The 1,050,198-nt window shown below is 43.0% G+C and overlaps 7 protein-coding genes across 26 annotated transcripts in view; all 7 read left to right on the top strand.

The window, feature by feature from the left end:
- The window catches only part of ubr3 (ubiquitin protein ligase E3 component n-recognin 3), a 323,662-nt gene extending 259,060 nt beyond the window's left edge, over window positions 1-64,602 (top strand). For all 4 annotated transcript variants that reach the window (XM_067987503.1, XM_067987502.1, XM_067987501.1 and 1 more), the window contains 8 exons: window positions 4,749-4,849; window positions 21,362-21,483; window positions 24,040-24,147; window positions 27,348-27,473; window positions 35,626-35,808; window positions 42,123-42,332; window positions 43,660-43,799; window positions 62,010-64,602. In XM_067987503.1, the coding sequence (XP_067843604.1) occupies window positions 4,749-4,849; window positions 21,362-21,483; window positions 24,040-24,147; window positions 27,348-27,473; window positions 35,626-35,808; window positions 42,123-42,332; window positions 43,660-43,799; window positions 62,010-62,127 (1,108 nt within the window). In that variant the 3' untranslated portion in view covers window positions 62,128-64,602. The remainder of the gene's footprint in view (window positions 1-4,748; window positions 4,850-21,361; window positions 21,484-24,039; window positions 24,148-27,347; window positions 27,474-35,625; window positions 35,809-42,122; window positions 42,333-43,659; window positions 43,800-62,009) is intronic.
- A 39,814-nt stretch (window positions 64,603-104,416) lies between these two features.
- On the top strand, window positions 104,417-598,933 carry myo3b (myosin IIIB). Of its 13 annotated transcripts, XR_010963430.1 has the most exons (39): window positions 104,417-104,596; window positions 152,868-153,052; window positions 176,726-176,909; window positions 186,936-187,070; window positions 196,104-196,208; window positions 196,446-196,545; window positions 197,464-197,540; window positions 211,640-211,785; window positions 253,967-254,032; window positions 266,279-266,431; window positions 269,537-269,642; window positions 282,626-282,742; window positions 284,298-284,402; window positions 287,506-287,589; window positions 288,210-288,412; window positions 290,343-290,441; window positions 293,817-293,934; window positions 300,779-300,905; window positions 306,060-306,270; window positions 307,407-307,554; window positions 312,412-312,565; window positions 316,057-316,145; window positions 316,398-316,527; window positions 399,158-399,237; window positions 403,474-403,494; window positions 406,418-406,495; window positions 407,176-407,381; window positions 434,911-435,022; window positions 473,195-473,357; window positions 489,927-490,007; window positions 511,209-511,329; window positions 512,711-512,774; window positions 514,033-514,102; window positions 568,341-568,450; window positions 568,829-568,875; window positions 569,116-569,263; window positions 583,764-583,848; window positions 589,885-589,982; window positions 598,177-598,933. XR_010963430.1 is itself a non-coding variant. In XM_067987493.1 (37 exons), the coding sequence occupies exons 2-36, from the start codon at window positions 153,003-153,005 to the stop codon at window positions 569,246-569,248; spliced, it is 3,990 nt and encodes a 1,329-aa protein (XP_067843594.1). In that variant the 5' UTR covers window positions 104,417-104,596; window positions 152,868-153,002; the 3' UTR covers window positions 569,249-569,263; window positions 598,177-598,933. The 13 variants fall into 13 exon arrangements, 11 of the variants coding, with proteins under 11 accessions (XP_067843594.1, XP_067843593.1, XP_067843590.1 ...); XR_010963429.1 differs by lacking the exon at window positions 583,764-583,848; XM_067987493.1 differs by lacking the exons at window positions 583,764-583,848; window positions 589,885-589,982 and having other exon boundaries at window positions 269,540-269,642.
- A 2,977-nt stretch (window positions 598,934-601,910) lies between these two features.
- sp5a (Sp5 transcription factor a) lies at window positions 601,911-603,204 on the top strand. Its single transcript, XM_067986796.1, has 2 exons — window positions 601,911-601,961; window positions 602,128-603,204. Exons 1-2 carry the CDS (start codon window positions 601,911-601,913, stop codon window positions 603,202-603,204), a joined length of 1,128 nt encoding a protein of 375 aa, XP_067842897.1.
- A 23,947-nt stretch (window positions 603,205-627,151) lies between these two features.
- Window positions 627,152-752,916, top strand: erich2 (glutamate-rich 2). Of its 4 annotated transcripts, none has more exons than XR_010963428.1 (13): window positions 627,152-627,381; window positions 627,459-627,495; window positions 652,954-653,002; window positions 654,925-654,961; window positions 675,587-675,623; window positions 675,727-675,763; window positions 680,448-680,484; window positions 685,045-685,157; window positions 696,169-696,288; window positions 708,706-708,947; window positions 728,613-728,670; window positions 739,909-740,140; window positions 740,934-741,001. XR_010963428.1 is itself a non-coding variant. In XM_067987485.1 (13 exons), the coding sequence occupies exons 1-13, from the start codon at window positions 627,374-627,376 to the stop codon at window positions 750,566-750,568; spliced, it is 1,008 nt and encodes a 335-aa protein (XP_067843586.1). In that variant the 5' UTR covers window positions 627,152-627,373; the 3' UTR covers window positions 750,569-752,916. The 4 variants fall into 4 exon arrangements, 3 of the variants coding, with proteins under 3 accessions (XP_067843586.1, XP_067843587.1, XP_067843589.1); XM_067987485.1 differs by lacking the exon at window positions 739,909-740,140 and adding an exon at window positions 750,408-752,916 and having other exon boundaries at window positions 740,934-741,005; XM_067987486.1 differs by lacking the exons at window positions 675,727-675,763; window positions 739,909-740,140 and adding an exon at window positions 750,408-752,916 and having other exon boundaries at window positions 654,925-654,950; window positions 740,934-741,005.
- Window positions 752,917-767,771: 14,855 nt separating this feature from the next.
- Window positions 767,772-821,600, top strand: LOC137323302 (glutamate decarboxylase 1). Of its 2 annotated transcripts, none has more exons than XM_067986794.1 (16): window positions 767,772-767,865; window positions 770,811-770,873; window positions 776,502-776,660; window positions 777,132-777,374; window positions 781,332-781,422; window positions 783,123-783,235; window positions 784,497-784,612; window positions 784,717-784,796; window positions 784,946-785,000; window positions 785,202-785,318; window positions 785,410-785,474; window positions 786,446-786,524; window positions 797,947-798,096; window positions 812,188-812,295; window positions 815,926-816,015; window positions 821,427-821,600. In XM_067986794.1, exons 1-16 carry the CDS (start codon window positions 767,784-767,786, stop codon window positions 821,598-821,600), a joined length of 1,785 nt encoding a protein of 594 aa, XP_067842895.1. In that variant the 5' UTR covers window positions 767,772-767,783. The 2 variants fall into 2 exon arrangements, with proteins under 2 accessions (XP_067842895.1, XP_067842896.1); XM_067986795.1 differs by having other exon boundaries at window positions 767,778-767,859.
- Window positions 821,601-888,164: 66,564 nt separating this feature from the next.
- On the top strand, window positions 888,165-915,714 carry LOC137323301 (mitogen-activated protein kinase kinase kinase 14-like). Its single transcript, XM_067986793.1, has 4 exons — window positions 888,165-888,260; window positions 898,312-898,462; window positions 906,973-907,404; window positions 915,650-915,714. The coding sequence occupies exons 1-4, from the start codon at window positions 888,198-888,200 to the stop codon at window positions 915,679-915,681; spliced, it is 678 nt and encodes a 225-aa protein (XP_067842894.1). The 5' UTR covers window positions 888,165-888,197; the 3' UTR covers window positions 915,682-915,714.
- An 18,693-nt stretch (window positions 915,715-934,407) lies between these two features.
- gorasp2 (golgi reassembly stacking protein 2) lies at window positions 934,408-978,829 on the top strand. The gene is made up of 10 exons (XM_067987484.1): window positions 934,408-934,619; window positions 958,999-959,079; window positions 965,057-965,260; window positions 971,042-971,128; window positions 972,224-972,354; window positions 972,634-972,766; window positions 973,631-973,745; window positions 976,405-976,494; window positions 977,202-977,327; window positions 977,940-978,829. The coding sequence occupies exons 1-10, from the start codon at window positions 934,557-934,559 to the stop codon at window positions 978,266-978,268; spliced, it is 1,359 nt and encodes a 452-aa protein (XP_067843585.1). The 5' UTR covers window positions 934,408-934,556; the 3' UTR covers window positions 978,269-978,829.
- Window positions 978,830-1,050,198: the final 71,369 nt, after the last annotated feature.

Raw genomic sequence — 1,050,198 nt, 5'->3', positions numbered from 1 at the left:
TCCCTCCTCCCTTTCTCCCCTCCCTCCCTCCCTCCCTCCCTCCCTCCTCCCTTTCTCCCCCTCCCTCCCTCCCTTTCTCCCCCTCCCTCCCTCCCTTTCTCCCCTCCCTCCCTCCCTTTCTCCCCCTCCCTCCCTCCCTCCCTCCCTCCCTCCCTCCCTCCCTTTCTCCCTCCTCCCTCCCTCCCTTTCTCCCCTCCCTCCCTCCCTCCCTCCCTTTCTCCCCCTCCCTCCTCCTCCCTCCCTTTCTCCCCTCCCTCCCTCCCTCCCTCCCTCCCTTTCTCTCCCTCCCTCCCTCCCTTCTCTCCCTCCCTCCCTTTCTCCCCTCCCTCCCTCCCTCCCTCCCTCCCTCCCTCCCTCCCTTTCTCCCCCTCCCTCCCTCCCTTTCTCCCCTCCCTCCCTCCCTTTCTCCCCCTCCCTCCCTCCCTTTCTCCCCCTCCTCCCTCCCTCCCTTTCTCCCCCTCCCTCCCTCCCTCCCTTTCTCCCCCTCCCTCCCTCCCTCCCTCCTTTCTCCCCTCCCTCCCTCCCTCCCTTTCTCCCCCTCCCTCCCTTCCTCCCCTCCCTCCCTTCCTCCCCTCCCTCCCCCTCCCCCTCCCTCCTCCCTCCTCCCTCCCCCTTTCTCCCCTCCCTCCCTCCCTCCCTTCTCCCCCTCCCTCCCTCCCTCCCTTTCTCCCCCTCCCTCCCTCCCTCCCTCCCTCCCTTTCTCCCCCTCCCTCCCTCCCTCCCTCCCTTTCTCCCCTCCCTCCCTCCCTCCCTCCCTTTCTCCCCCTCCCTCCCTCCCTCCCTCCCTCCCTCCCTCCCTTTCTCTCCCTCCCTCCCTCCCTTTCTCTCCCTCCCTCCCTTTCTCCCCCTCCCTCACTCCCTCCCTCCTCCCCCTCCCTCCCTCCCTTTCTCCCCCTCCCTCCCTCCCTCCCTCCCTCCCTTTCTCCCCCTCCCTCCCTCCCTCCCTTTCTCCCCCTCCCTCCCTCCCTCCCTTCTCCCCTCCCTCCCTCCCTCCCTTTCTCCCCCTCCCTCCCTCCCTCCCTTTCTCCCCCTCCCTCCCTCCTCCCTCCTTTCTCCCCCTCCCTCCCTCCCTTTCTCCCCCTCCCTCCCTCCCTCCCTCCCTCCCTTTCTCCCCCTCCCTCCCTCCCTCCCTTTCTCCCCCTCCCTCCCTCCCTCCCTTTCTCCCCCTCCCTCCCTTTCTCCCCCTCCCTCCCTTTCTCCCCCTCCCTCCTCCTCCCTCCCTTTCTCCCCCTCCCTCCCTCCCTTTCTCCCCCTCCCTCCCTCCCTCCCTCCCTTTCTCCCCCTCCCTCCCTCCCTCCCTCCCTTTCTCCCCCTCCCTCCCTCCCTCCCTCCCTTACTCCCCCTCCCTCCTCCCTCCCCCTCCTCCCCCTCCCTCCCTCCCTCCCTCCCCCTCCCTCCCCCCCCCTCCCTCCCTCCCTCCCTCCCTCTCCCTCCCTCCCTTTCTCCCCCTCCCTCCCTCCTTTCTCCCCCTCCCTCCCTCCCTCCCTCCCTCCCTCCCTCCCTCCCTTTCTCCCCCTCCCTCCCTCCCTCCCTTTCTCCCCCTCCCTCCCTCCCTCCCTTTCTCCCCCTCCCTCCCTCCCTCCCTTTCTCCCCTCCCTCCCTCCCTCCCTCCCTCCCCCTCCCTCCCTCCCTCCCCCTCCCTCCTCCCTTTCTCCCCCTCCCTCCTCCCTCCCTCCCTCCCTTTCTCCCCCTCCCTCCCTCCCTCCCTTTCTCCCCTCCCTCCCTCCCTCCCTTTCTCCCCCTCCTCCCTCCCTCCCTTTCTCCCCCTCCCTCCCTCCCTCCTTTCTCCCCCTCCCTCCCTCCCTCCCTCCCTTTCTCCCCCTCCCTCCCTCCCTTTCTCCCCCTCCCTCCCTCCCTCCCTCCCCCTCCCTCCCTCCCTCCCTCCCTTTCTCCCCCTCCCTCCCTCCCTCCCTTTCTCCCCCTCCCTCCCTCCCTCCCTTTCTCCCCCTCCCTCCCTTTCTCCCCCTCCCTCCCTTTCTCCCCTCCCTCCCTCCCTCCCTCCCTTTCTCCCCCTCCCTCCCTCCCTTTCTCCCCCTCCCTCCCTCCCTCTCCCTTTCTCCCCCTCCCTCCCTCCCTTTCTCCCCCTCCCTCCCTCCCTCCCCCTCTCCCCCTCCCTCCCTCCCTCCCTCCCCCTCCCTCCCCCCCCCTCCCTCCCTCCCTCCCTCCCTCTCCTCCCTCCCTTTCTCCCCCTCCCTCCCTCCCTTTCTCCCCCTCCCTCCCTCCCTTTCTCCCCCTCCCTCCCTCCCTTTCTCCCCTCCCTCCCTCCCTCCCTCCCTTTCTCCCCCTCCCTCCCTCCCTCCCTCCCTCCCTCCCTCCCTCCCTCCCCCTCCCTCCCTCCCTCCCTCCCTCCCTTTCTCCCCCTCCCTCCCTCCCTCCCTCCCTTTCTCCCCCTCCCTCCCTCCCTCCCTCCCTTTCTCCCCCTCCCTCCCTCCCTCCCTTTCTCCCCCTCCCTCCCTCCCCCTCCCTCCCTCCCCCTCCTCCCTCCCTCCCTCCCTCCCTCCCTTTCTCCCCCTCCCTCCCTCCTCCCTCCCTCCCTCCCTCCCTCCCCCTCCCTCCCTCCCTCCCTCCCCCTCCCTCCCTCCCTCCCCCTCCCTCCCTCCCTCCCCCTCCCTCCCTCCCTCCCTTTCTCCCCCTCCCTCCTCCCTCCCTCCCCCTCCCTCCCTCCCTCCCCCTCCCTCCCTCCTCCCCCTCCCTCCCTCCCCCTCCCTCCCTCCCCCTCCCTCCTCCCCCTCCCTCCCTCTCCCTCCCTCCCTCCCTCCCCCTCCCTCCCTCCCTCCCTCCCCCTCCCTCCCTCCCTATCTCCCCCTCCCTCCCCCTCCCTCTCTCCCTCCCTCCCTTTCTCCCCCTCCCTCCCTCCCTCCCTTTCTCCCCCTCCCTCCCTCCCTCCCCCCCTCCTCCCTCCCTCCCCCCCTCCCTCCCTCCCTCCCTCCCCCCCTCCCTCCCTCCCTCCCCCCCTCCCTCCCTCCCCCCCTCCTCCCTCCCTCCCCCCCTCCCCCTCCCTCCCTCCCTCCCCCTCCCTCCCTCCCTCCCTCCCCCTCCCTCCCTCCCTCCCTCCCCCTCCCTCCCTCCCTCCCTCCCCCTCCCTCCCTCCCTCCCTCCCTCCCTCCCTCCCTCCCCCTCCCTCCCTCCCTCCCTCCCTCCCTCTCCCTCTCTCCCTCCCTCCCTCCCTCCCTCTCTCCCTCCCCCTCCCTCCCTCTCTCCCCCTCCTCCCTTCCCCCCCCCTCCCTCCCTTCCCCCCCTTGCTCACTCTCTTCCCCCCCTTGCTCACTCTCTTCCCCCCCTTGCTCACTCTCTTCCCCCTTTTGATTTAATTTCACCATGTGGAAGCCATGAGGAGTTTCTGTTATGCTAATCAAACCAAATCTGTAACCTTTGGGATCAATACTTTGTGAGTTCATGTGCAAGCAATGTCAACAGCATCTTACATTGCAATCATATACTAATACTACTACAAAAGCAACTTGCATTTATATAGATCTTTAATGTAGAAAAATATCCCAAGGTGCTTCACAAAACCAGATGCCAAACCAGAGAAGGAGAAATTAGGAGGGGTAACCAAAAGCTTGGTCAAAGAGGTGGGAAGGCAGAGGGGTTTAGGAAGGGAATTCCAGAGCTTGGGGGCTAGACGGCTGTAGGCACTGCTGCCAGTGGTGGATCGAAGGGAAGAGGAATACACAACAATTCAGGCAGTAAGTGTTGACCACAAGTGATGTCAAAATTGAACCCAAACCTGTCTGCACACAGATATTTTCAGCATTCTTTCTAAACTTAGAGCACTGAGGCCAATTGTATGTGCACAAGCAGGCTTGTGATACACCATGACCGATAGCCATTCTTCTGTGTGAGCCTGAAAAGTGATTGTTGGCAGACATTGCAGCCAAGCCCTGCCCTTGCCTAACATTCATCAAGCAGAAAACCTGCACATTTTCCTTTATCCTTCTTTGAAGCCCAAGTGCTTCACTTCACTTCATCTTTGCTGAAATCAGGTAACTTGGCAGACTTGGGGATCTAACCTGCGATTTGCTAATGTACATGAACTACATCAGGTGGTGCATTCGAAAACAAAACCTTTAGGTAGGTTTACATCATCAATTAAGTTGACAACTAGTAATCTCCAGGAAATGATCTGGTAGAGAATGCTACACTGATAGTATTGTATACCTCTTTATTTTTTCCCAGCTTAGGATGCAAATGTCATATCCACATTGCCATCTCCAGTATGGTAAGACCTGAGATGTTTATGATGCGGTGTGATGCCAACTGTTCAACCAATAAAACCGCTTTTCAAATTCACTAATTTGGGAGTTCATTGCTAAATCAGATCTGATTTTAAATTAGCAGGTCTTAAGTATTTTGACGATCTAGATTAGCTAATGAAGATTTCCTAAATTCCAGAGACCAATTCAGTAGAAGAAGATAGCACCTGACTTTTGTCATTTGTAAAAAAATTGTTTGCATTGTGGTGAAGGGCTTTATTTAATCAGAAATTTTTGTGAAGTAATTGCTCTTTTATGCTACTCTGTTCTCTAGAGAATCCATCTTTAAGGTGGAAAATGATTTCTCGCAGTTATTCACAGTTTAAAGTCAACTGCATAATGGAACTCATTTGAAGCAGATAAAATCGAAAAATTTAACGGGGCCATGAATGTTGACATTCAGACCACAAACACAAAGTGATCAGTTTGCATAAAACAATCCTTCAACCAGCTGTTTTTGCACATTCATTACTGTATAATTTCTACTTTCAGAATATGTGATGATGAGAAGCCAGAGGTGCCATTATTATACCGGGATGTTTCATCTCTCCTGCTCATCCTTGTTTTAACTATGCCACAAGAATTGCACAAAGGTAAGTTTTCATTTATAGATCCCTGCAGGTTGTGTAGAACCATTAAACATACATTTTTTGTGAGCCCAAATACAATATGACAATACCTTGAGTGTAACAATCAATTAAAGCATGCCCTCATATAGCAAATTAATGATGATATCTTATCTGCATGCACAAATCTACACTGAAAATATTTTTAGTGTGAGCTTGGCACACTTATCAGTATCGTCTGTCCCCTTACCTTGTTATCAGCTTGCTAATACAAAAAGGACACAAGGCTTGGAAAGCCGTCCAGGCTTTTTTAAATAGTGAAATAATGTCCTTTCATTGACCTTCATCTGTTAACAGTACTGTGATCTGTGTGATCCTTCAATCTCAGCATAATGCCTGAGGGACAAAGATAGCAATTTACATTGAATTTTAGCAGTCACAATTGCAGCAATCATGTATAATAAGAGGTTGTACACAAAAAACGATAATTACAGTAATGCTTACTGGATACGACATGTAATGTCAACACATAGCCTCAGGCAGAGCAGAGTGTGTGATGAATACAAAATCACAAAGCTCCTTTGGTCATAGTCATCAAATTCAATAAATCTATTTTAAGGTTTTGTTAAACAGTAAATTAAAATTGGAAACACTCATGGAAAGAAAAAAAGAAAAATTCAGTTGCTTTATTAGCTGATCTAAGAAATTCTACTACATATGCTGAATTTTATATGTGGATATGTATTGAATAAAGGTGCATACTTTAACTGAAATACTCAAACAATTGGCTTTTTTTGGAAGCAAAGATTGACATTTTGCAAAAGGGAACTCAACCATTCTTTTGCCTCTGAATTGGAACCATGAGAATCACATTGTCTTGTTAGCAGTTAGATGGGAATTGGTATCTTTTCCAATCACAGATTGATTAAACCAAAGTAAATGCCATTACACTGTTCATTCTGTGAAAGAAAATTGATCTGATCCTATCACAAAGAGGCACAGCTGCAAATTGAGTCTTTTATTACAGAAAGGACTTCTTGATGGAGGTCAGAACATTTCTTGGTGCTGGTAGTGCAAATGTTGGGTGGGGGTGGGGAGAAGTCAGGGGAATAAGCAAGAGAGAGTGAGTTTAAAAAAAAGCCTTGATTGGTAACAACTGTCTCCAGACGTGCTGTGTGCCGAACTGCAGTGCATATTTTGTGTAACCTGTAATAACTGTACATGTACTGTAGTCAGAATCAGGTTCTCCTCATTTAGTTGGACGTAAGTAAGTTTGGAACATGAGTGATGGAGGGAAGTCAATGAAGTAGAACTGTCCCAAGTTAATTTGTTTGAACTTTGTCTGAACTAAAGAAAGGAAACATAGGGTCCAGCTATATACCCACAAAACTGGCATGTAGGATTAAAAAGTAGAAATAATTGAAGGATTCAATTATTTCTGCATTCTACTGGCAGGGAACCTCATACGCTGGATGAGCTTTCCAGGAAATCATTCTGCACATTGTTGACACTTTCAATACTGTGGCAGTATTTTTGCACAGTTGCAAATAAAATTCAAAGATAAATTACATAGTGAAATAATAATAGAAAGGAAAGACTTGTGCAATTAAGTTTTCCATATATTTAGTTGAATCTTTGTGCTTTTCGAGGTGAAGGATTTCAGTGCTAAGCAGTGAGACATTTTTCATATCTTGTACTCCGTGTCAGCATCGAGCACTCCCAGTTCTAGTATAGTATCTGCTAATTGCAGGGTATTGCTCCCTGTGCACTGCCCCTATAATATGGTCCTGTTTGAGATTTCTGTTTTATGCTATGCATCTTTATGACCTCTCTTTTTTTTCTCTCTCTCTCCCTCTCTCTCTCTCTCTCTCTCTTTCTCACCCTTGCGTATGAGTTTCAGTTAATATGATTTTTGGTTTCCTTATAGGTATTAGTATTTGAATTTTTGTTAAGTTCTGACTTGAAATTTTACATTAATTGGAGGAAGGCCTTCTTTTTAGCAACAGCCTTGACTGATGCCTTCCACTCAATTATGAAAATCTGAAAGGTTAATTTTGCCCCCAATTTTTGTGCAGATTGACTTGCACTTGAGTAAAAGATGTATCAACAGCTGTAATAGCAAATTATTATGTCTACCTGTGGGGATAAAATGAGGTAGGCAACCTAGAAAACTGCTGGTGTGTCAGGTTCTGTTTGATTAAATTTGAAATATTAAAATTTTACCTAGCACTTTGGGGAGAGTTGAAATTTGAGATTAATCCACATGCAGAAAGGATGATCAGAATGCACATTTTAGGCAGTCCACAATTTCTGGAAAGAGGACATAGCTGGGATAAATTTTCCAGATTGCTAAATTGCATTTCATAGAGGTTTTTTTTCTGGGGTGGGATGGAAAAGGGATGAAGTTAAATGAGCTTTCAGAACTACAGTTCTCTGAGGAAACATTGCATTAATAGCATTTTAGCCAGCCCATTAATGCACAATCAATTGATCTTCGTTAAAGGATGATGTATTATTCTACAGGTTTTTTTTAGATTAGAAAATTGGGAGCTTCATATCAGGTAGGAAGAGGGTGAATTCAGTAGAATAATCGCATTAGACATAAGGGATTGTTAATGTGCCAAATGTTAAATGGAGTAGCAATGATCTTAAGATTCAATCGCTCTTATTAGAGCACAGTTGAAATTCTAAGTACAATTTACATAAACATGTACAAATATTCTGTGTTGTAATGTTTTATTTAAATAAGGAATAAAATGGTTCAAGACGGAAAACTATTTTGGTAAAGCAAGTGAGATTTAACCAGAGAAAAGGTTTGAGAGGAAGAGGAGCAAAAGAGCTACAACACTGCCACTGTAACGTCTCATTTATACTGTGCTAATGACAACATAAGAAATTAGTATAATTTACTTTTTATCCTTCCTCTGTATAATTTGACAGTATCACAGGATGTATGTGCACCACCTCTGGAGCAGGTTTCAGGGAACAAATTTGGAGGCAGTGGAGTATGAACTGGCTGTCTGCCTCCCTCTAAAGTCTGTGACCTTGTTGCCATAGTGATGTGTCATGCAGGCACTTATGCATACTGCATCTGCAAAATAATGGAATGAGTTACAGATTTTGGAATGCAAACAAAGCTATTACATTGAATTCGATATGTTGAGCTAGATCATGTAGAGTTGATAGAAACAAGGTTGAAGTGCAACTAGCTATCAGCGGGGTTATGATACCCTCGTTAAGGTCCACATTGTCTCTTTTGTGTGATGGGAATGCACTGTCCTTTTTGTTATCTGATGTAGGAGGTTAATATTCCTAGGCACTTTTTTTCTTGGGGGTGGGGGAAGGAGGATGGTGTTTTGATGATTTCAGCATTATCCTACTTAATAATATGCCTCATCATTTCAGCAACTAGAGCTGGTGTAACCAGCTTCTGCGATGCAAGTCACAAAATTTCCCCATGAAGCACATTTGATCACTTGGAAACTATATTTTAATTATAATAATCATGTATACTTTTAGAAAAGTGCTTCTTCCACCGTTTAATTTATATTTTCAGATGAATTTCTCTGCTTGTCAAATGAGTGATGTGCCTGATTCCCCAGCACTGACATTTTCACTTTCTGGTATCTAGTGTCAGCATTGAACACTCCCAGGTCATGCACAACTGAGCCAGACACACAGTAAAGCTGCTTCCTCTGCTTAGTAATGTATCTAGAACCTAGCCTCAGAAAAGCATTGTCTGTATCTTCGTTCTTTACTAGAGCAATTTTTTCCATTTCTCATACCAACCAAAATTATGCCCTCTCTGTATGAGATTACTAACTTAGTGCTAATTTGTGTCAAATTGCTGTGGACTTCTACCCAAAAGGAAATAGGATAATTCTACCCAAAGCTACTAAAGCAGAAGAGTGTTTCAAAGTCAGGCCCAAGAGGTGATAGAGCAATTCTTTTTCATCTTTTTCCCACTTATTTAGCTTTTTTCCTGTTGATGGAAGGGTTCATGGTATCATAATAGGTATAGCACAGGAGGAGGCCATTTGGCCCATCATGCTTGTGCCGGCTCTTCGAAAGAGCTGTCCAATTAGTCCCATTCCCCTGCATTTTCCCCATAGCTCTGTAAATTTTTCCCTTCAAGTATTTATCCCTTTTGAAAGTTACTATTGAATCTGTTTCCTCACCCCTTCAGGCAGTGCATTCCAGATCATTACAACTTGCTGTGTAAAAAAAAATGTTTCCTCCTCATGTTGCCTCTGGTTCTTTTGCCAATCGCCTTAAATCTGTGTCCTCTGGTTACCAGCCCTTCTGCCACTGGAAACAGTTTCTCCTTATTTACTCGATCGAAACTATTCATGATCTTGAAAACCTCTATCAAATCTCCCCATAACTTTCTCAATTCTAAGGAGAACAACCCCAGCTTCTCCAGTCTCTCCACATAATTGAAGTCCCTCATCCCTGGTAACATTCTAGTAAATCTCTTCTGCACCCTATCTAAGGCCTTGACATCCTTCCTAAAGTATGGTGTCCAGAATTGAACACAATACTCCAGCTGAGGCCTAACCAGTGTTTTACAAAGGTTTAGCGTAACTTCTTTGCTTTTGTACTCTATGGGGGTTATATTGGATAACCTCCGAAAACGGGCGCTGGGATCACGGTGCGCGATTAACATTCGTGCTGCCTGATGATTTAAATGATTGCTGCGTGCAGCCAGCGCTAACTATGCTGTTGATTGGCTGCACACATCAGCGGGGGCCCTGATATCGGGAGTGGCTAGCACCACTTAAAAGCAGCATGTTCAACTGTCAAGTGGCATATCCTACCAACTGCACCACTACTCAATGCACTACACCCCACATCACCCATCTACCAACAAACTCTTTCAATTAGTACTCAACTCTTCAAATCAAATGCTTCATCTCACCCTCACACATAACCACTGTTGCAAGCTGCACACCCACAACTTACAGGTCTCACACACTGGCAGCTATTCAACCATGACAGCCTTGCAGGACACTCACTAACACACTTCCCTCTTTCTTGGAGGAGAATGTGGCGCATAACACTAGGCAGCAGGAAAGACCTGGAGGAGGACAAGTGCGCCTACACGTCCTAACTCCCATGGATGAGACAGTACTGGCCATCACTGAGGCCGTGGCCACTGGTGGTGCTGGAACTATCGATAACGAGGGTCTCTGCATACTGAATCCTCCTTCTCGCTTCCCACTTCTCCCACATCCCACAATCTTTTGTGACTCACGTGCTGTAAGCGCGCACATCTTACTTTCCCCTCTCCCCTCACCACAACTCAAGATACTCAAGAACTGGAACCTGCCCAGTCAGAGGAGGTAGAAGAAGACGATAGTGATGATGAAGACACACTGTCACTCAGTCTTACACTAGCAGCCACCAGCTCAGCTTCTGACACTGCGCGTAGTTTAGAGGCTAGGATAGAGGAGGAATCTGCATGTGGTGAGACACCGGGCACAAGTGCACAGGAGCTGGGGTGGGTGGGAGAGAAACGGATATCGCAGGTGCCAACTGACCAGAGGGCGAGGTCGCACACCAGGTCTGCCAAGGAGTCAGGCGATGTCTTCGATGGACCAGGCTGCAGAAGAAGGCTGATTGCCGAACACAACCAAATGTTTAGTGCACTGGAAAGCCTGCCAGAAAGCATGCGCACAATGTCAAGGAGCAAGGAGGAGTCCAGCTCCAACTTGGCACAGGGCTTTGCGCAGAACTTGGAGCCCATCCTTTCCCACATGGATGGAACAGGTGGTCACCTCCATCAGCATATCTGTGGAACCCATCATGGTACAGTGTCTGATGACCGAAGTCGCAGCTTCCATTACAGCACAAACATCTGCCATCAAGGTCTGAGTGCTGCATTGGGGGCTCAGACTGCTGCCTTAGAAGTTCACACTGCTGCTATCGTGGGTCAGGGTACCACTGTTGAAAGGGGCTTCGCAGGCACGCAGCAGTCCAGCAATCTATTCTACAACAGATCACCAGGATTGCTGAGGCGTCGCCCCAGGAGAGTGGCAGTGGTGCCATGGAAGACGAACCTGTTGTCCTCTCTCAGGATGACAGCATTCCTGCTCCCACCTCTGCCACTCTGCCTGTGCCCTTGCTGTTGCCTGTCAGCCAGGCCAGACCCTCTCCGTTACTTCATCAAAGAACTCAATAAAGATAGTCAAACACGATTTTCCTTTAACAAATCCGTGCTGACTTTCATTTATTAGCCCATATTTTTCCAAGTGCCAATTAATTTGTCTTAGATTATTGTCTCTAAAAGTTACCCCACCACCGACGTTAGGCTGACTGACTTGTAATTGCCGGGCTTATCCCTCTCCCCTTTTTTGAACAGAGGTGTGACATTTGCAGTCCTCCAGCACCATCCCCATATCTAAGGAGGATTGGAAGATTGTGGCCAGAGCCTCCGCAATTTCCACCCTTACTCCCCTCATTAACTTAGGATGGATCCCATCTGGACCAGGTGACTTTTCTACTTTGAGTACTGCCAATCTTTTAAGTACCTCTTTATCTATTTTTAGCCTATCCAATATCTCTACTATCTCCTCCTTTATTGTTACAATGGCAGCATCCTCTTCTCTAGTGAAGACGGATGAGAAGTATTCATTTAGTACCCCAGCCATGCCCGCTGCCTCCACAAGAAGATCATTTTTGACCCTAATCAGTCCCATTCTTCTTTTGGCTACCCTCTTACTATTTACATGTTTATTAAAGACTTTTGGGTTCTCTTTTATGTTAGCTGCTAATGTATTCTCATACTCTCTCTTCGCCCCTCTTACTCCCTTTTTTAGATCTCCTCAGTACTTTCTGTATTCAGTCTGCTTCTCTACTGTATTATGAACCTTACATTTGTCATAAGCCTCCTTTTTCTGTTTCATTTTAACCTCTATATCTTTAGTCAATCAGGGAGCTCTAGCTTTGGATGTCCTTCCCTTCCCCCTTTCCCCACTCCGCCCCCCCCCCCCCAGTAGGAATGTGTCTACTCTGTACCCAAACCAACTCCCCCTTGAAGGCCTCCCATTGTTCAATTACTGTTTTGCCTGCCAATTTTTGATTCCAATCCACCTGGGCAAGATCCTTTTTTAATTCATTGATATTAGCCCTCCTCTACTTAAGATTTTCACATTTGATTGTTCTTTGTCCTTTTCCATAACTGTTCTAAACCTAATAATATTATACTCACTATTCCCCAAATGCTCCCCCATTGAAACGTGCTCCACCTGCCCCACTTCATTCCCCAGAACTAGATCCAGCACTGTTTTCTTCCTGGGTGAGCTGGAAACACATTGGGGGAAAAATTGGTTAAGGGTCCGTTCTGGGCGATATTAGCACGATGCGCTAACACCGCGCACCCGACGGACCCTGGGCAGGCAAGACGCAAGTTTGGTCCCAAGGGAGCACTTACCTGCAATCGGCATACCTTTCCAGGCCTTGCATGTGGAATGGATGCAATTCGCACTTTCCACCAACAGAGGGAGCTCCATCTCTTAAAGGGAAGATGTTTCTTAGAAATCTCTTAAAGGTAGCTTGTACTTGTTATTTGCTGAAAATAACAGTCTACTGACTGCATGGAGTCTGAACCGAGATCAGACACCGCACACGTAAAACACAGATGCAGATCCCGTCCCTATGTTTACAGACTGATGTTAAAACATTGAATAAAGGTTGCGCATTACTAAATGCCACATCCTCCAATCTGCACACCAGTCCTCACCAATTTGCCGATCTGAGTTGATACCAGGCCTGCGGGAGCGCATGCAACAAGGTTCTCTGCTGATGCACTAGAGACCTTGGGTGCAAGAGGTGGACAGAAGGAGGGACATCCTATATCCGCAGTGGGGTGGGGGGCGGGTGGCAAGAGGCCCTCCAGACATGTACTCAAAAGACAGTGGGAGGCAGTGGGGGACAAAGTCAATGCCAGGCATCATGGATGCAGTGCAGGAAGAAGTTCAGCGCTTTGACATGAGTGGGCAAGGTGAGTGAGGTCAACTGTCAAGTGGCGTCTCCTACCAACTGCATCACGCACTACAGCCCCCATCCCCCACATACCAATAAATTCTTTCCATCAGTACTCAACTCTTCCCATCAGATGCTTCCTCCCGCCCTTACACGTTACCATTGTTCCAAGCCGCCCACCCACAACTCACAGGCCACACACACTGGCAGTTATTCAACCATGACAGGCACATCACCCAGACACACACCTCGCTTTCTTGCAGGAGAAGGTGGCGCATATCAAGAAGCAGCAAGTGGTAGTGGCATTTAGCCCCTCGAGCCTGTTCCACCATTCAGTGAGATCATGGTGGACCTGTGACTTATCTCCATATACCCGCCTTAGCCCCGTATCCCTTAATACCCTTGTTTACAAATGTCTCGGCAGCCAGAGGCAATAATCCAGCCACTAACCTGTAAATCCTGCATGGTTCCTTTAAATAGCGCCGGTGGGGGGTCCTCCAGGCACTCTAAGACACGTTCAGATGGTCAGGGTTAAGACTGTGCGTTGAGTTGAGCGTTAAGTCCCAAAATGGTGTCTGTCACTTTAAATCAGCGTTGCCCACTGATTGAAGCCATTTTCTCCCTACTTTACATGATTCCAGCGTTTTTTATCTGTGCCTGCGCAAATTCCTATACTAAGATGGCGTCTGAAACAACGGGCGCTATCCGGCCTAATTTAGCACCCATTGTTCCAGAAAGTTCTCTTGAACACATTTCAGGAATTCCTCCCCTTCTTTGCCCTTTACACTGTTAATGTCCCAGTCTATATTGGGATAATTGAAGTCCCCCATTATCACTACTCTATAGTTCTTGCATCTTTCTGTAATTAGCCTGCAGATTTGCTCCTCTATCTCCTTCCCACTATTTGGTGGCCTATAGTATACACCCAGTACCGTAATAGCTCCTCTATTGTTCCTTAATTCTAACCAAATAGATTCTGTCTTTGACTCCCTCAACTACATCACCTTTTCCAGTGCTATAATAGTTTATTTGATCAATACTGCCACCCCTCCTCCTTTCTTTCCTTTCCTATCTTTTCTGAATACTTTGTAGCCAGGAATATTAATTGCCAATCCTCCCCTTTGAGCCAGGTCTCTGTTATTGCAATTATATCATAGTCCCATTTGGCGACTTGAGCCTGCAGCTCACCAACCTTATTTACCACGCTACGTGCATTTACGCACATGCACTCCAAACTCATCTTCGTCTGCCTTGCATTTGCCCTGTCTGATCCCTCCTATTTCTGAACTCTTCTTTACTCTAATGCTATTTGTCCCTCCCAGTCCTCTGTGCACCTTGTTTCTCCTCTCTAATGTTTCAACCTGGTGCCCATCCCCCAGCCAAATTGGTTTAAACCCTCCCCCACAGTATTGGTTAACCTCCCCGGAGATTACTACCTTTGAGGTCCTGCTTTTTAACTTCCTAGCTCCTGAAACTCTGACTGCAGGACCTCAAACATTGCAGAGCTTTTTTCGGAATAACCCATTTGTGATTTATAGTACAGCACAGTTCAAGGAAACTAAATAACAGAAATTTCAGTGAAAATAATATTGAATGAAGGAATAATCAATAATAGACAAAAGAAGGTGTCTTTGGCCCCAACAGAGTAATAGTAATAATATAATACTTAAATTAGGTGAAATAATATTCTTATTTAAAACCTCATTTTGCCAGCTCCCCCTCCCCCCTCGTATATATTACTGAATGTCCTCACTGTTGGCAGCTGTATGACTAATTTTATCTGCACACATTTATGTCATTGTAATGACTTGACTTATGAGGCAGTTGTTTATGAGTGGTCTTAAAATTAGCTGTTTTGAGTGCACAGAAGTACTATTCCAGATTAGTGGCTCAAATTGCTACTTCAAGAAATTGTTTCATTCTATACAGGAAACCAAAGTCTTGCCAGTGACCCATCACTGCTGTACTGCTATGAAGAGGTGCCAGAGAACTCCCACAGAGAGTAAGGAAACATTACAGGGAAAGTCACTTAGGCCATACTAGCACACTTTCTAGCTTCAAAGCTGTACTGGTAGAGTGTGATGGAATACTCTCCACTTGCCTGGATGAGTGCAGCTTCAACAACACTCAAGAAGCTCGACACCATCCAAGATAAAGCAGCCCGCTTGATTGGCCCCCCATCCACCACCCTAAACATTCACTCCCTTCACCACCGGCGCACTGTGGCTGCAGTGTGCACCATCCACAGGATGCACTGCAGCAACTCGCCAAGGCTTCTTCGACAGCACCTCCCAAACCCGCGACCTCTACCACCTAGAAGGACAAGAGCAGCAGGCGCATGGGAACAACACCACCTGCACGTTCCCCTCCAAGTCACACACCATCCCGACTTGGAAATATATCGCCGTTCCTTCATTGTCGCTGGGTCAAAATCCTGGAACTCCCTTCCTAACAGCACTGTGGGAGAACCGTCACCACACGGACTGCAGCGGTTCAAGAAGGCGGCTCACCACCACCTTCTCGAGGGCAATTAGGGATGGGCAATAAATGCCGGCCTTGCCAGCGACGCCCACATCCCGTGAACGAATAAAAAAAAAGGTAGAATACCCATACTCTTTGACAGGGATGTCACAGCTGATGAGATCAATAAAGGAGAAGGAAGAACATACATTGAAGGATTCTAATGTTCAAAAAAATCAACAAAAAGTGACGTATGCTACTTTGCTTCAAAAGCTTTAAAATCTTTAAAATTAAAATTAAAAGCTTTAAAATTTTTGAGTTATTTATAATGCAAATAAGATTCAACAAAGTACAAGTAATCTTTCACATGCATGAAGTTTTTTCAGTTCTGTAGAAGTGGCCAATTAAGAATGTATTAGAGAAAAATGGATTCCTGGGAGTGATTACAAGGCAGTAGCTTTAACGAGTAGTTCTGCACACGAATTGTAAATTTACATTGTAGCCTTTGGCCAAACTTGTCATCACTTGTTCATGTTGTAGCCCTAACAGTCTTGACATCTGTGAGTCATTCTCAGTTGGTAAAATAATCAAGTAAACTATCCCTGACTGATATCTTTCATTGGGACCATGGAATACCTTGTATTCCAAACATTGGTTAGACCTTATTCCTAAAGATATAACAGAATTAAGCACTATCAATGTTTTTCAAACTAAAGTATTCCTCTGGGACATAAAGGTGCTTTTTGCAACAGTTGGCTAAAAGATAATTGCTTTTGATTCCACCTTTTGCTTTCCTGTTGGTTACCATGTCCAAATTCAGTCATCTACCCCTAGGTGTATTATTGTCATTGTGATTTTATTCTGGGCAGCATAAAAACAGACGATATGAGGGGGATTGACAGGTTAGATGCTGAGAAGTTGTTTCCCCTGGCTGGAGAACCTAGATCTAGGAGGCATGGTCTCAGAATAAGGGGTCGGCCATTTAAGACTGAGATGAGGAGGAATTTCTTCACTCAGAGGGTTGTGAATCTTTGGAATTCTCTACCCCAGAGGGCTGTGGATGCTGAGTTGTTCAATATATTCCAGTCTGAGATTGATAAATTTTTGGACTCTGGGGGAATCAAGGGATATGGGGATCGGGCAGGAAAGTGGAGTTGAGGTTGAAGATCAGCCATGATCTGATTGAATGGTGGAGCAGGCTCGAGGGGCCGTATGGTCTACTCCTGCTCCTATTTCTTATGTTCTTTTGAATGATTGTTTGACTGAGTATGACACTACAGAGCCCTGGAAAAACCCTTCAGGGACTAGAGTCATACCTGACACACATGAAGATGGTCACGGTTGTCAGAGGCGAATCAGCACTACCAGGGCATCACTGCAACAGTTCCTCAGGGCCGCATCCTCTGCCCAACCATCTTCAGCTGCTTCATCAATGACCATCCCTCTGTTCGCTGATAATTCCAAAATGTTCAGTTCCTTTCAGACAATAAAGCAACTCATGTCAGCCTTCACTGGGCCCTGGACAACATACAGGCTTGAGCTGACAAATGGCAGGTAACATCCGTGCCCCATAAACGCCAGGCAATGATCATCGCCACCAAGAAAAAGTCTTAACTACCTCCCGCTGACCTTTAACAGCAACACCATTTCTGAGTTCTCCAGCATCAATATCTTGAGGGTCACCATTGACCAGAAGCTTAATTGGACCATCCAAATCAATATTGCTTTCAAAATATTGATCCTGAAAATGCTAAGGGCACAATTGATCTGTTTCGGCTTTTCATGTCAACAGGTTGGTGTGAAAAGCAGCAAACGTTGTGCTTATACGTAAAAAGGATCAGAATGACAGATCAGTGTCAGCAATGAAGATTTTATCAAAGCTTAGAGAAACTGGTGAATATGAAGCTGCTGCACCATCTCAATTGGATAAATCTATCTAGTCACCATTTTGGCTTCGGAACAAACTGGTTGACTTGTATTATACTCAATTTTATGGTCCTAATGATTCTCTTAATTCCCACCATGACGTCGAAGTATTAAACCTCTTATTACCAAAATATGCTAGACTTGCTGTAAAGCTGGATGCCCAGTATATGTTTTGAGATCTTGAATTGGGCATGTGGCTTTCTTTAGAACATCCAAACTCTACTACTGTGATTAGTGTATTCAAAGAGCTTACTTATCTCTGTTTTCCTCCTCATCAGTCATCTGATTCATTGCTTTTGCTGACAGTGATTAACTCCTCATTTGAAATATGAGCAGTACACTGGTGAATGACTGTAGACAGAATTGGACAGTGGGCTGATAGAATTATGTGTAATCTCAGAATAAGAAGACCAAGTTAAAGCTTTTAGAAATTTGACTGTGATGTTTTCCCACCTGCCTCTGCTCTATAGGTATATAAAGTGGGACTGCTCTTACATGGTTCCGCTCCTACATATGCAAAAGCAGCCAGCACATCTCCAGCAGTGGCATCTCTTGTCACTTTTGGAGTCCCTGAAGAATCTATCCTGAGTCCCCTCCTGCTCTTCATCAACATGCTGCCCCTCAGCAGCATTATCTGCAAACATGAGGTTAAGTTTCCATTTGTATGATGACAGCACCCAGATCTACCTTTCCCAATTCTCAACCACACGACAACCTCCATGCTATCAGACAAGCTGTCCGCATGAAGTGATCGATGTCAGAGCTTCCTCCAACTGCATATAAGGAAGATCAAAGCCATTGGTTTTGGCCTTCATCATAAACTCTGCGCTCTTGCCACTGACTTCAACCCCTCCCCCTCTCCCCCCCCCCCCCCCCCCACCCCCCGCCACTCATTTGGGCTGAAGCAGACTATGTCTTGTCCTGTTCAACCTTCACCTAAGTCCTAAGCTCTGCACTGTATCTATTGCCAAGATGGCTTATTTATATCCCCCCAACACTACTGGCCTCTGTCCCTACCTCAGCCTCTCTGTCACTGAAAACATTGTCCACGAGTTTGTTATCTCTAAACTCAATTATTCCAAATCCGGTTTTGCTGGCTTTCCATCTTCCACTATCCACAAATTCTAATTTCATAGAATCATACAGCACAGAAGGAGGCCATTAGGTTCACCAGCTCTTTGAAAGAGCTATTCAATTAGTCTCACTCCCCTGCTCTTTCCTCCGAGCCCTGCAAATTTTTCCTTGTCAAGTATATATCCAATTCCTTTTTGAAAGTTACTGTTTAATCTGCTTCCACCATCCTTTCAGGCAGTGGATTCCAGATCATAATAACTCGCTGTGTTAAAAATAATTCTCCTCATCTCTCCTCTAGTTCTTTTACCAATTGGGCCAGTGGGCCGATGAATGGCAGATGGAGTTTAATTTAGATAAATGTGAGGTGATGCATTTTGTTAGATCGAATCGGGCCAGGACCTACTCCGTTAATGGTAGGGCGTTGGGGAGAGTTATAGAACAAAGAGATCTAGGAGTACAGGTTCATAGCTCCTTGAAAGTGGAGTCACAGGTGGATAGGGTGGTGAAGAAGGCATTCGGCATGCTTGGTTTCATTGGTCAGAACATTGAATACAGGAGTTGGGATGTCTTGTTGAAGTTGTACAAGACATTAGTAAGGCCACACTTGGAATACTGTGTACAGTTCTGGTCACCCTATTATAGAAAGGATATTATTAAACTAGAAAGAGTGCAGAAAAGATTTACTAGGATGCTACCGGGACTTGATGGTTTGACTTATAGGGAGAGGTTGGATAGACTGAGACTTTTTTCCCTGGAGAGTAGGAGGTTTAGGGGTGATCTTATAGAAGTCTATAAAATAATGAGGGGCATAGATAAGGTAGATAGTCAAAATCTTTTCCCAAAGGTAGGGGAGTCTATAACGAGGGGACATAGATTTAAGGTGAGAGGGGAGAGATACAAAAGGGTCCAGAGGGGCATTTTTTCACTCAAAGGGTGGTGAGTGTCTGGAACGAGCTGCCAGAGGCAGTAGTAGAGGCGGGTACAATTTTGTCTTTTAAAAAGCATTTGGACAGTCACATGGGTAAGATGGGTATAGAGGGATATGGGCCAAGTGCAGGCAATTGGGACTAGCTTAGTGGTATAAACTGGGCGACATGGACATGTTGGGCCGAAGGGCCTGTTTCCATGTTGTAACTTCTATGATTCTATGAATTACCTTAGATCTGTGTCTTCTGGTTACCCACCCTCCTGCCAGTGGAATCAGGTTCTCCTTTTTTTACTCACAACCCTTCATAAATTTGAACACCTCTATTAAATCTCCCCTTAACCTTCTCTGCTCTAAGGAGAACAATCCCAGCTTCTCCAGTCAATTTATCCAAAACACAACTCCCAAATCCTGTCTTGCTTGCCCATCACTCTACATTAGCACCTCATCTCCCAATGTATTAAACTTAAATTTCTTGTCCATGTCTTCAAATCTCTCCACAACCTTGCTCCATTCTATATCTGCAACCTTTTCAAACCTTGTATCCCGTCCTGCACCCTTGTAATTCTGGCCTCTTGTGCAGAATTCTTCCCTTCTCGTGCTTCATCTACAGCTGAGCCATCAACCACCTCGGACCACTTTCTGAAACTCCCTCCATAAAGCCCTTTGCCTCGCCACTTCTCTTTCCTCCTTTTAAAAGCCTCCTCAAAACCCGTGGTTATCAATCAAACTTTGTCACCTCTCCAAATCTCTCCTTTCATGGCTCATTGTCTGTTTCCTTATCTGTTTCTATTTGTGATGCACAGTGGGAAGTTTGTTATATTATAGGTGCTATATGAATACAGATTGTTGTTGTACACATTGAGTTAGGACCTGTGCTTCAGTTGCCACCTGTGTACAGGGCCAGACTATCATACGAGGACGTCTCCAAAGACAAATGCATATCGATAATATAATTCCTGAGGAGGCTGTTACAGAACTATGCACACTCCTGCAGCCAGACTGGGGAACCAGGTCATTACAGGGATGACTAAGCCAGTTGCATTGAACTTTTGTGCAGCAGGCTTAGTCTAAGCAATGTTGAGAGTTTTCTGTCACAGCTCCCAAACATCAGTGTACACTTGCATCATGCAGGTCACTGACTGATTGTTTGACGTAACTAGTGACTTAATCAGATTCCCTTTGAAAACTAGCCACTTGACAGCATTCACCAAAGTGTGGGGCATTATTGACTACTCGTGGTCATTTGCACCCCTACTCCAAATGCCACTCCGTTCATGAACAGAAAGGGCTGCCATTTCATGAATGTGGAGCTGGTCTGCAACCATTGGAACAGAATTATGCCCATATTACCCTGAAAACTGCTATGATTTCTTCATCTTATGTCAGATTACAGTCTCATCATTATTTGATGGCAGCTTAGGGACCAATGATACGCAGTGCAGATATGGTTTATGGCACTATTGCAAAACCCAAGGGCAGGAAAGATGAAAAGCAGAGCATGCTTCCACCAATGTCTTAGTTGAGTAAACAATCAACATGCTGAAACAATTGGTGAGATGCCTGGGCAGATCAAAGCAAGTACTATAGTACAGTACCGTCTGGCCAATGTGGCAAAGATTATCATAATCTGCTGTGTCCTGCACAACGTTGCCCTAGAAAGAGGCATAGCCATGGAGCAGACAGGAGAAAAAATGGAGCAGAATAAGCTGACTCTGACCATGACACGGAAAACCGGTCTATATAACCAACAACTCAATCAGCAAGAGTTACCAGACAGGCTCTAGTCAAACATTCAATTAACTGTCTGAAACATCCAATACGTCATTTTCACGTGACCAGTATCTTATCACTTGAAACTTCGCCTCTATTAGCTCTAGCCATATCTCAAGAACCATGAATGCCACATAATTTTTCCCGAACTTCTATAATGTGCTTCACACAAAAACCATCGGGATCCATTCCAGTATCGTGCATCACAAGTTTTATTAACTGTCATAGTGTGTGCTGCAGGTATATTCAGTGCATCCTTCCCTGGTGAATGCCCGTGGTGAAAATGTATGACTTGTTTCTTCTACTTCTTAAATGTGTACTGGCATGCTGCATCAACAGCCCAGTGCTCAAAAGTTTTCTTTTAACCAAATTTTGAATTTTTTCTGTCTATTTTGCAGAACATTTTACCTGTATTGTGAAAGTGTTGTACAATTTATTATATACACAAGCTATTGCAACACTTTCTGTTAGATTCAGCGAAGAGGAAAGAACAGCCTGGAAGAATTCTGGTAAACTCAAGGTTAGTCTACTAATGTCAAATTCAAGGATGTGAAAGAAGGACTATTTTAGTACCATAACATTTGGTGTGCAAGTTTCAATTGTATGTAAGTCTCTCCCCTATGTTTAAGTTGTTACTTTGTTTTTTAAAAGTCTATGGCTTGTACAAATGTGCATTGTTTCCCTGAACTTCAAAGATGCAAAAGCTTGCATTATTGTCTGACTCATGTATCAACTTTACGGTGTATAACCTGCTACACCATAAAATTATTTGTCAGTTATTTATCGTTTTAAGCCTTTATTTGGTTATATGCCTTGCTGAATAAGCTACAAACTTATATAAAATAAACCCAGGAAATGGTGGGAATACGCTGCAGGTCTATCATATGTAAAGGGAGGATGTTACTTTTTCAGGTGTAGACTTTTTATTTGGGATGGGAATGTGGTAGATAACCAAGCTGCTTAATAGGGCTGAACAAAATGAAGGGGTGAACGGAGCATAGATAAAGAATCGGGTATAATGACTTCTATCACAAAGATGCAGTTAATGGATTTAATAGCTTGGAGATAATTTTTTTCAAAGGACCGTAATGAGATGAAAATGCTGGCTGATATAGAAGTATAATCTCAGGCATTGAAAAAGCAAAGGAGGGAAAAACTGCTAAATTGTGGAGGGCAATTGAGTGGAAGGTGAAAGGGAGAAACGGAGGGGTAAAATTTCTGAAATTGCTAAAGTCCATGTAGAAGCCTAAGGTAGAAAGATCCGAGTTGCACTGGGAGGGGGGAGTTGAACTGGCAAGCCTCTTGCAAATCATGGTAATACTTACAGACAAAATGGAGAACTTGAGCAAAGCGGTAATCCAATCTGCATTTGATTTCATCAGTATAGAGGATACACTGATGAGCAATAAATACAGTATATTAAATTGGAAGAAGTAGATATAAATCACTACTTTAGATGGGGGGAGTTTTCAAGGACCCTGGACATCAATGTGGCAAAAGGGACACACATTTTCTACGATTGCAGGGGAAAACCATCTGGAAGTGGGATGGGGAAGACAGGCTAGAAGTAGGAAGAATGAACAAGAGAATTACAGAGAGAATGGTCATTCTAGAAAACAGAGAAGGAAGAGGAAATGTGATTGATAGGATCATTTTGTAGATGATGGAAGATATGAAGACGAGTGGGATGAAAGATGAGGACAAAAAGGACAATGTTATTATTGAGAGAGAAGCCAGAGATCAGAGGAATGGGAAATTAGGCAGACACGATCAAGGCATTTGCTAACCATAAATGAGGGGAAACCTCAGATGAGAAAAAAAACAATTCAAAAGTTCTGGTGTAGAATGTGAAACCATCAGAGCAGATACAGTAAAGACAGAAACTGAAAGGGATGGAATTTTTACAGGAGGGGAAGTGGAAATCAAAAATATTAAAGTATTTATGGGAATATATGAGCTTGTAATAGATATCCATGGAAACTCCTTTGTCAAAGATTAAGAAAGAAGAGTCCAGGAAGAGAAGAGTTAGAGATGAACCACATAAAGGTGAGGGATCTGTGGAAATGGGAACAAAAGTCAAATGAAGTTGCCTGAACTGAAAGAAGAACAGGAAGCAGCAGCAACATCATCATCAGTGTAATGGAAGAAAAGGTTATGGAGGGCACCTGAAAAGGATTGGAACAATTTGGGTTTTAAATATTCGGATAAGAAGAGGTATTGTGGGACACATGCAGATTCCCATAGCAGCACCTCCTGTCTGGAGAACATGAATGAAATTTTCTCTTACTAGCCTTTGCATCTGGAAGATGATCATCAGCCATATTTAATTGGAGGAAATTTCTGCTCATCCAATATTTCATGTCGAACAAGCAGCATGACAAATCAAATGAAGTAGAGGGGTCGAGAAAGGTGGTAAGGCAGAGCTGGGTGTCGTCAGCACACAGTGGAATCTGATGTGTTTTCGAATGACATCGCCATGTCATAAAGATAAGAAATAGGAGGGGGCCAAGGATAGATCCTTGGGGCACTCCAGAGGTAACAGTGCGGGAGAGGGAAGAGAAGCCATTGCATGAAATTCTCGAGTGAACCAAGCCCATTGTTTCTGTATCATGTCTTTATACTACTGCATTTGATATTGTAGATTCCAAGCATGTTTCAACAGTTTGCTGTATCACTGTGTTAAGTATTGCTACTGTTAGTTGAGTCGCATAAGTTCTAAACGGATTGTGTTTTGCTATCTAGATTTAAATCAGTTAATGTTCCTTCCCCTTTCCCCCAAGTGCAATGATTATTGGATCCCTCGGTATTGAAACTAATCAGTTTCCCATCTGTTCAACTTGTTGCCATGTTTGAGCTACTGAAATTTGTAATTTTATTTACATGTTCACACCCTTATTAATGACACCTTCATGTCTATGCTCTTTTTATACCAACAGCACACATCAAAAAAAAATTCACTCCAATCATGATACTATGCCTGTTATATTTTCCTAGAATAATAGTTTATTATATTTAGACATTGTACCATATAACCATTTCTAAATCTTGTTTGTTTTTTATTTTTAAACTTTCACAGATCATGTGTAATTCAGATAAATCCTGGGAAGTATTACTAAGCCACATAATTGGTGAACTGTCAAAAGGAAAGCTTTACTGTGCAAGTGACACAGATCAAGTATCAATGGTATGTACACAAAGTAACTGTACTATATGAGCTTGCTACATTTGACATCTTCACAAGGTAAATTTTAATGAAGACCCACCCTATTTCCTTCCAAAATATTGACCCTATTTTCTTGCTATTACATAATTTATCTGTTTCTTTGAATGAAATAGAAGGCCAAGCTTTATCACTAAATCCCCAGAACATAAGTTTTAGGCCACCATACTGAAGCTGTTTAGTGCACGTCTAGTCACAGAGGGACGTGGGAAACATTCAAACCTTAGAAGCAGTATAGAGAAGAACCACAAGGCTGATCTCTAGTGTCAGTGAACTTGGTTATGAGGAAAAGTTAGAAAAACTCATATTACATAGCCTTGGAAGGGGGAGAATGAGACAGGACGTTATGGAGGTTTTTGAGTGGAATAGAAATAGTTAATTCAGGGCATTCTTTGAAGTTAAACTAGCTGTGTAGCACAAAGGGACATAAGTACAATTGGTAAATGGCAAGTTTAGGATGTCAGGAAGTCTTTCTTCATATAAAGAGTCATCAATACCTGAAATAGCCTTTCAACTAGGATAGTAGATGCAAAACTGGAGTCAATCAAGAGGCAGCTAAATGCTGTGTTAGAGAATTGTATGGATGATATATTTCTGTGGAAGGATGAGCTAATTGAATCAAATGGTTTCCACAGCTGTACTTATGTGATGCAAGTCCAATGCCTTGCCTCAACTAACCTTCCTGGCAACCATTCCAGCTCTTGATTGCACCCTGTGTAAAGAAACACTTTCTGGCAATTTTCCTAAATTTGTCCTTCACAGTTGTGAAACCGTGCCCTCTTGCTTGTTGCCTTGAAGTATCTGTTTCAAGTTTACTTTATCCCACTAAGTATCTTATGCCTTTCTATAAGATCTCCTCCAAGTTATTGCTTTACATATTTGAAGAGTCCTAGCTTATCAAGTCGTTCTTCATAGCTTTTCTCTCTGAAACCTTTCTCCTCAATTTCAATTTTCTCTTTGGTCACGTTCCACGAAAAAAAATTAGACACAATTGCATTCTAGTGAAAAAAAATTGAATATAACAGTTGCTATGACAGTTTCTCACACCATTATTAACACCCAAGAATAAAATTTGTCACTTGACAACACATATAACTTGTTTAAAACTGACATATAAATTTGGCCACAACAACTTTTCTCCCTCCCCCACACAAACATTACAAAATGCCCCACTAAGCTTCTGAACATCCTAGACTAAAGTTGTATCCTCCAGCTGGCTGGGTTGTGCCTCTCGAGGCAAACAGTTGAGCAAATTTTGTACTAAATTTTTCTGTCCTTGTCATCACCTACAATTCCCATTGCAATCGCAAAATTGTTGCAGAAACAGAGAGAGGAACTCTGGGGATGTATAAAGGGAGAAACTGTCGTGCCACAGGAGCATCTCTGGCTCTGCCGGAAGCAAATGGGAAAGTTGATATCACGGCTGAACATGCTCACAATATAAAACACCCTGAAACCAACGATCAACAAAGACGATAGCAGTATTACATAATAACACGCTGTGTTTTACCCTACATAATGCTCCTGTATACTTTTATAACAACATTTCTTGTGTCCGTTACCTACATTATGACTGTTGAACCTGTGCGTTCATTTTCCTCTTCTTCATTTGTTAAGTCTCTGTTTTTCTCTTTTCTAATAGTTTATTTTGATTATTTTCTAGTTGCATAATAGAATCATTAAATAATGAATAATATTTCTCTCCAATTTCAATTTCTCCCCAACTATGTTCCACTAAAAAAAATTCTATCCAATCACATTGCAGCAAAATGCTTAAAAGCAGTATTTTTTTTAACAACAACAACTTGAATTTATATAGCGCCTTTAACATAGTAAAATGTCCCAAGGCACTTCACAGGAGCGTTATCAGTCAAATTTGACACTGAGCCATAAAAGGCGATGCTAGGACAGGTAACCAAAAGCTTGGTCAAAGAGATAGGTTTTAAGGATCATCTTAAAAGAGGACAGAGAGGTAGAGAGCCGGAGAGGTTCAGGGAGGGAATTCCAGAGCTTAGGGCCCAGACAGCTGAAAGCACAGCCGTTAATGGTGGGGCGAAGGAAATCGGGGATGCACAAGAGGCCAGAATTGGAGGAACACAGAGTTCTTGGAGGGTTGTAGGGCTGGAGGAGGTTACAGAGGTAGGAAGGGGCAAGGCCATGCAGAGATTTGAACACAAGGATGAAAATTTTAAAATCAAGGCATAGCTGGACTGGGAGCCAGTGTAGGTCAGCGAGCACAAGGGTGATGGGTGAACAGGACTTGATGCGAGTTAGGATATGCAGCAAAGTTTTGGATGAACTCAAGTTTATGGAGGGTGGAAGATGGCAGGCCAGCCAGGAGCGCATTGGAATAATAGAGTTTGGAGATAATTAAAGCAACAGCAGATAGGCTGAGGCAGGGCGGAGACAGACGATATTTGTACTATTTTGCTGAATGAATTAATTAGAAAGCTTTTATGTTGCAGCTGAAGAGAGTAAAGTAACAGACAAGACATTTGAGTCCGAGGGTAGCCAGTGTTTCTTTTGAGGGTTTCTTTTGAGTGTTGGGATAAATATCTGTACAACACATAAACTTAGTAAATATATCCTTGTCATCTCACGTACGTGAAACACAGCATCTTTTCCACAAACTAAGATACAATTAGCCCAGTCACAATGTTAAGCTCAAGGCATCAACAGTTTACAATAGCTGCGCCCTGCAAGTGACAATAGCAAATGACTCAACTGTGTAATAAATTCCAGTCTGCTGCACTATTAAATGGTTCCCATATGGCATAGAAAATAGATATAAAGACCTAAACTTAAAAAAAAATGAAGCTTAATACAAAAGAAGAGTATGTAATCAGTTGAAGATTTTTTGAGGGTGTTCATGTTTATTTTATTTTTAATGGTTGACCATTTTAATATATTAACCTGTGCTGTAAGTTGGGAAATGAAGAAACAGTAGAACTTTTAAAATATCAAACAATATGGAGTTCACTGTTATTATTTTAATACTTTGTCTTATGTTTTGTGCATGATCGCTACTCCTAAATTTGCATAATTGCAATATATAATATATACAGTGTTCATTTTTAAAATATCTTTAGAGTCATAAAATTCTGGAATTTATTTAAAAATGACCTAGTAAATGAAGAGTTTTTGTTTTCTTTTTAACTCATCAGCTTAGCACCAGTGTCTGGTCTCCTCAGTCCATAGAATACAGTATCCAGCAGTTCTGTCTGCCTTTCCTCAGGACTACCAGCCTTCTTCAGCAGCACCTGTTTGGTGATGATCTTCCCAGTTGTCAGGTATTTCAACCACACTAACTCCCCATTCAGCGTGTAACATGATCATAATAGGTACAGCACAGGAGGAGGCCATTCAGCCCGTTGTGCCTGTACCGGATCTTTGAAAGAGCTATCCAATTATTCCAATTCCCCTGCTTTTTCCCCATAGCCCTGTAATTATTTTCCCTTCAAGTATTTATCCAATTCCCTTTTGAAAGTTATTATTGAATCTGTTTCTACCACCCTTTCAGGCAGTGCATCCCAGATCATTACAACTCGCTGTGTAAAAATATGTTTCCTCGTGTCGCCTCTGGCTCTTTTGTCGATCACCTTAAATCTGTGACCTCTGGTTACCAACCCTTCTGCCTCTGGAAACGGTTTCTCCTTATTTACTCTATCAAAACTGTTCATGACTTTGAACACCTCTATCAAATCTCCCCTTAACCTTCTGTTCTAAGGAGAACAACCCCAGCTTCACCAGCTTGATTGGCACCCGATCCACCACCCTAAACATTCACTCCCTTCACCACCGGCGCACTGTGGCTGCAGTGTGTACCATCCACAGGATGCACTGCAGCAACTCGCCAAGGCTTCTTCGACAGCACCTCCCAAACCCGCGACCTCTACCACCTAGAAGGACAAGGGCAGCAGGCACATGGGAACAACACCACCTGCATGTTCCCCTCCAAGTCACACACCATCCGACTTGGAAATATATCGCCGTTCCATCATCGTTGCTGGGTCAAAATCCTGGAACTCTCTTCCTAACAGCACTGTGGGAGAACCTTCACCTCACGGACTGCAGCGGTTCAAGAAGGCGGCTCACCACCACCTTCTCAAGGGCAATTAGGGATGGGCAATAAATGCTGGCCTTGCCAGCGATGCCCACATCCCATGAATGAATTTTAAAAAATCTCTCCACATAACTGAAGTCCCTCATCCCTGATGCCATTCTAATAAATCTCTTCTGCACCCTTTCCAAGGCCTTGACACCCTTCCTAAAGTGTGTGCCCAGAATTGAACACAATACTCCAGCTGAGGCTTAACCAGTGTTTTATAATGGTTTAGCATAACTTCCTTGCTTTTGTACTCTATGCCTCTGTTAATAAAGCCCAGGATCCAATAGGCTTTTTTTTTAACAACCTTCTCAACTTGTCCTGCCACCTTCAAAAATTTGTGTATGTGCACCCCTAGGTCTCTCTGTTCCTGCACCCCCTTTAAAATTGTACCATTTAGTTTATATTGCCTCGCCTCATTCTTCCTACCAAAATGCATCACTTCACACTTCTCTGCGTTAAATTTCATCTGCTATGTGTCTGCCAATTTCACTAGTCTGTCAATGTCCTCCTGAAGTCTGTTACTATCCTCCACATTGTTTACTACATTTCCGAGTTTCGTGTCATCTGCAAACTTTAAAATTATACCTTCTATACCCAAGTCCAGGTCATTAATATATATCAAAAAGTACAATGGTCCTAATAACCCTGTTGAACACCACTGTATACTTCCCTCCAGTCTGAAAAACAACCGTTCACCACTACTCTGCTTTCTGCCCCTTAGCCAATTTTATATCCACGCTGCCACTGTTCCTTTAATCCTATGGGCTTTAATTTTGCTAACAAATCTATTATATGATACTTTATCAAATGTCTTTTGAAAGTCCATATGCACAACATCAACTGCTCTACCTTCAAGAACCCTTTCTGTTAACAAAGAACTCAATCAAGTTAGTCAAACACGATGTTCCTTTAACAAATCCATGCTGATTTTCATTTGTTAGCCCATACTTTTCCAAGTGCCAATTAATTTTGTCCCAGATTATTGTCTCTAAAACTTTCCCCACCACTGAACGTTAGGCTGACTGGCCTGTAATTGCTGGGCTTATCCCTCTCCCCTTTTTTGAACAGGGGTGTGACATTTGCAATCCTCCAGCGCTCCGGCACCATCCTCATATCGAAGGAGGATTGGAAGATTGTGGTCAGAGCCTCCGCAATTTCCACCCTTATTTCCCTCAGTAACCTAGAATGCATCCCATCTGGACCAGGTGACTTTTCTACATTGAGTACTGCCAATCTTTTAAGTACCTCCTCTTTATCTATTTTTATCCTATCCAATATCGCTACAACCTCCTCCTTTATTGTTACAGTGATAGCATCCTCATCTCTAGTGAAGACAGAAGCAAAGTATTCATTTAGTACCCCATCCATGTCTCTACAAGAAGATCTCCTTTTTATCCCTAATCAGTCCCACGCTTCCTTTGACTACCCTTTAACAATTTATATGTTTATAAAAGACTTTTGGGTTCCTTTTTATGTTAGCCACTGACCTAGTCTCATACTCCCTCTTTGCCCCTCTTATTCCCTTTTTTTAAAATCTCTGTACTTTCTGTATCTAGCCTGGTTCTCTACTGTATTATGAACCATACATACGTCATAAGCCTTTTTCTGTTTCACTTTAATCTCTGTGTCTTTGGTTATCCAGGGAGCTCTAGGTTTGTGTGCCCTTCATTTCCCCCTCGTAAGAATGTGTCTACTCTGTACCCAAACAAACTCTTCCTTGAAGGCCTCCCATTGTTCAATTACTGTTTTGCCTGTGAATTTTTGATTCCAATCCACCTGGGCAAGATCCCTTTTTAACTCACTGAAATTATCCCTCCTCCAGTTAAGTACTTTCACATTTGATTATTCCTTGTCCTTCTCCATAACTATTCTAAACCTAATGATATTATGATCACCGTTCCCCAAATGCTCCCCCACTGAAACATGCACCACCTGCCCCACTTGATACCCCAGAACTAGATCCAGCACTGTTGTGCTATCTCATTAACTAATCTTAACTTTAAAAGATAAACATATGTATTGTGTTATATATAATCTGATGATAAGGTCCTGGAAAAATAAGAACTCATTGATTATTTGCCATATTAATTTATTTTCCATTTAACTTTACATTTCTACCAAGGAATAAGTGTGATAAAAGCTTAATTGTGAGCTTCCTGATGGCTGTATCGTTAAAGACAATAATTAACCAAGCCATACAGACTTAAAGGTCATTGGTTCAATTCCCATTCTGTACTTAGTTAGCTAGACCTGGAATTTCTGCCGTTGGGCACAACCCGGAATTTAAACCCAAAAATGCATCCATTCCCGTGCCCATTCGGCCAATGTCAAGTTACACTCAAATTTCCTGCGAATCTCATTAGAATACGCCCGAACATAAAATACGCAAGAATCAGTGTAAACAATTATGGCCCAAAGAAAGCGCTGAACTCACACCATATTTTTCGCCTTTTAGCGTGAAAATTGAAGTTTTAACTTATTTAACCATTCGTGCACATTAGGCACAGCATCTTTAAGAACCTGAAGTCAGGGAAGCTTTTTAATTTTTAATGTGATTCATACTTGTGTCCTAAGAATGGAGTCAAAGAAACCGAAAGTACAGTGAGGATAACTTTTTTTTGTAAAAAATGCTCAAAAAATGTCAATAAAAAAAGAGAAATGACTTTCCTGTTGTGCCTGAAAATCTGGTTGTAATTTGAAGAGAGCCTCTGAGCAAGCGCAATTGCTGGAAACTCACGTATTAGGCTCTGGAACTTGGGGGCATGGCTATTATTATGGGTGGAGATGCATTTGAGCGGAGGGATTGATCGAGTATCGATTGGGCGTATTGTACTTGCGTGCGTAACTTACTTATGCCTAAAATTCCGCAATCTTTCAGCTGCGTATTTGATTTGTGCCCAGATTGCATGTGCCTCTGAGTGTAGATACGCAGGAAATTCCAGGCCCTGATCTCAGCCACGGTGGCAATATAAGTTCTACAGCTTGCCTCGGTGTTCCTGGATTAGATAGCGGAAAATTAAGCGGGGTTCTTGTTCCTGATTGCTATCCAGTGAGCCCTGCTGGAAAGCACAAATGTGTAGACATCGTGCGAGAACATGATGAAACTCAGCTGTGGTGTCCTTGCACACCCTCTGGGCTCAGACATGAAAATGGCTACTTGGGCAAGTTACAGTAGGGGGCCCAGAACCTGTGGAACCATACGCAGCAAGAGTCAAAGCTTTCAGGTGAGAAAATTGGAAGTAAAAACTTACCTGTGAAGGTTATTTATGAAATCAATGTACGAGTATCAAAATGAGTGCTTGAAGTTTACATAAAAAGTAACTGGATGTTCTCTGACAGCATTTATTATTATACAAATTTTGAGGTTTCCTACCCAGTGACTGCAGAACTCAATTTCTGGTTGGCTGAAACTGAATAATTTTAATCTTGAGCCCAAAAAATGAAGGAACTTCAAGTTCTTGTAAATTGTAAACTGGGTTTGCTGAAACTATTTCCTTGTGTTGGCACATAATATGAAAAAGAGGTGAGACTAACTGTTGTTGCTGGAAGTTAATTTTATTTTCTTGAGAGAATTAAATTAGTTCAACTTTTTAAAAAGTATCTGTCTGTACTTTTACAAAACTGTGGCTTGGAAGATTGACGATTTCAGACTAGGAATGCTAGAGTCCCATATTTTTACAGTGGAGTAAAAAATGTTGCCAATTCTCTCAGACCACGTAAAAGAAAAAAGACCACTTTGGAGGGCTAATGCATATCAAAAATGTGTTAATACTGAAGACTTTCAAGCCAATGTTTTCTTGTGTACTACTCTGTCTTTCCAAACATAGGTACATAAACTGACATGTGTTTCCAGTTTGAGCAGTTTGTTGGCCGTAAAACTACTTACAATAAAGTATAACTATTGTTCATGGAGAGAAAAAAGAAAAGTATGTTACTCTTTCCCTGTAACTTGCCTGTGCTCATCTGCCACTTGTAATTATTTTTTGCTTCCTCTATATCTCTGAATATTTTCTAATCTAATGTTCTCCCTTTTAAGCGTGTTTTTTTTTCTTTTTCGTTTTGCCTCATACTTTCTTTTATAGTCACCTCTAGGTTTGTCTCTCTTTTTCTCGCCCTCTTCCTTCGTGCAGCCTCTCTATATCCGCTCATGTTTCTTACTTTCATTCACTTTGTCTTTCCCGTTTGTCTTTCTTTCTCTATCTTTCTCTCCATCTTTCTCTTTGCCGCTCTTTTACTTTGTCTCCCTTTCTCTCTTTTGGTCTTTTTTTCCTCCAGTGCTTAATTTCCACCAATCTTCAGAGTTAGGTGGGAACATAGAAACATAGAAAATAGGAGCAATAGTAGGCCATTCGGCCCCTCGGGCCTGCTCCGCCATTCAAAATGATCATGGCTGATCGCCTAACTTAGTACCCTCAGTAACAAGGAAGCTGGTGCAGTCAGGGTTGAGTTGGGCAGAAATAGCTGCTGCATTCGGGGCAGACAAGGAGAGTGGAGCTGGAGTACTGAAGTCAGGCGTGGGAGGGAGCAGAACTGAAGCACTTAAGATGTGCCTGGAAGTAGGGAAAAACAAGATGTGGAGTACTTGGGAGAACCTCGGTAGAAGGCAGCGGAGCCGCATAGGGAGCACTCTGAGTGGCCCTGATAGACATAAAGCAGATTTAGAGTACAGTGGGTGGTTCTGGAAGGGAACAAAGATTAGACAGAGTGGGTAAAATGCCCAGGGGGAGGATTAATGGAAGGGAAAGGGTGGGACGGAAATTATAATGGCTGAAGAAGGTTTGACCATTTTTCTCAATGATCTGATTGATCTGTGGTGTCATGTGTCTAGCATGGACAATGTTGGGATCTGATTGGAGGGTTCACAACTGTTTTTCATGGAGCCAGAGAATAACAGGTAAATTAAAAACTAGTAGCAGTTCAGATTTTTTGCCCCAATCAGAATCTAATATTACTTTCTATTTAGGAGAATGGACGTTCTAAATGGAAAGTATTCCAGGGTCTGCTGATATCAATCAGATTACCTGGTTAACATAAATTGTTAACCTTTGCTCTATCTTTACTATATTGCAATTAAACTCCTGGTGTTGAATAAGTACATTCTTGTGTTAGTTAGAAATAAATTATTGCACCAACTGGAAATCTATAAAGCATAGTTAGGGCAAGTTGTAATGTCATTCTACTATTGCTCAGATCGAATCTCATTTATGAGCCACTGTACAGCATTGGTACATATCTAAGAGCAGTAAGGGATGAATTGTTGGATTTCATACCCTCATAAAATCTAAAGCAAGAAGAATCTCATTAGTTGATATCGCAGTGTGCCTTTTGGAAAATCAGCCAAAATACTCTGCGTGACACATTAGTGGATTTGTTGTAAATGCTGTGGATTCCCAGCAACAATAATTGCATTGAATTATTACCAAGCTCAACAATTATTTTCTGCCAGCCTTTTGGGCATAACTGTTTCCAACTGTATGGCCCCGATATTAGCGGGGAGGTGGGATGGCAGCGGGCGGGTGGGGGGAGGAGGGGGGAGGGGGGATTGGACGCGTGGCAAACCCACATGAACCAAACTTACCGTTTCCGACGCGATCGCACGTTGATTGATAGTGGTTAACATCCTCTCTGGGTTTCGCACCCGGCAGCTAGCCTGATTGACAGGCTGGCTGCCATCAGGAGCTGCAACTCGAGGTGGGGGTGGGGGTGGGGGTGGGAAAGAGAAAGAGAGAGAGCCAGACGTCATCTGGCGCTGGACTGGAAGACTGGGGTGGGGGGAGAATGGAAGATCAGGCGCTGGACTGGAAGACCGGGGTGGGGGGCGGGGGAGAGGGGAAGATCAGGGAGGGGGACAACGGGAGGGTGAAGACGGGGACATCGGAGCGGGAGACATCAGACATCGGAGCAGGTTTCAAAGGTAGATGCATTTAATGTTTTCACTTCATTGCATGTTTTTTTATTTAATTTATTTTGTTTCTTGTTCCCCGATCCGGCCCTTCATGTCTGGTTTTACCAGGCGTGAATCAGAAGCAGTGGGCAAGCCGCCCAGGTAAGTTTAAAAAAAAAATCTTTCTAATCCTTTCATCTGTCACAGGTAAAGTGCCTTAAGTACCTGAGTGAGGTACATTTGGCTCTTTAACTGTCATCCTGCTGGCTTTAATTGCCGACGGGACTTCCGGTTTTGGGTCGCCCACGCGCACACAGGTGGGTCCCTGGGAAACTCGGAAGCCAGCGGGTTGGAGCCGGCAGTTTGGAGCCAGCTTCTGAAACCGAATGGGATTTGCGCGATTTTCGGAGGCCCCCCGCCCCCAATGCACCCGCATTTGCCTCCTAAAATCACCCCCATGTGTCTGTTTGTAAATCTCAAGTTCTCGTATCCATAATTTTTACATACTCTCGCCAAATATGAAAATTCAGACCCAGGGTTTTATTGTTAGGAATGTTACTATCACCTGTGAACTGGACAAGATTAGTAAGTATGTAAGTACTTAGCCTCCCATTTAAACCGAATTCCCTGTCAATTAGCCTGTGATGAAGTTAAGAATAATGGCTACCCGATAGTGAAAATATGGTATTTAATTGGGTTTGGATGATATTCTTAGCCAAAAGCTGAAAACCAATGGTTTATAGCAAACATCTGAACAGTGAGATTATGTTATTGCCACAAAAAAGTTCTTAGTGGTAACTGTGTTTGGCGAGAAGGGTGTTTCCATAGTTTGGCATGCTTTATTTAGTGTAGCAGCTCTCAGTGCAGACACCAACTGTTCATATACTACAAGCTTGAGTAGTTATTTATCGTTGATACAGAAATTCTGTCATCAATGAAAATTCAGGATCTACATCTTAAGATAGTAACTCACACTATCGGATAAATTAAACCTACATTCAGGTTAATTCTTAAAATAAGTGTTTACCCTTTAATGCTTATCTACTTTTTCTCCCTTTTGAGTCACTTTCAAAAATATTTTTTCTCATTTTTATTCTACCATCACTTTTCTAGTTATATTAAAATAATTTGACAAAAAGTGAAGTATGCATAATTTATATTTGATTTTTAAAAAGTTTTTACTAACCTTTTGTGTAATTATGGAATATGTAAAGCATATCAAAATATTTTGTGAATGGTTAGAGTGTCAATTGTCCTATTTGCCTACTCATTTTCCATTAGCAGTGTATCATCATCATCATCATCATGAAATCATGCTACCATGAAACTGTCATGATGTTTGCATTTAATGACTGATGTCAGATTAATGTATTTTATAGTTTATTGCCTCAGCAGTTTATTACAACAGATGGTCTATGTAAAAATGACTTTTTTCCTCCTCATTTATAAGCGAACAGAAGAAGAATTTGGGATGCTTGCCAGCTATCTTGGGTTACTGCCGTCCTCTCTTCAGTCAAGTGATGAGGTCAATAGTTCCTCCTGCCTTGAATGGCCAGTAGACGCTCTAGATGTTATATCTCAGTGGTGCTTGGACGTAACGACTTCTGCAGAGAGTCATTCAGAACAAGTAATGGTAAGATTAACTGTTGTGCTTTTCATAGCATATCTACTTTGTAATATATTTCATAAATGTTTGCTTTCGCCTTTTGATTTTTATGCCGTTTACTTGTCTCTAAGTTCCAGTTGAATATCAGCTGTTTTCCACGCGAGCTACCAGGCTGCAACCTTATTATACTTTTATGTTGGTACATAAGTGACTCTAGGGAGTTTAATTCGGAAGGGAACACCAGACATTATTGTAAATGATGATATGTTTCCCATAGAGGATGGAGAGCAGCTGGTTAAGATAATTGCTGATCTCCATTTCTGAAGACCTTTGGTCTAATGTAGCCCAGAGGAAGAAGAATGGGAGAGGGTAATGAACAGCAGTCCCTGTGAAGAAGTGCACACACGGTGCTAATGACGTGCAACCTTTGCTTGCTTTTTTTTAGTTCTGGTGGCATATAAAATATAGAAAGGAAACATTATAAAGTGAAAGCTTTGTTGATTATTTGGTATATATATATCCTAATATATTTTGTAACCTGTATTCCTCCTTTCCAAAGTCAGAGACATCAGAAATAGTAAATTGTATTGCCTGTATCCCCCTAAATTGAGTATTTAAATAAAGACCATCCCAACATCAACTCACATATTCACCTGCAAATGTTTGGACAGCTCTTCCCCGGTACAGGTCTGGTTTCATATTATTTGATTATTAGTGTGCATACAATGTCAAATGAAAAAATATAGCTATTTAAGGTTTGCCATTTTCACCTGTGAGTTCAGTTATCAAATTTTCCTGCTAAAATATGCATTAATATGAACCTTTCAGAGAGATACTTTTTTTTAATTCCTGAAACATTGATCCTTTAGAGTCTATTAGATGAAGTTACTACACAGCCAAGAAGTACATTGTCTTAGCATTCACAAGACAGTAAATCACTTGAGCACTGGTCACCCCAGTTTCAAAATCAATTGATGGAGGAGCTGCAGTAGGCAGTGAATAAAATCAGTCTTGATTGAGTAGTCCAAGTGGATTAGCTTGGCTTTCACATGGTGTGATGGGGGATGTATGAAAAGACTAGCACAACTGACACTTAAGTAAATGAAAGATCTTAACAACTGGAGCAGTAGCAGATACTGTATCAACATGAAAAGTGATGGCTGTGGAAGAACATATATTTTTCCAAGAAAACAGTTATAAAATGCTTCAATATATGAAGAGATTTGATACACTGCTTAAATATTAGAACAGAATATCCAGCCCTTTTTAAGAAGCAAAATTCATAAACCATTAAAAATAGCCGATTCAAAGCTTTGAAATGTTAGAACAAAAATGGTGCACTCTGATTCATTTTAAACACAATTTACATCACAACTGATTTGATTTTTTTAAAGTGAAATTTGGGTTTATCCATTTTCAATAGATCAACCAGGCCATCAATTCTCAAAATATTACCTCAACAGTCTTTCTTCTCCCTTCCCAAAGGCAGCCCCTCCTAGCTATCTGCCCCTAATTCACAGAGATACTTTGTCTACATGCAACCTCCTTTCCCAAGTTCACGTCATTTCTCTCCCCTTTCTCCTTAGTTGACACCAGCACTCTCCTCCCCTTGCAAGTTCATACAACCAGTCTTCCCCTTCTCAGTTCCTGCTGGAATCTTTATCCCCCTCCCTCTCAGCCTGTCCTGACATTTTTCACTTCCCTCCTCCCCCCTCCAGTTTCTTGGGACATATGTTAACACCAGTGATGACCAAGCCTTGGCTTCCTAGACAACCATATCAAAGGTAAACAAACCTATGCAAAATGCAATAGCCTATATTTGTTGTTTATGATTATTGCATAAACCGTTCGTAACCCAAACATTACACTGTGGCTTGCCAACTTTACCTCAGTTTCAATGTATCCATAAGGAATGATTGTAGTGTGTCCCACATTATTCAGAACAAGATAGGCGAGTACAGCAAGTCTAGAAAATCTAACCACACCTAGTTGGGCATCACTGAACTTACATCAGCATCACACTGTACCAGGGACCCAACAACTTTAATTGATGCCAAGGACTCACTGGTGTGGACAACGCTGAGATGCCTCTCTGTGCTGAGAATCCAATAGCACTACCTACTATTGGCCAAAAAATGTTGGCACTGAGACATCAGCATCAAATTCTATATTAATCGGGGACAGAATATACCTGATCCCTCCTAGGAGGGATCTATTGGCTTAGTAATATGGAACTTGCCTCAGGGAGGGATTCCTCAGCTCAGAGATCCCTGAACAGTAACACTGAAGCAACTGCAGTGACAGTTGGCACTGGGTACCTTTTAGATTGTACCTCCGCATAAATAGGAAAAACAAGGTATAAATATTCCCATGAGGACATTGAGAGCCCCCCTCAAATCATAACCCAAGAAAATATCTCTAACCAAGCCTGGCTTTGAATTCCCAGACCCCACCCCCGCCACCACTGTGGAGGATAGGGTAACCTATCTCTGTATATCTTTTTATTGAGGGCTCCTCCTCTAAGGCATTCACAGGGTTCCTCGAAAATATTCGAGGAAGCAGCGGAAAATTTGGCATCTTTTGCTAGACAGTATACCATAGATTCACGGAGCACATGCATGACTAATTTGACTCCCTTAGCAAGAATGTTAGTGACTGCAGAATCAACAGCCATGATCTCAGCGATATTCATACTAGAAACTGGAGACCAAAGGTCCCTCATTTTCCGAAGTCAGTTGCTGCATCTTATTGAAGGTAAAATTGCAGGTTAACACGTGCAATGGGAATTAGCAATCCATAACCTGGACTCTGCAGTGTGATTTCTGACTTTCAGGGTATTGCTCTGCAGATTGCATGGCTGCATTTAGCATTGCACTATAGATAGCTTCAGTAGTAGTATTACAACTACCCTTTGACAGGAAAGATATTTTCATGGAACAGGTAGATGAACGGCTGGAACTCTTAGAAAACCCAGCAGAACGTGTCTGCTATGATAGGGATGAAAAGCAGGATCCCCTTACGAGAGCCTTTGTTTAACTGGCAGGCTAAGCCTGGGGTAATATGCATCATAACCAATGTCATCTTGCTTTTGAGGATATCCATGCTCAGATATCTCCATTTTAATCCACACCCTCCTGTGGGTCTGGTGTCTTAGACCTCCCCCCCCACCAATGACTGGTTGGATATTCCCCTCCCACCTGGGAACCAGGTAGGACTTCCCACAAAGCTATATGGAGAAGGATTACTGCAGACTTATGGGTCTAAGAGACTATTAGAGATGGTTACTCTCTACATTTCACAAGCACTATGGATTCCATGGGGTGGTCGGAACAGACCAACTGTGGGACCATATTGTGGTAGCAGCATTATTCCACTGAGATAGACAAACCACTAATGGGAGTTCCTACATGTGTCCTGGATGGGCTGGGAATATATGGTGAGTCATTGATGGAAAGCCTGAGGTCTGATCCTCAAGAAGCTCTCCAGGCTTCACCCCAAACAGGAAACCGTAGTTTTGTAGTCTGCAGAAGACAGGTGGTCATCATTCCATTCCTGGATCTTAATCCTGAACAGATTTCTAAAACAAGAAAAATTGGAGATGGTTTTACGTCAGTAGTGAGCCTAGGGGTCTAGTTAGTTACCATAGACCTAAAGCTTGTATACATCCATATCGCCATGTGGGAATTGCACTAGAATTTTGTAGAGATCAATTTCAACGAATAATGTTGTTAGTAAAGGGAACTTCCCATTGCCTTCTTCTTAGTATTGAAAGTTTTCAGAGGATGCACGTCAGTGGATTGCCTCTGATAAAGATATTTAAGTCTACCATTTAAGCCTAATAATTTTCATGTCTCACATAGAAACATAGAAAATAGGAGCAAGAGGAGGCCATTCGGCCCTTCGGGCCTGCCCCGCCATTCAAAATGATCATGGCTGATCGTCTAACTCAGTACCCTGTTCCCGCTTTTTCCCCCCTATCCCTTGATCCCTTTGGCATTAAGAAATATACCTATCTCCTTCTTGAATACATCTAATGACTTGGCCTCCACTGCCTTCTGTGGCAGAGAATTCCACAGGTTCACCACCCTCTGAGTGAAGACATTTCTCCTCATCTCGGTTCTAAATGGCATACTCCATATCCTGAGACTGTGACCCCTGGTTCTGGACTCCCCAGCCATCGAGAACATCCTCCCTGCATCTAGTCTGTCTAGTCCTGTTAGAATTTTATATGTTTCAATGAGATCACCTCTCATTCTTCTAAACTCTAGTGAATATAGGCCTAGTTGACACAATCTCTCCTCATACGTCAGTCCTGCCATCTCAGGAATCAGTCTGGCAAACCTTCGTGACATTCCCTCCATGGCAAGGACATCCTTCCTCAGATAAGGAGACCAAAACTGCACACAATACTCCAGACGTGGTCTCACCAAGGCCCCGTATAACTGCAGTAAGACATCCCTGCTCCTGTACGCAATGAAGGCCAACATACTATTCGCCTTCCTAACTGCTTGCTGCATCTGAATGCTCGCTTTCAGCGACTGGTGTACAAGGACACCCAGGTCTCTCCTTTTCCCAATCTATCACCATTCAGATAATAATCTGCCTTTCTGTTTTTACAACCAAAGTGGATAACCTCACATTTATCCACGTTACACTGCAACTGCCATGTTCTTGTCCACTCACCCAACTTGTCTAAATCACATTGGAGCCTCTTTGCATCCTCCTCACAGCTCACATTCCACCCCAGCTTTGTGTCGTCTGCAAACTAGGAAATGTTACATTTAGTTCCCTCATCCAAATCATTGATATATATTGTGAATAGCTGGGGCCCAAGCACTGATCCCTGCGGTACCCCACTAATCACAGCTAGCCATCCGGAAAAAGACCCATTTATTCCTACTCTCTGTTTCCTGTCTGTCAACCAATTCTCAGTCCATGCCAGTATATTCCCCCCAATCCTACGTGCTTTAATTTTGCACACTAACCTCTTGTGTGGGACCTTATCAAAAGCCTTCTGAAAATCCAAGTACACAACATCCACTGGTTCTCCCCTATCTATTCTACTAGTTACATCCTCAAAAAACTCCAGTAGATTTGTTAAGCATAATTTCCCTTTCATAAACCCATGCTGACTTTGTCCAATCCCATTAATGCCTTCCAAATGTTCTGTTATCGCATCTTTTATAATAGACTCCAGCATTTTCCCCACTACTGATGTTAGGCTAACTGGCCTGTAATTCCCTGTTTTTTTCTCTCCCTCCTTTTAAATAGTGGGGTTACATTTGCCACCCTCCAATCTGTAGGAACTGTTCCAGAGTCTATAGAATTTTGGAAGACGATCACCAATGCATCCACTATTTCTAAGGCCACTTCTTTTAGTACTCTGGGATGTAGATTATCAGGCCCTGGGGATTTGTCAGCCTTTAGCCCCATTAATTTCCCTAGCACTATTTTTTTACTAATACTGGTTTCCTTCAGTTCCTCCCTCTCACTAGACCCTTGGTTCCCTAACATTTCTGGCAGGTTATTTGTGTCCTTTGTTAAGACAGGCCCAAAGTATGTGTTTAATTGTTCTGCCATTTCTTTGTTCCCCATTATAATTTCCCCCATTTCTGACTGTAAGGGATCTACATTTGTCTTCACTAATCTTTTTCTCTTGCTATATTTATAGAAGCTTTTACAGTCAGTTTTTATGTTCCCTGCTAGTTTACTCTCATACTCTATTTTTCCCCTCTTAATCAATCTCTTTGTCCTCCTTTACTGAATTCTAAACTGCTCCCAATCCTCAGGCTTGCCGCTTTTCCTGGCAATTTTATATGTCTCCTCTTTTGATCTAATACTATCCCTAATTTCTTTTATAAGCCACGGTTGAGCCATCTTTCCTGTTTTATTTTTGTGTCGGACAGGAATGAATAATTGTTGTAATTCCTGCACACATTCTTTAAATATTAGCCATTGCCTATCCACCGTCATCCCATTTAGTAAAGTTCCCCAATCTATCATAGCCAACTCGCACCTCATACTTTCGTAATTTCCTTTATTTAGATTCAGGACCGTAGTTTCAGATTCAACTACTTCACTCTCCATCTTAATGAGAAATTCTATCATATTATGGTCGCTCTTCCTTAAGGGACCCCGCACAACAAGATTGTTAATTAATCCTTTCTCATTGCACAATACCCAGTCTAGGATCGCCTGTTCATGGAGATTGCAGGAAGTAACTTTAGTGACGTTTCCCTCAGACAAGCATTGCAATAAAGGTGCCTTTGATCTTGACATGTTACTGGCAATAATGTCAAAGTAACTTTGAGACTAAAACATTTTCTTTATACTTCTTTCAGAATCTACTTGTTCAGGATCCACAGTGGGCTTTACCATGTCTTCTTCAGCTACCTGAGAATTACAATACCATCTTTCAATACTATCATTGTAAAGCCTGTGTTCACTGTTCAAAGGTGCCAAAGGATCCAGCTCTTTGTCTAGTGTGTGGTACCTTTGTGTGCCTCAAAGGTCAATGCTGTAAACAGCAAAGCTATTGTGAATGTGTACTGGTAAGTAAAAGAAATACATTTTAATAGTTTAGGACAAATGTGAATCTTTGGTTTAGCTAGTCAATCTCCCGTGGCTTTGCACATGGGGAATCAAGATTAAGTGTAATCTTCCATGAAGCAGTTAGAGGGTGGGGGATAATTGGACCTAGCCACACGGATGCAATTCAGTCCCATTTAAAAGTCATTTTAATATTCCTCCCCCTCTTTATAAACCCCTCCTTAAAACACATCTCTTTGGCCAAGCTTTTGGTCAACCCCTCCTAATATCTCCTCTTTTAGCATGACATCCATTTTTGTCCAATTATGCCTCTATGAAGTACCTTGGGAAGTTTTTCTACGTTAAAGGCACTATATAAATGCAAGTTGTTGTTTTATATTTCTATTATAAATTCTTATGCCCATATTTATTATGAAAACTTAATGTAAACATGTTGCACTATAATTACACCTTCCTGCCAGTGTTGGTGTTGCAGCACTTCCACTGGCCAGAAGGTATAGTTGTAGCCTATGATGTTCCACTATGCTAGTTCTGGGAGATAAATGAAATCACCTTGAATGGCTTACCATCTGATTTTTTTCTCCCCCACCCCTGACCTTTTTCTACATTAAAGGTGCTACATTAATGCAAGTTGTTGTTGACCTTTGCTCGCCATTATTGCAATGATTTGGGATGCAAACGGCAACCTGAAATTGTGGGTCTTCACACCTACTCAATTGAAGATAGTTTCCTGGCCACTGGATGTTCTTCTACTATGGGTAGCAGTCAACATTTCATGTTTTAATGCTACACTGTACTCCTAGAAAATTTCCAAATATTCACAATTATCTCATAGGAAATTGAGTTTTTTTTAATAGTTGGTCAGCTGTTTATAGGGGCCTATTCTCTCTTAGACATGAACTTAAACATGGCGCTGTTGGCTCTTTTTAGAGATCCCCTATTCTTCAAGTAAAGATATGCAATGAACTGTATAAAGAATTTTTAGATAAAAAGAATGGTGAAACTGATACATGGCTTTCAAAATTGAATCGGTATATTATAATGTTAACTGTGCTTGATCAAAGAGCTAACTTCCGTAACATTACTGTCACAGATCTTGGAGGTAGTTTTCACTTTGACATGACTAGAAAACTACAGATTATGGATTGGATTGAAGTCAATGAAAGAAAAATCAGGCAGAGTGTAAACAGATGGTTGACAGCAGCTATCAGTTTTCCACCCGTGCCCAAAATGAAAATTACCCTGATTGTCTTTGTTAATTTGGTTAAATTTAGGAATAAATATTTGCAGGAAATACTAAATTCTAAATCTTTTTAAAATATATATCAGCACTCCCAGAACTGTGGAGCAGGAACCGGAATATTCCTTCTGATTAATGCCTCCGTAATCATCGTCATTCGTGGGCACCGGTTTTGCTTGTGGGGATCTGTTTACCTTGATACTCATGGTGAAGAGGACAGAGATCTAAGGTAAAACATTTCAGCAATGATTCTTGATTTAGGAGTAGTATTTCTGATATGCATACATGTAGTACATGCAGGGTACGGTCGCATAATGGTTATGTTCCTGGACAAATAATCCAGAGAATGAGAGTTCAAATCGTGGCAGTTTGAGAATTTCAATTTAAAAACCTTGTATAAGTAACCATGAAGCTGTCGTATTGTCCTAAAAATGTAACTGATTCATTAATGTCCATATATTTGCCCTGGAAATGGTACAGCACAGATTCACCAGAATGATACCTATATTGAATCTACCCTTAAAGGGTTAAATTATGAGGACGGGTTGCATAAACATGGGTTGTATTCCCTTAAGTTTAGAAGGTTGAAGAGTGATCTAATCGAGGTCTTTAAAATTATAAAGGGATTCGATAGGGTAGATACAGAGAACTATTTCCTCTGGTAGGGGAATCCAGAACAAGGGGGCACAATCTTAAAATTAGAGCCAGGCCATTCAGGAGTGAAATCAGGAAGCACTTTTTCACACAAAGGGTAGTGGAAACCTGGAACTTTCTCCTCCAAAAAACTATAGATACTGGTTAAATTTAAATTTTCAAGACTGAGATTGAAAGATTTTTGTTAGGTTATGGGTATCAAGGGATATGGATCAAAGTCGGGTAAACGGAGTTGAGTTACAGATCAGGCATGATGTAAATGAATGGTGGAACTGGCTCGAGGCCTACTCCTGTTCCTATGTACATAACTGTTGAGTAGGTTGGTCATCTTTTGCTCCACATCTGAGTGCTTATTGTTTTGCTTGAAAATGTTTTGATCATATCAAACTTTAGCTCTGACAAAAAAAAAATCAAGATAAACTGAGACTCACATTGTCCATGTACAACATTGTCCTAAAGTGTTGTCCAATAGAAATTACTGACTAGCCACAGGTGTGGCCACAGTGATACTGTTTCAGCCACATGCACTAATTTTAATAGAAAATGCCTTACATACACAATACAGGTAAATGTATTTCACATGTGTACATTTACTTAACAAACATTTACCACCATTCAGTAACCAAGGAAGTAAAGCACTCGCAACAATCAAAAAACACTTGCACACTCTGCTTCTCATCTTACTGAAAACTGACCAACTTACTCAACAATTATGCAGTGAAGAAAAGTGCAATCTCAGCTTGGCTACCAACTAAATAGTCAACAAATGTACAAAAAGGTTACGGTACACATGCATATGCCATGCGAATGAGTATTGAAATCATAAACCCAAGACCGTGTCTATGCCTCATTTTTTATTTACAAATCAGAAATGCAATTAACCACATCTGGATTCCCAATTAGCCACACATGACAAATATGTTGGACAACACTGTCCTAATGGCCTGTGAGGAATCTTTATCTTTCATGTATATATGTCTGACATTCCTCATAGAGCTAGTGTGGGGAAATCCAATCCGTGAAATGTAGCCTCCATCACATCTCGTTTTCCTGGTCTTTTGAACCCCGGCGAGGAGGGAAATGTCTAATCCTGCAGTGCTCCTGCTATGGTATTCCAGCAGTTGCTTTTACAGCCTCCTCCATTATTTGTTTATCCATCAGTAGAAGAGAAAAAGGGGAGCACTGTGCAGACAAATGGGATTCTTTTATGAATGAAGAAAACTTGATTCAATTTGAGAGAGATCGCATCAAGGAAATGTTGGCTGCAGAGACGATTTCAAAATTATTAAAATCTAAAAACATAAAAAGGTTATCTTGGCCACAAACACAGTAACATTCAATATTTTGTTTTCCATCAGAAAAACAGGAGGTTTCAGACCCCTCCTTAACTTAATACTCTTAAGAAAATGTTTGTGAATGTAGAAGTTCAGTTTAATGTGCTTTTACATAGGCATAAGACTTTTTTATTTCTCACTGAAAGAATTTGAAATTTTAAAGCACAGGGAATAAGCAGCTTGATTTCAGCACCAAGAATGTTCATCAAGTGCTTTTAAGTGGTGGCAGCCACCCTCCAAATAAAACAAATACACATCCATCCTCAGCTAGGCAACTGGCTTATTTGAGCTGTCAATCAGAAATATGAAAAGACCATGGCCCAAGGGGTCCTGATGTTTTATACAAACTGGGTTTTTGCTAACTCCATAGAGGTATTAATTCAAGCCTTCACAGGATCATCTTCCATTGGGTGCTCCCCACTGTTGCAGGCATTAGTACCCTGGAACTTCATTTTCACCGATTGAAAGTCTTTTACCATGGCTCAGTGAGTTTAGCCAGTTAGTAGACCCATACAGACCAGAAAGATTTTTCATGCTGTGTTATCTTATCTCAGCCTGGGTGTTAATGGGTGCTACATTTGGCCTCTTAATCCCTGAGTTATAGAGACTAAAATTCAGCACTATCAACACTATTCAACAACCCCTTCTGGCAGGTGTGTGGATGTTAGGTGAGAACAGAGTTGGACTACATTGGAATCTTGGTCTTACTGTCAAAAGGAAACACTAAGAAAAAGCTGGCGCTTTCCTGCCTGCCTAGCTGCTAAGAAAGACGCTCATAACAATTTTTTTTTAATTTGTTCACGGGATGTGGGCGTCGCTGGCTATTGTTGAGTAAGTGCTGCTTGATAGCACTGTCGACGACACCTTCCATCACTTTGCTGATGATTGAGAGTGGACTGATGGGGCGGTAATTGGCCGGATTGGATTTGTCCTGCTTTTTGTGGACAGGACATACCTGGGCAATTTTCCACATTGTCGGGTAGATGCCAGTGTTGTAGCTGTACTGGAACAGCTTGGCTAGAGGCGCAGCTAGTTCTGGAGCACAAGTCTTCAGCACTACAGCCGGGATGTTGTCAGGGCCCATAGCCTTTTCTGTATCCAGTGCACTCGGCCGTTTCTTGATATCACGTGGAGTGAATCGAGTTGGCCGAAGACTGGCTTCTGTGATCGTGGGGATATCGGGAGGAGGCCGAGATGGATCATCCACTTTGCACTTCTGGCTGAAGATGGTTGCAAACGCATCAGCCTTGTCTTTGCACTCATGTGCTGGACTCCGCCATCATTGAGGATGGGGATGTTTACAGAGCCTCCTCCTCCCGTTAGTTTTTTAATTGTCCACCACTGTTCACGACTGGATGTGGCAGGACTGCAGAGCTTTGATCTGATCCGTTGGTTGTGGAATCGCTTAGCTTTGTCTATAGCATGTTGCTTCCGCTGTTTAGCATGCATGTAGTCCTGAGTTGTAGCTTCACCAGGTTAGCACCTCATTTTTAGGTGCGCCTGGTGCTGCTCCTGGCATGCTCTTCTACACTCCTCATTGAACCAGGGTTGGTCCCCTGGCTTGTTGGTGATGGTAGAGTGAGGAATATGCCAGGCTATGAGGTTACATTTTTTTTATTCGTTCATGGGATGTGGGCGTCGCTGGCAAGGCCAGCATTTATTGCCCATCCCTAATTGCCCTTGAGAAGGTGGTGGTGAGCCACTGTACCGCCACCTCTGGTTGGTCTGTCCTGCCTGTGGGACAGGACATACCCAGGGGTGGTGATGGATGAGTCTGGGACATTGGCTGAAAAGTATGATTCTGTGAGTATGGCTATGTCAGGCCGTTGCTTGACTAGTCTGTGAGACAGCTCTCCCAATTTTGGCACAAGTTCCCAGATGTTAGTGAGGAGGACTTTGCAGGGTCGACTGGGTTTGGTTTGCCATTGTCGTGTCCGGTGCCTAGTGGTCAGTGCGGTTTTATTCTTATGACTTTTTTTAGCAAGATTTTATAACTGAGTGGCTTGCTAGGCCATTTCAGAGGGCAATTAAGAAGCAACCATATTGCTGTAGGTCTGGAGTCACATTTAGGCCAGACCGGGAAAGGACGGCAGGTTTCCTTCCCTAAAGGACATTAGTGAACAAGATGGATTTTTACGACAAATCAAAGTAGAATAAAGAGAATAGAATATGTGTATGATTAAATGGGCCAAATTGAATTAAATTGAAGATAGGCAACATGAAGTGCTAGATAGGTTTAGGGAAATCTTAATAATGGATTGTGGTTTTCAAGGGACAGATGTCCTGAAAATGTACTTGGTGACTATGATGTGGAGTTTGGATCTGGAGTATATATAGTTAAGATCTTTATTCGCAGGATATTTTAAAAGGACCTAAAATGTCACTTTGGGGAGCTACAATAGGGAGTTACTTGTAGTAAGATTGTAGTTCAGTGAATGAGGTCTATTGCACCTTTTAGTGAGCAATCTACCTTTGTCAGCATTAAAAATCATCTACTGATCGATCTTCGTATCTGTCTTTTTCCAAGCTAACTCCCATTCCATTGCTGATGCCTTCTCATAATTTTATATTGCCTACAAATATAAATATCCCATTTCTCACTCCATTCTTTGCATAATCTGGGAAGAGTACAGGACCCAAGACTTATCCATAAGTCAAATCACCCCAATATCACAATTTCCCATTTATAATCATGTTAAAATTATTTTTTGTATCCAGTTTTCCACATTGTTGCAGTTTCATGCCTGTAATTTTTTCAACAAGTATATTTTTGGGTATCTTGGCAAAGACCATCTAATGATCCAAATATAGAATAACCAATACATTTCCCTTGACTATAGTTACATTTCCTGTTACAGCCTCAAAGAATCCAAAAGCATGCATGATTTAACTTCCCTAAATGTAAGCTTGCTCTCTTTTATCATGTTCTGTATAGACAAATAACTCTTCATTGTATCCTTTACTTTCCCACACCTCAGCTGCTGCTGAAGTGAAACTAACTGGTATGTAATTACTAGTATTGTGCTTTTGACCTTTATTACAAGAACTGTGGTAAAAAAATGATCCTTAACAATTTCTATACTCAATTACTTTCCTGCACCCCTGAATTTGTGACTGAAGAGATTTAGTGCATTGTGCTTAGTAAATTGAAAGAAAGTGCCAATTTGGCCTATACATTAGACCTGTGTGTAAAATAATGTTTTCGAACAGATTCCTATATTTTGTTCCAAAATATGTTGCTTTTAGCCAATTGACCGGATGTGAAGATTCTCTGATTCGGTCTGCTGGTTGCATTAGTTTAATTGATAGATCAATTACTCACGGGAGCAAAATGAGAACGCTGATGTATTGTCCCCCCAATTCATTCATCCTGTTGATTATGCTTTTGCTATTCAATCTAGTGACTTTTCCACCTTGGAAACCACACCCACTGTGAAATGGTGTCTTCAACCAAGTACCACAAAGACTGTCTCCTCTGACTTTCACTTGTCTCTTGTGAACTCACTATCACCTTGAATGGCCAACTCCTCAAACCTGACGCTCACACAGTTTACTTGGGTGTCACCCTTGACCAAGTCACTAACCTACAAAAACCATCTACTGAAAACTGCTGAGAAAGTCAAAATCTGAAATATCTCAGTCACCAAACTTGCTGGCTCTACCTGGGAAGCAAATGCCTCCACTTTTACGCTCATCTGCTCTCGCACTTTGTTACTCAGTTGTGCAATATTGTGCTCCAGTCTTGGTTCACTCACCGCACACTGGTGAGTACTCAACTGCACACTACTATGTGTCTCATGTCAGACACATTGCACATTCCTCCATGATTACCAATCCTCTGCAATATAGTTCCTCCACATCTTCATTGTTCATATGTGGTTGCAAAATTGGTGAATAGACTTTGTGACAAAATCATGTTGCCAATTCACTCTGATTTGTTCTATCCACCAGCAGCGCAGCTCTCTTCGAGATGCCCAATACAGTCAACCTTTCCTGATTCCCTTGACTTTTCCTAACCATCTCGCTGGCGTTCAGAGTGGACAGCAGATGATCCTATAAATCACCATATCATCTCTGACCCTACAGATTATCAACCAGGATTCAACTGGCACGTCATAGTTAGGCGTTTCTCAACCGCTTTCGAACTGGCCAGGGACAGTGCACCTCAAATCTTCACCTGTGGGGCCTTCGTGATGACAACAAATGTTCTTGCAGACAAATAAAAACCATATTACACATCGTTGAATCATGAGACTAACTAAACTATCTGATGGTCTACACTAACTGGTGCATACTGGTGATGACCATGCTCAAATATAGCTGGAATTATATGCCGAGTCTGCACATACTAAATAACTGAATTCCAAAAGATCCATTGCACTACCTGCCACAATAATCTTAACATTTTTTGCATCCTTAATTTGTCTTGATCATCTTCAATTTATCTTCTGTACTCATCCCCATGTTTCTCTTGACCTGATAATTGAACATTCAATGTCTTTGCAAAGCTTATATCCTAACCTTAAAACTTGATAAGATCACAAGATAATTACGAGTGAGGAAGGCCGTCCAGCTCAGTCCTCACATTTCAACGTCCATTGTTTCTGAAAGGATTCTTGTGTTTTTACCTCCACTACTCTTATCTGGAAGTCTATTCTATTTGTTGATCACTCTATATGAAGAATTTCTTGATATCAGTACTAAATTTACCTTTTACAGGGTTTAACCTGTGTCTCCTTGTCCATTTTTCACAATTTAATTTAAAGTACTGTTTCAGATTTACTTTTTCCATTCCCCTAACTGTCTTATATACCTCTAGAAGATAATCTCTTAGATACCTCCTTTCCAGGCTGAAAAGCCATAAGTTTCTCCAACATTACCTCATTACTCAGACTGTTGACACTAGGAATCAGCCTTATGGCCCTTGTGTCTTAGCAACCAGAATTGGATGCAGTACTCAAGATGCTGTCTGACCAGACAGAGCATATACAGTTCAGTCACAGCTTCCTCTGACAAATTCTATTGCTTTAGCTATGTAGCTCAATATTTTATTGGCTTTGCTGATTGCTGATTTGCATTAGTTGGACGTGTTGAGTGTCGGGGCTATAAGGATGCCCGGGGCTCAATTTTAAAACAGAAGTGCGGGTGCACTGGGGGCGGGGGGGCAAAGAAAATCAGGATTTCCAGGAGCGGGCAGAAATCCTGGCTCAAACACACCAAAGGAAGCGCACAACGCAGAGTTATCTGGATGCGCGTACAGTTCCCAAACCCGGACGATATTTAAACATGGAATTCAAGTACTTAAAGTACCTGAAATGTACATAAATCTAATTAAGAATGATGGCAAGCGATTTCAACACTGAGGAACGAGTCGCGTTTCAGCTGGCAGCCATTTGGCCATTTATATCTGTGTTTGACAAATGGGGATAAAAGGTGAGTTATTGCAGCAGGGCACTCAGTTCTCTCAGACAAACTTTTGGCTGGGAAATCTTTGTGTTTAGACTGAAAATTCTTGGTTTCCACTCAGAATTTACCAACTTTTTGGACCCCCTCAAACTGACACCATCAGGATGGGGGGGGGGGGGGCGTGATGGCTGCATTCACCAGTACATCCGAGGATGAAGAACATTACCATCCTCGCCAGGCAAGGCGAGCACTTCCGCCACTTGTAGCTCCACAACACTGTGCTGCGCCACAGGCACCTGCTCAAGAGCACAGAGGGGAACAACAGAAGGAGCGATGTCGCAGAAAGCAGTACCCTGGTCAGAGGGTCTACAGACCGAGGCTCAGCTTCCTGGACCTCTCTGAGGAGCAGTGCATAGGGAGGCTGAGAGTAAGTCGCCAGGTGGTCGCAGACATCTGCAGCCTCCTTTATGCCGAGCTGCTCCCTGCTGGGTCTGGCGGTATCTCATTGCCCATCGCAGTTAAAGTGACCACTGCCCTCAACTTCTTCGCCTCCGGATCATTCCAGGGTGCCACCGGTGACTTCGCCGGGGTTTCTGTCGTCTGCACACAAGTGCATAAGGCAGGTCACTGACTGTTTGTTTCGCAGGGCTTCGCAATATGTCAACTTCCTCATGGACGACCTCAGCCAGACGGAGAGGGTAGTGGATTTCCACTCTGTGGCTGGCTTCCCACGGGTACAGGGTGCAATCGATTCCATGCATATAGCAATCTGAGCATCTCCACACGAGCAAGGACTATTCATCAACAGAAAGGAATATTACTCCATCAACGCACAGCTCGTTTGCAACCACAGGAAAAGATTTCTTCACTTGTGCGCCAGGTTCCCTGGCAGCTGCCATGATTCGTTCATTCTGAGGGAATCCAACATCCTGGGCCTCTTCCATGCACTGAACACCCTTAAGGGCTGGCTCCTCAGGGACAAGGGATACCCCCTGCACACGTGGCTCATGATACTTCTGAGGAACCCCTTAGCGAGCAACAGGGTTGATGCAATGACAGCCCCATTGTCACCGGGTCTATAATTGAACATGCGATAGGACTGCTGAAGATGCGATTTCAGTGCCTCGATCATTCTGGGGGAGCGCTTCAATACACACCAGCGAGAATGGGTCGCATTATAGAAACATAGAAAATAGGAGCAGGAGTAGAACATTCGGCCCTTCGAGCCGGCTCCGCCATTCAATATGATCAGGGCTGATCCTATATCTAATACCATATTCCCGCTCCACCCCATACCCCTTGATGCCTTCTGTATCTAGAAATCTATCTTGCTCCTTCTTAAATATATTCAGTAACTTGGCCTCCACAGCCTTCTGTGGTAGAGAATTCCACAGGTTCACCACACTCTGAGTGAAGAAATTTCTCCTCATCTCAGTCCTAAATGTCCTACCCCATATCCTGAGACTGTGACCTCTCGTTCTGGTCCCCCCTAGCCAGGGAAAACATCCTCCCTGCATCCAGTCTGTCTAGCCCTGTCAGAATTTTATACATTTCAATAAGATCCCCTCATTCTCCTAAACGCTAGTGAATACAGGCTTAGTCGGCCCAATCTCTCCTCATACAACAATCCTGCCATCCCAGGCATCAGTCTGGTGAACCTTCGCTGCACTCCCTCTATGGCAAGTATATCCTTTCTTAGGTGAGGAGACCAAAACTGAACACAATACTCCAGGTGTAGTCTCATCAAGGCCCTGTATAACTGCAGTAAGACATCCTTGCTCCTGTACTCAAATCCTCTTGCAATGAAGGCCAACATACCATTTGCCTTCCTAACTGCTTGCTGCACCTGCATGTTTGCTTTCAGTGACTGGTGTACAAGGACACCCAGATCTCTTTGTACATCAACACTTCCCAATCTATCACCATTTAAATAATATTCTGCCTTTCTGTTTTTCCTTCCGAAGTGGATAACTTCACATTTATCCTCGTTATCTTCATCTGCCATGTATTTGTCCACTCACTCAACTTGTATAAATCACCTTGAAGCTTCTTTGCACCCTCCTCACAACTTGCAATCCCACCTAGTTTTGTGTCGTCAGCAAACTTGGAAATATTACATTTGGTTCCCTCATCCAAATCATTGATGTATATTGTGAATAGCTGGGGCCCAAGCCCTGCGGTACCCCCTAGTCACCGCCTGCCACCCCGAAAAAGATCCATTTATTCTGACTCTCTGTTTCCTGTCTGTTAACCAATTTTCAATCCATGCCAGTATATTACCCCCAATCCCATGTGCTTTAATTTTGTGCACTAACCTCTTATGTGGGACTTTATCAAAGACCTTCTGAAAATCCAAATACACCACATCCACTGGTTCTCTCGTATCTATTCTACCAGTTACATCCTCAAAAAACTCCAGTAGATTTGTCAAACACGATTTCCCTTTCATAAATCCATGTTGACTTTGTCTAATTCCGTTGATATTTTCTAAGTGTCCTGTTATCACATCCTTTATAATAGATTCAAGCATTTTCCCTACTACTGATGTTAGGCTAACCGGTCTGTAGTTCCCTGTTTTCTCTCTTTCTACTTTTTTAAATAGTGGAGTTACATTTGCCACCCTCCAATCTGCAGGAACTGTTCCATAATCTATAGAATTTTGGAAGATGACAACCAATGCATCCACTATTTCCATGGCTACTTCTTTGAGTACTCTGGGATGCAGATTATCAGGCCCTGGGGATTTATCGGCTTTCAGTCCCATTAATTTCTCCAGCATTATTTTCTTACTAATACTAATTTCCTTTAATTCCTCCTTCTCACTAGACCCTTAGTTCCCTAGCATTTCTGGGAAGTTATTTGTGTCCTCTTCTGTGAAGACAGAACCAAAGTATTTGTTTAATTGCTCTGCCATTTCCCTGTTCCCCATTATAAATTCTCCTGTTTCTGATTGTAAGGGACCGACATTTGTCTTCACTAATCTTTTTCTTTTTACGCACTTGTAGAAGCTTTTACAGTCCGCTTTTATGTTCCTTGCAAGTTTACTCTCATACTCTATTTTTCCCCTCTTAATCAATCTCTTGGTCCTTTTTTGCTGAATTCTAAACTGTTCCCAATCCTCAGGCTTGCTACTTTTTCTGGCAACTTTATATGACTCCTCTTTGGATCTAATACTATCCTTAATTTCTTCTGTTAGCCATGGTTGGGCCGTTTTTCCTTTTGTGTTTTTACGCCAGAAAGGAATGTATAACTGTTGCAATTCATGCATTCGTTCTTTAAATGTTAGTCATTGCCTATCCATCGTCATGCCTTTTAATGAAGCTCCCCAATCTATCATAGCCAACTCACTCCTCATATCTTCGTAGTTTCCTTTGTTTAGATTTAGGACCCTAGTTTCGGATTGGACTATTTCACTTTCCATCTTAATGAAGAATTCTGTCATGTTATGGTCACTCTTCCCTAAAGGACCCCGCACAACAAGATTATTAATTAACCCCTTCTCATTGCACAATACCCAATCTAGGATAGCCTGTTCCCTGGTTGGCTCCTCAACGTACTGGTCTAAAAAAATACCTCATACACACTCCAGGAATTCATCCTCCCAGTAGTATTGTTAATTTGGTTTGGCCAGTCTATATGTAGATTACAGTAACCCATGATTACTGTAATACCCTTGTTACATGCATCTCTAATTTCCTGTTTGATGCAATCCCCTACATTACCACTACTGTTTGGAGGCCTATAGACAACTCCCACCAGTGTTTTCTGCCCCTTGGTGCTTCTTAACTCCACCCAGACTGATTCTACATCTTGATTTTCTGAGCCGATATCCTTTCTCACTATTGCTCTGATTTCATCCTTTACTTACAACGCCTCCCCACCTCCTTTTCCTTTTTGCCTGTTCTTCCTAAATATTGAATACCTTGGATATTCAGCTCCCAGCCTTGGTCACCCTGCAGCCATGTCTCCGTAATCGCAATTATATCGTATCCATTTACATCTGTTTGCGCTGTTAATTTGTCTACCTTATTACGAATGCTTCATGCATTCAGATGCAGTGCCTTTAGATTTGTCTTTTTAACATTTTTAGACATCTTAACATTTTTTTGTACTATGGCCCTATTTGTCTTTCTTCCATTTTTTCTTACCCGGACCCTATTTATAAGTGCACTGTTTTGTTTGTATGCTCTGTCCCTTCCCGACACAATCTGGTTATCCTTACCCCAGTCACTTTCCTGCATTGCTTCCTTGTCTTTTCTTTTTAGCATTCTAGATTTCTGTTCAACGGAACCCCCCACCCCGCCCTTATTTAGTTTAAAGTCCTATCTACCTCCCTAGTTATTCGACTCGCTGGAACTCTGGTTCCAGCATGGTTCAGTTATAGTCTGTCCCAATGAAACAGCTCTCTCTTTCCCCAGTACTGGTGCCAGTGCCCCACGAATCGAAACCCACTTCTCCCACACCAATCTTTGAGCCATGCATTCATCTCCCTGATCCTATTGACCCTATGCCAATTTGCTCATGGCTCAGGTAATAATCCAGAGATTATTACCTTTGTGGTTCTGCTATTTAATTTAGTTCCGAGCTGCTCAAACTCTCTCAGCAGAACCTTTTTCTTAGTCCTACCTATGTCGTTGGTACTTACGTGGACCACGACAACTGGATCCTTCCCCTCCCACTTCAAGTTCTTCTCCAGCCCGGAGGAGATGTCCTTAACCCTGGCAACATAGCCTTTGGGACTCATGCTCCTGGCTGCAGAGAACAGTGTCTATCCCCCTAACTATACTGTCGCCTACTACAACCGCCTTCCTTTTTACTCCCCACGCTTGAATGGCTTCTTGTACCACCGTGCCGTGGTCAGTTTGCTCGTCCTCCCCGCAGACCCCGCACTTGTCCACAAGGGTTGCAAGAACCTCGAATCTATTGGACAAGCGCAGTGACTGAGGCTCCTGCAATACAACCTACTGGATCTCCGTACCTGCCTCACTCGCAGTCACACCCTCCTGTCCCTGACCACGTGTCAATTCTAAAGTATTTAATCTAAGGGGTGCAGCTGCCTCCTGGAGCAAAAGGTCCAGGTAGCTTTCTCCGTCCCATCCTCAATGATGGCGGAGTCCAGCACATGAGTGCAAAAGACAAGGCTGAAGCGTTTGCAACCATCTTCAGCCAAAAGTGCCGTGTGGATGATCCATCTCAGCCTCCTCCCGATATCCCCACCATCACAGAAGCCAGTCTTAGCCAATTCGATTCACTCCACGTGATATCAAGAAATGGCTGAGTGCACTGGATACAGCAAAGGCTATGGGCCCCGTCAACAGCTGAAGACTTCTGCTCAAGAACTAGCTGCACTTCTGGACAAACTGTTCCAGTACAGCTACAACACTGGCATCTACCTGACAATGTGGAAAATTGCCCAGGTATGTCCTGTCCACAAAAAGCAGGACAAATCCAATCTGGCCAATTACCACCCCATTAGTCTACTCTCAATCCATCAGCAAATTAATGGAAAGTGTCGTCGACAGTGCTATCAAGCGGCACTTACCAATAACCTGCTCACTGATGCCCAGTTTGGGTTCCGCCAGGACTACTCGGCTCCTGACCTCATTACAGCCTTGGTCCAAACATGGACAAAAGAGCTGAATTCCAGAGGTGAGGCGAGAGTGACTGCCCTTGACATCAAGGCAGCATTTGACCGAGTGTGGCACCAAGGAGTCCTAGTAAAATTGAAGTCATTGGGAATCACGGGGAAAACTCTCCAGTGGCTGGAGTCATACCTAACACAAAGGAAGATGGTAGTGGTTGTTGGAGGCCAGTCATCTCAGCCCCAGGACATTGCTGCAGGAGTTCCTCAGGGCAGTGTCCTTGGCCCAACCATCTTCAGCTGCTTCATCAATGACCTTCTCTCCATCAAAAGGTCAGAAATGGGGATGTTTGCTGATGATTGCACAGTGTTCAGTTCCATTCACAACCCCTCAGATAATGAAGCAGTCCATGCCCGCATGCAGCAAGACCTGGACAACATCCAGGCTTGGGCTGATAAGTGGCGAGTAACATTCGCGCCAGACAAGTGCCAGGCAATGACCATCTCCAACAAGAGAGAGTCTAACCACCTCCCCTTGACATTGAAGCGGCATTACCATCGCCGAATCCCCCACCATCAACATCCTGGGGGTCACCATTGACCAGAAACTTAATTGGACCAGCCACATAAATACTGTGGCTACAACAGCAGGTCAGAGGCTGGGTATTCTGCAGGGAGTGACTCATCTCCTGACTCCCCAAAGCCTTTCGACCATCTACAAGGCACATGTCAGGAGTATGATGGAATACTCTCCACTTACCTGGATGAGTGCAACTCCAACAACACTCAAGAAGCTTGACACCATCCAGGACAAGGCAGCCCGCTTGATTGACCCTCCATCGACCACCCTAAACATTCACTCCCTTCACCACCGGCGCACCGTGGCTGCAGTGTGTACCATCCACAGGATGCACTGCAGCAACTCGCAAAGGCTTCTTTGACAGCGCCTCCCAAACCTGCGACCTCTACCACCTAGCAGGACAAGGGCAGCAGGCACGTGGGAACAACACCACCTGCACATTCCCCTCCAAGTCACACACCATCCCGACTTGGAAATATATCGTCGTTCCTTGATTGTCGCTGGGTCAAAATCCTGGAACTCCCTTCCTAACAGGGAGAACCTTCCTCAAACGGACTGCGGCGGTCCAAGAAGGCAGCTCACCACCACCTTCTCAAAGGCATTTAGGGATGGGCAATAAATGCCAGCCTCGCCAGCGATGGCCACATCCCATGAACGAATAAAAAAAAATATTGCAACTGCTGGTGACCTCCTCTGCCACCTCGAGCCAGGCCTTCTTGGTGGCAGAGGCAGGGTGCCTGTCGGCCGGGTAAACTAGTTCCCTCCTCCTCCTCACCCCGGCCAGTAGCACCTGAAGTGAGGCATCGTTGAATCTTGGAGCAGCCTTGCCCCTGGCTGCTCCATAGGGTCTTCTTGCTCTTTGCTCCAGCAAAATCTATTGGTGCAATGACCCTTTAAATCCAGATGCTGCAGCTGACAGCCTGTCATGCGGGTGCGCAGTCCGCCCACTGCGCAACTTTCGGACTGCAAACCCGGAAACAAGGTTAAGGAGCGCCAATTAAGTCGCAATCGTGTGGGGAACGGTAAATATTTATTATTCGGGTTTGCCGCTCTCCCATTGACTCCCCCGCTGCCACCCCGACGCCCTTTTAAAATAGAACCGAAGGCCTCTTTCAGCTGCATCCTAGCTGTTCCAATACCATTTGTGGGACACATCTGTCATTTATTTTTCTTCCTGTGTGCAATACTTTGTACTTGTCTGCATGAAATCTCATTTGCCACTGTTCTGCCCACTTACTTAGGATATCTAACTCGTTCTATAATTTCTGAGCTGCCTCCTCCATTTCCACTGTCCCTCTCCAAGTAAATACTTGGAGAAAGCAATCATTCAAAATGTTTACTGTTTTGTTTTCATCTTTATTTTCATGACCGTTTCCATCTTTTAGGGTTTTCATCTCTTTGTCCTTTTACTGTTGTCAAACAGAAAGGATTTTTTATTGTTTAGCCTCTGTTATTCTGTGAAATTACTTCACTGCAGTCACAGAACTTTTTTCTCTTTGCTTGTAACAATGTGTATCTTCCCTTAAAGTCTTAAACTGTAAAGAGAGACTTTAGAAAGTAATTTTAAGTTACCAAACCTCTCTCATAGTTTACCTGTGAAACTGGGAAGTTTAACTTCACTGTGGTTTGTTCTTGCACTCATTAAAATATTAAACCTAATAATGCTATGATAGTAGCAGCTAAATGTCGAACTCCCTCTATAAGTCAAATATTTCTGGTTGGTTAGGAGCCAGACACCCTGCTTTGTTTACCTATCTAGTCTGTTTTGTTGAGCAGTCCTGTAATCAGTCTATGAATTTAATTGTGATTTTTACTGATGAATTAAGATGTTACTAACCTGGTTCTGAATCACTAAAGTCACTGATAAATCTTAACCATCCTTTCTTTGTAGCCAACCTAAATTGCTGAAATAGTTCTCATTCGGAATATCCCTTCTTCCCTGGTGATCCATGGGAGATTCCTGTAACTATTAATTGTCTCAAATTCCCACTGAAAGAAACTCAACTATTTTGCACTCTCCTAATAATTCTGCATTTTCAGTGAATTTTGTATCTTTGGTTGGTTGGTTGAAATAAATTGTACTTGTGTAAGTGCTTGCTCTGATCTGTATTTCTCTTCTAGGGTGTCCCTAGTGTTAAACATTTTCTAAGAAGAGAGTTTTGCTGCTGAATGCAATAATCTCTTGCTACAGTGCTGTGAAGTGCATTTGCATTTTGGTTTGCACTGTCCATTCAAACTTTTGCACTGTTTGTTTTTCTTTATTTTTTTCTGTTGGACCAAATGTCAAGAACTAAACGCCAGCTGGAAACTGATTTTAATGCAAAGGAAACTGAAAAAAGGCGATGAGATATTCTCTGGTCTCTGGCTGCAAATTTATGCTTTGACTGCGTAGAACTGTCCAGCAAAGAAGGGGCTGGATCATTATGAGAAGAATTAATGTCCCAGATTGAGATTCTTCAACCTGTTGGAATGTGTTTTGTCATACCACCTCCCTCACCCCCCCGCTCCAAAAAATTTTTTTTTTCCATCAAATGAAGTGCAAAGCAGCTGGTGGATTTCGAAGATGAATTTCTTATTGCCAATTTGACAATTCATTGCAAACCTTTGGTACTGAGAACACCTTCTGTGAAATTGATCACATCCTGCATTTGGGAACATGCAGCTTGTTTGTTATTACCCACCCTGTTATAATACATGTTTGCTTTCCATCCAAAATCCTGCTTTAACTCTTTCATTCTATTCAGTCCTCTATTCACATGAGCTTGAGACCAGGATTTGGACTGAAACTCTAGGTGATGATTCCCTTTTTACATCCACCTATACCAGCTAAGACTCAATGGCCTAGAAATTGGGCCGTGACCATTTTCGGACGCACTAGAGTCGTTCTCCCCCAACCCCTACGCCTGAATGGTGAGGCCCAAGGCTCTGCTGCTAATAATATTTATGCTCCACACGAGCCTCCTCCCACCCCTCTTCATCTAACCCTATCAGCAGAACCTTCTGTTCCTTTCCCCCTCATGTGTTTATCTAGTTTCCCAATAAATGCATCTATGCTATTCGCCTCAACTACTTGTGGTAGTGAGTTCCACATTCTAACCACTCTCTGGTTAAAGAAGTTTCTCCTGAATTCCCTATTGGATTTATTGATGACTATCTTATATTTATGGCCCCCTAGTTTTGGTCTGCCCCACAAGTGGAAACATCTTCTCAACATCTACTCTGTCAAACCCTTTCATAATCTGAAATGCCTCTATCAGGTCATCCCTCAGCCTTCTCTTTTCTAGAGAAAAGAGCCCCAGCCTGTTTAATCTTTCCGAATAGGTATAACCACTCAGTTCTGGTATCATTCTTGTAAATCTCTTTTGCACCGTCTCCAGTGCCTTTATATCCTTTTTATAATATGGAGACCAGAACTGTGCACAGAACTCCCATGTGTGGTCTAACCAAGTTTATACAAGTTTAATATAACTTCTCTGTTTGTCAATCCAACCCTCTAGAAATGAATTCCAGTGCTTTGTTTGCTTTTTTTAAGACCTTATTAACCTGTGACGCTACTTTTAGTGATTTGTGATACCCTGAGATCCCTTGGCTCCTCTACACCAATTAGACTCTTATTTTCCAAGGAGTATTTGGCCTCCTTATTGTACCTACCAAAATGCACCACCTCACACTTATTTGATCACATCAACAAAAGATGTTTACAGTATCCAAAATTTGTTGACTTAGAAAACAGAACACAGTTTTGTGCAGTTTCTGTTATAGATTGAAAGTTAGGCAATGTTGCAGGTTCCTGTTGTATGGAAAATTATATAGTCAAACCAAAATGTACTCACTGAAATTGCAGGACATTTTTTGAGATATGGTTGATTTCAGTAGGGACAATTATGTATTCTTCCTTATGTTTGATCTAAGGACATGCATGGTTATAATTCCCCGACATGAACGTTGACCTTCTTGTTCACTTTGACCGTACAGGTTTGTGTCCATTGCATATATCCTGAAATAGTTCAATCAGGAAAGAGTTTTATTCCTCTTTCTTCACTGAGAGGAAGATCATGTAGGGAAAGGAATGGATTTATGCCCAGTCTGTGCTGGGCCTACCCTACTGCAGTATTTTAGAGCACTAACGTGCATAGTCCCAATACTGCTCTACTTCCTGCCTCAGTCATACTGATGTGGGGAAGCATCAAGGCAGAGAAAATTAGGGCAAGAAATTGTTTCCAGAACATTGCCTCATGTGCAAATTGGCTGCTGCGTTTCCTACATTACAATAGTGATTGTGGTTCAAAAGTATTTAATTGGCTGTAAAGCTCTTTGGGACGTCCAGAGGTCGTGAAAGGCGCTATATAAATGCAAGTTTTTCTGCTCCTGACAGCTGGATCAGAAGTGAATACAGTGGAGACCTCAACTGGAGGTGTGGCATTGAGAGTCATTGAGTATATTCAAGACTGAGATCGATAGATTTTTGGACTCTAGGGGAATCAAGGGATATTGGGATCAGGCGGGAAAGTAGAGTTGAGGTCAAAGATCAGCCATGATCTTATTGAATGGTGGAGCAGGCTCGAGGGGACGTATGGCCTACTCCTGCTCCTGCTCCTATTTCTTATGTTCTTATGTAGATGGAGGGATGAGATAAAAGAGAGATTTTGAGCTCTCCCAAATAAAATTGCAACTCTTCTTCTCTCGCCCACCAAAAGTTATCAATTTATCTGCTTTCAACAATAAAGTAGACTAAACCCATCCATCTTTTCTACGTATCAATAGTGTATTGCAGAGGTACTATTAATTAATATTCTGGAGTGAGTAAAAGTCACTGTCTCATTTAATTAAAACATATTTTATGTTGTATTGCTTTATATTTAATGTTTTTTCTTTTATTTACAGACGTGGCAAGCCACTGTATCTGTGCAGTGAACGCTATAAAGTCTTGGAGCAACAATGGGTGACACACACCTTTGATCACATCAATAAAAGATGGGGGCCACATTACAATGGATTATAGTTGACTTGCACATCTTTCCTGAAACATGGTCATCAAGAAGCTTTAGTTCATAAAAATGTTATGGATTTTATTTTTAAAATAGCCATTTTGTTAACAAGCAATCCACAAAATCATTATTCTGCATATGCAAAGGTGCTATTAATATCACTTTTATGGCACTGTGTGAAAAATCCCAGCAACCCTAAAAGCCTTGCTCTAGAAGTGGGCTAAAATATCTTCTATAAAGTAAAGAGCTTATTATTTATTAGTCATATTGAAGCAATTGTAGCAATGTATGAAAGTACAAAAAAGCACAATTTGAATTCAGATGTGTCCCTCACTAAAATAAATATAATGTTTGTAGTATAAGGCCAAGACAGATACAGTATATAATTTTTGAAGGGCTGGTTGCTGATTCTTTTTTCATAGGAAGAGTACCCATCTATAGGCGGGTAAAATCTGGTCATCTGCGCATGGTAGCAGAACACTATTTAGAAAAGGTTTATTTGAAGCCTGCTGCATCTGTTGTGGCATTTTTCTGCTAAGTCTGTGCTGAGTTTTTCTATATTTTTGAGAGGTTTTGATTTGTAACTTTGGCCATAATAACTCTTATTAAGTTTACTGTAAATTGCTCAGTTTATTTAATACAAAGATAAGGCTTCAATCTGTAGAAAATTTTGAATTAAAAGAAAACCAGGCTGTAAAACATTCAGTCTCAGGAAATTTTGTTTCATATTTTGCTAAAGCTAACTGAGCAAAAGAAATATTTGGAACTGACTGCTGCTAATAATGGAACAAATACTGATTTTTTTTCTCCAATTGTGTTTATTTGAGAGCCTAGCTTTATGCTAATGATTGGCTTTACAAGTTTATAAGCACCTTGTAGAGTTGGTGTGTTTACTAAGTTTGGTCACCATATAAAACTAAGAATGTTCTAATTACAGACATGCAACTTTGACTTTTAAAACTGGACAGTGTGGTATGTTACAGAATGATTGGATGTGAAGTACACAGGCCCTCCCTGTAGCAAATTTCTGTTTCAGATATCCACCGTCTACTCTAGGTTTAGCTGTATTGCAGTTGTGCAGTGTAATCACCACCATTTCTATCTGATTTACTAAACAGAAAAAATTCAGATGATTGTGGTAAATAAGCAGTCCCAATGTATCCTTGTGGTCAAAGTGCAGATGAGATTCAGAATGGTATTTAACTGCAGTATGTTGTAGACACTTCTAAAGTTGTCTTTTCAGTATAGAAATATCAGTGGTTTTGAAGATCTGAAATCTAGGAATGATTCACATTTGCTTTATTTTTTGCTTATTCCCTTTTTAAAAATTTCAGCAGAGTTTAGGAAGGAACTATTCAGCTTTTGACTAAAATGTAGCTAATCTAGACACTTCCAAATGTCTAGTATAAAAACTGCATAAAATAAGTTTGATTTTTGTTTTTGATGATGTTCTAAGGAGGAAAGCATTTCAGTCATATTTATACCTAATTGAGAGGTACACAGACCTGTTAACAAACATTCTGTGTCTACTAATCTACAAAAGTCTAATACAAGGAATTTAATTAAATTAATTATTCAGGGAAGTAGTTCATTAAATGCTACATTTCACAAATATGGAAAAAAGAATCATTACAAGATCGGTCCTATCAGAATCATCATGGAGTGCTTGTGGGATTGTTTGCAATGATTCATTTTTGTAAAACATTGGGAGCTACTGAAAATTGATGAATATTAGCCAGTTTGATATTTTGTTTCTTTCATATCTACAATTTCTCACTTAGCTAATCTGTTCAGATCCTATAAAAGTTTCATCATTTAATGATTTACACCACCATCTAATATTATGCAAAAGTAAACTGACAGACTTGATAATGCCCAATGTCAGACATGTGTGTTCTTAAAAAAAAAGGACCTTTAAGAGAGTGTAGTGCAGAATGAAAGTTAAACCTATAACTAATAAAACAGCATTAAATGCTTAAGCATTTTAGCTTCAGCATGTGATCATAAAAGAGACAGTAGTGAGCACAAAGTGTATAATGATTGTACCTATTAATGCTGTGGGTATGATACCTAATTATGAATCATCCTAAATGAATTTTAAGTGGAGTATTCTTTGTTGCTCTGACTCTCAAAGGTGGTAATGGGCTTCTCTTTACTTTTTATTCCCATACTAGTGGAGTTTGATTGCCAGATATGCAGTTGATTTAAAAATGTACTTGAGTTCATGCATGCTGCTGAGTTAGGTTTTATTTTAGTTTCCCTAAGTTTTGTAAGACCCACTATAAAACTTAATCTTTTCATGCAAAGAAGTGGTGTGTAATTTGCAGATAGAAGTTGAGTGTTCACCAGTGTGTTACCCTGTATGAATGAATATGTAAAATACAGTACATTACTGTAAAATCTGAACATTTTCTGGCACATTGGAAAGTAAACCTTAGGCTTAATTAAAATATGACTGTAAAATATGTTAATAAAAAATATGTAAATCGTATGTGTCTTTTTTAAAGCAAGATTTTCAATAATTAACAGCTCACTTGTCCTGGATGCTAAAAATAGAAAAAAAAAATCAAATTTAATAATGGATACTTTTGAATTAATTTACCAACCCAAAAATTTACTATTGGGCAACTCTTCTGTGCATTTGTATCTGACACTTGTATCTGGAGACAGACGGATTTTAACTAGGAACATGTTGGTCTTCTAAAACTTGCCGTAGGGACAGGTGTACCCAAGCTGCTGCAACCTCTGAAATAGCTCTGAGGAGCATTTCTTCAAACATTTCTTTTTACATGCATCATGGTTCAGGTTGGGAAATCCCTACTTTTTTTTATTCATTCATGGGATGCGGGTGTCGCTGGCAACACCAGCATTTATTGCTCGTCCCTACTTGCCCTTGAGAAGGTGGTAGTGAGCCGCCTTCTTTAACCACTGCAGTCCATGTAGTGAAGATTCTCTCACAGTGATGTTAGGTAGGGAGTTCCAGGATTTTGACCCAGTGACGATGAAGGAACGGCGATATATTTCCAAGTCAGGATGGTGGGAAACGTGCAGGTGATGGTGTTCCCATGCGCAAGCTGCTCTTGTCCGTAGCGACATGGGGTTTTTTTTGAAAATGGGTATCATTTTGGCTTGTTTTTAATCCAGTGGGGTTTCCCCAATATTCTCTCATGGTGACATCTTTTTGTAGATTTTGTCCCTAATCTCATGTTACAATTCAGGCTTTTCCCCAACATTTATTCTTGTGTTCTTGGCTATACTACAGTTCCCTACAAAGACCTGAATCTCTTATGAAACAAAATCAGCATCATTATTCACTGTTGTGGATGGGCTAGCATGCCTAGGCTTAACAATTAACCCCTACATGCAGTAACAAATACACCGCACAATTATGCAGTAATGGCCTAGGGAATGAGTCTTTTTTTTATTCATTCATGGGATGTGGGCGTCACTGGCGAGGCCAGCATTTATTGCCCATCCCTAATTGCCCTTGAGAAGGTGGTGGTGAGCCGCCTTCTTGAACCGCTGCAGTCTGTGTGGTGAAGGTTCTCCCACAGTGCTGTTAGGAAGTTCCAGGATTTTGACCCAGCGACGATGAAGGAACGGTGATAAATTTCCAAGTCAGGATGGTGTGTGACTTGGAGGGGAACGTGCAGGTGGTGTTGTTCCCATGTGCCTGCTGCTCTTGTCCTTCTAGGTGGTAGAGGTCGCGGGTTTGGGAGGTGCTGTTGAAGAAGCCTTGGAGAGTTGCTGCAGTGCATCCTGTGGATGGTACACACTGCAGCCACTGTGCACCGGTGGTGAAGGGAGTGAATGTTTAGGGTGGTGGATGGGGTGCCAATCAAGTGGGCTGCTTTGTCCTGGATGGTGTCGAGCTTCTTGAGTGTTGTTGGAGCTGCACTCATCCAGGTAAGTGGAGAGTATCTCCTGATGAAAAATGAAATTCATTTTGCAAGTACCTGATCATCGCAGCAGGGTTATAAGTCATAGTTCCAATGATGTCAATGCGAATTCTCTAATTATGAGTCAGACACTGCATCCACAGAACATTGAATTCTCACACCAAAGAGACAGCTAAATGAAGCCATTTTAAAAAAGAAAATCAGAATTTCTCTCAGATTATATGAAATAAAGATCTTGTTTTCTCATTGGACTTCTTTCCCCAGGTGAATACTTTTCTGTGGCTGGAAATGATAACTTACCAGTGTGGTTCTGGCCTTGTGTGTATTTTCACTGGCTTCTGCAGAGAATGGAGTTGAATTGGAAGATTTATTTGAGTGTTTTATGTGTATGCACCACAATACTAGAGACAAACTTACAAAGTCAGATACAAATAAGACTACTGTGTACCAGTCTAAGTGCATTGGAGACTCTAGGCATAGTTTCTGGTATTCTGCATGTGTTTTCATTACACATATTACTTTTGCAGCTACTTATATACTGGGAAATTACACAACAGGATAAATGGATGTAAGGTTTCCAAACATTTGGGATTCTGGGGTAAATATTTTGACTTCAAGTACAATCTTGAAGATTTTTACAATCTGTTGCTCTTTTATTCAGTGTCACATCACAGCAATGATGTTTTTGTTTTTGTGATTTTACAAATTGATTATTTCCCAATAATTGTCTGTAGTTTAGCAAAGCTTAGATACTTCAACTATTGTAGCTATTCTTAGTCATGCATTTGCAATTCCTTCTGGTATAGATGGTGATGTGGATAATCCTATTGAAGCAACTTGATGATTAGCAAAATGTTGAACGAACAAAAAAATTGCACTGGGACTGCTATTGTCTCTTTCTGGGTTCTATTTTGTGATACTGCCAGCTACATCTGGTACACCTTCATTCACATTTAGTAGTATGTGTAAAGAGCCTTGTGAGGGCAAGAGATTTGAATAATGATAATTCCTGTTTGATTGTCTTAAGGTACTATTTCTGGTGCTAATTTCAGATTTTGATTTGCAGGAATTGCTATCTTTATGCTCTGTGACCTGTTACTGACAGGTTGATTTTTAGAGTTTCAACACCCACAACTCAGATTATTCTGCCTTCCCAATTTTTTTTTATAGTTTTCTGAAGTGGCCCCTTTAATTGTTGTTAAATTGCAATCCCTGATAATAAATAAATTTGCGTAAATCTAAACAAAAATAATTTAGAGCTCCATTTCCTATTACAAAAGTGATCAATATTGTAGATCCTATAGCTCGACTTATTCAGTTCACATCAGAGTTCTCGGTTTGGATCTTCCACAAAAGCAGCCAACTAATGGAATGATATCCTATTTGTAAATAAAACATACCTGGGAAAGGATTTTCAGTTATGTGGAGAGACTAGAGAAGCTGGGTTGTTTTCCTTTGTTCCTCTGATTTTAGAGCAGAAGGTTAAGGAGAGATTTAATAGAAATGTTCAAAATTATGAGGGGTTTTGATAGAGTACATAGGGAGAAACTGTTTTCACTGGCAGGAGGGTGAGTAACCAGAGGACACAGATTTAAGATGATTAGCAAAAGAACCAGAGGGAAGATGAGGAGAAATTGTTCACGCAGTGAGTTGTTAGCGTCTGGGATACACTGCCTGAAAGAAGCAGACTCTTTAGTAACTTTCAAAAGGGAATTGGATATATACTTGAAGAGGAAAGAATTGCAGGGGTATGGGGAAAGAGCAGGGGAGTGGGACGAATTGGATAGCTCTTTCAAAGAGCTGGCATGATGGGCCGAATGGCTTCCTGGGCTGCATTATTTTCTGATTCTACCTAGCCATACAAATATCACTGTCCTATCTCAGTTTAATAACAATGAAATGTGAAGAAGAAAAGCATCATAAGTGTTGCAATTAAATGTTGTCTTATAATTTATTTTCAAAATACACTTTAAACCCATCCATGATCACTTATGCTGAATGTAAACTTTTACTCCTAAGTGGTTTAAACTAAGTGATTGTGTTAGTTTTCTGTTTTGTAGGTAAAACACAGTAAGTTTGTACAGTAGTTAAGTCAGAAGTGCTCAAACTGAGGTATAGACACCAAATACTACCCCAAGAATATCGATTCTTCCCCCATGTACTATTAAATTTTGAAGTTAACCAATTAAAGTTTATAAATTGGTGAAGTAGAAGCATTTTATGATTAATGGGAGTCAACCCGGGGATTCAAAATAAATGGTGAGTTCTAGTGAAAGATAAACTGAAAAGAGAGGTAGGAACAGGAGTAAGCCATTCAGCCCCTCAAGCCTGTTCCACCATTCATTGAGATCATGGCTGATCTGTACCCTAACTCCATCCACCTGCCTTGACTTCATGGGCTCGATGTTACCAGGCCTGCGGGTTTCCGGCGGGTTGGGTTTCGGGAGCGTGGTCAACACGCTCGGTGAAATTAGTGGGTTGCCCGCGCGATCGTAGCAGGCAACACACTAATAGGATTCAATTACCTGCTCCTCCGGGGTCCACGCTGCTGGTCTGCGCGTCGGGCGGGCTGCGCATACGCAGTACAATCTGTCAGCTGGAGGCTCTCTAGTTAAAGGGGCAGTCCTCCACTGACAGATGCTGCAACCAATGGAACAAATTTCAGCATGGAGCAGCCCAGGGGGAAGGCTGCTCCCAGTTTAATGATGCCTCACCCCAGGTATCATCAGATGGGGTGAGGAGGAGGGCGAAGACAGAGATCTTCCACCCGGCGGGCGGGAGGAAGCGGCCAGCCTCTGCCACCAAGAAGGCCTGGCTCGAGGTGGCAGAGGGGGTCACCTGCGCAACCAACATATCGCCCACCTGTATACAGTGCAGGAGGCGCTGCAATGACCTCAGCAGGTCAGCCACAGTGAGAACACGAAGTCTTTCCCCTACACTCCATCTGCCACAACACTGGCCCAACCCCACATCTCCTTCGGCACCGCCAACACTACTCTGTCACATCACCCCTCATACCCACTCAAACCCCATCCTCATCTTACCTCCACCTACTCACCTCGCCAGTACTCATCCTGCCACTAACACGCGACCCAATCCTCATACAATCTCATGGCTCTATCCCATACTCACCCTCTCGTGCATCTCCCTCATGGCCAGCCTCACTCAACCTGCCACCACCTGTGCTGCAGCCACAGGGCATGCATCACATATGTGCAGCAGGCAGCGTAAGGCAAATGTTTCGTGAGCATGAAGGGGGTGCACAAGGGTGTCGGAGGGTTTGCCATGGGTGTTACCTATATTGAATTTCAGAGCAACAAACAGCACACATTATATTGGCACCACCACTGCCATGTCTCCGCGAATCCTGTCTGTTGTGTCCAATAATGCCCGCTCCTGGGTATCACTATGAGGACCCACCACTGATGCCACCCATCGTGTTACTGCAGAGTAGGTGCAGGTGTATTTGCAGGGCTCTTCCGCGCAGACCACTGAGAGACATCGGCGGTGTAGCTGGCTGCACCCTGGAAGGATGCGGAGGAGAAGTTGTGGAGGGCAGTGGTGACTTTGACAGCGACAGGTAAGCACTTGGTGCTGGGGCCAGCCAGGAGCAGCTCGGCATGAAAGAGCCTGCAGATCTCCACGACTACATGTCGAGTGAATCTGCGCCTCCGTGTGCACTGCTGCTCGGAGAGGTCCGGGGAGCTTCGCCTCGGTCTGTGGACCATGTGGCGAGGGTAGTGCCCTCTGCGATGCGTCTCTCTCTGCGGTAGCCCTCCCTCCTGCTGTGCAGGTGGGCGTGCAACAACACCGTGTTGGGGGGCTCCACGTCTCTGCGGCGGACGGCGTGGACTGCGAGGCTGCTGGGGCTGGTCATGCTGTTCGTCCTCCGAGGGTGTCCACGCACCACCCATCTGGCAGGTGTTGGTCTGAGGGGTTGTGCAGGGTAGGTGGGTGGTTCCTCGGACTGGGGCTGCGGTTTCGTGTCGGTCTGTCCTCTGGCTTGGCGGGGGGTGGTGGGGGGCAGGGGTTGCCCTATGTGACGCGGTGGCCTCCTGCGTGGGTGAGGGCTCTCCCCCGTGGAGTGCACCTTGGCACCTGCCACAGGCTGCTGGCTGCAACACACCTGGTTGGAGAGAGACTGTTTCCCCCAGTGTGTGAAACACTCTGCGATGCAGGTGAAATCCCACACTTCCTCTTTTGACAGATGATTCAGCTCATTAACTGACCTCAACAAGCAAGGTAAGTACTCTCAAGTGGAACCCCGCTGGCTTTAATTGCCTGTGGGATTCCCACCAGCGGGGGCCACGCACGCAGCCCCGCACGTCATCGGGGAACCCGGAAGTGGTCGGGATCGCGGCGCGATCCGGTCACGTGACCGCATATCGGGATTTTCGGGGGCCCCCCCCCCCGCTGGAAACCCGCAGGAAACCCGACCCTAAAATCGAGCCCCATATCCCTTAATACCCTTGGCTAGCAAAAATCTATCAATCTCAGATTTAAAGTTATTAATTGAGCTAGCATCTACTGCTTTTTGTGGGAGAGAGTTCCGCACTTCTACCATCCTTTGCATGAAGAAGTGTTTCCTAACTTCTCACTTGAATGGCCTGGCTCAGATTTCCTACACTCCCCCACCAGTGGAAAAGGTTTTTTTTCTATCTACCCGATCAATTGCTTTCAAAATCCTAAAAACCTCAATCAAATCACCCCCTAACCATCTATATTCCAGGGAACACAAGCCTAGTTCATGTAATATCTCTTTATAATCTAACCCTTGGAGCCCTGGTAACATTCTGGTGAATCTGTGCTGTACTCCTTCCAAGGCCAATATATCCTTTCTAAGCTGCGGTGCTCAGAACTGTACACAGTACTCCAGATGTGGTCTAACCAGGGCTTTGGATAGCTGCAGCAAAACTTCCTTCCCTTTATATTCTAGCCTCTAGTTACAAAGGCTAACATTCCATTAGCCTTTTTGATTATTTTTTGTACCTGACTACTACATTTTAGTGATCTGTGTACATGGACCCTAAATCTCTTTGGACCTCCACTGTTCCTAGTTTTTCACCGTTTAAAAAATACTCAGATCTATCCTTTTTTAGTCCAAAATGGATGACCTCACACTTATCTGCGTTGAAATCCATCTGCCATAGTTTTGCCCACTCAATCTATCAATGTCTCTTTGTAATTTTATGCTCCCATCTACACTGCTTACTATGCCACCAATCTTTGTGTCATCAACAAACTAGGATATATGGCTCTCTATTGTGTTATCGAAGTCATTAATAGATATGGTGAATAGTAGAGGCCCCAACACAGATCTTTGTGGGACACCACTAGACACTTCCTTCCAATTCGAATACATACCCATTATCCCTACTGCCTGTCTTCTACTGCCTAACCAGGTCAATAATTTGCCTTCAATTCCATGAGCTTTAATTTTAGCTAACAGTCTCTTATGTGGAACTCTATCAAATGTCTTCTGGACGTCCATATAAACTACAACTATAGACATTCCCTTGTCTATTACTTTACTTCCTCAAAAAATTCAGTTAGGTTCATTAGACATGACGTACCCTTTACGAATCCATGTTGGCTCTCCCCAATCAGCTCAAACATCTCTAAATACTCAGTCACTCTGTCCTTAATTATAGATTCCCATAATTTCAGTTCCGTTCCATTCGCAACCCCTCAGATAATGAAGCAATCCATGCCCGCATGCAGCAAGACCTGGACATCATCCAGGCTTGGGCTTATGTGGTAAGTAACAATTGCACCAGACAAGTGCCAGGCAATAACCATCTCCAACAAGAGAGAGTCTAACCACCTCCCCTTCACATTCAATGGCATTACCATCACTGAATCCCCACCATCAACATCCTGGGGGTCACCATTGACCAGAAATTTAACTGGACCAGCCATATAAATACTGTGGCTACAAGAGCAGGTCAGAGGCTGGGTATTCTGTGGCGAGTGACTCACCTCCTGACTCCCCAAAGCCTTTCCACGATCTACAAGGCACAAGTCAGGAGTGTGATGGAATACTCTCCACTTACCTGGATGAGTGCAGCTCCAACAACACTCAAGAAGCTCGACACCATCTAGGACAAAGCAGCCCGCTTGATTGACACCCCATCCACCACCCTAAACATTCACTCCCTTCACCACCAGCGCACCGTGGCTACAGTGTGTACCATCCACAGGATGCAATGCAGCAACTCACCAAGGCTTCTTTGACAGCACCTCCCAGACCCACGACCTCTACCATCTAGAAGGACAAGGGCTGCAGGCACATGGGAACAACACCACCTGCACGTTCCCCTCCAAGTCACACACCATCCCGACTTGGAAATATATTGCCATTACTTCATCGTCGCTGGGTCAAAATCCTGGAACTCCTTACCTAACATTACTGTGGGCGAACCTTCACCACATGGACTGCAGCGGTTCGAGAAGGCGGCTCACCACCACCTTCTCAAGAGCAATAAATGCTGGCCTTGCCAGCGACGCCCACATCCCACGAATGAATAAAAAAAATTTCCCCACAACAAATGTTAGACCAATGGGTTTATAATTTCCTGGCTTCTCTCACCTTAAATAATGGAGTTACATTTGCAATTTTCCAATCTAAAGGGATAATTCCTGAATCAAGGAGCTTTGGAAGATTATGGCTAAAGTATCTGCAATTTCCTCACCTACTTCCTTTGAAACCCTGAGGTGGAAACCATCAGGTCCAGAGGATTTGTCAGTCTTTAGTGCCATTATTTTTTCTAATATTATTTGCTTGCTTACGTTAACTTTAACGAGTTCCAGTCCTTGGTTCGTTATTAGTTTCCCTGGAATGTCAGGTATATTATCCTCCTCTTCTACTGTGAAGACTGACACGAAGTAATTGTTCAACAAGTCTGCCATTTCCTTATTTTTATTTGCAATATTACCCACATCTGTTTTTAAAGGGCCCACATTACCCTTGACTACCCTTTCTCTTCCAACATAATTGTAAAAACTTTTTGTATTAATCTTGATATCCCTCACAAGCTCCTTTTTGTATTCTCTTTTTGCAGCTCTTACTACCTTTTTTGTCTTTTCTGTTCTTTATATCTCGCCCAGTCTCCTGGATCTACTCTATTCTTTGCACTTTTGTATGTTCTTTCCTTTAGTTTTATGTTATCTCTCACCTCTTTTGTCGATCATGACTGTTTTATTTGGCAAGTAGAGCTCTTGCCCCTTAGGGGTATATACTGGTCCTGTATTAAGCTAAATTCTTTTTTGACCACCTCCCACTGATCATCTGTAGTTTTATCTGATGACAGTTTTGACCAGTTTGCTGTCGTCAGTCACTGTCTTATCCCATTAAAGTTAGCCTCACCAAAATCTAGAATCTTAGTAACTGTGTTAAGTTTCTCCTTTTCAAACCTAATATTGAATTCGATCATATTATGATCACTGTTAGATAAATGTTCCCTTACTGTTAGATTATTGACTAAGTTAGGCTCATTACTCATTACAAAATCTAATGTGGCCTGCCCTCTTGTTGGTTCTAGAACATATTGCTCCAGAAAACTATCTTGCATGCACTCAAGAAATTGGAGAAAGAATACAGAATTGAGAAAGAATGTAGTAACAGAATGAAAAATGACGTGAATATTTTTTTCAAAATATATAGGATGGGCAGTCAAATTCAGCTGGTGCTTCAATCCACTGCACCAGTTGTAGAATCTAGCTTTACAACTGTATTTCCTGCACAGTGAATTACAGATCTCAGCCATAATGCAGAGAGTTGTCCAATGCTGGCTAATTGCTTCCCCACAATAAAGGAAAGGAAATAAATTGTCAGTTGAGTCACTTTGATTCGCTTTTCCCTCATCCTTTAGCCATTGGTTCAAAATTAACATTGAAAAAGTTCTCAGATCAAGCTATCAGCTCACCTGTTCAGAGAGGCAATGGAGTACATTGATTGGGGACCAAAAAAGAACAGAAGGGAAAAAAGTGGGGTAAGTTCCAAAATTGTCAGCATTTAAAGTGAGATCTAAGAAAGCACCTGCTGAGATCAGTATATTCGAGCCTCTTGAGTTGTGCAACTATAAGTTAGCTTGCATTTCCATTGACCAAATACTGCAAGTGTAAAATTCATAAGAATGATTCCAAAGTTCAATACTATCTCCATGCAAATCTTTAACTTCACAAAATATAAATGAGGAGGAGTAAGTAATTGACAGATAAAGCTTAACAGATTTATGACTAGGAGATTGTGCAGCTGCTTTATATTAATAGAGCTCTTTTTTCATCCAGTGGCCAGCTACGATAAACACAAAAACAGATAAAACTCTGAACAGATCATGAATCTACCTAGGCACTTAAAATATAAATTCACGGTTAAATATTCTGAAAGAAAAGATTTTCTTTACACAATTTCAAGGTAGTTACTCATTCTGAAAAATTATACTAAGATACTGAGATGTAATAGATATATTATGAATATGTGTACTCAGCAGCAATATAATTGAGCGCTTACATTTTCATTTGTATTTAGGAGCTCTTTAAGCTAGTGCAATTTACAAGTTGAATGAGTTTAGATGGATAATCAGTAACATTTATAGAGCTAATCTTTAAATAAAGATATGTTACAGTAAATGACGTGGTTCTCACAAGAAAGGCCAGTTTAGAAGCGACTATCTTGCCACAAAGCTTCTAACTATATTTTTAATTTTTGTTTTACATACTACATTGGTAACTCAACATCTTATTTTATTATCACAGGTCAGCTGGTGCTCACAGTTGTGATTCTTGCTCATAATCTGGCCTATTCCATTATGGCAACTGTTCAGGTGCTCCCTGTGGGGAAATGGTGTAAGTAGAAACAATCCCTGGTCAATTTCAGGGTTGTTCCTGTTGAATGTTTTTGTCAATTGGCAGTTGCTTAGCTCTTCTGGTTGAAACCAGGTTACCTCAACGTCAAAAGGTTCAACAGGAAATGGCTGGTTTTCTTGGGGATAGGGCGGGAAAGTAGAGTTGAGGTAGAAGATCAGCCATGATCTTATTGAATGGCGGAGCAGGCTCGAGGGGCTTGCTCCTATTTCTTATGTTCTTTCTCTTTGTATAATTTTTTTTAAGACTAGCAAATTTCAGTGTTGCTCATGGTATGTTAAAAGTAACATTATTGCAAGAGAATTGGTAGGGTGGTGGGAGAGTGGTGCATATTTTCACTGAAGTAATATGATTTGTGAGAGTTCTCCCAGGGATAGTGAAGGGAGTGTTTTTTGATTAGTTCCTGGAAAATAAATTGCACAGATAAATAAATAAATCACTGCACGTAATCTAAAGGAGCAACTCTTTGGGGGAGAAATTGGACCACATCGCAACTGTTCCTTGGGTGAAAATGACCATTGGGTGTACGAATTTTGGGTCGCGATCTCTCGCACCTGATCTCTCCCAGAAGTGCGGTGGCTGCCAAATTGGAAGCCGGTAGCTTCCAAGAGTACAGGATACCTGCCTGAAGCGGGCATTAGGCACCTTGAATATACAAATCGGGGCCCTAACACCAGTTTTAGGACCCCAATCAAAATTCAGCATCGACCAGGCGGAGCTTCCGTCACACATGCTTCACCCGGTTGACCCACTGGGTCTTCATAGACAGTCCTTGAATAGACCTCTGGCGGCTGCCGACAAAAAGGTATGTAAACTTTTTTACAGTTTTGCTTCTGTGGAGCCAAGAGGAGCAGGAGTGCTCCTTCTGTGTCCACAAATATATGGTGCGCCACTGCCATATTGGGTTTGACTCCTTCGGTTCGTCAGCCCCCAAACCTACCTGCAGTTAGCTTAGTGTCAGAGCCGGCTGAAATTCCTTTGGCCCTGACTGGCGAGCAGCATCGCCTGATTGGCCTCCACATAAAAACGTTACATACCACCATGCACCAAGGTTTGCTGCAGAAGATATACACATTACAGCTCAACCCTCCTGATGCCTCCCATTTTCATCTCCCAACCTAATGCTACAATTTTACCCCATTTATACTCTTGCTAGCTCTGTTAATCCTATAAGACTCAGTATCCATGACCCTTCTTACAGTATCAATCTCCATTCTGACATCTTATGGTCTCGAGTTGTACAGAAAAACATCGGTGTTTTAGGGTTAGCAAGAAATAAAAGGAGCCATGCTACCAAAACAATGATATCGAGTATCCAGTTTAGAGTGATAAAGTGAATCTAAATGTAAACATGTGCCAGCTGGCCATAGAGAATGCTGTAGTAACCTGTAGCTTAAAATGCTGTAGTTTTAGTTGCTTTTGCAGTCTTTAATTCCACGAGTTAACTACAGAACTTAATATAAAATGGAAGGTAATATAAGCGATTCTTTTGCGTAAAATGGATTTCTTAATTATTTCTCAGTCTTAATCTCCAGCAATGCTTTAGCTTATCCTGGTGCTTTACAGCGCAAAAAAAAAATCTGGTTACTTTGACAGATTTCCCTGGAGATTTGAACTCAGTAATTTTTCACTGACACAACAGAGTGGAGGAGGTTTGGATGGGAATTGCAAGCAGCAAGTCCTGACACACCATAGGAATGGCCAGTCTTGCTGTCAACTATCATAATCTTTTATGGGAATTTTAGGTATAAATGCAGGAGATACATTGTAATATTTTAAAGCAATAAGGTTGTCATGCCACGTAATGCACAATGTTTTATCACAACCATACATTTATGGTACATTTCTGCCAATTCTTTTTTTACAAGAATCATAAATGTGGCCTAAATTACTACATGACCCTTTAGTAATATAGTCAATTTGTGTCTCATCTTTTGTGAAGTCCAGGATACATAGCAAGATGTATACCAAACTGGAAGTAGTTAACTAGGTTTAGCAGAACTGTGGAAGCTCCTGTGATTTGGCAGCAGTGAGTGTCGTGGGGTTTGGCAGGAATGTGGGTGTGTTCATGTGGTTATGGAGCACTGCCGGGTATACTGGAGTTTGATATGACTGAGGTTCATCAGCAATGGCTGGGAGAAGTAGATTACGACAAATACAGTATAAAGCCAAATGTAATTAATTTACAAAACCATCACCTTTCCCATAAAATTGACCAATTTGTGTTGGAGATGCATCTATTGTTTTGCCCCCAAGGGCTACCCTCTGTCGGGGGCTTGAAGTTTATTTTTTTGTTGCACAGTACTTTTTCTTTTTTTCCTATTTGTGTATTCTTTTTATATTATGGTTTTTCTATTTTTTCCTTTTCAAGGAGGACTAAAAAGATTCAAAAGCTGAACTCCAATTCATCCTGTTCACTATATCTGTAATAGTACACATTTGTTTTTAATCTTGCAATGTGGTTAGAATAATGAAATGGGAAGGTGCAGTCTTCAAATATCGCTGAATTGTATAAATTATGGCATCGTTCTCTTATTGCTATTAATCAACATTAGTTCATTTTCTGAACTACAGTACACGTGGTTAAATGCCCACTGTTGTATGGCACTGAGCTGTACAGAATAGGATGGTCCCAGGTTCAGTCTCTGCTGAATGAGCTGATCTCAACCAAGATGGCAGTAAGTGCACTACAATTGACCTCATTGCTTCTGACTTAAGGAAGGAAAACATTATCCAAACTTCCTGCTCATGATCAATATCCAGTTATTGCTGCAGGGCAGTTCATGTATGTTGATGTGCAGCTCATCTGTGATGCTCCCCGTTGTTGACTGCATTTGGATCATGGTAATTCCAGGCATGTGAACGCCATGCAGGGTTACCTGCTTGAGGTTGTGAAGTAGAAGAGGGACCTGGGGATCATAGTTCATAAAACATGAAGGTCCATGGTCAATATTGTGCGGCTATACAGAAAGCAAATAGGATGATAGGTTGTATAGCTGGTTAGTTAAATACAAAACTAGAAATATGATGCTCCATACAAGGAGGCCTTTGTATGGCTGCATCTAGAATACTGTGTCCAACTTTGGTCCCCTCACATGGTGGAGGATATTGAGAACCTGGAGAAGATCCAAAGGCAGGCCAGCAAAATAATATTTAGTCTTAGGGCTCTTGGTTAAGAGGATACATAGGTAACTTCGGGCTTTTTTCATGCCCGTTTTACACCCCATCCAATTTTATTCTCCATTGACTTCGAATGGAGAGTAAAATCGTGTGCAGTGTAAAACTGGGGTCTGACCCAAACCCAGCCCGTTCCACTGGGCAGGTTAAGTTAAAATTGAGCTATAAACTTTGAGGGTAAATATGATTGAGGTCTTTAAAATGAAGGGATTCGATTCTGTTCAGGTGGATAGGTTATTTGAGCTAGATAAAAATGCGAAGACTTGGAGAAACCAGTGCAAAATAAGAAAACGTAGGGTTAGATTAGAAGCCAGGAAGTATTAGTTTTTGCAGAGTTATCGACCAGATAGATTGCCTGAACATGTAGTGCATATGGATTATTTTTCAGTGCAGGCATTCAAAAGGGTACGGGATGAGTCGCTATGGGTGGAAGACATCTCGAGTTATAGAATATAGGTGGGGTTATCTCTGACCGATTACTACAGTCTCCTGGAGCTTGCTTGATTGTCTTTGGGGCAGAGAGGAATTTCCCAGAGCTTTTTCCTAAATTGGCCTACGGTTTTATCTCTTTGTTTACCTCTCCGAGGAGATTTCATGAATGGGTGGTGGGTTGGTGAAGTATGTAGGCTGTACCATATCTGGATGGGACAGGCTGGATAGACTGGTTGGCCTTTCCTGACCTTTTTCATATGTTTCATATGAATAACCTGCCGACACTCGCTATCCAGGTTCACACCTGAAGAATAACAATTTCAAAGAGGTACCAGATAGCCTTCTGTAGAATCGTGAGTTACTACCATCAGGTGGGATGTGGAAAAATTGAGAAATTTGGGGGAAAAAAAAATTCATTAGCTACACCTTGAGCTACATCGTTTCCTGCACTTAGTACCTTTTCTCTAAACTACTTCATACATAATAGCTTCAAACTTGACAACTGGAAGCAATCACTTTCCTACATTAAAAGAATTAGCTAACGTACTTTTAAGAAATCACACAATACCTTCAATGTTTATTTTAATGTCAAAATATCCTAATTTTGAGCTATCTAGCTACCTCACAAAAGTATAAATGTATACAGTCACAGATTCCTAACACAGACTATTGTAATTTAGTTTATCTAAAAACGGCAAAATATATATTAGAAATGAAAAACAAACACATGGATGTGAATTAAAAGTGTAATCCTGTCTAGGGCCTCATCTGATGTTCGCAATCTAGTTCAGTTTATGCTCTTTTGGTTTATGTTGTCATTCAAGTCCCTTGATTAGTTTACTGCTTGTAATTTGCTTCTAAGCGCCTATTCATTTCTGTATAGCTCTGTTGCATGTGGATTTTTATGTGCGTGTATAAGACAATACTTGTACAGTACTTATTTAAAATGGTATTTGGAAGATTAAATGAAGATTAAGGAGGAGTGAAGTTACCTAATTAAGACCAAGTTGTTCTGATTTGACTGCTGTATTAATTACTGCAAGTACTTAACTGATTAATCAAGGCACAAGTTCTATTTAATTTTATTATACTCTTGTCTTGAAGTGAAAAGTTTAATGACACTGATGCTGTAGCAACTTGTGTAAGAAAAGTTTTCACTGCTCACTAATTGACATCAGGGGGTGATGAGATAGACTAATGCTCTTTGACATCACACATCACAAACTGCCTGTGCAAAATTTACAAAAATAGATCTTTTTTAAGACATGAATTCAGTCTAAGGATAGTAACTGTAGTTTTCAGACTGCAAGGATTACAGAAGTAAGCTCCAGCATTTAACAATGCCTTCTGCCTTTGGCTGTATTCACTTCTGTAATCCTTTTAGCACTGTAGTCTTCAACGCCCATCAGTACTGTACATTATTGTCAGTCTTCCGTTATTACTAAAGGTTCTGGTCATATTATCAGGTGGCCGCTTAATCCAGGGGTATTTTAATTAAATGTATGTTGTCTATCCTAGGACCTCCTGTGACACAGATTCACTTGCCTCACTTCAGTGAGTTTCATTATTTTTCAACTGGAATACAAGTAGAATGTGGCAATGCACTAAGGCATTCCATCTCTGCCACAACTGGTAGAAGCAGACTCATATCTACTATTATCTAATCATGGAACAGGATTGATGGTCTTAAATTTTAAAAATCATAGTTTGCCCTGTTTTTCCAGCTGAAGATGGTTGAGTGGGAAAAACTCATGGGGATTAAATGTGGAAAAATGGAAACCAAAAATCTTCTGGGAAAAAACATTTTCTTAATGGGGTAAATGTTATACCAAAAATGGCTCAGACGCACTGAAATTTAAATTGGAAAATTGCTCATAGATTTGTTTTGAATGTGGAAATCAAAGATGGCAATCATCCAGAAGGTTTTTTTTGTCATACAGGAAGATGGTGTGGATTGGTTAAATATCATGGTTAGAGTGATAAATGGCCATCAGAGACCAGTGGCAGACATAGAATACTAGAAAGATACAGCACAGAAGGAGGTGTTGGCTAGGGGCTGTAGAAAACTACTAAGTTTAATTCGAATTGCTAACAAAGAGACTGACTTTTGAACTGAAGTGACCTGGAGTTCAGTCACTGGTCTGAGCTGGCCGGAACCGGTTTGAATTAGTTCCGCTTCTAAGGGACAAAGGAGCTCTGATGAGACACCAGTCCTTATTTAGAAAAGGAGTAATGAGGTGATGCTACCTAGCCCCTTGGAACAGAGCCAATCAGGGGATGACACCGACCACTCGAGGAACTTTAAGCCAACCGGAGAAGACAGCATCATTCGAAAAGACAGGCTTGAAGTTAAAACTGAAGAATTGCAGGCTTGGTGCCAGTTTGTGTGCGAAAACTCCGGAGACTAACCATCGCGGAAGTAGGGACCCTACGTCAGGGACGTAGAAACGACGTCAAGAGAGAGAGAACGAACGCCTGGCCAGCATCAGATCTCCTTTCCTGGTAATATAATATCCTTTCTATTCTGTGACCGCTCAGGGAGTGTTAGTCAGAGAAACCTAATGGGTGTGCGTTTAAATCCTAGTTTGAGTATAAAACTGTATAACCTGCTGTAAACTGCATGCCTATATCTAACCAGACGTATAAGCGGTATGTACATGATCTAATAACGTTAATAAAGCGAATTGAGAATTAAGAGAGAATTGACTCATCCCCTCTGTGTACTAAGCCAATAATCGTAACTGGTGACCTCCGGTCAACAGAGGCCATTCGGCCCATCATGTCCATGACGGCCGAAAAAGAGCTATCCAGCTTAATCCCACTTTCCAGCACTTGGTCCGTAGCCATGTAGGTTACGGCACTTCAAGTGCACATCCAAGTACTTCTTAAATGAGTCAAAAATGAGTGTGACAAAAAAATGTAAAATGTGAGTGAGACAGAAATGAGTGTAACAAAAAGAATACTATCTGGATGGTTGACATTTTTGACTCATTTAAAAATCTGCATGATGTCATAAAAGTCATTCTTGGCTATAAAATGGGCATGCCATCAGTTACCATAAGCTGTGCACCATTGCAACTGTTGAACTTATGCTTGTGATCTTAGTCATCTTGTAGTTATAGCAACAGACTGTCCACTGCATAGCATTTACATGTTTCAGTCTAAGAACACTGAAAACGAGTAAATTATACCATAGTGGGATTGTATTGTATCCCTTTAAGTCAATATAAATGTATTTAAAAACTTATTTTTCCTGTATATGAAGTGAAACTCCAACAATTGAATGATTTACTGTTAGTACTTATTTTACCCCTGGGTTGCAAAGATTGTATATTTGTGGTATGTAGTGGTAAGATTTGTATTGTTCATTTTTATTGATTTGTAAAAAAAAAATGATTGAAAAGAAAATCAATTAAACATTTAAATTCTGCGAGTAACCATTTTCTAAGGCTTTCAATGGACAAATTGTGAAATAGATAAACAGATTAAGAATATATTGTTCCCAAAGAATTGTAGAGATAGAAAACAAACTATCTGATTACTCACAACTAACTGCAACCTGCATGCCTGTGTATGTACTGATGATTTGAAAAACAGTTTAACTTTATCATAGTCTTAATTTCATCACATTAAATGTATTTAAATTATTTCATTGCTATTGGCCATTATAAATGTCCTGACTGTTTAAAATGTCTGGTATAAAAATGAATATTAAAAAGGTGTAAATGTGAAAAATAATTATTGGTTCATTTAGAATCAATGAAAATCTGTTTCCTCATTGCTAAAAAAAATTGCTGCGATGTGTATTGAAGCTCAGAGCAGTAGATATGAAAAAAAGAGATTAAAGGAGGACCACAATAGAGAAGAAAACAATCTTACAGAAAGATTGAGTTCCATTCTGGTTCTCTATGAATTGTAGACTGTAGTTGAAATTTTCTGCGAGGGTCTAATATCTTCTCACAAAAAAAATACATACAATCGGAGGAAACCTGCAGTTTATATTAATTGCTATTTTAATTGAAATACTTTAAAAATTATTTCAAGATTAAAGCACAGCATTAGAAACAAAGGAATTAGAATATCTACTATTAATTAATTGTAGTAGAATTGTATACTAATAGGGAAATACAACATTGAAAAGACTCAGATGTTTCCTGCGGCACAAGTATGAGCCCCCTGTGGTTTTGTTGATCTTAACGTTCCATGGATCTCACTTGGTTTAATTTTCAGAATGGTTTGTGACAATACCAAAAATCAGTGCTTTGTAGAAGAAACTAAACTTAAAGTACTAGATTTTTAAAAATCTGCTTTTAATTTTTAAAATAAATCTGAAGAACATGGCATTAAATATGAAAAAATGTAGTTGATAAGGTCAGAGATATTCACAGATGATTTTTTAAAAATTTGATTGAGACTACTTATATTTAGCAGCTTCTGTCTACCACTGTTTCTGCAGTGATTATTCTGGTATCATTTTGTATGTTCTACAAAATTGAATGAGATTTTGGTTTATTTGCAATCATCAGAAAAATCTTTTTAACTGGTAGATATTTTCTCACTTTTGTGTAATTCAAAATCAAATATGATTCTAAATAAAACCGAAGAAAATAGAAAGTGCAGAATGAGGAAAGGCTCTTTCACTCACAAATCTTCCCACCACAGATCATATGCAATTTATCCTAAATGGACTCTACCCAATACATTCAGTGTCCTCTGGTAGACAACCAGTCACAGATAAAAGTCTATGAAGCTGTTTGAAATCTCCTCTTTCCATGCGCTGACTCCCAAGAGCAGCTGAACAAAACTCCAAAATAATACTTAAATCTTACAACCTATATTTACAACTCTGGCCTTTTGCATTATACAGATGAATTAACCATGGTCCTAGCAGGGCATGAACCATTCTGCTTCATTGAGTATTACTGTGTTTGTTATACTAATACTTCACGTCCCTGTGACAGTATTCCACTCATGCAGGAGTTGGACTCCTCCACTGCGCGATTGTGGAGAGTGCGCGTGGCAACTGTTCCAGTACCTCGGCAATGTGCTGCTAGCCCTCGATGTCTCTCCTTTTCATGGCTGGCCCCCAGGGTTCAGCATCTGGGTCCAGCTGAGCAGAGCCTGGAAAAGAGTGCTCCCACCGACGCGGACTCTCCACGGCTGCCCCTGCCACCAGGGTCTGCTGATGCTCACATGTGCGTGGTGACTCACCATGTGCAAGCCTAACTAAGTGAGGATGGGGACCCACTGAGGTGTGTGTATCTGCGCTGGTGGATGGCTCAGATGTGACGATGCACCCTCAGAGACCGGCATGTCCTCTGAGGAATCGCCCTCCGCAGTCACGGCGGTCGCAGATGGCCCTGCAAGAGAACAGAAAGCAATATTAAGCATGTGGACAGATGTCGAGGTGCTGCAGATGCCAAGTGATGCTAAGATCATTCACTATCATGAGTGCTGAGTATTAGATTTCTGTCACCAGCCGCTTGTGCGCTCCCAGTCTCGGCGTCCGCCACGGACAGGCACTCCAGCATCCGGATTACTTCCAATGCCTGTTGCTCTGCGTCCATTAAGACCACCTGGTACGGTGGGCCCCCTCCAGTCCTTGCCCTCTCCCGGGCATTCTGGCATCTCTTCTCCTAACAAGGCAAAACACAGAGAGGCATGATTGAGTGATGGTTGCATAGTGACCCACTGCATGCATTGGTGTGGGTGGGGGTGAGCATGAGGGAGATGCATGGGAGGGTGCGTGTGAGACATAGTCATGAGATTGTATGAGGATTGGGTTGCGTGGTAGTGTTTGAATGGGAACTGGGGCGGTGAGTAAGTGCAAGCAAGATGAGGATGATGGTTGAGTAGATGTGAGGAGTGATGCGAGAGCATTGTGGTGGCAGTGCAGAAGGAGTTGTGTGGTGGTGGAGGTGATGTGGAAGACAGAATGTGGGCGAATGTGTAAGTATACTCACTTTGGCTGACCTGGTTAGGTCATTAAAGCGCTTCCTGCACTGGACCCAGGTTCGGCACACATTGCCACTGCTGCTGACCTCCTCGACCACTTCGAGCCAGGCTTTCTTGGTGGCAGAGGGAGGCCACGTCCTCCCATCAGATGGGAAAAAAATTTCCCTCCTAATCCTCACCCCATCGAGCAGCATCTGGAGTGAGGAGTCAGAGAACCTTGGAGCAGCTTTGCCTCTGGCCTACTCCATGCTCCAAAAATGGTTCTTTGCTGCAGGAGGAGCATTGGAGGACTGCCCCTTTAAATATGGCTCCTCCTGCTGACAGCTTGTGATGCGGGTGCGCAGGGAAACCCGGAAGCACACGTAAGTACCTTCAATTAGGCTGCGATCGCGTGCGGAGCACCCCGATTTCACTGGGCGCGTTACGCACGCTGCCAACCCACCTCCCTCCTAATATTGAGCCCCTGGACACACTAAGCCAAGAAGTATAAGACCCACATGTAACAACTGGTCTCACATCACTTGGACCTGACGTAGTATAACTCCAGAGTGTGCAAGGCCAAGTTTAAAAGAAATTCCCAAATGGGCAATTGGACTGTCTGTAACAGTTCTAAACTTAAATTTTAATGTGTTTAACATTAACAGAGAACAGGCATTCTTCTAATTTTCTTTTAATATTAACTGTGTGGCAAGTGGATTGATATGTTTGCATACGTGCACAAAGTTCCTTTGTAACTAGGTTGAGTGCAACATGCATTTGCCATTTAACTCAAGTCCACTAGCTCCACATCTCACTACACAGGTATCAACCACTAACCTGTACTGTACTGTAACAAATTCCTTGTTATCTGTCTGTATACTTACATCATCCTATTATCCTAGACAATTTATCTAGATTTTTAGGGAAATAGTCAACATTACGTTAAATATTACTGTTGTAAGTTTATGCCACATCACCACCATTCAGCGAGAGAGGGGAGTTTTAAAAAAAAATCTCTCGTCTTCATTGATGTTTGCTAATTTTGTACTCTTCTCCTTTAGTTCTACAATTAAATTCTAAACTAAATAACTATGTTAAACACCCAAATCAAGTTTCTTTCTCTAGTGAAAACAACTCAGAACATTAAATTTCAGAATCATCTTCTTACTTTCTCTAAACTTTCTTCAATACATCAATGTCCTTTGGAAGGTAGGGTGCTCAAACTTGCATGTATTATTTTAAATGTAGTCTGCATTTGTTTACTTTCATATGTTTTAAAGATGAAATCCAGCATTTGATGAACCTTGCTCAGGTGGATACTTTCAGGGAAGAATCAGTAACACTAAAAACCTATCCTTTCTTGACATTTTCTAATGAAAGTTTTTAAAATGGGAGGCATTTGTTTAAAGAAAAATATTAATCGTGTCCTCCCTATAATGATGTATTCAAGAATTGGTTATCTGTTGGTCTATTTCAAAACAATACCCATTAATTGTTTCGATGTTTCTAGTTTCCTGGTCCACCTTGTATTATTTTACATAAATACCCAGACCTCATATGTTTGTGTAATTGCTCGAGATCTCTTTGAATGATATCAATTTTACTTAAACACTAGTTATCCGCCACATAGATTTATTTTATTAGCAAATGTTATAACAGTGAAAGAAATACAACTCCACTACCTCTCAGACAAAGGTTTTCTTATTTACTATGACCACCTGCTCTTTTTTTCTCTTGAAGACACTGACTTATGCTGGTGTACAGTTCCTTGTGTGCCACCAGCCCTCCAAGGTGAATATTCATGATCAGAAAACCTTGACAGTGAGTGTTGCTAGTCCATTCAATAGTGGGTGACATTGCAGCTGAGCCCAATGCTGTTCTCCTCCGACATCCACATACTCACACCTTCGAGCAGGAGGTCACTGAATGATAAGGATGAACTCAAGCCTTGGCTGATTTATTCCCAACCCTCCACAGACCCAGCCCAGCCCTGGGATACTGACACCAATTATAGTGTCCTACTGCTGCCACATGTGAGATTAGTTAACTCAGCACAGACAGGGATTGAACAAAATGTGGTTAATTAATTGAGAGGCCGACATTCTTCCTTTGAGAGGAGAGCGCTAAGCATATTGTAGTATAAACACTAATTTAAACGATGTCCTCAACAGCAAAGTATCCCAAATAGAAAGGGGGTGGCAGATGGATACCATTTTATGGTTAAAGCTGAGAATTTTACTACATCTTTTAGAACTTAGAAATGAGACAAATTATGCTTGTTGCACTTTAGTAGCTAGTAAATACTGAAGTATTAATTGTTCAGCACTTTAACAGAAAATTTTTTACAAACCTGAGAATGAAGTTGTTAATCAGCTTCCAAAGTGCAAGTTTTCTATATGGATTGCAAAAATATACACTACAGGGTATTAAATATTAGCTGGATTGTTATAATCCAAATAGAACACAAAATTGGAGAAATGAATCAGAAGCAGAAAATTATACCCAGCAACCTGGTGAGCTGGTCCTTTATGTACCAGTACAATGCATTGTAGTAGATGTGTGTTTATGCCAATAATTAGCAAGGGGCAAAATTAGATGAAAAGTTACAGCAGATTGCTCTTGAATACTTCTTAATGGCATATTACAGAGATTTGGTGTAGATCATTTGCCTGTTCACTTGGTCAGGGAATGGTCTGTGGTGTGGACTCCTAAAGAAGTGCTGAAGAAAGAAGAAAGGAAAAGCTTTAAACTGAAACAGGTATACCCTAAGTGGAATAATTTTTATAAATGACTGAAATATGGCCATAAACCACACATGACTAAGAAAGTATATTTCGTAAGTAGCTTTCTTCAATAAACCACCACACATCCTCAGCCACCTAATATTTCTCCTCCCCCGAATTCCTCGCTCTCCTCTATATCATACTCAATTCCCTTCTGCTCCAGCTCAAAGTCTCCTTCTGTCTCAAATTTGGTATTCTGTGTCATGCCCACCATGACACTTACCACTGACTGTACTCCCGTAATTGTCCCAACTGCCTCATTCCTTTCTATCATAGTGCCCTCTCACCCATCTCACTCCCCTGGAGGTAATCTCCTAAACGTTCTCCCCATCCTATCCTCCGCCATTTTGACATCATCTGACACCCCCCCCCCCAATAAAATTCATTCATGAATGAGGCCCACCACATCCATGACCTCATCAATATGTTGATATCCCTGGCCCTTACTAAAATCAGGCTCGTTACTTGTGACTCCTTCCTCATCTCCAAGGCCATCTTGCCTGACTTTGTTGTATCATGTCTCCCAACTAAACCACTGTGGTGCCAGTGTGGCACTTGTATTGAGATCCCAACTCAGCCTTTTCTCTTTTTTAACCTTGTTTAAACACCTCACCCTCTACCCTCCACCCTCACCTCTGCTTTTAGATCCTCCTTGTCTACTGTATCCTGCACTGGACTAGCTTCCTCAACAAAATCCATTCCCTTCTGTTCAGCTTCTGCCTTTGCACCAAGTATCTCCTTATCCTTGGCGATCTCAATATTCACTTTAATTCACCCTCACCTGACTCCATCAACTTCCTTGCCCTGCTCGCCACTCTCAAACTCATCCTCCATATTAACTCCCCCAACCACACTCATGGCCATCTCCTTAATCTTCTCACATGTGCTCTCGAGACCTCCATAGTCTCCTATTATTAAAAGACAATTCCTTATTTCCATAGTCGTACACACTCCCATTGCTGCTTTTAGCCTCTTTACTGTTACTTTCTGCCGCTGGAAAAAAGTATCCCTAAACTCATTATCTAGCATTTCTGTCCTGCTCCTCCATTATGATGGCGCAGCAGGAGCATTTCTGAGGAAATTTCCAGCCCATGTTTTCAGTTGCCCATTCTAGTCTTTGTGTTTTTCCCCTTTTCACCATCCTCTTCTTTCTTGTTGTAAACTGCTCTGAGATGTCTTCCTGCGCATAAAAGCCACTATATTAATGCAAGTTGTAATGGAAAATTGCACCATCTTTCAGAATCGTTGTAAAGGTCTGATCTATTAATTTGTCCTATTCACACTAATCTAACTACTGCAATAAAAAGCTGGATGACTGCCAAAGTATCCATTTTGGTTGAATATATCTTCAATAATTACCATCACTGTTGGAAAGCTTTATGTACAGACATCTGTTACTCCCACTCTTTTTTTTCCCCAAAATTTCAATTAACAGTGTTGATCTAAACCGAGAACTACCTTTCAAAAGTGCTAGTTTACGTTCTCCTTACTTTTGTGAACATTTTTGTATGCAGTGCAGGCTTGTTTAAAAGAATGTGTTTCCTTTGTTGTTGAGGCTGAGAGGCCAAACAATCAGGGAAAATATTAGTGCAGTGGGATAAAACAGACACTGTATTTCTTAATGATAAATGTTCCATTACAGAGCCTAGTGTTCAAGGCTCTATTATTAGTACATCATTATTAATTAGTGTAAACTCTCAGACACATGGTACAGAAAAGAAGCTTGCTTGGATAATAGTACTGACCTGGATTCCACAGGAATTTTACAGTCCAATAACAGTGGGTTAAAGCAATTATGGGAATTCTTCAGGCCTTTTTGACAAGATTTATAACTGGCAACAGATATGCTTTGTTCCTAGTATGAATTCACTAATTGGTATACCTGCAGTTTACTATTATGAGTAGAAAAAACACCTCTGTTCATCCATTACCTGATACAAAACACACTGACAGAATTCAGTTCTGATAAAGGGTTATGCCCGAAACATGAAATTGTTTTTCTCTTTGCAAGTACTGACTGATCTCTGTATGTTCAACAATTTATACTTTGATCCCGATTTTAAGTTTTCGATGGGTGAACTGCGGTGTAAGTAAGAAACTCACCCACTGCTCCAGAAATGAGCCCTTGGGTATTTTAACTTCTGGGCTTCAATTAAGTCTTGCCAGCCGACTTCCCACCTGTTCTGCTGCTCGCCGACAGCAAGTGAGTGGTGGGAAAACTGCCAGTCCGCCCTGTGGCGGTACTGCGATCGGGAGTGGGGGGCAGTGGCAAATTGGAGGCAGGAGCATTCCTGCTCCTCCTGACTCCACAAGGAAAGTAAAAAAAAACTATCAGCTCCTGATGACTCCAGGGCGGGTAAGTAACTTGGGCAAGTTTAACTGCTTACCCATCCAGTTTCTGGCAGGCGGGTAGGGTTCAAATCACCCCCTTTATGACCATCTTGACAGAAGCTTTTCAAAAAAAAATCCAGAAGTATGAATACTACGATTATTTCTTGATACAACTGACCTTTCCTTATGAAATAGATCGTATGGAGCCAATTTACAATAGCTATTTGAAAAGTAGAACTACATTACACGAACATAAGACTGCAAACTTGGACAATGCATTAGAATATAATTGCTGAAAACTAGTAATGCCTGACAATATTACTGTTGTCATATAAGAACTTGTTCATCTCATATAATATAACCACTTGTAAATTGATGGATGATGGTGTATTTTCTTCAAGGGTTTTCTTCAATTTGTCTTTTTAGTTATCTTTAGTAAGGTCCAAGGCCCGATTTTCTTGTGAGCAGTGAATTAACAGTACCCACCATTTGTTAGACTTGCACCTGCCCATAGAGTTTACATGGGCTTTTGCACGGCAAGTTCCTCTCATCGGGCCCTCAATCCAATGTGGCACCCTCTACAGGGCATCTGGGACCTGTGTGAACAGGGCAAGCAACTCTGTATCCCCTTAACCAATCAGATTGAAGCATTGTTAATGAGCAGCGTAGAGTCAGAACCAGGAAGTGTAAGTTAGAATAGTGAATTCAATGTCAAATCAGGTACAGAAAGCAAAATAAAGAGATGGTAAGAAATAGTGAATTAAGAGACAGAAAGAAAAAGGAAAAATATTTTTAAAAATTAAAATTAAAAAAATGTCCAACAGCAATTAAAATCTGAAGGAATGAGACTCCATACTTGTAAAAGTTAATTTTCAGTGCCAATTTGGCAGTCATTAAGACTTACCAGACTGTTAAAAGCGTGCTTAGACTTGAAATGACTTGACGTACCTTTTTTTGGCAAGATTAGATCGTATCCATCAGGTCAGTGCAGGAACTTCACACAATTCCATTCATTTGAACGGGGAGCCAGCCGGTGAGATGCCATTTTCGCGGAGCTTACCAAGGAGGCTCACATCTGGTACAGCAACTTCTGGATTTCTGCGTTTAACTGCGCATGTGCGATCACCAGAAGTTGCTCTACCATTTGCACAGAAATAACGGTGAACCCTGTTAGCCTCACTGTTATTTTCACAGGAAAATCTGGCCCATTTTGTTTCATGAGATAAGTTGCCAATGGTTGCCTTGATTGCTGTAAATGATTATAGAAATCAACCACAGAGCTATCCTATCAGCAACATTCAAAATATTGGGCTTTGAAGTTATTTTTTGTGGCGCCATAGGTTGGAAATTAACTAGTTTTCTGATGAATCCTTCCCATGCTGTACAACAATATTGAACTAGAACGGTGTTGCCATTGGATTTTGCTGCAACAAATTCTGCCTTCCAAAAATCTATTCTTTAATGGATAGTTGTAGAGTTCAATATGTGTTTTTATTTTCAATTTCCTTCTTTCACCCTTTTCTGAAATGATGATTCACAGTGCTGTATGGATCGACAGGTGCTGCTAATCCTCTGGCATCTTGCCCAACTGGCCTTTTTCATGTGTGAACCTAGAGTGCATTCAATCATGGAGGGTGAAGTATCACAATTACACTTATTCCTCTCCTTACCTCATATGCACAATTTCCAGCAGAGGTCACTGAATAGCAATCAGGAGCCTGGACTGATTTTGTTTTCTCCCTTCAGTAGCTCATTTGGAATCTTCATGACTTTGAACACTTCAATGCCCTTTATTTCACAATGTAAATAACCATAAACATTTACAAGCTGTCTTTGACAAAAAAACTCCTCTGTTGATTAATGATGATTTGATGAACTGCTCAAATAGTGGAGATTTAACTTCTAAAGTAGTGTTCTGATTGTAATAAGCTCATCACAAAGCTGTCACATATAACTAGGTGAAAAGTCATCTGTCTCTTTGAGGCCAATAAAGGAACTTGTGATGCAAATATGATCATTACTGCACTAATTGTTGATAAATCTAAATGCCTGTGTAATTTGGATGCCAAACCAAAACATAATTGGTTAGTCATGACATGGAATTAACATGGAATTCACACCCTCCTAACTCGACCCCTCCACTGTCTCTCATTTGTCACATTGCTTCTCTGAGTACTGGATGAGTAAAAATTTCCTCCAACTAAATATTGGGAAGACTGAAGCCATTGTCTTTGGTCCCAGCTGGAAACTCTGTTCCCTAGCCACCGACTCCATCTCTTTCCCTGGCCACTGTCTGAGGCTGAACTAGATCGTTCGCAGCCTTGGCGTCCTATTTGATCCTGAGATGAGCTTCCAACCACACATTCGCTCCATCACCAAGACCGCCTACTTCCACTTCCGTAACATCGTCCGTCTCCACCCCTGCCTCAGCTCATCTGCTGCTGAAACCCTCATCCACGCCTTTGTTACCTCCAGACTGGACTATTCCAATGCTCTCCTGACTGGCCTCTGATCTTCCGCCCTCTATAAACTTGAACTCATCCAAAACTGTGCTGCCCATATCCTATCTCGCACCGTCCCATTCTCCCATCACTTCTGTGCTCGCTGACCTACATTGGCTTCTGGTCCGGGAACGCCTCGATTTTAATATTCTCATCCTTGTTTTCAAATCCCTCCATGGCCTCGCCCCTCCTTATCTCTGCAACCTCCTCCAGCCCTACAATCCTCCGAGATCTCTGCGCTCTTCTAATTCTTACCTCTTGAACATCCCCGATTTTAATCGCTCCACCATTGGCGGCCATGCCTTCAGCTGCCTGGGCCCTAAGCTCTGGAATTCCCTCCCTAAATCTCTCCGCCTCTCTACCTCTCTCTCCTCCTTTAATACACTCCTTTAAAACCTACCTAGCTTTTGGTCACCTGTCCTAATCTTTTCTTATTTGGCTTGGTGTCAATTTTTTTTTGATAGAAACATAGAAACATAGAAAATAGGAGCAAGAGTAGGTTATTCCGCCCTTTGGGGCTGCTCCGCCATTTAAAATGATCATGGCTGATCGTCTAACTCAGTACCCTGTTCCTGCTTTTTCCCCATATCTCTTGATCCCTTTAGCATTAAGAAATATATCTATCTCCTTCTTGAATACATCTAATGACTTGGCCGCCACTGCCTTCTGTGATAGAGAATTCCACAGGTTCACCACTCTCTGAGTGAAGAAATTGCTCCTCATCTCAGTTCTAAATGGCATACCCCATATCCTGAGACTGTGACCCCTGGTTCTGGACTCCCCAACCATCGGGAACATCCTGCATCTAGTCTGTCTAATCCTGTTAGAATTTTATATGTTTCGATGAGATCACCTCTCATTCTTCTAAACTCTAGTGAATATAGGCCAAGTTGACCCAATCCCTCCTCATACATCAGTCCTGCCATCCCAGGAATCAGTCTGGTAAACCTTCATTGCACTCCCTCCACGGCAAGGACATCCTTCCTCAGATAAGGAGACCAAAACTGCACACAATACTCCAGATGTGGTCTCACCTAGGCCTTGTATAACTGCAGTAAGACATCCCTGCTCCTGTACTCAAATCCTGTTGCAATGAAGGCCAACATACCATTTGCCTTCCTAACTGCTTGCTGCACCTGAATGCTCGCTTTCAGTGACTGGTGTATAAGGACACCCAGGTCTCGTTGCACCTCCCCTTTTCCCAATCTATCCCCATTCAGATAATAATCTGCCTTTCTGTTTTTACAACCAATGTGGATAATCTCACATTTATCCACGTTATACTGCATCTGCCATGTTCTTGCCCACTCACCCAACTTGTCTAAATCATATTGGAGCCTCTTTGCATCCTCCTCACAGCTCACATTCCACCCCAGCTTTGTGTCGTCTGCAAACTTGGAAATGTTACATTTAGTTCCCTCATCCAAATCATTGATATATATTGTGAATAGCTGGGGCCCAAGCACCGATCCCTGCGGTACCCCACTAGTCACTGCCTGCCACCCGGAAAAAGACCCGTTTATTCCTACTCTCTGTTTCCCGTCTGTCAACCATTTCGCTCCTGTGTAGTACCTTGGGACGTTTTGCTACGTTAAAGGCGCTATATAAATGAAGTGTGAATTCAGAGCATCAAAAAAGACACAGGTTTTCAATCTTAGAAAATTCAGTTTGCCTATGGAATCTATTTATTTAAGAAAAACGTATTAGAGAAAGCCTGGACCGTAACATTGGTTATTTTTGTATTTTAGTGTTTTATGGTTGATACAGCTTGTGTACATAGATTGAAGTTGCCCAGACCAATGCAGTTTATTTGCGATATGCAAAGTAATTCTTGGAGAGGTGGGGCCAGCTGTGAAAATTGCACGCTTTCTATTGTTTTAGAAAGATTTTTCTCTTTTTTTTTGAAGAGTCAGGAAAACAAGTAGATTCATACAAATGTGATTAAGAGGCACCTATTCTACTATTTCAGAACCATAAAGAACACTGCCTTTCAACTTTATCCTTTTTATTGGTCAGAACACTGCCTTCCACTCATTGGTGTTTGTTTATACTCTCAGGATTGATTCATCGGTCCATTTATTGTGTTATTTTGGGACCTGTGGATTTTGATCTCATGGTCAAGATGTACTTGGGATTCTTGTGCAATTTTTGGTTATGATGGTGGACAATAGATCGCTGTCTTATGAATGTCAGCAGCATCATCATATGTATTAAAAGGAAATGAGTGCTTCTACACCTCAAACAGGTGCAAAATGTAGTTCCACTTCACATAAAAGGATCAGCAAAACTTAAGAGTTTTGCTGATCCTCTAATTCTGAGATGGGACTGGAACAACTGCAAAGGCCAGCAGAGTTTATAGAGGTACAATGGTACTTAAATGTGATCATTATATTCATGAAATGTCGATGATATTTGCTGTTCTTGCAATCCCGCTTCTGCATTTCCAGTGCTTCTTGATGAAGTGGAATCATTCTCAAGGTTGTCAGGCTACAGCTGAATTGATGAATGATTTCTGAGGGGAGGGGGTAACTGTGAACCTACAAAGATTGCCTACTCTTTACTATATGATTACTGAAGCCCTGCGATATGTCACATTATAGATGTGTGAAAAGGGGACTCGGCTCTAGCCTATACCCTTCTGGCTATGTTCAAATGACACTTCTGTTTTGATTTTTTTCTGTGGAGGTTGTACAAAATGAATAATGCTAACAAAAGTCATAATATGAATTTGTTTTGAATGCTCACTTATGTGTATATTTTTAGACACATTCAGTAAAGACACAGATGCTGATTATTTTTATTAATTTCTTTCAGTTTGCTTGAGTTATTTTTATTTGGGACAAATGGGAGTTGGCACCTTCCCTGCAGATGTATCCTTCTCTTGCATTTGACTGGTACAGTAAAAGTAAACAGAATACTTCAATCACAGGGTTAAAATTAAAACCAGATAAGTTACTATCAATCACTGTGTATCAGATATTTTAGAAGTCCTCTTTATCCCACTTATAGAAATATAGACATGAAACTGACAAAGTTGATTTAGATCATAATTTACTTTTACCAACGACAATGTCAGTGCATTTTATCTCATTCAGTTTTGCCATGCTCTAGCAAATATCAACTATTGTATGTTACAAATTTGCCAGCTTCTCTCTATTTGTGTGACCAAAAAGTTAAAGAATTATTTGCTGAATCTCTGATGGGAATAATCAGTCACTGCTCAATGATTAACCTGACACAAAATTTAACTCACTTGTCAAAAATATTCACTTGCCATGTATGCATATCGAATACATTATGAGCATATGTATATGGTGCAGTTAAAAGTCAATTGAGTTGATGGAAACTGGATTGCTAACACACTGGCCACTTTAGAAAAATCAAAGATGATGTACGTGGCCACACAAAGTTCAGAAATTTTTGGAACATTTTAAAATGTAATCATTATATGTAACTTTTTACAAGAAGAATTCTTTACAATCAATTTTGTAGTACAATTCTCAGCAGGCTAGTTTTGATTTATAAACAAATGACATTAAATTGTATCCCAGTACTTGATTAGCCCAATTGGTAACTGCCTCACATTACCTGACTACTCTCGGTGAATTCTTGATAATCGTTCCCATCTTTCTCCTTTTTTCACCTATGCCAAAGGATGTTTAATACCTCTTGTGTCGACATACATTATCTTACATTTGTCCACATTAAGATCCATCTGCTAGTCTTTAGTCCGTGTATTTAGCATGTTCAGATCTTTTTGAATGTTAGTAATCCTCCTGCACCATAGTATTTTGTTATATGGATATTCCCAGAATAGCTACGAGGAGCAAAAGTAAAAGTCAGCTGCTGAATTAAAGTAAAATACAAACGTATATATTTGAATTGATTTATCTGTGATTGTGAACTCACTGCTTGTTATGTATAAATGCAGGAGATGGTATTGATGAACACATGTGAAAGGACATAAATTAAGACTGGGGAGGAGAAACATATGAGACAAGATACAAGTGACAGAAGGGGTAAATTGGAAAGAAAAGAAATAGAATAGGAAAGTATTAATAAAAAGGCATCCAAAACATGTTATTACTTTTATGCTTTGATGGTTGAAACAACCAAAATACAAGTGAATTTATAGTGTCACAGTACATTATGTATTGTTGGTAATATATCATACCTCTTAACCAAAATGTCTTAACTATGCAATTTCTATCTGGACATTCCAATTTTGTGGCATCATTTTAGTCTTGTCCCAAAGTTGAGAGTGGGAGTTCTGAATTTTAAAATTCTGCTACTATCTGAGTAAATCACAACAACTGTAGGCTGCATATAGTGACATCACTATTCCCAGCTAGAATGGAGATGATTGTTGCTGTTCGCTTTGTTTTGCTGTAAAATTCACTGTTTGACTGCTGGCCGTAAGTCCTGACCCGCCTTCAAATCATTGGCTGACACAGCGTCCATAGTCATAGTGAAAATTGTATCTGTTAAGATAGACCACGTTTTCCTTTATGGTCTAGCCACAAGTTGGCAACTGACATTACTGGATAACTTGGAAGTAGACTAGTCAATGGGAGAACTTGAAATTTCTGCTTAAACAAAGATAAATGGCTTCTGACTGTATTTTGTTCTGCACTGTATAAGAAGAAAGCCCTCTAGCACTTTGGAGGGCTGTTCCTAAGTTAGCAGGTTGAGAAGCATGACATGGAATATCAGTCTATGTGTCATGAAAAGTAATTATTTTATGCCATTACATTATTGTGACAGATGTATTTTGAATCCAATGGACTTCATAAACAAGATGCTCAGAAGCAAAATAAGTTGAAATGAGTACTTTGAGTAAAAGGTATGTAAATATTTAATGACCAGAAACAAAAATTTTAACTACAAAATTCTTTTTTTTGCATAACACAAAAGATAACAGCTAATACTACAAACACAAATCACAAAAATTATGTATTTATGAATTTTAACAAATAAGCTGACATAACAAAAAGGGGAGGGGAGCTGTCAACAGAGCAGCTACTTTCACTGTGAAACTTTGTATATGAAATTGATAGATTTCAGAAGTTGCCTTAATTATCACGTAGAATCATAGAAATTTATGGCACAGAAGGAGGCCATTCAGCCCATCATGTCTGTGCCGGCCAAAAAAGAACTGTCCAGCCTAATCCTACTTTCCAGCTATTGCTCCGTAGCCTTGTTGGTTACGACACTTCAGGTAATTATTCAAGTACTTTTCAAATGCAGTGAGGGTTTCTGCCTCTACTACCCTTTCAGGCAGTGAGTTCCAGACCTCCACCACCCTCTGGGTGAAAAAAATTCTCCTCAACTCCCCTCTAGTCCTTCTACCAATTACTTTAAATCTATGCCCCCTGGTTATTGACCTCTCTGCTAAGGGAAATAGGTCCTTCCTATCCACTCTATGCAGGCCCCTCATAATTTTATACTCCTCAATTAAATCACCCCTCAGCCTCCACTGTTCCAAAGAAAACAACCCCAGCCTATCCAATCTTGCCTCATAGCTAAAATTCTCCAGTCCTGGCAATATCCACATAAATCTCCTTTGTACCTTCTCCAGTGTAATCACATCCTCCCTGTAATGTGGTGACCAGAACTGTACGCAGTACTCTAGCTGTGGCCTAACTAGTGTTTTATATAGTTCTAGCATAACCTCCCTGCCCTTATATTCTATGCCTCGGCTAATAAAGGAAAGTATGCCTTCTTAACCATCTTATCCTTCTTAACCATCTTATCCACCTGTCTTGCCACCTTCAGGAATCTGTGGACATGCACTCCAAAGTCCCTCTGTTCCCCTATACATCTTAGTATCCTACCATTTATTGCGTATTCCCCTGCCTTGTTTGCCGTCCCCAAATGCATTACCTCACTTCTCCGGAATGAATTCCATTTGCCACTTTTCTGCCCAACTGACCAGTCCATTGATATCTTCCTGCAGCCTACAGCTTTCTTCCTCACTATCAACCACACGGCCAACTTTTGTATCATCTGCAAACTTCTTAATCATACCCCCTTCATTTAAATCTAAATCACTGATATATTACACAAAAAGCAAGGGACCTAGTACTGAGCCCTGCGGGACCCCAATAGAAACAGCCTTCCAGTCACAAAAACACCCGTCGACCATTACCCTTTGCTTCCTGCTACTGAGCCAATTCTGGATCTAATTTGCCATTTTCCCTTGGATCCCATGGGCTTTTACTTTTCTGATCAGTCTGCCATGTGGGACCTCGTCAAAAGCCTTGCTAAAATTGATGTGGACTACATCAAACGTGCTATCCTCATCGACCCTCCTTGTTACCTCCTCAAAAAATTCAATCAAGTTAGTCAGACATGGCCGTCCCTTAACAAATCCATGCTGACTGTCCTTGATTAATTCATGCCTTTCTAAATGACGATTAATACTGTCCCTCAGAATTTCTTCCAATAATTTGCCCACCACTGAGGTTAGACTGACTGGCCTGTAATTACTCGGTCTATCCCTTTCTCCCTTTTTAAACAATGGTACAATGTTAGCAGTCCTCCATTCCTCCGGCACCACACCTGTATCCAGTGAGGATTGGAAAATGATGGTCAGAGCCTCCGCTATTTCCTTCCTTCCTTGTTTTAACAGCCTGGGATACATTTCATTTGGGCCTGGCGATTTATCCACTTTCAAGGATGCTAAATCCTTTAATATTTCTTCCCTCACTATGTTCATCCCATCTAGTTTTTACACACCTCCTCCTTAACTACATTCTCTGCATCGTCCCTCTCTTTTGTGAAGACAGACACAAAGTATTCATTAAGAATCATACCAACATCTTCCGCTTCCACATACACGTTACCTTTTTGGTCTCTAATAGACCCTACTCTTTCCTTAGTTATCCTCTTGCTCTTTATGTTTCATAAAACATCTTTGGGTTTTCCTTGATTTTACTTGCCAGTATTTTTTCATGCCCTCTGCTTTCCTAATTTCCTTTTCAATTTCACTCCTGCACTTTCTATACTCCTCTAGGTTTTCTGCAGTATTGAGCTCTCCGTATCTGACATAAACTTCCCTTTTTTTGCCTTATCCTACCCTGTAAGCTCCTTGACATCCAGGGGGCTCTAGATTTGGGAGTCCCACCCTTTTTCTTTGTGGGAACATATTTGCTCTGAACCCTCACTATCTCCTCCTTGAATGCCTCCCACTGCTCTGACACTGATTTACCTTCAAGTAGCTGTTTCCAGTCCATTTTTGCTAAATCACATCTCAGCTTAGTAAAATTGGCCTTTCCCCAATTGAGAACTTTTACTCCTTGTATGTCTTTGTCCTTTTCCATAACTACGCTAAATCTAACTGAATTATGATCACTATCACCAAAATGCCCTCCCACTGATACCTCTTCCACCTGCCCAGCTTCATTCCCTAAAACTAAGTCCAGAACTGCCCCCTCTCTTGCTGGGCTTGCTAGGTACTGGCTAAAAAAGTTCTCCTGAATACATTTTAAGAATTCTGCGCCCTTTATACTTTTTACACTGATTCTATCCCAGTTAATATTCGGGTAGTTAAAATCCCCTCCTATTACTGCCCTATTGTTTTTGCACTTCTCAGAAATTTGCCTACATATTTGCTCTTCTATCTCCCTCTGACTGTTTGGGGGTCTACAGTACACTCCCAGAAGTGTGATTGCCCCCTTTTTGTTCTTCAGTTCAACCCATATGGCCTCATTTGATGATCCTTCCAGCATATCATCCCTCCTCACAGCTGTAATTATTTCTTTAACCAATATTGCAACCACCCCCGCCCACTCCTTTTTTATCCCCCTCTCTAGCTCGTCTCAAAACTCTATAACCAGGAATGTTGAGCTGCCATTCCTGCCCCTCTTTAAACCATGTTTCAGTAACAGCTATGAAATCATACATCCACGAGTCTATCTGTGCCCTCAGCTCATCTGCCGTATTCACTAGACTCCTTGCATTGAGATATATACCATTAAGCCCTGCCAACCTCCTTTGTTGTCTATTTTCTAGCCTTTGTTTCCTCTGCCTTCCAAGCTCAATTACTAATTTTCTGCCTTCCATTTCCATCTCTGCTTTTCTCCCTTTTGAATCTATGCTGAGATTCCCATCCTCCTTCCAAGATAGTTTCAACCCTCCCCAATAGCACTAGCAAACCTCCCTGCGGCAATATTGGTCCTGGCCCTGTTGAAGTGCAACCCGTCAGCTTGTACAGGTCCCACCTCTCCCAGAACCAGTCCCAATGCCCCAGGAATCTAAAGCCCTCCCTCCTGCACCATCTCCCCAGCTATGCATTCATCTGCACTATCCTCCTATTTCTGTACTCACTAGCACGTGGCACCAGGAGTAATCCAGAGATTACTACCTTTGAGTCCTGCTTATTAATCTCTTTCCTAGTTCCCTAAAATCTGCCTGCAGGACCTCTACCTATGTCATTGGTACTGATATGGACCACGACCTCTGGCTGTTCACCCTCCCCCTTCAGAATGTTCTGTAGCTGCTCAGTGACATCCTTGATCCTGGCACCAAGGAGACAACATACCATCCTGGAATCATGTATGCGGCCACAGAAATTCCTGTCTGTTCCCCTAACTATTGAACCCCCTATCACTATTGCTTTCCTGACCTTCCTCCTCCCCCCCCCCCGCCGCACCCCCCCGCCCCGTACAGCTGAGCCACCTATGCTGCCGTGGACTTGGCTCTGGCTGTACTCCCCAGAGGAACCATTGCTCTCACCAGTATTCAGCAAGATGCACTCAGGGGACTCCTGCACAACCTGCCTGGTCCTCCTTGTTTGTCTGGCAGTCACCCATTCCCTCTCTGCCTGCACACTCTTAAGCTGCAGAGTGACCACCTCCTGAAACATGCTATCCACGTAGCTCTCGGCCTCATGGATGCACGACAGTGACACCAACTGCTGCTCAAACTCCGAAACCCGGAGCTCGAGCTCCTCCAGCTGATGACACGTCCTGTACATGTGGTTGTCCGGGACAAGTGAAGCATCCTGGAGTTTCCACATGGCACAGGATGTGCATTCAATGGAACTGAGGTGCTCTGCCATGCCTCTATTTATTAGACTACTAACTAAACTTACCAGAAATAAACTTAAGACTTGACCTTGATCTGAACAAAAAAAAACACTCACCAGCTACTCACCAATCAACTCCTTCCCTTGTGCTGACGTCACTTTAAGTGTTTTTTTACCTCTCTCCCTGATGCTCTCGCTCTCGGGCCTCCGCTCCTTTTATGCTCCGTTCCTAGGCCTCTCCTCTCACTCTCGGACCTCTGCTCCTTTTATGCTCCGTTCCTAGGCCTCTCCTCTCACTCTCGGACCTCCGCTCCTTTTATGCTCCGTTCCTAGGCCTCTCCTCTCACTCTCGGACCTCTGCTCCTTTTATGCTCCTTTCCCAGGCCTCTCCTCTCACTCTCGGGCCTCCGCTCCTTTTATGCTCCGTTCCTAGGCCTCTCCTCTCACTCTCGGACCTCTGCTCCTTTTATGCTCCTTTCCCAGGCCTCTCCTCTCACTCTCGGGCCTCCGCTCCTTTTATGCTCCGTTCCTAGGCCTCTCCTCTCACTCTCGGACCTCCGCTCCTTTTATGCTCCGTTCCTAGGCCTCTCCTCTCACTCTCGGACCTCTGCTCCTTTTATGCTCCGTTCCTAGGCCTCTCCTCTCACTCTCGGACCTCTGCTCCTTTTATGCTCCGTTCCTAGGCCTCTCCTCTCACTCTCGGACCTCTGCTCCTTTTATGCTCCGTTCCTAGGCCTCTCCTCTCACTCTCGGGCCTCCGCTCCTTGTTGGCAGTAAAGACAACATTATAATATTTCAGTGTTAGTAGCACTAGTGACATGCATACAACACTGTACTGATCCAGTTTACAGTCAAATATTGACTTCAAGTTGTTGAAGTAAATTCAGTAGAAAGTTTTTAAACTTTAAAGTTTTTAATATATGCTTATCTTTTTCATAACTAACAAAATACACATTAATACTGCATTGATTTTCAAAAAGCTCAGACCTATAAAGTAACTTAACTCAATATTTTTTTTATTCGTTCATGGGATGTGGGCGTCGCTGGTGAGGCCAGCGTTTATTGCCCATCCCTAATTGCCCTTGAGAAGGTGGTGGTGAGCTGCCTTCTTGAACCGCTGCAGTCCGTGTGGTGAAGGTTCTCCCACAGTGCTGTTAGGTAGGGAGTTCCAGGATTTTAACCCAGCGACGAAGAAGGAGCAGTGTTATATTTCCTAGTTGGGATGGTGTGTGACTTGGAGGGCAACATGCATATGGTGTTGTTCCCATGTGTTTGCTGCCCTTGTCTTTCTAGGTGGTAGAGGTCACGGATTTGGGAGATGCTGTCGAAGAAGCCTTGGCGAGTTGCTGCAGTGCATCCTGTGGATGGTACACACTACAGCCACGGTGCGCCGGTGGTGAAGGGAGTGAATGTTTAGGGTGGTGGATTTGGTGCCAATCAAGTGGGCTGGTTTGTCCTGGATGGTGTCGAGCTTCTTGAATGTTGTTGGAGCTGCACTCATCCAGGCAAGTGGAGAGTATTCCATCACATTCCATTGTGAATGGAATTGAACACTGTGCAATCATCAGCGAACATCCCTGTTTCTGATCTTGTGATGGAGGGAAGGTCATTGATGAAGCAGCTGAAGATGGTTGGGCCTAGGACACTGCCCTGAGGAACTCATGCAGCAATGTCCTGGGGCTGAGATGATTGGCCTCCAACAACCACTACCATCTTCCTTTGTGCTAGGTATGACTCCAGCCACTGTAGAGTTTTCCCCCTGATTCCCATTGACTTCAATTTTACTGGGGCTCCTTGGCACCACACTCGGTCAAATGCTGCCTTGATGTCAAGGGCAGTCACTCTCACCTCACCTCTGGAATTCAGCTCTTGTCCATGTTTGGACCAAGGCTATAATGAGGTCTGGAGCAGAGCGGTCCTGGCGGAACCCAAACTGAGCATCGGTGAGCAGGTTATTGGTGAGTAAGTGCCGCTTGATAGCACTGTCGACGACACCTTCCATCACTTTGCTGATGATTGAGAGTAGACTGATGGGGCGGTAATTGGCCAGATTGGATTTGTCCTGCTTTTCATGGACAGGACATACCTGGGCAATTTTCCACATTGTCGGGTAGATGCCAGTGTTGTAGCTGTACTGGAACGGTTTGGCATGAGGCGCAGCTAGTTCTGGAGCACAAGTCTTCAGCACTACAGCCGGGATGTTGTCGGGGCCCATAGCCTTTGCTGTATATAGTGCATACCACTTCTTTGTTATAATCGTTTATGGTCTGCCTTAGATTCAACAAATGTCCATTGTACTTGAAAATACAATCTTCCAGCCACTAACATGGATGCTAAAAGAAAGGATTTGCATTTATATAGCGCCTTTCACAACCTCAGGACGTTCTAAGTACTTTGCAGCCAATGAAGTACTTTTTGAAGTCACTGTTATAATGTTGGGAATCGTGGCAGCCAAATTGCGCACAGCAAGATTCCACAAATAGCAATACATGACCAGATAATCTGTTTTTGGTGATGTTGATTGAGGGATAAATAGTCACCAGGACACCTCTCCTGCTCTTCTTCGAAAAGTGCCATGGGATTTTTTACACCTATTTTGACAGGGCATCGGATTAACACTTCATCTGAAAAGTGGCATCTCTGACAGTGCAGCACTCCCTTAGTACTGCACTGACATATCGGCCTAGATTATGTGCTCAAGTCTCTGGAATGGGGCTTGAACCTACCACCTTCTGACTTAGAAGTGACGCTGCTACCACTGAACCAAGGCTGACACTTAAACCACCTACAACAAATATACAATGATTACCTTCATCTGTATATCTGCATACCTTCATACTCTAAATCACCTGAATTGGACTTGGTTCTTAACTAAAGCTGTAGCCATTACATTCGAATGGCACGTTTACAGCACTTATCTGATCAGTATTTTATACCTGGGCAATCATTATTTTACATACCTGCAGCCTACTTCAGTGTTTTATTTTGATGGGTATATACAAATATTATGACTAAAGGAGTCCTGATCAAACCCAACAGAAAGTAAAGTTGACACTGTACCGTCCCGCTGCTTTTTTCTGGTAATTTATACATTTCTTCCAGCAAATCTTTTAATCTTCATCAAGCATTATTTCCCCCGGTTTGCATTACCCTTGGTTAATTCTTTGTAGAACTCAAAGGCTCATCAAGTTCTGGTTAATTATTAAATCCACGGTGAAACTGTTAACCTGGAAGGCACCTGTTGAATGCGATCAAGTGGAAAAGACAGGTAGGATAAAGGCTGAGCCTTCGGTTGTTGCTGTTCTCTAATTAAGGTCCTGCACGGTTAGGGATGGTGCAAAGTACAGAGAGAATTAGAGGCGTGCACTGTGCGCGCGTTGATCCGAGAGAGCTCGCGAGCAGATCGTGGAGGGTCGCTCGAGAGAAACTGTGTGAACAATGTTCCAACTCCAGCAAAATCCTTATTCTCCGACAATGTTTGCTTAAATTTTAACACTTGAAAACTGTGACAAGCAAGAACCTAGCAGAAGTGGGTAAGCTGAATTTTAGGATTTGTCTGGGGTTTTTTTTGGTGTTAAGTGTTTTCTTATTGTGAGGTCTTTGGAAGATTTACCTTTATCCTCTCAGGCCAGATGTGACGTTCTGTTTAGAAACTGCTGTGAATCACCTTAGATGCACTTGGTCCTTCACATGGTTCAAAGCAGCAGCCATTACATTTTGTTGTTTGTTTGCGTGCCTTTTCATTACAAAAACAATGTTTCAAGGTCAGACGGTTTATGAGCATTCCACTTAGAGGTGATTTTGGAATTTAATTCAGTCCAGACCAAGACCAAATGTCCTTAAAAGCCTTACCCAGTCAAGCTGAGATTCACTATGTGAGGAATCGTGGATCTCAATCTCTGTTTACTGCTCTGTGGTTGGCACATTGGCCCAGAATTTGCTCTGAAAATAATGGTGAGTTTAATGCGCATGCTGTTATTAGTATGTAAATAACTCAGCAATTTGTGGTGAGGAAGAGATACACCATGAGTTGCGAATCACCACAAATTGCTGGATGATTTGCGTCGCTCCACCGTTAGCCCCACGAAAACGGGAGCTCGCCGTCAGTGAGTGCTAAGAAATTGCTTGATTTGTGCGCTAAAACTAATTAAACTCACCACAGAAAGCTACGGCTAGTATTTAACAATGTAAGGACCCTTTTAATCATGAGATTTCTGTTCCTGCAATGCCACTCAACCTCTCCGGCCCAGAAAGGGAACAATTGAAACTGTGGAGTCACATTCCTGCAGGTAATAAATTGTTCCTCGAGGTTTTTAAAATTTAAAATTTAATATTTTAAAATTTTTTTCTTACATTTCCTTTTTGACCATTTAAGACTTTTCTTAATCCAATCTTTCTTTCCCTCTCTTTATTTCTCTTTCTGCATCTAATTTAACTCTAATTCACCTTATTTCCTTCTCTGTCATTCCTCTGTTTCTTTCTCTATCCTTAGATCTCATTGGTTAAGGAGATAGACTGTTGGTCCCATCTTTCACCAAGGTCCCAGATGCCCTGTTATCAGCTCGCACTTCTAGCAATTTGTGGCATAAAAATTTTTTGAGCTGAAGGGTGATGAAAAAAATCTAACAAATCGGGCATGCAGCGAGATGCCCTGCTCCAGCAAATTTTGGGCCATAGTGTACATCAGTATTTCTCTCCTGTTTAAGCAATACTGCATAAAAGCTTACTTATAATAATTTACTTATAGAAGGATATGCTGATAGGGTGAGATGGAGTACGGTGGGAGGAGGCTCGTGAGGAGCATAAACACTGGCATAGACCGGTTGGGCCGAATGACCTATTTCTGTGCTGTACTCTCTATGTAATGAAATACTTGCTCTCGCCTGGGGATGCTGACCCATCTATTGACTGTCATCTGCTGCTGCTGCCCCTCCAGTCTCCGATGCTCTTATTTGCTTTTGAGTTTCACTGCAGTTTACAAGTACTGCATTCTCCACTGCCATCACACACTTGGACATTTGCTTTACATTGTTCCTGCTGCCACTCGCCACTTGACCTTACACCTGCCAGCTTCACCAGTGTGTGCCTGGCTTACGCCAGAACCATTGACACCCAACTGGATGGATGGAAACCAACCCATGAAAGGAGTAGGCAAGTTGGCTGAGCACACCCTTGTCCCCAACATGTGATAGAGGGCAAAGGCAACAAATGGCTTACAGTGTCCGTAACCCAAGCCCTGCAGGATTTGAGACTTCCAACAAGTTCAACACAGCTAATGCTAACTGTGCAGACAAACAAAGCCCAGGTTACCAAGGGCCAAGTTACTGCAGATGCCCACCTACTATTTTGGGCCACCAGTCCCTCCTGCACCCACTGGATCTTGGCCTCTTTAACAATTCTAGATCACTTATCCCCTAGTAGCCTCTGACTTCAACTAGCTAGCCTGCATTTATGACTAGCAAATAGCCTTACAAAGCACTCTCCTGGCTCTGCCTCACAAACCCTATTAGTTGGATGTCTAATTGCCCTGCTCCCTGATCACCACTCTGACCTTGGTCCTTTACCCTCAAGACAGGCCCAGACTTTTTGACCTTTGGATCTACTGCTTCCCTTCATCAAGCCCCTGATCTAATAACTTACTTGTTATGGTTTAGCTTTCTACCACTGGTCCATGTAACTTAAAGTCTCCCTCTGTGTCCAGTTGTGTGAGCATATTAGTTCCTGCTCTGAACTCGTGATTCTCAATTATAGTTGCCCTACATCAGGAAATTCATCAAGTTCAAATGAAAAAACCCAGGCTAACTAGTTCTCAGATGGTGGTAGGTAGTTCTTAACCAGTGGCCTCAGTGCTCCTGGGTTACGAAGAGAAAATAAAACAGACAGTTACTTAACACTTTCCACCGTCCCAGCATTGTTTGTTTTTTCTATCCACCTCTGGATGAGGCCATGACTTCCCTTTGCTCTTCCCTTGGTACCTTGTGCCTCACCCTTCATTGCATCCGTCACTGACTCTCCCAGGACAGCAACAACAGCTGCCTCATCACTATGTTCCTCGCAGCCAGCATACCAATCTCTCTCCCTGGGATTAACCTCTCACCTCTCTCATCATTCTTATTTCCTTCACTCCCTCGAGTCGGTTTAGATTATGTGCTCAAATCGATATTAGGGTATGAACCCATGTCCTTCTGACTCAGAGGCAGACGTGTTACTACTGAGCCAAGCTGACAGGGACCAGGGATGTCAAAAGAATAAATGAGAAAGCTAGGACACTTCACTGTAGTACTGAGGGAAGGCTGCATTGTTCGAGGTGCCGTCTTTTGGATGAGACGTGAAATGGAGGCCCCGCCTGCTTGTTCAAGTGGATTAAAAAAGGATCCCATGGTACTAATTAAAGAAGAGCAGGCGAGTTCTCCTGATGACTTGGCCAACATTTATCCTTTAACCAACACCACCAAAACAGATCAACTAGTTGTTTATCTCATTGTTGTTTGTGGGACATTGCTGTGTGGAAATTGGCTTCTACGTTTGTCTACTTCACAACAGGAACTACTTTTCTAAAGTAATTGATTAGCTGTGAAGTGCTTTAGGATATCCTGAGGATGTGAAAGGCATTATATAATTGCAAGTTTATTCTTTCTTTGTTCAAAGCAATGGTTAGGCCACAGTTAGAACACTGCAATTTTGTTTGCCCTAGAACATTAAAGCCCTAAAGAGCATATTGCGTAGATTCAGCAGGATGATACCAGGGATGAGAAATTATAGTTATGAAGAGAAACTTGAGATATTGAAAATATTTCCACTGGAAAGGAGAAGGCGAAGAGAAGATTTAATTGATTTTTTTTAAATTATGAAGAGTGAATAGGGTAAGTCTATTTCCCCTGGTTGGGGAGCCAAAAATGAGGGATATCAAGTTTTGTATTGCTCTGGCAAAGAGCTTGCACAGACATGATGGGCTGAAGTCGTCTCCTTCTGTAGTCCCAGTAGTCAATATTCCATGGCATTGTGCACAGAGAGTCGAGATGAAGTGTAGCCTTGAGGTGAAGTGGGGTTAGAGGGAGGGGGATAATTGGACCAGGGCATGCAGGTATAATTCTGTCCCCATTTTAAAGTCATTCTGTCCTTATTTTTATATCCCATTATAAATTCCTATGCCTACGTTTATAATGCCTTTGTGAATAGTGCCAGCCTTGGGGTAAATTTAGTATGACAAGTTTACTTAGGTAGTTTCCATTATGAATGCCGACATAGGAATTTATAGTGGAAATGCTTGACTGGAAGCATGTGAACATTTATGCTTTTTAAAAAAAATTATAGTTGATAGTCAAAGTGACCTCTAAAGATGTTGCATAATATACTATTGCCATGAACATTTGTATTTTACTAAAAAATTATGAAAGCAATCTGGAGTTATAAAATGGTTCTAAATTATATTGAGATGACTGTAAAAGAAGTGAACACTGTGAAGTAAAAGTCCTTCATGATTTTATTAGTCAGTGCTATCTATCTTTTCATTAAGTTTTGTGAAATCAGAACTTTGATCTCTTTGGTCACATTTTTTTGGGTGGGGGGTGAGGAAATGCAGCTCAGAATTAATTCCACAGTGCCTTTTCAAGTTAACCATTTTGTTCATTTTACAAAATGGAAAATTTAACTCTACAATTCAATGATTTTATTTGTAACAAAGATAATTAAAGATTAGCTGTGATCTAAACAGAATTCAAGTTTGTTAAGACTCGTTTTATAAATTAGGAAGCAGTATAAATTTGTATTCAAATGATGAGTTTCTAAACACTTTTTCCAAGTATTGAGAAAATGTTCAATTTTTACTTATTACTTTTTAAATTGATTATTGTTCATGCCTTGGAGACCAGAAAATGAATATTCACTAATGCATAATAGGCATAATTATCTGCTTTGTCATTATCAGATTAATTAGACATTTGAATAGTTTAAAAAGGATCATATTTCTTATTACAATGGAGTGTGAATAATTTATTAGTGAGATCAATATCAATCCTCCTGGGACACCTGTTACCTTGGTGATGGTTCAGAGAAATATGGGTGAACAATTGAAGTAAGTGAACATTAGATTGCTGTCGTTAAGATAGAATGCAATTCACAGACACTTGTACTGTATATGTTACTTTACTTTCACGGTTAAATTTTCATGTAATTTTGTCATTATAGATCATGGTAACTAGTCCTGATATTATGGCATGAACGGTGGTGTACTGTAGACAAGCTGCTGTTGATTAAGCCAAAGATACAGATGTTTGGATGAAGGTTAAATTGAACAAAGCTTTTAATTAAAAACTAAATTGGATGTATCATTTTTTTAGGTCAAACCTTGATGCGTCCCACAGGTTTGATTGAGGGGTACTGCACTATGGATTACACCATATGTTATAGTTGCTGGTATCCTCCTAATAATTCTGAGGCAGAAAGCATTGTTAGGGTGGAATTTTATAAAACCAACTTCAGTATTACTAGATTGGGAAAACCAGAAGCTCAGCATAACTGGAATATTTGGATTGTTCAGCTGGTTTAAGTAAATTTGGGGGCAAAATTATTCTTGTTGATAAATTTATTGCAAAAGGTGATGTGAATATAAAATAGGAAATCCTGTTTTATACTTGTGCAAACTTTTTGTCTAAAATTATCACTAGGATAAACCTGAACATTTTCTGCTATCTATAAAGGTGCCTAACTCCTGCTGGAAATCCATTGAATAGATTTTGGCCTCAGAGATGTCATGTCTATCATATTCCCAACGCTTTGAGTTTTTTTGCTGTGTTCCTAGAGGCCTGCTTTGATCCCTTGCTTCTCTCTCTCTCAGAGAGTGCATGATGATAATTCTGAGTACAACAAGTCCATTAAAAACATTCTTCAACTTGCCAAGCACAATTTTTCAACAAAAATAAAGTAGAAACCTCTGTGGCTCTTGTTTCCACAGAGGTACAGGTAGAGATATTCTGAGGCTCCTGTCTGCCCTTTCAGGTGGATGTAAAAAATCCCACAGCACTATTCAGAGACGAGTAGGGGAATTCTCCTGGTATCCTGGCCAACATTTACCCGTCAACTAACACCAAAACATTTATTTTGTTGGTGTTTGTGGGACCTTGCACTGTGCAAATTGGCTACCATGTTTCCTGCATTACAACAGTGATTTTATTTCAAAAAAGTACTTAATTGGCTGTAAAACACCATAGGATATCCTGAGGTTGTGAAAGGCATTATATAAATGCAAATTTTTTCTTCTTCTTTGCTGTCCTAACCTACACCCACTTACTCACCTTATTAGAGCCTGTGATGAAAGGGAAATACTTTTGTCCAACGTTGTTCTGGGAGCTATCACTTTAAATCTCAGTTGTCATATAGAAAATTCTTCAGTGCCAGAGAACTTAGTCTTTTGATGCTGTGTTGCAAAGGAAGTTGTCCTGGCAACAAGTTTTGGAGGGAATCTTTGATTTACAGTTTTCAAATATATAAAGACTTATGGTTGGTGATAGCTCCTGGTGAATCTAAGAGGGTAGCTATTCAAATTGCAGGACACCTCTGGCCTACTTATTTCCATGTACAAAAAGATAAGGTTCCTGTGAAGTTGGGCGGTTGGCCATGGAACTTTCTCTAAGAAACATAGGTGAACCTCCTCTCTCAAGCAAATATAGTTGAAGAAATCTCTCAATTTTGGCAATTACCGTGAGAAGTTTTAGACGAGTTTTAAGGCTGTTTAGAATTATAGTTAGACCATAGGAATTTTAAGATCCGAACAAGAGATTAAGTAAATCCTTCGACCTGCTACCTATTTATTTTAACATTCCAAGGAGTTTAGATGATAGTCCTACAATAAACTTAGCACTGTAATATCACTATTAGATCGCTCATTTTTTCATTATTTACTTAATAAATTCGCTTCTTGGTTTATGCTTTAAAGTCTATTATGAGTTTCTATTCACTTACAAAGACTGAATGTAGATCATTTGATGGCATAAGGTAATGCAGTACCTAAAAATTATTACCAAACAGGGATATTGATGGTTAACTTAATTGTGTTATCGAAACCATTTCTAGCGATCCAGGCAAAGATAGATATCCTCAAAGGCTTGGTGGAAGGGAAGAGGAGAAGGAAATTAAGATTCACCTATGAAAGTGGTCTCGGTATGGGAACGAAACAATCTAGGAGAAAAGTTTCGGAAAGATCCAAAAATCTGGCAGGGTAAATAGAAGAACCTATTTCTATGTCTGAAGAGTTGGGGCAGCTTTGTTTGGTATTTATACTGACTTTTTGGTATAAGTAAGGTGTCTTCTCTTATCTGTCTGATGAAGAAGACATAACTGTATCATTCGGCCTATCGTTCCTGCGCCGGCTCTTTGAAAGAGCTGTCCAATTAGTCCCACTCCCTTGCTCTTTCCCCCTTTTTTCCCTTCAAATATTTATCCAATTCCCTTTTGAAAGTTACTGTTGAATCTGTTTCCACCATCCTTTCAGGCAGTGCATTCCAGATCATAACAACTCGCTGTGTAATAAAATGTTCCCTTGTGTCGTTCTGGTTCTTTTGCCAATCACCTTAAATCTGTGTCCTCTGGCTACTGACCCTTTTGCCACTGGAACGGTTTTTCCTTATTTACTTTATCAAAACCGTTCATGATTTTGAACACCTTTATCAAATCTCCACATAACCTTCTCTGTTCTAAGGAGCACAACCCCAGCTTCTCCAATCTCTCCACATAACTGAAGTCTCTCATCCCTGGTACCATGGGAGGTCATCCATTTTGGATCAAAAAAGGATAGAACAGGGTACTTTCTAAATGGTGAAAAGTTAAAAACAGTGGATGTCCAAAGGGACTTAGGGGTTCAGGTACATAGATCATTGAAGTGTCATGAACAGGTGCAGAAAATAATCAAGAAGGCTAATGGAATGCTGGCCTTTATATCTAGAGGACTAGAGTACAAGGGGGCAGACGTTATGCTGCAGCTATACAAAACCCTGGTTAGACCGCACCTGGAGTACTGTGAGCAGTTCTGGGCACCGCACCTTCGAAAGGACATATTGGCCTTGGAGGGAGTGCAGCGTAGGTTTACTAGAATGATACCCGGACTTCAAGGGTCAAGTTCCGAGGAGAGATTACACAAATTGGGGTTGTATTCTCTGGAGTTTTGAAGGTTAAGGGGTGATCTGATCGAAGTTTATAAGATATTAAGGAGAACAGATAGGGTGGATAGAGAGAAACTATTTCCGCTGGTTGGGGATTTTAGGAGTACGGGGCACAGTCTAAAAATTAGAGCCAGACCTTTCAGGAGTGAGATTAGAAAACATTTCTACACACAAAGGGTGGTAGAAGTTTGGAACTCTCTTCCGCAAACGGCAATTGATACTAGCTCAATTGCTAAATTTAAATGTGAGATAGATAGCTTTTTGGCAACCAATGGTATTAAGGGATATGGGCCTAAGGCAGGTATATGGAGTTAGATCACAGATCAGCCATGATCTTATCAAATGGCGGAGCAGGCACGAGGGGCTGAATGGCCTACTCCTGTTCCTATGTTCCTATGTACCATTCTAGTAAATCTCTTCTGCACCCTCTCCAAGGCCTTGACATCCTTCCTAAAGTATGGTGCCCAGAATTGAACACAATACTCCAGCTGAGGCCTAACTAGTGTTTTATAAAAGTTTAGCATAATTTCCTTGCTTTTGTACACCATGCCTCTATTAATTAAGCCAAGAATCCCATATGCTTTTTTAACGGCCTTCTCAACTTGTCCTGCCACCTTCAAAGATTTGTGTGCATACACCCCCAGGTGTCTCCATTCCTGGACTCCCTGTTCGTTCTCCCTACCAAAATATATCACTTCACACTTCTCTGCATTAAATTTCATCTGCCTGTGTCTGCCCATCTCACCAGTCTGTCTATGTCCTCCTGCAGTCTGATATTATCCTCCACAATTGTTTACTACATTTCCAAGTTTCGTGTCATGTGCATATTTAGAAATTATACCCTCTATACCCAAGTCCAGGTCATTAATATATATCAAAAATAATAGTGGTCCTAATACTGATGCCTGGGGAACACCACTGCATACTTCCCTTCAGTCTGAAAAGCAACCACTTATCACTGCTTTCTGTCCCTTAGCCAATTTTGTATCCATGCTGCTACTGTCCCTTTAATGCCATGGGCTTTAATTTCGCTAACAAGTCTATTATGTGGTACTTTATCAAATGCCTTTTGAAAGTCCATATACACAACATCAACCACGCTACCATCATCAACTCTCTCCGTTACTTCATCAAAGAACTCAATCACGTTAGTCAAACACATTTTTCCTTTAACAAGTCCGTGCTGACTTTTATTTATTAGCCCATACTTTTCCAAGTGCCACTTAATTTTGTCCGGGATTATTGTCTCTAAAAATTTCACCACAACCGACGTTAGGCTGACTGGCCTACAATTGCCAGGTTTATCCCACTCCACTTTTTTGACCATGGGTATAATATTTGCAATCCTCCAGTTCTCTGGCACCGCCCCCATATTGAAGGAGGATTGGAAGGTTGTGGCTGGAGCCTCCGCAATTTCTACCCTTACTTCCCTCAGTAACCTAGGAAGCATCCCATCTGGACCGAGCGACATTACTACTTTGAGTACTGCCAACCTTTTAAATACCTCCTCTTTATCAATTTGTATTACATCAAATATCGCTGCTACCTCCTTCTTTACTGTTACATTGGCAGCATTCTCTTCTCGAGTGAAGACCGATGCTAAGTATTCATTTAGTACCCCAGCCGTACCCTCTATTTAAACAAGAAGATCTCCTTTTTTGTCTCTAGTCGGTCCCACCCTTCCTTTGACTGCCCTTTATGTTTATAAAAGACTTTTGATTTCCTTTTATGTTAGCCGCTAATCTATTTTCATACTCTCTCTTTGCCCCTCTTATTCTCCTTTTTTGATCTCTTTGCTTTCTGTATTCAGCTTGGTTCTTTACTGTATTATGAACTTTACATTTGTCATAAGCCTCCTTTTTCTGTTTTATTTTATTCTCTATATCTTTAGTCATCCAGGGAGCTGTAGCTTTGGATGTCCTTCCTTTCCCCCTCATGGGAATGTGTCTACATTATATCCGAATCATCTCCTCTTTGATGGCCTCCCATTGTTCAATTACTGTTTTGCCTACCAAATTATGATTCCAATCCACCTGGACAAGATCCCTTTTTAGCTCACTGATATTAGCCCTCCTCCAGTTAAGTATTTTCACATTTGATTGTTCCTTGTCCTTTTCCATAACTATTCTAAACCTGATGATATTATGATCACTGTTCCCCAAATGCTCCCCCACTGAAACATGCTCCACCTGCTCCACTTCATTCCCCAGAACAAGATCCAGCACTGCTTCCTTCCTTGTTGGGCTGGAAACACACTGATCAAGAAAGTTCTCTTGTACAAATTTCAGGAATTCCTTACTTCGTGGTCAGTTAATTCATAAAAATTGGAAGTGATTCCAGTTTTGAACTGTCATTTTCCAGATGATCAGGTGTGTTTTCCATTTGATCAGGCAAGATGTCTAAACTGTGTGCTTCTTCAACATCTAGAAGGTGAACAGGACAGGTCAGAATTCTTCCACTGGGACGAATAATGTCAAATTTTAAGTGGCAAGCAATATTGTCACAGATTGCTTCAGTTTTATGGATGATCCAGTCCTTTTTTGTGTGTTTCAGTCAGGACGTTAGATCCCTCACATCCACCTTTGATAGTCTTGAATAAAATCTTCACTCTCTCCCATCCTGGTTGATCCCCCTGGTATAGCGCCTATTTCACTCCCTCAAGTCAAGGGCTATAGACTTGAGCGTATCTGGCTATCCATCACCAGATCTGGCTGGACCACATCAAGCAATACTGTGCCTCACTTGCCTCTGCCAAAATTGCCCACTATTCCAGAATCATCCTGGAGAGCAAAGATAGCCTTCAGTTTCTTTTCTCCACTAACAACTATCTCCTTAAACCCCTCGTCCCTGTCCCCTCACCTCCAACAAGTGCAAGAAGCTCATGGACTTCTTTGTCACTAAGAATGGACCACTTCCTTTACAAATTTTTCTTCTATGGCCCTTCATAACCTCTCCGAGCTCATCTTGCCTATGACACCTACCTCCGGCTCCCTTAACCCTATTCCCACTAAACTGCTGACTACTCAACTTTCCTTTCTGGCCCCCATCTAGCTGACATTGTAAATGGTTCCCTCTCCTCGGGTATTGTTCCCCCCTCTTTCATAACAGCCGTCATCACACCCCCTCCTCACCCTTGACCCGTCTGTCTTTGCAAACTGCCGCCCCATCTCCAATCTCCTTTTCCCTTCCAAAGACCTTGACCATGATGTCACCTCCCAAATCCGTGCTTATCTTTCCTGCAACTCCATGTTTCAATCTGCCCAATCAGGTTTCCATCCCTACCACAACACTGAAATGGCACTAATCAAAGTCACAAATAACATCCTCTGTGACTGTGACCATGTTGCATTTCCCTCCCTGACCTCTTTGCAGCCATTGACAGGGTCAACCATACCATCCTCCTCCAACCCCTCTCCTTGTGCAGCTCAGTGGGATTGCCCTCCCTTGGTTCCACTCTTACCCATCAAATCATAGCTAGACCGTCTCCAGCAATGGCATCTATTCCTGCACCCACTCCATTACCTTTTGGAATGCCCCAGGAATCTATCTTTGGCTCCACTCCTCTTCCTCATCTATGTTCTGCCCTTTGGCAACATCACCCACAGACATGAAGTCAGTTTCCACATGTGTGCTGACAACTCCCAGCTCTACCTCTCCACCACCTATCTCAACCTCGCCTCTGCCTCGGTGCTGTCAGACTGTCCAACATCCAATCTTGGATGAACTGCAGTTTCCTCCTGTTAATCATTGTGAAGACAAAAGCCATCGTCTTGGGCCCCCGCCACAAACTCAGCACCCTTGCGACCCTAGTCACTGATTCCGTCCCCCTCTCATGCCACTGTCTTGGATTGAACCAAACAGTTCGCGACCTCGGTGTTGCATTCGACCCTGAGCTGTGCTTCCCACCCCATATCCTCTCCACAGCAGAGGCCGCCTACTTACACCTCTGAAACATCGCCTACATCTCCATTTGCTTCAGTCCATCTGTAGCTGCTGAAACTCTCATCCATACCTTTCTCATCTCCAGGCTTTACTATTCCAACACTTGCCTGGCCGGCCTTCCATCCTCTATGTTCTGCAAACTTCAGCTCATCCAAAACTTTGCTACTGATATCCTATCCAGCACCAAGTCATGCTTACCCATCAGTCCTGTCCTTGCTGACCTACATTGGCTCCTGGTCCCGCCTCCAGTTTAAAATTCTCATGTTTAAATCCCTTCATGACCTCGCCCCTCCCTATCTCTGTAACCTCATCCAACTCTACAACCTCCTCACCTTCCACCCCCAGCCCCTCCAAGAACTCTTCATTCCTCTGATTGACCACTATAGCACCCCTCCCTCCCTTAGCCCCAACCCTAGGTGGTCGTGCCTTCAGCTGCCTTGGCACTACATTCTGGAATTCCCACAGCCTCTCCACCTCCCCCTCCTTCTTTAGGGCCTTTGTTAAAACCCACCTCTTTTATCAAGCTTTTGGTCATCCCTTCCAATATCTCCTTCTTCTACTCGGTATCCATTTTTGCCTGATTATGCCTTTGTGAAGCCTCTTGGGACATTTTTCTATGTTAAAGGAGCTATATAAATGCAAGTTGTTGATGATGATGTTGTTGTTGCAGTTGGTCATTTGTTTGCCTACTGCAGAAACCCTGATTTGCAGAAAGTAGGAACCTTAGATTAAAAAGTTCATTAATTTGGTTATAGGTGGTTGTTCAGCAGCTTTGACGAGAAGAGAGAAAAGTTTAAAATAAGATCAGCAAAGTTATTGATAAAAGCTACGAAAGAAGAATAATCGCAACTTGCTCCTTTTATAAAAGCAAAACATCAAATATAGGACTTATATATGATTGCTCTTCTCTAACTTTAAGAAAATAGCAAATAAAATATAATTCTTTGTTCTAAAATACCAACGAGATAGAAAAGTATAGACCCTCTGGCTCATGCTCATTCTTAGCTCCATTTGAGGCTATATCTAGTAGGGAGAGGCCACCAGACTGAGAGCACATTTTGATACATCATTCCATGAAAGAATCTGCAAAGTGCAATAATCTTTCAAACTTAACTTGATTGATACATGAATTTGGCTATGTTTCTTTGAACAAATGACTGTTGTGAACATGAACTTGGAAAATTGACTTTCCTAAGGTTCTGCTGTTTGCCCTATGCATTTGTCCTTGGGGAAATCCAAGTTTGTCTAGCATAAAGGCATCTGCGTTCTCCATTTGTGCTCTAAATTCCTAATATTGCTCTGAGTGGTACTTGCTTCAGGAAACAACAATCCTATATTTTTGAATCCCACCAAATGTAAGACACATAAATGTAAGTCTGATAAATATAAATTTCATCATGTGGATATCAGTAGAGCTCTCTGTTACATGTCAGTGCAACTAAGTGTGTCAAAGTCCCTTCAGCTATTTGTTCATTGGAAATAAAATTGTGGATAAGTGTCTCATCAAACAAATGATGCCTCGCCAGTTAGTTTCCTTTGTTGCTACTAGTTGGCAGGAAGATTAATTATGATGGTCTGGGGCCATTCACTGGAATAGTAAGCAATTGAAAGTGGTGGCTTTACAGATCATCTGTAAGGTAGCTACTAGGAGTAACTTTTTAATTTAATTTTAAAAAGAATATCCATTTTGGTAGAGCTGTCCTCATTTCTGCCTTACTCATATGCAAGTAGGTTTTACATGGTCCTACAGTTCTGGGACAGTGACCAATAGTATGCATAGGTAAGGAATAAAATAGAAGGTAAGTGTAGAGGTTTTCATTCTTTGGATTAATATTTACAAAGATTATTTTCCTCCTACCACCTGCCCTAATTAGGTTACTGATATTTATAACTTAGAGTGAGTGTTGCCATCAGTAGCTTTTTTAAGTAAAAAAAATCAATAACATTGTGTGTTTTGCCTTAAAATTCTTTAAAATAAAAGAATCATTAACAATCTTTTTATTATCAATTTAAAAACCCAGGTTTAATTTTTAGTATGAAAAAGGGAGAAAATCAGTGGGGAAAAATTGGGCTCCAACAACATGGATAAATTCAGAGAAAATGAACTAAAACTAGCTTTGATTTTGAACATCACTAAAATTGAAGAAAACAAGCTAAGGAGTTTTTTTTAAAGTGCACTTAAGCTGAATGACAGCTCATAATTATTTAGGTTCATCAAAACCATTTTTATGGGGCTCATCATCAGACTCTCACTTAACCCCTGGATAGTTGATTATTAAATTCAAGTAAAATTGAAGAAGCTGTTTATTGTGACTCCAACCATTTACTTGCCTCTATGATAGTGGGATAATAAAAATCATTGGAGATTATGCACAGGGGAACAGTTGTGATCCTGCATTTAGTGAACAATGCAATGGTACGTGACCTGAGTCAGTCTTTGACAGATGACCTTGGTCTATCAGTATGGTAACTGTGTCGCTGCACTGCTGTCTGTGATCTGCACCTAACTAGGAATGACAGACTGACATTTGATGCAGTATAAATATAGTCCTCACAACAGTACCTAAAGATGACCTAGGTTCCCTTAAAAGAAGAAACAAATTGCATAGCTTTTGTTTCTTTTCCTGGTAAATCAGGACCAGAGATCATATGTGACATCAGCGAGTTACATATGGTAAGCAACATGTATGTTCGTGTCCCCGGAATGAATGAACATGCACCTTCAAATCTGATTTTTTTTGGTAAGAAAACAATGGAAAATGTCGGGATTTTTTTTCTCAAATTCAGGAGAAAATAGTTTTTTTTACCAATTCACCATCTGAAAAAGATACAGAAATTTAATGGTGGAAATTAGTAATAACAGATTTTAAAGATTTATGAGAATAATATACCCTCAGCTGCTGGATGATGCTTTTTTAAAAAAAATATTTCTACTCATTAGTTGGACTGTTCAACCAATATCTCAGTAGAGGATTGAACTAGGGTTCAGCTATTCACTGGATAAACTTGCTGAATCATCAACAAAACTTGAACCCTTTGAGAGTAGAAGGTAGAGAGTGTAATTTTTTAAAAAACATTTACTTACATTGATATAAGGAATGTACCTCCTGACTTTACAACAAAATTGCGGGTTGCTGCCGGTTCTAGCTCACCCCCTTCCCGTTCGCTTTCTGCCCCCCAGCTCCCACAATTTACCTGCGGGCCAGCTCGACGTTGGAGCCACCCTATTTTTCCTGAGACTCTGATCGGCGAGCTGCATCAGGATGCCCAATTGGCATCTGCAGCTCACCGGCTTTATGGAAATGAGGCCTGAAGCGCAATTTCCAGGAAGCTTCATGCTAATATCTTCAGCACGCATTCCACGTGCGACTCCAGTTATGTCAGTTTCTGGTGCGAAACAAATTTCTTGGCTGCTGTTTTTGTTTTTCTTTAACTCATCTCGGGAGGTTACCTACTCCAGACCTGTACCATTCTGCAACTCGCTTGTAGGATGTGAACAACAGTAGCACAAGATGATTCATTAGTCAAATTTATGATTTTATATATCTTTAAAAATGTTATAATATTTTGTTTTCACCCTATTCCCCTGGGATATCAGATGGCTGAGTGTGGAATCTCTCCATGTGGGGAATAAAAGGCACCATTCTGTGTACTGTCTCTCTGGAGTCTCTGATGTGATGTGTTTATCTACAGGTGTTTTAATAATAGATCTTATGTTTTTTGCTGGTGATTATGACAATACAGGCGTGACATATTTTATTTTAAACTGTCCATTTTCAGTTGTTTTATTCTGCAGAGGAATGGCAGTGTCCTGATCAACATTTATCTCTCAACCAACACCATTAAAAAACAGATTATTTATCTCATTGCTGTTTGTAGAACCTTGCTGTACACAAATTGGCTGCCACGTTTCCTTACATTACAACAGTGACTACACTTCAAAAGTAATTCATTGCTTGTGAAGCACTTTGGGACATCCTGTGAATGTGGTAGACGCTATGTAAATGCAAGTTCTTTCTTTTTTTTCCTTTTCTTTTTCTTTCTCTTTCTGTTGTACCCATTCTTAAGCTATGAAGCAAAGCTCGTCAAATGTAACATTTTTGGAGGGAAGAAAATTAAAGGGGGCATGATCAAGATCTTTAAAATGCTGAAAACACATAGACTCACTAAGGCTACTTCGGCAAAATCTCCCAATCACTTGAGCTCCACCATGTAGAAAGACAAGGCCATTAGGTGCAAGGGAACACGATCACCTCCAAGTCACATACCACCTCGTTGCTGGGTCAAAATCCTGGAACCTCCTACCTAACAGCACTGTGGGAGTACCTTTACCACATGAACTGCAGCGGTTCAAGAAGAACGCTCATCATCACCTTCTCAAAGCAACTAGGGATGGGCAATAATTACCAGCCTTGCCAGCGACACCCACATCCCATGAATGAATAAAATAACTAACTAGCCAAAAATGACACTGGAGACTAGAAAAACTCTCCATCTCCTGCAAAGTAGTAGATATATGGAACATACTTCCAGCAAAAGCAACCTTGGTTTGAGTGAGTTTGGGCAGAACTGAAATGTCTTAACATGGCAAAGTGGTTAAGGTGTTGGGTTCCTAATCTATTGAGCAGTGCAGATTGATTTTGAATCCTGTGCTTGCCACAGGGGCAGTGTTGGATGTTAACCTTGCAGCATTGTATCCAGTTAGGCAATGCCTATCAAATTGACTCACTTTAGCGTAGGTTTTCCTTTTCCATTCTTTACAAATCCTAAACCAAGCCAATCTTTTCTCTATTATCAAGTTACTTGTGTGTTACTATTTAACTTTAGTTCTTGATATCTATATTTGAGCTATGATATTAGCACTTGATTTCATCATGGGCATGTTCCATCAAAATGGTCTAAACTGTTAGTGTGTTTTCCTGACTGCCCAAGATTCTGCTTCCATTATGTATAGAAATTGCAAGGGATGCTGTATAGTCTTGGTGTTATTCTACTTTCCCAATTCTAGAATCTCTTCCTTTGCTCATCTCGACATATATGTAAATGCTTTTGTTCTCCCCTATTTCTTTCCAGTGTTCTTTCCTGTGTCAACTCTGTTTGTCTTCCTTGCATATATAGGGCCCGATATTAGGAAGGAGGCGGGTTGCCAGCAGGGGGTCGACTGGACGCGTGGGTAACCCGCCCAGTAAAATCGGTGGGTTCCCCATGCGATCGTAAGTAAATTGAAGCCACTTACCTTGACTTCTGGGTTTCGCGCTGGAAAGCTGTGCAGCGGGCGGACTGCGCACCCGCATCATAGGCTATCAGCTGGAGGAGCCCTATTTAAAGGGGCAGGCATCCACTGACTGATGCTGCAGAAAGGAGACAAAATTACAGCATGGAGCAGCACAGGGGGAAGGCTGCTCCCATGTTTAATGATGCCTCACTCCTACTGGATGGGGTGAGGAGGAGGGGGAGGACAGAGATCTTCTCCCCTGCGGACAGGAGGAAGTGGCCTGCCTCTGCCACCGCGAAGGCCTGGCTCGAGGTGGCAGAGGAGGTCACCAGCACCTGCATGCAGTGCAGGAGGCGCTTCAATGACCTAAGTAGGTCAGCGGAAGTGAGTACACTTACTCATTCCCCTACACTCCATCTGCCACATCACAGCCCCCACCCCACATCTCCTTCTGCACTGCTAACACTACTTTATCACATCACTCCTCACACCCACTCAAAACTCATCCTCATCTTACCTGCACTTACTCACCTCGCCAGTACTCATCCCACCACTACCACTCAACCCAATTCTCATACAATCTCATGGCTCTATCTCATACTCACCCTCTCATGCATCTCTTTCAAGGTCAGCCACACCCCACCCGCCACTACCTGTGCTGCAGCCACAGAACATTCATCACGTATGTGTAGTAGGAAGCGTAAGGCCAATGTGTCGTGAGCATGAAAGGGATGCACAAGGGTGTTTGAGGGTTTATCATGGTTTTTACTTATATTTGATTTCTGATCAACTCACATTACATATTACATTGTCACCACTACTGCCACGTCTTGGCCACTCTTGACTGGCTTGTGCAATAAGTCCCTTTCATGAGGTTCTCCATGAACACCCTTGATGTCACCCATTGGGTCACCCTACAGTGGACGTATGTGTAGTTGCACGACTACTTTGTGCAGGTGCCTGTTGCGCAGCACTGTGTTGTGTAGCTCCATGTGGTGGAGGTGGACGGCATGCCTGGCGAGGCTGGTGATGTTGCTTGTCCTCCAATGGAGTGATGAATGCAGCAATGGACCCCCCCCTCCCCCATTCTGATGGTGTGAGTGTGAGGGGGTCTGCAAAGTAGGCAAATGTGTTTGGACAGCAGAGTTTAGGGTATGATTTAATAATTTTGAGTGTGGAGACAACGGTGTGGCAGGCCAAACTTTGTCTGAGGTGACAGAGTGCCCTGCTGCAATGAATGAGGGTTTAACCCACACCTGTTAAATGGACCTTTGCAGCTGCCACTGGCTGCTGGCTGCAACACATCTGTTTAAACAGGGAGTGTTGCCCCCAGCATGGGAAACACGCTCTGGGTAGTCCAAAATCCGAATCCTCCTAAAATCTCCAACTAATGAGGTCTGTAAACGACCTCAAGTACCCAGATAATGATCTTAAGTGGGATCCCGCATGCACACCGATTTGCGTCATTGGGGAACCCGGAAGTGGGCAGGTTGGAGCCGGGCTCCGGACCCGCTCCGGGAATCCCCAATTTTAGGAGCCCCCTGCCATGAACGCACCTGCTCAGCCATCCGAAAATTGACCTCATAATGTTTACTCTATTTTGTGTATGCTATCTCCGAAGTCCTTTACCTGCCTCCTTTCCCATGGAAATCCTTCTTTCTTGCCTCCCACAGTTGTGCTGAAAACTCAGTCTACTGCATGGTGATGTGTTCCTGTTTAACTTCCATCTTGATCCCAAGCTAACCAGGCCATTCTTTGTCATTCCATATTCTGATCCCCATGGCCTTCAACAAATGAACTATTTTACAGTGTCCTGCAGATATTTTTTGCTACCTTCCGTAGCAATTTTCCATAGTTAATCTTGTCAGCTTAAAAAGTGATTTGCTTCTGGAACCTATGTATAAATCCAGCCCAGACTGATGGGCTACAAGTCTCTCCACTCTATTGGCTACAAGGACCCTTAAAGTGAGTCAAGACAGCTTCTGTTCAGTTCCTAGTGTGCATAAAATTGCCCTAATTGGCAGTCTTACTCAATGAGGCTATAGGGATCACTGGTGTGATAAGTAAGAAAACTTGTTGAGATCAAGGCATTAGCTAGGAGTAAAAAAATATGCTGGAAAAATAGCAGGCATGAAGAGAACAGATAAGTTAACATTTCAGGCGTATAACCCTTCATCTGATCTGAAAAAAATCAACAAGCATTTTAAGCGAATCAGATGGAGGGGAAGAAAATGTTAAGGATTGGTGGAATGGCCTGTAACTTGCTTAAAAGAAAAACAGGCGATTGTTACGGAGAGCTAAACTTTGCATGCTGGCTGACTGAAATGTGATCAACTCGTTCTCTCAATACATTCAAAGCCCACAACCCCGTCTCCTTACAACTAAATCCCACTGTGTCCTTCCCTAGAGCTCCTAAACCTCAGGACCCACACTGAATAACTGCTAATCTTCAGGATCATCCCCCTGCGTGGGTGTAAACTCCATAACGTCCTCTATATGAGATTGCTTTGGCAGATCAGGCAAAGGTGAATCCAAAGAGCTTCTACAAATACATAAAGGGCAAAAGGGTAACTAGGGAGAGAGTAGGGCCTCTTAAGGATCAACAAGGTCATCTAAGTGCGGAACCACAAGAGATGGGTGAGATCCTGAATGAATATTTCACATCGGTATTTACGGTTGAGAAAGGCATGGATGTTAGGGAACTTGGGGAAATAAATAGTGATGTCTTGAGGAGTGTACATATTACAGAGAGGGAGGTGCTGGAAGTCTTAACGCGCATCAAGGTAGATAAATCTCTGGGACCTGATGAAATGTATCCCAGGACGTTATGGGAGGTTAGGGAGGAAATTGCGGGTCCCCTAGCAGAGATATTTGAATCATCCACCGCTACAGGTGAGGTGCCTGAAGATTGGAGGGTAGCAAATGTTGTGCCTTTGTTTAAGAAGGGCGGCAGGGAAAAGCCTGGGAACTACAGACCAGTGAGCCTGACATCTGTAGTGGGTAAGTTGTTAGAGGGTATTCTGAGGGACAGAATCTACAGGCATTTGGAGAGGCAGGGACTAATTAGGAACAGTCAGCATGGTTTTGTGAGAGGAAAATCATGTCTCACGAATTTGATTGAGTTTTTTGAAGGGGTAACCAAGAAGATAGATGAGGGCTGTGCAGTAGACGTGGTCTACATGGACTTCAGCAAAGCATTTGACAAGGTACCGCATGGTAGGTTGTTACATAAGGTTAAATCTCATGGGATCCAAGGTGAGGTAGCCAATTGGATACAAAATTGGCTTGACGACAGAAGACAGAGGGTGGTTGTCGAGGGTTGTTTTTCAAACTGGATGCCTGTGTCCAGCGGTGTGCCTCAGGGATCGGTGCTGGGTCCGCTGTTATTTGTTATTTATATTAATGATTTGGATGAGAATTTAGGAGGCATGGTTAGTAAGTTTGCAGATGACACCAAGATTGGTGGCATTGTGGACAGTGAAGAAGGTTATCTAGGATTGCAACGGGATCTTGATAAATTGGGCCAGTGGGCCGATGAATGGCAGATGGAGTTTAATTTAGATAAATGTGAGGTGATGCATTTTGGTAGATCGAATCGGGCCAGGACCTACTCCGTTAATGGTAGGGCGTTGGGGAGAGTTATAGAACAAAGAGATCTAGGAGTACAGATTCATAGCTCCTTGAAAGTGGAGTCACAGGTGGATAGGGTGGTGAAGAAGGCATTCAGCATGCTTGGTTTCATTGGTCAGAACATTGAATGCAGGAGTTGGGATGTCTTGTTGAAGTTGTACAAGACATTAGTAAGGCCACACTTGGAATACTGTGTACAGTTCTGGTCACCCTATTATAGAAAGGATATTATTAAACTAGAAAGAGTGCAGAAAAGATTTACTAGGATGCTACCGGGACTTGATGGTTTGACTTACAGGGAGAGGTTAGACAGACTGGGACTTTATTCCCTGGAGAGTAGGAGGTTTAGGGGTGATCTTATAGAAGTCTATAAAATAATGAGGGGCATAGATAAGGTCGATAGTCAAAATCTTTTCCCAAAGGTAGGGGAGTCTATAACGAGGGGGCACAGATTTAAGGTGAGAGGGGAGAGATACAAAAGGATCCAGAGGGGCAATTTTTTCACTCAAAGGGTGGTGAGTGTCTGGAACGAGCTGCCAGAGGCAGTAGTAGAGGCGGGTACAATTTTGTCTTTTAAAAAGCATTTGGACAGTTACATGGGGAAGATGGGTATCGAGGGATATGGGCCAAGTGCAGGCAATTGGGACTAGCTTAGTGGTATAAACTGGGCGACATGGACATGTTGGGCCGAAGGGCCTGTTTCCATGTTGTAACTTCTATGATTCTATGCTGCCGAAGCTCGGCACCTCCACCACAATCCTGACAAACCACAGGTTCTAGGAGAGCTCCACCCAGCGCAGAACTGAATTTCCAAATTGCCCAGTGGGACCCCTAGAAACCTTTAAAACTCTGTATAAATATTTCTAATGTTAGAGAAAGTGGATACTCCTGGGCATACTTGCCTAACATCAGGTTTCACCTGTATGCTGACGACACCCAGCTCTACCTCACCACCACCTCCCTCGATCCCTCCACTGTTTCTGATTTGTCATACTGCATGTCCGACATCCAACTAGATATTGGGAAGACCAAAGCCATTGTCTTCGGTCCTCGCCACAAACTCCGTTCCCTAGCCACCGACTCCATCCCTCTCCCTGGCCACTGCCTGAGGCTGAACCAGACCATTCACCGTCTTGGTGTCCTATTTGATCCTGAGACGAGCTTCCGACCACATATCCGCTCCATCACCAAGAACGCCTACTTCCACCTCTGTAAATCGCCTGTCTCCGCCTCTGCCTCAACTCATCTGCTGCTGAAACCCTCATCCACAACTTTGTTACGTCTAGACCCGACTATTCCAATGCTCCCCTGACTGGCCTCCCATTTTCCACCCTCCTTAAACTTGAACTCATGCAAAACTCTGCTGCCCATATCCTATCTCGCACCAAGTCCCGTTCACCCATCACTCTTGTGCTCACTGACCTACATTGGCTCCCGGTCCGGGAACATCTCGATTTTAAAATTCTCATCCTTGTTTTCAAATCGCTCCATAGCCTTGTCCCTCCCTATCGCTATAACTTCCTCCAGCCCTACAACCTTCTGAGATCTCTACCCTCTTTCAATTCTTGCCTCTTGTGCATCCCTGATTTTAATCGCTTCACCATTGGCAGTCGTGCCTTCAGCTGTCAAGGCCCTAAACTCTGGAATTCCCTTCCTAAACCTCTCTGCCTCTCTACCTCTTTGTCCTCCTTTAAGACGCTCCTTAAAACCTACCTCGTTGACCAAGCTTTTGGTGACCTGTCCTAATATCTCCTTATGTTGCTCTGTGTCAAATTTTGTTTGATAACGCTCCTGTGAAGCGCCCTGGGACGTTTTACTATGTTAAAGGTGCTATATAAATGTAAGTTGTTGTTGTTAAAAATGAACTACTGGGGGAGCAGAGCTCTGCACAAATGTCAAAGCACAGTTGCTCATCTCAGCTGGCTAATACTGGACCCTTATTGTTGACTACAGTATAACTGCAGCCTAAATGACAAACTTTGAGTCATGAGATGATATAGAAAGAACTTGCATTTATAAAGCACCTTTCATGACTTCAGGATGTCCCAAGTGCTTTACAGCCAATTAAGTACTTTTGAAACGTTGTCCCTGTTGTAATGTAGGGAAATGCAGCAGCCAATTTGTGCAAGGCAATGTCTCACAAACAGCAATGAGATAAGTGAATAGATCACCTGTTTTGGTTGTTGACTGAGGGATAAATGTTGGCCAGGATACTGGGAGAACTCCCTGCTCTTCTGCATGCAGTGCAGTGGCATCTTTTACATCTGCCTGAGAGGGCAGACAGTGCCTCGGTTTAACGTCTCTTCCGAAAGACAACACCTCCAAATGTGCAGCACTCCCTCAGTACTGCACAGTAGTGTCAGCCTAGACTACGTGCTCATGTCTCTGAAGTGGATCTTGAACCTGACTCGGAGGCGAGAGTGCTGCAACTGAACTATGGCTGACTATATGCGGTATATTGCATTTTTATGCAAATATAATGAAAGAAATTTTAAGCTTAAAAAAAATATATCTTATTACACAAAATGAATAAAGGCAGCACTCTTGTGTTTTTCTACTAGTCAGTGCTGCCACATAGAGTTTAGTGTTTGAAATAATCTTCATTGGTCATGATGCATATTCCATGAACACTCAGTTATTAGTCTTTGTATATGTAAATCAATAGCTTGCTACAGAACCAAGGGAAGGGGAGGTGGCAGAGAATGCCCACATCCAGGCCAGTTAAGTTTAACTCTTTAAGAGGAGAATTAAATTGCTTAGTTTGATCTGAGAGCCGTTAGCTCTTCTATTTGTGTATTTCAGCCTCAACACAATGTCGAAAGTTTTGCTGGACAAGAATATTAGAAAAAGTATATAAATTCTTATTGCCAAATCATTTGTACTGAGAAATAATCCTAGATGCAACTGGGTAATATTTTACTGGATAGATAATGAAGTCTAACAAAAATAGTCCAGTAAAGGTGGACTTCTGGTCATAACATGAATGCTTCTGCAGATTGTTGATGAGTATGGTTGCCATGTCAACCAGAATATCACCTTTAGCTTTAAATTGAATTATTAGAATTCAAAATACAGAATTAAATGATCCAAATTTATCCTTGAGACGAAGTGGAACTGATCTGCCTTACCCTGTTTTAATGCAAGAAAACCTGGCTTTACATTAGGAGTTGTGAATCAGGAGCTAATTGAAGAGAGGAAATGTTGTGCTGAAAGATTAATAATGCATTTTTTTTGCTAGGATTAATTGATCTCTAATTGCACTTTATTATTGTCAATCTTGCATCCAAACAGAAAAAAATACAAGGAGACACTAAAACAAATGTAAAAAGTTGTAGAAATATATATGTTCTTTAAAAATATCTTGACCTACTTTGGGATTTGCTTGATGAAAGCATAATTTATAGAAATTAAATCTGAGGGATATTTTAATCTTAATTATAGATTGTCAGTTATTTCTACGGTATGATATCGTGTGGAAGTGAGCCCAACTAAGGTGCTGTGAATTGTATTCTATTCCTTACCAAAATAACCTTTACTAAAACACCACTGCTATAATGCAATATATTACATTTTGAACAAAGCAACAAGAACACTAACGATATGTTTGATTAGAATATAGAACAAGAGGGTGTTCAATACAACTTTTATTCCACTGGTGAAGGAGACTTCACAACATCATTGCTCTTGTGAAGTGGTCTCCTTCACTCTTGAAATAAATGTTGTATACAACAATTTCCTGTTTTGTTATCACTATTAATATAATTTTAAATTAGGGTGAAGTAGCAGATTTAGTAAAGGTGCAACCTCTTTTCCCCATGTTCTTCCCGATAAACACTGAGCAAAATTTGAATGTTTGAATAAAATGTTGAGGGGGTTAACTAGGTACCTATAAGACACTTCCTCCAAATTTATAATTTCTGTCAATACCTATGATACTATGTATGCTTTTGTGTTTTTTTTTAAAAGGCAGTGAAAGTTATTAAACTCTTGGCATGAGAATAATCTATTAAAGTATCCTTGAGTTCCCATTTCACTTAAGTACATAAATTTGCTTAAAGTAACCTGAAACTGGGTTGAAATGATCTGTGCAATGTTCTGACAGGACTTTGGAGACAATCCTTGAATCACTAGCCAACATCATAGTATCATATCATAGTAGGTACAGCACATGAGGAGGCCATTCGTGCCGGCTCTTTGTAAGAGCTATCTAATTCATCCCATTCCCCTGTTCTTTCCCCATAGCCCTGTAAATCTTTTCCCTTCAAATATTTATCCAATTCCTTTTTGAAAGTTACTATTGAATCTGCTTCCACCACCCTTTCAGGCAGTGCATTCCAAATCATTACAACTCGCCGCGTAAAACAATGTTTCCTCATGTTGCCTCTGGCTCTTTTGCCGATCACCTTAAATCTGTGTCCTCTGGTTACAGAACCTTCTGCCACTGGAAACAGTTTTTCCTTATTTACACGATCAAAACTGTCCATGATTTTGAACACCTCTATCAAATCTCCCCTTAACCTTCTCTGTTCTAAAGAGAATAACCCCAGCTTCTCCAGTCTCTCCACATAACAGAAGTCTCTCATCCCTGGTACCATTCTAGTAAATCTCTTCTGCACCCTCTCCAAGGCCTTGACATCCTTCCTTAAGTGTGGTGACCAGAATTGAACACAGTACTCCAGCTGAGGCCTAACCAGTGTTTTATAAAGGTCTAGCAAAACTTCCTTGCTTTTCTACTCTGTGCATCTATTAATAATACAAGATTCTGAGGGGACTTGATAGGGTAGATACCGAGAGGATGTCACCCCTCATGGGGGAATCTAAAACTAGGGGGCATAGTCTCAGAATAAGGGGTCACCCATTTAAGACAGAAATGAGGGGGAATTTCTTTTCCCAGAGGGTCATGAATCTTTAGAATTCTTTACCCCAAAAAGCTGTGGAAGCTGAGTCATTGAATACATTCAAGACTGAGTTAGACAAATTTTTGATCAGCAAGGGAGTCAAAGGATATGGGGAAAGGGCGGGAAAGTGGAGTTGAGGTAAAAATCAGATCAGCCATGATCTCATTAAATGGCGGAGCAGGCTTGAGGGGCTGAATGGCCTACTCCTGCTCCTATCTCTTATGGTCTTATGGTCTAATAAAGTCCAGGATCCTGTATGCTTTTTTAACGGCCTTCTCAACTTGTCCTGCCATCTTCAAAGATTTGTGTATATGCAGCCCCAGGTGTCTCTGTTCCTGCACCCCCTTTAAAATTATACCATTTAGTTTATATTGCCTCTCCTCATTCTTCCTACCAAAATGCATCACTTCACACTTCTCTGCGTTAAATTTTATCTGCTATGTGTCTGCCCATTTCACCAGTCTGTCTATGTCCTCCTGAAGTCTATTACTACTCTCCACATTGTTTACTACATTTTCAAGTTTCACATCAAACTTAGAAACTATACCCAAGTCCAGGTCATTAATATATATATATCAAAAAGAGCAGTGGTCCTAATACTGACCCCTGGGGAACACCACTGTAAACTCCCCCCCAGTCTGAAAAACAACCGTTCACCACTACTGTCTGTGCCCCTGCCTATTTTGTATCCACAGATATGCAGTATTCCTGGAACCATTGTTACTCCTCCAGCATGTTATTGGATTGTAAGCCAATTTAAACTACTTCATAAGGATCGTAAGGATCTCTACAGCATTTTGAATTAGATAATTCATAAACTTGTGAATTGAGTATGATTAAGTTCAGAAAGAAATAGCTTTCCACATTGTATTGTTTGATTTTGATAGCTCTGTCTCTGAGAACCTTTAGCCCTGCATCAGATAGCCCTTACAGTTCAACATAAAATAGCCCCAACTGTGACATTGACCTTGATATTAACCCCCCTATGACAGGTAGGAGGGAGAGGGTTGGCAGTTTAAAAAGCGAAATATGCGCAACGCCACACCAACCTGCCACGCATGCGCCCGCCACCTTTTTTACGGCGAAGGATATTGGGGCGTCCGAGTGTCCTGCCATGGAGAGGTGGGAAACTTAATTAACATATTTACATCAGCCTGCCACAGTGCAGATGGGAGCCCGATTTTAGATTCCAAGGGTTGGGAAGCTCAGCAGTGAAAGGGAGGTGGGAGCTGTCAGCTCCCTAAGGTAAGTGCCTCTTTCAGCATTCCTTGTGGGCCAGGAGGAGCAGGAGTGCTCCCCCATACCCCTCAAGGAAGCCTTCGGCCTCCCTCAGCTCCGACCGCGTGTCTCACCTCCCCCGCCCCCAATCCTACCACTGATCGCGGGCCTCTTTATCCTCCCCCACACCCACCCATCGATCGTGGATCTATCCACTATCCTGATTGCCGGGGACCCTCTCCAAGGCCACCTGCCGGCTGCCAGGTGGGAGATGGACCTATAAAATGTTAATGAGATCCTACGGTTAAGATCGGCAGGATCTCCGCGCCCTTGGCCTTCCTGGGTTCTTCGGCTGTTTTCAGCCTCCACATAAATATCGGGACAGTCGTATAGATTTGCCCAGGAATTTCCTCTGAGCTGCTACCGCTTCGCCACGGCAACCTCACTAGAAGTGTGGCAGAAACTCCACTTACACGCGTAAACAGGGTTTTTGCCACGCTTCTGGTGAGGTTATGGCAGCAGAGCGAGAGCAGCTCCGAGGAAATTCCCGGAAGCATCACTCTGCTGCCAAGTGGATTTCAGCATAGTCTGTACAGCAGAAGTAACATTGGGTTTTGGTTGATACATACTATGACTTTTATACTGAATATATGGGCGTACATTTGGAGTGAGAAACATATAAAAGCATTAATAGCTTCAATACTAAGTAAAGTCATTCTTAGTTCTTTTGTTAAGGGAATGTAGACTGGTTTTCAATTTTCAAGTATGCAATATCTTTAGACGTGCTAAAAAGCAAACTTTTCAGGCACAAAACTGTAGTACCAATAAATAAGTGGCAGAACTTCAATATTCCAAATTAAGTATCCTAAAATACTACTGAATTCTCAAATTATGAAATGGGAATTTAATTTTTTCATGGTCACATACTGGTATAAAGATGTAATTTGTGCATTCTTAATTCTTAACCTTAACCTGAAAGTCTTAAGTGGCTACCCCTAGTAGTGCAGAAACTCCATCTTGTTTTCTACCCTATCTTGGAAAGAAGGTTGTTCTGAGACACACAAACTGTAGCAGCAGAATAAAAAGTAGGTATCTAACTGGAAAAGATTGATACCATTACAGGGTATGCAGCAGATAATTCAACTCAATCTAGTTGAACTCTTCTCATGAGTTTTTTGTTGTAGTAAATATACTGTACCACTGAAATATTTTTAGAAATGGCCTTAGTGAAAATCAGAGATGGCTATTGCACATTTTTTAAATTGTATTTGGAATGCTAAGCCAAACAGAATGATTTTAACATATAAAGTATATTTTAACATATAATAAGGTAAATATTAGAGAACAAAATAATTTTTGACTCAATTACATGTATTGTCTGTCAGAATGCTAAAAATAATGCAGTCTTACTCATTTGTAATAGTGATTTACAGTGTCATTTTGACAGTAAATATGGTTGCGGTATTTTAGCCACGCTAAACTGAGATCACAGAAATGTTTACAAATTATTTTTCTATTGATTGTTATTCATAAAGTGGATGTTGTTGGTATTTTCATCATCCCAATGATATTTTACACCAATGAAAATAAAGCAGTGTCCCACATGTGTGGAAAAATTACAGTTTATATGTTGCACACTATTTTGGATTGACTTTAGTTTAGCAATATCTGTAAAATGAATGGAATATTGAAAAGGTGATTTGCATTACGCATTTACTGTCACTCAAGAGAAAGACTTTTATAAAATCAGTGCACCTGGCACAATACACTGTGAGCTTGTGATGATTGATTGGCCTAGCTATTCTTAATTTTTATTATATCACACTTAGGATTCATAAAATTAGGGCACATATAAAATTGATTAACAATGGAAGGGTTTTCTCTACAGTTACTTCAGTGGATTTTAAATGTTCAATCAATAGAAAAATAATTTTCCCTCCTTATTTTAAAACCATTTACTATAATGGTATTAATTTTATGATTTACACCCAATCTTACTTGCCATTATCTCAATATTAAGTGTAGTGCCACTCTAGATATAGTTCGAATAAAATAAAAGGTCAGTTTATTTTTGGACGTAATCTAATTGTTATAATATGTTGAAGATTTGAAAAGATAAGTGAATTTCATTTACTGACCAGCCATATATTAAAAATGTTGCATATAGCTTTCACTTCCTGTCCAAAAGCATTACTTCCCGTAACTTTTTATGTCAAAATTTGCAATCGAAATGGTCTACATGAACATTTATAATGGGGAAACCATATATAAACATTTCAGTTGCATTTGTTGATGAACCAGTCGAATCACTTGATGCTTTTTGTCCGGCATTTTTCTCAGTTACTGAAATTTCAACGCCCATAATGTCAAATCTATCAATGGATAAAATAAATTTTTAAAATTACATATTTCACAATAACATGATTATACTTACTTATTGACTGATTTGTCTTTTGCCTTAAAGTTGTTTCTTCAAGGCTTCAGCCTATCTCAAAAGCCTGGGCTTCAACTAGACACATTTATCTCAGGACAGTTGGAGCTTTTAACCATCCACATCTGTGCATTCTGAGCATTTGCAGTTTACGGAGTTTCCCAGTATGTGTATCAGCATGATTTGATATACTCAACATCCTGTGAGGATTGAAGAGTTTCTTGCTTTTTCCAAAAGACTTTCAAATAAAGTGGAATTGAATTCTTGAAGCTTTATTTCAGGCAAGCAATAATATTTATTTAAATTTAATTAACAATGGCTGATTTCTGTTATGAACTCCTCACAGACCGCACCAGTGAAAAGTAACACATTTGAGGTTCCTTTGATTACAAATGAAAATAAAAAGATTGCTTGTCAAGAATGTATTTCTTCTTTGGTCACTTGCCTCTTCAGTTCTGTTGAAAATTCACATTGTTTCATTTGAATCATATCATCTTTGCGGCTTAAGGATTTTTTTTTCTAATTTAAAAACTTGGTAGTTAAATGGCTTTTTAACCTTCCAATATGCCAGGCAAGAAGCATATGCTCATTACGAACTGAAAGTGCGCTGCCCGCCATGTTGATGTAGGTAGATGCGTTGGCGTCAGGAGAGCTCATCCAGATTATGGATGCAGAAAAATATCTTATTTAAATTAGGGTCCTGCGCTTCTTGCAGAACTCGTTTTCGATATTGGTATGCTACGGCACATTACATTGAGTTACATGTGCTGAACTCACAACAACATGTGGTGCTAACTGGCAGGAAGGAATTCTCATCAGTGTTATTTACAGGGATCATGCAGTACTTACAGGTTAGTTGCTGGTTTGTCATTTCAGGCTGCAGGTTAACTTCTGTTTCTTGGTGTGTTTTATCACTCTGGAAAGTTTACTTTGTCTAAACAGAGCATCATTTTGCTGGTGTTGTACTGCCACAGAGATGGTTTGGCTGCAGTCATGGGTGGACGGTAGGGCTGCTGTCAGGGCTGGAGGACAAGGAGGAACAGCAAGGAAGACACCACAGAGCAGGTGCAGCTGCCAGAAGGGGGAGGAGAGCATTGCGCAGGGTGCCATATCCACAGCGGGTATTCAGGGAGTACTTCTCCAATATTAACTTTACTGAGGAGCAATGTCTCTGGTGCCTTCGCTTCACTAGGGAGGCTGTCCCTGACCTATGTCATCTGCTGTAGCCACAACTTGAGCCTCGCACCAGGGCATGGACAGCACTGCCTGTGGCTGTCAAGGTCACCGAGGCCCTTAACTTTTATGCCGCAGGCTCCTTTCAGTCTGCGCCAGGTGACATCAGTGACATCTCAGTTCGCGGTTCACTGCTGTATCAAGGAGGTCACCGAGGCTCTCTATGCCAGAAGGAACACTTCCATCTTCTTCCCTATGGACAGAGCGAAGCAGGACGAGAGAGCACTAGGTTGCGCCTGCATGGCAGGCTACTCCAGGGTGTAAGGTACCATAGACTCCACACACATTACTTTGCGTGCTTCCTATCACCAGCCTGTCATCATTATCAATCATAAGGGATTCCACTCCCTCAACATACAGCTGGTTGCGACCACAGGCAACAAATCAGGCAGGTCTATGTTTGCTATCCTAGCAGCAGCCATAACTCTTTCATTCTGCGCCAATCCTCTGTGCTGCCTTTATTCCAACTAGGCTGGTAAGTTACAGTCCGGCTATTGGGCAACAAGGGCTATCCCCTTCGGACATGGCTTATGACTCCTGTCAGGAACCCGCGCACAGCTGCAGAGCACACTTACAATGAGAGCCATGCCGCCACCAGAAATGTGATTGAGCAGACAATCGGCGTGCTCAAGAAACGCTTCCCCTGCCTGGACTGTTCTGGAGGGGCTTTGTAGTATACCCCTGAGCTGGTATTCAAATTTGTCGTTGTCTGCTGCATGCTCCACAACTTCGCCATAGTGAGGGATCAGCCTTTTCCACCATCTGGGTAGCAGCAGCAGAAGGAGGAGGAGGAGAGGCAGCGACCACCAGTGTCTCTACTTGCCGGAACTCTGAGACCAGCTTATCAAGGAGAGCTTCACCTAAATTAGCCCTGCCATCCCCAATACACCAACAGTCCCACAATCCTTACCACTGTCCTTACAACCACAATAGGCAATCCTATTGCCTTCCTTCAGTTCAGATTTATGGGTCTTGCCCTTCATAAGAACATAAGAAATAGGAGCAGGAGTAGGCCATACCACCCCTCGAGCCTGCTCTGCCATTCAATCGAATCATGGCTGATCTTCGATCTTAACTCCACTTTCCCACCCAATCCCCATATCCCTTGATTCCCCTAGAGTCCAAAAATCTATCTATCTCAGCCTTGAATATATTCAACGACTCAGCATCCACAGCCCTCTGGGGTAGAGAATTCCAAAGACTCACAACCCTCTGTGAAGAAATTCCTCCTCATCTCAGTCTTGAATGGCCGACCCCTTATCCTGTGGCTATGCCCCCTAGTTCTAGACTCTCTAGCCAGGGGAAACAATCTCTCAGCATCTACCTTGTCAAGCCCCCTCATAATCTTTATATGCTTCAATGAGATTACCTCTCATTCTTCTAAACACCAGAGCGTATAGGCCCATTCTACTCAATCTCCTTCATAGGACAACCCTCTCATTCGAGGAATTAATCTAGTGAACCTTTGTTGCACCACCTCCCAGGCAAGTATATCCTTCCTTAGATAAGGAGACCAAAACTGTACCCAGTACTCCAGATGTGGTCTCACTAAAGCTCTGTACAACTGTAGTAATACTTCCCTACTCTAGTACTCCAACCCCTTTGCAATAAAGGCCAACACGCCATTTGCTTTCCTAATTGCCTGTTGCATCTGCATACTAACTTTTTGTGTTTCTTGTACAAAGACACCCAAATCTCTCTGAACACCAACATTTAATAGTTTCTCACCATTTAAAAAATATTCTGTTTTTCTATTCTTCCTACCAAAGTAAATAACCTCACATTTCCCCACATTATACTCCATCTGCCACCCTCTTGCCCACTCACTTAACCTGTCTATGTCCCTTTGCAGACTCTGTGTCCTCCTCACTGCTTACTTTCCCACCAAGATTTGTATCGTCAGCAAACTTGGATACATTACACTCGGTCCCTTCATCTAAGTCATTAATATAGATTGTAAATAGCTGAGGCTCAAGCACCGATCCTTGCAGCACCCCACTAGTTACAGCCTGCCAACCTGAGAATGACCCGTTTATCCCTACTCTCTGTTTTCTGTCCTTTAACCAATCCTTTATCCATGCTAATATATCACCCCCAACCCCATGAGCCCTTATCTTGTGTAACAACCTTTTATGTGGCACCTTATCGAATGCCTTTTGAAAATCCAAATATACAACATCCACTGGTTCCCCTTTATCTACCCTGCTAGTTACATCTTCAAAAAACTCTAATGAATTTGTCAAACACGATTTCCCTTTCATAAAACCGTGTTGACTCTGCCTAATCTTTTATGATTTTCTAAGTGCCCTGTTACTGCTTCCTTAATAATGGATTCCAGCATTTTCCCGACGACTCATGTCAAGCTAACTGGTCTGTAGTTCCCTGTTTTTGCTTTCCCTCCCTTCTTGAATAGCGGGATAACATTTGCTACCTTCCAGTCCACTGGGACCATTCCAGAATCTAGAGAATTTTGGAAGATCATAACCAATGCATCCACTATCTCTACAGCCACCTCTTTTAGAACCCTAGGATGTAGTCTGTCAGGTCCAGGGGATTTGTAGGCTTTAGTCCCATTAGTTTGTCCAGTACATTTTCTCTACTGACATTAATTGTTTTAAGTTCCTCACTCTCAATTTCCCCTTGGTTCCCCACTATTTTTGATATGCTTTTTGTGTCTTCTACTGTGAAGACAGACACAAAATATTTGTTTATCTGCCATTTCCTGATTCTCCTTTATAATTTCTCCTGTCTCAGCCTCTAAGGGACCAATGTTTACTTTTGCTACTCTCTTTCTTTTTGCATACTTGTAGAAGCTCTTACAATCCATTTTTATATTACTTGCTAGTTTACTTTCACATTCTATTTTCTCCCTTTTTATCAATTTTTTGGTTGTCCTTTGTTGGTTACTAAAACTCTCCAAATCCCCAGGCTTATTACTCTTCTTGGCAACATTATAGGCCTCTTATTTCAATCTAAGACTCTCCTTAACTTCTTTAGTTAGCCATAGGTGGATCACTTTTCTCGTGGAGTTTTTATTTCTCAATGAAATGTATATTTGTTGAGAATATTGAAATATTTCTTTAAACATTTGCTATTGCTTTTCAACTGTCAAAGCCTTTAATTTAATTTCCCAATCTACCTTTGACAACTTGCCCCTCATATCTATGTAATTGGCTTTATTTAAGTTTAAGACTCTAGTTTCCGACTTAAGTACGTTACTTTCAAACTCAATGTGAAATTCATCATATTGTGATCACTCTTCCCCAGAGGTTCTTTTATTGTGAGATTACTAATTAACCCTATCTCATTACATAATACAAGATCTAAAATGGCTTGTTCCCTGGTTGGTGGCATGATGTATTGCTGTAGGAAACCGACTCAAATACATTCCATGAACTCGTCGTCCAAGCTATCTTTGCCAATTTGATTTTCCCAGTCTAAATGCAGATTAAAGTCCCCCACGATTATTGCATTACCTTTGTTACAAGCTCCTATTATTTCTTAATTAATACTCTGAGCAACGGTATTGCTACTGTTAGGGGGCCTATAAGCTACTCATATCAGTGTTTTCTGCCCATTGTTATTTCTAATTTTCACCTATATTGATTCTTCTTCCTGATCTTCCGAGCCAAGATCCTTTCTCACCACTGTCCTTATGTCATCCTTTATTGTTAGGGCTACACCCCCTCCTTTTCCATTCTGCCTGTCTTTTCTAAATGTCATGTACTCTGGAATATTTAGTTCCAAACCTTGGTCATTTTACAACCATGTCTCTGTAATGGCTATTAAGTCAAACCCATTAATCTCTATTTGTGCCACTAATTCATCTATCTTGTTACAAATGCTCCATGCATTCAGATAAAGAGCCTTTAATTTTGACTTTTTACCATTTTTTCCTGCTTTGACCTTACTACTTGTTGCATTGTTATTGATGAACTCTCTGTCCCTTCCTGCCTCACTCTGCTTATCTTTACCCAAGTCACTACACTGTTCTATTGTCTTAACTTTTCTTATTAGATTTCTAAATTTCCCCTCACCTGACCCCCACCCTTTTTAGATTAAAGCCCCAGTTATTCGATTCGCTAGGACATTGGCCCCAGCCCAGTTTAAGTGGAGCCCCTCCCATCGGAACAGCTTCCTCTTTCCCCAGTACTGGTGCCAGTGCACCATGAATCGAAACCCATTCCTTCCACACCACTCTTTGAGCCACGCATTTAACGCTCTGATCTGTTTGTCCCTATGCCAATTTGCACATAGCTCAGGTAGTAATCCAGAGATTATTAACTTTTGAGGTGCTGCTTATTAATTTAGACCCTAGCTCCTCAAACTGTCTCAGCAGAATCCCATTCTTAATTCTACCTACGCCGTTTGTTCCTATGTGGACCACGACAACTGGATCCTCCCCCTTGTGCTCCAAGTTCTTTTCTAGCTGCAAGGAGATGTCCTTAACCCTGGCACCGAGCAGGCAACACTGCGTTCGGGACTCTCGGTCGCGGCTGCAGAGAGTTCTCCTTGACTATACTAGCCCCTACGACTACCACATTCCTTTTTACTCCTCCCACTTGAATGGCCTCCTGTACCACAGTGCCATGGTCAGTTTGCCCATCCTCCCTGCAGTCCTTGCTCTCATCCAAACAGGCAGTTAGTACCTCATACCTCTTGGACAAGGTCAAGGGCTGAGATTCCTCAATCACCAGATCCTGAGTCCTCTTACTTGCTTGACTCTGAACACTGAACGAATCTAAACTTCTACCTAGTCTAAGGGATGTGACTGCTTCCTGGATCAAAGTGTCCAGGTAACTCTCCCGCTCCCGGATGCATCGCAATATCTGTCGCTCAGACTCCAGCTCAACAACTCTGAGCTGAAGTTCCTCGAGAATGGGAGGCGATAAAGCCCGAGAGTAGAGTGAGAACGGGAGGCGATAAAGCCCGAGAGTAGAGCGAGAACGGGAGGTGATAAAGCCCGAGAGTGGAGCGAGAACGGGAGGCGATAAAGCCCGAGAGTAGAGTGAGAGTGGGAGGCGATAAAGCCCGAGAGTAGAGCGAGAACGGGAGGTGATAAAGCCCGAGAGTAGGGCGAGAACGGGAGGTGATAAAGCCCGAGAGTGGAGCGAGAACGGGAGGCGATAAAGCCCGAGAGTAGGGCGAGAACGGGAGGCGATAAAGCCCGAGAGTAGAGTGAGAGTGGGAGGCGATAAAGCCCGAGAGTAGAGCGAGAACGGGAGGCGATAAAGCCCGAGAGTGGGGCGAGAGTGGGTGTGGTTGTCGGGCATCATGCTGCTCTCCACCAACTCCCACATGCTGCAGTTACGACACATCACCTGCCCTGCCATCACTTGTCGAACCAGAATTTATTTATATACTTTATAGAGTTTTTAATCTCTCACGATTCTTAGTTTTATTAACTAATTAATTTATCGAGTTAAAGTTATTGATTTAAGTTCTTAAGTTAAACCCCTGCCCTAACTTAGAGAAAAAAAACAGGAATACTCACCAACCAATCACCTACCTCCTGTCCTGTGACGTCACTCTATCAATTTCTGCCTGTGGTGAGTTGACATCAATTGTGTCCCGTTCTCACTCTACTCTCGGGCTTTATCACCTCCCGTTCTCACTCTACTCTCGGGCTTTATCACCTCCCGTTCTCACTCCACTCTCGGGCTTTATCGCCTCCCGTTCTCACTCTACTCTCGGGCTTTATCACCTCCCACTCTCACTCCACTCTCGGGCTTTATCACCTCCCACTCTCACTCTACTCTCGGGCTTTATCGCCTCCCACTCTCACTCTACTCTCGGGCTTTATCGCCTCCCACTCTCACTCTACTCTCGGGCTTTATCACCTCCCACTCTCGCCCTACTCTCGGGCTTTATCACCTCCCGTTCTCGCTCTACTCTCGGGCTTTATCACCTCCCACTCTCGCCCTACTCTCGGGCTTTATCACCTCCCACTCTCACTCTACTCTCGGGCTTTATCACCTCCCACTCTCACTCTACTCTCGGGCTTTATCACCTCCCACTCTCACTCTACTCTCGGGCTTTATCACCTCCCACTCTCACTCTACTCTCGGGCTTTATCACCTCCCACTCTCACTCTACTCTCGGGCTTTATCACCTCCCGCTCTCGCCCTACTCTCGGGCTTTATCACCTCCCACTCTCGCCCTACTCTCGGGCTTTATCACCTCCCACTCTCGCTCTACTCTCGGGCTTTATCACCTCCCACTCTCACTCTACTCTCGGGCTTTATCACCTCCCACTCTCACTCTACTCTCGGGCTTTATCACCTCCCACTCTCACTCTACTCTCGGGCTTTATCACCTCCCACTCTCACTCTACTCTCGGGCTTTATCACCTCCCACTCTCGCTCTACTCTCGGGCTTTATCACCTCCCACTCTCACTCTACTCTCGGGCTTTATCACCTCCCACTCTCACTCTACTCTCGGGCTTTATCACCTCCCACTCTCACTCTACTCTCGGGCTTTATCACCTCCCACTCTCACTCTACTCTCGGGCTTTATCACCTCCCACTCTCACTCTACTCTCGGGCTTTATCACCTCCCGCTCTCACTCTACTCTCGGGCTTTATCACCTCCCACTCTCGCCCCACTCTCGGGCTTTATCACCTCCCACTCTCGCCCCACTCTCGGGCTTTATCGCCTCCCGCTCTCACTCTACTCTCGGGCTTTATCACCTCCCGTTCTCACTCCACTCTCGGGCTTTACCGCCTCCCGTTCTCACTCTACTCTCGGGCTTTACCACCTCCCGCTCTCACTCTACTCTCGGGCTTTATCACCTCCCACTCTCGCCCCACTCTCGGGCTTTATCGCCTCCTGCTCTCGCTCCACTCTCGGGCTTTATCGCCTCCCGCTCTCGCCCCACTCTCGGGCTTTATCGCCTCCCGCTCTCGCCCCACTCTCGGGCTTTATCGCCTCCCGCTCTCGCCCCACTCTCGGGCTTTATCGCCTCCCGCTCTCGCCCCACTCTCGGGCTTTATCGCCTCCCTCTCTCGCCCCACGCTCGGGCTTTATCGCCTCCCGCTCTCGCCCCACTCTCGGGCTTTATCGCCTCCCGCTCTCGCCCCACTCTCGGGCTTTATCGCCTCCCGCTCTCGCCCCACTCTCGGGCTTTATCGCCTCCCGCTCTCGCCCCACTCTCGGGCTTTATCGCCTCCCGCTCTCGCCCCACTCTCGGGCTTTATCGCCTCCCGCTCTCGCCCCACTCTCGGGCTTTATCGCCTCCCGCTCTCGCCCCACTCTCGGGCTTTATCGCCTCCCGCTCTCGCCCTACTCTCGGGCTTTATCGCCTCCCGTTCTCGCTCCATTCTCGGACTTTATCGCCTCCCGTTCTCACTCCACTCTCGGGCTTTATCACCTCCCGTTCTCGCCCTACTCTCAGGCTTTATCACCTCCCGTTCTCACTCTACTCTCGGGCTTTATCGCCTCCCGTTCTCACTCTACTCTCGGACTTTATCACCTCCCGTTCTCGCCCTACTCTCGGGCTTTATCGCCTCCCGCTCTCGCTCTACTCTCGGGCTTTATCACCTCCCGTTCTCACTCTACTCTCGGGCTTTATCACCTCCCACTCTCACTCTACTCTCGAGCTTTATCACCTCCCACTCTCACTCCACTCTCGGGCTTTATCACCTCCCACTCTCACTCTACTCTCGAGCTTTATCGCCTCCCGTTCTCGCTCTACTCTCGGGCTTTATCGCCTCCCACTCTCGCTCTACTCTCGGGCTTTATCGCCTCCCACTCTCGCTCTACTCTCGGGCTTTATCACCTCCCACTCTCGCTCTACTCTCGGGCTTTATCACCTCCCACTCTCGCTCCACTCTCGGGCTTTATCACCTCCCACTCTCACTCTACTCTCGAGCTTTATCGCCTCCCGTTCTCGCTCTACTCTCGGGCTTTATCGCCTCCCACTCTCACTCTACTCTCGGGCTTTATCGCCTCCCGTTCTCACTCTACTCTCGGGCTTTATCGCCTCCCACTCTCACTCTACTCTCGGGCTTTATCGCCTCCCGTTCTCACTCTACTCTCGGGCTTTATCGCCTCCCACTCTCACTCTACTCTCGGGCTTTATCGCCTCCCACTCTCGCTCTACTCTCGGGCTTTATCGCCTCCCACTCTCACTCTACTCTCGGGCTTTATCGCCTCCCACTCTCACTCTACTCTCGGGCTTTATCGCCTCCCGTTCTCACTCTACTCTCGGGCTTTATCGCCTCCCACTCTCGCTCTACTCTCGGGCTTTATCGCCTCCCACTCTCGCTCTACTCTCGGGCTTTATCACCTCCCGTTCTCGCCCTACTCTCGGGCTTTATCGCCTCCCACTCTCGCTCTACTCTCGGGCTTTATCACCTCCCACTCTCGCCCCACTCTCGGACTTTATCGCCTCCCGTTCTCACTCTACTCTCGGGATTTATCGCCTCCCGTTCTCACTCTACTCTCGGGCTTCATCGCCTCCCGTTCTCACTCTACTCTCGGGCTTTATCACCTCCCGCTCTCGCTCGACTCTCGGAATTTATCACCTCCCGTTCTCACTCTACTCTCGGGCTTTATCGCCTCCCACTCTCACTCTACTCTCGGGATTTATCGCCTCCCGTTCTCGCTCTACTCTCGGACTTTATCGCCTCCCGTTCTCACTCTACTCTCGGGATTTATCGCCTCCCGTTCTCACTCTACTCTCGGGATTTATCACCTCCCGTTCTCACTCTACTCTCGGACTTTATCACCTCCCGTTCTCACTCTACTCTCGGACTTTATCACCTCCCGTTCTCACTCTACTCTCGGGATTTATCGCCTCCCGTTCTCACTCGACTCTCGGGCTTTATCACCTCCCGTTCTCACTCTACTCTCGGGCTTTATCGCCTCCCGTTCTCACTCTACTCTCGGGCTTGATCGCCTCCCGTTCTCACTCTACTCTCGGGCTTTATCACCTCCCGCTCTCGCTCCACTCTCGGACTTTATCACCTCCCGTTCTCACTCTACTCTCGGGCTTTATCGCCTCCCACTCTCACTCTACTCTCGGGATTTATCGCCTCCCGTTCTCGCTCTACTCTCGGACTTTATCGCCTCCCGTTCTCACTCTACTCTCGGGATTTATCGCCTCCCGTTCTCACTCTACTCTCGGGCTTTATCGCCTCCCGCTCTCACTCTACTCTCGGACTTTATCACCTCCCGTTCTCACTCTACTCTCGGACTTTATCGCCTCCCGTTCTCACTCTACTCTCGGACTTTATCACCTCCCGTTCTCACTCTACTCTCGGACTTTATCACCTCCCGTTCTCACTCTACTCTCGGGCTTTATCGCCTCCCGCTCTCGCCCTACTCTCGGGCTTTATCGCCTCCCGCTCTCGCCCTACTCTCGGGCTTTATCGCCTCCCACTCTCGCTCTACTCTCGGGCTTTATCACCTCCCGCTCTCGCTCGACTCTCGGGCTTTATTGCCTCTCGCTCTACTCTCGGGCTTTATCGCCACCCGTTCTCACTCTACTCTCGGGCTTTATCACCTCCCGTTCTCACTCTACTCTCGGGCTTTATCGCCTCCCGTTCTCACTCTACTCTCGGACTTTATCGCCTCCCGTTCTCACTCTACTCTCGAGCTTTATCGCCTCCCGTTCTCACTCTACTCTCGGACTTTATCACCTCCCGTTCTCACTCTACTCTCGGACTTTATCACCTCCCGTTCTCACTCTACTCTCGGACTTTATCACCTCCCGTTCTCACTCTACTCTCGGACTTTATCACCTCCCGTTCTCACTCTACTCTCGGACTTTATCACCTCCCGTTCTCACTCTAATCTCGGGCTTTATCGCCTCCCGCTCTCGCCCTACTCTCGGGCTTTATCGCCTCCCGTTCTCACTCTACTCTCGGGCTTTATCGCCTCCCGTTCTCACTCGACTCTCGGGCTTTATCGCCTCCCGCTCTCGCCCTACTCTCGGGCTTTATCGCCTCCCGTTCTCACTCTACTCTCGGGCTTTATCACCTCCCGCTCTCGCCCTACTCTCGGGCTTTATCGCCTCCCGCTCTCGCCCTACTCTCGGGCTTTATCGCCTCCCGCTCTCGCTCTGCTCTCGGGCTTTATCACCTCCCGCTCTCGCTCGACTCTCGGGCTTTATTGCCTCTCGCTCTACTCTCGGGCTTTATCGCCTCCCGTTCTCACTCTACTCTCGGGCTTTATCACCTCCCGTTCTCACTCTACTCTCGGGCTTTATCGCCTCCCGTTCTCACTCTACTCTCGGACTTTATCGCCTCCCGTTCTCACTCTACTCTCGAGCTTTATCGCCTCCCGTTCTCACTCTACTCTCGGACTTTATCGCCGCCCGTTTTCACTCTACTCTCGGAATTTATCACCTCCCGCTCTCGCTCTACTCTCGGGCTTTATCGCCTCCCGTTCTCACTCTACTCTCGGGCTTTATCGCCTCCCGTTCTCACTCTACTCTCGGGCTTTATCGCCTCCCGCTCTCGCCCTACTCTCTGGATTTATCGCCTCCCGTTCTCACTCTACTCTCGGACTTTATCACCTCCCGTTCTCACTCTACTCTCTGGATTTATCGCCTCCCGTTCTCACTCTACTCTCGGGCTTTATCACCTCCCGTTCTCACTCTACTCTCGGGCTTTATAGCCTCCCGCTGTCGCTCTACTCTCGGGCTTTATCGCCTCCCGTTCTCACTCGACTCTCGGGCTTTATCGCCTCCCGCTCTCGCCCTACTCTCGGGCTTTATCGCCTCCCGTTCTCACTCTACTCTCGGGCTTTATCACCTCCCGCTCTCGCCCTACTCTCGGGCTTTATCGCCTCCCGCTCTCGCCCTACTCTCGGGCTTTATCGCATCCCGCTCTCGCTCTGCTCTCGGGCTTTATCACCTCCCGCTCTCGCTCGACTCTCGGGCTTTATTGCCTCTCGCTCTACTCTCGGGCTTTATCGCCTCCCGTTCTCACTCTACTCTCGGGCTTTATCACCTCCCGTTCTCACTCTACTCTCGGGCTTTATCGCCTCCCGTTCTCACTCTACTCTCGGACTTTATCGCCTCCCGTTCTCACTCTACTCTCGAGCTTTATCGCCTCCCGTTCTCACTCTACTCTCGGACTTTATCGCCGCCCGTTTTCACTCTACTCTCGGAATTTATCACCTCCCGCTCTCGCTCTACTCTCGGGCTTTATCGCCTCCCGTTCTCACTCTACTCTCGGGCTTTATCGCCTCCCGTTCTCACTCTACTCTCGGGCTTTATCGCCTCCCGCTCTCGCCCTACTCTCTGGATTTATCGCCTCCCGTTCTCACTCTACTCTCGGACTTTATCACCTCCCGTTCTCACTCTACTCTCTGGATTTATCGCCTCCCGTTCTCACTCTACTCTCGGGCTTTATCACCTCCCGTTCTCACTCTACTCTCGGGCTTTATAGCCTCCCGCTGTCGCTCTACTCTCGGGCTTTATCGCCTCCCGTTCTCACTCTACTCTCGGGCTTTATCGCCTCCCGTTCTCACTCTACTCTCGGACTTTATCGCCTCCGGTTCTCACTCTACTCTCGAGCTTTATCGCCTCCCGTTCTCACTCTGCTCTCGGACTTTATCACCTCCCGTTCTCACTCTACTCTCGGACTTTATCACCTCCCGTTCTCACTCTACTCTCGGACTTTATCACCTCCCGTTCTCACTCTACTCTCGGGCTTTTTCGCCTCCCGCTCTCGCCCTACTCTCGGGCTTTATCGCCTCCCGTTCTCACTCTACTCTCGGGCTTTATCGCCTCCCGTTCTCACTCGACTCTCGGGCTTTATCGCCTCCCGCTCTCGCCCTACTCTCGGGCTTTATCGCCTCCCGTTCTCACTCTACTCTCGGGCTTTATCACCTCCCGCTCTCGCCCTACTCTCGGGCTTTATCGCCTCCCGCTCTCGCCCTACTCTCGGGCTTTATCACCTCCCGCTCTCGCTCGACTCTCGGGCTTTATTGCCTCTCGCTCTACTCTCGGGCTTTATCGCCTCCCGTTCTCACTCTACTCTCGGGCTTTATCACCTCCCGTTCTCACTCTACTCTCGGGCTTTATCGCCTCCCGTTCTCACTCGACTCTCGGACTTTATCGCCTCCCGTTCTCACTCTACTCTCGAGCTTTATCGCCTCCCGTTCTCACTCTACTCTCGGACTTCATCGCCGCCCGTTTTCACTCTACTCTCGGAATTTATCACCTCCCGCTCTCGCTCTACTCTCGGGCTTTATCGCCTCCCGTTCTCACTCTACTCTCGGGCTTTATCGCCTCCCGCTCTCGCCCTACTCTCTGGATTTATCGCCTCCCGTTCTCACTCTACTCTCGGACTTTATCACCTCCCGTTCTCACTCTACTCTCTGGATTTATCGCCTCCCGTTCTCACTCTACTCTCGGGCTTTATCACCTCCCGCTCTCACTCTACTCTCGGGCTTTATCGCCTCCCGTTCTCACTCTACTCTCGGGCTTTATCGCCTCCCGCTCTCACTCTACTCTCGGGCTTTATCGCCTCCCGCTCTCACTCTACTCTCGGGCTTTATCGCCTCCCGTTCTCACTCTACTCTCGGACTTTATCGCCTCCCGCTCTCGCTCCACTCTCGGACTTTATCACCTCCCGTTCTCACTCAACTCTCGGGATTTATCGCCTCCCGTTCTCACTCTACTCTCGGGCTTGATCGCCTCCCGTTCTCACTCTACTCTCGGGCTTTATCACCTCCCGCTCTCGCTCTACTCTCGGACTTTATCACCTCCCGTTCTCACTCTACTCTCGGGCTTTATCGCCTCCCACTCTCACTCTACTCTCGGGATTTATCGCCTCCCGTTCTCGCTCTACTCTCGGACTTTATCGCCTCCCGTTCTCACTCTACTCTCGGGATTTATCGCCTCCCGTTCTCACTCTACTCTCGGGCTTTATCGCCTCCCGCTCTCACTCTACTCTCGGACTTTATCGCCTCCCGTTCTCACTCTACTCTCGGACTTTATCACCTCCCGTTCTCACTCTACTCTCGGGCTTTATCGCCTCCCGCTCTCGCCCTACTCTCGGGCTTTATCGCCTCCCGTTCTCACTCTACTCTCGGGCTTTATCGCCTCCCGTTCTCACTCGACTCTCGGGCTTTATCGCCTCCCGTTCTCACTCTACTCTCGGGCTTTATCACCTCCCGCTCTCGCCCTACTCTCGGGCTTTATCGCCTCCCGCTCTCGCCCTACTCTCTGGCTTTATCGCCTCCCACTCTCGCTCTACTCTCGGGCTTTATCGCCTCCCGCTCTCGCTCGACTCTCGGGCTTTATCGCCTCTCGCTCTACTCTCGGGCTTTATCGCCTCCCGTTCTCACTCTACTCTCGGGCTTTATCGCCTCCCGTTCTCACTCTACTCTCGGGCTTTATCGCCTCCCGTTCTCACTCTACTCTCGGACTTTATCGCCTCCCGTTCTCACTCTACTCTCGAGCTTTATCGCCTCCCGTTCTCACTCTACTCTCGGACTTTATCGCCTCCCGTTTTCACTCTACTCTCGGAATTTATCACCTCCCGTTCTCGCTCTACTCTCGGGCTTTATCGCCTCCCGTTCTCGCTCTACTCTCGGGCTTTATCGCCTCCCGTTCTCGCTCTACTCTCGGGCTTTATCGCCTCCCGTTCTCACTCTACTCTCGGGCTTTATCGCCTCCCGTTCTCACTCCACTCTCGGGCTTTATCACCTCCCGCTCTCACTCTACTCTGGCTTTATCGCCTCCCGTTCTCGCTCTACTCTCGGGCTTTATCGCCTCCCGTTCTCGCTCTACTCTCGGGCTTTATCGCCTCCCGTTCTCGCTCTACTCTCGGGCTTTATCGCCTCCCGTTCTCGCTCTACTCTCGGACTTTATCGCCTCCCGTTCTCACTCTACTCTCGGACTTTATCGCCTCCCGTTCTCACTCTACTCTCGGGCTTTATCGCCTCCCGTTCTCACTCTACTCTCGGACTTTATCACCTCGCGCTCTCGCTCTACTCTCGGGCTTTATCGCCTCCCGCTCTCGCCCTACTCTCGGACTTTATCGCCTCCCGCTCTCGCCCCACTCTCGGACTTTATCGCCTCCCGCTCTCGCCCCACTCTCGGACTTTATTGCCTCCCGTTCTCACTCTACTTTTGGACTTTATCGCCTCCCATTCTCGCTCTACTCTCGGACTTTATCGCCTCCAGCTCTCGCTCTACTCTCGGGCTTTATCGCCTCCCGCTCTCGCTCTACTCTCGGACTTTATCGCCTCCCGCTCTCGCCCCACTCTCGGACTTTATCACCACCCGTTCACACTCTACTTGTGGACTTTATCGCCTCCCATTCTCGCCCTACTCTCGGACTTTATCGCCTCCCGCTCTCGCCCTACTCTCGGGCTTTATCGCCTCCCGTTCTCACTCTGCTCTCGGACTTTATCACCTCCCGTTCTCACTCTACTCTCGGACTTTATCACCTCCCGTTCTCACTCTACTCTCGGACTTTATCACCTCCCGTTCTCACTCTACTCTCGGGCTTTTTCGCCTCCCGCTCTCGCCCTACTCTCGGGCTTTATCGCCTCCCGTTCTCACTCTACTCTCGGGCTTTATCGCCTCCCGTTCTCACTCGACTCTCGGGCTTTATCGCCTCCCGCTCTCGCCCTACTCTCGGGCTTTATCGCCTCCCGTTCTCACTCTACTCTCGGGCTTTATCACCTCCCGCTCTCGCCCTACTCTCGGGCTTTTTCGCCTCCCGCTCTCGCCCTACTCTCGGGCTTTATCGCCTCCCGTTCTCACTCTACTCTCGGGCTTTATCGCCTCCCGTTCTCACTCGACTCTCGGGCTTTATCGCCTCCCGCTCTCGCCCTACTCTCGGGCTTTATCGCCTCCCGTTCTCACTCTACTCTCGGGCTTTATCACCTCCCGTTCTCACTCGACTCTCGGGCTTTATCGCCTCCCGTTCTCACTCTACTCTCGGGCTTTATCGCCTCCCGTTCTCACTCTACTCTCGGGCTTTATCGCCTCCCGTTCTCACTCTACTCTCGGACTTTATCGCCTCCCGTTCTCACTCTACTCTCGAGCTTTATCGCCTCCCGTTCTCACTCTACTCTCGGACTTCATCGCCGCCCGTTTTCACTCTACTCTCGGAATTTATCACCTCCCGCTCTCGCTCTACTCTCGGGCTTTATCGCCTCCCGTTCTCACTCTACTCTCGGGCTTTATCGCCTCCCGCTCTCGCCCTACTCTCTGGATTTATCGCCTCCCGTTCTCACTCTACTCTCGGACTTTATCACCTCCCGTTCTCACTCTACTCTCTGGATTTATCGCCTCCCGTTCTCACTCTACTCTCGGGCTTTATCACCTCCCGCTCTCACTCTACTCTCGGGCTTTATCGCCTCCCGTTCTCACTCTACTCTCGGGCTTTATCGCCTCCCGCTCTCACTCTACTCTCGGGCTTTATCGCCTCCCGCTCTCACTCTACTCTCGGGCTTTATCGCCTCCCGTTCTCACTCTACTCTCGGACTTTATCGCCTCCCGCTCTCGCTCCACTCTCGGACTTTATCACCTCCCGTTCTCACTCAACTCTCGGGATTTATCGCCTCCCGTTCTCACTCTACTCTCGGGCTTGATCGCCTCCCGTTCTCACTCTACTCTCGGGCTTTATCACCTCCCGCTCTCGCTCTACTCTCGGACTTTATCACCTCCCGTTCTCACTCTACTCTCGGGCTTTATCGCCTCCCGCTCTCGCCCTACTCTCTGGATTTATCGCCTCCCGTTCTCACTCTACTCTCGGACTTTATCACCTCCCGTTCTCACTCTACTCTCTGGATTTATCGCCTCCCGTTCTCACTCTACTCTCGGGCTTTATCACCTCCTGTTCTCACTCTACTCTCGGGCTTTATCACCTCCCGCTCTCACTCTACTCTCGGGCTTTATCGCCTCCCGTTCTCACTCTACTCTCGGGCTTTATCGCCTCCCGTTCTCGCTCTACTCTCGGGCTTTATCGCCTCCCGTTCTCGCTCTACTCTCGGGCTTTATCGCCTCCCGTTCTCGCTCTACTCTCGGGCTTTATCGCCTCCCGTTCTCGCTCTACTCTCGGGCTTTATCGCCTCCCGTTCTCACTCTACTCTCGGGCTTTATCGCCTCCCGTTCTCACTCTACTCTCGGGCTTTATCGCCTCCCGTTCTCACTCCACTCTCGGGCTTTATCACCTCCCGCTCTCACTCTACTCTGGCTTTATCGCCTCCCGTTCTCGCTCTACTCTCGGGCTTTATCGCCTCCCGTTCTCGCTCTACTCTCGGGCTTTATCGCCTCCCGTTCTCGCTCTACTCTCGGGCTTTATCGCCTCCCGTTCTCGCTCTACTCTCGGACTTTATCGCCTCCCGTTCTCACTCTACTCTCGGACTTTATCGCCTCCCGTTCTCACTCTACTCTCGGACTTTATCGCCTCCCGTTCTCACTCTACTCTCGGGCTTTATCGCCTCCCGTTCTCACTCTACTCTCGGACTTTATCACCTCGCGCTCTCGCTCTACTCTCGGGCTTTATCGCCTCCCGCTCTCGCCCTACTCTCGGACTTTATCGCCTCCCGCTCTCGCCCCACTCTCGGACTTTATCGCCTCCCGCTCTCGCCCCACTCTCGGACTTTATTGCCTCCCGTTCTCACTCTACTTTTGGACTTTATCGCCTCCCATTCTCGCTCTACTCTCGGACTTTATCGCCTCCAGCTCTCGCTCTACTCTCGGACTTTATCGCCTCCCGCTCTCGCCCCACTCTCGGGCTTTATCGCCTCCCGCTCTCGCTCTACTCTCGGACTTTATCGCCTCCCGCTCTCGCCCCACTCTCGGACTTTATCACCACCCGTTCACACTCTACTTGTGGACTTATCGCCTCCCATTCTCGCCCTACTCTCGGACTTTATCGCCTCCCGCTCTCGCCCTACTCTCGGACTTTATCGCCTCCCGCTCTCGCCCTACTCTCGGGCTTTATCGCCTCCCATTCTCACTCTACTCTCGGACTTTATCGCCTCCCGCTCTCACTCTACTTTTGGACTTTATCGCCTCCCGCTCTCGCCCCACTCTCGGACTTTATCGCCTCCCGCTCTCGCCCCACTCTCGGACTTTATTGCCTCCCGTTCTCACTCTACTTTTGGACTTTATCGCCTCCCATTCTCGCTCTGCTCTCGGACTTTATCGCCTCCAGCTCTCGCTCTACTCTCGGGCTTTATCGCCTCCCGCTCTCGCTCTACTCTCGGACTTTATCGCCTCCCGCTCTCGCCCCACTCTCGGACTTTATCACCACCCGTTCTCACTCTACTTGTGGACTTTATCGCCTCCCATTCTCGCCCTACTCTCGGACTTTATCGCCTCCCGCTCTCGCCCTACTCTCGGACTTTATCGCCTCCCGCTCTCGCCCTACTCTCGGGCTTTATCGCCTCCCATTCTCACTCTACTCTCGGACTTTATCGCCTCCCGCTCTCACTCTACTTTTGGACTTTATCGCCTCCCGTTCTCACTCTACTCTCGGGCTTTATCGCCTCCCATTCTCACTCTGCTCTCGGACTTTATCGCCTCCCGCTCTCGCCCTACTCTCGGACTTTATCGCCTCCCGCTCTCACTCTACTTTTGGACTTTATCACCTCCCGTTCTCACTCTACTCTCGGGCTTTATCACCTCCCGCTCTCGCTCTACTCTCGGGCTTTATCGCCTCCCGCTCTCGCCCTACTCTCGGGCTTTATCACCTCCCGCTCTCGCCCTACTCTCGGGCTTTATTGCCTCCCGCTCTCGCCCTACTCTCGGGCTTTATTGCCTCCCGCTCTCGCCCTACTCTCGGGCTTTATCACCTCCCGCTCTCGCCCTACTCTCGGGCTTTATCACCTCCCGCTCTCGCCCTACTCTCGGGCTTTATTGCCTCCCGCTCTACTCTCGGGCTTTATCGCCTCCCGCTCTCGCTCTGCTCTTGGGTTTTCTGCTGCCGCTTTATCGCCTCCTGCTCTCGCTCTTCACTACAAAGATAAACACCAACACCAAATCCGGAAGAAAAAACAAATTCATCAAACAAATATTCTCACAGTACGGTGTCATTGACAAAAAAAATCATGAGTCACCCTTGTGCAAGCTCTTAATGCATGTATTTTGTGCTTATCCCCAGTGGCCAAAGCTTGAGAGGTGGAAGGCTGTTGAGCTTCCATTGAGGACACTTCAGATGGCCGTGGAGAATGATCTTGTGCAGCTCTGGGCCTTGAAGACCCGGCTGCAAACTGCAGCATCTCAGCATGGGCCGTAGATGTCTGGTTCAGCTCGCAGGAAGATAAAGACAGGAATGATTGACGATGGGTAAAGTGGTTGGGAGGGGGTGTATGTGAGAGTATAAAATAAGCTGCAGACTGGTCAAGGAAGGATGTTGATGGGCAGGAATGCGGTTGGAAAGGTGGTATCTAATGGGTCCCATTCTCCTTGGCCGCCCTCCCCACCTTGCTCCCCTCCAATAGTGCCAAGTGGCCCCACAGTGCTCCAAAACTCCCTTCCCAATTTCCCAGTTTCCCTGTTTCCCACCTCCACTCCTTCAGTGGTTACAAACCCCTAGATTGCACACTTAGTGCTCCTTTGCAGTAAGGGAAACATTTATTTTTTAAACTTTATTTAAAATCTTAAATTGAAAGTTGATATTTTATGGTGTAGTTTAAAATGATAACATTTAGTTAAACCTTGGTGTATGGTGTAAAATTTGAAATTCCTCAGTGTGTCTTTATTACAAATTAGGAATAATGCGAAGTGTCAATGGTTTGATTCCTTGGGCTGCACAAAGAGGGTCACTCAAGGGATAAGATTCAAGTTTAATTAGTGTCACATTAATCTGCTGTTGTACCAAGACAAAGCTGTTGGGATTTGACAAATTACTGTGTTTCACGTAAGACATATGGCCCATACTACAGTGAAAAATCTAAGCCTGTACAAAAAGAATTTGGTCATAGTTCAGATCAGAGATACATGTATTTTATTAAGATGTTGCCGGTGTAAACACCTTTTAATCGAGAGATTGATGCTGGCAGCTAAATCAGTTGGTCCTTGAAGTAAAAGCCTTTCAATGTCAGTAAATTGTTGAATTGCTTACTCCATTTTTTAAGCAAAATACATTGCCCATGTTAATATTTTTATAATTTCTATACTTTCATCATAGAAGCAAATAACACTGCAGCTGGAAACTAGCTTTGCATTTGTAACCTCTCTGAAGTCAGTAGTATCAAGTGGTGAACTGACTAGAAAATATTTTATATGACTGGCAACTATTTACAATTATTTTCACTTTATGTTGCTTGCATTGTGTCAGTGCAATTAAATTATGGACATACCCGTCATTAGAACATGATGAAAATCATTTTAAGCTGTTAAAAGAACAATTTTTATTTAATTTACTGTTTGCTTTATATTCCTGTATGACTTCAAAGGGAAGGAGGCTGTGATATTGCATTACATTTCCTAATCTATAAATAAATCTGTTAAATTGCTAACGGCACTAAACAGGCTTGTTGCACTTTAAACAACAATGATTGTCTTTCTGCATTGGTTGTTAAGTGCGGCAAAAGCCTAGGTAGAGGATAGATACGTCTGGATGTATTTTTATTGAGGCACAAATGAAACATTTGAAATTTCTAATTCTGTACTATTATTTTAAATCTGTTCACGTTGGTACTGTATCATTAAGGGTACAGTAGCCTAGTGGATATGGTATAGGCCTAGTAACTCAGAAGTCATAAATTTGAATCCAAGCAGGGCATGTTGAGAAATTGAATCAATAAATTTGGTAATTCCTGGCCAACACCAGAAAAATTACCTTGAAACCTGCCGGATTGTTGTAAAAGCCCAACTGGTTTCCTAATGTCCTTAAGGGAAGGGGACCTGCTACCCTACCCAGTCTGGCCTACACATGACCACCATTCCACACTATATTGTTTGACTGTCACTTCATGCCCTGGCTAGTGCAGCTCACATTCCATGAAGAAATAACTATAAATTAAAATTGAATTGAACAAGAAGGTTACGCAAATTTTATCCATAGCTTTTATTCTCATTTAAAATGTTCTATTGTTAAATTCATACACTTAAACAGTGATCAAATAAGATTTCCATTTAGCTTGATTTACAAAAAGCAACCCTAGAAGGACCAGCTTGTGTTTACTAACTCCTAATATTTGTAGCAAAATCCTTATTGTCGCTAATTAAGTCCGTTTCAGTTTTATCCCCATTACTGCACCTAATTTCTTCCAAGACTGCATTCCATTACCTCCTCAGGTGTAAAATTCCGATATGGTATGAATGCAGTCAGCATCTTTTTCTCCACATCTTCAAGATCAAGCCTTTGGCACCACCCTGCCTGGAAAATCTGCTGGGACATATTAGATGCCTTATTCATGTTTTTCAGTGGACTAAGCTGCAACTAGGCAGCAGTACACATTATATCAAAAGCAAAATGCTGCGGATGCTGGAAATCTGAAATAAGAACAGCAAATGCTGGAAACACTCAGCGGGTCAGGCAGCACCTGTGAAGAGAGAAACAGAGTTAACGTTTCAGGTTGATGACCTTTCATCAGAACTGGAAGAAGTTAGAGATTTAACAGTTTATAAGCCATAACAGAGCCAGGGAAAAGGTGGGGGGAGGTGGAGGAAAGAACAAAGGGAAAGGTCTGTGATTGGGGGAAGGGCAGGAGTGATTCAATATCAAAAGGGATGATGGTGCAAGTAAAAGGAGAGTGGTAATGGGACAGTGAAGAAACAAAAGATGGGTCCAGAGGAGGTGTAAATGGCAACAGCAGAACCATTACCAGCGCCTGCTGCCCGAGAAAACGGGAGCAGTGGTTACAGTCTGTAGTTGTTAAACACAATGTTGAGGCTGGAAGGTTGTAAAGTGCCTCATTGAAAGATGAGGTGCTGTTCCTTGAGCTCACTTTGAGCTTCATTGGAACACAGCTACCTTGATTACACTTCCTCCCACCCTGCTTCCTGTATGCACTCTTCTATTCTCCCAGTTTCTCCAACTCTGTTGCATCTGTTCCGCCGATGCCACCTTCCACATTAGTGCTTCTGATATGTCTTCCTTTTTCCTCAACCGAGGATTCCCCTCCACTGTGGTTGACCAGACCCCAGACTGTGTCCATCCAATTTTCTGTACTTTTGCCCTCCCTCCCAGAACCACAATAGGGTCCTCCTTGTCCTCACCTTCTACCTCACCAGCCTCCTCATTCAACAGATCATCTTCCACTACCTCTAGTGCGATGCCACCACCAAACACATCTTCCCACCCCCTCAGCATTCCGAAAGGACTAGAGTAAGAAATAGTACAGTATTAGGTGGGACCAGACTAAGAGAGAATATGAGATGGTCGAAGATATGTTTAGAGTGCATATGTGTGGATGAATGAAGCGTGGTAAATAAGGTTGGTGAGCTGCAGGCGCAAATAGCCACATGGGAATATGATGTAGTGATGATAACGGAGACCTGGCTCAAAAAAGGTCAGGATTGGGTACTAAATATTCCTGGATACAAGGTGTTCAGGAAAGATAGGGAAGGAAAAAAAGGAGGGGGGTGGCAGTATTGTTTAACAAGAATATTACAGTGCTGGAGAAAGAGGATGTCCTTGAGGGATCAAAGACAGAATCTTTCTTTTTATTCGTTCATGGGATGTGGGCGTCACTGGCGAGGCCAGCATTTATTGCCCATCCCTAATTGCCCTTGAGAAGGTGGTGGTGAGCCACCTTCTTGAACCACTGCAGTCCGTGTGGTGACGGTTCTCCCACAGTGCTGTTAGGAAGGGAGTTCCAGGATTTTGACCCAGCGACGATGAAGGAACGGCGATATATTTCCAAGCTGGGATGGTGTGTGACTTGGAGGGGAACGTGCAGGTGGTGTTGTTCCCATGTGCCTGCTGCTCTTGTCCTTCTAGGTGGTAGAGGTCGCGGGTTTGGTAGGTGCTGTCGAAGAAGCCTTGGCGAGTTGCTGCAGTGCAATCTATTCAGTTATAGAATCATAGCATGGTTACAGCATGGAAGGAGGACATTTGGCCTGTCATGACCGTGCCAGTTCTCTGCAAGAGCAATCCAGAGTAATTGACATTTCAGAAGGACAGGAAGCTAGGAAAAGGTGGAGGGATAGCTCTGTTAATTAAGGATGACATGAATATAATAAAGAGAAATTACCTTAGCTCTAAAGACCAAGATGTAGAATCAGTTTGGGTAGAGATAAGAAATAGTAAAGGCAAGAAGTCACTTGTGGGAGTAGTTAAAAGGCTTATAACAATAACCACGCTGTAGGACAGGGTATACAGGAAGAAATAATGGGGGCTTGTGAGAAAGGAACAGCGATAATCATGGGTGATTTTAATCTACATAAAGGTAGCCTGGAAGATGAGTTCATAGAGTGCTTTCAGGACAGTTTCTTAGAGCAGCATGTTCTAGAGCCAACCAGAGAGCAGGCTATTCTAGATCTGGTAATGTGTAATGAGACAGGATTAATTAATGACTTCATGATAAAGGAGCCAAGAGGTAGCAGTGATCACAATATGATTGAATTTCGAATTCAGTTTGAGGGAGAGAAGAGTAAGTCTAAGATCAGTGTTTTAAACTTAAATAAGGGCAGTTATTTTAAACTTAAATAAGGGTATGGTAGCATAGTGGTTATGTTACTGGACTAGTAATCCAGAGGCCTGGACTAATAATCTGGAGTCATGAGTTCAAATCCTGCCACGGCAGCTGGGGAATTTAAATTCAATTAATTAAATAAAATCTGGACTTAAAATACTAGTATCAGTAATGGTAGCCATGAAAGTACCGAACTGTTGTTAAAACCCATCTGGTTCACTAATGCCCTTTAGGGAAGGAAACCTGCCGTCCTTACCCGGTCTGACCTATATGTGACTCCAGACCCACAGCAATGTGGTTGATTCTTAATTGCCCTCTAAAATGGCCTAGCAAGACACTCAGTTGTAAAATCTCACTTAAAAAAAAGTCATAATTAGAATAAAACTGGATGGACCACCTGGCATCAGACCACTAGGCACCGGACACGACAAAGACAAACCAATCCCAGTCGTTCCTGCAAAGTCCTCCTCACGAACATCTGGGGACTTGTGCCAACATTGGGAGAGCTGTCCCACAGACTAGTCAAGCAACAGCCTGACATAGCCATACTCACAGAATCATACCTCTCAGCCAATGTCCCAGACTCTTCCATCACCATCCCTGGGCATGTCCTGACCGACCAGAGGTGGCGGTACAGTGATATACAGTCAGGAGGGAGTGGCCCTGGGAGTCCTCAACATTGACTCTAAACCCCATAAAATCTCATGGCATCAGGTCAAACATGGGCAAGGAAACCTCCTGCTAATTACCACCTATTGCCCTCCCTCAGCTGATGAATCAGTCCTTCTCCATGTTGAACACCACTTGGAGGAAACACTGAGGGTAGCAAGGGCACAGAATATACACTGGGTGGGGGACTTCAATGTCCATCACCAAGAGTGGCTCGCTAGCACCACCGCTGGCCGAGTCCTGAAGGACATAGCTGCCAGGCTGGGTCTGCGGCAGGTGGTGAGCGAACCAACACGAGGGAAAAACTTACTTGACCTCGTCCTCCCCAATCTATCTGTCGCAAATGCATCTGTCCATGACAGTATTGGTAGGAGTGACCACCGCTCAGTCCTCGTGTGAGACGAAGTCCCGTCTTCGCACTGAGGATACCATCCAACGTGTTGTGTGGCACTACCACCGTGCTAAATGGGATAGATTCAGAACAAATCTAGCAGCTCATAACTGGGCATCCATGAGGCGCTGTGGGCCATCAGCAGCAGAATTGTATTCCAGCACAATCTGTAACCTCATGGCCCGGCATATTCCTCACTCTACCATCACCAACAAGCCAGGGGATCAACCCTGGTTCAATGAGGAGTGTAGAAGAGCATGCCAGGAGCAGCACCAGGCGTAACAAAAAATGAGGTGCCAACCTGGTGAAGCTACAACTCAGGACTACATGCATGCTAAACAGCGGAAGCAACATGCTATAGACAGAGCTAAGCGATTCCACAACCAACGGATCAGATCAAAGCTCTGCAGTCCTGCCACATCCAGTCATGAATGGTGGTGGACAATTAAACAACTAATGGGAGGAGAAGGCTCTGCAAACATCCCCATCTTCAATGATGGCGGAGTCCAGAACATGAGTGCAATAGACAAGGCTGAAGCGTTTGCAACCATCTTCAGCCAGAAGTGCCGAGTGGACGATCCATCTCGGCCTCCTCCTAATATCCCCACCATCACAGAAGCCAGTCTTCAGCCAATTCGATTCACTCCACGCGATATCAAGAAACAGCTGAGTGCACTGGATACAGCAATGGCTATGGGCCCCGACAACATCCCGGCTGTAGTGCTGAAGTCTTGTGCTGCAGAACTAGCCACACCTCTAGCCAAACTGTTCCAGTACAGCTACAACACTGGCATCTACCCGACAATGTGGAAAATTGCCCAGGTATGTCCTGTCCACAAAAAGCAGGAGAAATCCAATCCGGCCAATTACCGCCCCATCGGTCTACTCTCAATCATCAGCAAAGTGATGGAAGGTATCGTCGACAGTGCTATCAAGCGACACTTACTCACCAATAAACTGCTCACCGATGCTCAGTTTGTGTTCCGCCAGGAACACTCGGCTCCAGACCTCATTACAGCCTTGGTCCAAACATGGACAAAAGAGCTGAATTCCAGAGGTGAGGTGAGAGTGACTGCTCTTGACATCAAGGCAGCATTTGACCAAGTGTGGCACCAAGGAGCCCTAGTAAAATTTAAGTCAATGGGAATCAGGGGGAAAACTCTCCAGTGGCTGGAGTCATACCTAGCACAACGGAAGATGGGAGTGGTTGTTGGAGGCCAATCATCTCAGCCCCAGGACATTGCTGCAGGAGTTCCTCAGGGCAGTGTCCTAGGCCCAACCATCATCAGCTGCTTCATCAATGACCTTTCCTCCATCATAAGTTCAAAAATGGGGATGTTCGCTGATGATTGCATCTTGTTCTGTTCCATTCGCCACCTCTCAGATAATGAAGCAGTCCATGCCCACATGTAGCAAGACCCGGACAACATCCAGGCTTGGGCTGATAAGTGGCAAGTAACATTCGCGCCAGACAAGTGCCAGGCAATGACCATCTAACCACCTCCCCTTGACATTCAATGGCATTACCATCGCCGAATCCCCCACCATCAACATCCTGGGGGTCACCATTGACCAGAAACTTAACTGGACCAGCCATATAAATACTGTGGCTACAGGAGCAGGTCAGAGGCTGGGTATACTGCCGGGAGTGACTCACCTCCTGACTCCCCAAAGCCTTTCCACCATCTACAAGGCACAAGTCAGGAGTGTTATGGAATACTCTCCACTTGCCTGGATGAATGCAGCTGCAACAACACTCAAGAAGCTCGACACCATCCAGGACAAAGCAGCCTGCTATATTGACACCCCATCCACCACCCTAAACATTCACCCCCTTCATCACCGGCGCACTGTGGCTGCAGTGTGCACCATCCACAAGATGCACTGCAGCAACTCGCCAAGGCTTCTTCGACAGCACCTCCCAACCCCACGACCTCTACCATCTAGAAGGACAAGGGCAGCAGGCACATGGGAACAACACCACCTGCACGTTCCCCTCCAAGTCACACACCATCCCGACTTGGAAATATATCACCGTTCCTTCATCGTCGCTGGGTCAAAATCCTGGAACTCCCTTCCTAACAGCACTGTGGGAGAATCTTCACCACACACACTGCAGCGGTTCAAGAAGGTGGCTCACCACCACCTTCTCAAGGGCAATTAGGGATGGGCAACAAATGCTGGCCTCGCCAGTGACGCGCACATCGCATGAACAAAATTAAAAATAGGTTATGAGGGCATGAAGACAGAGCTGGCTAAAGTGAACTGGGAACTTAGGTTAAGGGATATGTCAGTAGAGATGCAACGGCAGACATTTAATGAGATATTTCATAACACTCAGCAAAGATACATTCCAGTGAGAAAGAAAGACTCTAGGGGAAGGACGTACGAGCCGTGACTAACTAAGGAAATAAAAATAATATCAAATTGAAAGAAAAAGCATACAATTGTGCGAAGGTTAGTGGCAGGCCAGAAGATTGGACAGAATATAAAAAACAGCAAAGAATGACTAAAAGAATAATAAGGAGGGAAAAATTAGTGTACAAGAGAAAGCTAGCTTGAAATATAAAAACAGATAGTAAGAGTTTCTACAGGAATTTAAAAAGGAAAAGAGTAAGTAAAGTGAGCATTGGTCCTCTTGAGAGTGAGTCTGGGAAATTAATAATGGAGAATAAGGAAATGGCAGATGAATTGAACAGATATTTTGCATCTGTCTTCACTGTAGAGGATACAAATAACATGCCAGAAATAATTGTGAATCAAGAGGTGAAAGGGAGGGAGGAACTTAAAACATTTACAATCACCAGGGAAAGGGGTCTGAAAAAAATATTAAAACTAAAAGCCGACAAGTCCCCAGGTCATGATGGATTTCATCCTGGGGTCTTAAAAGAAGTGGCTGCAGAGATAGTAGATGCATTGGTATTAATTTTCCAAAGTTCCCTGGATTCTGGAAGGGTCCCATCAGATTGGAAAATAGCGAATGTAATTCCTCCATTCAAGAAAGGCAGGAGACAGAAAGCAGGAAACCACAGACCAATTAGCTTAACATCTGTCACAGGGAAAATGCTAGAATCTATTATTAAGGAGGTTATAGCAGGGCACTTAGAAAATCTCCATGCAATCAAGCAGAGACAAAGGGATATTGACAAGTTAAGTGAATGGACAAAAATTTGGCAGATGGAATATAATGTGGGAAAATGTGAAGTCGTCCACTTTGGGAGGAAAAACAAAAAAGCAAACTAATATTTGAATGGAGAAATACTACAAAATGCTGCGGTACAGAGGGATCTGGGTGTCCTCGTACATGAAACACAAAAAGTCAACATACAGGTGCAGCAGGTGATCCGGAAGGCAAACGGAATATTGGCCTTTATTTCTAGGGGGATGGAGCATAAAAGCAGGGAAGTCATGCTACAGCTGGGTGCTGGTGAGGCCACACCTGGAGTACTGTGTACAGTTCTGGTGCCCTTATTTAAGGAAGGACATACTTGCATTGGAGGCAGTTCAGAGAAGGTTCACTAGGTTGATTCTGGGTATAGAAGAGTTGTCTTATGAGGAAAGAATGAACAGGTTGGGTCTATACTCATTGCAGTTTAGAAGAATGAGAGGAGACCCTATTGAAATATACAAGATTCTGAGGGGACTCGATCGTGTAGATGCTGAGAGGATGTTACCCCTCATGGGGGAATCTAAAACTAGGGGGCACAGTCTCAGAATAAGGGGTCGCCCGTTTAAGACAGAAATGAGGAGGAATTTCTTCTTTGGAATTCTTTACCCCAAAAAGCTGTGGAGGCTGAGTCATTGAATACATTCAAGGCTGAGTCAGACAAATTTTTGATCAACAAGGGAGTCAAAGGATATGGGGAAAAGTCGGGAAAACGGAATTGAGGTAAAAATCAGATCAGCCGTAATCTCATTGAATGGCGGAGCAGGCTTGAGGGGCCAAATGGCCTACTCCTGCTCCTATCTCTTATGGTCTCTTAACATTGCTTTGTGAAAGGGAAATCATGTTTGACAAATTTATTCGAGTTCTTTGAGGAAGTAACAAGCAACGTGGATAAAGGGGATCCTGTGGATGTGGTGTACTTGAATTTCCAGAAAGCTTTTGACAAGGTGCCACATCAAAGGCTACCACACAAAATAAGAGCTCATGGTGTAGGGGGTAACATATTAGCATGGATAAGAAATTGGTTAGCTAACAGGAAACAGAGAGTAGGCATAAGTGGGTCATTTTCAGGTTGGCAAGATGTAACGAGTGGCGTGCCACAGGGACCAGAGCTTGGGCCTCAACTATTTACAATCTATATCAATGACTTGGATGAAGGGACCGAATGTATAGTTGCTAAATTTGCTGATGACACAAAGGTAGGTAGGAAAGTAAGTTGTGAAGAGGACATAAGGAGTCTGCAAAGGGATATAGATAGGTTAAGTGAGTGGGCAAAAATTTGGCAGATGGAGTATAATGTTGGAAAATGTGAACTTGTCCACTTTGGCAGGAGGAATCGAAAAGCAGTATATTATTTAAATGGAGAGAGATTGCAGAACTCTGAAGTACAGATGGATCTGGGTGTCCGAGTACATGAATCACAAAATGTTTGTATGCAGGTACAGCAAGTGATTAGGAAGGCAAATGGAATGTTGTCATTTATTGCAAGGGGAATGGAATATAAGAGTAGAGATGTTTTGCTACAGTTGTACAGGGTATTGGCGAGACCACATCTAGAATACTGTGTGCAGTTTTGGTCTCCTTATTTAAGAAAGGACATAATTGCTTTGGAGACAGTTTAGAGAAGGTTCACTCGACTGATTCCTGGAATGAGAGGGTTATCTTATGAGGAAAGGTTGGACAAGTTGGGCCTGTATACATTGGAGTTTATACAGGCCCAACTTGTCCAACCTTTGTGGGAGAGACTGGAATTAGGGGCCACAGTTTAAAAATAAGGGGTCTCCCATTTAAGAAGAAGATGAGGAGAAATTTTTTCTCTCAGAGGGTTGTGAATCTGTGGAACTCCCTTCCCCAGAGAACGGTGGAGGCAGGGTCATTGAATATTTTTAAGGCTGAGTTAGATTGATTCCTGATTAACAAGGGAGTTTTAAAAAATTCGTTCATGGGATGTGGGCGTCGCTGGCGAGGCCAGCATCTATTACCCATCCCTAATTGCCCTTGAGTAGGTGGTGGTGAGCCGCCTTCTTAAACCGCTGCAGTCCGTGTGGTGAAGGTTCTCCCACAGTGCTGTTAGGAAGGGAGTTCCAGGATTTTGACCCAGCGACGATGAAGGAACGGCGATATATTTCCAAGTCGGGATGGTGTGTGACTTGGAGGGGAATGTGCAGGTGGTGTTGTTCCCATGTACCTGCTGCTCTTGTCCTTCTAGGTGGTAGAGGTCGCGGGTTTGGGAGGTGCTGTCGAAGAAGCCTTGGCGAGTTGCTGCAGTGCATCCTGTGGATGGTACACACTGCAGCCACAGTGCGCCTGTGGCGAAGGGAGTGAATGTTTTGGGTGGTGGATGGGGTGTCAATCAAGCAGGCTGCTTTGTCCTGGATGGTGTCGAGCTTCTTGAGTGTTGTTGAAGTTGCATTCATCCAGGCAAGCGGAGAGTATTCCATCACACTCCTGACTTGTGCCTTGTAGATGGTGGAAAGGCTTTGGGGAGTCAGGAGGTGAGTCACTCCCGGCAGTATACCCAGCCTCTGACCTGCTCTTGTAGCCACAGTATTTATATGGCTGGTGCAGTTAAGTTCCTGGTCAATGGTGACCCCAAGGATGTTGATGGTGGGGGATTCGGCGATGGTAATGCCATTGAATGTCAACGGGAGGTGGTTAGACTCTCTCTCATTGGAGATGGTCATTGCCTGGCACTTGTCTGGCGTAAATGTTCCTTGCCACTTATCAGCCCAAGCCTGGATGTTGTCCGGGTCTTGCTACATGTGGGCACGGACTGCTTCATTATCTGAGGGGTGGCAAATGGAACTGAACACGATGCAATCATCAGCGAACATCCCCATTTCTGACCTAATGATGGAGGGAAGGTCATTGATGAAGCAGCTGAAGATGGTTGGGCCGAGGACAATGTCCTGATGAACTCCTGCAGCAATGTCCTGGGGCTGAGATGATTGGCCTCCAACAACCACTCCCATCTTCCGTTGTGCGAGGTATGACTCCAGCCACTGGAGAGTTTTCCCCCTGATTCCCATGGACTTCAATTTTACTAGGGCTCCTTGGTGCCACACTCGGTCAAATGCTGCCTTGATGTCAAGGGCAGTCACTCTCACCTCACCTCTGGAATTCAGCTCTTTTGTCCATGTTTGGACCAAGGCTGTAATGAGGTCTGGAGCCGAGTGTTCCTGGCGGAACACAAACTGAGCATTGGTGAGCAGTTTATTGGTGAGTAAGTGTCGCTTGATAGCACTGTCGACGACACCTTCCACCACTTTGCTGATGATTGAGAGTAGGCTGATGGGGCGGTTATTGGCTGGATTGGATTTGTCCTGCTTTTTGTGGACAGGACATACCTGGGCAATTTTCCACATTGTCGGGGAGATGTCAGTATTGTAGCCGTACTTGGCTAGAGGTGCGGCTAGTTCTGGAGCACAAGACTTCAGCACTACAGCCGGGATTTTGTCGGGGCCCATCGCCTTTGCTGTATCCAGTGCACTCAGCCGTTTCTTGATATCACGTGGAGTGAATCGAATTGGCTGAAGACTGGCTTCTGTGATGGTGGGGATATCGGGAGGAGGCCGAAATGGATCATCCACTCGGCACTTCTGGCTGAAGATGGTTGCAAACGCTTCAGCCTTGTCTTTTGCACTCACATGCTGGACTCCGCCATCATTGAGGATGGGGATGTTTACAGAGCCTCCTCCTCGCGTTACTTGTTTAATTGTCCACCACCATTCACGACTGGATGTGGCAGGACTGCAGAGATTTGATCTGATCCGTTGGTTGTGGAATCGCTTAGCTCTGTCTATAACATGTTGCTTCTGCTATTTAGCATGCATGTAGTCCTGAGTTGTAGCTTCACCAGTTTGGCACCTCATTTTTAGGTATGCCTGGTGCTGCTCCTGGCATGCTCTTCTATACTCCTCATTGAACCAGGGTTGATCCCCTGGCTTGTTGGTAATGGTAGAGTGAGGAATATGCCGGGCCATGAGGTTACAGATTGTGCTGGAATACAGTTCTGCTGCTGCTGATGGCCCACAGTGCCTCATGGATGCCCAGTTTTGAGCTGCTAGATCTGTTCTGAATCTATCCCATTTAGCACGGTGATAGTGCCACACAACATGTTGGATGGTGTCCTCAGTGCGAAGACGGGACTTCGTCTCCACGAGGACTGTGCGGTGGTCACTCCTACCAATACTGTCATGGACAGATGCATCTGCGACGGGTAGATTTTTGAGGAAGAGGTCAAGTAAGTTTTTCCCTCGTGTTGGTTCGCTCACCACCTGCCGCAGGCCCAGTCTGGCAGCTATGTTCTTCAAGACTCGGCCAGCTTGGTCAGTAGTGGTGCTACCGAGCCACTCTTGGTGATGGACATTGAAGTCCCCCACCCAGCGTACATTCTGCGTCCTTGCTACCCTCAGTGCTTCCTCCAAGTGGTGCTTAACATGGAGGAGGACTAATTCATCAGCTGAGGGAGGACGGTAGGTGGTAATCAGTAGGAGGTTTCCTTGCCCATGTTTGACCTGATGCCATGAGATTTCATGGGGTCTGGAGTCAATGTTGAGGACTCCCAGGGCTACTCCCTCCTGACTGTATATCACTGTACCGCCACCTCTGCTCGGTCTGTCCTGCCGGTGGGACTGGACATACCCAGGGATGGTGATGGAGGAGTCTGGGACCTTGGCTGAAAGGTATGATTCTGTGAGTATGGCTATGTCAGGCCGTTGCTTGACTAGTCTGTGGGACAGCTCTCCCAATGTTGGCACAAGTCCCCAGATGTTCGTGAGGAGGACTTTGCAGGGTCGACTGGGCTTGGTTTGCCTTTGTCGTGTCCGGTGCCTAGTGGTCCGATGCTGGGTGGTCCGTCCGGTTTTATTCTCATTATGATTTTTTTTAGTGAGATTTTACAACTGAGTGGCTTGCTAGGCCGTTTCAGAGGGCAATTAGGAATCAACCACATTGCTGTGGGTCTGGAGTCACATTTAGTCCAGACTGGGTAAGGACAGCAGGTTTTCTTCCCTAAAGGACATTAGTGAACCAGATGGGTTTTTACGGCAATCCAGTCGTTTCATGGCCACCATTACCGACACTAGTTTTTTAAAATTCCTGATTTTATTTAATTAATTGAATTTAAATTCCCCAGCTGCCGTGGCGGGATTTGTACTAATGACTCTGGATTATTAGTCCAGGCGTCTGGATTATTAGTCCAGTAACATAATAACTATGCTACCATACCCCTAAATCAAAGGTTATAGTTGGTAGATGGGAAAGTGGGTTTGAGGTCACAATCAGATTAGCCATGATCTTATCAAATGACAGAGCAGGCTCGAGGGGCCGAATGGCCTACTCCTGCTCCTAATTTGTATGTTCATAGTCCCACTCCCCTGCCCTTTCCTCATGGCCCTGCAAATTTGTTCTCTTCAAGTACTTACCCAATTCCCTTTTGAAAGCCATGATTGAATCTGCTTCCACTACCTCCCTCAGGCAGTTCATTCCAGATCTTAACCAATTGCTGTGTAAAAAAAAATTTCCTCATGTTCTTTTGCCAATCACCATAAATCTATGGCCTCTGGTTCTTGACCCTTCCGCCAATGCAACAGTTTCTCTCTATCTACTCTGTCGAGACCCTTCATGATTTTGAATACCTCTATTAGATCTCCTCTCAACCTTCTCTGCTCTAAGGAGAACAACCCCAGCTTCTCCAGTCTATCCACGTGACTAAAGTCACTCATCCCTGGAACAAATCTAGTAAATCTCTTCTGCACCCTCTCTAAGGCCTTCACATCCTTTAGAAAGTGTGGTGCCCGGAACGGGACACAACACTCCAGTTGTGGCTGAACCAGTGTTTTATAAAGGTTCATCATAACCTCCTTGCTTTTGTATTCTGTGCTTCTATTTATAAAGCCCAGGATCCTGTATGCTTTTTTAAACCGCTTTCTCAACCTGTCCTGCCACCTTCAAAGATTTGTGCACATATACCCCCAGATCTCTCTGTTCCTGAACCCCTTTTAGAACTGTACCCCTTAGTTTATATTGCCTCTCCTCATTCTTCCTACCAAAATGCATCACTTCACACTTCTCTGCATTAAATTTCATCTGCCACCTGTCCACCCATTCCACCAGCCTGTCTGTATCCTCTTGAAGTCCATCACTATCCTCTTCACTGTTCACTGCACTTCCAAGTTTTGTGTCATCTGCAGATTTTGAAATTGTGCCCTGTACACCCAAGTCCAAGTCATTAATATATATCAAGAAAAGCAGTGGTCCGAGTACCGATCCTTGGGGAACACCTCTGTACACCTTCCTCCAGTCCGAAAAACAACCGTTCACCACGACTCTCTGTTTCCTGTCACTTAGCCAATTTCATAACCATGCTGCCACTGCCCCTAAATAGTAAACAGGTAGTAAGAAGAGGGGTGGGGCCGATTAGGGACCAAAAGGAGACCTACACATGGAGGCAGAGGGCATCGCTGAGGTACTAAATGAGTACTTTGCATCTGTCTTTACCAAGGAAGAAGATACTGCCAAAAGATATGTCACAGTAAAAGGGGAGGTAATTGAGATACTGGATAGGGTGAAAATTGATAAAGAGGAGGTACTAGAAAGGCTGGCTATGCTTAAAGTAGATTAGTCACCCGGTCCGGATGGGATGCATCCTAGGTTGCTGAGGGAAGTAAGGGTGGAAATTGCAGAGGTGCTGGCCATAATCTTCCAATCCTTCTTAGATATGGGGATGGTGCCAGAGGACTGGAGAATTGCAAATGTTACACCCTAGTTCAAAAAAGGGAGTAAGGATAAACCCAGCAACTACAGGCCAGTCTGTTTAACCTCGGTGGTGGGGAAGCTTTTTGATACTATAATCTGGGACAAAATTAATAGTCACTTGGACAAGTGTGGATCAATAAAGGAAAGCCAGCATAGATTTACTAAAGGCAAATTGTGTTTAACTAATTTGATTGAGTTTTTTGATGAGGTAACAGAGAGGGTTGATAAGGGCAATGCAGCTGATGCCGTGAATATGGACTTTCAAAAGGCATTTGATAAAGTGCCACATAATAGGCTTGTCAGCAAAATTGAAGCCCATGGAATAAAGGGGGCAGTGGCAGCATTGGTATGAAATTGGCCAAGTGACAGGATACAGAGAGTAGTGGTGAACAGTTGTTTTTCGGACTGGAGGAAGGTATATATTGGTGTTCCCTAGGGTCGGTACTCGGACCACTGCTTCTTTTGATTTATATTAATGACTTAGACTTGGGTGTACAGGGCACAATTTCAAAATTTGCAGATGACACAAAACTTGGGAGTGTAGTAAACAGTGACGAGGATAGTGATAGACTTCAGGTGGACATAGACAAGCTGGTGGAATGGGTGGACAGGTGGCAGATGAAATTTAATGCAGAGAAGTGCGAAGTGAAACATTTTGACAGGAAGAACGAGGAGAGGCAATATAAACTAAATGTTACAATTCTAAAGGGGGTTCAGGAAAAGAGAGACCTGGGGGTATATGTGCACAAATCTTTAAAGGTTGAGAAAGCGGTTAAAAAAGCATATGGGATCCTGGACTTTATAAATAGAGGCACAGAGTACAAAAGCAAGGCAGTTGTGTTGAACCTTTATAAAACACTGCTTCGGCCACAACTGGAGTATTGTGTCCAATTCTGGGCATCGCACTTTCGGAAGGTTGTGAAGGCCTTCGAGAGGGTGCGGAAAAGATTTACTAGAATGGTTCCAGGGATGAAGGACTTCAGTTATGTGGACAAGTCTGGAGAAGCTGGGGTTGTTCTCCTTAGAGCAGAGAAGGTTGAGAGGAGATTTGATAGAAGTGTTTACAATCATGACGGGTTCAGATAAAGTAAATAAAGAGAAACTGTTGCCATTGGCAGAAGGGTCAAGAACCAGAGGACACAGATTCAAGGTGATTGGCAAAAGAACCAATCGTTACGTGAAGAAAAACTTTTTTACGCAGTGAGTAGTTATGATCTAGAATGCGTTGCCTGAAAAGGTGGTGGATGCGGATTCAATCATGGCTTTCAAAAAGGATTTGGATAAATATTTAAAGGGAAAAAGTTTGCAGGGCTATGGGGAAAGAGCGGGGGAATGGGACTAACTGGATTGCTCTTACAAAGAGCTGGCGCAGGCTCAATGGGCTGAATGGCCTCCTTCTGTGCTGTAACAATTCTATGATCATTCCCTCTGCGACACATCGCCGGTACACTCTTCCATCACCCCCAACACCTGCTACCCTTCCCCCAACACCTGCCCATGCAAGTGCAGGAAACGCAACACCTCCTCCCTTCCCACCGTCGAGGGCACCAAACATTCCTTCCAGGTGAAACAGCGATTTACTTGTACTTCTTTCAACTTAGTATACCGTATTCGCTGCTCACGATGCAGTCTCCTCTACACTGGGGAGACCAAACGCAGATTGGGTGATCGCTTAGCTGAACACCTCTGCTCAGTCCGCGAGAGTGACCCTGAGCTTCCGGTCCCACTCTGACCCCTTTGTCTTCGGCCTCCTACACTGTTCCAATGAGTCAGCACTGGGCGTTCTCTGAAATTGGTAGTGTTAGCCCTGTGCCTTGTCTGAACTCTGTAGCCTGTCTGACAATGCCTGGATCAAATTATAGTCCAGCAATTTTATTTTAAATTCACAAGCTTTCGGAGGCTTCCTCCTTCCTCAGGTGAACGAAATGAAATCCTCGAAATGAAATCGCATTTATAATTCACAGAACAATGCTTGATGATTACAGACAGTTTTTTCAACTGCCCGTTGCCAAGGCAATCAGTGTGCAGACAGACAGGTGTTACCTGCAAGGTCTCAGAATATACAAATCACCAAAAAAAAACAACAAACAAAAAAAAACAGAGATAGAGAGGTAGAAACATAGAAAAGACAGCAACTGACCCGTTATATTAAAAACAGATAACATTTGTTCGCTGGTGGGGTAACGTGTAGCGTGACATGAACCCAAGATCCCGGTTGAGGCCGTCCTCATGGGTGCGGAACTTGGCTATCAATTTCTGCTCGACGATTTTGCGTTGTCGTGTGTCTCGAAGGCCGCCTTGGAGTACGCTTACCCGAAGGTCGGTGGATGAATGTCCATGACTGCTGAAGTGTTCCCCGACTGGGAGGGAACCCTCCCGTTTGGCGATTGTTGCGGGGTGTCCGTTCATCCGTTGTCGCAGCGTCTGCATGGTCTTGCCAATGTACCATGCTCTGGGGCATCCTTTCCTGCAACGTATGAGGTAGACAACGTTGGCCGAGTCACAGGAGTATGAACCATGCACCTGGTGGGTGGTGTCCTCTCGTGTGATGGTGGTATCTGTGTCGATGATCTGGCATGTCTTGCAGAGGTTACCGTGGCAGGGTTGTGTGGTGTCGTGGACGCTGTTCTCCTGAAAGCTAGGTAATTTGCTGCGAACGATGGTCTGTTTGAGGTTGGGTGGCTGTTTAAAGGCGAGTAGTGGAGGTGTGGGGATGGCCATAGCGAGGTGTTCGTCGTCATTGATGACATGTTGAAGGCTGCGGAGAACATGGCGTAGTTTCTCCGCTCTGGGGAAGTACTGGACGACAAAGGGTACTCTGTTGGTTGCGTCCCGTGTTAGTCTCCTGAGGAGGTCTACGCGATTTTTTGCTGTGGCCCGTCGGAACTGTCAATCGATGAGTCGAGCGTCATATCCCGTTCTTACTAGGGCGTCTTTCAGCGTCTGTAGGTGTCCATCGCGTTCCTCCTCGTCTGAGCAGACCCTGTGTATTCGCAGGGCCTGTCCATAGGGGATGGCCTCTTTGACGTGGTTAGGGTGGAAGCTGGAAAAGTGGAGCATCGTGAGGTTGTCTGTGGGCTTGCGGTAGAGTGAGGTGCTGAGGTGCCCGTCTTTGATGGAGATTCGTGTGTCCAAGAAAGAAACTGATTCTGAGGAGTAGTCCATGGTGAGCTTGATGGTGGGATGGAACTTGTTGATATTATCGTGTAGTCTCTTTAGTGATTCCTTGCCGTGGGTCCATAGAAAGAAAATGTCGTCGATGTATCTGGTGTATAGTGTTGGTTGGAGGTCTTGTGCAGTGAAGAAGTCCTGCTCGAACTTGTGCATGAAAATGTTGGCGTATTGGGGTGCGAATTTGGTCCCCATGGCTGTTCCGTGTGTTTGGGTAAAGAACTGGTTATCGAAGGTGAAGACATTGTGATCCAGGATGAAGCGGATGAGTTGTAGGATGGCGTCCGGAACCAGGAACACTTCTCACCACGATGGACGTCTCGGCACTATACACCAGTATCCCCCACGATGTCGACATCGCTGCGACAGCATCAATACTCAACACCAACAACAGCCAATCTCCGGACGCCATGGCCATCCCCACACCTCCACTACTCGCCTTTAAACAGCCACCCAACCTCAAACAGACCATCGTTCGCAGCAAATTACCTAGCTTTCAAGAGAACAGCGTCCACGACACCACACAACCCTGCCACGGTAACCTCCGCAAGACATGCCAGATCATCGACACAGATACCACCATCACACGAGAGGACACCACCCACCAGGTGCATGGTTCATACTCCTGTGACTCGGCCAACGTTGTCTACCTCATACGTTGCAGGAAAGGATGCCCCAGAGTATGGTACACTGGCGAGACCATGCAGACGCTGCGACAACGGATGAACGGACACCGCGCAACAATCGCCAAACAGGAGGGTTCCCTCCCAGTCGGGGAACACTTCAGCAGTCATGGACATTCATCCACCGACCTTCGGGTAAGCGTACTCCAAGGCGGCCTTCGAGACACACGACAACGCAAAATCGTCGAGCAGAAATTGATAGCCAAGTTCCGCACCCATGAGGACGGCCTCAACCAGGATCTTGGGTTCATGTCACGCTACACGTTACCCCACCAGCGAACAAATGTTATCTGTTTTTAATATAACGGGTCAGTTGCTGTCTTTTCTATGTTTCTACCTCTCTATCTCTTTTTTTTTGTTTGTTGTTTTTTTTTGGTGATTTGTATATTCTGAGACCTTGCAGGTAACACCTGTCTGTCTGCACACTGATTGCCTTGGCAACGGGCAGTTGAAAAAACTGTCTGTAATCACCAAGCATTGTTCTGTGAATTATAAATGCGATTTCATTTCGAGGATTTCATTTCGTTCACCTGAGGAAGGAGGAAGCCTCCGAAAGCTTGTGAATTTAAAATAAAATTGCTGGACTATAACTTGGTGTTGTAAAATTGTTTACAATTGTCAACCCCAGTCCATGATGTGGCATCTCCACATCATGGATCAAATTACACATTGCAGAGAACTTGAATTACTCTACAGCAAACTGGATCAAATTACATGTTCCAGACAAAGGGTTGGATGAGTGTTGTCTTCCCACTTCCTTTTGATTAGTGAAGACAAATGTAGGTCCCTTACAGTCAGAAATGGGGAAAATTATAATGGGGAACAAAGAAATGGCAGAACAATTAAACACATACTTTGGTTCTGTCTTCACAAAGGAGGACACAAATAACCTTCAGAAATGTTAGGGAACCAAGGGTCTAGTGAGAGGGAGGAACTGAAGGAAACCAGTATTAGTAAAAAAATAGTGCTAGGGAAATTAATGGGGCTAAAGGCTGACAAATCCCCAGGGCCTGATAATCTACATCCCAGGGTACTAAAGGAAGTGGCCCTGGAAATAGTGGATGCATTGGTGATCATCTTCCAAAATTCTATAGACTCTGGAACAGTTCCTACAGATTGGAGGGTGGCAAATGTAACCCCACTATTTAAAAAAGGAGGGAGAGAAAAAACAGAGAATTACAGATCAGTTAGCCTAACATCAGTAGTCGGGAAATGCTGGAGTCTATTATAAAAGATGTGATAACAGAACACTTGGAGGGCATTAACGGGATTGGACAAAGTCAGCAAGGGTTTATGAAAGGGAAATGATGCTTAACAAATCTACTGGAGTTTTTTGAGGCTGTAACTAGTAGAATAGATAGGGGAGAACCAGTGGATGTGGTGTATTTGATTTTCAGAAGGCTTTTGATAAGGTCCCACACAAGAGGTTAGTGTGCAAAATTAAAGCACATGGGATTGGGGGGAATATACTGGCATGGATTGAGAATTGGTTGACAGACAGGAAAGAGAGAGTAGGAATAAACGGGTCTTTTTCTGGGTGACCAGCAGTGACTAGTGGGGTACTGCAGAGATCAGTGCTTGGGCCCCAGCTATTCACAATATATATCAATGATTTGGATGAGGGAACTAAACATAACTTTTCCAAGTTTGCAGACGACACAAAGCTGGGGTGGAATGTGAACTGTGAGGAGGATGCAAAGAGGTTCCAATGTGATTTAGACAAGTTGGGTGAGTGGGCAAGAACATGGCAGATGCAGTATAACGTGGATAAATGTGAGATTATCCACATTGGTTGTAAAAACAGAAAGACAGATTATTATCTGAATGGTGATAGATTGGGAAAAGGGGAGGTGCAACGAGACCTGGGTGTCCTTATACACCAGTCGCTGAAAGCGAGCATTCAGGTGCAGCAAGCAGTTAGGAAGGCGAATGGTATGTTGGCATTCATTGCAAGAGGATTTGAGTACAGGAGCAGGGATGTCTTACTGCAGTTATACAGGGCCTTGGTGAGCCCACATCTGGAGTATTGTGTGCAGTTTTAGTCTCTTTATCTGGGGAAGGATGTCCTTGCCATGGAGGGAGTGCAACGAAGGTTTACCATACTGATTCCTGGAATGGCAGGACTGACGTATGAGGAGAGATTGTGTCGACTAGGCCTATATTCACTCGAGTTTAGAAGAATGAGAGGTGATCTCATCGAAACATATAAAATTCTAACAGGACTATACAGGGAGGATGTTCCCGATGGCTGGGGAGTCCAGAACCAGGGGTCACAGTCTCAGGATACGGGGTATGCCATTTAGAACCAAGATGAGGAGAAATGTCTTCACTCAGAGGGTGGTGAACCTGTGGAATTCTCTGCCACAGAAGGCAGTGGAGGCCAAGTCATTCGATGTATTCGAGAAGGAGATAGATATATTTCTTAATGCTAAAGGGATCAAGGGATATGGGGTAAAAGCGGGAACAGGGTACTGAGTTAGACTATCAGCCATGAACATTTTGAATGGCGGAGCAGGCCCGAAGGGCCGAATGGCCTACTGTTGCTCCTGTTTTCTATGTTTCTATGTTTCTATATTTGTATATTTCTATACACGAATTTGTGTATGTGCAATGGCTGCGTCTATTTACAACATTACCGGGTTCAGAGAACGCACAGTGCTGACACTGATTCGTGCTCCCTTTCTTTTCCCCCCCGCCCCCGTGTTCTAGCTCTTCCCCCCCCCTCCATGCCCCCGCTCTTTATCCCTTCTCTATTCTAGCTCTTCCCCCTTCCTCTGTGTTCTAGCTCTTCCCCCCCCCCACTCCGTGCTCCCGCTTTTCCTCCCCTCCTCCGGGCTTCCGCTCTTACCCCCCCCTCCTTTGGGCTCCGCTGTTCCCTCCCCCCCCCCCCCCCCCCCCGGCTCCGCTCTCCCCCCCCACTCCTCTGGGCTCCACTCTTTCCCCCCACCTCCTCTGGGCTCCACTCTTCCCCACCCCCCCCTCTTCTGGGCTCCGCTCTTCCCCCCTCCTCCTCTGGGCTCTGCTCCTTCCCCCCCCTCCTTTTGAGCTCTGCTCCTTCACCCCCTACTTTGGGCTCCGCTCCTTTGGGCTCCACTCCTCCTCCTCCCCCCCCCCCCCTCCTCCTCTCGGCTTTGCTCCTCCACCTCCCTCCTCTGGGCTCCGCTGTTCCCGCCCCCCTCCTCTGGGCTCCGCTGTTCCCGCCCCCCTCCTCTGGGCCGCACTCGTCCCTCCCCCCTCCTCTGGGCTCCGCTCTTTCCCCCCCCCCCCCCCCCCGTGCTCCCGCTCTTCCCCCCCCCCCCCCCCGTGCTCCCGCTCTTCCCCCCCCCCCCCTCCGTGCTCCCGCTCTTCCCCCCCCCCCTCGCTCCCGCTCTTCCCCCCCCCTCTGTGCTCCCGCTCTTCCCCCCCCCTCCTCCGTGCTCCCGCTCTTCCCCCCCCCTCCTCCGTGCTCCCGCTCTTCCCCCCCCCCCTCCTCCGTGCTCCCGCTCTGCTTCCCCCCTCCTCCGTGCTCCCGCTCTGCTTCCCCCCTCCTCTGTGCTCCCGCTCTGCTTCCCCCCTCCTCCGTGCTCCCGCTCTGCTTCCCCCCTCCTCCGTGCTCCCGCTCTGCTTCCCCCCTCCTCCGTGCTCCCGCTCTGCTTCCCCCCTCCTCCGTGCTCCCGCTCTGCCTCCCCCCTCCTCCGTGCTCCCGCTCTGCCTCCCCCCTCCTCCGTGCTCCCGCTCTGCCTCCCCCCTCCTCCGTGCTCCCGCTCTGCCTCCCCCCTCCTCCGTGCTCCCGCTCTGCCTCCCCCCTCCTCCGTGCTCCCGCTCTGCCTCCCCCCTCCTCCGTGCTCCCGCTCTGCTTCCCCCCTCCTCCGTGCTCCCGCTCTGCTTCCCCCCTCCTCCGTGCTCCCGCTCTGCTTCCCCCCTCCTCCGTGCTCCCGCTCTGCTTCCCCCCTCCTCCGTGCTCCCGCTCTGCTCCCCCCTATGGCTACCTGCGTCGGCTGCTTTTTTGGTGTTTGGGCCCCGGGCTGTGCTTTTAGTGAACGGCATGCGCAACAAGACTGTAGTCCCGTGCATCGAAAGAGGAAGTTTTCATTCCCTGGCACTAGTCACAGCGCAAAAACGCAAAGCGAAAGCCTCAGGCCAAATTAGGAAACAACAATGGGAAATTCCTCTCCTACCCCCAAAGGCCATCAAATAAGTTCCAGGAGATTAGTGTTGCTGGATAACATATCCCCTATTGTGATACCTACCTTCTATATGCAATTATGTTGCCACGCTCAGGAACATGCCCAGCTTCCTTTTAAGTGCTGCTTCAACGTTATATGGACAGTGTGATATTTATGATGTTGACTTTCATAGATTGAATTTTGAGAATTGTTGTTTTTGATAGTGAATTATAGAAAACTGCACCATCTTTAAAACTTAATCATGTTAAGAAGTTTATCTTGTTTCTGTAGGTAAGCTGTTTCTCAACCCTATCTATGGAAAAAATACAACTAAGTCACAGCAGCTTTATGTCTTATAATATGAGAAATAATATTTTTTTTTATTTTCCAGGAAGTTGTTTTATGGCTTCTTCTTGTACAATACCAACATGATTGGGCTTGAGACATTGGCAGATCCCACAGATATCTGGGAAATAATAGAGACAATTGGAAAAGGAACCTATGGAAAAGTCTACAAAGTTTCTAATAAGAAAGATGGTAGCCAAGCTGCAGTCAAAGTACTGGATCCTATCAGTGTTAGTAATTGGAATTTTAATGTTGTTTTGTTCATAACTTGAATATCCTTTCTGATATTGTGAGATACTCCTTTTGAATTGTACATTGTAGACAATGTGTGCTCTTTAACTGAAACCTTTCGTCCCTTTTTCCATGTTATAATACGTACACTTTAGTTAATGCTATTGCTACACATTTCTGTGCACAGGTACACTTATAGCAGCATGAATGAATGTAGCTCACAAACCCCGGTATTAAGCTACCAATCCAAATAAAAGTTTAGAGTAGTCTAGCTTGTGCAAACCTATTTTTCACAGTGCCAGTAGGAATAGGTCTTCCACAAGATATTGCCAGTGTGCAGTATAATTGTGGATGGCAGAATACCCATAAATTACCCACAATGGAGGGAAAAGATGGGAAAATGGGGTGCAACTCCAAGCCCCGACCTATTTCCATGGACCCAAATCTCCAATGCAACTTATTTCACAAGCGGTTGAGCCCCTTTCAATGATTTAGGCTTACTTCAACCAAAATCAGGATGTCAAGTTCTAGCTGCAGTCCTTTGCCAATTTAACTCAATTGTAGATTAACAAAAGTTGTGCCTTTTGTGGAGTAAGAAGGGTAATGCTTGATTTTTTTTCTTTTCCTTTCGCAAAGTCAGATCCTGTGTTGTCATGAAGTGCTCGCCCAGATTTTCTGTGATAAATTTTAATCCTGGTGAACAGATGGGTTGGGGGCGGGGGTGCAGTGACAATTTTAGAATTTGGGAGTGGGAAGGAATCCCGCCTCCAACCTGTCGACTTCCGCATTTGACCCAGCCGCATCTGGGTGTGTGCGTGGGCGCTTCTGGAACCCGGAAGTCCCGCCGGTGCATGACATTTAAAGGTGCAATTAAGGTAGCTGAAGTGGTTAAGGGCATTAAATTTTAGTGTATTGAGGCAGACAAACGATTTTAAATCTACCTGAACATGTCTCCCGTGGCCTCTGAAAGACGCCTCGGAGACGGAGGCGAGTTGCAGCCGTCAGCCATTTGGACCTTTAAAACCAGTGATTCATGTGAAGAAAAGGTGAGTTTTTGCAGCAGGGCAATCAGTTCTCTCAGACAAACCTTTGGCTGGGAATTCTTTGTGTTTTAGACTGAGATTTCTTTGTTCATACTCAGAATTCTTGTGTTCACAAACATTGACTTACAATTTGGACCCCCTCAAACTGACACCATCAGGATGGGGGGGTGCAATAGATTTATTCAGCAGTACATCTAAGGAGGATGCACGTCACCATCTGTGGCAGGCACGGCGTGCAGTCCTGGGAGTTGCAGCTCCACAAGTCAGAGGCGTGCCACAAGGTCCTGCAGAAGAACAGAGAGGGGACCAATGGAGGGGCCGAGGTTGCAGGAGGCACTACCCATGTGAGAGGGTCTACAGACAGAGGCTGAGCTTCCTGGACCTCTCTGAGGAGCAGTGCCTACAAAGGCTCAGATTGAGTCGTCGGGTGGTCACAGACATCTGCACGCTCCTTCGTGTAGAGCTGTTCCCGGCTGGACACGCATTGCCCATTGCAGTTAAAGTCACCACTGCCCTCAATTTCTTCGCCTCCGGATCCTTCCAGGGTGCTACCGGTGACATCACCAGGATCTCTGTCACCTGCACATAAATGTATACGACAGGTGACGGATGGCTTGTTTGCCAGGGCGTCCGACTACGTCAACTTCCTCATCGATGACATCAGCCAGACTGAGAGGACAGTGGGTTTCCACTCTCTAGCTGGCTTCCCATGGGTCCAGGGCGATTGCACACATAGCAATCCGAGGACCTGCACATGTTCATCAACCAAAAGGGATATCACCGGAAGAGGTTTCCGCAGATCTGTGCCAAATTCCCTGGCAGCTGCCATGATTCCTTCATTTTGCGCGAACCCAACATCCCGGCCCTCTTCCATGCGGAAGACAGACTTAAGGGCTGGCTCCTTGGAGACAAAGGATACCTCCTGCAGACATGGCTCATGACACCTGTGAGAAACCCCACCAGTGAGGCACAGCAGCAGTACAATGACAGTCACATCACCACCGGGTCTGTCATTGAACAAGCCATCGGAATGCTCAAGATGCGCTTCAGGTGCCTGGATCAATCTGGGGGAGCCCTTCAGTACGCACCGGTGAGGGTATGTAGAATAATAGTCGTGTGTTGCGTCCTGCACAACATCACTCAACAGAGAGGGTTACTGATGGATGACGTTCCACGCACTCATGAAGCAGCTGCACCTGCCATCAACATTGAAGAAGACGAGTAGGAGGAGGACGATGTAATGGGCAAACCACTGGCAGAGCAGCGGCTCACCTGCTGCTCGTGATGCCAAGGAGTCATTCATATTTGATTAATTCTCATAAGGAGATCTACAAAGTGAAGATAGTCAAATACTCAGACCACCTGGAACGACCACCACCAACACCAGCCCCTCCCCCCCAGGTTACACAAAACAGTCCTACAACTACACGTACACCCATTTTAAACACCCAATGGGTGGCATCAAGTCTTACCGTTCATGATAAAGCACATGTAAGGGCGCTTTCATAAAAGGGACTCAAGAATGGGCAAGATGTGGCTGTGGTGGTGAGAATTATAACATTTAATGTGCATTTAACAAAAAACAAAAATAAATGAAAAGCATGACATTCTGTCAGACACCCTTGTGCAAACCCTTGGTGATTACAAAACCTTAGACTTCCTCTTTCTACCGCTTCTACGTGGTGCATCCCCTTTGGCTGCAGCAGAGGTAGTGGCAGGTTAGTCAGATTCATGCCCTGACTGCTTAGATGCTTTCAGCCTACGACCTCTGGGTTTTGGAGCCCGTGAGTGCCCCACCAAAGACTGCTTCACCTGCACCTGTGCAGGAGCAGACCCGGCCACCTGGAGAGGCAGCATTACGGGTACTGGTTTGGTTGGGGGGGGGGGGGGGGGTACCAGGTGAGATGTGGGGGTGCTTTGGGTGGAGTCCCCACTTCTATGTTCCCTGTTGCCATCATCCCTCATCCCTCTCCTGGGCCAGGGCCACATCACTCCTACCACTCTGCTGGACAACAGTTTGGAGGACATGTGTGATGCCTTGTAAGGCCAGTGCTAATGTTTCTGTCTGTCTGTTTAAGGCGGCAGAATGTTGTTCACCCCGAGTCCAGATGGCCATTGCCAGAGCCTGAATGGACTCATTTGCAAGAAGCGCAATGGAGGATGCCATTCCCTCCATCGCAGACTTTCCCGCACCACCAGTCCACTAATGCTGGAGGTGGACTCCTCCATCCTCTGCGCTAATGTGGAGACTGAGCATGGTAAATCTCCCAATAGGGCACAAAGGTGCGTCTGTACCTCTAACATTCTCCTTTTCAAGACGGCCCCCGGGGTTCACCATCTGTGCCCAGCTGAGCAGAGCTTAGAGAGGAGTGCGCCACCGATGCGCACTCTCCACCGCTGCCCCTGCCCCTGGTGTCTGCTCGTGCTCACTTGTGTGTGGTGACTCACCAGGTGACAACCTAACTACCTCTCGAATATGACCCACCGAGGTGTGAGTACCTGCGCTGGTGCGTGGCTCACTATAATGTGATGCTGTGCCCTCAGAGGCATGGAGCTCCTCTGAGGAATCGCCCTCCTCCACATTGTCATTCCTTGAAGGTCGAGAAGAGAACATACAGCAATATTAAGAATCATCGCAGAAATAACGTTGTGATGAGCATACTGAGGTGTGCAACAAGTCAATCATTGATAACATCATTCCATGTTGTGTGTGAGAACATAAGAAATTTTTTTTTTTTTTTTTTAAATTCGTTCACGGGATGTGGGCGTCGCTGGCAAGGCCGGCATTTATTGCCCATCCCTAGTTGCCCTCGAGAAGGTGGTGGTGAGCCGCCTTCTTGAACTGCTGCAGTCCGTGTGGTGACGGTTCTCCCACAGTGCTGTTAGGAAGGGAGTTCCAGGATTTTGACCCAGCGACAATGAAGGAACGGCGATATATTTCCAAATCGGGATGGTGTGTGACTTGGAGGGGAACGTGCAGGTGGTGTTGTTCCCATGCGCCTGCTGCCCTTGTCCTTCTAGGTGGTAGAGGTCGCGGGTTTGGGAGGTGCTGTCGAAGAAGCCTTGGCGAGTTGCTGCAGTGCATCCTGTGGATGGTACACACTGCAGCCACAGTGCGCCGGTGGTGAAGGGAGTGAATGTTTAGGGTGGTGGATGGGGTGCCAATCAAGCGGGCTGCTTTATCTTGGATGGTGTCGAGCTTCTTGAGTGTTGTTGGAGCTGCACTCATCCAGGCAAGTGGAGAGTATTCCATCACACTCCTGACTTGTGCCTTGTAGATGGTGGAAAGAATTGGGGAGTCAGGAGGTGAGTCACTCGCCGCAGAATACCCAGCCTCTGACCTGCTCTCGTAGCCACAGTATTTATATGGCTGGTCCAGTTAAGTTTCTGGTCAATGGTGACCCCCAGGATGTTGATGGTGGGGGATTCGGCGATGGTAATGCCGTTGAATGTCAAGGGGAGGTGGTTAGACTCTCTCTTGTTGGAGATGGTCATTGCCTGGCACTTATCTGGCGCGAATGTTACTTGCCACTTATCAGCCCAAGCCTGGATGTTGTCCAGGTCTTGCTGCATGCAGGCTCGGACTGCTTCATTATCTGAGGGGTTGCGAATGGAACTGAACACTGTGCAGTCATCAGCGAACATCCCCATTTCTGACCTTATGATGGAGGGAAGGTCATTGATGAAGCAGCTGAAGATGGTTGGGCCTAGGACACTACCCTGAGGAACTCCTGCAGCAATGCCCTGGGGCTGAGATGATTGGCCTCCAACAACCACTACCATCTTCCTTTGTGCTAGGTATGACTCCAGCCACTGGAGAGTTTTCCCCCTGATTCCCATTGACTTCAATTTTACTAGGGCTCCTTGGTGCCACACTCGGTCAAATGCTGCCTTGATGTCAAGGGCAGTCACTCTCACCTCACCTCTGGAATTCAGCTCTTTTGTCCATGTTTGGACCAAGGCTGTAATGAGGTCTGGAGCCGAGTGGTCCTGGCGGAACCCAAACTGAGCATCGGTGAGCAGGTTATTGGTGAGTAAGTGCCGCTTGATAGCACTGTCGACGACACCTTCCATCACTTTGCTGATGATTGAGAGTAGACTGATGGGGCGGTAATTGGCCGGATTGGATTTGTCCTGCTTTTTGTGGACAGGACATACCTGGGCAATTTTCCACATTGTCGGGTGGATGCCAGTGTTGTAGCTGTACTTGAACAGCTTGGCTGGAGGCGCAGCTAGTTCTGGAGCACAAGTCTTCAGCACTACAGCTGGGATGTTGTCAGGGCCCATAGCCTTTGCTGTATCCAGTGCACTCAGCCGTTTCTTGATATCACGTGGAGTGAATCGAATTGGCCGAAGACTGGCTTCCGTGATGGTGGGGATATCGGGAGGAGGCTGAGATGGATTATCCACTCGGCACTTCTGGCTGAAGATGGTTGCAAACGCTTCAGCCTTGTCTTTTGCACTCACGTGCTGGACTCCGCCATCATTGAGAATGGGGATGCTTGCAGAGCCTCCTCCTCCCGTTAGTTGTTTAATTGTCCACCACCATTCTGACTGGATGTGGCAGGACTGCAGAGCTTTGATCTGATCCGTTGGTTGTGGAATCGCTTAGCTCTGTCTATAACATGTTGCTTCCGCTGTTTAGCATGCATGTAGTCCTGAGTTGTAGCTTCACCAGGTTGGCACCTCATTTTTAGGTACGCCTGGTGCTGCTCCTGGCATGCTCTTCTACACTCCTCATTGAACCAGGGTTGATCCCCTGGCTTGTTGGTAATGGTAGAGTGAGGAATATGCCGGGCCATGAGGTTACAGATTGTGCTGGAATACAATTCTGCTGCTGCTGATGGCCCACAGCGCCTCATGGATGCCCAGTTTTGAGCTGCTAGATCTGTTCTGAATCCATCCCATTTAGCACGGTGATACTGCCACACAACACGTTGGATGGTGTCCTCAGTGCGAAGACGGGATTTCATCTCTACGAGGACTGTGCGGTGGTCACTCCTACCAATACTGTCATGGACAGATGCATTTGCGACAGGTAGATTGGTGAGGACGAGGTCAAGTAAGTTTTTCCCTCGTGTTGGTTCGCTCACCACCTGCCGCAGGCCCAGTCTAGCAGCTATGTCCTTCAGGACTCGGCCAGCTCGGTCAGTAGTGGTGCTACCGAGCCACTCTTGGTGATGGACATTGAAGTCCCCCACCCAGAGTACATTTTGTGCCCTTGCTACCCTCAGTGCTTCCTCCAAGTGGTGTTCAACATGGAGGAGGACTGATTCATCAGCTGAGGGAGGACGGTAGGTGGTAATCAGCAGGAGGTTTCCTTGCCCATGTTTGACCTGATGCCATGAGATTTCATGGGGTCCAGAGTCAATGTTGAGGACTCCCAGGGCCACTCCCTCCTGACTGTATATCACTGTACCACCACCTCTGGTGGGTCTGTCCTGCCGGTGGGACAGGACACACCCAGGGATGGTGATGGAAGAGTCTGGGACGTTGGCTGAAAGATATGATTCTGTGAGTATGGCTATGTCAGGCTGTTGCTTGACTAGTCTGTGGGACAGCTCTCCCAATTTTGGCACAAGTCCCCAGATGTTAGTAAGGAGGACCTTGCAGGGTCGACTGGGCTTGGTGTTTTGCCGTTGTCGTGTCCACTGCCTAGTGGTCCGATGCCGGGTGGTCCGTCCGGTTTTATTCTTATTATGACTTTTCGTAGCGAGATTTTACAACTGAGTGGCTTGCTGGGCCATTTCAGAGGGCAATTAAGAATCAACCACATTGCTGTGGGTCTGGAGTCACATATAGGCCAGACCGGGTAAGGGCGGCAGGCTTCCTTCCCTAAAGGACATTAGTGAACCAGATGGGTTTTTACGACAATCCGGTTGTTTCATGGCCATCATTACTGATACTAGTATTTTAATTCCAGATTTTTATTTAATTAATTGAATTTAATTAATTGAATTTAAATTCGCCAGCTGCCGTGGCGGGATTTGAACTCATGACTCTGGATTTTAGTCCAGGCCTCTGGATTACTAGCCCAGTAACATAACCACTATGCTACCGTACCCTCACATAGGAGCAGGAGTCGGCCACATGGCCCCTCGAGCCTGTTCCGCCATTCAATCAGATCATGGTTGATCTTCAACCTCAACTCCACTTTCCTGCCTGATCCCCATATCCCTTGATTCCCCATGAGTCCAGAAATCTGTTTATCTCAGCTTTGAATATATTCAATGACTCAGCATCCACAGCCCTCTGGGGTAGAGAATTCCAAAGATTCACAACCTTCTGAGTGAAGAAATTCTTCCTCATCTCAGTCTTAAATGGCCGACCCCTTATCCTGCGACTATGCCCCCTAGTTCTAGACTCTCCAGACATGGGAAACAACCTCTCAGCATCTACCCTGTCAAGCCCCCTCATAATCTTTTATGTTTCAATGAGATCACCTCTCATTCTTCTAAACTGCAGAGAGTATAGGCCCATTCTACTGAGGGATGTTAAAGTTCTGTCACCAGACTTTTGCCGGGTGCCAGTCTCGGCATCCCCGACGGCCAGGCACTCCACCGTTCAGCTGATGTCCGAGGTCTCCTCCTTCGCCTTTGTAAGGGCCATTATTTGTGGAGGCCCCCCTCCAGTCCGACTCCTCTCCCTTGTATTTTGCGTTCTCTTCTCCTACAAAGGGAGAAAGTACAGACGTGTGTGAATGAGGGTGATGGGGTCACTCGATGGATGCATTGGTCTGGGTCAGGCTGATAATGAAAGAGATGCATCAGAGGGTGACTATCAGACAGATTGATCACATTGCATCAAGATTGGGGTGAGTTGGAGTGGTGGGTGCAGAAATGGGGAGGTGAAGAAGTGCACAGAAAGTGAAGGTAACTTGACACTGAGCCTTAGGTGGGTGTGAGGAGTGATGTGATGGAGTAGGCTTTGCAGGGCAGAGTGTGAGGGAGGGGGGTAATGTGCATCACAGAATACAGGTGAATCAGTAACTGTACTCACTTTTCCTGACCTGGTTAGGTCATTGAAGCGCTTCCTGCATTGCATCCACGTCGGGGCGACAGTGGTCCTGCTGGTCACCTCCTCTGCCACCTCGAGCTAGGCCTTCTTGGTGGCAGAGGCAGGGTGCTTCCTCCTGTTGGCTGGGTACAAAGATTTCCTCCTGCTCCTCATACTGGCTAACAGCGAGGAGTCACTGTACCTGGGTGCTAGCCTCCTCCTCTACTGCTCCATTTCCTAAAATTACTCCTTTCTCCCGCAAATCCCATGGTTGCAATGGCCCTTTAAATAATCCAGGTCCCAGCACGTCATTCGGGTGCGCAGTGCACCCGCTGCGTAGCTTGCAGACGTAAAACTCAGAAACCACATTAAGGGCCTTCAGTTAAGTTGCGATTGCTCAAGAAACGGCACAAAATTTTTTTAAGCTTGCCTGTTGACCCCCCCTGCTGAGATACCAGCAGGATGTTAAAATTTGCCCCTCTATCTCTTTTAATCTCAGTTCAGAATGGTTAGAAACACCTGCAGGGCTCACCAGAAGTATTGCTTGCTGATTGCACACAATTGGTCATGTTTATTAACTTAATTATTCATAGCTCCACATGCAGCTTTGGTCTTGTGCAGGAAATTACAATTACAATACAAGATACTTAGCAGTAATTGGTGGGGGTTGCTGGAGCCTTTGCAAAGGCTTTAAAAAAAGTATTTCAAGCTATTGGCAGCCTTTGCCAAGACTGAAGAGGGAGAGGCAAAAGAAGTAACAGACAAAAATCAAGTGAAAGGAAAAACCATGTACGGGCATGAAATAGAGTCTGAAGGTATAATGGAACAGCCCAGAACCCTATTTGATGGCTGTTCAAGTGGAGGTTGTGCTGTATTGGGTTGTTGCAAGGCAGGTGGCTCTGTTTTCCACTCCAGAGCATTGTTCCCCTGAGATTCTATGGGGTTAGCATTGCAGCATGCCTGAAAGGATATTGTAAGTGGCTGTACCATTCATTCATTAATTTTTGCTTGCTAGCTGTAGTGTCCTTGCAGCAGATAGCACAGCTCTGCATCTGGCTTTCTGCCGACCCAGTGCTTGTGAAGTAAGTTCTGACACAATTATTGTTAGGTAGGTGTGTTAAACCCTACAGATATGCCTGATGGAATCTTGGTGGATGTAGCCAATCTGACTCTGTTGCTGTTGGTCACCTACTTTCAACTAGTATCATTTAAAGCATGACATACTGTGCGGTGCTTCTGAAGAACCATCCAGATTAAGGTGAGGTATATCGTCACATATCCTGCTCATCAATCATAACTTCAGTAGAAGAGCTGCGGAATCCCTGGAAAAATGGCGTAAATTGTGTTTACACCATTTTTCTGCAGCTCTTTTCTTGAAATTATGGTGGATGAGAGGGAAAACTCCTACAGGAATTCACTACAAATGTCTCTTTGATCACAGAAATCAAAGTTGAAAATACTCACAGCAAGTAGACTCTTAAATCCACTTTGGCATAGCTGCAGCTCTAACAATCTTGGACATCCATTTACAATGTGCAGGAATGTGAATCAGGGCACGAATTGCTTTTGTACCAAGTGACATCATGGTAACTTCATTCCGATATTATAGGTAAACACTCACTTGTTTCAGGTGGGAGCTTCTTGCATTTGTGTGAACCAGAAATATGCATGGTGCAAATTCAGCATAACTAGTTTCCACCCCATTTTCAAATTGGTAGCATCCACTTTACACCCAAAAATCAGCTGTTATTGATTGGGAAACATACTCTATGGTTAAAGGGAAATAAGGGATGTTATCTTACCTGTGTTAAAGACAGTTTAAAGTAATGGTCAGACCTAGGACTGAACATATGTTGTGAAGCTACTGCTATTACTGTCACTTAGATTTCTTCCAAAAGGATAGTTTGTACTAAAAACCTTTGTGATTTCATCCAAAGTACTTATTGTCCTAATTTGTTTGTGTATTGATTTGTTTTTACCACTTAGGTTGTTGATGAAGAAATTGAAGCAGAATGTAGCATCCTGCAGTCACTTTCAAATCATCCAAATGTTGTTAAATTTTATGGAATGTTCTACAAAGCAGACTTAAAATCTGGTGGTCAGCTCTGGTTAGTTCTGGAGGTAAGGAGCCCATTGATTTAGAATTATTTTGGCATTTTTAAAAAACTGTCAAATACAAAAGGGTATATGGTTAAAAATCATTGTTGGTGATATTAGCCAGTTCAAAATAAATCAGTTAAAATAGTGGACAGAGAAATGTCATATGACTATGTTAAGCATTTGTTCACTAATATTGCCAACAGGCTATAGTGTATGTATTATTAGATAAATGGCTGGAACACATTGAAAATACCCAAGATGTGATATTTTCCTCTGATGCTAACAGTATTATTACCAACAAAACATACAATTTTTTGATGAACAAGTAAATCTGTCAAAGTTACACAAGCTACAGTAATATAATCAAGAACATAATTGTAGTATTCCAACATACATTAATCATAATGGGCCGGATTTTGCTGTGAGTGGTGAAAGAACGGTGCCAGCCTTTTGTTAGACTTGCACTTACTTATGGACTTTCTGTGGGGTTTTGCATGGCAAGTCACTGTTAGTTAGAGATCCATTCAGTGCGGCACCCTCTACAGGGCATCTGGGGCCTGTGTGAACAGGGCAAGTAACTGTGTATCTCCTTAACCAATAAGATTGAAGAATCATTAACCAACAGCGCAGCGTCTGAACCAGGAAGTGTCAGTTAAAATAGTGAATTCAATGTCAAATCAGGTATAGTAAGCGAAATGGAGAGAATGAAAGAAAGATTGGATTAAGAGACAGAGATAAAAGTGACACTAAGAAAAACATTTTTTAATTTAAATTTTTAAAAAAATGTCCAACAGTAATTAAAAGTTAAAGGAATGAGACTTCACACTTGTAAAAGTTAATTTTCAGTGCCAGGGAGGTTGTTTGGCAGTAATTAAGACCCATCATGCCAGTAGAATAGTTCCTACACTGGAATGGACAAGCCCTAACCTTTTTTGGTGAGTTTCGTCTGTATCTGAGGTAAGTATAGGAACTTCACGCCGTTCAATACATTTGAATGGTGAGTTAGATGGCGAGATGTGAGGAGCAGGTTTTCTCAGACAGCAACTTCTGGATTTCGGTGTTTAACAGCGCACGTGCAATCGCTGGAAGTTACTGTCCGATTTGCACATAAATAACGGTGAGCGCTGTTAGTCTCACTGTTATTTTTACAGCAAAATCTGGCCCAATCAGTTTCGCATTGCAGCATTGGCAGGAGAGTGTAATTACAGTGAGAAGTTTACTTTCCATTACAAATGTGGACATAGGAATTTATAATGAAAATTATAAAAATGATGACTGAAATGTATAACATTAAAATGGGGACTGAATTACATCTGTGTGCTCTGGTCCAATTATTCCTTTAACCCCGCTGCATCTGAGGACTACACTTGGTCTTGACTCCCCACTTAAAATTAGTTGAAGAAACAAAACCCTTATCACCATATGCTTTGTGTATCTAATATCTCTGATCCAAGAGCAGATAAATAGAATTTAGCCCCACTCCTAACTCATTAGACAATTGGTTTAACATACAATCTTGAATGATGTTATGAAACTATGTGGGTGATGTGCTGACCTCCATAGCTGTCCTGTGTGTTCATTGTCATGCTGAGGAAATCAAATACAACCAAGGCCTGTTCAGGAGGAAAAGCTTGGATTGCCTTACCGATTAGTCTCTGCTTCGGAGGGTACTGCAGGCATGTTTTGACTATATATGTGGCTCTGATGTCTGTATTAACGTCCACAAATCTGTATTCCAAAAAAAAAATTCAGGTTAATGTAAATATGATTCTCTTTGTAGTCAGTGATCACTTTCTCATCTATTCAAATTTTGATATCTTGAAAGCTACAGGGCCCTCACAATCAACAAATGCAATTGGTTTTAGTAGGCTTCGGAATCCTCTGACTCAATCGATTCAGTTGAACGTCAGCTGTATTTGCTGGTTTTTCAACATATGTAACATTGTTAGGTTCTTCTGAAGAAAATTGGCTTATTTTCCCCAGCACTTTATGGGAAACATTTGAACCAGGGATCATTTGAATTATGAATGGCCCATTCTTCAGGTCTTTTTAAGCTATACTTTTTAAAATTTCTAGCATAGCCATCTATCAAAGTACTGACTTGATAGAATCTGTATCCTCAGATTTAGTTGCTGGGTGCCTTTTTATTAATGGGGGCTTGGTGTCCTGTCCTTGGTTGGTTTTAATTTTTTGAATGATGTGCATGTATATAGGATAAACATGATTTACTCATTTTACAGACATTTACATGGAAGAAGTAAAAATGTTGGGCTGCTATTGCATAACCATTTTTTCGAAATGTTACCTAAAAATCCATCAAAATGTCTGAATATGAAAAAGCACTGATATAGTTGAAAACATGTCTACAGAAACTTAAAATGTACTTGATGTGTGTTAGTCTGTTAGTAAACATTAATTGTAAGAAACCATTTCTGTCCAAATCTGATCTGTTGGCAGGACATGTCAAGAATATCAAAATATACTTGTTGTTTTATGCTGACTGCCAGCAGCAGCACTGATGACATGAAAGATTGAAAGGGCCATAATCTCTGTCCATCATTCATGAAATTGGTCTGCTTGAGGAAATTATGACTTGCTCAAAAGAAACTATTAGGGAAGAATAACATAATGAAACTGTGGATTTTCTAGTTGCACTGTATTTTAAAAAAAATTCACTTTACATAAAACTTGAAACAACATTATGTTGATTGCTGTATTTTATTACTGATTAAGTCATATTATGCAATTATTACACTATTAAAGCATTGAGATGTATAAAAACTGTTTGGGCTGATTTTCCTCTGCCTTGCTCCCAAGCAACATATGAAAAATCAATACAATTTAGAGGAAAAAAAATGGGTGCCTACATATTGCTTCTGAATAGCACTTTACCTAAATTTTTTCAGTGATTTTTCTGATGCCTGCACTTGAAAACGCAGCAATGTAAAATTCATGTAAATGAATGTCAGGTGCTTTTGCATCAGATTTTCTCCAGTAATATTGGGTGCAGTTCAGGGGCAAACTGCACCCATAAATACCTGATGCTACTAATTCCTGAATTGCTGTTTGGGTGTCATCAGTCTTAAAGAGCAGGCTGGTATTGTTAAGATAGGTGTTTATTTTTAACTTTTTGGATCAATAAAATAGGTTTGCTGCTTCAGAACTTTCTGCTGCTTCAAGACTTTTTGCACATAGTAATGGAGGCCATGTTCAGTACTGTGCTATGCCTTCCCCCACCCCCACTTTTGCGATTATGGGTTATTTGAAAGTAGACAAGAGAAAATAGCCACAAACTCCAGCTGTGTTGGTCTTCCTAATGTTGAGTTGGAAGACGTTGGAACTCATCCAAGACTGAATGTTAGACAAACAGTTTAATAGGCAGTGGAGAGGTCGAGAGAAGTAGAACTGGGTGTCTTTACATAAGAACATAAATAGGAGCAGGAGTAGGCCATCCTCGAGCCTGCTTCGCCATTCAACAAGATCATGGCTGATCTTCTACCTCAATGCCATTTTCCTGCACTATCCCCATATCCCTTGATGCCTTTAATATATCCAGAAATCTATTGTTCTCTGTTTTGAATGTACTCAATGACTGAGCCTCCACAGCCCTCTGGGGTAGAGAATTCTAAAGATTCATCACCCTCTGAGTGAAGAAATTTCTCCTCATCTCAGTCCTAAATGGCCTAACCACATATTCTGAGAATGTGAACCCTGGTTCCAGACTCCTTAGCCAGGGGAAACATCCTCCCTGCATCTGCCCTGTCAAGCCCTGTAAGAACTTTGTATGTTTCAATGAGATCACCTCTCATTCTTCTAAATTCTAGAGAATACAGGCCTAGTCTATTCAATCTCTCCTCATACGATAATCTCGTCATCCCAGGAATGAGTCTGGTGAACCTTCGTTGCACTCACTCCATGGCAAGTATATCCTTAGGTAAGGTGACTGAAATTGTCCACAATACTCCAGGTGTGGTCTCACCAAGGCCCTATATAATTGCAGTAAGACATCTTTACTCCTGTACTCAAAACCTCTTGTAATAAAGGCCATACCATTTGCCTTCCTAATTGCTTGCTTTACCTGCATGTTAGCTTTCAGTGTCTCATGTACAAGGACACCCAGGTCCCTTTGAACATCGACATTTCCCAATCTCACACCATTTAAAAAATACTCTGCATTTCTGTTTTTCCTACCAAAGTGGATAACTTCATATTTTTCCATATTAGATTCCATCTGCCATGTTCTTGCCCACTCACTTAGCCTGTCTATATCCCCTTGAAGGCTCTTTGCATCCTGCTCACAACTCACATTCCCACCTAGTTTTGTGCCATCAGCAAATTTGGAAATATTACATTTGGTCCCCTCATCCAAATCATTGATCTAGATTGTGAATAGCTGGGGCCCAAGCACCAATCTCTGCGGTAGCCCAATAATCACAGACTGCCAACCTGAAACAGACCAGTTTATTCCTACTCTCTGTTAACCAATTCTCGATCCATGCCATTATGTTACCCCAAATTCATGTGCTCTAACTTTGTTCACCAACCTCCTGGGACCTTATCGAAAGCCTTCTGAAAATCCAAATACACTACATCCCCCTTATTTATTCTACTACTTACATCTTCAAAGAACTCCAGTAGGTTTGTCAAACATAATTTCCCTTTCATAAATCCATGTTGACTCTGCCAAATCCTATTATTTTCTAAGTGTTCTGTTATCACAACCTTTATATTAGATTCTAGCATTTTACCTACTATTGATGTCAGGCTAACAGGTCTGTAGTTCCCTGTTTTTGCTTGTCCCTCCTTTCTTAAATAGTGGGGTTACATTTGCTACCCTCCAACCTGCAGGAACTGTTCCAGAATCAATAGAATTTTGGAAGTTGACATCACTATCTCTATAGCCACCTCTTTCAAAACCCTGGGATGTAGATCATCAGGTCCTTGGGATTTATTGACTTTCAGTCCCATTAATTTCTCTAGTACTATTTTTTTAATAATACTAACTTCTTTCAGTTCCTCATTCTCCCCAGACGCTTGGTTCTCTGGGAGGTTTTTTGGGTCTTTTGTGAAGACAGACACAAAGTACTTGTTTAATTTCTCTGCCATTTCATTATTCCCCATTGTAAATTCTCCCATCTCTGTCTTTAAGGGACCCATATTTGCCTTTGCCAGTCTTTTCCTTTTTACATACCCTATAAAAGCTTTTACAGTCTGTTTTTATGTTTCTCGCTAGTTTACTCTCATTTTCCATTTTCCCTTTCTTTAGCAATTTCTTGGTCCTCTTTTGCTGAATTCTAAAATGCTCCCAATCCTCAGGTGGTTTACTGCTTTTTCAGGCAACTTTATATGCCTCTTCCTTTGATTTAATACTATATTTAATTTCTCTTGTTAAACCACAGTTGGACCATTTTCTGTTGGGTTTTTGTGCCTGAAAGAAATATATATTTGTTGCAAATTATTTATTAATTCATTAAATGCTAGCCATTGCCTGTCTACCATCATACCAATCAACCACAGCCAACTTGCGCCTCATACCTTTGTAGTTTCCTTTGTTTAGATTTAAGACCCTAGTTTTGGATTGAACTACATCACTTTCAAACTTAATGAAGAATTGGCACATATGTGGAAGTTGGCCCTATTTTGTAAACTTTGTCACCAAGGAGCAGCATGTTGTTGAGGAAAAGGAGGGGGGCCAACAATGGATCTTTGAGAGACTCCTGAGGGGTGGTATGGTAGTGGGAAGAGAATCCATTGCTAGAGAGGCTCTTGCTACAATTGGATAGGTAAGAGTGGAACCAATTAAGGGCAGTCCACAGATTAGAGGCATTGGAATAGAATGCTGTGGTCAGCTGTTTTGAAAGCTGCCGAGAAGAGGATGAGAAGGAATAATGCACCATGGTCATTGTCACAGAGAATGTCTTGGTGCTGTGGGAGGGATGGAAACCTGACGAGTAATTTAAATTAATTTTATCCCAGTCACTGTCTGGAAAGCATTTCCCAGCTTGGCTGGTTCAAATTGGGGTGTCTGAAACCTTTGGATAATGATCAAACCAGATAGCATCCCTGGCTGGGGGGAAAAGTAAAAGACTCTGTACCTGCCTGTATGGGTGCAGCTGCAACAACACTCAAGAAGCTCAACATCATCCAGGACAGAGCAGTTCAATTGATTAATTCTCTGCTACTGGATTCCGTATTCACCTTTTCCACCAATGGTGCATTGTGGTTGCAGAATGTACTATCTACAAAATGCACTGTTGGAACTCACTACGTTTACTTCGACAACACCTCTCAGCTCTATGCACTCTATCACCAAGAAGGAAAAGAGCAGCAAGATCATGGGAACACTATCACATTCAAGTTTCCCTCCAAGTTAAATACCATTCTGACTTGGACAAATACAGCGGTTCTTTTTATTATCATTGGGACAAAATCCTGGAATCCTCTACTTAATGCAATTGTGGGAGCACTATTATTAAAGGGACTACTGAGATTCAAGGAGAAGACCCAATACCCCTTTCTCAGGGCAGTACCTGAAAGACGTTTCCTTCTGATATGATGATACCAGGAAATCCTACATCACGTGACCAGATAGTAAGCACTGGAGAATTCTAGTTCCTGTGGAGAAATTCTTTTTGTGTGAGACCAAAAGATCCCATGAAGCCAGTTGCAGTTTCCACCCTTCTTCTTTGGAACAACAATAACCAGAGCCATAAAATGTTATAAATAAGAGATGATAATTTTTTTATACACTATGGCCAAAATAAAAATGGAGTTAAAAATTGTTTGGGATCAGCTTCTTTCCTCTTTCTGAGACAACTGCTAATTGTGGGAGGGTTGTTTATTTACACCACTTAGGTTTATTAAACTAATTGCATCTTTATTTACCGTTCTAGACAGAGAATATAATCAAATATGCTGTTGTTTATTTTCCAAGGAACAATTTAAAAAAACTTTGCTGTCTCTAGGTAGTCCTTTTATAAACTTCTTCCTAAATCCTTCTACTGCAAATATCCATTTCCTCCCCCCCCCCCCCTCGTACTTCCAGAATCCATTATTACCAAGTCCCTAGGACAGTATAATCTCCATCGGTTGGCCACCCAGAAGTCAAATTCTACCTCTAAGTATGTGCCATATACAAGACATTTATTTAGACAGATGAAGGATAACATGCACCAGAGCATATTCTAAGCACACCTGAGGGTTGAGATGGTGTTGATTTGGTCCCACAGTGTATCACATCACCTCAACCCCTAGGTATGTGTTGGCATGTAACAGACACTAAGCTGCATGTTGTTCAACTCCCTTTTCAGTTAATAAGGATTCTGTATCTGCATCTTGCATCATGGCTACAAAAGGCTAATGTTCTGTAGGATGTCCCCGACTACAGTTTCCCCTTGTAGCTAATGGTGATAATGGGTACATTCCTAATGGGTAGGGATGCCCACTTACACAGAGATAATGGAATATTCCACATGTGTATCAACTGCCTGGTATTCGCTTCTCAGCTTAATTTGTGCTGAGAAATTATTCTATTATTTTATCTGCACTGTACTCATAGAGCCCTGAATTGCTTTGTCTTTCGTCCTTGAGTGTTCTTTGTTTTCTAAAGCGCAAAGAGCCAAGTTAAAGTTGTGCCCAAACTGCATAGCTAAGTAGATGGTTGAGTGCATTTCCCACTGTTACCATTTTGTAGTGAAGAGGGTTAGAGCAGGATACATCCATTGCAGTGTTGCTTCCTGATATTTCTCAATCAACTCCTGATTGAAAGTCTGCCATAAAGAATAATCCTCACACATTTACCAGGCATTATTATCTTGATTTGGCTGCTGTATACTACAATGACCTTGATAGATCCATTCTGGCAGTTGATGTTATGATCGTTCTACAGGGGCCTTCCACACCCTCCTTTAAATTGTATTACCTTGGCTTGCTCCAGTGTTACGTGAAGGATACTTGAAGAAGATAGATAGATTGTCTACCTTGTAGTGCCTTCATTCTTCAAATGATATATGCCCTCCACAAACCACAATTCCATCCACCTGTCCTTTCACCTTTCAGGGTATTAGATTTGGGATTAAGAGACTCTTTAGATCCATACACACTGTCCCAGTGATGCAGGCCCTGGGGAAGGAGTAGGAGATCATGTGAAGGACTGCCAATCTACAATTTCATGATATTTTTATGTGCATACTAAAGAGATGATGGCCCTAGAACATTGAAACATGGCTTCTATAGCATGTGGAAGATGTGTATTTTTTGAAGAATGAGCCTACAAGACAGATAATCTATTTTTCTTCATTGTCAATTCTCCCTTGGTAATGGTCGAGATAGGAGATAAGCATCCTGCTCCCATACATCAATTAGTGTTGTAATCAGCTGGGACACCTCTTCCTATGATTGTCTTCTTTCTCTGTGGGACAGTACCAGGCCTTCATGTGGTACTTCTGACACTGTCACACCTGAGATTGGAACTCAGTGGCGTGGAAGATCAAGTCTATATCTTGCTATTCAGTGGTACCTTGTCTCAGTGTTCTGATGAACTGCACTGCTGTGCTGCCCCAGTATAGCATTTTGAATAATACAGTTTAAGAGGATGTGAACTGTTGGATTATGGAGGACATATGGTGAGCCATGCAGCAGTGTTCCTCTTTTGTAATATTAACAAGTATAAGAGAGTCATTTGATAATCTGTATTTTGCTGTGCCAGCTATGTCACATGATGCTACCCTTGTTACATAGTGAGGACAAAATATGAACCACTGTTCATACTTAAACCTGCTGTTATCTGAATAGACAATTTATTACAATTCACAATATATAACCAAGTAGCATCGTAGTCTATTACATAAAATATTCAAAGTATTTTTTAAAATCAGGATATTTTATTAGTTGGTTAAGATTAACTTGCTGTGTAGGTTAATGTCACCTTTTAATGTAATTTTGCCAGCATTTTCCCCATATAACACTCACTTTTTAGCAATGTGCTAGAATGAAAATTTAAAAATAAAATGAGTATACTGAATAATAGAAATGCTTCTGACTCTTCTTTCACAGCTGTGCAATGGAGGTTCTGTCACTGAACTCATCAGAAATCTGCTCAAGCGTGGTGAATGCATGGACGAAGTACTAATCTCATACATTTTGTATGGGGCACTTTTGGTAAGGATGGTCATCAGAACTAAGCAACAACAGAGCATGTCTGTTCTCTATTGTGTACATTTTCTTTTTACTTAGTAGTATTACAGATAATGAACTTGTGGCTGGAGTAGATTGTTAGTTTAGTACAGTTACTAAGTATTTCATTAATGCATGTGCACATTGGCTTAATTTAAGTTATTTCATAAAGGATAATTATTTTGGCATAAACCTATTTGAACTTTTTTGTATTTCCTGCAGGGCCTTCAGCATTTGCACAACAACAGAATTATTCATCGTGATGTCAAGGGCAACAACATTCTCTTGACAACAGAAGGAGGAATCAAGCTGGTTGACTTTGGTAATGACTACTTCCCATTTATTTTCTCTGAAGTTTGCAGTTTAGCCGAAGGCTGCAATTTATTGCCCGCTTAGACAGCATGAGCTTTTCTGTGACGCCACAGGCAAAGTATATTTTGCTGCTTGTGTCGAAGGATTGGATTTAACAGATGGAGTACCTAAGGAACTGTTACCAGATAATCTGTCTGCTCAATGATTTTGGAAGAACTGCTTGTTCCTAAAATAAAATGATGAGTAAAACAATTCTCACACAATGCCACCAAAAGTGTTCTATTTACTTGTCCGTATTGGTAAGCTTTATGGTACAGTTAGAGGAAACTATTTCATGGCAGCTTTTGTTCTTTTACATCCTGATACTTGATATTTTTTGCACCTCAACAGGAATGATAGTTCTCTGTTAAATGACTAAATAGCCTAAGGCAATACTAGTCCCTCTGCGCAGAAGGTAAAATGGACTCCACGCCAAATATAACTGTTCCATTTAATTCCTGATTTCCTGAAGGTAAATTGTTGAAAGTGGGAAAATATAGAACAGAAATGCCTTGGAGAATTGGTAATCACTGCATTTTACTAATTTAAGGTAATAAACACACAAGGCTGTTCACCTCTACATGTCCTCCCGTGAGGCTGGGATTTCTCCATGACAACCATTGTCAGTGCAGTTCAATGTTCAGCTTGTGTGGTATGTTAGTCTGTGTCAGTCTCTTTTCCTTACCCTGGTGAAACATTTTGCTATCTTGAGATTTATCAAGAGCTGCTGAAACTCTCTCAAATGGTTGGTAGATTTAAATAGCTGCCTGTGCTGGGATTGCAAACCAACAAACATTAAAGTGAGTATTTTAACCACTTCATTGCTGATTTGCTACAATATAACTTTTTTTTGAATCAAAATATTAATTTTTGCTCTTTTGTTAAACAGGTGTCTCCGCTAAGCTTACAAATGCTAGATTACGTCGAAACACTTCTGTGGGTACACCCTTTTGGATGGCACCAGAGGTGGGTTGGGTTTTAACTTTTATATGTTACTTTACATACATCAATTCCTGAACTCTAAGTATAATAATGCTAAGAAAGGGAACATGAATAGGTTAGGTATGGCATTGGCTACCTGTAATACTGAGTGCTGTTTACGTTATTTCAATACGTACCTCAACGTCAATCTTAAAAGAGGACTACTTGTGTACCAGCTTGGTGTTTTGATATCTGACTTGTTTTTTGTCTGAGGCAGAGTGACCAATTAATGCCAATTCAAGGTTGCTTTGTGCTGTGGACATTGGTTGACTGGGCATTTAATTTGAGACAGCTCAAACTTTCATAAATTTTCTTATCTTGAAACAACTCAACAGCCTTTAGACCAATAATAGAGATGCTTTTTCCTTATTTCTAGCCAGGAACAAATGTAGGATGCAAAACTTAAATGATTCTGTCCTACCACACAGACTGTGATACTTGCTACATTTTGTCTGGGCCTTTTTCGTGAAATGCTTAAAAGTAGTATGCCAAAATAACAATTAAAACCAACAGGCTCCCCTGTTGGCTTAGCTGGCTCTGTGTATTTGCTCAGTCAGTAGTTGAGACCAGAAACATTTAGTTTTGATCTTTGCCAAGTGCTGAATTAGTGAAAGGGCATGACAATTGCCTCAGTGTCCTTGATTGACCAGCATTCCTATAGAAAGGATGGGAAAATGCCCAAATACCCTGTTGTGTGTGGCCCCCAGTCTCACCATCTCCAATGCTGCGTTTCCTCCTGCCAATGATGTTGATGGTGGCGTCCTCCATTGGAGTTAAAGTTTGCAACATAGTGGGGCCCCCTTCTGTTCTTGAGGTCTCCCTTTGATTGTATGCCAGCTTCTCTTGCATGAAAAGTGGATTTGTATATGCCCTGTTGAAGGGTTCTGAAGATATGTGATGCAGCTTAGCATAGCGTGGATGCTGAAGGGAAGAAGCAGCAAGTGTGAGCAAAAGGGGGAAGTTGATGTGAGGGCAGTAGCAGGTGTTCAGTGTATGAGTGCAAGCAGAAGGGGTTATAGTGAAGTGATTGGAGGAGAGGCTTGTGAAACAGGGAGGGAAGGATTGCGATTGCTGGGGCTAAAGTCTGATGTTATAGGGCTGCGCAGAGAGTAAGGGAGGAGTGTGAAGAAGAGTTTTATATTTGATAATCCTGGTAAGGTCATTAAAGTTCAGGTCCTAAGAACTGTGCTTTTGGCATTGACCTGATCAGACACCTCTTCCATTGCTGCAGGCTAATTTGCCAGGGTACCCGTTGCCCATCTGAAGGAAAGAGGACCTCCTTCCTATTCTTCACTTGCTCCATGAGGAACTCCAAGGCTGTATCAGAGAATTGGGGTGCCCTGGCTGACGTGATGCTGCCTTAGTAATGAAAAGTGCACCACTCCTCTAAGAGCTAAGTTGTGCCAGACCCAATGGATTTACAGCCCTGCCAAACAGCGAGCTGCCTATAACCAGCACAATTGGTGCAGGCAAATCTGCCATCCTCACCCCTTCCTCAAAAAACCAACCTTCACCCCTCTGTCCTTGTCAGCCCATCTTCAACCTCCCTTTCCTCTCAAGTCCTTGAACGTATTGTCACCACCCAAATCCATGTCCATCTGCCCCACAACTCCATGTTTGAGCAACAACAACAACAACAACTTGTATTTATATAGCACCTTTAACGTAGTAAAACATCCCAAGGCATTTCACAGGCTCAGATGTCAATGGTGGAGTGATTAAAATTGGGGATGCGCAAGAGGCCAGAATTGGAGGAGCGCAGAGATCTTGGAGGGTTGTCAGGCTGGAGGTGATTACATAGATAGGGAGGGCCAAGGCCATGGAGTGATTTGAAAACAAGGGCGAAAATTTTTTAAATGGAGCCATTGTAGGTCAGCTAGCACAGGGGTGATGGGTGAACAAGACTTAGAACATAAGAAATAGGAGCAAGAAATAGGAGCAAGAATAGGCCTTGGGGCCCTTCGAGCCTGCTCAGCCATTCAATAAGATCATGGCTGATCTCCGACCTCAACTTCACTTACCCACCTGATCCCCATATCCCTTGATTCCCCTAGAGTCCAAAAATCTATCTATCTCAGCCTTGAACATACTCAACGACTCAACATCCACAGCCCTCTGGGGTAGAGAATTCCGAAGATTCACAACCCTCTGAGTGAAGAAATTCCCACTCATCTCTGTCTTAAATGGCCGACTCCTTATCCTGAGACTATGCTCCCTAGTTCTAGACTCTCCAGCCAGGGGAAACAACCTCTCAGTATCTACCTTGTCAAGCCCCCTCAGAATCTTGTATGTTTTAATGAGATCACCTCTCATTCTTCTATAGGAAGATTAAAGTTCCCCCACGATTATTGCATTACCTTTGTTACAAGCTCCTTTATTTCTTGATTAATACTCTGTCCAACGGTACAGTTACTGTTAGGCGGCCTATGAACTACTCCCACCAGTGTTTTCTGCCCCTTGTTATTTCTCATTTCTACCTCCTGATCCTCCGAGCCAAGATCCTTTCTCACCACTGTCCTTATGACTTGGTGCAAGTTAGGATACAGGCAGCAGAGCTTTGGATGTGTTCAAGTTTATGGAGGGTGGAAGATGGGAGGTTGGCCAGGAGAGCATTGGAATAGTAAAGTCTAGAGGTAACAAAGGCATGGATGAGGTTTCAGCAGCAGTTGAGCTGAGGCAGGGGTGGAGATGGATGATGTTACGGAGGTGGAAGTAGGCGGTCTTGGTGATAGATTGGATTTGGGGTCGGATGCTCGTCTCAGGGTCAAGTAGGACATCAAGGTTGTAAACGGTCTGGTTCAGACTCAGACTGTGGCCAGGGAGAGGGATGGAGCTAGCGGCTAGGGAACGGAGTTTGTGGCTGGAACCGAAGACAATTGCTTCGGTCTTTCCAATATTTAGTCGGAGGAAATTTCTGCTTAACCATTACTGGATGTCAGACAAGCAGCATTACAAATTGGAGACAGTGGAGGGATCTAGAGAGGTGGTGGTGAGGTAGAGCTTGGTGTCATCAGGGTACATGTAGAACCTGACATTGTGTTTTTGGATGATGTCGCCGATCAGGTTTCCGTTCCTGCCACAGTACTGAATCAAAGTCACAAATGACATCCTCCTTGACTGTGACCATGGTGCACTATCCCTCCTTATTCTCCTCGACCTGCCTGCAGCCTTTGACACAGTTGATCACACCATCCTCCTCCAACGCCTCTCCTCCGTTGTTCAGCTGGGTGGGACTGCCCTCGCTGGTTCCATTCCTATCTATCCAGTCATAGCCAGAGAATTTCCTGCAATGGCTTGTCTTCCCGCCCCTGCACCATTACCTCTGGAATCCCTCAAGGATCTATCCTTGGTCCCTTCCTATTTCTCATCTACATGCTGCCCCTTGGTGACATTATCCGATGACATGGCGTCAGGTTCCAATGTATGCTGACAACACCCAGCTCTACCTTACCACCATCTCTCTCAACCCCTCCACTTCCTTTTGTTCTCACACTGCTTGTCTGACATCCAGTCCTGGATGAGCCACAATTTCCTCCAATTGAATATTGGGAAGATGGCTTAGGCCCTCACAACAAAATCAGTTCCGTCGCCACTGATTCTATCCCCTTCCTTGGCCACTGTCTCAGGCCGAACTAGACTGTTCGCAACCTCGGCGTCCTGTTTGACCCCATTATCCTCTCTATCACAAAGACCACCTACTTCCACCTCCGTAACATTGCCCCGTCTCTGTCCCTGCCAGTGGTTGGGAGGGAGTTCGGGTGGGCCTCATAGTTGTGGGGAGTGGGGAAACCAGGTGTAGGGGAGGCATAAATTTTCTTTGTGGGGCCCAGAGAAGCACTTCTGCTTCTTCTGGCTCTGCAAGGAAAGTGGGGGGAGAAAAAGGAAAAACATTTACCTTTTTGGGCCTCTTCTGGCCCCAGGTCGTCTTCCTGTTAGGTTGGCCTGGCGGGGAAGCCACAACGGCTTCCCCACGCAGGCCTCTAATTAAAATTGCAGTTGGGCCCTGATGACACAATCGAAGCCTAATCTACATATTTAAAGAAGGACCATGCTGGCATCAGGCGGTTGTCCATCTTGTCTGCTCAGCAGAGCAGGTAAAGATCGGAACTTGCGGGAAGACAGAGGGAGATTGGCGGGTAAGTCCCACGGGCAATTTTAACTGCCTGGCCACCTGGTTTTTACCAGGTGGGCAGGCTTAAAATCGCTCCTTTCCTCTTTTGGTTGCCTGTTCTCATAATGATTGTCTAACAGTCATCTGCATTTAATTGCATCTGCCATCTATTGGCCCAGTCACCTAAAAGATTAAAATCCTTTTGAATCTGGTTGGTTGGCCCTATTTCTTGCCTACCTTCGATTTTAGCATCATTTGCAAACTTTGACATTTTGCTTATAGTACTCATGGCTAAATCATTAATATATCTTAAAAATGGCATGGAGTTTCAAGATTGACACCTGGAGAACCCATATATGGCTATCGTTTTTTTTTGTTTTTAAGACCATTTTCTAACCAATGTTATACATGAACTCCTATTTTGTCTTTTTACCTTAGCCATGCATTGTTAATGTGGATCCTTGTTAAAAGCTTTCTGAAAATCCAAGTATACAATGTCAATTGCACTATGAAGTGATTCTATAAACAATGTGCAGCACTAAACCATTCTTTTAATCTTTTATCATACAGCTTTAATTAGTAATCAGAAACCAGTTAATACACATAGCAATTGAATTTCTTGTAAAGGTGCCAACTGTTTTGTAAGACACAAAAAAGATAAGCAAAGAAAGTAACATTACTATACTGTTTGCCTATAGTCACTGCACTTCAAAATTAATTAATTGTGTGAAGTACATTAGCAACACAATAAATAGCCATCACAACTTGTGATCAATGTAGCATTTAACCTGGCATGCAGTGACATAGAACGTTAAAATCTTATTGCAAATAACACACAATCAGTAAGTCATTTTTTAGGTTAATTTGTAAAGTGGTCAAGCTTAAAAATTACTAGTTTTTGAACACAAAAATGTTATTTAACAAATATTCCAGAATTATAATAGAAAATTTACCTCAACAACAAAATTACATTCCCACCAACAACATGTACATTTATATTGCACTCCTCACGTAGACAAATATCTTGGAGGACCTTACAAGGGGGAAAGGTGGACACTAAGCAAGAAGTGAAAGAACTGGGGCATGGGAGCTCGAAAAGAGACAGATTTATAGGTGGCTTTAAGGGAAAGGAGGGAGGTAGAAAGAGAAAATGATTTTTCAAAGAGGATTCTCTAGGCAGGAAGTAGCCAAAAGATCAGCCTCCGATGGTGGAGCAGAGGGAGCGGGGAACAAGCAGTAACCCAGTTTCTGAGGAAAGGAGCATGCAGGCTGGAAAGTAGGACTGGAGATTTTCCAAATAGGGTGAATAAGGTCATGGAGAAATTTGAAGATGAAGAACAGGTTTTTAAATTCGATTTGCTGGGGCCCAAGGAGCTGGAGCTTTCAGAAGATGCATATGGTATTTTGTATAGACGAGGGGTCAAAATTTGCAAAGGAGGGGAGTGGGGGACATTGCAAGAAGAACATCTGATAAAATCAATCCTTTGATGATGATGTTGTGAATAAGAGTTTCAACGGCAGTGGGAATGAGGTACGGTGTAAGTAGACAGTGTTCCAGAGATAGATTAAATACTTTAGAATTGACACATGGTCAGGGACAGGAGGGTGTGACTGAGTGAGGCAGGTATGGGGATCCAGAAGGTAGTATCGCAGGCGCCTTAGTCCATGCGCTTGTCCAATAGATTTGAGGTTCTTGCAACCCTTGTGGACAAGTGCGGGGAGGACGAGCAAACTGACCATGGCACCGTGGTACAGGAAGCTGTTCAAGTGGGGGGAGTAAAAAGGAAGGTGGCTGTAGTAGGCGACAGTATAGTTAGGGGGATAGACACTGTTCTCTGCAGCCAGGAGCATGAGTCCCGAAGGCTATATTGCCTACCCGGTGCCAATGTTAAGGACATCTCCCCCGGGCTGGAGAAGAACTTGGAGTGGGAGGGGTAGGATCCAGTTGTCGTGGTCCATGTAGGTACCAATGACATAGGTAGGACTAAGAGAAAGGTTCTGCTGAGAGAGTTTGAGCAACTAGGGACTAAATTAAAAAGCAGAACAACAAAGGTGGTAATCTCTGGATTATTACCTTTGTGGGACAGACAACACCTGAACCATGCTGGGACCAGAGTTCTAGCGAATCGAATAACTTAGGGAGGTAGATAGGACTTTAAACTAAATAAGGGGGGGGGGGGGAGGGTCCCGGTGGAGAGAAATCTAGAATGCTAAAAAGAAAAGACACCGAAGCAGCGCAGGAAAGTGACTGGGGTGCGGATAACCAGATTGTGTCAGGAAGGGACAGAGCATACAAACAAAAGAGTGCACTAACAAATAAGATAAGAAAAAATGGTAATAAGACAAACAGGGCCATAGTACAAAGAAATGTTAAGATGTCTAAAAACATTAAAAAGACAAATCTAAAGGTACTGTATCTGAATGCACAAAGCATTCGTAATAAGGTAGACAAATTAACAGCGCAAATAGATGTAAATGGATATGATATAATTGCAATTGCAGAGACATGGCTGCAGGCTGACCAAGGCTCGGAGCTGAATATCCAATGGTATTTGATATTTAGGAAGGACAGGCAAAAAGGAAAAGGAGGTGGGGTGGCATTGTTAGTAAAGGATGAAATCAGAACAATAGTGAGAAAGGATATTGGCTCAGAAAATCTAGATGTAGAATCAGTCTGGGTGGAGTTAAGAAGCACCAAGGGGCAGAAAACACTGGTGGGAGTTGTTTATAGGCCTCCAAACAGTAGTGGTAATGTAGGGGATTGCATCAAACAGGAAATTAGAGATGCATGTAACAAGGGTATTACAGTAATCATGGGTGACTTTAATCTACATATAGACTGGCCAAACCAAATTAGCAATAATATTGTGGAGGATGAATTCCTGGAGTGTGTACAAGATGGTTTTTTAGACCAGTACATTGAGGAGCCAACCAGGGAACAGGCTATCCTAGATTGGGTATTGTGCAATGAGAAGGGGTTAATTAATAATCTTGTCGTGCAGGGTCCTCTAGGGAAGAGTGACCATAACATGATAGAATTCATTAAGATGGAAAGTGAAGTAGTCCAATCCGAAACTAGGGTCCTAAATCTAAACAAAGGAAACTACGAAGGTATGAGGAGTGAGTTGGCTGTAATAGATTGGAAAGCTTTGTTAAAAGGCAATGATGGTGGAGAAGCAATGGCTAACATTTAAGGAATGAATGCATGAATTGCAACAATTATACATTCCTTTCTGGCGCAAAAACACAAAAGGAAAAGGGGCCCAACCATGGCTAACAAAAGAAATTAAGGATAGTATTAGATCCAAAGAGGAGTCATATAAAGTTGCCAGAAAAAGTAGCAAGCTTGAGGATTGGGGGCAATTTAGAATTCAGCAAAAAAGGGCCATGAGATTGTTTAAGAGGGGAAAAATAGAGTATGAGAGTAAGCTTGCCAGGAACATAAAAACGGACTATAAAAGCTTCTACAAGTGTGTAAAAAGAAAAAGATTAGTGAAGGCAAATGTAGGTCCCTTACAGTCAGAAATGGGAAAATTTATAATGGGGAACAGGGAAATGGCAGAGCAATTATACAAATACTTTGGTTCTGTCTTCACGGAAGAGGACACAAATAACTTTCCAGAAATGCTCGGTAACCAAGGGACGAGTGAGAAGGAGGAATTAAAGGAAATTAGTATTGTTAAGAAAATAGTGCTGGAGAAATTAATGGGACTGAAAGCCAATAAATCCTCAGGGCCTGCTCATCTGCATCCCAGAGTACTAAAAGAGGTAGCCATGGAAATAGTGGATGCATTGGTTGTCATCTTCCAAAATTCTATAGATTATGGAACAGTTCCTCCAAATTGGAGGGTGGCAAATGTAACCCCACTATTTAAAAAAGGAGGGAGAGAAAAAACACGGAATTACAGACCGGTTAGCCTAAAATCAGTCGTAGGGAAAATGCTAGAGCCTATTATAAAGGATGTGATAACAGGACACGTAGAAAATATCAACAGGATTAGACAAAGTCAACATGGATTTATGAAAGGGAAATCATGTTTGACAAAACTACTGGAGTTTTTTGAGGACGTAACTGGTAGAATAGATAAGGGAGAACCAGTGGATGTGGTTTATTTGGATTTTCAGAAGGCCTTTGATAAATACCCACATAAAGGTTAGTGCGCAAAATTAAAGCACATGGGATTGGGGGTAATGTACTGGCATGGATTGAAAATTGGTTAACAGACAGGAAATAGAGATTAGGAATAAATGGGTCTTTTTCGGGGTGGCAGGTGGTGACTAGTGGGGTACCGCAGGGATAAGTGCTTGGGCCCCAGCTCTTCACAATATATATCAATGATTTGGATGAGGGAACCAAATGTAATATTTCCAAGTTTGCTGACGACACAAATCTAGGTGGGATCGTGAGTTGTGAGAAGGATGCAAAGAGGCTTCAAGGTGATTTAGACAAGTTGAGTGAGTGGGCAAATACATGGCAGATGCAGTATAATGTGGATAAATGTGAAGTTATCCACTTCGGAAGGAAAAACAGAAAGGCAGAGTGTTATTTAAATGGTGATAGATTGGGAAATGTTGATGTACAAAGGGACCTGGGTATCCTTGTACACCAGTCACTGAAAGCAAACATGCAGGTGCAGCAAGCAGTTAGGAAGGCAAATGGTATGTTGGCCTTCATTGCAAGAGGATTTGAGTATAGGAGCAAGGATGTCTTACTGCAGTTATACAGGACCTTGGTGAGACCACACCTGAAGTATTGTGTGTAGTTTTGGTCTCCTTACCTAAGAAAGGATATATTTGCCATAGAGGGAGTGCAGCGAAGGTTCACCAGACTGATGCCTGGGATGGCAGGACTGTCATATGAGGAGAGATTGGGCCGACTCGGCCTGTATTCACTCGAGTTTAGAAGAATGAGAGGGCATCTAGGAACTTGGAACATAGGAATGTAGGAACAGGAGAAGGCCATTCAGCCCCTCGAGCCTGCTCCGCCACTTGATAAGATCATGGCTGATTTGTGATCTAACTCCATATACCTGCGTTTGGCCCATATCCCTTAGTACCTTTGGTTGCCAAAAAGCTATCTATCTCAGATTTAAATTTAGCAATTGAGCTAGCATCAATTGCCATTTGCGGACGAGAGTTCCAAACTTCTAACACCCTTTGTGTGTAGAAATGTTTTCTAATCTCACTCCTGAAAGGTCTAGCTCTAATTTTTAGACTGTGTCCTCTACTCATAGAATCCCCAACCAGCGGAAATAGTTTCTCTCTATCCACCCTATCCGTTCCCCTTAATATCTTATAAACTTCGATCAGATCACCCCTTAATCTTCTAAACGCTAGAGAATACAACCCCAATTTGTGTAATCTCTCCTTGTAACTTAACCCTTGAAGTCCGGGTATCATTCTAGTAAACCTACGCTGCACTCCCTCCAAGGCCAATATGTCCTTCCGAAGGTGCGATGCCCAGAACTGCTCACAGTACTCCAGGTGCTGTCTAACCAGGGTTTTGTATAGATGCAGCGTAACTTCTGCCCCCTTGTATTCTAGTCCTCTCGATATAAAGGCCAGCATTCCATTAGCCTTGTTGATTATTTTCTGCACCTATTCATGACACTTCAATGATCTATGTACCTGTACCCCTAGGTCCCTTTGGACATCCACTGTTTTTAACTTTTTACCATTTAGAAAGTACCCTGTTCTATCCTTTTTTGATCCAAGTGGATGACCTCACATTTGTCTACATTGAATTCCATTTGCCACAGTTTTGCCCATTCACCTAATCATATGTCTCATTGAAACATATAAAATTCTGACAGGGCTCGACTGACTGGATGCAGAGAGGATGTTTCCCCTGGCTGGGGGTCAAGAACGAGGGGTCACAGTCTCAGGATACGGGGTAGGACATTTAGGACTGAGATGAGGAGAAATTTCTTCACTCAGAGGGTGGTTAACCTGTGGAATTCTCTACTACAGAACGCTGTGAAAGCCAAGTCACTGAATATATTTAAGAAGGAGCTGGATAGATTTAGCTTCTTCTTAAATATATTTAAAGGCATCAAGGGATATGGGGAGAGAGCGGGAATATGGTGTTAATATAGAAACATAGAAAATAGGAGCAGAAGTAGGCCATTCAGCCCTTTGAGCCTGCTGCGCCATTCAATGTGATCATGGCTGATCCTCTATCTCAATACCATATTCCCGCTCTCTTCCCCATATCCCTTGATGCCTTTTGTATTGAGAAAGAGGAGCAGCCATGATCATATTGAAAGGTGAAGCAGGCTCGAAGGGCTGAATGGCCTACTCCTGCTCCTATTTTCTATGTTTCTAGAAGAGGGCAGTTGTGCAGAAATGCCTGGGGTTTAAAGCTTGGCTTGTTTGAACAGAATGCTATATCTGTGCATCATTGGGTTCAGCCTGAGTGGCAGCCAGGAGGTTGGTACAGGTGCAGGTGACAGCTGAAAAAATTGGCGTCAGTCTTGTTAACATTGAGTTGTATACATTTTGGATCATCCAGGGCTTGAAATTGAGCAAGCAGTTGGATAGTATAGCATGCACCATTGAGTCATTGGTGGTGATAGCTGACCTCATGCTTCTGGATGATTGTTGCTGAGGGTAGCATGTAGATGATGAATAGGAGGAAACCAAGGATGGAACCCTGTGACACATCAGAGGTGACTATGTGACCAAAGGAGGAGAAAACATTGGAGATGTGATGACTGAGTTGGGACAGGTAGGATTGGAACCATGAAAATGTTCAATTTTGTTTATTTCCATACCCTAAATTAAATTATTTCTTCCTGCCTCTTGGTCAGCAATATCTAATTGCTTACTGATGTTTACCAAAGTTTTATCCTCTTTCCCTCCAAATCTATTTTAAATGATTCCCATCTTTTGACTGTATATTTTGCACCAACAGCTTTACGCAGTAACATACAATGAAACTCAGCTGTCCGAAACACAATCTGCGTTTTTCAGTAATTGGAACTTTTTAATCAAACCAATTTCTTGCAATTCTTTGCCACTATTTTGGGATTGATGGTCAGCTCAAGTTTAATGGCTGGAAGTCAGTTTAGTTTACGTCCTATTATCATCATTCGGTGCAAATTAATTCTGATCATTCAGGAATTTTTGGTTGTTAACTTGAGGACAACTTTGCTGTGAAATTTTAGCAGTAATTTCTGATTAACATAATAAACTTTAGTAAGCTATGTTGCCGGAGATGGAATGAAGGCAAATAAAGTCAGAGAACCCTTAAAAAAAAATGTCATTAAGGCTATAATATCAATCTATGTCTCTTACTTGAATCATGAATTAATAATCTTTGCACTTCATAAATGTTCTGGTAACTAAATGAATTCAGGTTAAAAAATGCATAGGTGAAAACCTGAATTTCAAAGTTCAAATTTGACAGTTACATTGGCTTTCAAGCTTATGTCTTCCTATCTGCTGGATATCTTGAGCACACCAGTTTGTGTTCTAAATCAGCTTGTAGTAATGAATGGGATAAACAGAGCCTAACTTAGTTAATAAGATTATGGCTTCACTTGGTTTGAGACATTTTGGATGCTGCATGGATTTTGAGTATCTATTTTATTATATTGTGGTCAAACTAAAAAAAACTTAGGACTTGAGGTGGAAGGAATGTATTTAGTTTTACAATCTTGCTACAGTTCACTGTCTTTTAGCCTATATGCACCAATGAGATTGAAGAATCCCAGCAGGCGAGCTAACTATAACCATTAGGGTCCTTCATAAAGTATTCAGTGAATAAAATCTGTGAAATAAATGATGAATGGTGGCTGTAGTATAATTGAATGGTCTGTTGCCACAAACGGTAATAACGAAATTTGAGTGGTGTATAAATTGTTAAGACCCCAAGATTATTTTATAACCTAAACCAAGATTTCCAGATTTATAGGATTCCTGTATTTCATAAGAATTTGAGCTCAGGGAATGATATGGGCAGTAAATGGCATATCAACTGATGTTTTCCTGTCACCATTTTCTCTCCAGCTTTTTATTTTGCCAGTTTTATCCACTTTTGTCTTCCTCTCAAAAGATTCTGACTTTTGCTGTGGTACCTTTCTACAGGTACCAAAGTGCTCCATTTTCATGTGTGAGCCTCAACAATGTTATTTGGCTGTTCGACTGTGGAGGGTATGGCAACTTCGCCCAATCTGACAAACAGATTCCAGCAAGGTTGCTGGATATTGATTAGGAGTGGAAACCCTGGTTGATTATTTTTCATTCTCCCATAATCAATAGCTGTGAGGTCAACCGTAGCTCTCCTACTGCTGCCCCAGCCGAGAGCACCTACTAGGTTTCAAATCAATGATCTTCTGGTCCGTATGGCTTAGTGCGTAGACCAAGTGGTGCCTTTACTCACTAGGCCATGGAGAGCTAGTTGTCTGATTTTTAAATAGCTGCCAGCTAGTTTCCATATCCAAAAATATAAGGCAATCACACTGGATTATCAAAATCTTGAATATTGCCTAAGTTAATGTCGTCATACCGATAACGTTGAAAAGCACTTAATTCAAGAACACATTTTTCCAATTTTTCTTTGTGGAGGACCACCTGCAAATATTGATTTAGATCTATGGTCTCTGTGATAATTTCTGAAAGACAGTAGAAAATATCACACAGACTTATCAAGGCACTGCGCTCTCAGTGAATACTATACCCAACCCCAGAAAGGCAGAATTCTGATAAACCTCTGACCCCTTCGGAATCCCTTCGCAAATCCCAGTTTGAAAACCTGTGTCCTAAAGGACATTATGATACTTGAGCAGTACTCATCGCTTCCGAAATGATAGACCAAAGGTTTTTTTTGTGTAACTCTGTAATCCTAATTTTTACACAGATGTAGATGTGTTGTAAGCATGTAGATGTGACTCAAGCATGTATAGTCACAGTACCATTTCCATTTGTAGTAAAAAGCTCCCAGTTTGTCCAGTGCTTGGTATTGGAAAAAAAATGACTTTGAAAGATTATGTTAAAGCTTCCAGAGAAGCAGAGAGGTGCTTGTAGTTTCAATTTTAAGCAAGCAAATTGAGTAATTAGTTGCATTTATTTTATCAATAGTGAGTATTGGCAAATTAGCAAATATATAGTGCTGTCCCTCCTGTTGCAACTATGTCTTCAGTAATGACAATTTTCCAATAAGCTATGTTTAGCTGGGAGCCTACACATGAAGCAGAGCAATAAAAGACAAAGCACTGTGCCGATACACATATCCATGAAAATGTTCATGTAGTAGGCTAACAGATTGTGGAGACAAAGTCCAAATCATTATGTGAGCACTCTGAAATTCTTATAGTTGATCTTGCACAGCGGAATAAATCATTGGTGTACCGAGAAGGTTGCATATGAAAAAGAAATGTGAGTTCCCCGTTTAACTAATAATTATACATATTCCAGAGGAAGATACTTGAATGATCCCATTCACCTCCTGTCAACAAAAGTTCCAAATTGGGAGGTGATCTCTGGTGAATTGATTGTAAAAATAGCTAAGTAGAATATATCCAGATTTGTTATTCAGTGAAATAAGTGCACAGAGTCTGGTTTATATGAATGTGAGTATATGCATGAAGTGCCTTAGAAATATCCTTAAGCATAAATAATGGGGAAGAATATGCTCTAGTTTCATTTTAGAAGATTTTTTATATATAATTAAGTAATGTTAGGGAAAAAATGTGAAATGGCTTATGGCTGGAGTTGTGCTATGTGTAAAGAGTTTGACATAATGAATACTAATCATCAGTTTTTCTCTTTTGTAAATGTGGTATTTGCCGGCATAATAATTAATGCTGTGCTCCTAGGTAATTTGCGATGACCTATGTCAGAGTTGTGATATAAATTTGATTTTGCTTCGTTCACATAATTGATAAAGCACAAAATGCTAGTATGTGTGAATGTAACCTACCAGTAGGATTACGAATAAACTTGTGAAGTTTAATATATTATTAATTGACAGGTCATTGCTTGTGAACAACAGTTTGACTACTCATACGATACCCGATGTGACGTATGGTCATTAGGTATTACAGCAATTGAGCTTGGTGATGGTGAGCCACCTTTGTCTGATCTGCATCCTGTGAAAGCACTCTTTAAGATTCCAAGGTATGTCACTAGATGGCTCTCTTGGCTTAGTTCTATTTCAGAATTACTGGCTATTACAATCCTATGCATAAAGTATGAAAATTTATAACAATTATGAAATCAGAAAAATGGTTTTCAATGTGAACAATTATATAATATGAAGATCTGGAAAATCTTTGCTGGAAAATATGCAAATAGTAAGAAGAAATTAAAAAATCTTTTCCCCATGTAGAGTCATTAACTATTTTTGTTAAATGAAGTATTGGCAATGAGTTGTATAGTAACTCTTCAGATACTAAATGTTGGGTTTGTCTGATACAACACACGCTTCCTATTTAGAGGATCTGAGTTTGAATTCTCATTGTGACTGTTGTGTTAACACGATCTTCCCAAGTGTGCAAGTTTCATAAGCTCTCAATCAATCCATTAAATAGAGCAGTTTGCAGTGGTGTTGTGGTACAATTCTGAGAGGAAGCAAAGCTTTATGATCAATCCTACTCCATAGATGCACAGCTTTTGATATCTGGCTAGATTGTCAGTCTGTGGTCCAGACTCTAGCTAGTCAGCCCCCTGTCCTTTGTCTGAAGAAAGAAACATAGTCCAGGTGGCAATGTTGACAATTTAATGGAAGGAAGAGGGGAGGAATTAATGAGCCAAAAAATTAATACAAAGACAGTTTACCAAAATGAAAGGAAAAGCTTAGTATGATGAAAGAATATTTAATCCATTAACTGGGTCTGAATGATGGGCAGGTTCATAGAATTTTGTATGCTGGTTTTGTACAGTTAAAACAGAATACCTGTAGGTGACAAAATTGACCAGCTTATGTTGAAAAATATTGGTCTAAATTTTGTGAGCACTGTCTAGTCAGTTTATTTTTTTAAGTATGTATATTCTATGCAGAATAAAATAGTTATTTTGTAAATAACAAAAATAAGAGTATATGTACGTCACTGAGAGAAAAGAATCTCTGCAAGAAATGACTAGACTTCTGTTGAATTTTTGGCAATGAAATTCTTCTTGTGTTTATTATCTTCTTTAAATGTAAACAGTGCCTTGTTTAAAGCTTGTTTTGTATTGCATCCATGTTGCCCACAGATATTCACACAGTCTCAGAATTGTAAATGAGAAAAAAAACAATCAAAATACTAATATCGATCTTAACATTTCACCCAGTTGTGTTAGATTTTATTAAAATGTGAAGTGCATTTTGTAAAATTCTCTGTTCAGAAATGTTGCAGACAAAATGGGAAATGCATGGTGGGGGTAAGGAATTAGCTGTGTTTATAGAATGAGTTATTTTCCAGAATTAGAAATGAGTTTATTTTTCTATCATTTATTTATTACTATTAATGCATGAATTTTCACTCTGCTTGTGATGTGATTGGCAATTGAACAACTAAGTGGCAACTAATTTTGCATCCTATTTTAATGGAATAGATGATTGATAAAGCATGAAAAACTGGCTGTCGAGGATTGTTTCTTGCCAGAGTCCAAATCATTGCATATCAGAAATAACTTGTTCTTCATTGCCTTTTTCCTCCTTGTAGCTATTTATTGCTGATGAGAATTTAAAAGCTGTAATAATACAAGCCTTGACCTTTTTATCTCCGCCATCATACAGTTATTATCACAGGTCCTTTTGGTTACAATTTACATTTCTGATTAGCTCCTATTCATATTTAGATTAGGTGGCAGCATCTCTGCATCACAATGTTATCTCGATCCACCGTACCCAGAACCTAGAAATGAACATGACATAGTGTGTGAAAATTGATATTCAGTAGTACTTTATCTTGTTTCTTCTACATTTGTGTAAAACAGGGCATGAGAATTGAAGTTAGAGAAGAGAATACAGATTTGCAATATTGACAAGTTCTGTCAAACAGATGAAATTCCAAATTACTACAAAGACCAGGTCCTATTTTGAAGCTGTTTCTAGAGCAAAAAGATGACAGGGTATCACGTGAAAGAAACCGACTTTAAATGTATGTGCTTCTGTATTTATTTCTGCAATACATTTTGCTCAAATTTTGTTTCAGCTAAATTGGAAGATTGTTGAGCTGATACAGATATTGAAAATGTTTTTATTTAATCCTTTTTTGAATCAAGATAATAATTGAAAAAAATTACAAACACAAACTGGATACCCATCTTGAGCCAGACATTAATGTTTTGTTTCTCCATGTGGCACAATGTCTCCCTTATTAAAATGGATTCTTGGACGCTACTCATAAATCTCCTGAATAGGGACCTCCAATACCTGCAGATGGAGATAAATCATACTGAGAAAACACTGAACCATGAAATGATTCTGTTAACATGTCATCTGTCTGGAATATATTTTCAGATCTCCAACAGAAGGGGCTGAATTATGAAAGGATGGTGGTCTGGCATAGTTGGTGATTTGGGATTTAATACCTTGAACCTTTCCCCATCTGTTTACAATGCTTGATTTTCTTCTTTTGATATAAGAGATGGCAGCTAAGAAAGGCTGATGGCAATATGTTGAAACATATTCTGAAGTGAAATTCTTTAAAGCTTTTACTTGTATAAGTGAGATAACATTATTAGATAGAAAGACTGCTAGTGTTTGAAGTACACTTCACTCTAGAAATATGCTCAGTTATAAAATTGTATATTAATATCATAGTAAAGTCATGCCTCATAAAAAAATATTCCATACTATGCATGAGAAGCTGCGTTTTTACGACGTGGTATTTAACTGACATCTGTGAAACTCTATTAGCATAATAGTTAGAATGATGCATTGTTTACTAAAATTTTCTGGACCAGCAGATGTAGTCAAAATATTGATCCATTTCTGATTATCTTAGCCTAGAAATTATAGTTTGTGATATTATTGCATTGTCTGATGGTCCTTTGTTTGCTATTTTAATCCATTTATTTTAAATGGGTTAAAGCTGCCGTTAAAATTGCAGACAAAGGAAGATCACACGAATGCAAGCATTGTTATGCTAATTTTGCAGTCATTTCTAGACTATCATGTTAGTTGTGAGATATACAGTGTAAGAAAAACAGGGACACAATTTTGCTTCATGTGTAATTTTGATTTGTAAAATCACTTACGTGGTTACATTTTCACTGGTTTCCAATTGAACATAAATAGTACTAATATTTATTGCTTTGTAAATAGGCTTTTGCTTATTTACAAAGTAATAAATATTAGCATTTTTGTTGAACAAAGCAGTATAAAAAAAATTGGACCAGTGGATGTCTGACAAGCTTGTATTATTTGTCTTCTGCAGCCAATCACAAAGGTAGCAGTCTTAATCCATTCACTGACTTGCCAAGTTACCTGCCATTAGTGCAAATGACATAGGAAGCAATTTACGCTGTTATTTTAATGGTATTCAAACATATACAATCTGGATGGTATTAATTATATTTTGCTGAAATCTATGTATTTATTGGCTTATGTCAGGGAAGGGGTTGAGGTTGATATAGTTAATGTATTTGTTTGTGAAGATCTTTGAATCTAAGATTCTTATCAATTTTGCTTATCAAGTCAGAAAAAATATTTTTTCATAGTCTGGCTCTATGGTAAAATGTTAAGAATATATAAAATGTATTTCACACAAACAATTTAAGTATGTTTGATTTTAATGCCTTTCAAACTCTATCTTTCATTAAAGCCTTACATAACTCACCATTAAGCTGCCCATGCACGTGCCTATGTGTCACTGGGCTCAATTTTCCCGGGAAAATGCGGGTGCATTGGGGGCGGGGGTCTCCGAAAATCGCGGAAATCCTGTTCGGGTTCGGAGCCCGGCTCCAACCCTCCGACTTCAGAGTTCCCCACGGACGCACCTGTGTGCCCGCGGGCGTCCCGAATCCGGCCGGCGGGATGATAGTTAAAGAGCCAGATGTACCTCATTGAGATATTTAAGGCACTTTACCTGTGACAGATTACGTACTTAGAATGATTTTTAACTTACCTGGGTGGTTTTCCCAAGGCTTTTAGGGCCGGATCAGTCAAAAGGCAACTAAATAAATTACATAAAAAACCATTGCAAGAAGTTAAAACACAAAATCAATCTACCTTTCCACCCTGCTCCGATGTCCAATGTCTCCCTTCTCACCAACCCCCCCCCCCCCCGCCCATGATCTTCCCCTCTTCCCCGCCCCCCCCTCCCCATTTTCCATTGGAGTGCTGGTTGACTTCTCGCTCTCTCTCCTTCTCCTCCTCTTCCCCCCCCCCCCCCCCCCCTCCCCACCTCCTCCTTGAGTTGCAGCTCCTGATGGCAGCCAGCCTGTCAATCAGGAGCTGGCTGCTGGGCGCGAAACCCGGCGAGCACGTTAATCACCATCAATTACGATGCAATCGTATCGGAAACGGTAAGGTTTGTTTATTCGGGTTTGCCACGCGCACCTTCACCGCTCCCCCCACTTCGCTCCCAACCCGCCACCATTTCAAAATTGAGCCTACTGTGTCTGTTGTACTATCTAATCTTGCATTTTAAACAAAAGAATTTACCTAAAAGCTCTGTACAGGAAGTACAGAAATCTGGTATTTAAGCAAATTTTAGTCCTATAATTTTTTCAAAATCTCATGTGAAATATTACTGTGGTCCACTGTCAACAGTTGTTATGTTATTACAATAGACTGAGATAATGTGAATGCACTTGTGTTGATCTGAATGAGTAAAATACGTGGTTCGTTTTTTGGCAACTGATTAGACATTGACAGAAGGTTGTGTTTGATGTCATTAGAAGGATGTAAGTAGAGAGCCACAGTCATATGGAATTAGAAAGAAGGTGAGACGCAAGACCTGAGAATGAAAATGTAAATTGGCACTGCAGAGAGAGAGTCTTCACTGTTTGGCATGTTTTCAACATATTTGTTCTTATTTATCATTATGTGGATCAATACAGTTGCAGTTATTTAAAATTCATTGACTTTGGAAGTTGCAATTCAGAGCAGTGACAGATCTGACTTTTTACTGGTTATATTCACACTGCTGTCTATATAATCTAGGTAATGACTTTGACTTAAAATAGGATGCTTCTAATACATTTGAAGGGTTCAGTCAGTAGGGAAAGATCGATGCCATTGTCTGAGTATAAATTAGTTTGACTGAAAAGACTGCATGGCTGCAGCTGGAACTTACTATTATATAGGTGTGATGCTTCCTAATTCATATTAACACTTTAGGTATAGACAGTGTAAAGCAATGGTGTATAACATTGCACCAGGTGTTGTCAATTATTTGTCATAAACAGTACAACATATCCCTCTTTTTGAAAATCTAGTTGATCTCCTGTGGCATTGCGCACAGCGAATCAAAGCCACATGCAGTATTCAGCTCCAATAGGGATAAAGAGTACAGGGATAATTGGGCCCAGGTGGACTGAAAAGTGCTGTATAAACCAATAAACTGGTTTATTCTACATACAATACAATGTAGAATGTAGTTTTCACAGTGAGATTACTTTCATTTCAGGAAAACTAACAAAGATGAAACCTTACTGGCTTCCCAGGCATAGGTTCACTTTCAAGCTAGTTACCCCATTGGCTAAGTGGCCTTGGATTCTGTTGGATCCTGCTTTGATTCACCTGCCCATCGTGTGTGCACGTACATGTACTGCTCCATAAAAACAGCCCCTGACAGCACTGCACCACTTAGAGGGAACCATTTTGTCACAGTGGTGTGAAGTGTTTAAGATTTTATAAAACAATCTCCCGTGGCTCACAACAACAACAACAACAACAACAACAACAACTCGCATTTATATAGCGCTTTTAACATAATAAAATGTTCCAAGGTGCTTCATAGGAGAGTTATCAAACAAAATTGACACCAAGCCACATAAGGACAACTTGGTCAAAGAAGTAGGTTTTAAGGAAAGTCTTAAAGGAGGTATAGAGGGGGAAAGGCTGAGGGAGGGATATTCCAGAGCTCATAAGGACCTAGGCAGCTTAAGGCACGGCCACCAATGGTGGTGCGATTAAAATTGGGGATGTGCAAGAGGCAAGAATTGGAGGAGTGCAGAGATCTCGGAGGGTTGTAGGGCTGGAGGAAGTTATAGAGATAGGGAGGGGCGAGGCCATGGAGGGATTTGAAAACAAGGGTGAGAATTTTAAAATCGAGGCGTTCCCAGACCGGGAGCCAATGTAAGTCAATGAGTGCAGGGGTGATAGGTGAACAGCACTTAGTGCAAGTTAGGATACGGGCAGCAGAGTTTTGGATGAGCTCAAGTTTACTGAAGGTGGAAGATGGGAGGCTGGCCAGGAGAGCATTGGAATAGTCAAGTCTAGAGGTAACAAAGGCGTTGATGAGAGTTTCAGCAGTAGATGAGCTGAGGCAGGGGCGGAGACGAGTGATGTTATGGAAGTGGATGTCGGCAGTCTTGGTGATGGAGCGGATATGTGGTCGGAAGCTCACCTCAGGGTCAAATAGGGCGCCAGTGTTATGAACGGTCTAGTTCAGCCTCAGACAGTGGCCAGGAAGAGGGATGGAATCGGTGGCTAGGGAACAGAGTTTGTGGTGGAGACCGAAGACAATGGTTTCAGTCTTCCCAATATTTACTTGGAGGAATCCTTTGCTCATCCAGTTCTGGATGTCGGACAAGCAGTGTGACAAATCAGAGACAGTGGAGGGGTCGAGGGAGGTGGTGGTGAAGTAGAGCTGGGTGTCATCAGTGTAATGTGGAACCTGATGTCATGTTTTTGGATGATGTTGCCGAGGGGCACCATGTCAATGAGAAATAGGAGGGGGCCAAGGATAGATCCATGGGGGATTCCAGAGCTAACTGTGCGGAAGTGGGAAGAGAAGCTATTGCAGGTGATTCCCTGGCTACGAATTGGATAGATAAGAATGGAACCAGGCGAGGGCAGTCCCACCCAGCTGGATGATGGAGGAGAGGCGTTGGAGGAGGATGTTGTGGGCAACCATATCAAAGGCTGCAGACAGGTCGAGAAGAATGAGGAGGGGTAGTTTACCATGGTCACAGTCACATAGGATGTCACTTGTGACTTTGATAAGGGCTGTTTCAGTATTATTTACTGATTAACATTTCAAATTACAATGACAATATGCCCTGTTTCATCTCTGCTGACTTAATGTTGAGATAACCAGCTGAGTTTAATATTACAGATGTGTTATGGGCCAGATTTTGATGAAAAAATAATGGCGTCTGAACGACGCAAATCGTCCAGTAATTTGTAGCGAATCCATAGAACCATAGAAAAGATACAGCACAGAAGGGGGCCATTCAGCACATTGTGTCCGCGCCGGCTCGAAGAACAACCAGGTGCCCATTCTAATCCCACCTTCCAGCACCCGGTCGTAGTCCTGCAGCTTACAGCACTTTAGATGCAGGTCCAGGTGCTTATTAAAAGAGTTGAGGGTTCCTGCCTCTACCACCAATTCGGGCAGCAAATTCCATACACCCACCACCCTCTGGGTAAAAATGTTTTTCCTCATTTCCCCTCTAATCCTTCCACCAATCAGCTTTAAATCTATGTCCTCTAGTTCTTGAACTCTCCGCTAGGGGTAACTGTCTACTCTATCTGGGCCCCTCATAATTTTGTACACCTCAATCAAGTCATCCCTCAGCCTCCTCTGCTCCAAGGAAAACAACCCCAGCCTATCCAATCTCTCCTCCATAGCTGCAATTTTCAAGCCCTGGCAACATTCTTGTAAATCTTCTCTGTACTCTCTCCAGAGCAATTACATCCAACCTGTAATGTGGTGACCAGAACTGTGCACAATACTCCAGCTGTGGCCCTACCAGCATTTTATACAGTTCCATCATTATATCCCTGCTTTTGTATTCTATACTTCGGCTAATAACGGAGAGCATTCCGTATACCTTCTTCACAACCTTATCTACCTGTACTGCCACCTTCAGGGACCTGTGCACATGCACCCCAAGGTCTCTCACTTCCTCTACCCCTCTCAATATATTCCCGTTTACTGCGTATTCCCTTTTACTGTTTGCCCTTCCTAAGTGCATTACCTCACACTTCTCCGGGTTGAACTCCATTTGCCACTTTTCCGCCCACTCCGCCAACCCATTGATATCTTCTTGGAGTCTACAGCCATCCTCTTCACTATCAACTACATGGCCAATTTTTGTGTCGTCTGCAAATTTGCCAATCATGCCCCCTACATTCAAGTCCAAATCATTAATATATACCACAAACAGCAAGGGACCCAACACTGAGCCCTGTGGCATGCCACTGGAAACCGATTTCCATTCGCAAAGACATCCATCGACTTTTACCCTTTGTTTCCTGTTACTGAGCCAATTTTGGATCACCACAAGTTGCTGGCTGATTTGTGCTGCTCCGCTGTTAACATCACGAAAATGGCATCTTGCACTAACCTCCCTGTGATTTTCATGAAGTTGCTGCATTTGCCCATTAAACTCACCACAGAAAGTTAAGTCTAGTAATTAACAGCGTAAGAACCCTTTTGAAGATGTGTTAATTCTTAATTGCCAATCAACCTCTCTTGCCCAGAAAGTAAACAGTTATAAGTGTGGAGTCTCATTCGTTCAGGTTGTGAATTGTTTTAGGAGATTTTAAAAATGTCAAATTTTAAATTAAAAAAAATGTTTTTCTTCGTTTTCCGTTGTCTCTTTTTTTCTCTCTCTTTCAATCTGACCTTTCTTTCCTTCTCATTATTTCTCTTTCTGTACCTGATTTGACATTGAATTCACCCACTCTAATTCACCCTCCTTCTCAGTCCTTCCTGTATATTTCTCAATCCTTTAATCTCATTGATTAAGGACATTCATTGTTTGTCCTAATATTCACCAAGGTCCCAGAAGTCCTGATGCCCTCGCTGTGGCATTATCAGCTCGCACTTCCAACAACTTTGTGGGCAAAAAATTTTAAAACCTAAATGTGCACGAGCAAGTCTAACTGGGCACGCTGCAAGATACCCCGCTCCAGCAAAATCTGACCCTATATATTTTTAAAAATCCAGTAAAGATAATATTGGAAAAGACAAAAAGTTGAATGGACATACTGAGGCCTATATAAATACAAGTTTCTTTGCTCTTAAGGGTGTCAAATCAAAATAAGAAATCCAGGCAACTTTTTTTTATGATGTGGAGATGCCGGTGATGGACTGGGGTTGACAATTGTAAACAATTTTACAACACCAAGTTATAGTCCAGCAATTTTATTTTAAATTCACAAGCTTTCGGAGGCTACCTCCTTCCTCAGGTGAACGATGCGGAATCGTTCACCTGAGGAAGGAGGTAGCCTCCGAATTCCGCATCGTTCACCTGAGGAAGGAGGTAGCCTCCGAAAGCTTGTGAATTTAAAATAAAATTGCTGGACTATAACTTGGTGTTGTAAAATTGTTTACAACTTTTTTTTAGTAAGAGGATGACAGAATTGTGGAATGGATTACCACACAAAGGTAGTAGAACAGAACGCCATGGCAGGTTTTAAAAAAGAACTGCATTAATTCCTGTTAGTAAATGGGAAAGGGAATATTAGTTCTAGAATCACAATGACAAACCTGATGGTCTTCCCCTGCCCAAAACATCACAATATTACTTTGTATGATCTTGCACTTACATGGGTTGCAGATGCTTAGACTTTTTTTGAACCTTGTTCTCCAGATATTCTTATTTAAAGGACTCCACTAAGAAGCCCAACATATCCTCCACTTTAGCTGCAAAACAACATTGTGTTCTGATTCTTACCCTACATTTAGTCTGAAAGGAGCAGTATCTTGAAAGATATGGATCACGATCAGTCTGAAAACACACCCAATTGGATGTAAAAGAAATGTTGAGAAGCAGACAAGAACCAATAGGCTTCATCACACAGTGCATTTATTAAAATGAGGAATGTATAGAGCTCAGTAGTAGAACCAAGTTTTTGCAATCTTTGGAGGTCAATTGTTTTCTAACAGGGTACCTGGGATTCAAAGGTAAAAACTTTGCATGTATAGTTGTAACATTTACCACTACACTTACCTTCCCTTTCAGACCATAAAAAAGTATGAAATAAGAAAAATCCACACAATTCATTAAGCCTGCTTGTTGCACAGATGGACTGCAGTGGTTCAAAAAGGTGGCTCACCACCACCTTCTCGAGGGGAATTAGGGATGGGCAATAAATGCTGGCCTTTCCAGTGACGCCCACATCCCATGAACGAATTTTAAAAAAAGATCGTGCTCAATTTACATTATCATGGATTCAGCACCACTTCCTTCATCTTCTAAGGAAAAAACTGCATGATTTTTACTTGACCTCCAAGTCCAATCATGCAAAACTCCAGTATATCTATTCACCCCATGTCAATATTGTATGTGCATTTCTGCACTATTCAACTCTGACCATTGTTTCCCACATATAACATTTTCTTGGTTCTAAGGAGCTGCTGTGTTCCATGGTATATTTGATCTGCTCTGTCCATATGTAAGAGAGAAAGAGAGTGAAAAATGCATTTTTGCTCCTCATGTCCTCAAGATGCCCAAAAGCGCTTAAAGCCAGTGAAATAGTCATTTATTTAGTAGGCAAACACAACAGCCAATTTCCCCCGTGGCCCAGATTATGTGGGGCTTGAACCTAGGACCCTCTGACTCAATGACAAGAATGCTACCAACTGATGCTATAAAGGACATTTCAACAATTCCACCATCCCAGCAGGAAGTTTTTCTTGGAGAATGCAATTGAGAAATAGGGCTATACTTTAGCCACAATCCTCTGGCTTGTGTTCCCTTCGAATGCTGTGCGCTGCTGGGAGCACAGGATCACTGAAATTACCCTTGTATGTATTCATATTACCTTCAATCCCGTTTTGAAACAACATATTAAGTTTTTCTTGAAGGAATAAGACACAGCAGTAACTGCTGTTTCTGGGAGTCTACACTACAAATCCAACTTGTGAGAGGGATTTTTCAAAACTCTTCATTTGCTTGAGGTTTGATAACTTTGTAGTTATATCTTTTGAGTTCTGCACTGCCACTTTATTCCATGCTTTTGTCTGCTTTCCTGTTTAAAAAAAAATAATTCATACAAAAAGATAAATCACTAAATTACATTTATGACATCAGCCTATACGCTTACTGTTCAAGTTTGAGTTATGTAGTCCTGTGTTACTCAGTGATTTTTATATGCAAATCACAGGGATTTTGCCACTTGATAGATACTAAATGGTATGAATGATATATTTCAGTCATTATTTAGTGTTAATACTGGAAGAGCAAAAGCTTAATGTAATATTTAACCTTTGCAACAAAATGATTGGTAAATTAGAAATCTCACCAACAGAACATTTGGGTTTGCATGCACAGAGCTCTGCTTTTCCTACGCTCAGATTGACAGACAGTGTAAACACAGCTACTTTTATCGCTGCTGAAAATGGAATCAATACTGTGCCCTAGCACATTATAAAAGAAGCATCACAATCATTAAAACCTGGTGTGTCCAGTTAAAGTGTTCAGCAATCTGGTTTTATCTCCACACTTAATTCACAACACTTACAAAATGGTGTGATTTTGAAAATCTATATGCAGATATGTCATCTGATTCAGCACTGGAATTTCCTGTCTTTAAGCCATCAAACTGTCAGATGGTAATGTTCAATGAACCAGTTGCTAATGTAGTGACATTTTGTTATGACAAATAAGATTTCATTATAAAAGCATTGGACTGTATCAGGGATCTCCTTAAGCAAATTAGATGCAGTGGCCCAGTGTTTCCTGTTTAAAATTGCATGTCTCCATGTCATTTTAAATTCTTACAGGGTCTTCATAGATGAGTGTGCTAATACCTGCAAGATTTCTGCAGGGTTTAAATGTCTTTACACATGTTGTGCAGTGTAAAGGCAACACACCATCAGAAAAAAAGAAACTCCATTTTCCCATGATATGGTACATCTTTCCTAAGGAAAGCACTGCTGATATTGAGATATAGGTTGTAATTCAGCATAACTCCATGTCACCAGTTTAAGATAGTTTGATTTCAATGTTTTAGCAGCTGTCTATTCTGATCTGAAATATTTTGTAGTTTATTGTGCAGAAATTAAGCAAAAATTTCCCAACATAGTAATAAAGCTTAAATTTCTGCACAAAGTAGTGCAAAAGCAACCTGTTTGCACTACATAATCTGCTGATTTAGAAGTAATTCCAAGGGAAGAGAAGAAAAAGATTCACTTAGAACATTCCAAATTATTTTGGTGGGCTGCTACATTTGGTAAGTGTAAAGCCCAACTGCCTATCAGGAAAAATATATATATTCCTGTGCAAAGCTACTTTTTAAAATGAACTTTAACATGAGTATTTTAGAAACAAAATGAATTACTTCCTATGAAGCTAACTTGATTACTTTATTCTTTTGCTAAATTTTACTTGATTGTTCTGCATCAAATGTGTGACCATCTAAATTGTTAAAGGAACATAAATTGATCAAAGTAACTGTGAGTAATTCTTTATTTAAAAAATAATAATGGATATTATCAATTGAGTGATTACAAAGCAGTAATCTCAAGCTGTTCAAATGACATCATAAATTACAAGTGTGAAGCTCAAGTAGTTTCTAACTATCGTGAATAATAACATGAGATTATGTTTTGAAATTATGTGATTATTTTCCTAATAGTTGATCTCCCATGGTGTTGCATGCGATATCAGAGAATATGGATACTTTCTAACTTGTCTCTGATGTCTGTATCTCTTGTCTCTCCTCTTCTGCTCTTGTCTCTCCTTCTCTTCTCTGTTGCTTCTCTCCCTGTTTCTCTTCCCTTAACTGTTTTTGCTTCACTTTCTGTCCTCTCCTGCTTCTCTGTCTGTCTCCCCCTCTCTCTTGTCTTAGAAATTAGAGGGGGTAATTTTCAACTTCACCACCTAAGCAGATTGCTCACCCATTATAGAACTTGTCTACTTTTCATTTCGTTGAAATCAATGGGATGAAAATCGGACAAGTTCTATAATGGGCAGGTGATCCATTCTGCCAGGTTACTGCCCAGATGGTGAAATTGAAAATTACCCTCACTGGTTATGTGATTGCCATTGACTTTTTCTAACTGTTGGGTGGAAATAATTAGTTGGATTCAAAATTTAGCTGGTGTTTCTTGTTGAAAATTGAAGTAGCATTAAATCAAGAAAGTACTCTCTCATCTCCTCTTTTTCTCTCTAACCCCAGGCTTTCTCACACCCTCTTTTATCTCTCTCCCTTAGTAGAATACACCTTTTAAAGTTTAGAGAACACAAAACAAAAGTTGAAATAGGCATGTAATCAGAACACTTTTTAACTCATTCTCACACATTTAGCCTCTTTTTTAAAAAAAACACACACTCATTAAAGTTTTGAAATTTGACCTCATGTTTTTCGAAATTATTTGAAGAAAAGCTATGGGCAGAAAGTGCTAGGAGGTTAAGAAAAATGTCTCCTCAGTATAGTTGACTGAACACTACTGATGCATCTGAAGTAATTAGGTACATTGCACATGCTCTGACTGCACAATCCAAATTCAGCTCACAGTCACAGCTTTAGACAAAAACATCAAGCCCAAACCAAAGCTTTCCGGAGATGCTGAGGCCTTCAAATAGAAACATTAATGAAGGCATAAAAAGATACAAAAGACAATTCAGTGGACCAATTTAATCATACTATTGTGAAATATTAATATTTTGAATTTCTTATTTTGTGTAAACCTTTATTTTGGACATTAGAAATTTCCAATACAGTGAAGAAAATGTCAGCTGAAAAAAAATTTAAGAAAGCATTTTGAGTGATGTATGGGAACCCGGTAGGTAGATTGCACAATCTCAAGGTAATATACTCTAACTATAAAATAGCAGCTATTGTGTAGCACATGGTATGATTACTCTAATATTGTAAGTATCTATCACAGCGCATCATACAGGAGTAACAGGTAGTGCAGGTACATATACCTTTTCATAAAACGTGCACCCTATCTACCAATTTAATATATAATAGACATATTATGGAATTTGCAGGTAAGTTTTTTTTTCCTCCACTGTCATTCCTTTTCTTTTGTTGATGTGGAGATGCCGGTGATGGACTGGGGTTGACAATTGTAAACAATTTTACAACACCAAGTTATAGTCCAGCAATTTTATTTTAAATTCACAAGCTTTCGGAGGCTTCCTCCTTCGTCAGGTAAATGTTACCTGACGAAGTAAATTTACCTGACGAAGGAGGAAGCCTCCGAAAGCTTGTGAATTTAAAATAAAATTGCTGGACTATAACTTGGTGTTGTAAAATTGTTTACAATTTTCTTTTGTTAGCAGAGAGGTGTATGCTAATCATCATGATACTCTGTGCCATTAATATGTGATGACAGCATCAATTAAGTGTTAGCTATGATAATGTACAATAGATGACCATATTCCAAGAGCCCCCACTATATATCTTAATAAGAAGTTAAACCTTTCCATCCTAATTGGCAAATGAATTTCATTATAGATAAGTGTGAGGTGGTGCATTTTGGTAGGAAGAATAAGGAGGCTGCATACTACTTGGACAATAACAGTCTAAACAGGATAGAGGAGCAAAAGGATCCAGGATTACAGATACACCTATCACTAAAATTAGTGACACAGGTTAATATGGCCATAAAAAAGGCAAATTAATCCCTGGGGTTAATTTCTACAGGGATAGAATTGAAAAGCAAAGAAGTTATGTTAAACTTGCATAGAACCTTGGTTAGACCACATTTGGAATATTGTGCACAGTTCTGGTCTCCATATTAAAGAAAGGATATAGAGACATTGGAGAGGGTGCAAAAAAGATTCACAAGGATGACACTAGAACTGAGAGGATATCCTTATCAGGAACAGTTGAACAGGCTGGGGCTCTTTTCTCTAGAAAAGAGAAGACTGAGGTATGACCTGATAGAAGTCTTTAAGATAATGAAAGGGATTGATAGGGTAGATGTAGAGCGAGTGTTTCCACTTGTGAGGGGAGTCCAAAACTAGAGGTCACAAATATAAAATAGTTGCTAATGAATCCAATAGGGAGTTCAGGAGAAACTTCTTTACCCAAAGAGTGGTAAGAATGTGGAACGCACTACCACAATGAGTAGTTGAGGCAAATAGCGTTGATGTGTTTAAGGGGAAGCTAGAAAAGCACATGAGGAAGAAAGGAGTATAAAGGCATCCTGATAGGGTTAGATGAAGTAGCGAGAGAGGAGGCCCATGTGGAGCGTAAATGCTGGCATAGATCAGTTGGGCCGAATGGCCTATTTCTGTGCTTGATGTGACTTGATTAAAACTAGGTGAAATTCTTTTTCTATCCAATGACGTGCATTTGAATTCAAAGTATAAAGAATTAATCTATTTGAAATTAAAACCACTGAATGAAATTTATGGTGAAAGTTGAATTGTACTGTTCAAGCTTATGTTAAGATAAATATAATGTATGAAAGCTGAAGTTGTTTGTGAAAAATGTAGAATTTTATAAAATATGACAAACTCTGTCCATTTGGAAGATATTATGGACACAAGCCCTGTGTGTTCCTGTCCAGATGTGACTTGAAACTGAAGAAACAGAAAAGAATGATGCCTCGTCAAATTCCACAGTGGATAATTAAACCAAACAGCAACTGACCTCAAACCACTGGCCTGTGAAACTGTGTAAGCTACCACAGTGGGTACTTGAGATAAAGCAGAACACTTCACTGTCTACTCTCTTAAATAATCTTTTTCATGTCTGTTTCATGCTAAAATGTACATTTTTCAAAGATCAATGTAAGTTCACTTCAAGTGGAAATAATGAAACTTCAGTGTTTCACCTGATACTGTATTTACAATGATATGCAGCATAAGCAGTGTAGATATTTTCAAACCTCTACTTTTAAATCAGTTTTGGATTATTTCACAACATTCTGATGCAGTTGTCCCTGGCAAAATGCTGTGGTTGCTGGAACAAAGAGAACCATCTATTTATATTTTAGAGATATAAAATGTGCTACATAGGAAGTAGGTGTCAGGCTTCAGATCAATGGTAGCACTATAGCCTCTGAGTCTGAGAATTGTGGGTTCAAATCTCACTCCAGAATTTGAGCACATATCTAGTCTGACACCAGCTGACACCTCAATGCAGTACTGAGGGACTGCTGTACTGTTGGAGGTGCCATCTTTCAAATAAGATGTTAAAATGAGCTCCAGTGTGTCCTCTTAGGTGGGTGTAAAAGATTGCATAGCACTATTTGAAGAAGATCAGGGGAGTTCTCCTGGTGTGCTGGCCAACATTTAACCGTCAACCAACATTACCAAAACAGATTAACTGGTCATTATCCTATTGCTGTTTGTAGGGCCTTAGCTGCCGCATTTGCCTACAAAACAACATTGATAACACTTCAAAAGTAAGGCTGTAAAGCACTTTGGGATGTCTGGAGGATGTGAAAGGCGCTATATAAAATACAAGTTTGTTCTTCTCTAGTTGAATACAATCCATGAGTGGAAGGGATCATATAATTCATTGATGATTTAAGCCATGCACAGCTCTTACACAAGTCAAAAGTATATTCAGTAATTTCATCTTTATTCTTGTGAGGATCAGAGTACTATGAAATTGTAGCCCAGTATGATCATTTCAGCGCACGTGACATCAGTTGGCGGATAGTCATTAAAGAGGATGCACTGAAGGAACACGTGCATGGTATGGTTATTGAAATAGGTTTGCTTTTTAATTTATTTTAGTGGTTGTGTTGTTTTTGTGGCCTTTTAAAGGCTTATTGTTAGTTTTTCATTCAATTTTGTTAAGTTAGTGGCTTTAGGGTGTTCGATCTTTTTTGTTTTGTTTGTGTTGCTGATGTCACAGAATGCTCAACGGCAGTTATTAGGACAGAGTTCCTATGGTTACTGGTGAAGTGCTCACTGGTCCTGAGAGCAAATGCACAGCTGGTTGATTTATTTTTTAAAATGCTGGTGGTTCACAGGAAAATATTTGCGGTTAGGTTGTTCTTTTATATACCTATAATATATTTGTGAGTTAGCTGTGTTATTAACCTGAAAAATAGTATTAAAAATAAAATTAAAATGTTCTTTTTATAAGACATTGCCACTTGTCATATTATTTGTACTGTATTAGATAAGCTGAAGTGAAAACCTGATACCTTTTGAGTGGATTCTCAGTTATATTTTGAATCATTCTGGGGAATCATTTGGTTAGATGGGCGGTCAAACATTAGTAAGAGGCATGTAAACATACCTTACTGTTTCAGTATTTTTACAAACAGTGACATAAATAGTTTACTTAATGCACACTGAATATGTGTACAGCACCATGAATATTTGATATGTTCATGAGAAAACCTATTAAAAATCCAGTGTCTTTGTGATTGTAATATAATATTGAGCCTGTAATCTTGCTGATTAGTTCATGCTAGCCACATTACCTAACCACACTACACCATATACCAAATGGATCCCAATATTGGTCCATGATAATTTACTTGATCCAATGGACGAGATCAGATCAGTGGGGAAAAGAATGTTAACCAATTTTCAGCAACCACAATAGTTCCCTTTCTCCCTGCTCTCCCCCCATTAATACTCCACTTTAGGCATTTTATTCACTCTGTCCAATCATCAGTCTCCTGTTTCCAAACCCAAGTCTTGAGGTACAAAGGTACATTTTTTTCAGACAGAGAGCATGAGTTTTAAATGGGCAGGTAGCTTTTCTCAACTTCAAGGACAACAGATGACCTGATTGCTGAGTATTGCTGTTACACATGGTGCACCGGAGATCAGTTGACCTCTCAGTCCTGACACTAGCTGAGTCTGCGTGCCCTCTTAAAGCTTAAGTAGCACCCTGCACCCAGACATTGATGATGTTCCCCTGGCCCTGAAGCGTGAAGAGGCCTGTAACATAAAAGCTTTCCCCCTTCTGCCTTTGGGTAGAACTAATTCCCTACTTCAGCTTCAGATCTTGGGGTCAGCTAGGTTCCCATTCTGCTCCTTCCCGGCCTCAGGTCATGTGCTCTCCCTGCTCCACCCTCACACCCTGCAGCCTCCGAACTCCCATACATATCCATAATCCCAAGTTTTCATCGCACTGTCACATGGGGTCCCTTATATGTCGCCTGCGAGCATAGTTGCCAACTGTCCGTGTTTTGCACATATGGTACGAATTTCTGGTCTCTATTGCACTGCTTGTGCTGGGCCTCAAAAATTCACTGATTTTTGGAAACTTTAAATCACCGCATAATGCATTACACATCGTCCCTTCGGTGCATGTGTGATGTTTCAGTGCTAGCGCAGATGATATAATTTGCAATGCATTGTTGGGCTGAAAACATTGTTAGGCACCTATGTGGTTGCTGTAGAAGATCCTGTTACTCACCAACCCTTTTGGTGAATTTGCTTGAACATTCCAAGCTTGCAGACACATGTTATTTGGCTCCACCTCCAGTCTGCGCCCATGAGCAACATAAGAATTTCTAAGCCGTACACACATCCATTAGCCCCAAGAAAGTAATATACAAAACCGATCATGTTGTCAACTGGTTCCGGTATCTGAGTAGTGTGTTTTCAAATGATGCAGTAATAGATGTGAAGTGGAGATGCCGGTGATGGACTGGGGTGGACAAATGTAAGGAATCTTACAACACCAGGTCATAGTCCAACAGTTTTATTTGAAAATCACAAGCTTTCGGAGCTTACCTCCTTCGTCAGGTGAGTGACGAAGGAGGTAAGCCTGAAGGAGGTAAGCTCTGAAAGCTTATGATTTTCAAATAAAACTGTTGGACTATAACCTGGTGTTGTAAGATTCCTTACAGTAATAGATGGGGAGTGCTCTCTTGTATCAGAAAATCAGCTTTGTGTTTAGAAAACTGGGAAAAGTATGTCTGGAGCCAGTATGGGATCAACCTTGTACAAAACTGGAAGTGTATAGGGCTGTTGTCATCACCACCCTGCTATACAAATGAGAGTCCTACATGTTACTCTTAAATTCAGACAGGTTGACTAGTTCCACCTTTAGTACCCAAGGTCCATCGTGTGCATAAACTGACAGGTCAGAATTACCAACTGTGAAATCCTCAAACATGGTATGACCACATTGAAGCCATGCAAAAGAGAGCACAGGATGTTGTCCATGTAAAAAAACTTCAAATGCCAAAAACAATCTTTTACAGAGAAGTGTGACAGGGCAAGCGGAAGCTAAGTGGGAAATAAGAGATATAACGACATGGTCCAGCGCAACCTCTATGTAATATCAATGCCAACAGCTGAGAAAATTTTGTGGCTGATCATACAAGTTGATAAGCAGCAATGCATAGGGATATAAGCTAGTATTAGCACCAATGCATTGAAAACATCAAAGCAGCAGACTTTTTACCCCAGATGGATTGTTTTGGTTTTGTATTGGCTTTAATAGTACAGTCATAAAGTCTGACTTCTTTTCCAACAATCCATGAGTATGAAGGATAACCACCATCATCAAGAAGATGATCGCCAGATTCCTGTGACATTTACTTTGATACATATTTTTAAAAAATGATTTCACCTGAGTTTCAGGAGCAGCAGTGAGATAAGTATAACATGCCTTGTGTGATGTTCATATTTTCCTGCAGCTGCTGCATTAACAAACCTCTTCAGGGTTTTTTAGTAGCAGGTTGATATTTGGCATTATTTGTGCTTTGATTGTCTGCCAGGTTGTATGTTTCTGCAGAGCAGGACTGCTCAAAAAAGCTCAGGTATTCTGGATGAAATGAGTGAAAAATCACTAGAACAAAAATTGCCTCAACATTTTATCTTGATTTTAAAAAGTACTACAGAATTCAACTGTTCTATTTGAATATAAAATTTACAAAAATAGTTACTGATTTCTCAGATTTTAACTGACAGCTTAATCATAAAATTACCAAATTGTGTTTGGCAACATTCAATATATTCTTCAAGGTGTCAGAATTAAATAGAATCATTTGGCTTCTTATGTAATCCTTATTCTTTTTAAATCGGTCTGCGAGAGTTTAGAGCACCTAATGTGTACTTCAGAACTTTAAGCTGCACTTTCTATTTTCTCCGAAAAGTTTTTGCTCTGCTGTCTTCTTTATGGTACATACTAACAAGATTTTTTCTTAACCTTGTCAAAGCCTACTGATTAGAGACTAACACTTTTTATTTTTAAGTGCTAAATACAGGAGCCATACATTGTGACTGGTGGGGCAATGACTCCCAGGAATCCAAAAAATGTGAATTGGGCTGAATGGGCAGGCTGATTTTATTTACATACTGTTGTTAAACATGAGTTCCACTGCATCACTTTCCCCAACACTACCACTGCTCTCAGACAAGTGGGCCACCAATTTGGAATCAAAATCAGTGCAAATGAAAATTGGATGGTTTCTATAACAGGTGGCCGATCTGCAATGGCAGTTTTATGCCTAGGCGACAGGTTGAGTATGTACCACATTGACTCTTTACTAACATTAAAAATCTTACGATGGTTTAGTTGACGGCCTAAGATCATTTTAAGTTTTAAAAAGGTTGCTTGCCTTATTGCAGCTGGTATAAAGCCCAAGTTGTGTGATGCTACTTTCTCAAGATGCTTGAAAAATTAGAATCTGTTTAAAATCGGCAACTCAAAATCACAGTTGTACAACAGTTTTCATGTTGATATGACGTAAAAACGGAATCATATTGACGTAGAAGCTGAAGTATAACTGGCCCATTAGTTTTTGAGTGTTGTAAAGTTATTGAGTAGGTTTAATGCTTAAGAAAGAAAAACTGTAAATGAACTGGTGGCTTTCCTGTGAGATTTGGTCAACTTCTCCACAAGTATACTGATGGGACTTCATTTATTCTTTATACCGTAACTGCTTCTAAAGCAGCGCTTTATTTCATTTGACCTTTTTTAAAATGGAATATCAGCACTTTCAATCTGGATAATCATGTTGCCTCATTTAGATGAATACGTTGGATATTTTAGTAATCACTTAATGGTGGTCATTCATTGGTAATACTTATCTGTCCTTGATAAGTGCACAACCTACAAATGTATCTGTGGTAGCTAGATTCAGCATGGGACAGAATTTCACAGGTCGGAGACTGTAATCAGCTACTAATTGACCCACAACTGACTATAAAAACCTGAGTTTTGTCCAGATGAGACTTGATATTTGTGCTGAGGAAGGTGGAGATTCTACAAAGGACCACGGCAATTCCAAAAAATGAGTCAGAGATATCTGGTGCGACTTTTCATGTTTTGCAATCAACTGTGTCTACCATTACCAAACAGAAGGATAAATTCATGGTTACTTTTTTAAATTCTGTTTTAGATCAGCCTCAAAGGTAAATCCTAGTTCCTTATATCTATGAGGGTGTTTTCACTTGCTCTGATATTGAAGCAGAAACCCCGCCTTTAGAATACAATTACAGAGTAAGTGGTCCTTAGGATTTTGTGGGCAGTGGGTAAATCAGCATCTATCTTGATAACAAATACAAAAAAAATTGTGTCCAGCCAGGCAGAGTCACATTTACATTTTTTGGCTTCTGGATACAGGTGTGGGCAGGGCTCTCTCAACAGTTTAAGAATGCAAATGTTTAGAAAGCAGGGAGGGAAGAGATACCACTCTCTAAATTGAGGTTAGGTGGATTTGCAGTTTGCAAATCAAATTTTTAAAATAGACGCTACATTAGAATTGCACTCTATATGCGGCGTCAAGCTTAAATGGTGTGAGACTGTGCCCTCCAGGGAATCTTGTTTTGCTTGCTCTGGACTCCAGTTGGGCCCTGACTCCAGGTTTATTCAATCACTTTTGCATCAAAACTGAAATGTGATTGTGCCATGGCAAACTTGCAGTGTAAATGTGTCCTTAGAGAAAAAGATGGGTTAATATTTTGATATGGAGATGCCGGTGATGGACTGGGGTTGACAAATGTAAAGAATCTTACAACACCAGGTTATAGTCCAACATTTTCAAATAAAACTGTTGGACTATAACCTGGTGTTGTAAGATTCTTTACATTAATATTTTGAGTGCGACCTTTTGTTAGACTGTTCTTTCTTAGATCCTAATTGTCTAAATGTGTTTGTCTCAGTATTTTCTGTTTTTTTTTGTCAAAACTGTTCTCTTTTGGAATTTGAGCTTTTCCTTGTTTTGAAAAAAAAAACTGGTTCAAACATCATGGAGACATCATTCCCTTGGAGAGACCTACTCAAGCAAATGCAAGACCAATTTTAGCACATCTGGTCTGCATTTCCAGGCAATTAGATGTGAGCATTAAATCTGATACTACAGATGGGTTGTATGTATTTCCCCTAATAGATGCATAAAAAGATAATGTGCCATGATCATTGATAAACAATGACATCGCAGGTAAGTACCTTTTCATTGATTGAAGAGCCTTGATAGCTCTTTTTCTGTATGCTCTATATGAAGCTTGTTTTGGTGCTTAGAAAGTTCCATTTTTCTATAGAATTATATTCAGCTTTTTATATATTTTGCATGTTTGTCCAAATCCAGGTAGAAATTATTGTAATGAAAGTACTATTTTTATATTTTATGGACATACCCCCCCCCCCCCCCCCACTGCAAGCAGGAGCTTATTTCCAATCTGATTATTCTTTTTCTTTAAGAACAAGTAAGGCTTAATAGGTAGTCTGGTGGAGTAATGGCTTGATGTACCAGATAATAGACTGGCGGCCAATATGAAAGGGAATCCAAAAGTCTTCTAAGAGGCATGTAAGCAGTAAACGGGAAGTAAGAGGAGGGGTGGGGCTAATTAGGGACCATAAAGGAGATCTACTCATGGAGGCAGAGGGGATGGCTGAGGTACTAAATGAGTACTTTGCATCTGCCTTTACCAAGGAAGAAAATGCTGCCACAGTCTCAGTAATGGAAGATATAGTTGAGATATTGAAGGTGGCAGGGCAGGTTGAGAAAGCGGTTAAAAAAGCATACGGGATCCTGGGCTTTATAAATAGAGGCATAGAGTACAAAAGATGGAAGTTATGATGAACCTTTATAAAACACTGGTTCGACTACAACTGGAGTATTGTGACCAGTTCTGGGCACTGCACTTCAGGAAAGATGTGAAGGCCTTAGAAAGGGTGCAGAAGAGATTTACTAGAATGATTTCGGGGATGAGGGACTTCAGTTATGTGGATAGACTGGATAAGCTGGGGTTGTTCTCCTTGGAACAGAGACGGTTGCAAGGAGATTTGATAGAGGTATTCAAAATCATGAAGGGTCTAGACAGAGTAGATAGAGAGAAACTGTTCCCATTGGCAGAATGGTCAAGAACCAGAGGGCATAGATTTAAGGTGATTGGCAAAAGAACCAAAGGAGACATGAGGAAAATCTTTTTTACAGAGTGTGGTTAGGATCTGGAACGCACTGCTCGAGGGGGTGGTGGAGGCAGATTCAATCATGGCCTTCAAAAGGGAACGGGATAATTACTTGAAAGGAAAAAAATTTGCAGGGCTTCGGGGATAGGGCGGGGGAGTGGGACCAACTGGATTGTTCTTGCATGGAGCCGGCGCGGACTCAATGGGCCGAATGGCCTCCTTCCGTGCTATAACGTTTCTATGATTCTATGATTTTTATCAGTGCTGGCATGTCCTTTGCTGAAGTCGCTGTGAGTTCATTGCTTTTAAAAACTCAGAGAGAGCTATGTAATGACAGAGAACTGCTCCTGTATTACACCAAATGACACTACTGGTGGACATCTTTGTCAAGAGCATAGAAACAGTAGACATCTGAGTTTTCAGAATCCCTCCTTCGTAGCGACCTGCAACTGTTCTGCAAGCAAGTTGAAGCCAATCATGATTGCATCTTGAAGTTTGTATTTTGTCCAATAAACACTCAGGTTGGTGTGGCAATGTAATGGCTGCTTTTATTTCAGACTGTTTGGAACATTCTGGATATAACATATAGTTGGAAAGGGGATTCTGGAGTAAAATTGCTACGGTATGCTTTCTCCTATCAGGGGCCCTCTAATGTCCAATTAACAATATGCAAGTACAATACATATCATTGTGGACCCCCATTTCTCTAAAACAATAATGGGAGCATTATTGAGATAGGCTCCTACTGTCCTTACGCCTGTGTAACTTAGTTCTTGCTGAAGGTGCGTACTTGTACTGCCACGTGCTGAATAATATGCTGCAATGCAGAGAACCGTTTCTTTATAATATCACATGTGGGAGACTGCAGCACATATCTGGATATTGGATTCCCCCTCACTACCCAGACCACTTTCCACTGTTTGGTGCAATAGGCAATGGATTCTTCAATATGGCACTGATTTTTAAACTTTACTGTCTCTGTAAATACTGACATATTCCCAGGAACCGCTTGAAAATATTAGCGTATTTCTAGTGACCCCCGTGTGAACTTCTGTAAGAGAGCATTCGCTAGCCACAGGAATAGAGTGCTATTATTGCATAAAACATTTTTATTAATAGCAATAGAAAGAACATGTTACTAAGTCAAGAAAACAGAACTCCAATAACAGTTAGACAGAATTCTGATGTTTCATGGATCCCTACAAGAAACACCCCCCACCTTCCCTTGGGGGATTATGCAATTATAGCCAATCACTGTGTGTGGGCATGTTCATGTAACACATTATGCAAATCATAGAATAACTGAATAATATGGTACTATATATACCATGAGTTTTTGGTTGTCCTCCAGTCTCCACAGACCCAAACCCTTCTAAGCTTTCTTTCCTGAACGGCTGAACAATAGTTTCCTCATATAGGATCAGTCTCTCTCCCATCATTGTGTGTATAATGTAATTTGCATAATCCTGCTACTTTCACTTTTATTACTGTGGCATTCTTGTTAACATTTCTCTCATCAGTGACTTTTTTTTTGCAAGTTGCATATATTTTTATTACAACTTCTTATAATGTAGGTATATATCTTGTGGTGCTACTTTACAGTAATATTCTTCCCCTAACTGTGATCTTTTAAGTTCACCTTTTTTCTCATTTTCTATCCAGGCCCTCCTCATGATTGACATTGCAATAATCATCTCGGTGATGTACACCAAATGCTTGCCTCTTCTGCATATTCAGATCCACCCCCACTGAAAATGTCCTTGTGATGCTCTAATCAGAGTCCACTAGAACTTGCAGCCATTGGCCACTAAAGTGAGATTTTATCTGCTGTTACATACTCCATGGCTGGATATTTTATAGTATTTAGGTAGCTCATTAGCAGCTTGAGAAGCATTAAAGGATTATTATTGCAGATGCATTGTAATTGGTTGCTATTTTTTATTACCTAGCACAAAGGAAGATAGTAGTGGTTGTTGGAGGCCAATCATCTCAGCCCCAGGACATTGCTGCAGGAGTTCCTCAGGGCAGTGTCCGAGGCCCAACCATCTTCAGCTGCTTCATCAATGACCTTCCCTCCATCATAAGGTCAGAAATGGGGATGTTTGCTGATGATTGCACAGTGTTTAGTTCCATTCGCAACCCCTCAAATAATGAAGCAGTTCGCGCCTGCATGCAGCTAGACCTGGACCAACATCCAGGCTTGGGCTGATAAGTGGCAAGAAACATTCGTGCCAGACACGTGCCAAGCAATGACCATCTCCAACGAGAGAGAGTCTAACCACCTCCCCTTGACATTCAACGGCATTACCATCACCGAATCCCCCACCATCAACATCCTGGGGGTCACCATTGACCAGAAACTTAACTGGACCAGCCATATAAATACCGTGGCTACAAGAGCAGGTCAGAGGCTGGGTATTCTGCGGCGAGTGACTCACCTCCTGACTCCCCAAAGCCTTTCCAAGTCAGGAGTGTGATGGAATACTCTCCGCTTGCTTGGATGAGTGCAGCTCCAACAACACTCAAGAAGCTCGACACTATCCAGGACAAAGCAGCCTGCTTGATTGGCACCCTATCCACCACCCTAAACATTCACTCCCTTCACCACCGGCGCACAGTGGCTGCAGTGTGTACCATCCACAGGATGCACTGCAGCAACTCGCCAAGGCTTCTTCGACAGCACCTCCCAAACCCGCAACCTCTACCACCGAGAAGGACAAGAGCAGCAGGAACATGGGAACAACACCACCTGCACATTCCCCTCCAAATCACACACCATCCCGACTTGGAAATATATCGCTGTTCCTTCATCGTCGCTGGGTCAAAATCCTGGAACTCCCTTCCTAACAGCACTGTGGGAGAACCTTAACCACACGGACTGCAGCGGTTCAAGAAGGCGGCTCACCACCACCTTCTCAAGGGCAATTAAGGATGGGCAATAAATGCTGGCCTCGCCAGCGACGCCCACATCCCATGGACGACTAAAAAATACTAATGAAATCGCATTGTTGGAAATTTCAGGTTTCAAAAAAATGCATTCCCATGACTTTGTTAGATCATTAATCTCGAGGGGGATAAAATAAGATCTTTAGCCCCAAGGTGAGTTCCTGTTATCAATAATGTTGTAAGAAAAGAATACAAGCTTCCCCACAGGAAGGGAGGGAAAATTACAGTAAAACTCCAGGCTGTTCTTGCACACACATTTGCAGCTATTGGAAAGTTGCATCTACTAACAATTGGCTCAGAGCAACATTGGCAAAAGCCTAGGAGCAGATTGCCCAGTTCCCTCTTTCAGACAGAGGAAGGGGACTGGAGAGAAAATGTTGAAAGGTGTATTGCTGTCAAAAATAAAATCCTACAGATGTTATAATTAGCAAATGCTGTGGTGAGGTATTTTACACTCCACGCAAGTTACTTTTTTAGCAATAATTTTTGGAAAAATGCACAAGATTTTCCAGTTCATTTGCTAACTAGAAAAGCTAAAGTTAATCTATTTAATGCAGATTTCAGTGGAGTAAGGGCAGGAAAAAATACAAAAGTAAAGTTTTAAAAAAAAACTGGCAGGTTTCGCTGATGACTCAGGTAAAGCTGCTACCTGTGAATAGTACAGACTAGGAAGATCCTGGATTTGGTCCCCAACCTCCACTGTTAGCTAATCTCAGCTTCAGTGCTACATCCAGGATTCCTGCTCCTGAATGCTGTACAGCTAGAATCTGACTTTGCTGCGATGTCCTGTACAGTAGGATAATGGCTACTTGGGTGAAGTATAGCTGCCCACAGAACTGCACCTGGAGAAGGAGTCGATAAGTTCAGAAAAGGAAGGGAAAAAAATGGCAAGTATAATAAATAGCCAATTAATTTCCCTATATATGTGTCTGTGCATATAAATAAAATCAATATGGATTGACTCATCCACAAATTTTCGTGCTTTTCCAAAGAAAACTTTCATGGACAGACGTTGTTATAAATATGCTTATTTAAATCCAGAAGAATGACCAAGAAAAAAAGCCTTTAAGTTCTAGTAATTGTAACACTTTAATTGTTTAGGAATTTAAAATTAGTTTTTTTTGGAAAGGAAAAATAGTTATCTACCAAACGGTTAAAGAAAAGGAAGATCTATTTCTGTTTCAATACGCCAAGACCTGTATACTGTAACAGGTGTTTGATGTTTAAGCAAATTATTCACATCATTAGCAACAAAGTGGCAGAATTTTATGATCCAATCTGTTCATTTGAGATCTGCTCAAACAAAAATATATTTTGTGCCCTTGATAAACTAGTTCCTGGGTATAATATTTGTCATGTTTTATATATGAAGTAGAATTAAAATCGGAACATAGAAAACGGAGAGATGAGATAATTTTATCTCTCTTGCACAGATTCATCACTGTACAGTAATTAGCTTCACATGTTAGGCCAATGAGCAAATGGGAAACAAAATGCTGCCTATTAAACCATGTTACTGGTCTTGTGTAAGATTTTTTTTTATTCGTTAATGGGATGTGGGCGTCACCGGCAAGGCCAGCATTTATTGCCCATCCCTAATTGCCCTTGAGAAGGTGGTGGTGAGCTGCCATCTTGAATTGCTGCAGTCCGTGTGGTGAAGGTTCTCCCACAGTGCTGTTAGGTAGGGAGTTCCAGGATTTTGACCCAGCGATGATGAAGGAACGGCAATATATTTCCAAGTTGGGATGGTGTGTGACTTGGAGGGGAACGTGCAGGTGGTGTTGTTCCCATGTGCTTACTGCCCCTGTCCTTCCAGGTGGTAGAGGTCGCAGGTTTGGGAAGTGCTGTTGAAGAAGCCTTGGCGAATTGCTGCAGTGCATCCTGTGGATGGTACACACCGTAGCCACGGTGCGCTGGTGGTGAAGGGAGTGAATGTTTAGGGTGGTGGATGGGGTGTCAATCAAGCAGGCTGCTTTGTCCTGGATGATGTCGAGCTTCTTGAATGTTGTTGGAGCTGCACTCATCCAGGCAAGTGGAAAATATTCCATCACACTCCTGACTTGTGCCTTGTAGATGGTGGAAAGGCTTTGGGGAGTCAGGAGGTGAGTCACTTGCCACAGAATACCCAGACTCTGACCTGCTCTTGTAGCCACAGTATTTATGTGGCTGGTCCAGTTAAGTTTGTGGACAATGGTGAACCCCAGGATGGTGGGGAATTCGGCAATGGTAATGCCCATTGAATGTCAAGGGGAGGTGGTTAGACTCTCTCTTGTTGGAGATGGTCATTGCTTGGCACGTGTCTGGCACGAATGTTTCTTGCCACTTATCAGCCCAAGCCTGGATGTTGGTCCAGGTCTAGCTGCATGCAGGCACGGACTGCTTCATTATCTGAGGGGTGGCGAATGGAACTGAACACTCTGCAATCATCAGCGAACATCCCTGTTTCTGACCTGGAGGGAAGGTCATTGATGAAGCAGCTGAAGATGGTTGGGCCTAGGACACTGACCTGAGGAACTCCTGCAGCAATGTCCTGGGGCTGAGATGATTGGCCACCAACAACCACTACCATCTTCCCTTGTGCTAGGTATGACTCCAGCCACTGGAGAGTTTTCCCCCTGATACCCATTGACTTAAATTTTACTAGGGCTCCTTGGTGCCAAACTCGGTCAACTGCTGCCTTGATGTTAAGGGCAGTCACTTCTTTTGTCCATGTTGACCCATTTCATTTCAACCAGCTGTGACACGAGATTCATATGAACATAGGAACATAAGAAATAGGAGCAGGAGTAGACCATATCGCCCCTCGAGCTTGCTGCACTATTCATTAAGGTCATGGCTGTTCTTCGACCTCAACTCCACTTTCCTGCCCGACGCCCATATCCGTTGATTCTCTTAGAGTCCAAAAATTATTGAACTTGACCTTGAATGAGGCTCAACGACGGAGCATCCACAGCCCTCTGGGGTAGAGAATTCCAAAGAATTCCAAAGAATCACAACCCTCTGAGTGAAGAAATTTCCCCTCATCTCAGTGCTAAATGGCCGACCCTTTATCGTGAAACTATGCCCCCTAGTTTTGGACTCTCCAGCCAAGGGAAACAGCCTCTCAGCATCTACCCTGTCAAGCCCTCTAAGAATTTTATACATTTCAATGAGATCACCTCTCATTCTTCTAAACTCCAGAGAATATCGGCCCATTCTACTCAATCTCTCTTCATAGGACAACCCTCTCATTTCAGGAATCAATCTAGTGAACTTTTGTTGCACCCCTCTAAGGCAAATGTATCCTTCCTTAGATAAGGAGACTTTTTAGTTAGTTTGCCAACTTCTAGGGCTCGATTTTCTGCGTTCCTGGCGGGGGGGGCTGCGAAAATCGGGGATTCCCGGGGCGGGTCGGGAGCCCGGCTCCAACCCGCCCACTTCCAGGTTTCCCACTGATGCGCTCACATGCGCGCGCAGCCCCCGCATGTGGGACTCCTGCCGGCAATTAAAGTCGGCGGGGTGCCACTTAAGGTATTTATTTAGGTATTTCAGGTAGTTTAGAGACCTGATTAACATGATATTTTAGGAGGGGTGGGATTTTGCAAGCAACTGGGACTGTTTCCCGTACTGGGGGAAACACTCCCAATTCAAATGGACGTGTTGCAGCCATCAGCCTGTGGCAGCTGCAAAGGTCCATTTGACAGGTCGGGCGGGGGAGACCCTCACTCATTGCAGGAGGCCACTCTGTCACTTTGGACAAAGTTTGGCCTCCACCACCCTCCTAACAATAAAATTCACCAACTTGCACACTTACCCCGGTGTCCAGACACATTTACCTACCTTGCAGACCCCCTCAGATGTACATCTTCCGGATGGGGGCCGCCGTAGCTGCAGTCATGACCTCCTCGGAGGGCGAACAGCATCACCAGCCTCGCCGGCCACGCCGTCTACCTCTGACACGTGGAGCTCCACAACACAGTGCTGTGACACATCCACCTGCACAGCAGGAGGGAGGCCAACCGCAGGGAGAGATGCGTCGCAGAGGGCACTACCCTCGCCACAGGGTGCACAGACCGAGGCTCAGCTTCCTGGACCTCTCAGAGTCATTCGACATGTAGTCGTGGACATCTGCAGCCTCCTTCATGCCGAGCTGCTCCCAGCTGGCCTGAGCACCATCTTCTTACCTGTCGCTGTAAAAGTCACCACTGCCCTCAACAACTTCTCCTCCGCATCCTTCCAGGGTGCCACCAGGGACATCGCTGATGTCTCTCAGTCATCTGAACAAAAGAGCCCAGCAAATACACCTACACCCACTCTGCAGTGACACAATGGGTGGCATCAGGTGTCGGTCTTCATAGTGATCCTCAGGAAAGGGCATTATTGCACAAACCAGACAAGATTCGCAAAGACGTGGCAGAAGTGGTGCCAATATAATATGTAATGTGAGTTGATCAGAAATTAAATAGAAGTAAAAACCATGACAAACCCTCAAACACCCTTGTGCATCCTCTTCATGCTCATGACACGTTTGCCTTACGCTGCCTCCTGCACATATGTGACGCATGCCGTGTGGCTGCAGCACAGGTAGTGGCAGGTTGAGTGAGGCTGACTGTGAAAGAGATGCATGAGAGGGTGAGTATGAGATAGAGCCATGAGATTGTATGAGGATTGGGTTGAGTGGTAGTGGCGGGATGAATACTGGCGAGGTGAGTAAATGCAGGTAAGATGAGGATGAGGTTTGAGTGGGTGTGAGGGGTGATGTGACAGAGTAGTGTTGGTTGTGCAGAAGGAGATGTGGGGTGGGGGCGGTGATGTGGCAGACGGAGTGTAGGGGAATGAGTAAGTGTACTCACTTTGGCTGACCTACTTAGGTCATTGCAGCGTCTCCTGCACTGTATGCAGGTGGGCGATATATTGGTGATGCAGGTGACCTCCTCTGCCACCTCGAGCCAGGCCATCTTGGTGGCAGAGGCAGGCCGCTGATTTCACCGGGCGCGTTACCCACGTGCCCAATCGACCCCCTGCCGCGAACCCGCCGCCCTGGTAATATCGGGCCCCTAGAGTCTTTAATAAACATAAATTTCCATAAACAAACAAGTTACCTCATAAAATGCTCAGTCATTTTTTATGCAACTTCCAAGTTTTTCCATTTAAAAAAAAATTGTCTTAAGCCTGTGGGTAGTTCATAATTAAAAAAACAGTGTTTGTTAATACATTTAAATAAATGTCAGACTTGCTTGAAATAAAGCTTCAAGAATTCAATCTTCAGTTTGTTTGAAAGTCTTTCAGAGAAACAAAGAAACTCTCAAATCTTCGCCAGTTGAGGGGTCACGCCTTGTACATTAACTCCTGCTGATGCATGATGGGAAATTCTGCAAACTGCACATGCTCAGAATGTACAGTGGTTAAAAGCTCTGTCCGACCATTGTGGGGTAAAAATATCCAAAGTTCAAGCTTTTGAGACAAGTTGCAGCATGGAAGGTACTAAAATACATAAAAGACAATCGAATGGGTAAATTTTATTGATATTGTGAAATATGTAATTAAAAATTTTATAATTTTGCATGAATCCTTATTTTGGACAAAAATTTCAGTTACTGAAAAATGTGGTGAGTAGTTTTTTTTTAAATAAAAAGCATTTTGAATGATTTAATTGGTTCATCATAAAATTGTGATTACAAAATGATGATGTACATTTTTCTATTATAACTACTGGCATAAAAAGTGTTACAGGCAGTAATGCTGTTGGACAGGAAGTTTTTTAATAGTATCTAGATACCATATCATCCCACACTTGTTTTCCACTAAAAGTACATAATTTTAAACTGTAGTCTAGGTTCTCAGCGGCAGATATACTGCTGAAATAGCTCCAAAACTGCATTTCCACCTGTTGGTGTTCCACTGCTGAGGAGCAGCCCAATTTTGTTTGATCGCTGCAGCAAGTATTAGCATCCTCCGTAGGCCGTTTGCTTTGGGTTTTGCGGGGTGGGGGTGGAGAAGAGGTCAGTTTTATGTCTGTAAAAATGTGGCTTACTGCAATGTCTGAAGTTCGTGCTTCTTCTGCGTACTGAGCCAACAAATTTAAAGATTCTTCACTTGAGCTTTTACTGTCTGTAGTTTGTTTTACAACACCAAGTTATCGTCCAACAAATTTATTTTAAATTCCACAAGCTTTCGGAGGCTTCCTCCTTCCTCAGGTGAACGGTATGGAAACGGTATGGAAACGGTTCACCTGAGGAAGGAGGAAGCCTCCGAAAGCTTGTGGAATTTAAAATAAATTTGTTGGACTATAACTTGGTGTTGTAAAATTATTTACAATTGTCAACCCCAGTCCATCACCGGCATCTCCACATCATGTCTGTAATCTGGCAAAGGAGTATCCAACTTTTTGGAACTGAAGGAAGGAGGCCCACAAAATGCATGACCTGTGAAGGGAGGTGACGTTGGCAATGACTGCCATTTTTAGCAGCCTCTGCAGGGCAGCCAATGTAACAGGGGGTAATCATACCTTGTAGCAAAGCACTCTAATGAACATGGCCTCGATTTTTGGACGTCCGAGTGGGTGGGTTCGTGGTGGGGGGGCTCCGAAAATCGGGAATTCCCAGGGCGGGTCCGGAGCCTGGCTCCAACCTGCCCACATCCGGGTTCCCCAGTGACGCGCTTAGATGCACGCGCAGCCCCCGCATACGGGACTCCCACCGGCAATTAAAGCTGGCGGGATCCCACTTGAGGCAATTAATTTGATAGTTCAGGTCGTCAGCAGACCTGATTTGTAGGATATTTTAGGAGGGGTGGGATTTTCATCGAAACGGAGAGTGTTTGCCCTGCTGGGGGAAACACTCCCAGTTGAAATAGATGTGTTGCAGCCACCAGCTTGTGGCAGCTGCAAAGGTCCATTTGACAGGTTGGGGGAAGACCCTCACTCATTGCAGGAGGCCACTCTGTCACTTTGGACAAAGTTTGGCCTGCACCACCCTTCTCCTAACACTAAAATTCACCAACTTGCAACCTCAACCCCAGTGTGCAGACATATTTACCTACCTTGCAGACCCCCTCAAACGTACATCTTCCGTATGGGGGCCGCCATAGCTGCGGTCATGACCTCCTCGGAGGACAAACAGCATCACCAGCTTCGCCGGCCACGCCGTCCACCTCTGACACGTGGAGCTCCACAACACAGTGCTGTGACACATCCACCTGCACAGCAGGGGGGGAGGGCAACCGCAGAGAGAGATGTGTCGCAGAGGGCACGACCCTCGCCACAGGGGCTACAGACCGAGGCTCAGCTTCCTGGACCTCTCTGAGCAGCAGTGCACGTGGAGGCTCAGAGTCATTCGACATGTAGTCGTGCACATCTGCAGCCTCCTTCATGCTGAGCTGCTCCCGGCTGGCGCGAGCACCATCTTCTTACCTGTCGCTGTCAAAGTCACCACTGCCCTCAACAACTTCTCCTCCACATTCTTCCAGGGTGCCACCGGGGACATCGCCGGCATCTCTCAGTCGTCTGAACAAAAGAGCCCTGCAAATACACCTACACCCACTCTGCAGTGACACAATGGGTGGCATCAGGTGTGGGTCTTCATGGTGATCCTCAGGAAAGGGCATTATTGCACAATCCAGACAAGATTTTCAAAAATGTGGCAGTAGTGGTGATAACAATTTTTAATGATTTTTTGCAAAACAAACGAAAATAAATCAAGAACATGACATTTGGTCTTACACCCTTGTGCATCCCCTTTGTGCTCACAAGACCTTCGCCTTACGTTTACTGGAACCCCTACGTGGTGCTACCCCTGTGGCTTTAGCAGAGGTAGTGGCAGGTTGCCCTTGTCCATGCCCTGACCGATGAGATGCTTTGCGCGGATGCCCTCTGGGTTCCGGTGCCCATGAGGCCCCCTCCAAAGACTGCTCCACCTGCACCTGTGCAGGGGCAGACTCGGCCACCTAGAGAGGAGACAGCATTGCGAGTACCGTTTGAGAGGGGGGCAACGGGTGAGATTGGGAGCACTTTGAGTGGTGTCCCCACTTCCATGTCCCCTTTCACCATCATCCCTCTCCTGGCCCAGGCCCACATCACTCCTTCTACCCTGCTGGATGACAGTTTGGAGGACTTGTGTGCAGCCTTGGAAGGCCAGTTGTAATGTATCTATCAGCTTGTTTAAGGCAGCAGAATGTTGCTAACCCTGAATCTGAACGGCCATTGTCAGGACCTGAATGAACTCAATGTTGAGCCGTGCTTGACACTCGATGGAAGCTAGCCTTTCCTCCATCGCAGACATTCCCGCACCTTCCCGAGACACTATCTGAGATGCCTTCACGTCCCAGTGCAGGAGTTGGACTCCTCCATCCTCTGCGCGATTGTGGAGAGTGCGCGTGGCAACTGTTCCAGTACATTGGCAATGTGCTGCTGCCCCTTGATGACTCTCCTTTTCACGGCTGGCCCCCAGGGTTCAGCATCTGGATCTAGCTGAGCAGAGCCTGGAGAAGAGTGCTCCCACTGACGCGGACACTCCACGGCTGCCCCTGCCACCAGGGTCTGCTCGTGCTCACATGCGTGGTGACTCACCATGTGCAAGCCCAACTAAGTGAGGACGGGGACCCACTGAGGTGTGTGTGTCTGCGCTGGTGGATGGCTGGCTCAGATGTGACGATGCACCCTCAGAGGCCGGCAGGTCCTCTGAGGAATCACCCTCCGTTGTCACGGTACTCGCAGATGGCCCTGAAAGAGAACAGAAAGCAATATTAAACATGTGGACAGATGTTGAGGTGCTGCAGATGCCAAGTTGTGCTAAGATCATTTGCTATGATCATTGAAGTGTCATGAACAGGTGCAGAAAATAATCAATAAGGCTAATGGAATGCTGGCCTTTATATCTAGAGGACTAGAGTACAAGGGGGCAGAAGTTATGCTGCAGCTTTACAAAACCCTGGTTTGACCGCACCTGGAGTACTGTGAGCAGTTCTGGGCACCGCACCTTCGGAAGGACATATTGGCCTTGGAGGGAGTGCAGCATAGGTTTGCTAGAATGATACCCGGACTTCAAGGGTTAAGTTACGAGGAGAGATTGCACAAATTGGGGATGTATTCGCTCGAGTTTAGAAGGTTAAGGGGTGATCTGATCGAAGTTTATAAGAAATTAAGGGGAACAGATAGGGTGGATAGAGAGAAACTATTTCCACTGGTTGGGGATTCTAGGAGTAGGGGACACAGTCTAAAAATTAGAGCCAGACCTTTCAGGAGTGAGATTAGAAAACATTTCTACACACACAGGGCGGTAGAAGTTTGGAACTCTCTTCCGCAAACGGCAACTGATGCTAGCTCAATTGCTAAATTTAAATGTGAGATTGATAGCTTTTTGGCAACCAAAGGTATTAAGGGATATGGGCCAAAGGCAGGTATATTGAGTTAGATTACAGATCAGCCATGATCTTATCAAGTGGCGGAGCAGGCACAAGGGGCTGAATGGCCTGATCCTGTTCCTTTGTTCCTATCATGAGTGCTGAGTGTTAGATTTCTGTCACCAGCCGCTTGAGCACTCCCAGTCTTGGCGTCCGCCTCAGACAGGTTCTCCAGCCTCCGGCTTATTTAGAGTGCCTGCTGCTCCGCATCTGTTAAGGCCACCTGGTGTGGCGGGCCCCCTCCGGTCCTTGCCGTCTCCCGGGCATTCTGGCATCTCTTCTCCTATCAAGGCAAAACACAGGCGTGATTGAGAGATGGTTACATGGTGACCCGCTGCATGCATTGGTGTGGGTGGGGGCAAGGGTGAGGGAGATGCATGGGAGGGTGCGTGTGAGACATAGCCATGAGATTGCATGAGGATTGGGTTGCGTGGTAGTGTTCGAATGGGAACTGGAGCGGTGAGTAAGTGCAGGCAAGATGAGAATGATAGTTGAGTCAATGTGAGGAGTGACGCTAGAGCACTGTGGTGGCAGCGCAGAAGGAGTTGTGTGGTGGTGGAGGTGATGTGGAAGACGGAGTGTGGGAGAATGCGTATGTATACTCGCTTTGGCTGACCTGATTAGGTCATTAAATCTCTTCCTGCACTGGACCCAGGTTCTGGACACATTGCCGCTGCTGCTGACCTCCTCGGCCACCTCCAGCCAGGCCTTCTTGGTGGTGGAGGGAGGACACTTCCTTCCATCCGATGGGAAAAAATTTCCCTCCTCCTCTTCACCCCATCAAGCAGCACCTGGAGCGAGGATTCAGAGAACCTTGGAGCAGCCTTGCCTCTGGCCAGCTCCATGATCCTAAATTGGTTCTTTGCTGCAGGAGGAGCATTGAAGGACTGCCTCTTTAAATAGGGCTCCTCCTGCTGACAGCCTGCGATGCGGGTGCGCAGTGTGCCCGCTGCGCAGGTCCAGAACGGGAAACCCGAAAGCCAAGGTAAGTGCCTTCAATTAGGCTGCGATCGCGTGTAGAGCACTCGAATTCACTGGGCGTGTTACCCACGTGCCCAGTCGACCCCCCTGCTGCCAACCCACCTCCACCCTAATATCGAGCCCCATATTTCCCAGTTGTAGTCACCTTGGCGTCACTATGTTAAACACCATCTGCAATTTACCTATGTGCAGGAAGTACCACAAAATCATTCAAACCCCTTCTCTCTCCTGCAAGTGTTCCTTTAATCACAGCTGAACATGTAGGAAAACAATGGAAGACTCACATGATAGGTATTTCATTGTTCTCACTCCCTTTTAAGGAATGCCTTCTGAGAGTGTGCTTTGATAGCACGCAGAGTATCTTCACTCTCTCGACTTTCTTCTTAAAGGGGAAACGGCCCTCATCCAAAGACAAAGAAGTATTACCTCAATCATCCAAGATTCTTGCTGCAAATTATCAGCCAACTTCCTTATAATGTGCTGCCACTGTAGGAGAAGTAGGAGGCTAATATTGAAAGGACACACAATAGTAGGCATCAACAGGAGCCAGATGATCTTAAACAGTACGAAGATTATCAGATTTGTTTTCAGTGAAATGTTTTTGTCACTGATGTGCAGAATGATTTGGGGTAAGGTGAGGAAATGCTTGTGTGAAGGAGAAGCAGATGATCTCCATATGGGAGATCTGGTAGCTGTGATGGTCAGCTACATGTTAGCAAGCGATTGAGTCGAATTTTTTGCCAAAGTGAGACTATGATGACAAGACTAATTTGGCAGTGGGCTTGGATCTTAGTCAGCTGAAAGTCTCCCTTAATACCTGTACCTGCAACTTGCATAACTTAGTTACTATTTCGTGAGGGAAACATTGCTGAGGGTGACAAGAAAGTAGCTTCACCTGGATCTGCAAACCTGCAGGCAAGTGTACCAGTGGATAGTTGCTATAGACGGTCTATTATGCCTGTTCATCTTGGCTTCTCTATGATGGTCCTCATGATGCTCCTTCTCTTCCTATTACATTAAATTTTTTACAAAACTTTAAAAAAAATTATTTAAACTTTAAAGAAGCTCTTTTTAAAAGAAAAACCTTTAATAAATTCTTTAAAAACTCATTAAAAATCTCACTTCTGCACACACTTCCCGACAACTTTTTCCAATATAAATTCCTGTATCCATTTTTATACTGGACACTGCCTATGTTAATGTGTCATGCTGTAATTATACCCCCCCTCCAGTGGCAGCACTGTGGTGCCTCAGTTTGTAATTGCAGATAAACTCCAATCTTTCAACCAATTCTACTTCTTTGTTTTCCAAATTGTTTCAAGTTTTGCTATTTAGCTATAAATAACATCAAATCTAAGTATTAAATCAAAGTAAGGACTGAATGTATGACTTTAAAATGGGGACTGAATTATATTTGCGTGCCCTGATCCGACTCTGCCCCGGCCTCGAACCCTGCTTCACCTGAAGACTGCATTTAGTCTTGACTCCCTGTGTGCAAGGTCATAGGAGATTGACTAGTGTATACTTTTAAAAAAAAACTTAGGTCCAACTTGCCCTGGGTCCCTTGTGGTCTTCAACTCTGCAGTGCCTCATGCCTAATAGAAACAGGTCTCAATGCCTCTTCTGCTGACACATTGTCTATGGCACCTCCTGAAAACATACGGGGGAGGGGGGAGGGGAATTCAGTCACCTTATTAAAACATACCCTCCCGCATCATTTTGCGGTGGCCAATGAAGTCCATCCTGCATGTGCAAGATAACTAAACACTCAGTTTTTTGGGTTGGCGACTCGAGGTGGTATCATTTTGTATCTCCAAGGCGACCATTTCTCTCTTGTACCTTACCAGGTTGTGAGGCTATGGAATGCACTACCAGAGTTCGTGACTGATGCAGAGACCATGTCAACTTTTCAGAATAAGTTAGATAGGTGGTTGAAGGAAAGGGGGATAAAAAGATATGGAAACAAGGTGGACACATCGAATTAGGACAATTGCCTTTGCGAGCACAAGCACCAGCATGGATTGGTTGGGCTGAACGATTTGTTTCTGTATTATAATTTTTATGTAATACACATTGTTTATTGTCTTATTTTTGTCATCACCTTATAACAATGTATTACATAGAATGTACGGCACAGAAACAGGCCCTTCGGCCCATCTGGTCCATGTCGGTGTCTATACTCCACACGAGCCTGCTCCAACCCCTCTTCATCTAATCTATCAGCATAACCATCTTTTCCTTTCTCCTTCATGTGTTTATCTAGCTTCCCTTAAATGCATCTATGTTATTCGCCTCAACTACTCCCTGATTTTTTTTCATAAATAGAAATGGGTATCTTGTATGTCATACCAAATAACCAGTACTCATGGATGAATTACTGAAATATATGTATCTCTAACAGGTTTTGGGCTGTGTTGTATAATTGTGACTTCACCACTCAGATACATGTTGATACAAAACTCATTTGGACTTTATAAATGTCTTTAATTAACACTTATTCAGTAAGTTTTTTGAGTTTTTAAATATGTTTTCCATACCTGTCATTTGCTCATTAGATGTTGGACAATTCCATTAAAGATATTTCACACAGCCTTCAAAAAGCTTTAAGTATATTTAAAAAACACTAAGCAATGTAAGCAACCTTAGATAACCTACAATAGTAATATGATCGAAAATCAAATTGTTTGGAGATGCAGTTTGCTATAAAAACATTTTCATGCTTTTTGTTTCTAAATACCTTGAAAGAATAATGGGAATTTTGCAGCAGCACATCAGGAATCTTAAAAGGAGCATACTCAGAAGGTCAGCAGACCGATGTGACTTGAGCGCATGCCATGGGCTAAGATATAACACTGGTTATTAAGGTAGGAGTGAAAGGGATGACAGTTGGATGATGGCTAAAACTTTGTAGCAGGCAATAGTTAAAGAAGACTGGAATTGGCAGCAACCAAGCAGTAATGTATACAGATATCTGTGCACAGCATTGTGCTCCATGGGATGTGGTAACACATCAGTAAAAAGTACGAGTTAGGAATATTTGGTTGCTAGATTGTAGCTTAATTCATCTCCTAAAATGCAAATCTGAAAATAAAATTGGAAAGATCTTCAATATTTTTATTTCATCGATATCAGCAATTACACTCTTCTGGTAAAACATTGGTGGAAGAGTTCCTCTGTGTGCTATCAGAAACATTTATAAAGAGGAAATCTTCCCCATCGCATGATACTGAAATAGATTATGGAACAAGGAGTGCATGCTATTTTTTCGTAACTCATCTTTATTTTGATTTATTAATTTTCTGCTTCATCCAGGTGAGTCTGAAATCTTGTTTTCCTGCAGATTGGCAAACTGCACTACATTTCACATATACTGATGCTAGCTAGATTAATCTGTGTTTTTCCAGATGACAGTTTTTATCTAATAATACTTTGTAATATATGTATAATTTGGTACTGCTGCTTCCAAACTGTAGTTTGTTTACATTAACAAGGAAGTGTGAAATAGGTCTGTCTCACTTAAAGGCTGCAATTCATCTTCCACTGTCTTAGTTGATGATCGTTTTCAAAGCCGAGAGACACTTGTATAGTTTTCAGGGCTGGTGTGGATGCATTATAAGGTAAAAATAAAATCTGCCATTTTAGCTGCAAGCAAAGCAAAATTCAGAGTTTGCAATAGACGTATAAATTCACACAAAATATCAGGAGATTTTATAATACTGTTTCCTGTTGTCTTTATTAACTTTTCCTACTCTATCTCAGGCAAATTTCTCCATTCACAATTCGTAAAATGCATTGAAATCAAATATTTATGAAAACATACATTTGTTTTAAAAATAGATGTGAGGATACTATAATGAATTTTTGCCTGATTACAGCCTTCTATGTAAAGTTTATGTTTAGTTATTAATAGGAACAATTAATCCAACAAAATGTTTCGAATTGCCCCACATCAAGGCCTGGAAACTGCTGGGTTATTGATATGGCAGTGGAAGTGCAGCATCGGAGCTGCTGTTATGCCCGGTGAAATTGGAGGAAGCTGACTCCATTAGAAATCCCAAGGTCAGGTAATTTAAATAATGCTGGTGGGTCAAGGGCACGAGTTCCACCAGTTGGGAGCCAATACACTGGGTCTAAAGCCCTAAACAACTGAAACACTGAACTACTTTGTGAGTCATAAATGTTTAGCTTTGTCATTTATGTTGATGACCAAATAAAGAAATTGACTTAATTACTGTTATAACTTGATAATTCAGCTGCAGTAGTTGATAGATTAAGAACAAAAGTGTGAAACCAGATTTGGTCATTGACCCAATCAAGCTTGCTCCTTCTAGCAAACCCTCTACAATTTACACTATAATTGATTCTATCCATCACATACCGATGGATTTTCTTCTTCCTGTGCCTGGGTGTATTGGACAGCTTGGTCGCAGCACATGGCGGAAAATTGAGTGGGGAGGATCGCTTGTCAATAAGCGAGTCTGCCCAAATTTCCTCCCATTTAAATTAATGCCCAGAAAATTGGGCAGACTCCCTTACCGGTGTTCTCAGGCAATCCAATGCACCCAGATGAAGGAACAGGAAAATGTACACCATAATCTTTTAAGAAAGGTAAAGAACCACAGGTAAATGATAGTCTGTGAAATTTCTGTCTGATCCCTTCAGGTAATTTAGTGAAGCTCTGGGATGTTACTGTGAAACTACGATCTATATTATTTAACCATTAACATTTTGTCCCACAGCTGACATTTCCATGGGCCCAGAAGCATAAAATCCATCACGATTCAGAGTATTTTATCAGTCACTTATCATGACAATTGCCAGTTCCATTCTTCATAAGATTTTCATGTCGCTCCTTTTTAGAGAATTAACCACTCTTGACTGATTTTAATAGTTTATTTCACATATTTGTCTCAATTTTAAGAGTAAATTTTGCATAAATATTTTGTCTCATTTAAGAATAAATTTTGCATTTGATCATTCATTCCTCACAGCCTTTTAACATCTTGGCTGTGCTCTTTCAGCTTTTACTGTAATGAAAACAATTTCAGTTCTGTGAGTCCTTTCATAACTTACAGCTTTTAAGTAGCCATAATTTTTGCTCTCACTCTTGTTTGACCAATCCTATTTATCAATGTCCTTTTGAAAATGGAGTGCCCAAAATTGTGCGTACTATTTGAAATATTGTTGTGATAATGATTTATGCTGATTTTCAATAACATTTTTTGGCTTAAAGTCAAGTGGCATTGAGATTTATTTGAGAGTTTTATCAGCCTCATCGATCATAGTTTTATATTTCTGACATTTAACCAAGGTGCTTGTCAAAACATTTGCGAAGAGTTTGGTAAAATGTTATAAAATATGTTGAACCTTTTTAGGTTTTGGTTAATACATTTTCTCCATCACACTAGGTATATAAAAAAAGTAGGTTTATTTCCTTCAGAATTGTTGTTTTCATTTTATTTTAATTTCAAATTGAAATTTCTCACAGTTTATTCATCTCAAATGAAGATTGCAGAGTTAGCGGTATGCAATTCTGTACTCAAGCAAGATCACCAGTTAACTACAGATGAAGGAATTAATCTAACCGTACAAAATAACAACTTCTTATAAACTGCCTTCTGATTTTTTAATTTTGTTTTTCAGAAACCCACCACCTACTTTGTTGCACCCGGAAAAATGGTGTAGAGGATTCAACCACTTCATTTCACAGTAAGTAATATTTCCTCAATTTGTTTGATAGATGTTCAGTGTCCAACTCATCTGCCAAAGATAGTACATCTACAGTATTGCTTCTTGATATAACAGGCGGCCGATCCGATATCTCCCATATTACACCATCGCAGAAAGTTAAAATTACCCCCATATGTCTATTAAATCAGTGAAAAACTGTAGAATGTACTTTTACATTCTGCATCTTTCTACAGGATTTATTTCCCCAGTTCAGCCACATGGCTGAGGGAGGGGCAGGACTGGCAGCTCAATGTTCCAGGGTACAGATGCTATAGAAAAGATAGAGCAGTAGGTAAGAGAGGAGGGGGAGTTGCGTTCTTGATTAGGGAGAACATCACGGCAGTAGTGAGAAGGGATATATCCGAGGGTTCGCCCACTGAGTCAATATGGGTAGAACTGAAAAATAAGAAGGGAGAGATCACTTTGATAGGATTGTACTACAGACCCCCAAATAGTCAACGGGAAATTGAGGAGCAAATATGTAAGGAGATTACAGACAGCTGCAAGAAAAATAGGGTGGTAATAGTAGGGGACTTTAACTTTCCCAACATTGACTGGGACAGCCATAGCATTAGGGGCTTGGATGGAGAGAAATTTGTTGAGTGTATTCAGGAGGAATTTCTCATTCAGGATGTGGATGGCCCGACAAGAGAGGGGGCAAAACTTGACCTCCTCTTGGGAAATAAGGAAGGGCAGGTGACAGAAGTGTTAGTGAGGGATCACTTTGGGACCAGTGATCATAATTCCATTAGTTTTCAGATAGCTATGGAGAATGATAGGTCTGGCCCGAAAGTTAAAATTCTAAATTGGGGAAAGGCCAATTTTGATGGTATTAGACAGGAACTTTCAGAAGTTGATTGGGAGAGTCTGTTGGCGGGCAAAGGGATGTTTGGTAAGTGGGAGGCTTTCAAAAGTGTGTTAATCAGGGTTCAGGGTAAGCGCATTCCTTATAAAGTGAAGGGCAAGGCTGGTAGAAGTAGGGAACCTTGGATGACTCGGGAGATTGAGGCCCTAGTCAAAAAGAAGAAGGAGGCATATGACGTGCATAGACAGCTGGGATCAAGTGGATCCCTTGAAGAGTATAGAGATTGCCGGAGTAGAGTTAAGAGAGAAATCAGGAGGGCAAAAAGGGGTCATGAGATTGCTTTGGCAGATAAGGCAAAGGAGAATCCAAAGAGCTTCTACAAATACATAAAGGGCAAAAGAGTAACTAGGGAGAGAGTAGGGCCTCTTAAGGATCAACAAGGTCATCTAGGTGCGGAACCACAAGAGATGGGTGAGATCCTAAATGAATATTTCACATCGTTATTTACGGTTGAGAAAGGCATGGATGTTCGGGAACTTGGGGAAATAAATAGTGATGTCTTGAGGAGTGTACATATTACAGAGAGGGAGGTGCTGGAAGTCTTAACGCGCATCAAGGTAGACAAATCTCCGGGACCTGATGAAATGTATCCCAGGACATTATGGGAAGTTAGGGAGGAAATTGTGAGTCCCCTAGCAGAGATAATTGAATCATCAACAGCTACAGGTGAGGTGCCTGAAGATTGGAGGGTAGCAAATGTTGTGCCTTTGTTTAAGAAGGGTGGCAGGGAAAAGCCTGGGAACTACCGACTGGTGAGCCTGACATCTGTAGTGGGTAAGTTGTTAGAGGGTATTCTGAGAGACAGGATCTACAGGCATTTGGAGAGGCAGGGACTGATTAGGAACAGTCAGCATGGTTTTGTGAGAGGAAAATCATGTCTCACGAATTTGATTGAGTTTTTTGAAGGGGTAACCAAGAAGATAGATGAGGGCTGTGCAGTAGACGTGGTCTACATGGACTTCAGCAAAGCCTTTGACAAGGTATCGCATGGTAGGTTGTTACATAAGGTTAAATCTCAAGGGATCCAAGGTGAGGTAGCCAATTGGATACAAAATTGGATTGACGACAGAAGACAGAGGGTGGTTGTGGAGGGTTGTTTTTCAAACTGGAAGCCTGTGACCAGCGGTGTGCCTCAGGGATCGGTGCTGGGTCCGCTGTTATTTGTTATTTATATGAATGATTTGGATGAGAATTTAGGAGGCATGGATAGTAAGTTTGCAGATGACACCAAGATTGGTGGCATTGTGGACAGTGAAGAAGGTTATCTAGGATTGCAACGGGATCTTGATAAATTGGGCCAGTGGGCCGATGAATGGCAGATGGAGTTTAATTTAGATAAATATGAGGTGATGCATTTTGGTAGATCGAATCGGGCCAGGACCTACTCTGTTAATGGTAGGGCGTTGGGGAGAGTTATAGAACAAAGAGATCTAGGAGTACAGGTTCATAGCTCCTTGAAAGTGGAGTCACAGGTGGATAGGGTGGTGAAGAAGGCATTCAGCATGCTTGGTTTCATTGGTCAGAACATTGAATACAGGAGTTGGGATGTCTTGTTGAAGTTGTACAAGACATTAGTAAGGCCACACTTGGAATACTGTGTACAGTTCTGGTCACCCTATTATAGAAAGGATATTATTAAACTAGAAAGAGTGCAGAAAATATTTACTAGGATGCTACCGGGACTTGATGGTTTGACTTATAGGGAGAGGTTAGACAGACTGGGACTTTTTTCCCTGGAGAGTAGGAGGTTAAGGGGTGATCTTATAGAAGTCTATAAAATAATGAGGGGCATAGATAAGGTAGATAGTCAAAATCTTTTCCCAAAGGTAGGGGAGTCTATAACGAGGGGGCATAGATTTAAGGTGAGAGGGGAGAGATACAAAAGGGTCCATAGGGGCAATTTTTTCACTCAAAGGGTGGTGAGTGTCTGGAACGAGCTGCCAGAGGCAGTAGTAGAGGCGGGTACAATTTTGTCTTTTAAAAAGCATTTGGACAGTTACATGGGTAAGATGGGTATAGAGGGATATGGGCCAAGTGCAGGCAATTGGGACTAGCTTAGTGGTATAAACTGGGCGACATGGACATGTTGGGCCGAAGGGCCTGTTTCCATGTTGTAAACTTCTATGATTCTATAAATTGTAGCCTTAGTAATGCAAAAGATACTGTGTAATGTAGCACTTAACACTTTCATTTTGGTGCTACAAATACACTGAAATTTACAAAATGTAACAGTAGCAACCCTGAAGGCATTGTATGACAATGCTTCCTAAGACTGTACACGGGAAGAAGTGACATATCTAGTTGTAGAACAGTGTATTGTGTACTGAATCTGAGAGCATTACAACAAAATTGGTTTAACAACTGGCATGCATTGTGTGTATAACTATTGCAATCAAACTAGTGAATGTTGTCCATAATATGTTCCTATTTTTGATGAGCTTAGAACATCTGTAGGAGAGAATCAGGAGAAGAATTAAAAATCATTGCCTCGAGGTGCCTAAACAGTAGGAAGAACTCCCTAGAGAGAAAATGGAAAAACAGAATAACAGATTCGGATAGTCACAAAGTTTACATTTTCTGGATGTGTTGACTTTACCTTAATATATTTTTAATTCAAATGCTGAGAGATTGCTTCCCCGGCTAGAGAGTCTAGAACTAGGGAGCATAGTCACGGGATAAGGGGTCGGCCATTCAAGATTGAGATGAGGAGGAATTTCTTCATGCAGAGAGTTGTGAATCTTTGGAATTCTCCACCCCAAAGGGCTGTGGATGCTAAGTCATTGAATATAAAGTCATTGAATATATTCAAAGTTGAGATGGATAGATTTTTGGACTGTAGGGGAATCAAGGGATATGGAGATCAGGCGGGAAAGTGGAGTTGAGGTTGAAGATCAGCTGTGATCTTATTGAATGGAGGAGCAGGCTCGAGGGGCAGTATGACCTACTCCTGCTCCTATTTCTTATGTTCTCTCCTCATTCCTCCCACCGAAATGCATAACCCTGCATTCCTCCATGTTAAATTTCATCAGACACGCGTCCGCCCATGCCACGAGGTCCAATCAAACTGAAACTTAAAGTAAAACTAAATGAGGATATTAGTATCATAATCAATTATACAGCATACATCTTGCGATGTCCACTGGTCACAGAAGGCCTCGAGCATACCGGTGGACACTGCGTGGTCTCTATCCAGGGTCACCCAGGTGCAGACAAGACCGTGGAAGAGAAGCAGGAAGCCAGAGCAACCCCCATCATGGGTTCCATGCCCTGGAATGCCATTTTGCCATCCGGCGGGGGGGGTCCCAATGGAAGGCTCTGTATTCGGGGTTCCTTCCCTGCACTACTGGGAACTTGAGGTGGAGAGTGAATGGCTGCTTTGACCAGGCCCAGGTGCAGACCCACAAGACAGTCCTCTGACTTTCTCCTCTTTCCCCGCCCCCCCGCTGGGTGGATGAAGATCAAATGCATAGGACTGAAATGGGGCCAAAAGTTGAGGAGCAGCCCCTATAAATAGCAAAATGGGGGCTGCAAACTCTCACACCATGTAAATCAGGCCAGAGACAGCAAGGAAGAGATACCCCATGAATTGCGAATCACCACAAGTTGTTGGCCAATTTGCGTATTAATAACCGCATGCATCATTCAGGCGCCGTTATTTTTTCAGCAAAATCTGGCCTGATGAGTGACTTAAATTTACCCTGGATATTCAATATAACAACATTGTCCATTTCAAAACTGTAAAACCATCTAAGTGGCAGATGTTGCTGTTAGCTTCATGAAAACGGCATCTTGCGCTTAACCTTCCCATGATTTTCATGAAGTTGCTGCATTTGTAACTTAATTTCCCATTAAACATGCCACAGAAAGTTAAGTCTAGTAATTAATAGGGTAAGTATCCTTTTAATGACATGATAATTGTTAATGACTGCCAATCAACCACTCTTATCCAGAAAATGGAGTTATGTGTGGAGTCTCATTCTTTCAGGTTGTGAATTATTTTAGGAGATTTTAAAAATGTCAAATTTTACATTTAAAATTTTTTTTCTTACTTTTCCTTTTCTGTCTCTTTTTTCTCTCTTTCCTCTCTTTCTTAATCCAATCTTTCTTTCCCTCTCTTTATTTCTCATTCTGTACCTGATTTGACATTGAATTCACCCACTTTAATTCATCCCCCTTCTCAGTCTTTCTCCTGTTTATTTCTCAATCCTTAAATCTCATTGGTTAAGGCGATACACTGTTTGTGTGATTGGTGAGTAACAGGACAGTTATTAGCTTGCACTTCCAGCAATTTTGTGGGGAAAAAGTTTAAAACCTAAACGTGCACGAACAAGTCTAATTAACAGGGCACGCTACGAGATGCCCTGCTGCAGCAAAATATGGTCCCTCACCTTTTACCTGTGGAAACTAGAAGATTTCAGTGCAACATTATTGGATTAATAGTGCTTATTCTGTATGATTATGTAATAATCAACCTTCTACATATATTATAACTGCTCTTGCTTGTGATTTTTGCTCTTATCTTTAATTAACTCTAGCTTTTTTGTATTGCTTTATTTTCCAAAAGAAATTACACTTTTTGTTCTGGAAGGAAATCAGGCCTATTCATTGATTTTTCACTTTTGGAATAGATGAGATTCACTGACTCCCCAAAGCCATTGAAGGGTTGACAGGCAAGGTCCCTAAATACCTATGACTTTGTGGTAGTAGTGTCCACTTGAGTGGAAGCATCTGTTTTTCTGCATTCAAGAAGTTCATCAAGTTCCTTGAGACACCATCAAAAATGTGTTATGTACAATAGGCAAATAGGAAGTAAAATATTCAGAGCGTGATGGTTGAATCATCTTCCTCTGTAGAGGGTACTTTGATCCTGATGTACATTGCAGCATTGGAGTATCCTATGTGGTGTTGTATTTACTTGCTCCATTAAGAAATGCCTTTAGCAACATTATTTAACTTGAGTGGATTTTCATAGCTTTCCAAATACATAAAGAAAGTGAACTCTGTGTAAAATTCCTCAATTTTCAGCTAAATCATGTGTAATTTTGTGTTGATTCTTACTAGCAGTAATATTTAGCAAACCCAGAAACTCACAATAAACTGGTTATTGTTCTATTTTTCATAATGATAACGTTAAGCTCCACAAAATAACTTTATCCTATTTCTAATAATTGACCCATTTATATGTGGTGCATTTGTCAGCATATGAATTTTGATCACTTTGTTTTTACCAATTAAAAGTACAGTATAAAATGTATCCATACATTAGAGCTTTTCATAATGATGCCTCAAGTTAAATGTAATGGTAATTTCATTGCCTGATTTACTCCAGATGGCCCTTATCATTTTCAGAACAATTCATAGTTCTATGCCTTTTCAATGACAGATATCAAACACGATACAAATCTTCCACTTAGCCTAGCTCCCAAATCTGCAGTATCTTATTTCTTGATGTGGAGATGCCGGTGATGGACTGGGGTGGACAAATATAAGGAGACGCACAACACCTGGTTATAGTCCAACAGCTTCATTTGAAATCACAAGGTTTTGGAGCTTTGCTCCTTCGTCAGGTGAAGTGAAGAGATGCATATAGGCACAGCATATATAGTCAGAGAACAATGCCTGGTGATTACAGATAATCTTTCTAACTGCCCTTTATCACACCTCGGCAGAGAGATATTCACAGCAATCAAAGGAGTGAATGGTGTTCAAACAGGTTAGTCAGGGAAACATTACATCCAAGAATACTGAGGTGGGGTCACAAGGGGTCAAATGTAGCAGATCATCCAGACTCAAGTCGTAATTGGCTTGTTCTCCATACACAGATGCGGCCGGACCTGCTGCGATTTCCAGCAAAAAAAAGTTATCTGTTTTTAATACAAACCCCAGCATCTGCTATATTTGACCCCTTGTGACCCCACCTCAGTATTCTTGGATGTAATGTTTCCCTGACTAACCTGTTTGAACACCATTCACTCCTTTGATTGCTGTGATTATCTCTCTGCCGAGGTGTGATAAAGGGCAGTTAGAAAAATTATCTGTAATCACCAGGCATTGTTCTCTGACTATATATGCTGTGCCTATATGCATCTCTTCACTTCACCTGACGAAGGAGCAAAGCTCCGAAAGCTTGTGATTTCAAATAAAGCTGTTGGACTATAATCAGGTGTTGTGCGTCTCCTTACATCTTATTTCTTGCCACTGAAGGTATATGGATTGTAGATTGAGTAAGATGTAAGGGTGCTTGAGCTGCCAGCTTAATCTTTTACCAGATCCTTCTGCTGGTCTTAGTGAGTCTGGCAAATTTACCCTGGACTTGCCATTGGCTGTGTAAGACCTTTGCGTCGGTTGCTGGTGGTCCTAGCATGTCACTTTGTGCAATATAAAAACAGCTTTTAACGTTCAAATGGTGGCTGATCTCAGATCAGAATGATTTGTTGATTTAAATTGCAGATGGTTTCATTGATTTAGATTTTTAAAAATCTTGCTTTGATATAACACCTTATCATGTCTCTGAAACGTCTCAAGGAACTTCACATACAACGAATTTCATTATCCATTATTGTTGTTATGTGAGTAAAACTAGCAGCCATTTTGCGCACAGCAAGTCCTCTCAAACAGCAATGAGATGGATTGCCAGTTAATCTGTTTTGATGGTATCAGTTGATGGAACAATGTTGGCTAGTGCACAAAAAGCAGGGTTTTCCTGCCACATAAAGAGCAAGTTTGCTCCATTATGAATACATTGTACTAAATGGGTTGCAAACTCATTTAATCTCTATATACAAATTGTCTTGACATACTTCCACTTATTTATGGGATGTTACACACCTATCAACTATTTTAATTGGGTTTATGCATAAAGTATTTGAGTGATTTGTTATTAATTGATCTTCTGTAGTGTTTCACATGGGGAGTCAAGACCAAGTGCAGTATTCAAGTCAAGCAGATATAAAGGGTGAGAGTTGCAAAAGTCTTTTGGGGGGGGGAGGGGGAGATGTTGGGGTCACAATTCTCAATATGGAGGTGGGGTTTTCTGGCAAAACCATTGGTGCAATTAATTTACTAACTGAGGAAAGAGGTGGAGTACCAGCAGCACAATAAAGTTACTGAGAGTGCTGGGGGGTGGGGGGAATTGTTGGAATGGTTACTGAATGCAGCAGCAGTGAAGGGGTGTTCAGGTCCACTCTATGCTTACTCGTGAGGGACTGACTGTTGGACATTACTCAGCATGGGGAGGCTATGGCGGTATCCAAAATTAACTAGGAGGGAGCAAACTGATCTTACTATCTGGAGTGTGGATTAAGGAGACAGAATAAATTTACTTACGATCTTATTAACAGGGGTGTGGGTTATGGGGACACAATCAGCTTACCTAGCTTTGAGGGGGGGGGAGGAGAAGGTTGGGGTTCAGGACCTCTGACAGTAAGTGTGCTATCAGAGTTCGCTTTACAAAGTAAACAAAGCGATTCTAGTGCTGAAAGAGATATGATAATTACCCTGGTGAGGGAGGGTTGCTAAATGACTATGACTGCTGAATGCCTGTTGTCAGTTGCTATAAATCTTTGAAGACTAACTTCAGAGCCTGCACATAGGTGTGTTGTTCCTTTAACATCCTGCTTTTCAGGCAATTACCCATGAGCTTTAGGTCTCGCAAATTCAAAGTCATGCCAGCCTTCTCTTCGGCCTCTGCTGCAAAGGTGGCACATCCTCACCCACTCCCCACTCTTTCAGCTCTTTTATACTTTGTAAATCACCTGGTACCATATCCACATGAACACTATTTACATCCCTCCAGGTGAAAGTATCTGAGCTAATGCACGGGAGCGAAAAAGCAAGTGTCACAGGGTTTTGTGGTAGAAGAACATGGGGCAGAATATTTGTCCAGGAAATCAAATTGGCCTTCACATTAACGTCCTCTCCCTCTTCATCATCCTCTTCACCTTTGCCTCATAATCAAAGAGGAAGGAGTTATGTCTCTCCTCCACCTCCTCATCCTTATCATCTTCATCCCATCCCTCACCTCTGCCCTTCCGTTGCTGTAGTGGATCTTCAGGAAAAGAGGGTACAAGCTAAGAATGGGTGTGCATTATCCTCTTGAGTTTAAGGAGACAGAAAAGGAGGTAGACAATCGTTGCTTTGTGCTGCTTCATGGCAATTCTGTGGCAACAGTGTAGGTGTGCACCGACTAATCTGGCGCCAACATATGCTCCTTATCTCACCATCTACCATGGCAGAACAGAGTGCCACCCCATCAGCTGCAAGAACTGTTCCTCAGAGCTCCTTGATGTCAAGAATGTCCTTTTCAGTACCCTTCGTCTTGCAGTTATTGTCCACAAGAGTCATGTGCAACAGATTGAGTGAATTAGGTAAAGGGAGACAATTGAGGATTGCCTCTCAGTGGCACCAGACAGCTGATATAAAGTGAATGAAAGGGTTTTCAGGTTGTGCAAGCAAGTAAGTGCTGTCAAGGGGAAACGGCTACACATTCTACAAAATCCTTAGTTTCTGCCCCTTCTAATCAGAATGCTGTGTGAAGTGTTAGTTGTACAGTCCTTAATTTTAGAGGCTAGGAGATTAAACTGGAAGGAAAGAGAGAGTGGCCAGTTTGCCACCTTGACTGCCTTAATCAGGTCATTTCACTGGACTGCAGTTCTGGGGGTGAGAATGTTGGCACTCAGTGCCAGTGCCACACCCTCCACATGGTATGAGAATCATTTTGGTTTTTTTTCCTGTGCAGATACAGCAGTCTGTCTGTCCTCTGTTCTATTTCCTTGAGGGTTTGGAGGTCAGTGTTGGCGAAATTGGAACTCTTCTTTTGTTCCTCCTAGACATGCTCTTGCCTCTTTTCCGGCCATGTATCAGATGCTGCAGTAGCAAACCTTATTGAAAAGTACAGATGAGCTTATGCAGTGCTGATGGTAAACGCAGTGATCCAAACACTTTCCTACTTACCTGCTGTATCCCCAGCCTGCTGCTGCAATCTTCAGCCAGACTTGGCTTTTTAAAGGTTGCACTCTAATTTCCAATCACCCCCAGCACATTACTCCCGATTTACAAAGGATTTGTGCTGGAGATCCTCCAATTGATAAGCAAATGAATACGGAACATCGACGACCACAACTCCTGACACATTGGCAAATATCTGGTGCAGCTCATCGTGTGGAATTTTGAGAATGATATGTTTGTGTTTATGGATGATTTCCTATTCTGATCAAAACTCGGAAGTGTAGTCTGAGTTTAGATAATACGAGCTGCTAATACTTCCTTTTCTGTAACTGCCTTGTCTGTATTCTATTTCTGTCTATTCATAGGTGAATATTTTTTCCCAAATGTTGAAGAGCAGCTTTCCAATGCAGCCATCTGATTTACTAATAACAAAATGGCAGTTTACATCATTAAGGCATAGCAGCACAAACAATGTTATCAGCAACTGCAAGCTGCCTGCAAATTTTCAAGCCACATCACACAGAACCATATGTAGGTGTCTGCTCTTGTTCGTGGGTAATAAATGCTTTATCCTCAGCTTCCAATTATGGCAGCAAATAGCTGCTCAGTGTGACAAAATGGAAATGGTGTTTAGATGCCTAGTTGCTAGATTGCGGCAAATGGCTGCAACCTATGGTTAATGTAGTGACACTAATGAATTCTGAGAATTAATTTTCAGCTAAGAAAGCCTGATGAAGGCTGCCAGAATGTCAAACAAGATAAGGGATTGACTGTCACTGGGGTTTGAGTTTATTTGTTTTCTGCTGGTGTGCGATTGTTTCTGACCTCTCAAATTGGGAAGTGGTTGTGTGAGCTACATCATAAGCTGTCTGGCTGATGTCAGGTATTAACAAAACAAATTAATAATTACATACTACATAATTTAAATCTACAATTTCATCTTATTAAAGTAGAGCCCATAAACTTCATTTTTTCCATAATGAAAACATAAATTTTCAATGAATAATTTTAGAATGAAATAATAAAAATAATTTTATGACATTCACTGAATCAGAAATGTAACTGGTAATTTTGCAATGTTTATAGTGATGCAGTAATAGATAGCAAATGAATATAACTTTTTATATGCTGCCCATTTTATACAAAAAACATTGGCAAAGATCAGGTCTTTTATTAAATATATTTATGTCTCAAATGTTTATATGTCCTTTAAACATCAGACATGGCAGTCAGTAGTTGGAAACTATAAAATAAATTAATTGGAAAAAGCAGCAAAATGATTAATTTCTCTGCTTGGGTGGACTTGTTGATATGTATTATCAAATGCATGGAAAAGGTAGATGAGATAAATCACTATTCTTCAGCTTTATTGTGGCAAGCTGCAGTGTACAATAATGAGCATAAACAGCACCCTGCTTACATCACTGTCAAGAAAAATGCAGAAATAAATGTGTGAGATAGTGGCAACCAACACATAAACTGTAGCTGTAGTGCACATAGAGGATTATGTGGAATCTCCTTAGAGGATAGGGTGTTAGAGCGATTGTGAAATTGGGCTAATCAAAGGAGCAACCAATGATGCTAGCTGCTTATCGCTTGCCGGTACAATCATAGTTCAAGATATGATGTTTCAACTCTTCTTTAATGGTAGGTGAAGCTTATATAACTGTATAAATCTAATCTGTTTCTACATAAAATCGTGCTTGTTATATCTGTGGTAAACTTTCCACTATTACCTGAAATAGAAAGCCGTAAGCGCATGATATAATAATTGAGTCAGTAGTGAAGCTTGTAGTTTACATGGACATTTTAACTATAGATTGTATTTTGTAAAAAGGATTTACTAATGTTACAGTGGAAAAAAATGTGGATTGCCCTTTCCTATTTTAAGCAGCTTCCGAATGAGACCAAAAAAAGATCAGTAGTGAATCAACTATCTGACTTTCAATTCATTTGCTTAATATGAAAGCAGCCTATCTCAAGTTAAGCAACACTAATGTTCCAAACTATTGATCCAATTTGAAAGTTCTGAAATATTAAAATTATTTTGGCTTTTGATATTTTACAATCTTTGATTCTTTATAATTTTGGGTTTTTAGATACAATTTCTGCCCATTTTAATTCATGACTATATTTAACTAAAATATTAAAATGATAAAAACTAACAACATTCTTTTATCCTTCCTAAAATTTTTGCAGGATTTTGAAATTGTTTTATATGGGTTTATTGGATCATTTAAAAACATCATTAAATACCAAGAAGAATGTGATCAGATAGTGTACAACTTTGTAATGTATGTTCTCAGTTTGTGTAGGTTAATTGAATAATATGATAGTTCCTGCACTGATTACACAGTATTTAAACTACATGTCTGTTCAATATTTCTATTTGTCATTTTTTCCCCTTTCTCTAGATGTCTGATTAAAGACTTTGAGAAGCGTCCAACAGTTACACATTTGTTGGAACACCCATTTATTAAGCAAGCTCACAGGATAGATGTGACCCTACAGCAGCAGCTGGCTAATCTGATCAAAGTACAGCAACAGGAATGTTCAACAAAAATTAGGTATGACACAATAGTTTCAATATAATAGTTTGCACTGAGATATTTTGGAATTTAAAACCACTAATAGTAACCGAAAATATTATATAACTGAACAATTAAGTTTCATCACGCAGGTAATACAAGTGTGTTGCTAAATAATTCATAAGATTGTGATATATTTAAAGCAGGATATAGTCCAAGTCAGTCATAGAAATGTTATTTTCCAAAGTTACTAAATGAACAAGTCTGTATATTGTTTGTATTAATTCTATATGTTCATTGGTGTAGGAAGTTTTTGTTTACAGGTTGTTTTGTAGTACTTGGAAATGGCCAGTGAGTGGCAGGATGTAGCTGTTGTTGATAAAGGGTTATTTAGTAAAATAATTTTGAAGCACAGTGTATGATGTCGAATGTACTCAAGCTTTCCCTTTCAGGAGTTTTATTCTGGTTTCTAGTAATGTTTCAAATTTATCACTGTACACATACATGCAAAACCTGTGCTTTTATTTGCTTGGAATGTTAGACAGACTTTCAACAAATACGGGGCACCCAGAGCAGGCAGCCAGAATGATCTAAGAGCGATTCAACAACCTCAGCTTCAACAACATGAGCAATGCACCCAACAAAGAAAGAATATACCATCTAATCAAGCCCACATAAATTGTACTCCAGAACTGACTGTTTCAGGAGAAAATAATCACAACTGTACCTAATCAAGAGATGCAGAATAGGGCCATAGTAATCTCTGGCCTTGCACCAAATAGCCAAAAACCAACTACTCTGGGAAACCATCAAGGTAGTACTTGAAGAACAGTGGGACTAGAAACCCTGAGCAAAAGAGATGAATCGGAGATCATTGTACAAACCGTGATACAGGCTTGAGGTAAACTAAACAGTCTGTTGTCAGTGGGAGCAAAAAAAACTCTCTGATTCACAAAGACAAAATATTTTGAACGAGGGATTAAACCAAAAAAGTTCTTAGCTTATACTCTGCCACAAGCACAGAACAGAACTGCGGTATCCATTAAGAATGCAGAGGGTAAATTGACAAGGAGCTTGTGGCCATCAACACTTCACCCAGGCCACTCCTTAGGCATCATCCCATCACCATTCTAACCATCATTGTGTTGCTGGGCTGGCACTCTGCATTGCCACTCCAGTTGATGAACGGGTCTCGTTGTAGCAATGTTCTGCTGAGGAGTTTGGCAGTCAAACTTGGGTTGTGAGCCATAGAAGCAAGGCCTTGTCTCCCAGAAGCCATTCCGACACTTGACCGTCTTTCCTGAAAAGAGCTGAGATGCTGGAAATCTTTTTGACGAAAGTGTTGTGACAACTCCCTGAAAATTTGCCATTGACGTTCAGGATTCATTGTAGCTGGTCAAAGATAATTTGAAAATTGAGGGAGTGGAATCTGTTTCTGTTTAGGAAATTCATTGAGTCTGTAATAGGAGCCCAGTGTGCAATGTGGGAGCCATTTATTGGCCCTTGAACTTTGGGGAAATTAGCAACATGGAAGAACTGAATTTCCCTGTTGTGTTGCTGCCTAGGAGTAACCCCAAAATGGATGAATTACCTAGTTCTCTTGAATACGATATCAATGACCTGTGATATACCAGACCCTAGAGTGCACTGGGGGTAATTTGTAACTTTGAGTGATAGTGTAAAACGAGTGATATCGATTCAGCTGCCCGTTATACATCTCTTCCGATTTTCATTTCCATTGCGCTGGTGAAAGGGTGGGCAGAGGAAAGCGGCAGCTGGCCAGCAGGCGGACAATGAAAATTGGATGGTCCAGAGGCCGTTGGCTGGCACCAGGAGAAGGGTGCTGGCTTGGGGGAGGTGTGTTCCGAGGGTCTCACAGCTGGGGAGGAGGGATAGCCCCAGCAGAGGGCCAGATTTTCCTTGTAGGGCTCAGAGGAGCATTCCTGCTCTTGGCCCCACTGAGGAAAGTTTTTTGACTTACCGTCAGTAACCCTGGTTGCTTCCTGACAGCTTTATCTGGCGGGATCACCACAACAGACACCCTGTTCAAGTCTGGTTAAAATACCATCGGGGTCCCATGGACATAATGGGACCCTGATATGCATTTATTAATGAGGCAGCTGTCAGAGTCTGACGGGTCTCTCATCCACCACCAAAACCAGCAGCATTAAAATGGGGAATTGACAGGAATGGAGTGGGAAATGGAGCTGTTCCATTTTAACTGCTCCCTGTTCCTCTCCTGTCAATCGGGGAGTGTTGACATTCTCCTTATAATTTTCGTGTATATACATCGCAAAAACATAAATGGCTAAAATTGTGTTTTAACCAATCTAGGGGTTCGGATGATGACACAAGCTATTGTGAATTAATTTTGACTTGTGAATCCAGACTGATGTTTCTACTGGTGGCACACTTTCCAATATCCAAATGAACAGATGGTTGTTATGTTACGAATAGAGACACAACTATGATTTAACGTTTCCTGTATTCTGCATCTTTATTTATTTGTTGATTACTTTTTGCAATTTTTGATGACAAGGAAATGGGCAATCACAACAACAACAACAACAACAACGTGCATTTATATAGCGCCATTAACAGAGGCACTTCACAGGAGCGTTATCAAACAAAATTTGACACCGAGCCCCATAAAGAGGTGTTAGGTCAGGTGACCAAAAGCTTGGTCAAAGAGATAGGTTGTAAGGAGCATCTTAAAGGAGAGAGAGGTAGAGAGGTTTTAGGGAGGGAACTCCAGAGCTTAGGGCCTAGACAGCTGAAGGCACGGCCGCCAATGGTGGAGCGATTAAAATCGGGAATGCGCAAGAGGCAAGAATTGGAGGAGCGCAGAGATTTCAGAGGGTTGTAAGGCTGGAGGAGGTTACAGAGATAGGGAGAGGCAAGGCCTTGGAGGGATTTGAAAACAAGGAATAGAATCATATAGATAATTATATGATAATCATATAGAGAATTATAGGATTTCATAATTTACTCAAGTAAAACGAACAATTTTTGCAAAGTCCCAATTTATCTGCTGTAGTCATTGCAGCTGTATGCACTTTTAATTATAAAGATATATTCTTATCCATAGTGAATTATTACATATACAGTTGCTGGATATCACTGCTAATTTTCCTCTGTTTTAAGCAGGCAAGAGCACATCTGTACCAGAAAAAGTCACCATATGACAGCCTCAGAGGGTAGCAGTCAGGACATGACTGATGACTTGGTCGCCCTTGAATCCTTAGATGAGGTATACTTTTCAAAATTGTTTCTTAGTCTGAGGTAAACTTTACTATAATTTAGTTTCTGTATAATTGTTAATTCCCATAATATCTCTGTGGTACAATTGTAATTTAGTGAACAGATCAGCAGAAAAAAATGCAGAAAGCAAAATATTGCAGATGCTGGAAGTCTGAAATAAAAACAGACAATGCTGAGGGTAGCTTCTGACGAAAGGTCATTGACCTGAAACGTTAACTCAACTTTTCTCGCTTTCCATGGGTGTCTGACCTGCTGAGTGTTTCCCACATTTTCTATTACATTAGAAACGAACACAGCTTAGGTTGAGCTCCAGTTTCAGGAATAGCAAATTTTTAAACTTCTTGTGTCTCTCTCGTGACATTGCCCAATGGTAGTCTTGGGTGTGGAACACTGTTGTGATGTTCAGCCGCAAACCTGACCTGTGCCTTTAAGACCACTGCTCTAATTCCAGGTAGTTATAGTTACTTATAAAGTGCTAAGGACAATCAGAGGGCAGCTATAACTGCTTGCAAAATCCTGGCTACATGCCAGTGATTGACTTTCTTTCTCTTTTATTTAAATGTGACACGGATGTGGAACATCTTGAAGTAACGGACACGTTGGAGAAATCTTCTGCTTTAAGTCAGTATTGGAACTTTATAGCTAAGTTTATTCATTTCTTTAAAGTTTTGATATGCTGATTACATTTTAAATTTATTTTTTTAGAATTATACTCAGGGGGTACTGAGAAAGTTAGATGACTGCTGAAAGCCCTTACGAAAATGGTTTGAATGATTTTATTGGTTGGATTTGTAGTGTTCGGTGGTTTTTCACTGGAACCTTTTTGGTGTTTGGTGTGAGTATTTACTGGGAGATTTTGCTCCTTGCTGGTTGTTCCTTTATAGTTTACCTACATGCTTAGTAATAGTTGAGGCAATCAGAATCAGTCAGTTAACACACTGAGATTTTAAAAAGTAATGATTTCTTTCTTTTATGAATTTGATAATTAATTTCAGGTGTGACACTTTGCAAGTGTGATGACAGTTTCCCATTACCATGAACATACATTAGAAGCAAGATTTATAATTATATAAGTAGATTATGGAAGAAAGAATTTCTGTTCAAATGTAAGAAATGATACATGATATGTTCCCCCATCAAAGGAACAAAAGAGAAAGAAAAGCTTTACCCTGGGAGAAAGATATTGTGCTATTTGTCCAGTGATGTGAAGGAAAATAATTTAATATATTCCTAACTTTTTATTTTAGGCAAACTTTTTGCTACATTTGGTGGTGGAGGGGAGGAAGAGAGAATTTATTGTACTTTCTAACAATGAACCAAGGGTTACATGCAACGCTGTACTATAGCTTGCACACTTGTGATTAATTTATAGGGCAATATAAATTGCAGCCGAGCTGTTGATAATTTAGTATGACACTATCTTGAGGAGGCAGTGTCATACCATTTTGACTTTCCATTGGATGTAATATCACTGTGTGGAGCCAACTTTTGAACTGTAAAAATCAAATTTTAAAAAAGCCCAGCTTCATCTCTCTATCAACATTTATTTGTCTAAGTGTAGTTTCTATAATTTTCTTCTTTATGTAGTGTATGTAGTTTTCTTTATATTTGTTCATTTTTGTGCAGTGTGATTGTTGAGATAATCACATTCAACCAAAAAAAAAATCCTCCAAGACACTGAGAGCCTTAGAAGTTTGCAGTACAGAAGAAGGCCACTTTGTCCACCACATCTTTGCCGACTCTTTGCTAGAGCAGCCCAAAACAAATCCCACTGCCCTGCTCTGTCTGCATAGCCTTTTAACCTCTTTTGCTTCAAATGTTTGTCCACTTTTCTCTTAAAAGATGCAACAGGCTGCACCTCAACTACCCCCTGTGGCAAAGTGTCCCATGTTCTAACAGCCTTGTCACACTCTTAGTGATAATTTTAAATTCATGACCCTCGTGACTAACTCCTCCACTAGAGTCAGCAGCATTTTCTGTTTATTTTATGTCCCACTGATAGATTGGCTGTTTCTGCTGATGGGTATTGCAGAGGTTGGTATATTCAAACTGGAGGAGGGGGAGGAGCAATTTTGGAAGCAGAAGGCGAATGTCAGTCTTGTGTGATTTAGTGAGAAAGAAGGGTTGAGTATCACGCAAGTTAGCCAGCAGGTGAATATCGAGGCCACAACATTAAGCAGGGGAGAAATAGCACCATGGGATACTGCATTAATGTTAGAAAAGAGCCAAAACGGACAGTTGACTGTTTGCTAACATTCAGAATTCACTGGCCCTATGTATTCATATCAGCATGCGTACACAGAACTCTGCTTTCCCTGATCTTAGTGTGGTACAAGTGGGGCACTATAAATCTTTGCACCCCTCTTAAAGAGGTACCAGTATCTGCAATATAACTGGAGCATTCATGATAATTAAACCATTGTATGAAGATTTGCATTAAACCAGGCAGTGGGCCCAGCATAAGCGAGTACATAGTGGCAGGCTGACACAAAAGACTAAGGCCCCAATATTAGCGGAGAGGCAGGTTGGCAGGGGGGGCGCGATTGGGTGCGTGGCAAACCCGCATGAACCAAACTTGCTGTTTCCAACGCGATCGCATGTTGATTGATAGTGGTTAACGTCCTCTCCGGGTTTCACACCCGGCAGCTAGCCTGATTGACAGGCTGGGCCATCAGAAGCTGCAACGCGATGGGGGGGGTGGGAAAGAGAGAGATCCAGACATAATCCACCGCTGGACTGGAAGATCGGGAGGGAGAGGGGAACATCGGGAGGGTGAAGAGGGGGACATCGGAGCAGGTTTCAAAGGTAGGTGCATTTAGTGTCTTCACTTCTTTGCATGGTTTTTTATTTAGTTTCTTTTTCCCTGATCCGGCCCTTCACGCATGGTTTCACCAGGCGTGAATCAGAAGTGGTGGGCGAGCTAAAAGTTAAAAATCTTTCTAATCACTTCATCTGTCACAGGTAAAGTGCCTTAAGTACCTCAAGAGGTATATTTGGCTCTTTGACTGTCTTCCGGTTTCGGGTCACCTGCGCGCACACAGGTGAGTCCCTGGGAAACTTGGAAGCCGGCGGGTTGGAGCTGCCTTCTGAACCTGAACGGGATTTGCACGATTTTCAGAACCTTCCCGCCCCCAACGCACCTGCATTTGCCTCCTAAAATCACCCCCAAAGTGTCCTTTCTCAGTTGCAGATTTTAAAAGAAAAATTATGATTTTCCCATCAACAGAAAATGAGCACATAGAACTTCATTGTAGACACATTGGACTGAATTTTTAGGCCTCCCACCTGGCGGAAATGGGGCAGTAGAGCCCCGAAAATGGTGGGCAACGACCTACCACCCTGTTGCCCCCATTGCTGTAGCTATAGCAATGTTCCCCTGGGCCTACCACTAGGTGGCTCCATGAGTCAAACGTTGGGCCCATTAAAAATGCTAATCGGAGTCCTATAACGACACAGAGTAGAGGAGCAATGGTGTTTTTGATAACTCCATCCCAACATTGTACAGTACCTGCCCAACCTCATTATCCCACAGGAACAACGTTCTTTATGGACTGTCAGGCCAAATCTTACATTTGGGCCCAGCCAGCTTCAGTTTGATGAATTGGCTATTGAATGGGAATTCAAGACTTTTATCCTCGGTTCAGTGGTAGCACTCTCGCCTCTGAGTCAGAAGGTCATGGGTCCAAGCACACATTCAATGCAATACTGAAGGAATGCAGCATTGTTGGAGGAACTATTTTTTGTACAAGATGTGAAACAGAGGCCCTGTCTGCCTGCTCACGTGGACGTGGAAGATCCCACGGCATTATTCAAGGAAGACCAGGGAAAATCTCCTGGTGTCCTGGCCAACGTGCATCCCTCAACCAACACCACCAAAACAGACAAGCTGGTCACTTATCTCATTTGCTGTTTGTGAGACTTTGCTGTGTTCAAAATTAGCTGCCACACTTGCCTACGAAAACAATAGTGACTACACTTCAAAAAAAAAAGTAATTAATTGGCTGTGAAACACTTTGGGGCCGATTTTCGGATGGCCGAGCGGGTGCGTTGGGGGCGGGGGGCTCCTAAAATGGCGGAATCCCGGAGCGGGTTCGGAGTCTGGCTCCAACCCGCTGACTTCCGGGTTCCCCAGTAACACGTTCGGGTATGCACACAGCTCCCGAATGCGGGACTCCCACCAGCAATTAAAGCTGGCGGGATGCTGCTTTAGATAGTTAGATAGATAGTTGAGGTACTTGAGGGACCTCATTGAGTGGAGATTTTGGCAGGGGTACAATTTTGTAGGATCCTCAGTGTGTTTCCTCATGCTGGGAAACACTCCCTGTTGAAGCAGATGTGTTTCAGCCAGCAGCCAGTGGGAGATGCAAAGGATTATTTGACAGGTGGGGGGAAAACCTAATTTACTGCAGCAGGGCACTCTGTCACTTCAGACAAAGTTTTGGCTGCAACACCTTTGTCTTTCCACTCAAAATTATTAATTTATACCCTAAACTCTGCTGTACGAACACATTTACCTACTTTGCGGACCCCCTCAAACTCACACCGTCAAGATGGGGGGCACCATAGCTGCATTTATCACTTCATCCGAGGACAAGCAACCTCACCAGCCTCGCTAGGCACACCGTCCACCTCCGCCACGTGGAGCTCCACAACACAGTGTTGCGCCACAGGCACCTGCACAACAGCACAAAGGACACCAACAGAAAGAGTGATGTCGCAGGAGGCACTACCCTCGCAACAGGGTCTACAGACCGAGGCTCAGCTTCCTGGACCTCTCTGAGGAGCAGTACAAATGGAGGCTCAGAGTCAGTCGCCAGGTAGTTGCGGACATCTGCAGCCTCCTTCATGCCGAGCGGCTCCCGGCTGGGCTGAGCAGCATCTTCTTACCTGTCGCTGTCAAAGTCACCGCTGCCCTCAACTTCTTCGCCTCCGGACATTCCAGGGTGCCACCGGGGACATTGTCGGGGTCTCTGAGTCATCTGCACATAAGTGCATAAGGCAGATCACCGACGGCTTGTTTCACATGGCCTCGCACTATGTCTCAGCCAGACGAGAGGGCAGTGGGATACCATGCTGTGGCTGGCTTCCCAAGGGTGCAGGGTGTAATCGATTGCACCCATATAGCAATACGAGCACCTCCACACGAGCCAGGACTGTTCATCAACAGGAAGAGCTATCATTCTAGCAACACTCAGCTCGTTTGTGACCACCGCAAGAGATTCCTTCACGTGTGCGCCAGATACTCTGGCAGCTGTCACGATTCCTTCATCCTCCGGGAGTCCAATGTCCCGCCCCTCTTCAACGCACAGAACACCCGTAAGGGTTGGCTCCTCGGGAACAAGGGATACCCCCTGCACACGTGGCTCATGATACCTCTGAGGAACCCCATTACTGAGCAACAGCGTCGATATAACGACAGCCACATCGCTACCAGGTCTACAATTGAGCATGCTATAGGGCTGCTCAAGATGCACTTCAGGTGCCTTGATTGGTCTGCAGGAGCCCTTCAATACGCACCAGACAGGGTGGGACGCATTATAGTCGTGTGTTGTGCCCTGCACAACATGGCACAACAGAGAGGGGTGCCGCTGGAGGAGGCCCCATCCACATCTGCCATCCATATTGAGGAGGAGGAGGACGTAGAGGAGGAGGAGCAACCCATGGGCAGAACAGCGGCTCACCTGGCTGCTCGCGAAGCCAGGGAGTCACTGATATGTGAACGGTTCTCCAAACATCAGACAATGTGAAGAGTCCAGTCCTCACCACCTGGACAGAGCAGCGGCCACACCAGCCCCTGCCCCCTGCACAAAATAGTCGTGCAACTACACATACACCCACTGTAGAGTGACCCAATGGGTGGCATCAAGTGTGGGTGTTCATGGTGAACCTCATGAAAGGGGCTTATTACACAAGCCAGTCAAGAATGGCCAAGACGTGGCAGTAGTGGTGACAATAATAATATTTAATGTGCCATTAACAAATATCAAATATAAATAAAGAACATGACAAACCGTCAAACACCCTTGTGCATCCCCTTTGTGCTCAGAAAACCTTCGCCTTACGCTTACGAGTACTCCTACGTGGTGCCTCCCCTGTGGCTGCAGCAGAGGTAGTGGCAGGTTGCTCTTGTTCTTACCCTGACTGATTCGATGCTTTGGGCCTATGCCCTCTGGGTTTCGGTGCCCGTGAGGGCCCCTCCAAAGACTTCTCCACCTGCACCTGTGCAGGGGCAGACTCGGCCACCTGGAGAGGAGGCAGCATTGCAGGTACTGGTTGAGAGGGAGGCAACGGGTGAGACGTGGGGGTGCTTTGAGTGGCGTCCCCACTTCCATGTCCCCTTTCGCCATCTTCCCTCCCCGAGGCCAGGCCCACACCACTCCTACCACTCTGCTGGACGACAGTTTGGAGGGCATGTGTGAAGCCTTGTAAGGCCAGTGCCAGAGTATCTGCCCGCCTATTTAAGGCGGCAGAATATTGCTCACCCTGAGTCCGAAGGGCCGTTGTCAGGGCCTCAATGGACTCATTGGTGAGCCGTGCTTGAAGCTCGATGGAGGCTAGCCTTCCCTCCATCGCAGACGTTCCCGCACTTACCCGTGACACTATCTCAGAGATTCCCTCCTGTACCTGTGCCACCATTCCACTCATGCAGGAGTTGGACTCCTTCATCCTCTGTGCGATTGTGGAGAGTGCGTGTGGCACCTGTTCCAGCACCTCGCAAATGTGGTGCTTCCCCTCGATCATTCTCCTTTTCATGGATGGCCCCCAAGGTTCAGCATCTGTGTCCAGCTGAACAGAGCCTGGAGAAGAGTGCTGCCCCTGCCACCAGTGTCTGCTCGTGCTTGTGTGTGGTGACTCACCATGTGCGACCCCAACTAACTGAAGACGGGGATCCACCGAGGTGTGTGTATCTGCGCTGATGGATGGCTCGCTCAGATGTGATGGTGCCCCCTCAGAGGCTGGCAGGTCCTCTGAGGAATCGCCCTCCGCCGTCACAGCGGTCGCTGAAGGCCCTGTAAGAGAACAGAAGGTAATTTTAAGCATGATGACAGATATTGAGGTGCTGAAGATGGCAAGGCATGTTAACATCAATTGCTATTGTGAGTGCTGAATGTTAATGTTCTGTCACCTGCCGTTTATCGGGTGGCAGTCGCGGTGTCCTTGACAGACAGGCACTCGAAGGTATGGCTCAGTTCCAGAACCTCCTGCTCCGTGTCTGTGAGGACGACTTGATGTTGTGGCCCCCCTCCAGCCCTCGCCCTCTCCCGTGCATTCTGGGCTGTCTTTTTCTATAAGGGGAGCAAGAAGAGAGGCGTGAGTGAGGGATGGTGACGTGGCCAACTGCTGAATGCGTTGGTTTGGGTGAGGCAGACCGTGAAAGAAATGCATCAGAGGGTGAGTATGAGCCGGAGCCATGACGTTGTATGAGGATTGGGTTGAGTGGTAGTGGTGGGATGAGTACTGGGGAGGTGAGTAAGTGCAGGTAAGTTGAGGATGAGGTTTGAGTGGGTGTGAGGAGTGATGTGATAGAGTAGTGTTGGCAGTGCAGACGGAGATGTAGGGTGGGGGCGGTGATGTGGAAGACGGTGTTGACCGGAAGTCACCGGTTAACGGTTTTGGCTTAGTACACAGAGGAAGCGTCAATTCTCTCTTAATTCTCAATTCGCTTTATTAACGTTATTAGATCATGTACATACCGCTTATACGTCTAGTTAGATATAGGCATGTAGTTTACAGCAGGTTATACAGGTTTATACTCAAACTAGGATTTAAACGCACACCCACTAGGTTTCTCTATTAATACTCCCCGAGTATCAGGCTTTAAACGCACACCCACTAGGTTTCCTATTAATACTTCCCGAGTATCAGGCTTTAAACGCACACCCACTAGGTTTCCTGACGACACTCCCAGAGTGGTCCCAGAATAGAAAGGATATTATATTACCCGGAAAAGAGAGACGCTGCTGGCCAGGCAATTCTCCCTCTTACTCCCGACGTCGTCTCCACGTCCTTGACGCAGTCTTTACGTCCCTGACGCAAGGTTCCTACTTCCACGAGGGTTAGTTTCCAGAGTCTCCCAGAGTCTCCTTCACAAACAAAGACACACCAACAAAAACACACACACACTCTCTCTCTCCCTCTCACAAACAAACAAAGACACACACTGACTCCAAGCCAGCAACTCCTCAGTTTTTATTCCCCAAGTCTGTCTTTTCGTACGATGCTGTCTTCTCCGGTTGGCTCAAAGTTGCTGGAGTGACCGATGTCATCCCCTGATTGGCTCTGTTCCAAGGGCTCAGGTAGCATCACCTCCTTTGTCTCTCTAAGAAGCGGAACGAATTCAAACCTGTTCTGGCCAGTTCAGACCAGCGACTGAACTCCAGGTCACCTCAGTTCAAAAGGTCAGTGTCTTTGTTAGCACTTTGAATTCAGCTCAGCAGTCTTCTGCAGCCTCTGGCCAACAACGGAGTGTAGGAGAATGTGTAAGTGTACTCACTTTGGCTGACCTAGTTAGGTCATTGAAGCGCTTCCTGCACTGTATCCATGTGCGGGAGACGCTGCTGCTGGTGACCTCCTCTGCCACCTCGAGCCACGCCTTCTTGGTGCCAGAGGTAGGCCACTTCCTCCTGTCCGCCGGGTAGAAAATATCCCTCCTCCTCCTCACCCCATCCAGTAGGACCTGGAGTGAGGCATCAGTAAATCTGGGAGCAGCCTTTCCCCTGGGTTGCTCCATTCTATAATTTTGGTTGTTTGCTCCAGGAGCAGCATTGGAGGACTGCCCCTTTAAATAGGGCTCCTCCAGCTGACAGCCTGTGATGCGGGTGCACAGTCCGCCTGCTGCACAGGTTGATGATGGGAAACCCAGAAACCACGGTAAGTGGCTTCAATTTACCCGTAATCGCGTGGGGAACGGATGGATTTTACTGGGCGGGTTACCCGCGTGCCCAGTCGCCCCCCCCACCGCTGCCGTACCGCCTCCCTGGTAATATTGGGGCCTTTGTCTTGAGGACATGAAAGGCACTATATAAATACAAGATTGTTTGTTCTTTTCCTATTTTTCCAAAGGCACCACACTGGCTATAGTGGATGTGTTATTGGCTTCTAGATAATCATCAGCCAGTTGGGCTTATAACATGAAATGGGAAAAAATTATATTTTGATGCTTCTCAAGGGGCATTTGTCCAGTCTTCACTCATTTTTGAATACAAACAAATCTCTCATTGTGATGCATATGGTAAGTCGGAATATATTCGGCCCAATTTTAATCCTGCCCGCCCAGCAGAAACTGGTCGTGCATGCAGTTAAAATGGCCGCAGTGACTTACCCCCCTCAGATCCCGCTGCCTTCCCACAGGTTCTAATTTTGACTTGCTCATTTGATCAGGTGAGAAGGAAACCCACCAGAAGGCAGCGGGGTCCAATATCTAGATCAGGCTCTGATTACGTCATCGAAGTCCAACTGCAATTTTAACCTGAGGCCTGTGTGGGGAAGCCATCATGGATTACCTGTCAAGTCAACCTAGCCCTCCTCCAGGTGGGAGGCTGATGGGGCCTTGCAGATGAGGCCTCACGCTGCGGAGGACCAGGCAGTTTGCCATCTGCCTTAACACCCTGCACAACTACCACAGGGGAGTTAAAATCTGGGCTTTACTTTTTGATAATGATGAACCCTATATTGTTGTTGTCTTTGTATCTTCATACTCCTCCCTTGGAGAATAATATGAAATAGCGGAAGGATTTGCAGGCTAACTAACAGTCTGACAGGCTGCAATGCTCCTTCCATGGCTGTAACCATCTTTTATACAAGCTGATAAGATAGTTAGTCCTATACTAAGGGTTTTAAGGGCTCCCACAACTCATACGATGAGGGGTGGGGGGAGGGGAGGCCACCAGATTGAGCAGTGACAACATTGGATGTCAACCCAGAATTCAGAGCTGGAACTCTGGTCTCCACTCACCGTGACTGTCTGGAGTGGAATAACTTACCTTGTAGGGCCATCTTTCATCTTCCCATGAGCATCTACACATTGGGCATCCCTTGTGTCGTGCAGAGAGTGCAATAATCCAATACCTCTTTTTTTCAAAAATGCCTTTGTGCAAAACTGAACTGACATATTTCCTGGTGGCTTAGTGATGAGTAACTGAGCCATGCAGGCTGGGTTTGATTCTCAGTTTGTGCTGAGTTAACTGAACACAGCAGAGACAGTGGTAGGAGTATTGAAATTAGCCTCAGCACTCTTGGGTTAGAGTCACTGTCTAGCCACCTCTGCTGAAATTTTCCATGTGTGGATGTCAGGTATGGTTTGGTTGTTAAGCTCTGTGCAATTGAATATCCTGCTGACACTGTCTGTGAAGGCTCGAATGAATAATGGACAATTTGATGAGCCAAACCCATGGAGCTATACCCAGCAAGGAATCAATGCCTTGAGAGGAGGTGAGAAAAATTAGCGAGGAGAAAAATGAGTTCCGGAAACAAAAAATAAAAATGGAATGTTTTTGGAATTATTTGGTAGAGGTACCAATTACAGAGGTAGAAATAAATGCAAATATTGTATGAATTGAAATAATATTGGGCATATATGTCTGACATTTGCTAACATCATATAATATTTTAATATTTAGAAAGTCCTTGGGCATGATTTTAATTGGGAAGAACGGGTGGGGGGCGGGGGCAGTAAAAATTTTAACAATCTAAAACCCGCCACCATCCCACTCATTTCTGGTTTTCACAGAGGCGGGATGAGGGGCAAGTGACCAACCCACTCTTGGGAGGTGGGTCGGTCAGTAAAAGCTTTCAAGGAGGCTGCAGGCCTCCATTTTGACAGTTTTTTTGCTTTTAACCTCTGGGTACTGGGATTCCCGGGCCTTTCACTTCATGCCACTTGCGAGGAGGTGAGAAGGCTTGAAACTTCAGGTAAGTGCTTTTATAGCACAGCTTGTGGGCCTGGAGGAGCAGGAGTGCTTTCCCCAGGCGCAACATGGCTACCTGCAGCGACCGTACCAACCCCCACGATCGCCGACCGCCAACCCCCCAACGACCTCCGACCGCCCCCCCAACGACCTCCAACCGCCCTCCCCAACGACCGCCGACCGCCCCCCCCCCAACGATCTCCGACCGCTCCGCCCCCGACGGTCTCCGACCGCCCCCCGCCCCCGACGATCGCCCCCCGCCCCCGACGGTTTCCGACCGCCCCCCCCGCCCCCGACGATCTCCGACCGCCCCCCCCGCCCCCAACGATCTCCGACCGCCCCCCCGCCCCCTACGATCTCCGACCCCTCCCCGCCCCCGACGATCTCCGACCGCCCCCCCGCCCCCAACGATCTCCGACCGCCCCCCCGCCCCCTACGATCTCCGACCCCTCCCCGCCCCCGACGATCTCCGACCCCTCCCCCATGACCAACCCCCTCCCAACGACCTCGACCCTCTTCCCTGTGACCGCCGACGAATGAGTCCTCTCCTCCCCCCCCCGATGACCCTCTGATGACTGAGCACCCCCCCCCTCACGATGACTGACTCTTCCCCGCCCCCCCCCCCACCCAGGAAAACTGTGCAAGCACCAAGTTTGCCACCTTGGCATTTTAATACATTAGCTTGCCATGGAGGAGGTAGTCTTATGTGTCTTGTGCACCCACGAGCAGGGATACAAAATTGATTTTTTTTTAGCCCAGTATCAAGTAAGTTCCTTGGTGCTCGAAATTGATTTTGTTCAATTAGCATCTCCTAAACTCAAGAGGCAGGCTGCAGAGTTGTTGCACAGGTTTCAGATACTTTTTTTAGGCAAACATGGTTTTACATGGCAGTTCCTACAGACAATAGAAATTGGCACAACTCGATACATCAATGTCCGTATGCAATTCCTATTAATGTACGGGAACACATAGAACAGGAAGCACAGGAGATGCTAGATTTGGGAGTAATATATTTTTTGAAATGCCTTTGGCCATCTCTCATGGTGCTCATGGGAGCTAAGAAGGATACATCTGCATGGCCTGTATAGGTTACATAAAGTTAAATGACCTACAGAAACTAATGCATGCTCCATACCACACGTGGGAAGTATGCTGATCCCAAAAGTAGTACAAGAGAATGAAAATAGGCTGAATTTGCCATTCAGAAATGGAACATTATTGAACAAATCATCAGAGATTTAACACCTCAAGATGTACTAATTGACCCATTACAGAGTTCCTTGTTGCAGATTATACTGTATTTTTAGTAATTGCCAAATGTTTGTGCTTCATATTTCTAATTAATTGTAAATGAATGCATTAGCTAGTGTAATCTGTGAAACCTGTTTGTATTTAATATCTGCAATTCTGAAGTAAGTTATGCTTCCTGTTGTCCCCTGCTAATATTACTTCTGCCATTTAACCATCTATGGTTTTCCACTTTAGTGCACTCCATGTCATTCTATTTCTTTGTGTGTGTGTGTGTGTGTGTGTGTGTGTGTGTGTGTGTGTGTATGTGTGTGTTTCCTACCCCTGCCCTTTCTCTGTTCCTTTTTAAATGTTCCCCCAGGCCCAACAAGCCTACCTGCAGCGACCCTACCAACCCCCACGATCTGTAATATCTCCCACTTTTGGCAAAAGGTCCATACCCAAAAGACTTACGAGTAGGATAATTGCCATTTCTCAGAGCATGCACCCAGCAGTGGCAGATTACAGAATAAGAACACCTTCAGGAGCAAAGAGGACAAGGTCCATTTCTGGGCACAGTCAAGGGAGAGGACAGTTCTATAAAAATCCAAAATTATAACAATTGGTTATTTTTGTTTTTCTACCTCTCCCTCTTCAACCCATAATAAATAAAACATATTAATTAGATCATGTTTTTAACAGTTCTCACTCTATCATAAATTTCTATGGCTTTCTGTAAGATGTTCAGTTTTTTTTCATTCATCACAACTGATGAGCAGTATCTTTTTCAAGAAGCATATTGCAAAACTTCATATTTCTTAATATTTTTCTCTCGCAGGAAATCATCATATATTGTCTACAGAAAAGGTATTCAGAGTTACAGATATATACCTATGTTGGGGACATCTTAATTGCTTTAAACCCTTTCCAGGACCTACCTATTTACTCCCCAGAGGTAAGACATTATTTCTAATATGTTGAGCAAGTTTTTGAAAGCATGAGAACCACTAGGGGCGATTTTGGTTTTTCTACCACCCCTTTTTCGGCAGAAACTGGGTAGTTGCAACACCAAAATTGCAATGTGAAATTTCCGTCCCTCTTACTGCCGTCCTGACCTCCGTGGCAATTTTAGAATAGCTTGCAAAACAAGTGGCCAGAGTGCCTGCGGGAAACGGGTGGGAGCCTTGTTACTATATGCAAATCGGGGTCCTATGACATGCATAGAACCTGAAGCAATTTTGAACTAAAAACACGCGACGCTTGAGCTGTGCAGGCCCCGTCATCTGCAACAAGTGCAATGCGACCAAACCAACGTCCCTTGGAAGGGGCTACTAGAAGCTGCTGAGATGAGGGCAAAAAGCATGGTTGTGGTGGATTTTTGGTGGGCAGGAGGAGCATAAATGCTCTTTCTTGACCTCCACAAAATTCCTAACAGCCGATGCTGGACCTTTCACTGCCCCCCCCCCATCCCGATGAGTCTGGCCCCCCCCTTTAATTGTGAACTGCCAGCTTGGTTCTGTGGATGGGCCGCTGAATTTCCTGCTCCTACCCCCGTCAGCAGGCTGGCTCTATCAGTGCTCACTTAGTGCTGGCAGCTTGCTGTTTCTATTTAAATAAGGCTCAACCATGAAAATGGTTTGGGTCTCCGGCGAGCTTCATCAGGCAACCAGTGGACTTACTCCGCCGACTGCCCGCCTGATGAATGGCCCCACAAAATAATCCCTGCCATTGTGTTTTCAGAAACCTGAATTATTGCACCTATGAAATCTCTGAAAGTCATTAGACATAAGTACAAGCAGTTTTACATGAAAAAATTTGTCAAGCTGCCCCGATGACTCGGCGAGTTTATCTTGTGAGAAGCTGAACTACACAAATCAAGAAAGTCCCAGATGCCACTCCCATTCTCTGTCTAGTCAGTTGATCTCAGCAGATATGGTGGTAGGGATGTTACACTTAGCCACAGCATCTTTGGGTTATAGAGGGGGTAATTAGCCAGGATTTCTGTTCCTAAACACTCTCCAGTGGCCCATATTGGAAGTGAGCATTTGTGCACAGCAGGTGTTAAGATTGAACTTGGCTGTAGTGCCCCTACAGCCAAATAACTTGCTGACACTCACTGTTCAGCTGGTATATGAATAATGGCCACTTGCGAAAGGTATTACAGTGTGCTGGTACCCTTGGTGCTGTACATTAGCAAGTGGTCAATGGCTTCAGAAGAGGAAGATAGAAAAATTAGCACAGGAAATAAAACTTTATGTATTTAAAATGTAAAAAGAAAGAAAGTTATATTTGTATAGCATTTTATTGCATCTCTCGGAAATATCCCAAAGTACTCACATACAATAAATTAAGTTAAACTGCAGTCACGGTTTATGAAAGGCAAATAATACAAATGGGTTAATGTATGCCTCATAGAGGCAGAATGGAATGTATATGTCATATGAACTGCAGTAATTTTTGTGCAATCATTTTTCTGATATGTGTTAATATTGTTCAATATTTTAATACAGTTTTCTAAGCTTTATCATGGGGTCAAGCGTTGTTCAAATCCACCACATATCTTTGCCACCGCGGATGCTGCATATCAAGGAATGGTAACCTTTAGCAAAGACCAGGTGAGAGTAAGGAAACACCAACATCGATAAAGTCTAAGTTAACCTTAGTTCTGCGTATACAGGGTGAGCAACATTGTTCAAAGACTGAACACATTTTTTATGTTAATCATAAGCTAGGCTTTACATCTTCAAATTAATTAAACAATTCTGTTTCAGGGAGAAAAACAATCAGTTTGCTTTGATATTAATATACCTCTTGTGGGTTGACCATAGAGTAGTCCATTGCCCACACCATTGAGCTCTCCTGGCTGAAGGAATTGTTAACGTCAGAACTAAGAAGACCTCCCTCCACCCCACCCCCCAACCATTGAGCAAGGTTTTATCCCTATCTTCCCCAATGAACACGATTTTGACCCCTTCCACACCCCCAGACGATGGCTGCATTTCCTGTTCTAACCCGCTAACTGGTTACCAGTCCATTTTCCCCAACCCCCCCCCACCTGCTGTGGCTGACCCATATATATACCCCTACGTTGCCTCTTTTCCCCTTTTACAATAGCCCTTTTGCACAAATTGCATTTCCATATAAATATACCTCCGCCACCCCCTCTTTCCCCCCCACTGGCTATATTTATCCTTGATGTGGAGATGCCGGTGATGGACTGGGGTGGACAAATGTAAGGAATCTTACAACACCAGGTTATAGTCCAACAAATTTATTTTAAAATCACAAGCTTTCGGAGATTATCCCCTTCGTCAGATGAAGGGGATAATCTCCGAAAGCTTGTGATTTTAAAATAAATTTGTTGGACTATAACCTGGTGTTGTAAGATTCCTTACATATATTTATCCTGTTACGTGTCTCAATCCCATGATCCCACTGAGCTGAATTCCTCTTCCTCAGTACTTTTGCCCTCCCCCTTTTCCTTCCTCTACCCCTTTCATTTCCCATGCCATGTCCCCATCTCTCCTGCAGTCCTCTCCCTCTCCTCCTACTGTCCTCTCCATTCCCATAACCTTTCCCTCTCCCTTCCTTCTTCTCGAGCCTCCCCATCCCCTCTCCTATTTGCATTCTCCCCCTCCTTCCCCACATTGGTTCCATTATTCCTCACCCTCCTAAGTCTGCTTGACCTGATAAATTCATGTTGGCCTTGACTATCTGTGTGCATGGCCATGGGAAATCAGCTAGTTTTCTTTATTATTTTAGTTCAATTAATTTTTAGTGGTGAAACACCTGCCAGAGCTAAAATTTAAAATGTCAGACTGATCAGATGGCAGCTGTGTTGCGGCCCATCTGCTGCCTGACCTCTCTATCCTAGGCAGTATACAGAAAAGTGACAGCTTCAAAAGCCTCATAAGTATATCTTTCACTCCAGCAGACTCAATGACAAGCTGGAGAGAGATGAGGACGGTTAGCTTAGTGAACCAACTCCCTAGCTGGTTGGTTGGTTCATTTATTTAGAGAGAAAGGCCTAGAAAGGAATAAAGGTTCATTAAATTTACATTTTTTTTTTAAATGAAGCTTGTTTTAAGGGTTTACTAAAGGATGGGATTTTCCAGTAATGCATGAGCGCAAGTGATACGATATAGAAGGGGGAGACAGAAAGTCCTGGGAGTCGACCTTCCAGTTATTCTGCGCTGGGATTGTATAGCCCATTTTTTAACTCCTGGGATGTGCTAGGACCCCTGAAGGGTCTTGCTGATGATGTGCAAGTATCTCAGTAAAACTTCAAAAATTATTTTAAATGTTTGCTTTTTTTTTTCAAATCACAGCATTTTAGGGAGCTTAAAACTCATTTTAAGCACCCTAAACTGTTATGAATGCACTTGGGGAGTTTGACAACAACAAGGATTTGCAGAAGAATGATGAGAAGGAGGTCTGCCTGCATTTAATATGGTACTTTACCAAAATATGCAGGTCTATAGACCCCACCACAGTTATTTGTGCATGTCAGAAGAAAGGTGCATTCACCACCTCTCCTTCACCAGTGAGGTCTTTATATCCAGGTCAGGATTCTGCTCTTGAATTCTGTGCCATTTTGTAAAAGCAGCAAAGCAGTCTTAAGATGTCAAAAGTGAAAGGGGCACATTCACAGTGACCGACTTGTGCCAATCCGTAGGGCAGCCAGTAAACAACCATCCAACATACAGCTAGGTGGTGTTACAATGAGTTGAGGTGTGATGCCCTTGGAAGATGTGAGTATGGCAAGACTTTCAATAGTATATTGCCTTTTTGAATGTGTACCCTGCTGGCAGAGCTGTAAATTTGCATTAGATTTGGCGTGGGCGAACATTAAACGTTGAACAGGTTGACAGACAACACTTTGTAGCGTGCAATCTTGGACCGTTTACCAATACTTGGTACATCTTTGGGTAATCTTACCATGCCAAATTACTTGAAGTGTGCACTCGTCTTCTGCATCTGTTCTCAGGCACTTCAGGTAGTGTACACAGCATTGAACCTGGCCACCACCTCCTGCCAGGCATGCTGCACTGCCATCCTCTGGAAAGGATGTACTGGAGTGCTAATAGGCTAACACTCCTCAGCACCTCCGCATTTCCAGCCAAAAGTTTGAAATGCATTTTGAGTCTGTCGAAAGGCCCTAAAAATTCCACTTATATTTAAGTGGCCACATCCTTTTAAATTTCAGCAAGATTCTGTGGTGCTCCATTAGGCTAGCTCTCTGATCAAGGCCAAAGCTGTACAGGCAACAATGAATAATTCTGTAAGTGACCTGTAAGTGAAAATTATGGGCCGTCAACTCAGTGGGCAGCTGGCTAGCTTTGCACCAGCAGTTAAGCATTTAAGCCTAAACTTATTCTGCACTAAAAAATATTTGTTTAAAGTTATGTTTTTTGTTGCAAATTCTTTAGAAAGGTATCCTAGATAACACTCTCATAAGGTTTTTAAAAAAATATTGCATTAAATTTGTTTTTTTAAGATAATATTGTTCCTTCAACACATTTTTTTTCCTAAGCTTTTAAGATCTCTATGTTTTCTCATTTACAATTCAATAAGAAAAGTTATTTTTGTTTGAGTTAGATGTTTTACCAGCACTTTAGAAGAGCCTTCAATATATGTGCTCTGATGCAGAATTTCACAAGAGTTACCTATTAAACAGCTCATTTTGGTATGTTTTGTCATTTGTTTTGACCATACTAGTGCATTATCATAAGTGGAGAAAGTGGTGCTGGGAAGACAGAGAGCGCACATTTGATTGTTCAACATTTAACCTATCTGGGAAAGGTATGGTTTGTATAATAACAATTATTAATGTTAAACCACACCTTAATGGAATGTATCTCTGAAATGGGTGCTACTGTACTTTATGTCTAAGCTTTTGTGTTTATAATAGTGAAAAATGCAGCATTTTAGGATCATTTGAATTCGTATTTAAAGAGAGAATTTATTTTTTTTTAGCTTTGACATATGTTCTAATTTTATTTTATTTCCATACATGCTGATCTTCTGTGACATTGTTCACAGGCCTTCCAGGGCCTGAAGCACGGTTTGTGATATTTATCACAGTCCTGCATTTATGTATAAGTTGGACACTTAACCCTGCTGCTGCCGCTCACCAACCTGTTGCTGTTGCTATTGCTTGTGTTGGTGGCCAGATGTGCGCCCACTGCCACTATCACTCCAGTGGGTGACCTGACACCTACCCCTGCCACTCCAATCTCCCACACAGTATTAACTGTTTCTATACTGGCAACTGTCATGACTGCTTTTTACCTGCAGTTCTGCATTCTGGTCACTGCTGTACCAAACAGAGAGCAAAGAGGGACCTTACAATCATAATTGCAAAAATTATTTTTATTAAGATTTATTTTTGGCTAATGCATAGATTCTTTACATTATTGCAGGCTAATAACCGTGTTCTGCGAGAGAAAATTCTTCAGGTTAATCCACTCGTGGAAGCCTTTGGAAATGCTTGCACTGCGATCAATGACAATTCCAGTCGATTTGGGAAATATCTAGAAATGAAGTTCACTCCCACTGGGGCTGTAATGGGAGCAAAGATCTCTGAATATCTGTTAGAAAAATCAAGAGTTATTCAACAACCTGTGTATGTAATCTCTAAATTCAAAGAAATTCTTTCATTTCAACTATCAATTAGTATCTTCCTGAACTGTGCATGTAGTTCTGATGCATGAAGGAGTTTTGTTAATACTGAAATTAGCCAGCTGTACCTCACCTGGGTGTACTTGATGCCGACATTGGCAGTGTGATATGAAAATTATTGCATTCTCCAGCACTAACATCCCTCACTTTGATAAGCACAAGATTCACAAAAATAATTTGAAAACAGAAAATATTGCACAAATTAGACCTTTTTGCAAACTATTTCTACTGTTAGCAAAAAAAATCTTGTTATAAGAATAACTTCATTGATATTACTGATAGCATTCTGAACTTTACTCTCTAGTTCTTTGTAATGTCCAAATATTGCCATTCTGCGTAACTTTTCTATGACCCACTGTGTTTAAAATCATAATCAGTATCTAGTCTCCTACTCAAGCTCATTCTTTCCCTGGTCCTGAAAACTTTGGTACTCCTTACCTTCATTAGTCTTTCCTTATTCCTATAATCTTCAGCTTTTAAAGCCCAGGTTTTGCGTTACTACTTCCTGACCTACCTCGTCTTTTACCCTTTTCATCTCTGGATATAAAGCTGGTTGCTGGACAGGAAACAGTTGGGATGTATAGCTGTTGCTTGAATTAGAGAAGGGTGGAAAGTTGAGTGCACAAGGTCAGTGCGGGGTTCAGTTGTTTTTTGATATATGTGGATGATTTGGACTTGGGCGTAGGGAGCATAGCATGATGTCGAAATTTGCTAATGACACAATGGTTGGGGATTTGATAAGCAGTGAGGAGGATTGTAAAATACTTCAGGGGGACATAGATTCACAGAATGGGCAGATAGGAAGAAAATAGAATTTAAAGTGGAGAAGTGTGAGGTGGTACTTTTTGGGAGGGAAAACAAGGAATGATAGTATATTCTTAGTGGAAAGATGCTGACGGATGTGGATGAACTAAACGGGCTAAAGAGTTCAGATATATAATTCCCTGAAAGTGCGAGTGCAGATAGATAAAGCCACATAAAGTTTCATGGGTTGGGGCATGGAGTATCAGAGCAAAGAAGTAACGATAAATCTGTACAAAACATTGGTTAGGCCACAGTTACAGTACTGTGTGCAGTTTTGGGCCCCCTATTATAGAAAGGACATTAAAGCTATACATAGAATAGAATCATAGAATCATAGAAAGGTTACAGCACGGAAGGAGGCCATTCGGTCCATCAAGTCTGTGTCGGCTTTATGCAAGAGCAATCCAGCTAATCTCATTCCCCTGCCCTTTCCCGTAACCCTGCAAATTGTTTCTTTTCAAGTACTTATCCAGTTCTTATTACAGAGCATGAAGTATAAATTCCCCAGGAAACTTCAGTTATGAGGAGAGAGTAAGGAGAAAGATTAGGAGAAATTTCTTTACTTAGACTAGTTGGAGCATGGAATGCTCTGCCACGAGGAGCAAATGAGGCGGAGACCATTGCATCTTTTAAAGAAAATCTGGATAAAATTTGAAGCAGCGGTAGGTACAGATCTATAGGAAGAGATTGGGGTAGTGGGATTAGTTTTAGATTGCATTAACAAAGATGTGGCACAGACACAATGGGCCAAATGGTCTCATCAATGCTGTAAACTTGTACTGTTTTTACAGTGATGTCCCTGTACTATGTGCCTTTTCCCTTCACCTTGATTTTATAGTTTAAAGAAAATACAATTATTAATAAAAATTTAAAAATGACAATACTAATTTGGTTCAGTAGTATCATAAAATAATGAAGGGGCTCTTATTTATGAAAATTTTAATTTTAAAGTATTCTTTGCTCAAAAACTACCATTTTTTTCTTCCACCATTTATTACAATTCAAACTTAAAAGTTAATCTGAAGAATCTGTGGACTGCTATTAATGTTAGCAATACTATTTACTTTCAGAAGTGAGAAAAATTTTCACATTTTTTATTACATCTACGCTGGTCTCTATCATCAGAAGAAACTGGCAGAATATAAACTTGCTGAAAATAAACCCCCAAGGTGAGTAGTTGTGCAATAGTTTATAACAATGAGTTGTTATTTTTTAAAAAAGGGTGTCAAGACTGACTCCAAAATGGAAGTTAAAAGCGTTGAATGCCAACTCTTCTGATCGCTCTCCTCATTTCTTGATTTGCTGGCGAGCTGCCTGTGACGCCCAGCTTGTGTCCACAGCTCACCAGTCTCGTTTAAATGAGGCTCAATCCCTAATATCAGGTGCGCCTCAAACCTACACATTCTGGCGCAGGGATTGTTTCAATTTCTAGGCCACTATCTGTGGTATTGATGTCTGAGAGATCCATGGCCGTAACTCATCTACAGCAATGATGAGCTTAAGACATAACATAAACTGCTTGTCGACTTACATCTAGAGGAAAGCTAAAAGCAGCTCCTTATATGGTTGTAAGATAGATAGATTTACCTACTAGAAGGTGGGAACTACACAAAGTACAGACTTTTCTGACTCCATCTTGTACCAGCCACGAAGGGACCTTGAGGGTCTGAGCTGATTTGGACAGTTTCAGATATTGTCTGCTTCAGCAGTTTACAATCAGGCAGAGTCAACACGGCTTTGTGAAAGGGAAATCGTGTTTGATTCATTTATTAGAGTTCTTTGAGGAAGTAAAAGCAACGTGGATAAAAGGGATCCTGTGGATGTGTTGTACTTAGATTTCCAGAAGGCTATTGAAAAGGTGCCACATCAAAGGGGTAACATATTAGCATGGATAAAGGATTGGTTAGCTAACAGGAAACAGAGAGTAGGCATAAATGGGTCATTTTCAGGTTGGCAAGATGTAATGAGTGGAGTGCCACAGGGCTCAGTGCTTGGGCCTCCAGTATTTACAATCTATATCAATGACTTGGATGAAGGGACCAAATGTATAGTTGCTAAATTTGCTGATGACACAAAGGTAGGTAGGAAAGTAAGTTGTGAAGAGGACATAAGGAGTCTGCAAAGGGATATAGATAGGTTAAGTGAGTGGGCAAAAATTTGGCACATGGAGTATAATGTGGGACAATGTGAACTTGTCCACTTTGGCAGGAGGAATCGAAAAGCAGTATATTATTTAAATGGAGAGAGATAGCAGAACTCTGAGGTATAGAGGGATCTGGGTGTCCTAGTACATGAATCACAAAAAGTTTGTATGCAGGTACAGCAAGTGATTAGGAAGGCAAATGGAATGTTGTCATTTATTGCAAGGGGAATGGAATATAAGAGTAGAGATGTTTTGCTACATTTGTACAGGGCATTGGTGATACCACACCCAGAAAGTGTGTGCAGTTTGGTCTCCTTATTTAAGAAAGGACATAATTGCTTTGGAGGCGGTTCAGAGAAGTTCACTCGACTGATTCCTGGGATGAGGGGGTTATCTTATGAGGAAAGGTTGGACAAGTTGGGCCTGTATACACTGGAGTTTAGAAGAATGAGAGGTGACCTTACTGAAACATACAAGATCCTGAGGGGACTTGAAGGGGTAGATGCTGAGAGGATGTTTCCCCTTGTGAGAGAGACTAGAATTAGGGGCCACAGTTTAAAAATAAGGGGTCTCCCATTTAAGACAAAGATGAGGAGAAATTTTTTCTCTGAGGGTCGTGAGTCTGTGGAACACCCTTCCCCAGAGAGCGGTGAAGGCAGGGTCATTGAATATTTTTAAGGCTGAGTTAGATAGATTCCTGATTAACAAGGGAGTCAAAGGTTATAGTAGGTAGACGGGAAAGTAGAGTTGAGGTCACAATCAGATCAGCCATGATCTTATCAAATGACCGAGCAAGCACGAGGGGCCGAATGGCCTACTCCTGCTCTTAATTCATAGGTTCATATGTTTTCTGCAGACACTGTCTTTTAATCACAAAATGGAGTCCTCAGTACAAGATGGAACCCGAATACAATCTCACTTAGTATAGATTCTCTAACACACTTTAAGGCAATTAAGGAATATGACAAGGTAAGACTAACCAGCAGTATCATGTACTAGATGGGTGGCGTAAGATTCCTTACCACAAAATATTGCTTGTCAGGCTGTTCCACATTTATTGCTCACCCATGCCAAGCCTTCACATAACCTTACATAACCTCTGTCCATGTGTCTTATGCATATCCATACCTCAGCAGGGAACACAGTCAAGACGTAATATACAATTGAAAGCCTTGCCTAACTCAGATCTTTCATGTGCTTCACACATCAAAGCATTGAAACACAAACCTGGTGACTTGCTGACACTCAGGATGGCCTTTTGGTTGGGCACATGGCCCCTTGTACTTTGTAAAATGCATAAGTGTGGTGACATTGAGCAGCAATATTATGTTATTCAGTGGGAAAGGAAATGAAAGCCATGCTAACCGACACATATTACCTATCTGATTCATGTGTGCACAGCAGATTAGCTCATAGAATCATAGAAAGGCTACAGCACAGAAGGAAGCCATTCGGCCCATCGAGTCCGTGCCGTGCATATGATAATGCAGTGCTAGCAATGAATGAGCCAAAGTTGAGGACAGTGGTAACCTTGCCAATTACAGGCAGTTCTGTCCCTGTGTATTAAGTTGACTGCAGGTGTTCTTGTGGCAGATGGCAAAGCACTGCCCTATTAACCTGGAGCATGCTGAGACAGTTGTCCTCTGTCATTGGCGGTTAGGTGAGTCAAGATCTGCAGATATGGTCTGGTGCCTACTGATCTCATTGGCATGTCTTCTTTCGTTTTGTACCACCTCAATCATGAAATATTGTATATGAGGCATTTAAAAAAACATTTACCATCAGGAGTAAACACCGCCCCCTCTCACATTTTTTTGCAAAAATAGATGCTAATAAAAGTTTCAGAAATATGGAAAAACTCTAATAAAAACAACATAATGCTTAAAAAATGTACTGTAAACATTACAGAAAAGAAATACAAAGCCTGTGGCAGTTTAAGGACTCCTTCACCTATGGAGTTTCCCTTGATCACATTTTAAATTGGTGGGAAAGGCAAAAAGCACAAACCTGGTGTGAATACCACAGAACTGTACTTGGTGTTCACTTAAATATTTTTCCATCAAATTTGAGGCATTAATGAGGTACGGCACAAAATGAATCCAAGCATTTCAGTTCAGGAATTGCAGTCCAGTAGGAATGTAATGCACGACATACTCCCAATTTTGTGCACCTTCTGCATTGATTACACAGCTGTCATCCTGGCACCCTGTAATGTATTCCCAAGATTTTTTGGCAAATGGAAGTGAGGCATACTCCTTTAAATTAGCTGTGCAATACTCATTGGTACAAAAGAAGATTGTATAATTGTTTGCTTTGCTCTGAACTTTTAGTTACATTCTATGATTTGGATATTACAGTCAAAATTAAAGTCCTATGCTAGCATTGTTCTTTTGTGTTTAAGTAGGTATATTGATAACGAAAAAGGCAAGATTATGCAGGACATCTTAACCAACAGCTCATACAGAGAGCAATTTGAAGCCATTCAGCATTGTTTCAGAATCATCGGATTCACTGATGAGGTGAGTAAAACCAAAACTGGCCCAGTGTATTAGTGTGTTAAATTTGTTACATTATTTAAATTTATGCTTTGGCATGAGCAGTAGACTAAATTATATGTGTCACATGTTTGAAAGGTAATATCTCTCCAAATGTATTGAGGTACATAGTGTACCTCTTGGGAATTCATGAAACATGAAGGGGTACAGTGAAGTAGGTAATTGTCCCTAATTCTCTGCTAGATGTTTGCAATTTCAGATTGCAATCCAGCTAAAGAATAAAGATGAACTTTTTTTGGCTGAAGTGAAGAGATGTAAATGGCAAGTTATTCTCAGTCTGATTTTCAAGAACCACAAGTTAACAGTACAAAACTTAAGTTTGGTTTAATTATACAGAGTAATGAATGTTATGTGACTCAACTGAAACTTCTAAGATTAAGTTGCTGTTGCATTTTAAGGCATTTGGTGGTGACCTAAGATTTATGACTTTTAAAGCATTTTTTGCATATCTGTTGGCATAAAAGCAGGGTGGCAGCAGGGATAGCGATGACAAACTCAAGTTCCATAAATGAAAAATAAAAAACTGCAGATGCTGGAAATCTGAAACAAGAACAGAAACTGAATTCAGCAATTCAGTCAGCATCTGTGGAGAGAACAGATAAGTTAACTAGCATTCCTGCTCCTCCTGGCCCCACAAAAATCTTCAAAGAAACAAAAAACTTACCTTTTTGGAGAAGGCCTCCAGCGATCCGTTCAAGGACATCTGGTTAGTCCTATCAGTGCCTGAACAAGGTGGGACTGGCATGTGCCTTGTATGCTCTAACCATTTCACCACAAAAACTGCAACCAGGGTCCTGCAACAGGTGTAAAACCTTGATTTGTATATTTAAATAGCCTCCTGCCTGTTTTGGGCGGAACTGCTAGGCACCCGTTTAAAGGCCTGCCTGAAAATTGATTCAGGTGGGTAAATGGGTGCACAATGACCCCACCAGATCTTCCTCTGCCAATCGCACATTTTTTAGGTGATAAATGGGTGCAGGCAGTTTAAAATCCTTTCCATTGTTTATAGGAAGAGGCCTATTTATGGATGGAGAGAACAGTATGATGTTAAGGACAACCTCTGGTTGTTTTTAATCGCTAATGCCTTGAAACTCTGAAAAATTGGGATCTGGGCAATAATTCCACCCTAAACTGTGGTAACCTTTATCACCGACAGGTAATTGGTATTACTGGTCAATTTTACAGTGATGGAAGCAGAGCTCCATCTTGCTTCACACTAAAAACGTCTCTGAATTATATCTTCATAGGAAATTTTAGGTAGGCTGATTTATTGTGAATTTAAAATGAAGCTCCAGCAGCTGCTTTCTGAAAGGCATTTTTCTATCTTTGTGTGGGGAGGTGATTTAAATCATTGCATAAATACTGACTAGAAATTTCTCTGAGGGCTAGCTAGCTTAGCCAGCCTCCCAGAAGGAAGTCAATACATGTAAATTGCATCAGAAAGTCTACCCAGGCTTTGAAACGGTGGATGTATGCAAAGTTTGCAGGCATATAAGGTCACAAAAGGTTACTTTCAGAACAACGATTAGAAATGCAAGTTGGTGTCAAAATCAAACATAAAACCCATGAAATTTGAACGGCTGCAATTCATACTTTTTGACCCAAAAAGGAAAATTGAATTACGAAGTTGCCAGCCAAGTGGGAAGAACTCCTTTAGTGTGGAGTGTTGAAAGCCTGGTTGAATGGTATAGATGCTGTTGGCTTTCCCTTTTCTGTGGTTCCCTTACTTGAACCTTTTGCTTTCATATTGTGGCATTGAGATGGCTTTGGCCCATGTTCAGATTTTGATAGACTCAAAGAATTCCAAAAATGACTCTGATTTCAGACACTTCATTGTTTTCAAGAGAGTTTAAATCATTGTATAAGTCCTACATTATATTGATAGCTACCTGTTGTGTCCCTTTTGCTTCTGTGTAATTAAATATTATGTAAATAAATTTGAATATTGTTATTCATCATCCATTTCTACACAGTGGTAGAAGTTTGGAACTCTCTTCTGCAAATGGCAATTGATACTAGCTTAATTGCTAAATTTAAATATGAGATAGATAGCTTTTTGGCAACCAAAGGTATTAAGGGATATGGGCCAAAGGCAGGTATATGGAGTTAGATCACAGATCAGCCATGATCTTATCAAATGGCGGAGCAGGGACGAGGGGCTGAATGGCCTACTCCTGTTCCTATGTTCCTATAACATTGTGATCTGATAGCATGGTCCTTTTGGAAAGAAGAGAATCCAATACTGGATGACAAGTGCAAACTCCATTCCAAAAATTCCCAATTAGCAGGGTATTGTTAATCCTATGGCATGTTATTCCCATACATGGAACATATAAAGTGTAAGGGCACAATTTTAAAATGCCGGCGGGATGGCAGCGAGGGGGGTGGGAGGGTCAGTGGGCGCACAGGTAACCCGAATACTAAAACCTTACCGTTCCCCAAGCGATCGCGACTTAATTGGTGGCCATTAACCTTGTTTCCGGGTTTGTCGTCCGAAAGCTGCGCAGTGGGCGGACTGCGCACCCGCATGACAGACTGTCAGCTGGAGCGTCTGGATTTAAAGGGCCTTTGCACCAATGGTTTTTGCTGAAGCAAAGAGCAGGGAGACAGAATGGAGCAGCAAAGGGGCAAGCCAGCTTCAAGTCTCAGCGATGCCTCACTTGAGGTGCTGCTGGCTGGGGTGAGGAGGAGGAAGGAAGTATTATACCCGGCCGACAGGAGTTGGCACCCTGCCTCTGCCACCAAGAAATCCTGGCTCGAGGTGGCAGAGGACGTCACCGGCAGGAGCAACATATCCCGCAGTTGGGTCCAGTGAAGGAAGCGCTTCAATGACCTAATCAGGTCAGCAAAAGTGAGTACTCTTACTGATTTTCCTGAATTCCATGTGCACGTCACCGCCCCCCCCCCCCCACCCCCCACATCATTCTGCACTGCCAAAACTACTCCATCATATCACTCCTCACACCCACTTAAGGCTCATCCTGAACTTACCTTCACTTCCTGAGCACTTCCTCACCTCCCCATTTGTGACCCAACCACTATCACTCACCCCACTTCTGATCCAATGTGATGTTTCTTTCTGTCTGATACTCACCCTCTGATGCATCTCTTTCATGGTCAGCCTCTCCCAAAGCAAGGCATTCATCGGCTGACCACTTCACCCTCACTCACTCACACATCTGTACTTTCTCCCCTTGTAGGAGAAGAGAGCGCAAAATGCACGCGAGAGGGCGAGGACTGGAGGGAGGGGTCACAACAAATAGTGGTCCTCACAGAGGCGGAGGAGGAGACCTTGGAGATCAGCCGCACCCTCGAGTGCCTGTCCTTCAGGGACCCCGAGATTGGCATCCCACAAACATCTGGTGACGCAACTTTAACAATTATCACACACGACATGAATTGATGTTAACAATGATTGGCATGTTGAAGACCTCATTATGCTCATTGCAACATTACACAGCTGTGATGATGCTTAATATTGCCTTCTGTTCTCTTCCAGGCCCTTCAACGATTGCAGTGACGGGAGAGCGCGATTCCTCAGAGGAGCTGCTGGCCTCTGAGGGCGCACTGTCACATGTTAGAGAGCCATCCACCAGCACAGATACTCACACCTTGGTGGGTCCTATTATTCAGTTAGTTGGGTTGGCACCTGGTGAGTCACCACACACAAGTGAGCATGAGCAGACACTGGTGGCCGGGGCAGCTGTGGAGAGTCCAAGTCGGTGGGCGCACTCCTCTCCAGGCTTTGCTCAGCTGGGCGCAGATGCTGAACCCCGGGGGGGCATCCTTTTAAAGGAGAATGATCGAGGGACAGCAGCACATTTGCGAGGTACTGGAACAGATGCCACGCACACTCTCCACAATAGCGCAGAGGAGAGTGGAGTCCAACTCTTGCATTAGTGGAATGATGGCACAGGTACGTGCAGGAACGTTTGTGATGGAGAGAAGACTAGCCTCCATTGGGCTTCAAGCACAGCTCATAAATGAGTCCATTCAGGCCCTGACAACGGCCGTTCGGACTCATGGTGAACAACATTCTGCTGCCTTAAACAGGCAGACAGAAACTTTACAACAAGGCTTCCAAGGCATCATGCATGTCCTCTAAACTGTTCTCCAGCAGGATGGTAGGAGTGATGTGGGCCTGGAGAGGGATGATGGCGAAAGAGGACATTGAAGTGAGGATGTGACTAAAAGCGCTCCCACGTCTCACCTGTTGCCCCCCTTAACCAGTAACCGCAATGCTGCCACCTCTCCAGGTGGCCGAGTCTGCCCCTGCACAGGTGCAGGTGGAGCAGTCTTTAGCAGGGCCCTCACGGGCTTCAAATCCCAGAGGGCATAGGCCGAAAGCATCTAAGCAGACCGGCCATGGACATGAGCAACCTGCCACTACCTCTACTGCAGTAACAGGGGATGCACTACGTAGGAATAGTAGGAAAAGAAAGGCTAAGGATTTGTGATCACGAAGGGTATGCACAAGGGTGTTTGACAGACTGTCATGTTTTTCATTTATATTTTTGTTTTTTGTTAAATTTACGTTAAATGTTATCGTTCTCACCACAACTGTCATGTCTTGCCCAAACTTGACTGGCTTTTGTGATTGCGCCCTTTCATGTGCTTTATCATGAATGGTGAGACTTGTTGCCACCCAGTGGGTGTATATGTAGTTGTAGGATTGTTTTGTGCAGGGTGGGGGGTAGGTGTGGCTGCTTTTGGCACTGCTCTTTCTAGGTGGCCTAAGGACTGGACTATCTTCATTTTCCATATGCCCTTATGAGAATTGTTCAAATATTAGTGACTCCCTGGCCTCACGAGCAGCCAGGTGAGCCGCAGCTCTGCCGATGGGTTCCTCCTCCTCTTCCTCGTCGTCTCCCTCATCCTTGTCCTCCTCAATGTTGATGGCAGAAGTGGATGGTGGATGAGGGCATGGGGCATCATCAATCGGTAACCCTCTCTCTTGCACTATGATATGCAGGACACATCAGACGACTATCATTCAACCCACTCTCGCTGGTGCATATTGAAGCGCTCCCCCAGACCGATCGAGGCACCGAAATCGCATCTTCAGCAGTTCTATCGCATATTCAATGACACATCTAGTGGCGATGTGGCTGTCGTTGTATCAACGCTGTTTCTCGCTGATGGGGTTCCTCAGAGGTGTCATGAGTCACATGTGCAGGGGGTATCCCTTGTCTCCGAGGAGCCAGTCCTTAAGTCAGTTTGGTGCGTGGAAGAGGGCTGAGATGTTGCATTCCCTCAGAATGAATGGCAGCTGCCAGGGAATCTGGCACACAGGTGAAGAAATCTTTTCCTGTGGTCGCAAACAAGCTGTGTGTTAATGGAGTGATATCCCTTTCTGTTGATGAATAGTCCTGCGTTGTGTGGAGATGCTCAGATTGCTATATGCGAGCAATCGATTGCATCCTGTACCCGTGGGAAGCCAGCCACAGAATGGAAACCCACTACCCTCTCCGTCTGGCTGAGGTCGTCCATGGGGAAATTGACGTATTGCGACGCCCTGGGAAACAAACCATTGGTGACCTGCCTTATGCACTGTGGGCAGATGACTGAGAGACGCTGGCGATGTCCCCGGTGGTGCCCTGGAATGACCCAGAGGCGAAGAAGTTGAGGGCAGTGGTCACTTTAACTGCAACAGGCAATGCGATGCTACCAGGCCCAGCCAGGAGCAGCTCGGCATAAAGGAGGCTGCAGATGTCTGCGACCACCTGGCAACTCACTCTCAGCCTCCATAGGTGCTGCTCCTCAGAGAGGTCCAGGAAGTTGAGACTCGGTCTGTAGACCCTCTGACGAGGGTAGTGCCTCCTGCGACGTCGGTCCCTCTGTTGTTGCCCTCTCTGCTCTTGTGCAGGTGCCTGTGTCGCACCTCTGTGTGGTGGAGCTGCAAGTGGCGGAAGTGCTTGCCGTGCCTGGCGAGGATGGTGATGTTCCTCCTCCTCAGATGTACTGGTGAATGCAGCCATTGCGCCCCCCATCCTGATGTCGTCAGTTTGAAGGGGTCCAAAAATAGGTAAATATGTGTAAACAGAACAATTCTGAGTGTAAACCAAGAATGTCAAGTCTAAACACAAAGATCTCCCAGCCAAAAGTTTGTCTGAGAGAACTGGGTGCCCTGCTGCAATAACTCACCTTTTATCCCCATCTGTCAAACAGGGATTTAAATGTCCAAATGGCTGCTGGCTGCAACCCGCTGAGTTTCACATGCCGTGTTTTACACAGCACAGGAAACATGTTGTTGAGGCAGCGCTGAAATCGCTTGCCATCATTGTTAATTACATTTATATACATTTCAAGTACTTTAAGTACATGAATTTCTGGTTTAAATATCATCCCACCGGTTTTAATTGCTGGTGGTACTTACTGGGATTCCTTCCAGCTCCAGAAAATCCTGATTTTTGTTTGCCCCACCCCCAATGCACCCGCACTTTGCTTTTAAGATCATGCTCTAAGTTTCAGATCATAGGGAACTCTGGTTTGTCTATGGAAACTGCATTTTGCTGTGAACATGAAGAATGGGAGTTGGATAGAGCCCAAATTGTAACAGTTACTAGCAGTAAATGTATTCAAAGTTCAAGGGGTACACTTATTACCAAGAGGATAATCCATCCCAGTTAATTTCTTATTACAAGTAAACGACTCTGTTATATTTTCATCTGTTAAATGCTCTAGTGGAAAGCATCTGTAACAGTTTGTAGGCCCTCAACTGCATTACAATATATTTATTGCAACAGGAAGCTTTTAAAATATACAATTATCATTCCATTTTGCATACCTAAATTATTTTTCTTTTCAGGAAGTCCGGTCAGTGTACAGAGTTCTCGCTGCGATCCTAAATACTGGAAATATTGAGTTTGCACCTATTGCCTCAAAACACCAGATGGATAAAAGTGAAATTCCAGATGGAGAACCTTTAGAAAATAGTAAGTTTTTTTCCATGTACCAATAACTGCAAATTAATCATAACACATGTTATATTTTGGGATTTTTGATTTTTTTTTTCACAGAAACTATTAATAATGAGCTATGTGTAAGTATTGTGGTTTAAAACAAAAGGAATTTGCACAGTTTTTTTTAAAAAAAGCCAAAGGCTGTAGGCATTGAAGATGCGTATTAAAGCCAGACAAGCACGATTGTGGAATAGGAACATAGGAACAGGAGTAGGCCATTCAGCCCCTCGTGCCTGCTCCGCCATTTGATAAGATCATGGCTGATCTGTGATCTAACTCCATATACCTGCCTTTGGCCCATATCCCTTAATACCTTTGATTGCCAAAAAGCTATCTATCTCAGATTTAAATTTAGCAATTGAACTAGTATCAATTGCCATTTGCGGAAGAGAGTTCCAAACTTCTACCACCCTTTGTGTGTAGAAATGTTTTCTAATCTCGCTCCTCAAAACTCTGGCTCTAATTTTTAGACTGTGTCCCCTACTCCTAGAATCCCCAAACAGTGGAAATAGTTTCTCACTATCCACTCTATTTGTTCCCCTTAATATCTTATAAACTTCGATCAGATCACCCCTTAACCTTCAAAACTCCAGAGACTATAACCCCAATTTGTGTAATCTCTCCTCGTAACTTAACCCTTGAATTCCGGATATCATTCTAGTAAACCTACGCTGCACTCCCTCCAAAGCCAATATGTCCTTCCGAAGGTGCAGTGCCCAGAACTGCTCACAGTACTCCAGGTGCGGTCTAACCAGGGTTTTGTATAGCTGCAGCATAACTTCTGCCCCCTTGTACTCTAGTTCTCTAGATATAAAGGCCAGCATTCCATTAGCCTTCTTGATTATTTTCTGCACCTGTTCATGACACTTCAATGATCTATGTACCTGAACCCCTAAGTCCGTTTGGACATCCACAGTTTTTAACTTTTTACCATTTATAAAGTACCCTGTTCTATCCTTTTTTGATCCAAAGTGGATGACCTCACATTTGTCTACATTGAATTCCATTTGCCACAATTTTGCCCATTCACCTAATCTATCAATATCCCTTTGTAATTTTATGTTTTCATCTACACTGCTTACAATGCCACCAATCTTTGTGTCATCGGCAAACTTGGATATGAGACTTTCTATGCCTTCATCTAAGTCGTTAATAAATATTGTGAATACTTGAGGCCCCAAGACAGATCCCTGCGGGTCTCCACTAGTCACATCCTGCCAATGTGAGTACCTACCCATTATCCCTACACTCTGTTGCCTTTCGCTCAGCCAACTTCCTAACCAAGTCCGTACTTTTCCCTCGATTCCATGGGCTTCTATCTTAGCTAAGAGAACTTTGAAAGATTATAGTTTGGGCATCTGCAATGTGCTCACCTACTTCCTTTAAAATCCTGGGATGGAAACCATCTGGTCCTGGGGATTTGTCACTCTTTAGTGCTATTACTTTCTTCATTACTGTTGCTTTGCTTATGTTAATTTTATCGAGTCCCTGTCCCCGATTCAATATTAGTTTTCTTGGGATTTCCGGCATGCTATCCTCTTTCTACTGTAAATACTGACGCAAAGTAATCGTTCAACATGTCCGCCATTTCCCCATTGTCAATGACAATATCCCCACTTTCAGTTTTTCAGAATGTTGCAGCTCATAGCCTATTTCAACTTATACAGTGAGGGTCAATGATCTCACCCCAGGCTCATTAGGCCAGGATGTCCCATTTACATTTTGAGAACAGCCCGAGATTTTTTCTTTAAATCTACAACCTAAGTTGGGAGGACATGTAGCCAGTTTTACTGACAGGCCTACTGGTGAATAACTGAATGGGGACTAAGTCAGAGTGACAGCCTTTAGACTTCCTGTGAGTACACTGAGATAAAAGGACAAAGAGACACTTAGGCAGTCAGTCAGTCAGTCAGCCAGGTTTAGGGAGGAAGCCTGTCCTAGTGAGGAGAAACTCGCTGTTCTCAAGCCTAGGCAGAAACTGGGCATAGGGCAGTTAAAATGGAGCTGGGGACTTAGCCACGCGTTGCAGGCCAGATCTGGCTGAAGGGTGGCAAGAACACCCGCCGGAAGCCGGTGAGGTCATTCTTCAAATATGCATGGGGCTTCGATGATGTCATTGGGGCCCTACTACTATTTTCATCTGAGCTCTGAGTGGTAGAGCAGTGGTGGCTTCCCTGCTAGACGAAAGCTGCTCGGAGCTGTATTGAGTGGCAGAAGAAAGTAAGTTTTAAAAATGTATTTGAAGTTTTCTTGTGGACCTGGAGGAGCAGGAATGCTTTCCCCTCCGCCGACTTCAATTCCCCTGCCTAGCCCCTCCGATCCACTTCTCTCGTTCCAGGGGCTATATTGAAAGGCCTGCCAAAGTGTGGAGGAGTCCGCTTCCAGCCCGTGTGGTGTCATCTCGCATGGCATCAGCACTCTGCAATCTACCCTGGAGAGTGTGGCCACCTCCAGGGATACTGTAGCTGGGCCCTCACAACAGGAGTCAATGTTCACGACCTTTGCAGCTTTGGTGGAAGCTGCCTTGCAAGTTCTGGGCTTCATCTTGGAGTGACAGATGTGTACCTTGGAGAGATGCAGCTAATGGCCCCTGTAACAGCCTGGAAGGAACCTAAGGCGATAAAGTGAAGGACATTGGTGACTTTGATAGCCACTGTCAAAGCATGGCCCCTTGGTCCAGCAGGCAGCAGGTCACGCTGCAGGAGACTGCATTGATCAGCAACAGCCTACCTAGTGAATTGCACCTCCTGATGCAGTGTTCCTCGGAGATGTTCAGGAAAGTGACTCTTGGCCTATAGACCCTGTGGCTGTGTAAGGCCTTTTACGAGCAGCCCACCTCACCTATTGCTTGTCTTAGTTTTTGCTGCTGCTGTTGCTCCAACTGTTCGTCCATCTAAAGGTATGTAGCAAAAATAGCACCCATGATGAGCAGTGCTTAATCACGGTAAGTAAGGAGAATTAAATCAGAAACAAGCAATCTATAAGCTCAGAACCATCTTGGAAATCCACGAATCACATTAGCACACAGATCACTCTGATGGTGAGTGCCTCTTTAAATACTGTTTCCACACAGTTTGTGAAGCCTATCCTGCAAGTTTACTCCGGTTTTTTACTCCGGTTTTATGCTGGGTGGGACTTCTGACCCACTCAGTTAAAATTGCATTGGGGTCCTAATTACATTGAAGGACCAAAATTTGCATTTAGTAATGAAGCACCAGTCTGTTTCTGGTGTACGCGTTTGCTACCAGAGTCAGCTTCCAAATTAAAATGGTGGTTGGTGGGAATGGGGGCATAGGTCGCTATATTAACAGTTTACCCACATTGTTCCTGCTGGGCGGATTGGGTTAAAATCAGGGGCATGTTTTCTAACCTCTGTCTGATATGACCCCCAGTGTTTGCTGCTCTGTGAGCATCGTTCTTTTAAATGTGAGACCCATGAGGTGCAGATCTCTAGACTATTCAACTGAGATGTGACAATTGTTGACCTTCCAGCCAACAAAGTCTTACTGTGCCAACATCAGCTGCTCCTGTTCACTCATCCTCTGTGTTTCCCCCAGTGCAGTCCCCTCTACCTCCCCGTCTAACTCCCCCAGGTGGATGTCTCTGGGCTGCTGCTTCGGAGGAGGGACGAAGTGAGTCAGAGTACCTGCATACGAAGGACGGGTATTGCCAGATGCTGAAGGGTCTACTTCATGGTGTGGTGTCATATCTAGAAGAGGGAATGGAGATTAGAATGGTTTCATGAAAGGGGCTCACATCTTACTTTCAGGAGAATGAGTGACATGAAGGTTTCATGATTTGGTTCACTGACATTTCATGAATGGTACAGTAGGAAGAGCAACAGAGTGCAATGACATATGCTCAGCTTGCACATGCTGTCCAACTTCCTCATTTCTGAAGCCCTCTACAGCCATCCTGCCCAGCATCTGCATGGTTTCAACTTAATAGGGTTGAGAAATCTGAAGATTGGGAGCCTGCCACTAGTTGGCGATCTCTCCCAGCTGTTATGGCTGGAAAAGGAAGAAAGGCAAAAAGGCCAAATTAGCTTCATTAACCTTAAAATGTAACAAAATATATGCATGCAGCCCTTAATAGGTGTGCTGACAGATAAATGCAACAAGCAATTATATTCCATGTGAGGCTTATAGTAGGTGGCTGCAAGTAAGGATGTGAGTGAAGAAATATTTCTAGGTGAGGGCTAGAGGTATAAACAACACCTCAGTACCTTGGGCATTGTAAGTGGCAAACATGCTTAGTACATTGTATTCTTAGAAGGTGGGAGGCTGACTCCCCTTCCCTCACCTAATAAGGTCATTAAATTTCTTCCTGCATTGAGTTAGTATTGACTGCCTTGGTCACAACCCCCCATTGGCCCTGAGCTGCATTTCTTGGGCCCACCATGTGGCTGCCTCAAACAGTGCCTTCCTCCTGTCCCTATTCTCCTGCAGGAGGATTTGAGGCCCTGTGTCCTGCAGCAATCTTCTCTGGGAAATTTATGTCGGCCAAAATAAAATTCTTTGCTGTGACTTCTTTAAGCTGCTGGAGGTCTTTAAGCATGCTACCAATGAAAGGTGTTTCCGAAGTCTGGAGCTTGCCTAAATTATGCAAATGATGCGTACCCCAGAACCAATGGGGGGGTTAGTGGATGTGGTGTTGAGCAGGCAGAAGACCTGCCCCACCGCACTTCAGGTGAGGATCGCAGTCCGGTGGAAAATATAGGCTTTGCTGTATCTCAAATTTGCCAATTTCTAATTAACAATTAGAACAGCTATGCTGTACATTACCTTCACTTTTATCTGTGTATAGTATTGAGTGATGTGGGTATTAATTTGACTGTTTTGGGTAACTGGCATTAATAATAATTGTACGAAAGACCACCAAAGTAAACACTATTGTCTTGGGGATGGAATGGACATCTTGTATTTTTGCTTGAGTGAAGAAGAATTTCATTGTTGCAAATCACTTAAAAGGTCATAACTTTCATAGTTCATCAAAGTCATATGCAGTCAGATTGCATTATTTAATTTTAAAAATACAATTTGTAATTCCCAATTACAGATCTGCTGCTTTCTTATATAGTTAACGAGTTTACTTAAAAATTAATTCTTCAAATATGCTTTCTTCCAGCTTCTACTCTGCTTAGTATTGGTTCTGAAGAGTTTCAGGAAGCACTTACTTCTCATTGTGTTGTGACACGGGGAGAAACCATAGTTCGTACAAATACAGTAGACAAGGCATCTGATGTTCGAGATGCCATGTCAAAGGCCTTGTATGGGAGACTTTTCAGCTGGATTGTAAACCGTATCAATACACTTCTCCAGCCTGATAAAAGTGTATGGTAGGTGAACAAATTACATAAACTGTGTACAGAATTGTCAAACTTCTTTAAAGAGGCACTGTCATCATGCAAAAGCATTTTGGGGAAATTTCGTTGCTTGGAGGGGGAGAGAAGCTGTTCATCATTCTTGTCATGATGATGTCATGGTCAAGAGACACAAAAATGTATTTTGTGAAGATTTATGTCACTGCATGATGTGCTTATCAAGCCTTTTCTCATTTGTAAATACATATTTTATCCTAAAGACTATATTCCTTTAATTTTAGTCATACAGTATATATTTTTAGATAAATTATTAGTAATCCCTTTACTGAAACAAGTATTATTCCTGCATTTCTACCTGTTGGGGAGGCATGAAATAAATGTAAATTTACACTAATGCTGTGTAGCACGGACAATACACTAATAAACATTAGGGCAGCATGGATTGTTGTGACTTGTTGTACACAACATTTTGATACATTTAAAAAGCATTCAAATTCTTGCTGCTTTCATGATTGCGCAGTCATGCAATGTACTGGAGAACCAATCAAGGTGCAACATGATATTGATTCCCCATTCCACTGAGTTTCCAGCCTTGGCTGCATCACTATGGGAAACGAAAGCAAGCTGCCTGATATTGCTGAGTGGAAGCAAGCTGCCTGATATTGCTGAGTGGAAGCAAGCTGCCTGATATTGCTGAGTGGAAGCAAGCTGCCTGATATTGCTGAGTGGAAGCAAGCTGCCTTCCCACAGAAGAGGAGGGAACATAGGGGCAAAGTTGTCACCAGTCAGTACTTGCATGTCTTACAGCTACTGGCTTGATCAATCTTAATATAAGTTACTGAGTAACATCAAATTTGATATCAACTTAATTTCTGTGAAAATCCAGTACCTACCGAGATTTTATTTCTGTAGATTCGAGCTTGCATGTCTTTTAATTACACAGACATAGACAAGCGGATGGATAAGAATATTACTGAATATTTTACGGCCTCACAATAAATTCACATGTTGCTGATATCAAGTATATGAAGGGGAACGTAACTTTAGCTACTATTGTCCAAAGTTCTTTGCTAACCATGAAAAAGATCTTTGCTACAGAATTTTTTTTTTAGGTTTTGCTTTATAATTGTTTGAAATTGAATTTTCATTAGCGATACTGAAAGTGGAATGAATGTTGGGATTCTGGATATCTTTGGGTTTGAGAACTTCAAGAAGAACTCCTTTGAGCAGCTATGTATCAACATTGCCAATGAACAGATCCAATTTTACTTCAACCAACACATCTTCACTCTTGAACAGGTAGACAATTATAAGACGATCCAAAGTCTCTAAAGCTACAGAACAGGAGCTTTTTTCCTTATTATTTTCTTTATTATAGGAACAGGATTCTTCCTATATAGGGGGCATATTGTATGGAGTCCCCAAACCTATTCAAACAGATTAACTTTTGCTTCAGTAGCCCAATAGTATGCTCAGTGATGTTTCCTGGTGATCCTATGACTGTGATTGTACCTGAGCTGCTCATGTGTGGTGGGGTAGCGGAGGATGTCATCAACCAAGAGTGCGGGGGGTAGTCCTTGTCCTTAAGCAGCCATCATTTTATGCTCCTGGAAGGATGAAACTGCGAGGTGATGAGTGTTATAACAGCTGACTACGAAACTGTTACAGACTTGCATGATCCTTCGGTGGTGATCACACGCCAGCTAGACATTAATCGACGTCCTTCACATCTCTGCAGCATTTGACATGGTCAACCAAACCATCTTCCTCCAATGCCTTTCCTCTATTGTCCAGCTCAGTGCAATTGCCCCTCGCTTGATTCCACTCTTACCTATCCAAACATCGCCAAAGCATCTCCTGCTATGGCTTCTCTTCCCATCCCCACATGAGTACTCCAAGGATCTGTCTTTGGCCCCTTTATCTCAAAAACATTCTGCATCTTTGTGACATCAACCGCAGACATGGGATCAGCTTCCACATGTACACTGACAACACCCAGTTCTACCTCTCCACCACCTCTTTTGACTCTTTCACTGACTCTGTGTTGTCAGACTGCTTGTTCAATATCCAGTCTTGGATTAGATACAATTTCCTCCAGCTAAAAATTGGGAAGACTGAAGCTATCATCTTTGGCCCCGCCACAAACTCCGTACCCTTAACACTGATTCCATTTCCCTCCCTGACCAGTGTCTCAGGCTGAACTAGACTGTTTGCAGTCTTGGCATACAAGTTGAGATTCCAACCTCATATCCTCTCCATCATAAGGACCATCTCTGTAACATTGCTCCCCTCCCCCCTGCTTCAGCCCATCTGTCACTGAAACCCTCTTCATTCCCATTGTCACCTCCAGACCAAACTATTCCAATGCTTTTCCGGCCAGTTTTTCGTTCTCCATCCTCAGTAAACTTCAGCTCATCCAAAACTCTGTTGCCTGTATCCTATCCCACACTAAGTCCTGGTCACCCATCACCCCTGACCTTGCTGACCTACATTAGTTTCTGGTTCCCCAATGCCTCAAATTTAAAATTCTCATTCTTAGGTTTAAATACAACTTATGGCCTTTCCCCTCCCTATCTCCCTCCATTGGCTGCCATGCCTTCAGCTGTCTATGCCCCAAGTTCTGGAATTCCCTCCAAAATGCATCTACCTCTGCACATTGATTGTTTCTAGTGAAGATAGTATCTAAGTTTCATTTATTACAGGAAATAATATTTTTTATCCAGCTCTGTGTACTTCTGTTGAAATATTATTTGGGTGGTGTACTAGTTTCCATGTACAGAGAAAAAATATTTAATCAATCCATGTAACTGCTTGTTTCACTTATATAAAGAGTATTTTCGCCAATTTTCTCTCTTTTGTCTAAAGAACTGGAGTATGGGCACTAGTACCTTGCCCAAGTCGTCATTCTTCTTGTATGAGGCTTGATAATGAGTGTTGGCAAACTATTCCGTCATAGAGGGTATTACAGCTTAGCCCAACATCCTGTCTTTAACAGATATCCACATGCTTACTTTCTAGCAGAGGTCACTGGATAATGATCAGAATAGGGAACCTGGGTGATTGTGTTTTACCTCTAGCCCAGGGGCACTGAAGCCAGTTATAGTTTTCCCAATTACTACTCCAGCTATGAACAGTTAACAAACTTATTCTCTTGGCTTAATGGCTCAAGATGATAAGTTATTTAGTGCTGAGAGATATGCAAACTGCCCTGAAACTGCCTGAGGATATGAGCAGGTGTCTGTAAAACAAATTGAATATTTTTAATAATATGAGCTGAAATGGTCAGCTGCAATGCTGGCACTTCAATGGGCACTGAGATTACACATGCACAGAGGCCGAAAAGGTCATGCAGATGTCACAGAGTGAGACGTTTTCTTAGTGGCCACTTGACATTCCATATGGGTACACTGCATTGTGTTTAGCAGACTTTTTTTTTATTGCTCACAAGCCTATCTTTGTTGCTCTCTATCAAGCATGGGAGTCAGCTGAGGGTGCTTAAAATAATTGCTTTATTTTGACACAAGGGGTTCCATTGAGGCCAGGCTAGTGCTGTCAGCTAAAGTATCAGATGGTAGACTGCCACATTCAGAAAATAGAAATCTTCTTAGGAAATCAAAAGTTACGGATAAGTAAAAAAAAATGACGTATTAATTACATTATCAAATACATGTGAATTGCATTACGGCTACCTGTAATAGCACTTAGTGTAAGTAAAAGATTCTGCTTAAATAATTATTTAAATGCAGTCCTTTTATTCAGAACCTGTCCCCAAATTTGAGTGGTTGTACTATCCTTTAAGAATTTGCCGCGCTTCATACTCACCCCTCGTGCTGATTGCTTTTGATTTGCCTTTAGAACCATTGATGGGAATTTCCTCGGAGCTATATCCTGCTCGACTGCCGTAACACGCAAAGACAGGGTTTCTGCTGCACTTCTGGCGAAGTTATGGTGGTGGAGCAGGAGCAGCTCTGAGGAAATTCCTGCCTTATGTGTATTAAAAAAATGCAGCCGCTCCAACCATTGTAATACATTACAAATTCCATAATTATTAGATAATGGCAAAATTTCAAAGTGCAAATTTCACTGCAAGTGTGACATCCACTCTGCATATGTTACACTTTGAAATATAAAATGTATTTCCCTTGCACCATGGATGCGCGCTAGACACAAGTGGGGGTGATTCTCAATTTTAGCGTTATTTGGGTGAATGTTGTGCGGGGGCATATGTGGCATCTGCCTAGAAGAGTTAGTGTGGGATCTGATCGATTTTGGTCCTAAGTCCTAATTATAAAGCAGTTGGTGACCTGCCAGCGTAAAACATGCTTCCCAGTAGGTAACTCACCAATCTGGTGGCAGATAATTGGACGAGGCAGCTGAATGTGAAGATCCTCCGGCAGCACCTTAAAGAGGTTAGGGTTATTAGCGAAGGAATTAGCGTTGGGAATAAAAAGAAGCGGAACTTTAGAGCAGCAAGCAACATGCGTACAGAACCTACAACAGCAAATGCATTAAATTTGAATGCCTTTTAAGGTGCAATACCCACAAGCGACTATTATAAAAAATGTCTACCAAAGCTCCATCCGGCTTTTCCTCACAACTACTGAGGATCCCTTTAATTATCACTGGAAATGACCGCCTCCCGACTTGTACCACCCAAGGTTGGTCAGCAGAAGCAAGAACTGACCGTAGTCAGGCGGGCTGAGATGAAAATGGCATTGTGGGTCATTGATCCATATTTGCAGATATTTATGAGCCTCTTGCCTCTTTTTCCGATGGGAGCTCCCGCTACCAGAATGGAATTCCGCCCCAAAATAGGGATGGACAGCAATGCAGCAGTAAGTCGTGGCTACAAGAGCAGGTCAGAGGCTGGGTATTCTGCGGCGAGCGACTCACCTCCTGACTCCCCAAAGCCTTTCCACCATCTACAAGGCACAAGTCAGGAGTGTTATGGAATACTCTCCACTTGCCTGGATAAGTGCAACTCCAACAACACTCAAGAAGCTCGACAACATCCAGGACAAAGCAGCCCGTTTGATTGGCACCCCATCCACCACCCTAAACATTCACTCCCTTCACCACCGGCGCACCGTGGCTTCAGTGTGTGCCATCCACAGGATGCACTGCAGCTACTCGCCAAGGCTTCTTTGACAGCACCTCCCAAACCTGCGACCTCTATCACTTAGAAGGACAAGGGCAGTAGCATATGGGAACACCACCACCTACACATTCCCCTCCAAGTCACACACCGTCCCGACTTGGAAATATATCACCGTTTTTTCATCGTTGCTGGGTCAAAATCCTGGAACTCCCTTCCTAACAGCACTGTGGGAGAACCTTCACCACACGGACTGTGGTGGTTCAAGAAGGCGACTCACCACCACCTTCTCAAGGGCAATTAGGGATGGGCAATAAATGCTGGCCTCGCCGGCGATGCCCACATCCCATGAACGAATTTTTTAAAAAGTCAGCACGACTGGCTGCCGTTTGATTTTGTACTTCCCACTGCCTCATTTTTAAGTGCAAACAGCGCAGTCGTGAAAATTACTCTCAAGATTTTACTTATATTGGTGGCTTATTTTTTAAAAATTTGTACATTCCTTTTGACATCTAGTTATTTAACAAGTTTGAATCATAAAGAGTAACGATTTGTTCAGAAAAACCTGAGTATAAGTAGTGTATTAGCATTCTTACATGAAAACAAATTTGACTTTACAAAAATTTGACTTGGGTGATTTCTTTCTTGAAACAAATAGATAATCATTGATACAGATTGAAACCAAGGCTTATTTTTGTACTGCAAAATTTTTATACTGCTTAATTTGGACTTGTAGGTTTACTTATTGAATGAGTATTGTTAAATTTATAAAATATACAAATGTTGAAACAGAATATACTGTGGTGTGCAGTGAAGTTTGAATTTGCACTAGTCAGACAATCATTAATAATCTGATTTAATTACCCTTGATATAAAATATTATCTAGCACAAGGGTTGTTTCAGTATTATTATTACCTGGCTTTATGATACTATTCACATGAAGAAAGATAGAGTATGTTGGGGGAAAAAAAGGTGATCTGTCAATTTTAAAAGAAGCTGTTCATGGTCAGGGTGATTTTATATTTCTAGCTCATAAAGTTATGCTTATGATCACTTGTAGGTTGAATACCAAAATGAGGGAATTGATGCCACACTTGTGGAATATCAGGATAATCGACCAATACTGGACATGTTTCTTCAGAAGCCGATGGGTTTGTTGTCTCTGCTTGACGAAGAGAGCCGTTTCCCTAAAGCATCTGACCAGACACTAGTAGGTAAGTATAACAACAAATAACTTACATTTATACAGAGCCTTTAAAACAAAAATGTCTCAAGATACATCACAAAAATAGGCATAGCTAAAATGGATGCCAAGCCAGGAAGGAAAATTTTGAGGGATAACCAAAAGCCAGGCCAAGGGGATAGGGTTAGACGAGGTTTTTAAAGGGCGAGAGAAATGTGCTGGGGCAGAAAGGTTAAGGGAGGGCGTTCAAAAGGGGATAAGCCAAAGAAGCTGAAGGCTCTGCCCTCAATTTTATTTTTATTTGTTCATTGGATGTGGACAATGCTGGCAAGGCTGCATTTATCGTACATCGCTAGTTGCCCTAAGAAGGTGGTGGTGGGCTGCCTTCTTAACCACGGCAGTACTTGTGGTGATGGTATTCCCATGATGATCTTAGGTAGGGAATTTTAGGATTTTGACCCAGTAATGATGAAGCAATGGTGATATATGCCCAATCAGGTCTGTGACTTTGAGGGGATCTTGGAGATGCTGGTGTTCCCAAGATATTGCTGCTTTTGACCTTCTCAGATATAGAGATTGGAGGACTGGTAGGTGCTGTTGAAGTAAGTTTGGTGAATAGCAGCAGTGCATCTTGTAGATAGTAAATATTAGAACCATAGCGGGGAGGAGGTGAATACTGAGCTCAGTGACAGGACTGCCGATCAAGCGGGCTGCTTCAAACTGGATGGTGTTGAGTTTCTTGACTGTTGTTGTGGACTGCACCTGCCCAGGTGAGTATACCTTCACACAGCTGACCTGAGCTTTGCAGATGGTAGAGAGACTTTATTGATCAGGAGGTGAGCCTCTCATTACCGACTACCCAGCCTCTGCCCTGCTCTTGTTGCCATGGGTGGTTGAGTTAAGCTTCTGGTCACTAGTGACCCCCAAGATGTTGATGATAGGGGAATGGTGGTGGGTCAGGAGGAGGTGGTTGGGTTTTTCCTTGTTGGAGATGATTAGTATCTGGCATTTGGATGGTGTAAATATTACCTGCCACTTGTCAGCACAAGCCTGGATGTTGTCCAAGTTCTGCTGTAGGCCGGCATGGGCTGTTTTATTATCAGAGGAGTTATGAATGGCATAGAGCTGGCACAGGTATAATGAGCTGAATGGCCTCCTTCTGTGCTGTAAACTTATATGGTTCAAGGAAAGGACATTAGGAGAATCATATACCCATAGAGCATGATTATTATTAGAGAATGTCATTTGGATTTGGGCACATATTATCACACAATATAAATATAACTTTTCTTGAGTTCTTTCAGAGTAAACATTTATTAAATCTACCACTTCTTGCTTACTTCCCATCAGGAATGGATTTAAATGAGACCTGGGAGTTAAAATAGCCTAGGCCTTATTTCCAGAGTTGAGGGTGAGTTTGTAAGTCACAACACTACTCACCCATCCAAAATCTGCCCGCAGTTGAAGTCCAGACCCCCGTGTACAACATCAGGGGTGATAGAATAGTAAATAATATTTACTTATGAATTTTGTACCTGTCAAAGTTCAGAATATGAGGAAAATGGAACATTTTCCCACTTTTGTCACCTTTAACCAAGTCTCAGTTGTGAGTTGGGTGCTTAATAAACGAAGGATATCAGACAGAAATCAAGCTAGGGGTATATGGCTATAGAGAACGTGTAATGAACTGTATGCATAACATATTTAAGGTAATTAACAGAAGCATGGGCCATGTTCCTTATTCACTAATACTCCCCAAATTTCTGAATGTTATTCAATTTTAATTGAACGAATAAACCAGCTAACAACAAGCCATCTTCAAGGCAGAGACTATTGCCTGTAAATTACTGAGTAATGTTGTCATATGACTGCTTGATGCATATTTGTGTTATATTCCTCTCTCTCCTATTTCAACATGGGGGTTAACTCATTTAAAAATGTTAACAGTTCTGTTAAAATAGAGAAGAAATAAATTTGATAGAACATGTTAGGCATTCATACAATGACATTGCTCACAATAATTTTCAGGCCTTTATCCAATCTATAATTACCAGAGAGAGATAGATAATACATGCAACATGAAATTCAAATGTACTTACCTGGTAGGGACTCACAATGGTTGGTCAAAAAGGACTAGAAAGAAAGGATGCAGCTTTTCATATTGTGGTAACGAAACACTGGAAAGTATGCTTGAGTTTTCAATTTATTGTATGCCAACACTGTCAAAACATATACAGAAAAGATTCTGTAAGGGTTATACAACTCTGCAAGAGACCCGTTAAGCTCCTTGATTACCTCTTCTGCATGATGATTTTCATTCCCATTATTTCTGAGTATATAAGTTTATGTAATGGTTTTAATTTTCCATGTTGTTAGCTTTTCTCTTTTCTGGTAAACAAGGTCATGGGTTCGCACGATTTCAGGTGCTGCAGCTTTATTTTCATTTTACTATTATATATGATGGTAGGATAAGCATTGAGTGAAAATCTTTTTATTTAGAATGAATCTTCTAAGATCACACTTTGTATGGTTACTGGACTGCCATTCAATTCACATAGGGGCTGAAATTCTGCTCCTGTGCAGTAAAGACGATAGAAAACTGGTAGCTGAGATTGTATACCCACTTTGTGCTTGCCCTGGGTTTTCCGATGGGCCTATGCTGGGGAAATAGGAGCTGGCACTGCTCAATGATGGTTTTAGCGATGTGTTCCTGCTGTTCCAGGAGTTCCAATGTGTTTTATCGTTGGCGCAACGCTAGTGCTGTGCGCCTTTAAAACCTGAAACAGAACACACTCCTGCTGTGTACGTCCACTGGAAGTACTCCTAAAGCTATTTTGCCAGATTTTTGGAGAGTACATTTATGGATCTCTGTTGCTTTGCATTTTTGTTCTCTCTCAGTTTCTTTGCATTCATTATTTAATTTGTTATTTAATATAGTTTCTGTTTTGTTAGCTTGCCTGAGCTAGGCACCAACAGTCTAGGGGTAGCTGGTGTCATGTGGGCGGGTGGGGGGGTGGCAGAAGGGAGGTATTCTGATTTCTCTGCCCACCAACCGCTAAAACCGGCCCACTATATCCAATTCACGCAATAAATGCCATGTTGCATTTCGAATTAAGTCATTTAAAGTAAACAAATGCTCCTCAATTTGCAATAGTTGATCCAGCAATTTGAATACAGCAGCACATGTAATATCATCATGCCAGATACACTCCTGACAAAATAACTATTGAGGCTTAACCATTTTGACCTTTCTGGTTCATATTGGGATAGTAAAAACAAACTTTAAAAATGACATTCATAAATGAAGGTTCAGCATAAATAAGTAAATTGTTTCTTGTTTAAGCTACAGAGCTGGAAATTTTCATTCAAGATTATTTGCAAAGTTTGATGTGGAGAATAGTATATGCAGTATTTCACTTTTCTTCATTTACATATGCACTCACCTTTATTCTCAAGTGGATACTCAAATTATGAAATGAGCATCATATTAAAACAAGCTGTTTACTTCATATGACATTACAGATAAATTTGAAGACAACCTACGATCAAATTATTTCTGGAGACCAAAAGGCGTAGAACTGTGTTTTGGAATCAAACACTATGCTGGCAAGGTATAAACAAAATTTTAAATGATAAAAAGATTAATATTTTAAATACAATTCTTTTATATTAATGTTGATAAGATGCATGATAACATAGACATAGGATTAAAATAGAGAAAAATAACTGGAGCACCTTCATAATTAAAATATAGTAGCTTCTGTACCTGTGGCAGTATATCTGTTATGTCTGATAAAATGTGAGAACACAGAATTGAATTGTGCACTGGACAAAATAATATTTAACGTTTCATTTTTAAACAGGTTCTTTATGATCCGTATGGTTTCCTTGAAAAAAATAGAGACACACTTCCTGCAGATATAGTGGTAGTACTTAGGACATCGGAAAATAAATTGCTTCAGCAACTCTTTTCCAGTCCACTCACTAAAACAGGTAGGAATCATCTTGGATTTTCTTCATAGCACAAAACAGGTGATGATGGCTTTGTTGCATAATATGTCAAAATGAACATTATGTAAAACTATTTGATCTTCCGTGGCTTTGCTTGTGGAGCAAAATGAGATGAAAAATGGTGATATTTGTCCTTTAGTTTTATAGGTGTGGCATAAAAAAGACTTTATGTAAAGCGTCCCAGGAAATAATATCTGAATCAATAAATTCCTGTAGTAAGAAATAGTCACAAATTATGAATTAGCATGAATATCTGAATAGTGAAATGTATCTGCAGATAATGTAATGATCTGCTGACCTGACACACGTATGTCCTTAAGATAGTTGTATTTAAAAATACTGAGGATGATGGATGTGTTGTAAAGAAACTGAGAATGATGCATCAGTTCTGGTTATAAAAAACGAGATTGAAAAATAAAATGAAAAGTAACGTGATGAAACTGCTCTTAAAATGATTGCTGATGGGGTCTAATATGCTCAAATGTCAAATGTGTTTGCTTAAAATCAGAGTTAAAAATAATTTTCAAGAGGGTTTGTTTCAAAAGATTTTTAAACAGAATTGGCATATTAAAAAGACAGAAAAAGTTTGATCTAAAAACTACAGGCCAATCAGTTTAACCTCGGCGGTGGGGAAGCTTTTAGAAATGATAATCTGGGCCAAAATTAATAGTCACTTGGTCAAGTGTGGATTAATAAAGGAACGCCAGCACGGATTTGTTAAAGGCAAATCGTGTTTAACTGTCTTGATTGAGTTTTTTGATGAGGTAACAGAGAGGGTTTGATGAGGGCAATGCTGTTGATGTGAATATGGACTTTCAAAAGGCGTTTGATAAAGTGTCACATAATAGGCTTGTCAGCAAAATTGAAGCCCATGGAATAAAAGGGGCAGTGGCAGCATGGATATGAAATTGGCTAAGGGATAGGAAACAGAGAATAGTGGTGAACAGTGTTTTTCGGACTAGAGGATGGTATACAGTGGTGTTCCCCAGGGGTCGGTACTAGGACCACTTCTTTTTTTGATATCTATTAATGACTTGGACTTGGGTGTACAGGGCACAATTTCAAAATTTGCAGATGTCACAAAACTTAGGAGTGTAGTAAACAATGAGCAGGATAGTAATACACTTCAAGAGGACATAAACAGGCTGGTGGACTGGCAGACACATGGCAGATGAAATTTAATGCAGAGAAGTGAAAAGTCATACATTTTGGTAGGAAGAGCGAGGGGAGGCAATATAAACTAAATGGTACAATTCTAAAGGAGGTACAAGAATAGAGAGACCTGGGGGTATATGTGCATAAATGGTTGAAGGTGGCAGGGCAGGTTGAGAAAGCATAAGGGATCCTGGGCTTTATAAATAGAGGCATAGAGTACAAAAGCAAGGAAGTTATGTTGAACCTTTAAAGAACACTGGTTTGGCTACAACTGGAGTATTGTGTCCAATTCTGTGCACCGCACTTTCGGAAGAATGTGAAGGCCTTAGAGAGGGTGCAGGAAAGATTTACTAGAATGGTTCCAGGGATGAAAGACTTCGGTTACGTGGATAGACTGGAGAAGCTGGGGTTGTTCTCCTTAGAGCAGAGAAGGTTGAGAGGAGATTTGATAGAAGTGTTCAAAATCATGACGCGTTTAGATAAAGCAAATAAAGAGAAACTCTTCCCATTGGCGGAAGGGTCGAGAACCAGAGGACACAGATTTAAGGTGATTGGCAAAAGAACCAAAGGCGCCGTGAGCAAAAGCTTTTTTACACAGTGAGTAATTATGATCTGGAATGCATTGCCTGACAGGGTGGTGGATGCAGATTCAATCGTGGCTTCCAAAAAGGAATTGGATAAATATTTGAAGGGAAAAAAATTGCAGGGCTACGGGGAAAGAGCGGGGGAATGGGACTAACTGGATTGCTCTTAAAAAGAGCAGATACAGGCTCGATGGGCCAAATGGCTTCCTTCTGTGCTGTAATGATTCTATGATTCTATGAATAGAAACACAAAAGTGAGATTTGTCAAATGGTTGAGCCTTCTAAAATACTGCTCTTTTAATCAAAAAAGTATCTAAAAAAAGAATTCAATCAGGAGCAAAAGTGTCATCTAGGCTGATGTAAAACAACATTTTTGTCTTTAAAACTTATTTAGGAGCAATCCACGTATTGAAAAGAATTGGTGCCTATAGTAAAAAAAAATGTTTGCATCCAAAATTTGCTCTGGAACAAAAATGCCATTAAGATTGCAGTTTAAAAAAGAACTTTGAATTTAAAAACTTGGTCAGGAGTAATTGACTTCTTCAAAAGAGCAGAAAAGGCTCAATGTGGAAAGAATCAAGTAAAATGGTTGAGACTTCAACACAAGTAGAGCCTCGTAAAATGGCAGTCATTTAACAGCAGTAAAAATGCTCTCATAAGCACAATTGTTGCATCTTTAAAAAGAGCACTAAGAAGAAAAATTAGTATCAGATGTAAATATGAAAAATGAAAATGGTTCAAAAGTGAACACAATCATGTCAAATGGTATCTCCAGAGTTGGGGAGCAGGAGCCTAAAATATAAAAGGCAAGGTAAATGCAATAAATCAAGGCATAGTAAATTTAAATTAAAAGGGAAAATGTCAATGTGGGAGGTTGAAGAATATGAATAATGTGAGCAGAACCCTTGTTTTCAACTATAGAGGAAGATTGCCACAAGCAGGATAATGTTTTTAATAATAGTTAATGATTAGGTTAATACATGTACAAAAAGAGAGAATAGACATTATAAGGTTAAAGCTGGGCATGAAACATTGTGATGATTTGTTTTTTTTTAAGTGTTTCTTCAATTATTTTTTTTACCAAAATGAAATGGTTATAGTTGAAAATGTGCTTTACGTTGCATTATGATTAAGGTTTAAAACTTTGTACAAAATTATCCATCTACAGTTACAGCACTGTTGTCTAATTTTGACAGATAGCAAGCAAAAGAAATCTTCCCCCGTGATCTTCATGATTATGAAGTGCAAGGTTAAATATCTCCTGCGAGTTTTCACAGACTATCATATTAATTGCAGTGCACTGTTCCTTTTGTAGTTTAAAAAAATGGCCGTTAATTAGACCGCCAAGCAGAACCAAGCAATATAGGTTTTTTTCCCCGCTGCACAAAATCAATTTGATCACAATTGCAAGATTATAAGAATTACAAATGTTGAATTTATTTGTTTACACTATTTTAAACCAGCATTCAATCCAGTGCTGTTACTATCCCATCCAAGAGTGTGCAATGGTCTGACAATTAAACCTGTCAAGTAATCAGCTCCATGGATGCAGAACAAGTCATTTGCATAATTTTATCTATAATGATGTTTCATCTAGCAGCCCTCTTAGAGTAAACACAACTTGACCAGTTTGGAAATCACTTCAGTTTGGCTAAAGTGTGATAGGATGACTGTGGCAAGTTTAAGACCTACCTTCTTGGATTAGTGGCATCAGTTGCTCCCAGTCTGAGCATCTAATTTTCATGGGAGCTGACTCGCATTGCAGAACATCGACCTGTACAATAGCATAATTCAACAATAGTATTTCCAAGTGATATAAACTGAATATCCGTGTTTTCCGCATGTGTGATTTTTCAAACTCTCTGAAAGTGGACCGAGCAAATGGTGGTCAGACGAGGCATGGTATGGATCAATAAACTGCTTTATTTCATAGTAAAGTATCTACACGTAATAATACAAAATAATGAATTCGCTACACTTCCCTACATCTACAGGCTATTGTATGTTGTCTAGCTTGATTTAAACAAGATTATTTCTTACTATGTTCTCTCCCATTACAATTTCCTCACCACCTTGTTGTCTGGCTGTCTTGCAGCATTCCTTTTCAAAAACTTAGGTGTCTGTGTGATTGTGTTTTATCTCTTGCTAGTCACAGCCAGAAAGGAAGGTCTGCCAGATGCCCCGCTGAGTGCTGGGACCAACAGCTCCCCAACACATTGCGAGGTGTTTATCATTCACCAAGAGAAGTTAATGAATTGCTTATTATTTACAGTCTATTTGGAAACACTATCAAAGCCAGCTCATTTCCATCTTAATCACCTATTATCTCAGAGCATTCTTTCTTAACTTGCGTAAATGCACAATGCTTTGAAACACATCTAAATATAACTCTTTAAATATCAAAATGCGACAATGACTACTGAGAGCAACAATAGTCTGTAGATGTATCCAGCACAACTGTACCTTCCCTGATCAGCTGAGCCCCTGTACCCTTGGTTGCTAAAAGCTGAAAAATGCTTTGAGCAAGTACAGCTTTGCGTTGAAGTGCTTTGAGTGGTAAACCAGACCAGCGAGGATCTTGGTGGAAGAAAGCTCAGGCCAGTGCAAACCTGGATTTCAAGCGTCCTGGGTAAGATGAGGAGGTCGGACGTGCTGGAGCTGATGGCAACCAGGTGGAAAGCTCTGAGATTCCCGAGGCTTACCTGTAGGGAACCATGCTTATGAGGCAGAAGGCAGCATTCTGACCACCCGCCTCTCTTTCCATCCCCTATGCTCACTGGGTGTCCCAGTGCAGGGCTGCTCAGAAGAAGGGCATGTGCACATTCTAATTTTGCTATGCAAAATATCAGTGCTTACATATAACCCACATTGATGCAAATTCTTCATTACTGTGACCTACCACACTTAATTCTAATGTATTTATATTCCATTTTCTTATGACATAAGATTTTTCAACTCATTAATTTAATTCAATATTATAAGTGCAGGCTGATGAGAATTATCTAAATCGATCCCTTCTGCACACACTCCATGGCCTTGATATCCTTCCTAAAGGTGCCCAATATTCTAACTATAGCCTAACCAATGATTTGTATAGTATAAGAAATACTGCCAAACTCCAGTTTTCAATAGAAAATGTTGAACGACAGACTTTAACTAATGACTTCTTCAGCTAATCATCTGATCCATCTAATAATAAATAGTCTTGCCTGCATATGTACAGTGTAGTAGCCCAATACACTATCATTGCCCTCTGCTGTATCTCAATAGCCATGGATACCGATCTGCTGCTTCCTTATTCTGGCCAATTTATTTCCCTTAAAGTGATCTCTTTATGTGAGATTAATGTTTTTTTGCCTTAGTTCTTCCCCTCAGTGTTGTTATATGGGTATGCATCTTGCTTTCTCTAAGCGCTTCCCCAATGGGAGGCGTAAGTATAATGTCTGCCTGCTGGGTGTGAGTGGGTGCCCCTTGGGATGGGTGTGGCCTTGTATTTTCTTATGCTTGGTCCAGAGTAGGCCTGCAACTGCTAATGCCACATTTGATGCTGCAGTGGCTACATGGCCCTATATGCTTTCTGGCACATTGTTTCATTTGAGCTGGTGGCTGGGTGAGGTACGTGTGTGTTTTCTGAGTGTTAGCTGAGTGCAGTACATTTTGTAGATCGTACATACTGAAGCCTCAGTGCATCAATGATGAAGGGGATTGATAGTGGCAGGGGCACCAATCAAGTGAACTGTATTGTCCTGGATTATGTCAGCCGCCTTGAGTGTTGTGATAGCTGCATCCATCCAAACAGTTAGTGAGTATTCCATCACACCCCTGAATCTTGGAGATGGTGGAGAAACTTTGAGGGGTCAGGAGGTGAGCCATTTGTTGCAGAGTACCCTGCCTTTGCCCTGCTTTTGGTGCCTTGGTGTTGATATGGCTTGACGAGTTAGACTTCTGCTCCTTGTTGCCAGTTAAGCTTCTGCTCCATGTTTCTATACTCGGTAAAATGCTGCCTTGATGTTGAGGGCAACTACTTTTACCTCTCCTCTGACATTCAGTTCTTGCATCCAAGGTTATGGTGAACCAAATGGTTCTGATGGAGCACGAAATGAGCATTATTGGGCAGATTATTGGTGAGTAGGACTCACTTGATGGCGTTATTGAGGACTCTTTCACTTTACAGATGAGCAATCTTCTACATTGTCAGGTAGGTATGCTAATGTCATAACTATACTGGAACAGCTTGGCTACGGAAATGGTTAGCTCTGGGTACAGATCTTCAGCACTACAGACAAGATGTTGTCAGAGCCCATAGTCTTCATTTTGTGCAGTGCAGTCAGCCACCTCTTAATGGTGTGGAGTGAAAATTAGCTAGACATTGGCAACTATGATAGCGGGGCCTTCAGGAAAAGGCTGAGTAGGATCATCTCAGCACTTTTGGCCTTGTATCTTGCACTCACTTATTGGGCTGTGCCATGGTTGAGGATGGGGATTTTCTTGGAGCCTGCTCCTGTTAGTTGCCTGATTGTCCACTACCACCCTTGACTGGCTGTTGTAAGACTACAGAGCTTTGTTCTGATCTGTTGGTTGTGGGACATCTTGGCTCTGTCTATAGCTTACTGCTTTGGTGTTTAACATGCAGTAGCCCTGACTAGTAGCTTCACAAGGTTGATAGCTCATTCATTTTTTTTATTGTTACATGCTGGAAAGGGGGTACCTCAACAGAGCCGTGACCAATGTGCTCATGGGGAGGTTAACTAGTGCTGTGGGGGAGAGTTTAAACTAATTTGGCAGGGGGGTGGGCACCAGAATGAAACATTAGAGAGGAGAAACAAGGTGCTCAGAGGACTGGGAAAGACAAATAACACTAGAGTAAAGAATTGTTCAGAAACAGGAGGGATCAAACAGGGGTCAAATGCAAGGCAGTCAAAGATGACTTTTGAGTGCACGGGCATAAATGCACATAGTGTGGTAAATAAGGTTAGTGAGCTGCAGGTACAAGTCACCACATGGGACTATGATATAGTGGCAATAATAGAGACCTGGCTCAAAGTAGGGGAGGATTCGGTACTTAAGATTCCTGGCTACAAGGTATTCAGGAAAGATAGGGAAGGAAAGAAAATGTGGGGGGCGGGGTGGGGGGATGGCAGAGTTCCTGAAATGTATACAAGAGAACTTTCTTGATCACTGTGTTTCCAGCCCAACGAGAAAGAAAGCAGTGCTGGATCTAGTTCTGGGGAGTGAAGTGGGGCAAGTTAAGCACGTTTCAGTGGGGGAGCATTTGGGGAACAGTGACCATAATATCGTTAGGTTTAGAATAGTTATGGAAAAGAACAAGGAACAATCAAGTGTAAAAATACTTAAATGGAGGAGGGCTAATTTCATTGAGTTAAAAAGGGATCTTTCTCTGGTGGATTGGAATCAAAAATTGGTAGGTAAAACAGTAATTGAACAATCTGAAGCCTTCAAGAAGGAGATGGTTCATGTGCAGAGTAGACACATTCCCACGAGGGAGAAAGGAAGGACATCCAAAGCTAGAGCTCCCTGGATAACTAAAAATATAGAGATTAAAATGAAACAGAAAAAGGCGGCTTATGACAAATGCAAGGTTCATAATACAGTAGAGAGCCAAGCTAAATACAGAAAGCACAGAGATCTAAAAAAGGGAATAAGAGGGGCAAAGAGATTTTGAGAATAGATTAGCGGCCAACATAAAAGGGAAACCAATAGACTTTTATAAACATATGAATAGTAAAAGGGTAATCAAAGGAAGGATGGTGCCGATTAGGGACAAAAAAGCAGATCTTCTTGTGGAAGCAGAAGGTCTGGCTGAGGTACTAAATGAATACTTCACATCAGTCTTCACTAGAGAAGAGGATGCTGGCAATGTAGCAGTAAAGGAGGAGGTAGTGGTGATATAGGATAGGATAAAAATAGATAAAGAGGAGGTACTTAAAAGGTTGGCAGTTCTCAAAGTAGAAAAGTAACCCGGTCCAGATGTGATGCCTCTTAGGTTGCTGAGGGAAGTAAGGGTAGAAATTGCGGAGGCTCTGGCCACAATCTTCCAATCCTCCTTCGATATGGGGATGTTGCCAGAGGACTGGAGGATTGCAAATGTTACACCCCTGTTCAGAAAAGGGGAGAGGGATAAACCGGGCAATTACAGGCCAGTCAGCCTAAGGTTGGTGGTGGGGAAACTTTTAGAGACAATATTCCGGCACAAAATTAATTGGCACTTTGAAAATATTGGGTTAATAAATGAAAGTCAGCATGGATTTGTTAAAGAACAAATTTGATGTGTTTAATGAACTTAACTGAGTTCTTTGATGAAGTAACGCAGAGGGTTGATGAGGGTAACATGGTTGAGGTTGTGTATATGGACTTTCAAAAGGCATTTGATAAAGTACCACATAATAGACTTGTAAGCAAAATCAAAGCTCATGGGAAGTGGCAGTGTGGATACAAAATTGGCTAAGGGACATAAAGCAGAGAATAGTGGTGAATGGATGCTTTTCAAACTGAAGGGAAGTATACAGTGGCGTTCCCCAGGGATCAGTATGAGGACCATTGCTCTTTTTGATATATATATTAATGACCTGGACTTGGGTATACAGGGTATAATTTCAAAGTTTGCAGATGACATGAAACTCGGGAATGTAGCAAACAATGTGGAGTATAGTAGCAGACTTCAGGAGGATATAGACAGACTGGTGAAATGGGCAGACACATGGCAGATGAACTTTAATGCAGTGAAGTGATATATTTTTGTAGGAAGAATGAGGAGAGGCAAAATAAACTAAATGGTACAATTTTAAAGGGGGTGCAGGAACAGAGAGAGCTGGGGGTGTATACACAAATCTTTGAAGGTGGCAGGACAAGTTGAGAAGGCTGTTAAAAAAGCATATGAGGTCCTGGGCTTTATTAATAATTTCCACATTCACCTGAGGAAGGAGGAAGCCTCCGAAAGCTTGTGGATTTTAAAATAAAATTGTTGGACTATAACTTGGTGTTGTAAAATTGTTTACAATTTATTAATAAAGGCACAGAGTACGGAAGAGCAAGGAAGTTATGCTAAACCTTTATTAAGCCCTGGTTAGGCCTCAGCTGGAGTATTGTGTTCAATTTTGGGCACCACACTTTAGGAAGGATGTCAAGGCCTTGGAGAGGGTGCAGAAGAGATTTACTAGAATGGTACCGGGGATAAGGGACTTCAATTATGTGGAGAGATTGGAAAAACTGGGGTTGTTCTCTTTGGAACAGAGAAGGTTAAGGGAAGATTTGATAGAGGTTTTCAAAATCATGAACAGTTTTGATAGAGTAAATAAGGAGAAACTGTTTCCAATGGCAGAAGGATCAGTAACCAGAGGACACAGATTTAAGGTGATCGGTAAAAGAACCAGAGGCGACATGAGGAAACAGTTTTTTTTACGCAGAGTGTTGTTATGATCTGGAATGCACGACCTGAAAGGGTAGTCGAAGCATTTTCAGTAATAACTTCCAAAAGGGAATTGGATAAATACTTGAAGGGAAAAAATTTACAGGGCTATGGGGAAAGAGCAGTGGAGTGAGACTAATTTGATAGCTCGTTGAAAGAGCCGGCATAGGCACAATGGGCAGAATGGCTTCCTCCTTCTGTGCTATAACATTCTATGATACTACTATGATACTGTGGATTCTGGGTGCAGTTTTATGTTCAGTTATGGGAGTAAATTTAGCAATCAGATGTTCCCAGTTTGAAGGGGGCACAGGTCAGATATATATCAGTGCTACAATGTTGTAGCCCTGCATTCTCTTCTGGAAGTACAAGATTGCTGAATTTGCCCTCCGCTTTCCGCATGTAAAGAAAATAGGCATGTGGACAGTTTGGCACACTATTTACATATATTTTTTACGGTTTATCTTTACATCTTTATTTTCCGCTTAGCTGCCGAAAGCCAAGGGGAACGCAAGGGTGTCACAGTGGAGACTTCCCATCCAACTTTTCCCTTTCCCTTTGTGGAGTGACACCTGGTCTGGCTGAAGTATCAGTGATCTCCCAGCCAGATCCTTGAGGCAGCTAGCTTGTCCTGCAACAGCTGGTTTGCCACCCCAAGGGGATCAAAATTGCACATATTTGCATGCAATGTGTATCCTGTTGACATTCCTGGTTATATCTCTGCCGATCACACTATATTCCATAAAAACGTAGAAAATAGGAGCAGGAGTAGGCCTTTCGGCTCTTCGAGCGTGCTTCGCCATTCATTATGATCATGGCTGATCGTCTATCTCAATACCATATTCCCACTCTCTCCCCATACCCCTTGATGCCTTTTGTGTCTAGAAATCTATCTAGCTCCTTCTTAAATATATTTAGTGATTTGGCCTTTACAGCCTTCTGTGGTAGAGAATTCCACGGGTTCACCACCCTCTGAGTGAAGAAATTTCTCCTCATCTCAGTCCTAAATGTCCAACCCCATATCCTGAGACTGTGACCCCTTGTTCTGGATCCCCCAGCCAGGGGAAACATCCTCCCTGCATCAAGTCTGTCTAGCCCTGTCAGAATTTTATATGTTTCAATGAGATCCCCTTTCATTCTTCTAAAATCAGTCTGGTGAACCTTCGCTGCACTCCCTCAATGGCAAGTATAACCTTTCTTAGGTAAAGAGACCAAAACTGCACGCAATACTCCAGGTGTGGTCTCAACAAGGCCCTGTATAACTGCAGTAAGACATCCTTGCTTCTGTACTCAAATCCTCTTGCAATGAAGGCCAACGTACCATTTGCCTTCCTAACTGCTTGCTGCACCTGCATGTTTGCTTTCAGTGACTGGTGTACAAGGACACCTAGGTTCCTTTTGAACATCAACATTTCCCAATCTATCACCATTTAAATAATACTCTTCTTTCCTGTTTTTCCTTCTGAAGTGGATAACTTCACATTTATCCACATTATACTGCATCTGCCATGTATTTGCCCACTCACTCAACTTGTCTAAATCGCCTTGAAGCCTCTTTGCATCCTCCTCACAACTCACGATCCCACCTAATTTTGTGTCGTCAGCAATCTTGGAAATATTACATTTGGTTCCCTCATCCAAATCATCGATATATATTGTGAATAGCTGGGGCCCAAGCACTGATCCCTGCGATACCCCACTAGTCACTGCCTGCCACCCCGAAAAAAACCCATTTATTCCTACTCTCTGTTTCCTGTTAACCAATTTTCAATCCATACCAGTATATTACCCCCAATCCATGGGTATCACTCATTTAAAACATTTTTAACTGGTTCTTTTTCTTCTGACAAAAATGTGGAAATATGAAAAATACCTTCATATGCAGTATAGTATTAAATGTTCCATGTTTACTGTGGCATTTGCCATTAGACCATGTAATTGCTCATAATAACCTTCTCTGCGTTTTAGCCACATGTGATATACCCTCTCTACTTCAAACATAATTAATATTGTCAAGCAGAGCTGCACTCTTAGGGAGCACATTTTTGCCATTATGAGGACACTTCAGTACACATGTATGAATCAAAGGGAAGCAGAGAGACAGTAAACAAGTGCATTCAGGCTTCCATGGATATGTTTTATCTGGATGAATTAGTAATCTAAGCATTTCATTTTTTAAATTATGTGTCCATCGTTTACAGGATGAAAGGAAGTTTAGTTAACCCCTACCAGTTCATTGTGACATCCTCACTTCACAGGTTTTTGGATTAGCAAAACAGTATGTTTGTACTGAATTATGCTGCCTGCTAGATTAGCTGGTTTTGATTTTTACTTTTGAACCATTCTGTTAATATTGCTCATTTCTTTCCTTCTCATTGTACCATCACTATCACTTGTACCATATGTTATTTGAAAACTTGCAGCCTAAAAATTGGTGCTAGGCCCAACTATCTTCAGCCGCGTCATCAATGACCTTCTCTCCATCATAAGGATAAAGTCAGAAGTGGGGTTGCTGACTGATGATTGCACAGTGTACAGCTCCAATTGCAATTCCTCAGATAATGAAACAGTCCATGCCCACATGTAGCGAGACCCGGATAGCATGCAGCAAGATTTGGATAACATCTAGGCTTGGGCCGGTAAGTGGCAGGTAACATTTGCAGCACACAAGTGTCAGGCAATGACCACCTCCAACAAGTGAGCGTCTAACCACCTCCTCTTAACATTCAATGGCATTACCATCACCGAGTCTCCCATCATCAACATCCAGCAGTGAACAGAAACTGAACTGGACCAGCCATATAAATGCTGTGGCTACGAGAGCAAATCAGAGGCTGGCTATTCTGCGGTGAGTGGCTCCCCAAAGTCTCTCTACCACCTACAAGGCCCAAGCCATGAATGTGATGGGATACTCTTCACTTGTCTGGATGGGTGCACTGTCCCTCCACCATCAGTGTACCATGGCTGCAGTGTGTACTGTCTACGGGATTCATAAGAACATAAGAACATAAGAAATAGGAGCAGGAGTAGGCCAATCGGCCCCTCGAGCCTGCTCCGCCATTCAATAAGATCATGGCTGATCTGATCCTAACCTCAAATCTAAATTCATGTCCAATTTCCTGCCCGCTCCCCGTAACCCCTAATTCCCTTTACTTCTAGGAAACTGTCTATTTCTGTTTTAAATTTATTTAATGATGTAGCTTCCACAGCTTCCTGGGGCAGCAAATTCCACAGACCTACTACCTTCTGAGTGAAGAAGTTTCTCCTCATCTCAGTTTTGAAAGAGCAGCCCCTTATTCTAAGATTATGCCCCCTAGTTCTAGTTCTAGATTCACTGCAGCAACTTGCCAAGACCTTTCAGCAGAATCTCCCAAACCCATGACCTCCACTACCTAGAAGGACAAAGGCAGCAGGTGCATGAGGACACCATCACCTCCATCCTGACTTGGACATATATTGCCGTACCTTTATTGTCGTTGGACTAAAATCCTGGAACTCCCTACCTAAAGCATTGTGGGTGTACCTTTATCACACAGACTGCACGAAGAAAGCCCACCACCATCTTCGAAAGGGCAACTCGGGATTGGCAATAAATAACAGCCTTATCAGTGATGCCCACATCCCGAGAATAATTTAAAAAAATGATTTCCTGTTTCTTTTTTCTGACTTTCAGTAAATTATCTGTTAAGTATTTTCTTTTTACCCATCCCTCTAATTCAATGACTGAGGTGACTACGTTGTCAAAAAGTCAGTTGATACTGATTTTGCAGTACAACAATGCACATTAATCTCAATGGACAGAATCAACATTTGCATTGTCTGGAAGATGACTCTTAACTATTGAATTTTCATACATCCATATTGTGTGCCTTGGTATTTTGGGAACCATGGAAAAAGTGTTAAACTATATCAACAACCATATCCATTATTCTATCTACTACTGAGGTAGCCATAAACTATATGTACTATATCAAGGAGTTCTTATTATGTGTACTTATTGAATGTAGAATTGATAGGCTTCAAGATTCTCTTTGTACAGTTCTCATTGATAACATAATCTTTATTTATATTAAGTATCTAAACATAGAGCCTTTAGCTATCAGGGAAAATCAAGCTTACTTTTAGATATATTTTATTTATACACCCAGACACAGTTGTCCTTTTATGTATATAGCCGTACCTTAGGATCAACTTTTACACCAGTCACTGGTCTTGAAATGCTAACAAAATTTCCCAATTTGTCAGATTGCAAGCGAAATCAGGAGGGCAAAAAGGGGACATGAGATTGCTTTGGCAGACAAGGCAAAGGAAAATCCAAAGAGCTTCTACAAATACATAAAGGGCAAAAGAGTAACTAGGGAGAGAGTAGGGCCTCTTAAGGATCAACAAGGTCATCTATGTGCGGAACCACAAGAGATGGGTGAGATCCTAAATGAATATTTCACATCAGTATTTACGGTTGAGAAAGGCATGGATGGTAGGGAACTTGGGGAAATAAATAGTGATGTCTTGAGGAGTGTACATATTACAGAGAGGGAGGTGCTGGAAGTCTTAACGCGCATCAAGGTAGATAAATCTCCGGGACCTGATGAAATGTATCCCAGGACGTTATGGGAGGTTAGGGAGGAAATTGCAGGTCCCCTAGCAGAGATATTTGAATCATCAACAGCTACAGGTGAGGTGCCTGAAGATTGGAGGGTAGCAAATGTTGTGCCTTTGTTTAAAAAGGGTGGCAGGGAAAAGCCTGGAAACTACAGACCGGTGAGCCTGACATCTGTAGTGGGTAAGTTGTTAGAGGGTATTCTGAGAGACAGGATCTACAGGCATTTGGAGAGGCAGGGACTGATTAGGAACAGTCAGCATGGTTTTGTGAGAGGAAAATCATGTCTCACGAATTTGATTGAGTTTTTTGAAGGGGTAACCAAGAAGATAGATGAGGGCTGTGCAGTAGACGTGGTCTACATGGACTTCAGCAAAGCCTTTGACAAGGTACCGCATGGTAGGTTGTTACATAAGGTTAAATCTCATGGGATCCAAGGTGAGGTAGCCAATTGGATACAAAATTGGATTGACGACAGAAGACAGAGGGTGGTTGTGGAGGGTTGTTTTTCAAACTGGAGGCCTGTGTCCAGCGGTGTGCCTCAGGGATCGGTGCTGCGTCCGCTGTTATTTGTAATTAATATTAATGATTTGGATGAGAATTTAGGAGGCATGGTTAGTAAGTTTGCAGATGACACCAAGATTGGTGGCATTGTGGACAGTGAAGAAGGTTATCTAGGATTGCAACGGGACCTTGATAAATTGGGCCAGTGGGCCGATGAATGGCAGATGGAGTTTAATTTAGATAAATGTGAGGTGATGCATTTTGGTAGATCGAATCGGGCCAGGACCTACTCCTTTAATGGTAGGGCGTTGCGGAGAGTTATAGAACAAAGAGATCTAGGAGTACAGGTTCATAGCTCCTTGAAAGTGGAGTCACAGGTGGATAGGGTGGTGAAGAAGGCATTCGGCATGCTTGGTTTCATTGGTCAGAACATTGAATACAGGAGTTGGGATGTCTTGTTGAAGTTGTACAGGACATTAGTAAGGCCACACTTGGAATACTGTGTACAGTTCTGGTCACCCTATTAGAGAAAGGATATTATTAAACTAGAAAGAGTGCAGAAAAGATTTACTAGGATGCTACCGGGACTTGATGGTTTGACTTATAGGGAGAGGTTAGACAGACTGGGACTTTTTTTCCCTGGAGAGTAGGAGGTTAAGGGGTGATCTTATAGAAGTCTATAAAATAATGAGGGGCATAGATAAGGTAGATAGTCAAAATCTTTTCCCAAAGGTAGGGGAGTCTATAACGAGGGGGCATAGATTTAAGGTGAGAGGGGAGAGATACACAAAGGTGCAGAGGGGCAGTTTTTTCACTCAAAGGGTGGTGAGTGTCTGGAACGAGCTGCCAGAGGCAGTAGTAGAGGCGGGTACAATTTTGTCTTTTAAAAAGCATTTGGACAGTTGCATGGGTAAGATGGGTATAGAGGGATATGGGCCAAGTGCAGGCAATTGGGACTAGCTTAGTGGTATAAACTGGGCGACATGGACATGTTGGGCCGAAGGGCCTGTTTCCATGTTGTAACTTCTATGATTCTATGATTCTATGATAAGATGTAAAATTTACATTTGAAAATATGAGCTTGCAATAGCCCCAATATGCAAATTGCTAGTTGTTGTTTGCAAAGAAATGATGGATAAGGGACCTTCCATTTGTATAGGTCTCACTTTATGTGGCATCATGATGGATTTGGGCATTTCATTTTAGTTTTAGGGCATTTCATTTTAGTTTTAAGACATTACTTTTACTCATATGTTTGTCTTTATGGTTCAATCTAGCTAATGATTAGTTAATCTTGTAGATCTGAGATGCAGTTGTAAGCTTGTGCCAAGTTAGCTAATCTCAGACAGGGCAAGCTACAATTGGCCTTGGCGCCTCTGAGTCAAGGAGAGGAAACCAGCCAAGATTTCCAGTCCCGATCGTTATCCACTAACCCCTGCTTGAATAGTGTCCAGGTGGACGTTAAATGAGGAGTTGATCAGGCTTAATTGTGATGCCTCCCATGATAAGTTACTCTCACTCTCTAGATTCTCACATGAGTATGACTAGTTGATCGAGCTGTCAGAAGTTAACAGTATCCCAACAAAAGAATTGGCAGGTTGTATATAGGTTTTGTGATGCCCAAAGAAGAGTGAGATGTAAATCTGGAAATTGTAGACTAGTTAGCCTAACATCTGCAGTAAGGAAAATGCTTAACAGCATTATACAAGGTGCTGTCAGTGCTCATCTAAAAGGCACAGAGGTTATAAGAAGCAGTCAGTACAGATTTAGAAGAAATTGATTGTACCTAAGTAATCTGTTGGAATTCATTGAGAGGTAACCAAACTAGTAGATGAAGATACTTGATGAATATAATTTACTTAGATTTTCAGAAGACATTTGATAAAGTACCATTCATGATACTTCTAAAGATAAAAGGCTTATGAGATCAATGTAAAATTAATTTGCTGGATTGAAAGCTGTCTTGGCAGTCGGAAGCAGAAGATAGAATCATAGAAAGGTTACAGCATGGAAGGAGGCCATTTGGCCCATGGAGTCCATGCCGGCTCAGTGCAAGAGCAATCCAGCTAGTCCCACTCCCCGCCCTATCCCCGTAGCCTGCAAATGTGTTCCTTTCAAGTACTCATCCAGTTCCCTTTGAAAAGCCATGATTGAATCTGCCTCCATCACCCCCCTGGCAGTGCATTCCAGATCATAACCACTCGCTGCGTAAAAAAGTTTTTCCTCATGTCACCTTTGGTTCTTTTGCCAATCACATTAAATCTATGTCCTCTGGTTCTTGACCCTTCTGCCAATGGGAACAGTTTCTCTCTATCTACTCTGTCCAGACCCTTCATGATTTTAAATACCTCCTATCAAATCTCCTCTCAATCTTCTCTGTTCCAAGGAGAACAACCCCAGCTTCTCCAGTCTAACCACATAACTAAAGTCCCTCATCCCTGGAATCATTCTAGTAAATCTTTTCTTCACCTGCTCTAAGGCCTTCACATCTTTCCTAAAGTGCGGTGCCCAGAACTGGACACAATACTCCAGTTGTGGTCGAACCAGTGTTTTATAAAGGTTCATCATGACTTCCTTGCTTTTGTACTCTGCCTCTGTTTATAAATTGTAAACAATTTTACAACACCAAGTTATAGTCCAGCAATTTTATTTTAAATTCACAAGCTTTCGGAGATTTTCTCCTTCCTCAGGCAAATGTTTCAAGATCTCCTTGAAGCCTACGCATTTATACATATTGAACAATACATGGTGTTTACAGACTGCCCCTGCAACTGCCCGTTGCCAAGGCAATCACCGTGTTCAGACAGAGAGGTGTTACCTGCAGAACCTCCGAATACACATTCAACAAAAAAACAAACAGGGAAAAAAAAACAGAGAAAAAAAAACAGAGAGAGGCAGAAACATCCGGAAGGCAGAGAGAGCCAGCAAATGACCCATTATATTAAAAACAGATAACATTTGTTCGCTGGTGGGGTAACGTGTAGCGTGACATGAACCCAAGATCCCGGTTGAGGCCGTCCTCATGGGTGCGGAACTTGGCTATCAATTTCTGCTCGACGATTTTGCGTTGTCGTGTGTCTCGAAGGCCGCCTTGGAGTACGCTTACCCGAAGGTCGGTGGATGAATGTCCATGACTGCTGAAGTGTTCCCCGACTGGGAGGGAACCCTCCTGTTTGGCGATTGTTGCGCGGTGTCCGTTCATCCGTTGTCGCAGCGTCTGCATGGTCTCGCCAATGTACCATGCTCTGGGGCATCCTTTCCTGCAACGTATGAGGTAGACAACGTTGGCTGAGTCACAGGAGTATGAACCATGCACCTGGTGGGTGGTGTCATCTCGTGTGATGGTGGTATCTGTGTCGATGATCTGGCATGTCTTGCAGAGGTTACCGTGGCAGGGTTGTGTGGCGTCGTGGACGCTGTTCTCTTGAAAGCTAGGTAGTTTGCTGCGAACGATGGTCTGTTTGAGGTTGGGTGGCTGTTTAAAGGCGAGTAGTGGAGGTGTGGGGATGGCCATAGCGAGGTGTTTGTCCTCATTGATGACATGTTGAAGGCTGCGGAGAACATGGCGTAGTTTCTCCGCTCCGGGGAAGTACTGGACGACAAAGGGTACTCTGTTGGTTGCGTCCCGTGTTAGTCTCCTGAGGAGGTCTATGCGATTTTTTGCTGTGGCCCGTCGGAACTGTCGATCGATGAGTCGAGCGTCATATCCCGTTCTTACTAGGGCGTCTTTCAGCGTCTGTAGGTGTCCATCGCGTTCCTCCTCGTCTGAGCAGACCCTGTGTATTCGCAGGGCCTGTCCATAGGGGATGGCCTCTTTGACGTGGTTAGGGTGGAAGCTGGAAAAGTGGAGCATCGTGAGGTTGTCCGTGGGCTTGCGGTAGAGTGAGGTGCTGAGTAAAGCCCAGGATCCCACATGCTTTTTTTAACTGCTTTCTCAACATGCCCTACCACCTTCAACGATTTGTACACATATACCCCTAGATCTCTCTGTTCCTGTATCCCTTTTAGAATTGTGCCCTCTAGTTTATATTGCCTCTTCTTGTTCTTCCTACCAATGGTGGGAAATGGTAAAAATTCTGTCTAAGCAATATTGATTGAATGGAGTTCCTCAGAGGTTCTGTTCTGGGTCTCTTGCTGCACATGAATAACTTGTAAGATCACAAGATAAATACAAATAAGGAAGGCTATTCAGCCTATCTTAGTGCATTATCCAGAAAGACCCTAAAGCCCTCCCCCCTCATATGTAATTCAATTATTTCTTAAATAGTTTTACGGTATTCGTCTCCATTACTCTACGAAAGTCCATTCCATGTGTTGATCACTCTTTGTGTGAAGAGGAACTTCATGACATCAGTCCTAAATTTGCTTTTTATAAGTTTGAACCTGTGTCTCCTTGTCCTACTCTGATGGTTTAACTTGAAATAAATTTCTGGATCTACCTTTTCCATACCGTTTACTATCTTGTATGCCTCTTTAAAGTCACCTCTTAGTCACCTCAAGTTTCTCCAGTGTTTACTCATACCTCAGTCCTCTGAAACTTGAATATTAATCTCATGGCTGATCTCTCTACTACCTCCAGGCCATGAATTTCCCCCTTGTGTCTTGGTGCCCACAACTGCATACAGTGCTCAAGATATGATCTGATCAGAGTGCTACATTTTTGCATTACACTACATATTCTACTCTGATTCAGTGTTACCATTCCTGTAAAGGGACCTCATGGCAATTAAGAAATGGAGTGTACCTTTTACCTGCCCAATATGTAAGTAAACAATAACAAAACCCAGGGATTGACCAGAGGACCCTTGTCACTGACACCATCTTATTACAAAGTGTCAAATGACACTGTGTGATTCTCCTAATCTTTAGCAGGTGGATTGGATGTACACTTCTATCAGGTCACGGCTCAGGCCAATGACCAAGAGGCAATTTATTTCATACAGAACCAGTAGGTGAACAGTATTCAGTACAAAAAAATGTGGCCCTGAATTTCTGCAGGATTCTCACTATCTCCTCCCGTAACTTCAGCAGGAGGTTATCGGAAGCCCTGCAGAAAAAGGTGCAAACAGCCGTTTTGCGGCATTTCTCTAGGACTTTTGCCAATCTCCCACCGGAGATTCCAGGCATGTATTTACAAACTTTGCTATTGTTCATGACATATCAAAACAACAAAAACACTTCCCCTGAGCTATCATTCAATATAATTAATCCCTGAAAATTGTTGCTTGCTTCTTATGGGGTGAAACACTACAGTCAATCTAGCCCAGACTTTCTGCTTGCTGCAGGCTGACTGGCTGGGCTACGATTCCAGCTATATTCAAAATTGGAAGCCTTAGCCACACATCCATTAAAGGACTAAAGCCAATTATTGACCCTGCTTCTTCTCACAGGTCTGTGACACAGCTGTCAATCAAAATCACCACCCAGGCTTGGCTTGCTTATTTGATCTGTGCCAGATAACTTGACCAAGTCAGTTTCAAAATCTTTTGAAGGCATATCAGAATGAAACACACTAACAAACTGTATTGCTTATAATCACTCAAACTATGCTTTAAAAAGATACATGGAATATGGGCCCTTAGATTGAATTACTGCTGTAATCAATTGTCAACAGATTGATACTGATGACTGTACATTCAATCGATATTGGCGTTTGATCTACCCATTGCTTGATATAAATCGAAACTCAAAGGCATATTAATTAACTTCAGCCTGTCAGAATGAAATGTGTATTCCTGTATTGCAGAAACAGCTAACAGAAAGCAGCATTAACCCTGTGTGTACTGCAACCATCAATAGAGAATCCCAAAAATAATAAAGACAAATGCTTCATTGCACAGAGCATGTACATTGTACAGTTTGAGCATGACTCATCTGAGGGTTATGGCTGTATAGTTTAGCATTTGGGTATTTCTTATCGATCATTCAGTGAAATTTTCTGGTCAATGTAAAGTTACTTTAGTTACTTTAAATAATGTTAATAAAATACTAGGCTACTTCTAGATGGCATCTGACTACTAGTTGAAACAAGTTATTCCAATTTTTTTATATCACTGTGATGCCACATTTGGAATATTGTGGTATATTTTTCTATTTTCCTGATTTATACTCATGGCAAATTTTTCATTAACATGAGAAAATAGAGGAAAACGTACTCTATTGTGTGCAACTTTTGGGCACTGTGCCTCTAAATGGATATTGATGTGTGGCGCGAGTTCAAAGAAGAGTGATGAATCTTAGAATTCCAAGTCACGAAGAGAGATTCACAAAGCTCAACTTGGTTTAGGTACATTTTTTAAAATTTAATCACAAATTATGAATATAAATCATATTGAAATGCAGTTGTAATTTTAATTTTAAAAAAGCTCTTTTCTCAGCACTTTTCCGTGCCTAAGAACTTTCTATACTGCTTCATCTCTGTTTTCTGCATTCCATCACTATAATCACCTTCTTCAAAACAAAACGCCCTCTACCTCCCGCCATACAGGTATTTTTCTCATGGTTTTTCTGCTTCTGCCTCTCGCTTTCAGATTTGAATTCCTAAGCAGGTTTCCTTACTTTCTCTGCCTTAATCAGCAAGTAGTACCCCCTACTATTACTAGCCACTGGCCTAGTGCCATTGTTGATTCAGTATTGGGATCAATTTATGTCAACTTTCTGTTCTTCAAATGCATCAATGTCCTTGAGTTTTAGGTACTGATGTTTCACATCTTGTGTGTATTGCTTTGTAAATTGCCAGAAGAAACAGTACAATATCATGGCAATTATGGAAGGAGACTGGCCCTGCAAAATGCCGAGATATAATTAAGTTCCTGTTAGATAATTTTATTGTTGGCTAATGGCATTCTTTTTAGTATTGAAACATTTGAAAAATTGGTACTAAATTCAGGCATTATGGAGCAACAGTGCAAGGGAAAGTGACAATTTGGATGCTGAAGAGGAAACAATAGTTGACAGTAAGACAAAAGTTCCTTTTTTACAGTAACAAGAATTAACCTGATATTATTGGAGCTAAAACCTCAATGATGCATTAATCATCTCAAAATGCAATAATTTCCTTCACTCCCTCCCAGGGAAAAAAAGTAAGATTATAATAGTGATGGAGATAAGGGCATGTTGATATGTCAGCTGTCAAGAAAACTATTGCATATAGACACAGTGACAGTCAGTAAGGGTTAACGGCATTCAAATAGTTTAAAAACTAGATTGTAGCACTGGATAAAAGTGGTTTTGATGAGTGCATACTGTGAATGTTTAAATAATGAGAAGTGGGCGTGAGCCTCCTAAATGCGTGGCTATATAGTTCTTTCATTCATCGGGTTGATAAGGAACGGAAGATTTATTATGACTAGGGTCTTAAAACTAATCACCATTCATCCGCGTTGACATCTGCTTCAGTTTCCAAGTGGTGTGCCAAATAGCTGAGCACTGTTAGAATCAATGAGAGCATAATCCAAACTGAGGGCATTCAGTGTATTTAGACAGCATTCAGGTGGTCAAATCATTCACCTCCTGCCCAGGCAGCAATTTCTATAAATCAACAGCATAGTTTACAACCAGCAGTTAAGATATAGGATCAGAGGTTAGTTGCCTTTATTTAAATCTGCTGCTCCAGCAGGCATTTATGCATGATAATATATGGTAAAAAATGCAAATCATATGCTGCTGTTGGCAAATTAGCAAAATGGGGACAAGAGTGGCAACATTTCTCCAGAATTATTTATTTTTCTAAAACAGTTTTGGAATTCAAGCAGCACCTACAGGAAGGGCCTGTAAATGCCAAAAACTTGCCAAACTTTACTGAACCCCAAAAGATTATTGAAAAATAATTAATAACCTCAATAGGATTGTGAAACAATGGACATTTTCAAGGCAGTGGCCAACTAAGCAGAAGTCAGGCTTGCAAAGATCTTCAAAGTTAGTGCAGAGGATGAAACATCTGCCTAGATATTCAGTAAGTTTAAATTACATTTTCTTCAACACATTTTTGCAATGCAGTAAAAAAAATTAAGTACTGTGCATAAATGCAACTTATGCAATCTGCCCATAAATGAGAGTAATGTTCCTTATATATATATATTAGAAAGCTTTTTCTACACTGCTCAATAGTAGCAGGTCATTTGCATTTGTAAGTCTTTTCCAAAATGACAGCTGCAACTGTTTTCCTCCAGTTCCAGTATGTGTGTCTGTTGCAAATTGTCTTTTGGTCTCCACAGATGAGCCATCATTACTTGCCAGCTCTACTCCATCCTTTGCAGAAGTTACAGCTATCCTAGAGTAGTCATAAGGCACCTGGGGAAAATTATTATTTCTCAATGTCGTCTGCAGCCATTGAACAGTAGCTACCAAAGATGAGAGATCAAAATCAACTGCTAAGCAGAAGAAAGAACTGTCAGTTGCCCCCATCCCTGTTATCACCTTGGTACTTCTAACCCTCCCCTGCCCCCATAGTATTTTAATGAAACAAAAAACAGAGAAGAAGGGGTGACCTGAGACAGCCATTGGGACCACGATTGGGTGGGCCGAGGGAGCAGGAGCAGGCAGCAAGTGCAGTGGGACTGGAATAGTGGAAAACAGGGCAGATGGAGACAGGGACGTACGGAGTTAATTAGAGAGTGGGCGTGGGTGATTGAGGGCCGGGCAGGGCAGGCTGATGCCAAGGTTAGGATGGGGCCAAAGGTGAGTGGGGCAGTCGGAGGCCAAAGAGGGAAAGAGGGTTTGGAGAAGGATCAACCTAAAACTGTGGCCTGAGCAGTAAGCTGAAGAGGAAGCAGAGAGCCTGAGTGGGGGACTGTAGGCTGACCATTGGCAGGCATTCCCCCTCAAAAAATAAATGAAAAATAAATAAAAACAAAAATAAAATTGAAAATGATGGCAAAAATGCCTTGGAGTTGGAAGATGGAAACTTGGACCGGTATGTCAGAGGCTGGGTATTCTGCGGCGAGTGACTCACCTCCTGACTCCCCAAAGCCTTTCCACCATCTACAAGGCACAAGTCAGGAGTGTGATGGAATACTCTCCACTTGCCTGGATGAGTGGAGCTCCAACAACACTCAAGAAGCTCGACACCATCCAGGACAAAGCAACCTGCTTGATTGGCACCCCATTCACCACTCTAAACATTCACTCCCTTCACCACCGGCACACTGTGGCTGCAGTGTGTACCATCCACAGGATGCACTGCAGCAACTCGCCAAGGCTTCTTCGACAGCACCTCCCAAACCCGCGATCTCTACCACCTAGAAGGACAAGAGCAGCAGGCACATGGGAACAACACCACCTGCACGTTCCCCTCCAAGTCACACACCATCCCGAATTGGAAATATATCGCTGTTCCTTCATCGTCGCTGGGTCAAAATTGTGGAACTCCCTTCCTAACAGCACTTTGGGAGAACCTTCACCACACAGACTGCAGCGTTCAAGAAGGCGGCTCACCACCACCTTCTCAAGGGCAATTACGGATGGGCAATAAATGCCAGCCTCGCCAGCGCCGCCCACATCCCATGAACGAATAAAAAAAAACATTGCCACCAGTGTGGAGAGGACTAAATAACAGGCATTGCACTGTTCCCTGTAGAAAGTAAAAGTAGTTGTCATTACCATTACACTTTGGGCGTTATCTCGAGGTGAGAAATCATGATAACAGTAAATAGTTTTGACAAAGCGGAAAACTTAAGAACTTGAATATATTATAGATTGCAACAGATATCACTAAGACCATTCAACATCTTAGAATATCACTGATACTCAAGGAATGTAATGAAGTCCCAAAATATTTCATTCCCAGATTATATGCATTTATTCATGGATTAGGACAGGTCTTTGAATATTTAATGAAATGTTTAAGATTACATGGAATTATATAGAATGTACAGTACAGAAACAGGCCATTCGGCCCAACAGGTCCATGTCGATGTTTATGCTCCACATGAGCCTCCTCCCTCCCTACTTCATCTAACCCTATTAGCATATCCTTCTATTCCTTTCTCCCTCATGTGTTTATCTAGCTTCCCCTTAAATGCATCTGTGCTAGTCACCCCAACTACTCCTTGTGCTAGCGAGTTCCACATTCCAACCACTCTCTGGGTAAAGAAGTTTCTCCTGAATTCCCCATTGGAATTATTAGTGACTATCTTATATTTATGGCCCGTAGTTCAGGTCTCCCCTGCAAGTGGGAAGCAGTGATCATAACATGATAGAATTTCATATCCAGTTTGAGTGCGAGGATCTTGGGTCTGAAACTACTGTATTAAACTTAAATAAAGGCAATTATAAAGGAATGAGGGTGGAATTGACTAAAGTGGACTAAATTGACCATAGATGGTATGATGGTGATAAGCAGTGGCAAACATTTAAAAAGATATTTTATGACTTGCAACAAAAATATATCCCTGTGAGGAGGAAAGACTCCACAAAAAGGGTGAACCAACCATGGCTAACTAAGAAAGTCAGAGATGGTATCAGGTTAAAAGAAAAAGCATACAACATGGCAAAGATTACTGGTAAGCCCGAAGATTGGGAAAACTTTAAAAACCAGCAAAGGATGACTAAAAGAATAATAAAGAGGGAGAAAATAAATTATGAGTAAACTAGCAAGAAATATAAAACTGACAGTAAAAGCTTCTACAAGTGTATAAAAAGGAAGAAGGTAGCTAAAGTAAACATTGGTCCCTTAGAGGATGAAACTGGGGAAATAATAATGGAAAACAAGGAAATGGCAGAGGAATTGAACAGATATTTTGTATCTGTCTTCACAGTAGAAGACACGAATAACATACCAATAATAGTAGAAAATCAAGGGGCAAAGGGGAGGGAGAAAAAGTACGAGGTAAACTAATGGGTCTAAAGGCTGATAAGTCCCCTGGACCTGATGGCTTGCATCCGAGGGTCTTAAAGGAAGTGGCTACAGAGGTAGTGGACGCATTGGTTGTAATCTTCCAGAATTCACTAGATTCTGGAAAGGTCCCAGCGGATTGGAAAACTGCAAACGTAACACCCCTATTCAAGAAGGGAGTGAGACAGAAAGCAGGTAACTAGACCAGTTAGCCTAACATCTGTCATTGGGAAAATGCTAGAATCCATTATTAAGGAAGTAATAGCAGGACATTTGGAGACTTATAATACAATCAAGGAGAGTCAACATGGTTTTATGAAGGGGAAATCATGTCTGACAAATTTATTAGAGTTCTTTGAGGAAGCAACGGGCAGGGTGGATAAAGGGGAACCAATGGATGCAGTATATTTGGATTTCCAAAAGGCATTTGATAAGGTGCCATTTAAAAGATTACTGCACAAGATAAGAGCTCCTGGTGTTGGGGGTAATATACTGGCATGGATACAGGATTGACAACTAACAGAAAACAAAGAGTCGGGATAAAAGGGTCATTTTCAAAATGGCAATCTGTAACTAGTGGGGTGCCGCAGGGATCAGCGCTGGGGCCTTAACTATTTACAATATATATCAATGACTTGGATGAAGGAACAGAGTGTCTTGTGGCCAAATTTGCTGATGATACAAAAATAGGTGGAAAAGCAAGTTGTGAGGAGGACACCAAGGGCCCGATTTTACCATGGGTGCGGGTTCTCAGCGGGTGGTCAGTCGGGCTCGAGAAAAACGCGCCGTCCGAATTGAGTGCGTTGCGCGCGCGATCGCGGGATGATTGATGTAATTAGCCGGCAGTTACGGGTTCCCCGCTTCTCAGCTGCGTGCCGGCGGCCTGCGCATGCGCATTGACGTCTGAGCGATGGTGGAGCTCTATTTAAAGGGGCAGTCCACCAAAGCCCCTCCAGCCACAACCTAGAGTCCATGCAGGATGGAGGAGCGCAGGGGTAAGGCTGCTCCCCGATTCACGGACCACGCCCTCCAGGTGCTGCTGGACGGGGTCCGTATGAGTAGGGAGACGCTATTCCCCACCGATGGAAGGAGGTGCCCTGGCAGCGCCACCAAGAGGGCATGGGAGGAGGTGGCGGCGGAGGTCACAAGCAGGGGCAACACCACCCGACTTGGATTCAGTGCCGGAAGAGATTCAATGACCTCACCAGGTCCGGGAAAGTGAGTACACTAACGCACTCTGCGTCACTCTGTCTTCCACAGCACCTCAAACACCTCACAACCCCATCTCCACTGACAGCACTGCGCTCCCGCACCAATCCTCACAGCCACCCAACTATCATCCTCACAGTGCCTGCACGTACCCACCGTCCCTGTCCCCACTCGACCACTACCACACACCCCAATGCCCATACAATGGGATGGCCATGTGGCACACGCATCCTCCCATCCATCTGCCACACGCTCAACCCACTCACACCAATGCTTGAAGCGTCTCACATTGCAATCATCACTCAATAACGTTTTTGTGTTTTGCCCTCACAGGAGAAGAGGTGCAGGAACGCACGCGATAGGGCATGCACCGGAGGGGGCCCGCCACACGAGGTGGCTCTGACAGACGCCGAGGTCGAGGCGTTGGAGATCAGCCACACGCTACATTGCCTGTCCATGGCGGATGGCGAGGCTGGTTCTGGCGAAACGGCCGGTAAGGGAAAGCTGGCACTCAGCACTCATGAGCGCGAATGATCTTAGCATCACATGGCATATGCCGCACCGCCACATTTGGTCACATGCCTGATATTGCCCTCTGTTCTCTTGCAGGGCCGTCTGCGATCGACGTTTCCGTTGAGGGCGATTCCTCAGAGGACATGCCCGTCTCTGAGGTTGCATCGTCACACATGAGCCTGGTGGCAGGGTCAGCCGCGGAGGGTCCGCGTCGGTGGGAGCACTCTTCTCCAGGCTCTGCTCAGCCGGACGCAGATGCTGAACCCAGGGGGCCACCAGTCAAAAGGAGAGTCGTCGAGGGGCACCAGCACATTGCTGAGGTACTGGGAGAGGTGCCACGCGCACTCTCCACAATCGCACGGAGGATGGAGGAGTCCAACTCCTGCATGAGGGGAATGGTGGCACAGGTGCAGGAGGGTATCGCCGAGATAGTGTTGCAGGGACGTGAAGGCATCTCTGAGATAGTGTCGCGGGTAGGTGTGGGAACGTCTGCGGTGGAGGACAGGCTAGCCTCCCTCGAGTGTCACGCACAGCTCACCATTGAGTCCATGCAGGCCCTCACAACGGCTGTTCGGATTCAGGGTGAACAACATTCTGCCACCATCAACAGGTTGACAGATACATTGGAGGTGGCCTTGCAAGGTCTCACCCACGTCATCCAAACTGCCGTCCAGCAGGGTGGAAGGGGTGATGTGGGCCTTGGCCATGAGAGGGAAGATGGTGAACGGGGAAATGGAAGTGTGGATGCTACTCAAGGCGCCCCCACGTCTCACCCGTTGCCCCCCTCTCAACCAGTGCCCGCAATAGTCCATCCTCTCCAGGTGGCCGAGCCTGCCCCTGCACAGGTGCAGGAGGAGCAGTCTGTGGAGGTGCCCTCACGGGCACCGAAACCCAGGGGGCGTCGGCCCAAAGCATCTACCAGGTCAGGGCACGAACAGGAGCAACCTGCCACCACCTCTGCTGGAGCCACAGGGGTAGCACCACGTGGGGGTACCAGGAAACGAAAACCCAAAGTTCCGTGAGCACACAGGGATTGCACCAGGGTGTTTGTCTATTTGTTATCTTTTTATTTCCAGTCTTTGAATGGCAACACAAAATAAACTCACTTTTTCTCACCAATGCTGCCACCTCTTGTCCATAATTCTGCGGCGTGTGCAATATGTCCCTTCCGTGCGCCTCATCATGACGACGACCACCCTGTCCCACCCATTGGGCATAATACAGTGGGTGCAGGTGCACAGGCACCACTCTTCTGTGGAGGGAGCCTGTATGGACCCTCGTCTGTGCACGTTATGACATGTGAACGCCTCACACAATGTGATGTTAGGAGAACCGTTGGCATATGGGTGCCTCCCTGGCCTGACGAGCACGCAGGTGAGCCGGTGTTCGGCCCATGGGTCATTCCTCCTCCTCTCCCTCATACCCCTCCTCCTCCTCCTCCTCCTCCTCATTGTCGTCCTCAATGTGGGTGGCGGGTGTGCATGGGGCCTCCTCCAGCGGCACCCCTCTCTGTAGTGCCATGTTATGCAGGGCACAGCAGACAACTATAATTCGTCCCACTCGGAGTGGCGTGTATTGGAGCGCTCCCCCGGAACGATCAAGGCACCTGAAGCGCATCTTGAGCAGCCCTATAGCCTGCTCAATTGTAGACCTGGTAGCAATGTGGCTGTCATTATATCAACGCTGCGGCTCGGTAATGGGGTTCCTCAGAGGTGTCATAAGCCACGTGTGCAGGGGATATCCCTTGTCGCCGAGGAGCCAGCCGTTGCCGGTGTTGGGTGCGTGGAAGAGGGGCGGGATGGTGGACTCTCTGAGGACGAAGGCATCGTGGCAGCTGCCAGGGTATCTGGCGCACACGTGTAGGAATCTCTGGCGGTGGTCACAAATGAGCTGGGCGTTCATGGAGTGATACCCTTTCCTGTTGATGAACAGCCCTGGCTCATGTGGAGGTGCCCGTATTGCTATGTGAGTGCAATCGATTACACCCTGCACCCATGGGAAGCCAGCCACAGCATGGAATCCAACCGCCCTCTCCGTCTGGCTGCGCTCATCCATGGCGAAGTTGATGTAGGTCGAGGCCCTGCGGAAAAACCCATCGGTGACCTGCCTTATGCACTTGTGTGCAGACGACTGAGAGACCCCGGTGATGTCCCCCGTGGCACCCTGGAAGGATCCGGAGGCGAAGAAGTTGAGGGCAGTGGTGACTTTGACGGCGACGGGTAAGAAGATGCTGCTTGGTCCATCCGGGAGCAGCTCGTCATTAAGGAGGCTGCAGATGTCGGCGACTACCTGGCGAGTGACTCTGAGCCTACGTATGCACTGCTGCTCAGAGAGGTCCATGAAGCTGAGCCTCGGTCTATAGACCCTGTGCGGAGGGTAGTGCCTCCTGCGACGCATCTCTCTCTGCGGTTGCCCTCCATCCTGCTGTGCAGGTGGATGTGCCACAGCACCGTGTTGTGGGGATGCACGTCTCTGAGGCGGACGGCGTGGACTGCGAGGCTGCTGAGGCTGGTCATGCTGTTCGTCCTCCGAGGATGTCAACGCAGCACCCATCTGGCAGGTGTAGGTCTGCGGGGTTGTGCACGGTAGAAAAGTGTGTCCTCGCACAGGGGTTGCACTTCCACGCCGGTGAATCTTCTTGCTTGGAGGAGGGTGGTGGAGGGCAGGCGTTGCCCAATGTTACGGAGTGTCCTCCTGCGTGGGTGAAGGCTCTCCCCCCCACCTGTGGAATGCACCTTGGCAGCTGCCACGGGCTGCTAGCTGCATCACGTCCGTTGGGAGTGAGAGTGTTTCCCCCAGTATGGGAAACAGTCTCATTTCACCGTAAAATCCCACACTTGTTAAAAAAAACAGCTCAATCAGGTCATTTAATGACCTGAAATACCTAGATAAATACACTCAAGTGGAACCCCGCTGGCTTTAATTGCCTGCGGGATTCCCACCAGCGGGGGCTGCGCACGCACCCCCGCACGTCAGCGCGGAACCCGGAAGTGGGCGGGATCGAGGCGCGATCCGGTCCCGCTCCTCGATTTCGGGATTTTAGAGGCCCCCCCGCCGAGAACGCACCCGAGACCGGGTGCTAAAATCGGGCCCCAATTGTCTGCAAAGGGATATTGACAGGTTAAGCGAATGGGCCAAAATTTGGCAGATGGAATAAAATGTGGGAAAATGTGAAGTCATCCACTTTGGGAGGAAAAATAAAAAAGCAAAATATTATTTGAATGAAGAACTACTACAAAATGCTGCGGTACAGAGGGATCTGGGTGTCCTCGTACATGAAACACAAAAAGTCAACATACAGGTGCAGCAGTTAATCCGGAAGGCAAACGGAATATTGGCCTTTATTTCTCGGGGGATGGAGTATAAAAGCAGGGAAGTCATGCTACAACTGTACAGGGTGCTGGTGAGACCACACCTGGAGTACTGTGTACAGTTCTGGTGCCCTTATTTAAGGAAGGACATACTTGCATTAGAGGCAGTTCAGAGAAGGTTCACTAGGTTGATCCTGGGTATGGAAGGGTTGTCTTATGAGGAAAGATTGAACAGGTTGGGTCTAATGGCCTACTCCTGCTCCTATCTCTTATGGTCTCTTATGGTCTTAGGATAGACATAGAGAAGATGTTTCCATATCAAACCCTTTCATAATCTTAAAGATCTCTATCAGGTCACCCCTCAGTCTTTTCTTTTCTAGAGAAAAGAGCCCTGGCCTGCTCAATCTTTCCTGATAGGTATAACCTCTTAGTTCTGGTGTCATTCTAGTAAATCTTTTTTGCATCTTCTCCAGTGTCTCTATCCTTTTCGTAATATAATATGGAGACCAGTACAAGATGATGTGGATAAATTGAATTATGCAGTAGTGTAGTCACCATAAAAGCCTCCTATTAATTTATAAATACTTCACCATGTGAACATGATATTTATTCATTGAGGCAGGATGTATTTCCTCATATATTACCTTATGACTGACTTTACCCCATAAATATTTTATGGAAAAAGGAGCATGGTCCCCTAACATCGTGAATGCTAAATATTGAAATAATGCACAGCAGTAACAAATTTACACGTGTGATGCTGATCATATATTTAGCAAGATGTTTAAATTAAGTCTAGCATAAAAATTCTTCTTAAATAATTTTTTCAGGATAGTGGTTCAGATAAGCCGAAGCGTATCAAGTACATTGTGCATATTTTACAAATAAGACTTGAATTGGGCAATTTGATTCCTTTATACAACTATAAAAAAAATCTTTTTTTTTAATTTGTTCTTATAATGTGGGTGAAGCTGGCAAGACTTCATTTATTGCCCATTGCTAGTTGCCATTAGAGGATGGTGATCATGTGGTGGCCCTTCTCCTTGAACAGTTACAGTCTTTGTGGTGATGATGCTCCCATGATGGTGTTAGGTAGGGAATTCCAGGATTTTGATGCAGCGACAGTGAAGGAACAGTGGTATATGTCCAAGTCAGGATGGTGTGTGACTTGGAGAGAAATTGGCAGATGATGGTATTGATGTTTCTGCTTTTCTCCTTCTTGGCGGTAGAGTTTGCAGAGCTAGGGGATGCTGTCAAAGTAGGCTTGAGTGTTGTTGCAAGTGGTGAATATTCCATCACACTCCTGACTTGAGCCTTGTAGATGATGGAGAGACTTTGAGCAGTTAAGAGGTGAACCACCTGTCACATAGTACCCAGCCTCTTCCCTGCTTTAGTAGCCATGGTATTGATATGGCTGGTCCAGTTAAGCATCTATTCAGTGATGACCCCCAATATCTTAACAATTGTCGACTTGGTGTTGGTGGTGCTAGTGAAGCTCAGGGGGAGATGGTTGGGCCTTTTCTTGTTGGAGATGGTCATTACCTGTCACTTTTGTGGTGAAAATGCTACCTGCCAATTGTCAGCCCAAGCTTGGATATTGTCCAGGTCCTTCTGTAGGCTGGCAAAGGCTGCTCCATTATTGGGGGAGTCGTGAACAGAGCTGTAGAATTATCAGAGAACAACCCTATTCTTGACATTATGACAGAGAGTAGGTCATTGCTGAAGCAGCTGAAGATGGTTGGATCAAAGACACTGCCCTGAGAAACTTCGACAGTGATGTCCTGAGGCTACAACGATTGGCCTCCAACAAAGACAGCCATCTTCCTATGTGCCAAGTATGTCTCCAGCCACTGAAGGGTTTTCCCATGAACCCTCACTGACTTTAGTTTTGCTTTGCGTCTTTGGTGCCATACTTGGTCCAATGCTGCCTTGATATTGAGGGCAGCTCTTCTCACCTCTATTCTGGCATTAAGCTGAAGCATTCATGTCTGGATCAAAACTGTGATGGAGTCAGGAGCCAAGTGATTATGGTGGACCCGAACTGAGCATCAATGTGCATGTTATTGGTGAGTAGGTGTTGTTTGATGGTACTATTGATTATTTAGAATCATGGAATGATACAGCACAGAAGGAGGCCATTCGGCCCATCGTGCCTGTGCCGGCTCTGTGAAAGAGCTATCCAATTAGTCCCATTCCACTGCTCTTACCCCATAGCCCTGTAAATTTTTCCACTTCAAGTATTGATCCAATTCCCTTTTGAAAGTTATTATTGAAGCTGCTTCCACCGCCCTTTCAGGCACTGCATTCCAGACCATAACAATTTGCTGCGTGAACATTTCTTCCCTCATGCCGCCTCTTTTTTTTGCCAATTACCTTAAGTTTATGTCCTCTGGTTACCGACCCTTCTGCCACCGCAAACAGTTTCTCCTTATTTACTCTATCAAAACCCTACATGATTTTAAACACGTCTATCAAATCTCCCCTTAACCTTCTCTCCTCTAAGGAGAACAACCTCAGATTATCTAGCCTCTCCTCATAACTGAAGTCTTTCATCCCTGGTACCATTCTAGTCAATTTTTTTTTAATATTCGTTCATGGGATGTGGGCGTTGCTGGTGAGGCCAGCATTTATTGCCCATCCCTAATTGTCCTTGAGAAGGTGGTGGTGAGCCGCCTTCTTGATCCGCTGCAGTCCGTGTGGTGAAGGTTCTCCCACAGTGCTGTTAGGAAGGGAGTTCCAGGATTTTGACCCAGCGACGATGAAGGAACGGCGATATATTTCAAAGTCGGGATGGTGTGTGACTTGGAGGGGAACGTGCAGGTGGTGTTGTTCCCATGTGCCTGCTACACTTGTCCTTCTCGGTGGTAGAGGTCGCGGGTTTGGGAGATGCTGTTGAAGAAGCCTTCGCGAGTTGTTACAGTGCATCCTGTGGATCGTACACACTGAATTTCTGAACCCTCTCTAAGGTCTTGACATCCTTCCTAAAGTGTGGTGCCCAGAATTGTACACAATATTCCAGCTGGGGCCTAACTAGTGTTTTGTAGAGGTTCAGCATAACTTTCTTGCTTTTGTACTTTATGCCTCTATTTATAAAGCCAAGGACCCCAGTACGCCTTTTTAACAGCCTTCTCAACTTGTCCTGCCACCTTCAAAGACTTGTGTACGTACACCCCCAGGTGTGTCCGTTCCTGCACCCACTTGAAAATTGTACCATTTAGTTTATATTGCCTCCCCTCATTCATAATCATGAAGGATCTAGACAGAATAGATAGAGAGAATCTCTTCCCATAGGCGGAAGGGTCAGGAACCAGAGGACATAGGTTTAAGGTGATTGGCAAAAGAATTAAAGGTGACTTGAGGAAAAACTTTTTCACACAGCGAGTGGTTAGGATCTGGAATGCACTGCCTGAGGGAGTGGTGGAGGCAGATTCAAACATGACCTTCAAAAGGGAACTGGATAAGTACTTGAAAGGAAAAATTTGCAGGTCTACGGGGACAGGGCAGGGGAGTGGGACTAGCTGGATTGCTCTTGCATAGAGCCGGCATGAACTCGATGGGCTGAATGGCCTCCTTCCGTGCTGTAACCTTTCTATGATTCTTAGATTCCTATCAAAATTAATCACTTCACACATCTCTGCGTTAAATTTCATCTGCCATGGGTCTGCCCATTTCACCAGTCAGTCTATGTCCTCCTGAAACCTATTGATATCCTCCTCGCTGTTTACTATATTTCGGAGTTTCATGACATCTGTAAACTTTGAAATTATGCACTGTACAACCAAGTCCAAGTCCAAGTCATTAATATATAATCAAAAAGAGCAGTGGTCCAATCACTGATCCCTAGGGGACACCACTGCACACTTCCCTCCAGTCTGAAAAACAACCGTTCACCACTACTCTCTACTTTCTGTCCCTTCGCCAATTTTGTATCTATGTTGCCATTGCCCCTTTAATCCCATGGGCTTTAATTTTGCTAACAAGTCTATTATGTGGTAAGTTATCAAATTCCTTTTGGAAGTCCATAGACACAATATCAACCGTATTATCCTTATCAACCTTCTCTGTTATTTATTCCATCACTTTGCTGATGATTGGGAGGAGGCTTATAGGGTGGTAATTGGCTGGATTTAATTAGATCTCCTTTTTGTAGATAGGACATAGCTGGGCAGTTTTCCACAATTGTTGGGTAGATGCCAATGTCTTAGCTGCACTCGGATAGCTTGATTGGGCAGTTGGCTAGTTCTGGTGCACAGGTCATTGTCACTACAGTTGGAATGTTATCAAAGTCCATAGGCTATGTTGTATCCTGTGTACTCAGTGCATCTTAATGTCAGCTGGAATTAACCAGATTGGATGGTGGAGAGGAGGCCGAGTAAGATTGTCCACTTGACACTTTTGATTGAAGACACTTGCAAACACTTTAGCCTTGACTCTTGCACACACACACACACACACACGCTGGGGCCCCAACATGGTTGAGGACAAGGATTTTCAGTGAGCCTCCTTCTTCTTTTAGTTGCTTAATTGTTCACAACCATTCTTGACTGGATGTGGTAGGACTACTGATCGTCGGTTGCAGGGCTGCTTTGCCTTGTCTATAACCTGCTACTTTTGGTGTTTGACATGCAGGTAGCTCTATGTTGTAGGGCTATCACTAAGTTGGTGCTTGGTGCTGCTTTTGACACGTCCTTTTGTACTCCCCGTTGAACTAAGATTGATCTCCCAGCTGGATGGGAAATGAAGAGTGAGGGTTGTGATAGGGCCCTGAGGGTAACAATTCTGCTGCCAATGGCCCACAATTTCTCATGATTGCTCAGTTTTAGGCTGCTGGATCTGTCCTTACTTTATCCTGCTTAGCATGGCCGTAATGCCACCCAACACAACGGAGGGTGTCCTCACTGTGGAGAAGTGACTTTGGCCCCGATATCAGAGTGGAGGCGGGATGGCAGTGGGGGGGGGGGTGATTGGGCGCGTGGGTAACCCGCCCAATAAAAAATGTCCATTTTCCACATGATCGCGATTCAATTGGTGCCACTTAACATGGCTTCTGGATTTGCTGTCCGAAAGCTGCGCAGTGGGCAGACTGCGCACCTGCATCACAGGCAGTCAGCTGGAGGAGCTCTATTTAAAGGGACATTCCTCCAATGGCTTTTCCTGGAGCAAACTCCCACACATCACAATGGAGCAGCACAGGGACAAGGCTGCTCCAAGATTCAACGATGCCTCACCCCAGGTGCTACTGGATGGGGTGAGGAGGAGGAGGGATCTGTTTTACCTGGGAGGAAGTGGCCTGCCTCTGGCACCAAGAAGGCCTGGCTCGAGGTGGCAGAGGAGGCCACCAGCAGCAGCAACATATCCCGCATCTGGATCCAGTGCAGGAAGCGCTTCAGTGACCTAACTAGGTCAGCCAAAGTGAGTACACTTACTGATTCGCCAACATTCTGTCTTCCACAGCACCGCCCCCACCCCCCAATTCATTCTGCCCTGCCAACACTACTTTATCATATCACTCCTCACAATCACTTAAGGTTCATCCTCAACTTACTTGCGCTTCCTCAGCCCTTCCTCACCTCCCCATTAGTCACCCCACCACTACCATTCAACCCAATCCTCGTACAATGTCATGGTTCTGTCTCATACTCACCTTCTGATGCATCTCTTTCACGGACAGCCCCACCCAAACCAATGCAATCATCGGTTGGCCACGTCACTATCACTCACTCCATTATAGGAGAAGAGAGCTCAGAATGCATTGGAGAGGGCCAGGACCGAAGGGGGGGCCACAACAAATCATCATCCTCACAGAGGCAGAGCAGGAGGCGCTGGAGCTCAGCCAAACCCTCGAGCGCCTGTCTGTCGGGGTCGCCGACAAACGTCTGGTAACATAACTTTAACATTCATCACACACAATATGATTTGATGTTAACATGCCTTGCCATCTTCAGCACCTCAGTATGCTCATCGCAACATGACACATCTGTGATGATGCTTAATATTGCCTTCCGTTCTCTTACAGGGCCTTCAGCGATCGCTGTGATGACAGAGGGCGATTCCTCAGAGGACCTGCCGGCCTCTGAGGGTGCACCGTCCACCAGTGCAGATACTCACATCTTGGTGGGTCCTAGTCCTCAGTTAGTTGGGTTGGCACCTGGTGAGTTACCACACACGTGAGTACGAGCAGACACTGGTGGCAGGGGCAGCTGTAGAAAGTTCGCGTCAGTGGGAGCACTCCTCTCCAGACTCTGCTCAGCTGGACGCAGATGCTGAACCCTGGGGCCATCCTTTAAAAGGAGAATGATTGAGGGACAACAGCACATTTGTGAGGTGCTGGAACAGGTGCCACGCACACTCTCCGCAATAGCGCAGAGGATGGAGGAGTCCAACTCTTGCATGAGTGGAATGGTGGCACAGGTACGGGAGGGAATCTCTGAGCTACTGTCATGGGTAAGTGCGGGAATGTCTGCAATGGAGAGAAGGCTAGTCTCAATTGAGTTTCAAACACGGCTCACAAATGAGTCCATTTAGGCCCTGACAATGGCCGTTCGCCTTAAACAGGCAAGACAGATACACTAGCACTAGCCTTACAAGGCATCACACATGTCCTCCAAACTGTTGTCCAGCAGGGTGGGAGGAGTGATGTGGGCCTGGCCTGGGCTCAGATGATGGTGAAAGGGGACATGGAAGTGGGGACACCACTCAAAGTGCTCCCACGTCTCACCCGTCGCCCCCCTCTCAACCAGTACCTGCAATGCTGCCTCCTCTCCAGGTGGCCGAGCCTGCCCCTGCACAGGTGCAGGTGGAGCAGTCTTTGGAGGGGCCCTCATGGACTCCAAAACCCGGAGGGAGTAGGCCCAAAGCATCTAAGCAGTCGGCATGAACAAGAGCAACCTGCTACTACTTCTGCTGCAGCCACAGGGGATGCACCACGTAGAAGTAGTCGGAAGAGAAAAGCGAAGGTTTTGTCAGCACGAAGGTTATGCACAAGGGGGTTAGACAATTGGTCATGTTTTACATTTATATTAGCTTTTTGTTAAACTCACATTAAATGTTATCATTGTCACCACTACTGCCACGTCTTGGCCATTCTTGACTGACTTTTGTAATAAGGCCCTTTTACGAGGTTCACCATGAACGCCGACACTTGATGCCACCCAGTGGGTCACTTTACAGTGAGTGTATGTGTAGTTGCAGGACTGTTTTGTGCATGGAGGGGTGGGGGGGGGTCGGGGCTGGTGTTGACACTGCTCTTTCCAGGTGGTGTGAGGACTGGACTCTTCACACTTTCTGATGTTAGGAGAACCATTCACATATCAGTGACTCCCTGGCTTCACGAGTAGCCAGGTGAGCGCTGCTCTGCCCATGGGTTCCTCCTGCTCCTCCTCTTCCCCTTCCGCCGCTCCTCCACCTCCGCCTCCTCCTCCTCATGGTGGATGGCAGATATGGATGGGGCCTCCTCAAGCGGCACCCCACTCTGTTGTGCCATGCACTACTATAATGCAAGCCACTCTGTCTAGTGCGTATTGAAGCGCTCCCTCAGAATGATCAAGGCACCTAAATCGCATCTTGAGCTGCCCTATAGCGTGCTCAATTGTAGACCTAGTGGCGATGTGGCTGTCGTTCTATCGACGCTGTTGCTTGGTGATGGGGTTCCTCAGAAGTGTTATGAGCCACGTGTGCAGGGGGTATCCCTTGTCCCTGAGGAGCCAGCCCTTAAGGGTGTTTGGTGCGTGTAAGAGGGGCAGGATGTTGGATTCCCAGAGGATGAAGGAATCTTGGCAGCTGCCAGGGAATCTGGTGCACATGTGAAGGAATCTTTTGCGGTGGTCACAAACGAGCTGAGTGTTGGTGGAGTGATACCCCTTCCTGTTGATGAACAGTCCTGGCTCGTGTGGAGGTGCTCTGATTGCCATATGGGTGCAGTTGATTGCACCCTGCACCCGTGGGAAGCCAGCCACAGAGTGGAATCCCATTGCCCTCTCTGTCTGGCTGAGGTCATCCGTGGGCAGGTTGACGTACTGCGAGGCCCTGCAAAACAAGCAGTCGGTGACCTGCCTTAGGCTCTTGTGTGCAGACAACTGAGAGACCCCGGCGATGTCGCCGGTGACGCCCTGGAATGATCCGGAGGCAAAGAAGTTGAGGGCGGTGGTGACTTTGACAGCAACATAAGAACATAAGAAATAGGAGCAGGAGTAGGCCAATCGGCCCCTCGAGCCTGCTCCGCCATTCAATAAGATCATGGCTGATCTGATCCTAACCTCAAATCTAAATTCATGTCCAGGTAAGGAGATGCTGCTTGGGCCAGCCGGGAGCAGCTCAGCGACTACCTGGCGACTGATTCTGAGCCTCTGTATGCACTGCTCCTCAGAGGTCCAGAAAGCTGAGCCTTAGTCTGTAGACCCTGTGGTGGGGGTTGTGCCCCCTGTGACGTCGCTCTCTCTGTTGTTGTCCTTTGTGCTCTTGTGCAGGTGCTTGTGGCGGAGCAGTGTGTTGTGGATCTCCAGGTTTGCGGAGGTGGACACTGCCTGGATGTAGTGGTGAATTCAGCCATGGCGTCCCCTGCTCCTGACGGTGTGATTTTGAGGGGGTCTGCAAAGTAGTTAAATATGATTGAACAGAAGAATTTTGAGTGGAAAGTAAGAATTTTCAGTGAAATCACAAAGATTTTGCAGCCAAAATTTTGTCTGAAAGAACTGAGTGCCTTGCTGCAATAAATGACCTTTTCTCCCCATCTGTCAAAGAAGCATTTGAATGTGCGACTGGCTGCTGGCTGAAACACGCCTGTTGAAACTGGAGTGTCTCCCACAGCATGGGAAACACGCTGAGGATGCTTCAAAATCGCACCCCTGCCTCAATGTGGAGAAAAGTAAGTCGTTCAGCTACTTAAACGATCTCAACAACTGTGTCAAGTATCATCCCATCGGCTTTAATTGCCGGTGGGACTTCCACATTCGGGAGGGGTGCGTGCACCCAGACGCATCAGTGGGGAACCCGGAAGTCGGCGGGTTGGAGCCGGGTTCCAAACCTGATCAGGATTTCCCCAATTTTCGGAGCCCCCTCCCCACCCCCACGCACCCGCAATTTCCCTGGAAAATTGAGCCCTTTGTCTTCACAAGGACTGTGTGCCAGTCACTCCTACCAATAGACAGATATGTCTGCAACAGGTATATTGGTGAGGACAGTTGCGATAAATTAACCCTAATTAATTTACTCCAGAGTTCTACAAATTGCAGAGTTTCATTACAACTGCTTAATCTGTGGCTGCGGAAAAAGGTGGTCCTGCTGTTTCGATATCACTCTTCCAGATCGTTACTTCTGCCTTAATAAGATTGTAGCCCAGATTTTCCTCAGGGTCGTGATTGGCCTCTTGATTCCACTAATGAACTTTTTGCAATCAGTTTAATTTTAAATATTGTGAGTGAGCTCTTGGCGTTGTCAATACCTCTGATTGGCAGCTCTTGCATTTGGGATAGGAAATGCCATGCTGCTGCAGACTTTAAACACCGGCAGCATTTTAAAGAGCAAGGCATCATCACTAAACACTATAACCTGTGAAATTTCACAGGTGTTCTACTAGGCTTCCGCTGTAACTCCAGCAGGAGACCGATGGAAACTCGGGGCTTCACTTGCAAATGTTTCTTCACTGACAGCTTTACATATTTGCACCCCGTTAAAGGTTACCAGTATGTAAATTACATGGTTCATGCTCTCGCCATCACCCCCGGTTGTGTGCTTGATAACTTTAGAGGTAGAATAGACCTCATCATAGTGGTGCTCAACTGTGACCTGGGAAAGCACACTGTTGTGATCAGCATTGGCTGTAAAGGAGAGCCTTCATTTCACAGGATCCAACCAGTTTATCCACTTCCCAATGCAGAAGCATGATATGGCACTGAGTCAGAGTGCGGACATGGTGGACTGCCTTAAAATGAAGTCTTCTTGGCAGCTGCCAGGAAATCAAGTATTTACATGCTTGTTGTGGTTCTGCTGGTCACAAACAAGTTAGACATTGAGTGAATGGAATCCCTTCCTATTGATGTAGGTGATGAAATTGATCAAAGGAGCGATGTTGGCCTTGAGGAACCTTGCCACTATGTCAACTTTCAGTGCCCTGTCCTGCTGCTGTCAGTTGTCCATGAAAAAGCGGTTTGCTCTAGCAATAGCTGAAACATCTTGAAGGGGTTTGAGAGTACATTGGAGACTAATTTCATTCTTGTTGAATCAAAAGGTTGTGAGTGGAATATGTAAAGAAACACAATTGAATCAGCCTTCGAAGAAGTTTGTTTAATCCAAGGGTCTGGCAGTAGTGAAGCATGTGGAAGACCCAACATGCTGTACCATGGAGTGGAAGAACATGCATCTTTGATGGCAGTTATGTTGTGAAGGGAAGACGTTGCATGGAGGCTAAAAAGTAGGAGGGGCCTGAGGTGCCCTTGGCATATTTGCTAAGGCCTGGGAGTAGTGCCATCCTGAACTGTTTTGAAAGCTGCAAGGCAGGAGGGGACCCAAGAAAGGAGGAGTGAAAAATACCTATGACTCCTCATCCATTGCATTGCCAGATATCATACTGATACATATAGAACAATATAATCCCTGGTTCGATTCTTGGTCTCTACTGAGCTGATTTCAGCAACAGCAAATTAGGAAGGCTACAGCTTATCTCAGTGGCTCAAGGCTAAGAAATGTTAAGTCAAATAGGAAATCGCCAATTGATTGCTATGCAGAGTGGGGTTACGCAACCCTCATGGTACTTTGCCCAATTTTGGGACAACAATGGGGTGGCGATTGGTTATGCCAGATCTCCAACCATTTTTGTGCCTGCCTAATTTTCTGAGTGTTGGCAGAGGTACTCACTCACTTTTGGGCAAGCACATGCAAAAGATGCAGTAATGAGGTGGTACTCATAAGTCTCACTTTCCAACTTTGCTGAATCATTTGCCCTCAGCTATAATCACGGCACTATGAAACAGATGTTCATAGTTGCCAGCCATTGCCTTCAAGGCGGAAGTAAGTAAAGGGGCTAGCTGATACATTTACATTGTTATTAAAACATTATAACTACGTCATTTTTTAAACATGCTTTTTTATTGTTACCACCTATTTTGCCATTTGTCTTTGAGCCATTTGCTGAGGGGCTGCCAATGCCTTTCTCTTCAGACATCACAATGGTGGACCTATTTGGAATTATCCTTTTTCTTGCTTCTTGGAAGAAGACAAGGAAGGGCAATGGAGGATGGTCAGATTGGTGAGGCAGCTCCACAAACATATGACACCCACCTGCTGTTGCTCTACTCCCCCTTCAGAATTTTCAGGCACTGGCAGCCAGGCCTCAGCAGCAGCAGTTGGACCGTCCATGGGGGAAGCAGAGATTTCCCTTGTGGCTTCTGCTGCAGATGGTCCTATTTCAGCAACTTGTTTCAGTTTGGAATGCAATGCTGCAAACCAATCCATCGTGGTAGCACATAACCAAGTAGTGGACTCCTCCAATCGATGTGACATCTGCAACACACTGCCTGACATGTTCCCCAAATGCCTACATATATGATTGATGCTCTGCAAAGAGTCCTGGTTTTTCTTATTCTTCCTTTATTTCTTCTTTGGCGCATCTAAAAGTGGAACAAAGGTTAGAATGGGTTGTTAAGGAGCGAAAATCACATATATGACTTTCTGTAGAAGCAATGACTAGAGAGATTTTTGATCTAAATCGTGTTTTTTGACAGGTAATGTAGAGTACAATAGGATGAGAATGGACAGAAGTATAAGTTCAGGACAAACCTGCAGCTAGCATATGCCCTCCAATTCCCACAACGGTCTGCAGCTGCTTACTTGTTCCTGACCTACAAATGGCGTACTCCCAATGATGAACATTTAGCTATCTATACCAGGAGACTACCATCATTATATTAATTAGGGCAACCCTGGAAACTGCAGCGGTGTTAGTCTGCTTTTTGTTGAGGGGCTGGCTTGAGATTTCATCCAAGTGAAAAATCCAGGCTACGGTCTCATTTAACACATGAAGGATGTCTTTTTGATGCTGATGCTTTTAGAACTATGGGGCCAAGTGTGGAATCGGCTCTTAGATCCCAAGATGACATCCGGGAGAGGAGGAAGAAAGATTGGGTGGAAAGAAAAAATAAGCAATGTTACTCAGACTGGACCAGATAAATCTGATCTATTTGTAGATATACCCGAAAATATCTGGATTAAGCAAAGGGAGATTTTCTGTTCATTTAATTATTGTTGGACAAAAGGAAAAAAAATTGCAGATGCTGTAAATCTGAAACACAAATAGGCTCTGATGAAGGGTTTCCTCCTGAAACGTTACCTTGTCTGTTCTGTGCACAGATGTTGTATGACCTGCTTAACGTATGCAGCAATCTCTATAATTATAATTACAAGATAGGTGTGAATAGACTTAGGGCTGTGGAAGCAGAATTTGATACAAAATTATGATTTTTAAAAATAAACATTGATTTTGCTGATGTTGACCCAACTCTCACTTGACTATAAAATATAATGCTTTTTACCCTGTCAGTTGATTATAAGAAGTTTTTTAGACAATATTCGGGCAAAAATAACCTCCAGATGTAACATATGTTTAGTTTAAAAAGGATACGGAAATATAGCTATTGAAATGCCTGCTGTAATATTGTTACAGTTATCAGATTAATTTGCTCTTGCCGCAGTATGTAGGACAACTGCTCCTCTTGGCTGTCCACATTAACAAAATCTGTAATTAGTTCCCTTGATGGAGCCTTTGGGTTGTATAATGATTTTGCATAATGGGCCTCATTAAAACAAATATGCATGATGTAAGTGATATACAAAGACACTGCCTGGGATCTGGGTTGACATCTTGCATAATATTGGGTGCAAAATGATTATTATAATAGATGATTAGTCAGCTATGACTCATTTTTGGAGATATTTAAATATTTAAAAGTCCACAAATTTTATATAACCCTGACTAGATACAGTATTAATGTAATCAAGTCAGTGTGATAGTATGAAATCAAAAAAGAAGCTAAGTATAATTTATGGAATCAATTTTATATTTGCTCTCCTTACATATCCACTTTGTTGTTTGTCTGTTTCCCCAAGGACAGCTGTTCTGCTTGCATGATTAATCGATTTCAGGAAGTCTTTGACCTTTAGACATGTAGCCTGAAAACTGCATGTGTTTGACATATTCCTCAAAGTATTACACTTAGGAAAGTTTTGCATGGATTCCAATTCATACACTTTTCAGCTTCTCCTAACTCCAGCCTTGTTCTATCAGAAGTCATTTAATTAGTATCATTTGCATAAGATGCAATGTGGGAGGTCTGAATTATTTCTTTCATTGATTAGTTTCTTGGGCTTCTTTGGTTCATGCTACTAAATGTGTTCCCTGGTACTCTGAAACTCTACTTATTTTTCCCATTCTACCTTTTTCTTTTGGAAATAACTTTTTAAGACAAGTTTACACTCATCAGCGGGGAAGAGAATGGATAAGGAGGATCATTTTCAGAAAGGAAGACTCCAACCAGGCGTTACAAATTGAGTAACTTAATGTATGCCATTGCTTAGATATTTAAAAGTCTACAACTATTATATAACTCTGACTAGGTACAATATTAATGTAATAAAGTCAATATGACTACTTCTATTTATATTGCACACAAATAAATAATTGCTTTTTAAAATAAGAAATGCTAGGTCATATCGGGTCATTATAATTTTATTAATGTTGCTGAGTTCAAAAGAACACAGCATCTATACTTAACAAGGGACAAAAGGATTAGTTTGACACTGTTAATAAATGGTTCCAAGCCATATACGAACACGACGTATCAGAGAAACGAGTTTAAAATTAAGGTACGCGGTTTAAACATTGATCACAGAATTACATAGAATCTACAGCATAGAAACAGGCTATTCGGCCTAACTGGTCTATGCCAGTGTTTATACTCCTCCCGCTGTTAAGACCTCGTCTCATCATGCCCCTACATCCCTCTATTCTCTTCTCCCTCATGTATGCCATCAAGCCTCCTCTTAAATCTGTCAATGCCATCTGCTTCAACCACTCCATGAGGCAGTGCATTCCAGATTCTCACCACTCTCTGTAAAGAAATTCTTCCAAAATTCTTTATTTGATCTGTTAGTAGCTATCTTATATTTATGACTCCTTGTTCTGGACACAATTGGAAACAGTTTCTCCATGTCAACCCTATCAAATCCCTTCATAATTTTGAAGTTGTCTATCAAGTCCCCTCTTAATCTTTGCCTTTTCAGGCAAAAGCGTCCTAGCCTGCTCAATCTTCAATCTTTCCTGATAGTTGCACCCTCTGAATTCTGGTAAATCTTTTCTGTAGTGCTTCAATATCCTTTTTGTAGTATGGAGACTAGAACAGTGCACAGTACTCCAAGTGAGGTCTAACCAAGGTTCTATATAAATTTAACATTACCTCCCTGTTTTTGGATTATATTGTTCTAGAAATGAATCCCAGTACTTAGTTTGCACTCTTTATGTGCAAAAGGTGGGAAGTGGTGTTCCACAAGAATTGGTGCTGAGACCACTGTTGTTCACCATTTACATAAATGATTTGGACTCAGGAATCAGAAGTACAATTTCAAAATTTGCAGACGACACCAAATTGGGGGACTGCAACAAAATACAGGAAGCCATCAATAAACTTGCAGAATGGGCGTGTAATTGGCAAATGAATTTCAATATAGCTAAGTGTGAGGTATTATATTTTGGTAAGAAGAATAAGGGACCACATACTGCTTGGATAATAAGAGTCTAAATGCGGTAGAGGAGCAGAGGGATCTGGGGGTACAGATACACAAATCATTAAAAGTAGCATTGCAGGTTTATAAGGTCATAAAAAAGCAAACCAAGCACTGAGATTCATTTCCAGAGGGATAGAATTGAAAAGCAGAGAAGTTATGTTAAACTTGTCTAGAACCTTGGTTAGACCATACTTAGAGTACTGTGAACAGTTCTGGTCTCCTCATTATAAAAAGATTTACTAGGATGATACTAGAACTGTGCTACCCATTCAATCCCCATATCCTGCTCTTCCCTTGTTTCACTGTCAGTCACTTCACCCTCAACATTCCTTCCACTCGTCACCACTCCCACACTTTCCCTCAAGGACAGGTGAAAGAAGCCAGATGTCCCCTCACCCTCACCTTGTTTCCCACCTACCCTCCCTTCCTGTCCTTTTCCTTCAATGAGGATTTGTTTTCTGTCAAAATTCAACTTTAAAAAAAATTCAAATTAGAATAAGGAAAGACACTGTCTGGCTTTCTCTCTATCTATTTCTATGCTTGTCTGTCTCATAGGTGTTAGCAATTAGAATCTCTCACAAGTGTAGGCAATAATTAGCAATTACCTTTCCTCACTGTCAACTCTCACTCACACTCACACACACACACACATACACACACACACACACACACACACACGCATACACACACATATTCAATCATTTTCATGGGTTAATGTACTTTCTAAAATTAGTAGAAGACAAAACAAAAGCTAAAATAGGTGTATAATCAGAACACTGTCATTTCTTTCTCTCTTTTTGTTTTTTACATACACACAATCTCTTCTTTTTAAAAAAGCTGCTCAATATAATATTTACCTCAATAAAGTTTTTGAAATTTATCCTCTTGTTTTTCAAAATTATTTGAATAAAAGCTACTCAGCAGAAAGTAATGTAGAGTATTCCATAAGTATACCTGAGTGGTATTGATGCATCTTGATCAGACTCCACAATCCAAACTCAGCACATGGAGTCACAGCTTTGGACAAGTCGAAGCCCAGGATTTGGGAGAGGCTGAGGTTTCAATTAAATTTTTTTATTGCATGCGTTAAGCAACACAAAAACAATTTGATGGATTAATGTAATCAATATATGATTATTGTTTTTATTAATTTTGTTTGGAAATATTTTGGAAATTAGAAATTTTGACTACTGAGAAAAAAACAGATTAAAAAAATTCAGAAAGCACTTTGAATGATTTGAAGGAACCCAGTGGCCAGATTCTACAATTAAAGGGTGACTCGTTTACATAAGGAAAATAAATTATAAATGTGAACACAGGAATTTATAATTGAAAAATGTTAACACAAAAATTGTGACAAAAACATGACAACTGGAAGTCAAGTCGTGCAGACAAGAAATGCATGTTGATGTTTAATGAGATATTTCCAAGTAAGAGAGAGAAAAATTGATATACTAACTCTGGGAAATAAGGGAGGGTTGTGTAACTGCAACATTTATGGTGATTTCTAATATACTTTTTCTGTTTAAATACTGCATCTTATGGTGTAAACTGGTCATAGTAAATTACAGTAGTTACAATGGGTTATGAGCAAGATTATCCTTAATCTTGCATCTCACTGGCCTACTGCAATCAATTTTATATCCTGAGCACATTACGTTAATTAGTTGCAAACAGCAGACTCTTCTTACCTGCTGCACACAAAAATGAGATTTAAAACACACATGATAGTCTGAAGTATAAATACCACTGTCAGGCTTATCATTTCAGTCCACTTTTGCACAAGAGAATTTCACTCGGTAAAAATAAATTTACAATTTCTATAACAATCTTGGGGAAAAATATGTTAATACCAGTGCTATTAATAGTTCAATACATTATTATACTGTTAATCTGTCATAATTATTAATGTTATTCTTCCAGTAGTAATTACCAGCTGTTTGTATTAGTGCTGTGCTTCTGTAGTCTCCTGGGTCATTGCTTCAAGGGGAACGAAAGACTGCAGGACTTTTTTTTTGTTCAAAATGCTTTTCAAAGTTGATGTTTTTTTAAACTAAGCTATCAAAATACTTTAAAAAATGAACAAACTTTCTGCTCTTTTGGGTCACCATTCCTTCAGAGCCACCTGCATGCCGGAATAGCGCCGTTAGTTTTAGATTTGGGTCACCGTGGGAGCTGAGCCAAAGCCATCCTACCCCAGGAAATCCTCCATTAACAGGGCCACTCAGCGTACTATTTCACCTCCTCAAATCGTTTGTTCTCTTTAGTTACATTGGTAGCTTTTTTCCTCTCACTTGAGTGCCACTGCTAAATCAAAAGCACATAGTGCAGATGCTGGAAATCTGAAATAAAAACAGAAAATGTTAGAAATACTCAGCAGGTCAGGCAGCATCTGTGGAGAGAGAAACAGAGTTAACGTTTCAGGTCAATGACCTTTCATCAGAACTGGAAGAAGTAAAGATTTAACAGTTTTTAAGCAAGTATAGAGTTAGGGAAAGGAGGGGAGGAAGAAGGGGAGGGGAGGAAAGAACAAAAGGGAAGGTCTGTGATAAGGTGGAGGGCAGGCGTGATTAAATGACAAAAGGGATGAAGGTGCAAGGCAAGGAAGGTGATAATGGGACAAGTAAAGAAACAAAAGATGGTTCTAGAGTAGCTGTAAATGGCAACATCAGAACCATTACCAGCAGCTGCAGTCCTAAAAAGATAGGAGCAGTGGTTATGATCTGAAGTTATTGAAATCAATGTTGAGTATAGATCTTAATAACCCTATGTATGAAAAAAACTTCCTCATTTCTCTCTAGTTCTTTTTCCAATTATTTTAAATCTATGACCTCTGATTACTGACCCACTTGCCAGAGGGAACAGTTTCTCCCTACTTGCTCTATCAAAACCTGTCAGAATTTTGAATATCTTTATTAGGTATCTCTGCTCTAAGGAGAACAATCCCAGCTTCTCCAATCTCGCCACATAACTGAATTCCCTCATCGCTGGTATCATCCTGGTAAACCACCTCTGTACCCTCTCCAAGGCCATGACATCCTTCCCAAAGTGTGGTAACCAGAATTGTACACAATACTCCAGCTGAGGCCTAATCAGTGATTTGTAAAGGTTTAGCATGACTTCCTTGTTTTTGTATTCAATGTCCCTATTTAAAAAGACAAGTATCCCATACATTTTCTTAACCGCCTTATCAACTTGTCCTGCCACCTTCAGTTCCCTCTGTTCTTGCACCTCCCCCCCTCAAAATAGTACCATTTAGATTATACTGCCTCTCCGTGTTGTTCCTCCCAAAATACATCAATTCACACTTATCCTCATTAAATTGCATCTGCCATGTGTCTGCCCATTTCACCAGACTGTCTATGTCCTCCTGACGTCTGCTACTATCCTCCTCACCATTTGCTACATTGCCAAGTTTTGTATTATCCACAAACTTTGAAATTGTACTACCTATACCCAAATCCAGGTCAGTTTTATTTAGTTTATATATATATATCTTTATATATATAACAAGAAAAGCAATGGTCCCAATACCAATCCCTGGGGAGCTTGAGCACATAGGTTGGGAAAGACAGTGAACCTCTAACGGAGTGAATTGTTAACAGAGGGAGGACTTTCAATTAGGAATTTGGTGAGTGTGGGAATTAGATGCAGAGGGGGAAGGAGGTGCTAAGTGATTTAAACCAAAGAACTATAGACTAAGACTGAGCGGAGCATAAAGGGAACCACGCGAGGAATCAAAAATAAAGAAAAAGTCAAAAAATTGATGTCACGAGACAAGGAGGAGTGCCGAGGATAAGTCAGTAAGTTCATTGGTTAGTGTTTTTAGTGGCTATTGGGGATAAAAGGAGCGGGAACAAAGGCCCGAGAGCAGAAGGAGTGGGACCAGCGACCGAGAGCAGAGCACATAAAGCTGTGACCAACTCAAACACAGGCAGAAGTTTGAAACAGTGATATCAGCGGACAGCGGGTTGGTGAGAAATACATTTTTTTGCTCTCTAAGCTAGGGGAGTGGATTAAACAAGGAACTAGGAACCTATAACTTGCTAATACTTTATTAAATTAATAACTTAAACAAAAAAAAAACTAAAATTAAACCAAGTGAATTAGTTGCATAAAAACTTTAAGTAAATAAATAAAGCAAGGTTAGATAGAGATGGCAGTACAGGTGGTGTGTCATAAGTGCAGCATGTGGGAGTTTGTGGAGAGCAGCGTGATCCCAGGCAACCACGTCTGCAGTGTCTGCATCTTGAGGAACTTCGGCTCAGAGTTGCTGAGCTGGAGTCCGAGGTGCAGACATTGCAATGCATCAAGGAGGAGGAACCAATGACATAGGTAGAACTAGGAATGAGGTTCTGCTGAGGGAGTTTGAGGAGCTAGGGTCCAAATTAAAAAGCAGAACCTCAAAGGTAATAATTTCTGGATTGCTACCTGAGCCACGTGCAAATTGGCAGAGGGACAAACAGATTAGATGGTTAAATGTGTGGCTGAAAGAGTGGTGTGGGAAGCAGGGGTTTCAATTCATGGGGCACTGGCACCAGTAATGGGGAAAGAGGGAGCTGTTCCGTTAAACCACTTAAACCGGGCTGGGACCAGTGTCTTGGCAAATCTAATAACAAGGGCGGTAGATAGGGCTTTTAACTAGTAAGTGGGGGGAGGGTTCAGGTAAGGGTAAATTTATAAGTCTAAAGGGAAAAGTCAAAGTGGTAGAGCAGAGTAGCGATTTGGGTAAAAACAAGCAGAGTGTGTCAGGAAGGGACAGAGAGTTTAACAAAGGTAATAGGGCATTAGTGACTAAGGTCACATCAGGGAAAAATAGTAAAAAGTTAAAATTAAAGGCGCTGTATCTGAATGCACGAAGCAGTCGTAACAAGATAGATGAATTAGTGGCACAAATAAAGATAAATGAGTTTGATCTAGCAGCCATTACTGAGACGAGGTTGCAGGGTGACCAAGATTGGGAACTAAATATTCCAGGGTACTTGACTTTTAGAAAAGATAGGCAAAATGGAAAAGGAGGGAGGGGGTAGTCCTGATAATAAAGGATGAGATAAAGACAGTAGTGACAAAGGATCTTCGCTCAGAAAATCAGGATGTAGAATCAGTATGGGTGGAGCTAAGAAATAACAAGGGGCAGAAAACATTGGTGGGAGTAGTTTATAGGTCCCTGACAGTGGTTATAGTGTTGGACAGAGTATAAATCAGGAAATTAGAGAAGCATGTAACAAGGGTAATGCAATAATCGTGGGGAACTTCAATCTTCATATAGACTGGGCAAACCAAATTGGCAAAAGTAGTTTGGAGGACGATTTCATGGAATGCATTCAAGACAATTTTCTAGAACAATATGTCAAGGAACCAACTAGGGAACAGGCTATTTTAGATCTAGTATTGTATAATGAGACAGGGTTAATTAGTAATCTTATATTTAAGGATCCTCTGAGGCAGAGTGATCATAATATGATAGAATTGCATATTGAGTTTGAGAGTGATTTAGTTAAGTGCGAAACTAGGGTCTTAAATTTAAATGAGGCCAATTATGTAGGTATGAGGGGCGAGCTGGCTAAGGTAGATGGATAAATTAATTTAAAAGATATGATGGTCAATAAGCAATGGGAAAATGATCTAATCGTGGCTAATGAGAGAAGTTAAGAATAGTATTAGATTAAAAGAAGAGGCGTACACTGTTGCCAAGAAGAGTAGTAAGCCTGAGGATTGGGAGGATTATAGAAATCAGCAAAGGATGACCAAGAAATTGATAAAGGGGGAGAAAACTGAATATGAGAGTAAACTAGAAAGAAATGTAAAAACAGATTGTAAGAGCTTCTACAAGTATGTATAAAGGAAGAGATTGGTGAAAGTAAATGTAAGTTCCTTAGAGGCAGAGACTGGAGAAATCATATTGGGGAATAAGGAAATGGCAGGGACATTAAACAAATATTTTGTATATGTCTTCACAGTAGAAGACACAAAAACATATTAGAAATAGTGGGGAACCAAGGATCTAATGACAGTGAAGAATTTAAAGTAATTCAGATTAGTAAAGAAAAAGTACTGGAGAAATTAATGGGACTAAAAGCCAACAAATCCCCTAGACCTGATGGCCTATATCCTGTGGTTTTAAAAAGGTGGTTCCAGAGATGGTGGATGCATTGGTTTTGATCTTCCAGAATTCCCTAGATTCTAGAATGGTTCCTGTGGATTGAAAGGTAGCAAATGTAACCCCACTATTCAAGAAAGGAGGGAGCGAGCAAACAGGGAACTATAGGCCAGTAAGCCTGACATCAGTAGTAGGGAAAATGCTAGAATGTATTATTAAGGACGTAGTAGCAACAGGGCACTTCGGAAATCATAATATGATTAGGCAGAGTCAGCACGGTTTTATGAAAGCGAAATTGTGTTTGAGAAATCTATTAGAGCTTTTTGAGGGTGTAACAAGCAGGGTAGATAAGAGGGAACCAGTGGCCGTAGTATATTTGGATTTTCAAAAGGTGGTTACAAGCGGTTGTTACACAAGATTAGAGCTCATGGGGTTGGGGGTGATATATTTGCATAGATTGAGGATTGGTTAACAGACAGAAAAAAGAAAGTAGGAATAAACCGGTCATTTTTGAGATGGCAGTTTGTAACTAGTGGGATGCCACAAGGATCATTGCTTGAGTCTGAGCTGTTTACAATATATGTCAATGACTTAGATGAGGGGACAGAGTGTAATGTATCTAAGTTTGCTGACAACACAAAGCTAGGTGGGAAAGTAAGCTGTGAGGAGGACGCAAAGAGGCTGCAAAGGAATATAGACAGGTTAAGTAAGAGGGCGAGAAGTTGGCAGATGGAGTATAATGTGGGGAAATATGAAATTATCCACTTTGATAAGAAGAATAGAAAAGCAGAATATTTTTTAAAAGGTGAGAGACGAAGAAATGTTGGTATTCAGAGGGATTTGGGTGTCCTTGTACACGAATCACAGAAAGTTAACATGCAGGTACAGCAAGTAATTAGGAAGGCAAATGGTATGTTAGCCTTTATTGCAAGGGGGTTGGAGTATAAGAATAAGGAGGTCTTGCTGCAATTATATAGGGCTCTGGTGAGACCACACCTGGAGTACTGTGTACAGTTTTGGTCTCCTTACCTAAGGAAGGATATACTTGCCTTAGAGGAAATGCAACAAAGGTTCACTAGATTGATTCCTGGGATGAGAGGGTTGTCCTATGAGGAAAGATTGAGTAGAATGGTCCAATATTCTCTGGAGTTTAGAAGAATGAGAGGTGATCTATTGAAACACATAAGATTCTGAGAGGGCTTGACAGGGTGGATGCTGAGAGGCTGTTTCTCCTGGCTGAAGAATCTAGAACTGGGGTCATAGTCTGAAGATGAGGGGTCAGCCATTTAGGACAGAGATGAGGAAAAATTTCTTCACTCAGAGGGTTGTGAATCTTTAGAATTGTCCACCTCAGAGGGCTGTGGATGGTGAGTCGTTGAATATATTTAAATGTGAAATTGATAGATTTTTGGACACTTAGGGAATCAAGGGAAATGCGGATAGGGCGGGAAAGTGGAGTTGAGGTAGAAGCTCAGCCATGATCTTATTGAATGGCGGAGCAGGCTCAAGGGGCTGTATGGCCTGCTCCTGCTTCTATTTCTTGCGTTCTTATGACCCCACTGCATACTTCTCTCCCATCAGGATAACATCCGTTTACCACTACTCTCTGCCTCCTATCCATAAGACCATAAGAGATAGGAGCAGGGGTAGGCCATTTGGCCCCGAGAGCCTGCTCCGCCATTTAATGAAATCATGGCTGATCTGATTTTTACCTCAACTTCACTTTCCCGCCTTTTCCCCATATCCTTTGATTCCCTTGCTGATCAAAAATTTGTCTAACTCAGCCTTGAATGTATTCAATGACTCAGCCTCCACAGTTTTTTGGGGGTAAAGAATTCCAAAGATTCATGACCCTCTGGGAGAAGAAATTCCTCCTCATTTTCATCTTAAACGGGCGACCCCTTATTCTGAGACTATGCCCCCTAGTTTTAGATTCCCCCATGAGGGGGTAACATCCCTTAGCCAATTATGCACACGTTACCACTATCCCTTTAATGCCATATGCTTCTATTTTCTGAAAATGCCTGTTATGTGGTACTTTATCAAATGCCTTTTGGAAAGTCCATATATACTATATTTACTGCACTAACATCATCAACCCTCTCTGATACTTCATCAAGGAACTCAATCAGGTTAGTCAGGCACGATTTGCCTTTAACAAATCCGTGCTGGCTGTCCCTTATTAATCTCATTCATCTGCACTGTTCCAAACAGAAATTGCGAAAAAAAAAATAGAATGCTTCACACCAATCAGTTTAAAGAATGCAGTAAATTCCTCAGATATAAATTAAGGCCCATTATCTGTTACTGTTTCCTCTGATAAGCTATTTGAAGCAAATAAGGTTCTCCACACATCTGTCAATTTTGTAATGGAAGTTGAGGATATGTCAAATGTTTCTGACCATTTGGAGTAAGAATCAATAGCAATAAAGTATGTCTGTCTGCCTTTTTCAGCAAAATCAATGTAAACCCTCTGCCATGGTTTACATGCCCATTTCTAAGGACGCAGGAGAGCAACTACAGAGATATTTCTGTTTGGCACACTTCGTAGCTCTTTACACAAGCTATAATAGTTGCAAGTTGCTCAGATAACAACTTGGTCATAGAATTTTATGAATGATATACAATCCTGATCATACACAATGAGTTTTAGCAGATAATCTATCCATTTGTTAAAATATGACTTCATATTATCATTATGGATATTTCAAGTTATCAACCATAGTATGGTCAAACACTAATAGCATTGGGTCTTTTTTAGTTGCAACTGTAATAACACTTGAAGCCACTGGCATTTTATCTGGTGAAGAAATCTAAACTAGGAAATCAGCTTTACCTTGCATGCATTGGGAATGCTTTGTACATCATGTTAGATGATAAGCATAAAACACACATCATAACTGAATCCACATTTCCACAAAAGGAGAATATTTTTTTTTAGTTCAGGATTTTAAGCAAGGATTCATGTTCTGTGAGAAGCACAAATTTTCTGCCAATTAGATGTTGGAGTAATTTAGTGACGCCAGATACAATGGCTAATATGTGTGTTGGAAAAACTCCAACATGAAATTGGGTGGCGGAAACTACCACTGGCAATGCAGACTAGAGTTGGAAGGACAGCAGAAGCATGAGCATGAGGCTGAATTATGCATAGAAGAAAAAGAGAAGCAGTTGCAACATGATCTTCCATTGAGGGAACATATGACTACAATGAGTGAGGATCCAGTGGATTCACTCAACAGTTTGATACAGAATAACTTTTTAAAATGTAGACTGATTCCAAGCCTTAAGGATGGAGATGACATTGATGGTTTTGTTTTAAAGGGCATTTGAATTGTTAGCATAGCAATATAAGTGTTAAGGTAACCGCACAGGAAAAAAGAACTGTTGGGCAAAAGCAGAAAGCCTTTCAGAGGTTCTTGAAACCTCATTGAAACGATCAAGAACTGCTGCAAGGGTAATGATGATGTTCATTGTGAGGTGAAGCAGGATTGCGTTGATCTGCAAGGGCATACAATTACACAAAAATAATTTACTTTACTTTTAAAAATAATTTAATTATGTTATCAGTCACGATCAATAGGTTATCAAGTCAGGTGCTCTCTGGCAAACCGACGAGGGCGTTCTGAATTGGTGTCTGTCCGAAACACTGTGGTAAGGACCCATCTGCAGGGAGGTTGAAAAACCTGGTAGGGTGCTGCACTTTAATGAACCAGTTTGCTGTGAGGTAGTGGACTCCACATTGCGTCACCTCATTATTGGTAAGGAAGCAGGGTTGGACAATATTCGTGCCTGAAAGCTACTCTAAAATGAGAAGGAAAAGAACAGCAATGGCCCAGGAGGTGATGCCAGGAACTAGGCAGTGATAAGTGGTGTCATCTAGGGATTGATGCTAGGGACCCAGCTTTTCAATGGAAGAAAGTATAGACATGTTTGCAGATGATATTAAGCTCGGATCTTGGTCCGACTTCATTTTTGGGCACCCCACCTCAGGAAAGATATGCTGGTCCTGGAGAAAGTCCAGCAACAATTCATGAAACAGATACCAGTGATGAAGGGACTGAATTTTGATGAGGAACAAAGGAACAGGAGTAGCCTATCGAGCCTGTGCCGCCATGCAATTAGATCATGGCTGATCTGTATTTATCCACCTTGGTTTCATACCCCTTACTATCCCTACCTTTTTTTTGAGGAGGGGTGACCCACTTCTAACCCTTATCCAACCTGAGCAAAACCCTTTATTTCCTGTCCATCAAACAACTTTCTAGCTATCTTGCTACATTTCCTATTATTCCACACACCTGAATTTTTGTAAGAATTTTTATCCTGAGACAACTTATTGAATACCATCTGATACTTCATATACATCTACTGCATTCCCTATATCCAGGCAGTCACTTCTTCAAAAAATTCCATTGAGTTTGTCAAACATGTCAACCACCCCAAAAATGGCTTGTGCTGTCAGGGGGAGTGGGGCCAGGTAAAGGGGATTTCCACAGCACTAGCCTCTCTAATGTTGAGCAATCTGGATGTTGGGATGAACTCAGCATATTAGTTGCTTTAGTGGCAGCACTGGGGCCCAGCTAGGGTTCAAGCCCAGGTCCAGTCAAATGGCCTACTGACAAGCTAACGAGCAGCTGGCCAGCACCACTTTACCTGCCCCCTACCCTACCCCTCCTACTCTAAGAGGTCGCTCATAGTGGTCTGGACACCTGCCACTTCCATGTACATTAGGTGACCTCCTCCAGAACCCGGATACCCTGGTGAAGGTCAGCAGCAGAGGTCATCAGCACCTGCTCCATTGCACTTCCACTGGTGAAGCGGGCCTGCTGATTTTTGCATCCTTAATTTTTAGATTAGCTAACTATTCCAGTAGGAAATGCACAGCAGGTCTGTCAGCATCTGTAAAGAGAAAACACAGGTTAATGTTTCAAGAGTAGTTCTTCATTTGAACCAGTGTTCTGATGAAGGATTACAACCAAATTGTTAGCCCGTCTTTTTTTTCTTTACAAGTGCTGATGGATCTCCTGTCCTTTTTCAGTATTTTCTGTTTTTGTTTCATATTTCCACCATTTGCAGATTTTTTTCTTTTTATTTGTTGCAGTAGAATGTTCTTGTATTTATATAAATGGTAGGACTTATATTACTGAGTAAGTACTTGTCTTTTTAAAGGTTGTCAAGATATGAAATTTAAAGTAGAGTATAATTAAGCTCTAATTGATACATTATTTGGATAATTTTCTGAGCCCACTGCCAGGACATATCAAACAATTGTAGGTGCATTGACCATGATTTTCTGATATCTGCTCAAAGTTGGTGAGATTCCTCACCACCAGTGTGTACTCGGGAAATTTAGGCTTATATCTGCACATTGTATAGAGTCTGCTTCACTCCATACAAACAACAAAATGAAAAGAATGTTCCTGGATAAAATGGTGCTCTTTTTTTGAACCACTGCCCATTGCTTCAGTAAGATTTAAACAGCTGCAGAGAGACCTTTACATAAAACAAACTCTAAAATGTGGTGTCTATTCAGCTCAGCTGTTTTTAATCTTCAATTCTCTATTGGGGTTCAAGTAATGACATGCATACAGGTGACCTTATGAACCTTAGTTAAATAATGTACTTGTTAATAATAGGAATTAATTAACCACCACCACTTACTCATTTCACTTTGCTGTTAAATTCATCACTACATTTTTCATCTGATTTTAGTTTTTATCAATTGTCCACACCCTGTCACGTAGCAGTGCATTGTACATATCTTAGATTCCTTATTCAAGCTAATGGTAGTGCTGTGTGTGTTACTTAGTGGCTTATTTAGGTTAGGAATATTGTAGAAATTTTGGATTGATCAGAAGCAGTAAATCTAATTGTCAGACATAGTGAAATTTGGAGTCATCATAACTTGGTAGAGTATACTTAAGATCAACTCCATATAAAATGAAACCCACTTTTTTCTTTCTCTCCTCCTTCTCTAAAAGTATTGATTTTTGCTGGGAATGTTTCCGTCAGCTGCCATCCAATGTGGCAATTCTTAACTTGTGAGCCAAGACGGTGAGAATTGATGGGCTATTTAAATGTGGAGAGCATCAATGACTGAGCCTAATTCTGTTCACACCCTTTCCAGTAGGGGTCACTGGATAGTGGTCAGAAGTAGGAACTTTGGCTGATTTTTCTCCACTCCCAAGTTCAGGGTCATTGAAGCCATTTGTAATGTCCTCTCTACTGCCCTGGGTAATATCATAGCTAAATCAGCACAGACCAGAAATCAAACCTGCAACCTAATGATGTATGGTCTGAAAAAATCTTCCTGATGCAAAATTGCTGATTTGCATATCCATTGGTACAAGCACTGGTGTAAGAAACTGAGCCTCCAGGATATTTCTGAACAGGCTTTTAAAAGTGCTGTTTAGCCTGATTCCTTCAGCAACATTGGAGCATCCGCGATGCTGAGAAAGTCGTGGATAGCACGTTCAGTGAGTTGGTCACACCGCAGATAAAAATTACTGAGGGAGATAGTGAATGGGTGACCAACAGACAGAGGAAGAGTAGGAAGGCAGTGCAGGGGTCCCCTGCGGTCATCTCCCTCCAAAACAGGTATACCGTTTTGGATACTGTTGGGGGAGATGGCTCACCAGGGGAAGGTGGCAGTGGCCAGGTTCATGGCACCGTGGCTGGCTCTGCTGCACAGGAGGGCAGGAAAAAGAGTGGCAGAGCTATAGTGATAGGGGACTCGATTGCAAGGGGAATAGACAGGCGTTTCTGCGGACGCAACCGAGACTCCAGGATGGTATGTTGCCTCCCTGGTGCAAGGGTCAAGGATGTCTCAGAGCGGCTGCAGGACATTCTGGAGGGGGAGGGTGAACAGACAGTTGTCATGGTGCATATAGGTACCAACGATATAGGTAAAAAACAGGATGAAGTCCTACAAGCTGAATTTAGGGAGTTAGGAGTTAAACTAAAGAGTAGGACCTCAAAGGTAGTAATCTCAGGATTGCTACCAGTGCCACGGGCTAGTCAGAGTAGGAATGACAGGATAGCTAAGATGAATACGTGGCTCGAGAGATGGTGCAAGAGGGAGGGTTTCAAATTCCTGGGCCATTGGAACCGGTTCTGGGGGAGGTGGGACCAGTACAAATTGGACGGTCTGCATCTGGGCAGGACTGGAACCAATGTCCTAGGGGGAGTGTTTGCCAGTGCTGTTGGGGAGGGTTTAAACTAATGTGGCAGGGGGATGGGAACCGATGCAGGAAGTCAGTGGGAAATAAAGTGGTGACAGAAACAAAAGGCAGTAAAGGGAGAGTGTACAGAACATGACCGGACAGATGGTCTGAGAAAGCAGGGCAAAGACCAAGGGAAGTCTAGATTAAACTGCATTTATTTCAATGCAAGAAGTCTGATGGGCAAGGCAGATGAACTCAGGGCATGGATGGGTACATGGGACTGGAATGTTATAGCTATTACTGAAACATGGATAAGGGAGGGGCAGGACTGGCAGCTCAATGTTCCAGGGTACAGATGCTATAGGAAAGATAGAGCAGGAGGTAAGAGAGGAGGGGGAGTTGCGTTCTTGATTAGGGAGAACATCACGGCAGCAGTGAGAGGGGATATATCCGAGGGTTCGCCCACTGAGTCTATATGGGTAGAACTGAAAAATAAGAAGGGAGAGATCACTTTGATAGGATTGTACTACAGACCCCCAAATAGTCAACGGGAAATTGAGGAGCAAATATGTAAGGAGATTACAGACAGCTGCAAGAAAAATAGGGTGGTAATAGGAGAGGACTTTAACTTTCCCAACATTGACTGGGACAGCCATAGCATTAGGGGCTTGGATGGAGAGAAATTTGTTGAGTGTATTCAGGAGGAATTTCTCATTCAGTATGTGGATGGCCCGACTGGAGAGGGGGCAAAACTTGACCTCCTCTTGGGAAATAAGGAAGGGCAGGTGACAGAAGTGTTAGTGAGGGATCACTTTGGGACCAGTGATCATAATTCCATTAGTTTTCAGATAGCTATGGAGAAGGATAGGTCTGGCCCAAAAGTTAAAATTCTAAATTGGGGAAAGGCCAATTTTGATGGTATTAGACAGGAACTTTCAGAAGTTGATTGGGAGAGTCTGTTGGCAGGCAAAGGGACGTCTGGTAAGTTGGAGGCTTTCAAAAGTGTGTTAACCAGGGTTCAGGGTAAGCACATTCCTTATAAAGTGAAGGGCAAGGCTGGTAGAAGTAGAGAACCTTGGATGACTCGGGAGATTGAGGCCCTAGTCAAAAAGAAGAAGGAGGCATATGACATGCATAGGCAGCTGGGATCAAGTGGATCCCTTGAAGAGTATAGAGATTGCCGGAGTAGAGTTAAGAGAGAAATCAGGAGGGCAAAAAGGGGACATGAGATTGCTTTGGCAGATAAGGCAAAGGAGAATCCAAAGAGCTTCTACAAATACATAAAGGGCAAAAGGGTAACTAGGGAGAGAGTAGGGCCTCTTAAGGATCAACAAGGTCATCTGTGTGCGGAACCACAAGAGATGGGTGAGATCCTGAATGAATATTTCACATCGGTATTTACGGTTGAGAAAGGCATGGATGTTCGGGAACTTGGGGAAATAAATAGTGATGTCTTGAGGAGTGTACATATTACAGAGAGGGAGGTGCTGGAAGTCTTAACGCGCATCAAGGTAGATAAATCTCCGGGACCTGATGAAATGTATCCCAGGACGTTATGGGAGGTTAGGGAGGAAATTGCGGGTCCCCTAGCAGAGATATTTGAATCACCCACCGCTACAGGTGAGGTGCCTGAAGATTGGAGGGTAGCAAATGTTGTGCCTTTGTTTAAGAAGGGCGGCAGGGAAAAGCCTGGGAACTATAGACCGGTGAGCCTGACATCTGTAGTGGGTAAGTTGTTCGAGGGTATTCTGAGTGACAGGATCTACAGGCATTTGGAGAGGCAGGGACTAATTAGGAACAGTCAGCATGGTTTTGTGAGAGGAAAATCATGTCTCACGAATTTGATTGAGTTTTTTGAAGGGGTAACCAAGAAGATAGGTGAGGGCTGTGCAGTAGACATGGTCTACATGGACTTCAGCAAAGCATTTGACAAGGTACCACATGGTAGGTTGTTACATAAGGTTAAATCTCATGGGATCCAAGGTGAGGTAGCCAATTGGATACAAAATTGGCTTGACGACAGAAGACAGAGGGTGGTTGTAGAGGGTTGTTTTTCAAACTGGATGCCTGTGTCCAGCGGTGTGCCTCAGGGATCGGTGCTGGGTCCGCTGTTATTTGTTATTTATATTAATGATTTGGATGAGAATTTAGGAGGCATGGTTAGTAAGTTTGCAGATGACACCAAGATTGGTGGCATTGTGGACAGTGAAGAAGGTTATCTAGGATTGCAACGGGATCTTGATAAATTGGGCCAGTGGGCCGATGAATGGCAGATGGAGTTTAATTTAGATAAATGTGAGGTGATGCATTTTGGTAGATCGAATCGGGCCAGGACCTACTCCGTTAATGGTAGGGCGTTGGGGAGAGTTATAGAACAAAGAGATCTAGGAGTACAGGTTCATAGCTCCTTGAAAGTGGAGTCACAGGTGGATAGGGTGGTGAAGAAGGCATTCGGCATGCTTGGTTTCATTGGTCAGAACATTGAATGCAGGAGTTGGGATGTCTTGTTGAAGTTGTACAGGGCATTGGTGAGGCCACACTTGGAGTACTGTGTACAGTTCTGGTCACCCTATTATAGAAAGGATATTATTAAACTAGAAAGAGTGCAGAAAAGATTTACTAGGATGCTACCGGGACTTGATGGTTTGACTTACAGGGAGAGGTTAGACAGACTGGGACTTTTTTCCCTGGAGAGTAGGAGGTTAAGGGGTGATCTTTTAGAAGTCTATAAAATAATGAGGGGCATAGATAAGGTCGATAGTCAAAATCTTTTCCCAAAGGTAGGGGAGTCTATAACGAGGGGGCATAGATTTAAGGTGAGAGGGGAGAGATACAAAAGGGTCCAGAGGGGCAATTTTTTCACTCAAAGGGTGGTGAGTGTCTGGAACGAGCTGCCAGAGGCAGTAGTGGAGGCGGGTACAATTTTGTCTTTTAAAAAGCATTTGGACAGTTACATGGGTAAGATGGGTATAGAGGGATATGGGCCAAGTGCAGGCAATTGGGACTAGCTTAGTGGTATAAACTGGGCGACATGGACATGTTGGGCCGAAGGGCCTGTTTCCATGTTGTAACTTCTATGATTCTATGATTCTATGAACATTCTGGCAAATAATCATGTAAGTCACAAACACTGATTCTCTTTCATTTCTCTCTCAACTTACTTCAATGTATTTCTCACCATATCTTGATTACATTTTGGCAGCATTATGACCAGTCAAATGTTTTCTGTGCCCAAAGGGCAGCGGGGCCGGACTAAAGCCAGGACCCAGAAATTCTTTGATGAATACCTTCTAGGGGAATCAAGGGAAATAGGGATCAGGCAGGAAAGTGGAGTTGAGATTGAAGATCAGCCATGATCTGATTGAATGGCAGAGCAGGCTCAAAGGGTCGTATGGCCTACTCCTGCTCCTATTTCTTATGTTCTTATGTTCCAAGCCCTCTTGGTTAAGATTAAAATCAGGAGACATAGACCCCTGGAACTGCAATCTACCAAGCTAGCCAGATGCATCCATAGTGCTACCTGGAGGGTGGTAGCACTGGCACTGACTACCAGCTCCCTCACTCCCAGGACTACAGAACTGTGCCAAAAGTTGTTCAACGACTTGACCTTGGGACCTTTTACTACGTTAAAGTCTCTATTTCAATGCAAGTTTTTGTTGTTGTTGCCCAAGGCTGGCAGGGTAACACATTCACCACACTCTCCCTGGACACCATCACATTCATCACCGTCTTAGAGCAACACTTACCCAACTAACCTTTTATACTCCACTCTGGTTAAGGGCACCTTTATCTCCGTATCCTGCACTATGGCTGCACAGCTCCCTTAACACACAGCAACTGCATTGCACAATCCCAGAACATCATTCTCCACTGTAACACCCCCACATATTTCAACCCTCTCATGCCACTTGCCACACATCGCCTTGCCCTAATTTGCTTATCTCTTTGTAGGAGAAAGTAGTACACAATTCCCAACAAAGGCTGGCTACTGGAAGGGGCATCCCCATGTGTAAACCCCTCAACCTCTAAAAGGAAACGGCATGCAGCTCATGGGCATGCCGTTTCCTGTTGTTGTGGCAGATGCTGAGGTCGGCAGTTAGTAGCTGAGCCGCTATAATGTTGCCCTGGCAGCTCTCTACAGCTCCACGAGCACTCAGCCTTCTACCCCCTTTCCAGGTCTCCTTCATCCAAATTGGGTCATGCTCGCCTGTTCTTGCCTTCTGCCATCCATTTCTGTAGATCCACCATAGCAATGTGAAGATGATGTTGATGTTGATGAAGGTGATGATTCTTTTTCCTTGTCACATCTGGAGATGATCATGAGAAGGAAGAAGACCATCCCAGGCTACACTTCCACCTGATTCAGTCGGCCCCGATTATCTCTGCCCCAACCCCATGTCACATATTACCTGCAATGCTTGCTTCCTTTCTCCCAGGTACCAACTCAGAGACTTTCACCCTGGGGAAATTAGATACTGCTAGTGAGGAATTGGCACTGGGTGATTCACTGAGCATGGGGGATCCAGATGAGCGAAAGTTGGGGGATGTTGTGCCTTATTCTCAGTGGAGGTAAGAGAAAGGCAACCTTTCACTTCAGAATTGTGGGACCCAGAACAGATGGGCAATCACCTGAAAAGAACGATATTTGAGGAACATCATTCATATGTGCAGGTTCTGAGGACAATCTCCCAGGATATGTGGCAACTGACAGGTATGATTGTGGAGAGTGGAGCCAAACATCTCCTGTAATCCTGGTTCTTAGGTGGAACTGAAGAAGCACTAGAATAGGAGATAGAAAGGCTCATCTAGGCATGGTGCTAGGAAAGAGTTGGGTGATTTGTTTGCATTTGGCCATTATTGCTTTGAAGTCGAATGTGCACTTGTCTTCTGGTTTGTTATTCATGAAGATCACAATTATACATGGAAGGGAGCACTCCTTTGGTGCTAACTTATTCACTCAGCTGATGATTATTGGCATAGTCATGTCAGGGCAAAGAGGCTTTGTGTTGTCATGAGGTAGGATGGGTAGTGGTTTGAGGGAATATCTTTATTTGCAAGTTGGGGAGAAGGAGGTCAGGTTGAGGTGTTCCGGTAGACTGAATCATGTAGTGAAGATTTCAAGAGGATCTGCCCTCTGATGCCCCTTGCAGCTATCAGCGAAGACTCCCATGTGTGTATATCATCCACATGTTCTGGTCCCTACAATTCAGGATCTTCTGGAGCCAATGCTGGATGGCACAGCAGGCAATGATAATTCTGAAGTTATACAGTGATTCAGCACTCACCTTACGAGCCGGCAACTTGTTCCACAAGTTAACTGGGAAAAGAAGAACCGTCTAACATCTAATCTAGTTCTACTCTTGTGTAATTTATGCTTGACCCCTGGTCCTCCACACCCTATCTAATTGTAATAATTGGCTTTTTAAACTGGGAATCAATCTTATGGCCCTCCACTGAACCTTTTCTGAAGCCTCCACATTAGCCAGCATGTGAGGGGACCAAAATTGGGCGCAGTATTCTAAATGAGGCCTCGTGTTTAACTAACTTGATGGAGTTTTTTGATGAGAGGGCAGATGAGGGCAATGCAGTTGATGTGGTGTATATGGACTTTCAAAAGGCGTTCGATAAAGTGCCGCACAGTAGACTTATCATCAAGATTGCGGCCCATGGAATAAAGGGGGCAGTAGCAACATGGATACAGAATTGGCTAAGGGACAGGAAACAGAGAGTAGTGGTGAACAGTTGTTTTTTGGACTAGAGGGATGTGTACAGTGGTGTTCCCCAGGGGTCAGTGCTGGGACCACTGCTTTTCTTGATATATATTAATGACTTGGACTTGGGTACACAGGGCACAATTTCAAAATTTGCAGATGACACAAAACTTGGAATGGTAGTAAACAGTGAGGAGGATTGTGATAGACGTCAAGTGGGTATAGACAGGCTGGTGGCATGGATGGCCACGTGGCAGATGAAATTTAACGCAGGAAAATGTGAAGTGATACATTTCGGTAGGAAGAACGAGGAGAGACAATATAAAATAGAGGGCACAATTCTAAAAGGGGTACAGGAACAGTGAGATCCAGGGGTATATGTGCACAAATCATTGAAGGTAGCAGGGCAGGTTGAGAAAGTGGTTAAAAAAGCATATGGGATCCTGGGCTTTATAAGTAGAGGCATAGAGCACAAAAGTATGGAAGTCATGATGAAATTTTATAAAACACTGGTTCGGCCACAACTGGAGTATTGTTTCCAGTTCTGGGCACCGCACTTAAGAAAAGAAGTGAAGGTCTTATAAAGGGTGCAGAAGAGATTTACTTAAATGTTTCCAGGGATGAGGGACTTCAGTTACGTGGATAGACTGGAGAAGCTGGGGTTGTTCTCCTTGGAACAGAGATGGTTGCGAGGAGATTTGATAGAGGTATACAAAATCATGAAGGATCTCGACAGAGTAGATAGAGAGAAACTGTTCCCTTTGGCAGAAAGGTCAAGAACCAGAGGGAATGGATTTAAGGTGATTGGCAAAAGAACCAAAGGTGACATGAGGAAATACTTTTTTTACACAGCGAGTGGTTATGATCTGGAATGCACTGCCCGAGGGGGTGGTGGAGGCAGATTTAATCATGGCCTTCAAAAGGGAACTGGATAAGTACTTGAAAGGAAAAAATTTGCAGGGCTATGGGGAAAGGTCGGGGGAGTGGGACTAGCTGGATTGCTCTTGCACAAAGCCGGCGCGGACTCGATGGGCCGAATGGCCTCCTTCCGTGCTGTAAGCTTTCTATGATTCTATGATCAAGGCCTTGTATAAGGACAAAGTGGCATGTTTTGTTTTATGTTAAATAGTCCTGTGGATGAAGCCTAGTACCTTATTTGCTTTAGATATAGCTTTACTGCATTGGTCGTGAACTTTTGAAGAGTTATGAATTATGATACTCAGGTCTTTTACTTGCATCATTGGCTTCAGTTCCATTCCAGGGTAAGGTGTATGTATATTTAGCATTAGTCCTGTCTATCTGCATAACACTGCACTTGTCTAAGTTGTATACCGTTTGCCAAATGTGGGCCCATTCCCCCACCATATCCAGATCAGCTTGCAGTTGTTTGGTGATCTCTAAAGTCCTAACAGTTGCACATATCTTGGTATCATCCGCAAACTTACGTATCATTCTCCTAACATTTACATCTACGACGTTAATAAAGATAGTAGTCAGCAATGGCTCTAACATCGATCTCTGTGGAACACCACTGGTAACCGGCCTCCAATCAGATCCACAGTCATTGATAACAACTTTCTGCCTGGCCTGCAGCCAATTCTTAATCCATTATTATAGCTTCACACTAATTCCAATGTCCTCCATTTACCATCCAAAAACATGGTAATTGTGAAGAAAATCTAGGCCACAGTGTAAATTGCACAAATGGCTGCAGTCAGTAATTTACAATATTAACACTAAGCCAACATGACTACCTTAATCAATTTATGGCTTTGTTGTTCATTATTCCTGCAGTTGAGTTCACACATAGGAAAGAAAGAAACTTATATTTATATGGTATCTTATGTCACAGGAAAACAGAAAAGTACCGTGCACAATTTCAGGAAACAAAAGTTGCTATTAGAGCACTAAAAGGTCAATGGAGAAGAAGATAATACAACTTATTACTGATAGTTGAGCATCATCTTCATGAGTAAAGACTGATGCAAAGTAATCATTCAGTACCTCGACCATACCCTGGAGAAGAGGATAGGGGAAATGGTAAAAGGTTTTTTAGATACGTTAGAAGTCAGAGGACCGTTAAAGACTGTTAGGGACATTGAAAGATTTCCTGGGACAAGCACAAGTGGAAGCAGCTGCCTCAAAGGAGCCAGCTTCCGGCACTCTTTCTCTTGCAATGTTAAGGGTGGCTGGGTCCATGTCTGAAGCTCTCTGGTGTAGGCATTGGAGAGGGCCTTAAAGCAATAGCCTTAATGCTACTCTCCAGAGAGACAGTGGGGGCAATTTACAACTGCTGGCCACCCGGTTTTCACCTGAGAAATGGACTGCCACCACTTGAAAAGGGCTCCTTCATTGCCCAACTGATGCTCAAAGCCTGCATGATGCAATTTTTAGGCAGGCCTTTGAATAGGTGAGCAGCACACCCACCTGTTCCCAGCAAGAGGCTGCTTAACTTTGCAAATCGGGTTCCTACGCCAGTTGTAGGACCACATTTGCAATTTCCAGTTATAAATGAACGAAGTGTGCACCATGCATGCTCTGCCCATTTGTACCAGGCATGAGCAGCCTGACCAATGGTCCTTAAAGGAGCCGTGGGTGCTCAGTCAAGAAATGACCCAAAAAAATTTTGGAAGAATTTTAGAGGGGCCAGGAAGAGCAGGAGTGCTTCTCCCTGGCTCCACAAAGAGATTGCAGGCTGCTGCCGACCCATGCTTAAGCCCCTCCGATTTCCCGCCCTCCAACAATCAGTGAGCTGCAGTGGAGTGCCTCAGCTTGCTGGTGGCATTTATTTTAGGCCAGAACCCAAAAATGGTTCGAGTCTCCCAATGCATGCTTTGGGCGGGCAGCACTATTGCTCCACTGACTTCATGCTGGTTTTGGGTGGAAGTTGAAAATTGTCCCAGTGACATTTGCTCCCACTCCTTGCAGCCCACATATGCATTGAACAGGCAGAGAGGAGCTACTGGTTGGTTTCAGTACAAGGCGATTAGTCCCAACCAGGTCTTGGAAGCCCTGTGAAAGTGTCTTGTTCAAATTATTTATGGCAGCACTGTTAGCTGCCACTTCAGAAACCACCCATGCTCTTAGAAGTTGATTCTGGCATCTTGATACTGCAGAAATCACCCAGGCTATCACAATCTCCAGGGTGTTCTGCAGGACCTTCTCACAATGTGTTGCAGATGTAGGTAGTTCACTCCTCTCATTTGTGCATCATTTCAGCCATATTCATTGAAAGCATCTCTGTCTGTGCAGGAGAGAGATGCTACCAAATCAAAGCCCTTTAAAAGACTGGACCACTGAGATCTGGGTCCACAGGTACCTCAGCCAAAGATAATCATTTCTCCACCACATGGCACTCTTCCTGTTCCACTCCCATTTGTCTTGCTCAGTATTGCTCAGTGCTTCACCCAGTGACAACCCTTCTGATTCAGTAACTACATCCACCCGAGTGGCTAGTGTTGGAGTAAATGAGACACCATAACGGAGAAGATGAACAAGTGGCTGACTCACAAGCCATTTCCTCCCAAGTGAGTGTCTCTATGGTGGTGCATACACAAGTCAGATGCCATGATGTTTTTTTTTATTTATTCATTCATGGGATGTGGGCGTCACTGGCAAGGCCAGCAATTATTGCCCATCCCTAATTGCCCTTGAGAAGGCGGTGGTGAGCCGCCTTCTTGGATTGCTGCAGTCCGTGTGGTGAAGGTTCTCCCAAAGTGCTGTCAGATAAGGAGTTCTAGGATTTTGACCCAGCAACGATGAAGGAATGGCAATATATTTCCATGATGTGGAGATGCCGGTGATGGACTGGGGTTGACAATTGTAAACAATTTTACAACACCAAGTTATAGTCCAACGATTTTATTTGAAATTTACAAGCTTTCGGAGGCTTCCTCCTTCCACATTTACCTGAGGAAGGAGGAAGCCTCCGAAAGCTTGTAAATTTCAAATAAAATCGTTGGACTATAACATGGTGTTGTAAAATTGTTTACAATATATTTCCAAGTCAGGATGGTGTGTGACTTGGAGGGGAACGTGCAGATGGTGGTATTCCCATGCGCCTGCTGCCCTTGTCCTTCTAGGTGGTAGAGTCGCGGGTTTGGGAGATGCTGTCGAAGATGCCTTGCTGAGTTGCTGCAGTGCATCTTGTAGATGGTACACACTGCAGCCATGGTGTGCCAGTGGTGGAGGGAGTGAATGTTTAGGGTGGTGGATGGGGTGCCAATCAAGCGGGCTGCTTTGTCGTGGATGGTGTCAAGCTTCTTGAGTGTTGTTGGAGCTGGACTCACCCAGGCAAGTGGAGAGTATTCCATCACACTCCTGACTTGTGCCTTGTAAATAGTGGAAAGGCTTTGGGGAGTCAGGAGGTGAGTCACTGACCACAGTGTAGTTGGTGAGGAAGTGGCAGCAATTACGTCTGTGGTTCCAGCAGTTAATTCCCCATTGGGAGTGCCTGGATCATCATCCTCATGGCTGGGTTCTTCCTGCTAGGCACCCCTATGATGTGAAACGTGGAAGAGCGGTTTAGCTGCACACACGGTGACATTCTCCCTTGAAGAAATAGTTGCTGATTGTGGGAACAAAGACATTGAAAGAAAAGGTTAGACAGTTGTTGAGATCAACAAATACGTCTGTCATATTAAGCAGAGGATCAGAGTTGGGGAGGTGGGTGTGAGAGGTGCGGAGGTAATGATGGAGGTTCTTGTTTAGTCAAGGCATTATGTAGGAAAAAGAGGAAATTATCTGAGAGCCATGTTGGCCATAGAGATCTCAGAGGCCACGAGGCCTTGTGTGATGGCAAGGTAAGGTGGGTAGTTAATGTGATGGTGATGTTGAGGAAAACCAGGAGGGCCAGGAAATCAGCTGTGAAGGGTGGGGGGGGGGGTGGTATTGGGCGGGAGACAGGTAGGTGAGTTCCAGTGGAGGTTGAAATCTCCGAGCTTGAAGAGTGCAGAGATTGTGGCCAGACAAGAGAGAGGAGAATTCAACGAATAAGGCTTCTGCGGTGGTGGTAAGGAGGGATGGAGGAAGTTGAGATATTTGAATGTGGAGAAAGAGCCAGAGGAGTAGAGAAGAGACCAAGGTGGGATGTGGGGATGAGTGCTACATTGCCACTGCAACGTGCAGGACAGGGACCATGGTGAAACATGAAGCCAGAATGGATGGTGATGGTGAAGAGGAGGGAGTCGCCATCTGTAAGGCGGGTTTCAGTTAAGCTCAAGATGAGATTGTGGATAAAAGGAGGATTTGTTTGTGAGAGAGTGAACATTTTGTCGGTCAATGTAGAAGGAGAGGATGGCATAGGACAATAAGGACAAGAGGAGCCTTGGGTGGTGTGGGGGAAGGGGGGTAAAGAAGGTAGCAGTTAGTCAGTAAGGGGGAAGTGGAGCCGCTTGTGGAGAAGCGAGTTGGGATGGAGCTGCTGGAAAAGAAAAATAAGTCGGTGGTGTAAATCCTGGGGCAGGGTCATAGTGGTTTGAGTCAGAGAGAAGGAATCAGTCTGTGCAGCAGCAATGAGCATCCAAGACAGTGGAGGGAAAGGAGTTCAGTAGGGGAGTAATGGAAAACAGGGCCAGGGAGTTGGGGAAGATGGAAGCAGTATTGGAGAATATGAAAATTTGGTGTTGATGGGAAGAAAATGAAGAGCACGGATTGAGCAAGGAAGAGGATGGTAGAGAGACAGATGACAAGTCTGAAATGTGCAGTGGAGACAAAATGGAATAAGGTTAAAACATTCAACAAAGGCCAGAATCTATAACGTTGAACAGCAATGGTAAGATTTCTAGGAACAGAGTTCATCCGGAAATGCTTCAGCCAAATAGGAGTTATAATCAATCGGGGTTGTAGAGTGTTCCAGGATCTGCATAGGAATCAAAGTCTAGTTGTTCATGGAGTTTGTGAAGTCTGGGGTATGAGTAGAGTTTGGAAACTAATCAGGAGTCAGAACTAAGGTCGACGAGTAGCCAGGGCCAGTGCGGACATCGGAGCTTAGTCTTGGAGCTACATAGAGGGTCTGCAAAGAATAGAAAGATTAAAGTTACATTTATTAATTCTAAGAAAGTACTTAAATTTGTACTTTTGGATTTGACATTATTGGTCATATGTTACAATGGTGTTAACAACTGCAGAAGTTAAATAATAAATCCAGTTTCAACAATGAACAGAGGTTCATTCATTCTAAGCAGAAACTTGTATGATAAAACTGATTAGTATAGGGTAATAAAAAGTGTATTTCAGTTAAAGTCAGACCCTGCGTGACTGAAATGCCATTGACAGACTGACTTCCTCCATGTATATGTTGCGGTATGTAAAAGTGAAATTTAACTGTTTAGTTAATTAAGTTCCAGAGTGCTCCACAATACAGAGGGGAGAAAAAGTTTATGAAGACAATTTTAAATATTATTATAATATTACCATTCAAATATTTTTCTGCCCAAGCCAGGTTGTTTTTAAACATTTAAGCAGAGCTACTGTACAAGCGAGACGGGTTACACCCAAGCAGGACCTGGACCAATGTCCTGGCGGGGGTGTTTGCTAGTGCTGTTGGGGAAGGTTTTAAACTAGAGTGGCAGGGGGATGGGAACCTTAGCGGGGAGTCAGAAGGGAGTAAAGTTGAGAGCAGCAAGAGAGGGGAAGACCCAGGGGAAATTTACAATACAAATAGTACAAACAGTTGTTCAAGAACAAGTGAAAGGGAAAAGCGTAAAGCAGCGGAAAGAAAATGTACTTTAGACACTACAGATAAAGTGAAAACTAGAAGGCGTAAGGCGATTATCCCAGCATCAAAGCTGAAGGTCAGACTAGGGTGTGTGGCCCAACTAAAAGTTCTATATACAAATGCACGGAGTATAAGGAATAAATTAAATGAACTACAGGTTCAAATTCAAATTGGAGGGTATGACATGATAGCTATTACTGAAACATGGCTGCAGGATGGTCAGGATTGGGAACTAAATATACCGGATTATAAGGTCTACAGGAGAGATAGGGAAAATGGAAGAGGGGGAGGAGTAGCAGCCTTAGTGATTAGAGATTAAATCGATTCAATGATAAAGGAGGATATAACAAAAGGTAAGCAGCCAACAGAGACCTTATGGGTTGAATTGAGAAATAGGAAAGGATCTAAGACTATAGTGGGAGTTGTATATAGGACCCCTGGTAGCAGCTCTGAAGTGCTAGATTGTATAAATGCAGAGATTAGACAAGCGTGTAAGAAAGGCATAGTGGTCTTAATGGGGGACTTTAACCTTCACATAGATTGGGGAAAACAGACTAGCAACTGTCAGAAAGGTAGTGAATTTCTTGAGTGTGTCCGGGATAGTTTTCTACAGCAGTATGTCCTAGAGGCACAAGGGGGCAAGCCATACTAGATTTACTTAACAGCTTAATTGTGCGTGAAGATCTATCCAATAGCGATCATAACATGATCGAGTTCAATGTAGTGTTTGAAAGGGAAAAAAGTGAGTCAGCTGCTAAGATTCTAGACTTGGGTAAGGCCGACTTCAATGGGATGAGACAGAGACTGTCCACAGTAAACTGGGCAAATCTGTTAATGGGTAAAACGACTGATGATCAGTGGGAAATGTTTAAATAAACATTTAACGAGATACAGAACTGGTTTATACCCCTGAGGGGCAAGAACTCTACTTGCCAAAAAAAAAAGCCATGGACAACTAAAGAGGTAAGGGACAGTATAAGACATAAGGAAAGGGCATACAAAAAGGCAATAAATAGCACAGATCGTGGCGAATGGGAAAGATACAAAGATCAACAAAGGGCCACAAAACAGATCATAAGAGCTACAAAAGAGAGTATGAAAAGAAACTTGCAAGGGTTATCAAAACCAATACAAAGAACTTTTATAGTTATATCAGGAAAAAGAGGGTGGTCAGGAGCAGTGTTGGCCCCTTAAAAACTGAAAGTGGGGATATTGTCATTGACAATGGGGAAATTGCGGACATGTTGAACAATTACTTTGCGTCAGTATTTACAGTAGAAAAAGAGGATAGCATGCCGGAAATCCCAAGAAAACTAATATTGAATCGGGGACAGGGACTCGATAATATTAACATAAGTAAAGCAACAATAATGAAGAAAATAATAGCACTAAAGAGTGACAAATCCCCAGGACCAGATGGTATCCATCCCAGGGTTTCAAAGGAAGTAGGTGAGCACATTGCAGATGCACTAACTGTAATCTTTCAAAGTTCTCTAGATTCAGGAACTGTCCCTCTAGATTGGAAAATTGCACATGTCACTCCGCTTTTTAAGAAAGGAGAGAGAGGGAAACCGGGGAATAATACACCAGTTAGCCTGACATCTGTTGTGGGGAAATTGCTGGAGTCTATAATTAAGGATAGGGTGAACTGAACACCTCGAGAATTTTCAGTTAATCAGAGAGAGCCAGCATGGATTTGTGAAAGGTAGGTCGTGCCTGACAAACCTGATTGAATTTTTTGAAGAGGTGACTAAAGTAGTGGACAGGGGAATGTCAATGGATGTTACTTATATGGACTTCCAGAAGGAATTTGATAACATCCCACATAAGAGACTGTTTGCTAAGTTAGAAGCCCATTGAATCGAGGGAAAAGTATGGACTTGGTTAGGAAATTGGCTGAGCGAAAGGCGACAGAGAGTCGGGATAATGGGTAAGTATTCACATTGGCAGGATGTGACTAGTGGAGTCCCGCAGGGATCTGTCTTGGCGCCTCAATTATTCACAATATTTATTAACAACTTAGATGAAGGCATAGAAAGTCTCATATCCAAGTTTGCCGATGACACAAAGATTGGTGGCATTGTAAGCAGTGTAAATGAAAACATAAAATTACAAAGGGATATTGATAGATTAGGTGAACAGGCAAAATTGTGGCAAATGGAATTCAATGTAGACAAATGTGAGGTCAGCCACTTTGGATCAAAAAAGGAAAGAACAGGGTACTTTCTAAATGGTAAAAAGTTAAAAACTGTGGATGTCCAAACGGACTTAGGGGTTCAGGTACATAGATCGTTGAAGTGTCATGAACAGGTGCAGAAAATAATCAAGAAGGCAAATAGAATGCTGGCCTTTATATCTAGAGGACTAGAATACAAGGGGGCAGAAGTTATGCTGCAGCTATACAAAACCCTGGTTAGACCACATCTGGAGTACTGTGAGCAGTTCTGGGCACCGCACCTTCGGAAGGACATATTGGCCTTGGAGGGAGTGCAGCGTAGGTTTACTAGAATGATACCCGGACTTCAAGGGTTAAGTTACGAGGAGAGATTACACAAATTGGGGTTGTATTCTCTAGAGTTTAGAAGGTTAATGGGTGATCTGATCGAAGTTTATAAGATATTAAGGGAAACGGATAGGGTGGATGGAGAGAAACTATTTCCGCTGGTTGGGGATTCTAGAAGTAGGGGGCACAGTCTAAAAATTAGAGCCAGACCTTTCAGGAGCGAGATTAGAAAACATTTCTACACACAAAGGGTGGTAGAAGTTTGGAACTCTTCCGCAAACGGCAATTGATACTAGCTCAATTGCTAAATTTAAATGTGAGATAGATAGCTTTTTGGCAACCAAAGGTATTAAAGGATATGGGCCAAAGGCAGCTATATGGAGCTAGATCACAGATCAGCCATGATCTTATCAAATGGCGGAGCAGGCACGAGGGGCTGAATGGCCTACTCCTGTTCCTATGTTCCTATGTTGACATGCCATTATAACTTTCAGCATATGCAAACTCACTTTCACCTTACACAGTGCAAAGAAAAAAATAACTTACAAAAGTAAAGATCTCAGTGCTATATCAAGAAACCTAAAGAATTAAAAAAATATATAATTTGAGTTTTAATTTAGGTAAAACAGCTTAGAAAATTGTAGTTTAGGGTGCCTTGAGACTTGCTGTTGAAGTTTTGCTTAACCAGTTAAAATTATTCATAGCATCATAGTAGGTACAACATAGGAGGAGGCCATTCGGCTCATCGTGCCTGTGCCAGCTCTTTGAAAGAACTATCCAATTAGTCCCATTCCCCAGCTCTTTCCCCATAGCCCTGTAAATATTTTCTCTTCAAATATTTATCCAATTCACTTTTGAAAGTTACCATTGAATCTGCTTCCACCATCCTTTTAGGCAGTGCATTCCAGATCATTACAATTCACTGTGTTAAAAAAATGTTTCCTCTTTTGCCGATCACCTTGAATCTGTGTCCTCTGGTTTCCATCCCTGCTGCCACGAGAAAAAGTTTCTCCTTATTTACTCTGTCAAAACCATTCATGATTTTGAACACCTTTATCAAATCTCCCCTTGACCTTCTCTGTTTGAAGGAGAACAACCCCAGTTTCTCCAGTCTCTCCACATAAATGAAGTCCCTCATCCCTGGCACCATTCTAGTAAATCTCTTCTGCACCCCTCTAAGGCCTTGACATCCTTCCTAAAGAGTGGTGCCCAGAATTGAACACATTACTCCAGCTGAGGCCTAACCAGGGCTTTATAAAGGTTTAGCATAACTTCCTTGCTTTTCTACTCTTTGCCTCTATTAATAAGAACATTAGAAATAGGAACAGGAGTAGGCCATCCAGCCCCTCGAGACCGCTCCACCATTCAACGATCATGGCTGATCTTCTACCTCAACGCCATTTTCCTGCACCACCCCATATCCTTTGATGCCGTTAATATCTAGAAATCTATTGATCTCTGTTTTGAACATACTCAAAGACTGAGCCTCCACAGCCCTCTGAGGTAGAGAATTCCAAAGATTCACCACCCTCTGAGTGAAGAAATTTCTCCTCATCTCAGTCCTAAATAGCTTACTCTTTATTCTGAGACTGTGACCTTTGGTTCTAGATCCCCCAGCCAGGGGGAAACATCCTCCTTGCATCTACCGTCATGCCCTGTAAGAATTTTGTATGTTTCAATGAGATCACCTCTCATTCTTCTAAACTCTAGAGAACACAGGTCTAGTCTACTCAATCTCTCCTCATACGACAATCCTGCCATCCCAGGTATCAGTCTGATGAACCTTTGTTGCACTCTCTCAATGGCAAATATATCCTTTCTTAGGTAAGGAGACCGAAATTGTTCACAATACTCCAGGTGGGGTTTCACTAAGGCCGTATATAATTGCAGTAAGACATCTTTACTCCTGTACTCAAATCCTCTTGTAATAAAGGCTAACATACCATTTGCCTTCCTAATTGCTTGCTGCATCTGCATGTTAGCTTTCAGTGACTCATGTACAAGGACACCCAGGTCCCTCTGAACATCAACATTTCCCAATCTCTCACCATTTAAAAAATACTCTGCATTTCTGTTTTTCCTACCAAAGTGGATAACTTCACATTTTTCCACATTATATTCCATCTGCCATGTTCTTGCCCACTCACGTAGCATGTCTATATCCCCTTGAAGGTTCTTTGCATCCTCCTCACAACTCACATTCCCACCTAGTTTTGTGTCATCAGCAAACTTGGAAATATTACATTTGGTCCCCAAATCCAAATCGCTGATATAGATTGTGAATAACTGGGGCTCAAGCACCGATCCCTGCGGTAGCCCACTAGTCACAGTCTGCCAACCTGAAAAAGACCCGTTTATTCCTACTCCCTGTTTTCTGTCTGTTAACCAGTTCTCAATCCATGCCGGTATATTACCCCCAATTCCATGTGCTCTAACTTTGTTCACCAAGTTCCTGTGTGGGACCTTATCAAAAGCTTTCTGAAAATCCAAATACACCACATCCACTGGTTCCCCCTTATCTATTCTACTAGTTACATCCTCAAAGAACTCCAATAGGTTTGTCAAACATGATTTCCCTTTCATAAATCCATGTTGACTCTGCCAAATCCTATTATTATTTTCTAAGTGTCCTGTTATCACATCCTTTATAATTGATTCTAGCATTTTCCCTACTACTGATGTCAGGTTAACAGGTCTGTAGTTCCCTGTTTTCTCTCTCCCTCCTTTCTCAAATAGTGGAGTTACATTTGCTACCCTCCAATCTGCAGGAATCGTTCCAGAATCTATAGAATTTTGGAAGTTGACAACCAATGCATCCATTATTTCTATAGCCACCTCTTTCAAAACCCTGGGATGCAGATAATCAGGTCCTTGGGATTTATTGACTTTCAGTGCCATTAATATCTCTAGTACTATTTTTTTACAAATACTAATTTCTTTTAGTTCCTCATTATCCCCAGACCCTTGGTTCTCTAGTATTTCTGGGAGGTTTTTTGTGTCTTTTTCCATGAAGATAGACACAAAGTATTTGTTGAATTTCTCTGCCATTTCCTTATTCCCCATTATAAATAAAGCCCAGGATCCCTTATGTTTTTTTTAACATCCTTCGCAACTTGTCCTGCCACCTTCAAAGATTTGTGTATGTGCATCCCCAGGATTTTCTGTTCCTGCACCCCCTTTAAAATTATACCATTTAGTTTATATTGCCTTTCCTCATTCTTCCTACCAAAATGCATCACTATACACATCTCTGTGTTAAATTTCATCTGCTATATGTCTGCCCATTTCACCAGTCTGTCTGTGTCCTCCTGAAGTCTGTTACTATCCTCCACATTGGTTGCTACATTTCCGAGTTTCATGTCATCTGCAAACTTTGAAATTGTACCCTCTATACCCAAGTCCAGGTCATTAATATATATCAAAGAGAGCAGTGGTCCTAATACTGACCCCTGGGGAACACCATTGTATACTTCCCTTCAGTCTGAAAAACAACAGTTCACCACCAGTCTCTTTATCCATGCTGCCTGTGTCCCTTTAATCCCATGGGCTTTAATTTTGCTAACAAGTCTATTATGTGGTACTTTATCAAATGCCTTTTGAAAGTCCATATACACATCAACCGCACCATCCTCATCAACCCTCTCCATTACTTCATCAAAGAACTCAATCAAGTTAGTCAAACACGAATTTCCTTTAACAAATCCGTGCTGACTTTCATTTATTTGCCCATACTTTTCCAAGTGCCAATTTATTTTGTCTCTAAAAGTTTCGCCATCACCAATGTTAGGCTGACTGGCCTGTGATAGCCTGGTTTATCCCTCTCTCCTTTTTTGAACAGGTGTATAACATTTGCAATCCTCCAGTCCTCTGGCACCTTCCCCATATCTGAGGAGGATTGGAAGATTGTGGCCAGAGCCTCCGCAATTTCCACCCTTACTTCCCTCAGTAACCTAGGATGCATCCCATCTGGACCGGGTGATGTTTCTACTTTGAGTACTGCCAATGTTTTAAGTACCTCCTCTATCTATTTTTATCCTATCTGATATCGCTACTACCTCCTCCTTTACTGCTACAATGGCAGCATCCTCTTCTTTAGTGAAGATGGATGGTAAGTATTAATTTAGTACCTCAGCCATGCCCTCTGCCTCCACAAGATCTCTTTTTTTGTCCCTAATCAGTCCCACGCTTCTTTTGACTATCCTTTTACTATTTATATGTTTATAAAAGGCTTTTGGGTTCCCTTTTATGTTAGCTGCTAATCTATTCTTATACTCTCTGCTTCTCCTATTCCCTTTTTTAGATCTCCTCTGTACTTTCTGCATTCAGCCTGGTTCTCTACTGTATTATGAACTTTACATTCATCGTAAGCCTCCTTTTTCAGTTTAATTTTAATCTCTGTACCTTTCGTTATCCCGGGAGCTCTAGCTATGGATGTCCTTCCTTTCCCCTTCTTGGGAATGTGTCTACTCTGTACCCGAAGCAATTCCTCCTTGAAGGCCTCCAATTGTTCAATTACTCTTTTGCCTACTAATTTTTGATTTCAATCCACCTGGGCAAGATCCCTTTTTAACTCACTGAAATTTGCCCTCCTCTATTTCAGCATTTTCACATTTGATTGTTCCTTGTCCTTTTCCATAACTATTCTAAACCTAATGATATTATGATCATGGTTCCCCAAATGCTCCCCCACTGAAACACGCTCCACTTGCCCCAATTCATTCCCCAGAACTGGATCCAACACTATTTCCTTCCTGGTTGGGCTAGAAACACACTGTTCCAGAAAGTTCTTTTGAACACATTTCAGGAATTCCTCCCCCTCTTTGCCCTTGACACTTACTGTCTCAGTCTATATTGGGATAATTGAAGTCCTCCATCATCATGACTCTATAGTTCTTGAATCTTTCTGTAATTTGCTTACAAATGTTCTCCCCTACCTCCTTCCCACTATTTGGTGGCCAATAGTATACACCCAGTAGCGTAATAGCTCCTCTATTGTTCCTTAATTCTAACCAAATAAATTCTGTCTTTGACACCCCCCCCCCAATTATGGTAGGAATTACTGTTGGAAATGTTATGAATGCTTAACATATCAAATTTTCCTCACTGCTATTTTAACTGAGGCATTAAGCTGTTTATGCGTGGATGAAATCAGTCTGTAAATATCATTTGAGTCAAGCAGGAACTGCACTTTAACTGAAATAACTTTTTATTGCCCTATACTAATAACACTTTGGCAGTAATATCTACCATATTGTTTCAATTGTTTTTTGTTGATATAGAAAAATGTACCTTGTACTGAACATGCAATCTTCTACTGTATTGTACTGTTTATTGTGGTGGACAATTAAACAACTAATGGGAGGAGGAGGCTCTGTAAACATCCCCATCCTCAATGATGGCGGAGTCCAGCACGTGAGAGCAAAAGACAAGGCTGAAGCGTTTGCAACCGTCTTCAGCCAGAAGTGCCGAGTGGATGATCCATCTTGGCCTCCTCCCGATATCCCCACCATCACAGAAGCCAGTCATCAGCCAGTTCGATTCACTCCAAGTGATATCAAGAAACGGCTGAGTGCACTGGATACAGCAAAGACTATGGGCCCCGACAACATCCCGGCTGTAGTGCTGAAGACTTGTGCTCCAGAACTAGCCACGCCTCTAGCCAAACTGTTCCAGTACAGCTACAACACTGGCATCTACCCAACAATGTGGAAAATTGCCCAGGTATGTCCTGTCCACAAGAAGCAGGACAAATCCAATCCAACCAATTACTGCCTCATCAGTCTACTCTCAATCATCAGAAAAGTGATGGAAGGTGTCGTCGACAGTGCTTTCAAGCGGCACTTACTCACCAATAACCTGCTCACCGATGCTCAGTTTGGGTTCCGCCAGGACCACTCGGCTCCAGACCTCATTACAGCCTTGGTCCAAAGATGGACAAAAGAGCTGAATTCCAGAGGTGAGGTGAGAGTGACTGCCCTTGACATCAAGGCAGCATTTGACTGAGTGTGGCACCAAGGAGCTCCAGTAAAATTGAAGTCAATGGGAATCAGGGGAAAACTCTCCAGTGGCTGGAGTCATACCTAGCACAAAAGAAGATGGTAGTGGTTGTTGGAGGCCAATCATCTCAGCCCCAGGACATTGCTGCAGGAGTTCCTCAGGGCAGTATCCTTGGCCCAACCATCTTCAGCTGCTTCATCAATGACCTTCCTTCCCTCCATCATAAGGTCAGGAATGGGGATGTTTGCTGATGATTGCATAGTGTTCAGTTCCATTTGCAACCCCTCAAATAATGAAGCAGTCCGTGCCCGCATGCAGCAAGATCTGGACAACATCCAGGCTTGGGCTGATAAGTGGCAAGTAACATTCGCGCCAGGCAATGACCATCTCCAACGAGAGAGAGTCTAACCACCTCCCCTTGACATTCAATGGCATTACCATCACCGAATCCCCCACCATCAACATCCTGGGGGTCACCATTGACCAGAAACTTAACTGGACCAGCCATATAAATACTGTGGCTACAAGAGCAGGTCAGAGGCTGGGTATTGTGCGGCGAGTGACTCACCTCCTGACTCCCAAAGCCCTTCCACTATCTACAAGGCACAAGTCAGGAGTGTGATGGAATACTCTCCACTTGCCTGGATGAGTGAAGCTCCAAAAACACTCAAGCAGCTCAACACCATCCAGGACAAAGCAGCCCGCTTGATTGGCACCACATCCACCCCCTAAACATTCACTCCCTTCACCGGCGCACTGAGGCTGCAGTGTGTACCATCCACAGGATGCACTGCAGCAACTCGCCAAGGCTTCTTCGACAGCATCTCCCAAACCCGCGACCTCTACCACCTAGAAGGACAAGGGCAGCAGGCACATGGGAACAACACCACCTGCACGTTCCCCTCCAAGTCACACCCCATCCCGACTTGGAAATATATCGCCGTTCCTTCATTGTTGCTGGGTCAAAAACCTGGGCTCCCTACCTAACAGCATTGTGGGAGAACCTTCACCACATGGACTGCAGCAGTTCAAGAAGGCGGCTCACCACCACCTTCTCAAGGGCAATTTGGGATGGGCAATAAATGCTGGCCTTGCCAGCGACGCCCACATCCCATGAACGAATAAAAAAACACTACTTGATTATTTGTCTATTCAGTTTTTGTTACTAATTCAACTACTGGACAAGGAAACTAATACTTTGAAATATTAGAAAATAGATATTTTGTACTGGTTGCAACATTATTTAGATAATGCAATGATGACAGCTGGAGAACAAAGGGTTACTGGAACTCATCAGTATGTAATTCAACAGCACAACCAGCAGGGGTCCTTCAGCAGTTGTAGTACATCTATAGAGCACACTGCCTTAGTTCAGTAATTCAGGTTTGTTTAATTATATTATAAACATAATTATTATGAATAATAAGGAGAATAGCAGACTTTTGTACATCAAAATGATTTATAAACTGGATGTACATTTATTTAATAGTTTGAAGTTATGGCAAATTATTTTACAGATACCTTAGTTGCCAAGCATCAGTAGACCAAATATATTGAACTATTAATTTATACATTTCATAAATATATAATTATATATTAAAAGTTTTGCTTATAGTATACACTAGCTGTAAGTGTCACACTTACCCTGCCACAATTTGTTGATAACACCCCTATAGTTCTAAAACAGTGTATCACCTAGTTTACCATGAGCAATGCCATGGGAGATATGCTAATCATTACATAAAATTATACCCAGTGAGTGTTATTTCAGTGATATACAATACTCATCTACTGTGTTAACAGAGACCAGCTTGCTCTTTGGTCAGAAAATGCTAAATGTAGAAAAAATAAAAAACTTAAAATTGGAAAAAAAAGTAACAATTTGATTTGTTTGGAGCAAAAATATATTAAAATGGAATATATAAATAAAACATAGTCTGTTTCTACTCTTCCCGTCGTGCAATGATAGTGATAAAGTCATGATAAAGCCATCCAGACTTTGATATAAGACTGGTACTGAAACAATTTGTTTTAACATATCCAAGTGCTGAAATAAAAATTTTGAATGCAATTTTGTACTTTTTAATTGCTGCAGTTTATACATATCAGTTCTATGACCTGATTCTCCAAGCTATTTCCATGAAAATTTGTACAGCATAACAAGTTATAATTAATTCTCTAAAACCTCATCAGTACAGAAAGTCATCTGAAGCAGTTCCAGGCTGCACAAGGTAAATAGATTCAGATTGACTCTGGCTGCAAATATTTGTTAGAAATGTATGCAGAAGCAAGTCTTAACTTCTATCGATATCCTGATTCATAATACAGGAGTGCAGCCAGTGAGTGAAGTGCAGATCTCACTCTGTTGGCTGTACTCAAAGGTATAAAAACCTTGATGTTTGGGGAACCTATGGCATTGAATGTATGGCATAGGAATGCGATTTCATTTCGAGGATTTCATTTTCACATCGTTCACCTGACGAAGGAGGAAGCCTCCGAAAGCTTGTGAATTTAAAATAAAATTGCTGGACTATAACTTGGTGTTGTAAAATTGTTTACAATTGAATGTATCATCAGGTTAAGGAAACTAGTTTGAGTAAAGCGAACATGGGACCCAGGTCCCCACGTTTATATTCTTAAGTATGGAATTGGTATTTGGTTATTATCGGGTTAAGCGAGGTATTTGGCTGTCAATAGATTTAGTGCTATATTTAGTTTTTAACAGGTTTGGTACAATTTTGGAAAAGGAAGGAACAAATGCCCTACAACATTCAGCACACCATTTTTTTTTGGAGGGGTGATGCTTACAATAACTTGCAACCATATAGTGCTTTTAATGTAGAAAACCATCACAAAGGAGAAAAGGAGTGGGCACCATTTAAGATTTTAGTGCTTAGTTTAAAACTCTACTTACTTTAATTAAATAAAGTGCAAATAAAATAACTACCTGAGCCACAGCTGAAATGGCTTTGCTGTGTGTTGTAGCATTGCTTTGGCAATGTATGGTAGCAAGTGTTGTGGAAACATTGTTTACTTTGTTATTTTTCAAAAGCATACTGAAGTATGTCATTTTGAAATGTTGTTGCCACCCGTTGTTTGAATCACAAAAGTTTTTTTTTATTTATGCGTGCTGCTAATACACTGTGTATATTTAAATTGAGAATTATATCTCAGCCTTAGTTTTTGCTAAAAGGTGTGTGGAATATCTGCAGTGACCTATTGTTTATTCATGCTGTAAATCTGTTGAAATGTGTTAAAATGCTTCCCACTCATTAAAAAAATCCTGCCACCCATGGATTAAGACTTTGATGTCACCAATCCTGCTTCAAAGGCTCCTTTCACTGCTATTAATCACAGTTTAGCCTCTGAAGATGTGGCCAGAGAAAACATTTGGACATCTTGTGCTAGACATACTAAAACTTTGACATGTGAGTGTATCACACATGCTTATTTAATATCTCTTCTTTAACATCCCTTACATAAAATTACTTTGCTTTCTCTCTTTCCAGGTAACTTAGCACAGTCAAGAGCAAGAGTAAATGCAGCATCGAGGTCATTACCTCCGCAGCTTAATGCAGGCCGTAACAAGGTTAGTATGTTTTATAACTGGCTCTTTCAAGTCGGGAATTCCTTCTAATTAGTATCATGAGATAGACGTAAAGCTACAATTTATTTCTTCATTTTTAATAAACCCATTTTGATAATACTCCTTAGACCCTTTTCCAATTTTATTAGGTTAGTACAAATTGTGTTTTCGGTTTCATCAACTTAAAAGGTGTATTTTCAGTTCTTCACAAGACCAAATGAACAAATTTGCATTTATATAAACAGTTTTGGGAGAATAGAGTTTATTAATAGAGACATTGATAATATTCTTTTACAGCCTGTTCAGTTCAGTACTTTTTTTTATTCGTTCATGGGATGTGGGTGTCACTGGCAAGGCCAGCACTTATTGCTATCCCTAATTGCCCTCGAGAAGGTGGTGGTGAGCCGCCTTCTTGAACCGCTGCAGTCCGTGTGGTGAAGGTTCTTCCACAGTGCTGTTAGGTAAGGAGTTCCAGGATTTTGACCCAGCGACAATAAAGGTACGGCAATATATTTCCAAGTCGGGATGGCGTGTGACTTGGAGGGGAACGTGCAGGTGGTGTTGCTCCCATGTGCCTGCTGCCCTTGTCCTTCTAGGTGGAAGAAGCCTTGGCAAGTTGCTGCAATGCATCCTATGGATGGTACACACTGCAACCACAGTGCACTGGTGGTGAAGGGAATGAATGGTTAGGGTGGTGGATGGGGTGCCAATCAAGCGGGCTGCTTTGTCCTGGATGGTGTTGAGCTGCTTGAGTGCTGTTGGAGCTGCACTCATCCAGGCAAGTGGAGAGTATTCCATCACACTCCTGACTTGTGCCTTGTAGATAGTGGAAAGGCTTTGGGGAGTCAGGAGGTGAGTCACTCACCGCAGCATACCCAGCCTCTGACCTGCTCTTGTAGCCACAGTTTTTATGTGGTTGGTCCAGTTAAGTTTCTGGTCGATGGTGACACCCAGGATGTTGATGGTGGGGGATTCGGCGATGGTAATTCCGTTGAATGTCAGTGGGAGGTGGTTAGACTCTCTCTTGTTGGAGATAGTCATTGCCTGGCACTTGTCTGGCACGAATGTTACTTGCCACTTATCAGCCCAAGCCTGGATGTTGTCCAGGTCTTGCTGCATGCGGGCACGGACTGCTTCATTATCTGAGGGGTTGCAAATGGAACTGAACACTATGCAATCATCAGCGAACATCCCCATTTCTGACCTTATGATAGAGGGAAGGTTATTGATGAAGCAGCTGAAGATTGTTGGGCCTAGGACACTGCCCTGAGGAACTCCTGCAGCAATGTCTTAGGACTGAGATGATGGCCTCCAACAACCACTACCATCTTCCTTTGTGCTAGGTATGACTCCAACCACTGGAGAGTTTTCCCCCTAATTCCCATTGACTTCAATTTTACTAGGGCTCCTTGGTGCCACACTCGGTCAAATGCTGCCTTGATGTTAAGGGCAGTCACTCGCACCTCACCTCTGAAAGTCAACTCTTTTCTCCATGTTTGGACCAAGGCTGTAATGAGGTCTGTAGCCGAGTGGTCCTGGCGGAACCCAAACTGAGCATCGGTGAGCAGGTTATTGGTGAGTAAGTGTTGCTTGAAAGCACTGTCGACGACACATTCCATCACTTTTCTGATGATTGAGAGTAGACTGATGGGGCGGTAATTGGTTGGATTGGATTTGTCCTGCTTTTTGTGGACAGGACATACCTGGGCAATTTTCCACATTGTTGGGTAGATGCCAGTGTTACAGCTGTACTGGAACAGCTTGGCTAGAGACGCGGCTAGTTCTGGAGCACTAGGCTTCAGTACTACAGCCGGGATGTTGTCGGGGCCCATAGCCTTTGCTGTATCCATTGCAATCAGCCATTTCTTGATATCACATGGAGTGAATCGAATTGGCTGAAGACTGGCTTCTGTGATGGTAGGTATATCGGGCGGAGGCCGAGATGAATCATCCACTTGGCACTTCTGGCTGAAGATGGTGGAAACGCTTCAGCCTTGTCTTTTGCACTCACGTGCTGGACTCTGCCATCATTGAGGATGGGATTGTTCATGGAGCCTCCTCCTCCCGTTAGTTGTTTAATTGTCCACCACCATTCACGACGGGATGTGGCAGGACGGCAGAGCTTTGATCTGATCCGTTGGTTGTGGAATCGCTTAGCTCTGTCTATAGCATGTTGCTTCTGCTGTTTAGCATGCATGTAGTCCAGTGTTGTAGCTTCACCAGGTTGGCACCTCATTTTTAGGTACGCCTGGTGCTGCTCCTGGCATGCTCTTGTACACTCCTCATTGAACCAGAGTTGATCCCTTGGCTTGTTGGTAATGATAGAGTGAGGAATATGCCGGGCCACGAGGTTACAGATTGTCCTGGAATACAATTCTGCTGCTGATGATGACCCACAGTGCCTCATGGATGCCCAGTTTTGAGCTGCTAGATCTGTTCTGAATCTATCCCATTTAACTGGGTGGTAGTGCCACACAACACGTTGGATTGTGTCCACAGTGTGAAGACGAGACTTTGTCTCCACAAGGACTGTGCAGTGGTCACTCCTACCAATACTGTCATGGACAGATGCATCTGCAACAGGTAGATTGGTAAGGACAAGTTGAAGTAGGTTTTTCCCTCGTGTTGGTTCGCTCACCAACTGCCGCAGGCCCTGTCTGGCAGCTATGTCCTTCAGGACTCGGCCAGCTCGGTCAGCAGTGATGCTACCGAGCCACACTTGGTACAAGGCACAAGTCAGGAGTGTGATGGAATACTCTCCACTTGCCTGGATGAGTGCAGCTCCAACAACACTCAAGAAGCTCGACACCATCCAAGATAAAGCAGCCCGCTTGATTGGCACCCCATCCACCACCCTAAACATTCACTCCCTTCACCACCGGCGCACTGTGGCTGCAGTGTGCACCATCCACAGGATGCACTGCAGCAACTCGCCAAGGCTTCTTCGACAGCACCTCCCAAACCCGCGACCTCGACCACCTAGAAGGACAAGGGCAGCAGGCGCATGGGAACAACACCACCTGCACGTTCCCCTCCAAGTCACACACCATCCCGACTTGGAAATATATCGCCGTTCCTTCATTGTCGCTGGGTCAAAATCCTGGAACTCCCTTCCTAACAGCACTGTGGGAGAACCGTCACCACATGGACTGCAGCGGTTCAAGAAGGCGGCTCACCACCACCTTCTCGAGGGCAATTAGGGATGGGCAATAAATGCCGGCCTTGCCAGCGACGCCCACATCCCGTGAACGAATAAAAAAAAAAGTCCCCCACCCAGAGTACATTCTGTGACTAAGATGCAATATACTTTAACCGCTGACAGTAAACACTGATGCAACTGTAATGAGAATATTTACTTTTAAGTCGCTAATTCGAAAGTTTAGATTTGATTAATTTAATTGCATACTATCAAACTGCATTTCACATGCATTTTACATTTAAATTTACATCAAAGCACTTAGTTTGTGTGTTCTTCATTTACATCCTATGGTGTGAGTCACTAGGATTTATACCTATCCCTCTTGCTACTGTATCTTCTCTGCAAACAACTGAAGTCAAGCCGATCAATGAACACAGCCAGCACAAATCCAATGTGTGCATATTACTACACTTCAACCGCAAACATATAGCTGTAACCTTTTTATCAAGCAAGTGCTGTTTGGCTTGATGTTTAAAAACAAATTGCAGCTCATGGTAAAGTCATGGTGTCCTGTGTCAATCCAGAATTATTTCTGGGGTTCCCTGAAAGAGAAAGAGTACAAGCTGTGAGAAAGAAATAAGTACGATCCAAAAAACTCCTTGGTGATTGTATTTGCACCATGATGTGAGAGACTAAATAATGAACTTTGCTGCTGCTCTAATCAGAAAGCCCGATATTTATTTGGTCATGTGATGAATTAAAATGCTTTGATGTTATGTCTGTTAATGCAAATTTTCATATGGACATAGTTTTTATATACAGCAGTTCACTCCAACCATCTTATTTTTCAATACAATTTATAAATGCTGCCTGTCAAACAACATGCTGTGAGAAATTAAGAACTCAAGGTGCAAGTAGTAATGAGAGGGTTTGAAGCAACACGAAGTAGTTATTGTGAAAATAGTCACCTTTGCAGCATTTACCTCTGTATTTAATCTTACTTACAATGCTGATCTTCTGTTGCTTTATTTCTTGAATAAAAATCAAATTTCTTGTTATATTGTTGATCATCTTTTATTCTATTTACTTTTCAAATACAGTCTCCTAAATACTTGCTGAAGGTAAGAATGACAACAAGATGACATTCTCTGTCAGATAGCAAACTTAAACACCAAAACAGTACACAATAACGATCTTTCAAACCTATAGTTCAGTAATCCTCTTATTATTTATGTACAAAATGTGTATTCTTTAGATTGTATTGAATTTAGAATGTTTATTTTCGGTATTGGTTTTTCAATTTTTGTTATTTTTTATCTCCCAGTCCAGCACTGTCCTCAACACACAAGTCTAGGAATTGGGCCACTTAGCACCCGTTTTTTAGGCGCTGCACAGCCTACTAAGGCCCCAGAATAGCGGGTAGGAAGCACGCGCGCACTTCCGGCCGGAAGTGCACGAACTGGCGTATTGAGTAAGGACAAACAAGAAGCGTCCTTTACCCATGCCTGAAGTAGGCGTTAAGCCCTTTGCATATGCAAATAAGGGGCTTAATGCCTGCTTGAGGTCCCTGCTCCAACAATGGTTTGCCCTGACACTTCCAACGCCATTGTAAGCTGCGTTTAGGCAAACCAGCCCTACTGAGCACCTGCCAACCAAGAAGGTAAGTAACTTACCTAAATATGGAGCCGAGAGTACCTCCTGACCCCATATTAAAGGACCCGATTGATGCCCCTGAACCCCTCCCCCATTGCCGCTGCTCCAGGCCCCCCGAGCACCGACTGTGGACTCCTGACCCAGGCCCCAGACACGACCCCCGATCGCGGATTCCAGGTCTCTCGACCCCCAGATACAACCGAGGGCTGCTGCGTCGCTAGCAGCAGCCTGATTTTTCTGCACTCATCTCCTCTCTCCACCGGCAGGCCACAATGCCATGGCAATGAGGTCCAATGCCCAATATCACTGTTCTGCGTCAGGGTATTAACCCTGCACCCCCTAGCGCCCTGCTCCCGAAAGTCTAGGTCTGTCTCTGAAACTGAGGCAGGATAGAGCTGGGGCATGGATTGGAATCATAGCTGAAGTTCTGATGTATTATTTGGTACAGATGAAAAATAATTGGAAACCTAAATAACCAATATTTTCATAATCATAAGACACAGAAGTAAATGGAGAAGCAGGCTTCTATTTAAAAAAAACACTCAATGTTTTAGAAATTTCTAGATGACACACTCAAAATTGGATTATCTGTTTCAATAACGATGGCAACCGTATCCATTGAGTGCATTAATGTTTTGCAGCACTAGGCCATCCAATGCTAGTATTTCAGCTACAAATCAATGATTACTTAAAAGAGTCTGCTTTGCCCATCCTTTCAAGCTTGGTTATACTTTCCATCACAATACATTTTTACTTAACTTGGCAATTGATAGAAATCTGGTAAAGTAATTGTGTTGAAATTCATCAATTTTCAGCCTTTTTTGTATTCAATTTATTGCAAATTACAGAATACATGTTCCATATTATTTTTAAGGATTACTTTAGAAACAAAACTGGTTTTAACAGGACAAATGAGATTACAGTGTTTTTCTTTGTTTCTTTTCTGTATTTTGGCCAAAGAATAATGGAGCATAGTAGCTTAATCTCTATGCACATGGAACATCTCCATTGCCAGCCATTTGCTATTTGCAAACAACATCAGTGTTCATAGCTAAGGGTTAAATTTCCTTGCAGATTCAAAAGGTCCATGTATTTTCTTCAATTTACTGTTTGAATAACAAATTTACAGACATCAGGTTTTGCATGTTACAAAGCTGACCAAAAAAAAGGTATGAAGCCACAGAGTGTTTTCCACAAATTTTCAAAAAATATATTTTTATCTCAGTGTTGTAATTGAAATGTTTGCTGATGTATATTCTAAAATGCACACTAACAAATGCAAACAATAACATATTGTTGTGAAACTTACATTTTTTTATATAAAACTGGCTAAACTTTGAGCACATTTCCAACAAAAAAAAATCACTTTTTTTACATTCCTTTTCTATTTATTTTTTCCATTGTTATATATCCTTAATTATGCACTGTTCCTCTACCTAGAAGATGAGCCGATGATCAATTCCCAGGCCTCTCTGCCAATTCTGCTCTGTAGCTCGCTACTAAATTTGCAAGAGTGGGTTGGGATGATTCACCCTGTGATTTTCCTCCCCATCCCTGTGGAGAAGCATCACTATCTTGACGTTTGCCTCTTTTGGTCCAGCTGGTATTAGGAATTTGCCATGCTGGGAGTCACAAACACAGAACTGTATCATGTTACTTTGTAGTTCAGGATGTTAGCAAGCCAACACATTGATGTGAAATTCCCAAAATTTAAAAAACATTTTTAAATTGCAGTATGTATGCAGATAAATTTCCCATAAATTGTATGTTCATAGTACATTCATGAATACATGGCATTTGTTGAATGTTCAGTCATTCTTTTGTAGATTATCCAGTGAAACAAGTTATTGGTTCAAAATAAAGAATACTTATAATTTATTTCTGTTTTCTTAGATGGCAGCATATAACAAGCAATTATACACTAACCTTATAACACATACCTATGTCCTAGACATATTTACATAATGAACAGAAATGCATATCAGTACTTATGATGATAATGTAAACATAATTCTGAAGCCATTCATTTTAGTGCTTCATTAGATTTGATGAAATAACTTGTTTGAAAAGTATAAAATCATCAAAATGTTAATATTGTGTGGTTAATAGGGCTGCTTTGAAGACAGAATTTACATTAAGGGCAAATTTTATGTTGGTTTAATAGTAAAAATCTGAATTGAGTTCTGTTTTAATATCCACTGTATGCCTGTAAGCTAGTACCCTTTGATTTCTTTGATTCCTTTTATTGACTCTCAGCTGCTGATTCTCTGCATTTTTTTTGCATTGTTAATTTTATCACTCTGTCCACATGTATTAGTTCTAGGAGGTTAAGCTGTTTTTTTAATCTATATTTTACTGACATATATTGCATTTCTACTATTTGGTAACCAGATTGATACAATGGAAGTTATGCGACATCCTGAGGAAACAACAAACATGAAAAGGCAAACTGTGGCTTCTTACTTCAGGGTAAAGTATCAAATCAGCTGCAAATATTTTAAAAGAAAGTCTGCAATAATCTTGAAGAAACTAAATTTCTGGTGATACTGTAGAGCTCAAAAGAGAGCATGTATATGCCTATGGGGGCCATGATATAGAATTGTAAGGTTCTTGTGCAGATGCTTTTGTTTTCTTGTTTGTATTCCAAAACCATTTTTTATGGCTTTGACCGAAGAAAGTATTTTAGTAAAAAAAATGTAATTACAAATATATGGCACCAAATAACTTTATTAAACTGTAAAATAAATAGAGAATAATTGGTAAAAGTGATCAAATGAAAATAATCTCAAGGGCTTTAAATGAAACCTGGCAGGGGACAAGGCCTGAGGTGGACCTGCAGCATAAGGGTAATTAAAAGGCCCATACACTTTCAGTAGGCCTTTTAAAAGCCCTTATTTGTTTTTATTGTTTCCAGCTGGCACTTAGGCTTTCATGAGCTTTAGTACCAGGTTCAGTTTTACTTATTTATTTGCTCCATGCTTACTTTTTTTGGCATCAGATGGTTTGCCACCAAAAATCCTTTAACATAAAAGGTATCAATTATTCCAATTCTGCTAATTGTAAGTTAGGAATATGTCACGTCAACAGAGCGATTGATCAGCTACCAGACAACAAAGTTTTTCAAGTGGATTTTTTTTCTTATCTGACAGTATTCCTTAATGGATCTCCTGTCTAAAATGGTGGTTGGACAGCCTCATTTTGTCCGTTGCATTAAACCCAATGATGATCGACAAGCAGAAAAATTTTTTGAAGAAAGAGTACTGGTTCAACTGCGATACACTGGCATTTTGGAAACCATCCGCATTCGTGCACAAGGATATTCTCATCGCATTCTCTTTGAAGAGTTTGTCAAAAGGTAAAAATACCGTAGACAGTATGGGGATACAAATTGTAACATGTCTTATATCAGCAAAAAAAAATTCTATGTCCACCGTGAACAACAGCAAATGGAAGGAATTTGCCTTTTGGTGCCATGACCAAGGTAAGAATTCCATGGTTTCTAGATTCTCCCCAAATCTCACGTTACTTCCATAACTTTGTAGATGAAGGCTTTAGTCTTTATTTTATCCATTATATCTTCTGTCGATGCTGTTATGCAAACATCATAATAGATTAGAAGAGTCTTATGGTCATTTTCCTATCTGCTAATTGTAGCAAAAATGTAGATAGGCATAAATACATTGGAAGCTAGAGCTAACAGATATTGGTCCATGTTTAGTCAATGCTGCTCGGAGGATTGCTCCTTACAAGAATATGTTCACAAAAATGATCAAAAGAGAGAGAAAATAAATTTTGCCTCGTGAATAGCGGACATGAAAAATTAATGCAGAATTATAAGGCTAAGATTTCAAACACAGCATGAATAATATACAAAAGTTTTCTGCTCATATTATGGGTAAGGTGGGAGTGTGGAGGGTATTGGTGCATAACCTGAAATAGCTTGTGCAAAAATAAATTCTGACCTCTATCTGCATTATATTGGTGATGAATTAAAATTTATGCCCTTTAGTTACCATCACACTGACCAGTTGAAATAGTATTTCCCTATTTACCACATCAAAAATTCTCATATGTTTGAGCACCTCTATCAGACCTCCTCTTAGCCTTCCTTGTAACTAAAACATTTCCTTCCTGGTATTGCCTTGGTGAATCTCTTCTGGACCCTCTCCATGACCTTGACATCCTTACTAAACTAAAGTACCAGAAACTGGATACAATATTATAACTGTGGCCAAACCAATAATTTTATAGTTTTATCATTATCTCTTCATCTTTTGTACTCCATGCCCCTTTTTTATAAAATTTCAAATAAAATTGTTGGACTATAACCTGGTGTTGTAAGATTCTTTACATTTTCCTTTTTTATAAAACCTAGAATCTACTGTCTGTTGCCTTCTTATCTTATTGAAATTTACTTTCTTTGATTCAATTACCTTTATCTTCGACTATTCCCTTTCCTTTTCAATTTTTATAGTGAATCTAATTATGTAATGGTACGTATTTCCCTACCCTTACATTACCCACTTCCTTTCTGAGAACTTCAACCATTAATGCCTCTTTCTTTGTTTGGACTAAACCCGGAATGGTTTTGGACAGGTGGTGGCAAGTGCAAAATGCATTCATTGGCCTAAATTTGAGCCTTGGGCTAATTTAATTCCTGGGCCTCATTTATATTTGAATGGTAGATTTCCCACCTGATCATGTCTGCAGAGGCCTATTTAAAGCAAGAATGTATCTCTTAAAGGGAGGCTGCAGTCTCACCTGGCTAGTTTCACTGTTTCACTGCTGTAAGAAGGAATTTGGTCATAAATGTGTTGCAGGCCAGCCCCCAGGTTTTCTGAAGCCTCCCTGGAGGCCATGGTCGAAGAAGTGAGGGCTAGGGTTCTTTTTCCTACCAGTGGCATGAAGATTCACCAGGCCTGGAGAGCGATGGCTGAGATTGTCAGTTCCAGGAGTAGACACTCCTGACCAGAAACTCAACTGGACCAGCCACATAAATGTCCTGGCTACTAGAGCAGGTCAGAGGTTGGGTATTCTGCGGTAAGTGGCTCACCTCTGGACTCCCCAATGCCTCTCCACCACTTACAAAACACGTCAGGAGTGTGATGGAATACTCTCCAATTGCTTGGATGGGTGCATCTGCAGCAACATTCAAGAAGCTCGACACCATCCAGGACAAAGCAGTCCGCTTGATCGGCAGCCCATCCACCACCTTTAACATCCATTCCCTCCACATCTGGCGCATGGTGGCTACAGTGTGTACTATCTACAGGATGCACTGCAGCAACTCGCCAAGGCTTCTTTGGCAGCTCCTCGCAAACCTATGACCTCCACCACCTAGAAGGACAAGGTCAGCAGGTACATGGGAACACCATCACCTCCAAGTTACCCTACAAGTCACACACCATCCTGACTTGGACATACATTGCTGTTCGTTCATCGTTGCTGGGTCAAGGTCCTGAAACTCCCTATCTAACAGCACTGTGGGAGTATCTTCACCACACGGACTGCAGCGGTTGAAGAAGAAGGCACATCACCTTCTCAAGAGCAACTAGGTATGGGCAATAATTGCTGGCGGCGCCCACGTGCTCAGAATGAATAATAAAAAATAATCATTCCTTACAGGTATTTCCCTGATGTTTGCAGCCAGCACCTCTGCTTGAAGAGGTGCTGGCTGCCTTTAAGTGGGTCAGAGGCGCTCAATTTCTGGACTCCCCTCCAAACAGGCATAAATAGTGTGGGCAATGCTGGCTGCATATCTGACTCATTATAATGAGCACGCAGCACGAATATTAAGTGCTGCCTGGGATAACACCAACAGGCGTGTGCAATGCACGTCCCAGCCACTGCGCTCCCGTTTTCCGACGTGATTGAATTTCTAGGCCAACGAATATTTGGAACATAGTATAATCTTATACAATAATATATTTTGTGCTTCTTGGATTATGTAATTCATTTAAGTATATATTGAGAGATATCAGACATTGATTTCATCACAGAGTGTACTTTACACAGTTAAAATCCTGATGTACTTCAAAAGAAGTTACATTTTTATGTGCACTATCATAGTTTGGTATTAGTTGACTACAAATCATGGTTATTCTGTTGCCAACAGATTTAAGGACAGTTTGGTGTTTTGCTTAATTGGAGTAGCATTTCTAATCTTGATGCTTTGAAAGGTCAGTCTCTGCTGTAGTTGTATTTTGCAAACTGCTTTCGCGGGAGGAATTAAACATCATAGTCAGGGACTAATAATAAGTAAGAGTGAGATAATATTTTGTTTAATGTGCTTGTCTACCTTTTTTGAGTACCTGCATCTTGGATAAAATCAGCAAATGGTAGGTCAGTAATTCTAGATGGAATTGCAGGAAGGATTACAAAAAATTAAGTTGGAGCTTAAAAGGGAACATGTAAAAGTAGTTTTGTTAAAATGTGTGTTTTGAGTCACTAGTCGGATGATAAATGCCCTATTATGAAAAGCTGTTTGATGTCTTAACTTCCTTTATAGAGCTTTGATGATTCACATGCCCATATAAACAGTAAAGGGAGGACATACCGTAACCAGATCTGTCAGTACAGTGGAATCTTGTCATATATAATGGGTTGAGATAGACAAAAATACTTTTAACCAGATGCATATAACAGAAATGGCTATGTACCAGTTCTCATTAAATTTAGAACAAATCGGAAATTGGTTCAATTTGATAATTCTAAATTGGGGAAAGGCCAATTTTGATGGTATTAGACAGGAACTTTCAGAAGTTGATTGGGAGAGTCTGTTGGCAGGCAAAGGGACGTCTGGTAAGTGGGAGGCCTTCAAAAGTGTGTTAACCAGGGTTCAGGGTAAGCACATTCCTTATAAAGTGAAGGGCAAGGCTGGTAGAAGTAGGGAACCTTGGATGACTCGGGAGATTGAGGCCCTAGTCAAAAAGAAGAAGGAGGCATATGACATGCATAGGCAGCTGGGATCAAGTGGATCCCTTGAAGAGTATAGAGATTGCCGGAGTAGAGTTAAGAGAGAAATCAGGAGGGCAAAAAGGGGACATGAGATTGCTTTGGCAGATAAGGCAAAGGTGAATCCAAAGAGCTTCTACAAATACATAAAGGACAAAAGAGTAACTAGGGAGAGAGTAGGGCCTCTTAAGGATCAACAAGGTCATCTATGTGCGGAACCACAAGAGATGGGTGAGATCCTAAATGAATATTTTGCATCGGTATTTACGGTTGAGAAAGGCATGGATGTTAGGGAACTTGGGGAAATAAATAGTGATGACTTGAGGAGTGTACATATTACAGAGAGGGAGGTGCTGGAAGTCTTAACGCGCATCAAGGCAGATAAATCTCCAGGACCTGATGAAATGTATCCCAGGACGTTATGGGAGGTCAGGGAGGAAATTGCGGGTCCCCTAGCAGAGATATTTGAATCATCGACAGCTACAGGTGAGGTGCCTGAAGATTGGAGGGTAGCAAATGTTGTGCCTTTGTTTAAGAAGGGCGGCAGGGAAAAGCCTGGGAACTACAGACCGGTGAGCCTGACATCTGTAGTGGGTAAGTTGTTAGAAGGTATTCTGAGAGACAGGATCTATGGGCATTTGGAGAGGAAGGGACTGATTAGGAACAGTCAGCATGGTTTTGTGAGAGGAAAATCATGTCTCACAAATTTGATTGAGTTTTTTGAAGGGGTAACCAAGAAGATAGATGAGGGCTGTGCAGTAGACGTGGTCTACATGGACTTTAGCAAAGCCTTTGACAAGGTACCGCATGGTAGGTTGTTACATAAGGTTAGATCTCACGGGATCCAAGGTGAGGTAGCCAATTGGATACAAAATTGGATTGACGACAGAAGACGGTTGTGGAGGGTTGTTTTTCAAATTGGAGGCCTGTGACCAGCGGTGTGCCTCAGGGATCGGTGCTGGGTCCGCTGTTATTTGTTATTTATATTAATGATTTGGATGAGAATTTAGGAGGCATGGTTAGTAAGTTTGCAGATGACACCAAGATTGGTGGCATTGTGGACAGTGAAGAAGGTTATCTAGGATTGCAACGGGATCTTGATAAATTGGGCCAGTGGGCCGATGAATGGCAGATGGAGTTTAATTTAGATAAATGTGAGGTGATGCATTTTGGTAGATCGAATCGGGCCAGGACCTACTCCGTTAATGGTAGGGCGTTGGGGAGAGTTATAGAACAAAGAGATCTAGGAGTACAGGTGCATAGCTCCTTGAAAGTGGAGTCACAGGTGGATAGGCTGGTGAAGAAGGCATTCAGCATGCTTGGTTTCATTGGTCAGAACATTGAATACAGGAGTTGGGATGTCTTGTTGAAGTTGTACAAGACATTAGTAAGGCCACACTTGGAATACTGTGTACAGTTCTGGTCACCCTATTATAGAAAGGATATTATTAAACTAGAAAGAGTGCAGAAAAGATTTACTAGGATGCTACCGGGACTTGATGGTTTGACTTATAGGGAGAGGTTAGACAGACTGGGACTTTTTTCCCTGGAGAGTAGGAGGTTAAGGGGTGATCTTATAGAAGTCTATAAAATAATGAGGGGCATAGATAAGGTAGATAGTCAAAATCTTTTCCCAAAGGTAGGGGAGTCTATAACAAGGGGGCATAGATTTAAGGTGAGAGGGGAGAGATACAAAAGGGTCCAGAGGGGCAATTTTTTCACTCAAAGGGTGGTGAGTGTCTGGGATGAGCTGCCAGAGGCAGTAGTAGAGGCGGGTACAATTTTGTCTTTTAAGAAGCATTTAGACAGTTACATGGGTAAGATGGGTATAGAGGGATATGGGCCAAGTGCAGGCAATTGGGACTAGCTTAGTGGTATAAACTGGGTGACATGGACATGTTGGGCCGAAGGGCCTGTTTCCATGTTGTAAACTTCTATGATTCTATGATTCTATCTTATGAAATAAAAAAAGCAATTTTTATACATATTCTATATAAGTGGATTTGCCTGAAGTATAAACCATAAACCTCAAGTATCATGGATTACGGTGAGTGCCCAATCAAAATTACCAACAGTAAACGTTTACATTTCAATGATTAATTGATCTCTAATTAAAATTATAATAGTCAGAGGTTTAAAATGATGGATATGTTCCATTTCAGTTTTATTGTCTTTTTGGTGTTTCTTTCTCCTTTTAATGGAATGGTCCACTAATGATATTGATTCCCCACTCCAAATTTTATTCTTTTCTCTTCTGAAGGCAACATTTCATTCAGGCGTACCGGAGTAGTGCCCCAGTACCTCACCTAAATAACCATTCTTCATGTCCGTACCCAGGCAGTGAAGGGCAGATTTTCCTCTGAATACCTCAAATTTTCAGGTCGTACTCTGACTGGTGGGGGTGGAAAATTGGACAGATCCATTGGATTTATGTCCTTTGGACACCGTGTGCCTGCCCATTATGGGCGGGCATATTTAAATCAGACAATAATAACACCATATTTTCCATCATTATCACCTCATTTATGCTGGACATTAAACATAATCCATATAAAATGTGACTCCAGCATTGCTAGCCAATAAGTTAAATGGGAAAGTGAATTTATATTACCACAGCATGTACTATTTAAAAAAAAAAGTCTTGTAAAATCCTTATTTGCAAACTGTTTTACTTACTCTTTTTTCGATATTGACAATTACTTCAACTTCTACCTTTGTGCCTTCTGCTGTGGTATTCCCATTTTTGCCCCTCCCCCATCCTAAAGAGGTCATAATTGGCTTCACACTGGGAATACCACTGTACCTGTGTTTTTTGGAGGACAAACAGGAGAACAGAAGGAGGAAAGGCTGGCCAGGCATCATAGAAGGCACATGGTGCTTACCTGCTGGTTCCCTTACTCCAGAATATACAGAGGCCCTAGTTGAGGAATGTTCCCAAGGGCAGGAGGAGGATCCGGCAACTGAAAGGATGCCGATGGCAGCTGTAAGAGACATTCATGACAATCTGGTACTGGAAACCTTTTTGCCTACCACATCTACCCAGTGCATGAACAGCCCTGTCTACGATTTTCCCCTTCACACCACATGAAGGTCCCTCCACCTATAGACGCATCTTTGTGTGGATTAACTTATGGCTATCATTCAAGATATCATCAAGACCACGAGTAAACTTTGCAAAAACAAATGTGTGCACACACTTCAACTTTAGTGGCACCATAATTTTAATTCCAAATCATACTGTATCTGTCCATTGTTTATTCCTGCCATGCTTCCTCTATATGTAACTGGATGATGTGTGCCTTCTTAAATCTAGCCTTGGTGTATCCCCTAGGTGTTACCTGAGTAGTAGAAGTGCGTGAGGTCGCTAGCTGCAGTGTCCATGAGGTGGCCCTCATCTCACAACATAAGTTGCATCTTGTGCTGCTTCATGGAAGCCTGGGGCCCGATATTACCATGGCGGCAGGTTCGCGGCGGGGGAGCGATTGGGCGCGTGGGTAACACGCCCGGTGAAATCAGTCTGCCCTGCCCGCAATCGCAGGCTGATTGGATCCACTTACCTCTTGTTCCAGGTTCCCCGCTGCTGAGCTGCGCGGCGGGCGGACTACGCATGCGCAGTAAGGTCTGTCAGCTGGAGGAGCTCTATTTAAAGGGGCAGTCCTCCACTGACTGATGCTGCAACAAATAGGAAAAATTACAGCATGGAGCAGCCCAGGGGGAAGGCTGCTCCCAGGTTTAATGATGCCTCACTCCAGGTATTATTGGATGGGGTGAGGAGTATACTTACTCATTCCCCTACACTCCGTCTGCCACATCACCGCCCCCACCCCACATCTCCTTCTGCACTGCCAACACTACTCTGTCGCATCACCCCTCACACCCACTCAAACCTCATCCTCATCTTACCTGCACTTACTCACCTCGCCAGTACTCATCCCGCCACTACCACAATCTCATGGCTCTATGTCATACTCACCCTCTCATGCATCTCTTTCACAGTCAGCCTCACTCAACCTGCCACTACCTGTGCTGCAGCCACAGGGCATGCATCACATATGTGCAATAGGAAGTGTAAGGCAAACGTGTCGTGAGCATGAAGGGGATGCACAAGGGTGTTTGAGGGTTTGTTATGGTTTTTACTTATATTTAATTTCTGATCAACTCACATTACATATTATATTGGCACCACTACTGCCACGTCTTTACGAATCTTGTCTGGTTTGTGCAATAATGCCCTTTCCTGAGGATCACAATGAAGACCCACACCTGATGCCACCCATTGTGTCACTGCAGAGTGGGTGTAGGTGTATTTGTAGGGCTCTTTTTTGCAGACGACTGAGAGACGTCGGCGATGTCCCCGGTGGCACCCTGGAAGGATGCGGAGAAGTTGTTGACGGCAGTGGTGACTTTGACAGCGACGGGTAAGAAGATGGTGCTCGGGCCAGCCGGGAGCAGCTCGGCATGAAGGAGGCTGCAGATGTCCACGACTACATGTCGAAGTGACTCTGAGCCTCCATGTGCACTGCTGTTCAGAGAGGTCCAGGAAGTTGAGCCTCGGTCTGTGGACCCTGTGGTGAGGGTAGTGCCCTCTGCGACGCATCTCTCTCTGCGGTTGCCCTCCCTCCTGCCATGCAGGTGGATGTTTCACAGCACTGTGTTGAGCTCCACGTGTCAGAGGTAGACGGCGTGGCCGGCGAGGCTGGTGATGCTGTTCGCCCTCCGAGGAGGTCATGACTGCAGCTACGGCGGCCCCCATCCGGAAGATGTACATCTGAGGGGGTCCGCAAGGTAGGTACATGTGTCTGGACACCGGGGTAAGTGTGAAAGTTGGTGAATTTTGTTGTTAGGAGGAGGGTGGTGGAGGCCAAACTTTGTCCAAAGTGACAGAGTGGCCTCCTGCAATGACTGAGGGTCTCCCCCCCTCACCTGTCAAATGGACCTTTGCAGCTGCCACAGGCTGCAGCACGTCCATTTGAACTGGGAGTGTTTCCCCCAGTACGGGTGTTGTGAGATTCCTTACCCCAGTACGGGAAACAGTCCCAGTTGTTTGTAAAATCCCAACCCTCCTAAAATATCACGTTAATCAGGTCTGTAAACGACCTGAAATACCAAAATAAATACCTTAAGTGGCACCCCGCCGGCTTTAATTGCCGGCGGGAGTCCCACATGCGGGGGCTGCGCGTGCATGTCAGCGTGTCAGTGGGGAACCCGTAAATGGGGCGGGTTGGAGCCGGGCTCCCGACCCGCCCCAGGAAACCCCGATTTTTGTAGCCCCCCCGCCAGGAATGCACCCGATCGCGGGTGCTAAAATAGAGCCGCTGGAGTCCTGCCTCCTTTCTGTCACATGATCAGATATCTAAAAGGCTTAAGAGGCAGTAGCATCATGTGAGTGCATTCCTGCCATGCCACTACTACTGTGCAATGGACCTGCCAGGCTATTGATTCGTGAGAAAGCAGACTAAATGGTATCAGACTGATCAGTGAAGTCCTGTGAGATGGTTGTCAGGTCTGTTGAAGCCAGAACAGAAACCATCTCCATCCTGCCTCCATAGCAGGTCTGAGCATCCATAGAAAAAGCTAAGACCATCCTTAGTGCCTCTATGGTGAGAGGCCATGCTGCAGATCAGTCTGGAGCTACTATGTGCTCAAGAATGGAATGCATTGCTACAAACTCAGCTAATGAATTCCAACTGAGATTGCACATAGCATGAGTGGACAGGAAGAGCTGGGGCTGGAAGATGAGGAAGCAGATGTTGTTAACCAGAGGCTCAAAACAATTACTCCGGCCAACAGCAATTGTTCCTTCCATCCCCTCTCCTGTTGTCCTCTCTCCCCACTTCTAGAACGGGAGTGCCGCTGACAAGCGGCCCATAATTCATTTTTTTGAAATAGGCGAGCTGCTTGTCCCAAAATACAAAGCATAATTTGGTGTATTTACATAAGCAACTCTACTAATAAAGAATTCATCAATATTATGGACTTTCAAAAGGAATTTGATAAATTACCACATAATAGACTTGTCAGCAAAATTATAGCTAATGGGATTAAATGGACAGTGGCAGCGTGGATACAAAATTGGCTAAGGGTCAAAAAACAGAGAATAGTGGTGAATGGTTGTTTTTCAGACTGGAGGGAACTGTGCAGTGGTGTTCCCCAAGGGTCAATATTAGGACCACTGCTCTTTTTGATACTGGACTTGGACTTGGGTATAGTGGGTATAATTTGACCTGGACTTGGGTATAGTGGATATAATTTCCAAGCTTGCAGATGACACAATACCCGGAAATGTAGTAAACAATGTAGAGGATACTAACAGACTTCAGGAGGACATAGACAGACTGGTGAAATGGGTGGACACATGGCAGATGAAATTCAATGCAGAGAAGTGTGAAGTGATATATTATGGTAGGAAGAATGAGGAGAGGCAATATAAACTAAATGGTACAATTTTAAAGGGGGTGCAGAATCAGAGAGACCTGGGGGTGCACATACTCAAATCTTTGAAGGTGGCAGAACAAGTTGAGAAGGTTGTTTAAAAAGCATAACGGATCCTGGGTTTTATTATTAGAGACATAGAATACAAAAACAAGGAAGTTATGCTAAACCTGTATAAAACCCTGGTTAGGCCTCAGCTGGAATTTTTTGTTCAATTCTGGGTACCACACTTTAGGAAGGATGTCAAAGCCTTAGAGAAGGTACAGAAAAGATTTACTAGAATGGTGCCATGGATGAGGGACTTCAGTTATGTGGCGGGTTTGGCGAAGCTGGGGTTGTTCTCCTTAGAACAGAAAAGATTATGGGGAGATTCGATAGAGGTGTTCAAAATCATGAACGGTATTGATAGAGAAACTGTTTCCAGTGGCAGTAGGGTCAGTAACCAGAGGACACAGATTTAAGGTGATCGACAAAAGCGCCAGAGATGACATAAGGAAACATTTTTTTATGCAGTGAGTGTAAAGATCTGGAATGCACTGCCTGAAAGAGTGGTGGAAGCAGATTCAATAATAACTTTCAAAAGGGAATTGAATAAATACTTGAAGGGGAAAAAATGACAGGGCTATGGGGAAAGAGCATGGGAATGGGACTAATTGGACAGCTCTTTCAAATAGCCGGCACAGGCACGATGGGCTTAATGGCCTTCTCCTGTGCTGTACCTACTATGATTGTTTGTATTTTGGATTTAAAAAAATGAAATAGTTGTTCTGTCCGTTAACTTTTCAAAAGCTTATTAAACTGATGGAGTGTTTATTAGCTGATTTTACTAAAATGGTATGTTTCTGCTTCTGATCCTTGATGCATTATGTGACTGTCAAGTACTAACAGTCATTAATTATATTATATTTGTTGTGAACTTCCAGCATTATTAGGACAACAAACAGATTATAAATAGTTAGAAGCTGCTTAGTCTGATTGGATTTTTGATTTTATCTTTTTGATTTTGTTGGTGGCTAAAGGATCAATGTGAGCATCAGAGTTCATTTTACAGATTGCCATGGGTAAACTGGCATCACTTCAAGCTACCTGTGAAGTTGGCAACCTGTTGGATATTTACAGGTGTGGTTGCCGCATTGGCAGTGCAGATCAGAGCTTGTTTCTTTTGCTTTTTTCCCATTTCCCCTTTTTTCAGAACTGCCAAATTATCAAAGTTGTTTCAAGTTTGAAGAAGCAGGTGTAGATAACTTCACAGGCAACTTTTTGCAAACCTTGGTGAAAGGGAATTTCCTGCATGGGCTAGTCTAGTTTTTCTTTGCTTTTATGTCGGCTTTGATGAATATCTAATAAGCTTGGAATTGTTTGGGTTCAGTTGATATTGCATCATGCCACAAGTTGTGCTCTGATTCACAAAGACTACTTGTAGTCTTATTTATAATCTAATCTTTTTCATTTAGTTCCTATGCTATGCATTTTCTTATTTCGGAGAAGAACCTTTGTTTACGATCAGGACATGTCTCTTCTAATCTCTGCCGTGCCTGTGTACGCCAAATTCCCTCTTTGTCCATTTGCATGCGCATTTTAGCTGCTGCACCAATTCCAAGCCCATTACTTCTATTCCTTTACCTCTCTTGGCATTCTTTGAATGGTCCATCGAGGCACCCATCGCTGCTTCCTTATGAGCAGCAACTCAATCTGCCCTTTCCTCCTGTCTCAACGACCTACCAGCCGAGCACATCTGCTGGGGGCTTGCTTCACCAACTTCATTCCTTTCCACCCTGTAAATTTCAGCTCATCCCATACTCTGCTGCCTGTATCTTATCCCACACCAGGTCCCACTCATTTATCAACCCTGTCCTTGCTGACCTACATTGGGTCCTGGACCCCAAACATCTCCAATTTAAAATTCTCAATCTTGTGTTTAAATCCCTTCATGGCCTCATTCCTCCCAACTCTGTGATCTCCAGCCCTACAATCCCTGCCCCCAGATTCTCTGTTCCTCTGACTCCAGCCATTTGTGCATCGCCCCTGTTTTGCCTGACTGTTGCCAGTCATGCCTTCAGTTATCTAGGCTCTACGTTCAGAAGTTCCCTCCCTAAACCCATTCACATCTGCACCTCCCTCACTTTCTTTAAGACCCTCCTTAGAATCCACCTCTTCAACCAAGCTTTTGGTCACCCCTCCTAATATGTCCTCCTTGGGCTCAGCATCCATTTTTGTCTGATTATGCCTCTGTGAAGCACCTTGGGATGTTTTTCTATGTTAAAGGCACTATATAAATGTTGTTGTTCACTTAATCTTAGGAACACACCACATGTAGCCTAGTAAAATGAAAGAGAAAAGTGCAAGAATTTATTAAATCATCAAGATAGACCAGCTCCCAGCACTAAAGTGGAATCATAATGTATATAATTCTAACTAGAAACAAAAGATTTAAATTGTTTGTAGTTAATGTTAAATCTAGTTCACAAAAAAAGTTTTAAGAATGTAGCTTAGAGGTAAGTGTCACTATTTGCACCTCTTTAAAAAGAATCAGCTTTAAATAATTTGAATTAACATTCTTTTTTCCTGAATATTTTTTGAATGAATTGTGAATGCTAGTCATCTCATTGAGTCCAACAGTGGGAGAGAGATGAGTTAACATTTGTGAGGATAACAATTGTTAAGCAGGAATAAAAACAAAAAATGCTGAAAATACTCAGCAAGTCAGGTAGCATCTGTAGAGAAAGAAACAGAGTTAACATTTCAGGTCAAAAACCTTTTGTCAGAATTGGAAGAAGTTGAAGATTAAACAATTATTAAGCTAGTACAGAGCCAGGCAAAGGGGGGAGGAAGGGGAGGGGAGGAAAGAACAAAAGGGAAGGTTTCTGATGGGGTGGAGGGCAGGAGTAATTAAATGAGAAAAGTGATGATGGTGCAAGGCAAGGAGGGTGGTAATGGGACAAGTAATGAAACAAAAGATGGGTCCAGAGGAGGTATAAGTGATCACAGCAGAACCATCACCAGCACCTGCTGTCCGGAAAAAATGGGAGCAGTGATTATGATCTGAAGTTATTGAAATCAGTGTTGAGTCCAGAAGGTCGTAAAGTGCCTGATTGAAAGATGAGGTGCTGTTCTGCGAGCTTCTGTTGAGCTTCACTGAAACAGTGTAAAGGGCCAAGGACAGAGAGGTCAGAGTGGAAGTGGGACGGAGAATTAAAATGGCAGATGACCGGAAGCTCAGGGTCATTCTTGCGGACTGAGCGGAGGTGTTCAGCAAAGCGATCACCCAATCTGCGTTTGGTCTCCCCAGTGTAGAGGAGACCGCATCGTAAACAGCGAATACAGTATACTAAATTGAAAGAAGTGCAATTAAATTGCTGATTCACCTGGAATGGGTGTTTGGGGCCTTGGATGGTGGGAAGGGAGGAGGTGAAAGGACAGATATTGCATCTTCTGTGCTCACATGGGAAGGTGCCGTGGGAAGGAGAGCGGGTGTTGGGGATGATGGAAGAGTGGACCAGGGTGTCACGGAGGGAACGGTCCCTTCGGAATGCTGAAAGGGGAGGGGAAGATGTGTTTGGTGATGGCATCGCGCTGGAGGTGGTGGAAATGGTGGAGGATGATACGTTGAATGTGGAAGCTAGTAGGATGGAAGGTGAGGTGAAAGGGGACCCTATCTTGGTTCTGGGAGGGAGGGGAAGGGGTGAGGGCAGAAGTGCGGGAAATGGGATGGACATGGTCAAGGGCCCTGTCAATTATCGTGGAGGGGAATCCTCGGTTGAGGAAAAAGGAAGACATATCGGAAGTAATGGTGTGGAAGGTGGCATCGTCAGAATAGATGCGACGGAGAGGGAGAAATTGGGAGAAGGGAATAGAGTCCTTACAGAAAGCAGGGTGTGAGGAAGTGTAATCCAAGTAGCTGTGGAAGTCGATGGGCTTATAGTAGATATTGGTTGACAGCCTATCTCCAGAAATGGAGATAGAGAAGTCGAGGAAGGGAAGGGAGGAGTCAGAGATAGACCATGTGAAGGCGAGGGAAGGATGGAAATTGGAAGCAAAGTTGATGAAATTTTCCAGTTTGGGGCGAGAGCAGGAAGCGGCTCACATACATTCATCAATGTACCGGAAAAAGAGGTGAGGGAGGGGACCTGAGTAGGACTGGAACAAAGAATGTTCCATGTATCCCACAAAAAAGGCATAGCTGGGACCCTTACGAGTTCCCATAGCGACACTTTTTTATTTTGAGGTAGTGAGTGGAGTCAAAGGAGAAGTTGTTCAACGTAAGAACAAGTTCAGCCAGGCGGAGGAAGGTGGTGTTGGATGGGGACTGCCCATTTACAGCTCCTTTAGACCCATCTTTTGTTTCTTTATTTGTCCCATTACCACCCTCTTTGCCTTGCACCATCATCACTTTTGTCATTTAGTCACTCCTGCCCTCCACCCTATCACAGACCTTCCCTTTTGTTCTTTCCTCCCCTCCCTTTCCTCTCCCCTTTGCCTGGCTCTGTACTTGCTTAATAACTGTTTAATCTTCAACTTCTTCCAGTTCTGATAAAAAACGTCTTCGACCTGAAACGTTAACTCTGTTTCTTTCTCCACAAATGCTGCCTAACTTGCTGAGTATTTCCAACATTTTTATTTCAGAATTCCAGCTTCTGCAGTATTTTGCTTTTGATTTAATTGTTAAGCAGGATTGCTTCAGTTGTGTATAAGAATTCAGATCTCTCAATAATTTTTTTAATCAATTGATAGAAGAAATAAATAAAACAGTTTTATAAAATTAAATAAATAGGGAATAATACATGAAAGTTTAAGATTGATAGAATAAAGGAAAATACATGTGAAGAAATGTTTCCATGTTTCTGATGATGAATGCAATATTTTTCTGATTTAATGCAAAATTACTCCAGTACTAATTTCAAATATTGTTTTTCAAAAAGAAATGATTGGCAGCAGTATTTACTTTATGTTTGAGTTGGCACCGAACTGCAAATCCGCCCTTATATTGCCACTTCTGCAATTTTGCTATAGCACAAACAAAATTAACATTTTATAATCTATACCGTACTTGCACCAGAATTTTACTGCTGAAACAGTTTAACCAGCCATTCCCTAAATGATTGACACAAATCTGTAGATGCACTCAATGGACTGGTATTTTCCACTTCTGCACCTGGGTGGAGAATTATGAGCTGGCAAGCGCAGAAGCAGAAAACTCCGGCCCATGTATTTATTTGAAAATTATAATTAAAAAGAGACAGTGGGACCTGGTTTTGCTGCTCCTGTGGGTAACTATTACCCTCTGTGCTCATGCTGAAAATGATAGCTGCATTGCTACAATATTCTGAAATATGCATTATTAACTGATTTTAATATTAAAACAGTGTCACTATTTGCTTTGCACACATGAACATAAAATGGCAAATTGGGACTCTTGTACTTTATGGTAAAAGTGCCAAGCAGACTTCTTTTGACTAAAATCAGGGACTATGCATGTTAATCTTCTGAAGATATGAATGTTGTATAATAAACATAGAAGGAACAGTGTCAGTACAGTAATTGCAAAACAACTTGCAAATTAGGATTGTTTACTTTAAGAGGAACTCAATAAACTCAAAGTGAAGTCCCATTAATCGAACTGTACAGATCTTAGGTCCCAAAATCCCTGGGTTCCCGATGTGGCAGCAGAAGTGCGATGGGGCGACACTTATGCCTGTTGACATCCTGGGATGCTGACCCCATCAGAAATTCTGTGGTCACTTAATTCCATAATTCTGGTGGGACAAGGACGAGGGTCCAGCCAGCAGTAGCTCAGATATGTTGGATGGAAAATTCGGGAAGGGGTGGAGCAATGGCATAACCTTTTCATTGAAAGGGCTGCATTGATTTTAAGGGGTGACCAGACTCTGCTAAGAGGGAATGCAATGGTAGTTTCATGAGCAGGAAAAAGGTGAGAATCTAACTTTTCAGTAACTGCTATTGAAGTCCTGCTGTCAGAAATACACATGACGAAATGTTTCCATGTTTCTGATGATGAATGCAATATTTGTCTGATTTTAGGTTTGTTTAAAGCAAAATTACTCCAGTACTAGTTTCACTTAATGAGCAAGGAGGGAAGCAATTGTTGGAATAGCTGTGAAGAAGCCATCAAAGGCAGCAGTATGGTCCATGTAGAAGAGGTAGCTGTGGCTGTGAGTAGCACCTCCATAAACCTAAGGACTGTCTTACAGTGTTGAAGTTTAGTGATCTTACAAGGTCAGCAAAGGTAAGTGTGTTGTCAGCTGAATAAGAGGACAGCGTACTGAAACACAGAGAAGCAAATAGGTGTTCCCTGCTCCAATATTCAAGTAATGCCCTTTGGGATATTTCATGGCAACTTATTCCTTGCCCCAAAAGCAATGTAACATTGAGTTGCATCCAAACTACAGCATAGAAACAGGTCATTCGGCCCAGATAGTCAATGCTGGTGTTTATGTTCCACACGAGCGTCCTCCCTCCCTACTTCATCCTATCAGGATATCCTTCTATTTCTTTCTCCCTGATGTGCTTATCTAGCTTCCCCTTAAATGCATCTATGCTATTTGCCTCAACTACTCCTTGTGGTAGTGTGTTCCACATTCTTACCACTTTTTGAGTAAAGAAGTTTCTCCTGAACTCCCTATTGGATTTATTAGTGACTATTTTATATTTGTGATCTCTAGTTTTGGACTCCCCTCACAAGTGGAAACATTTTCTCTATGTCTACCCTGTCAAACCTTATCATTATCTTAAAGACCTCTATCGGGTCATCCCTCAGTCTTCTCTTTCCTAGAGAAAAGAGCCTCAGCCTGTTCAGCCTTTCCTGGTAAGGATATCCTCGCAGTTCTGGTATCATCCATATGAATCTTTTTTGCACCCTCTCCAACGCCTCTATATCCTTTCTATAATATGGAGACCAGAACTGTGCACAATTCTCTAACATTCTGTACAAGTTTAACATAACTTCTTTGCTTTTCAATTCTATCCCTCTAGAAATGAAACCTAGTGCTTAATTTGCCTTTTTTATGGCCTTATTATCCTGCATCACTACTTTTAGTCATCTGTGTATTGGTACCCCTAAATCCCTTTGAGAAACTTGGCAGCACTCATTGCCAATTGTCTCACAGTCTGTAATGAATGTTATCACTTTATCTTATGTCCTTGTTCCCTTCCATCCACCATTATTAACATCCATTTCATGAATCCTGGCAGATTGTGATTGCAGGATCTGGAGACTGCAGCAGCCATTTAACATAATGCTTTCCTCTGCAGGAGAAGACAGCACATAATGCCGGAGAATGTCAGGTCACTGGGGGAGGATGTGCACAAATACGCACATTAAGTCAACATGAAGAGGAAGCACTGGCTATCATTGTAATGAACTCTGGCCTGGCAGTTTGGGATGAAGATATATGAGTCAATGTGCCTTTATGCATTCATGGCCATATACATCTTGTCTTATATAAGATTTTTACGTATTCTTCGGTCTCTTCACCAGCTACCAGTTTCCTCATAAGAGATTCACAATGTAGCTATTTAAGATATCATGCTGCTCTTACAGACTCAAGATAACAGTACTGTTTTTTTCTCCAGGGACTGTAGACTAGGGAACAGACGAAAAGTATGATGATGAATTAGAGTTGCAGTCCCCTGTACCTCTGGCAGCACTGGGTGCCCATTCACCCACTATCATTCACCCTCTCCCTTGCACTCAGCGGCATAGCGACACTCACAGAGGGGGTACAAATAGTGTACACGAAGAATTGACACGTGGTGAGACAGAGAGCACAAGAAGCCAAAGGATGCAGATGTGGAAATGGAACCTGATGTACTTAAGTGAAGGCATAAGAGATGTCAGCCCCTTGCTGCAGAGCAAGTGGATGATGATCTCAGTAGTCCTGCCATGAAGAGAAGGATACTAACAGAACATCAGACACATATGGATATTCTGCATGGCCTCTCCCAAGATGTGTGGCAGATGGCTGGTGTTGGAAAATATTATTACTGCTACCAAGGATTGTTAATCCTTTTCAATAATATTCCATATGGTTTGGGCACGAGTGTGTTCGTGACAGCAAGCTTTATTACAGACCCAAGAACAATGTTCTAATACAGTTATAACAAACGACAAGCACTTGTACAACCTGGTTTTCTGAAGGTGATCAAGCTTGGCCTCCATAGGGTTGTGGTCCTCCGACCGTCCTGAGAGCTCTAACTTTGGGGTCAAATATACCCTGTTTTTATTCTATTCAGCTGCTGTGTTCTGCACGTCTCCTGTTTTTGCTAATTGCTTCAGCAGTCTTTTAATGATATCAGCTCTGGTGCCAACTACTTCAGCAGTCTTTCAGTGATCAGTTCTATGGTGCTATCTGCTTCAGTAGTCTTTCAATGACCCAAGTAATTTTAATTGTTCTAAGTAATCACATCCCTTATCAAGCTGCAGACTTCCTCATGACAAAGCATGACTTTGTCAACCCAGAGATGAAGAGTTGTCTCCACAAGCACTGCCCTCTTGCTGAATGCCTGGGGCTTGCCAAGATACTTGACTATGTTATGGTACAAACCATATTCTTACATCTGGGATAGTGATGGAGTCCACTGCCCTGTTGTGTGCCAGCATCTGAGAACATTTCACGTCATTGCAGTATATCCTGGATAAAGTGACAGCTCCAGGAACATCTGCAGATCTTCCCCAACTTCATGAGATATTCGGGCAAGTGAGTCAGCTCAGTCTGGAGGCACTGAATGAAGAACTGCAGATCTTGGGGGATCATTTTCAGGAGGTCATGTCAACTGGACTGCAAAAGTATATAGGGCAGCATCTCGGAGGGAGAAGAGACTATTCAGTTGACACATTCTCAGGGAATTAAGGATCTTTCTGATTCTATGAGGATCGTTCTCCTACTGATCAGTGGTAACCATAATCATGTTCCCAGTACCTGTGGAGTAGCTGGAGTGTGTGGTGAAGAGGCTGCTTTCCCTCATGGCAGCAGCACAGAGGAGAATTCCATCAGCTCCCTGAAGAAGCCTTCAACCTTGCAAGATCAGGCTACCAGGAGCCCATGAGAAAAATTCAGCCTGTCCTGTGTCCATCCCACAACTTGGGAATCGTGAGAAAAATTCCATCACCATCCCAAGAAGCTATTAATATTTTTCAGTAGCTGCCTACAGCTCAGACTGCAGTCCCTCGGGTGCATATATAAGAAGGGTTAGGATAGGGCAGAGAAAAGCTCATGTGGTCACAAAGGCTGTGCATGATGAAAAAACAAGTAAATAGTTTTAATAAATCACTTTGATAGAAGGACTATTTGGTGTTTGGTTCTCTTGTAGGACAGTGGGCAACAGGGAAGGTGCTGATGATGAGCCTCAGGATCATGGCTAGCTGTGAGGGGCAAGGATTTTATTTAGACCATAGAGAGCTTGGTGAGAGGAGGCTGCTTTTCAATGGGCCGAGACTTCTGATAAACATTGCTTTATGCATCTGTGAAGGTGTTCCGAATGAGTCTGGCTCTCAGCGTCCAGTAACACAAGGCACTGTATCTGCTTTTTGTTCTTGATGGGTCTGGTCTTCAGCATCATTTAACTGGGGGCCAATTTTCAGGGGGTGAGTTTGGTGTCAGTTCAAAACTCACCTGCTACAGCAAAAAGACACCAGGGTATTTTAACTTCTGGGCCTCACTTAAATTCCGCTGGCCAACTTCCCAGCCGTTCCAGGTGGGAAGCGGCAGAAATTTGCTGGCCCAGAGGCCACCCGCTGCGGAAGTAAGTACGCGGGATCAGCTGCCGGATCCCATGGGGCCTCCCTGTGATCGGTTGGGGTGTTGGGGAGATCACTGTCAGAGAGGCTTAAGATTTCCTTGTGGGGCCTGAAGGAGCACTCCTGATCCTCCTGGCCCCATAAGGAAATAATTTTTTAAAATTTCAACTTACCTTTTCGGGCCTCTTCTGGCTCCAACCTACTTCCACGCTGGGTAGACCTAGAGGGAAACCTCTGGCCACCTAGTAAAAATTGCAGTCGGGTCATGATGATATCATCAGGACCTGACATGCATCTGTTAAAAAGGACCCTGTCAGCTTTGGGTAGGTGCCCTTGCCACCTGCTCAGGAAAGCAGATTAAAATGCAAATCTGTCATCTCCCAGTGGCCGAACAGACACAGGACGTCCCATCCAGCTAGACTGTACCACACCACCTGTCCCAAGTGGAGAAGTTCCTGAGGAGGAACCACTTCGACCACAAGGCAATCAGACAGTGGTTAACATGGAAAGTTCTGGGGGTCCTGCAGGGAAAGGAGAGGGTGAATCCAATTGGGCAGTTCCCCGACCAGGCACCGGAACTGACCAACTGGCATCAGGATGTAGCTTGGATGGTGGTGAGAAGGGGCCTCCCAGTCGGGTCTTTCCAACACCCATGGAATCTCAGCGCCACCGCGAACTGCCCCCAACGGTGGGGACGAGACTGTCGTCCAACTCCTGATGGACTGCCCCTTGAAGCAGAAAGTGTGGAGAGAGATGCTTTGGTATCCGTCCTGGTTCATCCCAAACAGTTCAGTCAGACAGGATTCTGTGCTCTATGGGCTGTTACCTGGGACGCACACTGAGACAGATATCAACTGCTGCTGGAAGACCACCAGCTCGGTGAAGGAGGCACTTTGGTCCACCCGAAACCTGCTGGCTTTCCAGCTGAAGGAGCTGTCCATGACCTAGTGTTGCTGACTGGCACACTCCAAGGTCCAGGAGTACATGCTTTAGGACACACTGAAGCGAGGTGCGGCCTACGCAAAGGCTGTACAGGGAAAGACCACCATATAAGGCCATCCCACTTTGTATTGTACAGAATATATTAGAAGATATATACTGTGTTTTGAATTGTAATAATGGGAACGGAGAGTGTACGATCTGTATTGTACTGTTTTGAATTGTAATTGTGAATTTACTTTGAATTATGTGCATCTTAAATTTTATGAAATAAAGTATATTTTGAAATTTAAAAAAGGCTGTAGGCTGGATAAGTAACTTGGATGATTTTAACTGCCTACCCATCCAATCTCCTCATGGCTTGCTCACTTTTAATTCTTGTCTTCATGTCTGCTTCATTGTAGCACTGTCCTGCAGCAACTGATGGTCCTACAAAGTGGCATCATGAGCCAAGGGAGTAGTGGGTATCTTTTGTTACCCCGCAGCCATCCTGCCCCTTGCCCTTGCTGTTGAAATAGAGCTGAGACACTGGACTGTCAAAGTATAAAGGCATCACGACAACTTCCAACATACTGTGAATTTATGTGCAAGAAGCTGTGCCTATCGTTGCAGATTACCTACACATTTAGGGAATGGAAATCTTTGTGATTAATAGAAGTTTACATTTGGGGCATGCCATGTGACATAGATGCAATCAATAGCTCCACAACCCTGGGAAATCTGGCAATTCTGAAAAAAATTTTGGCCCTCTCAATTATTTGCCTGAAGTACTGTCGAATTGTATAAACTGAGCTGCCCTAGCAAAGAGGGCATTAGTGATTTGCCTTGTACAGGAGTGCATAGCAAATTGTTTAATCTGGAAAAGGTTCTTTGTGGCTCCCTGGAATGAGCTTGTAGCATACAAATTGAAAGCTGTTTCTCTGCCGCAGTCAGAGCTGTGAGTGCTATGGACTCTGATTGCAGATCAGGCTGTAGCAACGAAGAGAGCTCCTCCAAAGCTTCATGACAAAAGTGCAGCCTTCTGAGACCGAGGCCTTGATCTTACGTCGGGGTGGGATTGGTGTGTGCGAAGGACCTGGGCAGGTGACAAACCTGCATACCAAGGCCCAGAGAGATTTTGACTTCCGGGCCTCATTAAAATGTTCATGTTCCGACTCCCGCCCAAACCTGGCAGGAGTCATTGCCAGGCTGGTGGAAGCAGGAGTTCGGGTGGCAGGAAGCCGCCACCGGTAAACTTACATTGCTGGGCCTCCTCAGGCCCTGAATCCAGCTCCCGGCAAGTTTGGCCTGGCAGAAAAGCCACCACTGCTCCTCCATTCAGGCCGCTGTTTAGACTGCTCAAGACCTGGAAATTAGGTGTCCAGGTCTGAAAGGACCTAGATATGAGCTTGAGGGAAGTTGCAACTGTGAAGAATGTGGATCACACGTGGGAGGAGAAACCGAAGCTGGTGCAGCATATGATCAGATTTTCAAGAGGAATAAGCTTTTTTTAGTTGCCTACCTGCAGGAGAAGCAAGCCAGGAGCAGATAACATATGGACTCCAGACCATGGAAGATTTGCTTATTACATGCAAACTGGAGCAACATTTCTTCTGCCTGTACTCAGAACAGGAATTGGCAGCTGCTTTGGATATGCATTGTGAAAGAAGATAATGCTGTTAACTAGTTTTTTCAGTTGATTGTAGTAATTTTATTAAATTTTTAGTTGAGAAAGTTCAGTGTAGGATGAGTATTTGGGACCTGCTAGGGGTACTCTGTCAGGTTGATAGCATGATGAGTATGACCACTTTGAGGAATTGGGCAGGTAGGCCAAGTGCTGACATCATTGCATTCTGAATTCCTCAACAATAAATTTTAAAGCTTTTTAGAGGCCGTGCAGAGAATGTGCAAAGGCCTCATTACATCCCACATTTTATGCTAATGCATTGAAATTGGTCCCACAACAAGTTCTGTGTTTTTTCTCTGTTGTCTTCATTCCTGAAGCATTGCTCACCCCTATAAAACAGGTGCTTATGGGATTCCATGCTGTTCACATCAGAACTTGGATTTTTAAAGCTAGGCCTGGCAGACTGCTTGTGATTTGCAATTTGCTTCATTGTTTGACTGTTCATGCTGCAGTTTCTGCATTATTGACAACATTACTTTTTCTGCTGAATTTTTGCTACCCAGGACTCCTTTAACATACACATATAGCCTCCAGCAGCTGCAAATCAGAATTCAAACTATACTGCCAACATGAGCTTCCAATGGATTTTCCCATGGCTGTAATAGATTTGAAGGAGGAAGAGGAGTTCAGGCATAGGGAAGAAAGGCAGGTGCACTTGCACCTCAGATGTCTGGGCCTCACTCTGAATCAGCCAAGAAATTGAATATCCAGACCCAAGAACATCTACTTGGCTATTTCTGAGGCAATCTGCTTTTGCCAGCTCCACTTCTGAAGATTGTCAAAGGACTGCATGAAGCACTTCTGCTAATTTTAGCTCTTTCTGCAGCCTCTATAAGGTGCATTCACACAGCAGATGCACATCTGGCCCTACCCCTCTTTTACCCCTGTTGCTGCTCACCTGCTCTCATCAGCACTTGCTGTTCTTCTCCTGTGCTGGGTGCCTCACCAGGTGATACTTCAATCCTCTCTTTCAGGTTCCTCCAAGATGGAGTGTACATTGGCCGGGTGGTGGGTGGAGCGTATGCCGCAGCTACCCTGGTGTAGGGCCCCATGGAATTTTCATTGGTGGCTCTGATTTGAATTAGATCAGTGAGCTCCCAGTGCAAAATGCAATTCCCTATAGGCAGCTTGATGATCAGTTCCTCCAGCATTGCATCCAGAATCTCCTCATTGAAGGGGGCAATTCTGGCATTTGGCCCTGCATGACATTCCAGGCAATATTTCCTTCTTTGGAGTACAGTAATGGTGGGCCTGCCCCTCTGGCTCCACCATAAGCCATTTTCCTGAATTGGGGTAATTTCTATCCGATGGGATTCCTGTCACCAAGAGGAATCTAGTGTCTGCAAGTCAGGTAAATCAGCCGGTGCTGCAGTGGGACCACTATAACAGCACCAGACGAGGCAGTGAGGGACCTTAAAGGGCCAGAAAAGTCCCAAATAAGCAGAAACCCATTGGTTTTGTGGGCCTTGGCAGAGATTGAGGTCTACAAAGATATGTTTTTGGACGGAGAGGGGTCCTTCATTCCCTATTTCCCATCCACTTGCAGTCCCATGCAAGTAGAAAATGTGCAGGGAGCATATTACAATCATTTAAGTTAGTGAAGCTTAAAGGATTCGGTCGAATTGTCTCTGTAATCAAGCTGTAAAAATAAATTGTGGGTGCAGTGCATGTGCCTGTCATGCAGTGTTCTGTTTTATCTTACATTGATACTGTTCAAAAACAGTCCTGTTGAAGACATTACCCACCTTTCAATCTATAAACCAAAACCATTGTACAATTGAGACTGAATAGAAACTAAAAGTAACTCTATTACTATTTTTAAAATATTAGTTTGCTCAGTTTGTAGCAACCTTGCCTCTAAATCAGTGGCTGTCGGCTTAAGCCCCATTTCAGGACCTGAGCACATAATCTAGTCTGACATTTCAGTGCAGTAGTGAGGGAGTACTGTATTGTTGGAGGTGCCATCCTTCGGGTGAGATGTTAAGTCCAGGCCCCATCTGCCTGTTCCAGTGGTTCAGGTAAAGGTTAAAGATCTCATAGTGGGTGAATTTCCTCAGGGCTTCTTCCACTTCACCACCATAATTTCAGAAACCCTCTTCACTTGTATAAACAAGATTTCTGCTGAAGTTACAGCGGCGGAGCGGGAGAGGCCCCAAGAAAATTCATCCCTAGTGTTTTTCAAAGATTAGCAGGGAATTCTCCCAGCCAACACTCTTCCCTCAATTGACACCATCAAAAATAGATTAACTGGTCATTCATTCCATTGCTGTTTGTGGGAACTTGCTGTGTGCAAAATTGCTGCGTGTTCATTTACATAATAGTGACTGCACTTCAAAGTATGTAAATAATGAAATGCTTTGAGATGCTTAGAGAAGTGATAAGTCAACATCTTTCTTTCCTCCCTTTTCTTTTCCTTTCCTCCCTTTTCTTTTCCTTTCCTCCCTTTTCTTTTCCTTTCCTCCCTTTTCTTTTCCTTTCCTCCCTTCTTTTCCTTTCCTTACCTCCTTCTACCTTTCATTCTTCCTTCCTGTTACTTCACCAAGCACACACATGGGGCTCGATTTTAGCGTTGGGTTTCCTGCGGGTTTCCAGCGGGGGGGCCCCGAAAATCCCGATATCCAGTCACGTGACCGGATCGCGCCGAGATCCCGGCCACTTCCGGGTGCCGCGCTGACGTGCGGGGCTGCGTGCGCAGGCCCCGCTGGTGGGAATCCCGCAGGCAATTAAAGCCAGCGGGGTTCCACTTGAGTGTACTTACCTTGCTTGTTGAGGTCATTAAATGAGCTGAAGCAGCTGTCAAAACAGGAAGTGTGGGATTTTAGGTTCAAGGCAGTGTGTTTCACACACTGGGGGAAACAGTCTCCCTTCAACCGGTCGTGTTCCAGCCAACAGCCAGTGGCAGGTGCCAAGGTGCACTCCACAGCAGGTGGGAGAGCCCTCACCCACGCAGGAGGCCACCGCGTCACGTAGGGCAACCCCTGCCCTCCACCACCCCCCGCCAAGCCAGAGGACAGACCGACTTGAAACCGCAGCCCCAGTGCGAGGAACCACCTACCTACCCTGCACAACCCCTCAGACCAACACCTGCCAGATGGGTGGTGCGTTGACATCCTCGGAGGACGAACAGCATGACCAGCCCCAGCAGCCTCGCAGTCCACGCCGTCCACGTCTGACACATGGAGCTCCACAACAGAGTGCTGTGACACATCCACCTGTACAGCAGGAGGGAGGGCTACCGCAGAGAGAGATGCGTCGCAGTGGGCACTACCCTCCGCACAGGGTCCACAGACCGAGGCGCAGCTCCCCGGACCTCTCTGAGCAGCAGTGCACACGGAGGCGCAGATTCACTCGACATGTAGTCGTGGAGATCTGCAGCCTCTTTCATGCCGAGCTGCTCCTGGCTGGCCCCAGCACCATCTGCTTACCTGTCGCTGCCAAAGTCACCACTGCCCTCCACAACTTCTCCTCCGCATCCTTCCAGGGTGCAGCCGGGTACACCGCCGATGTCTCTCAGTCGTCTGCGTGGAAGAGCCCTGCAAATACACCTGCACCTACTCTGCAGTAACACAATGGGTGGCATCAGTGGTGGGTCCTCATAGTGATACCCAGGAGCGGGCATTATTGGACACAACAGACAGGATTCGCGGAGACATGGCAGTGGTGGTGCCAATATAATGTGTGATGTTTGTTGCTCTGAAATTCAATATTGGTAACACCCATGGCAAACCCTCAGACACCCTTGTGCATCCCCTTCATGCTCACGACACGTTTGCCGTACGCTGCCTACTGCACATATGCGATGCATGCCCTGTGGCTGCAGCACAGGTGGTGGCAGGTTGAGTGAGGCTGGCCGTGAGAGAGATGCACGAGAGGGTGAGTATGGGATAGAGCCATGAGATTGTATGAGGTTTGGGTTGCGTGTTAGTGGCGGGTGAGTACTGGCGAGGTGAGTAGGTGCAGGTAAGATGAGGATGGGGTTTGAGTGGGTATGAGGGGTGATGTGACAGAGTAGTGTTGGCGGTGCCGAAGGAGATGTGGGGTGGGGGCAGTGTTGTGGCAGACGGAGTGTAGGGGAAAGACTACGTGTTCTCATTGTGGCTGACCTACTGAGGTCATTGGAGCGCCTCCTGCACTGTATGCAGGTGGGCGTTATGTTGGTGGTGCAGGTGACCCCCTCTGCCACCTCGAGCCAGGCCTTCTTGGTGGCAGAGGCAGGCCGCTTCCTCCCGCCCGCCGGGTGGAAGATCTCTGTCCTCCCCCTCCTCCTCACCCCATCTGATGATACCTGGGGTGAGGCATCATTAAACTGGGAGCAGCCTTCCCCCTGGGCTGCTCCATGCTGTAATTTGTTCCATTGGTTGCAGCATCTGTCAGTGGAGGACTGCCCCTTTAAGTAGAGAGCCTCCAGCTGACAGATCGTACTGCGCATGCGCAGCCCGCCCGACGCGCAGACCAGCAGCGCGGAGCCCGGAGGAGCAGGTAAGTGATTCCAATTAGTGCATTGCCTGCTACGATCGCGCGGGCAACCCACTAATTTCACCGGGCGCGGAGGCCACGCACCCGAAACCCAACCCGCCGGAAACCCGCAGGCCTGCTAAAATCAGGCCCATGGAGTGACTTTTTCAGATCATACCTACTAATTTGAACTCTATTCTTGTATAAATAAATGAGTTCATAGTGGATTATAGTGACACTTTTGAAAATCTTTCTTAATGCATAGTTCATAGTGATATAAATTGTGTTTCACAATGCTAGTATTAATGAATTCAATTTCTTTCACATCAAATTTAGAGACTGATGGTAATAATCAGCAATTGTTCCTCATTTTCATGAGGAAATAATGTGACAAAGAACTGCTCAAAGAAAGTACACGTTATTATATTTGCAATTTAAAATGTTTGAGTTGTGAGTTATGTTAAGTTGGATAGCAAGTTTGTTGAAAAGCTGAGGACGTAGAAATATTAGTTGTTGTCCAAAGAAAACTGTTGGTCGCTGACCCTAAGGGTGATTCCCTTACATGTGCTATAAATATGTTTTGACTGCCTGTGGAATTTTCTTGTTATTAATATTGCTCTTGTTGTTACTATTAATCTGTAGCCTGTGAAATGTTCACCTTTACTTTGTTCTCCAATCTGTTAGATACTACTACCTTGCCTTTAGGGCACATCAGACACCTCCTGCTACCTGTGAAAGCTGTACCGCTATTCTAGAGAAAGCAAGACTAGACAAGTGGGTGCTTGGAAAAACTAAGGTAAGAACAGTCTTTGGAATTTTTAAATGTCACTGATCTTTATAGCTGGCTTTTTCAGAATTGCTTAATACTCTTTGATTGTTTTTGAAAATTTGATGGTACATTTTCATGAACGTGTTCATTTCAATATGTAATGTTACATTAGAACATTAATAAACTATTATATGTAGTTCAACCCAAGTAGTTGTAGTTCTAAATATTGCCTTTTTCTGTGCTTTGGTGAGAGGAAACTTATTATTTATAAAGTTGTCGATGTTCACTGGATCTATACTTGTCACTGAGTAAAGAGACTCCATGTTAACAGCACTGCAAAACGAAGTGGGATTGGGACAGTATGTGAGTGAGTATTCATAAACAAACTTAAGGATGCTGACCCTGAAAATCTGTGGTTGTCCCAGTGGACTCCCACCATAACTTCACTGCAGTCTACAGGAACGGTCGAAAACTAGGCTGGGATCTGGATACACCAAGTCTCTACCGCCCCTTATAGGGCTATCAACATAAGAGGGACATGGGGCTGGGGGCAGGAACTCGGAATGTTGTAATTCCAATGCACCCGGCCTTCTTTGGGACCCAGCATATGATTGGCGCAGATACACCTGGTGACACCAGGTGTACCGACCAACCAAGGGACTGAAGTGGGGTTCACATTATTTGGCAGCTCCTTAGGGATCTACATTGCAGCTACAAGATATTTCTGGAGTGATGGGGAACCTTGCATTGATCATCTATCTGTTGCCTGAGGCTCTGGCCAGAGTGGTGGGGGTGGGGGGGCATCCCAGATGCATCCTAGCCTATCAAAGATATTTACATCACGGGATCTTCCCCGGCCCCCCTCAAATTTCAGCAGGGTCAACGGTAGACACATATTGACATTTAAGCTGAGATGTGCTGCCTCATGAATTTTCAGGGCGGTTAACTTTACAAGAAAAGTTATGAATGAAGAAAGATCATTTAATGTATGCAACTTGTTCATTTTTCAGATCTTTGTTTGGAAACTGTTTTAGGTGGAGTCATATTTTCAGACCTTATTTGGCTTGAAGTACTTGATTTGAATGAACATGAGGGTTGGAAGAATGATATGTTGCACAACTTTATAAAGTAGCACCGATTGCCTGTATAACAAAGAGTGACTGCACTTTAAGTAATTTATTGGTGGTGATGCATTTTGAGAAAGCCTGAGAATGTGATAAAAACATAAGAACATAAGAACTAGATGCAGGAATAGGCCATCCGGCCCCTCGAGCCTGGTCCGCCATTCACACAAGATCATGGCTGATCTTCTACCTCAACGCCATTTTCCTGCACCATCCCCTATCCTTTGATGCCTTTAATATCTAGAAATCTATCGATCTCTGTTGTGAATGTACTCGATGACTGAGCCTACACAGCCCTCTGGGGTTGAGAATTCCAAAGATTGAAGAAATTTCTCCTCATCTGAGTCCTAAATGGCCTACCCCTTGTTCTGAGACTGTGACCTCTGGTTCTAGACTCCCCAGCCAGGGGAAACATCCTCCTTGCATCTATCCTGTCGAGCCCTGTAAGGTGGTGCTATATAAATGCAAGTTCTTTACTTTATTATTTTCTATGAAACCATTAACTTAAGGGCTTTTAGGAAATTTAGAGTTGCTTATTTTTTCAACTTTTTAAAAAGCCTCTACCTAATTAGGAACATAAGAACAGGAGTAGGCCATTCAACCCCTTGAGCCTGCTTTGCCATTCAATTAGATCATGCTGATTTGTACCTCAGTTGAGTCTCAATCTCACAAGAAGCCTATAATAGGCTATTTTATTCTTTAAAACACAAATGGTTCATCATCACCAGCAACCCTTCCATGCAAAAAAAGTCATCAATCTTATTCTAATGAGCATTTCCTTTTTGAAGAAAGTGATAAAGCATGATAATACACTCGTACTGTGGAAAATCTATGCAACTAAACTGGAAATAATGTAGAAATGGAAGTGCTGCTGCAGCAACTCCGTTCTCAAGGGCTGCAGATGCTAGTTTCTATTCAGTTTTGTGTTTTATATCTGCGTAGTATTTTCCACCTCCAGGCTCGCTGTTTTTCGTAAATATTTTGCTACCTGGCCATCTGTTGCAACAAATCTTAGGTTTGGTAACCGTGATCCATAAGTTTTTGGAAAAGTTCTGTCAAATGGTTACTTTTCTGTGATTATATATTGTGGGCACTCTATCTGAGACGCTTAAATATGTCAATAAGGACAGAAAAGTATAATTTTTATGTAAAGTTGTAAGTCAATTGAATTCATTTCATCACAAAGACATATATCATTACTTGATCAATTACTCATTCACCATTTAATTTTTATTACACAGCATGGTGTTGCTCATGGTGAGTTGGAAAATAAGCTGTTTAATAACAAAAGGGGTATTTATGCCGTGTAGCGGATAATATTAGGCCACTGATTTACAGTAATTGAATAAGTTGATTTCTATTTCTATTAAATGGAATTCTGGGAATTTTTCTGATGCTTTATACTTTTTGTAGCACTTTTTTAAAAGGTGCAACAGTGGCATAACTCACTTTAAGGAAATCCCCCTCCCCCATGTATATTACAACTGTACTGAATATCTAACGACAGTATAGCATGATACAATCTTAAAAATTTGTTTATTGCAAAAATCTTCCCAATCTTACTACTATCTGCTAAAAAACAGTATTTTAAATCTAATGGATCAAACATGGTAGCAATGCTGTTTTACTTCACAAATACTCAAATACAAAATAGATTCTATAATGTATTTATGGTGTGTAACATTTCAAAACATTTTGTGGTGCCTTGTTTCAAGATACAACAGCCTAGGTTTTTTTGATCAGTGTTCATTTAAAGCTGGCAGTAAGCCATTTATTTTAAATGGGTCACCGCCAGTATTAAAATAACACCAATTGGAACATCTGGCTTAAGGAATTTTTCCTGTAAGGGCATTGGTGCAAAATAATATTTTCAGTTCCTGAAATAACTACAAAGGCATGTTCCAATTATAATATCTGGTTTGGAAGAGGATAGTTATAGTCAGTGTCAACACACAAACTTTATACCATCCACGACATGCAGGGTTCACTTTCTTAATTGCTATCTAATGATCTCTGCTGGAAAGACGTGCATGTGGACCAGTTTGGGTATGATTGTGGTGCCTACAGTTGAATTGCTTGTTGATGCCCCCTGTCAAGGTTCATAGATGAACAATGGCTACTTAGTGAGGCGCAAGAATGCTGTGGGCACCTGTGAAGTTGTATCACAGTGTGGGTCAGCACTATTGAGAGAAAAGCAGAGAAAGTTGGGGGGGAAAAAGAAACAATCGGTCAGTAAAGAAGCCGATGGATCTTGTATATGATTCTCACCAAATTAAATACATTTCTGTCCAAACTAAATTCTATTTAAGGGGAAAGTTATGATTTAAAGAATTGCTCTATAATGTTAAATACTCAAAAGGCACATATTATAGAATGCTGCAGAAAAATACCTTCATTCTGCAGGCTTATTGTAACATCCTTCCTTCAACCTCACACACAGATTGCCCATAAGCCACAGCTGAATGGAGTAGAAAGTATATACTCTCTGGTTCTGTGTCTCCATTTATTCTTCATTCTTATATTCTTTCTCATCTCCATTATGTTTGAGTTGATCCTCAGACAGTTAAGAGCTGAACTATTCCCCACCTTCAATTTTTCAGCACAATACAGAAGTTAGAATTAAAATCTTATGCTTCAAATGATGCATTTGGTAAACTAGAACATTCCTTTGGCCGTATCCCCAAATAAAATGTGTGGAAGAGTGGAGAATTTACAATACAACTAGGTACAAATGCCAGCACTTCGTTCCCCCACCACAAAAAAATGAAGTCTCACGTTGAATTGTAAAGAATGCCATGCTTTGTTAAAATTAGCAGGTTGCAACACCAAAATGACAAGAATGCTTGGCCTACACAGTGCCTTTGTAAGTTTTGTTTTCAGATACCCTCGTAATAATGTCACATCACACCTCAGATTGTGCAGATGTGTTGACGTTTTTTCCTTTTCAGTGGCAATGCCCAGTCCCCCCCCCACAATTCAATAATTTTCTTATGCAAAAAGAATGCCATCTGGTTTGCAGACATTTCATGATTTTAATTAAGATCTAGTCTATTATCTTTGCCGCATTAAATTTTGGGAAACATCCGGCCTCCAGACTGTGGCACATGCATTTGTTGTACCCCCTTTTTTGAGGTGCTCAGTCTGGTTTTGATTTGTCTGCCTTTAAGAATTGGCACCCATTGGACTGGAGATAATCCTTGTTACCCTTTCTGAACTGTTTAATGCTGTTAGAGATGGAAGATAATTAGGTATCAAAATTCATGGTTACTCAGTTTTTCTCTGAGCTCTTTCTGTGCCATTAATAAACATTCTGAGCTTTTCCGCTTTTAGCTACCTATTCCTCTTCACGTTCCTTTACCGTTCCACAGTACTGTTTCTCCCCTTTCTCTTACACAAATATTTTATTCCTTTAGGTGTGACTTTTGCTATAAATCACCTGCTGTCCTGTCCTCACGTTATTACCCAGACTGACCCATTTCTTGAGATTGCTAGAAGATAATTCTCACTATTCTTCCACTATATCTTTAGATAATGCTTTATTATATTGTATTTTATGTCACTGTTTCTTTTGAATTACCAAAATATTTCTTTCCAATCTCCTTTTTGTTATACCATTTTCCTATACCTCTTCCAAGCCATTCTAATATTCCTTCCTTCCCCATTCTTCACATTAGCACATTGTCACATGTGAATTTATCTAATTTTAGTAAGTATGAACTTTTAAACATTAAAATTTAACTGCTGCAGCTTCCCAAATGGCCCAGTGGATAAAGACATTGTAGCATTAAGTTATATAAACCCAAAAATCCCAAGTTTGATCCTGAGTCTTTGCTGAATAATAAGATCTCAGCCAGAGCAGCAGTTGGGGTAGTACAATTGATCTGAATAAGCCAGTGCTACTAGCAGAGAAATAAATCAGGGTTCCGCTTCCTCTCCAACAACTACTGCTGGAAAGTGGGTGTGTATGATTGTTGGGCGTTTTACTCTGATTTTACTCAATGGCATCAGAGTAAAATGGCAACCTCAAGCCAGAGAAGTGCTGGAAAATGGAAAGCAAGGAGTAGAAATAAATGGATGTTTTTCAAATTAGCAGGATTTGAATAGAAGTGTGCCACAGGGGTATCTGTTGGCAGATTTTGTTTTCTATTTATATAAATGATTTGGACATTAGAAGAAAGATATTGAAGTTTGTTGATGGTATCAAATTACGAAGCATGGCAAACTGCAAGGAAGAATGTAAGAGACTGCAGGTAGGCACAGACAAATTAGAGAGTGAGGAAATTGGTGGCAGATGCAGAATTACATAGCAATTACAACATGGAAACAGTTGGTGCTTATCCAAACAAGCAGTAGTCCTAATCCCATGTGCCTGCCCTGTACCCATATCCCTTTATCCCCATTTCTTTCAACCATCTGTCTAATCTATTAAATGTTGACCTGGTCTTTGCTTCAACCACTAGATCTGGTAATGCATGCCACAGCCTGGGTAAAAAATTTCTCCAGCTCTCTGTTCTAAATCTCATGCATTAAGTCTTATATTTATGTCCCCTGATTCTAGGTCCCTGAACCACTGGATACTGTTTCTACTTATTCTGTGCCATCCTTTCATAATTTTAAACACCCCTATCAAATTACCCCATAATCTCTTCTGTTCTAACAAAAACAGTCTCAATTTTTCAAGTCTTTTTTCATATTTGTATTTCCTCATACCAGGTAGAATCCTTGTGAATTTGCACTGTACCCTCTCCATTGCCTCAACATCCTTCCCATGATGTGGAGCCCTGAATTGCACAACGTATTCCAACTGTGGTTGTACTAACATTTAAGGTGATTGGCAAAGGAACCAAAGGCAACATGACTGCAAAAGGCAAAACCTTTTTATGCAGCAAGTAGTTATGATCTGGAATGTGCTGACTGAAAGGTGGAAGCAGATTTAATTGTGGCTTTCAAAAAGGAATTGAATAATTGAATGGAAGAAATTTGCAGGGCCATGGGGAAAGAGCGCAGGAATGGGACTAACTGGATTGCTCTTACAAAGAGCCAGCACGGGCTTGATGGGCTGAATGGCCGCCTCCTGTGCTGTAACCATTCTATGATTTGTGTAGATTCACCATTGCATCACAGCTTTTATATTCTATATTTCTTGTCATAAAACTTAGTATTCCATCAGCTTGTTTTATGCCTTATCCATTTGAGATGCTGATAATGATTAGTGAACCTGAACCCGAAATCCCTTTGCTCTTGCTCATAACCTCACTTTCCCTTATTCAAAATATAATTGTTACCTTTTTTTAACCAAAATGTACCACTTAACACATAATGACATTGAATTCTGTTTGCCACTTTTTTGCCCATTCCATCAACTTATCAATATCCCCTTGTAGCTTCCTTTGGTCCTCAGAATTATTTACTGCGCCTGCTATTTTAGTATTGTCTGCAAATTTGGACACCATTCCTTCTACCTCAATCATTGATGTTTACAGTGAACAGAAACTAATCCAAAACAAATCCCTGTGGGACACAGTTACCCATCCTACTCTCTGTTTTCTCCCATCTAACAAGTTTTCAATCCAATTTGCTACCCTTCCCCTAATTCCATACCCCTTTAATCTTGTCCAATAGTCTCTTGTATGGTATCTTGTCAACGGCTTTCTGAAAGTCCATGCGTACCACATTCATTGTATTTCTCCCATTACCATATTTGTCACCTCCTCAAAAAACACATTTGCCAAGCACAGTCTTCCTTTCTGAAATCCATATTGGCTGCTTCTAATTATTCTTCATTTAAATATTAAGTCATTTCATCTTTAATTAAAGATTCCAAAATTTTCCCTATCGCAGATGTTAAACTCTCTGGCCTGTAGTTATCTGGGTCAATTCTTTCTCCCTTTTTTTGAAAATGGGTATTAGATTAGCCCTTCTCCATTCCTCTGGTACACACCCCAACTCAAAAGAACCCTATTTCTAGTGAGTCATGTGTCCCTCAGGATCCTTGGATGTATCCCATCAGAGCCTAGCACTTTGCCCTTTATCTTAACTAACTTCCTTTTGTTAATTATAATAGCTCTCACCTCCTGCTTAACCCATTCAGAATTTAACTCCTCCCCAATATGTTGTGCTGTTTTGTAAATACTGATGCAAAGTACTTTTAAGTATCCCTGCCAATTTCTATTTATCCTCTAATAACTCAGTATCCTCTCTTCTCAGTATTCCGCCTCACATTTAACAATTCCCTTTTTATCAATATATTTGTAGAACACTTTACTGTTCTTTTCAATATTTTTTGAGATTCTTCCCTTATATGCCCTCTTTGTTTTCCTCATCCCTTTCTTAACCTCTTTCCTTGTATTCTCTCTTATTTTTATAATTTTCATCATACCTATAGGGCCCTATATATCCTGCTCTTCAATTTTAGTTTGTTTCTAACTTCTTAATTTGTCCACAGCATCATGAAATTTGAAGTTGTCTCCTTTATTAATGGTACAGATTTATTCTGCATCTTTCCAATCTCCTTTTTAAAAACATCCCATTGTTATCTGCAGTTCTGTGTAGTTGATCTATAGTCCTGTGAAGTAATACATTTTTGGAAAAGAACAGTGAAAGGAAGTTTACCCTAAAGAGTCTTAATACAGTGGAAGAACAGAGAAATCTGCTGGTGCAGATATATTGAACTTTTTAAGGTTGGAGTACAGACAGAAAATATCCTGAAAAAGGCAAGTAAGATTCTGGTTTTAAATATAAAGCAAAGAAGTGATGCCGAATTTATATTTATATATCAGTTAAAAGTATTGCATGCAGTTTTGGGAGCCTTATTATGGGAAGGACATTAGAGCCATAGAAAAGGTACAATGATTCACCAGAATAAGAGGTTATAGTTGTGAAGAAAGACTTCAAAAATTGTTTTTTTCCCTCACTGGAACAGAGAAGATTAAAGAGGGATCTCATCGAGGTTTTCAAAGTTATGAAAGCATTTGGGTGGGTGAATAGTGAGAGATTGTTTCTGTTGGTTGTCAAATTGGTAACAAGGGGCACAGAATGATGACTATGACTAGCAGAACAGAGGAAGAAGTAGAGAATTTTTTTCACACAATGGTTATTTCATGAAGTGGCAATTGAGGTAGTAACTATAATATTATTTAAAAGGGAATTGGATAGGTATTTGAAAAGGAAGAATACAAAATGATACAAGAAAAGGCAAGGAAATGGGATAAAAAATACACAGCTCCAGCTGAAGAGCTAGCATCTGCACAAACACAATGGGCCAAATGTTCTCCTGCTGTGCTGTAATTTCTATGATTCTATGAAATCAAATCACAAATGAAGAATGGTAATTTCTGCAAGGTACTGGAAGGCTGCCAGCATCTCTGGAGATTATTTTTTATTTGTTCGTGGGATGTGGGTGTCGCTGGCGAGGCCGGCATTTATTGCCCATCCCTAATTGCCCTTGAGAAGGTGGTGGTGAGCCGCCTTCTTGAACTGCTGCAGTCCGTGTGGTGAAGGTTCTCCCACAGTGCTGTTTGGAAGGGAGTTCCAGGATTTTGACCCAGCGACGATGAAGGAACGGCGATATATTTCCAAGTCGGGATGGTGTGTGACTTGGAGGGGAACGTGCAGGTGGTGTTGTTCCCATGTACCTGCTGCTTTTGTCCTTCTAGGTGGAAGAGGTCGCGGGTTTGGGAGGTGCTGTCGAAGAAGCCTTGGCGAGTTGCTGCAGTGCATCCTGTGGATGGTACACACTACAGCTGAAGAGCTAGCATCTGCACAAACGCAATGGGCCAAATGTTCTCCTGCTGTGCTGTAATTTCTATGATTCGATGAAATCAAATCACAAATGAAGAATGGTCATTTCTGCAAGGTACTGGAAAGCTGCCAGCATCTGTGGAGATAGCAGGTAGCAAGATCCAACCAAGAAAAGGTTAAAAAAAAATTGAAAAAGAAGTACAGATTCTGTTGTGATTTTTAAAGAGAATTGGTTCCAACTAATATTGGTACTTTCATCAGTCACCTTTTTCTCCAGTGTTCATTGTGATATCATGCCTTACCCTCTGTTCCATAAATCTTGCTCTGTTGGCTTGTTATCCTTGAGATCTGTTCCATTTCTCATTACATTTTGTATTCTCCCCATTTTTATCTGATTTCTTACCCTTTCCCTGCAGAAAATGGAAGAATCTTCCACTATGCTCATGAAGGAAAATTTTGTGATGCCCATATCACAAGGAAGCCTCACAGGCAGAGGGTGCGGTTGCAAATTTGTACCCCGAACTTGCACAGTTGATTATGGGGCACCCGATTTTGCAAGTAACGTTGGGATCAAATAATGATGCCCTATTACTGGGATTCACAAACCTTATTAAAATATTCAAAATGCTTACTAAAGACCTTCTCTAAATTTCAGTCTTCAGGCGAACCTCTGCCATCAGTGTGAGTCTCACCCACAAAAAGTGGTTGCAAGGGAAGCAGGCTTTTCAAAGTAAGAGATAGGTTTAGAATTTTCTTTTTGTTTTCTTGAAGCTCATTTCAAATAGGAGCAGTGGGGCTTGTATTTCAAAACTCGGCAGAGCCCCCATTCGCTGAGCTTCAGGCCCAGGTGTTGCGACGAATTGAGCCATCGTAACCCCATCTGAGATTGCAAAACTGGGGCTATTCTCTTCATTACCTGTCCAGTCATCAAATAACCATCCAATTATTGGCAGGGTGAATTTTTTCCCTGCCCAAGTGAGTTCAGTTATGATCCCACTTATGTTTTTGGGGGGAGGGAGTGCTTCCTTCTGAGGCACTGACAAGCAGAGAAATCTAAATAAGACCTTTTAGGTCTATAAATCCTGTGGAGTGCGTAGTGTTGTGTAGGAAAGATACATGCTCTGTGATGCCTCACTCTAACAGCCAACAATCTCACCTTGTCCATATCCTCATCCTTTTTATAGCACAGGAATAGAGGTATTCCAGTCTAGAAATTTATTTTCTCAAGAACTTACAAAAACTGTCAGGAGAAGTTCCAGAGCAAGAACCAACCAAAATTCACTGTGTAGGCAAAATGTCTGCAAGCTTCAGTTAGGAAATCCAATATAAGCTCCTTCCTGTGGTATCCACCTCAAGGATACGCACAGGTTAAGTTTGAGGCAGTAATTGGAAGAAATTGTGCTGAGACCTAGTACTCCCACCTGCCCCCATTTACAAGTGGTGGGTTGGGCTCTGGCCGGATGGTACTGCAGTCTGGCAGGTTTTATGGAGAACAATATTGGTGCAACTTTTTGGAGGCAGTGTTGCAGCGGTATGCCATACTACCCCATTTTACTGGTTTCCGCACCCCAACACCGCCTGAAGAAAGACATTAAAAAAAATTGAGCCCTGGATGTCGGACAAGCAGCCTGATAGCACAGAGGCAGTGGATAGGGCAAGAAAGATGGTGGAGAAGTAGAGATGGGTGTCTTCATCGTACATATGGAAGTTGGCCACTTGTGTATGGATGATGTTGTCATGAAGCATCATGCTCATAAATAATTTAGTTAGTTGCTTATGTATCATTTTGGTGATTGTTAAGAAAGGATTTGTCGGTACTAGGAAACAGAAAGTTTCCTTTTCTGCACCAGTGCCTCTCTGAGTGACATTGTCAACTTGCTGCCAGTTAAAGTTAAATTATTAATTTTTACAGATGTTTAACAAAAGTAGAGTCAATTTTAAAATGGAATTGTGGGTGCGTTGGGGACGAAGAAAATCGCGATTTCCAGGAGCAGGCAGAAATTCCGGCTCCAACACGCCAAAGAACATGCATGACCCAGAGTCATCTTAAAGTACTTGAAATGTACATAAATCTAATTAAGAGTGAAGGCAAGTGATTTCAACGCTTCCTCCCATGTTTCCCGTGCTGTGTGAAACACGCCACGGGGAACGAGTCGTGTTTCAGCCAGCAGCCATTTGGACATTTAAATCCCTGTTTGACAGATGGGGATAAAAGGTGAGTTATTGCAGCAGAGCACTCAGTTCTCTGAGCCAAACTTTTGGCTGGGCGATCTTTGAGTTTAGACTGAAAATTCTTGGTTTCCATTCAGAATTGTTCTGTTTACACATATTTACCAAATTTTCGGACCCCCTCAAACTGATGCCGTGAGGATGGGGGACACAATGGCTGCATTCATCAGTACATCCAAGGACAAGGAACATCACCATCCTCGCCAGGCATGGCGTGCACTTCCACCACTTGTAGCTTCAGAACACTGTGCTGCGCCACAGGCACCTGCACAAGTGCACAGAGGGGAACAACACAGGGACTGACGTCACAGGAGGCACTACCCTCGTTGGAGGGTCTACAGACCAAGGCTCAGCTTCTTGGGCTTCTCTTAGGAGCAGTGCATACAGAGCCTGAGAGTCAGTCGCCAGATGGTCGCAGACATCTGCAGCCTCCTTCATGCCGAGCTGCTCCTGGTTAGGCCTGGCGGCATCTCATTACCCGTCGCAGTTAAAGTGACCACTGCCCTCAACTTCGTCGCCTCCGGATCATTCCAGGGTGCCACCAGTGACATCGCCGGGGTCTCTCAGTCGTCGACAGGTCACCGGCGGCTTGTTTTGCAGGGCCTTGCAATACGTCAACTTCCCCATGGACAACCTCAGCCAGGTGGAGAGGGCAATGGATTTCCACTCTGTGGCTGGCTTCCCACATGTACAGGGTGCAATCGATTGCATGCATATAGCAATCCGAGCACCTCCACACGAGCCAAGACTGTTCATCAATAGAAAGGGTTATCACTCCATCAACACTCAGCTCGTTTGTGACCACTGCAAAAGATTTCTTCATGTGTGTGTGAGATGCCCTGGCAGCTGCCATGATTCGTTCATTCTGAGGGAATCTAACAACCCGGGCCGCTTCCACGCACCGATCACCCTTAAGGGTTGGCTCCTCGGGGACAAGGGATACCCCCTGCACATGTTGCTCATGACACCTCTGAGGAACCCCATCAGCGAGCAAAGCATCGATACAATGACAGCCACAGTGCCAACGGGCCTATAATTGAACGTGCGATAGGACTGTTGAAGATGCGATTTCAGTGCCTCGATCATTCTGGGGGAGCGCTTCAATTTGCACCAGCAAGAGTGGGTCACATTATAGTAGTGTGTTGTGTCCTGCACAACATGGCGCAACAGTGAGGGGTACCGGTTGATGAGGGTCTATGCCCTCATCCAGATCCACATCTGCCATGCATGTTGAGCAGGAGGAGGAGGAGGAGGAGGATGAACCCGGGGCAGAGCAGCAGCTCATCTGGCTGCTCCTGAGGTCAGGGAGTCATTCATGTGAACGGTTCTCGTAAGATCAGAAAGTGAGAAGAGTCCAGTCCTCACACCACCTGCAAGGACCAGCATCAACACCGGTCCCCACCCCCTCCACCCGCCGCACAAAACAGTCCTGCAACTACACATACACCCACTGTAAAGTGACCCACTGGGTGGCATTAAGTCTCGCTGTTCATGGTGAAGCACATGAAAGGCGCTATCACAAAAGCCAGTCAAGAATGGGCAAGACGTGGCCGTAGTGGTGAGAATGATAACATTTAATGTGACTCAACAAAAACCAAATATAAATGAAAAACATGACAGTTTGTCAGACACCCTTGTGCTCACCCTTCATGATCACAAATCCTTAGCCTTTCTCTTCCTACTGCTTCTACGTGGTGCATCCTCTGTGGCTGCAGCAGAGGTAGTGGCAGGTTGCTCATGTTCATGGCCAGACTGCTTAGATAATTTTGACCTATGCCCTCTGGGTTTTGGAGCCCATGAGGGCCCCTCCAAAGACTGCTCCACCTGCACCTGTGCAGAGGCAGACCCAGCCACCTGGAGAGGAGGCAGCATTGCGGGTACTGATTGGGAGGGGGGCAATGGGTGAGATGTGGGAGCGCTTTGAGTGGCGTCCCCACTTCCATGTCCCCTTTCGCCATCATCCCTCTCCTGGACCAGGCCTACATCACGCCTACCACCCTGCTGGAGAACAGTTTGAAGGACATGTGTGATGCCTTAGAAGCCCAGTTGTAAAGTTTCTGTCTGCCTGTTTAAGGCAGCAGAATGTAGTACATAATGAGTCCGAATGGCCGTCGTCAGGGCCTGAATGGTCTCATTTGTGAGCTGTGCTTGAAGCTCAATGGATGCTAGCCTTCTCTCCATCGCAGACATTCCTGAACTTATCTGCGACACTATCTCAGACATTTCTGCAGTCACATGCGACACTCTCTCAGACATTTCATCATTTACGTGCAACAATATCTCCAATAGTTGCTCACTTCCCTGTGACACTATCTCAGAGATTCCCTCCTGTACCTCTGCCACCACGCCACTAATGCAGGAGTTGGACTCCTCCATCCTCTCCGCTATTGTGGAGAGTGTGCTTTGCACTAGTTCCCGTACCTCACAAATGTGCTGCTGTCCTTCGATCGTTTTCCTTTTAAAGGATGGCTCTTGGGATTCAGCATCTGCATCCAGCTGAGCAGAGCCTGGAGAGCAGTGTGCCCTCTGACACAGACTCTCCATAGCTGCCCCTGCTCGTGCTCACTTGTGTGTGGAGACTCATCAGATGCCAACCCAACTAACTGACTACTAGGACCCAACGAGGTGTGAGTATCTGCGCTGGTGGATGGCTCACTAAGGTGAGATGGCGCGCCCTCAGAGCCCGGGAGCTGCTCTGAGAGATCGCCCTCTGCTGTCACTGCGGTCATTGAAGGGCCTGTAAGAGAACAGAAGGCAATATTAAGCATCATTCCAGATGTGTCATGTTGCGATGAGCATACTGAAGTGTTCAACATGCCAAGCATTGTTAATATCAATTCATGTTGTGTGTGATGGCCGGTTTGTGTGGCGCCAGTCTCAGCATCCCCGATGGACAGGCACTCGAGGGTGCGGCTAATCTGCAGGGCCTCCTCCTCCGCATCTGTGAGGACCAATATTTGTTGTGGCCACCCTCCAGTCCTCACTCTCTCGCGTGCATTTTGCGTTCTCTTCTAGAAGGGGAGAAAGTACAGACGTGAGTGTGAGTGATGATGAAGTGGCCAACCGATGAATGCATTGGTTTGGGTGAGACTGACCATGAAAGAGGTGCATCAGAGGGTGAGTATGAGACAGAGACATCACATTGGATGAGGATTGGAGTCAGTTGGAGAGGTGGGGTCACAAATGGGGATGTGAGGAAGTGCAGATAAGTTGAGGATGAGCCTTAAGTGGGTGTGAGGAGTGATGTGATGGAGTAGTCTTGGCAGTGCAGAATGAGTTGGGAGGGTGGGGGGGTATCAGTGGAGAATCAGTAAGTGTGCTCACTTTTGCTGACCTAGTTAGGTCATTGAAACATTTCCTGTACTGGACCCAAGTGCGGCAGATGTTGCTGCTGCTGGTGACCTCCTCTGCCACCTCGAGCCAGGCCTTCTTGGTGGCAGAGGCAGGACGCTTCCTCCTACTGGCCGGGTAAAATAATTCTCTCCTCTACCTCCCTCCCCAGCCAGTAGCAGCTGAAGTGAGGCATCGCTGAATCTTGAGCAGCCTTGCCCCTGAGCTGCTCCATTGGGTCTTCTTGCTCTTTGCTCCAGCAAAATCCATTGGAGCAATGACCCTTTAAATCCAGATGCTCCAGCTGTCAGCCTGTCAGCAGGTGCGCAATCCGCCCACTGCACGGCTTTCGGACGGCAAACCCGGAAACAAGGTTGTGTGGCGCCAATTACATCGCGATCACATGGGGAACGGTAAGTTTTTATTATTCGGGTTTGCCGTGCACCCATTGACCCCCCCGCCCCACCGCTGCCATCCCGCCGCCCTTTTAAAATCAAGCCCATGGTATCATAGTAGTCACAGCCCAGGAGGAGACCAATCGGCCCATCTTTGAAAGAGCTATTCAATTCGTCCCATTCCCCTGCTCTTTCCCCACAGCCCTGTAATTTTTTTCCCTTCAAGTATTTATCCAATTCTGTTCTGAAAGTTACTATCGAATCTGCTTCCACCACCCTTTCAGGCAGTGCATTCCAGATCATTACAACTTGCTGTGTAAAAAATGTTTCCTCATGTCGCCTCTGGCTCTTTTGCCGATCACCTTAAATCTGTGTCCTTTGGTTACCAACCCTTCTGCCACTGGAAACAGTTTCTCCTTAGTTACTCATTAAAAAACCATTCATGATTTTGAACACCTCTTTCAAATCTCCCCTTAACCTTCTCTGTTCTAAGGAGAACAACCCCAGCTTCTCCAGTGTCTCCACATAACCGAAGTCCCTCATCCCTGGTACCATTCTAGTAAAACTCTTTTGCACCATCTCTAAGGCCTTGACATCCTTCCTTAAGTATGGTTCCCAGAATTGAACACAATACCCCAGCTGAGAAGTAAGCCCAGGGTTTTATAAAGGTTTAGCATAACTTCCTTGCTTTTGTACGCTATGGGGTAAATTTTAACCCCACAAACGGGTGGGTTGAGGGCGGGTGGGAATGTAAAAATTAAAACCCAACCCAAACCCACCTCCAACCCGCCCACTTCCAGTTGTAACGGAGGCAGATGGAGCGGTGGGCAACCAACCCGCTCTCAGGAGGCGGGTCGATCGGTAAAATCTATTAAGGAGGCAGTGGGTTTCCATTTTAATAGTTTATTTTATTTGTAGCTCTTGAGGGCTGGAATTCTTGGGCCTTCTGATTCTCGCCACTTAAGAGGAGGCGCGAAGGCCCGGATTAACAGGTGAGTGCCTTTATTGCACTGCTTGTGGGCCAGGAGGAGCAGGAGCGTTTCCACCAGATTTAACAAGCCGATCTCCAATCTCCAACCCCCCTAACCCCCAACGATCTCCAACACTTTTACCCACCCCCACGATCTCCGACCTCCCCCCCTCGATCAATCTCCCCCTCACGATCTCCGACCCCCCACAAGATCTCCAACCCACCCCCCCACGCTCTCCGACCCCCCCCCCCCATGACCGATGCCCTCCCCCCCACAACCCGATCAAAGACTTACCTGCTTGCATCTGTTCCCTGCCTGCTCTCCCGTCCAACTGACAGCCAGCCTATCAATCTGACTGGGCTGTCGGGTGGGAAATCTATTGAAAGACGTCCTTACGCCAAAATCGTGAGGACGTCCAGGAAAACCATACTTCTGGGTTTCCCATCCGGAAATCCTCCATCCCGCTCTCCTCCCGGCTCCCCATTAAAATTTACCCCTATGCCTCTATTAATGCAGCCAAGGTCCCATATGCTTTTTTAACAGCTTTCTCAACTTGTCCTGCCACCTTCAAAGATTTGTGTATGTACACCCCCAGGTCTCCCTGTTCCTGCACTCCCTTTAAAATTGTACCATTTAGTTTATATTGCCTCTCGTCATTCTTCCCACCAAAATATATCACTTCACCCTTCTCGGCTTTAAATTTCATCTGCCATGTATCCGCCCACTTCGCCAGTCTGCCTGGGTCGTCCTGAAATCTGTTACTATCTTCCACATTGTTTACCACATTTCCGAGTTTCATGTCATCTGCAAACTTTGAAATTATACCCTCTATGCCCAACTCCAGGTCATTAATATATATCAAAAAGAGCAGTGGTCCTAATACTAACCCCTGGGGAACACCACTGTAAACTTCCCCCCATTCTGAAAAACAACCATTCACCACTACTCTCTGCTTTCTATCTCCTAGCCAATTTTGTATCCATGCTGCCACTGTCCCTTTAATCCCATGGGCTTTAATTTTGCTAACAAGTCTAAGATGTGGTACTTTATCAAATGCCTTCTGAAAGTCATATACACAACATCAGCCGCACTACCCTCATCAACCCTCTCTGTTATTTCATCAAAGAACTCTATCAAGTTAGTCAAACATGATTTTCCTTTAACAAGTCCGTGCTGTCTTTCATTTATTAGCCCATACTTTTCCAAGTGCCAATTAATTTTGTTCCTGATTATTGTCTCTAAAAATTTCCCCACCACTGACATGAGGCTACCTGGCATGTAGTTGCCATGTTTATCCCTCTCCCCTTTTTTGAACAGGGGTGTAATATTTGCAATCCTCTCGTCATCCAGCACAATCCCCATATCTAAGGAAGATTGGCAGATTGTGGCCAGAGCCCCCTCAATTTCCACCCTTACATAAGAACATAAGATATAGGAGCAGGAGTAGGCCATTAGGCCCCTCGAACCTGCTCCACCATTCAATAAGATCATGGCTGATCTTCTACTTTAACTCCACTTTCCTGCCCTATCCTCGTATCCCTTGATTCCCTTAGTGCCTAAAAGTCTATCGATCTCAGTCTTTAATATTCAATGACTTGAGCATCCCCAGCCCTCAGGGCTAGAGAATTCCAAAGATTCACAACCCTCTGAGTAAAGAAATATTTCTTCATCTCAGTCCTAAATGGCCAACCCCCCTTATCTTGAGACTATGACCCCTAGTTCTAGACTCTCCAGCTAGGAGAAACACCCTCTCAGCAGCTAATCTGTGAAGTGCTCTAAGAATTTTATACGTTTCAATGAGATCACCTCTCATTCTTCTAAACGCCAGAGAACATAGACCCATTCTACTCAATCTCTCCTTGTAGGACAACCCTCTCATCCCAGGACTCAATCGAGTGAACCTTTGTTGCACCCCCTCTTGATTACTTCCCTCAGTAACCTAGAATGCATCCCATCTTTCCTGAAAGAGATGCTTTAAAACTAATAAACACAGTGCAAAGTGAGACCTATAAACCATGGTACATGGTTTATAGGTCTCTCTTTGCACTGTGTTTATCAGTTTTAAAGCATGCTCTTTCAAGAAAGATGCCATCATCAACATGGCTTCAACAACCGCATGTTGGGAAATTGGTTTATATTCTCTTGACACTGCATGAAAGAAACCAGCCAAACCAATACTATTGACTACTATCAGACATATGCAAGTGGGGAAAACAAATTACTGAGCATACATCAAGTGCTAGAAACAATTCATTTGCAACATTGGGTTATTAAGCAATTTCATAATCTAATCAGGTAGCCCTAGTATAGATAGCACTTGTCACACACCACAAGTTGTCATCAATATGCCTCTGTGCATACATTGTGGAGCTGACTGTTCATTATTCATGTAAGATGCTTCAGATTCGCACATTGACTTCCCAAAGGTGAGACTATATTTCAGAAGGTTTTTATGAGTGTTAAATTTAAACAAGGCCAATTACATAGGTATGAGGGGCGAGTTGGCTAAGGTAGATTAAAAGATACGATGGTAGATAAGCAATAGCAAACATTTAAAGAAATAATGCATAATTCTCAATGAAATTACATTCCCTTGAGGAATAAAAACTCTACGAGAAAAGTGATCCAACTGTGGCTAACTAGAGAAGTTAAGGATGGTATTAAATTAAAAGAAGAGGCTTACAATGTTGCCAAAAAGAGTAATAAGTTTTGGTGTTGGGGTAATCATCTTCTGAAGTGATGTGGGTGTATAGTGGAAGTTTTACTTGGTGAATGAGAAAACACTCCAACTTTTTAGCAGAATTCCTTAATCGTCAAAGCTTGAACTCCACAGTCTGGAGAGACAGTTAAGGAGTAGACTCATCAAGTTAGATAAAGTATTAAATGGTATAGATAAGGTGAACCCAGAGTATTAATTTGAGATCAGTTAGGACAGTAAAATAAGAGGATATAAATTTAGTTCAGTGAGAAGTAAATTTTAAACAAATCTTTGCTAATCAGGGATAATAAATGGATCAGGGCATGCGATCCAAGATTACTTTGCACACAAGATTTTGTTTTGGTTTGTAGGAGGTGCAGACTTGCTTATTGGAGTGACTTCTATGTTGAATGCAAGAAAAATATATTGAGAAGCCCAAGTCATAATATTATATTTACAATGTCCCTCAGTCCAGCTTTTACTTCATCAAACTCTTTTCTCCTGCCAAGCAGCTCTGAGGAAATAGCCACATACCCAGAAGGTTTCATGTCTTTTTCTTCGTTAAGAGCTCAGCAATTGTGGCCTGAAAATTAAGGAATTTTGCAAAAAAGTTGGAATGTTTTCTCATTAACCAAACTTGTGGCAAAGTACAGACTACACTTTTGAGGCTCAGATCGGATCTGAGATGGGAGGGGGAAGTATGAGTGCAATTTGAAGGTTTAGTCATAATGATGAGCACAGTGTCATTCTTGGAAACAAACTGGGCTTTTTCCCAAGCCCTTCTGAATGCCAAGAACACTATTATTGTGATAATCTCATTTATTGAGGTCATTTAATTTGATGCCTATTTCCTCATCCCTGTTTAATGGATGTTTTTTTCCTTCTATTTCAGTGCTTCATCTTCTGTGTACACCCATTGCTTTAGGCTAGGTTTTTCGCTCTGCTTAATAGATATGGTTAGCCTTTCTAACTTAACCTATATCTCTGCTAATGACTAGAAGATTTTTTGCTTGAAAGCCTTAAGCTTCCCGATCACTTCAGCTACTCTGGCAGGTATTACTTGCTATTTCTCAGATATGAGAGTAAGAGATGCACTTCAAAAGCCCCAAAGTGGCATCGTAATGCCATTCTTCTTGCTTTCTATAGCTTTATAAAGTGCTGGTCAGATCCAACAGCAGAAACACCCCTTTAAGAAACCATTGGACTTCTCAATACTTCTTTGTCGTGCTCTTTTGCTGCTGTTCAGGCCGCTCAATGAGGTCATTATCTATGGAAGTAGGGGTTAAGTTTTGTCACCCAAAAGTCATCCGTTGATTTGATTTTCTCTGTGGAAGATGACTGAATTCCGAAGGATGAATGCATCATGACAACTTCCAGCATATATCGCATTATTGTGAAAGATCTTTTGCATGATGTCATATAAAATCGGTACATTCAGGCAGTGGAAACCCTTCCTGCTGAGGAAGTTCACGGGGTTGTATATAGGAGCTTGCCAAGCAACTTGGGTGGCATCTATTGCACTCTGGATCTTGGGAAAGCTGACAGCCCTGCAAAACTGGATGACCTTGTCTCTCTGCTGGTTTGCTGTGATTCCAAAGTTGATGTATTCTCCAGCTGCCCAGTAAAAGGCATTAGTTACCTGATGAATGCACACGTGTACTGCACCCTAACTAATACAACCAAGTTTCCCCACGACTGCATGAAATGGCTCCTGCTGCAAAAGTTGAGTGCGGCCAACACCTTCATAGCCACAGAGAGAGCAGTGTGGGCAGATGAGCGCGGTTGTAGATCTTCATACATCCCAGCGTAAAGCCATTTTTTAAGTGCACAATCTTATTTGTAGTGCTTTTCCTATCTAAAACAGACTTCTGGCTAAGAACCAAGTTAATAGCCAGGAACGTTTTGGGGGTAGGGGAGCCTGATGTCGAAAGCAGGTTTCAAAAGGTCACACTTTCATTATTTCTCTCACTCTCTAGCCCCAATTTTAACTCGGGTTGGCAGTTGTGCAGGTGAGCGGCAAACCGTTCCAACCTCAACAGTGTGAGGCCCAGAAGATTTTAACTTCTGGACCTCATCTTCATAGGCCCAGTCAGATTCCCTCCTGAAACCAACAGGAAGCGGTAGCTGGCCGACGAGCAGGAGCGGAATGTCGAGTGGGAGGAGGCCGGGATCCAAAGAACAGTCCACGGCACTCAGGTAAGTCAATAGGAGGGGCCTCAGGAGAGAGCCTTGTGATCGGGGAGGGGGGGTTGGAGGGGGAGGGATAGCTCGAGGCAGGGGAGCCCTAAATTTTACTGCCCTTCCTGGTCTCACAAAAAATGTAATGATAATTACCTGCTTGGGCCTTTTCTGGCCCTGAATCCTCTTCCCAGTAGGTTGGCCTGGTGGGAAAGCCACAGCGGTTTCCCCTCGCAGGCCTCTGGTTAAAATAGTGTTGGACCCTGATGGCTTCATTGGAGTCCAATCTGTATTTGTGAAGAAGGACTCCACCAATTGGCTTGTGTCTTTCCCGCCTGCTCAGAATAGCAGGTTAAAGTCGAAACCTGCAGGAAGAGAGCAGGATCTCAGCGTTAAGCCCAACGGGCGATTTTAACTGCCCACCTGCCTGCCTGAGGTTTCCGCCGAGTGGGCAGGGTTAAAATCACCCTTCCAGTCTCTGTCGCTATCTCTCACACTCGCATTGTTTCACTTTATTTCAAATTGTCTCTGCCACTGTCTTTCTGCTTTTCTTTCTCCCTTTTTTCTGTCTCTTTTGCTAAATATAAATAACAGAAAGGACAGCTACTGTTCTTTTGTTTTTGAGGTAAAATTTAAACAGTTTAATTCAGCAATGGATAATAAAACAACAACTTGCATTTACATGGTACCTTTAACGGTACCCTTAACATGGAAAAACATCCCAAGGTACTTCAAGCCAGTGTAAGGAAAAGGAACAGTTAAAATGTAAGGGTCAATTCAGTAATGGTGTGTTGTTGAATCCCATATTCTGGGTGACTACTTTGTTGAATTGAGCCCCACTCTCGAGGTGCCAAATTCAGCAGAATAAAACTTTTTGAGACCTTGCATAGAGCGGAGGGAGCGTCCGATAAAAGGCGGGATTTCAGAGCGCTGAGAACAGCTGAGAGGAGCCGAGCCGAGCGGAGGGAGCGTCCGATAAAAGGCGGGATTTCAGAGCGCTGAGAACAGCTGAGAGGAGCCGAGCCGAGCGGAGGGAGCGTCCGATAAAAGGCGGGATTTCAGAGCGCTGAGAACAGCTGAGAGGAGCCGAGCCGAGCGGAGGGAGCGTCCGATAAAAGGCGGGATTTCAGAGCGCTGAGAACAGCTGAGAGGAGCCGAGCCGAGCGGAGGGAGCGTCCGATAAAAGGCGGGATTTCAGAGCGCTGAGAACAGCTGAGAGGAGCCGAGCCGAGCGGAGGGAGCGTCCGATAAAAGGCGGGATTTCAGAGCGCTGAGAACAGCTGAGAGGAGCCGAGCCGAGCGGAGGGAGCGTCCGATAAAAGGCGGGATTTCAGAGCGCTGAGAACAGCTGAGAGGAGCCGAGCGGAGGGAGCGTCCGATAAAAGGCGGGATTTCAGAGCGCTGAGAGGAGCCGAGCCGAGCTGCGGCCGAGTTCGAAGTGACGTCAGGAATCAGATCGGGACGCGACACAGGGGAGGCACCTGATTGGTGAGTAGGTTCAGGTGAGTATTTCTCCTTATCTACAGTAACTGAAGTAAAAGGAAAGGGAAGGTCTGCAGGTCTTATCGGAAGTAGCGTTTATTTTTTAGTGAATCAAGGTCCCTAGTGTAGTTAACATTCTCTAAATTGAGAACAATTTAAAGGAGTAAACTCCTTAAAGGGAGTGGGAAGTAGTTTTTCTTTCCTTTTTTTTTCTCTTGACATTGTAGTTGTTCTTAAGCTAATTTAAGGGTTAAGTCATGGCAGGAGATCCCAGCGCCGTGTCATGTTCCTCTTGTGGGATGTGGGAATTCAGGGATCCTTCCTGTATCCCTGATTCCTTCACCTGCGGGAAGTGTGTCCAGCTGCAGCTATTGTTTGACCGCTTGACGGCTCTGGAGCTGCGGATGGACTCACTTTGGAGCATCCGCGATGCTGAGAAAGTCGTGGATAGCACGTTCAGTGAGTTGGTCACACCGCAGATAAAAATTACTGAGGGAGATAGTGAATGGGTGACCAACAGACAGAGGAAGAGTAGAAAGGCAGTGCAGGGGTCCCCTGCGGTCATCTCCCTCCAAAACAGGTATACCGTTTTGGATACTGTTGGCGGAGATGACTCACCAGGGGAAGGTGGCAGTGGCCAGGTTCATGGCACCGTGGCTGGCTCTGCTGCACAGGAGGGCAGGAAAAAGAGTGGCAGAGCTATAGTGATAGGGGACTCGATTGTAAGGGGAACAGACAGGCGTTTCTGCGGACGCAACCGAGACTCCAGGATGGTATGTTGCCTCCCTGGTGCAAGGGTCAAGGATGTCTCGGAGCGGCTGCAGGACATTCTGGAGGGGGAGGGTGAACAGCCAGTTGTCGTGGTGCATATAGGCACCAACGATATAGGTAAAAAACAGGATGAGGTCCTACAAGCTGAATTTAGGGAGTTAGGAGTTAAACTAAAGAGTAGGACCTCAAAGGTAGTAATCTCAGGATTGCTACCAGTGCCACGGGTTAGTCAGAGTAGGAATGACAGGATAGCTAAGATGAATACGTGGCTTGAGAGATGGTGCAAGCTGGAGGGATTCAAATTCCTGGGCCATTGGAACCGGTTCTGGGGGAGGTGGGACCAGTACAAATTGGACGGTCTGCATCTGGGCAGGACTGGAACCAATGTCCTAGGGGGAGTGTTTGCCAGTGCTGTTGGGGAGGGTTTAAACTAATGTGGCAGGGGGATGGGAACCGATGCAGGAAGTCAGTGGGAAATAAAGTGGTGACAGAAACAAAAGGCAGTAAGGGAGAGTGTACAGAACATGACCGGACAGATGGTCTGAGAAAGCAGGGCAAAGACCAAGGGAAGTCTAGATTAAACTGCATTTATTTCAATGCAAGAAGTCTGATGGGCAAGGCAGATGAACTCAGGGCATGGATGGGTACATGGGACTGGGATGTTATAGCTATTACTGAAACATGGCTAAGGGAGGGGCAGGACTGGCAGCTCAATGTTCCAGGGTACAGATGCTATAGGAAAGATAGAGCAGGAGGTAAGAGAGGAGGGGGAGTTGCGTTCTTGATTAGGGAGAACATCACGGCAGTAGTGAGAGGGGATATATCCGAGGGTTCGCCCACTGAGTCCATATGGGTAGAACTGAAAAATAAGAAGGGAGAGATCACTTTGATAGGATTGTACTACAGAACCCCAAATAGTCAACGGGAAATTGAGGAGCAAATATGTAAGGAGATTACAGACAGCTGCAAGAAAAATAGGGTGGTAATAGTAGGGGACTTTAACTTTCCCAACATTGACTGGGACAGCCATAGCATTAGGGGCTTGGATGGAGAGAAATTTGTTGAGTGTATTCAGGAGGAATTTCTCATTCAGTATGTGGATGGCCCGACTAGAGAGGGGGCAAAACTTGACCTCCTCTTGGGAAATAAGGAAGGGCAGGTGACAGAAGTGTTAGTGAGGGATCACTTTGGGACCAGTGATCATAATTCCATTAGTTTTAAGATAGCTATGGAGAAGGATAGGTCTGGCCCAAAAGTTAAAATTCTAAATTGGGGAAAGGCCAATTTTGATGGTATTAGACAGGAACTTTCAGAAGTTGATTGGGAGAGTCTGTTGGCAGGCAAAGGGACGTCTGGTAAGTGGGAGGCTTTCAAAAGTGTGTTAACCAGGGTTCAGGGTAAGCACATTCCTTATAAAGTGAAGGGCAAGGCTGGTAGAAGTAGGGAACCTTGGATGACTCGGGAGATTGAGGCACTAGTCAAAAATAAGAAGGAGGCATATGACATGCATAGGCAGCTGGGATCAAGTGGATCCCTTGAAGAGTATAGAGATTGCCGGAGTAGAGTTAAGAGAGAAATCAGGAGGGCAAAAAGGGGATATGAGATTGCTTTGGCAGATCAGGCAAAGGTGAATCCAAAGAGCTTCTACAAATACATAAAGGGCAAAAGGGTAACTAGGGAGAGAGTAGGGCCTCTTAAGGATCAACAAGGTCATCTATGTGCGGAACCACAAGAGATGGGTGAGATCCTGAATGAATATTTCACATCGGTATTTACGGTTGAGAAAGGCATGGATGTTAGGGAACTTGGGGAAATAAATAGTGATGTCTTGAGGAGTGTACATATTACAGAGAGGGAGGTGCTGGAAGTCTTAACGCGCATCAAGGTAGATAAATCTCCGGGACCTGATGAAATGTATCCCAGGACGTTATGGGAGGTTAGGGAGGAAATTGCGGGTCCCCTAGCAGAGATATTTGAATCATCCACCGCTACAGGTGAGGTGCCTGAAGATTGGAGGGTAGCAAATGTTGTGCCTTTGTTTAAGAAGGGCGGCAGGGAAAAGCCTGGGAACTACAGACCAGTGAGCCTGACATCTGTAGTGGGTAAGTTGTTAGAGGGTATTCTGAGGGACAGGATCTACAGGCATTTGGAGAGGCAGGGACTAATTAGGAACAGTCAGCATGGTTTTGTGAGAGGAAAATCATGTCTCACGAATTTGATTGAGTTTTTTGAAGGGGTAACCAAGAAGATAGATGAGGGCTGTGCAGTAGACGTGGTCTACATGGACTTCAGCAAAGCATTTGACAAGGTACCGCATGGTAGGTTGTTACATAAGGTTAAATCTCATGGGATCCAAGGTGAGGTAGCCAATTGGATACAAAATTGGCTTGACGACAGAAGACAGAGGGTGGTTGTCGAGGGTTGTTTTTCAAACTGGATGCCTGTGTCCAGCGGTGTGCCTCAGGGATCGGTGCTGGGTCCGCTGTTATTTGTTATTTATATTAATGATTTGGATGAGAATTTAGGAGGCATGGTTAGTAAGTTTGCAGATGACACCAAGATTGGTGGCATTGTGGACAGTGAAGAAGGTTATCTAGGATTGCAACGGGATCTTGATAAATTGGGCCAGTGGGCCGATGAATGGCAGATGGAGTTTAATTTAGATAAATGTGAGGTAATGCATTTTGGTAGATCGAATCGGGCCAGGACCTACTCCGTTAATGGTAGGGCGTTGGGGAGAGTTATAGAACAAAGAGATCTAGGAGTACAGATTCATAGCTCCTTGAAAGTGGAGTCACAGGTGGATAGGGTGGTGAAGAAGGCATTCAGCATGCTTGGTTTCATTGGTCAGAACATTGAATGCAGGAGTTGGGATGTCTTGTTGAAGTTGTACAGGGCATTGGTGAGGCCACACTTGGAGTACTGTGTACAGTTCTGGTCACCCTATTATAGAAAGGATATTATTAAACTAGAAAGAGTGCAGAAAAGATTTACCAGGATGCTACCGGGACTTGATGGTTTGACTTACAGGGAGAGGTTAGACAGACTGGGACTTTATTCCCTGGAGAGTAGGAGGTTAAGGGGTGATCTTATAGAAGTCTATAAAATAATGAGGGGCATAGATAAGGTCGATAGTCAAAATCTTTTCCCAAAGGTAGGGGAGTCTATAACGAGGGGGCACAGATTTAAGGTGAGAGGGGAGAGATACAAAAGGATCCAGAGGGGCAATTTTTTCACTCAAAGGGTGGTGAGTGTCTGGAACGAGCTGCCAGAGGCAGTAGTAGAGGCGGGTACAATTTTGTCTTTTAAAAAGCATTTGGACAGTTACATGGGGAAGATGGGTATCGAGGGATATGGGCCAAGTGCAGGCAATTGGGACTAGCTTAGTGGTATAAACTGGGCGACATGGACATGTTGGGCCGAAGGGCCTGTTTCCATGTTGTAACTTCTATGAATCATATGCAAATTGGTCCCATGCCAAAATCAGCGATCTTTCCGCTGTTCACTCTTTCAGCACTGCTCGTCCGTTTAAAATGGGCACACTTGGGATTTCCTGCTTTGGCCTTCAGATGTTTGATTCTTAAAGATGTGATTGACAGTTAACTGTAGCGTTTAAAATTCTTTTTTATTTTTGCTTTTTCCATAGCTGTATCTGCATTATTTTTGGTGCATAACTTGCTGTTGGAGTTTGCTGCTGCATTTATGCATTGCAGCACTCCTTTTGCAGATAACCTTTTCCATAGCATTGTTGCTACCAGCAGCTGCTTCATTAGCAACAACCATAGTGATCAGTATGGGAATCCCACTGGGCATTCCAATATCATTGATTGATTTGGAAGAGTAAGAGACGCTCAGGAAGATGGAACAAAGGCAGGCGTAATTCCGCCTCAGGCATCTGAATCCCACTTGGCCTCACATACCTACTGGGGGATTTCTGAAGAGACCTGCCTTTATTGTTAATGCTTCTGGAAGGATGCAGCCATTCATCTTCTTGACCCAAATCTCCAATATATGCCAGAGAAACAGCCCTGCAAGTTACCCCAACATTACATTTTTATATGTCTGGATCCTTTTAGGCCACTACTGATGGCATTTGCTACATCAATCTGGCTTTAGTCCACAAGTGACGTGTGCCACTATCATCCCTATCATCACTTTCCCTGTGGAAAGGAGGCAATGGGAGTGGTTCTCCCATTCGTCTTTGGTGGATGATTCGTGGATTACAACACTTTTATCAAGTGGCCATCAGTGGTCCTAACAACAAACCGATGGCATATATGACTAGGAAAGGCTTTCATTCCCATCACAATTTTCAGCTTTTTGCACTATACACTCTCAAGCTCATCATCTCCGGTCACTCCCGTTAGCGGCCCTTACGTCCCCCACGATATGAAGCGTATCTTTTCCAGTACAAAAGTACTTAAATTAGACCACGAGCATAGGAATGAAACAGAGAACCCTTGTTCTGTATACCGGCTCCTGAAATATGACATGTGCTGCCAAATAAATTCTCATCTTTTTACAGAAGGTGGGCTGAAATTGTACTTTATTCAGAACATTACAGGTTCAACTGTTTTTTTTATATAAAATACATGAAGGAACGGTATACAGTTTTGCTAATGAGCACAATTAATTTCCCAAGCTCCTCAGTTGTGGAACACAATAAAAACGTAACTTATTAAACATGGGCTCTCCTTCTCTAGCTATGCTTCCAAAGGTAGAGAAGGTGGGGGTGAAATTGGGCCATTTAGCGGCCGTTTTTTAGGCGCTATGCAGCTAACTAAGCCCCGAAAATGGTGACCGAGATGCATCCGCACACTCCCGACGGGAATTGCGTAGGACGTCATCTTCGTAAAAGGGTTTGCACATGCACCTAACAACCGCTGGCAGCATGCAGAGTAGGGAGATTATATAGCAAATCAGTGCGCAATGCAGATTTAAAGGGACTGCTGCTATTTGGAACTCCACACTCCATCCAATGTGCTATCTTAACCTCACACAGCTAAATATGACTTAAAGGGACTGAAGGACCCCCCCCCACCCCCAATCCGTGCTATTTAAAGGGATCATGCAGGAGTTACAGGTTAGTTGCTGGATTAATTCTTCTGGCTGCTGGTGCATTTGTACGTGTTTTTGGAGGTTTCCTATACTTGGATAAACTTTCAATACTCTACAGGAAGTGGGCTGGCTAGCTGACAGGCAACAGCAAAGGCACTGGCAGAGTGGCAGGGGTGGGAGCAGGAATGCTGTCATCCTGATAGAGGACAGCAGGTTCGTGTTCCATGGAGCCACTGCCACTTGCTGCGTCCATTTATGCGCCACTTTCTCCTGCAAGAAAGGGAAGTGTGTCAGTGAGTGACCTGCAAAATGTTTGGGTGATGTGGCTATCATAGTTCAATAGCTGCCAGTGTTTGTGAACTGTGAATTGTGGGTGTGAGGCTTGCAACAGTGCTAAATGTGTGAGGGTGAAATAAAGCATATGATTTGAATGGTTGAGTACTGATGGGGGTGTAGTGAATTGAGCAGTGGATTTTTTTTTATTCGTTCATGGGATGTGGGCGTCGCTGGCAAGGCCAGCATTTATTGCCCATCCCTAATTGCCCTTGAGAAGGTGGTGGTGAGCCACCTTCTTGAACCGCTGCAGTCCGTGTGGTGAAGGTTCTCCCACAGTGCTGTTAGGAAGGATGATGCTAGTGGTGCAGTTGGTATGATATGCCACTTGAAGCTTCAACTCACTCACCTTGACAACTCGTAATAAGTCATTGAACTTCTTCCTGTACTGCATTCATGTTCTTGGAGCTATGCTCCTGTCATTTACCTCCTCCGCTACTTCCTCCCATTGCCTCCTGAGAATATGTCTGGAGGGTCTCTTGTGGATACAGGAAGCCTCCCTCTCTCCACCTCTTGCACCAAGTCCTCCAGTGCATCATCAGAGAATCTTGGTGCAAGCTCTCTCCCAGGCGCAGCCATTCTTCAAAATATTACAGCACTGAATCACTTCACAGACGGCTCCCACCACTTCTTGCAGCCACCATGCACCTCCCCTGTAAGAGGTGCAGGCTGCGTTTAAGAAGCACGAGCCACTCGCGCTATCAGGCCCCCTGCTGATGCGTGCAGCCAATCAACTGCGCAGGTAGTGCTGGCTGCACGCAGCATTCATTTAAAACAGCGGGCAGCACAAATGTAATGTGCTGCCTGCATTGCAACGATCGGGCACAGATTAATCACGTACCACATTCCCCGTGCCCATTTTCAGGGGTTATGCAATTTAACCCCCGGTGAGTCCATGTTTAGACTTTTAAAACACAATTTCTTGCTGCTGCTGTGAGAACAAAGGCCAGTCTGTGTCTGAGGACGAGAGAGAGAGAGAGACGTGCATAAATCAAATGGTGCTTTTATTACAGTGCTGTAGAAGTGTTAGTTTTGGGCTAGAATTGTATGATTATGTGCAAATTTGGGTATAAACTAAATCTTTTATCTTGACTACTATTAGAAGTTAGGCTAACTATGTAGTTATTTTTAATCTCTCATATTTTTAAAACTCAGCATACAAAGGAAAATGGTACATAGAATTACGTAGAATTTTACAGCACAGAAACATTCCATTTGGCCCAACAAGTCTCTGCTGGCGTTTATACTCCACATGAGCCTCTTCCCATCTTACTTCATCTCATCCTATCACCCTATCAACATATTAACATGGTAGGGAAGGTGTTACTGATTATAGGCAGAGAGAAGTTAGGTTATAGCAACTGTGTGTTGCAACATGGGGAGTTGGGGACGCTGGATGGATTGATATTGTTGTTATGATGATATTGGATTTGGAGCATGGGAAGGAGAGCCAAGAAGGGTTACGAGATGTGGGAGCACTAGGAGGGGTGATTGTGGAGATTGGGAGTGCTGAGCAGACGTACAATGGTCTGGTAGAAACGGAAGAGGGTTATGGAACTGGGGGAAATTCTGAGTGTGGGAAGAGAGGGAGAAGGATCCTGAAATGTGGGAGCACTTGGAAGGGAGTTCTGGATGTAGCAGTGATAAGGGGGTGGAGAGGTGGCAGGAGGTACTCCAGCTGGAGGGCCTGTTCATTGGGGAGGGGGGGGAAGGGGAGGAATTTCATAAAAGGGTTTCCTGAGCAGTGAGTTTTGGAGACCTGTATCATTTATTTTGGTTAATACAGGTGATCCCACACCGCTACTTTAAGGAAATCCTCCTGTGTCCTGTGCCTTGTCACAATCGATCTCGGGACCAGATGCTGTGGTGGAAATTTAACGTATGACAACAGTGGGTCAGAGGTTGCCATGGTTTGAAGCACTGGGAGATGGAATGTGGGGTTTGGTTTACTCGGTGATTTCCTGGGGTCTAGGAACATGGGGTAGGATGTCCTGGAATTTGGCAACATTGGAGGATGTCTTGGGGAGGGCTGCACTGCAGGTGCAACAAATTCCCCATCTGGGAGCATTGGGGAGAAGTACCATGGCCTGTCAACATTGGGGGGTAAAGGTTGATGAGAAGTCAGAATGTTAGAGTAGTTAAGTCTGGAGGTGGAAGTAAATGATCTCTGTGATGGAAAGGACATGAAACATTCAAGAATATTAAATACCTTATTGATGTTGAAAGGTAGAAGCATCGTGGACTCAATGACCCCAAAATTCTGGGTCCCTGCTCCACCGCTGGAAGCACAGTGGAGTGGAACTCCTGGCCACCAATTGCAGTCAATGTGGACCCCTTCCCAAATCGTGGGATGGGTTCATTTTCATACTTGGGTAGGTGGTCCATGTCTGTACCTGCACAACAGAGATGCCCACCCTGTTTTGTCAGTGATAGGTGGAACGGCACCTAGCCTCTGGAATCAATTCCCTTTCTCTTCGGCAGTCTTGGGTCTTTAGAAGACATCACATCAGCTCTCCGCCGGTGTAGGTACTACTGGGCCTATTGAGTGGCGTACTGGGTGGAATTCCCAGGGTAACCCAGGAATGCCCCAAAGTCTCTTCCAGATCTGTGGGCACAGGAGGGAGACTTGCCCGCTCCTCCACCAACCCCCAACTGGATTTTCCCATGTAAGTTAAATGGAGTAGAAACCCAGTGAATCCTGGTTTCACCTCAAATTGCGCCTGTCCCCCTCTCTGCAGACGATCTGGCCACTTTATAAGAACATAAGAATATAAGAAATAGGAGCAGGAGTAGGCCATATAGCCTCTCGAACCTGCTCCGCCATTCAATCAGATAATGGCTGATTTCAACCTCAACTCCACTTACCTGTCCGATCCCCATATCCCTTGATTGCCCTAGAGTCCAAAAATCTATCTCAGCCTTAAATATACTCAATGACTCAGCATCCACAGCCCTCTGAGGTAGAAAATTCCAAAGATTCACAACCCTCTGAGTGAAGAAATTCCTCCTCATCTCAATCTTAAATGGCCGATCCCTTATCCTGCGAATGTGCCCTCTAGTTCTAGCCTCTCCAGCCAGGGGAAACAACCTCTCAGCTCCTACCTTGTCAAGCCCCCTCAGAATCTTGAATGTTTCAATGAGATCACCTCTCATTCTTCTAATCTCCAGAGATTATAGGCCCATTCTACTCAACCTCTTCTCAAAGGACAACCCTCTCATCCCAGGAATTAACCTGGTGAACCTTCGTTGCACCACCTCTAAGGCAAGTATATCCTTCCTTAGATAAGGAGGCCAAAACTGTACGCAGTACTTCAGGTGAGATCTCACCGAAGCCCTGTGCAATTGTAGTAAGACTTCATTACTCTTGTAATCCCCTTGCAATAAAGGCAAACATGCCATTTGCCTTCCTAATTGCTTGCTGTGCCTGCATGCTAACTTTTTGTGTTTCTTGAACCAGGATACCCAAGTCTCTCTGGACACCAACATTTAATAGTTTCTCACCATTTAAAAAATATTCTGTTTTTCTACCAAAGTGAATGACCTCACATTATACTCCATCTGCCACCTTCTTGCCCATTCACTTAACCTGTCTATATCCCTTTGCAGACTCTTTGTGTCCTCCTCACAGCTTACTTTCCCACCTAGTTTTGTATCATCAGCAAACTTGGATACATTACACTCGGTCCCTTCATCCAAGTCATTAATATAGATTGTAAATAGTTGAGGTCCAAGCACTGGTCCTTGCTGTACCGCACTAGTTACAGCCTGCCAGCCTGAAAATGACTCTGTTTCCTGTCCATTAACCAATCTTCTATCCATGCTAATATGTTACCCCCAACCCCATGAACCCTTATCCTGTGTAACAACCTTTTATGTGGCACCTTATCGAATGCCTTTTGAAAATCCAAATATACTACATCGACTGGTTCCCCTTCATCTACCCTGCTAGTTACATCCTTTAAGAACTCTAATAAATTTGCCAAACACAATTCCCTTTCATAAAACCATGTTGACTCTGCCTAATCATATTATGATTTTCTAAGTGTCCTGTTACCACTTCCTTAATAATGGATTCCAGATTTGCAGTACTCGATCAAGAGGCAAGTGTGGCAGAAGCAGGAAATTTACTGTTATATCTTTTTTATATGACTGTACTTATATAAAAAAAAGATTTAAAGATTGGTTTCAGACAGCTGTGTTTATTAAAGAGGCCCTTTTTTCATGGAACCCAGGATAACTAAGTACATGAAATTGTTTATAAATCATTCACATTTTCTATAAGCTCTCTACATGAGAGCTGAGAGGTTGTTCGGTATGTAAGTCAGACACGCTACAGTAGCTTTGCTCTAAGGAAGGTAATTGAATTATTGATCCTTTGAAGGGCAGTGGGTGCTTTTATGGATTAAGTTCTGCCATCATACCTCAGACATTAAAGATAGTTCCTCTGGCAGCCAAGTGTCAAAGTAAACAAAACCACCAATACTTTTACCTGTTTAATGTAGAAATGCAGAATTATTCTGCTTGCATTACCGTGTGAAAAAGATTTAAGACAAGGATTTAAAATTTAATGCTTTGGGGAATGGGGAGTCAATGTAGGTCCGCAAGGATGAGGTAATTGGCGAGTGAGATTTAACATGGATCAGTGTGTGTGCAGCAGAGTTTGGACAAGTTGGAGTTTATGGAAGGTGGACGATGCAGGGCCAGCAAAGCAAGTGTTGGAGTAACCAAGTATTGAATGAAAAAGCACATAATAGAGGTTTCTGTGGCAAAGGGACCTGTTGACCTTTGGTATTGAAACCTTTCTTTGAAAGTCTCAGACAGTTCTTTAAGAGCGAGGGGGTTTCCCTGAGGATTTTAGTTCCCTATTTCACACACGCATTTCAGCAGAGAATGAAAATATAATGGGAAAGAACTCTAAAGATTATGGATTACTATTTTTGGAACAGTTTAAGTATTGTATAAATCAAGTATTGTACTACTTGTTACTGTGTGTGTGTGTGCGCATGTGCGCGTGCATGCATGTGCATACGCGTGATAAAGTTAATTCATTCAGTTTATCATATATGCAATGGTCCGACAGTATGATATCTACTGCCTTTTGAAGTGAACAGAAGAATCACAGTGGGCTGTCATGTGGTCTCTGATGCATTATGCTATAGTAAAAGAGTCAAAGTCTTCTTTATGGCCTTCCATCTTCTACCGTCCACAAATATCAATGTATCCAAAATGCAACTACACATACTGTGTCCTGTATTAAGTGTTGCTCTTTTATCACCCCAGCCTCACTGAACCACTCAGGCTCCCTGTCCCCCAATATATTAAGTTCAAATTTCTGAACCTCATCTTCAAATCCCTCCACAGTCTTGTCCAACCCTATCTTTCTAGCCTTATACCCGCTCCTGTACCCATAAGAACAGCAATCCCTTGAGCCTGTTCTGCCATTCAGTTAAATCATGGCTGATCTGTACCCCAACTCCATTTGGCCACCTTTGTTCCATATCCCTTGATACCCATACCCAACAAAAATCTATCAATCTCAGTCCTGAACATTTCAATTGACCCAGCATTTACAATATTTTGGGGGAAGAGAGTTCCAGATTTTCATTACCCTTTGTGTGAAAAAGTGCTTCCTGATTTCACTCCTAAATGGCCTGGGTCTAATTTTAAGATTATGCTCCATTGTTCTGGATTCCACCACCAGAGGAAATAGTTTCTATTTTTCAAAAGCTTGGAAAAGAGGTGGATTTTAAGGGGGGGGGGGAAACCTTAAAAGAGGAGAGGGAAGTGGAGAGGTGTAAAGGTTTAGGGAGGGAATTGAAGAGCGTAGAACCTAGATGTCTAAAGACAAGGTCGCAAATGCTGGAGTGAAGGGAATGGGGGATGCACGACAGACCAGTTAGAGGAACTGAGAGTTTGCGGTGGGGGTGTAGAGAAAAGGAGGGGCAAGGCCATGAAGGGATTTAAATATGTGGATGAGAATTTTAAATTTGAGGCATTGAAGGACCAGGAACCATTAACGGTCAGCAAGGAAGGGGGTGATGGGTAAGAAGGACTTGGTGCGGGATAGGATATGGATAGCATACTCTTGGATGTCCTGATGTTTACAAATACTAGATAATGGGAGACTGACCAGGAGAGCATTGGAACAGTCAAGCCTGGAGGTTGACAGAGGGCTTCAGTGACAGATGGGCTGAGGCAGGGGAAGAGGCGGGCGGTTACAGATGTGAGAGTAGGTAGTCTATGTGATGGAGAGTAAATGGAGTCAAAGCGCCGAGATTGTTTCAGCCTAAGACGATAGCCAGGGAGGGGGATGGAATCAATGGCGAGGGTACAGAGTTTGTGGCTTCAGTCTTCCCAGTGTTTAATTGGAGTAAATTTCGTCTCAACCAAGAGTGGATATCAAACAAACAGTCTGACAATGCAGAGACAGTGGAGCTGCTGGAGAGGTAGAGATAGGTGTCATTAGTGTACATGTGAGAGCTGACTCCATGTCTGCAGATGATGTTGCCAATGGACAGTATGCAGATGAGGAAGAGGAGACAAGGACAGATCCTTTTGGGATTCAAGAGGTAATAGAATGGCGGAGATTGAGAAGCCACTGCTGAAGATGCTCTGGCTGTAACCCAATAGGTAATCCCACTGAGCTGGATAATAGAGGAAAGACATTGGAGGTGGATGGTGCAGTCAACCAGACCAAAGGCTGCAGAGAGGATAAGGAGGATGAGAAGGCATATTGCACCATGGTCACAGTCAGTCACAGAGGATGTCATTCTGACTTTGGTTAGGGCCTTATCAGTGCTGTGGCAGGGACAGAAACCTGATTGAAGAGATTCAAACATGGGAGTTGCAGGAAAGAGAGACACAGGTCAACGGTATTGCACCTATGGGTGGTGCTGTTACAAAACATTATGGGCACTAAATTGGGCCGTGTAGCGCCCGTTGTTTTGGCGCTACACGGCCTCTCGGACAGCCAAGCTGGCGTCTTGGCTGCGCACACACATTTCCAGCATGACGTGCCCGGACACCATCTTGGAATAGGAGTTAGCGCATGCACAAATACCGAACGACGGAAGCATGTAAAGTAAGGAGAAAATGGATACAATCAATGTGCAACACTGATTTAAAGTGATAGACACCATTTTGGCACTTAACGCTCAACTCAACGCACAGTCTTAACCACGACCATCTGAACGTATCTTAGAGTGCCCGGAGGAGCCCCACCAGCGCTATTTAAAGGGACTATGCAAGATTTACAGGTTAGTGGCTGGATTATTGCTTCTGGTTGCCGATACATTTGTAACTGTCTTTGGAGGTCTCCTATACTTGAATACTAGGACGCGGGAACATAGCCTAACGTTTAAAGCCAGGATGTGCAGGAGTGAAGTTAGGAAACCCTTCTACACGCAAAGGGTGGGAGAAGTTTGGAACACTCTACTGCAAACAGCAGCTGATGCTAGCTCAATTGTGAATTCTAAATCTAAGATTGATAGATTTCTGTGAACCAAGGGTATTAAGGGATATGGGGCTATGGCGGGTATACGGAGTTAGGTCACAGGTCCACCATGATCTCATTGAATGGCAGAACAGGCTTGAGGAGCTAAATGCCACTGCCACTTGCTGCCTGCTATTATGCACCACCTTCTTCTGCAAGAAAGCAGGTAATGTTCTGGGTGATGTGCCTGTCCTGGTTGAATAGCTGCCAGTGCCTGTGGCCTGTGAGTTGTGGGTGGGCGGCTTGCAACAGTGATAATGTGTAAGGGTGAGAGGAAGCATCTGATTGGAAGAGTTGAGTATTGATTGAAAGAGTTTTTTGGTATGTGGGTGATGGGGGGTGTAGTGTGTGGAGCAGTGGATGCGGCTAGTAGTGCAGTTCGTAGGAGACGCCACTTGACAGTTGACCTCACTCACCTTGACCACTCGTGGCAAAGCATTGATCTTCTTCCTGCACTGCATCCATGCTCGTGGTGCTATGTGCCTGGCATTGACTGTCCCTCGCTGCCTCCCACCGTCTTTTGACCATATGTCTGGAGGGCCTGTTGCCCCCCTCCCCCTCAGTGAATATAGGATGGTCCCTCCTTCTGTCCACCTCTTGCACCAAGGCCTCTAGTGCATCAACAGTGAACCTTGGTACCAACTCAGTTCAGCAGATTGGTGAGGTCTGGCATGCAGATTGGAGGATGTGGGATTTAGTAGTGCACAACCTTTATTCAATGTTTTAACATAACTCATCAGTGTTTAAACTTAGGGATGGGATCTGTATCTGTGTTTTATGTGTGCGATATCTGATCTCCGTTCAGACTCCGTGCAGACAGCAGACTGTTATTTTTAGCAAATAACAGGTACTGGCTACCTTTAAGAGATTTTAAGACACATCCTCCCTTTAAGAGATTGGGGCTCCCCCTTCTGGTGGAAAGTGCAAATTGCATTGAATCGACGTGCAAGGCCTGGATTTCAATGCAGATTGACAGTGAGTACCGAGGCCGAACAAAGTTCTCGTCTTGCCTGCGCAGGGGCCATTGGGCGCGGGTTAATAGCGGATCATGCTACGTACGCCCAATAATAGGCCCTATCGAATTCTTACCCCCTAGTGACAGGGCCACATAAATAAATAATTAAAAACCTACTCTTAGAACCACGCAGAAGAAAAAAAGTTTAAAAGTTTCTCTCAAAAAAAAATGATCCATTCCAGGACCGATTACCTAATGGTTTAGGACCTTTGGAAGACCTCAAGAATGTCCACTTTCAAGAACGTAAAGGGAGGAATTTACTGGGGAAGCCAGGAGCCAGGAGCTCCTCCTGACATCCCCCCCTTGATGTGGAAAGGGCAGACAAAAGATGGCTTACCTCGACTGGAATTTCAAGGTCCGGGTGAAATGTGGCAGCATTCCAATCATGCCAGAATCCGGCCCACTTTCTGGCCACCCTCTTCCCCGGACGTAGCTGCTACTTATGCCCTCTTCAGTCCCAGGAATTTTGGGGCCATAGTCTAAACTGATACTCCAGTGCAATACTGAGATTGCTGGATCGTTGGAGACGCCATCTTTCAAATGAGACGTTAAATTGAAATCCCATCTGCCTACTTCAGGTCCCATCTTTTCAGAAAGAAGATCCCATGGCATTTTTCAACAAGCTCTCCCTGTGTATTGGCTAACATTCCTCCCTCATGGAACACCAATAAAAATCAGGTTAACTAGTTATTCCATTTATTTGCTGTTGTAAAACCATGCTGTGCATAAATTGACTGCTATGTTGTTTCAAAAATAATTAATTGGTTGTGGAGCACTTTGGGATGACCTCAAGTCATGAGAATGTACTACATTAATGCAAATTCATGCTTTGTCTTCTTTTGTAGCTCTAGTTTATTTGTCAGGGCAAGAGACTTATCACATTTTAACCTATATCAATTTGATGTGAACATGCCTTCAGTTTCTCTTCAAATTTATACTCAATTATGCATAGCTCATTTGAGATATTTGACCTGTCTGTAATTTAATGGCTAGAATTAAGAAATGCAAGTTTTTACGTCAGTACAGTTACATTTATTTAATTGTCTGCAACTGCATCTATACAAATAATAAACAAAACTACCGCAGGGCATCATGATCAAGTTTGATACGTAATGAAAAAGTGTCACTGAATCCAACATCTAAAATTTATTAATCAGTATTTAGTATTTGATGTCAGCAAAAGTTTGAGTTATTTTTATAAAGTAGAGTTGATATCCTTTAGAAAGCTGTCTATATTAACAAAGAATGCATGTAAAAAGAATGATTATAGTGTCCCATAACAGGTCTACAAAGGAGTTCTGTTGTAAAATAATATGTTTTTACATTTAATTAATGATTATTTAAATTATATAAATTTCAAAGCTGATAACATGTTTCCTGTAGGTGTTCCTCAAATATTATCAAGTAGAACAGTTAAATTTACTGCTCAGAGAAGTCATTGCCAGCATTGTGGTTATTCAAGCCCACATCAAAGGCTGGCTGGGAGCCAAGAGATACAAGAAAGCACAAGCAAAAAAACAAAGCAGTGCCATCATCATCCAGTCAGGTATGCACAAAATTGTTGCTAATTAATAGAGCAGGAGTGCTTTGAAAGTGAAATTAAGAATGTTCAGATTTGTACCAATATCTAGCACAATTTTACTAGTTTATATTTACTAAACCTTACAAATACTAAAGCTGTAGTTTTAGCCCTACCCACCGGCAGAATCCGTGTGGGTGGGCTGGCAGTTGAAATTGTCCGGGAGACTGACCTGCCAAAGCCCTGATCCATTTCAGCTGTCTTCTATTTTAACCTGTTCTTCAGAGAAGGCGGCAAGGACATCCACCCAAAAGAAGGGGTCCTTCTTTAAATATGCAGATTCAGGGTTCGACGACGTCATCGCTCTGCGACTGCTCTTTTAACTGGCGGTTTGAGTGGAGAAACCGCTGTGGCTTTCCCGCCAGGTCAAAATAGTAGGAAGAGGATCACAAACCAGAAGAGGACCAAACAGATAATAGGGAGCAGGGTTAAATTCCACCCCAATGTTGAGTCATTTTTTGCACATTACACTTTCCCAGAAGTTGTTGTGCAGTTTGTGACTCTGTGGCATGCTGAGAGTGCCTGTACAATTGCTCCGGACTCAGTAGCGCCCAAGTTTTTATGGGACAGTCTGCCCTTGATCCAGGTGGGATTGTGAGTTGTGAGGAGGATGTAAAGAGGCTTCAAGGCGATTTAGACAAGTTGAGTGAGTGGGCAAATACATGGCAGATGCAGTATAATTTTTCGGAAGGAAAAACAGAAAAGAAGAGTATTATTTAAATGGTGATAGATTGGGAAATGTTGATGTTCAAAAGGAACCTGGGTGTCCTTGTACACCAGTCACTGAAAGCAAACATGCAGGTGCAGCAAGCAGTTAGGAAGGCAAATGGTATGTTGGCCTTCATTGCAAAAGGATTTGAGTACAGGAGCAAGGATGTCTTACTGCAGTTATACAGGGCCTTGTTGAGACCATACCTGGAGTATTGTGTGCGGTTTTGGTCTCCTTACCTAAGAAAGGATACACTTGCCATAGAGGGAGTGCAGCGAAGGCTCACCAGACTGATTCCTGGGCTGGGAGGACTGTCATATGAGGAGAGATTGGGTCGACTCGGCCTGTATTCACTCGAGTTTAGAAGAATGAGAGGGGATCTCGTTGAAACATATAAAATTCTGACAGGTCTAGACAGATTGGATGCATGGAGGATATTTCCCCTGGCTGGGGGGTCCAGAACAAGGGGTCGCAGACTCAGGATACGGGGTAGGACATTTAGGACTGAGATGAGGAGAAATTTCTTCACTCAGAGGTTGGTTAACCTGTGGAATTCTCTACCACAGAAGGCTGTGGAGGCCAAGTCACTGAATATATTTAAGAAGGAGCTAGATAGATTTCTAGACACAAAAGGCATCAAGGGATCTGGGGAGAGAGTGGGAATATGGTATTGAGATAGAGGATCAGCCATGATCATATTGAATGGTGGAGCAAGCTCGAAGGGCCGAATGGCTACTCCTGCTCCTATTTTCTATGTTTCTATGTACACGGCAATATTATGTACAGAGCCAGCTGACATTCATTTGCATTTAATCTACATTGCTTTATCCTCTTAAACCATAGTCAGGTACAGCCAACAGAAAAGTGATAGAGGAAGTTCAGGTGCAGCATTATTCGCGCACAGAATGGAGGAAAAGGATTAGCACCCATTAACGCAATGCATGGCATCCATTTTTCAGGCACTATTTGAGTACTAAACCCAATACGTAAGAACGTAAGAAATAGGAGTATGAATGTGCACATGGCCTCTCGAGCCTGCTCTGCCATTCAATAAGATCTTCAACCTCAATTCCACTTTCCAGCCCGATCCCCATATCCGTTGATTCCCTTAGAGTCCAAAAATCTATCTATCTCAGCCTTGAATATACTCAACGACTGAGCATCCACAGCCCTCTGGGGTAGAGAATTCCGAAGATTCACAACCCTCTGAGTGAAGAAATTCCTCCTCATCTCAGTCCTGAATGGCTGACCCCTTATCCTGAGACTATGCCCCCTAGTTCTAGACACTACAGCCAGGGGAAACAATCTCTCAGCATCTACCCTGTCCAGCCCACTCAGAATCTTATATGTTTCAATGAAATCACCTCTCATTCTTCTAAACTCCAGAAAATATAGGCCCATTTTACTCAATCTCTCATCATAGGACAACCCTCTCATTCCAGGTATCAATCTAGTGAGCCTTCGTTGCACCGCCTCTAAGGCAAGTATATCCTTTCTTAGATAAGGAGACCAAAACTGTACACAGTATTCCAGGTGTGGTCTCACCAAAGACCTGTACAACTGTAGCAAGACTTCCTTACTCTTGTACTCCAACCCCTTGCAATAAAGGCCAACATACCATTTTCCTTCCTAATTGCTTGGTGTACCTGCATGCTAACTTTCTGTGTTTCTTGTACAAGGACACCCAAATCTCTCTGAACACCAACATGTAATAGTTTCTCACCATTTAAAAAATATTCCATTTTTTAATTCTTTCTACCAAAGTGAATAACCTCACATTTCCCAACATTATACTCCATCTGCCACCTTCTTGCCCACTCACTATACCTGTCTATATCCCTTTGCAGACTCTTTGTGTCATCCTCACAGCTTACTTTCTCACCTAGCTTTGTATCATCAGCAAACTTGGATGCATTACACTTGGTCCCTTCATCTAAGTCATTAATATAGATTGTAAATAACTGAGGCCCAAGCTCCAATCCTTGCTGCACCCCACTACTTACAGCCTGCCAACCTGAAAATGACCCGTTTATCCCTACTCTGTGTTTTCTGACCTTTAACCAATCCTCTAACAATGCTAATATATTACCCCCAACCCCATGAGCCCTTATCTTGCATAACAACCTTTAATGTGGCACTTTATCGTACACCTTTTGGAAATCCAAATATACTACATCCACTGGTTCCCCTTTATTTACCCTGCGAGTTACACCCTCAAAGAGCTCTAATAAATTTGTGAAACACGATTTCCTTTCATTAAACCACGTTAACTCTGCCTAATCATATTATGATTTTCTAAGTGCCCTGTTACCACGTCTTTAATAATAGATTCCAGCATTTTCCCGATGACTGATGTCAGGCTAACTGGCCTGTAGTTCCCTGTTTTCTCTCTCCCTCCTTTCTTGAATAGCGGTGTTACATTTGCTACCTCCCAATCCGCTGGGACCGTTCTAGAATCTAGGGAATTTTGGAAGATCACAACCAATGCATCCACTATCTCTGCAGCCACCTCTTTTAGAACCTTTGGACGCAGGCCATCAGGTCCAGTGGATTTTTTGGCTTTTACTCCTATTAGTTTCTCTAGTATTTTTTCTCTACTGATATTAATTAGTTTAAATTCCTCACTCTCATTAACCCCTTGGATCCCCACTATTTTTGGTATGCTTTTTATGTCTTCTACTGTGAAGACAGATACAAAATATTTGCTTAACGTCTCTGCCATTTCCCTATTCCCCATTATAATTTCTCCTGTCTCAGCCTCTAAGGGATCAACGTTTACTTTTGCTACTCTCTTCCTTTTCACATACTTGTAGAAGCATTGCTGCAGGAGTTCCTCAGGGCAGTGTCCTAGGCCCAACAATCTTCAGCTGCTTCATCAATGACCTTCCCTCCATCATAAGGTCAGAAATGGGGATCTTCGCTGATGACTGCACAGTGATCAGTTCCATTCGCAACCCCTCAAAAATGAAGCAGTCCGAGCCCGCACGCAGCAAGACCTGGACAACATGCAGGCTTGGGCTGATAAGTGGCAAGTAACATTCGCGCCAGACAAGTGCCAGGCAATGACCATCTCCAACAAGAGAGAGTCTAACCACCTCCCCTTGACATTCAACGGCATTACCATCGCCGAATCCCCCACCATCAACATCCTGGGGGTCACCATTGACCACAAACTTAACGGGACCAGCCATATAAATAGTGTGGCTACAGGAGCAGGTCAGAGGCTGGGTATTCTGTGGCGAGTGACTCACCTCCTGACTCCCCAAAGCCTTTCCACCATCTACAAGGCACAAGTCAGGAGTGTGATGGAATACTCTCCACTTGCCTGGATGAGTGCAGCTCCAACAACACTCAAGAAGCTCGACACCATACAGGACAAAGCAGCCCGCTTGATTGGCACCCCATCCACCACCCTAAACATTCACTTCCTTCACCACCGGCGCACCATGGCTGCAGTGTGTACCATCCACAGGATGCACTGCAGCAACTCGCCAAGGCTTCTTTGACAGCACCTCCCAAACCCGTGACCTCTACCACCTAGAAGGACAAGAGCAGCAGGTACATGGGAACAACACCACCTGCACGTTCCCCTCCAAGTCACACACCATCCCGACTTGGAAATATGTCGCCGTTCCTTCATTGTCACTGGGTCAAAATCCTGGAACTCCCTACCTAACAGCACTGTGGGAGAACCTTCACCACACGGACTGCAGCGGTTCAAGAAGGCGGCTCACCATCACCTTCTCAAGGGCAATTAGGGATGGGCAATAAATGCTGGCCTCGCCAGCCAAGCCCACATCCCATGAATGAATAAAAAAAAAAGAAGCTCTTACAATCTGTTTTTATATTTCTTGCTAGTTTACTCTCATATTCTATTTTCACCCCTTTTATTAATTTTTTGGTCACCCTTTGCTGGTTTCTAAAACTTTCCCAATCCTCAGACTTATTACTATTCTTCACAACATTATACGCCTCTTCTTTTAATCTAATACTATCCTTAAGTTCTTTAGTTAGCCATGGATGGATCACTTTTCCCATGGAGTTTTTATTTCTCAATGGAATGTATATTCATTGAGAATTTTGAAATATTTCTTTCAACGTCTGCCGCTGCTTACCTACCGTCATACCTGTTAATCTTATTTCCCAATTTACCTTAGCCAACTCACCCCTCATACCTATGTAATTGGCTTTATTTAAATTTATGACTCTAGTTTTGGACTTAAGTATGTCACTCTCGAACTCAATGTGAAATTCTATCATATTATGATCACTTTTCCCCAGAGGATCCTTTACTATGAGATTACTAATTAAACCTGTCTCTTTACACAATACAAGATCTAAACTAGCCTGTTCCCTAGTTGGTTCCATGATGTATTGTTCTATGAAACTGTCTTGAATGCATTGCATGAACTTGTCCTCCAGACTACCTTTGCCAATTTGATTTGCCCAGTCTATGTGAAGAAAAAAGTCCCCCACGATTATTGCATTACCTTTGTTACAAGCTCCTATTATTTCTTGATTAATACTCTGTCCAACGGTATAGCCACTGCTAGGGGCCCTATAAACTACTCCCACCAGTGTTTTCTGCCCCTTGTTATTTCTTATCTCCACCCATACCGATTCTACTTCCTGATCTTCTGAGCTAAGATCCTTTCTCACAACACAATCTACACTATCGTCTATCAGAATGACATTGATTCCTTGGGTTTTTCTGTTTTTGTTTTAGATTTCCAGAATTTGCAATGTTTTGCTTTTTACTTCTATGATCAATAAGACTGAGTTTGAATCCCCTATTTGTTATTCTGCAGTGTGTTAAAGAAATGAATTAAATCTTTCCCCCAGTGGTAGATTATATGCTGTTGCTGAGAGAAAGAAGTTTAAATTATAAACAAAAATCATTCCTAAATGGAAATTATAGAGTAGTCTTCTGTAAAGTTGAATAAAGTTCCCTTTCTAAATGGAAAAAAATGCAATGCCCATTCTCAAGTATGTTCTGAAATACTGGAAAATGCATGAAATTAGGTGTCAAAAATCATAATCTTCTGGGGTCATAAACCCAGACCACCCAGAAATTAACATATGTATTCTCCTTCAGGATTTCATCTACTTATGTTTATTTTCCTCCATGTAAAGGAATGTTGGGTACACTTGCATCTTAAGTTGCAAGCCCATGCCCTATGGCATTTCAATGTAATTATTTGTTTTACATGGTATAAGTTATATTCAAGGTGCAGTGCAGAACTATAAACTTTGGGTTGGAAGTCAGGCACATCTACAGCTTAAATGAACATTTAAATATATGAAATCAGTCACTATAATTGCAGCTACACTTAAGAAAGAAGATACTGTATACCTTTTTTGCTTGCGTAAATATATTTTTAAAAATCAAACTGAGAAACAGTGGCTCATAATCAGACTATTAGCTGATTCTCTCACGTCCATGCCTGTTTCCTTACTATTATTTTGGCCTGTAGTTAATTTCTCAAAGAAGCCAACATCATTGCTACCTACCTCAAGTCTTCTGTATCTTCTATCGCAATGGTACCGCTACTTTTTTTAAAATCACAGTTACTTGCCATCATTTTTCCATACAAATAACATGATCATTCAAAATCTCAAGTCACCAGCAGCTCCACACACATGCACAATCATACATGCATGCATATATGTACACGCACACACATATGTATACAGGTGAGACTATAATAGACAACAAGGAAATGATAGACTTATTAAATGAATACTTTGTATCGTTTTCACGGTGAAGGAAGAGGACAAAATACCAGCTGTACAAGGGGGCCTAAAAATAAGCCAAGGGGAGGAACTTAGTGGATTTAATAAACGTTTTAAAAATGGTAATGGAGAAAATAATGGGACTTAAGATAAACAAATCTCCAGGACCTGGTGGTTTCCACCCCAGGGTTTTAAAAGAAATAGGTAAGAAAATTACATGTGTGTTAGTCATAATTTTCCAAAGGTCTCTAGTCTTGGGAATTGTGCCTTTGAATTGGAAAATTGCAAATGTTGCTCCATTATTTAAGAAGGGAGGGAGGGAGAAACCAGGTAACCACAGACCTGTATGTTTAACATCAGTTGTGGGGAAGTTACTGGAATCTATCATCAGGGACAGAGTAACTGAATGACAAAGTATGAGCTGATCAAAGAGAGTCAGCATAGATTTGTGAAGAGCATGTCATGAATGACTAATCTAGTTGAATTTTTCCAGGAGGTCACTAGCATGGTGGAAAGTGGAGCATCTATGGATGTTGTCGACATGGAATTCTGGAAGGCATTTGAATAATGTTCTGCACATGAGTGTGTTATCAAAATTGAAAGCGTACAGAATTAGAAGTAGCCTTATCACATGAGTTGATAATTGGTTGAGAGGTAGGCGACTAGGCTAACAGGGTGTAAAGGATAGAATCATAGAATCGGTGCAGCACAGAAGGAAGCCATTTGGTCCATCGAGCCTGTGCTGGCTCTTTGTAAGAGCAATCCAGTTAGTCCCATTCCCCCACTCTTTCTCCGTAGCCCTGCACATTTTTTCTCTTCAAATATTTATCCAATTCCCTTTTGAAAGCCATGATTGAATCTGTATCCACCACCCTTTCAGGCAGCACGTTCCAAAGCATAACTACTTGCTGCTTAAAAAAGTTTTTCCTCACGTTGTCTTTGGTTCTTTTGCCAATCACCTTGAATCTGTATCCTCTGGTTTTTGACCCTACCACCAATGGGAACAGTTTCTCTTTATTTACTTCATCTAAACCCGTCATGATTTTGAACACTTCTATCAAATCTCCTCTCAACCTTCTCTGCTCTAAGGAGAACAACCCCAGCTTCTCCCGTCTATCCATGTAACTGGTTCCTCATCCCAGGAACCATTCTAGTACATCTTTTCTGCACCCTCTCTAAGGCCTGCACATCCTTCCTAAAGTGCGGTGCCCAGAATTGAACACAGTACTCCAGTTGTGTCCGAACCAGTGTTTTATAAAGGTTCAACATAACCTCTTTGCATTTGTACTTTATGCCTCTATTTATAAAGCCCAGGACCTGGTTTGCTTTTTTAACTGCTTTCTCAACCTGTCTTGCCACCTTCAAAGATTTGTGCACATATATCCCCAGATCTCTGTTCCTGCACCCCCTTTAGAATTGTACCATTTAGTTTATATTGCCTCGTTCTTCCTGCCAAAATGTATCACTTCGCTCTTCTCTGCATTAAATTTCATCTGCCATGTGTCTGCCCATTCCACCAGCCTGTCTATATCCTCTTGAAGTCTATTACTATCCTCCTCACTGTTTACTACACTTCCAAGTTTTGTTTCATCTGCAAATTTTGAAAGTGTGCCCTGTACACCCAAGTCCAAGTCATTAATATATATGAAAAAAGCATCGGTCCCAGTACCGACCCCTGGGAAACACCACTTTATACCTTCCTCTAGACCGAAAAACAACCGTTCACCACTACGCTCTGTTTCCTGTCACTTAGCCAATTTCGTATCCATGCTGCCACTGCCCCTTTTATTCCATGGGCTTCAGTTTTGCTGACAAGCCTATTATGAGGCACTTTATCAAACGCTTTTTGAAAGTCCATATACACAGCATCAACCTCATTGCCCTCATGAGCTCTCTCTGTTATCTCATCAAAAAACTGAATCAAGTTAAACATGATTTGCCTTTAACAAATCCGTGCTCACTTTCCTTTATTAATCCACACTTGTCCAAGTGACTATTAATTTTGTCCCCAGTTATCATTTCTAAAAGCTTCCCCACCACCGAGGTTAAACTGACTGGCCTGTAGTCACCGGGTTTGCATTTTTGAACAAGGGTGTAACATTTGCAATTCTCCAGTCCTCCGGCACCATCCCCATATCATAAGGAGGATTGGAAGATTATGGCCAGCACCTCTTCAATTTCCACTCTTACTTCCCTCAGCAACCTAGGATGCATCCTTTCCGGACTGGGTGACTTATCTACTTTAAGCATAGCCAGCCTTTCTAGTACCTCCTCATTATCAATTTTCACCCCATCCAGTATTTCAACTACCTCCCTTTTTAATGTGCCTTTGGCAGCATCTTCTTCCTTGGTAAAGACAGATGCAAACTACTCATTTAGTAAATCAGCCATGCCCTCTGCCTTCATGTGTAGACCTCCTTTTTGGTCCCTAATCGGCCCTACCCCTCCTCTTGCTACCTGCTACTATTTATATGCCTATAGAAGACTTTTGGATTCCCTTTTATGTTAGCTGCCAAACTATTCTCATACTCCCTCTTGCCCCTCTTATTTCCTTTTTCACTTCTCCTCTGTACTTTCTATATTCAGCCTGGTTCTCACTTGTATTATTTTTTTATATTCATTCATGGGATGTGGGCAACGCTGACAAGGCCAGCATTTGCTGCCCATCATTAGTTGCCCTTGAGAAGGTTGGTGGTGAGCCGCCTTCTTGAACTGCTGCAGTCCGTGTGGCGAAGGTTCTGCCACTGTGCTGTTAGCTGGGGAGTTCCAGGATTTTGACCCAGGACCCAGCGACGATGAAGGAACCGCGATACATTTCCAATGCGGGATGGTGTGTGACTTGGAGGGGAAGATGCAGGTGGTGGTGTTCCCATGTGCCTGCTACCTTTGTCCTTCTAGGTGGTGGAGGCCACGGGTTTGGGAGGTGCTGTCGAAAAAGCCTTGGCGAGTTGCTACAGGAGTGCATTCTGTAGATGGTACACACTGCAGCTACGGCGTGCCGGTGGTGAAGGGAGTGAATGTTTAGGGTGGTGGATGGGGTGCCAATCAAGCGGGCTGCTTTGTCCTGTATGGTGTCGAGCTTCTTGAGTGTTGTTGGAGTTGCACTCATCCAGGCAGGTGGAGAGTATTCCGTCACACTCCTGACTTGTGCCTTGTAGATGGTGGAAAGGCTTTGGGGAGTCAGGAGGTGAGTCACTCGCCGCAGAATACCCAGCCTCTGACCTGCTCTTGTAGCCACAGTATTTAGGTGGTTGGTCCAGCTAAGTTTCTGGTCAATAATGACCCCCAGGATGTTGATGGTGGGGGATTTGGCGATGGTAATGCCATCAAATGTCAAAGGGAGGTGGTTAGAGTCTCTCTTGTTGGAGATGGTCATTGCCTGGCACTTGTCTGGCGCGAATGTTACTTGCCACTTATCAGCCCAAGCCTGGATGTTGTTCAGGTCTTGCTGCATGCGGGCACGGACTGCTTCATTACCTGAGGGGTTGCGAATGGAACTGAACACTGTGCAATCATCAGCGAACATCCCCATTTTTGACCTTATGATGGAGGGAAGGTCATGATGAAGTAGCTGAAGATAGTTGGGCCTAGGACACTGACCTGAAGAACTCCTGCAGCAATGTCCTGGGGCTGAGATGATTGGCCTCCAACAACCACTACCATCTTCATTTGTCCTAGGTATGACTCCAGCCACTGGAGAGTTTTCCCCCTGATTCCCATTGACTTCAATTTTACTAGGGCTCCTTGGTGCCACATTCGGTCAAATGCTGCCTTGATGTCAAGAGCAGTCACTCTCACTTCACCTCTGGAATCAACTCTTTTGTCCATGTTTGGACCAAGGCTGTAATGAGGTCTGGAGCCGAGTGGTCCTGGTGGAACCCAAACTGAGCATCGATGAGCAGGTTATTGGTGAGTAAGTGCCACTTACTGTCAATGACACCTTCCATCACTTTGCTGATGGTTGAGAGTAGACTGATGGCGGTAATTGACCGGATTGGATTTGTCCTGCTTTTCGTGGACAGGACATACCTGGGCAATTTTCCACATTGACGGGTAGTGTTGTAGCTGTACTGGAACAGTTTGGTTGGAGGCACGGCTAGTTCTGGAGCACAAGTCTTCAGCACTACAGCTGGGATGTTGTCGAGGCCCATAGCCTTTGCTGTATCCAGTGCACTCAGCCGTTTCTTGATGTCACGTGGAGTGAATCGAATTGGCTGAAGACTGGCTTCTGTGATGGTGGGGATATCGGGAGGAGGCCGAGATGGATCATCCACTCAGCACTTCTGGGTGTAGATGGTTGCAAACGCTTCAGCCTTGTCTTTTACACTCACCTGCTGGACTCTGCCATCATTGAGGATGGGGATGTTCATGGAGCCTCCTCCTCCCGTTAGTTGTTTAATTATCCACCACCATTCACGACTGGATGTGGCAGGATTGCAGAGCTTTGATCTGATCGTTGGTTGTGGCATCGCTTAGCTCTGTCTATAGCATGTTGCTTCTGCTGTTTAGCATGCATGTAGTCCTGTATTGTAGCTTCATCAGGTTGGCACCTCATTTTTAGGTTTGCCTATCTGACCTGACATCTGTCATACGCCCCCTTTTTCTGCTTCATCTTACTCTCAATCTCTTTCATCATCCAGGGAGCTCTGGCTTTGGTTGCCCTACCTTTCCCCCTCATGGGAATGTACCTAGTCTGTACCCAAACTATCTCCTCTTTAAAGGCGGCCCAATGGTCGATTACAGTTTAGCCTGCCAATCTTTGATTCCAATTTACCCGGGCTGGATCCGTTCTCAACCCACTGAATTGGCCTTCCTCCAATTAAGTATTTTTTACTCTAGATTGCCCCTTGTCCTTTTCCATAACTAATCTAAACCTTATGATACTATGATCACTGTTCCCTAAATGTTCCCCCACTGACAGTTGCTCCATTTGACCCACCTCATTCCCCAGAACCAGATTCAGCAATGCCTCCTTCCTCATTGGGCCGGAAATACACTGATCAAGAAAGTTCTCCTGAACACACTTCAGCAATTCCACCCCTGCTTTGTCCTTTACACTATTACTATCCCAGTCTACATTAGAATAGTTGAAGTCCCCCATTATCACTACTCCATAGTTCTTGCACCTCTCTGTAATTTCCCTGCAAATTTGCTCCTCTATATCCTTCCCACTAGTTGGTGGCCTATAGAATACACCCAGTAGTGTAATGGCACCTCTATTGTTTCTTAACTGTGACCAAATAGATTCTGTCCTTGACCCCTCAAGGACATCCTCTCTCTCCAGCACTGCAATATTCTCCTTAATCAATACTGCCACACCCCCTTCTTTTTTTCCTTCCCTATCTTTCCTGAACACCTTGTATCCTGGAATATTTAGTACCCAATCCTCCCCTTTTTTGAGCCAGGTCTCCGTTATCACCACTACATCATATTCCCATGTGGTTATTTGTGCCTGCAGTTCACCAACCTTATTTAACCATGCTTTGTGTGTTTACACAAATGCACTCCAAACCTATCTTCGACCTTCTCGTATTGTCTCTTCGTCCGATCCCACCTAATACAGTAATATTTCTTACTGTATTGCTATCTGTCTCTCCCAATCCTTTGTGCACCTTGTTTCTCCTTTCTAATGCTACATCCTGGTGCCCATCCCCTTGCCAAATTAGTTTAAACCCTCCCCCCCCATCGCACTAGTGAACCTCTTCGCGAGTATATTGGTCCCAGCTCTGTTGAGGTGCAACCCGTCCATCTTGAACAGGTCCCTCCTGCCCCACAACTGATCCTAATGCCCTAAGAATCTGAAGCCCTCCCTCCTGCACCATGTCTCTAGCCACACACTGACCTGCCTTATTTTCCTATTTCTGTACTCACTAGCACGTGGCACTGGGAGGATTCCAGAGATTACTACCTTTGAGGTCCTGCTTTTTAACTTCGTCCCTAGCCCCTGAAACTCTAGTCGTAGGACCTCATCCCTTTCCTTTCCTATGTGGTTGGTACCGACATGGACCATGACTTCTAGCTGTTCCCCTTCCCCCCGCAGAATGTTCTGCACCCTCTCCGTGATGTCCTTTATCCTGGCACCAAAGAGGCAACGCACCATGCATAACTCACATCGACAGTCACAAAAAGCCTGTCTGTCCCTCTGACTATCGAATCCCCTATGACAACTGCATTTCTACACTTCATTGTGCCCCTTGTGCAGTCCTTTGCCCCATGGTACCATGCTCAGGACTAATGCTGAGGTGTCGTCACCCTCACTGGTTTTCAGTACTGAATACTGGTTTGAGAATGGAAGACACCCAGAAGATTCCTGCACTACCTGCCTCTACCCACCCTTTTGGATGGACACCCACTTGCTATCCTGAACTCTCTGTGCCTGCGGGGTGACCACCTCCTGGAATGTACGGTTGAGGAAACCTTCAACCTCCCTTGTGCTCTGCAGTGACTCCGGCTGCCCCTCAAGCACAGAAACCCTCAGCTTGAGCTCAAGCAACTGGAGGCATTTCCTGCACATGTGGCCCTCCCGGACACATGAAGCGTCCTGAAGTTCCCACATGGCGCAGGAATTGCAGGCAATGGGTCTCAGCTGCCTGTCCATTATATTTAGAAATCTTTTTTTTTCTAAACTCCTTTAGATACTCTATTATTAATTTATTTACTGTTTACTTACCCTGATTAATCTACCGTTTTATTCCGGCTCTCTGAGAGCTCTTCCTCTCTGTTCACTGTACTTCCCCCTCTACCCCTAATTCCCCCTCTCAATTCTTAAGTTCCCACTCTGTTTGCAATCCACTCCGTTTGCTCTGTGCTTCGGATGAAGGAAATGTTCTCTGATTGGCGGGAAGTGACAAGAGATCTGTACTGAGGCCTCAACTTTTCACCATCTATATTAATGACTTGGAAGAAGGAACAGAGGGGGAGAAATTGGTTTAGGTCCATTTTCGGGCCTGAGATTGGCGACGCACGCAAGAAACCGCAGTCAAGAGGCTCATCCCAAATTGGGTCTCAGGCCTTATCACCATAATTTTGGCGAGCTGCATTTGTCAGTTGGGCATCCAGAGGCACCTTGCTGATGTTTTCCAGACCAATTTGGGCTGGCTGTGATGCCATCAGCAGCCCTCAGGTAGGTCCGGGGGAGGCGAATAGGAGGGGGTTGAGCACAGGCTGGCAGCTGCCCACAGTGTTGCAGTCCAGGTGAGAGGATCACTCCTGTTCCACCTGGCTCTACATTAAGGCAAGTTAAAAACAAACAACAACTTACCGTTTTGTTGTCGATCTCCAGCAGTCCCTTTAAGGCCTACTGGTTCGGTGAACCCAAAAAATGCCTGACGCAGTGCTGCCGAATTATGACAAGGTATGAACTGATCAAAGAGAGTCAGCATGCATTTGTGAAGGGAATGTGATAAATGACTAATCTAGTTGAACTTTTTCAGGCGATCGCTAGCATGGTGGATAAGAGAGTGTCTATGGATGTTGTCTATATGGAAGCCTAAATATCATTCGACCCAAAAATTGAGACATAGCCTTGCAAAATTGGTGCTTTTGGTCACCATTTTGCATCCAAAAAACGGGCGCAACGGGGTCCAGTTTCACTCCCAGAGAGTTGTATGTCCAAGTTTCCAGATGACACCAAGTTAGGAGGCACAGTAAGTTGTGTAGATGGGCACAGAAAATTTAAAAAGGGACACAGACAGATTAAGTGACTGGGAGAAACTGGCAGACGGAGTTCAATGTAGGGAAGTGTGAGGCTATTCACTTTGGATCTGGCAAAGATAAATCGGAATATTTTATTAATAGTGAGAGATTAGGAACTGTAGGGGAGCAAAGGGATTTAGATGTCTATGTACATAAATCACTAAAAGCACGTGCATAGGTACAAAAAGTAATCAAAAAAGCTACTCGAATGTTGGCCTTTATCTCAAGGGGGCTAGAATACAAGAGTGAGGATGTGATGCTTCAGTTGTCCAGAGCCTTGGTCAGACCCTATCTGGAGTACTGTATTCAGGTTTGGGCATTGTACCTCAGGAAGGATATATAAGCCTTGGAGGAGGTACTGCGCAGATTCACCAGAATAATAATGGGGCTAAAGGGTTAAGTTATAACGACAGATTGCTTAAACTTGTCTTCTATTCCCTTGAGTTTGGAAGGTTGAGGGGTGATCTAATCGAGGTAATGATAAAAGGATTCAATCAGGTAGATAACAGAGAAACTATTTTGTCTGGTAGGAGAATCCAGAACAAGAGGGCAGGCCATTTAGGAGTGAAATCAGGACGCACTTTTTCACACAAAGGGCAGTGGAAATCTGGAACTCTCTTCCCAAAAGGCTCTGGATCCTGGGTCAATTGAAATTTTCAAGACTGAGACTGATAGATTTTTGTTAGGTAAGGGTATCAAGGGATATGGAGCAACGGCAGGTAAATGAAGTTGAGGTACAAATCAGTCATGATCTAATAGAATAAAGAATCAGGCTCGAGGGGCTGAATGGCCTACTCCTTTTCTTATGTATGCATGCATACACACACACGCGCAAACACATGCACACACGACTAAGATCCATGTCATTTTTATGTTTGATCCAAAAATATTCAACCTTAAAGTTTGTCACAGAGAACTAATTCTATTGTTTAAGCTCTAAACTTGTTCCAGATGGTACTGTGCTGTGCTTTAGAAGATCAGAATCAAGAGAACTTACCATTCTTCAGAGTCTACCTCAGCCAATCTGGAGTAAAAAGTTCATAATAGCCCTGTAGCTCATATTACAAATAAAGTATCAATAAAACTATTATAGAGCTAATTTTCCACTCGGACAAGGTAGGGCAATGATAGAACACCCAGATGTGCACAAGCATGGTATGGACCTCAGTATTTTGTGAAGTCAGCTTAAAATAAATTGTATTTCTTTGGGGCGTTTTTCTACATGAAAGGCACTATATAAATGCAGGCTGTTGCTGCTAATTATTCAGCATTTCCAGCGTAGATTGGGCCATATGCTGTAAGCATGAAGGGAACCAGGATATCTGGCGCTGCAACAGATTTAAAGACCTGCTGTTGAGGCTTAAAGGGGCTACCAGCACATACTTGGATAACTACCCCAATGTGTTCTCTTTTCCAAAGAAAACATGATGAACTTCCTCAACAACACACCATCTTCTATGGAGAGTACATGCACATGCATCAGATTTCCAAAGCATTTTATTTTTTATAAAGCCCAACCCTAATCATCATACTCATAAGCAGTTTAAATGTTTATGTTTATGTGATGACATTATTACATATAACAGCATTTTGTGCCCTGCAACATGCACAGAGCTGCAAATCATACAACTGCATCAGATGATTAATATTGGTCCTACAACTGTCTTGGTCCCAGATCAGCCAATCCAGAATCCATGATAAACAAGCATAAGACTTTAACTGAATGATTTACACAGTATCTGCATCCACTGATGATTGCAAGGAGATTAATTCCAGGTTCTTACATCCAGTTTTTGATGACAGTACTAACTACCGTCAAAATCATGTGACTGCTCCCAGATCAAATTAGCGCCCCCAAATAATCTACTTGAAAAAAAAATCTGAGACAGGCAAATTTATCCTCTGTTAATGTTTGTTAAAATGTGCAAGGTGAAGAATTTGTAAATACCCATAAATAAACACGCAGGATGCTAGTAATGGGGATAATGTGAGTATTTATAGAGTCTGAACAATGGGAGAGGAAGTGAACTTGATTTATTAATTTAAAAACAGATATTTAGAAAACTATATTTTCGTATAAGTGTTTAAAAGTTATGAAAATTAAACCTATTTATTGGTTACACATCCAAGATGTTTGAGAAATTGTATATATTTTAAGTAAACAGATTGCAAAAATCACTCCCCTTTTTTAAAGAATAAAAATTGCTTTGTAGAGAAAAAATATAATTTTTCAAGTAAATCATTTAGCACTCATATGAATTCTAGCAGGTTTTATTTTTCTTTCCTTAAAAAGAAATAAAGCCACACAGGCCAGCCAAAGGGAGACTGTGTCTTTAATAATTATGCATTATATGCAATTTATTCTTACCCTGGCTCATCAGTCACTTGTTTGTTATTAGCCTGGAAAGGATACGTTGCTCATAAAAACTACAAGCAGCTGAAGACACAAAGAGAAGAAGCAGCCATTTGTATTCAAACAGGTAATGCAAGTGCTCTAAAATATCATTTTAGACTTCTTGAATAAAAATGTTGCAGATAGCAGCTATATCTGACAAATGCTACAGTAACCCAACAATAACACATGCTTTTGTGATGCATATTTTTGTAGAAATTAAAGTTTCCATACTTGCATGCATTAATCATCCTTAGTGTCAACTTAGTTTTTAGAGCATAAAGATATTTCCATGATGGCCGAATAAAAGAATTTTATATTTATTGTTTTACAGGAATACCAGAAATAGCCAAATACAAACATTTTTTACAACAATGTATAGTCCTAGAATTAAAAATGAAACAGGAAATGCATAGCAGAAGAGAAAAATAGATTACAATTTTAGATGTGGCTTTTTTATCTGAATTTAGGCCTAGGATCTGCTGTTGGTGGGCTGTGATGGATCGCTGTGGCAGTAAATCTACCTACCTGTTGTTCAAAGAATTCTCCTTTTCTGGCAAAGACCAGGATGTATGAATATTTAAGTATCTACCTGGATTTAACAACATTAGATTTTTATTGTCACTATTGTCAGAAAGGGAAAGTTGGAGAGTCGATCTGAGCAGTCAGTGGGAGGTTTGTAATACATGAAATCTCTTTTTGCACCCCTAGCTCCCTCAAATGCCATTGAATATGATCATCTGCCAGGCCACCTGCTATCCCTGTGGCCGTTAATATTTTTTTACCACCAACTACTTAAGACCCATGTGGTGACACTGTTGCTAAACAATAGCTCTATTAACAGATTGATCACCTTGCTGCACATGACAAGCAATCAGCACATTATAATACAGTTACCTTAATGGGATAGCACACATCCTTACAATGTGTAAGTTCAATAACCCTGCACATGGTACCTTAGTTTCAGACCTGAACTTCACTCCATATCTGTCTACTTGTGTCAAGCAATACAGACAATTCTGATGGAACTGCTCAAGCTGGCCAACTCTCTATACTGCCAGGCTGCACTCATGAATCTGGCCCTGAAATTCTGAGTCCCACCATCTGCCGACAGAAGTGGAACAGGGCAGAACTTTGACCTGCCCAATGCCCCCGACACTGACCATGTCAGTAATTGCTCGGTCAGCTAATTACACTATTGCTGAGTGGGACAAAGGCACATGTCCCGCCAACAATTGCATTTATGTGGGGGGGAACCAAGTAAATTTGTGCAGATGACTGTGGGGTGGGGGGGGGGGGGGGGGTGGTGGGTGGTGTGGAAGTGGTGTTAAACTGAAGAAGCATTTGTGAAGGTTAAAGTGCTACATTTAAAGCTGGACCACTCTTAAAGCAATACCAGCATGTAGCAATGTGAAGATATGGCTTCAACAATAGACAGTAAGAGGAGAGCGTTCAACTTTTCAGGGGTGATGTCAGCAATCTACAAAGTGAAATTAGGCACAGGATGGATAGAATAGTAGGAGTGGGTGGCAAGAGACCTGTCAACACAGCAGCCCGGAATCATGTGAAAGGAGGTCGGATGGGCAATGAGTGGCAACTGCCTAACTCTCAGGACTCCCATCCAGTGCAGGGAGAAGTTTAATGACCTCACAAGGTCAAGTTTGCAGATCTCCCTGCAGAAGTGTGGAATGAACCACTGCTTCTTTACACATAACTCCAAGGAAATATTGAAATATTATCTTCTGGTCTATACACCCTGGTGGCTGAGTATGTGTAGAAGAAATTTGATCTTCGACAGTGCTGCTTCATGAACCTGGCATCCCACGTTACTTGCTGGTCCTTCTCCTCTTCCTCTAGCAAGAAATACATTTTAAAGAGAGGAATTCTCATTGGGAAAACCATTTTGAAGCCTTCCTCTTTATTTCTGGTGAAATTTCCCAAACAAAAAGTGGTCTTCAGGGAAAGCTCCAAATAGAGCTAAGAACCTCCAAAATAAAAAGCAAAAATATTTTGAAAAAAGAGCAATGCAAAGTAAAGATATCATCCTCTGTGAAACAAAACAATTCACCTTTAAGATCCCAGCATCAACTCTCCACAGCTGCTGTTCTAAGTCCTCTCTCATTTGTACCAGCAAATGATAGATTAGTGGATCCTAGGCATAAATGTTGTAATTTAGAACATATAGGCTAGAATTCTCCTCTTTGGGTGAAGTTCCTCCGAATTCCTCCCAACCCTGAACCATTTCCTTGGGTCGGGAGTCATTAGAGATGCACGGGAGACTCCTAACCTATCTAACTCAAATAGCCTATCCATATGGACCCAAGCTAATCCTTTTATGATTTTAAAGATCACAATCAAATTTCCAAGAAGTCTACACTTTTCTAGAGTAAGTAGAACCAGCTCTATAAACCTGTTGTGGTAACTAAGAACCTTTAAACAAGATATCAATCTACAGGCCCTCCTCTGAACCTTTTCCAGGGCCTCCATAGCCTATCATTAGGGGAATGAAATGGGACACTATTCCAAATGAGGCCCAAACAAGGTCTCTCTAAACAATACCTGCAAGTATTTTTTGTTTTGTACCTGATCACTCTGACAATATATCCTAATGCTCTACCTGCTATTGCATTAACAATTGTGGCACTGGTTATGAACCTTCGGAGATTCATGTATTATGTCACCTAGGTGCTTCTCCTGCTCAACAGCCTTAGTTCGCAATCCCTGCATGATGTACACATGCTTGGCTTCAGCCTGCCGACGTGCATGACATTACATTTATATTAATTGATGTTGCCAGTTGAGGTCCCATTTCCCCCATCGCATCCAGATCTGCTTGTAATCTAATTTTCTCATCTGCGGTCCTAACACCTGCGCATATCTTTGTATCATTAGCAAACTTTCAGACAGTTCCCCTGACACCTTCATCCACATCATTGATAAAGATGGTAAAGAGCAACGGCCCTAACACTGATCCATGCAGGACTCCACTGCCATTAATAATAACCTTCTGTCTATGAGTATGCAACCAATTCCTTATCCAACCCAAAATCTCACAGGACTTTATCTTGTTAAGTAGCCTTTTTTCTGGCATCTTATCAAAAGCATTTTAAAAATCGAGGTATACAGTGTCAACGGGATTACCTACCTCTACTAAGCTAGAAACCGCCTCAAAAAATTCAACTAAAGTGGATAAATATATGCTAACAGATTGGAAAATATATGCTAAATATTTAGTGGTTCAAAAAGAAATAAGACCACTGAAAGAAATTGGAGCAAATTTTTTCAGTGATTTAATTGGTCACTTGTTTGTTCATCAATGGTAGTATTGATAAAAATTGAATAATTTGAAAATTCTGTTTTGTGCTAAATATTCGATGCTGATTAATAGATTTTGCTACCTGCCTAGTGAACAGAACTGATATTTGAGTGATTCAGCAAACGTAATTTAAGGCATAGTGGTCATTTGAGCTGTTTACAATTTTTTACACTACAGGTGTGACACAGCCAAGATGTGCCGTCTATCAGAGGTGCAATGTTGTAGTTACATGCTAGACATGATCGCCCTGAAAACCCATGAATCCTGGTGTAAGTACATTAATGTGCTTGGCCCAGATCACTGCTGTTGAGCCTGTAAAAGTTTGCAGGACGAGGGGAAGGTCCCATAGGAACATAAGAAGCAGGAGTAGGCCATACGGCCCCTCGAGCCTGCTCTGCCATTCAATAAGATCATGGTTGATCTTCTACCTCAACTCCATTTCCCACCTGATCTCCATATCCCTTGATTCCCTTAGGGTCTAAAAATCTATTGATCTCAATCTTGAATATACACAACAACTGAGCATCGACAGACCTTTGGGGTAGAGAATTCCAAAGATTCACAACTCTCTGACCGAAGAAATTTCTCCTCATCTCAGTCCTAAATGGCCCATCCCTTATCCTGAGACTATGCCCCCTAGCTCTAGACTCTCCAGCCAGGGGAAACAGCCTCTCAGCATCTACCCTATCAGGCCCTCTCAGAATCTTATATGTTTCAATGAGATCACCTCCCATTCTTCTAAACTCCAGAGAGTATAGGCCCATTCTACTCAATCTCTTTTCATAGGACAACCCTTTTATAAAAATTGACTGTAAAAGCTTCTATAAATATGTCAAGAGAAAAAGATTAGTGAAGACAAATGTAGGTCCCTTACAGTCAGAAATGGGGGAAGTTATAATGGGGAACAAAGAAATGGCAGAACAATTAAACACATATTTTGGTTCTGCCTTCATAAAGGAGGACACAAATAACCTCCCAGAAATGTTAGGGAACTAAGGGTCTAGTGAGAGGGAGGAACTGAAGGAAACCAGTATTAGTAAAAAAAGGTGCTAGGGAAATTAATGGGGCTAAAGGCTGACAAATCCCCAGGGCCTATTAATCTACATCCCAGAGTACTAAAGGAAGTGGCCCTGGAAATAGTGGATGCATTGGTGATCATCTTCCAAAATTCTATAGACTCTGGAACAGTTCCTACAGATTGGAGGGTGGCAAATGTAATCCCACTATTTAAAAAAGGAGGGAGAGAAAAAACAGGGAATTACAGACCAGTTAGCCTAAAATCAGTAGTGGGAAAAATGATAGTCTATTATAAAAGATGTGATAACAGAACACTTGGAGGGCATTAACGGGATTGGACAAAGTCAGCATGGGTTTATGAGAGGGAAATTATGCTTAACAAATCTACTGGAGTTTTTTGAGGCTGTAACTAGTAGAATAGAGAGGGGGGAACCAGTGGATGTGGTGTACTTGGATTTTCAGAAGGCTTTTGATAAGGTCCCACACAAGAGGTTAGTGTGCAAAATTAAAGCACATGGGATTGAGAATTGGTTGACAGACAGGAAAGAGAGAGTAGGAATAAACGGGTCTTTTTCTGGGTGACAGGCAGTGACTAGTGGGGTACCGCAGGGATCTGTGCTTGGGCCCCAGCTATTCACAATATATATCAATGATTTGAATGAGGGAACTAAATGTAACATTTCCAAGTTTGCAGACAACACAAAGCTGGGGTGGAATGTGAGCTGTGAGGAGGATGCAAAGAGGCTCCAATGTGATCTGGACAAGTTGGGTGAGTGGGCAAGAACATGGCAGATGCAGTAAAACTTGGATAAATGTGAGGTTATCTACTTTGGTTGTAAAAACAGAAAGGCAGATTATTATCTGAATGGTGATAGATTGGGAAAAGGGGAGGTGCAACGAGACCTGGGTTGCTGAAAGCAAGCATTCAGGTGTAGCAAGCAGTTAGGAAGGCAAATGGTATGTTGGCCTTCATTGCAAGAGGATTTGAGTACAGGAGCAGGGATGTCTTTCTGCAGTTTTGCAGGGCCTTGGTGAGACCACATCTGGAGTATTGTGTGCAGTTTTGGTCTCCTTATCTGAGGAAGAATATCCTTGCCATGGAGGGAGTGCAACGAAGGTTTACCAGACTGATTCCTGGGATGGCAGGACTGACATATGAGGAGAGATTGGGTCGACTAGGCCTATATTCACTAGAGTTTACAAGAATGAGAGGTGATCTCATCAAAACATATAAATCTCTAACAGGACTAGACAGACTAGATGCAGAGAGGATGTTCCCGATGGCTGGGGAGTCCAGAACCAGGGGTCACAGTCTCAGGATACGGGGTATGCCATTTAGAACCGAGATGAGGAGAAATTTCTTCACTCAGATGGTGATGAACCTGTGGAATTCTCTACCACAGAAGGCAGTGGAGGCCAAGTCATTAGATGTATTCAAGAAGGAGACAGATATATTTCTTAATGCTAAACGGATCAAGGGATATGGGGAAAAAGCGGGAACAGGGTACTGAGTTAGACGATCAGCCATGATCATTTTGAATGGCGGAGCAGGCCTGAAGGGCCGAATGGCCTACCCTTGCTCCTATTTTCTATGTTTTTATGTTTACCCCAGGTATCAATCTAGTGAACCTTCATTGCACTGCCTCTAAGGCAAGTATATCCATCCTTAGATAAGGAGACCAAAATTGTACTCCAGGTGTGGTCTCACCAAAGCTCTGTACAATTGCAGCAAGACTTCCTTGCTCTTGTACTCCAACCCCCTTGCAATAAAGGCCAACATACCATTTTCCTTCCAAATTGCTTGCTGCACCTGCAGGTTAACTTTCTGTGTTTCATGTACAAAGACACCCAAATCCCTCTGAATATGAACATTTAATAGTTTCTCACTATTTAAAAAATATTCTGTTTTTCTTTTCTTCCTATCAAAGCGAATAACCTCACATTTCCCCACATTATACTCCATCTGCCACCTTCTTGCCCACTCACTTAACCTGTCTATATCCCTTTGTAGACTCATTGGGCTCAATTTTAAAATGGTGGCAGGATGGCAGTGGGAGAGTCAATGTGCGCGTGGCAAACCCGAATTAAAAAAACTTACCTTCTCGCACACGATCGCAAGGTAATTGATGGTCCTTAACGTGGCTTCCAAGTTTGCCATCGGAAAGCTGCACAGTGGGCGGACTGTGCACCCGCATGACAGGCTGTCAGCTGGAGCGTCTGGATTTAAAGGGCCATTGCTCCAATGGCTTTTGGTGGAGCAAAGACCAACAACACAGAATATGGAGCAGCACAGGGGCGAGGCTGCTCCAAGGTTTAATGATGCCTCACTCCAGGTGCTACTGGGCACGGTGAGGAGGAAGAGGGAAATGTTTTACCTGGAGGACAGGAGGAAGCGCCCTCCCTCTGCCAACAAGAAGGCCTAGCTCGAGGTGGCAGAGGCAGTTAACAGCAGCAGCCACATCTCCCGCAGTTGGGTCCAGTGCAGGAAGCATTTCAATTACCTAATTAGATCACCAAAAGTGAGTACACTTACTGATTCTCCTACATTTCGTGTTGAACATCACCCCCACCGCCACCCCCCCCCTCGCCCCGCCATCATTCTGCACTGCCAAGACTACTCCATCACATCACTCCTCACACCCACTTAAGGCTCATCCTCAATTTACTTCCACTTCCTCACCTCCCAATTTGTGACCCCATCACTACGACTCACCCCAATCCTCATCCAATGTGATATCTCTGAACCATACTCACCCTCTGATGCATCTCTTTCACGGTCAGCCTCACCCAAACCAATGCATTCACTGGATGGCCACTTCACCATCACTCACTCACACGTCTGTACTCTCTCCCCTTCGAGGAGAAGAGAGCTCAAAATGCACGGGAAAGGGCGAGGACTGGAGGGGGTCTCCACAAATAGTGGTCCTCACAGATGAGAGGAGGAGGCCCTGGAGATCAGCCGCATCCTCAAGTGCCTGTCCGTCGGGGACGCTGAGACTGGTATCCCACAAACGTCTGGTGACCCAACTTTAACATTAATATCACACAACATGAATTGATGTTAACACTGATTTGCATGTTGAACACCTCAGTATGCTCATCACAACATGACACATCTGTGATGATGCTTAATATTGCCTTCTGTTCGATTACAGGCCCTTCAACGCCGGCTGTGGGGACAGAGGGCGATTCCTCAGGAGCTCCAGGCCTCTGAGAGCGCATCCACACATCTTAGCGAGCCATCCACCAGTGCAGATACTCACACCACAGTAGGTCCTAATAATCAATTAGTTGGGTTGGCACCTGGTGAGTCACCACACACAAGTGAGCACAAGCAGACACTGGTGGCAGGGGCAGTTGTGGAGAGTACGTGTCGGGAGGCGCACTCCTCTCCAGGCTCTGCTCAGCTGGTCGCAGGTGCTGAACCCTGGGGGCCATCCTTTAAAAGGAGAATGATCGAGGGATAGCAGCACATTTGCAAGCTACTGGAACAGGTGCCATGCGCACACTCCACAATAGCGCGGAGGATGGAGGAGTCCAACTCCTGCATTAGTGGAATGGTAGCACAGGTACGGGAGGCCATCTCTCAGATAGTGTCACAGGGGTGTGAGCAACTGTCTGAGATAGTGTTGCACCTAACTGTGGAAATGTCTGAGATAGTGTCATAGGTAAGTGCGGGAATGTCTGCGATGGAGAGAAGGCTAGCCTCGTTGAGATTGAAGCACAGCTCACAAACGAGTCCATTCAGGTCCTGACAATGGCCGTGCAGACTCAGGGTAAACAACATTCTGCCGCCTTAAACTTTAGAAGTGGTCTTCCAACGCATCACACATGTCCACCACGCTGTTGTCCAGCAGGGTGGTAGGAGTGATGTGGGCCTGGCCCAGAAGAGGGATGATGGCGAAAGGGGACATGGAAGTCGTGACGCCACTCAAAGCGCTCCCATGTCTCATCCGTTGCCCGCCCCCCCCCCCCCCCCGTGCAATGCTGCCTCCTCTCCAGGTGGCCGAGTCTGCCCCTGCACAGGTGCAGGTGGAGCAGGCTTTGGAGGGGCCCTTACGGGCTCCAAACCTTAGTAGGCCGAAAGTATCTCAACAGTCGGCCATGAACATGAGCAACCTGCCACTACCTCTGCTGCAGCCACAGGGGTTGCACCATGTAGAAGTTGTAGGAAAAGAAAGGCTAAAGTTTTGCGATCATGAAGGATATGCACAAGGGTGTCTGACAGACTATCATGTTTTTCATTTATATTTGTTTTTTGTTAAAGTCACATTAATTGTTATCATTCTCACCACTACGGCCACGTCTTGCCCATTCTTGACTGGCTTTTGTAATAGGGCCCTTTCTTGTGCTTCACCATGAACGGCGACACTTGATGCCACCCAGTGGGTCACTTTACAGTGGGTGTATGTGTAGTTGCAGGACTGTTTTGTGCAGGGTGGAGTGGGGGGGGTGGTGCCTGGTGTTGGCGCTGGTCTCACCAGCAGGACTGGACTCTTTTCGCTTTCTGATCTTACAAGAACCGTTCATGTATGAGTGACGCCCTGGCCTCATGAGCAGCCAGGTGAGCTGTTGCTCTGTCCATGTGTTTGACCTCCTCCTCCCTCCTCAATGTGGATGGCAGATGTGGATGGTGGATGAGGGGAACTCAACCGGTACCCCTCTCTGTTGCACCATGTTGTGCAGGAGACAACACACGACTATAATGTGACCCACTTTCAATGGTGTGTATTGAAGCGTTCCCCCAGAACAGTCGAGGCACTGAAATTACATCTTGAGCAGCCCGAGCGCATGTTCAATTATAGACCTGGTGGCGATGTGGCTGTCATTGGATCAACGCTGTTGCTCACTAATGGGGTTCCTCAGAGGTGTCATGAGCCACCTGTGCAGGAGGTATCCTTGTCCCAAAGGAGCCAGCCCTTAAAGGTGTTCGTTGCATGGAAGAGGGACGGATGTTGGATTCCCTCAGAATGAAGGAATCGCAGCAGCTGCCAGGGAATTTGGTGCACACTGAAGAAATAATTTTCTGTAGTCGGAATCGAGCTGCGCATTGATGGAGTGCTATTCCTTTCTGTTGATGAATAGTCCTGGCTCGTGTGGAGGTACTCGGATTGTTATACGTGTGCAATCGATTGCACCCTGTACCCCTGGGAAGCCAGCCACAGAGTGGAAACCCAATGCCCTCTCCGTCTGGCTGAGGTCGTCCATGGGGAAGTTGACGTAGTGGGATGCCCTGCGAAACAAGCCGTCGGTGACCTGCCTTATGCACTTGTGTTCAGATGACTGAAAGACCCCGGCGATGTCCCCGGTGACACCCTGGAATTATCAGGAGGCGGCGAAGAAGTTGAGGGCAGTGGGGACTTTAACAGCGACGGGTAATGAGATGCGGCGAGGCCCAGCCGGGAGCAGCTCGGCATGAAGGAGGCTGCAGATGTCTGCGACCACCTGGCGACTCACTCTCAGCCTCCGTATGCACTGCTCCTCATAGAGGTCCAGGAGGCTCAGCCTCGGTCTGCAGACCCACTGATGAGGGTAGTGCCTCCTACTCCCTCTATCGTTGCGCGCCCCCCGCCCCCCCCCCCATCCTGATGGTGTCAGTTTGAGGGGGTCCGAAAAGTTGGTAAATATGTGTAAACAGAACAATTCTGAGTGGAAACCAAGAATTCTCAGTCTAAACACAAAGATCTCCCAGCCAAAAGTTTGCCTGAGGGAACTGAGTGCCCTGCTGCAATAACTCACCTTTTATCCCCATCTGTCAAACAGCCATTTAAATGTCCAAATGGCTGCTGACTGAAACACGACTACTTCAACATGGAGTGTTTCAGACAGCGCAGAATACACACTGAGGCAGAATTAAAATCCTTCCCCTGCCTAAATCACAAAAAAATTAACTACTTTAACAAGTCTAAGTTCCCTAATGACAGGTTTAAATATCGGTGGGACTTGCAGGCTCGGGAACAGCGCGCGCACACAGAAGCGTCTGTGTGAAACTCGGAAGTTGGCGTGTTGGAGCCGAGTTCTTTTCCCGCTCCTCATTTTCGCGATTTTCGTAGCCCCGCCCTGCCCCCAACGCACCCGCACGGACATTAGAAAATTGAGGCCTTTGTGTCCTCCTCACAGCTTACTTTCCCACCTAGCTTTGTATCGTTAGCAAACTTAGATACATTACACTTGGTCCCTTCATCTAAGTCATTAATATAGATTGTAAATAGCTGAGGCCCAAGCACCAATCCTTGCAGCACCCCACTAGTTACAGCCTGCCAACCTGAAAATGATTTTTTTTTATTCGTTCATGGGATGTGGGCGAGGCCAGCATTTATTGCCCATCCCTAATTGCTCTTGAGAAGGTGGTGGTGAGCCGCCGCCTTGAACCGCTGCAGTCTGTGTGGTGAAGGTTCTCCCACAATGCTGTTAGGTAGGGAGTTCCAGTATTTTGACCCAGCGACAATGAAGGAACGGCGATATATTTCCAAGTCGGGATGGTGTGTGACTTGGAGGGGAACGTGTAGGTGGTGTTGTTCCCATGTGCCTGCTGCCCTTGTCCTTCTAGGTTGTAGAGGTCGTGGGTTTGGGAGGTGCTGTCGAAGAAGCCTTGGCGCGTTGCTGCAGTGCATCCTGTGGATGGTACACACTGCAGCCACAGTGCGCCGGTGGTGAAGGGAGTGAATGTTTAGGGGGTGGATGGGGTGTCAATCAAGCGGGCTGCTTTGTCCTGGATGGTGTCGAGCTTCTTGAGTGTTGTTGGAGCTGCACTCATCCAGGCAAGTGGAGAGTATTCCATCACACTCCTGACTTGTGCCTTGTAGATGGTGGAAAGGCTTTTGTGAGTCAGGAGGTGAGTCACTTGCCGCAGAATACCCAGCCTTTGACCTGCTCTTGTAGCCACAGTATTTATATGGCTGGTCCAGTTAAGTTTCTGGTCAATGGTGACCCCCAGGATGTTGATGGTGGGAGATTCAGCGATGGTAATGCCGTTGAATGTCAAGGGGAGATGGTTAGACTCTCTCTTGTTGGAGATGGTCATTGCCTGGCACTTGTCTGGCGTGAATGTTACTTGCCAGTTTTCAGCCCAAGCCTGGATGTTGTCCAGGTCTTGCTGCATGCGGACATGGACTGCTTCACTATCTGAGGGGTTGCGAATGGAACTGAACACTGTGCAATCATCAGCGAACATCCCCATTTTTGACCTTATGATGGAGGGAAGGTCATTGATGAAGCAACTGAAGATAGTTGGGCCTAGGACACTGCCCTGAGGAACTCCTGCAGCAATGTCCTGGGGCTGAGATGATTGGCCTCCTGCAACCACTACCATCTTCCTTTGTGCTTGGTATGACTTCAGCCACTGGAGAGTTTTCCCCCTGATTCCCATTGACTTCAATTTTACTAAGGCTCCTTGGTGCCACACTTGGTCAAATGCTGCCTTGATGTCAAGGGCAGTCACTCTCACCTCACCTCTGGAATTCAGCTTTTTTGTCCATGTTTGGACCAAGGTAGATTCCAGCTTTTTCCCATCGACTGATGTCAGGCTAACTGGCCTGTAGCTCCCTGTTTTCTCTCTCCCTCCTTTCTTGAATAGTGGTATTACATTTGCTACCTCCCAATCCACTGGGACCGTTCTAGAATCTAGGGAATTTTGGAAGGTCATAACCAATGCATCCACTATCTCTGCAACCATCTCTTTTAGAATCCTAGGTTGCAGGCCTTCAGGTCCAGGGGATTTGTTGGCTTTTTGTCCCATTAATTTCTCCAGTACTTTTTCTTTACTAATCTTAATTACTTTAAGTTCCTCACTCTCATTAGACCCTTGATTCCCCATTATTTCCGATATTTTTTTTGTGTCTTCTACTGTGAAGACAGATACAGAATATTTGTTTAACATCTCCGCCATGTCCTCATTCCCCATTGTAATTTCTCCTGTCTCAGCCTCTAAGGGACCAACATTTACTTTCACTACTCTCTTCCTTTTTACATACTTGTAGAAGCTCTAACAATCTGTTTTTATATTTCTTGCTAGTTTACTCGCATATTCTATTTTCTCCCTCTTTATCAATTTTTTGGTCATCCTTTGCTGGTTTCTAAAACACTCCCAATCCTCAGGCCTGCTACTCTTCTTGGCAACATTATATGCCTCTTCTTTTAATCTAATACTATCCTTAACTTCTTTAGTTAGCCACGAATGGATCACTTTTTCCATGGAATTTTTATTCCTCAATGGAATGTATATTTGTTGAGAATTATGAATTATTTCTTTAAATGTTCACCATTGTTTATCTACCATCGTATATTTTAATCTAATTTCCCACTCAACTGCAGCCAACTCGCCCCTCATACCTATGTAATTGGCTTTGTTTATGTTTAAGACTCTAGTTTCGGACTTAAGAACGTGACTCACGAACTCAATGTAAAATTCTATCGTATTATGATCACTCCTCCCCAGAGGATCCCTTACTATGAGATTACTAATTAACCCTATCTCATTACACAAGACAAGATCTAAAATGGCCTGTTACCTGGTTGGTTCCACGACGTATTGTTCTTGGAAACTGTCTCAAATGCATTCCATGAACTCGTCCTCCAGACTACTTTTGCCAATTTGATTTGCCCAATATATATGAAGGTTAAAGTCACCCACAAATATTACATTATCTTTGTTACAAGCTCCTATTATTTCTTGATTAATACTCTGTCCAACAGTATAACTACTGTTAGGGGCCTGTAAACTACTCCCACCAGGGTTTTCTGCTCCTTGTTATTTCTTAGCTCTACCCATACTTCCTGATCTTCCAAGCCAAGATCCTTTCGCACTACTGTCTTTATGTCATCCTTTATTATCAGGGCTACCCCCACTCCCTTTTTCATTTTGTCTGTCTTTTCGAAAAGTCAAGTACTCTGGAATATTTAGTTCCCAACCTTGGTCACCTTGTAACACGTCTCAGTAAAGGCTACTAGATCAAATCCATTTATCTCTATTTGTGCCATTAATTCATCTATCTTGTTACGAATGCTTCGTGCATTCAGATAAAGTGCCTTTAATTTTAACTTCTTACAATTTTTCTCTGATTTGACCTTATTCACTGATGCACTATTACCGTTAAACTCTCTGTCCCTTCCTGACATACACTGCTTATCTTTACCCAAATCTTTACTGCTGTATGGCCTTGACTTTTCTCTTCAGTTTTATAAATTTACCCTTACCTGAACCCTCCCTCCCACCCCTCTTTTTTAGATTAAAGCCCTCTCTATGGCCCTAGTTATTTGATTTGCCAGGACACTGGTCCCAGCCCGGTTTAAGTCCAGTCCCATGTTTACACACCTTTGGTAGGCGAGTGACACGTTCCCCTACTGACACACACAAAGCTGGAAAGTCTGGCTGAAGAGTCCTAGCCCCAAAGGTTTCGCTCATCCTCCTCCTCCCCCGCCCCCCCCCACCCCACCACACCCTAGGAAGAAACATGTAGGTCCCCTTGCAGCCCCTTTACAAAGGTGGTACTCTTTTTTAAAAAAATTTACAAAAAAAATTGACTGGCCAAACCCTGGGAGGCTAGGCTACAATCCGAGTCTGGACCCCCAAGCAGGCCACACGTCCTCCCCTTGGTCAGTTGGTACCCTGATCTTACTAGATGTACCAGTGACAACAATATGCCAGATCTCAAAGAAGGCCAAGGTCGTGGGTGCTCTGACATTCGGAGCCCCTTCCCCGTGGCCCCATCACCTTACATGCATGGTCTTTTAAGGGACAGGCAGAGACACCACCCCATAAGTCTAAAGTTACAGCCAGCAGATTTTCAGACCAATATGTTTAATTGTACAGATGGTTTGTTAAACATGTGGCTGCTCTTTTTGAAACCTCTATTTTACTTCATTCTATGTAAAGATTTGGCCTCAAAAATTCCAGCAGCATTTGGTTTATGTGCTTCTGTAAAATACCACACATTGAAATCTAACATCCTTTCATTTATTCCACTATAAAAGCAGCAATGATGCTTATCCCTTCAACTTCCTCTCCATTCTCAGTCTGTTGCAGCACATTCGCATACCAGAAACAAGATGCCTTTTCATACTGTCAACATTTTTTTCATCTGAAATGTAAATTAATTCTTTCTGGTACGCCTCAACAGAGATCAAAGTGGGGATATTAACCTTAGTAGGCTTTCTTTCATCAGAACCAATGCCAAATACTGTGAGGGTAGTGTAAGAAGGCACGTCTAATTGTTATCTATGGCCCTCCTCCAGGCAGAGCTCTGTCTACAAGAACAAACATTTCAAAGGCACTGAATTATTTTTTGTAAATTACCTTATCATAAGTCCAAACAGTGTGAAAAAAAGATTAAACCGAATAATTCTTGATCTCTTTACCCTGCCTACTTTGATTTGTCTGTGACTTTATACATTTTGCATATATGATGTTGCTCAGTGATCCTGACAGCAGATGCTCACAGGTGCCGAGAATAGGGAAAAGTAGCTCCTCATGGAAAACTCGTGACTTGTTTATTTTGTTCATTTACTACAGCTATTGCTTTGAGGTAGATTACATTAGCATTTTAAAAATAAACACATTTCTTTCAAGTACAGAAGCTGATGGCCCAAAGGTCTCAGTTGCCCTAACCTATTCCCTATCCATTGATTCATCAAAAACAGATAGAAAATATAACAATGCTGTATTTACAAGGATACTTGTTTCTGCTTATTTAATACTTTGCACCTTTACAAGGGGGATTAAACAAATCTAAAAGTGTCCTTACACTACAGTCCTGTACAAGATCAACATTCAAAGATATGGGTTAGCTTCACTCTAACTGAATGCAATCTCCTTGTGTTTATACTTACTGCTGTGCTGAATTAATTCATGCCCTGGACAATATTAAATTACCAGTCCACACATGTGCTGAGTTTTTCTGTGGCCACAGAAAATGAGACAAGATGCAAATCTGGTACTTATTCTGGATTTATTGAATCTCTTACTACACAGCTGAGTGGGGGTGAGAGTTTTTATTCCTAACTGCAATTAGAGCTTTTCTTTAAAAAAAAGATGCATCATCTAGTCGTGGATATTTACTGAGAATTCGCAACTACAAATAATCAGTCGTAGTAAATGGGTGTAAAATAATTAATTACCAATGGGGAAGTCCTTTGTTTCATTTCATTACATTTCTCACCATTTTTTACAGTGAATAATTTTCAGTGCTTCCTATTCCTCTAGTCAGAGAAAACTGTTTATTTCAGCTGTCTGGATTTAACTTTTTATCATTTCCCTACTAAAAACTGTAAGTAAATTATGTAATTGTGCATTGATAATTCCACTAGAAGGCTGCTCCCCTGACCAGAGTAAAAAAAACTGTCACAGTAATTAAATGGAAAAAGAGGTAACAAAGTAATGAAAGGAAAGGATTTTACTACTTGGAACTACATTTATCTTTAAACGTTTAAACATTAAATAGATGAAAGTAAGTATGAGATTGTTGAACCCTGTATGTTCAACAATCTCATTATTACTTTCATCTGTCTTCCAACAGAATAGCAACAAAAATTACATTTAAATGATTTGACTTCTGTACAAATACTGCATTAAAATGTTTTTTTATCAAACCTGTTGCTGTTTAAAATAGCAATAAAGCTCTGTTTAGATCAGCTCTATTTGAAATAGATTTCTGATTTATTACTTTTTACAATTTGGCAGCACTTTGAGGAGTAAGAAAGTACAAGTTGAGTTAATGCATAAATGTTTTAAATAAAGTCATTAGCCGCAAAATTCCATGCAGTGAATTGCACCACTTTTACTCAAATGGAAAATGAGTTGTCCCTGCCGATGGCCTGGAAAGGTATTTACGGCAGATTTTCGTGGGTCAGTTCATTTGCAAACCCATGGGAGTCGTGATTGGCGTAAAACTTCTGTAAAATGGGAGTAATGTACTGGAGTGCATGGAAATTAGATTGCCGCCTTTTAATAGTCAGTTCTGGTTGAAGATCATAGCGGCAGACTGGGGAGCAGCGGGTAAGTGAGGAACAGTGCTTGGCTCAAAGAGTTGACTGTCAGATAGCTTGCCTGGATGTTTCATGGCTGTTTTTGTGCCACTTTACAAGAATGTCTAACCCATAAAATCTTAGCAGAGGCTGGCAAAGAAGGCAGCAGGGTACAACACAGAGGCAGATGCCACAATTTCACTGAGTCTGATCTGCAAACACTGCTGGATGAAATAGAACAAAAAGAAGAGAAGAGTCTGTGGCAATGTGATTAAGGAAGGCACGAACTCCAGACTTTACCTATCTCTCCTAATAGCAATTATTTGTATGCACAACCCTAAAAATCCCTTCCTCCACTTAACCAGGATGATACAACCACATCTCTTACTTCAGCTCTCCCATGCCCCTTGGCATAACCTCCTCAATTGCTAGCGTTCGCCTAATTTACTCTATCTTGCTACAGAAGGAGATGGTGCATCCTGCCTGCAAAAGGCAGGCCACTAGAGGGTCATCACCAATTTGAAACAATTCATGCCCTACAAGGCAGGCCATGTAGTTCATGGAGAGGCATTCTGTTTTTCTCATGGGGGTTGGCAAGGTTCGGGGCGTAGTGCCAATACCAAGTTAGTGACTGAACACCTATACTGTCACTGTGGCATCCCAGTGAAGAACCACACAGCCACAAGCATTCACCCCCTTCTCTATTTCCTCAATCCCAAGAGGGTAATGCTCACCCCCTCTTAGATTGTACCCTCCTTTCTTGCAGATCCACTATAGCAAGGAGAGGCACAAGAGGAGGCAGACGATGAGGAGGAGGAACAGAGACTTATGACTTCCTTCTGAATTCTGATGAGGATGATGATAACAAAGACAAGGAAATGAAATGATGAAGGAGGTGTGACTTGGAGGGGACCGTGCAGGTGGTGGTGTTCCCGTGTGCCTGCTGCTCATATCCTTCTAGGTGGTAGAGGTTGAGGGTTTGGGAGGTACTGTCAAAGAAGCCTTGGCGAGTTGCTGCAGTTCATCCTGTGGATGGTACACACTGCAGCCACGGTGTGCCAGCGGTGGAGGGAGTGAATGTTTAAGGTGGTGGATGGGGTGCCAATCAAGCGGGCTGCTTTGTCCTGTATGGTGTCGAGCTTCTTGAGTGTTGTTGGAGCTGCACTCATCCAGGCAAGTGGAGATTATTCCATCACACTCCTAACTTGTGCCTTGTAGATGGTGGAAATGCTTTGGGGAGTCAGGAGGTGAGTCACTCGCCGCAGAATACCCAACCTCTGACCTGCTTTTGTAGCCACAGTATTTATGTGGTTGGTCCAGTTAGGTTTCTGGTCAATGGTGACCCCCAGTATATTGATGGTGAGGGATTCAGCGATGGTAATGCAGCTGAACGTCAAGGGGAGGTGGTTAGACTCTCTCTTGTTAGAGATGGTGATGGCCTGGCACTTGTCTGGCACGAATGTTACTTGCCACTTATCAGCCCAAGCCTGGATGTTGCCCAGGAGTAGCTGCATGCGGGCATGGACTGCTTCATTACCTGAGGGGTTGCGAATGGAACTGAACACTATGCAATCTTCAGCGAACATCCCCACTTCTGACCTTATAATGGTGGAAGGTCTTTGATGAAGAAGCTGAAGATAATTGTGCCTAGGACACTGCCCTGAGGAGCTCCTGCAGTGATGTCCATCTTCCTTTGTGCTAGGTATGACTCCAGCCACTGGAGAATTTTCCCCCTGATTCGCATTGACTTCAATTTTACTAGGGCTCCTTGATGCCACACTCGATCAAATGCTGCCTTGATGTCAAGGGCAATCACTCTCACCTCACCTCTGGAATTCAGCTCTTTTGTCCATGTTTGGACCAAGGCTGTAATGAGGTCTGGAGTCGTGGTCCTGGCGAAACCCAAACTGAGCATCGATGAGCAGGTTACTGGTGAGTAAGTACTGCATTTTGCTGATGATTGAGAGTGGACTGATGGGGCGGTCATTGGCCGGATTGGATTTGTCCTGCTTTTTGTGGACAGGACATAGCTGGGCAATTTTCCACATTGTCGGGTAGATGCCAGTGTTGTAGCTGTACTGGAACAGTTTGGCTAGAGGCGCTGCTAGTTCTGGAGCACAAGTCTTCAGCACTACAGCACTACTATCTGTGTATTCTGTGGGGAGAAGTAATATCCGGTGGGGTCCTTACTTCTTAAATGTGCCTGACTCTTTGTTCCATCTTGTTCTGCTCCTCCTCCATGATTATAGCGTACAAGGATGTGCCCATAATGAATGCCATACCTGATCCTGAGAAGCCCTCACTGTGGGTGGGGCTCAAACTCTCCTAATGGTTTCGCAATTCCAGAAGCAGCGTGAAGCAAGTCCGGGTCTGTGTAGGCAGAATGCCAAAAACTACCGCAAAAAGTCATTGCCAGCTGTAGAAATTGGTATTAAAATGCTCCACACTTTTCAGACTCTCAATCTCCTCACTTCCATTTTTCTAGGCTCATCCTGGCAACAGCTGCGCTTTTTAATTCTCATTCTAACTTACCCTGAGTGCATTTGCATATGTAAAAGCAGAAGACATAATAGATGTAAATGAGCTCACTCGGGACTTGATAGGCAGATCGTAGGAAGGGCCAGAAAGCACAAGAAAATTTGGGGAGATCGATTTTTGGGCAGGAAACCGGTATTAATGGCTGCCAAAAAAAGTTGTTGTACACTAAAATTCCATCAAAAATGGTGTGGAATTTTGAGGCCACATTTGATTAAAAGGTGGTGAACAAAGCAAAAGCAAAAACTTTTATGAATTCTGTATGAAAATTAACTTATCAGCATCTTGCTTTTTTAGCTTGTTTCAGTACCATGTCACTGCAGCTTAAAAAATGAGAAAATTGAAGTGCAAAACCTTGGTCATTAATATTCCTTTTCAACATTGAAATCTTCTATATAAAGAGCAACTTGATCTGGCAGTTCTCTCAGTTTGCACCAATCTCATTTCTTGTTTCATGTCTACTTTAATATAACATTATCAAACATTGATTTTTCTACATGTAGTATAAACATTAATGAAACTACTGTGGGGTTGTTCATGTGTCAGGGTTTGTGTTGATATTGCTGTGGCTGGTTATATAGTGAAACCTTTTATTGCTACTTCCAGTTTACTGCTGCAAACAAGTACAATGAGAGATGACAATGGATAAAGAATTGTTCCGTTCGCTATGTGTAGCAACATCATAAGTAAATTCTTTTTGAATGCAATTATGATAATCCTACACATAGTTACCAGGGCACTCTACTGCTCTATCTCTTAGGTTAGTACTACTGACAATTACTGTCCCTGCACGTGTGCAAGTTTTGTGCTGCATGGTCGCCGCTGGTGTCCTTGCAGCAGATGGCAGCGCTTAGCATCTCCCTCTCTGTTGATCCAGGCTCTGAGCAGGCTGGTTATCGCCGTCCTTCCCAAGTGGGCTTGCCATGGCCCGCTGAATTGGTTGGTGGCATCTTTTCAGATGCAGCCAAACAGGCAACCCTGATCACCCTGGCATGCGTTCTTTCGTGTAATACTATATAAAGTATGACATGCTGTGACTGGGAGACTTCTGAAGACCCTTCCTGCATAAGGGTTAGACAGGTGTTCAAATCTCATTGTGATGCCACCAGGAGGTCTGTTGGCATAGCCATCATTGGGAAGCGGAGACTCCACCATCAATGTCTGCCAAAGTGAGGTTTTCTACCTCTCTCTGCAGATGTCTGGGTATGTGTGTAGGCAGAAGGGCCCAGAGAACTACTCGGACATTCTGACCTGCCTGGCCGGTATCCATTTCCTCCAAGGGGTGCTCTGGCAGACATATTTGGTGAATCCAGCATTAACAATTTCTGCCCATACTTAATGTCAGTTACACCTTGAATACACTCATTTATTGCAAGTAACCAACAAGAAAATTGTATTTTAATTGATTATAAAGTATAGTGACAACACTGTTTTGTGCAAGTGATTTGAAATTGTGTACTATATACTGCAATCAATGATCAATAAATAGAGAGCCAAGTTTTCTGACACACCAAGTTAGGTGGCACGGTAAATAGTGTAGATGGGAACAGAAAATTGCAATGGAACAGTGATAGATTAAGTGAGTGGGCAAAACTGTTGCAGATGGAGTTCAGCGTGGGGAAATGTGAGGTTATCCACTTTGGATCTAAGAAAGATTGATCAGAGTATTTTCTAAATGGCAAGAAGCTGGGAACTGTGAAGAAGCAGAGAGATTTAGAGGTCAAATTACAGAAATCACTAAAAGCTAGTGGACAGGTACAAAAAATAATTTAAAAGGCTAATGGAATGATGGCCTTTAACTCAAGGGGGCTGTAATGCAAAGGGATGGAAGTTATATAAAGCTCTAGTTAGTCCCCATTTAGAGTACTGCGTTCAGTCTGCACCTCAGGATGGATATATTGGCCTTGGAGGGGATGCAGTGTGGATTCACCAGAATGATACCAGGTTAAAAGGGTTAAATTATGAGGACAGGTTGCATAGACTAGGCTTGTATTCCCTTGAGTATAGTAGATTAAGGGGCGATCTAATTGAGGTGTTTAAGTTGATTAAAGGATTTGATAGGGTAGATAGAGAGAAACTATCTCCTCTGGTGGGGGAGTCCAGAACAAAGGGGCATAACCTTAAAATTAGAGCTAGGCCGTTCTGGGGTGATGTCAGGTAGCACTTCTTCACACAAAGTGTTGTGGAAATCTGGAACTTTCTCAAAAAGCTGTTGAGACTAGGTCAATTGCAAATTTCAAAACTGAGATTGATCTATTTTTGTTAGGCAAGGATTACAGAACCATGGCAGGTAGGTGGAGTTAAGATACAGATCAGCCGTTATTTAATTGAATGGTGGAACAGGCTTGAGGGGCTGAATGGCCCTCCTGTTCCTATATTCCTATCACATTGTCTTCCTAAGCATATGCTCTTAGAAGACGAGCTTTGATTATTTTATTTTTTGCACATGATCTTTTACAGGTGTCAGGGGATGTCTAGCTCGCAAACAATATAAAAGAATGAAAGAAAATAATGAGTCAGCAACAGGACAAGAATTCCAGAGCACAGACTATAGATCCAGCAATGATTGTGAAAAAATAAGGTGAATTATTGGTGACATTACCAAGCATGTTTAACATGACATTAACCAATTTTACACGTGGAATTATATTTTATCTTACAGGAATTAAAATCCTGAGAGTAGATAGCTAGAAACAGGAAAAAAAGGAAGTCTGTCTTCTGATGGCTCAATCAGCTTGTCCAGTGAATAAATGTGTCATACAAAACAAGAAGGTTCAATTCTTTGCTGAGTTATTTTATTTGTTCTTGGGATGCATTTAATCTATCCCTAGTTGCCCTGAGGTGGTGTAGGCCTTCTTAAATCATTGAAGTCCTTGTGGTTGTGCTCCCACAAGGGTGTTAGGGAATTCCAGGATATTGACCCAGCGACAATGAAGGTATGACGCTATACATCCATGTCAGGATGGCGTGGAACTGGGCTAAACTTAGCTTGGGGCAGTGGTGGAGGTGCTACAATTCACCTCAGTACACTTGGTTACAGGGAGAATAATCAAGTAGTGTTCCATATTTGATCACCATCCAGCAACTCCTGCTAGAAATGCAAGTATATGGAAGTCGGGGGTGGAGGGGGACAGGCTTGGTTGCAATACGCCCCCTCCTCATGTTGAATAGTCTGCTGACACTCACTTGAGCAAGGAACTGGAGGATGGCTGGTACCTGTGAAACCATACCCCATCAAGGAGACAACAACTTGGGGAGGAGGGAAGATAAGTGATGAGATTTTTTAAAATGAAGACTAGTTATCAAAGAGTTAAATAAAAATACCTGTCATGGACCGAGCTCTAACAACATAGAAGATACTGATTGACATAACAGTAAGAGAAACATAATCTGGTGAAAAAGATAAATATTGGGTTTTAAATTAAATCTCTTTCATGAGCACTCTCAATATCACCGTTGTGCTTTATATATAAACACTGGAACATAATAAAACAAAAAAGAAGCTTCCTGTCAGTGCAAGTCACAGCTGATTTTATTTAGAGCTATTTTTGAATGCCTGGCTTGGGCTACACTATTCCCTCCCCCCACCCAGAAATAATCATTTAAGTCTGATTGCTAAACCTGTTTAACTGTTTCTCAATATACTAGCAAATCACTTACCTCAATCTTTTGTAAGGTATTACTGGTAATTGCAACCCCCAGTGTACTTATGACTGAATGCCATTAAACAAGTCAGTTTGATCTGCATAGGCTTCAGTGCATATGGTGCGCTTTTGATGTAAACTGTGCCACATCAATGATCCTTTTTACTCTTGATGAAGAAGTCAGCAAAGCCATTCTGGCTGAAATTCTGCATGTATAATAGCAACTTATTGATCAATGTGGCATTGGGTGTTCTTCTGTTGCATATACATTATATTTTTGGACCTTTAAATTTTTTACATTTCTGTTTATTTTTGCAGCCATGTCAGTTACAATGGGACACGTAATAGAGACAATGATGGGCAGAATGAGCAAGATGAAAAGGTAAAATTAAAATAGTCATAATGTAATTGTGCACACACACGCACTTCAAAAACCTAAATACGTAGGTTTTAGATGTATTCAGAGCAGCTTTGCTGAACTATCTTAACATGAAACCACTACAGCAATGTTTGAAGTCTTTGAGACAAAAGGCTGCTTGCAAAGAACTGGTTCTGTGGAGAGACAGGGTGGTACAGTGAATAAGAGAATCAAAAGGCTGGAAATTTGCTGCTGTGAATAAACGCTAGCATTTCCCTGAGGTGATTTGTCTTGCACTTCACATTCTACAGATGTTAAAGCCCTTTTCTCTGTAAAGACCTGAGGTTCTTTGGTAGCACTTTGATATCCTGCTTGAATTCAATATGTGAAATGGAAGAGTCACTCTGTGTCTTGGAGCCCTGCATGGTCTTTGATGTATGATCCAGTTTTTGCTGCTTACCACTTGATGTTGAAAGGATGAAATGAAAATGTACAGATTTGCCAGTAACTGCTAAGCATATGTAAGATTAAAAGGTAAAACCCTTTGGAGTATGTAGTTAGAAATGTTAAGCAGATTAATACTTTCTTATTGTTCTTTTATTTAAAAAATATAGATTAAATCTAGAGGAAGTCAGTGTGTTATTACTGAAGCACTGAGTTTTTAATCCATATGTTGGGATAAAAATAGCATGTTTCAGTATACTTCTGCATTTTATATGAGTTATTCTACTCAGAAAATATAACCAGAATTAATTGCAACAAGATCACTTCTATTGTCAGTAATATTCTTTTCACTAGATTAGCAATAGGGATGCATATACAATAGGGATGTACTTGTTTTGTTTAATTCTAAGGCTAATTTCTAATCAAAACAGACAAATTAAACGGAAGACTATAATCAACCTTCTTTGATAGCCATTTTCTTGTTTTATCTTGTTTGCATGTACCCAATACATGACATCATTTCTCAACTTCTGGTGCAAGTATGTGATGCCCAGGATCATTCCACTCATCATATCTGTTTACATATTGAAAATAGGAACATTTTGTCATTTTAAAAAAGTTTGATAAAGTCATTTCAACTTAATTACTTAAAATATATTTATTTTGGAGCACTGACTGATTATTGCATTCCTATTACCAAAGGGAGTGGTATTATTTTTTGCCTGCCTGTGGTATTATTTTAAATTGAGACTAATAACATTATTATCTGAGTATCTTCATTGATGTTTAAACTAATTGCTGTTAAATTTAAATTGTTTAAACTTTTGTTGTTGTAAAGGCTTTTGATGATGTAGCAAATCAGCTACTACCAAGTGAGATACAGCCTCAATCTCATCCAATTATGAAAGGTAAGGCAATATTTGGAGTGAAGAGCTACAGGGCACAATTTTCCCTTTGCACAACACAAATGTAAATTAATATAGTTGATCATGGGTAATTGTGCATTTGCAAAAAGCTGTTATTTCCCTCCGTCCACAACCCATCTGTTTTCTACATGTAAACAACAGCAGAATAAAAACAGCTTTACTTGCATTCATTGTTAGGATAGCGATGCAGTGAGCAAGAAAGAGAAAATGCTCTGGCACATTCTGGGTGTGGTGACCCTCATTTAGGCTCATCTGGATTGAATCCTCAATCCAACTAATAGCTTGAGTGGATAAAATTGAGACAAATGTGCAGTTATGCTGGCAAGATGGGAAATTTGAACACATATACCTCATTTATTGGATATCATTTATGACCTGTTTGATGGTCTTCAGTTAACTTGTGAAGAAAATTATGAAAAATGTGCATCCTAGGCAGTTTTAAAATTCAGCTTTCCTTTACCTTGTTTAATATGTGTAATTCTGTTTAGAAGGGATTAATCTGCAGTAAACCGTGGACTTGAGCGAGGAAGCAGTTGTGGCTTCCTCGCCAAGTCCACCGAGCGAGAAGATCAGAAGAGGCCCAAAAAGGTAAGTCTTTTACTTTCATTGGGGGGGCCATAATGAACAGGAGTATTCCTCCAGGTCCCATAAGGAAAGTTTAGGCCTCCCTGGTCTCATCCCCGTCTGATTGACCCACCTGACTGCCAGGGACCTTCTCTTCGGTTTCTCCAAACCGTTTCTCCGGCTGCTGAAACCTCCCACTGGTTTCAGGTGGGAAACTGACTGGGGGCATGCAGCTGAGGCCAAGGAGTTAAAATCTCCTGGGTCTCTCGCTGCCGAGTTCAGGACGGTTTGCCGCACGCCTCAGCCCCCACCTGCTCGATTCCCGCCCCGAGTTAAAATCAGGGCTTATGTTTGTAAAACAAAAGCAAAATACTACGGATGCAGGAAATCTGAAATAAAAACAGAAAATACTGGAAACACTAAGCAGGTCGGGTAACATCTGTGAAGAGAGAAACAGAGTTAAAGTTTCAGGTCAATATTTTGTGTTAGAGTATTTTATTGTTTACTTCAGACTAATTTTTAAACTGCTGAAGCTAATTCCCTGTTGAACTGTTAGTGTTGGTGGCAATGTTTCTTTGCAGTAGATGATCTATAAATGTTACTTTGAATTACTGATCAATTTAACAGGCGTGCAGTAGTATGTACACAAAAAATTGAACTGAATACATTGAAACTAATTAATTTGTAGGTTGATTCAGTCTTGTCTTTCAATAACACACCATATACTTAAGAGTTAAAATCTATCTAATTTATTTTCCTGTGCAGACCTGCATAACTTATTAAGGTACCTTTCTGTAGCAGTTAGGCTTTTGATCTACTCTGCTTTACTCATGTGGATTTAAACCAACATACAATGAACTAAACTTTAACAATCTCCTAATTATATTCAAAATAGATTATTTTGCAATATTTTTCTGTACTATACCTTATAAATAAATCTAATTGAATTAATTGGGTTAAAATGTTAAATTTAACTATGTTATTAACTGCAAGTATGTTAGTGGTCTTTTGTGTTCGTTCTAATTAAACATAAGGGCATAGATTTTCCAATGAAGGCGTATATCTGGTCGGGGTGGGATTCTGCTCACCCCAGAGATGCCCCCTGACCCCAGTCCGATGCTGGAGATGGGCTCCCGGGGTCAGTTGTGGACTTGTGCCATACTGGAGGTGGACACTTGCTGTTGAAGATCTCTGGGGCATTACCGCTGCAGGTGGAAACTGCAACTGCTGAGCTACCAGGAAAAAATGAAATTCATGTTCAAATTTTGCACGTTGCTGATACATCCTGATCATGGCTGCGCTCTGAGAATGCTGGCACAGGTCCCTCTTCATTGTAACCCCCAACATCCCCTCCGGAGTACTTATAATGCTGGATGCCGGGCCTAACAAACGGCCCCAGTGTCCAGGTCCAATTGGGGAAAACAGCAGGAAATACGGCAAAGGCCACATTTCGCTCATTTTAATTTAATTTTCATGTGTTTGTGCAAGTAATTGGGGATTTAGCAGAGTGTGCACCTAGGTTTCTGCCTACGCCCATCCCTCATCAGCTGACAAATCAGCAAGGAGTTGCTGTAAAATTGGAATTGGGGCTTTGCATTTCAGTTTCCAAGTAAATGCACAATGGGTTCTGTTCACCACGGTTCAGAACTTTGTTGCACATTTCCACATCCTTTTATTATAAGAACTTTATGGATGATATTCACTATATTTCTGGAGATCAATAAATAAAGTGGAAATGATGATTCTGTGGGCCGGCAAGCCACGTAGTGCACTTGCTTTACTGAGCTCAACTTTTCTGCAGAGTTTGTGAAAAGGAGCCTCATCTTTTACAACTTGGTTGTCTCCTTTCCCAGGAACATAAGAATTGTTAGACCAAATAATTGTAAACAATTTTACAACACCAAGTTATAGTCCAGCAATTTTATTTTAAATTCACAAGCTTTCGGAGGCTTCCTCCTTCCTCAGGTAAATGAGGAAGGAGGAAGCCTCCGAAAGCTTGTGAATTTAAAATATAATTGCTGGACTATAACTTGGTGTTGTAAAATTGTTTACAATTGTCAACCCTAGACCAAATAAGACCAAGGTCCATTCAGTTAGCTTTCACAGATTAATTTTGAATTTATTCAGGTCTCTGGTTCTACTGTTCTGGACAATGTGAAACAACTTATCATAGACTACATAATGAAATGCCTTTAGAATCCTCAAAACAACAATCATGTCACCTCTCAAGCTTTTCTTTTCCATTGAGAACAGGCCCAACATACGTAATCGCTCCACATAATCAAATCCCTCCATCTCCTCAATCGTTCTGGTTGCCTTGTTCTGTATCCTCTCAATAGCTGCAATATTCTTTTTGTACTGCGGCGACCAGAACTGTACACAGTATTTTTTAAGTTCGGTTAACCAATTATCTATAAAGTGGTAGAATTACCTCATTATTTTGGCTCAGTATTAACCTTTTATTACATCCCAACATCTGATTTGCTTTGTTCACAGCCACCATGTATTGCTGCAATAGCTTCAGTTTATTGTCAGTGAGGACCCCCAGATCTCTTTCATTTTCAAAACACATTATTTTCTTTCAATTTCGATAATAGTCCCTTCCTAGATTTTTTGTCCCCATGTGAAGCACTTTGTATTTCCTTACATTGAATTTCATCTGCCACCTGTCTGCCCAATTCCCAACCAATTACCACCTTCATTAGCTTTGCATCATCTGCAAATTTAACCATTGTGCTTGTGACTCCAAGCTCCAGATCATTTATAAAGATATTAAACAAAAGAGATCCCAAAATAGACCCCCGTGGGACCCCACTAGTAACATTCTCCCAGGCTGATGACAATGCCTGTAACACTACCCTCTGGGTTCTATTGGTTAACAAATTACTTATCCATTGTAAAATACTTCCACTGATTCCCGCTTTCTTCATTTTCAGTACCAGCCTTTCCAGGGGAACTGTGTCAGAGGCCTTACTGAAATCCAAGTACACCACATCCACTACCTTACCCCCATCAAGCTTCTTTGTCACACACTCAAAGAAAACCAGTAAATTAGATTAGCAAAACTTCCCCTCATGAACCCATAATTGACTATCTTTTATGATTTTATTTCTGTTCAGATGCTCCATGATCTTTAACAAGGGTTTTCATAACTTTTCCCACAATGGACATTAAACACACTGATTTTTAGTTTCCTGGGTCACTTTTGCTACTTTTTTTAAAAAATAGGAGTAACATCTGCCTTTCTCCAGTCCCCAGGCACTTCTCCAGTATTCAGTGATTTCTGGAAGATTTGTTATTTATTCGTTCATGGGATGTGGACGTCACTGGCAAAGCCAGCATTTATTGCCCATCCCTAATTGACCTTGAGAAGGTGGTGGTGAGCCGCCTTCTTGAACTGCTGCAGTCTGTGTGGTGAAGGTTCTTCCACAGTACTGTTAGGAAGGGAGTTCCAGGATTTCAACCCAGCGACGATGAAGGAACGGCGATATATTTCCAAGTCGGCATGGTGTGTGACTTGGAGGGGAACATGCAGGTGGTGTTGTTCCCATGTGCCTGCTGCCCTTGTCCTTCCAGATGGTAGAGGTCACGGGGGGTTTGGGAGGTGCTGTCGAAGAAGCCTTGGCAAGTTGCACCAGTGCATCCTGCAAATGGTACACACTGCAGCCATGGTGCGCCGGTGGTGAAGGGAGTGAATGTTTAAGGTGGTGGATGGGATGCCAATCAAGCGGGCTGCTTTGTCCTGGATGGTGTCGAGCTTCTTGAGTGTTGTTGGAGCTGCACTCATCCAGGCAAGTGGAGAGTATTCCATCACACTCCTGACTTGTGCCTTGTAGATGGTGGAAAGGCTTTGGGGAGTCAGGAGGTGAGTCACTCGACATAGAATACCCAGCCTCTGACCTGTTTTTGTAGCCACAGTATTTATGTGGCTGGTCCAGTTAAGTTTCTGGTCAATGGTGACCCCCCAGGATATTGATGGTGGGGGATTCGGCAATGGTAATGCTGTTGAATGTCAAGGGGAGATGTTTAGACTCTCTCTTGTTGGAGATGGTCATTGCCTGGCACTTGTCTGGCATGAATATTACTTGCCACTTATCAGCCCAAGCCTGGATGTTGTCCAGGTCTTGCTGCATGCAGGCACGGACTGCTTCATTATCTGAGGGATTGTGAATGGAACTGAACACTGTGCAATCATCAGCGAACATCCCCATTTCTGACCTTATGATGGAGGGAAGGTCATTGATGAAGCAGCTGAAGATGGTTGGGCCTAAGATACTGCCCTGAGGAACTCCTGAAGCTATGTCCTGGGGCTGAGATGATTGGCCTCCAACAACCACTACAATCTTCCTTTGTGCAAGGTATGACTCCAGCCACTGGAGAGTTTTCCCCCTGATTCCCATTGACTTCAATTTTACTTTAATAATATTTTGCATGATAGCATAATTAATCACAGAGCTATTCTATAACAAGAATTTGTTGATGAGTTACAAATATAATGAAACACAGAAATATAGTACAAAACATGCATAAACACAAAATGATATATATAAATAATGTATGTAAATGCTTAATGTTACCGAACGCCAAGAAAATCTTTCAACCATGTTCACCCCAGAGTTGTCTTATGAAGGCTGATATAAAATTGAGCACCAGCACAAAAAAGTAAAAGACACAGGCCCTGAAACAACAGAGGGTGGAGAATGGAGGTATTGCCAACTGGAGAGGGCCAAAATTTGTGGCAGAACACGGTCCTGCTGGGATTCCGTCCCTTGTAACCATCATTCAAAATTCCAGTTGAGAGGAAGTGAGTGTATCTGCTATCCTTTCCTCCACTCCCCTGGAGTGAGTTCCCAGGCCACCCTAGGAATTCTCCTCCTCATGCCTTTGTAAGGCCTAATGGGACTTGCTCCTGAGTTCCATTGAGGGCCTTACTAAGGCTCTAAGACTGCACCAGGGAAAGGTAAAAGTTCCGCTTGCTTCTATAGGGTAGAAGAGAAGATAAGAAGGATAACTTCTCAGCTTCTCCTGGGCCTCACTGCCACCCTTTGAGCGGCATGACGCTACTCAGATATTTCTCCTAATGTGGGCACCTCTGAGCCCCTTTACAGGCATAGACCACCTGTCCCAGGAACTACCACCCACAATTTGGAACAGGTCTGTGCCCATACACATGGGCAACTGGGAGTTCCTCTCTGCTGCACTTCCACCAGTGGAATGGAACCCTGAAATTTTGGGGACGTGATTCTGATGGGCCCCTCTGAAGGCAGCACTGCCCCCAACAGTAATGCAAACACGTAATCCTTCCTAGCCTCCATCAGCATTCTGGGATAAAATTTGTTTTGAATCTTTTAAGCCTGTTTATGACTTGGTTGTGCTGGAGGCACACAAGGCAATGTTGTGTTCAAAGGGTCATGTCATCACACATGTTTGGCCACCATACTACCTTAACAATTTTACTGATAGTGGTGTCGGCTGAGTAATGATCACCGACGGGATGAATATGGTACAAATCAAAGAATTCCTCACACGTTGCAGAGGGTACGCATGCCACGGGGAGAGTGTGACCGTTTGGTTTATAGAGTAGCAATTGAGTATCGCTTGGCCCGTTTGTGAGGGTGATCTGATGGACCCATGCGCTGGGTTGGGGCAGGGGCTTGCCAGCCTTGTGCCAGGCAATCGTCTGCTGATAGGGTTACCACAAGCTCTGGAGTTACCGAAGGCCTATGCTGTCTTTTGTTACAGCAGTCACCCTCTGTTGGGAAAGGTTCACCGTCCAAGGTATCCCTGTGTGGCCTGCTTCTTTGGCAGCTTTATCCGCCTCAGAATTACCTCGGGAGTGAGGGTCAGTTCCTTTAATATGGGCTTTGACCTTACCAATGTGGACAGTGGCTGTCCTATCTTTCAGTGCATCTCATAATAACGTAAACACATTCCCATGTATTAATGGCGTACCCTCAGTGGCATTGTAATCATTCTTAGCATACAGAGGCAGAGACAACATGGTGTTTATCGCACAGGCACTGTCAGACCAAATGTTAACAGGTTGGTCAGAGTTTCAATGACAGCAGTCAAGAGGGCCGTTACTTCTGCATACAGGGCAGAGTGGGGCACACACTTGTGCTGAATGGTTTTTAGGGGGAACAAAACAGAGAAACCTGTCAACGGCTTGCCATGTTCATGAAACGATGATCCATCGATGTAAACATCACTAGCCCCTGGGAGGGGCTTCTGAGATACTGGATGGGTAGGAAAGTCCAACAGAGGGAGCGAACACTCATGCTGTTCTCCCTGATATAGTAATAGCTGTGGTAGCAGGGTTGTCTGTTTCGGTGTAATGTCTAACTGTCATTGAGATAGTAACAGCGCCCCATGACTCAGTCAGGCCGAGGAGACCAATGCGTCCCCTGGCTTCATTAGCAGGTTCAGGGGTGTGTGCCGGCTGTGTAGTACTGTTCTATTGAGCCCCACGATGCAGTTAAAGTGTTTTACTGCCCAGAAGCTGGCTAAGAGATGTTGTTCGCAGTGGGTGTACTTCACTTCCACCCCTGTCAAAATTCGGGATCCATAGGCAATAATTTGCCTTGAACATCCTGCCATTGGACTGGGTCCAAACTCTGGTCTTTCGCCCCCACCTCCAGGTGAAAAGGCTACTTGGGGTCAGGGGAGATGAGGCAGGTTGCCTGCATCACTGCTTCCTTAAGTTGTGTCACTGCTTCGGTGTGGACAGGGGTCCATCGGGCTGATACACCGTCACTGTCTCCTTCCAGGAGTTCGTACAGGGGTTTAGCCATGTCAGCAAATCGGGGAATAAAGGAGTGCTGGGAGCCTACCAGTCCCAAGAAGAACCTGAGGGCTGTCTTGGATGTCAGCAACAGCAACCTTTGAATAATGTTCACCTTATGCTGGTCGGGTATGAGGCCGCTGCCTGAAATGGAAACTCCCAGAAAGGTCACCTGTTCTTGTAGGAGCTGTGCTTACCTGGGGTTAAGTTTTAGTCCCACTTTCTGGTGGAGGCACAGCAGCTCGCTGAGCAGCCGCTCATGGTCTTCTGGGCTCGCAGTGGCAAGCAACAAATCATCCACGTACTGGAGAAGCCAAGATGGTTCCGAAAAAATCCTTGATGGGCTTCGCTATCCGCTTATGGAAAATGGTTGGGGCATTGTAAAAGCCCTGTGGCAGACACGTCCAAGTGTAGCTTTGGCCCTCAAAAGTAAAAGCAAATTTATATTGATCCTCCCTCCGAACGTGTATGCTCCAAAAGCCATTAGCTATATCTAATGTCGAAAAATACTTGCTCCCTGTGAGTACCTGAGACTGCAAAGTGGGCGTCTCTCGAACCACAGGCGAGTAGGTGGGGGTGACACAACTTGATTTTCTGTAATCTATGGTGAGGCGCCAGCTGTCATCCAGCTTTTTAACAAACCAAATTGGTGAGTTTGTAGTAAACATGCCTTCGCGTAAAACACCCTGCTGTAACAAGGATTCGAGCGTAGCTTTTACATAGGGGTGACTCGCCGCTGGAATTGGATACTGTTTGGCGAATGAATGGGGAAGTCCATTAATGGATTCTTCCCCCTCCATGTGCCCGCAGTCGTGCTTGTGAGTGGCAAACACTGCCTTAAACTGCTCAATTAGCCGCTGTACTGCCAGGTTGTCACTTTGAGGAGGCTGCAGTATCTCAGCCTTTTTAATCGTGAACACCGAGTGGGCGTCTGAGACACAGTGTATTACCATATTTCCTCACTTGTCAATATTCCGCTCCCACCACATACATTGATTAACATAATCTATAATAACGCCGTAACAATTTAACGTGTCTAAACCCAAAATACCAGGTTGGTTTATCATACACTCGAATTCTGGAAAACACAAAACTGGTGGGCTCCAGCCTTGTCTCGCTACTTGCCCAAACCCATTCAGGCTCATGAGGGCTCCACTCATGTCCTCAGGGTGTGGGGAATGAATAATGGTCACGGAGGAACCCGTGTCTATTAAGAAAATCTGTTATGGGACCCTGTTCTCCCGGCACGGTGGGCTACGTTCGTTCATAAAGATCATACAACCGATTGCTAAATGCAGTCGGGTGTTCGGAGGCTCTTTGGACAGTTTCCATGCATAACTGCATTAAGTTCAGGCTGTTAATTCCCAATAACTCCGAAATCTCGCCCAGCAATGCGTCTGCAGTGGCGCCTACCTGGAAGGCGGCCGCCAGAATGCATAGTTTTAGCACAGCCTCGATGGGTTAAGGAGATGCATTTGTAGATAGCCACTCAAATCAAACCTGACACTAAAAAGACAATGCTGCATTGAATTGTTAATCACCTCTTGGCTTCTCAGACTCTGAAAGATCTTGAGGAAGATAAGGGAATGATTAACTTTAAACACAAGCAATGGAAAGACAGAATTTAAAAAGGTGGATTTTTTTTCCTGGACTTTATCATTTAGATTAAAAAAAAACAAATTTCATTAAATTATTTTATTTTTGGACTCTGGTTGCCCTTGTCCCTGACCACAGTTAATCACAAAATCTAAGAGTATGGACAGTCCTTCCTTTACTGCATCTTACTAATTTTAAATAGACAGAATCACTTAAAAGATTTTCACAATTGAAACACACTCATACACTTATATCACACACTCATACACCTTAAAATATTGACTCCTGTAATGGGTTATCAACTCAGAGAGTGCCAAATTTTAGGTGATAATCCCAGGACTCGAGCCTAAAGAATATTCACAAGGCTTAAATAACTAGCTGTCTGTAGTGGCCAGCCACAGAAAACCGGTTTCATCATTTGATAATTTAATCAAACGCTCAATCTATCAATTACACCAAATCAATATCAAAAATAACATGCTTACACACATGCACAGAGAAACTGAACGTAAGACAGCACATTTTTTTTAATATCTAGTATCAAAGACATAAAGAGAGTTAAACTGCTTTAGCTCTATAAGGGCGGAGCATAAGCAAACAGAGACACCTTTTAGAAAAGGAACAGCATTTCTCCCTCACTCTTGTATTCCTTCAAAACTAACTTATCCCTTTTCTTTCAAGCCAATTTTAAATGTCCAAAGTTTGCTACTCAAGCCAAATTTATCCCAATTTAAAGTCTCATGTAGGAAAGACCCTTTGTTAAATTTGTCCTGTAACTGGGTGACTAAACAGGACTGGCATGTTATTTACATTGAGCCTCCTTATCCCTGGCTCCGTCCCGTTCTATTTTCTTAATTTCACAATGGGCCTTCTCCTTATCCCTCTGGCCGGCCATTTCTCTCAGGGCGCCTCGGGTGTCCTCCAACTGCCATTTCAACTTCTTATTTTCTTCCTGCGGATTTACTAGTTCTATTTTTGTTTAGAATCATAGAATCATAGAAGTTTACAACATGGAAACAGGCCCTTCGGCCCAACATGTCCATGTCGCCCAGTTTATACCACTAAGCTAGTCCCAGTTGCCTGCACTTGGCCCATATCCCTCTATACCCATCTTACCCATGTAACTGTCCAAATGCTTTTTAAAAGACAAAATTTACCCGCCTCTACTACTGCCTCTGGCAGCTCGTTCCAGACACTCACCACCCTTTGAGAGAAAAAATTGCCCCTCTGGACCCTTTTGTATCTCTCCCCTCTCACCTTAAATCTATGCCCCCTCGTTATAGACTCCCCTACCTTTGGGAAAAGATTTTGACTATCGACCTTATCTATGCCCCTCATTATTTTATAGACTTCTATAAGATCACCCCTAAACCTCCTACTCTCCAGGGAAAAAAGTCTCAGTCTATCCAACCTCTCCCTATTAGTCAAACCATCAAGTCCCAGTAGCATCCTAGTAAATCTTTTCTGTACTCTTTCTAGTTTAATAATATCCTTTCTATTGTTGCGCGCCGACGGCCAGAGCGGTCGAGGTACAACTACTATCCCCAGGGCATTGCTGCAGGAGTTCCTCAGGGCAGTGTCCCAGGACCAACCATCTTCAGTTGCTTCATCAATGACCTTCCCTCCATCATAAGGTCAGAAATGGGGATGTTCGCTGATTGCACAGTGTTCAGTTCCATTCGCAACCCCTCAAAAAATGAAGCAGTCCGAGCCCGCATGCAGCAAGACCTGAACAACATCCAGGCTTGGGCTGATAAGTGGCAAGTAACATTCGCGCCAGACAAATGCCAGGCAATGACCATCTCCAACAAGAGAGAGTCTAACCACCTCCCCTTGACATTCAACGGCATTACCATCGCCGAGTCCCCCTCCATCAACATCCTGGGGGTCACCATTGACCAGAAACTTAACTGGACCAGCCATATAAATAGTGTGGCTACAAGAGCAGGTCAGAGGCTGTGTAATCTGCGGCGAGTGACTCACCTCCTGACTCCCCAAAGCCTTTCCACCGTCTACAAGGCACATATCAGGAGTGTGATGGAATACTCTCCACTTGCCTGGATGAGTGCAGCTCCAACAACACTCAAGAAGCTCGACACCATCCAGGACAAAGCAGCCCGCTTGATTGGCACCCCATCCACCACCCTAAACATTCACTCCCTTCATCACCGGCGCACAGTGGCTGCAGTGTGTACCATCCACAGGATGCACTACAGCAACTCGCCAAGGCTTCTTCAACAGCTCCTCCCAAACCCACGACCTCTACCACTTAAAAGGACAAGAGCAGCAGGCACATGGGAACAACACCACCTGCACGTTCCCCTCCAAGTCACACGCCATCCTGACTTGGAAATATATCGCCGTTCCTTCATCGTCGCTGGGTCAAAATCCTGGAACTCCCTTGCTGTTGTTGGAGCATAACGGTGAGATCCTTTTTTGATCTTCTACTCCTCTTTTCTCCTCCCTTGTTTGTCCTAACTTCTTTTTCAGTTTCTCTACCTATTCCTCCCATTTTTTCTCTCTTCACTTCTCCCTGCACAAAAATGCATCGCATATACTGGCATCCGTTTTCACTTTTTCGCTTTTACTTTTTTATCTATTTCCTTTTGAATACGTTCCCTTATACCACTATATGTCAAGCCTTCATCCTGGGTCATACAGGTTATGAGCCACATCACCTCTTTTGAACCTAAATCCTTTGCCACATCCGGCTCACACACCGGTGGCCCTGCCGTACTACCCGTCTTTGTTATCGGTAGGTATATAAGCCTACAATGCCTTTAGAGTTTCCTACTCAACCAACATAAGGATCAGTTAGGTTGGTCTGAGTCTATCTGTGAAGGACAAATTACTCAATTTCTTTTGTCAGTGTCCTGCCATGGTCGTCAACTTGTTGGAATCCCGTAACGAGGTACGGTAGTTCCTTTTAATCAATTTGACCCGACACTCTATTGGTAAAGAATTGAGGCTTTATTGTTCACAGACAGCAAATGATACACACATCATCGAGCGATAACTAATAGCCCCAGACTGGAAATATATTACCCGTCTAGGACTGGACAGCCAGCGTGGGTGGCCCTTCTATATTCCTCGTTATATCTACTTCCGTTATGTTTACCCTTTTAGGACCACACAGGATTAGGCTGTTTTGCCAGCATTCACATCCCCTGGAAGTATCTGATCCCTTCAATATTCCATTCGGGTTTCTGGTATTTATGGGTCAATCTTTATACACTGTTTTCTGCCTGGGGCATGCCCAGTCCTGCATGTATTGTCTCGCAGGTGATTTGTCCAGGTAGAGGGTCCCTCTAAACCTGTAATAAGCTGATCTTAGCTGTCTCCATTGCAGATTTTTGATACACAACCACATTCCTCTTTTAATGTTTTAATGTTTCCCCACATGGCTGACCCATTGTGTGTTTCCATTCTTTCTTCCAGTGAGTTGATGGCCTGCTAATTTCTGGTGCCTCCACACCCCTTCTTTTCAGCAGGGCTAATGAGGCTGCTGCTTCGTGGTTTTTTTTGCATACTCCTGGTTTGGCTGCTTAATCTTAGTTCTTTTAACCCGTCTACAGTTAATTTCATATTTCATTGTTTCTTAGCTTATTTGCCTTTTCTTACAGAAGGTATGTTGCTCATGTCTTCCCTAGTAAAAAGAGGAAGTAATAATTTAGAATGTGCACTATTTTGTGCTCATCCTCAGTTTCAAGCCATTTGAATCTTTCTTACCACCTCTCTGGCCTCTCACTATTATGATACTGAAATAATGTTTTACTGTTATGTTTTGCAGCTGCGCATTTTTCTAGGTTTCTTTTAGTCCCACCGATCACCCTTTTAATGTGTTTCTGCATGTTCCTATATTCATTTCAGTGAACCCACACCCCTTTCCGTGGAGGTTGTTTTTTTATGTCTCTTTTGATTTGTTTGTTAATCTATTTAGGATCACACTTGTTTAGTCTGAGTTTGCTGGTTTTAGGTATATATTTGTCCTTCATGGCGAGGATTATATCTTTTACTGAAGTGTTGAACATCCTCCAATCCAATTCCTTTCGATATTTGCTCATTTCATTAAATTTAGCCCTTTTAAAGTTATATGTCTGGATCCTATTCTTTGATATTTCTGAATCTCAATCATGTTAAAATGAATCAGTCTGTGGTCACAGCCCCCTTTAAATGCCTTCTCAAAACCTACCTATTTGATCATGGGGGCCGACTTTTGGGTTGGGTGCACATCGGCCGGGCAGTGGGCAGTGGGCAGTGTTTAGGCTGCCCACCTAAGTGCACCAGCAGCAGGCCCAAACCATTTTCATAGTCGGGCCTCATCTACATAGTTTTGGTGAGCTACCAGTGCTCAGCGAGTGCTGACGGGCAGCTCACTGATTTGGGGGGGGGGGGCGGGTGGGGGTTGGCATGGGAAATCCGTCAACTCCTCCATGGAGCCAAGTCGGAAATATTCCCTTAAAGAGTGGTGGAGGTGAGGCAATCCTGGGAAGTGGGGGGTGAGGGTACTGCACAACCAGAAGAGGGTGGGAAGATTATTGTGGGACCAGCCATATAAATACTGTGGCTACGAGAGCAGGTCAGAGGCTGGGTATTCTGCGGCGAGTGACTCACCACCTGACTCCCCAAAGTCTTTCAAAGTCTTACAAGGCACAAGTCAGGAGTGTGATGGAATACTCTCCACTTGCTTGGATGAGTGCAGCTCCAACAACACTCAAGAAGCTCGACACCATCCAAGATAAAGTAGCCTGCTTGATTGGCACCCCATCCACCACCCTAAACATTCACTCCCTTCACCACCGGCGCACAGTGGCTGCAGTGTGTACCATCCACAGGATGCACTACAGCAACTCGCCAAGGCTTCTTCGACAGCACCTCCCAACCCGCGACCTCTACCACCTAGAAGGACAAGAGCAGCAGGCACATGGGAACAACACCACCTGCACGTTCCCCTCCAAGTCACACACCATCCCGACTTGGAAATATATTGCCGTTCCTTCATCGTCGCTGGGTCAAAATCCTGCAACTCCCTTCCTAACAGCACTGTGGGAGAACCGTCACCACACGGACTGCAGTGGTTCAAGAAGGCGGCTCACCACCACCTTCTCAAGGGCAATTAGGGATGGGCAATAAATGACGGTCTTGCCAGCGACGCCCACATCCCATGAACGAATAAAAAAAAGGAGGAGAATTCAGTGGCACTGGTCTTTAGTTGCCATTTTCGAAGAGACCTACAGTGATCCTTATAAGGACAGCTGGTTAAGCTCCATCCACCGGTTCTTGAAAATTGTATCGGGGTCCTAGAAACAGTGTGGGACTCTTATTTGAGTGTTTTAGTATGGCTTTGGGCCATCCATTCCAAGGCCCGCTTGAAAATTAAGTTGGCCAGATTTCAGGTGGCTAATGAGTAATAGGTCTTTTTACCTTCCACCTCATTTTTCAGCATGAATGGGGTGGTAGGCAGACAAAAATTGTGCCCACCCCCCACCACTCAGGATTTGGCCAGCTCAGTCTTCGGTGGTACTGCCAAGCCACTCTTGGTGGTGGACTTTGCAGTCCCCCACCTAGAGTATATTCTGCACTGTTGCTTCCCTAAAAGTGTCCTCCAAGTGATGTTCAACATGGAGAAGTACTGAATTGTCAGTTAGTGATCTGCAGGAGGATTCCTTGATCTTGTTTGACCTGAAGCCATGAGACTTCAGGGGGCCTAGTGTCAATATTGAGGACTCAAAATTCTACTCTCACCCAGCTGTATATTACTCTGCCCCACATCTGGTGGGTTTATTCTACTGGTGGGACTGGACATACCGAGGGATGTGTTAGAGGAGTCTAGGCTATTAGCTGATAGATTTTATTCTGTGAGTACAATTATATCAGGCTGTTGCTTGACTAGTTTGTGGGACAGCTCTCCCAACTTAGGCACCAGCATACAGATATTGATGAGAAGACTTTGCAGGGTTGTCTGGGCTGAGATTGTCTTAATCATATCCTGATATGATGCCTGGGTCATTGCTAATAGATCCGTCCAATTTTCTTATTATTATTAAACTTTGTAGCAATTGTTTATGATTAAGTGGCTTACTAGGCCATTTCAGAGGTCATTAAGAGACAACCGCATAGCATGGGACTGGAGTCACATATAGGCCAGACTGGGTAGGGGTGGCAGGCTCCCTTCCCTGAAGGACATTGTGAATCGGTTGGGTTTTTATGCCGATCTGGAAGCTATCATCATTGTTTGTTTTGGTGCTAGCCCATAAATTAGCAGATTTATTGAATTCAGTTTCACCACTTGTCAGGGTGAGATTTAAATCCGCAGCTTCTGGATTGCTTGACCATTACTCGAACCACTTGTCTACCATACCCTCATTCATTGCACCTACCTCCCCCCCCCCCCCACCCCAAATAAACCTCTTCCTTTAGTAAAAATTCCCCAGTGATATTCTAGTATCCTTCATGTTTGTTCAAAAAGGGAGAGAAGGATAAGCTGGATAACTATAGACCAGTTAATGTCTAATGTCAAACAATGGCAAAATCTTCGAATCCACATTCAATATAAAAATGGTGAGCATCAAGAAATGCATCATTTAATCAAGGACAGCCAGCATGGATTTGTTGAAGGCAAATAATGTTTTTTTTTAAAATAATTGATTGGATAGATAAAGGGAAAACAGTAGATGTGCTGTATGTGGATTTTCAGAAGGCATTTAGTATGGTGTCTCACAAAAGGCTTGTTGAAAAAATTCAGGCATATGCTCAAAGAGGAAAAGGAGCTGCCTAGATGGAAGTGGTGTACCTCAGGCATCAGTGCTGGGTTCACTTTTGTTCTCAGCATATAAAGAGTGAGCTCCCCCCTCTCCCAGGACCTATCTGAGGCCCGCTGCCGGCGACACTGTGGCCTGAAATTTAAATCCTCTTCACCGGTGAGCTGCCTGTGGATGTCCAGCAGGTATCAGCAGCTTGCTGGTCTCATCTAAATGTGGCCCAAGGTCCAATATCAGGGGTGCCCCGGGCCTACCCGTTCTGGTGCAGAGATCAGCGCAAACCAATTTCTAAGCCAAAGGGTTGAATGGCCTTCTTCCATGCTGTAAACTTGTACGGTTCTATGATTCACATGATGCTGCAATCCTTCATGTCCTGCTTTATTACCTATCACTTACTCCTTGTTGCTTCAACCACATTCTGTCTTCCTGCATCACAATGGTAAGAAAATTCAGCAGATACATTTAAAATAACAAAGGGCTGATAGTGAGTTTAAGGCTGTAATTCCTTCGATATTGACAAAATGAATATTGTTCTCATGATGCAAGAAACAATTAGAACTGTCAGAGGACTGAAGAAGTAGCAGGTAACAGAGAGGAACAACCTATCAGTGGAGGGGCCAAAGTGCTGTCAGGAATTGCAGGGCTGTCTGTGGACCCGTCACAAAGAGTGAGGCGTAGTGGGCTGCCACCACAGTTCCTCCAACTGAGGAGCATTTAGAAGGAGCACAAGATTAGGAATTAGATTATGTATACTATACACTCTCACCAAAGGAAAGCAAACATTGAAACACATGTACAGACCACTGGAGTATTGAAAGAGGTGCAACCAGTTTATTTCCAAAGTATGTATTATCAGAAGAGACATATTAATGACGCATGTAGTGGAATGGAGGTAGTGGCAATAAGGCAGACCATGTTATTGATCAGGCCAGTATATTATAAAAAAATACCATAGGATGGTGCAGGGCCACGTTCTCCAATTTTAAGAAATCGTTCTGTCAATAGCTGTTTGATTCATTAGTATTCCTGGCGCCCATGTCATCTTCCTCATCTTTCACCTCCTCTGCCAAACCTGCAGGATACAGCAAATGCTGATATTTTTTTATGGCTGTCGAGCAGTACCCCACCTGTTTTGTCCAGATAGAGGAATCTCTCTTTCGATATGCCACTTGAATGTTCCACCAGAATTCAAGTGGAGGCATAAGCCCATTGTATGTCCTTTTGCCCTTTGTTTGGAAGTTCCTCACTGATGTTAATGGGCAGGGTTCCAGAGAGTAGTCCTGCTCCTCTAACAGCTAGCCATCCAGTCTGGCTGGTCCTTGAAATTGGGGTGGCACAGGGGACTGCTGCAAAATGAAGGCAATGTTCTGCATACCTTCATTAATCTCTTCCTATGGTTCAATACCACATGTGCATTGATGGAATAAAAATATTTTCTATTCATACGTGCCATGGGATTGTTTTTAAGGGGCCTTGATGGCCAAAAGTGTGCCATAAATGAAGCGTTGCATTTTAAGAAAGCCTGCCAGCTGGTAAATGCACTGCACCCCCACGTGCTTTGGTTCCTCTCCATGGAGAAGTTGACAAAAGTGTCTACCCTGGTAAACAAGGCTTCTGTCACCTATTTGGTGCATCAGTGGACCAAAGTCTGACTAGTTCAATGATAAATGTCACCAGTGGTGGCTTGAAATCATTTGGTTATGTAAAAATTCAGTGCTGTGCTCATCTTCACGGCACAGGCAGGGCTGTCCTTGTGCTAAATCTTGTCTGTAGGCCAGGCTCCAGTAACTCGGCATAACTCAGTAACGGCCTCCCTTGAAAGTAGGTCTCTGCAGACATGCCCAGATAGGTGAACCTTGGTCTGAATCCTTGGTTTCTAGGCCAAGTCTAAGTGGGTGCCAGAAGTGCAAGTGGACCTGCATTTCTTCCTGATGCTCCTCCAAACCCAGAACAATCATTGGACAGCTCAATAGAATGGCCATATTTAGCACTATGATCAATCTGTTGAAGCAGCTGCTGTTCACAGCAATGCTATGGGAAAAGGTCTTTGCAGAAGGAGTTTTGTATTGTCAAAAGGCAGCAGCGGTGGCAGAAGGCAATACAACCAAGATAATTCACAAATTGCAGAATAATAAAGATTTTTAAAATGTCAAATTTGTAATACTATCCCAAATTGTCAATCACACCTTTACAAATCCAAGTTTTCAAGACCAGAGTGTGGAAGACCAGAAACACTTGATATAGGTGTGCAGCATTAAGGAAGTGAAGAGGCCAGAAACATTATGGAATTTATTGTGGGATCTATTTAAATAAGATTGACTGAAATTGATTATGAGACCTCCAAAAATCTCTTACAATTTTTGATTTGGAAATTTGGACCTAGAGAATAGCTTGCTTCTCCATTTTTGTGATGTGCACTCGTAGAATGCATGGGTACACTCTGGGAATTAGCCCTCATATCTACTCTTTCAGCTAATGTTTTTTCTCTAAAATCTGTATCGTGAATTTTTGCTTTTTTGAAAACAAGAGGGATCATTTAACATGGAGAATTATTTTTGCACTTTCAATTTTATCTCTGATTTGTCCCATGACCTAACCTGCTCTGGCAATCGTGGGGCAGAGCCACAGCAGAAGCCATTTGGTACCATGCTTAAGTTTCCATTCTTCATTTGAGAATGCACAATGAGTATTAACAAGCTCTTTGATCATATGGGGCGGGAGGGGGGGTGCGCGGGAGGAAACAGCATCACAGCCAAGCCTAATCCTTTTCTTACCTGATGTGTCCAAACATGCCTACTTCTACTTTTAACAGCAGTGCAAATCTGGCCTTTTTTTACCCCTTTCCTCTTTTTTTATCTACGGATGTTGAAAGCAATAGTAGTACGTTCCTCCTCCGGCTGATATTGTTCTAATCAAGACAAACAAGTGATCCGGTCTGAGATTTTCCTTGAGTTTATCACTTAGTTCCACACCATAACATTCGCTTACCCATTAAGTTATCAAGGGGTTGAGAATTCCTTTATTTTTAAAACCACAGTTACAAAAAGAAAGGAATAGAAAAAGAAATTGTTCAAAAGCACCGTGTTTATAGGAATCAAATTAATATTGTATGCCGGGTGTTACTACATATTGAATGTAGATGTTATATTGTTTTAAAAAAAAAATAAGTCCACAGTACTCCAATGTGTTAGTGCTGAACCGAAGGATTCTTGGCTTTCTGCCCATAGAGAAGCTGTCTTAATCCTTATTGTAGTTCATCAGTGGATCATTTTTAATTAATGAAAAGAGGGAATAAATAATATCATAACCTTTGTAGAATATATAGAGAATTAAGAAAACTTTTCTGGCTCAGTTCTAAAGAAAAAAAATAATCAAAATATTTGCATATATAATTAAAAAAATGTAATGCATGTTGGCAAGAGTTCTGAGAGATGTTTGTTACAAATACTGAGTATGATAGTCTCATAGGATAACATCTCAAAATATTAATTGAAATGATTCCAACATATCTTGCATTTCTGCTTGTGAAACATTAAACAGCCAAAGTTTTTATTAAAGAAATCTAAGAATTTAAAAATAATGAGAAATTAAGACTATCATAATGTTTCTACATAAACAGTGGAGCAGATATAAATGAGCAAATGTGTATTAGTTTTTGCAGATAATTCTGTTTATCTGTGTCTTTAAAACAAGCAAGTTCCCCTCAATATGTCAGAAAAGATCAAATGTTTCTGATTAGTGCACTGTTCATGTGAAGCCTCTTCCTGATTGGTAGTATTACCCATACAACATCGTACCATCTTCAAAAGCAGGGTGCTTGTGACTGAGCCAAAAATTAGAGTTTAAACTGTACAAGTTCAGTGAATAGAATTTTACTCACTAGTTGAAAAAAACATCTGTAATGAAAAAAACAAGATAAAAGTGACTGAGCCACTGTAATTCTGGCTGTTTATAGAGAATCATGATTAGCAGAGGCCTGACATCCGATTGTCTCTTCAACCCACTTAATAAAAGAATATCGTGTAGTACCAAGAGACCTACAAGTGGAGAAAAAATTAAAGAAAAAAACTTGCAAAATAGGGATAAAGGTAAACTCATCATGTAGCATTCCCAGCTGAAATGTCTACGAATTCTACTCTATAATCAACAATGAAGTGTGTGACATTGGCCCAAGATACCTTTCCCTTGCTTTTCCCTCCCTCCCTATGATGAAGCATCTGGACTCTGCCTGGGTCATTTTCCTGAGGGCAAGGGCAAGATCAAGGACTCACCACATGGGAAGTTTGGCACTGACCTGCCACCTGAAACGTCATCCTTTGTGTTCTGTATTTCAGTCAACTGAATCAATTGATCAGTCCAATTCAGACAGTGTAATGTATTGAGTGAATACTTATATTTCCCTCCCCCCTCAAAGGTGTCACCCTTGGCTCAGTGGTACTATGCTCGCCTCTGCGTCAGATGTTGTGGGTTCAACTCCAAAGACTTAAACCATAATCTAGGTTGACGCTTTAGTTTAGTACTGACGGTGTTCTGCACTGTCGAAGATGCTGTCTTTCAGATGAGATGTTAAACCAAGGTCCCCTCTGCCCTCTTGGGTGGATATAAAAGATCCAATGGCACAATTCAAAGAAAAGCAGTGGCGTTCTCCCAGTGTCCTGGACAATATTTATCCCTCAACCAACACCATTAAAACATATGGTCTGGTCATTTGTCTAATTGCTGTGTTTCAGACCTTGTTGTGCGCAAATTAGCTGCTGTGTTTTCCTACATTACAACTGAGTCTACACTTCAAAATACTTCATTGGCTGTGAAGCACTTTGGGACTTCCTGAGGTCATGAAAGGTGCTATATCCACGCAAAATTAATTGTCACTTGGGAAAACATGGGTTAATAAATGACAGCCAACATGGATTTGTTAAAGGCAAATTGTGTCTGATAAACTTGACTGAGTTTAGTAAAGGAGAGGGTTGATGAAGGTAGTGCAGTTGATCTTGTGGCATGAAGTAGAAGGTCTGGGAATCCCGGCTCCAATGGGTTAAAAGCACAATGGATACCCGCAGCCTCCTTGAAAGCTTTTAGTGACCAACCTGCCTCTTAAGAGCGGGTTGGTCGTTCGTCCCGCTTCCATTAAAACTGGAAATGGGCGGGTTTTAGATTTTTAAAATTTTTATTCCTAACCCACCCCGTTTTTCCAAGTTAAAATTTAGGCCATAGAGTACAAAAGCAAGGACATTATGTTAAACCTTTATAAATCACTGTTTAGGCCTCAGCTGGAGTATTATGTCTAATTCTGGGCACTACACATTAGGAAGGATGTCAAGGCCTCAGAGAGGGTGCAGAGGAGATTAACTAGAATGGTACCAGGGATGAAGGACTTCAGTTAGGTGGAGAGACTGTTTTCCAAAGGTTCATCATGACTTCCTTGCTTTTGTACTCTACACCTCATACTTATAAAGCCCAGGATCCTGTATGCTTTTTTAAATTGCTTTCTCTACCTGCCCTGCCACCTTCAACAATTTGTGCACATATACCTCCAGATCTCTCTGTTCCTGAGCCCCTTTCAGGATTGTACCCTTCAGTTTATATTGCTTCTCTTCATTCTAGCAAAATGTATCACTTTGCACTTTTCTGCGTTAAATTTCATCTGCCATGTGTCTGCCCATTCCACCAGCCTGTCTATGTTCTCTTGAAGTCTATTACTGTCCTCCTCACTGTTTACTACATTTCCAAGTTTTGTGTCATCTGCAAATTTGGAAATTGTGCCCTGTACACCCAAGTCCAAGTCATTAATATATATCAAAAAAAGCAGTGGTCCTAGTACCGACCCCTGGAGAACACCATTGTATACCTCCCTCAAGTCTGAAAAACAACCATTCACCACTACTCGCTGTTTCCTGTCACTTCGACAATTTCATATCCATGCTGCCACTGCCCCTTTTATTCATTGGCTTCAACTTGGATGACAAGCCTATTATGTGGCACTTTATCAAACGCCTTTTGGAAGTCCATATACACCGCATCAATGGCATTGCTCTTATCGACACCCTGTGTTATCTCATTAAAAAAAATCAAATTAGTTGAACACGATTTGCCTTTAATAAATCCATGCTGGCTTTCCTTAATTAATCCCCACTTGTCCAAGTGACCCTTAATTTTGACCCAGATTATCGTTTCTAAAAGTTTTCCCATCACTGAGGTTAAACTGACTGGCCTGTAGTTGCTGGCATACACATACAAATTCTTTCTTTGAATACTTTTAGTCAGATCTTTGCTCTGATGAAGGGTCTCCACCTGAAGCATTTCCTGGCTTTTCTCTTTTTGGATTCTGTGTGCATTTCCAGCAATCAGGTCTTAAATAGTGATATACTCAAGTGAAACACTTGCATATCTTTCTGAATGTGTTTGTTGGACTGTTACAATTATTCTCAGAAATAAAACTACCTCTGCAACCTTTTCTAGAACAAAAGGCAAACGTTCTTAGGATCTTAATATATCCTTCATACAATATAGTAGGCAAAAGGTTTGACAAATTCCTGTTCTAAATATTATTTAATACAGTAGTGTTAGAGTTTGTGAGGCTACAGATTTTTCTTGTCATGTAACATAGTAAGTAACAGTATCAGGCAGGAGAAGATCGTCAGTCCATTTAGCTCACCTATCCATAGTATTTGCTTGATGTATTTCTAAAAACCTTGAATCCCATTTGTTGACAAGCATCTTCTCCTGTAACTCAGTGGAGATGAGGAGTTTTGTAACCAAAACCACTAGTAATTGTCAAAAACAAAAAAATTATTTAGCACCGTGAATAAAATGTGAAAACTGAAGTAACCATTCTACTTATACCACTACTAAGACTAGTATAGTCCTGCAAATAACAATTTGTGGCATATGTTTTCACAAAGAAAATTACTGGCAAAAAAAAACTGGAAGATAGGAAAGAAGGTATTTCAATTAACATAACTCTGCCCTAACATGTGATGTACACTTTTCAATAGAATAACTCAAAGATGTGGAAGACAATACACATTTAATGCATGCACTTATATTATTAAAAGTCTTGCATATAGTCCCTATATCACTCTTTTCTGTCATCCTTTTGGTCAACATTTATATTATTTTTTAAAAACCATAGAAACATGTCAAAATGTTATCATTGAAAAATTGCATGTCACCAGTTTGTTACAATTTGTTGATGAATCAATCAAATCACTCAAAATACTTATTGAAAAAAAATTCCTCTGCCATTTTTTCTTCAGTAATTGATAACTCTAATGTCCAAAACAAGATTTTAAGCAAAATTTTTTAAAATATCAAAAAATTACAGGGTAGATTTTCAACTTGCTACCTGGGCATAAAACTGACATTGTGGATTGGCTGCCTGTTATTAAGACTGCCTGATTTTTGTTTTCATTGAAATCAATGGGCGGTTAATCTGCAACGTCATGTTTACCACCTAGGGGTGAAAGTTAAAATCTACCGCACCAGATTTACTTGTACCCCCATTTCCCTGGGACTAGACAGGAGCAGCATGGCTCCTAAGCATTGTTGTGCTAACACAGTGGTTTCTGCTGAAGTTACCACAATAACTACTTGCTCCTACTTGCTGTGAAATCTGGACTATGTGACGTGTGCTTAGTAGAAAAAAGGATCAAAAATGAATGTTGGTTTCAACACATGATCGCAAAAATATCTTGATTGACTAACTAGCTTGTGACTAACAGATTTTTTAAGCACAATCCAAATTCAGTTCTTTGAATCTTCCTAAAAATGTAAATACTTTTAAATGATTTGCTGGAAATATTTGTTTTGGTGAGTACTAGTGATTTCAAGAACGCATCTGCTGAATCAAAAGTCTGAACAATTATTGTGCAGAAATGTTGCATCACAGATATTTGACTATCAGTAGCAGTTCCATTTTGAGTAATAAGATACACCGATTAAAGGAAATTGTTTTAGTTTTAAGTGATCATAAGTTAAGCATGAAAGAGAAAATGAATGTATTATTGCACTTTATGCACTGTACTTAGATTGCCGCTCCAAGTTCAAACATAGGAAGGTTTGTTCCTTACTCCGTATGTAACTTCGAAAGTGCAGCAGTGTAAACATTTCCCAAAGACAAATATGTGAACTGCAGTGTGATAAGCAAACATGCAAACGTTACTTGCAAACATTCCTTTGTTGACTGGTTTGTATTTCTCGGGAATAGTAATTAACTTAATAGATTTCCTTGCACAGGACCAGTGTAACATTTATGGTTAGTATAATACAGGTCTTTGAATAGTATTAATTGCATTGGTTTATTCTTAGACAATTGGCATGTATTCTTACAGATTTTAGCTTAAAGAAGTCAAAAAATAATTTAATACTTGAGGGTTAATTTTTCCACCACCTAGTCCTGGGTCCCAAACAATATGTGTGATTTGGAAGATATTCATTCTAGTGAATCTCTAGTTTTTGAAGATACAGATTCCTTAAGTTCTTGGCATTCATCAGTTTCAAAAAACATTGTAGTGGCTTTGCTCATTATTAGATTTTTTTATCCTAAATGCTTGTCCAAGAATTGTCCTATTAAATTCATGTTTATCCACCACATTCTAACAGTTTCAAAATTAAATAAAAGAGAAAAAAGTGTTATGTGAGTACTTTTTTATTGAAAGTAGTTTCCCTTTTTAGAGAAGAAAAACTAATTTGATATTTTTGTTGAAATATCTATTTTCCTACCACTGTGGAAGCCCTGTGGTAGGGGCTCCCTTCCTAAAAGCCCACATTCGCATCCTTCTTAAAACCTCCCTTCCTAGAAGTACACGCAGTAACATCAATTATGGGTCCTGGAATTGCTCCATTGCAAACAGTGGAGGACAGGTGGGAAGTGTTGGGGTGGGGTGGGGTTGGGGGTGCGGTGGGTGGTGCCTCCTTTCAGCCAGTCTAAGGAATGGTCTGGAGCCACCTGGCCCAGGAAGCCATGCTACAAGCTAGGAATGCCATCTTGGTTGGGTGGCTCTACAGCAACCCTCAGGCCCATATGCAATCGTGCCTCCCATTATTTACAATGGAACCACTTCAGGATGCATAGGCATGTTACTTCTAATTGACATCAGTTGCCTCGCAAGGAAGAGACCCGACTCACGGGATTCCATGTGGGCTGGAAGACGAAACTTTTCAAAAATTATTAAATGAGTTTATCATTTACTTCTATAAAAAAGGGAATACTTTGAATAAAAAAGAGTCACTGGAGACTTTTCTTCCCCTTTTAGATATGAGATACCACTGAGACAAGTCACCACAATATGTATTTAATTTTATAGAAATAAGAAGCTGTTATGTAAAATTTTCAGAATGAAGTGAAACTGAGGTTGTTTAAGAAAATATTATTTTTTATACTTTGAGTGAGAAAGACAAAGTAACTCATGAATAAAATCGAAATGAGGTTCAACTGTATTTCTTATTACAAATCATTACAATGAGGCCCGAGACCCAATTTCAGGTGAGCCTTGGGTCTCCTTGATGGGGTGTGCGCTCTCTCTGCCATTGGTTATGCACCCAAAAAAGAGCCATAACCAATTTTTACCGCATTGTCTTACCCATGTTTTTGTTGACAGAAAAGGTATATTTCCTAAGTGCTCCTCCAGGCATCACAAATGTCCTAAGACCTGACAGACAGAGGGAAAGAGTGAGTGAGAAAGGCAGACAAACAGTAACTTTTCTTCTTTTAATTCAGAGTAAATTGAATTTTGAAAGCAAACAAACACTCTTTCAGGAAAATTGAAAAAGGGGAGAAGGGAAACAAGTTGAGGGTGATGGTGCCTCATTATCCGCCCTTGGGGAGAGTGAGTGAAGTTGGGGGAAGCGGTTAAGGGTGAAGTGAGTGACAGTGAAGCAAAGGGGCCGGGTAAAGGGGCAGAGTGGGTAGTTTAAAGGGGAAGAGATATAGGGCAGGTGAGGGGATAGTGGAAGGTAGTGGGTAGCTGAAGTTATATTGGATGTAAGGATGGAATGGGTGGAAGGGGTAGGGGGGAAGCATGAGTGATTGAGGGAGGGAATGAGAAGGGAGATATTTTCCCTACACCCCCAACTCACATGGAGCCTGCAACCATTGGTGCCTCCTTTCTACACCATTCCAGCTACCACCTCCCACCTGAAAAGAAAGTAAAGAAAATGGCAGAGATAGAAGCAGAAGAGGACAGAGGGTGAAGCAAAGAGAAGAGATAGGGAAAGAGAAGCCTAAGAGAAAAGAGAGACAGAGAAGTGAAAGAGGAGAAGCAACAACACAAAGACAATCGAGACAGGTAAGAGAGAGATCACATTCTCTGATTTAGCATGTGGAGTGCCATGGGCGATTAACTAGCATTTTAAAACAATTCAGATTGCTACAGCCCAAATATATTTTCCTTCTTATAACTCATCAAGCAGCAGTTTGAAACATTCAGCCATGTGACTGAGTATTAGCTTCAATATTGTGGAAGTGTTTAAAAGCATGTTCCATTCCCCTATACAAAATATGGAGATTGTAAATGGCAGTATTACTCAATATCAGAATTCTTAACTTTCCATTTTTGAACAGCTCAACAAAACTATTTGACAAAATAATTTTAGATTAACCATATATTTTATTAAAAATATTCAGCCTATGGGTCTGAATGTATGACTTTATAAACTGTATTGAATATGCATATATTTTATGTTTTATATATATCTATAGGGTTGACTTTGATTTTTGGGCGGCCGACCAGTGGAGCGTGACAGTCGGACTCCCTTCCCGGCAGCGAAGAGGCGGCCGTGATTTTGAGGCCCTGGCCTCGTTTACACAGAACCAGCAAGCTGTGGGATGCAAGGTGGGCATCTCAAAGCAACTTGCTGGACTAAGGCTGGCCAATATTGAATCATGGAGCGCAGGTCCAGATTATTTTTGTGAAGCCTGGAGGAGCACTCTTGCTGCTCCTATCCCCACAATAATAACTTCAAACTTACTTTTGCTGGGCCTCTTCGGCTTTATCGCGTGTGCATGCCATGGGGGATTGACTATTATTTGTGAATTATTTTGCTACTGTAGTTTAGCAAAGTGGACATTGCATAAGCATGCACTAATTTTAATACAAGTATTTACATTGCCTAAATGCAGAATTTACTTTTAAACAAGTATCATGGGGGAGGTAACAGAGTCACAGAGCTCTGGAGCTAATAACTATTGCTAGCTACAAAAGCAGGTTATATTTGCAGCTGAAGCAAACCAAATCACATATAAATGCCTGTTTATGGAATTTCCAATACTGTAGCCTGTGATTAGAATCATAGAAATTTACGGCACAGAAGGAGGCCATTCGGCCCATCGCGTCTGTGCCAGCCGAAAAAGAGCGATCCAGCCTAATCCCACTTTTCAGCTCTTGGTCCGTAGCCTTGTAGGTTGTGGCACTTCAAGTGCATTTGGGAAGTAAAATCAATCTGTTAGTATATTTGTCTATAGCTAAGCAGAACCATTGACACAATGGTAAGGCTAGTGTTTACTGCAAGCAGCTGCACAAGGATGGTTCAAAGAGATTATTACAGTGATAATGGATCTGCTTTGGCAACAAATGACATGGAGCATTTAAGGGCTTTCTAATGCTGTCATCCAGTAAGAAAATAATAATTGTCTTGGATGCAGTTGCATCATTTTATAAGTTTATTTTTTCTCATTTTGATCACAAAATGCAAATTCTGGATTCAAAATAAAATCTGAAGATACAATTTTATTGCATTATAGTCAAAATTACAGTTTTGTATAATGTCAGTAACATATTGTTACTATGCTATAGGCTGCTTTATGTTCTGAGGATTTCACTTAAGAAATTCAGTGAGATAGTGAACAATGTTTTACAAAGAATGTGATGTTTACTTTCTGTATTGACCAATGAAAAATGCATATTATATTAGTGGAAATGGCATTCCACAGGGGAGTAGAAAAGGAGTTACTGCACCTAGTCCATTACAACATGAGTTCAAATCCCGCCACGGCAGCTGGGGAATTTAAATTCAATTAATTAAATAAAAATCTGGAATTAAAATACTAGTATCAGTAATGGTGGCCATGAAACTACCGGATTGTCATAAAAACCCATCTGGTTCACTAATGTCCTTTAGGGAAGGAAACCTGCTGTCCTTACCCGGTCTGGCCTATATGTGACTCCAGACCCACAGCAATGTGGTTGATTCTTAATTGCCCTCTGAAATGGCCTAGCAAGCCACTCAGTTGTAAAATCTCACTAAAAAAAGTCCCAATAATAAAACCGGACGGATCACCCGGAATCGGACCACTAGGCACCGGACACGACAAAGGCAAACCAAGCCCAGTCGATCCTACAAAGTCCTCCTCACTAATATCTGGGGACTTGTGCCAAAATTGGGAAAGCTGTCCCACAGGCTAGTCAAGCAACAGCCTGACATAGCCATGCTCACAGAATCGTACTTTTCAGCCAACGTCCCAGACTCTTCCATCACCATCCCTGGGTATGTCCTGTCCCACCGGCAGGATAGACCCACCAGAGGTGGCGGTACAGTGATATACAGTCAGGAGGGAGTGGCCCTGGGAGTCCTCAACATTGACTCCAGACCCCAGGAAATCTCATGACATCAGGTAAAACATGGGCAAGGAAGCCTCCTGCTGATTACCACCTACCGCCCTCCCTCAGCTGATGAATCAGTCCTCCTCCACGTTGAACACCACTTGGAGGAAGCAAGTGGTGTTCAACATGGAGGGCACAGAATGTACTCTGGGTGGAGGACTTAAGAACATAAGAAATAGGAGCAGGAGTAGGCCAATCGGCCCCTCGAGCCTGCTCCGCTATTCAATAAGATCATGGCTGATCTGATCCTAACCTCAAATCTAAATTCATGTCCAATTTCCTGCCCGCTCCCCGTAACCCCTAATTCCCTTTACTTCTAGGAAACTGTCTATTTCTGTTTTAAATTTATTCAATGATGTAGCTTCCACAGCTTCCTGGGGCAGCAAATTCCACAGACCTACTACCCTCTGAGTGAAGAAGTTTCTCCTCATCTCAGTTTTGAAAGAGCAGCCCCTTATTCTAAGATTATGCCCCCTAGTTCTAGTTCTAGATTCACTGCAGCAACTTGCCAAGACTTTTCAGCAGAACCTGCATACCAACTTTTTGATTTTCTTGCACGAGGACCCCCAGATCCCTTTGTACTGCAGTACTTTCCAGTTTCTCGCCATTAAGATAATAACTTGCTCTCTGATTTTTCCTGCCAAAGTGCATAACCTCACATTTTCCAATATTGTATTGCATCTGCCAAATCTCCGCCCACTCACCCAGCCTGTCTATATCCCCCTGCAGGTTTTTTATGTCCTCCTCACTCTCCACTTTCCCTCCCATCTTTGTATCATCTGCAAACTTTGATATGTTACACTCGGTCCCCTCCTCCAAATCGTTAATATAGATTGTAAAGAGTTGGGGACCCAGCACCGACCCCTGCGGAACACCACTGGCTGCTGGTTGCCAGTCCGAGAATGAACCATTTATCCCAACTCTCTGCTTCCTGTTAGATAACCAATCCTCCACCCATGCTAGAATATTACCCCCAATCCAGTGATTCTTTATCTTGAGCAATAATCTTTTATGTGGCACCTTGTCGAATGCCTTCTGGAAGTCTAAATACACTACGTCCACTGGTTCCCCTTTATCCACCCTGTACGTTATGTCCTCAAAGAACTCAAGCAAATCTGTCAGACATAACTTCCCTTCGTAAAGCCATGCTGACTTTGTCCTATTAAATTATGTTTATCCAAATGTTCTGCTACTGTCTCTTTAATAATAGACTCCAAAATTTTACCCACCACAGATGTTAGGCTAACTGGTCCATAATTTCCAGCCTTCTGCCTACTACCCTTTTTAAATAAGGGTGTTACATTAGCAGTTTTCCAATCTGCCGGGACCTTTGCCGAGTCCAGAGAATTTTGGAAAATTATTACCAAAGCATCCACAATCCCTACTGCCACTTCCCTCTAGGATATAAGCCATCAGGTCCAGGGGATTTATCCGCCTTGTGTCCCATTAATTTACTGAGTACCAATTCCTTACTGATTTTAATCGTATTTAGCTCCTCCCCGCCCCCCGAGCCCCCTGTTTGTCCAGTGTTGGGATATTCTTAATGTAAAGACTAAAACAAAATATTTGTTCAGCATTTTTGCCATCTCCATGTTTCCCACCATTAATTTCCCAGTCTCATCTTCTAAGGGACCGACGTTTGCCTCAGCCACCCTTTTTCTTTTTATATATCAATTCCGCTCTCATACCATCATAGTCTCCTTTATTCAAGCTCAGTACGCTTGTTTGAGAACCAACCTTCTCACCCTCTAATTGGATATGGAATGCAACCATGTTATGGTCACCCATTCCAAGGGGATCCATAAGTAGGACATTATTAATTAATCCTGGCTCATTACACAGGACCAGGTCCAAGGTTGCTTGCCCCCTTGTAGGATCAGTTACTTACTGCTCAAGAAATCCATCCCTAATACACTCAATAAACTCTTCCTGCCCAAGACGTCAATGTCCATCACCAAGAGTGGCTCGGTAGCACCACTACTGACCAAGCTGGCCGAGTCCTGAAGGACATAGCTGCCAGACTGGGCCTGCAGCAGGTAGTGAGCGAACCAACACGAGGGAAAAACCTACTTGACCTCACCCTCACCAATCTACCTGTCGCAAATGCATCTGTCCATGACAGTATTGGTAGGAGTGACCACCGCACTGTCCTCATGGAGACGAAGTCCCGTCTTCGCACTGAGGACACCACCCAACGTGTTGTGTGGCACTACCACGGTGCTAAATGGGATAGATTCAGAACAGATCTAGCAGCTCAAAACTGGGCATCCATGAGGTGCTGTAGGCCATCAGCAGCAGCAGAATTGTATTCCAGCACAATCTGTAACCTCATGCCCCGACATATTCCTCACTCTACCATTACCAACAAGTCAGGGGATCAACCCTGGTTCAATGAGGAGTGTGGAAGAGAATGCCAGGAGCAGCACCAGGCATACAAAAAATGAGGTGCCAACCTGCTGAAGCTACAACTCAGGACTACATGCATGCTAAACAGCGGAAGCAACATGCTATAGACAGAGCTAAGCGATTCCACAACCAACGGATCAGATCAAAGCTCTGCAGTCCTGTCACATCCAGTTGTGAATGGTGGTGGACAATTAAACAACTAACAGGAGGATAAGGCTCTGCAAACATCCCCATCCTCAATGATGGCGGAGTCCAGCACGTGAGTGCAAAAGTAAAGGCTGAAGCGTTTGCAACCATCTTCAGCCAGAAGTGCCGAGTGGATGATCCATCTCGGCCACCTCCCGATATCCCCACCATCACAGAAGCCAGTCTTCAGCCAATTCGATTCACTCCACGTGATATCAAGAAACGGCTGAGTGCACTGGATACAGCAAAGGCTATGGGCCCCGACAACATCCCAGCTGTAGTGTTAAAGACTTGTGCTCCAGAACTAGCTGCATCTCTAGCCAAGCTGTTCCAGTACAGCTGTAACACTGGCATCTACCCGACAATGTGGAAAATTGCCCAGGTATGTCCTGTTCACAAAAAGCAGGACAAATCCAATCCAGCCAATTACCGTCCCATCAGTCTACTCTCAATCATCAGCAAAGTGATGGAAGGTGTCGTCGATAGTGTTATCAAGCGGCACTTACTCACCAATAACCTGCTCACCGATGCTCAATTTGGGTTCCGCCAGGACCACTCGGCTCCAGACCTCATTATAGCCTTGGTCCAAACATGGATAAAAGAGCTGAATTCCAGAGGTGAGGTGAGAGTGACTGCCCTTGACATCAAGGCAGCATATGACCAAGTGTGGCACCAAGGAGCCCTAGTAAAATTGAAGTCAATGGGAATCAGGGGGAAAACTCTCCAGTGGCTGGAGTCATACCTAGCACAAAGGACGATGGTAGTGGTTGTTGGAGGTCAATCATCTCAGCCCCAGGGCATTGCTGCAGGAGTTCCTCAGGGCAGTGTCCCAGGCCCAACCATCTTCAGCTGCTTCATCAATGACCTTCCCTCCATCATAAGGTCAGAAATGGGGATGTGCGCTGATGATTGCACAGTGCTCAGTTCCATTCGCAACCCCTCAAATAATGAAGCAGTCTGAGCCAGCATGCAGCAAAACCTGGACAACATGCAGGCTTGGGCTGAAAAGTGGCAAGTAACATTCGCGCCAGACAAGTGCCAGGCAATGACCATCTCCAACAAGAGAGAGTCTAACCACCTCCCCTTGACATTCAACAGCATTACCATTGCCGAATCCCCCACCATCAACATCCTGGGGGTCACCATTGACCAGAAACTTAACTGGACCAGCCATATAAATACTGTGGCTACAAGAGCAGATCAGAGGCTGGGTATTCTGCAGCCAGTGACTCACCACCTGACTTCCCAAAGACTTTCCACCATCTACAAGGCACAAGTCAGGAGTGTGATGGAATACTCTCCACTTGCCTGGATGAGTGCAGCTCCAACAACACTCAAGAAGCTCGACATCATCCAGGACAAAGCAGCCCGCTTGATTGGCACCCAATCCACCACCCTAAACATTCACTCCCTTCACCACCGGCGGACAGTGGCTGCAGTGTGTACCATCCACAGGATGCACTGCAGCAACTCGCCAAGGCTTCTTTGACAGTTCCTCCCAAACCCGCGACTTCTACCACCTAAAAGGACAAGGGCAGCAGGCACATGGGAACAACACCACCTGTACGTTCCCCTCCAAGTCACACACCATCCCGACTTTGAAATATATCGCCGTTCCTTCATCGTCGCTGGGTCGAAATCCTGGAACTCCCTACCTAACAGCACTGTGGGAGAACCTTCACCTCACAGACTGCAGCGGTTCAAGAAGGCGGCTCACCACCACCTTCTCAAGGGCAATTAGGGATGGGAAATAAATGCCGGCCTCGCCAGCGACGCCCACATCCCATGAACGAATAAAAAAAAACAGCAACAGAAACTTACATTTATAAAGCACCTCTAACAAATATAAATGTCCCAACGCCCTTTACCAAGGTGTAATGAAAAAATGGACGCCGAGCCAAAGTAGGAGATATCCAAGGAGGGTCTTTAAGCTGGAGAGGAAGATGGATTTGGGTAGGGAAGTCCAGATCGTGGGGCCTAAACGGTTGAGGATGCAGCCACCATTGGTGGAACAAAGGGAGGGGGAATGGACAAGAGGCCAGAGTCAGAGGAACAGAGAGTTGGGGTGGGGGGAGGTTCTAGAGCTGGAGGAGGTTACATCGATAGGTAGGTACAAGGCCCTGAAGGGATAAAACGAGGATGAGAATTTTAAAGTGTAGCTTTGGGGGACTGGGAGCCAATGTAGGTCAGCAAAAACAGGGGTGCTAAGTGAGTGGTACTTCATGCAGGATAGGATACAGGCAGCAAAATTTTGGAGGAGCGTCATGAATAGGAGGCATCATCAAGTTTGGAGGTAACAAATACATTGATGAGAGTTTTAGGAGCAGATGGGCTAAGGTAGAAGTGAAGGTCATTGATGTATGGAGGTGGAAGTAGGCGATCTTTGTGATAGACAGTAAATGGGGTCAGAAGCTCAGCTCGAGATCTAATAGGACATCAAGGCTGTGAATAGTCTGGTTCAACCTGAGACGGTGGCCAAGAGCTGGGATGGAATTGGTGGTGAGGGTACATTGTTTGTGGCGGAGGTCGAAGATGTTGGCTTCAGTCTTTCCAATGTTTAACTGGAGGAAATTGTGGCTCATCCAAGACTGGATAACTGGACAAACAGTCTGACAACACAGAGCCATTAGTGGCGTGAAAGATGTGGTGGGGAGATAGAGCTAAGTGTCGTCAGCATACGTGTGGAAACTGACCCCATGGCCTAATAATTCATTGGTAGCTAAGGTCTAAAACGGGATTCTAAGCTGTTTGAATATGCAAATGGGGGCATACCACCTGTTTCTCGCCCACTTTACTAAATTCGTTAGCCACTGACCACAACATACACCGTGCATGCTGCAGTCAATATTCTCAGGCGCTTGGTAGCCAAACCAGTGGTCCTTAAAGGGACCACTGGAGGCTTCCTCCTAAGGAGGACAAGAAAGGAAAATGCGCCACAGTCACAGAGGATGGAGGGGATTTTAACTGTCAGCCAATTTCCAGCGAGAAGCTGCTGGCTTCAGTTAGTTTCCCGCCTACCTGTGGCAGTATGAGGCCACAGTGATTTTAACTGATTTTAAACTGGAAGCGGCTGTCAGCCTCCAGAAAATCGGGCCACCCTTGGCTGCCGGCCGGCACTCAGGTAAGTGTGGGGAAGGGAGTTCTGGGAGGACCCACGATAGGGAAGGGGTGGTCAGGGTCAGGGGAGGCCTAAACTTTCCTTGTGAGGCCCGGGCTCCTCCTGGCCTCACAAAGGAAAGTAAAAGAACTTACCTGGAGGTCCTCTTCAGCATCCCGAACTTCATGCTGACCACCTGTCGGGAAAGCCGCCGTGGTTTCTGCACTCTGGTCGACGTTAAAATTGCTGATGGAGCCAGATGATGTCATCAACATATGTAAATTAGGACTCTGCCAGTTTTGGCTGAGCGGCTTAAAATTGGAATTGGCAGGATCTAAAAGGCTTTCCAGCAGGTAAGTAACCTGGGGTATTTTAACTGCCCACCCACCAGGTTTCCACCAGGCGGGTACGGTTAAAATAATTCCCGACGTCATTTGACTTTGATTAGAACTGTTTGGTAGTAATTTTGACTTTGTGCGATAGTGTAAAATGGGTGATAGCAAATTGGCAGCCCGTTTTACACCTCTCCCGAAAATGGAAATAAAAATCGTGAAAGATGTAAAACGGGCTGCCGACTTGCTAGCACTCGTTTTACACTATCACGTAAAGTCAAAACGATCCTCTTTCAGTGATGTAAATCTTCCACTAGAAAGAAGTACCTGGTTGTTATAAAATATTTTCCAGTTTGAATGCAAAGTACAAACTAAGTTAAAATTTTCTTTCCATCAATGTAAAAGGTTGTTTTGTCCTTTCTCATTGCATTATTTTACACTAATAGGATGCTCTTGAAATATTGATTGCCACTGGCATAATAGTCTTCTGGCCATTTTGAGCAATGCAGAATGAGCACACAGACAGGAGACATATTATCGCAAAAGCACCTCATTTTCTAACATCCATGCTAGAACTAAATTGAAATGTGAAACATGTCATTTACTGAAATGGTATTAACATATTACATAAAAACTTATTTTTTGTTTATTTTTTAAAAATGTCAGTTTTATAACTTTTAGTTCAAACTTCTTGCTTAAAGACGAGGGGGATCTCCGTTTCCGATTGGGAACAGTGCAGTAGTGAGCCAAAAATTGCGGGGCACTGCATACCATCCCGTTCCTGTCTACATCCAGCACACCATAATTTTGGAGCAGATTGAGAAACGGGTGGGAGCGTATTTATATGCAAATTGGGGTCTTAAGCCGTCAGTCAGACCTCGATGCAACATTGGTGTTCCACTGGGCGAATCATGTGTTCTGCATGCTTCATCCAGTGGAACTGAGTGTTGAGCGGGCAAAACAGCAATCCTTTTAGGGACCTTTGCAGGCCACTCTGAAAAACAGGGCAAAGAAAGCTATGCTACTGATTTCTGTGGGGCCTGGAGGAAAACTCATGCTTCTCCTGGCCCCACAAAAATCTTCCCACCCCCTGTGCCCCCGGCCCTGGATTTCCTCCAACTCGCCTCCTTTTAGGGTCTACATATTTTCTGACCTAGCACTGCGGAGGAGCCGCCGGATTTCCCACCCACCCCCAATCAGCGAGCTGTCTACCAGCACTCGTTTAGTGCTGGCAGCCGGCTGATCAAATTAAAATGAGGCCTGACCATGAAAATGGTTTGGGCCTCTCACTGGTGCCATCGGCAGGCAGTGCAATCACTGCGCACTGCCCACCCGAGGCGCACCCAAAATTAAAATCAGCCATGAGGTACTTGATCCCCTACCCAAAATATCTGGAGTGCTTACATGTTTGTTGCAAATTCCAGCATAATAGTTCATTTGGCTTAAAATATTGTCAACTGTGTCTTTAGGCATTTCTATGTTCGTACAAGTGATCAGACAGAAGAATTACAAACTATTTGCAAATCCATTGAAAATAGCAGATGTATCCTTCGACTTAAACTTCTAACAATGTAAGCAGGCGAAGTGCTCTTTTTTGTTACCCTTTAACAATCACCCCCGGGATGGGGAATGAGCTTTTGACTGTCACTAATTTTGCCTACTGCCATTTGAAAAATTCAGTGCCTCTTGCAACAACGCTTATTATTCAGCGTAGGCTTAGATTTGCTGTTTCTCAAATGAGTTTGAAACAAAGGCAACTGCTTCCCAAATGTGTCAAAAAAAGCAATTTTTTATTATTGGGTAGGTGGATCTAGTAAATTATAGCTATCTTGCAGTCTCCAAATAGTGAAGTAACTTGAACACATGTTGGCTGTAAATTAGGACAGAACTGGTGTAAACAGGCCACATAATTCAGCAAAGCCAGCAAGATGAAAGCTCATGGCATTTTGCCCCAACATGGCTGCCATAAGCTTTTCACAGGAGGGACAAGATGAGTGAGACACTAGAGGAAGTCAAATTTTCACCTGTTGCAGTTAAGGGAATTTTACATAATGTGGCAAAACAACATTATTTACTGGCATTTCCTGATGGTAGAGTATCTGGGTCAGAGTGCCTCAAAATTGCCTGGGAGGATCACTGCCTTCAAGTGGGATGTTCAAAGACATGTGGCTATAAAGAAAAAAATCAGGGAAAGGTTACTCACTGAGTCCTGCCCCTCCAGCTCCCTACTTAAGCCACTGATGCTCAGCTGCTGCTTATGGCTGTCAGCAATCTGTCTAAAGACAGGTCAATGTGCATCCATAAGATCAAATAAATCTTTCTCTTTCCACTGTCCAGCCTTGACTGCAAAGCTCTCTAAATAGTAGATCCCATGTGTGGCAAAGCATTTTGAAGCAATGCCCTTATGTTGCTTAGTCCCTGGATCACTGGGATTTCCATTGCAGCCATCATGTTGGCTGAAGTTCCATCCATGATAGGTTTACAGCATAGTCAGCTATTGCTTTAGTAGATTGTGTATGTTAGAGTTAGGTTTCTCCATCCTTCCCAGCCTCTTGTTCATAATAGTGCGTCATTTGACTATAGCATTGTGAATATCGTCCTGGTACTGTAACCCTTTCGTCTTGAAGGTGGGCCCACTGCTTCACACTTCAGCTGATGAAGGAGAAAGCCTCCGAAAGCTTGTGATTTTCAAATCAAACTGTTGGACTATAACCTGGTGGTGTAAGTTTCCTTACATTCATCATATGTCATGAGACTAAGCTAAATTTCCATCTCCCTGACTTTTTGTCAGCGCAAACATAAATATGTTTTAAAATCAACAGGTCAAGAAGAACTACTTACTACTTATTATTATTAATAGTTACTCCTAGGACTGCATGCTCAATCTGTAAAATTTATTTACTTTATTTTAATACTTTGAATACAAAAAAAAAATCATAGAGCTATAAATATAAATGATCCCATGTCAAGTTATGATACATTGACATTTCTAACTTTTTAATTCCCACCAGTCAGATTTATAAAATCTTCTGGACAGAGGTGAAAGCCACTTCACATAAGATATGGGGAGCATTCTGTGTTTACAATGTCTATGAAACTAAAATTGAATTGATTACAGCAATCATCCCAATTTATGAATTATTTGGCCCCCATCACTCAGTTTAACTTGTATATTCAACAACTTACCATCAAGTAGCCTCTATGGGGGTAATTTTAACCTAACTCGCCAGGCAGGAAATCCATGGCATCGGGTGGAATGATTGTTTTACACCCAGCCCAATATTATACTCCATTGACTTCAATGGAGAGTAAAATCGGGCAGGGTGTAAAAACCAACATTGCACCCGATCCCAGTCAGTTTCCCGATGGGCGGGTTAGGTTAGAATTGCCCCCAGTATCCACAATTTTTGGTCAGTGGCTTTACAACTTAACATAGAAACATAGAAAATAGGAGCAGGAGTAGGCCATTTGGCCCTTCGAGCCTGCTCCGCTATTCAATATGATCATGGCTGATCCTCTATCTCAATACCATATTCCCACTCTCTCCCCATACCCTTTAATGCCTTTTGTGTCTAGAAATGTATCTAGCTCCTTCTTAAATATATTCAGTGACTTGGCCTCCACAGCCTTCTGTGGTACGGAATTCCACAGGTTCACCAACCTCTGAGTGAAGAAATTTCTCCTCATCTCAGTCCTAAATGTCCTACCCTATATCCTGAGACTGTGACCCCTCATTCTGGACCCCCCAGCCAGGGGAAACATCCTCCCTGCATCCAGTCTGTCTAGCCCTGTCAGAATTTTATATGTTTCAATGAGATCGCCTCTCATTCTTCTAAACTCGAGTGAATACAGGCCGAGTCGACCCAATCTCTCCTCATACGATAGTCCTGCCATCCCAGGAATCAGTCTGGTGAACCTTCGCTGCACTCCCTCTATGGCAAGTATATCCTTTCTTAGGTAAGGAGACCAAAACTGCACACAATACTCCAGGTGTGGTTTCACCAAGGCCCTGTATATCTGCAGTAAGACATCCTTGCTTCTGTACTCAAATCCTCTTGCAATGAAGGCCAACATACCATTTGCCTTCCTAACTGCTTGCTGCACCTGCATGTTTGCTTTGTGACTGGTGTACAAGGACACCCAGGTCCCTTTGTACATCGACATTTCCCAATCTATCACCATTTAAATAATACTCTGCCTTTCTGTTTTTCCTTCTGAAGTGGATAACTTCACATTTATCCATATTATACTGCATCTGCCATGTATTTGCCCACTCACTCAACTTGTCTAAATTGCCTTGAAGCCTCTTTGCATCCTCCTCACATTTCACGATCCCACCTAGTTTTGTGTCGTCAGCAAACTCGGAAATATTACATTTGGTTCCCTCATCTAAATCATTGATATATATTGTGAATAGCGGGGGCCCAAGCACTGATCCCTGTGGTACCCCACTAGTCACTGCCTGCCACCCTGAAAAAGACCCATTTATTCCTACTCTGTTTCCTGTCTGTTTACCAATTTTCAATCCATGCCAGTATATTATCACCAATCCCATGTGCTTTAATTTTGCACACTAACCTCTTACGTGGGACTTTATCAAAGGCGTTCTGAAAATCCAAATAAACCACATCCACTGGTTCTCCCTTATCTATTCTATTAGTTGCAACTTATTTCCTGAGTCGTATCATTGCAATAAAAGAACAAATTTAGAGAATTTTCTAACTAATCTAGAAATTCATAAGCATTAAAGTTAGCATGCTGAATTTGAAGAAATTAAGTCTACCGTACGTTGGCATGAGCGTGATTCATTCTGTTTAATATATTTAATTTGGTCTTGCAGTGTTTATTGCACATAGATACTGAAACAGCATTTCATGAACATTTAAGTCTGTAATTCAGATAGAATGATTAGTAATTGAATTCATATGAGAAGGGGAGGGGGTGTATTCATTTGACTACAATGCTCCAAGATGAAGACATAAGAAATGAATCAGCATCCTAAAAATGTGTTGCTTCCTTCAAGAATTTTTTCAGTCTGTGTGCTTTCAAATGGTTCTGTTTAGGGCAATAAACAAGAAGCAGCCCTTGAAGTACAAAAAGCCTTTTGCAGGTCATGTGTTGCACATGCCCACTAGAACTTCAAAGAGGAATACTGATGAATTTTCCTTGTAATCCCTGCTTTTTGGCCCAAAGGCCTACTCCATCTGAATAAACAAACCCCTAGTGGCCCAACTGTGGTTGGAAAGATCAGGTGATGCAAAAAACCATGATTTTTAAAAATCAATATTGCTTTTGCTTCTACTTTTAAGACCTTTTTTGGCAGTTCTTTTATGTATTTCAAACAACAGTTTTGATTTCTAGGGGATTTGGAAACCTGTTACATAGATTATGACTAAATCATTACTATCTTTTTCCTGCAGAAAGATAATAATACCTTTAAACTCCATACAGATTTTCAAACCTAATTTTTCTATGTGAAAGTTATTCATCAGGATTTCACACCCACTGTTGTGATGCAATGACTTTTTTCATCTATTGGAGTTTATAATTTTATATCTATCTAATTTAAATAAAACCCCAATGGATGCACTTTTAAGTATTCACTTTATTTTAAAACAAACTGAATTAAAACTGATTACTGGTGATGCCTATTTCTGTGGGTTCTATTTACAAATTCTTGCTCTCTTCCATTCCAAGTCTCTCTTTGTCCCTTTCTCTGTCTTTAATGATAAATACATTTTTTCTGCACTCTTCTTTCTTGTTTTCTTTAACAGTGTTTCTCTTACAATCCCCTCTTCTGCCTCTTTCCATCATCTGTTCAGAACTTTCTATATCTCAGCTCTTTTCCTATTTCATTTTATTTCCCTTCCCTAGCCCTGTCCTTTTCCATTTCTTAACTTAATGGCTTTTCCATCTCTCATTCCAGTCTCAGCACTTTTGCTCCCCAAGACCTGTCTTTTTCCACATTTGGATTAATTCTCTCTCCTATCTCCAGGAGCTATCAGCTCATTAACATTAGATTACATAATTATTTTTCAAGCCAATTACTTACCTAACACATTACTTCAACCTGTCATAAGTACAGTGATGCACAGATACAAACACCTCAGTGAGTCTTTTCAGGCCACACTAAATCACAAATATTCCGCTGAATTAATCTGAATTGTGGTCAGCTGACACACTAAAATGTGCTATTTTTAATGAGGAACAACACATCAAATTCAATATGTCATTTTACACACTTACATTTGTAGCCTCAGTCAGAGACAGAAAATAGCTAATATAAAAATATTGGGATTAAAAATCCACAGTTACCCTGGGATCATGTCTACCAATGCCATCCAGCACTGACCCCAAGTGGGTCATTGGGAGAACACGTGATTTACATGGGGCTGGCGGGCACCCATTCTACTACCGGGATATATCAGGCACTCACCAGTCCCATACTGCCTGAAACTCCAGCACTCACGTGCCATTCAGGGAGGTGCTTGTCCTCCCACTGAAAAACCTGTTAGCGACCCCTCTACCAAGGGAGTTGCTACTCCAATTTAATCTTTGGGGGTCTAGGCCACTTCTCTGGAGGGTTCCGCTCCTTACAAGGCTGATCGGGAAATTTAAGTTTAGGTCAGAATCCAGTGTAGACAGGTCCTGGCCATTTTCTGAACTGATTCACCAGACTCTTGCCAGAGATACGGTGGCAGTTTGCCAGGATAGTCAAAGAAATTCAGCCCCAGTGTTTTCAATTTTTACAGCTTCCAAAACACTAACAATCTGAGATCCTGCACCATGCTGTAAAGTTAATTACAAATTCTTGCTAAACACGTTGGCCAGGATTTTAACCTGGGGGTGGGTTGAATCGCGGTCGGGAAACCCAGAAGTACTGGTTTCCTAGACATCCTTACAATTTTGACATAAGGACGTCTTTTATTTTTTTTGTGTCGGTTTCCCGTCCGACTGGCTGGCCTGATTGACAGGTTGGCCTCAGTTGGACGGGAGCAGAGCAAGGAAGAGGATGTCTTCAGGTAAGTCTTCAGGTAAGATTGTATGGATGGGGGAGGGAATGGATGGGCATAGGGTTCACCGGGTTTGGGGGGATTAGTCATCGGGGGGCAGTCATCGGGTGTCAAGGGGTGGGCGATCGGGTGTCTGTGACCGGGGAGGGTCAGTCATTGTTGGGGGGGGGGTTGGAATCGAAGGTCATTGTAGGGGTCTGCGATTGTTGGGGGGGTCGCGATCTTTGTGGGGGGGTGGGTGGGAGGGCGTCGGCAATCGTTGAGAGGGGGTAGCGATCGTTGGGGGGGCTCACTGCAGATACGCTTGTTGGGCCTGGGGGAAGCACTCCTGCCCTTCCGGGCCCACAAGCTGTGCCAGAAAGGCACTTACCTGCAGTTTCGGGTCTTCTCGCCTCCTCTCACGTGGCGTGAAGGAGAAGGCCCGGGAATCCCGGCCATCCCGGCCTCCAGAGGTTGAAATCACAAAACCTTTCAAAATGGAGTTCCGCAGTCTCCTTGAAAGGTTTTAGTGACCAACCCGCCTCCTGAGAGTGGGTTGGTTGCCCACCCCTCATCCCGCCCCGGTGAAAACCGGTTGGGGTCAGGTCTGAAATTTTTGCAATTGCAATGCCCTCCCACCCCCACCCACCCGTTTTTCCCTTTTAAAATCCTGCCCATTGAGAGTGGAAAGTTGGGTGATTAGACATGATCCTTTCTTATCTGAGATCCAAGTGGCTGGGACTTCCATTTCAAAGCCCCCATTAAAATAGCTGTGATCAGAGTGACAGCAGGAACAGGGCTGTAAGTGCTTTGCCATAATTTTCATTGCATTACAGCCTTGTTCCCACCTGTAAACAATTTTACAACACCAAGTTATAGTCCAGCAATTTTATTTTAAATTCACAAGCTTTCGGAGGCTACCTCCTTCCTCAGGTGAACGATTGTTCCCACCTGGCAGTGAAGACAAAAATCAACCCCATTGATTTATGAATATGTAAAAGAAAGAAATAACTTGCATTTATGTACCAATTTTCATGCCCTCAGAATATCCTAAAGTGTTTCACAACTATGAATTACTTTTGAAATGTAGTCACTCTTTGAAAGCAAAGCTAATTTGTGCACAGCAAGTTTCCACAAACAGCAAATAAGATCGACCAGTTAATCTATTTTAGTTGAGAAATGTATTTTGGCTAGGACGTCAAGAGAATGACCTGCTTTTCTTCAAATTGTGTCATAGAATCATAGAAATTCACAGCACAGAAGGAGGCCATTCAGCCCATTGTGTCTGTGCCATCCAAAAAAGAGCTATCCAGCCTAATCCCACTTTCCAGTTCTTGGTCTGTAGCCTTGTAGGTTACTGCACTTCAAGTGAATATCCAAGTACTTTGTAAATGCAATGAGAGTTTCTGCCTCTACCACCCTTTCAGGCAGTGAGTTCCAGACGCCCCCCCCACCTCTGTGGGTGAAAAAAGTTCTCCTCAACTCCCCTCTAATGCTTCTACCAATTCCTTTAAATCTATGCCCCTTGGTTATTGACCTCTCTGATAAGGGAAGTAGTTCCTTCCTATCCACTCTATCTAGGCCCTTCATAATTTTATACACCTCAATTAAATTTCCACATAGCCTTCTCTGTTCCAAATTAAACAACTCCAGCCTATCCAATCTTTCCTCATAGCTAAAATTCTCCAGTCCTGGCAACATCCTCGTAAATCTCCTCTGTACCTTCTTTAGTGCAATCACATCTTTCCTCTAAATGTGGTGACCAGAACTGTACACAGTATTCTAGCTGTGGCCTAACTATTGTTTTATTCAGTTCTAGCATAACCTCCCTGCTCTTATATTCTGGGCCTCGGCTAATAAAGGAAAGTATCCCGTATGCTTTCTTCCATGTCCTCCTGAAGAGGCAGAAAGGGCATCAGTCAAATATCTCATCCGAAAAACAGTGAAGTAGAAATTAGTCTCGGGCGGTAGCACAAAAGCGGCGTTATTGTATCAGCCGCCTGTTATACGCCCCACCTGATATTGACTGCAATGGAACTGAATATTGGATGGGGCGTATAACAGGCAGTCGATGTGATAACGCCCGTTTTGCACTGCCGCCCGAGAAGAGTGTCAGCATGGAATATGTTCACGTCCTAGAGTTAGGCATGGACCCACAACCTGCTGACTCAGAGGCAAGCTTGCTATCACAAGATTGCTACCATGGACCCAAGCTGACAGTAATTATATGAATAACATTTTTAACATAAGAAACACACAAAACGTGAAATATTTTGCACTAAAATCATTAAACATATCCATAAAATTAGCCATTTAATGTTTACTTAATAAAAGGAACTTTAACTTTAGTCCTTGCTCTTCAGTTGCTCCTGGGCACACTGACTAGTGTAAACAGCTGCAATAAATGGGAAGAATGCAAACTTACTCTTGATTTACTAGCATAGATTTTAACTCTTGGGTGGAGAGCCGGAGGAAGCTGCCGAACTTCTGCCCAATTTTAACGGCCAGGCCTCATTAACATCCCGCTGGCCAGTTGCCTGCCCAGAACAGGCTTAAAGAGGAAAGTGGCTGGCTGCCGGCAGGCGAAGAACAGACAACCCAGATGCCACCCGCCGACACTCCGGTAAATCGCAGGGGAGGGCTCAGAAGATGAGTGGGTAAGGAGGAGAACCTGGCATGGCAGAGGCTCAGACTTTCCTGCTTCTCCTGGCCCCGGAAAGAAATGTCTTTCACTTAGCTTTTGGGACATCCACTGGATGTCCAGCAGGTTTCACTGGGTGGAGTGACCAACGCAGTTGATGCAGCCAGTAAGCCATTAAAATTGCCTTAGGGTCCTATCTGAGCGATAGGATCACAGTAAGCACATATTAATGAAGCCTCCACTGACTATGTTTGCCCATGGCCTTAATTTCCCACAGTTGATGCTGACTTTAAAGCACCAGAGTGAGCAGGCAGTGTTCAAGGGGTGAGCAGCACAGGAGATTGGTTACAGAACTAGTCAAAAGACATTTTTACACTACTGGAGTGCAGCCTGCAGACATGAGTTTCTTCCTCTGTTGGTTACATTCAATGGTGTAAACCAGCCAATCTACAATAAACTACAAAGCTATTGGTCTATAAATTTAATTAAAGTAAATGCAGGCAGGAGTCCTCCTGTGCTTGGAGTCTATAGCCCAGATTTTCTTATGAATACCGAATGATTTTCAGGTGGTATTCAGACAGTTAGGACAGGAAATGAGATGGTGATCCTTTACACCATATTCCCACCCACTTTAGTGCCTGTCCAATTTTCTCCTGTTGTGACAAGCAATAATTGGAATCATCCACTTTAGCCTGGGTGGACATATTTAAACGAGGTAGTAATAATTTGTTGACAATATGTGTCCCATATAATGTCATTGGCACCTCATTTACATTCAGCACCAATTATATCCATGTTAAATGAGCATCTAAGATTGGTAGATGCTACAGAGAAAGCAAAAGTAGATTTGAAGGGCTTGACTGGTACTTTCTAGGGATTCACACAAAGCTTATTTCTGGTTCAGCGGTGTCCTGGGAAAATGTTCAGGTGTCTTCAGTCATGACATAGAGGGTAGTCTTGACCCTCAGCTGATTTTAGTCTTTTTTTTTCTTTTTTTCACTGCTGACAACTGCTTAACCATCTACCTTTGTGCTGTTTGCTGTGGGCTCCCATTCCACCCCCCCTCCAGTTCAATTCAAAAGTCCCCACAGTGCTTTTCCCAACAGGGATTCCCCTATGTCTCTGCTCTACCTCTTTTCCTCCAAATAAAGTAAAGGAGGGAAGGCAGGCAAATTCAACATCATTGGAGGTTCATGGTACCCACTTATCAATATCCCCACACTAGAGGCACTCCTACTTCCATTTGTCCCAGGAGCAGTGCTTGGAGAAGTTATGCTTGAGCAGTGAAGCCAGAAATGAGCTATGCCACATGTTACAACCCAACCTGCAACCACATCCACCTTAAGTATTGCACTGCCTGTAGCTGTAAAAGTAACAAACACTTTAATGCTATGTGGTCATCCCACGATGCCACTGGCAACATCAGTAACATTAGCCAATCAACTGTGCACAGATGTGTTAAGCAAGTCAGAGATGCATTGTTTGCTGGAGCTAGGCATTTCATCCACTACCCCATGGATAATTAGTGGCAGCATGAAAAGGCACTGCAATTTTACAAAGTGATAGGATTCCCGAAGATCATAGATTTTCAACCATGTGGCCTTATGTGCTCCCTTGATTAATCACCACCATCTATGTTAAGAGGAAAGGATTCCATTCTTTGAATAGCCAGCTCGTGTTGAACCAACAGCACCACATCAGACAAGTGAATGCTCACTTTCCTGAGAGCTGCCGCGATGTCTTCATTTTATAACAGTCTAATGTGCCAGCACTCTTTGAGGCTGAAAGGCAAGTCTCTGGGAGACTCCTGAAGGTCAAGACTACCCTCTATGTCATGACTAAAGACACCTGAACATTTTCCCAGGACACCGCTGAACCAGCTATAAGAAGACCCATTCATTCACCAAAGTCATCATCAGGCACATAATTGGAATGTTGAAGATGCGCTTCAATGCTTGGATCGGTCTGGGCTTGTTCTGCAATACAGTTCAGCTGGAGTCTAAAGGAGCGAGATTTGTTCTGCCTGTTCTGTAAGTTTGCAGGAGGACACTCAAGGGTAGCAGGGGGATCAGCCAGAATGGCAGCAGCAACCTAAAGAGGGTGCAGAGAAGAAGGTATTGCCGGCTGAAAGAGACATTCATGCTACTCTCAAACGGAAGGTCTTCTCTTGACTTCCACATCTGACCAGGGTGATAACAGTCTTATATACATCTTCCTTCTTCCCTCCATAAATATATCATCTACAGACCCTCCCCTGTGTCAACTCAAATGGCTCCCATTCAAAACACTTCCAATTTATTTGAAAAAATAATGAGGTAGATTTTCACTTTCGGAAAGGGCACAAAACCTGGCGGTAGCAGATCCTCCGCCTGTTATACACGCCGCCCAATTTTCCTTTCAATTGAAGTCACTGGAAAGGAAAATCATGTGGGATGGATAATGGGAAGCCCATCCACTACCGCCGAAAGTGAAAATTTATCCCTATGTTTGCACGCACAACTGTAGTGCAGCCATAAATTTAATGAAAACCTAAACTGTGTACGTGTTTCAATATGAGTCTCTTGGCACTGAGGTGGCCTATGCAGAACCTCCAGGCCCCTCAATAAAGGGCTTATACCAACGTGTATTTCGATGTTTGAATCATGGTGGTTATACATTCCACTATGACCTGGAGTGAGTTGGCAACATAACAGCATTATGTTACATTTTGCACAATATTGCCATTGGAAAAGGCACACCAATACTCACCAAAGATGCCCTGCAGCAATCCAAGCCCTGGGAACATGAATCGTCTGGAGTACATCAGCTAGCGTCCAAAGGTGCAACGGGCACTCAGGACAATTTTTTCGTTTGAGGGCTGCTCGTACCATTCATGCAAAAAGAGGGGGACAGAATTCTGCAACATTTTAACTAAAGTTGGCCAGCTATTCTCTGGTGGGACAGCATTGTTATGTACAAAACATTTTTTTTAACTAAAAGGTATATCCTGCAATTTTTATGCTGCTGAGCATTTGGTTTCATTAATGTAAGAGTGTGCATGTACCATATGTTTAACGTGGTGCCCAACTATTATGTTTCCTTGTGCTACATCTACTGCACTGTATTCTTTCTTCTATAATACTCCTAAATTTTATTCTATAGGAAGCAGTAGATGAGAGGTCTTCCAAAGAGTTGCTTATAATTCTGCTGGCCTTCTACCTCTACATGTCACTGACCCTGATCATTTTGCTTGTGTGCCAAGAACAGCCTGTCCTATTCTGGCTGAGGAAGCTTGCATGCTCTGGGGTGCTTTTCGTGTCATTTGCTCAAAGTTGAGTTCTGCCAAGAACTTGTGACATCAGAAGAGCTTGTTTCTGTACTTCTGCATGCATTTTGTTGTGGAGGTCAAGTGCTAATGGGGCCTACTGAGCTCTATTTGCAGAGACCATTGCACTGCTGCATATCTCCGACTGCTGTCCACCGTGCATCTCTAAACATTTCAAAACCAGCTATCGTCACATCTTGGAATCATCATCATCAATAGGAGCATTCCTGAATCAAGCTGTATCTTTGCTAACCACTTGTATGCCTGAGGTCACCCCTACAAATTCTACTAATGCTATATGCAGTTCAATCTTGTTGAGTATATTCAAGGCTGAGATAGATAGAGTTTTGGACTCTAAGGGAATCAAGGGATATGGGGATCGGCCTGGGAAGTGGAGTTGAGGTCGAAGATCAGCCATAATCTTACTGAATGGCGGAGCAGGTGCAAGGGGCCATATGCCCTACTCCTATTCCTATTTCTTATGTTCTTATGTAAACAGGAGATTATCGTTGCTTCACAAAACTTAGTTAAGAGACATTATCAAGCTAAAAGAAAAAGCTTCCACAAATACGAGGAAAAGTGGACTGGGAGAGCGATAAAAAGCAACAAGGGGATAGAGAGAAAGTAATGAGATGCAAAAAGGGAATATGAAAAAAAATTGCAAGTGATACCAAAGCTAACAGCAAAAGTTTTTATAAATGTATTAAGAGAAAGAGAGTGGTAAAAGGAAATGTGGGCCCATTAAAGATAGATGCAGGTGAGACTATAGTGGACAATAAGGAAAGGACAGACTTGTTAAATGAGTACTTAGCATTCATTTTAGCAGTAGAGGAAGACAAATTACCAGCAGTACAAAGGAACCTAAAAATAAATTAAGGGAAGGAACTTAGTGGATTTAGTATAAGTAAGAAATTAGTAATGGAGAAGATGGTGGGACTTAAGACTGATGGAATCAACCAAATAGCGTTAGAAATTGGAGATGCTTTAGTCATAATTTTGCAAAGCTCTCTAGATTAAGAAATTGTGCCTATGGATTGGAAAATTGCAAATATCACTCCATTATTTAGGAAGGGCGGGAGAAATCAGGTAACCACAGATCTGTCAGTTTAACATCAACTGTGGGGAAGTTACTGAATTGCTGAATAGTATTGCCTCACTATTTCGGCTCAATATTGACCGTTTAATACATTCCAACATCTAATTTGCATAACTCACTGGCACCAAGCATTGTTGCAATAGTTCCAATTATCAATCAGGACGCCTAGATCTCTTTCATTCTCCAAGCATATTTTCTTTCCATTTAACTAATAGTCCCTTCCTAGATTTTTTGGCCCCATGTGAAGCACTTTGCATTTCTCTACTTGGATTTCATCTGCCACCTGTCTGCCCAATTCCCAAGTATATTTAAATCCTCCTATAGCTTATCCTGTTCAGCTTTGCAGACTACCACTTCCATTAGTTTTGTATCATTTGCAAATTTAGCCACTGTGCTTATGACTCCTAGCTCCAGATCATTTATAAAGATAGTGAACAAAAGAGGTCCCAAAACAGACCCCACTGTTAACATTCTCCCAGGCTGATGGCAATCCCTGTACTACCACCCTTTGGATTCCATTGGTCAACCAATTACGTATCCATTGTAAAATATTTCCATCAATTCCAGCTTTCTTTATTTTCAGTATCAGCCTTTCCAGAGTAACTGTATCAAAGACCTTACTGAAATCCAAGTACACCACATCCACTACCTTACCCCGATCAAGTTCCTTTGTCACTCCCTCAAAGAAAATCAGTAAATAAGATTGACAAAGCCTCCCCTTCATGAACCCATAATTGACTATCTTTTATGATTTTATTACTATTCAGATGCTCCATGATCTTTAACAAGAGTTTCCATAACTTTTCCCACAATGGACATTAAACTCACTAATTTGTAGTTTCCTGGGTCACTTTTGCTACCTTTTTTAAAAATAGGAGTAATATCTGCCTTGATCCAGTCCCCAGCACCTCTCCAGTATTCAGTAATTTCTGGAAGATTTGCTTAAGGATCCTCGGATGCATCTTATCCGGCCCCTGAGATTTATTCACCTTAAGTTTGTACAGCTGCTCGGCAACCATGCTGGTAGTATGGTTGCCGATGCAACCTATGCAACACCCTCTAGTTCCCTCTGTAGGTTACCTCTCTCCGCCTTGGTAAAAACTGAGGCAGAAAACCTGTTTAGCGCTTTTGCAGCCTGTGTAGCATCAGTTGTCATGCCCTCACTCGATCCCACTTTCAGTGGCCCCACTCCATCTCTCGTTTTTCTTTTTCTCTTTGTAACTAACAATTTTTTTATTACTGTCCTTCATTTCTCTTGCCATATTCAATTCAAAACTTTTCTTTGCCATTTTGATGTTCTTCCAGGGATGCCTGTTGGTATTGAATCTGGTCTTAATTCTGTGCCATTTTCCTTCATGGCCTTTAATGTTTTTTTTCTTCTTTATGAGTTACGAGGTAGTCCTATTCAACCAGACAGGAGTGCTTGGTACCTTTGCTTTACATGGGTACACATTGGTCCATTGCATTCAAAATCACCTTCTTGAAGGAACTCCACAGTTCCTCCTCTCTCCTCGCCATATTCAAACCTTCCAGGCCCATTCTGACAAGACTTCTCATGCACTTAAAGTTGGTCCTCTTAAAATTTGGCAGTTTGGTTTGGATTTTAATAACCTCTCCAATTCTTGTTATGTGAAATGTGATCACATTATTATCACTGATACTTAAACCTCACCTATGCTCCTAATTACAAGCCAAATATTCATAAAAGCTTGCAAATTCCCCGCAGCCACTGCATCACTGGCACTGTATAAGAACATAAGAACATAAGAAATTGGAGCAGGAGTAGGCCAATCGGCCCCTCGAGCCTGCTCCGCCATTCAATAAGATCATGGCTGATCTGATCCCAACCACAAATCTAAAGAACACAAGAAGTCGGAGCAGGACCCGGCCACATAGCCCCTGGGCCCTCTCCGCCACCCACAGGGCATTGACCGATCCGAACTCAGCTTCATGTCCAATTTCCTGCCCGCTCCCCATAACCCCTAATTCCCTTTACTTCTAGGAAACTGTCTATTTCTGTTTTAAATTTAATAACACTAACACTAAATTTAATATCACTAGCATACTCTGCCTGCCAATCTGCCCAAGTGCTGACTCAATCCCAAATCCTGGGGACAGGTTATTAACATAAAAGGGGTGGCTGCTTACTACATTTTCAGCACTACCCAGACAGTTACTTGGGGGTATGGATGGGGGGAGGAGGGGGGAAATGGGGGCATGGTGGGAGGAATGGGGGGGGTGGAATTTTGAAGCATCAACGTGCTGCTTTGTTGGACAGAGGGGCAAGTCGATCTGGTCAAGCAACAAACCGTTTATCCTGAACTTATCCGTGATTTAGTTGCGGTTTTCCAAATGAAATTGATCCCTCTCAGACTGATTGCCATTGGGAAATGGTATTTTGACTACAGTTAAAGTTGTTGTACGGCAATTACTCCGTCCTCCTCCTCCCCCTCACCTATGTTTCTAATTACACACCAAATATTCATAAAAGCTTGGAAATTCCCCGCGGCCACTGCATCACTGGCACTGTATCACTAGCATACTCTGCCTGCCAATCTGCCCAAGTGCTGACTCAATCCCAAATCCTGGGGACAGGTTATTAACATAAAAGGGGTGGCTGCTTACTACATTTTCAGCACTACCCAGACAGTTACTTGGGGGTATGGATGGGGGGAGGAGGGGGGAAATGGGGGCATGGTGGGAGGAATGGGGGGGGTGGAATTTTGAAGCATCAACGTGCTGCTTTGTTGGACAGAGGGGCAAGTCGATCTGGTCAAGCAACAAACCGTTTATCCTGAACTTATCCGTGATTTAGTTGCGGTTTTCCAAATGAAATTGATCCCTCTCAGACTGATTGCCATTGGGAAATGGTATTTTGACTACAGTTAAAGTTGTTGTACGGCAATTACTCCGTCCTCCTCCTCCCCCTCACCTATGTTTCTAATTACACACCAAATATTCATAAAAGCTTGGAAATTCCCCGCGGCCACTGCATCACTGGCGTTGCAGCAGGACGCATCCTCTGCCTGCCAGTCTGCCCAAGCACTGACCCAATCTCAAATCCTGGGGACAGGTCATCAGCTTAAAAGGGGTGGCTGCTTACAGCATTTTCAGCACTACCCAGACAGCTGCTTTGGGGGTGGGGGGGAAGGAGGGGGAGGAAGGAGTAATTGCTGTAAAACAACTTTGACCATTACCAACAACTTTAATCATAATTCTGCATTGGGATCAGAAAGGGGCAGATAATCAATGGAACTGGGTTCCGCCTTAAATTCCTCTCCCCATGTAGATTGTGCAATTTCCATGCTAAGAAATGATAGGAATTTCGGGGCTAAATAATTTCTTAATGCTACCAAATAGATTATGCATGATTCTTTTCTTCCACACACAGCATATTCTCCAAGCAATATCAGCCAAGACTGCAAACTGATATTGTAGGTTCTTGTCATTGTAAATGTTCTTTAGCGAAATCAAACTACCTGCTATTATGTTTAAGGACAAGTCAGTGCAAAAATGAATTATCAATGCTAGCATAGTTAGTATGCTGTCTTTAAACAAAACTGATGGCAACTGTAGTTTTTTTACATCTTGCTGAAAATAGCAGTATTATCCAGGCTATAACAAAAGTGCAACTCAAATCACACCCTGAGGTCAAAAAGAAACTGAGCCAAGCTTTGTAAACATATTATAATTATACTAATTATTTAAACACACTTACTCCTAAGTCTATAACTATAATTCTACATTTTTATTCACTTGTCCTAGCTACTTCTTTAAGGAACTGTGTATGCTAAAATAAACTATATCAGGGGAGTGAATTCTGTTTAATATTTACATTCGGAATCCAGTGTAGGTGATCAGTTTATAACAGGCATCCTTGGTGGTGCGGGGAGCTAAGCAAAGCCTTATATGCTTGGCAATGGAACTGAACCAACGCTCTGTGCCAGACTCAATAATCCGATACCAGGGCCAGGCAAGACTGAAGTACTTCCGGCACTGTTGGTGATTGACCAGCCAGCTAGGCTCATTAATGGGATGTGTAGGTACATAACTGTCGCTAGGAACTAGGATTATTCCCCCTTGGCTCCAGATAACTCTTCATGCCCGTGCTTTAACTGGTAAGGAAGTCCTGGCTGGACAAACATTGGGAAATTTGCGAGTGTTCTGTGCTGGTAAACTGTGCAGTTTCAGCTGGTTAAACTCCAACAGTAACCCTGCGTACTTAAGCCTTGGCTGTTGCCAGCATACAGCTAAACTCTCTGAAGTTAAGTAAGTGGGGCATGACCCTATGGGACAGATTTCTGCATTGCATATTGCATCAATAAAAACTCTACTTTTTGTGGATTTCTCAGTAACTTGGTTTGGAGACTTTTAAGCAAGTTGCTGGGTTTCCACACATATCAGACACCAAGTTGACACAAAAAAATACAGCAAATCTGAACCTGCAGTTCCTCTCGTACTGAGCAGGATTACTATTGCAACAACACATCATCAGTAGGGTAAAACTAACCTGTCTCACAATGGTTTTTAATGGTCTTATGCTGGTTAAAATAGATTTAAAGGTCTTATGCTAATTAAAATAGTATTTGATGAAAATAATTGTAAGTACCCATTTGTGACCTCATTCCAATGCTCTCTTGGCCGACCTCCCATCGTCCACATCTTTATACTTCAGCTTACCTAAAACTCTGTTGCCTGTATCCTATCCCACAACAAGTCCTGCTCACCCATTACTCCAGTCCTTGCCGACCTACATTAGTTCCCGGATCCCCCAATGCCTCTAATTTAAAATTCTCATCCTCTTGTTTAAATCCTTTCATGGCCTTGCCACTTTCTGTCTCTATATTTCAGGATCGCTTAAAGAAAACATTTTGTGATTGTGTCTCAGGATACTATGTTATGGATGCCACTCATATATATATATAAAGAAAGAAAGCAAAAAGAAAAAAAAAGTTGGATTTCTATTGTGCCTTTCACGACCTCAAAGCACGTCACGGCCAATGAATTACTTTTGAAGTGTAGTCACTGTTGTAATGTAGGAAATGCAACAGCCAAATTTGCAGACAGCAAGGTTGCACAATCAGAAATGATCAGCTAATCTGTTTTATGGATGTTGGTTGAGGGGGATAAATATTGGACAGGACACCGGGGACAACTCCCCTACTCTTCCTCGTATAGTGCCAGGAATGGCTTGAAAGGTATGCACAGACCTAGAGTATACCCACTTTGGTCCCTGTATAGGTGGGCTGAGTCATTCAGCCTATAGCGGCCATAAAACATGTCTGTTTCCACTTTTGACAGCAATGATTTTGTTGTCACCTGGGAAGATGCCTGTTTTGCTGGGTCTTGTACTTTCAGAATCAGCACTGATGCCAGCTTGTTCACTTTACTACTGCAGTGGCAGCATGGTAAAGTAAATACACTGTTAATCAAAGTATGGAGCAGAGGTTGACATTTCCTGAGTGGAGGGAAAGAAACTCAGGGTTCGAGTTATCTGCTGTACGCAGCCCTAGTAGCTAGTTACAGAGACCTGGATACAACCGGCAAAGAATATGCGGATGGGGACCAAAGAAGAAAGAAAATAACACAAAAATGGAAGCAAGGAATTGAAAGTCTGCATTCAGCTGCAATTAACATTTTGCGATAGAAATACGGAAAATGTTTAGCTTTGTGCTCAAAATCTTTAAACATTTGTCTTGGGAACCATGCTGCTATTCTTGTTTAGCATTGCAGAAGTGTTAACAGTGGGGACTTAAATGAATAATGAGCTGTGGAGGACAGGAAAATATATGAAGAAATTAGCAGTAGACAAGTGGAAATGGCTTTGCATTATTGGAAGGTTAACATTGTGATTTAATGTTTTAGGTTCAGGAAAGGAGACAGAACAAAGACAGTTGAGAACACCTCGTCGACGAACGCAACAACCCAAAATGCTGAGCAGCCCTGAGGACAGCCAGTATTATAACCAGTTAAATGTGAGTTCAAAGTAGCAATAAAGCTCTTTTGCTGACTTTGGGTCCAGATGATAATACCATTATAAATACCTGCCCCAACCTCTCCAGCCCCACCCCCATGCTCTTCTTCTGTCTGTCTTGGTGAACATGTGCTTATGCTCTTATCTGTTGCTTTCATGTCAGGATGTCTGCCGTCATGGTGAATAATTGATGTGGTTTATCAAAGCCAAGCAAGATGCATGCTTCATCAGGCTCACTTGAGCTCTTTGATCAAAAAAATTATGCTGTGACTTCTGATATTATCAGCATCTGCTTGCATTCAACACAAAATCACTTTGAATTAAAAATTAACGACTTGCTGCTCTGCTGTTGACTGTGTGTTCTTGGCCCTCTCCACAGGGAATCCTAGAATACCAAGGGAGCAAAAGAAAGCCAAGAAAACTTGGGTAAACAGATACTCTTTTAGTTCTTTCCAACTGTAAATAGAGCAGACTATTGTGTTATATATTTCTGTATTTTTTATACTTCTATAAATTAGATTATAGACTCTCTACAAAACAAATCTTTTATTTTGTTTAAAATGATGTGATTGACATTTTAATAGAAAGTACTTTTACATGTGAAAAGCTATGTTATGTATGCTGGTAAGTCACTTGTGATTGTACCTTTTCCCTTCTTTATCACAGCCAAATCAAAGTGCTGGACATTGAGGATGAGTATTACAAATCACTGTCAGCTGTTGAACCTGTCCCTGAGGAAGATGATTCATTGAACCCTCCTCCTCCTATTCCAAGAGGACCAGGTTTTACTCATAGTTAAAAGTGGACTACATAGGTAACTGAACGATTTTAAATTTCTCAGTAAAATCTGATAAGCCAATTTATCTTCAGTGCCAGGTTTTGTAAATATTTTGGAATAAGCAGTTATAGCCTGAATGAAATTTTTAAAATGTAAACGATAACTAGAAATAAAAATCAAATAACCCCGGAGAAGCAGTCATTGTTAAATTTTTGTATAAGGGGGAAAAACCTATATGCCAAAAAACTATTTCTATGAAGTGCTCCGTCAGTGATTTTTAAAAATAATTCTATATGCCTCTTGCTGTTTATTTCAAGTAAGTTCAACTCTGGCAGGGTTTTAATTCTACTTGCAAGCATTAAAATGCTCCTAGTATCGATCTGCAAGTTTCCAGTCAATTCCATCATTAATTTATTAACAATTTGAGCACTGAAGGGATCTACATTTGTACCATGATTTGTATTAAATAGTATTCTGTGAAAAAACTCACTGTCATTGAACATAAAATAAAATCAGAATAATGTGCAGACCAATAGACAATTTCAATAATTTGTGAATAAATTAAAAACTATCTTTAATTCTGTACAAAATTGTTTCAATATTTCTCAATCAGTTAAAAGTGATAACATTAGGAAAGTTGTGAATCTGTAAGATGCAGAAAAGCTGTATTTCCTTTAGACCCAGGATTTGTGTTCGTAACTAATTATTTACTATTGGTAGGGGCAAAAATTTTTTTAGCTTATTTAGAATGGCAGTCGAATTTACAGCAGGTAATAAATCCTACCTGCACACCTGTCACTAAAGGAAATTTCCCCCAGTAGCTCAGCATGGGCTCAGGGAACAGCATGGAGGCCTCTTATGTTTGTGGTGTTGGCTTGCAGAGTAACAAATGGGCTGTCCAGGTGTCCTTTGGTGCCTCCAGGTCATGATGTATGCCTGCTACAGCCAACATATAACTGGAAATAATTCAGTTGGTATGCACACTCCTTCAGAACAAAAGATTATTCTACAATTTGCACATTTCTACACTTACTTTTACTGGTGCATTATATATACTGTGTACAATTTTGAAACTCCATAAATAAAAAATATTTAGCTAATATTTAGCTCATCAAGGTGAGAAATTTCAGGGCTAGGGAATAGAACACTTTTGTTTTGTCACCCAGTGTCAGCATCAATCACTTCTAGATCAGGTTAGAAGCAAAGTTACATTATGCAAGACCCACACTAATCATCATCTTTCAGATGAGACATTAAGCCACGACCTGTCTGCCTGTTTGGGTGGATGTAAAAAAAACCCCATGGGAATTTTTCAAAAAAGAGCAGCAAGTTTTCCCAGTGCCCTGGTCAACATTTATCCTCAATCCACACCACTGAAACAGATCAACTGGTCATTCACCTCATTACTGTTTGAGATGTTGTTGAACAAAAATTAGCACTTGTCTATTAAATTACAGTGACTACACTTTAAAAATAATTCATTGGCTGTGAAGTACTTTGCAACACATTGAGGGTGTGAAAGGTGCTATATAAATGCATGATGTGGAGATGCTGGTGATGGACTGGGGTTGACAAATGTAAGGAATCTTACAACACCAGGTTATAGTCCAACTGTTTCATTTGAAAATCACAAGCTTTCGGAGGCTTTCTCCAGACCAAACAGACCATCGTTCGCAGCAAATTACCCAGCTTTCAGGAGAACAGCGTCCACGACACCACACAACCCTGCCACGGCAACCTCTGCAAGACATGCCAGATCATCGACACAGACACCACCATCACATGAGAGGACACCACCCACCAGGTACATGGTTCATACTCCTGTGACTCGGCCAACGTTGTCTACCTCATACGTTGCAGGAAAGGATGCCCCGGAGCATGGTACATTGGCGAGACCATGCAGACACTGCGACAACGGATGAACGGACACCGCGCAACAATCGCCAGACAGGAGGGTTCCCTCCCAGTCGGGGAACACTTCAGCAGTCAAGGACATTCAGCCACCGATCTTCGGGTAAGCGTTCTCCAAGGCGGCCTTCGAGACACACGACAACGCAAAATCGTCGAGCAGAAATTGATAGCCAAGTTCCACACCCATGAGGACGGCCTCAACCGGGATCTTGGGTTCATGTCACGCTACACGTAACCCCACCAGCGAAAAAAAGTTATCTGTTTTTAACACAACGGGTCATTCTCTGTCTTTCTCTTCCATTCGGATGTTTCTCTCTCTCTCTCTCTCTGTCTGTCTTGTGTTCTGGCCGTTTGTGTATTCGGTGGTCCTGTAGGTAACATCACTCTGTCTGAACACTTTGACTGCCTTGACAACGGGCAGTTGGAAAGATTATCTGTAATCACCAGGTATTGTTCTTTGACTATAAATGCGGTAACCTTCCAAGGAATCCCACACTCGCTCACCTGACGAAGGAGAAAGCCTCCGAAAGCTGGTGATTTTCAAATAAAACAGTTGGACTATAACCTGGTGTTGTAAGATTCCTTACATATAAATGCATGTTCCTTCTTTCTTTACTGTCACCAGGTCCTGGAAGTTAGGAATTTGCACAGCTGCCTGCAAATCAAATGTAAAACTGCAGGACTCACTAAGACCAGTGGCCAGGAAGACCACCACATGTCTTTGGCTGCTGTTCTTTGCGAGCCTCAGCAGTTTCACATTTGGTATGCAGAAGTCTGTACAAGTCCCTCACTTCCAGAAATCAACAGCACAAGCAGGGCTCGCAAAACGTACAAACAGCTTCTGTCTCGACAACTATAAATTGAGGAATTTTTATCAATTAATGTTTGGAATTTCCAAAGTTGAAATAGAAAAAATTATGTTGGGCATATCATCTGAGTACATTTTTGAGGCCGGTTTAGAGCAGTTTTCTGTTCCTCAATACTAGCGTCACTCACCTCAGTGAGGGCAAAATTAAATTGTGACTCCCTGTTAATGAATACATTTGTTTCTTCATTCGATGTATATCATGTTTACAACCCAAATTAGTCATTTGTTTTCTCTGTTGCATTTTTACAATCTAGTGAACTGCAGCCAGTTAAAAGGAATACTACTTTGAAGCAGTTAACAGTTTGTGAAATATTCTATTGCATTTACAAACTGGAAAGAAATTGTGCAACAGAAAATTCTTACCAATGGTAAATGTCTTATAATTTATTAACATTTCTTTGTGAGAAAAGAAATACAGATAAGATTGTTCCATTGTTTCCAGTATAAAAACATAATATATTTAAGTCTCCCCATGCCACACAACATTCCTTGGTTGAAGGACGAACCAAACAACTTTCTCCCAAATCTCTGAGGGAGCCTTTTCTCTAACTTCCCCTCCTCCCTTATTGGATATGCACCTCTTTGTGATGCAACAGCTAAGCACAGGAACCTGACATAAGGGAAATGGGTGAATGAATATGTGTCTTACCAATCACACAGCTGTGCATGCAACTATAACTACTGTAATAAATCACAAGCACTCTAAGTGCAATTATTTCTATTAGAAAATCCCGCAGGGAAAATTTTATTTTCTTACTGGACTAATGTCAATTTTAAGAACTTTGCAAGTTTCAACGTGACTTTTTTTGTAAGCTTATTCATTTACATAATGCAGGTTATAGACAAAAAAAATAAAACTTGTATGTGTGTGTCTCTCTCTCTCTCTCCCTTTCACTCTCTTTATATAACTGTCTCCTCCACTTGACTCCCTTTCTAAGGGGTGAATTTTCCCCCCGAGCGGATTTCCAGCAGCTGGCCAGTGGAACTCGCCGGCTGGTACACGCAGCTGGAGGCTGGGTCCATTTTGAGGCCCAGGTCTCATTTGCATTAGGGCGGCGGGCTGTAGGCAGAGTTTGATCACCCCGGGGCAGCCCACCAGCTCTGCGCCGCCGCAATATCGGGCAGCCCAACCGGCCTGCGGGCAGAAGGAGGTAGGTTCATTGGGGAAACCTTGATGTTTGGAGAGGGGGGAAACCAGAGCAGCAGCAGCCCGGGCTGTATTTGTGCAGCCTGGAGGAGAACTCCTTCTCCTCCCAGTCCCACAAAGAGAAAGAGGAATTTACCTTCGAGGTGCCTTTCAGGTCAGGCCGCCAAATGATAGTGGACGGTGCATGCGTGGTGTGCGCTCCTGCCGTTCAGTCCAAAAATTACAATCAGGGTTCTAGTGACATCATAGAACCCCGATTTCCACTTTAAATGGGCCTGCCACCTGACTCCAGAGGCCGCTCCGGCTGTCTCGTAGTAGGCCCCAGTGAACATTGCTGCAGTGACAGTGGCAATGGGGTGGTTGGTCATGTCCCAACATTTTCAGGGCACTACCACCCCATTTCTGCCATAATTGCTTTTGTCTCTCTGAGGTAGAAATTGGATTGTGCCCAAACTTGGTAATGATGCGCAAACGGACCACACAAAATTGATCCTCGTGCTTCATCATAACGCGACCAGCTGCTAGGGGCACTAGTCACATCCCAAGAGGCTTACAAGGTTGAAGATTGGCCATTGGGGACGTCGGCATCGGACCCACGATAAGTCTGTAGGGGAAGAGATCGGGAGGGGACGAGCGGTGGTCAGCAGCAGCCCGCAATTGCAATGTGGAGCTAGGAGGAGCTCTCCTGCTACACCTAGCTCCACTTTCATGTAAGTCAAAAAGTTTTTACTTTCATTTTTGGAACAGCCTCTAGCAGTCCCTTTATGGACTGCTGGTTTGGCTGCTTCAAGGCCGAGAAAACTGAGTGCAGCATGCACGGCGCATGCTGCGGTCAGACGCAATCCAAAGGGACCTGAAATGAGCGTTAAGCTCTGTCTGCCACAAGCCTAGATTTTCCAATAGATGCTATTTTATTGCTGACATTAACCCATTTATAATGTCAAGAGGAAAATATAGACTACTTTTTCTGTCTTCTCTGAATCTACCTGTCTCTGAATCTTTCTCTTTCTGTTTTCCTCTTCCTTAAATCTGTTGTTCCCTTTGTCTCCTCTATTTTCAGTATGTTTCTCTCTTGTGTGTGCGTGTCTGTCATACAGTTTCTGTATCTGTGCCTCTGCATCTGTTTGTCTTTTTCCCTGTTCCTTTCTTTCTATATACCTGTCACACACTTCATTCTTCTTTGTTTTGTGTTTTTTCCACTTTTGCAGTTGACTTGCTTTATTTCTTCTGATCTTTTACACCTTTGAGTGTCTCTCTGTGTTCTCTTCTGAATCTACTTCTAATCTGCTATTAAAATTCACACAGCCTACATAACAGTCGCTGAACTTCAAAGTAAAACATTGTATGTGAAGTGCTTTGAGATGTGATAAGGCATTATATAAATGTATGTCTTTCTTTTTCTTTACTCCTTACATTTAATTTCCCAGTCTCAGCTCCATGAGTGCTCAGAAGAGAGGTAAATTTGAGTTTACAAAAGCAGAGAGGGTGAACAGGCTGGGATCTCAGCTGGGTTCAGAGGTTAGGAGAGATTCAGGTCAGGCAGAACAGAGAGGCTGCAAACAGTAACTGTCCTTAAGAGAGAAAAAAAGTGAAGAATACTAAAACTAGAAAGTTAAAAATAAAGATAGAAGAAGGAACTTTAAAAATAAGGAAGTGGTGTAAAAAAATAATGGGAAGTATGGATAGAGAGTAACATTTTTTTTTAAATGGTTGCCTTGAGTATTTTTGTGCATTATTCATCCTTGCTCTCCTTGACCTCTCTGCAGCCTGCGACCATACCATCCTCCTTCAACATTTCTCTTCAGTCGTAAACCTCCGTGGATCTGCCTTCCCTTTGTTCCACTCTTAACTCTTCTGATTCCTGCACCATTTGCTCTGGAGACCCCAAGGATCCATTCTTGGCTACCTCGTCTTCCTCATTTAGATGCTGCCCCATGACGGCATCATCCAAAGCAATATGGTCAGAATCCACATGCATGCTGATAGCATCCAGCTCTACCTTTCTTCCTCCACCTCTCTCAACCCTTCACTATCTCTGTGCTGTCAGATTTCTTGTCCAACATCCAGTCTTGGATGAGTCTTAACTTGCTCCAGCTAATTTCGGGAATACCAAAGCTACCTCCTTCGGCCCTGCCACATTCTCCACTAACTCCATTACCCTCCCAACAACTTTCTCAAAATAAACCAGACTGTACACAATCTTGGTGTCCTGGTTGATCCTGAGCTGAGGTTCCAACGCTATGTCCCATCTATCACAAAGAACACCTACTGACATCTTTTTAAGATCACCTGCGTCCACCCGACTTCAGCCTATCCGCCGCTGAAATCCTCATGCATGCCTCTGTCACCGTCAGACTCAATTACTCCATTTCTCTCCTTGATTGTCTTCCAATTTCCAACCTCCATAAAGCCCAACTGTCCAAAGCTCTGCTGCATGTATCCAATCCCACACCAAGTCCTGCTCACCCATCACCCCTATGCTCACTGACTGATATTGGCTCCCAGTCCCTCAACATCTCAAACTTAAAATTCTCATCCTCGTGTTTAGATTCCTTTCATCCCTTCCTATCTCTGTAACTTCCTCTAGCCTACAACCCTCCCTGAACTTTCTGGGTTTTTTTATTTGTTCATGGGATGTGGCCATCGCAGGCTAGGCCAGCATTTATTGCCCATGCCTAATTATCCTTGAGAAGGTGGTGGTGAGCCGCCTTGTTGAACCACTGCAGTCCGTGAGGTAAAGGTTTTCCCACAGTGCTGTTAGGTAGGGAGTTCAGGATTTTGACCCAGCGACGATGAAGGAATGGCGATATTTTCCCAAGTCAGGATGGTGTGTGACTTGGAGGGGAATGTGCAGGTGGTGTTGTAGACTGATGGGGCAGTAATTGGCCGGATTGGATTTATCCTGCTTTTTGTGGACAGGACATACCTGGGCAATTTTCCACATTGTTGGGTAGATGCCAGTGTTGTAGCTGTACTGGAACAGTTTCTCTCACTTCTGCCCCTTATACATCTCTCTCCCATCGCCCCACCATTGGTAACTGCTGCCTAGGTCCCACTGTCTGGAATTCCCTCCTTATATACCTTTGTCCCTCCACCTCTCTTTCCTTTTCTAGGATCCTTCTTAGACGTTACCTCTTTGATTAAGCTTTTGGTTACCCCTGTTAATTTCTCTTTTAGCCTGGAATCCATTTTTCTGACAATTCTACAACACTGTGGGACATTTTCTATGTTAAAGGTGCTATACATTGGGATTTGATTGGTCAGTGGTGAATATGTGACCATGTGGTTAGCATGGAACAATCAGGAAGACCAGAAATCTCTACAATCATCAGTATTATATTCTTACAGACATATGAATTTTAATAATATTGATTTTTACATCATTAATAATTCATGTGGTTATGTGGTCTTCGAAACCTATTGCTCCACTACCTCAAAGGTGGCAAGTTATATCTTACGATATAGTATTGCACTCTGCTGTATTACAAATAGTGCATTTTCAGGGGTCCAAAAAATTACCATTTTTTTTCTCAAGCCACTCATTTTCCTAATTTTCTCCTTTTTTATATTGTTTTTATTCTCTGCTTGAAAGTTGCACTTGCTCTTCGTGCATTGAAAATAATTCTGTCTCATTAAGTATAGTCACTTCAATTAACTCAAATAGTCACTTCATAACACGGGAAGAAAACAGAAGATCATGTGCGGTACACTATGTGCAAGAAACCCAAGAGACTGTCAGGATGTATAAGAAACCAAAAACTGGTGAAGGAGCGGTCAAGGAACTTGTAGTTGTACATTGCTTTTGTCAACTTAAGTAGAAATATCACATCATTGTTTTTTAATTTCAACCAAACTTTTGTCTTTTATATTTTTCTTGTTGCATTTTACATGCTTTTGAAAATAATTGTTGAAAAACTCCTGGAAAAGTTGAAGCATTAAAACTGAAACTGCAGATCTCTAGTATAATTTTCTGAGTTTGGACTGCATAATTAATTTATTTTTAGTTATTTCATGATTGCTTATGTTTCAAGTTATAACTACTCAGGGCTGACCATTCACAACTCTTCATAATCTATATGTGTGCGCATCTATTAACTGATACAAAGTACTCTGACGTGCCTCAGTAACTCCTGATAAGCAGATCATCAGACCCTTATTGAGCCGGTTATTGGGAACACCTGGGGCCAAGCTTTTCAGAAAAATGACTTCCTGCCTGTGTGGCCTGGTAACCATATGAACAAAGGAAAGCAACAAATAGGTCTATCAGTCTGCTGTTTTATGTTTCTTACACTTTGTGGCAAATTTAGTTGCTGACTAATGTGATCCTCATGTTCTACTTTGACAGCATGATCTGTTTTACTCAGGCAATTGTAATGTACAATTCTGATCTGTTTAGTATAAAGCAATCTGTTCAGGTCTGTAACACTTTCTCATTTCACTTCCTTCTCAGTATAAATAAAAGATTACTAATGCTTTCATAGTGGCTTCACAAGCTTTATCCTATTCCAAACTATGATAATGCTTGATACTATGGAAACTAGAGTAGCAAAAACAGCAAACAGATGTGTTAAATTACAGTTGTTTAAAGAGATATGCAAAAATATGTTCTTTAACAGACGAAGACTAAGGCTCAGAGTAAGGAATAAAAGAGAAAGAGAATAGAATTGGAGCATCAAAGACTTCTTAATGACATGAAATGCCATTAGGATGTTGTGCCTTTTGTTTCAGCTTCCTCACACCTGCAATTTGGTGCATCCTAATCCTCTTTTCACACATTTGAATTGCTTTCATTTGCATTGACACACAGCAGTGAAAAAAAAGCTCAGGAACTTAAAATGATAACCATTCACAAAAAAAATGTATGTATCGTTCTGATCTGATGGGTGCACTGTCAAGCACGTCCCTGTATGCAAAAACCTAAATACTTAGTAAATCTATTACTTATTCAAGATAAGTGTTTCAAATATCTACATTTTCCCTGTCTTTATTTGACTGTTTGAGAAGGGAGGCAATTTTGGCAGGGGTGAAGGGAGTAATGGAAATTGGGAGGAGCAGGTCTATGGCAGCTGAGTCCGTGGCAGGAGCTGTAGGAGTGTCTGAATAAATCAGAGCGTGAAATTTAGATTAGCCCACTGCAGGCTATCAGTAGAAGGGGGTAAAGAAAGAATTGGCTTGGCTAAAGGTGTAACCTGTTTCTTTTGGCCCCTAAAATCTTTAAACAGATGGTGTGACCAGCTGCCTCTTTCAGCCATTTAACTCTAAGTTGGTAACAGTTTGGAAAGATTATGTGTAGTGCATTTTAGAGCAAATTAAAAAAACAAAGAAGCCTTCCTATTGTTGCTTTGCCAAAGATCTAAAAATTGAAAACATCCTGTAAAATAAATAAAATATTAGATAAAATTGATTTGTAGAAAATATGTTTTCTATTTAAAAATAACATTTGTGGATTTCAGATCATCATATTTAATAATTTTAAAATTATTTAGCACACATTTACCACAACTATACTAGCAGTAAGATCAAACATGTCAACCATAATATTATCCTTCTATTGAACTTGAAGGGGTTAACCACTGCACAATTTTGCAGGTAGAGCATTATGCTCCCTTTAAATTATAAGAACATAAGAAATAGGAGCAGGAGTAGGCCATTTGGCACCTCGAGCCTGCTCCACCAGTCAATAAGATCATGGCTGATCTTCTACCTCAACTCCACTTTCCCCGCCCGATCCCCATATCCCTTGATTCCTCTAGAGTTCAAAAATCTATCTATCTCAGCCTTGAATATACTCAACGTCTCAGCATCCACAGCCCTCTGAGATAAGAAATTCCTCCTCATCTCAGTCTTAAATGGCCAACTCCTTATCCTGAGACTATGCCCCCTAGCTCTGGATCCTGCAGCCTGGGAAACAACCTCTCAGCATCTACCCTGTCAAGCCCCTTCAGAATCTTATAAGTTTCAATGAGATCACCTCTCATTCTTCTAAACTCCAGAGAGGATAGGCCCATTCTACTCAATCTAATACTGCTGTGAATGACAGTCCAGGCTTCAACAGCAGTACTAAAAGTATTAAGTACTAAGGTGGTTTTGCTAATACTAGAGAAGCAGAAAACCACCTCTGAGAGTAGATGTGTCACTGGCAACAATTATAAACATTTGCTGCTGGTGAAACAAGCCACCATTTTTTTTCTGTCCACAAATGTGCTTAGGTACACCAGTCAGTGATGCAATTTCCACTGGGAAGGTCCAGCAGTCAAAAACCTAATGCCAGTTTTTTTTTTGCAGACCTTTTTTATATATAATTTTTACAAAGTTTACACACACTCTAAGGACATGGTATATACTATAATATGCATTTCACAACGTTCACAGGTAAATGCAGTGAAGGGTCATACATAGTTTTATAGTTCTATACATTAGGGTGACAGGGCTGGGGTCATCCCTGTGGATGGAATTAATGAGAACTTCATGAGACATCTTAAGGTTTTTTTTTAACTGCATAGTGGTTAAAATTGAGCTTTTTTTCAATGAGAGACAAATTAATTATATATTTTATTTTATAAAATGTTAACTCTTTAAAAATTTCAGAAGTACTTTACTAAAGTAAAATGTATGTGGCAGAATTTTCTCCTGACTCGTAAATGTTGCAATTTTCCAGCTATAACTTTTTATTTGTAGTTTCCCTTTATGCTTTCTCTCCATCATTACATATTCACACCTAGAAACCTCCGGGATATTGTTAACCTAATAAATCTGGAAAGACACTGACTGGATCGAATTGGCTGTCTGTTTTACACGCCATCTGATTTTACTCTCTATCGAAGTCTATGGAGAGTAAAATCAGACAGGGTATAAGATGGGGGGCTGATTCAATTCTGTCAGCTTCCCATCGGCAGGTTAGGTTAAAATTAGCCCGTCATCATTAGTTGGGGGTGGTCCAGCCCACTGACCCACAATATTATATTTGTGCCTTATTGTACATCATGCAATTACTTCATGCTATGCATATGGCCCAAACTTAAATGGTTAACTAACCCTTATCTAAGATTTACTCAGAATCTTCAGTAGTTTCTTCTTTGATATCCCATCTATGTTAGGTTACAATACAAGTTTAGCATCAGTGCAACACTAAAGTTGTAGTATAAATGTGGAGCCAGAACCCAGCCTGATGCTGCCGCCCACATTCTCTAAATACTTAGGCCCTGAAATTGCATGACCATTCTAGTGGACTCCTGTTGGAACTGCACAGGAAGTCCACTGGAACAGCCATATACACAATCTAGACCCAGCATAAACGGGACCGAGCTCTCATTGCGAGTTTCCAAGGGGCACAGCCTCCACCCACATTTTCAAGGCCTTTGACATAAAGTGGGTGGGGACTCCCTATGTCAAAAGCTGTCATATTTTGGCCCTCAGTTGGGATCCCAAGTACAATTGGCACAGGTAAACCTGGATTCATTAAGAGAACCTGCCCAATCCCAGTAGAAATGGGACCCACCATGGAGTCCAGGCCAGGGTTGGAATCAGGCCTGGACCCCAAAAGATGAGGAGGCCACGTAGTGCTGAAGGATTTAAGGGAACCCCTTTGTAAGGTGGCGGCTCGGGCACCCAAATTGTTCTTCCCGGGGGGAAGGGGTTCCCTCCTCTTCCAGGCCAGTCAGCTACTCTGGCATTTATGGTGTCTTCAGCAAATGCACCTCCACACTACCAAAGTTTCACTCCTCCAGACCATGCCCTGACCCACGAACTTCGGTGAGATCAGTGGCAGAGTTCCATAGCGGGCACGATCTCTGCATTACTGCCGGGATCATGCCTGAAGATTTTCCAGATCTTAGAATTTAAATGCTGGGACAGCATCTTTGCAAATGTATGTAAACATGCATATGCAGAATCCTTCCCTGGCTGAAGAATCAGAGGGGGTTAAATTCCACGGCAAGTAAATTAGGCGGAGTGTAAGACGGGCTGCCGATTCAAATTACCGCCCAAAATGAATTTTCCCCCTCCCCAGAATTGCAGCAGAGCAGTGTAAACAAGGAACTATCTGGCTGGAACTGATACTAAGGATACTGATGTGAGACCAGTAGTTGGAGTGTAGCTGCAGCGTTACATTACTGCTGCTTTGATTGTAAGTATTTCTTTGATATAACCTAGTTGTCTTGCTGCTGAATCTGCCCCACTTATTCTGTAGGACAATTTTGGCAGCAACAGATAATTGCAAAAATCAGGATCTAGAACCCTGATTGATTCTAAGAACACTGAAACCAATTGTAACATCATCATTGTCACACTAACTAGCCACAAAAAGATTAGATGTTCTAAAAACTGAGAAAATACCACATCTAGACAATAAACATACATAAGTTTTAAAGAAAGCGAGAGTAGAAATGAGTGAACCTTTAAATTATATTTTTAAAAGTTCACTAGATTTGATAGAGAACCCTTAATACTGAAATGTATCAAACAGATCTCCTTTTAAAAAAAAGGGTGGAAAGACTTGAATGGAACGATAGATTGGTCAGTTTAACGTCAGTTGTAGAAAAATCTTCGAATTGATTTTAGGGAATTCTTTGAGAGAATGCCTGGAAAAGCACAAAGGACAACCAGCATGGATTCAGGAAGGGCAGATCATGCTTACCTATGAGCTAGAGCTTTTTGAAGATGTTACTGCCATAGTAGGCAAAAGAAATGCATTGAATGTTATATGCTTAGATTTTCAAAGAGCTTTTAACAAGTTTTATGTTGAATGTTATTCACTAGGAACATAGGAACAGGAGTAGGCCATTCGGCCCCTCGAGCTGTTCCGCCATTCAGTTAGATCATGGCTGACCTGTACCTCAACTCCATTTACCTGCCTTTGCTTCATATCCCTTGGTACCCTTACCTAACAAAAATCTATCACTCTCAGTCTTGAAAGCTTCAATTGACCCAGCATCCACAGGCTTGTGGGGGAATGGAGTTCCAGATTTCTACTACCCTTTGTGTGAAAAAGCCCTTCCTGATTTCACTCCTGAATGCCTGGCTCTAATTTTAAGATTATGCTCCCTTGTTCTGGATACCCCCCAGAGGAAATAGTTTATCTTTATTTACTCTATCAAATCCTTTTATCATTTTAAACACCTCAATTAGATCACCCCTCAATCTTCTATATTCAAGGGAATACAAGCCAAGTTTATGCAACCTGCCTTCATAGTTTAACCCTTTTAACCCCAGTGTCAATCTGGTGAATTTGCACTGCACCCCCTCCAAGGCTAATATATCCTTCCTGAGATGCGGTGCCCAGAATTGAACACAGTACTCCCGATAGGGTCTGACCAAGACTGTATACAAATGAAGCATAACTTCCACCCCTTTGTATTCCAATCTCCTTGAGATAAAGGCCAACATTCCATTAGCATTTTTGATTGCTTTTTGTACCTGTCCAATAGCTTTTAATGATTTGTGTATATGGGCACCTAAATCTCTCTGCTCCTCCACAATCCCTAGTTTCTCACCATTTGGAAAATATTCCAATTTATCTTTCTTGGATCCAAAGTGGGTGACCTCACACTTCCCCATATTGAACTCCATTTGCCACAGTTTTGCCCACTCACTTAACCTATCAATATCCCTTTGTGACTTCCTGCTCACATCTGCACTACTTACTGTGCCTACCAACTTAGTGTCATCTGCAAACTTTGATGTACAACTCTCTATTCCTTCAGCCAAGTCATTGATAAATATGGTGAAAAGCTGAGGGTCCAGCACAGATCCCGGGGGAACACCACTAGTCACATCCTGTCAATCAGAGTATGTACCCATTATCTCTATTCTCTGTCTCCTACCTCATAACCAACTTCCAACCCATGCTGCAAGGTTGCCTCCAATTACATACACCTTCATTTTTGCTAATAATCTCTAGTGCCATGTTAGTCGCCGCCTCAAAAGATTTAACTAAATTAGTCAGATATGATACCCTTCACAATCCATGCTGATTCACTCTGACCAGCTCAAATTTGTCCAAGTGCTCAGTCGCTCTGTCCCGAATGACAGATTCTAATAGCTTCCCCACAACTGACGTTAGACTGACAGGTCTGTAGTAACCTGGTTTCTCTCTCCCACCCTTCTTAAATAATGGAGAGACATTTCCAATTTTCCAATCCATCAACACAATTCCTGAATCAAGAGAGCTTTAGGAGATTATTACTAATGTGTCCACATTTTCATCACATTTCTTTTAATACCTTGGGATGGAAACCATCAGGTCTTGGAGATTTCTCTATCTGAAGTCTTATTATTTTCTCCATTACTATTTTTTTTACTTATATTAAATCCAATAAGTCCTTCCCATTGATTTATTTGTAGTTTCCATTGTACGGCTGATGTTTTCATCTCCTCCTCTACTGTGACCACGGATGTAAAGTCCTCATTTAACAAATCTGCCATTTCCTTATTGTCAATTACAGTGTCACCTGTGTCTGTCTTTAATGGGCCCACATTTCCCTTAGCCACTCTGTTTCTCTTAATATATTTATAAAAATGTTTACTGTTAGCCTTGACATCACTTGCAAGTTTTTTTTGTATTCACTTTTTGCAGCTCTTAATACTTTCTGTCCCATTGTTGCTTTTTATAGCTCTCCCAGTCCGCTAGATTTCCACTTATCTCATTTGTTGACCATGGTTGTCTAACTACACAAGTGGAGCTTTTGCCTTTTAGGGGTATGTATTTATCTTGTATTGTACCAAATTCTTCTTTAAATACCTCCCACTGTTTGCCTGTAGGTTTACCCGTTAATAATTCAACCCAGTTTACTGTGGTCAGTTTATGTCTCATGACCAAGGTAAAGAGTCATGAAATTGGGGTAAAATAGAGCAGTAGATAGAAAATTGGCTTAAACCAACAAGAAGAGGGTAGCCATGAATAAGAACTGATAGTGGCTGCAATAAAAACACAAATAAGATAAGGTTGTATTAAAACAACAATGTATTAAAAAAAGGATAAAATACAATTCAAAAGAAGTGATATTGTTTCCGTATAAGGCACTGGGAGACCCATCTCTGTGCACTACTGGTCACAATACCACAGCAAGGATATTGTGGATTTGCAAGCATACAGCACAGGGCAACTAGAATGATATCGGGTTTCAGGATATTGTGAGGAAAGTTTAAGGAAGTTGAACTTGTTCTCATTCGAAAAGAGATTGCAAGGGGACCCAAAATTATGAATGGGATTGATGACGTTGATCCAAACAGATTGTTCACACTGATGAAGATTTCAAAAATTATGGGACATCATTTAAAAATTAAAGAATTAAGAATAGAGGTCTAGATTTTTCTCAGTGGTGGATTTAGCAATGAAATTGCACTTCCAGCAGTTAGTGTAACTTCCTAGTAGTACCCAGATTTTGGCCCCAAGGAAAGGAGACCCATAAAGGGCATGATGAAGGCCCGTTGAAGGAGGTATCTTTGACAGTGAGTGCCACTTCTAGCAACCCTCACATGGCTACTCCATGCTCACAGAAGTTCACTGACATCTCCAGGCCATCCAAGGTAAAAAGAGGCCATCATACCTTTCAATAAGCATGGTAATAAGCATGTTTCCCATTTGCAGCCACTTTGCCCTCACTACGTCGAATGCCATTTGCAATTTACCATCTATGTACGCAAGGTATCACAATACCTTTCACATATCCTTCTGCAAATGTTCTTTTACTCACAGCTGAATATGTAGGGAAGCAAAGGAGGACTTCCTTGCCAGTACCTGTTCTTATCCCCATTAAAGAATGCCTTCTGAAATTTGATATTCCATGTGATGGTGCACCAAGTGTTTCATTCTCTTCAATTTTTTCTTAAAGAGGACATGTCCCACAACCAATGACAAGAAAGTACCACTTCAGTCCCCCAAGGCTCCTGCTGCAAAACCTAAGTCAGCCACCTCAGATCCTCCAGTTATTGTAGAAGAAAAATGCTGGAATTAGAAAAGCACACAACAGAAGGTATCAAGGGGAGGCCCAGGAATATTAAACTATAAAACAGTTGTCAGATTTCTTTTTGGCAAGATGTTTTTGTCATTGCTGGGATATGTATGGAATTATTTTCTAAGGTGGGGAATACCTGCACAAAGATGTAGCAGAAACATCTCCAAATGGGGGACTTGGTAGTTGTAGAGGAGAGCTACTTGGGAATTTGGTGATGGATAGGAAATAAGCTGTGGGACTATTTTGTCTTGGCTAATAGAGTAGTGCCGGGCACTAAGCCTAATGCCACCAGAACAAAAACAAGCACCAATAACTGCCCCTGTCAAGAAGAAGGCACCATTAATACAAGTGGCCCAGTCAAAGTAAAAATGCTTGCATAAAGTGTGAAACTATGATCCGGTTTTCAATGTTAATAGTAGATGGTGGCCCTCATTTTAACTCCGGGTGGGTTTTGGGGTGGGTGGGTAGCAAGGTGAGTGTTAAACTCACACCCTGCTGCAGAAATGAGGCCCAGACTATTTTAACTCTGAGGCCTCATTGAGGGATAAATGTTATCCAAGACACCAGAAGAACTCCTCTGCTCTTCTTCAAATTATGCCATGAGATTTTTCACGTCCACCTGAGAGGGCAGACGGGGTCTCGGTTTAACATCTCATCCGAAAAGACGGCACCTCCAACAGTGCTGTACTGAAGTGCCAGCCTAGATTATGTGCTCAAGGCTGTGGGGTGGGACTTGAACCTAGAATCTTGTGACTCATAGTGTGCTACCACTGAGCCAAGGCTGGCACGTTCAACATTTTCATAAATGATCTGGAAGAGGGTGTTGGTAGCTCCATCTCAAAGTTTGTGGATGACACATAGTAGGAGGGGTTTTTAATGTGGTGGGTGATGGGAACAAGCAACAGGGAAACAACTTGTTCACGGAGGCGAGAGAACAATTTCCAAATGTAGTTAAATGTAGATAAATGTAAAGCCTTGCACTTAAATATACGAAGTAAGCAGAAGGATCATAGGATAATTGGCAAATGCTGGCATAGAGGAATCAGAAAGGGATTGGAGAGTCATAGCAGATAGATCCCTCAAGACATCAAGTCAATGGTGGCTACTGTCGAGAAAGCAAATGAGATGTTTGGTTGTAAAAAAAGAGCAATAGTGTGTAGATCGCAGGAGGCTATCCTGACGCTATAGGGTATTAGTCAAGCCACAATTGGAGTACTATGTAAGTTTAGTACAGGAAGAATATTGATAAGATTGAAAAGGTGCAGAGAAGAGCTGCTAGAATGATTAAGGGACTAGAAACTAAAACAAGGGATAGACTCAGAGAGCTGGGACTCTTTGAAAAAGATGTAGGAGGATATCATTAAAATATTCAAATTGATAAGGGACATAGAGGATCATTCAGGGCTATTTGATTTGATACAGGATAGTAAAACAAGGAGACATGAGTATTAGCTGAAAAGGGTTGGAAGAAACCATTACTTCACTGAGTTTTTGGAACCGCTTATCAAAGACGATTATAGGGGCAAGAAGCCTAGGTCTATTCATGGCCAAATCAGACAAGTATTTTGAAGAGCAACACATCATCAGTTACAATAGCAAGGACAGTGGGCAGGTGAATTAGATGGACTTTTGTTTTTTTTATGAGCTTGAGACTTTCAGATGCCCGATAGACAAACTTATCCAGCTCATCCAGAATTCCGCAGCCTACATTTTCTCTCTCTCTTTCACTCTACCTTCTAAGACTTCACCATCCATCTTGCCCACCTCCGCTGATGCCCCATTCCTCAATGCATTGATTTCAAAATCACATGTCTCATTTAAAAATCCTTCCATGACCTTGCTCCACTCTACCTCTGCAATCTCCTTCAATAATCAATTCAAGTTCACACCCTCTGCTCTTCTGAGTCTGGACTAATGTGCACCCTCCTATAGGCTCTACCATTGATGGCACAGTCTTCAGCCAACACAGCCCTGCTCTCTGGAATTTTCATCCTAAACCCTTCCTTCATCTCTGCCTACCTTCAAAAACCTCCTGATAACTTACCTTTTGCTTCCAAATGTGTTGTAGTTTAGACCTAGTATTTTTTAAGCCTATTTTGTGGCAATATTACTTATTTTCCAACTGGGCAGATGAGCAAGTTGGCACTTTTTCAGTGATTTCACCGATTGCAGCCGGCAATATACCTTTCATTCAAAGTTGTCATATCGCCGGCAAACAAATAGGAGCAAGTTCTGGATTTCTGCGATTCACTGCACATGTGCGAATGCCAGACCTTGCTCTTCGAGTTTGCCACTAACAACGGTGAGCGCTGTTGAGCTCACTGTTCTTTTCCAAGCAGTTTCTGCCCCATTATCTTTGAAATTAAATGAAGCTCAGGTTTCCACTTCTACATATCAAATGTGACCAACACAATATTATATGGAATGATCTGACTTTAGTACTTGGATGGCATGTCTCAATTGACATTAACAATCTACACTCCAGAAATAAGATTTATTTTTGCACTGCAATCACAACATCCATCTATCTCTCCATGAACATGAATGTGCCAGCTCAATAACCTAAAAACATGTCTGATCAGATTTTATGAAACTTTAATTCAAAACTTCCTGCCATTGGAAGCTGAAATCATCCTTTTATAACAAGGCATCCGAATTTGTTCTGAAATGTGAATGCTGGAAATGGCAGTCATGAAATTGTTATCAGAAGCTATGTCGATCGAAATTTTATAGGAAAATGCTGAACTAGTTTTAAATCAATATTGTTGTGCTTTTAAAGCTAATATTAGGGTATCTAGATCTATGATCATCAATAAAAGTACATCATATTTGGGTCTGAATCAGACTTTCAAAAATTTAATTTTTCTGAGGGAGGCATGTCTCCAGACACCTTAGAAAATAAATTTTGCACCTTTAGCACTCGCATCCTTCTTCAGAAATGTCTAAGTTCACCACTGCTGGCTAGTTGCGTTTAAAGTAGAATAGGATTATCATCAATTTTCTAACTATCTCATCAAATCTATTTTGATTTTTCTTTTGTTTTCATTATCTCCCCCCCCCCCCCAACCACCACCCATGGTACACCAATATCTCATTTCTAGCCAGCAGTGTGATCTATAAGCTGGCCCCAGGCCTCTTTCTGTGCCTGTGATGATACTTTCAAATCTTCCCCTTCATTATGCTCATTAATAACAGGTCTGACTTGGAGTAAAATACTCATTTTTCAATTTGACTGTGTAGCTGCACAAAACTACTCAACTTCATCATTAGTGATCTTGAAAAGTAAAAATCAGCTGTTTTTCTGGCTTTTTATTAACACAGTTTTTGGACACACAGAAGTGGTTAGAACAACGGTAAACGTGGACAAATGATCTATTGGTGCTTTCTGTCTACATTCCCCAATTTTACTGAAGTATATGTTTTTGGCTAAAATTGGTGAAGACAGAAATTTTGATCCCAGCATGGGGCTGTTGAGAAATAGAAGATGAAAGGATATGGTGGGGAGATAAAATTCAGATCAATGAAAAGTGGGTATGTTTGTTGGGCAAAAGAGCCTTTTCTTGTTCTCAAAAATGCCTATGTTCCTATGAACCTGGCACCTTCCGGTTCAATGTGAGCCTGTGGTTTATTCAGACACTGAGCCATCAGGCAAAAGCATGCATTCATTTAAGAATATTTTTCCCTTTAATGATCCACAGGGGTGAATTTTAATAATTTAAGAAAGCATGCAATGAGAAAAGGCCATTTAACCTATCAAGCCTGCTCCTTCCTCAGAAGATGTAATTGAGCATCACCACATTTCCTGAATAAACATAAGAACTGAAGCCTCGTTATTTTATTTTAGTACAAATGATTTGCAGTTTTAATGATTAATCACAACGGTATTTTTTTTTGTGTATGTGGCAAATCATAGATGAGAAATCCTGTATGCGGAGTTAAAACATCTAACATTGTAACTACTTGTCCCAAATTTCAGATGAAGAATACACAATGAGAACCAGGTCAACGACAATCAATTTTATAAAACTAATCTATATTTAGCAGATATATAAGTTAACAACTTATTACCAACCAATATTTAGATTTTTGTTGATAATGATTTAAAAAATTCAAAGTCTGTAAACTTTAGCATGGAAAAATAAAAAAGATTGTTGATTGTCAGTATTTTAAATTCAACCATAAGTGTCACATTGGTGCACAGTTTAATAAATACAAAGTGATCACAGTCTAAAGTATCCAATTCAACATCCGTTTTACTGCTCTAACTTCCCTTTAAGTCCGAAATTATGTCCTAAATTGTAATATATATTTTAAACAATTGTCCGTCTGTCACTTTAAATAGTTTGTCTAAATAGGATAACAAAACTGGATAACAGGATAACAAATGGCACCATCTTTTGTCTGCATTTTTGCAGCTATCAGCTAGTTGCCATAAAATAGGTACAGTAATTTAAAGTATCATTGATTATATTGTAAGGAATAAAATTGTTAAAATAACTTTTTCAAAATCCTGAGATTCAGTGAAATAAAAATAAAAACAATTTGGCAGCAAAAGGTTAGCAACAGAAGGAATATGTGCTTGTGATTTTATCAGACTGAAACATGTATCAGTCCGTTAAACATGAGAGGTTGTTTTTTGACTTGGTATATGCATGAATTATGTGAATTTAAACAGTATAATTGACTGAACATTTGATTCAATTTACAGGCATGTAGAAGTAGATCTGCTTTCATATCCAGCATTTTGTTAATATTTTGCTACTACAATATCTTTCAGATCTGGAAAAGGCTGTCTTCCACTGAAAGGCCTCTTGTTAAATAGAACAATCACTTATTTATAATTATCGTTGAGGACAACAAGGAATCACATTGAAGGTGAAGATAAATATGATCAAATGATAACTGAATTAGCCCATAGTATAAACAGGTTTACATTGAGCACAATCTGTACTCCGTGTCCAGGGAGTTAGTCAGATACCTTGTATGTTCAGACAATTAAATTTAATTCAGATTTTTTGATCCAAATTGAACTCAATTTCCCAAAGCATTTACATGGCACCTTTTCCCCAAAGCAGGATGTATATCGGATAGTATCAAACTGCATTCCTACGTAGGCACTGCGTTATGTGGGTGGGAAAAAATAGTTGGAGCTTTAATTCCTGGTTCCTCTCATATTTTTGATTTTAAATCATTCTGTTTTACAGCAATTTTAAAATCAACAGTGTAAAATTAGCATATTTATAGTGAAGTAAGCAATTTACACAGTTTATACAGGACATCTGAATTCAAAACAGCTGTGCACTCAGTACAGAACTGAATTAGCAGCTGCTTTGTGAATAGAAGATGCTATTAATTGAATTTGGCACTGTTTTAAGATAAAATAAATAAGAATAAATAATAGATCAAACACACATTAAACATTACAACTTAACATTAAAAATGAATTTTGTAAATGTTTGCATAAATGCAACTTTAATAATGGTTAAAGTGATCTAGTCTTTTATTTGTTATGTTTGCTTAATCTTCTGTACTCCAGTACAAACAAAAGAAAACTATCTTGAGAAATTTCTCTTCTAGATTAAAGTACTATATTGCCAATGCATTAATTAAATTAAGTTCTTTAGAATTATCTACAATTGCATTTCTTTAAAAACAGAATTAACTATTAAAGGAAAACAAAAATAACCATTCATTCTTATTTTTATTACATTACATTAAAGATTCTGATTATTCATATCTTCCTTATTTTATGTGATGTACCAAACTATGACTCAAACAGTCTTTGGAGCAACACACAACCCTGCTTTCAGAGACTGACCTACCACACACACGGTGCACTTTGGTTGAGGTGTAGTGACCTATCCCTCCTTCCCTGGCCTCAGGGCAATAAGCATTATGACTTAGGCCAACTCTTAAACATGCAGACAGTGTAAGCCTCAAAGCTAGATTCGCAGTATCATATTGCAGAAAATATCTACAAAATTAGAGAGGCCAAAGTTTTGATCTCTTCCATGTTTGGAGTGGCGAACAATGGCAGCTTTCTGTTGAGGCATGACATCAAAGCTCTGCTGAGTGGCCGCTAGAAGTATTAGTTTGTGGCAGATTACTGTGGAAATTCACAGATGTTGTTCTCCTATGAGACACTACTTTTACGATTCAAGTACACAGTAGCCTGAAGCTTCGGATACTGTGTGAAAAGCTAGTGTAAGTCTGTAGTTATAATCCCAGACCAGTATCTATGAAGTGTGATGCACAGCCAGCAGACCTGAGTAGTACCGCTACCTGTACATCCCTGCAGGTCACAGTAAGGTCAGCCACAAAGGAGTTCTGTGTATACGTGCTTTGACGCATGTGCAGAGCTCTGCTTATGAGGCAGCTAATTTGTAATGTTAGAAAAAAATGGATGGGAGTGTCCATTCTCTCACAATATTGAATTTTTAAAAATTTACAGTGGACTGCCTGGGAAATATGCAGTTGCAACTTCACACCAGGCTGGAGTTATACTGTAGCCAGTTCAAACTCAAACTGCTGTGGGATGGCCTCCTGGCTCACACCATTTGACTTTAGTGCACTGGAGGTTCATATCAGGATCTGACACCCAAGTTATAGTGTCATGTTTGTGTTGATGCATGCCCGAAATTGCTTTGCATCAGTTTGAAAATGGCAGTATAACTAGAGCCTAAGACAGATGTGTGACTTGTATTATACAAGAGACTCCTCCTCCAATTTAGATAGTACAGGAACTATTTCATAGCTGAACATAGATTATAGGTATAATCAAATCACAAACAGCTGTAACATGTGGCATATGCTGATCCCTAACAGGTGTTCTGGCTGTAAAAGATTTGGAAATGAAAGTAGCATTACTTAAAAAAAACACTAGCTTCAAATGAAAAAAGTATTTATGACAAAATTGAAATCGACAAATACTGTAATAAAAGTTCACTTACCCTTGGTTTCAAATATCTTTTTATCCCCTAAACTTCTTCTGTTGGTTGTATATGCAGTACACCCTCGAACAATTAATTTCCAAATGTTCCTACTTTCCCTTTGGACTGCAAGGTCATCCAAGGTCACATTAAATGTCTGAAGTGATTGATAGCCAATCACTTCTGATTTTGAACTAGCCACATTATAGTCACAGCAGAATAATGATTCTGGCAAGAAATCAGAGTACTTCTTGATTTGTAAAGCAAGAACTAAGTAATTTTCATATGTATAACAATGTTTTATGCAGGAAATGCTGTAGATTTGGTGGTCTGTGATCTCCACATTTCTGTAAAATCCTTTTTGTTATAGTTAAAATCCTCATCTAGCTGAGAACAACTTTTAGAAAGCAAAAGAGGTTGCTAAAAACCTCTTCACAAGTTAAGCCTTACGCTGCAGTGGCCGGTGCTTGAACACCAGGCATAAATTTGTGCTTATTTTAGAAATAAATGCTTCCTTTTTTTGCTCCTTAATTTAAGCACTGGTCAGAATTGCGACGAAGTCATTTCAGTGTAAAACTTTTTCCCAGAGGGCAGCATTTATAGATTGGAGAATAGAGGAACAAAAGAAGGACAAATGAGAAGCACAAACACAGACTTCTAACTATAAATTATTACTACCATGGGATAAAATCTATGGAGGATAAAAACTCTGAAAGGATGTTCAATGAAAAGAAACCATGAAGCTTCTTTGTAGAAGATGAAAATAAGGACTTTGAAATATGATGTTTGGAGTAATTTGTTTCTTTGTCAAAAAATTAACTTTAAGCCCGGCTTTCATGCACTGAGGAACATTTTGGATGTTCATGTTGCAACGGCTGAAAAACAAGCACACAGACTGCAACAAGTAAATAGACGATACAGAGTAAATGCAGGCACTCTTGTGATTTTCATAATAATCCAACCAAATGTACAAACTTTGCCTAAGAATTTTATCTCTCAGTGCACTGTATCAATAACGAATATTGAACATTTTAGATGTTCAAGAATGGTCAAAGGTAATGCGAGAGCAGAGACAAATGTTCTCAGAAATCAGTTGTTCCTGGTACAGGTGTCAAAAAATGAACTTAATAGTTAGTAAACAATTACATAAAATGCAAAAATTATTTTCTTAACACCCTCAGAAGAATGATAAATATGAGGTTAAACTTCATCTTATTATGACATTGCTAGGCAACCGTAAAATATGTTCCAGGTTAGCTTTGTGGCATATTTTTGTTCTGGTGCTCTTTTCAAAAGGGTGAGATCTGTGGTTTCCAGCGGCTTGAAAGATTTGCAGAGTTGGGATAGAGCTTCAATAACTTCTCCCTTCTATCTTCCAACCATTTTATGACCTTGTTTCAGCCAAACTTTTGATTAATGCTTTTGAACAGAGTGACCTGTGGTGCTTGCCCAGTGTTTGAGTACTTTGCTGGAGAGTGCAGGGTTCTCATTTCTGATTTACCGTCTATGATGTTCCAATTCCAGGTGGGTAATGAGTAGAAGGTCTGGAATAGAGTCAAAACTCTTGATCACACGAAAAGGAAGGAAAAATTGAAGGTTGAGACAACCTACATCACTCCTGTTCACCTACTAGCAACTAGCTCAAAGGCATGTAACACTGAGGACACTAAGAAACCTATACATGGAGAAAAGAATGTAAACCAATTTCAGTTTTAAAGAGTCACTTACCTGAACTGCTCAGGACTCTTTGATTATCCAGAGTGTATCTCAAGGAGGTTGTCCATAGGATTTATTTCAAATTACATACTGTTGCAAATAGAATGTGGAACTCACTATCACATGGAGTGGTTGAGGTGAATAGCATAGATGCATTTTAGGGGAATCTAGATAAGTACATGAGGGAGCAAGGAATAGAAAGATATGTTGATAGGCTGAGATCTAGTAAATAGAATGGTGGAGGCTCATGTGGAGCATAAACACTGGCATTGAGCCAAATACCTGTTTCTGTGCTGTACATTCTATGTAATTCTAGAAAGATTGACTTCAAGATCACACAATCATAGTTTCAACCTCCATACATTAATTTTATAATGTATATAAAGCTCCCAAAGCAGTCGCATTATTCATTATGTAAATGGGTATGAAAATCTAATGGTTATGGCAACCCAGAGGCCATGAGTTCAAATTCTACCAGGGAAAATTGTGAAATTTAACTCAATAATTCTGGTGATTTGTGGCAGAAAAATAACTATGAAAGCTTCTAGATTGTCATAAAACCCAATTGGTTCACTAATGTCATTTAGGGAAAGGAACCCGCCACCCCTACCTGGTCTGACCTATACATGACTTCAGTCCAACAATATGTGGTTGACTCTTAATGCCCTCTGAAGTGGCTCCCACCATCTTCTCAGGCCAGCTAGGGATTGGCAATAAATGCGGCCTTGTCTGTGTCACCCATATTCAGAGAACAAATAATCTCAAATGGCACAGAGTATGTGGACTATAGCAAATTAAATCCCTGGCCTGTGCTCAGTTAACTAATCTCAACCAGAAAAGCAATGGGGGGGGCTACAACTGGATTCAATGGCCCTTGTGTAGGGGAAGGAAAAATTGCCCAAGGCACCAACACCTGATTATCTGCTGGAAGTGTGTGTTTGTGTGTGGGCATCAGGTGAGGACACGATCGGGGTCAGCATTAAGGCTCACTTTGGTCGAATACCCTGATTATACTCACTGTCACACATGAGTAATGGGCACTTAGGTGAGATACTGGAGGGTGGTGGTTGCCCATGGAACTGGCAAGGAGCCAAATCTTTCAGGAGAAAAGAAGAAGGGAGAAAATTTGAGAGAATTTTTTTAAACTACTGTTGCACTACAACCTCATTTGCACAAATCTGCTGTTGCCCAAATAAACTGCCGACTAAGTGTGATACAGTTATATATGCAAGTTTCAAATAGTTGGAGAGAATTTTCAGTTCTGCTGTTTCAATATGAATGTTCTAAATGAAGCACAGCTAAAACAAAGTTCACAGCTAACTTTGGGAGTGAAATACCAACATATCCACCAATAAACAAACATTCTGGTGTAATTTGTGAAAACTATTCAAACCTGTTTCTCACAAATACTGCATAATATTTTTGTATGTTTTCAATTATTTTATTCTCCTTTTGTCCTACTTTTTTCCTTTTGCAACCCGCTCATGACCATGCAATCTCATGCAGTCGAGTGATTAGGAACCATAAGTCTGAGGTTTGGTTTTCTCTGTGACTGCTTTCACATAATATATTGTTGAGAATAGCACAGGAAAGGCACTTACCCCTCTGCCCCCCCCTCCATATTTCTTCCCTACATGACAAATATATTAACATTTTCAGGCCAGTAAGTAGGCACAAGCTCCAACTAGTATTTCTGGGTCTTGAGTTGCCTACCCAGCAATCCTTAAAGGGACCGCTTTTTAAAAAATTTCAAAATATACTTTATTTCATAAAATTTAAGGATACACACAGTTCAATGTAAAAATCACAATTCCAAGCAATGCAGTTCAAAACAATACAATACAAATCGTACACGATACAATCCCATTATTACAATTCAAAACACAGCACATAGCTTATGTACAATCGAAGGCATAGCCCTAGATGGTGGCCTTTCCCATAGGGCCTTTGCACAGGCTACACATACTCTTGGACCTTGGACTATGCTAGTCGGCAACACTCAGTCGTTGACAGCTCCTTCAGCTGGAAGACCAGTAGGTTTCGGGTGGACCAAAGTGCCTCCTTCGCCGAGTTGATGGTCTTCCAGCAGCAGTTGATATCTGTCTTGGTGTGCATCCCGGGGAACAGCCAATAGAGCATTCCTATGTTACTGAGCTGTTGGGGATGAACCAGGACAGATACCAATGCATCTCTCCACACTTTCTGCACGAAGGGGCAGTCCACCAGGAGGTGGACGATGGTCTTGTCCCTGCTGCAGCCTTGACAGCAGTTCGGGGTGGTACTGAGATACCGTACATGCAGGAAAGATCGCACTGGAAGGGCCCTTCTTATCACCATCCAAGCTACATCCTGGTGCTTGTTGGTCAGTTCCAGTGATGAGACATTCTGCCAAGTGGAATTGACCGTCTGGTCAGGGAACTGCCTGATCAGATTCACTCTCTCCTTTTCCTGCAGGACCCCCAGAACGTTCCGACCACTGTCTTGATGGCCTTGTGGTCAAAAGGGCTCCTCCAGGATCTTCTCCACTTGGGACAAGTGGTGGGACACAGTCCAGCTGGACGGGACGTCCTGCGTCTGCTCAGCCAGCGTGGCCAGACTCAACCTTCTCAGTGTGGTGGACAGTAGAAACTCAGCACAAACACTTGGTGTTTGCGTACCGGGGCTCTACACACATCGTGAGGCAGCCACACAAAGGTGGCCATCAGGTTCAGGATGGCATTGGGGATGCCCTTCCCCTCTTTGTCTAGGGGAAGGGTATGTTGTCCCTGCAGACGCAGTCCATCCTGGACCTCCAGATGAAGTGGAAGATGGCTTGGGTAACTGTAGTGTTGGAGCAGTGGGGAATGGGCCAGACCTGGGCCACATAGAACAACACTGTGAGCACCTCACACTTTATCACCAGGTTCCTTCCGCCCATGTTGAGGGAGCGCCGCCCCCCCCCCCCCCCCCTCCAACATAACAAGCTTCTGTTTGGCCTTGGGGACCCGCTCCTACCAATTCTTGGTGCAGGCCTGGGGCCCCCTGAACCGGAACCCCAGCACCTTCAGGTAGTCAGACCTGAGGGTGAAGGGGACAAAGAATCAGGTCTCCCACCTGCCAAAGAACATGGCCTCGCTCTTACTGCGGTTCACTCTGGCCCCCGAGGCCAGCTCAAACTGGTCACAGATGCCCATCAGTCTGTGGACTGACCGCTGATTGGAGCAAAAGATGGTAATGTCAGGGTGCAGCAGCTTGGATTTCACATCCGAACTGCTGATTCCAGACAGCAGTGTAAACGGTCTACTGCATTTCGGATTCAAAAGTGCCCAGTGGGACGAGTGCATTTTTGGAACTTTGTCAGGAAGGCAGGTAAGATTGTTCCATGATTTTTAATTAAATTTCCAATTGGATATGCCTCTTAGAGGTAATGCAGAAAATGCTTTTCATTATTGGTAAGTTTTACAAACTGACCTGTGCACGTGCACTCCAAGCACCGAGGCATCATCCCACATAGGTCATGATATAATAACAACAGGCTGCAGACCGATTTGAAATCCAGGAAATATGACCGGGCTTTGGAAGAACCAATCAGTGTAAGTCGATTTTCCAAGCCCAAAACCACACCGGAGCAATTCACTCCCAGTTCATTTGGTGAAGTATAAATGCACTCTAAATGTGTAATGATTTACTTAGCTAGTGAGTAGTTATGATCGTGTAATGTTTGGAGTTTATACGTATACCTTCGTGAGTTATTTCTCCTATTTAAAATGACCCACGAGTTTCCCCAACTTACCCACACAGATACGGATCGATTCCCATAACTAAATACTGAGAAAATAACATCTGTAAAAACTTGAATTACAACAGATGGGAACATGCAAAATAAATCGTCCTGAAGTAGAATGGAAGAACAGTACTCCACCTGTACAGATCATTAATTGCTAACATATAGAAACCATTTTTATTGTGGAGCTGGGTTGGTGAGAAAGCTCAGGCTCTATATTAAACACTGTGCATTTGGAATAGGACTGATACCATTTCTGACAGCTCCATGCTTATGTTTATCTTAAGAGGAATATTGTGCCACTATATCTAGGATTGATACTCAGAATTATGTGCCTTTTTTTATTTTACCTTAATTGAATTCACCAAATGCTATTGCGAATTATTCAAATTTGTAGAAAATTTATGTGGTTTCCTGCTAGCTGTCAATTGTATTACTATATCTTCATTAATAGTCTGCATTTTATTTCAAATTTACAAAAATAGAATCATAGTAGAAGTGAATGAATGGTAACTTGACCAGTTCTTACAAGATTCTTGTTAAATTCTTTATTGAAACGGACTATACTGGAATCAGAAACTTCTTGAACTCTAATCAAACTATCTTGTGTTTAGCTTTAAAGTTGAACTACTAGATGATTTTATTTCTTGTTTTTTTTCAGGTTGCCCCTTACACACTTTCGTTTGAAGCCAAGAAACATGAATGAATTGTGTCTTTTAATGTTTAAATAAGCTTGAACCGTGAATGTACAATTTCTGCATTGAATAGTGTGTAAACTGGTGATTTCTGCTATAAATATTATGCTTACTTCGAGGAGTTGATTTGGAATTCAAGGTAAAACATTACTCACTTTGTGCCACTCGTATAGAAGTAGTTTATTATTAACTCCATTTGTAAACCGGAGACAGTAATCTATTTCATAATTTTAAATATCTAAGTTTGCATCTCCTTTTGTGGTAACTTTAAGTTGCATGAAACCGAACTATATTTAGGATCCACTCTGTTATTGAATTCTACCAAGTGATGTTTGCTAAGATCAAATGCATTGCCTATCCTATTCCTATGATAATCAGAAACAGAATCTTTGCTTTTTCGAAACATTTGTTTTGATTGAGATGAAAACTTTGTGCAACGAAGTTTAAAATGTTTCGACTTTTAATGTCATGTTTATGTTAATAAATTAAAACATGCCTTGGTTTACTCACCAGGTGAGTGATTCACTTTTAATTAGCATGTTCATGTGATGTAAAACATGGTTGGGTGTCTCAGAACATTTAGCATTGAACTCGAATCATAGCATTATAATTTTCAAATGAATATGTATTCGCAGCCTATTAATAGTGTGAAAGCCATTCATACTTATCAACGTTTCAGTGAAAGTATCAAGTTTAATAAAATGACGTACGGAATGACATCTAGTTTTCTATTCATTAGAATTTTTATATCACCTATATGTCAAAAGCATCGCATTTTCCAGATTAGTTGTGCTATTCATGATTTAGTTCTGCTATCAAATATTCAGTTCAATTTTCCAAATCGGCAAGCAGGTATGTGTCTTATTAAGATATTTCTAGAGGCACAGAGCGTGTGATAGAAGACCCGTTTAACTGCATAACATCAAAGAAAAGCCTGGCCTTATACATCCAGATCTTTGCTCTTTTTCCTTCAAAAGACTGTATCAGTCTACCTAAGCAAATCGCAACCATTGAAATAAAATGTAACTAGTATCATTTAAAAAATCAAGCCTCCTTAAAAGCTTCCATTTAATTGTTTTAATCTTTGGGAATCTGCAGCATGAAATTTCATTGATCCATAACTAAGAATAACTGATTGTATTGCACAGCTACGATTATAATAAACCATCTATGTGAGATTCGGCTTTATGGAATTGGAAAAGTAAAAGAGTGTGCTTTATTTGTTTGTTTTAGAATGATTCCAAAATATAAGCTGTATAGGCCAATTGTTTTAAGGAAAGGGGACAATCTTTTTGATGTTTTCTGTAGAGAAATGAAAGTTTGAAAGTAATTTTGATGATTGTACCTTTCCTTAACCTTTATTTGCACCCAGTTCTTTTTTTCAGAACTCCATTTCTCATTTATGTCCTTATACCACTTTTTGTATAGCACGTTTTAAAATAATAAAGGACAAGTGAGCAAAATCCAAGTTATATGCATTAACTTGGCAGTACCCTGGCACAGCGTGAAACTCCCATCTCACCACGACTGAATCCGAAGCCGTGGGAGAGGACTTGGCGCTCTAATCCCTTCAAAAGAGCCGCTCCATTTAAAGCTATGCAAGTCTCAAAAGTCTTTGAGAGGACACCGATTGTTGCTACAGGAAAGGATGATAAAGATCTCTGTGTGTTATCGTTTAGAAAGATTTCGTTTGCAATGTGCACACAATTGAAGTTAACGACTGCTGTCAGGATCATGTTACCTGAAGGAAGAGCTCAATAGTTTAAAAAATAAACACTTTTTAAGTTAACCTAATGAGTGAATCAAAGCTTGTTTCCAAAGCGTTAGTTATCAGTTTATACGTTGATATTCAGATATGTGTGTGTATCCCAGGTCTGACACTATGACCTATGACAACAATACTGTATATTTAAATTGGGTATCTTTTTTCAGATAAACCTGCGGACTACTTACTTGCAGCCAACGTAATTTTCTGACAGACCCTTAAAAAAATAAAATTTGGTTTTTGGTTTATTGGGTTTACGTTTGTAAAGCTAATACATAAGATTGAAAAGTGAGACAGTCTATTTAAATGGACGCGTCCATCTTATTTCCACTGAACAAAGTTGATTGTAATCGATATACTATATACATATTAAAGGATGTGTATGGGTTATGGGATAATACATAACTCCTTTTTGTTTTGTCCCAAGGTGTTGATAATTAGCACAATTATGTTTACTTAGCAATTTCTGTAGATGTAGACTATCTTTAGCTTTTGTAAAGGGATCAACTAGTAACTGATTCCGCTGCAAGTGCTGGGATGGAGGGTTTGAAAAGCTACTTAAGGCGGAGATCAGGCGGGGAAGAGAGAAATTGTTTCCACTTTCCTTGAACCGAGCTGCTCCGCCTCCGCAGCCTCTCACATTGCCACCACTTTAAGGGACTTAACAGAGCTATCAACAGCCTTCACACTCAGCCTCTGATCTCTCCTCTCGGGGACTCAAACTTCACGTTTTTGACGTTCGAAAAAAGTCACTATTTCAGGGAGTATGGACAGAGAAAGCTTTAAAGAGTATTACATTTATATAGTTGCCATTTCTTAAACTGTTTTTGATTTACCCGTTTCAGTGGTATTGAAACAGTTACTGCTTTCCCTTAGTTAAACTACTAAACGACACATCTCTACAATGGTTTAAATCTAGCACAGGAATATTGATTCATAAATCATCCCTCTAATTGAACTTTAAGCAAATAAGTTGGACTTATTTTTGTATCATTGAATGTGTGTGGTGGGAACTGAAATATGTATCTTAAAGTGAAAGAACGAATGGTTAAACGGCGAGCTTCTATTCACATTGTTACATATTTCCAGTACAATGACATCTTTATAAGTGGGTGGGGTGGGGTGGGGGCGCGAATGCATGCGCGGGTACATGCTCCCCTCCCAACGCATATAAAAGTGATATTGTACTGAAAATGGAAATGTCTCTTTAATAAAGACATCACGCCTTTAAAGTTGCCCATCTCGGCAAACAATTTCATAAACTTTTTTGAAGTCAGCAACTCTTTCTATCGTTTAAAATCCAAGCAGAACGATGCTGTTCTTGATGCCGAGTCGGCTGATTCATCTTCAATCGCCTTTATTTGCTAAAAGTCATCAACGCAGTAATGTTGGAACAGATTTCCTAGAGATAACAAAGACACATTGTCACTTAGGGCTGTGCAACAAATCCTTAATTACAAAAAAGAGATCATATGACTTAAGCATCCAATGCAAGGGTCTCCTGGCGGCAGCAGTGCTTTGATCACGTAAATCCAATTATTTGTGTATATACATTTCCCACATAGTGATTACTTCATTAATTGTCCCGCCTTTATCTCCTCCTTTACCATCCCCCCTAATAATCAGTTCTTTTATACATACCAACAAACACGCCATAGGAGCTTTGTGTATTCAAAGGATTTGGTTTCCCTTCTGAAAGACCCGCTATTCTTTGATGATTGGGCAGCGGCAAACTTCAAAGCCATAAATCTTTATCCTGACTGGCTGGCGGTCTACCAAAGTCTTATCAAATTCTAAGAAGTGATCCCTCGACCACAGATATTCCAAGGATATCTCAGAATAGCAGGAGGAAAGAAAGCTCTCCATGCGGCTGATTTCCCTTTAGTACTGCTTGAAACATCGAATCGTGTCTCTTTTCAACAATTTATACGGGGAATGGCTGCTGTGGCTGTTCTACGCAGTGATTCTCTGCAAGCATTTCTCCAGGTTAGTACTTTTAAACATTTTAAGAAGTTCTGTCGCAATAGCACAGATAGCTCATGTTTTGAATCGTATACGAAGCACTTATCAAATAAACTTACATCAGTACTTGAACAAAGTTTGAACCTCTTGCTACAACTTTCAATTGATCAGAACTTTTTTTTCTTGTTAGGATCGTACGCCAAATTCTTCCCCGGAGTCCGCCAAGCAGTCTCCACTGGCTCTGTTAGCCGCTACATGCAATCGGATCGGACAGACTGGCTCAACTCATACCGATTTTTTTCAGATCCCATACGATCCAACCCTGAGTTCCCCGTCCCGCATCTTTCACCCCTGGAGTAACGAGATCCCGAATAATCTAGGGGGGATCCCATCCCACTCCAGCCTAACTCTAACTCCTCCAAAGGTTCATCAGCTACCGCCTCATATTCAGGCGTCCTATGGATCTCATGAACTTCCTCTAACTCCGCCGGCGGAGCCGTCTTACCCATTCGAGCTGTCCCCCGTCAAGATGTTGCCTTCATCTATGCAGACCTTAGCTTCAAGCTGCCAACCAACCTATGTCCCCGCGGTCACTTATGCTACACCGACTCCTATCAGTTCAGCTATGTCAGGCTTTGTCCCAACAGGATCAGCCTTACTTTCTCATCAACACAGGCAGCTGTCTCCCAACCAAGTAGAAGACATCCCGTGGTGGAGCATCCAGCAGAGCAGCAGTATCAGCCACCCCTCATCCATTGCTCCTCATCGTTTCCCTCTCCAACGTTCCTTGGTTCTGGGACATTCAGACTTCGCCCAGTATCAAACTCAGATAGCGGCTCTTCTTCATACCAAATCTCCTCTGGCTACTGCCAGGAGGTGCAGAAGATGCCGCTGCCCCAATTGCCAATCATCGAGCAATGGGGATGAGCCCGGGAAGAAGAAGCAGCACATTTGTCACATTCCGGGATGCGGGAAGGTTTACGGCAAGACGTCTCACCTGAAGGCTCACTTGAGATGGCATACTGGCGAGAGGCCCTTCGTCTGCAACTGGTTGTTCTGTGGCAAAAGTTTCACTCGATCAGATGAGCTCCAGAGGCATCTGAGGACTCACACTGGGGAGAAACGCTTTGCCTGCCCAGAATGTGGCAAGAGATTTATGAGAAGCGACCATCTGGCCAAGCACGTTAAAACTCACCAAAACAAAAAGACAAAACTTAGCGTGGAGAATGTGAAAAGGGAAGACGGGAATATGTCAGGGCACAACTAAACAGGGGGGGGGGGGGGGGACTGAAACAAGACTGTGCAGGCTATTGATGCAACTAATTGCTTTGGTGGTGCAATATCCTTGAATAAAGAATATTTTAAGTGTATAGAAGGTATTGCTGTAAATACTTTCTGATAAACATGCTTCAGTTAATTTCGCAGTTGGTCGCTATGCTTCAATATGAAGTTGTATATATTTATAGGGATGTTAAATAATACAAGTTCTTTAACTTGGGGATTTAAACGGCGTCTTTGGTGAAAGATCAGAACTGCTGTGCATAGAGTATTTAATAGCTTTGGTTGAATGAAAGTGTTTTGTCTTTATTCTAGCTCAATGGGAAGTTCCAGCATGCTTTTTAAACTCCACACTCCTGTAAACTGAAACGACCTTATACTGTGTGAAAAATAAAGTCCGTTTGGCTTAAATTAAACTGCTCCCTGCTGAGCCGGTCTGACTTGATCTTTTCTTGTGTTTGCTCTTAAAAGAGTTTCATATCAACAAGAGTTACTCAGACTGCACGAAAAGTTATTTTATTAACCTGTTCTCAAAGGGTGAAAATCGTAAAATGTATATATTTAAAAATTATATAAGCATTTTCTGTTTTGTTGACTAAATTTTAGAAGATTTTTATTAAGAATATATATATATAGTATTTTACCAAAGCATACTTATGCCTTTTACATTGCCCGTAGCTATTTCACCCGAATCTTTTCATGTTCTATAATCAAAATTTGCAAGATTGTCTTTCCCAGACTATTTTGTTTACAGAATATGTTAATTTGAGTGGCTTTATTAGCTTGAGGGAACATGCTTATATTTTATTTTGTGTTTAAACAAGTTGGCGATGTATTTACTGACTGCTGAGTGATAGTTTTTATATAGTTCTGTTATTGCTCACGGCTTTAACTTTCAAGGTAAGAAAAACTTCCTTGTGTCTATTATGTGCTGATTGTATGAGTTGGACAATCGAAAGTATGCGCAGAGATTCCTCAGCGAAGAAATGCGCAACAATTAAAATAGAAAGACATTCCTGTGAGATTGTTGAACAGTACATTTCTTTAAACTACAACTTAATTCTGTTTCAAATTAAACGGTTCTTTCCTTGTTCTGCAATTTTGAATGGGTGGGGGTTAAACAAAAATACCTCGTGTTGATCCAAAATGAAATTGTCATTTACTCAAATGAGGTGCACATATAATCATCAATAGATATATCAGTCATTGCTTACAGATCACTTCAAAGAGCCGTCCGATGCCTGCCTTCTGTAGCATTATTTTACTCAATATTCAATTATTACTGGAGTGCAGAGACGTGGATTTTTAAGGTTAGACACTTCACAAACTTTATTTGCTTATTTCTTGATTGTTCCTTGTGAAAAAAATCTTCAGAAGTTAGGTTTAGGAAGCCAGTCTATTTGCAGGGTAGCTGAGTGAAATCTATGGAAACTAAAGTTGTAAAGATTTACTACTTGTCATCTTTTCACTCACCCAGATAAATAGTTGAAGGATTAATGTCATTTCTTTAAACTAAAGTTTGCTTTCCCTTTTAACTTTAAATGCACGTATTTTTTTTACAGCAATAGAGTCAAGCATGCAGTTCCACGCGTGTCAAGGATGTATAGGCAAATTGCAATGCCATTTAGACGTTTCAAGAGCTCTAGTTCTAAAGGTCATGAGAGATGGATTAAGGTGAATACTATATAACCGTTTTATTTACTGGTGTGTGTGTAAATTGTTCATCTCTGTTTAACAACAAAAATGACATCGTGGATAATAATTTGCTTTTTGGCCACACTGGAGAGTGGTCAGCAGATTCAAGTGCACTTTATGGGGAAAAATTGCATTTATTATTAATGCAATTAAAAAAGTAGTTTAGATGGAATTGTATTCGAGTTGAACAGTGTCAGCCGTGTAGTTTGCAAGCAGTTTTGTACTGCTGATTATTCCTATCTTTATAAAATAATAATCTATAGAGATTATTAAGTCTATTTATTTCTATATCAACGGTAGGTAACAATATACATTAAGAAATGCTCTTTCCATTTAAACATATGTTAGTAGCACAGTCTGTTTATATTAAATTTGTGTTTGTGAACTATTACAACGTTCCAAGTAAGATTAAGCATGCATCCGACTGACATGATCCAGCTCAGAAACCCCTAGAACAATCTGCACTTTCAGGCAAATGTACAATTTCAAAAGTGTTGCTACTCAGTTTTTATTTTCTAGGAAGCTTCATATAATACGTAGGCCGTATTAGGCGCATTGCTTTTGATATCGTTAGTTTCTTAATTTGTCAGTGTCTTTTGATCTCGTTTTTTACTCTCTTGTTTCCATTACACCACATTGTTATTCATTTTATTGTCCTTTTCGGTATAATGCTTTAGCTAAATAAACGAGTTTTCCTCTTGCAAGGATAATTTTATCTTTGTGTCTTTATAGGACTTTATGACTGTTTAGTTTACTCAACTAAAGCAGAGGAAGTTGTAAATTAAAACCCCCTCAGTTAACACTTCAGCGTTAGTGACAGAGGCTGAGCATTACGCACTTTATTGTTACTTCACAGGATGCAGTGACCCTCCGACTTATACCCCCCCACCATCAAAATAAAATTGTAAACCTCCAGCATCTCACTTGCCCATTTTGTAGATTTCCAAATCAGCCAGTGATCTCTGTGCGCTGATTTAGAAGTATGGTAGTCAATTAATGTAATAAATAATATGTATCTGAAACTGAATTAGCATATGTATCACAAATATTGCAACTTCAAAAGACAATTGGAATAGTCAAACAAATCGATTTTGCAACCTTAAAGTTAATTGAATCCACAGGATTTGTAAACCAATTTGAGCAGTTTGGACGTCTAGCCGTACAAATATGTGTTCCAGATAGTAAGGAGCCGGACGTACGTATTCGTTATTTGATTGTTTTTCCTTTGTGATTTTTTCAAATTTTTATATTTGAGTAATTTTGAATAATGCTCTTTTCACGATAAAGACGAAAGGCCATTATAGAATGCGATGGGAACATTTTAAACATTTTCGCATGACCCAAAAAGTACTCTCTGAATAGATACAACCGGTCAATGATTGCCCTCAGTCACCAGCTCACGATCCCTCACAGCAGCGCCCTCTAATGCAAATTGTAGGTTACCAATAAAACGATATTGTAATCTTAAGTGTTAAAGCTTTTGTGGTTCCTTGCATGATAGTTTCTACGTAATCGATCTTGCTAGAAAATATGTATGTATATTGGAAAATTGGACGGTCAACATACATAAACACACAACAAAATTTAAGATGTGGAGTTGTTTGCGTACCAAAACTGCCTCCTACCTAAAGCTGCAAGGTTAGGGTCGGAATCATAGAATCAATCACAGAAACTTACAGCACAGAAGGAGGGCATTCGGCCCATCGTGTCTGTACCAGCTGAAAAAGAGTTATTCAGCCTAATCCCACTTTCCAGCTCTAGCTTTATAGGTTAGGACACTTAAAGTGCATTTCCAAGTACTTTTTAAATGCAATGAGGATTTCTGCTTCTACCATCCTTTCAGGCAGTGAGTTCCAGACCCCCACCACCCTCTGGCTGAAAAAATTTCTCCTCAACTCCCCTCTAAACTTTCTACCAATTACTTTAAATCGATGCCCCCCCCCCCCCCCCCCCGGGTTATTGACCTCTCTGCTAAGGGAAATAGGTCCTTCCTATCCACTCGATCTAGGCCCCTCATAATTTTATACACCTCAATTAAATCGTCCCTCAGCCTCCTCTGTTTCAAAGAAAACAATCCCAGCCTATCCAATCTGTCCTCAAAGCTAAAATTCTCCAATCCAGGCAACATCCTCATAAATCTCCTCCATATCATCTCTAGTGCAATCACATCTTTCCTGTAACGTGGTGACCAGAACTGTACGCAGTATTCTAGCTGTGACCTAACTATTGTTTTATTCAGTTCTAGCATAACCTCCCTGCTCTTATTTTCTATGCTTTGGCTAATAAAGGAAAGTATCCCGTATGCCTTCTTAACCACCTTATCTACCTGTCCTACTACCTTCATGGATCTGTGGACAAGCATTCCAAGATCCCTCTGTTCCTCTACACTTCTCAGTATCCTACCATTTATTGTGTACACCCTTGCCTTGTTTGCCCTCCCCAAATGTATTACCTCACACTTCTCTGAATTGAATTCCATTTGTCACTTTCTTGGCCATCTGACCAGTCCATTGATATCTTCCTGCAGTCTACAGCTTTTTTCCTCACTATCAACCACACGGCCAATTTTTGTATCATCTGCAAACTTCTTAGTCATGCCCCCTACATTTAAATCTAAATCACAAAAAACAAGGGACCTAGTACTGAGCCCTGCAGAATCCACTGGAAACAGCCTTTTGGTCACAAAAACACCAGTCCACCATTACCCTTTGCCTCTTGCCACTGCACCAATTTTGGGTCCAACTTGCCACTTTCCCTTGGATTCCACTTTTCTGACCAGTCTGCCATGTGGGACCTTGTCAAAAGCCTTACTAAAATCCGCACCCATGAGGACGGCCTCAACCGGGATCTTGGGTTCATGTCACGCTACACGTTACCCCACCAGCGAACAAAAGCTATCTGTTTTTAATATAATGGGTCATTTGCTGGCTTTCTCTGCCTTCCGGATGTTTCTGCCTCTCTCTGTTTTTTTTTTCCTGTTTGTTTTTTTGTTGAATGTGTATTCGGGGGTTCTGTAGGTGACACCTCTCTGTCTGAACATGGTGATTGCCTTGGCAACGGGCAGTTGCAGGGGCAGTCTGTAAACACCATGTATTGTTCTATATGTATAAATGCGTAGGCTTCGAGGAGCTCCTGAACATTTACCTGACGAAGGAGGAAGCCTCCGAAAGCTTGTAGATTTCAAATAAAAATTGTTGGACTATAACTTGGTGTTGTAAAATTGTTTACAAAAATCCATGTAGACTACATCAAATGTGTTACCCTCATCGACCCTCCTCAAAAAATTCAATCAAGTTAGTCCCTTAACAAATCCATGCTGACTGTCCATGATTTATCTGTGCCTTTCTAAATGACAATTAATACAGTCCCTCAGAATTTTTTCCAATAATTTGCCCACCACCGAGGTTAGGCTGATTGGCCTGTAATTACTTGGTCTATCCCTTTCTCCCTTTTTAAACAACATTACAACGTTAGCAGTCTTTCAGTCCTCCGGCATCATGCCTGTAGCCAGAGAGGATTGTAAAATGATGGTCAGAGCCTCTGCTATTTCCTCCTTTGCTTCTCATAACAGCTTGGGATACATTTCACCTGTGCCTGGTGATTTATCTACTTTCAAAGATGCTAAACCCCTTAATAATTCCTCTCTCACTATGTTTATCCCACCCAATATTTCATACTCTTCCTGCTTAACTACATTGTCTGCATCATCCCCCTCTTTTGTGAAGACAGACGCAAAGTATTAAGAACCCCACCCACGTCTTCCACCTCCACACACAGGTTACCTTGTGTCATCACAATTTTCTGGCTAGGAAGCCAGAACTCATGCCAATGCGGTGACAGACATCATGTGCTTTTAGTCCCCATGATCTCAAGGGATCTTTGTGTTTTGCTAAACCCCATGGAACATGCCGTCTACCTGTCAATAACAAATAACATTAAAATGTGTGTTTTTGCCCAGAAGTGAGTATATAAAAATTATAATAAACCTTTAGCCAATTGCATTTTCACTCCGACCTGCATTTTAAATTATGCGAAACATATAATACCAAATTGTACGCGATGAATAAGCAATTAAAGTAGCAATGGTGATTCACAATAACATAACATTAATTTCTATACTGAGAGCTTTTGACACCGACTCCTCTGCTTATTCCAACAGTTAAAGTTTTCACCTGATTTAATCTGTGACCGCGTCAGAGCTCTTAGCCCAGCCCAACCAAAATCGATAGGAGCCCATTTACTTTGACAGTCTCACTTAGTTGAAAAAAGTGCTTAAAAAGGTACAATGTTTGGGGTAAACATTACTTGTTATGTAGTTGTAACATGGACCAAGGTTAACAGAAATCAAATGTTTTCAAATTCAAAATGCCAATATTATCTACTGGGGCACAATAAAACTAACTTGTTACCTCTATTGGGTTTCTTATATTTTACCAAGAAATACCAAAATTAGCCATGAGGTAAAAAGTGTGGCTTTTGTGGTTTTTCTCTTATTCTTGGCTTAAAACATAACTTTACCGAGATCCAGCACAGTATTCACCTCCCCCCCCCCCACCCCTTTTCTGTCCTGTAGGTTATGCAAAACATTACGGCCTCAAAATTCTGTGACCCTACTCTGCCAGTGTAAGTGGAGTTGAGTGCAACCTCCACCTGCCTTCACCAATGTCAGCGACCCTGTCCCAAATCCTAGGGTTGAAGGGCATTTCCGTAGCCAAGGCAGACTGCATTAGTGGCAGCTGCCCCAGCCCGAAACGTTATACCCTTCTAATTCCTCTTGATGTCCTAATGAGCTGAATAATTTTTTAAAAACTCTTCAGCATCTACTGGGACCACACTACCGAGAAAATCCCTCTGGGATTGATTACCTAATGAAGGTTCGGGGTCTTCACATGGCCTGAAAGGGACTCTCAATTGGCATAAATTCCGCTGAGGCCTTTCATGGGTGTAATGGAAGGAATTTCCCAGGAAAGCCCAGGAAATCCCCCCAACATACTTCCTTGATGTAGGGGAGATGGACGGAAGAACCGCCTATGGCCCCCTACCAACCGGAATTTAAAGGCCTGATCTAAATTGAGTGGAATCCCCGCGGAGTGGGGATCTGGGCCATGTTCCACTCCAGCCCCCAGAATTTCCTGGCTAACAATTCTCACTAATCTACCCAGGCAGCCCTGTCCCTTCCATCCTTCCATGTCACAAATAGAACATTCACTAAAGAGAAAAGTAAAGACTAGTAAATTTAGTGACAATTATTTAAAAAAAATCTTTCCACCAATAAAAATACTGGTTATATTATATTTGTGATATTTAATTTGTTGCTATTATTGTTTGGGTAGATGTCGTGGTCCAGTGAGCAAATGATAATTGGAGGATAACTGCACTGAATGTCATGCTGTCTGAGGGTGAACAGACAGCTGTCAACAAAATTATTTTTAGCAACCATTGTTTAATGACCTTGTGATTTAAGCAGATCTAGTTCAATATTATGCCAGTCTATAGAATGCCAAAGACAATGGCACTACATAAGTAATAAGCTGCTCATCAAGGTTGATATGGATATGAACTATGATATTCACATCTTTTTCATGTACAACAAATATCCCTGAGAACCAGAAATCAATGCTCAATATAATTGCTATTGTTCAAAGGACATTCACACCATTCTGTTAAAGGTACCAAGTAATCACATAGAAAGTGTTTGGACACATAGGACGTAATGACTGAACTCTTTGCATAAATTATCAATCTTGCCTAGTTGCTTTATAAGAAATGAAAGGGCAAAGTAAACTAGTTTGACTGGAAATAAAGAACTCTAGTAAATCCATTTTCTCTAGTAGTACTCAATATAGGACAAATTTCTTATTAAATATCTTCTCTTTAGACAATTGCAGACACGATAACAGCCTGAAGTTCTGTTGTCAGCAGTTACAAGATTATTGATGCAGGCTGTGAATTACATTTTTATTTGTATTTACATTTTATTAAAAATACAAACTTTAAAAAACAATTCTAGTAATTTTCTCCTCCGCCTTCCTTCCCTAAAGGTGCTGACTTTTTGCTGGGTTACATTTCCATGGGCAAAGACACCCAAGTGGCAGTTGGTCATGTCACACAGAGTGCTAGCAGGCTATTAGACCACGAGGGCATCATCATCCAACATGCATACCTCCAGCAGAGATCACCGGGTAGTGATCAGGAGTGGGAACATGTGCTAATTTCCACCGCTTAATCCAGAAATGCCGAGGCCAGTTGTAATAACCCGGTCACAATCTTGGCTGAGATCAACTAACAGGATAGAACAGCAGTAGAACCTGGTACCTTCAAAATTGCTTGTCAAAGTCACCAGCAATATCTTGTACAACTGTGACCACAGCATGCTATCCCTTTTTGTCACCTCAATCTCTCCGTGGGTTTCAACATGGTCAATCATGCCATCTGAATCCACTGCCTCCTCTCATGTTCTACTTCATGGGATCCAAGGTGAGGTAGCCAATTGGATACAAAATTGGCTTGACGACAGAAGACAGAGGGTGGTTGTCGAGGGTTGTTTTTCAAACTGGATGCCTGTGTCCAGCGGTGTGCCTCAGGGATCGGTGCTGGGTCCGCTGTTATTTGTTATTTATATTAATGATTTGGATGAGAATTTAGGAGGCATGGTTAGTAAGTTTGCAGATGACACCAAGATTGGTGGCATTGTGGACAGTGAAGAAGGTTATCTAGGATTGCAACGGGATCTTGATAAATTGGGCCAGTGGGCCGATGAATGGCAGATGGAGTTTAATTTAGATAAATGTGAGGTGATGCATTTTGGTAGATCGAATCGGGCCAGGACCTACTCCGTTAATGGTAGGGCGTTGGGGAGAGTTATAGAACAAAGAGATCTAGGAGTACAGATTCATAGCTCCTTGAAAGTGGAGTCACAGGTGGATAGGGTGGTGAAGAAGGCATTCAGCATGCTTGGTTTCATTGGTCAGAACATTGAATGCAGGAGTTGGGATGTCTTGTTGAAGTTGTACAGGGCATTGGTGAGGCCACACTTGGAGTACTGTGTACAGTTCTGGTCACCCTATTATAGAAAGGATATTATTAAACTAGAAAGAGTGCAGAAAAGATTTACTAGGATGCTACCGGGACTTGATGGTTTGACTTACAGGGAGAGGTTAGACAGACTGGGACTTTATTCCCTGGAGAGTAGTAGGTTAAGGGGTGATCTTATAGAAGTCTATAAAATAATGAGGGGCATAGATAAGGTCGATAGTCAAAATCTTTTCCCAAAGGTAGGGGAGTCTATAACGAGGGGGCACAGATTTAAGGTGAGAGGGGAGAGATACAAAAGGATCCAGAGGGGCAATTTTTTCACTCAAAGGGTGGTGAGTGTCTGGAACGAGCTGCCAGAGGCAGTAGTAGAGGCGGGTACAATTTTGTCTTTTAAAAAGCATTTGGACAGTTACATGGGGAAGATGGGTATCGAGGGATATGGGCCAAGTGCAGGCAATTGGGACTAGCTTAGTGGTATAAACTGGGCGACATGGACATGTTGGGCCGAAGGGCCTGTTTCCATGTTGTAACTTCTATGATTCTATGATTCTATATGACTCTGTCCTATCATGATTTCATTCCTACTTGCCCAAAGTAGTCAGTGTGTTGCCTGCAATGACTTCTTCTCCAGTGGCCTTGTTCATGGGTGCTACCTCTGTAGGCCTCTCTGGAGCTGCCATCCTCTCTGGAGATTGCTGCAGTCAGGAGAATCCTTCCCAGTGGTGCTGCTCATGTTGTTAATGGACTCCTCCAGCTGACCAGACAGCTGCAGCACCTTCTGGGCAACAGTCTGCAGTGCCTGTACATGAGTGCAATGCTCTGTAGCATCCTTTGTTTAAAAGCATGGCTTGTGAAATCTTTTTTATTATTATTCATTCTCGGGATGTGGGTGTTGCTGGCAAGGCCGGCATTTATTGCCCATCCCTAAAGTAAAAGCAAAATACTGTGGATGCTGGAAAGCGGAAATAAAAACAGAACGTGCTGGCAATACTCAGCAGGTTAGGCAGCATCTGTGGAGAAACAGTTAATGCTTCAGGTTGATGATCTTTCATCAGAACTGGAAAAAGTAAAGATTTAACAGTTTTCATGTAAGTACAGAGCCAGGGAAAGGTGGGGGGGGGGTGGTGGAGGGAGGGGGTGGAGGAAAGAACAAAAGGGAAGGTCTGTGATAGGGTGGAGGGCAAGAGTGATTAAATGGCAGAAGGAATGATAGTGCAAGGCAAAGTGGGTGGTAATGGGACAAGTAAAGAAACAGAAGATGGGTCCAGAGGAGCTGGGAATGGCAACAGCAGAACCATTGCCAGCACCCGCTTTTGCCATCCACACAGACCATCCCTTTTGTTCGTTCCTCCCCTCCCCTTCTTCCCCACCTTTCCCTTGGCTGTGTACTTGCTTAAAACCTAGTGGGTATGGTAGCATAGTGGTTATATTACTGGACTAGTAATCTGGAGTCACGAGTTCAAATCCTGCTACGGCAGCTGGGGAATTTAAATTCAATTAATTAAATAAAAATCTGGAATCTGGTATCAGTAATGATGACCATAAAACTACCAGATTGTCGTAAAATCCTATCTGATTCACGAATGCCCTTTAGGGAGGGAAACCTACCGTCCTAACCCGGTCTGGCCAATAATGTGACTCCAGACCCACAGCAAAGTGGTTGACTCTTAATTGCCCTCTAAAATGGCCTAGTAAGCCACTCAGTTGTAAAATCTCGCTACAAAAAGTCATAATAAGAATAAAACCAGACGGACCACTAGGCACCGGACATGACAAAGGCAAACCAAGCCCAGTCGACCCTGCAAAGTTCTCCTCACCAACAGCTGGGGACTTGTGCCAAAATTGGGAGAGCTGTCCCACAGACTAGTCAAGCAACAGCCTGACATAGCCATATTCACAGAATCATACCTTTCAGCCAACATCCCAGAGTCTTCCATCACCATCCCTGGGTATGTCCTGTCCCACCGGAAGGACAGACCGACCGGAGGTGGCGGTACAGTGGTATACAGTCAGGAGGGAGTGGCCCGGGGAGTCCTCAACATTGGCGCTGGACACCATGAAATCTCATGGCATCAGGTCAAACATGGGCAAGGAAACCTCCTGCTGATTACCACCTACCACCCTCCCTCAGCTGATGAATCAGTCCTCCTCCATGTTGAACACCACTTGGAGGAAGCACTGAGGGTAGCAAGGGCACAGAATGTACTCTGGGTGGGGGACTTCAATGTCCATCATCAAGAGTGGCTCGGTAGCACCACTACTGACCGAGCTGGCCGAGTCCTGAAAGACATAGCTGCCAGACTGGGCCTGCGGCAGGTGGTGAGCAAACCAACATGTCCTCACCAATCTACCTGTCGCAAATGCATCTGTCCATGACAGTATTGGTAGGAGTGACCACTGCACAGTCCTCGTGGAGATGGAGTCCCGTCTTCGCACTGAGGACACCATCCAACGTGTTGTGTGGCACTACCACCGTGCTAAATGGGATAGATTCAGAACCGATCCAGCAGCTCAAAATTGGGCATCCATGTAGGCACCGTGGGCCATCAGCAGCAGCAGAATTGTATTCCAGCACAATCTGTAACCTCATGGCCTGGCATATTCCTCACTCTAACATTACCAACAAGCCAGGGGATCAACCCTGGTTCAATGAAGAGCATGCCAGGAGCAGCACCAGGCATACCTAAAAATGAGGTGCCAACCTGGTGAAGCTACAACTCAGGACTACATGCATGCTAAACAGCGGAAGCAACATGCTATAGACAGAGCTAAGCGATTCCACAACCAACGGATCAGATCAAAGCTCTGCAGTCCTGCCACATCCAGTCGTGAATGGTGGTGGACAATTAAACAACTAACGGGAGGAGGAGGCTCTGCAAACATCCCCATCCTCAATGATGGCGGAGTCCAGCACGTGAGTGCAAAAGACAAGGCTGAAGCATTTGCAACCATCTTCAGCCAGAAGTGCTGAGTGGATGATTCATCTCGGCCTCCTCCTAATATTCCCACCATCAAAGAAGCCAGTCTTCAGCCAATTCGATTCACTCCACGTGATATCAAGAAACGGCTGAGTGCACTGGATACAGCAAACGCTATGGGCCCCGACAACATCCGGGCTGTAATGCTGAAGACTTGCACTCCAGAACTAGCTGTGCCTCTAGCCAAGCTGTTCCAGTACAGCTACAACACTGGCATCTACCCGACAATGCGGAAAATTGCCCAGGTATGTCCTGTCCATAAAAAGCAGGACAAATCCAATCTGGCCAATTACCACCCCATCAGTCTACTCTCAATCATCAGCAAAGTGATGGAATGTGTCGTCGACAGTGCTATCAAGCGGCACTTACTCACCAATAACCTGCTCACCGATGCTCAGTTTGGGTTCCGCCAGGACCGCTCGATTCCAGACCTCATTACAGCCTTGGTCCAAACATGGACAAAAGAGCTGAATTCCAGAGGTGAGGTGAGAGTGACTGCCCTTGACATCAAGGCAGCATTTGACCGAGTGTAGCACCAAGGAGCCCTAGTAAAATTGAAGTCAATGGGAATCAGGGGGAAAACTCTCCAGTGGCTGGAGTCATACCTAGCACAAAGGAGGATGGTTAGTGGTTTTGGAGCCCTATCATCTGAGCCCCAGGGAATTGCTGCAGGAGTTCCTCAGGGCAGTGTCCTAGGCCCAACCATCTTCAGCTGCTTCATCAATGACCTTCCTTCCCTTCATCATAGGGTCAGAAATGGGGATGTTCGCTGATAATTGCACAGTGTTCAGTTCCATTCGCAACCCCTCACCTAATGAAGCAGTCCGTGCCCGCATACAGCAAGACCTGGACAACATCCAGGCTTGGGCTCATAAGTGGCAAGTAACATTCGCGCCAGACAAGTGCCAGGCAATGACCATCTCCAACAAGAGAGAGTCTAACCACCTCCCCTTGACATTCAATGGCATTACCATTGCCAAATCCCCACCATCAACATCCTGGGGGTCACCATTGACCAGAAACTTAACTGGACCAGCCATATAAATACTGTGGCTACGAGAGCAGGTCAGAGGCTGGGTATTCTGCGGCGAGTGAATCACCTCCTGACTCCCCAAAGCCTTTCCACCATCTACAAGGCACAAGTCAGGAGTGTGATGGAATACTCTCCACTTGCCTGGATGAGTGCAGCTCCAACAACACTCAAGAAGCTCAACACCATCCAAGACAAAGCAGCCCGCTTGATTGGCACCCCATCCACCACCCTAAACATTCACTCCCTTCACTACCGGCGCACTGTGGCTGCAGTGTGTACCATCCACAGGATGCACTGCAGCAACTCGCCAAGGCTTCTTCGACAGCACCTCCCAAACCCGCGACCTCTACCACCTAGAAGGACAAGAGCAGCAGGCACATGGTAACAACACCACCTGCACATTCCCCTCCAAGTCACACACCATGCCGACTTGGAAATATATCGCCGTTCCTTCATCGTCGCTGGGTCAAAATCCTGGAACTCCCTTCCTAACAGCACTGTGGGAGAACCTTCACCACACGGACTGCAGCGGTTCAAGAAGGCGGCTCGCCAAGGGCAATTAGGGATGGGCAATAAATGCTGGCCTTGCCAGCGACGCCCACATCCCATGAACGAATAAAAAAAAATGTTTACTTCTTCCAGTTCTGATATAAGGTTATCGATCTGAAATGTTAACTCTGTTTTTCTCTCCACAGACGCTGCCTGACCTGCTGAGTATTGCCAGCATTTTTTGTTCTAATTGCCCATCCCTAGTTGCCTTGAGAAGGTGGTGGTGGACATTCTTCTAACTGAGTGGCTTGCTAGGCCACTTCAGAGAGCGGTTACGAGTCAACCATGTTGGTGTGGGTCTAAAGTCTCATCATATATGCCAGACTGGGTAAAGACAGCAGGTTTCCTTCCCTAAAGGAAATTAATGAACCAGTTGAGTTTTAATGACAATCCGACAGCTTCATGGACACTTTTACTGATACCAGCTTTTAATTTGCAGATTTTTTAAACTGAATCTAAATTTTCAAACTGCCATGGTGGGATTTGAACTCATGAGCCCTGGATTACCAGGCCATTAACATAACTACCACACTACCTTATCCCACCTATGTACCAGAGCTGCTCAGTCAAGGCCTCACATCTGTGAATACTCTGATCAGAGATGATATCATCCTCTGCGTCAATCCCCTCTTCTTTCCAACCATTTGTGCATTGTGTTTCGCCTGCTGCTATTCTGTTCTGATGCCCCGTGGGTGCTTATCTCTGGGCTGGTGATTCAAAGTGATAGAATAAATGACAGGATGGGTAATGAGATGTGAACAGCAAGGTAGCCAGAGTAGGATGGCTCCTCTGTATAGAGGACAGAGTAACTGATATTAATATGTAGCCATTCAATAGTGAGCAACACTGAATCATCCAGAGTACTATGCAATAGCATTATGCTTGCTGAGGGTGGATTTGTCTGATGAAGCTTCAGATGTCAGAACTGCATCATCTACGTCAGTGTTGTCCAAAATGTTAACCAGTAGCCACATGTGGCGAATTGGGAATCCAGATGTGGCTAATTACATTTTTGATTAGTAAATTCAAAAATGATTAATGGACACTCGTTGGGCATGTGCTCTCAATAATCATATTTGCATGGTGTATGCATGTGTACTTTAACATTTTCTGCATTTGTTGGTAAAATGGTAAGATGAAAAGCAAGGTGTGCATGTTTTTTGGTTGTTGTATATGGTTTACTTCCTTGGTTACTGCTCATTGGTTATCTGCTAAAATGGTGTGTAACATGGGTGAAAACGTTGAACTTCAGCCCCATGGAAACACCAGAAACATTGTCTGGAGAGGGGAGCTGTCATCATAGGCAACTCGACCAATCGGAATAACGGCTCCAGGCCAGCAGAAGGAAACAAGCCAAGTCAATAACAAGCAGCTCCAACAGGGCACATCACGGCAAAGGGCAAAGAACTTCCAACCGCATACTGGATGGAGAGCAGGGTGATCTGATGCATCTTGTGAAAGAAAAATAAATAAAGAATTGAATAGATTTGTAAATGGATAGATTTGTAAATGGATAGATTTGTAAGAAGAAAACGGGGAACAGCAACAGTTTCTATGACTAGTTCTCTTGGAGAGCTGACTGATGCACCAGCAGAACTTCCTGTCAAAAAAAGTCAAGATTGGACGAAAGTTGGATGAAAATCTCACAAAGAATGGGAAATTCAGTTTGCCGTAGTGAAAAGTGACGTGACGCTGCTTTGCCTTTTGTGCACAGTCATTTGCTGAGAATAAGGTGAATGATTTGAAGAAACATTTCGAACATGTTCATTCTCCATTTGACAAAAAATTTTCAATCAGTTTGCCGAAGTTATGTTAAACGTGTATAGAACTTTGGTTAGACCGCACTTTGAGTACTGTGCACTGTTCTGGTCTCCATATTATAGAAAGGATGTAAAGGCATTGGAAAGGGTGCAAAAAAGATTAACAAAGATAATACCAGAACTGAGAGGATATCCTTATCAGGAAAGGCTGAACAGGCTGTGGCTCTTTTCTCTAGAAAAGAGAAGGCTGAAGGGTGACCTGATAGAGGTCTTTAAGATAATATTAGGGTTTGACAGGGTAGATCTAGGGAAAATGCTTCCACTTGTGGGGTTGTCCAAAACTAGAGGTCATAAATATAAAATAGTTGCTAATAAATCCAATAGGGAATTCAGGAGAAGCTTCTTTACCCAAAGAGTGGTAAGAATGTGGAACACGCTACCACAAGGAGTAGTTGAGGCAAATAGCATAGATGCATTTAAGGGGAAGTTAGATAAATACATGAGGGATAAAGGAATAGAGGGTATCCTGATGGGGTTAGATGAAGTGGGGAGGGAGGAGGCTTGTGTGGAGCATAAACGCTGGCATAGACCAGTTGGGTCGAATGGCCTGTTTTTGTGCTGTACTCTCGATGTAACTCAATGTAAAAGTGTTCATGAAATTTCTTGACTGAAATCAACTCTCAATTAAAAGAAAACAGTTCTGAAACAATTTCTCTCATCTTTGAAATTTATAACTTTAGCCAGTTAAAAAAAACTGCTTGGATTCTGGCATGAGAAAGAAACCGTTTTCTGATGGAGAGGTGGTGAAAGAGATTATGGTGACAGCCATGGACACTTTACAGGTGAATTATGAACTAAAATTTAGAAAAGATATTCTGCAGAAAATTGGAGAAATGCAGTTCAGTCATCATTTGCTGGGTCTCTCTGGCAGCATCAAATCTTAACTGAAAGCTGAGCTAAAAGATTTGCGTGCATTCTCACTTACAGTGGATGAATCCTGTTCATCCTGTTAAACAAGACTTTGAACTGAGGTAAGAGCTGTTGGCATTCACAGAACTGTGAATTTTGACATTTTGGCTACTGTGAAACTTGTCATCAAAAGATTTGAGCTGAACCTGAATAATCTGGTTTTGGTCATCACTGACGGGGCATCTGCCATGATTGGTCAAAACTCTAGCTTCCTTGCACTGCTGAAAAAATATCTGAGTGAGATTGGAAGCACACATCAGTCACTGGTCTCTTTTCACTGTATAATTCACCAAGAGAGCCTTTGTGCTCAGATAGCAGTTGATGTTTCATTAAAAGATGCAATGGAAACTGTTGTAAACATTGTCACTTTTATCCGATCCAATGTGTTAAATTATTAGCAGTTTGCCAAATTGCTGAAAGAAACTGATACCCTCCTATTTGGAAATCGTGTACTGTATTTTGCAAATGTGCACTGGCTGAGTCGAGGCAAAGTGTTGAAAAAGTTTTTAAAACTGCTGCAAGCAATCAGAGACTTTCTTGATGAAAAAGGCAAACTGGACAATTTCTTGCAAATTGAAAATGAAGCTTGGAAGTATGATTTGTTCTTTCTCACCCATATCAATAGTCACTTGAATAAACTGAATGGGAAAGATGGTTTGCAACATTGTCTGCTATGTGATAGAGTTTCAGGCAAAGTTGAAACTTCAAATGGAAGAACAACACTTGATTCATTTCCCAACTTTGTAGCTATATGTGGCTGACCATGATTTTGAAAGAGATCACTATTCTGCTTGGCTTTGAAATTTGTTGGAAAAATTTAAGAGATTTGCTGATTTTGATTGTTCCAGTCTGGCCTTTCAGTTCATGAAAGATCCATTCTACTTTGACATTGGGAACGTGTGAAAACTACTGGAACTTCTCTCTGTGGAGAGAGGTGGATTGGACATTGACCTGCTGATGCTGCAAACTGGATATATGACTGAGAGCAATTCTGTGCTGAAAATGCGGCAAAATGTCCTGACCGACGGCAACTATCCAGTTTTGAGAATTACTGCTGCCTGTGAGTCAATATTCTCAGCAATCACTGATGAAGTCAAAGTAGCGTCTGCAACTGCTGGACAAAAGCCTAGAAGCTGCACTAAGATGTGCTGTGTCTCATAAATTTATGCCGGAATTCAAAACCTTGGTGAAAGAGAAAAACTGCAACATTTCGCACTGGTTGGTTATAGATCTTTGTTAAGTAAATATACACATGTGAAGTGCATTTGCCTCTATTGAGTAAATGCATGAAACGCATTTTCTACTAAAATTAATGCATGCGGCTAAAACGGTGTAGCTGTGTGGCTAGTCAATTATTTCTATTGGACAACACTGGTCTATGTGCAAACTTGTTGCTGCTACCTGTGAATGAACTTCTTCATCTCTAACACCATCAGATGACCTAGGAGGGTGAGTGTTGTCACCTCACGGGGAGCTGCTTTGTGAATATTAGCCACTCTTCCTCTTGTGGACTCTCTCTCCCTGACATTACGTGCCATCTTTTCCTGCAACACGATCACAGATGATGTTGACTGTCTAAGTCTTTCTGCTCATTTGGAAACTTGGCAGGGAACTGAGGGATTGCATGTACACTGCACAGAGAGGGCTGACACTGATAATTTCAGCGAGGAGCATGGGAGATGGTTGGTGATTGTGCAATCATTTACAGGGATGTTGATGGACTGACAATTGTGTGTGAGCATTAGTGCTTCACAATGGCACGAATATTCCAGTCAGTTGAGCCAGATGTGCACCAATGAGCCTGCACCTGCCAATGCTCAGCAGCATTGAATCTTCCAGAATTTTGTGGGTCAGCTCATTTACATATCCATTGAAGAATTCATTGGCGCAAATCCCGAGTAAAAAGAGAGTAATGTGATGGTGATGCTTGGAAATTATAGTGCAGCCTTTAAAAAGTTAATTCTGACGGAAGATTGCAGCACTAGATTTGTGATCATTGAATTTACTATCAGCTAGCTGTACTGGATAGCTCATGTGTCTTTTTGTCTCATTTATCAAGAACGTATATCCCTCCAGGATCTGGCAGACAGCCGAAAAAGAGTGAAAAATGAACAGAAGAGCTCACAATTTCAGTGAGACTGACCTGCAAACTCTCCTCTAGGATATAGAACATAGAAGATAGAGAAAGACTGCTGGGTCTCACCTGCCATATGGAGGGAGGTGGCACTGGCACTGTGTGCCAACTCTCTCATCCCTGGAACTGCAGATTGGTGCCGCAAGAAGTTGAATGACCTGACACCAGCTGCTCTCCCTTTTCTTCCTTGGGCATCCAGGACAATAGCACACTCTTCACCCTTGAAAATTAAAAGCTGCACAAGTAAGTCTTCACATTGCAATCCAGTTAAGGGGAACACTAACTTGGGACCATACAGTATGTGTCGCCATCTCCCCTAACAACAATTACTTGCATGCACAATAAAACCACTTCTTCCATTTTTGCAGGGTGACACCATCTCCTTTCTTATATCAGCTGTCCGATGACATCTGACAGACAGTCCTCATTTGCTAATTCACCTAATTCACTCAATTTATTGTAGGATAAACTTGCGCGCAATGCCCACAAGAGGCAGGGCACTGGAGGAAGCATCCCCGACAGTCGGGGTAAGGCCATGGAGCTGATGAGGAGACACTCTGCTTTTACCAAGGGAGATGGTGAGGTCAGGGGCATAGTGCTGGAGCCAGGTTGATGATTACACACCTACACAGTCACTGCGGATTTCTGTGAAGCACCATATAGCCACAAACTTCCATCCTCTTCTCTGTCTCCTTAATCCCAAGGAGATAATGCTCACCCAATCTTAGCTTCTAGTCTCCTTTTCTGTAGCTCCATCACAGAAACATAGCAAACAGAGCATAGAGGATGAGGAGGAGGAGGAGGAAGATGATGATGATGATGAGGAGGATGAACAAAGACAGAACTTCTTCCTCGTTGACTATGAGGATAAGGAAGCTGAGGAGGATGATGAAGAAGATGGAGAGCAGGTGATTGTGAAGCACACCCATGAGTTCCTGGACCAACATCCTGCACTGTGTTACACTGCCACAACTATCTGGATCTCACCCCTTGCATCATTTTCTATTTCACTCCCATGAACCAGCTCAGATACTTTCACCTGGGGAAATTAGCTTGCGTTAGTGACGATATGGCAGTAGGTGATTCACAAAGCATGAGAGCTGCAGGAATGGTGAGTGGGCGAGGAATGTGCCACCTTGCCAGTGGAGATGGAGGAGAAGGCTGCTTTTGGCTTCAGAGTCGTGGGATGCAGTGCTCATGGGTACTCACTTAAAAAGCAGGATGTTTGAGGAATATCGTACCTATGTGCAGGCTTATGAGGTCAGTCTCTGAGGGTATGTGGCAACTGATAGGTGTGACTCTTGAGTCTATAGCCCTCATTTGTAGCAACATTAGGGAATCTTTTTATTTATTGTGGACATCATCATAACAGCAGTAATCATACTCTGAATTGAAGTAGGCCTGGTGCCGTGAAAGAGCAGCGAGAATGGGGATACAGGTTCATAGGACATTAAAGGCAGCACCTCAGGTTGATAAGGCTGTAAAAGAATGGAATTCTATAGGTTTCATCACAAGACGAGTAGAATATAAAAGCCATGAGGTAATTATTAGCCTATATAAAACCTTAATAAGACCTCAGTTAGAGTACTGTGTGCAGTATCGAGCTTCATACTATAGAAAGAATGTTGAGGCTTTAGAGAGAGTACAATACAGATTCACTAGGATGCTGACTGGTATGAGGAAACACAAATATGGAGAAAGTCAAGAAAAGTTGGGACTTTTTTTGTATAGAACACAGATTATGGGGCAATATGAAAGAAGTGTTTAAAATTGAAAGAGTGGAACAGGGTAGATAGAAACAAACTGTTTCAAGTAGTTGAGGGATCTAGAACAAGGGGCTATAGATACAAGATTAAATGTAAGAGATTTAGAACAGAGGAGAAACTAATTTACACAGAAAGATGTGAGGATGTGAAATTCACATCCAGGGTTAGTGGTTGAGGCAGAATTATGTCAACATTCAAGATTAGATTGGGTCGATGGATGAAGGTAAAGTGAATAAAGGATATTAGAACAGGGATGGTAAATGTGATTAGAACTATTTGTTCGCATGGAGGATAAAGGCTGAAATGACTGATTGGGCCAAATAGACTGTTTCTCTACTGTAATTTCTATGTAAAACATAAATTGATACATGGTATAAATTACCAACATGAGTTGGACCGAATGGTCTGTTTCTGTGTCGTAACCTTTAAATATCAATGGAGTGGGTGGCAGCTTCATTTGAACCTGCAGCTGACCTCCACCTAAGAACTGGCCAAGGACCTCTCTGTGCCTCTAGGATGCAGGCTGCCGCCTCTCTGAGCTTTCAGGATCCGATAGCTGTCATTAGACCAGCCAGCCTGCTGATCAGTAGGCACACAGATCCAGGGCCCAGTGAAATGGCTAAGGCTGGAATCAACCTGCCTGAGGCTGCTGTTTCTTGGGACAGTAGCACATGCCAAGCTTCCAGCCTTCTCCCTCAAAGTACCTTTCAAGGCGTCCAGGAACAAACTGCCAGCAGCAGCCTTTCTTTCGCCTTTTGTAGCACAAAGGCAATGCTGGGCCTCAGGTTGCATCTAGGAGAAGCACTAGAAAAGGTGAAAGAAGGGCATGTTTAGCCATCCAGGGAAAGCACAGTGTCAGTGTTAGGCTACTTGGAGTTTTTTGTATTAAAAAACGATGTGCATTTATGTTGTGCTTTGTTATTTATGGAGAGTAGAATCATATAGCAATAAGTGCACTTATTTAATGCTGACTTATTCAATCAGATGACCATTATTTTGGCATTGTTCTGTAGAAGCAAAGAGGTCTCATGTATAGTTATATCTAGGATGGGTACTGGATTGAAGGATGATCCTTTATTTGAAGGTGGGGGAAAAGGAGTTAATGCACTGGTGACAAAAGTAGATGGTTAAACAGAAGGGAAGACTTCAGTGATCAGTTGTGCTCTGATGCCCCTTGCAGCAGTGACTGAGGAGATCTTTAAGTGATGGTTATCATGATTCTCCACGTACTTTTGCCTTCAAAGATGCTAGAGCCATCTCCCTTGGAACATTTGATTTCAGGCCTTTTTATATGGTAAAGTTGAGCAGGGCATAGTGGACTACAACAATGAGTGACATGTGACCTGGAGCATAATGCAGAGCCCCTTCTGACTTGTCTAGGTGGAGAAAGCACCCTTTTAGGACCCTGATGGTCCTCTTGATGACCACTCTTGCAGAGGCATGTGCCTCATTGTAGCACTCCTCTGTTGCTGTTCAGACCACTCTCTGCAGGATCATTATGCATGAGAGCAGGGTGGCATAGGTCTTGTATCCACAAGCCATCTTTTAACATAATTTTCTTTTTTGAAGAGATCAAGTAAGGTTGAATTTTAATGAGAAAAGTGTAAAGTGTTATACATCGGAAGGACAAATAGACAACATGTGACTTAATGAATGGTGTTGAAATAGCTAAGGATGCAACTGGAAGAGACCTAGGAGTCATAGTAGATTCAACGCTAAACATGTCCAACCAATGTAGAGCAGCAATTAACGTAACTAACACAACAGAATATAAGTCAGAGGTGGTAATGATCAAACTGTATAATGCTCTGGTCAGATCTCTCCTTCAATACCGCATCCAGTTCTGGTCGCCAAGAAATAAGAAAGACTGTTGGAGGCAGTGCAGAGAAGAGCTACTAGGTTGAGCCTCCATGTCAGGAGTCTAAGTTATGAGGAAAGACTGCAGAACCCTGGGCTTTTCAGACTAGAAAGAGGCAACTGAGAGGTGATCTTATGGAGGTATATGATTGTTAAGGGCATCGTAAAATGCACCATGGTCACAGTCACAGGATATGTCATTTGTGACTTTGGTTAGGGCCATTTCAGTGGTGTGGCAGAAGCGGAAACCTGATTGGAGAGATTCAAACAGGGACTTGTGGGAAAGATGGGCATGGATTTAGGAAGCAACAACACTTTCAAGGCCGCTGGAGAGGGAAGGGAGGTTTGGAGGTGGGGTGGTAGGGCACTGGGGAGCCTGGGGAAGGTTTGGGTCAGTGGGAAAGGGGGGAAGCAGCAGAAGCAGCTGAATGGATTGTCTTAATCTTAGTGACAAACAAGTCCATGGGCTCCTTGCACTTGCTGTTAAACGTGAGGACGGAGGGAGCAGGGGAAAGAGGTTTAATGAGATGGAGAAAAGAAGCTGGGGGTTATCTTTGCTCTCCAGGATGGTTCTGGAGTAGTGAGTAATTTTGGCAGAGGAGAGAAAAGCTCGATAATGCTTGATGTGTGCCAGCCATGGATGTCTAAACCAGCTGTGCACCAGATACGATCATGTCTGTTCCCCTTGGACTTGAAGGAGCAAAGATGGGGGCCATACAGGAGGATTGATTAGGAGGGGAGAGAGGGCATCAAAGGTAGAGGTGAGGGAGTGGTTGAGCAGATCAACAGCTGCAGAAGTATAGTGGCAAATGGAGGGCCAAAGGCTAGGTAGTTGGGCGTTTGATAGTGCAGTTATAGGTGACTTGGAGGAGAGTTTTTTTCAGGGGTGGAAGCAGAAGGAAATGGGGTTGTGAGGGGGTACAGAGATCTGAGTTGAGGAGGATGCAAAGAAGTGGTCGGAGATGGCCTTATCAGTGACTTGAGATCATGGGAGCAGAGGGGCCACGTGAGACAAGGTCAAGGGGGTGGCCATGAATATAGGTAGGAGAGTTTATTTGGAGAGAGCAGTTAAGGGAGGTCAGGAGGGCAGTGAAATTAGTGGAGAAAGGGCAAGGTGAGTAAGATGGAGATTGCAATCACCAAGGATGAGGAGTTTCTCAGTGCAGAGGCTGAGGGAAGAGAGGAGGGAGGATATCTCAATGAGAAACATGGGCTGGAATTTGGTGGGGCGATGGAGAATGAGGATTTTAAAGGAGAGGTGAGGGGATGGAACAAGGTGAGGTGCTTAAAGGAAGAGAACGTACTAGAGGAACAGGGGAAGAGACCAAAGTCTGATTTGATGATAAGGGCCGCACTGCCGCCGCAGCAGTTTAGACAGGGCAGACATTGGAAAGTATAGCCAGGCTTCAGTAAGGGGCAAGGTGTTGCCACCGGTCAGCCAAGTTTCCATCAAAGCTATGATGTCAATGCAATTGTCCACAATAAGGTCATGGATGACAAGGGCTTTGTTTGCGAGTGAGCGGACATTCTGGAGGTCAATGCAGAGAAGGGCAGTGATCTGCTGTTGAGGAAATGTTAGGAGTGAGATTTATGATTACATAATGGGAGACAGGGGCAGATTAATGCAGGGACCTATGAGGCAGGCAGTTCCATTTAAGTGTAGTATATTGTGATATGATTTGCTTTATTACAAATGCAGTGGGTTAACACTCTGCGGCCTATTTCTTCCTGCATTTTACTGCACGTTTGTGTCTTAATGGATGGGGTGCAGTTGTGTACAGGGAAAAAAATTAGAAATTGAACACCACCATGTTAATTTTGAGCTTGTATTTATTTTTTTTTAATTGCTGTCCATAGGAGGGCCGAATGTTCTTGGGGCCCTGGAGACCGTTTGCAAAAACATAAAACGAATTCAGCTATGTTTATTTTTAAGAGTGAAAGTTAGTAAAACAATCAACATTTTGCAAACAAATTGAGTAATGAATGAAATATGACAGTTCCGTAACCACTTGTACATTATACAGTGCATGCAAGCGAAACACACAGTGGAAAAATACCACTGAACAACCAAAAGTACGACACAATGTAAAGCAAAACCCAAGATCGCAGCTCCTTTTATCCTGCACGCACTGGAACGTATTCCGCAGCGGTTGCCCCGGAAACGACGCAGCGGTTACCAGGGAGAGGGTTTGTGTGGCTTCCGAAAAGTTTTACGAGCGGCCGCGCCGGAGTAGAGCTGGGCAGCGGGGCTTGAACCCGGGCCCCATTTGAAATGGTTTCGTGAGAAGTAAAGCTTGCCCGCCCTCTCCCTCGACACCGCCGCTTCTCGCACGGGCTTGTCCCCATTCTCAGCGCTTCACCGTTTAAACGACATCAAAGGACATGAGCAGGTGAGTATCGGCCCGATAAACCGCGGCGTCGTTGTTCATCAATATCGCGGGACTGACATGTTGACTTATTCTTTCAGGTCACGGGTTACGGCGAAGAGGCCTCCTTTGCCCAGGGTGAGTGGCTTTATCTGTGATCATTTGCTGTAATTTCTGTATCCTCAATGTCCCTGTGGAGGGTGTTGCCCCTTCACACTGAAGTTTCAGTGGGCCCCGCCTGAGTCCAGACACAAGTGATGTGAGACCAGCTGGAGGAGGCAGACTGTCTTTACAGAATATCAACTGGTATAGTATATCAGTGGCTCAATCAGAAGTTTAAGTTTGGCACCTTCCAACATCAACTGCTGAAATTTATATTCTGAGAGCTGTACCCTCTTGTTCCGTACCTGTGAGTAATGTATGGAGGAGCAGGATGACAGGAAAGCCACGGGGATTAAGTAATTCTGTCATCCAAAGGGTGATAAAGTTGTGCAACAAGTTACCAGGGAAGGTCACTGAAACAGATAGTGTAAACAGATTCACAAGACCTCAAGTAGATGAGACCCAGGGGCAGATTGGTTCCCACGAAAGAGCACTTGTTTCTTTGGGGTTCTCATGGAAAAGTGGGGGCGCCAATAATACTGAACTATGGAACCTCTCATGAGGGCACTCAGGAAATCTCCCGTTTTCCCATATGGCCTGTCCGCCCCTCATGAGACCATAAAAAAAGCTAATGGAATGTTGGGTTTTATGGCAAAAGCTACAGAATATGAAAGTCTGAAGTAATGGTGAATTTACATAAAACCTTAGCCCACAGTTAGAATATGGTGTGCTGTTTTGGGCTTCATACTACAGCAGATGTTGAGGCAATAGGGAGGGGAGAGCACAGATTCACTAGAATGTTGTATGAGGAAATACAAATATAAACAAAAACACTGGCCTCTTTTCATTGGAACAGAGGAGATTCCAAGGTAATTTGATAGAGATGTTTAAAATGAAGGGATGAGATAGAGACAGACTGTTTAATGTAGGGGTATCAAACTCATTTTATATGGTGGGCCTGATCCGACACCCTGGCACTTGGTGTGGGCCACATTCAACAATGGTTATTTGGACACACTGGGGTAGAAATTGGTATGCGTTTCACTTTTTTTGGGCTTAAACGGGTGCAATGTACAACAATTTCTGGGCGCGAGGTCCTGCGCCTAATTTATGCCCATGGTATAGCCGCCTCCATATTGGTCCTCACTGTTTTTAGGTGTCCCTGGCAGCCACCTGAAATCAATGTCGGATCAATTTAAAATGTAAAGAAAGCTCTTTCACCTGATCTGAAAAATGCTTGAAAATCTAGCTGGAGCTTGTGCCAAGCAAGTTCTGTCTAGTTTGTCCACTTCTGCAGTGGCCTAACCAGCTTGACTGCTTGAGGGTGCTGAAGAAATGGTAGGAAATGTTTTTCTTTAAACTTCCCCTTCTATGGAGCCGGAAGAGCAGGAGTGCTCCTCCCAGCTCCACAGCATTTCTGTGGGCTGCTGCTGGCCCATACTCGGACCTCCTACATTTTCCACTGCTCCACCTCCCTGAAATTACTGGCAATGCAGCTGGCCCAAATTTGATCCTCGACGTCTGGTGAGCTGCCTCTGGAGGTGTGTCAGGCGCGTCCGGTAGCTCGCCTCTATTATTAAAATGAGACCAGAGACCCAATTTCGGATGAGCCTTGGGCCCTGGCTTCTGGCACATGCTTAAATTTCCACCCCACTATTTCTGCAGGTTTTAGCATGCAGTTCTTCAAACTTTCCCCCTCAGAAAATGGTTTTGATGACACAACTATTACATGGTCAATAACATAGTGCTTCTTAACAGCAGCATCACTTAAACAGCAAGCATTAGCAAACATTGATTGCTGCTTTATAAACAACGGTGCTATTTCATAAAATGTATCTTTACGTAACTTTCCTGTATACTTATATTTCTCACCATGGTGTGATTCATATTGTGTTCAAATGTTATATTCTGTCACCACAGCTACCTGTTGCTCACAAATTAAGTATGTGGATTTTCCATTCATAGCTACAAAGAAATATAAAATTAATTTAATCATTTAATCCTAAAGGACATAGCTGCTAGACTGGGCCTGCGGCAGGTGGTGAGTGAATCAACACGAGGAAAAAACTTACTTGATCTCGTCCTCACCAATCTACCTGTCGCAAATGCATCTGTCCATGACAGTATTGGTAGGAGTGACCACTGCACAGTCCTCGTGGAGATGGAGTCCCGTCTTTGCACTGAGGACACCATCCAACGTGTTGTGTGGTACTACCACCGTGCTAAATGGGATAGATTCAGAACAGATCTAGCAGCTCAAAACTGGGCATCCATGAGGCGCTGTGGGCCATCAGCAGCAGCAGAATTGTATTCCAGCACAATCTGTAACCTCATGGCCCGGCATATTCCTCACTCTACCATTACCAACAAGCGAGGGGATCAACCCTGGTTCAATGAGGAGTGTAGAAGAGCATGCCAGGAGCATCACCAGGCGTACCTAAAAATGAGGTGCCAACCTGGTGAAGCTACAGTAACTCAGGACTACATGCATGCTAAACAGTGGAAGCAACATGCTATAGACAGGGCTAAGCGATTCCACAACCAACGGATCAGATCAAAGCTCTGCAGTCCTGCCACATCCAGTCGTGAATGGTGGTGGACAATTAAGCAACTGATGGGAGGAAAAGGCTCTGCAAACATCCCCATCCTCAATGATGGCAGAGTCCAGCACGTGAGTGCAAAAGACAAGTCTGAAGCGTTTGCAACCATCTTCAGCCAGAAGTGCTGAGTGGATGATCCATCTTGGCCTCCTCCCGATATCCCCACCATCACAGAAGCCAGTCTTCAGCCAATTCGATTCACTCCACGTGATATCAAGAAACGGCTGAGTGCACTGGATACAGCAAAGGCTATGGGCCCCGACAACATCCCGGCTGTAATGCTGAAGTCTTGTGCTCCAGAACTAGCTGTGCCTCTAGCCAAGCTGTTCCAGTACAACTACAACACTGGCACCTACCCGACAACGTGGAAAATTGCCCAGGTATGTCCTGTCCACAAAAAGCAGGCCAATTACCGCCCTATCAGTCTACTCTCAATCATCAGCAAAGTGATGGAAGGTGTCGTCGACAGTGCTATCAAGCGGCACTTACTCACCAATAACCTGCTCACCGATGCTCAGTTTGGGTTCCGCCAGGACCATTCGGCGCCAGACCTCATTACAGCCTTGGTCCAAACATGGACAAAAGAGCTGAATTCCAGACGTGAGGTGAGAGTGACTGCCCTTGACATCAAGGCAGCATTTGACCGAGTGTGGCACCAAGGAGCCCGAGTAAAATTGAAGTCCATGGGAATCAGGGAGAAAACTCTCCAGTGGCTGGAGTCATACCTAGCACAAAGGAAGATGGTAGTGGTTGTTGGAGGTCAATCATCTCAGCCCCAGGACATTGCTGCAGGAGTTCCTCAGGGCAGTGTCCCAGGCCCAACCATCTTCAGCTGCTTCATCAATCACCTTCCCTCCATCATAAGGTCAGAAATTAGGATGTTCGCAGATGATTGCACAGTGTTCAGTTCCATTTGCAACCCCTCAGATAATGAAGCAGTCCGAGCCCGCATGCAGCAAGACCTGGACAACATCCAGGCTTGGGCTGATAAGTGGCAAGTAATATTCATGCCAGGCAAGTGCCTGGCAATGACCATCTCCAACAAGAGGGTGTCTAACCACCTCCCCTTGACATTCAACGGCATTACCATCGCCGAATCCCCCATTGACCAGAAACTTAACTGGACCAGCCATATAAATATTGTGGCTACAAGAGCAGGTCAGAGGCTGGGTATTCTGCGGCGAGTGACTCACCTCCTTACTCCCCAAAGCCTTTCCACCATCTACAAGGCACAAGTCAGGAGTGTGATGGAATACTCTCCACTTGCCTGGACGAGTGCAGCTCCAACAACACTCAAGAAGCTCAACACCATCCAGGACAAAGCAGCCCGCTTGATTGGCACCCCATCTACCACCCTAAACATTCACTCCCTTCACCACCGGCGCACAGTGGCTGCAGTGTGTAACATCCACAGGATGCACTGCAGCAACTCACCAAGGCTTCTTCGACAGCACCTCCCAAACCCGCGACCTCTACCACCTAGAAGGACAGGAGCAGCAGGCACATGGGAACAACACCACCTGCACGTTCCCCTCCAAGTCATACACCATCCCGACTTGGAAATATATCGCCGTTCCTTCATTGTCGCTGGGTCAAAATCCTGGAACTCCCTTCCTAACAGCACTGTGGGAGAACCTTCACCACACGGACTGCAGCGGTTCAAGAAGGCGGCTCACCACCACCTTCTCGAGGGCAATTAGGGATGGGCAATAAATGCCGGCCTCGCCAGCGACGCGCACGTCCCATGAACGAATAAAAAAAATTCTGGTAATTTACCTAATTGGCACCAAATGTGTTTTGGGATACAACTGTATAGTTTAAGAAGGGGAGTACAAAAGTTACAGCAAAGGCTATTGTCAGAGCTTAAAAAACAATTATTTTTGCATTAGAAAAAAGCTAGATTTTCTATTGTAAAAAGGCACTGAAGCTGGTGGCAATTGTTTTTCTCAAGTGAATTGGTAGCATGCGTTCGGTTGAGGCAAAATAACTACTTTATTATTAAATTAAATCATTGAACTATTAGACTTATCATTACCAATGGGTAAAATAAATGTTGGAAATAAAAGCATATCAATCGATTTAGGCATGGACACATTGGTTCCTCCAATATTTATGGATCTGTAGCATTAAAATCCCAGCCACCAGGACAGTCTCCTCCAATCCCATTCTTCAGCTATTTCTCTTTGTCAGACCCTACACCACAGTCACGAAGTCATAATAATTGTATAGCTGTGATAAAGTCACCAATAAATCAGCACTTTTCTTTCAAACTACTGGAGTACAACTCCAGCATTTTGTATATTAATTATTTGTTGCGATTTCTGCTTCCACCTTTCTCTCTGGATTCTGTTTCAAAGAGTGGACTTTTTGGGCTAATAGGCCCAAGTTACTTTAGCTCAGCCTGTTCTGGATGGTCTTACTTTACAAACTCACCTTTTCAAATCAAACAAAAAGGGAAGTACCTAGTGGTGTAGTGTGCCTCTACTCTGACATACTGTACCTTGCTATTTTACTGTACTGTGGAATCCAAATTTTTATTACCTACTCCAAAAACAATTTACACCTGGATCTAACCAGATGACAACCCAGAACCACGGTTAATTTGACTTTCTAAGCAGGCTATGCAGGATTGATGTACACGAGATTAAAAAAAGCCAAATCCATTCACCACATTACATTTTTGAAAAAGATATTCAATAACAACAACAACTTGAATATATAGTGCCTTTAACGTAGTAAAACGTCAGGACAGCTGGTCTCCCCTTCGAATCCCATCTTTCCCTTTGCTGCTATTGAAGCTCGGGCTCTGGCTGCAGCTACAAACTCTGCGAGATCCCGAGTGAAGAGCCCACAGTTGAGATGAGGTTGTCAGGCCTGCAGTTGTAGGGTTTGTTGCCCAGAGAGGAGGCGAGGGAGTGCAGCTCTGGCCGTGCTCTGTGTTGATCCCCTCCTCTCCCAACCCAACATGAGCATCAGCGGTTGGAACTTTCGATGCAAAATCAGCCGAGAGCAGGAAGCCACTTGCGAGCAGGCGAAGAAGGGAAACCGAGGGTTGGGAAGGGGGAACCGAAGGTGGATGATGGATTGTCAGGGGAGAAACCATAGGAGGAAGGAACTTCGATTCCACCAGCAACTAATAGTAGCTCACTGAAATTGCACCAATAGCTAATAGTACTACTGGTAACACTCAGATTCTCCTCATAAGCAACAGTAATGCAATAACTCATCTATAATCTATATGTAACTGGTAGTAATACGTGTGACGCCCTGATATGGGTTTAAACTAGCTTGGCAGGGGGATGAGAACCTGAGTGCAGATTCAGATGGGTCAGAATCAGAACTGGAGATAGAAGGCAGAAAATTAGTAAGTGACTTAGGAAGGCAGAGGAAACAAAGGTTAGAAAATAAACAGCAAGGGAGTTTGGCAGTTCTTACAGGTATTTACCTCAATGCAAAGAGTATAGTGAATAAGGCAGATGATCTGAGGGCACAGATAGACACATGGCAGTACGATATGTAGGCAAATTTTGGAGAAGTGCAAAAACAGTAGGGCAGTAATAGGGGATTTCAACTACGCTAATATTAACTGGAACACAGTGTGAAGGGTATAGAGGGCACAGAATTATTAAAATGCATTCAGGAGAATTTTTTTAGCCAATATGTAGCAAGCCCAACAAGAGAGGGGGCAGTTCTGGATTTAGTTTTAGGAAATGAGTCTGGGCAGGTGGAAGGAGTTATCAGTGAGAGAGCATTTTGGTGGTAGTGATCATAATTCAGTTAGTTTTAGCGTAGTTATCGAAAAGGACGAAGATAGAACAGGAGTTAAAGTTCTAAGTTGGGGAAAGGCAAATTTTACTAAGCTAAGAAGTGATTTAGCAAAAGTGGACTGGAAACAGCTACTTGAAGGTAAATCAATGTCAGAGCAGTGGAAGGCATTCAAGGGGTGCAGAGCAAACATGTTCCCACAAAGAAAAAGGGTGGGGCTACCAAATCTACAGCCCCCGAGATGTCAAGGAGCATACAGGGTAAGATCGTTCACCTGACGAAGGAGGAAGCCTCCGAAAGCTTGTGAATTTAAAATAAAATTGCTGGACTATAACTTGGTGTTGTAAAATTGTTTACAGGGTAAGATAAGGCAGAAAAAGGGATGCTTATGTCAGACACCGAGAACTCAATACTGCAGAAAGCTTAGAGGAGTATAAAAAGTGCAGGGGTGAAATTAAAAAGGAAATTAGGAAAGCAAAGAGAGGGCATGAAAAAATATTGGCAAGGAAAACCCAAAGATGTTTTATAAATACATTAAGAGTAAGAGGATAACTAAGGAAAGAGTAGGGCCTATTAGAGACCAAAAAGGTAACCTATGTGTGGAAGCGCAAGATGTTGGTATGGTTCTGAATGAATACTTTGCATCTGTCTTCACAAAAGAGAGGGACGATGCAGACATTGTAGTTAAGAAGGAGAGTTGTGAAATATTGGATGGGATAAACTTAGAGACTCTGCCGTCATACCTCTCGCACACTCCGCAACCATCTCGTATACCAACTCTACAGCAGACGCCGCAACCTCGAAACTAAGATAGAGTCCATACTCTCAACCTGTACTCAGGACACAGCAGACCAGCTACGATATACCGCCAAACAGACGAGGCAACGGAACTACGCTGCCTACATGAAAACCAAGAGCAGGAAGCTTGAGAAACTCGGCATCACCACCAGCATCGACCAAGCTTCCCCTGGTACCACGGTTGCAACCACAGGGAAGTATATCGTCAATTTGTCCGACCACACCCTTCAACCAGACGAAATCGAAGTTCTCAGCCGAGGGCTCAATTTCTGCCCCACTACCAAAATGGACCCCACTAGTCTCGCGGCAGACACAGAGGAATTCATCAGGAGAATGAGGCTCCGGGAATTCTACCACAAACCCCAAGATTTCAGCAGCGAACCCAATGAGACAATCAACGATCCGGAACAGCAGACAGAGGGATCCGCGGTACAGCAACCGAAGAGGAAAGAGTCTCACTGGACTCCTCCAGAGGGTCTCTGCCCTCAGCTTGACATGTATGCTCAAGCTGTCAGGAAATGCGTCTATGCCAGATTCATCAGCCGCACTCGGAAGACAGTCCAGAATGTCACCCGAGCACAACGCAACGCCATCAAAGCTCTCAAGACCAACCGCAACATCGTCATCAAACCAGCGTACAAAGGAGGAGCCATCGTCATACAGAACAGAACGGACTATTGCAAAGAAGCATACCGACAACTGGACAACCAGGAACACTACAGACGGTTACCCACAGACCCGACCAAAGAACACACCCATCAGCTCAACAAACTGATCAAGACCTTCGATCCAGACCTTCAAAACATCCTACGCACTCTCATCCCACGTACTCCCCGCGTGGGAGACTTCTACTGCCTCCCAAAGATACACAAAGCCAACACACCCGGACGTCCTATCGTATCAGGCAACGGAACCCTGTGTGAGAACCTCTCTGGATACATCGAGGGCATCCTGAAACCCATCGTGCAGGGAACCCCCAGCTTCTGTCGCGACACTACAGACTTTCTACAAAAACTCAGTACCCACGGACCTGTTGAACCAGGAACACTTCTCACCACGATGGACGTCTCGGCACTCTACACCAGTATCCCCCACGATGACGGCATCGCTGCGACAGCATCAATACTCAACACCAACAACGGCCAATCTCCAGACGCCATCCTACAACTCATCCGCTTCATCCTGAATCACAATGTCTTCACCTTCAATAACCAGTTCTTTACCCAAACACACGGAACAGCCATGGGGACCAAATTCGCACCCCAATACGCCAACATTTTCATGCACAAGTTCGAGCAGGACTTCTTCACTGCACAGGACCTCCAACCAACACTATACACCAGATACATTGACGACATTTTCTTTCTATGGACCCACGGTGAGGAATCACTAAAGAGACTACACGATAACATCAACAAGTTCCATCCCACCATCAAGCTCGCCATGGACTACTCCTCAGAATCAGTTTCTTTCTTGGACACACGAATCTCCATCAAAGACGGGCACCTCAGCACCTCACTCGACCGCAAGCCCACTGACAACCTCACGATGCTCCACTTTTCCAGCTTCCACCCTAACCACGTCAAAGAGGCCATCCCCTATGGACAGGCCCTGCGAATACACAGGGTCTGCTCAGATGAGGAGGAACGCGATGGACACCTACAGACGCTGAAAGACGCCCTAGTAAGAACGGGATTTGATGCTCGACTCATCGATCGACAGTTCCGACGGGCCACAGCGAAAAATCGCGTAGACCTCCTCAGAAGACTAACACGGAACGCAACCAACAGAGTACCCTTCGTCGTCCAGTACTTCCCCGGAGCGGAGAAACTACGCCATGTTCTCCGCAGCCTTCAACATGTCATCATTGATGACGAACACCTCGCTATGGCCATCCCCACACCTCCACTACTCGCCTTTAAACAGCCACCCAACCTCAAACAAACCATCGTTTGCAGCAAATTACCCAGCTTTCAGGAGAACAGCGTCCACGACACCACGCAACCCTGCCACGGTAACCTCCGCAAGACATGCCAAATCATCGACACAGATACCACCATCACACGAGAGGACACCACCCGCCAGGTGCACGGTTCATACTCCTGTGACTCGGCCAACGTTGTCTACCTCATACGTTGCAGGAAAGGATGCCCCGGAGCATGGTACATTGGCGAGACCATGCAGACGCTGCGACAACGGATGAACGGACACCGCGCAACAATCGCCAAACAGGAGGGTTCTCTCCCTGTCGGGGAACACTTCAGCAGTCATGGACATTCAGCCACCGACCTTCGGGTAAGCATACTCCAAGGTGGCCTTCGAGACACACGACAACGCAAAATCGTCGAGCAGAAATTGATAGCCAAGTTCCGCACCCATGAGGACGGCCTCAACCGGGATCTTGGGTTCATTGTACACTACACGTAACCCCACCAGCGAACAAATGTTATCTGTTTTTTTTGGGGGGTTTGTATATTCGGTGGCCTTTTAGGTGACACCTCTCTGTCTTCTCACTGTGATTGCCTTGGCAACGGGCAGTAATCACCAGGCATTGTTCTGTGATTTTCAAATGCGAAGGATTCGAAAATTTCATTTCCACACCATTCACCTGAGGAAGGAGGAAGCCTCCGAAAGCTTGTGGAATTTAAAATAAATTTGTTGGACTATAACTTGGTGTTGTGAAATTGTTTACAATTGTCAACCCCAGTCCATCACCGGCATCTCCACATCAGGGATAAACTTAGAGAGACGAAGTATTAAGGGGATTAGCATCTTTGAAAGTAGATAAATTACCAGGGCCGGATGAAATGTATCCCAGGCTGTTAGAAGAAGGAAAGGTGGAAATAGCGGTGGCTCTGACCATCATTTTCCAATCCTCATTGGATACAGGTGTGGTGCCGGAGGAATGGAGGACTGCTAACCATTGTTTAAAAAGGGAGCGAGGGATAGACTGAGTAATTACGGGCCAGTCAGTCTAACCTCGGTGGTGGGCAAATTATTGGAATCAATTCTGAGGGACAGGATAAGCCGTCACTTAGAAAGGCACGGAGTAATCGAGAACAGTCAGCATGGATTTGTTAAGGGAAGGTCGTGTCTGACTAACTTGATTGAATTTTTTAGGAGGTAATAAGGATGGTCGAAGAGGATAGTGCATTTGTCGTAGTCTACTTGGACTTTAGCAAGGCTTTTGACAAGGTCCCACATGACAGACTGATCAAAAAAGTACAAGCCCATGGGATCGAAGGGAGAGTGGCAAGTTGAATCCAAAATTGGCCCAGTGGCAGGAAGCAAAGGGTAATTGTTGACGGGTGTTTTTGTGACTGGAAGGCTATTTCCATTGGGGTTCCACAGGGCTCAGTACTAGATCCCTTGCTTTTTGATATATATATTAATGATTTGGACTTAAATGTAGGGGGCATGATTAAGAAGTTTGCAGATGATACAAAAATTGGCCATGTGGTTGATAGTGAGGAGGAAAGCTGTAGACTGCAGGAAGATATCAATGGACTGGTCAGGTGGGCAGAAAAGTGGCAAATGGAATTCAATCCAGAGAAGTGTGAGGTAATGCATTTGGGGAGGGCAAACAAGGCAAAAGAGTACACAGTAAATGGGAGGATACTGAAAGGTATAGAGGAAGTGAGGGACATTGGAGTGCATGTCTGCAGATCCCTGAAGGTAGCAGCACAGATAGATAATGTGGTTAAGAAGGCACATGGAATACTTTCCTTTATTAGACAAGGTGTAGAATATAAGAGCAGGGAGGTTATGCTGGAACTATATAAAACACTGGTTAGGCCACAGCTAGAATACTGTGTATAGTTCTGGTCACCACATTACAGGAAGGATGTAATTGCACTAGAAAGGATACAGAGGAGGTTTACAAGGATGTTGCCAGGACTGGAGAATTTTAGCTGTGAGGAAAGATTGGATAGGCTGGGGTTGTTCTCTTTGGAACAGAGGAGGCTGAGAGATGATTTAATTGAGGTGTACAAAATTATGAGGGGCCTAGATAGAGTGGGTAGGAAGAACCTATTTCCCTTAGCAGAGAGGTCAATAACCAGGGGGCATAGATTTAAAGTGATTGGTAGAAGGATTCGAGGGGAGTTGAGGAAAATATTTTTCACCCAGAGGGTGGTAGGGGTCTGGAATTCACTGCCTGAAAGGGTGGTAGAGGCAGAAACCCTCAACTCATTTAAAAAGTATCTGGATGTGCATCTGAAGGGCCGTGACCTACAAGGTTACGGACCAAGCGCTGGAAAGTGGGATTAGGCTGGGTGGCTCGTTTTCGGCCGGCGCAGACATAATGGGCTGAATGGCCTCCTTCTGTGCCGTAAATTTTCTATGATTCTATATCCTAACTAACTAGTAGTAGTCCTATAACCTGGTGATATTCACCCTGTAACTACAGCCAAAATCCCCCTGCACTGCATAAGGTGCTGTCAGGCTCCCCAGTCAAATCCACTTTTAACAGGCCCCATCTCTCTCCCTATCAGTTTGGACTCGGGTTCTATGAGAAGGTGACAACTCTGAACTAAGTCTCTGCCTCAATAGCCACTTGTGGTGAAGCATCCAATGATCTAATAAGTGCAAAAACTCTCCTTCTCGCTTCCTCTTGGGTTCTTTCAGTGAGAATCCTCAGTCTCCGTACTCTTGTTCCCCATTCACCCACCAAAAACAACAAGAACAACTTGCATTTATATAGCGCTTTTAACATAGTAAAAATGGCCCAAGGCGCTTCACAGGAACGTTATCAAACAAAATCTGATATCAAGCCAGATAAGGAGATATTAGGACAGGTGGCCAAAAACTTGGTCAAGGAGGTAGGTTTTAAGGAGCATATTAAAGGAGGAGAGAGGTGGAGGGGTTTAGGGAGGGTATTTCAGAGCTTATGGCCTGGACAGCTGAAGGTACGGCCGCCAATGGTGGAGCGATTAAAATCGGGGATGCGCAAGAGGCAAGAATTGGAGGAGCGCAGAGATCTCAGGGTTGTAGGGCTGGAGGAGGTTACAGAGATAGGGAAGGGCGAGGCCATGGAGGGATTTGAAAACAAGGATGAGAATGTTAAAATCGAGGCATGGCCAGACCGGGAGCCAATGTAGGCCAGTAAGCACAGGGGTGATGGGTGAAAAGGATTTGGTGCGAGTTAGGACATGGGCAGCAGAGTTTTGAATGAGCTCAAATTTATGGAGGGTGGAAGATGGGAGGCTGGCCAGCAGAGCATTTGAATAGTCTAGTCTAGTCTAGACAAAAGCCTGGATGAGGGATTCAGCAGCAGATGAGCTGAGGCGGGGCGGAGACGGGTGATGTTATGGAGGTGGAAGTAGGCGGTCTTAGTGATGGAGAGGATGATATCAAAGTTTGCAGATGATACAAAGATGGGAGGGAAAGTAGAGAGTGAGGAGGACATAAAAAACCTACAAGGGGATATAGACAGGCTGGGTGAGTGGGCGGAGATTTGGCAGATGCAATACAATATTGGAAAATATGAGGTTATGCACTTTGGCAGGAAAAATCAGAGAGCAAGTTATTATCTTAATGGCAAGAGACTGGAAAGTAATGCAGTGCAAAGGGATCTGGGGGTCCTAGTGCAAGAAAATCAAAAAGTTAGTATGCAGGTGCAGCAGGTGATCAAGAAGGCCAACGGAATGTTGGCTTTTATTGCTGGGGGATAGAATATAAAAACAGGGAGGTATTGCTGCAGTTATATAAGGTATTGGTGAGACCGCACCTGGAATACTGCATACAGTTTTGGTCTCCATACTTAAGAAAAGATATACTTGCTCTCGAGGCAGTGCAAAGAAGGTTCACTCGGTTAATCCCGGGGATGAGGGGGCGGACATATGAGGAGAGGTTGAGTAGATTGGGACTCTACTCATTGGAGTTCAGAAGAATGAGGGGCGATCTTATTGAAACATATAAGATTGTGAAGTGGCTTGATCGGGTGGATGCGGTAAGGATGTTCCCAAGGATGGGTGAAACTAGAACTAGGGGGCATAATCTTAGAATAAGGGGCTGCTCCTTCAAAACTGAGATGAGGGGAAACTTCTTCACTCAGAGGGTGGTAGGTCTGTGGAATTTGCTGCCCCAGGAAGCTGTGGAAGCTACATCATTGAATAAATTTAAAACAGAAATCGACAGTTTCCTAGAAGTAAAGGGAATTAGGGGTTACGGGGAGCGGGCAGGAAATTGGTCATGAATTTAGATTTGAGGTTAGGATCAGATCAGCCATGATCTTATTAAATGGCGGAGCAGGCTCGAAGGGCCGATTGGCCTACTCCTGCTCCTATTTCTTATGTTCTTATATGTGGTTGGAAGCTCATCTCAGGGTCAAATAGGACGCCAAGGTTGTGAACAGTCTACAGATGCTGCCTGACCTGCTGAGTAATTCCAGCATTTTCTGTTTTTGTTTCAGTTTATTGCTTTTTGAACAGTTCTAAGCTAGGTGTATATATAGGAAAGTTTAAACTTGCTTTAATTTTATATTTAACTAAATGGTCTCATTTTTCTAAAGATGCTTTAGTCATAAACCATGGCTTTATAAAGAAAACAATCATTTATTATATACTAGAAAATCAACATTAGAATTAAACAACTTCTTTGGTTCGTGCACGATTTAGAATTGCTTTAACAACAATTTTTTTAAAAAACCTTTGTGACTCTCCAAAATGCATACCCTTTTGGAAAACTAAATGTCTATCTTAGCCTAACCCCTTAACGAAAGTTTATATACTCATGGCTGGTTCAGGTTTGTCGAGGCCCTCTAAATATCTTGATGGACACAAATTGTGTTGTAGCACATAGTTTACTCTCGTAATCAGGTTAGCTATTCCAGAAACAATCTCTATGCCTGCAAGGAAAGATGTGACTGCCTTAGAGATGGTGCATCAAAGATTTACCAGAATGATTCCAGGAATGAGGGACTTCAGTTACGTGGATAGACCGGAGAAGCTTGGGTTGTTCTCCTTGGAACAGAGAAGATTGAGAAGAGATTTGATAGAGGTATTTAAAATCATGATGGGTCTAGACAGAATAGATAGAGAGAAACTGTTCCCATTGGCGGAAGGGTCAAGAACCAGAGGACATAGATTTAAGGTGATTGGCAAAAGAACCCAAGGTGACATGAGGAAATTTTTTTTTATGCAGCAGTGGTTAGGATCTGGAACGCACTGCCAGGGGGTGGGTGGGGTGGGTAGTGGAGGCAGATTCAATCGTGACTTTCAAAAGGGAACGGGATAAATACTTGAAAGGAAAAAAATTGCAGGGCTATGGGAATAGGGCAGGGGAGTGGGACTAACTGGATTGCTCTTGCATAGTGCTGACATGGACTTAATGGGTCGAATGGTCTCCTTCCGTGCTGTAACCTTTCTATGATTCTACAGGTGTCACAGAGCAGTGAGGAAACACTATCCTTATATGGTTGAGGTTTTTAGTCCTTTTGATTTTTGAACCACACCTCTGGGGTGGTTGCTTGCCAACAATAGGCTTCTTCAAGTACAATCCCAGGATTGATTGACACTCCATTTGTTTTCTTTCAGCCTCTTTCATGTAGCTAAGTTAAATAGATCTCCAGCCGATCTGGAGCCAGGTTCCGCAAGTTGCTATGGTGATTTGTTGTTCTCTGTGTGGTCTTTAAGGAAGTGCCATTTAATAGTCCTTTTTGTTTCAGCCTGCAGGGAGCTGATCTTCCATTTATATAACTTTTGTTTATTATATGTATTTTTAAACAGTTATTTTTACAATTAGGATAATTTACACTTTCCACCTTCTCCACTTGGCTTTCTTTCTTACAAATGGAAGACCATCTTAAAATGTTACGTATTTCAGCTGGACCTCTCCAAGAGCATACTGCTACCACAATGTCTCTATTAATTGACTTGTCAATCAAACAAAGCCATTGTTTTTATCTGCAGCCTGACCTGTAACTGACTTCAGCTTTCATTTTAAAATTCAAAGCAATTATACATTCAAGCCTTAAAGGGGCACACTCCTACAGGAATGTTTTACATGGTATGACATTCCTGTACTTCTAAATCAGTGCATCCCTTGACTCACTGAGCAGCACCCCTGAAGATGTGCTAATATTAAATAAAATATTCACCCATCATCATTATTGTTCTATATCTAAGAACAAAGTTTATTCTAATTATTGTTCATTATCATTTTCTGAAATTATATATCAATACATTAGGATCCAAAAATTGTAACTTATTCAGCTACTCACTTGCAAAATGGCGTAGAATAACTGAAGTGCCACTCCATTTCTGCCATTAACATTTTAATACTAATATGAAGTTCGTTTGTGAGGTTCAGGAGCTCTGATGCAGTTTGAAGTTAGAAATGGTTAGAAGTTCTTATCATTTAAGTGTCTTAAGATTTTAATTTTGCTGATTTGTAAGAATACATTATAGAAAAAGTTGAGCCTCACACTAGATGTGATTCTGCAATACTAATTACATGACCGTCACTTTCCTGGGCGAGACGCCTCCCCAATTGGCTAGCGAATGGTAAGGCTAAATTGAGAGTTGTGTTTCATAATCCTTCCTTTCACCCCCTTTTTAAAAACATTGTGAAGGCCATTTTTAAAACTAAGATGTGAGGTGAGATTTCTTTTGTCATTCCATAATGATCCTCCATCTCTTACACTCTCCAGTTGGCCTCATCAGTACTAGCTCAATCTTAATTTAAAGCTAAAAAGAAAAACAGACTTCCAATTATATAGCGCCTTTCACGACCTCAGGACACCCCAAAGCATTTTACAGACAATGAAGTATTTTTGTTGTGTGGTCACTGTTGTAATGTATAGAAAAGCAGAAGGCAATTTTCACGCAGCAAGGTCCCATAAACAGCAATGAGATAAATGACCAGATAATCTGTTTTAGTGATGTTTGTTGAGGATACTGGGATAACTCCCCTGCTCCTCTTTGAATAGTGCCATAGGCTCTTTTACCTTCATCTGAGAGGGCCGACAGGGTCGCAGTTTAACGTCTCATTTGCAGCCAGGATTCTGTGCTCAAATCTGTGGGGTGGGGCTTGAACCCACAACATTTCTGATTCAGAGATGAAAGTGCTGCCACTGAGCCAAGGCTAACACCCAAGGAGGCCTGTAGCAATACTTGGGAGTTGGAGGTAGTTATGTGGCTTGGTAATGTTGAAATAATGGTCCTGGAGTCTGGAAGCACTAGCAAGGGGTGGTGGGACATTGGCGGAATCGAGCAATATTGGAATCTGCAAGTATCGGGGAAGGTTTCTTGGGTCAGGGAGCAGTCAGAGTGGATTCCAGGGTCTGGGAGCATTGGGAGTGGTGTCTTTTGGTGTGGTTGTGGAGGGAGGGAGTTTCTATGACATTGCTGGTAGGGTGTCACTGTAGTGTGGGAGCAATGGGACTGGTATTTTGTGATCTGGAAGTAGCAGTTATCCTAGAATGAGGTGGAGGCAGGGTGCACTGAAGAATCCTGAGATCAGGGAGGGCAATTGCTGGATCTTGGAGCATTGAGAAGGGGATTCATTTTTGTGTGTGGAAGTAATGGGAGAGAGTCTCAGTATTTTGGATCACTGGCGCATGAGAGAACCTGGAGAACGTGGCCAAGGTATGGGAATACTGGAATGGGAATCCTGTGATTTAAGAGTTTTGATTGGGTGTTGTGTCTGGGAGCTTTGGGGAGAGGGGTCTCTATCTCTGAGATAACTGCAGAGGGGTATTGGGGTGGTTCTGGGATTTGTGAACCATGTAAGGGGGGTCCTGGGGTCTTTGATTTGTGGGATAGGTAACAAGAGATCTGGACATTTTTATAGATGGTCTTTGGGTGCAGATCAGGAGTTAGGAGTGGGTCGTGGTATGCGGGAGTATTTGGAGGGAGGATCTTGGGCCTGGTTGCATTAAAGGGGTCCAGGATATGGTAGCATCAGGAGGCTAAATCTGGCAGTGAGGAGGTGGGGGCCAAGGAGAATGTGATCTGACCTCCCACTAGCCTCTTTAGGGTTGTCAGATGCCGCGCCTGCCCCATCCTCTTCCTCAACAGTGTTCTGGCTGTGTGCTTGTTGCTCCTGACTGGTCTTGGCCCTTTTGGCCCATCAGGACTTCCAAAATGCAGTTGCTGACTGTCAGATGGATTTATGTCAGTGACTTTAAAGCACTATTACAGTATTTTCTAACACTCAGGAAATACTGTAATGGAACATTTTGCATTTTGAAGTTACGAAAACAGAAAACTGGCAGACAGCTGGCAGTGGTATATTGGGTATATTTGGGACCAGGCTGTAGTTGGGGTGTTTGGGTTGGCGAGAGGCCAGCAGGCTTTACTTGAGGTTTGAGAGAGACAGAGGAGGCAGTATTTTGGCAGGCAGCAGTTGGGATGTTTGGGGTAGAGGAGAGGCTAAGATTGGTAAATACTATGATAGCACATTTTGTGTTTTTAAGTCCCTAAAATACAAGAAACAGCCTAGTAATGGCACATTGGAAATCCTGATTGGCCGACAGGGGTTGTGACTAGTTGGTAAGTAGCAGAGATTGAGGAGTTGCGGTAGGAGTTGGTTAGCTGTAAAATTGTTTCTGGGAGAGGTCGTTATGGAGAGAAATTTGTTGAGTGTATTCAGGAGGAATTTCTCATTCAGTATGTGGATGGCCCGACAAGAGAGGGGGCAAAACTTGAACTCCTCTTGGGAAATAAGGAAGGGCAGGTGACAGAAGTGTTAGTGAGGGATCACTTTGGGACCAGTGATCATAATTCCATTAGTTTTCAGATAGCTACGGAGAATGATAGGTCTGGCCCAAAAGTTAAAATTCTAAATTGGGGAAAGGCCAATTTTGATGGTATTAGACAGGAACTTTCAGAAGTTGATTGGGAGTGTCTGTTGGCGGGCAAAGGGACGTCTGGTAAGTGGGAGGCTTTCAAAAGTGTGTTAACCAGGGTTCAGGGTAAGCGCATTCCTTATAAAGTGAAGGGCAAGGCTGGTAGAAGTAGGGAACCTTGGATGACTCGGGAGATTGAGGCCCTAGTCAAAAAGAAGAAGGAGGCATATGACATGCATAGACAGCTGGGATCAAGTGGATCCCTTGAAGAATATAGAGATTGCCGGAGTTGAGTTAAGAGAGAAATCAGGAGGGCAAAAAGGGGACATGAGATTGCTTTGGCAGATAAGGCAAAGGAGAATCCAAAGAGCTTCTACAAATACATAAAGGGCAAAAGAGTAACTAGGGAGAGAGTAGGGCCTCTTAAGGATCAACAAGGTCATCTATGTGCGGAACCACAAGAGATGGGTGAGATCCTAAATGAATATTTCACATCGGTATTTACGGTTGAGAAAGGCATGGATGTTCGGGAACTTGGGGAAATAAATAGTGATGTCTTGAGGAGTGTATATATTACAGAGAGGGAGGTGCTGGAAGTCTTAACGCGCATCAAGGTAGATAAATCTCCGGGACCTGATGAAATGTATCCCAGGACATTATGGGAAGTTAGGGAGGAAATTGCGGGTCCCCTAGCAGAGATATTTGAATCATCGACAGCTACAGGTGAGGTGCCTGAAGATTGGAGGGTAGCAAATGTTGTGCCTTTGTTTAAGAAGGGCGGCAGGGAAAAGCCTGGGAACTACAGACCGGTGAGCCTGACATCTGTAGTGGGTAAGTTGTTAGAGGGTATTCTGAGAGACAGGATCTACGGGCATTTGGAGAGGCAGGGACTGATTAGGAACAGTCAGCATGGTTTTGTGAGAGGAAAATCGTGTCTCACGAATTTGATTGAGTTTTTTGAAGGGGTAACCAAGAAGATAGATGAGGGCTGTGCAGTAGACGTGGTCTACATGGACTTCAGCAAAGCCTTTGACAAGGTACCGTATGGTAGGTTGTTACATAAGGTTAAATCTCAAGGGATCCAAGGTGAGGTAGCCAATTGGATACAAAATTGGATTGACGACAGAAGACAGAGGGTGGTTGTGGAGGGTTGTTTTTCAAACTGGAAGCCTGTGACCAGCGGTGTGCCTCAGGGATCGGTGCTGGTTCCGCTGTTATTTGTTATTTATATTAATGATTTGGATGAGAATTTAGGAGGCATGGTTAGTAAGTTTGCAGATGACACCAAGATTGGTGGCATTGTGGACAGTGAAGAAGGTTATCTAGGATTGCAACGGGACCTTGATAAATTGGGCCAGTGGGCCGATGAATGGCAGATGGAGTTTAATTTAGATAAATGTGAGGTGATGCATTTTGGTAGATCGAATCGGGCCAGGACCTACTCCGTTAATGGTAGGGCGTTGGGGAGAGTTATAGAACAAAGAGATCTAGGAGTACAGGTTCATAGCTCCTTGAAAGTGGAGTCACAGGTGGATAGGGTGGTGAAGAAGGCATTCGGCATGCTTGGTTTCATTGGTCAGAACATTGAATGCAGGAGTTGGGATGTCTTGTTGAAGTTGTACAGGGCATTGGTGAGGCCACACTTGGAGTACTGTGTACAGTTCTGGTCACCCTATTATAGAAAGGATATTATTAAACTAGAAAGAGTGCAGAAAAGATTTACTAGGATGCTACTGGGACTTGATGGTTTGACTTATAGGGAGAGGTTAGACAGACTGGGACTTTTTTCCCTGGAGAGTAGGAGGTTAAGGGGTGATCTTATAGAAGTCTATAAAATAATGAGGGGCATAGATAAGGTCGATAGTCAAAATCTTTTCCCAAAAGTAGGGGAGTCTATAACGAGGGGGCATAGATTTAAGGTGAGAGGGGAGAGATACAAAAGGGTCCAGAGGGGCAATTTTTTCATTCAAAGGGTGGTGAGTGTCTGGAACGAGCTGCCAGAGGCAGTAGTGGAGGCGGGTACAATTTTGTCTTTTAAAAAGCATTTGGACAGTTACATGGGTAAGATGGGTATAGAGGGATATGGGCCAAGTGCAGGAAATTGGGACTAGCTTAGTGGCATAAACTGGGCGACATGGACATGTTGGGCCAAAGGGCCTGTTTCCATGTTGTAACTTCTATGATTCTATGATTCTATGAAAGGTGGCAGTTGAGGCCGGGGGCAGAGTGCAGTTGTAAAACATTTTTTTTTAAGTTTAAAATTTACTTTGCTTTGCAGGCTTGCTGGGCTAAGGATGCAGGGAGAGAGCAACTGTAGAACAGAGTTGGGAAACGGGTTCAGTGGACCACACTGGGAGTGAGTCACATGGTACAAATCAGCCAAAAAGGCAAGTATAAGAAATAGGGTTAAGAGTAGCAAGTTTTAAGTGTAGCAGAAAAGTGTTGCAGGTGGGTGTGACAGAAAAAACTGTGGCTCGAAAGATTTAAAGGGGTTAAGTGTTACATTTATAGAAAGTGCACACTCCATACTCAAGATTTTTACATGCAGACTTTTCATGGCATTGCTTACAATGAGTCAGAGGAAACACTGTCTTTCCCTTCCCTTTAACCACACACACAAACCCCCCATGACAGATTTTGTTGTGCCACCTGCACTGGCATGAAAGTTATATTTAAAGAACTAAAAGTTTGTTTCATAGCACTGAGCTGAGAAAGAGGCATTTAATTCGTGATGGCACCCAAGGCTGGATTTTTACCCTGCCCGCTCGGCAGGAATGGGGCAGGTGGGTGGTTAAAATAGCCATCGGGTGTTTGCTGCTGCATTCCCGATGCTGATGTTATTTTAACTGCCGGGTTTTTGGCAGCATTGGGGCCGCCCACTGCAGGCAGGCGGGGGCCTCATAAATATTTAAATATTGGGGGCTGATGACATCATTCGGACGCTGATGTGATTTTAACTGCCGATCATGAGAGTGATGCCTAGTGCCGAAGCTGCCAGTAAAAACTGGCAGCAAGCAGGATCGTAACCAGCAAAGGCACAGGTAAGTTGATATTTTTAATTTTTTTAATGTTTCCTTCTGGCCCACAAGGAAACAACAGGAATGCTCCTCTGGGCCCCACAAGGAAATCTTGGGCCTTCCCTGCTACCCCCTCTTGCAATTGCTTCCAGATCCTCCTCCCACCCCCATTACTTACCTTAATGCCGGGACTGTTTTCCAGGGTCTCTGGTGGCACCGTTCTGCCGCCTGAAAATCCATTGCCGACAGCCACCTCCTTGTCATTCCCTCTGTGTTCGGGCGGGAGTCAGCCTTGGATCATTTAAATGCGGCCCGGGAGTTGGCTGGACAGTTTGCCGCCTACCTCAGCCGTTCTTATGTCCCAAGTTAAAATCAGACCTTTAGATTTAATACTATACATTTATATAGTATCATTTTAAGCATATGGTTCCTCCATGGTGGATTTTGTTGCACTACCTTGCGAAAGGTGAATCAAAAAAAAAGTCTGTTTCAGAACTCTAAGGTGAGAATGAGACTTTCAGTTTGTTACGGCAGTTAAAAAGTTCATACTGTATGTTTGATCATCATAATTACTTTCCACATTTGTAAACACTTCATGCTGTTGGTCAGCTCATTGCTGGGAATTCTGCATGAAAAGGGATCACATCAGTAAGAGATCCAATGAGCCAAGAGAGGTGGAGATAAATGGTGAGGGGGCCAGGAGGTTGCAAGGTTGCGGGAGCATGAGGCCCGATACCCATCCACAACTACTGAGGACAAGAAACTGGGTAGTTGGGATGTGGGTTGGCCCTGGCGTAAGGCCTCCAATTGGAATTCTGCAAATGGGTCAGGCAGGTGGTGGTGGGATCTAGCCACTCCAAAAATTGGATGGAGGACAATCGGTAAACCCAAAAATTTAGACTGAGGGAAGGTGTTAAATCTGAAAATTGGGCCAGGGTAAGGTTACAAAAGCAAATTTGCTGGTTGAGCTGGGAAATATGACTGGGGGCCACGGCAGTGTCAGAAGGCCTACAAGGTTTTAGGAACACAGGAACAGGAATAGGCCATTCACCCCCTCGAGCCTGTTCTGCCATTCAATCAGATCATGGCTGATCTGTATTTCAACTCTATTGACCCACCTTTGTTCTATATCCCTTGATACCCTCACCTATCAAAAATCTATCAATCTCAGTCTTGAAATATTCAGTTGACCCATCCACAGCCTTTAGGGGAAGAGAGTTCCAGATTTGCACTACCCTTTGTATGGAAAAAGTGCTTTCTGATTTCACTCCTGAATGGCCTAGCTCTAATTTTAAGATTATGCCCCTTCTGGATTCTCCCACTAGAGGAAATAGTTTTCTGTGTTTACCCTATCAAATCCTTTTATCATTTTAAACACCTCAATTAGATCACTCCTCAACCATCTAAACTCAAGGGAATACAAGCCACATTTATGCAACCTGTCCTCATAATTTAATCCTTTAAGCCCTCGTATCATTCTGGTCAATCTGCGGTGTACCCCCTCCAAGGACAATATATCCTTCCTGAGATGCGGTGCCCAAGACTATATATTGCAGAAGACAGAAGATGTGACAGCGAAGTAGATTAACATAGACAGCCATGACATCATAAATGTAAACATAAAGAGTGACTGAAAAATTGTGACACAGGAAGTTTGGTTAATGTATACAGGAAGTTCATCTTTTATGCAAAATTTTATTACTGCTCGTCACTGTGAGTTGAAGATTTTATCAGAGCAAGTAATAGTATCAGGGGCACTAATTTATCTGCATTGTGGGGAGGGGGCAGCCTTGACATCCAGAAGGGGGCTGTTGTCGGGAAGTATTGGAATGGGGGTCTTAGACTGACAATATTTAAGGGGACTTCTGGGGGTTGGAAGTGCAAGGAGAGGGTTCCTTGAGTTCTGGGAACACTGAAGGATAAGATTCTGAGAATACTGGGTGAGGATCTGGTGTATTGAGACAGGGGTCCTGGGATCTGGGAGCATTGGGGAAGGTGATGTCGGGATCTGCGAGCATTAGGGATGATTCTGGGATTAGTGGACACTAAGAATGTAGTCGGTGCTTGAAAGGGGGTCCCAGGATTAGGGAATGGGGAGGAAGTCTGGCGAGGGACATCCTAGAATGCAGCAGGACTGAGGAGGAAATGCAGTCAGAGGCTTGATTAACAGCGGTTCCATCCACCTGGGTCAGGAGGATGGATCAGAAATACAATACCCAACTTCCTGTGGGACAAGAAAGAAGAGAACAAAGTCCCACATTTTGGGAGTGAGTTGGTGAGGTCTGCTGAGATGGAGGCTAGTAAAGGTCAGTCAGGTTACCTAAGAAGAGGGCTGACCAGATCCAGCATATGTCTTTGTCTGGTTCAATGCCAAAGTGGACTGAAAGCAAGCATATTTAGCTAACTAACCAATACAGAGGCATGGTTTATTATTTTTCTTGTTCACAATGAGTGAAATGAAGTTAGTTGGAGTGGGTGAGATTTTGTACAGTTGTTACACTTTGTTCACTTGGTGTCTGTAAAATAAAGCAGCTCAGTGATTCATATCCAGCTTCATCTCACAAAAGTGTTAATCAGTCCACTTACCAAAAGATTGGAAAAGTGCATGAATGCACATATGCAGGACATGATATCCAGTTCAGATCACATTGTCATGCCCCGGGTTATATCATTAGATATTGGGCAATACAAGTGAACTCCTGAACATAAGACATGCAGGGTTCATTTACAGGAGTGGCCGAGAGAATATCTAAGGCAGACCTGAAATTTGTAACAGGCAGCTTTTATTTATCTTCAAATTCCAAAAAATCCACCATGACCTGTGGAAAAGTGAAATTTCCCTAAATTTTCCTGAGCATTTTCCAGGTCAATCCAGAGGAATATTGGGGTCATGTACCTATGTGTGTAACAGTATTTCAGTTTGTATTTTTGTAAATGGTTTGAATACAAACTGAACAATGAATTTGACACTGTTTTCAACTAAACTTTTATAAAATCTGTTAACTTCATTTTTTATTTCTAAAAAAATGTTAAGCTGAGAGAGAGATAGACATACAATAAGAAAGACACGGGGAGATTTTGAGGCCTTTATGTCCCGAAAATGTGGGGAATGACTTACCGCACAGTTTCCACCAGTGGGGTGGTCATCCCTATTTTCCCCCAGGGCCTACTGCTGGGTGGCAAGAACACCCGCCTGATCCAAGTGGTAGGCTCTTTTAATATGTATAATATACATAGGACCTGATTGCCATTTTAAGACTGTACTGGGTGGAGTACGTGCAGTACATGCCCCATCTAGTATCAGCTGGCTATCCAGCCGAAGAGTAGCCCAGCAGGTAAGTTTTAATCTAGTTTAATGGGGCTGGGAGGAGCAAGAGTGCGCTACAGAGCTGCACAAAACCAACCTGAGCCGTTGCTGCACTTGGTCGCCCTCTCCCGAAAATGTATCCCCCCCCCCGCCTCCCGAACTTACCTTTTTTCTGGCCCGGAGCTGATGGGCTGCCCTTTTTCTGACTGATGAGGCCCAGTCCTCAAAGTGGACCAAATCTCCCTCTGCCGTCTGGCTGCCTGTTCAGGGGGAAAATCTACCCTACGGTGTCCTATTGCTTATATTTACAATTTGAAAACAAATCACTTTTTCCGACAAGATTTGTTTTTCCAATAGTTGTGGGTGAGTGAAACGTTAATTATTTGCTGTTGAGTGGAAAATTTGGCATTCATGTAAGGCAATTAATTGTATTCTATATGTTAATCCGATAACAAAGTAAACCATTTTGATGTTATCAGATTTTAGTTCAGGTAAATAATATTTTCGAAGGTAATTTCTGGAATTGTTTATGATTGACAGCAAGACTTGCCATTCACAAGGATGTAGGTTGCAAGCCTGCCTTTCCCATCCACTTTCCAAGCAATGCAAAAATTACTGACTGACTGTTCGAAAGTAAAAATAAATTTAATTATAACAGCCACATGTTTATTGTTCCAGAGAAGCTGAGGCAGTAAGGCAAATAGTTGAATCTATATTTGTTTATGCAACTGTGATGTTTATTTATCTAATGGAAACAGATTTATTTTCTAGGAAACGATCATAAAACATTGTTTGCAGATATTATTTAGAAACTCTCAAAGCAGTGCTGCTAGACCTAGTTTCAAATTGCTTCCAAACCCCACATTCCACCTCCAATTCTACCAAATGCCAGGTTCTCCCTCATTCCACAATGTTGCCCAACCCCAGTATCTCTACTCAAGTACTGCCAAAACCAAGTACCATTGTATCAGCGTTACCAAAGTCCAAGATTGCTCCCAGTGCCACCAAATCCCAGACACCCCCACCTTCCCAGAATGACTAAACACTGAAGAAATTCATATTTTTTACTTGGATTGATATATTTTCTTTAAAATTAGGAGTCAAATCACCAAATTAAATTGCTTGACCTTTGGGACTGTTGACTTGTAATTGTGCTGTTTATTTTATCATATTTGATATGTTTGTGTATGTAATGAATATTGTTAAACTACTTAACAGAGTTCATCTCTTGGACTAGCAGAAAGATTGGAAGAACATGTACCAGAGGGTATGTAGTAATTTTTATTAAATGTATCTTTTACCAAATGATCTGTGGTAGGCGGTGACAATGAAAAAAGCTTTGCAAAGACTAAAATATCAGTGAGTGGAAAGTGTTGTGTATTTGTATGTCCTTTTATTAATTTTCGTTTTTTAAAAAAAAATTCTGGCATGTTGAAATGGGGGAGAATCTCTTCAGTAGTTTTTTATAAAACTGCTTAATTCTGAGAAAGTTTACCTTGGTAACGGTGCTGGTTTCACAATTAGGAATATAGGAATTGCTAGACAATGAAAGACCAAGCAAGGTCCATCTAGTTCGCCTGATACAATGATAACGGAGTTGATTAATCATAGCAATCAATCTCTTAGACAATTATGGGTTCAAGTTCCAATGCAGTGTGACACTTAAATCCTCCTGGATTTGTTTCCTTCAGATTTTCATTTGTGATAAACCTGGTACACCGTCAAGGGTACAATGCAGCTATTTAGAGAAACTTTGAAAACTGCAACCTTCAAATAACCAAAGCATCCACCTAGTTTTTTTTTAACCTGCCTTGATCTGTTTTACCTACATCTATATGTATTTTAAGCACCTGGATCACAACCTTTTGAATGTTTTTCTTTCCCCAGTGAAAACTGACCTTTTTTTTGCACTTGTCTCCTCCCCTCCTAATGGTGCTGACTGATGCTGGGATACAATCCAGTGAACACAGATAGCACACCAGTGAATTGATTGTGTGGCAATTCTTAATGTGTGAGTTTAGACAGTAAACTCAGGCTATTTAACGGTGGGGTCATCATAGTTGAATCTGATCTTATCCTCACTTAACGTGGAATTTCCATCAGGGGTCAGTGGCTAGCAATCAATAGTGGTGTTCTGTTTTTCTTAATTCCACCTTACCACAGGATCACTGAGGACATTTGCAGTATCCTTGCCACTGACTCAGCTGATATTGGCTAAATCAGCACAGACTAGGGATCAAACCTCAGATCAATTACACATTGGTATAGTGTTGTTCTAACTTATAGTATATTTTGAGTTACAATCAAATGTGATCAAGATGCATTCTGTAATCAGATCCAAATCTTTTTACATTTCCATCTTTGCTCATAGACATTCATTCATGGTGTACACAGGCTTTAGGTCCCTGTTCCAATATGCCTTAATTACCTCATATCTTTCCACTTGAAATGCATCATTAAATTGGTCCATACTGCTCCACATGCAGCTTCTAAAAGGATTTCTGGGATAAGCCACATAACGTCATCTATCATCAGTAAGTTTTATAATATTAACAGAGCTCTTGAGGCACTGCTGTGGGTGAGTTAGAGGATCTGCTGTTGTGTAGCAGAAGGAGCTTCATAATAAACTCCTCTGCCCCTTCACTTCTCTATCCATCTTTCATAATCTTCTGAAAACCCATCTTTATGACTAAGCTTTTGTTCAGCTCTCCCAACTCTCCTGTTTAACATCTTTTTTATTCCTTTTATTTATATTTTTTTTCTCCCCTCTCTGTGAAGCACCTTGGAACGTTTTCTATGTTAAATTTACTATATAAGTACACCCATCTCTTAGCAGCCTGAATGTTAAATACATTGAGGTCCCCATTAACCATTCTCTGCTTATTTCTCCTAGCCAGTTTCATTCACATTGACACCATCCAATTCAGTCTCTGCTCCTTTATACATCTTTATCTTGCATATAAATGCATGTTGCTCACCTCTAATTAAGCTTTCTTATTGATTTATCCTGTCCAATTAAAGTAAATATGTGTAAGATTGCAACAAATGTGAAAACAATACTGCTTTATGTGTCAGCTGTAAAACTATTTCAAATCAACTGTTCAATTTTTGTCTAAGTTAGTTAGAGAAATAAAAAAAATTCACTTTTTTGTTTCTTTACAATGTCTCCTACTTCGTGATCTTTTGTAGGTACATTGATTGTGGAGCCTTTGCAGGTAATGGCACGGTAAGTAAGGTACTATACTTTGCCCATGTGTACCCAAACTTATGGAAGATCACAGTTACCATTATTTATGTTGAAGTGAATGTAGAAGATCTAAGTATGACTTTTCTTCTCTGGAACATTAGGATAAATGACACAAGGCAAGGATTCTAATGTTCCAAATGGGAACCTAATGGGAACCTGAGCGGGTAGTCAGAAGGGAGTAAAGTTGAGAGCAGCAAGAGAGGGGAAGACCCAGGGGAAATTTACAATACAAATAGTACAAACAGTTGTTCAAGAACAAGTGAAAGGGAAAAGCGTAGAGCAGCGGAAAGAAAGTGTACTTTAGGCACGACAGATGAAGTAAAAACTAGAAGGCGTAAGGCGATTAACCCAGCATCAAAGCTGAAGGTCAGGCTAGGGTGTGTGGCCCAACTAAGAGTTCTATATACAAATGCACGGAGTATAAGGAATAAATTAAATGAACTACAGGTTCAAATTCAAATTGGAGGGTATGACATGATAGCTATTACTGAGACATGGCTGCAGGATGGTCAGGATTGGGAACTAAACATACTAGGTTATAAGGTCTACAGGAGAGATAGGGAAAATGGAAGAGGGGGAGGAGTAGCCTTAATGATTAGAGATGAAATCACTTCAATGATAAAGGGGGATATAACAAGAGGTAAGCAGCCAACAGAGACCTTATGGGTTGAATTGAGAACTAGGAAAGGATCGAAGACTATAGTGGGAGTTGTGTACAGGAGCCCTGGCAGCAGCTCTGAAGTGCTAGATTCTATAAATGCAGAGATTAGACAAGCGTGAAAGAAAGGCATAGTGGTCTTAATGGGGGACTTTAACCTTCACATAGATTGGGAAAAGCAGACTAGCAACTGTCAGAAAGGTAGTGAATTTCTTGAGTGTGTCTGGGATAGTTTTCTACAGCAGTATGTCCTAGAGGCAACAAGGGGGCAAGCCATACTAGATTTTGTAATGAGTAATGAACCAGATTTAGTTAACGGCTTAACTGTGCGTGAACATCGATCCAATGGTGATCATAACATGATCGAGTTCAATGTAGTGTTTGAAAGGGTAAAAAGTGAATCAGCTGCTAAGATTCTAGACTTGGGCAAGGCTGACTTCAATGGGATGAGACAGAGACTGTCCATAGTAAACTGGGCAAATCTGTTCATGGGTAAAACGACTGATGATCAGTGGGAAATGTTTAAAGAAACATTTAACGTGATACAGAATCGGAATACTGAGGGGCAAGAACTCTACTTGCCAAAAAAAACAGCCATGGACAACTAAAGAGGTAAAGAGGTAAGACATAAGGAAAGGGCATACAAAAAGGCAAAAAATGGCACAGATCCTGGCGAATGGGAAAGATACAAAGGTCAACAAAGGGTCACAAAACAGATAGTAAGAGCTACAAAAAGAGAGTATGAAAAGAAACTTGCAAGGGATATCAAAACTAATATGAAGAACTTTTATAGTTATATTAGGAAAAAGAGGGTGGTCAGGAGCAGTGTTGGCCCCTTAAAAACTGAAAGTGGGGATATTGTCATTGACAATGGGGAAATGGCGGACATGTTGAACAATTACTTTGCGTCAGTATTTACAGTTGAGAAAGAGGATAGCATGCCGGAAATCCCAAGAAAGCTTATATTGAATCGGGGACAGGGACTCAATAAAATTAACATAAGTAAAACAACAGTAATGAAGAAAATAACAGCACTAAAGAGTGACAAATCCCCAGGACCCGATGGTTTCCATCCCAGGGTTTTAAAGGAAGTAGGTGAGCACATTGCGGATGCCCTAACTATAATCTTTCAAAGTTCTCTAGATTCAGGAACTGTCCCTCTAGATTGGAAAATTGCACATGTCACTCTGCTTTTTAAGAAAGGAGAGAGAGGGAAACCAAGGAATTATAGACCAGTTAGCCTAACATCTGTTGTGGGGAAAATGCTGGAGTCTATAATTAAGGATCGGGTGACTGAACACCTCGAGAATTTTCAGTTAATCAGAGAGAGCCAGCATGGATTTGAGAAAGATAGGTCGTGCCTGACAAACCTGATTGAATTTTTTGAAGAGGTGACTAAAGTAGTGGCCAGGGGAATGTCAATGGATGTTATTTATATGGACTTCCAGAAGGCACTTGATAAAGTCCCACATAAGATACTGTTAGCTAAGACAGAAGCCCATGGAATCGAGGGAAAAGTACGGACTTGGTTAGGACGTTGGCTGAGCGAAAGGCGACAGAGAGTGGGGATAATGGGTAGGTACTCCCATTGTCAGGATGTGACTAGTGGTGTCCCACAGGGATCTGTCTTGGGGCCTCAAATATTCACAATATTTATTAACGACTTAGATGAAGGCATAGAAAGTCTCATATCCAAGTTTGCCGATGACACAAAGATTGGTGGCATTGTAAGCAGTGTAGATGAAAACATAAAATTACAAAGGGATATTGATAGATTAGGTGAATGGGCAAAACTGGCAAACGGAATTCAATGTAGACAAATGTGAGGTCATCCACTTTGGATCAAAAAAGGATAGAACAGGGTACTTTCTAAATGGTAAAAATGTTAAAAACAGTGGATGTCCAAAGGGACTTAGGGGTTCAGGTATATAGATCATTGAAGTGTCATGAACAGGTGCAGAAAATAATCAAGAAGGCAAATGGAATGCTGGCCTTTATATCTAGAGGACTGGAGTACAAGGGGGCAGAAGTTATGCTGCAGCTATACAAAACTCTGGTTAGACCGCACCTGGAGTACTGTAAGCAGTTCTGGGCACCGCACCTTCGGAAGGACATATTGGCCTTGGAGGGAGTGCAGTGTAGGTTTACTAGAATGATACCCGGACTTCAAGGGTTAAGTTACAAGGAGAGATTACACAAATTGGGGTTGTAGTCTCTGGAGTTTTGAAGGTTAAGGGGTGATCTGATCGAAGTTTATAAGATATTAAGGGGAACAGATAGGGTGGATAGAGAGAAACTATTTCCGCTGGTTGGGGATTTTAGGAGTACGGGGCACAGTCTAAAAATTAGAGCCAGACCTTTCAGGAGCGAGATTAGAAAACATTTCTGCACACAAAGGGTGGTAGAAGTTTGGAACTCTCTTCCGCAAACTGCAATTGATGCTAGCTCAATTGCTAATTTTAAATCTGAGATAGATAGCTTTTTGCCAACCAAAGGTATTAAGGGACATGGGCCAAAGGCAGGTATATGGAGTTAGATCACAGATCAGCCATGATCTTATTAAATGGCGGAGCAGGCACCAGGGGCTGAATGGCCGACTCCTGTTCCTATGTTCTTATCATAGAATCATAGAATCATAGAAGTTACAACATGGAAACAGGCCCTTCGGCCCAACATGTCCATGTCGCCCAGTTTATACCACTAATCTAGTCCCAATTGCCTGCACTTGGCCCATATCCCTCTATACCCATCTTACCCATGTAACTGTCCAAATGCTTTTTAAAAGACAAAATTGTACCCGCCTCTACTACTGCCTCTGGCAGCTCGTTCCAGACACTCACCACCCTTTGAGTGAAAAAATTGCCCCTCTGGACCCTTTTGTATCTCTTCCCTCTCACCTTAAATCTGTGCCCCCTCGTTATAGACTCCCCTACCTTTGGGAAAAGATTTTGACTATCGACCTTATCTATGCCCCTCATTATTTTATAGACTTCTATAAGATCACCCCTTAACCTCCTACTGTCCAGGGAAAAAAGTCCCAGTCTGTCTAACCTCTCCCTGTAAGTCAAACCATCAAGTCCCGGTAGCATCCTAGTAAATCTTTTCTGCACTCTTTCTAGTTTAATAATATCCTTTCTATAATAGGGTGACCAGAACTGTACACAGTACTCCAAGTGTGGCCTCACCAATGCCCTGTACAACTTCAACAAGACATCCCAACTCCTGCATTCAATGTTCTGACCAATGAAACCAAGCATGCCGAATGCCTTCTTCACCACCCTATCCACCTGTGACTCCACTTTCAAGGAGCTATGAATCTGTACTCCGAGATCTCTTTGTTCTATAACTCTCCCCAACGCCCTACCATTAACGGAGTAGGTCCTGGCCCGATTCGATCTACCAAAATGCATCACCTCACATTTATCTAAATTAAACTCCATCTGCCATTCATCGGCCCACTGGCCCAATTTATCAAGATCCCGTTGCAATCCCAGATAACCTTCTTCACTGTCCACAATGCCACCAATCTTGGTGTCATCTGCAAACTTACTAACCATGCCTCCTAAATTCTCATCCAAATCATTAATATAAATAACAAATAACAGCGGACCCAGCACCGATCCCTGAGGCACACCGCTGGACACAGGCATCCAGTTTGAAAAACAACCCTCTACAACCACCCTCTGTCTTCTGTCGTCAAGCCAATTTTGTATCCAATTGGCTACCTCACCTTGGATCCCATGAGATTTAACCTTATGTAACAACCTACCATGCGGTACCTTGTCAAATGCTTTGCTGAAGTCCATGTAGACCACGTCTACTGCACAGCCCTCATCTATCTTCTTGGTTACCCCTTCAAAAAACTCAATCAAATTCGTGAGACATGATTTTCCTCTCACAAAACCATGCTGACTGTTCCTAATTAGTCCCTGCCTCTCCAAATGCCTGTAGATCCTGTCCCTCAGAATACCCTCTAACAACTTACCCACTACAGATGTCAGGCTCACTGGTCTGTAGTTCCCAGGCTTTTCCCTGCCGCCCTTCTTAAACAAAGGCACAACATTTGCTACCCTCCAATCTTCAGGCACCTCACCTGTAGCGGTGGATGATTCAAATATCTCTGCTAGGGGACCCGCAATTTCCTCCCTAACCTCCCATAACGTCCTGGGATACATTTCATCAGGTCCCGGAGATTTATCTACCTTGATGCGCGTTAAGACTTCCAGCACCTCCCTCTCTGTAATATGTACACTCCTCAAGACATCACTATTTATTTCCCCAAGTTCCCTAACATCCATGCCTTTCTCAACCGTAAATACCGATGTGAAATATTCATTCACGATCTCACCCATTTCTTGTGGTTCCGCACATAGATGACCTTGTTGATCCTTAAGAGGCCCTACTCTCTCCCTAGTTACCCTTTTGCCCTTTATGTATTTGTAGAAGCTCTTTGGATTCACCTTTGCCTGATCTGCCAAAGCAATCTCATATCCCCTTTTTGCCCTCCTGATTTCTCTCTTAACTCTACTCCGGCAATCTCTATACTCTTCAAGGGATCCACTTGATCCCAGCTGCCTATGCATGTCATATGCCTTCTTCTTTTTGACTAGTGCCTCAATCTCCCGAGTCATCCAAGGTTCCCTACTTCTACCAGCCTTGCCCTTCACTTTATAAGGAATGTGCTTACCCTGAACCCTGGTTAACACACTTTTGAAAGCCTCCCACTTACCAGACGTCCCTTTGCCTGCCAACAGACTCTCCCAATCAACTTCTGAAAGTTCCTGTCTAATACCATCAAAATTGGCCTTTCCCCAATTTAGAATTTTAACTTTTGGGCCAGACCTATCCTTCTCCATAGCTATCTGAAAACTAATGGAATTATGATCACTGGTCCCAAAGTGATCCCTCACTAACACTTCTGTCACCTGCCCTTCCTTATTTCCCAAGAGGAGGTCAAGTTTTGCCCCCTCTCTAGTCGGGCCATCCACATACTGAATGAGAAATTCCTCCTGAATACACTCAACAAATTTCTCTCCGTCCAAGCCCCTAATGCTATGGCTGTCCCAGTCAATGTTGGGAAAGTTAAAGTCCCCTACTATTACCACCCTATTTTTCTTGCAGCTGTCTGTAATCTCCTTACATATTTGCTCCTCAATTTCCCGTTGACTATTTGGGGGTCTGTAGTACAATCCTATCAAAGTGATCTCTCCCTTCTTATTTTTCAGTTCTACCCATATGGACTCAGTGGGCGAACCCTCGGATATATCCCCTCTCACTATGTTCTCCACCTCCTCTCTTACCTCCTGCTCTATCTTTCCTATAGCATCTGTACCCTGGAACATTGAGCTGCCAGTCCTACCCCTCCCTTATCCATGTTTCAGTAATAGCTATAACATCCCAGTCCCATGTACCCATCCATGCCCTGAGTTCATCTGCCTTGCCCATCAGACTTCTTGCATTGAAATAAATGCAGTTTAATCTAGACTTCCCTTGGTCTTTGCCCTGCTTTCTCAGACCATCTGTCCGGTCATGTTCTGTACACTCTCCCTTACTGCCTTTTGTTTCTGTCACCATTTTATTTCCCACTGACTTCCTGCATCGGTTCCCATCCCCCTGCCACATTAGTTTAAACCCTCCCCAACAGCACTGGCAAACACTCCCCCTAGGACATTGGTTCCAGTCCTGCCCAGATGCAGACCGTCCAATTTGTACTGGTCCCACCTCCCCCAGAACCGGTTCCAATGGCCCAGGAATTTGAATCCCTCCCTCTTGCACCATCTCTCAAGCCACGTATTCATCCTAGCTATCCTGTCATTCCTACTCTGACTTGCCCGTGGCACTGGTAGCAATCCTGAGATTACTACCTTTGAGGTCCTACTTTTTAGTTTAACTCCTAACTCCCTAAATTCAGCTTGTAGGACCTCATCCTGTTTTTTACCTATATCGTTGGTGCCTATATGCACCACGACAACTGGCTGTTCACCCTCCCCCTCCAGAATGTCCTGCAGCCGCTCCGAGACATCCTTGACCCTTGCACCAGGGAGGCAACATACCATCCTGGAGTCTCGGTTGCGTCCGCAGAAACGCCTGTCTATTCCCCTTACAATCGAGTCCCCTATCACTATAGCTCTGCCACTCTTTTTCCTGCCCTCCTGTGCAGCAGAGCCAGCCACGGTGCCATGAACCTGGCCACTGCCACCTTCCACTGGTGAGCCATCTCCCCCAACAGTATCCAAAACGGTATACCTGTTTTGGAGGGAGATGACCGCAGGGGACCCCTGCACTGCCTTCCTACTCTTCCTCTGTCTGTTGGTCACCCATTCACTATCTCCCTCAGTAATTTTTATCTGTGGTGTGACCAACTCACTGAACGTGCTATCCACGACTTTCTCAGCATCGCGGATGCTCCAAAGTGAGTCCATCCGCAGCTCCAGAGCCGTCAAGCGGTCAAACAATAGCTGCAGCTGGACACACTTCCCGCAGGTGAAGGAATCAGGGACACAGGAAGGATCCCTGAATTCCCACATCTCACAAGAGTAACATGACATGGCTCTGGGATCTCCTGCCATGACTTAACCCTTAAGTTAGCTTAACAACAACTACAATGTCAAGAGAAAAAAAAGGAAAGAAAAACTACTTACCACTCCCTTTAAGGAGTTTACTCCTTTAAATTGTTCTCAATTTAGAGAATGTTAACTACACTAGGGACCTTGATTCACTAAAAAATAAATGCAACTTCCTATAAGACCTGCAGACCTTCCCTTTCCTTTTACTTCAGTTACTGTCGATAAGTAGAAATACTCACCTGAACCTACTCACCAATCAGGTGCCTCCCCTGTGTCGCGTCCCGATCTGATTCCTGACGTCACTTCGAACTCCGTCGCAGCTCCGCTCGGCTCGGCTCCTCTCAGCTGCACTCAGCGCTCTGAAATCCCGCCTTTTATCGGACGCTCCCTCCGCTCGGCTCGGCTCCTCTCAGCTGCACTCAGCGCTCTGAAATCCCGCCTTTTATCGGACGCTCCCTCCGCTCGGCTCGGCTCCTCTCAGCTGCACTCAGCGCTCTGAAATCCCGCCTTTTATCGGACGCTCCCTCCGCTTGGCTCGGCTCCTCTCAGCTGCACTCAGCGCTCTGAAATCCCGCCTTTTATCGGACGCTCCCTCCGCTCGGCTCGGCTCCTCTCAGCTGCACTCAGCGCTCTGAAATCCCGCCTTTTATCGGACGCTCCCTCCGCTCGGCTCGGCTCCTCTCAGCTGTTCTCAGCGCTCTGAAATCCCGCCTTTTATCGGACGCTCCCTCCGCTCAGCTCGGCTCCTCTCAGCTGTTCTCAGCGCTCTGAAATCCCGCCTTTTATCGGACGCTCCCTCCGCTCGGCTCGGCTCCTATCCTCCAGCGCAGAACTTCATTTGACGGGAGCGCAGATCGGAGAATCAGGCTCATAGTTCAGTGCATCCAAGTCACTTTGTTCCCTATTTTAAAATAAAGCAGGTGCACTGACCACCATGCCTGATGACTGATCCGTGCTTCCAATCAAATGAGGTTCTATGCCGGGAACAGACCGCTAAATTTAACCTATTGTGTGCAATTTTGGGCACATTCTTTTCAAAAGACGTTGCTGCATCAGAGATGGTTCAGAGTAGAACATGAAAGATGGTTGCAGGAATTAAGACTCTTAAGTTATAAGAGAAATTTGTGGAGTGCAACTTGTTTTTATTGGAGGAAAGAAGATCAGTGATATGGATGATGTAGGTGTAGTCAGGCCATTTAATTTTGACTAAAGGACAAAGTCGTGAATGAGTGGAGCAGAATCCCATCAAAAGTTGTTTGTACTATATTGATTAAGTCCTTCAAAGAGAAATTAGATAAATATCTGGTGAATAATGAGATTGGAGGCTACAGAATTAGGTCTAAACTGAGGTGATCAAATACTCCATAGGAAAAATGGTTCCTCACTTTGGGGCTAGGGAATGTGTCTGTGGAGGTCAGCAAGTTAGGATTGAATAGTGGGGGATAGATGAGCATTCTGGAGTTTTACTTGATTACCTTTGTTTATCAGGGAGTATTTATATGGAACTTTCTCTCAGGGAGATAGAGTTGATAGAAAATATAGACTTTACATGGCCTGTGGGAAGATTGGGTTTGATGGGCTGAATAATCTTTTCTCATTCTTTACTTTCTTGCATCTTATTTCTTAACTGATATGAGATGTCAAAATATTTTCAATGTGAAAGGAAATTACTTGCCACAGATATATCTGTTACTGTAAGAGGCTCCTCCATACATGTCAATTTGGATTTACTCTGAGCCCAGTAATATGAGGCTCAACCTTCCCAATTTAAATCATATCAAACTGATTATTGGCATTTTCTTTTAAAACTGATAACGAAGATGTAAGGTGAGTGGATTCTGTATTGTAGTTAACATCTTATCCTTCATCCTTCAGTCCCATTAGCACAAAACTCATTATGGGTAATTTTCCAGTCCCAGTACTAAAGTGGCAGAACTGGAGCATGCTCTTGCCAATCAGTAACTTCAAGGATTTCCTGTGTTCGGCCAATTTAATATATTCAGATTTATACAGGTGAGCAGCTCCCAACCCATATTGGGTTCGCCACTAAGATTTGGATTGTCTGCTGATATCGTATTGTGGGATAGTTAAGAGTTGCTGCTACCTGAATTATCCCAACTTGGTAGTGGCAATTGGAAAGCGCAATTAAAGCTTTCTAGTAACCATCCAGGATATAAATGGAAACCCGCGTGTTCTATGGTGTGAACACCTGAGCAGAACACTGGATAAATCAGCTGGAAAACTGGGTTTGGGAAAATGAGGCTGAGAGAATAACACTGCAAACTTGAGAAAATTGCCTTTGGCGATGCATTTAGGAAGTGAATTATAATCCTGTGCTCACATACCACGTCTACAATTTCCACTGATGACCTCAGCTCCTCTGCATTTCCACTGTGCCAGGAGAGCAGTCAGGGATGCTCCCTATCTCTTATCCTGTTCTCCCTTGCCATAGAGCCTCTGTTGAAATGTGTCAAAGTGAACTCAGGTAATCTATTCTACCCACAAGCACTATGGCACTTGCAATAACACAAACAAGAGGTGAACAGCAATGTAATGAGGCACATGCATTCAGCAGAACCATGGTGGAACATACTATTGGCATGTTGAAACAAAGGTTCAGATGCTTGGATAGATCAGTGAGTGTTTTGCAGTGTAACCCTGTTAAGGTCTCAAAGATCATAGAAGTATTTTGCATGCTGCATTACTTTGCTATATAGGGAAGTGTTATCACGGAGCAAGTGGATGAGGAAGTTCAGCCGCAATCAGTGGCAGCAGACACTCACCAAACCTGAAAAAATACCTGCTAAAGTGCAGTTGCAGTCAGAAAGAGTAATGGGGCAAGCTCTAATCAGTGAGACCTTCAGTTAAGTGGAAGATCTGCCCAATGCACAAATAGCCCTGTCCACCTGTGTACAATGCAGTGACCATCCCCACCGTTGTTCTCTGCTCAACCTTAACTACCGTAGATACCGATCTGTTAACTTGCTGCTTCCTCATTCGACCCCTTTAGCAGCAAACTCTTTGGACCAAGTTGAAATAAATTGCAACCAGTTTGTTTCCCTAAAAGAGATCTATATATGTGAGATTAATGTTTCTTACCTCACTGCTTCCCCTTTGTGGCAGCATTGCGTGTGCGTCTTCTGGAACCTAACCTATTGCTACTTCTAAGTGCTTCCGAGTGGGAGGAATAAATATGGTGGCTAACTGCTGGGTGTCATTGCTTGCTTCTTGAGGTTGAGGTGTCCCTGCACTTTTTGATACTGAGCCATGAGATGACCATGCGACTACTGGCACCGTATCTGACACTGCAATGGTCCTGCAGTTTTTTGGCACATGCGTACCATTTCAGTTAAAGTAGCCTGGAGAGACAGCTTATTTGTGCCAGCTCTTGCCATGCCCCTGTTGCTGGGTACTCCCATAGCATGTCCAGAGATCTGCATGGGAGCAAATTGCTGTGCAGCAGTTAGGTATGTGAATCTTTGCCTCAAGATTCTCTTAATCAGATCATCTAGCATGTGGAATCCAGATGAGACACTCCTGTACATTGGATCCCAAGCTCTTTACAGCCATGGTCAGAGTATTCCAGAGAAAAACTGTGACTGTGCTTAGGTTTTCTGTCACTGGTGGTAAGGGGTAGCTAGCCCTAGAATTGCCATGCATTCCATAATGGACCATGTTCTGTTAAATGGTCATGCACCACTGCATGCTATAAGGTTGATGAATGGTTAATCCATAAATTATCTGAAGAATATTACAAATATTTTTACTCTTTCCTAACATATACACTTCAGAGAGTGGAATTGGAATTCACTGCTCATGTCTAGGTTTTATAAGATGCCAGACTTAGCTCGCTTTTGAATCATTTTGCATAATCCATTTCAACTGTTCACAAGCCCAAACTAATCAGAACAGGGATATAGTGCACTACTGAGCGAAGTGCTTGGCTCTGAATTTACTTGCCATTTGCAGTGTATCCGTGGAGTTAAAATGATCCAGTGGTATTTTCTGGACACCAAGTTGGGACGGGACATGTTTCCGTGGGTTTGTGCCCTGTTTTTGTAATGCTGTAATTTATGGTTGGGCTTGGAGCCTCCTTGAAATCTGCCCATATATTGACATATCAGGCCAAATTGACATAGACAGGCCAAATTCCTGCGATTTACATTCCCAATGCACTATGGGTAAATAATAACAAAATATTGCCAGCATCAGCTAATATTGGCAAAAGTGCTTCTAGTTTGCAGCCTATAGCCTGGAGAAATTGTTGTGCATGATCTCTGCATTAACAAGTCATCTTTTGGGAAACTTTTTTTTTTGCAGTACTCTTATACAGAGGTGGACTTGCATCTGACAGACTGAGGATCTGTCAGGCCACAGGAAAATTTTCACCCCCATCCAAACTGAGGTTCTGATTCAGCCACAGGGGATTCCCAATGGACATCCCTTGATCAGCATTTTAATGGGAGAGGAGGAGTTGAGGTGTGCCAGCTTCTGCAAGAAGACCTGCAGCTAAGATCATCTGCCCAAACACCTCTGCCTGGGGCTGTCAAAGTAATCACGGCACTCAATTTCTAGTTGCAGTGGGCAGCCTGCCAGCGAGGGCGCACGCGCAATAGTTGAGAGCATGGAGGAGTCCAGCTCCAATTTGTGTTGGGGCTTTACGCAGAGCATGGAGACCATTCTGTCGAAAATGGAGAGAGTGGTTATGTTCATGAACAAGACAGTGGCGCCCACCATGACAGAGCCTCTGCTGACAGCTTCAATGGCATCTTGGCTCTGAAGGGGGCTTTGTAAGGAAATATAGGTTTAGAAGTTATTTAGGGGAACCAGGCTCGAAAGAGTTAAATAGTCAAGGCTTTAGCTGGAACTGCTGTGTCACCAAATAGACTGCTTTTGAATTAACTTACTGATGCTGCAGGATGACTAACAGCCACGAGCATCCTGTCATTGCAAACTAAGGGAGGGAACAAAAAGGTATCTTCACTCCTTCAGACATACTGGAATGATGAAGCTAGCTAGAACTCCCGTTATCTTCAAGGCCTATAGGGTGACTCATCAACTACAGGGACTGAAAAACATTGTGCTAAGGATAAGAAGAGATAAGGGGGCCGCAAGGCACCGTCTCTTCTGGACAAGTTTGTGTTGTCCATATGATTGGGTAAATTAAGGGGAGTATTTGGGAAAATACCTGATTGGATGTTTTTTGCCGCAGTTCCATTCTTTTGGGGTATAAGTGGGGGGGAGGGGTGGGTCTGAGACTTTTGGTGTAGGAGCGAGAAGTGGGCTCACCTATCACCCAGAATGGAACGGGTAATATAATTCTTGTTCTGTACTGTTAACTACTGCTTAGACACTTCCATGTATTGATGCTTGTGTGAAGTTAATAAAGTATCACTATACCTGCCTTTGGCCCATACCCCTTAATACCATTGGTTGCCAAAAAGCTATCTATCTCAGATTTAAATTTAGCAATTGAGCTGGCATCAATTGCCATTTGTGGAAGAGAGTTCCAAACTTCTACCACCCTTTGTGCATAGAAACGTTTTCTAATCTCACTCCTGAAAGGTCTGGCTCTAATTTTTAGACTGTGCCCCCTACTCCTAGAATCCCCAACAGCGGAAATAGTTTCTCTCTATCCACCCTGTCTGTTCCCCTTAATATTTTATAAACTTCGAACAGATCCCCCCTTAACCTTCTAAACTCTAGACAATGCAACCCCAATTTGTGTAATCTCTCCTCGTAACTTAACCCTTGAAGTCCGGGTATCATTCTAGTAAACCTATGCTGCACTCCCTCCAAGGCCAGTATGTCCTTCCGAAGGTGCTGTGCCCAGAACTGCTCTCTACTCCAGTACGGTCTAACCAGGGTTTTGTATAGCTGCAGCATAACTTCTGCCCCCTTGTACTCTAGTCCTCTAGATATGAAGGCCAGCATTCCATTACCCTTATTGATTTCTGCACCTGTTCATGACACTTCAATGATCTATGTACCTAAACCCCTAAGTCCCTTCGGACATCCACTGTTTTTAACTTTTTACCATTTAGAAAGTACCCGGTTCTATCCTTTTTTGATCCAAAGTGGATGACCTCACATTTGTCTACATTGAATTCCATTTGCCACAGTTTTGCCCATTCACCTAATCTATCAATATCCCTTTGTAATTTTATGTTTTCATCTACACTGCTTACAATGCCACCAATCTTTGTGTCGTCGGCAAACTTAGACATGAGACTTTCTATGCCTTCATCTAAGTTATTAATAAATATTGTGAATAATTGAGGCCCCAGACAGATCCCTGTGGGACTCCACTAGTCACATCCTGCCAATGTTGATGCCTACCCATTATCCCCACTCTCTGTCGCCTTTCGCTCAGCCAACTTCCTAACCAAGTCCGTGCTGTTTCTTCTATTCCATGGGCTTCTGTCTTAGCTAACAGTCTCTTATGTGGGACTTTATCAAATGCCTTCTGGAAGTCCATATAAATAACATCCATTGACATTCCCCTGTCCACTACTTGAGTCACCTCTTCAAAAAATTCAATCAGGTTTGTCAGGCACGACCTACCTTTCACAAATCCATGCTGGCTCTCTGTGATTAACTGAAAATTCTCAAGGTGTTCAGTCACGCTAGCCTTAATTATAGACTCCAGCATTTTCCCCACAACAGATGTTAGGCTAATTGGTCTATAATTCCTTGGTTTCCTTCTCTCTCCTTTCTTAAAAAGTGGAGTGACATGTGCAATTTTCCAATCTAGAGGGACAGTTCCTGAATCTAGAGAACTTTGAAAGATTATAGTTAGGGCATCTGCAATGTGCTCACCTACTTCCTTTAAAACCCTGGGATGGAAACCATCGGGTCCTGGGGATTTGTCACTCTTTAGTGCTGTTATTTTCTTCATTACTGTTGTTTTACTTATGTTAATTTTATTGAGTCCCTGTCCCCGATTCAATATTAGTTTTCTTGGGATTTCCAGCATGCTATCCTCTTTTTCGACTGTAAATACTGACATAAAGTAGTTGTTCAACATGTCTGCCATTTCCCCATGTCAATGACAATATCCCCACTTTCAGTTTTTAAGGGGCCAACACTGCTCCTGACCACCCTCTTTTTCCTAATATAACTATAAAAGTTCTTCGTATTAGTTTTAATATCCCTTGCAAGTTTCTTCCCATACTCTCTTTTTGTAGCTCTTACTTTTTTTTCATTCGTTCATGGGATGTGGGCGTCGCTGGCAAGGCCGGCATTTATTGCCCATCCCAAATTGCCCTCGAGAAGGTGGTGGTGAGCCGCCTTCTTGAACCGCTGCAGTCCGTGTGGTGAAGGTTCTCCCACAGTGCTGTTAGGAAGGGAGTTCCAGGATTTTGACCCAGTGGCGATGAAGGAATGGCGATATATTTCCAAGTCGGGATGGTGTGTGACTTGGAGGGGAACATGCAGGTGGTGTTGTTCCCATGTACCTGCTGCTCTTGTCCTTCTAGGTGGTAGAGGTCGCAGGTTTGGGAGGTGCTGTCGAAGAAGCCCTGGTGAGTTGCTGCAGTGCATCCTGTGGATGGTACACACTGCAGCCATTGTGCGCCGGTGGTGAAGGGAGTGAACGTTTAGGGTGGTGGATGGGCTGCCAAGCAAGCGGGCTGCTTTGTCCTGGATGGTGTCGAGCTTCTTGAGTGTTGTTGGAGCTGCGCTCATCCAGACAAGTGGAGAGTATTCCATCACACTCCTGACTTGTGCCTTGTGGATGGTGGAAAGGCTTTGGGGAGTCAGGAGGTGAGTCACTTGCCGCAGAATACCCAGCCTCTGACCTGCTCTTTGTAGCCACAGTATTTATATGGTTGGTCCAGTTAAGTTTCTGGTCAAAGGTGACCCCCAGGATGTTGATGGTGGGGGATTCGGCGATGGTAATGCCGTTGAATGTCAAGGGGAGGTGGTTAGACTCTCTCTTGTTGGAGATGGTGATTGTCTGGCGCGATTGTTACTTGCCACTTGTGAGCCCAAGCCTGGATGTTGTCCAGGTTTTGCTGCATGCGGGCTCGGACTGCTTCATTATCTCAGGGGTTGCGAATGGAACTGAACACTGTGCAATCATCAGCGAACATCCCCATTTCTGACCTTATGATGGAGGGAAGGTGATTGATGAAGCAGCTGAAGATGGTTGGGCCTAGGGCACTGCCTTGAGGAACTCCTGCAGCAATGTCCTGGGACTGAGATGATTGGCCTCCAACAACCGCTACCATCTTCCTTTGTGCTAGGTATGACTCCAGCCACTGGAGAGTTTTCCCCCTGATTCCCATTGACTTCAATTTTACCAGGGCTCATTGGTGCCACACTCGGTCAAATGCTGCCTTGATGTCAAGGGCAGTCACTATCACCTCACCTCTGGATTTCAGCTCTTTTGTCCATGTTTGGACCAAGGCTGTGATGAGGTCTGGAGCCGAGTGGTCCTGGCGGAACCCAAACTGAGCATCGGTGAGCAAAACTATCTGTTTTGTGACGCTTTGTTGATGTTTGTATCTTTCCCATTCGCCAGGATCTGAGCCATTTTTTGCCTTTTTGTATGCCCCTTCCTTATGTCTTATACTGTACTTTTCCTCTTTAGTTGTCCATGGCTTTATTTGGCAAGTAGAGTTCTTGCCCCTCGGGTATAAACTGATTCTGTATCACGTTAAATGTTTCTGTAAACGTTTCCCACTGATCATCAGTCGTTTTACCCATGAACAGATTTGCCCAGTTTACTGTGGACAGTCTCTGTCTCATCCCATTGAATTCATCCTTACCCAAGTCTAGAATCTTAGCAGCTGAGTACTAGGATAGGTAAACGAGCACTGAGGACAGGCATTAAGGGATTGCACAAGGCTGATTCTTAATTATTCCTGTTAACTATTATACACTTATGGAATAGAGTTGTTCGAATAATTTTTTTTCTGGATTTGGTGTTGGTGTTAATATTTGTAGTTAAGTGAGGGTAAGACCCATAAGGCTGGAGTGAAAGAAGGCAATCAGATGGCGGTAGTAAGGATGGTGATGATAAGGATTGAGGGACTATTGGTGTATTGGGGATGGGTGGGGTGGTTCAGGTGAAGCGCACTTGAAGAGTTGCTCTCTGAGCTCTGGCAACTATGGGCACTGGTTGTCGATGCTGCTCCTGTTCTCCCTCATCCTCGTGCTGTATTTCCTCCTTCTCCACTTCTGGCTGCCCAGGTGATGGTAAAGGCTGGTCCCTTAGTATAGCAAAGTTATGCAGCATGTGGCTCACGACCACAAATTTGGAAACACAGTTAGGGGTGTACTGCAGAGCTCTTCCGAACGATCCAGGCATTTGAAGCATTGCTTGAGCATGCCGATGGTCTGCTCAATTATATTTTTGGTGGCGGCATGGCTCTTATTGTCGGCCAGCTCTGCGTCTGTGCCTGGGTTCCTGACAGGAGTCATGAGCCATGTCTGGAGGGGATACCTCTTGTTGCCCAGTAGCCAGCACGTGACCTGACAGTCTGGATGTATACTGGGCGGACCAAGGACTGACTGCTGCCAGGAAACAATGCGAAGACTTGCATGATGCACTGCCTGTGGTCGTAAACAAGCTGCACATTCTATTGAGAAAGACGCCAGGCTGTTGATGGGAAGCACTCAAGGCAACGTGGATGCAGTTTTTGGCACCTTGGACCGTGGAGAACCCTGCAATGCGGGCGAAGCCTAGTGTTCTCCCGTCCTGCTTCGCTCTGTCTATTGGGATTGTGGTGTCTGTGTTCCTTGTGCCTTAGAGATTACAGACTGGTTGAGAGTTGTAATTTTGCATTTAAAGTTGCTCCTTCTGAGTTTTGCTGAGTTCTCAATTAACCAGCTAATCAAGCAAATCTTGGAGGGGATTTCAGAAAGAAAAATATAGCTTTAATCTATCTTGTTAAGCTGTGTTAAAACTAAAATAGCTAAAATGTCTATTTTGTACATGGTGGACAGATTAAAAGTAGAATTTCAAAATTACTTGCTGTTAAAATTCTGTAATGGTAAAATGTTTAGTTGGTGTTGCTCAATTTGATCCAGAGAGACTCATAAGTTGAGACAATGGCTATCAAATGCTATTAAATGTTGGTAATTTTAGTACATACATGTAAATGTGAATAACATTAAGTTTGATTATAAGATGAATGAGTTTTACCTTAAAAAGAGATGAAGGAATACATTAGAAGTGGAACAGCTTTAATAAAATATAGAATAGATTTTCTTGGCGGGTCCGTGAGGGTTACAGGGGTAGCCCGAAGATTAGAAGGTAGGTGCTAATTTTTATTTTCTTGCCTCCCCCTCACAGGATCTTTTCAGGCCAGTTGGGACTTTCTGGCTACTGAACTCCATCAGCAGCCAGACAGAGATCTTGGAGGCCCCACACACAGCTGTTGGCCTGCAACTTAAATTTCCTGCTTCTTCTACTGTTCTTGCACCCTACTGAGGGGTGGGGGGCGGCGGTTGCAGGTCTTTGCTGGGGTACTCCTTGGCCATGTTCAGGTCCAAGGAAACAAAATAAAGTTTGGATGAGCTGCTCCTGTCCAGTGCTGGGGCAATTGGAACCCAGGAAAATCGAACCCATATAATATGGCATGACAATTTAACAAAGCAAAGCAAGTATCTTAGAATTGTGTAGTATAGAGTCCAGTAATCTGGTATTATGTCACTTTAATACATACTGTGCACAGAATTTCAATGTAACTCATTGCAGGTAATTTTCTAATAAACCTGGAGTCATGATGTCATAAAAGGGAATATGGTGATGTCCATTTGTGAGGCATGTTTGTCTCATTATCATTTGAAACTCACAAGACCTTTAAATTTAATATGCACTTAGTCGGTAAGATTCTGGTTGAACTGAAATGTTTTCTGATATTTTAATCCAGCACAGGATATTAGACTTGACTGATTTATGTACCAATTAATTATATAGCACAACATCAGGGTTATTTTTTCTTTATTTAGAGGAAGCTAGTTTTGTAATTGTAGCTTGGATGCGTACGGTGTTTTTTACAATGATGTTGGTACAAATTGCATGTATAAAACTTATATATCAATTGTAGTATAGTTGCAAAATAAGCTTCTTGGGTATCTTTCATTAAGGATATATGCTTATTGTGTTGGAAGTCAAGCTCTTAATGCCTTATTTAATCTAGTATACGGTATTGAACATCATCAATAGATTTGTTTTTAATTTAAGCATTTCAGGTGTTTGTAATCACAATGTTGATTTCTGATTTGTGTCAAATTATCGATGTAAGACAACTTTAAAACTTTTCTTTGACTTGTGTCCTGCACAGTGATGATGACACGATAAGTGTCACAGCATGAATTAGAATTACGAGGCTTTCCTGGGTCTCTCTTTCGTAAGATTCCAGTTAGAAGTCTGTTTACCAGATTAGACAGTAGGAGGCTGAAAATCTCACTCCTCCACCATAAGAACAGCAAAGTGGACTTTTTCAGCACTACATAGTTGAGTGCCTGGCCCTATTGGAATTACTGAGGTGGTGACGGTAGCAGCAGCAACAACAACAACAACACAAAATTGCATTTTATAAAACATCCCAAGGTGCATCACAGAGGTGTGGGGAGAAATCCAAAGAAGGAGAGGTGACCAAAAGCTTAGTTGTAAAGATGGGTTTTAAGGAGGGTCTTAAACAAGGAGAGGGAGGTGAATAAACAGTGATGTATGGAGGGAATTCCAGAGAATAGGGCATAAGTATCTGAAGGCACAGCAGCCAATGGTGGGGTGAAGGACAGGGGTGCACAAGAGGCCAGAGTCGGAGGAACAGAGAGTTCAGAAGGGGTTGTAGGGCTGGAGGAGGTCTCAGAGATAGGTAGGGGTGAGGCTAAGGAGGGTTTTAAACACAAGTGTTTTAAATTTGAGATTTTGATGAACCTGGAGCCGATGTATGTCAGTGAGTGTGATGAGCATGACTTGGTGCTGGAAAGCACTGGGAGCAGAGATTTGGATGAGCTGAAGTTTACTGTGGGTGGAGAATGTGAGGCTGATCAGGAGAACTTTGGAGTAATTGAATCTGGTGGTGGCAGAGTCATGAATCAGGGTTTCAGTGTCAGATGGGCTGGTGTACAGACAGAGGCAAATGATGATACAGAAGTAGAAATAGATGGACTATGTAATGGAGAGAATAGGTCAGAAGTTTAGCTCAGGGTTGATGGTTTATGAAAAATAATGAAGATTGCAACCTTATTGTCACTTTAGGTGTAGGCCCACTTTCAAGCCAAGCTGTTCTAAAACTTGCTAGTCTATGCTTTCTGTTACTGCCTATCAGGGCAACCTCTTCCATTCAGACTGTGCGGGGATAATTTTAACTTTGGTGTAAAACGGGCAGTATAGAATTAGCTGCCCACTATATAACCGCACCCGATTTTTTTTTCTTCCATTGACGTCAAATAACTATCGCCTGTTTTACATCATCGACCAAAGTTAAAATTACCTCTTGTATGTGAGACCTTGATACCTGCCTTAAGTCTGTGTTTGGACAGAGTGCCTTTTATGATTTAATTAACTCAGAATGGATATTCCACCATCTTTATTGATGGCCAAAGAGGCTTCTCAATGATATGACCATTTCAATTAATGGTCATATCATCTTCCCATTGCTTCAAAGCTATAGTAACTTACATAGCAGTGCCACTAACGAGACATCTATGGTGGACCAACTGCGTCGACTTCTCAGCATAGTTAATTACCACTTCAAATTACCAAGATGGCCAGCCTAGTTTCAGGTCTGCTGGCTTAATGTTGAGACAAAATGCTGACTTTAACATTACAGAAATATTAAGAATTAAAAATCTACTTCAAGCAGTACAGGTAAAGACCAAATTGTTACACTGGCACTATCCATTAAACTGGATAATTGGATTACTTGGCTGATGATGGTTTATACATTTACCCTAATAGACTAATGCGATCTGCAGATTTCAGATAATGGTGGGTTTTTAAAAGTTCTTAAAAACTATGAAGAGCAGTCAGGATAAATCTGCTGTATTTTGCAGGATTCCACAAAAATAAAAGGCTTTGGAAGAGATTAATGTCAAGTTTTGGTATAATTGTAATTGTATCCATGTGGTCTTAGGATCAATTGTGTAGTTGGTTTGGGGTCAGAGAACCTGAAGTGAGGAATCCTAGTGTCTAAACACTGGATATTATGGATTTGTCCGGTTTGACATTTGTCGGAGAGTCTTTAACATTTTGTGATAAAATAAATGACTTAATTTTAGTCAAACCAGGCAAAACATGTAAACTGATTACTGGAAATAATTCGTAATAGCCATTCAGGCAAAATTGACAGCTGCTTACATAGGCCCATTGAGGTATATTGCCCAAAAACATTTTGTAACTGTCAAATTGTATTCTCTTAGGCACTGTTCTGCAGGGAAGATGCCCTCTTCTGTAAGGGTAAGAGTATTATAAATGATCAGTCTCTAACATTTTAACCGGAAAAAAAATCTAAAATGCTGACCTGAAGACCTGCAAGCTGAAGTGGAATTAATTTTTACAGGATTCAACAGGAATATTGGAAGTACTTGATCCAGAAGGTATGTTTCAACAGCATGTGAGGAAAGGTGCCACAGCTTACTTCAGGGTACACAGAATAGACAATATTATGTAGTGGACCATGCCTAACTCTGAACTTAAAATATCTTTATTGTTTGTTTGCATTCAATACTTCTTTGTGTTAAACGTTTGACCTTTTATTTCTGTGCCATTTGTTGGTGTTTTCACAACCCAATAGATTGGGAGCCAGATTTAGTGAAATGCCATAGGAGAGTTTTGTGGAAATGGCAGTTGCTTTTTAAAAAATCTACTAGTTGTAACTGACCACCCAACTTCCCTTCCTGGCCCCCATGTTAGCTGATATTGTTAACAGTTCCCTCTCCTCTTCAAATCTGCCTTCATCATCCCCCTCCTCAGAAAAACCCACCCTTAACCCCTCTGTCCTTGCAAACTACTGTCCCATCTCCAATCTCCCTTTCCTCTCAAGTCCTTGAATGTGTTGTCGCTTCCCAAATCCGTGCCCATGTTTCCCGCAACTCCATGTTTGAATCCCTCCAATCGGGTTTGCACCCCTGCCACAGTACTGAAATGGCCCTTATCAAAGTCACATGACATCCTATGTGATTGTGACAGTAGTAAACTATCCCTTATCCATCTCAACCTGTCTGCAGCCTTTGACACGGTTGACCACACCATCCTCTTCCAATGCCTCTCTAGCTGGGTGGGACGGCGCTCACCTGGTTCTGTTCCTATCAATCCAGTCATAGCCAGAGAATCACCTGCATGGCTTCTCTTCCTGCTCCTGCACTGTTACCTCTGGAGACCCCAAAGATCTATTCTTGGGCCCCCTCCTATTTCTCATCTACATGTTGTCCCTCCACTATTGGCGGCCATGCCTTCAGCTGCCTAGGCCCTAAGTTCTAGAATTCCCTCCCGATACCTCTTCGCCTCTCTACCTCTCCTCCTTTAAAAAGCTCCTTAAAACCTACCTCTTTGACCAAGCTTTTGGTCACCTGTCCTAATACTTCCCTATGTGTCTCAGTGTCAATTTTTTTTTGATAACCCTCCTGTGAAGTGCCTTGGGACATTTTACTACGTTCATGATGCTATATAAATGCAAGTTGTTGTTGTTGAGACAGCTGTCATGAGTAAATCACACTCTCACCTCTATCTTCAGTGGCTTCATTCCTAGCAAAACTATCACTGTCTCTTGCGCTTGTATTTCCCTCTGGTATGGTGCCCATCTTTGCTCCCTCAAGTCTGAGGGGTGCAAACTTGAATGTGCCTGGCCACAACTGGCTTAGCCATCCATCTCTTGATCTGGCTTGACCATATAAATCTTTACAAGGCCTTGCTCTGCTCTGTCAAAATTGGCCTCTACTCTAGAGTCATCCTCCGGAGGGCAAGAATAAACCCAAGCTCACTTTTTCTACAACTAGCCATCTCCTTTAAACCTCTCTTCCTCACCCTCTCCACACTCACCTCAAACATCAAGGGCTCGATATTTCTGGGGAGAGTGGGGAGAAAATCCAGCAAGGCCGGTGACGCAGAGGTGGCGGGGGGGGAGGGGAAGAGAAGAGAGAGGCCGCGATCAGCAGAAGGCTTCCTTCGGGGGCCAGAGATAGCATGCCTGCTTCTCCTGGCTCACAAAAAGTGCTGTAAAAAGCACTTAGCTTCTTGAGTTGGCAGCCTCCAACCTCCCTTTCTTCTCCAATATCCTTGGACATGTTGCCACCCAGCTTTGTGCTCATCTCGCCCATTATTCCCTGTTGAATACCTCCATTCCGGTCTCTGCCCATTCTACTAAAACAGCCCTAACCAAAATCGCAAATAACATCCTTCTTCCTGTGATCATGGTGCATAGACCCTCCTTGAACTCTCCACAGTGTTCCATATGGTCAACCATCCATCCTCATTCAACTACTCTCCTCCGTTATCCAGCTGCATTAGATTTCCCATGCACGGTTCCACTTTTACCTATTTGAAAATAGGTAGAGCATCTGCAGCAGTGACTTGTCTTTCCACCACACACCATCACCTCCAAGTCCCCCAAGGATCTATCCTTCACTTTCTCCTCTTCCTCATCTACCTGCTGCCTATCAGTGACATCATCCAAAGTCACAAAGGTAGCTTCCATACTTACACTTATGACAGCTCATTCTACCTCTCAACCCCTTGATGGCATCCGTGATGTCAGACATAGCTTGTCTGACACTTAGTCTTGGATGGTTCTTAACTTCTCCAACTCAACATTGGGAAGACCAAAGCCATTGGGGGTTAAATTGGTTAACCCCCAAATCCGGGCACGGGCATTGCTGTGCGCGATTAGCCCGTGCCCGGTGGTTCTGATGAGACATTCGTGCTGCCTGGTCACTTACCTGATAGAAGCGCAGCAATCAGGTCTAGCTATGATGGTCTCACCAGCTTCGCACTTCTCACCTGCAGGGAGAGCCCACGTATCGTGTGATTTGCTTGCACCTCTTAAAGGCAGGCTGCACCTCTTATTTGCAAAACAAAAGATATGGGTCCACACGGAGTGTGAACGGAGATCAGACATCGCACACGTAAAACACAGATGCAGGTCCCGTCCCTATGTATACAAACTGTTGAGTTATGTTAAAACATTGAATGAAGGTTGCGCAGTACTAAATCCCATATCCTCCAATCTGCATGCCAGACCCCCTCAATCTGCCGATCCAAGTTTGTACCAGGCCTGTGAGAGTGCGTGCACCAAAGTTCTCTGCTGATGCACTAGAGGCCTTGGTGCAAGGGGTGGACAGAAGGAGGGGCATCTTATATCCACAGTGGGGGCAAGAGGCCCTTCACACATATGCTCAAGAGGCAGTGGGAAGCAGTAGGGGATGAAATCAATGCCAGGTTCATAACACCACGAACACTGATGCAGTGCAAGAAAATGTTCAATGCTTTGACACAAGTGGTCAAGGTGAGTGAGGTCAACTTTCAAGTGGCACCTCTTACCAACTGCACCACTAGCCGCATACACCCCCCATCACCCACCTACCAACAAACTCTTTCAATCAGTACTCAACTCTTCCATTCAGACGCTTCCTCTCACCCTCACACATTACCACTGTTGCAAGCCACACACCCATAACTCACAGGTCACATGCACTGGCATCTATTCAATCATGAAATGCACATCACCCAGAAATCCTGCAGGACACTCACCAACATACCTCTCACTTTCTTGCAGGAGAAGGTGGTGCAGAACAGGAGGCAGCAAGTGGCAGTGGTATTTAGCCCTTCGAGCCTGTTCCGCCATTCAGTGAGATCATGGTTGATCTGTGACCTAACTCCATATACTTGCCTTAGCCCTATATCCCTTAATACCCTTGATTCACAGAAATCTATCAATCTCAGATTTTAAAAGTAACAATTGAGCTAGCATCAACTGCCGTTTGCAGAAGAGCGTTCCAAACTTTTACCACGCTTTGCGTGTAGAAACGTTTCCTAACTTCACTCCTGCAAGTCCTGGCTCTAACTGTTAGGCTATCTCACTTTGTCCTAGTATTCAATTATTAGAAACCTCCAAAAACAGGTATAAATTCATCAGCAACCAAAAGCAATAATCCATCAACTAACCTGTAAATCTTGTATGGCCCCTTTAAATAATGCTGGTGGGGGGTCCTCCAGGCTATCTTAGACATGTTCAGCTGGTTGTGGTTAAGACAATGTGTTGGCTGGAGCATTGAGTGCCAAAATGGCATCTCTCCCTTTAAATCAGTGTTTCACGCTGATCTAACGCATATTCTCCTTACTTTACATGCTGCCAGCATTGGTTATCTGCACCTGCGGTAACCCCTTTACCAAGATGGTGTCGGGTGCACGTCACGCTAGAAGCGTGCGCGCATATTCTGGACGCCATTTTGAAACTTTAGGAGGCTGCACAACGGGCACTACACGGCCGAATTTATAGCCCAATATCTTTGTCCTCACGGCAAACACTGCTCACTTGCCTCTGATTTCATCCTCCACGCCAGCCACTGTTTCAGGCTGAATGCAACCAATGACCTCTGACCCTAAAGCCTCTCTATCACAAAGACCGCATAATCCCATTTCTGCAAGTTTGCCCGCTTCTGCCCCTTTACTACTGAACCATTATACATGGCTTTGTCACCTCCAGACTTGACTACTTGAATACTCTCCTTTGTTGGCGTCTCATTCTCCACTTCCATAAACTCCAACTTATCCAAAACTCTGCTGCATGTATCCTATTCAACACTAAGTTCCGTTCACCTCTTTAAACCTATATTGACTCCCCATCCCCAATGCCTCAAATTTAAAACTCTTGTCCTTGTCTTTAAATTCTTCCATTGGTTCAACCTACTCTGTCCCCGCAATCTCCAGTCCTACATACCCCTGACCCCTCTAATTCCTCAGATTCCAGCCTCTTGTACATGGGCCTCTTCGCCCCACTATTGACAGCAGAACATTCAACCTGGGTCCTACTTTCTGAAATTCCTTCCCTAAACGTTTCCACCTCCTCAAAATCTTTCACTTTGACCAAGCTTTTAGTCACCCCTCCTAATCTCTCCTTTCCCTGCTCAGCCTCCATTTTCCATACATATATCTGGATTTTTTTTTTATGTTAAAGGCACTATAATTGGAAGTTGTTGCTATTCTTCAATAACAAGACACATTATAGAGAATTACTGAATGACATATTTAGACTAATTTTTTGCCATCTCTTTTTGTGTTTTTCAGACAACATTGCTGTTGACCTAGGAGAATTAGTAACAAGGTAGGAGAAATTCTTTTATGACTGCTACAAATGTGCTAAGTAACACTGCTACATTCAAATTAAAAAATAAAACCTTTGTTGCCTAATTGAATTTGAAAAGTAAATGGCGTTGACTCTGTGTTAAGCTGTGCTCTTTTCCATACTGTCAGGAGAAAAATCTTATTATATTTGCCCTCATGGAAAGTTGTAAGGTGTTCCCAGGAGTTGTCGGTGGTAGGGGATAAAATCTTAAAAGCAGAGATGCAAAACTGTGGAAACGGGAAGGAAGATCAGAGGTTATAGATAGTATTATTATTTTTTAAAAATGAATTGGTGTTATCCCCCTCCTTTTATTTTGCTTTCTCCAATGTTTTTATTTCTGTCTCTGCTTTAATTTTGATGTGGGGATGCCGGTGATGGACTGGGGTTGACAATTGTAAACAATTTTACAACACCAAGTTATAGTCCAGCAATTTTATTTTAAATTCACAAGCTTTCGGAGACTTCCTCCTTCCTGACATTTACCTGAGGAAGGAGGAAGCCTCCGAAAGCTTGTGAATTTAAAATAAAATTGCTGGACTATAACTTGGTGTTGTAAAATTGTTTACAATTGCTTTAATTTTGACTTATTTGATTGGAGCTGGTATTTAAAAGAATCTTTTCTTTCCCCTCCCTTACTTTTCCATTTCTTGTTCTTTCTCTTAATTTGCATGCTTTCACTAGGCATCCATCAGTCGATCTTCAACAGTATCAGTTGTTGCAATTCAGGCTTTCTTTATGCATGTTGACAGCAAAAGGCAATTTCCATAAGCAGATTCAAGTCCTCTGTGATCTGAAACTTGTAATCTTTTGCATTGGGAGCTGCGTAATACATGATTAACAATCTCTATTTCATCGTGGAGATTGTGCGGGCTGCCCACCACGCATAGGATCGGCCCCATGGCTCTTCTCCACACTTCCAGTGCTTAAATTTCTCCTCCATGTCTCAATAACCAGAACTGGGCACAGTACTCAAGGTGTGGTCTGAATAGGGTACTATACAGCTTGATCATGATTTCCTCCGATTGACAAGCCACTGCATAAATGGAAATAAGTGAAAATTAAATTCCAAACCGACATAAGAAAAAGCTTCTTGATAAATAATTTACCAAGTAAGATAATCAATGCAAAAAGATTGAAAATGGAATTAGCGCTCTAGAGGGATGGACTTTCACAAGCTTATTAGTCTTTTCACATCCCTGACTTTTCTTACACTCATCTGTAATTGTCATACTTTTGAAATTTCTGTAGAGTGTTTCTAAAAGCAGTCAATATAGCTATAAGGCATCCTGAATCAAGGCAGCTGAAATAAAGAAATGTGAATTTTCCTCATTTGTCCACGATCCACATATGAGCTAAGAATTGCCCTGTTCTCCCAACAGAAATTTGTTAAAGACTGTTTTTGGCACCTACAAATGTTTTGGGAATGCTGTTCTGTTTAGGAGCCTTTGTGCCAGAAGCATGGCTGATGGTCCAAAGCTGCTGATTACCATTTTCATTTTGAGTCCTGTCTTTAGTTCATTCTCTCTCGCTGTAGATGGACGAGGCAACTCTGTTCAACTTTTTAGCAGTACTTTTGCTATTTAGCACTTTAATTTCTGAGTTACTCTGTTTTACCACTTCTTAGTTATTTTTGCTCCTTACACAAGTTAAATTATTTGTGGATTAAGTATTTTATTTTTCAATTGGTTTCAGTCAAAATTTTGAAAGTTTAGCTTTTTGCAGTAGTCTTCTCCTCACACAAGTTCCAGTCCAATTTTTACATTTTATTTGTCTTTAATTAGAATCAGATTAAAATTGTAAGCTTTTGTTGATGCTTGTTATACACCATATCTGTTAAGCTTTACTGATCAACATTATCTTGGTCAGTTAGCTTCCATGGCAGTTGGTCAATCTTAGCAGCCCAAGTTTCAACTCTTTTTAACTCCTTGCAATTTTAATTTGTATGTGGAATTTCAACTTCAATCAATGAATGAGAATATATGTTCATTATGTTATTCATCTATTTGCTAATTATGTCTTGCCTTTTGCTAGAAATGGTTGTAAATGCCATAATGCTTTCTTTCTACCTAGCCTAAATTTTTCCACAGTTCAAATCTAACTAGTAAAGAATTTACTAACCCTCATTTTAAGTGATAAGCGCACTGTTCTTCTGTAATTTAGTTGTATTACAAGTCTTCAAATTATGCTATGCTTAATATATCCTTCCTGCCTTTATAAAAGTATTTTACCAAACAATATTGCTATCACAATGGGTAATCACAATGGGTAATCAATTCACTTTTTGGGAAATGGTGTGGCAAGAGTACATAAGAACATAAGAACATAAGAAATTGGAGCAGGAGTAGGCCAATCAGCCCCTCGAGCCTGCTCCGCCATTCAATAAGATCATGGCTGATCTGATCCCAACCACAAATCTAAAGAACACAAGAAGTCGGAGCAGGACCCGGCCACATAGCCCCTGGGCCCTCTCCGCCACCCACAGGGCATTGACCGATCCAAACTCAGCTTCATGTCCAATTTCCTGCCCGCTCCCCATAACCCCTAATTCCCTTTACTTCTAGGAAACTGTCTATTTCTGTTTTAAATTTATCGAATGATGTAGCTTCCACAGCTTCCTGGGGCAGCAAATTCCACAGACCTACCACCCTCTGAGTGAAGAAGTTTCTCCTCATCTCATCTGTCCTAAATCTGCCCCTCACAATCTAGAGGCTGTGCTCTTGTTCAGCATTCCCGCATTTCTGCAAGTATTGTCTGGGATTATTCTTTCTGTCCCATGCATTATCTTAAGGTGCTATTACATTATTGCTGTGTATGGGAAATGGCGTGGCAAGAGTAGGAGGATTACCTTAAATATATAGGTGCGGTATATTCGTTAAAAAGTTAGTCTACAATATTGTCATCAGGATAAGAGGGTTGGCAGGTGAATTTCCACGGGGTTTCTCCTGCTCGTCTGCCATAACTTTAGTGGAAGAGTTTTTCTGGGGTTTCCGCAGTTCTTCTGCTGAAGCTACAGTGAACGAGCAGGAAACCTCTATGGAAACTTGTTTTTTTCAATGTTAATGCGGATAGTCAGTACACAACCCGCAATCTGAATTAAATGAGTTCCAATGTAGAAACCATCTTCAGCTGCTTCATCAATGACCTTCCCTCCAACATAAAATCAGAAGTGGGGATGTTTGCTGATGATTGCAAAGTGTTCAGTTCCATTTGCAACCCCTCAGATAATGAAGCAGTCCATGCCCACAAGCAGCAAGACCTGGACAACGTTCAGACTTGGGCTGATAAGTGGCAAGTAACATTCGCGCCACAGAAGTGCCAGGCATTGACCATCTCCAACAAGAGAGAGTCTAACCACTTCCCCTTGACATTCAATGGCATTACCATCGCTGAATGCCCCACCATCAACATCCTGGGGGGTCACCGTTGACCACAAACTTAACTGGACCAGCCACATAAATACTGTGGCTACAAGAGCAGGTCAGAGGCCCGGTATTCTGTGGTGAGTGATTCACCTCCTGACTGCCCCAAAGCCTTTCCACCATCTACAAGGCACAAGTCAGGGGTGCGATGGAATACTCTCTACTTGCCTGGATGAGTGCAGCTCCAACAACACTCAAGAAGCTCGACATTATCCAGGACAAAGCAGCCTGTTTGATTGGCACCCCATCCACCGCCTTAAACATTTACTCCCTCCACCACCGGTGCACCGTGGCTGCAGTGTGTGCCATCTACAAGATGCACTGTAGCAACTCGCCAAGGCTTCTTCGACAGCATCACCCAAACCTGTGATTGCTACCACCTAGAAGGACAAGGGCAGCAGGCATATGGGAACAACACCACTTGCACGTTTCCCTCCAAGTCACACACCACCCTAACTTGGAAATATATCACCGTTTCTTCATTGTCGCTGGGTCAAAATCCTGGAACTCCCTACCTAACAGCACTGTGGGAGAACCTTCACCACACGGACTGCAGCGGTTCAAGAAGGTGGCCCACCACCACCTTCTCAAGGGCAATTAGGGATGCGCAATAAATGCCAGTGATGCCCACATCCCATGAATGAATTAAAAAAAACCTTTATATACCTCAATAAGATCGCCTCTGAAATGTCTCTTCATAGTTTACGTATTCATTCCTCATGCTTAATTCCTTTAATACCAAGAATCAGCCTTGTAGCTCTTTTCCACACTGCCTGGATGACTCTCTTACATAGTGGTGACCAGAATTAATTAACATAATAAATAATTTAAACAATATTTAAGTTGCAAGTTGCTAAGACATGTATAAATTACAGTGTTGATCAAGTAGCAGCTATTTTTGTCCTTGAAATAGTAAACTCAGCATTGTACGCAGAAAGTGAATCATTGAATTTCTTCCTCATTCTTTTATTCTTCCAGTACCTCTTTAAATATAAGGTCACCTATCAACTTTGTGGAATGGGGAGGAAATTGCTGACCTTGTTCCTTCTTCAAAAATATGCATTTGCTATCACTGTAAGGTACAGTAGTGTTTGATACTGTGAAATCCACTTTATATTAGGAATGGAATGTTTATGGAGAATCGATCAACATTCACAATGAAGACAAGCCATTCCAAAGCTCATATTTCGGACACCTATACAAAACAATCCTACTATATGCAGAAAAACACAGGTAGTATTTTTTTAAAAGGATATGAATACTAATTGGTTATTGTGGAAAATACATGTCAGTGCATTTTATACATAATTTATTGACTTATAGCTATTAAATTGCCTAAATTATATTTTCTTCAATTTTAGAAATGTTATTTATTTTAGCTTCCTCACCCACTGATGGGCTCGCTGAAGGGTAAGGAGTGATAGGAAGCAATCTGTCCGCAGTTGTCTCATAAAGAAAATCAGAGATATGGTATTTTAGAACATTTGCATGTAGTAGGTTAGTGCATGTGTATCATTTCTTTCTCTTCTCTCCCCCTTTCTCCCACACACTATGAATGCCATCTCATCTACAAGCTGCCCCTTGGCGACATCATCCGAAAACGCAATGTCAGGATTCACGTGTACGTTGATGACACCCAGCTCAACCTCACCACCTCTTTCGACCCCTCCACTGTCTCTCATTTGTCACACTGCTTGTCTGACATCTAGTACTGGATAAGCAAAAATTTCCTCCAACTAAATATTGGGAAGACTAAAGCTATTGTCTTTGGTCCCTGCCACAAACTCCGATCCCTAGCCACCGACTCCCTTCCTCTCCTGGCCGCAGTTTGAGGCTGAACCAGACCATTCACAACCTTGGCGTCCTATCTGACCCTGAGATGAGCTTCCGACCACATATCCACTCCATCACCAAACCACCTACTTCCACCTCCGTAACATCGCCTGTCTCCGCCCCTGCTTCAGTTCATCTGCTACTGAAACCCTCATCCGTGCCGTTGTTACCTCTAGACCTGGCTATTCCAATGTTCTCCTGGCCAGCCTCCCACCTTTCACCCTTCATAAACTTGAGCTCATCCAAAACTCTGATGCCTGTATCCTAACTCATACCAAGTCCTGTTCATCCATCACCCCTGTGCTCACTGACCTACATTGGCACCTGGTCCGGGAATGCCTTGATTTTAAAATTCTCATCCTTGTTTTCAAATCGCTCCATGTCCTCGCCCCTCCCTATCTCTGTAACCTCCTTCAGCTCTACAACCCTCTGAGATCTTTGTGCTCCTCCAATTCTTGCCTCTTGCACAGCCCCGATTTTAATCGCTCTACCGTTAGCGGCCGTGCCTTCAGCTGCCTAAGCTCTAGGCTCTGGAATTCCCTCCCTAAACCTCTCTGCCTCTTTACCTCTCTCTCCTCCTTTAAGACGCTCCTTAAAACCTACGACTTTGACCAAGGTTTTGGTCACCTGTCCTAATATCTCCTTATGTGGCTCGGTGTCAGATTTTGTTTGATAATGCTCCTGTGAAGCAGCTTGGGATGCTTTACTATGTTAAAGGTGCTATATAAATGCAAATTGTTGTTGTTGGGATATTGTCAAGCTTCACCATCAACTTTCGCTTTTATCACTTGTATAGTCTGTTTGAAAATAGTTACTGCTTCATTGGTTTGCGTTCGTTTGGGACTGAGTCTTTTGCATGCATTGACATTATCATCATGAGTCACTCCTCTCTTAAATTCTGTCATTCCTATTGCAGGGACTTTCTGATGGTCAATGATTTGTGTCCTTGCTGCTTACCAACTAGACAAAACTTATGAGGACTGTAAAGGTGATCTCACCCTTTCATAATGAGTATGGCTTGATAAGACCCACTGCTAGAGATGATAGGAAATTGACTTGTAGAGGTTGAATCAGCCATCCAAAGATGCATTGATTGAAGGAAGCTCTGGCTGAACATGAGTAAGCACTGAAGGTATCTGGGTCTGCAGGGCTCAAACTATTTCCTCCAGCATTGGGTTCAGTTTCTACCCAAGATCATGGATTACATACATGTACTAGAAGTGAGTTTACCAGATCATGGGCATAGATCAGCTTTGGTGAAAGCTGTTGCTTCTGCATTGGCTCCTATCACCATCTTTTTTTATTTGTTCACAGAAAGGCTGAATTTATTGCCCATCCCAATATGTCCCAATTTATTGCCCATCCCAATATGTCCCAATTTATTGCCCATCCCTAGTTTTCCCAAAGATTTGCGATGTGCCTTCTCCTTGAAACGCTGCAGACCTTCTGGTGATGATGCTTCCATGATGGTGTTAGGTAGGAAATTCCACAATTTTGGCCCAATGATGAAGAACAGTGGTATATATCCAAGTTAGGATGATGATAGATCCGGATCGACAATTACCCTAACCACCAGTCCAAACTCAGTTGAACACCCTGCATCAATTGGCCTTCTGCACTCGCAGGAGCAGATTGCCCCCAGAGTATCCGTCTATTAGAAAATGCCTGAAAGAACTGTTCAGGCCAATGGTGTCAGTCTTATGCTTTCCAAACTGATGTCTAGCCTTATCATCTTGACCACAATTCCCATTCATGCATTGATGCCTCCTTTATCATTGCTACATGAAGCTTTGGGGTTTTCTCTTACACCTAAAGCTGTGGAATAATTGATTCGATTGGAGCCAGTGGTTTTCACTCGGTGGCACTAGATGGTTAACCCATCTTTTCTGAAGGTAAGAATGAGGAACCAGGTACTGGAAAAAGGGAATATACTTTTGAGGGATCTCAGCAGGAATAAGCAGCAGGTGTTTAGTATATCTATGTTCTTGACTTTTATTTATTTTCAGCAATAACCACATTGCTGCCCAGTAAAATCATTTACTGTCAGTTGAGTACATCTTGATCTTTTTGATATGACAGCTTAGCAAGCCATCCCTCCTCTGTGCTATACCACAAAGATTATTTGGTATAACGTGGCCCAAGCAATATCAGTGATATCATCACCTGACAGTTTATGGAGGTTCATTATGGAAGTGGAGGAGACTGTATTTGTGTAGTCTTTTGCTGAGAAATGGGAAGTCTCCCATATAAGATAAAATATATCCCCAGCCTGATAGACAGTTAAAACATTTTTGATTCTTGAGTTACATGAGTTTATGATGTGAAACACTTCCAGTGTGAATCTTGTTGGATGAAATTTATTCATAAACAGATGGATATAGCTTTAGTGCAGTTATTTCTGCATACTGGGATCATGGCTCAAACCAACGTAGAAGACTATAGACAGCAACATTTTTGCAGTGGTTAGCCATGTGCCGATTTACCTGGATAAGAAATGTAAGCTTTCTGCTTTCATTGTAGAAAAGATTGCACAGCTTTAGGGGAAATATGCTAATTATTGAGCAGGTCCAAACTACCTTGGGCAGTTATAAATAGGCTTCAAGGAGATCTTGAAACATTTGCCTGAGGAAGGAGAAAATCTCCGAAAGCTTGTGAATTTAAAATAAAATTGCTGGACTATAACTTGGTGTTGTAAAATTGTTTACAATTGTCAACCCCAGTCCATCACCGGCATCTCCACATCATGACTACCATCGACACCACAAACTGCCGGCTCACAGTGGAAAGGATATCCAAGAAGATCGCGCATTTAGACACAGACATCAAGTTTTTACAGAGCTGCAAGAAAGCAGACAAGATCCCGAAAGGACTCCAGATCACGAACCCACTCAAGTCCACATACAACTCGGATTACGCTGAGAGACTCTGCCGCCGTACCTCTCGCACACTCCGCAACCATCTCATACACCAACTCTACAGCAGACGCCACAACCTCGAAACCAAGATAGAGTCCATACTCTCAACCTGTACTCAGGACACAGCAGACCAGCTACGTTATACCGCCAAACAGACGAGGCAACGGAACTACGCTGCCTACATGAAAACCAAGAGCAGGAAGCTTGAGAAACTCGGCATCACCACCAGCAACGACCAAGCTTCCCCTGGTACCACGGTTGCAACCACAGGGAAGTCTATTGTCAATTTATCCGACCACACCCTTCAACCAGACGAAATCGAAGTTCTCAGCCGAGGGCTCAATTTCTGCCCCACTACCAAAATGGACCCCACTAGTCTCGCGGCGGACACAGAGGAATTCATCAGGAGAATGAGGCTCCGGGAATTCTACCACAAACCCCAAGATTTCAGCAGCGAACCCAATGAGACAATCGACGATCCGGAACAGCAGACAGAGGGATCCGCGGTACAGCAACCGAAGAGGAAAGAGTCAAACTGGACTCCTCCGGAGGGTCGCTGCCCTCAGCTGGACATGTATGCTCAAGCTGTCAGGAAATGCGTCAATGCCAGATTCATCAGCCGCACTCAGAAGACAGTCCAGAATGTCACCCGAGCACAACGCAACGCCATCAACGCTCTCAAGACCAACCGCAACATCGTCATCAAACCAGCGGACAAAGGAGGAGCCATAGTCATACAGAACAGAACAGACTATTGCAAAGAAGCATACCGACAACTGGACAACCAGGAACACTACAGACGGTTACCCGCAGATCCGACCAAAGAACACACCCACCAGCTCAACAAACTGATCAAGACCTTCGATCCAGACCTTCAAAGCATCCTACGCATTCTCATCCCACGTAATCCCCGCGTGGGAGACTTCTACTGCCTCCCAAAGATACACAAAGCCAACACACCCGGACGTCCCATCGTATCAGGCAACGGAACCCTGTGTGAGAACCTCTCTGGATACATCGAGGGCATCCTGAAACCCATCGTACAGGGAACCCCCAGCTTCTGTCGTGACACTACAGACTTCCTACAAAAACTCAGTACCCACGGACCAGTTGAACCAGGAACACTTCTCACCACGATGGACGTCTCGGCACTATACACCAGTATCCCCCACGATGACGGCATCGCTGCGACAGCATCAATACTCAACACCAACAACAGCCAATCTCCGGAAGCCATCCTACAACTCATCCGCTTCATCCTGGATCACAATGTCTTCACCTTCGATAACCAGTTCTTTACCCAAACACACGGAACAGCCATGGGGACCAAATTCGCACCCCAATACGCCAACATTTTCATGCACAAGTTCGAGCAGGACTTCTTCACTGCACAAGACCTCCAACCAACACTATACACCAGATACATCGACGACATTTTCTTTCTATGGACCCACGGCAAGGAATCACTAAAGAGACTACACGATAACATCAACAAGTTCCATCCCACCATCAAGCTCACCATGGACTACTCCTCAGAATCAGTTTCTTTCTTGGACACACGAATCTCCATCAAAGACGGGCACCTCAGCACCTCACTCTACCGCAAGCCCACGGACAACCTCACGATGCTCCACTTTTCCAGCTTCCACCCTAACCACGTCAAAGAGGCCATCCCCTATGGACAGGCCCTGCGAATACACAGGGTCTGCTCAGACGAGGAGGAACGCGATGGACAACTATAGACGCTGAAAGACGCCCTAGTAAGAACGGGATATGACGCTCGACTCATCGATCGACAGTTCCGACGGGCCACAGCAAAAAATCGCATAGACCTCCTCAGGAGACTAACACGGGACGCAACCAACAGAGTACCCTTTGTCGTCCAGTACTTCCCCGGAGCGGAGAAACTACGCCATGTTCTCCGCAGCCTTCAACATGTCATCAATGAGGACAAACACCTCGCTATGGCCATCCCCACACCTCCACTACTCGCCTTTAAACAGCCACCCAACCTCAAACAGACCATCGTTCGCAGCAAACTACCTAGCTTTCAAGAGAACAGCGTCCACGACGCCACACAACCCTGCCACGGTAACCTCTGCAAGACATGCCAGATCATCGACACAGATACCACCATCACACGAGATGACACCACCCACCAGGTGCATGGTTCATACTCCTGTGACTCAGCCAACGTTGTCTACCTCATACGTTGCAGGAAAGGATGCCCCAGAGCATGGTACATTGGCGAGACCATGCAGACGCTGCGACAACGGATGAACGGACACCGCGCAACAATCGCCAAACAGGAGGGTTCCCTCCCAGTCGGGGAACACTTCAGCAGTCATGGACATTCATCCACCGACCTTCGGGTAAGCGTACTCCAAGGCGGCCTTCGAGACACACGACAACGCAAAATTGTCGAGCAGAAATTGATAGCCAAGTTCCGCACCCATGAGGACGGCCTCAACCGGGATCTTGGGTTCATGTCACGCTACACGTTACCCCACCAGCGAACAAATGTTATCTGTTTTTAATATAATGGGTCATTTGCTGGCTCTCTCTGCCTTCCGGATGTTTCTGCCTCTCTCTGTGTTTTTTTTTTCTCTGTTTTTTTTTCCCTGTTTGTTTTTTTGTTGAATGTGTATTCGGAGGTTCTGCAGGTAACACCTCTCTGTCTGAACACGGTGATTGCCTTGGCAACGGGCAGTTGCAGGGGCAGTCTGTAAACACCATGTTTTATTGTTCAATATGTATAAATGCGTAGGCTTCAAGGAGATCTTGAAACATTTGCCTGAGGAAGGAGAAAATCTCCGAAAGCTTGTGAATTTAAAATAAAATTGCTGGACTATAACTTGGTGTTGTAAAATTGTTTACAGTTATAAATAGCACAGAGCTTGTGTGACAATTCTGACAGTACATCTAGGAGCCTAGTCCATCAAACTCTATAGCTTTGTCAGAGTAGACCCAAGAAACCAAAACACTAGTTCTTCCAGGAAAAAAGAGGGACTTATTCTTGTGTTCAAGAGGGCCAGGTTGAATGACCAGCCAGGCAGGATGCAAGAAGGTAAATCCAGAATGTTACGTCAAATTAAATTGAGAGTAGGACAAGGGGCTACAGTTTCAAACTAGTAAAAGGCAAATTTAGGACCAACACAAGAAAATTCTTTACCATACAAAGAAAGATGAACTCATAGAATGGACTCCCAGTTGGAGTAGTGAAGGCAAAAACCGTGGAATCATTGAAGAGACAATAGGATGCTGCAGAGGGAGAATTGTAGGATGCTTCTGGTTGGTCGAATTAAGATAGACCAAATGGTGTCCTTCTTCTGTAATTATCTTGTGAAAAAGAACCGTATATCCTCATCTTCCAACTTGATTCAACACAGTCTCATTTTGGATACCTATTACATGTAGATCTGCATAGAGAAAAGAAGACCTTGCATTTATATAGCGCCTTTCATGACCTCAGCACGTCCCAAAGCACTTTACCAATTAAGTACTTTTTGAAGCATAGTCACTCTTGTAATGTAAGAAACACGGCAGCCAATTTGCGCACAGCAAGGTCACAAACAGCAATGTGATAATGACCAGATAATCTATTTTAGTAATGTTAGTTGAGGGATAAGTATTGACCAGGACACCAGGAAAAACTATTTCGAAGAAGAAATAGTGCCATGGGATCTTTTATGTCCACCTGAGAGGGAAGACAAGGTTTGATGTTTCACCCGAAAGACGGCACCTCCGACATTGCAGCACTCCCTCAGTACTGCACTGAAGTATGTGCCCATATCTCTGGAGTGGGACTTGAACCCATGACCTTCTGACTCAGAGACGAGAGTGCTACCACTGAGCAAAGGCTGCCAAGCGATGATTTTCTGCACTGGCTGGAGGTTAAGCAACACTATGTAACTGAAAACCTATTCTTTGTAAATCTTGAGACTTCCTTGGGCTGTTAAAAGCTTAATAATGTGAACAAATTAAGTTTCATGTTTGAGTCTGAAGGTTTTGTGGTAAGACTGTTTTCATTTAGGAAAACCATGAAGAGCTCAGTTTCATGAGTTTACCTTTCTTTGTTAAGAGAAAAGCAATGGTTTTGTTCTGTAGTAAAAAATAGTAGTTTGTTTTGCTTTTTGAAATTGGTAGAGCATCAGACATTGGTCTAGATTAGCCTGTGGATTTGGATCATTGTCTGTATTCCATCTCCAGCCATTTCTACTACTTCAATGCACACCAATTTGCAAGTTGAGATTGATATCTGAGGAGGAATATTAGATTAATGTAGCCTTGTGTTGGTCGATAATCGGGCAGTTTCTTAACCAACATCAGCTCAGCTGTCAACATCAATTGAGGCAGGTGTCATTTGCATCAATGCCAGTGTCCACACCTGGGGACAGACACCACGTCAAAAGGTAGTAGGATGAATTTTCCTGCCCCCCTCCCTCTCCCCGACGCCGGCCAGGAGTGCCACAATGATGGTGCCACAAGGCTTTCCCAACATAGTCAAAGTGAAACATTTTTTCAATGATGCCAAAACAGTGCAGAATATAAGGGATAGCAAATGTTTATTAAGACACTGCACCTTTAAGCTGTTGGATGCCTTTAAGGCCTGGAGCAGTGCTATAATTTCCTGCACATGATGCAGCTGTGCCCAACAGCACCCCACAATGCTTGCTGGATCTGGTCGCGTTTTGGTTTCCGGGCTGCATGTAGTAGAGAAATTAATTGGACTGAAATTGATAAATCCCAAGGATCTGATGATCTACATCCCAGGGTTTTGAAAGAGGTGGCTATAGAGCTAGTGGATGTATTCGTTGTCATCTTCCAGAATTCTATAGATACTGGAACGGTTCCTGCAGATTGGAGGGTAGCAAATGTAACCCCACCATTTAAGAAAGGAGGGAGAAAAAACAAGGAGCTACAGACCTGTTAGCCTGACATGAGTAGTAGGGAAAATGCTAGAATCTGTTATAAAGGATGTGATAACAGGACACTTAGAAAATAATAATAGGATTTGGTAGAGTCAACATGAATTTATGAAAGGGAAATCATCTTTGACAAACCTATTGGAGTTCTTTGAGGATGTAACTAGTAGAATAGATAAGGGGGAACCAATTGATGTGGTGTATTTGGATTTTCAGAAGGCTTTCGATACTGTCACACACAGGAGGTTGGTGAACAAAGTTAGACCACGTGGAATTGGGGGTAATATACTGGCATGGATTGAGAATTGGTTAACAGACAGAAAACAGAGAGTAGGAATAAACGGGTCTTTTTCAGGTTGGCAGACTGTGACTAGTGGGGTACTGCAGGGATCGGTGCTTGGGCCCCAGCTATTCACAATCTATATCAACGATTTGGATGAGGGGGACCAAATGTAATATTTCCAAGTTTGCTGATGACACAAAACTAGGTGGGGAACGTGAATTGTGAGGAGGATGCAAAGAGGCTTCGAGGAGATTGACATGCTAAGTGAGTGGGCAAAAACATGACAGATGGAATATAATGTGGCAAATTGTGAAGTTATCCATTTTGGTAGGAAAAACAGAAATGCAGAGTATTTTTTAAATGGTGAGAGATTGGGAAATGTTGATGTTCAATGGGACCTGGGTGTCCTTGTACATGAGTCACTGAAAGCTAACATACAGGTGCAGCAAGCAATTAGGAAGACAAAAGATATGTTGGCCTTTATTACAAGAGGATTTGAGTATTGGAGAAAAGATGTCTTACTGCAATTATATAGGGCCTTAGTGAGACTGCACCTGGAGTATTGTGTACAATTTTGGTCTCCTTGCCTAAGAAAGGATATACTTGCTAAAGAGGGAGTGCAACAAAGCTTCACCAGACTGATTCCTGGGCTGGCGGGATTGTCGTATGAGGAGAGATTGAGTAGACTAGACCTGTATTCTCTAGAGTTTAGAAGAATGAGGGGTGATCTCATTGAAACATACAAAATTCTTACAGGGCTCAACAGGGTAGATGCATGGAGGATGTTTCCCCTGGCTGGAGAGACTAGAACCAGGGGGTCACAGTCTCAGATTAAGGGGTAGGCCATTTAGGACTGAAATGAGGAGAAATTTCTTCACTCAGAGGATGGTGAATCTTTGGAATTCTCTACCCCAGAGGGCTGTGGAGGCTCAGTCATTGAGTACATTCAAAACAGAGATTGATAGATTTCTAGATATTAAAGGCATCAAGGGATATGGGAATAGTGCAAGAAAATGGCATTGAGGTAGAAGATCAGCCATGATCTTGTTGAATGGCAGAACAGGGTTGAGGGGCCAGAAGGCCTACTATCTTGCTCCTATTTATTTTGTTCTTCTTATGTTCTTATATTCCAGTGTGCTCTGCATTGTTAGCACATAGTAAAGGTGGGGGAAGAAATCACCTCTTTACATTTCTGAAATGTGTGTGATGAATGGGCTTCGTATTTGGGTTACGAACAATAAAAGAACTTGCATTTATATAGTGCCTTATCACATGTCTCAGAAATGTCCCGAAGAGTTCCACATGCAATTAATTACTTTGACGTGTAGTTGCTGTTGTTATGTAGGCAATTGTAAACAATTTTACAACACCAAGTTATAGTCCAGCAATTTTATTTTAAATTCACAAGCTTTCGGAGATTTTCTCCTTCCTCAGGCAAACATTTGCCTGAGGAAGGAGAAAATCTCCGAAAGCTTGTGAATTTAAAATAAAATTGCTGGACTATAACTTGGTGTTGTAAAATTGTTTACAATTGTCAACCCCAGTCCATCACCGGCATCTCCACGTTATGTAGGCAAACACGGCAGACATTCTGCGCACATCAACGTCCCACAAAAGACAATGAGATGAATGACTAGTTAATCTGTGTTTGTTAGTTTTGATTAAGGGAAGAAAGCTGGTCAAATCACCAGGAGAACTCCCTGCTCTTCTTTGAATAGTGCTGTGGGATCTTTAACGATTTAACACCTCATCCAAAGGACCTCACTTCCAACAGCACAATGCTCCCTCATTACTGCACTGAAAAATCAGTCTAGATTATGAGCTCATGTGCTGTCAGAGGACTTAGAACAAGCAATCAAATAAAATTAAGAACAAACCTCCACACATTTGTGTTTCATTTATTTTGCACACTCAAAAAGCATTGAAAAATTATTTTAACCAGTGCCCAAAAGTAGCAATAATACTTCCAAGACGACTATAAACAAAGTTTTTTTTTTAACAAGTGTGACCAAATTTTTTCTTTACAATAGTTCTTAAATATTTTGTTTCTGAATTTCTTTGTAGTATAATTCTGTAGTTGGATTTTGTTTATCACATTAATTCGATTGCTTCCATTTTTATTGCACCACAAGAAAAATTTACTTCATATGCAGCTAGTTTGGAAAAAAACAAGGGCAAATTAGGAATTAAGATTCAGATGGGTGGTGAGGTGAAGAACGGTAAAACAAATGCAGCAAAAGTATAATTGCTATTTGTTTTTAATGATTTATATTCAATTTTGTTTTCAGAACAGTCTGCATCATCAAATAGTGAACTAAGGAAGTTAACAAAACCAGAGTCAAAAAGATCTTCTGAGAAACAACAGAACTTGGATTTTAAGAAACAGCATGTTGAATCCAAGATGAGTGGTAATTATATATTTGCAGTAGATTACTTCACACCGTACTTTTTTCACTTGCTTATGCTTATTTCAACCATCTCATTCGTGTACTGAATGCTGAGCAGTGTTCTGTAAATTTATTATCTGTGCAATTCAGTTTTCATTCTTTGGATAATGAAACTGCATTATAACAAACTTCTCATATGGCATGAAAAATTGAGGCTAAAAAATCTTTCACTTAGGACAATTCAGGAGAGAGGAGATTGAGAGAGGTGTTATCGCATGTATCTGGACTTGGTTTGAATCCAAAGGTGAAAGGACAGTAACCTACTGTTCCTTCTAATCCTCAGAATGCACTTTTTCAATTCTTTCTTTCAAGTTACCTAATAATGCAGAAAAAGCAGGAACTAAGTGTCACAAAACATATTTGAAAGTTCTTTATCTGAATGCATGTAGCATTCGTAACAAAATGGACGAGTTAACGGCACAAATAACTACGTATGGGTATGATCTTGTGGCCATTACAGAAACATGGCTGCAGGGTGACAATGACTGGGAAATAAATATGCCAGGGTATTTAACAATCAGGAAGGACAGGCAGGAAGGAAGGGGAGGTAGGGTGGCTATGTTAATAAAGGAAGGAATCACTGTAATACAGAGAAATGATATTGGGACAAAGGATCAGGATAATGAAACAGTTTGGGTAAAGATAAGGAATAATAAGGGGAAAAAACACTAGTGGGTGTAATATATAGGCCTCCTCATAGTTGCAACTCTGCTGGAAGAAGTATTAATCAGGAAATAGTCCGGGCATGTAATAAGGGAACAGCTATAATTATGGGGGATTTTAACTATCATATTAACTGGACAAATCAAATTGGGCAGGGCAGCTTTGAGGAAGAGTTTATTGAGTGTATTAGGGATGGATTTCTTGAGCAGTATGTAACTGATCCTACAAGGGGGCAAGCAACCTTGGACCTTGTCCTGTGTAATGAGCCAGGATTAATTAATAATGTCCTACTTAAGGATCCCCTTGGAATGAGTGACCATAACATGGTTACATTCCATATCCAATTAGAGGGTGAGAAGGTTGGTTCTCAAACAAGCGTACTGAACTTGAATAAAGGAGACTATGATGGTATGAGAGCGGAATTGATTAAAGTGGACTGGGAAAATAGATTAAAGGGTAAGACGGTACATGAGCAGTGGTGTTCATTTAAGGAGTTATTTTACAACTTTCAAAAAATATATATTCCACTGAGGAAAAAAGGGTGCAAAAGAAATGACAGCCATCCGTGGCTAACGAAAGAAATTAAGGATAGTATCCGACTAAAAGCAAGGACATATAAGGTAGCCAAACTTAGTGGGAGGATAGAAGATTGGGAAGTCTTCAAAAGACAGCAAAAAGTAACGAAAGGATTGATTAAGAAAGGGAAGATAGATTATGAAAATAAATTAGCAAAAAATATAAAAACAGATAGCAAGAGTTTCTATAGTTATATAAAAAGAAAAAGGGTGGCTAAGGCAAACGTAGGTCCCTTAGAGGATGAGACCGGGAAATTAATGGTGGGAAACATGGAGATGGCAAAAATGCTGAACAAATATTTTGTTTCAGTCTTTACGGTAGAGGACACTAAGAATATCCCAACACTGGACAAACAAGGGGCTCTAGGGGGGGAGGAGCTAAATACGATTAAAATCACGAAGGAATTGGTACTCAGTAAATTAATGGGACTCAAGGCGGATAAATCCCCTGGACCTGATGGCTTACATCCTAGGGTCTTGAGGGAAGTGGCAGTGGGGATTGTGGATGCTTTGGTAATAATTTTCCAAAATCCTCTGGACTCGGCAAAGGTCCCGGCAGATTGGAAAACTGCTAATGTAACACCCTTATTTAAAAAGGGTAGTAGGCAGAAGGCTGGAAATTATAGACCAGTTAGCCTAACATCTGTGGTGGGTAACATTTTGGAGTCTATTATTAAGGAGACAGTAGCAGAACATTTGGATAAACATAATTTAATAGGACAAAGTCAGCATGGCTTTACGAAGGGGAAGTCATGTCTGACAAATTTGCTTGAGTTCTTTGAGGACATAACGTACAGGGTGGATAAAGGGGAAACCAGTGGACGTAGTGTATTTAGACTTCCAGAAGGCATTCGACAAGGTGCCACATAAAAGATTATTGCTCAAGATAAAGAATCACTGGATTGGGGGTAATATTCTGGCATGGGTGGAGGATTGGTTATCTAACAGGAAGCAGAGAGTTGGGATAAATGGTTCATTCTCGGACTGGCAACCAGTAGCCAGTGGTGTTCCGCAGGGGTTGGTGCTGGGTCCCCAACTCTTTACAATCTATATTAACGATTTGGAGGAGGGGACCGAGTGTAACATATCAAAGTTTGCAGATGATACAAAGATGGGAGGGAAAGTAGAGAGTGAGGAGGACATAAAAAACCTAAAAGGAGATATAGACAGGCTGGGTGAGTGGGCGGAGATTTGGCAGATGCAATACAATATTGGAAAATGTGAGGTTATACACTTTGGCAGGAAAAATCAGAGAGCAAGTTATTATCTTAATGGCAAGAAACTGGAAAGTACTGCAGTACAAAGGGATCTGGGGGTCCTCGTGCAAGAAAATCAAAAAGTTGGTATGCAGGTGCAGCAGGTGATCAAGAAGGCCAACGGAATGTTGGCTTTTATTGCTGGGGGATAGAATATAAAAACAGGGAGGTATTGCTGCAGTTATATAAGGTATTGGTGAGACCGCACCTGGAATACTGCATACAGTTTTGGTGTCCATACTTAAGAAAGGACATACTTGCTCTCGAGGCAGTACAAAGAAGGTTCACTCAGTTAATCCCGGGGATGAGGGGGCGGACATATGAGGAGAGGTTGAGTCGATTGGGACTCTACTCGTTGGAGTTCAGAAGAATGAGAGGCGATCTTATTGAAACATATAAGATTGTGAAGGGGCTTGATCGGGTGGATGCGGTAAGGATGTTCCCAAGGATGGGTGAAACTAGAACTAGGGGGCATAATCTTAGAATAAGGGGCTGCTCTTTCAAAACTGAGATGAGGAGAAACTTCTTCACTCAGAGGGTAGTTGGTCTGTGGAATTTGCAGCCCCAGGAAGCTGTGGAAGCTACATCATTGAATAAATTTAAAACAGAAATCGACAGTTTCCTAGAAGTAAAGGGAATTAGGGGTTACGGGGAGTGGGCAGGAAATTGGACATGAATTTAGATTTGAGGTTAGGATCAGATCAGCCATGATCTTATTGAATGGCGGAGCAGGCTCGAGGGGCCGATTGGCCTACTCCTGCTCCTATTTCTTATGTTCTTATGTTCTTATAATGCCAGCTTTGGTAGATACTTCCTTAGTTTATCAGTAATGGTGAGATGACTAGGCTTCCTTGCAATATGAATCAGGTCTATAGCTTCCAAGTTATATTACCAACATTTATTACGTGTATTGATGGGTAGCACATTCCTTCTGTAGGATTTTCAAAGTAATACATTTCAAATTGGCACTTGCAGTCAAGTTGTGGACATTTACTCATGCTTTTTGCTGTGGTTGCTTTACTGTTCTACCTCACCTAATTTGCCCTTTTTTTCCAAACTGTGATTCATAATTAGCCATATATTCTAAATAGATTTTCTTTAGCTTATGCATAACTGGCTTCAGTCTACTTTGGGTTGAGAAATTGAAACTTCAGTAGCAATTTTGGAGCTCATCTCAGCAGAAAGTTATGAAATAATCAGGGTTTAGAAGTCCATGTTTGTGAGCCAATTGTTCAAGTTTTATAAACGGTGTTCCTCACCTGGTCAAAATCCCTTCCTGTTACACTTGGAAACCATTGAAAAACTCCTGATGCTTTACAAGTAAAAGAGAATTTACTCTGAGCATTTTTTGACAACCAACGGATCTGAAGGATTTTGCACTGGCTTAGAGATAAGCAAATTCATCGAGAAGGAGAAGTTTGTGAGCATTACACAGCCTCAGACACTTCTTCCAAGAGATTGGCAGGCTTTGTTTGACCTCCTGAATGTGTATTTGCATGTCATGATTGACCTTGGACATCGGACGATCTTGATCAAGGAAACAATTACAGCTGCAATATTTGCATATTTATCCTTGTTTAGCCGTTGCAGCACTCTGAGGAGCCAATCAATAAGCAACAGTGACAAAATATGCAACAGGTTTTCTGCGTCTCCAGGATTATTGTCAATTATAAGGAATCTTGCTTAGAGCTAAAGCAGGGCCTGGTGTTCAAAAGTACAATTCTCTCTGTCACAATAATTCCTTACTCTTCGCAGTGTAGATTTTCTTTATATGAGAGAATGAAGATAATCACTTTAGCAGTAGTCATCTTCAATTTCAAATTCAGGAGAAATGCAGTTTTTAAAAATTTATTCGTTCATGGGATGTGGGCGTCGCTGGCAAGGCCGGCATTTATTGCCCATCCCTAATTGCCCTTGAGAAGGTGGTGGTGAGCCGCCGCCTTGAACAGCTGCAGTCCGTGTGGTGACGGTTCTCCCACAGTGCTGTTAGGAAGGGAGTTCCAGGATTTTGACCCAGTGACGATGAAGGAACGGCGATAGATTTCCAAGTCAGGATGGATTGCTGTCCATTGTCTTTGAGTGCTGGTATAAGGAACAAATAGTGTAACAGGCCTCAGGCTGCAATATGACTGAATTGGGGAAGAGGAGTCTTACATTAGAAGTATATGGGTTCAGCAGAGTCCAAGTGGTGCATTTATAGGCTTGCACTTTGAGCAGTATGATTAATCCTGTTAATATTTGGCTTTGGATCAAAGCTTGAAGTAGTATATCATTGAATGGAAAATGGTACATGGGTCCATTTAATCAGCAAACAAGGGAAAGAGGGGAAGCTGCATTCAATTCTCTGATAACGTGCTAGGGTATATATAAAATTGATTGATCAATGGCGTTGTGAATGCAAGAATTCCTTCTTGGCTGAGCAGTTAGTGGAAATGAACAATCTTATTGCTGCCACCTTGTAAGAGAAAGGCCCAATCGTGAATGCAGATGCTCTACCAGAAGTATCTCAGGAGATTTAAATTTATCCAGAAATGGACCATTTTGTGACAAAAGACAGCTCAACTATTACTGGAGAACAAAGGACATATAAGATTAAACATTAGATCGTCTATCCTTATTCTAGAGGGATTGTATTGAAAAGCAGAGAAGTTATGTTAAACATGTATAGAAACTTGGTTAGACCACACTTGGAGTACTGTGCACCGTTCTGATCTCCATATTATAGAAAGGATATACATGCATTGGAAAGGGTGCAAAAAGGACTCACAAGGATGATACCAGAGCTGAGAGGATATACTTATCAGGAACGGCTGAACAGGCTGGGACTCTTCGCGCTCGAAAAGAGAAGGCTGAGGGGTGACCTGATTGAGGTCTTTAAGATAATGAAAGGGTTTGATAGGGTAGACGTAGAGAAAATGTTTCCACTTGTGGGGGAGTCCAAACCTAGAGGTCATAAATATAAAATAGTCGCTAATAAATCCAATAGGGAATTCAGGAGAAACTTCTTTACCCAAAGAGTGGTAAGAATGTGCTACCACAGTGAGTCGTTGAGGCAAATAGCATAGATGCATTTAAGGGGAAACTAGATAAGCGCATGAGGGATAAAGGAATAGAAGAGTATGCTGATAGGGTTAGATGAAGTCGGGAGGGAGAAGACTCCGATGGAGTATAAACGCCAGCATAGGCCAGTTGGGCCGAATGGCCTGTTTCTGTGTTGTACTTTCGATGTAACTCGATATAAATGTGGAAAATGCATGTGTTTCTTACTATCTACAGAATTAGTTTGAGTTTAGTGTTTTTCTAGTATTTTAGCAATGATTAGCATATATCCAAAGTCGCTTCTCAAAGGAGCGATCTTCTGTCTATCAGATCAGATTTTGCATTCAAATCCAAGCTTCTCCTTCATTATCTGGTACTGAAAGGAAGAGATTTTTTAGCTAGACTGGTGCTCTCTGGTGAATATGCTAGTATGCCAGAGAGTTTTGCCAAACAAAGCTTATAATGCAATAGAGGAAGTGTGCTATTTAGCGTATAGCTAAGATTTTGGTGTACTAACTCAAACCTTTTGCTCTTCTGACTCTGATCTACAATGTGTTAGTCCCCCTCCACTTGACTGTTGTGAGCCTTTAGTCATCACACCCCTGCATTCTGTAATTCTTTTCCCAAAATCTCTGTGCCGTGCTATATCTCCTTATTTTCGAAAGTCTCCTTGAAATCTACTTCTTCAACCACATCTTTGATTACCCACCCAAACCTCTTCTCACAATGTCTGCTACCTCTTTGTGGAGAGTCTTGGGATATTTTACTACATTGAAGGTGCTACAGAAGTACAAAATGGATGAAAATAAAAAGTGCATAGCACAGGGACTAGGCTGAGAGAAATGAAGGAGAGAAAAGGAGCTAAACAGTTTTTCTGGGAGCATAGAGCCTTCTTACAAAGGGGAATCATATGGTGCCCTTTGTGCCTGATCTAAACAAGATGAACCACAGTGTAGGTATAAAGCCAACTGAGAACAGTTCAATTACAAAGCTCCAACAGAACTATAAGCAAAGTAATTCAAAAAAGGAGAGGGGGCAAACCTTTTGAAATGTACCCTGTAATAACCTCAGAGAATATATGATTCTCTCAGAATGGGCCAGCCTCCTTTCTGTGTCTCTAATTCAATTATAATCATTGTATACTTATGCATATTTTTTATCCAGTACTTCACATTTTTTAGCGTTAAATTTAAGTTGCCATTTGTTTGTCCAACTGCAAGGCCAAATTAAATCCTTCTGTAATTTTTTTTTCTGCATCCTGTATCTGTATTGCTGTCCCTATTTTAATATTTCCACCAAATTTGAAGAGCTTGCTTTTGGTTTTGATCTCCGAGTCATTACTGTACATTAGAAATAACAACACTTGTCGCTATGGAACTTTACTCAACACCTCCCCCCATTCTGACATTATACTTCTGTTCATTATTTTTTAATCAGTTTCTTATCCAGTCCCTTGTTCCACCTTGGATTTCAGTGGCTTTTAGTTTAATTAGGAATCTTTCACATGGGACCTTCTGAAAGTCCCAATAAACCATATATTTGAGAGTGCCACTATCTACATTATGTGTAACATCCTCAAAGAAAACAGGATCTTCCCCTTTGAAATCTTATGCTGACCATTCTTCATTAAGATACTACTACGCAGGCACAATTACTTAGAATAGTTTCTGCTGATTTTTTGCCTATTATTAATATTAAGCTAATAGGCTCATAATTGCCTGAATCAGATTTGTTGCCTTTTAAAATATCAGCACTGCTTCAGGCTTCTAGTCCTTCAGACACTCACCATTGCCCAGTAATTCCTCCATAACCACAGTTATTGTCCCACAAATTTCTGCCTGTTTTCCTTCAGAACCCAAGAATATGGTGGTGAATACCTCCAGGAAATATTAATTTGCTATTTTAACTTTTTAACCTATTTTTCAGTTTCAGCATAATTTTTATTTTTAAAATGTTAACTTCCCTTCTAATTACTCGTATACCTTTTTGGTACTGCAAGAATGGTTTTGTGTTAATGTTAAAATCTTTTGTTATCTTCATATCTTGAGTATTTTCGCCACTTTTAATAACTTTTAACTAGTTTCAGCAGATTCCTGTATGTCTCACAGAGTTGTCCCTCTGTTAACTGCAGGTCTTATTGTAGGTTTAATGTGTACTACTAGCTAGCTCATCATATTCAGAAAGCTAGTGAAAGGAAGGTAGTAATGAGGCACTTCTTATTTTTAAATCTAGAACTTTAAAAGGAAGCATATCTCAAGTTCCAGTTGGTAACCAGCTTTTGAATTTCTTTGAGCTCTGGGATTGGCATTCAACATCAAGTATGTTGCTAATCCCCTTTCATCTCAATAAGAACATAGGAACATAAGAAATAGGAGCAGGAGTGGGCCACATGACCCCTCGAGCCTGCTCCGCCATTCAATAAGATAATGGCTGATCTTCTACCTCAACTCCACTTTCCTGCCCTATCCCCATATCCCTTGATTCCTTTAGTGTCCAAAAATCTATTGACCTCTCAATGCCCAAAATTCTATCTGCTAGATGTGTTATCTGAGCAGTTCTTTTCTGGATGGGCCACAAAATATGACAGGTCTCTGTGATATTGCTGTTTGACTGAACAAATATGACAATCTTTTCTTAGGGAGGAGGCTTTTTTTTTATGCAGTCCTCCTGGAGCAGTATTTTAAATTGAAAGTTTTTTTTAGTGTCCAACCCCAAGAATGTTGTTGCTCTACAATAATGTCTGTATAACACTTTGAGAACGTTGCAGTATTGTGTGTATGAGTTTCATATGAAGTCAGAGCATGAAATGTGTTTGGCTGCATTTATCAGTCTGTTGTCTTTTTCTCCAAGACATTGGATTCCCAAGCCAGTAGTATACTACTACTACTACTACAATAACAACAACAACAATTTGAATTTATAAAGTACTTTTAATGTAGTAAATATCCAAAGGTGCTTAACAGAGGAGACACTAAATGGATGCTGAGCAGTAGTAGATGAATTAGAGGAGGTGATTGAATGCATGGTCAAAAAATAACTTGGGGAAAGAGTTCCAGAGTATAGGTTCAAGGCTTTGCCACCAAAGGTAGAATGGGAATGGAATTATAGGGACACAGGGATTGGTAAACTGTTATATTAATCAAAAGGCACTAACCTCTTCACCTTAACCCCTCATCAAGAAACCGGCTGGGTTTTACTACCAGTCTTCATCTCGAGAAGCATTAGATGCCTAAATTTGCCTTGCTGAACTGTCTTACATCAACCTGTTTGGATTATATTAACTACAGTATAGATCCCCTACTGGGATACATATAAACTACAGTAATGAATTAACTCGTTCTTGCCAAATCATCAAAGAAGAAGTCAAACCGTGAAGTCACGAACTAACATATCTTAATGCCAACTCAACAGGCTTCACTAATTATAAGTTGATATTAAGCTCAACATTCAAAATTGATATAAGCCCCGATTTTAACCGGGAGCGGAAATCTGGCAGGCAGGGTCAAGATGAGCAAAACCTCCGTGAACTCGGTAATGTGAGGCCTGAACAATTTTAACTCCCGGGCCACAGTCAGATGTCTGCCTGAAACAGGCAGGGAGTGGAATTTTTGACAGCTGGAGGCTGTTGGATGGCACCAAAGGAATAGTTGCCAGCAACAAAATATGTCACGTTAGGGGTTTCCGGGGTGGTTCTCTCATTCGGGGAGGAGGGGGAGCCCGAGGCAGGGGAAACCTAAATTTTCCTTGTGGAACACTCCTGCTCCCCCTGACCCCCAGAAAGAAAGTTTAAAAAAAAAGTTTAAAAACTTAGCTGTTTGGGCCTCTTCCAGGTATCTTCACCTGGCGGGAAAACCATAACGGTTTTCCTGTTTAGGGCATGGTTAAAATTGAAGTCATTGTATTCTAATCTTCATATTTAAAGAAGGACCTCGCCAACTTCAGGCAGTCGCCTGTTCAGAAGCGCACATTAAAATAGAAAACGGGGATCAATATGGGACGTTGGCAAATAAGTCACCCAGATGATTTTAGCTGCCCGCTCCCAGGTTTCCGTCTGGTTAAGATCACCCCTATAAACTTGGCAAGATTAACTTATGGTTAGACATCTTATGGACCTGACAAGTTAACAGCTTTAAGAATCAAGTCTACTGGATATATTAAAAGTCTGACTGGCTTAGCTTATTCCTGATACACTTGCAGCTTTAACAACAATTCCAGGAGCTTGTAGGATAGTGTATAATATAATAGGAAAAATAGTTGAACAATACTAGGTTGATCTAACAGAGCTTATACAACCTCATCTTTGGTTATCTCACCTTTCTCTGGGATGCTCGTATGGGCTTCCTGTGATGTCAGAGCGGTGCACCATTCCTTTTGGAATATCTGACTCTCCTGAGTAGATCCACCGTGCATGTTGGTAGCTACATTAGGACTAGAGCCATTAAAACTCACTTCTCTTAGTCTCAGGAAAATTTCTTGTATGTCCAAGTGACACAATTAAACATCTCCCTGTTTCTTGCTTACATAGTCCGTAAGTCTCTAAACTTCTGTACTCACGCTGTCTCTCTCTCACACTTCTTCGAGAAGCCGTGTCATGCTCTTTTTTTTGTTTCCCCCCTCCCCCACTGTGTCAAACACCATTTTTTATACCTTTAATTTTCAAATAAACCTTCCTTGATTTTATCGATAACCAATCTGAGGGACAGATGTTTTGCGAGAGTTCATCTCTTTGGGTGACAATCACTTTGAACAGATTTCTTAAATTGTGATGACCCCCGATTCAGTGTGGAGCAACAAAAAAACCCATACATGTCAGGCGGTTGGTTTACTCATAATTTGTCAACCTTCAGTAATGAAGGACCTAAACAACTCTGGATAAAAGTGTCATTTTTTTTAGTTTCTTGACACATTAGCTCTAAATCGTGACCTTGACCACTTAGGTCAGCCAAGAACACTGTCAGAGTCCTTTATCTTCTTTGAGCATCCACGATTTTTAGCATTAGCTCTTTCCATTTCCCAGAGTGTAGCCAGGATGCTGAATAACTCTATTTTGCCATTAAGACACTTTTTAGGGCATTTCCACTACAGAATGCACGAGGCCAGAGTTGGAAGAGCATAGGGCACACGCTGTCATGTACAGCTGGAGGAGGTTGGTTGCAGAGGTAAGATGGAATTAGGCTGTCGAAAGATTTATAAAAAAGGACCAGGATATTAGTTTAACATATTGGGGGATGGGGAGCCAATGACTGCAGATTTAACTGTGGGCTAAGCAGGAAAGACGTTGGGCCTTTCCATCAGTTGAAGACAGCTGGAAGAGGATCTGGGGTCAGAAGAGGTCCAAGCACATAAGTTTTTAAAAAACTTTTTTGTTTACTTTTCTTGTGGGGCCAGGAGGAGTATGCATACTCCATAAGGAAAGTTTAGGCCTCCTCTGCCTTGGGCTCCCCCCACTTCCTGAATGTGAGATCTTCCTGAAAACCCCTCCCTGCGACCAACCGTATTGCTGGCATGGACCACTCAAGTGACCACTCCACTGCCCATATATTTGGGCAGTGGAGTTTTCAAAGAATTGGAGTTTATGTAGTATAAATGATGTTCCTGATGGTGTGTCATATTGTACCATGGCTAATTGGGTGGTATTGGGATTACGGGAGAGCTGGCACCTGAGGTTTCATTTCCTCCTGTCACACATTGGTTAATGCATTTACACACAATTCCTTTATTTGCTATTTTAATACAGTCATTCATCTATTTATTTTAAACAGCTACAATAAAATGCAGCGTAAGGCACTTTTATGCAAATGCAGAGCACAAAAGAATTTTGTGCAAACATATTATTCCACTATCAGAGCCCAATTTGGGGCAGTCTCAGTAGTAGCCAGATGGTTGAAGTAGCAGCTCTGAAGGGGAATTTTTGTATATAGTATGTATATGTAGTTACAATTTTGGTGGCATGAATATGGTAAAAACATAAGAGTAACAAGAGCATAAGTTATACAAGTTACATACTGAGAAGTGTGGGCATATACACTCAATGGAAAGTCACTGAAGGTTTTCAGTAAAAGATCAGCATCCTGTTTCAGAAACTTCCTTGCCAGCCTGTATCCCAGTCTCTGTCATATCTTCATCTGTTCTCAGCCAAAAAAAGGATCAAAAACTTTCCAATACAATGGGTATGAAATGTCAATCGATTACCCTTACAAACTAATTTACAGTCTTTGAGGAAACAATATCACCACTGTCTTATTAATATCTTAACTACCTGTTGTCTCAGCCTCCCCCCCCCACCTTTTTAGACATGCGTGAATACACTTTCCTTTAAAATGCAAATTTTAAAGTCACTCTTTTTCCAAATTCTTTCTGTGGAAAAATGATCAAAGCATCTTGAGACGTGTCAATAATGAATTACTAAAAATGAAGTTATCTGAATTAGAATATCTAAGCCAGGTTGATTACAATTGCCTCAGTGTCCCTGGACTAATCAGCTGAGGTTCATGCTCCTGATTGCTATCTGGACACCTGCTTGAAAGTAATGAGATGAGGGCGGGATCAGGCTCAGTTGTGCTAACCGCATGATGGAATTGTCTGCGACCACTAATCATCTAGGTCATTACATGAAGATCGACTGCCTGGCCACTGGAAGTCACCTTTGCAACCATACCCCACCTACAGGAGAGAGGGAAGAGGAGAGATAATTTGTAAAATAATATTTAACTGGTATTTGCCATAATCAATGTTCAAACTTTTTTTAATTGGAAGATTAAAAATCACATTTTAGTAAGTTAATCTTTTAAAAATTGAGCTTAGTTTATAATTGTTTCATTTTTTTTTTCTTTTCTGTTTTGCAGATGCAAAAAAGTATCTCAATTCTTCGGACACTAAAGAAGCGAAAGTACTGGCAATCTCTGCAACCACTGTTGAAACATACAACTTAGGAAGCACCAGTTCTATTAACAACATTTCAGAAGACTCTGGAAAGGATGATGATGCAAATGATGGTGAAGAGGGGGATGATGATGATGATGATGATGTTGATGATGAAGGCAGCAAAAGAGAAGAAAGAAGGGCACCAATAGAGTTGATGGGGGAGGTAAAATTATAGTTTTTTAATAAAAAACTTTTAAGTAGTTTTGTGTACCAGATATGGTGAGGAAACAACAGGGATGCGGTGATGTGGAGCACTAATGGTCAAAGATATGGAACAGGGATAAACATAGTTTTGACTCTGTGATGCAGTCAGAAGGCACCATGCAGAGACTTGTGTTTCCTTGTAGGTGGGAAGGAAAATTAGAAGGGAGAGTCATGTCAGGCTTTAGTCTTTAGTACACAAACATACTTGGTTAGTGGACCAAATTTGGCTGTCAGTTGGTGAGAAAGACCTGGAAGATGGTGTGTGCATTTTAGGTCTTGGCCTAGGATGCTGGCACTCCTGCTTAATATTTCTCCATTAGCTAACTTGCAGCTTCATGAATCATGTAGATCCTGTGATATGGATAATCTTTCCTTGCAAGGCAGTTGGGCAGTACAAAATGTGTAGTTTATGTATGCTGCTCAATATCAGAATGTAGTGGTGAACATCCTTTTTGATGTCAAGAAAATTTGAGATGAAAGGTTGCGGATGCCTTTTTTGAATTCCAGCAAGCCATGAAGGACTTTCCTGGTCTGACTTGTAAGGCTAAAGCCTGCACTTCAAGCTCAGTCAAAGCTTTCTTTTGGTATTAGGAGATCTTCCTAGATTCCTTCTTTTAACTAGAACTTACTGTAACTGAAGGAATAGCAAACCAGTTTTAACAGAAAATCAATCAGTATTCCTCTCAACTGAATGAAACATGTCTTAACGTATAATGTGTTACACTTTAGTATATATCTGATATCTTCTAAGCCAAAAAAATTATTAATTGTCCCAGTGCATTTGAAATATAATTCACATCTACTAATCCAACCAGATTCCAAATCTATTAATGTTGTTAATGCCTGTCATTGATGGGACAAGCCTAGATTAGGCTTACTTACAGTGGCACCTTTCATTTAAGGACCACTGTTAGGAGACACCACCTGTTGTATGTAACCATAAAAGTTTGACTGACAAGGTTGTCTGTTGTAATTGACCTCCAATAAAAGACCACCTGCCGTATGTGTCCCAGGCTCTACGTGTAATTAACTACCACACAGAAGCATAGCTGAGACCGGGTGCTCAACATGTGGGTTATGCCCAGCACAACCCAACATAGTGCCACTCTGTGACAAAATGCAACTGGGCTCCAATGCATAGTGCCACCCACCAGCTAATTAAATGTACCACCTACAGTTAATGTATCTTATAACTGACCTTCCTCTGTCTCGCTGAGAAATTTCTGGAACTGCTGCATGCAAGCATTCATTCAGTATGCTATTCTTTCATCTCCACCAGCTGCAGTGCTCACAAACTCATTGGTATTGTTTTATGATTGCATGCATCCCAATATGAGTGGCATAGTGACATTATGCTATTCTAACAGCACAGCAGTGGGGTGGATCATGCTGTCATTCATGCTAATTTGCTCTGGATTTCAAACATAAATCATCTCTACTGGAAGAGATTATTCCATCGTCCAAATTCTAAGAAGTGTCAGATATCAGGAGATTCAGTAAATTCAGTAATCAGCAGCAGAAGTATTGTCCCAACATAGAATATAAACAGTGGAGAGAACACTGGCATCTTATATAATATGGAAACAATTTGTCTTTATTCATTCAACTATTAAGTTCTAAAGATCTGCATTTATGAGCACCACCCAGGGTTGCTTCATGCATGATCCATCCAATGAGGAATCACCTGTTTTGAGAGATCGTTTTTCCTGGCAGAATAGGTAGTTTTAAATAACAGGTACCACCGTTATTATTTTAGTTGCTAATGTTTTATTAAAGTTGAAGTATTTAAGAATTTGCAAATGATTCTGATCAGAACAGGACATGTGTATATGTGGTGCTGAGTGAGGCTTACAAGCAATGCAGGAGACTTTTGTATGCAACACTATAAGAATGACTATGGGGTACTCTACTGCAAATTAATAAATAACAGCTGCACAGCTTCTTGGACAATTGATTCCATGGTGTAACCCATTGTATATGTGGACCTGCATTCAGAGAATGAAGATTGCTCTGCTTAGGAGAGTAACCTGCCTTTTTTGTGGGATAGGGAATCTATTTATTGCAATTGTTAAATATTTATTAGATCGCTTCAGATTTAATATTAATACTATGATTGTTGCAGCATTGTAAATCCCTGATGTATTCATTGGGATTGTTGATTTTAGAATGTTATATGCCCTTCGTTTGTCATTGCATATACTGGATACTAGATACTAATGAATAGCGCTGTTTGCACGCCTGAGTGATGATGAGCATGAATATTACATGCCGCTTGGGACAACGTGAACAGGCGCGTGTAGTGCATACCCGTTTTCGTGTGAGATCGAATTTCTACACCACTATCTGCTGTTGGTTTGATTAACTGTCACTATAAGTTAAAATTGTGGAAATCATTTAGCTCTGCAGTTAGAAAATTGGATAGATTTTTTTTTATGATTTGCAGTTCAGTGCGTGAGGTAGAGGATCTAATGATAGTGACGAAATTAAAGGCATGAATATGCCTGGCTTAATGCCATGTGAGTAAAAGTTTTAATACTCAACTTTGCTTTATGGCACCAGCCGCCATGCTTTCTGACCCCAATTCTAATCCTGAATTAATCTCTGATCCAGATTTGTCTGTGACCCTGTGCTGATCCTGGATTACTTGCTGACCTGCATGCTTTTATCCTCCAATCTCTGTGCTAACCCTGGACTAGTCTGACTTTTTTATTGTTCTTGGATTACTCTCTGATCTCTTTGCTGATCCCGGACTACTCTCCATCCTCCATAATGATCCTGATCTCGAACCGTTGCGCCAATCCTGAATTTCTCCTACATTCTCCCTACCAGCCTTCTGCTTTCGTCCTCTATAAACTATAAATCACCCAGAACTTCATGGCCCACATTCTCAACCATACTATGACCTGCATCCCTATTGCCCCTTTCTTGCCAAGCTTGACCTTCATATTCTGGATCCCCTTGCCTGTTTGTAGGCCTCCCCTTACCATTTACATCCATCTGATCTGCTCGATTTTGGGTTGGTGCCTACCCAATCCCACCTGCCCTGTTTTGTTTTCCCTGATGGTATAATGGCTCACCACCCAATTTCAGGATGGGCTTACCCACCCTGATTTGGTTTAACTTGTGGTTTAGTGGCCTTCCTCAAGCTTACCACCTCAGGCATCATGCTCCTTCATTGCTGCCCATAACCTCTTATCCCGTGACCTCACCCCACCATGACCCTGGACATCTGACCCTGTGACTCCCGACCCATACCTCCAACTTTCTTTCCTCCCAACAGCCTTTCTTCATGGTAGCTAACCTGCATGCTGAATTTTTATAGCACTGGAATATTTATAAGCACTTAAAATTATTATACTATACAAGTACAATATTAACTGTTTAAGTGCCTCACAAGCTAAAAGCCTCAACCCGATTTTGGTCTCACTACCACCCGGTTTTCAGTGTGAACAGGGCAATAGCAAGACTAAAATTGCAATAAGTTACTTACCACTGACTTCCTGCCTGAGATCTGCCTGCTTCGATTTTCAAATGATTCCTTTAAGAGATACGAATGGACAAATTTCAAAAATTTTATTCAGGTAAAGTTTATATTGAATTTTTTTTAAAACAGAGAGGGTGTGTGTGTATGCCTCTCTGTGAAAGTGAAAGAAAAAAACAAGACAGGCTGTACGATTACATGCCTGTTACAGCTTTTGTTGGTTTTGAATTATAAACACTCTATACACTTCAGAAAGCATATTAAACTGAGTGAGTGACAGTATTTCCCTCATCCCGATTTAAGTGCCTTTTAAAAAAACAAATTAGTTGAATGTTGAAAACAAGCACAATCTCTAATTATCACCTGTGTTTTGTTTCTAGTTAGAAAATAGAAACACTCAATTACTAACAGCCGTGAGACACAGAGAGAGAAAGCGATAGAGGGGAAGTAACAGAGAGAAAGCGAGGGAACTGGGCATACACAGATAGAGTGATGCATTCTAGTGTGAGACTCCAAATTCAGTATTTTCAGAGATCTCTCCGAAAGTTATAAACGAGTGCTACCAGACCAGAGATTCCCCAGTACTGTCAGGCCCATTTTCTCACCTTTGTACTTTTCTTTACAGTAAGGAATCCACCAGAGAGCCAAACTATACCTTTCACCCTTCAGTTATTCCAGACCAATTAGGTTAACGTCGGTGGTAGGAAATACAATGGAATCCTTACTCAAAGATGTAATAGAAAAACTCCTAGAAACTGAAAATATAATAAAGAATAGTCAGCACAGATTTCAAAAGGGAAGATCATGCTTGACCAACCTTACTTCTTCAAAGAATTCAATAACAGAAAGGGTAGACAAGGATAACGCAGTAGCTGTAATATATTTGGATTTTCATAACGCCTTCAATACGGTAGATTCATAACTAAGGTCAGTGCATGTGGAGTCAGTGACAAGACAACAGTGACTATTCTACATAAAGTAGATGGATAGCAAGCTGGCCAGAAAACGGAGAGTAGGGGTTAAAGGTAGTTACTTAGACTGGCAAAAGGTGGGAAGTGGTGACGCACAAGGATCGAGAATCAGAAGTACAATTTCAAAATTTGCAGAGGACACCAAATTGGGGGGGATAGTTAATACTGAGGAGGACTGCGACAAAATACAGGAAGACATAGGCCCAAAAATTGCTCACCAAACAATGGAGTACCTCAACAACATCCCCTGTCTCCGATGACGAATCAAAGAAGCAAGTTCACATTTTTTCTATTCTTTCATGGGATGTGGGCGTCACTGGCGAGGTCAGCATTTATTGCTCATCCCTAATTGCCCTTGAGAAGGTGGTGGTGAGCCACCACCTTGAACCGCTGCAGTCCATGTGGTGACGGTGCTGTTAGGAAGGGAGTTCCAGGATTTTGACCCAGCGATGACAAAGGAACGGCGATATATTTCCAAGTCGGGATGGTGTGTGACTTGGAGGGGAACGTGTAGGTAGTGTTGTTCACATGTGCCTGCTGCCCTTGTCCTTCTAGGTGGTAGAGGTCGCAGGTTTGGGAGGTGCTGTAGAAGAAGCCTTGGCGAGTTGCTGCAGTGCATCCTGTGGATGGTACACATTGCAGCCACAATTCGCCGGTAGCAAAGGGAGTGAATGTTTAGGGTGGTGGATGGGGTGCCAATCAAGCGGGCTGCTTTGTCCTGGATGGTGTCGGGCTTCTTGAGTGTTGTTGGAGTTGCACTCATCCAGGCAAGTGAAGAGTATTCTATCACACTCCTGACTTGGGCCTTGTAGATGGTGGAAAGGCTTTGGGGAGTCAGGAGATGAGTCACTCACCGCAGAATACCCAGCCTCTGACCTGCTCTTGTAGCCACAGTATTTATTTGGCTGGTCCAGTTAAGTTTCTGGTCAAAGGTGATCCCCAGGATGTTGATGGTGGGGGATTCAGCGATGGTAATGCCGTTGGAGGTCATGGGGAGGTGGTTAGATTCTCTTTTGTTGGAGATGGTCATTGCCTGGCACTTGCCTGGCGCGAATGTAACTTGCCACTTATCAGCCCAAGCCTGGATGTTGTCCAGGTCTAGCTGCATGCGGGCACTGACTGCTTCATTATCTGAGGGGTTGCGAATGGAACTGAGCACTGTGCAATCATCAGCGAACATCCCCATTTCTGACCTTATGATGGAGGGAATTGTCATTGATGAAGCAGCTGAAGATGGTTGTGCCAAGGACACTGCCCTGAGGAACTCCTGCAGCAATGTCCTGGGGCTGAGATGATTGGCCTCCAACAACCACTACCAACTTCCTTTGTGCTAGGTATGACGCCAGCCACTGGAGAGTTTTCCCCCTGATTCCCATTGACTTTAATTTTACTAGGGCTCCTTAGTGCCACACTTGGTCAAATGCTGCCTTGATGTCAAGGGCAGTCATTCTCACCTCAGCTGTGGAATTCAGCTCTTTTGTCCATGTTTGGACCAAGGCTGTAATGAGGTCTGGAGCCGAGTGGTCCTGGCGGAACCCAACCTGAGCATCGGTGAGCAGGTTATTGGAGTGTAATGCCACTTGATAGCACTGTTGACGACACCTTCCATCACTTTGCTGATGATTGAGAGTAGACTGATGGGACGGTAATTGGCCGGATTGGATTTGTCCTGCTTTTTGTCGACAGGACATACCTGGGCAGTTTTCCACATTGTCGGGTAGATGCCAATGTTGTAGCTGTACTGGAACAGTTTGGTTGGAGGCGCGGCTAGTTCTGGAGCACAAGTCTTCAGCACTACAGCCGGGATGTTGTCGGGGCCCATAGTCTTTGCTGTATCCAGTGCACTAGCCGTTTCTTGATATCACGTGGAATGAATCAAATTGGCTGAAGACTGGCTTCTGTGATGGTGGGGATATCGGGAGGAGGCCGAGATGGATCATCCACTCGGCACTTCTGGCTGAAGATGGTTGCAAACGCTTCAGCCTTGTCTTTTGCACTCGTGCTGGACTCCGCCATCATTGAGGATGGGGATGTTTACAGAGCCTCCTCCTCCCGTTAGTTGTTTAATTGTCCACCACCATTCACGACTGGATGTGGCAGGACTGCAGAGCTTTGATCTGATCTGTTGGTTGTGGAATCACTTAGCTCTGTCCATAGCATGTTGCTTCCACTGTTTAGCATGCATGTAGTCCTGAGTTGTAGCTTCACCAGGTAGGCACATGTGCACTAAAACCCGGAAATCGTGAACTTGCTCCGATTGGTTTGCCGGCGATTTGACAGCTGCTAATTAAAGGGGAAACGCATTCCATAATCATTGACATCACTGAAAAATCGTAAACTTGCTCATCTGCCCAGCTGGAACGTAACTACTTACGCCACCAAAAGGTATGCTGAAAAATACCAGGTCTACACTACTTTCTAAAAGCGTGATGATTCTTAATGACTGCCAAACAACTAAAAATTAAATTTTAAAAATATGCAGTCTCCTATTACTCATATTGTAATATTTTTTGGTCATTAAATTTTTTTTTTTAATTAATTTTTTTTTTTACTTTTCACTTATGTCCCTTTAACTTAATTAAATTACCTCTTTGGCTTTTTATTTTTTAAAAATTAAAATTTTTATTTACAACGCAGAATCTTGCTTTAAGTGAATGAACTTTGCTTGTAAAGAAATTAAGGATAGTATCCGACTAAAAGCAAGGACATATAAGGTAGCCAAACTTAGTGGGAGGATAGAAGATTGGGAAGTCTTCAAAAGACAGCAAAAAGTAACGAAAGGATTGATTAAGAAAGGGAAGATAGATTATGAAAATAAATTAGCAAAAAATATAAAAACAGATAGCAAGAGTTTCTATAGTTATATAAAAAGAAAAAGGGTGGCTAAGGCAAACGTAGGTCCCTTAGAAGATGAGACCGGGAAATTAATGGCGGGAAACATGGAGATGGCAAAAATGCTGAACAAATATTTTGTTTCAGTCTTTACGGTAGAGGAGCTAAATACGATTAAAATCACTAAGGAATTGGTACTCAGTAAATTAATGAGACTCAAGGCGGATAAATCCCCTGGACCTGATGGCTTACATCCTAGGGTCTTGAGGGAAGTGGCAGTGGGGATTGTGGATGCTTTGGTAATAATTTTCCAAAATCCTCTGGACTCGGCAAAGGTCCCGGCAGATTGGAAAACTGCTAATGTAACACCCTTATTTAAAAAGGGTAGTAGGCAGAAGGCTGGAAATTATAGACCAGTTAGCCTAACATCTGTGGTGGGTAAAATTTTGGAGTCTATTATTAAGGAGACAGTAGCAGAACATTTGGATAAACATAATTTAATAGGACAAAGTCAGCATGGCTTTACGAAGGGGAAGACATGTCTGACAAATTTGCTTGAGTTCTTTGAGGACATAACGTACAGGGTGGATAAAGGGGAACCAGTGGACGTAGTGTATTTAGACTTCCAGAAGGCATTCGACAAGGTGCCACATAAAAGATTATTGCTCAAGATAAAGAATCACTGGATTGGGGGTAATATTCTGGCATGGGTGGAGGATTGGTTATCTAACAGGAAGCAGAGAGTTGGGATAAATGGTTCATTCTCGGACTGGCAACCAGTCGCCAGTGGTGTTCCGCAGGGGTCGGTGCTGGGTCCCCAACTCTTTACAATCTATATTAACGATTTGGAGGAGGGGACCGAGTGTAACATATCAAAGTTTGCAGATGATACAAAGATGGGAGGGAAAGTAGAGAGTGAGGAGGATATTAAAAACCTGCAAGGGGATATAGACAGGCTGGGTTATTGGGCGGAGATTTGGCAGATGCAATACAATATTGGAAAATGTGAGGTTATGCACTTTTGCAGGAAAAACCAGAGAGCAAGTTATTATCTTGATGGCAAGAGACTGGAAAGTACTGCAGTACAAATGGATCTGGGGGTCCTAGTGCAAGAAAATCAAAAAGTTGGTATGCAGGTGCAGCAGGTGATCAAGAAGGCCAACGGAATGTTGGCGTTTATTGCTAGGGGGATAGAATATAAAAACAGGGAGGTATTGCTGCAGTTATATAAGGTATTGGTGAGACCGCACCTGGAATACTGCATACAGTTTTGGTGTCCATACTTAAGAAAAGACATACTTGCTCTAGAGGCAGTACAAAGAAGGTTCACTCGGTTAATCCCGGGGATGAGGGGGTGGACATATGAGGAGAGGTTGAGTAGATTGGGACTCTACTCATTGGAGTTCAGAAGAATGAGGGGCGATCTTATTGAAACATATAAGATTGTGAAGTGGCTTGATCGGGTGGATGCGGTGAGGATGTTCCCAAGGATGGGTGAAACTAGAACTAGGGTCATAATCTTAGAATAAGGGGCTGCTCCTTCAAAACTGAGATGAGGGGAAACTTCTTCACTCAGAGGGTGGTAGGTCTGTGGAATTTGCTGCCCCAGGAAGCTGTGGAAGCTACATCATTGAGTAAATTCAAAACAGAAATAGACAGTTTCCTAGAAGTAAAGGGAATTAGGGGTTACGGGGAGCGGGCAGGAAATTGGACATGAATTTAGATTTGAGGTTAGGATCAGATCAGCCATGATCTTATTAAATGGCGGAGCAGGCTCGAGGGGCCGATTGGCCTCCTCCTGCTCCTATTTCTTATGTTCTTATGTTCTTATTGCCTGCTTGCCTGCTTGTGGGTGTGACTTCCATGCTCACAGACATTTCCCAGGCGGATCAACCCACACTGTTCGGGGCTGGGTTGATGTTGCGCATTTTTTGAATACTTCCAAATCATGCAAGTCTATGCCACGGAGCCCGCAGTAAGTAACTTCGTACGTTTAATTCACAGGAGCTGGTGCGAACGTTGCCACGCCGCTCTGAGCATGTTGTGGCTCATTAATAAACTTGCAGAATGGGCGTGTATTTGGCAAATAAATTTCAATATGGATAAGTGTAAGGTGGTACATTTTGGTAGGAAGAATAAGGAGGCCACATACTCCTTGGAAAATAAGAGTCGAAATGGGATAGAGGGGCAGAGGGATCTGTGGGTTCAGATACACAAATCACTAAAAGTAGTGACGCAGGTTAATAAGGCCATTTAAAAAAAAACGCAAACAAAGCACTGGGGTTCATTTCTCGAGGAATAGAATTGAAAAGCAGGGAAGTTAATCTTGTGTAGAACCCTGGTTAGAACACACCTTGAGTACTGTAAACAGTTCTGGTCTCTATTATAAAAAGGTTATAGAGGCATTGGAGAAGGTGCAAAAAAGATTTACCAGGATGATACCAGAATTGAGAGGTTATACCTATCAGAAAGATTGAACAGGCTGGGGCTCTTTTCTCTAGAAAACAGAAGACTGAGGGGCAACCTGCTAGAGGTCTTTAAGATTATGTAAAGGTTTGATAGGGAGATGCAGAGAAGATGTTTCCACCTGCAGGGGAGACCAGAACTAGAGGCCGTTAATATCAGACAGTCACTAATAAATCCAATAGGGAATTGAGGAGAAATATCTTTACCCAGAGATTGGTTAGAATGTGGAACTCACTACCACATGGAGTAGATGAGGCGACTTGCATAGTTGCATTTAAGGGGAAGCAAGATAAACACATGAGGGAGAAAGGAATAGAAGTATATGTTGAGGGGGTAGGTGAAGAAGGGTGGGAGGAGGCTCGAGTGGAGCGTAAACACTGGCATGAACCTGTTGGGTCGAATCCTCTGTTTCTGTGCTGTATATTCTGTGTAATGTAAGCCCTTTGGTTCACATCCCCACAATTCTGTTGAACCTCAGGTGCCCCCTCTACAGTGATGCCAGCAAAAATATTCCCCCACCCCATCCTGTCAAATGCCAGGATGCTTACTGCAGTGCCTCCAAATATCATCCTCCCTAGCTCTGTCAAAGCCCAGAACCATCTCACAGTGCTACCAAAGACCAGGACTGTCCCCAGTGCAGCTAAACCCTCATCTTTCTTCCCAGTACTGATCAATACCAGAGGCTAGAAATTACTTCCAACCCTGACCCTATCCCATATCCCAGGATCCAGGGCATTAGCCTCTTTTGGGCTGGTCCCTGTGCCATGTCCGCCAATGCTGAGGCTCCTGTCTCAGCAAGGGAGAAAGGAAATTGATGTGGCAGCTTGCCTCAGCTTCAGTGGGCTGACTGTACCGGCCAAAGATGATAAACAAGTTTTCAAAATCTCTCATTTTCAATTTGCTCCTTTCCCAATGGCATTTGATAGCTTTGTGGTTGATCACTGCAGGGAAACAGTCCTTTGTACATTTTAGTGGTCTCACTTCTTCTGGATTAGATTCTGGCTTCATGCGGACATATTTAGCATTGGGGCCAAATGAAGTGGGCTGGTAAGAATTCTGACGGATGATGTCATCAGCCAGTTCGCCTCTTTCTATGCCATCTGCACGGAAGCAGGCTGACACAGGAAGCCTCTGCCCTCACTTCCAATGGAAGTTGGAAAGCTACATTCAAATGTAACTAAGCTATTGTATGCTTCATAATGAAATTAGTAATTCATCTCTTCCCGCAAATTCTAAAAATATTCGGGTAGATTTTTCTCTATGGGCAGCTGCTGGATGCTCAACAGGCACATCATGCCTGAACTGTGCTGGGGGGAAACCGATCCCTGCTATTTCCCGTCGCGAGCCATTTGCATAGCTCAGGTGCATTTGTATTTCAGGGGCAGGCCCAGTACCGTTCATCAGAAAAGTGCTAGGAGAGCTCATAGCAGTGAGGTAGGGGCATTCCCCAGGTGCAATGAAAAGGAAAATCATATATTTATTTTTGTATACTGTATTCAGGTGGTACATGTGAAGCACTCCTCGCTCCCATGAGAAAGCTTAGCCAACAGTCAAGTCTAATCATATTGTTTGGATTATTATTGAAGTCATAGTATGTTGCAGGATTAAATATTTTCATTGTATACAGTGAGATTGGTAAATTGTGCTAATCCTTTTATTCACCTCTTGGTAGTTGAGGAGCAGTGATGCTGTTCTGCAGTGTCACCTGCTGGCCTGAGGGGTGCACTTTTTGTCAACAATGTATCTTTTCTGTATTGAAAAGACTACAAATATGATTTGTAGTTATCATTTCAGAGCAGAAACAGGATATAGTACTCATGGTCAAAGCAAACATTTTTGCTCATGCAAATCTTCTGCAGATATATTAAATTATATCCTCTAATATATGATCTCAGTGCAAATTTGTTGGAAATACATTAGAAAAAGAAAGTAATATGATAGAAGAAAGGAGTGCTATTAAGATTAAATATCAGTTAATTATCATTTTAACCCTATAATATTGGGAAAGCCAGCAACCCCGTAAAACTGGATGGTCCTATCTCACTGCAGCCTTGTTTTGATGCCAAAAGTGACGAATTCTCCAGCTCTCCTCTAAAATCACCTGAAGCTGTGATTCATGCCTGTGCTGCAGCCTGGCTGATATTACAGAGATCCCCATGATTGCCTGAAATGAGCCTATTCCATAAAATTTGAGTGCTGTTGTAGTCATAGAGAGAGCAGTGTCGGCAAATGGCTGCAGGTCCTCATGCAGTAGATGGCAGAGCTGCACTATTACCTATGTGATGGCGAACTCTCCTCAGTAGGGTCCTCATATGACCCATATTGCCTATATATTCATTGGGTGGGTAATATCTGCTGGGCTGCATCCTCCTTATATGCTGCCTTGCTGTCCTGTGCTCCATCCTGTGCTGCTCTTCGTCGTCCTCCATGATAATGGCAGATGAGGGTATGCTCATTAGGAATGCCATACCTGCTGCAAAGAAGCCCTAATTGGAAGTGGGAGTGAAAATCTTCCAGTGGCCTCACACTGTCAGAAGCAATGAGAGCAAGTCCAGGTCTGTGTATGAAAAATAGTAATAAAATAGAAACTGCAACTGAAACTTTCCATACTGTTCAAGCACAGAAGCTCCTCAAGTCCACCTGTCTCACCTGAGCCTGGCAATAGCTATGCCTTATAATTCTCAGTTTAGCTTACCCTGAGTATTTTGTGATTGTAAATGCAGGAAACCTGGAGCTGTAGCACCACTGGCATCCGTTATAATTTATTTCAATGAGCTCACTCTGGGCTCAGTGGGCAGATTGAGCCAAAGAGTGCGCAGCAATTCAGGGGAATCGAGGATGAGGTGAAAAACTGGTAGAAACGGCTTCCGCTATTTTGATGCCAAAAAAGTTGCTTGCTGCAATTATATGCTGAAATTATGCCAAAAGCAGTGTGGGAATTCTCCCCCATAGTAATTTGGATCTCTAAGACGATAAGAACATAAGAAATAGGAGCAGGAGTAGGCCATACGGCCCCACAGTTTTGCTCCGCCATTCAATAAGATCACGGCTGATCTTTGACCTCAACTCCACTTTCCCGCCCTATCCCCATATTCCTTGATTCCCTGAGACTCCAAAAATCTATCATTCTCAGTCTTGAATATATTCAATGACTGAGCATCCACAGCCCTCTGGGGTAGAGAATTTCAAAGATTCACAACCCTCTGAGTGAAGAAATTTCTCCTCATCTCAGTCCTAAATGGCCGACCCCTTATCCTGAGACTATGCCCCCTAGTTCCGAACTCTTCCAGCCATCTCAGCATCTACCCTATTAAGCCCTCTCAGAATTTTATATGTTTCAACGAGATCACCTCTCATTCTTCTAAACTCCAACGAATATAGGCCCATTCTACTCAATCGCTCCTTTCATCCCAGGAATCAATCTAATGAACCTTCGTTGCACCGCCTCTAAGGCAAATATATCCTTCCTTAGGTAAGGAGACCAAAACTGTACACAGTTCTTCAGGCGTGGTCTAACCAAAGCCCTGTACAATTGCAGCAAGACTTCCTTACTCTTGTACTCCAACTCCCTTGCAATAAAGGCCAACATACCATTTGCCTTCCTAATTGCTTGCTGTACCTGCATGCTAACTTTCTGTGTTTTGTGGACAAGGACACGCAAATCCCTCTGAACACCAACATTTAATAGTTTCTCACCCTTTCAAAAATATTGTTTTTCTATTCTTCCTACCAAAGTGAATAACCTTATATTTCCCCACATTATACTCAATCTACCACCTTCTTGCCACTCACTTAACCTGTCTATATCCCTTTGCAGAATGATTGGGCTCAATTTTGAAATAGTGGCGGGATGGCAGCTGGAAGTGGTGGTGCGCGTGGCAAACCCAAATAATGTAATTGATGGTGATTAAACTTGTTTCCTGGTTTCGCGCCCGGCAGCCAACCTGATTAACAGGCTGGCTGTCAACAGGAGCCTGCAACACCGGGTGGGGGGGGGGGGTGTGGGGGTGGAGCGGAGAGAAAGAGACGTCATCCGGCACTGGAACAGAGAGTGGAGGGCGCTGAAGATTGGGGTGGCGGGGAGAGGGGGACATCAGAGCAGGGAGGTGAAGGTGACATCAATGGAAAGGTAGGTTTATTTTGTTTTTTAACTTTGTGCAATGGTTTTTCATTTAATTTATTTCATTTATTGTTGCCTGATCTGGCCCTTCACACCTAGTTTCACCAGGTGTGAATTGGAAGCCGTTGGAAAGCTGCCCAGGTAAATTAAAAATCGATTTAACTATCTACTATGTCAGAAATAAAGTACCTTAAGTACCTCAATGAGGTACATTTGGTTCTTTAACTATCATGCCGCCGGCTTTAATTGCCAGCAGTCTTCCGCATTTGGGAAGCGCATGCGCACACAGGCACGTCTGTAGGAAACCCGGAAGTCAGCGAGTTGAGGCCGGCTTCCTCACCCGCTCGGGACTTTCCAGATTTTCGCAGCCCCCAACTCACCCGCAATTTGATTTGAAAATCGGGACCTTTGTGTCCTCCTCACAGCTTACTCTCCCACCTAGTTTTGTATCATCAGCAAACTTGGATACATTACACTCAGTCCCTTCATCTAATTCATTAATATAGATTGTAAATAGCTGAGGCCCCCGCACTGATCTTTGTGGCACCCCACTAGTAACAGCCTGCCAACCTGAAAATGACCCGTTTATTCCTACTCACTGTTTTCTGTCCGTTAACCAATCCTCTATCCATGCTAATATATTACCCCCAACCCCATGAGCCCTTATCTTGTGCAACAATCTTTCATGTGTCACCTTATCGAGTGCCTTTTGAAAATCCAAATATACTACATCCACTGGTTCCCCTTTATCTACCCTGCTAGTTACATCCTCAAAAAGCACTAATAGATTTGTCAAACATTTGCCTTTCATAAAATCATGCTGATTCTGCCTAATCATATGATTTTGTAAGTGCCCTGTTACCATGTCCTTAATAATGGATTCTAGCATTTTCCCGACGACTGATGTTAGGTTAAGTAGCTTGTATTTCCCTGTTTTCTCTCTCCCCCTCCTTTCTTGAATAGCAGTGTTACATTTGCTACCTTCGAATCCACTGGAACCGTTCCAGAATCTAGGGAATTTTGGAAGATCACAACCAATGCATCCACTATCTTTGCAGACACCTCTTTTAGAACCCTAGGGTGTAGGCCATCAGATCCAGGGGATTTGTTTGCTTTTTATCCCATTAATTTTTCCAGTACTTTTTCCTTACTAATATTAATTACTTTAAGTTCCTCATTCTCATTAGACCCTTGGTTCCTCACTATTTCTGGTATTTTTTTTGTGTCTTCTACTGTAAAGACAGATACAAAATATTTGTTTAACATCACTGCCATTTCCTTATTCCCCATTATAATTTCTCCTGTCTCAGGCTCAAAGGGATCCATGTTTACTTTCACTACTCTCTTACTTTTTACATACTTGTAGAAGCTTTTACAATCTGTTTTTATATTTCTTGCTAGTTTACTCTCATATTCTGTTTACTCCTTCTATCAATTTTTTGGTCATCCTTTGCTGGTTTCTAAAGCGCTCCCAATCCTCAGGCCTGCTACTCTTCTTGGCAACATTATAAGCCTCTTCTTTTAATCTAATTCTATCCTTCTTTAGTTAGCCACAGATGGATCACTTTTCCTGTGGAGTTTTTATTTCTCAATGGAATGTATATTTGTTGAGAATTATGAAATATTTCTTTAAAAGTCTGCCATTGCTTATCTACTGTCATATCTTTTAATCTAATTTCCCAATCTACCTTAGCTAACTCGTCCCTCACACCTATGTAATTGGCTTGGTTTAAATTTAAGACTCTAGTTTCGAACTTAAGTACGTCATTCGAACTCAATGAGAAATTCTATCCTATTATGATCACTCCTTCCCAGAGGATCCCTTACTATGAGATTACTAATTAACCCTGTCTCATTACCCAAGACAAGATATAAAATGGCCTGTTCCCTGTTTGGTTCCACAATGTATTGTTCTAGGAAACTGTCTCAAATGCATTCTCTGAACTCATCCTCCAAACTACTTTTGCCAATTTGATTTGCCCAGTCTACATGAAGAAAAAGGTCCCCCACAATTATTGCATTACCTTCGTTGCAAGCTCCTCCCACTACTCCCACCAGTGTTTTTTGCCCCTTGTTATTTCTTAGCTCCACCCATACTGATTCTACTTCCTGATTATTCAAGCCAGGAACCTTTCTCACTACTGTCCTTATGTCATCTTTTACTATGTTATATTATTAGTTTTCAAACTTTTCTATGTGGCTAATCTTGAGACACAGGTACTGTGCACTCCATGTCTTAACTTCCGAAAGACCCTGCCAACTACTCAATGAAAAAGTGTTATCGTTGCAGAGAGCATTTTTATTAGAATATATAACCTTATCTATATATAATATCTACCTGTCTATTATTATATTTAATATAATATATTAGAAATGGTACACATCGAGCATCACAATCGAAGTACATCGAGGCTCAAAATAAAACAGCAACAACTGAGAACTGAGAAGGTAGATAACACACAAAAAAAAGTGAGGAAATTGGTGAGAAAACAGTCAGTGAGAATCTACTAAAGACTTATGAAAACAACCAAACAATCACCAGTCAGGAGAACAAACTGATAAATAAAAGAAGGCAAACCAATGAGAAATCACTCAAGACAAGACTTGAAAATAATTTTGTTTGACAATTTTGTTCCCCATGTCAGGAAACCAACCAGACTTAAAGTAAAGTTTCTAACATAATAAAAACACAAAACATTAGATATTTGTCCATAGCATAACTAAACATAGCTATAAAGTTGTCTTTTGTGTCTTTGGGTACCTTCAGTAATTTTTTTAATTGGAGGCCTCAGCCTTTCTCAAAAGCCTGGATTTGGACTTGATGCGGAAAGTTTTCCTTTTATTGCATTTGGGGTGCAAAGGATTGCTTGGGCACAACAGAAGAAAATCAGGCAGGGAGGATCACATGGAGCCCACTGATTTTCCATCCAATGCCCCTTTACATTCAGAATTTGGAACCGGAGCACTGTTTACATAAGAATTGTTTATACAGCTATAGTGGGTGAATGAATCGCTATTTGCTGTTGAATGGAATGCCACATTCCCTTTAATTCTGTGTGCCTTCAATATCAATAAGGGTTTAATGTTGCACCTTATCAAACACCTTTTAAACATCCATATACACAAAATCCACTGCATTTCTTTTATTTGCTCAAAGAACTCAATTAAATTTGTCAAACACAACTTGCCTTTTACAAATCCATGCTGGTTGTCCTTAATTAAGCATGCCTTTCTAGGTCAGCATTAATTTTATACTATATAATGGCCTCTAGAAGCTTACCCACTACCAGTCTTAGTCTCACTGGTCTATAGTTATTTGATTTATCCCTTTGCCCCTTTTCGAATGGAGGTGTTATTTGACAATCCTCCAATCATCTGGCACAATTTCCATAGCTAAGGATATTTGACAGATTTTGGTCATAGCCTCTGCTATTTTATTTCCTATTTGACTTCTCTTAGCATTGTAGGGCGCATTCATGGGTGCCCAGCACCTTTTCTAGTTTGAGATCTACCATTTTTTTCGAAGCTAGTTCCTTATCTACAGTTATCCTATCTGTTTGCTCCAGCTCCTCCTTCTGTATCCTTTCCTTGCTACTAGAGCACTCTTCTGTGAAAACAGAGGCAATTCCTTCATCCTCTCTAAGATTTCCCTTTTCATCTCTAATCGACCCTAACCTTTCTTTAACAAATCTTTTACTTTTTATGTGTTTATAAAATTCTTTACCATTTCCTTTATTACCTGCCAATCTTACTTCAAAGCCTCACATAGCCTCTCTATATTTTTTTGCTTTCCTCTATATTTTCTATATTCTGCTTGGTTTCATTTTTTGTATTATTTCTATATTTATCAAATACCTATTTTTTTAAGGCTCATTTGAATTTTAGTTTCTCAACTCATCTAAGTAACTCCAGTTATCTTTTCTTCATGTAGGAATATGTCTGCTTTGTCCCTAAGCATTTCCTTTTTAAATGTTTCCCATTTTTAAAAATTCCACTACACTAGCCCCTCAAACTAAAGAGCCAGTGAAATTGGTGGATACAGCTCAGAAATTACTGAATGAGCTGGGCAAAAAATGTAAGTACGCAGAATGATGTCAGATGAAGTTTAATACAGACAAATGTGAAGTTCTGCACATTGGTATTATCTTTAAAAATGACCAATCTGACCATTCTTCAGCTCTATATGTCACTGATTGAGAAATCGCCCCCTCCTCCCATGGCAGATACATTGTCTGTACAGCCAAGATCCCTGCTGTGCTCAATGAAGGAAAGCCATTCTAACAGTATCGGTGCAAGCGTCTCTAAAATGTACTAATGGACTCCATGACTGGTATGGTATGTGGAAACACAATTCTGTTAGCCACTTCATCGAATGTGGGCCGAATTTAACTTAATAGCAACATCATAATATAAATTAACCCAAAATTCCTCCTAAGCCAAAAAGGCAAACATCTCAAAGTGTAACAGTTGATAACATCCCTATTGTTATAAAGCAATGAATCCTGCAACTCACTCATCCTCCAAGTCACACACCATCCCGACTTAGAAATATATCGTCGTTCCTCCATCGTCACTGGGTCAAAATCCTGGAACTCCCTGCCTAACAGCACTGTGGGAGAACCTTCACCACACGGACTGCAGCGGTTCAAGAAGGCGGCTCACCACCACCTTCTCAAGGGCAATTAGGGTTGGGCAATAAATGCTGGCCTTGCCAGCGATGTCCACATCCCATGAATGAATTAAAAAAAACTGTGAACAATGCCTTCAGCGATCTTCTAAAACTTTTTTGATTTACTGCTTTTATACTTTTAATTACTTTTGGATATTTGTCATGTTTTGGGAGTTTTGATTGTATTTTTTCTTCATGGAAAGCATTGTGGGATTGAATTCTGTTTAAGAGTTTTAAAACAAAATAAATTCACATAAATTTAAAAGAAAGGCCACATGTTGCAGGCATTGAAATTGTGTAGTGAAGCCAGAGGGGCCATTTTGTGCAATTCAGAGAGGTCCAATTTTCTCATTGTGCAGACTACAAAGCACACACATTCTAAATCAAAAGCAAAATACTGCGGATCTGGAAATCTGAAATAAAAACAGAAAATGCTGGAGAAGCTCAGCAAGTCAGGCAGCAGCTATGGAGAAAGAAACAGAGTTAATGTTTCAGGTCAAGGACCTTTCGTCAGAACTGGAAGATGTTAAAAGAGTTAAAGTATTTGAGCTAGTGCAGAGCCAGGGGAAGGGAGGGAAGGAAAGAACAAAAGGGAAAGTTCTCTGATAAGGTGGAGGGCACGAGTAATTAAATGACAAAAGGGATGATGGTGCAAAGGCAAGGAAGGTGGTAATGGGACAGTTTAAGAAACAAAAGATTGATCAGTAGCAGCTGTAAATGGCAGCAGCAGAACCATTTTCCTCAAGGAACAGCACCCAATTTTTCGTTTAGGCACTTTATAACCTTCTGGACTCCACATTGATTTCAATAACTTCAGATCATAACCATTGCTCCCATTTTTTTGGTCAACTAGTGCTGGTAATGGGTCTGCTGCTGTATGCTTTGTAACCTTTTTTTGAATACCTCCTGCCACTGCCCATATGATTAGCATCTCAAAATCATGTGGAAAATCTATCCTTGTGTGTTGGTCGATATAATTAAAAGGACCAGTAATAAAATGGAACAGTTATGTTTCCTTAACTTGCAGCAGTCATTAAATTTCTTCAAAAAAAATTAGTGCTTTTATTGTGTTTTTGTTTTCATAGTTCTTGAAGGCAATAATGGACCGAGACTACAAGTTGTCAATTAAGCTTTGTCAAATGAGTAAGTACATAAATTACTTTTGGGTATTTGTCATGTTTTGGGAGTTCTGATTTTTTTTTTCTTCTTGGAAAGAATTGTGGGATTGAATTATGTTTAAGGGTTTTAAAACAAAATAAATTCACATAAATTTAAAAGGCTACATGTTGCAGGCATTGAAATTGTGTATTGAAGCCAGACTGGCCATTTTGTGGAATTCACAGCTGATACAAAGAGGTCCAATTTTCTCATTGTGCAGACTACAAAGCACGCACATTCTAATCTTGAAGTGGCCCACATTCCATCCACTTAACCTGAATGGCCCTGATCCTGCCCTATACTATCAGTGATAAGCTTTCAATTCCCCCACCCCTCAAAAATTCACATGGAACTGGCGAATAAGAATAGATGGATTTATTGGTCTCTCCTTCCAAGTCCCTATGTGCTGTAAGCTGTGTTTCCCTCTAATACCCCTTTACGGTGTGTTTTTCTTATTCCTTATCTAAGACTGAGAGACTCTTCAATTCTTTGAGCAACCTGGCGAGAGGGGGGATCTTGTGTGGTCTCTCTAAGAGGAGGCACATCATGCCTTCAGATTTGGGATTCCGAGCTGAATGCTCCACGATCTGCATGAAAGCAATTCGTAGGGTGTCTCTGACATCAGTGTGCGTGGATGCTTTTTAAGAAAGGAGAGGGAGGGAAACCAGGGAATTATAGACCAGTTAGCCTAACATCTGTTGTGGGGAAAATGCTGGAGTCTATAATTAAGGATAGGGTAACTGAACACCTTGAGAATTTTCAGTTAATCAGAGAGAGCCAGCATGGATTTGTGAAAGGTAGGTCGTGCCTGACAAACCTGATTGAATTTTTTTGAAGAGGTGACTAAAGTAGTGGACAGGGGAATGTTAATGGATGTTATTTATATGGATTTCCAGAAGGCATTTGATAAGGTCCCACATAAGAGACTGTTAGCTAAGATAGAAGCCCATGGAATAGAGGGAAAAGTACGGACTTGGTTAGGAAGTTGGCTGAGCGAAAGGCGACAGAGAGTAGGGATAATGGATAGGTACTCACATTGGCAGGATGTGACTAGTGGAGTCCCGTAGGGATCCGTCTTGGGGCCTCAATTATTCACCATATTTATTAACGACTTAGATGAAGGCATAGAAAGTCTCTTATCTAAGTTTGCTGATGACACAAAGATTGGTGGCATTGTAAGCAGTGTAGATGACAACATAAAATTACAAAGGGATATTGATAGATTAGGTGAATGGGCAAAACTGTGGCAAATGGAATTCAATGTAGACAAATGTGAGGTCATCCACTTTGGATCAATAAAGGATAGAACAGGGTATTTTCTAAATGGTAAAAAGTTAAAAACAGTGGATGTCCAAAGGGACTTAGGGGTTCAGGTACATAGATCATTGAAGTGTCATGAACAGGTGCAGAAAATAATCAAGAAGGCAAATGGAATGCTGGCCTTTATATCTAGAGGACTGGAGTACAAGGGGGCAGAAGTTATGCTGCAGCTATACAAAACCCTGGTTAGACCGCACCTGGAGTACTGTGAGCAGTTCCGGGCACCGCACCTTCGGAAGGTCATATTGGCTTTGGAGGGGGTGCAGCGTAGGTTTACTAGAATGATACCCGGACTTCAAGGGTTAAGTTACGAGAAGAGATTACACAAATTGGGGTTGTAGTCTCTGGAGTTTCGAAGGTTTAACGGGTGATCTGATCGAAGTTTATAAGATATTAAGGGGAACGGACAGGGTGGATAGAGAGAAACTATTTCCGCTGGTTGGGGATTCTAGGAGTAGGGGGCACAGTCTAAAAATTAGAGCTAGACCTTTCAGGAGCGAGATTAGAAAACATTTCTACACACAAAGGGTGGTAGAAGTTTGGAACTCTCTTCCGCAAACAGCAATTGATACTAGCTCAATTGCTATACTTAAATCTGAGATTGATAGCTTTTTGGCAATGGAAAGGTATTAAGGGATATGGGCCAAAGGTGGGTATATGGAGTTAGATCACAGATCAGCCATGATCTTATCAAATGGCGGAGCAGACACGAGGGGCTGAATGGCCTACTCCTGTTCCTATGTGAGCTATCATTGCTCATTCTAAAGAAGCATCCAGTCTGTCCAATCTGGCAGTGAAAGACTCCTGTAGTTGGTGCCCACGGTCTCAATAACACCAGTCATGATCCCTCCTGCAGGATTGCACCAATGTAAGATGTGCACTTTCTGCCAGCTGCTACAGGCTGCTGAGGTCAAATTCAAAGGATATGCCAAAAGCCTTCTGCTCTTGCATTAACTCCCTTCCGAAGGCAGGTCCAGGAGGATATCATTCCTCTGCCCGAGCTTCAATTGTGTGTTGTGCTTCAGCTATTGCCCCTTCCTTCAACTTACAGCAGCTGGATTGCTTGTTGCAATGTTCTATGAAGTTCTTGTGCTTGTGGCGCCACTTCCTCTAGGTTCCTCATCTTGGGATGGACCTTCAGGAAGAGAAAAGGAGCATTTACAATGCATCCCTCAGACAATAGCTTCTAAGACAGATAAGATGATACTGACTTTAGTGCTTCATGCAAGTGAGCAACAAATATAGGCCCTGCAGTGAGAATTGGGCAAGGCGTTAACAATATGGTGGATTGTAACAAATGTGAGATTTTACCTCTATGGTGCCACCTCAATCCAAATTCACCTTCCCCAATGCCGACTACAATTTCCCTTCCACATAGGGCAAGTGCCATCTCACCTCCTCATATATCATCACCTGCTTCAGTAGAGCTGAGCGACCTCCTGTCCTTGATTTCTCCCTTTGGTTGTGGGCAACCTTGGCCTGTAACAGAGCATGTTGATGAACATGTCAATTTGTGACTGAGCAATAGAAACAGCCCAGACTTTTCCCAGTAATTTGCCCGCTGCTTTTCCTGCCAGTTCTCATTTTTTGATCTATAAAAAGCTTTTTGGATGGAAATCATGTCCCATGTCAGTGTGCCATGCAGCCTTTGTAGAATGAAAGTGTTTAGCATCGAGGGGACATTGCAGCTACTTTCCCAATGGTTATAGCAATGATCAGTTACATTAGGTCTACACCTTGTGTGAAGGAAGAATATACATGTATACTTCTGATGCAATAGAACTTCTGCCTCATTTGCTTCTAAATGCTAGTTATTTCTTTATTTTCTTCCAAGGTCTGACTGACCTGGGATCCAGATTTATTGGAGGGTAATTTTCATCCTCATTGCTCGGGCAGTAAACTATTGGGGCAGATCACCCACTCGGCATAGAAACCATCCAGTTTTCATTTCCATGGTTGATCTCTTCCCAGACAGCTTAAGCTCTGGTGCTTTGGGGATGGGAGAGTGACATTCTGCCCTGAAGAAGGAAACCCTCATCAGTGCCTCCAATGCATCATGGCTGAATGCTGCATCCTTCCTATGGCAATCAATTCCAAACAGTGTCCTGCAGCTCCAAAGCCTAGAACCCATTAAGAGCTACTGGTTAGCCCACTTTGCCTAGTCAACCAGCACTGAGGCCATTGAAAAAAATTTGTACATGGAATGTGGGTGACACTCGCAAGGCACTATTTATTATCCATCCTTAATTGCTTTAAGAGTCAATCACATAGTGTGAGACTGGTGTCACATATAGGCCAGATCAGTTAGAGGTGGCAGGACCCCTTCTCTGAAGGACATTAATGAACCCGTTGAGTTTTTACAACAATCTGGCACTTTCATGGTCATTTTCTGGTGCTAGCCCACAAATAACCAGATTTATTTGAGGGTAATTTTCATCCTCATCACTTGGGCAGTAGACTGTTGGGGCAGATCACCCACTTGGCATAGAAACCATCTAGTTTTCATTTTCATTGATTTCAATGATAACCTGGCACTTTCTATATCGGGTGGGCACTCCTCCCACCGGTTTACTGCCCAGGTGGTGAAGACATGAATTATCCCCATTGAATTCAGTTTCACGCTTTGTCATGGCGGGATTTGAACTCACAATCTTTGAGTTGTTGGTCCAGTGCCACAATGTCTAGGTTATTGTACCTGTGTTTTTCACGTGCAGGAAGCCTATTGTAATGAGAGGGTGGGGTCTAAGTCAAAAAATCGGGCCAGTTCTGTCCCTCTTCTTGCACCATTCATAGGTACACACATGCTGGACTGGAAAATCGGGGCTCTCATAAGATTTATTATGGTGGGTTAGCATGCCATTCTTTCATCTCTGGAGCCTGGATCTGAGCTCAGACTGATAGAGTGAAATATTCTATCTCTGCTGACTATAATGGTTCCTTGTTAAATGAGTTTTAATGGTCTCAACCCAGTTAATAGTGAACATGTCCACAGTACAAAGCTGCCTAGTTTTGATCTAAATTAGCAATCTCACTAAGAGGTCGTAAAGACGGTTGACATGAAAAATGGAAAAATTCACATTGATACAAGTTATTCCTGGCCGCTGATTTAATTCTACAGAGAAACAGGGGACCGTGATCCCGCCCAATCAGGTTCAGCAGTGAGACCAGATGTACCAAAAACGCAGTAATCCTGTCATAATTGCTGTGATCGCAAGCCCGTGTATTTACAGGACCAGTTGCTCTAATCCTCACCTTGGCCTTCTTCTACATTGTAGCTGAGTAGCAAGAATACTTGAAGTGGTAGGTTGCTGTATGTGCATAGAAGCCTTTTAGGCTTAAGGTGACCCCTGCCAGCTGCCCACTTCTTCTACATTGGCTGTCTGGCTGTGTGTGTTTTCTGCCATATGTGGAAGCACTAGATGGGACTGATCAGAGTGTCTGGCTGTGTTAGCATCCTGCAAAGACAGTACCACCATTTGTGCCCATTTCAGCTACTGGACGTTGCCTCACCATGGCCTCTGATCAAAAAAGATAGCAGACCTAATGGCATCAGTGAGAACAGTGAAGCCATTTTCTGAGTTCTCGGCAACAGATCCCCAATTATGTAGAGGCCAGAATAAATTATCTCAGATGTCCATGGCAGCAGTATAAGTATCTGGGAGAAGCATCTATTACCCTTAGGGCCCCTGGCAATGGGAATGTGCTGCAGATAACCTTGGCTTTGCCACATGCTCCATGGTGGACTGCAGTGTTGTAGAACCATCATGCAAGGCAGCACACATGCAGCTAGTAGCCTCTTTCACCAAGCTGCCATCTGCAGCACAGTGTTTGGCATGGTCCCTAATGTCTGTACCAACACTTGGAGCTCAATATTGTCTGAAAATTGCGGGTGCGTTGGGGGCTGAGGGTTCCAAAAATCGGGGAAATCCCTATCAGGTTCGGAACCCGTTCCAACCCGCAGACTTCCGGGTTCCCCACTGACACATCTGGCTGAGCGTGCTTCCCAAATGCAGAAGTCCCACTGGCAATTAAAGCTGGTGGGATGATACTTTACACAGTTGTTGAGATAGTTTAAGTAGTTGAACTACTTAATTTTCTCCACATTGAGGCAGGGGTGTGATTTTGAAGCATCCTCAGTGTGTTTCCCAAGCTGTGGGAAACACTCCTTGTTGCAACAGACGTGTTTCAGCCAACAGCTCATTCAAATGCTTCTTTGACAGATGGCAGAAAAGGTCACTTATTGCAGCAGGGCGCTCAGTTCTTTCAGACAAAGTTTTGGCTGCGAGATCTTTGCATTTTCACTGAAAATTCTTACTTTCCACTCAATATTCTGCTGTTCAAACATATTTAACTACTTTGCGGACCCCCGCAAACTCTCACCGTTAGAATGGGGGGCGCCATGGCTGCATTCACCACTACATCCGAGGACGAGCAACATCACGAGCCTCGCCAGGCACGGCATTCACCTCCGCCACTTGGAGCTCCACAGCACAGTGCTGTGCCACAGGCACCTGCACAAAGGCACAGGGGGCAACAACCGAGAGAGCGACGTCGCAGGAGGCACTACCCTTGCCACAGGGTCTACAGACCAAGTCTCGGCTTCCTGGACCTCTCTGAGGAGCAGTGCATACGGAGGCTCAGAGTCAGTCACCAGGTAGTCGCAGACATCTGCAGCCTCCTTCATGCCGAGCTGCTCCCGGCTGGGCTGAGCAGCATCTCCTTACCTGTCCCTGTCAAAGTCATCACTGCCCTCAACTTCTTTGCCTCCGAATCATTCCAGGGTGCCACTGGGGACGCCACCGGGGTCTCTATCATCTGCACACAAGTGCATAAGGCAGGTCACCGACGGCTTGTTTTGCAGGGCCTCGCAGTACATCAACTTCCCCATGGACAACCTCAGCCAGATGGAGAGGGCAGAGGGATTCCACTCTGTGGCTGGTTTCCCACGGGTGCAGGGTGTAATCAATTGCACCCATATAGCAATACGAGCACCTCCACACGAGCCAGGACTGTTCATCAACAGGAAGGGCTATCACTTCATCAACACTCAGCTCGTTTGTGACCACCGCAAAAGATTCCTTCATGTGTGCATCAGATACCCTGGCAGCTGCCACGATTCCTTCATCCTCTGGGAGTCCAACATCCCTTCCCTCTTCCACGCACCGAACACCCTTAAAGGCTGGCTCCTCAGGGACAAGGGATACCCCTTGCACACGTGGCTCATGACACCTCTGAGGAACCCCATCACCGAGCAATAGCGTTGCTATAACGACAGCCACATCGCCACCAGGTCTACAGTTGAGCATGCTATAGGGCTGTGATTTAGGTGCCTTGATCGTTCTGCAGGAGCACTTCAATATGCACCAAACAGAGTGGGATGCAGTATAGTAGTGTGTTGTGCCCTGCACAACATGGCACAACAAAGAGGGGTGCCGCTTGAGTCCCCATCCACATTGAGGAGGAGGAGCAAGAGGAACCCATGGGAAGGGCAGCGGTTCACCTGGCTGCTCATGAGGCCAGGGAGTCACTGATATGTGATGAAGTCTCCTACCATCAGACAGTGTGAAGAGTCCAGTCCTCACTTCCATGTCCCCTTTTGCCATCATCCCTCCCCTGGGCCAGGCCTACATTACTCCTACCACTCTGCTGGACAACAGTTTGGAGGACGTGTGTGATGCCTTGTAAGGCCAGTGCTAGTGTATCTGTCTACCTGTTTAAGGCGGCAGAATGTTGTTCACTATGAGCCTGAACGGACTCATTTGTGAGCCGTGCTTGAAGTTCAATGGAGGCTAGCCTTCTCTCCATTGCAGATATTTCGCAACTTACCTGTGACAGTATCTCAGAGATTTGCTCACATCCCTGTGACATGATCTCAGAGATTCCCTCCCGTATGTGTGCCATCATTCCACTCATGCAGGAGTTGGACTCCTCCATCCTTTCCCCAATGTGGAGAGTGTGCGTGGCACCTGCTGCAGCACCTCGCAAATGTGCTGCTGTCCCTCGATCATTCTCCTTTTTAAAGGATGGCCCCCAGGGTTCAGCACCTGAATGCTGCTGAGCAGAGCCTGGAGAGGAGTGCTCCAACTGACGCAGACTCTCCCAGCTGCCCCTGCCACCAGTGTCTGCTCGTGCTCACGCGTGTGGTAACTCACCAGGTGCCAACCCAACTAACTGAGGACTAGGACCCACCGAGGAGTGAGTATCTGCGCTGGTGGATGGCTCACTAAGATGCGATGGTGCTCCCTCAGAGGCCGGCTGGTCCTGTGTTGAATCGCCCTCCGCCATCGCTACGATCGCAGAAGGGCCTGTAAGAGAACAGAAGGCAATATTAGGCACAATCACAGATGTGTCATGTTGCATCGAGCATACTGAGGAGCTGAAGATGGCAAGGCATGTTAACATCAATTCATATTGTTTGTATAAACGTCAAAGTTGTGTCACCAGACGTTTGTCGGGTGCCTGTCTTGGCGTCCCCGACAGACAAGCACTCGAGAGTTTGGCTGAGCTCCAGCACCTCCTGCTCCGCCTCTGTGAGGACGACGATTTCTTGCAGCCCCCCTCTGGTCCTTGCCCTCTCCCGTGCATTCTTAACTCTCCTCTCCTATAAGGGGAGAAAGTACAGACATGTGAGTGAGTGATGGTGAATTGGCCAACCAATGAATCCATTGGTTTGGGTGCGGCTGATCATGAAAGAAATGCATCAAAGGGTAAGTATGAGATAGAGCCATGACGTTCTGTGAGGATTGGGTTGAATGGTAGTTGTGGGGTGACTAATAGGGAGGTGAGGAAGTGCAGCTAAGTTGAGGATGAGCCTTAAGTGGGTGTGAGGAGTGATGTGATAGAGTAGCATTGGCAGGGCAGAATGAGTTGGGGGGTGGGGCGGAGATGTGGAAGACGGAATGTAGGAGAATGAGTAAGTGTACTCACTTTGGTTGACCTGGTTAGGTCATTGAAGTGCTTCCTGCACTGGATCCAAGTGCAGGATATGTTGCTGCAGCTGGTGACCTCCCCTGCTACCCCGAGCCAGGCCTTCTTGGTGGCAGAGGCAGGCCACTACCTCCCATCCGCTGGGTAAAACAGATCCCTCCTCCTCCTCACTCCATCCATTAGCACCTAGAGTGAGGCATTGTTGAATCAGAGCAGCCTTGCCCCTGTGTTGCTCCAATCTGGTGTGTGGGTGTTTGCTCCAGGAGCAGCCATTGGAGGACTGCCCCTTTAAATCGAGCTCTTCCAGCTGACACCTGTGATGCGGGTGCGCAGTTCGCCCGCTGCGCAGCTTTCGGATGGCAAACCCGGAAGCCACGTTAAGTGGCACCAATTGAATCGTGATCGCTTGGAAAACGGACATTATTTATTGGGCGTGTTACGCAAGCACCCAATTCCCCCCCCCCCACCGCTGCCATCCTGCCTCCACTCTAATATTGGGGCCCTCATGTTCTTTCAAAAGCCAGTTCAGTGAAGGCTTATCAACTGAGGCAGCGTGCTCCCTGGACAGCAGTTTCCTTCCCCTCCTGTCCCACTACCACCTGCTCCTGCTCATTCAAGCTATGAGTCTCACCCAGTACACTTCCCTCTAGCTCGTTTTCAAAATTCCTCTAGGATGCAGGTATTTGACCTGGGGAGGAAGAGAGTGAGTGACGGTATGTGTGTGTATGAAGTGCTGACATAACCAGCTGTAATGGGGCCTGCCTTGTCTTTTTTGACACATCTAGAAAAAGAGAACAGGAAGACAGTTTGCTGTGGTGTCAATATGAGCAGAATTCATATATAGCTTTCAGAAGCAGTGACATGGTTAATGCCTTTATATATGTGTTGATAGTATTTAGTGAATGAAAGAATAGGATAAGGAGGATGAGTGGCAAACGTTGGTAATGAATCCTGAGCTGGTGGTTGGCCTCCTGCTTCCTCATCTCAAACACCCTCATTGGCCTCCCTTCCCAGGATTTTGAGGGCTTCTTCCTGATACAGCATTAGTGGTCTGAAATTAGGGGGGTGGTGGGGGGGGTTCTTCTCTTGTAAATGGTTTCTCATGGATGCTATTGGGCTGTCTTCTCCTGCAAGTAGAGTAAAAGAAGTGAGAAGATCCAAATGTTGAGATGACACGCAGTAATACCAAAGTAGCAGCATGCAGTCCATATTAGGTCAGATGACACATAAATGTGGCTTAGACTTGGATCATAAAGGGTAGCCCATTGCCTTATGGACATTCATAGAAAGGTTTGAAAGTACTTTGAGACAGTGTGAGAGGAAGTAATTGTAAGTGTCATATTTGTTTAGTACATTGCAGTAATGGAAGATCATGCTGGGTTCTCCTACTTCGACGAAACTGGGTGGTTTTTGAACTTTTTCTTGCACTGTTTCCAGCTGCTCAGTGTTGTCAAGGAGCCATTAACACTGGTATCCAAGCCTGGAGCATGCCCACAATATTAAAATTAGACTGAACCCAGAATTGCATGCAGGGTCAGCGCATTACTATTCAGACTAGTACGATTCACCCACTGTCCCAATTCTAGTTAGAATTACCCCCAGTCAGAAAATCAAGGCTTGTGTATATGAGGGAGAGGCAAAAAGGTACAGAGAAAAATACTGGGGGGAGATTCTTCTATTAACTAGATGTAGTGAAATTCTGAACACATTTATAAAGAATATTTTTACAATTTTGCTACACCTAACCCACAGAGGAAACCTTCCCAAATTATTGTTTGGTTTGATTAGGATCAGCTGTTCTTTTCCAGTTTGTGTTTGAGCCTAAATGCAAAGTAAACCAAGGACAGCCCAAGTCTGGAAAGTTTGCAATTATTCAATAATTAAGTATTTGGACACATTTTATTGGACCAATGTAAGATAGAGAAGCCACAAATCTACAGTCCTTCTGGCTCACTTCAGCCATAAGTCCAGTGGAAGTGCGGCGGAAGGGCCAGGTCTCAGCCTTACCACCCAGTTTCCACAGGCCCAGTTTCCACAGGCCCTGGGGCGGAACCTCCGCTCACATCAAACAGGGACAGAGGCATCAGAGGCCGTGACCTGGGCAGAGGAGTCCCAGGCCAGAAGTTTCCTCGTCCTGACCCAGGCAGTTGGCCAGTTGAAAACAGCTGTATTCAGTCCACCAGCTAGTGTAAGTCTGACCCACAGGGCAGTCCTGGCCTGGGTTATAGCCTGGACCTCTAAAAATAGAAAAAGGTTTGGGGATTTCTATGACCCCCTTACAAAGGAAACAAATGGGCATTATTAAAGTATCTTTGCATGGCGTCTGGCAATCCCTTCCCGGCACCCTACGCAGGAATTTCCAGCCATCTCTGTCAAATGGGCACCCAGGAGGCACCCCCAATGGCACGGCAATATTTAACCGAGGTGAACTTCCCCAGACCCCACATACTTTGGCAGGGTCAACACAAGGGGTCAAAGACAGGTGCTACCCATGCTTAAGCCAGGATGTCAGGCCTGTGGATTTTTTGGACCAGAATGTAAATTCTTGTGTGGCACGAATGTTACTTGCCACTTATCAGCCCAAGCCCAGATGTTGTCAAGGTCTTGCTCCATGTTTCACCTGACGAAGGGGATAATCTCCGAAAGCTTGTGATTTTAAAATAAATTTGTTGGACTATAACCTGGTGTTGTAAGATTCCTTACATTTGTCCACCCCAGTCCATCACCGGCATCTCCACATCATTGCTCCATGTGGGCATGGCCTGCTTCATTTTCTCAGGTATTGCAAATGGAGCTGAACACTGTGCAATCATCAGTGAACGGCTCAAATTCTGACCTTATGATGGACAGAAAGTCATTGATGAAGCAGCTAAAAATACTTTGGCCTAAGGCGCTGCCCTGAGGAACTCCTGCAGCGATGTCTTGGTGCTGAAATGATTGGCCTCCAACAAGCATAACCATCTTTCTTTGTGCCAGGTATGACTCCAGCCACTGGAGAATTTTCCCCATGATCCCCATTGACTTCAGTTTTACTAAGGCTTCTTGGCGCAACACTCAGTCAAATGCTGCCTTGATGTGAAGGGCAGTCACTCTCACCTCACCTCTGAAATTCAGCTCTTTTGTCCATGTTTGAACCAAAGCTGTAATGAGGTCTGGAGCCGAGTGGTCCTGGCGGAACCCAAGCTGAGCATCAGTGAGCAGGTTATTGGTGAGTAAGTGCCGCTCGATAGCACTGTTGATGACTCCTTCCATCACTTTGCTGATGATTGAAACGTGTGTGGCCTATGCAAATAGGGGGCCTAATGCCTATTTAAGGCTCCTATCCAATATTGGATTGTGATTGACTGCAGCATGTGCCATGCATGCTGCGGTCTATTTTCTCAGGTGAGCAGCAGGCAAACCAGTGGTCATTAAAGGGATTGCTGGAGGCTACCACCAAAAAGATAGGTGAAAATATTTTTGCTGAACTGAATGTGGAGCCAGAAGGAGCAGGACTACTCCTCTTGGTTCCAAATTAAAACTGATCACGTCCTAATGGTGCAAGAGGATCAATTTCGCATGCTTATCTTGCCCATCAGTTTTGGCACGACGGTTCATGGTTGCTGCTGGGTTCGCCCCCGAGGTTGGGCGCAAACCAATTTCTAGACCAATGTTTCCAATACACTTAAGTTTTGAATAGGCATTGTAAAAGAAATTTTTCACTTACTATTGGTTAATCAATTCAGAGTTATGTACGCTGGAGGCATAATACTACACATGGTTTAATTTCAATGTATTTTAACTTTGCTCCTAAATTTGTGTAGTTTTTTTTTAGAACTATATGCTCAAAAAGAAAATTGAGAACTGAAAACCCCATTAATGGTGCACTGAAGTTTGAGACAGAAATTATATCGCATCATTAAAACATTTAGTATACAATGATTTTTAGCTGTTGAACATCTTGTTTAAAGCAGTGGGAGGATTAGTTACAGTTTGTTCTTTCTCTGATATTCTATTTGCAGTTCTCATTTATGAGCCTGAAAACTCAGAAGCCAAACAATTCAAGACACTTTTAGAGGTGAAACTGCAGTTCGGTAAGCCTGCAAAAACTTTAAGCTTGTAGATCTGAATTGAATCTTTAGTGAGAAGTACTGCAGTGTACAAAAATCAGTATTAAAAAAAACATACATTTTGTTTCTTTTGATACTGATTTTTCATCTATAAAAGCTTTACTTGCCATCTTTGAATATGTTTTTTTTTGCTTTGTAACAACTGAAAGTAATTTACATTTTTATGAGAAAAATATTACTAGATTAAGTTTTTGCATATTTTAATTAGTTTTTCAGAAACTGATGCATTGTGTTTTGCTGTGCAGAATTCATAATTGGCTACTGAATTTTAAAAGAACTGTTTTCAATTATAAACTAGTACACCATTCTTTTATTCTAGTTATTTGACAATATCCTTTAAAAGAAAGCTAATCATACAATCATAGAAAGCTTACAGCACGGAAGGAGGCCATTCAGCCCATGGAGTCCGTGCTGGGATGGGCCGGGCTAAATCAAATTTAGAAATGGTATCCCATTTTACTGAATCAGACCTTTAAGAAAGGGTAAATATTGACAAAAAAAAGCTGTGTGTTATTTCTGGAGGAGCAGAGTTAAATTCCTGCAGTGTAATGTTAAAGGCCTATTATTAATGACCAAGACTATACAGCTCAACATAAAAGCATTAGAGCAATATTCTGTAATATTCTTTTCTTAATAACATGGATAGGGTCTGTCATCAGTTGTTTGGTGAGGTATCCTCATGCAATAATAATAGCTTGTGTAATTGTTCTAAATCTGGAATGCAAAGGATGTTCAATTCAAACTTAATTGTGCTATCTGCATTACGATTCCAAAGTATTGCCTAATATTATCAACAGTCTAACATAAGAAAGGGTTACTTGGTCAAATTGATGGATAGGTTTATTCCTTAAATTTTATATGATTACTGTTAATTTTCATAGGACTGGTTTTGTGATCCTGTGCTCCCAGTGGGGAGTGACACCCGCTGGGACACCCACAGGGAGTGTATCGTGGATGCACAGCCTATGATTTTCCTTCCATTAAAATTAATGGATGGGAGAAACAAAGGCTGTGCACCTGCAATGCACTGCCCACAAGTTCTGCTCTCGATTCAAGTTGCAGAATTGGCCCTTATTATTTAGTAAAATTAGTCAAATGGACATTAACAGATTTGCACTGTGTAGATTGCTCACCCATTTACTACATTCTGAAGATGACACTAACTAACATTTAAATTCCGATTTTGTGAGAATAGATATTGAACAGGGTGAAAAACGGGCGGCCAATCCAATCGCATCAATTTCCTGCAGGGCTGGTTAGGTTAAAAATGACCCTACTGTGTCTCTGGGTCTTTTTATCTCTCTCCCCTTTTTTCTGCATCTCAGTGCCTGTGTCTGTCTTCCTTCGCTGTTTCTCTCTGTCAAGCAGATGTCAGAATGTTTACATTTTCTAGCTATTAACAAATCACAGGTGGTAATCTGTTGGTAATTGGAGGCTTTGTTTGCTTTCAAAATACAACCTTTTAAAAGTCCAATTAGAATGAGGAAAGACACTGTCTCTTTCTTTCTTCCTCCCTCCCTCTCACTCAAGTTAATACACTTTACTGTAGTTTATAAATCGAACAGCAACTAGAGCTACAACAGGTGTCTAAACAGTAATCTGTCATTGTTTTTTCTCTCTCCGTCGCTCTCTCACATGGAACCTCTCTGTTTTAAAAAGCACTCAATCTAAATGTCACCTGAATAAACATTTGATTTTTTTTACTCTAGCTTTTCTTCAAATAATTTTGAAACACAACCAAATAGATTTTGTTAGTGGTTGAGAGCGAAGCATGCTATCATTTGGCTATCTTAAATGCTACAGATGCATTCAGGAAATGTTGCTCAGAGTGCAGGATCTGCCTTCAGCTGTCAGAGTCACCACTCTGGACAAAAATATCAAGCCCAGGAGAGGCTGAGACCATCGTGTAAAAACTTTAATGACGGTGTTAAAATATACAAAAACAATTTGATCAATACATTTTAAAATGTTATTGTGAAATATATAATTCTTTGAACATTTTATTCTATCTAAAACCTTACTGTAGTCATTTCAGTTACTGAGAAAAAAATGACAGACAAAAATGTTTGCAAAAAGCATTTCAAGTGATTAGATTTATTCATCAGCAAACCATGACGGTGAAACAGAAGATTTTTACAAGATTTTGAATAATTGCTAGCATGGTGTTACTCATGGTGAGTGAGAACTGTCTTGTCAACATAAAAAGATGAGAAACACTGAGCATATTTAAAAATGTAAAATCTGAATAGAAGATACATACTGAGAAGAAAGAACTTGCATTTATATCGAACTTTTCACGAGCTCAGGATGTCCCAAAGCGCTTTACAACCAATGAAGTACTTTTGAAATGTAGTCACTGTTATAACGTAGGAAACGCCGCAGCCAACTTCCTACATAACAAAATATGTAAAGGCTGCTGTAAGGCTCCATGCATTCCTTGATATTTTTTAAATGCAGAAAGCAGCCAGCAACCACAATATTGTTGAGCTATCTATTTATTTCTCAAAAGCAGAAAAAATTATTAAATTTCAGCAAATTTAAGACATCAAACTGTAAAATCTAAGCAGAAGAAAGACACCTAAAGGATTTAAAGGCTGCTGTATGTCTCAAATTACTTTCCTTGATATTTTATATACATTGCAAGAAGGCAGCAGCAACAATAGCATCTTGATTTATTTATTTCTCAGAAGTGTGAAAAAAGATCAACTCTGCACATATAAGGCACCCAACTGTAAAATCTAAGCAGAAGAAACACACAAAAGGGATATTTATTTATTTACGTACTTCTCAGGAGCGCAAAAAAAATCAGGAAAATATGAACAAATGTGAGGCACCAAATAGCAATTTTGAGCAGACGAAATAGCATTAAAATTATTTTCAGGCTCTTCCAAGGCTAGTGCTTCTGTGGAGTATTTTACATACTACCAGAGCCAGTATTGCTGTACTGTAGATTTACTTATTCTTCAGGAGTGCAAAAATAGGACAATCTAAACAAATATGAGGCACCAAAATTTTAAATCTGAACAGCATAAACATTTTTCTTCATTCTTGGGTTGGGAGCATCGCTGGGAAGGCCTACATTTAATGCCCAACCCTAGTTGCCCTGAGACGGTGGTGGGCCTTCGTCTTGAACCACTGCTGTCTGCATAGTGAAGGTACTCCCACAGTGCTGTTAGGCAGGGAGTTCCAGGATTTTGATCTGGCAACAATGAAGGAACGGCGATATGTATCCAAGTCAGGATGGTGTGTGACTTGGAAATGATGATGTCCCATACACCTGTTGCCATAGTCCTTCTGTGTAGTAGAGCTTGTGGCTTTGGGAGGCGTTGAAGGTGGCAGGGCAAGTTGATGAGGCGGTTAAGAAAACATATGGGATACTTGGCTTTGCAAATAGGGCATTCAATACAAAAACAAGGAAGCCATACTAAACCTTTACAAATCACTGGTTAGGCCTCAGCTGGAGTATTGTGTACAGATCTGGGCTCCACACTTTAGGAAGGATGTCAAGGCCTTGGGAAGGGTACAGAGGAGATTTACCTGGTTGATACCAGGGATGAGGGACTTCAGTTATGTGGAGAGATCGGAGAAGCTGGGATTGTTCTTCTTAGAGCAGAGAATGTTAGGGGAGACCTAATAGAGGTATTCAAAAATAATGAGCAATTAGGGAGAAACTGTTTCCTCTGGCAAGTGGGCCGGTAACCAGAGGTCATAGATTTAAAATAATTGGCAGAAAAACTAGAGGGAAATGAGGAGAAATGTTTTCACACAGAGGATTGTTAAGATCTAGAACGCAATGCCTGAAAAGGTGGTGGAAGCAGATTCCCCTGGAACTTTCAAAAGGCAATTGGACATGTACTTGAAGAGGACTAATTTGCAGGGTTATGGGGAAGAAGCTGGGATGTGGGACTAAATTAGACAGCTCTTACAAAGAGCCGGCCCAGGCATGATGGGTGGAATGGCCTCCTTCTGTGCTATATGATTTTATGACTCCCAAGGGTGCAGACCACCCTGCCAGTAGTATTCCAACGGTGGGGGTGGGAAGAAAAGCGATATAGGAACGTTGAAAATCTGGTAAGAAGGAATTAAATATTCGCTCCCGTCAGTGTTCATCATCTACTGATATTTTTAGTGGAATTATTCATCAGGTTAATCAGAGTGTTGTTCATACAGGCTAAAAATAAAAGGGTTTAAGAGCCCTTTTAATTTCATATATATTGGCCCTGCTTCTCTTGACCACCAATAGAGCTCTGTGTGAAAGTTTAAAAAAAAATACTTTTTTTTAATTCGTTAATGGGATGTGGACGTCGCTGGCGAGGCCAGCATTTATTGCCCATCCCTAATTGCCCTTGAGAAGGTGGTGGTGAGCCGCCTTCTTGAACCGCTGCAGTCCATGTGGTGAAGGTTCTCCCACAGTGCTGTTAGGTAGGGAGTTCCAGGATTTTGACCCAACAACAATGAAGGAACAGCGATATATTTCCATGTCGGGATGGTGTGTGACTTGGAAGGGAATGTGCCGGTGGTGTTGTTCCTGCTGCCCTTGTCCTTCTAGGTGGTAGAGGTCGCGGGTTTGTTGAGGTGCTGTTGAAGAAGCCTTGGCAAGTTACTGCAGTGCATCCTGTGGATGGTACACACTACAGCCACTGTGCGCCGGTGGTGAAGGGAGTGAATGTTTAGGGTGGTGGATGGGGTGCCAATCAAGTGGGCTGCTTTGTCCAGGATGGTGTCGCGCTTCTTGAGTGTTGTTGGAGCTGCACTCATCCAGGCAAGTGGAGAGTATTCCATCACACTTCTGACTTGTGCCTTGTAGATGGTGGAAATGCTTTAGCCCAGGCATTGCCCATTGTCCTGAGTGAAGCATGGCTGAGGCGAGTGACTGACTGCCGCAGTATGTGGTGGTCATGGTGCTGAGCGAGTCAAGGATGAGCTGGGAATTCTGCAGTAGTGGGGAATGTTCCATGTAAAGCTGTGGGAGATTGGATGGCCTGTGGAGCCTTGATATGAAGAGCTGGAAGGTCGACGACAACACACTGATGCATTCAGTCATACCCAAGGCCTTGGTGGAAGCCTGCAGGGCAAAAGGGACAGCATGATTCTAATGATGTCATAGCTGCAGCTTGATGGGTAGTGATTTGAAGAGACCGCTAAATCCAAGTATATAGCCTAGATTTTCCTCTGCTATATTGCTTCAAATCAGGCGTATAGCTGCGGAAAATGTAGTAAAATCAGGCAGAGGGGTAACTGCTATATCCCGACCCAATCTAAATTTTCCTCCAACTGACCCAGCAAAGAAAGCTGCCGGCCGCCCCTTCACTGCCCCACACACGCAAATGAAAACGGGGAAGTGAGACCCAGCAACCCGGCCAATTTCCCTGCCTTCTGCAACTTATCCCTTTAGGACCACTTGGAGAAGGGTAGCGGCAGTCCCTGGAACAGGGGCAGAGGGCCCACTTAATCCTCTGTTAGACCAGCGAAGCTCTGAGGTAAAACTTTTTTTTTAAAACCTTATTTTTAAACTGGTACTGCTTCACTTTGAGCCTTCTCACAGTTCCAGGTACATAAATGTTTAGATGCAGAAGACCAAAGGTTTACTCCACTATAGAATCTGTAGACTTGTGCACCTTGTTATATTAATATTTAGCTGATCTTTTGGGATTGTTTGGAAACAGCAGCTATAGTTTCAATTGGAAACAATATTAAATAGAGGTCAGCTTTGCAGTCAATTGTAAAACACAATTAACTAGGTAAAACACAACTAAATCAGGATGAGTGAGTTATGCGTTGACTCTGGAAATCTGGCAGCTTCATTTTCTGGGCATCGCATACCCACCCATTTTGAAGCAGTGGAAATCATTATAGGTGTTATCCACTAATGGGTTTACTGATGGCATCCGTATCTTCAGGTAGATACAGTCTATCATCCCTGACATTCTGGAAAAGCCAACTACAGCATAAAAGTTTTGACATGCGACCCACTATTTTTCTGCGCTTCTGGTAAAATAAATACACTGCTTCTCTGGAATAACATAAACGATTAGCTCCTGAATGCAGAAGGACATAGTGCCCTTTCAGATACCAGTAAAATCACCACCTGGATCCGTGCAGAGACCAGACACCCCTCAGTTCGTGGCAGCAGAAACTGAAGATTTTGGGACTATGGTGCATGAAAGGTAAAAGGTGTGTGTACTTTTTCATTAGTTGTCGACCATGGAAAAGGTTCAAGGGAAAGGCAGGGCAAGGCAAGGGATTCTTTGAAATAATCTTGGCTTCACTTTGTGCTTCTTACCAAGACTAGGATGCCACTTCAGAACCTGAATCATAAGCAAAACACTGTTCTATTCAAAAGGTCCCTTCCCTTTTTATCAAGTGAGTTATTAAAGTATTTCTAATGGTCTTTCTCCAGGAAATCTTCATTTAATTTCACATCATTATCTAATTGTATCAACAGGTAACACTTATTCCCTTCTGTCCTATTTTCATAAGATGTGAAATATGAATCTGAGATTTTTTTCATTCACATTAGTATTATTGAGAGCAACTAATGTTATACATCTAAAAATTATATCATTCTGTAATGCTGGGCCAACTTTCAGCTGCGTGTAGGTAGAAGCTATAATGTACCTCTGCAGGTAAGTACATTCATTTTGTCATATATGGCTTACTTTGACTTGATTTTAGTATGTAGTTTATGTTCTTCACCTATGACCTCCATTTTGTCAGACTGATGGAAACCTACACCTACCACACCACACCACCCTACCCTAATTTTTCTAAATTCTACTCTTGGGTTTTTACCTTGTCTGCCTCCTGGTATTTGTGTTTTGTGAAATCCTTCACCTACTATTTCTATTTTTTTAGTGTTACTGTTTTCCGGTATAGGACTGCTGTTTCCTTTTAACTCTTGCTTTCTATTTTTTTTTAAACTAAAGCTTCGCTATTTGTTTTTAGCCCCAGTATCAGTGTTTGTGGGGTTTTTTTTTACCGTCAGCCTCAACTACTTTTTTTTTACTGTCGTACTCTAAAAGTACACTCTCAAAGTTTCTGTTTTTAGCCATATCTTTTCTGTTTCCTATTAAATCACACTCCCAGTATTTCTGTTTCTTTTTAAGTCTCAACAGCAACTTGCAATTATATAGCTAGCGCCTTTAACGTAGAAAAATGCATTCCAAGTCTGACATTATTTATTCCCACTCCCGGTATTTCTACTTTTAATTTTACTCCCAGTATTTATTTTATTAATTGCTATTCTTGCTCTTTTTAGTCCTACCCCCAGGTTCTTTTTGAAACTCCCCACACAGTAAAACCTCCCAAGATGCCCATCCCCAATTCTTATAATTATATATGGAGTTGGAGAATCTGCAGCTGGAGACTATGCCAGGACCAAACTGGGCCTCCGCCTGCCTCTTACAATGCCAGGGATATAGGATGGGATTACCCAAAGCCAGGAATTCCCACATCTCTGGCCTCGTAGGGGCTCAGTGCATCATTGGTGGTGAGAGCTGGAGAACTAGAATGCCAAATGGCATATGTGGGCTCTACATGGGGGTCGAGGCCTGGACCCCTGATTTAAAAAAAATAAAATTGGATTTTTAAAAAAAAATAATTTAAAAGGAGCTCCGGGGGGTACTTTAAATTTATTTCTGGGGGAACTAAGCACTTCACCCCCAGAACTGACAAGGTGCACCACAATATGCAGCCCTTGGGGGTAGACAGTCACCCTAGATGCACCCTTAGTGGTGGAGGCATCCACCAATGGCATTTAAACAAAGATACCTTTCCCTGACTACATGGAGGTCCCAGACTGGTGCATCCTGTCATTTCAGCCAGGATACGCATACCCTCTACGGATTTTTGGCCCCCTGATTTTTTACCTTTCCTCATTATGTTTTCATTCACCATTCTCCTCATCGTAACAGCCCCACCTCCTGCTCAGACCTCATCCCACTAATATCTTCTGTGCTCTGCACTCACCAACAGCAAATTCTGGAATCCCCTTCATTTCCTTCAGAAACTTTTCAACATTTACCTATCACTCAACTTTTACCACCCACTTATCAACACAACCTTATTTGCACTTACTACTACCAATTTCTCCAGAACCCAACTGTTTCCTCCTCCTTCCTCTCCTGATGTGTCATACCTTTCCACCACCTATTCCTCCCCAACCTAAATCTGCAACCATCACATGTCCAGCTTTAGACTCGCTTTAAAAACAACAGAGAAACCGACAGACAAATGTAAAATTTTATTCATACTTGTCATATTGGCTACGCACCCCCCCCCCCTTCCAAGTCCCATGGCACAATTTGTATATTTCAGAAGAATTGAAAAATTGTGGCCAGAGCACCTGACACTCCTCTTTAACCTCAGAACGTTACAGCAGTTAGACCTTGTGGCTTTTAAGGGGAAGTGAGGTTACACACAGATGCCCCAAGCAGCAGAATAATACATTGTCAGTTACATATTATAATGGTCCTGTCCTTATAAAATAGCATATCCTCCAACATATTATAAGCAACATCACAGGAGATCCACTAACTTTATTTTTTTTTAAATTGCTCATATATGTTTCCTGTAGCCTCAGGTAGTACTCCAGCTCTTCTCCTGGGCAGCACTCTCGAACAAAGCCTCAGGACATTGAGTAGTTATTTGAAATTTGGAATTTGAATCCAGAAAAAAAGGCCCTGACTTTAACCTCCCTCGCCCAGCGAGAATGGTGGGAGGAGTTAAAATTAGGCCGAGTCGACATGCTGGCATGAGGTCTCTCCATTCCCAGCCGGTGCCATGTGATCGTAACTAAAAGTCAGTGGGGGGGTCCTCCTGCACTGTCTGGAGCCCGTTAGCAGAACCAGAGAGAGGTGGCGACTGGACAGAAGAGGCCAAAATAAGTTTTTAAAAATTACTTCTGTCAGAGCTCCTTGTGGGCCAGGAGGAGCAGGAGTGTTCCCCCGCCCCGCAAGGAGTCCTTGTGCCTCCACAGCCCTGGCCTTCTCCCGATCGCGGTGGATCTTCATCCCTCGTAGCATCCTAGTGAATCTATTTTATACCTTTTCATTTTATAGATTGGTATATAGACTCAATGTAAATACTTTTCTATTTTTTTGTTCAACTTCTTCACTTTGTCCCTTACCTTCTGAGCGAAATAGTCTTCCATTTTGTTTGTAGTTTTTCCATATTTCCTCCATCAAATAGATTGTAGATTAAGTTTCTGAATGGCCTCTTTTGCCTGTTCTTTCTATGCATGCTGTCATGTGCTGTGATGCTGGCTATTTTTCTCTTTTTCCCTGCATTATTAACACATTCAAAAAATTGAGTTTGCAAAAAATGTACATTTGACTGACTATAACTGAATTAACAACTTACTTTTAGATGAAGCTGCATCAACTCATCAAAATGACGAGGAAGATAGCACTGAGAGTGACAGTAGTGATGAAGATGACAGCGAGGATAGCAATAATGAAGACAGCGATGAAAATGAAAGATCAGATGAGGAGTCTGTTGATTCATCTGAAAGTGAAGAAAGTACATAGAGACCATCAATTTTCATAAAAAGTATGTCACAGTACTATTATTATTTAAAACAGCAAGTTTCATCACCAATTTCCTTTTCTAAATATCAGTTAAAATGAGTCATGATTAACTCTTAAAAAAATAAAATGAGATGCATCACTAGATTATTAGTGATACAGAAAATAGCAATGTTAAGAACATTGAACATCAAACATGGATTTGTTACATTTCAACTCTTTTGCTCTTCTGCATTGTTAAATATCAAGACCTCTCGTATCCCTGCATTTTAGTAGACAAGGTTGTCCCCATCAACTCATCATGTTTAAGATTCTATTCTAATGGACTACAATTCAAGTCTTGCTTTCATCCTAGACACCCTTCCATGTATTATTTACAGAAATGTAACCAGAATCAAAAAGAATGAAAGTAAAAGGTGTGTTACCCATCGCCATAGCAGATAAATTTAGTGGGTTATTTAGCCTAAGTCATTTGGTAGATAGCTTAAGCTCCTTCCACTTCATTAAATTCACTTGCTTTCTGTAATTAAACAGCTTTCCACTATTAATATGTATTTTGGGGGGAAGAGACTTCACAACACAAGATCTAAAGATAGTCTCTCAGAAGGGTCTCATTTTTAGGCACTGCGCTAGTATGTGTAATTTTACTTCCCATATTCCTCCCTCCACAGCAAAACTAAAAAATGTCCAGAAAGTCCAGTGAAGCCGCAGCAGCATTCTTTGAGCAATAGTGGATTTTGAGTTGTATCCTTGTGATCAAGTTTGTGATATAATTATGAACAATGCATCATAACTTTCCATGATTCATCAACATGTGAGCAATTCAGATCTAACTTCCAATTCTTATGCAGTGCATTCAATTCTCTCAAAACAAAGACATGTCGGTCAAAGTTGTCCTAAAATCCACTTTTGAAAAAAAAAACACAACCTTGAAGTGGGAGATAACAAATTGTTTCTTAATCACAGAATTATTTAACTGAATAAATACCATGTAAGAATGTTATGTTTGCTCAATAACTGGTGAATATACAAATGCCAGAGTTCTTAAATAAAGTTCCCAATTTTCAGGTTTACCCCTCTGCCCACCAAACACATGCGCACTTCCCCAAGCACATACGCACTTCCCCAAACACACACACGTACCCTTCTCCGATACACGCACTTTCTCTCCCTCCCCAAATGCACATATGCGCATACACACACTTTCTATTATGGATATAATGTGGTCCATGGTATATGCTAGAATCCCAAAGTGCTGTTTCTAAGCCTGAAAAATAAGTCGTGACCCTATCCACAGACAAATTTGGGATCAGAATAAATGCAAGGAGAGCACAACATTCCTGTTCAATTTAGAGCAGTCATTTAAAAAATTTTCTGTCAGTGTTTTGTCTTGACTATTTGTATTTCAACAATGAATGCTAATAATGTCAGGGAAACCGACTTGGAGGAATTATTGAGCCAACGGTGTGAGAGATCTGAATTAATATCTGCAGAGATATAGTCATTAACCCAAGGAGCTTCAGCAATTAGTGTTCCTTCAATTGAGTGTATGTTCATTTATCTCCCTTGCACAATCTGGCTAAATAAATCCTTCAAGTAGTTTCCCCACTGAGACACTCACTATTAGAACAAAATTCAACATAGAAGGGAGATATATATATATGTGTGTGAGTCTGTGTAATGTGATAATGCATAAACAAGCCAAAAAGTGCCCTTAACTTATTCTACTGACCAGTATGTTTACAAATATGTTATTTGGAAATTTCAAGATTAATTAATTGTGATCATTAACACTTAGGAAAACTAAAACATATGTATCCTGAATGCTTGCATATTATTTACTAGTGAATATGTTTGTGAAAGTTGTAATTTAGAAGTTTTAAGATTAATTATTTATGATTACAACAGAAAAAGATAATGAATCCTTTGATCCACAATGAAAGCTGGAAATGTTTGTAATAACTGGGAAGTAGTTTGGATACAAAGAAAACTGCGAACAACTTGCATCATTCCTGTTTTTAAACAGCTTTGAATTACATTAACACGCTATAACCTTCCTATCTGTGGCTTCAGGTACACAGTGACAATATTGAATCATATTACCCTTGCATATAAGGTGTATCATGTTGCTATCACCTCACTTTTCTCAGTCAACCAAGAACATACTATACCAGCTGTCTTTTGTTTCCAAAACTAAAAGCTGATCTCATCTGTGCTGGAGATGATTTGCTTATCAAAGTCAATTGGCTTATATTCTGACAGCAGCAAATGTTCCCTTTCCCCTACTGAAGGCAAAAAAAATGTATCTCAGCCTTGTGTGGTGTAAATAAACTCATGCCATTTAAAAAGAATACGTAAATTGATGAGTGCTATACTAAACTGTCTGGGATTTGTTATTGCTGCTACCTGCACCAGGCAAGGGGATCATATTCATATTCCTAACAAAAGATTAATCACTTCTGTGAAAGAAATTTATGTAGCCCCATTGTAAGAAATGCTTTCCTGCCAGTAAGACCTGCTTGATCAAGACTACATGGAATGAAGTGTGTGTTTTTTTTTTCACATTTTAGTTTCAAATGAGATTTATGATGTATCTTCTAATTAGTTGTTAATCTTAAAACCAAGTCTTAATGGGGGAGATTTTAACTTTTGGCGATGGTGTAAAACCCTTAGCAAAGAGGTCAAAAATGAGGGAGGATAGATTTAAAGTAATTGGTAGAAGGATTAGAGGGGAGTTGAGGAGAATTTTTTTTCACCCAGAGGGTGGTGGGGGTCTGGAACTCACTGCCTGAAATGGTGATAGAGGCAGAAACCCTCATCACACTTAAAAGGTACTTGAATATGCACTTGAAGTGCCAAAACCTACAAGGCTACAAACCAAGAGCTGGAAAGTGGGATTAGGCTGGATAGTTCTTTTTTGGCCGGCACAGACACAATGGGCCGAATGGCCTCCATCTGTGCCGTAAATTTCTATGGTTCTATGAAAACAGGTGATAGTGGTTAGGTCACCCATTTTAAACCCCACCCAATTTTCCTATCCATTGAATAGAAAGGAAAATGGGCCAGTGTGTAAGGGGTGGCCCATCTACTATCGCCTGTTTTACACCATTGCTGAAAGCTAAAATTACCCCCAATTTGTTTTAAAGAGTTTTGAATTGAAGCCACCTCTTTCTGCTGTATGTAAGCTCTTTTTAAAAAAAAACACACACTTCTGGGACCTGGATACAAATTCAATTCAGCCTTTTGAATTGAAGCCACCTCTTTCTGCTGCATGTAAGCATCCAACATGCAATACATTTGGGCAGTCATAACATAGCTCCTAGTGGGTACAGGCCCACAACACAAAATTACACACAATTCGGTACAAGTCAAAGAGGCAATAAAAATAGTTGGTATGAGAAGTAGAAAAAAATCTTGAGGCTTAGAACGATGGCGTTTTCTTGGTACAAACAGGGGGAGTTTTATTTTGCACTTGACCTTGAAGTGCTTCAAGTTAACTCTGGATACCAAAGCATGAAAGTGTTTCATCCCAGTGCTGATGTCCCCCACATAAATTAGTACAATCATTCACAAAAAAATTAGAATAAATTATTGTTTTTTAGTTAGGACTATTTTTTCCTCTGTACTGTACAAAACTCACAGAGCAAACGACCCCAGCTTTGCATAAACAGTGGTACAATACCAGTAGAAAGCAATAACAGACTTCATTTGTTTTTAGTGCTGCTCTGAGGATTTCTCCTATTCAAAAATGGGTTCAAGAAATTAGCAGAAATAAAGGTATATGCTTGTTAAAACCTTGTTTAAGGAAGGCCATTAATAAGAAATTCACAAAAGATTACTTGGGTTGGGGAACAATCTAAATATAAAGTGGGTTATAAACCCTAAGTCAGAACCTGGGGGTTTGGGGGCGATTTTTAACTGCAGCCTGCCTGTTTCTTGCTTGAAAAAGGGATGCGCTCCATTTATTTAAATTTAGTGAACTTGGGTGCAGCTTGGCAGATCGAAGGTTTATAGACCCCCAAATGTGCACGGAGGACTACTGTAAGTTAACCAGCTAAAACTGCACAGTTTACTTGCACAAAGCATTTGTGAGCTTCCCACTGCTTGTCCTCTTGGGGCCACCATACCTATTATGACACTGACTTGCATGGTTATCTGGAGCCAAGTGGGAAGAATCCAGCTTCATTTTACAGTGTCATAATTTCTATGGTCCACATGGTTATAGATTGTACTCTTGTAGCCCTGAATTCTCCACTACACAATGCCATTACCTACATGAATCGGAAAAGCTTCCACTCTTAGGAATGTTCATCTCGTTTGCAACCCTCAGCACTAGATTATGCAAGTCAGTACTTGCTTTCCAAATAGCTTTAGCAATGCCTTCATTTTAGGACAATCTGCTGTGCCACCAATATTTGACCCACAGAGGAAATTGGAAGGCTATGCTGTGGAGCCCTAGCTCATGACCCCTTTGTAACTAAGGACACCAACTGAAAACAGATATAAGGTGCATGCTAACAGCGTAGTCATTTAGCTCACCATTAACATGTTGAAGCAGTACTTCAAGTGCACTGACAGGTCAGGGCATCCTGCAATATAGCCCAACTAAGGTATCGAGTTTTGTGATAGACTGCTGCATGCTCTATAAAAGCACATTGTGGTGGAGACCCTGGAGGAGAAAACCATCCAACAACAATAAGGCAATCATCAAAAGAACCAGGAGGAGCCGAAAGAGGCTGTGGATGATAACACATTGCCAGCTGTAATACCTATTCAGCAAGCTGTCATAGAAGAGACCACCTCCTAACTTGGACATCATAGAATTATTGAATGTTACAGTATTCCAGGCCATTCACATCTTCAAATCTATGCTAGTGATTTTCTCCCTTCAATCCCAATCTCCTGTTTGCTCCCAAACCATTTAATATTTCTCTTAGTCAAGCAACAATCTGATTTCCTTCTTCAAAAAAATTATGGACTCTGCTTTGTGGCAGAGAATTCCAAATTCTAACTACCTTCTATGTAAAGGACTTTTTTCCACTCAATTTTAATTCTTTTTTGTGATTATGTTAAATTTGTGCCCTCTTGTTACCATATCACCGAACAATAGAAATAATCTATCACTATATAGTTTATCATAACCCTTAAAGACCTCTATCATGTCACCCCTTAGCTTTCACAGCTCTAGTGAAAAAGCCCTAACTTCTCAACATTCTTCAGAACTCTAACCCCGTATTCCAGGTAACAGCCTAGTGAATCTACGCTGCACTTTTTTTCATTGCTTTTATATCCTCCTTGTAATGGAATGCTCAAAACTGTACACAGCACTCTATTTGCAACTAAATTAAGATTTGCCAACTATATTAAGAATCCTGTCCATCTTCCCCATGCCCTCCACACATGTACCATCATCTACAATGCCTTGACTCTCCCGCTGAACTCCCAAATCTCCCACTCCTCACACGTGATCAAGCATATTAGCAACAACATACTCTGCACACTCAAAACTCAATGCAACCAACTTTTAATAATCTTACATTTGATGTGTTTGAGTTCCTACTGATGTTTTCCCCCCCTTTTCCCCTGTGAAGCACCGTTGGATAGTTTGCTCCATTAAAGGTGCTTTAGAAATGCAAGTTGTTGCTGCTTTGGTGTTTCCCTTTGATGACAGTGTGCGACATATGTCCTTTTAAATCTATTCTTGTGCTTCATCTAGGAGCACCTTAGTAGCAGGAGTAGGTGAGGTGGATTGTTGTTTTGTGCTTATAAGTGAGGTAACTTTTGCCTTCTGGCAGCTGGGTGTTGAGATGGACCTGCTGCAGGCTGTAGGTAAAGTGCCCTAAAAATGCCCAGAGGTGTGTCCTCAAAATGGAGTTTTCAATAATCTGGCTGAACTCTGGGAAAACAGAAGGAGTGCTAAGAACCAAGGGTACTTTAAGATAGCACTGTGCACTATAAGAAAAATGAACTTTCACTGTTAGCATCTGGTTTCAGTTAGTGGCTGGAACTGGGCAGACCCAGGAGGCTTGTAAAGGTTGAATGGAAGCTTGTATCTTACTGACCAGGAAAGGAAGTACCTAGAGTGAGTATCCTTTATCTTGTCCTGTCCCTTTGTTGCGATTTTCAGCCAAACAAAGTGAAAGGATTCTTCACAAGTAGACATGGGGGAGCTAATTCTTATCTGGGTTGTCTTATGAATATTTACAGCTAAGCAAAGTTTGCAGATGACATGAAACTCAGAAATGTAGTAAACAATGTGGAGGATAGTAACAGACTTCAGGAGGACATAGACTGGTGAAATGGGTAGACAGATGAAATTTAATGCAGAGAAGTGTGAAGTGACACATTTTGGTACGAAGAATGAGGAGAGGCAATATAAACTAAATGGTACAATTTTGAAGGGAGTGCAGGAACAGAGAGAGCTGGGGGTGTATGTACACAAATATTTGAAGGTGCCAGGACAAGTTGAGAAGGCTGTTTTTTAAAAAAAAACATATGGGATCCTGGGCTTTATTAATAGAGGAATGGTGTACAAAAGCAAGGAAGTTATGCTAAACCTTTATAAAACACTGGTTTGGCCTTAGCTGGAATAGTGTGTTCAATTCTGGGCAGGATGTCAAGGCCTTAGAGAGGGTGCAGAAGAGCTTTACTAGAGTGGTACCAGGGATGAGGGACTTCAGTTATGTGGAGAGACGAGAAGCTGGGGTTGTTATCCTTAGAACAGAGAAAGTTATGGGGAGATTTGATGAAGGTGTTCATGATCATGAATGGTTTTGATAAGAGTAATTCAGGAGGAACTCTTTCCAGTAGCAGAAGGGTCGGTAACCAGAGGACACAGATTTAAGGTGACCATGAGGCGACATGAAGAAACTTTTTTTTACGCAGCGAGTTGTAATAATCTGAAATGCACTGCCTGAAAGGGTGGTTGAAGCAGATTGAATATTAACTTTCAAAAGGGAATTAGATAAATACTTGAAGGGAAAAATTTAGAGGGCTTTGGGAAAACATCAGGGGAATGGAAGTAATTGGATAGCTCTTTCAAAGAGCTGGCACAGGCATGATGGGCTGAATGGCCTCCTGTGTTGTACCTACTATGAAACTATGGAACAGTTTTGTAGCTAATGGGCAGATCTGGCTTTTCTCAAGTAATTAAGAATTTGTTCAGTATAAGTGCTTGACATATGCATACAATATTATAAGGAAATCCCTGCCATGAGATGTATCACTCTGATGGCCAAAGATATGAATTAATCTATCAAACGTTCAGAGTCAGAGGTATAAAGGATAATATTTGTGACACAAAAGATCAAAGATCAGAAAGAGAGAAGTTACAGGAATTCAGAGAAATTAAGAACTCCACTAGCCAGGGATAGGTAGATAATTAAGTGCATCATATTAGAATTAAGCTCCTGATAACAAAATCAAAGCTAGTGTTACCAAGCGATAACAGACATTGGAAGAAGGCAAAACTATTATGATGACAGATGGAGACTCATCAAATTGATGTCCTGTAGGCAGACCCAAGCATCCCAAAAAAAGGTGAGATAATCAACCCTACTACACCAACTCAGAAGGAAAAGGGTGGAAAAGCTGCTCGGGTCATTGATAAAGCTGTGAAATTATCAGCAATGAACTGAACTAACTATACTTCAAAATATCCGATAGACTTGCTATTCAAAGCTGTTAACTTATCAGCTTTATATATGAAGTCTAGTCTTAACTAAGCTTGCTGACCTTATGACCATCCTGGGTTTTTAATGCAATGTCAACTTGTGATAATTAGAACCCATCTGATGCTGAGTTACCGTGATACATTTGAACTGCCTTTATAACCTCAGTCAGTCAATTATACTGAGCGAAGTACCTTGAGTTCTCTTACTGTTTAATATTAACATGCTGCTTTTGTTTTGTATTGGATTGTCCTGACAATGCATTTGGATATTCTGTTGCCTTTTGTTTAGCCTTGTAACACTAATCACAAACTTTAAGATATTTATGTTTTTAACACCTAGGTCTTTTCCCTGTTCAACAACCTTAAGTTTGCAACTCTGCATAATAAACACATAGAATGCTTGGTGTTAGCCATACCTACATGCAGTCACAGGAAATAAACTGATGACAACAACTTGCATTTATATAGCACCTTTAATGTTTATAAAAATCCCAATACGCTTCAGAGGCGAAAGGAAAAAATGGACACAAACCAAAGAAGGAGATATTAGGAGGGGTGACCAAAAGCTTGGTTGAAGAGATGGGTTTCATGGAGGGCCTTAAAGCTGGAGCAGGAGATGAAGAAACAGTAGGGTTTCAGGTGGCAATTCCAGAACGGATGGTCTATGTAACTGAATGCATATCTGCTAATAATGATGTGAAGGGAGGGGGGATGCACAAGATGCTAGAGTCAGAGGAATGGAGATTTTTTGGAGGAGGGGTGTTTATAGGGCTGGAGGAGGCTACAGAGATAGCAAGGGGTGGGGTGCTGAGGGATTTAAACAAAGGTAATAATTTTAAATTTGAGACACTGGGGGGACCGGAAACAAGTGTAGGTCAGCGAGGACAGAGGTGGTGGGTGAGCAGGGCTTGGTGTGGGATAGGAAACGGGGAGCAGAGTTGTGAATGAGTTGAAGTTTTCAGAGGGTGGATGATGGAAGCCCTGGCCAGGAGAGCATTGGAATATTTGAGCCTGGAGATGACAAAGGCATGGGTGAGTGTTTCAGCAGCAGATGGCCTGAAGTAAGGGGCAGGGGCAGGAGATGTTATGGAGGTAAAAGTAGCCAATCTTTGTGGTGGAGGGTATTGGGTTGGAAACTTGATGTCAAATAGGATGCTGAGGTTACCAACAGTCTGGTTCAGCCTGAAACAGTAGTCGGGAAGGGGGATGGAATCAGAGGCAAGGGTAAAGAGTTTGTGGCAGGGGCTGAAGACAATGACTTTAATCATACCTATGTTTAGCTGGAGGAAATTACAGTTCATCCAAGATTGGACGGTCAAGCACTCTAACAACAAAGAGGCAATGAAGATTCTGAGAGAGAGGTGGTTGAGAGGTGAAGCTGAATGTCATCACTGTACATGTGAAAGCTGTGTCCATATCTGCAGATGATGTCACCTAGGAGGCACATGTTGCTGAGGATAAGGAGGGAGCCAAGGGTAGCCCTTTGGGGGACAGGAGATGTACTGATGACAACAGAGGTAACAATATGGGGCTGGAATGGAAGCCATTGCAGGAGATGCACTGGCAATGATCAGACAGTTAAGACTGGAACCGAGCATAGGCAGTCCCGCGGAGTTGAATAATCGAGGAGACATGTTGGAGGAGGATGGTGTAGTCGACTATGTCAAAGGCTGTAGAGAGGTCAAGGAAGAAGAAGGATAGTGCACCACAATCGCAGCCACTGAGGATGTTATTTGTGACATTGGCTAGTGACATTGGCTAGGGCCATTGATCCTGTGGTAGTAACAGAAGCTTGATTGGTAAGATTTAAACATGGAGGTGCTGGGACAATTGACATAGATTTGGGAGGCAACAACATGTTCAACGATTTTGGAGAGGAAATGAAGATTGCTGATGAAGCAGTAGTTTGTAAGAAAAGAGGGGTCAAGGGTAGGTTTTTTGAGAAGAGGAATGATTAAAGCAGTTTTGAAAGGGAGCAGGACTGTACCTGAGGAGAGAGAACCACTCACAATGTCACTAGCATGGGAACCATGAAGGGAAGTTGGGTGGTTAGCAGTTTAGTGGATTGGGGTCAAAGATTTGGCTTGGGGGAAAGGGGCAGGAGGGATATACAAAAGCAGATGAATGGATGGTCTCATTCTTCGTGACAAAAAAGTCCATGAGCTCTACACACTTGTTGGAGGTGAGGATGGAGGGGAGAGGTTTTAAGGAGATGGCAGTCTGAGCAGTCACAGGAGATGCACTGACTGGTCTTAACGTCTCTGCCTTTACATCCTGCAGCAGTACCAGACTTACCACAAACCAATTGATGAGCTCCCAATAACAGACATGTTCAACACCAGGAGCTTGTCTACATTATCTCATGGGATCCAAGGTGAGGTAGCCAATTGGATACAAAATTGGCTTGACGACAGAAGACAGAGGGTGGTTGTAGAGGGTTGTTTTTCAAACTGGATGCCTGTGTCCAGCGGTGTGCCTCAGGGATCGGTGCTGGGTCCGCTGTTATTTGTTATTTATATTAATGATTTGGATGAGAATTTAGGAGGCATGGTTAGTAAGTTTGCAGATGACACCAAGATTGGTGGCATTGTGGACAGTGAAGAAGGTTATCTAGGAATGCAACGGGATCTTGATAAATTGGGCCAGTGGGCCGATGAATGGCAGATGGAGTTTAATTTAGATAAATGTGAGGTGATGCATTTTGGTAGATCGAATCGGGCCAGGACCTACTCCGTTAATGGTAGGGCATTGGGGAGAGTTATAGAACAAAGAGATCTAGGAGTACAGGTTCATAGCTCCTTGAAAGTGGAGTCACAGGTGGATAGGGTGGTGAAGAAGGCATTCGGCATGCTTGGTTTCATTGGTCAGAACATTGAATGCAGGAGTTGGGATGTCTTGTTGAAGTTGTACAGGGCATTGGTGAGGCCACACTTGGAGTACTGTGTACAGTTCTGGTCACCCTATTATAGAAAGGATATTATTAAACTAGAAAGAGTGCAGAAAAGATTTACTAGGATGCTACCGGGACTTGATGGTTTGACTTATAGGGAGAGGTTAGACAGACTGGGACTTTTTTCCCTGGAGAGTAGGAGGTTAAGGGGTGATCTTATAGAAGTCTATAAAATAATGAGGGGCATAGATAAGGTAGATAGTCAAAATCTTTTCCCAAAGGTAGGGAAGTCTATAACGAGGGGGCATAGATTTAAGGTGAGAGGGGAGAGATACAAAAGGGTCCAGAGGGGCAATTTTTTCACTCAAAGGGTGGTGAGTGTCTGGAACGAGCTGCCAGAGGCAGTAGTAGAGACGGGTACAATTTTGTCTTTTAAAAAGCATTTGGACAGTTACATGGGTAAGATGGGTATAGAGGGATATGGGCCAAGTGCAGGAAATTGGGACTAGCTTAGTGGTATAAACTGGGCGACATGGACATGTTAGGCCGAAGGGCCTGTTTCCATGTTGTAACTTCTATGATTCTATGATTATATTGTATGGAAGTACGTGGGTCTGTGCACTAGAGCTTGTTGGGCAGTGTAGACAAATGTGAGGTCATCCACTTTGGATCAATAAAGGATAGAACAGGGTACTTTCTAAATGGTAAAAAGTTAAAAACAGTGGATGTCCAAAGGGACTTAGGGGTTCAGGTACATAGATCATTGAAGTGTCATGAACAGGAGCAGAAAATAATCAAGAAGGCAAATGGAATGCTGGCCTTTATATCTGGAGGACTAGAGTACAAGGGGGCAGAAGTTATGCTGCAGCTATACAAAACCCTGGTTAGACCACATCTGGAGTACTGCGAGCAGTTCTGGGCACCGCACCTTCGGAAGGACATATTGGCCTTGGAGGGAGTGCAGCGTAGGTTTACTAGAATGATACCCGGACTTCAAGGGTTAAGTTACGAGGAGAGATTACACAAATTGGGGTTGTATTCTCTGGAGTTTCGAAGGTTAAGGGGCGATCTGATCGAAGTTTATAAGATATTAAGGGGAACGGATAGGGTGGATAGAGAGAAACTATTTCCACTGTTTGGGGATTCTAGGAGTAGGGGACACAGTCTAAAAATTAGAGCCAGACCTTTCAGGAGCGAGATTAGAAAACATTTCTGCACACAAAGGGTGGTAGAAGTTTGGAACTCTCTTCCGCAAACGGCAATTGATACTAGCTCAATTGCTAAATTTAAATCTGAGCTAGATAGCTTTTTGGCAACCAGAGGTATTAAGGGATATGGGCCAAAGGCAGGTATATGGAGTTAGATCACAGATCAGCCATGATCTTATCAAATGGCGGAGCAGGCACGAGGGGCTGAATGGCCTACTCCTGTTCTTATGTTCCATGTTCCTAGTTAGTCTTCCCACGCCGCCAGACGTTATACCGAAACTGGCAATATCGCTCAGGAGTCTGATTGGCGATTCTAATTGCAGTAAGGTGGAAATGTGAGACTACCTCTAGTAGAATTAAAGTTTTCACCCACTGCAATACAAGTCCAACCCTGTGCAAAGCCGCATCTAAAAGTGCCATTGGAGCTTCTGGAAACGTTATAAACTAATCCTTCAATATTTTTCTATAATAGTATGAAAAAAGTGAAGCCTCCTGCCCTCACTCTCATACATTAAAATTAGCCACCCAGGGAGCCACCCATTAGCGCAAGAGCATGCACTTACTTCTCTGGCTGAACTCGGTGAGAAAGCAGTTGGCAGTATAAAGAACTGAGCATTACATTCCACAGATACCGGCCTCGACAGGTAGCGTTGGTGTAACTGCAGGGTGGATGGGAGTAAGACCAGTGCAAACTGTATTCTCTTCTCCTGGAAACTGTATGCCAACTGAAATTCTCAGCCAATATAAAAATTGAACTTTCTCCTAAATAGCTGTGGGTCCCTTTTGTATTGACACTGCCTTCCAAGGACTATTACAAACGTCGGTAATGAAGGTAACATACCCACAAGTAGTTAGGATATATGCGCTACTTTGCTCAGTCACACTGACAAGACTTTGTTCCTCTATAAGAAATTTGACAGGGAGCTATCGGTAACACGTCCTACATTTTATTTATTGCGATATTCTGAAAATCTCAAATGTATGTTGCGCTGGACATTGGATGAGACTCACCAGTAATCATCGAATGGTATAAATGTTGTCATATCTGAGATGGAAGTTGGAAGTTGCATGTGGAATCCTACAGATGACCTAAGAATCAATGTATTGGATTGGACTTCAGATGAGTTTTTACTAATTCCTAGAGAAAAAAATATTTAACTGTAATTTAGCACGCCGTTACTGTTACCTGACCAATCAGAGGAAAAACTAAATTTACAAAAGCCCTTTTAATTTTAAAATTACAATATATTTGTTCTTATCCTGTGCGTTGGGAACCCCTGCACTCTCAGTAAAAGCATTCAGTTTACAGTGTGTGTTACATATAATCCGGAATTCCCGTTCGGTTATCACCTTACCAATTTAAGAGTATGAAACTGGACTCCCTTATTGGGAATGCACTATGGGCATGAAAGACTGGCTTAGCACAGTGTTATATAAAATATTACGGTTGCGAAACATTTGAAATTCCAACATATTAAGAAATTAATGATACCGAGATACATCACTGTGTGTTATAACAGGAAACTGTAATTCACCTGAGTGTAATCCAACAATTGCACAGCCTTCAGAATGTAGAGAAAGGTGTCGATGTTACCAGTGTATAAATATCGACTATATTAGTATTCGTCTGTTGGTATTTAAAATAATTTGACAGGTAACCCCGATCTTCGTAGGTGTTTAGAATTTCTTATCAGGCTTGCAAAATGCATCCCTTACCCTTAATTCCGGCGAGCAGAATAGTTTTAAGCAGAATGGCATTTTCTTCAAAAACTCTTTATAGTTATAATTAAGATGTTTCAATTACTTTTAACAATACATATATCACTGCTTGCAATGGCACACGGTCCCGGTAACTGGTTTATGAGATGCAATTAAGGTACGTGTCAATATGCTGTTAAAATGGATAATTTTTGCATTGAATTTCCGGCTGATGTTTTAAAATAGAAATCGCAACTCGATTTCAGGGTTAAATATCTAGTACATATTACAAAATATACTCCGTACTGTTAAAAATTCAAACCATTGCATTTCTCCTAATATGAATTTACTCCCCCTCCCCTTTGAGTTTCATAATCTTGATTTCTTATGTCTGCAATTTTCCGACAAAATCACTATGTTCATGCTTGTGTACGTTTCAATACATTAAAACTACAAACCTGTTATAATTTCCTCAACCTCCCAACTGTTTCATTGAAAATTCCAATACTTTAAGCATTCTAGTCTGTGCTTTATAACCTGTGAATTCGATAGTTCGGTTTTGCTTCAGTTTCTTGCCGCAAGATAAATTCAATATTTGTGCAGCAAGATATGTAACAAAAGAACCAGCATTGTGTAATGAAACAGTTCATTAAAACATTTAAAGTTTGTGTCACCGATCTGCTAATCTATATTTCCCAAAATGTATGCAGTGAGGTGTTATTCCTTATCTGCGCATTGCTTTTATATTGAGATCGCACCTTCGGTCCCGTTATTTTGGACCGAGCCATTTCATATTGAAAAAGTGTGAAATGCCGTATTAACATGAAAACATAATTATATTCCTGGGCAAATAGTAAAAGAAAATAAATATTATGTTGTGAAGTATTAGCACAATTTTGGGTGGACAACAGGTGTTCGGTTACTTCCAACTTTTGCTTTCCTCCCTGTCTTGGTTAATTCTTATTTCGCACAGTCGTTAAACCTGCGTTTTCGTTCACCTTTAGTTGTATGGAATTTGTGGTATAGTCTGTATGCAATAATGCATCCTGCTTTTTTGTTTGTTGTGATGTCAATTTGAGAAAGCAATTCTTTTCTGTCTACAACAATGTATTACTCTGTGCTTCACGCAAAATGTTGTATGAAATTGGAATTCTCCGAGTAATTGATCTTATTCTCTTTTTTTCTTGACAATAGTTCGTTCATCTTGTGGCCTTCTATATCAGCTGCCTCATGCTTTTCAGGGTAATTGAGTTCAAAATCCAGTGTCCACACACACTTCTGCTTTTATACCATTGCCCCCTTTCCGTCTTCTTCAGATTGTAATCCACTACCAATCTGTTTGCATTTGCTGTTTCGCTATTTCATTTAAAATATTGTCATTCTGACTCAAGCGTTGTTCTTACCACCTTGATTTTCTTCATTCACATGTCTACCCCATTTCTCACCGCAGTTTAAAACTTAACGCATCACATTGTTTTTTAAAAACATCTCTTGCATTGCCATTTGACAAGAATCTCAAATGACCCTCCATCCCGGAAGTGTTCTTACAATTCTTTTTACAAAAAAGTAGAAGTAGTGAAAGATGTGACAGATTCAAGACTCCACGAGACATGTACTTGTGTAGGTGACTGTAGGTGACTGTTGTTTGAAGCATCTCTCCAAGGTGCTCTCTGCTGTAGGTTTTGGCAATCTTGGACGCCCTCTTCTGGTCAGCTTTGTTCTCTATTTACTACCTTGAATGAAAACCGTGGTCTCAAACCAACTGCAAATGAAGCTGTAGTGAAGTACATTTAATTATTGACACAACCTTCACAAATGCTCATTGACAAGGCAATACCTTCTTTTGTTTTTAACTCTGTTGAGATTTATATGAAGTAAAACAGGTGTGCGTGGTTTCACGTTGATCGAGCTTACATTGCAGTAAACAAAAGGAAGGTTACAGATAGCCATTGAGCAGCTCTGATTCACACCACCAACAGCGAATCGGTTAAATAAAATAAATCACATCAAAGTTTGAAATCCTTGCTATAAAGTTTGCCTTTTGGGTTCCTTTAGTGTCAGATACCCTGGATGCTGCAGCTAAGATTTGTATCTATTGTTAGATATTCCAATCTTCCTGAGGCGCACCTGCTCCGTGATCAGGATTCATAAACAAGGACTAAAACCCTGAAGGCACCAAAAAGTACCTGCTGAAAAGTCATGTAACTCCAGAAGAACGGCGGCGGGGCACTAGATTTCTGCAGACAAAGCAACCTGCTCAATATTGGCATGACACATTTTGGAGCAGAGGAGGTGGTGTGTGACTCATTCGTGCGTCGTGTCGGATAAACGGGCGATTCACACTTTTAAAATAGCAAATCAAACGTACTTCTGAAAAAAAGGTCATGCTGAATGGAATTTTTTGTACTCGATTTATATTCAGACGTCGTTTCCCTTGGAGTATTATAAGTGCCCTTCATGCTGACAGAAACTTGCATGTCTAAGGATCTAATTTAGTTGTTGGGAGTCAGTTGGTCGGAGTCTGCTACCTGGGCGTCTTCAGGAAACGGTAAGGTCCTCGTCATCGTTTACCTGAAACATTCCATTTTCTTAGAGTCTCCCTTTATGTACGAGTTATTTTGACTAAGTCCACTGCCAACTTTCCCGTGCTCCTCGGCATTGATGGGATTATATTTTGGGGATTTAAAGTCCCAGTGGGTAAGTGAAAAAGGTCTTTAATTTTAAAAATGGAAATGTCCGACTGAATTGAACATGAATGTGAAACATATTTTGTGTCCCAATGCCATCGATTCGTCCAAACATTGTTACTGAAAATTACATGTTGAGTGATCACTGTACGAAAGATCGCTTATACCACGAATTTTGCTTGGACGGATGGTTACAATATTAGTAATACATAATTGTGATGTAGCTGATTATAAGTAAGACTTGTACATTGCGTCAGATCAGCTTCTTCATTGTCTGGTTTCTAACCGAAAGGCTCTTTTTGAAGCAGTTGACTGCTTATTTTACAGTTCGGTCAAATCGTTTTGGACAATACAGGAGTCACATTAGATGTAACAATGCCAGACCCTCTCTGCTCTCGGTCGCTGCGGTTGGTTAATTCAAAAGTTTTTTGCATAAATAGATTCAAAATGACAATGGCCATTACTACATTGTTGACTGACAATTGATGCAATGTATGTGATGGGATGACACAGTCCTACTGGAACGCTACTGTTCAAGTGCATAATGTAGGATGTCTGGCGGCTAAGCAAAGGCAATAGAAATTATTTCAATCAATGCCTTCAATGAGACCTTCGGTCTACATCAGAAGTGCTAAACATTTCGCCGCGCTATCCCATTAACATGTCTGCCTATAGAGCTTCGTCCTTTTAAAGGGGGTTCTAGTCCTGATTGTTTGATACCTTTCCACTAATACTGATTTTAATGCTGCTTGCGATTACGCGAGACATGACTGTGCCGGCGCGATTCATTGCTTCTCCTACCTTCCATGGGAGCACTTTAGCGCCCTGAATGCTAATAAAGTGAAATGTTTGAAAGCGCAAGACTGGTTTCAAAACCAATCTCTCTCACACGCGCGCGAGCACGCACGCACAGACACACACGGGCTTCAAAAAACTAACAAAGCTGTCTTATTATTATTTTCCTTACAGAAACCTGTGACTTTGTGTCTTCACATTGAAAAGAAAGGATTCTACAGAAGGCGTCAGCCCCATTTGACCAAGGACTCCGCGGCTGTCAGAACCGATGGCATCTTCTGCTCCTTCATCCTCTGGTGCGAGTCAAGACTCGAATTCAACAAATTTACGGCCGGGGGACAGAAGCACAAGTAAGTGATTTCCTTCCAATTTCAAGAAGAATTTTACACAATGGAACCAGATTACCCAAGGGCCTAACTGTTATTCTGTCGACAGAAAGAACAATGCAAAACATATCAAAACCCGAACGTTTCCTCGGAAAAATTTAATTAATAAAAGTGTACTTTAAATAATATTAAGCGGCAATAACATCACCAATGCTGTTACCTAAATAGTTATAATTTGCCAAAGCGGAATGTTTAAGTGTGCCATGTTTATTAAAGTGCAGACAGTTTATTTATTTTAATTTATTCTTTTAGTTACAACACCTGGAGGCTGCAGTGTTTTTTTCACGCCCTGTGGAAATAAGCATGCAGCTGAATGCAAAAAGAAACCTCCTAAGCAGTAATTTCAGGGCGGTTTAGCAATTTTATGAAAATGCACTTTGCTCATTATCACAAACCCTTTTAGTGCGGAGTCTGAGTGAAAGTGTAATTATAGAAAAGTGAAAGCGAAGGCGGCTGATGCAGCTAATTGTAGCTCTTATGAATTCGCTAATAGCTGCGACGACATACAGCGAACGAAAGAGAGCTATTGAACTGGCAAGGATGAGAATGGCGCTGATAGATCTAATCAGTTTACTACATTGCCTCAACAATTTTGACATCAGGTAAAAAACCAAGTCGATGACATAATCGACACTGACAAAGAAAAACTTGCCAGAAATAAAGACTGGCATTGCGATCATTACACGTGTAATGCCTCTGCCCTGAAGGTGCTTCAGACGCTATCAGGCGTGATTATTCTTTCCATCTGCCAAGAAACATTGGAATAACCTAGAATTCGCTTTTATTTTTTGACAGTCCTTTTTCAAACATTAGAATTGTGGAGTTGATACTTCACCGCTTTATTTCAATATCTTCATATTTTATTGCACACGCACACATAAATATATATTAAAGCTTTCCCAGTCGTGAAGTTATCTAGACACAAATCACATGTTCGTACTTTTCAGGAAAAAAGTATGTCAACCATTCCGATACACAATTTATGCATTAAACCAAATTAATTCTACTTGTTAAAATAAGATTTAAAATACAAGGACGAGGCAGAGCGATATAACTGTATTTCACGGCACCATTAATAGGAAAGTAAGTGGGTCAATAAATGCTCGCTCTGGTGTGGCGAATTTAAGAGTCAGTAAATGTAAGAGTACACCGCGTGTATTTTTGTCCTTTCGCCTGTAATCGTGTTTCTTGCTTGTCCTAGCCCTATATCATTAGCCCATGGCATGCTTTATCTCCCAGTCACTGACCTGAGGCGCATTTGTGTGTCAGTGCTTTTTCACACAAGTGTCAAGAGGAGGCTTTACCGGGGCTGTCAGAATCACAGAAATCACCAAAAGAAGAGCAGAGCAGAGAATTCGTGCTCATCTGCCACAACCATACTGAGAAAGAGACAATCACGGAAAATTAGGATGCATTACTGCCGCAGTTTGCTCAATACCTAGGAAATCAAAGCAGAAATATTTTTATTGCCGAGACTAATCCACAGATCTGAAATCTGCATTTTAATTACTTGTTAATGTAGATAAATGATATCGCCTTCTATCGAAGGTGCATTTGCAACGCATATAGATGGAACTACTGAAACTAATATTGTAATTTGCATTTTTATTTTATTAATGCTAATTAATTATTTCTTCCACGGTATTAAATCTGTTTAAAAATATCAATCTTCCCATTCCAACCAACGTTGGACATTTTCCTTCGTATATATTAACTTTCTCCAAATTATTTTCGTATTTTACCGTTGTTTAACATTATTTTTATTCCTTCTCTTTTGTTGCGTGGCTACTGTGCTGGTTTGTGATACTATTAGTGTTTATACGCCTCATAAACCCTGGCTATGGAACTGCCAGACTAGGGAGAGACTTCCAAATTGCCATTTCATTCAGCCGTTAAGGTTAAGCAAAAATATATACTGCACGTTGGTAATTATTAATTAATTCAAAATATATTAATACGTGCACACTGTAGTCTGACTACGTGGAGAGCATTTTTGTAATATTTGATAAGTCTAATGATTATAAATGTCCTCACTTTACATATTTCATTCTCGAGTATATAATGTACACAACGATCCTTGTAACTCACTACGCAGGACTGCCCAGCCAGCGTAATAGGCGTATTACTTGGTCAGATTTTGAAATAAACTGCTGCATGAATCATGAATATGCGAAAAACTGATACAATAATAGGATAATGTACAAATGTAAATAGAGGTGAGTATTTGCAAAAAACGAATTATGTGGACTGTTAAAACTCGTGCAAAGCAGTGCAATATTCGCTGGTTGACGGCTAGTCATGCAGATCGGAGCTGGTCAAATACCATTTTTCAGCCAATTAATTCCTGGACTACTCTTCCGACCCCATTTCATGCCGGTTTGTTTTAAGCTTCCAATTTGCCAGATGTGTGCCAACATTTATTAGATATTCAATCCTCGGACGAACTGATGTTTCTATTTGGAATTTAAGGGAACACAACAAAGTGCGAGAAACGCAAAATGATGTGAAATGCTTTCACGGCGTTGAATGTTTAAAAATCTACGGTTTATTTGCATAAATTAATCCAAGTGCGCCAATTAATTAATAGAATGGTACACGGATTTCAGACTGCTTATTTTGGATTTTCATTCATTTTAGATTGCTTGCATTTCAGAATGACATTTAATGTAACGTAGACCGCTTTGAGGCGTTTCGGAGAACATGATAGGGTACTATACAAATACAAATCCTTTTCTTGGATTTTAGAAGCTTTATTATCGCGATTTATTATTTTACATATATAGTCAACTGATTGCATGCTTAATACAGTAAGTCAGGGAATGTGCTCAAATGGTCATGTCTACAGACTTTACAAAAGAATACAATCTGGCTTTGTATGTTTTACTGTCTTTCTATTGTCTCTGTTTCAGCCTATGACACTTGGTGCGGAGTTGCCCACGGCTGTACAAGAAAACTTGGACTGAAGATCTGCGGTACGTACTTCTGTATTTGACGTTAACAAACACAGATTTTTAAAGGGGTATTTGAGTAACGTTGATATATCAGGGCAAATCGACATACAGGCTAGACAACCGGGCTCTGTCTAACATTGGTACAGTCGGCAAATGGCCCTATTGGTGGATTTTGAGGCTTCTCCAATGCGTTGCTTTTATTAAACAGTATAAAAGCGCCACTTTAGACTACAAAAAACAATGTTTATCTTATGCTTCCTCTTTAATGTCAGTAGTATTACCAGTTCTTCCGCTTTTGAGTCCTTTAAGACGTACTACAGAAGGAGCCAGTGATCGGAAAATATTCAATCCCGTAACTTCTAATCCTAAATGGCATGATATAAATATTCTAACTTTAAATAGCACACACATATTACATAACGAATCCACTGCGAACAGAATAGTTTGTATTGATGGGAATTATTTGATACCATGTCCCATTTATTGGGCGGCCATACTATTCACCTGCCAAAAAAGACAGTAGAGATAAGTTAAGGTTTTGAGAAAAACCTTAACTTTTGTCAGAACTGAAAAAATGTACTCACTTTTTAGTACTGACTAATGCAATGGGTAAGAAATAAAAAAATCCATTTATATAGCTCCTTTCAGGTCCCCTGGACGTCCCAAAACGCTTTACAGCCAATGAATTACTTTTTAGTCACTAACGACTGTAAATATAGTCACTGTTGATTTATAGACAAATGCAGCAGCCAATCTGCCCATAACAAGGACCCCGCGAACAGCCATGAGATAAAAGACTAGTTATCTGTTTTGGTGGTGCTGGTTGAAGAATAAATATGGGATAGGATAGAATACCGGGAGAATTCCCCTGATCTTCTTGGACTAGGTTCTGGGATCTTTTGGGTCCACCTGAACAGGCACACTGGACTCCCTTTAATGCCTCATCTCAAAAACAACATCTGTAACAATGTAGCACTCCCTCAGTAATGCACAGAAACGTCAGCCTAGATTATCAATTCCCTGGAGTGGTAAAGGTCACTAGTCAAATATGCTAATTAATGGTGCAAAGCTGCAGCCAATGTAATAGCTGGTGAGCAGATTTGTCAAGAAATCAAAGGACTGGACAATACACAAAAGTCATTTCAGTTAAGCTATAAAATGGCGTTAACAAGCCAAATATGAGTAAAACAGCTCCAAAATAAAAGGGAGCAAGATGACTATATACAGCAGCCACCCCACATAGATAACTTTGTGCATTAAATAAATACCTTCCTTCCATTGAATATACTTTGCCTTTCCCCAAAAATAATTTCATTGATGTACAAAAATAAACAAGATATATATCTGTAGTTTTAAATTAATTGTCGGTTACGATTTCACCCTAAATTTTGCGGAGCGATATTCTCCTCATACTTTTCTTCATCCTGCTTGTACTTTTAAAAGAAGGTGGAAAAATTATGCTATAAACAACTGATGTTTTCCAGCTAAAGCTACTCACTGGGAAACAGGAGAATTACAAATTTTATTTCAGTTCACTACAGTTCTTGCGTTTTTTGTGTTCAATATTAAATGTTTTCTTCATGTCCTTTTTATTCTCATAATTTATACTTACAAAAGAGCAAAAAAACATCTAATTAAAACGTTCTCTTCTATTTTGAATAGATTTATAAAATAATTAGGTAGAACATTCTAAATAAACAAATTACAACGACTATTGAAAGATGTATTCCAAGTTTTCTATTTTTATGTATGATGCATTTGCGGTCTAACCGCTGTGCAGTGTAGCGTAAGGGCGTGAATTAATGCTTGTGAACTCCCTTCATACCAAACTCAGGTGTTAATACAGAATCGAGTCACCTTGGTCACTCTTGTGCTCCTCCTAGTGGATGGGACAAGATTAACACTTGCAACTATAGGAACGGGGTTGCTGTGTGAACGCTCCGTTGGCAGATGGTGTGTGGCACAGAGCAAGGTTAAAAAAAAACCTCAAAAATGATGCGAAATAAAATACTGGAAAATAAAATAAAGCGGTACTGTATTTTATTTCAGTTCACTACAGTTCTTGCGTTTTTTGTGTTCAATATTAAATGTTTTCTTCATGTCCTTTTTATTCTCATAATTTATACTTACAAAAGAGCAAAAAAAATCTAATTAAAACGTTCTCTTCTATTTTGAATAGATTTATAAAATAATTAGGTAGAACATTCTAAATAAACAAATTACAAAGACTATTGAAAGATGTATTCCAAGTTTTCTATTTTTATGCATGATGCATTTCTCCGAAAGCCATATAGTTTGTATTCTGATCCAGACTAAATGCTACTCCCCAGAGTTAATATTTACAATTCATTAAACCAATTTATCTGCTAGGTAATACCAAATTACCAATTTAATGCATTCTTAAATTATTCTTTTTCACATAAAATGACAGCATATTTACAGCTATGTTTATACCCGAAAAAGGTGCAAATACGCTGCTTTAGTAACCACTAACAAGAAACGCAAGTTTTCAACCTGAACACTACCGTCCTGTTAATATGTAAATGTTTAACTCAAGTAGGCTTCCGAGCTACAATAAATGTGAATTTGCGGCTATCATATGAATATAGTTTTACAATGAGAATTATCATTTACAAAGGAACTCCCAACCTCAGCAAGCCAAAAAATAACAATAAACAATCTAATCTGCCACAATTAATTCAGGGGCAATAAATTTAAAAATGCTATAACTGTGAGGAGATCGGCGAAGATGCATTAGCAACAGTATACGAATATAAAATTTTGCCTAAACTACCATGGGGCTTTTGCATTACACTCTAACTGCCCAACTGTCAAGGTCTCTTCTTCATTATCGATGTGGGAGCCTGGGGACTTCTCCCCAATTATGCTAATATGAAAGAGACTTTAGCGCTTCTCCTTCCCCCTGTTAGGATTCCACTCTAGCCTGCATCATTCCATCAACTTGATCACTTTCTTCCAGACCTCTGACTGTGATGTTCTAGAGCTAGCGACTCGGATTCTCTGTGTTCCCCGTCTGGTTCTGAGACTAAACTGTTGCTCCTCACCTTACCCCTCAACTGAAGCAAAATAATGATCCTGACTAAACCTTACCTCCCAGCCCAAAAGAAACACCTGTGCTTTGGACTGCAGCTCAATACAAGTACACTCCAAATACACAGGTGTAATCTCCATGGGTATCTATCCTTCCACTCTCCCAGAAAAGTTGTATCTGGTGATTTGCTTTAAGCTGCACGCTTTATGACAGTTCCTGGTTTAAGAAATATCTGCGTCACAAGTGGCTTACAAAAATTTTTGTTATTGCAAAAATTAAAAGTTTTGTAGTGTGAATCGTCTTTATCTGATGATGAGGAATGCAATACTCATCTACATCCCGCTGTTTATTCTATCCCGGTCCTCCTCCTTGATGCTCCATTACAGTACCGCCAAATACTGTATTGCTTTGCTGTGTAGCGATGTGAAATTTGCAACTGAGAGTGGAAGATTTTACCTCTTAGCAAGATTAATTCGGACACAAATCGGGTTACTGACGGTACAGAATAACAGCGGCGCGAGTGCGGTCACCAGAGTGAGGACTGCGTGTCGGTAGACTGCGCCGTCTGGCGGTAAGATGCACCGTGACTTTAATAGGTTGGAATTAATCAGATCATACACAAACCTTCACCATCTCCAAACTTTGCATTCTTATATAAGCCTTGAATATGCATATAACCGGATCACTTATTTTATACTAGTGTTTTGGTGATTTAACCTGGTCGCTGCTGATGAAAAGCAGATTTTGCTATTTTGTTGCCCTCAGCTGGTGATGCCGGTTCAGAAAACGATTTGTAATGTTCTCAAACATTTTAAGTTGCGGAGACGAGATGCTGGTTTTATAATTTACAGCCGTAGATCAAAGTGCTTTACAAAGGGAATATCATAAACAGACCCGAGGTTTTAAAAGATGCTCTCATTATGCTGTTTAATGGCGAAAAAGCTTTTCATAAAAGGTCTAATTATAGAATATTATATTCACTGAGTTAATCACTCTTCCATAGCAGTGATTATTATTTTGAGGGCGGAATTTATCAAATATACTACCGTTATGAACAAAAAAAATCCTAATTGCTGAGAAGAATAAAAAGGTAGGGTTTGGTATCGTGGATTTGCAGTGCCTCACTTCTCGGAATTCATTAGCCTTATCTGCCCAGGCACCGCCTTCCTCCTGGGAACAGATTAATGGGAAACTTATTAAAAGCCTATTCGTCACCTCGCTGTTTTCTGAGATAGCACCGCCAGCGAGCACAAGCTCCCAAAATTACAACATAAATGCATTCTTGCCTGGATAAATTATGATGAGCAGCATTGGTTCTTGTCGGGTTAGTTACGTCGTGTTAGGTTAATATTTCCCAACAGACTAGGCTGGCACCTTTAAGGCAGATGAGTTGTATATAGAATGGCCGTTTTTAACAGAAGGCTGGCTAAGAGAAATGAACGCCAGAATTAATGATTGGGTCTGAGAAACATGCAGCTGAAAAGAAGGGTATTTTGAGTTATACGTATATGTTGCACAGGCTTTACTTGCAATTATGTCAATAATACCATTACCTGCATTCATAGAAGGCGAGCATTTTTGTTTGACGGAAAGAAAAATATACAATTCGCCCTGCTCATAAGCCGATCCGCTCTGAACATTTTACATAGAAACTACGTTTTCACGTTGCTGATAAAATCAAAGTGCTTAATGGTCAAACGCACAATGGTTAAAAAAACAGATAGATGTTAATTCTCTGGCCGACCTGCTAAATACGAGTGCGGGATTGAGCTGGAGTAGCACTCCGCTGCCTTAAATTGGTAGATTTCATTCTGTTTCAGCGAGTCCTGATTAGAATCGGGCCCTAGGGCTAAGATGCAACAAAAATTCGTGGAGCTGGTCTTTCACATTTAGTGCAGCATTTTTCCACCGTTCTGGCAATGTTTGAAATTACCCACATTTGAAACAGTTTTGTTTCAATGTTATCCATTATCAAAGATCAGACTTCCTTACTCAAGACAAAGAACTGCTTTTTAGAATAATGTCACGACCGAAATGGTATTTGTGCCTTGAACTAGTAACTATGCTGAAAAAATATGGTCAGGATTAGTCCCTAACTGTAATGAAAATACAGTTTGAGTTTGAACAATCGATCAGTTTCGAAATGATTCTCGAGATCTCCAACACTTGGGATTTATATTAGAAGGTAGCAGACACGATTTCATCATTTCATTCATCATCGCTCCTTTCACTTTGACAGACTGGAAACTTTGGCCGGAGGCTCTTTTTGACTCATATGTTGCTTTCTTCTAGTGGCTGCTTTTGGCCATCAAAGATGTCGGGTTTATTTAACAAGAATTTACCAGTGCACTAAATAACGAATATTTGTTTTTGCATGGTTGGTTTTTTGCTGACGACATTGTGACCTCACCCTCCTACGGGCAAATACTCCTTATAAATTCTCTGTTGTGGGCCACAGTGGATATCTAATAAGCACAATCTTCCTACAGACTACTCAACATCCCATTGTTATTACTTGTAAACGAGACAAAAACAATACAATATGTTTGGAAGCGGAAAGAAACCATCTCTAACCAATCTTTCTTGCAATAATATAGGTTTTTTGCAAAGAACCAACAGCATTGAGGATAAAAGCAGAATCGTGAGTTCACTGAAGGATCGCCAGTCCTCCAAGAACCTGAACACCAGTGAAAACAGCGATAGGAACTCGAGATTCAGGCACACGGAGACTGATTTTTCCAATCTCTACGCCAGAGGTAATTTATGAATAAAATAACTGCTTTGGTGACAGTTTAGCTGTAGATATAATAATCGTGTGCAATGGAAATAGGCTATGTTTCAATTGTTGGTGTATCACGCGTGCAATGCTGAATTTATCGTATTAATCTCGAGTTCCTAAGCATGTTACCACGTTTCCTGGAGAAAAAAAATCACAATTCTTGTTTTTAAATCTAGATACTTTTAAGAGGGTTTTTTGGAGTTTGTGTTTATTGATTATATTTATTCTTTAATAATGGGTGGTATGAATATAATATTATAATATAATATTATAATGTTTGTGCTCCAACAATTGAATTCATACAAGTTTTGTTATTGAAGGAATAGTGTGTTATGTAAAAAAAAAATCGCTGGTTTAATCTGCGTTTTCCTGCAGTAATGGAGATCGTACCTTGTTGCTTTCATTTTTTTTGTCATACGGGAATAAGTTTGCGCAATGTGTTTTCCAGATTTGTTACCAGCCAAAAATGGAGAAGAGCAGACCACACAATTCCTTCTGGAAGTGGTCGACATTCTTCTCAATTACATCAAAAAAACTTTCGATAGGTCCACAAAAGTTCTGGACTTCCATCACCCACACCAGCTGCTGGAGGGAATAGAGGGTTTCAACCTGGAGCTTTCAGACAATCCTGAATCTCTTGAGCAGATATTGGTGGACTGCAGGGACACGCTTAAATATGGCGTTAGGACAGGTATGGTCCTCCGACCCACTTATAACAATTTTCAATGTTAAAGCCAACTTTTATTAACTTTTTAAGTCTATAACTCGCCTTAAAATCATCATTTTGCACAAGGTTATATATTTTTAGTGCTCCATCAGAAAATGCTCGTTCTTTGTCATATAGTCAGGGATGTGTTGTATATGGGCACCGTGTGTAGGTCATTCCGAACTCCTCATTAATCGATGTTGCCACCGAATAGGTATTTTGGGTGCGCTCTGTTCTATTGTGTGAAGGGCGCAAATACAGGACACTGGTCACTGGTATAAATGTGGTTGAGACGTCTACTCGATTCCAAATGATCTTGGCAGAGATCCGACCTCAGGAAATGCAACAAAGACACACTATACTGTGGTGATGATTCTATGCGCCTACAGTTGTCAAATGGATGAATATACCACGTGTATGATTTGGGACTTGTTGGATTGTTTTTCTGTCTCCAGTAACCAACCATATTTTAAAATGCGTGGGATAGATAGAATATAGTATGGGCATCAGCTAGATAAATATCTTGGTCCTGAAGCTCGCCATAACTCACTGATCTGCTTAGTCCTAAGGTGCTTGGTCACACTCGTGTGTGGAGGCGAGATTAATTTCTGGCTGTTGACCACGATATGACTTCTATATATCACCAAATCTAAAGATTGACATGGTACGGAAATTACCAAAATTGACTAGAATATAATTAGTCACTTTATTTCCTGCCGACTGAGTAGGTAGCATTTCCTTATGGTGAATAATAGCAGAAACGATTGCAGTTCCGTCCATAAACTGAACTAACGCACATGGATAATGGGCTGCAAGAACTTTCTATCAAGTATATTACCTTAATTTTCATTTAGTATAGATCTGACATCGTAATGAGACGGAACGGCAATTATTTCTCATTGGAAGTAGATTCTCAGTTTTTGGCAATTAATCAAAAGATGTATTTAAGGAGAACACGCTTAATACCTTTTCCCCACCCGCACCGAGGGCCCAGCGACGAGTCGTGAGTTGATCATTTTTCTCTCTCAGCTGCTAGCTATCTTTTAACCAGGGCATTTCTCTCTTAGCGGGTTGTTTGGTTTGATATAAAGATTCGGCAGTTCAATGATCTCCGCTGATATAATTTCGTACAGTTACAACCTACTCATTCCGAAACTCATCACGTTGTAATTAATTAAGCGCAGTCAACCGTTTGACTGGTGGTAACGTGACGGTGATCTATACATGTCACTGCTTTATTCCGTTTCCTCAGAACCGGGCGATAGATTTCTCTACGTCTAATTGTATCTGTTTACTGTATATTAAAGCCAAATTTCGTTTTCAGTGTTCAACTAGTTTTTGTAAGCATTGTATACTGCAATTCAGGCAGATCACGGCATTAGGCTGGCCTCTGGAATTAAAGTATTGTAGCTAATAAAAACGTGAAATTCCTGATCTGACCACAGCAACGAGACAGGACCCTATTTATGATTGTGAATAAATAACGCGTTTCGAACAGTTACCCAAACAAAAAAAGCAAAAACGGAGTGCCGAGTGTGTCAAGTGTTGTCTGCTGTCTTCAAACTGGTGACCGTGCCTAATATAATGGAATATTAAACATCTCATTATGCACATCTCGCATAAGGGGAGCTATAGCGATATTGATTTGCATAATACTTTGGTATCAAACTGAGCTACTTACACTAAGTTATTTGCTCATTGTCTCTGTATTTCTGATATTCGAACACTTGGTGCTGTCAAGAATAGTGACAGAAAGGAAGGATCGGTTCGTGTCTTGTGGTCGTGTCTTGCAAGCCCTTTGCTATTGTTTCTTGTCAATCTCCTATTGAAGCCTTTTGCATTATTTAATCCGGCATTTCCAAATTATCAGGTGAGAAGAAAAGCAACATATTTTGGCAATCTTCACTAGGCTGGCTACTAAATAAATCACTGCCCCAGTTCATCAATTTTATAGTATAAAACAAGCCACTATGTTTCAAACTGCGAGCAATTCGCGTCAAAGGGCAGAAACCTTTCCCGTAAATTGTACAATAATGTCCGTGTTACACATTAGCTCCAGCTGTAAAATTGCAACAATGGGAGTGTTAGTGTCCCACACATTACAGTATCAGCGGAACTGATCTGATTAGGTAATTACACCATAACTTGTGCTATAGGGTGAACATACAAATTTGTTCCTCTATATATATAGGAGTCGAATATCTTTACCATCGATAAGCCAAAATTTAAATGTCCTAATCACCAAGCCTCTGTATTCTTTACCATTTGTAAAATAAATACTGTGAGAACTATATTCTAAAATTAAAAGTTATGTAATACTCCTGAGCTGGAGCTGACCGAAATGTTGACGGTACATTCCCGTACTCATGGTTCACGTTTTAACAGCTTTTTATTCCTAAGGAAATAACATAAGTCTCGGAGCTGAATATTTGTCAAGTATTATTTTTGCGATATTCACAAATATCGTGCGTTATTCCACGAATCGCGACGAGAATTCTAGCTGCTTGCTGCAGCCCATTGATGCATGTAAATAAAGGCTAATGAATTTAATATGCGTTTAATTGAAAGCCAGTTTAGAAAAAAAACTAATTTTAAATCAGATTTACTTCATTGTATATTGAGTCATTGACCTGTAAATGCAACAGTCGTGCCAGCAAAAAAGGAAATAGCTAATGGGGATTCAAAATTTGATTTTGAGTGTACTATTTTATTTCTAAGGAAACGTGATTATCACCCAACGCAGCACCGATTATCCTTTCGGTTATCCTATCGAACGACCATTCCATCAATATACTCTTAATTAAAAGGCGAGATTTGACGTGAATCAGATAGACACAATTGCTTTGCGAAGGGATAAATTGTAGTGAATATTTCCCAACAATAGCGAATGACTGGGTTTCTGACTGTCGTTTAGAGTTTTCAATACCTGACTACCTTGTAGGGTCTCTTGGAATCGATACTTTGCAGCCGTCTTCCCCAGACGGGAATCGATCGCTTCGACCCAACCGATGAAGCGAAATACAAGACTCCAGTTCCGCTAATTTTGAACTCGAGCTTACTCCGACTGATTCAAATTCCAGATGCTTAAATATTTTCAATGCTGTTTAATTCCTGTCTAAACACTTTTGAACATTAACTTCAGGCAAAATGCTGGTGATATAACATAGTGGGTAATTTAGGGCAAGATTTTAAATAACTTCATGCTGAGAAAATCATGCAACGTGTAATGAATATTGGTGGAAATATTCCACATTTTTCTGAACAGTGTTGTACTATCTTTAGATTTCCAAAGTATATCTTCCGTTTACCATTGTGTAGAAGAACACACTTTTATAGGAACTGATGTCCCCTTGCAGAAAACGTAGAAAAGGGTTAATATCTTTGATGGGAATACGTATGGGTACAACAAATGACACCAACTCCAGAACGAAGAAAATGGCATCTAATGGCAAGGTTTTTGTCAGATTGGTAAACGAATTTCTTTGGTGAAGTGAAGGACTCGGGTACCCGCCGAATCATTCGCCGGGTTTCATATTTCTGCCAACAATTTTTAGAGCAGTTTCACAAAACTGACATTTAAATTTAAAATTTCAGAAAGCTTGGGGTACACACACATTTTACACACGCAAAACGCTAGATTTATATTCACCCCGAACGATTTTATTTAGAACAAGTCGTTTTCCACCCGTTACAAATTTATATCTAGATTCAGAAATAGTGGGTGATTTGGCAGTCTATTTAAAGACTTCTCGTTGTCGGTGTACAGAAGACAAGTCACCACAGGTCATCTCTGTATAAAATACATCTGGAATGTTAGCCAAGGTTAGCGAGACGCAATCAGTTCCAGGCGGGAACCTAAATCCAATAGAAATTGGACTGAAGCCCTCTAAATGATGAGGTTGTTTTCTGCACTTTTTGATGTTTTATTTTAAATTCCCGCAGGGCATCCTCGGTTTTTCAACCAGCTGTCGTCTGGTCTTGACATTATCGGTTTGGCCGGAGAATGGCTTACGTCAACAGCTAATACCAACATGTAAGTTCAGGAATGCACTTCATTCCACTTTTCTACTACAAGCAGTTTGTAACACAAAAGAAAATACTTTAAATTAATCTCCACAGGTCTTCGGAAGAATGTTACAGTTCATCAGATATGAATAGGTTTATCACCGCGACTTGAAGCCATCCGACCCTCTTCACAATATTGTCGTGATACAGATTGCCCCAAGAGCAATTTTTACTGGCGCTGTGAGGGATGTTATGGATGAGCCATAACTTCATCCATTTGACCATTGAGAAGACTGAACCTATCCTATTCAGTTCCCACCAAACATTTTGCATCCTTGTCCCTCATTCCATCCCATTCCCTGGCTGCTCCTTTTGGTTGCACCAGGCAGTTTGCCACCTCAGTGGTCTGCTCAAACCTACATCCTATCCATTACCAAAGCCGTCTACTTTTCCCTTGCAACATGGCCCACTTCAACTCCTACTCCTACCTAATCCCCACCACCACTAACCTTTATCCACACTTCCATTACCTTTTTACTTGACTTCGTCAATGCCCTCCTCATTGGTCTCCTAAGCTCCATTTTACACAAACTGCAACTCATCCAAAATTCTGCCCCATTCTATCCCACAATAAGTCCTTCTCGCCACTACTCCTTTCTTTACTAATCTCCATTGGTGCCTTGTCCCCCAGTGCACTGAAATCAATATCTTCATCGCTATTTCTAAGTCCTTTCTATGTCCCTCCCTAACTCAACAATCTCCTCCAAGCCTATGTCCCTATCCATACTCTCAAGTCCTCTGACTCTGACTTCCTATGCATCCCACCCTCCTTTCACTCCAGAATCTTTAGTCACTTGGCTCTAATCTAATCTTGGAACTCCCTCTCTAAATGTTTACAGCATTGGTGCTTCTATTTATACCTTTAAATACCTCCTTGAAACCTATCTTTTTCACCATATTTTTGTTCTCCTCTCTTAATTCTTCTATTGCTTGGCATCTGCTCCTCCTCTATGAAGCATCTTAAGATGTTTTATTATTTTAATGGAACTATATAAATACACATTATTGTTATTCACTAGGTACTGTTGACTCATTTCACTGTACATTAAATCACCTAGTGATCCATTCTTTGAAAGAATTAGGCTAAAGCGTGATCAGATTATTCCCTCAATGTACAGGCTGCATTTTCCATTCACATCTACTTAAAGGCTGACTGCATTTCTCTCTTTTGGTTATTAGGTAATCATCATTTATAATTACATTTGACACTTATTGACTGCCTTGTATTACAGAAACAAAACTGTCCTTGGGGATCATCATTGGGATAATTTTACATGAATAATTGCTTTTGGATTTTTGCAACCCAGTTCAATATTCTTAATTATCTTTGTTGGTTTCTTGTCTATATTTATTCTGTTCTGTGGACTGTCTGAGAGTTCAAATAACGGGCATTGTACATTATTTACAATGACATGTTTTCAAGTGATATATTGTGGTGTTGGACCTTTATTAAAATACAATTAATTGAATTGCACTGGATAAATGGCAGATATGCCTGTATTTTACTTCCAGGAGAAAGTATTTCATTGTGATCTAAATATCCGTACCTGGGAATAATTTTGATTTATTGGTCATAAATGAATGACATACAGACTTTCATCAAAGCATTGTGATTAAAAATGAAATGGTTGTTCGGAAGAGTAATTACATGTGATACTTATCCCATAGGTTCACATATGAAATAGCACCAGTGTTTGTCCTCATGGAACAAATCACACTGAAGAAAATGCGAGAGATAATTGGTTGGCCCAATGGGGATGGTGATGGAATCTTTTCACCTGGTAGGTAATATGATAGATTTACTTTGGTAAGGCTTTCAATCTGTAACAGTCTAGCCATGGAAAATGGATTTTGCTGTCAAGCCAGTCAAAGTAAATACGCAATTTTAGCTATAGCAACAACTCCAACTTGACAATCATTTTTCAGTTGTTGTATCCATACTGTTATCCTATTTTCAATGTATTAGCTTTAACATAATTCAATATAGATGTTTAAATTGAGAAAGACACATAGAAATCTTAGACTAAAAATAAACAGGTACTTTAAATTTACCAGCATAAGCAACATTCTGTACATCAAAATTTAAGATCCTACTTTTTTATTCAAATGGAAATTTTGACAATTTTTAAAAATGCGCTTTCCACCTAAAATTAATAAATATAGTCTAGATTTTCAACCTAGAAGTTCAGCTTGATGCAATGTTTGTTCTTTAGAGCAGGTGTTCTCAGTCACATTGTTTACCTAATGTCATCACTATGGTATGTTCAGCGTCAGTACAAAGCATTGTGGTCATGGTGGTTTCTTGGGACTCCTGGTCACTGTCAGAAATCATAGCCAAATCATAGCCAAATTTTGAAAATGATTCCACAGATATATTTCTTGCCTTCTCTAGTGTGAGATGGTTTCACAGCTTTTTTCTCTCTCTGTTTTGCCTTTTCTCCCTTTTAAAAACATGTCTGTCATTAATTAAAATGGATCCTTGCTCTATAACCCTTGCGATCAGGCATGTGGAGAAGTCATTGTATTCCATAGTGAAGACGGGAGAGTGCTGTATGAGGGGAGCACTAACTGTTCTATTGAAAAGAATCTGTTTAAACAGGGTTACATTTCAAACTAGTTCATTACTTTATACACTGATAGTTTCAGGAAAGCTTGTTTAGATGAACCTAAACGTGGAATCCATGAAATTTAGTTTTTCAGAGAAATTTGATTTCCATTGTCCCACCTATATTTGTTTTTTGATTTAACAGTTCTACTGTTAATTGTAGCATCAAGGTTGGGTCAGTAGTTCAAGGAAGCAGTTCACTCCAGAGCCCACCCCCTCCCTAGGACAGATTACGGCTACAAACGCTCAAATCAGTTGTCAATATTTATAGCTGCCTTTCCATTTAAGATGAAAATGGAAATAATTTTTTAACAGGTACCATGAAGTGAATCATAGAGTCAGTAATATCATATATTAAATTGAAATTCTCAAGCAGTACCATTAGCAAATGTTTGGAAAGATGATTTTAAAATGCTGCTACTTAATTTGTTTTTTAGGAGGGGCTATATCAAATATGTATAGTATAATGGCTGCTCGCTACAAGTATTTCCCAGATGTTAAAGTCAAAGGGATGGCTGCAGCTCCTAAACTGATACTGTTTACATCAGAGCATGTAAGTTATGTGATTCCTAACATTTATTCCCAAATTATTTCTTTCATTATGCTTGTGCTTAGTTTTCTAAAATAAATGATTTTGAATGTATTTGTGTATTGCAGAGTCATTATTCAATAAAGAAGGCTGGGGCTGCACTTGGATTTGGAACAGACAATGTGATTTTATTAAAATGTGATGAAAGGTACAATTCAGGATATTGCCATCAATTTTAAACATTGATATTTAAAAGAAACTCTATTTGACTGGAACATTATAATGTTATGATTTGCTGATTTTCCAGCTTTGAAGATTATGGTTTTCATATGTATTTTGTTTCTGAAAAAATTACAGGGGAAAAATAATGCCTGCTGATCTGGAATCAAAAATTATTGAAGCTAAACAAAAGGTGCGTGTGTATATGTTTAAGTCCAATGATCCACGCCCCTTCCCTCAGTTGGGTTACAAGAGAGACTCTTTTGTTATTGTTAATGCCTGTTTCTGTTTTCCAACTGTTCATTACATGCTACTGAAACTTACGATGCACACTTTAACATTTTGTCCAAATTGGCATGTAAGAAAAATAAAATAAACTTGTTTAATTACACAGGGATATATTCCAATTTACGCTAATGCAACTGCAGGAAATACAGTATATGGTGCATTTGATCCCATTGAAGAAATTGCAGATATATGTGCTAAGTATAACCTCTGGCTCCATGTTGATGTAAGTCTTGTTTTTAAACTTTAACTTTAAAAATTCAATATCTGTATTTCTGCAAAACTGTACTAGTTATTTTGTTTTCACTTATTTGTAGGCTGCATGGGGAGGTGGGCTTCTGATGTCCAGAAAGCATCGCCATAAACTGAATGGTATTGAAAGGTAATTGCTATTCTTTCTAAGAATATATACTAGTTAACCTCCTGTGACACTTAGGGCTGCCAACTCTGGTTGGATGTATTCCTGGAGGTTTCATCACATGACCTCTGGCCTCCAAACGCCCCACCCAGTAATACAGCCTTTTATCCTATCTCCTATATTTTTATAGCTAATAAATAAGTGTTCGAAGAAAATGAGAAAACACCTTTTTTAATGCCCCTATGAGTTTTCTCCTGGGTTGCTCGCAGCAATGTCCAGGAGATTAATCTTTAATTCCCGGAGACTCCAGCTTAATCCTGGATATTTGGTAACCCTAGTGGCATTGCATGTGGGAATTTTTTTATAAAAACAAATTCTCTCTCTTCCTGTAAGTGGCTGTCTGTTTTTCTCTCAAACCGTAACTCTTACTGTCTCCTTTTCTTTGTTTTTCTCTGAGCCCGAATGAGTTTCTCTCTGTGCCTGTCATTTCTGTATCTACTTTAAATAAAACCAGGGAATCAACAGGAGCTATAACATACTGAGGAAAAATAAATAGTTGTTCCTTGTTTTAAGTCAATAAGACGCTAATAATTATTTTGGTTATGTTTTATTTAAAAACAAAAAAAAGGTTTAGATCATATATTGATGAGAGGGCCCAAAGGGGAATTGGATAAGTACTTGAAGGGAAAAAATTGCAGGGCTACAGGGATATGGCGGAGGAGTGGGACTAGCTCGATCGCTCTTGCAGAGAGCCGGCACGGACTTGACTGGTCGAATGGCCTCCTTCCGTGTTGTAACCATTCCATGATTCTATGATTTCAAACATGGCTGCTTTCAAATCAGGTTGCACTATATGATTGATCTCTGCTAAGACACAGCCAATAATACCACCATGTTCTGATGGACCAATCATGAAAAGAGGGCATATAATACTCAATATTTTTAATAATACTTTATGCATATGTGATGTAATTACAGATTGATTTTCCTTCCAGGGCCAATTCTGTTACTTGGAATCCCCACAAGATGATGGGAGTTTTGTTACAGTGTTCAGCTATTCTTGTCCGAGAAAAGGTATCTATTTGAATTAAAATACATAAACTAGTTATTGTTAGTTTCTCTGGTTACGCAGTTACTATAGCACAGTAAAAGTAACTCAGATTTTGTTATAACACAATTCTACACAGTATACAGTTCTAAAAACAAACATAATTAACTATAATGATGAATGATATGAATTACAAAAATTCTATCACATTTTTGTTTCCCTAAAAATATCTTTAAGAGGTCCTTTGTGCATTCTTCCCAAAAGTAACACAGTTCTGCATGTTGTAAAGGGGAATGTGTACAATGAATAATGTGTCATAGATCTCCTTTTATTCCTATGTGTGTTCAAAACTGCTGGCTAGAGGCCTTATGAGAAGACTTTATGTACAACATTTTAAAATTCTGCTCCCGTGACCTGAAGGGGGAGCACTGCCTTAATTTGAGTGGAACTTTGTGCTATGGAGGAAATTCTACACTGGGTTTACTCTTTAACCTATTGCTGATGGTCATGTTGTTATGTGGTAACCTATCCGAGGGCTAAAATCACAAAACCCAGTCCTGGTAAGTTTTTGTTCTCAGATTTACCAGTTTCCCAAAACTAATTCCACCCAATTTGCAGGGTTCCAGGTTAAGTTTTTTCTCTGAGCTCCTGATCCTCAGCCAAGTACTCAGAAAGTTTTACATGTATGAGTGCCTGTCATATTTAGCTGAATTAATAATTTGTAGATTGGATGATGCAGTAGGTTAGTATAGTGTCCTTTTACTTGTGGGATCTGGATTTGAATCTAGCGCAAACTGATGAAAGTCTCTTCATGGCTGATAAGACTCCTTAGGGAAATGAGTTTGAGAATAGATTCACAGCACGAAACTCCCAATAATTCAGGACACAATTGCAATGCAGATAACTTAAGGATAGAAATTTTGCACTGAAGGGTGTGCTGTTCTGATGATGGGGTGAAGGAAGCATTAACCTGCATCTGGTACATACTATATCCAACCTGTTGGTATTTGATACAGTCGTTGGGTGCAGAGTGTTCTGTTTGCCAGCACTGACATCGCTCGCCTGATTAGCACTGAAATAAAAGCCAATAATGAGTTTGGTCTATTTTTGTCTATTTTTGTCTAATTGTCATTTTCTATTACTTTTTGTCTTTTTTAAGTAATTCCCAGGGCTCAAACGTTGTAGGGGTTGTGGTGCTTGTACCACTAGGCAGGGAATATTTTGACCCTAGAATTTCATTAACTAGGAAAAATAATGAACAATGGTATTGCTTCATTTTTCTTTCCACTCCTGACTATTCTATGCCTCTCATCTTTGTTTCTCTTATCATTCATTTTTGACCTCTCCTTTGTTAATCATGTGCAATGTGTATCTCTGATTCTGGGTGCTCTGGTCTTTTTCATCTGTCTTCAATGACAGCAAAGTTCCAATTCAGATTAAGTTTGTGGCATATAAAATGTGCTTTCATTCCACCATGGTTCAAACTCCAAAGCATAAAATGGAAGGGTTTTCATTTGTGATTAGGATCAAACTGTGAGGTGGATTTGTGGCAAGAAAGGGAACAAATTGAAGGTACATAGAGGTCCAGCTTATACTGACACCTATTGATCAGCACCCAGAAGGGAGAGCTGGCTTCACGGTAAGCTCATCTTTTTGCTATCGCCTCTTACATAAGAACCTGGCTTAAGCAGTTGGTGATGAGTGAGCTTGGTAGGTAGCATTAGACAAGGACATAGAGAACGACATGGTGGCTGGCCCATTGCAAGTAGTCCTGCTATGATCATTTTACCAGACTGAAAGTGGATGCCTATCAGATAACTGATGTGGAAACTTTCAGGCTTGGGATAACAGCTGCTGAAAGGCATTATCTGAAGTTTAGGTATGTGGACACATGTTCATATAGTAGCATTTGGTGGTTTCCTGATTGGGGTGTAAAGAGGCAAACAATTGATGCTGTAGCTCTGCACCTCAAACCAGTGGAAGCACATTTTGATGAAGTGTAGTGTATATCCATGATATGGTCAGGACAATGGTGGTAATGTGCTCTTGCATTTCATGATGAGTTATGCTGCTCACCGTGCCACTTGAGATGAGCTACTGGCACCTGTTGTTTGCTTAGCAAGAGTTCCAACCAGGACTTGACAGTTGCCCAGTGACATGTCTTGTGATGAAAGATTGGGACAATGCCGATCTGCTGTGGGGAGATCCGGTAATCCAATACCTAAGCCTGCAGTGCTTGTCATATTTTTGGATTTTTACATTAGATTGGTTTCTTGGGTTCATAGTCACCGGCCAATCCCTTAAGTGGAGCTTACATCTCTTATAATCTGTGGTGTACTTTTTTCTTCCCAATGTCTAGGTAAGTGAGACCCAGAGATCATAGCAAAGAACCTTTCTTCTGTACACCAGCTACTGAAATGTATCATGCAGCACAATGTGATTGTCCTCACTTTGAAAGGCGGACTGAATGTATACCAATCAGACCAAGACTCAGACTCTAAACCAGCAGATGGTTTTATTTAAGTAAAACAAATAAATGAGCAGTTAACAGCATAAAACAGCAAAGTATGCACTTCATTATTCTCCTTGGTACATAAAATAATAAAGACACCTCTCACTTTCTCTCCAAATGTAGCCATTAAAACAGAAGCTCACTTGATGTAGTTTAGCTTTAATCTGACCTACCTTGCCTGCTTGCTTGCTGGGCTGGCACAAACTTAAAACACACAGCTCTTCTGCTGCTACCTTTCAGTGCTTTCCTCAAACATTTGTCAAAAAGCAATTACTCAGTATGGTAGCTAGGCACTTGGTTCAGTTGCTTTAATTGTTAGGGTAGGAGCTCCAGTAAAATAATTCTCTTTAGCCAATGTTTCTGCCTAATGATTATGGGAGAAAATACTAAAAATCTGTGCAGACTGCTTGAAGTTACAAATTTCTATCCTGCATAGGAAACTGAGTGAACTATTTTAATGATCCAGCATGTCTATGTACTCAATAAGTATCCACAGAAGAATGCACCAGATGATTCTCCATGCTCCATATTTTTAGTCAGGGCCTGTCAACTAGCAATTGCCCAATAATGGCATTAGTACAATGGATTCACTGAGTGCCAGACTGAGATTTCTAGTCTAATAAATTCTTAAATTATTGACTTCTTGCTCTTAGTTTCAAATATAATAAGAAAATTGTTTTATAATTAATTGATAGTGATTGACAGAAGAAATTCTCACCATTTATGAATTTCAGATTTTTCCTAATGTAGTTTAAGTATTTTTTCAGAAAGATTTGGAGTTATATATTTGAAAAGAACGGTTACCTTCAATGAAACTTGTGAGATGCTGTGAAAGCCCATTAGCTGTAGTGACCAGTTTGGTTTTGAGTAGCTGTGTATTTCTGTCAGTGCCAGAAATGACTTTCTTCTGGCCATAACTGTCAGACTTGTTTATTTCTTCAGCTTTCTTTTTGCAAGTATATTCTGCACTGGAGGCAATTATCTAAAACTGTGGAGGAACTGCTTGCAAAAGAAAGTTTCAACCAGCATCACTCTATCTGAAACGGATACATACAGTACTCCTTTGTCATAAAAAGATAGCCTGTGCAAGCACTCTATTCTGGCGCCTGTAGCATTACTTAGCCAAACAAAAACAAATAGAAAGTGGCTTTTCAGTGCACCTATGATTATTTTTATTTGTGCACTTCCCCAGCACTTCAAATGTAGCAAGTTTAAAAGAAATGCACAAGGTTGCTTTTTAATCTGCCAATTATTTGCCTCAACACTAATATATGAAACAATGATTTAAGTTGCAAAATCTACTTCAGCTTGAATCATATTTGCCACGAGTGGAAGCTAATTTTGGCATTTGTTTGCTCTGGAGCAAACCTGACCACATACCCAACTGCAAGTTTAGCACACCTTACACAAGAGTCTTATTTCATTCCATAGGATGTATTGATCTTCCCAAGTACCCACACCATTTGTTTCTTCTCTTCTTTGCCCCTCCCTCTATAAATAAAATTCCATTTGGAATAGTATGAACACTGCAGCTTCACATTAAAATTAACATTTAATAAACAGAAAATTGTAAGAGGAGCAACTTCCAATCTAAAGTACTATTCTCTCGCTTCTCCTCTCCCCAACAAAAAGAAAATATGCTTGGTTGGAGGTGTATCTAATTTCACCATTGCAGAATCCTGTGGATAGTCGGACCATTTTGGGTCTCCCACTGCACCGAGGAGCAGCTTTTTTGACATCAGCCGATATTAGTTGTGGGCACATCAAGATTCTTTAGAGTGTTATGAAGCTACTCCCAGATAAATCCTGTATATAACATCGGCAGAGTTACTTCCTCATGTGAGGATAGATGAAAAATAGCGTATCCTGCACAGCGCTTAACAATAATTACAAAATTAGTCATACCCCCTACCATGTAGAAGTTTGGTTTGTTAAATTATTTTTACAGTGGGAAGGAGGGTTCAAGTACTTTGAATACAGAGAGCAGGTTAGTAGTGCAGTATATTCATATACCTTCAAACTGCACTATAGAGTAGTGGGTTGTTGCTTTGTAGCCATAATTCACATCAAAGTGGCCCTGATTTCAGAAGGGTCATATGAAGGATACACCAATGATCAAAACTGCTTCTTCACAAAGAGGGAGGGGAAAGGAGAGGGTGAGTCAACTCGGGCAATGTTTGCACACCACTCAGATGGCTGCTTAGAGGCTTAAGAGCATGTTACTTGCTTTCCTGGACAGAAAATGGTATTGAGGACCTTAAAATGGGAAATTAGATTAAAAGATATAATGGTAGAAAGGCAATGGCAAACATTTAAAGAAATAATTCATAATTCCCCGCGAATATACATACCCTTGAGGAATAAAAACTCCACAGGAAAAGTGGTCCAACTGTGGCTAACTAGAGAAGTTAATGATAGTATTAGATTAAAAAAAGAGACTTACAATGTTGCTAAAAAGAGTAGTAAACCTGAAGTTTGGGAGGGTTTTAGAAATCAGAAAAGGACAACCAAGAAATTGATAAAGAGGGAGAAAATCGAATATGAGAGTAAATTAGCAAGAAATATAAAAACAGATTGTAAGAGCTCCTACAAGTATATAAAAAGGAAGAGATTAGCAAAAGTAAACGTGGGTCCCTTAGAGGCAGAGACAGGAGAAATTATAATGGGGAATAAGGAAATGGCAGAGACGTTAAACAAATATTTTATATCTGGCTTCACAGTAGAAGACACAAACAACATACTGGAAATAGTGGGGAACCAAGGGTTTAATGAGAGTGAAGAACTTAAAGTAATTAAGATTAGTAAAGAAAAAGTTTTAGAAAAATTAATGGGACTTAAAGCTGACAAATCCCCTGGTCCCGGTGGTCTACATTCTAGGGTTTTAAAAGAGGTGACTGCAGAGATAGTGGATGCATTGGTTTTGATTTTCCAGAATTCCCTAGATTGTAGAATGGTCCCCATGGATTCGAAGGTAGCAAATGTAACCCCGCTATTCAAAAAAAGGAGGGAGTGAGAAAACAGGGAACTATAGGTCAGTTAGCCTGACATCAGTAGTAGGGAAAATGCTAAAATCTATTATTAAGGACATAGTAACAGGACACTTAGAAAACCATAATATGACTAGGCAGAGTCAATACGGTTTTATGAAAAGGAAATCGTGCTTGACAAATCTATTAGAGTTTTTCTGAGGGTGTAACTGGCAGGCTAGGTAAAGGGGAATCAGTGGATGTAATATATTTGGATTTTCAAAAGGCATTCAACAAGGTGCCACATAAGAGGTTGTTACACAAGATTAGGGCTCATGGGATTGGGGGTAATTTATTATCATGGATAGAGGATTGGTTAATGGACAGAAAACAGAGAGTAGGAATAAACGACTCATTTTCGGGTTGGCAGCTTGTAACTAGTGGGGTGCCGCAGGGATCGGTGCTTGGGCCTCAGCTATTTACAATCTATATTAATGACTTAGATGAAGGGACCGAGTGTAAAGTATCCAAGTTTGCTGATGATACAAAGCCAGGTGGAAAAGTAAGCTGTGAGGAGGACACAAAGAGTCTGCAAAGGGATATCGCTGGGTTAAGCGAGTGGGCAAGCAATGGCAGATGGAGTATAATTTGGGGTAATGTGAGGTTATTCACTTTGGTAGGAAAAAAAAGGAATATTTTTTAAATGGTGAGAAACTATTAAATGTTGATGTTCAGAGGGATTTGGGTGTCCTTGTAGACAAATCACAGAAAGTTAACATGCAGGTACAGCAACCAATCAGGAAGGAAAATGGTATGTTGGCCTTTATTGCAAGGGGGTTGGAGTACAAGAGTAAGGAAGTCTTGCTGCAATTGTATAGGGCTTTGGTGAGACCACACCTGGAGTACTGTGTGCAGTTTTGGTCTCCTTATCTAAGGAAGGATATACTTGCCTTAGAGGAGGTGCAATGAAGGTTCACTAGATTAATTCCTGGGATGAGAGGGTTGTCCTATGAGGAAAGATTGAGTAGAACGGGCCTATACTTTCTGGGGTTTAGAAGAATGAGAGGTGATCTCACTGAAACATAAAAGATTCTAAGAGGGCTTGTCAGGGTAGATGCTGAGAGAATGTTTCCCCAAGCTGGAGAGTCTAGAACTAGGGGACATAGTCTCAGGATAAGGGGTTGGACATTTGGGACTGAGATGAGGAGAAATTTCTTCACTCAGAGGGTCATGAATATTTGGAACTCTCTACTCCAGAGGGCTGCGGATGCTCAGTCGTTGAGTATATTCAAGAGATCGATAGATTTTTGGAGTCTAAGGGAATCAAGGGATATGGGGATCAGGCATATGGAGTTGAGGTAGAAGATCAGCCTTGATCTTATTGAATGGCAGAGCAGGCCTATTTCTGCTCCAATTTCTTATGCTCATATATTCTTAAAATGAGTAAAGGCATAATACCCAACTTTTTTGCTTTTTGTGCCAATGCACAGCAGATATGGGTATGCATCAATATGAAAGGGACAGTATGACTCATGAGTCAGGCAAGCAACTTAACATACTGCATGGCTTGGGACTGAGTATATTATAATGTTAGCCTAGTTTGAAGCCACAAATACCAGGTAGTTTGTTGGATCTCCTGTGAACTTTATAAAGTTACTTCTGATACTTTTTAATGTTAGTGACAGTTCCATTCAATTTCTCATAACATTGCAAATTAGCTGCCTGGAACTGGCACAGAAATACGAGTGCAATGGCAGCCTTTGAGTTCTCTGATGCTTGTAAGAACAAATGTTAATAAAATCAGACAATAGTGCTGAAATTGGTAGGGCAAACTTAATGTGTGGAATTATTAAGGCTGTTACAACCTAATTAAGGTCTAAATTGAAAATATCAAGCCATGGCAAGCAGCACTACCACTGGGAATAGGAAATGACTATTAGGGCCTGTGTTAGCAGTAATAATGCTGAAAAGAGTAGAAAATACATTTTTGATAGTGCTGATACAGCTGACTGGTCAAACCATAAATCTTCATACAAAGAACTGAGCAACTCACAGGGCTGAATTTCCTTCTCAGTATAACTTGAGAGGAAGGAAAATCAGGCAGAGAGCCTTTTTACCGTCTCCCTGCCATCTGATGCCACTTCCATGATTTCCCACTGGAACTGAGATCAGGCGTTTAATACACCCACACAAGTATGGGTGGCCATATTATAATTATATGCAAATGATGGGAATACATCATACGGCACATTTCCTGTCATTTGCACCTTAGTGACACTGGGAACTAGGAATGCCGTGCATTCATGCTATCTAAGGTTGGAATGGGCCTCAGGGGGAATTAAAAATTAAATGGCCACTTTGCCTAGCGCAGAATCAGTGATTGCACCAGGCAAGGTGGAAGATTTGAAATAAAAAATAAATATTTTTAATTTTTGGCACTTCAGCTGGCTCTGCAAGCCACACACAATATTCCCCCCCCCCCCACCCCACTGTGTTGGACCATCCAGCCATGCTGGAGATTGCCAAATTTATTCAAATGGTTCTGACCCTGCGAAATTGGCCAGGGTCAGGGATGGAGACAGTGCAAGCAGGCTCCAGCCCCTCCAAGGTAACATGCCGTTGTTTCCAAGAGGAATATTCACCTGCACATGTCTTAAAGCATCCAAGATGGTGGTAGGTTTTCATGACTGTATTTCAACACAGGAAACTGTGAGATAGGAAGTGGGTTTAAGACAACTGTGGGGTTTTCTTTTGGAAAGTGTGATGAAAGGTGAGTGTAGCTGTTGTGGTTTTTCTGCTGAAACATCATTGCTAAAAATAGAAGCAGTTTTGGAATTTTATAAACCTCTCAAGAATTTATCTGTAAGTAGATATAATGCTTGCTTTTTGCTATCTGAAAAATAAAAATGAAAAGGTAAGGGTAAATCTATCTGTAATATATCGAAAGTCTTAGTTTAGATTTTCTACTGGAGTTACACCATAGAGCTGGTGGATGTATTCTAATTATATGCAAATGGCAGGAATATGTCATATAGCCTCAACCCTGAAATATCAGTTGGGATCAGAACCTCACCATACTTCAGCCAGCATAACAACTGAGCAGAAAATCTAGGCTGTTATATTTGGTGCGCACTTCCTGTGTCATTCTTATTTTACTTTAGCCATCACACTTCAGATGTCACACTTTGGATGTCATGCATTAGTATATTCTCTGATTCACTGTGAACGATGCCTGATAGTTTAAAAAAATTACTATTACTTCTCAGGATGTGGATGTTACCGGCAAGGCTGGTATTTATTGCCCATCCCGAGTTGCCCTTAGAAGGCGGTGGTGGGTCTTCTTCTTGAACAGCTGCATGTAGCGGTTTGATACAACTGAGCGGGTTGCTAGGCAGTTAAGAGTTAACCATGTTGATGTGGGACTGGAGTCACGTGTAGGCCAGACCGGTTAAGAATTGTAAACAATTTTACAACACCAAGTTATAGTCCAGCAATTTTATTTTAAATTCACAAGCTTTCGGAGATTTTCTCCTTCCTCAGGCAAATGTTTCAAGATCTCCTTGAAGCCTACGCATTTATACATATTGAACAATAATACATGGTGTTTACAGACTGCCCCTGCAACTGCCCGTTGCCAAGGCAATCACCGTGTTCAGACAGAGAGGTGTTACCTGCAGAACCTCCGAATACACATTCAACAAAAAAACAAACAGGGAAAAAAAACAGAGAAAAAAAAACACAGAGAGAGGCAGAAACATCCGGATAAGACCGGTTAAGGACAGCAGGTTTCCTTTCTTAAAGGGCATGAGTGAATCAGTTGGGTTTTTAAGACAATCCGACAGCTTCATGGTCACTCTTATGATTAACAACTTTTTATTTCCAGATTTTTAAAAAACTGAATTCAAATTCTTAAACTACCATGGTGGGATTTGCACTCATGTTCACTGGACTATTAGTCCAGGCCTCTGGGTTACTAGTCCAGTAACATAACCACTACACTATCATACCCTAATACATTAAAGGGTTTGCAGATAGCATGCATTTCCGGTAAGTGTCACACTTATTTCCTGTAACACTTTCCTTGTCACACTTTGTTGATAACATCTCTACTGTTCCAGAACTGTTTAGTCTAATGGACCAGAAGCAAAGCCTCAGGAGATCTGCTATTGTACATTGTGTAAAGCAAGGATTTCCTGTGTCCCTGTAAAGTAGCACTTAATTACTTCATCCTGTCATGTTATTGCCATCATGCTACTTATGTCATGCTTGCCTGTAATGCCTACCTGTTACCCTTAAACTATCCTTACTATACTTACCTTCCTTTGAATCCTCTTTGCAAGGCACTGTACATATACCTAAGGCCTTCTCAAATCCAGCCTCATGCTTCTTGCTACTTCCATTTCTCCACTCTCCTCTACCAAACCTCTTCAGCTGCAACCCCAAGCCCTGACCCTATTGTCAGCACTGCCACCCCCGCTGCACCTCAGTCCTCCTGTGTCTCCTATTGCCCTGACCTAACCACTCCCAGCCCCTACCCCCACATTAACAAAAACTGCACACCAAGCATGACTAGGAACTGGCTTTAAGTTGCTGAAGTACTTCCAGTACTTTTAGAAGCCTTTTCCCTATTAAAAGAACTTAACCAATTTAAAGCAGGCTCCCAGTCATAACTGAGAATATGATGTTTCTCATTGGGATTGAGGCAGAATTCCCAAAATGGCTTCTCCAGCACTCCCAGACTAATGCTTCTGTATCCCATGACCCCTGTTCCTAATGCTTTCTTCTAAGTTTATGTCTCTCCAGCAAACCTGAGCCCAAGGCATCAAGTCTTAGTTCAATGATCTTAGACTTGGGATCATCCTAGCTCCCCTTCTCTGCACCTTCGCTAGAGCCACAAGAGTAGATTTTAAATATCAGGCGGCTGATCGGCGGGGTGTAAAACAGGCTGCCGATTCGCTGTCACCTGTTTTGCGCTCCCGCCCAAGACCAATTTCACTCCCTGTCTATAGTTTATAGTCTATAGTTTCTAGGATTTGACTTTAATCCTTTTTTAAAATAAGGACACTACATGTGCCTTTTCTGTCACTACCCCAGGTCTCAGTGGGCTAGTGACAATATTTACCAGGGCATCACACAACACTTCTCCCATTTCTTTCAATACCCTAGGAAAAATTAAATCTGGACCTATTGCTTTCTCTATCTTGAGCCCTTTTAACTTAGCTAACAAGATTTCCTTTGAGACCTGCAAACAACTTATCTGAGTTTTAGTCTTATCTGCTATGTAAGGGGAACATCCAACCTTCTTCCTCTTCTGCCATGCCTTTATCATTATTTATAATCTTCCCACATCCTGTAATGGTCTTACTTGTTCCCTAACTGACCTTTGATTCCTAACATAAACAAACTTTTATAACCTTCCCATTGTTTTGACTCTTTTCTACAATACTCCTTTCTAGATTCATTTTAGCTTGCCTAGTAATTAGTTTTGTTAACGTTAATTGCTTTGCTATAGTAAAACAGTATTAAAATGGAGAGGTCTCTTGGTTCACAAGGAAGTCCTTGACTGGTGGGAATGACTTTGCCTTGTTTGCTTCCCTGAATAGTTGGCATCTGGGAGACTGTGTACAATAATAGAAATGGGAGAGGGAGAAGAAATAAAGATGAAAAAATCAAATGGAGGCACTTAAAATTAATGGAAAGAAATAACAGTGGGTATATTATGAAATTGATCCCGCTTGTTCTAGGTATTTTGTCTTTTGTATCTTAATAATTTGAGGACATTCCATGTTTTACCTGTTTTAATGGTCTTCCCTCCATTGATTGTGACTTTCCCTTTTTCCTCTACCTAGCTGAGAGAAAAGAGCAAATGATATGTATCTTGAAAAATAAGTCTAAATACACAATATTCTGGAAGATTAAATTTTTGTTATGGCTAGGTGGAGTAAAATAACAATTATACTTTGTTCACAGGGTATCCTCCAGGGCTGCAATCAGATGTGCGCAGGGTATCTGTTCCAGCAAGACAAACAGTACGATGTATCCTATGACACAGGAGATAAAGCAATACAGTGTGGCCGTCACGTGGACATTTTCAAGTTTTGGCTGATGTGGAAAGCTAAGGTAACGTAACCTTGGTTGAAGTCCTTAATTGTCAGCTTGACATGTTGCAAACACCTGCTTGCCTGAATTAGTGGTTACATAGATGATTTGTTTTTCAGCACTAAAACTGACCAGTTTGTCCTTGGAAAAGGGGAAACTAGGATCCAAAAATGCATTAAAAAAGTCAGATAATTAAAACAAATGTAACTTACCGAAAACATGCAGAAAACATGAGGAGTAGGAAATCTGTGTCTGCACTCAACAGTCCATGATTGTCCACCCATTCACTTTAATGGGTCACAGATCGGAATTTCTACCTCATGAAATTTAGGCTACAATTAATGGGCAGATTTCTGTTTAGTACCACTGAGATTTAAATTATTTAGAGGATGTATGTCCATGTTCCCCGAATTTGGAGTTAATCCTGCCTGTAATTTTGGTTTCAAAAGTGCAGAATTGAGGTATGCATTAACCTGGGTCAGATTCCCCCCTATAATGTTTGTAGGTGATTTTTTTTCTTTTTGAAAAGCCATAATCGCCACTGGATGGTGCTTCTGTAAAGACTGCAAATATCAAACAGAACGTTCTGGAAAATCATCTCTTACAGCTCTGCAGCGTAGTTTCAGATGAGGTTGCCTTGGTAACAAAAGTGGTCTAGTTACAGCACTGTGGAACATTGGAAATACTTGCTGTAGTGGAATTGACTATCTCATGGTTATATACACAAGTACCAGAAATGACTTCCTATACCTTGGCAGTGAAATTAAATGGGAATACATCATCCTCGATGTGTATGGCTGTGGAGATCTAAATATCTAAACATTCAACAGCTACAAGTACGAATCTTTTAAAATATAAATACACATATAATTTTTTAGCAAACACAGCTGGCTTAGAAATCTTTAAACTAACCCCCAGTCTGAATTGAAATAATGAGAAGAGTATAAAGGGTTTCCTCTAATATTTTATGATAATGCCTGGATAGAGAAAATGGAGCTGGCTTTCTTCCAAGCCCCTCTGCCCAAGCACGGGGCAGAAGGGACTTGTGCCTAAAAGTGGGAGAGGAATTTGAGAGGCTTGCAGCAACAGTAATTGCCACCAGCTCTGGGGCCTTCTGGCTGCTATTCAACAAAATATGTCTTATCGCTTCTTAAAGTCCAGAATAAATAGGAGATGGAAAGGAGTTTGGTAACATTGGTTCAACAGCCTGGGACAGTGGGAGCAGGTGGTGGGGAATGGGAGAAATGGAGGGATGCAAAGGTCTAGGAGTAATGGGGAAAGAGCTACTTGGATTTGGAAGTAGTAGTGGGATAGCTTTCAGGGTATAGGAATTCTAGGAGTAGGGTGGAAGTGATAGAGGGAAGTCTTGAAGTGTGGAAGCACTGAGATTGGTGTAGCAAATACAGGAGCATCAGGGAAGAGGTTGCTGGGTGTGGAAGTGCTTGGAATGGATTTCACGGTGGGAACACAGGGGAGAGTTCTGGGACTGGAAGTAGTGGGTGATGGTCACAGGGTGCAGGAGTATTGGGGATGGGAGTGCGAGATTCTGGGATGACTGGGGAGAGAGGTCTCAGAGTATTTGGATCATAGAAGGTGACTGGAACTTCCTTTCTCATGCAAGTAACTTTGTCAGATTTCCTATAGATGCTTAGCATCAGGTTGAAAGGGCCATGGGATTCTTTAGTGGCAGGATTCCCAAAAGTACAAGGGGCCATAGATTGAATCGATATAAACCGTCATTTAGAAAGGCACAGATTAATCAAGGACAGTCAACATGGATTTGTTAAGGGAAGGTCGTGTCTAAATAACTTGATTGAATTTTTTGAGGAGGTAACACGTTTGATGCAGTGTACGTGGATTTTAGCAAGGCTTTTAACAAGGTCCCACATGACAGACTTGTCAAAAATGTAAAAGCCCATGGGATCCAAGGGAAAGTGGCTAGCTGGTTCAGTGGCAGGAAGCAAAGGGGTAATGGTTGACAGGTGTTTTTGCAACTGGAAGGCTGTTTCCAGTGGGGTTCCGCAAGGCTCAGTACTAGGTCCCCTGCTTTTTGTGGTATAAATTAATGATTTGGAATTGAATGCAGGGGGCTTGATCAAGAAGTTTGCAGATGATACAAAAATGGCCTGTGTGCTTGATAGAGAGGAGAAAAGCTGTAGACTGCAGGAAGATATCAGTGGACTGGTCAGGTGGGCAGAAAAGTGGCAAATGGAATTCAATCCAGAGGTAATACATTTGGGGAGGGCAAACAAGGGAAGGGAGTACACAATAAATGGGAGGATACCTAGTGTTGTAGAGGAACAAGGGGACCTTGGAGTACATGTGCACAGATCCCTGAAGGTAGCAGGTGGTTAAAAAGGCATGTGGGATACTTTCCTTTATTAGCCGAGGCATAGAATATAAGAGCAGGGAGGTTATGCTAAAACTGTATAAAACATTGGTTAGGCTGCAGCTTGAGTACTGCATACAGTTCTGGTCGCCGCATTACAGGAAAGATGTGAATGCACTAGAGAGGATACAGAGGAGATTTACGAGGATGTTGCCAGGGCTGGAGAATTTTAGTTACAAGAAAAGATTGGATAGGCTGAGGTTGTTTTCTTTGGAACAAAGGAGGCTGATGGGAGATTTAATTGAGGTATATAAAATTATGATGGGACTAGATAGAGTGGATAGGGAGGACCTATTTCCCTTAGCAGAGGGGTCAGTGATCAGGGGACATAGATTTAAAGTATTTGGTAGAAGGATTAGAGGGGAGCTGAGGAGAATTTTTTTCACCCAGAGGGTGGTGGGGGTCTGGAACTCACTGCCTGAAAGGGTGGTAGAGGGAGAAACCCTCAACTCATTTAAAAAGTACTTGGATATGCACTTGAAGTGCTGTAACCTACAGGGCTACGGACCAAGAGCTGGAAAGTGGGATTAAACTGGATAGCTCTTTCTCGGTTGGTACGGACACTGTGAGCCGAATGGCCTCCTTCTGTGCTGTAACTTTCTTTGATTCTATGATTATATTAAGACCAGCACTAATACAAGATGAAAGGCAAATATGCATCTGGTTCCTGGGTGATAAAGGCACTTTAGCCTTGGCTGATGACACCTGTGTGATTCTCCAGCATCCCAGCAAAACTAAAAAAAAGAGGTCCATTTAACCCCCAGGGTTTAATTTTTTTTTATTCGTTCATGGGAAGTGGGCGTCGCTGGCAACGCCAGCATTTATTGCCCATCCCTAATTCCCTTGAGAAGGTGGTGGTGAGCCACCTTCTTGAACCGCTGCAGTACCCACAGTGCTGTTAGGTAGGGAATTCCAGGATTTTGACCCAGCGACGATGAAGGAACGATGATATATTTCCAAGTCGGGATGGTGTGTGACTTGGAGGGGAATGTGCAGATGGTGTTATTCCCATGTGCCTGCTGCCCTTGTCCTTCTAGGTGGTAGAGGTCACGGGTTTGGGAGGTGCTGTCGAAGAAGCCTTGGCGAGTTGCTGCAGTGCATCCTGTGGATGGTACACACTGCAGCCACTGTGCGCCGGTGGTGAAGGGAGTGGATATTTTGGGTGGTGGATGGGGTGTCAATCAAGCGGGCTGCTTTGTCCTGGATGGTGTTGAGCTTCTTGAGTGTTGTTGGAGCTGCACTTATTCAGGCAAGTGGAGAGTAATCCATCACACTCCTGATTTGTGCCTTGTAGATGGTGGGAAGGCTTTGGTCAGTCAGGAGATGAATCATTCGCCGCAGAATACCCAGCCTCTGACCTGCTCTTGTAGCCACAGTATTTATGTGGCTGATCCAGTTAAGTTTCTGGTCAATGGTGACCCCCCAGGATGTTGATAGTGAGGGATTCGGCGATGGTAATGCTGTTGAATGTCAAGGGGAGGTGGTTAGACTCTCTCTTGTTGGAGATGGTCATTGCCTGGCACTTGTCTGGTGTGAATGTTGCTTGCCACTTATCAGCCCAAGCCTGGATGTTGTCCAGGTCTTGCTGCATGTGGGCATGGACTGCTTCATTATCTGAGGGGTTGCGAATGGAACTGAACACTGTGCAATCGTCAGCGAACATCCCCATTTCTGACCGTATGATGGAGGGAAGGTTATTGATGAAGCAGCTGAAGATGGTTGGGCCTAGGACACTGCCCTGAGGAACTCCTGCAACAGTGTCCTGGGGCTGAGATGATTGGCCTCCAACAACCACTACCATCTTCCTTTGTGCTAGGTATGACCCCAGCCACTGGAGAGTTTTCCCCCTGATTCCCATTGACTTCAATTTTACTCGGGCTCCTTGGTGCCACACTCGGTCAAATGCTGCCTGATGTCAAGGGCAGTCACTCTCACCTCACGTCTGGAATTCAGCTCTTTTGTCCATGTTTGGACCAAGGCTGTAATGAAGTCTGGAGCTGAGTGGTCCTGGCGGAACCCAAACTGAGCATCGGTGAGTAGGTTATTGGTGAGTAAGTGCCGCTTGATAGCACTGTCGACGACACCTTCCATCACTTTGCTGATGATTGAGAGTAGACTGATGCGGTGGTAATTGGCCGGATTGGATTTGCCCTGCTTTTTATGGACAGGACATACCTGGGCAATTTTCCACATTGTCGGGTAGATGCCAGTGTTGTAGCTGTACTGGAACAATTTGGCTAGAGGCACGGCTAGTTCTGGAGCACAAGTCTTCAGCACTACAGCTGGGATGTTGTCGGGGCCCATAGCCTATGCTCTATCCAGTGCACTCAGCCGTTTCTTGATATCACGTGGAGTGAATCAAATTAGCCAGAAGTCTGGCTTCTGTGATGGTGGGGATATCGGGAGGAGGCCGAGATGGATCATCTACTCGGCACTTCTGGCTGAAGGTGGTTGCAAATGCTTCAGCCTTGTCTTTTGCACTCACGTGCTGGGCTCTGCCATCATTGAGGATGGGGATGTTTGCAGAGCCTCCTCCTCCTGTTAGTTGTTTAATTGTCCACCACCATTCATGACTGGATGTGGCAGGACTGCAGAGCTTTGATCTGATCCATTGGTTGTGGAATCGCTTAGCTCTGTCTATAACATGTTGCTTCCGTTGTTTAGCATGCATGTAGTCCTGTGTTGTATCTTCACCAGATTGGCACCTCATTTTTAGGTACGCCTGGTGCTGCTGCTTGCATGCTTTTCTACACTCCTCATTGAACCAGGGTTGATCCCCTGGCTTGTTTGTAATGTTAGAGTGAGGAATATGCCAGGCCATGAGGTTACAGTTTTGAGCTGCTAGATCTGTTCTGCATCTATAATTGAACACATCATTTGAATGTTAAAGGCATGCTTCAGGTGCCTCGATAAGTCTGGTTGGGCTTTGTAATACAGACCTGCATGAGTGTCCAGGATTGTAGTGTTGAGCTGCATGCTCCAAAATGTTGCTTTGTCAAGAGGACTTCTTATAGATGTTGTGTAAGAGGAAGGTAACAGAAGGCAATGGGGAAGAAGGTGACTAGCACCAGCAGTAGCAAGAGGCTGCTGAGGAGAGCCCTCTGCTAGAATTCGCAGTCGTCCGCAACCATTGTATTCTGGGTACCTTTCTTCAGAACTGGCTTTCTCAACTGCATGAGCAGTCCAGTCCATCTGAGAATCCACAATGCCAACAAACTTCTGCACTACCATTCAAACAAACAGATCCCATTCGTCACATTGCATCGCAGCTATATCCAAACTGTTGCAAAAACTAAGGAGACAAAAGCATGAACTTTAGCAACTCAGAATAATTTATTTCTTGCCCTCAATTATCATAACTTCTGATCACTGTGCTTTCTCTGGGTGCTCTTCTGCTCTTCTACCTGTGCCTAATATGGTGCTCCTCCTAAGTGCAGTGTGAGTAGCCAGAGTGTGTGAACCTCTTGGGATTGTAGTGTTCTTCCATGCCTGACGTATAAGTTCTGAGAAGGACTAGCTGCAGGCTGCATCTTCAGTGCTGTTTAAAGGCAACCTGTCTTACCACATGAGAGGATTGGCCAGAGAACATGTTTGACCTGCTATCTTGAGAGACAGCAGGATTATGTGAGCACCTTTCTGCCAGATCACTGGTGCTGAGTACTGGATCTCCAAGGACATTAATCAGCAGGAAAGCAGACTGAATAGCACCAATAAGATCTTATGGTTGTCTCCAACTGGTTACCAATTCTGTCCAAACCAGAAGAGATAGTCTTGTTGAAATAGTTCCCTGAGGTCAGCAGTGTGAATTAACAGAGAGGAAGTTCATAGAAATCATAGAATGATAGAAAGGTTACGGCACAGAAGGAGGCCATTCGGCCCATCAAGTCTGCACCGGCTCTATGCAAGAGCAATCCAGTTAGTCCCACTCCCCCGCCCTTTCCCTGTAGCCCTGCAATATTTTTCCTTTCAAGTACTTATCCAGTTCCCTTTTGAAGGCTATGATTGAATCTGCCTCCACTACCCCCTTGGGCAGTGCATTCCAGATCCTAACCACTCGCTGTGTAAAAAGGATTTTCCTCATGTCACTTTTGGTTCTTTTGCCAATCACCTTAAATCTATGTCCTCTGGTCCTTGACCCTTCCGCCAATGGGAACAGTTTCTCTCTATCCACTCTGTCTAGACCCGTCACGATTTTGAATACCTCTATCAAATCTCCTCGCAACTGTCTCTGTTCCAAGGAGAACAACCCCAGCTTCTCCTGTCTATCCATGTTACTAAAGTTCCTCATCCCTGGAATCATTCTAGTAAATCTCTTCTGCACCCTTTCTAAGGCCTTCACATCTTTCCCGAAGTGTGGTGCCCAGAACTGGACACAATACTCTAGTTGTGGCCGAATCAATGTTTTATGAAGTTTCATCATGACTTCCATACTTTTGTACTCTATGCCACTATTTATAAAGCCCAGGATCCCATATCCTTTTTTAACCACTTTCTCAACCTGCCCTGCCAACTTCAACGATTTATGCACATATATCCCAGATCTCTCTGTTCCTGTACCCCTTTTAGAGATGTGCCCTCTAGTTTATATTGCCTCTCCTCGTTCTTCCTACTGCAATGTATCACTTTGCATTTTTCTGTGTTAAATTTCATCTGCCACGTGTCCACCCATTCCACCAGCCTGTCTATATCCTCTTGAAGTCTATCACAATCCTCCTCACTGTTTACTACCCTTCCAAATTTTGTGTCATCTGCAAATTTTGAAACTGTGCCCTGTACACCCAAGTCCAAGTCGTTAATATATATCAAGAAAAGCAGTGGTCCCAGCACTGACCCCTGGGGAACACTACTGTACACCTCCCTCAGGTCCAAAAAACAACCATTCACCACTACTCTCTGTTTCCTGTCCCTTAGCCAATTCTGTATCCATGTTGCTACTGCCCTCTTTATTCCATGGGCCGCAATCTTGATGATAAGCCTTCCGCGTGGCACTTTATCAAATGCCTTTTGAAAGCTCATATACACCACATCAACTGCATTGCCCTCATCTACCCTCTCTGTTACCTCATCAAAAAACTCTATTCGGTTAGTTAAACATGATTTGCCTTTAACAAATTCATGCTGGCTTTCCCTAATCAATCCACCCTCCTCCAATTGACTGTTAATTCTTTCCCGGATTATCGTTTCTAAAAGTTTCCCCACCACTGAGGTTAAACTGACTGGCCTGTAGTTGCTGGGTTTATCCTTACACCCTTTTTTGAACAAGGGTGTAACATTTGCAATTCTCCAGTCCTCTGGCACCACCCCCGTATCTACGGATGTTTGGAAGATTGTGACCAGTACCTCCACAATTTCCACCCTTACTTCCCTCAGCAACCTAGGATACATCCCATCCCGACGGGGTGACTTATCTACTTTAAGTACAGCTAGCTTTTCAAGTACCTCTTCTTTATCAATTTTTAGCCCATCCAGTATCTCAACTATATCTTCCTTTACTGAGACTCTGGCAGCATCTTGGTAAAGACAAATGCAAAGTACTCATTTAGTACCTCAGCCATCCCCTCTGCCTCCATGAGTAGATCTCCTTTATGGTCCCTATTTGGCCTCACCCCTCCTCTTACTACCCGTTTACTGTTTACATGCCTGTAGAAGACTTCTGGATTCCCATTTATGTTGGCCGCCAGTCTATTCTCATACTCTCTCTTTGCCCCTCTTATTTCCTTTTTCGCTTCCCGTCTGAATTTTCTATATCCTGCCTGGGTTAAATGACCACAGAAGGATGGCCAAGGTAAGTCAAGGAACTACATCCTTTACAACTCACCTCCCTACCTATTCTATTCTTTCTCTCTTAGACCTGGATATCAGGGAAACTCCCTTCTACTAAGTGCAACCTCTCCAAATACTGAAGCACCTTCTTTACTCAAAACTGCTCTTTCAACTCACTTTGCCTACAACAAGACCTTCTGTTAGTCTTCAAGCATACCATTTAGATCAACAAGGCACCTTCACCTCTCATTAACATTGCATGCATGACCTCGTATGGGGCAAATCTCCATGATACCCACAAGCCTGTAACATTGGTCCAGAATTTCCTGCAACAACGAGATCAGCGACATACGCTGTGAATTTCACAGTCTTGCATGCCAATCTCGCTTGGCGTGTGAATTTACTCCAAATTTTGCTGCATTTGTAATTTGAATACACTACAGTGAGCATAGCGGAAAATCAGAAATGGCATAACCAGTGGTCAATGTTTGCTAATGGCTATGTCTAGGAGGGTATACTCAACATGTAAGAAATAATTTAGTTTGAATGAGACTGAAGATCGCAAATCTACATTCCATGTAATCCTTTTCCATTGTAATCAATAAGCAACATGTTATGATGCATAAAAACAATAACAAACCAGATAGGTTTTATTAAATATATAAAGCCTGTATGTAAAGTATAAACAGTGATAAAGAAGCATGTTCCAAAAGCATTGCTTCTTTGTATGACCTGCATGCTTATCAAAACGCATTAGTATTAGAGTTGGTTATGAGGTGTTATCTGTTCTCTACCCCGTCCCTCCCTGAATTTTATACAAGAACTAAATAATTGCCAATCTGCAATGAAATTATGGGAAGAATAACTGGAAGTACTTCTTTCCTGTTGTAGCTGAAGCATAAAATCAGGACAACGATCTTTACCACCTGTCCCTGTCTTGTAGAATTACAAGATCAGATCTTCTACGTGTTGGCTTGATTTGGAATAATGGGGGTTGGAATTGGTTATGGCTCATTTTCCGGCACATAACCATCGACCGCTCAGAGTGCGCACCCCAACCGTGTGGCCTGAGGCTCACCTGAAATTGAGCCTCAGGCCTCATATGCTTCTTTTGGGTGAGCTGCAGGCACCTGTCGTGCCTCCAGAAGCAGCTCACCCGACTGATGAATGCAATTTCGGGCAGCTGCCTTGCCGGCTGTGACCCTCAGATAAGTCCCAGGAAGGGGAAGGAGAACAGGAACGGGGTCTAGCTCAGGTTGGCAGCAGTTCTCAGGAGGGCTGTGGATTTGGGAGGAACGCTCCTGCTCCTCCTCATTCCATAGGAAGGTTTTTAAAACCAAGAAAAACGTACCTTTTGGTGGTGCTTAGGCCACAGTGGCCGCTGAAGAATCTTGAGCGGAGAAAGCCCGGAGCCTGCTCCGCTCCAGGTTTGGAGAAGGGTCCTAAAATAGACATAGGCTCCTTCATTTACAAATGCAATGCGCATAATGCCTGTTTTAGGCAGCTGGCAGGGGCGCCTGAAAAATGGCCCGACACCCCAGTATTGAGTCGACCGTCTTTCAGGCGTCCTTGGGGTGCAGGACGTTGGTCCCTGAAATTGGCCCTTGTTGCAACCATCTTACACCCATGAAAGGAGATCTAATTTCTACCCCATCGAATGCTAAATTGGCCCGAATTGTGCTTGGAAGAGATGTGAGTCTATCGGCCAGGACTCCATTGTTCTTATGATTCTGCTGCTCTTGGGATTGTGCAATCAAGTTACATATGTATATAGAAAACTGTAATGACTAGCATAATATCTAATTTGTATAAAAGGAGAGAGCTAAGATCCTCCATGTCAGTCACTCTATCTCTCAAGTTCAGCAGCACTGTCATACACTGGGCAGGGGGTTCTATCTGACAGCACTTTATTTTCACACAAATGTGACAGAGTTTGCAAAAATTTATAGGTGCTTAAAATTGAAACAATGTTGTACTACAAATATTATGGATTGCGGCCAATATTATTACCGCATCCCCTCGTGCTCCTTATCCAACTTGTTCATGATTATAACGGTATTTCCACACCAAATTAACAGATTACCCAGCTAAATGTTTCAGTTAATTTAATCATATTGCCAGTGAAGAAATGTGATAAGAAGTAGTTGTAGAAAGGGAGAATGTGGCACTTCTGGTGAATGTTGTTGTTTAAAGTACACATGCGTGATCACATTGGGGTAGATCTTGACTTTGTGTGATAGTATAAAATGGGTGATAGTGAGTTGGCAGTCAATGTCTCCCAATTTTTATTTCCATTGAATAATATTGCAAGTCAAGATCTACTCAATAGAGTTATGAGTTCATTTCTGTGTTTGGTTTCAACTTTATGGAGTTGGATGATGATAGGGGAAATGTAGACCTCTGTGTTATGAAGAATCTTGGCAGAAGTCTTGGAAAGTGAGAGACTGAGAAAGTGGAGGAGAAACAAGCAGGTGTGAAGTGACTTTATTTGGTGATTCAACACTTATTTATTGAAAGTGCTGGGCTGTCACTGCTGCTCTACTTGCTCTGGCAGCTGGCCACTGATTCTTCTATTCCACCACCTCGCCTTCTAGTGCATCCCTCCTCATGCTGTGGGGATGCCTAAGTAAGATCTTCTTGGTCTGTCAACCCTGGTGAGTGATTTTGTATGTGTAGGGAATAGATACCTTCAGTGTTGTCTGAGGCTAAGAGTCTCCAACCTAGTCTCGTCCATGTGTTCATCCTCCTCCTCTTCATAACATCAAAATAAAAGTATTCCCATTGAGAAATCCATGTTTAGAATGCAAAGTGGTACTTAGAGCAGAGTTGCGTAAAAGTACCAGCAAAAGTCCTGACTCAGACCCCCAAAGTACTAAAAAGATTGCTATTCAGGTAAAGAAACACCAATCTTTGGTAGCAACACATAAAATGGCCTCCTCAATGTGCTATTGGACTTAGGCTTAACGTGCAGCAGCTCTTACCACCACTGATATAGTGGCAGTAATTATTTGGGATGGGTTTGGAATGGAAATGGAGGGGAATAGAGCAGAAGCTTTAGCCACAACACTTTGAAACCATTTAAATGTGGCAGAATGGGCTTCTGATGGGCCTTAAAGAGAACTGGCATTTTTCTGGGTGGAGAATTCAGGTGCATTTTCTTTGTGGTGGATTTGAGGTGGTAGCCTTTAAGAACGCATTCTCCTCTGCTAACCATCCCAAAATGGGTGGTAACTCAAAGGACAATCCAGGCCAAGATGTCCAGACCTGCTGACAAGCTGACAGAGGGAATGCAATGACAAACATCCAGAGGACAGGAGAGAAGATGAAGAAAAAGGTTAATCTAAAGCAAAATACTGCAGATGCTGGAAATCTGAAATAAAAACATAAAAGTACTGGAGAAGCTCAGCAAGTGAGGCAGCATTTATGGAGAAAGAAACAGAGTTAACGTTTCGGGTCAAAGACCTTTCATCAGAACTGGTCTTCGACCTGAAACTTTAACTCTGTTTCTTTCTCCACAGATGCTGCCTGACTTGCTGAGCTTCTCCAGCACTTTCTGTTTTTAAAAAGGTTTACCAGCTTTGGAAGGCTGCTAAGGTACAGCTAGCCAACGTTGCACTTTGTCAAGTAGTTGAGCAAAGTATGCAGGCACTAACTGTTTCCTCTCACCTTGTTACACCCTGACTGAGGCTGCAGGCTAAACCCTCACAAAACAGCTCTTTTCAGCTTTCGCATGTTTGCCCATACTGCAGCAAGGCACACTTTATTACTGCCACTTCAAACTGGAACTGGAGCTCGCTATGAATAGTTAATGAGACCAACATGATATTAATGAGTGCTAAGCTCGCTGCTGCACAATCTCCCCTCTTTGAAGCCCATATTGGAAAATTTACTCTCAGATCTTAAGCTGCTGAAGGAGGACCTGAAGCTTCCAAATCAAACTTTCAATTCCTGTTACTATAGGATCACATTCCCTCAATTACATTTTAGTAATTGAATATTGTTAGGAAGCTTTCCCTGTTCAAGAAGCTCTTTTTTCATTGCTGCTACGAATTTATTTGTTATACCCGCCAAGCTTTCCTGTATAAGTACACATCACAATACAGGAAGAGGTTTAAGAAGAGAATGTGTGGTTTCCTATTGGGTGCTTTTGCTGAAAGATATTTTACCAGCCTAGTCAGTATTCTGACCTTTTTTGTGATGTAACCAGGACCTGATCTCTAATTGATAAAATGCTTATGCTGTAAATCTCTATCTGATTCTCTCAGATTCTGTTTCTATGTTGTTCTAATATGTAATAATCCTAGATAAGCCAATAGAATTTGGAAATTTCTCGTTGTGTAAAATGATCGGACTGTTCAAGATAGCTACAGAAAGGTATTGATTTGGGGCCACCTTCAAATCATTATATATATATATAACTATCTTCACTCATCTTTTGCTATGGTTTCAACAAGGATTCCAATTTATGTTAAGTAGAGAGGTGATAGTTGGTTAAAGACTGAAGCAACCTACTTCAACCTTAGAGGACTCATGCTTCTATATACAATGCAGAATTATTCATTATGATCATTAATAGATGTGAAAGTTCATTATTTGATTTAAAGTGTGTTTCAAATTTTGGGATGGGGAGTTGTTCTTGGGACATTTATTGAACATTAATGACTGTCTACAATCAACAAAACTGCCAGAATTCAATAATCTGTCCACCAGTATATTATACATAAATGAGAATTCACATGACTGAAGAATAAAAATCACCATATAAAATGTAACCATTACTATTAATACTTACCAGCCATATGTTGTGTGGAATTATAAAGCTCAATTTTAAGTGTGGCATACAGGGGCTGAGGCAGATGAAAAACAGTCTGGTTCCCCCCACCTCCGCCACCCCTGCAGTGCAAGGCTAGGGAGATTTTAACTCTCAGATCTCATTTAGATTATCCAGCTAGGATTCCTGCCTGAACCAGGTGGGAATGACAAGGAGGCTGGCAGGCGGGTGGAGAATTTCGGGTGGCAGAAGGCTGGTGGAGGGGACCCGAGGAAACAGTCCCTCGCAATAAAGTAACTGTTGGGGGGAGGGGACAGAGACGATTGGGGATGAGGGAGCAGGTGAGAAGCCTGGGGCAGTGGAGGCCTTATGTTTTCTTGGTGAGGTCTGAAGTCCTCCTGGCCCACAAGGAAACCTTACAAAAAGTAAAAATGTCAACATACCTGGGTCTCTTCTGGTCACAATCCTGCTTGCCGCCAGCTTTCACTGGGGGGCTTCGGCACTGAGCTTCAATTTAAAGAGATAAAGAAAGAATGAACGTACACTTATAGCATCTTTCAAAAACTCAGGATGTCCAACTAAGTACTTTTGAAGTGTGGTCATTGTTGTAATGTAGGGAAACTAAGGCTTACTCCTTTTTCACTGCTGTCTCTGATCTACCAATGCGAGCTTCTCTTCCAGCCATTGTGCCCTTGCCTTCTGGAACTCCCTCCCTAAATCCCTCCATCTTGCGACCTCACTCCTTGCTGTCAAAAGCCTCTTATCCTTTATTTGGCTTTCTCATCCTCTAACCTTTCTGTTTCCCTTTCTTCGTCCTGCCCTGAGTCCACTTTCCCCCTCCCCCCACCTAAACTATAAAACTTTCTGAGACATCTTTCTATATGTGAGAGGTGCTATAGATACATAAGTTGTTGATTCACAGGTGAATCTGTCCTAATTTAGTAAGCACATCAATTCCATATGCCAATCTGTTTCAAGCTTTTCACCTGGGACAAGTACTGTAATATGCACTTTGCTTATAATGTACAAAATATTTGGCTGCCTTGATGCCTTATTGCTGATAACAGAATGCTTGTATAATTTAAAACCACTGTTCTTACTTCATGCACACTGGACTATCAAAATTGTTTTAATTTCACCATGTCCAATGAGTTAATATTTAATAGTTTTCCTGTATATTTCACTATAGGGTACAGTGGGATTTGAAAACCAAATTAACAAGTGTTTGGAACTGGCAATGTACCTCTATACCAAGATTAGAAAGAGGGATGGATATCAAATGGTATTTGATGCAGAAGTAAGTGTATTGATTTTCATTTACTTTCCTCCCTTGCCTCCTTTATTTGTAGACTGTCATTAGCCCCTTCCTTCTTCCCCCACTTTAGTTAATGGAATGATAGGCAGCTACTATTGTTCCCCACGCTCTCTGCTATACCATCTATGGCTCCTCTTTCAGCCAATTGGCCCTTGCCTTCTGGAACTCTCTCCCTAAATCCTTCCATTTTCTAAAAAAAGCTCTTCCCTTTGACGGGACTTTCACAGCCCACATCCTCCCCAGTCTTTAAGTGGCTGTGATTAACCTACGGGAGCTCTTCAAGAGAATGAGCCGTGGTACTGTGTCTTTATTTGCTTAACGGCGGAGAAAGAACTTAACCGTAATAATCCATGTTAGCTTTGTTTTATTGAAAATCCTTTGCACTGAGGGTTTTGCTGGTAATACGCACTGGTTTATTCAGCATCAAGAAGACGGTCTTTAACCACAGCACTTCTGTGGGTCCTAGATATGTGCCCACTGATCATGGGGAGGGCAGAGCTGATGCCGTCAATTAGATACCACAGATCCTGAGAAATGTAACCCCAAAGCACTCGGTAGCTGCTTTCCGCTTTCCATCAAGAAAAGAGGGAGAGAGAAAGCAGGGAACTACAGGCCAGTTAGCCTCACATCTGTAGTAGGGAAAATGCTAGAATCTTTTATTAAGGATGTAGTGGCAGGACACTTAGAACATCCTAATATGATTAGGCAGAGTTAACACAGTTTTATGAAAGGGAAATCGTGTTTGACAAATCTATTAGAGTTTTTTGAGGTTATAACTAGCAGGGTAGATAAGGGAGAACCAGTGGATGTAGTATATTTGGATTTTCAAAAGGCATTTGATAAGGTGCCACACAAATTTGTGGTATATATTAATGATTTGGACTTGAATGTAGGGGGCATGATTGGCAAATTTGCAGACGACACAAAAATTGGCCGTGTAGTTGATAGTGAAGAGGATAACTGTAGACTCCAAGAAGACATCAATGGGTTGGTGGAGTGGGCGGAAAAGTGGCAAATGGAGTTCAACCCGGAGAAGTGTGAGGTAATGCACTTAGGGAGGGCAAACAGTAAAAGGGAATACGCAGTAAACAGGAATATATTGATAGGGGTAGAGGAAATGAGAGACCTTGGAGTGCATGTGCACAGGTCCCAGTACAGGTAGATAAGGTTGTGAAGAAGGCATACGGAATGCTCTCCGTTACTAGCCGAGGTATAGAATACAAAAGCAGGGATGTAATGATGGAACTGTATAAAACGCTGGTAAGGCCACAGCTGGAGTATTGTGCGCAGTTCTGGTCACCACATTACAGAAAGGACGTAATTGCTCTGGAGAGAGTGCAGAGAAGATTTACAAGAATGTTGCCAGGGCTTGAAAATTGCAGCTACGAGGTGAGATTGGATAGGCTGGGGTTGTTTTCATTGGAGCAGAGGAGGCTGAGGGGTGACTTGATTGAGGTGTACAAAATTATGAGGGGCCCAGATAGAGTAGACAGGAAGTAACTGTTTCCCCTAGCAGAGAGGTCAAGAACTAGAGGACATAGATTTAAGCTGGTGGGGGAAGGATTAGAGGGGACATGAGGAAAAACCTTTTTACCCAGAGGGTGGTGGGTGTATGGAATTCGCTGCCCAAATTGGTGGTAGAGGCAGGAACCCTCAACTCTTTTTAAAAAGTACCTGGACCTGCACCTGAGGTGCTGTAAGCTGCAGGGCTACGGATGGGGTGCTGGAAGGTGGGATTAGAATGGGCACCTGATTGTTCTTCAAGCCGGTGCGGACATGATGGGCCGAATGGCCCCCTTCTGTGCTGTATCTTTTCTCTGGTTCTATGGTTCTAAGAGGTTGTTACACAAGATTTGAGCTCATGGGATGGGGGTAATTTATTAGCCTGGATTGAGGATTGGTTAACAGACACAAAACAGAGAGTAGGAATAAACGAGTCATTTTTGGGTTGACAGGTTGTAACTAGTGGGGTGCTGCAATGATCAGAGCTTGGGCCTCAGCAGTTTACAATATATATCAATAACTTAGATGAGGGGATCGAGTGTAATGTACCCAAGTTTGCTGACAATACAAAGCTAGGTGGGAAAGCAAGCTGTGAGGAGGATGCAAAGAGGCTGCAAAGGGATATAGACAGTTTAAGTGAGTGGGCAAGGAGGTGGCAGATAGAGTATAATGTGGGGAAATGTGAAATTATCCACTTTGGTAGGAAGAATAGAAAAGCAGAATTTTTTTAAAAGTTGAGAGATTAAGAAATGTTGGTGGTCAAAGGAATTTGGGTGTCCTTGTACACAAATCAAAGAAAGTTAACATGCAGGTACAGCAAGCAATTAGGAAGGCAAATGGCACGTTAGCCTTTATTGCAAGGTGGTTGGAGCATAATAATAAGGAGGTCTTGCTACAATTATATAGGGCTCTGGTGAGACCACACCTGGAGCACTGTGTACAGTTTTTTGGTCTCCCGACCTAAGAAAGGATTTACTTGCCTTAGAGGGGGTGCAATGAAGGTTCTCTAAATTGATTCCTGGGATGAGAGGGTTGTCCTATGAGGAGAGATGAGTAGAATGGGCCTATATTCTCTGGAGTTTAGAAGAGTGAGAGGTGATCTCATTGCAACGTATAAAATTCTTAGAGGGCTTGACAGGGTAGATGCTGAGAGGCTGTTTCCCCTGGCTGGAGAATCTAGAACTAGGGGTCATAGTCTCACGATAAGAGGCTGGCCATTTAGGACTGAGATGAGGAAAAAGTTCTCCACTCAGAGTTGAGAATCTTTGGAATTTTCTGCCCCGCAGGGCTGCGGATGCTCAGTCGTTGAGTATATTCAAGATTGAGATCGATAGATTTTTGGACACCAAGGGAATCAAGGGATATGGGGATAGAGCCGGAAAGTGGAGTTGAGGTAGAAGATCAGCCTTGATCTTACTGAATGGCGGAGCAGGCTTGAGGGGCTGAATGGCCTACTCATGCTCCTATTTCTTATGTTCTTACGTTCTCTTCAAACATTTTCCCCAAGGCTGAAGGCCAATGATCAAAGCATCCACTTTGATGCATTGACTGTCGGGAGGGGGGGGAACAGATGCACATGTATTGTCACCTCCCTCCTCAAATTGTGCACCTCATTCTTAGCGGATCTCCGGCCCCTGACTCCAAACAGCCCGACCCTCCTGCTCCATATCTCCATTAGGAAGACATGCAGGTCCAGCTCCCTGAAATTTGCTGCTCGTTTCTTTGATCTGGCTGCCATCCTTGTCAGCTTTACTCCACTGCTGTCATTGCCCCTTTAAGCAGCACTTTTAAAATCCCATTGTTGCTCCAGATCTCTATTTCTCCTCCAGGTATTTGCTGGTCCCCACCCCCACTTCTCCCTGACTCCCTTTCTTTTTGCCTCTATAGGATCTTTCTGCCCCCCCTCCCACATCAGCGTTTGTAACCCCCAGTTTACAATGGGGTCAGTGCTGTGACCTCAAGGAAGGTGGAAATCCCATTCTACTTCAGTTCAATAATGCTATCAGAATTTCAGGCCCTGTGTGTTTATACTGACATATTCACAGTTTTTATATTCAACTATTAAAGCAACAATGTTTTTCAGTTTACCATTGTCCATTTCTCTCGTAGCCGGAGCACACAAACGTTTGCTTCTGGTACATTCCACCAAGTCTCCGGGATATGCCAGATTGTGAGGAGAGAAAGGAAAAACTTCAGAAGGTAAAATTCCAATTTTTTTGTGAAGTTACAAAGCTTCATGGGTAAAAAACATTTGTTTTAGCAATAATTCTTAAAAATGGCCACTTCGAATTATCACAATATTACATCTGCTTGTCAAGTTAATTCACATCTTTGTGATGTTAAACTGTCAGTATGCATGCTTTAACATTGAATGAAATGCCTTGTACTGTCTTATCAATGCATAAGAACATAAGAAATTGGAGCAGGAGTAGGCCAATCGGCCCCTCGAGCCTGCTCCGCCATTCAATAAGATCATGGCTGATCTGATCCCAACCACAAATCTAAAGAACACAAGAAGTCGGAGCAGGACCCGGCCACATAGCCCCTGGGCCCTCTCCGCCACCCACAGGGCATTGACCGATCCGAACTCAGCTTCATGTCCAATTTCCTGCCCGCTCCCCATAACCCCTAATTCCCTTTACTTCTAGGAAACTGTCTATTTCTGTTTTAAATTTATTTAATGATGTAGCTTCCACAGCTTCCTGGGGCAGCAAATTCCACAGACCTACCACCCTCTGAGTGAAGAAGTTTCTCCTCATCTCAGTTTTGAAAGAGCAGCCCCTTATTCTAAGATTATGCCCCCTAGTTCTAGTTTCACCCATCTTTGGGAACATCCTTACTGCATCCACCCGATCAAGACCCTTCACAATCTTATATGTTTCAATAAGATCGCCTCTCATTCTTCTGAACTCCAATGAGTAGAGTCCCAATCTACTCAACCTCTCCTCATATGTCCGCCCCCTCATCCCCGGGATTAACCGAGTGAACCTTCTTTGTACTGCCTCGAGAGCAAGTATGTCTTTTCTTAAGTATGGAGACCAAAACTGTATGCAGTATTCCAGGTGCGGTCTCACCAATACCTTATATAACTGCAGCAATACCTCCTTGTTTTTATATTCTATCCCCCTAGCAATAAAAGCCAACATTCCGTTGGCTTTCTTGATCACCTGCTGCACCTGCATACCAACTTTTTGATTTTCTTGCACTAGGACCCCCAGATCCCTTTGTACTGCAGTACTTTCCAGTCTCTCGCCATTAAGAAAATAACTTGCTCTCTGATTTTTCCTGCCAAAGTGCATAACCTCACATTTTCCAATATTATATTGCATCTGCCAAATCTCCGCCCACTCACCCAGCCTGTCTATATCCCCTTGCAGGTTTTTTATGTCCTCCTCACTCTCTACTTTCCCTCCCATCTTTGTATCATCTGCAAATTTTGATATGTTGCACTCGGTCCCCTCCTCCAAATCGTTAATATAGATTGTAAAGAGTTGGGGACCCAGCACCGACCCCTGTGGAACACCACTGGTTACTGGTTGCCAGTCCGAAAATGAACCATTTATCCCAACTCTCTGCTTCCTGTTCGATAACCAATCCTCCACCCATGCCAGAATATTACCCCCAATCCCGTGATTTTTTATCTTAAGTAATAATCTTTTATGTGGCACCTTGTCGAATGCCTTCTGGAAGTCTAAATACACTATGTCCACTGGTTCCCCTTTATCCACCCTATACGTTATATCCTCGAAGAACTCAAGCAAATTTGTCAGACATGACTTCCCCTTCATAAAGCCATGCTGACTTTGTCCTATTAAATTATGCTTATCCAAATGTTCCGTTACTGTCTCCTTAATAATAGACTCCAAAATTTTACCCACCACAGATGTTAAGCTAACTGGCCTATAATTTCCAGCCTTCTGCCTACTACCCTTTTTAAATAACGGTGTTACATTAGCAGCTTTCCAATCTGCCGGGACCTCTCCTGAGTCCAGGGAATTTTGGAAAACTATCACCAAAGCATCCACAATCCCTACTGCCACTTCCCTCAAGACCCTAGGATGGAAGCCATCAGGTCCAGGGGATTTATCCGCCTTGAGTCCCATTATTTTACTGAGTACCATCTCTTGAGTGATTTTAATCGTATTTAGCTCCTCCCCCCCGAGAGTCCCCTGTTTGTCCAGTGTTGGGATATTCTTAGTGTCCTCTACTGTAAAGACTGAAACAAAATATTTGTTCAGCATTTTTGCCATCTCCATGTTTCCCACCATTAATTTCCCGGTCTCATCCTCTAAGGGACCTATGTTTGCCTTAGCCACCCTTTTTCTTTTTATATAACTATAGAAACTCTTGCTATCTGTTTTTATATTTTTTGCTAATTTATTTTCATAATCTAACTTCCCTTTCTTAATCAATCCTTTAGTTACTTTTTGCTGTCTTTTGAAGAACTCCCAATCTTCTATCCTCCCACTAAGTTTGGCTACCTTATATGTCCTTGTTTTTAGTCGGATACTATCCTTGATTTCTTTACTTAGCCACGGGTGGCTGTCATTTCTTTTACACCCTTTTTTCCTCAGTGGAATATATTTATTTTGAAAGTTGTAAAATAACTCCCTAAATGAACACCACTGCTCATGTACCGTCTTACCCTTTAATCTATTTTCCCAGTCCACTTTAATCAATTCCGCTCTCATACCATCATAGTCTCCTTTATTCAAGCTCAGTACGCTTGTTTGAGAATCAACCTTCTCACCCTCTAATTGGATATGGAATTCAACCATGTTGTGGTCGCTCGTTCCAAGGGGATCCTTAACTAGGACATTATTAATTAATCCTGACTCATTACACAGGACCAGGTCCAAGGTTGCCTGCCCCCTTGTAGGATCAGTTACATACTGCTCAAGAAATCCATCCCTGATGCACTCAATGAACTCGTCCTCAAGGCTGCTCTGCCCAATTTGATTTGTCCAGTTAATATGATAATTAAAATCCCCCATAATTATGGCTGTTCCCTTATTACATGCCCCGACTATCTCCTGATTAATACTTCTTCCAGCAGAGTTGCAACTATTAGGAGGCCTATATACTACGCCCACTAATGTTTTTTTTTTCCCTTATTATTCCTTATCTCCACCCAAACTGTTTCATTATCTTGATGCTTTGTCCCAATATCATTTCTCTGTATTACAGTGATTCCTTCCTTTATTAACATAGCCACCCCACCTCCCCTTCCTTCCTGCCTGTCCTTCCTGATTGTTAAATACCCTGGCATATTTAATTCCCAGTCGTTGTCACCCTGCAGCCATGTTTCTGTAATGGCCACAAGATCATACCCATACGTAGTTATTTGTGCCGTTAACTCGTCCATTTTATTACGAATGCTACGTGCATTCAGATAAAGAACTTTCAAATCTGTTTTGTGACGCTTAGTTCCTGCTTTTTCCTTTTTTAACACTTTACCTATTACTCCATACCTTCTGTCCCTTCCTGTTACGCTTTCCTCTCTCTCCCTGCTCAGGTTCCCAACCCCCTGCCACTTTAGCATGTCTATCTATTGCTTGTCAATCGTGAGGTGGTAGGGCTGAAAATGAAGCCTAGTTTGTCTTTAGTGGACTCTGCAGCCTGGTAGGTCTGCTGCGGTAATAGCCACTGGCTGCGGGACCTTCTGGCTGCTGTCCAACTTAGAGAAAATTTCAAAAGCTGACCAAGAGCTTCACAAAAAGCTGACACAGCCCCAGAAAAATATAGGCCTTATGATTGGTGTAGCTGAGGGTTTGCACTGAAGGGGCAGTGGGACGTGGGCAGGTGATAACTTGAGTTGCAGGTTTACCCAACATTAATCACTTTTATTGTAGGAGAAAAACCCTAATGTTTACATAAAAGTGGTGAATTTAGAAACTACTGAAGGCGGAAGGAGTGCTGAAAGTGTGAGATTTATTTTCTAAGAGGATCTGGGGGCGTGCCCTGGAAAGTTTTGAAAATTTTGTGCATTTTCTAACATTTTGGCGTCAACAGTAATTCTGCCATTTAAGCCAAAAGTAATGTCTCCTGGAAGGGTTAGAGTTATTTTAAATATGAAAATGAAAGGAGCTAGTATGGATTTCAATAAGTCAAAATAAATGAGTTAACATCATCCATTAAAATAACAGATAGAGGAATGTCAAATGAAATTATCACCAACAGCAATTTTTAGCTTTTATTGCTCTTTTGAACCTATCAAAAAGGTTTATTTTCATTTTTTTGAAATAAAAAATAATTATTACACACTATAATTGCTTAAAATCAGTAAAGTGCACAAAAAGTAGCTCTCAGGAGCAATCACAGGGAGCTGAATTTTGTGCTCTTAGATGCACCTGATTGATTACCTGTAGTCTCAGGGTGGCTATTATACTCTTATTGATTATTAATGTTAATCCTCATATTTCCCCATGGATATTGGCTGCATTAATGCAGGTGGTATGGGCTCTTTTCACAGTTTCTCCATGCTAACAAAGGGACTTTAAATGTGTACATAAACAAACATAAAACAGCTGTTACAGAACACAATGAGGCACTACGGCTCACACACAAATAATCCAAGAGTCCACATGACAGCAGTACACAGTAGTAAAATCCTAAATCTGGGAATCTCAGTGTAATATGTTTAAATTAAGTAAAGCTCATCACCATTTCTACCCCACTCTTTATTTCCAAACTTGACACTTCCACCAGTGCAGTTAATGTAATCCCACTAGAGAACACTCTCCTCCTCTCAAAAAAAATGGCTGCAACTAGACTTGAAGAAAGTGAACCTTCGTATAAGACAACAGCCTGGCATTGTCCAAAATTTCCTTTCTGCTTGTTTCTTATATACAACTTCTTTGAGAGCAAATACTGAATAAAAACACCTGTAACAGTGATTCTCAGAAACTATCAGCTCTTATTAAGACTTTTCTGCCTCAAGTTCACATGCAACCAACAGTGGAAGAAATAAAAATGGTTCGATCAATGTTGAGTTCTCATTCCAATTGATCTGATTCGTTTGGACAGCCGCCAGTCGTGCCTTTTGACTGATCTGATTGGTTCCTATTGACAACCTCCATTCCCAGCGAGAAAACTTTTTTTTGTGAATGACAACAAGCTGATAGATGGGTTGAAAAGCTGATAGTTGCCATGTATGCAGTTGAAGTATCAATGCAGTGCACCACTATGTCACCTTGCAGATTAACCTCTAGTAGCAGAATATGCTGATATTGATCAAAGATTACACATTTGTGTAAAAATGTGTTCCATACACTTTACAGCTCAATGAAAAATTGAATGGTTAGTTTATGTAGTACAGGTCAATACTGAATGTCAATTTCTTTCAACAGAGACATCAAAAATGGTTTGCATTTCATCATCAATGGAATTATTTGAAAGACAAAATAAAAAAAACCCTCTAGTGATACTGCCTGCAAACACAGTGAAACAAAAAGTGTTTTCTCTTCTTAATTTTATCTTTGTGCCTTTTTATTCCACTTAGAAATAATTCAATATCCATTGGTGTGAAACCTGTTTTTTTATGGTTCTCTTGAACAATATTCTCCACCAAGAAAACTTTAAGAATTATTGTCTCCTTTTTTTTGCATCAGATTGCTCCAAAAATAAAAGCACAAATGATGGAATGTGGCACTACAATGGTTGGATATCAGCCTCAAGGCGATAAAACTAATTTCTTCCGCATGGTCATCTCAAACCCAGCTGCAACAAAATCTGACATCGACTTCCTCATTGACGAGATAGAACGACTGGGACAGGATTTGTAATGGGTTAAATTGGTTTGGTTTGCTATTACCAAGCAATGTTTTCTCCTGAAACTGGTTACAATGTACAACAAATGTGTTTTATTTAACAATCTGTGCAACACATTGCAGTACTGTCAGGCAATCTGTAAATCGTTCTTTAGCCAGTGAGTATTTATTAGAAGTAATTATTTAAGAGATACAAAATCTAAATACATATTGTCCTTACAAGTGAGCCTCAGCATGTATGTTCCTTTGAAAGAACTCAGCAATCTCTGAACTGTGAGTACTGTGGACAGTGTGCAGTGAATTTAACCCATAGAGGTAAAATGTAACTCTATCATAGTAGACTTACTTAGAACCTGCAGAAACCTTTCTCTTAGCTACACTGTGTATTGGGTGCTTTTTGTCATAATGTAAAATTATGGAGTGTGAAGCACCACATCTTATTCTAGATGCATCTCACCCTTAGTTGTGAATCTGGGGTAAGAGTTACACAATTACTGTAACAGATATAAACTAAATGTCTTTCTAGAAAAATATTAATTTTGTGTAGATTGTGTATATTATTGTTAACTAATTTTTGTGAAAAGGAATAAATGTAATAGTTTTACAGTAACAGAACTGTTTAAAAATGTAGGTATATAACAAAATATTTGCTTATTTATATCCAGAAATTTACTGTCTTACAGAGGTGTCTAGTATTTTCTTCCATTTGTATGTACTGTATCTTTATTTATATAATACAATATCAAAGGAGTTCTAAATAATGTTTATGGTATTTTAGTGTATATGTGAGCCAAAGAATACAGCAAAATAATGGTGACAATAGTTATTTCTATTTAGTCTGGACTATTATGCAGCCTTTAAAGTAACAAGTGAAATATATTGCTGCACTTATTGAATAGTATATATATATATGTAAAACAAAGTATTACATAAAAATTAAAACAGCCTTCACGGTACTGTAGTTTGTGGCTTTACTCACAAGTTGGCACCTGAATTTTCAGATATAATAACTAGATATGTTAACTACAGTTAATCTGTTTAGTGTAGAATTGTTTTTTTAAGGCAAAAGTCCAAATACAGAAAACATTCTTGTAGTTGTAGTTCAACAAAGACCTACAAAAAGCACCAAGGAAAAAAAGATTTTGCAGCATTATAAATCCTTGTCTTTAATCTTAGTTATGTGACTTGGAGGGAACCAGCAAGAGCAATTATGGGTGAGCCCAATTTTAGCATTTTAATAAGCCCAAAAGTTTGGATTTGTACAAATATGGTGTAATTCACACTTATATTTCCTAAGGAGTTGAGCCAAGATTTTTATTGTTTTGTTCAATAAGACAACAGCAATCTTGGGTGGTTTTCAATCTGGATCTAAATTTGATTGGGCTTGGACTAAGTTTGGGACAATCTAAACCTGATAGCTGAACTGGGGCTAGTTTACTCATCCCTAAGAGCTAAGATTTTTCAATTCAAAAGTTGAAACATGTGTTTTTTGAGACAGTGTTATCTGTATATAATGAATCTTCTACCTACCTGTGGTGCAGAATAAAGAATAAAGTTGGAAAACATTGTCAGATATTGCTACAGTATTTTCAGTGTTTTATTATGTCCTACTGTACAAGGATTGTTACAAAAATGGGTTCTATTTAGGATACAGGGTTTTTCATGCAACATGAGTTGATAATTGAGAATCTGACCAGTTGTTTTGCCTTCACAGCCACAAAAGATTAAAAGGAAGTAGAAAGACTCTTTCCTTATCCTAAGATTGTTGGAAGAACATTGAGGTGACAATTGTAAACAAGCCTGTATGGAAATGACACTGTCCATTTCAGCCCAGAAATTTAGAGTTTCATTAAGTCTATAATGGCATATTCATGGGAGAATTTACTTTATCCCAAAAATGTCACGCTTTAATTGACTTGTGTTGAATTGCAGCAACCCATTTTTAAGTTTAATATATACATTGCAGTACAGCATATGACCATTACAGTATTTTGTGACATTAAGCATTGTACATATCCTATAACTATAACTGTAACCATGTTATGTTTATACAATATAATAGCTTCAATACCTCTATGGCCTAAAGCTGTGTCTCGATTCTGACATCAATACTATGTTCTAAAACTTTCAAAATATATTTTCACCTTTCCAAATTACTTTTCTTTTGCCATCTACAAAATATTTCTGTGAATTTGATGATAACTAATGTAAAATGAGCAGCTGTACAGAATCATGGAGCATTGCTTAATTCAAAGTATTCTTGGAATAAATTTATTCTCATACTCTGTTGCAGAAATGCTTCTCTAGTCCTTCATAAAGGTTTAACGGTTCTGTAGGACTTTTGCTTCAAAAATATAAGGAGCTTTCATTTAGAACTGAGATTTATGTGCATTTAAACAAGTATTCTTCCATAGCATCATATTTTCTGATCCCATAGCCATAAAATAATTTTTAATTAACAAATGCAATATTTCTTGATTTTCTGAAGGCTGCACTTTTCAGGAGTCATCTTTGACCTAAATTAACCTGGAAAAACTGGCCCAATGTTTAGAGCTAAGACTTGTCTGTAAGAAATATTAAGGGTCGACTTTGGGAAAATTGCCATCAGTTCCATTCTGTCCTCCATCAGCCCCCCGAATTATATCTCATTGTCTGTTGGCATCTTGTTTCATTGGGTGTGAAAATCTGTCAATTATCTCACCCAAAACTAACTGGCTACTGTTAGAATAATACTGGTAGGCTGCAACTTGTTGATATTTTGTTTAAAGCATGCATTATATTGTAGGTTTGATTTTAGTTTTGCTTAGCATATAGCAATTTTTTAAGAACACTGTGATGAACAAATTATTTGTACAGGCACTGAAGAATAGAGGAACTTTTATAGTTGGATGCTCTGGTTGTGGATTAGGGTAATCTGCATGTGGGAGTCAGAAAATCCCAGGAGTAGGCCTTCCGCCTATTCTGTGCCAGATTCATGCAACACATTTTTTTTACAGCTGATCTGTGCTGGAATCACTGGAGGCTCTCGTGGATGGTGTGTAAGAACATCATTAAGAGTTCAAAAGTTACTTAAACTCAGTTAGCCCATGATATCCCATGGTTTGCTTGGGAGATGTGGAGGCAACACTTTAGACTCCATAAATGGCCATAGTGGAAAGCCGTGCAGGTCTTTGAATTTTTACTTCTTAAAGATGTGCTGTGCTGGTGCAAGATTATTTGGCAAATGATCTTTTTTTTTACTTTTTGGAGGTTTTTATGTTTTGTTTGGGTCATTTGTTTATTCTTGTGTTTTTAACTTTTTAATTTTTTAAAACTTCATTGTCTTACTTGTTTCTTTTAAATTGAAATACTTTCAGGAACTTGAAACTCATTTAAGCACCTTAAATTGTTAAAATGGGCATTCCTCTGGGAATTCCTCTTGCTCTCCCCAGGACCAGATGGTTTCCATCCCAGGGTTTTAAAGAAAGTAGGTGAGCACATTGCAGATGCACTAACTATAATCTTTCAAAGTTCTCTAGATTCAGGAACTGTCCCTCTAGATTGGAAAATTGCACATGTCGCTCTGTTTTTAAAGAAAGGAGAGAGAGGGAAACCAGGGGATTATAGACCAGTTAGCCTAACATCTGTTGTGGGGAAAATGCTGGAGTCTATAATTAAGGATAGGGTGACTGAACACCTCGTGAATTTTCAGTTAATCAGAGAGAGCCAGCATGGATTTGTGAAAGGTAGGTCGTGCCTGACAAACCTGATTGAATTTTTTGAAGTGGTGACTCAAGTAGTGGACAGGGGAATGTCAATGGATGTTATTTATATGGACTTCCAGAAGGCACTTGATAAAGTCCCACATAAGAGACCGTTAGCTAAGATAGAAGCCCATGGAATCGAGGGAAAAGTACGGACTTGGTTAGGAAGTTGGCTGAGCGAAAGGCGACAGAGAGTAGGGATAATGGGTAGGTACTCACATTGGCAGGATGTGACTAGTGGAGTCCCGCAGGGATCTGTCTTGGGGCCTCAATTATTCACAATATTTATTAACGACTTAGATGAAGGCATAGACAGTCTCATGTCTAAGTTTGCCGATGACACAAAGATTGGTGGCATTGTAAGCAGTTTAGATGAAAACATAAAATTACAAAGGGATATTGAGATTAGTTGAATGGGCAAAACTGTGGCAAATGGAATTCAATGTAGACAAATGTGAGGTCATCCACTTTGGATCAAAAAAGGATAGAACAGGGTACTTTCTAAATGGTAAAAAGTTAAAAACAGTGGAAGTCCAAAGGGACTTAGGGGTTCAGGTACATAGATCATTGAAGTGTCATGAACAGGTGCTGAAAATAATCAATAAGGCTAATGGAATGCTGGCCTTTATATCTGGAGGACTGGAGTACAAGGGGGCAGAAGTTATGCTGCAGCTATACAAATCCCTGGTTAGACCGTACTGGAGTACTGTGAGCAGTTCTGGGCACCGCACCTTCGGAAGGACATATTGGCCTTGGAGGGAGTGCAGCGTAGGTTTACTAGAATGATACCCAGACTTCAAGGTTTAAGTTACGAGGAGCGATTACACAAATTGGTGTTGTATTCTCTGGAGTTTAGAAGGTTAAGGGGTGATCTGTTCGAAGTTTATAAGATATTAAAGGGAACAGATAGGGTGGATAGAGAGAAACTATTTCTCCTGGTTGGGGATTCTAGGAGTAGGGGGCACAGTCTAAAAATTACAGCCAGACCTTTCAGGAGTGAGATTAGAAAACATTTCTACACACAAAGGGTGGTAGAAGTTTGGAACTCTCTTCCACAAACGGCAATTGATACTAGCTCAATTGCTAAATTTAAATCTGAGATAGATAGCTTTTTGGCAACCAAAGGTATTATGTGATATGGGCCAAAGGCAGGTATATGGAGTTAGATCACAGATCAGCCATGATCTTATCAAATGGCGGAGCAGGCAAGAGGGGCTGAATGGCCTACTCCTGTTCCTATATTCCTATGTTCCTATGCTCTCTGGGAGCATGAGAATGAGACGATCAGAGCTGTCCATCTGCTTTTAAAGTGGTCCATTAACCAAGTATGTAGGTGTATAGACTTTGCCATAGGTGTAGGTGTTGGTGTATAGACTACTTGGATCTGTCAGAGAACATGTGCCTTTACCACCTATGCATCACCAGGGAGGCCTTCCTCCAGGTCCAGATTGTACCCTTAAAATGTGTACCATCTTATAAAAGCAGTTGAGTAGTCTTGGAGATGCTGGAAATTAAAGAAGCATATGCACTGAGACAGCCATGTGTTCATCTGCAGGCCAACCTGGGTGTCAGTAAGTGAGCATGCACCATGAAACAAAAGGGGAGTGTGGGAGAGAGAGAAATGAAGGTGGAAAGAAGGGAGAGGGGGTGGAGATGAAGCAGTCAAAGAGGAGGGGAAGTAAGGGGACAGAGGGAGGAGGATGCAAGGGGAGATGCATGAGTGGGGAGGCATAGGGAGGTGGAAGGGGAGAAGGAAAGGAGAGGAGGAGGAGGGAAGGAGCAAGGAGGCAATAGGAAGAGAGTGGAGAAGGAGGAAGGGAGAAGGAAATTTGGAGGAGGCAGAGGAGGGGACAGAATAGTGACAAGGGTGCTGGAGAAGGGGGAGGGAGGGAAGATGAATGGAGGAGGGAGGGGAAAGGGAGAAAGAGAAGGGAGAGGATGGGGAGGAGGTGGAGAGACGAGAGAAGGGGCAATGGAGAAGAGAGGAAGAGGGAAAGGGAGATGAAGGGACGGGAGGAGACAGAGAAAGTGGAGGGGGGGTTCAGTGGGGAGGGGGATGTGGGCCATATGGAGAATGCGAAAGGTGAAAGGACAGAGACGAGGGAGTGGAGTGGGGGGGACTGAAGTGAGAAGAGAGAGAGGGAAGAAGGTGAATGAGGAGGGAGGTAATGTTGAGAGGGTGGAGGAGAAGGGAGGGGCATAGGCAATGGAGGAGGGAAGGCGAGGGAGGAGGAAAATGGGAGGAGGCGGTGAGAAGGGCACAGGAGGGGTACTATTCAGTAGACTGTATCTCTGCTTGGGAAATCCTCAATGAGGGGGAGGGGAAGGAGGATTGAGGCATAGGACAGCTAGCTGGTGGGAGGAAGTTCTGTGGATGGGAAATGCAGTCAGAGGTTTAATGGGGAAATGAAGCAGGGTGGGGGTAGCCTGTGAGGGGGAACTGCAGCCAGTGGGGGATTTAGAAGGAAAAGAATTGCAGCCTGTGGGAGGGTTGGAAAGGATAATGCAGACAATGGGAAGGGGGTGGGTTCTACGTCATACGGGGAGGTGAGGATATTTATTGGATGGAGGTGGAAAGCTTTTGGTTTAGTTTTTCATTTTACTTTGCTGTTCATTTATTGAACTGCTGGTGCTTCAGGGATTCAGATAATTACTCAGCCTCTACTCAGAACTTTTGAGGCTCTTTTCATATTGCGGGTGGTGGGGAGAAATATTGCTTAGCTGGGGGTGTTGACAAAAACCTGCTTAGCAGGGTGCTCTGGGCCGAGAACTAGCTCAACAAAGCACTGTGGGGGTGGGGGATGGTGGGGGGTGGCGGTGTTGAGGCCCAAAAACGTCTTCAACGTGAGGGAGGGAGAAGGACCACTAACTTAGGTGATCAAAGGGTTTCTCAGCTGAGTTCATGGGGCAGGGATATAGTCAGAGAACGTCCTCAGTATCATGAAGGAAAAAGGGCTGAAAACTTGCTCAATGGCGGGAGGCAGAGGGTGGGGCTGAAGACTGGGTGGGGGTGACAGGGGAGGCAAAAGCTTGCTCAGAGGGGCCTTTGCGTGTGTGTTGACTCAGTTTCATAAATACCAGGGGCCCGATTTTAGCAGGCCTGCGGGTTCCCAGCGGGTGGTCCTCCGGGAGCGTGGAAAACGCGGACGGTTAATTGAGGGTGCCCCCTGTGCGATCGCGGGATAATTGATTGGATTAAGCCGTGGTTCCGGGTTCGCCACAGGCCAGCTGTGCGCCGGCCGCCTGCGCATGCGCATTGACGCCAGCGCGATGGTGGAGCCGCACTTAAAGGGGCAGTCCCACAGAGCCCCCCCTGCATCCAGCATTCGGAAGCAGACCATGGCGCAACCCAGGGGTAAGGCTGCGCCCCGCTTTTCCGACCACGCGCTGCAGCTCCTCCTGGACGGTGTGCGGAGGAGGAGGGACACCCTCTTCCCCAGGGACGGACGGAAGTACCCTGGCTCGGTAACCAGGAGGGCATGGGCAGAGGTGGCGGCGGAGGTGAGCAGCAGCTCTAACACCAGCAGGTCTTGGGAGCAGTGCCGCAAGCGGTTCAATGACCTCACTAGGTCCTGCAAGGTGAGTACACTAACGCCCCCCCCACCCCAGAACCCGTCTCGACCATCACGCCAAACACCCCACAACCCCTTCTGCACAGCCACCACAGCGCTCCCACAGCAATCCTCACAGCCACTCTCTCACCATCCTCACCGTGCCTGCACTGACCCACCATCCCCGTCCCCACTGGAACACTACCACATGCCCCAACCCCATGCAATGGGACGGGCATGTGCCACACGCATCCTCCTATCCATCCGCCCCACGCGCAACCCACCCACACCGATGCTCCAGGCGTCTCACTATGCAATCTGCATGTACTCACGCATCTGTGTTTTGCCTTCACAGGAGAAGAGATGCAAGAACGCACGGGAAAGGGACCGCACTGGAGGGGGCCTGCCGCACGTGCTCGAGCTCACGGATGCCGAGGTGGAGGCGCTCGAACTGAGCGGAACACAATTTTGCCTGTCGGTGGGCGATGGCGAGTCTGGCGCTACAGCATCGGCCGGTAAGGGACAGCTGACACTCAATACTCATGATCGCGAATGACCTTAGCATCACCTGCCATCTGGTGCACCGCGACCTCTGTGCACATGCCTCATAGTGCCCTCTGTTCCCTTGCAGGGCCGTCTGCGAGCGCTTCGTGTGAGGAGGGCGATTCCTCAGAGGACATGCCGGTCTCTGAGGGTGCATCGTCACATGTGAGCCAACCATCCACCAGCGCAGAGACACGCACCTCGGGGGGTCCCCCTCGCCAACTAGTTGGGGTTGCACTTGGTGATTCACCGCGCACGTGTGAGCATGAGCAGACCCTAGTGGCAGGGTCAGCCGCGAAGGGTCCGCGTCGGTGGGAGCACTCTTCTCCAGGCTCTGCTCAGCCGGACCCAGATGCTGAACCCAGGGGGCCACCAGTCAAAAGGAGAGTCGTCGAGGGGCACCAGCTAATTGCCGAGGTACTGGGAGAGGTGCCGCGCGCATTGTCCACAATCGTGCAGGCGATGGAGGAGTCCAACTCCTGCATGCGGGCATTGGTGGCGCAGGCAAAGGAGGGTACCGGCGACACAGTGTCGCGGGTAGGTGCGGGAGCATCTGTGGTGGAGGACAGGCTGGCCTCCCTCGAGCGTCACGCACAGCTCCACATCGAGTCCGTGCAGGCCCTGACAACGGCTGTACGGATTCAGGGTGAGCAACATTCCGCCGCCATAAACAGGCTGACGGATACACTAGGGGTGGCGTTGCAAGGCCTCACACATGCCATCCAAACTGTCGTCCAGCAGGGTGGAAGGGGTGATGTGGGCCGAGGCCACGAGAGGGATGATGGTGACCGGGGACATGGAAGCGGGGAAACTTCTCAAGGTGCCCCCACGTCCCACCCATTGCCCCCCTCTCAACCAGTACCCGCAATGGTGCCTCCTCTCCATGTGGCCGAGTCTGCCCCTGCACAGGTGCAGGAGGAGCAGTCTGTGGAGGTGCCCTCACGGGCACCGAAACCCAGGGGCCGTCTGCCCAGAGCATCTACCCGGTCAGGGCAACAGCACGAGCAACCTGCCACTACCTCTGCTGGAGCCACAGGGGTAGCACCACGTAGGGGTACCCGGAAAAGAACTCCAAAGGCGTTATAAGCACAAAGGGAATGCACCAGGGTGTCTGTTAATTTGTACACTTTTTGTTTATAGTATTGCACCTTGTCGACATTAAACACTATCGTTCTCACCACTCCTGCCACTTCTCGTCCATTCTTCCACGGCCTGTGCAATAGGTGCGTTCCGTGTAGCCCATCATGACGGCGAACACCTGCTGCCGCCCATTGGGCACACTGCTGTGGGTGCAGCAGTACTGGCAACACTCTTCAGTGGAGGGGGCTGGTATGGCCCCTCGCATGTGCTGGTGAGGAGATGCGAACGCCTCGCAATGTCTGACTCTAGGAGAACCGTTGACATATGAGTGCCTCCCTGGCCCGGCGACCATCTCGGTGAGTCGGGGTTCGGCGCATGGGTCGTTCCTCATCCTCGCGCGCGACCTCCTCCTCCTCCTCCTCCTCCTCCTCCTCCTCCTCCTCATCCTCCTCCTCATCGCCGTCCTCAATGTGGGTGGCGGGTGTGGATTGGGCCTCCTCCAGCGGCACCCCTCTCTGTTGGGCCATGTTGTGCAGGGCACAGCAGACAACTATGATTCATCCCACTCTGAATGGTGTGTATTGGAGCACTCCCCCAGAACGATCAAGGCACCTGAAGCGCATCTTGAGCAGCCCTATGGTCTGCTCAATTGTAGACCTGGTAGCAGTGTGGCTGTCATTGTACCGACGCTCCGGCCCGGTGATGGGGTTCCTCAGAGACGTCATGAGCCATGTGTGTAGGGGAAGCCCCTTGTCGCCGATGAGCCAGCCGTTGCCCGCGTTGGGTGCATGGAAGATGGGCGGGACGGTGGACTCCCTGAGGACGAAGGCATCGTGGCAGCTGCCAGGGTATCTGGCGCACACGTGTACGAATTTCTGGCAGTGGTCACAAATGAGCTGGGCGTTCATGGAGTGATACCCCTTCCTGTTGATGAACAGCCCTGGCTCATGCGGAGGTGCCCCTATTGCGATGTGGGTGCAGCCGATTACACCCTGTACCCGTGGGAAGCCAGCCATGGCATGGAATCCAACCGCCCTCTCCATCTGGCTGCGCTCGTCCATGGCGAAGTTGATGTAGTGCGAGGCCCTGCGGAACAACCCATCGGTGACCTGCCTTATGCACTTGTGTGCAGATGACTGACAGACCCCGGTGATGTCCCCGGTGGCACCCTGGAAGGATCCGGATGCGAAGAAGTTGAGGGCAGTGGTGACTTTGACGGCGACAGGTAAGAAGATGCTGCTTGATCCATCCGGGAGCAGCTCGTCGTTCAGGAGGCTGCAGATGTCGGCGACTACCTGGCGAGTGACTCTGAGCCTACGTATGCACTGCTTCTCGGAGGGGTCCATGAAACTGAGCCTTGGTCTGTACACCCTGTGCGGAGGGTAGTGCCTCCTGCGACGCATCTCTCTCTGCGGTTGCCCTCCCTCCTGCTGTGCAGGTGGGCGTGCCACAGCACCGTGTTGGGGGGCTCCACGTCTCTGAGGCGGACGGCGTGGACTGCGAGGCTGCTGGGGCTGGTCATGCTGTTCGTCCTCCGAGGATGTCCACGCACCACCCATCTGGCAGGTGTTGGTCTGAGGGGTTGTGCAGGGTAGGTAGGTGGTTCCTCGAACTGGGGCTGCGGTTTCACGTCGGTCTGTCCTCTGGCTTGGCGGGGGGTGGTGGAGGGCAGGGTTTGCCCTATGTGACGCGGTGGCCTCCTGCGTGGGTGAGGGCTCTCCCCCGTGGAGTGCACCTTGGCAGCTGCCACAGGCTGCTGGCTGCAACATGCCTGGTTGGAGGGAGACTGTTTCCCCCAGTGTGTGAAACACTCTGCGTTGAAGGTAAAATCCCACACTTCCTGTTATGACAGCTGATTCAGCTCATTTAATGACCTCAACAAGCAAGGTAAGTACACTCAAGTGGAACCCCGCTGGCTTTAATTGCCTGCGGGATTCCCACCAGCGGGGGCCGCGCACGCAGCCCCGCACGTCAGCGCGGCACCCGGAAGTGGCCCGGGATCGCAGCGCGATCCGCTCCCGCACGTGGAAATTGACATTTTCGAGCCCACCCCGCCGGTAACGCACAGGGAACCCGCTACTAAAATCGAGCCGCAGGTCTCAAACTATCACAGTGTATTGTTACGATGGTTTTTTTGATTTCGCCTTCAACTGATTTTGTTTGGGGTATGTTTTAGTCCTTGATTCTTCAAACGTCTTGCATGTCCCTTTACATTCATAGAATCATAGAATCATAGAAAATTAATGGCATGGAAGGAGGCCATTCGGCCCATCATATCCGCGCTGGCTGAGAAACGAGCCACCCAGCCTAATCCCACTTTCCCGCATTTGGTCCGTAGCCCTGCAGGTCACGGCTCTTCAGGTGCACATCTAGGTATTTTTTAAATGAGTTGAGGATTTCTGCCTCTACCACCCTCAGGCAGTGAGTTCCAGACCCCCACCATCCTCTGGGTGAAAACATTTTTCCTAATTTCTGCTCCAATCCTTCTACCAATTACTTTAAATCTATGCCCCCTGGTCACTGACCCCTCTGCTAAGGGAAATAGGTCCTTCCTATCCACTCTATCTAGGCCCTTCATAATTTTGTACACCTCAATTAAATCACCCCTCAACCTCCTCTGTTCCAAGGAAAACAACCCCAGCCTATCCAATCTGTCATCATAGCTAAAGTTCTCCAGCCCTGGCAACATCCTCGTAAAACTCCTCTGCACCCTCTCTAGTGAAATTACATCATTCCTGTAATGTGGTGACCAGAACTGTGCGCAGTACTCAAGCCTTGGCCTAACTGGTGTTTTATACAGTTCCAGCATAACATCCCTGATTTTATATTCCATGCCTTGGCTAATGAAGGAGAGCATTCCATATGCCTTCTTAACCACCTGTCCTGCTACCTTCAGGGATCTGTGGACATGCACTCCAAGGTCCCTCACTTCCTCTACACCACTCAGTATCCTCCCATTTATTGTGTATTCCCTTGCCTTGTTTGCTCACCCAAATGGATTACCTCACACTTCTCCAGATTGAACTCCATTTGCCACTTTCCTGCCCATCTGACCAGTCCATTGATATCTTCCTGCAGTCTACAGCTTTCCTCCTCACTATCAGCCACATGGCTTATCTTTGTGTCATCTGCAAATTTCTTAATCATGCTCCCTACGTTTAAGTCCAAATCATTAGTGTATACCACAAAAAGCAATGGACCTAGTACTGAGCCCTGTGGCACCTGACTGGAAACAACCTTCCAGACGCAAAAACACCTGTCGACCATTACCCTTTGCTTCCTGCCACTGAGCCAATTTTGGATCCAATTTGCCACATTCCCTTCAATCCCATTAGCCTTTATTTTTTTGACCAATCTGCCATGTGGGACCTTGTCAAAAGCCTTGCTAAAATCCATGTAGCCTACATCAATTGTGCTACCCTCATCGATCCTCCTTGTCAACTCCTCGAAAAATTCAATCAAGTTAGTCAGACACGACCTCCCCTTAACAAATCCGTGCTGACAGGCTCGGACTAATCAAAGACTTTCTAAGTGACAGTTTGTCCCGTCCCTCAGAATTGATTCCAATAATTTGCCCACCACCGAGGTTAGGCTGATTGGCCTGTAATTACTCAGTCTATCCCTCGTTCCCTTTTTAAATAATGGTACAACGGTAGCAGTCCTCCAATCCTCCAGCCCTATGCCTGTATCCAGTGAAGATTGGAAAACGATTGTTAAAGCCTCCCCTATTTCTTCCCTGGCTTTTTTTAACAGCCTGGGATACATTTCATCCAGCCCTGGTGATTTATCCATTTGCAAAGCTGCTATTCCCCTTAATACTTCCCCTCTCGTTGGGGGAAAAATTGGATAAAGGTCCGTTCTGGGAGATGGTAGCGGGAGCTACCACCCTGCGCCCAATGGACCCTACGCAGGCAGCACGTGAACTTCGTGCTGCCTGCTACTTACCCTGAAATCTCCGTGCAGAAAGCACAGCCCTCACTGCTGAGAGGCTGCACAGAGAATGAGGAAGTTAGAAATGGGGTGTGGATAGCGCACGTCATCAGCTGCCTGCACTACTTAAAGGTGCAGGCACATTTCCAATGGCAGATGCACAGCCACGGAGGAGAAGGGAGAATGGCATCAGGAGTAGCTGCACCAGCAAGAGAGCGGGCACCAAGATTCTCCGACGTTGATCTGGGGGCCCTGGTGGAAGGGGTGGACCAGAGGAGGGCAGCCATGTACCCGCAGGGTGGCCGGAGACCGTCTAGACTACACCTGCGTAGGCATTGGCAGGCCATGGCACAGGAGGTGAATGCGAGGAGCAGTGCCGCAATAAATTTAATGATCTGACACGAGTGGTCAAGGTGAGTGAATGCAAGTGTCAAGTGGCACATCCTACCAACTGCACCAATACTCCATGCACGACACCTCCCGTCACCCACCCACCCACCAACAAACACTGCCATCCATAGGCAATGCTGTTTCTCACCCGCACATAATACCACGCTTGCAGCCACACAAACTGGCAGCTATTCTACCATGACAGGCACATCACCCACACACCTTGCAGGACACCCACTGACAGAGTGTCCTCTGTCTTGCAGGAGAAGGTGGCGTATAACACCCGCCAGCAGGAGGGACCTGAGGCTGGACGGGCACGTCTACACGTTCTCACCCCCCCCCAGAGGAGACGGTGCTGTGGATCATTGGGAGTGCCGTCGCTGCAGCAGTTACAACGTGCCACGCTGGAGGTACCGGTCAAGGGGGTCTCTGCATATCTAATGATCCTTCTCCTTTTCCACATTTCCCTCCTCCCATAATCTTTTCTGACTCACGTGCTGCACACGCTCCCAGCACACACGTCTTACTTGCTCCTCTCCCCACTCCACAACTCAACCTGTTTCCCTTTGTCATTGCAGATACCCAAGAACACTTGGCGGCACCCGAGGAGGAGGAGGAAGAGGACACTGAAGCCACACCGTCACTCGATCTGACACTTACTTCCACCAGCTCAGAGACTGACACTGCGCGTACTTTAGAGGTTAGGTTAGAGGAGGAATCTGCACATGGTGAGACACCGAGCACAAGTGCGCAGGAGCCGAGGCGGAGGGAACGGATACCACAGGAGCCAACTCGCCAGAGGGCGAGGTCGCTCACTAGTTCTGCTGCAGAGGAGTCAGGTGAGGACTTCGATGGGCCAGACTACAGAAGACAGCTGATGGGCGTACACCAACAAATGCCTGGGGCACTGGAAAGCCTGCCAAAAAGCCTATGCAAAACGAGAAGGGGCATGGAGGAGTCCAGCTCCAACTTGGCGTAGGGCTTTGCGCAGAGCTTGGAGCCCATCCTTTCCAACATGGAACGGGTGGTTACCTCCATCAGCGCACCTGTGGAACCCACCATGATGCAGCGTCTGATGACTGATGTCACAGCATCCATTGCAGCACAAACATCTGCCATCCAAGGTCTGGCTGGTGCACCTGCAGCTCAGACTGCTGCATTGGAAGCTCAGACTGCTGCTATCATGGCTCTGGGAACCACTGTGGAACGGGGCTTCCAGGGCGTCACAGCACTCCAGCAATCCGTTCTCCAGCCGATCACCAGGAATGCTGAGGCGCCGCCCCGGGAGATTGGCAGTGGCGCCATGGCAGTCGGACCTGCTGTCCTCTCTCAGGACGACAGCATTCCTGCTCCCACCCCTGCCACTCCGCCAGTGCCCCTGTTGTTGCCTGTCGGCCAGCCAGGCCAGACTGCTGCAGCCCACGCTGCGATGGTGCAGTCTGAAGCCAGGCCCTCCAGGCCCAGAGCTGCTCGAGGTCGTCCTCCAAGGCCATCTGGACATTCCTCCATTGAAGGCCAGCAGCCTCTCACCACCCATGCTCCAGCCACTGGGGAAGCACCTCGTAGGAGCACTAGGATAGGTAAAGGCATACAGACAATAGGCACTAAGGGAATGTGCAAGGGTAAATAGTTCTGTTATGTTTGCATAATTTCATTTATTAATCCATAAATGAGAGTTTGATTTTGCATTTGGTGGTGGTTTTTATTCATGCAATGAGCTGAGAGGGACAGCAATGTGTAATCAGATAGAGGGCGATTTGATTGACTTGTGGGAGCAGAAAGGTGGGGAATGCAGGACTGTTGGTGAGTTGGGGGATGTAGTTCCAATTATTGATAGCGGGCATGGATCAGGCGAGTACGCAGAGCCCTTGCAGACAAGGCGTGTGGTTCCTGCTGCACCCTTGCGTCTTCCTCCACCTTCTCTTCCGGCTCCACCCCTCCTCCTCCTCCTCCTCAGCCTCTTCATCCTCCTGCTCCTCCGGCTCTTCCTCCTCAGCCTCCTCCTCCTCCACCTCTGGCTCAGGATCTTCTGGTGGCAAAGACTGGTCCCTCATGATGGCGAGGTTGTGCAGCATGCAGCAGACCACCACGAATCTGCCCACCCGCTCAGGCGAGTACTGCAGGGCTCCTCCAGGCTGGTCCAGGCAGCAGAAGCGATGTTTGAGGAGGCCTATGGTGTGCTCCACGATGTTGCGTGTGGCAGCATTGCTCTCATTATAGGCCTGCTGTGCACGTGTGCATGGATTCCTGACCGGTATCATGAGCCACAGCATGAGGGGATAGCCCTTGTCGCCCACTAGCCAGCCTTTGACTTGCCGAGTCGGATGAAAGATAGCTGGCACGTTGGACTGCCGTATGACGAAGGCATCGTGACTGCTCCCAGGGAGCGGGCATCGACCTCTGGGATGCAATGCGTGTGGTCGCACAGCAGCTGCACGTTGAGGGAGTGGAAGCCCTCTCGGTTGACGAAGACAGCGGAGTTGATGTGCGGGGCATGCAGGGCAATATGTGCGCAGTCCATGGCACCCTGCACCATGGGGAAGCCAGCAATGCAGGCGAACCCCCGTGCTCGCTCGTTCTGATTGTCTCTGTCAAGAGGGAAGGTGATGAACCTGTTCCTTGTGGTACAGTGCATCTGTGACCTCCCTTATGCAGCAGTGCACTGCATACTGCGAGATGTTGCACATGTCGCCAGCAGAGGCCTGAAATGCTCCTGGGCCGTAGAAATTCAGTGCCACGGTGACCTTCACAGCCACAGGCAATGCTGTCCTTCCCCTGCTCTGAGGCTGCAGTTGTGGCCGCACCAGTTGACAGATCTCGGTGACGGCTTCCTTGGTGAACCTCAGGCGTCGGACGCAATCCTCCTCGGTCATGTTGAGGTAAGAGAATTGATCCCTGAAGGCCCTCATTGGGTAGGGCCTCCTGCTCAGTGCCCTGCGCCTCCTTGTCCTCCATCTCCTCGCAGCTTGACCTGCTGGGCATGGCCTCTCTACATGCTTCCAGTCATGCTCAGTGCCCAACGAGAGCCCTAGCAGACCGCTCATGGTTGGCAGGAATGTTGTACAACCACGGTTGTAACTTTCCGACCCGTAAGGCAGCACCTGCTGAAGCACTCTCAAAAGTAGTGTAGGAACTCTGAATAAAAATAGGGAGCTTCAAAAAACACTTCCTACTCCTCCAGCAGCCAGAAGCAATAATCCAGCAACTAAGCTGCAACACCTGCATGGCCCTTTAAATAGCACTGGTTGGGGGGTCCTTCAGGCACTGTCAGAAACGTTTAGATGGTCGGGGATAAGACTGTGCGTTGAGTTGAACGTTAAGGTCCAAAATTGTGTGTATCACTTTAAATCAGTGTTGCACACTGATTGCAGCCATTTTCTCCCTACTTTACATGCTTCCAGTGTTCAGGATTAGCGCATGCGCTAACTCCTATACCAAGATGGCGTCTGGCGCACCTCAAGGATGAAACGTGCGTGCGCATCCAAGACACCATCTTGGATGTCGGAGGGGCCGTGTAGCGCTGAAACAACGGGTGCTACACGGCCCAATTAATGCCCACTATGTTTATCCCATCCAATATTTCACACTCCTCCTCCTTAACTTCAATCCCTGAATCAACCCTCTCCTTTGTGAAGACAGATGCAAAGTATTCATTAAGAACCATACCCACATCTTCCGCCGCCCCACATAGTTTACCTTTTTGGTCTCTAATAGGCCCTACTCTTTCCTTAGTTATCCTCTTGCTCTTAATGTATTTATAAAACATCTTTGGGTTTTCTTTGATTTTACCTGCTAATATTTTTTCATGCCCCCCTTTGCTTTCCTAATTTCCTTTTTAACTTCACTCCTTCCTCTATGAACCGCTTCTGTTTTTTTTTGAAAGACAATTAAGTATTCTAAGTATGAGTAGTAAATGCTTCTGCTGATGCTTCCTTAGACAGAAACAGTGACTGCTTTGGGGGAGGATTAGATGGGTGTTTATAAGGGCACAGTTTGCTGTCATGTAACCTACTGGTGTAGTACCTTTGGAATCATGAGACCACTCACCATTTTCTATATATACTACATAAATATAGTAGTTATGTAACTTTCCAGTAATGAAGCAGCAGCAGAACTATTCCTATGTTACAACCATGACTACACTTCATAAGTGGTTGTAAAGTGCTTTGGAACATCCTGAGGTCGTGAAAGGCTCTATATAAATGCAATTTCTTTCTTTCTCTTTCTTATATATCTTGGAATGTCCAGTGACAGAACACATTTTACTTGAGACTTTCTCAACTCATTTTCCTTGTGTAAATGGTTTGATGACAGTTTCCAGGCGTGATCAAGTCTTTTATGAACCAAACATGCATCTTCATTTTTTTCTGGATTAGCACAGCTCAGTCCTAACAATTGACCTTACTGGAAAATACATGGGATGCTCGCCATGTTTCCTGCCTTCTGGTTGACTTTAAAATATCACAGATATTAGACCCTTTAAACAGATTAAACTCCTGTTCCAGATTTTATTTACAAGCAAAATGATGCAATGAAGCAAAACTCATAGAAAAAATACTAAACAACATGATACTTACATAAAAGAACTGGAATCAATCCACAATGAATTAATCTATCCTTTTTCAAAAGCTACCTTTTTAGTTTTATTGGAATGTAAAACTCCTTTGGCCACAATGAATTAATCTATCCTTTTTCAAAAGCTACCTTTTTAGTTTTATTGGAATGTAAAACTCCTTTGGATAAATCCGTCTTCTTTCTCCTTGGTATGCAGTCTGCAATCTTTTGGGATGAAATGTTACATGTCTCAGAGCCTGGTATATTCTTTTGGTGTAGTCAAGCAAACATGTTAACAGTTTTCTTGTCTTGGTAGACAATGAAATAATGGCTTGTAACTGCTGGCTTCACTATCACCATATCCTGATTTTTGACACCTTACGGTAACTAGAAATTACATTTTTCTCTGACATATACTGCATTCATTAGCATTTTAAACCTGCTGGGCCGGCCAAGAAAAGGAAACTTTCTTTATCAACTGATTCATGCATACCAGCCCTACCTGGTTCACACAGAAGTAGTGTTACTAATCTATTGGTTTGTATTTAGTTTTAAAATGCCTCAATTTTAAACCTAGCTATCAAAACTATAAAAAACTAAAGTCAGACAGCCTGATTTTAACTCCAGACCTGTTTTTGGCAGGTGAGCAGCAGAGTGAGTTAGAAACTCACGCACTGCTCCAGAGTTGAGACCCAGGGTATTTTAACTCCTGGGTCTCATTTAAATCCCGTCAGCTGACTTTCCACCCATGCCAGGTGGGAAGCAGTGGAAAATCGAGCAGCCCAGAGGCCGCCCGCTGACAGCAGGTAAGTGGTGAGATTGGGTGTCACGGCCATCCCACAGAGGTCCCGTGATCATGAGGGAGGACCGAGTCTGTGGCAGGGGAGGCCTAAGCTTTCCTTGTGGACCCTGAGGGAGTACTTTTTAAAACATTTCAAAACTTACCTTTTTGGGCTTCTTCTGGCCCCAATCTGCTTCGCCGCTGGAAACTCACTGCTGCTTCCCACTCAGGACGCTGAGTTAAAATTGCAGTTGGGTCCTAATGATGTCATCGGAACCCAGCAAGAATGTGTTAAAAAGGATTCCGCTGGCTTTGGCCAGGTATCCTTGGCATCTGCTCAGGAAAGCAGGTGAAAATCACAATCAGTCGGCTCCCGTTGGCTCCAGGGTGGTTAAGTAACCTGGGCGATTTTAACTGCGCACCCATCCAGTTTCCCCTAGGCGGATAGGGTTAAAATTGCCCGCAGAAATTCCTATTTTTGTCACACTTCTTAACTGCTATTGTACCTCTTGTCACGTGACAACTAGCCACCTTGAACCATTATGACCGAGAGCAGCAGACAGCAGCGTGCACAGAATTGCAGACTATTTTTAAAAGCACAATCAATTATATCAAGAGTTAGGCTGAAACAACCTCAAGTTCAGACAATCATAAACCATTTGCGCTTTGCTCTTAAGGTTTACAATCTCATTTTGAGAACTTAATTGTTGGTCCTGTAACATACTAACTTGTTATTCTTTGTATGTATACATTTTGTAAAATGCCTCACATTGCCAATGTAAAAAGGTTATTATGCTGGATTGAATTTCTGCATGATTGTATAGCTAATTTGGAAGCAGGTGTTTGAGACATTGGAAATAATTGAAATACAATAAACCTTTCATCGTCAGGCTGTGCTCCTCATACAAACCATCTGTGGTAATAATATGATGCTATCTATATTCAGCTTGGCATTCTGGGTAGGTGACATTATAACTAAAGCAAGACGCTGTAGACATTTCAGTCCATTTTCATTCAATATGATAGACCAACGCAAATGGAATAGTGCAAAATGTATTCCTATTTCCATTTTGGCATTTGCTGTAAAATGGAGCGATCAGTCCTCCAGTTATTGATGATTAATTTGAAATAAGCTTTAGTCTATCAGTACATTTTAAAAAACATTCCAGTGCTGCAGTTTTCCTGTCGTATCAATCATAATTAGGCCTTCTGATTTTTTTGATTTTACTTTTTCTTGAATTTGAGTCAAAAAATTGGGTGGAGTCTGCATTTGCTTTTACAGAGTAAAAATAAAACAATGTTGATAATGGGAACACTTCCAGTTTTGCAGCAAATCAATTGTGGAAGGAAAAAATACAATACTTTAAGTGAACAATAAGTGCTTATAATTGAATTCACAAAGTATAATGATACAAAGATTTGATCTGCATCATCACCTGCATTCTCAGTGCCTCCTTCCCCCATAGAGCTTTGTGCAGTGTCAGTTCATCATGCAAGTGAATGCAGGGTATGTTGATGCTGCTCATTGGTATGGAGAGAAGACGAAGGGCTCCCTGCACCAAGCAGAGAAATCAGCTGCAGATGTAACACCATAATTGCAGTCTGCTGAATTTGTCTTTTCCAGTTTTAAGCCTTATTTGGAATCCATCCTTTCTAGGGTAATGTCAGGTTTAACCTTAAATGAAAGGGTTCATTATAAGATGTAGTTTTGTTAAAAGTTAATGAAATAAACCCATGCTGGCTCAAAATCTATATTACAGTTAAAAATATAGGAACATTGGAACAGCAGTAGGCCATTTAGCCCCTCGAGCCTGTTCCACCATTCATTGAGATCATGGCTGATCTGTGACCTAACTCCATAAACACGCCTTAGCCCCATATCCCTTAAAACCTTTGGTTAACAAAAATCTATCAATCCTAGAATTAAAATTAACAATTGAGCTAGTATCAGCTGCTGTTTGCGCAAGAGAGTTCCAAACTTCTACCGCCCTTTGTGTGAAGAAGTGTTTCCTAACTTGACTCTTGAAAATTCTGGCTCTAATTTTTAGGCTATGTCCCCTAGTCATAGACTCCCCAACCATCGGAAATAGTTTATCTCTATCTACCCTATCAGTTCCGTTTAATATCTTGAAAACTTCAATCAAATCACCCCTTAATCTTCTAAATTCCAGGGAATACAACCCTTGTGTGTAATCTCTCCTTGTAATTTAACCCTTGGAATCCAGGGATCATTCTAGTAAATCTACGCTGCACTCCCTCCAATATATCCATTCCTAAAGTGCAGTGCCCAGATCTGAACACAGTACTCCAGGTGTGGTCTAACCAGGGCTTTGTATAGCTGTAGCATAACTTCTACCCCCTTGTATTCTAATCCTCTAGATATAAAGGCCAGCATTCCATTAGCCTTTTTGATTATTTTCTGTACCTGTCCATGATATTTTAATGATCTATGTACATGGAGCCCTAAGTCTCTTTGGACCTCCACTGTTTCGAGCTTTTCACCATTTAGAAAGTACTCTGATCTATCCTTTTTAGGTCCAAAGGGGTGACCTCACACTTGCCTACATTGAAATCCATTTGCCAGCGTTTTGCCCATTCACTTAATCTATTAATATCTCTCTGTAATTTTATGCTTCCATCTACACTGCTTACAATGCTGCCTATCTTTGTGTCATCGACAAACTTGGATATGTGGCTCTCTATCCCACCATCTAAGTCGTTAATAAATACAGTGAATAGTTGAGGCCCCAACACAGTTGCAATATTTTACTACTTTTTCAAGGCATCCAAACGTATCTCATGAACATAAGAACAATCAAGAATGGGTAAAGGAATTCAATCCACTCACACCCATCCTCCAATACCCTTAATCTCCGAGACTAACATCCAATTGTATTTTGAGCATTCTTAGAGCTGGAATTTCTGATTTTGGTGGTATTTCTGGTGGCACATGCTGTGAAGGGTAGGACTTCTGACCATGCTGTTCGTAGGACCTTGCTGTGCGGAAATTGGCTGCCGCGTTTCTTACATTACAACAGCTCTCTACCTTCCCACATCAGATTAATATCCGAAGAAAGTTGAGTTCAGGCACTGAACTCTTCAGATGATAATCTCATATGTTTCTATCCTCACCCAATGCTTTCGTGGTTTGTGTACAAAGGGGCGCAAACAATTGTTTCTTTTAACAGTAATTGGCACTACAGCCAACTGTCAATAATTTTTTCCTATTAAGTTTGCCTAATGACCATTTTGCTTTCTTGTGCGCTATCGGCTCTACTTAGCTTCTGGGGGTGAAATTGATCATGCGTGGTAGTGCAAAGTGTGCAATAACGAATCAGCAGCCTGTTTTACACCCCTCCCGATTTTCTTTTCGATTGACTTCAACGTATTCCTGTGTAGTAGAGATGCTGCATTACTCTGCCTTTCCAATCTTTTTTATTTAATCAATTCATGCCTACTCATTGGCCTTGATATTAATCCCCCCCCAACCCCCACGACGGGCGGGAGGAGGGTCGGAGGGCAGTTAAAAATTTTAAACGGGGAATGCGTCCCCAACCCACTGTGTACGTGCCTGCTGCCACTTTCCTGGCGGCAGGTTTCATGGCGTGTGACTGTCCTGCCATCATGTTGGCCTCTCTACCCCCTCCCCATCCCAAGCACTGATCTCTGGCCATCCCCCCTCCCAATTGTACTGTCACGAAGGGACCCCGGCTGTGGCCTCCTGCCGCTGGTTTTCCCACTAGGCAGCCGGCCAGCCTGTCAAGTTGGCCGGCTGCAGGGCGGGAAACGGAAGAAAAAAATTACAATGAAGTTCTGCCGTTAAATTCGGCAGGACCTCCACGTTGCCAGCATCGACCCGTTCCCCGGCCATTTTCACCCACACCCGCACCCTTCCCACCTCTTAGATTCTTATGGGCCAATTTTAACCCTACCCGAAGTTAAAATGGCCGCAGTGACTTACCCCCATAGATCCTGCTGCCTATCCAGGGCTTGCAATTTTAATCTTGCTCTTTTGAGCAGGTGAGAGGGTCGTAGGCAACAGGGTCCTTCTTTAATTTTGCAGATTTGGCTTTGATGACATCACTGGGGCCTGACTGCAATTTTCACTTGAGGCCTGAGTGGGGAACCTGTCATGGCTTCCCCAGCAGCCAATCCAGAAGCAAGAGGAGCCGAGGCCAGAAGAGGGCCAGAAGGGTGAGCTAATTATTTTTTTTTGTTTGTTTCCTCTGGGTGCCACAAGAAATCCTTGGGCTTCCTCTGCCCCGGGCTTCTCTTCCCCTCCCCCAACCATAATGCCCTCTCAACCACTTATCTGATTGCCGGGTACCATTCCTTCGGGTGCCCGACAAAGCCTTCTGAGGCCGTAAATCCCACTCTCGCCTGCCAGCCAACTAACACCTTCCACCGAGACTGGAGACTGACAGGACCTATGCAGATGAGGCTCGGGAGTTAAAACCTCAAGCTATGGAGGGCCAGGTGGTTTGCCGTCCACCTTGGCCCCCACCCATATGGCCCCCACTGTGAGTTAAATTCAGACCGTTAATCTCTGTTGTGGTTCGATTAGATTGAGCCACTAGGGCCACTGTCATTGCTGCTCTCCTGCAAAGTGACCACTGATTCTAACTCTGGCTCAGTTCAAAGAATAAAAATACAGTATACTTCCAGTTTGTATTCTATTACTTTAAAGGAGCTAATAACAACAATTTGCATTTATAGAGCACCTTTAACGTAGTAAAATATCCCAAGGCGCTTCACCGGAGTGTCATCAGACAAAAAATTGACACTGATCCATTATGACAAGTATGTTTTAAGGAGCAACGGGATCTTGATAAATTGGGCCAGTGGGCCGATGAATGGCAGATGGAGTTTAATTTAGATAAATGTGAGGTGATGCATTTTGGTAGATCGAATCGGGCCAGGACCTACTCCGTTAATGGTAGGGCGTTGGGGAGAGTTATAGAACAAAGAGATCTAGGAGTACAGGTTCATAGCTCCTTGAAAGTGGAGTCACAGGTGGATAGGGTGGTGAAGAAGGCATTCGGCATGCTTGGTTTCATTGGTCAGTACATTGAATACAGGAGTTGGGATGTCTTGTTGAAGTTGTACAAGACATTAGTAAGGCCACACTTGGAATACTGTGTACAGTTCTGGTCACCCTATTATAGAAAGGATATTATTAAACTAGAAAGAGTGCAGAAAAGATTTACTAGGATGCTACCGGGACTTGATGGTTTGACTTACAGGGAGAGGTTGGATAGACTGAGACTTTTTTCCCTGGAGAGTAGGAGGTTTCGGGGTGATCTTATAGAAGTCTATAAAATAATGAGGGGCATAGATAAGGTCGATAGTCAAAATCTTTTCCCAAAGGTAGGGGAGTCTATAATGAGGGGACATAGATTTAAGGTGAGAGGGGAGAGATACAAAAGGGTCCAGAGGGGCAATTTTTTCACTCAAAGGGTGGTGAGTGTCTGGAACGAGCTGCCAGAGGCAGTAGTAGAGGCGGGTACAATTTTGTCTTTTAAAAAGCATTTGGACAGTTACATGGGTAAGATGGGTATAGAGGGATATGGGCCAAGTGCAGGCAATTGGGACTAGATTAGTGGTATAAACTGGGCGACATGGACATGTTGGGCCGAAGGGCCTGTTTCCATGTTGTAAACTTCTATGATTCTAAGGAGTGAGAGGTAGAGAGGCGGAGAGGTTCAGGGAGGAAATCCCAGCGCTTAGAGCCCAGACAGTTGAAGGCACAGCCGCCAACGGTGGTGCAGTTCTCGGAGGGTTGTGGGTCAGGAGGATTTAATTAACAATGATTTAACTGTGTAATTTTTTTCATTATTGGTCTTATAAGAACTTATAATTATTTACAACCTTAGGATGTTCCAAAACACTTCAAAGCCACTGAAGTATTTCACTGGAAAGGAAAATCAGACAGGTTGTATAATGGATGACAGATCCGATATCACCAGTTTTACACCCCTACCGAAATTGAAAGTTACCCCTGAATTTTAGAATAGGTGTAACTTTGGTGTACCTGATTTCTATCCCAAATTCCAGTTCCCTACACCAGAACTACATCACCTTTGCACCAAAAAAAAATCAGAATTTTGGGCCAATTGGGTTTTACTGGATGGATAAGCTAAATCATCTTACTTATCTGTATTTATCTTGTGATTTTGTTATCACCTCTGACTGGCACTCTATAACTAACAGGGCATTACAATATTCTCAGATTTCCCATTAATAGATGTTGTGATGTTAACTCCAAACACCCTCCAAAATTATTTTCTTGAACCTCATTGTTCTCGATAAAAAGATTGCATTGCGCACTTCTGTTAAAAGCATTTAAAGAACCAAAACCACAGACCACTTCTTGCCAAGTTTTGGCCCTGGGTCTGTGAAACTTGTTGTACTTGAAGATGAAGGGACAGCACAGCAAAGTATCACAGTCTACAAGACAGGAATCTTGGATCTTGTAAAGGGAAGTAGCCTTTACAAATAAGTTGCAAAAATTACAACTTGCTAAGTTGATTATTGTTTTTGAATTTTTAATGTACATATAAGTGTCCGAAGGCCATTGAAGACAAAAAATCAGTTGAACACTACTTTTTGGTAGCATTTTAGGCATGAGCACTATGAGAAAAGGAAAACATGGCAAGGGCTGTGAAGCTACAAAACTTTAAATTTATGCTTCAATGCTACATTAGCTAGTGCACTGTGGCTCTGCAGCTAAAAAGGGCTGAAAATAGATTATAATGACACAATCTTTGCAAGGGCAATTTGTACAGAACATAAATTCCCCAAATAGCCCTGAAGTCATAAGACTCTTGAGAACCTAGCCTTCATGCCAGTAAGTTAGAATCATGGACTACATTTAAAATTTCCAGGCCCAGTTACCTTTGCAGCTTAAGGATGGGCACTAGGATATACAAAGATGTTGAAGTCATATGGGAAGCTGTTTGACAACAACAATTTGCATTTATATAGTGTCTTTAAAGTAGTAAAATGTCCCAAGGTGCATCACAGGAGCGTTCTCAAACAAAATTTGACACCAAGCCACATAAGGAGATATTAGGACGGGTTTCAAGGAGCATCTTAAGGGAGGAGAGAGAGGTAGAGAGGAGGAGAGGTTTTGGGTCTAGGCAGCTGAAGGCACGGCCGCCAATGGTGAAGCGATTGAAACTGACGATGTGCAAGCGGCCAGAATTAGAGGAGTGCAGAGATTTCGGAGGGTTGTAGGACTGGAGGAGGTTACAGAGATATGGAGGGGTGAGGCCATGGAGGGATTTGAAAACAAGGACGAGAATTTTAATAACGAGGCGTTGCCAGACTGAGAGCCAATGTCGGTCAGCGAGCACAGGGGTGATGGGTGAATGGGAATAAGTGCGTGTTAGGATACAGGCAGCAGAGTTTTGGATGAGCTGAAGTTTGTGGAGGGTGGAAGATGGGAGGCCGGCCAGGGGAGCATTGGAATAGTCAAGTCTAGAGGTAACAAAGGCATGGGTTCCAGCCACAGATGAGCTGAGGCGGGGGGGGGGGGAAGATGGACGCTGTTCCAGAGGTGGAAATAGGCGGGCTTGGTGATGGAGCAAATATGGGGTCGGACCCTCAGCTCAAGGTCAAATAGGACACCAAGGTTGCGAATCGTCTGGTTCAGCCTCAGACAGTGGCCAGGGAGATGGATGGAATCGGTGGCTAGGGAATGGAGTTTGTGGCGGGGACCAAAGATAATGGCTTCGGTCTTCCCAATATTTAGTTGGAGGAAATTTTTGCTCATCCAGTACTGGATGTCGGACAAGCAGTGTGACAAATGAGAGACAGTGGAGCGGTCGAGGGAGGTGGTGGTGAGGTAGAGCTGGGTGTCGTTAGGGCACATGTGGAACCTGACGTTGTGTTTTTGGATGATGTCGCTGAGGGGCAGCATACAGATGAGAAATAGGAGGGGGCCAAGGATAGATCCTTGGGGGACACCAGAGCTAATGGTGTGGGAGTGGGAAGAGAAGCCATTGCAGGTGATTCTCATGCTTAGACTAGATAGATAGGAATGGAACCAGGCAAGGACAGTTCCACCCAGTGGACGATGGAGGAGTGGTCAACTGTGTTAAAGGCTGCAGACAGGTTGAGAAGGATGAGGAGGGATAGTTTATTGCAGTCACAGTCACATCGAATGTCATTTGTGACTTTGATAAGGGCTGTTCCACTCCTGTGGCAGGGGCGTAAACCTGATTGGAGGGGTTCATACATGGACTTGCAGGAAAGATGGCCACAGATTTGGGAGGCGACACCATGTTCAAGGACTTTGGAGAGGGAAGGGAGGTTGGAGATGGGGCGGTAGTTTGCAAGGACGGGGATCAAGGTGGTTTTTTTGAGGGGGGGGGGGTGATGACGGCACTTTTGAAGGGGAGGGGGACAGTACCTGAGGAGAGGGAAGTGTTAACAATATCAGCTAATATGAGGGCTAGGAAGGGAAATTGAGTGGTCAGCTGTTTGGTGGGAAAAGGGTCGAGGGAGCAGGAGGTGAGTCTCGGAGAGGGCATGAGGGGAGATAGGAGAGAAACTAGAGAAATATGTGAGCTTAGGGCTATTGGAAGTTAGGGGAAGTTTGGCTTGGAGAAGGGAGGGAAGCGGCAGAGGCAGCAGAACTGATGGTCTCAATCTTAGTGACAAAGAAGTCTGTGAGCTCCTCGTACTTGTTGTTTGAGGTATGGGTGGAGGGAGCAGAGGAGAGTGGTTTAAGAAGACGGCTTGTAGTGGTGAAGAGAAGCCAAGGGATGTCTTTGCATACCAGGAAGATCCTGCAATAGTGAGCAGTTTGGGCACAACATCACAAATATCTTAATTAAAGTTTATGAATAAAAGATGGAAACTTTCTATGGTGAAGTGTGAAACTAAAGATCAGATGATTAACTGTTCGGCCAATAATCTGGTTTTGTAGATTTGTAGTCATCACAACACATTTGCCCCAAGGGAGCTTATAGTTATTTGTTTCACCAGTTTGGAAAGAACTTCTGGAACCATGAGACCACGGGGGTTATTTTCAATGTTTACCTGGAGTGTAAAACGGGTGCCCGTTACAGAAACCGCCTGATTTTTCTTTCCAACCCCAGTTTTAGGTTCTAGTGATAAGTTGAACATTATCCCTGCGCCCCCCTCCCCCACCCTCCCCCACCCCCCTCTATAATTCAAAAAACTGCTGGAGTTACACAGTTAATCCATCAGCATCCATGAACAGAAAAGACTCGCTAACCATGAAATTAAGATTTTTACTTCAGTTTGTCAGTTATCAGTGCTCTGCAATGAAATGCATGAAAAGAATAGAGTGAGAGACTGGCCTGGATGGTTATAGTGGTGAGGGCATTAAATTAAACCCCAGTTCTTAGATGTGAAAAGACAATGGAGTAAATTATATGAGTCTTAGAGCACCTGATTGTCTGATCTGCCCTCTTCTTAAGTGAGGCTCTGCATCAGGATTGCTAACTCACAAAATTTACCTCAATGTAACAACTCATCACACCACCCTGTCCACAGATAGATGCTTCTTATTGTAGGTGGCTGGTATGGATATGGTACTTAGGTGTGGGTAACTGACAGCATTGTTTTACTACAGGTACTGGTTTGAGACTGGTACTTGGTTAAAACAACATAGAGCTGGCAAACTCAAGTTATACTATTTACTCCACATCATTTTCAGACCAGACATATGTGTGCACAGATATGTAGAACTCTACTAACTGGCATCCAACCTGGTTAAATTTTAATGTAGACAAAAAGATAAGACAGTTGCTCTTAGCTACTACTAAAAGGTTTAAAAATTAACTTAGAAAAAGATCCCAGGAGGCCCAGTGACTTTATGGGAATCTTTAATGTTCACTTTGCATAGATTGCGGTCATACTGTTTACCTCCTTGAGGTAGTCTTGCACTGCCTGCCAGATCTGGATCTTGCAACTTAATACCTTATATTGAACACTGTGTTGTTGCAAAGCTGTGATGTAAAATGTATATAGTATAAATAATTCGGCCATTGTTAATCTATCAATAGTAGTTAATTCTCTGACCTTAATTATGTTATTCAGTCATTTACATAATTTAGTTTCTCCTTTCACTCTGTTGTTTTCTTCATCATCTTTAGGTTATCTTGCTCCCCCTTTTTTCCCAGTTATACACCATTCCCTGAATGAGGGAGTCAGGCAACAACTTGTTACCAGACTTCTGCCAATTCCACACTGAACGGATCAATAAGAGAGGTACTGATTACCTTCTAGATCTCTGTCCACTTGATCAGGAACTCAGGGACCTGAGGGAAAAGAACTTGCATCCGAGGCCTTAGGGTGGAGCAGGATAGCACATGAACATGCTGTGCTATTCCTTTGGTCCAATTGGCTGGATAAACATGAGTTACTGCTACATTTGACAGATCTTTAGTTGACTTTCACATTTTAGAAAATGATTTCAATTAATATTGTTCTGTTTATAAAAAAAACTGCAAACCTGAAACAAAAACACAAAATGCTGGAAATATGCAACAGCTCAGGCAGAATTTGTAAAATGAAAAGACATTTTAATGTTTGATTGTAACCCTTAAATTCTGAAATGTTAACTTTCTTTTCTCTTTGACTGACCTGCTGTGTATTTTCAATATGTTCTGTTCTTGTTTCAATGTTCTGCTTATGTTAGATATTAGAAATTATTTTATAATATTTCTGTTTTATTATAATGTTATTAATTTTGTTGATCTTACTTTTTGTCTTAGCTGGTACTTACAATTAGGGCATCTTGAAGAAAAATAATAGTTGTGAAGAATTTAGGGGAAACCTTTTGTGGTTTTTGACCAGGATGTAAACGTGAAATGAAGATCAGTAGTATGTGGTAATCTCAATTTTTTCTGCAATATAGGTTTTTTTCTACCCAAAATTATTTTGGTTTGTTTGCATCTGACTGGAGACCAACATCAGACTTTGAAATGCAGATTTCAAAACCAACCACAGAAGACGAGAATCTGAACAAATTTCTAATGCTAAAATTCAGAATTAAAAGTGAGGTCCTGATGGAGAAAATTAGACTCTAATTCCAGAGGCAAATAGGGTAAGTTGTTTTGTACATGCATTTAATTTCTAAATAGAGGCTCACTTGCTAAACTTCTATAACTGCATATCTGATTCAGTTAATAATGAGCAAAAATGTATATTTCTTGATCTAATCAATAAATAAAATTCAAGGTTAGACAGATAACAAAGCTTGTAACATCCACTGGAGTGTGGAACCTCAATATCAGAACAGTCTGAGGAATTATCTAGAGTAACTTAATACTGAAGATAGAGTTGAAGTGAATCTACACAAATAAAACACAGATGCTCCTGTCGTACTGTCTGTGTACCACTATAAAAAACTGCATAAGCTTGAATAATGCTGTATGATAAGTAGTATGGAACTTTAGCATTTGCTTTTTTAGCTAGCCTATAATAACTCAACATTTGAGTGAATGCTTGTAGCAGTAAAATCCATTTCAGGACTGTTGAAGGATAGGACTGAGCCACCACACAGTTAATCCAGTTGGATCAACACTGCAATTAGTTTGCAGATAGTTTTGCATGTTAACCTTTGAATGGAATGTTGAGAAGTAGCATTGGATGTCCAATCTGATACAAACTGGGCATGTGACGAGATCTGGATTAGTCCAACTCAGATTAATTGACTTTAGAAACTAATCTTTAGCCTATCCTAATGAGGGTTGAATTTTTTTTTTAAATCAATACCGAGGGAGCACTAATGGCAAACTGAATAATGTCACTCCCATTGCTTTCCTAAAGTGTTAATGGGCAGCTTGTGTTTTATTGTTAAACAAGACGTATTCTTTCATATAAGACAAGTTAAGCTTTTCAAGATAAGGGACTATTTACCTTTTCTATTATCTGTTTTTGATTGTTTCATTTCCTTGTATTCATGTATATTTTTCTCTAAACATGTTATGAAAAATGAGGCGCCTAAGTATTAAGGTGCTATTCCACCACTTGGTAATGATTTCTATATTGGGTTATCTGAATATTCTTTCAGACAAGGAAGTACTGAAACAGATTAACCTAACCTTCATTTCAATGGCTTTCCAGCAAAGGGACAGGGTTATAACTTCAGAAATACATTGGTTTCTGTTTCCACAGAAAAACCAAATTGTGGAATGTGATCTCAAAAGTCCTGTAATCAAATGTAATAAAAAGAAAGTTAACCTAATCAATTGCCTTGAAACAGTGGCTTTATTCATAGGGCTTTATTCATAGGGCTGTTTTTCGGTTATATGTTGTTTTTTGAGTTGCCAGCTTTTCTGAAGCTGTTTGTCAGCTTTTCCGTGTTTTGTGGGTTGGCTTTTATGAATTCTTTGAACAGGTTTTTCTTCTGATACATTTACACTGAAAATCTTCTAGTTGAATATATTTTGCATATGCTTAAGTTATTTCTATAATTTACCTTCATCTTAATCGGAAAGCAATATTTCAGACTTTAGTTTTGTTGTCTAATCTGATTCATGTGAATTTTCCCCAAAGATTGGAACATTTATTTTGGAGTGTCAATGATTTGTAATTTTTAATTTTTTTTAATGTATTAAAATGACTGCTCAACCCGTACTTTTTTAAACACTGTACCATATTTAAGAGTAGACTATCTCAATAAGTAACATTTTTAAAAGGGACATGCTAGTCAGCTTATATAAATTAAGTATATTTGTTACTCTGATAAAAGAAGCTTTAATATGTTTTTGTCTTGCAATCCTCAATAATATTTAGTTGTGTTCAAAAATCATACAATGATAATCTTAGAGAAATAGATTGGGCTTTAAACTAATAAGAGTTGGGAGGGTTCAGGTAATGGTAAATTTATAAGTCTAAAGAGAAAAGTCAAGGCTGTAGAGCAGAGTAACGATTTGGGTAAAAACAAGCAGAGTGTGTCAGGAAGGGACAGAGAGTTTAACAAAGGTAATAGGGCATTAGTGACTAAGGTCACATCAGGGAAAAATAGTAAAAAGTTAAAATTAAAGCTGCTACATCTGAATGCACGAAGCAGTCGTAACAAGATAGATGAATTAGTGGCACAAATAGAGATAAATGGGTTTGATCTAGCAGCCATTACCGAGACGTGGTTGCAGGGGGACCAAGGTTGGGAACTAAATATTCCAGTGTACTTGACTTTTAGAACACATAGACAAAATGGAAAAGGAGTGGGGATGGGGGGAGCCCTGATAATAAAGGATGAGATAAAGACAGTAGTGACAAAGGATCTTGGGCTCGATTTTAGGGTCGGGTTACCTGCGGGTTTCCAGCGGGGGGGCCCCGAAAATCCCGATCTCCGATCACGTGACCGGATTCAGACGAAATCCCGGCCACTTCCGGGTACCGCGCTGACGTGCGGGGCTGCGCGCGCAAGCCCCGCTGGTGGGAATCCCGCAGGCAATTAAAGCCAGCGGGGTTCCACTTGAGAGCACTTAACTTGCTCGTTGTGGTCAGTTAATGAGCTGAAGCAGCTGTCAAAAGAGGAAGTGTGGGATTTTACGGTCAAAGCAGTCAGTTTCCCACACTGGGGGAAACAGGACCCTTCAAACCAGGCGTGTTGCAGCCAGCAGCCTGTGCCAGGTGCCAAGGTGCGCTCCACGGGGGAGCGCCCTCACCCACGCAGGAGGCCACCGTGTCACATAGGGCAACCCCTGCCCTCCACCAACCCCCGCCAAGCCAGAGGACAGACCGACACGAAACCGCAGCCCCAGTCCGAGGACCCACCCACCTACCCTGCACAACCCCTCACACCAACACCTGCCAGATGGGTGGTGCGTTGACATCGTCGGAGGACGAACAGGATGACCAGCCCCAGCAGCCTCACAGTCCACGCCGTCCGCCTCGGAGAGGTGGGGCCCCCCAACACGGTGCTGCGGCACACCCACCTGCACAGCAGGAGGGAGGGCAACCGCAGAGAGAGATGCGTCGCAGGAGGCACTACCCTCCGCACAGGGTGTACAGAGCGAGGCTCAGCTTCATGGACCTCTCCGAGGAGCAGTGCATACGGAGGCTCAGAGTCAATCGCCAGGTAGTCGCCGACATCTGCAGCCTCCTTAACGACGAGCTGCTCCCTGATGGACCAAGCAGCATCTTCTTACCTGTCGCCGTCAAAGTCACCACTGCCCTCAACTTCTTCGCATCCGGTTCCTTCCAGGGTGCCACCGGGGACATCACCGGGGTCTGTCAGTCCTCTGCACACAAGTGCATAAGGCAGGTCACCGATGGGTTGTTCCGCAGGGCCTCCCACTACATCAACTTCGCCATGGACGAGCGCAGCCAGATGGAGAGGGCGGTTGGATTCCATGCCATGGCCGGCTTCCCACGGGTGCAGGGTGTAATCGACTGCACCCACATCGCAATACGGGCACCTCCGCATGAGCCAGGGCTGTTCATCAACAGGAAGGGGTATCACTCCATGAACGCCCAGCTCATCTGTGACCACCGCCAGAGATTCCTACACGTGTGCGCCAGATACCCCGGCAGCTGCCACGATGCCTTCGTCCTCAGGGAGTCCGCCGTCCCGCCCATCCTGCAGGCACCCAACGCCGGCAACGGCTGGCTCCTCGGCGACAAGGGGTATCCCCTCCACACGTGGCTCATGACACCTCTGAGGAACCCCATCACCGAGCCGGAGCGTCGGTACAATGACAGCCACACTGCTACCAGGTCTACAATTGAGCAGACCATAGGGCTTCTCAAGATGCGCTTCAGGTGCCTTGATCGTTCTGGGGGAGCGCTCCAATACACACCATTCAGAGTGGGACGAATCATAGTTGTCTGCTGTGCCCTGCACAACATGGCCCAACAGAGAGGGGTGCCGCTGGAGGAGGCCCCATCCACACCCGCCACCCACATTGAGGAAGGCGAGGGCGAGGAGGAGGAGGAGGAGGAGGAGGAGGAGGCGGAGGCGGAGGAGGAGGACGCGCCCGAGGATGTTGGACGACCCATGCGCCGAGCCGCGACTCACCGGGATGGTCGCCGGGCCAGGGACGCACTCATACGTCAACGGTTCTCCTAGAGTCAGACACTGCGAGGCGCTCGCATCTCCTCACCTGCACATGCGAGCGGCCATACCAGCCCCCTCCACTGAAGAGTGCTGCCAGTAATCCTGCACCCACAGCAGTGTGCCCAATGGGTGGCAGCAGGTGTTCGCCGTCATGATGGCCTCCACGGAACGCAACTACTGCACAAGCCGCGGAAGAATGGACGAGAGGTGGCAGGAGTGGTGAGAATAGACTATTTAATATGTGGAATGTGACATCATTTAAGAAACAAAGTACAAAATAATAAACACCCTGGTGTATTCCCTTTGTGATTATAAGGCCTTTGGAATTCTTCTCCGGGAACCCCTACGTGGTGCTACCCCTGTGGCTCCAGCAGAGGTAGTGGCAGGTTGCTCATCTTCTTGCCTTGACCGGGTAGATGCTTTTGGCGGACGGCCCCTGGGTTTCGGTGCCCGTGAGGGCACCTCCACAGACTGCTCCTCCTGCACCGGGGCAGGGGCAGACTCGGCCACCTGGAGAGGAGGCACCATTGCGGGTGCTGGTTGAGAGGTGGGCGACGGGTGGGACGTGGGGACGCCTTGAGAGGCGTCCCCGCTTCCATGTCCCCGGTCACCATCATCCCTCTCTTGGCCTCGGCCCACATCACCCCTTCCACCCTGCTGGACGGCAGTTTGGATGGCATGTGTGAGGCCTTGCAAGGCCACCCCTAGTGTATCCCTCAGCCTGTTGGTGGCGTCGGAATGTTGCTCACCCTGAATCCGTACAGACGTTGTGAGGGCCTGCAAGGACTCGAAGTGGAGCTGTGCGTGACGCTCGAGGGAGGCCAGCCTGTCCTCCACCGCAGACAGTCCCGCACCTACCTGCGACACTGTGTCGTCGGTACCCTCCTGTGCCTGCGCCACCAATGCCCACATGCAGGAGGTGGACTCCTCCATCGCCTGCGCTATTGTGGACAATGCGCGCGGCACCTCTGCCAGCACCTCAGCAATTAGCTGGTGGCCCTCGACGACTCTCCTTTTCTCTGGTGGCCCCCTGGGTTCAGCATCTGGGTCCGGCTGAGCAGAGCCTGGAGATGAGTGCTCCCTCCGTCGCGGACCCTCCGCGGCTGCCCCTGCCACCAGGGTCTGCTCATGCTCACTCGTGCGCAGTGACTCACCAAGTGCTACCCCAACTAGTTGGCGAGGGGGACCCACCGAGGTGCGTGTCTCTGCGCTGGTGGATGGTTGGCTCTGATGTGACGATGCACCCTCAGAGACCGCCATGTCCTCTGAGGAATCGCCCTCCATGCTCGCTTGATCCAAAGACGCACCTGCAAGAGAACAGAGGGCACTTTGAGGCATGTGGACCAACTTGACAGTGCGCCTGATGGCAGGTGATGATACGGTCACTCGCGATCATGGGTGTTGAGTGTCAGCTTTCCCTTACCGCCCATTTCGGCAGCGACACACTCGCCATCGGCCACCGACAGGCAATGTCGCGTGCGGGCGAGGTCGAGCGCCTCCACCTCTGCGTCGGTGAGCTCCACCACTTGCGGCGGCCCACCTCCGGTGCGTGCCCTTTCGCGGTTGTTCTTGCTCCTCTTCTCCTGTGAAGGCAAAACACAGATGTGTGAGTGGGTGCGTCTTGCATCGTGAGACGCATCGAGCATCGGTGTGGTTGGGTTGAGCGTGGCGCGGAACGGATGGGAGGAAGTGTGGGCCACGTGCCCATCCCATTGCATGGGGATTGGGGTGTGTGGTAGTGTTCGGGTGGGGTCAGGGACGGTGGGTACTTGCGTGCACGGCGAGGATGGTGAATGAGTGGCTGTGAGGATTGCTGATGGAGCGCAGTGGTGGCTGTGCAGGAGGGGGTTGTGATCTGCTTGGCGTGATGGTGGGGACGGGATGTGGGAGGGTGCGTTGGTGTACTCACCTTGCCAGACCTAGTCAGGTCATTGAAGCGCTTGCGGCACTGCTCCCAAGTCCTTGGGGTGTTGCCCCTGCTGCTCACCTCCGCCGCCACCTCTGCCCATGCCTTCCTGGTTGCGGCGGCAGGGAACTTGCGCCCATCCTCAGGGAAGAGTGTTTCCCTCCTCCTCCTCACGCCCTCCAGCATCAGCTGCAGTGCCAGATCTGAAAAACGGGGCGCAGCCTTTCCCCTTGGTTGAGCCATTCTCCCAGACCTCTTGCTTGCAGCAGGAGGGGCTTTGGGAGACTGCCCCTTTAACTGGAGCTCCTACATCGCGTCGACGGTACTGCGCATGCGCAGCCGGCCGGCACGCAGCTGGGGAGCGCAGAACCCGGAAGCAGGCCTTAATGGGTCCAATTATCCCGCGATCGCGTGGGGGACGCGAACAATTACCCGTCCGCGTTTTCGACGCTCCCGGAGGACCACCCGCTGGGAACCCGCAGGCCTGCTAAATTCGAGCCCCTTATCTCAGAAAATCAGGATGTAGAATCAGTATGGGTGGAGCTAAGAAATAACAAGGGGAAAAAGCACTGGTGGGAGTAGTTTATAGGCCCCCTGACAGTAGTTATAGTGTTGGACAGAGTAAATTAGAGGAGCATGTAACAAGGATTATGCAATAATCATGGGGGTCATTTTTCTTCATATAGACTGGGCAAACCAAATTGGCAAAAGTAGTTTGGAGGAAGATTTCATGGAATGCATTTGAGACAATTTTCTAGAACAATATGTCAAGGAACCAACTAGGGAACAGGCTATTTTAGATCTAGTATTGTGTAATGAGACAGGGTTAATTAGTAATCTTATGGATAAGGGTCCTCAGGGGCAGAGTAATCATAATATGATAGAATTTCATATTGAGTTTGAGAGTGATGTAGTTAAGCCCAAAACTAGGGTCTTAATTTTGAACAAACCCAATTACATAGGTATGAAGGGCGAGTTGGCTAATGTAGATTGGGAAATTAGATTAAAAGATATGATGGTAGATAAGCAATGGTGAACATTTAAAGAAATAATTCATAATTCTCAACGAATATACATTCCCTTGAGGAATAAAAACTTCATGGGAAAAATCATCTAATCATGGCTAATGAGAGAAGTTAAGGATAGTATTAGATTAAAAGAAGAGGCTTACACTGTTGGCAAAAAGAGTAGTAAGCCTGAGGATTGGGAAGGTTTTAGAAATCAGAAAAGGATGACCAAGAAATTGATAAAGAGGGAGAAAATTGAATATAAGAGAAAACTAGCAAGAAATATAAAAATAGAGATTGTAGGAGCTTCTACAAGTATGTAAAAAGGAAGAGATTGGCAAAAGTAAATGTGGGTCCCTTAGAGGCAGAGACAGGAGAAATTATAATGGAGAATAAGGAAATGGCAGAGACGTTAAACAAATATTTTGTATTTGTCTTCACAGTAGGAGACACAAAAAACATTTCGGAAATAATGGGGGACCAAGGGTCTAATGAGAGTGAAGAACTTAAAGCAATTAAGATTGGTAAAGTAAAAGTACTGGAGAAATTAATGGGAATAAAAGCCGACAAATCCCCTGAACCTGATGCCCTACATCCTAGGGTTTTAAAAGAGATGACTGCATAGATAGTGGATGCATTGGTTTTGATCTTCCAGAATTCCTTAGATTCTAGAACGGTCCCCGTGGATTGGAAGGTAGCAAATGTAACCCTGCTATTCAAGAAAGGAGGGAGAGAGAAAACAGAGTACTATGGGTCAGTTAGCCTGACATCAGTAATAGGGAAAATGCTAGAATCTATTATTAAGGACACTTAGAAAATCCTAATATGATTAGGCGGATTTATGAAAGGGAAATCGTGTTTGACAAATTTATTTGAATTTTTTGAGGATGTAACCAACAGTGCAGATAAGAGGGTACCGGTGGATGTAGTGTATTTAGATTTTCAAAAGGCATTCGATAAGGTGCCACACAAGAGGTTGTTACACAACATTAGGGCTCATGGGAATGAGGGTAATATATTAGCATGGATTGAGGATTGGTTAATGGACAGAAAAGAGAGAGTAGGAATAAATGGAACATTTTTGGGTTGGCAGGTTGTAACTAGTGGGGTGCCGCAAGGGTCAGTGCTTGGGCCTCAGCTGTTTACAATATATATCAATGATTTAGATGAGGTGACTAAGTGTATGTATCCAGGTTTGCTGATAATACAAAGCTAGGTGGGAAAGTAAGCTGTGAGGAGGATGCAAAGGGATATAGACAGGTTAAGTGAGTGAGCAAGAAGGTAACAGATGGAGTATAATGTGGGGAAATGTGAAATTATCCATTTTGGAAGGAAGAATAGAAAAGCAGAATATTTTTTAAAAGGTGAGAGACTAAGAAATGTTGGTGTTCAGAGGGATTTGGGTGTCCTCGTACATGAATCACAGAAAGTTAACATGCAGGTACAGCAAGCAATTAAGAAGGTAAATAGTATGTTAGCCTTTATTGCAAGGGGGTTGGAGTATAAGTGTAAGGAGGTCTTGCTACAATTATATAGGGCTCTAGGTGAGGCCACACCTGGAGTACTATGCACAGTTTTGGTCTCCTTACCTAAGAAAGGACATACTTGCCGTGGAGGGGATGCAATGAAGGTTCACTAGATTGACTCCTGGGATGAGAGGGTTTCCCTATGAGAAGAATGGACCTATATTCTCCGAAGTTTAGAAGAATGAGAGGTGATCTCATTGAAACGTATAAAATTCTTAGAGGGCTTGACAGGGTAGATTCTGAGAGGATGTTTCCCTTGGCTGGGGAGTCTAGAACTAGAGGCCATAGTCTCAAGATAAGAGGTCGGCCATTTAGGACCAAGCTGAGGAAATATTTCTTCACTCAGAGGGTTGTGAATCTTTGGAATTCTCTATCCCAGAGGGCTGTGGATGCTCAGTTGTTGGGTATATTCAAAACTGAGATCGATGGATATTTGGACACTAAGAGAATCAAGGGATATGGGGATCAGGTGGGAAAGTGGAGTTGAGGTCGAAGATCAGCCATGATCTTATTGAATGGCAGAGCAGGGTCGAGGGATGGTATGACCTACTCCTGCTCCTATTTCTTATGTTCTTATAACTGAAATTCCTGTTGAATTTTTAAACTCATCTCCATTTGTATTAATCAGCTTGCTGTTTGGCCCCTTTAACATGGCAGCCCTGCATTCTCTAATTTACAGTGGGACGTGGAGGAGACTCCAGCTCAGATTTTCATTATGGTCATTATGGTGGAACATTATGGTCATGGAAATGTCACCTGTGGAGTACAACTGGTAGGGTGTAACATGGAGGTTTTTCGTGATTGTCCTCGGGAGTGACTGTAAAATTTCATGGTCCTATTATCTCACCGATTTACCTGTGGTTATTCTTCCAGGGGGTTGAAGTCTTGTTCGTTGGGGATGAGAGGGCCAAGATGCTGTTATTACAAAGTTTATTGTGGCCCATGAGGTTCCATGGTAAACACTAAACAAATCCACGGAAATAAAAAGTTAGACATTCTTGCTCAGTGAGCTGTATAGAAAGGAGGGCCACCGTTAGATGATAATGACTAACTACAATAATTATGTCTTGTTCTTGCCAGTTTCAGGTCTTCAGTTCATCTTTGGGGAGCAGTATGCTGAAGTAACGTCTCCACCGTGCAATGAAACTATGTCTGAGACACCACAATATTCTTTTAGTACCACGTCCACTCTTAATCTACTCTCCGTTCTAGAAGGTTTAGCTGACCCATCTCCAGGATCTGATCTTCCTCCAGAATGTGAGGATAAAGTAAATCAAGTACAAACCCCACAAATTGTGGATGAAACATCTTGTGAAAAGGGGCAAAGTCCACAAGAAAAAATAAAGAATGCTACAGAAAAAGACAGAAAAGATGTAATTCCTCCCAAGCCTTGTGGTACTAATATTGAAAATGAAGCTTCAACTTTAAAAATGAATCAGCAACCATGCCACAGAAGAGTAAAGTGTTTCCATACGTGTCCGACACAATTGCAGCAAAAACAGAGAAATGAAGAACCTAATCAGCTGCTAAAAGGTATGTTAGTGCTCAAAATAGATTTAACAGTCGCCAGATAAAAATGCACTGCGGTGATAATCTGTCTGCTGGTAATTCTAAGGCCCAGTTTGCACCATGCTGATAATGTCCATTTAGACATAAAAGTTCAATTAGGTTGTGGTAATGCTAATTACATTTTACAGTGTAGGTTTAACAGAGCAATAAACATTTTAACACTGGTGGCTTAACAGGAATTTGATCAATTATTGGAGGGGAGGGGAAGGTGAGATGAAGAATTCAATTTATTTTAGCAAGACAGCAATTCTCTAATCGTTATGCGACATGTTTACCTAAATAACTTTCCTCTGACAGACCAAATTCTAATTTAACACAATGAAATTCATATTTCTCTGATGCACATTATAGGACTGAAATCTGTTAACCCTGCTGTACCTTAATAGATAGAAAGTCAATTAGGATTGGCAAACACATTGTAAATATGCCTTTATGTGACATGAACTCACTTTGGATTGCATTAAATAGTGCGTTATTCTGAGTGCACATTTAATGAATAGATATACAATATTAAGGAAATAATTGGCTTACACACCTGGCACCAGGTAGCAAACCCACCACAGGAATATTGTAGTCTATGCACACCTCCCAGGAGATAAGAGTGGATTAGACATTCCAGAAATGTCGACAATTCCAAACCAGAGTGACATTTAGTATTAGGCATTTGTATAAGGCTGTAAAATGATCATCCCTTTTGAAATCTTTGCGTGCAGAGTGTTCCTGTAGTTGCTGATGGCCCAGCAATGTTAGTTGACATGAATAATAATGATAGTCTTTGGGCAGATGCAATTTATTTGAAAGTGGAAAGACTTGGACAGATGTTGGACATGGCTTTTAATGCAGGGTAGCAGGGATTGTTCAGCTGATGTCCTCTTCAGTGAGCAGCTACCAAATAGCTCTGGCCACAGGCAACTGTTGGACCCCTCCCACTTCGTCGCTATTCTCTATATCATCAGTGTTGTTTCCCTCATCATGCTGAAGCCCCTTGTCCAATGGTGGCTCCAAATGTTGTCCCCAATTGCACAGCAACCTAATATAGCATACTGCCATCCTGATGTGAGCAGTTTGAGGAACTGGCGACAGCAATACAGGTGGAGGAAAAAAGGCATCTGGGTCCTAAACTTGCGTTAGGACCCTAATTTACATGTATGCATGGCTCTGGGATTATGATGAGTCTGACATTTGCTGTTATGGCTGATGTGCCCCTCAATAGCTGGTGCACAATATCTTCAAAATTTGAAGTGGCTCTGCATAGGCACTCTGGCAGATCTGGCAATAGATGATGGGTCTTCTTGCTGCTTGGCGACAGATTATGGGGTAGAAATTCGTTAGCTCCACTAGGCCGGCAAGAACTGGACACAGGGAACGACCACTGCATCTGAACCGATAGGGCCAAGGCCTGATCGGTATTGGTGCTTGAGCCTCAATTTAATAAGTCCATCAAGCTGCCAACACCCACAATGTGTCCCCCAGTAGCTCGTCAGCGAAGTGGAGACCAATTTTGTGCCGCTGCAGGTACGTGGTGGTGGGGGGGGAAGATAACGGTGGAAGGGGGGTGATCATTGGCATGGCAGTGCTGTGAAGAGTACTGTGAAGCCGGGAGGTTTTAAAAAAACAGGGCAGCCTAATTTCAGGAAGGGGGTCCTTAAACTTGTGTTGGGACCCTCATTAATATTGCAATGGGCCTAACCTCTGATTTTAACCCACGCCAAGGATGCTTCTAAAGCGCCCAAACCAAAATGGCATCAGATGTGTTTCGGGCACAGGATGTTGGCCTCCTAAATTGGATCTTTGTGCCTTCATTTTCCACCTGAAAAACAGGCACAACGAGGTCCAGTTTCTGCTCCTATATCTCCTGTCTGGTAAGATATTTTACCACAAGATGCAGATGATAACAACTCCTCACCACTGGATTCCTGGCCCCCGGTGATGTTTGACCGAATGTTTGATGAAAATAAACAACGCAGACTGGGAGAAACATGCCCTATTATCATAAGGATGGAATCTAAAGTATTTTAATATCTGTAAATTGAATTATAACATGGACCTTCATAATAATCCTGAATTACCTTTTCTTATTTTTCTTTGCTCTTATGATTGATAAAAATGACAGCAAAAGCAATTATTTTCATTTCAGACTTCTACCAAGAGAGTTTGTTATACGTCAAACCTGATCATTGGCTAGATTTAATGGACTCCGTACCTGACAATATATTTTGTAAGTATCATCTGAGACAATTGTTCCTGAGTATCTGTGTGCAACACCACAAGTGATTGACTAGTATACAATAAATATCAATTTGTTTAATTTCTTAAAGATTAAATTATATTAATTTCTCTAGCTCCTGCATTGCTCCTCCTTGTAGTTTTGGCAGTTGTAGCAAAAAAAACTAAATGAGATAACTACATACCAACATATGAATTAAGAGCAGGAGTAGGCCATTCAGCCCCTCGAGCCTGCTGTGCCATTTGATAAGATTATGGCTGATCTGATTGTGACCTCAACCCTACTTTCCTGTCTACCCGTTTTCCTTTGACTCCCTTGTTAATCAGGAATCTATCTAACTCAGCCTTAAAAATATTCAATGACCCTGCCTTCACCGTTGTCTGGGGAAGGGAGTTCCACAGACTCACGACCCTCTGAGAGAAAAAAATTCTCCTCATCTCTGTCTTAAATGGGAGACCCCTTGTTTTTAAACTCTGTCCCCTAGTTCTAGTCTCTCCCAAGGGGAAACATCCTCTCAGCATCTACCCCTTCAAGTCCCCTCAGGATCTTATATGTTTCAATAAGATCACCTCTAATTCTTTTAAACTCCAGTGTATACAGGCCCAACTTGTCCAACCTTTCCTCATAAGATAACCCCCTCATCCCAGGAATCAGTCGAGTGAACCTTCTCTGAACCGCCTCCAAAGCAATTATGTCCTTTCTTAAATAGGGAGACCAAACTGCACACATTTTCTGGGTGTGGTATCACCAATGCCCTGTACAAATGTAACAAAACATCTCTACTCTTATATTCCATTCCGCTTGCAATAAATGACAACATTCCATTTGCCTTCCTAATCACTTGCTGTACCTGCATACTAACTTTTTGTGATTCACGTACTAGGACACCCAAATCCCTCTGTACCTCAGAGATCTGCAATCTCTCTCCATTTAAAAAATATACTGCTTTTCTATTCTTCCTGCCAAAGTGGACAAGTTCACATTGTCCCACATTATACTCCATCTGCCAAATTTTTGCCCACTCACTTAACCTATCTATATCCCTTTGCAGACTTCTGAGCCCCGATATTACCAGGGAGGCGGGATGGCAGCGGGGGGGGCGGGGGGGGGGGGGGGGTGGAGGGGCGGGGGGGGCGACTGGGCACGTGGGTAACCTGCCCAGTGAAATCCGTCCTTTCCCCACGCGATCACGGGTAAACGTGGCTTCCGGGTTTCATGTCGGAAACCTGCGCAGTGGGCACAGGACGCACCTGCATCACAGGCTGTCAGCTGGAGGAGCCCTATTTAAAGGGGCAGTCCTCCAATGCCGCTCCTGCAGCAAAGAACCAAAAGTACAGCATGGAGCAGACCAGGGGAAAGGCTGCTCCCAGATTTACTGATGCCTCACTCCAGGTCCTACTGGATGGGGTGAGGAGGAGGAGTGATATTTTCTACTCAGCAGACGGGAGGCAGTGGCCTGTCTCTGCCACCAAGAAGGCCTGGCTCAAGGTGGCAGAGGAGGTCACCAGCAGCAGCAACGCCTCCCGCACATGGATCCAGTGCAGGAAGCGCTTCAATGACCTAACTAGATCAGCCAAAGTGAGTACACTTACTCATTCTCCTACACTCCGTCTTCCACAGCATCGCCCCCAACCCCCAACTCATTCTGTACATGCCAACACTACTCTATCACATCACTCCTCACACCCACTCAAACCTCATCCTCAACTTACCTGCACTTACTCACCTCCCCAGTACCCATCCCACCACTACCACTCAACCCAATCCTCATACAATGTCATGGCTCTGTCTCATATTCACACTCTGATGCATCTCTTTCACGGTCAGCCTCACTCAAACCAATGCATTCAGCAGTTGGCCACATCACCATCCCTCACTCACGCCTCTCTACTTTCTCCCCTTATAGGAGAAGAAAGCCCAGAATGCAGAGGAGAGGGCGAAGACCAGAGGGGGGCCGGAGGCTCTTGAACTAAGCCGCACCCTCGAGTGCCTTGCCACCTTCAGCACCTCAATATCTGTCATCATGCTTAATATTACCTTCTGTTCTCTTACAGGGTCTACAGCGACCGCTGTGACGGCTGAGGGCGATTCCTCAGAGGACCTGCCAGCCCCTGAGAGGGCACTGTCTCATCTGAGCGAGCCATCCACCAGCGCAGATACACACACCTCGGTGGGTCCCCGACCTAACTTAGTTGGGGTCGCACATGGTGAATCACCACACACATGTGAGCACGAGCAGACACTGGTGGCAGGGGCAACTGTGAAGGGTCCGGGTGGGTGGGAGCATTCTTCTCCAGGCTCTGCTCAGCTGGACACAGATGCTGAACCCTGGGGGCCATCCTTTAAAAGGAGAATGATCAAGGGGCAGCAGCACATTTGCTAGGTGCTGGAACAGGTACCACTCACATTCTCCACAATCGTGCAGAGGATGGAGGAGTCTAACTCCTGCATGAATGGAATGGTGGCACAGGTACAGGAGGGAATCTCTGAGATACTGTCACAGGGATGTGAGGGCATCTCTGAGATAGTGTCGCGGGTAAGTGCGGGAATATCTGCGACGGAGGGAAGGCTATCCTCCATCGAGCTTCAAGCATGGCTCACCAATTAGTTCATTGAGGCCCTGACAACGGCCCTTTGGACTCAGGGTGAGCAACTTTCTGCCGCCTTAAACAGGCAGGCAGATACACTAGCACTGGCCTTACAAGGCTTCACACATGTCCTCCAAACTGTCGTCCAGCAGGGTGGTACGAGTGATGTGGGTCTGGCCCAGGAGAGGGATGATGGCAAAAGGGGACATGGAAGTGGGGACGCCAATCAAAGTGCTCCCACGTCTCACCCATTGCCCCCTCTCAACCAGTACCCGCAATGCTGCCTCATCTCTTTCAGTTTAGAAGAAAAAGCATACAACATGGCAAAGATTACTTGTAAGCCCGAAGATTGGGAAAACTTTAAAAACCAGCAAAGGATCACTAAAAGAATAATAAAGAGGGAGAAAATAAATTATGAGAGTAAACTAGCAAGAAATATAAAAACTGACAATAAAAGCTTCTACAAGTATATAAAAAGGAAGAGGGTAGCTAAAGTAAATATTGGTCCTTAAGAGGATGAGACTGGGGAAATAATAATGGAAAACAAGGGAATGGCAGAGGAATTGAACAGTTATTTTGTGTCTGTCTTCACAGTAAAAGACAGTAATAACATACCAATAATAGTAGAAAATCAAGGGGCAAAGGGGAGGGAGGAACTAAAAACAATCACTATCATGAGAGAAAAAGTTCTAGGTAAACTAATGGGTCTAAAGACTGACAAATCCCCTGGACCTGATGGCTTGCATCCGAGGGTCTTAAAGGAAGTGGCTACAGAGATAGTGGAAGCATTGGTTGTAATCTTCCAGAATTCACTAGATTCTGGAAAGGTCCCAGCGGATTGAAAAACCGCAAACGTAACACCCCTATTCAAGAAGAGAGTGAGACAGAAAACAAGTAACTATAGACCAGTTAGCCTAACATCTGTCATTGGGAAAATGCTAGAATCCATTATTAAGGAAGTAGTAGCAGGACATTTGGAGACTCAATAATACAATCAAAGAGAGTCAACATGGTTTTATGAAGGGGAAATCGTGTCTGACAAATTTATTAGAGTTCTTTGAGAAAGTAACGGGCAGGGTGGATAAAGGGGAACCAATGGATGCAGTTTATTTGGATTTCCAAAAGGCATTCGATAAGGTGCCACATAAAAGATTACTGCATAAAATAAGAGCTCATGGTGTTGGGGGTAATATACTGGCATGGATAGAGGATTGGCTAACTAACAGAAAACAAAGAGTCGGGATAAAAGGGTCATTTTCAAAATGGCAATCTGTAACTAGTGGGGTGCCGCAGGGATCAGTGCTGGGCCCTTAACTATTTACAATATATATCAATGACTTGGATGAAGGAACAGAGTGTCTTGTGGCCAAATTTGCTGATGATACAAAGATAGGTGGAAAAGCAAGTTGCGATGAGGACACAAAGGGCTCGATATTAGCAGGGCGGAGGGTCCTCAGCGGGGGGTCGACTGGGCGCGTGGGTAACGCGCCTGGTGAAATCAGTATGCTCTGCATGCAATTACAGGCTAATTGGAGCCACTTACCTTTGCTTCCGGGTTCCCCGCTGCTAAGCTACGCGGCGGGCGGACTGCACATGCGCAGTAAGGTCTGTCAGCTGGAGGAGCCCTATTTAAAGGGGCAGTCCACCAATGCTCCTCCTGCAGCAAACAACCAATGCTAAACCATGGAGCATGCCAGATGGAAGGCTGCCCCAAGATTTTCAGACTCCTCACTCCAGCTGCTGCTGGATGGGTGAGGAGGAGGAGGGAAATATTTTTCCCGTCTGATGGGAGGAAGTGCCCTCCCTCCACCACGAAGAAGGCCTGGCTGGAGGTGGCCGAGGAGGTCACCAGCTGCAGCAATGTGCCACGAACCTGGGTCCAGTGCAGGAAGAGATTTAATGATCTAACCAGGTCAGGCAAAGTGAGTATACTTACGCATTCTCCCACACTCCGTCTTCCACATCACCTCCACCACCACACAACCCCTTCTGCACTGCCACCACAAAGCTCTCGCATCACTCCTCACATCCAATCAACTATCATCCTCACCTTGCCTGCGCGTACTCACCGCCCCTGTCCCCATTCGAACACTACCACGCAACCCAATCCTCATACAATATCATGGCTATGTTGCACACGCACCCTCCCAAGCATCTCCCTCACACTCACCCCCACCCACACCAATGCATGCAGCGGATCACCATGCAACCATCACTCAATCACGCCTCTGTGTTTTGCCTTGATAGGAGAAGAGATGCCAGAACGCCCGGGAGAGGGCACGGACCGGAGGGGTCCCGCCACACCAGGTGGTCCTAATGGACGCCGAGCAGCAGGCATTGGACATCAGCCGCACGCTGGAGTGCCTGTCCGTGACGGATGCCGAGGCTGGGATTGCACAAGTGGCCGGTGACAGAAAGCTAACACTCAGCACTCATGATAGCGAATGATCTTAGCATCACTTGGCATCTGCAGCACCTCAACATCTGTCCACATGCCTAATATTGCTTTCTGTTCTCTTGCAGGGCCATCTGCGAGTGCCGTGACCATGGAGGGCAATTCTTCAGAGGACCTGCCGGTCTCTGAGGATCCATCATCATATCTGAGCCGTGCATCCACCAGCGCAGATACATACTCCTCGGTGGGTCCCCGTCCTCACTTAGTTGGGCTTGCACATGGTGAGTCACCACGCACATGTGAGCATGAGCAGACCCTGGTGGCAGGGGCAGCCATGGAGAGTCCGCGTCGGTGGGAGCACTCTTCTCCAGGCTCTGCTCAGCTGGACCCAGATGCTGAACCCTGGGGGCCAGCCATGAAAAGGAGAGTCATCGAGGGGCAGCAGCACATTGCCGAGGCACTGGAACAGGTGCCACGCGCACTCTCCACAATCGCGCAGAGGATGGAGGAGTCTAACTCCTGCATGAGGGGAATGGTGGCACAGGTACAGGAGGGTATTTCCGAGATAGTGTCCCAGGGACGTGAAGGCATCTCTGAGATAGTGTCGCGGGTGGTTTGGGAATGTCTGCGCTGGAGGAGAGGCTAGCCTCCCTCGAGCGTCAAGCACGGCTCAACAATGAGTCCATTCAGGCACTGACAACAGCCGAGCGTAGTGCCCTCTGCGACGCATCTCTCTCTGTGGTTGCCCTCCCTCCTGCTGTGCAGGTGGATGTGTCACAGCACTGTGTTGTGGAGCTCCACGTCTCAGAGGTGGACGGCGTGGCCGGCGAGGCTGGTGATGCTGTTCGCCCTCCGAGGAGGTCATGACTGCAGCTATGACGGCCCCCATCCGGAAGTTTAAGGGGGTCCGCAAGGTAGATAAATGTGTCTGGACACCTGGGTAAGTGTGCAAGTTTATGCATTTGATTGTTAGGAGGAGGGTGGTGGAGGCCAAACTTTGTCCAAAGTGACAGAGTGGTCTCCTGCAATGAGTGAGGGTCTCCCCCCTCCCCCACACCTGTCAAATGGACCTTTGCAGCTGCCACAGGCTGGTGGCTGCAACACATCCATTTCAACTGGGAGTGTTTCCCCCAGTATGGGAAACAGTCTCAGTTAATTTCAAAATCCCATCCCTCCTAAAATATCAGGTCAATCAGGTCTGTAAACAACCTGAAGTACCTGTTCAAGTACATTAAGTGGCACCCCGTCGGCTTTAATTGCCGGCGGGAGTCCCACATGCAGGGGCTGCGCGTGCATGTGAGCGCATCAGTGGGGAATCTGGAAGTGGGCGGGTTGGAGCCGGGCTCTGGACCCGCCCTGGGAATCCCGAATTTTCGCAGCCCCCCCGCCAGGAACGCACCCGATTGCAGGTGCGAAAATAGAGCCCAATGTGTCTGCAAAGGGATATTGACAGGTTAAGCGAATGGGCCAAAATTTGGCAGTTGGAATAAAATGTGGGAAAATGTGAAGTCATCCACTTTGGAAGGAAAAATAAAAAAGCAAAATGTTATTTGAATGGAGAAATACTACAAAATGCTGCGGTACAGAGGGATCTGGGTGTCCTCGTACATGAAACACAAAAAGTCAACATACAGGTGCAGCAGGTAATCCAGAAGGCAAACGGAATATTGGCCTTTATTTCAAGGGGGATGGAGTATAAAAGAAGGGAAGTCATGCTACAGCTGGGTGCTGGTGAGGCCACACCTGGAGTACTGTGTACAGTTCTAGTGCCCTTATTTAAGGAAGGACATACTTGCATTGGAGGCAGTTCAGAGAAGGTTCACTCGGTAGATTCCGGGTATGGAAGGGTTGTCTTATGAGGAAAGATTGAACAGGTTGGGTCTATACTCATTGGAGTTTAGAAGAATGAGAGGAGATCTTATTGAAACATACAAGATTCTGAGGGGACTCGATAGGGTAGATGCTGAGAGGATGTTAACCCTCAAGGGGGAATCTAAAACTAGGGGGCATAGTCTCAGAATAAGGGGTCGCCCGTTTAAGATGGAAATGAGGAGGAATTTCTTCTCCCAGAGGGTTGTGAATCTTTGAAATTCTTTACCCCAAAAAACTGAGTTAGACAAATTTTTGATCAAAGGATATGGGGAAAAGGCAGGAAAGTGGAGTTGAGGTAAAAATCAGAACAGCCATGATCTCATTGAATGGCGGAGCAGGCTCGAGGGGCCGAATGGCCTACTCCTGCTCCTATCTCGTATGGTCGTATGGTCATATGCTTTCCAGGTGGTCGAGCCTGCCCCTGCACAGGTGAAGGTGGAGCAGCCTTTGGAGGGGCCCTCACGGGCACCGAAACCCAGAGGGCATAGGCCCAAAGCATCTAATCGGTCAGTGCATGAACAAGAACAACCTGCCACTACCTCTGCTGCAGCCACAGGGGAAGGACCACATAGGAGTAGTCGTAAGCGTAAGGCGAAGGTTTTGTGAGCACAAAGGGGATGCACAAGGGTATTGATGGTTTGTCATGTGTTTTATTTGTATTTGATTTTTGTTAATGGCACATTAAATATTATTATTGTCACCACTACTGCCACGTCTTGGCCATTCTTGACTGGCTTGTGGAATAAGTCCCTTTCATGAGGTTCACCATGAACGCCCACACTTGATGTCACCCATTGGGTCACCCTACAGTGGGTGCATGTGTAGTTGCACGACTATTTTGTGCAGGTGCCTGTGGCGCAGCACTGTGTTGTGGAGCTCCACGTGGTGGAGGTGGACGGCATGCCTGGTGAAGCTGGTGATGTTGCTCATCCTCGGATGAATGCAGCTATGGCGCCCCTCCATCCTGACGGTGTGAGTTTGAGGGGGTCCGCAAAGTAGGTAAATGTGTTTGCACAGCAGAGTTTAGGGTATAAATTAATAATTTTGAGTGGAAAGACAAAGGTGTTGCAGCCAAAACTTTGTCTGAAGTGATAGAGTGCTCTGCTGCAATAAATGAGGTAATTCCCCCCTACTATCAAATAACCCTTTGCATCTCCCACTGGCTGCTGGCTGAAACATGTCTGTTCCAACAGGGAGTGTTTCCCACAGCACGGAAAACACGCTGAGGATCCTTTAAAATTGCACCCCTGCCAAAATCTCCAGTCAATGAGGTCTGTCAAGTACCTAAACTAGCTAAATAACTATCTAAATTACCATCCCGCATGCGGGAGCTGCACGCACACCCGAACGCAATTTTGGGGAACCCAGAAGTGAGTGGGTTGGAGCCGGGCTCCGAACCCGCTCCGGGATTCCGCCATTTTCGGAGCCCCCCCGCCCGCAACGCACCCGCTCAGCCATCCGAAAATCAGCCCCCTTATGTCCTCTTCACAACTTACTTTCCTACCTACCTGATCAAATATTGCACCAAGTGTTTTAATAATAGCCAGGATAAAAGAGGATGCATTTTACACAGAATTGTGATGTAGGATTCTTGAAATGTTAATTGTTCAATCCAAGTCTGTGACTCAATTTGTTGCAACAGGTCAGTTGGCTTCAATGCACAAAGACCTCCCACAGTGTTCCTATCCCAATGATGTAAGCACCAGGGTAAAAGTCCTGATACATCCAACAGAAGCTGAAATAATCCAGAAAACAGGGAAACCTAGGAGCCAAGAAGAAGTTTGCAGGAATACGTTCAAATGTGAAAATGAAATAAACAAAAACTGGGAAGACAGAAACAATCAGCATGAAGAAGTACCAGAGAATAAAGTAAGTGTTGTGCAGATTTTTAAATTGTGTCTATAATATATAGTAGAATTCTAGAAAGTGATGATTTGTTGAGAAACAGGAGTCCATATTTACCAAAGTAGAAGAAACTTTGGAGATGGTGTAATTATCTGTTGTTCATAATTCCCACAAGCATGAACAATAATTATGAAATGATTCTATTTTGGTGTTTGTCCATGTTAGGATAGGAACAAGTGCAAGCCATTTGACCAATCATGACTGCTCCGCTATTTTGTTACAAAAAATGAATATTGCGGATGCTGGAAATCTGAAATAAAAACTGAAAATGCTGGAAATACTCAGCAGGTCAGGCAGCATCTGTGGAGAAAGAAACAGAGTTAACGATTCAGGTCAATGACCTTTCATCAGAACTGGAAGAAGTTAGAGATTTAACACTTTATAAGCAATTACAGAGGCAGGGAAAGAAGGGTGACGAGGCGGGGAGGAAAGAACAAAAGGGAAGGTCTATAATAGGGTAGAGGGCAGGACTCATTTAATGACAAAAGGGATGATAGTGTAAGGCAAAAGGGGATGGTAATCTTTTTAATCCACCTTCCTTCACACCATTACTTCTTTACCTATCTCTGTTTTAAACACCTCAATTTGCTTTGCATTTATGGCCTTCTGGAGCAGTGTGTTATAACCCTTTGTGAAAGGTTTTCCTGAATTGGCTGTTAATCCGTTTAGCTAAAATTCTAAGATTATGGCCCTGAATTTTCTTGGACTTTCTGCCTTAACTTCTTTGACTGAGTCACCGCAGCCTTCCACCTCTCAAGCCATTGGGGGAGCACCTTGTAAGAGCACTAGAGTAGGTAAGAGAACAGTTCAGACAGGCTCTAGAGGCTCACACCAGGGTATTAATTATTGTGTAGGCATTTGTGAAGGCTAATAAAATGATCATCCTTTTTGAAATCTTTGTGTGCAGAGAGTGTTGCTGTAATAGTTGGTGAGTCTGCAATGTTAGTTGACATGAATAACAATGTTGGTCTTTGGGCGAATTCAGTTTATTCGAGAGTGGAAGGACTGGAATAGATGTTGGTCATGACTGTTAATGCTGGGGAACAGGGAGTGTTCAACTGAGCAGCTGCCAAATACCTCTGGTTGCAGGCAGGTGTTGGAGCACACCTGGTTCCTCACCATCCTCCATGTCATCAGTGTCCTATCTCTCATCATAATGAATGTCATTGTCCGTGACTCCATGTGATGTCCCCGTTGCAGAGCAAAATCATGTAGCATAGAGCAAACCACTGTCATACAGGGCACTCTTTATGTGTAGTATTGCAGGAAACTGCTAGATTTATCCAGGCAGTGGAAATCATTAGGACTACAATGGTCTTCTTGATGAGAGCTCCAGGTGACCTGTGGATATAACTGTAGTGCAGATTGGCCATCAAGCATGGGTTCCTGAGAGGAATCGCAACCGAATGTGCTAGAGAAAGCTCTTGTGCCCATGCAGCCAGCCTCTCACTTGCTCTGCAGGGGTAAAGAGTAGGAGGACGGATGATAGATGCAAGATAAAAGCATCATGGCAGCTGGCAGGAAAGTGGGCACAAACATACATATGTGCTGCCAGTTGCACATTAATGGAGTGGAAGCCCTTGTGGCTCATGTGAAGGAGCTCACAGGGCAACATGGGTGCAGTTAATGAAGCCCTGGACTTGGGGGAATCCTGCAATCTAAGCTAACTCCAGATGTCCCCTGCGAGCGCCTAGAAGAATCCAGTGATATAGAAGGTTAACGATGTTGTGTTGCTGCCTTGACATCAACAGGAAGAATTGCCCCAGTCCATGATGTCTGTACATCAGGTTGCAGCAGATGTCATTGCTTGGTCTGTATCTGCATTGAAATAGATGCACCATAGACTGGCCTCATTCAACATCTCAGGTTGGAGTAGCATGATCTGGTCCTACAGTAGTCGCGGGTGCATATAGTGCCTGAGGTGACTTTGGATCTCCCGGTGATGTCCCTTCATGAAGTGTTCATCTCCATCCAGATCTTGTAGCAGAATGGGAATTCACACAGTGAGCTCCATCCTCCCAGCATTCTGAGGTGTTACTTGGAATGCTGCAGCTACTTACCACTTTAAATGACAAAAATACTTGTCCAATGATCCATGCAACACTTTGTTTGCTCTAGCACAGATGTGCCCATTTTTATGGGTGAGGCTAATGCTGTGGGCTGAGCTTCACTCAAACTCAAGAAATTCAGTGCAAAACCATATCAATATGATGCTTCCCCTGCCCCACAGGCTGGTTGCATGGGCTCGGTGAGCTCCCTAAATCATGCCTCACAAAATTGAGCTGGCAAATCAGGTTGCACACACAACTTCATGACCTATGTGTGCTGCCATTTGAAGCCTGGCCAGTAATGTAGGGTCTCGCACAATCAGGACTACGCTGAAATGAATCAGGTTAAAACACATCATTGCATTGATAGTTATGATGTCATTATAAGGGAAATATTATGTGGTCTCCTGGATCTACTCTCTCCCCCCTCCCCCCCAAGGTTTGCCAAACAATTTTTTTATGAAGACCATATCACTTTAATAGATCACATAAAGAAATCCTGCCTCATGACAGGAAATGTACTCTCATTGGTTGAAAATGTGGTGCAATGAGTTAGCATGTTACCATTTCACTTCTGGGACCTGGGTTTGAATCCAGTCTTGACTCCCTGCTGGCTGTGAGAGTCCTGTATGAAGTGAATTTGGGCAGTCTCAAATTAATTTCTAGGGGGTGTTCACTCACAGCACAAAACTAGCACTAATTTGATACAAAATTGCCCTTCTCCACTGATCTCAACTGAGCACAAAGTAGAAATCAATCACACAGGAATAGATTAGTATCAAAGGAAAAGTAAATTTAGGCCACTTCCTAGTGAGTGGTTACAGTGTGGTACAGGCAGAGAGCTGTTTTCTCTGCTATGGATGTCACTTACTGTGAGGAGAACTTAGCTGCTGGGAAGATAGCAAAATAAAATGCCTTAAATATTATTTTTGGCTCCTCGGTGGCCTATCGGGAAAAGTCACCACCCCATAGAGTACTAAGCCACACAGACCAAAGGAATGTTGGTTCAATTCCTGGTTTGTGTAGAGTTATCTAATCTCAAATGGGGTAGTGATTGGATGTTACAACTTTCCCTCTGCACGCCTCGGCTATAGAGAGGGGATGCAAACAAGCCAGGGTTCCTGCTTCTGATCACTATCTATTAACCCCTTTTGGAAAGTGTAGATGTTTGGTGAAAGAAGATTGGGCTTGACTATGACACAAGGCCTAACAACACTTGCAACCTAGATTTGGACATGAAGAATGTGGACAAGGTACTAAAAGGCTGCTCATGCCTGTTGCTAAACTGTATCGCAATGTGGTCAATGTCTCAGGATATGCATTTGTAAGAAGCACCTAGAGCAGAAAAGAACTTACTGATTGAGCTGAGATATCATTACAGTCATTAGTTTTGCAAGAAACGATAGACCTATGAAGATGACTCAACTATTCCAATGCTCTCTAGGCCGACCTCCCACTGTCCACCCTCCATAAAGTTGAGCTCATCTAAAACTCGGCTGCCCGTATCCTAACTCGCACCAAGTCCCATTCACCCATCACCCCTGTGCTCGCTGACCTAAATTGGCTCCCAGTCTAGCATCACCTCTAATTTAAAATTCTCATCCTTGTGTCCAAATCCCTCCTACGCCTCGCCCCTCGCTATCTCTGTAACCTCCTCCAGCCCTGCAACCCTCCGAGATCTCTTCACTCCTCCAATTCTGGCTTCCTCCGCCTCCCCGATTTCCATCTCCCCCCCTCATTGGCAGCTGCGCCTTCTGCTGTCTAGGCACTAAGTTCTGGAATTCCTCCCCTAAATCTCTCTTCCTCTCTCTCCTCCTTTAAGACGCTGCTTAAAACCTGCCTCTTTGGCCAAGCTTTTGGTCACCTGTCTTAATATCGCTTTATGTGGCTCAGTGTCAAATTTTGTTTGATAAAGCTGCTGTGAAGTGCCTTGGGACATTTTACTATGTTAAAGGCGCTATATAAATGCAGGTTGTTGTTGTTATTGTTCTGACAGAGCCGGATTAAGAATTCTTGGGACCTTGGGCACCAAAAACATTAGGGGCCCCTCCACAGCCCCCACACAACCCTTCCCCTTGCCATTAACTTCCCCCATAAACGTGTAGTCAAATGCATGAAGAAATAGGCCCATAGAATGTATACACATTGAGTTAATAATAAAGCAAATTATATCACAATATATCTTGTGTATGTGTGTGACAATATACAAAGAAACTTCTTTATTTTGACACACACACAAAAATTGAAATAAAGTAACTATGTTTGCTTTAGGTAAAATGGTTACCAAACATGTCGCGATCACAAACACACAGGTTGCGAGTGTATGTATCGGATGGAAATTGCCTGTGTTTTAATAATACTATTTTATTAAGTGTGGCAGGGCCCCATATTTGGCTAGGGCCGTGCGTTAATCCACCCTTGGGTTCTTAGTTCTAAATTCCTAAGATCCTAAACAATTTCTGATACCGGAAGCTTTCCTTAATTGTGCAAAAAAAGTTGACTGGAACAGTAAGTGACCTTTCCGTTAATTCACACCATTAACTAAAATAGAATGATCTTTTAAGTAAGTGAATATTCAAACTATCAGCAGCTTTATTTCTATTAATTGAATTAACAAGTCTAAACCTAGTGTTGTAATACAAGATGATGAAAAAACTAATTTCTATTTTTACTTTTCTTTAAAAGAAGTAAGCTGTCATTGGTTGCTAAATGGTGGGTTTTAGATGTAATTCAGTTCTGCCAATGACCTACATTTTTTAATTTACTTGATTTGTGCCTTTTCAGAACCAACCCCAAGTATATGATTGTTACAGAGAAAGTGAAGACTGGATACCTATATGTCCTCTTGGACATGGAAAATTTGGTGAAGTCACTCTTGTATATGATAAGAAAATGAAGTCTATATATGCTGCAAAGAAGGTAACAAAGCTGGGATGCAAAAAAAGGGTTAATTTTGTAAAAGTGTTGTCCTTAGCGCTTTGAGCATTGCTAACACTTACAGTTGCATGAATGATTTATTGATTTATGCATTGTTGTTTCAATATGCACACTAACTTTACCAGTCAATTAGTCACATTAAAATAATTGTACAAAACCAATAAATCGCTGACAAAATCACAAGCATTGGCAAAGCCTACTTTCCTTTGTTAGCAGCCTAATATTTCTGCTTGGTAAAATGTCTTTTGTTCAGCTTGTATTCAGAAATGCTAATCTAATTATTTGAGATCCCCACTTACTACTTTCCTATTGAGTTTTTTTCCAATCCTTCCTCATCTCTCCAGGTGCCTCCTCATGGCAGGATAATTGATTGTTGGTGCAAAGCCGTCAGTAAGAAGTAAATGAATCAGCAGGGCAATGGTTCACAAACATTCCCATCAGCCTACACTGCCTTCCATAAAGTGGATTGTGCTGGAAATTGGCAATGCTTTGGTTTGTGACTGTCGGTGTAAATGGGCATCAGTGGTGCTGCATGTATACCATGCCAAGGCACTATCTCACACTTAATCATTCAGTTCAAAACTGTAAATCTCTTAATCAACCCTTTACTCTGAAATGTCAGCTTAATCCAGTGATAGCACTATTGCCTCTGAGACAGAAGGTTGTGGGTTCAAGCTCTACCCCAGGGATTTCAATACATAATCACTTCAGTGCAGTACTGAGGGAGGTTTATAGTCAGAAACTGAGTTAGAGCAACTTTAGCCTTTTACAATAATGATTATAATTCTAAATTTAGGATTACCATTGCTTGCAGACTTTTTAAAGTTAGTTCCACTGTTACATCGAATTATATCGAGTCTACTGCACAAAAACAGGCCATTTGGCCAAACTGGTCTATGCCGGCATATATGCTCCAGGTGATCCTCCTCCCTCCCTACCTCATCTAACCCTTTCAGCATACTCTTCTATTCCTTTCTCCCTTGTGTGCTTATCTAGCTTCCCCTTAAATGCATCTATGCTATTTGCCTCAACTACTCCTTGTGATAGCGAGTTCCACATTCTAACCATTCTTTGGGTAAAGAAGTTTCTCCTGAATTCTCTATTGGATTTATTCGCGACTATCTTATATTTACGACTTCTAGTTTTGGATTCCCCCATAAGTGGAAACATTTTCTCTACGTCTACCCTATCAAACCCTTTCATTATCTTAAAGACCTCAATCAGATCACCCCTAAGTCTTCTTTTTTCTAGAGAAAAGAGCCCCAGCCTGTTCAGCCTTTCCTGATAGGCATATTCTTTCAGTTCTGGGATCATGCTTGTGAATCTTTTTTGCACCTTCACCAATGACTCTATATCCTTTCTATAATATGGAGTCCAGACCTGTGCACAGTACTCCAAGTGTGGTCTAACCAAGGTTCTATACAAGTTTGACATGACTTCTCTGCTTTTCAATTCTATGCCTCTAGAAATGAACCACAGCGCTTGGTTTGCCTTTTTTTATGACCTTATTAACCTGCGTCGCTACGTTTAATGATCTGTTGCAAACATTTTTACAAAGCAAGCTCAACACCTTGAGAAGCAGAAAAGACAGCAAATCAAGTTCTCAGGATTACAATATTTTTGTGATATATATCACTGGTACAATCTTCTCTTCATAATTTCCATCAATGTATCAGTCAATAACACTTAGACATATAACTCCTGAAATACTGAAATAATGTTATGGAAAATAAGATTTAACATAAAAGGTTCCACAGTATATGGCTTTATTATACCATTATACTGAAATACTAAATGTTTGTGGCTATGAGCCAATGTGTGCGAGAAGATGGTTTTCATCATTACTTGTTAATTGATCTTAGTGGGGAGTAGCTTTCACTAATTCACTGCCTATCGTCTGCCCAAATTAGTAAAAAGATTTCCTGTCCTTGAAATAAATTTAACTCCAGATGTAATAAAAAAATTCTTGGCTACAGTTCTTGAGCTGTAACTGAGAAGCTACTGCTCCTCTATCACAGGAATGAATTCCAGTGTGCCGTAGCATTCTCTGTCTCTTAGGTCAACAGTTTATTATTTAGCATTTAGACATAATTTGTTTTGTGAGGAGTTTTACTTATAGAAAATGTCCTTAAAAATTATGATTTAATTAAATTTCTTTGCTTCTGATCTCTGACTCAGCTTTATATTTTCTTGATCTAAGTAATGAAGAAAGATTTCAATACCAAAATGATGAGCAGCAACGTTTTTTTGTTTGTTTTACGCTGAAAATAGTGTAAAGTGAAATTTTTACAGTCCAAATTGCAGGAAATATGTGCTTATAAACTTAAAACAATGACGTTTTGTCACTCAGGTTAACAGATATTTCATTTGTACACATATTGGGCAAAATTGAATACAATCGAAAACCGTGTTAAAACTGAAGTGAATATTATTTATGAACTTGACAGACAACATATTAAGGACAATTTCCCTCTCAATTGCGATTGTGGAACACTCAGTTTCGAAGCACATGGGAGAGGAAAAGGGGCGGAGACTCATTGCATTGAGTCTCCTCCCCCTTTACATTGCTCCAGGATTTGCAGGGCTTCCCCCAGGAATATCATTCTTCCTGCTCCACTTCACCACAATTAATAAAGTGGAGTAATGAGCACTTTTTGAAAGTCCTTTCCCCACTTGAGTTTTTATTTTATAATTTTGTGCCAATAACTATTGGGAACAGCAACAAAGCACCAAGCTGAGCTGAGGTCCATAACCCACTATAAATGAAGACATTTCATTGCTGTTTGTTTCCGCTAGTTTTGCATATGCAAGGCACGTAATGCCTGTTTCAGGTGGATACCCTGCATACCTAACAGTTACTGGCTTCCAAATTGGCAGCTGCCGCACTTTGGGGCGAGATGAGGCACGGGCGATCGTGACACAAAATCTGTTCCCCTATTCATTTTTTGCCGAAAGGACAGGCGAAACAATGTTTAATTTCTTCCCCAAAGGCAAGCATGTAGATTTGGTTAGAATCATATGTAGCTCAAACCAATTATGAGTGGCAGATTCACTTCCTTGAAGGACATTAGTGAACCAATTGTGTTTTTATGACAATTCAGTAGGTTTTAGGGTTCATTTTCTGATGCTAGCCTACAAGTTACTAGATTTATTGAATTCAATTTGAACTCACAACTTCTAGATTGTTAGTCCAATCCCATAACCACTAGTCTACTGTACACTTAAAATAAGAGCAGCACTGTGCAGTGTGGCACTACTGCTATTTACAATTGACACATTAGTAAGAAAATTCTGCCCCATGTACTATGCATATGTAATATGCATATTATGTCTATATATAAAAATTTCACATGAAGAGCTGACTTGAAATTATTAAATTACTGAAAAGGTAACTTTCTCGGGACTTTTCCCAAAAATGTAAGCTAAATATTCAAAGTTGTATAGTGTTTGCAATACTGGAGTGGTCACATTTAAATAAATTTACATTTCAACATTTATTAGTACATCCCTGTGCTAGGAAACTATTGGCAAATCACAGGGGAGAATTGGCCCAGCGGAAGTTAGGGCAGATTGTAAGTCTGTGCCTGTTTTGCATTGTTTTACACCTATCATGCAGTGCCAGAATTATGCATAAGATTTGTTTCTGTGAATTTTCTTTTGCGAAGTTGTGAGATGAACTTCTTTTCCCTCTAAAAAAAATTATTTGGTTCCATTTTATATTCCCTTGTCCACTGAAAAAGAGGGCTGGTGACCTATCTTTTTCATGCTTCTCTTTAACAAGCCACTAGGGGGTGCATGATTCATGCAGATTCATTGGCCATCCTTTTATGTCCCTTCCCCATCAGCAAGTGCCAGCCCTTTCTTTGTGCCTCCTCCAGTGGTCCAGAGAGAACTCATCATGTAGGAAATCAGAGATACAAACCTCTGTCTTATTGCAACATAGCATACTAGCAGATAAAGGGCAATAAGTGTGAGTGAAATAAAGATAATCCAAAAACAAAACTTATCCTACACTGTGCTTTGGATGTGAAATTGAGCCTCTGGATTTATGGCCATTCATTTATTTTGGGGTGATCGAGGAAGTCATTACTGTGGATTTACCTATTTAGTCTGAATTGAGAAATACTGATAGTTTTCAGCAGTCAATTTTATACGATAGGTCGATAACCTGGATTGCAGTGAATGGGGATAAGGGGGGAATTTCTTGAGCAGTGTTTTATCTCAAAGAGTCAAGTTTTAGTGAGGTCTTCTGCATTGGTAATTGTTTAAAATCGGGGTTCTTTGGGGTTCGTTGCTCTACATAATCACTTTATTGAAAAATGAATGTGTCATTACCTTTTTACACAAATGCAAAAAGATAGTTAACTGTAGTTGCTAGTTGGTTCCTATTTGACCATTTCTCTATGCATTCTTAGGTCTCAAAGAAACATTTCAGACAAGAAGAATTGGACATTTGGAGAAGTCTAAATGCACCAAATATTGTTCAGCTGTTTGGAGCTGTTTCACATGGAGATTCTGTGACATTCTTCATGGAACTAGTACAAGGTAACTGCTAACTGGAACTACATACAACCTATAAGCTGCCATGTGTGGACAAAGTAAAATTTTAATTTGTTGAAAACATAATTTCCATGATTTGTCAAGATGTGTGTTGCCATGTTTTATTATGTATACAATAAATATGGGAGGATATAGGATGGAACACATAATTGCAAGACAGTGTATGTTCAGTGAAATGAAAAGCTGTACTATACTGAGAATAACACATGCTGAAGCATTTGCTATGATTTCTATTGAGGCAGACTGGTATAACTCACAAATAATGGATAGAAATGTTATCAAATGCTACAAGTTTATTTTTATTTTCATATTGGGATTTTAAATGTTCTAGTTCAATTGCATTCAATTGACTGACAAAATATAATTGTGTACAGTATTATTCCCCTTCAGAATATTTCCTCACCAACAAACATCAAGTTTGAAGTCCACCTGTGAACTTCAATGAATCATATTTTACAATATTTATTCTTCTGTGAAGTAAAGTACATAAAAAATAATAATTTCAGAGCATGGAACCAAAAAATGTTCATGTTTCAGTGAGTTACTGGACCTGTAATATAATAGTCTAATGCTGCTGTTGGAAAGATTTTATTGAAAATTGCATTTTACATACGAACATATGAACAATGATGGACAGGAAAAGACCCTCCGGTCCATTTTTAAAAATTCGTTCATGAGATGTGGGCGTCGCTGGCAAGGCCGGCATTTATTGCCCATCCTTAATTGCCCTTGAGAAGGTGGTGGTGAGCCACCTTCTTAAACCGCTGCAGTCCGTGTGGTGAAGGTTCTCCCACAGTGCTGTTAGGAAGGGAATTCCAGGATTTTGACCCAGTGACGATGAAGGAACGGCGACATATTTCCAAGTCGGGATGGTGTGTGACTTGGAGGGGAATGTGCAGTTCCCATGTACCTGCTGCCCATGTACCTGATGCCCTTGTCCTTCTAGGTGGTAGAGGTTGTGGGTTTGGGAGATGCTGTTGAAGAAGCCTTGGCAAGCTGCTGTGTTGCATCCTGTGGATAGTACTCACTGCAGCCGTGGTGCACGGTGGTGGAGGGAGTGAATATTTAGGGTGGTGGATGGGGTGCCAATCAAGCGGGCTGCTTTGTCCTGGATGGCACGAGCTTCTTGAGTGTTGTTGGAGCTCCGCTCATCCAGGCAAATGGAGAGTATTCCATCACACTCCTGACTTGTGTCTTGTAGATGGTGGAAAGGCTTTGGGGAGTCAGGAGGTGAGTCACTCGCCACAGAATACCCAGCCTCTGACCTGCTCTTGTAGCCACAGTATTTATATGGCTGGTCCAGTTAAGTTTCTGGTCAATGGTGACCCCCAGGATGTTGATGGTGGGGGATTCGGCAATGGTAATGCCGTTGAATGTCAAGGGGAGGTGGATAGACTCTCTCTTGTTGGACATGGTCATTGCCTGGCGCGAATGTTACTTGCCACTTATCAGCCCACGCCTGGATGTTGTCCAGGTCTTGCTGCATCCGGGCACGGACTGCTTCATTATCTGAGGGGTTGCGAATGGAACTGAACACTGTGCAATCATCAGTGAACATCCCCATCTCTGACCTTATGATGGAGGGAATGTCATTGATGAAGCAGCTGAAGATGGTTGGGCCTAGGACACTGCCCTGAGGAACTCCTGCAGCAATGTCCTGGGGCTGAAATGATTGGCCTCCAACAACCACTCCCATCTTCCTTTGTGCTAGGTATTACTCCAGCCACTGGAGAGTTTTCCCCCTGATTCCCATTGACTTCAATTTTACTCGGGCTCTATGGTGCCACACTCGGTCAAATGCTGCCTTGATGTCAAGGGCAGTCACTCTCACCTCACCTCTGGAATTCAGCTCTTTTGTCCACATTTGGACCAAGGCTGTAATGAGGTCTGGAGCCGAGTGGTCCTGGCGGAATCCAAACCCAAATCCACCCTGTCCCACACAATTGTGATACCTTGTGTATCACAATATATAGACTCTCCACCCGAAACCATGTGATCTTCTGGGAGAGGCGAGAAAACAGATAAATACCCAGGGCAATTTGGGAGGAAAAAACCTGGGAAATTTCCCTCCTATCTCCTTAGGCGATCAAATCTAGTCCAGGAGCCAACTCTGGCCCTGATAATTCTATGTAGTATCTACCTTTTGTAAGAGATGATCTCCGCCCCAGCCAGAAACAGGTCCAGCTCTCGCTTGAAGGAATTCAGCGAACTGGGGTCAACTGCAGAAGCCGGCCTGCCTGTTCCAGAGGTCCACTATTCTCTGGTAGAAGAACCACCTCCTAACATCTAATCTAGATTTGGCCTTATTCAACTTAAAATTGTGACTCCTGGTCCTCCCTAACCTATATAATTGGAACAAACTATCAACTCAAACACATTCTATTCCATTCATCACCTTATAAACCTCGATCAAATTACCCCTAAGTCTACGGTTCTCTAAAGTGTGGAATCCCAGCTCTAATGGCCTATCATCATAACTAAGATGCTTCAAATTAGGAATTAATCTAGTGGCCCTCCTCTGCACCCTTTCCCAAGCTTCAATATCACCCACCATGTGAGGAGGCCAAAACTGGACACAGTACTTTAACTGAGGCCTGACCAAGGTCTTGTACAAAGACAAAATAACATGCTTTGTCGTAAATTCAATTGTCCTATCAATGCAGCCCCACACCTTATTCGCTCCAGCATTGCTCATGAACCTTTAGAGATCCAAGCACTGGAACGCCCAGACCTCATTCTTTCTCCACCTGCTTTAATGCTTTTCCCTGAAGGGTGTATGTATGTTCAATATTCAACCTGCCCACATGCATAACACTTTTCCAACTGAAACATAATTTGCCAGTCATGAGCCCAATCCCCCATCGCAACAAGATCCCTCTCAAGCAGTCGAGCATTGTATACAGTCCTGACACTCGCACAAATTTTAAAATCTGCAAACTTGCAGATTGTACCCCTTCTCAAGAAAAAGAGAAAATTTGACTCTCTTTCCAATAGTTCAATGATTGTTTTCCTTGCATTTTAAATTGAAACAAATTTTATATTCATTCTTCCCCCCCTTCTCTCCGTATAGGTGGAACATTAAGTGAGCTAATAAAGACAAAGCATTGCCTGCCTCACACATTAGCCATAAAGTACTTCAGAATGGTTCTGGATGCCCTGCACTATTTGCACCAATGCAGCATCATCCACAATGATGTGAAAGGTAGAAGAAAGCTTCATGCCATTGTTTGCTGCAAGTTCATACGTGATATGGGTATTGTTGCATTACTATAATGGTACACTCTTCTGACAGATTTAAACGTACATATTAAATTATTAATTGTAACTGTATTTCTTTCAGGTTTTTCTGAGAAATAATAGCTTAGATTTTCTAGTGAATGACCAGTAAGTGATTATCACCTGGGGAAATGATTGCAAGCTGCACCAGCTATTTCCCAGTGCTGGCACCAAGTCTACACTTTAAACACACTGCCCATAGTATTCAGCCACTTTAAGACCCAATATAAGTCATAGTGCTGTTAGATAGGGGGCAAAGGTTGTCTGAGCCAATATTAATGTGCAAGTCAGAAGGGAAAATAAATACTTTTACTAAAAATTCTGAAATACTATGGAAATATATGATTGGAGTCGTAGTCCGATGAAGATAGGAGGAATATTTAAAACATAAGAAGCTGCTTTGATTTGCAATTGTCACTGCAGATTAACAACAATATAAAAAATTGGGAACAGGATTATAATTCAGCCACACCCCATTTCTCTCGCCGATCCACCTAGATCTTTCCCTTTCTATGCCATTACACAATAAGTAAAAATCAGGTGACAAGTTAATAGTTTCTCCAACCTTTTAGGTAGCCGTATTTTACTGTTACTGCCAAGGCTAAAATCAAAAAGCCAACAGCAGTTGCCTAGAAAGATGCCTGAGATCTCTACACTGGGCTCATTTAAGAATTGGCTCGATGCTGTAATGGGAAGATGGTAGAGTTCGTGTTCTGGATGGAGGAGATTAAATAGGCTAAAGGCCACACTTTAACTAAACCTACTATGTGTTCCATCACTCCCAACAGTAAATTTCAGTCCACGGTAAACAATTCCTGTGAAAAGAACTTGTTAAATTGTTTTATTTTCATTAATTTAACACCCAAATGATTTGCTGAATATCATACAAATAGATAAATAAACAATCTTGTTATAGTTTTTAATAGCTATATGTTTGAAATCTTTCAGGTGACAATATTCTTCTCTCTGACTTCGATCAACGGCTTTTGCTTTGTGACTTTACATTTGCTAAAAAACTACCACCAGGACAGTTCATACCCAAAGGTAAAATAGTTCAAGTTATCTTATAAGGAACACTTACTTTTGTTTTAACTTACGGCCCTACAGTATAAGCAGAGCGGTTTCACCTACAGGATAGAGTGCTTCCAAATGTTCAAACCCAGATTCCAGTTGTGGGTCTCAGCATAAAAGAGATATCAGTGCTGTCATTTGCACAACGGATAAAAAGGATATAATGGCACAAATCACCAGAGTGCTCCAACCTACAGATTTAGAGCTGAACACTGAAGCTGATAGATGGCAACAGATCTACACAGAGCTCTGCAAAGTAACATGTAATCTTGAGTTACATGTCATCCAAATAGGTTTTTAAAAGGTATCCTAATGGCATAATATGGCTTTGAAATTCCTGAGGACCCCTCCGCCTGCGCAAAAACAGCAGAGTGGAATTCCTGTCCTCCCTGGTCCAAAGCCATAAACCCAGATCCAAATCCCAGAGACAGGGTCATTTGCATGACAGGGGAGAGTGCATCGTACCTGCAAGGGCATCCCAAATTCTGAATTCACTGCCAGAAGGATGAGCAACCCACAGATGCTATGCTTCAGGTGCCCCATGGCGTTCTGGGCTGAAGAAAATAATAGCCAAGAAGGTCTTTAGCTCCTCGCACAGCCATTGTCCCTAGTTACTGTTTGGGCCCTTTATAAAGGCCTCCAGCACTCATGACAGTTCTCTGCTGGCATGAGTTCCACTGAAGCTGACTGAAAGCCTAATGGTTGTTATTTATTGGGAAGTCCGGAAAGTCCCCCAGACCTGCCCCCTGGATGTGGGGAGGAAGGATGGATGTAAAATCCATCCAAACCACACCCCCCCCCCCCAACAAAATTTAAAGCTGCTCTGCAAATATGGGAGAGAATCTGGCGGAATCGAGGTCCATCCCAAATTCTTGGCCCCCTGGGGATAAATTTTGTTTTCTGCCTTCTGTGGCCACAAGAATTTGTCTTTTAAGTGAAATTAAGGAACCAGCAAATGGCAGGAGCTTTGAATATGATAATATGCATCAATTTTCAATGGTTGTTGAATGTTTGCTTTATTATTATCACAGCAAGCCAAGGTAAGTTTAAAAATGTAACTTTCCTGTGGAATCCTTGTGGGCCAAGAGGAGCAGGAGTCATCCCCCGGGCCCAGCAAGGAGTCCTTAGGCCCCCACCGCCCCTACTTTGCCACTCCATCCCAGTGTCTCGATCAACTGCTAACCGCCCTCACCAGCACTAATTTTATTCTGGGGACCGTTCCCTTGGTTCTTCAGCGTCCTTGGTCTCCCAACCCAAGTTTTGCACCTGCCTGCCGCCCCTGCCGTCACCATCACCGGTTTCGGGCGGGAGAGTCTCCTGCTTTATTGAAATGAGGCAAAAAAGTAACGCCTGGAATCATGATGAGCTCTGCACAGGGGTTTCTCTCTGGTCCTGCTCTTCTGAACATGCCCCCAGTTAAAATCAACCCCAATAATCCTGTCTATGGTTTGATGAAAAGTCAAAAATTATCAATTCTTGCAGATACAGAAATCATTTGCAGAACATCTGGAAATATTAAAACTGGTATTGGTAAAAGAATGACCATAAAGCTATTGAATTGTTGTAAAAAGCCAACTGGTTCACTAGTGTCCTTTATTGAAAGAAACCTCCTGGCCTAGCCTACATGTGACTCCAGTCCCACACCAATGTAGTTGACTCTTAACTGTCCACTAAAATGGCCAAGCAAGCCTCTCAGTTGTATCAAACAGCTACACATATTTTGAGTCAGACTGTTAGCAAAGAACTGATGATAGTGGCTGATCCATCAGTCTTTCATCAGATTGGTTCCAGTCAGTGCTCTATTTGGCCCTGAATGCAGATCAAGAAAAATCAGAGATTTCACAATACAGCATAGACCAAATTCTACTGTGTACTCTTTCTCTGCTAAATAAAATTATCGCTTCCTTAGACCCTTTGGTTTGGCACCCAGTGGAATCCATAGCTGAAAGCGTAAAAACCTTTGAGGCCTTAATGTAAAATATGATCCATGTTTATTTCTTTAGGAGAAGCTCCAGTAGGAACGCAGACACATATGGCTCCGGAAGTAGCTCGGAGTGCTGGCCATGACTGTAGAGCTGATGTTTGGAGTGCTACCTGTGCTCTTCTACACATGATTAATGGAAGGCAACCGTGGCGGATGAAGTTTGCTGAAATGCAATGTTTACTTAAGGTGGTAAGCACAACGAATCAATATATGAAAATGATTCTGAAACTGTTATTAAACATAGAAGCCTCATGAGCAAACATTCGGTTTTCCATATGTATGTGAAAGTGTTTAGTAAATGTTGAGCATGTGCCATTTTGAAGACTGACTGTTAACTGCTACACTTTCATCTCTTGAATCTGGATTTCAATTATGCTAAACTGTCTGGATGAAAGAGTTCTCTCTCTGCTGGATGTAAGGGTCCTAGATGAAGTGAGTTTAAAGCAGTCTCAACCCAGTTCGTAGTGGGGATGAATCTAAAAACTAGCCATAATTTGGCACTACCCTCTTTTACAAAAACTGTAAGCATGGCTGATATGGTACATTCAAAAGTAGTTAGTACTCTGCTGAGGATAGGCTCAGCCATTGTTGAGGCAGAATAGAGAGTTTCACTCTGACCTGGGAGTACTTGACGATAACGATGTTAGGTACCAAAAATGGGAAGCTGTTGCTTTCTCTAGCACTCAAATCCCCCATCTTATAAACACAAAAACATTCACACAGAAGTATATATTTTTTAAGAGTAGATGTAATTTACCTAATGCATATCATTTCCAGAAGACAACAAATGTAGTAATATATCTATATACAATAGTTATGTTATATCTAATATTTTAATCAGATGCTGCCAAAATCACAGTAAAAGGGGAGGTAGTTGAGATAATGGATGGGATGAAAATTGATACTTGAAAGGCTGGATATGCTCAAAGTAGATTAGTCACCCGGTCCGGATGGGATGCATCCTAGGTTGCTGTGGGAAGTAAGGGTGGAAATTGCTGAGGTGCTGGCCATAATCTTCCAATCCTCCTTAGATACAGGGGTGGTGCCAGAGGACTGAAGAATTGCAAGTGTTACACCCTTGTTCAAAAAAGGGAGTAAGGATAAACCCGGCAACTATAGGCCAGTCAGTTTAACCTCGGCGGTGGGGAAGCTTTTAGAAACAATAATCTGGAATAAAATTAATAGTCACTTGGACAAGTGTGGATTAACAAAGGAAAGCCAGCACAGATTTGTTAAAGGCAAATCGTGTTTATCTAACCTGATAGAGTTTTTTGATGAGGTAACAGAGAGGGTTGATGAAGGCAATGCGGTTGATGTTGTGTTTATGGACTTTCAAAAGGCGTTTAATAAAGTGCCACATAATAGGCTTGTCAGCAAAATTGAAGCCCTTGGAATAAAAGGGGCAGTGGCAGCGTGGATACGAAATTGGCTAACTGACAGGAAACAGAGAGTAGTGGTGAACGGTTGTTTTTCAGACAGGAGGGAGGTATAAAGTGGTGTTCCCCAAGGGTCGGTACTAGGACCACTGCTTTTTTTGATATATATTAATGACTTGGACTTAGGTGTACAGGGCACAATTTCAAAATTTGCAGACGATACAAAACTTGGAAGTGTAGTAAACAGTGAGCAGGATAGTAATAGACTTCAAGAGGATATAGACAGGCTGGTGGAATGGGTGGACAGGTGGCAGATGAAATTTAATGCAGAGAAGTGCGAAGTGAAACATTTTGGCAGGAAGAACAAGGAGAGGCAATATAAACTAAATGGTACAATTTTAAAGGGGGTGCAGGAACAAAGAGACCTGGGGGTATATGTGCACAAATCTTTGAAGGTGACAGGACAGGTTGAGAAAGTGGTTAAAAAAGCATACTGGATCCTGGACTTTATAAATAGAGGCATAGAGTACAAAAGCAACGAAGTTATCTTGAACCTTTACAAAATACTGGTTCGACCACAACTGGAGCATCGTGTCCAATTCTGGGCACCGCACTTTTGAAGGCCTCATAGAGGGTGCAGAAAAGATTTACTAGAATGGTTCCAGGGATGAGGCACTTCAGTTAGGCTGGAGAAGCTGGGGTTGTTCTCCTTAGAACAAAGAAGGTTGAGAGGAGATTTGATAGAAGTGTTTAAAATCATGACGGGTTTAGATAGAGTAGATAAAGAGAAAATGTTCCCATTGGCGGAAGGGTCGAGAACCAGAGGACACAGATTTAAGGTGATTGGCAAAAGAACCAACGGCGGTGTGAGGAAAAACTATTTTACGCATCGAGTAGATATGATCTGGAATGCGCTGCCTGAAAGGATGGAGAATGCAGATTCAATCGTGGCTTTCAAAAAGGAATTGGATAAATATTTGAAGGGAAAAGATTTGCTGGGCTGCGGGGAAAGAGCGGGGGAATGGGACTAACTGGATTGCCCTAACAAAGAGCCGGCACAGGTTCGATGGGCTGAATGGCCTTCTTCTGTGCTATAATGATTCTATGATTCTATGATTGTATGCTTTTGATTATTAGGACAATCCAATCTCTCCAATTCTGACACTCTACATCTCTACACTATCTCTCCTCACATCTTTCTGCCTTGATCTCCTTCTCTTTGAATATCTTTCTCTCTTAATGCATTCTTCTTGCGCATATTTTTCTCATACATGTCTCTGAATCTGTGTGTATGTTTTTCTTTCTCTGTCTCTTGCTGTACTTCAGTCAAAGTGTTTATTTCAGCATATGTCTCTGCTTCTATATGTAAAAGTGCATGTGTGTCTGTTTCTGTTTCTTTCTTTGTGTGTCTCTTTGTCTCACACTATCTGTATCTTTGTATTTGGCTCAGCATCTATTTGTTTCCTCCTCTGCACTAATAGTTGTGAGTGTTTCCAATTTCATTGTTCTGCTTCTGTTTGGGACCATCTGATCCCTCTCCAATTGCTCATGTCAACATAAAAAGGTAAACATCTTAAACTTGGTTATTGTCTAAAGTGGAGTGAAAGCATTGCCGACAGTCCGATAGTCCTGACCAGAGGCCTGGTCCATTTTGAGGGCCAGGCCTCATTAGCCTCCGGCAGGCAGGTGCAAAACGAGCGCCGCTGGGGCAGCTCATCGTCTCTGGGCTGCCGCAATATCGGGCAGCCCAGCCAGCATTCAGGCTGGAAGAAGGTAGTTCCATGGGGGGAGTCCGTTCGCAGGAAGGGGGAAACCCAGTGTGGCAGCAGCCCAGGTTGTTTTTGTGGAGTCTCCGGAGGAGGAGCAGTCCTGTTCATCATGGCCCCACAAAAATAAGCTAAAACTTACCTATTGGGCTTCTCTTCAGCTGTTCCACTAGACACATGCTCCATCCAGTACTATCCTAAAATGGCAATTGGGGTCCTATGTGCATCATAGGACCCTGATTTGCATATTAAAATGGCTTACTGCGTGAATCAGGATATATCACTTTAAATGTGAAAAGTTCTGTAATTTATCTGTAAAGTGTGCTGTTGTTGGAGAAAATTTCTGAATAGTGACAGAAAAAAGGCTAATTTATCGAGAAGATTTGGTAAGTATCATGGGGGCCGATTTTCGGATGGCCGAGCGGGTGCATTGGGGGCGAGGATGGTTCTGAAAATGGCAGAATCCCAGAGCAGGTTCGGAGCCTGGCTCCAACCCACTCACTTCCGTGTTCCCCAATGACGCGTTCGGGTGCACGTGCAGCTCCCGCGTGCAGGCCTCCCACCGGCAATTAAAGCCGGCGGGATGATCATTTAGATACTTATTTAGGTAGTTGAGGTACTTGACAGACCTCATTGACTGGAGATTTTGGCAGGGGTGCAATTTTGAAAGATCCTCAGTGTGTTTCCCGTGGTGTGGGAAACAGTCCCTATTGGAGCAGACGTGTTTCAGTCAGCAGCCAATGGGAGATGCAAAGGATTTTTTGACAGTTGGGGGGGGAATACCTAATTTATTGCAGCAGGGCACCCTGTCACTTCAAACAAAGTTTTGGCTGCAACACCTTTGTCTTTCCACTCAAAATTATTAATTTATACCCTAAACTCTGCTGTGCAAACACATTTGCCTACTTTGCGGACCCCCTCAAACTCACACCTTCAGGATGGGGGGTGCCGTGGCTGCACTCATCACTTCATCCGAGGACGAGCAACATCACCAGCCTCGCCAGGCACGCCGTCCACCTCCGCAACGTGGAGCTGCACAGCACAGTGCTGTGCCACAGGCACCTGCACAACAGCACAAAGGACACCAACAGAGAGAGCGACGTCGCAGGAGGCACTACCCTCGCCACAGGGTCTACAGACCGAGGCTCAGCATCCTGGACCTCTCTGAGGAGCAGTGCATACGGAGGCTCAGATTCAGTCACCAGGTAGTTGCAGACATCTGCAGCCTCCTTCATGCTGAGCTGCTCCCGGCTGGCCCGAGCAGCAGCATCTTACCTGTCGCTGTCAAAGTCACCACTGCCCTCAACTTCTTCACCTCCGGATCATTCCAGGGTGCCACCGGGGACATCGCTAGGGTCTCTCAGTCGTCTGCACACAAGTGCATAAGGCAGGTCACCAACGACTTGTTTCACAGGGCCTCGCACTATATCAACTTCCCCATGGACGACCTCAGCCAGACGGAGAGGGCAGTGGGATTCCATGCTGTGACTGGCTTCCCACGGGTGCAGGATGTAATCAATTGCACCCATACAGCAATACGAGCACCTCCACACGAGCCAGGACTGTTCATCGACAGGAAGGGCTATCACTCCATCAACACTCAGCTCGTTTGTGACCACTGCAAGAGATTCCTTCACGTGTGCGCCAGATACCCTGGCAGCTGCCACGATTCCTTCATCCTCTGGGAGTCCAACATCCCGCCCCTCTTCCATGCACCGAACACCCGCAAGGGCTGGCTCCTCGGGGACAAGGGATACCCCCTGCACACATGGCTCATGACACCTCTGAGGAACCCCATCACTGAGCAACAGCGTTGATATTACAACAGCCACATTGCTACCAGGTCTATAATTGAACATGCTATAGGGCTGCTCAAGATGTGCTTCAGGTGCCTTGATCGTTCTGGGGGAGCGCTTCAATACGCACCAGACAGAGTGGAACGCACTTGTTCCAGCACCTCGCAAATGTGCTGTTGCCCCTCGATCATTCTCCTTTTAAAGGATGGCCCCCAGGGTTCAGCATCTGTGTCCAGCTGAGCAAAGCTTGAAGAAGAGTGCTCCCACCGAGGCGGACTCTCCACAGCATGTGCAACCCTGACTAAGTGAGGACGGGTGCCCACCGAGGTGTGTGTATCTGCGCTGGTGGATGGCTCGCTCAGATGTGACGGTGCCCTCTCAGAGGCTAGCAGGTCCTCTGAGGAATCGCCCTCCACCGTCACAGCAGTTGCTGAAGGCCCTGTAAGAGAACAGAAGGCAATATTAAGCATGATGACAGATGTTGAGGTGCTGAAGATGGCAAGGCATGTCAACATCATTTGCTATTGTGAGTGCTGAATGTTAAAGTTCTGTCACCAGCCGTTTGTCGGGTGGTAGTCTTGCTGTCCCCGACGGACAGGAGCTCGAGGGTGCTGCTCAATTCAAGAGCCTCCTGCTCCACATCCATGAGGACGACCTGATGTTGCGGTCCCCCTCCGGACTTCGCCCTCTCCCGTACGTTCTGGGCTCTCTTCTCCTATAAGGGGAGAAAGTAGAGAGGCGTAGTGAGGGATGGTGATGTGGCCAACCGCTGAATGCATTGGTTTGGGTGAGGGTGACCGTGAAAGAGATGCATCAGAAGGTGAGTATGAGACAGAGCCATGAGATTGAATGAGGATTGGGTTGAGTGGTAGTGGTGGGATGAGTCCTGGGGAGGTGAGTAAGTGCAGGTAAGATGAGGATGAGGTTTGAGTGGATGTGAGGAGTGATGTGATAGAATAATGTTGGCAGTGCCGAAGGAGTTTTGGGGTGGGGGCGGTGATGTGGAAGACGGAGTGTAGGAGAATGAGTTATTGTACCCACTTTGGCTGACCTAGTTAGGTCATTGAAGCGCTGCCTGCACTGTATCCTGGTGTGGGAGACGTTGCTGCTGCTGGTGACCTCTTCTGCCACACCTCGAGCCACGCCTTCTTGGTGGCAGAGGCAGACCACTTCCTCCCATCCGCCGGGAAGATCTCCCTCCTCCTCCTCCTCACTCCACCCAGTAAGACCTGGAGTGAGGCATCATTAAACCTGAGGGCAGCCTTTCACCTGGGCTGCTTCATGGTGCTGTGTGGTTGTTTGCTGCAGGATCGGTCATTGGGGGACTGCCCCTTTAAATAGGGCTCCTCCAGCTGACAGCCTGTGACGCGGGTGCGCAGTCCATCCGCTGCGCAGCTTTCCGACAGGAAACCCGGAAGCCACATTAAGTGGCTTCAATTTACCCGCGATCGTGTGGGGAACAGATGGATTTTAGTGGGTGCATTATCCACACGTCCAGTCGCCCCCCCCTGCTGCCAACCCAGCTCCCTGGTAATATCGGGGCCATAGTCTCACAGTATGTTACAGCACAGAAGGAGACCATTCAGCCCGTCATGCCTGTGCTGGCTCTTTGAAAGAGCTATCCAACTAGTCCCACTCCCCTGCTTTTTCCCCATAGCCCTGTAATTTTTTTTCGCTTCAAGCATTTATCCAATTCCCTTTTGAAACTTATTATTGAATCTGCAGGGGCATTCTAGATCAACACTGCATAAAAAAATGTTTCCACATGTCGCCTCTGGTTCTTTTTCCAATCACCTTAAATCTGTGTCCTCTGGTTAATGACCCTAGTGCCAACTGGAAACAGTTTCTCCTTATTTATCAAATCCATTCATGATTTTGAACACCTCTATCAAATCTCCCCATAACCTTCTCTACTTTAAGAACAATCCCAGCTTCTCCAATCCCTCCACATAACTGAAGTCCCTCATCCCTGGTACCATTCTAGTAAAACTCTTCTGCACCCTCTCTAAGGCCTTAACATCCTTCCTAAAGTATAGTGCCCAGAACTGGACACAATACTACAGTTGTGGCCTACCCAGGGTTTTATAAAGGTTTAGCGTAACTTCTTTGCTTTTGTACTCTATGCCTCTATTAATAAAGCCCAGAATCCCATATGCGTTTTAAACAGCCTTCTCAACTTGTCCTGCCATCTTCAAAGATTTGTGTACCTTCACCCCCAGGTCTCTCTGTTCCTGTACACCCTTTAAAATTGTACCATTTTGTTTATATTGCCTCTCCTCATTCTTTGTACCAAAATGTATCACTTCACACTTCTCTGCGTTAAATTTCATCTGCCACGCGTCTGCCCATTTCACCAGTATCTCTATGTCCTCCTGAAATCTGTTACTATCTTCCACATTGTTTACCACATTTCCGAGTTTCGTGTCATCTGCAAACTTTGAAATTATACCCTTTATACTCAAGTCCAGGTCATTAATATATATCAAAAAGAGCAGTGGTCCTAATGTCGATCCCTGTTGAACACCACTGTATACTTCCCTCCAGTCTGAAAACATCCGTTCACCACTATTCTCTGCTTTCTGCCCCTTAGCCAATTTTGTATCCATGCTGCCACTGTCCCTTTAATCCCATGGGCTTTAATTTTGCTACTAAGTCTATTATGTGTACTTTATCAAATGCCTTTTGAAAGTCCATATACACAACATCAACCACACTACCCTCATTAACTCTCCCCATTACTTCATCAAAGAACTCAATCAAGTTAGTTAAACACAAATTTCCTTTAACAAATCCGTGCTGACTTTCATTTATTAGCCCATTCTTTTCCAAGTGCCAATTCATTTTGTCCTGGATTATTGTTTCTAAAAATTTCCCCACAACTGACGTTAGGCTGACTGGCCTGTAATTGCTGGGTTTATCCCTCTCTCCTTTTTAAAACAGGAATGTAACATTTGCAATCCTCCATTCCTCTGGCACTGCCCCCATATCGAAGGAGGATTGGAAGATTGTGACAGAGCCTCCTCAATTTCCTCCCTTATTTCCCTCAGTAACGTAGGATGCATCCCATCTGGACCGGGTGACTTTTCTACTTTGAGAACTGCCAACCTTTTAAGTACCTCCTCTTTATCTATTTTTATCCAATCCAATATCACTACTACCTCCCCCTTTACTGTTACATTGGCAGCATCTTCTTCTCTAGAGAAGACCAATGCAAAGTATTCATTTAATACCTCAGCCATACCCTCTGCCTCCAAAAGAAGATCTTTTTTGTCCCTAATCAGCTCCACCCATCCTTTGACTACCCTTTTACTATTTATATGTTTATCAAAGACTTTTGGGTTCCTTTTTATGTTAGCCGCTAATCTAGTCTCATACGCTCTCTTTGCTCCTCTTTTCCCCTTTTTTAGATCTCCTCTATACTTTCTGTATTCAGCTTGGTTCTTTACTGTATTAGGAACCTTTCATTTGTCTTTAGCTTCCTTTTTGTTTCATTTTAATCTCGATGTCTTTAGTCATCCAGGGAGCTTTAGCTTTGGATGTCCTTCCTTTCCCCCTCATGGGACAGTGTCTACTCTGTACCCAAACAGTCTCTTCCTTGAAGGCCTCCCATTGTTCAATTGCTGTTTTGCCTACCAATTTTTCATTCCAATCCACCTGGGCAAGGACCTTTCTTAACTCACTGAAATTAGCCCTCCTCCAGCTGAGTATTTTTACATTTGATTTTTCCTTGTCCTTTTCCATAACTATTCTAAACCTAATGATATTATGATCACTGTTCCCCAAATACTCCCCCACTGAAACATGCTCCACTTGCCCCACTTCATTCTCCACAACTAGATCCAGCACTGCTTCCTTCCTCATTGGGCTGGAAACACACTGATCAAGAAAGTTCTCTTGTATACATTTCATGAATTCCTCCCCCTCTTTGCCCTTTACACTGTTACTGTCCCAGTCTATATTGGGATAATTGAAGTCCCCCATTATACTACTCTATAGTTTTTGCATCTTTCTGTAGTTTACTTGCAAATTTGCTCCTCTATCCCCTTCCCACTATTTGTTGGCTTATAGTATACACCCAGCAGCATAATAGCTCCTCTATTGTTCCTTAATTCAAACTATATAGATTCTGATGTGGAGATGCCGGTGATGGACTGGGGTGGACAAATGTAAGGACTTGCACAACATCAGGTTATAGTCCAACAGTTTTATTTGAAATCACAAGCTTTCGGAGCTTTCCTCCTTCGTCAGGTCACCTGACGAAGGAGGAAAGCTCCGAAAGCTTGTGATTTCAAATAAAACTGTTGGACTATAACCTGGTGTTGTGCAAGTCCTTACATAAATAGATTCTGTCTTTGACCCCTGAACTACATCATCCCTTTCCAGTGCTTTAATAGTATTGGTAAACTTAGTATTAGAGCAGCTCAGATGGGAAGATTTTTATGGGGCCAGGAGGCCGCGTACTGACACAAGGCAGGTAGTCGGATTGGTTTTGGGGGCTGTCTCACGGGGGTCTCATGTTCAGGAAGTGGGGGTCTCCGCAGCACGGGAGGCTGTACTCCTACTCCTCTAGGCCCCGCAAGGAAAGTAAAAAAAAATACCTGTTTGGGCTTCGTCTGGCCCTGCCTTCTCTTCCCACTGTCTTCAGCTAGCGGGAAAGTTACAGCAGATTCCCCACTCAAGCCACCAGTTAAAACTGCGGTCGTGTCCCGATAACGTCATCAGGATCCAACATGCATATGTGATCATAGGAGCAGGAGTAGGCCATTGTCCCCTCCAGCCTCCTCCGCCATTCAATTAGATCACGGTTGATCTGTAAGCTCAGCCCCATATACCCGCCTTTGCTCCAAATCCCTTCCTATCCCAACTAGCAGCCTCCTTGGTAGAGCAGGTTAAAAATCAGAACAGTGAGTTCCTGACAGCTTTTTGGCAGGTAAATAATCTGGGCGGTTTTAACTGCCCACCCAATTGGTTTCCACCAGTATGGGTAGGGTTAACTCGTGCTATTTTCACAAATAGCACGAGTGAAAGTTGAACATTCCTGCAATTTAATTGCCGTTTTATTGACATTAGTGAAAAAATTTTCCTTTGTTTCCATTTTTACAAAAACAGGATTGTCAGCCCCTTTGAAATAAATCTGATGTCTGAGTATTTTTTTAATCAACTGCTTCTGTTTCATTTGAAGGTTTTAAATCAGCCATTTATTTGCATCTGCCTCCATGGTCATTTCAATGTTATTTCTATACTGTAAAATCTGACATTTGGTTTTTCATCATTATAAGAATCTAAATTCTTTCCTTTGTAGATTGTAGAAGAGAGTCCGCCATACTTTGAGATTCCCCCATCATGCCACATTTTGGTGGATAGTCTCATTAAGAGGGGCCTAATGGTGGATCAACACAAGCGACCGTTTGCTGGAACCTTGCGAGATGAAGCTGATGAAGCCTTGGCTCAGAGTAAGAAACAATTTATTAAAGCAGCGTGATTTACATTTTCATTGAAATTTATCTAGTTTCACTCCCATCAGAAGGATATTAAATGACATTTCTAGTGCAGCTTAGCCATTTCTACTGATGTTAAAATGAAATCAAAATGACAGTGTTGTGGTGGTGCAGTATGCTGGAGTTCCGATGTACTGTGAGGAAAAAATTATGGAATGTAAACTTGTATCCACAATTCTCAACAGGATGAGTTCCCAACCTCAGCTGTGCCATCATGAGGAAGAGCCAAATAAAGGACACAGAGATGGAGGGCAAGCCTAAAGTAGAATCAGCCTGGACCGTGCCAGTTGTAGTATGGCATCAGCAAAGGCCAGGCAATGGTGTGTGGACCAGGAACTCTTTTTAAAGAGTAAAACTATATAATAAAATTGGCTTTATTATTTAGCAACCTAGTAGAATCCCCATAGACTAGTATTCAACTTGCCTGGAAATGTTACACAGCTCAAGTGCCTCATATCAGCAAAGTTTACAAGAGTAAATCATTGACAGTCTATGTAAAAATGATTAGTATCTTTGGGGTAATTTTAACCTGTTATTTTAACCACCCGGTTGGGGGCAGATGGGAGGTTAAAATAACAGCTTTTTGAAGCGTGATCACAACTCAGCTCCAATGCGGCCACTTCCAGGTTAAACGTGGACGTGTTTGGATGCGTGCACGCAGCCAAAACCTGGAAGTCGCGTCTCCAATTAATGGCGGTGGGTGGATCATTAAAGGGGCAATTTACCTACTTGAGGTAAGTAATTTTTTGTTAATTCTGAACCTGAAACAAATTTTACTTCACCTGCACAGGTTTCCCATGGCTTCTGAATCATTGAAACGGAGGTGAGATGCAGCCAAAGTTGATTTGGCCCTTTAAACCTGTAATTGACACATATCAATAACAGCTCAGGTACTGCGGCTGGTCTCTCAGTTCTCTCAGGTGAACGTTTGGCTGAAAGTTCTTTGTTTTGGGTCTCTCTTCACTCGTCCAGCCATCAATCAATTAAATTAAAGATTCAGAAAATAATCAACTGTTAACATTCTGCATCAATCTTGAGTATGTGCACAAGCTTATATTTTTTAGGAATGGTGACAAAATCTGAAATATTGTAATATTCTGCAGTCAAGTTACTTAAAAGAACCATAAAATTTTATAACAACTTGGCTCTGTGGGTAATATAAAATTATAGCAATCCAAATATGTTTCTGATTCTCATCCATTCTTTACCCTTGTGTGGTCCATTTCTTCCCTTCTTTTTCTGACTCTCTCTCTCTTTCCATCTTTGGCAATAGGCTTTCCAAAGATATTTATTACATGCTCAGACTCCCACAGCTATTTGGATTGTGTTTCTTCCCACTCCACTTCCAGTAAATACTTCATCCCTTTCTCTAATTTTCTCCTTCTCTATCATATCTGCTCTAATAAATATACTTTCCACCCCAGAGTTCCTAAAGGTCCTTCTATTTCCTCAGCTGAGTCTTCCCTCAGCAGTGGTTGACAGGCCCTTTGATTGAATCCACCACATTTCCCATTTGCAGCAGAAAATAACTGCCAGGGACATCTGTTATTTCATCTTTTAATGTTAATGCTAGTGCTGGTGCTGTTAGGAAGTTCAAAATATGAATGTTACTTATACTGCATTGATCATCAAATCGCTTCTCTCCTGTTCACCCTGGTATATGTTCCTTATTCCTAGCCTGAATCTGGTGCCAGATCTTCATGCTCTCCCCACCAATATGCGGTCAGTAATAAAAAACCTAAAGTTGTTTGTAAACGTAAGGAAGTGTAGAGTACCTTAAAAATACAGCAAGATGTATAATCCTACAAAGAGTAAACGTCAAGGATGCTGGAAAGACACACAGAATCAACAGTAGAATCCTCAGAGCAATAGGCAACCCCAAAGAATGAATCCCAAATAACATGAAGCACAGAAACTAACCAAAAATGACTGAAAAAGTTAATTAACAATTCTGCTTGAATTACAACGGCGGGTGTATGTGTCCTGCAAATAGCTCGGCAAACTTCCAACCTGCCGAGGAAACTACCAATCAGACTTGTTGCTGAGTTCTTGGGAACCATCAAGACACCCCATCCAGAAATCGGATAAATCTCAAGCTCCTGTCTCGTTGCCCTTCTCCCACTCGTCCCTTTCTCCCCCTCACCTGCTTCTCTCCTCCTCCACCTCACCTTCTGCTCTCCCTTTCCCCATCCTTCTGCTCCCTCTCTATTCCTCCCTTCCTTTCATTTTCTTTCTTTACCATCCTCCTCTCCCCTCATCTCTCCCTCACCCCACCCCTCCCCTATCCTCATCCTCTATGTGCCCTTTCTCCTCTCCCCATTCCTCCCCTTCGATGCCTCTCCCTTCCCTACCCTTCCTCTCCCCCTCACTCAGTCTGCCTTATGGTTCTCACCCTCTCACTTTCTCTCACCCCTCCCCTCCATGTCTTGGTTCAATTGTCTCCCTTGGTTGACCTGAAAAGTTTCATTGATTTTGACTCCCCATGTGCAATGCCATGGGAGATCAATGAGCAAAAACTGCAACCAATGAAAAGAAATTTCTCCCCTGCAGCACCACCATTGCATCACTTTCGACATCCCCCGGTAGAACAATAAATGTGGCCCCCATTCAACTCAGCAAAAAAAAACAAATCAAACCCCACCCACTGAGCACAAATTGGGAACCAAGCCAATGAGCATATATCTGAGAACAACCCCCCAAAAAATGACCATAAGCCCAAATCCATCCCCACTGCATAGGACCACAAACACATAGCAAAAATTCCAGGATAGGACAACAAACCTTCTCCTCCCCACCACTGAGCAGAAATTCTGGCATAAACTCTCATTCACCCCCAACCACTCCCATCTCAGAAATTGCTGGTTAGGATTTAAATCAACATTCACCCCGAGACCCTCCTCCCCTCCAATGGCTGAGGCCCCACACACTGGCCGAGACCCCCCACAATGGTCCTAAGCCTTCCTGATGGCCGGAACCCCCCCCACCGATGGCCGAGACCGCCCCCAATGGCCAACCCCCCACCGATTGCCGAGACCCCGCCCGATGACCGAGACCCTCTGATAGCCAAGACCACCCCCGATAACTGAGACCACCCCCATGCGATGTCTCTGATCCCCGCCCCCCAATCTCAGACTTACTTGGCATCCGCCCCCAGGCTGCTTTCCCTCCCGAAAAGGCAGCCAGCCTGTCAATCTGGCTGGCTGGCACACGTGAAACAAGGAAGCAAAAATAATTGCCTTCAATTGAGTGGTGATCGCAGATTCCGATGCACTCACTTGACTTCCAGGTTTCCCACGCGAAAACCTACCTAGCCACTGAATTTTCCAAGTAAAAATTATGCCCTTTGATGTTTTTATTCAGATTGCCCTGTGTATATTTTGATAACATATTTACAAATAAATATGTCATTTGTCTCTTTTCTATTGTTATTTATCTACTTCTCCCATCCATTCATCGGTTTATCATTTTTCTTTGTTTTGTATCTCCAAGTTTTTCTTTCCATTCTCCTCCTTTAGTTGGTTTTGTTCTTCTGGCTTTACAGACTTACTCCACTTCTTCTCCTTATTTTTCCATCATTGTTGTTTTACTCTCTCCATCTCCTTTTGTTTATCTTTCTTTTTCAGTTTAACTGTTCCAGTGCAGCTACAACAGTGGCATATACCAATAATGTGGAAAATGCTAGAGGAGAGGTGAGAGTATCTGCCCTTGATATCAAGGCAGTATTTACCAAGCATGACACCAAGGAACTAGAAAAACTGAGGTCAATAGGAAAACAGTCCAAATGGTTGGAGTTGTACCTGATACATTTGAAGATAGTTGTGAGTGTCAGCGACTAATCATAGCGGCCCCAGGATATCACTGTGGGAGTTTCTCAGAGAAATGTCCTTGGCCTAACCATCTTTAGTTGCTTTATCAATGACCTTCCCTCTGATATAAGGTCAGCTGTGTGGCTGTTTACTAATGATTCCACAGTATTAAGCTCCATTCACAACTCCTCCGATAATGAAGCAGCCTATGCCAGCTTACATCAGGACCTGGATAACATTCAGGCTTAATTCAGATAAGTGTTAGGTAACATTTGTGCGTCTAAGTGCCAGGCAATGACCATCTCCAACACAAGAAAGCCCAATCACCTCACCCTGATCTTCAAAGACACCACCATTGCTAAGTCTCCCATCATCAACATCTTGGGGGCCATTGTTGACCAGGCGCTTAACTGTACCGGCCATACCCACACCATATCTACAAGGCTGAGGCTGTATATTCTGTGATGAGTGGCTCACCTCCTGACTCTACAGGGCACAAGTCATGAGTGTGATGGAATACTCACCACTTGCCTGATGGGTGCAGCTGCAACAACACTCTAGAAGTTCAACACCACGCAGAACAAAGCAGTCACCTTGATCAGTGCCCCTGCCACTAGACTCAAAATCTACCCCCTCTATCACTAACGTACTGTGATAATAGTATGTACGATCTACAGGTTGCACTGCAGCAATTCACAAAAGTTTCTTTGACAGCGCCTCCCACTCCCGCAACCTCTACCACCAAGAAGGGCAAGAGCAGCAATGTCACAAGAACACCATTATCTCCAAATTCCCCTCCAAGTCACATAACATCCTGACTTGGACTTTTATTGTCACTCCTTCATTGTCATGGACCATTATCCTGGAATTCCCAACCAAACACTGTTATCAGAGCTGGGTACGGTAGCATAGTGGTTATGTTACTGGACTAATAAGCCGGAGTCACGAGTTCAAATCCCACCACAACAGCAGTGGGGAATTTAAATTCAATTAATCAAATAAAAATCTGGAATTAAAATACCAGTATCAGTAATGGTGGCCATGAAACTACTGGGTTGTTGTAAAAACCCATCTGGTTCACTAATAGTCCTTCAGGAAAGGAAACCTGCCGTCCTTACCCGGTCTGGCCTATATGTGACTCCAGACCCACAGCAATGTGGTTGATTCTTAATTGCCCTCTGAAATGGCCTAGCAAGCCACTCAGTTGTAAAATCTCGCTTAAAAAATGTCATAATAAGAATAAAACCGGACGGACCACAAGGCACCGGACAAGGCAAACCAAGCCCAGTTGACCCTGCAAAGTCTTCCTCACTAACATCTGGGGACTTGTGCCAAAATTGGGAGAGCTGTCCCACAGATTAGTCAAGCAACAGCCTGACATAGCCATGCTCACAGAATCATGCCTTTCATCCAATGTCCCAGACTCTTCCATCACCATCCCTGGGTATGTCCTATCCCACCGGCAGGACAGACCCACCTGAGGTGGCAGTACAGTGATATACAGTCAGGAGGGAGTGGCCCTGGGAGTCCTCAACATTGACTCTGGATCTCATGGCATCAGGTCAAACATGGGCAAGGAAACCTCCTGCTGATTACCACCTACCGCCCTCCCTCAGCTGATGAATCAGTCCTCCTCCATGTTGAGAAGCAGCAAGGGCACAGAATGTACTCTGGGTGGGGGACTTCAATGTCCATCACCAAGAGTGGCTCGGTAGTACCACTACTGGCCGAGTCATGAAGGACATAGCTGCCAGACTGGGCCTGCGGCAGGTGGTGAGGTCCTCACCAATCTCCTTTCGCAAATGCATCTGTCCATGACAGTATTGGTAGGAGTGACCACCGTACAGTCCTCGTGGAGACGAAGTCCCATCCTCGCACTGAGGATACCATCTAACGTGTTGTGTGGCACTACCACCGTGCTAAATGGGATAGATTCAGAACAGATCTAGCAGCTCAAAACTGGGCATCCATGAGGCACTGTGGGCCAGCATCAGAATTGTATTCCAGCACAATCTGTAACATCATGGCCTGGCATATTCCTCACTCTACCATTACCATCAAGCCAGGGGATCAACCCTGGTTCAATGAGGAGTGTAGAAGAGCATGCCAGGAGCAGCACCATGTGTACCTAAAAATGAGGTGCCAACAGGCTGAGTGCACTGGATACAGCAAAGGCTATGGGCCCCGACAACATCCCGGCTGTAGTGCTGAAGACTTGTGCTCCAGAACTAGCTGTGCCACTAGCCAAGCTGTTCCAGTACAGGTATGTCCTGTCCACAAAAAGCAGGACAAATCCAATCTGGCCAATTTCCGCCCCATCAGTCTACTCTTAAACATCAGCAAAGTGATGGAAGGTGTCATTGACGGTGCTGTCAAGCGGCACCTGCTCACCGATGCTCAGTTTGGGTTCCGCCAGGACCACTCGGCTCCAGACCTCATTACAGCCTTGGTCCAAACATGGACAAAAGAGCTGAATTCCAGAGGTGAGGTGAGAGTGACTGCCCTTGACATCAAGGCAGCATTTGACCGAATGTGGCACCAAGGAGCCCTAGTAAAATTGAAGTCAATGGGAATCAGGGGGAAAACTCTCCAGTGGCTGGAGGCATACCTGGAACAAAGGAAGATGGTCATCTCAGCCCCAGGACATTGCTGCAGGAGTTCCTCAGGGCAGTGTCCTAGACCCAACCATCTTCAGCTGCTTCTTCAATGACCTTCCCTCCATCATAAGGTCAGAAATGGGGATGTTCGCTGATGATTGCACAGTGTTCAGTTCCATTCGCAACCCCTCAAAAAATGAAGCAGTCCGAGCCCGCTGGCAGCAAGACCTGGACAACATGCAGGCTTGGGCTGATAAGTGGCAAGTAACATTCGTGCCAGACAAGTGCCAGGCAATGACCATCTCCAACAAGAGAGAATCTAACCACCTCCCCATGTCATTCAATGGCATTACCATCGCCGAATCCCCCACCATCAACATCCTGGGGGTCACCATTGACCAGAAACTTAACTGGACCAGCCATATAAATACTGTGGTTACAAGAGCAGGTCAGAGGCTGGGTATTCTGAGGTGAGTGACTCACCTCCTGACTCCCCAAAGCATTTCCACCATCTACAAGGCACAAGTCAGGACTGTGACGGAATACTCTCCACTTGCCTGGATGAGCGCAGCTCCAACAACACTCAAGAAGCTCGACACCATCCAGGACAAAGCAGCCTGCTTGATTGGCACCCCATCCACCACCCTAAATATTCACTCCCTTCACCACCGACGCACAGTGGCTTCAGTGTGTACCATCCACAGGATGCGCTGCAGCAACTCACCAATGCTTCTTCGACAGCACCTCCCAAACCCGCGACCTCTACCACCTGGAAGGACAAGAACAGCAGGCACATGGGAACAACACCACCTGCGCGTTCCCCTCCAAGTCACACACCATCCCGACTTGGAAATATATCGCCGTTCCTTCATGGTCGCTGGGTCAAAATCCTGGAACTCCCTTCCTAACAGCACTGTGGGAGAACCTTCACCGCACGGACTGCAGCGGTTCAAGAAGGCGGCTCACCACCACCATCTCAAGGGCAATTAGGGATGGGCAATAAATGCTGGCCTCGCCAGTGACGCCCACATCCCATGAACGAATTTTTAAAAAAGCACTATCACCACAAGGACTGCAGTGGTTCAAATGGAAGGCCTTTCAGCATCTTCTGACAGCAACTAGGGATTGCCTATAAATATGGCCTTGACAGGAACACCCACATCCTGAGAACAAAGTAAATTTCAAAAAAACATGTTTGGGTGGAGTCAGAGTCACTGTACTGGAAACTGCAGGTTGGGCTCAATAAATGTACAGATCCAGCTAGCATTTATTAACTATGAACTAGAATGGCTCACATGAAGGCCTGCACTGAAGTCAAGCATGTGGAAGGCCCAAAAATATCAGATTTTATCTGGGGGCCAGTTTTCAGCAGGTGAGTTTTGATTTCAGCTATAAATTCACCCACTCCAAAAAAAAATGAGGCCCGCGTCACATTTAAGTGCCGTTGGCCGACTTCCCATTGTGTGGGGCGGGGAGAGGCACAAATTTGTAAGGCCCAGAGGCGGCTTGCCAACAGCAGGTAAGTCTGCGGGAACAGCTGCCGGGCCATCCCACAGGGTCCCCACGATCGTGGGAGTGGTGACTGTGGCGGGGACGCCTAAGGTTTCCTTGCGAGGCCTAGAGAAGCGTTCCTACTATTCGTGGCCCCACAAGGAAATTAATTTTTGACTCTATTTTAGCCTCTATAGCAGAGGTGTATGAACTACCTAACAATCCAGCTCACAAAGAGCAGGTAATTCATTTCATTTGTGCTTATATTTCTTAGTTACTGATTTGTCCTGTTTGAACTTCTTGCTCTTGGAGGTTTGGAAAGAGGTGTTCTTAGCCCTATTACCTGATTGTTGGATGAATCCTAAATCAGAACACCAAGACTAGTTGGTGTAGGCAAATTAATAGGGATATTGATTTAAGGTTTATTGGGCCCCTGAGGTTCCATGGTAAACACTAAACAAATCCACAGAGACTAAAAGTTAGACATTCTTGTTCAGTGAGCTGTATAGAAAGGAGGGCCACCGTTAGATGATAATGACTAACTACAATAATTATGTCTTGTTCTTGCCAGTTTCAGGTCTTCAGTTCATCTTTGGGGAGCAGTATGCTGAAGTAACCTCTCCACCGTGCAATGAAAATATGTCTGAGACACCACAATATTCTTTTAGTACCACGTCCACTCTTAATCTACTCTCCGTTCTAGAAGGTTTAGCTGACCCATCTCCAGGATCTGATCTTCCTCCAGAATGTGAGGATAAAGTAAATCAAGTACAAACCCCACAAATTATGGAAGAAACATCTTGTGAAAAGGGGCAAAGTCCACAAGAAAAAATAAAGAATGCTACAGAAAAAGACAAGCCTTGTGGTACTAATATTGAAAATCAAGCTTCAACTTTAAAAATGAATCAGCAACTATGCCACAGAAAAGTAAAGTGTTTCCATACGTGTCCGACACAATTGCAGCAAAAACAGAGAAATGAAGATCCTAATCAGCTGCTAAAAGGTATGTTAGTGCTCAAAATAGATTTAACAGTCGCCAGATAAAAATGCACTGCGGTGATAATCTGTCTGCTGGTAATTCTAAGGCCCAGTTTGCACCATGCTGATAATGTCCATTTAGACATAAAAGTTCAATTAGGTTGTGGTAATGCTAATTACATTTTACAGTGTAGGTTTAACAGAGCAATAACATTTTAACACTGGTGGCTTAACAGGAATTCGATCAATTATTTGGGGAGAGGGTGAGGTGAGAGGAAAAATTCAATTTATTTAAGCCAGACTGCAATTCTCTAATCATAATGCAGCATGTTTACCTAAATAACTTTACTCACACAGACCAAATCCTAATTTAATGCAATGAAATTCACATTTCTCTCATGCACATTATGGGACTAAAACCCTACTGTACCCTAATGGATAGTAAATCAATAATCATCAATACAGAGGAATGGCAAACACATTACAGAGGATAAAACCCGTGGTCTGGATGGATTGTATCCGCGCATATTAAAAGAAGTTAGGGAAGAGATAGCAGATGCACTATTACATATGTACATACAATCTGTATTAATGACTTAGATGAAGGGATTGAGTGTAATGTATCCAAGTTTGCTGACGATACAAAGGTAGGTGGGAAAGTATGCTGTGGGGAGAACACAAAGGGCTCAATTTTCAAACTGAGGGTTGGGGAGGGGGGCATTGAAAATTGCCCCCATTTTAGACCTGCCCCTATCCCGCTCATTTCCGGTTTTCACCGAGGCGGGAAGAGGGACAGGCAACCAACTCGATCCCAGGAGGCGGGTCAGGCCTTAAAACCTTTCAAGGAGGCTTTGGGCCTCCATTTTTCTGGACTTCCCGATTTGAACCTCAGGGGTGGGCCGGGGGGTGGGGGGGCGGTGGGATTTCCAGGCCTTCTGTTTTATGCCTCGTGAAAGGAGGCAAGAAGGCCCGAGACTAACAGTTGGTGTCTGGAACGGCACAGCTTATGGACCCAGAGGACAAAGAGTGCTTCCCTCAGACCCAACAAGCCTATCTCCACCAACTATCGCAGACCCCGCCCGATCGCGGACCCCCAACCCCGATCCTCCCCCCCCACTCCAATCCTCTGACCCCCAACCCCGATCCTCCCAACCCTAATCCTCCCTCCCACTCCGATCCTCCGACCCCGATCGTCCCACCCCCGATCCCGTCCTCCCCCCCACTCCGATCCTCTGATCCCCGACCCCGATCCTCCCGCCCCCGATCCTCCCTCCCTCTCTGATCCCCCGACCCCGATCCTCCTCCCCCTCAACAATCGCGGACCCCCGATCCCGACGTCATCTCCATAACTGACCCCGATCCCTCCCCCCATGACTCACGACCCCGTGCCAACCCATGCCCACCCATGCCCATATGCCCACCCATGCCCCGTACCCACCCATCGCCCTGTGCCCATCTATGCCCCATGCCCTTGTGCCCACCCATGCCACCCGTGACCCCCTCCCATCAATACAAACAAAGACTTACCTGAATACGTCTTCTCCCTGGCTGATCTCCCATCTGACTGAGGGCAGCCTGTCAATCAGGCCGATCAGACGGACGGGAAACCGACAAAAAAAAGACGTCCTTACGTCAAAATTGTAAGTACATCTGGGTAACCCATACTAATGGGTTTCCCGTCCTCAATCTGACCCTCCCCCGCCCCCTTCCCAGCTCGGTTTTACAATTGAACCCAAAGAGTCTGTGAAGGGTTATAGACAGGTTAAGTGAATGGGCAAGAAGGTGGCAGATGGAGTATAATGTAGGGAAATGTGAGGTTATTCACTTTGGTAGGAAGAATAAAAAAACAGAATATTTTTTAAATGGTGAGAAATTATTAAATGTTGGTGTTCAGAGAGATCTGAGTGTCCTCATACAAGAAACACAGAAAGTTAGCGTGCAGGTACAGCAAGCATTTAGGAAGGCAAATGCATGTTGGCATTTATTGCAAGGGGGTTGGAGTACAAGTGTAAGGAAGTCTTGCTACAATTGTACAGGGCTTTGGTGAGACCACACCTGGACAGTTTTTGTCTCCTTATCTAAGGAAGGATATACTTGCCTTTGAGGTGGTGCAACAAAGGCTCACTAGATTGATTCCTGGAATGAGAGGGTTGTTCTATGAGGAGATATTGAGTAGAATGGGCCTATACTCTCTGGACTTTAGGAGAATGAAAGTTGATCTCATTGAAACATATAAGATTCTGAGGGGGCTTGACAGGGTAGATGCTGAGAGGTCGATTCCCCTGGCTGGACGAATCTAGAACTAGGGAGCATAGTCTCAGGATAAGGAATCGGCCATTTAAGACTGAGATGAGGAGGAATTTCTCCACTCAGAGGATTGTGAATTTTTGGAATTCTCTACCCCAGAGGGTTGTGGATGCTGAGTCATTGAGTACATTCAAGAATGAGATAGATAGATTTTTAGGGGAATCCAGGGGTATGGGGATTGGGCGGGAAGTGGAGTTGAGGCCAAAGATCAGCCATGATCTTATTGAATAGCGGATCAGGCTCGAGGGGCAGTACGGCCTACTCCTGCTCCTATTTTTTATGTTTTTATGTGTAAGAATTCATTAGAAAAGGGAATAGTGCCAGAGGACTGGTGGACAGCTAATGTAATTCCTGTATTTAAAAAGGGGGATAGAACCAGTCCAGGGAACTATAGACTAATTAGCTTAACATCTTTAGATTCTTATTTCCCAAGCAGTATGTGGCTCCTTTATTCTTCCTATCAAAATGTAATACCTCACACTTACCTATATTGAAATTAATTTGCCAATTACATGCCCTTTCTGCAAGTTTATTAATGTCCTACCGTATTTTGTCACAGTCCTCCTCGGTATTAATTAAACCCCCCGTTTGGCATTGCAAATGTTACATTCCTGTTCAAAAATGGGGAGATGAATAACACTGGTAACTACAGGCAAATCAGCCTAACATCGGTGGTGGGCAAACTTTTAGAGACAGTAGTTCGGGACAAAATTAATTGTCACTTGTAAAGACATGTGTTGATAAATGACAGCCAGCATGGATTTTGTAAAGGCAAATCATGTCTGACAAACTTGATTGAGTTCTTTGATGAAGTAACAGAGAGGGTTGATGAGGGTAGTGTGGTTGATATTGTGTATATGGACTTTCAAAAGACGTTTGATAAAGTACCACATAATAGACTTGTTAGCAAAATTGAAGCCCATGGGGTTAAAGGAACTGTGGCAGCATGGATACGAAATTGGTTAAGGGACAGAATGCAGAGAGTAGCGGTGTTTTTTCAGACTGGAGGGAAGTATACATTGGTGTCCCCCAGAGGTCGGTATTAGGACCACTGCTCTTTTTGATATATATTAATGACCTAGACTCGGGTGTGCAGGGCATAATTTCAAAGTTTGCAGATGACACGAAATTTGGAAATGTAGTAAACAGTGAAGATGATAGTAGCAGACTTCAGGAGGACATAGACAGACTGGTGAAATGAGCAGACACATGGCAGATGACATTCAATTCCGAGAAGTGTGAAGTGATACATTTTGGTAGGAAGAATGAGGAGAGGCAATATAAACTAAATGGTACAATTTTAAATGGGGTGCAGGAACAGAGACACCTGGGGTGCACGTACACATATCTTTGAAGATGGCAGGACAAGTTGATAAGGCTGTTAGAAAAGCATCTGGGATCCTTGGCTTTATAAATAGCTGCATAGAGTACAAAAGCAAGGAAGTTACGTTAAACATTTATAAATAACTGGTTAGACCTCAGCTGAAGTATTGTGTCCAATTCTGGGCACCACAATTTAGGAAGGATGTCAAGGCTTTGTAGAGGATGCAGGGGAGATTTACTAGAATGGTACCAGGGATGAGGGACTTCAGTTATGTGGAGAGATTGTTCTCTTTAGAGCATAGAAGGTTAAGGGGAGATTTAATAGAGGAGTTCAAAATTTTGAGGGGTTTTGATAGAGTACATAGGGAGAAACTGTTTTCAGTGGCAGCACAATTGGTAACCACAGGATACAGATTTGTCTATGTCACATAAAGGTAGAATCATAAAATCATACACCAAAGAAGGAGGCCATTCAGTCCATTGTGCCTGTGGCGGCTCTTTGAAACAGCTATCCAATTAGCCCCACTCCCCTGCTCTTTCCCTATAGCTCTGCAAATTTTTCCTTTTCAATATTTACCCAGTTCCCTTTTGAAAGTACTATTGAATCTGCTTCTACCACCCTTTCAATCAATGCCAGATCATAACAACTCATTGCATAAAACAATTTCTCCTCATATCCCCTCTGGTTCCTTTGCCAATTACCATAAATCTGCACTGGGTGATTCACCGAGCACAAATAAGCTGGAGGAAGTGCAGGTGGAAAGGATGGCCCAGGAAACAGTTCCAGCTCTGGTGAAGAGGACAGAGATGCAGATTTCAGCATTCAACCTTTAAAAGAAGGATGATTTCTGTGTACCTGTACCAGCAATTGCTGAATGCATTGCACAGCCTGCCAGTGTCTTCCGTAGCATGTCAGAGAGTGTGGAAGAGTCCACTACCAACTTGTCTGGCGCATGGCATCAACATTCTGCAGTCATCAATGGAATGTGTGGTCACTTGAATGGGTGCTACAGCTGGATCCTCCATGCAGGATTCTCTGGCACAAGCAATAGATTCCCTGAGGGATTCTCATAACTGGGGCCACGAACACGCTGGGCTCCATCATCTCCTCAGCCTTGAGCAGGCTGGGAAATCGAATGGATAGGGATTTCAATCGGATTACAGGTCTCCCACTGTGTGTTCTCCTGCAGAGCAGCTGAGCTGCAGCACCGTAGCAGTGCAGTCCTGCTATGAGAAGGGAACATGTGCCAAGTCTCAGGATGACGGCACGCCTGGACCCTCGCAACCCTCTCAACCAATGCCCACACTGGTGCCAGGAAGCCAGCTGGGCCAAATTGCCTGGCAGTCTGTAGTAGGGCCCTCTCAGGCTTGAGCTTGTCAACCACGAACATCTCAAGATTCTTGACTGAGCCATAGCAATTTTCTACCTCCCATGATGCAGCTACTTGGGGAGCACCTCACAGGAGTACTGTACTAGCTAAGAGAGCACAGGACAGGCATTAAGGGCTCACACCAGAGTGATAATTGGTATAATACATTTGTATAAGGCTGTAAAATGATCATCCCTTTTGAAATCTTTGCAGAGAGTGTTCCTATAGTAGCTGATGGCCCTGCAATGTTAGTTGATACGAATAACAATGTTGGTCTTTGGGCAGATGTAGTTTGTTTGACAGTGGAAAGACTTGGACAGATGTTGGACATGGCTTTTAATGCAGGGTAGCAGGGATTGTTCAGCTGATGTCCTCTTCAATGAGCAGCTGCCAAAGAGTTCTGGCCGCAGGCAACTGTTGGACCCCTCCCACTTCGTCGCTATTCTCTATATCATCAGTGTTGTTTCACTCATCATGCTGAATGTCCTTGTCAAATGGTGGTGTGAAATGTTGTCCCCATTGCAAAGCAATGTACTGCAGCATACTGCAAGCCATTATCATACGGAACACTCTTCATGAGCTGTATTGCAGGACACCAGCATATCTGTCCAGGCAGGGGAATCGTTGCTTGAGGAATCCAATGGTCTGCTCAATAAGGGCTCTAGTTCATCCCTGGATCTGATTGAAGTGCAGTTTGGCCACTGAGTGTGGGTTGCTGAGAGAAATCATAAGCCAAGTGTATGGGAGATAGCCCTTATCCTTAAGCAGCCACCCTCTCACTTGCTAAGCGGGGTCAAAGATTTGGGGGATGGAGGATTGGCGCAAGATAAAAGTGTCATGGCGGTGCCAGGATAGTGGGCACAGACCTGCATGATGCACTCCTGGTGATGCATTACCGGAGTGGAAGTCCCTGCAATTTTTGACGGCATTGGACTAATTTGAAGGAGCCCACAGGGTGACGTGGGTGAAGTGAATGATGCCCTGGACTTGGAGGATTCCTGCAATCTGAGCAAGCCCCACAGCCCTATTCTGCTGCTTCCGGACATCCATGGGGAAAGTGATGAAAGTGTTCACTCCAGCAAACATGCAATCAGTCACCTGTTTAATGCAAGCATGAACTGCAGATTAACTGCTGTTGCTGATATTCCCTGTGGCATCCTGGAAGGAGCCGGAGGCAAAAAAGTTGAGGGCTGCAGCAGGCAATGCTGTACTACCTGTGGCAGTGGGTTGCAGGTGTTGTTGCAGGAAGTGAAACAACGCTGTGACAGTCTCCCTAGAGAAACACTGCCTCATTAGGCACAGAGAAGTGCAAGTATGTTGTTCTGGGCCGAACCACTCTCTTGGGAGGGTAAGGATTCCTTCAAACATGTCTCCTTCTATTTGCTGTCCCTGCAGCTGTGTTTGTTCCTTTCTCCTGAGCCCATCCTCCTCCTCTTCCTCCTCTTCTTGGCAGAGTGGAATTGCCAGAAGGATCAGCATAATGAAAGAAATGCGTTGCCAGAAGCCCCTTGAGTTGATTACATTCTAGAACCACTATAAGCACTTTGAAATGGTCTAAGTTACCAAAAAACACAATTTAATAGAAGCAAAATGTTTCCCAAAATTTTCCAGCATTATACCTGAGAGCAGCCAAGAAACCCTTTAAGCATTGCTGGAAATAGTTGCCTCCCAACTTGTACTGCCCATGGTTTGTGGGTGGATTGAGGATCCTGGTGACAGCAATGCAGTTGGAGGCCAAAATGACATATAATTTACATATATGCATTAGGCTTCCGCCTGTTTCTGGTGGGAGTGCTGGCTGCCTACATTGGGGCCTGCTCGAAAATCACATTAGGCAGCAAGTATGTAATAAATTTATAAAGATTTTCATATCATTACGCTAAAAAACAGTGGTAGTAAGATGAAAATCACCCCATCATCTCAGGTGACATGGATGTTGGCCCCACAATTCCCATAGAAAGGTTCTGCCAACTATGTCCAGCCTAGCTGCATAATATCACGCAGACAAAACGAGTCAAAATACTGTTGTCCACGGTCTGCTTGGGCCGTCATTATGCTCCTCTGGAAGGCTCTGGGAATATGACGAATCTGACATCTGCTCTTATGGCTGACTTATCCCCTCATTAGCTGGTGCACAATATCTTCAAAATTTGAGGTGCCTCCGCATAGACACTCTGGAAGATCTAGCAACAGATTATAGGGGTGAAATTGACTTATTGGGAAAGAAAATCGAGCGAGGTGTCGATTCGCTATTGCCCATTTTGTGCTACCACCCAAGGCCAATTACAGTCTCCAAATCTCCTGACTGGAAAGATATTTTACCACAGATGCAGATGACATCAACTCCTCACCACTGCATTCCTGGCCCACTGGTGCCTCAGTGGTATCTGCCACTGCAATGGCTGGAAAACAACTCATTACAGGACACTCAAAAGGACTATATAAAACTTAGTTATGTACACACATACAGCGAAAGTGGAGACAGACATCCTCATTTGCAATTTTGGAACAAACCTGCAAATGCAGATGAAGCAATCACTGATCATTGCATGTATATTAGACTTTCAAGCTTGTTTTGAGATACTACATAAGTTACATTTATTTACCTTCATTGCACAGACCTTTTCAACTTGCTCCAGCCAAGGTAGACTTTTCTTTGGAGAAATAAAACCACAACAATGTCATTTAGATTATTGAGCACTGCTTTTTTAGTAAATTTTTTCACGTCATTGATCCTTTTCCGACAACCATCAATTCAATGAAACTTTGGAACCTGTGGTTTTAGTTATTATTGTCCATATTTTTATCCTTTCTGCTGGAGTTGATAGCAGTATAATTGTTTCAAAGAAAATATTTTGATATTTGACCAAATGTTTAATGAGAGTAAACAACTCAGACTGTTCAACATTTGTTTCCATCTGGATTCATGTTGTGCCTTTACCACTGCCGGCATATCATAGTCATTTGCACTCTTTAGTCTATTATAGTAAGTAATGGGACTTTGGAGTGGTAGATTTTAATGATGGCAAATATCTTCTGATTGAGTGTCTTAATTTGCTGTTGGTGAATCTGGTTTGTGGGAATTGCCACATTCATGCTTGACCAGTAAGTATTGCCCTATTATCACCAGGATGGAGTCTAAAGTATTGTAATAACTGCAAGTTGAATTATAACATGGACCTTCATAATAATCCTTAATTACCTTTCTTTATTATTCTTTTATCTTATGATTAATAAAAATGATGGCAAAAGCAATTATTTTCCTTTCAGACTTCTACCGAGGGATTCTGCCTCACAACTGATCATTGGCTAGATTTAATGGACACACGATCTGATGTTATATTTTGTAAGTATCATCTGAGACAGAAAATGACTAGAAACTGGTGAACAGCTGCTGGTGTGATAGCAGTAACTTTCATGTGACGGTACTTGTATTTTTTTGATAATGTTTTAGATAAGATTTCATCTGTTGGCAGTTGGTAGGTTGGAACTCATCATTTCCACAGAAAATTGATCCATTTTGGCTTAGGGGTTATTTGTATTTAATATTGTGACAATACATTTAATTATCATGCAACTTCCTGTACTGGTCTCTTCACCCAATTATCAGTTTTCTCCCCCCACATGTGCATCAGAAGCATATGCAAAGAAAAACTGCAGCCAATATAGATTAATTAATGCTAAGATAAGGTAGATTGTCTGCATTGGAAATGTATAAAAACTAAGAGCTCTGGCTGCACAATTGCCAAGGATTTGATATTTCAAATGATTTATCTTCAGTAAAGTTAACAGGTTTCTCGCTCTGTCTCTCATATATCTATAGCTTAATGTTTAGCATGCACTTCCTGTAAATATTAACTTTATTTTTTTATGTCATGATTTTTCAATCATGCCTATATTTCTATCGCAACTATCTGTCAACAATAGATGTCATTGCCTTTTTAATAATTATCAATCAGTCTCTTTGAATGTTTTTACAGCTTTTTAAAAATATTACCTTCTGATTGGCGTATTCTGCCATGTAACCAAATCCCTCCTTGGTCCTCTTACGGTGTGTCTCCCAAATCTGTTCAAAACTATCCCTGTTGGCCAACTGAGAACACCAACTGTCAAATTAGTAAGCCACCTCTATATATCTATAATGTATTAAAATCCTTGAGTTGGTACTGCTGTCATGCCCCCAATCTGTTGAAATCAGTGGGTAATGTTATTTGGTGTCAGCCTTGGCTCAGAGATTGCACTCTCTCCTCTGAGTCAGTGGGTTGTGGGTTCAAGTCCCACTCCAGAGACTTGGGCACATAACCTAGGCTGATATTTCAGTGCAGAACTGAGGGGGTACTACACTGTTGGAGGTGCTGTCTTTCAAATGAGGCTTTAAACCCTATCTGGCCACTCAAGTGAATGTAAAAGATCCCATACCACTATTCAAAGAAGAGCTGGGGAATTCTCCCTGGTGTTCTGGCCAATAATTATCCCTCAACCAACATCACTAAATCAGATTATCTCTCATTGCTGTTTGTGGAACCTTACTGAGCACAAATTGGCTGCTGTATTTCCCTACATTACAAGTGTGACTACACTTCAAGAGTACTTAATTGGCTTTGGGATGTCCTGAGGTGAAAGGGACTATATAAATGCAAGTTCTTTCTAAAGGGGAGGTGCACTGTGGCTGCAGGAAGTGGTGTGAGAAGTGATTCCTGGGCTGGAAAATATTGAGGAATGGCTACGCCTTCACGAGAGCGTGCACAAAGGTTCTCAGACGGTGCACTGGAGGCCTTGGTGGAAGAGGTGGACAGACGGAGGGCTATCCAATATCTATGGGGGGCAGGATGCCCTCCAGACACATCCTCAAGAGGCAGTGGGAGGCTGTGGCGGACGAGGTCAATGCCAAGAGCATCGCTCCATGGACATAGATACTGTGCAGGAAGAAGTTCAATGATTTGACACGAGTGGTCAAGGTGAGTGCGTTCAACTGTCACATGGTATATCCTGCCAACTGCACCACTAGCCTCATCCACTGCTCCACGCACGACACCCCCATCACCCACCTACCAGCATACTCTTTTAATCAGTATGCAATCCTGTGAATCAGATGCTGCATCTCACCCTCACACAGTACCATTTTTGCAAGCCTCACACCCACAACTCAAAGGTCACACACACTGGCAGCTATTCAACCATGATAGCCACATCGCCCAAACATCTTGCAGGACAATCACTGACACACTTCCCTCTTTCTTGCAGGAGAAGATGGCGCGTAACACTAGGCAGCAGGAAAGACCTGGGGGAGGACAGGGGGAGGACATGAGGACCCCCATGGAGGACACCATGCTGGAGATCATTGGGTGGTCTGTTGGTGTGGCCATGGCCACTGGCGGTGCTGGAGGTATCAATGATGAGGGTCTCTGCATACCTAATCCTCCTTCTCGCTTCCCACTTCTCCCTCATCCCACAATCTTTCCTGACTCACGTGCTGTAGATGGTGTGAGCATGCACGACTTACTTTCTCCTCTCCCCCCACCACAACTCAACCCGTGTCCCTTTGTCATTTCAGATACCCAAGACCTGGAACCGACACCGTCAGAGGAGGCAGAGGAAGAAGACAGTGATGATGCAGACACACCGTCACTCGATCTCACACGCGCAGCCACCAGCTCAGAGACTGACATTGCGCGTACCTTAGAGGTTAGGATAGAGGAGGGATCTGCACATGGTGAGACACCGGGCACAAGTGCACAGGAGCTGGGAGAGGGGGAACGGATACTGCAGGTGCCAGCTCGCTGGAGGGTGAGGTCGCTCACTAGTTCTGCTGCGAAGGAGTCAGATGATGACTTCGATGGGCCAGGCTACAGAAGACTGCTGATGGGCGTACACCACCAAATGCTTGGTGCACTGGAAAGCCTGCCAAAAAGCCTGCGCACGACGTCAAGGGGCATGGAGGAGTCCAGCTCCAACTTGGCACAGGGCTTTGCGCAGAGCTTAGAGCCCATCCTTTCCCACGGATGGTCACTTCCATCAGCAGACCTATGGGACCCACCATGATGCAGCATCTGATGACCGATGGCTCAGCTTCCATTGCAGCACAAACAGCTGCCGTCCAAGGTCTACATGCTGCATTTGGAGCTCAGACTGCTGCTTTGGAAGCTCAGACTGCTTTGGAAGCTCAGACTACTGTGTTACAGGCTCAGACCGCTGCTACTGTGGCTCTGGGTACCACTATGGCACGGGGCTTCCAGGGCGCCGCAGCACTCCAGCAATCTGTTCTCCAGCAGGTCACCACGAGTGCTGAGGCACTGCCCTGGGAGAGTAGCAGTGGTGCCATGGGAGACGAACTGCTGTCCTCTCTCAGGATGACAGCATTCCTGCTCCTGCCTCTGCCACTCCACCAGTGCCCTTGTCGTTACCTGTCAGCCAGCCAGGCCAGACTGCTGCAGCCCAGCCCGAGATGGTGCAGTCTGAAGACGGGCTCTCCTGGCCTAGAGCTGCTCGAGGCCATCCTCCAAGGCCATCTGCATTCTCCTCCGTTGAAGATCAGCAGCCTTCCACCACCCATGCTCCAGCCACTGGGGATGCAATTCGTAGGAGCACTAGGCTGGGTAAAGGCACACGAATGACAGGCACTAGGGGAATGCACAAGGGTGAATAATCTCATTTTTTTTGCTTTATTGAATATGTTAATTGATAAATTTGGATTTGGATTTGCATTTGGTGTTGGCTTTCATTTCTGCGATGAGCTGAGGAAGGAAGCAATGTGTAGTCATAAGGAGGATGATTTGATCGTCATGTGGGAGCGGAAAGGTAAGGAGTGTGGGACTGTTGGTGAATGGGGAGGTGTCCTTGAGGTTACTGGTATCTCTCATTAATAATCTGATCATGCAGAGCCCTGGCTGATAGGGCCTGTCTACCTTGATGCCTCCCTGCCTCCTCCTCCACTTCCTTCTCCATCTCTTCCTCCTCCTCCGCTGCTTCCTCCTCTTCCCCTGCCTCATGCTCAGGTTCTCACCGGATGGGCGGTGGCAAGGGTTTTCAGGTCATAATGGTGAGGTTGTGCAGCATGCAGCAAACAACAACAAATCTTGATACCTGCTGAGCTGAGTACTGCAGGACTCCTCTAGGGTGGTCCAGGCAGTGGAAGCGTTGCTTGAGGACACCTATAGTGTGCTCGATTATGCTCTGTGTGGCAACATGGCTCTCATTGTACGCCTGCTCTGCACGTGTGCATGCGTTGCAGACTAAAGTCATGAGTCACTTCATGAGGGAATAACCCTTGTCGCCCTGTAGCCAGCCTTTGCTTTGCCTTGCTGCTGAAATATAGGTGGCACGTTGGACTGCCGCAGAATGAAGGAGTCATAGCTGCTGCCAGGATAGCGGGCTGGAGCGGGGAGTTCGTAAATGGCGCTGGCTGCTTCAAATCAGCGTTGCACGTTGATTTATGTCATGATCTCCCTAATCTACATGATTCCGGCGTTCATTAAGTGCACGTGCGCAACAACCTTTACCAAGACAACGTCCTGGGCACGTCACACGCATCTCGGATGCCATTTTCGGTGCTTAGGAGTCCGGGTAGCGCCTACACAACGGGCGCTACATGGCCCAATTTAGCCCCCCATATCCTTGGACCCCATGAAGCACACCGTAGGAGAATAAAATAGTTAAAAGGTCTTGCATATAGCATACCTCTGGTAAGTGTCATTCTTACTTCCTGTAACACTTTTTCTGTATTGATTTTTCTATCACTCTATTTCCATCCTATGGATTTTCACCACCATTTTCTGACACACTAATAGTTTTCCATTTATTTTATTCAACTCTGATTGAGTCCTCCTTGTTGGTCACCAAGGTAGGTGGCCTACTTATGTTGAGCCCTCTCTATGGGGGTGATTTTAAACCCCAAGAACGGGTGGGTTGTGGGCGGGTGGGAGTTGAAAATAGTTGTTTTTTGGGCCGTGACTGCAACCCGGCTTTATTTCCGAGTTTAACGTCGGCGCGTAAAAGTACAGGCTTCCCACTGGGACTGCAAAGTCCGAAAATTTTGCAGTTGCGACCCAAAAAAACAATTATTTTTAACTCCCACCAGCCCCAAACCCACCCATTCTTGGGGTTTAAAATCACCCCCTAAGTGTCTGTTTCCAGTCTAAGTGGTGCTGTGCCTGAGGCTTTTATATCTCCAAGTGAGTTTTTATGTGTCCATTTTAATTTTTTTAAATGTTAACGTGGACTGTTCCTGCTGCTGCTCCCTGCGTCTTCCCATCACCATCAATCCAATCCCACCTTTCCAGCCACCATGATTCTTGCCACCGCATGCCCTGGAGGCCATATCCCATCCCCTTTTCCTGCTCCCTTCTCTTTACTGGTTTCCTGGTGGAAAGGAGGAGAGGATCCTGTGGGGGAGGATTAGGAAGTAAGGGATAGATACAGGGAAGGCAACAGGGGGAAAGCAGGAGGGACGAAGAGTGGGATAAACATCATCTTTGTGACCACCCAGATATGTTCGTTAAGCTTTTAAAACTTAACATTGCAAAGGTTACTATCACAAGCCCCTTATTTTTGGACAATGGGTGATCAGATTGCCACAGTAAACTGTAAACAAAAGCCTTGCACCACTTTAAATTGCTGTCATCATTGAATTGTTATGGAGGTTTTGGTTTAGTAGTCTAGAATCTGCTATTTTAGTGGTTGACAAATTATGATTATATGAGCCAAACAACCTAAAGAAAAGGCTGTTTTGAAGCTCTGGAATCAGTTTTGTTTCATTTTAAAAATGTTGTTAAAATAATTCAGTTTCCATGTTACAAATCATTAATTAATCCCATCAAATCTCTCTTTTTCTAATTGATTCTAAATTTACTTCTGTTGCAGTTGGAACATCATAAAAATGTATTTGAAAAAATCATTCATCTTCATCTTATTGAATGAACCTGGACATCTGTAATGCTGTTTATCCAGAGAAACAGCACCTGAACTCCAATTACCAAAGATCCAATCATGTGTTATAAGTGCTTGCTTTCTTATTTTCCCTGTTCATTAGTTATCTAGATCCATTGAATTCTTTGTAGTTTTTTATATTATTTCATTAAATATTTTTCAACGGAAACTAGATTTAATAACATGTTTTATATATGAGCTGAACTTGTAATAGAACACCTGTCTTTGACCTTCATCTATTCTTTTTATTCGTTCATGGGATGTGGGCGTCGCTGGCGAGGCCAGCATTTATTGCCCATCCCTAATTGCCCTTGAGAAGGTGGTGGTGAGCCGCCTTCTTGAACCGCTGCAATCCCGTGTGGTGAAGGTTCTCCCACAGTGCTATTAGGAAGGGAGTTCCAGGATTTTGACCCAGCGACGATGAAGGAACAGCGATATATTTCCAAGTCGGGATGGTGTATGACTTGGAGGGGAACGTGCAGGTGGTGTTGTTCCCATGTACCTGCTGCTCTTGTCCTTCTAGGTGGTAGAGGTGGCGGGTTTGGGAGGTGCTGTCGAAGAAGCCTTGGCGAGTTGCTGCAGTGCATCCTGTGGATGGTACACACTACAGCCACTGTGCGCCGGTGGTGAAGGGAGTGAATGTTTAGGGTGGTGGATGGGGTGCCAATCAAGCGGGCTGCTTTGTCCTGTATGGTGTCGAGCTTTTTGAGTGTTGTTGGAGCTGCACTCATCCAGGCAAGTGGAGAGTATTCCATCACACTCCTGACTTGTGCCTTGTAAATGGTGGAAAGGCTTTGGGGAGTCAGGAGGTGAGTCATTCGCCACAGAATACCCAGCCTCTGACCAGCTCTTGTAGCCACAGTATTTATATGGCTGGTCCAGTTAAGTTTCTGGTCAATGGTGACCCCCAGGATGTTGATGGTGGGGGAATTTGACGATGGTAATGCCGTTGAATGTCAAGGGGAGGTGGTTAGACTCTCTCTTATTGGAGATGTTAATATACTTGTAAATTTTTTTGGGTCCTGCAATTTATCTTTCCACTTTGTATATTTTCTATTATTTTTGTGTGATCCTGAGTTGCCTTTGTGTCCATTAAAAAATGGACACAAAGGCAACTCAGAATATGCCAGTTATTCAGATCAGAATATGCCAGTTATTCAGATCAGTTTCGCAAAGAAGGACAATGGAACAATTCTAGTCATATAATGAATGGGGCTAAGCAGTCCACAGCATATGATAGTAAAGAATGTGTTACATAGAAACTGGAAGGATTAAATATGCATAAAGTTCCTGAGCCAAATGGGATGCATCCTAGAGTCAATGAATTAAAAGAAGAAATTTGCAATGTTCAATTGATCATTTTCTGAGCTTCACATGAAGACTCGCAAACGTATTTCCAATATTCAAAAAAGGAGTAAGGCACAAACATGGTAATTACAGGCTATTTGGTCTCACATTCATAGTGGGAAAAATGCTTGAGGGCACTGTCCAACCTTCAGCCCTAGGGCCAAATGCAACTCCTAAATTCTGACAATCGAGCCTTTTTAGCCCAGGTAACTCTGTGCTATTTATGCTTAGATTTTTTATCTGCTTATTTGTCATGTTTGCATTTTGTGGATCTGGAGGTTTGTAAAGGGCTGTTTTAACAGTGTTGTCTCATTGGTGGATAAAGATCTATTAGTATCGGCAGTTTGAGGTGCATACAAATTAATGGTAACTTGAATTTAAACTTTATGGGGGCAAAATTGGATAAGGGTCCGTTCTGAGCGATGGTAGCCCTCACTGCTGAGAGGCTGTACGGAGAATGAGGAAGTAGAAAATGGGGCATGGACAGCGCACGTCATCAGCTGCCTGCAATACTTAAAGGTGCAGGCACATTTCTAATGGCAGATACACAGCCAAGGAGAAGGGAGAATGGCATCATGAGTAGCTGCACCACCAAGACAGTGGGTACCAAGATTCTCGGATGATGTTCTGGAGGCCCTGGTGGAAGGGGTGGACCAGAGGAGGGCAGCCATGTACCCGCAGGGTGGCCGGAGACCGTCTATACTACAGCTGTGTAAGCATTGGCAGGCTGTGGCACAGGAGGTGAATGTGAGGAGCATTGCAACATGCACGTGGGTGCAGTGCTGCAAGAAATTTAATGATTTGACACGAGTGGTCAAGGTGAGTGAATGCAAGTGGCACAACCTACCAACTGCACTAATACTCCACGCACGACACCTCCCGTCACCCACCCACCCACCAACAAACACTGCCCATCCATGCGCAATGCTGCATCTCAGACGCACGTAATACCACACTTGCAGGCCACATAACCACCACTCAAGTTACACAAACTGGCAGCTATTCGATCATGACAGGCACATCACCCACACACCTTGCAGGACACTCAATGACACACTGTCCTCTGTCTTGCAGGAGAAGGTGGCATATAACACCCGCCAGCAGGAGGGACCTGAGGCTGGACGGGCACGTCTACCTGTCCTCACCCCCCCCAGAGGAGACGGTGCTCAGGATCATTGGGAGGGCCGTCACTGCAGCCGTTACAACGTGCCGCGCTGGAGGTCCCGGTCAGGACGGTCTCTGCATATCTAATGATCCTTCTCCTTTTCCACATCTCCCTCCTCCCATAATCTTTTCTGATTCACGTGCTGCACATGCTGTCAGCACACACCTCTTACTTGCTCCTCTCCCCATTCCACAACTCAACCTGTTTCCCTCTGTCATTGCAGATACCCAATCACACGTGGTGGCACCTGAGGAGGAGGAGGAGGAGGGGGAGGAGGAAGACACTGAAGCCACGCCGTCACTCGATCTGACACTTGCTTCCACCAGCTCAGAGACTGACACTGCGCGTCCTTTAGAGGTTAGGTTAGAGGAGGGATCTGCACGTGGTGAGACACCGAGCACAAGTGCGCAGGAGCTGGGGCGGAGGGAACGGATACCACAGTAGCCGGAGGGCGAGGTCGCTCACTAGTTCTGCAGCAGAGGAGTCAGATGAGGACTTCGATGGGCCAGGCAACAGAAGACGGCTGATGGATGTACACCAACAAATGCTTGGGGCACTGGGAAGCCTGCCAAAAAGCCTGCACACAATGAGAAGGGGCATGGAGGAGTCCAGCTCCAAATTGGCGCATGGCTTTGCGCAGAGCTTGGAGCCCATCCTTTCCAACGTGGAACGGGTGGTCACCTCCATCAGTGCACCTGTGGAACCCACCATGATGCAGCGTCTGATGACTGATGTCACAGCATCCATTGCAACACAAACATCTGCCATCCAAGGTCTGACTGGTGCACCTGCAGCTCAGACTGCTGCCTTGGAAGCTCAGACTGCTGCTATCATGGCTCTGAGGACCACTGTGGAACGGGGCTTCCAGGGTGTCACAGCACTCCAGCAATTCGTTCTCCAGCCGATCACCAGGAGTGCTGAGGCGCCACCCCGACAGAGTGGCAGTGGCGCCAAGGCAGTCAGACCCGCTGTCCTCTCTCAGGACAACAGCATTCCTGCTCCCACCCCTGCCACTCCGACCATGCCCCTGTTGTTGCCTATCGGCCAGCCAGGCCAAACTGCTGCAGCCCATGCTGAGATGCTGCAGTCTGAAGCCGGGCCCTCCTGGCCTAGAGCTGCTCGAGGTCGTCCTCCAAGGCCATCTGGACGTTACTCCATTGAAAGCCAGCAGCCTTCCACCACCCATGCTCCAGCACCTCGTAGGAGCATGAGGATAGGTAAAGGCACACGGACAACAGCCACTAAGGGAATGCACAAGGGTAAATAGTTCTGTTATGTTTGCATATTTTCATTTATTAATCCATAAACGAGAGTTTGATTTTGCATTTGGTGGTGATTTTTATTTATGCCATGAGTTGAGAGGGACACCAATGTGTAATGTGATGGAGGACGATTTGATTGTCTTGTGGGAGGGGAAAGGTGGGGAATGTAGGCCTGTTGGTGAGTTGGGGGATGTAGTTCCAATTATTGATAGCGGGCACGGATCAGGCGAGCACGCAGAGCCCTTTTAGACAAGGTGTGTGGCTCCTGCTGCACCCTTGCGTCCTCCTCTACCTCCTCTTCCGGCTCCACCTCCTCCTCCTCCTCCTCCTCCTCCTCAGCCTCTTCCTCCTCCTGCACTTCCGCCTCTTCCTCCTCAGCCTCCTCCTGCTCCACCTCTGGCTCAGGATCTTCTGGTGGCAAAGACTGGTACCTCATGATGGCGAGGTTGTGCAGCATGCAGCAGACCACCACGAATCTGCCCACCCACTCAGGGGAGTACTGCAGGGCTCCTCCAGACCGGTCCAGGCAGCAGAAGCGTTGTTTGAGGAGGCCTATGGTGTGCTCCACGATGTTGCGTGTGGCAGCATGGCTCTCATTATAGGCCTGCTGTGCGCGTGTGCTTGGATTCCTGACTGGTGTCATGAGCCACAGCGTGAGCCCTTGTCGCCCACTAGCCAGCCTTTGACTTGCCGAGTCGGATGAAAGATAGCTGGCACATTGGACTTCCACATGACGAAGGCGTTGTGACTACTCACAAGGTAGCGGGCATCGACCTCCAAGATGCGATGCGTGTGGTCGCACACAAGCTGCACATTGAGGGAGTGGAAGCCCTCTCGGTTGACGAAGACAGCCGAGTTGATGTGCGGGGCATGCAGGGCAATATGTGCGCAGTCCATGGCACCCTGCATCATGGGGAAGCCAGCAATGCGGGCGAACCCCCGTGCTCACTCATTCTGATTGTCTCTGTCGAGAGGAAAGGTGATGAACCTGTTCCTCGTGGTACAGTGCATCTGTGACCTCCCTTATGTAGCAGTGCACTGCATACTGCGAGATGTTGCACATGTCGCCAAGAGAGGCCTGAAATGATCCTGAGCCGTAGAAATTCAGTGCCACGGTGACCTTCACAGCCACAGACAATGCTGTTCTCGTCCTGCTCTGAGGCTGCAGTTGTGGCCGCACCAGTTGACAGATCTCAGTGACTGCTTCCTTAGTGAACCTCAGGCGTCAGATGCAATCCTCCTTGGTCATGTTAAGGTAAGAGAATTGATCCCCGAAGGCCCTCATTCAGTAGAGCCTCCTGCTCAATGCCCTGCGCTTCCTCGTCCTCTGTCTCCTCGCAGCTTGACCCGCTAGGCATGGCCTCTCTGCATGGTCCCAGTCATGCTCAATGCCCAGTGGGAGCCCTAGCAGACCGCCCATGGTTGCCAGGAATGTTGTTCCACTAGGTTGTAGTTTCCCGACCCATAAGGCAATACCTGCCAAAGCACTCTCAAAAGTAGTGTAGGAACTCTGAATAAGAATAGGGAGCTTCAAAAAACACTTCCTACTCCTCCAGCAGCCAGAAGCAATATCCGGCAACTAACCTGCAACACCTGCATGGCCCTTTAAATAGCGCAGGTGGGGGGTCCTTCAGGCACTGTTAGAAACATTTAGATGGTCGGGGATAAGACTGTGCGTTGAGTTGAACGTTAAGGTCCAAAATTGTGTGTATCACTTTAAATCAGCGTTGCACACTGATTACAGCCATTTTCTCCCTACTTTACATGCTTTCAACGTTCGGGATTAGCGCATTCGCTAACTCCTATACCAAGATGGCGTCTGGTGCACGTCACGCAGGAAACCTGCGTGCGCATCCAAGACGCCATCTTAGATGTCGGTGGGACCGTGTAGTGCTGAAACAACGGGCGCTACACAGCCCAATATATTGCCCTATATCTAGCCCTAAGGTTACTGAAACTACTGTTCAGTGGGATTCAATAGGTGAGCATTTAAAGATATCATTGAGTAGTTAGCGTGGCTTGCTGGGTGATCGCTTTGCTGAACACCTCTACTCTGTCTGCAAGTGTGACCCTGACCTGTTGGTCGCTTGCCATTTTAATTCCCTGTCCCACTCCCACTCTGATCTCTCTTGTCCTCGGCCTCTTACACTGTTCCAATGAAGCTCAATGCAAACTCGAGGAACAGCACCTCATCTTTCAATTAGGCACTTTGCAACCCTCCGGACTCAACATTGATCTCAATATCTTCAGACCATAACCACTGCTCCCATTTTTTCAGACTTCAAGTGCTGGTAATGGTTCTGCTATTGCCATTCACAGCTACTCCTGACCCATCTTTTGTTTCTTATTCTGTCCCATTATCAGCCTCCTTGCCTTGCACCATCATCCCTTTTGTCATTTCATCACTCTTGTCCTCTACTCTCTCACAGACCCTCCCTTTTGTTCATTCCTCCCCTCCCTCCCCTCCCCCTCCTTCCCTGGCTCTGTACTTGCTAAAAACTTTAACTCTTTAACATTTTCCAGTTCTGACGAAAGATCTTCGACCTGAAACGTTAACTCTGTTTCTTTCTCCACAGATGCTGCCTCATTTGCTGAGCTTTTCCAACATTTTCTGTTTTCATTGCTTGCTGTACATATTTACTGGAGCTCTTTGAGGCGATAACTAAACCAGTAGATGTAGTTTACTTGGATTTTCCAAATGCATATGTTAGGAATCAGGAGGCTATTAAAGACCATATAGGGCCATTGAAGAAACCACAAAGCAGATTCAGGTGGAATCCCAGGATATGGCAGAAGTTTTAAATGGCTACTTTGCATCAGTGTTCACTACAGAAGATGATGCTGAGTTACCAATAGTACATCGTACAGTTGATGTTAAAATTGCAACTATCAAAATGGATTCAGATATATAGCCCTGGTTAGAATAAATGGTGCCACAACAGATTGGGCTGTTGGCCCTGACAGCATTCACTCAAAGATGCTCAAAGTAATAGGCGCTGTGCCCTGTGAGCCCCTTGTACATATATTTAGCAGCTCACTGCAGTCTGGGGATTGTTCCCATAGACTGGAGAAAGCCCCATGTGGTGCCAATATTTAAAAAGGGCAATAAATCAGAACCAGTGAGTTACAGGCTCATTAGTTGGGTTATAGGCAAGTTGCTAGAAAGGATAATTAGTGATATGATCAGCTTGACAGAGAAGGCATCAGTGGAGACTCTCAACATGGCTTCTGGAAAAACAGGTCATGTCTCCCCAAGCTGGTTGAATATTTTGAGGAAGATACTAGGCTGGAGAATGTAGGTAGCCCGATTGTACACCTTGATTTCAAAAAGCCTTTGGCAAGGTGTCGCACAATAGGCTACTTAATGAGGTAGAGAACTGTGGGAGTAGTGGGCAGATGTTGGGTTGAATGTGGAATTGGTTGCATTCTCGTAGACAGAACGTTGTTATTCATGACAGTGGTTCGGCGTGGGGATTGGTTGTTAGTGGAGTCCCACAGAGATCGTGTTAGGGCTGTTGCTCTTCACCATCTTTATCAATGACCTGGATAAAAGCATCGTGGGAACTGAATGCAAGTATGCAAATGATACAAAGATTTGTGTGGATGTTAGGACCTTAGGTGAGAAAAATAGATTACAGATCTAGATGTAATGGGGAAATGGGCCCATGTCCTTTAATAGTATTATGCACATGGGTAGGGCCAACCAAGCATGTGTACATTATGCAAGGTTGCCTTCAGAGTCAGAGAGGAATTTCCCAGAGTTATTTTTTCCTAAACTGGTTTATGTTTTTTTGCCTCGTGCAAGAGATTGAATGGCAGGTTGATGGGGGAAGGAATGTGCTTAAGCTGCACCATGAAAGTTTCGAATAGGCTTCATGGACTATCTGGTCTTATCCTGTCCTTTGTTTTTTTTTATGTTTTCATGTTAATTTGCCATAGTTCCTCATATGAGACTAGAAAGGAAGTTTAGGGCTCACAGAATAGTTGCCAAATCATCTCGATGGATTGAGAACTGGCTTGGCAACACAAGGCAGAGAATAGTGATAAATGGAAAATGCTCTGCCTGGGAAAAAGTAACCAGTGGAGTTCCACAGGGATCTGTTCTGGACCCCTACCATTTATATTTTTGTGCATGATGTGAAATAGGGGGGTAGAAATTAGACAATGTGCCCATTTTATGGATGTACAATGCAACAAGGCCCAGTTTCAGGGACCAACATCCTGCACCCCAAGGATGCCTGAAAGACGTTGGAGCCACAATTGGGTCGGGCCATTTTTCAAACATAATTTGTGGCCGCCTAAAACAGGTGTTAGGCCCTCATATTTGTAAATAATGGGCCTAACGCCTGTTTTGGGACCCCTTACAGAAATTGGTCTGCAATGAGCATAGAATGCGTCGGAACTAACCACTCAGGATTCTTCAGCAGTCACTATGGCATAAGCAATGGCTGCCAACAATAGGTTAATTTTTTTAAATAAATATTTCTCCAAAAACATAGGTGTGGAGCCAGGAGGAGCTCCCCCAGCTCCTCAAGCAGCCTGACAAATTTCTACCCCAGGGTTTCTATATTAGTAGTGGTATTAAATATGTCAATGACACAAAGTTCTATAGGTAGCTAAAGAAAGAAAGACTTGCATTCATTTAGCATCTTTCATATCCACAGGGTGTTTCAAAGCTCTTCATGACCAATGAAGTGTCTTAAAGGTGTAGTACTGTTCTTATATAGACGAACACAGCAGCCAATTTGCACACATTAATGTCTGACAAATAGCAAATGAGATAAATAACAACTTAGTGTTGCAATGAAGTGTCAGCCTGGATGCTCAAATGGTGAAATAGGGCTTGAACCCACAACCTCCTGACTCAGAGGTGGGAGTACTACCACTGAGCCAAGTTGACACTATAATAAGTAAAAAGTAAATTTACTATCTTCAGAGAGGCTTGGACCAATTATGTAGCTATTGCAGATGGATGTTAATTGTAGAATAATGCATACAGGAACAGATAACAGTAAACATTTGTTTAACTTGAAAGGGTCTCTGTTGACAAAGGCCAAAAAATGAAAAGTATTTGAACGTTCATTGACCATGCTCAGAAAGCATCTGGTTGATGCAACCCAGTTATTAATGGGCAAATCAGGTGTTGAGATGTACCTGGAGGGCATTGGACTATGAGTCAGAATGAGTCAGAACAACTAACTGAGACAAAAATGTAGCCTCCTGATCAGATAAAATCTCTTCCGAGAACCCCACTTATATGAAAATTTCTAACAATTTATTGCCCACAGCATTTGCGTCTATGCATGTTTGAACAACTGCATCCTGGTACCCGGATGCATAGTTTGCCGTGGTTAATAGGTATAATTTCCCCACCTGACTCCTGACAGGCATGCGCCTACGATATGCAGGCCCACTTTCTTGAAAATGTGTTAATGATACATAGGCTTTGCAATGGCACTTTGTTGTGATCCCCAATTTACCCATGTGGTGACTTTTTTGCATGTCCTTGGAGGTACTGGGCTGATGAAAGTGCAGCAACAATCTGACCTTTGTGCCTTTTACTGCTTGTCCTCATAACTATCCCTGCTTCAAGATATATGTCCTGATGCCTTGGGTGTCCTAAGCTCACATGCTCTGCAATGTATGGTTAGTCCACTGATCTTCTGTCAGCTCATGGCAGCTTCTCCTGGTTGATTGCCATTTGTGATATATCTTGCAGGGAGACCTTGTAGTTTGCTGTCACTGCAGCAGCAGGAGTTTCCTCATCTCAGGACCTGGCCATTGCCCTAGGTATCATGTGGACTGAGCTCACCATTGAGACTGATGTCACTGCTACTTTAGTCTGGCTCAGCTCCACTCTGAATAACAACCCAAGTTTTCTTCTCCTTAATTATATGAATCATAAATGCCCTTCATTTAAATTGTTCCCCAGCAGAACCTCAAATAGTACAAGCCTAGACACTCCTACTGCTTTAACCCCCGACCACAACTGATATTCTAGTTATACTTTGGCCAGTGGTACATCAACTGACCCAATGAGACCATGAATGCAGTTCATCCTAACCTCTAGGTACTGGCCATTCTGCTGATGTGGTTGTACCATTGTTAGTGTACATTCAGTTTCATATCCTTTGGTGGGCCACTTATTCACTAAGTCTAGGCACAAAAATGTTGTTATATTCCTTGTATTGAGCGTTATTGTACACCATGCAGCTACGCTGGCTATTTATTTATCCAGTTGCAGTGGGTAAGCGAAAACAGGGAAGGGAAGATGAATTTTGGAAACTTTATTGAGCAAAAATGTTTCACATGAAAACTGTGCTACTAAATGCTAGGTCCTACCTCCAACCTGATACTTGTTGCCTACAATCTTGCTATGTATCCTGGACTTTAAAAGTATAAGAGATAAAATTAAGTGCATACATAAATGGTTATATAATAATAATCAAGGCCATTGATTTATAGTTTAATGGAAAAATGAACAATTACATAAGAACATAAGAAATAGGAGCAGGAGTAGGCCATATGGCCCCTCAAGCCTGCTCCACCATTCAGTAACATCATGGCTGATCTTTGACCTCAACTCCACTTTCCTGCCCTAGCCCCATATCCCTTGATTCCCTTAGTGTCAAAACATCTAGCGATCTCAATCTTGAACAAACTCAACGAGAGCATCCACAGCTCTCTGGGGTAGAGAATTCCAAAGATTCACAACTCTCTGACTGAAGAAATTTTTCCTCATCTCGGTCCTAAATGGCCGTCCACTTATCATGAGACTTTGACCGCTAGTTCTAGACTCTCCAGCCAGGGGAAACAACCTCTCAGCATCTACCCTGTCAAGCCTCTAAGAATTTTATACATTTCAATTAGATCACCTCCAATTCTTCTAAACCCCAGAGAACATAGGCCCATTCTACTCAATCTCTCCTCATAGGACAACCCTCTCATCCCAGGAATCAATCTAGTGAACCTTCGCTGCAACCCCTCTAAGGCAAGTATATCCTTCCTTAGGTAAGGAGACCAAAACTGTACACAGTACTTCAGGTGTGGTCTCACCAGAGCCCTATATAACTGAAGCAAGACCTCCTTACTCTTATACTCCAACTGCCTTGCAATAAAGGCTAAAATACAGTTTGCCTTCCTAATTGCTTGCTGTACCTGTATGGAACTTTCCGTGATTCGTGTACAAGGACACCCAACCTTTCTTAGTCTCTCACCTTTTAAAAAATATTCTGCTTTTCAATTCTTCCTACCAAACTGGATAATTTAACATTTCCCCACATTATACTCCATCTGCCACCTTCTCGCCCACTCACTTAACCTGTCTATATCCCTTTGCAGCCTCTTTGCGTCCTCCTCAGCTTACTTTCCCACCTAGCTTTGTATCGTCAGCAAACTCGGATACATTACACTTGGTCCCTTCATCTAAGTCATTGATATATATTGTAAACTGCTGAGGCCCAAACACTGATCCTTGCAGCACCCCACTAGTTACAACCTGCCAACTCGAAAATGACCTGTTTATTCCCACTCTCTGTTTTCTGTCCATTAACCAATCCTCAATCCATGCTAATGTATTACCCCCAATCTCATGAGCCCTAATCTTGTGTAACAACCTCTTGTGTGGCACCTTATTGAACGCCTTTTGAAAATCCAAATATATTACATCCACTGGTTCCCTCTTATCTACCCTGCTAGTTGCACCCTCAAAAAATTCTAATAGATTTGTCAAACATGATTTCCCTTCCATAAAATCGTGTTGACTCTGCCTAATCACATTATGATTTTCTAAGTGCCCAGTTACTATGTCCTTAATTATAGATTCGAACACTTTCTCTACTACCACTGATGTCAGGCTAATTCAATCCTGCAAATAGCAGCAAAAATCCCAGATTACCATGTAATTAAAACTTAATTTATTTGGTCATCATAACTCATATTGATAACACAACATGGGGCTTAAATACCCTTTTTGTTATAAAACAACGTATCTTCCACCTCACCATCAGCCATACCACTGCATATAAAAATGGTATATATGCATGCAACTCCTGCCCATCATACTTCCCATGTCACACTATGGGAATCAGACTTAACAAATAATACACCAATTTCTTGCAATTTATTTGGTCATGTTCAAATGAGTCCCACTTCAATTCAAATTTCTTTCCTGCTTGGCTGATGTGCAAATTCATACTTTATAATTAAAATTTCTTTCATCTGATTATTTACAGAAAATGTTTCTATTTTTTTCAATGAAAAAGTCATGTTGTACTTTTTCCAAATATTTGAAAACAAGCTGAATGATAAAGTTAAGAAACTTTTAGACTGAAAGTTTCACATCTAAACTATTTTTTACTTAATTTTCTACTTCAAAGAGCTTACTCAGAAAAAGATAAAGGAAGATGATTTACAGCACATGTGCTTTCTTTTGTTTATACTTATAATTCTAAAACAATTATTGTTTCTATGTAAAGGTTTAATTATGCAGAGTGTGCTAGCAATTTAGCAATACTAACCCCCAAGATCTGCATAGGTGTCTAATCCCAGGATCTCCCCTTCCCCAACGTCACCAAAACCCAGTATTTCCTCGCTCCTCGGTACTGCCGAACCCAAGGAAACCCTAAATGTTGTTAAACCCCAGGAGCTCTCACTTCCCAGTACTAGAAAATTCTAACATTCGCTCCCTTCGCATTGCTGCCAAACTCTGAGATCTCCCAGTAATGCCAGGCACAGGGGAGTAATTTTCAACTTCACCACCTGGGCAGTATCTGGTGGAGCGGATTAACTGCCAGGGTTCAATAGGATGAAAATTGAGCGGATTCTAAATGGGTGGGTAATCCGCTCCACCAGGTTACCACCCAGGAGGTGTTATTGAAAATTACCCCCAAGATCTCCTGACCTGAAACCTGCACTTTATAAGTATTTCCCAATCTGCTTAGTTCCCCATCAAACAAAACACTTGACTTGAAGCTCTGCTTAACAACAATTAGACTTTATTGCCTTAAAAGGACATAGAAAGCATAATATCATATGCTTTTATCATATTACCAGATCTATCTTACTAGCAGAATAATATAAATTACTGCTGTTCTTATAAAACACCAATTAATTTGAGTAACCGAGGGAGATCTGGTAATATGATAAAAGCGTACGATATTATGCTTTCTAAATGATTAATAGTGGCTGGTTGTTTGACTCCTGCCCAAAAGTTTGGGAAACTTTGAGGATCATCAAGGAAGGAATCAAATGCAATGACAATAAGGAGGAAAGTCGCCAGCGACAGGTAGCTGTGTGGAGAGAGGCCATGTGTGGAGAGAGCCCAGCCCTGTGAGCTTTCTGCAAGTGTTTCCAGTGCATTGACGTGTCTGGGCGGCCTGCTCCTTCCCAGAATGCCCCCGCTGCCGCTCTCACTGCCACGTAAGAGCGAGGAGTTGGAGCAGCGACTGAAAGACTGCGCACCCGACCACAGCTGGCAATGGGCGGCTCGCAGAGCGTGGAAATACCCGGCGGTGGCAGCGAGGGATATCATGTCCTCCGAGTATGTAACTGCATTAATCAAAGTGTCGGGCCCGGCTCCCGCCTCGCTCATAACCGGCGCCATCTGCACCGATCGGAGTGACGAATTGCTGGTATCAGTCCGTACGCAATGCCGGGGACTGGGGCCGCGGCCTGGTCCAGCTTTCATGCCCCATGGGCGGTTCATTAGGGCCCAATTAAAGGAATGAGTCAGTCACTCGGTGGATTTTGTGAGTTTTACTGTAATCTAAGCTATTATGATGGCGGATTGAGAGCCTCAGGGAGCACGGACATGGCACTGAGTTACTGCAGCCCCGGTTCCGATCTGTCTGAACCCGTGACATTTTTCTCCATGCAATTAAATCACAAATCAATAGAGTTTAGAGCCTTCCCCCTCCCAGTAGTATCCAAGTGAGTAACCACAAGGCTTCCCTTAAATAATGCAACAACCTTAATATGTTCAGGACTTTGCAGATTAACTCAACTCTCTCTGCTTAAGCTTATTTCCTTTATTTATTTCTGGACCCCACCCTCAGAAAAAGTGACTATACATTGAGGTTTTCTCTTAAGAGCCTAGTTCCATGGCAACCTATAGACGCACGCCTGAATCAATTAAGAAACAAAAACCGAACATGCTGTAAATACACAGTAGGTCAGTCAGCATCTGTAAAGAGAAAATACAGGTTGATGGTTTGAATTAATGACCCTTTGTCAAACCCCTGATTTAATTAGATACTTTTAAAATAGTGGACCAAAATGTGGTATAATGCTGTATTTCCAAGATCCTGTTTATTTATGTAGGTATGTGTTATCGGTAAGAGTTGGAATATGATTGTTTTTGTGTCTGAATGTTATAGTGTACTTCTTACAAATATATTGCTCTTATAAACAGAGTAACGGTGCAGGGTATTACTAGTTAATTTATTGGACTGTCTTGTCAATCTGGTAGTTGTTTATCTTGTCGGTTTTAGTGGTATCCATACTCATTGTAATACATTCAGCCCGAACTGGCTCTTTCTAAACTGAAAACACTCATTTATCTCTACTTTTAATTCCGCCCCCTTCCTTCAATTGGCATGCATAATGTTTGCTTATACATTTATAATTGTACAGTAAGATTTTCAGGTACAATGTTTAGAAAAAATCAAATGGTTACAAAAATCAATTTGATGATCATTGACTTTTTAGCACCCTTTGTGTTCTATTTTGTAGACTTTGTGACTTTTAATCACATTACTTGACATTGTTAATGTTCTGTTTTATGCTAGGAGATTTCTGGTTAAGGATTTAGCAGTAAGCCTAATATTTGCACTCCAGCTGTTGCCCTTTGTTATAGAGGCAAATGATTTTTTTTTAAAAGTCCAGTACATCTGTCTGGGTTCTGACTTGAAGCCTGAAATTTACAAACAATTTATGGACCTTGAATTCTAGAAACTTACCAATAGCAATAATTGCCTGGATTACCACAGGGAGTATTTGAGCTTTAGTCTTAAAGGGGCAGGCCAGGTTAATAACTAACTATCAACAACAACAAAAACTTACATTTATATAGTGCCATTAATGTAGTAAAACATCCCAAGGCGCTTCACAGGAGCATTAAGAAATAGGGCAGGAGTAGGCCATCCGACCCTTTGAGCCTGCTCCGCCATTCAACAAGATCATGGCTGATCTTCTACCTCAATGCTGTTTTCCTGCACTATCCCCATATCCCTTGATGCCTTTAATATCTAGAAGTCTATCAATCTCTGTTTTGAATGTACTCAATGACTGAGCCTCCACAGCCCTTTGGGGTAGAGAATTCCATAGATTCACCACCTTCTGGTGAAGAAATTTCTCCTCATCTCAGTCCTAAATGGCCTACTCCTGATTCTAGACTCCCCAGCCAGGGGAAACATCCTCCTTGCATCTAACCTGTCGAGCCCTGTAAGAATTTTGTATGTTTCAATGAGATCACCTCTCATTCTTCTAAACTCTAGAGAATACAGGCCTAGTCTACTCAATCTCTCCTCATACGACAATCCCACCATCCCAGGAATGAGTCTGGTGAACCTTTGTTGCATTCCCTCTATGGCAAGTATATCCTTGCTTCAGTAAAGAGACCAAAATTGTACACAACACTCCAGGCGCGGTCTCACCAAGACCCTATATAATTGCAGTAAGACATCTTTACTCCTGTACTCAAATCCCCTTGTAATAAAGGCCAACATACCATTTGCCTTCCTAATTGCTTGCTGCACCTGCATGTTAGCTTTCAGTGACTCATGTACAAGGACACCCACGTCCCTTTGAACATCAACATTTCCTAATCTCTCACCATTTAAAAATACTCTGCATTTCTGTTTTTCCTACCAAAGTGGATAAATTAATATTTTTCCACATTATATTCCATCTGCTGTGTTCTTGCCCACTCACTTAGCATGTCTATATCCCCTTGAAGCCTCTTTGCATCCTCCTCACAACTTACATTTTGTGTCATCAGCAAACTTGGAAATATCACACTTGGTCCCCTCTTCCAAATCATGAATATATATTATGAATAGCTGGGGCCCAAGCACCGATCCCTGTGGTACCCCACTAGCCACAGTCTACCACTCTGGAAAAAGACCCATTTATTCCTACTCTCTGTTTTCTGTCTGTTAACCAATTCTCAATCCATGCCAGTATGTTACCCCCAATTCCATGTGCTCTAACTTTGTTTACTAACCTCCTGTATGGGACCTCATCGAAAGCGTTCTGAAAATCCAAATACACCACATCCCCTGGTTCCCCCTTATCTATTCTACTAATTACTTCCTCAAAGAACTCCAATAGGTTTGTCAAACATGATTTCCCTTTCATAAATCCATGTCAAACAAAATTTGACACCAAGCCATGTAAGGAGGTATTAGGACAGGTGACCAAAAGCTTAAAGGAGGAGAGAGAGGTAGAGAGCTGGAGAGGGTTAGCGAGGGAATTCCAGAGCTTAGGGCTTAGTTAGCTGAAGGCACGGCCACCAATGGTGGAGCAATTAAAATCAGGGATGCGCAACAGGCATAAATCGGAGTGCTGTAGGGCTGGAGGAGGTTACAGAGATAGGGAGGGGTGAGGCCATGGAGGGATTTGAAAACAAGGATGAGAATTTTAAAATCGAGGCGTTCCCGCATCGGGAACCAATGTAGGTCAGCGAGCACAGGGGTGATGGGAGAACGGAACCTGGTACAAGTTAGGATACGAGCAGCAGAGATTTTTTTTATTTGTTCGTGGGATGTGGACGTTGCTGGCAAGGCCAGCATTTATGGCCCATCCTTAATTGCCCTTGAGAAGGTGGTGGTGAGCCGCCTCCTTGAACCGCTGCAGTCCGTGTGGTGACGTTTCTCCCACAGTGCTATTAGGTAGGGAGTTCCAGGATTTTGACCCAGTACTTGAGCTCATCCAGATTTGGATGAGCTCAAGTTTATGGAGGGTGGAAGATGGGAGGCCAGTCAGGAGAGCATTGGAATAGTCCAGTCTGGAGGTAATAAAAGTATCGATGAGGGTTTCAGCAGATGAGCTGAGGCAGGGGCGGAGACGGGCGATGTTATGGAGGTGGATGTAGGCGGTCTTGGTGATGAGTGGCTATGTGGTCGGAAGCTCATCTCAGGGCCAAATAGGATGGCACGGTTGTGAAAGGTCTGGTTCAGCCTCACAGTGGCCAGGGAGAGGGATGGAGGCGGCGGCTGGAGAACGGAGTTTGCGGGGGGAACCAAAGACAGTGTCTTCGGTCTTGCCAGTCACAACCATGCTCTACCTATTGGCAATGTTGCTACTGTTTTACATTAAAAGGGGGCTCATTATTACCATTTAGAAAAATAAAACTACAATATATTATTTTTTTCTCTGACCATTTTAGTTTTTTTTTTATTGAGCAGTTTAAACCATAGATAATATCAATTGAGGAACTGGCATGGAGAAGCTGTTGAGTATAATTGTGTAAAGAAACTGAATTAACCTGAAAGATTGAAATGGCAATCTCTGAAACGTCCTGGGTTAGTGACCACTTCTACTAATAATTTGGATTATTTTATTCTATACTATATTGGTATTTCATTCATCCATGATGCCCATCTGCTTTTGTGGTAGTGGGAAATTTGAAGCTTCTGTCCATCATCTCAACACAAGTTCACTGACCTGTCGCTAAGCCTCGTTTACAGCACATGCAGGAATTTAGCAAGTCCACGGACTTTTGCAACAACTCAATAAATGCTTCTACAATTTCAGTGGCAAGGACCAGTACTAAAGAGACAAACACTGACTTACTTGCTTGCTAACTGTTTGCAGCCAGGTTCCCCACTCTTATCATTATGATCAACAACTACTTTTTGAATTCTATATAGCGCCTTTAATGTAGAAAAATATTCAGTGGTGTTTTGCAGAGGCCCAAGAGATGGGGAGCAGCAAGACCATGAAGGAATTTAACCGCAAGGATGAGAATAACATTTGTTATTGAATTAAGAATAATCATCAAAAATAAATAGAAGGGCTATTAAAGTTGCCCTGAGTTTTCTATGACTTTTAATTTGAAATGGTGTTCTAATAGCAAGAGTCCCATTTTAAAGAAAATGTTAAGACATTTTGGGAGAAGATGTATTCTTGAGGCTAGGGTTGAGGCACACTTTGCAAGAAGAGTAAAAAGAACTGCATCTGTGCTCAACCTGACTGGGAATGATTGATGCTAGAAGTGGAAAAGTGTTCAATTTCAGGAGTACTGACGTCCCTCACATTAATGAGCTCAAAAACATTTTTCTTTCAAAAATGAATAGATAAGGTTCATGCAGTAATTTGTCTTAAGGATTTTGTTTAGTATCTTATGACTAAAGCTAGTGATTTGTTACAGGGAGATGTGCCCAAAAAATCATATGACAGTTGTGAGTAGGATTGAGAAAATCATACTGGCTGTAGGAAGAGCTGATTTCTGCAGAAATGTGCTTCTGTGCTGGTAGAGAGCTAGCATAATGACTCTGCTGCTATCAACATTAGTATTAAGTGCTTTTTAGGATACCAGAAATTTAAACTTGAGCATCAGTAGCAGTAGCGCACTGCAAGTATTGGATACAGTATAGTGGTCTCGTGCTTACATTTCTATTATCTTAAAAAGGCAAATTTAACCAAATTTTTTGGCAGCAAATGAGTCCATTTTTTTAAATAATCATGCAACTTGGTGGTAAAATCAAGCTTGTCCTGGAGGTTACAAAGATCATGGAGATTGCTATGGATGTCCTGCTGTAAAAGATCACTAGCCTCACTTGTAAGCTGTCTTCCTCCCTTGTTGGATTACTCCTGCATCTGTGTTAGCATAGCAAATGTAAAAATTGTTTTGGTGTCACTCCATTGATTGTACTGAAATAATTCAGTGGTTTTCGTTAATTCACCTATAGCCCTGCAGATTTGTTACCTCCAAGGTCCTTTTACATGTAGTTGTCTCCCATCTCTTCCAAAGCTCCCTGTTCAAATCACACCAAGTTGGCAACTGTCCTTCTCACAGCAGTGAAACAGATGTTGCTAAAGTCAAAAATGCTATCCTCTGTGACCATGATGCCGTATCCTTGTCATCCTTCATCTCCCTATAGTCTTGACGTAGAACCATAGAAAAGATACAGCACAGAAGGGGGCCATTTGGCCCATCGTATCCGCGCTGGCTCGAAGAACAATCAGGTGCCCATTCTAATCCCACCTTCCAGCACCCGTAGTCCTGCAGCTTACAGCACTTTAGGTGCAGGTCCAGGTACTTTTAAAAAGAGTTGAGGGTCCCTGCCTCTACCACCAATTCGGGCAGCGAATTCCATACACCCACCACCCTCTGGGTAAAAAAGTTTTTCCTCATGTCCCCTCTAATCCTTCCGCTAATCAACTCAAATCTATGTCCTCTAGTTTTTGAATTCTCCGCTAGGGGAAACAGGTACTTCCAGTCTACTGTGTCTGGGCCCCTCATAATTTTGTACACCTCAATCAAGTCACCCCTCAGCCTCCTCTGTTCCAAGGAAAACAACCCCAGCCTATCCAATCTCTCCTCATAGCTGCAATTTTCAAGCCCTGGCAACATTCTTGTAAATCTTCTCTGCACTCTCTTCGGAGCAAGTATGTCCTTCCTGTAATATGGTGACCAGAACTGTGCACAATACTCCAGCTGTGGCCTTACCAGCATTTTATACAGTTCGATCATTACATCCCTGCTTTTGTATTCTATACCTCGGCTAATAGCGGAGAGCATTCCGTATGCCTTCTTCAGAATCTTATCGACCTGTACTGCCACCTTCAGGGACCTCTGCACATGCACTCCAAGGTCCCTCACTTCCTCTACCTCTCTCAATATATTCCCGTTTACTGCATATTCCCTTTTACTGTTTGCCCTCCCTAAGTGCATTACCTCACACTTCTCCGGGTTGAACTCTATTTGCCACTTTTCCGCCCACTCCACCAACCCATTGATATCTTTTTGGAGTCGACAGTCATCCTCTTCACTATCAACTACACGGCCAATTTTTGTGTCGTCTGCATATTTGCCAATCGTGCCCCCTACATTCAAGTCCAAATCATTAATATATACCACAAACAGCAAGGGACCCAACACTGAGCCCTGTGGCACACCACTGGAAACGATTTCCATTCGCAAAGACATCCATCGACTTTTACCCTTTGTTTCCTGTTGCTGAGCCAAATTTGAATCCAATTTGCCACATTTCCCTGTATCCCATGGGCTTTTACCTTTCTGACAGTCTGCCATGTGGGACCTTGTCAAATGCCTTACTAAAATCCATGTAGACAACATCCACTGCACTACCCTCATCAATCCTCCTTGTCACTTCCTCAAAGAATTTACTCAGATTTGTAAGGCATGACCTTCCCTGAACAAACCCATGCTGACTATCCCTGATTAAACCATGCCTTTCCAAGTGACAGTTTATCCTATCGCTTAGTATTGATTCTAATCGTTTGCCCACCACCGAGGTAAGACTGACCGGCCTATAATTGTTCGGCCTTTCCCTCGTACCCTTTTTAAACAATGGTGCTATGTTTGCAGTCTTCCAGTCCTCCGGTACCGCCCCTGTATCTAGTGAGGATTGGAAAATGATCCTTAGAGCATCCGCTTTTTCCTCCCTGGCTTCCTTCAATAGCCTAGGAAACAATCCATCTGGCCCTGATGACTTATCAACTTTCAAGGATTCCAGTCCTTTTAGTACTTCCTCTCTCGTTATGTTTACCTTATCCAATATTTCACACCTCTCCTCTTTAACTACTACGTCCAGATCATCCCTTTCCTTTGTGAATACAGAGACAAAATATTAAATTTAAAACCCTACCCACATCTTCTGCTTCTACACACAAGTTACCCTTATCATCCCTGATAGGTCCCACCGTTTCCTTAGCTATCCTCTTGTTCTTAATGTGCTGATAAAACATCTTTGGGTTTTCTTTAATCTTACTAACTAATATTTTTTCATGCCCTCTCTTTGCTTTCCTTATTTTCTTTTTTGCGTCATCCCTTTACTTTCTGTACTCCTCTAGGCTTTATGCAGTATTTAGTTTTCTGTGACAGTCATAAGCCTTTTCTGCTTTATCTTGCCCCATCTACTTCTAGACAACCAGGGGACTCTAAATTTGGCAGTACCACCCTTTTTCTTTGAGGGGACGTGTCTGCATTGTACCTGTAGAATTTCACTTTTTAGTGCTTCCCACTGGCTTGCCACTGATTTCTCCTCAAGTAGTTGTGTCCAGTCCACTTCTGCCAAATCACCTCTTGGTTCTGTAAAATTTGCCTCTTTTCCCCCCCCCCCCCCCCCCCCAATTTAAAACATTTACTCCTGATTTAACTCTGTCCTTTTCCATAATAATGCTAAAACTAACTGAATTGTGGTCACTATCCCCAATATGGTCACCCACTGTCACTTCACCCACTTGCCCATCTTCATTCCCCAGGACTAAATCTAGAATTGCATCCCCTCTTGTTGGGCTTGTCATGTACTGGCTAAAAAAGTTCTCCTGGACACTGATCAAAAATTTTGCGCCCTCTGTGCCTCTCATGCTGTTTGAATCCCAGTTGATGTTAGGGTAGTTGAAGTCCCCTACTATTATTGCCCTCTTATTTTTGCACTCAGAAATTTGCCTACATTTTTGTTCTTCTAGCTCTATTTCGCTATTCGGGGGTCTATAGTACACTCCTAGTGGTGTGACTGCCCCCATTTTTATTTCTTAGCTCAACCAATATGGTCTCGATTGATGTTCCATTTAGCATATCATCCCTTCTCACAACTGTAATTGATTCTTTAACCAATAATGCTACCCCCCCCCCCCTCCTTTTTTATCACCCACTCTATCCTGCCTGAAAACTCTATATCCAGGGATATTGAGCTGTCAATTATCCCCCTCTTTAAGTCAGGTTTCCGTTATAGCAATGATATCATGCTGCCATGTGTCTGTCTGTGCCCTTAGCTCATCTGCTTTGTTTGTAATACTCCTTGCATTGAAGTACATACCCTTTTAATCCCGTCAAATTCCTGTGCTGAACGCTATTTAACCTTTGCTTCTTTTGCCTTTCTGAGTTGCTAACTACGTCACTAACTGCTTTTCTATTTCCCATTTCCTGGTATGAATTTGTTCTATCTGTACCTGCCCTTTGGTTCCCAAACCCCTGCCATACTAGTTTAAACCCTCCCCAACAGAACTAGCAAATACCCCCACGAGAATATTGGTCCCGGTTCTGCTTGGGTGCAACCTGTCCAGCTTGTACAGGTCCCGCCTTTCCCAGAATCGGTCCCAATGCCTCAGGAATTTAAACCCCTCCCTCCTACACCAAGTCTCAAGCCATGCATTCATCTGGTTTGTTCTCCTATTTCTGCTCTCGCTAGCACGTGGCACTGGGAGTAATCCTGAGATCACTACCTTAGAGGTCCTGCTTTTTAATTTATTTCCTAGCTCCCTATAATCTGCTTGCAGGACCTCATCCCTTTTTTTAACCGATGTCGTTGGTACCGATATGGACCACGACCTCTGGCTGTTCACCCTCCCCCTTCAGAATGCCCTGCAGCCGCTCTGTGACATCCTTGACCCTAGCACCAGGGAGGCAACATACCCTCCTGGAATCACGTCTGCGGCCGCAGAAATGCCTATCTGTTCCCCTTACGATGGAATCCCCTATCACTATTGCTCTCCCATTCTTTTTCCTCCCCTCCTGTGCAGCTGGATCACTCGTGGTGCCACGGTCTTGGCTCTTGCTGCATTCCTCTGATAAGCCATCTCCCCCAACAATATCCAAAGCGGAATATCTGTTTGAGAGGGAGATGGCCCCAGGGGACTTCTGCTCTGCCTGCCTAGTCCTTTTACTCTGCCTGGCGGTCACCCATTTCCTTTCTGCCTGCATAATCTTTACCTATGGTGTGACCACCTCACTGAATATGCTGTCCAGGATAATCTCAGCATCGTGGATGCTCCTGTGAATCCACCTGCAGCTCCAGCTCCGAAATGCGGTTAGCCAGTGGCTGCAGCTGGACACACTTCCTGCACACATGGTCGCCAGGGACACCGGTAGTGTCCATGACTTCCCACACAGCAGGAGGAGCATTTCACAGGTGCGAGCTCTGCTGCCATGACTTGCCTTAGATTAAGTGATTTACCGCACGTGATTGACCACACAATATTCCTCCATCACCTCTCCTCCATTTGTCCAGCTACATGGCACCGCCCTTGCATGGCTCCATTCCCACCTTCAGCAATTGCTTTTCATGGGGTCCCCCAAAGATCAATAATGGCCCCCTCCTCTTCCTTTTGTACACGCTGCTCCTTGGCAACATTATCCATCAGCATAGGTTCAGCATCAACATGTACACTGATGACATCCAGCTCTGCTTCTCCACCATTTCCCTTCACTGCATTCATCTTGTCATATAACTGTCCAATATCAGGCTGTGGATGAGCCTTGGCTTTCTTTAGTTCAAGTTTGGGAAGACCAAAGCCATCATCATCAGACACTGTCACAAACTTTGTTCCTCATTAATGACTCCAAACCCCTTCCTGTTGACTCACTCAGGCTAAACCAGATAGTGCACTACCCTGGCATTCTTTTTGATGCTGAGCTGAGCTTCAATCCCACATCCTATCCAGCATCAAGACTACGTATTTCCATCTCCGCAGCACGAAGTGCCTTTGCCACAACCTAAGCCCCTCTGCTGCTGAATCCCTTATACACCATGATATCAAGAAACGGCTGAGTGAATACAGCAAACGCTATGGGCCCTGACAACATCCCGGCTGTAGTGCTGAAGACGTGCTCCAGAACTAGCCGCGTCTCTAGCCAAACTGTTCCAGTACAGCTACAACACTGGCATCTACCCGACAATGTGGAAATTTGCCCAGCTATGTCCTGTCCACAAAAAGCAGGACAAATCCAATCCGGCCAATTACCGCCCCATCAGTCTACTCTGAATCATCAGCAAAGTGATGGAAGGTGTCGTCAACAGCGCTATCAAGCGACACTTACTCACCAATAACCTGCTCACTGATGCTCAGTTTGGGTTCCGCCAGGACCACTCGGCTCCAGACCTCATTATAGCCTTGGTCCAAACATGGACAAAAGAGCTGAATTTCAAAAGTGAGGTGAGAGTGACTGCCCTTGACATCAAGGCAGCATTTGACCGAGTGTGGCACCAAGGAGCCCTAGTAAAATTGAAGTCAATGGGAATCAGGGGGAAAGCTCTCCAGTGGCTGGAGTCATACCTAGCACAAAGGAAGATGGTAGTGGTTGTTGGAGGTCAATCATCTCAGCCCCAGGACATTGCTGCAGGAGTTCCTCAGGGCAGTGTCCTAGGCCCAACCATCTTCAGCTGCTTCATCAATGACCTTCCCTCCATCATAAGGTCAGAAATGGGGATGTTCGCTGATGATTGCACAGTGTTCAGTTCCATTCGCAACCCCTCAGATAATGAAGCAGTCCGTGCCCATATGCAGCTAGACCTGGACAACATCCAGGCTTGGGCTGATAAGTGGCAAGTAACATTCGCGCCAGACAAATGCCAGGCAATGACCATCTCCAACAAGAGAGAGTCTAACCACCCCCCCCCCCCCCCCCCCCTTGACATTCAACGGCATTACCATCGCCGAATTCCCCCACCATCAACATCCTGGGGGTCACCATTGACCAGCAACTTAACTGGACCAGCCACATAAATACTGTGGCTACAAAAGCAGGTCAGAGGCTGGGTATTGTGCAGCAAGTGACTCACCTCCTGACTCCCCAAAGCCTTTCCACCATCTACAAGGCACAAGTCAGGAGTGTGATGGAACACTCTCCAGTTGCCTGGAAGAACGCAGCTCCAACAACACTCAAGAAGCTCGATACCATCCAGGACAAAGCAGCCTGCTTGATTGGCACCCCATCCACCACCCTAAATATTCACTCCCTTCACCACCGGCACACAATGGCTGCAGTGTGTACCATCCACAGGATGCACTGCAGCAACTCCCAAACCCCGCGACCTCTACCACTTAGAAGGACAAGGGCAGCAGGTACATGGGAACAACACCACCTGCACGTCCCCCTCCAAGTCACACACCATCCCGACTTGGAAATATATCACCATTCCTTCATGGTCGCTGGGTCAAAATCCTGGAACTCCCTTCCTAACAGCACTGTGGGAGAACCTTCACCACACGGACTGCAGCGGTTCAAGAAGGCAGCTCACCACCACCTTCTCAAGGGCAATTAGGGATGGGTAATAAATGCTGGCCTCGCCAGAAACGCCCACATCCCATGAACGAATAATAAAAAAACACACCTCCACACTCTATTACAATAATGGTGTTCTTACTGGTTACTCCACCACCCTCCATCTTCCATGCTTTAAAAACTCCAACATGTCCAAAATTCTGCCCCCTGTATCCTGACCTGTATGGGCCTGGTCACCATTCACCACTGTCCTCACATTAACTCTCTGTACTTCAAAGCATTAAATTTAACATTCTTGCCGTCATACATAAATTCCTTCTACTCCAGCTCTTTATCCCCTTCCATATGCTCTGCTTATCTGACTCTAGCCTTGTTTGCTTTATCCCTCCTTTTGCTCCACCATTGGTGGCAGACTCATCAGCTGCCCTGGCCCTGCTTGTGCAACTCTCTCCTTAAACTCTTCATCTTTCCACCTTTTTTATATTAAAAAAAAACTTTTCAAAGCCCATTTTTTAGCCAGTGAAATTAAAACAGAAAATGGTGGTAATGCACAGGTCAGTCAGCATCTGAAAAAAACGAATCAGTAATAACATTGTGGGTATGTATCCATCATCATAATATTGAGGGTGATTAGGAATATAACGTGTTCTAATATTAAAACACAGAGTGAACTAAAGAAGTGGAAGTAATTAAATTTTAAAATTGAACTTTTATGTTTAAAATAAGCAACTTGTTGGCCACTGGATCAATTGATTGAGTTGAAGTTAATCAAATGTCTGTTGGACACAAAGGCAATTTGGACGTGTTGGTTAGTAGTGTGCCTACGTAACATTTCAAAAGTGTTCCATAGTGGAAGCACCTTGAGACATTTTGACATATTAAGATGCTAAATTAAATACAAATATTTTATCAGGAAATTGTTCTACTGTTCTGAGGTACCTGTTGGTGAAGGTAGATTTGTTTGGAAGTGTTCCTGAGAGGTTGGGATGCCATTGAGTGCTATGCTAAGCTGTGCTTTTAGAAGCAGTTTATGTCACATCTGGACTCCTGCAAGAGAGTAACGACTTGAGAATAGGAAAAAAATACCTGGGTGGAGAGCGGGAGGGTAGAATCCTCCCGCTATGAATGGTCCAGCTAAGGGAATTGCATGGGATGCTGCTGAACCATTTAGAGATGAATTGTCTGAGGTTTGACCCCGTCTATCTCCAGTAAGAGGGGGAGCTTTTATTGTTGGACGCAGCAGTCTTAAGCTGGGGAGGATGAAAAACTGTGCAGGGATCCTCAATCTGACCACTGTCCAGTGACCCATGTTGGAAGTGTTAATGTTGCGGACAGGCTTACGTGAAGAATGGTCAAGTGAGCAAACTGTCGAGTGCTACTGCTCCTTGTGAAGCAAACTCCTGTATGAGTCCCTGCCTTCAGAGAAATGGGTTAAGGAGGAGAAATTAGATGAAATATTTGAGAAAATAAAATGCATGTTTCTTTGAATAAATGTACATTTTATTTGGGAGCAAAATCAGTTTTCAACACATTGCTGTAAAGATTGATGTTTGCATGTAGTGAGAATCTGATCAGTGGTAATCTTCTATTGTTCAGAACAATAGAGTGTACGTCATTGATAGAAATTTGTGTGCCTTAAAGTGCTAAATGATGACTCTTAGTATGCGTTTTTCTCATGAATTAAAAAAATTCTAGATTACAGTACTTTACCTGTGTAGCATGCTGCCAGGCTCAGAACCTGAAGCAGAAATTGTGTTAAGTTCAGAATTGTAATAAGCCTTTCCCAAATATGAATAGTTATGGTATGCAGTTCACTTCAGAGTCATGGGTTCTTCTCTTCAACATGTCAGTAACATTAAACTCTTGATTTGTTTTTTTTATTGCATTGTATTTTGCCCCAATATACAGCATTAGATGTACATACAAATAGAAAATGGGTGAAGTATTCATAAGTTCAATTGTTTTCAGTTTTACTGTCTCTCCGCACCCCCCCCCCAAGTCCTTGAATGTGTTGTTGTCTCCTATATCCGTGCTCATCTTTCCCGCAACTCCATGTTTGAATCCCTCCAATCAGGTTTCTGCCCCATCACAGCACTAAAACGACTTTTATCAAAGTCACAAATGACATCCTATGTGACAGTGGTAAACTATCCCTACTCATCCTTCTCAACCTGTCTGCAGCCTTTGACATGGTTGACCATACCATCCTCCCCCAACTCCCCTCCTCCGTCTAGCTGGGTGGGACTGCACTCGCCTGGTTCCATTTTTATCTATCCAGTCGTAGCCAGAGAATCGCTTGCAATGGTTTCTCTTTCTGCTCCTGCACCGTTGCCTCTCGAGTCCCCCATGGACCTATCCTTGGCCCCCCTCCTATTACTCATCTACATGCTGCCCCTCAGCAACATCATCTGAAAACACGATGTCAGGTTCCACATGTACACTGACGACACCCAGCTCTACCTCACCACCAACTCCCTTGACCCCCTCCACTGTCTGATTTGTCACACTGCTTGTCCAACATTCGGTACTGGATGAGCAAAAATGTCCTCCAACTAAATATTTGGAAGACAGAAGCCAATTGTCTTCAGTCCTCGCCATAAACTCCGTCCCCTAGCCACCGACTCCATCCCTCTTCCTGGCTACTCTCTGAGGCTGAACCAGACCGTTCGCAACCTTGGCATCCTATTTGACCCTGAGATGAGTTTCCGACCACATATCCGCTCCATCACCAAGACCACCTATTTCCACCTCCGTAATATCATTCGTCTCTGCCCCAGCCTCAGCTCATCTGCTGCTGAAACCCTCATCCGTGCCTTTGTCGCCTCTCGACTCGACTGTTCCAACGCTCTCCTGGCTGGCCTCCCATCTTCCACCCTCCATAAACTTGAGCTCATCCAAAACTCTGCTGTTCATATCCTAACTCGCTTCAAGTCCTGTTCACCCCTCATCCCTGTGCTTGCTGACCTACATTGGCTCCTGGTCCAGGAACACACCCTTTAATTCTCGTCCTTGTTTTCAAATCCCGCCATGGCCTCGCGCCTCCCTATCTCTCTAACTTCCTACAACCCTCTGCGATCTGTGATCTCCAATTCTTGCCTCTTGCGCATCCCCGATTTTAATCGCTCCACCATTGGCGGTCATGCCTTCAGCTCCCTGGGCCCTAGGCTCTGGAATTCCCACCCTAAACCCCTCTGCCTCTCAATCCCTCTCCTCTTTATAAGATGCTGCTTAAAACCTATCTCTTTGATCAAGCTTTTGGTCACCTGTCCTAATATTTCCTTATGTGGCTCGGTGTCAAATTTTGTTTGACAGTCACTCCTGTGAAGTGCTTTCGGACGTTTTACTACATTAAAGGTGCTATATAAATGCAAGTTGTTATGAATTCCTTGACTTCAAAACATTTGGTTAATGATTAGAAATAATTGACAGATTTGCTAAATTGCAAGATTTCCTGTAATAATTTCTGGGAAGCTCCAGATTTGGTTCTGTGCAGTTCTTTCAACTGCATATGACTGTGGCATCTCTTGTAGTCTTTCATCTTTCCTCTTGTGTGATTTACATTTTGATACTATGAGTTAAAAATTCTGAAGTTGGGGGAAGCAGTTTTCACCCAGAAAGTAGTATGTTCATTTTTCCGCCCCCCCCTTGATCGTCAAGATATGTGCAAGAGTTAGAACTGTAGAGGATGCTCAACTGCTACGAGAGATCTAGACTTGCTGGGGGGGATTGGATCCATGTTTAGTAAATGATGTTTAACCTAGAAAAGTGTAGTAATACGCGCATGGGCAGGTCAGAGGCTAAACATATGTATATCCTACAGGGAAAATAATTAAAGCCAGTGGTGAAAAAAAGAGAGATGGGTATTTTACTGCATCGATCTCTTCAGATTCATGACTAATGCCATGAAGCTATAGCTAAAACGAACAGAGTTCTAGGGTGTATTGACATTACAATTCACTTATAAAATAAAAGCATACCATTTTGTTCTTGTACAAGACTTTGGTTAGGCCTCAGGTAGAATAGTGTGTCCAGTTTTGGTCTCCTCATGTAGTTGATACTGAGGCTTTGGAAAGGGTGCAGCGGAGGACCACAAGATTAATTTGCAGTTTAAAACATGTTAGTTACACAGATAAGCTTAATGTGCTGGTTCTCTAGAAAAGCATAGACTTTGGGGTGATTTGATCAAGGTTTATAAAATAGTGAAGGGGCTAGATTGTGTTTATGTAGACCAATCACTTGCTAGGTTAGGGAGGACCGGGGTCATGCTTACAAGTTATGTAAAGGTAGAATTAAGTTGGATGTTAGGTGGTTCTTTTCCCAGACAATAGTGGACCTGTGAAACAGGTTGCTGGCTCGTATAGTGAATGCTGATTCACTGTATTCCTTCAAGCAAGAGCTGAGCCTGGACCAATGTAGGTTAGGAAAGGCACCAAGTCCTTCTTGCTCATCACCCTGTATATGTTGACCCACATTGGTTGCCAGTCTCCAATTCCTCAAGTTTAAAATCTTCTCCTTGACTTTAAATCCTTCATGGTCTCACCCTATTTTCACCATCTTTGTAATCTTCTCCAGCCCTGCAACCTCCACCTCCAAACTCTCCATTCTTCTGACTCTTGTTCCATCACCCCTCACCCCCACTTTCATTCTGGCTGCGTCTTCGGTGCCTGCATTCCATTCTATGGAGCTCCCTCCCTAAACCCTTCCACCTCTCTTCCCTTTGAAGACCCTCCTTAAAACTCACCTCTTGGACCAAACTTTTGGTTACCCCTCCTAATCTCTCCTCCTTTCGCTCAGTGTCTGTTTTCCTCAGACCCCAGTGAAACGTCTTGAGATGTTTTTCTATGTTAAAGGCTCTGTATAAATACAAATTGTTGTCATTGAATGCCAGAGCTGATAGCACAATATTGAACTTCTAGTTTTGGGGAAGAATATTTCCATAAATTTTCACATATATCCACTTTTCCTGCTCTTAGAATACTGTCGAAATGGGCATATTATACATAGATAATAAAATGAAAGCTGTTTGCAAGAGACTAGGAGGGGGTCAGTGAAACCAATCTTTATTAAATGGCTTCAAGTGCAACACATTAATTGTCACTATAACTACAACAAGAAGTGTAAAATAAAAAGGTGGAAAATATTGCCAATTTTTTTTTACAATACTTATAGAATTCAGAATCATCAGCTTTGTCAAACGGAGCATGTAAATCAATATAGTCGAGTTTGGTGTCCACATCATAACTTCATCTACCTGGTTATGCTGAGGCGTGCCTCTTTCCTACAGAACATTGTCTTCATTGCCATCAATTAGATATGCAGCATTTATTGAAGGATTCACAATCTGTGGATCCTATGCTGTCCATGTATCCAGTATCCAATGGGTAGTTCCCTCCAGAGTCAGAGTTTACACATGGTTTCCAGCAATGAAGTTAACTGCTCCATTGTTCATCTAATTATTACATTTCAATCACAGAGCAACCTTCATCACAGGAAAGTGATAACCTGGGGACCAGATATGAGAGTGCATAATCATTTACCTGGGATTTAGTGCTTATCATGACTGGTTGCAGAAAGGCAAACTAGTGCTGCTTAAAGGTCTGTACCTCTAACTGGTAGAAGCACCATTTACCTGGTCTTTGCCCATGATGTGGTCCAAATAGTTGCAATGCAGTCACATATTTTATGGTTAGCTCTGCTGCTTGCGATGAACTCCTGCTACCTGCTGTCCTCCCAGCGAGGGTTCAAACCTGTGGTTGTCAGTTGTCTAATGATCAACCAGTACTTGGGAGTGGTTGGAGAAAAGCAGGGGACTTTTGGAAATGAGGTGGCTCCAAAGTGGAAGTTCAAAGCCAGAAGTGAGTGGCAGACTTTGTACTCTGATACCTGAGCCAGGCAGGTTTGCAATACCCCAGTGCACTTGATAATTGACCGTCTAGTCTGGCTCACTCATGGAACCTGGAACAGTAGAACTGTCACTAGGGCTTGGATTCTTCCCACTCAGCTTCAGATAATCCTGCAAGACAACACCCTAACTGGTAGAGTGGTCTTGGCTGGGAAAGCAGTAAGAAACTCACCAGTGCTGCACTTGTAAGCTCCATGATTTTAGTTTTTTCTTTATTCATTCATGGGACGTGGGCGTCACTGGAAAGGCCAGCATTTATTGCCCATCTCTAATTGCCATTGAGAAGGTTTTGGTGAGCAGCCTTCTGGAGCCGCTGCAGTCCATGTGGTCAAGGTTCTCCCAGAGTGCTGTTAGGTAGAGAGTTCCAGGATTTTGACCCAGCGATGATGGAGGAACGGTGATATATTTCGAAGTCTGGGTGGTGTGTGACTTGGAGGGGAAGGTCCATGTGGTGGTATTCTCATGTGCCTGCTGCCCTTGTCCTTCCAGGTGGTAGAGGTCGCGGGTTTGGGGGTTGCCGTCTAAGAAGCCTTGGCGGGTTGCTGCAGTGCATCATGATACACACTGCAGCCACGGTGCGCCGGTGGTGAAGGGAGTGAATGTTTAGGGTGGTGGATGGGGTGCCGATCAAGTGGGCTGCTTTGTCCTGGATGGTGTTGAGCTTCTTGTGTTGTTGGAGCTGCACTCATCCAGGCAAGTGGAGAGTATTCCATCACACTCCTGACTTGTGGCTTGTAGATGGTGGAAAGGCTTTGGGGAGTCAGGAGGTGAGTCACTCGCCGCACAATACCCAGCCTCTGACCTGCTTTTGTAGCCACAGTATTTATGTGGCTGGTCCAGTTAAGTTTCTGGTCAATGGTGACCCCCAGAATGTTGATGGTGGGAGATTCAGCGATGGTAATGCCGTTGAATGTTAAGGGGAGGTGGTTAGACTCTCTCTTGTTGGAGATGGTCATTGCCTGGCACTTGTCTGGCGCGAATGTTACTTGCCACTTATCAGCCCAAGCCTGAATGTTGTCCAGGTCTTGCTGCATGCGGGCACGGACTGCTTCATTATCTGAGGGGTTGCGAATGGAACTGAACACTGTGCAATCATCAGCGAACATCCCCATTTCTGACCTTATGATGGAGGGAAGGTTATTGATGAAGCAGCTGAAGATGGTTTGGCCTAGGATACTGCCCTGAGGAACTCCTGCAGCAATGTGCTGGGGCTGAGATGATTGGCCTCCAACAACCACTATCTTCCTTATGACTCCAGCCACTGGAGAGTTTTCCCCTGATTCCTATTGACTTCAATTTTACTAGGGCTCCTTGGTGCCACACTCGGTCAAATGCTGCCTTGATGTCAAGGGCAGTCACTCTCACCTCACCTCTGGAATTCAGCTCTTTTGTCCATGTTTGGACCAAGGCTGTAATGAGGTCTGGAGCAGAGTGGTCCTGGCGGAACCCAAACTGAGCATCGGTGAGCAGGTTATTGGTGAGTAAGTGCCGCTTGAAAGCACTGTCGACGACACCGTCCATCACTTTGCTGATGATTGAAAGTAGACTGATGGGGCGGTAATTGGCCGGATTGGATTTGTCCTGCTTTTTGTGGACAGGACATACCTGGGCAATTTTCCACATTGTTGGGTAGACGCCAGTGTTGTAGCTGTACTGGAACAGCTTGGCTAGAGGCACGGCTAATTCTGGAGCTCAAGTCTTCAGCGCTACTGCCGTGATGTTGTCAGGGCCCATAGCCTATGCTGTATCCAGTGCACTCAGCCGATTCTTGATATCAAGTGGAGTGAATCAAATTGGCTGAAGACTGGCTTTTGTGATGGTGGAGATATCGGGTGGAGGCCGAGATGGATCATCCACTCGGCACTTCTGGCTGAAGATGGTTGCAAATGCTTCAGCCTTGTCTTTTGCACTCGCATGCTGGACTCTGCCATCATTGAGGATGAGGATGTTCACAGAGCCTCCTCCTCCTGTTAGTTGGTTGAACTGCAACAGTACCTCTGTGCATACTTGCCTGTCCCTAAATCTTAGATGTGGCAACCTGTAACTAAGCTCTCTGGATATAGGTAAGCACTGCATGTCCCTATGGATGGACAGTTTGCACTAAATATTGGACAAGGGAAACTGTCCTGTTTAGATAGCTTGGTTTGGAACTCTAAAACATGACTTCTGAGATTTTTTGTAGTTCTTTCTTAACCATGAGTATTCAGTGGCACCTGTATGAATTCAGGCCAAGTAGAGAATGTTAATATTAAACAGAGTAGCAGGTCTAGTAACCTTTAGACTTTAGCTTCATGGCCTTGACCAGTTCTCTGTTAGGATATACTCTTGCATGAATGGTCCTCAGAAATTATACTTAGGCTAGCATTTTCCTTTTTAAATATAATGTAGGAAGGTCATTTGAAATCATAATCTGGGAGGTTGTACTCTTGGCATGGAGCTTACAAGATGGGAGTGTAAGGTGAAGTAGGTCTATAACAATATAGCCCTACTTCTCTGACCTGTGCTCCTGTCTAGTGAGGCTCTGCTTTGGAGTGCAGTCTTGATGAATTTGCCCACTCGTTTCATCCAACATGCATTTGAGCAGTACACTAAATCATGACATTTCATGGTACTGATAAATCAATTATTGCAGCAATGATACTTGTATGGCATGTTCAATGTGAATGGAGTCTGAACAATGTTTCGAGTAAAAAAAAAAGACCGTTCGAAATTCTTTGTGAATTGTTTAAACTGGCTAGGTTTTCCTTTGAAGATAAAGGGAAGTTTCTGCTAGTATGTCGCTTAATTGGGCATGCAGCCATAGCAATCAATTTCTCCCCCCACCTCCCCAATCCGTTGGATGCTTTTTAAGATGTTTGAACTTTTTTCACTAATACTGCTTTAACTCCGACTTTGTTAATTTCCTGTGTCTTTTTGCTGCCTCTCATTGATCCACGTTGGCAAACTTTCCTTCAACTCTGGCAAGCTTTTGTGCTGGCTGCCTTTTTCACAGAATGCTGTATGATGAGTAGGGAGCTCTGCTATAAGTGAAATCATAAATTCTATATTTTTAATAACTTAGGAGATGTAGCTGGTCATTTTGAATTTGAGAGAGAATCTCAAGTCTGGATCTCTCTGCTGACTTGTTCTCTCCAACATGGAGAGAACAAATTACTGGTATAAAAAAATGACGCTTCTAAGTCACGTAGATGGGTAGCTGACTTCATTTTACCAAGGTGACAGAATCACTTAATATTGTTTACATGGCTGCAGGAGACGGAGCAAAATCAGATGTGATTGTTTGTCATATCATGGATCCCTGGTTCCAGTGTACTCGGCTTGGCTTTGTCCTGGGAATAGATGAAAGGCTTAAGACAGATTTCTAAGGAAAGAGAGCCCTGACATCTTCAGAAGTCCACTTTGGGCAGACTGTTCTGAGACCTACCTTTTCTGAATTTGTGTCACGACTTTCTCCCAGTTCATTGTTCTTCTGGTTTAGTCGAGACAGATAAATGAAGACTCCATGACAAAATCTTGGGTGTCAGTTTGTATTACAGATGCTAGTCCAGGTTTGCTGGTATTAAGGAATTTTGTAACATGTGTGGCTTCTGATATTTTTGTGTATAGGAGCTGCAAGTTGGAAGTTCTGTAATCAATTGAAATCTGCTATAATGGCTTTCAGCCACTGTTTAATTTGTACTTTTTAGTAAAAATGATTAACATTTGTAGTTTACAGCCTAAGTTACATGCTTTGGTGTTTATTCTTCTACTGTCCAAAGACTAAAAGAACATGAGAGGGTTTGTTATAATAAGGGTTTCTGTTCAATTCTTGGGCAAAACCATATTGCCAGATATTGTGCATATAAAGTCACACTCCAGTTTGTAGAATGTGAGGGCTAACTTGTGATCTAGTACCAAATAAATATCTGGTGAAATGCTAAAAAGTAACAGCCCTTCAGGGTCTTTTGGCACCTCAACAGAGTTGCACTTTTGCTTAATTCACCTGAAATTCGTGCTCAGCAGTTCAATTGCCACGTACTTCGGCATGCTTAACCTTAATGTTCCCCAATGCAATGCAGCTCTTTCAAGGATGTTTGGCCAAATATTCCTTTAGCAATTTCAAAGTTAGAAGTAGTGGGAGGTGGGGGTGTGATATTGTATACGGATACCACACTTTTTTTCTGAATACTTGTCTAATATGGGTTGCATATTATAATTGAAGCAGTACAATATTGCACATTCTGTAAATTGGATCATTTTCTGGGGGTAAAAAGTTAAGAAGTGGTTTTTAAACTTTTTGGCAGGCTGCCTTTCACTGTTGCTATTGAAAATCAAAACATTTGTGATGGTTCAAATTTTGCAGCAAAATGGCTAGTGCAAAATCTGCCAAAGACTTGTATGAAAATTCCTGATTTGCATTATTATTTGTCTCAAATTTGTTTATCTTACCATTAAATACAAATATGTAAAGTAGCAGTAGTTCTGGTACAGTATTCCTGATGTGTTAATGAAAGCCATTGAAGGTTGGCGAGCGTGGGTAATAGGAGAATGGGACAATGCAGGTAGGACAAAAGTGAGCTTTTTTTTTGTTTGATTTAGATTAAAGAAAGAAGTTGCATTTACATAGTACGTTTCATGACATCAAGATGCCTCAAAGCGCTTGACAGACAATTAAGTACTTGATGTATAGTCACTGATATAATGTATGGAAACGCAGCAGTCAGTTTGCACACAGCAAGATCCTACCAACAGCAGTTGATGATTTCTTACGCCCACCTGAGAGGACAGACGGGGCTTTGGTTTAATGTCTCATCCAAAAGAGAGTGCCTCTTGACAATGTAGCACTCCCTCAGTACTGCATTGAAGTGTCAGCCTAGATTATGTGCTCAAATGTCTGGAGTGGGGCTTGAACCCATGACCTTCTGATTCAAGGGTGAGTGCTACCACTGAGTCAAGTCTTAACACCTATTGATATAGGGGCTGTTCCTTTAAATTGGTCAGTGTGTAAACAGTTTAATAAAGCAAACTGATAGCAATTTAGATTCAAATGTGGCTGGATTTGTATGTTGACTCTACCAGATAGATTTTATTATGAACTCTAAACATTCTGAATCGACTCAAACCCACCTCATGCTTGAGGCCCAGACCAATTTGGGCAGTAAAACAGATGTTCTATTTGTGAATTCCATACCCTTTATATGAAAAAAATCAAAACAAGCCATACTACTTCTAGTAGAGGCCTCCCCATCCCACCTTGTGGAAACCAACTGAAAAATCTGGGATTCATTAGAAAAAATGATTTATTTTTCTTCAGACCACGAGTTGGCCCAAGTGAACCAGATGAGTGCAAGCCAGGAAGCGATGATATCCATATTTTCCGCTATCTGCCAATATGAGGAAAGACGTTATACAAACTTTGTCAAGGTTTCGATGAACATTGTGACTGATGTACATTTAAGCACTAAAAATCCCATCGTGTGTGCAAAACCAGTATTACTACCCTGGAAATACAGAGAATGGCAATAACAAAGTTTATTTTGCTTGCTTTTTCTTTTCTTTTCCTTCTCTCCTTCTCTTGAACTTGCATTTATATAGCGTCTATCATAACCTCAAGATGTCCCGAAGTACTTCTTGAAGTGTAATCACTGATGTAATGTAGGGAAATGGAGCAGCCAGTTTGCGTATAGCAAGGTCTCAAGGTCTGTCTGTCTGCTCTGTCTCCGCGCGCCCGCTCGCTCTGTCTGAATACTTCTCATTTGGATGCGAAAACAAGTGCAAAGTGCAGTTGTTTTGATGACGAAAGGCAAGTAATGAACAAATTATGTGAATTGTTCATGACTTGATTTACAGCATAATGTCCATGTGGCTTCCTGGATCACGTGGAGGGTTGGAGATTTTTGCATGTGTTGGTATCCCTGGGTTAAGAGGTGGTCTTTCATTGGGACGTCGGGGGGGGAGAAGGGAGGAAAGAGATTAACATCTTGACATCTTACATTGCACCTTGGTCTTAGGGTTAATTTGCTGACCTTTGTGGTGTATTCTTCAATGTTCATCTTGCCTAATGAGGAGGCAAGTCTTTGAGAATTCTGTGCTGGCCAGCTGCCTCCTAGTTTAGAGTGATTTAGGCTCCATCTGAGTGGGGCCAATCCAATATTCAGAGACCTCTAAGTTCAGAGGTTAGCAGCGCACTGCCACGTTCGGAGTCGGGAGCACAGCATGATGCTGAAATGGAGCAGCATTTTGAAGTAGCTGATTTCCTGAGCAATTCTGCTGGTTGTGTCTCTGTGCGAGTCTCTGCATCCCACTGTACTCCCAAATCAGACACCAGTAAATTGCTCTGTGGCAGCTGAGACAACTTGGATTATGTCAGAGCAGTCAAAAAAGTTGGGAAGCACATGGGTGGTCCCAAAGCGCTGCCTGCGGGTGCTGTAGGGGAGTGAGTGAGGAACAGGCCGAGATTCACCTCGCACTCTGCTGAGCAGAGACTGCAGCAATTCCCTACCTGGAGGAGGGAAAATTGGAAGGGGGAATCTCATCCAGCAATCATTCATACCTGCTGGTGGTTAACTACAAAGTTCACTGGGAGCAGGCTGGCTGCCCTCTAGGCTGTAGTCTAGCTCTTTCAGCGTGCTCCTGTATGCAAGAATCTCTTTGTGCAAGCTGGTTCTTACTTGCTCCTGTTGCCTTGAGGTTCTCCAACCTTAATTTTGAGGTGGTGTGTTGTGATTTGTTGTATACTTGGATGAACACCAGGAATGTGCTGAAACCTCTTTGCAGTACTATTAAATATTTAATATAAAATGTTTCATAAGTTTTAAAAAGTATTACTTTATCTTCTGCTTTCAGGTTCAAGAAAATTCTCCTGGCCACAGGGCTGGATTGGAGCCATTCTTTGATTTTGTTGTTTCCATTGGCAATACAAGATTGGTAAGCAGTTTAATTTTCTCCAGCTATGGTTTCTTTTAAAGATTGAGTTACAATTTTGCTACTGAACTTATACAGATTACTTTTCAATTTCATATATTTTTATCCCAATACATTTTGCTGGTGCATGTGCGTGTGTGCGTGTCTTTTTATTTTAAACCTAGCTTCTAGTTTTCATGAGGTTTTAATACCAGACCTAAGGATTTAGAAGCTCCAACACATGGTTAACGTATTAGCCATTCAGATATGTAATAAAAGTCTTGCTTTTGCTGGGTTTTTTTGAAAATTGTAATTGGAAATGATTGACCAAAAGTGGTGTATTTTAATGCATAGCATTGTGCATTGGTACGAATGCTTCAATTATCTTTTGTGTATTGATGCAAATGTGTGCTTTGCATCCCAAGCAGTCTCACTGGTCTTCTAAAGTGGTTCTTTCTGGAACTATATTCAGATGGTGGGTTAGCAGGAGAGTACAGTGGGTGTTAGGTTTGTGATCTGCTGGAATATGTAGTCTATATGAACTTCATAAACACTTTGCAGAGGCCATGTGACAAGTGTCCTACAAGGTGATGCAGAATCAAGCAACACCAGGCCTGCAGTCCTAGTCAGCTAAGGAGAAACCTTTAACAGAGATGGAGAGCAAACCATGTGTGGCTACCTCTGGAACTCTGACTTTGTGAATTGTGAGGGGAGCAGGGGTCTTGAATCCTGCTTCGAATTTACCTCCGTCTTGGCTGGCTTTGTCTGTTGTCAGTTTATACATACAGCCAAGATCCTCTAGACTTCCAGTAACTAACAGGGTCAAATTCCTGAGACATTAACATTTATATTAGTTGTCTCTGGATCCTGTTATTAGCTCATATAGTATACAAATTTCCCCATTCTCCCCCCAATAAGACCATAAGAGATAGGAGCAGGAGTAGGCCATTCGGCCCCTCGAGCCTGCTCTGCCATTTAATGAGATCATGGCTGTTCTGATTTTTACCTCAACTCCACTTTCCTGCCCTTTCCCCATCCTTTGACTCCCTTGCTGATCAAAAATTTGTCTAACTCAGCTTGAATGTATTCAATGACTCAGCCTCCACAGCTTTTTGGGGTAAAGAATTCCAAAGATCCACGACCCTCTGGGAGAAGAAATTCCTCCTCATTTCCGTCTTAAACTGGCGACCCCTTATTCTGAGACTATGCCCCCTAGTTTTAGATTCCCCCTTGAGGGGTAACATCATCTCAGCATCTACCCTGTCGAGTCCCCTCAGAATCTTGTAAGTTTCAATAAGATCTCCTCTCATTCTTCTAAACTCCAATGAGTATAGACCCAACCAGTTCAATTTTTCCTCATAAGACAACCCCTCCATACTCCGGAATCAACCTAGTGAACTTTCTCTAAACTGCCTCCAATGCAAGTATGTCCTTCCTTAAATAAGGGCACCAGAACTGTACGCAGAACTCCAGGTGTGGTCTCACCAGCACCCTGTACAGTTGTAGCATGACTTCCCTGCTTTTATACTCCGCCCCCTTGAAATAAAGGCCAATATTCCGTTTGCCTTCTGGATTACCTGCTGCACCTGTATGTTGACTTTTTGTGTTTCATGTACGAGGACACCCAGATTCCTCTGTACCGCAGCATTTTGTAGTATTTCTCCATTCAAATAATATTTCGCTTTTTTATTTTTGCTCCCAAAGTGGATGACTTCACATTTTCCCACATTATATTCCATCTGCCAAATTTTTGCCCATTGACTTAACCTGTCAATATCCCTTTGCAGACACTTTGTGTCCTTATCGAAACTTGCTTTTCCACCTATCTTTGTATCATCAGCAAATTTGGCCACAAGACACTCTGTTCCTTCATCCAAGTCATTGATATATATGGTAAATAGTTGAGGCCCCAGCACTGATCCCTGCGGCACCCCACTAGTTACAAATTGCCATTTTGAAAATGACCCTTTTATCCCGACTCTTTGTTTTCTGTTAGTTAGCCTATCCTCTATCCATGCCAGTGTGTTACCCCCAACACCATGAGCTCTTATCTTGTGCAGTAATCTTTTATGTAGTACCTTATCGAATGACTTTTGGAAATCCAAATATACTGCATCCATTGGTTCCCCTTTATCCACCCTACCCATTACTTCCTCAAAGAACTCTAATAAATTTGTCAGACATGTTTTCCCCTTCATAAAACCACGTTGACTCTCCTTGACTGTACTATGAGTCTCCAAATGTCCTGCTACTACTTCCTTAATAATGGATTCTAGCATTTTCCCAATGACAGATGTTAGGCTAACTGGTCTATAGTTACCTGTTTTCTGTCTCACTCTCTTCTTGAATAGGGGTGTTATGTTTGCGGTTTTCCAATCTGCTGGGACCTTTCTAGAATCTAGTGAATTCTGGAAGATTACAACCAATGCATCCACTATCTCTGTAGCCACTTCCTTTAAGACCTTCAGATGCAAGCCATCAGGTCCAGGGGACTTGTCAGCCTTTAGACCCATTAGTTTACCTCGTACTTTTTCTCTAGTGATAGTTGTTTTTAGTTCCTCCCTCCCCTTTGCCCCTTGATTTTCAACTATTATTGGTATGTTATTAGTGTCTTTCACTGTGAAGACAGATTCAAAATATCTGTTCAATTCCTCTGCCATTTCCTTGTTTTCCATTATTATTTCCCCAGTCTCATCCTCTAAGGGACCAATGTTTACTTTAGCTACCCTCTTCCTTTTTATATACTTGCAGAAGCTTTTACTGTCTGTTTTTATATTTCTTGCTAGTTTACTCATAATTTATTTTCTCCCTCTATTATTCTTTTAGTTATCTTTTGCTGGTTTTTAAAGTTTTCCCAATCTTCAGGCTTACCAGTAATCTCTGCCCTGCTGTATGTTTTTTCTTTTAACCTGATACCATCTTTGACTTTCTTAGTTAGCCATGGTTGGTTCACCCTTTTTGTGGAGTCTTTCCTCCTCACAGGGATATATTTTTGTTGCGAGTCATAAAATATCTTTTTAGACGTTTGCCACTGCTTATCCACCATCATATCATCTAATCTATTTACCCAGTCCACTTTAGCCAATTCCACCCCCATTCCTTTATAATTGCCCTTATTTAAGTTTAATACAGTAGTTTCAGACCCAAGATCCTCGCTCTCGAATTGGATGTGAAATTCTATCATGTTATGATCACTGCTTCCCAAGGGATCCTTTACTTTGAGATCATTAATTAATCCTGTTTCGTTACCCATTACCAGATCCAAAATGGCCTGTTCCCAGTTTGGTTCCCCGACGAATTGGTCTAAGAAACAGTCCCTAATACACTCTATGAACTCCTCCTCAGGGCTATTGCCAATTTGATTTGTCCAATTTATGTGAAAGTTAAAATCGCCCATGGTTATTGCATTACCTTTTTTACAAGCCCCCCCTTATTTCCTGATTTATATTTTGCCCTACAGTGTAGCTACTGTTAGGGGGCCTATATACTACTCCCACCAGTGATTCCTTTCCCTTGCTATTTCTTACCTCCACCCAAATTGATTCGACATCTTGATCTTCTGAGCCAAGATCATTTCTCACTATTATACCAATTTCATCCTTTATTAACACAGCTACTCCACCACCTTTACCTTTTTCCTGTCCTTCCGAAATGTTAAATAACCCTGAATATTTAGCTCCCAACCTTGGTCACCTTGCTACCAGGTCTCTGTAATGGCCATGAGATCATACCCATTTGTTTCTATTTGTGCCGTGAATTCGTCTATCTTACGAATGCTGCGCACATTCAGATAAAGAACCTTTAATTTTGTCTTTTGTTGGACTGGACTGTAAACATTGTAATTACTGAGCCTGTTCATGATATTAAAGGTACTGAATAGAGGTAAGATGACTTCTCAAAATGGGAAGAAAAATAAATGGATACATTAATTCAGGCCCGTTTGGGATGGTAAAATGTGTCTCTTCAAGGCTACTGCCTCAAGTCCGCTATAAAACATTTTTTTAAAAATCTGCATTTGAATTATCCTCTCAAGAAGTGCCTAGGCCCGTTATGGCTTGCAAGGAGCCTGATCTGTCATGTAAATGGAGTCAAGGGGTCGTGGCTAACCCCGCCAAACCACTTCCCCCGACTTTACCCCATACTCACTCCAAATAATTACCATGACTGTACAAGTGGTGGTAGGAGCTGCAGGAAAGTTTCTTTGAGGCAGATACCACATTGAGGAAGCCATTTTGCATGCCACCACTGAAGATTGGTTTTACTTTGCCCACATAGTAATCTCTTTAGAACTTTGGAAGTTATGAGAGGATTTTTGCTGCAAGTTTAAACTCAGCTTTGCATTGGGAACATAGAAGTATTTGCATTGGGAATCTATTATTTTGCTATGCCGATGAAGAGCATGAGGGTATACAAGAGATTAGATTGGAGATTCTTAGATTTAGGCTTCACAGAAGACATGTCTTCCATACTTGCTTATGCCCACATACCAAGGCCTACAGACCAGGAAGTTCTATCTTCAACCTTTCTGACCATCAGTGCCTCACAAGGCTGCATTTCCCCCTTCTCCCCAGAGAGTATTAGGAAAACATATCAACTGCCTGCTGAAGATCCACAGCCCATTTCCACTGGGCAAACAGCATTATCTGTAACAGTTAAGGTCACCACTACCTTGAATTTCTTTGTATCTGGATTATTCCAGGCAGCAGCAGATGACCTTTGTCATATTAGTCAGCCAGCTGCTTACCATCAAGACGGTCACTGATGCTCTATTCAGGAGGGCTACTCAATTCATATCCTTCCAAATGGAAACTAACAAACAAAAAAGAGACAGCTGTCCAGTTCTACAGACTGGCAGGGTTCCCACAGGTGCAAGAAGCAATTGACTGAATATATTTGCCACTCCAAAGCCCCATACGACAACCCCCTAAATTTTATGAAGAAGGAAGCCTTTCATTTTGTTAATGTCCAGCTAGCGTGCAATGCCAATTTTTTTTATTCATTCATGGGATGTGGGCATCGCTGGCAAGGCCAGCATTTATTGCCCATCCCTAATTGCCCTTGAGTAGGTGGTGGTGAGCCGCCGCCTTGAACCGCTGCAGTCCGTGTGGTGAAGGTTCTCCCTCAGTGTTGTTAGGAAGGGAGTTCCAGGATTTTGACCCAGCGACGATGAAGGAACGGTGATATATTTCCAAGTTGGGATGGTGTGTGACTTGGAGGGGAACGTGCAGGTGGTGTTGTTCTCATGTGTCTGCTGCCCTTGTCCTTCTAGGTGGTAGAGGTCGCGGGTTTGGGAGGTGCTGTCGAAGAAGCCTTGGCGAGTTGCTGCAGTGCATCCTGTGGATGATACACACTGCAGCAACAGTGTGCCGTGGTGAAGGGAGTGAATATTTAGGGTGGTGGATGGTGTGCCAATCACCACCCTAAACATGGGCTGCTTTGTCCTGGATGGTGTCGAGCTTCTTGAGTGTTGTTGGAGCTGCACTCATCCAGGCAAGTGGAGAGTATTCATCACACTCCTGACTTGTGCCTTGTAGATGGTGGAAAGGCTTTGGGGAGTCACGAGGTGAGTCACTCGCCGCAGAATACCCAGCCTCTGACCTGCTCTTGTAGCCACAGTATTTATGTGGCTGGTCCAGTTAAGTTTCTGGTCAATGGTGACCCCCAGGATGTTGATGGTGGGGGATTCGGTGATCGTAATGCCGTTGAATGTCTTGGGGAGGTGGTTAGACCCACTTTTGTTGGAGATGGTCATTGCCTGGCACTTGTCTGGTGCAAATGTTACTTGCCACTTATCAGCCCAAGCCTGAATTACCTTCTCTCGCATGTCAAAGGTGGAGGGGGTGCCATGCATTCAGATGGTTAACTGGTGATAAAACGATTTACTTTATTGGGGTGGGGTGAGGTTTGGGAGAAATGAGCAACAGTTAATTTTAGAAGCATTTACTCAGTGTTAGAATTCACTGTACGAATTTAAAAGATATTTCCTATGTTTTGACTTCAGAATAAGGACAATGATACCCTGAAAGATCTTTTGAAGGCCAATGTAGAGAAACCAATTAAAATGGTCGTCTACAGCAGCAAGACGCTCAAATTGAGAGAAACTACAGTCACTCCCAGCAACATGTGGGGTGGCCAAGGCTTGCTAGGAGTCAGCATTCGTTTCTGCAGTTTCGAGGGAGCTAATGAAAATGTGTGGCATGTGTTGGTGAGTATATTTATACTGGTGGGGGGAAGGTAATTGATTTTGGTTGAAGTCCAGTATTAAAACAATGCAATGGTATGATTTCCTATTGCATTTTCTATCTGGGTGTCGAAGAAAACTTATGAAAGTTACTATTTTTTAAAGATTCAATTTTAAAGCTATTTATGCTTTTAGCTCTAAATTATTCAAATAATGGCTAATTTTATAATTTTTTTTAGAAACAAATGTATGTATCGTTGAAGGTGGCAGGGCAGGTTGAAAAGGCGGTTAAAAAAGCATACGGGATCCTAGGCTTTATAAATAGAGGCATAGAGTACAAAAGTATGGCAGTTATGATGAACCTTTATAAAACACTGATTCGACCACAACTGGAGTATTATGTCTAGTTCTGGGCACCGCACTAAAGGAAAGATGTGAAGGCCTTAGAAAGGGTGCAGAAGAGATTTACTAGAATGATTCCAGGGATGAGGGACTTCACTTACCTGGACAGACTGGAGAAGCTGGGGTTGTTCTCCTTGGAACAGAGATGGTTGTGAGGAGATTTGATAGAGGTATTCAAAATCATGAAGGGTCTAGACAGAGTAGATAGAGAGAAACTGTTCCCATTGAAAAGTATATGGAGGTGATCAAGAGCAATTGCTTCGGTTGTGATTTATTACAAATACTTTTATCAGTTTATACTTATTTGAACAATTTCAAGTTAAATGTGAAAGTGCTACTTTATTCAGAATTACAGTATTTATATTTGAATATGGAAAGTACTGCAGAGTTAGAAAAGAACAAAAAGAAAGATCTGGTGCCTCAAACATATCAAAACGCTTCATATAAAATGAATTACTTTGAATTGCAGTGATTAGTTTGGTAGGCAAACCTGACAGCCATCTTGTGCACAGCATAGTGCCTCTAACAGTGAGATGAACAGTTAATCTGTTTTTGGTGTTGGTTAACAGACGAATGTTAGCCAATTTTATTTTTCCTGTTTACTGGCAGAAGTAGATTTACGTTGCAGCTTTCTCCTTGCTTTACCATTTTATTTGCACAAAGGTCACTATAATTGGAGGAAGCTGTTTTAAGAGCTTGGGCTCGATTTTTGCACCCGCAATCGGGTGCGTTCGTGGCGGCGGGGGCTGCGAAAATCGGGGATTCCCGGGGCGGGTCGGGAGCCCAGCTCCAACCCGCCCCATTTCCGGGTTCCCCACTGACGCGCCCCCGCATGTGGTACTCCTGCCGGCAATTAAAGCCGGCGGGGTGCCACTTTAAGTACTTGAACAGGTACTTCAGGTTGTTTACAGACCTGATTGACCTCTTATTTTAGCAGGGATCGGATTTTGCAACTGACTGAGACTATTTCTCGTACTGGGGGAAACACTCCCAGTTCAAATGGACGTGTTGCAGCCATCAGCCTGCGGCAGCTGCAAAGGTCCATTTGACAGGTGGTGGGGGGGAGACCCTCACTCATTGCAGGAGGCCACTCTGTCACTTTGGACAAAGATTGGCCTCCACCACCCTCCTCCTAACAACAAAATTCACCAACTTTCACACTTACCCCGGTGTCCAGACACATTTACCTACCTTGCGGACCCCCTCAGATGTACATCTTCCGGATGGGGGCCGCCGTAGCTACAGTCATGACCTCCTCAGAGGGCGAACAGCATCACCAGCCTCGCCGGCCACACCGTCTACCTCTGACACGTGGAGCTCCACAACACAGTGCTGTGACACATCCACCTGCACAGCAGGAGGGAGGGCAACTGCAGAGAGAGATGTGTCACAGAGGGCACTACCCTCGCCACAGGGTCCACAAACCGAGGCTCAGCTTCCTGGACCCCTCTGAGCAGCAGTGCACACGGAGGCTCAGAGTCACTCGACATGTAGTCGTGGACATCTGCAGCTTCCTTCATGCCGAGCTGCTCCCGGCTGGCCCGAGCACCATCTTCTTACCCGTCGCTGTCAAAGTCACCACTGCCCTCAACAACTTCTCCTCTGCATCCTTCCAGGGTGCCACCGGGGACATCGCCGACGTCTCTCAGTCGTCTGCACAAAAGAGCCCTGCAAATACACCTACACCCACTCTGCAGTGACACAATGGGTGGCATCAGTTGTGGGTCTTCATTGTGATCCTCAGGAAAGGGTATTATTGCACAAACCAGACAAAATTCACAAAGACATGGCAGTAGTGGTGCCAATATAATATGTAATGTGAGTTGATCAGAAATTAAATATCAATAAAAACCAGGACAAACCCTCAAACACCCTTGTGCATCCCCTTCATGCTCACGAAACATTTGCCTTACACTTCCTACTGCACATATGTGATGCATGCCCTGTGGCTGCAGCACAGGTAGTGGCAGGTTGAGTGAGGCTGACCGTGAAAGAGATGTATAAGATAGAGCCATGAGATTGTATGAGGATTGGGTTGACTGGTAGTGGCGGGATGAGTACTGGCGAGGTGAGTAAGTGCAGGTAAGATGAGGATGAGGTTGGAGTGATGTGACAGAGTAGTGTTGGCAGTGCAGAAGGAGATGTGGGGTGGGGGCGGTGATGTGGCAGACGGAGTGTAGGGGAATGAGTAAGTGTACTCACTTTGGCTGACCTACTTAGGTCATTGCAGCACCTCCTGCACTGTATGCAGGTGGGCGATATGTTGGTGGTGCAGGTGACCTCCTCTGCCACCTCGAGCCAGGCTTTCTTGGTGGCAGAGGCAGGCCGCTTCCTCCTGCCCGCCGGGGGGAAGATCTCTGTCCTCCCCCTCCTCCTCACCCCATCCAATAAGAGTTGGAGTGAGGCATCATTAACCTGGGAGCAGCCTTCCCCCTGGGCTGCTCCATGCTGTAATTTTTCCTATTTCTTGCAGCATCAGTCAGTGGAGGACTGCCCCTTTAAATAGGGCTCCTCCAGCTGACAGACCTTACTGCGCATGCGCAGTCCGCCCGCCGCGCAGCTTAGCAGCGGGGAACCCGGAAGAACAGGTAAGTGGATCCAATCAGCCTGCGATTGCGTGCGGAGCAGACTGATTTCACCGGGTGCGTTACCCACGTGCCCAATCTACCCCCCTGCCGCCATGGTAATATCGGGCCCCTTATGTCTGTTCAGTTATGTCACCTTTAGCTGCTGCTTCAGCATTTGGGAAAGTTTTACTCTTAAAATTTAAATTTGGTAAACTGGGCAGGTTGGCAGCGATAGAATCATAGAATGATAAAGCACAGAAGGAGGCCATTTGGCCCATCGTGCCTGTGCTGGCTCTTTGAAAGAGCTATCCAGTTAGTCCCACTCCCCTGCCCTTTCCTCATAGCCTGCAAAATTTTACCCGACATTGCCCATATCTTTTTCTATTCCTTGAAAATCTCAGCTACAAATCCGTTGAATCATCTTCACTCTTGGTAATGGGTGAGGGATACAAATAAGATACAACATTCTTAGTAGAGAACTCATATTCATAGTGCAATTGTGTTTTAATTTGTTGGCCTTCCTTCCTAGACTGAACAGCTAGAGAAAGAAAACTTAATCTAAATAGTGTGCTTTCCTAGTGGGTTTTAAACTAAATAGTTGAACGATAAAGTATATAAACCTTGTCTTGACCCTCCTTAATACTGTAACCAGAGACCATGAAGTATGCTTTTATATATTCCTTATGATCGCCATAAGAAAAAAATAACTAAAATGTAAAAACTCGCTATGAAAATTTAGCATGCATTTAGATTGTTGCAGGTCTTCTTGATTTTCATATTTTAATTTAACGATTTTCAGTTTTCTGCCAAACTAATATTTTGTAAAAATAAAAATCTTGCTGCTTAGATTCTATTGATTATGCTTAGTTCCCTCATGATTCACACATTAAGTAATTTACAGTAATCTGCAAAGTAATTTTAATATACTTATAATGCAATAATATGATATTTAAAAATGTTAACAATGCACCCCAGTTTACTTGAAAACAAGTTACAGCCCCAAAGTGAGACATTGAATAGAGGCAGGATACTTTTCCTCAAGGAATGAAGAAAAATTGTAGCTTGGATTAATCCACATTCAGGCATCTCTATTTCACTTGTCTTTAATGTCTCCGACTCCTGCCGTTCCCTTGGTACAGCCTCCATCTTTGCACCCTAAAGACTGAGGGACACAAACTCAAGCATACCTGGTGCACAACTGGTGTAAGTATCCATCACCAGATCTGGCTTGATCACATCAAGTACTGGCATTCTTTGTTCTCCTCAGCCAAAATTTCCCACTCTTCCTGGAGGGCAAAAATAACCCAAGCCTCCTTTTTCTTTCTCTCGTGGCCAAATGCCTCCTTAAAACTCTTTCACTCTCCCCTCCACTATTGCCTCAAGTACCAAGTATAAGGAACTCATGCATTTCTTTGCTCCCAGACCCCATCTGTCTACATCTTCTCTCCCATTTCCCCATCTTTTCCAAGTTCATCTCATGTGAGACCACCTCTTGCTCCCTCACTCCTCTTCCCCCTCAACTCCTGACCATCCAACTCCCTCCCTGGCCCACATGCTAGCTGATATTGTCAACAATATCAAGAACTATCCCTCTCCACCTCAAAATTAGCGTCATCGAACCCCTTCAAAAAACCCATCTTTGACACTTCAGTCCTCATTGGTTAATGCCCCAACTCCAGCCTTCCTTTCCTCTCTCAGGTCCTTGAACATGTTGTCTGCCAGTACTGTGCTCATCTGTCTCATAACTCCCTGTGTGATTTGTTCCACCCTTCTCACAGCACCAAAATAGTTCTAACCAAAGTCAGGAATGATTATCTCTGTGCTTGTGACCATAGTGTTTTATCCCCCCCGTCCTGCTCGACCTCTTTGCATCATTCAAATTGGTCAACCATTTCATGCTCCTCCGACATCTCTCCTTGGTTGTCCAGAATTGTTCCATTCCTACCTATCCAAATGCCTTCTCTTCCCACCTCTGCACCTTCACCTCTGGAGTTCCTACAAGCACCTACTCTTGGCCCACTCCTTTTTCTCATCTACATGCTGCCTCTCAGCAATTATAATTTGCAGGCACACAGTCAACTTTCACATGTATGCTGATGACGCCCAGCTCTACCTCTCCATCACCTCTATTGACAGCTCGACTTCCTCTGTACAGTTGGACTGCTTGTCCAGCATCCAGTTTTAGGTGAGTCTTAACTTCTTCCAGCTCAATATTTGGAAGACCAAAGCCATCATCTTCAGCCTCCACCACAAACTCCATTTGCAACTGATTCCATCCTCCTCCCTGGTCACTCTTTCAAGCTGAACCATATTGTTCAGAACCTCAATGTCCTGTTTGACCCTGAATTGAGCTGCAGGCACCATATCTTCTCCAAAGGCCACTTACTTTCACCTCCCCAACACTGCCCACCTCGGCAACTGAAACCGTCTTTGTTACCTCCACAATCTTCTTCCTGGCCTTCTACCTTCCTCCCTCCAAATTGTCCAAAACACTAATTACTGTTTTTTGTGTTCCGCAGTAAGTCCCTCACATCCATTACCCCAGTTCTTGCTGACCTATTTGGTTCCCTGTCCTCCACACCGCAAATTTAAAATCCTCATCTTTAGATCCCTCCATGGCCTTGGTTGTAATTGAGTTGGATGTATAGTCTTGAAGATTTCAGGTGGGGTTTCAGCTGAAGTTTTGGTAACAATTTTGAGATGAGCAGCACTAATAATTTTCATCAAAATCCTTGTAGAAAATTTTGAACATCAGAAATTTTGAAGTAAGCGTGCTGGAGTTACATTACTGTTTTGGTTTTGTAGCCATATTATGTTCATTTTTTTTTAAAACCAGGAAGTGGAACCAAATTCTCCAGCTGCACTAGCTGGTCTTCGACCTCACACGGACTATATAATTGGAGCAGACACCGTCATGAATGAGGTATATTGAGCACAGTATAAGGTTGAAAGTTAAATACACAAAAAACCTGTGTAGAGTTTAGAAAATGTGTTTGCCTTTTAAGTCATTTATAACCATCTATAACAAGTATTCTGGCACCTAAAATGATTTTCTATAAGCATACAACACCATAGAGATTCTGCAATGCTTTGAGAAACTGCAAACATATAGTATTGTTTGTTTTGGGACTGAAATTATCTTTATTTTGTGTAGATGGGATTTTATTGAGGGGTAAGTTTAAGTTAAAAATCATGAGTGCTTTTTTTTAACTTGTAAAGATGATGGGAATGTAAATTCCCTCCTCAAAATATCCATGTTTTCCTCCTTGTTTGTGAAAGAAATGGTCTCGCTTGTTGATAACGCCACTTATGCTGACAAAAATACACCTTGATCAGCCTTCCAAGGCTGTAACCTAATTGAGAGATAAGGTTCACATCAAACGTGAGAGCATTGTTTCTGTAACTTGTTTATTTTCATCTTATTTAAACCTTGACAGACTTGCATTTTAAGTTAAACACTGATACATGAAGCTGTGAATGGTTTATTTTTTGTTGACTATTCCAGAATTTTTTGACACTTTGATACTTATGTGCTGAATGCGTATCCAATAATTTGAGGGAAGTTATCAGGAAAATCCATAGTGTCTGACTAGAAGTGTAGATTACTTAAATACAAACCACCAAATAGTGTCGGATAATGATTCATGCAGCTTATTGTTGAGACCTCTTGTCTTTAAGTTGTGGAGGCAGGATAGTTTGGTTTAATAGAATGGTCATGTAGTGCATCATATGTCAGTGAAATGTTGGGGCGCTTGTGTTTTTGTACAGAGAATCTCACTTAAAGTTATGGTGATACTGCAGTGCATTCCTGTATTAATGTCCTAACTAAATTGTAAATATCCTGCATAAAACTTAAGGACATAGATGTAGGATTTGTGCAGGAAATACGACAGCATACTAATGGATAAGACCTTTATTAACTTACTTTGGTTGTATGTTTTTGTGTTTTGTATATGCATTGAATGGACCCAGAAAATAGCATCACTAATGCATTTAAAAATGTTTTTTTTTTTCCTAGTCCGAAGATCTCTTCTCTCTGATAGAGACCCATGAAGGGAAACCTTTAAAGCTGTATGTCTACAATACAGACACAGATAACTGCCGGGAAGTAGTTATCACACCAAATACTACATGGGGTGGAGAGGGCAGGTAAGGTGCAAAACTCATTTTGAAAAGGGCAACAATGCAAATCTGAAGTAAAACCAGGAAAGGCTGAACATACATATCCTATCCATCAGCATTCGGAAGGAGAAAAGATGACTTAATATTTTGGTAGAGACCCTTTGCCCTGATGGTAGACGAAGGATATCTAGCCTATCCTCTTTTCAAAAGCTGACAGACCTGCTAAGTAATTCCAGCATTTTCTGTTTCTGATTTTAATATTTGTCTTCTAGAATGTGGTAAATAATGTATACAAATTGTTTTAAGCCTAGGGTGTGGGATTGGATATGGCTACTTGCATCGAATTCCAACCCGTCCATTCGCAGAGGGGAAAAAAATAAGTCTTCCAGGACAGCAGCCAGGTACACCAGTGAGCCCATTAAAAGATGGCTTCACAGAGGTAATGTTTTATCTTGAAGATTCATTTATAGGAACATTTGCTTTATGTGCAATTGAAAAGTTTGATGGTTTACTATTGTGTGGAATTGAAAAATATGATGAGCTGTAAGAGAGGTTCCTAGTGCATTTTACATTTTTTACTTTACATTCTCATGTAAGAAATTTTGAAAGACAATTACAAGGATTTCAGAAGCAGTCAGTTGTTTGAATTCATGAAAAGGTGCACATTTTTGAAGGAAGAAAAGTTTGCCGAGACCAGTTTTCATTTTAAGTATTGAGAATTAATGTAATTTACAAATTTTTGTACAGTGCAAAACATGGGTTTACATTAACAGTCTATAGAGAATATTTTAAAGAATAGTTGAACAGAACTCAGAAGTGGGAGATTTACTTGTACAGAGATAAACAGTAGCTATTCATATAATCATGCCTACATTTCTGGCCTTATAATAATCCTTCTGTTTTACAATGCTTTTTTTCTTAAAATCAATCTGTTGTTCTAGATTTTAAAAATGCACATAATATGTCTCAATAATTCTGCCAAGTCTTGCTGAATATATGGTTGCTGTGGTTATGGTTAACAAAATTATTTTTTTTAATTCTGAAGCTTTTGATACGTAAGGTACTTTACCCCATGCTAATAAAATTTGGAAAATTTTCATTGTACTATATCGTTTGAGTGAATAGCATAAAACTATTTTAATATGCTAAAGATTACTTAAATGTTTGAAATATTGTGTTTGCTCCTGTAATTGATGTAGCAGCATACTTTTAAATTTTGTACTGCTGTATAATTTGCTGCAGTTTTAGGTTTGAGTTAATTTATATTGTATGATGGTTAGATAAGCACTGCTATCTTTTGTAGGTTCAGCTATCTGCTGTTACCTCACCATCTGCTGCAAACACCAGCCTTGAGCAGGGACTATCAGGTCTTTCACTTGGTACAGCTCCCCCTTCTGTCAACAGTGTTCTTAATACAGGTATGAGTTAGTAGCACTCACCTAAGTACTGGCATTTGTTAAAGAAGGGCTTCACTCTCTGATACTTTTGATTGAAAATCTCTCCTCCAAAAAAAACCTGAGAAAAGATTGTTTTATATATGCCTACCTAAGATAATTCAAGTTGTGCAGTTCTAAAAGCAGCTTCTGGACTGCTCACCTTGTTGAGTTCCCTAACCAGAAAAGACCCACTCAGATTACTCAACCTCATGAGTCAAGCTGCAGCTGTTCATATTATCTGAGCAGGGATTAGCGTGCTTTCCATTTGCTCATTCCACATGATTGCTCAAGTACAAATTAAAAGCTTAAATTGGGAGTCAAACCTCACTGATAATGAGTCTTTGACTTGCTGTTACAAATTCAGATCTACATTAGATACATTCTCTGGTTCAGTGGCATCAGTCGCCCCTGTAAGTGGTCTGACCATCTTACTTTTATGGAATTGATTCAGTCCTGTATTTACTTGCATGATAGAATAACCTGGGGGGAGGGGGGGAGAAAGGTAACAATAGCATACCACCTTATGTCCTGATATTGTGCATCTCTCTGAAGCCAGACCAAGTAAGCACCTGGTGAGATGACGATTGATATAAATTAAGCTGCTTTATTTCACAGCTAGTGAACATACAAAATAAGTTATAATCGGATTCACTTCGTTCAGTTGGTACAACTTTCCTTAATAATACAAATATAATGACCACTTCTCTGCTACAGTGTATTGTCTTGCTTGACAAACTAACTTATGTCTATTCTCTCCTGCCTGACAGCCTCGAGCATTCTGTTTGAAAATCCTCTGCCTGACTGTTTTTATCTTACTGTTCACAGCCAGAGGGAAGGCCTGCCACACCCGCTGCTGTGCGCACGCCAGGCCTTCTGCTGAGCACCCAGGACCAGCAACTTCCCAACACAATGGGTGTGAGGCGCTTATCAATTACCGAGACAAGCTAACGAATTGCTTACTATTTACAGTCTGAGGAAACATCAAAGCTAGCTTACGAGTATCTTAACTCCCTATCATCTTGGATCCTTTTTTAACTTGCTTGAATACACTATGCTTTAAAATACTACATTTAAAGTAACTTTTTTTCCCAGATCTATTCTGTGGGAAAAAAATGGTGATAAGACTCTTAAACATGTCATTTACTTACATTTGAATCAACAGTCTAGAGCAGGAAAGATGCTGATTCTTGCTTGGAATAGTAGTGTAAGGATCCATCAGGTACATCATCGGAGTGTGCCTTTTCATTTTTTCTGTCTGCTGCCAGAACAAAAATGGAAGCGTCTTCTCAATTATAAAGCAATCTTTGTGGGGGAGAATTTTGAAAGTATTTCTTCTCTTCCCTCTCCCCAAGTGATATAACCCTTTAATGGAATAGATCACTACTGTAGGCCCCGTGATTGTCGTCTTTTTCTCGTCTGTTTCACTGAAATTAGTGCACAGTATGGAAAACAAAAGATTGCTTTGACAGTAAAGCATAATATTTCAACTGTGGAAAATGACTGATTTCTCCACTTTTCTCTGAGTAAGAGCTTTCAATGAACACCACAACATAAATATTCTAATGAAAGCAAACATTGTTCTACTTTATATACCAGTACTCGTTTAGAGAAAAACAATTTTAGCATATTCTTTATAATTTTGCATATTTTGATCAATTGAGTTACATTCATGTACTTAAGACTTTGTTATTTCCATATTTTGAAATTAATATATGTTCGTAAATGGCTTGATTTAAAAAATCAGTTTGAGAGCTACATTTGAAGATTTCATTCATTATTTGAAACTGGAGATTACAGTGTAGTAGAACATTATTTTTGGTTGTGAGCCAGAAGAGTGTTTTATCTTGATGTTACGTGAAAATAATATACAAAGAGTTAACTTAGACAGTTACAGGCAAAACTGCTCAGGACATTCATTTCACAGTGTAGTCACCAGGTTTATTTAGTGTATTGGTACGCTTTAGGGGAAAAAAGGTACACTGTGTCAATAAGCCATAATGTTGTACACACTCTCAATTTATTACTTCACATTGCTTCCACCACTTTCAGCACCACTAGTACTTCATCCACATGCTGTATAGCTCAACAGTCTCTGTAGAGATCATCAACGTTGGTAGGACAAATTCTGTAGCTGTAGTGCTATGTATTTTTCAGTTTGAAAAGTCAATACAAAAATTTAATGTACCACTTTATTGAAATTGTAGTAACAACACTGTTTAGTCTTGACCTTTGTCTTCCATTTCACCTGCTGTTCTTCATTATGGTACATATTCTGCTTTGTGTTCCAGTGAAAGCTTCCACTGCTATATTCTATGCACTGGACCATCAATACACAATTACTCATGGTTTTCCAGCTCATAATAAAAAAAAAAGAATGACTGCTTAAGAATACATATTAGCAGTCTACATTTTGCCCATTTCTATCAGTTTATTTTTGGTAAAAGGTTGCATTTTCTACCCATTAGATTTATCTGGTGGAAGAGGAACACTATCTGAGCATATATTCCGTATATTTTATAAGAAAACATTATTTTCCATATTTGTGATGTTTGCAAGAGATGCTGGGAAATCAATAGTTGTTTGTTCAAAACATTTAAAGACTTCCTTTAATAAAGTTATGTTTTTTTAAAACTTTTGTAAGGTGTTCCAACAGTTCCGTTGTTGCCTTCACCTGCGAATTCATCCCCGGGTACAGTACCAACAAATATAAATGTTGATACTACCCTACCTGGTAAGTCCATAATTATAGGATAAGAATCATAACTCAGTATGTTGCTGGTGGGAAATTTGTTATCTGCCTAGATGTTAATTTGCGTTACTGCATTTCAAAGAAAAAAAACTTTGCCAATCCATTTTGAGGTAAATGTATTTTGTAATATACTGTCAAAATGTGCTGGGCTGCCATCTTCCATTGACTCAATACAATTGTTTAAAATATAGACTACTTGGAGAAATCATTAGTCTAATATATGCACCTTTATGTCTAATACATAGTTTGAAAATATTTTTAATTTTCTTCTGTCATCCAACCAATAATACGAGCTCCCTGGTATAACACACAATCAGTCCATTTATACTGTAACTACAATTCACAAGTGACTGTTAATTTTTAAATGGAACACAGTACCTGATAATGTAAGAGTACAATTATGCACGTAATTGTTGATCACCTTTTGAGAGGTAAATAAATTCTAAATGTATTGTAATGAATGGGGATTGCATTAATGGGTATCATACACTCTGTCAATATTTGACACATTTCTCTGTCAATATTTGGACAAAAACTTAATTGTTGCTGTTCTGTAATGTAAGTACTGTTCATTTTTCTGTAGTTACCAAATTGAAGAGGTGCCATACATGGAGCATTCTTCACATTGTTAACATTGCAATATCCCATGAGCTAATATGCATATTGCATATACTTTTCAATATTTACAGGTCTAATGCCATTACCAAGTGGACTGCCTAATTTGCCCAACCTACCCAACTTGAATATCACCCTACAGAACCTTGCTCCAGTGACCTTACCAGGAATAGGTGTGATCCCTCCACCCACTAACACTGGTATGTTTAAGTGTATTGTAAATGTTCTTTATCCAATCTGCATAACTACTTATACAGGCATAATTACAGGGCTATTGTCATTCTATTAAGATATAATTCTGATAATTTTAAGTGGGAAGTGTTTTAGAATAATCTCATGATTTATGTTTGTTATTCTTCTCTTTTCTCCTTTTAAATCTCTATCTGCCCCCAACCATTCATCTGTGAGGACTGCCAGGCCTTTGCTGGTGATGTTCTTGTGCAAGACACTGAGAGGCTTAATAGGATAATTTGCTTCCTTCCCCTCCCCCTTCTCGTCAATGCCAAATAATTTGGAGCTCTCATTGTGGAAAATTATTGTAGTACTGCATGTTAATGTGTCAGTACACCAACCTGCTGCAGCACTGTGCTTTCACTTAATTGAAAACTGCTACTTTCTGCTTCACCTTTTTTTTAAAAAAAGACATTCAGTTTTTGCTTTTAAAAATATACATGTGATGAATAAATTCTATTCTCTGAATATCATAAATTCAGTTGCATTAGCACTGTACTGCACATGAAGCCTTTTCTGAATTAGGGTATATAAAATATGACATCATTGTAGTATATTTTATTGTGATGTTTTTCTCCTAGGTTTTCCATCAGCTGCTCAGCTGCCGCCACTAAATCTTCCTGGAATACCCCCTCTAACAATGCCTACCATGTTTCCCTCACAATCATCCTTTATTACTGGCGCAAAGGCTGGTCTAACTGAAACAATTTCAGCCATCTCTCCAAGAGTAGGTGGTTTTCATGTTTCTGCTTCTGCACCGCCTGCTGAACAAACCCCTGCGCTCATTTTGGATACTGCAATGGTTTCCATGACAACTACTGCTGACATCCAGGCAACTGCATCACCTACAAACAATGAAGAACCATCTTCCATTTCCACAGATGCACAAGCTTCTTCTGAGTCTTCTTAACTACAGACCTTTGCCAAAGCAGGAGTTGATTAATGTATTTATTCAGCTGCAGACAGCTTGTTCTGAAATTAAAACATTATAAAGGATAGACTGGCATGATCACATCTCAAGGAGCTTTAAACCTTTGTACATAATTGTAGGGATGAAGTAAATACATAACCTTTAATACAATTGGATGGTTTACTACATTGTTACACAATGGGGTTACTTTTGATGTAAATGGAAAATAAATTATTTTATCAAGTACAGATTCAGTTCCCTCTCTTCTCCCCCTCTCCAGCTGAGGTTTGTTTCTAGTACAGCATGTATGCTGTTCAGTTACTTATTTGTTGCATCTTTAGGTGGTATCTTGACTGTAATTTTTTCTAGCCTGTACAATTTGCAGACCACCAGGTCGGTACTTGCTGTATAATTAAAAGACCCTGCTGTTTTTAATGACCATTGAAAGGAAATAATGTAGGTGAAAATTTATGTACAGCTGAAATCCAGTAGGTGTCACTGTGAACTTAACGGGGAATATATTTGAAATATCAAGCAATAAATTCTACTGGAAAGCCACTAGTCCTGACTTCATTTAATTTAAAATTCTGCTGGTATTTTTCAGAATAGAAGGAAAATTCTATTTTTAAAAAAGCTACCTTGTCAATTCTTATGTGCCAAAATCCAATGTTGCTTTAGTGTTTGTAACCTGGAAATCCTGTGACTTTGTCAAGATCTCAAGTGAGTGATATGGTATGAAAGAAAATGATTAGTTGAAATTCTTGAATGTAAAGTACTAACAGTTTCAGCATTTGGTATAAATATAATCATGTGAAATGTTTTAAACATAATTGTGATGCCATTTAAAATGCTGCTGAATAGCAATGAGTGACTGAGACATCTCTAAGAAAAAAGGTTTGTACATTAGAGCTCAAAGAATAAGGCAGGAAAGCAGGGATAAATCATTGAGGGGCTTTTCATGTACAGCAATAATCAAGAAACTCATTGAAAATGTTGTGGAAGCAGGATATTGGGCTGGTGTAGTACTGTGTGATAAAATAGAAAATGGCACAGCCCCTAATCGTAATCAACTTTGAAGCAGAGCGTTTGTACTTTATCTCAAACTGCTTATTCTGGCAAAGCTATAACAAACCTGTTGGTATGAAAGATTTGAGGAATTTTTTGGGGGAGGTAGGATACTTGTATCAGAGGAATAGGGCTTTGAGGTGAGTGGAACAGAAAGTTAACTTTTACTTTGTGGACCCTGGTTGGCATCTCCTGCCTGCCCCGACTTGTTGAACATATGTCTGAGCGCTGAGAGCTAAATCAGTTATGCTAATATCTAGGCTGAGGGAGGTAGAGCATCTCTAAAAATGGATGCTATAAAGCCCTGTTACTAATATTTTGGTTGAAGTAGGGAGGAGCAGGAAGACTAGACATGGGAGAAGAAAGGGCGACAACTGAAGGATATTTTAGGAAATGAGTAGAATGCAAGGCATTCTTAGTATTGGTCAAGAGCAGGATGTGGATCTAAAAATGTGAGTTATGTTATGTTATAATATGAAATAAAAATCTAGTTACCGGTTTAAGGAACAAAATTGTATTTATTTGTTTCACTAGTGTCCCATTCCAAATAAGGCGGCTTGATGTTTGGCTTCTTAATTGCTCCACTTAGCATGAATATTCTTGATCTTGATTTAAATTTAGTGTTCAACTATGAACCGAAATGGTAAGAATTTTGAAAACATGTTGCAAAATGAAGCCTAGGATAGCAGAATTCTGTGGATAAACATTTGTCTGATAATCTGCCCACATATAAAGACATTTAAAAATGAACTATTTTTATATTGTATTTATAAATTGGTGATGAATCTATGCTAAAGTAAATCTTTGTATTCGTGTATACTGCAGATACAGATTGAAAGCAGTGTCTGCTTTGCGAGTGGTGCAAACTGACAGCATCAAGTAATACTGATGACTGCACCTTACTCAAACTAGAGAAAAGCCAACTTCTGCTCATGGATACTGGGAATGTAATCAGTACTCTTAACAGGAGTCTGAATACCAGAGAAATTTTTAATAAGTGTCCTTGGTTTTTATGACTTGATTTTGAATTGTATAAAATTGAACTGCAAACAACATTTTTTCCTTCTAATTGATCTTAATTCATTGCAGATGTCAATATATTTGTTAAAAATGTAAAATTTTATTTGGGTTATTGAACTGTCCACTTAATAAAACTTTAAAATGAATTATTTAAAATTTCTTGATGTGCAAAAGTAATCTGGTAGGGGTCTTTAAAATTATGAAGGGGTTTGATGGGGTAGACATAGAGAAGATGTTTCTACTTGTTGGGGAGACAAAAACTAGGAGCAATAAATATAAGATAGTCTCTAATAAATCCAATAAGGAATTCAGGAATAACTTCTTTACCCCAGAGAGTGGTTAGAATGTGGAACTCACTACCACAAGGAATAGTTGAGGCAAATAGTGTAGTTGCATTTAAGGGGAAGCTGGACAAGTATGTGAGGGAGAAAGGAATAGAAGGATATGTTGGATAGGGTTACATAGAATGTACAGCACAAAAACAGGCCATTTGGCCCAACTGGTCTATGCCGGTATTTATGCTCCACATGAGCTTCCTCCCTCCTCATTTCTTCTGACCTTATCAGCATATCCTTCTATTCCTTAAAAGGTTAGATGAAGTAGGGTGGGAGGAGACTCATGTGAAGCATAAACACTGGCATAGATCAGTTGGACCCAATGGCCTGTTTGTGCTGTACATTCTATATAATGCAAGCTAAATCAACACCTACAAGATTAAAATATAATCCATTAGAATTTATTTAGTGATCACCTATGGACATTTCTGATTTAATAAGACTTGTTGTATGTGACTTTTTTAAATAGAAAAGTGTATGCCAATTTATTTGTAGCAAGACCATTTTGAGAATTAGCCTTAAGCTAAACTGGGTTCCTTCAATTTTTTTGCAGAAAATGGCATTCTTTCCCACACCAATTCCATCCTTTCCCATTCCTCTTTCACTAGCTTCATGTTTTGTTGTCTTTCCACCACCTCTCACCCGAGGAGAACACTTTATCTCCAATTTCAAAATCCTCCCAAGGGCAGCAACCCTATATGGCGTTCTTCCCGGCCCTGCTTAGCTACCTTCAAGACCACAGTAGTTGCCAGCGGTATGAATGCCTTTAAGTATATACAACTCTGCTGCTACAAAGTACTGATGAACAAAATGGAACCTGATGCAACTAAATATATATCTACTGGACTTTCCAAATCTCAATACAATCTATAAGTATATAAAATAGCTTTTGCAATTGTCTTCCTAATGAAACAAGTTATTGTTTATAAAAAAATTAGGTTTTATGAAATTTGTACCTCCTTTTTTGGTGCAAGAATTCAACAAGTTGGCTATATTAGTTTGTGGATTTTCCCTCATTTTTATGCTCACAATGTAATTGAACTGTAGCATGGTGAGAAAAAAGAATGGATTTGCATTTATATTGTTTGTCTATCAATACTTCACATACAATTAATTACTTTGAGATGCCATCGCAAACTTGGCAAACCCAACACCCATTTTGCACAAGACACTAAACAGTATCTGTCCTTTTTCCTTAAGTTTTTTTAAACTGTAATTTTTGTGAACGGTATACTCTTCTGAAAATGTATTGGTAAATGGGTTTTTATGAGGGAAAAAGCCTGTTCCTTTGCATATGTTGGAGCCCTGAGTGTGCAATGGCTCCTGAGAATTTGCATGGGGGTAAGTCATGCATAGCTTGGTTTTGGGGGCCAGCGTCAGGAGGTTTGCAAACATGGGGTGTTAACTTGCTGGGTATGGATCATGAATTATGGAGGTATGGAAGGTTGTACCAGGAATCCAAGATGTTTGGAGGACCAGCAGGGTGCATTTTGTTGATGGAATGATGAAGTGAGTTATGAAGCAAGTTTATGCAAATCTCTTTTACAGGTGATGTGATCAAGAACATTAGGTGAGTAAGGAACTACCATGACAGCTTGAGTTTTTTGCTGAAACCTCAGGGGTTGATTTTTTTTGGTAGAATGTAATTAGAAAGAATTAACAAATTAGAAATATAGCACTTTATCACATTCTCAATACGTCTCAACGTGCTTCACAACCAGTGAATTACTTTTGATGTGCAGTCACTCTTATGTTGGCAAATAGGCAGCAAGCAAGGTCCCACAAATAACAACAGGTTGACTAATTGTTCATCTCATTTAAGAGTTGGTTGTGAGAGGAATATTGGTTAGGACACTGGGAGAACTCCCTGGTGTTTTTGAGTAGTATGATGGGATCCTTGTCCAACTGAATGGGCCTTTTAGTTTAATATATCTGAAAGATAGCTTTTCCAACAATGCTGCTTTGCCAGTGCTGCACTGCAGTGTCAGATTGTTTTCAATTCCTGAATTGGGGCTTGAACCCACAACTTCTAACTCACAGGTGTATGCTACCAACTAAGGCAAGCTGCCACATTATCAATGGCCACAGCATAGCAGAATATTATTTCTAAACAGCTGACAGTTCTAAAAACATGCTGCTTTACAACCACAGATGTTTTCTAAGTTGTGAAAATCTAAAGCTTTCTAGTATCTCTAAACTTTATAATTTGTTGAGACTCCATAATACACGAAGACTATAGCTATTTTGTAAGGAACATGCTCTAGAAGTGTGGAGTCTAATTTTCAGTAAAGTAGCTGAAGCTGTCATACAAGACTGATAATGAGCTCCCCACCACAAGTGCGCCAGTCATTATGAACACTTGGTTGCACAGATGTTTAGAAAAACAAGGAAATGCAGCTGGCTATCTTAATCATAATGTGCTAATGAGATGTGTGCAAAATGAACCATTCCTGATGGATTGACTGGCTGAGTGTAGCATTGAATTCAGAAATCCATTCCATTGAGTATTTGTTGATTTTTACTCAAAATTAGAACTAGATATATATTTTTTTAAAAAGCTATCTTTAGGTGATATAACTTGGCAAACAGACGAAATGGAGATTTCAGTCCCTGTGTGTGTGTGTGTGTCTTAAAAAATATATAAAATGTCTCCCAGGAGAACCTGCAAAAAATAAATTCTGAAAATATCCTATGCCTACTGTGAACATCTAGGTGCAACTTGGGGTGATTGTTGCAGTGCAAAAGCACAGACGGAACACCAAAAGCCTGTGGCAGTGAAAAAGTCACAATCATAGGAGTAGCATAGTGGTTATGTTACTGGACAAGTAATCCAGAGGCCTGGATTAATAATCCAGAGTTATGAGTTCAAACCCTGCCAAAGCAGCTGGGGAATTTAAATTAAACCTGGGAAAAAAGAAGTAGTATCAGTAAGGATGGCCATGAAACTACTGGATTGTCATAAAAACCCATCTGGTTCACTAATCCCACATCGGGAAGGAAACTTGCCTATAAGTGACTCCAAACCCACAGCAATGTGATTAATTCTTAATTGCCCTCTGAAATGGCGGAGCAAGCCACTCAGTTATACAATCTCGCTGCAGAAAGTCACAATAAGAATAAAACTGGTCGAATCACTAGGCACCGGACATGACAAAGGCAAACCAAGCCCAGTCGACCCTGCAAAGTCCTCCTCACTAACATCTGGGGACGTGTGCCAAAATTGGGAGAGCTGTCCCACAGACTAGCCAAGCAACAGCCTGACATAGCCATACTCACAGAATCATACCTTTCAGCAAATGTCCCAGACTCCCATCACCATCCCTGGGCATGTCCTGTCCCACGGGCAGGACAGACCCACCAGAGGTGGTGGGACAGTGGTATACAGTCAGGAGGGAGTAATCCTGGGAGTCCTGAACATTGACTCGTACCCCCATGAAATCTCATGGCATCAGGCCAAACATGGGCAAGGGAACCTCCTGCTGATTACCACCTACCCTCAGCAGATGAATCAATTCTCCTCCACATTGAGCACCACTTGGAGGAAGCACTGAGGGTAGCAAGGGCACAGAATGTACTCTGGATGGGGGACTACACTATCCATCACCAAGAGTGGCTCAGTGGCACCATGACTGACCGAGTCCTGAAGGACATAGCTGCCAGACTAGGCCAGACGAGGGAAAAACCTGCTTGACCTCGTCCTCACCAATCTACCTGTCGCAGATGCATCTGTCCATGACAGTATTGGTAGGAGTGACCACCGCACAGTCCTTGTGGAGACGAAGTCCCATCTTCACACTGAGGACACCATCCAACATGTGTAGCACTACCACCATGCTAAATGGGATAGATTCAGAACAGATCTAGCAGCTCAAAACTAGGCATTCATGAAGTGCTGTGGACCATCAGCAGCAGCAGAATTGTATTCCAGCACAATCTAACCTCATGGCCCGGCATATTCCTCACGCTACCATTACCAACAAGCCAGGGGATCAACCCTGGTTCGATGAATGCAGAAGACCATGCCAGGAGCAGCACCAGGCATACCGAAAAATGAGGTGCCAACCTGGTGAAGCTACAACTCAGGACTACATGCATGCTAAACAGCAGAAGCAACATGCTACAGACAGAGCTCAGCGATTCCACAAACAACAGATCAGATCAAAGCTCTGCAGTCCTGCCACATCGAGTCGTGAATGGTGGTGGACAATTAACAGAAGGTGGAGGCTCTGTGAACATTCCCATCCTCAATGATGGCAGAGTCCAGCGCGTGAATGCACAAGGCAAGACTGAAGCATTTGCAGTGCCGAGTGGATGATCCATCTCGGCCTTCTCCCGATATCCCTGCCATCACAGAAGCCAGTCTTCAGCCAATTCAATTCGCTCCACGTGATATCAAGAAACGGCTGAGTGCACTGGATACAGCAAAGGCCATCGGTCTCGCCAACAGCAAGGCTGTAGTGCTGAAGACTTATGCTCCAGAACTAGCCGTGTCTCTAGCCAAGCTGTTCCAGTACAGCTACAACACTAGCATCTACCCGACCATGTGGAAAATTGCCCAGGTATGATGTGTCCACAAAAAGCAGGACAAATCCAATCCGACCAATTACCGCCCCATCAGCCTACTGTCAGTCATCAGCAAAGTGATGGAAGATGTCGTCGTCAGTGCTATCAAGCGGCACTTACTTACCAATAACCTGCTCACCGATGCTCAGTTTGGGTTCCGCCGGGACCATTCGGCTCCAGGCCTCATTACAGCCTTGGTCCAAACACGGACAAAAGAGCTGAATTCCAGAGGTGAGGTGAGCGTGACTGCCCTTGACATCAAGGCAGCATTTGACGAGTGTGGCACCAAGGAGCCCTAGTAAAATTGAGCCCTAGTAGAATTTAAGGGAATCAGGGGAAAACTGTCCAGTGGCTGGAGTAATAACTTGCACAAAGGAAGATGGTAGTGCTTGTTGGAGGCCAATCATCTCAGCCCCAGAACATTGCTGCAGGAGTTCCTCAGGACAGTGTCCTAAGCCTAACCATCTTCAGCTGCTTCATCAATCACCTTCCCTCCAGCATAAGGACAGAAATGGGGATGCTCGTTGACGATTGCACAATGTTCAGTTCCATTCACAACCCCTCAGATAATGAAGCAGTCCGTGCCCGCATACAGCTAGTTCTGGACAACAGCCAGGCTTGGGCTGATAAGTGGCAAGTAACATTCGTGCCAGACAACTGCCAGGCAATGACCACCTTCAACAAGACAGCATCTTACCACCTCCCCTTCACATTTAATGGCATTACCATCGCCAAATCTCCCACCATCTACATCCTGGGGGTCACCATTGACCAGAAACTTAACTGGACCAGCCACATAAATACTGTGGCTACAAAGAGCAGGTCAGAGGCTGGGTATTCTGCGGCAAGTGACTCACCTCCTGACTCCCCAAAGCCTTTCCACCATCTACAAGGCACAAGTCAGGAGTGTGATAGAATACTCTCCACTTGCTTGGATGAATGCAGCTCCAACAACACTCAAGAAGCTCGACACCATCCAGGACAAAGCAGCCTGCTTGATTGGCACCCCATCCACCACCCTAAACATTCACTCCCTTCACCACTGGCGCACCATGGCTGCAGTGTGTACCATCCACAGGATGCACTGCAGCAACTCGCCAAGGCTGCTTCGTCAGCACCTCCCAAACCCGCAACCGCTACCATCTAGAAGGACAAGGCAGTAGGCACATGGGAACAACACCACCCGCATGTTCCCCTCCAAGTCACACACCATCCCGACTTGGAAATATATCGCCATTCCTTCATCGTCGCTGGGTCAAAATCCTAGAACTCCCTACCTAACAGCACTGTGGGAGAACCTTCACCACACGGACTGCAGCGGCTCACCACCATCTTCTCAAGGGCAATTAGGGATGGGCAATAAATGCTGGCCTTGCCAGCGACACCCACATCCCATGAACCAATAAAAAAGAAAATTAGGGGGAAACCAAGTTGTGACTGGAACCAAAACATCCACATTTTGGGGATCACCAAAGGTAAGGAGAAAAATAGGCTGATCGGTTTCATCCAGAACATTTTTCAATGTTTCCTCACCCTGGACATCAGATTGGACCTGAAGCTAGATGGAATGCTCGAAATACTGGTCTCCATACCCGCAGATCTAAATTTCCTTGGGGGCGTTCCACTGCAGTTGGACAACTTCCAGATCAAGAATGATTGTCCAGAACCACAGCCAAGGGTGAGGTGTACCTCCAAGGCAGGGATATCTCCATCTTCACATAGCTGTGCCCTAAAATATTCTGGAACTGGAAGGCCTTCAGTATCAAGTTTGTCCTCCAGAGCCAAGCTACTGGACATATACTGCTCTCTCCTGTCAGATTGTTATCCCACTCTCAATGCAGGCATGAACCACCTACGAAAAGATCAAAAGCATAATCCTGGCTAGGGAATCTCTAAAGCCCCTCGAAGGAGAAAACGCAAAGAAGGAGAAACCATGGGTAACTCTATTACTATCTTTCATGAAGTTCACATGCAATCGTAGAATAGGCACTCACTCTGTCACAGTAGGACAGTAGTCTGAGCTCCCCTCCTCCTGCTGAAAGACCAATGCATCTGATCAGGGAAAATCCAACCAATGGGACAGTGGACACTTAAAATAAGGCAGAAGTAGTCATGTGACTGCTAATAACCAGTAGTGACACTGCCATGGGATTGGCGGAGTGCGGGGGGTCCTAATAGCAAAATATACTTTGTTAGTGAGGAAAGAAGCAGGGTTATGTGAAGCCCAGCCAGAGTTAATGGTTGAGGCGGATTAGTAGATGAAGGGAAAAGGAAACAGGGTGGGTAAATAATTTGGACTGTTTGTTCACATGGAGGATAAACACCGACATAGATGACCTGTTTCCGTGTTGTAAATTCTATGAATTAAACCATAATATATCAATGTACACCTCCCACAAGAACTATGTAATCAGAATGCACAATGGCTTTGTTAAAAAAATAGATGTAACTAAAACTTGTGAAAATACAATTTTAAAAATTGTAACACATTTAGTAATTGTGAGATGCTGCCCTTATGAAATTGCTGAAAATCTACACAAGGCATTCAAATATTGAGAGCCTTATGCCTTCTCAAAATAAATGATCATAGGAATATCACCATTAATGAATATACGTGCATGTATTTTTTAAACCTGTAGCCAGGCTCAGTTCTTGTAATGTGACAATAGTTTCTGTTTATGGGCAGTATTTGCACTCTTAAATTTCTGGCTAATCATTGTTTTATCGGCTTCAAATTTCCCACAGCTGTACTAATGCTAATTACCAGTGATTGTCCAATGCTTCTAAACTAATGTGCTAAGTAGTCACTTAATGATAGTGCAAAATAGGACTTATACAATGTTTTTGAGGCAAATGATGGCGATCACTGTTGTCACGGTTGGGAAGAAAGACAGAACCTGATATTAGCAGTTAATTTTTGAGTAATTAAATTTCTGTGCCTAGTTGCTTAACTAAGTTACGTTAATTGTATTAGTGCTGCAACCATCTCACCAGCATCTATAACTGTATCGTATTTGGAATGCTTTGAAACTAGCACAACAGTATGGAAGATAAGTGATTGTATAAAATTTGGTATGTGATTCATGCAAAAGTATTGGTAAGGAATTCTAGAAAGTGTCTTGCCTTTTGGACAAGTATTTAAAAGTTAACCCTACAACAACAACAACTTGCATTTATATAGCACCTTTAACATTGTAAGCCATCCTAAGGCGCTTCACAAGAGCAATTAATAAATAAAATTGACACCAAGCCACATGAAGAGATATTAGGACAGGTGACCAAAAGTTTGGTCAAAGAGGTAGGTTTTACATACGAACATACAAACATACGAATTAAGAGCAGGAGCAGGCCGTTCGGCCCCTCGAGCCTGCTCTGCCATTTGATAAGTTCATGGCTGATCTGATTGTGACCTCAACCCTACTGTCCCGTCTACCTACTATAACCTTTGACTCCCTTGTTAATCAGGAATCTATCTAACTCAGCCTTAAAAATATTCAATGACCCTGCCTCCACTGCTCTCTGGGGAAGGGAGTTCCACAGACTCACGACCCTCTGAGAGAAAAAAATTCTCCTCATCTCCTTCTTAAATGGGAGACCCCTTATTTTTAAACTCTGTCCCCTAGTTCTAGTCTCTCCCACAATGGAAAACATCCTCTCAGCATCTACCCCTTCTAGTCCCCTCTGGATCTTTTATGTTTCAATAAAATCACCTCTCATTCTTCTAAACTTCAGTGTGTCCAGGCCCAACTAGTCCAACTTTTCCTCATAAGATAACCCCCTCATCCCAGGAATCAGTCGAGTGAACCTTCTCTGAACCGCCTCCAAAGCAATTATGTCCTTTCTTAAATAAGGAGACCAAAACTGCACACAGTGTTCTTGATGTGGTCTTGCCAATACCCTGTACAACTGTAGCAAAACATCTCTACTTTTATATTCCATTCCTCTTGCAATAAATGTCAACATTCCATTTGCTTTCCTAATCACTTACTGAACCTGAATACCAACTTTTTGTGATTCATGTACTCGGACACCCAGATCCCTCTGTACCTCAGAGTTCTGCAATCTCTCTCCATTTAAATAATATATTGCTTTTCTATTCTTCCTGCCAAAATGGACAAGTTTGTATTTTCCCACATTATACTTCATCTGCCAAATTTTTTCCCAATCACTTAACCTATCTATAGCCCTTTGCAGACTCCTTATGGCCTCTTCACAACTTACTTCCCTACCTACCCTTGTGTCATTTAGCGGTCATAAAGGAAGAGAGAGAGGCAGAGAGCCAGAGCTTAAGGCCTAGGCAACTAAAGGCACAGCCGCCAATGGTGGAGTGATTAAAATCGTGGATATGTAAGAGGCAGGAATTGGAGGAGCACAGAGATCATGAAAGGTTGTAGGCTGGAGAAGGTTACAGAGATAGGGAGGGGCGAGGCAATGGAGGGATTTGAAAACAAGGATGAGAATTTTAAAATCGAGGTGTTCCCGGACCGGGAGCCAAAGTAGGTCAGCGAGCACAGGGATGATGGGTGAATGGGACTTGGTGCGAGTTAGGATACAGGCAGCAGAGTTTTGGATGAGCTCAAGTTTATGGAGGGTGAAAGATGGGAGGCCAGCCAGGAGAGCATTGGAATAGTGAAGTCTAGAAGTAACAAATACATGAATGAGGGTTTCAGCAGCAGATAAGCTGAGGAAGGGCGGAGATGGGCGATGTTACGGAGGTGGAAGTAGGCAGACTGGTTGATGGAGCGGAGATGTGGTCGGAAGCTCATCTCAGGGTCAAATAGGAGGCCAAGGTTGCGAACGGTCTGGTTCAGCCTCAGACAGTGGCCAGGGAGAGGGATGGAGTCAGTGACTAGGAAACAGAGTTTGCGGCAGGGACCAAAGAGAATGGCTTCGGTCTTCCCAATATTTAGTTGGAGGAAATTTTTGCTCATCCAGTACTAGATGTCCGACAAGCAATATAACAAATCAGACAATGGGGATGGGGGGGTGGTCAAAAGAAGTAGTGGCGAGGTAGAGCTGGGTGTAGTATTTAAAGGAGAAGGAGGATTGTACCTGAAGAGAGGGAACCGTTAACAATATCAGCTGACATGGGGGCCAGGAAGGGAAGTTGGGTGGTCAATGTTTGGTAGGAATAGAGTCAAGGGAGCAGGAGGTGGGTCTCATGGTGAAGATGAGCTCGGAGAGGATGGAACATCGGAAAGAAACTAGAGAGAGATGCAAGTTCAGGGCTAGGGCAGGGCGGAGCCATAGAGGAAGTTTGGCTTGGTGGCTAGGGGAAGAGAGGAAAGCGGCAGAAGCAGCTGAACAGATGGTCTTAAATTTAGTGACAAAGAAGTTCATGAACTCCGGGCATTTGTTGTAGGAGGTGAGGGTGGAGGAGGCAGGGGAGAGGAGTTTCAGAAAATGGTTTGTAGTGGATGAGAGAAGCCAGGAGGTTATTTTTGCATTCCAGGATAGTCCTGGAATAGTGAGCAGTTTTGGCAGAGGAGAGCAGGACCCGATAGTGCTTTATGTGGTCCAGCAGATCTGATGATGAATGGCTGAACCAGTTGTCCGTTTAACGTTCAAGTCTGTGTCCCTTGAACTTCAGGGAGCGGAGATGAGGGCCATAACAGGGGGAATGACCAGGGTGAGAGAGTGTAATGGTTTTAATGGGTACAAGGGTATCAAAGGTGGAGGTGAGGGAGTGATTGAGCAGATCGGTGCTGCAGAAATGTCATGGTGAATGGAGGGCCAAAGGCTGGACAGTTGGGAATTTGAAAGTGCCGTTGTAAGTAACTTGGGGGAGAGTTTTTTCCAGGGGCAAACACAGAAGGAAGTGGGGTTGAGATGGGCAGGGGGAGGTGAGTGGAGAGGGATACAAGGAAGTGATCAGAGATGGCCTTATCTGCAATTGACACAACGAGAGTAGAGAGGCCACCTGAGATGGCAAGGTTGAGGGGGTGGCTGTGAATATGGGTAGGGGAGTTTATATGGAGAGAGAGATTAAGGGAGGATGGGAGGGCAGTGAACTCAGAGGAGAGAGAGCACGATGAGTTGAGATGGAGGTTGAAATCACCGAGGATGAGAAGTCGCTCGGTTACGAGGCTGAGGGAGGAAAACAGTGAAGATATCTCAGTGAGAAACTTGGCGTGGCACTTGGGTGGGCAGTAGAGATCGAGAAGTTTAAAGGTGAGGTGAGAGGCTCAAAGGATGAGAAGGTACCAGAGAAGTAGGGGGGGGGGGTGTCAGACCAAGGTGTGATTTGGTGATAAAGGCCACACCATTACTGCGGCGATCTGGGTGGGGCAAGTGGTGGAAGGTATAGCCAGGCGGTGAGGCTTCATTAAGGGGGAAGGTGCCATCACCTGTCAGCCAGGTTTCCGTCAAGGCCACGATGTCGATGCAATCATCCACAATAAGCTCGTGGACAGCCAGGGCGTTGTTCACAAGTGAACGGACATTCTGGAGGGCAATGTGGAGAGGGGCGGTGATAGCTGATCTGCTGGCAGAGTCCATAGGGTCAGCACTGGGAGGGGTGAGAGGGAAGGAGATTGGTAAGATTAGCCTCCATCGGGCACACTGGGCAGGAAAGTCGGTGAGACAGTACAATGGGGCAGTTGGGTTTACTGCTCGTAAGGGAAGCAGCGACAAGTGCCTCGATGGGCCCTTCGGAGGATGCCAAAAGAGGCACAGAGAGAAGCTGTAGGCTTATCTGAGAGGGAGTCAAGCCAGGGATGATGGCAGGAGGGTAGGAAGATTGAGGAGTGCTGAAGGGTTGGGGGTAGGGATGTGGGGGGGGGCAGGGTACTTGAGAGGGGAAAAATGAAAGGAGGCATGACGACAGGAGAGAGGGGCCTAGGAGTGGTGAAGACAAAAGGGTAAATAGAAGCGATGGGCTCTGTCGGGAGTGGCAGCCAAAACTTGCGCACGAATGAACACAGGGAAACTCAAGTTACATAGGCACGGTTACATAGCAAGATTACGATCGGTATGTCCCAGTAATAAACATGGAATAGAGGAGACAATAGGAGGGAGTCCAAAGTTAAAGTCAGAGGTGCTGTGATGGGATAAGGTTGACCTAGTTGAGGTAGAGTCTGCTTGGAGCATCGACGAACTGATGTTCAGGTTCAGAGAGAGGTGTGGAGGGTAAGCCAATAGGTTGCCTCCAATTCCATGTGCTCTCATTTTTGTTCACAGTCTCTTGTATGGACCCTTATTGAATGCTATCAGCATGATCTGATTAAAAACTCCCACCAAACTCCCCTTTCTGCTGGAGGAGTGAGGCCTCCACATCGAGCAGCCTCCCACCTCGCTTTGACTCTGAAAACACTCCACGCTAGGCCAACTCAGCAATTGACTTGTGGGCCCCTTCAAATGTGTGGCCCCAGGAACGGGCACTGCAAGATCATGCAGAGTGCTGTCGCTGTTTCTCTGAGGCTGAATTTGACAAATCCACAGTACTGACTATTTTACATAATTTGAGCTGCAAGGTTGGGTTAATGAGGCGCATTTCATTCAACGAGAATGGGTGAGGGTGACGTAATTGAAAGTGACATCACTAGTGGAGCCGTAGCTTTTTAGCATGCGCTGAGAGTGACATCATCAGGTGCTCAGGAAGACATCTCTCGTCGATTGAAAACCACACTGTCACTAATCACTGTCAAACTAAACACTCTGGCAGAGAGCTGCAGTGACTGATGGGGAATTGTGTGCAGGCCGTGGATTGTTTTCAGATTTATTGGGTACAAAGTGAGCAGGGGGGGTGGGGGGGGTACTCATCACCTTTTATGTTACAAAGTGAATAGTGACACTGCGTCCGATGTCGTCACTCGCCGCGCATGCGCCGGACTTTCCGAGAAAGCAACTCGCTGCCATTCATGCTCAAAAGCGTGATCCAGGTCTAATGCGGGGGGTGGAGGGGATGGGGGGGGGTAGGGGGGAGGGAGGGGAGAAGAACATGATCCATCTCCCTGTCTGGACCACATTCTCCCTCTCTTACCCCCTCCCCCCTTAGATCTGGATCACATTTTATCCACTCCCCTCCTGCTCTTCTCCCCTTTCTTCTCCCCTTTCCGCTTCCTCCTTCTTCTCCCCTTTCCCACTTCCCGCGCTGCTTTGACTCCCCTTTCCCCCCTGCTTCTCCCTGTTCCCTGCTTCTGATCCCTGCTCCTCACCTTCCTCCTGCTTCTCCCCTTTCTTTCCCCCCCCCAGCCTGCTGCTTTTTTAATCATCTTAAACACCTCAATTAGATCACCCCCTAATCGTCTATGCTCAAGGGAATACAAGCTAATCTATGCAACCTCACCTCATAATTTAACCCTTTTAGCCCTGGTATCATTCTGGTGACTCTGTGCTGCACCCCCTCCAAGGCCAATATATCCTTCTTGTGGTGCGATGCCCAGAACTGAACGCAGTACTTTAAATGGTGTCTAACCAGAGCTCTGTACAGCTGTAACATAACTTCCAACCCTTTGTATTCCAGCCCTTTTGAGATAAAGGCCATCATTCCATTAGCCGTATTAATTATTTTTTGTACCTGTCCACTAACTTTTCGTGATTTCTGTAATTTGACCCCTAAATCTCTCTGCTCCTCCACAGTTCCTAGCTTCTTGCCATTTAGAAAATACTCTGATCTATCTTTGGTCCAAAGTGGATGACCTCACATTTCCCCACATTGAACTCCATCTGCCACAGTTTTGCCCACTCACTTAATCTATCAATGTCCCGTTGCAACTTTTTCCTCCCAGCTACACTATTTACTGTGCCACCTAACTTGGCGTCATCAGAAAACTTGGATATATGGCTCTCTATTCCTTCATCTAAGTCATTTATAAATACAGTGAAAAGCTGAGGCCCCAGTACAGATCTCTGGGGGACACCACTGGTCACATCCTGCCAATTGGAGTACATACCCATTTTCCTTATTCTCTGTCTCCTACCTCCTGACCAATTCCCTAGCCATGTTAATAGGTTGCCTCCAATTCCATGTGCTTTCATTTTTGCTAGCAGTCTCTTATGTAGAACCTTATCAAACACCTTCTGGAAGTTCATATAAAGAACATCCATAGAAATCCCCTTATCTACTACGTTAGTTATCTCCACAAAAAAATTCAACTAGGTTCGTTAGACATGGAATACCCCTTGCAAATCTTTGCTGGCTCTCTCCAATCAGTTCATGTTTGTCTCAGTGCTCAGTCACTCTGTCCCTAATAACAGATTCTAGTAACTTCCCCACCACAGACGTTAGATTAATAGGCCTATAATTTCCTAGTTTATCTCTCTTTAACCAATACTTCTTTGAACACCTCCCACTGTTTGTAGTTTTATCCATTAATAATTCTGCCCAGTCTACTGTGGTCAATTTCTGCCTCATCCCTCCAAAGTCCACCTTACCTGCATTTAAAACCTTGGTTCATGACTCACCCTTCTCCCTCTCAAACCTAATATTGAATTCTATCATGTTATGGTCGCTATGAGCTCGGTGTTTCCTTTAGCTTATTGACTAATTTAGGCTCATTACTCATCACTTATCCAATATGGCCTGTTCCCTTGTTGGTTCAAGAACATATTGTTCCAGAAAGCTGTCTCGAATACACTCAGGAAATTCGCCGCCTTTGGAACTCGAGCTGTTCTGCTTTTCCCAGCCAATGTGAAAATTAAAGTCTTCCATTACTACGACTCTGTTTTTGCAACAAGCTCCTCTGATCTCCGTGTTTATGCATCCCGCTACCTTATCACTGCTGTCAGGAGAGCTGCAGACAACTCCCACCAAAGTCTTGCATCCTTTTCTATTCCTCAATTCTACCTAGAGCATTTCTATTGCCTGTTCACCCTGACTGATATACCCTCTTTCTATTGCTTTCAAGCACCTTCTTGAACTGGTAGAGAAATATATATTGAGGGCAAGTCCAGTAAGTGAAGGTACAATTTATTTAGCCCATGGTCTACTTAGAATAGTTTAAAATTTGATAGCAAATTGGAATTAATTAAAGAAGGGGGTGACATAGATAATTTCATCAGGGCTTTTGAGTTATCAGCAAATCACCATAAGTAGAGCAAAGAAATTTGGGCAGAATGCCTGATATCTTCAGTTAGTCTCATATCAATCTGATGAACAGTACGAACTATGAAACTAGAAAGCATACTAATCACAATGCTTCTGACTTAACACCAAAAGCACACAGACAAAAATAAAAGAAACTGAACAAAACTCCACATAGTAGTTAAAAGTGAAAATGTAATTATTACAATAGTCTTTTTCAACTAATATTAAGGATTCAATTTTTGAATATGGTGCCTGATCAGGAGTGAGGCCCTGAAACAGTTAGGTGACCTCATGAGCAAAAGGGTCCTGACAACTGAATAGGCGGCCAGAGACTCAATCAGCCAGATGGTCATTCACAGCCCTGACAGCTAGAATCACAGAAAGGCAACAGCACGGAAGGAGGCCATTCGGCCCATCGAGTCCGCACTGGCTCTATGCACGAGCAATCCAGCTCGTCTCACTCCCCCGCCCTTTCCCCGCAGCCCTGCAAATTTTTTCCTTTCAAGTATTTATCCAATTCCCTTTTGAAGGCCATGATTGAATCTGCCTCCACCACCCCCTCAGGCAGTGCATTCCAGATCATAACCACTCACTGTGTAAAAAAGTTTTTCCTCATATCACCTTTGGTTCTTTTGCCAATCACCTTAAATCTATTCCTCTGGTCCTTGACCCTTCCGCCAAAGGGAACAGTGTCTCTCTATCTACTCCGTCTCGACCCTTCATGGTTTTGAATATCTCCATCAAATCTCCTCGCAACCTTCTCTGTTCCAAGGAGAGCAACCCCAGCTTCCCCAGTCTATCCACGTAACTAAAGTCCCTCATCCCTGGAATCATTCTGGTAAATCTTTTCTGCACCCTTTCGTCACATCTTTCCTGAAGTGTGGTGCCCAGAACGGGACACAATACTCCAGTTGTGGCCGAACCAGTGTTTTATAAAGGTTCATCATGACTTCCATACTTTTGTACTCTATGCCTCTATTTATAAAGCCCAGGATCCCGTATGCTTTTTAACCGCTTTCTCAACCTGCCCTGCCACCTTCAATGATTTCTGCACATATACCCCCAGATCTCTCTGTTCCTGTCCCCCTTTTAGAGTTGTGCCCTCTAGTTTATATTGCCTCTCCTCGTTCTTCCTATGAAATGTATCACTTTGCATTTTTCTGCATTAAATTTCACCTGCTACGTGTCCGCCGATGCCACCAGCCTGTCTATATCCTCTTGAAGTCTATCACTATCCTCCTCACTGTTTACTACCCTTCCAAGTTTTGTGTCATCTGCAAATTTTGAAATTGTGCCCTGAACTCCCAAGTCCAAGTCACCAATATATATTAAGAAAAGCAGTAACCCCTGGGGAACACCACTTTACACCTCACTCCAGTCCGAAAAACAACTGTTCACCACTATTGTCTGTTTCCTGTCCCTTAGCCAATTCTGTATCCATGTTGCTACTGCCCCCTTTATTCCATGGGCCGCAATCTTGATGATAAGTCTACCATACGACACTTTATCAAACGCCTTTTGAAAATCCATATACACCACATCAACTGCATTGCCCTCATCTACCCTCTCTGTTACCTCATCAAAAAACTCTATCAGGTTAGTTAAACATGATTTGCCTTTAACAAATCTGTGTTGGCTTTCCCTAATCAATAAGCTAAGAGTTAGAACTACAGAATGACACCAGGGATCTCAGCTACTTATTCCAAGTTCATTCTCAATTATAATGATATAGCAGTGCCATTGACTGACTTAACCTGCAAGATGAAGCCCAAACAAATAGCCCGGTCTGTTGAGACAGATAATGGTTTTTAAAGGCTCGAAAGGTCCCATACGCAGATCCCATATTAACTTGATTATTTTCAAGCATTGACCGTCCACACCAATGCCTCAGCGATATCAGCGATATACTGAGCCAAACACTGGGAGGAACAATCTGTTGTTTACCTAAATCGCCACAAGGGAAGGTTTATTCTACAGATGAAAAAGACTGTTTTAGCACCGTCTGGGCAATGATAAAACTATAACCGTACTTAAATAGGACTGTATTTACGATATATTCTGACTTCAATCCCATCGCGCGGTTATAATCAACTCATGATTAAAAAAAGTGTGCCAGATGTGATGGTGTATCACCCTGCGGAATACAATATGATCATACAAAATCTCGTGCCCCAAATGGGAATACCAATGTGCTATTATGGCAGGAATAAGTGTAGATTTGATCCTCACAAGCATCATGTTGGCAGCCCTCACGGGTATCCTGGGATGGCAGGACTGTCGGATGAGGAGAGATTGGGTCGACTAGGCCTGTATTCACTGGAGTTCAGAAGAATGAGAGGGGATCTCATTGAAACGTATAAAATTCTGACAGGGCTAGACACACTGGATGCAGGGAGGATGTTTCCCCAGGCTGGGGGGTCTAGAACGAGGGCTCACAGTCTCAGGATACGGGGTAGGACATTTAGGACTGAGATGAGGAGAAATTTCTTCACTCAGAGGGTGGTGAACCTGTGGAATTCTCTACCACAGAAGGCTGTGGAGGACAAGTCACTGAATATATTTAAGAAGGAGATAGATAGATTTCTAGACACAAAAGGCATCAATGGGTATGAGGAGAGAGCGGGACGATGGTATTGAGATCGAGGATCAGCCATGATCATATTGAACGGCAGACAAGCCTCGAAGGGCTGAATGGCCTCCTCCTGCAACTATTTTCTATGTTTCTAAAGTGGGGAGGGGTGGGGCAGTCATATGATAAAAATAAACCATTTTTGCCTGGTCATAGTTCAATAGGGGTCCCTTTAACTCAGTCACTGACCCAGAAATGTAAAAAAGCAACAGCAGTAATGATCATGTCCCTGCCTGACTCGATACACATGTTACAATGGTTATTTGGTTGTCTACAAATTTACAGAAAGCTTGCAGGAGGAGCAAAGCCACATTCAAACAAAAACATACATGTCTGCAAATTCTTCAGCAGTTCTCTAGTAGAAGACTGGTGGAAATTGGATAAATGGTGTAAGTGTTAAAAATAACAATGTACGTCATTCCTCTGGGGTTTCCACGAACCTCCTGCTGAAGTTACAGCAGAAGATCAGAGGAATCTCTGTGGAAATTCAGTGCCACTGTGTAATTTACTGAGCTATGATTGACTGGTGGTTACACATGGAATCAGCCGACAGTTATTCAAATCCATGACTGGAGAGTATTTATGAACCACAGTGGTTCACATCAAGGAGTTGGTTGCAACGTTAGCTCCCACGGTTAGAAAGACTACAAGAAGAAAAGATTATTGCATATATAAAGATTAATTACAAAATAATACTTTAGCAGATAGATTGCTGCCATATATTGTTTAAGTTCAAGGAGCTGGTTAGTACAAGGTCTATTGTAAATATATGTGTATTATGTTACTGTTACATAATTCTTGTTCATCTAGTGTTCAATAAATTCATTTGGTAAAGTCGAAAATGGTTTGCTCTTTTCGAAGATTTGAGAAAGTTTGATAGGATAGATTAAGTAGCCAAAGAAAATGTCAAAGGTTTTTTGATCGTTATCCTGGGCACATTACCAAAAATGTACCTAAATAAGAAAGACACAGTGAAGATCATCTCAGTCATGAGGAGCTGAGAACTCATTCACACAAATAATCTGAAATACAAAAGCCAAAGTTTTTGGACTCTAAGGGAATCGAGGGGTGTGGGGATCGGGTAGGAAAGAGAAGTCGAGGTCGAAGATCAGCCATGATCTCATTGAATGGCGGAGGGGGCCGTATGGCATACTCCTGCTCCTATTTCTTATGTTCTTAAAGATTTCAGGATAAAAAAGGGCAGAAAAGACCCTAAAATGTAACACTGAGCTCACAGCCATCGCAGCAGTGATGTATATCATAGCACATCTGAAAATTACAATCACAATCTCATGCAGTTTTCAGTTCAGTAAGTGGAGAATTGTGGAACTCTAAAATTAAGGAAGTGTCTGACTCCTGCAGATTTTCACGTAGATATTTGTGAAAAGCAAAGCACATATGTGACAAAGATTTTCCAGTGGAATATAAATTTACAATACGATTTTATGCATTCTTGGATCTCCCTTTGTCTTTAGCACCTCCAAATAAATTAAACCGTTGAGTACTGTAAATCCACAGGCTAGTGGGGTACTCTATTACTAAACCTCCTGACCAGGAGAAGTATACAAGCCACCAGTTAATTGGGAAGGAGAAGTACCATTACAGATGTAATAAAAACAGAAAATGTTGGAAATACTCAGCAAGTCAGGCAGCAGCTGTGGAGAAAGAAACAGAGTTAACATTTCAAGTCGAAGACCCTTCATCAGAACCAGAAGAAGTTGAAGATTAAACAGTTTTTAAGCAAGTACAGAGCCAGGAAAGGGGGGTGGGGAGGGGGGGGTGGGAGGGGAAGAAAGAACAAAAGGAAAAAATGGGAGCAGTGGTTGTGATCTGAAGTTATTGAAATCAATGTTGAGTCCAGAAGGTTGTAAAGTATCTAATTGAAAGATGAGGTGCTGTTCCTCGAGCTTCTGTTAAGCTTCATTGGAACAGTGTAAGAGGCCGAGGACAGAGAGGTCAGAGTGGGACTGGGACGGGGAATTAAAATGGCAAGTGACCGGCAGGTCAGGGTCATGCTTGTGGACTGAGCAGAGGTGTTCGGCAAAGTGATCACCCAGTCTGTGTTTGGTCTCCCCAGTGTAGAAGAAACTGCATTGTGAGCAGCGAATACAGTATACTGAATTAAAAGAAGTACAAGCAAATCGCTGTTTCACCAGGAAGGAGTGTTTGGGGCCTTGGACGGTGGGAAGGGAGGAGGTGAAAGGGCAGGTGTGGCATCTCCTGCGCTCACACGGGAAGGTGCTGTGGGGAGGAGAGCGGGTGTTGGGGGTGATGGAAGAGTGGACTAGGGCGTCACAGAGGGAGCGGTCCCTTCGGAATGCTGGAAGGGGAGGGGAAGATGTGGAAGCTGAACGCCAACTCTCCGACCTCCCCCTGGACCATGTCCCCACCACCGAACATCAAGCCATAGTTTCCCAGACTGTCACTGATCTCATCTCCTCTGGAGATCTTCCCCTCACGGTCTCCAACCTCATAGTCTCCCAACTCTGCACAGTCCACTTCTACCTCCTTCCCAAGATCCACAAACAGGACTGCCCCGGGAGACCCATCATTTCAGCCTGTTCTTGCCTCACAGAACTTATTTCTTCCTATCTCGACTCAATTTTTTCTCCCCTTGTCCAGTCTCTTATGACCTACATCCGTGACTCTTCCAACCCCTCCGCCACTTTAACAGTTTCCAGTTCCCCGACCATCTCCTTGGACGTCCAGACCCTCTACATCTCCATCCCCCACCAGGACTGCCAGTGGGCCCTCCACTTCTTCCTTGAACGAAGGCCCAACCAGTCCCCATCCACCACCACCCTCCTGTCTGAACTTGTTCTTACATCGAAATTCTCCTTTGACTCCACTCACTTCCTCCAAATAAAAGGTGTCGCTATGGGAACCCGTATGGGTTCTACCTATGCCTGCCCTTTTGTGGAATACGTGGAACATTCCTTGTTTCAGTCTTACTCAGGTCCCCTCCCTCACCTCTTTTTCTGGTACATTGATGATTGTATCGGTGCCGTTTCCTGCTCTCGCCCCAAATTGGAAAATTTCATCAACTTTGCTTCCAATTTTCACCCTTCCCTCGTCTTCACATGGTTCATCTCTGACTCCTCCCTTCCCTTCCTCAACTTCTCTATCTCCATTTCTGGGGATAGGCTGACAACCAATATCTATTATAAGTCCACCGACTCCCACAGCTACTTTGACTACACTTCCTCACACCCCGCTTTCTGTATGGACTTTATTCCATTCTCCCAGTTCCACCGGCTCTGTCGCATCTGTTCTGACGATGCCACCTTCCACACCAGTGCTTCTGATATGTCTTCCTTTCTCCTCAACTGAGGATTCCCCTCCACTGTAGTTGACAGGGCCCTCGACTGTGTCCGTCCTAGTTCCTGCACTTCAGCTCTCACCCTTCCCTTCCCTCCTCGAACCATGATAGGGTCTCCCTTGTCCTCACTTTCCACCCCACCAGCCTTCATATTCAACGTCATTTCCACCCCCTCCAGCGCGATGCCACCCTCCCCTCTGCTTTCAGCATTCCGAAGGGACTGCTCCCTCCACGACACTCTGATCCACTCTTCCATCACCCCCAACACCTGCTCTGCTCCCCACGGCACCCTCCCGTGAGAGCGCAGGAGATGTAACACCTGCCCTTTCACCTCCTCCCTTCCCACCGTCCAGGGCCCCAAACACTCCTTCCTGGTGAAACAGCGATTTACTTGTACTTCTTTTAATTCAGTATACTGTATTCGCTGCTCACGATGCGATCTCCTCTACACCAGGGAGACCAAACACTGATTGGGTGATCATTTTGCCGAACACCTCTGCTCAGTCCGCAAGCGTGACCCTGACCTGCCGGTCACTTGCCATTTTAATTCCCCGTCCCACTCCCATTCTGATCTCTCTTGTCCTCGGCCTCTTACACTGTTCCAATGAAGCTCAACGCAAGCTCGAGGAACAGCACCTCATCTTTCAATTAGACACTTTACAACCTTCTGGACTCAACATTGATTTCAATAACTTCAGATCACAACCACCGCTCCCATTTTTTCGGTCAGCGGGTGCAGGTAGTGGTTCTGATGTTGCCATTTACAGCTCCTCTAGACCCATCTTTTGTTTCTTTACTTGTCCCATTACCACCCTTCTTGCTTTGCAATATTATCCCTTTTGTCATTTTATCACTCCTGCTCCCCCCACTATCAGAGACCTTCCCTTTTGTTCTTTCCTCCCCTTCCTTTCCTTCCTCTACCCCCCCCCCCCCCCCAACCACTCCCCCTCCCCCCATTTTCCCTGGCCCTTTTCTTGCTTAAAAACTGTTTAATATTCAACTTCTTCCAGTTCTGATGAAAGGTCATCGACCTGAAATGTTAACTGTTTCTCTCTCCACAGATGCTGCCTGACCTGCTGAGTATTTCCCGCATTTTCTGTTTTTATTTCAGATTTCCAGCATCCGCAGTATTTTGCTTTTGATTAGAGATGTAAAACAGCACATCAAAAAAATAACCTTTTGTAACAATTCACACAGCAGTTACTTTACAAAGGGTTGGGATAATATACCATACGCAGGACATCTGTAGGTTTTACTGTGTTGCGTAAGGGGGGAGTTTTATTAATGGCAAAATGACATAGTAACAAAGTGCTTCGGGTGTATTTATAGGCACTGTTGTTTTTTTCATTCTTGTATTCTATTTAATGTATTTCTATTATATATAAATATATGGTTAATTTGGGAAATTTATGTAGAATTACTCAATGACATTCTCTCCAAATGATGTGCTTGATCAAATATTCTGGGCAACAGAGCACTAAAAGCAATCAAAAGGTTGTGCTCTCACAAATTGTTAATTTGAAAGTGCTGCAAGTATCTAGCATGACTAAGCTGTATTTGATGGAGCCCAGCGTGCAAAAGACACCCCACTATCGGCTAGCTGTGTTGTAATAATTACTGTAGTTACTCATAGCCAAAAGAGTCTCATATTGTGAATTCTCAACTAAACATTAACTTAAATATCTGAAGGATAAAGTGATAAATATTGTCAGGGATGATTAAATGCTCTATGGAATACTGTGTGCTACTGGGAATATGGAGACATGAAAGAAACTGGACAGTTTGAGTAATGAAGTCGTAAGTATAAATAACTACTATATTCTGGAGTTTTGCTCAATGATCTTTGGGGATCAGAGAGGAATCTTGCAGAACTTTCCTTCAGTAGTTTAAATAAGTGGGCTTCAATCTATGACAGGGCAGATTGTACACGATCATTTGAAGAAGTGGGCTTGATGAACCAAATGACTTATATTCATTTCATGCTTTTCAATGTTATGTTTCTTTAAATTTCAGTTAATAATGTATTGAGTTTCCATCACCCCACAGAAGTACTAAAGTCAAGAACCAACGTGGGTCCCAAGCCTGTCCTGAACTAAGTCCCACTCATCCATCACTCCTTTCCTCACTTATCCACTGTCCCTGTCCCTCAGTATACTCTATTCAAGTTCCTTATCCTTATTTACAAATCACTCCATGGCCTTGTCCCACCCTTCCTCTACCACTTCCTCCAGCCCTTGTCCCAGCCTATGCCCTTCAGTCCTCTGATTCTAGCCTCCTGTGCATCCCACCTTCGCATAACACAAGCAAATTAAGGCCATCACCACCCTGGGCTCCAGAGATGAATGGGCTGCACAGTCCAGCAGCAGTCATTATGAGAACAACTTGCATTTATGTAGCGTCATTAACATGGAAAAATGTCCCAAAGTGCTTCACAGAGGCGGAATCTAAAAAATGGGTGCCCAGTCAAAGAAGGAGATATTAGGAGGGGAGATCCAAAGCTTTCTCAAAGAGGTGGGTTTTCAGGAGGGTCTTAAAGGACAAGAAGGAGGTGAAGAGGCGGAGGGGTTTAGGGATCAAATCACTGAATGAGGGGCAGAGATGACTCAAGGCACAGGAACTCATGGTGGGGCAAAGGGAGGGGAGAATACACAAGAGGCCAGAATCAGAGGAACTGAGAGTGCAGGGGAGGATTATAGGGCTGGAGATTATGGAGATAGGGATGGGGTAAAACCATGAAGGGATTTAAACATGGGGATGAGAATTTTAAGTTTAAAGTGTTGGGGGACTGAAAGCCAATTTTGGTCAGTGAGACAAGGGTGATGGGCAAGCGGGTCTTGGCACAGGATAGGATTTGGATGCAGAGTTTTGGATGTTCTGAATTTTACAGAATCCTAGAATCTTACAGCACAGAAGGCCATTCAGCCCATAGAGCCTGTGCAGCTCTTTGAGCTATCCAATTGGCCCCACTCCCCGCTCTTTCCCATAGCCCTGCAAGTTTTTCTTTTTCAAGTATTTATCCAATTCGCTTTTGAAAGTTACTATTGAAATTACTTCCACCACCCTTTCAGGCAGTACATTCCAGATCATAACAACTTGCTGTGTAAAAGAAAGTTTCTCCACATCTTCCCTCTGGTTCTTTTGCCACTTATCTGAAATCTGTGTCCTCTGGTTACTGACCCAACTGCCAGAGGAAACAGTTTCTGTTTTCAGAAGAAGATGGGAGGCCAACCAGGAGAGTATTGGAATAGTCAAGTCTGGATGTAACAAAGGCATGGACAATGGTTTCAGCAGCAGAGGGGTACAGTAGTATAGTGGTTATGTTACTGGCAATCTAGAGGCCTGGATGAATAATCCAGAGAACGTCAGTTCAAATCCCACTATGGCAGTTTGAGAATTTGAATTCAGTTTACATAATCTAAAAAATAAAATGCTGGTACCACTAAAGGTGACCGTGAAGCTGTCAGTTTGTTGTAAAAATTCAACTGGTTCACTAATGTCCTTTAGGGAAGCAAACCTGCCATACTTATCCAGTCTGCCCTGTATGTGACACCAGTCCCACATCAATGTGATTGACTCTTAACTGGCCTCTGAGTAACCTAGCAAGCCACTCAGCTGTGTCAAACTGCTACAAAAAATAACAAGCAACACTGTGGGAGCACCTTCACCACAAGGACTGCAACAGTTCAAGAAGAAAGCCCACCACCACCTTCTCAGGGCAACTAGGATGGTCAATAAATGCGTCCTTGTCAGCGACACCCACATCCCAAGAATGAATTAAAGAAAGATGGGCTGAGGTAGGGGTGGAGATCGATAATGTTGTGGAAGTGAAAGTCAGACGGTGTGGCCCATTCACTTCTGGAGCCCAGAGTGGTGATGGCCTTAATTTGCTTGTGTTATGGTATCTAAACTTTAGATAGGGCCATTCGGTACTGTGGGAGAGGTGGAAACCTAATTGGAGAGATTCAAACAGGAAGTTGCAGGAAAGATGGGCAGATTTGGGAGGTGACTACACATTCAAGGATTTTGGAGAGAAATTAAAGGTTGGAGATGGTAACGGTAGTTTGCAAGGACAATGGGTTTTTTGAGGAGAGGTGTGATGGTGGTGGTTTTGAAAAGGAAGGAAACACTGCTTGAGGATAGGGAACCATTTATATGTCAGCTAGAGGTCATTAGTTTAGTGGGAATGGGGTCAAGGAAGCAGGAAGTGGATCTTATGGATGAGATGAACTCAGAGAGAACATGAAGAAAGATGGTAGAGAAATTAGAGAGTGGTGGAGATTCAGTGTGAAAGCAGGGGAGCCTAAGGGGCGGTTTGGCTTGGTGGGCAAGGGGAAGGAGGGGTAGTAGTGAAGGAAGCTGAATGGATGGTCTCTAGGTGACAAAAAAGTCCATGAGCTCCTTGCACGTGTTGGTAGAGTTGAGGGTGGATGGGGCAGGGGAGAAGGGTTTAAGGAGGTGGTTGGTAGGGGAGAAAAGTTGTCCAGAGTTATCTTGGCTCTTATAGATGATCCTAGAGTAATGGGCAGTTTTGGCAGAAGAGAGCGAGGCCTGGTAGATCTCGATGTGAATTAGCCCGATAACCTCCATCTTTGTCTATAACCATATTCCTTGGTGGTCAGAGGATATGGAGACTTTAGACTCTACAATGTATTCAAAGAAGAAAGATGCTGTAGGTTGTCCTAGCTCAGTCCTTGGGGATGAAAACAGGAATGTTTATCAAGTTAAATATGGAAACAGTCACAACCAGCTTCAATCTCGATCCCTGATTTACTTATATTTTGCATTATACAGGGATAGGAGTACTTGGGCTTGAATCAGGTTTTTTTTAAACTAAATAATGTCTTATACCAGGGATTCTATCTAATATAATCACTATTTGCACCAAATGATGTGTAATGTACAACCAGCGGGTGAGAGTTCCATCAAGAATGGACAAACTGTACAGAATCCCCCATTGTCACAGTCACCACTTTTGAGTAAGCCATATAGTTGCACTCTGCTCTCAGACCAGGTCCACATTAGGATTGCTAAACAACTCAGTAATGATCCTGCAATCTAACACATTAATTTGATTATTGTCAAAAGATCTACAGGTGCCTATATAGATCTAGGGCGTTCTACCTGGTAGAATGGACATATATATTATGTATTCACATATATTGTCATGTAGTTAGGACATAATAGGCCTGGCATAAGATTCAGCTCATTCTCTCACTTAAGGTAACTTGCAGGCAACAGCTGCAAGGAGATTCTGATACCTTTACTGCCTGGGAGATATCTGGCAGGCAGATGCCTGCCAGATATCTCCCAGGCAGTAAAGCCTTGAAAGACCAAATTGACAAACCTGGCGTTATACATGACTGTGCTGTCCATAGGTCAGATAAATGATGGGACTTTGATAAGGCTCACTAAATACAAATCGATAATTAAACTATGATGATTTCAACATACACTGCTAAGCGGCCTCTCCTGTCAACAGGACAAGGCTTTCCAATTTGGTTAGGACTTGTTTTGGTTATAGTAGCAGCATCTCAGTGGAATCTAAGGATTGCCATGCAACAAACTACGTTTACATAGAGCCAAAGGAACGGAGTACCAGGCGGGGCATATAACAGGTGGCCAATGTGATACCGCCCGTTCTACACTATCGCCCGAGACGGATTTATACCCCACAGTGTCTGGGCTCACACATGACAACCAGCCACTTGACAAGGAACTGGAGGGCTGCTGGGAACCATTGAGCCTCATCTCCCTTAAGAGAAGAGGGGAGTGAATTAGAGGGTGGAAGTTGAAAAAGAGTTATGTTATTCATCATCCAGTTTTAAATTAATGGTTTTGTTAATGAATGAAATCAGCTAAAAGTCCGAAATCTTCCACCTAAAGTGACTGACTTTCAAATGTACTATCAGAAGATTGTAAGAATGCAAAGGTAGGGAGAAGAATCCTACTGTTTTGATCCTTTGTGTGTTGGTTTATCTCCACTGCTTAGTAAAAGATTATTTGAAATCCAGTATCCAAATTTATGAAAGTTTGAAACTCACAAACCATCCAATTGTAGCCTCAGATATGATTCTGCTTATTTTATATGAACTAATGCATCTTCCTTAAAAACAACTGATTTAATGTTCCTTAGTTCCTGAACTGGACTTACGACTTTTTAATATTAGCAGAATGCATGAATCTTAGTTGCAATGTCCTAATGTAAAGTTAATGAAGGATGAAGCAGTGTTCATATCTCTGACAGTTCCACCTAACATAATGTCTGAATTCCATCTGGCTTAAAAAAAGGCTGTTCCATCTTTTTATGCTGTTCCATTGAAATTTGAAATAGAACATGGGAATGGATGTAGGACAGTACAGTCGCTCCCTTTTTTTGTTAGGTAGTCTGGTTCAGTTAGGCAGCTATTGAATAAATACCTTCAATTGATGATAAAATCTGGCCACCAATAGGTTAGAGAACTCAGCAGACAACTAGATATTAAATTAACTTACGCAGAGACAACAACAATGTGCATTTATATAGCGCTTCTAACGTAGTAAAATGTCCCAAGGCGCTTCACAGGAGCGATTATCAAACAAAATTTGACACAACCACAGGAGGAGATATTAAGACAGGTGACAGAAGTAGGTTTTAATGAGCATCTTAAAAGAGAAAGAGGTAGAGGGGTTTAAGGGGGGAATTCCAAAGCCTAGAGCCCAGGAAGCTGAAGGCAGGGACACCAATGGTGGAGCTATGAAAATTGGGAATGCGCAAGAAGCCAGAATTGGAGGAGCGCAGAGATCTTGAAAGGTTGTAGGGCTGGAGGTGGTTACAGAGATAGGGAGGGGAGAGGCCATGGAGGGATTTGAAAACGTAGATGAGAATTTTAAAAATTGAGGCGTTGCCCGGCCCCTGGGAGCCAATGTAAGTCAGCAAGGATAGTGGTGATGGGTGACCAGGACAGAGCAAATACTCCCCAAATGTGCATCATTTATGGCTGAGAGTCAGCCCTACAGAGCAGTAGAAGCAAATGGGGAGCTCCTTTATAAACAAAATATTGGAACTTGGTTGTTAAAATGAGATGCATGTGAATTAAGTTGTCCTTGCATCCCCTAATTTTGAATGTACCATTAAAATTTACAATGAAAATTGTGAAATGAAGCTTTTACTGTTTGCTTATGTATATGAGAAATAACAGCACATAGAATAATACCAGCTTTATTTTCTGTGCTTGAATAATGATTTTATTTAGTTTGTGAATAAAGTTTGTGTCTCATCTCACATGTGAAATCCATAACATGAGCTCCACCTATTGGTGTAAAGCAGATCACACAGCTATTTACAAAACCCACAGAATAAATGAACTCACCAAAAACTATTTAAGTTATTTCATTTGCATGAAAACTTACATAACTCATTTGTGCTGTGGCACAAAGGTTTATGGATTTAGCAACTGTGAAAGAGCTATCCTAACACGCTCAATGATCTGGGGAAGTTATTCTTTATGTACATTGTTGGTATTTTCATAGTCTCTAAAACTGGTATTTAAACCAGTGAAAATGAGACCCCAGTATAATTAGGTGAGACAACATTTTTAAATAATTAAAAATTTTATTGAACAAATAAATAAGCTTATACACAGAAATTGCATGCCATAGCATATGGCTTGTGCTGCAACACACAAAAATATAAGTAAAGATAAAGACAGGGGGTTGTGAACCACAGAATTAGGTTCCAAGGTTAAATTTTTCTTGGTCTGCCTCAGAGCTGCTGCCATGAAATTGAATATCATGAGCCAACAACTGAAAGTAAATTTAAAAAGCTTATTAAAACAAGTATGCATACTTACAGTAGAAATAACTCAAAAGCTGGATTTAAACAGATTTTAGCACACTGAATCAATTTATTATACCAAAACTCATAATAAATTCATAACAATTCAATAATATCTGTGGCATAAATAGGACTAGGATATCTCATTTAATGCTGGTGCTCAGTTTTTTTTATCACTAGTCTTGTGTTCCATATTTCTGTGGATGTTGGTAAAATTAGTCAATGAATATGAATTGAAACAATGTTTTAATTTAATCCTAAAGTGAATAATCGAATCCTAAATTTTACAGCACGAGGTATTCGGCTCATCAACCTGTACTGGCTCTCTGGAAAAGCTAAACACTTAGTCCCATTTCCCTTTTAAATTTTTATTTCTTAAATATTTATCCTTTTAATGCCTTTTAAAAGCTATTATGTATTCTACTTCCACCACTTTCTGGTGGGTCAGTCCATGTCATAGCAACCCTCCGTGTAAAAAAACATTCTCCCAACCTTTCATTCTTTTGGCAATTATCTTAAATTCATGCTCTCTGGTCACTGATTCATCCTCCAGCGGAAATAATTTTCCCTCATTTAACTAATCAAAACTCATCATTTTGAACACCTGACAGATCTCGACTTAACTTTCACTGTTCTAGTCAAAAGAGCCCAGTTTCTCTACTTTCCACTCATAACTAAATACTCTCATCCCTGTTATCATCTTAGTGAATCTTTGCTGTAGGCTCTCCATGATTTTGACACCCTTTTGTGGAGGGGGGGGGGGGGCAGCATCCAAAATTGGACACAATAGAGCCAAATTTCCTCTCCCCACACTTCCACCATTGCGCAAGGCACTGACCAGGTGCAGCATACCTGAAGTGTGTTGCAAACGTGAAGACCAAGGATCACCCTGCCCAGGGTCACCTCTAGCAGGGCCTTGCATTAAGGCCTGGGGGCGGATTCATGACCAACGGATCAGATCAAAGCTCTGCAGTCCTGCCACACCCAGTCGTGAATGGTGGTGGACAATTAAACAACTAACAGGAGGAGGAGGCTCTGCAAACATCCCCATCCTCAATGATGGCGGAGTCCAGCACGTGAGTGCAAAAGACAAGGCTGAAGCGTTTGCAACCATCTTCAGCCAGAAGTGCCAAGTGGATGATCCATCTCGGCCTCCTCCCGATATCCCCGCCATCACACAAGCCAGTCTTCAGCCAATTCGATTCATTCCACGTGATATCAAGAAACGGCTGAGTGCATTGGATACAGCAAAGGCGATGGGCCCCGACAACATCCCGGCTGTAGTGCTGAAGACTTGTGCTCCAGAACTAGCTGCGCCTCGAGCCAAACTGTTCCAGTACAACTACAACACTGGCATCTACCCAACAATGTGGAAAATTGCCCAGGTATGTCCTGTCCACAAAGAGCAGGAGAAATCCAATCCTGCCAATTACCGCCCCATCAGTCTACTCTCAATCATCAGCAACATGGTGGAAGGTGTTGTCGACAGTGCCAGCAAGCGGCACTTACTCACCAATAACCTGCTCACTGATGCTCAGTTTGGGTACCGGCAGGGCCACTCAGCTCCAGACCTCATTACAGCCTTGGTCCAAACATGGACAAAAGAGCTGAATTCCAGAGGTGAGGTGAGAGTGACTGCCCTTGACATCAAGGCAGCATTTGACCGAGTGTGGCACCAAGGAGCCCTAGTAAAATTGAAGTCAATGGGAATCAGGGGGAAAACTCTCCAGTGGCTGGAGTCATACCTAGCACAAAGGAAGATGGCAGTGGTTGTTGGAGGCCAATCATCTCAGCCCCAGGACATTGCTGCAGGAGTTCCTCAGGGCAGTGTCCTAGGCCCAGCCATTTTCAGCTGCTTCATCAATGACCTTCCCTCCATCATAAGGTCAGAAATGGGGATGTTCACTGATGATTGCACAGTGTTCAGTTCCATTCGCAACCCCTCAAATAACGAAGCAGTCCGAGCTCACATGCAGCAAGACCTGGACAACATCCAGGCTTGGGCTCATAAGTGGCAAGTAACATTCACGCCAGACAAGTGCCAGGCAATGACCATCTCCAACAAGAGTCAAACCACCTCCCCTTGACATTCAACGGCATTACCATCGCCGAATCCCCCACCATCAACATCCTGGGGGTCACCATTGACCAGAAACTTAACTGGAACAGCCATATAAATACAGTGGCTACAAGAGCAGGTCAGAGGCTGGGTGTTCTGCGGCGAGTGACTCACCTTCTGACTCCCCAAAGCCTTTCCACCATCTACAAGACACAAGTCAGGAGTGTGATGGAATACTCTCCACTTGCTTGGATGAGTGCAGCTCCAACAACACTCAAGAAGCTCGACACCATACAGGACAAAGCAGCCCGCTTGATTGGCACCGAGCCGAGCGGAGGGAGCGTCCGATAAAAGGCGGGATTTCAGAGCGCTGAGAACAGCTGAGAGGAGCCGAGCCGAGCGGAGGGAGCGTCCGATAAAAGGCGGGATTTCAGAGCGCTGAGAACAGCTGAGAGGAGCCGAGCCGAGCGGAGGGAGCGTCCGATAAAAGGAGGGATTTCAGAGCGCTGAGAACAGCTGAGAGGAGCCGAGCCGAGCGGAGCTGCGACCGAGTTCGAAGTGACGTCAGGAATCAGATCGGGACGCGACACAGGGGAGGCACCTGATTGGTGAGTAGGTTCAGGTGAGTATTTCTACTTATCGACAGTAACTGAAGTAAAAAGAAAGGGAAGGTCTGCAGGTCTTATAGGAAGTAGCGTTTATTTTTCAGTCAATCAAGGTCCCTCGTGTAATTAACATTCTCTAAATTGAGAACAATTTAAAGGAGTAAACTCCTTAAAGTTAGTGGTAAGTAGTTTTTCTTTCCTTTTTTTTCCTCTTGACTTTGGAGTTGTTCTTAAGCTAATTTAAGGGTTAAGTCATGGCAGGAGATCCCAGGGCCGTGTCATGTTCCTCTTGTGGGATGTGGGAATTCAGGGCTCCTTCCTGTATCCCTGATTCCTTCACCTGCGGGAAGTGTGTCCAGCTGCAGCTATTGTTTGACCGCTTGACGGCTCTGGAGCTGCGGATGGACTCACTTTGGAGCATCCGCGATGCTGAGAAAGTCGTGGATAGCACGTTCAGTGAGTTGGTCACACCGCAGATAAAAATTACTGAGGGAGATAGTGAATGGGTGACCAACAGACAGAGGAAGAGTAGGAAGGCAGTGCAGGGGTCCCCTGCGGTCATCTCCCTCCAAAACAGGTATACCGTTTTGGATACTGTTGGGGGAGATGGCTCACCAGGGGAAGGTGGCAGTGGCCAGGTTCATGGCACCGTGGCTGGCTCTGCTGCACAGGAGGGCAGGAAAAAGAGTGGCAGAGCTATAGTGATAGGGGACTCGATTGTAAGGGGAATAGACAGGCGTTTCTGCGGACGCAACCGAGACTCCAGGATGGTATGTTGCCTCCCTGGTGCAAGGGTCAAGGATGTCTCGGAGCGGCTGCAGGACATTCTGGAGGGGGAGGGTGAACAGCCAGTTGTCGTGGTGCATATAGGCACCAACGATATAGGTAAAAAACAGGATGAGGTCCTACAAGCTGAATTTAGGGAGTTAGGAGTTAAACTAAAGAGTAGGACCTCAAAGGTAGTAATCTCAGGATTGCTACCAGTGCCACGGGTTAGTCAGAGTAGGAATGACAGGATAGCTAAGATGAATACGTGGCTTGAGAGATGGTGCAAGAGGGAGGGATTCAAATTCCTGGGCCATTGGAACCGGTTCTGGGGGAGGTGGGACCAGTACAAATTGGACGGTCTGCATCTGGGCAGGACTGGAACCAATGTCCTAGGGGGAGTGTTTGCCAGTGCTGTGGGGGAGGGTTTAAACTAATGTGGCAGGGGGATGGGAACCGATGCAGGAAGTCAGTGGGAAATAAAGTGGTGACAGAAACAAAAGGCAGTAAGGGAGAGTGCACAGAACATGACCGGACAGATGGTCTGAGAAAGCAGGGCAAAGACCAAGGGAAGTCTAGATTAAACTGCATTTATTTCAATGCAAGAAGTCTGATGGGCAAGGCAGATGAACTCAGGGCATGGATGGGTACATGGGACTGGGATGTTATAGCTATTACTGAAACATGGATAAGGGAGGGGCAGGACTGGCAGCTCAATGTTCCAGGGTACAGATGCTATAGGAAAGATAGAGCAGGAGGTAAGAGAGGAGGGGGAGTTGCGTTCTTGATTAGGGAGAACATCACGGCAGTAGTGAGAGGGGATATATCCGAGGGTTCGCCCACTGAGTCTATATGGGTAGAACTGAAAAATAAGAAGGGAGAGATCACTTTGATCGGATTGTACTACAGACCCCCAAATAGTCAACGGGAAATTGAGGAGCAAATATGTAAGGAGATTACAGACAGCTGCAAGAAAAATAGGGTGGTAATAGTAGGGGACTTTAACTTTCCCAACATTGACTGGGACAGCCATAGCATTAGGGGCTTGGATGGAGAGAAATTTATTGAGTGTATTCAGGAGGAATTTCTCATTCAGTATGTGGATGGCCCGACTAGAGAGGGGGCAAAACTTGACCTCCTCTTGGGAAATAAGGAAGGGCAGGTGACAGAAGTGTTAGTGAGGGATCACTTTGGGACCAGTGATCATAATTCCATTAGTTTCAAGATAGCTATGGAGAAGGATAGGTCTGGCCCAAAAGTTAAAATTCTAAATTGGGGAAAGGCCAATTTTGATGGTATTAGACAGGAACTTTCAGAAGTTGATTGGGAGAGTCTGTTGGCAGGCAAAGGGACGTCTGGTAAGTGGGAGGCTTTCAAAAGTGTGTTAACCAGGGTTCAGGGTAAGCACATTCCTTATAAAGTGAAGGGCAAGGCTGGTAGAAGTAGGGAACCTTGGATGACTCGGGAGATTGAGGCACTAGTCAAAAAGAAGAAGGAGGCATATGACATGCATAGGCAGCTGGGATCAAGTGGATCCCTTGAAGAGTATAGAGATTGCCGGAGTAGAGTTAAGAGAGAAATCAGGAGGGCAAAAAGGGGATATGAGATTGCTTTGGCAGATCAGGCAAAGGTGAATCCAAAGAGCTTCTACAAATACATAAAGGGCAAAAGGGTAACTCGGGAGAGAGTAGGGCCTCTTAAGGATCAACAAGGTCATCTATGTGCGGAACCACAAGAGATGGGTGAGATCCTGAATGAATATTTCACATCGGTATTTACGGTTGAGAAAGGCATGGATGTTAGGGAACTTGGGGAAATAAATAGTGATGTCTTGAGGAGTGTACATATTACAGAGAGGGAGGTGCTGGAAGTCTTAACGCGCATCAAGGTAGATAAATCTCCGGGACCTGATGAAATGTATCCCAGGACGTTATGGGAGGTTAGGGAGGAAATTGCGTGTCCCCTAGCAGAGATATTTGAATCATCCACCGCTACAGGTGAGGTGCCTGAAGATTGGAGGGTAGCAAATGTTGTGCCTTTGTTTAAGAAGGGCGGCAGGGAAAAGCCTGGGAACTACAGACCAGTGAGCCTGACATCTGTAGTGGGTAAGTTGTTAGAGGGTATTCTGAGGGACAGGATCTACAGGCATTTGGAGAGGCAGGGACTAATTAGGAACAGTCAGCATGGTTTTGTGAGAGGAAAATCATGTCTCACGAATTTGATTGAGTTTTTTGAAGGGGTAACCAAGAAGATAGATGAGGGCTGTGCAGTAGACGTGGTCTACATGGACTTCAGCAAAGCATTTGACAAGGTACCGCAAGGTAGGTTGTTACATAAGGTTAAATCTCATGGGATCCAAGGTGAGGTAGCCAATTGGATACAAAATTGGCTTGACGACAGAAGACAGAGGGTGGTTGTAGAGGGTTGTTTTTCAAACTGGATGCCTGTGTCCAGCGGTGTGCCTCAGGGATCGGTGCTGGGTCCGCTGTTATTTGTTATTTATATTAATGATTTGGATGAGAATTTAGGAGGCATGGTTAGTAAGTTTGCAGATGACACCAAGATTGGTGGCATTGTGGACAGTGAAGAAGGTTATCTAGGATTGCAACGGGATCTTGATAAATTGGGCCAGTGGGCCGATGAATGGCAGATTGAGTTTAATTTAGATAAATGTGAGGTGATGCATTTTGGTAGATCGAATCGGGCCAGGACCTACTCCGTTAATGGTAGGGCGTTGGGGAGAGTTATAGAACAAAGAGATCTGGGAGTACAGATTCATAGCTCCTTGAAAGTGGAGTCACAGGTGGATAGGGTGGTGAAGAAGGCATTCAGCATGCTTGGTTTCATTGGTCAGAACATTGAATGCAGGAGTTGGGATGTCTTGTTGAAGTTGTACAGGGCATTGGTGAGGCCACACTTGGAGTACTGTGTACAGTTCTGGTCACCCTATTATAGAAAGGATATTATTAAACTAGAAAGAGTGCAGAAAAGATTTACGAGGATGCTACCGGGACTTGATGGTTTGACTTACAGGGAGAGGTTAGACAGACTGGGACTTTTTTCCCTGGAGAGTAGGAGGTTAAGGGGAGATCTTATAGAAGTCTATAAAATAATGAGGGGCATAGATAAGGTCGATAGTCAAAATCTTTTCCCAAAGGTAGGGGAGTCTATAACGAGGGGGCACAGATTTAAGGTGAGAGGGGAGAGATACAAAAGGGTCCAGAGGGGCAATTTTTTCACTCAAAGGGTGGTGAGTGTCTGGAACGAGCTGCCAGAGGCAGTAGTAGAGGCGGGTACAATTTTGTCTTTTAAAAAGCATTTGGACAGTTACATGGGTAAGATGGGTATCGAGGGATATGGGCCAAGTGCAGGCAATTGGGACTAGCTTAGTGGTATAAACTGGGCGACATGGACATGTTGGGCCGAAGGGCCTGTTTCCATGTTGTAACTTCTATGATTCTATGATTCTATGATAAACATTCACTCCCTTCACCACCGGCGCACTGTGGCTGCAGTGTATACCATCCACAGGATGCACTGCAGCAACTTGCCAAGGCTTCTTTGACAGCACCTCCCAAACCCACGACCTCTACTACCTAGAAGGACAAGAGCAGCAGGTCAGTGGGAACAACACCACCTGCATGTTCCCCTCCAAGTCACACACAATCCCGACTTGGAAATATATCGCCGTTCCTTCATCGTCGCTGGGTCATAATCCTGGAACTCCCTTCCTAACAGCACTGTGGGAGAACCTTCACCACACGGATTGTAGCGGTTCAAGAAGGCGGCTCACCACCACCTTCTCAAGGGCAATTACGGATGGGCAATAAATGCCGGCCTCGCCAGCGACGCCCACATCACATGAGCGAATTTTTAAAAAACATGAACGCAGTTGCAGTTCTGCTTTCCTTGCTACTGGCCTTGGGGCCTAGTGACTGCATTGGATTAGTACTTACACGTAGAGTTCCCTTTTGTAAAGGAAAAAGGAGGCAGAAATGTTTAGCCAATTTGTACAATTAGGAACATAGGAACAGCAGTAGGCCATTTAGTCCCTCGAACCTGTTCCACCATTCAATAAGATCATGGCTGATCTGTGACCTAACTCCATATACTTGCCTTAGCCCCATATCCCTTAATACCTTTGGTTAACAAAAATCTATCAATCTCAGATTTAAAATTAACAATTGAGCTCGCATCAACTGTCATTTGCGCAAGACAGTTCCAAACTTCTACCACCCTTTGTGTGAAGAAGTGTTTCCTAACTTCACTCCTGAAAATCTTGGCTCTAATTTTTAGGCTATGTCCCCTAGTCCTAAACTCCGCAACCAGCGGAAATAGTTTCTCTCTATCTACCCTATCAGTTCCCCTTAATATCTTATAAACTTCAATCAAATCACCCATCAATCTTCTAAATTCCAGGGAATACAACCCTTGTGTGTAATCTTTCCTCGTAATTTAATCCTTGGAGTCCAGGTATCATTCTAGTAAATCTACACTACACTCCCTCGAAGGCCATTATGGTGCGGTGCCCAGAACTGAACACAGTACTCCAGGTGTGGTCTAACCAGGGGTTTGTATAGCTGTAGCATTACTTCTACCCCCTTGTATTCTAGTCCTCTAGATATAAAGGCCAGCATTCCATTAGCCTTTTTGATTATTTTCTGTACCTGTCCATGACATTTTAATGATCTATGTACATGGAGCCCTAAGTCTCTTTGGACCTCCACTGTTTTGAGCTTTTCACCATTTAGAAAGTACTCTGATCTATCCTTTTTAGGTCCAAAGTAGATGACCTCACACTTGCCTACACTGAAATCCATTTGCCAGAGTTTTGCCCATTCACTTAATCTATTAATATCGCTCTGTAATTTTATGCTTTCATCTACACTGCTTACAATGCTGCCTATCTTTGTGTCAACGGCAAACTTGGATAGGTGGCTCTCTATCCCATCATCCAAGTCATTAATAAATACAGTGAAGGCATTGGGGGACCGGGAGCCAACATAGGTCAGTGTACACGTGGGTGATGGGTGAGCGGTTCCTGGTGCAGGTTAGGATACAGTCAGCATTGTTTTGGATGAGCTGAAGTTTATGGAGTGTCTACAATGGGAGACCGGCCAGGGGAGCATTGGAAGAGTCTTGCCTGGAGGTGACAAAGGCATCAATGAGACTTTTGGCAGCAAATGTGGAGACGGGCGAAGTTATGATCAGCAGCAGAACGAGGTTATCAGAAAGTCAACATTTACAATGTCAAAAGTTAGTAGGAATACCTGAATTTGTTTTCAGATTAGTTATCCTGCCTGACATGTAATTGTTCTGATTTGCTGTCATAATCCATAACAACCCATCATCCTTTTACGTAGTAAAGCAATCAATTAATTTGATATATAGGAGAAGGGTGGCTATAAGTTGTCTGTACATTTATGAGAACAGGGGATTTCCCTGGTGTCCTGGCCAATAATTAGTTCTCAACCAACACCACCAAATAGAAACAGATTATCCAGTCATTTATCTCATTACTGTTTGTGGAACCTTGTTGTGCGCAAATTAGCTGCTGCGTTTCCCTACATTACAACAGCATCTACACTTCAAAATATTTCATTGGCTGTGAAGTGCTTTGGGGCATCCTGAGGTCATGAAAAGCGCTATATAAATGCAAGTTCTTTCTTCGTTCTTTCTAACATCACAACTTAAATTAAAATTCTTCATAACCTGCTTATTCTAAACTGGCATAATTTGAATACATTCAGAAATGCATAAATTTCACTCAATCTTACATCTATGTATAAAATTAAAAGTCTTGTTTTATTGCAGATAGTACACCATAAATGTAAATGTATGTATCACCTTAGCCTTCGTTCAGTGATAGGACTGACAAACCAATGGAAAATTTGTAAATAACTGTGATGCATAAGTAGTGGGGCAAAGACTCAAAAATTTATATATTTCATTTTTATCTTAAAGCTTATAAGATATTAAGTAAAAATTCTGAACTGAAGCTGTTGATTTGGAATAGCTTTTCGTGTCACTGAGGGGGCTGATATTTGCGACAGGTCTGAGTTCAGACATTTCAACTGGATTTCGTCAGTTAGTTGGTCAAGCCCATAGTATGGGGATAAATTACTTGTTCAAGATCCTGGTCAATGCAAACCTGGTCTTGGGGAAAATCTCTGTACCACAGGACTAATTCAGCTTCAAGAACTATAAATCCACTGTAAGAGGAAGAAAAATATCTTTTATAATCATGTAAATAATTGAGAAAAAATAAGACTGGTTTCAGGGAAGGAGGAGGCAAGAAAAAAATAAATAAAAGTACTTCCAACTTAAGCAACTATTGAAAATCCACTACAGGAGATATGGAATATACCTCCTATATTTACATTTTATAATGTAAATAGCTGAAAATAACAATGGGGAAGGAAGGGCTTTGGAGTGGAGGGTTTTGGTGAGACCACACCTGGAGTACTGTGTGCAATTTTGGTCTCCTTACCTAAGGAAGGATATACTTGCCTTAGAGCCGGTGCAACAAAGGTTCACTAAATTGATTTCTGGGATGAGAGGGCTGTCCTATGAGGAAAGATTGAGTATAATGGGCTTATACTCGCTGGAGTTTAGAAGAATGAGAGGTGATCTCATTGAAACATAAAAGATTCTAAGAGGGCCTGACAGGGTAGATGCTGAGAGGACGTTTCCCCTGGCTGGAGAGTCTAGAACTAGGGAACATAGTCTCAGGATTAGGGGTCGGACATTTAGGACTGAGATGAGGAGGAATTTCTTCACTCAGAGGGTCACAAATATTTGGAATTTCTCCACCCCGGAGGGCTGTGGATGGTCAGTCATTGAGTATATTCAAGACTGAGATAGATAGATTTTTGGACTCTAAGGGAATCAAGGGATATGGGGATCGTCTGGAAAGTGGAGTTGAGGTTGAAGATCAGCCATGATCCTATTAAATGGCTGAGCAGGCTTGAGGATGCCTTATGGCCTACTCCTGCTCCTATTTCTTATGTTCGAGAACAAACAATGCTCCTTGCATCTTAAGCAAGTTAGTATCAGTAACATGTAATATTTTACTTTGTGTGATGTACTGTTTGAGTAAACTTTGCTGTATTATAGTGATAAATAAACTATTGTCATGTTTAAGCTGCAGCAAACTGTGGTGACCATCATTCAGTGTCCCAGACTGAATGTGAGCAATGCCACAGGAGATCCACAAGCATAACATGATTTCACTGCAGGAAATGCTTTGTATATGTGTGAAGAAAATATATATTTCTCAGCATTATAAATAATTGCCATGAAGCTTCCCCACCGAACTATTTTGCCATGTTAAATTTCAGAGATGGACGGAACCTCTAGATGGATGCCCATTATTTACTGTATTAGAACATCTGTAAAGTGAGAAAACCATTTGAACCGTCAAACCTGCTCCTTCCACAGACCATGTACAATTTACACATTCATAGACACTGAACGACAATGACTAACAACAGATAGAATTTCAAGATAAAAACTCTGTGAAACTCTCGCTCTAACTTACCAAGTAATCCTAGTGAAATGCCAGGCTATCAATCTAACATAACAACTTAAGTTATTCAACCCTGACCAGCTGCATTCCATTTTTATTATTCCATCAGCACAGGAATAATCGTGTTCCACAAAGCATTTGATCATCGGTGTCTGAAGTTATCATCACCTTCAATTTTCAGCCAGATATTTATCCAGTTATTTTCTAAAGGAGTTAATGAACATAACCTTAAATACTTTTGCTATGAATCTGTTCCACATCAACTACTGTGAGGGGAAAGATGCAGAACTCATATTCATTAGTGTTGCTGAGGATTGTTAACTTTGAATTTGTATCATCTGGTTATAAGATCCCAGTTTACTTTAAACAAGCTACCTTTATCTGTATTACTCATGCTTCTCAGCAGACCTATATCATGTTCCCCCCTCAATCTTATCAATGAAAACAAATGTATTGTTTGTGACCATTTTTCATAGCTTTCTGCCTTAAGTGCCAGAGTCATCTTTTTTGAACACACTCCAATGCACCCGTGCCTTTTTCAGGGTAGGGTGTCTAAAATTGCCCAAATTATTCCAAATATGTAGAGGCACTAACTTATGTGATACTCTGGAGGGGAACTGAAGAGCTATGTGCATGTGTGGTGAGGGCATAATCAACAGAGTTAAATTTCCCTTGTTCCAATGAGCTGTGGTGACTGAGGAGACAGCTGTCCAGATTGCAGGAACTTTGAATCAGTTATTCAAACTTAGACAAGCAGGGCACCAGCTAGTAAGTTCCAGCAGAAAGCCATTCCTGAGCAAGACAAAGAAACAATCATCTGATTGTTCTTGCCTTGGTCGGGGTGGGCTCATTGTGGAAACCTGCTGGCCAGTGTAGAAAAGAGACATTTTCTTCAATGTTATTTTAATGTACTCTTCATCACTTTGAGAACTTATTGCTTTTGAAGAATTAGAGAATGGGACCCTCAAGCTTGTTGATCCCAACTTCTTCACCAGACTTCTAGATGAAGTAGATGAGTGAGTCTCCTGTGCTCATTGCAATACTATACAATATACTGACTGAAGACTGGGATAAAAATGGCAGCCTGATATCTTTTATGGTCTTTGCTGTTGCCACTACTGCTCCTTCACAGCTCATTGCATCTGAAATATTTTTCATAGAGTTCAGGCCCAAAGCCAACTACTTCATTATCTCACTGCTCCTGTACAGAGAATTTCAAACAGGGATAGAGAAGCAATGCAGTTCAGACAGAGAACCCCAGACACACACACATGGACAGAGTGAGGGTTTTATTTTGTTTATTACTGTTAAGAATGATCTTTTTGTAACTTTCACTTTTAAAAAAAATTTTGAAGGCAAAAGATGTTGCTGGGAACCAATCTGATACAATCCATCAGAAACTTGATATGAACAGTCAAAAACAACAACTTGCATTTATATAGCACTTTTAAAGTAGTAAAACGTCCCAAGGTGCTTCACAGGAACATTATCAAACAAAATTTGACACAGACACATAAGGAAACATTAGGACAGGTGGCCAAAAGCTTGGTCAATAAGGTAGGTTTTAAAGAGTTTCTTAAAGAGAGAGGTAGAAAGGCAGAGTGGTTTAGGGAGCAAATTCTAGAGCTTAGGGCCTAGGCAGTTCAAGGCACAGCCGCCAATGGCAGAGTGATGAAAATCGGGGATGCACAAGAGGCCAGAATTGGAGGAGCGTAGAGATCTCGGAGGGTTGTATGGGCTGGAGGAGGTTACAGAGATAGGGAGGGGTGAGTCCATGGAGGGATTTGAAAACAATGATGGTGTGTATGTGTGTGTGTGTGTTACCCACAGGGAGTGTGAAGATTCAACTTTGAAGATTCTGCTACCAATAGTAGAGTGTAAGGAAGAGGGAACACACTTGCAGAGCATGCAAACAGGGATTTAGAGCAGGGAAAGGTTGCAGACGTAGGGAGGAGTGAGTCAAGGAGGGATTTGTAAATGAGGACAAGATTTTTGAAGTAGATGTGCTGACGGATGGGGAGCCAATAACGGTCCGTGAGGATAGAGGTGCTAGATGAGAGGGACTTTGTGTGTGTAAGAGTCAGGTGGTGGAGTTGTGGGTGAGTTTGAGTTTATGTAGCGTGAAGCTCAGGAGGCTGGCAAGAAGAGCATTGGATAATCAAGTACAGAGCCAACAGAGGAATGAATGAAGGTTTCAGCGGCTGTAATATTGGAGTAGGGACAAGGACTGATAAGTTGTCTTGGAAAGTAACTGCAGTGAAAGTTCTTAACAAAAATATAGTTAGAAAATAAGATTGACCCATATTGAATTTCAAAATGCTAGTATTCAGAGCATTTTTAAAAACTGGTTTCATTAAATTACATTTATTGCCATATTGGGATTGCAGCATAAAGGTGAAAAGAAAGCCCTTTACTTTATAATTTGATACACAGAGATAATTTGAACAATAAAGATACTCCAGGAAAGCAAAATATATATGATTTAAATTTTAAGTTTCTCTTTCTAATTATGGATCCTAGCTAAACAGATAAATCTGGCACCTTGCCCCAGTGTAGCACTTACCTGATAACTGCAATCAACATATTCTAGACTGATTGGTGTGTGTGTGTTACTCACAGGGAGTGTGAAGCATGTCAGCAGCCTAGAATTTAAAATGCTGCCATCACCTTCAGCTGATCCAGAAAAAATGATCCTTTGACTAAAATCCCCAACCATTTTGTTACTAAGACGATAATGGTCGGGAGGTTCTTGGGAGCTGTTCCTGTTTCACGAGCGTTACTTCGCCGGAAGCACGGCAGAAACCCATTTACACACAAAGGTTCCTGCACAATTTGTAGTGGATGAGGGATACTAAGTAGTGTAGTGAGTTAGAACACTCTTCATCTTCAGAATATGGGTTTGAATCGAAAGTAGAGTGTGTTTTTGTGCCAGCTGTAAAGATCTTGCATGAAATGGATTTGGGACAATCTTGGCCTGTTTCCTCATGGGTAGGGGTACTGCACAGATTACCAGTTACACAATACACACCACTGCAGTACTAGAAACTGTCTGCTCACACCACTTGTGGTTGGTAGTCTTATACAGGCAGGCTTTTATAGTTTGTAAATAATTTAATCCATATTTGGATGGCATGGACGTTTGTTGGGATTAGACTTGACTATTCCAATGTTCTCCTGGCTGGCCTCCCATCTACCACCCTCCACAAACATGAGCTCATCCAAAACTCTGCTGCTCGTATCCATTCGCACCAAATCCCGTTCACCCATCACCCCTGTGCTCTCTGACTAATTTGGCTCCCGGTCCGGGAACGCCTCAACTTTAAAATTCTCATCCTTGTTTTCAAATCCTTCCATGGCCTCGCCCCTCCCTATCTCTGTAACCTCCTCCAGCCCTATAACTCTCCCCCCACCCCCGAGATCTCTGCGCTCCTCCAATTCTTACATCTTGCGCATCCCGATTTTAATCGCTCCACCATTGGCCGCCGTGCCTTCAGCTGTCTAGGCCTTAAACTCTGGAATTCCCATCCTAAGCCTCTCTGCCTCTCTCCCTCTCCTCCTTTAAGACACGCCTTAAAACCTACCTCTTTGACCAAGCTTTTGGCCACCTGTCCTAATATCTCTTTATGTGGCTCGGTGTCAAATTTTATTTGATGATTCTCCTGTGAAGCACCTTGGGATGTTTTACTACGTTAAAGGCATTATATAAATGCAAGTTGTTGTTGTTGATTCTGTTCAATAGGATATTTAGAAAATTCTGTAATATGTTTGTAATAAAGCAAGTATCACGTTGACAGCAGCTAATGTACAGCTCAAGTGATATAGAACACCTCTACTGGGTGGTCTTGTTAGCATGTTTTTCTTCTCACTGCAACACACTTGGCAGTGTTATATTGCCTGTTTGGTGTGGGTGCAGTGCTCAAGACTGCACCACATTCGTAACTTACCATACTGCAATCAATTTTACATTAGTATAGTAGGAGGGAGTGGAGTTTATTTTTTGTTTGTGATTAAACCATGTTGTTGGGCAGAGTGGAAGGAGCTTTACGTTGCACTTGGCATGTGCTATACCTGGTCTGGGAGTGTTTGTTGCTGGTGCTGTTTGTTGCTCCATTTCCCAACACTGACACTAGATAAGTAACAATTCTTCAAAAAAATGGAAAGCTGATTATGTGTAATGTTACAAATTACAATAAAGGAACTCGAATGCAATGATTTTACAAGTAGACCAATCAAGAGAGGAAAATTGTGCAGTGTTGTGGCCTTATGCACTGGTAAATTATGCTCAAATTGGAGGAGGAAATGGCTTTGCCAGTGTAACTTGTCAGCATGCCCATGCTAACAGAAACATGGCCCATTCTGTTTCTACATATCTCAACTTAGTTAAGCTGTATCAATCGGCAATAAAATTATTACAAAGTCACTCTGCAAGTTATTCCTCAATCACTTTAATATAATGTTATCCATTTCTGACAGTTGTTAGGCCTTTATGATATATTTGTAGACTTTTATAACAATATTGTCAATTTCCACAGAAGAACAAGAAATGTTTTTACATATTTTGCCAGTTTGCACTTCTACTTATAATTTCAGAGTGGGCAGGAAATTGGACATGAATTTAGATTTGAGGTTAGGATCAGATCAGCCATGATCTTATTAAATGGCGGAGCAGGCTCGAAGGGCCGATTGGCCTACTCCTGCTCCTATTTCTTATGTTCTTATGTTCATATTTTATGTACTAAATCTGAAGATGGAAAACTTGATGGCAATAATAAAGGAAGAGATATTTTATATACAAACCCAAACTTGGTATATTTAATATAAACTACTGTGTGTTTTAAGCAATTACATTAAACAAAGTCTAGAAATAATAAACCTGTATTGACAAAGTTTCAAGTCATTACCTGCAGAATTTGAAGCTTTGGTAAAATTAGCCTGCAATGAAATAGTCATCCAGTCAGTGAACAGTAGTGATCCACGGTAAACAAATTGCCATAAACAGAACAATACTCGTAGCATTAGAAATTCCAATTAGATGAAAGCACAAGTTTTTTTAACCTTAAGTGTCAAAATAAGAAATGATGACTGTAACAAAATACATGAAAGAATGAATTCACAGAGTGGGTTTATCATCTGACATTCTCTATAACATATTTCTTGGATATCCTGTACAAGGTTACAATCTACTAAAATTACTTAGAACTAAAATTCATCATTACTGTTGGGGGAAAAGGCAGTGTCTCTATGATTTACAGCATAATTTTTCTCCCCAGTCATTGTCAGCTGAATTTCATGACTTGTCCCCATGACCAGAGCTCAGTGATGCAGAAAGTGAAAGGAGTAGTATGGTGAAGCCCTTAAAGAGGTAACAGAAATACATACACTAACAATTAATCCTCTCATAGATGAATGAATTTCTTTTGATTCTTTAAGTGGCAAAAAGAGCCCTAAGTTGTAGATCTTTTCACCACTCGAGCAGAAATGTAATTGAGCAACTTCATTTGCTGTAGTTTTACAGCAGAACCTGGTACTTAAAAGCCTAGACAGATGTGGATTACAAAATAACAATAAAAAACCTCATGTGGAAAATAGAGTACATGTAGCATCTCCTAATTGGACTTGAATAATACTTTACCAAGTCAGTCATCATAGAATTACATAGAATGTACAGCACAGAAACAGGCCATTCGGCCCAACAGTTCCATGCAAGTGTTTATGTTCCACACGAGCCTCCTCCCTCCCTACTTCATCTAACCCTATCAGCATATCCGTCTATTCTTTTCTCCCTCATGTGTTTATTTAGCTTCCCCTTAAATGCAGCTATTCTAGTCGCCTCAACTACTCTTTGTGGTAGCGAGTTCCACATTCCAACCATTCTCTGGGTAAAGAAGTTTCTCCCGAATTCCCTATTGGATTTATTAGTGACTATCTTATATTTATGGCCCCTAGTTCGAGTCTCCCTCGCAAATGGAAACATCTTCTCTACGTCTACCCTATCAAACCCTTTCATAATCTGAAAGAACTCTATCAGGTCACCCCTCAGTCGTCTCTTTTCTAAAAACAAAGAGCCCCAGCCTGTTCAATCTTTCCTGATAGGTATAATCTCTCAGTTCTGATATCATCTTAGTAAATCGTTTTTGCGCCTTCTCCAGTGCCTCTATATTCTTTTTATAAAATGGAGACCAGGGGTTAAATTTTAACGGGGAGCTGGGAAGAGGGCAGGGGGCGGAGTTCCTGACAGGAAAGCCGGAAGTATGGGTTTCCCATACGTCCTTACGATTTTGACGTGAGGACGTCTTTCAATTATTTTCTGTAGGTTTCCTGCATGACTGGCCAGCCAGATTGACAGGCTGACTTGTCAGTCAGACAGGAGAGCAGCCAGGGAGAGGTAAGTTTTAGTGCCGGGGTGGGGGTCAGTCATCGGGGGGTGTCGGTCATCGGGAGGTTAGTTATAGGGGTCGGTGATCATTGCATGGTTGGAGATTGTGGAAGGGGGGGGGGTCGGAGATGGTGAAAGGGGGGTCAGAGAACGTCAGTGGGGGAGGGGCTGGAGATCGTGGGGAGGGGCAGAGATCATGGTTTGGGGGAGTCAGCCAACCACATGTGGGGGATTGTACAGGTAGGCTTGTTGGGCCTGGAGGCAGCATTCCTGCTCCTTCTGGCCCACAAGCAGAGCAATAAAGGTAAGTACCTGCTGAGCCAGGCCTTCTCGCCTCCTCTCATGTGGTGTGAAGCACAAAGCCCGGGAATCCCGGCCCCGAAGAGTTAAAAATAAAAAAACTATTAAAATGGAGGCCCGCAGCCTCCTTAAAAGATTTCACTGACTGACCCACCTCTGTTATAACCGGAAGTGGGAGGGTTGGGGGTCAGGTTTTGCTTTTTTTTTACGATTTTTACCTTCCCACCCACCCGTTCATGGGGTTAAAATTTACCCCCAGAACTGCTGATAGTACTCCACGTGTGGTCTAACCAAGGTCCTTTTCAAGTTTAACATAACTTCTCTGCGTTTCAATTCTATCCCTCTAGAAATGAACCCAAGTGCTTGGTTTGCCTTTTTTAAGACCTTATTAACCTACATCACTACTTTTAGTCATTTGTACGGTGGAGCAGAATGATCTGTACCCCCAGATCCCTCTGCTCTTCTACCCCATTTAGATTCTTATTTCCCAAGCAGTCTATGGTCCCTTTATTCTTCTTATCAAAATGTAATACCTCACACTTATCTATATTGAAATTCATTTGCCAATTATACGCCCATTCTGCAAGTTTATTAATGTCTTCCTGTATTTTGTTGCAGTCCTCCCAATTTGGTGTCATCCGCAAATTTTGAAATTGTACTTCGATTCCCAAGTCCAAATCATTTATGTAAATGGTGAACAACAGTGGTCCAAGCACCAATCCCTGTGGAACACCAATTCGCACCTTTTGCCAGCCTGAGTAACTACCTTTAACCCCTACTCTCTATTTTCTGTTTTGTAGCCAGCTTGCTATCCATTCTGCTACTTGTCCCCTGACTCTACATGCCACCTTAGTCATGAGTCCACTATGCGGTACCTTATTGCAGGCCTTTTGAAAATCCAAATATATTACATCTACTACATTACCCTTGTCTTCGTTTTCTGTTACTTCTTCAAAGAATTCAGTAAGGTTGGTCAAGCATGACCTTCCCTTTTGAAATCTGTGCTGACTATTCTTTATTATATTTTCAGTTTCTAGATGTTCTTCTATTACATCTTTGAGTAAAGATTCCATTATCTTTCCTACCACCGATGTTAAGGTAGTTGGTCGATAGTTCCCTGGATTGGTTCTATCTCCTTTTTTAAATATAGGAATCACATTAGCTGTCCCCCAGTCCTCTGCCACTATTCCATTTTCTAATGAATTTTTATTTTTATGTAATAGTGCCTCTGTTATCTCTTCCCTAACTTCTTCTAATATGTGAGGATGCAATCCATCCGGACCAGGAGTTTTATCCTCTCTAAGTTTGATTAGTTTATCAATTATCTCCCCCCTTTCTATCTTAAATGTCTTTATATCTTTTTTGATCTCTTCTAATGTCATGCCCATCTTGTTAGTTTCCTTCGTAAATACTGAGGCAAAGCAATTATTTAATATTTCTGCCATTTTGTTGTCATTACCTGTAAGTTTATTGTGTGCATCCCTTATTGGCCCTATCCCTATCCTGATTTTTCTTTTGTTATTTACGAGTCTGTAGAATACTTTACAAGGGTCCTTTTTAGACCTGTGTCACAAAATTACTCGTATTGAAACCTTTTCAGTGATTAAAGAAAAAAACAAATGATATATTTCAGTGTAGACTAACAAAAGGCATTGAAGTGCTCCACTTCTTTACAGTTTAATATGTAAGGAATAGGACAAAACTGCTCCAATTTGTAAACACAATGGAATGAAGATAACCACATGGATGTTGATAACAACTGTAAACATACATTGCCTGAATTTTGAACTATTTGACATAATTTCAATCCACAATATTTATAAATACATATCATTCACATTTGATCCAAAGCACCTTTCAGTTGATTGATTTTTCTGATAAAATGTAATTTCTGATAAATTGTCCCACAGTGTGGGCTTATAGTACATTCTCTTTTATCAACTTTAAAATTAAGACATGAGCATGTCAAAACATTCTGTCTGCTTCAGAAAGCTATGGTAGCAGTAAACCAGACATCTTGGCTAGATTTTCTTTCTATTGTGGTGTTCTGGCTGAAAGTGCATCAGGATGGGCCTCTTGCCCTGTGGTGTGACTTCACTTTGACCCTTTGTATTTTCCTTCCTTAGATTAATCATCATATTTGGGGTGTCTCACAATGCTGTTTGTGCTCTTGGTTGTGAATTTGCTTCTGGGGGAGGGAAATTGGGCACTGTTACTGTATTTAGCTCGCTGTCGCACCTTAAAGAGATATGTCACTGATGGAATATCAGAAAACAAGCAGAGAGATGGGAAGAAGCATGTCACAAAATGCTCCACAGACCCAGAGGCCCTAAGATCCAGACTTCAGAGATTTTATTGGTTCAGATTAGGAAAAAGATGGAACAAAAGATGCAGCAAATGTTTTGGACTGAGGGAAGGAGGCCTATGAGAGGAATGGTATAGGTCCAGTGGAAGGAGGTGGCTTTGATAGTCAATGCCAACTTCACAAACCCCTTGCACAACAACTCAGTGCTGGAAGAAAATCAATGACCTCAATGGGACAGCCAGAGGTAAGAGAATGCAAACACACCTTGTAAGTAAATTTACCAGAGTTCTTTTGAGGAAATCAGAGTGTATTGATAAAGGAAATGCCATGGATGGTTATGTATATGGATTTTTAAAGTTGTTTGCTGAGATGCTACTTAGGTAACGTTGATAAATATAGACTACATGGTATTTAAGGGGGTGTGGCAGTACGGATAGGAAGTTTGTTAAAGGACAGAAAACAGAAGTTCTGGTTAATGGATGTTGTTTTAGATTGGAGGGATGTAAACAATCAAATCTTGAATCTCTCAGAGATCAGTGTTGGGACCATTGCTCTTCTCAACTATATAAATGTTCTGAACTTGGGTACAGGAGTCAAGTTCAGAAGTTGGGTCTGCCATAGATATCTTCTCGAGTACAGTGACGTCAAGTCACTCCCATTACCGCTCAGAGTGTCTTTTGTGGGAGTTGACTGGCACTGCCCTATATCTGCTATATGATAGCATGGCCCTTTGTGATCTGAGCCAAATATTCATGTCTTTTAAACATGTACTTCTTCATTTTCTCCAAAGACAAACATCTTGGTGAGATGAAGCCAGATACAAATCATTAGGTTGCTTTGTTTCACAGTAAGATGGACTTACAGAACAACCATTATGATTGGACTCACTTAATTCAATTGGTACAACTAATATTACAAAATAAAGAACTTGCCAGCAATGGGTCTTCTTTATTTAAATGAGATGGCTTCAAACCATCCTCCAGCATTTCTAACCTCGTTGCCTCAGCCAACTTCACAAGACCTTCACAGCTTTCTCTTTTACAAACATGACTGCCCTTGCAGCCTTCCTCTGTCAAAAAATCCATCTCTCTGCTTAGCCCAGGTAACTGGTTCATGTCTTTTTATTTCCCTTTTCACAGCCAGACAGGGATCAAAGGACTTTCCAACACAATGGGTGTGAGTTGTTTAGTGATTGCCTAGACAAGCTGATGAATTGCTTATTGTTTAGTCTCCGATGAAAACAACTTCTTTTAGCATATTAACCATCTTTCATCCATGTGCCTTTCTTAAACTTGTGAGAATACACTTTAAAAAAAATTAAAATTAACACTTCTTCAAATCCTTTTTATGGAAAAATCATCAAAACATCCTGAAATCTGACAGGGCACAATATCAAAATTTGTAGATGATACAAAATTGGAGAATGGTTAACTGCTAAGAGGACTGTAAGTGATTTCTGGAGGACATAGACTGGTTAGTAAATGGGGCAGATAGATGTCAAGATTAAACTTAATGTGGAGAAAGGTGAGATGGTGCCTTGGGAAGGGGAATAAGGAGAGATAATGTATACTAAATGGTAAAACTTTAAAAAGAGTAGAGGAGCAGAGCCTCAAGGGTTAAGATACACAGATCTTTAAAAGTAAAAGGCCAAGTTGATTAAAAAAAATATTTTATTAAAAAAAGCTTATGGGATCCAAGGCTTTATAACCCATGGTATAGAGTATAAAAGCATAACCCATGGTATAGAGTATAAAAGCAAAGATTTAGTGCTAAACCGATACAAATTATTGTTAGATCAGCTAGAATATTGTGTCCACTTTTGTGTCCTTCATGTAAAGATCATGAAGAGAGTCACTAAAATGGTACTAGGAATGAGAAGCTATAGTTATGAGGAGAGATTAGAGAAAGTGGGGCTCTTTTCTTTAAAACAATGAAGGTTAGAGGAGATCTGATAGTGTTCAAAATTACAAAGGGTTTTGATGAGGTAAAAGGGGAAAAGCCATTCCCATTGGTCAGTGAGTCTGAAATTAGAGGCCATAAATTTAAAATCATCAGCAAAAGAATGAATGGAGAGGTTGGGAGAATGTTTCAGTTATACAGAGGGTTGTCAGGACATGAAATGAGCAACCAGAAACAATGGTGAAATCAGAATTCATAATAGCTTTTAAAAGGGAATATTTGAAAAAGAAGAAAAAAAATTAAAAGGGTTGGGGAAAGGCAAGGGAATGGAACTAAATGAATAGCTCAGAGAGCCAGCATTGGTCCAATGGGTTGAATGGATTACTTATATGCTGTAAGATTCTATGAACATCCATGATATTATTGAACACCAGACAGACTTCAAGGAGTAGATTTAACCAAGGGATGCATACAAAGGCATCCTCTTACATATTCTAATACACTTTTCAAGCTTCAATAGTTTATATTCCCAATGTATAACCACAATATCAGAGATGATTAAATCACCCATCCCAAATGACCTACTTCTGGTACTGCTCAGTAAAATTCCCTCATGACGTTGGAGTCTAAACTCAAAACTGTTTTGTTGCTTTTACTGAATGCTAAGCAGGCAAAAACGGAGTTGACAGCCCTCACACTACTTACTATGAGCTCACGTTACTTTGCATGTGGGAGAGAACTGTGCTCTTTAACACTACGCAGCCTCCTTGGTTTCAGTATTTAACAATACCTTAAACAACATGACCTGTGTAATTAACACAAAAGCAAGTGCACTGTGATGAAAGTAAATAAGGCTGAGCAATTATCCTGTGATGGGTACTAGGATAGGAACATAGGAACAGGAGTAGGCCATTCAGCCCCTCGTGCCTGCTTCACCATTTGATAAGATCATAGCTGATCTGTGATCTAACTCCATATACCTGCCTTTGGCCCATATCCCTTAATACCTTTGGTTGCCAAAAAGCTATCTATCTCACATTTAAATTTAGCAATTGAGCTAGTATCAATTGCTGTTTGCGGAAGAGAGTTCCAAACTTCTACCACCCTTTGTGTGTAGAAATGTTTTCTAATCTCACTCCCGAAAGGTCTGGCTCTAATTTTTAGACTGTGCCCCCTACTCCTAAAATCCCCAACCAGCGGAAATAGTTTCTCTCTATCCACCCTATCTGTTCCCCTTAATATCTTATAAACTTCGATCAGGTCACCCCTTAACCTTCGAAACTCCAGAGAATACAACCCCAATTTGTGTAATCTCTCCTTGTAACTTAACCCTTGAAGTCCGGGTATCATTCTAGTAAACCTACGCTGCACTCCCTCCAAAGCCAATATGTCCTTCTGAAGGTGCGGTGCCCAGAACTGCTCACAGTACTCCAGGTGCGGTCTAACCAGGATTTTGTATAGCTGCAGCATAACTTCTGTCCCCTTGTACTCTAGTCCTCTAGATATAAAGGCCAGCATTCCATTAACCTCATTGATTATTTTCTGCACCTGTTCATGACACTTCAATGATCTATGTACCTGAACCCTTAAGTCCCTTTGGACATCCACTGTTTTTAACTTTTTACCATTTAGAAAGTACCCTGTTCTATCCTGTTTTGATCCAAAGTGGATGACCTCACATTTGTCTACATTGAATTCCATTTGTCACAGTTTTGCCCATTCACCTAATCTATCAATATTGCTTTGTAATTTTATGCTTTCATCTACACTGCTTACAATGCCACCAATCTTTGTGTCATCGGCAAACTTAGATATGAGACTGTCTATGCCTTCATCTAAGTCGTTAATAAATATTGTGAATAATTGAGGCCCCATGACAGATCCCTGCGGGACTCCACTAGTCACATCCTGCCAATGTGAGTACCTACCCATTATCCCTATTCTCTGTCGCCTTTCGCTCAGCCAACGTCCTAACCAAGTCCGTACTTTTCCCTCAATTCCATGGGCTTCTATCTTAGCTAACAGTCTCTTATGTGGGACCTTATCAAATGCCTTCTGGAAGTCCATATAAATAACATCCATTGACATTCTCCTGTCCACTACTTCAGTCACTTCTTCCAAGGTTATTTTTTTTTGCACTGTGCAGAGTTTTCATGGTTGTTTTGAGTTAGTTGTTTCGTCCATTAGCAAGAAGTGTAATTGCAATTTAAAATCTAGATTAACTTGTCAAGTATAAAACCTGACTTTAATACCCGTATTACAAATTTTGTTCAAAATAACAATAAGGAAAACTGCCATTCTGGCCAAATATTACTCTTATACACACAAGTGAATTTTTAAAAAAGTGTAACAATTTGTACAATGTGCTATGTCTTGTCTCAAAATGAAAGCAGTTGTTTGGCTGCTAACTTACGGTGTTACTTATGAGTTTAACATATTGTGGTGGCATTTCAGTGGTTCCTTTTTAAAAGTATTCCATATTCATACTACTCAATATTCATCTGACAGGTTCCCAAGACAAAAGAATGCTACCTTTCCTTGATCTCCTTTGAGGAGTCCCACCTGCTGCAATTATTTTTCCAGACACATTCTTGTCTTATTTCTGGTTGCTCCTTAAATATATAACCCAAGTTGTCCCTTAAAAATAACTTTTTAAAAACCGATGCAGAGAATCCAACATCTCAAGTTTGCAAATCCTGTACCTTATAAAATATGTAAGCCATAAATAATTTGAATTTGTACATAGATACACTGCTTTTTAAGAAATAAAACTCAGTGTGCATTCAACTATGTGTGCTACTCTACATTCTCCATATTGAGAAAATTTTCAATGAGTGTGAAGTTAAATCTTATAGTTTTAGTCTTGTTAGTTTGTTAACATTCCTTCAGTAATCTTAAAAGGTTGGCCAGAAACCATATGTTCCAAATTAATAGATAGTAGTAGCATATTCTCAGTTTGAGATATTAGCGGCTTCTTTAAGTCCATTCCAGTGAGTATGGGTTAATGCCAATAGAGAACATTTTACAAAAGGAATCAACATTCAAATGTCAGTTAAAAAACTGCTGCTTAAAAGGTTCTAATCTGGCACAGTTCTTCCAGGCATGTACAAAAATACCTAAACTGCTGATGTCACATCAGCTGCTGCTATATCTCTCTGATGGCAATTAATATGTATTTCTGGAGAAATTGGTATAAGGAATAAATACTTGATGAAAAGCATCTATGCATAGATCTCTAAAGATTCATGAACAACACCGTGAAGCGATAGCTAGAAAGAATATGGTGTTGTGGTGCACTTATAGGACAACTGACTATAAGACAAAGCATACTATTTTGTCTTTCAGTTAGAATACTGTGTCCAGTTTTGGTCTCCTCACATGGCGGGTGAATTGGAGACTTTGGAAAGGGTGCAGAGAAGGGCCACTAGACTAATTCCCACTTTAACGCATCTTAGCTATCAAGATAGGCTAAAAGAGCTGGGATTCCACACTTTTGAGAAGCATAAACTTAGGAGTGATCTGATCGAGGTCAATAAGATGATGAAGGGAATAGATTGTGTTCGAGTTGACGGTTTGTTCCAATTAAATAGGAAGGAGCAGGGGTCATAATTTTAAATTGTTTAAGGCCAGATCTAGGTTAGATGTCAGAAAGTGATTCTTTTCCCAGAGTTTAGTTGACCTCTGGAACAGGCTGCTGGCTCGTGAGTGGATGTTGATTTGCTAAATTCCTTCAAGCGAGAGCTGGATCTGTTTCTGGCTAGGGCGGAGATCATCTCTTACAAAAGGGAGGTACTGCATAGAGTTCACGGCCAGAGTGATTTCCTGGACGAGTTTCAATCGCCTAGAGAGGTCGGAGAGGAATTTCCCAGATTTTTTCCCCGCAAATTGCCCTGGGTTTTTAATCTGGTTTTTCACCTCTCCCAGGAGATCACATGGTTTTGGGTGGGGTGGAGAGTGTCCATATTGTGAGACACAAGGTACCACAATTGTGTGGGACAGGCTGGAAGGACCAGAGAGTCTTTTCCTGTCCGTCATTGTTCGTATGTTTTTTGTTGCAAAACTAATATGCTGGGGAATGGTTAGAACAATATTTTGGCACATTGGGGTAGATTTTGCGCTCGAAACAATAGGCCCGTGGATCGATAGAAATTGATTCTCCGGCCTCATCAGCATACCGTGTGTGAACTGCCGGTGCTGGTCACACCTTCAATTGCGACTCCTGTGGAGTCGGGGGAAGCTCTCCTGTTCCTCCAGTTCCACAGAAACCTTTTTATTAAAATTAAAAATTGTTCAAAACCTACCTTTGGTTGGCAGTTGCTGAAGGGGTCCTCAATAGATGTTAGGCCCCTCATTTACATATTGAGTCCCACAGCTAAACTGGTATGCTTTGCCCCCATTTTACTCCCAAAACGGGCGCAATGCAAACCAATTTCTACCCCATCGTCTTGTCACCTCTATAACAAGAATTTGAATCAAACCCAAATTAAAGGGATGAAGGTATTTTCTGCTGCCAGTAGTCATAAACTCTTAGCACCGTTCTGAGCGAGCCTCTTCATGGTTTGGAATAAATTGGTAATCTCGGTAAGAGGCCAGAAAGAATGTCTGAAGTGAGAAATGGAAAAAAAAAAATTATCACACTGATGCAGCTGTGTGAGATTTTCTATGTTCGGGGATAAGACACATTGGGGGAGGAATTCAACCCCGTTTTCCAGGTGTAAATCAAGGGAGAAACTTACCAAAATTGGGTGGCGATCTCCCATATCCGACCTGCACCTGAACTTCGGCAGCTGCCGTTTTGGATCGGGCAACTTTTAGTTGTCCGGGGCACCTGCCTGAAACAAAGGTTGAATATGGTAATCAGAGGCCTAATGCCTGTTTCAGGATCCCAGTGTCAAATTGGGCAAAAACTGGGTGCAGCATGCGCTGGGTCTGTGGCGTTCTAACCAGTGGATGCGGCCAAAGAGGTAAGTTTTCCTGTTTCCACTTACCCCGATGTGGTTGCAAGAGAAGCAGGAGTGCTGCTCCTAGTTCCCCAGCAACACTGCCGCCGCCAGTCTGGGCTCATCCCCCCCCCCCCCAACCCCGTGCCGCCGCCAGTCTGGGCTCATCCCCCCCCCCCCCAACCCCGTGCCGCCGCCAGTCTGGGCTCATCCCCCCCCACCCACCCCGTGCAGCCGCCAGTCTGGGCTCATCCCCCCACCCACCCCGTGCCGCCGCCAGTCTGGGCTCATCCCCCCCACCCTATTCAGCCGCCAGTCTGGGCTCATCCCCCCCACCCTATTCAGCCGCCAGTCTGGGCTCATCCCCCCCACCCTATTCAGCCGCCAGTCTGGGCTCACCCACCCCGTGCAGCCGCCAGTCTAGGCTCATCCCCCCCCCCACCCCGTGCAGCCGCCAGTCTGTGCTCATCCCCCCCACCCTATTCAGCCGCCAGTCTGGGCTCATCCCCCCCCCCACCCCATTCAGCCGCCAGTCTGGGCTCATCCCCCCCCCCCACCCCGTGCAGCCGCCAGTCTGGGCTCATCCCCCCCACCCCGTGCAGCCGCCAGTCTGGGCTCATCCCCCCCGTGCAGCCGCCAGTCTGGGCTCATCCCCCCCACCCCTTCCAAGGATAATGCGCCAAAATGTACCGTTACAATATGTAATATTATACTTAGCATTTTAAAATACAGCATTATCTAATCGTGCTTCATTGCTATTTCCTATCATTAAAAACTAAACTTTTGCATAAAAAGTTATTGTTGATAATATTTAAAAAATGACAGATTTTAATATCTAAGTGTTAATTTTGCTCCCTTATAAGAATTTTTTTAATTCGATTTGTTGAACAAAAAATGTAAACTTTTACAAAATGTAACAGTGTAATTATTATAAAACATTAAGTATGTAAGCAAATATATATTAATGTATTAAAGGAGGATTGATTAAATCTGACAATTTCATCTCCATTAAAATGAACAACAGATTTATCACAAAATAAATTCACTTCACAAAAATATTCTGTCAGTTGCAGTGTCAATAGGAACAGGAGTAGGCCATTTAGCCCTTCGAGACTGTTCCGCCATTCAATGAGATCATGGCTGATCTGTGACCTAACTCCATATACCCGCCTTAGCCCCATATCCCTTCATACCTTTTGTTAACAAAAATCTATCAATCTCAGATTTAAAATTAACAATTGAGCTAGCATCAACTGCATTTGCGAAAAAGAGTTCCAAACTTCTACCACCCTTTGCATGTAGAAGTGTTTCCTAACTTCACTCCTGAAAGTCCTGGCTCTAATTTTTAGGCTAGGTCCCCGAGTCCTACACTCCCCAACCAGCCGAAATACTTTCTCTCTATCTACCCGATCAGATCCCCTAATATCTTGAAAACCTCGGGAATGCAGACACTGTTTTCCTGGATTCTGAGTAAATTGTTGATTTTTGTTATCTCTGTAGAATTTGCTTAATACCAGATTTATCAGACTTACCTTATTGACTTGTTGTTTTGTAGTGTACCTAACCAACATTGTTACAGCATCATTCAGCTCCAGAAAGTAGAAGTGACTGTAAAACTAAAAAAGTTAATTTTTCATAAAGGAAACAACATTCTTGGGACATTTAGGTCGAGAAATTCGATGAAGCTGCACCCGTTTTACCAGCATAAAACAAGCACCAAAGCGTCCAATATGGCAGGCGGCGTGCACACGTACATTCTGAGCCAGTAATGCATGCCCACCGTATTGGTATAGGCATCAAAAGAGGCGTCCAGGGCCCACCCATGAAACAGGCGTTAGACCCTTTATTTGTATATGCAATGATCCTAACACCTGTTTGATGTCTCTTTTACCAAACTGGTTTGCTCTGACCGCAGCTGTCCACATTCAGGAAAACCAGGTCTACATGTGGCCTAACAAGCAGTTCCTTTAAGTCCCTTTGGCTGCCACCATAAAGGACAGGTTTTAAAAAAACACATCCTGGAAGGATATCAGCTGTAATGTGCATCTCCACGCTCACAGTGTCAAATATCAGACAATTTCTTGGAATGCTAGGAAACATAGAAAACTTGTTGAAGGCTTATTGCCGAACCATTGATTCAAAACAACATGCCAGAAATTGCTCACATCGGCGTCGCAACCTCCGCAGCAGCCCCTACAAACAAAAGGCACGAATTTACTTACCACGCATCGGAGGTGTACTCTTGCGTGAATTGGAATACTTGAAAAGAATTGCGACATCAGCCCAACCTCTGAACAGCGTGGATTGATGAGGATGGGAAATGGCTGAGACTTGAAGCCCCGCCCACAAGCAGGCAGGTAAAACGCATTCATTTAAAGTGAACGTCTCTATATTAATGTAAATGAAAATTTAACATATCTTATAAGCATAAAAACTAAGTAAATGATTTAATTTACTGAAATTTACAGAAGTTAAAAGTAAAAAAATTTTTTTTAAATTTGTAATTTTTAAAAACTTTTTAATGATCAAAAAATATTAATAATAATTTGATATTCCACATTTTAAAATTTAATTTTTGTTGTTTCACAGTCATTAACAGTCACTGCACTTTTAAAATGTAGTGTAGGGCTGGTATTTTCCAGCATACCTTTTGGTGGCGTAAGTATTTTCGTTCCAGCTGGGTAAGTTTACAAATGTTTAATGATTTCTATGATTTTAGCGTAGGTGTCCCTTTAATTCAGACCTGTCAAACCGATGACGAACCAATGGGAGCAAGTTCGCAATTTCCTAATTTTAATGCGCGTGTGCGCATTCGCGAACTTATTCCATCAATTCACCAGTGGTTGGAGAGAACGCCATCATGGAACGACGTCCTCAGGTGAGTAATTTCTGGGCCATTATCTCATGGCGCATTTCAGGTTTGTTGACCGTTCTGCCGTAGAAAGGTTATGTGGAAAATAAAGTTAACTTTAAATGTTGTGTTCTAAACTGTGTATTCACACAAATGTAAAAGACAGAGATGATAGGTAGTTAATATGCTCTCGAGCTAGCTCTAACAATGTTTACTCAGATTGTAAATAATCAATTTATAAGCCTGTCTCAGTAATCAGAATACATCTCACACCCATTGAGTTGGAAAGTCTTTGATCCTTTTCTGGCTGTGAAGAGGGAGAGATAAAACACAGGCGTAGGTTATCAGTCAGCTTTTTGAAGAAAAAGCTGCGAGGGCTTTAACCGAGTCTATGAGGTTACAAATGTTGGAGGACAGTAAGAAATTGTTGTGTTTAAGTAAGGTGCCCACTGATGTGGGGAAGTGTGTCATATTTTCAATTTTGTTTTATTATGCAAAGATATGTTGTGTGAATTGAATTAAGTGAGTCCAATAATTATTGCTGTTCTGTTCACCCTATTGTGAAATAAAGCAAACCATTGATTCATATCATGCTTCATCTCACCCAGTGTTTTTGCAGTCTGCCTTTGTAAAGATTGAAGAGGCAGGCAAAGGCATATGCAAAATACATGAACATCTGGTTCAGGTCACTAGTTACACTATTATACGAGTAGTTATAGGGCAGTGTGAGTCAGCTCCCATAAAAGATGCTCAGACCGCTAATGGGAGTGACTATATCATTGTACCTAAGAGAATAATTTAGGCAAGACGCTAAACTTGTAATGTTTCACTTACGTGCACTGCAGAGTATCGAAAGGCCTTCCTGCTATTTAAGAAAAAATTGTGTTCAACAGCTATACTAAGGCCTTTTGGATTACACATTACAGTTTGAAGTTCTCACTTATGATTCAGATGTGTGTTTAGGAGCATTTCTGGTTCACTGGCAACATGTGGATAATAGTTGGTGGTATTTGCAAGCCAGGCTCTGACAAGCATGGAGTATATTCTTCAACTGACAGAGTTCCTGGTTGTTATTTGGGCAGCAGAACATTTAAAACTCTACCTCAATGGGACTCAACTACAGGTTACTATGGATTGTAGTACACTGCAACGGTTTCATGCTAGTCTGGGTCCATTTGGTTGCCTGGATCAGCTGCATCTGCGTCTTCCAGAGTTTGATTTTTCTGTAATTCATAGAGTTGTTAGATACCTTGTTACCAGATTCATTATCCAGAAATCCTGCACTTCCCTAACTTCTTTTAATATTCGTGGATGCAATCAATCCAGACCAGGGGTTTTATCCTCTTTAAGTTTGATTAGTTTATCAATTTTCTCCCCCGTTTCTATCCTAAATGTCTTCATATCTTTTTAAATCTCTTCTTCTAATGTCAAGCCCACCATGTTAGTCTCTCTGGTAAATACTGAGGCAAAGTAATTATTTAATATTTCTGCCATTTCGCTGTCATTACCTGTGAGCTTATCATGTGTTTCCCTCAGTGGCCCTATCCCTATCCTGATTTTTCTTTTGTCATTTATGTGTCTATAGAATACTTTACTATTTCTTTTAATATTCCTTGATAATTTAATGTTGTAGTTCCTCTTTGCTTTCCTAATTGTGTTTTTTTAAACTTCTTTCCTAACCTTTTCATAGTCCCTTTTGTCACCCTTATGTATTTAGTGTATGCATTTTTCTTTAGTTTCAATGTTGCCCTTATTTCTTTATTCATCCATGGTGTGTCATTACTGGCTAGTTTGTTCTTGCTTTTTAGTGGGATATATTTCTCCTGGACTCTATTGATCACTGTTTTAAATGTTTCCCACTGCTGTTCTATTTCTTTGTCAGTAAATTTTTCCCGTTTATTTTTTCTAGTTCCAATGTCATCCCCTGAAAATCAGCTTTTTTCCAATTTATTACTTTGGTCTTTGTCTTACTTACATCCTTCTCAATCTTTATCTTAAACCTTAATATGCAGTGATCGCTATTGCCTAGATGTTCACCTATCTCACTTGTCTTACCTGTGCTGGTTCATTTCCCATTACTAGATCCAGCAATGCTCCCTCTCTTGTTGGGCCTTTTACATACTGGGTGAGAAAGGAGTCCTGCATACATTGCAAAAATGTTATTCCCCATATCCCTTTACCTACCTTTTCTTGCCAGTTTATTTGGGGTTAGTTAAAATCTCCCATTATTCTATGTTCTTTACTCATTTCACATATATTTCTTCTTCTGCCATCTTTCCACTATTAGGTGGCCTGTAGCATACTCCTATTGGCGTGATCAATCCCTTCTTATCTTTTATTTCAATCAGTATGGGATTCTGTTACTATCCTTTTTAGTTATGTCCCTTTTTTCTACTGCCATTATGTTATCTCTAATTAGTAAAGCTGCTCCAGCCCCCATTCTTCCTTCCCTATCCTATCTGATTATGTTATAACCTGCAATATTTAGTTGCCAGTCCTGTTCTTTATGTAGCTATGTTTCAGTTATTCTTATTACATCTGGTTGCTCGCTACGGATTATTGCCTCCAGTTCCACCATTTTATTTTGGACGCTGTGTACATTGCTGTACAGGCAATTTAATTCATCTTTAATAATTGTTCCTTTTACTTTATTTTTTAACAGTGCTTTTATACTTCTGTTTTATAGCTGTATTTGTACCTTGACCAATTGTGTTATCTTTATTCCTTACTCTGGTCTGACCTTTACACTCATCTTGTGTTTCTTTTATCTTTAGGCTTTTGTTATTGCTACCAGATTCCTCCCCCCATCTTGCTAGTTTAAAATCTTATGCACCACCCTATTTATCCTTTCCACTCGGACTATGGTACCATCTGGTTCAGGTGGAGCCCGTCCCAGCGGTACAGCTCCTTCCTGTCAAGCCAGTTAGTTTAACATGTGTGGCAGGGAAAAATTTTGATGCTTTAATTAAGAATAAAATTACCATGTATCTAAAGAGATTTCAAAAGGGACCATCATGCTTGACAACCCTATGAAGAGGTAACTGACAAGGTAGATGGTGGAAATGCAGTGGATACCGTGTAAATAGACTTTGGGAAAGGCTTTGATAAAGTACCACATGGGCAATTGTTAGAGAAGATTAGGGGGTGTAGCAAACTGGATTAAAAAATTGATTAAAAGGGCGAAAACAGAGAGTAGGAGTTGGCAGCAGTTTTTCCAGAGTGGTTGGAATGGGTAGTGATGTTTCAAAAGGTTCCATTCTGGGGCTACTGCCATTCACTGTGTATAGCAATGATTTGAATGTAGGCCTAGAGGGAGACGACAAAATTTACAACTGATACAAAGATAGGAGGTCCAGCTAATTCTTTAGATCACCAAAGGCACATTGATAAGATGGGGGAATTAACTAAAAAGTGATCAATGGAATTCAATGTCAGTAAGTGTGAGGTGATACATTAAAAAAACAGAAATAATTATACTCTGAATGGAAGTAGCTCAATGCTGTGGAAGAGCAGAGATTGGGAGTACAGGTTTGCAGAATGTTAAAGCCAACACCTCAGGTTGATAAAGGCCATTAAAAAAAAGCTAATGCAATTCTAGGTTTTATTACAAGAGGTATAGAATATAAAAGCTAAGAGGTAATGATAAGCCTATATAAAACCTCAGTTAGAGTACTGCGTGCTAGAGGAAGGATATTTAGGCTTTAGAGAGGGTACAAGGCAGATTCACTAGGATTCTGCCTGGTACGAGGAAATACAAATACAAATAAAAACTTGGAAAAATTGGGACTGTTTTGATCAGACCAATGCAGATTTTGGGATGAAATGATAGAAATGTTTAAAATTATGAAAGAATGAGACAGGTTATATAGAAGTAGACTGTTTCCTGAAGTTGAGGGGTCACGAAGGAAGTGCCATAAATACAAGATTAAATGTAAGAGATTTAGAAGAGAGAGCAAGAGCAACTTCTTTATGCAGAGAATTGTAAGGCTGTGGATCTCATTTCCACTTGTTAATGGTTGAAGCAGAAATTTTGTCAACATTCAAGATTAAGTTATAAGACTGGTATTGTGCCAAAAACAGTAATTCATTGCTCTGATTTTTTTTCTCCACTGCACATGGGATTAGGATCATAAGAATATACAAGACCAGGAAAGGCTATATAGGTTCATCTGGCCAGCCCCAGTGTTCAAAAACAGAATACACAGTTCACGTATATTCCTCAATTGATTTCCTCACTAAGTGCCTGTTCAATTTCCTCTTAAAGCTACTGATGTTATCAGCTGTGATTGCATCCCTTGGCAGTCCATTCCAAACATTCACCAGCCTCTGTGAAATAATCATATCTGATCTCTCCATTCACCTTCGCTCTTCTGAGGGTCACCCCAAGCTCCTTCATTGTTTTCCAGATTAAACTGGTCAATACCCTTTAAAGATCTTGAATACTTCAACAGGATGTCCTCTCACTATTCTCCTTAATGTAAACATTCTCAGCTTCTGTAGTCTGTCCTTGCAGCTCAGGTAACTGATCCTTGGCATCTGCCAGGTGGCCTTTTGCTGCACCTTTTCTAGCCCCATAATATCCTTCCAGTAATAAAGCAATCAGAGTTGCACGTACTATGCTAGATGGAGATGAACCACTGCCCTGTATAGACTTAATATCACATCCTAACATTTGTGTTCTATTTCATGCACTAAACAGGATACTATTTGCCTTGTTTACTATTGCTGCAGATGGTTTCAAAGGAGTTGTCCACCAATACCCCTAAATCACTTCTAAAACTAAAACCCTGACCGTGTCATGGAAATCATCATATTTTGCTTCAACTTCGAAAGAAAATAATTCATGCTGCCTCATGGAAAATAAAAAATACACACTTGTAAACCTTATTTTCTATGTTACACAGAATGACAAAACTGGTAACACAATTTAGATTACACTTGTAAGAGTAACCAAAATAACTCACACACAATTTTTTGTTCTTGAATTATTAGGTCATCCCCACATTTACATAAATTGTATTGTGCATTTTGTCAAATGATGTATTCATAAATCCTCTGATTTTAAAAACGTACCATTCTACAGGGACAATTATGGTAACATCTTAAAAACATTTCAAGCTGCTACCATAGCAACATCACCACTTCGGGTCCATTCAAGATGGTGATGAAATGATTGCAGTAAACTCATTCTAACAGCAACAGCAACAAGACATTTGAAGAATACATTTTACCTAAAAAGCTTAAACTCAAAAAAAAGTAAAATTGTGCTGGATTCATACACAAAGCAGGTGCCGTGTTTACAAATTGTGCTGACATTCTGCACCATATTATCACAATCAGAATCAAGAACTAGTGGAGAACAGATGTGAGCAGTGTATAAATAGTGGACACATTTGAGCACTTGATCTCACCAAGAAAACAGGAAAGATCCTGAATAAGTTATATTTCATTTCTTGGTAATGTTGAATTTGGCTGCTTTAGAAGTTATAATTAAATTATGAATAGGCTTCATTTAGAATACTGTGTTGATTTTGTCCCCTCACATGGATGGGGGATATTGAGGTTTTGGAAAAGGTACAGAAGACCACAACATTGATTCTCAGTTTAACGCATTTTAGCAACCAAATAGATTTAACAAGCTGAGTCTGTATACTTTAGAGAAGCATTGACTCAGGGGTGATTTGATCAAGGTTTATAAAATAATGAATGCATTAGCTTGTGTTTAAGTGGGCAAATTATTTCAACTGGATAGGTTTGGGAGGACCAGGATTATTCTTACAAGTTGTGTAAGTGCAGAACTAGGTTGGACGTTAGGCAACTCTTTTTCCAGAGATTAGTTGACAGGTGGAACAGTTTGCTGGCTCACGCGTTGAATGCTGATCTACTAAGCAAGAGAGAGCTGGACAGGTTTCTGGGTGGGGTGGCGATCAACTCGTACAAGAGGTAGGTACCCTGGAATATGAGCATGGGTCAATATGGTCTCCTGGACTAGATTCGATCGTGTAAAGGCATTGAAGAGGAATATTCCCCCCAAATTGGCCTGGGTTTTTAAAAATCTTACCCCAGGAAATTACATGACTCCAGGTGGTAGGGACTATGTGTAACCTGATGCATAAGGCATCATTATTGTATGAAACAGGCTCGATGGACCAGCCGGTCTTTTTCTGTCTGACATTTTTGTATGTTCGAATCAATGTTACTGTGAGAAAATAAAAAAAGTGTTACTGAGCCTAATTGTAATATACCTTCCCAAGGTGCATCGACCAATTTCTAATAGTCCCTATGCTTAGAGCGGACACATTAGTACTATCGCAATTTGCCCGCTATATGTGATGGACGATTTACACTTCAAAGTCAGTCAACCTTGCCTCAATCTCTTCAGCTGAATTCCCTGTGTGGCTGCATAACCGAGTAGTATAATAGGAATTGCACCTTAATGAGGTGTGAACAACTCACTGGACACTGATTTCTGCCCGAAATAGCCGGTATGCTTAACACGTTATAAGCAGCGATTATGTAATTGACAATAATGGTAATGGAAATGTTTGTCTATTTGCTCAAGTTAAACGATTGCCTGATTTAAACATTGGCGGTTTAAGTGATAGGGACTGTAGTAATCTTATAGTAACTCATTCATCTCCATAAGACTCATCTATTTTACACCAATAATTTATGTAAATATACTCAATCTTGCTAATTATGCTTCATCTGCTTACTTTATAAATAATCAGCACTTCTCAAAGAATAACACTGTCAATCATATAAAATTAAACAACAACATGCATTTGTATTGCGCATTTAATATAGTAAAATGTCCCAAGGCGCTTCACAGGAGCGTTATCAAACAAAATTTGACACCGGGCCACATAAGGATGTATTAGGACAGGTGACCAAAAGCTTGGTCAAAGAAGTAGGTTTTAAGGAGCGCCTTAAAGGAGGAGAGGTAGATAGGCGGAGAGGTTTAGGGAAGGAATTCCAGAGCTAGGAAATTTGACACCGAGCCACGTAAGGAGATACTAGGACAAGTGACCAAAAGCTTGGTCAAAGAGGTAACGGTGTCTTAAAGGAGGGAGAGGTTTACTGAGGGAATTCCAGAACTTAGGGCCCAGGCAGCCGAAAGCACGGCCGCCAATGGTGGAGCGACTAAAATCGGGAATGCGCAAGAGGCAAGAATTGGAGGAGCGCAGAAATCTCGGAGGGCGTTAGGGCTGGAGGAGGTTACAGAGATAGGGAAGGGCAAGGCCACGGAGGGATTTGAAAACAAGGATGAGAATTTTAAAATTGGGGCGTTGCCGGACCAGGAGCCATGTAGGTCAGCGAGCATAGGGGTGATGGGTGAACGGGACTTGGTGAGAGTTATGATACGGGCAGCAGAGTTTTGCATGAGCTCACTACCATTCTCCTCAAAATAAAACCCTACCCAACTGCTCAGCTTTAAAATTTGAAAATAGATTGGTAACTTGATTGATCACATCTGGACATGTTATTCATCTTAGGCTATCAACAAATAATCAGGAATATATAGTTAAGTCTACAGTACCTAGTTTCACTCATTGGAAGACTGTTTATGTCCACATTTTTTTATTATGTCCAGTTGTATAAAAAATTGTTAATTGTTTCTAGAAGCAAGAATTGGAGGAGCGCAGAGATTCCGGTTGTAAGGCTGGAGGAGATTACAGAGATAGGGACTGGCGAGACCATGGAGGGAATTGAAAACAAGGATGAGTATTTTAAAATCGAGGTGTTCCCAGACTGTGAGCCCATGTTGGTCAGCGAGCACGGGGGTGATGGGAGAATGGGACTTGGTGCGAATTAGGATACGGGCAGCAGTGTTTTGGATGAGCTCAAGTTAATGGAGGGTGGAAGATGGGAGGCCAGCCAGGAGAGCATTGGAATAGTCGAGTCTAGAGGTAACAAAGGCATGGATGAGGGTTTCAGCAGCAAATGAGTTGAGGCAGGGGCGGAGACGGGCAATGTTACGGAGGTGGAAGTAGGCGGTCTTGGTGATGGAGCAAATATGTGGCCGGAAGCTCATCTCGGTCAAATAGGATGCCAAGGTTGCCAAAGGTCTGGTTCAGCCTCAGACAGTGGCCAGGCAGAGGAATGAAGTCGGTTACGGAGTTACTTTTGTTTCAGCCAATACATTTGCCAACTAGTGCTAATAGATTACATTCTTTACAGTAGCCAAGACTTCAATATAATTTGCACGCTTGCACAAAAAAAACTCCATGTAAACACAAATTCACTGGTTAATATTTCCTTGCTATGTTCTAATGCAATTCACTTCTATACCCTCGGATACAGAAATTGTGCGCCAACCGGGCACTCATTATCTTCATACATTTCAAATCAGGGCTCATCAGTTTCCAGGATTTAATTTTACAAGTTGAAAAGGAAAGCAACTTAGTAGCCTAAAATAACTTCAAGGTCCCCACCCCCAACATCATAAGATCTTCACTATTAACTGCTACTTTGGATCCTTTATATTTTATCAAAATTCTTCTCTAGCCTTCAGAGAGCTCCTTGTCTACACTAAAGATATTTTTTATACTGATATATATTTCCTTTGTTTAAATCTCAAGAATTAGTTTTCATTGATTCAAGATAATTTAGAATATTTCAAAAGTCATGTTCACATTTTCTTTCAGTACTGATGTGTAAACAATGTAGTTTTAGCTATTTGAATGTAAAAATTATTTTAACTTAATTACTATGAGTACATTTTTATTACAAATCTTGTATACAGTGCACATTACACTTTAAATCTGTGTCACGCTTTGACTTAAATAAGCATGGACTCTTCAGTTAACCCATTTGATTTGTTCAAGTATCTGACCACTACCAATATCAATCAGGAATATGGAACCAATCAAAACACTCAATTAATTTTTTCAAACAGCTTTTGACTGATTTTCTTTCACTAATGTATCTGTATTTTAGAAATATTTACAAGAAGTTTCCCCAGCACGTTGAGTTATATTGAAACTACAGCACAGAAACTGGCCATTTGGCCCAACTGGTCTATGCTGGCATCTATGCTCCTCATGAGCCTCCTCCCTCCCACAGGTCTACTCTTATCTCTGGGGCTCGATTCTGTTTTAGCCCTAGATCTTGGGCTTGTGTCTGTGTTCGAAAAAGTGGGAGTTGTAGTTTTCGCTTTGCTCCTGTTCAACTACAATACCCAGAACTTCAACAAACACTCCAAATCTACTATTGGGGGCACAACAAAAAAAGTGCAAATAACTGACCACAAGGTTTTGGAGAGGGAAGAATGCATACATCATAAGCATTTTTTTAAAATGGTAAGCAAATAGTATTATAAATATGTCTGTGTGGCCCTGTATCTTTCTGGATTAGTAAGGTATGGAATACATTTGCTTTATTTCAGCAATGGGCAAACTTTTTAAGCTGCAGCAGTAAACATCAGAAACTACATTTGAGGTTTTCAGCCACAGTAAAGCAACACCACAGAAGAATGAACTTGCATTTATATAGCACCTTTCATGTCCTCAGGATGTCCCAAAGCACTTAAAAGACAATTAAGTACTTTTGAAGTGTAGCCACTGTAATGTACGCAAAGTATAAAAAAGTTGTGTATCTACCACCATAAGTTAATAGTTAGTAATTATTCACAATTAAGTTTAATATTTTTCAGACCTCTACTTCAGTGGTCATACAGTGCTCTCATTCCAGTTTTACCAGCCAATGCCAATTTTCTCACCTGGTGTCATCCTATTTTACCTAATTTGAGAATTCCCCATAATTTCTTCATTAATACTTGGTTCATCTAGTTCAAAGGGCCCATATTCCTTGCATGTTTAAGGAATCAGATGCTGAAAATGGCAATTTCAAAGCCATCAATGTTTCAGTCAGCACAGTAGGTCAAAACATATTTAATTGAAGTTATAAAAGTCACAGAAATTTAGTCTGTAGCAGAACAGATCGAATTAGAGCACAGAGTAATCAAAATGTTGCTATTAAAAAGGTAAGCAATTACATATAAAGATTCAGGTACGGATAAATGCATAATTGGTTCAAGTATAGAATTCCAATGTACCAATCCTATTCATTTTATATTCTAGAAAGTGATTCATCTCGGCATATTTCTTAGCAAAATTGTAATGTGGATTCAACAACACTCAGATATTTAGCATTTCAACAGAGTTTAAACCAAGGGCCAATAAGCAGCAAGAGTCATTGAAATATGCAGTTTGTCTGGGAGTTATCTTTTTGGTGCAAGCTGCCAACTTAAATCAAATAAATTACTTTTGATTTTAATGACAAAACAAAATTACTAGAAAAGAACTTTAACAAAGACTATAGACTAAATCCAGATATGAATGAGTCACATCATCTGGAAGCAAGCTGCCTAGGTTTTAAATTATCAACTTCACACTTTTTGTTGTGAGCATGATCGTGAGAAGCTGAAATTACAATATATCCTCCTGCTCTGCCATCAAATAGCAGACATGCTAACTCAAGATTTGTCACTTATCACCATACCTTTTCAAACTGTCAGCACGTGTTTATAAAGTTACATTTTTCAGACCAACAACCGTCAAAATTTAGCTCAACTCAGGGTTTCACGCATCTCTGTTTTTGGGTCCAGCTCCTGCCAAAACGGCTGAGTATCTGCTTTCATGTCTTTTCCTGTGGAACTGAGCACAAGGAAATGCACCAGTGTGGTCTTGAGTTACTGGTCCTCTTTTCTCCCTCTGTGTTGAAGCTGCTGGTCTCCACTTGATGCCTTCCCTAAACAACATTAGAAACTCACTAGGAAATTGTAGACATAAACCTGTGAGCCAGTACTCTGCAGCACATTATGATGGTGTATCAATGTATTGTTACATGCTGTCCTACATCAGACTGCTTGTGTATCTCAGAAGCAGTACTGCTGTGATAACAGTGATTTTGGAGTCAATGTATATAAAAAGCCAAAGCAAATCTTGAAAAACAGGAGTAAAAAAATGATACAATATTGATGGCTGTGTGTGGAATATGTATATTTTCAACGAGTGCTTGATCACTAGGGCTGGTAGAGAAACTGATCATACTACTGTGAAGCTGCTATTAAGAGATGCAGGACTGTAGGACGACTCGGCTGAGATGGAGGAACTTTGCAGAGTGAGGTCATGGACATTAGCACACTGTGGTGAAGTGCTCTTCTGCACAAGCAGTATGCTTTCCAATGCACTCCATGGGCACAAGAAATTATAGCAGTACTTCAGATTTGCTCCAAAATTGTGACTAGATAACTAGAAAACCGATCTTGGAATATTTAATTAACTTGTCCAATCAAGTTAATTTCTCTTTCCCCTTCCCCTCAAAAGGCTGCACTGTTCTTATAGAATTATTTTTCATCTAACAGTGCATCTCTAATAGTCATAAAGGACAGGACTGTGCAGGTGACAGAGCTAATCGGCCTCAGGTATTTCCCTTAAGGAGGCCGTGGGTAGTACAAGATTCCTTAAAGCAGATCAATGCTAGCAGACCTACCAAAAAGACAAAATGGGGTAGGGGAGGGTAGGCAA

This window comes from Heptranchias perlo, chromosome 7, assembly GCF_035084215.1.
Source record: "Heptranchias perlo isolate sHepPer1 chromosome 7, sHepPer1.hap1, whole genome shotgun sequence".
Taxonomy (NCBI): domain Eukaryota; kingdom Metazoa; phylum Chordata; class Chondrichthyes; order Hexanchiformes; family Hexanchidae; genus Heptranchias; species Heptranchias perlo.
The sequence above is the reverse complement of the archived record's forward strand: the minus strand, read 5'-3'. Positions and strand labels throughout refer to the sequence as shown.

Coding starts and splice junctions, on each gene's coding strand:
- erich2 (XM_067987485.1), top strand. Junction 696,289..708,705: donor TGTTGAATCCAAGATGAGTG/GTAATTATATAT, acceptor TCTGTTTTGCAG/ATGCAAAAAAGTATCTCAAT. Junction 741,006..750,407: donor AGAGGTGAAACTGCAGTTCG/GTAAGCCTGCAA, acceptor ACTTACTTTTAG/ATGAAGCTGCATCAACTCAT.
- sp5a (XM_067986796.1), top strand. CDS start 601,911: ATGGCTGCTGTGGCTGTTCTACGCAGTGATTCTCTGCAAGCATTTCTC. Junction 601,962..602,127: donor CTCTGCAAGCATTTCTCCAG/GTTAGTACTTTT, acceptor TTTTCTTGTTAG/GATCGTACGCCAAATTCTTC.
- gorasp2 (XM_067987484.1), top strand. CDS start 934,557: ATGGGCGGCTCGCAGAGCGTGGAAATACCCGGCGGTGGCAGCGAGGGA. Junction 959,080..965,056: donor CCATTGGCAATACAAGATTG/GTAAGCAGTTTA, acceptor TTTTGACTTCAG/AATAAGGACAATGATACCCT. Junction 972,767..973,630: donor TAAAAGATGGCTTCACAGAG/GTAATGTTTTAT, acceptor TATCTTTTGTAG/GTTCAGCTATCTGCTGTTAC.
- LOC137323301 (XM_067986793.1), top strand. CDS start 888,198: ATGATTAATGGAAGGCAACCGTGGCGGATGAAGTTTGCTGAAATGCAA. Junction 888,261..898,311: donor TGCAATGTTTACTTAAGGTG/GTAAGCACAACG, acceptor TTTCCTTTGTAG/ATTGTAGAAGAGAGTCCGCC. Junction 898,463..906,972: donor TGATGAAGCCTTGGCTCAGA/GTAAGAAACAAT, acceptor TGTTCTTGCCAG/TTTCAGGTCTTCAGTTCATC.
- LOC137323302 (XM_067986794.1), top strand. CDS start 767,784: ATGGCATCTTCTGCTCCTTCATCCTCTGGTGCGAGTCAAGACTCGAAT. Junction 781,423..783,122: donor TCAACAGCTAATACCAACAT/GTAAGTTCAGGA, acceptor CTTATCCCATAG/GTTCACATATGAAATAGCAC. Junction 816,016..821,426: donor GAAAGGAAAAACTTCAGAAG/GTAAAATTCCAA, acceptor TTTTTGCATCAG/ATTGCTCCAAAAATAAAAGC.
- myo3b (XM_067987489.1), top strand. CDS start 153,003: ATGTCTGGTTCAGCTCGCAGGAAGATAAAGACAGGAATGATTGACGAT. Junction 511,330..512,710: donor AATGATTGTGAAAAAATAAG/GTGAATTATTGG, acceptor TTATTTTTGCAG/CCATGTCAGTTACAATGGGA. Junction 568,876..569,115: donor AGAAAGCCAAGAAAACTTGG/GTAAACAGATAC, acceptor TCTTTATCACAG/CCAAATCAAAGTGCTGGACA.